Source organism: Rhinatrema bivittatum, chromosome 1 (genome assembly GCF_901001135.1).
Source record: "Rhinatrema bivittatum chromosome 1, aRhiBiv1.1, whole genome shotgun sequence".
NCBI classification, from domain to species: domain Eukaryota; kingdom Metazoa; phylum Chordata; class Amphibia; order Gymnophiona; family Rhinatrematidae; genus Rhinatrema; species Rhinatrema bivittatum.
Genome location: NC_042615.1, coordinates 549,119,874 through 550,028,281, shown reverse-complemented (window position 1 = coordinate 550,028,281; position 908,408 = coordinate 549,119,874). Strand labels below are relative to the sequence as shown.

Sequence of the window (908,408 nt, the reverse complement as noted above, 5' to 3'; positions counted from 1 at the left end):
CATGGTGAGACCGCACCTTGAATACTGTGTACAATTCTGGTCGCCACATCTCAAAAAAGATATAATTGTGATGGAGAAGGTACAGAGATGGGTGAGCAAAATGATAAAGGGGATGGAACAGCTCCCCTATGAGGAAAGGCTGAAGAGGTTAGGGCTGTTCAGCTTGGAGAAGAGATGGCTGAGGGGGGATATGATAGAGGTGTTTAAAATCATGAGAGGTCTAGAACAGGTAAATGTGAATCGGTTATTTATTCTTTCAGATAATAGGACTAGGGGCACTCCATGAAGTTAGCAAGTAGCACATTTAAAACTAATCAAAGCAAGTTCTTTTTCACTCAATGCACAATTAAACTCTCAAATTTGTTGCCAGGGGATGTGCTTAGTGCAGTTAGTGTAGCTGGGTTTAAAAAAGGTTTGGATAACTTCTTGGAGGAGAAGTCCATTACCTGCTATTAAGTTCACTTAGAGAATAGCCACTGCCATTAGCAATGGTTACATGGAATAGACTTAGTTTTTGGGTACTTGCCAGGTTCTTATGGCCTGGATTGGCCACTGTTGGAAACATAGAAACATAGAAATGACGGCAGAAGAAGACCAAATGGCCCATCTAGTCTGCCCAGCAAGCTTCACACATATTTTCTCTCATACTTATCTGTTTCTCTTAGTTCTTGGTTCTATTTCCCTTCCACCCCCACCTTTAATGTGGAGAGCAGTGATGGAGCTGCATCCAAGTGAAATATCTAGCTTGATTCGTTAGGGGTAGTAGCCGCCGCAATAAGCAAGCTGCACCCATGCTTATTTGTTTTACCCAGACTATGTTATTAGCCCTTATTGGTTGTTTTTCTTCTCCCCTGCCGTTGAAGCAGGGAGCTTCAACAGGATTTGAAACAGGATGCTGGGCTTGATGGACCCTTGGGCGGAACCAGTATGGCATTTTCTTATGATGTCTCTGCTTGACATAGTCTCAGTCTGAAATACTGACCATGCCTTAATGATACCTAGACCTGAATAAAATGTGTCTTCTTGAGCCTCACTCTTTCTAGGTCATCAATCAAAAAATTAATGAGGTGAAATCAAAGGACGGGATGACAGAAAATCCATGATCAATGCCACCTTAATACACTTGGTGCACCATGCAGTCATAAAAAATTGTTTCCTTAAATATGATTAAAAACTTATCTGAGTATAGCCAAACTACTTATAAGCAACTACAGCATATAATATAATTCAAAATATATAAGTTCAAAACATTTGACATTTTTCTTTTTCATAGACATTCTATTACTATGCAATGGCTGGAAATAAATTTTTAAATTGAGCATAAAACAATGCAATAACTCCTACATGAAAAAATTTATAGGCAGGTGCCACTTGCACAAAAAAAAAAAAACCAAAAAAAAAACCCCATCAACAAAAACTTTATTGAGAATTCGATCAGACCCCAGTAGGCCACTACCAGACATATAGTGAATTCACTAATACATTTAAAGGAACTTAGACACATTCCTACTCCCATAGCAACCTAAAACTTAACTAGGAACTGATCAAAATTGAGATGAAGGCAGCAGTCCAGCAGCAAGAGGGGGGCTTCCCAGTCTTTTGCATCGAGTGTCACATGTATGATTTTTTACCCACCGGTGAGAAGTTGTACATGTGCATGCGATGGAAAGAGCTCCTGGCTCTCAGAGAACGAGTCCGATCTCTGGAGGCTAGAGTGGCAGACCTGGAGGAGCTGAGGGAGACAGAGAGGTATATAGATGAGACCTTCAGGGACATAGTAGTCCAGTCCCAACTTCAGACTGGCAGCCCTGGTGCTGCCTTGGAGGAAGAAGGTCTCATAATGGGAGAGCACCAACCAGATGTAGCAGGAAAGGATCCTGTAGCAAGGACCTGCTCTCTAGGTGATGCATTGTCCTTTCGCACTGAGGATATCTCCCCAAGGCCTACTGCCCAGGAGGGAAGGGTTAGGTCGGCCGTCATAGTTGGTGATTCGATTATTAGGAATGTAGATAGCTGGGTGGCGGGTGGGCGTGAGGATCGCCTGGTAACATGCCTACCTGGTGCGAAGGTGGCGGACCTCACGCGTCACCTAGATAGGATTTTAGACAGTGCTGGGGAGGAGCCGGCTGTCGTGGTACACGTGGGCACCAACGACATAGGAAAATGTGGGAGGGAGGTTCTGGAAGCCAAATTTAGGCTCTTAGGTAGAAAGATTAAATCCAGAACCTCCAGGGTAGCATTCTCTGAAATGCTCCCTGTTCCACGCGCAGGTCACCAGAGGCAGGCAGAGCTCCGGAGTCTCAATGCGTGGATGAGACGATGGTGCAAGGAAGAGGGATTCAGTTTTGTTAGGAACTGGGGAACCTTTTGGGGAAGGGGGAGTCTCTTCCGAAGGGATGGGCTCCACCTTAACCAGGCTGGAACCAGACTGCTGGCGCAAACCTTTAAAAAGGAGATAGAGCAGCTTTTAAACTAGAACAAAGGGGAAAGCCGACAGTCGCTCAGCAGCGCATGGTTCGGAGAGATGTATCTTTAAAGGATACTAATGATGCATTAGAATTAGGGCATCCCGACAGTGAGGTTCCAATAATTAGAAAAGTAGTCCAAGTGCCTGTAACTAAAAACTCACCTGAGCTAAAAAATTGTAACTTATCCCTATCAATTAAAAAGCAGAATAAAAATACAATCAAAAAACAAACTTTGAAATGTTTGTATGCTAATGCCAGAAGTCTAAGAAGTAAGATGGGAGAACTAGAATGTATAGCAGTAAATGATGACATAGACTTAATTGGCATCTCAGAGACATGGTGGAAAGAGGATAACCAATGGGACAGTGCTATACCGGGGTACAAATTATATCGCAATGACAGAGAGGAGCAGTCGGGAGGAGGTGTGGCGCTTTATGTCCGGGATGGCATAGAGTCCAACAGGATAAACATCCTGCATGAGACTAAATACAAAATTGAATCTTTATGGGTAGAAATCCCTTGTGTATCAGGGAAGACTACAGTGATAGGGGTATACTACCGTCCACCTGGTCAAGATGGTGAGATGGACAGTGAAATGCTAAGAGAAATTAGGGAAGCTAACCAAATTGGTAGTGCAGTAATAATGGGAGACTTCAATTACCCCAATATAGACTGGGTAAATGTATCATCGGGTCACGCTAGAGAGATAACGTTCCTGGATGGAATAAATGATAGCTTTATGGAGCAATTGGTTCAGGAACCGACGAGAGAGGGAGCAATTTTAGATCTAATTCTCAGTGGAGCACAGGACTTGGTGAGAGAGGTAACGGTGGTGGGGCCACTTGGCAATAGTGATCATAATATGATCAAATTTGATTTAATGACTGGAAAAGGAACAGTGTGCAAATCCAAGGCTCTCGTGCTAAACTTTCAAAAGGGAAACTTTGATAAAATGAGAAAAATTGTTAGAAAAAAACTGAAAGGAGCAGCTACAAAAGTAAAAAATGTCCAAGAGGCGTGGTCATTGTTAAAAAATACCATTCTAGAAGCACAGTCCAGATGTATTCCACACATTAAGAAAGGTGGAAAGAAGGCAAAACGATTACCGGCATGGTTAAAAGGGGAGGTGAAAGAAGCTATTTTAGCCAAAAGATCTTCATTCAAAAATTGGAAGAAGGATCCAACAGAAGAAAATAGGATAAAGCATAAACATTGGCAAGTTAAATGTAAGACATTGATAAGACAGGCTAAGAGAGAATTTGAAAAGAAGTTGGCTGTAGAGGCAAAAACTCACAGTAAAAACTTTTTTAAATATATCCGAAGCAGAAAGCCTGTGAGGGAGTCAGTTGGACCGTTAGATGATCAAGGGGTTAAAGGGGCACTTAGAGAAGATAAGGCCATCGCGGAAAGATTAAATGATTTCTTTGCTTCGGTGTTTACTGAAGAGGATGTTGGGGAGGTACCCGTAATGGAGAAGGTTTTCATGGGTAATGATTCAGATGGACTGAATCAAATCACGGTGAACCTAGAAGATGTGGTAGGCCTGATTGACAAACTGAAGAGTAGTAAATCACCTGGACCGGATGGTATACACCCCAGAGTTCTGAAGGAACTAAAAAATGAAATTTCAGACCTATTAGTAAAAATTTGTAACTTATCATTAAAATCATCCATTGTACCTGAAGACTGGAGGATAGCAAATGTAACCCCAATATTTAAAAAGGGCTCCAGGGGCGATCCGGGAAACTACAGACCGGTTAGCCTGACTTCAGTGCCAGGAAAAATAGTGGAAAGTGTTCTAAACATCAAAATCACAGAACATATAGAAAGACATGGTTTAATGGAACAAAGTCAGCATGGCTTTACCCAGGGCAAGTCTTGCCTCACAAATCTGCTTCACTTTTTTGAAGGAGTTAATAAACATGTGGATAAAGGTGAACCGGTAGATATAGTATACTTGGATTTTCAGAAGGCGTTTGACAAAGTTCCTCATGAGAGGCTTCTAGGAAAAGTAAAAAGTCATGGGATAGGTGGCGATGTCCTTTCGTGGATTGCAAACTGGCTAAAAGACAGGAAACAGAGAGTAGGATTAAATGGGCAATTTTCTCAGTGGAAGGGAGTGGACAGTGGAGTACCTCAGGGTTCTGTGTTGGGACCCTTACTGTTCAATATATTTATAAATGATCTGGAAAGAAATACGACGAGTGAGATAATCAAATTTGCAGATGACACAAAATTGTGCAGAGTAGTTAAATCACAAGCAGATTGTGATAAATTGCAGGAAGACCTTGTGAGACTGGAAAATTGGGCATCCAAATGGCAGATGAAATTTAATGTGGATAAGTGCAAGGTGATGCATATAGGGAAAAATAATCCATGCTATAATTACACGATGTTGGGTTCCATATTAGGTGCTACAACCCAAGAAAGAGATCTAGGTGTCATAGTGGATAACACATTGAAATCGTCGGTTCAGTGTGCTGCGGCAGTCAAAAAAGCAAACAGAATGTTGGGAATTATTAGAAAAGGAATGATGAATAAAACGGAAAATGTCATAATGCCTCTGTATCACTCCATGGTGAGACCGCACCTTGAATACTGTGTACAATTCTGGTCGCCGCATCTCAAAAAAGATATAATTGCGATGGAGAAGGTACAGAGAAGGGCTACCAAAATGATAAGGGGAATGGAACAACTCCCCTATGAGGAAAGACTAAAGAGGTTAGGACTTTTCAGCTTGGAGAAGAGACGACTGAGGGGGGATATGATAGAGGTGTTTAAAATCATGAGAGGTCTAGAACGGGTAGATGTGAATCGGTTATTTACTCTTTCGGATAGTAGAAGGACTAGGGGACACTCCATGAAGTTAGCATGGGGCACATTTAAAACTAATCGGAGAAAGTTCTTTTTTACTCAACGCACAATTAAACTCTGGAATTTGTTGCCAGAGAATGTGGTTCGTGCAGTTAGTATAGCTGTGTTTAAAAAGGACTGGATAAGTTCTTGGAGGAGAAGTCCATTACCTGCTATTAAGTTCACTTAGAGAATAGCCACTGCCATTAGCAATGGTTACATGGAATAGACTTAGTTTTTGGGTACTTGCCAGGTTCTTATGGCCTGGATTGGCCACTGTTGGAAACAGGATGCTGGGCTTGATGGACCCTTGGTCTGACCCAGTATGGCATTTTCTTATGTTCTTATGTTCTTATGCCCCATTACTTAATACTGTACAAATACCTTTAATCAGAAATCATTTCCCCCAACAAATTCTTAGCCTCTAAAAACTTTAAGTCAGAGGGTTCGAAATAAACATAACTTTCATTTTTTAATTTTAATATGCATTTACAGGGATAATGAACTGTCATTTGGGCCCCCACTTTATCTACTAATTGTCTTAAAGCTAAAAATTCCTTCCTTATCTGAAGGTGACAAAAGGGAAGAAGGAAAATTGCAGGGCTCTACAAGAGATGTATCCTTTCCTGGGAAGAAGAAATTCCCTTGCAAGCAGGACAGAAAGAGGTCTGTGAATCAATCCACAGAAAAGATGAGACTGAAGGGGCCCTGCTTTCCATATAGTGACATTGAGCAGGTTGCACATTCCCTGTGGCATATTCAAAGCTTCTAGAAGCTTTGAAATCAAAGTTCCGTGCTGATGATGTCACCCACCTGAGGACCACCATCTTGCTTTGTCTTTGGAGAAAACTTCCTTCCAAAACCAAACAAATACTCTAAAATCTCCAAAACTTCACAAAGCACATACAATCCTCATTCCATCCACTAGATATGAAATGGATGAACTAGGCTTCTCTTTTCCTAGCCTTTACCGAAGCAGGCTGTTTCCCTTCCTGTACAGGACAAGGGGAACAAGGACAAATCTCTGAATAAGGTCCAAAGATTTTTAAACAAATCCAAAATGGTGAGATTCGTTTACTAGGCATGATGTGGACCAACAAGATGCTATGTCACTTCCTGTTCTGTTTATTCTGGGGTGCAAGGCCCAGGCAACCCAGAACAGGGGATAACAAACTGATCTGCTGCACCCGCTCTTGAAGAGGCAGAAGCCCACTATTGCAGCAATTTCACTGGTGTTGCTGTAACCACTGTTACAGCAACACCAGTTGCTGTAACAGTGGTTTACTCTTCTCCTACTTTCCTATAGGTCCTGTATTAGGACCAAGTGGTTTACTCTTCTCCTACTTTCCTATAGGTCCTGTATTAGGACCAAAATTCTAATGGAGCTCTTAAGGGTTTTTTTTTTTTTTTTTTTACATAAGTCTATACAGCTATTTTTTGGCTGATAATCCTACTCTTGTTTAAATTTTATGGTTTTCAGATTTCCTCATCCTCAAGTGGTAGAATTTTATAAAGCCTTAACACTCCTTGCTGCCTTTGATTTGACCCCCAATGTTTTGTTTTATTCTGGAGAACATTTTTTGATCCTTATTGTTACTAAATATTACCACACCTCTTATTTATATAAGATCACAGAGCAGAACAGCTACCATGTCTGATGAGTTTATTATAAAACCAATTGCAGTGTATGTACCTTAGGCATGAGCACTTAAGATTAAAGCTCACACTTGTAAGCAAATTATACTAGCATAAGTTTTACTGCATAGACCCCAAAAGTGGTGTTGAAGAGTTTAAGAGGTAAGCATAATAACCCCAAGTTCACCTTTCTTAAATTAATATCTCTGCAAGACAATCATGCACTGGAAAAAAATAATAGATGGCCAAGGAAGGCTTTCAACAATGCAGCTGTTCACTGATGAGTAAGCATTATGTGCTTTGTACACAGTGCTATTAAAATATTATACAATACACAGAAGGCAATTTTCTTTTAAAAGGATAGCTACTATAGATTTCAGGAGTGTGGCACTGTAGTGGGTAGGCAAATTGGTGGTTATTTTGTCATAGAATACACAACACATTTATAAGTATAGAAATTTTTACTTCTAAGTGAGAATAAGCAATGAAAGCATACAAGGTTAGATTTTGCATTAAGAATATATACAAAGATACTTCCCCTCACAGTTTCCAGTGTGAGTTTTATGTATCTTGGAAAGACGGAAACAGTGCCGGGAAATCAGGAACAGTTCTTCAGTCACTTCATTTACCACTGTAATGTCGCACATGCTTTTCTTCTAATCTGTTCTCTCTCTGATTACAGTTTGTCCAAAGTTGATCTTTTTCTGTTGATTTTTCTGACCTTTTCTTCTCTGGGCTACTCCCATGTGTTCTTGTCATCTGCTGAGACCTCACTATCTGTGCTAACACATCAGCAGCAATTAGGTGTGGTTAAGTTACTGATGTTCTGTTGTTCCCTGATATCTGCACAGTTAGCCTCATGAGTAACTGCTTCTTAATATATCAAATCTCATGACTTGTTCCTTGTTACATGCAAGCTAAGAAAAATTGCGTATTTATTCTCATAACATATATATCAAGCAATTATACTAGCAATATTAGGGCCTCATTTTCTAAAGTATTGCAGGCCTGCGAAACTTTAGGGAATGAGGGGCGGGGGGCCGAAATGGGGGGTGGGCCTGCGCTAGCCAGCAGCAATCGCACCGTCGCGGTGTGATCACTGCCGGTTTCGCACCCAATAGCGCCACCATAGAAGGTGTAGCTATTGGGTGCGAACTCGGATACGAAAAGGGCCTTACCTTTTCATCGTCCGCGGCGTCCTAGCGGAGTTGGCCCCGGTGACGCCCCAACTCATCCTCTTCCGGGGCCGACTCTGCCCCCCCATTTTGGTATCGCATGCGATCCGGATGGAAAATGAGGCCCTTAGTGATTCTTTGTTTTATTACTTTCTATCACATTAGAAAGTTCTTCACAGTAAACTTAACTCTCTAAATAATTTTATACAGGCATTAACAGAATAGCATTAACAGCAAAGTACAAGACTAGTGGAGGAGTAGCTTAGTGGTTAGAGCAGTGGGTTGTTAAACCAGAGAAACCAAGCTCCTTGTGAACTTGGGCAAGACACTTAACACCTTCCATTGCCTCAGATACAAACTTATATTGTGAGCCAACTGGGGACAGGCTACCATAACAATGTAATCCACTTTGAAGTGCCTAAAAAGCCAAATATAAATAGTCAACTATTATTAAACACCCATGACCTTTAAAGAATAAAGACTCCAGGCTGTTAACTGCCTAATTCTAGCATAAAAATTAACACACTTGCCACTATTACAGAAAAATGTGAAGAGTTTTGTGTGCCTTTGACCTAATTGAAGCTCAGCATACATCATTCACACTCACATCTCATGACTGAGCTTTTTCAGATGCGGTGTTCCTCTACATGTGGTGATGAGAGGCAGGTGGACTTTGGGAACTTGAGGTTGTAAAATGTCAAAAGGGCATATTTCTGTACTGGATCTAGAAAGGCATGAAAACAAAAGTGGAGTAAAAGTTCACATTTTTGCTGAGATTGTCAAATTAGTTACCAAAAGGATAGTAGCTTTTAGTGATATGGATACCAAGTCACTAGAAACTGCACCAAATCCATAGATGAATTTGCATAAACCAATGAACAACCAACAGCAAGTACACTTTGACCTACATTATATATTCAGTCCTTCTAGCTTCAAGTCCCAGTATGGTTAACTTAACCTTTCATTGCTTTGAAAAGTATCCTGTATGAACTGGAAAAAATATTACACTCTTCCTTTAGTTCAGTCCTATTACTTTTGCAAGAAGTTTGCAACTCAAGTTTCATTTGCTTCTGTTCAGCTACAGCACAAATGATACATCAAATAATTCTTGAAGGAAAACACTGCCAACAGAAAACTTTAAAGACAACATGCTTTATTTTTGATCATTCCATCAGAAGCAGGATTAGAATTTTGCACTGTGAGATTACACAACATATTGCAAACCATTGATAAGCTTAAGCAGATTTACAAAGAAATATATTTTTATGACAAAAAAGAGCTTTAGGCTTATTTCACATGAAAACAGTGATTACTTATAAAAATAAAGAAATTGTTGTTGTAAGCATTTCTTTGTAAACTACAGTGAACTGGGAGGCAAAAAATCCAAGAGAACTTGACCCAGAGTCTTACAGTACCTGCCATTCTCATTAATAGGGAAGAAAGTTCCTGTGTGGCAGTAAAAGCTACATAATAATCCTATAAACACCAAAAGGTATTTTGTATGGAATGGTACAGAAAACATACTCCCTGATAATGAACCATATGAAGATGATCATAGAAAAAAATAAGTAACTCCCCTCCCCCACCTTCACACAAATCCCTTATTTTAAAAAAATTATTCTGGAATTAAGAAAGCAATTTTAATGTTTCTGGAAAAAATTTTCAATGATTATAAAATTTCACTTGTAACAGTGTTTATTAGATTTAAAATGTTTGCATAAGTATATGTCTTTAGAGGAACTAAGTATCCAGTCTCTTTATTTACCAATTAAAATGTTTCCATTTTAACATAACTGATCTGAATTCATATAATGTATGCTGAAATGCTTCCCTGAAGATGTGCTATGCAGGGTTATATGTTCTGAGATGTAAAATGCTATATATATATAAGATGTAAAATGCTGTATATAAGTTATTTTGCCTGTAATTATGACCTCACCTTCTGGTTCCTGTTTTCCTGGGTATTATCCATGCCCTGCTAGATCCTATCAGTGGATAGGTCCCAGAGCAGACAACATGATAAAGCCAGCATTGTAGTGAAAAAAGAACATAGATTTAACCTGTGTTACTATTGAAATTATAGAGAAACAACTTTCTAAAGGATGTGTATTTTAGTACATATACAATGTAACAACTCCAAAATAAAATGCAATAAAATGGTATAAAACAAATACAGCAATAAAGCAGAGTTGCTTACCTGTAATAGGTGTTCTCCCAGTACAGCAGGATGTTTGACCTCACATATGGGTGACATCATCAGATGGAGCTCTGTCACAAAATAGTTTTGTCAAAGTTTCTAGAACTTTGACTGGCACACTGAGCAGGCCCAGCATGCCACTAACCCTTCAGTCTCATTTGTAGCAAAAAGTACGAGTGAAAAATAAAATAAGAAAACGCTATCGAACCCAACTCTGTGGGGTGGCGGGTGGGTTTTGTGAGGACTAAAATCCTGTTGTCCTGGGAGAACACCTGTTACAGGTAAGCAACTCTGCTTTCATGGTAGTCCTCACATATTGGTGAATAGCAAGCTACAGGCTGACTCATAATAAAGCAGGCCAACCAGCACCGAACATGTGCAACAGGGCACAACAACTGGGGTGCTGTTGGCAATGATGAGGCAGTCTGAAATTCACAGCGGGTCGAGGTAGGACGAGTTGGGTTTCTACACTGGGAATAAATTCCTTAGGACAGACTGGCCAAAGACAGAGTCTGGTCATCCAGCCTTGTCTAGACAGTAGTGAGCTGCGAAGGTGTGGAGAGAGCTCCATGTTGCAGCACTGCAGATGTCTGCAATCGGTACTGAACGGTAGTGTGCTATTGATGTTGCCATGGCCCTGACTGAGTGCGCCTTCACTCGTCACTGAAGTGGAAGGCCTGCTTTTGGTAGCAGAATTCAGTGCAGTCTGCCAACCAGTTAGAGAGAGTTTGCTTGCCCACCACAACTCCAAGCTTGTTTTTGTGAAAAGAAACAAAGAGTTGGGTGGATCTTCTGTGGGCAGTAGTGCAGTCTAAATAAAATGCCAGTGCACGCTTACAGTCCAGAGTGTGTAGAGCTCGCTCACCTGGATGAGCATGAGGCCTTGGAAAGAAAGTGGGCAACACTGTAGACTGATTTAAGTGAAAATCTGTTACCACCTTAGGAAGGAATTTAGGGTTAGTTTGGAGAACTACTCGATCATGGAGGAACCCTTGGGTAAGGTGCGTAGGTCACAAGGGCCTGTAATCCACTTACCCTGTGAGCAGATGTGATTGCTACTAGGAAAATTACTTTCCATGCAGGAGTACAGTGGCTCAAAAGGAGAACGCATGAGCCGTGCAAGTACCACGTTGAGGTCCCATGCCACAACCGGTGGTCATAGAGGTGGCTTAAGCTGTATTAAGCCTCTCATAAATCGATTTACTAAGGGTTGAGCCGTTATCGGTGCATCTCCCACTCCTTGATGGTAAGCAGAGATGGCACTGAGGTGTACTCGTATGGAGGAAGTCTGTAGGCCAGATTCCGAAAGGTGCCAGAGATAATCCAAGAGTGCTGGTGTGAGGCAAGATAAGGGGTTAAGGTCCTTTTGTGTGCACCACCCTATAAACCTTTTCCATTTAGAGCGGTAAGACTTCCACGTGGAAGGCTTACGTGAAGCTACAAGGACTTGAGATTCGCTAGTAGAAAGTTGAGTGGTTGTTGTATCAACCTTTCAATATCCAGGCCACCAGAGACAGGGTCTGGAGGTTTAGGTGACGTAACTTGTCGTGATTCTGTGTTATGAGGTTGGGCGACATGCCCAGGCGAACGGGTTCCTGGACAGAGAGGTCGAGAAGTATGGGAAACCAAACTTGGTGTGGCCAATACGGGGCTATAAGTATCATTACGCCTCGGTCCTGTTTTAGCTTCATGAGAGTCTTGCTTATTAGCAGAATCGGAGGATACACATATAGCAGGCCTGTGTTCCAGGGACGGGTGAAGGCATCCATGACTGGTGCTTGTCGGTTCCACTTTGTGGTTCTGACTGGACGCAAATAGGTAGATGGTTGGCTGACCCTACCAGTGGAAGATTCTGTTCGTGACCGAGGGATCCAGAGACCACTCATGGGGCTGGAAACGTTGGCTGAGGTGGTCTGCCAGTGCATTCTGTGTGCCTGCTAGATAAGTGGCTCACAGTAGTATGGAATGCAACAAGGCCCAGGCCCAAATCTGCGCCGTCTCCTGACAGAGCAGGTAAGAGCCCGTGCCCCCGTTTGTTCGGGTACCACATTGCAACTTGGTTGTCTGTTTGAATCAAGTCAACTTTGTTGGAGAGGCAGTCCTGGAATGCATAAAGGGCGTACTGCATCACCTGAAGCTCCAGAAAGATGATTTGAGAGGGTGCTTTGGCTGCTGTCCAAGTCCTTTGAGTTTGAAAGCCTTGGACATGGGTTCCCCAACCCAGGTTGGAGGTGACCATGGTTAAGGTCACCTGAGGAGCCGGTTGCTGGAAAGGAAGACCCACTTGTAAGTTGGCTTTGTGTGTCCACCAGGCAAGCGACAGACGAAGCTGGCTGGTGATGTGTACCAGGGACGAAAGCGGTTGAGTAGCTTGTCGCCACTGAGATTTTAGAGTCCATTGTGTCACTCTCTTGGCGAGGCGTGCCATTGGGGTGACGTGGACTGTTGATGCCATATGGCCAAGCAACTTGAGTAGATGGCCAGACGAGGCTCTTTTTCAATGGTGGATAGAGCTGGCAAGGTTGGACAGCGTAATTGTGCGGTCGTTGGGTAAGAATGCCTTGGCTAATGTCATGTCCAGCTCTGCTCCTATAAAGGAGAGATGGTGAGACGGTGTTAAATGGGATTTCGAGTAGTTGATTAGAAATCCCAATGAGTTTAGAAGTCTTATGGTGAGACTGAGGGAGTCGAGGGCTCCTTGTTTGGACTGGCTTTTTATGAGCCAGTCGAAACGTATACGCCCCTGAGGCATAACTGTGCAGCCACAACTGCTAGGCACTTCGTGAACACTCGGGGCACAGAGGCCAGGCCGAATGGCAGTACCTTGTATTGATAGTGCCTGTGATCCACCATGAATCGTAGATACTTGCGATGAGGAGGGAAGATTGCAATATGGGTGTATGCGTCTTGAAGGTCCAGAGAGCAGAGCCAATCCCCTTGTTGTAGCAAAGGAAGCATGGTGCCGAGGGACACCATTCTGAACCATTCCTTGTGAAGAAATGTGTTTAAGGCATGGAGATCCTGAATAGGCCGGAGGCCGCCGATCTTTTTTGGGATTAGGAAATATCTGGAGTAGAACCCTTTCCCCTGCTGAGTCAGTGGAACAGGTTCTACGGGTCTGGCTGACAGAAGGGTCAAAAGCTCTGACTTGAGTAGACCTGTGTGATCGTCCCAGCTCCAGAATGGAATGGGTGGGGGTATTTTTGAAAAATTTAGACGGTAACCGTGGGTTATGATGGACAATACCCTCTGGTCCATGGTAGTTGGGTGCCAACTGGTTGCAAAGTGGCAAAGGTGGCCTCCCACTGGGGAACTGGGTTGTGGAATGAAGGGAGGGTGGCTGCTGCTCTCTGGAAAGGAGTCAAAATCCAGCTGCAGGACCAGCTTGTGGAGTTGGCTGTGGTCTAGGTGTCCTTGCTTGGCATGCATGTCCCCTCTGAGGAGCCCGAGCTGGTCGTGCCTGGGACAAAGGAGGGTATCTGCGTAGCCTGTAGAATTGTTTCCTGATGTCCCTTCATGTGCCCCTGTGGGCTATGGAGGGAACATCTGGGGAGACAGTCGACAACTGACGCAGGGTTTCATGATGGTCTTTTAACAGGGCCACTGCATCCTGGATCTTGTCCCCGAACAGGTTGTCTCCTGTACAGAATAGATCTGCAAGTTTGTTCTGCACTTCCGTGCATAGGTCTGAGGCCTTTAGCCAGGCCCAGTGCCTAGCACTGATGCCCACTGCTGAGATTCTGCATGCTGTTTCAAAAGAATCGTAGGCAGCTCTGACATCATGTTTGCCTGCTTCTACTTCTTTTTGTAGGATGGAGAACAAGGTCTCTTGTTATTGCTGTGGTAATGTCTCTGCAAATTCCTGGACTTGTTTCCAGAGATTTCTATTGTATTAGGTCATGTATAATTGATATGCTGCTATTCTCGCTATCAACATGGACCCTTGAAAAACTCTGCGTCCCAATGCACTTAATCTCTTCTGTTTCTTACCAGGAGGAGAAGGAGTGTGGACGCAATCATTTAGATTTTTTCTGTGCTGATTCCACCACTACTGAATGGTGGGACAGCTGACTTTTTTGAAAACCTGGGGCTTGTTGGACCAGGTATGTAGCATTTGTCTTTCTGTTGACTGGAGGTGCAGTACCTGGATGGTCCCACAGGCGGTGCAAGAGGTCAAGAAGAACTTCATACACTGGTATTGCCCTTATCTGTTTTGGAGCATCTACGAATTGTAAGACCTCCAACATCTTGTGGCGAGCGGCTTCCTCCGTAACCAGTGGAAATGGGATAGTCTCAGACATCTCCTTGATGAAACTGACAAAGGAGAGGTCTTCCGGAGGAGATAGTCGCCTTTCTTCTGGGGGTGAAGGCTCTGAGAGCAATTTCTCGGAAGCTAGTGAGGAATCATCTGAGGATGCATCTTTCCATGGATTATAGGGACTTTCCCTTTCTCCCGGTGGGCTTCTTGAGGGAGGAAGTATGTCAAAGCTGAGAGGGCGGGAAGGCATCGAAGGAATTGGTGCTGGCATTGAGGGCACCGGAGCAGATGAGGTGCACTTGGGTACAAGATAGCCCCGATGGACCCGGTATGGGTTCTGGCATCGGGGCTATTGGTGGGATCTGGTCGGGAATAGATTCCTCCTCCTTCAAGGAACCCAGTATTGGAATCAGGACCTGCAGAGCCTCAATGGACAACTCTGTGCCAGTGTGATCGATGGCACAGGTTGAGTCAGCAAGTCACCGATGAGCATGTGCAGGCGCTCGAGGAGCGGTGCGAACATCGAAGGAGCCGGTTCCGGTGCCAGCATGGGGGCTGGCGGCGATTTGAAGCCTCGTAGGGCATTCAGCACTGCCTCTTGGACCATGCGGTCCAATTCCTACCGAAAATCCAGCATGGATGGCAATGGCAGCTGGGGTAGGAGACAGGCTAGGCATCAATGGAGCTTCCACGGGGGCCCATGGAGGCTCAGTGCCCGGCACTGGTATCGATGGGGAATGCCTAGGGGTCCTAGGAGGATGGGGGCTCCTCTCCCCATGCCCTCTTCACAGGCAGCTCGGTGGAAGTCAATGCCACTGCGGTATCAGTGCTGGCACCGAGGACGATGATGCCAATGCCGTCAATGTTGTCAGTGACGAACGGTCACCCTCTCCATGATGTTCCTGGCGGGGCTTCTCAGAGGTCGATGGACCCTCTCTGGTCAGTGGCACTTGAACTGGCGTCAATGGAGCAGAACTTTTTGAAGCAAACAAATGCTCCATCTTGTCCAGACGAGCATGCTGGCCTTTGGGGGTCATTTGTGTACAACTAGGGCATTAACGGACATCATGCAAAGGACCTAAGCACGAAACACAAACATTGTGCAGGTCCGTGATGGACATGGTCCTCGGACAGTCAGGGCATTTTCTAAACCCGGTCGCCATTGAAAAAGAGGTGGGTGCGCAGTCGGTGACCGGGCACCGAGAGGTATGCCACCAGGAACCAACTGCAAATCACAGGAAAAAAACACTTACTGAGTGTCAGAGGGAATGGAGCGTGATGGGGGACCCCTGTAAGGGATTTTTTAAGAAGTAAACTTCAAATATTTCATGAGGAAAGTTGTGAGAAATTTCTCACAGAGCTCCTAAACTGCGAGGCAACTGCTGCGCAGAAAAAAAAGAGACAGAAGGGGGACCCCGTGTGGCCACAGGGTTAGTGGCATGCTGGTGATGCTCAGTGTGCCAGTCAAAGTTCTAGAAACTTTGACAAAAGTATTCCGTGACAGGGCTCCATCTGATGATGTCACCCATATGTGAGGACTATCATCCTGTTTGTCCTGGGAGAAATCCATATACCCACATTCAAAATTTTCATTAATAAACAGTATATTTCTTTCAAATTCTTTATATACCACTCTTTCAAAAACAAACATACAAAAATTACTTACAAAAATCAATACAACCAAATAAACTAAAAAAAAAAATACACAGAAAATACTTTTTTTTGTTGTAAATGAAACAGTCTATGTAAAAATCTTTGAACCTTAATTAGAAATAGTGTTAAAAACTTTTGCAGGGCTATATCAAGACAGATCTTTGGGAAGAGGCATAAATATATCAACACTGATGACACAAACCTCTTCCTAAAAGAAGCAATCCAGAAAGACCAGTCAATCTTAAAATCAATAATTTCATCCTTCAAAATGACTTGGAAAAAACTTTGTGATAATGGTGAATTCAAAATAGGGGTGAATCCCAACATGGATCATTCTTTTGTAAATTTAACTAGACATGAATGAATGGTGATTAAATCTCTAACTACTGATGCAACTATTATTAAACCTGCAGACTGGTGTGGTTGTATGGTGATTTTGGACTGTACTGCCTATGAGCATGAGGTATATAGACAATTATCAGATACATCATATTATCCAAGACTGTCATTCAATCCCACTTTTGAATATTCTGGATTGATCTCTAGTATTTAAGGGCAGAGCTCAACATTCTGTGACAGTGAGGCGCAAATTTTCGTTTCCTTGTATTCCAACATTCCATATTTTGTCAAAGATTCATAAATCTTTGACTGTATCTCCTGGATGACCAAATATGCCAGAGAGAGGTTTGATTTTAGAACCTTTATCAGTATTTTTTGATATGTTCCTTCAATTATTTGTGTTTCAAGCATGGTCGTAAGTTCATCGTTCCTCTCATTTTATAGTGTTGTAAAGTAACATTTTTCAGTTATTTGGAGAGATCTTCTTAGTAAGAATCTTGAATCCTGATACTCAAATATGGCTCAATCTTAAGCAATTCACATGATTAAAATCATTCTTGATAAAAAAAAATCAATGAGTCCATGGTATTAACTAGCTTTTTAGTGGATTTGGATTTTATACCTTATTTTATAATTAAAGATAAGATTTTCCAACAGATTAAAAATCATCCATTGTACCTGAAGACTGGAGGGTGGCCAGTGTAACCCCAATATTTAAAAAGGGCTCTAGGGGCGATCCAGGTAACTATAGCCCAGTGAGAGCCTGACTTCAGTGCCAGGAAAAATAGTGGAAACTATTCTAAAGATCAAAATTGTAGAGCATATAGAAAGACATGGTTTAATGGAACACAGTGAACATGGATTTATCCAAGGGAAGTCTTGCCTCACAAATCTGCTTCATTTTTTGAAGGGATTAATAAACATGTGGATAAAGGTGAACCGGTAGATGTAGTGTATTTGGATTTTTAGAAGGCATTCGACAAAGTCCCTCATGAGAGGCTTCTAAGAAAACTAAAAAGTTATGGGATAGGAAGCGATGTCCTTTCATGGATTACAAACTGCTTAAAAGACAGGAAACAGAGTAGGATTAAATGGTCAATTTTCTCAGTGGAAAAGGGTAAACAATGGAGTGCCTCAGGGATCTGTATTTGGATTGGTGCTTTTCAATATCTATCTATCTATCTATCTATATATCTAAATGATCTGGAAAGGAATACGACAAGTGAGGTTATCAAATTTGTGGATGATAAAAAATTATTTTGAGTAGTTAAATCACAAACGGATTGTGATACATTACAGGAGGACCTTGCAAGAATGGAAGATTGGGCATCCAAATGGCAGATGAAATTTAATGTGGACAAGGGCATATAGGGAAAAATAACCCTTGCTGTAGTTTCACGGTTATGTTCCATATTAGGAGCTATCACCCAGGAAAAAGATCTAGGCAACATAATGGATAATACTTTAAAATTGTCAGCTCAGTGTGCTGCAGCAGTCAAAAAAGCAAACAATGTTAGGAATTATTAGGAAGGGAATGGTTAATAGAACGGAAAATGTCATAATGCCTCTGTATTGCTGCATGATGAGACCCCACCTTGAATACTGTGTACAATTCTGGTCGCCGCATCTCAAAAAAGATATAGTTGTGATGGAGAAGGTACAGAGAAGGGCAACCAAAATGATAAATGGGTTGGAACAGATCCATGAGGAAAGGCTAATAAGGTTAGGGCTGTTCAGCTAGGAGAAGATACGGCTGAGGGGGGATATGATAGAGGTCTTTAAGATCATGAGAGGTCTTGAATGAGTAGATGTGAATCGGTTATTCACACTTTCGGATAATAGGAGGACTAGGGGGCATTCCTTGAAGTTAGCAAGTAGCACATTTAAGACTAATCGGAGAAAATTATTTTTCACTCATTGCACAATTAAGCTTTGGAATTTGTTACCAGACGATGTGGTTAGTGCAGTTAGTGTTGCTGGGTTAAAAAAAGGTTTGGATAAGTTCTTGGAGGAGAAGTCCATTAACTGCTATTAATCAAGTTTACTTAGGGAATAGCCACTGCTATTAATTGCATCAGTAGCATTTGATCTTCTTGGTGTTTGGATACTTGCCAGGTTCATGTGGCCTGGATTGGCCACTGCTGGAAACAGGATGCTGGGCTTGATGGATCCTTGGTCTGATCTAGTATGGCAATTTATGTTCTTATGTAATTGAATTGAAAAGGTCACTGGATAAACACAGAGGGTTCCTAGTGGCTAAAATGATGGAGATGAAAATAAAAGGGTAACCTGTATTGTCAGAGCAGACTGGATGGACCACTATGTTACTAGGTTAAACTCCTTTGACACAGCATTGAGTTAAGACACAATGTAAAGTTAAGTATTCATGTGTAGGGATCCTGTTAGTCCCCTACTAACACTGGATAAGATTGGTGGTTAGTTGGGTTTGCAGCTGCCCCATATGACAGTTAGCAATGGTAGTGTCCACAGTGTTTTCTAGAGAGATCACCATTATACCCTCATGAATGCATTTTGCTTTCAAGGAGGCAGAATGTCTTAAGCTTGCTCTCATTTTTTTTTTAAGTCTTAAGCTCCATGGAGACTTTTGTTTCTTTTTACTCTCTCTTGCCACCTTTAACTTATTTGAGTTTGGAGTGCCAAATCTCTTTCGAGTCAATTAACTGTTTTGAGTTTTCTTTTCTAACCAATGGAAGAGGTTTCATTCTTGTAAGAAGCTGAGATCACCATAATTCAAGAAAAGGATGACTTCCATTCCTCATGTGAGAGGAAGAAGGAGAAAGGGGAAAGAAAGAGAGGAGATGGATCACATCCATGGCCCAGGAATATCTACTGGAGATGGGGAGAAAGAGAAGAAAAAGGTATCCCCATTGATTTTGCAAGAGGAGGTAGGAGATTGACTTAACCCTGAAAAAGTACAATTTTGATACTTCATCTACATTGGGTGATAAGCATCCTAACTTGCCCTGTATTCCAATGCAAGGGAAGAAATTTCTTTGAACAGCTGACTGTACTTGAGTTTTTTGATGGTAGCCATGCTTCAGAGTCATGTATGTCAACTTGGTTGCTTCTTTTGGGAAGAAGTTTGTGACATCAGTGTTGATATATTTAAGTCTCTTCTCAAAGACTTGGACTTGTTTGTTAATACTGCCATAAAGAACATCATATAACTCTGCAAAACTTGCTTATACTTTTTCTGATTAATCAAAGAATGTTGCATAGACTGAACTACAACAAAAGAGTAGTTACCATATTTTCATTTTTAGATATTTTTGTTTTTTGTGTTGGTTTTATGTTTATTGTATTTTTTTGTAAGTACATTTTTACATTTATTTTCTTTAAATAGGCTTTATTATTAAATCTTTTGAATGTGGGTATATGGTTTATAGTTGTATATTTATGTTCTAAACCATCTTATTGTATTTTAGTTTACTATTTTGGTGGTATTTAAGTTTGTAGCCAATTTTTTTAATCACATAATAGTTCTACATTATTATTATTTATTAGATTTGATATAAAACAAATTAACCAAGTGGTTTACAATAAAAATACATAGAAGAGTCTGCAGAGAAAGCATGTCTTAACCAGTTTTCTTAGCCAAAAAATATTTATTAAATGCTGGACAGGCAGTCATATGCTCTAAAAAATACTTCACAGTTAATGTACTGATGCAACATTGGTCCCCCGACACGGGCCGTGTTTCGCAAAGGGATGCATTGAGAGGGACAGAATAGACTGCTTAAATCTTAAATAGTTGACAGAATTTGCAATAAATGGAAAAACATCAAGGCAGATCAAAGTTAAGGCAAACCTCAAAATGAACAGAATTGTCAAAAAATGAACATACCATACAAGAAGCAATAGGCAAATTTGTTTTCAGACTGCCAGTGAAAGAACGCCAGCAGAAGCTTTAAAAATAAAAAAAACCTGCCAAAAACAGGAATGGTGACGTAAGACCAGCAGCATAAAAAAAAAAAGTCACCATTCTTGCTTTGGCGCTTTTTTTTGGTTTTTAAAGCTTCTGCTGGCATTCTTTCACTGGCAGTCTGAAAACAAATTTGACTGTGGCTTCTTATAATGGTATGTTCATCTTTTTGACAATTCTGCTGATTTTGGGGTTTGCCTTAACTTTGATCTGCCTTGATGTTTTTCCATTTATTGCAGATTTTGTCAACTATTTAAGACTTAAGCAGACTATACTGTCCCTCCCGAAGCAGCCCTTTGTGAAACATGGCCCATGTCGGGGGACTGATGTTTCATCAATTCATTAAAGAGTAGATTTAAAAGAAGCGTGCGTATGTTCATGTGCACGCGGTTCCCGGTGAGTGCACATGGATGTGCCAATTTTACTAACCTGCATTTACTTACTGCTCCTCTGGAACAGAAGAAACTTCCATGTGCTGGCCTGCTACCGGCGCACGCTTCCCCAAACAGCGGCTAATGGCCGCTGTCCCAGCTGGCCTCTGTCCCGCCCTGCCCCTCCCCCCCTTTTTCAGGGCCTGGCAATTGTGAGCCTATTGGGACTTTTGCAAGTGGCTGGGCCCTTTGAAAATGCATGCGGCGTGCGCAGGGCCTGGCCACACACATAAGTCACAATTTTTATGCACGCGGCCCTTTAAAGATTCGCCCTTAACTGTGAAGCATTTAATGAATAAATATTGTGTTTGGCAAAGAAAACTGGTTAAGACATTCTTTGTCTGCAGATTGATAAATACTGATTCCAACACACCTCCCTCTTCTATGAATTTCATTTTGGTGTGTGATGTATTCCTTTCTCTAATTACTTGGTGTTTTTACAATAAAAATATACAATCATGATGACCCATTCAACCCAGCTGCCATGTGTCAGCTGTCTTAATACACTTAAATTTTTTATATGAATTAAACTGCAAAATTTAAGTTCTGTAATCCTTTTCTTTAAAACTGTTAGTGAACAGGGTCACCTGATGGCAAATATTTCCATACAGAAGACATGAGTTTGATTTCTGAGTTAGGACTCTACTCTTCAAAGCTAGCCGGGGATGTTGTAAAGGCAACATACACAGCCCTTGCGGAATGCATCTCCGCTATCTCTCAGTGGTAACACCTAGTGATCATGCTTGGGGTCCATGTTTGTTGCATTCCGGAGGTAGCCATGTCTATGGCCCTCGGTGGAGGACTGTTACTGCCACAGGAAGGGACATAAAAATAGGGGGCGCTCCTCCAGCCCTGGGTAGTTGGAAATGAAGATTCATGGCACCATCGCCTAAAAGAGGCTGGAAGCCCATAGGAACAGGAGAAAACTGCCGGATTACAAAAGTAAAAGTGAATTTCATTGCAAGTTCTTTTATTTCTATAAGATCATCAAATTTACAGACTGCATTATAATGAAACTCACTGGAGATAATAGTTTGAAGTTAAATCTGTTTTGCTGCCGTCTCTCTCAATCCACTCAGTTTATACAATAGCCAGGCCTACACTGCATGCTAATCAGTATGTCTAGCCTCTTACTTCCATGTAGAATCTATACTAGTAACTCATCAACTTCCTGCAAAAGGAATAAAAATGTCTATAAAGAGCCCTTCTAGCATTCAATGGAAACAAACTGAAGCCATGTACTTCCTTCCCTGAAGCTTTTGCTCCCCATATTATGCCTTGAATGAAAGCATTATTTATTTATTTAAACAGTTTATGAGGGGATTCATCATAGATTTTCTGATTCTTAAGGCTATGGTAAAAAAAACCCCATGATTTTAATTATGTGTAGATGCCTACACTATCTTGTGATTGCCTTTTATATGAAAGAATATAATAAATATGTTGAAATATATTAGCACCTGGAACAATACAGATCCCTTAATTTTCTAAAACAAAGGTAATCTGTATCGATTTCTAAGGTTGCATTCATTATTCAAAAGTTAGCCATTGTGAAGTTCAATGACACAAATTACCTCTTACAATTTGTTTTTTTTTAACTTTGCTTTGACTATAGCTATTTTCCATTGTGTAAGCATGATACAAAAACTTTACAGTAGAAGTCAAGCTAACTAGACAAAAAGTGTGCTTACATCTTGGAAAAGTACTATCAAAAAGAAAATATCCCTAAAAATATATATGTAAAGTGAAAGCCCATAATTTAATTGAAAGGCACCATAACTGCATAGCTGCTTATAAATATAAAACAATTTAGTTTTGGAAAATTAAATATTCTAATAGAAATAAATCACAATACAGAGATAGCAAATGTTGCTTACCTGTAACAGGCGTTCTCACAGGACAGCAGGATGTTAGTCCTCACATATGGGTGACATCACAGGATGGAGCCCAATCACGGAAAACTTCTGTCAAAGTTTCCAGAACTTTGACTGGACCCTACTGGGCATGCCCAGCATGGCACTAACCCTGCAGCCAGCAGGGTCCCCCCCTTCAGTCTTATTTAAAAGCTACAGGCAGTGCGGAAAAATAAAATAATAAAATGTTATGAAGCCTACACCGTGGGGTGGCGGGCGGGTTTCGTGAGGACTAACATCCTGCTGTCCTGTGAGAACACCTGTTACAGGTAAGCAACATTTGCTTTCTAACAGGACAAGCAGAATGGTAGTCCTCACATATGGGTGAGTACTGAGCTGAGGATGTCCGAACATGCACCAAATGTACCCAACGGCGTGCAACAGGCACATCAACTGGGGTGGAATTTGGTAGAGGGCTTTCTGAACCCCACCGGGCAAGCGGAAGGGTGTTGGTAGGTCACGTTGTAAATAGGTTACGAAGGACAGACTGACTGAAGATGGAATCTTATCTTCCGGCTTTGTCCAAGCAATAGTGGGCTGCAAAGGTGTGGAGAGAACTCCAAGAGGCAGCCCTGCAAATGTCAGGAAGCGGCAATGACCGTAGGTGTGCAACTGAAGTCCCATGGCCCTCACAGAGTGTGCTTTAACACAGTCGTGAAATGTAATGTCCACTTGCTGACAGCAAAAGGATATACAGTCCGCCAACCAGGAGGAGAGAGTCTGCTTACCCACAGGCTTCCCTAACTTGTTAGGGTGGAAAGAGACAAACAATTGAGTGCTTTCCCTGTGGGCAGCTGTATGGTCTAGGTAGAATGCTAGAGCCCATTTACAGTCAAGGGTATGCAGAGCCTGTTCTCCTGGATTGGCATGGGGTCTGGGAAAAAAGGTAGGTAGTATGATGGATTGATTGAGATGAAAATCCAAAACTACCTTAGGTAAGAATTTAGGGTCTTGCAGAAGTTTAGTGTAAGGCGGATAGGTAACTAGAGCCTGTAATTCACTAACTCTGCGAGCTGAAGTGATAGTCAAAAGAAAAATCACTTTCCATGTGAGAGAGCAAAGTTCACAAGAGTGAAGAGGCTCAAATGGTGGTTTCATGAGCTGACCCAAAACCAAATTAAGGTCCCAAGAGGGGGCCGGGGCACATAGTGGAGGTTTGATGTGGAGCAAGCCCTTCAAAAAACATGTTACAAGGGGTTGTACTGATATAGGGACATCCCCAACACCTTTATGGAAGACAGCTACCGCACTGACATGCATTCTGATGGAAGAAGTCTTAAGACCTGACTCTGATAGATGCCAGAGATAGTCCAGAAACTTCAGGATTGGACAGGAAAAGGGGTCAAGGGACTGAGAAGAGCACCATGATGTGAACCTTTTCCATTTGTAAGGGTAAGATTTTCTCGTGGAAGGCTTCCATGAAGCAATCAAGACACGGGAAACTGGTTCAGAAAGGTTAAGTGGCTGAAGGATTAACCTTTCAACATCCACGCTGTCAGGGACAAGGCATGAAGATTGGGATGGCGTAGGCACCCATCATTTTGAGTGATCAGAAGTGGATCCGTCCCTAAGGGAATGCGTCTGCGAATGGAGAGATCCTGAAGTATTGGACACCACACTTGGCGTGGCCAGTGAGGTGCTATCAGGATCATGGTTCCCTTGTCCTAACGGAACTTCACGAGAGTCTTCGAGAGAAGAAGAAGTGGAGGGAATGCATAGAGCAGACCAGTTGCCCTTGAGAATGCGTCTCATGGGCTGAGAGCGTTTGCTGCAAATGAGAGAGCAGTTCTCTACTTTGCGGTTTTGAAGAGACACAAAGAGGTCTATCCGAGGAGATCCCCATTGTTGGAAGATGGAGTTCGCTACTGAGGGCTTGAGAGACCACTCGTGCGGTTGAAAGACGAGACTCAGCTTGTCTGCCAACACATTGTCCACTCCCAGCAAGTAGGTGGCCCTGAGGTACATTGAGTGGGAGAGAGCTTCCGCCCAAATTTGTGCAGCTTCCTGACACAGAAGGAAGGAGACTGTGCCTCCCTGTTTGTTGATGTACCACATGGCCACCTGGTTGTCCGTCTGAATCAGGATGACTTGATTTAAGAGCCGATCCTGAAAAGCCCTGAGAGCATATCTGATTGCTCGAAGTCCCAGGAAATTTATTTGGTGTTTGGCATCCTCTGGAGACCAAGATCCTTGTGTTTGCAGATTGGTCACATGGGCTCCCCAGCCGAGGTTGGAAGCATCGATGGTGAGCATGACTTGAGGGCCTGGAGCCTGGAAGGGCAAACCCTGGAGGAGATTGATCTGATTTTTTCACCAGGGGAGAGACAGATGGAGTGAGTCGGTGATGTGGACAATGGTCAACAGGGGCTGAATGTTTTGAGTCCATGGAGACCTTAGAGTCCACTGCATGACTCTCATGGCCAAGCAGGCCATTGGTGTGACATGGACAGAGGACGCCATGTGTCCCAGAAGAATGAGAAATTGGCATGCATAGAGTGCTGAGACTGCAGCTGGTGAGCAAGAGACACAAGAGTTAGTGCTCACTGTCGAGGCAGGAAAGCCTTTGCCTGCAAGGTGCCCAAGTCTGCCCCAATGAATGACAAGGTTTGAGATGGGACTAAATAGGATTTGTCGTAGTTGACGAGAAATCCTATTGAAATTAAGGTGTAAGGTTAGATTGAAGGACGGCAGAGCAGCTTGCTGACTGGGAGCCCTGACTAACCAGTCGTCCAGATAGGGGTAGATGTGAACACCTTGAGTCCTGAGGAAGGCTGCAACGACTACGAGGCATTTTGTGAAGACTCGTGGCGCAGACGCTAGGCCAAATGGAAGCACTCGGTATTGATACTGCTTGGGGCCTACTAGGAACCTCAGGTATTTGCGATGAGATGGAGTTATCGCAATATGAGTGTATGCGTCCTGGAGGTCCAGAGAGCAGAGCCAGTCTCCTCTTTGTAGAAGAGGAAGAAGCGAGCCCAAAGTGACCATCTTGAACTTCTCTCACAGGAGGTACTTGCTGAGGGACCGTAGGTCCAGAATAGGACGAACGTCTCCTGATTTACTGGGGATTAGAAAGTACTGGGAATAGAACCCTAGGCCCTGCTGAGAGTATGGTATGGGTTCTATTGCGTTAGACTGGAGAAGGAGGGAGACCTCTTGATCCAGAAGAATGGAGTGATCAGATGTTCTCCACATCGGCAGAGGTGGGGAGTCCGGAGGCACGGAGAGAAAGTTCAGATGGTAACCCTGAGCAATTATTGCCAATACCCATTGGTCTGAGGTGATTGAGTGCCATATGTTGTGGAAGTGGCACAATCGACCTCCCACTGGTATGTGAGGCAGTGGAATCTGGCTGCTGCTCTCTAGATGGAAGTAAAAAACCTGAAGCAGGCCCTGGTTGAGGAGCTGCTTGTGGCTTTTGTTTATGTGTTTGACGAGACTGTACTTTTTGAAAAGCTCTCGTGGCACGGGATCTGGTTGGTGGCGGGTAAGGCTTCTTCGGGCGGAAGAAGGACTTTTTAGAGTCCTTCCTGAAGGGCTGTTTAGAAGAATAGTCGGACAGCATCAGAGAGAGCTGTCTTAGGGTCTCATGATGGCCCTTTAGTTCTGCCACCGTCCGTTGAATCTGTTCGCCAAACAGATTATCTCTGACTTCAGGGCGAAGGTCAGAAGACTTGAGCCAGGCCCACCCTCTCACCGAAATAGCAGCTGCAGATACTCTAGTAGAAGTATCAAAGATGTCATAAGATGTTCTGATCTCATGCTTGCCTGCCTCAAAACCCTTGCTTACTAGGGTTTGGAGCTGTTCTTGAAATTGCTGAGGCAGGGAGTCCGACAAGTCTTGTATCTGTTTGAAAATGACCCTATTATATTGGGTCATATAGAGCTGATAGGCGGCAATCCGGGAGATAAGCATTGACCATTGGAAGACTTGGCGAAGAGTGAGGCTTTGACCTCTTTGCTCTCTTCTGTGCATACTCCACCTTGACAGAGTGGTGATCCAATTGTTATTTCTGAAAACCCGGAGCTGACTGCACCAAATAGGTGGTGTCAGCTTTCCTGTGGACTGGAGGAATGGAGCCAGGATGTTCCCAGTTCTTCTTCAGGAGATCCAGAAGAACCTGGTGGATAGAAATAGAGGTTATTACCTTGGGAGCATCCAGGAATTGGAGCAACTCCATCATCTGGTGCCTATCATCCTGTTCAGTCTGCAATTGGAAGGGAACCAATTCAGACATTTCCTTCACAAAGTTTATAAAGGAGAGGCCTCTGGAGGAGCACGCTTCCTGCTTTCAGTGGGTGAAGGTGGTGAAGGTAAATCATCAGTGACTGGTGAGGAATCATCAGTCCAGGCATCATAAGGATCAGCACCTGTTCCTCTACGAACTAGAGGGGGACAGGGTGGTGGGATACCTGAAGGTCCCAGTCTAGGCTCCGAAGGATTCAGAGGAATTATTGGAGGCACCAATGAAGGCATCGAAGGCACCAGCGCAGGCATCGAGGGCATCGTTGGATGGCTCGGTGGCGCCGGACGTATCGGCACCGATGGTTGGATCGGTGGTGAGGGACGTATCGGCATCGATGGCTGAGGCAGAACTCCCGATGGAGGGATGCGGATCGGTGTTTCTCCTCCCGATGACAATGTAAGCGGGGAGAGCAACAGAGCCATCGGAAACCCGGGATCCATCGGTGGAAAAGTGGCAATGAGCGCTTCCATCCTGGAAAGCAGCGGGGCCAACGCTGCCGGAATCGGGTTGGTGATCTGTTCCACAATCGGTACCGGTGTTGGTGCCGGAGTAACCTGAAGTCGTTGCATCGCCTTGTCGATGGCCTCCTGAAGCATCCGGTCCAGTTCTTCTCAGAGACCTGGAGCAAGCAGCCCCGGCTCCGGAACAGAAGAAGGAGGCAGAGGCATAGCCGGAGGGACCACCATTAAAGGCGGAGTCGCGGCTCCCGATCCCCTGTTGGGTGAGGGTTGCCTTGGTGACCCGGTCACAGAAACGGTTGGTGCCTTTTCTGGACGGGGTTTCTTCGACAGCGGCTCAGACGATGGCGAGGTCGATGATTTCGCTCCCTCGATGGTGATGTTTGTCTCTACGATCCCCTCAGTCCTGAGGGGGAGTAGACGGTGACGAAGGCCGAGAAGTCGTCGATGCCGGGCGGTCACCGGCTGGTGGTCGATGCTGGCGCGAAGTTGACGGTGCCGGCACTGACGATGTCGATGCAATGGACGGAGTCAGGGTTTGAGCACAGAAGAGAAGCTCCATCTTCTCCATTCTGGCCTTGCAACCTTTTGGTGTCATTAGGGCACATTTGGTGCAGGTCAAGAATTCGTGCTCAAGTCCTAGACACATTACACAGACTTTGAGGGTCTGTGATAGACATGGTGCGAGTACAGTCCGGGCACTGACGGAACCCCGACGCCATGGCAAAAATCGAGCCGCGGTACAGTCGACGGTCAGTAGGCCGCGAGGGCCAAACTCGACGGTAATAGACGAAAAACGGGTAAAAACATACCAGAGTACCGCGTTCTGAAAAAAGTTAAAGGAGGGACCCCTGTAGGGCAAATTAACTTTAGTAATTCCGTGAGGAAAATTCTTGTCAGGAATCTGTGCAGAGTTCCTTTACCGCGAGGCTACTGCTGCACGGAAAAAAGACGACCGAAGGGGGACCCCTGCTGGCTGTAGGGTTAGTGCCATGCTGGGCATGCCCAGTAGGGGCCAGTCAAAGTTCTGGAAACTTTGACAGAAGTTTTCCGTGATTGGGCTCCATCCTGTGATGTCACCCATATGTGAGGACTACCATCCTGCTTGTCCTGTGAGAACAACAATATGCTCACCTAATTTGTCTTTTCAAATGTCATATGAATTATGCTTAATTTCTTTGATAGTGATCATTTTATTTGCTAATGAGAAAAATTTCAGCCATAAAGTTATTAAACTACAGAATTTTTTAAGTTTACTGCAAGCCAGTTGACTATAGATTAATGGCAATCATTTTTTTCTGTGGCTATTATCTAATCAGCAGTGGCTATGTTAAAAAATAATTATTTTCTCATTCATGGGAAACGTCGTCAATGCATGCAATCTGTATTTTATCCAGTGTGATTGTAAGAATAGAGGCTTCTCCTTATATTGGTAGACACTGGAACAGTCCCGTATGATTCAAATATTATAATAACTGGAGCAGACATTTCAGAATAGTTTGGACAAACAACACCGACCTCACTACTTCAAAGGCTAATGAAATTCAGATGTCAAAACATTGTATAATCAATTCTGTTTCTGATTCTCCTGGCTATTTGCTCAGAGCTGACTCATACTGTACAAAATATGGCAGATGTCAAACAAAATACATACATAGTAACATCAGAAGTCATGATTTTGAGATATTTGTGCAGCTGTGCATGCTTGAAGCAGAAATTAACAAAGCTTTTAGGACTCACTGGTTAGTTATTTAAATATCACTTGCAGAAAAGTTGGTAATTGTCCTGGTTTTACTTGAAACAGCTTGTGTGTTACATCATTCTATGCATATTACATATTTTCTAGGTTGCACAATGCCCTGCATTTGACTGGAGAAAAATATACATATTTGTTGTAGTAAAGAAAGAACTTGTAATCTTGTGTTTTATTCCATAGAGTAAGGAAGAATTCTTATGAAGAATTTTTACAAACATTACAGCATATTTTTCCACTCTGTTCAAAAACGTCACAATGTAGCTAGCAAAGTAAAGCAAAATCATGGGACTTCCATGCATTGCCTACAACCAGAGGCTCAGATAACCTTTAACTGCTGTATGTCAAATCAAATTTATAAATATTCTCATATTGCTTGAAATAAAAAAAATACTAAGGTCTCTATTTTTTTTTTTTTTTTACAGAAGACTTCAATTTCTGGAAGTCACTTATTCTATCCTCAAATGTGGAAATTTATGGAAACTTTCACTTTGAGATTAGCTATTACCCCTAAGATTTTTGATAAGTCTTTTGGCAGCAGCCACTAAATAAATTTCACATCTTATTTAATATGAATGGTATATGCTATAATGTATTTTTATATAACTTTTTAGCACTCCAAGCAGCCATGGTATCCACAGAGATGAGATTACACAAGATGACATATTACTTCAGTCTTATTTTCATTGATGTCATGCCAACACTGAGGTTATTTCTAGATGTATGTGACAAGTTTTTTTTGTTTTTAATCAGAGGCAAAATGTGGAAAAAGGCAGTAATGAAGTAATAAAGCCTGGCAAAGTGTGAAGTGTGGCTATATTCCCCACACTATCATCATGAATTCGTATTCCAAAATAAATGTAATTCAATAGTTTTTAGAATGTACTGGGGGGGGGGGGGATAACAGTCACTGCTTATTATGCAAACTATTTAAAATATGAGCAAAGTCAAGTCATCAATGAGACTAAAGTGTAATCCGAATATCATGTCTAATTTGAATTTTCTTCCTTTTAAATTCATTTGTCTATTTCTTTAAATCTGCAGTTCTGAACTGTGATCCATGATGGTTCCAAACAATTCTGGTTTCAGTGTAATCAAGCTATGCATAGGAGAAATTTAATCTTACCTGATAATTTCCTTTCCTTGAATCCAGTCAGACCAGTTGAGATGAATGGGTTATGCCCCCAACCCACAAATGGAGACAGAGATTAACAGGTTCACTGTCATTCCTTATATGTATTCATGCTGACTTCAGCCTGCCAGTATTAAGCTAAGCTGATTTAGAAAAACTTAAAACCCATACCAACCAGAGGGCTTCCAAGAATTTGATACTGTAGGAGATATCTGAAGTTTTTACCACTGTAAGCAACCAAATATGAATACTGATCCCACAAGAGGGACACTGACTTCATAAAATGGATGCTGACATGTATGTTTCAACAGAAAAACAAGATGCCCAGGTTATCCGATCTGACTCTTTAACTAAGGTCTATAGCTTCTTTCCACAAACATGAGCTAAGACTACCCAGGAAAGGGTCAGGTCACATAAGTGAAAACAACCCAAATCTGCCCAGAGACGAAAACAGCCTTTCCAAAGGGCAATTTATCAGACAGATCAGCTCACAGAAAAGCGCAGTCATTGCAAAACAGCTCGCGGGTCAGGAGGTTGCAGGACCAAGAACAGATTCTGGTTCAGTGTTACCACACAGAAGGAGCAGAGACCCCCCCCTCCAATAGTAAAGGGGGCCAGCAGTCTGAAATGGAGAAACGACCCTGTCCATCCTGCTGCTTCACTATGCATGAGCTTCTTACAGATTATGCTTTGCCTGTTAAAAGCAGCCAGGAAGAGAGCTCAGGAGGCTGGCGAAAGAACCACCATTAACATCTGAGGATAATGCCCACGCCATCACCCCCCGCCCCTCCCTGCAATGAAGCAGATGAGCTCCAGTATCTTGCACATATCTTTTTCTTCTCCAGGGGCTCAGACCATCAGGGCTCAGACAATCCTCATACCAGCAAGTGACTGGGCCAAGAATGCTTGCTCCCTTTGGCAGAGACTGCCTCCTCAGAGGCTGCTTTAGAGTGAAATGGAAGGTAATCTCAAAGTTATGGGGTTAGTTAGCTAGTTGCATTTATTAATATACCCTAAGCATGTCAAGGTCTCTGAAATGTTAAGTTTATTAACGATGCAGAGCTTTACTCAGTATAAACCTATGCTGAGCAGCAAGGACTGTAGAAACGTGTATTGTCTATTTTATTCTAACCGCTAAACCTGAAAAGTCTGACAAATAAGTCTGATTCTGTAGAAAACACCCTTATATTGCTTATATAATAGCAAGAACAATAGCTGACCTTCATGTGCCACATGCAAACCATTCTTCTTATCACCATAAAATAAAATCTACAGTATGTTTGGATGAAAAGTGGGTGACCTGGACTGGTCTAACTGAATTCATGGAAAGGAAATTATCAGTTAAGGTTAAATTTCTCCTCTCTCTTCATCTAGTCAGACCAATGCAGACAAATGGGATATATTCAAGATACTCCTGACAAGGGTGGACTCTGCCAAACCACTGCCCATCACTTCTAATATGAAGGAGCATCCCCTTTAGTGCCCATATCAAAACAATAATGTTTCAAAAATGAATGCAAGGAGGATTAAGTCACCGCTCTACAGATTTTTTGCAGACACATCAAACAAAGCTCCACTCAAGAAGCCACCTGAGTCCTAGTAGAATGTGTTCTGATTTGTTTGGGTAAAGGCTTACCTTTATCAACATATGCTGCTGAAATTACCTCCTTAATCCAACATGCAATCAAAGCCTTTATCACTGCCTCACCTTTCTTTGTTCCACTGAACAGAACAAACAAACAGATGATCCGATTTCTGAAAACTATTATTCATTTTCAAATATCACAAAAACACTTTCCTCACATCCAAGGAATGCAGAATGGCAAACAGACTACTTGATTTAAATGAAAGACTGACACCACTTTTTGAAGAAAATGTGGTACCATACAAATCTTGAAAATATTCATAATTACCAACAGAGGTTCTCTGCAAGACAGTGTCTGCAACACTGAAAATCTTCTGGCCGAATAAATTCCTACCAGAAACACTACCTTCAAGATAAGCAGCCTGAGTGAAATGACCTAACAGACTCAAAACAAGAACCTGCCAAAAAAGAAAATACCAAGTTCAGATCCCAAGAGGAATGGAGTCCCTCAGTGGAGATCTGATGTGCTTTACCCCTTTCAGAAAATGAGGAACATCTACTTGAGAAGACAAAGGCCCCCCTAACACGCGGCTCCTATAGCACGCAATAGCGGCAATCTGTATTTTCAAGGAATTAAAAGCTGATCCCTCTTCTAGGCCCTCCTGTAAGAATGCCAGGATACAAGACATTGAGCCACTCCTAGAAAAAATCTGTCTAAAGCAGTACTATTTCTCAAACAAATCTCCAAACCTTCATTTAGGCCTATGAGGTCATGAATTTCCTAGCTTTCAAAAGAGCATTCACCAATTCCAGAGAATACCCACACTTAATCAAACAAGTCCTCTTAAGGGCCAAGCTGTAAGACAAAAGCGAACCAGGTGCTTGTGAAAGAGAGGATCCTGTGTTAACAGATCTCTGCTCTAGGGAAACCGCAACAGATTCCCGTCCAATAACCAGATGAGATGTATATACCAAGGCTGCCTCAGCCAGTCTGGGGCCATAAGAATCACTAGACTTGGGTGTCTTGAAATCTACTGAACAATTCTCCTTATCAACAGCAATGGAGGGAACACATAGGTGACCACTTCTAGGGGCAAACGCTGGATCAAGTTGTCCAGACTTGATGATACCTTTTCTTTTCTTCAGCTGTAATACCTTTCCTCTTTTGCATTTGATTTGGTCACCATGAGATCCATTAGTGGCAGTCCCCATCTATCTATTATCTGATAGAATGATGCCTGAGAAAGTGACTACTCACTGGGATCGATCATATTGCAGCTGAGAAAATCTGCCTGAACATTCTCCATGCCTGCTCTGTGCAAGGCTGATAACATCCTCAGATTCTTTTCTCTGCAACTCAGAAGTAAGGCCATCTCTTCCGACATCTGAGAGCTCTTTGTGTCCCCTTGATTCAACAACTCCCTGTTTGGCTCCTGATAAGGGATGCAAAATTCAGGAGATCCAACCGAATCACTCTGGTTTCCAAATGACTGATGGACCAACTTGTTTCCTCTACTGACCACAGACTCTATGCAGCCTGACCTAGGCAATGAGCTCAACCCAAAAAGTTGGTGTCCACAGTAACAGTTACCTAGTGCAGAGATTCAAGTTCAGCCCCTCTATTCAAATTCTTAGAACTCATCCACAATTGCAGACTCTCCTTGATCTGATCCAGTAGTGGAAACCTCATGCAATAACCCTGAAACTGAGGATTGCACTTGGACAACAAAGCTCTCTGAAAAGGCCTCAAATGCACCCCTGCCCAGGTGCATTTGAGGTCTGGGCAAGGGTGTCTCAAATGCTCTGCTGCCATGGATCCCAGGAATTGTAGATAACTCCACACCGTGAGATTCTTGAATGACCTCATTGCCTGAACTTGCTGTTATAACTTCTGCACCTGTTGCTTTGTCAAACACACAAAGCTCAATTTTGTATTGAACAGAGCTCCCAAATAGTCCAGTGTTTGAGAAAGTAATAACTTGCTCTTGGAGAAATGTACCAATCAACTTAACTCCTGCAATAACTCCATCACCCTCCAGATGGTCAATACACTCTTGTATTCCAACTTCACTCAGATGAGCCAATTGTCCAGATTACACCAGGATTCCTTACTTTTATAGTGCCGCTGACACCACAACCATCATTTATAAAAAGGTTTGAGGGGCTGTAGCCAAATTGAGAAGTAAAGCTTGAAATTGAAAATGCTGTCCTAGCATCACAAAATAAAGAAAATTCCGATGATCCTTCCTGATGGAAATATGCAGATAAGCCTCCGTAAGATCCAAGGTGGTTAGAAATTCTTCCTGCCTCACTAACATTCTCAGGAATTTGACATGTTTCCAGTCCAGAATTGGCTGGAAGGAGCCCTTCTTTTTGGAAGCCACAAAATAAATTGAGTACCATCCCTGATCCCACTGTAACCTCGGAACTGGCACTACCACTTTTAAGTCTAGGTGTCACGGATTGGCTGGCTAGGTCCGAGGATTTCACCTGCAGGAGGAGCAGTACACAAAGCAGGGCAAGGTCTTCCGGCTGGCCAGCCACCTTCCCCTTGGGTTGAGCGAAAGGTTCTGGTGGCCGGCAGGACTTTCTTGACATGGTACATAGCAGGTAGGCTTGCAGCGGTTAGGCAAGGTCATATACTAAGCGCAGGTTAGGGTAGGCAGAGATCAGTAACATCAAGGCAGGAGATCAGTCTGGGTCAGCAGCAGGAGATTCGCACGAGGGAGCCTGACTGGGAGGTAAGGCAAGGTAGAGGTAAAGACAGGAATAGGGTAGAAAACCCATGCAGGAAAAGAGTAAAACCATATGAGTGGGAACAGGGTAAACCAGTGGTGAAGGGCACACAAGACAGCTAGGCCACTAGGAGCGCCACAGGAGACCTCATGGAATAGGACAGCTGCTGAGAGGGCCAGACAGGAAAGGGACACCAAAACAGAGCAAAGTGTACACAGGCACAGGCAAAGACTAAAGGCAAACAAGGCACATGTAAGTGAGGTGACATACAAGGGACCTAACCAGGCTGCAAGACAAGGCAGGGCAAGACTAGAAGGCCCAAAGGCCAAGAGACAAGGCAAGAAGGCTAGGCAAGGCAAGAAGGCCAAAAGGCAAGGCGGGTCAAAGAAAGGAGCTGAAGTGAAAAGGATGATGCACAGAGTTGTGGGAGAGGTAGGGTTAAATAGGGCTGGCATTGGTGCATCATGGAGCCATCAAGTAGGTGGTTAGAACAGGAGAGGGCAAGGCTCAGTGACGACCTCTCTCCTAGTGGGGGACCGCCTAGCAGCCAGAATCCTTACACTAAGACGATGGAGAGCTGTCCTTTCCGCCGCCTTTCTGGTGGAGTGATAAGGGGAAACCATAAAGGCATCTGAAAAAGGATGGCAAAACTCCAGGGCATAACCTTCTTGAAATATCTCCAAGACCCAATGATCTGACATAATTTGGATCCAATCATGATAAAACTATGGTAGGCGGCTGCCTATCTCCTGAATTGGAGATTGGGTCCCAAAAAAACTCATTGGGGATTTCAGGTGGAACCCCCTGATCCCAAAAATCCATCCTTTTTACCTCTCTTCTCTGAATGAAAGAACTGGAATCTGCCAAACAGCCAAGACCTTTCTATACTAGGAGGCTGCTCCTGTCAAATTCCTGGTGTTTCAAAAATGATTATGGGTTTGGGCCACCAACGCCTATCTTCCAAAAGCCTCAGAACCTTAAGTTCCCCAAAACTGTTTATGTTTTAATTTGATTATATCTATGCTTTGATAATGTATTTTATGTATTTGATGGAATGTATGTTTTATTGTATGTAATCTGCATTGGATATAATATAGTGGAATTCATTGACTAAAAGTATGTGAAATTAATAAAGGGAAGCCTTGCCAAATTGGTTTTAGAAATAGAATTGGCTGATCAGTTTTCAAAACCATAGTATTCTTTTAACCACTACAAAGTCAAATTCATTGCTGATGTATATACCAAATCAACTGGGGGATTCATTATTCTGCGATTACGGTGGAATGATGATTCATGAAAAAAAAAAGGGAGCGGGGGGGGGGGGGGGGGATAGTGTGCACCCGGCCGCATCACAGCAGTGCATTTTCTCCCACTGCAGTTGCAGCACAGCGCACATCACCCCCCATAGCGCCACAGTAAAAGGTGGCGTTATTTCCAGCACTGCTGCTGGTGATAATGTCTAAAAATTATTTTTCCCACTCAAACCCCACCCTAACTCTGCCCCTTTCCCTAATTCAAATCTTACTGCCGCGATGCGGTAGTTATTGGAAGAGATGGGGTGTTATCGCGTGCACTTCAAAATCACCATTCTGTTGCATCCCTTTCTCCTCCTGACAAATGTGGCATAGTTTCGTGGCTCTCCTGAAGTGCTGCCTTCGACTCCCACAGCTGCTGCAGAGGGGGGCCTTTGTCCTGCAGGGCAGCCATCAGCTCCTTATCTTCTCTGGCTTTCACTGCTGCAGATAAGACAGAACTCACTCACACTCCATTCGGTCCCTGCAGCCTGGCTGACTGCTCTGTTCTGTGTTCCTTGTGCCTTTCTTTTTCTTTTTTTTTAAACAAACTTTATGCACACTGGCCAAGCCAAAGAGGTCTCCAATTTTTTTTTTTTTTTTTAATGAGACCCAAAAGAGGGGAGAGGAGAGGAGAGGAGGGGTCAAGCTCCAAGATCAGTTTTAAGAAGAAAAGAAACAAAGCCCCTGGCTCAGGCCCTGCGTAACCGAAAGAGGGAGACCACGCTTTCACCTGAGGCACTGCTTATGAGAACAAAATCTTCCCAGGGTTATATTCAACCAAGGAAGGGAAGGATGGCTTTTTGCTGCAGGAGATGCCCTCAAAAAAAAAAAAATTCTCTCTTATCCAGTCTAATCAGGCCATAATCTACAGCATGGGATGATTGCCTACCATCTGTTGGAGTCAGGCAGGCTGAGGTCAGCATGGATGCATATAAGGGGTGACATTGGCGAACCTGTTAATCTCTGTCCCCATATGCCGGGCCGATGGCATAACCCATTCGTCTGGACTGGCCTGACTGGAAATCTGCCTTGTTTTTAAAATATATGTGTGCAAATACATCTGATGAGTTTTAATTGGGCTGGCTCTAATGACCAGACCTGTCTGCAGCTTTGAAAACACTGCTTTAAAAAAAAGTAACATTATCTTTAGCTAAAAGAATAAGAATCTTTTGACTCTCCTTACCTTATATACTTATTGAGATGCTATTCCTGTCTCCTCTGATCTTTTGGTTCCACCTTTTTTTGGTATCATACCACTCCCAATCTCATAGCTCATATGTGTCTCCCTTTTTCCTTGTTTAGACTGAAAAGTCTTTGAGGCAAGAAAATCCCTAATTTATTGTAACTGAATGAGCTGTACTAGCTATTCATTATTTTAACCTAGTTATGTTTACCTTTTATAGTGCTGTATACATAGTGCAACATAAAAAAATAAAAATCAACAATATGATAAATGAATAAACTCACATTAATACAAATATATTTACGGTATATACTGTATTTTGGACAGCCAAGTTACATGAAACAGTCAGGAAAATAACTCCAGATTAATTAGCAGCTGGAAGCATCGTGTTTTGATACATGTACCATTAAATGCCACTATAGAGTGTGAAAAAATAATCTCACATCCTACATTTTGGACTTGGTGTATGTGTGTTAAACTACTGGTGAATGTGTACGCATTACAGAAAGTGGGCTGACAGGGCTGAAATGGGGAAAAGACCAGAGGTAGCTTAAGGGTCTTGTGCTACTTAGGGAGTTCAGTAGAAAAATGATTAGTAGCAATAGCAGTAAAGAGAAGAATATTAGATATAATTTTATATCAAATGCATGTAACTGCAATGTTGTGTAGGTCCTGGATGACTATAGGAAGGTTATCATTGGTCAGTTGGCTGATGGTCAAATAGATTAAGATTTTTTTTTTCAGACCATACAAGTTTTCCTTCTTTATTACAATCTATAAAGGCATTGTTGGTTGAATCAATGAAGTAAATTTAAGCACATATCCTAAAAAATATCCAGATCTGAATGAAAATTCATTTTACATTTTAGATCAATACAAGCTACATTCTTGATAAGTTAGTAGATAGTTCATACTGAAATTTGTTTTATAAAACCTATAATTAGTTTGACTGAAATTTTAAATACATGTGCAATGCATTATGTGAAAATGGTTAAATAATATATATATTGTAGTAATAATGTTCAGTAATTACAAGCCACAAGGAAAGCTTTTTTTTTTAATGTTAACTGCTTATTTGAGGTCATACAGTAAGTAAAAAAAAAAAAAAAATCCTGCAATCCGGCTATTTCAAACCACTGCACTATTCTCAGATGGCACCGACTAATAGATCAATTAGGATTTATTAAAATCTACTGCTTATTTCCTAAGGATTCTTAAATATTGTTTCAGTAATTAAAACTTATTACAACACAGGCATCAAAGGCAACTCCCAAACTGTACATCCAGCATCTTCTCCATTCAGGAAACTGCCGCTGACAGCTACAACTTTGGCTGAATGTCTCTCACTTCATCTAGTTTGGAAAGCATCCACTGTGGGAGGAAAAGAAAAGGATTTTTCAAAGTTACTTATTTATTATTTATTTATTTAACAGTCTTTTATATACCGGGGCACGTTAAAAACATCACCCCGGTTCACAATGTAACGTAACGTAGCAATAGGCTTTACAATAATTTAGGATAGATAAACATATAACATTATTTAGCTTTACAATACATTAAAATATATAAACATTATGACAACTAACTCAACTTGAGACAGGTGGTTTATCAGGTGGTTACATGATAAACTCTTGAGGAGAGTAAAAGGGAATAGGTTCATTAACTATTCACAAGATAATAGGGTATGTGGGTGGTGATGGAGAGGTAGAAGGAATGGAGAGGTAGTAACAGGGTATATGGGCGGTAGTGGAAAGGTAGCAGGAAGATGGGGCTGGCGAGAGGGGAGGAGGATGAGGGGAGGGCGGAAGGAAGGGAACAGGGATGTAGGAGGGGCGGGGATGAGGGGGGGTCGTTAAGTTTGATAGAGGTGTGTCAGTCGGAAGGTGTAAGAGGGTTGGGTATGTATCTTTGGGCGTGGTTGGTTAGTCGGGGTATGCTAATTTGAAGAGCCAGGTTTTCAGATTCTGTTTGAATTTTTTTATGGCAAGGTTCCTGGCGTAGGTGGGGTGGCATTTTGTTCCAGTGGGAAGTGCCTGCTATGAGGAATGATCTTTCTCTGATCGTGGCATGTTTGATGAATTTAGGGGAGGGTGTCAGGAGTTTGGCTTGGTGCTGTTTTCTAGTTGGTCTGGTTGTGTTGTGGAGGTGGAGATATTCAGGGAACCAGTGCATGTTTTGGTTGTGAATGGCTTTGTGTTTCTGTCTCATCAAAAAGCATAATACTTCTTGCTATCAAACACAAATTAATATGTATCTGAGTACATTTAAGGATAATGCTGAGAAAAAGCAAAGTGATTCCAAGAGAACGATCATCTCTCTATTATGGACTTTAGAAAATGGGTTTCTCAGCAGTATCAATAATTACAATTTAACAGATACCATGGTTGGTATGGTATTAGGCTTGAAAGTGTATTACACATATGAATGCAAACGTTCCTCGAAAGAAACTATTTCTTCTTATTATTATAATACCACCTGTCTGAGGGATGGTATATAGCTGAAGGAGGAGCTGAAAAAGTAAAATATTTACCTTTGGTTATTTGCCTTTTGTGAAAGTTTTCAATATGGCTTTCTTATTATTGTTCTACTTTTCATGCTGAGATATGCAGAGCAATGGGAACCAGAAGACATTAAGAAATTTTCACATTTTTTCTATTTGTTCACTTCACAGCAGAGGTTCCCAAACCTATCCACCAGGTTTGCAAGAAAGTGCTAAGAGGAAACACTAGCAACATAGGGCAACTGCTGTGCAAGTAAAATTATGTTATTCATTTTAATGCTTTTAATAAAGCCTTTACAATAGAGAAAGATACAATAAAACATGATTAGTATGGAATAGGAGACAAGAAAAGAGAAAAAATACTTTGAAAATCATATAAAAGTAGCCTCAAGTCCATAAGAAATACAATTGGCTTAAACCTGTTTATATGAGCTCAAAATTGACTTTAAGAAGCAATACTACAAAATTATAACAATAAGAAATATTTGGAAATTATTTTGATCTATCATTTGGTTTGATAAAATTTATGGTGTCAGGTGATCTCTGTAGTCTGCCAGATTCAGGAGCAGTGTTCAATTCAGAGAATTTGTTATGGGGATGGGGGTAAACTGGAATAATGTATGGGGGCAGTCACCAAAAGACTTAATTATGAAATTGTCCATTTTTTTAGAATATTAAATATTGCATCATCTTTGGAAGAGGAGGCGGCAGTGCTCCCTCACTTCAACACTACTCAGGAGGGAATATAAAATATGCTTTAATGACTGCTTGACTCGATTTATCCCTTTATAAGTGCATTTTAAATGTTGAGTTTACACCGTTCTGTCTCTTTGCACTGATAAGAGGGGAGACGACCCGTGTTGATCTGCAGGAAAACGGTTAACACTATTCACATCATTTTGTTTGTTAGCTTTCTGCATTTCTACATTTCATCAGAAGTATTAGCATTGCCCCGTTTTGAAGTTTTTTCATTGTAAGTCATGCTGTGTCAGCTGCGTCTTTTTAATTCATATTTTCTCCGGCATTTTAGTTTAATGCAATCACAATACTTCACAGTCTGGAGGCTGTGTTCTTCATATCCTAGTTGGTTTATTTTTCTTATGAATTATTTCGTCTTTAGATTGCCTATCAGACATATGCACAACACTTCATTATAGCATTTATGTTATGCAGTACGGACGCTGTGTTCTTCAGTGGTTCCGTATTTAATTGTACTATGTTTTTTTCTCAGTTGCATTTAAATAGATTTTTATCACAACCAGTTACCGATGTAGGACATTTGTCCTTTATTAATCATGACCCATACTTGTAAAGCAGGGACTCAGACCTTCATTTTTGAGCAATTCGATTCAGTTCCATCAGAAGTAGTTTTAATTTGTTTGATGGCACACTGTGCTCCCGTTGTTAGCACACAATTCACTTTTTTCGTGTTTTCATTTTGGCAGATCGTTTTTTTTCACAGAACTTAGTGTCAGCAGTTGACATGCACACTTTTTTAAATATCCAGTTTTGACAATATATTCTTATAGTTAGTTCAATATTCGGTATAATCAATTATGTTAGAAACACATTATTATTTACTTTTTCTTGAATCCCTTTCAGTATGCGGCACCATTAGAGAATGGAACCGATAGATGCTTAAGCACAACTTACTTCATTTAAGGTGTGTCACATTCACATTTCAAGTTAGGTTTTTTCCCTTTTCAATACATTAAATTTAGTGTTATGATATGTCCATACTGCGGATGGCTTTTTGAATTCATTGCAATTTTCTCAGTGTGTTCAAATTTAAGGTATTAAATTTGTCTTATTGATAATATATATAGGTTTCATGAATATTTATGATCTTAGATTGATGTTGCTCACATGCTATTCATCCTTTCTACAGTATATGTGTTACGTTTTTTTATATATGTTTTATGAATGTTTTTTAAATTTGTTTTATTGGTATAATTTTATGTGAGGTTCTTAAGAACATAAGAAAATGCCATACTGGGTCAGACCAAGGGTCCATCAAGCCCAGCATCCTGTTTCCAACAGTGGCCAATCCAGGCCATAAGAACCTGGCAAGTACCCAAAAACTAAGTCTATTCCATGTAACCATTGCTAATGGCAGTGGCTATTCTCTAAGTGAACTTAATAGCAGGTAATGGACTTCTCCTCCAAGAACTTATCCAATCCTTTTTTAAACACAGCTATACTAACTGCACTAACCACATCCTCTGGCAACAAATTCCAGAGTTTAATTGTGCATTGAGTAAAAAAGAACTTTCTCCGATTAGTTTTAAATGTGCCCCATGCTAACTTCATGGAGTGCCCCCTAGTCTTTCTACTATCCGAAAGAGTAAATAACCGATTCACATCTACCCGTTCTAGACCTCTCATGATTTTAAACACCTCTATCATATCCCCCCTCAGTCGTCTCTTCTCCAAACTGAAAAGTCCTAACCTCTTTAGTCTTTCCTCATAGGGGAGTTGTTCCATTCCCCTTATCATTTTGGTAGCCCTTCTCTGTACCTTCTCCATCGCAATTATATCTTTTTTGAGATGCGGCGACCAGAATTGTACACAGTATTCAAGGTGCGGTCTCACCATGGAGCGATACAGAGGCATTATGACATTTTCCGTTTTATTCACCATTCCCTTTCTAATAATTCCCAACACTCTGTTTGCTTTTTTGACTGCCGCAGCACACTGTACCGACGATTTCAATGTGTTATCCACTATGACACCTAGATCTCTTTCTTGGGTTGTAGCACCTAATATGGAACCCAACATTGTGTAATTCTTAATGCTGTTTGTTTTTCATTTAATTTTATTTAAAGCAATTGGTCTGTTTTAATTATTTAATTATTCTAATTATTTAATGATTTTTTATGTATTTATGATTTATTGTATTTATATATATGTTTATTTGTAGCCCCTGAGGCAGCCACTGGAATGTGGCGAAACTCGGCCTGAGTCAGGCATTTTTAACTAGCATTATACGTCTCCACCTATTAAAGATTTGGCAAAGACTTATTTGGGCATCTACTTCTTTGTTGTTTCCTCACGGCTTTGTTAGATCGCCTGCCTTACTGTTTTTTTAAGTTGAAGGAGGAACACTAGAAATCTGCTCTCTGTAAAGGATAAACCTGTGAAAAATATTAGTAACCACTTGCATGTTGAAATCGCTCTATAACTGTTGCGACCGGTCTCAGATGGCTTCGACCTCTGTGCCTCACCTTTCTCCTCAAGCCTTGGGCTGCTGCCGCGTCTTCATGCCGCTCTTTCCAGTGTCCCCGGATCAGCAACGGTGTTCGCCATGATTTTCCTGAGGGCCTCCTAGGGTGCACGCGCGCACGCCACCCATGTCTACATCCACGTCATGGCAGAAACCTCGGGGGCGTCCCCTCCGAGTGACGTCATCACATCCTGGTATTTAGCCTGCCCTTTGTTTGCTAACAAATTGAGTTAGCAAGGATTGGATTACCTCCAGTCTAAGCTGCTCTGCTGCAGGAAGCTCTCTGCCCTTCGGGGTATTTCTTCACTAACCTGGGTACCCGCTCCTCGGGGGCCCTTCTGCTCTATTTCAGGTACCTATCTTGGGATACCGGGTACTCGCTCCTCGAGGGCCTGCTCTCCCTAATCTGGTGCCTGCCACTGAACAACGTCTGCCTGCCATGACCTTCAACTATACAGCTTCTGCTTCAGTGAGTACTAACTCTTTCAGTCTGTCTCACCTTCAGCGCTCTGGGTCTACATCCGGGACCTGTCCCTGCTATGCTTCGCTGCCTATCGCCTACTCGAGTGTGAGACTGGTTTCCTCTGCTGAGGACCCCTGGACTACTTCTGCTGGGTTACCTTCACTGCTGCCTGTTCCCCGGGCAGTACCATCGAGATGTACAATAAATACAACTTCTCTGCGTGTATAGAGTCTAGCCTAGTATTGCAGTTCCTCACGGGGCTCCTCCCCGTGGGAGTGGCCATCACCGCCATATCCAAGAATCCACTCCAACACCTCATAACCATAACAATAACTTGACTAAGGTGATCTACTAGAATATTCTCTAGCCTTATATCTCCATCACCATAACTTGTTTGTTGATCCTTAATTCTATATATCCAAGTGACTAACATAGCAACCACAATTCTGTCCCTGCCAAGTAATTATTAACCTTAGAGACATATCTATTAACTCATTGCTTCCTTTACAGAAGTTTGGACATAAGTCACTCCGTTACTGTATTCTATGTGAACAATGTTGACTGTCGTTAACTAAACCCATTTGGCAAAAAAACAAGCAAATTGCCCTGTACCCTAGCAAGCTGATCTGTAACTTTTTCTCTTGAAGGGACCAAAAACCACTAGTCTGCTTTCCACGAGAATGTGGTCTCCAAGAACAGGAAAATTTCTCATTACCATAATTTCATGGTACTATGGAGAGCAAAGTACTGCCTTGACTTTGCTTTTTCTTTTTTACAACTTCCATTGAGTAGCATTTTCTTTTTTACAACTTCCATTGAGTAACATTTCCCGGGCACAGGGTTGAGCATTTACACTGGGATACTGGTAAATTTACCTGTGGATGGGACAGTTTGGTTTAGTATTCCAAGCCCACTTTCTATTCTTGTGATTTATGGTGCCAAAGCTGGGATAGAATACTTAGAGAGTGTGTCACTATATTGTCACTGTCCCTCTTCCCTACCCACAGAACATCCTGTAGCACGAATCTGGTGGCGAGAGGGGTAGGGCTCCGAATACAGGCTGCTCACAAAAGGAAACAAAGCCAAAAGTTCAGATTGCTGCTCCCTTCTACACATTTTCTCTCCTGTACTGATCAGTCCTGCTGTTTCCTTTCCTGATACTGCTAAGGTGATGGGGAATACAGAGCTCCTGGTTCTCAATCAGCATCTTATACATACTGGGGGAAAGGAGGGGGAGAGCAGATGATGAGGGGTCAAGAGAGGGTGGGTGTACAGAAGGTTGGGAGATGGTGAAATCATGAGACAAGAGAGATGGGCTGGAAAGGGGCAAGAGCAGATTGGGAAGGGGCAAGAGATGGGGTGACAGAGTAGGCTGGGAGAAAGATAGGATGGAGGGACAGCAGACTAAGGCTGGGAGGGGGCAAGAGACGGGGGGATAAAGGACTGAAAAAAAGGGTAGAGAGAATGTGTTACCTGCATTGTAACATTTGCTACCATCTATCCTTCCCTACTCCCTGAAATGCAAACTTGGGCTGTCTGATAATGAAAGCCAGGAGTGGCCACAGAGGTTGGCAGGCGGGAAGCACAGAAAGTAAAAGATGGGAATGGAAATCCAGAGAAGCAAAGGCCCAAAGATTAAGCAACTTGGCAGCTGGAAGACTAGTCAGGGGGAGGATACATTTGGCAGACGAGAAGGGCAGCAGGATTAAATTTTCCCGGTTGATTTAAGGACATAATCCAACCCTGCTCAGGCAGCTCCAGAGACCAGCCTGATGTTAGAAGGGCACCTCCTCCAAGGCATACTCTCAGTATTGCTCATTCATGAACAGGCACTGTCACAGTAACAGCAACAGCAGCACCCTTCTCTCCCCACTGGGGCCTAAGCACACCACCTCCTTCACTGTGTCCAGGCCAGACTGGGCCCAAGAAATATGAATTTGGATGCCTTGTATCACAGAAGTAGTCTCTGTTAATTCCAGAAAAGCAGATACTTTTTAAGATACTTGAACAAGTTTGAAAATGTTGCCAGACTTGGGCTCTGAATGCTCTTGCTAAAGAGATCTCATTTTGAATGTCCAATAAAATTCCCAAGAAGAGATTGGGATAAATGTCCTTCAGCTGGGCATCTATCCCAAGCAGAACCAGAACTGATTAACCAACCCAATTATGTCTTGATGAAACATATTTCGAAATTTCCCTTATTAGGAGCTCTATCAACACCTGAAATCAAGGAGAGGAGATTTTATTGCCCCTAGGAACAGAAAATATCCACGTCTTGTACTAAATTCTCATGATAGGACTCTCGGAGGTTTGAAAATTAGTGAATTCAAGGGAATAGCTCATAACATATTCAACTCTGAATGATTTACATACTTTGTATTTAAGATAAAGGGACATATTTACTAAAACCTGTGCTAAAATGTTTTTTTTTATTTTATTTTATTTTTATTGCATTTTAATTTATTACACAAATAAACTATTGTGATTGGCAAAAAAAGATGGTTTACATTGTTATATACAACACGAGGAAGTAAAAGATTCAAAAGGAAAAAGTTATAATCACTAAACCAATCTGTTATTTTAAGCAATACATGAAGGGTGGATTGGAACTCTAAGGAGCGAATAACTTCAAAGTCAAACATGAAAAAAGAAAATTTAAGGCTGCCGATTTACTAAGCCTAATAAATGCCCTCTATACTGTCTAAGTCGCAATTACTTGGTGTGAGTCTATAAAGAAACAAAGTTGTGATGGTTCGAAGAAGACATATACAGAATCTAAATACTTAACTACACATTTGCATGGGTAGCGAAGGGTAAACTTAGAACAGTCATCGCTTCAGTTCTCATTTGTATAAATTTCTTCCTTCTTTCCTGCGTTAAGCTTGTGATGTCAGGAAAAAGCCATACCTTTTGGCCATAATATTCTCCAGATCTGTTGCAAAAAAATAATCTTAGGACTTTTTTTCTGTTAAGAAAGCAAATGTCACAAATAGTACACCCCTCATTGAGACAGTGTCCTCATGCGACAATTCCAATAATTCTGAAGCATTTAATTGGACTTGTGATTCCTAATTTTCATGTTCTTCTCTTTTCTTCTGTGGTAAATAATATGCCTTGGTGATTAAAGGGAGCGCCTCCGGTGGAATTTTCAATATTACGCTTAGGTACTTTTTAAACAATTCTACCAGTGGGAGTTGAGTAATAACTGGGAAATTAAGGACTCTTATATTCGTACTTCTAAGCGTGTTTTCAATATTTTCTATCTTTTTATTTGTCACTGTCTCATATTGTATTGTATGTTGATGATAACCTTCCATCGTTTTAACTTTTACCTCCATCTCATGCATTTTCTTTTCCTGTACTTCAATACTTTTCTCGTTTTCATTGCTACATTTGTTCGAATCCAAACAAGTTTTAGATAAGTTGATAACTGCAACTTCAATAGCAGCCAAAGCTTCCCATATTGCATCCATAGTTATGACCGCAGGTTTAACAAGAAAGGAGGTTAAATGACCAGACTCACCACCTCTTGCGGCTTCAGTAATAGTGTCCCGTTGAATTTCCAATGACGGGGTAGGCAAATATGTTCCTATCTGGAAAGTCCCTCCTGGATCATCCTCCCTCCGGGTGCTAGGCCTTTCGAGGTTTTCCAGGGAGCTTATTGGCACCAATCTCATGGTTCTCTTCCTTTTGCTGAGGTGGGGACGGAGTCTTGGGCGCGCCGGGACTCAACTAGATGATCTCTGCTAAGGGCCGAAACGCACGCTCAGCGTCTCTGTCTTTCGTGGCACTCGCTCCCAGTTCTCTCGGCGTAGGTGTCGAGGCAAAGAAGGTAGGAATAATTGATTGACTTGCATCCAAATTTCCAGGAGTTAGCTGGCTCTCGGAGCTGAGCCTTGCTTTTCGTATGCAGCATTTAGTTTCTCAAATTTTGCAAGTAAATGGTTTTATTTAGGAAATATTCACGGAGCAACCTTCTCCCACCTCTCAATCGGCGGCCATCTTAACTCCCCCCCCCCCCAGATGCCCTATCACCTGTGCTAAAATGTTTTAATGTGTACATCAGTAAAACATCACCTAATGGGTGATGTACCAAATTTTAGTATGTACTTGCAAAAAATAGCCTCCATAGCACATGAACACTATTAGCATTCTTGGTAACCCATAATATTGGCGTGTCAATATGCTAACAACATCTATGTGCTAAATAGCAAGTACAAGTTAAACCGGGCACAGTCCTCTTCCTCATGGCTCTGCCTTCTTGCATAAAATCTGTATAAAAATAAGTCCGGCACACGGTACAGCTGGTCAATGCTGAGGAAAGAAGTGGAAGAGTATCTGGATCCCAAGGAGGGGAAGTGAAAAAAGAGAAGACTTCCAGAATAGGAAAAACCAGACCAAAAGCATGTGCCTCAAAGGTCTGCCAAGGAGGAGAATGCTTTGGCCAACCCCAGCACATCCATCCCATTAATGCAAAGGAGGGAAATTTTCCAAACCTTTGTCAGGAGGACACTAGCATTCAGCAATGTGCCCTCTATGAACACCCTGTAGTGTTAAGGCAGGAATGACCAGCTGATGCCTCAGAATGCCTGCAGTTGTTTTTGGACAGACTAAGCACAGCAACAATTGCCATTGCCTTACACCAGGAAATTAGTTCAGATAACTGACACCACCAATGTGTGCCCTCATGCTCCGAAGCTACTTTTTCTCTATTTCTGTGGCATCCACTTCATCCATGCCTCATGAGCAGCTGTTTCAGAAAGCTATGGACCAGCAGAAGGCTGGAGAGGGACATTCAACTTTGGGTGCCTTCTGTGAGGTACTAACAGCTCAACTGCTGTGGCCTTGTTTGTAATACAACACCTCTCTTGCAGACTATTCATACCATATGAGACCATACAGGGCAAAGAACGCATGCAGTGCAATATTTCAGAACAGTCATAGCATTCTACTAGAACTTGTGGGATGGCACTTTATTTGCAATGGTTAAAACAGTGTATAGCAACGTTGAAAAACAGTTGTCATCTATACACCTTTGGTTTGAAAATACAATTTCTCTAAATAAATGTGGCATTTTTTTTAAGCGCGTCTTGGTGCCTCTCTTCCCTTTTTCTCCTCCATCTCTCCCCGTCGCTGCACTACACTTCCCGCATCCTCCTCAAATAACCCCATTAATAACCTCCCAAAGCATCCTCTTACTGAGCTTTGACTAGCGGTCACATTAAAAAGTTAACAGCTGGCTTGAGGCAGATGTGAATGTTTAGACCTTAGCGAATGTGTGCTATATAGCACATGGAAGAGAGCATGCACCTGTCAAAGCATCATTTGCACTGATTTTCCTTCATTTCCGTGCAGGTACATGCTAAATCTTTCCAGAATGGCTTAGCAAGCACACTTAGGAATTCATGCATTGCACACTAAGCTTTAGTGAAAGCTCAATAGTTAGGAAATGCAAATACTGTGATGAACCTGAGTGATGAGCTTTTTGATTTTGTTATTCCTGGGCTTCAAAAGAAAGATTTGAGAGAGATTTTTGTTTATTCCTGGCAACAGCACGCCTTCAATTTAAAACTTCTGCATTAGAAAAATGGGGGCCAACCTGTGGCTCAGGTGGAAGTGCTGTGCACTGCCACATGGAAGGTCTCCGGTTTAATCACTGGGTTGAATCTTTTAATTCTTGGATTAGCTGGGGCTGGGGAAGAAGTCAGTCATTGCTTAAGGGTTACAATCAGTGATCTGATTCAGGGTCCATGGTTTTCAGGGTTCTGGAAGGAGCCCTGGTGCATGACTGCAATAATGGGACTAAACTTAAGTTGAGAGGGGGGATATAATAGGAGGGATAAATCCCCGGGTGAATGAAGGCTCAGGGTACCAAAGCCCATCTCTGCTTCCAACTGAGCTGAAAGCATAAAGAGGAAGAAACTGCCTGGTCAAAACAAAAAGAAAAATACAATGTTGCCGTTGATGTCCATGAAAAAAAAAAACATGGAACACTGTGAAAAATAGAAGACAGGGACAGAAAAGGAAGTGCTTTAAGAGAAGATAAATAATTACATCTCAAATATGAGCAGGACATTGACATTTTAAGCTCTGCTAAAAAGCGCTGTGCAAATTGAAATCAAACCATAACTAAACAGCTGATGCTAAGGCATGGACTCTGCCGGTGTTTTTTTCTTGGTGCACACATGGTGCATGTGCAGTACACCCACACAGATATTCTGCAGAAAAAAAAAATCAGTTGAAGGAGAACATTTTTTCTCATGATGTAATAAGCTATGATTTATGCTTTTATTCCCCGTATCTAGTAAGTAGTAATTTCCTTCCTGCCAAGTTTATTTGGTTGAAAGGTTAGGACAATATGAAACAAAATTAATAAGAGAAAGATATATGGAAAATAATCAAACCTTGCTTCGTTCATACTAATGTGTAACTGGGTCATTTTAGCAAGAGGGACATATTATGCTATTAGCCAGTTTAAATATAATTACAGTACCTTAGCATCCTCTGGCGTTTTAAAGTTGATTATTTTTCCAAACTCTTTGGCATGGAACACAGACTTCACTCGTTCCTGAAGAACACGCAATTTTAAATATTAATGGAGAAACGTTCCTTGAAATGTGCATTTATTAGTTTGCTAGAGATTTGATCACACAAAAAATACAGGGTTTCTTGATTTAATCAACTAATTTTCACTAGCAATCATTGATTGTAATAGGCTATTCTAATTCATTGTGTACATCATTATATTTGGACATATCTGCTTCTATAGCATTATTCTCTTTTCACAATAATGATTCAAAAGACAAAAACTCGTATACACTAAACAATCCAACAAGATGAAAAAGTGAACTGGACCAGTTAGTTTAAGAAATAAATATAAATTGCATGAATACAGATGGATTAAATATTATATATGGCTACTATTACATTTTTTCTTGATAGAAAAATCTGTGATAACAAAATAATTTAAATGTCATTACTATCAGTTTTCACAGAAGTAATTTAGTGCACCAGAGATTATCACACTATATGAATCCTATCCTTCCTCTTCCCCCAGAAAGAACAATAGTATACAAACTGTAAAAAGTAGTCCTCTTCATCCCCCCCCAAAAAAAGGCCTACAGATTGGTAGCTAATCTTTTCAAAGTTCAGATATGGAATAAAGCAAATGTTGCTTACCTGTAACAGGTGTTCTCACAGGACAGCAGGATGTTAGTCCTCACATATGGGTGACATCACAGGATGGAGCCCAATCACGGAATACTTTTGTCAAAGTTTCTAGAACTTTGACCGGCCCCTACTGGGAATGCCCAGCATGGCACTAACCCTGCAGCCAGCAGGGGTCTTCAGTCTTATTTAAAAGCTACAGGTACTGCCGAAAAATAAAATAATAAAACGAACCCAACACCGCGGGGTGGCGGGCGGGTTTTGAGAGTACTAACATCCTGCTGTCCTGTGAGAACACCTGTTACAGGTAAGCAACATTTGCTTTCTCACAGGACAAGCAGGATGGTAGTCCTCACATATGGGTGAGTACCGAGCTGAGGATGTCCGAACATGCACCAAATGTAGCCAAAGGTGTGCAACAGGAACAACAACTGGGGCGGAATTTGGTAGAGGGCATCCTGAACCCCACCAGGCAGTCGGAAGGGTGTTGGTACGTCACGACGTAAATAGATTACGCAAGACAGACTGGCCGAAGATGAAATCTTGTCTTCCGGCTTAGTCTAAGCAATAGTGGGCTGTAAAAGTATGGCGAGAACTCCAAGTGGCAGCTCTGCAAATGTCAGGAAGCGGCACCGATCCTAGGTGTGCTACTGAAGTTGCCATGGCCCTCACAGAGTGTGCTTTAACACGGTCTTGGAGCGGAATGCCCGCTTGCTGATAGCAAAAGGATATGCAGTCCGCTAGCCAGAAGGAGAGAGTCTGCTTACCCACAGGCTGCCCCAATTTGTTAGGATGGAAAGACACAAATAATTGCGTGCTCTTCCTGTGGGCAGCTGTATGGTCTAGGTAGAACGCTAGAGCCCGTTTGCAATCAAGGGTATGCAGAGCCTGTTCTCCTGGATTGGAATGGGGCCTGGGAAAGAAGGTAGGTAGTATAATGGATTGATTGTGATGAAATTCTGAGACTACCTTATGTAAGAATTTAGGGTGAGTGCGAAGTACCGCCCGGTCTTGCAGACGTTTAGTGTAAGGCGGATAGGTAACCAGGGCCTGTAACTCACTAACTCTGCGAGCCGAAGTGATTGCAAAATGGAAAATCACTTTCTATGTGAGAAAGCGAAGTTCACAGGATTGGAGAGGCTCAAATGGTGGTTTCATAAGCCAACACAAAACCAGGTTAAGGTCCCAAGAAGGGGCCGGAGGACGCAGTGGAGGCTTGAGGTGAAGCAAGCCCTTCAAAAAGTGTGTTACAAGGGGTTGTACTGAGATAGGGACACCCCCGATACCTTTATGGAAGGCGGCTACCGCACTGACATGCATTCTAATGGAGGAAGTTTTAAGACCTGACTCTGACAAGTGCCAGAGGTAGTCTAGAAACTTCGGGATTGGACAGGTAAAGGGATCAAGGGCCTGAGAAGAGCACCATGACATGAACCTGATCCATTTGTAGGAATATGATTTTCTCGTGGAAGGCTTCCGTGTCTGGAGATCGGCCACATGGGCTCCCCACCCGAAGTTGGAAGCATCGGTGGTGAGAAATATTTGAGGATTTGGCGCCTGAAAGGGAAAGCCCTGTAGAAGATTGATGTGATTCATCCACCAGGCGAGAGACAGACGGAGTGAGTCTGTGACGCAGACAATGGTTGACAGGGGCTGAAGGGACTGTGTCCATTGTGACCTTAGAGTCCACTGCATGATTCTCATGGCCAGGTGGGCCATCGATGTCACCTGAACTGAGGACGCCATGTGTCCTAGAAGGATGAGAAAACGATGAGCATTCGTCGAGCATTGAAACTGCAGCTGATGCGCCAGAGACACGAGAGTGAGGGCTCGTTGTTGAGGCAGGAAAGCCTTTGCCTGTAAGGTGTCCAAGTCTGCCCCAATGAACGATAAGGTTTGAGATGGGACTAAGGAGGATTTGTCGTAGTTGAGAAATCCTAGTGAAAGTAGAGTGTTTAAGGAGAGATGTAGGGATGAAAGAGCGTATTGCTGAGTCGGAGTCCTGATTAACCAGTCGTCCAGATAGGGGTAGACGTGAACACCTTGAGTCCTGAGGAAGGCGGCAACCATGACAAGGCATTTTGTAAAGACTCGTGATGCAGATGCTAGGCCGAATGGAAGCACTCTGTATTGATAGTGCTTGGGGCCTACGAGAAACCTCAGGAATTTGCGGTGAGATGGAGTTATCGCAATATGAGTGTATGCGTCCTGGAGGTCGAGAGAGCAGAGCCAGTCTCCTCTTTGAAGAAGAGGAAGCAGGGAGCCTAAGGTTACCATCTTGAACTTTTCTCTTTGAAGGTACTTGTTGAGGGCTCGTAGGTCCAAAATTGGACGGACGCCTCCCGATCTTTTGGGGATTAGAAAGTATCAGGAATAGAACCCGAGGCCTTGCTGAGGCAATGGTACTGGTTCTATTGCTCTGGACTGGAGTAGGAGGGAGGCCTCCTGCTCCAGGAGCAATGAGTGGTCGGATGTTTTCCACGTCATTAGAGGTGGGGAATCCGGAGGAATGGAGAGAAAATTGAAATGATAGCCTTGAGCAATTATTGCTAGGACCCAGTGGTCCGAGGTGATTGATTGCCATATGTTGTTGAAATGGCACAAGCGGCCTCCCACTGAGACATTTGGTAATGGAATCTGGCTGATGCTCTCTATGTGAGAGTTAAAAACCAGAAGCAGGGCCCAGTTGGGGAACTGTCTGTGGCTTTTGCTTTCGGGTTTGACGAGACTGTGATCTGAGGAATGGTCTCACAGACCGGCATCTGGCTGCTGGCGGGTAGGACTTCTTTGGTCTATAAAAAGACTTTTTAGAGTCCTTCCGGAAAGGCTGTTTAGAAGGATAATCCGAAGGAATCAGGGAGAGCTGTCAGAGTCTCATGATAGTCCTTCAGTTCAGCCACTGTTTTGTGAATCTGCTATTCAAAGAGATTGTCTCCTATGTAGGGGAGGTCGGATAAACGTTCTTGCACTTCCGGACGAAGGTCTGAAGACTTGAGCCAAGCCCATCGTCTTGCTGAAATAGCGGCTGCAGACACTCTGGTTGCAGTATCAAAGATATCGTAACATGATTTGATCTCATGTTTGCCTGCCTCCAAACCCTTATTAAGAAGGGTGTGGAAGTTTTCTGAAAGTGACTGAGGCATGGAGGTTGTCAAGTCTTGTAATTGCTTAAAAATGACCCTATTATATTGGGTCATATATAGTTGACGGAACAGCAATTCGGAGTATCAGCATTGACCCTTGAAATTCTCGGCAACCAATGTTATCCAAAAACTTCTGTTCCTTGCCAGGAGGAAAGGAGATATGAGTTTTTGACCTTTTGCTTTCTTTTGCGCAGATTCAACCACCACAGACTGGTGATCTAACTGAGGCTTTTGAAAGCCTGGAACTGACTGTACCAAATAGGTAGAGTCCATTTTCCTGTGGACATGTGCAATGGAGCCAGGATGTTCCCAGTTCTTTTTGAGAAGATCAAGAAGAACTTGATGGATGGGGATGGAGGTAATTTTCTTGGGCGCGTCCAGGAATTGATGTAACTCCATCATTTGATGTCTGTCATCCTGTTCCGTCAGTAACTGGAAAGGAACCAATTCAGACATGTCCTTCACAAAATTTATGAAAGAAAGGTCCTCTGGAGGAGAACGCTTTCTACTTTCAGTGGGTGAAGGTGGTGAAGGCAAATCATCTGTGTCTGGTGAAGAATCATCAGTCCAGGTATCATAAGGATCAGCACCTGTAACTATAGGAACTGTAGAAGGATGGGGTAGTTGGATACCTGAAGGTCCCGGTTTAGGCTCCGAAGGCATCGAAGGAATAACCGGAGGCACCGATGAAAGTAATGAAGGCCCTGGCGCAGGCATCGATGGCGCCGATGGAGGTATCAGTATCAATGTCGATGACTGAGGCAGAACTCCCGAAGGAGGGATGCGGAACTGTGTTTCTCCTCCCGATGATAAAGTCAGTGGGGAGGGCACCGGAGCCATCAGTGACCCGGGGTCCACCGGTGGAAAAGCGGCAATAAGTGCTTCCATCCTCGATAGCAGCGGTGCCAATGCATGCTGGAATTGGGTCGGTGCTCGGTTCCACTCTCGGTACCGATGTCGGTGCCGGGGGAACCTGGAGTCGATGGCCTCCTGAACCATCCGGTCCAATTCTTCTCAGAGACCTGGAGCAAGCAACCCCGGCTCCGGAACAGAAGGAGGCAGAGGCATAGCCGGAAGGACCACCGTTAAAGGCAGAGTCGTGGCTCCCGACGCCCTGTCAGGTGAGGATTGTCTCGGTGACCCGGTCGCCGAAAAGGTCGGTGCCTTTTCTGGACAGGGTTTCTTCGGCGGTGGCTCGGACGATGGAGAGGTCGATGGTTTCGATGCCTCGATGGTCCGAGACTTTCGTGCCGATGGCGATGTTTCTCCTTACGATCCCCTTGGTCCTGAGGGGGAGAAGAGGGTGTCGAAGGTCGTGAAGTGATCGACGCCGGGCGCTCACCGGTCAGTGATCGATGCTGACGCAACGTTGACGGTGCCGGTTCAGATGACGGTCGATGCAATGGACGGAGTCGGGGTTTGAGCACGGAAGAGAAGTCCCATCTTCTCCATTCTGGCCTTGCAACCTGTTGGTGTCATTAAGGCACATTTGGTGCAGGTCAAGATATCGTGCTCTTGTCCAAGACACATTACACAGACTTTATGCGGGTCTGTAATGGACATGGTACGAGTACAGTCCAGACACCGACGGAACCCCGACGCCATGGCCAAAGAAAAATCGAGCCGCGGTACGGTCGACGGCCAGTAGGCCGCGAGGGCCAAACTCGACGGAAAACGGGTAAAAACTTACCGGAGTACCGCAGACTGAAAAAAGTTAATGGATGGACCCCTGTGGGGTAATTTAACTTTTAATAATTCCGTGAGGAAAATTCCTGTCAGGAATTCTTGCAGAGCTCCTTAACCGCGTGGCAACTGCTGCGCGGAAAAAAGACTGAAGAGGGACCCCTGCTGGCTGCAGGGTTAGTGCCATGCTGGGCATGCCCAGTAGGGGCCAGTCAAAGTTCTAGAAACTTTGACAAAAGTGTTCCGTGATTGGGCTCCATCCTGATGATACACCCATATGTGAGGACTACCATCCTGCTTGTCCTGTGAGAAACATGTATACTGAGATGGTAAAGAAGTAAGTTTTAAAAATCTGAACAGTGAGGTTATCTAGCTAGCATCTTTCATAAAAATGACAGCAGCTTACCATACATGCTTCAACTGGTAAAATCTTTACTGTGAACAATGCAAAATATTATCTAAATATTTCAAACTTTTGGAAAAACATCTCTTTAAAAATAAAACGGAGCACAGAATGTTGTGGAAGCCAACTGCAATCTGCCACTGAATATTAAGTTTGTATTCCTTTGCACAGCGGTGATTCTGTGCCAGGTTACCAACTTGGAACCTTTCTGGCTCAGCACCATCTATATTGGGATTTCCCAAACCTGTCCTGGGGACCTCACAGCCAGTAAGGTTTTCAGGATATCCACAATGAATAAATAAGATACATTTGCATACAGTGAGCCTGCATGATATGCAAATTTATTTCATGCATATTCATTGTGGAAATCCTGAAAACCCAACTGGCTGTGAGGTTCCCAGGTCAGGTTTGGGAAGCCCTGCTCTATGTCTATGCAGCAGTGCACATAGTGGCAAGTCACTGAGGAGAAGAAAAAGTGCAGATAGCAGGCTATTGCACTGCTACATCCTGGAAGGAAAAGCCGGCAGATCCAGGCCCTGGGACTCAAAGCTGGAGAAAAGGAAAGGGGGGGGCGGGGGGGGGAGTGGATCTTGGCAGCCTCTTCTCCCAAGACTGTAGGACCCTGTGAGATGTGTAGCTGGAGTAAGAGGAAACCAATGCAGACCTATTGTGACAGACAATTTTCCTTGCACCACCACTGGCTGCAACCTAAGAACTCAGCAGGGAAAAGAAGGGCCAATCACAACTTGGCAGATGTGCCCCCCCCCCCCCCAATGGCCTGCCCCGTGATCTAATGGCTTCCCCTCCTCCATGTAGCCTGCACTGCTGTTGAAAGAGGTGAGGAACAATGAGAGCTATGGGATTGATCTCAGGCTGTCCCCTAGGATTGGGAACCTCCACCACCTGCCTAGAGGAAGATGAGAGAAGAGCTGTGGAGGGGGCAGCAGCACCCAGCAAAAAGTAACCCCCCCCCCCCCCAAAAAAAAAAAAACCCCACAAACTGGTGAAGGGACTGGGGGGGGGGAGCGGGGTGGGGATGGACTGGGAGAGAGAAAAAGAAAGACTAACTAGTGGGGATGGGCTGGATGTTCCAAAAAAAAAAAAAAAAAAGGACAAATTTCTCACTATTTAATCGTCCATCTTTCAAAAAATGAGGTACATTGTCCCTCCAACACTGCTACCACAATAACTATACTCTTATATCAAACCGCAATCACCGTCTGACGTCTGTCCTCTTCACTTCATGCGGACACCTGAAGCCAAACCGAAGTGCCTACTCACCATGGCTATCATAAAGAAAATGTTTTTGTTAGGTAGGAAGGAATAAGCTGGGAAGGGAGAGAATGATGGGCTGAGGGGAGAGTGGTGGAAAAGATAATGGAGGATGAGCTGTGAGGATAGATTGGTGGGGAGAGAGAGAGACAGTGGGGATAAGCTGGGAAGCAGAGTGGTGGGGACTAGTGTGGAAGCAGTAGTGGCATAAGACTTTGGAGAGAGGTGGGAGACTCTGGGATTGGGCTGGGGGAAGAGGAATGAGAGACAATGGTTGGGGCAAAAAAATGATTAGGATGAACTGGGGAGAGAGTGGATGGAAGAGAAAGACTAATGGGAAAGCGTTGGGGTGAAACTGGTGGTAGTGGACTGGGGGAGAGAGTGGTGGAATAGAGACTGGTGGAAGAGTTTTGTTAAAGACAATGGCGAGGATGGACTGGCAGGAGGAGAATAGCAGGTGAGAGAGAGACTGGTGGGAGTGACAGACTAGTGGGGATAGGTTGGAGAGAGAGAGAGACAGGGGGATGGGCCGGGAAGTGTTTGGTGGGGGAGACAGAATGATGGGGATTAACTGAGGGAAAGAATGTTGGAGATGGACTCGGTGAGACTGGTGGGAAGAGAAATAAGAGGGGAAAAGGAGAGAAAGATTTGGGGGATGGGTAGGGGGGTATGAGGCAGGCCTGCACCAGTGAAAGGAAAGGGTAGAGAGAAAATCATCCCCATTTTTGCAGCAGCACTTTGCACTGGTATGGCCCTGTGATTATTTATGAAAAGCAAAAGGATAGAAAAGCTCGGAAGAGATAACCAGTACCTAACAAAAACATTTTCTTTATGATAGCCATGGTGAGTAGGCACTTCGGTTTGGCTTCAGGAGTCCGCATGAAGTGAAGAGGACAGACGTCAGACGGTGATTGCGGTTTGATATAAGAGTATAGTTATTGTGGTAGCAGTGTTGGAGGGACAATGTACCTCATTTTTTGAAAGATGGACCATTAAATAGTGAGAAATTTGTCCTTTTTTTTTTTTTGGAACATTTTCCCTAGTCATTAGGTACAGAAGTCAGGTGTGATCAACTGATCAGCAGGACACCTACTTTGCTAGTTTTAAATATTAAGTACAATCTGGTTTTGAAAATTGTGTATTTATTTGTGTGTCATATTTGATTGCCTGCTTTATATCATAGAATACAAAGTGGGTTACAATAAAACCATTAAACTATATTATAAGCAACATAAAACCTATAAAGCCCCCAACTTCCCCTCAGAAGCATCCAACAACAAATCCAAAGTTTTTGTGCCAGTTCAAGTATGTTTGGGTGAGCTACTATTGTTCTCATGATAGGGGAGGAAGTATGGTTTCTTCCATAATCTGGTAAACTAAGGTTTGGTAACATGTCCCAAGAGAAACAGATGTAAGAAAATATTAGCATCCTTGTTTCCTTTTTTAAAAATATATTTGAAACGGCTCAAATTTAATATCAGTTTTACCTTGGCTTCAATGCGCAGTCGTCTTCCACTAACAATGAATGGCTCTTTGGTAAATTCATCAAATGTATACTGCCATTCACAAGTGAGCTGTCCAAATGTTCCTTTTGTCACAAACAAAATATCACTAGAAGAAAAAAACCCTATAATTATAAATTTTATACACACACACATACACCTAGGTACAATATATTAACAGTGGTAATTTAACAGGGAACAAAAACAGATTTTTTTCTGGGACTATAATCAATAAGCAATCTTAAATATATACCTGATAAAGGTAATTTTCAAAGAGAAAAGTCTGAGGATACTTTTTACTTGCAGACTTTACACACATTTATAGGGGTTTTCAAAGCAAAAGTATACGCACAAACTCTCCTACACAAAGTTATACCTACTACTGGTAGGGCATAATTTGAATGTGTGGATTCATGTTCATATTTTTTTTTAATGGAAAGTATGCATGCAAATCTAAATTTCACCACGACTATGTCCCATTCTGCCTTTTTTGTGTGTTCAGAAAAGCATGCATATACTTTCTGCAGGCAAAGAACAGACATTTTTTTTAAACATAAATATACAAGTATTATAGACAAATTCCCAAAATTATCTGAGCCCAATTATATTCTTTTTTTTTTGCAGACAGAATTTTGACTAATTTACAAACTAAACTGCAATTTAGTTTTAATACTGTCATTAACATTCTTCCTATGAAAAGAGCCAAGGCAGCAGACAAGGCTCTATCATATTACAGCACCCTCAACCCTGTGTGCCAGAATACCATGCTGATGCATTAGTTCAAAGATAAGTGTGCCCCAGTTATGCATCCAATGTATCCTATAGATCTCCCATCTAAGAACAGTCAGGGTCTATTCAAACCAACCTATTTGCATTTTTTTCAAATATCTCTGGGTGTCAGTTTTGAAAACAAAATGAGTTGTTGGTTAGTCTGTGAAGTGTAAATGTTCAACTACTATATTTTCTGATGTTATATTTCAAACACAATAGGGACACATTCTGAACATGGGTAGTGTTCAAATAATTTGGGAAAAAAATTTATGCTAAATCATCCTCCAGTAAGGTAAGATCAAAATAAAATAATTGAGAAACCCATTCAGTATGAAAATATATATTGCATGAATATCAAACAGTACCTTTTGGTTATCATCACCAAGTCTGTATTATTAATCATAGCATGTGCAAAGTATCTTAATTTTGAAAATCTTCCATTTTCAATTTTCTAGAAGGAAAAAAAATAGAATATTTTTATACATTCTGTGATGTCTTCATTTATGCTCTCCCTGTCACTGGATAAAATATGCTCATTATAAACTAACAGAAAAATACCTCTCTCACACTGAAGGACAATTACATATAAACAACTAGATTCAGGGACACTTTCATTGACGTTAAAGACAGAATCTAGAATTCATTCACATATCAATTGCTGAGAACTCTCATTAGTTATACTAATTATACTTTAGATTGGGGTAGGCAACTCTAGTCCTTTAGGGTCCCTAACTAGTCTGGTTTTCAGAATAATCCTTCTGAATATGCAAGATATAGTTTTGCATATAACTGAAGCAGTATGCATGCAAATCTATAGCATACATATTCATTAGGGATATCTTGAAAACTCAACTGGTTATCAGCCCTCAAGGACTGGAATTGTTCACCTCTGCTTCAAGTTCCATAATGACAGAATGCTACTATAATTAGAAAGAAGACAGTAGTCACTAGAAAGTTGAAACAAGTCATGTGTCCATACTCCTCGATTTACTTTTTTTCAAAGGTTGATTTTTATGATGTACCTTTTACTGAAATTTCAAGGAAATCTAATAGTATCCTAATCAGAATGTGGTATACTGGTAGACCTACAATCCTGGAAAAAACTGGAATCCTTGGAAATTATGAGAACTTTGAGGCCTCTTTGTCAGATGACGGGACCAAGTAGCCTCCAAGACTCATGTGCTACAGCATCTTTTCTGCTGGTTTGGTAAAAACCAAAAACCTACAGTGTTTCATCAGAGTCAAACTTCACTAATACTTTATTCTCTGCTTCAATGGCAGGGGGGAGAGAGGAAAAGAGGATTTATATTCAGGCAACAACCAACAAGGACTGAATTACATAACCTGGGTAAACAAATAATTATGGGTGTAGCTTGCTTGTTACGGCGGTTACTACCCCGAATCAATTAAGCCTGATACTTCACTTGGAATACATATCCAGCGCAACTCACTGCTTCAACAGCAGGGGGGAAAAAAGAAAAGAGGAATTATATTCGGACAACAACCAACAAGGACTGAATGACACAGGCTGGGTAAACAAATAAGCATGGGAGTAGCTTGCTTATTACAGCAGTTACTACCCCTAACCAATTAAGCTAGATACTTCACTTAGATGCAGCTCAAGCACTGTCTCTATATCAATGGTGGGGATGGAAGGTAACTAAAACCAAAAAGTTACTAATAAGGGCCAAGTGTAACAGATAAGTATGAAAAAAAAAGTGTGAAAGCTTGCTGGGCAGACTGGATGGGCCGTTTGGTCTTCTTCTGTCATCATTTCTATGTTTCAAATTATTTGGGATTAATTCAGAGATGGTACATACTTTAGGCTTTGACATACAGTTCAACCATGAGAACTGTTGAGTTAGAACAGTCACTGCCTCTAGTTTTATTTAAGCAGTAGTACATGACAGGTTATATACAGCAGGATAATTAGACACATTTATACATGCGTGGAATATGGTAGTCTGTGCACATTCTCTTGAAGGAGTGACAAGATTAACAAGAGTTTTAGCTGTGAAATGGACAGAGAGAAAATATAAACAACTGGCCTAGCTTCTGAGTTGCCCACCCTCCAGTCACTGTGATATATCTATGAATGATGGAAGGCTTCTTAGTTTCCTACAGTCTCTAGTCATGCCCTTTGTACTAAATAAATGAATTAGTGATGTCTAGAGGCAAATAGAAAGTGAAAATGCAAACATACTGGGTGTTGAATAACCTTTGCTTCCCCCCCCAGTGACCCGCTGGATTATCCTAATTTATTTGACCATTTTGTAGGCCATTCAATTTGGAATTTAACAGTACCTTACACATTACTTACATTTATTATTTATGCTTGGAACAAATGACAGAGAAAAACAGAGTCATGTTTACCGTATTAAGTGTATTTCCTTTCATGAGGCACATGATGCTGGAACAACCTTTATTATGAAAAAGTGGATTGCTGAAAAATTAGATCAAAGTGAAAGCTGATTCAGAGGACATGGGGCAAGACTGCAGACAAGTACGGAATTTGGTGACGGTCGATGCTAAAACTGTCTCAAGAAAGCCAAAAAATTATTGAAAATTCCAGTAACAAGCAGAAAAAAAAAGCTGCTGCCAGGTGGCATGGAAGATTTTGCATGAAAGGAGGAAAAATGTTGATAGAGGAACAGTTTATAATTATTGAGTCAAGACTGGTAGCCAGGCATTTCATGTTATTTCGAAACCTTGAAAACTGAAACTCATATCCAAGACAGACTCTGGCTGGCTAACTGGTTAAAAAATTGGGAAGAAGAGATTTTCTTTCATTTAGTGCCTTCCGGCAAATTTTTCATTTGGTCAAATTGAAAACCAAATTTCCAAAATGATCGAGTTTGGTCAAAACTTTGAATGAAATTAGCGATGAGGAAAATGATCACCAAATTGTCAGAATCCTTCCTTGCACTGGTCTTTTTGCCATGTTCATAGCGAAGAAAATGTTGTGGGCAATCGAAGAACATGGGGAATCTTGGGATGGGACCTATTTTTGGAATACAATTTTAACTGAAAATGTTATCTCATTTTTGAATGGTCTGGAAAATATTTGGGTAGTAAGCAAAACTACTTTTATCCATGATAAAATGCCATGCATGTGAGCCAATGCTATGCAACAGCTACTTAAAAAATAAATGGCATTGATTTTTGGGCTAATGACATTTAGCCAGGGAATGTTCCAGACTTGAATGCTGCCAAAAACACAGGTGCTATTATGAAGGCTGAGGTGGAGAGTTTAATGTTAAAGAAAAGTGGCCAGAGACATTATTCCACCACAACTTTGTGTCAAAATTTGGAAGTGATCTTATTAAATTTGAAATTTTATTCCAATTTATTTCAAAATTTATGTTCATACCTGATCATTTTAAAGCTGTTTTGCAAGCTAATGGTGGGCACACTATTAATTACATATTGTTTAATTCCATTTTGAATGCTGATTAAAATGGTATATTGCATGTTCATAGCAGATCTCTGGTTGGTGCCACAATGGGGGAGGCAAAGGTTATGCAACTCCTGGTGTATAGAAAATAACTATTACTCAACTGGTTCAAGCAGATGTATTTCTAACACACACTTGTTAAAGTACACTAAGACCATTAGTCTCCTGTCATGGACTGCACTCTTTTTTGTGTCATTTCTCACTTATGGCATACAGATATAATCATCTGGTCTTGTTGGAGTCCAACTCAGTTTTTGTTTTTTTTTAAGAAGTTTCTCAAGCTTGGTACTCAGGGTACCATCAAGCTAGAGTGAGATAACATAGTACAAAATTTCATCTTTTTGTGGCTTTCCTCCCTTCAAATGATGTCAAATCTTCATCAAAGTGTACTGTGCTATTTGTACGTCTCACTCTACATGTGAAACTGGCGCCTAAACCAGCACCAGCACTTCACCTCGATCTATTAGATGGCTCTCCTATAGAGATATAAATACTTCACTATGAGGGTCTTGTAGATAAAGTCTCTTTCTCTCCCCCTTCTTCCTTAGCACAAGATGTGAAAAATAGGGATTATCGCAGGGTACACTAAATTTACCGCACCACACGATACTACACGAAGCAATAAGTTACCGCATGGGGCGGTAATTCTAAAATTTCCCTACACACACCCCTTTTTCTTAACGCAGGCATTATCAATGTGTTAACACACTTTGAAAAATCTAGGGGTTAAAGAAAAGCTTCCTTCAACAGATGAATATGTAATATTTTATCTATCATCATTCATCCTCCATATTTCTAAAAGTAGATAAAATCTTAACTACCTACGTCCTTGAATGTTTAAAATGCATTAGACCAATAGTTTCATTGAACGGGACAGTGTTGGAACCACCATGGATTTTTGTGGATCAGTTTTTGCAGTCAGCGGTAGTTCAAACAGATGCATATATAGAGGACATGGTGTGTTTCTTAAGACGTTTACAATTGGAACTGCGTTCTCAGCCAGTGTTGCTCGTGAAGATGGATATTCAAGCATCATAAACAAATATCCCTCAAGCAGCAGCGCTTGACGTGGCGAGGACAGTATTTGCTCAGAGAGTGGCTCCTCAATGGATTCCTTCCAAATTTATTGTTAACAGCCATTATAGTGCTTTTTAATAACAATTTTTTATTCAGAACCAGCTATTATCATCAGGTACATGGGATCCCCCTGGGGGTTGTATATGGCCTTCGTCGGTGGCAAATCTGTATGTCTCATTGTTTGAGCAGCACAATATATACACCTCAAGATGGTAGCAACACATGGTTAAATGGACCAATATACAGACGATATTTTCAAAATTTGGTCAGCATCAGAGGAAGATCTGCATAGTTTTCTACATTGGATCAATACACTTGATGAAAATCTTCAATTCACAGCAGAATGGAATGTGTCAGCAATTGTGTATGTGTTGATATAGCTACACCAGGGACAAATTAAGACTACGGTATACTGGAGGCCCACAGATAAGAATAACTTGTTGAGATTTCATAGCCATCATGCTAAATCTTTTAAGTGGGACTGCCTACTAGCCAGTTCTTCGGTACACAATGACTCTATTCGGATATGACAGTCTGAACAGCAGGCAGAGATAATTAGCAGGTACATAAATGTGTCAGGTTTTCAGACTGGTAAGGCTTGCTGCAGTATAACTCACAGATAGTCACCTCGCGACCAGTATGTGTTGAAGCAGACCACCACAGCAGCAGCGATAGTGTCATCAATAAGAAAATACTGGCATGTGTTGAACCCTGCATGAAATTGTTAAAAAGCAGCCATTAATAGCTATTTCCCAGGGGCCTAATACTCGGGATCTAATAATTCTCATTTCACAGCACCTCAGCATGTGCAAAATGAAGTGGGACATGATATTTGTAAGCAATGTGAATTTTGTAATTATGCTGTAGTGGGTACCAATTGGGTAGACCCTGTTTCTGGTTACTTGGTAAAGAGAAAAACTTTATTGAATCATATATCAGATCATGCAGTGTATGTACTGATTAGTTCATGTCCAAAGCAATACAGATAGGACTACAAGATCAGGCAAAGTGAGACTAATAGAAAATCGTTCCCGATTGAATATAGTTAACATGAGTGCTCCTATTGTACAGCATTGTACCAAGTGTCATCACACATTTGAACAGTTAAATTGGACTGTATTGGAAGAAGTTCAAGAGTCACCTAGAGGAGGGGATAGGTTGGCACAGCTACATTTTCAGAAACAGAATTTGATCTAGGCTTTGAACACCTGTACGCCTTTTGGCATGAATGACGAGTTGGATTGGACATTTTACTTTGATAGCATGTATGTAGGGTATGCCTCTCCTCCAGTTTGTCATTGGATTATTGGCTATTGTTCCCAGTGTATTGTGATTGGAAGGTTCCCTCTTACGCAAGTTCTTTTATAAAGCAGAGATTGCACTTTTTAGCGTGACGCCACGTATCATAAAATCTTATCCGCCAGAGAGCAATTTAATAAATATAATCCCTGAAGAAGATAATTTTTCGAAACGGGGAGCCATTGGGATAATTGCATGGGTATGGCTTGCTGCAGTATAACTCACAGATAGTCACCTCGTGACCAGTATGTGTTGAAGCAGACCACCACAGCAGCAGCGATAGTGTCATCAATAAGAAAATACTGGCATGTGTTGAACCCTGCATGAAATTGGACATTACAGTCATTTTTCTAAAAGCTAAGCATATTTTATAAGGACTATTCTGTAGTTGCTGCTTTGAATGACAGACATTTCAAGCTAAGTATTTTCACTATGTGCCTAAGTGTTCCACGGATAATTGACTGATATGTTTTCATATGCAATTTACAAAATACTTGGATAAAATTTATTTTTTCATTATTTCCAACTTGAACTTTAATGGGTGGGTAGGTGATGCTGATTAAAATTGTGGCATGCACACATGGAATGGCTGTGAGCTGGTAACACATGAAATTACCACCTTCCTCCCTAAGAACATTTTTTTTCAAGTTGGGTTAAAAGACTTTTGGAGCAGGTATAAAATACTTTGGGGAATGTTTTGAATTTGTTGTAAAATACTGTGGAAACTGTGCTGTTTTATCTATGGATCAATAATACTGTGTGCTACCTTCCAACAGTTTTCTCAAAAGCATCTATACACTTTTTAGCTAATTAAGATGCCGAGAAAATAATGTAGTTAATACTATCAGTTGACTAATCATGGGCAATGATAAAGTATGATACCAACAGTTTCATACTAGCAGTAGTCCAGACTTACATTACTGTTTAAATTGAAAAATAAGCCATGACAGAAAATCACGATGAGAGTCCAAACCACACTTAAATGAGAGTAAAATCAGCTACATAGGTTTGTATACTGAATCCAAAGGATGAAACATCTCAATAGTCTAGAAAGACCTCGCACTACCCAGCCTCTATGTTATAATCACTGTTTAAATGACAGCTGGGAAGTTAAGCCAGAAACATGTCTGATCATGAAGAAATATGTTTATTAAAATTATTCATTAAATGGATCAAACAGTGTCCTTCCATCAAAAAACAATGGCACATATTACAAACACCTCAGGTATTTCAGTCACCTCTCAAATTCTCATATCAGAGAGGACCCAACAACAGAGATGGTGCAGTAGCAGCCACAGCTCCTCATATACAGAAGAGGATTTCCATTGATTCTGTAGGCCATTTCACAAGTGGATGATGTGACCTCTGTGCACAAGGTATAACAGGAACCTACTGGAGCCATCCTAACACTGGCTAGCATATTAAATTTAGAGAACATACAGATTGCATCGCTATGATGGTAATTTGTCCCATACAATGTCCATGCCCTTTAGTATACATTGGTCACACATGATGTGCTGTACGCCCAAGATTAATTGAACACTGCAGTTATCACACTACATAGAAATTTCAAGCCCCTATGGTGCAACACAGTTTGGAACAAGGACATCATTTTTTTCAATTTCTTTGAAAAAAGTTGGAACACATCCTGCACCATTACAAGGAGGATATTTATATTGCAATAAAGTAACACTGCATGGCTTAAACGTTCATACTGAATGGCATACAAGTTGAAATATAAAATTACCATCGGTTCTTACATTTCTACTTGTCAAATACAGTTTCCATATCTCAAGCGGTTCAAACCGGTCGCTGAGCGACAGCTCTGGTTCTCACCGCTTTTCATTTAAAAATGGTGCCGTTTTGCTCAGCTTTTGCTAGCAAAAGATGCTGGCACCTGAACACTTTCTCTGCGAGTCTGAAAAGCTGCCACAAAAAACAGTAATGACAGCATACAGGTTGGGAAAATGGTGCTATTGTCTAATTTGTCTTTACTAGCAGAATTGATGAGTGTTTTCAGTTATTTAAAGTGGTGCACATGTTTAATGTTTGAATTTCTGTCATAAGTATTATCCATGAATGGGTCACTGCTTGACAGCTCCATTTTCAGCTTTTGCTTAGCTTTTAAAAGGAAAGTGTATGATTATGTCCCTCTACTGCTGGCAGAAAACTCAAGCCAGCATATTCATGTATTATTTTACAACATTTAATGAATAGCTTTAATAAACATGTTTCTTCATGATCCAACGTTTTTCTGGCTTAACTTCCCAGCTGTCATTTAAACAGTGATTTTAACACACAGGCTGGGTAGCACAAGGTCTTTTCTAAACTATTGAGCTATTGTAGAGATTCAGCACACAAACCTATGTAGCTGATTTTGCTCTCATTTAAGCGAGTAAAGTATCTACATAAGACTTCTTAAAAATGTGGTTTGGACTCTCATTGTGATTTTCTGTTATGGCGTATTTTTCAATTTAAAAAATAATGTAAGTTTAGACTACAATTAGTATAAGACTGTTGCTATCATATTTTATCATTACCTATGATCAAGTCAGCTGTTAACTACATTCTTTTTCTCAGCATCTTAATCAGCCAAAAGTGTATAGATGCTTTTGAGAAAACTGTTGAAAGGTAGCACACAATATTATTGATCCACAGATAAAAATAGCAGTGTTTCCACAGTATTTTAAACATTCAAGCAAATAGTTAAATAGACTTTTTCTATTTTTAGAAATAGAGAGGATGAATCATGGTAAATAAAATAGGAGATATTCATCTGTTGAAGGAAACATTTCTCTAAATGAAGACTTAGATTTTGTTACAAAGTGTGAATGATGAAACTTGGACACTTGAAACCATTCATACCTCTGATGTAGAAATGTAAAATTTTAAAACGCCGCCCCAGTGTCAGGGATTCTTCATACAAATTTTCACCTATTGTCATTATATTGAGGACAAGCGCCACTCTCCATCAGATAAGTTTTTCCTATCATATCATTTAGCTTTACGCAGTCAAAGAACAAGACACAATCCTAAATATATATAAAAAAAAACATTTGCATACTTGAGCAAATTCTTAAAAAAATAACTGAGTTGGGCTCCAAGACCAGATGATTACATCTGTATACTATAAGTGAGACATAAGACACTAAAAAAATGAGTGCAGTCCATGGCAGGAACCTGATGGTCTTAGTTTAATGTAATATGTGTGGGTCAGAAATATATCTGCTTGAACCAGTTGAGTGATCTCTTTTCTATTGTACTAATAAGCCAATTATCTATGAATAATGTATTTGAGATACCTGTGGTTAGTTCTTTTTTAAGTAAGAATTTATGCTCAAAGGCAGACCTTATGAAACTGGGAAAAAATGTAAAAATAAAAAATAAATGTTAAAAATTGTTTCAGGAGTTTCATTCATGGCATTTCTGCATTAAAAGTGAAAGAGAGGCATGGAGCTGAATTAATTTGTTTGCACCAACACTTGGTGCAAACAAAAGTAGGACAAATAAATAGCTACTGTAACCAGTTCGTAAAACATTCTCTCATCGTCTACTATGTTATGGTGACTGTGGAAGTAGGTATTAAAGCTGAGTGAAGGTTAAAAAATAGAACATATAACCACAGAGGAAGTCATTTTGTTGGTAAAACGATGCAACACATATATAAGAAAGGCCAATTTTATAACATAGCGCTTTGTACATCCGCATGTACAAAGTCCAAATGGACTGAAACCATAATTTTCAAAGAACTCAGCTTTCAAAATGATCAGGTACTTATGAACCCTTGCGCGGCATACACTTTCACAGGTGCACACCTGCGAAGGAATTGGGTGCACTTGCATGCTCCTATGCATACCTGCACAGGAGTAGAGGAAAATGTTCATATGTACGTTTACATGCATGGTTTCCACACCTTAACTCCATTCCCAGTATGTGTAAAATTGATTCAGCAGGTACAGCTCCTGGGGGTAATTTATAAAAAAAGGTCTTTTTACGTGCATATATGTAGCACCCTCCAACTTGCCACCAAGGGAAGGGGGACTGCACCAGAAGAATGAACCCCACCTGCATCCATGAGTAAAAGCAGAAAAGAGTGGGGGTTATGGGGTTTGCTAGCGCTTCTGGGGGAGATGGGCCACGTGCCTGCTTGCTCCACTTTTCCCTATTTCCCTTTACCAGGACCTCTCTTCCCTATGCCAATCCTAAGGATGTGGTACAGCAAGACAAACACCACAAATTGAAAGCTTACTGGTTTTACAGAGGTCATATAACAACATTCAGAACTAAAAGGGACAAGGGAAAAGGATTATAGCAAAAATCAGCAGGTATAAACATTATAAATCACAATGAAGCAAAGTGTCTTTGTTCTGATTGCATATGACAGCATGCATACACAAAAAGGAAAAGGGGGAAGGATTATTTTATTTACAAATTCTTATTAATTAAATCCCCAATGCGATTTACTGTATCAACATGCATAACAAAATCACAACAATTAAAATTCACAATATATCAATTCAAACAATAATAAAACTGCATTGTTCTTCCCACCCACATATAACCATTAAGCCCAAACACTCACTGCCCACATTACACCATTTCCCATCAACATAGTTTTCTTCAGACTCTAGTAAATAAGCAAGCTTAACTTTCTTACAAAAGGTTATAGAAGTTAACATTAAGATCTTAAACTCAATTTGTGCCTAACCAGTATAATTTCTGAAGCACTGGTGAAAGAGAGTCTCTCTCCTCAAGCATACAGACACCACCCTCACTGCCATATCCTGGACCACCTGAAATCTATACCTATGCCTCTCAGAAAGTCCCACACAGAGACTGTTACAATACTCCAAATAAGAGATAACCATAGTATGAATAAATATCTTAAAATCTTGATTATTCAAATATGGATGCAATCTCTTCACCAACTTCAATTTCCAAAATGCCATTTGAGCTACATGGGAAACACGAAGGTCCAATATAAATCTAGCATCTAATACTCCTTGATCTCTCACACATTCCACCACCTTTACTACCTCAGAACCCACACTGACAAGTACCGGTAACATCAAACAGTAGTCCACCCACCCTTTATAACTATTTTTAGAGTTCAATACTGACACTTTTCCTTCACGAAAAGACATTAATAAAGATGAGCCGGTATAAACAGTATGAATCACTATGACATAAAAACCACAATTGTATCAATGAGCAATACTGCAGGCAAGCTCTATTTAAAGTTAGAAAAAAAGAGAAAAAATAAATATTCCATACCACTACTGAACTAAAGCCAAATTAGGTTTAACCTTTAGCAAAACAGTCTTAGGGCTTGTGCACAAAACTAAAAAAAAAAAAAAAGTCAAACAAAAATGGTGGAACCCAAGTTGTATTTAATATATGAAGAGGGCAAATGCCAACAACTGGCAGTCTTTATCCCAACTCTTCAGTGAATACTGAACAAAATAACTGCATCATTCATCAAAATGCATTATGGCGTTAATGACATAATGCATGCGAAAACTATGGTAACGCATGGCGTGAATACAAATTTTTGGGTGGGCAGGATCGGGGAGGAGTTTTGGGCAGGAATTAGTTAAATTAGGGGCAATATCACACAGTTTTAACGCTGGAAATAACTACACCTTTTTTCCTGGCGTTAGGCTGTGCGATGTGCCTGAAATGGCCATAATGCAATTCACGATAAAGTTTTGGAATTGCATTTTGGCCATTTCTGGGCTTGGGGGGGGAGAGAGAGAGAGAGAGAGAACCTCTGGGAAGGGCCTCACTGTGTGCACCTATTTATATTTCTATAGGATTGCCACCTAATAGGTTGAGGTGAGGTGTTGGTTTAGGGGCCAGTTTCGCATGTAGAGTGAGACGTGTATTATTCTTATTCACATAATTCACACACACACCCCTTCTACCTTATCCTTCTCACTCCCCTTTGCCCCCTTTTCAATCACTCCCTCCCCTTCCCCTCACTCTCATCTCCCTCTCAGTCACTCACCCCCTCTTTATCACTCAACATCCTCTCGCCTCTCTCAGTCACTCACCATGCTCGCCCCATCCCTTACTCTCATCCCCTTTCCTCTTCCCTCTCAATCATAACCCACCATATGGCTCACCCCCTGCCCCCATCTTCTTCTTCCTCATTGGCCAGGTGTGGGAAGCCCACTGGCAGGCCCTCATTTGGCCCGCCACTATGCATCTAGTGCCTAGCTCTCTCTCACACACGCAAACTCCCTCTTGCTCATACATACACTCACACTCCCTTTTATCTGCTCAAGCCTCTCCCTCTCATGAATTCTAAGGGGGAAGGGGGGATCCTGCAACCTCGATGGACCGTTCCTTCTTTGCAGCCCAATAGCCGCAGGAGGCTAAAGCTGTTGCTGCTCCACCTTCTTCCTTCCAGATGGGGCCCAGGTGAGCTTTGTTTCTAGCTATGTATTGAATTAAAAAAACAGAACAAAAAAAAGGCCTCCTCAGTAACCACTGATTAATTTACCTTGTATGGTATTGTTTGTTCGGTGAACCAGCAGCAAGATTCTTCATTCCACCTACTTTGCTCATGGCCAATAGAGGGGAGAGAGTTGCAACAACCAGGGCCGGCAGAAGGTCCAAGTTCCAACTTAACCCATGGAGTGGGGGGGGGGGGGGGGGGGGGCAAGGGCAGGAGCTAATTCTTGCGGCAGCATCGAGGGAGAGACTGAGAGAGGTGTCAGTTGGTGTATGCTGCTGCATGCTTAGGCTTCCTGTTCTCTTCTCCGCAGTGCAGAGCCACCCGCTCACTCCCGACTGTGGTGACGGTGGTGAGGCGCAACCACGACGTTTCCAGGGCAGGCTCTCAGCAGCAGGCGGCTGCAGGAGTCTGACAGCGAAAAAGACATGGACTCACTGCTCCTCGATTGGGGGTAAGGCTGGGAGGACTTACTGCAGTGTGAAAAATGCTGAATACGAGCACAGCCCCAGAGCACTAACTGAAGGAAGGCACATATGCTGTTAGGCTGGCTTGCATGTGCAGCATGCACAGTGCTACAGCCAACCTATCAACACTTGGCACATAGGTGCTGTAGTGGCAACAATTTATTGGAGAAAGTGCACGCTGCAGTCTGCAGGCAGAGAGGGACTTGGAGGATAACCCTGGGGGGAAGGGAGAGCCAGAGAAGAGACTGCGTCAAGGTTGGTGGTGCCCGTGCACCACTGTGCACTATAGATATTACGCCCCTGATCCAGACAGAGAAAGACATAGACCAGACTACACCATATACACAGGTCACACCACATTAGACAGACACTGAGATAGACTTACATACCACACTAGAAAATCATAAGAAAGACATGCCATACCAAGACAGACACTGACTCAGAGAGACGCATACCAAATGACAGACACTTTGCACACAAACTACATCATGGATGATGTCATTTCAGTTGACTGGGCTAGGTATTGGCTCACTCTTGCTCTCTTTCTCTATACAAGTTAACTGAGCTTGCCTTGTTGGGCTTGCTTTAACTCTTTCTTCAACTGGGCTGGCTGAACTTGCCAAGTTCAACTAGCTGTCCTGGATGGGTTTTTCTCTCTACTCATTTCTCCCTATTCAACCTCACCAGTCTCTCTCTCTCTCTCTCTCCCTCCCCTTGCCCCCAACTAGTCTCTCTCTTTCCACCCACCCCACCATTAAGTATAATTTGCCATACTGGGTAAGACTGAAGGTCCATCAAGCTTGGTATCCTGTTTCCAACAGTAATCAATCCAGGTTTCAAATACCTGGTAGGATCTCAACGGGTAGATAAGAGTCCATGTTGCTCATCCCAGGGATAAGCAATGGATTTCTGCAACTGCAACTTAATGTTTTATGGACTTTCTCCAGAAACTTGTCCAAACCTTTTTTAAACGCAGCTAATCTAACAGCTTTCATCACATCATCTGGCAAAAAATTCCAGAGCTTAATTATGCATTGAATAAGAACAATTTTCTCTTATTAGTTTTAAATATACAACTTAGTAACTTCATTGTGTCCCCCCTGGTCTTTGTACTTTTCGAAACAGTTAACAAATATCTCCCCTCAGCAGTCTCTTCTCCAAGCTGAATATTCCTAACCTCCTTAGTCTTTCCTCATAGGGAAACCATTCCATTGCTTTTAACATTTTGGTTGCCCTTCTTTCTCCCCCTTTCTCATCACCTTACTGCTGCATGTTTCTCTCCATCTATTGTTCTGGATAACTCACCACTTCTCTTCAGGCCTGCACAACTATGTGCAGTATGCTGTCAAATATATGAGCCGCCTTACTTGAATTTATGGATCATTTTACATTTCTTATTTTTCACTATTGATCAAGTCTAACAGTGATTGGTTAAAAAGTAAGTTTACTTAACATAAATGGTGTTTTCCTTAAGTAGCAGTATGAAGTAGTCATTACATGCAGATGACATCATCCGGTGGCACAAAAAGACTCGTCTCTCCATACTAATAGAGATTTGAGCTCTACTGAACATGTGTGGGTGTTCCCACATGGGTGTTGCCTCATGAGCCTCCTCAGTCTGTTGCAGAGCTAAACTAGCTATGTAGTTGACACTCTAGGGAGGAGAGCGGGTATTCCATGGCTAATTCATCCTGTCACTTTGCAGATATCTTTCAGGGGAACCTCTTGCAAGTGGGCTATGTAGGCAGCCATAGCTCTCACTTGATTAACTTTGACTGGATTGGTAAGATCAAGTCCAGCTGAAGTAAAACAATGCTGAATGCTCTATCCAATTGAAAAAAGTACATTTGGAGATTGCTGTCATACGAGACAGAATTGAGAGGCATGTCGAAGAGGCCGAGATCTTTCTTATAAAAGGTCAGAGCTCTTTTACAGTCCAAGGTGTGAAGATGCTTATCACCATCATGAGCATGTGGTCACGGAAAGAAGGTGGGAAATACAATGGTCTGGTTCATGTGGAAGACCGAGACCACCTTCGGGAGGAACTTCAGGTGAGTACAAAGAACTACTCTGTCGTGAAAGAACTGCATCATGGCAGGTACTGTACCGGAGCTTGAAACTTGCTTTCTCACCAAGATTACTGCAACCAGGAAGACCACTTTCCAATTTAGGTACTTCAGGGACACAGATTCCAATGGCTCCAAGGGCGGTTTCATCAAATATCCAAGGACTGTGTTTAAATCGCATAGCACTGGGGGTTTCCATCCTGGAGATTTCAAGTGCCACAAACCTTTCATAAACTTTGTTATAAGATGATGTGTTGAGATAGGCTTATCTATGGAGACATGATATACCACTTTTGAACTAAGGTGTACTCTTACCGAAGACACAGCTAGTCCTGAGTCTGACAGAAGGAATAAAAATGACAATAGGTGCTTTGGGTCTAAGCCGTGTTGGTTGCACCATTTTGAATATCTATTTAATGTAATGGAATAATTACATCTAATTGAAATTTTTTGGGCTGAAAGTATATATTTTCAATTGACTTGTGCAATGATAGATTCGCAATTACTGAGCGCTCAACATCCAAGCTGTGAGATTGAGGAATGGCAGGTTCAGATGAAACAAGCTTCCTTCTTCCTGAGTTAGCAGGAAAGGGTCTGATCCAAGATGGACTGGAGGATGTGCTGAAATTGTACAAGATATACATACCATACTTGTCTGGGCCATGCTGGAGCTATGAGAATCATGTGGGCCTGGTCCTGAAGAAGTTTCTGCACCGTCCTCACAATCAAAGGAATTAGTGGAAAAAGCATACATGAGATCTGTTCCCTAATCTAGTAGGAAAGTGCCCTAAGCAAGTCAGATCTCTAGAAAGAATGGAGCAAAATTGGTTGAGTTTCTGGTTTCATTCCATCATGAACAGGTTGATCAATGGGTTACCTCATGAGCTACCTGTGGACTGTCTCAGACTATTTGTGAGGACAAAATACTCTGCTGAATTGATAAGCCAATCTTTGGATATCCCAGATAGGTAAGTGGATTGTAGCACTGTTTGATGTTTGATTGTCCACTGCTATATTTTCAATTCTTCCTAACAGAGAGCCCAGTACCCCGTGAGACCTTGTTTGTTTAGGTAGAACATGGAGACTTGGTTGTTGGTTTGAAACAAGATGCTCTTCTCTTGTAGATGTGTGAACTTAATAAGCACATTTTAATTGCTTGTAGCTTGAGGCTGGATCTGAAGATGACATTCCTCGGGAGACTAAATGCCCAGTGTCCAGCAGAATAGGGTATGTGTGCCTCAGCCCTTGGTGGTGGCAACGGCCACTAACATGACTTGATAAGGGAGAGGTTGAAGGGGAGCCCCATCCCAAAACACGTGAGGCTGCAGCCACTATAGCAGAGTTCCTGTTTCGTTTCATGAGAGATGAGGATCATTTATTCTAATGATTGGGTTACCTAGTTCTATTGAATGCGTAGACCCCACTGCAGCTAGTGGGATGTCGTGTATCACTGTGCCATATGACTTAGGACATCCACGATCTGTCTGGCTGTGAATTGGCAAAAGTTTATGAGCCAGAGAATGTAGAGTATGTGCTTGATCAGAATGCAGGAATGCCCTCTGTCACAAGGAATCTTGTCAATGCTCTGATGAATTGACTCCATTATGTAGGAACTACATTGGACTTTCCAAAGTTTATTAGAAACCTAATCATTTTGCACAGGGCCTGCAACACACTCTCGTGAGAGGATGCCGTGATTAACCAGTCATCCGGTTATGGGAACTTGAATTCCCTGATGATGGAGGTGGGCTGCCACCACTGTAAGGTACTTGTAAAAACCCTTGGAGCAGCCAACAGGCCAAATGGAAGTACCTTGTACTGGTAATGCATAGAATCCTCTCTGATGTGAAGGCAGCGCTAGCTTGAAGGGTGGATAGGGATGTGTGTGGATGCATTTTTGAGATCCAGTGAGCATATCTACTCCCCTGGCTGAATAAAGGGTAAAATAGTGCTGAAGGAATTCATTTTCAATTTCTCCTGATGTAGATATCTGTTCTAGAGTCTCAAGTCCACAATAGGCCTCAATCTGCCTGAATTTTTGGCAAAAAGGAAGCAATGAGAGTAGAAGCCCTGTTCCAGCTAAGAGGTAGGCATCGGCTCTATTGTACGTTGTGGGAGAGGGATCCATACCTCTGTTTGAAGCTGTGTTAGTTGAGACGGATCTGAAAGGTGAGCCAAGAGGTGCGAGGTTGTGGGGGGGGGGGGCAGTTGGGAGAAATGCACTTTGTACCCAAATCACACAATCTTGAGACCCATTTGTCCTTCGTGATTTGGTGTCGTGATTCCAGGAAGAATTGGATTCTACCACCTACTAGGTAGGGGTCTTTTCGCTGTAGCCGAGATCAAAAACTGAGCCCACACTTCAGCTGAGGCTATTTAGAGGTCTTTGGCTGGCAGCATTCCCTCTGACAAGATCTGGCTGGAAGTTGCTACTGTTGTTGTCTCTGAGCCGGAAGGGGTAGAAGGCAGTAATGTTGGAAGGAATGGTATGGACACCCTGGCTTCTTGTAAGAAAAAAGGACTGTTTTGACATGACCAGTGGGTCTAGCATGGTCAATAAATACTGGACTACCATGTTTTGTTTCTTAATTTAGGAGATAGTTTCCTAAACTTCTTCCTGAAAAGGTCATCACCTAAACAAGGGAGGTCTGCAAGCCTCTCATTAATATCCTCCTTGATATTGCTAGCCCAAAGCCACGGCATTCTTCTTGCCACATAGAGACCACAGAGTTTCATGCAATGGAACCAATTGATTCATAAACTGATCGTAGTAGGTGTCCGATAGCTTCCTCCACATCTAGCAACAACTGCAGAGAGAATAGTTCACCTATTCATTTATTATTTTATCATCACATCTTTTATTCTGCAAAATCCATTTTGTTCAGTGCGGATTACAAAGCATACATAAAACCATTAAAACAATACTAAGACTAAAAACAATTTAAAACATTTAAAAAACGTATTTCTTAAACTTTTCTGCACTTTAAATCAGCGCTCCCTCCTCTTCCCCACTGTATGCCTTTTTAAACAATTCTGCTTTTTACAATTTTCTAAAGCGTAAATAATCTTCTTCTTGATGCAGCCAAAGTGGCCTACCCAGCTGTACACAGCATGTCCCCAGCCTGTGATGTCCCCTGCTTCTTCCAATGAAGGGCTCTCCCCATTTCATAGATGTTAGTGCAAAGCCTGTGTTTGGAAACCCCGGATTCAGTCTGTTCTCTAATCCCACTCTCCTCTAATAGATCTCCCGTTGTGGAACAGAAGTCCATTCCATTTAACTGAGGATATAATTGAGTAGACTCTTGATCTCAGTCTGGCTAGCCAAAAATCCTGAATGAAAGGTATCCTTAACAATTCCACAGAGCATATGGACAGTTTTAGTTTCTGTATGCAGTCAAGAATAAATTGGACTACGTAAAACTAATGAGTATTGTGGGCAGTTAACATGGAGCCCTGAAATACTTTTTTTTCCCTGAAGCTGTTGAGCAGTGGATGATCCTTTCCTGGAGGTGAGCTGGAATGCAATCTCATCTTCACCTTTTTAAGAACTGACTCCACTACTATCCAATGGGTGCAGCAGTTGAACTGTTTCATAACAAGGAGACTTCTGCATTTTATATTTGAGGTCCAGTCTCTTGGCTACTGTTATGCCAGAAATGGAAGTTTCCCATATTTTCATTTGCAGAGTGTCCAGAAGGGCACACGCCAGAAGAGCTACTGGATCTGATGGTATGTCCAATATTTTATGGAGACCCATGATTTCAGAGGTAGGATCTTTGTTCTTATGTACATTGAGCACTCTGCCCAGTTTTTCAGAAGAGTAAGAAAGGTCTTCCAGAAGCAAAATATGATCCAAGAGTTCTGGAAGCAGATCAGAGGGAATTCCTGTCAATCAGTCTTCTGAAGCCAGTGATTAGGTTATGGTAAGCCAAGATCGTAAATATGTTTCCGATGATTCAGAAAGCTCTTCCATAGTCTTGGAAGAGAAAAAGCTTAATCAGTTATTTCCAAATGAGACGACCCCGCTGCAACAATGAGGAAGAACCGCGAATTGTGGGGGTCCAATAATCTATTATGTGGTACTGGAGATTTTGAAACTGCCATCTGGGACATTGCTGTAGCAAAAGTGGAAAGCAATGCTTGAAAAGCTCCCCTTGGATCACTTAATAATGAGGCAAAGAAACTCTTTACCATACTCATCACTCGGTCAATCACTCGGTCACTGTTCAGAAATCTGCACAGCAGTGGGACATCTTCCTTGGACACCAGAATAGACTTGTGTTCCACAACGGGAGATCTATTAGAGGAGAGTGGGATTAGAGAACAGACTGAATCCGGGGTTTCCAAACGCAGGCTTTGCACTAACATCTATGAAATGGGGAGAGCCCTTCATTGGAAGAAGCAGGGGACATCACAGGCTGGGGACATGCTGTGTACAGCTGGGTAGGCAAGGCCTCCTGCAGGATCTGAGATTTCTGAGTGTTTAGAAGCTGTAGAAGACTTCCTGTGGGATTGCTTGGATAGGTCACTTGAAGGATGCACCAGTAAAATGGGAGCAGAAGTGGGCAAGGGATACACAGAGAAGGAGGGCTACCAGGAGGCTGGGACAGGACAGGAACAAAGCATGGTACAAGCTAGGCCACTGGGAGACCAAGTCAGGAGACTGGAGGGTCACTGGGAGGACTACAGGAAATCAGACAACAAACAGACAAGGCCCTCCAGTCAGGAGACTGGAGGGTCACTGGGAGGACTACAGGAAATCAGACAGCAAACAGACAAGGAACACAGGAACAAACAGAACAAGACAAGAAGGCCTAAAGAGGTCACACTGGGAATACGAAAAAGGCAAGGCAAGAAGGCCTCTCGTAGGCCACAAAGGAACAAGGCAAGGCAAGGCGGCCTTTACTAGGCCACACAGGAAACAAAACTAAGCACAAGGTTGGCCAAAGCAAGGAGCCAAGGTAACTTGAAGATGAGGCCCTGAGCAAATTGTGAGGGAGGGCTTTATAGGGCTGACCTTGCTGTATCATGTGGCCTTCAAGGAGGAGACCAGAGCAGGATTGAGTGTGGTCCACTGAGGGTCTCTGCTGGCAGGGGGGCCTCCTAGCAGCCAGTTTTGTGACGGTACTCCCCTTCCAGTGATCCCTCTCCTGGGTCCCAAGTGGTTGAAGGACTTTGGGCATCAGGAATGTAGCAAAGCAGGAAGTAAGTGTCTGAATCAAATCAGAATCTGAGATGGGATGTGAAGATCAGAGTCAGGATCCAACAGAACCGGTATCTTGTAGACTGCAAATACACTCTGGGAGAAGGAGTTGAACACTGTGTGTGCAGTCAAAACAAAAGCTGGAAAGCTGTGTATGCAGCCAGAATCAGTGTATAGTCCAGAATAGGGGGTTTAGAGTTCATCAAGGCAATGGCAGAGACTTGAGCAGTAGTAGCAGCAGGCACGCCTATGTCAGGACAGCCATAATTTGTGGCTTGGAGGCTGCGGGTTTCACCAGAAATGGTCTTGAGTGCTGTGGGAGCAGCCAGACCAGGAGTCACTGGATTGGGGTTCCCACTGAGTGATATAGCTGAAGCAGAGTCTATCTGGGGTGGAGTAGCCGGTTTAGCCTGGAACAGAGTTATGGCAGGGATCGACTCAGGTCACTGTGGAAATATAGCAGGAAGTGGCTCATTTGGCTGTGGAATACATGGCAGGACAAGCTGGCTCAGCCTGGTACATAGTCATAGCAGGAACCAGTTCAGCTTGCTGCAGAGGTATAGCAGGAATTGGCCTATCTAGCTGTAGAGACATGGCAGGAAAAGCTGGAGTCATACACTGTGGGTTTCTCTGGAGACTCGACAGAAGCAGCTGGATTCACTGTGAATAGAGCTTTGAATCAGTGGGCATCACAAGGCCTCTAGTGCTGCTGCAAAGGAAGCAGCCTGGAACAAGGTCTTTGGGGCTAGGACAGGCAGTCTGGAATGGAGATTGAGATGCTGTGGACACAGCCAGTGTCTTTGGAAGTGCTATGGAAGCTGCCTGGGTTGGAGTCTCAGGAGGAGATGCTGGCACAACTGGGACTGGAGTCTTTAGACATACTGTAGGAGCAGTTTGGACTGGATTCTTGAAATAGACTGCCAGCACAGTCTGGATCACAGTCTCCAGATGAGTGGTGATAACATCCTGGACCAGATTTTCTGGAACTGCTGCTGAAACAGTCTTGACCAGAGTCTTTAGATGTGCCGAGGAAGCAGCCTGGACTGTGTTCTTAGAATGGACAACTGGAGCAGCCTGGAACAGAGTCTCTAGATGTGCTGTGGTAGCATATTGGACTGGATTCTCTGGAACAGGATCAGCATTAGACATATGGCCTGAAGCACAGTTAAACATCTGTTCAAAGAGGCAGATGCAGATCATGGGATTTGGATACTCGAGTCTCCACAGGAGCAGATTCCTCTGTAAGAGAGTGTGACATAGAACCTGGTCTGGAATCTGGCTCTTGATTCTGTTTAGCGGGTACAATGGTAGGGTCTGTCTTGATATTAGCCTCAGGTCTAGTAACCACTTTTGCTGGCTGGGATAAAGGCTTGGAGTCTGGACTGGACCCAGCTGGCTGGAAGGCACCTACAGAAGCAGGACTAGAACTGGCTTCTGAAACTGAGGCTGTCTTAGGAGTGACCGAGACAGAGAAAGATTTAGCCAAGGCAGAATTAGACAAAAAAGCACAAGCTACCTTTCCTGATGTTAGAGCAGGTTTCACCAAGGCCAAATTAGAAACAACTGGCTGGGCAGGAATCTGGGCTTGCATACAAGGGTTAGATAACTTGAGCAGAAATCACTGAGACTGAACTGAGACAGGTAGATTTCCCAGGCATTGAGTTGGAAACAGCCAACTGACTGGAGGCTCCCAAAACTGGACTGGGATCTGCAAACTGAGACACAGGAGAAACAGCAGAACTAGATTCTGGAGCAGGCGTCAAATGTGCAGGTACAAGACGGGGGGCTTTCCAGTCTTTTGCTTCGAGTGTCACATGTATGATTTTTTACCCGCTGGTGAGAGGTTGTATGTGTGCACCCCGTGCAAAGAGCTCCTGGCTTTCAGAGAACAAGTCCGATCTCTGGAGGCTAGAGTGGCAGACCGAGAGGTACATTGATGAGACCTTCACAGACATATTAGCTAAGTCCCAAATCCAGTCTGGCAGCTTCAGTGCTGCCTTGGATCAGAAAGGTCTCCCGGTTGGAGAGCATGACCCTGGTGTAGTAGAAAGTGATCCTGTAGCAAGGACCTGCTCTCCAGGTAATACATTGTTCTCTCACACCAAGGACGAGTTTCCCAGTGCTACTGCCCAGGAGGGAAGGGTTAGGTCAGCCGTCATAGTTGGTGATTCAATTATTAGAAAAGTAGATAGTTGGGTAGCTGGAGGACATTAGGACTGCTTGGTAACTTGCCTGCCTGATGCGAAGGTGGCGGATCTCACGCGTTACCTAGATAGAATTTTAAACAGTGTTGAGGAGAAACCGGCTGTCGTGGTACATGTGGACACCAATGGCATAGGAAAATGTGGGAGGGAGGTTCTGGAAGCCAAATTTAGGATTTTAGTTAGAAAGCGGAAATCCAGAACCTCCAGGGTGGCATTCTCTGATATGCTCCCTGTTCCACGTGCAGGTCCCAAGGCAGGCAGAGCTCCGGAGTCTCAATGCGTGGATGAGACAATGGTGCAGGAAAGAGGGATTCAGTTTTGAAAGAACTGAGACAACTTTTGGGGAAGGGGGAGACTTTTCTGAAAGGATGGGCTCGACCTTAACCAGAGTGAAACCTATCTGCTGGTGCTAACTTTTAAAAAGGAGATAGAAACTTTGAAACTAGAACAAGGTGGAAAGCATACAGTCACTCAGGAGTGTATGGTTCGGAAGAATGTATCTTCAAAGGATAGTAATGAAACAGGAGTTAGAGCATCCCAATAGAGAGGTTCCAATAAAAGCAAATGTAAAGAATCACTTGAGCTAAAGGATTCCAAATTATCCCTATCAACTGAAAAGCAGGTTAATACCAACAAACAAAAAAAACCCACTTTGAAGTATCCATATGCCAGAATTCTAAGAAGTAAAATGGGAGAGAGTGTATAGCAATCAGTGGTGAAATAGACATAATTGGCATCTCAGAGACCTGGATAATCAATGGGACAGTGCTATATCAGAGTACAAATTATATCACAATGAGAGAGAGGATCAACTTGGTAGACTGCTTTATGTCTGGGAGGGTATAGAGTCCAACAGGATAAAGATCATACAAGAGACTAAATGCACAGTAGAATCTATATGGATAGAAATCTTATGCTTGTTGGGTAAGAGTATAGTGATAGGCGTATAGTGACGTCCAACTGGCCAAAATGATCAGACAGATAACGAAATGCTAAGAGAAATCAGGGAAGCTAACCAATTTAGCAGTTCAGTAATAATGGGAGATTTCAATTACCCCAATATTGTCTGGGTAAATGTAACTTCAGGACATGCTAGAGACGTAAAGTTCCTGGATGAAACAAACGACTGCTTCATGGAGCAATTGGTTCAGGAACCGATGAGAGAGGGAGCTATTTTAGATCTAATTCTTAGTGGAATGCAGAATTTGGTGAGAGAAGTAGCAGTAGTGGGGCCACTTGGCAATAGTGATCAATGATCAAATTTGAACTAAATACTGGAAGGGGACAATATGTAAATCTATGGCTCTAACACTAAATTTACAAAAGGGAAACTGATAAAGTGAGGAAAATAGTTGGAAAAAAAACAAAGGTGCAGCTGCAAAGGTTAAAAGTGTACAACAGGTAAGGACATTGTTTAAAAATACCATCTTAGAAGAGCAGTCCAGATGTAGTCCACGCATTAAGGAAAGGTGGAAGGCAGGCAAAACGACTGCCGGTATAGTTAGTAGGTGAGGTGAGAGAGAATATTTTAGCCAGAAGAACATTCATCAAAAATTGGCAGAAGGATCCATCTGAAGAAAATAGGAAAAAGCATAAGCATTGTCAATTAAGTGTAAAACATTAATAAGACAGGTTAAGCGAGAATTTGACATTAAATTGGCTGTAGAGGCAAAAACTCATAATAAAAACTTTAAAAAATACATCCGAAGCAGGAAAACTGCGAGGGAGTCGGTTAGACTGTTAGATGACCAAGGGTTAAAGGGGTTCTTAGCAAATATAAGCGTACTGAAGAAAGACTAAATTAATTCTTTGCTTCCGTGTTTAGTAATGAGGATGTTGGGGAGATACCGGTTCCGGAGATGGCTTTCAGGGGTGATGAGTCAGACGAACCGAACCAAATCACTGTGAACCTGGAAGATGTAGTAGGCCAGATTGACAAACTAAAGAGTAGCAAATCACCTGGACCAGATGGTATGTACCCCAGGGTTCTGAAAGAACTCAAAAATGAAATTTCATATCTATTATTTAAAATGTGTAACCTATCATTAAAATCATCCATTGTACCTGAAGACTGGCCAATGTAACCCTAAAATTTAAAAAGGGATCCAGAGGTGATCCTGGAAACTATAGACCTGTGAGCCTGACTTCAGTGCTGGGAAAAATAGCAGAAACTATTCTAAAGAACAAAATCATAGAGCATATATAAAGACATAATTTAATGGAACACAGTCAGCATGGATTTACCCAAGGGAAATCTTGCCTCACAAATCTGCTTCTTTTTTTAAAGAATGGGGTTAATAAACATGTGGATAAAGGTGAACTGGCAGACGTAATATATTTCGATTTTCAGAAGGCGTTTGACGAAGACCCTCATGAGAGGCTTCTAAGAAAACTAAATGTCATGGGATATGAGATGATGTCCTTTCGTGGATTACAAACTGGTTAAAAGACAGGAAGCAGGGAAAAGGAATAAATGGCCAATTTTCACAGTGGAAAAACGTAAACAGTGGAGTGCCTCAGGGACCTATACTTGGACCAGTGCTTTTCAATATATTTATAAATAATCTGGAAAGGAATACAACGAGTGAGGTAATCAAATTTGCAGATGATACAAAATTATTTATAGTAGTTAGAGTAGCTAAATCACAGGCGGATTGTGATAAATTGCAGGAGGACCTTGCGAGACTGGAAGATTGGGTATCCAAATGGCAGATGAAATTTAATGTGGACAAGTGCATGGTGTTGCATATAGGGAAAAATAATCCATGCTGTAGTTACCCGATATTAGGTTCCATATTTGGAGCTACCACCCAGGAAAAAGATCTAGGCATCATAGTGGATAATACATTGAAATTGTTGGCTCAGTGTGCTGCAGCAGTCAAAAAAGCAAATAGAATGTTAGGAATTAAGAAGGGACCAGTGAATAAAATGGAAAAGTTCATAATGCCTCTGTATCACTCCATGGTGAGACCGCACATTGAATACTGTTTACAATTCTGGTTGCCGCATCTCAAAAAAGATATAATTGCACTGGAGAAGGTACAGAGAAGGGCAACCAAAATGATAAAGGGGATGGAACAGCTCCCCTATGAGGAAAGGTTAAAGAGGTTAGGGCTGTTCAACTTGGAGAAGAGACGGCTGAGGGGGGATATCATAGAGGTCTATAAAATCATGAGAGATCTAGAACGGAAAATGTGAATCGGTTATTTGCTCTTTTTGATAATAGAAGGACTGGAGGCACTCCATGAAGTTAGCAAGTAGCACATTTTAAAAAAATCGGAGAAAATTATTTTTCACTCAATGCACAACTCTGGAATTTGTTGCCAGAGGATGTGGTTAGGGCAATTGGTGTAGCTGGGTTTAAAAAAGGTTTGGATACTTTCTTGGAGAGGTCCATTAACTACTATTAATCAAGTTGACTTAGGGAATAGCCACTGCTATTACTAGCAATAGTAGCATGGATTTACTTATTGTTTTGGGTTCTTGCCAGATACTTGTAACCTGGATTGGCCACTGTTGGAAACAGGATGCTGGGCTTGATGGATCCTTGGTCTGACCCAGTATGGCAACCTCTTATGTTCTTATGATTTTTTAAATGTTTGATTAGATTTGACCAGGCTGGAATAACCGTTGGTTTAGCAGAAGCTATATCTGGCAAGGCTTTTAATTTAGTTATAATGGGAACAGAGATACATGGCTTTTTTTTAAATCACAGACTATACCTTCAACTGTAGTTTGCAGGTCTCTATCATTCTGGGTTCTGCTGTGCTGGAATAGCCTCTGAATGGGCTAGAGACTTCTGTAAAGCAGGTATCAGGCTGTTTGTAGCTCAGGAACCAGTTTAGGTAAAAAACAAATGAGACAGATTACTTCAGATAGGTTAGTCACAAACTGACACTTCTTACACATCCACAGGGCAGGGTTCGAGGAACCACAGAAGAGTTCTTGGAGGAGAAGTTCATTACCTGCTTTTAATCAAGTTGACTTAGAAAATAGCATCAGTAGCGAGGTATATACTTAGTTCCTGGGTACTTGCCAGGTACTTATAAGCCTGGTTTGGCCACTGTTGGCATCAGGATGCTGGGCTTGATGGACTTTGGTCTGACCCAGTATGGCAATTTCTTATGTTCTTACTAGTTCCAATGGTGGTTTTGTACTTTGATAGCTGTTCATTTCCAGTAGAAAATACTGGTAGTAAGCATTTCAGGGGCTGGAGCTGATGAAGAGACCACACAGAATAGGTAGAAATTTTTTTCCCTGACTCACTAGGCTTGTGGGGAGTCCTGAAAACATGCCTGTGGGGTAGTCTGGCCTCATCATACTATCACGCCTGAGCAGGGCGGTGCAAGATATTCCTCAGCAGGATCAGTATAAGGCTCTGCAGCATAACAGGGCATGTTCTTCTGCCTGGTCAGCCACCTCCCCCTTGGGTTGAGCCTGCAGATTCTGGTGGCTGGTAGGATTTCTCTGGTGGGATGCATGGAGCAAGAATTCAGTCAGGAACAAGGCAGGACCAGACAAGGCTGGGAACATACTGACAGAAAGGAGGTAAAACAGTAAACTGGGACAGAGGTGCAAGGCAGGGTACAGACAGGCTAGATAGGCCACTAGGAGGCCTGGACAAGATAATGGCAAGACAGGACAAGAACAAAGCACCAAGAGACGTAGACAGGACAAGGGCAAGAGATACACAGACAAGGAGGGCTAATGAAAGGCACAAACAGGACAGGAATAAGGCACAGTACAATCTAGGCCACTAGGAGATATAGAAAGGAGGGCCATTTGGAGACCCACAGAAACAGGAGGGCTATTGGGAGGACCACAGGGAATCAGAGACAGACAGGCAAGGAAGACAGGTACAAACAGAGCAAGACAAGCAGGCCTAAACAGACCACTCTGGGAACATGAACAAGGCAAAGTCAGGAAGTTTCTGGTAGGCCACACAGGAACAAGGCAAAACCAGAAGGCCTCTACTAGGCCACACAGGAAACAAGGCTATGCATAAGGTTGGCCAAAGCAAGAAGCAGAGGAGACTCAATGAGGCGGCCCCCAGCAAAATGTGAGGGAGGGTTTTATAGGGCTGGATTTGCTATGTCATGAAGCCTTCAAGGCGGAGGCTAGAGCAGGATTGAGTGCGGCCCACTGAGGGACTCTTCGGGCAGCCTAGCAGCCAGTATCATGTCAGGCATATCTTGCATCAAATGCATCAGTGGAATTTGCTGATGCTTCGGTATGCTGTGTCTCATTTGCACTGCGGGCCTGATTTTAAAAACCATTTACATGCTTAAGATTGAGTTTTATATGTGTAAATGCACTTTACCCGTGCAAATGGGCTTTTGAAAATTGCTACAATGTATGCCATTGAATTGTCCATAGGATATTCACGTGTAAGTGCACTTTACATACATAAATGGCTTTTTAAAATTGTTATAACACTATGTTACATTTACATGTGTAACTCCCTTTTAAAATTATCTCCTGTGCATTGAGCCCCATTTCTTTTGTGCTGATGCATCTTGCCTCAAGCTTTTTCGATGCATGTGTTAGTTCCGCTGAGTGGCGCCGCTTAGACTTTGATGCATGACAGCCATTTTCACTCAATTCCTTGACATTGGCCTGTGCCAAAGGAGGAGTCTTGTAGGAGCTATGGCTCAGTTTCCTACACAAAGTAACGGAAGTAGTTGCGCTCCGAGACAAGTATTTGCTTTGGCTTTATACTGACTGATGTAGTTCCTCTATTTTAGCGGCTCTCGATCATTGAAACCTGAGAGACATGCTACCACAAGCCTGTTAATTGGCCTGGTCCTAGTTGGGCCCCAAGCATCGATAGAGTTCATGTCTGTTGGCCAGATACATAATCTTACTGCACATGCAGTTTTAGAATCCACTAACTGTTGCTCTTTTCATTCCCGACAAGACCAAGAAGACAGGAAGCAGGGAAATTCTTCCAGAATTTACTTTCCCCCTCTTCTTCATTCCTTTGTTTTGTTTTCTAATTTTGATAGCACTATAAAATGCTGTTGGGGTTGCTACTGAGGCAGTGAGGCAATGAAAAACGAAATAAAAAACTAACAAAGTGATTTATGAAGAAAAAGAGAGGACAGACTGAGTACATGTCTGTGCTGTGCTCGGACAAATGACGACTGGGTAGGCTTAATTAGGCCTTTGAAAATTCCCCCACTTATGCAGTAGAAGTGGCATTTGCTCGCATAGGCAGGCATCCACTTAAAATTGCACGCACATTATGTGTGGTCAGGCTATTTTATAACATGCACACATATACTTGTGTATGTTATAAAATTGCTGCATTCCTGGGTGCGGGCCAATGAAGGCGTGCATATGTGCACCCATGCACTAGTTTAGAAATTATCGTCATAGACTGTAAACTCTAAGGATAGAGAAATACCTGAATGTAATCTGCTATGAAGTGCCGAAAAGCAGAATATAAAATGAAATAAAATAAATAAATAAAATACTAGTTTGGAGAGAAGTCCGTTCATTGTCACTGGATGACGTCTCTCACATGTAATGGTTAATTCAGCCTGCTTATTGATGGAAAACTATGTTTGAATTCAAACATGGCAAATTACTTTTGTGACATTTTGTTCTCTAATAGGTCTTCTTTTTACATCACTCTCCCAGGTCTGTTCTTTATTTAAAATGCCAAGAGTTAACATGATGTAAAAAACAACAGCCTGGACAAGCAGTGATGAGATGCGAGCCTCCTGATGCGGAGGAGAGTTCTTGAAACATGGCACCATGTCAGGTGATATTTCTAATATAAGGAAGGGAAGTCATTTCATTGTGATTATCATTTCATCACTTTTATATGCAATTTAAAAACAGATAAAATGAGCAAAATACATGGGCTGACGATTAAAACTGTACGATACAGGGTATTTAATACTGAGGCAATTTATGAATGCCCTGGTGCTCACTGCAGGAGTCCTCTCAGCTTCGCTCTTCCATGAACTCCCACATGCTTCATGCAGAAGCACTATATAGATATATTATATGCCACTTCACCCCATCCCTTCATGGAGAGGTGGGGGGGGGGGGGGGGGGAAATCGCCTCCCTCCAAAGCAGTAATGGATGCAACACCTCGTCCCTTCCATGAATTTCCTCTACAAAGAAAATAGCCTAATGTGTGGCAAAGCTCCTTTAGGGACCCTAGAAAAGTTACATATATATTTAGGCAACAATCTGTAGTTCATTCTGTACTGACTTGATGAAGAAACCACATTTCTTGAAAGCTAGTTACAAATGCATTAAGTTAGTCCAATATAAAGATATTACGTACAACTTGTTTGCCGACCTTTATTTCTTGTTATAGAATAAAGCTTATTCTAATGAACTATTTGTTCCACATTAGGACATTTTTTAAACATGTCTTTGGCAAAATATTTAGCTTTCAAGAATCAGTTTATTTAAAGGAAACATAGATACAGGACATTTTATTATATACTCTTAACAATATGCTTTCACTATTTGAAAGCATATTTGCACCATTATTCTGGTGTAAAAGGAAAATTGGTTCTTACCTGGTAATTTTCATTCCTGTAATACCACAGATCAGTCCAGACAAGTGGGTGTTGCATCCCTTCCAGCAGATGGAGGAAGAATGAAAACTTTTCAGGCACTGCTTTGCTACCTGCAGTACCTCAGTATTGACCTGTACCCAAGCCAAACCAGAATGCAAACACAAACTTACCCTATCCAAGGCGAACAGAGAAACCAGGGCTGGAGCATCCCTAACTGCAGCTCCCCCCCCCCCCCCCCTCCAAGCAACAAAGGTACCAAAAACCTTGTAACCCTACCAGTTCTGAATATATATATACGCACATTCATTTTCAGCCGAATCCACAACGGTCTTTCGAAAACATTTGTGGTCTTACAGGAATGAAAATTAGCAGGTAAGAACCAATTTTCTTTTCCTGCTCACACCAAGATCAATCCAGACAAGTGGGATGTCCCAAGCTCCCCTACACTGGGCGGGCACCCAAAAGACCTGCTCCCAACACACTCCCTCTAAACATAGCCTCGCCCAGCACCCAAACATCCAGCTGGTAATGCCGGGTGAAAGCATGAAGTGAAGATCACGTTGCCGCTCTACAGATCTCCTTAGGCGACACCAACTGACACTCCACCCAGAGAATAAAACTGTTAGTGACCTTCAAATAGCGCAAAAGAATCCATTGCACATCCAATAAGTGAAGCTCCCTAGACAGTGCTGTACTCAATGATAGCCCATCCTCCATAATCCTCAGGAAGAGCTCCCAACAGGATAATGCCTGCAACTCCGAAATCCACCTGGCCGAACAAATTGCCACCAGAAACAGTCTTCAAGGTAAGATCCTTCAGGGTTGCTCTCCGCATCGTCTCAAAAGGAGCTTAACAGAGCACTCGCAACCCAAAATTCAAGCTCCACGCCGGAAACATCCTGCTCACTGGAGGTCACAAATGTTTGACCCCCTTCAAAAAATGCACCATGTCCTGATGAGACGCCAAGGGTCTCTCTTATAGCTTACCTTTGAGACAACCATAGGCCATTACTTGAACATGAAGTGACTTGTAGGCCAACCCTTTTGTCAAGCCCTGCTGTAAAAAGGCCAAGATGTGGGGGAATATCCACTCACAAAGAATCCAGTACTTCTTCCACACACCAGGACTCTAACACTCTCCACACCCTGACATAAGTCATAGACGTGGACGGTCTTCTGGCCTGAAGCAAAGTGGTAATACCTGACAGATTATCCCTTTAATCATAAACGTTGCCTCTCAAAAGCCAAGCCATGAGATAAAAGTGATCCGCCTGATAAGAGAAGATAGGCTATTGCCACAGCAAATCTGGCAGATGAGCCAATCTGACGGGACATCTTCTGTGAGTTGAATCAGATCCACGAACCATGGGTGATGCGGCCACTCCAGTGCTACTAGCACTACCCTTTCTGGATGTCTCTCTATGCACCACAACATGCGGCCTACCAGGGACCATTCAGGAAACACCTACAGCAGATTCCCCGTTGGCCAGGGAAGAACCAGAGCATCTATTCCCTTGGCTCAGACATCTCTCCAGCGACTGAAGAACTGAACCACCTTGGCATTGTTCTGTGACACCATCAGGTCCAACTGTGGGTTGCCCCACCTGGCCCAAATAAGGTCAAAAGCCACTACTGATAACTCCTATTCCCCTGGGTTCAACTGTTGTCCGCTGAGATATTCCACTTCTACATTGTCCACTTCGGCTAAAAGCAAAGCTGCTATCTCCTCCAGATACCGCTCCGTCCAGCCAAAGAGTTCCTGGGCCTCGAAATCCACCCCGTGGGTCTTCGTCCTTCCCTGACGATTCATATAGGCTACAGTTGTATTGTCTGAAAACACACCACTCGCCCCCGGATCTGCACGAGAAAACACAGTAACGCCCTACGAACCACTCTGGTTTCCAGATGGTTGATAGACCATCTGGACAGTGCTTTGGACAGTGACCACAGACCTTGGGCAGTCCACCCCTGGCAGACCATCCCCAACCATTGAGGCTGGCATCCGTGGTCACCACCTCCCAAGTCTGGAGTCTCCAGATCCACCCCTTTCTCCAAACTGCAGCCAGATAGCCACTATGACAGACTGCACTTGAAGTCCCTATGAAGTAGTAAAGGCAGCTGAAACTCCTCTAACAACAGATCCTAACGGGACAGCAATGCTCTCTGGAGAGGAAGAATGTGGGCAAAAGCCCATGGCACCAAATCTAGAATGGAAACCATAGAACTCAGAATTTGTAATTAATCCCAGGCCCTGAGCACCAGAATTCTCAACAAATTAATTATCTGTGCCTGCAACTTTGACACTCTCCCTGGGGTCAGAAACACCTTGCTAACCCGAGTATTGAACAGAGTTGTCAGATACTCTAGCGACTGGGTCGGTACTAGATGACTCTGAAAAATGTATTACCCAGCCGAGTGAGTGCAATATTATCTCGAACTATGCTCGGATGAGCCAGTCATCCAGATAAGGGTGAACCAGAATCCCCTCCCTTCCCAAGGCTGCCGCCACCACTACAGTTACCTTCATGAATGTCTGTGGTGCTGTCACTAACCCAAAAGAGCCTGAAACTGGAAGTGCCTCCCAAATACCATAAATCGAAGGAACTTCTGGTGCTCTGACCTTATGGGGATATGCAGATATGCCTCTGTCAGATTCAAGGATCCCAGAAACTCCTCTTTCCGCACCACTGCTATTACCGTCTGCAGCATTTCCATCCAGAACCATGGTACGCGCGCCGTGTTGACCTTCTGGAGATCCCAAATGGGTCTAAATGTGCCCTCTTTCTTGGGCACCACAAAATAGGTGGAGCTCCTTTTTCCCGTTTCCAATGGTGGCACCGGCACAATCGCCTCCAGCTCTCGCAGGTGGCACAATATCTCCTGGGCTGCCTCCCGCTTGCTTCAGGATATGTAATGGGACACTATGAAAACCTCTCTCAACGCAAGAGAAAATTCTAAAGTATAACCTTCTCATATCACCTCTAGAGCCCACTGGTCCAATGTGATCTTGATCCACTCCCTGTACAAATGGATTAATCTCCCCCAACTGCTCCCATGGGAGAGTGGACCAACCAGACTTCATTGTGAGGCCTTTCTGGTTCCGGTCCCCTGACCGGAACTCTCTCCTAGAAGTCCTGCAGGACCCCCAAAAGGACTGCTGCCATCTAGAGGTCTGCTTCTGCCCTGAGGCTGAAGCCCCCTTCCTAGAATGAAATTGCCTCATATCTGGAAACTGAGAACACTGTGGAAAAGTCTTCCTGACGATCTTCTTGTCCTCTAGCAACTTATTCACCTTTGACTCCCCCTAAATGCTTCAACTGTTCCAAGTCCTTTCCAAACAGCAGCTTTCCCTTAAAGGGAAGATTATACAGTTGCGACTTGTACCACACATCTTCAACCAATTGCGCAACCACAGAAGTCTAACAGCTGCCACTGCAGAGACCATGTTCCTGGCCAACGTGTGCACTAAATCATAAACAGCATTTGCCACATACGCCACCCCAGGCCTCCAAATGGGCTGCCTGCCTGGAATTGTCCGTTGCGGCCTGCTCCTTCTCCTGAGTCTTCTGCACCCAGCACAAACAAGTTTGTTGCATCAGGCTACCACAAACTGCTGCCTGGAGACTCAAAGCCAAAACCTCAAACATCCTTTTTAACTAGATTTCTAGCTTTAGGTCTTGAACATCCTTCAGCACAGCTGATCCCGCTACCAGGATGGTTGTCTTTTTAGTGAATGCCGAGACCAACGCATCTACCTTGGGTAATCTCAACAATTCCAAGGTTTCCTCTGTCAGTGGATACAATTTTGCCATTGCCCTGCTCACCTTCAAGCCAGCCTCTGGAGTATCTCACTCCCAGTTCACTGACTTCTTTATCTTTTTGGGTACATAAAAGTCTTTGGTGGACCTCTTAGCCCATCCAGGACTGGATCTACTCCCTCACTGTACAATTCCTCCCAGGCAAACTTAATCCCCAGCTCTTCCAGGACCTGAGGCATGAGGGGTCTCAACTCTTCCATCTGGAACAACCGGATAACCCTCATGTCATCCCCCTCAGAAATTGGAACCTCATCTGGGTCAGTCGTGCCCTTGCCAGTCCCAGGGTCTACATACAGATTAACATCCGCAAGATCGTCCCTGGGGTTATCTGCGGGATCACTTCCCACATCTAGCGGGTCATCCGAGTCCTCCCAATCTCTGAGACTGCTTGCCTCTTCTCCTGAGGCACGTCCCAGTCAATGAAGGAGACTCCCTGACCCTTTGGATGGAGCCATCCTAGGTCTTTTAGAAGGACACTATGGCTTCCAGCCAGGGGCCACTTCCTCCTGCCCCCTTTTGGCCAAATAGGCCTTATGAAGGAGCAGCATGAAATCCGCAGAAAATTCTTCTGTATCTGCAGCCTCCTTGCATGGCACGTCCCCCTCGGGCTCCCCTCCACAACAAAAGTCCTCTGAAGAACTCAGGACCATAGGAGAAAGCGGAGGAGAGGAATCCCTGGGTTTCACAGAAGCTGCTTGCCTTCTGTCATGTGCTTAATCAAAAACCGTGGTGTCTGCAGCAACCCCCCCCCCCCCCCCCAGCAAGAGCTTCTGACACTAGCCCTGCCAAGTGAGTGACTTTCCTCAAGCCTCCTGCCACACCGGAGGATCATTCACCTCCCGGTACACAGCCTGTGTACAGCACTGCAGCGCAGAGCTGACCCAGAGACTAACTGCAGGCCCTTCAGGCTCTTCCGCACAGCGATGTTGGCGCCATTAGCATTGACCACATGTGTGAATGCTTTCCTGTCACGCTGCTCCATGAGCAAAAAAACCAGCCAGAGTGAGTGCTCTGAAAGCCCCGGACTCCTGACACTGTCAGGCACTCAGCGATCCTTCTCCCTCCTGTGCAAGCTGTGATCCGCCAGCACACACACCACATGATTAGCCTCTGCACCTCTATTAATTTTTTTCTTAAAGGAGCAGTGTCGTCAAAACATGCTCTTAAGAAAAAGAAAGGGCATTCTTCCCTGCTCTGGCTGACGAAGAAGGAGAGAAGGCCTCAAAGGGAGCCAGGTCCACTAGCTTTCGGTCCCTCTGAATGTTGCGGGCTGAGCCAGGTCATGGATCACCAACCCCCCCACTCACCTGGCTCCATCTGAGGGATGGCCCACAAAGATGCCTAACATCTCAGGAAGTACCTCAATTTCTTCTAGTCTCTTCTAAAACTAATTCTGTCTAAATTTCCTCTACTTTTTTTTAAATCTTTTTCAGACTGCAGGTTTGCACCTCTACCATCTACTGGAGACAAAGAAATACTGAGGGACTGCAGGTGGCATCTCAGTTATGTAGCAGTGCCTGAAAAGGTTTTATTCTCTGCCCCCATCTTCTGGTAGGGATGCAAAATCCACTTGTCTGGACTGATCTGGGTATGAACAGGAATGAGAATATCAGCACACAATAAAAGATGCACATGTTTATGCAAAGTCATAAGAACTATCTAAAGAAACTAAATACAAGATGAAAGAAAGATCTAACTAATATTCAAATATTCCAGATAATGTATAAATCAAAGTATATATAAAAACTATTTAAAGATAACAAAGAATGGAAAAACAATGTGATAAGACAACTGGAAAATGAATTGAATCTTAAACAGTAAAATAATCTTTCTAGGAAAAGGTATTTTTATGTAATTCAGTTCCAGGAATTATGCGGAACAGTGTACAAAGACAAAAGATAATTCAAATTTGTATGCGTTTGTCATGTTTATTATTTATTTTACAAATTCAAACAATATACTTTTAAAATGAAGTATAACTCAAAATAACTTTTTGTTACATTAATAGAACATCAAACCACAGCCTAGAAAGGCTACATTGAAGACCATGTTGTACAACAAAGGCATTTCGCTAACAAATATATGGCTTCAAATAAAAGGATGCTTTAAAAGCCAAAATTATGAATATGGAAAAAAGAATGATATATCAACATAATTTAAAACAAAATATATGATAGCAAAAGACAACTTAATAGACACTACACACTGTACTTTGTTACAATAATTTAAAAAAATGCAATTTTTTCCATCATGATTCGTATAATCAACTTCTTTTACATAGTGTTTCTGTAAAATACTGTGAAATTGTCATCTCTTTTAGGTCAAGGGCTGCAAAACATTAACATCCCTGATTTTTCTGAGGTAGCAAAAGCAGGGACAATCACAGAGACTAAGATATACAATGTAAAAATTGCAGAACATGCATACATGTATCAATGACACCCAGGATGATTATCATCCTAACAATTATCATCATCACTATCATCATTTCTAGTCCATTCACTGTAGGCTTGTCTTTTCTGCAAGCAGGATAGTGGGAGGAAAAAGAAGTACAAATGTTAGTTTAAGCTGGCAGAATTTTAAGGCAGAATTAAATGAAGAAAATACAGAGAGAAACAACACTGAAAGCATCTTGTATCTCCTTATCCTACTCTCTATATCTAAAAATTAAATTCATACTTCTACCTGAACACACTAATGTATTAAAAGTTTCAGTTAGACTAAATTCAGACAACAGACTGTGTTTGTTATGGGGCAAATTGTTTTGTTTTTTTTTGGGCCTGCAAATATTGGTACATTTCAACCCCTTCCCCCCCCCACAGGCAAAATATAGCAAAAACAAAGTATAGCTATGTTGTAATAAAAATATTTTTGAAATATATATATATATTTATATATTTAAAAATTGTTAAAATTAAAGACTCAAAAAAAGCACATACTACTCCCTGATTTCAAAATAACAAAAAAAAAAAAAAAAAAAAAGTTTTGACCAAGCATTTATACACCACCATTTTGGCCATTCAAATTAATGTCCCAAAACTTAATGGCAAGAGATGGTAAGGTCCTGTCTCATTTATATATAATATTGAGAATACTTCTTTCCTAACTGATGTGGATGGTCTCTAGCCCTCCATTTCCCTCCCCGCCAATGCAGAGAGAAAAAGGAGGAAAAATAGAGAGCAGCGAAAAGATAGATGGACTTTATATCAAAGCTTCTGAAAAATACACTACTCTAACATTAATGGCTTTTCATGCATGACAGGTTAAATATGCTGCCATACAGGGTGAAGGTTGGTAAAATGGGAATGATGTGAAAATTGAAAGAGGATGGATCCAGCCTGACAGTAAACAGACTGCAGACACTGTACTGTAACGCATCATGCTCCAATTCGTTCATATTTATGTCAGAAATAATATCCTCTCTACTAACCAAAAAACAGCAAACAGCTAAAAAAAAAAAAAATGCAAATCCTCTCTTCTATTTATATTAACCCTTAAATTATCGCCTTGGTGAGAACCTTTTTCAACTTGTCACTAATCACATTCCTTCTCCAGATGTTTCTGTATTTTCTTAAAGTACTATATGCCTGTGGGGTTAGCACATGTTCTATGTCATGTTATATGTCAATGCTAATCACTGAAAATGGAAAGTGCCCAATTCCTTTACAAAAGGAATTCACTTGCACGTTTCTTATATTTTGTAAAAGATGTGTGTAAAATGCCTGCCACCAATCAGCAAAGTCTTATGCTGTCCAATCATAAATGTTCAATACTTGTGCTAAACCACATATAGAAACCTGTCCCTTCAGAAGCCAATGATAAGCTGGAAAATGACAGTAGGAAAACAATCTCTGGCTGATTACCATGCCCAAAGCCTTAATTTTTCAACATTGGACATGTTTAAACATTATTTCCAGCAAGTTTTACATCTCTTTGAATAGGTAATGCCACCTTTAGATAAAACCTAGTTCCTAAGCATTTTCGCAGAAGTCAACGTAGAGGAAGGTGTTGGGCAGGACAGTTTTCATTTGATAGCTTGGACTTAAAATAGTAATGAAGGCAGATAAACAGCAAATGGTCCATTCAGTCTGCCCAGCAAGCTCCTTATGGTTATAACCGCCACTCCGTGCAGGTTACCCCTCCAAGCCTTCTATTAGGGGTGGTAAACCTCATGTCTTCTGTTAAGGGTAGTAACTGCCACTCCATGAAAGGTTACCCCCTATGCACCCTTTTCTTCAGTTCCAACTTTAGCCACTAGAGATTGCAGTTTATTCCATGTCCATTTGAATTCATTTACTGTTTTCGTCCTCACCATATCTTCTGGGAAGGCATTCCAGGCATCCATCACCCTCTCCATAAAGATATATTTCCTGATGTTGGTTTTGAGTAGTCTCCCCTGTAGTTTTTTTTTAGTGACCCCCTAGTTCTACAGTTTCCTTTCCAATGAAAAATGTTAGAAGTTCATGCGTCATTAAAACCTTTCAGGTATTTGAAGGTCTGTAACATATCTCCCCTGCATCTCATCTCTTGCAGGGTATACATATTTTGATCTAGTCAGCCTTTCTTCATAAATCTTCTGATACAGACCACCACATTATTATGGCCACCATTCTCTGGACTGCTTCCATCCTGTCTCTTATATTTTCTGAGATATAGTCTCTACAAGTGAACAAAGTACTCCAGGTGAGGCCTCACCAAGGAATTGTACAAGGACATTACCACCTCCTTTTTCCTACTGGTTATTCCTCTCGCTATGCAGCTCAGCATCCTTCTGGCTTTAGCTGTCACTTTGTCACATTACTTTGCTGCCTTCAGATTGCCAGATACTATTACCCCAAGGTCCATCTCCTGGTCCATGCACATTAGTCCTTTACCCCCTTCCCATTGCATACAGCTCTTTTGGATTACAGCACCCCAGATGCATGATGCTACACTTCTTGGCATTGAATCCCAGTTGTCAAATCCTTGACCACTCTTCCAGCTTTCTTAAATCACTTTTCATTCTCTCTACTCCTTCAGGCTTGACTACTCTTTTGCAAATCTTAAAATCTGCAAATAGACAAATTTTACCTTCTATCTCTTCCTCAATGTCACTCATGAAAATATTTAACAGAACTGATCCCAAAACTGATCCTTGTGGCAGTCCACTTAACACTGTTATCTCTTCAGAGTAAATTCCATTTACCATCAAATACTGTCTCCCGTAAGTGAACCAGTTTGTAATCCACCCCGCCACATCTATGCCCACTCGAAAACTTCTCATTTTATTCATGAGACTCCTATGCAGGACCATATCCAAGTAAATTGTTCTGAGTTCGAAGCTTTGTCAGGTAGCGCTAAGTGAGAAAATCTTTAATAAGGAGTTCCCTTATAGGTCACTCTCTCTCATTAACACACCTTGCTATACGAGTTTAACACATCTTTGCTCCTAAGAAATGTGTCAGTGAGAACAATAAATATTTAAAAGGACAGGACAACTCAGTAGAATCAGATAAAATAATCAGTAAAAAAGCAAATGTGCTTACCTGTAACAGATGTTCTCACAGGACAGCAGGATGTTAGTCCTCACATATGGGTGACATCACAGGATGCAGCCCAATCACGGAAAACTTCTGTCAACGTTTCCAGAACTTTGATTGCCCCCCCTGGGCAGGCCCAGCATGGCACTAACCCTGCAGCCAGTCTTAATTAAAAGCTACAGGCAGTGCCGAAAAATAAAATAATAAAACGTTACGAACCCAACACCGCGGGGCGGCGGGCGGGTTTCATGAGGACTAACATCCTGGTGTCCTGTGAGAACACCTGTTAGAGGTAAGCAACATTTGCTTTCTCACAGGACAAGCAGGATGGTAATCCTCACATATGGGTCAGTACCGAGCTGAGGATGTCCGGATATTTATTTATTTATTTATTTATTTAACAACTTTTAATATACCGACGTTCGTGAGGCACATCACGCCGGTTTACAAGTAACTCAGTTAAAGGAGGAAATTACAATGAACAGGGGGCCGGGGGATGGGAGCAGGCCAGAAAGGGGGTAAGGGAGACAGGAAGAAGAGAAGAAGGAAGGGTAAGGGAGACAGGAAGAAGAGAGGGAAAGATAGGTAGCATGAGTGAGAGTATAAAAAACAACCGTTAACATAAGAAATAAAAGGAACTTATTTACAGAAAAAGGAATATTTACATTAGTGACAATTAGCATAGGATTGATTATATCGGACTAAATTGAACAATTTTGTAAAATTGTAGGAAGATAAAAGGGGAAGGGTGGGCAAGGAGAGGCGAGAGGGAAAGCCTTGGGAGGGGGGGGAAAGGCCTAAGGAGGGGGGAAAAAAGGCCTAAGGAGGGGGAAAAAAGGGAAAGCCTTAGGAGGGGGGGGGGAAAAGGGCGGGTGGGGTGGGGGGGATTATGTGGGAATGTATAGGTTTGGTTGGTTTCGGGGTAGATTATGTGGAAATGTTTAGGTTTGGTTGGTTTCCGGGTAGGCCTTTCTGAAAAGCCACGTTTTTATGCCTTTTTTGAAGGTGGCCAGGCAGGGTTCAAGGCGGAGAAAGGTAGGGAGAGTATTCCAGATGTACCCAAAGGCGTGCAACAGGCACAACAACTGGGTTGGAATTTGGTAGAGGGCATCCTGAACTGCACCGGGCAGGCGGAAGGGTGTTGGTATGTCATGTTGTGAAGAGGTTCCGGCTTTGTCCAAGCAATAGTGGGCTGCAAAGGTGTGGAGAGAACTCCAGGTGGCAGCCTTGCAAATGTCAGGAAGCAGCACCGATCGCAGGTGAGCTACCGAAGTCGCCATGGCCCTCACAGAGCGTGCTTTAACACGGTCGTGAAATGGAATGCCCGCTTGCTGATAGCAAAAGGATATGCAGTCCGCCAACCAGGAGGAGAGAGTCTGCTTACCCACAGGCTTCCCTAACTTGTTAGGGTGGAAAGAGACAAACAATTGAGTGCTTTCCCTCTACGGTCTAGGTAGAATGCTAGAGTCCGTTTACAATCAAGGGTATGCAGAGCCTGTTCTCCTGGATTGGCATGGGGCCTGGGAAAAAAGGTAGGTAGTATGATGGATTGATTGAGATGAAAATCCGAAACTACCTTAGGTAAGAATTTTGGGTGACTGCGGAGTACCGCTCGGTCCTGCAGAAGTTTAGTGTAAGGCGGATAGGTAACTAGGGCCTGTAATTCACTAACTCTGCGAGCTTAAGTGATAGCCAAAAGGAAAATCACTTTCCATGTGAGATATCGAAGTTTACAAGAGTGAAGAGGCTCAAATGGTGGTTTCATGAGCCGACCCAAAACCAGATTAAGGTCCCAAGAAGGGGCCGAAGGACGTAGTGGAGGCTTGATGTAGAGCAAGCCCTTCAGAAAACATGTTACCAGGGGTTGTACTGATATAGGGACATCACCGACACCTTTATGGAAGGCGGCTACCGCACTGACATGCATTCTGATGGAAGAAGTCTTAAGATCTGACTCTGATAGATGCCAGAGATAGTCCAGAAACTTCGGAATTGGACAGGAAAAGGGGTCAAGGGACTGAGAAGAGCACCATGACGTGAACCTTTTCCATTTGTAAGAGTAAGATTTTCTCGTGGAAGGCTTCAGTGAAGCAAGACACGGGAAACTGGTTTAGAAAGGTTAAGTGGCTGAAGGATTAACCTTTCAATATCCATGCCATCAGGGACAAGGCATGAAGATTGGGATGGCGTGGGCATCCGTCGTTTTGAGTGATCAGAAGCGGGTCCGTCTCTAAGGGAATGCGCCTGCGAATGGAGAGATCCTGCAGTATTGGAAACCACACTTGGCGTGGCCAGTAAGGAGCTATCAGGATCATGGTTCCCTTGTCCTGACGTAACTTCATGAGAGTCTTCGAGAGAAGAGGAAGTGGGGGGAATGCATAGAGCAGACCGGTTGCCCATGAGAGGGAGAATGCGTCTCTGGCTGAGAGCATTTGCTGCAAATGAGAGAGCAATAGTTCTCTACTTTGCAGTTTTGAGGAGATGCAAAGAGGTCCATCTGAGGATATCCCCAGTGTTGGAAGATGGAGTTTGCTACCGAGAGGTTGAGAGACCACTCATGCGGTTGAAAGACATAACTCAGCTTGTCTGCCAACACATTATCCACTCCCGGAAAGTAGGTGGCCCTGAGGTACATCAAATGGGAGAGAGCTTCCGCCCATATCTGTGCAGCTTCTTGACACAGAAGGAAGGAGCCCATGCCTCCCTGTTCTTGATGTACCACATGGCCACCTGGTTGTCCGTCTGAATCAGGATGACTTGATTTGAGAGGCGATCCTGAAAAGCCCTGAGTGCTCGAAGCTCCAGGAAATTTATTTGGTGTTTGGCTTCCTCTGGAGACCAAGATCCTTGTGTTTGCAGATTGGCCACATGGGCTCCCCAGCCGAGGTTGGAAGCATCGGTGGTGAGCGTGATTTGAGGGCCTGGAGTCTGAAAGGGCAAGCCTTGGAGGAGATTGATCTGATTTTTCCACCAGGTGAGAGACAGACGGAGTGAGTCGGTGACGTGGACAATGGTTGACAGGGGCTGAATGGATTGAGTCCATTGTGATCTTAGATTCCACTGCATGAGTTTCATGGCAAGCGGGCCATTGATGTGACCTGGACTGAGGATGCCATGTGTCCCAGGAGGATGAGAAATTGGCGTGCAGTCGCAGAGTGCTGAGACTGCAGCTGGTGAGCAAGAGACATGAGAGTTAGTGCTCACTATCGAGGCAGGAAAGCCTTTGCCTGCAAGATGTCTAAGTCTGCCCCAATGAACGATGGGACTAAATAGGATTTGTCGTAGTTGACGAGAAATCCTAATGAAATTAAGGTGTGCAAGGTTAGATTGAGGGACGACAGAGCAGCTTGATGAGCAGGAGCCCTGACTAACCAGTCGTCTAGGTAGGGGTAGATGTGAACACCTTGGGTTCTGAGAAAGGCTGCGATGACTATGAGGCATTTTGTGAAGACTTGTGGCGCAGACGCTAGGCCAAATGGAAGCACTCGGTATTGGTAGTGCTTGGGGCCTACTAGAAACCTCAGGTATTTACGATGAGATGGAGTTATCGCAATATGAGTGTATGCGTCCTGGAGGTCTAGAGAGCAGAGCCAGTCTCCTCTTTGTAGAAGAGGGAGAAGAGAGCCAAGGTTACAATATTGAACTTCTCTCGCTATAGGTACTTGTTGAGGGCCCATAGGTCCAGAATAGGACGAACGCCTCCCAATTTTTGGGGGATTAGAAAGTATCGGGAATAGAAACCTAGGCTGTGCTGAGAGTATGGTACGGGTTCTTTTGCTTTGGACTGGAGAAGGAGGGAGACCTCTTGATCCAGAAGAATGGAGTGATCGGATATTCTCCACCTCGGTAGAGGTGGGGAGTCCGGACGCACGGAAAGAAAGTTCAGATGGTAACCCTGAGCAATTATTGCCAGTACCCACCCATTGGTCTGAGGTGATTGAGTGCCATATGTTGTGGAAGTGGCACAATCGACCTCCCACTGGTATGTGAGGCAGTGGAATCTGGCTGCTGCTCTCTAGGTGGAAGTCAAAAACCTGAAGCAGGCCCTGGTTGAGGAGCTGCTTGTGGCTTTTGTTTACGTGTTTGATGAGACTGTGCATTTTGAAAAGGTCACGTGGCACAGGATCTGGCTGGTGGCGGATAGGACTTTTTCGGGTGGAAGAATTAATTTTTAGAGTCCTTCCTGAAGGGCTGCTTAGAAGAATAGTCGGAAGGCATCAGAGAGAGCTGTCTGAGGGTCTCATGATGGTCCTTAAGTTCCGCCACCGTCCGTTCAATCTGTTTGCCAAACAGATTATGTCTGACACAAGGCAGGTCGGATAACCTGTCTTGTACTTCAGGCCGAAGGTCAGAAGACTTGAGCCAGGCCCACCTTCTAGCCGAAATAGCAGCTGCAGATACTCTAGTAGAAGTATCAAAGATGTCATAAGATTTTGTAATCTCATGCTTGCCTGCCTCAAAACCCTTGTTTACTAGGGTTTGTAGCTGTTCTTGAAATTGCTGAGGCAGGGAGTCCGACAAATCTTGTATCTGCTTAAAAATGACTCTGTTATATTGGGTCATATAGAGCTGCTATGTGGCAATCCGGGAGATGAGCATTGACCCTTGGAAGACTTGGCGACCTATGGCATCTAGGAACTTCTGTTCCTTGCCAGGGGGAACAGAATAGTGAGGCTTTGACCTCTTTGCTCTCTTCTGTGCAGACTCCACCACTACAGAGTGGTGATCCAATTGTGATTTTTGAAAGTTTGGAGCTGATTGCACCAAATAGATAGTGAAGCTTTCCTATGGACTGGAGGAATGGAGCCAGGGTGTTCCCAGTTCTTCTTCAGGAGATCCAGAAGAACCTGGTGGATAGGAATGGAGGTTATTACCTTAGAGGCATCCAGGAATTGGAGCAACTCCATCATCTGGTGCCTATCATCCTGTTCGGTCTGCAATTGGAAGGGGACCAATTCAGACATTTCCTTCACAAAATTTATAAAGGAGAGGTCCTCTGGAAGAGAACGCTTCCTACTTTCAGTGGGTGAAGGTGGTGAAGGTAAATCATCGGTGTCTGGAGAAGAATCATCGGTCCAGGTGTCGTAGGGATCAGCACCTGTCCCTCTAGGAACTAGAGGGGGACAGGGTGGTGGAATACCTGAAGGTCCTGGTCTAGGCTCCGAAGGAATCGGAGGAATTATCGGAGGCACTGATGAAGGCATCTAAGGCACTGGCATCGAGGGCATCGATGTATGGGCTCGGTGGCGCCGGACATATCGGTATCAATGGCTGAGGCAGAACTCCCAATGGAGGGATGCGGAACGGTGTTTCTCCTCCCGATGACAATGTAAGTGGGGAGGGCACCGGCGCCATCTGAGACCCGGGATCCATCGGTGGAAGCATGGCAATGAGCGCTTCCATCCTGGAGAGCAGCGGTGTTAACGCTGCCGGAATCGGGTCGGTGATCGGTTCCGCAATCGGTACCGGTGCTGGAGGAACCTGGAGTCGTTGCATCGCCTTGTCAATGGTCTCCTGAACAAACCGGTCCAGTTCTTCTCGGAGACCGGCTCCGGAACAGAAGAAGGAGGCAGAGGCATAGCTGGAGGGACCACCATTAAAGGCGGAATCGCGGCTCCCGATCCCCTGTCGGGTGAGGGTTGCCTCGGTGACCGGTCGCAGAAATGGTTGGTGCCTTTTCTGGACGGGGTTTCTTCGACAGTGGCTTGGACGATGGAGAGGTCAATGATTTCGCTCCCTCGATGGTCCGAGACTTACGGTGTCGATGGCGATGTTTGTCTCTACGATCCCCTCAGTCCTGAGGGGGAGTAGAGGGTGAAGGCCGAGAAATCGTCGATGCCGGGCGGTCACTGGCTGGTGGTCGATGCTGGCGCGAAGTTGACTGTGCCGGCTCTGACTACGTCGATGCAATGGAAGGAGTCGGGGTTTGAGCACAGAAGAGAAGTTCCATCTTCTCCATTCTGGCCTTGCAACCTTTTGGTGTCATTAGGGCACATTTGGTGCAGGTCAAGACATCGTGCTCACATCCTAGACACATTACACAGACTTTATGAGGGTCTGTGATAGACATGGTGCGAGCACAGTCTGGGCACCGACTGAACCCAGACGCCATGGCAAAAAAATCGAGCCGCAGTACGGTCAATGGCCAATCTAGATGGTAATCGACGGAAAACGGGTAAAACTTACCGGAGTACCACAGTCTGAAAAAAGTTAAAGGAGGGACCCCTGTGGGGCAAATTAATTTTTAGTAATTCCGTGAGGAAAATTCCTGTCAGGGATCTCTACAGACCTCCTTTACTGCGAGGCTACTGCTGCGCGGAAAAAAGAAGACTGAAGGGGGACCCCTGCTGGCTGCTGGGGTTAGTGCCATGCTGTGATGTCCATCCTGTGATATCCATCCTGTGATGTCACCCATATGTGAGGACTACCATCCTGCTTGTCCTGTGAGAATATATGCTTTTTTATTTTAAATGAGTTAATTGATCAGGCCTTTAAAAAGATAGATACAAAAATTTAAAAAGAAGACTGTTATGCTCACCAATGGGTTTAAGTCTGTAGCCTCAGGCTGCACCCTGCTCATGCAGTTTCGATGTGCAGCCCTGAGCTTAGCAATCATAGCATTTTTATACATTTCATTTGTTGACATAAGACACCTTATAACAACACTATAATATTTACATAGACACCTTATAATAATAATCTTACAAGTATTTAATAAACTTACACTAAAAAGGTTATATTGTCCGAGAATCTAAAAACAAAGCCATATGACTTTTTGTCTATAGTTTATGTATTTGATGCCTCATAGTGTCTGAGTACCTACATAATTATATCACTAATAGGGAGCTTAATTTGAACTGAGGATTTTGACTTGAACTATAATCTCACTATAAGAAATTATTGTTTACTTCTAGAAGGAACACAACATTCCTGATTAGCGATAAACATATAATTTAGTACTCCCCATCCTGGGCCCATTAGCGAAGTCTGGGAGAGGTCCAAGTCCTTTAGAGATAAAAGTATTAGGGATGAAGACTTGTTCCTTTAGGAAGCTTATCTGCAAGGAATTCCATTATCTGCTTATGACTCATTTTTATGTTTCTAGGTGGAAATGCAGAGCTAACTGAATGCCTCATTATTGACATTAGGCTGTGCTGGAAATGATTCAGGGCCAAAATATGTTCTCTTTCTGACAACTAATGATTTCAGATGTGGAGGCCCCTGGGGTATGGACTGCGGTGCCTGTGACAAAATCACATCAAGCACTCCCTTCCTTGAACCAGTTTCTCTAGTCAATCAATCAAAAAAAGTGATCAGATTTGTCTGACAGGACCTTCCCCTGGTGAATCCATGCTACTTTGGGTCCAGCAGCCTACCAAATTGTAGATATTTCATTATCCTTTCCTTCAGCAGAGTTGCCAATAATTTTACCACTACCTAGGTGAGGCTAATCAGCCTGTAGTTTCCAGCCTCCTCTGTGCTACCACTTTTGTGAAGTGGGACCACAACCGCTCTTCTCCATTCTTGCAGCTCCACTCCCTTTTTCCAGTGATCTACCGAACCACCCGCCACCACATCTCTGAGCTTCCTTAGTATCCTGGGATGTACCTCACTCAGCCCCGTGGCCTTGTCCAGTTTCAGTTTCCCCAGCTCTTTCCATACATTGTCTTCTGTAAATGGGGGTGTCTACCCCACTCCCATCCATGGTTTTGTCAACCAGCAATGGTCTTTCTCCATGTCTTCTTTAATTAATAGTTCTGCTATTTCTTCGGGCTTTCTGCACACATTGCCCCTAGTCAATTTTACTATACCACCACAGGCATTCCTATTTTTTCTGATATATCTGAAAACATTTTTTCCCCTTGTTTTACCCTCTTTGGCAATCCTTTCTTCTACTTGAGCTTTTGCTTTTCTGGTTTCTTTCTTTGTCTCCCTCTGTTTCATCAGGTATTCTTCCCTGTGTTCCTTTGCTTGGGATCCTTTATACTTCTTAAACGTTGTTCTTTTTTCCAATATTTTTTCAGCCACCTCTTTTGAGAACCAGATTGGTTTCTTTTTCCTCTTACTTTTGTTTCTTTTTCTAACATATAGATTTGTTGCCTTTATAACAGCTCCTTTTAATTTGGTCCACTGTTGTTCTACCTGACCCATTTTCTCCCGGTCTTCTAGTTCTTCTTCCACATATGCCCCATTTTGATAAAGTCCATACTTTTGAAGTTTAAAACTTGGATCTTCGTGTGATTTCACTCTGTCCTGGCTGCGATATCAAACAAAACTATCAGATGATCACCAGTGCCCAGGTGAGCATCTACCTGAACATTAGAGACATTATCCCCATTTGTGAGCACTCATTTGAGTGTCACTCTCTCACTCGAGCATTCCAATACCATTGGTTTGAGCAGACCCCCCTTAAAGGGGTCTGCTCAAATCTCTAATTTTTGTAGATTCTGCAAAAGGGACACTCCAAACTACATCAGCAGATTAAAATCTCCAACAAGCATCACTTCTCCTTTCCCACCTTTTGGATGTTCAGGTCTTCTGTTTGAGTTGGTGAACTGTAGAACACACCAGTGTAAATAGAAGCACCATCTTCTTTTTTATTTTTATTTTTTTAAAGGCAGTCCACAATGCTTCTTCTCTATCCCATGACCCTTGCATTTCAATTGCTTGGATATTGTTTTTGATAGAGAGCTACTCCCCCTTTTCTTTTATAACTGCATTGTCTATCTGATTTGCACTTTTGCTAGCTCAGGATCCTAGAAGGCATTCAACTATCATGTCCTCATCACAATGAGTTGCCAAATTGATTCCTCTAATGACAGAGTCTCCTAGCAGTAGAAGCTTTCTTGTATGATATTTGATAATGTTAATGGGTTTTTGGGTGACTTCATCATTTCAGACATCACTATTTTCTATTGCTGAAGCTTCTTCATTTTCCAAAGCAGAAATGGTGCTATATAATTGTAACAGCAGGGAAAGTGGATGTTTCTTCGTCACAGGCCCTATTCTGCTGGAGCCCACCACAATCTATTTATTCCTGGATTTCTGAATCCTGGATGTCTGACTTCTCTATGAGAGTGGGGGTGGATATCCAGGATGCTATATAGTTGGGAAAATTGGGTGTCTCAGAGTTACAGATGTCAAAGTTGTCTTTGCTGTGGCAGAGAGTGGGTCTAAAGTATGGCACCATGGTCTGTTATGAGATCCACTGTTTCCTTGACCTTATTTCTTGCATATCTTCACAAAAGCCCAAGGCTCACAGTAATAAGGATCTGTAAGCATCAATGGCCATAGTAAAGGCCATTTAAAAAACATCATACGTTGTCTGCACCAGATGTTTATCACATTCCTTGCCTCTCTCCACAAGAGCTTGAATATTGTTTTGTTTCTCTTGATGGAGAAAATCTGAAAATTGTGTAACATCTTTCAATATGATATGCCAATATTCAATAATATAGATTTGGTAAGAAGCTATGCAGGATTAAAACATATCATTTTGGAACTTTTGCTTCCCAATAAAATCCAAAGTCACTAAGAATAGCAAGGCATGGGTCTCAACACTACTGAAGGCTGATTCAACAATCATACTGTAGTGGCGCAGCTAGGGTCTATTGAATCTCTGAACTGTCTGGACATGTACAGTGCATGCTCAGTAAAGACCTGAAGCCTTCTCTAGAGAACTCTAAAAACAGGGGTGGCAAACTCTGGTCCACAAGGAGTCACAAGGAGGTCTGAATTTCAAGATATCCACAATGAATATGTATGAGATAGCGGTACATGCACTGCCTCCATTGTAGGCAAATACATCTCATACAAATTCATTACAGATATTCTGAAAGCCAGGCCTGTTTATAGCTCTTGAAGACAACAGTTGGCCATCCCTGCTCTAGAATGTGTTCTGATCTGCACCATGCACAGCCATGTGACACAGTTGTGTAATATATAAACTGCTTTTCTTCTGAGAATAATTACTTTTTACTCTAAACCAAGTTAAGTACTTCAAAGTGGTGATGCTAATAATGTTAGTAGTAGTAGCAGCAGCAGCAACAGCAGCAGTAGTAATAGTAGCAGCAGCAGTAGTAGTTTCAAGAAAATTAGTAGCTCCCTATACACGGTAAGCAACTATTATTGTTTATGTAAAAAGCTTCTTTCCCACATCTTCAGTTGCCTCAGCTGTGTACCTTCAAACTACCCAAATCCTTAATAGTCATCTAGCTGGTGCATGCTACATACAATTTAATGGCACATATTTCCCAAGCCTGCATATCCCACCCATATTAACAAGAGACTGTCAAACAACCCATACCCCATCATGACAGGCAAAAATCAGGAAATAATATACAAAGCTTCATCTTATATGTGGCATGAACATTTGAATTTATATACTCTCTACTACATGTTCCTAATATCTACTCAGGTTTACTGCTATGACATAACTTCCACTATTTCCTGACATTTGAAACTGTTTCTGTTTGCTCCATAATTTAAATAATGTATTGCCTGAATTTATTTTCAAATACTGATAATTCAGTTCCATTCACTTTGACAGACTCATGATTTATCTCATGTTCGGAATATAAAATTTTTATATAAAAATGTTGGCACTAAAAGTGAATATATATTTTTCACTATGTAGAAAGATTACAAAGTTCTATAACTTTATGTTCTTTATGGCACCAGAGGAGCAGCCAGCAATCTGAAATGTTGTAAGGGCCAGTGTGGAGATTCTAGCTTACAGAGAACTGTTTAGGATTCATGTAGAATTTCCAATTGGAAAAAATAAAACACTCCAACAATCAGTTGTGCAATCATATAAAACACATAGGGCCAGATTTTATAACATGCACGCGCATGTTATAAAAATCCAGGGTCGGCGCGTGCAGGGGGTGCACAATTTTGCAACCTGCGAGCGCCGAGCAGCCTGCCTCCGTTCCCCTCCAAGGCTGCACCTTCCCCTCCCTTCCCCTATCTAACCCGCCCCCCAGCCCTAACTAAAACTCCTGCTGGCTCTCCATCCCCCGGCCCGGTGGCTGTTCCGGAGGCCTCGGACCTGCCCCTGGAATGCCCCCGGGCCAGTGCCCCGCCCACGGCCCCTGGAACGCCCATTTTTTCAAGCCCCAGGACTTATGCGCGACCCAGGGCTTGCGCGTGCCACCGAGCCTATGCAAGAAAGGCTCAACGCGCGCGTATCTTACGCGAGCAACCCTTTGAAAATCTACCCCATAATGTCTACAGAAGTATGAATGTTATATTTCTGATAAGTTTGTTTTTTGTTTTTTTTAAACTCTCTGGTGCTCACTGCCATCAACAAAGAAAAGTACGCTGAAATGTTTCTCCTGACCCTGAAGACTCAAAGTTTTCTCTATGTGCTCAAAAATATTGAGGATAGCAAACTCCTCTAGCACAATTTGGACTAGTTACAAATGTTCTCATACACAGTACAATCATGGCAGAATCTACTTCCACAGGAGTATATAGTGATATTAAGAAGTTCTTGAAGTGGAATGTTTCTAATAAGAGTTCGTTAGTAGAATTCACTATATGATCATATTTACTGGATTAAAAAAAACCCCAATAATCTTATACTAATTTATATAAAATTATAAATTTAAATTTAAGTGTAAAAATATGTTACTTTAAAAATTCTACACGGATAGTTAAATATATTTTTGATTATAATTTCATTAAGTGTGAGCTCATTATGAGCAGATTATTATTTTGATTATTTGACTTTAGGAAGTTTAGATTAATCTGAAAAGGCAACTAAACAGTTCATTAACTAAAGGACTCATCATAAGAAAAAGAGCAAGTTTCCTTTTTGTCATAATAAAATTTATACAAACTTATAATTCTGTTTTTTTCACCTGTAACATCTGACTTCCAGCACCCTCCCTCATCCTGTAAGGTCTTATAACTCCATCTTCATGAAAGAATCGCGGAGGGCGTAGATTATGCACTTCAGCAGAAGATTCTGTAGCACTACAAAATAGCAAACACAAATGGAATGTACAAATTGACAAAAAATTTGAAGTCGGTGATTAACTGTACATTTTTGCTACATGTTTTGATAAATAACTGTATAGAGCACGACAATTTATTTCCAAGTTCTGGACACATTTTTATTATAATACAGCACAAGTCAAAAGTGGAAAAACATTTTCCATTTTCAAAATCACATTTTGACAGAATGGATTAGCCACAAGCAGACGAGATCCATGGTTCCCTGTACTGAAAGCATCCACAAGTAGATTTAGCTGATTAACATTCGTAGCCGGGATGTCCCCCACCCCCCACCCACTAGTCCTCCCCCTGACCTTAAAACAGTAACAACTCAAGTAATGACATCCACGATTAATTATGGGTGTAAAAAGGCTGAAGCTTTATTGAACCAACATAAAACACTACCTGTTGTACCCGAGCTGTTGAGTTCATGTGCAGTATTCACTGCATTGCACCCAACCGCCGTCCGCCATACATAAGCAAGACAGCAACAATGGATTCAGCCCCTGCTACATTCAAGTAAGGGTCCTAACTTCCGGGCTCTGCTGCTTCTAATGGCAACCTCGCAACCGTCCTCAATAGGACATAGTCCAGTGCTAGCCTCTGGTGAAAAATTCAATATCTCATTCCCCCACCGCCCCCCGCCTCGAGTAACCCCAGCAACAACACTGCATACAAACCAATACATGACATACTAGTACAGTCTCAGTCTAACCACTGTCTATGATATTAGACCATACCAAGCAATTGGGTTTAAAATAGATGTCTGCAAAGTCCTCCCTTATAATTTGCAGGACAGACTTCCTAAATCATTCCCACCCATGTAAATAATAGCAGCCTCTGAGTGGGCATGCACTGCTGCGTGGTGCTGCAACAGGGGTAACAAGTGCTCCCACAGCATACAACAGTGACCAATCCATTCAATGTAGACCCCACGTGGTGCCAATCCCAAATGTGCTCTGTAAAGTTGCTCGAAGAAGTGAACGAAGAAGTGTCCCATAATCCAGACTGTCCTTCGCCCATTGGGGTAGATTTTATAAATTTACGCGCGCGCGAACAAAAGTACGCTGGATTTTATAAGATACGCGCGTAGCCGCGCGTATCTTATAAAATCCGGGGTTGGCGCGCGCAAGGGGGTGCACATTTGTGCAACCTGCGCGTGCCGAGCCTGGTGCGTGCTGCCTGTTCCCTCCTAGGCCACTCCAAAATTGGAGCGGCCTAGGAGGGAACTTTCCTTCCACCTCCCCTCAACTTCCCCTCCCTTCCCCTACCTAACCGACCCCCCCGGTCCTTTCTAAACCCCCCCCCCCTACTTTGTTGGCAGATTTACGCCTGCCGAAAGCAGGCGTAAATCTGCACGCGCCAGTGGGCTGCTGGCGCGCCATCACGCAACCCGGGGGCTGGTCCGGAGGCCTCAGCCATGCCCCCGGGGTGGCGCCACGCCCCGGACCCGCCCCTCCCGCCCCTGACCCCGGATACGCCCCCTCCCGCCCCTTTTACGAAGCCCCGGGACTTGCGCGCGCCGGCGGCCTATGCAAAATTGGCGCACGTAAATCCTGCTGGATTTACGCGCGCAGGGCTTTTAAAATCCGGCCCATAGTGCACACCTGTAAGACAAATTTATTGGCATTGCTAGTTGCTGCCTGGGCCAGGTCTAACGTAAAGGTTAACCACAGGCAACTTCAATCTACCTATTCTCTGTATGACTTCCATGTTCAAACCCACCTTCATAGGACTGGTTGCTGTGCCAATTCTGAACGAGTGAGTTCCAAACTCTTCCAGGTTCCGGCTACAGTAAACTAACAATCCCTTAAGAACTGCTTTAAACTGGTACTTAGTGAGTGGGACCCTATCAGCATGCACTACCAGGTGAGGTCCCCCGGTAGGTCTGCTCGCTAAATATAAATCCAGATTCCTCAACGGGCAACTGACTTGAGATGCTACCTGCCTCAAGCATAGTGGGGCACCCTCCCCTCTTAGTCAGTTTTTGAACTGTGGATTAAGATAAACACCACCCCACTTTTGATGTGAATATTCCGCATAAGCATGCCATTGTGACTGGCATCAGTTTTTGTATCCAGCCACCAACTCGCTCACCCTTATTGCCCTGAAAAAGGCCAAGGAGAAGGCTGTGTCTTCCCCAGGCAGATAAGTAGTTCATGCGTGATGGGCTTTCTTAACTCCTTCCTTGGCCCAACTTTCCGTCATTACCCTACTAGCATCTTTATTATCATGAAGGCCCTGGTTGGGTCCCTCCACCCTTGCGCCTTCATGAAAAAGGCAACTCCTGCGAGACGATTCATTACCGCTCCCCATGGACAACCCTCCCCATCCTTCGCCCTTGCAACATATTGAATAAGGTTAGCTGGTACAGGGCCCTTCACCCATCCCAATCCACCCAAGAATGCATGCACGCGATCGTTATCTCTGATAAGCTGCCCACATTGTAGGGGCTAGTGCTCCATGTTACAGGTCCCAGGTGGTCACATCCCAATTCTCCATAGGCACTCCGGGACCACTGTAGCCTCTGTGTCCGCATCTGGTATCTGTATGCAAAATGAATGCCATTTAGCACGCGAGAGTGCATCTGCCACACCATTACTTACGCTGGGCACGTGCCGCACCCCGATAGTCATTTTAAAGTGCAAACACTGCAGAACTCTCTCTCTACACAAACCCACCACTTTTGGGCATTTTGCAGAGTGCCTACTGATGATTTTGACTAGCGCCCGATTGTCACACCAGAAGATTATTCTCTTATTGGAGAGCCTTACACCCCACACCATCAGTGCAACCAATATGGGAAATAATTTGAGGATATTATGTTCTTTGTCAGCCCCCCCCCCCCCCTCCATGCTGAGGGCCATGGTTCAGCGCACCATAAGCCTTGGCAATATACCCCAAATCCCCAACTGCCTGATACATCAGAATACATATCCAAGTCGCGGTTGGAGATTGGAGGTTCCTGCCACAGATACACTGTTAAATTCGCTGAGGAAATTGACCCATATGCGAAATTCTTCTTCATTGCCACAGATACCTGGCTAAAATGATGTGGTTGACTGATGCCTGCTGAAGCCTGGGTCAACCTCCCAAGGCAGTGATGGCTAACCTGTGACACGCGTGTCAGAGGTGACACGCCGAGACGTTTTTGCTGACACGTGCAGCATTTCATGGACTATCGTGAAATTTTTTTTTTTCTTATCGGCTGCGCTGAGCCTTTTTTTTTTCGGCTGCGCTGACCCTTTAAAATTTGTTTTTTTAGTATACCCCCACCCTCCGGACCCCTCCACCCCCCCCCCCCCATGCCCCGGGTGCAGGGAGGCTCATGCGGCGCAATGATAGGCAGATAGGCAGGGCCGTGGTGAGGCTCACGTCACCACGGCCCGAAGAAAAAGATCGCATTTAAACGCGCTGATGCTCCTCCTCCTTCATGCCTGTGTGGCCCCGGAAGTAAATGTTGCCGGAGCCGCGAGGGCAGGATGGAGGAGAAGCATCGGCGCGTGCAGAAGAGAAGCAGCACTTGTGCTTACGGGCCGCCGTGAATTCCAAGTCGCAGCGGCCTGAGAAGAGGAAGAGGCCCGGGAGCAGGGCCGCCGCGGCCCGAGAAGATTAGGGCCGCTGCAGAGCCCATCCTGCGGTGACCCGCGAAGAGGAGGCCCAGAGGTGAGAGAGAGGCTGAGGGTCTGTAGAGGGTGTGTGTGTGTGTGTGTATGCGTGTATGAGATGAGTTGAGAGATTATGTTTGAGAGTAGGACCTGAATGTTTGCAGAGACAGCATGTGCTTGAGCAAGACAGCATGTGGGCGTGAGAGAGCGCCTGTGTGTGTGAGAGTCAGACAGCATGTGCCAGTGAGAGCCTGTGTGTATGAATGATTGTATGAGAGAGGGCATGAGACAGTGAGAGCCTGTGTGTGTGTGAGAGACATGCATGTGAGAATGAGAACCTGACTGTGTGTTTGAGGGAAGAAGATGGAGAGAAAAGAAACAGAAAAAAAGACAATATAAAAGGAATTGGCAAAAAAAATAAGAAAGGGAAGGTGGAAAAAAAAAGCCTGTGACCAACCAATTAGAAAACTAAGATCAGACAGCAAAGGCAAAAAAAAAAAAAAATTACTTTTTAGTGATTGGCACACGTAATCACTTTCTCTACGGATCTCACAATGTACGAGATCAGCATGGAGAAAGTGGAAGCCCACAGGGCCTGCACAGAGGAGGCAGCAGAATGGGCTTCAGTGTCAGTAGGAGCAATCGGCACCTCCCCAATAGCCATGTGGCAGCAGTGACAGTGGCAGCAGAGGAATGAGAGAGGTTCCGAGGTTGCTGGCAAAAGAGAGGGGGGTCTGCCTTTAGTGTGTGCATGTGTGTGAATGGGACTCTGCCTGGGGGTGTATGTGTGTGAATGCATGGGTGCCTGCCTGGGGGGGGGGGCTGTGTGTGTGAGAATGAATGTGTGCATGCCTGGGGGATGGGGAGGGAGTGGTGTGAAAATGAATGGGAGCCAATAAAAGAATCCGACTGACAGATGAAGTTTGTAACGCTTGCTTGGGCTTGAAGTGTACGAAATACCAACCTTCAATTGAAGATTTAGCCAATGAAATTCAGCAACAAAAAAGTCACTAAGCAGGTAAGGTAAATAATTATTTGTTTTTGCTTTATTAATAAATACAGTACATATATTAAAATTATAACTTTTTGTTATTAGAGCTACAAATATCACAAAATTATGGATTTTTCTAGAAGTGACACACCACCCGAGTTATGCTCATTTTTTTTTAAATTAATTTTGACACACTGAGCTCAAAAGGTTGGCCATCACTGTCCTAAGGAATACCCTCCCCATCAGGATGACCCAACACTCAAAGTTCAGGCTACCCACAAGGGACCGAATGCTGGCAATGTCAGCTTCCTCGCTACCAACATATGCTGGAGCATTTCGCGTAATCTGCGCAGCTTGTCGATAGGTAGCCTAGATACCATCTCCTTTGAACTGAGTTCAAGGAGGACACGATCTTGGACAGACCCTCAGTTTTCTCCCCCAATGGCACATGAAACTCAGAAGCAATGCCTTGGAATTCTGATAACAGTCTGTTTTTGGATCTTCAGAAGGTGTTCAACAAAGTCCTACATGAGAGGTTTCTAAGAAAACTAAAAAAGTCATGGAATAGGAGGTGATGTCCTTTTGTGGATTGCAAGTTGGTTAAAAGACAGGGAACAGAGAATAGGATTAAATGGTCAGATGAGTGCAGAAAAGGGCAACCAAAATAATAAGGGGCATGGAGTGGCAGCCCTATGAGGAAAGGCAAAAAAGTTAGGGCTGTTCAGTTTGGAGAAGACGACTGACGGGGGTATGATAGAAGTCTACAAAATCATGAAAGGACTTGAACAAGTTAATGTAAATCGGTTATTTACTCTCTAGATATTAGAAGGACCAGTGGGCACTCCATGATTGTTAGCAAGTAGCTCATTTAAAACAAATCAAAGAAAATTATTTTTCACTCAGCGCATAGTTAAGCTCTGGAATTCATTGCTTGAGAATGTGGTTATAGCAGTTAGTGTAATTGGGTTTAAAAAAGGTTTGGATATGTTCCTAGAGAATACATCCATAAACTGCTATTACAGTAATTAATAAGCAATAGTAGCTTGTGATCTGTCTAATGTTTGGGTACTTGCCAGGTACTTGTGACTTGGATTGGCCACTGTTGGAAACAGGATACTGGGCTTGATGGACCCTTGGTCTGACCCACTATGGCATTTATGTTCTTATGGTGCAAGTGTCAAACCCACTGGGTCCCATAAAGAGAAATCATCAAGGTTATGTATGACATTCCCAATGCCCACTCGCTGCCCAACCACCAAGTGGAGGAAAGAACTGAACAGCTCAAAGCAAGCACAAGAAACAGCACAGCCCATCAGCATACATTTGTCAAAATACTACTGTCCCCTAAAATGGAAGCCCAATAGAGGAAAGCTATGGGGATGGACGGGGAGCAATCTAAAAGTCGATTCAATGTCGATCTTCGAGATCAAGGCACCCTTTCCGCAGATCCTCAGCAATGCAACGGCACTGTCAAAGGAGGCGTGTTGCAGAGCATTCATCCCGTGGCAAATGATCATTCACTGACCTTCCGAGAGGATGAGACAAGTTTTGAATGAGCCTAAATTTTCTAGGTTTCTTTTTTGGTACGACTGCCAAAGGTGAAAATATCATCTCTGCAAACGGTGGATCAGTGAAGGGACTGCCATTCTACCCAGGGCTAACAGCGTCAATCTTCTGCTGCACTATATCAGTGTGGCACACTGCTAAACCCATGTTGCAATCCGAGCTCATGGAGATTTCATCCTGAAAAGGAATCATAAACCTTATCCAGAATCCTTTTATTATTTTGGAAGCAGAGCTGTGCTTGGGCTAATGGTTAAGCCATCATTCTGTCCCGTTTGGTCAGAGTTGGAGCTCTTGAATATATGTTGCACATTTTGCTTTTGCAGAACTCCCCATATTAAGCCTCTTACTACACCTAACAGTGAGATGGGACCTAAAACATATGGAACAATCATGATTAAACATGCAGACTTGTTAAAGTGCCAACATACTTTACTATTCGCAGGTGCAGGCAAATGGCCTGCCGAGTTGTTATGCTTTTGCGCTGCCTGCTCCATGTTCGCCATCTGCCTGAGCTACAGCCCCATGTTCTGAGTACCTCATGACATGAACTGATTTTCTTCCATTTTATCTTGGAAGTGTTCATTGTAGTTCAGGCATGCCCACTCTTCGTACTCTTTATACGCCTCATGGATTGTGTCAGCGTAGCTCAATATAGGCCCATATTGTGCAGGATCATTCTGCTCTACAATGCTAATCATTTTGAGCAAGCCCTAGTCCAGTTGACTATGTTCCTTGGCACCTTTATATCTGGGCCATTGGCTTCCCCTCTACCCTTGTTCTTTTTCCTATCGCTTTTCTTTCTCCTCCCTTCCATTATACTAAAAGTATCAATATAAATGCACTTGCTGATCTTCTTGTGCAAAGCCCTGGGGACACTCTCCCACAATTGTGACAGCATGGTTAACACAGGTGGCCCTCTGCCTGCCTCAACTGAATGAGCCGGAGGCCTGGGAGTGCTCTCATCACTGAATCCGATGAGTCAGATGAACTGCTGGAGCTGGAGCCCGAACTTGCAGCCCGTGTCCTCTTATGCTTCTTTTTGCCACTCTGAGCTAAGGCCACAACATTATATGTACAATTCTGACCCCTGATAACAGTGCTATTCTGATCCCCATTTAACTTGTCATTGCCTGCTCCTTGGGTGCAGGCTCCCACAACAGTTGACAATGTACATGGCACAACCTCAACCGAGCTTCAGCACCGCCAACGATGGAGGTATCCAATGGCCCCAGCCGCTCAGACCCAACCACAGCCTGCGCCACCAAGCCCACAGACAGACTAGGCCCAGACAATGCTGCTGTGGAATCGTCATGTTGCTGTGCTCCTGACAGTGCAACGCTGATGTCAATTGGAGATCTGTCAATCAAATCCCTAGTCTCCGTGCTGGCTGTTCTTGAAGCTGCTGTCTGCCCGCCGCTTCTGATCACAGGCACAGGGGGAAGACACAGGGTCCAAAATGGCAGGATGCATACATAAGCCCCTGGATAATTCAGGTATCTGGAGCCCTATTGTGCAGCCATGGCACTGATAACAGGAATGTTGCACTGTGGGCCAGCCCCAGGTACCCAAACATGAATGTGCTGCGGACTCAGCCATGTCATGCCCGCTATTCCTCCAAATCCTGCATTGAATGTAGTAGGAGGTAGCCCATCTGGGAACTGGCCTGCCATAGCACACCCACTTGGGTTTAGCTATGAGGCCCTGAACTACCCAAGTGCCTGCCTGCAGCTTGCACTGCAAAGGTGTAGCGCCTCTGTGCTTCTTTGGGCTCGTGCCTCTTCCATTGTTGCCGACGGAACTGGCAGTGCATGGGACTGCTGAATTCCAGCCCCCTGATTTTCAAGTCTGGGCTACTGCAGCTTTGTCAATGCCTATTGCCGCTCTGAGTGGGCCTTCGCCACCCCACCATTGTGGCTCCCACCATTGCACTGGCTTCGCGAAGCTGATCCATCTCTGGTTAACTCCAATCTCATGGCACCACGACTTCCCGCTCCGTTTGCATCCACCTAATTGGCCCTCTGCACTGTACTGGAGCGCAAGGTACGCCATTGCTTGCCTCCCTCCTTGGTATCGACCGCGACCCTCGGGCACCAACCCAGGTTGTCCTTTGGTGCTCTTTCCTGCGAGGTGCAGACCATTTCACGTCGCAATCACTTCCGTCATTCCAATTTTGCTGTAGCAATGTACGCCGCTAAGAAAGGAATGACCAGCGCAGTTTCGCTGACTGTTGAGAGGTTTGATGTTCGCCAAGATCTTTGAGCAATGCTGCCGCCGCTGCAAATATTGCACCCCAGATCAGAGATACTGGGCTTTACATTGTTTCTTTGCCCTCGTCATTGTTTTGCACCTGCCCCAGGTTCTCCCCTACGTCTGGCACAAAGCTTGCAGGCCCGGAGCATGCACAGTTTTAACACCGTCCAACCCATAGCCAGAGGAGAATGGGGGAGCAGATACTAAGGAACCAACTCCCCGGGCCCCTAGCCACCCAAATTGTCACCAGGAAGCAAACCCCCGACATGGGGGGAGGATAGTGAGGAAGACAGGAGGTCCCACTGGCACAAAGTTATTTGGCGCACCAAATTGCCAATTTCTGCACAGAAAATAGCAGAGGAAATCCCGGCATGCTGCGCACGGAGCGTGTCCCACGGAACACGCTCCATTCGGGGCGAAGATGAAGGCCCTTGTGTGCCGTGAACGGAGCGTGCTCCGCTTGTGGCGAAGACGGAAGGCCTCCGTGTGCCGCAAACGGAGTGTGCTCCGCTCGTGGCGAAGACGGAAGGCCCCGGTGAGAGGGAATATGTGTGTGTGTGAGAGAGGAGAGGGGGAGGGGAGGGTGAGAGAGAGCATGGGAGGTAAGAGAGCCGGGAGATGCTTGAGTGTGGGTTTCAGAGAGAGGAAGCTTATATGAGGAGATTGTGAAGGAATGTGTGTGTGTGTGTGTGAGAGAGATTGGGAGCTCTTGTGTATGAAAAAGGGACCATGTGTATTGTGAGGGTGCTAGCCTGTTTGAAGGGATTGTGTATGTGAGAGACAGAGCCTGTGTGAACGGGTGCTTGAGAGAGAGAGAGAGAGAGAGAGAGAGAGAGAGAGAGACATAGGTAGCCTGTGTGAGGATGTATGTGTGAGAGAGAAAGGGAGCTTGTGTGGGTGTGTATGCAAGAGAGAGGGTCCTGTATGAGGGGATGTGTGTGTGTATGAGAGAGTGAGGGAGCCTGCATGAGGGTGTGTGCATGTGTATTAGAGAGAGGGAGCATGTGTGTGAGTGAGAGAGGACAGAGGGAGCCTGTGTGAGGGGCAGTACTGAGAATGGAGTCAAACTCTGGGACTGGCAATAGAGTGGAAGGGGTTGAGCCTAGAGGTGGAGGGGAGAGATACTGGCAGGTGGAGGAGTTGAGGTCTGAGAGGGCAAAGTGGCCAGGGAGGTAGGGAGAGCGAGTGGAAGGGACACACTTACAGTGAATTTCTAGGGAAATTCTGCTCAAAATATTTAAAATTCTGCATCTTTAAGTAATAACTTTTTTCTGTATTATTTAAAATGTAATTACTTAAAGACTGTCATGTAAATTGTGTTATTTTGACCAATATAAAGTTTGCAGAATTTTGCAGAGTTAAGTTTTTGTGCACAGAATTTTAAATTTATTTGCGCAGAATTCCCCCAGGAGTAGATGCCTTTGTCACAGCATCTAAAATCAGTTTTGATGACTCTGGCCACTTGTTTCAGTCTCTACTTCCATTCTCTGTATGAAGCAAGGGACCCGTATGGTGGGGCAGTATGCTGTATAATTCCATACGGTTGTGGCAGAAATGGGCTGGAATAATGAGGCCCTTGTTGAGCCTTCATTGCCTTCAGAGTTGGATGTCTTGATCTCTGTGAGCCTACGTGTGGATGCCTGTATTTGTGAATGACAATCAGAGTGCCAGTATTCCACCATGAGTCCTACGCTCCATGCAGCTCTGTGAGCTAATCCTGTTTTACTGTCTGAGGAACCTATGGAACTGGGCTGTACTGGCACTCACCTTTCCCAAACAGGGAAAGATTGAAGGGAGTGGCTAGAAGTTTGTCGCTGTTCTGCTGACCCCAGACTCAGTCAGAAATTGCCCACATAAACCCAGGTTTGGTCCTCGTTTATCACTAGTCTCACAGAAGTAGATTCCCTTGGTTCTTGCTGAGATGTCCCTCAATCATGTGGCACAGCATCACACAGTCTCAGTATCCTTGCATTAGCCTTCAGGATTAGCAGAGACCCATGCTTTTATCAATTTTGGGGCAGGAGGAAATTTCATTAGCCTGGATTTTGTCCGCCATCACAAAATTCCTATCCAGCCCCATCCTGCACCACTCTTAGTTGTTGCCATTGATGGACAACTCCTGAATCAAGGAAATGCTCAATGGGTCACAGTGAATCTGAATCTTCTACTGTAGTGGTTCCCAAACCTGTCCTGGAGGACCCCCAACCAGTCGGGCTTTTCAAGATATCCACAATGAATATGAATGAGATAAAATGTGCATGCTATAGTAGTGCACATTCTAGTGGGTATGTGGAACTCTGAAACCATTTTCTTTTGGGTTCTGGAATCTCCTTCATGAATGGTGCTTCTGGAATTACTGTGGGTTCAGTTACATAAACCCCTCATTGACTAGTGTTCAAGACAAATTGTCTCTTGGTCTTCTTGCTTCTCTTCTTGTGCTATGGACCAGAGGTCTATACCTTCCATTCTTGTGGCCTCGGTAGTGATAATCACTCCTATGCACTACCATACGTTTGCAGAAGTCTTCAGTAAGAAGTGGAGATGCTCCCTAGCCCTCGGGAATACAATTTCACCATTGAACTGCTTCCTGGAACTATGCTCCCATGTGGCCAAACATGAGGTCCAGAAACTAAGGCTGTTTCAGAATATATTCAAGAAAGGCTTTGTAGTATTTGGCTGGCCATGAGACAACCCTGCAACCGGCCGCACTTACCAAACAGGCCACCAAACAAGTGCTGCGGTTCGAATGCCACCATTCCTCGCTCCCACTGGCCTGGCCCCTAGGTACACACTGTGCACATCATGAAGGCCCTGCGGTGGGAAATCTCTTCTCAGATGTCAGCTGATGACATCATACAGCAGGGTATTTAAACCCCTACCATGCTCCTCTCCATCTGAGCAACAGGTCCCCTTGCCTAGTTTCAGTGCATGTTGTTCTTAGTATATCCTTGCTGCCTTTATTTGTGCCTTGTCCTGCGTTGTCCTTGCCTTTGCCTTCTTCATGCCTTGCCTAATCTGTGTCCTAGTCCTTGTTTTATCAATGCTCTTACCTTGTTTGTGCATTACTAGCTTCCTGTCTTGTGTGATCCGCCCTGTCCAGTCCCAGTTCCCTGGTGTCCCATTTGTCCTGACCTGCTTCTCTGGTACTGACCTCTGCTACAGTCCAAGACCATACTTCTCTTGCTTGCAACCTGGTACTGACCTCTACTACGGACTTTGACAACTCTCCTCTTGCATTCTGCTCTGACCCTCAGCCTGGACCTGGTTACTGTCTATTTGCTCCTAGCCCTGACCTCAGCACATTTTTGGACTCTCTATATCCCGACTGCTCTTTAAAGGGACACTCACTAAGTCCTGCTGGTCCCTGGAACCCAAATGTTCACCTACTAGGCTGCGTCAACCATGCCACAACCCAAGGGCTCACTACCCATAACAGGCTTCAATCAACCGTCAAAGTCCTGACACAGGATTCTTCTTTATACAAAAGGAGGATGAATCCCTTAGACCCTGTATCGATTACCGGGAACTCAAAGTCACAGCTAAGGATTGTTAACCCCCTATTGCTAATCTCTGAACTCTTTGATAGACTCCAGGGTACTCACATTTTTACCAAGATGGACTTGCAGGGGCCTATAACCTTAAATTGGATCAGACAGAATGAGGAGTAGAAAACTACCTTCAATACCAGATATAAGACCTACAAAGTAATCAGTCATGCAGTCATGATTTTGGGTCAATGGACCCTTGGGGACGCTACTGGATTGATGCAGCCTAACCAGCATGCAACATTGCTTAGGCTCCAATAAGCAGCAGCAGCTGACTGGAGGGAAGGGGCTGGTCCAGAATTGTCAGCAGGCAGGAATGGGTAAGGGTCAGCAAAAGCACTATTCTGGTCTGCGGCAAGGCTGGAACACTACTGAAGAACAGAACCAGGAACCACAGTGGTAAAGGACCAAGGACCAGGACCTATTGCTCAGGCATTCACTAAGGGAACTGAGCCTCCTTTTATTTCAGAGTAGCAGTGATGTCATTAGTCTGTGCCACAGGAAGTCCTGGGGCTCTGCCGATAAAACCATGCCCTTAACCTAGGCCACAGGATTTAGCCCTAAAGCAGGATGCCAAGACCCATGCAGGGAGATTGCCGCAGAGGTCGTGACACCACCAGGCCCAGGACCATAAAGCGCATGATGACAAGGGTGTAGGAGTCCAGTGTCAGTGACATGTTACACATACCCTTTGGACTTTGTAATGCTCTTGCTGTATTCCAAGCTTTTGTCAATGATTTGTTTTGAGACTCTCTTTCTCTCTCAATATGAAGTGGTCTTCCTTGATATCTTGATTGTTTCCCCAGATAAGACACATGTAATTGAGGTTCACTCTCATCTTTGCCAGCACCAGATTTATGCTAAGATTGAGAAATGTGTGTTTGAACAGAAGCAAGTCCACTTTTGGGGGTATGTAATCTTGGCTCAAGTGTTTATTATGGACCTGGATAAGATAACCATAGTACATAAGATTTGCTATACTGGTTCAAACCAAAAATCCATCAAGCCCAGTATCCTGTTTCCAACAGTGGTCAATCCAGGTCACAAGTACCTGGCAGGATCCCAAGGGGTAGATAGATTCCATGCTGCTTTTTCCAGGAAGAAGTAGATTTCTGCAGCTTCACCTTAATAATGGTTTATGAACTTTTCCAATCACAACACAGAAGCCAACCTCCTCTCACTAATCAATCAATACATAATCACTAATTCTTTTTGATTTTTCTGATAATAGTGAATGTACATAAGAACATAAGAACATAAGAAAATGCCATACTGGGTCAGACCAAGGGTCCATCAAGCCCAGCATCCTGTTTCCAACAGTGGCCAATCCAGGCCATAAGAACCTGGCAAGTACCCAAAAACTAAGTCTATTCCATGTAACCATTGCTAATGGCAGTGGCTATTCTCTAAGTGAACTTAATAGCAGGTAATGGACTTCTCCTCCAAGAACTTATCCAATCCTTTTTTAAACACAGCTATACTAACTGCACGAACCACATTCTCTGGCAACAAATTCCAGAGTCTAATTGTGCGTTGAGTAAAAAAGAACTTTCTCCGATTAGTTTTAAATGTGCCCCATGCTAACTTCATGGAGTGTCCCCTAGTCCTTCTACTATCCGAAAGAGTAAATAACCGATTCACATCTACCCGTTCTAGACCTCTCATGATTTTAAACACCTCTATCATATCCCCCCTCAGTCGTCTCTTCTCCAAGCTGAAAAGTCCTAACCTCTTTAGTCTTTCCTCATAGGGGAGTTGTTCCATTCCCCTTATCATTTTGGTAGCCCTTCTCTGTACCTTCTCCATCGCAATTATATCTTTTTTGAGATGCGGCGACCAGAATTGTACACAGTATTCAAGGTGTGGTCTCACCATGGAGCGATACAGAGGCATTATGACATTTTCCGTTTTATTCATCATTCCTTTTCTAATAATTCCCAACATTCTGTTTGCTTTTTTGACTGCCGCAGCACACTGAACCGACGATTTCAATGTGTTATCCACTATGACACCTAGATCTCTTTCTTGGGTTGTAGCACCTAATATGGAACCCAACATCGTGTAATTATAGCATGGGTTATTTTTCCCTATATGCATCACCTTGCACTTATCCACATTAAATTTCATCTGCCATTTGGATGCCCAATTTTCCAGTCTCACAAGGTCTTCCTGCAATTTATCACAATCTGCTTGTGATTTAACTACTCTGCACAATTTTGTGTCATCTGCAAATTTGATTATCTCACTCGTCGTATTTCTTTCCAGATCATTTATAAATATATTTAACAGTAAGGGTCTCCTTTTTATGTATTGATTTATGAACTTTTCCTCCAGGAACCTGTCCAAACCTTTTTTAAATGCAGCTATACTAATAGCTTTTACCACATTCTCTGGCAACGAATTCCAGAACTTAAGTATTTATTGAGTAAAAAAAATATTTTCTCTTAGTTTTAAATATATCACCTAGTAACTTCACTGTGTCTCCCCTAGTCTTTGTATTCTTTGAAAGAGTAAACAACTGATTAATGTTTACTTGTTCCACTCCACTCATTTTATAAACTTCTATCATATCTCCCCTCAGCTATCTCTTCTCCAGGCTGACTAGAATTAACCTCTTTAGCCTTTCCTCATGGGAGAATTGTTCCATCCCCTTTACCATTTTTGACGCTCTTCTCTGTACCTTTTCTAATTCTACTTATCTTTTTTGAGATGTGGTGACCAAAACTGCTCACAATACTCAAGATGAAGTTGCACAATGGAGCGATACAAAGTCATTATATTCTATGTTTATTCTCCATTCCTTTCCCAATAATTCCTAGCATTCTATTTTCTTTCTTGGCCGCAGCTGCACACTAAGCAGAAGATTTCAATGTGCCTAGATACTTAATTGACCGGAATCTTTGGCCTCAAGGTATTCCAATATTTTCTGGGCTTTGCTAACTATTATCAGCACTTCATTCAAAGCTTCTCCAAGGTTGTGGCTCCAATTACTTTCCTTACATGCAAGGCTATGTCAAAGAATTCTTAGAATTCCTAAGCTCAGCAGGCCTTTGAAGAACTGAACCAACTCTTTGCATCTGCTCCAAACCTGGATCATTGTGATCCAGACAAGCCTTTTGTTTTAGAAGTAGAAGCCTCAGATTGATGCAGGTGCAAACTTCTTGCAAAGATCCAAATCAGATTGTCAGCTCTATGTGGTTATTTTTCATGGGAGTTCTCTTCTATGGAACATAACTATGATGTGGGAAACTGAGAACAGTTTGCTATTAAGTAGACCTTGGAAAAGTAGAGACACCTATTGGAAGGATCCACCTTGCTGATTACAATATTTACAGATCACAAAACTTTACTTTATACTGAAGCTGTGAAACGTTTGAACCCCTGGCAAGCCTAGTGGATAATGTTCTTTGCTCATTTTCAGGTCATAGACCCACAGAAACATGACAGCAGAAAAAGAATGTATGGCCCGTCCAGTCTGCCCATCCGCCCAATTATTTTAGCATTTTAATTCTCATCGCTCCCTTAGAGATCCCCTGTATTTATCCCATGCTTTCTTGAAATCAGATACTGTTTTTGTTTCCATCACTTCCACTGGGATGCTGATCTACACATCCACCACCCTCTCTGTAAAGAAATATTTCTGAAGATTACTTGAGTCTCTCCCCTTTCAACCTCATCTTATGACCCCTTGTTCTAGAGCCTCTTTTTCATTGAAAAAGGCTCACCTCCTGTGCATGGAAAGCTTTGAGATATTTGAAAGTCTGTCAATTCTCCCCTATCTTGCCTATCCTCTATGGCAGCGCTTCTCAACTAGTGTGTCGCCAAACACCGCCAGGTGTGTCGCGTCTCCCGGTGTCCCACTACCCCGTTCTACTTTTCTTTTGCCTTTTTCCAGCTCACGCGGGCCAATTGGAAGCCTCCTTTCTTCCTACCCCCATTACACAATGGGAAGCCTCCTTCATTCTGCCTGCCCCCACGCAGGCCAATAGGAAGCCTCCTCCCTACCAGTGGGAGTAGGAAGAAGGGAGGAAGCCTTTGATTGGCCGGTGAGGCAGGCATCAGAATTCCCGGGGGTGGGGTGGGAGGAATAGAAGTTTTTGAACTCCGACGAAGCAAGATCGCGCAGTGAAGAGGAAACCCGACCCCCGACGAAGCAAAGCCGCCATGGGAGCCCATTCCCATGGCGGCGAAGAGGAGACCTGACCCCGACAAAGCAAGGCCGCCACAGCCTGTGGCGGCGAAGAGGAAACCCGACCGAGGCCACCATGGGAGCCCATTCCCGCGGTGGCGAAAAAAGAAGGCCCGCCGGAGTAAAGCCGCGGCGGAACTGGAGCCCATCCCTGCAGCGAAGGAAGAAGATTTTGGTGAGAGCTGGTGCGTCTGTGTGTGAATGAGTGCCTGGCTGAGAGCTGGTGCGTCTGTGGGTGTGGATGAGTGCCTGGGTGAGAGCCGGTGCATCTGTGTGTGTGAATGAGTGCCTGGGTGAGAGCCGGTGCGTCTGTGTGTGTGTGAATGAGTGCCTGGGTGAGAGCCGGTGCGTCTGTGTGTGTGAATGAGTGCCTGGCTGAAAGCTGGTGTGAATGGGTGCTTGGGTGAGAGCTGGTGTGTGTGGGTGTGAATGGGTGCTTGGGTGAGAGCTTGTGCATTTGGGTGTGAATGGATGCCTGGGTAAGAGCTTGTGCATTTGGGTGTGAATGGATGTATGGGTGAGAGTTTGTGTGGGTGGGTGGGTGTGAATGGATGTATGGGTGAGAGTTTGTGTGGGTGGGTGGGTGTGAATGGATGCCTGGGTGAGAGCTTGTGTGGGTGGGTGGGTGTGAATGGATGCCTGGGTGAGAGCTTGTGTGGGTGGGTGGGTGTGAATGGGTGCCTGGGTGCGAGCTTGTATGTGTGGGTGTGAATGGGTGCGAGCTTGTATGTGTGGGTGTGAATGGGTGCTTGGGTGAGAGCTTGTGTGTGTGGGTATGAATGGGTGTTTGGGTGAGAGCTTGTGTGTGTGGGTATGAATGGGTGCTTGGGTGAGAGCTTGTGTGTGTGGGTATGAATGGGTGCTTGGGTGAGAGCTGGTGTGTCTGTGTGTGAATGGGTGCCTGGTTGAGAACTGATGTCTGTGTGTGAATGGGTGCCTGGTTGAGAACTGATGTCTGTGTGTGAATGGGTGCCTGGGTGAGAGCTGGTGTGTCTGTGTTTGAATGAGTGCCTGGTTGAGAGCTGGTGTGAATGGAAGCCTGGTTGAGAGCTGGTGTGAATGGAAGCCTGGGTGAGAGCTGGTGTGTCTGTGTGTGAATGAGTGCCTGGGTGAGAGCTGGTGTGTCTGTGTGTGAATGAGTGCCTGGGTGAGAGCTGGGGTGTCTGTGTGTGAATGGGTGCCTGGTTGAGAACTGATGTCTGTGTGTGAATGGGTGCCTGGGTGATTGCTGGTGTGTCTATGTTTGAATGAGTGCCTGGTTGAGAGCTGGTGTGAATGGAAGCCTGGTTGAGAGCTGGTGTGAATGGAAGCCTGGGTGAGAACTGGTGTGAATGAGTGCCTGGGTGAGAGCTGGGGTGTCTGTGTGTGAATGAGAGCCTGGGTGAGAGCTGGTGTGTGTGGGTGTGAATGGAAGCCTGGGTGAGAGCTGGTGTGTGTGGGTGTGAATGGGTGCCTGGGTGAGAGCTGGTGTGTGTGGGTGTGAATGGAAGCCTGGGTGAGAGCTTGTGTGTGTGGGTATGAATGGGTGCTTGGGTGAGAGCTTGTGTGTGTGGGTATGAATGGGTGCTTGGGTGAGAGCTGGTGTGTCTGTGTGTGAATGAGTGCCTGGGTGAGAGCTGGTGTGTCTGTGTGTGAATGGGTGCCTGGTTGAGAACTGATGTCTGTGTTTGAATGAGTGCCTGGTTGAGAGCTGGTGTGAATGGAAGCCTGGTTGAGAGCTGGTGTGAATGGAAGCCTGGGTGAGAACTGGTGTGAATGGAAGCCTGGGTGAGAACTGGTGTGAATGAGTGCCTGGGTGAGAGCTGGGGTGTCTGTGTGTGAATGAGAGCCTGGGTGAGAGCTGGGGTGTCTGTGTGTGAATGAGAGCCTGGGTGAGAGCTGGTGTGTGTAGGTGTGAATGGAAGCCTGGGTGAGATGTGGTGTGTGTGGGTGTGAATGTGTGCTTGGGTGAGAGCTGGTGTGTGTGGGTGTGAATGGAAGCCTGGGTGAGAGCTGGTGTGTGTGGGTGTGAATGGGTGCCTGGGTGAGAGCTGGTGTGTGTGGGTGTGAATGGAAGCCTGGGTGAGAGCTTGTGTGTGTGGGTATGAATGGGTGCTTGGGTGAGAGCTTGTGTGTGTGGGTATGAATGGGTGCTTGGGTGAGAGCTGGTGTGTCTGTGTGTGAATGAGTGCCTGGGTGAGAGCTGGTGTGTCTGTGTGTGAATGGGTGCCTGGTTGAGAACTGATGTCTGTGTTTGAATGAGTGCCTGGTTGAGAGCTGGTGTGAATGGAAGCCTGGTTGAGAGCTGGTGTGAATGGAAGCCTGGGTGAGAACTGGTGTGAATGGAAGCCTGGGTGAGAACTGGTGTGAATGAGTGCCTGGGTGAGAGCTGGGGTGTCTGTGTGTGAATGAGAGCCTGGGTGAGAGCTGGGGTGTCTGTGTGTGAATGAGAGCCTGGGTGAGAGCTGGTGTGTGTAGGTGTGAATGGAAGCCTGGGTGAGATGTGGTGTGTGTGGGTGTGAATGTGTGCTTGGGTGAGAGCTGGTGTGTGTGGGTGTGAATGGAAGCCTGGGTGAGAGCTGGTGTGGGTGCGAGAGCATTTGTGTGTGATTGAGAGCTTGTATATAAGAGACCATGAGTTTGATTGAGAGAGAGACTGGTCAGGGAGGTGAGAGAGACCGAGACTGTTCGTGGGGTCTAATTGGAGGTATGTGTGTGAGTGACTGGTTGTGGGCGCTAAGGAAGAGGACAGTGAGGACAGAGCTTCAGCAGCCCTTGCTGCTTCCTGTGAGTGCTATTGGCCTGGAAGGGAAAGGAGTAGGAGAGTTGCTGGAGAGGATAAGAAAAGGTGGCTTTTTAAATTTATTTTTCTTGATTGCCATTTTAATTATTGGGTATTATGCGATGTCTGCTGTTTTGAAATATTTTATTGATATTTGGACATGTTTTAATAATTTTTATGAGTTTTTAATTGTTGGATATTATTCTGTTCAGCAGCTGTTTTGTAACATTTTTAGTAAAGCTTTACAATTATTTCTGTGTGGGGCGCTATAGCAGCTTGGCTTATTCTGTTTTCCCAATAGGAAATGTATTAGTGTTTAGGGCCTGGTTTAATAATTTTATTTCTTAGATAGGATTGTTACTATTGAGTGTGTTCCATAATACAGGTGTATCTTTGTGCGGGTTAGTTTGTGTGCATTATTGCAAATCCTGAGAGTCTGTTAGGTGCTATATTTCTCTTTCCACTTCTCCAGGTTCGCACTGCATGCAGAGTGGCTTTTTTGGTTTTCCATTCCAGTTTCTGTCTCCATAGTTATAATTTGTGGTTTTTCTGTACTTGGTGAAGGTCAGTTCTGAGTGTGTGACTGATGTGAGGTATTTAACTAGCATGTAGGCATTTGTATCAATCTTATTTGTTGTGTTTTCTCAATAGGATATGCATTAGTGGTAAATTACTGTCTTTTCATAAGGAAGGCTATTTTACCTGGTAGTAAAAGGAGTTTGTTTTGCTTTTACTGGGATGTCATCAGAACCAGAATATCTTTTTTGTATGGCGAGTTGTACAGGGTAATGCTCTAGATCTGCTCTGCACTCATTGCTGGGGGTTGAGGGGATTCCTGTGGATACAGAGTGCATGTTTACATTTAGCCCCGTGACGGTCACATGCTCAGTGTGTCACGTATGTGAGAACCATCTGTCAGGTGTGTCCCGGCCAAAAAAAGGTTGAGAACCACTGCTCTATGGTATACATGTTTAGATCTTTAAGTCTATCCCCATATGCTTTAGAATAATGACCACTGACCATTTTAGCAGCCACCTTCTTGACTGTCTCCATCCTGTTTATAGCCTTTTGAAGGTGCAGTCTCTAAAATTGTACACATTTTCCAAGCGAGGTCTCACCAGGGACCTATACAGGGGCAATATCAGCTCCCATTTTCTTCTGACCATTCCTCTCCCTATGCAGCCAAGCAACTTTCTGGCTTTTACTGTTGCTTTATCCATCTGTTTATCCACCTTAAGATTATCAGATAAAATTACTCCCAGATCCTGCTCTTGCTTTATACTTAGAGTATTTCACCTTCAATACTGTGCCTTTCCCCTTGTGTTTTTGCATCCTAAATGCATTACTCTGCATTTTTTTTTGCATTAAATCTTAGCTGCCAGATCTTAGACCATTCTTTGAGCTTTGCCAAATCCCTCATGTTTTCCACTCCTTCCTAGATTGTCCACCCTGTTACAGATTTTGGTATCATCGATAAAAAGACATTGTTCTGAAAATCGAATGAGGTTTACCTCACTTCCAATCTTATTTGTGTTTGGTTTTATGTGGTCCTGCTCCAGGCCCTTTAGTGAACATCAAAGAGAATTATTTATTAAGCAATTTTTCATTATCTCTTAAACCCCCAGCTCAAAGAATGTTAAGGCCGATGCATTGTCATGACAGTTTTCCTCTGAGGGAGCTCCAGAACCTTAGGATAAAGACCCCATTATACCAACCTCCAGGATTGTCACAAACACCGCAAAAGTGATTTAATGGAGAAAATTACCCTGGAATCTTCAGTCCAGGAACCTCCTATAGGGATTCTATTGGGCATATGTTTGTTCCAGAGACTTGCCGCTCAGAGTTTTTAAATGGGGGCATGATTCCAAACTTTCTGGACATCCATGAATTAAGAAAACCTTTCAATTGATTTCCAGATTTTTAGGTGGACTTCCCTGAGCAAGGATTGTAAAACTTATATCTTGGCCTCTCCAATATGTACTAGAACAAAGGTTCCTTGTGCTAAACCTGTGAGTGAATTGCACCCGCTCCCAATTCCTTCTGTACCGTGGACTCATCTCTTCTACAGATTTCATCACGGACCTCCCGATTTCTACTAACTGTACTACCACCTTGATGGTAGTGGACCATTTTTCCCAAATGGTGTACTTCATCCCCATCAAGCTGCCTTCAGCCTCTCAACTAGCTATTATCTTTATTAGAAAGGTGATCAATTTAGATGCAATCCCAACTGCTACTATATCGAACAGAAGTCCCCATTTCATTGCCAAATTCTGGAGGGCCTTTTGTAAAGATATGGGTATCAATATGCAATTTTTGTAAGGATACCATCCTGAGACAAATGGCCTTACGGAGAGGACCAACCAAGACCTTGAGCAGATCCTTACTCTGATTATTAAAATGATTGAGCCAAATTGCTCCCTTGTGCTAAACTCGGCTCTATGTACATAGGGCCATATGCTGTTATTGAGAAAATTAATCCAGTAACCATGCACCTTCAGCTTCAACACTCTTAAGATACCATTCTCATTTCACAGCTCCTTATTAAAGACAGCCATGCCAGATTCTTTCAACAGACAAGATTTGCCTCTGGATCTGGTTCTGTTGATGGCTGACCTGAATTCAAGTTGAGGAGATTCTGGAGTCTAGATTATCCTGTAGCAAAGTACAGTACTTGGTCCATTGGTAGGGATATGGCCCCAAAGAAAGATCTTGGGTTGATGCATCAGACCTGCATATACTTCACCTTTTGAATACACTTCTTGCTAAGCATTGCAAGTGGCTGTCCGGAGACCATCCCTGAAAGGGGACGAGGCGTTTACTGTAAGGATCTGTTGCCGAGTGCTCCTCCAGCCTGCAGATTATGCTGTGAACCACATGAATTGTCTTTTTACTTCTCCCAGCTTTGTGCTCCTCACTTCCCTCCTGTGGCCATTTTGTTTCTTGTATAGGCTTGTATTTATACTGAGGTCTCAGGATTCAAATGCCAGAGCTTGGTCTTACCTTCTGGTCCTGTTCCTGTATCCAGAAGACTGCATTATCCCCAGCTTCTACCTCAGTACTCCTATTTGTTCTCCTACTTGGGTTCCTGGATTTCTGGTTCATTCTTGGTCTTTACTCTGTTCTAGACCTCTCTTTCCCTGTTTGTACTGGGATCTACTCCTGCATTTTATGTCCTGCTGGCCACCAGCACCGGAGGGGCTCAACCTAAAGGGAAGGTGGCTGGCCTAGGTAAAGTCTCTTTATCAATGGTGGACTGGATTTATCTCCCCTGGCACTTGGCTGCTTGTTCCTGGGGAAACCCACAGACGACAAGCATCACAGTAACACTATACAAGTATCCCAGCATGTAAAGCTATGCTTAGGAAGTTCTTCTCCTGTAGATATGTTACCAGCAATAGTCAGTGGAACTCAAGAAATAAATTTGAGAGGTCTAGAACGGGTAGATGTGAATCAGTTATTTACTCTTTCGGATAATAGAAAGACCAGGGGGCACTCCATGATGTTAGCATGGGGCATATTTAAAACTAATCGGAGAAAGTTCTTTTTTACTCAACGCACAATTAAACTCTGGAATTTGTTGCCAGAGGATGTGGTTAGTGCAGTTAGTATAGCTGTGTTTAAAAAAGGATTGGATAACTTCTTGGAGGAGAAGTCCATTACCTGCTATTAAGTTCATTTAGAGAATAGCCACTGCCATTAGCAATGGTAACATGGAATAGACTTAGTTTTTGGGTACTTGCCAGGTTCTTATGGCCTGGATTGGCCACTGTTGGAAACAGGATGCTGGGCTTGATGGACCCTTAGTCTGACCCAGTATGGCATTTTCTTATGTTCTTATAGGGCCTTGTCGTGCATGGTGCCTGTTCAGAGTCTTGGGCAAGATCAGCATTGATATAGCAGCACCAGGGTCACTGGATCTCACTGTGTGATCAATTAGTCAAGAATTAGACTTTGGTGGCATCAGACCTTGGCATTATTGACACAAAGGGCAACAGAGAGCCATCAGCAAAAGGAAACAATCAGATCCATCCTCTTTAAATCATTTCAGAGAAAAAGAGTCTGACTATGAGAAAGGGACTACATCTAATTTCCCTTTGGGGCATGACAGTAAAAACAGTCAATGGAGAAGTAAATTCTCTATTAAAAAGGAAAGTGCCCATCCCTCTGCCAGGGAAACTCTATTCAAGTGAACAGATTCCCTTTAAGGCAATCAAGTAAAACAGTTTGCAAATCATGAAAAAAATCAACATCTTCCACAGAACAATGCAAACCATGGTACAGTGAAAGGGTATCAGTTTAAATGGCATTGGACTCAACAAGGAACAGAATCATTGTGGAAATAGAAGAAAATGAATTAAAAGAAAAAGTTAAGCATTTATAAAAAGTTCAGAAAAGTGTGAACTGGAGAAAGTTTGCCACAGAGCTGCAAAAGACAAAGACATGACTGCTGTAGCAAGTAGTTGGCAGTCCATTCTGTAGCAAGTAGTTGGCAGTCCAGTATCTGGAAGAGTTCTAAAATATAGAACTCTAGACTTTGTGACTCTCCTGTGGTTGCATAACAGATCACATGACCCATCAAGGGAAAGGATATGAAAGGATATTGAAAAAGAACTCTAAATTAAAAAGTCCCTAAAATTTTGTAAAAATACCACTAAACAATACTAAATAAAATAACTTTATTAATTGCAATTCAACTACTGAACCAGAAGGTCCAGATAAGTGGGTTATGCACACCAACCAGCAGATGGGAGAACGGTGAGCCTGTTTTTCGTCACTACTTATGTACCTCTGTGCTGATACCAGTCTGCCAGTATTCCTCAAAAAGTCAACTGAGGATAATGTTAATAGAACCATAATAGCAGTTATTATAATTATATTTATCATTATGATCATTATCTTTAAATTAGGGCACTTTCAGAAAAAACGATGAAAATTATCCAATAGGAGCATAAGAAACCACTGATCTGCGGTGAAGCAACCCTGCTTATTTACCTGTGAAAAATATTTTCTGCAAGGCATAGCATGAACAAAGACAATGAAGATAATGGCAGCATAGGGAGGATCCTGGTCTGACTGTAATCAAGGAAAATAATTTATGAGGTAAGTAGTAATTTCATCTTACTCTTCATCCAGTCACACCAGTCTGGACAAGTGGGATATACCCAAGCTACTCCCTAACAGGATGGGATGCCGCCCAAGACCACCACAAAACTGCTGAAGCGACACATGCTACCTCTGCAATCCTGACAGCCAGAATGCAACATCTAGAAAGGGATGCAATATAGATCTAGCTGCTGCTCTACAGATCTCCAAGGAGAGACCAATTACAATTCCGCCTGCAAAGAAACCTGAGCTACAATGGCCTGAGAAAAGCCATTCCTCACAAAATGTGCCCTTTAAGGGGCCAAACTGTAAGACAAATCAATTAGGATACTAGCAAAACATCGGACCCTGGCATAGAACATCTTGTGAGGCAGAAGCCCAGAAGACTGCCACACAGATCCCTGGAAAACTAGTGTGAGAGAAGATAAAGGTTTTTTTGGAAAGAAAATGACAATCCGTCCCAAACCCTGCAACCAATGGACCACTCATTGAGAAGAAGAACGCTATCCTGAAAGGATTTTCCTCTAATCAGTCAATTGTCTAAAAACTTCTTTGTGTATTATTGCAGCTAATACTACCATCACCTTGGAGAAGGCTCTTGGTTCTGTTGCTAGCCCAAAGTCGCGCCTGAAACTGAAAATGGCGACCTAACATCGCAAATCTGAGAACCCCGGTGGTCCTTCCAGACTGGAAAATTAATTTTCTCAGTGGAAGGGAGTGGGCAGTGGAGTGCCTCACGGATCTGTATTGGGATCCAAACTTTTCAATATATTTATAAATGATCTGGAAAGAAATACGACGAGTGAGGTAATCAAATTTGCAGGCGATACAAAATTATTCAGAGTAGTTAAATCACAAGCAGATTGTGATTAACTGCAGGAAGACCTTGTGAGACTGGAAAATTGGGCATCCAAATGGCAGATGAAATTTAATGTGGATAAGTGCAAGGTGATGCATATAGGGAAAAATAACCCATGCTATAATTACACAATGCTAGGTTCCATATTAGGAGCTACCACCCAAGAAAGAGATCTAGGCGTCATAGTGGATAACACATTGAAATTGTCGGTTCAGTGTGCTGCGGCAGTCAAAAAAGCAAACAGAATGTTGGGAATTATTAGAAAGGGAATGGTGAATAAAACGGAAAATGTCATAATGCCTCTGTATCGCTCCATGGTGAGACCGCACCTTGAATACTGTGTACAATTCTGGTCACCGCATCTCAAAAAAGATATAGTTGCGATGGAGAAGGTACAGAGAAGGGCGACCAAAATGATAAAAGGGATGGAACAGGAACACCTCCCCTATGAGGAAAGACTCAAGAGGTTAGGACTTTTCAGCTTGGAGAAGAGACAGCTGAGGAGGGGATATGATAGAGGTGTTTAAAATCATGAGAGGTCTAGAACGGGTAAATGTGAATCTGTTATTTACTCTATTGGATAATAAAAGGACTAGGGGGCACTCCATGAAGTTAACATGTGGAACATTTAAAACTAATCAGAGAAAGTTCTTTTTCACTCAACACACAATTAAACTCTGGAATTTGTTGCCAGGGGATGTGGTTAGTGCAGTTAGTGTAGCTGGGCTTAAAAAAGGATTGGATAAGATCTTGGAGGAGAAGTCCATTACCTGCCATTAATTAAGTTGATTTAGAAAATAGCCACTGCTATTACTAACAATAACACAGGATAGACTTAGTTTTTGGGTACTTGCCAGGTTCTTATGGCCTGGATTGGCCACTGTTGGAAACAGGATGCTGGGCTTGATGGACCCTTGGTCTGACCCAGTATGGCATGTTCTTAAATTCTTAAAGCCGCAAATATGATCAGCCCATCTCTCCCTATCATTTCTGAGTCTTATCTTTTCATGAGATTTTCTTGGCCTTGTAGTCCTACAGAGCACAAAATTTCCTATGGATTTCCGTTTACAAGAGACAAGTAAAATGTGTAACAAACAGTTCTGAGATATTGTAGCTTGAAAACAGCTTAGCATCTTATGAAAGCACTTCAAAACTAAGTTTAAATTAGAAGGATCCAGAAGCTTCCAACTATCCCTTATATTAATCAAAACAAAGTTAGCAAAAGTGTACATCTTAAAAAGGATTTACTTCTATTTTCTTCTCGGACAGCTGACTTTCCAAGTATGCTGCTGAAAGTTCTATAGTGAAACTTTGCTGTTTCAGTTTGTGCCAGCTGCTTTTATCAATATATTTTATCACTCTTAGCTGTACAGATATGATAAAGGGACAAAACTAGATCTCACCTGCATGGCCAAAACTAGGTCTCACCTGCATGGCCATAAATATTAAATATGCATAACCAGAAAGTTCTTTCTTTCAATTAGAAAGTTTCTTGTGACTTACCTTTTGATGCCCTGGAAAGTGCTACCAGCCATATCTATGATCCCACCAGTTGGTCTAGCCACTGCACCAACCAATCCTTTGCCAACACCTTTAAAAAAGCCAGCTGCTCCTTCTTTCTGAGCTCCTGCATATAAAAGTATTGGCTGATTAATGCTAAATAACTATATAATGTCCATCTAAGAAGGATTAATAAAATAACAACCATCCTTACCTTTTATTGGTTTTGTCACAATTCCAGTGATACCACTGACAAAACCCTAAAGGAAAAATAGAACACAATTATTTATTTGGATAAAAAATGAGGTGTCAAGAATACTGTAATTTAAAGTCTCATGCCCAGATCTTGCTAGCCTCAGTGGACAGGGAGGTGAACGTGATATTGCACTGACCCTAGTCATGTCACTGAAGAACCAACCCCAGATGCAGGGATAGACAACTCCAGTCCTGAATTGCCACAAGCAGGTATGGTTTTCAGGACATCCACAATGAATATGAATGATATGTATTGGCATACAATGGAAACATTTTGCATGAACTCTCTCATACCTACTCGTTATGGATATTCTGAAAAGCAGATCTGTTTGTGAAATACCAGGCCTGGAGTTGTCTACCCCTGCCCTGGTGGATTCAACAGGCGTACCAACTGATTCAGTCTTGGAGACGTCTTTCTATACTGTTTTAATTAGAAAGGGGGTTTTATTATAATAATGGGAAAGGGAAGATATATATTAGGTAAATGGCAGAGGGGAACCCCCCCCCCCCCAAACAGTACTTATCTTGCACATTAATAAATCTCATTGCCTCTTTAGCAATGATATCTGCTGGGAAGCTTATTTTTATGGGATACACCAAGTAGAACTTTAGAGGCACATATTCAAAAGATCTAGTTTCCTAATTTAAGATGGGGGAAATACGTTAAGCACCTAGCACTGATTTTCAGCATTAGCACCTAACTTAGGTCCCTAAATGTAGGTGAAAAGACAGCAGACATAAAGTTGGGGGAATTTTCAGCTGAAAGTGTAGGAACATAAGTTCAGATGAAAAGTCTTAAAATCAGGTGCCCAGCCTTCTTTGAACATCAGTCCCTTAGTGAACAGGAAATGGCAAGTACTGAGTAATTATTACTATTCTAAACTTTAAATCTCTCTTGGGAGGTTGAATGCGTTTCACCCCTTCAGGAAATGCAAGACATGAGGATGTACCACCAGCGGCAAAACCTTGAAAACTGTTCCTGTAGTGAGTAATAGTTAAAACCTGGACCTTGAAAGAATTAAGTACCAAACCCTTTTTTCAAGGATCTCCTGCAAGAAGGGCAAGACCTAGATACCAAAATCTTCAAAGGAGAAATCACCCTGACTGCACACGAAGCCCTAAAAACACTCCACACCTTCACATAAGCTAGGAAAGTGGATCTCTTGTGGGTCATCAGAGCAGAATGTTCCTTGTTTTCACTGGAAGCAGAAGCCTCATAGAATACTTGAAACTGAGGCAACCATCAAGACAGAAGACATTTTTGCAAAGGCTGCATATGTGCACCCTTGCCCAAGTCACCAAAACCAGTGTTGCTGCCACCAAATCCAAGACTTGTAGACAAGACCAAACCCTGGGCTCTAGTCTGACATAAGATGGTGCCCTAAACCCTGAATTTTGAGAATTCTTTTCATTATCATGTCCACTCAACCACTGTTCTTGACAGAGTGGGCACCCAGAAAACCAAATTGCCTTCAGCTTGGTCTTTGCAAAATTCACCATCCAGCCCAACTCCTGCAAGAATGGTGTCATTCTGGTGGTGGAAGAATAACTCTCCGCCCATATATTGACCCGGATCATCCAATCAACCATGTAAGGATGCAAAAAAATGCCATCCTGGCACAAGGCTGTCATTACTGCTCCCACGATAGTCTTATCTTCCTTAAGTGCCCCTTTAACCCCTCTTATCATCTAACAGTTCCCACAGCTGGGAAGTCTAACAGGAGCAACAGTCTAAAGTGGAGCCCACTAATAAGAATAACAAAAAAAGAAAAATTTTAAACATCAAAAAACCAGAGTAGATAACTAGCAGAGTCATGAAAAAAAAGTCTTCTGAGGCACAGAGAGCTGAAGAAACAGCTAAAAAGGTTAAAGAAAAGCAGAGATACAGCTATTTAATATCTGCTCAGCTTAGTGAAAAAAAAAAAAAAGAAGCACTTGACAAAGATAGGGAAATAAACATGCCCAGAAGTGTTTTTTTTTTTTTAGGAAAGCTCTAAAAAACGTCCAATCAGTACCATGTGGCAACAATTATCACCCATGAGTGTGACAGGCGATTCCTCTTGTCTTCTGAGGACATAGAAACCAGGTTCCAGTGCTGCAAATGTTTTGTATTACATTCATTGATTGTAGGATAACATTTTGGTTATAAGGTGCTATTGCTTACCGATACTAAGCCTTTTCCTCCACGTGTAATTCCCTCTCTGAAACCACTGGGTTGTTTATTCATGGCTTCCCGTCTTTTCTGCTGGTACTCTTCATCCATGGTCATTGCTGCTACCCCCTTAGCCATGGCACTAGTGATCCTGGATGCAGCACCAGCTAGTCCACCTATGGGACATTAAACAAGGTTTCTAAGTAAGAAATAAGATGTTCAATATACAGACAAATCAACAAAAGCAACCAGGGCATTAAGTTTGTTTTCCTTTTTTTTTTTTTTAAATATAAGATGTTCGTCTTAACAGTTTTATATATTATTCTCTCTCAATATTCCCCATCTCAGTTAAATACAATTACTTTATTCTCACATTGTATTTATCTTCTTTGCAGGAGAACTGAAAAATATGATTTAAGCTTTATGGTTATCATGGCTGTTACAAGAACAGCACTAAATAATGAGGAGCACCATAACTTGTTTCAATGCTTTAAAAGCTCCAAGCAGGTCAAAAATTGAAATTTGCTTGTCTAAAAAAAAAAGAAAAAAAGATGGTATTCTTATTTTCCATCAATAAGCAGGCTGCATTAGCCATGCTTCCTTCGGTAATGTCATCTGATGGCGCACAGTCCGAAATCTTCTCAAAGTTGCAGAGCTGTGATGCTCTGCTCGTGCGCAGCAGTTCCAAGCCAAGGACGCTCAACGGACTTTAGCAATTTTGCTATGTTAATGAGATAAGTACAACCATTTAAATTGAAAAATATCGATATAATTGGAGATGTTTGAGAAAAAACGTTCCAAAAAAAAAAAAAAATATATATATATTTGTGTGAAACCTTTTGCAAGTTCTGCTTTAAACAAACAGCAGCACATAAGCGGCAGTGTTAACCACGGTTCATAAATAGGTTACCCTGTGAATTACGAACAGGCAGCCAGAGATTTCTAGGCATAATAGTTGTAAACGCTAAATCAGCGGAAGTGAACATTAGCCCATCTATGAGGTTAAACCTATGAACTGTGTGATACATGGGGAGGTACCATCCAAGCAGGACAAGGAGTAAATCAACTCAGCAATTGATGTGTATTGGACTGTGATAGTTTTCCTCTGAAGTTTTTCCAGAATTCTGGGAGCAGGATCCTGCAGTGAGGAACTGCTGGACAAATCAAAAGCTGTGTTCTGAGAAAAATATCCTCCACATTAAGCAATTCAACTTTTTCCTCATCAATATCTACATATTCCACACCCCTTTTACCTTTGAATTTTACAATCCTACTTTTGCACTTACTCCTATTAGTAATATATCTAAAAATAAAAAGTCTTGTCCCCACCCTTTCTTTTTTTTTAAACAGTATTAGTGCAATCTAACTACTTTCCCAGCTTCTCTTAACTTTTCCAGATACTATTGTTTGTCTTCCTCTTTCTACAATCTTTTGCAGTTTATGAACACTAACCTTTTTTCTCTTATCTTTTCAGATACTTCTTTAGAACACAGATCTTTTTTTTCTCTTTTACCTTATTTACTTTCCTAAAGAAAATGTTTATTCCCTAACAAAATCTTTTAGTTTTGTCCATTGCTTTTCTCCTTCCCGTAGCTTATTCCACTAGTTAATGACTCCTTGAAGTACTACCCCCATCTTAATAAGATTAGCTTTCCGAAGTCCAGGACTTTTGCTGTTCAATGAATCATCACTAAGATGAGTTCTAATACTGAACAATAACATCTGATGATCACTGGATCTCAGGTGAGCCTCCCCATTTATAAGCACAGGTCCAGTATCGTCCTCTCATGTTGGTTCTGTTACTAGTTGCCAGAACAGTTTATCTTGCAGACAATCCAGGATCTCTCTGCTTCTAAATGACACTGCAGCTGGAACATCCTAATCAAGATCCAGCAGACTGAAATCACCTAGCAATATCACTTCCCCATTCATAGCAATTTTGGGAATATCTTCAATTAAATTTCTATCAACTTCTACTTGCAAAAGAGGTCTGTTTAATCACATCAATATAAATGGATTTTCCATTCCCTCTTTCTAGATTAACCCACAGTGCTTCCTTCTTACCTTGCAAGTCCTGCTTTAATATATATATGCTTTAATATATATGTATATATATTTTTTTTTTCTATATATAGCATCTCTTCCCTTTCTTCCTAAATAGATTATAGTCTGGTATGACTATAACCCAGTCATGACTTCTCTGTGTACCAATATCTCTGTGACTGCCTCTATACCCGAATTAGCCTCTTCTATGATTTTGCAAAAATAAGCCACCTGAAAACTGCCTTCCTTTAATGCGGCTAAAAGTATATGTGTTGTTTCACAGAGGTTTAGCTACATTAAGAGGAGAGATGTAATTGGTCAGGGGACAAAAACATGCATAAATCTCATTTCCAAGTCTACGCATGTTATTTTTCATGAAAAAATACCCGCAGAAAAAGCAGATGCAAGTGTGCATGAGTATTTTCAACCCACAGCAACTTTCAAAGCAAAAGTCCATAAGATTTGCCATACTAGGTCAGACCAAAGGCCCATCAAGTCCAGTATCCTGTTTCCAACAGTGGCCAATCCAAGTTATAAGTACTTGACAGGATCCAAAAGGTCGATAGATTCCATGCTTATCTCAAGGGCAAGCAGTAGATTTCCTTAAGTCCACCTTAATAGTGGTTTATGGACTTTTCCTACAAGAACTTGACCAAACCTTCTTTAAACCCAGCTACACTAACAACTTTTATTGCATCCTCCCGTAACAAATTCCAGAGCTTAACATAGAAACATAGAAATGATGACAGAAAAGGACCAAGTGGTTCATGCAGTCTGCCCAACAAGCTTTTGGTAGCACCAGCCACACCATACAGGTCTCCCCATAAAGGTATCATCAGGGGGTGGCAACTGCTGTGCTGTACAAGTTATCCCCATACTTAGTTACCCAAACCGTTAAAGTCAGGACCTTTGTTGGTTGCTGTCTGAGTCCAACTCCCTGTTATCTCTTGCCATTGAAACAGAGAGCAATGTTGGAGTTTTATCACAAGTATCAGGCTTATTAGTTAAGGGTAGTAACAGCCATATCAGCATATTTCCCAGATCGTAAAATGTATGTCCTTGTTGGTTGCTGTCCGAAACTATAGTTATAGTTTATTTAGGTTTTTTATACCGTCACATCAGTCTGAAAGACCATCACAACGGTGTACAATTATTTATTAAATGCAATAAATACAATAAAACAGTAATACACTCAATACCAAACTAAATACTATTTCTAAAAATACTAAAACTGTTAAAATATACTTAAAATAAAGAGTAAAATCAAAGTAACTAGACAGAAAAAGTACATTAAGCTTGCTGGTATATTATTTTGCCTCTGTGTATGCGCGTGTAAAATTTCCCTTTTCCTCCTGCCATTAAAGCAGAGAGCAATAATGAGTTGCATCAACAGTATGAAGGCTAGTTGGTTAAGGGTAGTAACTGCCACACCAGCAAGTTACCCCCATATGCTCTTTTCCATCCTCTAGCCTTTAGGGATCCAGTGTTTATTCCATGCCCCTTTGAAATCTTTCACCGTTTAATTATGCATTGAGTAAAAAAATATTTTCTATTTTCTTAAATGTATTACCTAGTAACTTCATTGTGTCCTCCCTAGTCCTTGCAATTTTTGAAAGAGTGAACAACCGATCCACACCTACCCATTCCACTCCATTCATTATTTTACAGACCTCTATCATATCTCCCCTCAGCCATCTCTTTTCTAAGCTGAAAAGCACTAACATCTTTAGCCTATTCTCATAAGAGAATAGTTCCATTCCCTTTATCATTTTGGTTGCCCTTCTCTGTACCATTTCTAATTCTCCTATATTTTTTTTTTTTTTTTTTTTTTTTAGATACAGTGACCAGAATTGCAGTAAGGTCACATCATCAAGCGAGACAGAAGTATTATGATATTCTCTTTTTTTTTTTTTTTTGATCTTTTATTTAAATGTATTAATCGCCTTAAAAAAGCCTAAATGGGTGGGACCGGCGATTGTGTGGGGAGAGAGACGCTGCCGCCACCCTGCCTGGCTCAACGGAGCTGAACTAATCACTATCCAGCTCAGCTGTGGCTCTCCTCCGCTGACGTCATCTGCCAGAGACCGCGAGGGTAAAAGCCCGCGGTTGCCGAGGTGAGAGTGGGACCGGCGATTGTGTGGGGAGAGAGACGCTGCCGCCACCCTGCCTGGCTCAACGGAGCTGAACTAATCACTATCCAGCTCAGCTGTGGCTCTCCTCCGCTGACGTCATCTGCCAGAGACCGCGAGGGTAAAAACCCGCGGATAGCGGCGCACCATCGACGCCGGCGCCCGCCGAAGCCGCGCACGCCAAAGGGGCGTGCGCGGCTTAGATCGGCTTCGATCGCCTGCAGATTGACTGCAGATCGCCCTAATTGGTCTTTGGATTAATGGGGCGAAAAAGAAAAGCCAAGTTGGTGACATCATCTCCGGCCCCGCGAATAACTGGTCCCATGGATGCTCACTTGAGTAGAGGGAATTTGCCACGGAAGGACAGTGAAAGGGACTCATTGGAAGCCTCCTTAAGTCCTGGCATAAGACCTACACCTCTGCAGCCCCCAGGAGGAACATCAGGATGTGATAACCCCAACGGAGAAGCTGCAAATGTAAGTGGCTTTGAATTACCTTCGAGGTCGCTGGATTTTGTAACACCTCCCTGCTTAAAGCTGATACAGCAGGAAGCAGGGGTAGGAACTCTGTCGGTGCAATTAGATAGTCCTCGGCTTGCTACCATGGACGAATCTAAAATCACACTGGGTGATCTGTGGAGGATGCTGGTAAAGCTGGATTCAAATATGACACAAATGAACTCCTCCTTTACTACAATAGTAAATGGAAATAGATCTCTTATACAAGAACAAGGGACAAAATTAAAAGATGTTGAGGTTGTAATTAATAATTTAACAACAGAATTGCAAAATGTGAAAATGTTAGAAAATTATCATACTGCTGACAATATGGTATTGCACTCTAATTTGGAAAATATTGAAAATTTCATTAGAGTGAAAAATTTACGTTTTGTAAATTTTCCCTATACAAGATTAATATCACCTTCTGAAATGTTTGCCAAATATGTTAGGGAAAATTTAGTTTGTGAGGAGATACCCTTAATATCTAAAATATATTATTTTCCATTTCAAAATAGTAATATTCCTGGGGTATTAGACGATAGTACACCAGGAATATCTACATTTCTGGAAGATTCTCTAGATTTGATTAACAAGAGGGCCACATTATTTGTCTCTTTTGTTTTAGAAAAGGATAAAGAGCTCATTCTTAGTAAGTTCTTCAAAAATAAGGATATAACATTCTGCGGGCAGAAGGTATATGTGTTTCCTGATGTATCCAAGCCTACCCAGGCAAGGAGAAAGACATTTTTAGCCTTGAAAACAAAAATAATAGAAATAGGAGCCTCATTCTATTTGAAATATCCAAGTAAATGTTTTATTAATTTTCAAGGAAAAAAATATGTGTTTATGGACCCTTCACACCTTGAGGTATTTTTGAAGGATAAAAGTGAAGAAAATTTGAATTTGAATGTAATTTTACCTGCAGGAGAATAGGTCAACAAGTATATAAATTGGCAGCAATCTCTCTGATTTAGTATTATTATAATTTGTTTAAATAAGCAGGTCCCCACCATTATTTGTTTTAGTGAGATGGATAAGTTTAAAGTTTGGAATGGAGTACTATTCTTTATTTGTGATGTTAAACTGTCCACTAAATTTTCCTTGATTATGCACAGAAATGTGAAAATTGTAAACTTACATTTGAAAATGCTCAATAAAGAAAAAATTATAAAAAAAAAAAAAGCCTAAATGATGTATAGCATAAAACATACATAAAATAAAAATATACATGTTTTATTCTCCATTCCTTTCTTAATTCCTAGCATTCCATTTGCTTTTTTGGCACCTGCTACACACCAAAAAGAAGATTTCAACATATTATCCACAATGACACCTAGATCCTTTTCTAGGGTGGTGACTCCCAAGTTGGAATCTTATATTGTGTAGCTATAATTTGGGTTGCTATTCCCTATGTGCATCACTTTGCCCTTGCCCACATTAAATGTCATCTGCCATTTTGATGCCCAGTCTCTAAGTCTCTTATGGTCCTTCCTGCAATTTCTCTCAAACCTCTTGTGCTTTAACTGAATAATTTTGAACTATCAGAAAATATGATCATCTTGTTTGTTGTTACCATCTCTAGGTCATTTATAAATATGATACAAAGCAGAGATCCCTGGGGCACGCCACTATTTACCTTTCTCCAACGAGAAAATTGACCATTTAGCCATACTCGCTATTTTCTCTCTTTTAACCACTTCTCAGTCCATAATATAACACTGCCACCTATCCCGAGACTTTTTAATTTCTTCAAGAGTCTCTCATGGGGTACTTTGTCAAAAGTTTGCTGAAAATCCAGATACACTAAATCAGCTGTTTCATGTTTATTCATGCTTTAAAACAAATGTAAGATTGGTGAGGCAAGACTTCCCCTGAATAAATCCATGTTGCCTCTGTCTCAAACTATGACTGAATATCAATACATTCATTAATTTGGTTCTTAACCCAGGTAGCCGTGACAATATCATCGCAAGAGGGGGGAGGCACGTCAATACTATGCTTCCCAGACCAAAAGCAAAGACAACTCGTATATACAATTATACAATAAAGATCTAAGTACCAAAGTCATAACAAATAGTCCATTATGAGACTCTTTGGCAGGCAGTGCATCACTTCAGGACCTGGGACCTGTTACAGCCAAACAAAGCCTGACCTTCCATGAGGGGTCCTCAGTGGGCATTTCTGGTCACTTGCCATGCCCAAGCAAGGTGACTGCCCAGCTGATCCTGGTGGCAGACAGCCCCCCCCCCAGTGGATAGCAAAATGGCAAAACTGCATCTGATGCACTGCCTCCAATCAAACCCCCCCCCCAGCTCAGGTACCCCTGCCATAGCAACTGGGTAGCCCTAAGGCTTGCCCGGGGCCCTCTCCCCAAACACCACTGCAGCCCAAATAATCAACTTCTTGAAACACCCTGTGGACGGCTCAACACCAAGCATTCAGGAAAAGGTCTTGAGCCATATCCGAAAGGTGAACATCTCTCCTGAACAGTTACTCACATTCAATACAAAACCAATCATGCTTGATGTGCAGACCTCCATGACACTCAGTAAAGTTCCCAATTAAATTATTGGGCTTCGACATCCACTGTCCCACAGCTGTGAATCTCGAAACCAGCGATGTGAGATGATCTCGGTCCACACAACCCTTGAGCAAGGCATTAAGGGCAAGATGCGTGCAATGACATTCCTCAAGTGTCAAGGAGCAAACGGCTGGGAATAACCCCCAGATCACTGCTTCCCAAGTGGATGATGAGCACCTCGGGAGGAGCCAATCTGGACAACTCTCGCTGCAGAAGGGGGATGAGCTGGATCCAACAAATTCTTCTTCTGCCCAACCAACACAAACACATCATGAACAGCGCAACCAAGGTATATGCCAGTTGCACTTTTGTTTGCCTGCTGATCAGCCCAATAAACGAACGAGTGTCCCATGAACCATATCATCTGCCATCGCCGAAGAAAACCTAGAATGATACAAACATTAATACAGCTCAATAGCATAGCACCACTCCTTAAACACCTTTCCCATCCCAGTATCTGTGCCTCAAAAGGCTACAGAATGGCCCGGAGAGCCATTAGCCTGCCTGATATAAGACAGGTAAGCTGGCAAGTGCCACCTGCCAACGAGCTGTATGGCAGCGCCTACGAACCCAGATGGGGCAGCACTGGAGACAGTTCCATTCTGGAAGGAGTGCATTCCGAACTGATCTGCCTGCATACCTGCCGCACACAAAGGGTGCTTCAGGGTGGCTTCAAATTGATATCTACTTAACAGGAGTGAATCAGCATGTACCAGAAATTGTAGTGCTCTCACTGGTCTAAGGGAAATATAGTGAAAGGCATTTGCAACAAGATACATGGGCAATCCCGGAAAAGCCATCAGCACAACTGATGAGCCCCGCCCCATTTGGTCCATTTTGAAGCACCTTATCCACAATGACAGCTTAGCCTACCCTCCCCAATTGAAACATCACTGGCGCGGAGACCTGAGCAATCATGTTTATGACTCACTGCTGCAACCAGCTGGCTCACTCTAAGGGCAGCGAAGAATGCAATGGAGAACACTGCACGGAACAATGCTAGTTCAAACTGATCGACCACCTCAGCAGGGAGAATCCAGCACAATGCCAGAAGGTGCCCATATAAGATTGGCCTGCGTCCATCAGGGACACTGGGCTTCGACTTGGCCCTACCAAACAGGACTCACCTCACTGCAAAGTCCCTAACCAGGTTAGGCCAACCCTGCACTTTTGCAAAAAATTCATAACCTGCCAAGCTGGCCTGCACTATGCCCCAGGACATGTGCTGCTGCTGAGCTTGCATTATTTCTCTGTGCTGAAAAGCAGGATCCTGTAGCTGGTCCATGGTGTCCAGAAAGCCTTTGACATCTCTGAAGCCCATCAAGTATGCCTGCCTTGTGAATGGTGCGACCAACTGGCATAGCAGGTTGAATGCATTCTCACTTCAATGGTCCAGAAGTGCACCAGTACAAGAAACCCTGACTTCTCAGCATCCGGTGCCAGTCTCAGAAAGTCTTCCCACTTGCAATGAGAAAGACAGGTTTCTCATTGTGCAGTCCAGAGATATGGCTCGCCCATGCCAACACATTTAATTGCAAGCACCACAAAATCATCATCCTCATTAACTGAGAAATGGGGACACATTTTGAGGACTGCCGATTAATAATCTGCACCATGGCCAGGTTATCACACCAAAATACTACCTTCCAGTTGGCCAAATGCTCGCCCCAAATGTGCAGCGACACTACCACCGGAAACAGTTCTAAGAAGGTAATATTTGATGTGATGCCTGATGACACCCAGCTCTCTGGCCATTTCTTGGTGCACCAGGACCTCTGACAGTACAGACTGAAACCTATGTCTCCTGAAGCATCAGAAAAGAGCTCCAAATTGGAACTAGACACCGAGGGGCTGCCACACTACTGTGCTGTTGAACTCTGAAAGAAATCTCTCCCACACCTCCAGATCCTCCCGCATTATGTGTGTAACTCTCAAATGATGGTTCTTCTTGGGTACTGTGAGGGAGGCTAGGATCAGCCTGAGCAGAAATGCCCTTAATATAGGGATCACTCTGCAGGCAAATGTCAGGCACCCAGTGAGGGACTATGCAAATGCCAGGGCCACCTTGTGGGACTGGCGATTACTGCGAATGAGCCCCGACAGCTTCCAAATCTTATCGGCGGGTAGCCTGGACCCTATAAGTGTGGAGTCCAGTTCGATGTCGAGGAATGTGAACATCCAGGTTGACGGTTCCAATTTGTCTACAGTTGAAAGGACTCTAGAATTGTGAGACATTTTCTGAAAGTGTCAAAAAAAATTCAAGCACATGCCAGAGCGCAAGTTCCCATGAACAATAGGTCATTTAGGTAATGTCACTATGTTCTTTAAACCTGTGCAATGTGATAGCTTTCAATTCAGGAAAGTGATAAATTCCTTGAAGTAGAAGCATGCAATGGAGCAGCACATCAGTTGCATTTGTCAAAGTAATAATCACCTTCAAAGTAAAATCCCAGCAAAGGGAAGCCGTCTAGGTGCACCAGCAAGAGGCAGATTCAATATCAGCCTTCGCCATGACGACCTCCTCACCGCAGCCCTGTAACATGTCCAGTGCAAAGTTGAAAGAAGCGTATTTCCTGTGCACACCTCCAATGGGATAGTCATCAACTGCCCTCCCAGCCGGGTAAGAAAGATTGTGAATCAACCTGATTTACCCGGTTCTCTTTTAGGCATGACCGCCAGAGGTGATAAAACAATTCTGGCAAAAGGGGCCCGGCAAACCTACCCAGGCTGATTTCGGTGGCCAACTTAGACCTCACTACTTGGGCAAGCTCAGATGCAGAGCTAAATAAGGGATCCTGAAACCACATCTGAAATCTTCCTGCACGTGGTGGCAGACTGCGGATCTGGATAGAGTAGCAAGCTCGACTCCAGCCGCATCCACTGCACTAGGGTTGATGCTCTCCCAAGATCATTATTTATCCCTCCCTGCCGGTGGTTTCTTGGGGCATTTGGTGATGGGATGCCCTCTGGAGCAGGTGATGCAAATATATTTATATTTGCAGTCCTGAGTGGAACATCCACATTTGTGAAAGCGCCAACAGGCTTTCTCAATGGCTTGTGCTGTATGCCCCGTACCCTGCGAACTGCCTTGGGCTCAAAAGGAGTGGTTGCCTGGCGGTGTATTCGAGCTCCTGGCCTTTATGTAGGTAAGCCACAGTTCTATATCTGGGCTGCACCAGGACATACTTGAGGGGTGTCAGCCATCCTTTCCTTGAACCTTCTCTTCATAGTTCAGCCAGGCAAACCGCTCATACGTACTATGTGCACTATTAATGGTGTCCAAATAGGACCACATAGCCAAATGCTGAGAGGGATCTGCCCGATCCACTAAGGACTCCAGATGAGCAAAGGATCACACTCAATTTATGTTCCGTGGTACACATCTATTGCCTGAAGGGTGGGCTCATGCCATCTGTGATTCGTGCGTGTCCTCCCCATTTCTGCGTTCTTCTAACAAACTTAATACATCCTCGTACTGCTGGCGACGGATATGGCACCAGGAGCACAGAATAGCTTGTCACAGCTGCTTAGTGGTGTTAGTGCCAGTAATTCGGTGGCAGCCACAAAGCACCCTTCAAAGTCCTCCGCTACCGAAAAACTCCTTGAACCCGAACACTCAGAGGAGGCATTTTGACTGACAAGTCGGAATGGTGAGATTGCCTCCTGCTCCCCAGTTCATCATTAGTGGGAGTAATATTACCTGACCCCATCTCAACAACTGCTTGTTCTACAGATCCTGTCGTAAATTCACACAAATCTTAGAGAGCCAATGTATATATGTAATTCATACAAAATTTATTGAAAATACCACACATGTATACCTACATAGACAATTAAAACTAAGCTAGCACACTCACACATTCATACCAACAAGTTAAAAATATGTTTCTTTGAGATATAATTTTCAGAAATTAACATATGCTCCTATCACAAATCTATTTCACAAATGCTTGTAAATTATATCAATTAATGGTCGCATATATCACATATCTCCACGATCACTTAGTCAGGATCATCTGCTCGAGGCAACAGAGGCACACGGGGGTCCAGATTCTAGAAAAACAGACCCTACAGCTCCAATTACAATCTACGCCGATAGGTGATAGCAGAGGTGATATTCGTGACGTCAGTATTTAATTTGTCTGATAAAGTTTTGACCCAACCTATGTTAGAAATGCTTAACAAAGGTTTTTCCTTTATTCCTGCCTGCAGATAGGATTCGTTCCTTACTCGTACTGAATTGCAAAAGTTTTTAGACGTCTCCATATCAAAGAATTTTTTATGGATGACGTTAGACCTCGTGACAGGGATGGTCTTTATAAACCTTCTAAATGGAGTCCGCCCTCTGCTCCCAGTCATTTGCTCCAAACTTTTCAAAGCTTGGTGCTTCGAGACCTTGACCAAATGGAGACCGAGAGGGATTTTATTCGATATAATCTCTCTAGGGAACAGTGGCAAGCTATGATTGATCTACGAGATGATACCTCTATACGAATTATGGCTGCAGATAAGGGGGGTGCTATCGTAGTCATGAATCAGAGGGATTAAGATAGAGAAGTCTACCGACAACTATCTGATCAACAAGCTTACAAAAAATTAGATCAAAATCCTACTCCTAGGTTGCATCAAGATGTCATTGAAATTTTGGAATTAGCAAGTAAGGATAAAGTTATCACTAACAAAGAATATCAGTTTTTACAGGTTGCTTTTCCTACCACAGCTCATCTTTACATCTTACCAAAAATCCATAAAACGTTGGTAAACCCGCCCGGGCGACCAATTGTTGCAGGTATAGGGACAGTTCTGGAACCCCTTGCCCAAATGACTGACTATTATTTACAACCTCAGGTTCGTAGGGTACCTTCATATGTTAAGGATTCCACCGATTTTATAAACCAGTTATCAGCATTACCAGATATACAGTCTAACTGGGTATTACTCACAGCAGATATAACTTCGTTATACACCAGTATTCCCCAGAGAGAAGCTTTACAAATTATTAAAATGGAATTAGCTAAACTTGACATTTCAAATAGGAGATTAAATTTTCTAAGCACTATTGCAGAAATTGCTTTAACTCAAAATATTTTCAGTTTTCAATCGGATTATTTTTTGCAAACCCAAGGCATTCCGATGGGGTCACCGATGGCTCCTAGTGTAGCTGGACTGTATATGTCTCTGTTTTTGAAAATAAATGGGTTTATCAATCCACATTGTATCAACATGTGATATGCTGGAAACGTTACATCGATTTGTTTTTCATTTGGAGTGGTAATGAGACAGAGTTAGATTCATTTTTGAATTTATTAAACTCTTGGGATCAACATCTAAAATTCACCTTTACCAAACATGATCAATCTGTGGTGTTCCTGGATATGAAGGTGCATGTTCATGAAAGAAGACTTATTACTACTGTGTATAGGAAAAGCACAGACAGGAATACATTACTGCACTACCAAAGCTTTCATCCTAAACAACTCAAGGATAATATACCAATAGGCCAATTTTTGCGATATCGTCGATTATGTACCTCCACTACAGAATTTAAAATCCAGGCGTCCCAATTACAGGAAAGATTCATTGCTCGAGGGTACACCAAATCTGTTATTAAGAAAGCATACAAACGCGCGTTATATTCCAATAGGGATAACTTGTTGATTCATAATTCTAGAGAGACACCTAATCGTATGATCTGCACAATTCCATTTTCTTCAAAAAGCACACAAATTAAAGATGTGATTCGTAACCACTGGCACGTGTTATCTTCTATACCGTGCTTCACAGAGAACCCGATATTTGTGATCAAAAAGCGTCAATCGCTATATGACAAGCTTAAGGGTTGTCCGGGGTCTGGGGATTTAAATCTTCCCCATGGACAAGTACCTTGCGGTTCTTGTTCTGTATGCTCTCTCACACTTCAGTGTCAATTTTTTCACCATCCCCATTTAAGATACCCTTACCGGATTCCCAAGATATTCGATTGCAACACTAGTGGCGATGTGTACGCCATTATTTGTCCTTGCAATTTAATTTATGTGGGGCAAACAGCGCATCCTATTCGCTGTCGCATTGTTGAGCATCGGAGCCGTATTAAAGCATTACGTGAACACGCCCCGTTGGTAAATCATTGGGTTGAAAAAGATCACACTGTGGATGATATCCGGTTTTTTGTGATTAAAAAAGTCATTCTTAAACATGGAGGAGACTTGTTTTTGATGTTAAGAAGGATTGAACAGCGATTCATCTTTAGTTGGCGTACAATTGCCCCGGCGGGATTAAATGGGCCGATAGAGTGGAGTGCATTTTATTAATATATAACGTAATTGAGAATTGCTATCGGTAACAGTTTGGTGAGTTGACTGTGGTCATTAGGAGATAATTGTGTTGATTGTTGAAATGGTTATTGTTTCCTCTACATAAAGTTTTTTGGGTATTCTCGTATTTCACATTTCAGCGGGTGATGACGTGTTACGTCACTTCCGACCAGACGTGAGTATTGAAAACTTTTGGTGCGCTGTGATGTAGGGAATGCTGTGGTCAAAGGTTGGTGCGATCTTTATCTTTAATGATAATTTTTTCATTTATATTGTTGCAGAATATGTTTGCTTGAGACCGTAGGTCGGCGGTTCCATGAAAGATGTGTAGACACGTGAAGGTTTAAATGTATTACAATTGTTAAAGGGAACGCCGTACAACACAGATGTTTGGAATACGGGTTCAGTAAAAAGAAGGGAATGCTGTCCAGGACGAACTTTGAAGGACGCTTTTAATAAACAATAATAAGTTTATTGATTTTCGGGTAGGTACGGCCTCTTAATAAATCAGATCCTAGGAGTTACCTAGGTATTCAGTGTAGGTTCAGAAGGAAAATCGGGTTTTATAATTAAAACAGAGTCATTAGACTTTATGGTTAAAAGGGTGAGTGAAAATAAGGTATTGATATTAACAAGGTACTGTGTACTTGGGTTTAATTTAATTAATATTTCCATATCTTTAAGTTGTTTAAGAGAGTATGGTTAAATATCTATCTTATGGTAATAATAACTTCATTGTTTCAATTCAGTGTGATTTACTGATAGCTGTTTACACGTTCTTTTTAGTGTATCAGCATAATTTAAAATACTTGAAAAACATCAGTCCCTGAGGAAGCCCCCAATGACAGGGGTGAAACGAAGAGATCTTGTATCATCTTTTGTCGGACATAATGAGCAGATGATCCTGACTAAGTGATCGTGGAGATATGTGATATATGCGACCATTAATTGATATAATTTACAAGCATTTGTGAAATAGATTTGTGATAGGAGCATATGTTAATTTCTGAAAATTATATCTCAAAGAAACATTTTTTAACTTGTTGGTATGAATGTGTGCGTGTGCTAGCTTAGTTTTAATTGTCTATGTAGGTATACATGTGTATTTTCAATAAATTTTGTATGAATTACATATATACATTGGCTCTCTAAGATTTGTGTGAATTTACGACAGAACTATAGAGAGTTGTATTTGATTACCCTTTGTGTAAATATACCGTGTTCTACAGATCCAGCAGCCACAATCAAGTCAGTAAATGACTCACCTTCAGGCACCTGTACCACTGTCGATGGGTCAGTGGGCTGAATAGGTATCACCTCCATGGCTAGGGGAGCCTCTGGGTCTGTGGCTGCTATTGAGACTGCCACTCATACTGGGTCAGAGTGGCCATTATTTCTAAGTGCAAGGATGCTGGAGACATGGGAGGGGGGGGGGGGGCGGGCTACATTGGGGGTAATACAGAGGACAAGCTGCCTTGTGCAGTGTGTGCTGTGATGCCCCAAGAGATTGCAGGGGAAAGGTTAATGGGCCCCCCCGAATCCATAGCACCGCTGTATTGATGTTGCAGCCATGGGGTCTGTGTAGCTGGCCAAGAAACAAGAGCAGCACCACAATGCCACTTCTGCACCTGTGAATTTGGATAATATAAAATACGTCCCAGCACAAGTACAAGTCCTGACTCCACCAGCTTCCAAGGATAAGCGGGGGCTGGGCAGCTAATTGGCTGGGCTCCCCAAGCTGGGTACTACCTGCTCCCTGATGGAGTGTAATTGCTGTGGTGGGATAAGTCGTGGTCCCCTGCTGGTGGCAGCCACATGTCTGGATGAGAGGCTGATCTCCCTGCTGCGCCCACTCTTGGCAGGGCAAGATCCACTCCTGGCTGGTTCCGCCGGAATGTTCACTGGTTTAGTTACACCTTTCCTTCTGCAACCCCTGCGCTCATCCCTGCTTGAGGGGGGTACCGTGGGCTGTGCACCTCCTCTCCAATTCCTCGAGAGGTGGTACAGTGGCATGCAGGATGCAGAGGGGACCAGATTAAGGCAGGATCAACCAGGTAAAGGGGCAGGCCAAGGAGAGAGAGGCAGGGCAAAATGAGCTGGGGCAGCTGATTCCAGAAGTTCGATTGGACTCTAGCCTTCTTGACACCAGGCATGTTAGTTGCTAGAGGAAGCGTGGACAGACTGCAGGTCAGAGCCTGCGAACCACGAACAGGGTCCCAGGAAATTTGTCAATTGGAATTTTCTTTTTTATGATTTTTAAAAAAAATAAATTAGTGCAGGCAACTACTATATATATATATTTTATATGTTTCCATCTGGGAGAAAATTAAAAGTACTCACCGCAACATGAGGAGCTATAAGGAGCTGGCAGCAGCGAGAGGAGCAGAAGCAGAAAAGGACAGTAGATGGGCCGGTTGTAGCCTATGCTCCCCACATGGCCAGTTCCACCCCAGGACCTTCCCTCTGGTTCAAACAGCCCAATCGGACTTCTGGAATCAGCTACCCCAGCTCATTTTGCCCTGTCTCTCTCTCCTTGCCTGCCCCTTTACCTGGTTGATCCTGCCTTAATTTGGTCCCCTCTGCACCCTGCGAGCCACCTTGCATGCCTCTGTGCATGCCTCCGCTGGTGGTGCCATCACCACAGCAGAACCAACATTGCACCGAAGATGGGCACTGTCAACAGCCACGGGGATGTTGCCATGCTTGGGGCACGCGGAAGGGTAAGTCTACTCGACTGCCCCCTCTTCACGCTCTGAATGTGGCACTGTGTTATCGGCAGCATCCGTGCACTGGCCTGATGCCACATCTTTCTAACAGTTCCAGCCATTTTTCCAGGCACCGACATCAGACTCACTGAACTCTATTTTTGCTTTGCAAACTGGGACAAACTTTGTCCCAAAATCCATAGTTTGAAAATTTCCCCCAATATTATCATAAGTGAATATAAGATGTATTTTCAGCGAGAGAATATATGATCTTAATACATACCAGTAGGTTGACTAGAAGACATATTGAAAGCATTTCTTATAATTAGATGTTCAAACGTGTCATAAAAATGAGCATTTAGAAACATAGAAATGACGGCAGAAGAAGACCAAACGGCCCATCCAGTCTGCCCAGCAAGCTTCACACATTTTTTCTCATACTTATCTGTTTTTCTTAGCTCTTTGGTTCTATTTCCCTTCCACCCCCACCATTAATGTAGATAGCAGTGATGGAGCTGCATCCAAGTGAAATATCAAGCTTGATTAGTTAGGGGTAGTAGGGGAAGTAACCGCCGCAATAAGCAAGCTACACCCATGCTTATTTGTTTTACCCAGACTATGTTATTCAGCCCTTATTGGTTGTTTTTCTTCTCCCCTGCCGTTGAAGCAGGGAGCTATGCTGGATATGCGTGTAGTATCAGTTTTTCTTTTCCCCTGCCGTTAAAGCAGAGAGCTATGCTGGAAATACATTGAAAGTGAAGTATCAGGCTTATTTGGTTTGGAGTAGTAACTGCCGTAACAAGCCAGCTACTCCCCGCTTTGTGAGTGCGAATTTAGACAACAAAAGTATATTGGTGTATATCCAATAATTCAGATATGATATCCAAAGTATCTAGGTACAATATCTGTCCATGTTTGTGAATGTAGGAAAAAAAACATTAATGAAATGTTATCCAGTAAGTTTATTAGTTTACATGTATAAAAAATCCAACCATGATCATTTTAAATAGACCACGGTTCTGGAGCTATATAATGTACAGAGAGCAAAAAAATCTCATGTTCTATATTTCACAGTTGGTGAGCTCACTGCTTCAACGGCTGGGGGAATGAAGAAAAGAGGATTTGTATTAAAACAATCAACAAGGACTGAGTTGCGCAGGCTGGGTAAACAAGCGTGGGAGTAGCTTGCTTATTACGGCGGTTTCTACCCCAAACCAATTAGCTAGATACTTCACTTAGATGCAGCTCCAGCACTGCTATCTACGATGGCGAGGGTGGAAGGGAAATAGAACCAAAAAAGTTATTTAAAGGGACAAGAGTAACAGAAAAGTATGAAAAAAAAAAGTGTGAAAGCTTGCTGGGCAGACTGGATGGACTGTTTGGTGTTCTTCTGCCGTCATTTCTATGTTTCTATATATGTTTCTATGTGATAGAAAATCACCTGTACACAGTATGGAAAGCTGCCAAGTTTGATTGCTGGGGTGAAATTCATGACTACAATGCTCATCTCTATATTATTTAAAGGCTTTTTAAAAACTTGGCTCTTTAAACAGGCTTTTCAGAGTGAGTTTGAGAAGTAAAGAAAGGCTGTGTGTATGACAGGAAGACTATTTGACTATTTGATGTGATTTAGCACCTTGAAGAAATCTGTATTACATAATATGATAGCTGTTTTATACATTTTATATATTTTATCTTATTTTACATAGCCATCTTAAAACAGTTTGAATTTTTAAATGCAGTATAAAGTAGGAAATGGATTCAGTTTTAGCTGTTTTACATACATTTAAATATTGATATTTGAGACTATTTTTGTACCCGATTTTTAATTGACTGGCACTTAATGTTTTAGTATTTTTAGATATTTAATATTATTCTTGTGTGCCTTATTTGTAAACTGTCGTGATGGTTTTTAACTTAACAATGGTATATAAAATTATTAAATAAAAATTATTATTAAATAAATTTACATTTTTTTTTAACTTAAAGTATTATCTGCCTATTCACACAAGCATTCTAAGTGGTGTGCACAATCTATTAAAAAAAAAAAAAAAAAGAAGAAAAAACCATGCTTACACAAGGGGTCCCTAAACTCTGTCCTTGAGGCCTGCAATCCAGTTGGGTTTTCTGGATTGCCACAATGAATAGGCATGAGATCTATTTACAGGTACTGCCTACATTGTATGCAAATAGATTTCATGCCTATTCCTTGTGGCAATCCAGAAAATCCATGTGTTTGTGGCCCTTGAGGACCAATTTTTAGACTATTGCTTTAGGCAACCATGAGCAGTTTACGGACATATTACAAACACTCACATAATTATTTATTTATTTATTTATTTAACTTCTTTTACTATACCGACACTCAAGACCAGGTCTTATCGTACCGGTTTACATTAGAACAAGGGGAAAAATCAATTAACGTATAAGTGGAAAAGAGAAGTTACATTAAAACAGGGAGAGTAAAAACATGGATGTCGGAAGATAGGACAGAATTAAGTAATTGAACAATAAGTTAACAAAATTACAAACTATAAATTAATTACATCATATATACTACAAACACAACAGTCTAATCATAAAATACGATATGATCATGATATTACTCTATTTGTGTTTGTATGATTATATGCACAAAAACACAAAATGTTTCTTAATACTCAAGAAAAATCAAGACTGCAAGATGGCAGTTTCCATGAGTATTTGTGTTTAAAACAACAAAAGGATTTCTAGTCCTCATTGGATTTACCTCCTGATAAAGAGAGATATTTTGTTCTTGAAATGCAGTGCAGTGTTGGATGTGTGATTTTGTGGTGACATTTATATCTATCCCGTTGTTTGAAGTTCAATTGCTACTTTTAAGTCCGAGTATGTTTAAACTCCAGCAATGTGATTTGAATGTCTATGACGATTGTGTTTGAAAACCGAAAAATGTGACATCTTGGAGACTTGCCTTGAATGATTTTAGCAATAGTGATTCACCATAATAAAATGTTTTAGGCGCCATATTTGAATGCTGTGAAAGATTGAGCGAGACGGTGTTGCTGAATAGTATTGAGCAGTAAGCCCCTGAAGCAGGTGCACTTGTTGCACCGAAACATTGTCAATGTCGGGTAGGCGGGAAGACAGCAAACAGCTGACAGCAAGCGCAACGTACTGGTTTAATTAGTAATGAGAACACAAACAAAGAGATAAGTAATTCTAAAATATAAATTCACTTAAGGGCAGGGTGTTATTTTTAAGAAACAATTTTATTGGGTGTTATAATTCATAAATTAAATGGGATAAAGTAAACAGAAAAAAAGTTAAACGCTCCCGTGGTAAATGGTAGATGACGTGATTCAGCAGTGCCAATATATGAGAAGGGTTGTAGCCCTGTATAGGGCAAGAGCCTGTGAGACTGTGAGCACTTTTTTCTGATACCATACCCGGAGAGTTTGTTTGAAAAAATATAAAGTCATAGCTATTGCTTTTTAGCAATTATCCTCAAAGGTATTACAAAAAACTTCTTTAGTTTGTTAAATTTATTTATTACATTTTATTCCGCACTAACAGCAAGCTGACCAAGGTGGTTTACAACAATAACATAATAAGAAATACAATACGATTACAACAAAATTACCTTAATTAAAATATTGGAACAGCCACGATTTCACCTTTTTTCTAAAAATAGTTGGCCTCCAGTCCAGCATTCAGGCCCCACTACTGAGAACATCATCTTTCTGGACTTTTCTTTTTTTTTCCTGCTTGATCCCTGAAACTATAAAAAGCGGCTCTCCTGAGGAATGCAACATCTGCCTGGGAAAATATCTCTATACCCTACTCACCAAATAACTGGCTCCTTTACCATGATGACCTTATACATTAGGATTACAGTCTTAAAAACAATTCTCTCCCTCACTGGTAGCCAGTGTAAAACACTCAACAGCAGCCTAACACTAATACCACTAGGGCAGGCAAAAATCAATCTGCCTAGCATCATCTGATTTCGTTGCAAGTTCTTCCCTCTAACTCCCATTAATACTCCATTGCAGTAATTAAAAAGTGGCATAACTAGTGCCTGTACTATATTCTGAATCACCCCCTCATTCACTTTATTCCTTATTTTTCACAACTGCTGCAGCTTTAAAAATATCCTCCTCACCAGAGAAACATGTGGTACAATGGTCCATTTATCATTATAAATCACCTCCAGGTTCCGAATTTCATGAATATTATCACGTATTTTCTATCCCTCCCTTAACTAAAACTACACTCAGGTGCCCCATACGAGAAAACCATTCACTCTGTTTTCTTCTCATTCAATATCAACTTATTCCTTCACAGCCAACTCCCTAAATGCTGCAGACCTTTCTGAACCCTACCCAAGTTCATTACATGGTCCTTTCCTAGAGGGCAAACAATCTGGACATCGTCCGCATAAATATATCTCTGAAATCCCATGCTACGAATCAACACCCCTAGTGGCTGCAAAAAGATGGTAAAAAGTAAAGGGATAAAAGGAATCTTGAGGTACTCCACAATTTTAAATATAAACCTCCGCCCTCTCGTCCCTTAAATGCACTTCCAACAAACTCTCCCTCAAAAAAGGAGCGCGCCAATCTAGGACCCTATCTGAAAAACCTAGATCCTTACAACGAGCAATCAATATCTGGTGATCTACCAGGTCAAAGGCACTGCAAAGGTCAAGTAAAACTAAACCCACCATCTCTCCTCTATCTAAATTCTCCCCAATTGTGATATTCAACACTACCAGCACAGTTTCTGTACCGTAACAAGGGCGAAATCCTGATTGACATTCATCCAGCACACACTGTTCCTTCAGATGTCTAGTCAACTGAACTGCTACCACCTTTTCTAAAGCTTTCACAAAAAAAGGGCCATTTGCTACCGGATGGTAATTACCCATCACCTCTTTATTAGCCCCTATCTTTTTCAGAAGGGGACAAATTATAATCTCTCTCAACAGCTCTGCTTAAATATCCCTAATTCAGGGATTCATTTACAATTAAAACCAGTCTAGCTAATAACTCAACTGGTATACTCCAAACCAAAAAAGAAGAACAAGAGTCCATAGAAAATTGAAAATTCAAAACAGTTAAAATAGTGGATTGAACAGGGAGGGCAGCCATGGGGGAGAGAGAGGGAGGGATTTACTGGCAGCCGACTGCTCGGGAGTGGGGCCCCCGCTGGACCACCACAGACTATCGGTGAGTTTCCGGGGGGGGGGGGGGGGGGGCTATCTGTAATACGCATGTGTAAATATCCTTTGTAATATCATCCTTTGGCTCAATCAAGCCCCAACTGTTTAATGTTATTTAATTTTATTCAAAGTTTTTTCGGTGTTTCATGTTCTATGTAACACTCTCATGCGAGATTATTGTTTCACTGTAAACCGGTTTGATTTGTATCCCATGCAAGAAGATCGGTATATAAAAGTTAAAAATAAATAAATAAATAAGCAAATAAATAAATAGAGCCAGCTTTTTTTTGTGCATTTTTCTGGCATAAATTTCTTGACTTATACACGAGTATCTACGGCAAGTGCATTAAGGTCCACTTTAATAATTGATGGTTTACAGCCTTTTTCTCGATTATTTATTAAGAAACATTTTATGGGTGTCTCCTCGCTTTACACATTGTGTGTGTTATCCCTTGAATAGACTTCATTTGTTGGTGATTTTTGCACAAAAACATACATTTTATTATTTGAATATATATATATATATATATATATATATATATATATATATATATATATATATATATATATATATATATATATATAAAATCACACAGAAAATACACACAGATATCCACAAAGTATTCTTAACAAATATGAAAACTTCTACAGACCTATTCACACTAAAAATATGCATATGTCATATCTGTGGGATGGGAACCAGGAAAGCAAAGTTTCAAATCCTGCTGCCTCTCTTTGTGACCTTGGGCAAAACACTTTACCTTTCATTGCCTCAGGTACAAATTAAATTGTAAGCCCTCTGGGGATAGGAAAATACCAACAGTACCTGAATGTAATCTGATCTGAAGTGCCTGAAAAGCCGAAGGCAAATCAAATAAATATCAGTTATACAGAGAATGTTTTCAACTTACCGACAGCTCCTCCCACCAATGCTTTAACACCAAGCGCCATTCCTTCAACAAACTCTTCGGGACCTTGAATAGCTCCCTAAAAATGAACAATAAAGAACACACAGAATACTGACCAACTTTTACAGTTCAGTAGTGGGATTGCTGCGTTAGTTATTTGACTTGATGAAGGAGTATAACTGTTAAAAGTTAAATCACAAATATATCAAATTGATTCAATAAAAAGATACAACATATCTATAGTGTGTGGAATTCATTTTAATATAATAAAACAATTTAAATCCACTGTGGCCTCTGAAAGGTGTAAAAGATAACATACATGGTAATTGATTTGTGGCAGTTATGAACATTCATATGTATAATATTCACACACAAAATCAATGATGTTTGTTGTTTATGAACAAGCCCAGGTAAACCATGTTTGTTTCCGCTTGGCTCTACATGTTGCTGAAGACAAGACAGCTATAATTCTTTAATCATTTAAAATTATACCAAGCACTTTGTTGCACAGATTCTTTCCTAAAATCCAAATGCTGTTGGACAAAAATGGCATGTACATATATTTTTGGGCTGCCAATTTTTAACTCTCACTCTGTAGTATTAAAGAACTCCAAAGGGTTCTACAAAGTCCCCCATGAGGGATTCCTCAGGAAATTACAAAGACATGGGATATGAGGCAGTGTTCTATTGTGGATTAGTAACTGGTTAAAAGGCCAGAAACTGAGGGTAGGACAAAATAGTTTTCCAAATGGAGAAAAATCATTAATGGAGTACCATAGGGACCTGAGCTGGTTTACATATTCATAAAGATCTGGAAAGGGGAATGATGAGTGAAGTGATAGAATTTACAGATGATACAAATTTGTTAAAATGGCAGCAGATTTCAAGGAACTGCAAAAGGACCTTGTGAGACCAGGAGACTGGACAACTGAATGGCAGAAGAAATTTAATACAGAAAAGTGCAAAGTGAAGAACATAGGGAAAAACAATCCCAGCTACAGGTAGATGAAGCTGGGTTCTTTATTAGGAGTGATCCAAAGAGGAATGGAGAATACAACAGAAAATATATTGCTTCTGTATTGAGCCATGGTGTGACTGCACCTTGAGTATTATGTCACTCCATATCAAAAACATAATGGAACTAGTAAAGGTACAGAAGAGGGCAACAAAAATGATGAAGGGGATGGAATATCTCTTCCATGATGAGAGGATACGCAGGCTAAAGCTCTTCAGCTTGGAAAAGAGATGGCTGAGAAGGGGCATGAAAAAAGTTTAGAAAATCATGAGTGGTGTGGAACAGGTAAATAAAGGATGGTTACTTATCCTTTCAAATACCAAAACAAGTGTTTCCCCATAAACTAACCACCACAGGATTCAAAACAAGTCATAGAAATAACTTTTTCACTCAGTGCACCATCAAGCTGTGAAATCTGTTGCCAGAGGACATGATCAAGGACAGCAAGGTTTAAACGAGTTCCTGGAGGAAAAGTCCATAACATTATAGCCAGGTAGACTAAAGAAAGCTATTGCTATCCCTAGGAGTAAGCATCAGGAATCTGTGGGATCTCCCAGGTACTTGCAATCTGATTTGGTCACTGCTGGAGACAAGATGCTAGGCTCAATGAACCTTGGTTTGACCCAACAAGGCAATTATGCTCTTATGCTCTCAACTACTCACTTAACCGTGAAATGGCGAGTGTAACAATCGGAAGAATATATATTACAATACGTGCCCTAGATTTCCACATTATAAAATGGATATGGAGAATTGAAAATATTTTCTCATATTTTCTGTCTTAGGATGTCTATGGGAAAACGATGTTCCATGGCAGAAATAAATTGCCATGAAAGATAAAGGAAAATTAGTTCTTACCTGTTAATTTTCATCCCTGTAGTACCAAGGATCAGCCCAGACTGCTGGGCTATGCCTCCCTTCCAGCAGATGGAGTCAGAGAAAAGCTGAAAAGCACCCCCCATATAACCTGGTGTGCCACCTGTGATCCCTCAGTATAATCAATATCAAAGCAGAATGAATGGCTGTTATTATTTATTTTATTTTTTTTTTACCAACCAATGACTAGATTAAGTCAAACATTAACCTCTTGAAAAACTAGAACTTGCATTAACCTCTTAAAAAACTATAACTTGTGACAAAAGGAACTATGTCGCGGAGATGGGTAGTCTTCGAAAAATCTGCCAAGAGAAATACAAGTAGCTGAGCGGACTCTCCTGTCTATGGGCGGGCGTCTGGACTGATCCTTGGTACTACAGGAATGAAAATTAACAGGTAAGAACTAATTTTCCTTTCCCTGTACGTACCAGGATCAGTCCAGACTGCTGGGATGTACCCAAGCTGCCCTAAAAGGGGTGGGACCTGGAAAGTCCCGCGCGAAGCACACTGCTGCCAAAAGAATCCACCTTTGGATCCCGCACATCCAATCGGTAATGTTTAGCAAACGTGCGCAAAGATTTCCAAGTGGCCGCCCGACAAATCTCTTGGGGCGAGACACATTGACTTTCTGCCCAGGACGCTGCTTGTGACCTAAGAGAATGCGCCTTAAGACCATCCGGTACTGGGCGCCCATGACATATGTAAGCTGAAGCAATAGCGTCTTTCAACCAGCGGGCAATAGTAGCTTTAGAAGCCTTAGTCCCTTTCTTAGGACCACTCCACAAAACAAAAAGGCGATCAGACAATTGAAACGGATTAGTTACCTCCAAGTACCGCAAGAGGACTCTACGGACATCTAACCTCCTCAGATCCTTATACTCATCAGAGAATGCTGGCAACTCGACTGAATGGTTGACATGAAATGCCGAGACTACCTTTGGAAGGAATGAGGGCACTGTCCGAAGAGAAATCCCAGAATCAGAGATAGCAGAAAAGGCTCTCGACATGACAAGGCTTGGAGCTCCGAAACCAGTCTAGCCGAACAGATAGCCGCGAGAAACACTGTTTTAAGCGTTAAATCCTTCAACGTAGCCCGCTTCAAAGGTTCAAAGGGGGACCCGCAAAGGCTAAGGAGAACCAAATTTAAACTCCAGGACGGACAGATCGCACGCACTGGCGGCTTCAAGTGCTTGGCACCCTTTAAGAATCGTGCCACATCCGGGTGAGCAGCAATGGAAGCACCATCAACCTTACCTCGAAAGCAGCCCAAGGCCGCTACCTGCACCCAGAGTGAACTGTACACCAAACCCTTCCGTAAGCCGTCCTGCAAGAAGGCAAGAATGTGAATAGTGGCCTGCCGCGGGGACAAACTCAACCCACGGCACCAAGAATCAAACACCTTCCATACCCGAACGTAGGTGATAGATGTAGACGTTTTTTTGAGCACGGAGAAGAGTGGTAATAACCGCCTCAGAGTAACCCTTCTTTCTTAATTGCCTCCTCTCATAAGCCAAGCCGCTAGACAGAAGCGGTCAGCCTGATCGAAAAATACTGGACCCTGCTGGAGGAGGTTCTGCAGATGACCGAGGCACAAGGGACCGTCCACCGCTAGGTTGATCAGATCGGTGAACCACGGTCTTCGTGGCCACTCCGGGGCCACCAGAATTACCTGCCCCTGATGAGATTCTATTCGTCGCAAAACCTTTCCCACCAACGGCCAAGGAGGAAACACATAAAGGAGAATGTGTGGAGGCCATGGAAGAACCAGGGCATCCACCCCTTCCGATCTGTGATCCCTTCTGCAACTGAAGAAACAAGATGCTTTCGCGTTCAGACGAGTCGCCATTAAGTCTAGGTGAGGGGTCCCCCACCGGCTCAATAGCAGCCGCATCGCCTCGCCGGACAGCTCCCATTCTCCAGGATCTAGCCGCCGGCGGCTGAGGAAGTCTGCCTGAACGTTGTCAACCCCGGCTATGTGAGATGCAGCTATGCGGGTCAGATTGCGTTCTGCCCAGGTCATTAACATGTCCGCTTCGGCGGCCATGGGGCGACTTCTTGACGGTTTATGTAAGCCATGGTGGTCGCATTGTCGGAGAGAATCCATACCGCCTGGTGGCAGCCAAGGGGAAGAAATTGGTGCAGTGCTAGACAAACCGCCCTGGTCTCTAAGCGATTGACGGACCACTTGGTTTGCAACGGTGTCCAAAGGCCCTGCGCTGACCTTGATTGACAGACCGCCCCCCAACCGGTCAGGCTGGCATCCGTCATCACAATTATCCATTGAGGAGTCTCCAGGTCCACCCCTTGAAGTAAGTGATCCGGGGTCAGCCACCAATCCAGACTGGATCTGGCCGGTTCTAGCAGTGGTAATGGCAGGTGGAACTCTTCCGACTTGGGATCCCAACAAGAAAGCAGCGCCCTCTGCAAAGGTCTCATATGCGCAAAAGCCCAAGGAACCAATTCCAGGGTAGATGCCATAAAACCAAGAACCTGCAAATAGTCCCAACACCATGGGTGAGGGAAGAGTCAACAGGCGCCATACCTGAGACATTAACTGCTCCATCCTTACCAGAGGCTGTGAAACCTTGCCCACGGCAGTGTCGAATCGGGCTCCTAGAAATTCCAACACCTGGGATGGAACCAGCTGGCTCTTTGCATGATTGACGACCCATCCTAGGGAATGTAGGCGACGCAAAACCAAGTGAACCACTTCTGCACAAAGGTCCTCCGACTTTGCTCTTGTGAGCCAGTCGTCCAGGTAGGAATGTACCAAGATCCCTTCCCGCCGAAGGCTCGCTGCCATTCCACCATCACCTTGGTGAAAACGCGGGGAGCCGTTGCCAGCCCGACGGGTATGGTGCGAAACTGGTAATGCTGTCCCCATGATCATGAACTGCAGGAACCTCTGATGGTGTTTTTGGATCCCTATGTGGAGGTAAGCTTCCGTCAGATCCAAAGAAGCTAAAAATTCACCTTTGTGGACTGCCGCAATGACCGACCTCAACATCTCTATGTGAAACAGAGGAACACGCAACACCCTGTTGACCTGTTTGAGGTCCAAAATCGGCTGGAAAGAGCCCTCCTTCTTGGGAACCACGAAATAAATGGAGTAGCGACTGGTCTGACATTCGGCCATGGGAACCGAAACAATGGCTCCTAGGGCCTTCAACCGGGACAACGTTTGAAGAACCACTTGTTGCTTCAGTGGAGGCCCGCAGGGAGATTCTAGGAAGATATCGCGAAGGGGGTTGAGCAAAATCCAAAGCGTAACCGTGACTTATAATATCTAGAACCCACTGGTCTGAGGTAATCTTGACCCATTCCTCGCGAAACCGGGAGAGTCGGCCCCCGATCTTTGGGACTGAGGAATTGGCCGGCACCCCTTTTTTGGGGAGCTTTGTTGGGGGTGAAGGCATGAGAGGCTCCAGCATGCTGAGGCTGCCTGCCACGAAAGGAATGCGCCCATGATTGCGCCCTTGTAGACGATTGCCTAGGGGCATAAGAAGAACAACCCCTACTAGAACGGAAACGGCGTTGTCCTCGAAAACGGCCCCTAAAGGCGCCAGGCGAGCAGGCCGATCTGGGTTTGTCTTCTGGGAGCTTGTAAACCTTGTTGTCCCCCAAGGCTTTTATGAGCTGCTTGAGCTCGTCCCCAAATAAAAGTTTGCCCCGAAAAGGAAAGGAACCCAGCTGAGACTTAGAAGAGGCATCTGCCGACCAGTTACGGAGACATAGCAGTCGCCTTGCAGAAAGTGCCAAAGACATAGTGTGGGCAGAAGTACGAAGGAGATCATACAAAGCATCTGCAGTGTAGGCTACCGCTGATTCCATGTGGTTTGCCTGCTCGGCCTCTCCCAGGGGAAGGTCCTGGGTCATGAGCATTTGTTGAACCCAACGGAGAGTAGCCCTCTGCATGAGGCTGCTACATAAGGTGGACACTTCAAAAATCCGCTTAAACAAAACTTCCAGCTTCCTATCCTGGAGGTCCTTGAGCGCTATGCCTCCCGTCACAGGGATAGTTGTATGCTTGGCTATGGCCGTGACCGCCGAGTCTACCTTAGGAATCTTAAGAAGGTCGAGAGATTCATTAGGGAGCGGATAAAGTTTTTCCATAGCCCTGCTAACCCGCAAGGAGGCCTCAGGTGTATCCCATTCTCGGGCCACAAGCTGGAAAAGCTTTGGATGAAAAGGAAAAGTTTGAGGTGGGGCTCAAAGCCCTGACAAAACTGAATCTCCTGGAGAAGAATCGGCACAGCTTGCAGGTCTGGAATCTCCAGTTCCTGAAGCACATGGGAAATCAAGGGATCCAGTTCCTCCCTGCAGAACAAACAGAGCACCTGCGGATCATTCCACTCCACCGGAGCGGCACTGTCTACCTCATCACTCACATCCTGGGTGGAGGGGTCCTGAGGCACCGGATCCGCAGGTGGAAGAAGGCTAGGTAGTCCATCCCCCGGGGCAGAGCGGGAAGTCCGAGGTTCAGACCTCCCCATGTCTGCAGAAGCCCTAAAAAGTTTAGCCTGGATAGGAGACTGGGATTCCCAGTCAGCTTCTGCTTCTACATAAGCTTTATGCAAAAGTAACACAAATTGGGAGGAAAACGGGTGTTGCCTCTTTAAGGTCCCCCTCCCCTCCCCCCCCGGGGGTAAGGTTGGAGGAGGAGCCGAGTCCGAAGGTAATTCGCGCGGTCGTTGTGGGCTTAAAGCCAGCGAGGAGAGAGGAGGGAGATCCTCTCCCTCAGCCAAATCAGCATCGCCGTCCGATGGAGGCAAGATGGCCGCCGCTCCCGCACCGATTGGGAGCGGGCCAGGCCTCTGCTTCCCAGCTGACTGTTCGCCACGCAATCCACGCGGACGCTGCAAGGCTGCCCCCCACGGGTTGAAATCGATCGCCGCGAAGGCCCCTCACCCCCGGGAATACAGGCCTTCGCGGGAGAGCCGGGTTCCCGGCTCCCCACAAGCTCCACACACTGACCCATGCGGCATAGGCAAAATGCGCAAAGCAGCTGGGTGAACACTCCACCCCCTCCGGAGGCCCGGGAGAACGTGGCAGGCTAGGGCTGAGAAAAGAAACAGGCGCGTTTAAAATAAACTCCTTTGTTTTTTGTTTTTTCTTTTACTCAGCCCACAAATTCCAGGAACAATCCTCTCTGAGTAGCCAAGCTAAAGAATCAGAGGAATTTCGTGTCTCTGAGTTGTCAAAGGAGGGGGAGAGTGACCGGTCTACCAGTAAGTTTTCCCCCTCAGCTCACCAGTGGGCCGATACAGTAAGGAGCGGTAGGAAGAGCTGAGTTAGTGCCGGGTGCACCCATGCTTGCCGCACGCACAGTCCTGCTCACCTACCGCTCGATACTGTATTTAAATAGCTTGCAAATGCAAGCCGCGTCCAAGAAGCGTCCGTGAAGACAGGCACCAGGAAGTGGATCCCAACTTTAACCCAAGAAAACCTAAAATCCCCTCCTCCCGAAGCGACTCGACATGTACCAACTTACTTTTTGTTGCTTTTTTCAGCCTTCTCTGCCATCCTCCGGAGGGGGCAGCCGGCAGTGAAAGTGGCTTCCAGCGGTCCCTGCGCAGGTCCCGGTTCTCCTGGCTCAGCCGCTCCAGCTGCACCTCCAGCTCCTCGATGCACCGCCGCTAAGTCTCCAATAACTTCTGCTGGCTCTCGATGATGTTGTTCAGCTCCAGCAGGTACTCCACTGTGCGGTTCGGGCTCTTGGCTCCGAAGCGCATGACGTCACGGCGCGAGCGAAGCTAAGCATACTTTCATTGGCTTGAGCACCCAAATTGACGGGCGCTCAAGCCAATGAAAGCACATGAACGCGCGGGTGTGACGTCACGGCACGCCCGTCCATGTGCTTTCATTGGCTTGAGCACCCGTCAATTTATGCGCTCAAGCCAATGAAAGTATGCTTAGCTTCGCTCGCGCCGTGATGTCATGCGCTTCGCTGGCTCTAGCCATTGGAGCCGAGAGCCCGAACCGTGCCGCGGAGTACCTGCTGGAGCTGAACAACATCATTGAGAGCCAGCAGAAGTTATTGGAGATGCAGCGGTGGCGCATCGAGGAGCTGGAGGTGCAGCTGGAGCGGCTGAGCCAGGAGAACCGGGACCTGCGCAGGGACCGCTGGAAGCCGCTTTCGCCGCCCCCTCCGGAGGACGGCAAAGAAGGCTGAAAGGGCTGAAAAAGCAACAAAAAGTAAGTTGGTAACATGTAGAGTCGCTTCGGGAGGAGGGGATTTTAGGTTTTTAGGTTTCCTTTTGGGGAAAAGTTTGCAGTGTACCCTTACCCCTGCCTCTAATGCAGGGGGTAGGGGTAGGTAGTAAATTAGCAGGTTAAACGCGCGGCTAAACTGCAGGTTAAAAAGGCAATAGTTGGGGCGCGCGTTACTGAATGGGGGGGGAATAGCTAATCCGATCATTTACATCTCATATACATGCCGCAGGCGGAAGGGGTTACTCGTTGATTTAAAGAGGCGGTAAGAATGGGTTAAAGGGGATAGTGAATCGCGGGTTGGGCTAACGCGGCCAAATTGTGAGTAGAAGGCGGGTTAGAAACAGGGTAACCACGGCCGCACATTACTGTATTGACCTGCAGGTTAGTGTTCAACTCTCCGGGTAAACGGCTGTAGGGTAATGCCCTGCCTCGCCTGCCTGCAGCTAGCTGCTTCTCTCACACGCTCAAAAGATTTGCAGAGATCAAAAATCAAAACAACAATTCAGTATGCACTATTTTTTTTTTTTTTATAAAGTTGATCTAGTCAAAGGCTTTCCTCAGAAATCAAATCTGTCGGACGAAAAATCCCAGGAAATTTAGATATAGTCAGGACCGCAGGTTATGCTCTCTCAATCTGCTGGAGTCAGAGAAATACTGAGGGATCGCAGGTGGCACACCAGGTTATATGGGGGGGTGCTTTTCAGCTTTTCTCTGACTCCAACTTCTGGAAGGGAGGCATAACCCAGTAGTCTGGACTAATCCTGGTACGTACAGGGAAATTCTTTTCAATACCCTCCTATTACTCTGAACCACATGTTCTAGTTTTGTTTTCACACTCTTTATTGCTCATATTTTCTAGATCCTGTGTGAAATGCATTATAAAATGTTTATAGAATCATAGCTGAAATTGCAGTGATACAATTACAATATGTCACATACATAGCTGCCAATCATATCACTCAATTCTATTGTTTTATTTTATAATATGTATTTTTTTTTAAAGATGTTCCTAAGGGATTTTAGATTTGCATTTATTGAAGCTAATGAGGCTATATTTATTTATTGCTACTTTGATTTCTGTGTTTAATTGTGATGTTTCATTTATTAATTGTGTTGCATATGGTATTTATATATATGATGTACATTATTTTGTGCATGACATGGAGAAGCAATTTATAAGTTTAATAAATCCTGTGCAGGATGATATTAAAATGATACCAAATTCTGCAAGTGTCATGTTTAGACAGAAAAACATGTAATAGTTATGTACACCCACTGGGTCTACATATATGAGGGAGTGAAGTTAATTTATCCAGTAATTGTGCATTGCACACATTCAGCTTTTGCTCCAGATACTATGGCCTAATTCATTTTCGTCTACAGAAACAGTGTAATATGGTATGTTAAATTTGTGTAGCACATGCTAGGGCTGGTAAGGTCTCAATCCCAAAGAAAGGAAATCTGTGCACCAAATGTTTTAGTCCATCACATTCAAATAAGCAACCTCCCCAACTTTTGCATTCCAGTTTTCAGGGCAATCTGATCATTGGTTTATCTGTTGAAACAAGGCTAGATGGCCATGCACTCCTGATAAGTTTAAAAATAAAAGAGACCATCTAAACACTTAAAAAATGAGAAACTTACCTGGTAGGGTTCATAGAAAAATGCTTCTACTCCTTCAGTCAAGTCTCTAAAAAATCCAAATGGATTGCCCAAAACATCCAATCCAAGAATAAGAACATACATTTGTTTAATAGCCTAAAGAGAAAATTAACAGAAAAATATAAAAATCTTTTAGCTAAAACCACATAACATTGAATGCAATCCTATTAATTCTGACTGGATAAAAAAAACAGATGCTCACACACACAAACATACAGGCTAAAAAAATAATCAGTTATGGATTTTGATCACAAACCCTTTCCACAATACTAGCAGTTCCCAGGCATAGGAAATTTGCAACTGAAATTCAGAACTAAAGAGAAAAAATATTCAGGCAAATACAGCTGCAATGGTATTAAGGATTTACTTTCAATTTCCCAGGATTTTTTTAATTCTACAATTGATATATAATTAATGGTTTTTCATTTTAGCCACGGTAGTACTATTTTAAAGTATTATTAAAAAAAATAAATGCATTATATAGATATTATTGTGCATATGAGCTTACATATTTTGTGTGTACACACACAAGCTTTCCAGGCCTCACAGCCATCTTCTTCAGATCTGAGGTCTCCAAAGCTCATGTACAATGGCAATTCTTGGTTTGCTCTTTAAAACAATATAAACCACACTCCACATACTTTAGTAGCCATATTGGCTCTGGAATAAACTCAAGGCAGGTTCGGGGTATACATACACAAGTATAATTATTACAGGTTAATAATTACCCTCTGTATGTGTATGCACACACAGCAATTATTTATCTGTAAACAGCATTCTAACAATGTACAGTTGATGGGCCATGTGACCAGTCATGTGTTTGATGAAAAAGAGTTTCTCCTAAGGTCTAGATTAGAACTTTATCAATGTCCATACACCGCTGGATGGTGTTAAAACCAGCAAGTTGTGGAAATCACAACAGGAAAAAGGACAAGTCCTAAACTTGCTCCACAGATAATCATATCTACTGGAAATATAGTTATAGAACTGGTTAGCAAAGGATTGTCCAATATAACAAGCACAAAAACCTGCAAGAAATAAAATCAAGATAAAAACTTTTGCTTGCATGTTCTATATTTTTTTTAATTAAAAAAAAATAGATACAGACCACCTTGGCTTTAAACCAATGAAAATGGCCCCTAGAGGGATGGGACTTTGGCATCATCATTTAAATCTAGAATGCCGATGAGAGGCATTAATCCAGACAATAGTTTGGAGAACATATGGACTGAATTCAACTATCCAACCTTGCAAATCTCATCTATAGAGGTCAATTTGGGATAACACGCCTTAAAGCAAAAGCTTTGATGTATTCCCCAGGGTTCAAGCATGCCAGAGCATAACAATGAAAGTTGCAATCTGCTAGACAATCAGAAATTGTTTACAGACAGGAAGGCAGAGTTTGTTGGGGTAAAAATCAAAGCAAAAGGGGGATGGACTTTGTAAGGCAGTGTTTACCAACGAATGTAAAGGAAAATCAATTCTTACCTGCTAATTTTCGTTCCTAAAGTACCGCAGATCAGTCCAGACAAGTGAGTTTTGCTTCCCTACCAGCAGATAGAGGTGAAGAACAAAGCTTTGAGGCACTGCTTCATATACGAGCATGCCACCTGCAGTCCCTCAGTACCGACTTGTAACCAAGCCTACTATAGTGAAAAACTCAAAAAACCATGGTCTTCCCAGGGCAAACATCAAATATTAAGTTGGAGCCCCACATCAACCCCCAAGGAAACCAACCAAACCTGGTCATCCTATAGGCTCTGAATATATACATAATGAAAATTGATCTGATTATCTTGACAAAATCAGAACGGTCTTTCGCAGATAAGGGGACAGGTCTCTGAACTGATCTGGGGTACTTCAGGAATGAAAATTAGCAGGTAAGAACTAATTTTCCTTTCCTGTTCATATCCCAAATCAGTCCAGACAAGTGGGATGTACCAAAGTTCCCCTTCACTGGGCAGCATCTGAAAGACCCACTCTCAACACAATCACCAAACCTCGGCTCCCCAGGCACTCAAACATCCAGCCTGTCATGATTGCAGTGAAGGCCACATTGTCACTCTAAAGATCTCCTGTGTTGACATCAACTGACACTCAGCTAGGAGGCTGCCTGCGCTCTAGTAGAAAGCACTCCCAATCCCTCAGGAACTTTTTGACCTTTATAAATGTAGGCTGAAAAGATAGCTTCCTTCAACCACCGAGCATTCATGCCCTTAGAAGCTTTATTTCCCTTCTTAATGCCTCCAAACAATACAAATAGATGATCTAATCGGTGAAAACTGCTGGTGACCTTCAGATATCATAAGCACTCGAATGTCCAACAAATGAAGCTCCCTTTCCTTTGGGGTGTCAGACGGCGAATTCTGAAATGTGGGAAGTTCCACTATTTGGTTAAGGTGAAACAAAGAAATTACCTTAGGAAGAAATGGGGGCACCGTACGTATCAATATCCAATCATCCATAACCCTCGGAAATGGCTCTCTAGGATACAAAGCCTGCAGCTCTGAAATTTGCCTGGCTGAACAAATTGCCACCAGAAAAACCACCTTCAAAGTGAGGTACTTTAGCAATGCCCTCCGCAATGGTTCACATGGAAGACCGCTGTGCAACAGCGGCTGCAATGCTTAGCTCCCTTCAAAAACCGTACTACATCCGGATGCAACTCCAAAGACCTTCCTTATAGCTTACCTCTGAGACACCCCAAAGTCTCCACTTGCACTCAAAGGGAATTATACACTAGACCCTCATACAGACCCTGCTGTAAAAAGGCCAAAATATGAGGAATATTCATCCTTAACAGCTCCAGGCCTTCCCCTATAAACGAGGCCTCAAAAACTCTCCACACATGACATAAATCATAGACATGGATGGTCTCCCAGCCTGAAACAACGTGGTAATCACCAGCTCCGAGTAACCTTTCAACCTTAAATGACTCCTCTCAAAAGCCAAGCCACGAGACAAAAGCGATCCGCCCAATCTGAGAAGATAGGTCCTTGCTTTAACAGATTTTGAAGATGAGCCAATTTGAGGGGCCTGTCCATTGCAAGATGAATCAGATCTGCGAACCACGGATGAAGCAGCCATTCCAGCGCCATGAGAATCACCCAGCCCAGATGCCTTTTGAAGCACTGTAACACACAGTCTATTAAAGGCCATGGAGGAAAAATGTACAGCAGACTCCCTGTTGGCCATGGAACAACTAGAGAATCTATGCCTTCGGCTCTGACCTGTCGTCTGCGAGTGAACCACTACGCCGCTTTGGCATTGCTTTGTGATGCCATCAGATCCTGCTGGGGAGTGTCCTGTTGGTCCCGAATAAGGTCAAAGGCCTTCATTGACAACTCCCATTTCTCCTGGATTCAACTTCTGTCTGCTGAGATAATCTGCCTGAACATTATCCACACCAGTCATGTGAGAAGCTGCTATCCGCTCCAGGTGACACTCCACCCAAACAAAATGCGCCTGAGCATTCAAAGCCACAGACTGCCTGTTTGTTCCGCCTATTGATATATGCCACTGTTGTTGCATTGCCCAAGAATATTCGCAACACACGTTCCCGGACCTGTGGGAGGAAAAATATCAGTGTCCAGAGAACCGCTCTCATTTCCAAACAATTGATAGATCAGGTTGCTTTCGTAGGTGACTACCAACATTGCACTGTCTGTCCTAAACAGACCGCCACTCAACCACCGAGGGTGGCATCTGTGTTCACCCCCACATTGTTTGGGGTTTCCAGATCCACTCTCTGCTCCAAGTTTTGGAGAAATAGCCACCACGAGAGAGTGGATCTGGATTCCCCCTTTAACATTAAAGACCTCTGATACTCCTCTGACAACAGACTCCAATGGGACAGCAGCACACACTGAAGAGACTGTAGGTGGGCAAACGCCCATGGCACCAAATCTAGCATAGACACCATAGAGCCCAGCACCTGTAAATAATCCCAGGCCTTGGGAACTGCAGCCTCAAGAAAAGCACTAATCTGAGCCTGAAACGTTGTCACCCTATCTGGGGTGAGAAAGACCCTGTCAGTCTGGGTATTGAACCATGCACCCAAGTAGTCCAATGACTGGGTCAGCACAAAATTACTCTTGGCCAAGTTTATCACCCAACTGAGTTACTGCAACATCTCCATCACCCGGCGCAATGACTGACAACATTCTCTTTCGGATTTTACTCGAAATAGCCAATCATCCAGATAAGTGTGGACATGAATCCCCTCCCTTCTCAGAGCCACTGCTGCCATCACCCTCATCTTCGTGAACATATGTGGGGCCATTGTCAACCCAAAGGGGTTGACAATGGCCCCACTTATGAAACTGGAAATGCTGCCCCAGCACCATGAACCGCAAAAACCTCTGGTGCTCCAGTTGAATGGGAATATGTAAACAGGCTTCGGTCAGGTCCAAAGTCACCAGAAACACTCCTTTCCAGACTGCCACGATTATCATCCACATCTCCATTCGAAACCGTGGCACTTGCAGGCCCTGTTGACTTTCTGGAGATCCAGAATGGGCTAGAACTTACTCTCTTTCTTGGGACCCATGAAATAAATAAGACTACCTTCCTAGCCCCCTTTCCCATGTAGGAACTGGCACATGGCGTCTAGGCTTAAGTAAGCAGTGCAGTGTATCCTGTATTGTCTCTTGCTTGGTTTGAGATACACAATGGGATACCATGAAAGGTTCCCTGATAGGACGAGAAAATGTGAATATGTAACTGTTTCTTAACACCTCCAGGACCCACTGGTCAGACACAATCTTGGCCCACTCTTTGTAGAATAGAGGAAACCTCCCTTCTATAGTATCCACCTGCCTGACTTCATTGCAAAGCCTTTCCTTCACCGGTCTCCTGGCCAGAACCATCCCTGAAGTCCTATGGGAACACCGAAAGGACTGCTGTCGACTTGAGGCCTGCCTTTGCCCCAAATCCGAGGCACTCTTGCCAGCCCAAAATGCCTGAAATCCCGAAAACAGGAGTGTGGCAGGAAGGTCTTCTTGACAGCTTTCTTGTTCTCCAGCAACTTATTCCCCTTGGATTCTCCCAGTTGTCTCATCAACTGCTCCGGGTCTTCTCCAGACAGCAGCTTTCCCTTGAAAGGAAGATTACAGAGTTGCAACTTAGACCATATATCCACCGACAAATTATATAACCACAGCAATCTCCTAGCTGCTACTTCAGAGACCATATTCCTGGCCGATGTCCAGCCTGAGTCATATAGTACATCCATCACATAGGCCACCCCAGCCTCCAACCAGGCCGCCTGCTTGAGATCCACTGCCATTGACTCCTTCTCCTGTGCCTTCCGCACCCATTGCAAATAATCCCTCTGCATCAAACTACCACAAATCTCTACCTGGAAACTCAAGGCTGAAACCTCAAACATCCTCCTCAACTCAATTTCCAGTTTGCGGTCCTGCACATCCTTCAGCGCAGCTGCCCCCGTCACTGGGATAGTGGTCTTCTTTGTGACTGGTGAGACCACCTCATCTATCTTAGGCAGCCTCGGCAGTTCTAAGGTCTCCTCCTTCAGCGAATACAACTTTGCCATCCCCCTAGTGACCTTCAAACCAGCTTCTGGAGTATCCCGCTCCCATTTTACCAGCTTTTTCATCTCCTTGGGCAATAGAAAAGATTTTGTGGTCCCTGCAGGCCATCCGGCACCAGATCCACACCTTCATTATCTGAATCCTCCTGGGTGGCTGATTCCCTGCTCTTCCGGGTCATGGGGAATGAAAGGTCTTAATTCCTCCTTACAGAACCATCGGATAACCTTTGGATCATCTCCCTTGGTCGCCAGCAACTTGTCTGGGTCAGCCACATCCTTACCTGCTGCTGGGTTAACGACTGGATCACCTGCTGCCAGGTCGCCCCCCTGGGTCGTCCCTCGGATCTCCACCCGCTACAAATGGCTCGCCCGGATCCTCGGCATCCTCAAGGTTTACTCCCTCTGAGGACCAGGCAAGACCCAGGTGAAATAAGCAAGGACCCCCCCCTCCTGAGACCAACCAGGACCGCTTTGTTAGGCACTGCAGCTTCCTCCCAGAGGACACTTCTCCACCGCTCCCAGCCTGGCCAAACAGGCTTGTGGCACAGCAACTCAAAATCCGGAGAGAACTCCTCCCCCTCCATGGGAACATCCTCATCTGGATCCCCCCACCCTCAAAATACTCTCCTGATGACTAATCCATCGGGGAAGAGGAGTCCCTAGGGTCTGCGGGAGTGGAAGATTTCTGCTGCCTGTCTGTCACTGCATCGTTAGGGCCCCCGAGGGCCTCAGCCACCAGCACCACCGAGCATATGACCCTCTGGCCACCTGCAGACTTTGCAGAGGTTCCTTCACCCCGAGGCACAGTCCGTGCAAAATGCGCTTGCATCCAAATGTATCTGGTGCGAGCTGTAGGCCCGACAAATTTGATGTGCTGCGATGCCAGCGCCATCAGGCCTACCAAGTGGGAGATCCGTTGTAGCCACGTAGAAGAAAGCACGGCTACTGGCTCCAGAATGCTCCTCCAATCTGCACCGGATCCCCTGGTATCAATGGGCACAGCAAACAACTCCTGACAACAATCGCTGCTCTGTAGCTCTCAGGCCTCCGCGTGATCACAGCTGCTGCTCTCAGTGAAAAACGTATTCTCTTCGCAGTCTGCTAGCCAGTTAGAGTCTGTCTGCCCATCGCAACCCCCAGCCTGTTATCAAAAGAAATAGAGTTGATAGGATTGCCTATAACATGCTGTGCGTTCCAAAGCCCTCTTGCAATTCAGTGTATGAAGAGCCCATTCCCCTGAATGAGGGAATGAGGCCTCAGAAAGAAGGTGAAAATCAGTCACCACCTTAGGCAGGAACTTGGTGTGTGTATGGAGGACCACACGATCATGGAAGAACTTTGTGTATGGTGGATACATAACTAAGGTCTGAAGCTCACTAACTCTATGAGGCAAAGTAATCATCACTAGGAATATGACCTTCCACGCGAACAGGGAGCAAAAATTGCTCACCTTGCAGTTGTCTGGGGTTCCCCACATGGAAAATCTGGCTGCCACCTTCGGATCCAGGGGCCACTCGTGTGGTTGAAAAGAATAGCCTAGGCAGTCCGCCAGCACTTTCAGAGTCCCAGGTAGATATGTCGCATGCAGAGACATCCCCTGCGACAGGGCCCAGGACCAGATCTGTACTGCCTCCTGACAGAGGAGGCATGACCTGCTTGTTGATATACCACATCGCCACTTGATAGTCCCGCTTCGGATGGATAATCTTGTTGGACAACCGGTCCCAGAATGCCCAGAGAGCGTAACAAACATCTTAGAGCTTCAGGTGATTCATCTGGCAGAGAGCTTCTTGAGCAGTCCAGTGACCTTGCGTGTGGATGCTGTCCACATAGGCTCCCCAGCCTGAGGAGAGGCATCGGTGGTAAGCACTACCTGAGGCAGAGTAGCCTGGAAGGGAATCCCTTGCTTTAAATTGGAGAGATCCTCCCACCAGGACAGAGATCTTCTCAGAGGTTGTATGATGGAGACTTGCGACTCGAGGAACTGGGACGCCTGCTGCCATTGCGACTGCAATGTCCATTGTGCACAGCGCATGTAAAGACGGGCTATTGGAATAACATGGACCGAGGTCGCCATGAAGCCCAGCAAGTGAAGCAGAAGGTGTGCACTCACATTCCAACTGCTGCGAATGAAGGATGCCAATGAAAGCTTTTGCCTGAATGTGTCCAGCCAGGGAGCCGGGCAGAGGTGAGATTTTGGGCAGTTGATGACAAAACCCAAAGATTGTAGCACCAGCATCGTCAGGACCAAAGCGTCCAGCACCCCTGCATGGGAGTTGCTTTTCACCAGCTAGTTGTCCTTGTAGAGGAAGACATGCACAGCACGACGCCTGAGGTGCACTGCCACAACTGCTAGGCATGTGGTGAAGATGTGAGGGGCTGAGGCCAAACCAAAAGGCAGCACCCTGTACTGGTAGTGAGCTTTCCCCACCACAAAGCGAAGATACTTCCTATGTCTGGGGAAGATGGTAATGTGGGCGTATGCGTTCTTGAGATCGAGGGAGCAGAGCCAGTCTCCTCTTTTGAGGAAGGAAATCGGAGTACACAGAGAACTATTTTGAACTTTTCTCTTGCAAGAAATTTGTTCATCACCCTGAGATCAAGAATGGGGCACAAGCCCCTAGTCCTCTTTAGTATGCGGAAATACCTTGAATAGAACCCTCAGCCCTGCTGAGGATGAGGAATGGACTCTACCACTCCTGTCGCGAGAAGAGCAGATAGCTCTGTCCGAAGTATGACCTGCTGGGTGGACAAACCCCATGATGGACATGGGGAGAATTCTCTGGGATCCTTCTGAAATTGACACGATACCCCTGGTGAACTATGGTAAGAACCCAGTAGTCCGAAGTGATGGCCACCCAGTGGTGGGTGAAGTACAGAATTCTGCCTCCCACTGGGGGATCTAGCATCAGGGGTATGGTTTTGCTGACCCGTGCTCCCTCGCCTCCAGTCAAAAACCAGTGGCCGGGGCCTGTTGGGGGGCTGGCTGGGGCCGAGGCACTCGCTGTTGACAGGAATGGCCCCTGGAGCTAGCACTGGGTGTGCGAGACTGAGTGGCAGGGGGTTAATATTTCCGCTGCCGGTGAAAGAATTTCCTGGAGCTTGGCCTAGAAGATTTCCTGACAGAGGATGGAGGGTCTGAAGCACTAGTGGAGAGTTGTTGAAGGGTAGTTTCATGGTGATCCTTCAACTGAGCTACCGCATTTCTGACCTTATCCCCAAAAAGGTTTTCGCCCGTGCATGGGAGGTCAGCTAATTTCTCCCACACCTCTGGTCTAAGGTCGGAAGCACGGAGCCAGTCCATCCTACGGGCACCAATGCCCACAGTGGCCACCCAGACTACTATCTCAGAAACATTATAGGTGGATCTCACCTCGTGTTTTCCAGCTTCCAGACCCTGCTATACAACAGCAGAGATCGACTCCTGTTGCTGCTGTGGCAGGCATTCTGCGAGTTCCTGGAACTGCTTCCACAAGTATCGGTTGTACTGGGTCGTGTACAACTGGTATGAAGCAATACGGGCGATAAGCATAGAGCCCTGAAAAACCTTCCTACCCAAAGCATTCATTTTCCTATGTTCCCGCCCCGGAGAAGCAGAGGCATGGGTATGGGAGCGCTTGGCCTTTTTGAGAGCGGACTCAATCACTATAGACTGATGGGGGAAATGACACCTCTCAAAATCTACTGTACTAGTTAAATGGCATCCGCCTTCCTATTCACTAGAAAGATTTATCGGGTGTTCCCACATCGAAGGAGAAGATTCTTGAAGATGTCATGGATGGGAACAGCCACTATTTCCTTAGGAGTGTCGACAAATGGGGGACCTCCAACATTTTTTTTTTTTTAAATTTATCTATCATCTTTTCAACAATATACAAATGAAATTAGTGGAAATTCTAACCCTTTATAACCCACAAAATCCTTATAATCATTTCAAAAATTCTCTTATTACATAGGAAATCTGGAGAGAAAAGAAACATTAAGAGGAGTATATTTAGTAGAAACCTTTACATGTAATATTGCCCTTAATCACACCCTTAATTATTATCAACCCCTTGATTATCATCAGGTAGTCTCCTGCCAGTCAAGAAAACCCTTAACTGATCTGGCCAGTTTGATAATATGTTTACGGGGTAATGTAATTTAAAGCTACCCCCTAATGTTAGCGACTCAGATCTCATCTGTAGAAATTCTTTTCTATGCTGCTGCATAGACTTTGCTAGGTCTGGGTATACTCGGACAAGACCTCCACAGTATAACTCATTTATATTTTTAAAATAATTCTTCATAATCATAGAGACAGCTGATTCATCAAAAAAAGAAACAAAAAGCACAGCATGATCTATAATTTCTACATTAGAGTTTAAGTAATCGGTCAGATTTTGAAAATCTGACCTCCAACATTTTATGTCGCGCATCCTCCTCCATGAGAAGCTGGAAGGGAATACCTTTGGCTATGGCCCTGACAAAACCCACAAAGGAGAGGTCCTTCGGAGGGGGCTGACACCTTTCCTCCAGTGGGGAAGGCTGACAGGGGGGCGTCAGAGATCTCAGAAAAGGATTCTGAAGCATCGTCCCCCCCGGGCAAAGGCTCAGGGACTGAGGCACCAGATGCGTCTTCCTCCTCGGAGGACCCAGTGATGGTAATTGCTCCCGAGGGGGGCATCGGTGGCTACTGGGGAACCTAAGATCCCTCGGGCACCGGCTGCGTCGGGAGGGCACTCAGAAGGACATCCAGATGCTCGAGCAGGGGCACCAGGATAGACCGCAAAGCCTCCGGCACTGATATGGGGGCGGCTCGATGCTCTGAAGAGCTTGGTGCACCGCACTCTGCACCCTGTGATCCAACTCCTCCTGAAAGTCTGGTAAGAACAGGACTGAGCGAGGAGGACGAGGTATCACCGGTGCCTCCTCAGGTCTTCAAGGGGGCATGGTGCTCGGCATCAATATCGGTGGGGAACACCTGGGACTCCCAGATTTATCGGAGAATGGGACCTCCATACCACAGGGTCGCTTCGGTGGCAGTACGGCAGCCGCCGACACCGCACCAGAACTGGAGTTGTGCGCTGATGGCAACTGGTGTCGATGCTTGTGGGATCTCCTACGGTGCCCAGCCTGGTCTTTCCCCAGTGCCGAGGAGGCAGAGGACCCTGATGTCCTGGAGATCGGTGAGACCATAGGGGACCAGTCACCGGCCTCTTGGTCTTTAGACAACGTCGTCGGGAGTGTGGAGAGGAGAATCGTATTGAGCGGTTCCACCTATCTCCCGGGTGTCGATGACTCCGACATGAGTGTGGATGGAGCAAATTCTTTAGAACCATTTTGTCGAGACGAGCACGACGGCCCTTGTGGGTCATCTGATCGCACAGTTGACACCCTCGGATGTCGTGTGATGCCCCCAGGCAGAAGATACAGACCTCATGTGGATCCATGATGGAAATGGTCCGCGGGCACAGACGGAAGCCGGATGATACCATGAAAAATAGCCAGCACACGGTTGATGACCGGGGGCCACTGGGAGTTGGGACACCGGGAATTGACCGCAAAGAAGGGAGGAACATTTTTACCTACTGCACCCGGGATGATAAGCTGACTAAAGGGAGATCCAGTGAAGGAACGGGAAAAATTGCTAATTCATAGCCAAAAAAGATAGATGAAGCAGAGCTCCAAAAGCCCGTGAGGCAACTGCACCACAGAAAGAGACTGAAGGGGGGGCCTCATGTGGACGCGCGGATAGTGGTATACTCATTTTGCTAGTCAAAGCTTCTAGAAACTTTTACAAAGGTTTTCCATGCCAGGCTCCATCTGATGATGTCACCCATCTGCGAGGACTACCATCCTGCTTGTTCTAGGAGAATTAATGTGCAGCATGCAGGGCATGGATGCCTATATTCAGCTTTGTGCTGCACACAGCACCACTTTCTCTGAGTCCTTCCAGCATGTCCTATCCTCAAGCTGAGAGAGATGAGGAAAGCATGCCCTGGATACTAAATATGATTTACTCTACTGGTACCAGAATTAGATTAAGAGCACTGGCAGAAACATGTGGTAGTCAAGGTGAGCCAGCTTCTTGCATCACACCGATTTCTCCCTTTTCCTCCATTTATGTGGCTCTGCTCCCTCTTTCCTTTTGTTTTAAAATTTAGAAAAGAGACTGATCTGGCTTTTCAATGCTTTCCTAGCTCTTCTTTTGGCCATATTTATTCTCTCTGTGCCCACACTGCCTGCTCCATAAAGGCTGATGTGCCACACAGGGTTTCTGTAAAAGTAGGTGTGACTTAAGTTTGAAAAGTTTGAGAAACACTGCTCTAAGGTACTTAGACTGCTCCAAACAAAAGTGAGAACTTTTTTTGCAGTGTAATTTATAAAGGTCATCTTCTCTCTTCTAGGCATAAAGTTATAAGAAATATTTTGGAAGGATGACTGTGAAAGGTAGAATTAGGCACTACCTTAGGTAGGAAATGGGATGAGTGCAAAACACCATTCTGCATATGGCATTTGGTCTGAAGATCTCAGACCCTATATGTGGCAATTTGAGGTAAAGTCACACATTTAATGCAATTTCTCCTGCTCCAGTAACTTCAATGGGGAAAATCTGTGGGATGCCACAGACTGAAAGAAGATTAAAGCGACTGATGCTATATCTACACAGTATGGGCACAATAGCTAAACTGCCCGCATTAGTGTGGAGTTTATCAGTAACTGAAACAAATATTACATGCATAGTTATGTTTTGGTTATTGCCATGGGAAAAAGTACAAGTAGAGATTTGTGTCTGCTTTTTGCAGACCAAAAAAGCACACAATTTTGAAAATCCATAACTATGGGCATCGTTGCCTGATCTACATAACTCTGTCCTCAGGAATGTCTCCCCAGTATGTAGGTAAAAGTACAAATGTTATCCAGGGTGAGTATTTTCTTAAAGCTCATCCACAGAAAAGGCTTTGGATATTGCACAAAGAAATAAACCGGAAACCGATCCAATATTGCAGGTAGCGACCAAACGAAGAAGATTGGTAAACACCAAGGAATTTATTGATATAATCCGTAATAAAAAGCCCGACTCAGGCTGAGTTTTGCTCTATCGAGCTGCTTCAGGGGCTACATAGACACAAATGAAACAAATATGCAAACATATAAACACATATAAAACCATGCTTAACATAATAAATAATTTAAAAAAATCAAAACGTATACAAACAGTACTGGATAAGACTAAACAATAAAGGAAAACACATAAATGTTACCCATCAAATTAATAGTTATGGTCAGATGAAAGGTACAGAATTGATTCAACTTTGCCTATGATTAAAAGACAAAGTAAACTAGTGGTCATATATTATAAAAGAACAATTGTGTAACAAAACAGGGGCTGCTAAGAGAAGTGGTATAGAATCGATTGATAATCATTTAATTTGCTGTGTATCATTGAGCTATTAAAGCATAAAGGGTAATTTTCTTAAAGCTCATCCACAGAAAAGGCTTTGGATATTGCACTCCTCATAAATAAGAAAAATGGAAGATAAATTAGTATACTTGTTGCACACATGATCATAGTGTTATCAGGGGAATAAAACCAGTAAATGTATGTGATTACATACTATTCATAAAAATATCTATCTAAACAAGCACAAATATATCTATATATACACAGTATATATACACCCACACACAATTTATACATATACACACATCTGCACACATGAACAGCTTTATTTCTTTTATACTATCAAATGAAGAACACTTCCATACTAACCTGTTTAGAGTAATGCCTAATCACCTCCCACTGCAGTTGTTTTGTGGTATAGAATTGATTTTCAAGCTCAAAATAAGCCAGCCTACAAATGATAAACAGATATCATATACACTACTGCAGTATAAAGCAAAATACATACATGCTATTTATAAATAGTAGCAATGCTGATACTATTTCTACCACATGAATGAAACATTTCAACATACTTAAAGACAACATCTTGAACATCTGTAAGGGTAGCACCAATACTTTTCAGGAGGAGGTTTACAGACTGCACAGGAATCAGTTCTGTTTGTCTCTCTTGTTTGTTGCTATCTTCTCCACCAGAGCTGAGTGAAAAACTTAAATGCAGCTGTAGGATAAAGGATTTGAAAACTACAATTAAAACATGATTTAAAAATAAAAGGGGAGGTTATGGCAGACACTCAAATACCTCACAGGTATAAATAGTGCACAAAAAACAAGCATTTTTCAACAGATAGGAAAATCCAGAAGAAGAGGCTCACTCAAGATCAAAATAAGAAAATATTAATTCCTATAATTGGGTGGTGGATGCATTGAATAACTTCCCAGTGGAAAAAAAACCAGAACAAAATTTAAGAGAGCACAGAATAAGCAGAATGGATTCTTAAAAGGACAATTCTCAAAAAATACTTACTCAGGTACATGGGCTTTTGAGAAAAAGTATGTGTGTAGTTCCACAATGTGCCCACTTTTACCTGCATTGTAGTAGTGGCATTCCCAGGGCAGGGGTAAATTTGGGGAGAAAGCTATATGCATAGTTTTGGATTTTCAAAACCCTATCCATATTGTTTTGCTTGGAAAATCTATCTGCACATAAAGCAGTTGCAAATCTCTGCCTGTTTCTTCTTGGTTCATTTTCAAAGAGAAAGCGTGCACACACTTTCTCTTTAAAAACTGGTGGTATATTTGCAGGTAAAAGTATCCACAAACTATTCATCTGCTCACACAGTTTTGAAAATTGCCTTCCTTTCCTCTCAGTTAGGTGGCAAAGTCTGAATCATGTAACCTTAGTGGTGTTGCAATTGGAAAGAATAAAGGGTAGATTAGATGCACCTGGTGATCTTTACTTGCTGCCACATTCTGTGTTTCTGTTTCCATATAGAGCTCTATAATTTGCACTTTAATGCTTTGCCTAAATATTTTAATTTTAACTGAAGGGTACATTTATTTACATATCTATAGAGAAGCTTAGAAAGTATGATATTCTAAAAATGAAAAACTACTTTTAACTTTGATAGTATAACATAATACCTCTAAGCAAAACATGCTTCACCTGAAAGGTACATCACGCTGTTATGAGTTCCTTTATGTCAATAGAGACATGGTTTTTGTAATGTGAGCAACTTGTATGGCATCACAGAAAAATAAATGTACTTACTGTGCCAGCCTACAGAATGTGATCAATTGGCAGCAGTGCTGGAATAATAGTGAGCTGATATAGCAACTTGCTGGGCAATATAATTAAGGAATGCCATATAGGGAGGAGGAATAGCCTAGTGCTTAGAGCAGTGGGCTACAAACCAGGAGACCAGGGTTAGAGTCCTGCTGTCGCTCCTTGTGACCTTGTGCAAGTCACTTTACCCTCCATTGCCTCAGGTACAAAACTTAGATTGTAAGCCCTCTGGGGATAGAGAAATACCTACAGTACCTGAATGTAAACCGATGTGATATCTCAGATCGAATGTCGGTATATAAAAATAAAAATAAATAAAAATATTTCCAGCACTAGAGATGCCAGAGAGATTTTTCTGCAAAGATCTGAGTGTTGTATAGTTTTGCAAATGAAAGGTGCAACACAATGATATTGAGGTCTTCTTTATAGCAGAGCAAGAAGAAACCACTGCTTTGGGGGCAATTTTCAAACTGCCCACATTAATACTGCACATATATTTTACCCATGCTATTTGCAGCAATTTTGAAAAGAGTCTGCATATACTTTGACACGTGCCATGAGTACAATGTATGTACACTTGTATCTGCTTTTTTGTGTAGGTAGAATTTTGCTGGAAAGGTACATGCAAGGATTTGAAAATGCAATTTATGCAAACAATTTTCCTTCCCTGACAAATAAAACCTCAGGAATACCTTCTTTTAATACAGCCAATGGGATGAATGTTGTGGAACAATGCGCAAGCTTTTAGTGGCACTGAGTGTGGGTAATTTTCAGTCTATTTCCAAGAGTAAAATGCTTTCTACCAGTGTAAATCATTTAAAAAATTGCCCTCTTTATCTAAATCAATGATGCAGAAATGTGCATAACAAAGATTATTTTAGCAGTACTTCTCATTGATAATCAATGTCAGATTGATCCAGTCCTGGTTTTGAACAGTTGCAGCTGTGAACCTGTAATCTGTAACATGTCTGTTCTCAGACAAATGCTAACTATAAGTTTCTATATGCAATGAGGCAAAAGCAGATCTGGCCTCGCTCTATCCCCTATGACCTTCAACCAACTGGGGACGTTTCCTTGCAAGCTGTATACATGCAAGTTGTAAAATAAGCACACGCAGGAAAAATAGCATACACAAGAAAAGGAAAATGGAAAGGGGTAATATTGGATTAGGTAGAAAGCTGAAATCCAGAACCTCCAGGGTGGCATTCTCTGAAAGGCTTCCTGTTCCACGCGCAGGTCCCCAGAGGCAGGCAGAGCTCCGGGTCTCAATGCATGGATGAGACGATGGTGCAAGGAAGAAGGATTCAGTTTTTTAAGGAACTGGGGAACCTTTTGGGGAAGAGGGAGTATTTTCCAAAGGGATGGACTCTTCCTGGACCCAGGTAGAACCAGGCTGCTAGCGCTAACCTTTAAAAAGGAGACAGAGCAGCTTTTAAACTAAATCAAAGGGGAAAGCTGACAGTCACTCAGCAGCGCATGGCTCGGAGGGAGGTATCTTTGAAGGATACTACTGAAGCATTAGAGTTAGGGCATCCCAACAGAGAGGTTCCAATAAAAAGAAAAGTAGTCCAAGTGCCTATATTTAAAAACTGAGCTAAAAGATTCCAATTTATCCCTGTCAACTGAAAAGCAGAATGTTAATAAAAACAAAAAAACACACTTTGAAATGTTTGTATGCTAATGCCAGAAGTCAAAGTAGTAAGATGGGAGAATTAGAGTGTATAGCAGTGAATGATGACAGACTTAATTAGCATCTCAGAGACATGGTGGAAAGAGGATAACCAATGGGTTAGTGCTATACCAGGGTACAAATTATATTGCAATGACAGAGAGGAGCATCTTGGTGGTGGGGTGACGCTTTATGTCCGGGATGGCAAAGAGTCCAACAGGATAAAGATCCTGCATGAGACTAAATGCACAATCAAATCTTTATGGGTAGAAATCCCTTATGTATTGGGAAGAGTATAGTGATAGTATACTACCATACACCTGGCCAAAATGATGAGACGGACAGTGAAATGTTAAGAGAAATTAGGGAAGCTAACCAAATTGGCAGTGCAGTAATAATGGGAGATTTCAATTACCCCAATATTGACTGGGTAAGTTAAACATCAGGATGTTAGAGACAAAGTTCATGGATGGAATAAATGACAGTTTTATGGAGCAATTGGTTTAGGAACCAAACCGATTGGAGCAATTTTAGATCTAATTCTCAGTGAAGTGCAGGATTTGGTGAGAGAAGTAACGGTGGTGGGGCCGCTTGGCAATAGTGATCACATTTGGATGAATGACTGCTCCCAGGGCCAAGATGGCGGCGTGAGCGGTCGTGCAAGAGGACGTTCCAAGAAAATTTGTTAAACCTTTTGTTTAATGCCTTCAAAAAGAAAACGCAAGATGAGGGCCTACCCCCCAGAACCCCCCTTACCTGTGGGACAGCAACGGATAACTTCTTTCACCTCCATTTCTGTGGAAATGGGAGGAACTAACCCTGCTTTAGCATCTGGAGAGGGAGCTCCGACGCTATGGGCCGGATTTTAAAAGGGTTATGTGGGGGTAGGAATAATGGAGCTAATCAAATAAATTCCTTAGAAAATTTGACACAATTTTTGGAGAATTCGGAAATAGAGATATTGCATTATGGTGTATTGTTAGTGTCATTCGTGTCTGAGAAAGACATGAATGACATAATGAAAAGGTATTTTCAAAATTTTCCTACTGTGTTTCTCGGACAAACAATTAAAATATTTCCTGATTTTGCAAGAACTACTCAATTAAAGAGGAGGGAGTTTTTGAAATTAAGAATGCAAGTAACTAGTTTAGGTTTTGTATTTATTTTGAAATACCCATGTAGATGTTTGGTGAGGGAATGATGAGAGTTTCATATTTAATGCTCCAGAACATATAAAATCCTTTTTGAATGCTAGGGGAATTTGCATCATCCCTAGAGAACAGGTTTCATGATAGTCATTAAAAGGTACACCGAATGTCATTAAGCCAGTTTTTCTTTAATAGTAATTATCTGTATATTTCCCTTATAGGGCCCCAGGTTTATCCTTTATTTTACCTCACTGAAAAGGATGTATTTGAATGTTTTCATAACTGTTATTTTGTACATCAATGAAAATTGTATTTTCGATGTTACCTACCCTTTCTTTTCTAAAGTAAGATGTATTGATTACGTTAATGAAAATTTAATAAAGTGTGAATTAAAAAAAATTTGGATTAATGACAGGAAGGTGTCAGTAAGTAAAAATCCATGGCACTAGCATTAACTTTCAAAGGGGAAACTTTGATAAAATGAGAAAAATAGTTTAAAAAAACTGAAAAGGTGCAGCTACAAAGGTAAAAAGTATGCAACAGACTAGGGCATTGTAAAAAAAAAAAAATAAAAAAATACTATCCTAGAAGCACAGTCCAGATGTATTCCATGCATTAAGAAAGGTAGAAGGAAGGTCAAATAATTGCCAGTATAGCTAAAAAGTGAGGCGAAAGAGGCTATTTTAGCCAAAAGATCTTCATTCAAAAATTGGAAGAAGGATCCATCAGAAGAAAATAGGATCAAGCATAAGCATTGGCAAGTTAAATGTAAGACATTGATAAGACAAGCTAAAAAAGAATTTGAAAAGAAGTTAGCTGTAGAGGCAAAAATTCATAATAAAGCCTTTTTAAAATATATCCTAAGCAGAAAGACTGTGAGAGAACTGGTTGGATTGTTAGATGATTGAGGAGTTAAAGGGGCAATTAGGGAAGATAAGGCCAATGCGGAAAGATTAAATGATTTCTTAGATTTGGTGTTTACTGAAGAGGATGTTGGGAAGATACCAGTTATGGAGGCAGTTTCAAGGGTAATGCTTCCGATGAACTGAACCAAATCATGGTGAACCTGGAAGATGTGGTAGGCCTGACTGACAAACTGAAGAGTAGTAAATTACCTGGGCCGGATGGTTTACACCCCAGGGTTCTGAAAGAACTAAAAAATTAAATTTCAGACCTATTTCAATTAATTTGTAACCTATCATTAAAATCATCCAATGTACCTGAAGATTGGAAGATGGCCAATATAACCCCGATATTTAAAAAGGGCTCCAGTGGTGATCTGGGAAACTATAGACCGGTGGGCGTGACTTCAGTGCCGGTAAAAATCGTGGAAACTGCTATAAAGAATAAAATGTTGTAACACAAACTAATAGTCCAAAAACCTAATAAATTGAGTTAAAAAGAAGGACCATCATAATAAGCACTACCGGTCTACCGACCTTCATTGCTTTTTAAACAATTATTGGTCCAGAACTGGAAGAATTTTTGGGTGACTTCAGCATTAATTATAAAGAATAAAATGACAAAACATTTAGATAGACATGATTTAATGGGACACCGCCAGAATGGATTTATCCAAAGGAAGTCTTGCCTCAAATCTCTTACATTTTTTTTTGAAGAGGTCAATAAACGTGGACAAAGGTGAACTGGTAGATGTGGTATTTGGATTTTCAGAAGGTGTTCGACAAAGTCCCACATGATAGGTGTCAAAGAAAACTAAAAAGTCATGGGATAGGAGGTTATGTCCTTTTGTGGATTGCAAGCTAGTTAAGACAGGAAACAAAGTAGGATTAAATGGTCAGTTTTCACAGTGAAAAAGGGTAAACAGTGGAGTGCGTCAGGGATCTGTACTGGGACCGGTGCTTTTTAATATATTTATAAATGATCTGTAAAAGGGTACAACGAGTGAGGTGATCAGATCTGCAGATGACAAAATTATGCAGAGTAGTTAAATCTCAATCAGATTGTGATAAATTACAGGAGGACCCTTGCGAGACTGGAAGATTGGGCTTCCAAATGGAAGATGAATTTTAACGTGGACAAGTGCAAAGTGATGCATATAGGGAAAAATAACCCTTGCTGTAGTTACACAATGTTAGGTGCTATCTTAGGAGTTACCACCCAGGAAAGAGATCTAGACATCATAGTGGATAATACATTGAAATCATCGGCTCAATGTGCTGTGGCGATCAAAAAAACAAACAATGTTAGGAATTATTAGGAATGGGGTGGCAAATAAAATGCTGAATGTCATAATACCTCTGTATCGCTCCATGGTGAGACCACATCTTGAATACTGTGTGCAATTTTGGTTGCAGCATCTAAAAAACGATATAGCTGCACTGGAGAAAGTGCAGAGGAGGGCAACCAAAATAAGGGACATGGAATGGCTACCCTATGAGGAAAGGCTAAAGAAGTTAGGGCTATTCAGTTTGGAGAAGAGACAACTGAGGGGAGATATGACAGAGATCTACAAAATCATGAAAGGACTTGAACAAGTTAATGTAAATCGGTTATTTATTCTTCTAGATAATAAGAGGATAAGTTAGCAAGTAGCTCATTAAAAACAAATCGAAGAAAATTCTTTTTCACTATGGGGTAGATTTACAAAAAATGCGCGTTCGCGTACTTTTGTTGGCGCACCAGTCGCAAACAAAAGTACACTGGATCGGCGCGCGCAAGGCTGCCGATTTTGTGCAGACGGCGCCCGCCGAGCCGCGCAGCCTGCCTCCGTTCCCTCCAAGGCCGCTCCGAAATCGGAGCGGCCTCGGAGGGAACTCGCTTTCGCCCTCCCCTCACCTTCCCCTCCCTTCCTCTATCTAACTCACCCCCCGGCCCTATCTAAACCCCCCCCCTAGCTTTGTCTGGGGATTTATGCCTCCCGGAGGGAGAAGTAAATCCCCGCGCACCAGCGGGCCGCTAGCGTGCCGAGATGCGACCCGGGGGCGGTTCCGGAGGGTGCGGCCACGCCCCCGGACCGCCCCGGGCCAAAACCACGCCCCCCGGGCCCGCCCCCAAAACGCCGCATCCCGCCCCGATCGGCCCCGCCCCCGACACGCCCCCGACAAAAAACCCCGAGACTTACGCGAGTCCCGGGGCTCTCCGCGCGCCGGCAGGCCTATGGAAAATAGGCGCGCAAGGCCCTGCTCGCGTAAATCCGCCCGGATTTACGCGAGCAGGGCTTTTAAAATCCGCCCCTCAATGCATAGTTAGCTCTGGAATTCATTGTAGAGGATGTGGTTACAGCAGTTAGTATAACTGGGTTTCAAAAAGGTTTGAATAAGTTCCTAGAGGAAAAATCCATAAACTGCTACTAATTAATAAGCAACAGTAGCTTGAGATTTATTTAATGTTTGGGTACTTGCAGGTACTTGTAACTTTGATTGGCCACTTATGGAAACAGGATACTGGGCTTGATGGACCCTTGGTGTGACCCAGTATGGTATATCTTATGTTCTTATGGATTCTTTAAAATATCAATTTGCCAGTTTCTTGATGCTATTACTTCCTCTTTTGATCTCATCCATATAACTCTCTTCCTTCTTGTTCTAATGTATTTTATATTTATACTTTTTTTTTTATCATGGCCATCCCCTCTACAAAATCTCTTTTCCAGAGTTTTCACTTCAGTTATTTTTGACTATATTCATGCTATTGTGATGTCTATTTGGGATTCTGATGAAGGTGAGCACAATAGCACTCAAATTTATTTTCATAAAGAAGACAAGCTGCCTTTAATATGGTGACGCCACAACACTCTCGGGGGCCGATGCAATATCGTGCGCTCAGCCGAGCGCACTGTATAGCCCGTAGACGGACGTGGGATAAATAGGCGCTAATCCACCCCCTAATGCAATAGGGGGATTAGCGCCTATTTAACGCGTGCCCGACGCGGAGTAAATAAGATAGCGCTCATCACATGCAAATGCATGTGAATGAGCCTATTACTGCCTATTACTCATTCACTCTGAATGCAAAAAGAGAAATGTGCATCTCAGATGCACATCTCTCAGATATTAACGCATACCCGGAGCAGGCGTTAATAGCTGAGCGCATTGAAAAGAAGTACAGAAAAGCAGAAAAAACTGCTTTTCTGTACTTAAAAAAAAACAAACAAAAAACTCAGCAGACCGCCAAGTTTTGAAGACCGACGCCGGTAAACTCGGCGGCCGTTTTCATTACTGGCAGACTGGGGAACTAGAGCAGGGCCAGGACTGTTTCAAGCCTCTAAGAAACACTGGGCAAACCTCCCCTCTCTGTACCATAAAATATTTTTGTGCAATTTACTAACCATGGACTCGGCTGATCCTTGTTAAGACCTAAAGAAGATAATATGGCATGTTAGTTGGCTATCTTTTTTAGCTTCTCTTCTTTTTTTTTTTTTTTTTCCTACCATTTTATTCTCTTTAATTTTTTTTTTTTTTTGGGATCAAGCTGGGTCTCTCTAAGGCTTCAAAGCCCTGGGCAAGTGTCCAATTTGTCCTATAGATAAAATGGCCCTGAGCAGGGCACAGGAAAGCGGGGAGGGTTAGGCAACATGGACCAATGTGGGGAGGTTGGGGGCAGGACTGAGCAGCAACCATTTAGCCAGAGCTGGACCTGCACGGTTTTCCCGCCCACTCTACCCAGTTGGAGGAGCTAGAGCATTTTGGGTTGGGTGTGGTGGATGAGAATGCAGAGCATATTCGCAGCGAGTGCCATGCCTGAGACACACAAGTGAGTCTGTAGAGTTCCAGTGGCAGGAACATGCAAGAAAAGAAAATTGGTTCTTACCCGATAATTTTCGTTCCTGTAGTACCACGGATCAGTCCAGACTCCTGGGTTTTGCCTCCCCACCAGCAGATGGAGACAGAGAACGTTGTGACAGGCTCTGCCATATATACCCGGGTGCCACCCACAGTCTACCAGTATTACTCAGTATCAAAGCAGTATGACTCAACAAACTAACTATATACAGGAACCATAAACAGAACCAGATCACTAACCCCAAGCCCGAACTCCCTAAATTGGGAGAACCAAGAACAATCTGCAGACCAGCATAAATCAACAATAACGCGCGGACTCTCCATTATGTCCATGCATTAACTGTCGCAGTTTCCCCGAGGGCGGGATTCTTGGCTGATCCGTGGTACTACAGGAACGAAAATTATCAGGTAAGAACCAATTTTCTTTTCCCTGTATGTACCCGGATCAGTCCAGACTCCTGGGATGTACCAGAGCTTACTTACCGGGGATAGGATCCGAAGAGGCCCACACGCAGCACGCCTGCACCGAAACCGTCCACATCCGGCGCCTGCATGTCTAGACGATAATGTTTTGCAAAAGTATGCAATGTCGTCCACGTGGCCGCTCGGCAAATTTTCTGTGGAGAAATCTGTTGGCATTCCGCCCAGGAAGCTGCCTGCGCTCGTCAAATGTGCCCAAATCCCTACAGACAAGGGCTTACCCATGTAGCAAATACGCGGAGTGTATCGCCTCCTTGAGCCACCGGGCAATCGTGGTCTTGGATGCCATGTTACCTCTCTTCGGACCACTCCACAGAACAAAGAGGTGGTCAGAAACCCGAAAGCTATTTGTTACTTCAAGGTAACAACAACGCCCAGGGATTTACATCCAACTTCCGTAAATCCCTGGAAAACGGATCAGACCTATCCAGGGGGAAAAAAAGACGGAAGCTCCACAAACTGATTGAAATGAAAAGCGGAAACTACTTTCAGTAGAAAGGAAGGAACCATTCGCAAGGACACCCCAGAGTCTGAAATCCGCAAGAACGGCTCCCTGCACAATAGGGCTTGCAGCTCAGACACCCTCCGAGTGGAGGAAATCGCCACCAAAAACACCACTTTCAATGTGAGGTCTTTTAACATAGCTCTCCTCAAGGGCTCAAAGGGAGCAGACCACAAAGACCTAAGGACCAAATTAAGATTCCAGGAAGGACATGGTGAACTCACCGGCGGCTGCAAATGCTTCACGCCCCGTAATAAATGAGACATCAGGATGCGCCACTAGGGCTGTCCCTTGAATGGGACCACGCAGAGATCCCAGAGCTGCTACCTGAACCTTTAAGGAACTACAGGACAGACCTTTAGCTAAACCTGCTTGTAGGAAAGCCAAGATGTCAGGAATGGAATCCCGCGTGGGTACTGTCCCCTGGTCTACACACCAGGACTCAAATATCTTCCACAGCCGCACATAGGAGAGAGAAACTGAAGTCTTCCGCGAACGTATCAAAGTGGTTACCACTGCGTCCGAATAACCTTTGTCTTTCAGACACCGCCTCTCAAAAGCCAAGCCGCTAGACAGAAGCGATCGACCTGGTCGAAACAGACGGGTCCCTGATGAAGGAGGTTCGGAAGAGACGGCAACCTCTGAGGTCCTTCCACCACCAGGCTGACTAGATCCGCAAACCACGGCCGACGCAGCCACTCAGGAGCCACTAAAATCATGGCACTCGGGTGATCCTCTATCCTTCTGAGCACCCTGCCTATTAGAGGCCAAGGGGGAAACACATACAGTAGGACAGTGGTCGGCCAAGGCAGAACCAGAGCATCCACACCCTCTGCTCCTGTTTCTCTGCGACAGGCAAAGAAACGTGGAGCCTTGGCATTCTTGAACGTGGCCATTAAATCCAGGCACGGTGTGCCCCATCTGTCGCAGATTATCTGAAAGGCCTTTTCTGCCAATTCCCATTCCCCGGGATCGAGACTATGCAGACTTAGAAAATCCACGTGAACGTTGTCGACTCCGGCAATGTGGGTGCTGCTATGCTGAGAAGATTCCGTTCCGCCCACTTGATTAACCATCGAGCTTTCAGCACTACTGGTTGACTCCTCGTACTTCCTTGCCGATTGATGTATGCGACCGTGGTCGCATTGTCTGTCAGCACTCTGCTTTCCCCCTGACAAGTGGGGAGAATGCCAACAATGCCAGTCGAACCGCTCTGGTTTCCAGACAATTGATGGACCACCGAAATTCTGCCGGGGACCAGCAGCCCTGCACCGATTGTCGGAGACAAACCGCTCCCCAGCCGGACAGACTGGCATCCGTAGTTACCACCATCCAATCCGGTAACACCAAGGGAACTCCCCGGCTCAAATTGTCTGACAGAAGCCACCAATCCAGATTGGAGCGAGCGGCCTCCGTCAGAGGCAATTGTAGGTGGAACTGTTCGGAAACCGGATTCCAGTGGGAAAGTAAGGCTGATTGCAATGGGCGCATGTGAGTGAAGGCCCATGGGACCAATTCTAGAGAAGAAGTCATGGATCCCAGAACTTGAAAGAGTCCCAGACTATCGGAGAACGCTTGTACAGTAACCTTCGTACCTGACCCTGCAACTTGGTAATGCAGTCAGGCGTTAAGAAAACTCCCCTGACGGGTGTCGAACGCACCCAAAAATTCCAACGACTGGGAAGGTATTAGATGACTCTTGGAGAAGTTGACCACCCATCATAGATTCTTCAGTACTTGCAGCACTCGCTGAACAGTGGTCTGACAGAGCAGCCCTGACTTTGCCAGAATCAACCAATCGTCCAGGTATGGGTGAACCAACCACCCCTCTCTGCGCAACTGGGCCGCTACCATCACCATGATTTTGGTGAACGTCCCGGGTGCCGTAGCAAGACCAAAAGGTAAGGCCTGAAACTGGTATGGCGACCCAGAATGGAAAATCTCAGGAACTGCTGATGATCCAACCTGATCCCGATGTGTAGATATGCCTCCGTCAGATCCAGAGACGCTAGAAATTCTCCCGGCCTCACTGAAGCCAGAACTGACCGTAACGTCTCCATTCGGAAGCGTGGTATCCGCAGGCACCTGTTGACGCACTAAGTCGAGTATGGGCCTGAAGGACCCTTCTTTCTTTGGCACGACGAAGTAAATGGAGTAACGCCCTTTTCGTTGATCCGCCGGAGGGACTGGGACTACCGCTCCGAGGTCGACCAGGCGCTGCAAAGTCTGTTTTACTGCTCGACGCTTTGTGGCGTACCCGCATGGAGAGGTCAGAAACTGAGGGCGAGGCTGGCGGACAAAATCTAAAGCGTAACTGTGTCTTATCACAGAGAGTACCCACTGATCTGTTGTGATTTTAGCCCATTCCTCGTAAAACAGGGACAATCTGCCTCCTACCCTCGGCACAGAGGACTGGGCCAGCTGCCCATCATTGAAGGGACTTACCGACTGACGTGGCCTGAGCGGGACTTGGCCTGCCAAAACGTCTGCCACGAAAGGACTGAGGCCCGAGAATGTCGACCTCCCCGAACCGGGCACAGGAGGAAAAAGTCCCCCTTGACCGTGGCCTGTCCTCCGGCAAACGATAAGACTTATTCTCTCCCAAAAACTGTATCATATACTCAAGCTCTTTTCCAAATAACAGGTTGCCCTTAAACGGTAAAGAGCCCAGACGAGACTTCGAGGAAGCATCCGCCGACCAGTTTCGCAACCATAATAGTCTACGAGCCGAAAGCGTGGACACCATAGTCCTGGCCGACGTGCGCAGCAGATCATGTATAGCGTCATTACTATAAGCCACCACTGACTCCAGGCGGCCCGCCTGCTGAGCTTCCTCCTCCGAGAGATTTTCATTCACAAGTAGTTGTTGCACCCAGCGAAGACCAGCTCTCAACCCAAAGTTGCTACACATGGCGGCTCGGACACCAAGTGCAGAGACCTAAAAAATCTTCTTAAGTAGTAATTCCAACTTTTGATCCTGGAGATCCTTCAAGGCCGTCGCCCCTGTGACCGGGATCGTGGTTCTCTTCGTCACCGCCAAAACTGCAGCGTCCACCTTAGGAACCCGAAGCATCTCCAATGCCTCCTCAGGTAGCGGATAAAGTTTGTCCATCGCCTTAGTGACCTTCAACCCCAAATCTGGAGTGTCCCATTCGCGAAACAGGAGATCCGTGACAGAAAAATGAAATGGAAAAGAAATAGCCGTACCCCTCAGGCCCAATAACACCAGATCCATGGATCCCAGGCGCGCCTCTTCCTGAGGAGCATCTATTCCCAATTCTTTCAAAATGGGAGGAATGAGAGGAAGTAACTCTTCCTTTCTGAACAGACGAACAACCTTCGGATCATCACCTTTGACGCTTTGAGAACCACGTGCAACACTCTGCTGCTGGTCCCCGTCCCCCTCAACCCCCTTCGGGGGATGGGGCGGAAAATCTTGCTCATCTGGATCTGCAGTGTCTGAAGAAGTGTCTATATCCACTTGCGGCATCCTGGCTCACAAGGGACGCTTCCCCTTAGGGGCCTCCGTGGGCCCCTGCGCCGGGACCGCAGGAGGAGGAGGAAGAGGAGACTCCAGCGGCTCCAAAACCGGACTGGCGCATTTCTTGCTGGCTTTCCAGGCTTTAAAAGCCTTATGCATGACCAGCCAAACTCGGAAGAAAAAGAACAATCAGAATCAACTGAATCGGTATCAGGGGCATCTCCCTGCCCCATGGGCTCTGTTGGCATGCTAGATCGTGGCCTCTGATCCGGCTGCTGTGGAGAAAGCCATGGTGGGAGATTCCCCTCCCCCTCCGCCACCTGAGTCGCGGCCGCAAAGGCTCTCAAAATGGCGCCGTTTCCTGCGCTCGGCGGGAGAGAACAGGGAGGAGGAATTGGGAGCTCCCCTACTGCCAGCGCTACCGACCAACTGCGAACCATGACCCCCCCGGCCTCCGCTGAGGGTCCCTCACCGCTGGGGAGGCAGGCGGAACAGAGTCCTCGAGACAGGCGCGTCCGACCGGAGCCGCTCCACGCGGCATCAAGACATCAAAGGGAAAGCCCCGACGTAAAGTAAAAAAAAAAAAAAAATAGAGACTAAACGCAGTGCCCCCACAGCCGCAGCAAAGACAGAAAGGAGAGGAAATTAAGTAAAACTTTTTTTTTTTTTTTTTAAACTTGCCGGTCTGACGAGTTGATCCTTGGCTGGTGGTGCTGGGGTGAGTGATCCGGGCTCCCCTGTATCACCCCAGTGTCTGCTGCACTAGGCAAAGGAAGGCTCTCAGCCCCTGCCGCAGCCACCTCACACCAGGGGGGATATTCCCTCAGGACTTGCCGACCCCCTGGGAGGCTGAATCTCTCACACAGGTGACCCTCTGAATTACAAGAAAATCCTGACTAACCTGTCAACACTACTACTTTTTTTTTTTTTAAATTAAAAGCTTTATAACTTTTAAACAACCAAAAACAGGAAAAAACCTATCTACTAAGTAAACTATTCAGACTGTGAGTTTGGCCACCCTACCATCTGCTGGAGACAGAGTAATACTTGCAGACTGTGGGTGGCACCCGGGTATATATGGCAGAGCCTGTCACAACTTTCCCTGTCTCCATCTGCTGGTGGGGAGGCAAAACCCAGGAGTCTGGACTGATCTGGGTACGTACAGGGAAGAAGATTTTCCTGCAGTCTTTTGGTGCACTGTGTATTAGTAAATTGTTGAGGATGATGTGGCCCTTGTAAGGGTTTCTATGGACAGAACAGGACCATGTATGCCCAACAGAAGGAAGATGACTTCATGAGCCCCAGCTCTTGTATGGACTCAGAGCCAACATGTTAAGTGAGCATGCACTGTAATCCAGCTCCAATTGCTGGCCAGTCTTAAAGGCCAAGCTTTGACGGCTTGATCCTTTACTATGAAGTGTTGAATCTGGCAAGACAAGGACGCTTCATGGCCAACCCCAAGAGTAATCAAGTTAATTGCAAAAGTTAGTAAGATGGATGAAAACTTTGGTTTAATTGTGTCCAGGCAAGGGAGAGGTCACCCCTAGGTTACAATGGTTACCCTAGTACATAGTACAGGTTCAGTGGTTTTGCTTAGAGGTTTTAATGTTAGAGGTTGATTAATGTTGAGAACAATGATACAATGGATATTTAAATATGATGTATCTCTTTGCTGCAGCCATGTATATCCATGTAAAATCAATAAATATCTCTAACTTGAACTGATGAAGTCCAGTGTTATATTGTGATACTGGGTAAGGTGCAGCTGTTGTAAGCAGGGGAAGGAGTTGGGTGAGTGGAGGGGGGGGGGGGGGGGGGGAACCATGGTGCATATCTGAGTTTTGTGGTGAGGATGCTTTCTAGCACTTTAACCATTAGTATCTCACCAGGAAAAAATGTCAAAGTAGAATATCTTCATTTTAATTCCATATCTGCCAAACTGATTGACAATGTTTGCTAGCAGTATTTCCTCAAATCACACATTCTTTTACCTGATTGGCTCATGTAGTGTGTATGATATAACTTCCGACAATTGGATCCAGCATTAGAGGCAATTTGTGGCATCATTTTCACACCACTGCATTTCTTGTACAAAGATTACTAACTACTAGACAAATTCCTGGACACGTCACCAGATGACATAATGCCATTAAGAACTGAGCTTACAGCAACATGAATTCTGGATAAAACATTTTATCTGCAGTTTGCTTCCAGTAGAAAATAAACCCCAGAGAAAGTGCATGTGTCTCAGATCTGTCCACTACTTGCAAAATTAAAGCATGTTTCCCAAAACATAATATGGAAAAATCACAATTCTACATTTTCAAAGGGTGATGATGTTTACCCTACTAATTGTTAGTGGCATGTGTGTGTTAATTCAGTTATTATTGCCAAAAAATCTAAAAGGAAAAAGTATGGAGTCACAAAAAAAAAAAAAAAAAAGAGTGATACATCCAAAATTTGTCTCCTGTAATCAAGGGTCTGCTCATGTCGCCTTTCTTCTTTTTAAACATCGACATTTGAAACACTGGCTGGATTATGAATCAGAACCACTATTCAGTATTTTTCTATATAGAATTCCCTATGAGTTTTCTCCAAGATTCCTCAAAGCAGTACCCTGGAGATTGACCCTTAGGTTCCTGGAGAGTCTAGGACAATCCTAGATGGATGGCATCTGTAGGGCTGCAGTTTAAGGAACTGGAAAAGTAATGACTTAGAAAGGTACATTTTAAAGTGATACAGTATTCCTAAATGCATTTACTTCAATTGCAATAAACCAAAAAAGTTTTTAAAGTAAATAGTATGTACAGTTTCCTTTTCCCTTTGCTCACCTTAATTGGAGAGATATGAAAGTATTCATACAGGCTGATTTGTGATGTATCTGTTGATGATACTGTGCTCAGTTCCACCTGGAGAGATTCTATATCCTTTTTGAAAAGTTCAACCTATGACAGTATACTGAACAATTAATAGGTTTAAAAATCAAATTACAGTTAAACTATAGTGTGTGACAAGTATATTAAAACCAAAAACACAAAAACTTTAACAAATGTAGCACACTATATTTGTTGGGGTATGGGAGTACACACGATGATGAGATTCCAATGAATGTATCTTATACTTGCTTGCCACAGATTAAAATGACTATTAACCATACATCAACTATTTTGTGTGCTGCTTCCTTAAATATCTGAGCTTTATAATATGAATTTATGCAATACAGCTAAAGAGGTATATTTACAACTGAAAACCTGCTTGCTGCCACTTAATGATATATCCATATTTAAACTACTACAGATTAGAAACTCTTCTTACATAGTTTTGTTGAAATAATGTGTCAAAAATATTAAACTAGAACAGCAACAAAACATTTAAATGATTACAAGAGCATCATGTAATCACAGGGATAAAAGGCACTAGACAAAAGCTCCAATGAATGCATAATTGCCTGACAGTAATCAAATGCTCATTACAATTACAGTTTATCAATTTAACACTTGACAGTAAAGCAAATACACTTTTGACTTCTTCATTTAACAACTGAATTTCTCTCCTCTGCATGATTTTCTTGCCTATTGAGGCTTACCTCCTGATCTTTGGAAACATCACCAGATTGTGTGAAAAGTTCAGCAAGTGCATAGAGAAATCCAAGATCTAACCTGAGATCCATTTCTTGAATCAAAACCTTGAAGTATCTGTTTAAAACAAATGACATAAGCCACTTTTCACTAAACAATTTATAAAAAACTGCAAATGAAGCATTGTGCCCACATGACTATCATGAAGACAGGTAAAACATCCTGGCTATGTCATTTAATTATCTACCTCTGTAACCAATTCTACATGTATCACAGTCTGAGCCTACAAGACTGAAAGAGGGCAAACTAAGCAATTTACCATCAATGGTATCAGAAATTAAAACAATTATTTACTCAATTTAGTGGAAAATACCATCTCAATTAAAAAGTAAAGTACATCAACCTATTTGGAAAGTGACTGCCACTACTAATTTAAACAAGCAACATTTTTCAACATGTAAAAATTGAACATAAAGTCATACTGATGGGTACAGAGTCAAAGACATTTTCCCTCCCCTGTTTAGTCTGAGGGAGGGACTGAAAGAAGCCAAGGAGGAGGAACAATGAGAGAAAAGCTCTTATGGTACACTGCACTTACTTAATTCGTGATATTTCAGAATGCCCTGCAGATCTCATAACAATACTGACATCAGTAAATGGTTTTGGTGCTGTAAAGATATAAAGAATATAAAAACATTAAAACTAGATCCCAGGTATTTTTCTCTAGTAAGAGATTGCAAATGTGCTTGCATTAGTACTGTAGTTACTGATCTAATCATAACCTTAGAGTCTGACAAGGATGCCATTCAACCTCATTTAAATTTCTTTTTATTAAGTTATTATTCATGTCAAAGCACACATATCATCACTGAAAAATAGAGGGGGCAAGAGGGGGCAATTTTTAAATTACTTGCAGGTCTGTCAGAACATATTCTTGGGCAAACTTGCTAGGGGTTTCCCTTATGAAAATCTGGCAGGCGGTAAGACGGCAGGTACCTGCCTACATGTATGTCCATCTGCTTTCAAGCAGATGCATATGTAGCTCCAAAAAGTGCATGCAGGGTTTTTAAAATGAAAGCTTCACTCTGACTTTCCTTCTCCCAACTCTGTCCCTTTTCAGATCTGGCAAATTATATATTTACATTCTAGCCATTATGGAGCAGATCACCAAACATAAAAAAATAAAAATCTGTAAAATAATTATGATTTGTATTTTTATTGGTTGTGACATGTTCCAAAACCATTGTGGTGGAGGTGTCTGGTGGATTCTTTCCTAGAAATAAGCCCTGAAACACCTCATTGAAAAATCCAAGAGATACTATTTTGCATTCAATATCCAAGCTGGGATGAAGCAGCTTCCCCGGTTTCTGCATGATCAGAGTCAGGAAATTCCCCAACTGGATTGATCTAGTTGATAACTCTAGAAGGAGTAGCAACAACATCCATCTCAAATCATAATTCCTTGGTACCTTTTGAATTGTAAGGTCTTATCCACCAGAGGTACTGGAGGACATGTATATAGGAGGTCTATCCCCAAATGAAGAAAGAAGGCATTTCATGCTAGTCTATCTTCTGATCTTCTCCTGAAACAGAAGCTGTGGACCTTCCTGTTTAGAGGGTGTGCAAACGAAGCTAAATCAGGTGTTCCCCACTCAAGACAAATTCTGTTTGCCACCTTCTAGTCTAAGGATAATTTGTGGAAGTCTAAGATCCAACTTAGCCAGATGTTGTCTTACCTCGCCAGATATATGGTCATTAGGGTCATCCCATGAGAGATTGTCCTGCTCCACATTTTGAAAGTTTCCTAACACAGGCGTGAACCTCTTCCTCCCTGCTTGTTCATATAATATACCATTACTTGAGTGTCTGTTTGGATCAGAACAATTATGCCAAACACACAATCTGTGAAAGCCTTTAGAGTGATATGTACTCTGAAGTTCTAGAAGTTAAATGATGAACCCCATTTATGTAACAACCAGTTACTGAAAATATACTGCCCAGTAAGAACTTTAAAATCTGAAGGTCAATGCCTACTTGAAATTCCCAGTTATAAAGTTATATATCTTGTAATTTCAAGAGAGTGACTTAAGTAGGAGGAGATATTCTTTGGAACAAACTGCCAATTGACCTAAACAGATGGGCCTGTAAAAAAAACATTTAAGAAACAATTAAAGACTCACCTTTTCAAACAGATCATAAGAACATGCCATACTGGGTCAGACCAAGGGTCCATCAAGCCCAGCATCCTGTTTTCAACAGTGGCCAATCCAGGCCATAAGAACCTGGCAAGTACCCAAAAACTAAGTCTATTTCATGTTACCATTGCTAGCAATAGCAGTGCCTATTTTCTAAGTCAACTTAATTAATAACAGGTAATGGACTTCTCCTCCAAGAACTTATCCAATCCTTTTTTAAACACAGCTATACTAACTGAACTAACCATGTCCTCTGGCAACAAATTCCAGAGTTTAATTGTGCGTTGAGTGAAGAAGAATTTTCTCAGATTAGTTTTAAATGTGCCATATGCTAACTTCATGGAGTGCCCCCTAGTCTTTCTATTATCTGAAAGACTAAATAACCAATTCACATCTACCCGTTCTAGACCTCTCATGATTTTAAACACCTCTATCATATCCCCCCCTCAGCCGTCTCTTCTCCAAGCTGAACAGTCCTAACCTCTTTAGTCTTTCCTCATAGGGGAGCTGTTCCATTCCCCTTATTTTGGTCGCCCTTCTCTGTACCTTCATCGCAATTATATCTTTTTTGAGATGCGGCGACCAGAATTGTACACAGTATTCAAGGTGGGATCTCACAATGGAGCGATATAGAGGCATTATGACATTTTCTGTTTTAGTCACCATTCCCTTCCTAATAATTCCCAACATTGTTTGCTTTTTTGACTGCCGCAGCACACTGAACAGACGATTTCAATGTGTTATCTGCTATGACGCCTAGATCTCTTTTTCTTGGGTGGTAGCTCCTAATATGGAACCTAACATTGTGTAACTGTAGCATGGGTTATTTTTCCCTATATGCATCACCTTGCACTTATCCACATTAAATTTCATCTACCATTTCGATGCCCAACTTTCCAGTCTCACAAGGTCTTCCTTCAATTTATCACAATCTGCTTGTGATTTAACTACTCTGAACAATTTTGTATCATCTGCAAATTTGATTACCTCACTTGTCGTATTTCTTTCCAGATCATTTATAAATATATTGAAAAGTAAGGGTCCCAATACAGATCCCTGAGGCACTCTACTGTCCACTCCCTTCCACTGAGAAAATCCATGAAAGGACATTGCCACCTATACCATGACTATACCTAGAAGTCTCTCATGAGGAACTTTGTCAAATGCCTTCTGAAAATCCAAGTACACTACATCTACTGGTTCACCTTCATCCACGTGTTTATTAACCCCTTCAAAAAAGTGAAGCAGATTTGTGAGGCAAGACTTGCCTTGGGTAAAGCCATGCTGACTTTGTTCCATTAAACCATGTCTTTCTATATGTTCTGAGATTTTGATGCTTAGAACACTTTCCACTATTTTTCCTGGCACTGAAGTCAGGCTAACCAGTCTGTAGTTTCCCGGATCGCCCCTGGAACCCTTTTTAAATATTGGGGTCCCATTTCACAAGAGTGGGAAAATTAATGGAGATTCTGCTGAAAAGAAAGGATAGTGAACTATCTAAAATCTGGTGAGTTGTTGGACCAGAGGCAGCATGGATTCACCAGGAGAAGGTCCTGTCAGACAAATTGTTTTTTTTTGATTGGGTGACTAGAGAACTGGATCGAGGAAGAATGCTTGATGCGAACTACTTGGATATCAGCAAAGCTTTTGATACAGTCCCACATAGGAGACTTATGAATAAAATGAAAAGCTTGGGAGTGAGTGCCAAGTTGGTGGCATGGATTACAAACTGTTTGATTGATAGGAGACAGAGTGTAATGGAAATTGAACCTACTCTGAAGAAAAAACCTTAAGTGAAGTGCCACAGGTTTCAGACAGGCTCTGTTCAATATCAGAAGGGATAGAATATAAAATTTGTCTATTTGCGGATGATATTAAAATCTGCAATAGAGTGGACACACCTGAAGAAGTAGAGAGAATGAAAAGGGATTTAAGAAAGCTCCAAGAGTGGTTGAAGATTTGCAGCTGGGATTCAATGCCAAGAAGTGCATAGTCATGCATCTGGGATGTGGCAATCCAAAAGCGTTGTATGTGATGGGGGGTGAAAAATTGATGTGCATGGACTAAGAAAGGGATCTTGGGGTAATAATGTCTGGAAATCTGAAGATGGCGAAGTAATGTGACAAGGCAATAGCTAAAACCAGAAGAATGCTGGGCTGCATTGAGAGAGGAAAAAAAACAGTAAGAAAAAGGTGATAATGCCCTTGTACAGGTTCTTGGTGAGGCCTCACTTAGAGTACTGTGTTCAACTCTGGAGTCCATATCTCAAAAGAGTCAAAGTCAGGATGGAGATGGTCTAGAGAAGAGCAACCAAAATAGTGTACTGTCTCTATGAGAGGCTGAAGTGTCTGAATATGTATACCCTGGAAGAGAGAAGTTGGGACAGAGATATGATAAGACCTTCAGATACCTGAAAAGTTTTAATGATGCACATTCAACAAACCTTTTTACATTAGAAAGAAATCAGTAGAACTAGGGTCAATGAAATGAAGCTCTAGGGGGGATGACTCAGAACCAACATCAGGAAATATTTCTTTATGGAGAGGGTGGTGGATGCCTGGAATGCCCTTCTGGAGGAGGTGTGAAGATGAAAACAGTGAAAGAATTCAAAGGGGCATGGGATAAATGCTCTGGATCCCTAAAGGCTAGAGGATGGAAATGAAGAAAAGAGTGCATGGCAGTATCTTGCTGGTGTGGCAGTTACTATACTTAACCAATAAGCTTTCATACTCTTGATGCAATTCTATCATGACTCTCTGCTTCAATGGCAGGGAGAAAAGGGGAATTGGATTTGAACAGCAACCAATGAAGGCCCTGACCTTTATGGTGTGGGAAACTGATAAGCATGGACGTAACGGGGAATTGAATTCAAACAGCAACCAACGAGAGCCCTGACATTTATGGTCTGGGAAACTGATAAGTATGGAGGTAACCTACACAGAGCAGCAGAAACTAACATAAGCTTGCTGGGCAGACTGAATGGACCATTTAGACCTTTTCTGCCATCCATTCTATGTGTCTATGTTTATTTAGCTGAAGGTGCATTCCTCAAACAGCATATTCTTTTATTTTACTTGTCATTCCTTGTCAAAATGGCCTTGAATGAGACAAATGAGAGTATATGTCCACAAGTTGGGACGCATAACACTAATCTCTTATGCACTGCCATTTTGTCAAGGCATGGCAAGTAAATTCAAAGCATAAGCTCTCTGGGGTGGATACCTTCAGCTGAAGAGTATGCACCATAGTGGCATCCTGAGTCAGCTTTATGTGCCAACCCAGAGAGTTTATGCTTCGTTAGGCTATCTGTAGATGCCCACTACCAGAGAGCTTATACTTTGATTTTACTTGCCATTATCTGCCAAAAGGGCCTTGAATGCAAGAATTTGCTCTTTGGAGCAGGCACTTATAGCTAACTAAACAAAGTATAAGCTTCCTGGAGTGGACATCTACAGTTAAACACTATGCCAAACTTGATGCACCAGAAACTAAATTCCTGGGTCCGAGGCAGAATAAATTCACATTTCTGTCAGCCAAAGCTATTCTATTTTTCAGCCCAGTATGGCAGAAGCAGCTAGACACTACCACAACTGGGCATAGCAATAGTATAATATGGCAACCAGAAATGTGAGTTAAATTTTACTCCTGCTCTGTCCCAGGAGTTAAATTTCCAGCATTCAGAAAATGTGATTTAAGCTGTCAGCCCTTTAATGCACCTCTCTGCATTGTTGAGGAATAGCTAATGCCTATTTTTACATGGGATTTGAATGTATCCGCACTAATCTTAGTGCTGGTTTTTACTTCTGTTTTAGCATGTTTTGTAGGAGTTTAAACCCCTGTTACATACCAGAGTTAACTTAGGCCAGAAAAATGCACGCTAAAACAGAAGTAAAAACCTGTGCTAACATTAGTGCCCCTTACTACCTTAGCCTCAGTTTTAATAAATAGCTTCCTATTTACTAGCAATGCATAACTATGTTCATTTTCATAAACAGGCCCCTTAGTCAGTTAAAGTTGATTGGTCAGAGGCCAATTTTTAATCACCCAAGGTTCAACTGGCTAACTCAAAATCAGCCAGTTAAACCTTTTGAAAATCCACCACAAATTGTCTAGACAGGCAGGGTTCTATAAAACATGCTGCACATAGGTTAATTTTATGCCTACAAAGAGGACATTAACTTTGAATGTATGATAACTTAGTACTGTGTCACAGCTTAATGCTTACTTTCCATTGCAGAATTTAAGTGGTGATATTCACAAGATCTAGGTGCCCATTTTAAGGAGTTAGGTGCCTAGACATGCCTAAATAAATATTTTCCCTGTTGAGCACCTATATTTAGGTGCACAAAAAATTGGTACACACTAGGAATGGGGTTAGGTCAGGGGAATTAAGTGAGGTGCCTAGCACTGATTTTCAGTATTGGGCACCTAAATGTAGGAAAATAAATAGCAAGCCATAATTAAGAAGTATCTGTTTCAGGAACCTAAAGTTAGGAAAAGTTTGACCAAAAACTTGGGCCCCTTAAGTTCAGCTGAAAATTCTCAAGTTCAGGTGCATAAAATTTAGACATCTAGCTCAAACACTTAGCTTTCTTTTAAAATTGAGTCAATTGTTTTCTAGCTATAATGGTAGACAGCCATGAGAGTGCTGTTATTTTTATTTAGATCTTTAAAGGTCTTTCCCTGTAACATCAAGGTGGGGTACAATTAAAATTTATATTTTACAAATTCCTGAAAGTAAGGTGTTCTGAATATATAATAATAATGAAGCACATGAAACTTAAATCAACAAACCTGAATCCATGGCGATGGACTTAGGAGGTTTAATAGGATAAAACACAAAAGGAAAGATGGCTCCAGCAATCTGGTTTTGTATCTAAGACAAGGATAAAATTAAGACAAGATGGTGAGCATTAACTGTTTTCAGTATTGCATGGTTGTGTGTAGTCAGATAACCAAATATCTATCTTTATCTATATAAATGTAGATACCATAAGGTTGGGGATGAGTAATCTGTTTCAAGTAGCTGCAGTCTCGGTGTGAAAGGAGGAACCTCAATAAGGTTCATATATAATGTACTGATATAAAAACAAGTTGTATAAGCTTAATAAGAACTTAAGTGCCATGCTGGGTTAGACCAAGGTCCATCAAGCCCAGCATCCTGTCTCGGACTGTGGCCAGTCTGGGTCACAAGTATTCACCAGATCCCAAATAGTTAATCTATTTCATGCCCAGAGCTGAGCGATGGTTTCTCAAGTTTACCTGGCTAAAAACAGCTTATGGACTTTTCCAACCACTTTTCACCCCACTATGTTAGCTGCCTTGACCATGTCCTCTGGCAACAGATTCCATAGTTTGATTGTATGCTGAGTGAAAAAATGCTTCCTACAGATTTATTTTATATATTTAATAGCCTCCATCTAAGATAATTGCTCAACTCTGGTAGATGTTATTGCCTTTAATTTGGCAATTAGAATCTCTTGAAAGTTACATACCTAATTGTTACTCTCCTAAGCTATTTTTTTTTTGTTCATCTTGATGAGTCTCATAACCTGCTAAATGTTGCCCCAAGGACCCTACCTTGCTGAAGTTTAGAACTTTTCTAACAATTCCTAACATTTGCTCCAAATTAACAAGTTCCATTATGGTCTAAAGCAAGGGAACCTCTATGGACAATTGAGTGTACAACTGAGGTGAGTGGGTTGTATATGAAAATACTACTGAAAAATGAAATCATAAAATTTCCTATTTTCCACAAGGTTAAATTTTGTCTTACCTAATTTTCTTTTCTCGAGTCCTGTCAGATCATATTCTACTACCAGCAGATTGAGGCAGAGAACAACTGGTTTGCTGATGTCACACTATATAGGACCCCGTGCTTACCTAAGCCTCCTAGTATTTCTGTAACAAGCTTTTAATGGAGAAATTACTTACCAGATAATTTCATTTTCCTTAGTGTAGACAGATGGACTCAGGACCAATGGGTATAGTGTTCTCCTGATAGCAGTTGGAGACGGATCAGATTTCAATTTGACGTCAGCCCTAGTACATATACCCCTGCAGGAAGTGCAGCTCTTCAGTATTCTCCTCAAAAAGCAATTGTGGATATATGTATGACTGATTAATTTGAATAACTTGATTAACTTTATAACTTGGATAACTTGATTAACTTTATAACTTGGTTAACTTAATTAATTTGAACTGTTTGAATTGGTTATAGCTGGAGACCGCCAGTGCCCTCAACCGAGAAGCATCGACACCCGGTAGGATGGGTGTTCTAGTTGGAGAAAGGCATGGCTGACCCGTGAATCATTCACTGTCTGTGATGTCACTCAAGGATTCCATGAATAACGGCAGCCGTGGGTGGGATGCTGAGTCCATCTATCTACACTAAGGAAAACGAAATTATTAGGTAAGTAATTTCTCCATTTCCTAGCGTGTAGCAGATGGACTCAGGACCAATGGGATGTAAAAAAAGCTACTCCCGAGCCGGGTGGGAGGCTGCCCGTGACCCACTTAGTACTGCCCTTGCAAATGCTGTGTCCTCTCGAGCCTGAACATCCAGGCGGTAAAACCTGGAGAAGGTTGGATGGGGGACTATGTCGTTGCCCAACAGATCTCGGCGGGTGACAGTATCTCGGTTTCCACCAGGACAATGCCTGGGCTCTAGTGGAATGGGCCTTGACTTGTAAAGGCGGTGGCTTGCCTGCTTCTACGTAGGCTGCCTTGATGACTTCTTTGATCCAGCGGGCTATGGTTGCTCGCGAGGCCGCTTCCCCTTGCTTCTTCCTGCTGTGAAGGACGAATAGATGGTCCGTCTTTCGTACTGATTCCAACCTTTCCAGGTACTGAACTAGGAGTCTGCAGACGTTGAGATGGCATAGACTGCGAGCCTCTTCTGAATTCTTATGCTCATCTGGCGATGGTACGAGATGGTTTGGTTGAGATGGAAGTGAGACACCACTTTGGGGAGGAACGACGGAACTGTGCATAACTGGATGGTTCCCAGGGTGAGTCTGAGGAACGGCTCCTGCAGGACAGTGCTTGTAGCTCGGATATACGACGGGCCGAACAGACTGCCAGCAGAAAAGCTGACTTTAATGTTAATAGTCTGAGAGACAGGCCGCGGAGAGGTCTGAAGGAGGTTCCTGCTAAGAAATCTAGGACCAAGTTGAGATTCCAAAGAGGCACCGGCCTGCTTGACTCCTTTCAGAAAGCGGGAGATATCCAGGTGAGAGGCTATGCTGCCGCTCTCGCTCTTGGTTCCGTAGCATGACAATGCGGCCACCTGTACCTTGATGGAGTTGAGTGACAATCCCGTCTGTAGTCAGTTTTACAGGAATTCCAAAATCGCAGGAATTTTGACTGAGCGTGGTATGATGTCGCGGTCCTCGCACCAGGCTTCAAATACTCTCCAAATCCTTATGTATGTTAGGGGTGTGGAGAACTTGCGTGCTCGGAGTAGGGTGTCAATTACTGCCCCCGATTATCCACTCTTTCTCAGGTGAGTCCTCTCAATGGCCAGACCGTAAGAGAGAATCTAGCTGGATTCTCATGGAGGATCAGTCCCTGTTGGAGCAGGTCTCTGTGTGGAGGTAGCGGGAGGGAACTCCCTGTCAGCAGTCTTCGCATGTCTGCGTACCACGGTCTTCTTGGCCAGTCCGGGGCCACTAGAAGTACTGGTCCCCTGTGGTGTTCTATCTTGTGGATGATTGCACCCAAAAGGGGCCACGGCAGGAAGGCGTATAACAGTCTCCTGTGGCCAGGTCTCTACCAAGGTATCGATTCCCTGAGACTGGGGTTCCCGCCTGCGGCTGAAGAAACTGGGCATTTGGGCGTTGGACCGGTTTGCCAGGAGGTCCATGGTTGGTGTTCCCCAACGGCTTACTATCAATTGGAATGCTGTGGTCGACAGCCTCCATTCTCCTGGGTCTAGACTTTCTCTGCTGAGGTAATCCGCAGTGACATTGTCTTTCCTGGCGATGTGGATGGCCGAGATCTCTTGAAGATTAGCTTCTGCCCATGACATTAGGGGGTCTATTTCCAGAGACACCTGTTGGCTTCTGGTTCCTCCCTGACTGTTTATGTAGAACACTGTTGTGGAATTGTCCGACATTACTCTGACCGCTTTGTCTCTGAGTCTGTGACCGATCTGTAGGCAGGCTAGTCTGACTGTCCAGGCTTCCAGGCAATTGGTATTCCATCCCGACTCTTCTTTGTTCCATTGCCCTTGGCGGTTAGCTCCTGGCAGTGTGCTCCCCATCCTCATAGGCTGGCATCCGTGGTGAGCAGGATCCAGGTTGGTGAGGATAGTCTCACTCCCTGGCTCAGATGGCCTTCTTGTAGCCACCATTGTAGTTGGGTCCGAACTCTGTCCAGGAGCTGAAGACGTAAAGTGTAGTTCTGGAACAGTGGATTCCATCGTGATAGTAGTGAGCGTTGTAGGGGTCTCATGTGAGCTCTTGCCCATGGCACTACTTCCAGTGTGGATGCCATGAGGCCAAAGACTTGTAGGTAGTCCCATGTTGTGGGGCGAAGTTCGCTCAACAGGGTTCGTAACTGGGTCATCAGTTTTGATCTCCTTGTCGGTGTCTTGTTTGGTGTTGAATCGGACTCCCAAGTATTCTAGAGATTGGGAGGGCTGCAGACAGCTGTTTGTGTTGACCACCCACCCGAGGCTCTCCAGTAGAGTTTTGATTCTGTTGGTTGCCTGGTGGCTTTCCTCTGGGGATTTCGCCCTGATCAGCCAATCATCTAGATAAGGGTGTATGCGGATTCCTTCCTTCCTCAGTGTTGCTGCCACCATCACTATGATCTTGGTGAACGTCCGGGGTGCAGTGGCTAACCTGAATGGTAGTGCCCGGAACTGGTAGTGACGGTCCAGGATCGAGAAGCGTAGAAAACGCTGATGCTCTTGATGGATCGGAATGTGTAGGTAGGCTTCAGACACATCCAGGGATGTAAGGAACTCTCTCGGTTGTATCACCCTTATTACCGAGCGTAGGGTTTCCATGCGGAAGCGAGAGGAATCTTCAGGTGACGGTTGACCGCCTTGAAGTCCAGGATAGGCCTGAACGTTCCTTCTTTCTTGGGGGACGATAAAATAGATGGAATAAATGTCCAGTATTTATTTGTTGTGGAGGCACCGGTGTTATAGCCTTTAAGGCTAGCAATCTGGTCAGTGAGGCTTCCACTGCCATCCTCTTGGAAGGGTTGTGGTAGGGGGATTCCAGAAACTTGTCCGGAGGGAGGTGGTGGAAATCCAGGTAATATCCCTCTCGAATGATGGATAGGACCCATTTGTCCGAAGTTATCTCGACCCATCTTTGGTAGAATAGGGCAAGTCTGCCCCCTATGGCTTCTTCCTTTGGATGGGTTCGCTGATTTTCATTGTGGGGTGTGGCTGGGGCCTGGGCCCGAGCTGGCTCCCCTTTTGTTGTGCTTGTTCTGAAAGGACTGGCTTCAGCCTGCAGGGCAGTCCGCTTGATATGTGCTTCTATATGGGTTGAAGCACTGTGATCCTCTGCCCCTGGAAGTTCGGGGGGAAGGATCGCTGGTTTCTCTTATTCCTGTCCTCCGGTAGTCGCAGCAGTGGGGACTCGCCCCATTTGTTGGCTAGTTTCTCTAGTTCGCTTCCGAACAGGAGGGTTCCCTTGAAGGGGCATCCTTGTGAGTCTCATTTTGGAGGATACGTCGGCCGACCAGTTTCAAAGCCAGAATTGTCTTCTGGCTGCCACGGCGGATGAGACTCCCCTAGCTGCTGTGCGTACCAGATCTGAAGCGGCATCCGCGAGGAATGAAACTGCTGGTTCCAGGGCCTCCCCAGGAGTGTTGTTCCTGGTCTGTGATAAGCAGGCGCTTGTCACCACGGCACAGCAGGCCGCGATCTGTAAAGACAGCAGAGACGTCAAAGGACTGTTTGAGGATAGATTCCAGGCGTCTGTCTTGAGAATCCTTGAGTGCTGCTCCTCCCTCCACCGGGATAGTAGTGCGCTTCGAGACCGCGCAGACCATGGCATCCACTTTCGGACATGCCAGGAGATCTTTGGCAGCTGGGTCCAGAGGGTACATGGCTGCCAGTGCACGCCCCCCTTTGAACGTAGTTTCCGGGGCATCCCATTCCAGGTCAATTAGTTGCTGGATGGCTTGTAATAGTGGGAAATGATGGGAGGTTTGACGGAGTCCCTCTAGTAGGGGGTTCATCTTAGGTTCCACTAAGGCACTTGTGCCTGGGATAGCAAGCTCTTTTAAGCTATGTGTGACAAGGTCTGGAAGCTCGTCCTTGGTGAAGAAGCGTTTCATGGTTCGGTGGGGCTCTGTCCCCGGGAGTTCCCCTTCCTCCAGGGGTTCTAAATCCCCATTCGAGTTGTCCGTGTCCCCGAAGGTGGGGCTTCTGGATGGTGGGATCACTTCCCTGCGCATAGAGGGTCCCGGGACATTGAGGTCCTCTGGTGGAGCTTGTGGCCATATTATAGGGGGCCCCGGTTGCATGTGGGTGAAGGTATGCAGACCTTTGAAGAATTCCACCCAGGAGATAGATGCTGGGTCTAAACTAAGGGGCACCGTGTCCCTGGGGAACCCCATTTGAGGGGGGGTCCCGCTGTGCAATGCTAGGTCCGGTGTACTGTTCGAGAGGCTAGAACCCCATACCGTCTGGGAAGGGCCATGAGATGGATCCCCTAGGGCCTTTTTGCACTGTATACACAGGGCCGTGGCCTCCTCATGCTGTGCAGCTCTAATGTGGCATGCTGGGCAAAGGCCCTGAGCTTCTTTTCCGGTGATGCCATGGCTTGTATGCGTAAAATACAGTTGTGCACTCCGGTGTGTCGGAGTTGTGTGCGTAGGTTTGTTGTGCGCTCAGGGAGATGTGCGCCCGGCACAGTAAGCGTGAAGCTATGCGCGTCGTCTGTGCGCACGGTACTTGTGCGCGTGAAGTTGTGTCACAAGGTGTTTGTGCACACGGCTCGCCTCTGTGCACATGGATCGGGGCAGTGAACAGATCAAAATGGTGACGGTGACCACGCGGACAATATGGCGACCACCTCGGAGGGTCTCCACATGGAAGGACCCTCTGATCTAACCGGGGTCTAGCCCTGCTCGGATAGATCAACCCGGTGGCACTGGTCCTGGCTGGTGACCTGTGCGATTCCTCGAGCTTCAGAAACCAGAGACTTTTAATTAGATTTCTACCTTACCTTGTCTCGGCGCTTCCCGATCTCGATCCGGGCGGTCTCCGGCTGCGGGGGAAGAGGGAAAATACCTTCACCGCTGCACTCGAGGTTGCACCCGCTGCCTCTCAGCCTCGCCCGATGTTGGGGGCTAAGTCCATGCCGAGGGTCGGCCGCCGGACAGAGGCTTACCTCCGAGGGATTGCGGAAATCACCTCGGGAATTCTCAACTGGGGGAGGGACCCATTGGGTGTCACCGCAGGAGAGCAGGGCTCGTCTGTAGAAGTAAGATTTCTTCTTATTATTTTGGTTTTCTTTGGTGAAATTACTCTAATGCTGTGCGAGCGTGCATAAAGTCCCTAACTGCTATGGAGACGGAAAATACTGAAGAGCTGCACTTCCTGCAGGGGTATATGTACTAGGGCTGACATCAGATTGAAATCTGATCTGTCTCCAACTGCTATCAGGAGTACACTATACCATTGGTCCTGAGTCCACCTGCTACACGCTAGGAAATTACAATTTTCCCTAACAACCCCTTAATCAGGTGCTTCACAGTGACAGAGAAAGCAGTAATCCTTTAAACTTCAAGAGACCAACAAACAAAAAATCTCAAAAGAAATGAAATTGCAAGGTATAAAATTACATACTGAAATCTCTTCAGTAAGTATAGGGTAAGCCCCACTGATAGAAAAAAAACAAAGAAAGATGAGAGCAGCTGGCAAAATCAGTCTGGCAGAGTCCTAGACTGGTCTGACATGACTCAAGGAAAGGACATTAACAGGTAAGACTAAATTTCACTTTGTTTCGTCCCGCCAGACCAATCTAGGCAAGTGAGATGTAGCAAAGTCATTCCTCTGACTGGATGAGATACTATAAGGCTTGCCCTAGCCAAAGACAGCACCCTCTGAAGCTTGGACATCCAGATAATGCTTCATGAATGAATGCAAGGTATATAGCTGCCCTGCAAATCTCCAAAGGAGAAATTAGGCACAATTCTGCCTGCGAAGAGGCATGGACCCCGGTTGAATGGGCCCTCAATCCTCTGGGAGGAGGTAAACCTCTAGAAATGTAAGAAAAACCGATGGCAATAGATGCTTTAGAAGCAGCCTTTTCTTTTTGTCCACTAAACAGATCAAATGAAGGATGCAACTTCCTGAAGGAATTGGATACTTTCAAGTAACAGAGGTACCCTGCACACATCCAACCGGTGAAGGTCCTCACTACCCTTCACTGAAGAATCCTTCCTGAAAGAAAGGAGAAATACCACTTGATTAAGGTGGAACTGTGATACCACGTTAGGAAGAAAGGAAAGCACTGTGTGGATGGAGACTGTCTCTTTATTTATTGATTGATTGATTGATTGAATCTTAGAAAAGGCTCCCTACAATAGAGCATGAAACTCAGAAATCCACCTAGTGGAATATATTTGCTACCAAAAACAAAACAAAAAACAAACAGTCTTTAAAGTAAAATCATTCAATGTTGCTGTTTAGGCTTTTAGAACTAAATTCAGGTTCCATGAGGGAATCAACTCCCTCCCTCCTGGGGGTTGGGGGTAGGGCAAATGTATTACACCCCCTTTAAGAAACACAAAATGTTTGGGTGCACTGCCAGTGATGACCCCTGCAAGTTACCCCATAACAAATAGCTGCCTCTTGTTCCTTAAGGGAACTGACTGCTAGCACTTTTTCTAAAATTTCCTACAAGGTTAAAACTGTAGCCATTAATGTGATTCATGGTAATGCAGCCCTTTTTGTATAGCAAGACTCAAGAATTCTCTACATTTTCATATAAGCTAGTGAGGTAGATCAGTTGCAGGTCTGGAAAATCAAGGAAACCACTCTGTTGGGGTAACCTTTCCTTGCTAGACGTTTTCATTCAATGGCCAGGCTGTAAGAGAAAACAGAGCTGGATTTCTGCATATGATTTGATCATGAACCAGTAAGCCCTTGCTCTGTGGCAATCTGAAAGGCTCTCCCTTTTTGAGTCTCAGACAGCATGCCCAAACCAACGGCATCTGGGCCAATCCGGTATCACCGTAATTACTTGATTTTTAATATCTTCTATCTTTTGCAGAACTAGATCTACAAGAGGCCAGGGAGGGAAGACATATATGAGCCCGCAGGGAGGTCATGGCTGTGTCAATGTTTCTAGACCCCCGGAACATTCCTTTCTCCTGTGGCTGAAGAGTTAGGCTTCCTTTATATTCCTAGTTTTTACGCTTTGAGCCATAATGAGCTTTCCATACCTGGCCACAATAAGGGAGAAACTTTCTTCAGTAGCTCCCACTCTCCTGGATCCAGAATGTGCCAACTCAGAAAATCTACTTGAACATTTTCCACTCCTGCTGTGTGTGCCACTGATAGCATCCGCATAGGTTGTTCCGCCCAAGATGTGAGAAGACTCACTTCTTCAGCCATCTGAGATGACTTGTTTTACTTGGTGATTCACATCCAAATGACTGATGGACTAACCAACCTCCAGAGGACTCCATATTCCCTATACACCTGTCTTTGACAGTAGACACTCCAGCTGAACAGTCTGTCATAAGTCATGAATGTAACCCAAGTTTGAGTCTCCTGATCCACTCTGGCTTCCAGATTCTCCACACTGAACCACCAGAGCAGACAGCCATTGTGTGCATTGACAGTTGAAGTCTCGAGGAGTAAGCCTGGGACTGAGTTGACTATTAAGATAGGAGAGATTTTTGTAGGGGGTCATATGTGTAGCCTTGCTCAGGCCACCAAATCCAGCACAGTCACCACTGAGCCTAGAATTTGCAGGTAATTCCACCACCTAGGACTCCAATCTGACATACAGCTGCACACTTGATCTTGAATCTTTAGAATTCTTTCCTTTGTTATATATACTCAAAGTGAGCCCTTCCACCAATAGCCCTTTCTTTTCTGCTTCTCTGTTATCCCATTCAATAGAATTGAATCATATGAAAATGTTGGCTTTGCAGATACACAGAAGTCCTACTGGGTCTGTATCCCTTTCACTCTCTAAAGCAAGAACTAATTGAACAACAAGAAAATTAACTCTTAGCCTTACCCTCCAGAAGTCTGGGTGATTGGGACTTCAAGTCTTTCGCAAAAAGGAGCTTGTTCTTAAAAGTAAGTTTGGTGAGTCATGCTGCATGGGTTCCTTAGCCATAGTAGCTGGCGAGCAGTCACAAGTGAGACCATGTTATTTACCAATGGCTTCTGATTGTAGATAGTTCACTATCCTTTCCTTCAGCAGAGTCTCCATTACTTTTCCCACCACTGAGGTGAGACTAACCGGCTTCTAGCTTCCTCTCTGCTACCACTCTTGTGGAGCGGGTCCACCACCACACTTCTCCAATCAGTTGGCGGATCCGCCAGCACATCTCTGAGCTCCCTCAGTATCCTGGGATGAACATCTGGCCCCATGGCCTTGGTCCACTTTCAGTTTTCCTAGCTCTTCCCATACATTCCTTTCTGTAAATGGAGTTTCATCTACCCCATCTCCAAGACTGTAGATGGGAAGAGCTAGGAAAACTGAAAGCTGACTTTCAACATCCACCCAGTCAGAGATAAAGACTGAAGATTGAGATTATAGAAGATTCCTATTGCATTTTGTGATGAGGGATGGGAGTGTTCATGATCTTATTGGTTGTTGAAAAGCTAGGCATTGAAGCCACAGAAACCAAATGGGGGCTTTTCAAAATCATTTGTCTCCCCTCTCTCCTTTATCCTTTGAATTGGTTTTGGATATAAGAGGAATTGGTGGGACTTGTGTAAAGCAGCCCTCAAATTTCATGGAATTGAGAAAGCATCTGCAGCCACTCTATTCATTGCAGGTCTTCTGAAGAAGAATGCACGAAGCTTGTTATTCAGGAATGTTGCAAAACCGTCTATTTGCAGTGTGCTCTTGCACTATCTGATCATGTAGTGACCATTTGTGTTTGTAGTTGTTGATTTAAGCTGTTTGCTGTCTAATTCTGGTTTCCCAGTAAATAAACAGCTAGAAGAAAAATCCTCTGGGAAATCAGCCGTTTCCAAATCCTGGATGCCTCTAGAAAAAGATTATAAGTCTGTTCCTCTTTTGTTTTTGGGTTTTTTATATATAGAACATTGCTACCTGGTTGTCTGTCTGCATCACTATCAACTTGCTCTTAAACCATGTATTGAACACCTTGACAGCAGTAAAGATCACTCTTAGTTCTAATTGGTTTATATAAAGCAAATTATTTCATGATCATGTTCCTTGAGCACAGATTTCTGATATTAATTCCCCAACCTAGACCATAAGCATGTGTCAAGAGTTTCTTGAAACTGGAATTAGTGAAAAAAAACTAACATCTTAAAAAATGTAAAATTATCCAACCACCCTAGCAGAGATTCATTGAGAGTATTGGACATATTCACTGTGCTGACCATGGATGAAGATGCTACAGCTGGACTTGAACTGCAGTTTGTTCAGTTCAGGGCTAATGTGCTGTGTGTAGAGTCAAAGAATGGCTCTGAGGAATCTAGTCCAATACTACCAATAGCTTCATATATGGTTCTGTCCCTGAGGATCCAGACTGATCCTCAGGGAATTCAAAAGGCATGCTGGGATACCAGGAAGTCATTCCCAGCATTCAGAAGGCTCAGCGGCCAAGTGAAAAAGTGAGATCCTGGTGGAAGATCTGTAAGCTCTTAATAATGTGTATACTGAAGTTAAGTCATGTGAAATTACTGAAGCTCTGTGTTAACTCTGTAAGTAGAAGTTGTGTAAAGTATTTCACTGTGTCTGTCCATTGAAAGAATTGGCTCCTATAGGGTTGATGTTGACCTCTTCTGGAAGTAAAGGGTGATTCATTCATAGCTGCTGAGATTAAAAAGGGTAGCACAGTAATCTTTAATAACATCTACTGTCTCTTTTACTTTCTCTCCAAAGAAAGTATCACTTGTACATGAAGCATCTGCAAGCTTCTCATGTACATCTTCAAAGTCCTGAAGCATGCAATCAAGTCAGCCTTCAGGCCCCAACAGCCAGAAGGCTAATATTACAGGTGTTATATGCAGATCTGATTACCATATATACAAGTGTAAAAGTCGAGAAATGTATGTCAGAAAATAAGCCCAAAAAAGCTGGGTTTTCCTATCATTTTTTTTTGCTTACCAAAATGCAACGAAATAGGAAATATCGTCCTTATTTCCTATTTCGTTGCAAACAACTGCACATCGTTAATGCATACCATCAATTTTACCGCATACGTCAACCGCCTAAACAGAATGGAGTTAGCCGCATAAGTTAAGTGGCTAACGCTGATATTAGCAGTTACCCACTTAATGTATGCAGCTAACTCTGGTCATGCTGCTTTGTCCCTAAAGTTAGTGCACCACGTGACTTTTTTTTGTTTGTTTGTTTGTTTTTTGTTTTTTTTAATACGGACATGGCTATTTTTTTAATTCTTATCTTCCTAATAGTTCACTCATTTTAAACTTCAACTTATGCATGGGCCAATGGATTTCAATGGATTTTGGTCTTAAAATCGCCCATCAACTTATACATGAGATTAACTTATACACGAGTATATACAGTATATGCTTGACACATTCTTCAGCTTCTTGAATTACTGGAATGAAGTGGTCTATTTTATCTACTGGAATATTTGTTATATTTTGCAGTTTTGCAGGCAAGAATGCATATATTGAACCATATGCGACTGATAAGCTGCTTTTCTGGCATTGACTATGGCTGATTAGAAGACCTTCTTTGTTATATTATCCAGCATACTGGCATCTTTACTAGGAGGGGTAAAGGAATGTGTCAATGTTTTACTTTTTTTCAAAGCCCACTCTACTACTACTGACTGATACAAGAGCTGGACCATGTGAGGTCCCAGAGATGGTTGAACCATGTATTTGAGATCTAACTTTCTTGCTAGAGGCAGGGAAGACAAAGGTGTTTGCTAAATTCTTGCTTGAAGCTCCTGAAGCAGCCTGTGTACTAAAACTAAACCAAAGATCTTCTCTAGCTTCTTCTTATTCTTGTAAATTGAATGGAATTTTTTTGGCCATTTCTTGCAAAAAGGCAGATATATGATGTCCTCAGGAGATGTACTCCTAGGCTGCAGAAGGAGAAATCCAACAGAAGACCTGTGGGTTCCCCTTCAACTCAATCTAATGACAGAAACACATAAGATGACTCTGAACCTTCCTGTGAATCAGACACTAGGAGGGTCTTCTAGAGTTGTTCTATCTCTGGAAGACGAGTCATGAAATTGGGATGGATCAAAGTATGGCTCATTTCATCTCTACATTAATAAGGCAGATTAGTAGATTTACTGTCCAACTTGGAGATCACAATATTCAGAACTGGAGACATTTCATCCAATGGAAGAGCCAGTGGTAAGTCTAGCATATTAGTAAAGTACTTTTTGCAAATAAATAAATATAAAAAAATTCTACTCATTTTTTCACAAAGGGGTGTTGGCTCTCCTTTTGTTGGAGGAGTTGCTGGGAAAGAACCATCATTCTGGGATCAAAACTGGCACACCTAATGGATTTGCTTTGCAGGTGAAGCTTCTGACATTTTCCTGTTTTGTCTATTCTGTGCCAAAGATATCTCTTGGCACAAAGATTTTGGTAAAAGCTAATGAGGAGTGGAGATGAGCGGTATATAGTAATAGATACAGACCACAGTAGTAGGTAGTATAGCGCTGGTTACGTTCATGGAATCTTGTCTTAAAGAGCTCAATCGAAGAAACAAAGAATTAATTTTAACATATTCATTGTTTATTCACAGATGCTTGAAGAGAACAGATTTTTGGTCCCTTGACACGGACCGTGTTTCACCACATGGGCTGCATCGGGAGGGACAGGAGCCCAAAGAATGAGCGGTAAGGCCTATGTAGGAGTGATGAATATGTAAAGGAGCCCTGCTGAGGAATCAGATGAGCTTATAACATTTAATAATGAGTGCAGCAGCGTCTCCTGAAGATAATTGTTTTCCAGATTAAATGCAAAGTACTGGGGACGCTAACGAGTGGTTCCAAACAAAGGCAAATTCATGACGGCTCTGCAGAGCTCCAAAAACTCTGGGGCCAACAAGTCTCTGGTGCTTTTACTAGTGGATTATGCTGGTAGAATACCTGGGCCAAAAAGATTCGGGTGACAGTGTTGATCAATGCATGAATATCTTATCATGCATCACAGGATGACTTCTTGCCCTTTTCTGCCCCAACGATTCTCTGGTAGCAGGGTGCCAGTATCCCTTGGCGCCAAACAGCATAATTTATCTCTCTCTTTATTGGAGAGGGAATGGCGTCTGTCGAGACTGCACTGAATCATGTAATCAAGTATGAGAAGACTGCCTTTTTAAAAATTTTGGTAAAGGTCCTTCAGTTGATGGTTTCCTCTTCTTCCCTGTGGTAGAGGCCAAAGGTGTCACAAAGTCTTGAAATGTATGGTTTCTTGACCTTCTGGCCCTGGGGATATGTGAGGACAGGCAGTGTAATTAGGTATATCATGAGAAGGGCCAGACATGACACACCTGGAATAAAAATGATTGAGGAGACTTTCATGGCAGACAAGTCCACACATACTCAGGAAAAAAATTTTTTTCTCTCTCAGTGCCATCAAATGACATTACCTACTTGTGTGGCTAACTTCATCCTGCTTGCTCATGGAGAAAAATAGGTGCAAATCTCATCAATGTTCTGAGAGAAAGTACATCTTTCACTATGAAAACTGGTGCAAAGACCAGGAGTAAAAAGTATCTGCTGACTTAGCAGCTGTGCAGATAGCATGAAAATTGCCCCTCAAGGTGCTAAAACACTCTTAAGACACAAATGCACAGAGGCACTGCTGAATCGCTGGAGCATATCTGATGTACCAAAGCAGCCTTGAGAGTTATCTTACACTGGGATTAATTCAAGGCAAATAAATACTTACCAGATGTCAAGCATGTTACAGGAACAAATCCATTCTTGAGGAGCTAATATACAAAGGTATTTTCAATGCATCTGAGTAAATCAGATGTACCAAGCAGTCTTGAGATACTGAAACCTGACTACTGAGTGGAAGCTATTTTGAAGCACCAAAGTGATTAAAGGATACCAGAGAATTCAAAAGGTTTTGAAACACAAACAATAATGCCCAATGCACACTTGAATCTATAAGCTGCTTTGAGTCATTGGGTATCTGTGCCAAGGTTAATTCAAAGCATCAATGTACTGGTTAGATTTCAAAGCACTCAAAGTGTTGATGTGCAGAAATACCCTTCAGCAACCAGAGTACTCCTCAAGTATCAAGAAGCTTCAAGGTAGTGAAAAGTCACCCAAATGCCCTTGAATCAAGACCATTTTAGGGAATAAAACAATAATAAGTTACAGTAGTCAAACAAAGGTGATGTATATTGAAGTCAGTCCAGTAACAGAAAGGCTTACTTCACTAATTTCTGGAATCCATCTCTAGGCACAAAGATACCCCCCCCCCCCCCCCCCCCCCCCCACCAAAGGCATCAAAGCATTATGGAAGCATTGCTGTGTTAAGGTTATCTAATAGCAATGAAGTACTAAAAAGAAACCAAAGCATTCTCAAAAACTCCAAATAGAGAGATGTTATATCTTGAGTTAAATTAGAAGGCACAGCATGTCAGTGGTTCATGTAATGCATGTCTTTTAATCCAAAGCCAATAGGAACATTTTCATGATGAATTCTCTACATCATAAGAGAAAGAAGATAAAAATTCTTAAAGGAAGAATAAGAGTTGTGTGAAATGTGTAGTCAAATTACAATTCAGACAGAACTGATACTATGGTGGAATTTGTACATAGCAACTCCTTCAAATCTTACGCAAATGTTCAGGCTGCAAACAAATGTATTTAGACTGGAGATCCTGAAGATATCATTGATGGACCAAAACAGAAAAAAGAGGGAAAGAAAAGAAGGAAGAGGAAACTAAAAATACAGCACATGCGAGAAGCCCTTCAATCAGCTGAGAAAGAAAAGAAACAGACAGTTGGCAAGAAAAGTCATCAACTGACTGCTAAGCAGAATTTAAAACATTAGAAATCTTAAAATTGAAAATCTCTCTACATGGCAAGTCACATGACCCATCTATGTGAATCCATGGAAAATGCTGATCTTTAGAGTAATTCCAAAAATCTGAATCAAAATTAATGATTAAAATACATACAAAAAACACTGCTTTAACAAAATAATGGGTTATCATATACCATTAGCTTACCACTCCAGTAAGTGTAACCCTTTCCATTTAAATAAAAAAAACTCCTCAAAGTAAAAAATTTTGAAAAAAGAAAAGCAATGTTTTAACAATAAATGTTGTGTTTAATATTACATGGGCATACCTGGATCGTTTAAACAAATATTGTACAGCTTGTTTTGCTGCAGAATGGTCTCTCTACATTTTCTGGCTTTTTTCGTAAAACATCGTTATTCTTGCTTCTCTGTTAGAACATACCTGTATTCTGTAGATTTGTACTCTTATGGCTTTTTGGTGGGCAGAAGCGCTGTACTCCAAATTCAGAGCTGGCAAGAAGTTTCTTCTTATGGGGGCTTCATGTGGCTGTATGATTTTCATGTTGGTTCCATTTGGAGTTAAACAAACCTATTGAATAAAACAATTTTCAGATTTCTGCTATTCAAAAAGTAGCAGCCGATATGAACAATCTAAATTATACAAATTTGATTCTGAGTAGTATGAATGTAATACCAAATCTTTACAAATACCTGGTTTCACAAACATTCTATTTAACTTATAACCAAGTGATAAAAGCGCAATTTGGCAGCAGGATTATCATAATTATCCATTTGGAAATTCAGATATTGTTGGATGAAAGGGAAAGCATTTAACATCTAGACCAGGGCAATTGTCCAGCAGAAATATCTTCTGACAAAGGTAAGAATTACCATTAGAAAATTAAATTTAAAATATTTTAAAAATCTTTACCATTGTTTTGTGATCCAAGAAGCATGAAAGAATCTGAGCTTTTATGGATTCAATATGCCTTTCGGATTGCCATTTCAGATTTTTTTTTTTTTTTTAAATCAGAAAAACAATTTAAAATGCTTCCCAGTTCCCTAATTATAATAAGAGTCTGAAGGAGATTTTTAAATTGACTTGAGCATAAAAAGAGAGAATTGCGATCCAAAAGGCAGAATGCATAAAAAAAAATACCAGGATCATACCTCATCCCTCTGGACTATACTCCTTCTGATCCAAAAATCAATTTATTTTGTAGCTGGCATTACCCAATCCTTAGACTTTTTTTTAGCCATTGTGTCACATGGATTCCAGTAAAACTAAATAAGGTAGGCCTGAATACCTCCAAACTGTTGTCATTGTTCAACTTCTGATGGCACCCTTGAACATATCCTTTTCTCATGCAGCTAAATTTGCCCTTTTTGGTCCCCGGTATGGGACTATATTAGCAAAATCTTATATATATATATATATCTGAGGAAGTTTCTTTCCTTAATATTGTTTTATCCAACATTTCACTGGATCCCTCCCTCCAGCAGTATTCTAGTAAATTTCTTGATATCTTTATTGCACTGGTGCTGCAGGCAGTTTTGACCATTGGAAAGAACACTATTTTCTAAATGTATATTTCTGGTGGTTATGATTTAATATGATTTATGGATATGAAATGGTTGCATTGAGCAAAACCCATAGTAAAGTTAAATTCCATGCAATTTGAAAACCTGTATCTGAATTCTTAGCTATGTAATTGCTGTGTATAAAGGGCTATATTCCTTTGGTTTTTCATTTAGCTATTGTTTTCCTCCTATATCACTATTTTTTATTTTTATTTTTTGTTCTTTATACTAATAAAAACTTTGAACACAAAAAACAACTTATTTCTATAGTATACTGGGAGTATCCAGCTAAATTCTGGAGGTACCAAATCTGCTAAAAAAAACAAACAAACAAACAAACAAAAAAACCCAACTAAAATGCCTCTACAAAACCTAAAGAAAAGGTGGAAAAATGAAGAGTTATTTTTCTAGTAAGCTACTAGATTTCTAAAATGGCTACTAAAAGTTCTGTTATGGGACTGTGGTCATTTTGGATATGTCCTGCTTGGACCAAGGAGATGCATGGAAAAAATACTGTAGTTTATTTTAAACATTATATTCCGCTCTACAGTTGCCACATTAATCCACTTGAATACAAAGAAAGGTTAACAAGTTATAGGCAAGACCTTTATAGGTCCTCTTTATATTGAAGGATGGTAGAAATGCCTTATATGCCTGACAATGGTGTCCACCTGTATCCTTTTTCATATATGCATGTGTGGATAGTTCATACATGTAAAATTCCACAGCCAGGAATTTTATGATGGAAAACACCACACGTAGAAAATTTACACATATTTCCTGCAGCTAAGAATTTTACATGCATAAACTGTCTGTACATGTGCACTTGAAAAAATACCAGAAAGAACAAGAGACGTACACATTCACAGCCATATCTTTCAATGACAAATAGAGCACACACCCCCCCCCCCCCATCCCCTGCCCAACACACATACACATTCCCTCACTGGTAGCTGGAGCTCAAACTCAGCCTTCCTCACACATACTCATGGGTCATGGTCGCACACCTGCAACACATCCATGGACATCATGCAATGCCCCGAGGCTCAGGATACATCTACCATAGGGATCCATGATAAACATAGCCCTGCCACATCGGGGGTATCACTGGAACCTGCTAGGCATGTTCAACTGAAAAAGAACTGAAGCAAAATCAAACTTGATGTCGGTGGTGGAACCGATAGTGCACCGCTGTGAAACTGAGTCGAGAACAAAAAAAACCTACCTAGGGAACTACTGGGTAGACTACCACAGGATCCCATGTGATCCCACTATTGGAAGCTTCCTCTTGCACAATTATGGAAAGGCCTAGTAAGCCTTACACTTACTTAGGACCAGATATACTAAATTTTTCTCATTTTGTATCTATGGGAAACATACTTTGTACATCTGACGTTCAATCACACTCGAGGGAGGATTTAATAATAGGCAGAGTAGACAGATGTCTGTAGACAAGGCAAACGGTAGGGGTGGGCCATGGTGCACACTTGCTTTGTGTTGTCATATCACAGCAACTAAGATTTTATCACTAATTGCAAATATGCAGTTTGCTAATATGCAAACTCAGTTTATATTTCCTTGCCTGCTCAACAAAAAAGTCACCATAGATCATCAACTCTCCCAGCTTGAAATATTATAGAATATTAAATGCCTGCCCTGCAGTGTATTAGACTACAGCATTCTGACCAATAGCAATGTATTATGAGTTCTATGCCATATTTCTGCTCAATTAGAATAGGTTAAAACATATAATTATATTAAATAGACTGTTTGCTCTGGTATTAGAGTATAACAGTTTTAAGGAATTATATGAACATCTAAAGTGTTTTTGAAATGCATCATAAAGTCAACAAATAAACTGATACAAACAGAAAACAATCTCAAATAGTACCTGAAAATTTGATTCCAGTTCAACAATTTTATTTTCTAAAGGAGAGGACTCTTTGTACTCCTTCAATGCTGCTTCTAACTTTTCAGTTTGCTTAATGCTCATCGGTTTCCATCTTCCTTTGTTCTTGGGTTTCATCTCCCAAACTAAATCCGAACTTGTTTAAAGAAAACAAAACAAAACCAATGTAAGTCTAAAAATGTTTTTTTTTTTTCACATTTAGCCTTTGGTTTTACCCAGAAAGTACACAACTGTCAAAAAAATCTAAATTCATATTTGCACATTAATATAAAAGAATCTCTTTCATGATACAGCTAGTAACATGAGCTGATAATTGTAAAGTATTCTGCAGGAATGGTACAAAATTCACCAATCAAAACAAAAATTAAAAATATTGTAAATGTAACTGGTGTCACAGGACAATACAGTCAACAATATGTGATGTTACACTATCACACAAAAATATAAGTTTGTTCAGATTTCATATAAACAGGTTTGTAGCAATACTAGATCTGTGGATGTTCAAAATTCTATCATTTGGGTCTAACTTAAAAAAAGTGGGCAACAGAGAAAATATATCAACTAAAGAATAATAATTTTACTTGTCCTTGTCAACAAAGGATGCTTTTGATTTGTAACAATTTTTCTAAGATGGCAAACACAAGAACATGACAAATTTGTTTTCTTATTAGATTTTTTTTGTTGATTTTTCAAACCCACTATGAGTTGAAGTACAATGAGCAGTTGGTACCAGAAAGAGGAAAAATAAAGGGGGACGACGACACAAAAGCTTGTAAGGGCCAACTACCTTGCACGAATTGCTTTACTGCTAGAAAGATTATCAAGTGATGGGACTGTAAATTATAAAGAGAGAATAGCAAGAAGAATCCCTCTGACATGTTATCCTTTTGAATATCAACCAAATATATAAATCTTTAAACAAATAATACTTAAAGCAACATTTCAAAACATTTTAGAACTGCGACCAGATACTCCAGGTGTTCATACATTTAATAGAGTAGCTACATGTCTTGCTTTGCTGAAGACACTCATTTTTCACACTGTCTCACAAAGCTTCAAAGGAACTTATGCCATATTTTATTAGAACTTTATACTTTACATGCATTACATATAAGGTATATAGTTCATGAAATGGTTTTTTTCTGTTCAGTAATATAAATGTTTTGTTATGAAATGCATACTTAATATTTTCAAGAAAAAAAACAAACTGTGCTCGAAATAATAACTATCTTCTAAACCCACTCTATTAATTATTCATAACAAAAGACATCATCATAGCAGTAATCATAATCATGATATAAAACATAAAAGACAACCAACCACCCCCAATAAAAAAGAAAAAAAAAAAGAGTAACATTAAAAAGTTAAAAAAATCCCAATACCTAAAAAATGGGTCCAACAATGTCCAGAAAGAAGGGAAGAAAAATTATCTCCAAAAAAATTCACACACTTAGTTTAGCTTGACTTGATGTAATTCTCAAGAACCATTGCAAAGTTCCAAATGCTAAACAGAATAAAAAGCTATAAAGTAAGCATCATCCTCCTAACAGGATCCCATTCATTATCATGACAATGGAGGCGTATCTTAGTCAAGATTACACATAATAAAAATCATGCTTCTTTATAGGTGGTGATAAACTTTCAAGGTAATCGGACATATTTCATCTACCAGCTTCTTCAGGGTGAATGCTAGTACACTGTCAAAGCATGCATCAGTATGTTATAAATGTACCCAATAGCATAGTCTCTATATTAAAAAAACCAAACACCTCCCCACACACACACAGAAACCACAGAAAAACAACTCCCCCCCCCCCCCCAGATCGAAGTTGTTAGAATCTTATCTTCAAAGTAACATAAAACGTTCAGAGATCAACCCTGCTGCCATTTTGAAAGCAGCTATACCACCCCATAGCAACATATTCATACACAGACCATACAATCATATGACCACTTACAATTTAAAGGGACAGAATCACAGAAACACTCCCCCAAATTTGATCTTATTGTTTAATCCTGCAGGAATTAAAAAGTCAAAGTCATAAATCCAATTTTGTTTTTCATGAAGCAATGAGGTTAATATCTACCACCTTTGTTATTTTACACTTGTTCTAACACACAAAACCTTAAGTCCTCTATAACCATACCTGGGAACTTTTGACTTCCAGTCATCCTGAGATTACCATGGATTGGGGGGTGGGGGGAGGCAACTGCACAGTGGGACTGGATGTTCACAAATTTGCTCATAAACTCTTACACGTTCACACTTAATTTCACCCCTCATTCTCTCATGTCTACACCTTTACTTCTGCCATTCTCCCACCAACACACACACTCACCTCTCCCTCTTCCATACACACATGCCCACTCACTTTCACACCCATGCTCACTTGCACTCAGCTCTCTCCTACATACACTCTCGGCTCTCTTCTTCCTACACAAATACACACTCATTCACTCTCACAGACATGCTCATTCATTCTCTTTCCCCCCCTTTCAAAACACATTAGCAACAGCAGACTCTAACTTGGGCTCCCGAAGCAGCAGCAGCCTCTTCCTTCTCCTCCTGTGCTGCAGAAGTGGGCGCTGCCTGTTTCTTACTCTTTGTTTGATGCACTGGCAGGAAATCGCAATGTTGATTGGCCAAGACAAACAGGATGGGGCAGGCAAGTGGCTGGAAACAGAAAACAGGCTGTGCAGGAGCAGGTGGTGTCACGAGGAAGCAAAGTTAAAAGTTAAAAAGGTCTGGAGATGGGAGAAATCACTGTCAAGTTCCTCATTTTTCAGCCGCACAAGACCAATGACGTTCCTTTCTTCTTTCCGGGTCCAAGCAGATTGGTTTTGCTGCAGCACCCGGAGATTTCTGGTATTGGCCCATAGACCCGGTAATTCTCTTAGAATTCCGGAGTCTCCGGGCCAAATCCAGAGAGTTCCCAGGTATGTCTATAATGTTTCCTTGTTCCATTCAATGCTCCATCAAAGGAGCTTCTAAAACTGTGGTCTGGATATAAGTATTGCTTAAGTACTCCATGACACGAATCTTAATAACTTTCATAGTTTTTCTAATATATAGCAGGATACATGTACATGAGATAAACCACTTGATGAGAGTTACAATTAGTACAGAAACAAAGTTTTGCCCATCTGTGGATAAGCAAAAAATTGTATAGATAAAGAAATATTGCAAATCTTACAATGACCACAACACTGATGGGGACAGCAGGATTTAAACTTGCAGCAACACAGATCCCCAGGTACATATCAAATCAAGAAATGTTAAAAAGGTCTGACTCTGAAGGCCTCTTATTAGACCAGCATTAGGTGTGGTCCCCAACAGACAACAGTACATAAAGAAGTCAGCTGGCAACACCTTTGCTGGTTCAACAGTTCAATGGCAGAGTTCACTTCATACTGTTGCCTGGACTCTTTCCTGTATTCCTGCATTTTGTGATCCTGATTCCTGGTTCTGGTTCCCTGCTTCAGTTTCTGGCTCCTGATCTGGTCCTGCCCTAGTCTTCTGCTCTCTTGCTCTGGTCCTTCCCTGGTTCCCTGTTGCTCTCTGGACCTCTGGCCTGCCAAGTGCCTGAAAAGACCTGGTGGCCGCCTAAACCCAAGGGCTCAACCCATGGGGAATGACAGCTGCTTCAGATGAAGACTCCTGCTCCAGAACACCCGCCCTGTCCCAAGGTAAATCCATTCGCTATTATACCCACATTTTTGACCCGTAGTTGATTGAGCTATGACGCACTGGTGACCAGGGCTACTGACAGAAACCAAAGAACCTTACCAGAAAGAGGCCAACCAGGCTGCACCACTACTGAAGAATTTAAACACAATGCAGTTTTCTTACGAGAATGGTTTCTACAATGTGTACATCCTTTACATACAGTACAACGTGCCTATATATGTGCACATGTAAATTGTGATTTACTGTTTAAACAATGTTCACTTCAGTCCATCTATCATATGATATGGTCTGTCTACTTCCCTATACTACATATACATTTTAGGTAGTTAGGATCATAAACTAACACTAGCAATTACTGCAGGTTCATGTGCTGCTTTTACAACATCTGCTTTTTGTGTATAAAAGGACATGTAAAATCCAGCTACACTAACTGCCCTAACCACATCCACTGGCAATGAATTCCAGAGCTTAATTGTGCATTGTGTGAAAAGAATTTTCTCAGATTTGTTTTAAATGTGCTACGTGCTAACTTCATGTAGTGCCTCCTAGTTCTTCTATTATCTGAAAGAGTAAATAATAGAGTCACATTTACCTGTTCTAGTCCTCCATGATTTTATAGACCAGTGTTTCTGAACCTTTTCAAGCCCAAGGCACACCTAGACTAACAAAAATGTTGTGTGGCACACCTGCTTCCTCAGAGCAAGAGATGAAGGACTCAAAGCCAAACGAAGAGCTAGAGAAGGACTGAAGAACCCCCAGTTTCTCTTCCAAATTTTAAAACAAAGGGAGAGAGGGGATGGAGCAACACACTGATAATAAGACTAGCTAAGATGTTTATAGTTTGTGTAGCCTTCTAGGCAGAATGTTTAACAGGCAATAATGGAAAATGTTTTAATGTTTAATGCTTTTTTTAAATATGCTTTTAATGTAATTGTATATATGCTATAACCTGCTTAGCTTGGCAGGTTCATTATAGGTAGGCTATAAAACTTTTGAAATAAATAAATACCTGTTATGATGGACCAGGGAGAAGTCGGTGTGATGCAGCCAGCTGGCTCAGTTAGTTACCTTGACTGCCATATGTGGCTGTAAGATCTCCTGCATTTTACTGTTCTCAATACTCAGAGTGAGTCATATCCAGTGCTCAGTACATGCCTTCCCTGTCTCACTCTGCCTGGGACAAGACAAAGACTGAAAGGACTCTAAGGAGGATACTCAGAAAGTAGAAAACGAGGTGTTGTGAGCAGGGTATATGCTGCATAAAGCAGGACCCAGCTATTCATGCTTTCTTTGCTGCCCATTAATTACCACACTCAGGAGCTCATGCTGAGTAAGAAGAGGCATATATGATTATACAAGTTCTTAGAAAGGAGCTTCTACACATTTAAGGTCACTGCTGGCGTCTCTTGATGCTGCAAGTCACTGAGAATAGTGCCCAGGTGCTGGTCTAGGAATCAGACAGTGGTGACTTTTCGATGGCACACCTGATCAGGTCTGAAGAGACACCATTATTATGGCACACTGGCTAGGAAACACTGTTATAGACCTCTATCATATCCCCCTCAGTAACCTTGGCCAATAGTGTTCTGGTCATTGTAAGGTTTGCAAGTTCTCTTTATCTTTACAGTTTGTTATTGATCCATGAATGGGCAAAACTTATAGATTTTACATTTCAGTACTAACTGTGAATCTCAACAAGTGGTATATCTCAAATGTCCTTGCAATCTGACATATATTAGAAAAATTATAAGAGCTATTAAGATATGTTAATGGAGAACTGTAGTACTATTCATCTGCAGCGTTTAACAGCTCCTTTGATGGAGAATTGGTTGGAACAAGAACATGTTATAGGGGACATAAGGTTTTGTGTATTAGAAAATTGCAGAATAACAAACGAGGGAATATTAACTGCAAGTTACTTCAGAAAGAACAAAAGTGGATTTACGACTTTAGCTTTTTAATTCCTGTGGGGTTAAAAATAAGACTGAATGAAGGGAGGGGGGTTTTGTGTATGATTCTATTCCTTTAAATTGTATGGGTCACCTGATTGGATGGCATGTATATGAATATATGTGGATATAGGTTGCTACAGTTGCTTTCCAAATGGCGGCAGGGTTTGATCTCTGAGCATTTTATAGCATTCTTTATAGTTAAAATTGTAACAACTTTGTTTGGGGGGGGTTGTTTTTCTTTATTTTTACATGTTTTGGTGGTGTTTATTTTATTTATTTATTTTAGAGACTATGAAGGTGGGGAACATTAACAACATACTGATGCATGTTTTGACAATGTACTAGCATTACTCCTGAAGAAGCCGGTGCGGCTTAACTTGAAGCTTTAAAGCAGCATGGTTTTTATTATGCGTAATTTTCACTAAGATAAACCACCATTTTCTTAGAAATGAATGGGATCCAATTGGGAGGATAATGATTAATCTATGGCTTTGTATTATCCTATTTATCATGTGGAGTTTGCAACAGTTCTTGAGAGTTATATCGAGTCAAGTTAAAATAAGTGTGAACATTTTTTTGGAGATATTTTTCTTCCTTCTTTTCTGGTCATTGTTGGACATTTTTTAGGTACTGGGATTTTTTAAAATATTTTTTTGTACTTTATTTTATTTTCTATTTTTCTGGGGTGGTAGTTGTTTGTCTGTGTTATGTTTGTCGTCTGTGGTTTGTCTACATGATTTTAATAGGTTTTTGGGCCCTTACAAGCTGTATTGAATTTTGGTTTAATTTGTTTAGCATACCTGTTAGTTTGCAATTATTTTTTTTTTAATTTAATGTGATTGTGGCTTATATTTGTATTTATAGTTATGCTTAAGATTACTGTATTGATGATGTATTTATGTTGCAAATGATTAATAAAGAATGTTTTAAGATAGTTATTTCTTTATGATTTGGGGTATAGCGTTTTTTTCTTAGCATATACTTACTAGTAGCTGCAATCAAACCAATTTCTGCATACTTAATATTTCCAGACAAGGAAGTTTTGTCTTCATTATTAAACATAAAGAGGTGAATATTCAAAAGCCTTTTAGATTGATAACTGTAAAGTTATCTGTCAAACAGGGTCATTTATCAAATTGCGTTAGGGCATTATAGTTGAGTGTTAGGGCCCTAACACCTGCAATAATGCCCTAATGCATCGCGAGGTGTATGCAAATTTAAAAAATTTAGTAAAGTGGGAGGAGTTTATGAAAATGAAGGGTGCTTAACATTGTATGCGATAAGGTATTGCACGCTATCGCAGGATTTAACACGGAAATAACTACACCTTTTTTACTGGCATTATGTCTGTGACAGCTGTGCATTTCAGGCAGGGAAAGGAGAGATAGCTAGAGTGCCTCTGGGGAAGCACACATATTAGGCAACATTTTATAGAACTGTAAGAGGGGCAATTCTGAACTCGGGGTGAGGTTCTGGTGGTGACCGAGATTCTGGGGGCAGTTTTACATGCACAGTCACAGGTACGAACAGTATAGTAGATATCAGTGAAGATTTTGTGTGATTTGGAGTGAGGAAAGCTACTCAAAGATGAAATTTGTACAATGCACTCTCAACCTAGACTGATAGCAGCTAGGAAGAGTGCATCAAGCTAGACAGAGTGCAAAGTTACTAGTTGCCCCTCTTACAGTGGTATAAATAGTTTACTTATATGAGAGCTTTATAAAGAGTCTGTCTGTCTGTCTCTCTCTCTCGCTAGGCAGCAGATAAAAGCCTGTCTGGGCATTTCTCAGCTTGCAATGTAAATCGTGCACATTGTGGTATCTGGAAAGTTACCCTAACCATGCCTCCCTTTTTTTTTTTTTTATTATCCTGAGCGCTATTCTCACAAAATTTATAGCAAAATGATACATCTAGGTCTAAATGGCAAAACTGTGATATTCATCACTATATGCGGCGACATTCTAGCCATATAATGAGCTATGCGGCTAGAATGCAGCCACATAAATTGGGGGCGGGCCAGAAGAACGCAGCAGAGGAGGGCGTGTTTAAAGAGAATTGTCAAACTAGGGATTATAACAGAGTAGCGAGACACCAGTGAATGGACGTGCTGATGAATGAGAGTGACATGTTGGATACGTCAGTACACGTGATTGGTTCTTTAAATTTTAAAGCCCCTGGATTGGTAAATTCAATAAACAGAAGTTACGCATATTGTAAAAAAGAGCAAAAAAAAATTTTTAATTCACATAAGGAGGAGCCTTCGAGAGAAGTGGAAGTGGAGGGAATGCATATAGGAGACCGGTTGCCCATGAGATGGAGAATGCATCTCTTGGCTCTGAGTGTTGGCTGCGAGTGAGAGAACAATAGTTCTCTACTTTGCGGTTTTGAAGTGGTGCAAAGAGGTCTATGTGAGGGTAGCCCCAACGGTAGAATATCGAGTCCACTACTGCGAGGTTGAGAGACCACTCGTTGAAAGGTGCGACTCAGCTTGTCTGCCAACACATTGTCCACTCCCGGCGAGTAGCTGGCCCTGAGGTACATCACTCGATGTGGGAGAGGGCCTCCGCCCATATCTGTGCAGCTTCCTGACACAGGAGGTGGGAGCCCGTTCTTGTTTGTTGATATACCACATGGCCACCTGGTTGTCCGTTTGAATCAGGATGACCTGGTTGGAGAGGCGATCCTGAAATACTCTGAAAGCATATCTGATTGCTCGTAGCTCCAGGAAATTGATCTGATGTTTGGCTTCCTCTGGAGACCAGGATCCTTGAGTTTGTAAGTTGACAAAGTGTGTTCCCCAGCTGATGTTGGAGGCATCTTTTGTAAGGGTTATTTGAGGATCTGGAGCTTGAAAAGGAAGGCCTTGAAGGAGATTGGCCTGATTCTTCCACCAAGCTAGAGATAGACGAAGTGGGTTGATTTTTGGTTGAGATGATTGAATCCATTGTGACCTTAGAGCCCACTGTAGGATCCTCATGGCAAAACGAGCCATGGGAGTCACGTGTACTGAGGATGCCATGTGACCTAGCAGGACTAGAAAGTGACATGCAGTGGAGCGTTGTCGAGACTGCAGCTGATGGGCGAGAGAGGAGATGATGAGAGCTCGTTCTCGAGGAAGAAATGCCTTCGCTTTGAAGGTGTCCAAGTCTGCTCCTATGAATGACAGGGTTTGCGATGGGACTAAGCTGGACTTTGGATAATTGATGAGAAACCCCAGAGAGATCAGGGTGTGCAAGGTGAGACATAGGGACGTCAGAACAGCTTGCTGTGTAGGAGCCCTGATCACTTAGAGAATAGCCACTGCCATTAGCAATGGTTACATGAAATAGACTTAGTTTTTGGGTACTTGCCAGGTTCTTATGGCCTGGATTGGCCACTGTTGGAAACAGGATGCTGGGCTTGATGGACCCTTGGTCTGACCCAGTATGGCATTTTCTTATGTTCTTATGATTATAAATGCATTTCAGGTGCAGGGACGCCTACACGAGTATATGAAACTTTCAACCTACTACAAAAAAATGTTTTCTTTGTGAATTAAACTTTTTTACAAAGAATATTTTGTTCCACCATCAAACATGAGAAAAAGTTCCTTACATACCACAGTCGTGTAGGCCTTAAAAAATTCAATTTTTAACATATAAAAAAAAATATTATAATTACAAGCAAAAATTGATGAGTTGAAACAAAAGCATAATTATCGCAGAGTGATTGAACAAGGTTGTTCCACGACTTGATTAATATATAAAACTTTTAAGACAGCCAGGCATATTCAGCTATGCTGCTGAATATCCAGATTAAGTTAGCTGGATAGGTGTATCCGGCTAACGTAACTAGCCACTGAATATTGGCCTGAATATACATACATAAAAAATAAAAAGAAGGGTATGGCTTTCTATATATTACACATTCATATTAAGGAAAATTGTGTGTTTTTTTCTAAATATATGGGTAAGAAAAGTAAGGCAACAGAATGAAGGAAAGCCCCTGATCAAGGACTCTTGCTACAATGGCTAGGTTACCTCCATCCCTTCTCTATATCAATAGCAAGTATGATGGAATTCTCCCAAGTGGTTTGGTTGCTACCATCTCTGATGGTAAGTTATTCCCAAATATAGTTTCCTCACAATAATTAAATATTTCTTCATATTTCCTTTGAGTTTCATTCCTTAGACTTAAAAAGAATACATTTTTTCTGTTTTAACAAGGAAGAATTTAGAGGGCAATTTTCAAGTCATTTACCTGTGCAAATGGCTATTTATCCTATTAAAAGGGCTTTGCAGGTAAAAGTATGTGCATTGGGCCACAATGTTTACTTTTTGCTGCGTTTTCATGAAGGTCTACATGCACTTTTTTTTTTTAAACCTGGTGCAAAACCAGTGGGTAGAAGTACTGGTGGACTTTTCAGTTGCCCACGATTTTAAAAATTGCCCTCTTAAAAGATTAGATAAATCAAAAGCTTTCCGGTAGTGGAGAACTCAAATCATGTCTTGAAAGAGACTGGTGCACTAATCCAGTGACAAATTGCTTAGCCATTCAACCCAGTGCTAAATTACCTGGCGATGCCTAGTATCTCTAGTCAGATTTAGACTGCTAGTTCTAAGCGGGCAAGATTTAGTTTAAACAACCATTTCACAACCATTTTCTTCATATTATTATACCTTGTAATACCAATATAAGATACTTCTTGTTTCATATGGTTATTGACTAATGAAATTCCAACATCTTGTAATGATATTGTGACTTCTTGTTCTGCCAGCTCTGCTTTTTCACTTTCACATGTTGCTTCAAATACATTATGATCTTCAGTAAAGAGTACAATCCGTTGCAAGCCTTCAAAAAATGAGACTAAATACACTGTAATGTCTTCTAGGTACATAATTTGCACCTTGTCCTGGAAAAGAACAAAAATATTTGATTCATATATATATTTTTTCATATATTTATAAAATTCACAAACACAAGCAAAGACTGCTTATACAGAAACAAAGGAGTACACCAAGAAATAAACAATCTAAGGCTACACAGTGTATCTGTTTTTCCCTACTTAGATAACTGGCACTTCCCTGTACGTATCCAGGGCCAGTGTTATGGAAAACCTTGCCTCTTGAATTAAGAGGAGATATTGACATTAAGAGACAGAAAACATAAAGGGTCAATTGTTCTCCCAGGCACGCATAGATGATTAGCTGTAGAAAAGCAAGCTGAAGAAGTCTAGAGTACTGAGATAACCTAGGTTTAAGTTTGGGATTCAAGCTAAATATAGCTGAGTAAATTATTAATCTAATGAGTGTTGTTATGGTGATGAGATTTTTTTTTTTTTTGTAATGTCAGGTATATTTTCTATATCCCCAAACTCATTAGAGATTTTCTTGGTTCAGAGATCTCTTGGAGATTCCCCTAACTTTGATAGAATTGTTAATGAACAGGCTATATGATCAAGTGCTTGTTTCTTTTATTTTAATTTTAATATCTTTTGATCTCCCACTTTCTTCTCCCAAATATATTTTAGATGGATATTCCCTATTATATTAATGAATTTATGGATTTTTCCCTATTTATTTATTTAAAAAATTCTAGCCTATATATCTACCTTCATATGCAGATTGCAATAAAAGCTCAAAAAATCCACCATAAGACATATTTTAAAACACTATCGGGCGGATTTTAAAAGCCTTGCGCGCCGGCGCGCACAGAACCCCGGGATGCGCGTAGGTCCCGGGGTTTTTGGAAGGGGGCGTGCCGGGGGCGGGGCCGAACGACGTGGCGTTTTGGGGGCGGGCCCGGGGGCGTGGTTTCGGGCCGGGACGTTCCGGGGGCGTGGCCGCACCCTCCGGAACCACCCCCGGGTCAGGTCTCGGCGCGCCAGCAGCCCGCTGGTGCACGTGGATTAACGTCTCCCTCTGGGAGGCGTAAATCCATGGATAAAGGTAGGGGGGGGTTAGATAGGGCCGGGGGGGGTGGGTAAGGGAGGGGAAGGTGAGGGGAGGGCGAAAGAGAGTTCCCTCCGAGGCCGCTCCGATTTCGGAGTGGCCTCGGAGGGAACGGAGGCAGGCTGTGCGGCTCGGCGCGCGCCGGCTGCCCAAAATCGGCAGCCTTGCGCGCGCCGATCCAGGATTTTAGAGGCTACGCGCGTATCTTATAAAATCCAGCGTACTTTTCTTTGCGCCTGCTGCGCAAACAAAAGTACGCAATCGCGCAGTTTTTAAAAATCTACCCCTATATTGGTATAACAAAATATAGCAGACAAATCAAGTAACTGGTGTTAAAAACATAAAAAATAGAGAAAAACATATCCAACACAGATGATCCTTACATAAATTCTTCATATACCTGTTTAAAGAAATAAGATTTTAACATTTTTCAAAATCTTCAAATATCTGATTTAGACTTTAAAATATTAGGTAAAGTATTCCACATGGAAGGACCTGCTCCACAGAATAACCTCTCTTGTGACTGCTAAATGAATTTCTTATAAATGGGATTTCCAGTAGATGAGAGTGGTGGAGTAGCCTAGTGGTTAAAGCAGCTGACTTTGAACTGTGGAGACCAGGGTTTAAATCCCACTGCTGATCCTTGTGGCTTTGGGCAAGTCACTTTACCCTTTATTGCCTCAGGTACAAGCTTACAGGATCATTAGTCAAAATGCATTATGGTGTTAACGCATGCGATAACACTAGTGCATGGCACAAATGCAAATTTTGTGAAAGGGAAGGAGTTAGGGAGGAGTTGGGTGGAATTTATGGAAATGAGGGGCAATATTGCACAGGGCGATAGCATAACGCCGGAAATAAATACACCTTTTTTTCCTAGCATTAAGCTGTGTGATATGACCAAAATGGCTGTAACGCAATTTGCGATACATTTTTCAAATTGTATTTCGGCCATTTCTGGGCTTAGGGGGAGAGAGAGCGAGTGAGCCTATCTGTAAGGCCCTCATAGTAGTCAAGTATTTATATCTGTATAGGCGGCCAGCTAATAGTTCAAGGTGAAGTTTTAGTGGTGGTTTAGGGGCCAGTTTTACATGCAGAGTGAGATGTCCAAACAGCACAGTACACCTCGGTGAAGATTTGACATCATTTGGAGTGAGGAAAGTCTCACAAAGATGACATTTCTATTATCTTCTCTCGCCCTAGATTGATGGACTATATAACAGGGGAACCATCAAGCTAGGGCAAGATAACATAGTACAAAATTTCATCTTCGTGAGACTTTCTTCACTCCAAATGACGTCAAATCTTCACTGAGGTGAACTGTGCTGTTCGTACATCTCACGCTGCATGTAAAACTGGCCCCTAAACCACCACCTCGAGCTATTAGCTGCCCCTCCTATAGAGATAAATACTTGACTACTATGAGGGCCTTATAGAGAGCTTGTCTCTCTTTCTCTCTCGCTTTCCCTCGCTCTTGCGTTCTCTATCTCTCTCTCAGGAATTATCGTGGGGTGCAAAAGGTTTACCAGACCATGCGATACTACCGATTCGAAGCGCTATGTTATCACATGATGTGGTAATTCTAAAATTTTTTCTTAGTGCAGGCATTATCCATGTGTTATTAGCGTATTTTGAAGAATCTAGGGGTTAGATTGTGAGCCTTCTGGGGACAGAGAAATAACTACAGTACCTGAATGTAATCCGCTTTGAAGCGCTGAAAAGCGGAATATAAAAATCTGGTAGATGGTGGGATTCCGATCTTGGAGCCTGAAACCCACTGGTAAACTTTTAGGATTGGATTAAAAGGAGCTGACACCAAATCATGCACTGCTTTAGACATCAACATAATATCTTAAATCTTATTCTCCACAGAATAGGAAGCCAATGTAGCTTAAATAAGCTTGGAGAAATATGTTCTTTCAGATGTTATACCACAGATAACATGGACAGCAGAATTCTGTAAAATTTGTAAGGCCCATAAAGTAGAGTAAGGTAAACCTACAAAACAGAGCATTGCAATAAGCCAGCTTTGGCATCACAAGTGCATGCATCAATATTTTCACATGGTCTTCAGACAGAATAGGCCTCAGGTGTCAGAGCATGCATATTTTATAAAAAGCAAATTTTACCAATTCCTTTACCTATGGTTGAAATGACAATGTAATATCTAAAATGACTTGATTCAAAATTGGTATTGATGTACCCTGAAACAAGTAGATATATCAGGATAGGGAAATATGGCTAAATACAAAAGCTGAGTCTTATTAACATTCAAAACTAAATGATTTTCCAACAACCAGCCACTAACCACTTGAAGGCAAATCATAACCTTCATAAAAGCATTGGGAAAAGCAGTGTCTACTGCAAGCATTTCGTGAATACTTAAACCTGAAGGGATCCTGAAAGAATCCTTGATATTGATAATGATTGATCTGCATAATATAACAAGAAATTTCCTGTAATTTATGGAATGTGTGTATGCCTCCTTGAGGTCTAGGATAGATAGTCATTGATCTCCAAGTGCTGAAAAGCAGAATATAAATCAAATATATAAATATATTGAGAGAGAACGATGCTTAAAGAGTTCAACTCAAACTTTCCCTTTTTTAGATACTTGAGCTTCCTGAGGTCCAGGATAGGAAAATGTCCTCTCTTTTTTGGAATAGAAACCAATGTTCCTTTACTGTACTAAAACATGTTCTATTGCTCTGGCTGAGAGACTGGTTGATAATTCTTGTTGCCAAAGTTTGATTTATTCTTCCACTAGAGTTCACCTCCTTGGATGACTATCTGTGAAGAGGGATCTGAAACTTAAAACAATATCCTTGCTGAAAGATCTTTAATACCCAGTGATCTGTTATCAAAGACTATGCAGGAATGGAGTACTGAAGTCTTATCTCAACTGGAAGACTGTTTTAAGGCCAACTGGGAAGTCATTTGATATTGCAGTTAAAATTTCTGGTTTGATCTGGCTTGAGAGAGCTGCAAAGATTTAGTTTGCACGTTCTCTCTGAGACATTATCTGGGTTGCTTTTGCTGATGACACAGTTATTAAGGATAAGACTAACTTCTTTTTGAATAGAAGTGCTGTTTTGTATTATTGAAGTTGAGCCTTTTTAGATGTAGAAGGCTGTTCCATCCTTGCTGGTGATGTCAGGAGAGGGGCACAATGATTCTTAAAATGTATTGTATCTTTCACTTTTTCACCAAAAAGATCTTATGTACATGGAAGATCAGCAAATTTTTCATATACTATATATCTTTACAGAGCCCTGAAATGTGTAATCAAGTTTTCTGGCTCCGGTGGCTATTGCTAATATTCTGGAAGAAGCATCATAAGCCTCAGTTTGATCTGATGAGGTGCTCACTACATAATTCAGCTGCGAGGACAGCAGATTTGAAATGTTGCTTGAAATCTGCTGAAAGTTCTCGAATCATATCCTGTAGTTTTCGGAAGGAAGAATACAAATACTATACCATGTATAAATTGATGTACAACATAGCTAAATGGAAAACCCTTTTTGCTGTGTTAATCAATACAGCAGGATCTTTCCCAGGAGTTTTAGACTTTTTTTTTTTTTTAAACAAATTGAATTTGCATCTTCCAAAACATGGAATTTTGTTCAGTTGAAGGAAGAATGGAAGGATGGATTCAGGAACCAAAATCTGGATTGGAAAGCTTTGGTCTCGTTTTGATTTTCTGTGCTAAAAACTGATTTTCCACGAAGGTCTCTGTATAGAAGATAGATTTGATAAGTTTACAGCACTGAGAAGAGATTGTACTGAAGGGAATCATTTCTGTGCTAATGAAGAGACTGCTGGTGCAGCACATATGCACTTCGGTGCTAAACTTTATATGAATGCCTTCTCCATGTCTAGACTTTTCAGAATCGAGCCACATATTATGAGAGGACTGAGCCTTTCGTCTTCTGCGCTGAAGAATGCTAGTAGAAGAAAATAGACTAAGGAGATTCGCAAGCAGCTGTGTGGGAATATCCATGCATGCTCAGAAAGACCTTTGCGATATTTCAGACTCTGAGTGAGCTATCCATTGATCTCAGTGTCAGATGACATTGCTCACTTGCGTGGCTGATATTTATCCTGTTTGTCCATGGAGAAACTTATGCACAAGTTAGCCAGGCAATTTTGCAAAATGCTATTTTATGCGCATAAAACAGTTTTATCCACAGAAGACCCTTTGTAAATTATCTACACTGTAATGATATATTATGTCTGTATTTTGTTCTAAGGTTACATTGTTATGGTTTTACTTTTATTTTATTCTCTGTACATTGTTTTGTTTTTATTGTTTTATTGTATCGCCCACCTGAGTTCTTTGTAAACCGGCATGATGTGCTGCACGAATGTCGGTAAATAAAAGTTAATAAAATAAATAAAATAAATAAATATTGAATCTGAACAGGGTCTATTAACCAAAAGAATGCTATAGCTCAAAGCTAATAAGAGAATGGTTATATTAAGTCAACATTATGTTAATTAAGTATACAAAAGTCTGGATGCATCTGAAAGGATTCATGAAAATACAATACATACTTGAACATGAGTTAGTTCTCCAGCTGCATGCCCACATTTCCAGTTCAGATTTCTGGAGCCTGTTGCGTCAGCCCAGGTATACATCACTGCTTTTCCTGGAGGAAGATTTTCTTTTACTGTGGCAGAACTGCAATCCAGAGCGACAAAGAAAATGTTATTTGGTAACAGCAAATTACCACAAAACAGAAAAACAGTGAATTAAAGGAACTTTTGCGAAATAAAATATAAAAAGACAGATGGCAAATATAGACTTCCAGGCCTTGAACAGATATCACATAGGTATGTCATATGTTCAAAACCCAGATATCTTATGGAATTTAAAATGGTTATCTTCTAATTACACATCAGGCACCACTTGAAGCTGCTGGCTTTCCTCTGCCACTGTGAGGAAAAACAGCTGGTGTGAGCTCAAAAGACAAAACTGCACTGAAAATAAAGAGAGCTGGCTGGAGTTGAACAGCTCTCACCAGGAGAAAATACAGAAGAGTCCTGGGGTTTAGCACTTGCCATCGACAAAATAAAACCTAATAAATGCTGAAAAACTTGTTCCAAAGCAATAAGAGGAAAAGTAGAAGGCTGACTGAAGAGGCCAAAATCACGGCAAGATTACTCCGAAGAGAGAGAACTGAAACATGACCGGATCCGCCTTCAAAAAAATGACTGAGGGCACCCTATGCGGCCGCAGAAAGGCAGGAACTCCGATATATGTAAAGCAGTGTTGCTTACCTATAACAGGTGTTCTCACAGGACAGCAGGATGTTAGTCCTCACATATGGGTGACATCATCAGGATGGAGCCCAATCACGGAACACATTTGTCAAAGTTTCTAGAACTTTGACTGGCATCCAGCAGGGGTCCCCCCTTCAGTCTCATAATATAGCAAAAGTACGTGCGAAAAAATAAAACAAAACATCAACGAATCCAACTCCGCGGGGTGGCGGGCGGGTTTCGTGAGGACTAACATCCTGCTGTCCTGTGAGAACGCCTGTTACAGGTGAGCAACTCTGCTTTCTCATAGGACAAGCAAGATGGTAGTCCTCACATATGGGTGAGTACCGAGCTGAGGATGTCCGAGCGAAGCACCAAATGCACCTAAAAAGACGTGCAACAGGCACAACAAGAGGGGTGGAATTTGGTTAGGAGGGCATCCTGAACCCTAACGGGTCTGTTGCATAGAACAGACTGGCTGAAGATGGAATCTTGTCTGCCAGCCTTATCTAAGCAATAATGGGCTGCGAATGTATGGAGAGAACTCCAGGTAGCAGCCTCACATATGTCAGAAAGCGGCACCGAAGGGAGGTGCGCTACTGATGTCGCCATGGCCCTGATAGTGTGCGCCTTCACATGGTCTTGAAGTGGAATACCTGCTTGCTGGTAGCAAAAAGAGATACAGTCCGCCAACCAGGAAGAGAGGGTCTGCTTTCCCACAGGATTTCCAAGTTTGATGGCATCGAAGGAGACAAACAATTGAGTGGATTTCCTGTGGGCTGACGTGCGTTCTAGATAGAAGGCTAGAGCACCCTTGCAGTCATAAGAACATGCCATACTGGGTCAGACCAAGGGTCCATCAAGCCCAGCATCCTGTTTCCAACAGTGGCCAATCCAAGCCATAAGAACCTGGCAAGTACCCAAAAACTAAGTCTATTCCACGTTACCGTTGCTAGAATAGCAGTGGCTATTTTCTAAGTCAACTTAATTAATAGCAGGTAATGGACTTCTCCAAGAACTTATCCAATCCTTTTTTAAACACAGCTATACTAACTGCACTAACCACATCCTCTGGCAACAAATTCCAGAGTTTAATTGTGCGTTGAGTAAAAAAGAACTTTCTCCGATTAGTTTTAAATGTGCCACATGCTAATTTCATGGAGTGACCCCTAGTCTTTCTATTATCCGAAAGAGTAAATAACCGATTCACATCTACCCGTTCTAGACCTCTCATGATTTTAAACACCTCTATCATATCCCCCCCTCAGCCGTCTCTTCTCCAAGCTGAAAAAGTCCTAACCTCTTTAGTCTTTCCTCATAGGGGAGCTGTTCCATTCCCCTTATTTTGTAGCCCTTCTCTGTACCTTCTCCATTGCAATTATATCTTTTTTAAGATGCGGCGACCAGAATTGTACACAGAATTCAAGGTGCGGTCTCACCATGGAGCGATACAGAGGCATTGTGACATTTTCTGTTTTATTCACCATTCCCTTTCTAATAATTCCCAACATTCTGTTTGCTTTTTTGACTGCTGCAGCACACTGAACCGACGATTTCAATGTGTTATCCACTATGACGCCTAGATATGTTTCTTGGGTTGTAGCACCTAATATGGAACCTAACATTGTGTAACTATAGCATGGGTTATTTTTCCCTAAATGCATCACATTGCACTTATCCACATTAAATTTCATCTGCCATTTTGATGCCCAATTTTCCAGTCTCACAGTCTAAGGAATGCAGAGCCTGTTCTCCTGGATTGGAATGGGGCCTGGGAAAAAAGGTAGGTAGGATAATGGATTGATTAATGTGAAATTCCGATACTACTTTGGGTAAAAATTTAGGGTGAGTGTGGAGCACTACCCTGTCATGCTGAATTTTAGTGTAAGGCGGGTAGGTAACTAATGCCTGTAATTCACTAACTCTGAGAGTGGATGTGATTGCAAGAAAAAAAAAAATCTACCTTCCAGGTGAGATAGCGGAGAGGCTCAAACGGAGGTTTCATAAGCCGTTCCAACACTACGTTAAAGTACCAAGCAGGGGCCAGAGGGCGCAGTAGAGGTTTTAAATGGAGTAAGCTTCTCATGAAGCGTGATACTAAGGGGTGTGTTGAAATGGAGACATTTACTATACCCTTATGGTACGCAGACACTGCACTGAGATGCACCCTGATAGTGGACGTTTTCAGTCCCAACTCTGACAGGTGCCAGAGATAGTCCAGGAACCTTGCAGTGGAACAAATGAAGGGGTCTATGGACATGGAAGTGCACCAGACCCTAAACATCTTCCATTTAGAGCGATAAGAGCTTTTCGTTGAAGGCTTTCGTGAAGCCACCAGGACTCGGGATACCAACTCTGAAAGGTTAAGAGGTTGGAGTATTACCTTTCAACATCCAGGCCATCAGAGACAGAGCATGGGGTGGCACAGGTACCCGTCGTTCTGAAGGGGATCCTTCCCCAGGGGAATGTACCGGCATATTGATAGGTCCTGGAGGATTGGAAACCACACCTGGCATGGCCAGTGGGGAGCTATCAGAATCATTAAGCTCTTGTCCTTCCGTAGCTTCATGAGAGTCTTTGAAATGAGAGGAAGTGGAGGGTACGCATAAAGGAGACCGCTGGCCCAGGAGAGGGCAAAGGCATCTCTTGGTTGCGAGTGGTGACTACGAAAGAGAGAATAGAAGTTGTCTAGTTTGTGGACCAACGCAAAGAGGTCTATGCGAGGGTAACCCCAACGTTGGAATATCGAGTCCGCTACTGTGGGGTTGAAAGACCACTCGTGCGGATGGAAAGTGCAACTCAGCTTGCCTGCCAAGAGATTGTCCACTTCCGGCAAGTAGATTGCTTTGAGACACATCGAGCGGGAAAGGGCCCATGCCCACATCTGTGCAGCTTCCTGACACAGTAGGTAGGAGCCCGTTCCCCCTTGTTTGTTGATGTACCACATCGCAACCTGATTGTCGGTTTGAATCAGGATGGCTTTGTTTTATAGGCAATCCTGAAAGACCTTGAGGGCATATCTGATCGCCCCTAGCTCCAGGAAATTTATCTGGTGTCTGGCTTCCTCTGAAGACCAGTTTCCCTGAGTCTGCAGGTCGCCTACATGTGCACCCCACCCTAGGTTGGATGCGTCTGTTAAGACAATTTGAGGTTCTGGAGCCTGAAATGGAAGGCCTTGAATGAGACTGGAATGGTGCATCCACCAAGCTAGAGACAGACGGAGCTGTTTGGTAACCTAGACAATGCTGGACTGCATGACCCTCATGGCAAGGCGAGCCATTGGAGTGACATGCACCGAGGCGCCATGTGACCCAGCAGTATGAGGAAATGACGCAGTTGAAGATGCTCGAGCTTGCATGTGATTCACCAGAGAGGTTATGGTGAAAGCGCGATCCTGGAGGAGGAAGGCTTTTGCCTGTAGTGTGTTTAGGTCGGCCCCTATAAAGGAAAGGGTTTGGGATGGAACTATCTTGGACTTGGTATAGTTGATTAGAAACCCTAAGGAGATCAGGGTATGGATAGTGAGACGCAGGGAGGCTAATGCATCCTGCTGAATCGAAGCCCTTATCAACCAATCGTCAAGATAAAGGTAGACATGCACTCCCTGATTCCTGAGAAAGGCTGCGACCACAACCAAGCACTTGGTGAATACTCATGGAGTGGACGCTAGGCCGAATGGTAGTACACGGTACTGGAAGTGACAAGGGCCGACCAGGAATTGCAGGAACTTGCGATGAGGAGTTATGGAGATGTGTGTGTAAGCATCTTGGAGATCTAGAGAGCATAGCCAATCTCCTCTTTGTAGAAGAGGAAGTAGAGAGCCCAAGGTTCCCAATTAAAATTTTTCTTTCTGCAAAAATGTGTTTAGGGCGCAAAGGTTCAGTATCGGACGTACGCTTGTTGGGAGAGGGGCACTGGTTCTATTGCTCAGATGTTGTGGAGGATTGAGACCTCCTGTTTGAGCAAGAGAGAGTGGTCAGATGTTCCCCACATCAGCCGAGGTGGGGAGTCTAGTGGAATAGTCAGGAAATTTAGGTGGTAACCGTGAGTGACTACCACAAGCACCCACTGGTCTGTGGTGACTGTATGCCAAATGTTGTTGAAGTGGCAGAGCCGACTGCCGACCGGTATGGATGGAAGAGGAATTTGGCTTACACTCTCTAGGAAGGAGTCAAAACCCTGATGCTGGCCCAGGCTGAGACGCTGGCTGAGACTTTTGAGGACGAGACTGACTGGGCTGTACCTTTTGGTAAGGTCTGGAAGGACACCCTCTAGAAGCCGGAGGATAAAATTTCTTTGGCTTGTAGGCCAGCCGCTTAGAGTCACGCCTGAAAGTTCTCTTTGGGGCGGATGGAAACTCAGATGGCACAGAGGAAAGCTGGCGTCATGTTTCATGATGTTCCTTCATCTGCGCCACAGTCTCTCGGATCTTTTCACCAAAGAGATTATCGCCTACACAGGGTAGATCAGCTAACCTGTCTTGCACTTCTGGTCTTAAGTCTGAGGATTTGAGCCAGGCCCATCTCCTTGCACTAATACCCGCTGCAGACACTCTAGAGGCAGTGTCAAAAATATCATATGCACCGTGTACCTCGTGTTTTCCAGCATCCAGATCTTTTTGAGCTAGAGTATAAAGTTGATTCTGGAGTTGTTCTGGTAAAGAATCAGAAAAATCCTGGATCCTCTTAAAAAGGTCTCTGTTATACTGTGTCATGTATAACTGGTAAGAGGCAATGTGAGATATGAGCATTGAGCCATGGAAGACCCGTCTTCCAAAAGCATCCAGGGATTTTTGTTCTTTCCATGGAGGTATGGAGGAATGAGGTTTTGAATGCCGTGCCTTTTTCTGGGCTGATTCAACAACCACAGAGTGATGATCCAGCTGTGACTGTATGAGGTAAGTTGCATCTGTCTTACAGTTGACAGGTGGAACTGAACCTGGGTGTTCCCAGTTTCTCTTTAGGAGGTCAATCAGGATTTCATGAATAGCTATAGACATTATCTCCTTAGGAGCATCAAGAAACTGGAGTACTTCCAGCATCTTGTGCCTAGAGTCCTCTTCTATCTGAAGTTGAAATGGAATGGTTTCAGACATTTCCTTGATGAAATTAATAAAAGACAGGTCGTCTGGTGGAGAACGTCGTCTTTCATCTGGAGGAGAGGGCTGTGAAGGCAGATCATCGGTATCCTGGGACATATCATCAGTCCAAGGATCATAAGGCTAGTCACCAGTTCCCATAGGATCTCCAGAAGGGAGGAATGGTGTTAATCCGAAGGACCAGGCGCCTAGGCATCAATGGCATCGGAAGTGGAACCGACGGCATCGATAGGGACATCGACAGAGGCACCGGTGACATCAATGGACGAGTTGGTGGTAAGATCCCAGATGGTGGAATGGGTATCTGTTTCCTCTTCATTCGATGATAATGGAATCGGATTAGAAGGTACTGGATCCACCGGTGCTCTCGGTTCCAGCGGTGGAAGGGCACCGATCAATGCATCCAGTTTACCCAGTAGCGGTGCAAGCACTATGGGAATCGGATCGTGACCGGCTCAGGAACAGACGTCGATGGAGGTTGGAAGCCCTGAAGTGCTTTTCCGATGGCCTCTTGGATCATCCAATCCAATTCCTCTCGGAGACCTGGGGCGAGTAACCCCGGCTCCGGAGTAGAAGGCAGCACTGGCGTAGCTGGAGGGTCCACCGGTGAAGGTGGAATCGCGGATCCCTGCACCACTGAAGGTGGGGGAACGCCTCGGTGACCTGGTCACAGAAGAGGATGGGGCTTCTTTGTCAGTGGCTCTGTCAACGTCGATGAAGAGGGCTTGCCTGCATCGGCAGACTGAGCCTTACGATAACGGTGTCAACGTTTTTCACGATGATCTCCTCGGTCTTTTTCTTGAGGAGACAAGGAGGAGAGTGACACCCTTGGAATCGTCGACGCCGGTGTCCCGGTGCTGACGAGAGGTCGATGGAACCGGCTCAGACGAGGTCGAAGCTATCGATGGAGCCGGGGTTTTTGACTGAAAGAGAAACTCCATTTTCTCTAAATGAGCCTTGCAACCCTTCGGTGTCACTTGGGCACATTTGGTGCAAGTTTGGACATCATGGTTGGACCCCAAACACAAAACACAGACCCTATGCGGGTCAGTGAGGGACATTGTCCGAGGTACAGTCCGGGCACCGATGAAAACCCGACGCCATGACTTCGATAAAAATGTAGCCACGGTGTGGTCGATGGCCGGTAGGCCCCGAAGGAATAACTCGACAGGAATCAACTGCAACTAGGGTAAAGCCTTACCTTTCAACCGCGGAGTATAGATGTCGATAGGGGGACCCCAATGGGGTAAAAATTTTTTAAAATTTTGAGAGAAGTTCCATGAGGAAAATTCCTGTCAGGAATCTGAAGAGAGCCCCTTAAGCAGCGTGGCTACTGCTGCGCAGAATAAAGAAGACTGAAGGAGGACCCCTGCTGGATGCAGGATTGGTGCTATGCTAGGCATGCCCAGTAGGTGCCAGTCAAAGTTCTAGAAACTTTGACAAAAGTGTTCCATGATTGGGCTCCATCCTGATGTCGTCACCCATATGTGAGGACTACCATTCTGCTTGTCCTGTGAGAAACTAATTTTCTAAGCTTTTCTATAGCTTTCTAAAAAATGTTTTGCATCAGAATCATCAGTGTCATCACTCATTTGTATAGTCTACTTGTCTACGAAGTAAATAATAGTATTGCTCTTGAATATGAAAGACATTGGAAATAAACCCAAAGGCATATAAGATTTATGTATTTTCTCAGAAAAGGGATGCTCATTATAATAAAATGGCTGTATGGAATTCATTCACTCATATTAACTCATAAGAACTTATGAAGTGCAATGCTGGATTAAATCAAGAGTCCATTAAGACTACATCTATTTCTTCTTGTTCACAATCAGGGTAAGTGGTAGCTTTCCCCAAGTCTACCCGGCTAACAACTGTTTATGGACTTTTCTTTCCGTAACTACTCCAGACACCTTGTAAATTCAACTATGCAATTTGCCTTGACTACACCCTCTGGTGACAAATGTCACAGCTTAATTGTGTGCTGAGTGAAAAAATACCGACTCCAATTTTGTTGAATCTGTTACTTGTTTGTTTCATGGAATGTTCCTTAGACTTTGAACTATCTGAAAGACTAAATAACCATTCCCTATTTACCTGTTTCACCAAATTCATGGATTATATAAATCTCTCTCATATACCCCTCTCAGCTGTCCGGGAAAAATACTGAGGCTTAGTGAATGAGCCCCGTGGTTTGCAAACCACCTTTAAAAAGGGTAACGAATGGAAAGAATCAATTAATTTACTAGAGATGTGTATAGGGATCTAAACGTTATGGCTTCAGCTATCTGAACAAATCAGGTACCAGTATACCCTTAAGAATTCAGATTTGATGCCAAACTAATCATTTTGCACATGGGCAGGGCAATTTTCAAACAGTTTGCTTGTGAAAATTTGTAGATTGTCCTAGTATGCGCACACACATACATGCTAAAAGTTACACTAATTCTGTAGGCATTACTTTGTGTACACATTTATGCGCATTCTTTTGAAAATATGTGCATAAATGCTTTCCCTGCCCTAGCTCCATCCCCTGGAAAGCCTACCATGAGTGCAGAGAAAAGTATGCATGTAACTGGTTACACATGCACACCAAGGTAATATTCAAAAGCTGATTTATATGCATAAATCCTTTTGAAAATTATCCCTATACATAGTAATATATTATCTTACTTTCTCTACTAATTAAGGTTAAGGTTTATATATGATATGTTTTACTAAAAGTATATAAATCTTACCTCTGATGAAATTCGATAGTCTGTGTCTTTGTATGGTTAATCAACAAGAATGGTGCTGCACCGTCATGGTAGTCTGAGAATGTGATCACTGTGGAATGCTCAGCTAGGTTCACATCCACTAAAATGCCTCCCAGCTACAGCATGAAATGAGAAAATTATTTTTTTTTAATATTTACTTTATTTGAACACAGATACATGCTTTATATATTTTGTGCTCATAAGAATGAGTAACCAAAAACTACCATGGCCATAACTTTAGAACTACGGAACTATAACAAAAGAATTGCCATTCTGGACCAGAACGAGGATCTATGAAGCCCAGTATTCTGTTTCCAACAGTAGCCAGTTTAGATCACAAGTATCTGGCAGGATCCCAAAAAATAAATAGATCCCATGCTGCTATTGGGTAGTGAAAAGTAGAGGATATTCCCTAACGGGCTAATTTTAAAATGCTGGCGCACGTAAAAACCAAGAGATACCCTAAGTAGCTGGGCCATGTGCGCGCCACAGGGATTTTTAAAGACCCTCGGCCATGTGCATATTTCCCGGTACGTAACGAAGAAGTGTTTAAACAAAAAGGGGTGGGGAAAGGGCGGGCCGAAACAGCGCCTAATGGCATTGTCCTTCTGAAACACACACCAGGATTGGACCAGCACACGCAACCTGCTGCTCCACGACAGAGTGGATAAGTTGAAACAAACAAACAAAAAAAAAAGGTTAGTTAAAGGGGTTTTAGGGGTTGGGGAGGATGGAGAAAAGGGAAGCAAGTTAGCTAGGGGGTTTAGGAAGTTCCCTCCCAGTCCGCTCCAATAAAGGAGTGGACTGGGAGGGAACTGGGGAAAGGCCCAGTCCATTGCCATGCAAATCTTGCAAAATCCCCTCCCACCTTATGCGTGTGCGTTGACACTCGCGCACAGATATAAAATCATGCGCACGGGGGTAGTGAATTTTATAACATGCACGCGTCAACGCGCGCATGTTATAAAAATTGGCATGTCCATGTGTGCGCACAGGGAATCGCACGCACATGGCGTTCACAAGTGGATTTAAAAATACCTTTAAGTCTACTTGGTTACTAAGTTTATGGACAAAAACCTATCCAAACCTTTTTTACACCCAGCTACGTTAACTTCCTTAACCACATTCTCTGGCAATGAATTACTGAGCTTAATTATGCATTGAGTGAAAAGAATTTTCTCTGGTTTGTTTTGAATTTGTTACTAACTCATGCAATGTCCCCTAGTCTTTGTATTTTTTTTTTTTAAAGAGTAAATAACCAGTTTACATTTACCTGTTCTATTCCCCCTTATGATTTTACAGACCTATCATATCTATCTCCAATTATGAGATTGACTCCTTAACTCCTTTTTTTTTTGATTGTATGTATGATCTATTCATATATAAAACATACTACATAAAATAAAAAAGGAAGTTAAGACCTCTCTAATTACAAAGCAAAATTACTTACCTTATTATCTAACTGTAGCAAAATGCTATTTTCTTGCTTATTAAAATAAATCTTCTTGGGAGCCATTTGACAGTTCTCGACTTGAATAAGCAAAGTATTGATATTTTTTTCAGGCCAAAAAGGAATACACTAAAACATAGATAAAAATATTTAAGGTTAATTAAAAAAAACAAACAAAAAAAAAACATGTTTTATAAGCTACTAGTACTGAAATAAGAATATGAAAATGCATACTTCAGTTATTGCTTCAGTTTCACTACAGAATAATATTCAACAGAATGTTGACAGCAATAAAGGTTCAGCAGCTAATGTCAACAAGATTATTCTTAAAGTTAAATTTTCAATTCCTTTAACAAAAAAAAAAAAGCATTAGCAGCTTAATTTGGTTAGTAGTTTTTAAATCTTTGCATGACTTGGCTCCCAGTCCATCTTGCTGCTCTTTTAAAACCAAAGAGGTAGTTTTTAAAAGTGTTGCTTGTGCAAAGATTTCCACATGTGCGTGTATGTGGACTGCGTGCGAGCAACATGGATCTTAAAACGTCACAAACTATGCATGTATACACCTACAAGCATGTCAAAAATAAGGCGGCAGGCATGGGCAGGGCCAACAGTTACACATATAACTCGCATTATTAAAACTAGAGACTGTGGCAAGCATTGCCTTGTTATCCGCATAGCTTTACTGCTGCTCCAAATGAGGAGCAAGTTTGTAAATCTTGAGTTTTAGGACTTACAGGACAGGGTGAGGGGTCTGGGTCAACTGGGGGGTATGCAAGATGAAGAACCAAAGGGGTGTGGAAGACCTCTATTAACTAGGCAAACTTGTAGAAAAATTGGATAAACTGTGTTGTTCCTCACATGAGCATGTTTTAAAATCCGCCTACATATGCACATAGAAGCTGGTAAAACCCTAGGAAAGATACACTAAGTACATGTTCTCGAGCAATCTCTTAAGATTAGGTGCATACTTACACACAAAAGGTGTATTTTAAAACATACAAGTGCAAGTGCATGCACGATTTACAATTGCAGCGTATCTACGATCATGCACGAATATATGTGTATATGGGCGCACGCACACTCATTTCAAAATTATCCTTTAACTGTCCAGAAAGCCTCTAGTTTACTTGGGACCTTTTACAAAAGTTTAATGGCAGAACATAAGACAGATACATTTTTCCAATTATTAGAGGTCTCAAATAAACTAAAGTTAAAGGATACATTAAAAAACGCTCTTTTCCTGTGGTCCTATTAAGTGGAACTCCCTACCTTTGAGCCTTAGTGAGCTACATTTAGTTATACAGTTTAGGAAATTATGTAAATTTTTACTCTGTGCTCAACCTTTTGCCTGATTCAGTCTATCAGGTTGGTGGATATATGACTGTTTCTTTTAGAAGTTAAGCTTTTTAAAACATGAATCTAAAAAATATCAAATGCATTATTACATTGTTTAATTTTATGTTTTTTCATATTTGTTATATTTTACTTTGTAAACATTTTTAGTTATTTTATTTTATTGTTGTGTGCTTTACAAATATGTGCATCACCTTGAGTCTTCACAGTGGGGCAACTTGATAAGTGCAATAAACAAACAAAACACCTAATTTTCATATACATTTTCAGCTGACAAAACAGAAAAGCTATTAATGGGTCATAACATTTGTCAGGTGCCAATCTGATAAAATATTTCCTATGTTCTCAAACATTCTCAAAGTTCAAGTGTTGATGTGCTGTGTGTTTTAATGTTAATGTGCTGTATACCGGTATGTGTTTTTGGGGAAGGAGGGACAGGTGTTACTAAAACCAAATACTTCAGCTCCTTTTTGACAGTGACAACAAGAAGGGAGTATGAACTTCTCCTAAAAAGGGAGATCAACAAACTGTGCAACTATTGGGGTCTCAACTTCAAAGAATAAAAGATAAATAAGAAGAATCTTTTATCTGTTTTCTTGAGTCCTGATACACCAGTCCCATGAGTCCATACATGTGGGTTCTACCACCCTACCAGCAGATGGAGGCACAGCACAGAGTTTTCCTCTGCGACATCACTGTCACTAGATTATATATAGAGGTGGTGCTGCACTGAGAGAAACCAGTACTCCTTTGACAAACATGGGGTAACCTGCACGGTGCAGCAGATGCTACCACAAGAAGCTTGCTGGGCAGACTGGATGAACCATTTTGGTCCTTTTCTGCCATCATTTCTATGTTACTATGTCCACTGCCTCAGGTCAAACTTAGGGCTGGATGAATCCAGCAAAAAAGGGGGCGGGGTAAAGGAAGGGGGCGGGCCTACAAAAGGCCACAGCCATTCGTACCACGGTGGTGCGATTTTGCCTGCTGCGGTGCGGCCAGCTGCAGCCTTTCATGCAAATAGTGCCACCGTGAAAGGTGGTGCTATTTGCTGCGCTACTGCCAGCGATAATGTTCCTCACATTATCGCTGGCAGCGGTGCTGCAGCCGACTCCTCCTCCTCCCCACCCCAACTCCTCCCCTCCCCTTAATTTGCATTATATTGCATGCGATAAAGCTTTAGTAAATAACCCCCTTAGATTGTAAACCCTCTGGGGATAGGGAAATACCTATGGTACCTGAATGTAATCCGCTTTGAAGGGCTGAAAAAAGTGCGAAAAATGGAATATAAATCTAAATAAATAAAAATAAAATACAAAGCACTGAAACAATCATAGACAGATCCCACAAAAACAAACATTTGGAAAGAAAATCCTCAAACTTGGAACAATCTGCCCCCAATAAAAGGATAAAAACAGCCATAGACTAACAAAACTCTCCTTCTTGCATCATATGTAGATATGCAAGACAGAAATCTGCATGAGAGGCCCAACTTCCTGGTACAGTCCTGGACTGATGTAGCAGGACTCATGGAAAGAAAATTAACATGTAAAAATTTCTCCTTCCACTTTGTTCTGCTATACCAGGCCAGTGAGTCCACACAGGTGTAAAGGTACCAAAGCTCCACTCAGAGAACCTCAGTCCCATATGTGGAGTCCTCTTTAGCAAGCACATCCAATCTATATCATCTTAGGAATGAATGCAAGCATAACCAAGAGCTACTCAACAAATATCCATCAGTGCAACAGCATTTCTTCTCCCCAAGAAGGCAACCAAGCTCTCATAAAATGTGCGTGAATATCATCAGGAGCTCACAAGCCCTTGAGCAAGTAAGCTAAAGAACTTGTGTCCCTTAATCATTTGCTAGATAGCTTTAGAAACCTCCCCACATTTACAAGGCCCACCAAAATAGCACACACAGGCAACTCCTCCTCATAAAAAGAATTTGTGACCTCCAGATTCTGGAAGAGTACCTGACTAACATCCAGGAATCCCAAAGATCTGTTATTGCACTGGCACACCACCTTAAAAAATGCTGGCAGAGAAAAAGACTGATTAAAAAGAAACACTGACAGCACCTTCAGCGAAAAAGGAGGCACAGGCTGAAAGGACACAGAGTCAAGTGCTAAAAATCAGAAAAAGCATTCCTGCAAGACAAGGCCTGTATTTCCAAAATATGGCGAGCTGAACAGATTGCTACTAGAACAAAGTTTTCAAGGCAAGGTCCAGATTCGAAACCTGTTCGAAAGACTCAGAGGGAAGTGAAACCAACACCTTAGGAAGTAGATTGAGGCCTCACCGAGGAACCAAAGATCAAAATGTTGGGGGATAAGTTCTTCACTTCTCAATGGAAGAGAGACATCTGAATGAGCCACAACCAAAAGCTCCAAATCTGGCTACCTGTAACAAGAAAATGAGCGCAACCTCCATCCTCAGGGAATCTAAGGCCTCTCTGGAGAAAGGCTAACATACAAGGGATATGAAAACACCAGGGCAGACCAGGTGATCCTTTCAGAATATTTCAAAGATATGCCAAACTGGAATATAAGCCAAAGAAGTGGAGATCTTTTGGGCCTCTAAAAATGTTGAAATTACCAAGCAAGAGTAACCTCACTTCCACAAGTGCAACCACTCAAAAGCCAAGATGTAAGATAAAATGGAGATGGGTCATCCATGAAAATCAGGACCTGCATTAGAAGACCTCATGCATGTGAGAGATGCATAGCAAGGTTGATCTGAAGCCTCATAAGAACCACAAACCAAAGTCACCAAGACCAATTGGGCACTATCAGAACTACTTGATTGCTTTCCATCACTATCCTGCAAAGGAGCTGCTCGAACAGCAGCCATGCAGGGAGAACATAAAGAAGCTCTCTCTTTACCAAGGCTTGCACTAGCACATCTATGCCTGCTGAGCTTTGGCATTTCTGCGAGCCACTATCAGATCCATGTAGGGCAAACTCCATCTGCAGATTATCTGTTGAAAACTTCTTGACAGTTCCCAAACACTGTCCTGACCTAAAATGTGAACTGACAACAAACTGAAGATTTGTTTCCATCCAAGGAACAAGCAGATTTTGTCTCTTCCAGTACTCTCATTACTATGCCCTGGAATAGCGGAAGAAAATAAAACAGAGCCAGATAGATAGCCCTGGTCTCCAGTCAGTTAACAGATCACACCATTTCATTCGGAGACCATGGACTCTGGATCACCGCATCTAGATAATATGCTCCCTACCAGAAAGAATTGCATACATTGCAATGAGACTCCAGGAAGGTTTTGCTAAACTGAACCCCCCCCCCCAGGTTCTAAGGGATCTTTCACTGCTGAAGATAGTACTCTCAGAGCTTCGAGAAGAGGAAGACCGTACTCAGAGTTTCGGGAAGAGGAAGACAGTACTCAGAGTTTCGGGAAGAGGAAGATAGAATCTGTAGTCTTGAGACATAGAAGATCAACAAAATGAGAGGGAGATCTGAAGAGGTCTCAAATGGACCCTGCCTATGGGACTAAATCTAGAGCAGCCGCCATGAACACCAGAAGCTGCAGACAATCCCAGACTCTTGGAGTTGTCAGAACAAAGGACTGCACCTTCCTGATCGACCTGCCCTTAGTGAGGTGCACCTGACATACTTTCTATCAACATGCATACCCAGTTAGTTCAATGACTAAGCTGGGACAAAACTGCTCTCTGCAAAATTGCCCACCCAGCCCAGACTACTCTGTTAGCTGCCCGAATGCTTTCTTAATATGACTTGGCTCTAATCAACCAATCATTCAAATAAGGCTGAACCAGGATACGTCTTGTCTCAAGAACGCTGCCACCAATACCATGACTTTGGTGAAAGTTTATGATGCCGGTGCCAAATCAAAGGAAGCACCCTGAACTTAAAATTGCTCATGAAGCATGCAAAAATAGAGATACTTGTGATATTCCTGTCTGACGGGAATATGAAAATAAGCCTCCAACAGAACCATAAAAGACAGGATTTCGCCCTGCTGAGCCACCATTAGCACCAAGAGAAGAGTCACCCAATCTGAAATGAGACAAGGAAATAGCTGTTCACTCCCTTCAAATTGAGAATAGGTCGTAAAGTTCCAACTTTTTAGGAACTATAAAATAAATGGAATATCTCTGAAGTATAGGGAGACACCATATGAGTTGGAAAAGGAGTGGCCAGCTGTAAAGCGCAACCAAGGTGGATTACCTCTAAAACCAACTGATCCAAGATCATGTGGGTCCAGTCCTGGTAAAAAGATTGCAAGTGACCACCTTCCAGAAACACTAGCAAGTGAACCAGTCATATTCCATTAAGAAGTCTGAATGTTTCCTGGGGAGTAAAAGGAGTCAGGCCTAGGATTTCAGAAGCTGCAAAAGGACTTGCCTACATCCCTGAGACCCTGGTGAGCCCCCAAAAGTGTAAGAAAAATGGTTTACCAAATTTATAACATCTGGCTTCTCAAAATTGACTATGACCTCTACCAGAGGTCTTATCCTCAGGGAGCCTGAGCGGCTTCAGTTTTGCAAGATTCATGACTAGCTGCTCCAGATTCTCTCTGAATAGGAGGTTCCCTTTGAATGGAAGTGTCCTTAAATGAGACTTAGCCAAGAGGTTGTCACTAGTTGCTGAGCCAGAGGAGTTTCCTGGCCTCCACAGCTGAAGCTACCGAGAGAGAAGAACTCGAAGCAAATCATAAAGAGCATCGGTCAAAAAGATTGCTGCCGATTCCATCCTGGCTGCTTCCTCCTCTTCTAGGAGTTGTGGAATCCAGCGCAAGAGTGCCCATGTCACGAAGCTACTACAGAGATAAATGCCACAAGATCCAAAAAAAGTAAATAAATGCTTCAAGAGTTCATTTTTTTTGTTCTGAGGCTCCTTAATAAAAGTACTACCCTCAACCTAATAACTGCAATAACCAGAGCATCCACTGGAGGAATCTGAAATAAATGTTGTACCAAGTCAGGTGAAAGAGGATACACTTATTAAAGTTTCTCACATCCCTGAGGCCATTCTCAGGGAACGTCCACTCTACTAGGATCAACTTTTCCACCTCAGAATGAAAAAGGGAAGACATTAATGATCTGCAGATCCCTTCGAAGACAGGATCCCAAACCGGAACTTATGCAGCTTCAGAATCTGTGATCCTAAGGCAGGAAACCATGTGAGCAATTAACCAGGAAACCATGTGAGCAATTAATGCCAGAACCTCAACCCAAGAAAAAGCCAGATAAGAGTCATCCTTCTTGTCCAAAGGAACCTCGGCTTCCTCCAGAGAGGCACAGCTGACAGAATCCAAAAAATCCTCAGGCTCTTTCTGAATTTCCTCTAAGTTGGGGGGTGGGGTCAAAATGACTCTGCAGGCCCCTGGAAGCGCTTTCTGGACACTGAATCCTCCAAAAGAGCCTACTGAACACAGAAGTCAAAATATGTTCCCACCACCCCCAGGCTGCTGCAAAGCAGAAAAGACTCTGCAGAAAACAGAAAAACTCAGGAGACAAGTCCCCAAACCCCTGAGACTGACTGAAAAACTCCTGATTTTGGGGATCAGCAATTTAAACCAACATTGAGGGAGCAATAATTAAAGCTGACAAATGCCGAAATCTGAAGAAAGCCTAAAGCCCCTATGGGAGAAAGACTAAAATGGCAAAAACTCCCACCAAACTGCAGTATCTGAGGTCTCCCTTGGAGCATGCTTCACCATAAGAGATCTTCCCCATAGCTCTCAGAGCAGGGATCATGCTATTGGAGAATTTAGAAGACTCCCTCGGTACTTCACTTGTGCACCCACACACCTTACAAAGAGGCCCTGGAATGGAAGGTTTTCCTGGAGCCGTATCCACTACACCTGCGGCGTGTTCCCACCTAATCATTACCGAGAAAAAAAAACCCCAACCAGGAAAACTCACAATCCAATATCATCTATTCCTCTCTCTCTCCTCCCCCTAGGCATTTACTTAGAAAGGAGCCTGAAAAAGGAAATAGCCACTCTGTCCATATACACCTTAGTCTGGAAAGAAGGCCTCCTTGCAGCTGAGTTTTTTGTTTTTTTTTAAACTCTGTAAGCTGCTGGGTCAGAGCGGGGTTGGGGGTAGGGTTTGGTAAGAGGCTTGTCTCTATAAAGAAAACAGCCTAGAATTCCAAGATTCCTCAAATGATATCTTTTTTTATTCATCTATATAGAGAATCCCCCCCCCCCCCCCCAAATACACCACACACACCCATGGCTCAACCAAGTCCCCTTTGGGACTGGGAATCAAGTGGGTTTACTTGCCTGGGAATACCAAGGAAGGGCCTAGCTGCACTAGTTTTTCACAATATAAAATCCTGCTGTACCACCAGGGAGTACCATCTGCTGAAGACAGAGAATACTGGTTTCTCTCAGTGCTGCACCACCTCTGAATAGTGGCAATGGGCAATGATGTCATAGAGGAAAACTATGTGCTCTGCCTCCATCTTCTGCTAGGGAGACAGAACCCACTTGCATGGACTCATTGGATTGGTGTAGCAGGATGAAATGGAATTACCCTTTCTTCAAAGATATGCAACACTAATAGAAGCATACTGAAGGGAATAAAGATATGGCTTTGGCAGACCCAAATACACAAAAAAGTGTTGAATTAAGAAAAATAAATGACCAAAATTGTTCTCCATCCCTAAACTTGGAACTGCATTCCAATAAAATGAGTGACATGATACCAGCATATGTGAGAAAAGAGGTGGCTATTTGCAAAGTAAGAAAAAAATCTCTTTAAAGAAATAGAAAAACATTTGGTTAAATAAAGCACAAATATATCTAGAAATACAGAGTTATTTCAACAACAAGTGGATCAAAACCTGACAAGAATGGTTAAAAAGAAGTGAAATTAAAGATGAGAATGGTAACTGCAGTGTAGGACAGATGACAGATGGTTCATAGCCTGCCCCTTCCCCCCCCCCCTCCCAAAAAAGAAAAAGCTGGTAAATTCAGAAGTACAGAACTGGAAACAGTTACACATCTCATCGCTAAGTGCAACATGCTCACATCAGCATGGTCTATATACAGAAAGAAACAATAAGATAGCATAGCTCATCCACTGGAAACTGTGTAAACACCTTAACATTGTTGTGCCAGAAAAACACTGGAATCATGCCCTCTGAGGAATAGCCTAGTGCAGTGGGTCTCAACAGGTATGTCGGGGCACACTAGTGTGTCACGAGGTCCCGGGAGGTGTGTCGCAGAGCCAGCAGAAGGCTGCTCTTTCCTCACCAGTCTGGGCAGGAGTTGGCTGACTTCTCCTTTTGGGTATGACAGGAAGCTGCTCTTGCTTCATTCTCTTCCTGGCCCAGTGGGAGGTTGTTCCCTCTTTCACCCAGATCAGAGCGAGTTATCACCAACTCCTGTTCATATGGCCCAGCAGGACATCAACTTTATCTTCCTCTGTCTGGCCTGGCAGTGAGACTGCTGTTGCTCTCTTTACCCCATGGGACCTGGATATGAAAGCAGGAGCAGGAGGGAGAGAGGTGTATGCTCTATACATCCAAGTTGACTTCTGCTGCCTCAATCTTCTTCCTCTCCTCAATGCTTCTTGCCCTCTTCTGCTGCTGGTAAAGAGGGAGGGAGACTTTATTGGAATGAATGCTTCTGCTGGCTGGAATCCAGGAGGGGGAAATGTGCTGTGCAGGAAGCCCTTGGGAGATAGGGAGGAAGGAATGAGAGAAAGCAGTTTGGGGTTCCTGAGTAGGGAGAGGTGGAGGCAGGAGGAGATGGGGGCTGGTGGGCAGGGAGGTGAAATGGAAGTGGAGGTAGAGATGGCGGTATGGGGGCTGCTAGGTTGGAGGAGAGGGGAGGTCGGGGGATACTGAGCAGAAAGGGGTGTTATGCTTGCCGGCTGCAGCAATGCGTGGCCGGCTTCCCTTACTCGCCGGGGCCCTGGAGCCGAGCCACCCTCTCTCACAGCAGCAGGAAGACACCAACGTGATTCCTGAGGGGCGACCTGTAGTAGGTGTTCTCACAGGACAGCAGGATGTTAGTCCTCACATATGGGTGACATCACAGGATGGAGCCCAATCACGGAACACTTTTGTCAAAGTTTCTAGAACTTTGACTGGCACCTACTGGGCATGCCTAGGATGGCACTAACCCTGCAACCAGCAGGGGTCCCCTTCAGTCTTGTTTAAAAGCTATAGTAAGTGCCAAAAAATAAAATAAGAAAACATAACAAACCCAACACCGCAGGGTGGCGGGCGGGTTTCGTGAGGACTAACATTCTGCTGTCCTGTGAGAACACCTGTTACAGGTAAGCAACATTTGCTTTCTCACAGGACAAGCAGGATGGTAGCCCACACATATGGGTGAGTACTGAGCTGAGGATGTCCGAGATATGCACCAAATGTACCCAAGACGCGCAACCGGCACAACAACTGGGGTGGAATTTGGTAGAGGGCATCCTGAACCCTAACGGGCAGGCAGAAGGGTGTTGGTACATCAAGCTGCAAAAAGGTTGCTCAAGACAGACTGGCTGAAGATGGAATCTTGTCTTCCAGCCTTGTCCAAAAAATAATGGGCTGTAAAGGTATGGAGAGAACACCAGGTAGCAGCCCTACAAATATCAGGAAACGGCACCAACCGTAGGTGCGCTACTGAAGTTGCCATGGCCCTGATAGTGTGCTTTAACACGGTCTTGAAGTGGAATGCCTGCTTGCTGATAGCAAAAGGATATGCAGTCCGCTAACCAGGAGGAGAGAGTCTGCTTACCCACAGGTTGCCTCAATCTGGTGGAATGGAAAGAAACAAACAGTTGAGTGCTTTTCCTGTGGGCAGTTGTACGGTCTAGATAGAATGCTAGAGCCCGTTTACAGTCAAGGGTATGTAGAGCCTGTTCTCCTGGATTAGAATAGGGCCTGGGAAAGAAGGTAGGTAGTATGATTGATTGATTAATGTGAAACTCCGATACTACCTTAGGCAAAAACGTAGGGTGAGTGCGGAGTACTACTCGGTCGTGCAGAAGTTTAGTGTAAGGCGGGTAGGTAACTAAAGCCTGTAACTTACTAACTCTGCGAGCAGATGTGATTGCCAGAAGAAAAATCACTTTCCATGTGAGATAGCGAAGATCACAGGATTGGAGAGGCTCGAATGGTGGTTTCATGAGCCGACCCAAAACTAGGTTAAGGTCCCAAGAAGGGGCCGGAGGGCGCAGTGGAGGTTTGAGGTGGTGCAAGCCCTTCAAAAATCGTGTTACAAGGGGTTGTACTGAAATGGGAACATCCCCAACATCTTTAGGGAAGGCGGCTACCGCACTGACATGCATCCTGATGGAAAACGTTTTTAGACCTGACTGATAAGTGCCAGAGGTAGTTCAGAAACTTCGTGGTGGAACAAGTGAAATGATCAAGGGACAGTGAGAAACACCATGACTTAAACCTGTTCCATTTGTAAAAATAAGATTTTCTCGTGGAAGGCTTCCATGAAGCAATCAGGACACAGGAAACTGGCTCCGAAAGGTTGAACGGCTGAAGAATTAACCTTTCAACATCCAGGCAGTCAGGGACAAGGCCTGAAGATTGGGATGGCGTAAGCACCCGTCGTTCTGAATGATCCGAAGTGGGTCCTTCCCCAGGGGAATGTGCCTGCAAATGGAGAGGTCCTGAAGAATCGGAAACCACACTTGGCGTGGCCAGTGAAGGGCTGTCAGGATCATGGCTCCCTTGTCCTTACGTAGCTTCACGAGTGTCTTTGAGAGAAGTGGAAGTGGAGGGAATGCATAGGGGAGACCAGTGGCCCATGAGAGGGAGAACGCGTCTCTTGGTAGTGAATGTTGGCTGCGAGTGAGCGAGCAAATGTTCTCTACTTTGCGGTTTTGAGGTGACGCAAAGAGGTCTATGTAAGGGTAACCCCAACGTTGGAATATCGAGTTCACTACTGTGGGGTTGGGAGACCACTCGTGCAGCTGAAACGTGCGACTCAGCCTGTCTGCCAACACATTGTCCACTCCCGGCAAGTAGGTGGCCCTGAGGTACATCGAGTGGGAAAGGGCCTCCACCCATATCTGTGCAGCTTCTTCACACAGGAGGTAGGAGCCCGACCCTCCCTGCTTGTTGATGTACCACATGGCCACCTGGTTGTCTGTCTGAATCAGGATGACCTGGTGGGAGAGGCGATCCTGAAACACTCAGAGCATATCTGATTGCTCATAGCTCCAGGAAATTGATTTGGTGTTTGGCTTCCTCTGGAGACCAAGACCCTTGAGTTTATAAATTGGCAACATGTGCTCCCCAGCCGAGGTTGGAAGCATTGGTGGTAAGGGTTACTTGAGGATCTGGAGTCTGGAAAGGTAGGCCTTGGAGGAGATTGGTCTGATTTTTCCACCAAGCTAGAGTGGGTTGGTGATATGGACAATGGTTGATAGTGGTTGAATGGATTGAGTCCATTGTGACTGTAGAGTCCACTGCATGACTCTCATGGCCAAGTGGGCCATCGGGGTAACATGCACTGAGGACGCCATGTGTCCCAGTAAAATGAGGAAATGGCGTGCAGTTGAGTGTTGTCGAGATTGTAGCTGGTGTGTGAGAGAAGTGAGAGTGAAAGCTCGTTCTCGAGGCAGAAATGCCTTTGCTTTGAAGGTGTCCAAGTCTGCCCCTATGAATGACAAAGTTTGAGATGGGACTAAGCAGGATTTTTTGTAATTGATGAGAAATCCTAGAGAGATCAGAGTGTGTAAGGTAAAACGTAGGGACGTCAGAGCAGCTTGCTGAGTGGGAGCCCTGATCAATCAATCGTCGAGATAGGGGTAGACGTGAACACCTTGGGTCCTGAGGAAGGCTGCTACAACTACGAGACACTTGGTGAAAACTTGTGGTGCAGATGCTAGGCTGAATGGGAACACTCGGTATTGATAGTGCTTTGGGCCTACCAGGAATCTGAGGAATCTGCGATGAGACGGAGTTATCGCAATATGTGAGTAAGCGTCCTGGAGGTCTAGAGAGCAGAGCCAGTCTTCCCTTTGCAGAAGAGGAAGGAGGGAACCCAAGGTTACCATCTTGAACTTTTCTGGTTGGAGGTACTTGTTGAGGGCACGCAGGCCCAGAATTGGACAAACGCCACCTGACCATTTGGGGGATTAGAAAGTACCGGGAATAGAATCCGAGGCCCTGTTGGGAAGTAGGGCACTGGTTCGATTGCTCTGGACTGAAGGAGGAGGGAGACCTCCTGATCCAGGAGTAGCGAGTGGTCTGATGTTCCCCACGTCGGCCGAGGTGGGGAATCTGGTGGGATGGAAAGTTCAGGTGATAACCTTGAGAGATTATAGCAAGAAACCACTGATCCGACATGATTGGGCGCCATATGTTGTCAAAATGGCACAATCGACCTCCTACTGGTACATGCGGCAGTGGAAGCTGGCTGTTGTTCTCTATGAAAGAGTCAAAAACCAGCAGCAGGGCCTGGTTTAGGAGCTGCCTGTGGTTTTGGCTTACGAGGTTGTCGGGACTGGGCCTTCTGGAAAGGTTTAGTGGAGCGACCTCTAGATGGTGGTGGATAGGACTTCCTTTGACGGTTGAAGGACTTTTTGGAGTCCTTCCTGAATTCTTGCTTGGCCGGATATTCAGAAGGCATCAGAGAGAGTTGGCGAAGAGTCTCATGATGATCCCTGAGCTGCGCCACTGTTTGCTGGATCTGTTCACCAAACAGATTGTCCCCATTGCAAGGCAGATCGGACAATCTGTCCTGGATTTTAGGACGTAGGTCCGAAGATTTAAGCCAGGCCCATCTTCTTGCAGAAATAGCAGCTGCAGATACCCTGGAAGCGGTGTCAAAAATGTCATAAGATGATCTTATTTTATGTTTTCCCTCTTCAAATCCTTTGTGAACCAGGGTTTGTAGCTGTTCCTGGAATTGCTGAGGCAGTTACTCTGCAAAGTCCTGTATTTGTTTGAATAGGACCCTGTTGTACTGGGTCATATAAAGCTGGTAAGAGGCGATCCGAGAGATAAGCATTGAACCCTGGAAGACACGCCGACCAATGGCATCCAGGAATTTCTGCCCTTTGCCTGGAGGGAAGGAAGAATGAGGCTTTGAGCGCCGGGCCTTCTTTTGGGCAGACTCAACAACCACGGACTGGTGATCCAATTGGGGGTTTTTGGAACCCTGGAGCTGAGTGGACCAAATATGTGGTATCTGCTTTTCGGTTGAATGGTGCCACCGAGCCAGGGTGTTCCCAATTCTTCTTCAGAAGATCCAGAAGAACTTGATGGATAGGGATAGAGGTGATTTCTTTAGGAGCGTCCAGAAATTGTAGAAGCACCATCATCTGGTGTCTATCATCCTGTTCAGTCTGCAGTTGGAAGGGAACTAACTCAGACATTTCCTTCACAAAATTAATGAAGGACAAGTCCTCTGGAGGAGAACATTTCCTGCTTTCGGTAGCAAAGGGTGGTGATGGTAAATCATTGGTGTCCTGGGACGAGTCATCGGTCTGTGTATCATAGGATTTATCACCGTGCTCTCCAGGAACCTTAGAGGGACAGGACGAAGGTATTCCCGAAGGTTCCGGTCTAGACTCCGAAGGCATCGAGGTAATTACCGGAGGCATCGATGAAGGTACCGAGGGCATCGATGGATGGATCGGCGGCACCGATGGCAGTAACGGTATCGGTGACATCAATGGTTGAGGCATCGACAGGACTCCCAATGGGAGGAAAACTGAACGGTGTTTCTCCTCCCGATGACAGAGGAAGTGGAGAGGGCACCGGAACCAGTGTCCCCGGATCCATCGAAGGCAAAGCGGCTAGTAGTGCTTCCATCCTCGAGAGCAGCGGTGCCAGCACTACCGGAATGGGATCGATGGTCGGCTTCGGCTTCGGTGTCGGAGGAATCTGGAATTTTTGCATCGCCTTGCCGATGGCCTCCTGAACCTTCCGGTCCAGCTCTTCACGGTGTCCTGGAGCCATCAGCCCCGGTTCTGGAAGGAGAGAAGGAGGCGGAGGCGTAGCGGGAGGGACCACAGTTAAAGGCAGAGTTGCGGCTCCCATTACCCATCCGGGTGAGGGTTGCCTCGGTGACCGGACTCAGAAAGGGTCAATGCCTTTTCTTGATGGGGTTTCTTCAGCAGTGGCTCAGACGATGGCGAGGTCGATGATTAGCCTTTGTCGATGGTCCAAGGCTTACGGTATCAAAGCCGATGTTTCTCTCGACGATCTCCTCGGTCCTGAGGGGAGAACAGAGGTAGTCGATAGCCGGGAAGTCACTGATGCTGGAGGGACACCGGCCGGTGCCCAATACTGGCATGACGTAGATGGCGCCGGTTTGGATGACATCAATGCTATGGACAGAGTCGGAGTTTGAGACCGAAAGAGAAGTTCCATCTTCTCCATTCTGGCTTTGCGACCTTTTGGTGTCATTAAGGCACATTTGGTGCAAGTCAGGACCTCATGTTCACACCCAAGGCACATTACACAGACTTTATGTGGGTCTGTGATGGACATTGTGCGAGTGCAGTCAGGGCACCGACAGAACCCAGACGCCATGGCCTTTGAAAAAAATTTAGCCACGGTATGGTCGACGGCCAGTAGGCCGCGAGGGCCAAACTCGAAGGGAATCGACCGGAAACGGGTAAAAAACTTACCGGACCACTGCAGAAGTAAAAAATTGAATAGGTGATAAGGTTATTGAGATGAGATCTGAATCGGAATATCTTTTTTTGTGTGGTGAGGTGTACAGGGACATATTTTAGTTCTGCTCTGCACCCATGGTTAGGAAGCGGAGAATTCCTGTGGATGCAGAACATATGCTTATATTTACTCCTATGATTTCAAAGCGGTGTGGGATAAACACTGTGGATCCATAAAGGCTAGAGGATGGGAATGAAAAGTAGAGCCAAGGGGGTGGCTTGCTGAAATGTTAACTACTACCTTACTCAAAAAAAATCCCTTGCACGGTTAATGCAACCCCAACATTGCTCTTCTTCAACAGCAAAGGGAAATGTGGAAAAGAGGATTTGCATTCAGATAACAACCAAAAAGGACTGAACTTCATAATCTGGGTAAACAATCGTGGGGGTAGCTGCTTATTACGATGGTTAATACCCTAAACCTACCACCCACACCAGGAACCTCGGAGTTATCATCAATAAAGAACTTTCTTTCAAGAACCACATAGCAAATAAAACTAAAGAAGGATACCACAGACTCCTAACCCTAAGACACCTGAAACCATTTCTCAACCCTTACGATTTCAGAACTGTACTACAACTTATCTTCTCCACCTTAGACTATTGCAACTCCTTACTAATTGGAATACCTTTTTCATCCCTCAAACCACTCCAAATACTGCAGAACTCAGCTGCCAGAGTGCTAACTGGAACAAAAAGAAGTGAACACATAACACCCATATTGACCTCACTTCACTGGCTCCCTATTACTGCACATACTGCTTACAAACCAATGACCATCATCCACAAAATTCTAAACAATGATCATCAAGGTCTTAACACCCTAAACATAATCCCTCAAAATCCTCCAAGAAACCTATGCTCTAATAACTCAGGTTACCTAAACATTCCCCCTATCAAGGATGCGCATCTGGCAACCACAAGAGAAAGAGACTTTTTAATTGCCTCTCCTAAACTTTGGAACACACTACCTAAAGTCCTGAGAACCCAGCACGACCTAAAAACATTCAAAAAAGACCTAAAAACACTAATGTTCCGCAAATTCTACAATGACCTTCAGACGTCTGATCATCCCAACTCTCAACTGAACTCTCAGTTATAAACCTCTTAATACATTCTCTACACCCTGAACCTGAATACCCTCCTCATCCAACCTAATAATGCTCTCTGGACTTGATATGTTTATTTCTGATATTGTTCAAATTGTTTTACTGTTGCACAGCTGCTAAGAAAATGTATAACGTTAACATTGTTTTTCTGTTACACAACTGCTAAGAAAAATGCATACTTTGTAAACCGTTATGATGGCTCTACCGAATGACAGTATATAAAACTCAACAAATAAATAAATAAACCAATTAAACCTGATACATCACTTTGAAAGCATATACAGCGTTGCTATCTGCTTCAACGGAAGGGGAAGCGAGGAAAACTGGATTTACATTCAGACGTCATCCAACAAGGCATCGATCTGTGCAATCTGGGTAAATAAGCATCGGGGTAACTTGCTTGATGCGGCGGTTACAACACTTAACCATAAGCCTTATGCTCACCTTTGATGCAAGTCCAACATTACTCTCTGCATCAATGACAGGGGCTGGCAGGAAATTTGAATCAAACAGTTACCAACAAGAGCCCTGAAGTTGGTGGTTGGTAAAACAGATAAGTATGGGAAAATAAGAGTGGAAGCTTGCTGGGCAGACTAGATGGGCCGATTGGTCCTTTTCTGCCATCATTTCTATGTTTCTATGTGTTCAATGTATCACGCATGTAAGCAACATCTCTCAGGTGTGTCCTGATGGAAATAAGGTTGAGAACCACTGGCCTAGTGGTTAGAGCAGCAGGCTATGAACCAGGGAAACCAAGGTTCAAACCCACTGCTGCTCCTTGTTTCCTTGGGCAAGTCACTGTGCCCTCTGTTGCTTCAGGTACAAACTAACCCTTAGATTCATGAAAATGGTATAACACATGGATAATGCCCGTGGTAAGAAAAAAGGGCATGTTCATGGGAGAGAGACTATTTATAAGGCCTTCATAGTAGTCAACTATTTATATTTCTATAGGAGTGCCAGCTAATAGCTCGAGATAAGGTGTTGGAGGTGGTTTATTTTATTTATTTATACAGTTTTTCTATACCCTATACAGAAACAAGTTTCTATCACTACGTTGTACATTTCAATTAAAAAAGGGGCCAGTGTTACAATGATAATACCCTGTCAAGCTAGGGCGAGAGAACATTGTAGAAATATCATCTTTTTGAGACTTTTCTCATTCCAAATGACGTCAAATCTTCAACCAAGGTGTACTATGCTGTTCATACGTCTTACTCTGCATGTAACACTGGCCTCTAAACCCTAAACCACCTACACCTCACCTCAGGCTATTAGCTGGCCCTCCTTATAGTGATATAAATAATTGAATACTGTAAAGCCTGCCCAGAGGCGCTCTCTCTACTCCCTAGCCCAGAAATGACCGAAATTCAATTTGCAATCTTTATTGCAAATTGCATTACGACCGTTTGCGGCATATAGCACAGCTTAACGCCAGGAAAAAAGGTGTAGTTATTTCCAGCTTTAAAAAATGCGCAATAGCATGCGTTTTGCTATTGCCCCTTATTTTAATTATTCCCACCCAAACCTCTCCCCAATCCAGCCTCTTCAAAAAAATTGCATTCGCACAGTGCAGTAACATGATTACTGCATGTGTTGTGGCATTAATGCATGCATTAATGGGTTATCGTGTGCGTAAACGCCATAACGCATTTTGATGAATGACCCTATTACGGGTCGATACAGTAAAGTCCGCGGGAAAGCGGGCGAACAGGCCACTCTCCTGTGCCCGCGATTCTCTATTCAAATGAGGCTCGGAGGTAAAAACAGGCGCCGCTCCTTTTGGACCGGAGCGGCGGCTGTCAGCGGGTTTGACAGCCGATACTCAATTTTGCTGGCGTCTGTTCTCGAGCCCCTGACAGCTACGAGCTCGGAAACCGGACGCCGGCAAAATTGAGCGTCCGGTTTTCGACCTGACAACCGCGGGCCGACTTCACATTTTATTTATTTATTTATTTTTTTAAACTTTTGGAAACTTTCGGGACCTCCGACTCAATATCGCCATGATATTAAGTCGGAGGGTGCACAGAAAAGCAGTTTTTACTGCTTTTCTGTGTCCTTTCCCGGTGCCCGAAGAAATTAGCGCCTACCTTTGGGTAGGCGCTAATTTCTGAAAGCAAAATGTGGCTGCACATATTGTTTTCTGAATCACGCGGGAATACCTAATAGGGCCATCAACATGCATTTGCATGTTGCGGGCGCTATTAGGTTTGGGGGGGTTGGACGCGCGTTTTCGGCCCCTTACTGAATAAGGGGTACGCTAGCGTGTCGAAAACGCGCGTCCAATGGCGGATTAACAGTGTGCTCCGTCGGACCGCACTGTACTGTATCGGCCTGGATTGTAAACCCTCTGGGGATAGGGAAATACCTATGGTACCTGAAGATAATCTGCTTTGAAGTTTTGAAAAGTGGAATATAAATTAAAGAAATAAAATTTTAAAAAATGAATGAAGAAGTTGTGATCTCCTGGAGATTCCTATTCCAACTAACAAAGCTCAATGCAGGAAATTTGGACATTGTGTTAAAGGAGAAACATGTAAGAAGTACTGCTAATCTAATTGTCAGTACCACATGACTGTTTTGGATGGAGAAAGCAGAGTTCTTTACCTTTAACAGATGTTCTCAAAGGACATCACTGAGCTGTTTTACAAGCTCTTCAAAGCTCTCTGAACATGCTCTACTGAGCATGTGTGGGAGTTCCCCTGCTGCAGTATGCTTGTGGTGACTCTGCTTAGTTTGGTATTTAGCTAAAAATTGGGGGAGTTAACACCAAAGGGAGGTGGATGGGCACAGTGAGGATTACATATCCTGCTGTCTTCGGAGAACACTTAAGAACATAAGAACTGTTATACTAGGCAACTTGGAAATACAAAGCTTGACATACGACAGTAGAAATATATTTGCATTATATGTAAGATGAACTTCGGGTAAGAACCCTAACTCAGTAGATTCTTTTTAAGCTAGGCTTCATCTCATTGGATATTAAGGTAGTTCTCCTATATTGCTTTCTAGAAACTTCCTGAGTTCTGTACATAAATTATATGCTAACCATTGAGAAAAAATACTAGAGTATACAAGTGTGCAACTTAAAATGACTAACAAATGCAATTCTTACCTGATCCATATCAACACGAAGCCATTTCTCTTTGTCTTCTTCTGCCACCTCCAATCTGTATCTGCTTTTGTTTGTTATCATAAAAACAGGTGTAAAAGTAACAATTCTTGTAAGATTAAAGCTGCTGGCATTTATAGTGACTCCAACCTATGAATAAAAGATGTTATACCAGATAAAATTGATAATGTATTAAAAAATTAAACTATTACATTTTCTTAATATAAAGAAGGATACTGAGCATACAAATATAATCAACTCACTTGGTAGTCCAATTTTTGGCCTTTACACTTCACAGCACCATGAGTGCCAACAGTGTCAAGAGAAAAATTATCTGATAATTCACTGTCCGTTATCCTGAGTTGCACCTGCAAAATAAAATTATTTTTGAAACTCATAGTAACATGACAACAAATAAAGAACAATTAGCCCAGTCTTCTCTATCTTCTTCCCCTTTGGTTTTGTATCACATTGAGTACATGAGCATACAAATTACCAGACACAAACAAACTTCAGTCCCTCAAACATGTTTCTCCCATTGCCCTCTATACCTGTCCCAAGCATGTTTACATTCTATTATAGTGCTGGCCTTCATCAACTCCACTGACCTTTTCTTCTGTATTTTTACAAAACCATACTTAACCCAACAACCAGAGCTCCCTCTGCAATAATCTGAATCACCACCAAAACCAGTAAGGCTGCTGTTCAAAATATCTGGCCACCTCATGCTCGCCGATATTACACCATGGCTGTTTCAATCAGATTACTCCCTCTTTCTTGGAAACTTCATAAAACTATGCCACCATGTTTTGCTTAATAGTTTGATTTGCCTCTTTTTGGCCCTCTAAAGTTTATCAGTGAGCTAGCACTCAAGTTCTTTTCCTCATTTCTTCTATATGATATACACAGTTGTGCTCATAAGTGTACATATCCTTGGAAGAATTTGTAAGATGTGTAGCATTTTAGGAAAACATAAGGGATCAGGCAAAACATGTTTGTTATTTTTAATGTGCTTCAAATTAAACTATTATGTATCACAGAATAGCACAATCATTAAACAAACCATAGCAATAAAGGAAATAATAAAATGGTCCTGTTCAAAAGTTTGCATACCCTTGAATGTTTGAGCTGATAATATACACTCAAGTTGATACACAGGTTGAGATGGCAATGAAGGGTAGGTATCCACACTTGTGCCTTGTTTGATTATAATTAGTGCCTGTGTATAAACAGTCAATGAGTTTCTTAGCTCTTGTGAAAACTTTGTGCATTTCATCCAGGGCTGCACTGACTTTGGTGATTAGTGAAGCATGGGGAAAGCAAAAGAAATGAAAGTATCTGTAAGCAAAAGTAGTTCAACTTTATAAATCAGGGAAAGGATATAAAAAGATATTTAAAAAATTTGAAAATGTCAATCAGTACTGTTCGAAGTCTGATCAAGAAATAGAAAATTATGGGTTCTGTTAATACCAAGGTAGAACAAGAAAGATTTCAGACACAACTGCCAGGAAAATTTTTCAGGATGCAAATAAAAACCCACAAGCAACTTCTCCTGAAATACAGGCTTCTCTGAAACAAAGTGGTGTGGGTGTTTCAATATGCACAATGGAGAAATTGCTTACCTGAATTTTGTTTTCCTTAGTGTAGACAAATGGACTGAGGACCAGTGTATTATGGTCCCCTGCCAGATGGAGACGGAACAAAATGTCACAGTATATATACTCCTGCAGTGACCCTAGCCTGCCAGTATTCTCTTCAAAAGCAACTGTGGATAGACTAGCAAAATACAATTAAAAACAGGCAACCATAACTGTACGCAACCAACAAGGAACACTGAAGAAAGAACATAGGTACCCCAATCTAGGGACTGGATGAACACTTACCAGTAATCCCTTGGGACCTGTAGCCCCACAGGAGGACTACTGACACAATCATTCGGTAGCTGAGTCCATCTGTCTACACTAAGGAAAACAAAATTATCAGATAAGTAATTTCTCCATTTCCTAGTGTGTAGACAGATGGACTCAGGACCAATGGAATATAACAAAGCTATTCCCGAACAGCGTGGGAGGCTGCCCGCGGTCCAGTCAACACCGCATGGTGCAAAGGCTGCATCCTCCTGGGCCTGCACATCCAGACGATAAAACCTGGAAAAAGTACGTAAGGAGGCCCACGTTACAGCTTGGCTGATATCAACGGGAGACAACAATTTAACCTCCGCCCATGTCACTGCCTGAGCCCTACTGGAATGAGCCCTAAACTGAGTAGGCAACAGCTTTTCAGCAGCCACATACGTGGCCATGACCACTTCTTTAATCCAGCGAGTTATTGTAGCCCACAAAGCTGTTTCGTCCTGCTTCCTTCCACTGTGAAAGACAAACACAGTGATCCGTCTTTCTGAAAGTTCAAAAACCTCCAGATACTGCACAAGTCTCATGATATCCAAGGAATACAGGAGGTGATACTCTTCCATCCCCCTGATCTTATGCTGGGACGGCAAGGAAACGGACAGATTTAAATGAAACTCTTAGACCACCTTAGGCAAGAAGGACGGAACAGTAAGCAATTGTAACACCCCTGGAGTCACCGGAAGGAACGGCTTCCAGCAAGACAAGGCCTGCAACTCGGAAATTCTACGCACAGAACATATAGCCACCAGGAACAATCTCTTCAAAGTCAATAAGTGCAAGGAAAAGCTATGCAGTGGTTGGAACGTAGGGTCTGCCAAAAATCCAGCAGCAAATTAAGATTCCACAAGGGAACCAGTAACCTCATAGGAGGCTGAAGATGCTTCACACCCTTCAAAAAATGGGGCACGTCAAGATGAGATGGTAAGGAAACATCATTCACCGGGCCTCTGAAACAGGTAAGAGCCACAACCTGTACCTTCAGGGTATTAAGGGCCAATCCTTTATTCAACCCATCCTGCAAAAAGTCCAGAATGAGCAGGACCTTAACTGAACGAGAAAGAATACTGGGCTTTACCACCTTACTCCGCGCTCGAAAGTTCTCCACTTCCTTAGCCTATGTGCAGGTTTGGAGAGTGAGGCCATGAGAGGCCAAGATCATCTGTAGATGTCCTTCCACCCATTCCATAAGTTGGTCTATTTCCTGCGACACTTGCTGGCTCTTGGTTCCTCCCTGGTGATCGATGTAGGCCACCGATGTCACGTTGTCTGACATCAATCGGGCCGCTTCACCTTGCAGCCTGTGGCTGAACTGCAAGCACACCAACCAGACTGCCCGGGCTTCCAGGCAATTGATATTCCAGAGAGACTTTTCAGCTTTCCAACAACCTTGGGCCGTCAGCTCATGACAGTGAGCTCCCCAACCCTGGCGAGTCGAATCTGTGGTGAGTACCAACCAGTTCAAGAAGGACAAGGAAAGTCCCTTTTCTCAGATGAGACTCCTGCAACCAACACTAGAGCCGAGAGCAGATTTCAATCGGCAAGTGGAGCCAAACTGAATAGTCCTGAGACTGCAGGTTCCATCAAGACAACAATGAGCACGGAAGAGGATGCATATGTGCCCTGGCCCACAGCACCACTTCTAGGGTTGCTATCAAACTGAGCACCTGTAGATAGCACCACACTGTTGGGCGTATAGTGTCCACCAAATGATGCATCTGTGTCATTAATTTCTGGCAGGAAAACTTTGTCCTGCCTCGTTCAAACCAAACACTCAGATACTCTAATGACTATGATGGCTGAAGACTGCTCTTGGCCAGGTTCACCACCCAACTGAGCTCTTGCAACAAGGAGATCACCTTAATGATCACCAGGTAGCTCTCTTCCCGAGACATGGCTCAAATCAGCCAGTCGTCCAAGTATGGGTGCATCAGGATCCCATCTCTTCTCAATACCGCTGCTACAACCTACATAACCTTGGAGAATGTCCGGGGGGGGGGGGGGGGGGGGGGGATGGCTAGACCAAAAGACAATGCCAGAAACTGATAATGGCGCCCCATCACTGCAAAATGCAGAACAAGTTGGTGTTCCAAATGGATGGGAATATGAAGATAGGCTTCGGACAGATCCAGGGAGGTCAAATTCCGCTGACTGCACGGACATTATCACAGAGCCTAAGGTTTCCATGCAAAAATGAGTCACCCTCAATGGCGGTGGACACTTGAGAAGAAAAGAAACCCTCCTTCTTGGGCACAACAAAATATTTCTTGAAACGTAGGCACAGAAACCACAGCCCTCAGACTGAGGAACCTTAGAAGTGTAGACTCCACTGCCTGCTTCTTCTGTGGGGAGTGACAAGGAGACACCATGAACATGTCCCAAGGAATACTACGAATTCCAGCACATATCCCTCTCGTATCTCCTCCAGGACCACTGATCTGAGATGATCTCGATCTGCATCTGATAAGAGAGAGAGGCATCACCCTATCCCTTGTTCCCGAAGGTGGGTCAGCAAGCCTTCATTGAGAGCTTGGGAAGATCCGCCATCCGAGCCTGCTCCTCTCTTGGGCTGTCTGGGACGAAAGGACAGAGACTTACTGAAAGGCAGAATCATCGAAAAGGTAGACCCTCTGTAGGGACGAAATTGCTTGGAACCCTGGAGATGACGCCTGATAGAAATGGGGAGCTACAATTGCTTCTTATCCTCCTCCAGTTCCACGGTTGCCGATTCGCCCCACTAACTGGCCAACTTCTCCAACTCGTTCCCAAAACAAGAACGAGCCTTTAAAAAGCATTTTCATAAGATTAGCTTTGAAGGCTGCATCAGCTGACCAATTTTGCAACCATAGTTGACGTCTAGCCCCTACCACTTAAGCCATTCCTCTGGCTGAGGCACAGACCAAATCGCAGCTCACATCTGCTAAAAAGGCAACAGAGAGTTCCATAATTGCTCTGGAATTCACCCTAGAATCATCAGTTTCCTGAGAGGAAGCAGACAAGAATGTGCCATAAGAGTGCAACAGGAAGCTATCTGTAAAGTCATTGCCACCGCTTCAGAATTGCTTAAGGATACACTCAATCTATCATGTACATCCTTCAGGACACTCCTCCTTCCTTGGGGACAGTTATCTGCTTAGAGACAGCACAGACCAGCACATTCACTATGGGAAGACCAAATGCTCTCTCACAGCTGGATCCTGGGAGTACAGGCCTTCCAATGTCCGATCCCCTTTGGAAATTGCCTCCAGGGCATCCCATTCAAGATCAATCAACTCCTGAATGGTGTCCATAACAGGGAAAAAACAAGACGTTTTACACAAGGAAACCAAAATGAGATTCTTCTTTGGTTCAGACATGGAATCTCCCCAGTTACTCCCAGCATCTTCAAGGTCTGGGAAATCAGGGCTGGCTGTCCCAGAAGAATTTCCCCATCTTCCAGGGAATCAGGATCTGCCTCATCATCAGTGCCATCTGCGTCTGAAGAAAGGCTTGTAAACCCTGAAAAAACACCACCCAAGAAAAAAGCAGCTGGATCCAGGCCAAACCCAGAAGGAACTGGAGCAATACCCACTGACCTGCCATAGCCTGCAGAGGAGCCAGTAAAAGGAGTACCAAGGTCTGGCGTACCTCACGACAAAGCCGCAGCCTAGCCATCATCAGGATGAGAGGATCCAGGCTTAGTGAATTCAGAGGAAGACAACTCTCTCTGAGCGTCCAAACAGTGCTGACACATTTAGAGGACAGGTTAGGCTGAGAAGGTTTCTTGTTCACCGGAACCATCAGCAGCAGTGAATGTGCGTTCAAACAGCTCGTGCTCAAACATTCATGTGCAGAAAAATTAGGCACCTCAAAAATAAGCACCACAAAAACACATGCACAACCTATGTGCCAAGGCTTGAGGATATCACCATGCTGAAAACTTGTGCACGCAAAAGGTGCACCCAAAACTAAGTGCAGGATGTGTGAGCAGAGCCGATGCACAGCGCACACCATCCTGTAGAGGGTAGAAAAGTACACACAGCAGCACGCGAACACACCGCCGCGGCCTACCATATGGCACGCAGGCAAAAAGCCTAACTGCAGGACCCAGCCCACCTGGGCCACTCAACCTGCCAGGCTCCCAGTTCCCCCAACTCCAAAGGGAGCAGGAACAAATGTTGGAATGAGCGCCAAGCATGGAAATTGGAGGAAGTCCTAAAAACCCCTCCATCTCTAATTGGAAGGTAAAACTTCTTCCTTTTTTTTTTTTTAAACTTACCTGAGCTCAGCTCTTACCGGCTGAGTACAGAGATTGTCTCCGGCTACAGGGGGAGAGAGCATGTGCCGTCACCGCCACACTCAGCCTCCTGTACCCGCTGCCTTTAAGCTGTACAATCAGCTAAGTCCACGCTGGGAAACCCGGCTACCGGACCCAGGCACAATCTGAGGGACCATGGAAATCACCTCAGAAATTCTCAACTGCGAGCGGGACCACTTGGTATCACCGCAGGAGAGCGGGAATATTCTTTATTTAATTTAAAATTCTCCTTCCAAAATCTGAAGCAATCCCCATAGGGAGATGCACATCCACCATCTTCTGGAGATAGAGAATACTGGTAGGCTGGGGTCACTGCAGGAGTATATATACTGTGACGTCAGCTTGCTCTGTTCTCCATCAGCTGGCAGGGAAACATAACCCACTGCTCCTGAGTCCATTTGTCTACAAGCTAGGAAACAAGGAGATACTTGAACCAAAATGGGCTGTATCGTAAAGTTGCCAGAAAAAAGCCATTGCTGCACCAACAACACAAAACAGCCCACTTACAATATTGCCAAACAGCAACTAGAGAAGCCTCTAAACTTCTGGAACAAATTAATTTGGAGAGATGAGACCAACAGTGAACTTTATTATCACAATCATAGACTCATACCATCCCTACCATGAAACTTGGAGGTAGATCTCTGCTGGTTTTTTTTTTGGTTTGGTTTTTTTTTTTGGGGGGGGGGGGGGGAGAGTGTGAGCTGGAGCAGCACAGGGAATTTATTTAAAATTGAGGGCAGGATGAATGCAGCACCTTAGAAAATATTGGAGAATTTGGATTCATCAGCTAGGAAGCTGCAGATGGGGCACACTTGGACTTTCCGACATGACAATGATCGGAAACTTAAGGTCAAGTCAACCCTTCAGTGGCTGCAGCAGAAGAAAGTGAAGGTTCTAGAGTGTCCATCAAAGTCAACTGACCTCAATATCATTGATCCACTCTGTGGAAAACAAACATAGTTCAACCAAAGAATCTACAGGTTCTGGAGGCTCTTTGCCAAGAGAAATGGGCAGCTTTACCATATGAGAAAAGAAAGGGTCTCATTCACAACTATCACAAAAGACTGTGAGACATCATTGATGCAAAAGAGAGCAATACACGATATTAAAAACTAAGCGTATGTACACTTTTGAACAGCATCATTTTATTATTTCCCTTATTGCTATGGGTTGTTTAGTGATTGTGCTATTCTGTGATGCATAATAGTTTTAATTTGAAGCAAATTAAAAACAGATGTATTTTGTCTGATCACTCATGTTTTCTTAAAATGGTACACATCTTACAAATTCTGCTAGGAGAATGTAAGCTTATGAGTATAATTATACCTCACCTGCTTTTAATGTTGTACTCTGATCCAAGCAAGTTTAAATTCTGGCATGATTTTGGTTGCCACTACCTCTGAAGTAGGCTATTCCAGATATTTTCCACCCTCTTACTAAATTATTTTCTCATGTTTCCTCAATCTTCCTCCCTGCAATTTCAGATCATGATTACTTGTTCTTGAATTTCCTTTTCTATGGAAAATGTCACCTTCCCATACTTTACTGAACCATGTCAAACATTTGAATGTCTCTATCATATTGTCTCTATCACTTCTTTCCTACAGCGAGTATATTTTAATTATCATAAGCCTCTCTTTGCAAGGTTTGAGGTGCAGGTTTTGTAACATTTTTTAATAGCTCTTTTCTGAACTGCTAATATCTCTATGTCTTTAAGAAGGCACAGGCTCCAAAATGGAACACAATATGCAAGTTGTGGTCTTACTAGTGACTTATACAAGGGCAATATCACCTTTTCCTGCTAATACCTCTGCTTATGTAACTAAATATGATGTTAAAGCAATGGGAAAATGTATCCGATTGCAGGCTAACTTGAGGTAATTTAAAATGATTATTCCTAGATCTCTTTTTTTGTTTGACACTTTCCTATTCTTTTAATTTATGAGATTAATAAATATGTATAATCACAAATGCATGAGTTTACACTATCTAGTATTGAAGCTCATTTTACAAATCCTTAACTATTATTCAAGTCCCATTTCATTTTTTCACACCCCTTTTGGTGTGTCTATTCTAATATATTTCTGTATCATAAGAAACAAGCATAATGTTTCTCAAGTTCTTCAGCAATTTTGCTAATAAAGATATAGAAGAGAACCAATCCCAGTACCATGTCCTGGAGTATCCCAATGATACCTTTGCCTTTACCAGAGGGCACTCCACTCTGCTTCCTGCAGCTCATAGTCCTGGGGGAATTATCCGCTACTGTGGAGTGCAGAATTTGAGCAGAATTCCCCCTCTGCACAGAAATTCCAGTTTCTGCAAAGAATTTGGAGCAGACCCCCCCTGTGCCACAAGCGGACCCCATCCTGCTTGCGGCGAAGAGCAAGGAGGGCCCAGCGTGCCACATGGCAGCGAAGAGGAAGGAGTCCCGGCGTGCCATGTGGCGGCTAAAAGGAAGTAGGCCCTGGTGTGCGGCGTCACAGAGACGAGGAAGGAGGCCCCAGAGTGCCGCGTCATGGCGAAGAGAAAGGAGGCCCCCAGTGTGCTGCAGCACGGTGAAGGAGGCCCCGACGTGCCACGTCACGGTAAAGATGGAGGTGCAAGTCCAGCATGCCACGAGCAAAGCAGGTCCCGATGAGTCTGTGTGTAGTGGTTGTGTGAGAGACTGAGAGGCTGTGTGTAGAGGTATGTGTTTAAGACTGCAAGCTGGTGTGTGTATGGGGGAGCATGAATAAGGGTGTGTGTGTGTCTCAGAGAGAGGGAGTCTTTGTGAGGAGATTGTGAAAGAATGTGTATGTGTGTGAAAGACTGGGAGCTGGTGTGCATGAAAAAGGGTGTGTGTGTTATGTGAGGGAGTAAGGGTGCTTGTTTGTGAAAGAAGGAGCCTATGTGAAGGGATATTTGTGTGTGTGTGTATGTGTGTGTGTGTGTGTGTGTGAGACAGAGAAAGCCAATGTGCAGGGAGAGAAAAAGATAGGTAGCCTGTGTGAGGGTGTATGCATGAGAGAGAAAGGGAGCTGGGTGAGGGTGTGAATGTGAGAGCGAGAGAGAGGGAGCCTGTGTGTGAGAGAAAGAAAGGGAACCAATGTGCAGGGGTGTGTGTGTGAGAGAGAGAGAGAGAGAGAGAGAGAGAGAGAGAGAGAGAGAGAGAGACAGGTAGCCTGTGTAAGGGTATGTGTATGAGAGAAAGGGAGCCTGTGTGTGTGCGTGAGAGAGAGAGAGGAAGCTTGTATGAGGGGGTGTGTATATGCACAAGAGAGGGAACCTGTGAGTGTGAGAGAGAGAGAACCTGAGAGTGTGAGAGAGAGGGATAGAGGGAGCATGTGTGAGAGGCAGTACTGAGAGAGTGGTCAAACTCTAGGAGTGGATATAGAGTGGAAGGAGTTGAGCCTAGCGGGGAAGGGGAGAGAGAGTGGAGGGTGAAGGAGTTTGGGGGTCTGAGAAGACAAAGTGAAAGGAGACTGGCCAGGGGAGCAGGCAGAGAGGAAGGAAGGGAGGGAGGAAGGGACATTCTTACAATGTACTTCTAGGGAAATTCTGCTCAAAATATTTAAAACTCTACATCTTTAAGTAAAAAATGTTTTTGGTATATTTTAAATGAATTACTTAAAGACTGTCATGTATGTTGTGCTATTTTAACCAATATAAAGTATGCAGAATTTTGCAGAATTTTCAATTTTTGTGCGCACAATTCCCCCAGGAATAAGCTCAACCAATTCTTCATCTAGCTTACAACTTTCTGGCATACTCGCTTAGGGCCTGATTTTAAAAAGCATTTACATGGTTAAAATTGGGTTTTACATGTGTAAATGCACTTTACCTATGTAAGCGGACTTTTGAAAATTGCTACAATAAATGCCATTGAATTGTCCATAAGATATGCATGAGTAAGTGCACTTTATGCAGGTAAATGTCGTTTCAAAATTGCTATGATAGTATGCTCCATTTACATGTGTAACTTCTTCATTATCCAGCTAGCTTACCAATCTTCCACATGGCAATATGTGAAACGTTTTACTGAATTCCAGATATTGCATCTCCCTGATCCACCACTTCTTTCACCTCAATAAAGAACTCAAGCAAGTTTGTCTCATAGGATCTTTCATTTGCAATGCCATGCTATCTGATATCCTGTAATCTGCTTGTTGATGGTGCTGCACTATTTTAAGAATTGTTTCCATTGCTTTGCCTACTACTGAAGTTAGGTTTACAGTTTGATTTATATAGGTTTTATATTCTGCTGTATCCAAACACAATATGGATCACAAAAATAACCTTCCCTGTCCCTATTTTTAAATAGCGGGACTATATCCATCTTCAGCCAGTCCATCAGAACCTCCCCCATGCTCAAGGACAACTTGAGCAAGAGTTGCGAAGAGCACGATCAGCACATTCTTGAGCTCTCTGAGTGTTCTGGGATGTACACCATTGGGTCCCATGTTTAATCCACTCATTTGAGTAACTTTTAAGTATCTCCGTCTCTGCAATTTGGTTTGTAATCAAATTATTTGTAAATAGCATTTTTTTTTTACCATAGCTCCATTGCTTTCCCCTTCTCTAAATACTGAGCAAAAAACTTATTTAAGATTTCTGCTTTTCTTGAGTCTCTCTTTGCAAATCCCACTTTCTCCTGTTCTTTAACTAATCTCCATCGTTTGGCTTCTCTGGTCTATATCTATATTCTAGCTCAAGCCCTCTCTCTTCCAGTTAAGTCAGGACCAGTGCTGGGATTCTGGCACCACGAGCCTTCATTCGCATTTACCCTGACATTGCAATAGGCAGGTTACAGTCCACATCCAGCACATCGAACTCATCCACAGACCAACCATCCCCTTTGTATGCCAACCTGGAGATACCTTTTATGTTTGAATCCAACTTCTTTCCCTGTGCTGGATATCTGTATAATATTCTCACATACAAAATAACATATAAATAGCAACACACTAGATGACAGCAGAAAAAGGACCAATCTCCCAGTTATTCCTGTCCATTGAAACATATTCTAGCTGCAAGCAACAGAAGCTTGGTCACTTGTAGGAAATCATGACTTATGCAAGTCAGTTTTTGTCTTCTTCATTCACAATAGATGAACGTAAGCCCCATAATTAGATCCTTGAGTGCTCTCAGTGTCTTTCCCCTTCCTGCCCCCATCCAACATCCCATGGCAGGGGAGAGGAGCAGTCTTCCACAGTGCCCCAAAGCATCAGTACCCTGTACAGCTGCAAGATCATACACCACTGAAGCTGGCCCTACTCACACTTAACCCAATACCCATATCTCCCTCCAAAATTTTACACCCATCTCTCTCGCTAAAGTTTTGCAATAATTAACACAGCCATGAAAACTAGTGAGGCTGTTGCTGTAATTATCCCACGTCCCTGTGGCTTTGCTATGTACCTAGATTTGCAGTACCTGGCCACTTCCAATCTGCCATCACCAACTCAGCTGATTTCTGAAGAGCTGTAGATTGCTGTCTGTCTATCTGATAGCTTGCAAAATTACTAGGTTGTACTTCCTTTATCCACCCTTTGTTTTATCATCACTCTCCCCTTTCCTCTTTTCTTGAGGGAATGAAGGATAGGCTGTTTGCAACATTACAACTTCCCAACCCTGCTCCTACCACTATCATAGAATATGACCTCTATATATATATATATATGTTTGGGAAAGAATCAGTGTGCGTACTGCAAAAATGAAGGCCATTGGAAGAGAGACTGTGAAGAATGGACCATTAGTCCCATCAACTGCCAATTTAATTCCTGGTACAATCCTTATACACCCCAGTTGATCCCAGGTATTCCCATCACTTTGCACTATTAAGGTTCTTGTGAACTTCTTAGGGACAACCAATAGTAATTCAGCTTTTCCTTGCTCTCTATTTCAGTTGCTACTGATATGAAAGGCCACGCCTTCCTCCCTTTTCTCTACTCTTTTTTAAACAAATGTGGAGAAGAATCCTAGTGGTTAGAGCAGCGGACTGCAAACCAGGAAAGTCAGGGTTCAAATCTCACTGCCACTCCTTGTGACCTTGGGCAAGTCATTTCATCCTCCATTACCTGAAATTTAAACAGATGGTGAGCCCTCTGGGGACAGGGAAATACATACAATACCTGAATGTAATAAACTTTGAAGTTTGAAATCAACTAAATAAGATTATAACCCGGGATGGTCACATCCTAATCCAGTCTTCCATTACAACAAGGCAATGAGATTGTGACTAGATCCAAAACTGTTTCTACCATGATGGCCTCCAGGTCGATGATTTTGTTAACAAGACCTGGACAATTTCCACACATGGCTTTCCAAGATTCATTTAATGTATTCATTTGATTTATATTCCAATTTTCAGGCACTTCAAAGCAGATAACATTCAGGTTATTTACTTGTCCTCAGAGGGTGCACAATGTAAGTTTAAGCCAGAGGCAATGGACGGTGAAGTGACTTGCCCAAGCACAGGCAATGGAATTTGAACCCTGGCTGCCCAGGTTCATTGCCCACTGCTTTAATCACTAGGCTACCTCTCCACTAGTGCTCTGCCTCCCTATTCCTTTTGTTCTCTTACTTTTCTAACTACTTTGACATTTCTGTCTACTCTTCCCCATTAGCTCCTTGTATTGCTCTCTAATTTATTTGGGGCTTTTATCCTTTCAAAGCTTATCTTGTTTACCTCTTCTGCATTTACTTGTAAGAGAGAGCAGCGTGGTCCTCTCCTCTTGCTTTATTTAAATGTTAGTCTAACTAGGATTTGAAACCATGACTAAAAACCATAGTAGCCCCCTCTTGGGTGAATGTCAGTTATCCCATTGTAAAGATCCTTATTCTCTTGGGTACATCCTCAATTACCAATGTACCCAAAACCTTTTTTCCTGTACCAGTCTTAAAACCATGAAGTCAATTCCTTTTATTCACCCTGTTGTAAACAAGCAGCACTTCTGAGAAGATATGGCTACTGGTGCAACTTTCATAGCCATTTATGCACATAAAACACAGATTTATAAGTGCAAATGGCTTGTTATAAAATTGTGCAGGGGTTGTATGCATGAAAGCATGTGTGTAACCTGATTTCCCACATACTTTTAAGCGCACAAAGGATAGATGTTCCAGGAGGCAGGGTTGGAATTGCACATGCATTTTTAAAAGTATACATGTAAATTAACATGCACAAGTTATTCCCTGCAAAGAGCAGGCATAACTTTGTTCAGGGTATATAATCAGAAGGGAACTTATGCACACATGTTCACTTTGAAAATTGGCATGAATTATTTTTGAAATGCACATGTTAAGCTGGTTGTTATAAAATTACCTTTCCTGTGTCCAACCACCCTCTTCAACTCCTGAACAGTCTTTGATACTTTACTAGCTCATAATCTGCCAAGTCATTTGTGCCTAAGGGCAAATGATACACAGTTCATCTCCATTCTGTATTTCTCTATTAAACCTCTGGACTTTCTACCCATCCCTGCAAGCTGAAGCACCTGGAAGGCAAATGCTTTCCCTAAGGTTTTTACCAAATTTTATACCCTCACTATGGAATCTCCTATTAGAATTTGTTTTTCTCTTTGGCAACTCTTTCTTTTGTAAGATGGAATCTTCTATTAGAATTTGTTTTTCTACTGGGCAACTCTGCTTTCTTTTGTAAGATCCTTAATAGAACCAGCTACCTCAGTAACTTTAATCATTGTCCTGGATGCCCCCATGGTTGCTTCTCTTCCACAAGAGAATGTAGGACACAGCAGGCATCTGCTGTACACTGTGCAAGTTCTGTCTAAGCCTTTTTTTAAAGCTTCTGTACAGGAAGTTCTGGATAGAACACTCCCTAAGATTCTTTTAACAAACTACAGTTCAGCCATAAGACTGGTCATTTCCTTCTTAAAGTCAGACTGCTGAGCAAAAGATGAGACAATCTTCCACATGATTTGTCTGAAGACTACAGACCTACAGATATTGTTCTATATTATTCCTTTCATCTTTTGCTTATTTTTAAATTAATTATACAAAAAAGTATTATTTTTCCTAAATGGACATATCAAATTCATACCCTCAATCAGAAATCAGTCACTATAAAAGCAGCAGCAGGATGAGTGGATAGTTGGGGTTGCACTTAGGGACTATATACTTAAAGGCTACAGCTACAGGGGCACCTACAAAGCTAGGAAAAATAATTAATCTACTCAGAAATAAGATGGAACTTACAAAGCAAGCAATCTGCGATAATTCTATGTGATTTCTCTTCAAACTTCAACAGAAATAAGAGAAATAAGCAAAAATATCACTATGTGGAAATATTGCAGAAAAGGAAAGCATTCATCTATCCTCAATTATGGCTAATTTTTAAATCCCCTGCACAAGGGGAAAATGGGAGTTACGCGCATGGCTGGGCCTTGCACGCACTGTGTGCATTTTTCAAAGGGGCCAGGCCACGTTACGCGCAGAAGTTCCAGGCCCAAGAAAAGGGGCAGAGTGGGGGGGGAGGGGCAGAGCTCGAGGTGGCCGGTACAGCTGGGGATCGCGTGTTGGCAACATGCTGACCTAAGTTCTGAAATAAATAAAATAAAAAAAGGTAGGCCCTGAAAAGGGGTTGGGGAAGAGAGAGGTAGGATAGGTAGTGGGGTAGGAAAGTTCCCTCCCAGTCCGCTCCTTAATTGGAGCAGACTGGGAGGAACCGGAGGAGACCTGATCTCGTCGCCGTGCATAAACTGGCCAAATCTAACGCCCCTGCGCGCGCTGGCCCGGATTTTATAACATGCGCACACATTATAAAATTGTGCGTCCATGTGCGCACGCTAGGTAGCACGCACATGTATGTTTTTAAAATCTACCCTCTAGTGCATAATTCTATGGTTTGCAATTTCTGTTGCATCATTTGAAATTTATATGCAATGTTAACCATTGTTTAATATGTACTGTATTATTTTAACACCTTGAGGTTTTCCCATGACTATGACAATTTATGGTTCCATTCCTGAAAGATTTTTCATTAAACAAAAAATGCAAGAAAACGTTTGATGATTTAAGTCTTTTGTGAATATCAATACAAAACCAGTTAACGGAAGAACAGGGGACCTTATTTTCAGTTTTAGAATGAGTAAACAATTGAAGAAGAAGATTTTTAACTTTACAACATATTCTAAACTTATAGGGAGTTGACTTTAAAATACCTTGTTGTTCTGGAAAAAGTTTTTTGGTTTGAATGAAAAAAGCAGTGGCTTTTTGCTATCAGGAGGATGTTTGCGGTGAATATCATCTGCTTTGTATTGCAGCATTCGACCAGTTTTATTCACCATCCAATATGGACTATGAATGGCAATGATTGCCTGTCCAGTGGTATAGGTCATATGAACAGCAATGTCCAGTTCTGTCGTTTCTCTTTCCATGACACAAGTAAAGGTGATGAAGTCAATATCTTGCTGGTTGCTCTTTATGTTGTATTTGCCTTTCCAATCCTGATCAAGATAGTTCTGCAATCGAAACTCTAATTTGGTTTGATCCAGTGATGCATTATGAAGTTGGGCTGAATATCCATCTTCTAGAATGATAAAATTATTGCCTTTTCCCTAAAAATAGAAAAAAACAGCTCAGAATGCTAAATTGAGACTTCATTATAAAATAAAATTGCTTAGTCTAAAGAAGTCAAGTCCTAAAAAGCAAGTTAACCTGTGCAGATGTTCTCTGAGGGTAGCAGGATATAAGTTCTCACAGGTGGGTGACATTATCTAATGAAGCTAGTTTGGTGAAATTTATTTCAGAGCTTCTTGAAGCTTTTGTCATTCTACTGAACACGTCTGTGCCATCCAGCACCACAGATATCATGCAGGACCCCTTTCAGTTGCTAGTATGGTTAAAAACATGTAGGAACCAACTGCAAGGGGAGGCGAATAGGTCCTTTGAAGACTTGTATCCTGCTGTTCTTTTGCTTTGCTCTCTCTGAACACAAGTAGGATGTTGAATCTTCACAGGTAGGGGGGGGGGGGGGGGGGGAATCCCTAGCTACAGGTTAGGCTGCCTCCGAAAAAAGGGAAAAAACAGAAAAATTGTGCCAATGGGCAAAATTATTTTTTGTAGCAACAAGCAATTTTTTTCCAGGACAATCTGAAAATATTACCGATGGGCCTTAGTAAGGATGGAGTTGGATTTTAGAACTCAAATAGACACCATAGGACAGATTGACTAAATCTACAGTTGTGTCTGGATTTTTTATTTAAACAATAAGATGTGAATATATGAACCGAATTCCATATCACAGCTTTGCAAATCTTTTACATGAGGCTTATCACAGATGAGCCACCAATGCCATCATGGCTTTCACATGGGTAGACGTCTGGTCCTGGAGTGCCACAAACATGTCTTGTTTTCAGGTTATGCACAATGAATATGTATGAGGTACATTTGTATGCACTACCTCCATCTCATGCAAATATATCTCATGAATATTCATTGTAGATATCCTGAAAACCAGATCTGTTTGTGGCCCTCAAGGACAGGCACTATCTAATCCTGCTCTAATATTATAAGCCTTGATATGCCCATCCAGATTCAAGGCGGCTTGGGCATAACAGAAAGACGCAATCTGCTATCCAGTTAGAAAGGATACATTTGGCACTGGGAGTTCCAGGTTTCTTGGGATCAAAAGAAAAAAAGAGCTGAGTGACTTAAGGGCTTCAGTCTAATCAGATAGAAGTTTAAAGCTCTTCTTCAATCCAAACTATGCAAGGTTTGTTCACCTTTGTTGACATGTGGCTCAAAGTAAAATGTTGGCAAGATGACTGACTAGTTAAGATGGAAGTCCAAACTGAACTTAGGCAGAATGCATGAACAGAGCTACCCAATTATTTAAAACCTTAGTATAAGGCATATAAGTCACTAGAGTCTGGCACTCAAATGTCACCAAAATTAGGACATTCTAGGGGGTCGATGCTATAATAAAACGCGGAAAGCGGGCGATGAGGTTTTTTTTTTTGTTTGTTTTTTTTAACTCTTCAAGTACAGAAAAGCAGTTTTTTCTGCTTTACTGTACTTCTTTCAATGCGCTCAGCTGAGGCGCACATTTACTTTTTTGCATTGGAGTGAATGAGTAATAGCTTCATTCACATGCATTTGCATGTGATAAGCGCTCTCTCATTCACTCCACCTCGGATGCTCGTTAAATAGGCGCTAATCCCTCTATTGCATTATGGGGTGGATTAGCGCCTATTTATCCCACAACTATTACCCATTGCTAATACAATTTGCTGCAGATACTACTGCTTTGACTGTCATACAGTTATGTAAATATAATATGTAATATAGTTGCTCTTTCTATAAAGTTGTTTAAGTTTGCTGTATCCTCCTGCGATTACACTCACTTGGTCCCTTAGACCGTTCCTCATTCTCTCCCCGTTCCTTACGAATCCCTGTTAAATGTAACTTTATCCTTCCTTTCTCCCAACTAGTTTTTTGGCTCCCCAGTTATATGTGAACCGATGTGATATTCATTTGAATTTCGGTATATAAAAGTTATAAATAAATAAAAATAAATAAATATTAATAATCGCCTAGGATAAATCTGTTTATTTCTCGCTACTATATTGTTTTCGTTAATTTTATCACTCTCCAGTTGTTTTCGTTTAAAATCTTTCCTGTCTTCCATCTCCCATGTTTTCGCTCCCTGTTTAATGTAACTTTACCTTTCTACTTAGTTGTTAAATTGGTTTCCCCCTGTTCTATTGTAAACCGGTACGATAAGACCTCGTCTTGAGTATCGGTATAGTAAAAGAAGTTAAATAAATAAATAAAATAAATGTCTGACTGCGTGTTATACAGTGCGCTCAGCTGAACGCACTGTATTGCATTGCCCCTAGGTCAAGTATTTCAGCTCACGGGAGTCTAGTGGCTCAAATGGAGCTTTTCTTAACGGGTGAGTATCACATTGAGATCCCAAGACGCAGCACAAGGTTTCAACTGAAGAAAGCCCCGCATGAATCTGGCAACTAAAGGCTATACTTCTACATGGTGGTGATAAGCACCAACTACACTGATAAACCTTAACAGAGTTAATCTTCAGATCAGACTCTAAAAAATACAGACTGTATTTAAGGAGATTTTGTGTGAACAGGAGAAATTATCTAGGGGCATTTCTTCATACCAGAAGGCATACCTCCTTTATTTAAAGTCATAAGATTTCCTCATAGAATCTTTCCTTGAAATCAGAAGCACATCTTCAGATAGGTTAAGGGAATTTAGTGCTATCCTTTTAATACTCATGTCTTGACAATTAGAGACCAGAAGCAAAACTATTTGGCTATATTTTTGGTCACCAGATTACTGAATATTGATCTCTTAATTTTTAATCATAATCCTAAAGCAGCCTGCTTTAATAAATATTGTTCATCAATGCAAACGGTGTATATACTGTAGGTTTTCTACAGTTGCTTAGCAGATGAAGGCTTACAAATGTCTGTTTCAAATAACTATCTAAGGGGGTCGATTCATCCTTGGTGGTTTTGGCTTCCAGGATGAAAATATCAAGTTTTCATGATTATCTATTGTAAAATGGGATGTTTGATTCGTATCCTGTATGTTTTGAAAAACTCCAAAAGTTATTTACAAGGGCCTGAATACATATAATCTGAGCAAGCAAAAGGAGGTACCTCTTGTTTAACCTATACCTTATGGATAAATATGGGTTAAAATATTTTTGCTATGCAGATGACATTCAATGAATTAAGAACACATAGATAAGACTAATTTTATCAATCAAGCCCCAGAAGTATTCGATCTTTGATGTCAGTGAATAAGCTATCTTTGAACTCAAAAGATACCAAGTGTTCTTGGGCAGGAAAGCCTCCTGATGAAGATTTGAAATCATCACTTATATTGGATAATACTAATCTATCATCTAAGTGGTGTGTATGGAGTCTGGGAGTTCTGCTTGAAGGCCATACTTACTTCTATATAAAACATATCAGATATTTTCAAGGAACACATTTTCTTCTATGGGCCAGACAGATCTGGCCATTACTATTCCCAACCAGATCTATGTCAATAGTCCCAGATAACATTCTAATCTCAACTGGACTATTTAATAGCCTTCTAGCAGGTGTCCCAGAAAAATCAATTTGGAAGATTCAGCTTATATAGAAGAGTTTCTTTTGGGAGTAATCACAGAGATCAAAATAACCTTGTACTGTTTAACTTCCACTGGTTACCATTCTGTGGAGAATCCAGTATAAAATATATTTTGCTTGCCTTTAAGATTTTATACAAGGATGTCTCATTTATTTGGTCCCTCCTTTTGCATTATTTTCCTGTTAGACATGTGCAGTCCCCCCGGGCCTCTTTTTGTGGCCGTCTTATGAGAACTGCAAGATTGGCATGCACTAGACAAATTACTTTTTCTTACCATCTACTATTACTGAGAAACAGTCTTCTAGATAAGATTAGTATAACTAAGGATATTGGCCAGTTCGAAAAAGTCATAAAGTCCTTGCTTTTTAGACAGGCCTTTCTCATTTAGCCAAGACAATTTGCCTTTACGGAAAGGATCTCTCATGATGATTTATTAATTTTAATTATAGATAACATTATTAGTTATGGGTTTAAACTGTTATACAATAGATAGAATTATTTTTAAATTGTATTGTATATGATGTAAACATTTTTAATTAAATTGTTTGCTATTGATGATCACTTATTTTGATTTAGAACTATGCTTGGAGATGCATTTTTTAAGCATGTAATAAACAAACTGTCAAACTAGTTTTCACCATCTCTACTCCTACTCACAGAAAGTTATTTACCCACCTAGATATGCAGCTTTTATTCACCTCCATTGGTCTCCTACCATGAATACATTTACTCCTACTCAGAGCAAGAGTAAATCTCATTGGCCTATTTAAACACAGTAATTGCACTTTTTCTTCACTGACCTGATGAAGGGGGGATATATCTCAAAAGCTAGGCACCTACAACTTGTTTGATGACTCATTTCTACATATTCAAGTGGACTATACAGCAACCACAATATATTTGTTCTGGAAAGAACATGTATTTTTAAATTTCTTTTTCTCCCAGAAAATTATGGAAGCCAGTCTGTGCCATACTATTTTTTCTTACTCTAATTTCACTCCTGTCTTTCAGTCATGCAATGAGTAAGAGTTGATTGCATATTTATACATTTTTTGTGCCACCACAAGGGGAGGGCACTATACCAGCAATTAAAGCAAGGATCCCCAAACTTAGTCTTCGAGGGTTGCAAACCAGTCAGATTTTCAGGATTTCCACAATTAATCTGCATGAGATTATTTACATATAATTAAGTCAGTGCATGCAGATAGATCTTATGCATATTCATTGTGGCAATCCTGAAAACTTGACTAGGTTAAGGCCCTTGAGGACTGAATTTAAAGGGATCCCATTTGTCATGCTGTTTAGCAGGTATCCTGTGCCCTTGCTGAATCTAGACTTTGAAGAAAGGACAAAAAGATTAGCAAGTCACTCTTTGATCTCTAGGTGTGTCCATTTGTATTTGGCATGTTTATATCAGTGCGTACTGACATACATCCCTGTTTAAAGCATGAACGGCAAATGGCGTTCCTGGTATCCCACCCTAGAAGGCATTATGCCAACCAATAAGTATGATGGCTATGATATAGGTGGCAGTAGAGTGCTTACAGGAAAAGGATATAAGAACACACAATCATCTATTATGGCATGACTACTGGCTATGCAGAAAAGGCAGTACAGTGATGGAGAATCCTGTGTGTGTCAGATTATACTCCAGGGCTGTATGCCCTGGCCTGTGTGGAACAGGGTTGTGAGACTGTGAGGCCAAACTGCAATGTAGGAGTTGAGGATTGCATGGTGTGTGCCTAGTGCAGGGATGACAAACTGCAGTCTTCAAGTGCCACAAACAGGCCATGTTTTTGGGATTTCCACAATGAATATAAATGAGATAGCTTTACATACAATGGAGGCAGTAGATGCAAATCTCTCTCATGCATATTTATTGTCGATATCCTGAAAACCTGGCCTGTTTGTGGCACTCGAGGACTGGAGTTTGCCATCCCTGGCCTAGTGTCTTGTTAATGTTCTCTCTTCATGGAAAGCTGTGAACGAAGGATACAAAACAAGTGGGTTTTTGTTTTCTTATTTGGACACATGCTGGCCTTCAGTGCCTATTTGCTAAACTATTGATGATTTGCTTTCTGAATACAATAAGCATTTTTTTTTTATGTGAGTGTGCTGGAGTTTCTCCAACAATTCTATAGAGCTGGGGCAAATTGTTTCAAAGTATATAAATAAGGTAGCGGAGAGACTGGCATTTGGGCAGACAATTTTGGCATTCTGCCCATAGATCATGCTGACATCAAGACCCAAGCATGTGCTGTGTAGTTTCCCTGCCTTCTTCTATAAGTGACTGTCACCAGAGCTATTTTGCATATCTGAAAAGGGATCATCAGACCCACGCATAGGGAAATAAGGCAGCTAATGCATTCTATGGCTAGAAGCAGGTCAGGTCTGAAATGTTTCTTAAGCTTAGAGTTTGGGCATTTGTTATAAAAAGCTAGGCATAAGGTAGGAAGAAGCTTAGAGTGCCTGTATTTGTCTTTCCCTCCCACCCAGCATTAACACATCCTTTGATTTATGAGCAGGAGATCCTTTCATATTGCCTTAAGGTTTTTTGTTCACCGTTATGATGTAATTTTGAATGAAGGTATATAAAATCTTTTAAATAAATAAATAAATATATAAAAATCAATCAGCCTTTCATCTAAAATACAGGATTTCCCCTGGCCTTATCAAGAGTTTAAATTCTCTCATTGCAGGTCACTACCAGATAAATAGTGTATTCCAATAAATTTAAAGTACTCTAATTATATAATTTTACTTCCTTAGCAATTTAAACTTAGCTAAGAACTTAACAAAATTAAGATGAAGGTGGCAATCCAGCAGCAAGAGGCAGTCTTCTGCATCGAATGTCACATGTATGATTTTTTTTTACCTGGTAGTGAAAGGTTGTACCTGGTGCAAAGAGCTCCTGGCTCTCAGAGAACGAGTCTGATCTCTGGAGGCTACAGTGGCAGACCTGGAGGAGCTGAGACAGAGAGGTTTATAGATTATGAGACCTTCATAATCTTCAGGGCCACAATAGCCCTGGTGCTGCCTTGGAGGAGAAAGGTCTCCTAATCGGAAAGCATCAACCTGGTGCAGTAGGAAATGATCCTATAACAAGGGCTTGCTTTCCAGGTGATGCACTGTCCTCTTGCACTGAGGATGTGTCTCTCAGGGCTACTGCCCAGGAGGGAAGGGGACAGATTAACTGTCATAGTTGGTGATTTGATTATTAGGAATGTAAATAGACGGGTGACTGGTGGGTGCAAGGATCACCTGGTTACATGTCTGCCTCATGCGAAGTTTGCAGATCTCAAGTGTCAATTAGGTGAGATTTTAGACAGTGTGGGCACCAATGACAAAGGAAAATGTGGAAGGGAGGTTCTGAAGGCCAAATTTAGGCTCTTAGGTAGAAAGCTGAAATCCAGAACCTCCAGCATAGCAGTCTCTGAAATGCTCCCTGTTCCACGCGCAAGTCCCCAGAGGCAGGCAGAGCTCCGCTGTCTCAATGCATGGATGAGATGATGGTGCAAGGAAGGATTCAGTTTTACAAGGAACTATGGAACCTTTTGGGAAAGGGGAGCCTTTTCTGAAGGAACGGACTCCACCTTAACCAGAATGGAATCAGGCTGCAGGCACTAACCTTTAAAAAGGAAATAGAGCAGCTTTTAAACTAGAACAAAGGGGAAAGTCAATAGTTGCTCAGCAGTGTATGGTTAGGAGGGAGGTATCTTTGAAGTATACTAATAAAAGCAAGAGAGTAAGAGCATCCCAACAGAGAGGTTCTAATAAAAGCAAAAGTAGTCCACGTGCCTATAAGTAATCACCTGAGCTAAAAGATTCCAAATTATCCCTGTCAACTGAAAAGGAGATTGTTAATACAAACAAAAAACACACTTTTAAACATCTATAAGACAAATGCCAGAAGTCTAAGAAGTAAGATGGGAGAGTTAGAGTGTAAGGCAGTGAATAATGAGACAGACTTCATTGGCATCTCAGAGACATGGTGGAAGGAGGATAACCAATGGGCTAGTTCCATACCAGGGTACAAATTATCATCGCAATGATAGGGAGAAGCAACTTGGTGGGGGGAAGCATGTCTGGGATGGCATAGAGTCCAACAGGAAAAGGATGCTGCAAGAGTAATGGCCTGATGTTAAAAGACTGGTGTGCACAAAAACCAGGAGATACGCACATGCCCTGATGTAACTATTTCCCAGTCAGATTTGGGGTGATGCACGCATGTAATAAAACTGGCATATTCATGTGTGTGCACGGACCTTTGAAAATTTACATTTAAATGAACAATAGATTCTTTATGGGTAGAAATCCCATGTGTATTAGGGAAGAGTATAGCGATAGGAGTTTCCTGCCATCTACTTGGCCAAAATGATGAGATAGATTATGAAATGCTAAGAGAAATTATGGAAGCTAACCAAATTGGTAATGCAGTAATAATGGGAGACTTCAATTACCCCAATACTGACTGGGTAAATGTAACATCAGGACATGCTATAGAGATTGTTCCTGGATGGAATAAATGACAGCTTTATGGGTCAACTGGTTCAGGAACAGAAGAGAGAGGGAGCTATTTTAGATCTAATTCTTAGTGGAGTGCAGGATTTGGTGAGAGAGGTAACTGTGGTGGGGCTGTTTGGCAACAGTGATCATAACGTGATCACATTTGAATTAATGACTGGAAGGGGGACTATAAGTAAATCCAAGGCTCTAGCACTAAACTTTCAAAAGAGAAACTTTGATACAATAAGAAAAATAGTTAGAAAAAAAACCTGAAATGTGCAGCTATAAGGGTTAACTGTGTACAATAGGTGTGGACATTGTTAAAAAATACCATCTTAGAAGCACAGTCCAGATGTACTCCATGCTTTAAGAAAGGTGGAAGGAAGGCCAAACGATTGCCGGTATGGTTAAAGGTGAGGTGAAAGAAGCTATTTTAGCCAAAAGATCTTCCTTCAAAAATTGGAAGAATCCATTCGAAGAAAATAGGAAAAAGCATAAGCACTCGCAAGTTCAATATAAAACATTAATAAGAAGGCTAAAAGAGAATTTGAAAAGAAGTTGGCCATAGTGGCAAAAACTCACAAAATTTTTTAAAAATATATCCAAAGCAGGAAACCTGTGAAGGAATTAGGTGGTCCTTTAGATGATAGAGGGGTTAAAGGGGCACTTAGAGAAGACAAGGCCATTGTGGAAAGACTAAATGAATTCTTTACTTTGGTGTTTACTGAGAAGGATGTTGGAGAGATATCCATTTGGAAGACAGATGTCAAGGATGACTATTCAGATGTACTAAACCAAATCACAGTGAAACTGGTAGATGTAATAGGCCAGATTGACAAACTGAAGAGTAGCAAATTACCTGGACCGGATAGTATACATTCCAGAGTTCTGAAAAAAACTCAAAAATGAAATTTCAGACATATTACAATTAATTTGTAACCTATTAATAAAATCATCCGTTGTACCTGAAGACTGCAAGGTTGCCAATGTAACTCAGATATATAAAAAGGCTCCAGAGGTGATCTAGGAAACTACAGACCGATGAGTCTGACTTCAGTGCTGGGAAAAATCATGGAAACTATTATAAAAAATAAAATCACAAACATATACATGACATGATTTAATGGGACAGAGCCAGAATGGATTTACCCAAGGGAAGTCTTGTCTCACAAACCTGCTACATTTTTTGAAGGGGTGAATAAGCATGTGGATAAAGGTGAACCGGTAGATGTGGTATATTTGGATTTTCAGAAAGCGTTTAAAGTCCCTGAGAAGCATCTAAGAAAACTAAAAAGTCATGGGATAGGAGGCGATGTCCTTTTGTGGTTTGCAAACTGGTTAAAAGACAGGAAACAGAGAGTAGGATTAAGAGGTCTATTTTCACAGTGGAAAAAGGTAAGTAGTAGAGTGCCTTAGGGATCTGTACTTGGATCGGTGCTTTTTAATATATTTATAAATTATTAAAGTTGCAGACACAAAATTATTCAGAGCAGTTAAATCAAAAGTGGACTCTGATAAATTGCAGGAGGACCCTGTGAGACTGGAAGATTGGGCATCCTTATGGCAGATGAAATATAATGTGGACAAGTGCAGGGTGATGCACATAGGGAAAAATAACCCATGCTGTAGCTACACCATGTTAGATTCTATTTTAGGAGTTACCACCCAGGAAAAAGATCGGGAGTCATAGTTGATATTACATTGAAATTGCCAGCTCAGTGTGCTGTGGCAGTCAAAAAAGCAAACAGAATGTTAAGAATTATTAGGAAGGGAATGACAACTAAAACGGAGGATGTCATAATGCCTCTGTATCGCTCAATGGTTAAACCACACCTTGAATACTGGGTGCAATTCTGGTCGCTACATCTAAAAAAAGATATAATTGCACTGAAAAAAGTACAGAGAAAGGCAACCAAAATGATAAAGGGCATGGAACCTCTCTTCTATGAGGAAAGGCTAAAGAGGTTAAGAGCTGTTCAACTTGGAGAAAAGACGGCTGAGGTGGGATGTGTTAGAGGTCTACAAAATCATGAAAGGACTTGAACGGGTAAATGTGAATCAGTTATTTACTCTTTTGGATAATACAAGGACCAGGGGGAACTCCATGAAGTTTGCAAGTAGCATATTTAAAACAAAATCGGAGAAAATTCTTCTTCACTCAATGCATAATTAAGCTCTGGAATTCATTTCCAGAGGATGTAGTTAAGGCAGGTAGTGTAGCTGGGTTTAAAAAAAAGGTTTAGATAAGTTCCTGGAGGAGAAGTCCATAAACTGCGATTAATCAATAGGGAATAGCCTCTGCTTGTTGCAGAAATTAGTAGCACGGGATCTGTTAATGTTTGGTTACTTGCCACATAATTGTGACTTGGATTGGCCATTGTTAGAGACAGATACTGGGCTTGATGGACCCTTAGTCTGATCCAGTATGGCATAACTTATGTTCTTACCTTCTTATAATCATTTTTGCTCTATTTGGCTTCCCGTACATCTTCTGCTTTAGCTGTGACTAGCAAACTTTTGAATTTGCTGGCATGGCCAAAATCACTGTTTGACTAAGCCTCCTTACCCTACTCAAATTAGATGAATCAGCGCAGGGTTACAAAAATACTAAAAGCAAAAGGAAAGGCAAGAGAGAGGTTGAAGTATAACATGAAAAATTCACTCCTTTACTATAAAACCCCTCTATAGACTAATAATTGGGTTACTACCATTTTCAGACAAATTTACTAACATACCGACAGGTTAGTCTCAATTTTTCAAAACATACTACAGTTGTGAATTAATGGCTACATTGTTGCTAAATGTCAGTAAAATAAAGCCAATTACCTCAACTGCATAAGAAATCTGATAAGGAAGTAGATTCCGTAAAAGTACTGCAGGCCACAAATGAATTACATATGGTAAATCCCATCGATCATCTGCACATGCTCCTGATATCAAAACATCCTTTATAGGTACAATATTCAAAACAAGTGAATTATTAGTTGACTGTGAATGCTGACATTTCTTCTGCAATAATATGCCATCATTCTGCATGATGTTTTCAAAACTAAATCCTTCACACATTTCATATTCTTCATTTGCAGGTCTCAAATAAAGTACAGATCTGCAAATTAAAAAACACAAAAATATGTCAAAATACTTTTCACAACTATATATTTTTCTAACAAATATTTGGTAAAAACATTTTACCCTTAGTGGAAAAAATTGCCATATTTTTCCCCCACAGTAAAAAAAAAAAAAAAAAAAAAAAGTTGCCAAGTGACCTATTTTCTGGAGAGAGGCATTAGGTCAGTCCTAGCTCTTTGATATCTCTTTAGACATTTTGATATCTATAGTGGTGATTTTAAATAGAAAAGGCAGGATAAGAAACACCATATTGCATAGAAACAAACTACCGCAAAACAAGGACAGGTGCCACACAATCTAAATTTAACATTCTTGCCCAATGAATTTTTTTTTTTTAATAGGCTTTTACTGAAGAATAAAAGTGTGTTACAAGAATTTTCAGACATTTGAATTTTTGAACAGATTCACAAATATACAAGCTTAGTAATGCTAATAATACTCATAGACAAAATGTTGTATCGGTTGCAATTATGTCTTCTCAGTCAAGTTCCAGGTAGAGGTCTTATTCCCCTTTTATCTCCCTCTCACCCATCCCACCTCTCATGCACCATTACTACATACTGCAATATCATTCTGTAAAAGGGAATATGAGTCGCTAGTTGTATAAACATCCATGTAGTTACAGAATACAGCCTCAAATACCAAAATGATGCACTAGTACAAGTATAAGCCAGGTATATGCTAACAGAATGCACCCACACCTACTCCAACCTTACACTCTGTTATGTCCTTGGGTGTACCTACACCCTCGGGGAGAAGAGAGGAAGGAAGAAGAGGAAAGGATGGTTGCTCAAAAAAACCTATCATGTCTATTTACCCATGGGTGCGTGATTAGTACAAATCAGTTGGAGAAGACCCTGCTGAAAAGCTGCAGATTGAGCTTCAACATAAGGAGCCCAGATTTGTACGATTTCTCCACTCCTCTTTGCGGAGGCCAGCCTTGCTGCATTATACTCCTTTATCAGCAAATTTAACACCCTAGCTTGCCAGGACTCAAAAGATGGAGCGTCAGGGTAACTGCCAGATAGTTAATATAGTTTGTTTGGCAAGTACACTAGCCCTGGATACTAGTGCCAATTGTAAATTTTGTATAGATTCCTGGTCCGGTGTAGACACTCCGAAAAGCCATAGTTTGGGATCCGACATTGTTGTTCTCTGAAGGATAGCGGATTTTCTCCCAAAATAAAGTAATGGTAGGGCATAACCAAAATCAATGTAGGAAATCTCCCCATTCAGAACTGCATTTAAGACATTTTGGGGAGGAACTGATCTTAGCTTGGAAAACCTTGGCTGGGGAGAAATATAGTTGCCACATAACTTTATATTGCACTTCACGCAATAAAATGTTTTCAGTAAATGAGTGTAAACGTTCAAAATACAATCATACCTCTTCCAACGGTAACAGCAATTCTGGGTATTTTGCCCATCTTTTCTCCCATTCCTGAATACACATGTCTGAGATATAAAGTTAAAAGTTTGGTAAACTTTCTACAAGCATATTTTTCAGTTACTTTTCGCATAAAGAGTTCCTCCAGCTGGCTTATCCCCTTTGGAAAAAACCTAGTGAATTTCTTGGTTTGAATGTAATGTCTTAGTTGCAAGTATGCATAGAAATGCCTATGAGGTAAATAAAAAATGGTCTGTAGATTCTGAAAGGTATGTATTACCCCGATCGCTGGCAATAATAGATTACTAATATGAGTTAGACCTTTTTGCTCCCACAGCTTAAAAATCTGATTTTCCCTCCCTGGGGTAAACTCAGGGTTACCACAAATAGTTAGAAATGGCGATTGGAGAGTGGATAACTGAAGCAGTTTGCAAAGGCACCTCCATGCCTGCCTGCACGGTGTCAGTATTAAGCACTGTAAAAAGGGTGAGGGTACATATCTCGCCTCTACTTGTAAGAGTGGATAATGAGTAACCACCAAACCATTGTTCCAAATGTTGGGTGGGTGAAAAGAAAGAGCTCCCCGACAACCAATGCCTGATATGTCTCATCATGCATATTAGGTTATACTGTTGCATGTCCGGGCATTTCAAACCCCCCTCCTTCTAGTGTTTTACAGAGAATTTTCAAAGTGAGTCTAGATTTCTTTCCCCTCCAAAGAAAAATTCTAATCATTCTATGTAATTTTGCCAAATCCGCTTTTTCTAACTGTATGGGAACAATTTGCAGCAAATAAAGCTATTGCAGAAGTTCCAGCATTTTGACCAAGTTAATTCTACCCACCAGTGAAAGTGGCAGGTGGTTCCATTGCGTTAAATGGACATGTGTTTTTTGTTTTTTTTTTAAATAAAAGGAGGAATGTTGAGGTGGTAAAGGTCATTTACATTACTTGGAATATGTACTCCCAAATACTTAATAGATCCAGTAGCCCATTTAAGTGGGAATTCAGTTCCCCAAGAAGCTTGAAGATTGTCCATACAGCTCCAGAGCCTCGGACTTGTCTCTGTTAATTTTCAATCCCGAAAAAGCTCCAAATATCTACTTGATGGGTTAAAACCTTTGGTAATGAGATTGTGAGATTCGTCAAGAATATGAGGACATCTTCCACAAAAGCAGCAATCCAAAAGGAAGTATGTCCCACTTCTAGACCCAAGATGCCCTTATCTGATATTATTTTTCGAAGAAGAGGGTCAATTATTAATATGTATAACAAAGGTGAAAGGGGGCAACCTTTTCGCACCCCTCCCTCAGTGTAAAGGCCTCAGATTTTGCACCAATCGCTAAAATGTGAGGTGGGATTGATAAAGAAGGGATATATAAGAGACAATGTTCCCCTCTATACTATAGCGGTGCAACACCGAAAAAAGGTATGGCCAGGACACCCTGTCAAAAGCTTTTTCAGAATCAAAGCTTACCGCCATGGAGGGGAGGGACTTCAATGTACAATGAAAAATCGCAGTAAGTAGTTTGACGAGGTGCGTACTGGCCGAACACCCCTTAACAAAATCAACTTGTTCCTCCGTTATTATATGAGGAAAGACCACACAATCTATTTGCAAGAACAGTGGCTAGGAGCTTAAGATTGCAATTCAGTAAGGATATGGGCCCTATATGATGCAAGGTGAATTGGGTCTTAGCCTGGCTTAGCCAAAACTGTGATATAAGCTTTATTGACATCTCGGGGAAAGTTACCCAATTCCAGAACATCCCTATAGAAAGAGCCCAAAGGAGTGATTAAGTGATCTTTAAGAATTTTAAAATAATCATAGGAAAAACCGTTAGGTCCCAGCGTTTTCCCTGTTTTGCTAGATTTTATGGCCTGAAGTACCTCAAATGTGGAGATGGGTATATTCAAGGAGTCCACTTGAGAGGGGGTGAGCTTTGGAATTTTTAGACCGTTAAAAAAACCATCTTCCTCGCATTGTCCCACATGCCTGTCATCAGAGTATAGTTTTTCATAAAATAATCGGAACTCCTCACAAATATCTTTATGCCGCTCCGCCCAGGAACCATTCACAGTCTGCAATTTATTAATATAGGTTTTCCCCCGGCAGATCCTAACAGCATTAGCCATAAGTTTGCCCGCTTTGTTACCAATACTTGAAAAAGGAGTGCCTGCATATTGTAAAGATTTTAATGCGCGTTGGTGTAAATACCCATGTAAGGAACTAAGAATTTCCCTATAGCGGATGGTTCCCCCTGGAGTGGGTTAAGCAATTAAAACGGACTTAGCAACTTTCAACTGGGCCTCCAACTCTAAGATTTTTCTGTTTAGCCTTTTGTTTCTACTACGTAGATATGAAATTATTTCTCCTCTAAGCACAACCTTACTGGTTTCCCAAAAGAGACTGGGGGTATCGGTGTGCTGAGAATTGGTTTCATAGAAATGAGACCATTTTGTTTCCAAAAATTTTTTAAATTCCATATCGTCCTTTAGAAAGGAAGGAAACTTCCACCAGTTGTTGTTTAGATTTTGTTCATGGAGATTAAGGTTAACCCATATTAAGTCATGGTCCGAGACTCCAGTACTTCCTACTGTCGCTGAGATCACATGTGGAAAAAGATTGTGAGCCCAAAATGTAATTGATACGTGAAAAGGAGTTATGTACCTTAGAATAATAGGTGTAATCTCTCTCATCTGGGTGAAGGGTTCTCCAGTAGTCTAATAGCAACATCTTACAGAGGCTAGGAATGCCCCATTTTTGAGGGAAGTTATTAAGTATACGAGTAGGTTGCGAGCGATCCAGCGTGGGATCAGCAACACAATTTAGATCTCCGGCAAGGATGAGCCAACCTCTACAATGAATGGTAAGGAGTGTGGAGATTTGCTTGAAGAAATCAGGATTGAACACATTTGGACCATATACAGTGCAAAGGGTAATTTCTTTGCCGTACAGTTCCCCAATTAATATGAGATAAATGCCATTTGGATCTGATATTTCCTTGGTAATTTGAAAAGATATAGATTTATGAATTAATATAGCCACTCCTGCTTTTTTTTCCCTAATGCTTGTGCATTGTGCCTACCCAGTCCCTTCTCAACTTTTTACTCTCCGTCCCGTTTAAATGGGTTTCTTGTATACAGGCTTTATCTGCCTTGGCCCTCTTTAGGGCTTGTAATACTTTAGTACATTTTACTGGGCTTCCCAGTCCATTTACATTTAGACTAACTATACACAGATTATGAGCACACTAATGAATAATGAAATATCATATTAAAAAAACTGCTAGTGTGATACTCATGGACCTCCCAGCCTAAGTCCACAAGTCTGATAACCCCATCAATAAGTATGCAAAGTTTACAAGCTAGCGATCTAGATATGGGTGTTTGGCTCCACCAGTGAGCCCTACATTGTGTTAGTAATACCCATGACAGTGTATGAACCCTAACACCCTGTCTCCCCTTCCCCCTCCCTTTCCTCCCATCCCTTTCCCTAAATGAATCGTACCCCACAAAGTGTGGTTTCAGTACTAGGGTCTGAGGTAAAGTACCTAGGACCACTGGGGGTTCGGTTACGATGTGGGTCAGCCCCATCCTCTCATTTCTTACCTTTTCGTTCAGCCCATATACACAAAGGAAGGGAAAAATTACCATTGCTACAGAACCATGGCAGAATTTTACTAGATATTGCAACATAACATCACATAATAACTAGATTGAATTTGAAATTAACAAAGATGAACAATGCCAATTTTGGCAAATCTATTAAGTGCGTATAGAAAAAAAAGAGAGGTAATACATTTTTCCTTTTTTTTGTTTTTTCCTCTCTCATAAATTATTAAAGGATAAAACCCTCCTATGAACAATGTGGCAGCTATTCCCCTATATGCTAAAAGTGCCCAGACACTGTTCGGTAGAAGAAATGCTGCAGGGATCTCATAAATAGTCGGCTCCCTCTTCGATACAGATGATCTGGTTCCAAAACTACTACTGAGCAGAAATTGTATATCATATCATCGATAGATATAAAAAGAATAGGAGTTTCTGATGACGGTGAGGGGGCCCATCCGGAGAGGAACGTATGAAGATGTAAACATGACATTTTAGTGATCGCAGCAGACACAGGGCTAAACTTACGAATGGAGTGCAGGTGATGAAAAATCAAAAGGAACTGAGTGCTCCTCTTTGTTCATATTTCAGCCCATAGCTTCTCGCCCATCTGGGTTTTATATGCTTTGCACGGTGCCTGGGCTGTCCGGAGTTCTTAAATGCCAGCACAATGATTTAAATGCAACTGCTAATTACAAAGATGAATGGGTGGATACATTTATTTCCTCAATGCTGGGTGGATACATTTATTTCCTCAATGCTGTCACGTACAACCAATGCTGTCACGTACGACCAGAACGATGCGTACATGACAAAAAAAACAAACAGGCACGCACATGTCAAGAGCAGCGGCGGCAAGCTGTAAAATGGCGCTTAGCTCACCTCATTTCACTCCGGTCAAGTAAGTCTGAGCAGCTTCCATGTCGGTAAATTCTAATGCTTTTTCACCGTTCCAAATACAAAGTTTTGCCGGGTACTGAAATTGAAATCTGACTTCCCTTTTATGTAATTCGGTGCAGACCGCACTGAATAACTTTCGCCAATGCACCAGACTCGCCGAAAAATCTTGAAAAAGTCAGACCGCTGCATTCTGATATTCTAGCTTTGGGGAAGCTCGATAAGCCTGCATCACCCTTTGCTTATGTGCCCAATTAAGGATTCTTGCTACAATGATTTGTGGGTGAGTGTCTACAGCTTGTTTCTTCCCCTCCTGTGCGCTCTTTCAACGCAGAAAAAGTGTTTCAACTCAGATAAATTTAGAGCCTCCAGTAGCCACTGTTGTAAGAAAGATTCCAAATTTTTACCTCCAATGGATTCCGGAATACCCACAATTCTAATGTTGCTGTGGCGCGACCTATTTTCTAGGTCATCTAACTTGTCTTCTTGGGTGGCCAATAATTTTTCAAGTGCCAAGACCTTCCTGGTAAGTGCAGCATTCTCATCTTCTAATGTAGATATGCGGCCTTCTGCCACCTCCATTCTCGGACTTAATTCTCCGATTGTGTGAGTTAATTCCTGCAATTTCGAAGTTATTTCAGTGAAGCGGCTATCTATTGCTCTGACAACCACATTAGTTACTTTTTCAGTCAGGTCACCAGTGGGATCAGATCGTGGTGGAAGCGGGGAGGTTTGTGTCTGACCGGCAGCCATCTTTTCTGCGGTGTCTTTGCTCTTATCTTTCTCTCTCCTGCCCACTTTCAAGGGCATAATAGTAGTCTATTTCTGCATAAATTTGTTGATTGACATATGGTGTCTCCAGAAGTGAAGAACAAATTAAAGAAATCTGTGTGCAATACCTAAGATTCCTGTAGATGAGAGAGGATGGGCTGGGAGCCAGAGAAAAACACATATTCTCTGCTTCAACACATCACATGACACCCTGAAATTTTAAAATGGTCTTTAAAACTCTTCAGAGCTGCACAGTGATTATTTTAAATGCCTTGGAGATAAAGCTAAATGTAAATTATACTTAACTACAACAAAGATAACTATTCAAAGGAATCTATCCAGTTCAGTAAGGGACTTAGCTGTTTGGATCAATGCTCACCTGCTGAGCGGTTAAAGTTAGCTACTCAAGTTTGACTAGACAGCTAACCTTGGCCTCTGACATCTGTAGCGAGCAGATGGGTGGGGGGCAATAAGGCAGATAGCATTGATATTCAGTACCAGGCACCTAACTTCACTGGCCAAATCTAGATGCTGCAGTAACAGGCCTAAATTTGGCCAGCCAACTGTTCCTAAGCCCCTAAAAAAGGATAACGCTTGAATCGCCAATGTCATGGATGCTCAAACATCCCTCTCTCCCACTCCCCATTCAAACCGAGAAGCAGCCTCCTCTGCTACTTCTCAGTTTGGATAGGGCACGGGAAGGGTTAAGGGAGGAAGAGATCACCCATTGTAAAGACAGTACTTAGCCTGTTAGTGCTTGTTTTCAGCACTGACCAGCTACACTATATTTAGCAGGTCAAATTTTAACTGGTTAGATTTAGGGAAATTATCAGCTGAAAGCCTAGCTGGTTAGGTTCGGCTGAAAATCTTCCTAAAGATAATCAGTATAAAAAAATTAGCCGGCTAAGGCCTGGATTTATCAAAATGCACTAAATATCGCATGCGATAGAAAAAGGGGTGTGTTTTATGGTAATAGGCAGTTTATCACTATTTGTGCTAATGTACTATCTTAGCACAAATTGCAATAACTTTTCCAGCCTAGCTATCAGGGCCCTCCTACAACGAGGGAGAGAGAGAGAGGGAGAGAGAGAGAGAGAAACTAGCCATAATGCCCTCACACTAGATAGGTATTTATATCTCTATGGGAGGCCCACCTAGTAACTCGAGGTGAGGTTTAGGTATTACTGTAGGGGTTAGGGGCCACTTTGACATTCAAAGTGAGACGTACGAACAGAACAGTGCTCTCTTGTGAAGATTTGATGACCTTCGGAGTGAGGAAACTTTTTTTCCTGCATCTCCTGTTTTAATGTAAATCGGTATGATTTGTATATTATACAAGAATGTCGGTATATAAAAATTAAAAATAAATAAATATAAATAAATGTGTATAATGTTCTCTCAACCTAATATGTAAACCTCACCATGAGTTACTAGATGGACTTCCCATAGAGATAAAAATACCTATCTAGTGTGAGGGCATTATGGCTAGGTGCTCTCTCTCTCTTCACCCCCCCCCCCCCCCTCCAGTGGTTGTAGGAGGGCCCCGATAGCTAGGCTGGCTCTCCAGGAGCTTAAAACCACTAAAAACGGCATTTGCGAAAACATCACACCGCACGGCTTTACACAAATGAAAAAAGGTGTAGTTAAAATTCACGTTAAAGCCATGCGATACGGCTTCGCAAAACTGTGAGCCCAGCCCAATTGGCTAAAATTCCTGCTCCAATATCCTCCCCTTTTTCTCATTTGCATCGCATCAAATGTTATGGTGCGGTCGCATGCGAAAACACCATATAGCACTTTGATAAATGACCCCCTAAGTTAGTCACTCAGCAGCTGTTTGAAAGTTACCCCTGAAGTGTCCTTTCTTCAGATTTTACAGAAAAAATAGAATTTAACAGCTTTAACAAAGCTACTTTATAAAACTAAAGAGTAACTCAAGGCCAGATACTAATACCGCTAAAGGTTAAAGACTTGACTGGAAGGTCTCAACTCAAATGGTAATTTATTTTTTTTTAAAGAGGTGTGCAGTTGATAATAGTTTTTATTACATGGCATATTTTATAACTATAAGTAAAAAAATACAAACTTTAGATCTGAAAAATGTCTACCCAGAATAAAAGTCAGTTTTGTCTCTTTTTTGTCTGTAGTGCTCAAAGGTATCACAACTATCATTTGGAAAGGGGTACAGTAATATATTTCACCACCAGAGGCCATTCAAATCAGCAACAATGGAACAATGAAGCAGTGCAGGCTCCCACAAACTCCCTATGATGGCCCCTAACTGACCCATTACCATTGGGGAAAAATACTCTGCACAAGCTCCATCCTTGATTAAAGGCCCCTCACCTGCAGAGCTGGAGAAGAACAGATGAAGGCAGGCAGACAACAATGGTGAGAAAAACCTGGCCCCTGCTCCAGCCTGCCCCAATAGTTGGCTGTAGTGGAAAAAGAGAGAGGCAGACCAGACAACACAGAGCACCGCCCTGGCTCAGCTTAGTTCTGCCATGAGAAGTAGAGGAAATATCCTGTTGCTTGTCAGCTACCCAATAATTAAAGCAGACTGTAAATATCCTGTTGCTTGTCAGCTACCCAATATTTTCTGAATATTTTGTAAATATCCTTCTTGCCTACCCAGCTCTCTATTCAGCATACCATCTGTATGTTCTCTGATCCTTGTAAATAATTACTCAGTTGTCATGTTAGTTTTTTGCGGTTCCTTCTTCACAGTTAACGTTCTATGTAAAGGCAATGCCTAAAAGTTGTTAAGTTATTTGTGAACCGATGCGATGTGCAAACGGCTGTCGGTATATAAAAATTTTTAAATAAATAAATAACGTATTTGTTTCTGAGGATAATACTCAAATCTCTGGTAACAGGTCTTCAGATTTTATAATTCTAACTCAGCCAGGGCTTCCTAAACCTGTGCTGGAGACCCCACAGCCAACACAGGTTTTTCAAGATAGCCACAATGAATATGCACGAGATAACATGCATTCACTGAAGACTGCACATGCAAATTTATCTCATTTATATTCACTGAGGATATCCTGAAAACCCCAACTGGCTGTAGTTCCCCAGGACAGGCTTGGGAAGCCCTGCATTAGGCTATACTGCAAATCCAAACACCTATTAGCCACTTTTCCTGGCCTATTTGGTGTTCCCTGTACGTACCCAGATCAGTCCAGACACCTGGGTTGTGACTCCGCACCAGCAGATGGAGACAGAGCAAGACCTGTCGGGCTCCCTACATATAATAAGGTGCCACCCACAGCCCCTCAGTCTTACTCTGTCTCCAGCAGATGGGGCAGGTTCACCCACAGCCTCTGGGATCCCTGGGTAGTCTTGTTAGTTAGTCAGGGATATAGGTTTAAAAAAAAAAAAAAGGAGTCTCCCTCGTGCTGGAAGCCTCCCAGGGGGGTTGGAAGGTTCTGAGGGGACCATCCCCCTCTGGTTGAGGCCGCTGCTAAGGGTCGAGGACCCGGCCCTATTCTGGTAGCAGCATCGGGGGTGACACCGGGAAGCCCGGTTCACTCACCCCCGCTGGAGCAGGAGAATCAGGACCCGGGACAGCGGCGGCAAGTAGCAGAAACCCCCCCCCCCCCCCCCGAAGTTTTGTGTTTATTTTTTAGCCGCGCCGACTCTCCCTACTTCGTCCTTCGCTATCGGGGTTTTTTTTGCAGTTTAATTAATTTAAATTCTTCTGTTTTGTTCGCGGCGGGGAGGCGGCGGATGCGGAGAGGAGCTTCTTGCCGCGCATGTGGCTCTGCGCACGTGCGGGTGTCGCACGATGGGATTTGCTCTAATTGTGTGTCGGGCGGCGAGGGGCCGTCCGAGGTCTGTCGGGGGGGCCAATCTCGGCCGGTGCGTTCGCCGCCACATGCCGGGCAAATTGAGGGCAGCAGTGCTGAGCCGTTCCCGTTCAGCGCGGGAACGGCGGCCATTTTAGATGCTGTTCGGGAGGCCACGCGGAAGGCTGCTAGTAATGGCGGCATGCCTCCCGCGCTTTCTCCACAGCAGCGGCGCCCCGGGGGGGGGCTGCATCGCCGGTGGAGCAGAGTCTGGAGTAGGCATCATCAGGTTCAGGGGCCTCTTTCTCATCGGACTTCGCTCTGCTTCTCCGTAAAGTGTTGAAATACAAAAGATCCAGGAGGAAGGTGGGAAGGGCATAGTCTGTGGGGGGCTCGGACGGTCGGTCGGAGCCCCGGAAGAGGACAGCTAGGGATAGGTCCCGGAAGGACCCACCTAGGGAGAAGCGGCCTCTGCGGGGTGTCCTGCAGGACACTGACACAGATTCTACATCCTCAGATGAGGCGGATCCGGCCACAGGGGGCCCTGGGGGGGGCCGGCGGGCCGGAAGAAGAGGAGCCAGTCCAACCGAGTACTGGCAAGGGAATGCAGGCGGTGGATGGCGATGACCCGAAAGTGATACGCTTGTTCTGGAAAGATGAACTTGCACCACTTATTCCGGCCATTCTCCGGAGCTTGGTGTGGATGCTCCACCGTTGGAGTCCCGGCTGGGGGCCAAAATGGACCCGGTATTGTTGGGACTTACGGGCCCGGCAGTGGCTTTCCCGTTCCACTTTTCGGCGTCGGACATTCTATTCCGGGAATGGGATACCCCGGAGTTGGGCCTGAAAGTGAGTAAGGCGATGGATAAGCTGAACCCACTGCCAGAGGACGCGCTGGAAGTCCTTCGCCTCCCCAGAGTGGACGCAGCAGTGTCGGCGGTAACAAAGAGGTCCACGATCCCGGTCACAGGTGCTACGGCACTCAAGGACATTCAGGATAGGAAGCTGGAGCTACAACTTAAAAAGGTTTTTGAGGTCTCGGCTCTAGGGGTCCGTGCGGCTATTTGTAGTAACTTTGCCCTGCGGGCAGGGCTGCGCTGGGCTCAGGTGCTCCAGGCAAATGCAGGTCTCTCGGAGGAGGAATCCGCGCAGGCAGATCACCTGGAAGCGGTGATCGCTTACAGCGCAGATACTTTGTAGGACTTGCTGCGGACGTTGGCCAGGGCCATGGTTTCAGCGGTTTCCGTGCGCCGTCTCCTCTGGCTTCGAAATTGGGCGGCGGATGGGTCGTCCAAGGCTCACCTTGGCTCTCTACTGTTTAAAGGAAAGTTGTTGTTTGGAAAACAGCTGGATGACTTGATGCAGTCGCTCGGGGAAAACAAGGCTTTCAAGTTGCCTGAGGACAGGCCCAGAGCTCGGACTTCCTTCACCAATAGGGCCCGTTTTCGGGGGAGTAGAAGATCGCGTCCGCAGAGATCGTCCGGGTCCTCTTACCGGTTCGGGTCCTCCAGGTCGTCCTCATGGTCTCAGTCCTTTTGGGGGAAAAAGTTCAGGAGACAAGGTGGACCCTCGTCGGGAGCAGGGCCTAAGACTTCCCAATGAAACGCGGAGGGTCCATTCCTCGCGGCAGGCTCCATCGGTCATCCCAAACGTAGGAGCCAGGTTGGCATTTTTTTTCCGAGGAATGGACCAAAATAACATCGGACCAGTGGGTCCTCAGCGTGATAAGTCAAGGTTACGCTTTAGATTTTGCACGGACTCCAGCAGACAAGTTTCTCGTGTCGCCTTGCAAGGGTCAAGGCAAGCATGTAGCAGTGAGGGACACTCTTCGACGGTTGGAAAACCCGTGCGCGATAACGCCCGTGCCACCGAAGCAACAACGAAAGGGCCGGTACTCCATTTACTTCATAGTACCGAAGGAGGGCACGTTCAGACCAATCTTAGACTTGAAAGGGGTCAACAGGTGTCTTCGCATTCCACCCTTCAAAATGGAGACGATTCGGTCGGTGGTAGCCTCGGTTCGGCCGGGCGAATTCCTGGCTTTGTTGGATCTCACGGAAGCATACCTTCACATCGGCATTCAGCCGTTCTATCAGAGGTTCCTCAGGTTCTGTATCCTGGGCAGACACTAACATTTCAGAGCTCTTCCTTTCGGTCTCGCCACCACTCCGCGCACATTTACCAAGGTAATGGTAGTGGTGGCAGCCCAGCTCCGGAGGGAAGGATTTCTGGCGCACCCATACTTGGACGATTGGCTCATCCGGGCCAAGTCCGAAATATTGTGTCATCAGGCTGTCTCCAGAGTCCTACAGCTCTTGCGCTCCCTCGGATGGGTGGTCAATCTCACCAAGAGTCGTTTGGACCCCACCCAGTGCTTGGAGTATTTGGGAGCGCTGTTCGACACAAAGCAGGGCAAGGTCTCTCTTTCCAAGGAGCGGGTGTGCAAGCTTCAGAGTCAAGTGAGGCGGTTGTTGTCCCTGCGGAGTCCTCAGGTGTGCAATTATCTGATGGTTTTAGGCTCTATGGCATCAACGCTAGCTTTGGTTCCCTGGGCCTTCGCTCATCTACGTCAGTTGCAATCAGCATTGCTCTCCCGATGGAAGCTGGGGTCGGAAGAATTTCACCTCCCGCTTCCACTCACAGACCAGGTGAGGTCCAGTCTTCAGTGGTGGCTCAATTCTGACCATCTGACATGCGGAGTGTATCCCTGCTCATGCCCAATTGGACAGTAGTCACGACAGATGCCAGTCTCTCTGGCTGGGGAGCGGTCTGTCTGGGACGCTCGGTACAGGGACAGTGGTCCAGGGATCAGTCACTGTGGTCCATCAATCGCTTGGAGACCAGGGCAGTGACGCTGGCACTGCAAGCCTTCCTACCGTTGATTCGGGGGAAGGCAGTCCGAGTGTTGTTGGACAATGCAACCACGATGGCCTACATCAATCGCCAAGGCGGGACGAGGAGCCAGCTAGTGACGGAGGCGGCATACCGATTGATGCGCTTGGCGGAGCGGAATCTCAGCAACATTGCGGCGTCTCACATCGCCGGAGTCGACAATGTCCAAGCGGACTTTCTCAGCCGCCATTGGCTGGATCCAGGAGAATGGGAGCTGGCGGAGGTCGCTTATCACCTCATCTGCGAAAGGTGGGGACCACCACACATGGATCTGATGGCCACTGCTCAGAACACAAAGGCCCCACGGTTTTACAGCTGACGGAGAGAGCGAGGGGCCGAAGGCGTTGATGCGCTGGTACTTCCCTGGCCCACGGACGTGTTGCTGTATGTGTTCCCTCCTTGGCCCCTGATAGGCAAGGTACTTCGGCGAATAGAGATGCATTCGTCGGATGTGATTCTGGTAGCGCCAGAGTGGTCACGGCGGCCTTCGTTCGCGGATCTACTCCACTTAGCGGTGGAATCTCCACTTCGTTTTCACGGGTCCGCGGCTCTCCTCCATCAAGGACCCGTCTGTTTGGAGGACGCGGATCACTTCTGTCTCGCGGCATGGCTTTTGAGAGGAAACGTCTGAAGGACAAGGGATATTCGGATGCGGTGGTAGCCACTTTGTTGAGAGCTAGGAAACAGTCTACGTCCTTAGCCTACGTTTGGGTTTGGACGGTGTTTGATGACTGGTGTAGGCCTCGCAGGGTGAATCCCATATTAGCGTCCGTATCAGATATACTCGCTTTTCTTCAGGAGGGTCTTTCAAAAGGGCTGTCTTGTAGTACCCTTAGAGTCCAGGTAGCGGCACTCTGTTGCCTCAGGGGAAAGGTGCAGGGGGTAATCTCTGGCACTCCACCCGGATGTAGCGCGTTTTCTTCGAGGGGCTAAACATTTGCGCCCTCCGTTGCGTCATCCTTGTCCGTCCTGGAACCTAAATTGGGTTCTTTCTGCCTTGTGCGCGTCGCCGTTTGAACCGATAAAGCGGGCGACGCTAAAAGATCTTACTCTAAAGACGTTTTTTCTCGTCGCGATCGCGTCGGCAAGACGAGTCTCGGAGTTGCAGGCTCTGTCTTGTAGGGAACCGTTCTTACGGAGGATTCAGGGGTTTCCTTAAGGACGGTTCCTTCCTTTCTACCGAAGGTGGTGTCGGCGTTTCATTTGAACCAGTCGATTGAGCTTCCCGCTTTTCCGGTAGGGGAGCGTCCGGAGACTGGGGCAAATGAGTTACGAAAACTCGATGTCCGCAGGGTTCTCCTCCGTTACCTGGAGGTAACGAACCCCTTCCCGGTCTCAGCCCACCTTTTTGTTTTGTGTTCCGGTCCTAAGAGGGGTGCTGCAGCTTCTCATACCACGATTGCACGTTGGCTCAAGGAGGCCATTGGCTCGGCGTATATTCTGCAGGGCAAGCCGGTTCCTGGGGGCCTCCGGGCTCACTTGACACGGTCACACACCACTTCGTGGGCGGAATCCTCTCAGGTGTCCCCTCAGGAAATTTGCAGGGCGGCGACTTGGAAGTCATTGCACACTTTTACTAGACATTATCGGCTGGATGTTCAGGCCTTGGAATCGGGGGGGTTTCGGAGAGAGAGAGTACTCCGAGCGGGACTCTCTGGCTCCCACCCTCGGTAATTGGCTCTGGTACATCCCAGGTGTCTGGACTGATCCAGGTACGTACAGGGAAAGGAAAATTAGTTTCTTACCTGATAATTTTCGTTCCTGTAGTACCTCGGATCAGTCCAGGAGCCCGCCCGTGTAGTCTTGGTGGTCTATGCTGTTTTATTCTGAAGTAACGGAGAGTCCGCTCGGTTGGATTCAATTGTACACTGTTGAAGTTGATTGTAATTGCGTTTGCCTCTGGTTCTGGGAGTTCTGTTCCAGCTGGGGGTGGTTTGAATCGGCCCTGGTTTGGGCATCTAGTTAGATAGTCTGGTTGTTCAATTCTGCTTTGACATTACGTAAGACTGAGGGGCTGTGGGTGGCGCCTTACTATATGTAGGGAGCCCGACAGGTCTTGCTCTGTCTCCATCTGCTGGTGCGGAGTCACAACCCAGGTGTCTGGACTGATCCGTGGTACTACAGGAACGAAAATTATCAGGTAAGAAACTAATTTTCCTATTTGCTACCATTTATAGTAATGATCCATATTTTGTCCTGTTTAAATGATTTCCCTAAGAAAAAAGGGACTACAAGTACATGCATACAGCATGCATATAAGTAGGCTAAAATCAGGCTGACCTGAAATCTTCTCTACATTTTGCTGGCCTCTACTGATCCCTTCTTAAGATATGCTTGCTAAAGAGCTGTAGTGGACTTAAGACCCTGTCAATCACTGTTTATTCACTTATTTAAAACTCTTTTACTCTGCCTCAATCCAATACTGTTGTTCTGGGAGGATAACAATCACATTCAGAATAAATAACATTACCAGACAGAGTACATATATAAAAAAAAACAAATAAAAATCAACATTTTCAGCAATATGCCTCTGTAAAATAAACAGCTTTTAGTTTTTTTCCTGAAACCCTGCATCCTGCTCGTCCCTTAATTCAGCAGGCAAGAAATTCTATCATTCGGGACCAATAAAAGAAAAAGTACTAGATTGCGTACGTTGCAGCTTATATAAGCAAGCATATGGGATTTCCAGTAACCTGGCTTCAGCAGACCTCATCCTAGGAGACAGAACACTCATTCACCACATATAACAATTCTTCCTGCTGATTCTGAAAAAGCAGAGGATTAACCTTGTAACAGATGTGCTAATCCTCAGTTTGTGCCTCAAGAAGAGTCTCCACTGATCAGCTGCAGTTTTAAACATAAAACATTTCCCCAGAAAACTGTTATGGCTACTATAGTTTCCCCAATTGCATATTCTACAGACCAAACTTTACCAATTTAAATTAACTGATGTTTGTCAGAAAGGTAAACTGCAAAAAGGAAAGTGTTTCTTCATAAACCGTTCTGAAAACAGATTAGATAGCAGCATTGTCACTGTACGACATAGTTGCTTTTTTTGATCCTCATCTCTGGTTTGGTCTGAGTGCAGGAAAACATATGCCAACATCAATTGGATCTAAGAGGGTTTTTTATCACTTAAATAATCCTTAACCATGGTCATCTGAAAGCACTTTTTCTTCTGTGAGCGCCCTCGGCTCCTTTGCATGACAGTACGCAACCATGGACAATAAATTATTATGTCATGATAAATTCAAATTTTGACCAAGTTCCTACTTCTATTTATTTATTTAGCATTTGTATTAGGCATAACTTTAAAGCTTGGTTCCTCTATTGCCAAATTTCAATGATATGCTGATCATATCACTGCAAGTTTTAAAAAAAATTGCAATTCAGCAGAAAAATGTAAGCAATTACCTGTAAGAGGTCAAAGGAATGTTAAAATCATCTTCTGGTGAAACTGTTCCCAGTAGTGTTCCTTCTTCATAAATATTAAATGCAACTGAAAAATGATTCCTAACCTACATTAAAGACACATTAGAAATTAAGACTTTATACAGATTTCAATAGATACAATATTTCTTAGGACAGATCACTCATCATAAATTAAGGAACGTTTCTAAATCTGAAATACATACTGAACACCACACATTTTAATAATGTGTATGGATAATGCCAATTTCAATTAGCATAAGTGTTAATCTGCGATAGATTTTTTTCTGACTATATCCTAATGCCCAGTAGCATCATGAAACCTTGCACTAAAATGCTTCCATGCATAAGTTTGAGCATACTGCATTGCAAACAATTATTTATAACCTAAGCCTACCATCTCTATTTCTCTCTCATCTTCAGCTTTGGATTCTCAGCAGACTTACACCAGAGTTAGATAACTTAGGAATATTAATGTTGCAGGATCTTTTATTTAGCTATAACAGACAATATAAATATTTTACCAATTCTGAAAATATCACCACGCTGTCCCTTCCTGGCAATCTATTACCAAATAACTTGACTGCTGCTATTTTTGGGCTACAATTTTGCAATGGGAGGGGAGACGTAATTTTCAGAGGCATTTTTTTTTTTTTTAACAGGTAAAACACTCCTTTACCTGTGGAAATGGCTCATTATAAAAACTGCCCACTTGATATGCAATCAACGTACATATGTCCTGCATACGCATAAATCAACCTGGATTGAGCAGACAGGCTCCAGAGTCGGGAAGTGGTATGGATTTACACACATACTCTGATTTTCAAAAGAGTACAAGTACATTTTCCCGAAAGCATTCTGTACACAAATTTGAAGTTGAAATTGTGCATGGATAGTTCTGGTGGGGTAATTTTCAAAGTATATATATATATATATATGCATAAGTTCGCTTTGAAAACTGGTGCAAATTTCTGTGGGTTGCTACAAAATTAACCCCATACTGTATTAGAATGAAATGACAAATTCTGATATTTATATATAGGCAGACTTCAGAGCCTTTCATTGTACTCTAATACAATTTTCTATATTTTCAGATGGGATCACTTCCCTAGTGACTACTTTTTCTGTTTGCAGAATACCGGTATATTCTTTAAATTTACTGTATTTCAAAATCTAATCTGCTTTACAACCAGTTCGCAAGTTATCGTACATGCTAGGGGTGTGCATAGAAAGTTTAACACACTTCCCAGGTGCCAAAAACAGCTTTGTGCCTTAGAACAGGTTCAGAATTTGCACTGCAATTTCTTTAACCTACACTGTTTTGGCTCATCCTTCAGTTCCCTGAAGACAGTTAGACATACTGTAGTGCTGATAGCCTCATCTGAAAAAAATATTTGGCTTGGAAAACAGGAAGCTCTTAGAAAGGAATGAATTCCACCCAACTCATAGGGAGGGTAATTTTCAAAGCCATTTTCACATGTAAAACAGTGCTTTACCCACAGAAATAGGCTTTTAGAAATTTGCCTGCCCTATATACAGGTAGAAGTATGCGCATAGGGCCTGTATGCACAAACTTATATCCACCATAGGGGGAGATATTCCATAGGGCAACATTGGGGAGAAATTAGCAATTACATGCATACTTTTGAATATACAAAACATGTAACTTTCCTCAGAAACACTACCTAACTTATGTGTAAATGTGTGTGAGTATCTTTGCTGGAATAATTTTTAAAAAGTATACACATACTTTCACTTTGAACATTAGTATAATCAGAGTAAAAGTGGCCACAGATTTTGCACTAGTGCAGGCAAAAATGTGCAAAATCTTTGTTGCCTGGACACCTCCTCCAGCATCTTGGTTTATGTTGGAAGGCAGGCATGATTCCTCAAGACCCCAGGAATGCCAACATCATTACCCTGCATAAGAACAAGGGTGACAAGAGCAACAGCGAACATGGTAGCTCACTCCTGAGCAAGATTGGCAAACTTCACACGTTGACCTAAATGGACTTCAAATCCTTGCTGGTAGTATTATCCTGAAAGTGAATTTTTTATCTGAAATAAATATTCAAATAAACCAAATACGGTAAATATTACAGTGCCTTGCAAAAGTCTTAACCCTGTCTAAAAAATACCAATCAAAATGAATAAAAGTAGGAATTTGATCTGATTTACACTACATACTCTACACCTTTATAATGAAAAACAATTATAGAAATATTCCAATAGTAATTAAGAATAAAAAAAAGTGTTGAATGCATAAGTCTTCACACCCATTGACTCAATACTTGGTAGAAATCTCTTTTGCAGCACTAACAAACATGAATCATTTAGGATAAGTGTCTTCCAACTTTGCACAGCAGGATGGTACAGCTTTTACCCATTCTTCTTGACAGAAATGCTCAAGCTCCTTCAAGTTGGCTGGGGGATCATTTGTGGATTGCAGTCTTCAAGTCTTACCATAGATTTTCTATTGGATTCAAGTCTGGTTTGATTGGGCCACTCAGGGACATCACTTTCTTCTTGCTGATCCACTTCATTTTTGGATTTACTTTGCATTTAGATTCATTGTCCTGCTAAAATGTGAATCTTCTTCCTAGTCCTGTGTCCATGGCAGTCTGGAACAGTATTTCCTATAGGATCTGCCTGTATTTTGCACTATTCACCTTTCCATCCATTTTCATAAGCCTCCTTGTCCTTGCTACTGTAAAACATCCCAACATAATGTTCACTCTACCATGTTTTATTGTAGGGATGGTGTTAGCAGGTTGATATGCTGTGTTTATTTTATGCCACATATATTGCTTTGTATTGAGACTGAAGTTCTCAAAACCACAAAATATTCTCCCATACATATGTAGTATTCCATAAGTGTGTGTTCATAAAGGCTATGTGGGTCGTCTCATGTTTTTTCTGCAGCAGTGGCTTCCTTCTTGCCACCCTATCATACAGGCCAATTTTGTGGAGGAATTTTGAAACTGATGAGCACTCAACAATTTCCCTAGTCCCCGCTGACTCCACCATTGTTCTTTTAACAATATTAGATCTCACAGTGACCTTCTGCAGCAGTTTCCTTAACCTACAGCTACTGACTTTGGAGAGATGGCCTGATCGCGGCAGTATCTTGCTTGTGCCAAACCCTTTCCCCGGCAGTCAGCTACTTATACATGCCGATGGTAGCCCGCTTACCCAATACCAATTTAGGAATTTAGGAAGGTATTCCGTTTAGCCCTGCGGGCTAGTGGCGTGTCAGTGGAAGGTTATGGTACTCATTCCTTTCGTATAGGGGCGACTAACATGGTGGCCGAGCTGGGTTTGCATCCGAACGAGATAATGTCCATTGGTAGATGGCGTTGAAGGAGGTTCAGTTTATACGTTAGGCTGGAAGAATATTTTTTGTGGTAGTCATGTAACCTATGTTATTTGTTCTAGGTGTGATGTCATGAATATGTTTTGTCTGGATTATAGGGCACTCTTATGTGCAATGGGCACATAAGAGAGCCATTGATTACATTTAGGTGAGCACCTAGGCATGTGGAAAGGGATACCAGGGATGAGGTGGAACCAGCTGATGCCAACAATTCTGCACATGGTACGAACTGGCTGTCTGCCGAGGAAGCTGCTTGTGACCGGAGTAAATGCGTTGAGCCCTTCCGGAACCGTCCACCCGTGGCAAATATAAGCGGAAGTGATCACCTCTTCCAACCACCAGGCAATTGTAGCCTTGGATGCCTTATGACCTTTGTTGGGGCCACTCCACAACACAAAAAGATGATCCAAAACATGAAAATCATTAGTGACCTCAAGGTACCGCAAGAGAACACGCTTGACATCAAGACATCTCAATTCTCTAGAGTGAGGAGCCTCCCGATCTAAAACTGGAAGTTCCACAGACTGGTTTAAGTAGAAGGCAGAGATGACCTTCGGAAGAAAGGAAGGAATTGTTCTGAGCGATACCCCAGAAATCATAAAAACGCAGGAAAGGCTCCTGACAGGACAAAGCTTGAATCTCCAAGGCCCTTCTGGCAGAGCAGATAGCCACCAAAAACACCGCCTTCAGGGTTAAATCCTTTAAGGTACCCTGCTTAAGGGGTTCAAAAGGAGGCTCACACAATACCTGGAGCACCAAATTGAGACTCCAAGAAGGATAAATGGAACAGAACGGGGGATTCAAGTGTTTTGCTCCCTTCAAAAACCGAACCACATCGGGATGAGCTACCAGAGGTACCCCTTCAATGTTCCCTCTCAGGCAGCCCAGGGCTGCCACCTGAACCTGTAGGGAACTGAAGGATAACTCCTTGCTTAACCCTTTCTGTAGAAAAGCAAGGATCTTAGCTACCGAAGCACAACGCAGTGGGATCCCTAGGTTGCAACACCAGGAATCAAAAACTTTCCACACCCGGACGTAGATAAGAAAGGGAGAGTTCTTTTGTGCCCGCAAGAGAGTGGAGATGACGTCCTCATGATATCCTTTCTTTCTCAATCTCCTCCTCTCAAAAGCCAGGTTACTAGACAAAAAGCGATTCGCTTGGTCTAAAAATACCAGACCTTGACGCAGCAGGTTTGGAAGATGACAGAGGCGAAGAGTCCACCGCGAGGTTGACTAGATCCGCAAACCATAGTCTTCAGGGCCACACTGGAGTGTCTAGGATAACCATCCCTGGGTGAACTTCTATTCTTCTGAGAACCTTGCCTTGAGAGGCCATGGAGGAAACACTTGGGCAGTACGTCGCGGGGCCAAGGGAGGATTGGGCATCTACTCCTCCCACCCCATGTTCCCTTCTGTGACTGAAGAAGCGTGGGGCCTTTGCATTTTTCTGAGTCGCCATCAAGTCCACGTGGGGAGCGCCCCAGCGGCATGAGAAGAGTGTCATTGCCTCCTCGGACAACTCCCACTCTCGGGGTCTAGATGCTGACAACTTAGGGAATCCGCTTGTATGTTGTCGACTCCGGCTATGTGGAGGCCGCCCCCCAATGTAGGCTGGATCTGGCAGACTCTGGGAGTGGCAAAGGAACATGGAACTCCTCCAATATCTGTTCCCAGTGGGAAAGCAAAGCTCTGTGTAAAGGCCGCAGATGAGCAAAAGCCCAGGGTACTAATTCCAGAGTTGACGCCATAGAACCAAGAACCTGCAAGTAATCCCAGACCCTTTGCGGACCGCCAGCCTGCAGAGGTTCTCTGACTTCACCCAAATGAGCCAGTCATCCAGATATGGCTGAACCAGAATTTCCTCCCATCGGAAGGCAGCCGCCACCACCACCATCACCTTGGTGAAGGTACAGGGAGCTGTCGCCAAACCGAATGGGAGGGCTTGGAACTGGTAATGGTTCCCAAGGACCATGAACTGCAGAAACCTTGCAAATACGAATATGAAGATATGCCTCCATTAAATCCAGGGAAGCCAAGAACTCTCCGCTGCGCAACGCCGTGATGATGGAGCACAGATTTTCCATATGAAAATGTGGTACCTTGAGGGCCTTGTTGACTTTCTTCAGGTCGAGAATTGGATGGAACGACCCTTCCTTTTTGGGGACCACAAAATACATGGAATATTGGCCTGTCCCGTATTCCTCTGGGGGCACAGGAAGAATGGTCCCAAGATCTCCCAGCCTGCTGAGGGTCTGACGTTCCACTTGCTTCTTTTCTAGGGAACCGCAGAGAGAAACTAGAAACTGGTCTCGCAGAGGTCGAGCAAACTCTAAATGGTAAACATGTTCTATGATGTTTAGAACCCACTTATCCGACGTGATCTTGACCCATTCCTTGTAAAACAGGTAGAGCCGACCCCCTATAATGGGAACCGAGGAGTGGGTCAGCGCTATCTCATTGGGAGGACTTGGGACCCGAAGATCCCTGAGTGACCCCATCGCGGGTGTATCTGTGTCCGCAAAAGGAGTGAGCCCAAGCCTGAGATCTCACCAAAGGGTGTCTCTGATCAATGGTAGATGGCGTATTCTGGCGAAAACTGCGCTGACCCTCAGGGAGCTTATGCAGCTTATTTTCCCCTAAGGACTTGATCAGTTGTTCCAGATCTTCTCCGAATAAGAACTTAACCTTAAAGGGGAGTGTCTCCAACTGGGACTTTGAAGAGGAGTCGGCTGACCAGTGGCGGAGCCAGAGAAACCTTCTGGTTGAGACCGCTGACACCATAGTCTGAGAGGAGACCCGGAGAAGATCATATAAGGCATCAGCGCCATACGCCACTGCAGCCTCCAATCGCTCCACCTGCTCTGCTTCAGGAGAAAGGTCCCTAGCACTGAGGAGTTGTTGAACCCACCTCAGGCTCGCTCATTGCATGAGACTGCTACAAACAGCAGCTCTGACATCAAGCGCTGACACCTCAAAAATCCTCTTGAGATGGACCTCGACCTTCCGGTCCTGCAGATCTTTAAGAGCTGCTGCTCCTGCAACTAGGATAGTCATCCACTTGGTGACTGCTGACAGCAAAGCATCCACCTTTGGAACTTTTAGAAGTTCCAGGGAATCTTCTGGCAATGGGTAGAGCTTGTCCATTGCCCGTCCCACTCGCATGCCCGCCTCTGGAGTATCCCACTCTCGTAACATCAACTGCAGAAGCATGGGATGAAAAGGAAATGTCCGAGCCGGATCACGCAAGCTTGCCAGGACAGGGTCCACTGTGATATCACTCGGGACCTCCTGAGGGGGGGCTAGGACATGCAGAATCAGCAGATCTAGCTCAACTCTCTGGAACAGGCAAAGCACCCGCGGATCATCTTCTTCAACCAGAATGTATGTGTGAGGACTCTCGTCCTGGTCTGGGATCTCCAACAGCTCCGAGATGATGAGCTCCCACAGGTCAGGGGCTCCCTGATCTCGAAGCGTGCAAATTCTAGTAACCCCCTGCAACTCCGACAATCTGGGAACCTTTGGAGGAGGAGGTTCTGCACCCTGAACACATGCCCTTGGGATAGCTGGACAGTCTTGCTGAGAGAGGCTGGCCAAATAGGCTTTGTGCATTAAAAGCACAAAGTCAGTCAAAAAAGGGGGTTGAGCTTTCATAGCCCCCCCCCCCACAGAGAGGGTCAGCAAATCCTCCTTTGGGTCCTGCAGGACTGAGATTGGGAGGAGAAAGCGGAGAGGGAAAGTCCGTCCCCCGCTGCCTGCATTGCCACGGAGGACACAGTCTCCAAGATGGCCACCGTTCCTGCACTCAGCAGGAACGGGGCCGATCAACTAACCCGAGCACCCGACTGAAGGCCTGCAGCACAGGATCTAGCCCCTGTCCTCCCTGCTGCCGATGTATCCTCCCCCGCTGGGGAGGCACCTCGAACAGATGTTATCGTGGGAGAGCCGCTTTGCCGGCTCCCTGCAGGCAGCACATTTTGTCGGACTCAGTATGGTCGGCGGGAGCGCAAAGCCTTAGAGCACTGCCTCAGACGCCCAGGAGACAGAGCAGGAATGAAAGCAAAGGGCCGTGATGAAAAGGGCAGCAATAAAAGCCGCTGCGAGTCGTCCGCTCTTTATTTATTTTTTTGGAAAGTGCCTCGCCAGAGGAATTCAACCTTTCTGGGAATAGAGAACAGGGGGAGGGACTGGACCACCGTACTCACCCCAGCCAGGCAGCGTGTCACAGGATCCATGAGCTACTGGCCGAGACTGTAACCACTAGCCGAGACCGCAACCACTAGCTCATCCTACAACCAGGGAGGATGGTCCTCTAGGACCTATCTACCCCTTGGGAGGAACGGCACTGCAAACTCCTTACTTTTCTCTTTTTTTTTTTTTTTTTAAATCTTGCTTGATTAACCAATTGGTAAGTATGGAATTTCCTGCTCTAAGAGTCCCTTTTTTTTTTTTTTTAAAGTTATAAGAGGACCGCAGGTTCTGCAACCTTCATCTGCTGGAGACAGAGAAATACTGAAAGAATGCAGGTGGCACATCGTGTTAAGAGGGGGGTGCCCTTCAAGTTTTTCTCTGTCTCCATCTGCTGGAAGGGAGGCATAACCCAGCAGTCTGGACTGATCTGGGTATGTACAAGGAACTGTAATTTTTATACACAGAATGTTTAAAATGTATAAAGGTGTGAAGACTTTTGCAAGGCACTGTATGTATACATCAGACAAATATCTGGAGATATTAGTTAAAAATTTTAAAAATGTAATTGCTTATAGGGACAGTAACAAACAGGTTTGTGGGTGCACAGGTGCACATGGTCGTCAGCCTGTGCCCAGGGAAGCAGCCATTTTCTAACATCCGTGCACGTTATAAAATGAACTGACCACACACACCTGTGAATAATTTTAAGCGGTTGCACGCTTATACAAGCAAATGCCACTTCTACTGCGTAAATGGGGAGATTTTAGTAGACACGCATGCTGATGCCATTTCCAGCTTTCCCAGGACACCCAGGCAAGGGACAGGGCTTCCAAACTCCCTAGTTTAATAGCCTCTCTTTTCCCCTGTTAGGTCCTACCATTAAACCCCACTGATCTGCCTACACCTTTTTGTTTTACTACTTAACATGCCATCCATAGCAGAAGTAACATTATGTGGTAGGGTACCCCAGTGCTTGCCTATGCGCATATTTAAGTGCAAATTTCAAGTTGAAAACCCAGGAATGTCCATGCTCCACCATTTTCAGAACTTTTAATTTGCGTGCGTAGCAGCACGTACTTGGGTGCCTTTTAAAATCTGCTCGGCATGCACTGGCCTGACATTCGCATATCTCCCAGTTTTGGCACACGCCAGGCTTTTAAAATTCTCCTTACACTGTTTAAAGACCATCTGAATTTGAGGTGTAAAAGTAGCATGAGTTGAACATAGCCAAAAATTAAACTCCATATCTTGAAAGCAAGTGGCATAGTTCTTTCTACATATGATTTCACAAAAATTGGACTATGGTATCACTAGGACATAGTTATACCTATGCAATCAATTACCTCTCAAACATGGGGCTACATGAATTTCTTAACCGTGTTTTGGAGTCTTGGAAGATAAGGCTCATATAAACAGGAGAAAAAATTAGTAATAGAATCCTAAGGGGCAGATTTTAAAACCTGCGCATGGGCGCAGATTTGTTGGTGCAACCCAGCGCGAACAAATCTATGCCGATTTTATAACCTGCGCGTGCAGCTACGCGCAGGTTATAAAATCCAGGGTCGGCGCGCGCAAGGGGATGCAGAATTGTGCAACTTGCGTGCGCCGAGCCTCGCAGCCTGCCTCCATTCCCTCCGAGGCCGCTCCGAAATCAGAGCGGCCTCGGAGGGAACTTTCCTTCTGCCCCCCCCCCCCTTCCCCTCCCTAACCCGCCCCCCAGCCCTACCTAGAACCCCCCTTTACCTTTGTTGAAGAAGTTACGTGCGCCGGCCAATGGCCAGCCCACGATCCCGGGCACAGGGGCAAATGGCCGCTGTGCCTGGAGGCTCAGGCCACGCCCCGCCCCACGGATCGCCCCCGTCCCTTTTTGCAAGCCCCGGGACATACGCGTGCCGCTGAGCCTATGCAAGATAGGCTCGGCGCGCGCAGGGGGAGATTTTCGGGGGTTGCGCGCATATGTTATGCGCGCAACCCTTTGAAATTTTACCCCTAAATATTGGAACTTTAAATGAACTCAGAGTATTGTAGAGAGACAAATCCACTCCAATAACTTTTAAACATAATTCAGTAAGAGTCTTCAAAACAAATTTGTTTACCACCTACACTATTTCAGTTCAGCAATAACCCTGATAATGGCCCATGTGTATCAGAAATCCATTAATGCATGCTGAAGTCATATAGAGTTAATGGCACAGCACAAACCCATGGATATGAAATTAATATAATACATACTTGTAAAGGGGAGCGAATAGTTATCATCTTGCTCCCTTCCACAGTATCAATTTGACAAATTATAGATCTATCAACTCCAGATTCATTGTGCCTGACACGGTAGAGACATCTCCCCACTTTTGTTAATGGAATTTTGTCAGCAGTTGAATGGTTGAATGGTGCTAAAAGATAAGCAAAATACAGATTATAAGTACTATCAACCTACTCAACTTTGTTACAAGTCAGTAGAAAATTGTTAGTCAATCAAATTAGTCTATGTCTTAACTTTACAACTTTTTTTTTCTTGGAGAACAGGTGGCTCAAAGAACTCTGTGTTATGATTTAATCTTAATGAAGTTACAATATTCCAATCAAGGAAACCCCTATATTGGTTCTGAATAAACTATTTAAAAAAAAAACAAACAAAAAACCATATTATTGTCTTGGTTCAACAAAACATTGCCTTGGTTTTATTTTGTGCTTTTAAAGAATGAAGATTTTTGGATTATTTATTAATTCACAATATTTGAAAAGGACAATTTTCATACTGCCCACATAGCTGCAAAATCTGCAGGTACTTTATATCACAGACTTTTGCTTAAGGATGAAGTACCCACAAACACTTGCACTTTTTTTCTGTGGGTACTTATTCTAACTAACACAATGCATGAACTTTTGAAAATACAAAAGGGCACCCTAACCCTGACCTTGGAAATGCTACCTCTACATGCAGTGTACTGTCAACATCAAATATACCCACCTCAACCAATACTAAACAAAGTGGATATAAACTGCTAAAAATCTAAAACATATGTAAAATGAAAGCGATGGTAGTTTCATATAATCACTATTATCGGTACCATCCAGGTTACCAAGTGGTGTTCAACTTATAATCATTAACTACCTACCAACCCTCCTTGAGTTCTTAAATTGCAGTTCCACAAAAACATTTTTTTTTAAATTTTAAAAATTGTTATGCATTTAAAATTAATTTATCAAATCATTTAGAATACATTTTATAATGACTTACTCAATGCAATAACAAACGTTTCTCAAACTCTTACAATAAATAACTCCTCTTCTGTCGCATTACTTAGCTTGTTATGGTTGCCGTATCTTAAAAAAGATATAGTTGCGATGGAGAAGGTACAGAGAAGGGCAACCAAAATGATAAAAGGGTTGGAACATGTCACCTATGAGGAAAGGCTGAAGAGGTTCAACTTGGAGAAGAGATGGCTGAGGGGGGATATGATGGAGGTCTTTAAAATAATGAGAGGTCTTGAACGAGTAGATGTGAATCAGTTATTTACACTTTCGGGGTAATAGAAGGGCTAGGGGGCACTCCATGAAGTTAGCAAATAGCACATTTAAGAGTAATCAGAGAAAATTCTTTTTCACTCAACGCACAATTAAGCTCTGGAATTTGTTGCCAGAGGATGTGGTTAGTACAGTTAGTGTAGCTGGGTTTAAAAAAGGTTTGGATAAGTTCTTGGAGAAGTCCATTAACTGCTATTAATCAAGTTGATTTCGGGAATGGCCTCTGCTATTACGGGCATCAGTAGCATGGGATCTTCTTAGTGTTTGGGTACTTGCCAGGTTCTTGTGGCCTGGTTTGGCCTCTGTTGGAAATAGGATGCTGGGCTTGATGGACCCTTGGTCTGACCCAGCAGGGCAATTCCTTATGTTCTTATGTCTCAACTTCACCAGGTTTCAGAGTTAATTCTTCATCAGGGGAACAAGCATAATACTTAGTTCTTGTAGCTGATGTCCCGATCCTCCTCGTCCCGCACTATTTCAAAATGGTGATGTGATTTAGTTAAGTAACCTGCCAAGTGGAGACTTTTTCTAAATGCGCATCTAATTGCAGTATGAGCATACTTTGGGGGTCTCTGCACGTCATATTTGAAAGCTCCAAATATATTTCTGGAGACCAGCATGATAGTGTCTACTTAGGAGGCAGAGCACATCTCCACAATCAACTGCTTTGAACAGCTGGAAACCTCCTATATCACCTGGCCCTTGGAGCCATGCAAAAAGATACAATGATGCTTTGTGGCCTCCACTTGACTCCCACTGGTTCCTTACTTGAGTGCTTAGAGCTCTGGTGTTGGTTCTAGAAGATAAGAGAGATTTCTCTCAAATTATGGGTTTAGCTTCTGACCAAACACAAGAGACTGAGGATATCTTTGGCACAGTCTGGCCATTAGCAGTTGGTGCAGCTTCATGGTCCTTGGGTCAAGGCTTCAAAGAGCTGAACTTTAGCATCATAAAAGGCTTGGAGAGACATCTTTGCATGGATGGCAAAGCTGTAGTCCTCACAGCCTTGTCCCAAACACTTATGGTAAACTTTGTGATGATCTTATGGACATATTCTGTTTGCAAATGAGATAGAACTTGAAGCAGCTGGCCTATTTTATTTTGGACATCTTTAGTAAAAATTGATGAGGCAAAAAACAAATGAAAACATGTTAATCTCAGACTTTCATGGCTTTTACAGGTCCTCATGTGAATACCCACAATTCCAAAATTAAGCATTAACTGGAAACACCACAGCTCATTGATATATCATTGATGGGCTTTAGAAGCAGAATTTTCTCTTAGCAGGCAGGTTCACATGACAGTGGGAATGCTAGCAGCTTGTTGATCAGAATGTGCTGCTTAGAGGGATACAATATCAGCTTCAAAAAGTTTGTGTCTTAGCTATGACAGCTAGTTTCAGACAACGTCCTGATTACTGAATAGCAGTTTGTCTCTGTAAATTTATGTAGGGTCTATCTCAGTGGTCCCCAACCCTGTCCTGGGGGCCCACCAGCCAGTCGGGTTTTCAAGATATCCACAATGAATATGCATGAGAGAAAATCTGCATGTTATGGAGATTAACAGATTTTTAGCTACACTATCAGTTTGAATTGATCAGATAACTGTATCAGTGAATGAAACTGGCATTGCCATTGGCTGACGTGAAATTTAGGATGATAGAGAAGCATTCCTAATTTGACAAAACACAATGAAATGTTCACTGTCCACTTGTGTATACTGTATAATGGCTATCATGAGAATGTGAAAACTTGAGGCAACAAAAGATGGCAGTTGTATCTCTTTTCCTACCTACTGGCTTGCCCAGACTTTATAGATCAGTGGAGGTGTGAGAGACTTTATACAATATTCATCCTTTGAATATGCATAACTTGAAAACAAGGGGGCCGATGCAATATTTGTGTGCAGAAAATGGGCACTCAGAGTTGAGCGACTGTTTTTATAACATGCGCCCAGCCACCTCTTTTGGGCATGCAATCCAATGTTTAAATTAGGGATTGTGCAGAAAAGGAGGTGCTAAGGAAAATTTGGGCATCCATAGAGCCTTCTCAGCATCGGGCGCACAGGAGAGGTGACTGACAAGCGAGTTGGGAAAACAGACGCTCGATCTATGAACGTCCTTTTTCTCCTGCTATCGGCATAGACACGCACAAGATGCACGGCCTGGACCATGTATCATGTGTGTCTATTGAGCTTCCAGAATTTTTCTTTCAAAAACTTTTTTTTTAATACTAAATCTGCTTTATTTGATTCCTCCTACTTAGTCTTGCTATGATACTATTAGGAGGAATCAAAGAAAGCAGGATTTTCTTTTTTTCCCAATGCGCCTTTGAGTGTGGTATACCTTTACGCCAGTCCAAGGCTGTCGTAAAATTTGCCACATTGCAATGGGTGCATTGGTCACATGGGAAATTTTTTGGATTGCGGGGATTAGCTAATAGCCTCATCTACATGGAATTTACATGTGATGAGTGCTATTAGTGATTTGAACACGCTAATCTCCACATTGGATTGGGTTATGGACATGCATCCAAAACGCGCATCCAATCACGGGTTAAACCGTGCACTAGCCGCTGCGCATGGTATTGCATCGGCCCCAAAGTATTTGCCATTTATAATCATTTTAAGGAGATCTTCGGTTTATCTGATAGCTCATTTTATGCTAACTCCATTTGAATTCTTATTTCTATCAAATCAACAAAACACAGCAGTCTTTATATGAATAGTTTTAGAACCCAGTTACAATTATGTTCCTTTTATTATATTGCTCAATTTTATTGTTCCTCTCTCTCCTTCTGCCCTATCCTTTCTTGCTGCTCTTCCCCTGCCCCCCTCTCACCCTTTTCTTGCCTGCTTCCCCTCTCCCCCACCCCTGTTCATTGTATTTTCCACCTGCTTCAGTTTTTTGTAAACCGGCATGATATGCCCTATGAATGTCGGTATATTAAAAGTTTCATAAATAAATAAATAAATAAATAAATAAATAAATCTCACTGAAGAAATTATACCCATGAAGCTAAGTTTAAAAATATTAAACTTAGTATTGAAGATTTATGCAAAGTACTTCTTGCTAACAAAGTGGTTACTTCTCTCTCATATAAAAGAGGGATAAAGTAACTTGTCCGCCTTTATTCAAGGAGACTGGTGCACTATTTTGGAGAAGGCATACACTGAACTTATGATCCTACAAAGGATTTTTAGTATAAAATATTAATGCAACTATACTATATACAAGAAAAATGTTCTCATACTGGTAAAAGTAATAAAGAGAGATGTTGGCAGAATTGAAGAAAGGGCACTCTTCTACATATTCTCCATAACTGTGTCGTGACAGAGCTTTCCAAACTAAAGATGAGAAACTCTAAAACCCATTAATGATAAAAGAATTATCTTCTTTGGCAGAACTCTGAATTAAGTACCTGGAAAAGCCCAAAACTGTAAACCATCTTCTTGTGAGCAGAAAAATTAAGAAATAGAATATCTGCATGCTTTTCCTTTTCCTGTGACTGGACTCAGATATGCTGGCAAGTTATGGAGAAACTCATAGCTCTCATTAAGCCATTTCTTTATGGCAGTGCTTCTCAACCTAGTCCTCAGAACACAGTCAGGTTTTCAGGATATCTACAATGAATATGCATGAGACAGATTTGCATACAATGGAAGCAGTGCATGCAAATCTATCTCATGCATATTCACTGTAGAAACCCTGAAAACCTGACTGGTTAGGTGTGTCCTGAGACCTGGGTAAGCAGTACTGCTCTAGGGTATAGAACTCTGCACTACACTGTACCAGAGTAAAATATTACTTAATACTGAAGCATATAAAAAATATTGAATTACATCATCTGCTTATTTACTTAATTTAACTAAGCTTAAATCACACAGTTGGCTCTGTCCTTGTGATTTATGATCTGAAGGGCTGTCTAGAAGGGAAGTCAGAAGGTATCGATGAGAGCTGTTTGAGGGTCTCATGATGGTCCTTTAATTCAGCCACTATTTGCTGAATCTGTTCACCGAACAGATTATCTCCTATACAGGGCAGGTCAGAGAGCCTGTCTTGTACTTCTGGGCGAAGGTCAGAAGACTTGAGCCAGGCCCAGCATCTTGCCGAAATGGCAGTTGCAGACACTCTAGTGGAGGTGTCGAAGATATCGTAAGCTGTTCTTATCTCATGCTTTCCTGCCTCAAACCCCTTGTTGACAAGGGTTTGAAGATGTTCTTGAAATTGGTCAGGCAAGGTTTCAGAGAAGTCCTGTATATGCTTGAAAATGACCCTGTTGTATTGGGTCATATACAGCTGGTAAGAAGCAATCCCGGAGATAAGCATGGCCCCTTGGAACACTCTATGACCAATATTGTCGAGGAACTTGTGTTCCTTGACAGGAGGGGTAGAGGAGTGTGGTTTCGTCCTTTTTGCTTTCTTTTGAGCCGATTCCACCACAACTGAGTGGTGGTCGAGCTGAGATTTTTGAAAGCCAGTAGTGTCAGCCTTTCTGAGTACTGGGGCAACGGATCCAGGGTTTTCCCAGTTCTTTTTGAGGAGGTCAAGAAGAACTTGATGAATGGGAATAGAAGTGATCACTTAGGGGCATCCAGGAATTGGAGAAGCTCCATCATCTGGTGCCTATTATCTTCTCTTCCGTCTGAAGCTGGAAAGGGACCAATTCTGACATTTCCTTCACAAAATTAATGAAAGAGAGGTCCTCTGGAGGAGAACGCTATTCTACTTTCAGTAGGAGAGGGAGGTGAAGGTAAGTCATTATCGGTTGTCTGTGGAAGTATCATCACCCCAGGTGTCATAAGGAATCAATAGGCTGACCTGTAGGACGAGAAGGGGGTTGGATACCTGAAGGGCCCGGCTGAGGCTCCGAGAAAATCGAAGGATCACCGGGGCACCGTGGATGCCCTGGGGCATCTGTGCTGGCATCGAAGCATCTATGGCGCCGATGAATTAATCGGTGGAGAGGACGACATGGCATCGATGGCCTGAGGCAATACCCCCGAAGGAGGAATGCGAAACGGTGTTTTCTCCTCCCGATGAAGCTGTCATCGGGGCCATCGGTGACCCGGGAATTACCGGTGGAAGGGCAGTCATGAGCGCCTCCATCCGGGATAGCAGCGGTGCCAGCGCTGCTGAAATCGGGTCGGTGACCGGTTCCACTCTCTGTGCTGGTGTCGGTGCCAGAGGGACCGGGAGTCGCTGCATCGCCTTGTCGATGGCCTCCTGGACCAGCCGGTCCAGTTCTTCCCGGAGACCTGGGGCAATCAGCTCCTGCTCCATGACAGAAGAGGGAGGCTGAGGCACAGTCGGAGGGACCACCTTTACAGGTGGAATCGTGACTTCCAAACCCCGATCGGGTGAGGGTGGCCTCGATGTCCCGGTCGCAGGAGTGATCGGTGCTGTTCCTGGATGGGGCTTCTTCGATGGTGGCTCAGATGGTGGCGAGGTCGATGATTTCGCTCCCTCAACAGTCCGAGACTTATGATGCCGATGGCGATGTTTCTCCCTTCGATCCCCTCGATCTTGGGGGGGAGAAACGGGAGTCGATGGCCGTGAAGATGTCGATGGCGGGCGGTCACTGGACAGTTGTCGATGGTGGTGCGACTTCGACGGTGCCGGTTCCGATGACGTCGATGCGATGGACAGGGTCGGGGTGTGAGCACGAAAAAGGAGTCCCATCTTCTCCATTCTGGCTTTGCGACCTTTTGGTGTCATGAGGGCACATTTGGTGCAAGTCAGGACATCATGCTCACAGCCTAAACACATTACACACACATGTCTATCACAGACTCTATGAGGGTCTGTGATAGACATGGTGCGAGTACAGTCCGGGCACCGACGAAAACCCGACGCCATGGCCATAGAAAAAAATCGAGCCACGGTACAGTCGACGGCCAGTAGGCCGCGAGGGCCAAACTCGACAGTAATAGACGAAAAATGGTGAAAAACTTACCGGAGTACCGCGGCCTGAGAAAGTTAGAGGAGGGACCCCTGTGGGGCAAAATAATTTTAAATAAGTCCGTGAGGAAAATTCCTGTCAGGAATGTGTTCAGAGCTCCTAAACCGCGAGGCTACTGCTGCGCGGAAAAAAAAGAAGACTGAAGGGGGGCCCCTGCTGGCTGCAGGGTTAGTGCCATGCTGGGCATGCCCAGTAGGGGCCAGTCAAAGTTCTGGAAACTTTGACAGAAGTTTTCCGTGATTGGGCTCCATCCTGATGATGTCACCCATATGTGAGGACTACCATCCTGCTTGTCCTATGAGAACTATTATTACTTAGAAAGTAAATAAATGTTTCCTATTAACTTGCTCCAGACCACTCATGATTTTATAATCCTATATCATAAACCCACCAATTTGAAATACCTGTTCTCAGTGAATTATAACAGAAACTGGTAAAGCAGTAACAAACTGAAAAACAAGTATTAAATAATTCAATAAATCAAACAAAAACATTTATATCAATAAATAAACTACAAGGACAAAATTAAATTAAATAAATTGGCAAATGACTGAAAGAGGCAGGGCAAAAGGGAAAAAACTGAGCCGCTTCTTAAAGGGGTCCATCTGATAAAGAATTATACTGTACTGGAAAGAAAAGCCAGTTTAAAGAAAAAGGCTTTCACTTTTTTAAAAAATTTAATATAAAATAATGTTTGCAAGGGAGAGAATTCCAGATTATGGGAGCAACAACAAAAGTTCTAGATCAGTTTTTTAAGTCTAAGTTCTGAACAAAGACACCAAGAGAATACATTTTCCCTGCAAGCTTGAGCAACAACCTAGAGTATACACATAGGGGCAGATTTTAGAAAAGTACACGCGCGCGTACTTTTGTTCGCGTGCCCGGCGCAAACAAGGGTATGCCGGATTTTAATAGATACGCGTGTAGCTGTGCGTATCTTTTAAAATCCGGGGTCGGCGTGCGCAAGCTGCGCAAAAATCGGCAGCCTGCGCGCACCGAGCCACGCAACCTGCCTCTGTTCCCTCCGAGGCCACTCCGAAATTGGAGCGGCCTCGGAGGGAACTTTCCTTCCGCCTCCCGCCACCTTCCCCTCCCTAACCTTCCCACCGGCCCTAACTAATTCCCGAGGCAGGCGTAACTTGCGCGCGCCGGGCCGGCTGCTGGTGCGTCATGTTCCGGTCCGGGGGCTGGTCCAGAGGCCGCGGCCATGCCCACTGGCTGGAACCACGCCCGTGGCCCTGCCCCCGGTGATGCACCGGCCGCAACACGCCTCAGACACGCCCCCCAGGAAAGCCACGGGACTTGCGCACGTCGGCAGCCTATGCAACAGGGGGAGCACACACGTATCTTACGCGCGTACCCCTTTGAAAATCTGCCCCATAGTGCACTAATAAATATCGGGCATTACTGTGTAAAGCCTTTAGAATCAAGATGGCATTCTTAAAATACATTTGCTACATAACAGGCAGTCAGTGTAGTGCACATAATTTTGGGGAAATGTATCCCTCCTCTCAGGTGTCTTTTCTCCAGGCTGAAGAGATCTAACCTGTTAAGCCTTTCTTTATAAGGGAATAATTTCATACATTATTTTATTGCCTCACTCTATACCTTTTCCAGTTCTGCTATATCTTTACTGAGACATGATTAGAATTGCATGCAGTACTTAAGCTATTACACCATGGATTTATATAGAGGCATTATTATCTATTCATTTTCAAATAATTCCTGACATTTTATTTGCTTGTTACAATGAATTTCAACGCATTGTTCACAGTGACTCCAAAATCCTTTTCCCAAGAGGTAATTCCAATGTGGAACCTAACATAGGGCACAACAGGTCCTAATTTACTAAGGCTTTTTCCCCATTCTGTTGTTTATGGGAGGAAAGCTTACTCTATCAGGCCCATAGTTAGTATTATCTTTCCCTATGTGAATCGCCTTCCCCATTTAATTCTGTGATCCTACTGAAAGTTTATCTGGACCTTGTGATCAATGATTTCATTAAAACTACTTAATATAATTTTGTGTTTCATGGTAGTCAATGCTTCAAAAGACATAATTGACCAACTACATGGCACCGATATGTAACTTTATTCTTTAACTTACTGAGTTGAATGTAAAATTGTTTGCTACTAAGGCTGGTCATTGCTGAGAACTGGTCACTTTCACTTTTAGCTCTGATATAATCCATATTGAGACACTCCCCATCATTCAGTTCAAATCTTTTTGCTCCAGAATCAACATGAATGGGACTAAAGGAATCACTTGGCATGACAGAAATGTTAAGTCCCAAGGAGTTCTTGATTACAAATGGTGCTTGATCTTTTTTAATGTCGTCAGAGGTTTTGGTAGTTGCTTCTACAAATGCCTATAGGAAAAATATAATTGCTGGTTAAAAGCATTGATATGGTATCACAAAACAATCAAAAGAAACTCATAAAAATAACTGCATCATAAAACTCCAGATCATAATTTTACTAGATATTGTAAAACGTCTAAGGCACTCTTGTCACAAATGGAAACTCATATATATCAGGATGTGTTGTAATAGCCAGTGCAAGCATTCCCTTTTGTTATCACCACACTGACCATTAAATTATATTAAATGATCATGCAAATGCTATAATGCCTAATGTAAGCACTATAAGGATTTTATAAAGCATTTATGTTAGATCAAATCAATAAATGTAATTCAAATGATCACAATTACAGCAGAAATGAAAACGTGTCAATATTTTGGTGACAGGATTCACTCAGCCTTTAACATATTTTAAAAATATAACACACCTGAAGTAGAGCACACTCATATCCTAATTACTTGACCAAAATAAAAGACATGATGATTAACTTGTCATTTAAATCACATTCCTTACCTTTCCTAAATTATTAAGCATCTGCAGTCCACAATTAGATAGTGTAATATTCAACTGCTCCTTAGCAAAAATGTTGATTACTGTTTTATACTCTGGTATTTTGTAGTTTTCCACATCAGCATCCACCTCACTTTGTTTTCTAGATTTCTTTTTCATCTAAAACAATCACAAAGAAAATGGGCTTGTGTCATATAATACATTTTTCCCAATAAAGAAAAAAACTCAAATCAGCATATTATAGTTAAAAGGGAAATAAATTACACACTATACATGTTCTAGGAAATACTGCCATGTCACTAAGATGTACTAAAGTGTGATAAAAGTGTTTTCCACTCAGTAAACATCATCCTATCTACTAACCCAGGGTGGCCAACTTCAGTTCACAAGAGATACAGGTCTAGTTTTCAGGATATCCACAATAAGTATGGACAAGATATATTTGTATGCACTGCCGCCAGAGTATGCAAATCTATCTCATGCATATTCATTGTGGATATCCTGAAACCCAGGCCTGTTTGTGGCTCTTGAGGACCAGAGTTGGCCACCCCATACTTAACAATTCACAGTACTTGTTAAGACTTGTTAAGTATTATTACAAGTGTGTATGTTAATGGACATGCTATTGAAAGTATTCTGAGCTGTGCAGACATTCACACCCTATGTAGTAAAATGTGAAATGTACTATTTAATGTGGATTTTAGTTAGAAGAAAACTTCACCCTCTGAGCTGCGAGTTAGGTGCTGACTGCAGACAGTATGAAAGACCATACCAGACAAGAAAACTTGTCAAACTTACAGCCCATGACTGTGTACTGGCTGCAGCACAGCAAACAGATAAGCTGAGAAAGCCAACAAAGAAAAGTGATAAGAGAAAGCAGGAGAGTAAAGTCTGAGAGAAGGGAAGAAAAAAAAAAGGATAGAAAAGAGGGCAAGGAGGGCCAGAAAAAGAAGTAAAAATAAACAGCCAGCTCAGATATTGCTAAAGCACCTCCCCTAATCTCTTCTATAACACCAAACTATCTCCATGTCTGAATTTAAATGCTCCCCTTTCTTCTCCCTCCATGCCACACTGACAACAAGAGGCTGTACAGGCCAGTATTTTATACTTTCAGGTGGGGCAGAGTTTCTTGCGATAGTTTGCTGTTTTTGTAAAGTCAAAGCACCTTTTGGTATTTTAGTAAAATTACTACTCAGTATTTCTGCATCTTGGTTTAGTGCACGGGGTGATATCAGTCAATTGTTGGCATGGGGTACTTTGTAACTGGCCAAATTACGGTAATCACACAGGTTCATAATAGTACTACTACTTTCTATGGTGCTGCAAGATGTACACAGTGCTGCACAGATACATATAAGACATCACCCTTGCTCCAAGACAAATATGAGGCTTCAAGAGCTTGGTTTTATAGAAAAAAAATAGTTAAAATTAGCAGGGCCTTGACTAAGTAGAACCAGGGTTTAAGACTAAAAGCAGCCTCAAAAAAGTGGGTTTTTAGGCGAGAGGGCATGATATGAAGATGGCTATTCCAGGTATGCAACAGAAAATGAGTAAAGCCACAAAATGAAACCTCTTCTTTTCAAAGATATTATATAAGAAAATCTGGAAATGAGGAGGCAAGAAGTGTGTTACGGACACTTATGACAAACTTGTTCTTCTAAAGACAGCTTATATAAAATTCAAATTAGCTACACACTGACTACCTTCTGACAAAGCAATGCTTACCCAGCATTAAAAGACCAGTAAATGGAGTCTGTTTCTTGGTTTTTTACCTGAAGTTTGCTTCAATGCCATCTGAACGGAAGGATTGAGTTTGGGTCTTCCCTCCAGACCCTAGTATCCCCTTGAGGCAGTTAATTACGGAATGTGTTCCTCCCAGCCCTGATGATGTGCGGGCACTTACTCCCATAGGTGAGGCAGGGGCAGGAGATCCTTCCTCAGTCAGGGAGGAGGTATCGCTGAGCCCGCTGGACTGTTTTCTCCCTGGACAGCATGTTTGTGGCAGTACTGATGTCTCTGAGGCACTGGATGACCTCCATATCGGAAGCGACTCAGTGGAGGGAGCTATTGGTGCTCAAAATTTTGCCGCGACCAGAGAGAGTTCTGAATGGAAAGCCCAGGCTTCGAGTTAATTGGAGCAAGCAGTCTCACGTTTTAAGCTTCCAGGGGTGAATCGCCTTGACAGAGACTGTAGTTGGAGTTCCTGCGGTTGTTGGTGAGTCAGCTCGGGGCAAGAGGTTTTCCCTATCCCCTAAGCCAGTCATCGTGACTCTGGAAGCATTGTGGGATTTAACTGCCACTCTCTACCTGGGTAACTGGGTGGACTCTCTACCTGGGTAACATCAAGCTAGGTGGAGAGAACATTGCACAAATCTCATCTCTGGGTGAGTTTCCTCACTCCGAGGGTCATCAAATCTTCACAAGAGAGCACTGTTCTGTTTGTACGACTCACTTTGAATGTCAAAGTGGCCCCTAACCCCCTACACTAATACCTAAATCTCACCTCGAGTTACTAGGTGAGATTTAGGGTCTCCCATAGGGATATAAATACCTATCTAGGGAAAGGGCATTACGGCTAGTCTCCCTCTCTCTCTCTCTCTCATATGGCTAGGCTGGTGCTCCGAAAGCTTCAAACCTACTAAAACAGGCCTTTGAGGGGGGACATCGTGAAATGTGCTAACACCTTACCGCCCTGTAACACAAGCTATCACACGGCTTAACGCTACTGAAAACAGCGAATCAGACAGACAGAGACCACATCACATACACACACACACAGACAACTGAACATCAGACAAACATACGCCAGACCCAAAAGACGCACCACAACTAGACACATAGGTAGCACATCACATTGGTAAGGACTGGAAAATTTTGAAAAAAAAAACTTAGGTGCCAGCCAACAATTTTTATTTTATTTTTTTACTTTTTCACTGTTTTCACAAATTTTTTCATTTTTTTTTTGTATTATTTCTAGTTTGCTCATCTTTTTTTTTTTTTTTATTTACTTAAGGTTTTTTGGGGGTTTTTTGTTTTACCACATTTTCTTCTGCCTTTCATTCTCCTTTCCTACCTCCTCATTCTCTCTGGCCTACAAAGAAAAAGTGTGTTATTACTGCTGTGCTACAGGAACCTGTCCTTTTCAAGATTTTCATGATATTGTGGAAGGGCTATCAGGAAAGTTTCATCTTTCTGCGGATGATACCAAAATCTGCAACAAGCTAGACACACAGGGAAATCTGGAAAGGATGAGGGGGGGGGGGGGGGGTCTAGCGCAGCTTGAGGAATAGTCTAGTGTTTGGCAGCTAAGATTTCATGCTAAAAATGCAGAGTCATGCATTTGCGCTACCAAAACCCTAGGAGGTGAAATTCTACTATGCACGAAACAAGAGTGGGATCTGGGGCTGATTGGTCACCTTGTGATCAGCAGTTACAAACAGGTGGATAAGGCAATGGGAAAAGTAAAAAAAAAAAAAAATACTTGGGTGCATAGAAAGAGGAATGGTCAGCAGAAAAATAAAGTCCCTGATGAAATCTCATTTGGAATACTATGTACATTTCTGGAGATTGCACATTCAAAAGCATATAAACAGGATGCAGGCAGGCCATAGGATGGCTACTAAAATGGTCAGTGATTTTCACTCTAAAGCATATAGGGATAGACAAAGATCTAACAATGTATATGCTAGAGGAAAGGTAAGATAGGGAAGATATGATAGACATTTAAATACCTCAGAGGTATCAGTGCACAGGAGTTGGGCCCCTTTCAATGGAAAGGAGACTCTGGAACGAGGAGTCATGGGATGAGGATAAAAGGGTGTAGACTGAGGAGTAATCTAAGGAACTATTTCTTTACAGAAAATGTGGTAGATGCATGGAACAACCTCCCAGTGGAGGAGACAAGGATAGTATCTGAATTCAAGAAAACATGGGATTCTCTGAGGAAGTGGTAGGGGTTATTGGGATGATCATTTGTGTGGATGCGATGATGGCAGAAAAAGACCATACAGCCTATGTTTCTATATAGACAGGTGGTAAACAATTGTTACTAGTTATCAGGTAGGTGAGGGAAGAAAAAAAGAATTACCACGGGAGATGGTGTCATTGTAAGATGGGGAAAGGGTGATGGGGGAGACAATATAGAGGAGTCATTTTGTGGAAAGGAAGAATATATGTAGAAGTACTGATGCATATGTCTAGTGCATTACAGAAATGGCAAATAGTAGAAGAAGTAACATGAGTTGGGGGTGGAAGAAGAGCATCACTGGATGAAGGGAGTGAGGAGCTGTAGAGATCATGGTGGAAGCATCACTAGGGGAAGACATCAGGGTGAGGAGGTGGAGTCACCATGGGCAGAGAGGAGGACAGCAGGAGGTGGAAGTATCCTGGTAGAAAGATCACAGAGGGAAGAAAGGTCATGTGGCATCATGGAGTTGGAGGAAAGAATAGAATGGGGAACAATGATATTCTGGGGAGAGGATGGGATGGTTTGCACTGGTACAAACGGGAGGAAAGAAGATAGGGTAGGGCTTAACAGCTTCATAAATGAGAGGGTGGGAAACAAAAGGTAGAACAGATGGGGCTCTTACTATTACAAGGGGTGGAAGGGAAGCAGGCAGGGCTTTTGCCAGCAGCAATGGGAGGAAGGTGAGACAGGCACATCAGAGAAGAGCACAAATTGCCTATGTTTGTCTGCCTTCAACTCAGCCATGCTGAAGATATTTAGTGTTCTAATGATGAAATTTATGGAAACAAGTGACTTGTTACAAGGGCTCAAACTGTGTCATTAGAACCCTAAAAATGGATTCAAATTCAAAGTCTTCCTGGTTCCATATGCAATGTAATCCATTCAAATCAAATGTGTCACTGGAGGGCTTTTACTGCAGTCAAGGTAGTGTGGATACATTTATTTAATTTATTTATTTATGAACTTTTAATATACCGACATTCGTAGAACACATCACGCCGGTTTACAATTAACTCAAAAAAAGGAAAATTACATTTAACGAGGGGTGGGGCGAGGGGAGCAGGCAAGAAAAGGGGAGAAAAGAAGGGCTGGGAACGAGAGGGACTAAGAGTAGAATACTGAAACGAAGTAAAGAGGAGAAAGTGGAGAGGAACCAAAATAGCTATAGAAACTTACTATATTTACATCATTGGGCGAGTACATAAAGTAACTGGGAGAGTTACTGGGAGAGTACATAAAGTAACTGGGAGAGTTACATAAAGTTATGAGAGCGTACATAAAGTAACATTGGGAAAGTACATAAAGTAACCATTTAATCTACAAAAGTCATAATAGAGAGAAAGAAAATGATAAGAGCATTAATAGCTCTAAAATATAGCAATTGAAAACATCTTGTTTATGCCAAATCATGAAACATACAACCCTATTACCGTGTATCAAAAGTAAAGCTGGCATTAAAAAAAAAATCAAAGCATGATTCTAAATTATCCTTTAACACCAAAGACCAGTCTAAAAAGAAAGCAAATATGACACAAAAGTAATGTGTTATAAACTTATCACTTCACTATCAGCTATAATACCACTATAATAATCAGAAAACCCACAATTTTGCACTGATGAGGATAAAGTCCAATGGGAAATGAGATTGGCATCTAGTATGATACTTTTTTTTGTAGTGCAACAGTAATTTACATAGAATTGACTGCTATTGTGTAGTAGGCACTATATTTGCCTTCCTATCTAGAGGTACTATAGAGCAAATTTTATATGAAAAACAGGAATGTCATCTTTTATGAGATTCTCTATCTCAAATCCCGGGGTGATATAATCCTCCTTAAAACAGTGTGAATTCAATGCTCATATCCTGTTCAGTTAAAATTCTTCAATTGCTCCCCTTCCATGTTCATACATTTAAACAGATTCAGTACTTTCTAGTAATTATACCATACCTTGACTTCAAGGCTCCAAGGCTTGAATTCATCACTCTTTTCTATTTCTAATGGTTCAAGTAAAGGTTCCCATACACCTAACATCTCATTGTAGTAATGAACCTAAATGCATATGTAAAACATATTAAAAATAAATAAAGAGTATGAGACACATTGCTGATATGCATAGTCTTAAAGTGAAAAATAGAGCTTCATGAAAAAAACAAACAAACCTGATACCTTAGTATAACTCTATATAAAATGAACAAGCTTTTAAATCTTGCCAAGTGCTGATGAAAATAAAAGTATAGGGATGATATTTCTGAAGCCTAAGATTTGATATTTTGATTTTATATTGTATTTGCAAACAAATGTAAAAATTATTTGACATTGAAACAAAGAAAAAATTTGAAAAAAGGTAAAGAAACAGTACTTGTCATGTGTCACAGAGTAGGGAATCAGCTGGATGAGAAGATTTCCCCAGCAGCAGCAGGGCCACACTCTAAGGTGAAGCTAGACTGGGTCATCCTCCTGACCAGCCACCCCCCCCCCCCCCCCCATATTGGGTTAAGCCCACAGGTTCTGGTGGCCTTCAGGACTTTGGCTGGAACTGGAAACAAGCTGGGTCTAGAGGCAGGGTAGGCGCTGGAGACAAGGCAGGCACAAGCGATGAGACAGGAGACAAAGCTGGCACTGGAGGAAGAGGCTGCAACTGGAAGCACAGGCAGGTACGAGCTGGAGACAGGACAGGAACAGAAGGCAAGGCCTGGGATTAGAGACAGGGACCGGGACTGGAGGCCCACAAGGAATGAGTACCACAGGGAAGACTAGGCAGGACAAGACAAGGACTGAACAAGACAAAGACTGGACAGGACACAAGACAAGAACTGGAAAGAACCAAGAGAACAGGGCAAAAAAATACAAACACAGACTAACAGGAAACTAATGCAAAGCAAGGTTCACAGAAGACCAGACAAGGGGAAAAAAAAAACAGACAAGGCCTTAGCAGGCCACATAGCAAGGCAGAAAGCCATAAGGGGTCACAGGACAAAACAGAAGGCCAAGGAGGCCACAGTGCAAGGCAGAAGGCCATGGGGCCCACACAGATGGAAAGCAAGGTAAGATGGAAAGAGCCAAAGTGACTCGAAGAGGCAGCGGGTTCTGGGAGAGGCAGGTCTAAAAAGGGCTGCCTTGCTGAGTCATGAAACCACTAAGGGAGTGGGGCTAGCACAGGAGAGAGCGTGACTCTGTGAGGACCTTTGCTGGCGTGGGAGACTGGATCGTGACAATATTCTAGCAGCAAGAGTGTTCATCGGAAACATTCAGTTTTACTACTGCAGCTCAAGCCTGAGGTCACTGTAAATTTTACGACGACACTGAACAGTAATCACTTGAATGACAACTAATCAGATTACTCTAATTTATTAATGACAAGTTCACAGATTATCCATAGGGTGAGAGAAATCAAAGAGAAACTTAAGAAAAAGGTGGTTGTGGGGAAAAAGGGAAGCTTGTAGGGAAGAGAATAAAGATATTTTCCCTTTTTAATTATACAAATACTTACTTCTAACTCAAGTTGAGAATAAAGGTTAATTAAGGTACTCCAGTTTTTTACATCACCAAAAAACGAGGATTTAGCCAAAAGCATAGGCACTGTCCTGTGCCCAACACCAGCTTCTAGAGTCACAATAATTGAGTCAATAGACATTTTCATTGTTTCTCCTGTAGGAACCAACTTCACTACTGTGTCACTATTACTTTCACTTTTGTCCGACTCTTCAAGGAACCACATTTTTAAATCCTTTATTTCTTTGTTGTCCCACAAATCAAGCGGAACTGGACTACTTGCTTCCTCTGTAGTTTCCGGAGCTGGAGAAAGGGCTGAAGTGATAGTAATCACGGTATTTATGATAAATGGAGAAACCTAAAGAAAGAATAAAAATGTTTAAATATATTGAATAAAGGTGCAGATTAAGAAACACAAACAAGAAATGTACAGATTAAGAAAAAGGCATGAGGGGCCATTCCCATTTGGAAGACCCAGGGTTTCATTTCCGGGCTAGAACTATGCTCCCCAGAACAGTCAGAATTCGGGGTGTTATGGCAGCAGCATTCACAGACCTGGGAATACTGCTGGGGAGAGTCCCAGCCATTGTTCATCTGCAACACTTAGCAACTAAACTTGGGGTTCATGTTGCTGCATTCTAAAGGGAGTTGTGGTTTGAGGCCCCTGGCTTACAACTGTTCTTGTGATGGCTGAGCTGTATTGGGAGGAGAGATAAAATGGGGGCGGGGAGGGGACTCCCCACAGATAGTTTGGAATGAAGACTCATGGCACTATACTCCAAATAAGGCCAGTTTCAATTGAACTGGAAATCCAAAAGAACAGGAGGAAACTGCTGGGAGAAAACCAAAAAAGAATAAGACATGAAATTGTGACTTTACTCGATCTACAAATCCTAGGTATGTCAAAGATCTACATGATAAATTTAACACCATTGTAAATGTCATTATATTATTCCATTAACCCTACAGCATACTTTGTTATTAAAAAAATATTTCGAAATCACATACTTGGTATACAAGAGACATGATTTCTACAATCTTATCTTTTAGGATATGTTCAACTATTTCAACATCTTTTAGGATATGTTCAACTATTTCAACATATTAACAGTATGATGTAATCAATCATTGTAAAATATGCAGTTTAGTTTACAATTTGTTTTATATAGTATCTACTAAGGGTAGTCCACAAATTCATTTTAGAATTTATTTTTAATCATGCAATTATTTAAGATAATTAACAGCTGAAAGCAAGACATGTACAAAATCATCCATACCAACAAGAGAAAACACATTTTCAAATAAAGAGGCCAATGTAATAAAACTCATGCAAAAACTGGAGCAAACTTTAGCGCCGATTTTACTTACCATGCATTAAAATCACACAGCCCTGCTCAAGGCAGTAAATAAATGGTATGCAAATCAAACTGGCACTAAAAATCTGTAGTAAGTCCAAAAAGCATGCCAAAACTGAAGTTAAAATCAAAATACAGATAACTGCAGTAAAATAAGGCACTAGTTTGAAAATCCTGCAGTTTTACCTATTGGTTGATCGAAGAGACCTAGGTAGACCAGTGTTGTGACTGGTGGTGCAAAGATGTCCATCAGTATTCTTATATGGTACCATACCACGAGAGATTTACTAGATCCCCCAATCAATTTGAATAATACATCAATAATGGGAATCACATCTGCTGGAACATACAACCCTGTACCAATTAGTGAATCAATCAATGTACAAAACGTGTTTCAATTCTTAAACACAATACAAATATTTCACAAAATATCATTATTTATTTATTCATTGCATTTCATCCCTTTGTAAACAAGAAAATTTTTACAAAAACATATTCAAGAGTATACAACACATGCCACTTTCAAATATCAATGAATGAAGAAGAGGTGTGAACGATATCCAATGAAGAAGTGGGGAATAATTTAGTGAGAAGAGAGGGGTTTACAACACCAAAGGTTTAGTAGATAGTGCGAACACTGATATGCATATGTAGATTTTAGGGGGGAAAAATTTGTGTGGAATGAAAGAGGTATGGTTGTTGGATGGGGGTGATGGGGTTATTATGGGGGTGTTATTATGGGGGTGATGGGTTTGACATGTCCATGTTTTCATGTTTATGATATGTGCAATAGTTTTAGTATATTGATGTGTCCACTCGTTTTGAAAGTGGCATGTGTTGTATACTCTTGAATATGTTTTTGTAAAACTTTTCTTGTTTACAAAGGGATGAAATGCAATGAATAAATAAATAATTATATTTTGTGAAATATTTATATTGTGTAAGAATTGAAACACGTTTTGTACATTGATTGATTCACTAATTGATACAGGGTTGTATGTTCCAGCAGATGTGATTCACATCAGTATTCTTAGACACTTCTTTCTAGGAAATAAATGGCAGCTTCTCACATTTTCACAGGGCCATTCTGTTAGTGATGGGAGGTGGTTAGGCAAGCTCTGGACCAACTTTTTTGCTGCTTATTTTTGCCTGTTTCCTATCCTTTTGTTTTTTGTTTTGGTTTTTTTTTTGTGTGTTCTTGAGTGAATCTTTAGAGTGACTACTGGTCTGTGATTGTCTGACTTTGCCCACTTTTGTATTTAGGTTCCTGAAAGAGTGGAGTTGGTGTTTGACTGTGGAGGGAATGAAGCTTGTCAGAGGGGACGAAGATGAGCATGCCAGGTGGGTGAGTGGTGAGAGAGAATAGGAGTATGATATGTGGATCTGTGGAGTGTAGCCATAGAGGGGAATTGGTGTGAGAGAAGATGGTGGGCAGACAGGGAACAAAGAAAGAGAAATAAGCCAAGGGTTCAGTTAGAGGGGGAAGAAAGGAAAGTGGGTGGAGAATCCAGAGCAGGAGAAGGGGGGAGGAGTAGTGCTGAGGGGGTTAGGGACCCACATCAATCATTCGGTAGTGATGATCACGAAAAAACCATCTGTCAACAGCTGAAAAACAGCATCAATGTGATGTGCATTTCACTGAGGAAGAGAAGGACCGTCTCATGCAGAGGTTTGCAAGAAGCACTGTGTGCTGTTCGGTCAGAAGATATCATTGAAGAACAAGAGGAAACTCTGGGAAGGCATTGCCAAGGATGTCAACAGTTTGTCAGTGATGACCAGAACCACAGATCATTCTAAGCATTGCTGGCAGGACACTAGGACAGCTGTCAAGACCAAGCTGGCACTTATCGAGAGGTCCTAGTGCCGGTCTGGAGGAGGCCCACCATGCAATATTCAGCTGACACTGGTGGAGAAGCTGGTCCTGGGGACTCTGGATTCCATTCTTGATGTCCATACTAGAGTAGATACAGATGCACCCGCTGTGGCAGGAGCTACTGGGTATGGTGGGGAACGTATCTCTGTTGGGAAGAGGGCTGAGGGGGCCAGTAGTGTGTTAAAAATGATCAATAATTCTCATTGATATGGTTTTTGTCTTTTTTTTCCCCTCACACATGCTCACCAGCCAGAGATGGCAGAGGAGGATCAGCCAGCATCTCAGGGGGACACTGCTGCAGGAGACACCTCTCATGGGAACAGCAACACAACCCTACTGACAGTCAGCAACTGGGTTCATGTTCCCCCAGGAAGCAAGCTCATTTTCAAATTCAAAAACTACAGAATGCAGCAGCTCTTCAAGTCCTAAATGGAGGGACACAGGCAGAGGCAGGAGCCATGGGTGGAAGTAATAGCCATCAGGAAAGTACCCACCACTCTAAACCATCAATGATTCTCCTGTTCCTGGCTCTCTCTGGACCAATTATGCTCTTTGGATACAATCTGACCAGACCCCATGCTGGACCACTGATGACTCTCTCAGTTCACAAGTGGCTGAGAAATGAGACCTCTTCTGCTGGCATATAGCTGTCCAGCTGGTATCCTAGAACTCTCACCACTTTGATGACAGCTGATGCCAGTGTCGGAGCTGGACCCCAGCCAATTTGAAGGTCCACTTATTTTTGTTTGGAACCATGCTGTACCTTCAGTGACAGTCTCTGAACCCTACCCGGCTCATGCTGGACCACCAATAGGTATCAACAGGCCAGAAGAAGACACTTCCTCAGGAACCATCTCCCATGGGAACAGCAAGGCAACTATCATGCATACCTGACACCAGTGTCAGAGTTAGACCCCCACCTTTTTAGTATTGTCCACTTTTGTGTTATTGCCCATGCCAGACTACCAATGACTATCATGAACCAGCAGGGGGACACTGGTTCAGGAAACACTTCTCTTGAAAAAGAAACACAACAACTTGTGGATCTTAACTACAACTGCAACACAGGACCATCAATGTGCAACCACTTAAACCACCAAGATCTTCTGCCAATGGCAAACTGGAATGGCGGTACTAGTGTCCTTGGTGTCTGGTTACAACTGGATGTCAACCATTATGTGGTATGAACAGTTGCCATGAAGGGCTTCCCCATGGCACTGTCTTCATAGGTGGAAGAGGCTCTATTTTCCAAATTGTGTGGTTCCAATTAAGCTCCTTGGTTACTTGGTGGGAATCTACATTCCTAGGCTGTGATTGAGTACTTGGTAAGTATCGATAAGATTTTTCTCTCTGTATACATGTGTAATCTCTTATAGGTCACCATGATGCTGCTGGTAATTGTTGCTAGCTCTAAATTTTTTCCCTACCTTTCTCTGTTTTTCTTCAGGCTGCCATGAATGGTGCTTCTGTTTTTGTCCTTACTGAAGCTAAGCTCGGTAAGTAGTGCTTGCCTATGTTTTGCTGGCCCATCTTGGCTCAACAGGGTCATGCCGCTCATGCTGTCAACTCCATTTTTTATTGCAGGTTCCTGGTTTGCTGTTGCTACTGACTCAGTTGGTGATTCTGCTTCTGCTTTTTCTTCTGACATAGATGTTTCTTTCACGTGAACACCTCTCTTCGGCACACATGCTTTTCCCACTCAGATACCTCGTTTAAACCATCACTTGCACTGTCATTGATGCTGGTCTTCAACATTTTTGTGTACTATTGGGCGCCGAGTGGTCAATCTCATGTCCCCAAGTTGCAATTCTCACTTTTGATTTTCTTTCTTTACTTTTATTTGCAACTGGGTGCACCATTGGTTCTCATCACTGAAGTTAGCAGAAATGGTGGCTCCACTTCTGCTCTTCTTCTGATGTAGATGCTTCGCCCACTTGGATGTCTTGTTTCAGCGCAGATGCTTCTCCAATTCAGATCCTACGTTTCTGCTATCACTCGCCCTGCCACCAATGCTAGTCTCCTCTCCTCCCGCATTTATGCACCAATATTCCTGTGCCCTTATTCTTGCTGGTTCCACAGTGAGTGCTGGACTGGTCAATCTCTAAGCTTCTGATCTGCATATCTCACTTTTGTTTTTTATTGCAGGTAGGTGAATCATCGCTCATCACTTCCTGCTCTTCCTTTCGGCCCAGATGCTTTTCCCATCAGTTGTCCTGCAGACGAGGACACTTTGTTCGTTTTGCCAGGCTGTCAGCACAAGTCTTCAAGTTTCTCCAGTTTATGGACCTGTTGATTGAATTTATGGACTTTTAATAGCAAACAGCATATGCAATCTTGCATTTTATGCAATTTCTTCATCCGCTTTGTCAGGCTGCCAGCTTGTTGACCATATATGCAAGAGAATTGCTACTTTATTGTGAACCGCTTTGAGTTTCTTTGTAGGGAGCAATATATGAGTTTTAAACTAAATAAATAAATTACTACAGCTGCTGCAAATCTTAGACAATTAACTCAGACCTCTGGATGCCTGGCAAAGTGGATGAAGTACTTGCATAAAATGTGGGATTTGCGCTTCCATGAGGCAGGACATATTTTAGATCTCCTATTTTGTCATGAAGATCAGGTAAGAGAAGTTCATCAGCTTCATGACCTGAAGCTTCCTTGGACTGACTGGTCATTAATTCTCTTCGATATGTCTTGTTTGTTTTACAGAAAGACTAATCATGGACTTCAAAAACAATTAGACAAATTTGGATGAATTTAGTGAACATTAGGATCTGGGAACTGATTTCCTAGAACACACAAATGCTAAAGAAATGGTCAATAGATGGTACTCTTTTTACCTAGACTTAAAATAAAATCAATCCATCGAAAGTTATACAGTCCAGATGTTATTGTAAATTGGCACCATGGTTCACCCAGGATTTCATAAAACAAAAACAATTGCTTAGGAATTTAGAAAGGAGCTGATGTAAGAATCATGAAGAGAAAAAGTTATATCTAGAGTTTTGAAAGCCTATATAGTTGTCAGAGAGCACAGTGTTGTTACATAGAGACCAAGTTTGAGAAATCTATGAATCACCCACGTGAATTATTTTATATAGTAAAAAAGCTTCTGTCCAAATCTAAGGTTCACAATCAACTTCCTATGGACTGTGATACTATTGCTATTTTGAGGATAAGTTTTGTAAGATCTTATCTTAGTTTCCCATAGAGATTTGTACTTTTGATGATGTGCTTGTTCAAATTAACTCAGCTGCTTGTTGGACTGAATTCAGATCAGTGACGCAGAGGGAAGTACACTCAGTAATTCCTAAAATCAAATCGAAATACTCACAGCTAGATCCATCCCTATCCTACCTGTATCAAGAAAGAACCTAATTATCAATGGTCCGAATTTATCCCGATTTCTGACAGTTCAATTCAAACTATAATCAGCAAACAAAAACCCTCAAATTCACCTTACAATCCTTGTTCAGGAGTCTTCTTCAAAGCTATTGGTCATCATGCATACTCTTTTCTTAGTAGTCTAGTTAACCAATCATTAGAAACAGGACAATTTCCATCTAATCTGAAAAAAACATCCATTTTACCTATTCTAAAATCAAAAACAAAAGGTACAGCCGATCTCAATAACTACAGACCTATTGCCTCTCTCACATCATTAGTTAAACTAATAGAATCTGCAGTTCTACGTCAACTTTCCGACTTTCTATCCGAAAATAACATTCTCCACATTAATCAGCACGGCTTCAGAAAGGGACACTCTACAGAAACACTTCTTCTATCTACCTTTGACACATTATTTCGGGCATTTGATTCATACACAGATTATATTATAGTATTTTTAGATATTTCAGCAGCATTTGATACGGTCGATCACCAAATTCTCATTTCAGGGCTACAAGCAATAGGCATCACTGGAACAGTATTAAGTTGGTTTTCATCTTTTCTTACAGATCGCCCTCAACAAGTTAATATCAACCATCAATCCTCCATTCCCTACACAATTCCATCCGGCGTTCCCCAAGGATCATCATTATCTCCCATACTATTCAATATATATCTTCTTCCACTTTGTCATATCTTATCTTCACTCAACCTACAATTCAAAATTTATGCAGACGACATTCAATTTCTGGTCCCCTATAAAACTTCCTGGTCCGATACTCTATCATTAGTCTCACTTTACCTATCCACCATTAACTCTTGGCTATCTCATAATCGCTTAAAATTAAATCCATCAAAAACCGAACTAGTTCACTTAACATCCATTACAGACTCCTCTATAGGTCCACCATCTCATTTTACTTTCAATGGTTCAACCATCCCAATTAATTTGGGATGGTTGAACCATTGGGATGCCATAAATCTAGGTGTAACTATAAATACAGACTTATCCTTGAAACAACAAATTTCCTCTCTAACAAAGAAATCATTCTATAAATTACAGCTTCTGAAGCGTCTTCGTCCTCTTCTCTTCTATCGTGATTTCAGGACTGTTCTTCAATCTCTTATTTTCTCTGGTTTAGACTACTGTAATGCACTCTATCTAGGTCTACCTGATTCATCAATTCACCCACTACAATTAGTTCAAAATAGTGCAGCTCGCTTATTATCCGGTACCTCCACTCGCAATCACATTACACCTATTTTACATTCTCTTCACTGGTTACCCATAAAATACAGGATAAAATACAAAGTACTCTCAATTATTCACAGCTTAATTTATAACTCTTCCTCCACCTGGCTTTGCACCTTACTCCGCATTTACAAACCCACCCGACACTTAAGATCACTTACTCAAAATCTCTTAGACATTCCATCACCACGACAGGCTAGATTAGACATTACCAGGAAAAGAGCTTTTTCAGTAGCAGGACCATCCCTCTGGAACTCTTTACCCAACCCTCTCCGCTTAATATCAAACCCTCATCATTTCAAAAAAGCTTTAAAAACATTCTTTTTTCAACAAGCATTTAATACTCCTACTAAGCATTTCACCGATCAAAGATGAAGCTCTCATCTCCTCAAAACTCTCTCATCACACACATATCACCTCAACTTCTCCTCTATCATTCCAACTGCTTTCTTCCTAGGATATTTTAATCCAATAAGTTGCCACCCCCCCCCCCCCCCTTCATCCCTTTTACCTTCCCTATTCTGTTTACCCATGGCATGTTACCATTATTATTATTTTTTAATTAATAATTTTTTTTAGCTAGCAATTATCTAGCTACTTAGCTAAATTTATGTATTTTATGTTTATTTTAGTTATATTTTATTTTTACTTTACTTTAACCTGTTGTAAACCGTTTTGATAAAATTTTATTTTAAAAAGCGGTATATAAATACTTTTAAATAAATAAATAAATGCCCATTTGATATAATTCAATGTTTAAAAAATAATACTTATAAGTGGATAACAAAAATTAAAAATCAGTCTACAAAGGAGGGACATGTCCCTTCACTATTAAAAATGGTTACGGTTAGGCCAGTGCGGAAGAATCTAGCATTTCCAAAGGACTTGATGTCTAATTATCATCCAATGTCTAACTTTCCTTCTTTGGGGAAGATACTTGAAAAGTGTATACTTATATAGGTTGAGGAGTATTTGGGTAATTGTTTGATCAGCGGTACAGCTTTAGAAAGGCACATGGCACAAACTCTAGTGCACTAATACAGAGGGTATAAATTTACAGTGTTCTCTACACTCTATTAATGACTACACTTCTAGAGAACTATACACATCACGATATAATATTCAATTTACAAAAATTGAATATTATATCGTGATGTGTACAAACTCTAGTGCAGTCATTACTGGATAAATTATATCAGATTCTTGACTGTGTGGGAGCTGGTGTCTTAGTACAACCAGATATCTCTGTGGCCTTCGATATGGACAGCCATGATACACTGATTAAGCATCTCAGCCATCTTGAGTAAAAGGGACATATTCTTTCATGGTTTGAACCATTTAACAAGATAGGAGGCAGAGAATCCATTGGGATGATAGTTATTTAGAACAGCAGTTCTCAACTGGTGTGTTGCGACAGTGTGTCGCTAAGAACACGCAGGTGTGTTGCCACACTTCCCAGTTCCCTGCTGACCCAGCTGCCCCCCTACCCAAGCGAAATAGGTCCGCCTGGGCTTGAAATGCTGATAGCCCGGGCAGAACGCGGCAGGACAGCTGGAGTCAGCGGCACCGGCATGCTCTCTTCTTCCCGCACCCCCACGGCCCGGAAGAGGAAGTGATGAGCAGGGGGTGCATGCGCGGGAAGAAGAGAGCATGCTAGTGTGGGCAGCATCAGCCCGAAGAAAAGAAGAGAGGCGTGGCCTGAAGGATGAGCAGTGCAGCTCAGAGTAAAATGAGGAACAACGTTAACCCTCGCGGCTGATGGGACTCCTTTCTCCGTGAAGGCTGAAAATGAAGAAGATTGCTACTGCCTTTAGGGTTGGGAGGAGGCTGCTGCTCCTGCTAGTTCGGGGGAGGGGGGAGAGTGAGTGAATGAGCAAGCATGTGTGTGTGTGTGTTGTGTGAGTGAGATAGCATGTATGTGAATGATTGAGAGCCTGTATATGTGAAAGCGAGTATGTGTGTGGTTGAGAGCTGGTTTAGGTGAGACAGCATGTGAGTATGTGATGGAGAGCCTGTGTGTAAATGAGAGAGAGAGAGCATGTGTGTCTGTGTGTGACAGAGCTGGTTTAGGTGAGAGAGAGAGCATGTGAGTATGTGATTGAGAGCATGTGTGAAAGTGAGAGAAAGAGAGAGCATGTGTGTCTGTGTGATTGAGAGCTGGTTTAGGTGAGACAGAGAGCATGTGAGTATGTAATTGACAGCCTGTGTGTAAATGAGAGAAGAGAGAGTACATGTTTGTAAGCATGTGAATGAGAGTGTGTGTGAGAGAAAAAAAAAGACAGCATATATGTGTGATTGAAAGCCTGTGTGTGTAAGCGTGAAAAGATGGACAGCATGTGTGTAAATGTGTAATTAAGAGCCTATATAAGTGAAAGAGAAAAAGCATGTGTATATGTGTGCGATTCAGAGCCAGTGTGTGAGTGAGAGAGAGAGAGAGAGAAGTTGCAAGCAAACCATCCCTCCTCCTGCTAATTCAAAACAATCTCAGGGTACCTGGATATCAAAAGTTCCCAGGTATGCAAAGCAAAACATTTTTTGTATCATTATTTTTCATTACTGGGTCTTTATGACTATTTGGAAATATTTTATTGGTATCTAGAAATGTTTTATATGAGTTTTTAATTATTGGATATTCCATTCATCCGCTGTTTTGAAATAATCTGTTCTTTTTGTTAGTATGGTTTTACTGCTACTGATTTTATATTTCTTGATTTGTTTTATAAGGATGGGTGATGTTTCTTTTTTTCCTTTGTTGCACTGCATACAGAGACTCTGGCTTGTTGAGGATTCCAATTCAGTTTTTATCTGCATGCTTCTAGTTATGCGGTTTGGTCTCTTTATTCTTTGTTAGGTGAGGGTCAGCACATGTGATTCAGGTGAGGTTTTCTGCTGGCGTGTAGTTTCTGTGTAGGGCTCTACAGCAGCCTGACTTGGTCCGTTTTCGTAATAGGAGATGTATTGGTGTCTTAAGGCCTGGTGTAATATTTTCAGAGTTGCCTTTTCTTATGGAAGGTGGTTACTTTTTAAGTGCTGGAAATTGGTGCTGTTTTGGTGTGGAATGTTTACTATTTATGCAATTTCTGTTCAGACAGAATATGTATCTTTTCCTTGTGTCATTCTTAATAAAAATACTGGACCTTTATTTTTATTTCTAAACCAGCTCTCAATCACACACATACTCGCTTTCACATATACAGGCTCTCAATCATTCACATACATGCTATCTCACTCCTATCTTGTTAAATGGTTCAAACCATGAAAGAACATGTCCCATGAATTGTAATGAGAGTGTATCACACATGTGAGCGTGGTCTGTCAGGTGTGTCACGATGGGAAAAAGGTTGAGAACCACTGATTTAGAATATCAGGGACTGGCTCCAGGAGTTCTGCAGGGTTCGGCACTGTCCTCTGTCTTGTTTAATATCTATCTTCAGCTGCTTGGGCATCTACTGGCATCGTTAGAGGTGACTTTTTAATATGCTGATATTCAGATTTTTATTTCCTGCAGTCCTGATGGCACTTTTCCAGTGTCCCTATTGAAAAATTGTCTTCAAGCAACTAACAGTTGGTTGAATAAAAGGATGGTGCTAAATTTACAAAAAACTGTACTTTTGTGGATTGGAAGAAAGGCACTGAACAATGACGTGGTTAACCTGATTTATGAAGGTGTTACTATGACCCTCCTTTGAGGCTAGGAATAGCAGAGTTGCTTACCTGTAACAGGTGTTCTCACAGGACAGCAGGATGTTAGTCCTCACATATGGGTGACATCATCAGGATGGAGCCCAATCACGGAACACTTTTGTCAAAGTTTCTAGAACTTTGACTGGCTTCTCATTTTATTCACCAGTCTCCTGTGCGGGACATGGCCCTAAGACTATCCCTTGAGATATCAACCAGTCCCACAAGTGGACAATCCCCTGACACAGGAGGTCCATGCCTGAGCTTACCTGCTTGTTGATGTAGTACATCGCAACTTTGTTGTCTGATGTATTTCTGATCTCTGAAAACCTTTAGAGCATATTGATCCCCTAGCTCCAGAGAATTTTTCTGATGAAACTTTTCTTGACTAAACAACCACCATGGGTGCAGAGCCTTTCTATATGAACTCTCCAGCCCAGGCTGGACACATCCATGATAAAGCCAATTTGGATCAAAGGAATATGGAAGGGAATGCTTCAGTCACTAGTCCCGGATCATCTGAGTAACATGGATACTGTCTGGCAAATCCCAGATGGGCTGTAGCTCTCCTCATGTAGAGACATGCCAAGGGAATGATATGTACGGTTGATTCCATAAGGTCCAACATCTTCAACATGTCCCATGCTGATGTCTGCTGACTCTTCTAAATATTTTCGACAGCGGACATCAAGGTAATAGCCCTCTGCTGAGGAAAGAAGGCTTTTACCAGAGTCGTGTCTAGCACAACTCAGATAAACTCCAATTGAAATGACTGGCCCAAGTGAGACAGGGTACTTAACACACCCTAGCAACTCCAACACTCAGATTGATTCTATGGCAACCCCCCCTTCCTTGCATGCTCTCTTGACCTGTCAATCCTCTTGATAGGGACTTACATGCACTCCCATCTTCAGCAGGTGAGTCACCAACACAGCAAGACATTTGGTGAAAACATGTGGGGCTGATGCTAGACCAAAAGGCAGCATGTGATACTGGAGATGACAGTCTTTGCCAATGAATTAGGCATTTCCTGTGACAAGGAAATCTCTCTATGTGGGTGAAAGCATCCTCAATATCAAGTCAGCATAGCCAGTCCCTTTTTGAAGAAAAGATCAGGGTACCCAGGGAAACCATCTCGAACATTTCTCTTTTCAGAAACTTATTCAAGGCCCTTAGGTCTAGGATGGGATGGTGTCATTCTGCTTTATTTCGAATCAGGAAATGCATGAAGTAGAATCCCCATCCTCTTTCCTCTAATGGAACAGGTTTGACAACATTGGTATCCAAGAGGGAGAAGAGCTCCTTTTACAGTAGTTTGTGATACGCAGAGTGACAACCAACTGGGGCCTGGGTTGGGGGGGGGGGGCAGATTTTGCGGAAGACCCAATAGATTTAATTTGTTCCCTTTTCTTATGATTCCGAGAACTCACAGTCTGCAGTTACACTCGTCCAACTGTATATGTAAAAACTCAGCTTGCCTCTGACTGGAAGGTCCTCCAACATGGGCACAGGAGTACAGGCTATGTTCTCCACTATACAGTCAAATCCCCATACCAGGTGTTGGCTGGCTTGCTGTCTGTGGCTTAGAGATCAGCTATTGTCATGGATGGGCATGCGGGACCTGTGGAGCATGAGACTGGGGAAGCAGTGGATAGCAACTCAGTTGGAAAAGTGCCTCCTCTGCCCCATCCTCAGGTAACTCCTAGAAGAGGGAGGGAGGGTCTGGAGTGCAGAGGAGTTGCTAAAGTATTGCAGAGTGCTCACAAATCTGTGGTACTCCTTCACTTTATTTCCAAAGAGATTCTCTTCAGTAAATGGCGTGCCTGCAAGTCTTTCCTGGACCTAAGAGGCCCACAGCCAGTAAAGTTTGTGGGCACCAGTAAATATGTAAATGTTACCTCTCGAGTTATTATTGCTTCTCTAGTTCAATTTTCAGGCTCCCCTTAGAGCCTCCTGCCCTCGAGTTTCTACTGTTGTCCCTCTCCCACCCCTGTTCATTCTATTTTCCACCTACTGTTGAGATGTAAACCGATATGATGTGCATTCTAATGTCGGTATAGAAAAGCTGTTAAATAAATAAATAAATGCTCAGGCAGTAACCTTCAATGCTCTCTCAAAAAACATCTAAGGTTAAGTAGACCATGTTTTTTCACACTCCATTACCTTGTCAACCAGTGACTGAAGGCCATCTTGCTGCTTTTGAGGAAGGTGCTTGGCCACCCTCTGCATCTGCTTCAGCAAGTCCTGCATGTAGCGGCCCATGAAGAGCTAGTAAGAGGCTATGAGGGCATTTAGTATAGCTTCCTAAAACACTTTCCTTCCAAGATTGTCCAGAATCCTAGACTCCTTCCCAGGCGCACCAAGGAATACACCCTAGTATATATATATTTGACCACCACAAATTGGTGTGGTAATCATCTTTTCCCAAATCTAGAAGCCTTCTGAGATAGATTGCATCTGCCTTCTTTACAGGAGCTACAGAGAGGTTTTCAGACATCCTCATTTGTGCTTCCTGAAGGATTTCATGAACTGGACTACCTTAAGAGGCTCCATGAACTGGAGGATGTGCAGTATCTTGCTCCTGGTCTCATCCTCTGTCAAATTAAATGGAATGGCCTCCACAATTCTAACAAAACCGGTGAATAAGAGGTCCTCAGGAGGGGAGGAGAAGGGTTAGACAGGAGATTCATCGATCCCTTCTCTTTAGAAATGAAATTGAATCTAGAGCTATCCCCCCACCCCCGCCTCCCGTGAGTGTTAGACTCTGACCGGTAGGCTGGTGGAGAGGATGCAGACAGTAGCCATTTCCCAGACAAAGCTTCAGAAAGGGTATACTTGTTTATTTGGGCCTAGAAATCAAGAAACTCAAGCATCTTGGGGACATTTCCTTACTCAATGGGCTGGAGATCACCATTGTTGCAGAAGACATCAATTCCAATTCTTCTTTGAGTACCAGTATCAGCACAGACACCAGATCTGGTGCAAGGCTGCTGAGTAGCTGGAGAGATTCAAGCAGCTGCTCTACCTCGGCCTGTGCTGGCCCCGATGCCCTTGATGCTGGAGCACTAAGGCCTCACAATGATTTCTCCAAGTCCTGTTAGATCTTTTTGTCCAACTCCTTCTCAGAGATAACCAATGCCAACACCAATTGGGAGATAGGAGAGGTGGCTGTGTCATCATGGGAACCGGGTGGTGTAGCGGTGGTGGACAACTGGACCCCTGAAAACTGAGGTGGTTCCTGGGCCATCAGCAAGGATGAGCCCTCCTCTCCACAGGACCACTTAAGGAGGTTCTTGGTAGCTGTCGGACTGTCCCCAGCCTTGGCATCGCACACGATAAACATTGTGCTTCTTAGTCTTCACTCAATGCCTGGCATCAGAATTCCTAAATGTCTGTATCGAAGAGGCACAACCCTTTGTCTTCTTCAGACAGAACTGCTAGGTAAAGGGCTGTTTCTTGGGGCCCTACTGATGATAGATATGAAGGGAACTGATTGCTTCTGCAATGCTGATGCATTGTTCTGAACTTGTACAGTTTCATCATCCTTCAGTGTCAATGCCCCCAATGCCAATAGCTCAGACTACCAGTATCTGATGTGCTTCTCCATCAGTTCCAGTTAAAACAGTCATCCCGTCGAGGTCACAGTCGACACCTCTAGACATCATGTGATGCCCCTAGACATAGGATACATTTATCATAAGATCAGTGACAGAAATATTCCTAGTCCACCGAGGGCACCACTGAAACCTGCTAGATATGGCTGACCAGAAAACAAGGGAGGCAAAATTGAACTCGATAATGGCAACAATCGATGCCATCAGACACAGACAGTATCCTGACCTGAACACTAAGACAGAACAAAGAAAATGGCCAAAAAGCTATCCAAAAACTACCGGGAGAGATGGCAGAACAGGACTGCCGTGCCTCACAATGAAAGACCCTGCAATAAAAAACAAATAAGGCCTAGAAGCAGGAAAAGCACAGCTGGAAGCTCTGCAAAAAAGAAGAATGAAGGGGCCCCGTGTGGACACATGATATGTTGGCATACTAGTCAGTGACGCACAGTCAGAGTTCAAGAAACTGATTAAAACTTCCAGGCCAGGCTCCATCAAATGTAGTCACCCACGCTTGAGGACTGCCATCCTGCTTGCTCTCTGAGAAATCAAGAATGTGATCTAGTAAACAAGGGCAGTATAGAGAACATAGAGGTGGTTTTAGGTAGCAGAAAGTGGGAACATCCAACTACATAAGAAAAAGCCTCTTTCCTAATTAGTTAAAAGGCCTGGCAGGATCTTAACAGTTCTGAAAATCTGTATTTTAAAATATGGCTTGGGAAAAATGTTGTTAGAATGATTAGACTTCCACCTTAACCAGTCAATTTTACCTGAGGCAGGAACTTAGGATGCACGTGAAAACCATCTTATTGTGAAAAAACTTAGTCACTAGGGCCTAGTACTCACTAAGGGGCCAATGCAATAAGACGTGCGTTAAAACGGGTGCTGGTATTGAGCACTTGTTTTCCTAACGCATGCACAGCCACCTCTCTGGACACCCAATGCAATATTTAAATGAGCCGATGTGTTAAAAGGGATACACTAGGGAAGAATTGTGCATCCTTAGAGCTCAAATTCATTGAGCGCCCACAATTGCAAGAGGCGTTTAATACCATCGTCCATTTCATCCTGCTTCAGGTTGATTTTGCACAATATACATGAAAACAATAGCAAGGGGTGAAACTGGCCTGGAGCGTGTATATTGTGTGTCCAGAATTTTATTTTAATTTTTTTTTTTTTACATCAAGCCATGCCTTTATTCTTAAACACTGCAATCAGTAGATTTAAGTATTACAATGATACTAAGTAGGAAGAACCACAGAGAACAGTATTTTTAAAAATATCTACTGAACCCTTGACTCACGGATTGAAATAACTCCACCTCTGGGGCTGGAGTTAAATTTGTCACATTAAAAAGTGTGCATTGGGCACCCAGAGATTTTCTGCATGGGGGGTAATACTTAATAGCTTCATCTACATGGAATTTACATGTGATGAGCGCTATCGACTACACGTGTTTTGAATGCTCTAATCTCCTTATTGCATCAGGTGCTAGTCAGTGCGTTTGTAAACCTGTGAGCTAGGCTGGGCACACTTTAATGTATCAGCCCCCGGCTGTGAGCCAAAGTGACTACAACCAAAAGTATAATCCTCCAGGTCAGGTACTTCGGCTTACAAGAGCCCAAAAAGTCTCTCTCCTCCCCTTCTCTGAATTGGCTTCATCAAATTATAACAAAGGGCCACTGCAGAAGCTCTCCCTCCCACCATCGCAATCCAACTCCTCCTGCCCTACCCAGAAACCCCCAAAACCCTTACTGTGGCCGGCACTTCAGAATCATCATCCAGCTCCTGGTGCATCCAACGTTACCTTCAAAGCAACTCTTGACAAGCTGGAGGATTGTTCCAAGATCTTGGCCGCAGTAAGGGGTTTTGGGGTGTTCCAAGTAGGCTTCTGCAGGAGAGTCTTGGTTATAAAGTATATGTGGTCAGTATGAGGGAGGGAGGAGTTTGGCCTCAGGTCCGCACCATGTTATAACTATTTGGGCGAGGGGACACGGGGGTCAGCCACAAATGGTAGACATTTAATTCTCTGAGATTGAGCTGGCAGGCCTGCTTTTTTTTTTTTTTTGTTATTGCTGTTAGAATTGTTATTTAAACAGCTATATTCATTGAATATAATCAGTTAAGGTTAACGTTATCTTGAAACTATGCTTCCAGTTAACTAACTCTGCTGCTGGTAGCATATTGAGTTAGCCAATAACTCAAGACATGGCGAACTCCGCCCTGGAACGCTCTCAAAACATCTCTTGCTGATCTGAATAACAACATTTGGATAAAATTTAGCCAGATAGGTGTCGATATTGCTGAAACCTCAGTATTTTTGTGGATAACTCAAAAGTTATCCACATAAATACCTTTGAATGTCGACCTCATTAACTGCTATTAATAAAGTTTACTTAGGGAATAGCCACTGCTATTAATTGCATCGGATCTTCTGGTGTTTGGGTAATTACCAGGTTCTTGTGGCCTGGTTTGGCCTCTGTTAGAAACAGGATGCTGGACTTGATGGACCCTTGGACTGACCCAGCATGGCATGTTCTTATGTTCTTATATTTACTCCCAAGATAGTTTATAAGTACACTAGCACACACACAGCATTCAATACAAATCTTTGCAAAGCATCTATGACATACATTGATATTATAAGAAACTTTTTATACAGAAGAGAAGCTATGTCAGTGTCTGTAAAACAAAAAATAATTCACCTACTTTTAGTGTTAGAGATTTTATTGATAGCTCTATCATTTGTGGACCAACACCCATCTTTATGCTTTGGAAAAACAAGTCACACGGTTGCAGAACCTGAATAAGAAATACAAGTAAATTTACATTTTCTGACTTTGTAAAGGAGAATTGTGTAGTTCATTCAAAAATCTGTTTCTACCACTAGATAACTACAAAATTAAAATACAAACAAATCTGAAAAAAATTACATACCATATCAAGAACACAAATGCCCCACTATCTGATGAAAGGCACTGTATAACTAAATAACTTTTTTTTTTTAATCAGTAGTGCAAAGAACATTTCCCTTTTGAAAATATTTCAATTTGTTAAAAATATGACATTGTAAAAAAGGCATCAGGTAGCCAGATGCTTCCATCCATTTCAGATTATCTTATATCGGAGTCTCATGTGCAAATGTGAATCACAAAGGGCAAATGGCCATTACTTTGGCATTTCAATAAGCTTTTGCTTTATTATAAGTAAGAATATGCACATACAAATTGCATTCAAAGATTTGCATGTCTGCTGCACTAAAATCAATGAGTTGCAGTAAATCTCCATAGTTTAAGTTGTTGATACTGTGAATTTATTTATTTTTTATAAACTGAATAGAAAGCTGGAAAAATGTAGTGTCACTGGGCAATGAAAAGAAACCAGTTTTTATGACCAGAAAATAAAAATGTGTCTGTAACCATTTGCTATAACAATATGGAAGCTATATATCCTGCAAAGCAGTGCATAAAAGTCATATAAAGAATAATAGGGCATAAAAGCAACTCTGCCCTTGGCATACAGTACTCATCATGACTAAAATTCAATAAGTGTGAGAGGATAGGATTCGGTTTTGTCCCAAAGACCAGAAGTAAGATTCATCCTTACTGCATAATTTCATTTTTGCCATCATCCTTCCCCACTTTGCTACTTTTAATATTATCAGTTTAATATTGAATCTTAATTTATAAGATACTTTGCACAATATGGGAAAAGCAAAGTCTTACAGCTATCTAGCCCAGTCCTCTTGCTGAAGTTGTATGAGATGACCATTTACTTCTGCTTAGATTTGTTTAGATGCATTTCTTGTAAAAACGTCACATATGAACATAACCTTAGAAGACTTAAAATGTGGATACACATTTTTCAATTAATTGAAGGTTTAGACTAGGGGTGGCCAATTCCTGTTCTCAAGAGCCATAAACGGGCCTGGTTTTCAAAATAGCCACAATGAATATGCAGGAGACAGATTTGCATACAATGAAGATAGTGCATGCAAATCTACCTCATGCATATTCATTGCAGATATCCTGAAAACCTGGCCTGTCTGTGGCTCTCGAGGACAACAGTTGGCCACCTCCAGCTTAGACAATATATACATTAGTTATTTAATTTGCAGATAAAAAATTGAAGTAAAAATTCCTATTGTTTAATACTATTATTTGAAAGTATATAGCAGACAGAATTAGGACTGATGAACTCACCGTGGTTATATTTCCTTTTCTTTTTTCTGGAAGAAAGGGGCATGCTTTCACATGTAGATTATTAACAGAAGCTGTCATCTTCTGTGCTTCAGGGCTGTTTTTAATGCAGACTTCACACTGTGTTGTAACAACTAGTGCTGGAGCATCACCTCTTGTTAAATCGGCCACAAACACAATCTCTGGGTTTTTAATCATAACATGCATTTCCATTTTAGAAACAGGAGGTGCAGCAGCTAAAAAATAAAATGTAATTTAAGTTTGCACAATACAATTAAATTATCCCATGACAGCCATCATTCACCCTTTTCCCCTTTCTATATGCTCAACTAATTCATGCTGAATTTATATTCTGCTTTACTGTTACATCTTTTTTCAGACTTCCCTAAATGCCACTTTCTCTAGTGGTAATATTCTCCTTCTCATGGTTTACATAAAAACATAAAAGCATAGAATATTAGGGATGTGCATTTGTGCGTCCATTCATTTCATTCATTTGGACGCATATCGTGTAGCTAATGAACGAACGAATGTACGCACAATGAATGGTGTACACCTAATAGGTGCACTTTAGATCAGTGGTTCTCAACCGGTGTGTCACCACACTTCCTGTTCCCCCGCTGACCCAGCTGCTCCCTCTCCCGAGCAAACTAGGTCCTCCGCCCGGGCTTAAAATGTTGATAGCCGGGCGGATCGCGGCAGGTCAGCTGGAGTCAGCAGCACCAGCATGTTCTCTTCTTCTTACCCCTACCCCCCCCCCCTCCGTGGCCCGGAATCAGAAGTGGTGAGCAGCGGGTGCATGCGCGGGAAGAAGAGACCATGCTAGTGCAGGCAGCATCGGCCCGAAGAAAAGAAGAAAGGTGCAGCCTGAGGAATAAGCTGTGCGGCTCGGAGAAAATCAAAGAATGTCGTCAACCCCTGTGGCTGATGGGACTCCTTTCTCCGCGAGGGCTGAAAATGAAGTAGGTTGCTGCTGCCTTTAGGATTAGAAGTGGAGGAGGTTGCTGCTGCCGCTAGTTCGGGGGAGGGGGGAGAGTGAGTGAATGAGCAAGCATGTGTGTTTGAGATTGCGTGTGTGTGTGTGTGTGTGTGAGAGAGAGCATGTATGTGAATGATTGAAAGCCTGTACATGTGAAAGAGAGTATGTGTGTGATTGAGAGCTGGTTTAGGTGAGGGAGCATGTGAGTATGTGATTGAGAGCCTGTGTGTAAATGAGAGAAAGAGAGAGCATGTTTGTAAGCATGTGAATGAGAGTCTGTGTGTGAGAGAAAAAGACAGCATATGTATGTGTGAATGAAAGCCTGTGTGTGTAAGCCTGAAAAGATAGACAGCATGTGTGTAAATGTGTAATTAAGAGCCTATATAAGTGAGAGAGAAAAAGTACGTGTATATGTGAGTGATTGAGAGCCAGTGTGAGAGAGAGAGGAGAAAGTTGCAAGCAAACCATCCCTCCTCCTACTAATTCAAAATAATCTCAGGGCACCTGGATATCAAATGTTCCCAGGTATGCAGAGCAAAAAATTGTTTGTATCCTTATTATTTTTCATTACTGGGTCTTTGTGTCTGCTATTTTGAAATATGTTATTGGTATCTAGAAATGTTTTATATGAGTTTTTAATTATTGGATATTCCATTCATCCGCTATTTTGAAATAATCTGTTCTTTTTTATTAGTATGGTTTTACTGCTACTGATTTTATATTTCTTGATTTGTTTTATAAGGATGCTAAAATTGAGCATTGAAAAATGTTTGTTGTGGATGGGTTGGGCAGATCTTCTATGCTTCTTATACTTCTAGAAATACAGAAGTTTGTATATTGATTAATAAATATCTTCCTTTAACTGTCAATAGGTCTTTGCTGACCCAGAAGGTAGATACATTTTTCTTGAATGTATTACACACTCAATTTCATCTATCTAGTTTGTGTCTATGGTCCCAATATAAATTAAGCAGAGTTCTACAAGACCCTCACTGATATAATCATTGGATTTAATATATCTAGGCTTTTCTTCGGTGGAGACTGAAATACATGTTTGAACTCCCTAGTTCATAAGTCCTATATTTACAAAGAAACTGAGGATTCTGCAATGAGTAATAAAGACTTGATCATCATGTTCAATCTGGCTGATACACTTTTTACTCTCCAAGACACAGAACTTACAGCAGAATTTATTTTCTAGGCTCTCCAAATTTGGTCTCATTGGTATGTAATACCAACATTTTACTGTAAAAAAATACTGCCTATAAACTAAAAGTTATGGTGCCAATAAATTTAATATCATAAGAGAACTCCTAATTGTGTGAGCACATTTGCGTTGCAGATTTCACACACTAGTTCAATCAAAAGTTCTTTTTGCATATAATTTTTTTTTTTAATGACTATCATAATGTCCTCAAAGACGCTCTAATCTATTCCAAAACATTTTTATTGCAAGTACAAAACCATTTGCTTACCTTATGAAGGCATTGTCAATATTTAATGCCAATATTCAACATCGTAGAACCCACCACAGACCAGTGTTTTGTTGTAAAAGACACATCTGCCTCAGGGCTATTTGTTACAATAGGATTTCACGACCAGAATGCTAATGCAGTTTTCATGATGATCTTCACTAATTGGCATTATATGTGTGTGTGTGTGGGTTTGTTGCTATCAGGATGCTAGGGGATCTTGCCTGTGGAGGGGGCTGGGGAGCAGGTGGGTCTTGTTGGGGGTCCAGGGGCACTATGCTATCAGGAGGGCTGGGGTGGGTGGGTCTTTTTGTCGGAAGGGATCAGGGTCAGGGGACCTTGCCTTTGTAGAGGCAAGGGGGGCGAAGGGAGGGGGGACTTTACTATCAAGGGGGGACCGGGTGGGTGGATCAGAGGTGGATGGGTATTGTTTGGGGGGGGGGGAGGCGCATTTTGCCTTCAGGGGGGCTGCCTTCATATGCATAATTTTAAAACATTTTTCTACTTTTAGGGAGTCTGCACTACCTTGACTGGCGGCCCCAGGTTGAAACAGGTGTCAGCACTAACCCCCACTCAACCTCCCCATTTGGCCACTTTTTTGGGGGGCTAGTGGCCTTTTAAGAAGATGGCGGTCCCGTGAGGTTGGGGCCACCATTGCATTCAAGGCCTACTTGCTAAGTTCTTTTGTATCACAGTGTTAGGCCACAACACAAAAGAAAGCGCCATAAAGCCACAATGCTTTTTCGAGGGAGGGACCCCACTATCACAGCGATATCACCCCTTGATAGTGGGATCCCCTCTTGTGAAAAACATAGCCGCTTGATGAATCTCAAAATCTTCTGAAGACGATTCTCAATACTGTATGCATCGCCAAAAGGATTAAGTTCAGTAGGTATTACCCCTAGCCAAGCTGAAAAGATTTTTCCTCTATTTCACTGCTTGAGATTCAAGCTGCAGTGAAAGCCCTTTCAAGTGGAAATGTCCTAGTGCAAATGGTTGTTATATTGATCTTCTAAAAAAAAAAAAAAAAATCTGGCACCTCCCTCCCCCTTTTTTTTTTTTTTCAAATAGACGTGTTCAATTCATTGAATAGCTCAGGGGCATCATCAGCGGTTTTAGTCAATGATTCAATATCTCTAATTTTTTTTTTTTAATAAAGGTTGGGGGCGGGATGTTCATGACTAAGTTCATATTGTCCAATTTAATTAATTTTGATATTAAGGTATTGGCCAAAGTCTTGCAATTAAGACTGGAGGAAGTTATGCTCTGCTTGATCCATCTGGATCAAACAAGTTTTATGAAAGGATGGGTTTCTATTAACAATACCAGAAGATTTTTTAATGTACTGTTACATATTATTGTAAACCACCTGGATTATCTTTTACAGGAGGTACATTAAATTAAAATAAATAAATACTGCTACATTCATCTTAAAAAAAAAAAAAAAAAAGTATTACAGGGTTAATAGCATTCTCAGATGTATGTAAAAGCTCTTGATAGCATATGCTGCACCTTCTTGTTTGAGGTATTAGCCAGGTTTGGCATAGCTACACAATTTATAATGTGGATCACAGATATGTATAAAATACCTAGGTTGGTTTCTCTTAAGATCTGGATCGATAATGATAAAGATTCCATCTGGTACCCCTTAGAAAACAGGCAGACAAGGTTGAGTTGATATTGTTCTTGCCTGCATTTTCCTGTTCATGCAGATTGGCATGCAGAAACAGCATCAAGCTAGCTCATACTCTTCAGATTTGGTATCAAGTGAGTTAATTCATGTGTTCTTCAGGGGAGCTGCTACATCTTTATCTGCAAAGACTCCTTGAATTTTGGGATGTACCTTTGTGCCAGAGATAAAAGGAATGATGGGCCAGAGATCTTATTTTTGCTTTCCAATTAAGGGGTGGGGGGGGGGGGAGGTGGTCTTAAATCATTCCAATCTCTCCGGCAGGAGTTTGACATCGACCTGAAGTCTTCCTGTATTTACTTTCAGCTGAGGCAGATTCTTTAGGCTGTAACAAATATCCATGGGCTACTATGAGAGTTGAATGGAATAGAGAACTATCTAAGTGATACAGATGCAGTAGCTTTTGAGTAACTGAGAAATAAGAGCCTCAAATACAGCAATATTGTATTTACTGTTTATCTTGGTACAGTTGTATGGTTTTTACTGTTTGTGTGTTTTAAGATTTTATGAATGTTTCTTGCGTTGCTTACTGCATTCTGTGTAAGCAATTAATACATTTTAATAAAAGAGAAAGCTGCAATGACAAGGGGCATGTTAGTAATGTATCAAGGTATTAAGTAGGATACATTTGGTATTGACATCCTAAAATAATTAATAGATAATTGGAACAATGATTTGAATACTTCCTTTACTGAAGTCAAATGGAAAGATAGATTTTTTAAAAAATAGGATACACCACTGGGAATATTTTAGAAAAATAATAGTATGTTTTGTGTATGTTCATCATTAGTTCAACTCTTTTAGCACAAACAGAAACTCGATCAATTGATCATCTAAGTTTTCCTTTTTTCTATATTTACGATGACCAATGTTAACCACTATGTTATCTAGATTAATGTATATAGACTATATTTACATGTTGAAAAGTTAAAATAAAGAGTCATAATAAATAGATGCAATCTGTAGCATATTTTTTAACTTGAAAGTTCCAAGTTGTCTGAAATTATAAGCCAACAGTTTGCTAAAAACATCTACTTCCCACTACAAGGAAGCTGCCTCCTCCCATGAATTAAATTTTCAGGAATTTCTCATGACGAACTGTATCAAATGCCTACTGAAAATGTACATACACTAGTCTGCGAAACAATGCGACAAGGCAATAGCAAAAGCCAGAAGAATGCTGGGATGCATAGAGAGAGGAATATCGAGTAAGAAAAGGGAAGTGATTATCCCCTTGTACAGATCCTTGGCGAGGCCACACCTGGAGTACTGTGTTCAGTTCTGGAGACCGTATCTACAAAGAGACAAGGACAAGATGGAAGCGGTACAGAGAAGGGCGACCAGGAAGGTGGAGGGTCTTCATAGGATGACATACGAGGAGAGATTGAAGAATCTAAATATGTACTCCCTGGAGGAAAGGAGGAGCAGGGGTGATATGATTCAGACTTTCAGATACTTGAAAAACTTTAATGATCCAAAGACAACGACAAACCTTTTCCGTCAGAAAAAAATCAGCAGAACCAGAGGTCACGAGCTGAGGCTCCAGGGAGGAAGACTAAGAACCAATGTCAGGAAGTATTTCTTCACGGAAAGGGTGGTGGATGCCTGGAATGCCCTTCCGGAGGAAGTGGTGAAGTCTAAAACTGTGAACGACTTCAAAGGGGCGTGGGATAAACACTGTGGATCCATCAAGTCTAGAGGGCGTGAATAAAGTGGAGGCATTCAAACACTGCACGGAGCGGCAGCCACAGCGGCATTCAAACACTGCACGGAGCGGCAGTAGCCACAGCGGCATTCAAACACTGCACAGAGCGGCAGTAGCCACAGAGGCATTCAAACACTGCATGGAGAGGCAGTAGCCACAGTGGCATTCACAGAGCGGGATGCCAGTGGCCAGTAGTTGGTGTTCCACCTTCACGGAGTGGAAGGATGGAGGGCTATTTCCCAAAAAAATAAATAAACAAAACAAAAAAATAAAAACAGGGGTGGGTAAGAGTATGGGGCAAGGGGGTGGCCTGCTTGTTACAGCGGTTGCTACCCCCAATTGAGCTGGATGTCACTTGGATGCAGATTCAGAGCTGCTCTCTAAATTGGGTGGAGGGGAATTAGGGCTGGAGGGTACTGGAAGCCAATAGTAACAGGTGGGAGAGAGAAAAAGGGAAAAAAAATGGATAAAGTGCGTAGCTTGCTGGGCAGACTTGATGGGCCGTTTGGTCTTCTTCTGCCGTCATTTCTATGTTTCTAGAGGCACAATATTTACATAGCCCAAGTAGTTTTATGAGGGCACTTTTCACACACATACTTTAGGAAGATTTTCAAAGGGAAATAACCCATGTTTCCTTTTGAAAATTATCAATCACAAAGTACACATGCTGAAAGATTCCATGCACTTTGCACTTGCAATTTGTGTATGTGGCTAAGTAGGGGCGAAATAGTGCACATACAGATGCAAATTACTATTGTTCTCCCTCCAACCTAATCATTCCCATAGGAACACCTCTTTAATACAGATAAAAGTGTGCATGTTATGGAAGCCATGCACACTTTTAGCTGAACTTGAGTGGCAATTTTCATTCAAGTCATTTAATCAGGATAAAATGCCTTTGAAAATTATCCTCTATACCAGCTGGCTCACCCTCATTCACATACTTATTTACAGCTTCAAAAAATTCTAATAGATTAATAAGGCATGACTTTCCTTTGCTAAATCCATAGAGGCTCTTCTCAATTCAGTCATGTTTGTCTATCACTCATTCACAATTTTGTCCAGCACAGACATCAGATTCACTGGTCTGTAGTTTCCTGGGTCACTCCTGGAGTTCTTTTTATAGATTGTCATTACATTGGCCACCCTCTAGTTCTCCAAAACAGCAGCAGATTTTAATATGTTACACATTACCAGCAGGAGGGTCTGCAATTTTTATTTGAGCTCCTTCTGAAATTCTGTCAATTTGTGTCAATTTCTGTCAATTTGTTCACAATGATTTGCCTCAGTTCCCCTGAATCAGTACCTATACAGAATGATTCCAGTGTGAGTATCTCCCCAACATCCTCTGACATGAACACTATAGCTAAACATTTATTTAGTTTTTCTACTATGGTCTTATCTTCCATGAAAGCCTCCTTTACCTATTGGTAATCTAATGGTTCAACTTTTGCTTTGGATGTCCTTAAAGTTTTTATTATTTGTGTTGTCTCTCTGGCAGGTTTCTCTTCAAATTCTTTTGGCCTATCTATTTAAAGTTTATTAATGCTAATACCCTTTCCTATTTTCCTCTTAGGAGTTGCTTTCCATTTTTTAAAGATGTTTTTTGGCTTTAACAGACTCTTTCACAGCACCATAAGGTCATATGCTGATTGGTCTTTTGACCTTTTTCAGACTGTGGAATACACTTTATCTGGACTTCCAAGATGGTATTTTTAAACAATTAATCCACAGAAGCTAAAGATCCTCACTCACGAATTTACTCAATACAAAAAAAGGAGGATATATAATGTTCTCTTTTATAATTATTAAGATAACAATTCAAAAGCCTTATCAACTATTTATATAGGAACAAATACCATCAGTAGTAGTGCAAATGGACTATAATCCATCGCCTCTCGCCACGCAATGGGCCCCAGGCGAATTCAGCGTTTATTCAAGCACTTAGTGTACAATCATTTGGTATTGTTCCTTTATTTATTCCACAACATTTAATATCTATCTACTAAAAATATTTTTTATTTTTTAGTATTCAAATTTTAATTTTATCCCAAAAACCCAAAAAAACTTATTTGTTTGTGTGTTTCTAAAATCTAGAATAATTATTTCTAAAATTATTTCTAAAATCTAGAATAATTATTCTAGATTTTAGAAACACACAAACAAATAAGTTTTTTTGGGTTTTTGGGATAAAATTAAAATTTGAATACTAAAAAATAAAAAATATTTTTAGTAGATAGATATTAAATGTTGTGGAATAAATAAAGGAACAATACCAAATGATTGTACACTAAGTGCTTGAATAAACCCTCCATTTTTAAACAATTCCCATGCAGACTTAACCTTACATTTGCTCCTTTTAGTTTCATTTTAATATCATCATTCATTTTCTACCCTGTGATTAAGTGAAACTTGATTGCATTATGATTACTATTGCCAAGGTGGCTTCAACACTAATAGCCCTAGTACTAGGGCTTAATGTTCCTTCTTCTCAATTAAAGGATCAGCTACTCCATATGAAGCAGTCATTTATGTCACTAGAGATGTTACCTCCCTAACATGTCTTGATAAGACATTCATCCAATCCATAGTGGGGTAATTGAGATCTTTGAATTTTGAGTTTCTAATTTTAGTAGCCTATCCAATCTCTGTTTGGATAATGAAGTCCGTTCTAAACCATCAAACTAAACCTGCTGCTTATTGAAATGCCCTGCTTCCCCTTCCATGGTGTTTACAAAGGTTTCAGAGACTCAGTAGACTGTTGTCTGGAATATGAGGGAACTCTGCTATTCCAGGGACTTATCACGACCTCCATGAGCAAGAGTTTGCACCTGTAAATGCATGTAATATCTTTAATATATTTCTCCCTCTCTAAACCTGTGTCCAAAAATATTAAATAATATATAATTTTAAATGTTTAGACAGCAGATCAAAATGGTGGAGTGGTTTGCATTTTACTGTTCAAGAGTGTCACCCTGAAAAAGCCTCTAATTTGCCAACTTAGTTCTAAGTTTTCCACCTCTTAGTGCAATACTTTTGATTAGACAAAAGAAATATTGCTATTGAGCATTTATATATACTATGAAAGCATTCATCTTAGACAAACTTGCAAGTAATTATTGCTGCCTAACAAACATCTGAAATATTAACTGACCTTGCTCCTTTGTGGTTGCTGCTGTTTGTCTGTTCCTTAGAGCAGCAGAGCTTTGCTGATTTGCTTTCAGAAATATATCTGCAACAGTAAGTAGAAATTCCATGCTGGCACACAGATAGATATCTTGAACAGTGGTATCAAGCACAGTGCCATCTCTTCCTTGCTTGTAGTTAACCACCACCATGAAATTTTTTTCAAATTCTTGTTTCATTTCCAACATTCTGCAGCAACAACAAAATTTCTATTAAAAAATGAAAATAAATGAATTCTGAACAAATTTCACAGGGAATGTTAAAATTCAATCATTCAAATGGCACATTTCCACCCCAACTACTCATACTTTATGTTGCACTATACTGTTCAATAATCTTTCTGCCCATGCAAAATCATTCAATTTCCTCTGAAAAAGTACAGTGGCTGTATATATTAAAAAAGGTGCTGTGATCCCAGTTGCTAGCACAGCTTACAGTAAAGCAAGGTGTCTCCTAACAAAATACTACCATACATCACACACTACGATCATTGCGCAACCTTGGACCCACGCCATAAAAATTTCAGGTTCCAATCAGTTGCATTAGATTTTTAGCTTTTTGTTATACACAAATATTTTGCTGCAGGCAGGTTTTTCTACAAGTGACATAAAACATTCAATGCAGTCTATGTTTAACAAGAAAGTGTTGCTAAGGAATGCCATAAATCAAAAACAGGAAAAAAAGGTAATTGAGGATAACTTACTTTACCTAAAGTTGAGAATTTACAAACACAGCAATGTTTTCTAATTTATCACCGAACTTCTCTTAAAATTAATTAATTAGTTAGTTAAGGCTAGAACTGTTGTTGAAGCAGCACTATCAGTCTCTGGAGGGATGGTGGAGTTAAATATGTTTTACAGCCTTTGCAGGGACAAAAAGCATCATTTGAAGTTGCTCTTTAAAGATCAGCATCACATTTTCTTGGGTACCATTTCATTTGATTCCAGTATCATAATACTATGTTCTCGTCTCCAAAGAATATTAGTACAAGAAATAATTAGAATAAAAGAAAACATATACAAGTTATATTTCATATCCAGCAGGTTAACAGTGGCCAGGAACTGCTCACAAGACCAAGGGGACCTAAGGCAGCTAGAGGTTTGGACAGTGGCCTCACTGGTTGTATTGACTGCATGGACTGCTGTACTGCTTGGAAGTGAGATGGAGGTAGCAGCTGATGAGTGTTGGATTAGATGTGGAAAACTGTATACTCAAATTGTTGAAATGGTGGAGATTCAAAATTAGAAGACAACAAAATGGAACTAGGATAAAGAGCAATACCCTATGGGCCGGATTTTCAAAAGGTTACGTGCGCTGGGCCTATTTTAAAAAGGCCCGATGACGCGCGTAAGTCCCGGGGCTTTACTAAAGGGGCGGGCCAGGGGCCTCCGACACAAAGGCCATTGCCGCTGTCGAAGGATTGCATGCTGGCAGGCGCAAAAGGTAAGAAAAAAATTTGGGGGGGGGGGGAGTTAGAGTAGGGCTGGGGGGAAAGGTTAGGGGAAGGGGTGGGAAGGTCAGGTTAGGGGGAAGGGAACGAGGGAAGGCAGCGCGGCTTGGCGCACGCAAGTTGCACAATTGTGCATCCCCTTGAGCGTGCCGACCCCTGATTTTATAACTTGCGCACGCAAGTTATAAAATCAGGCATACATGTGCGCGTGCTCCTTTTAAAATCTACCCCTATAAGTGTTCAAATTTCTTTGGTTGACAACTGTAATAGCTAGCAATGTAAAATAGAATAACTGGGAAGAGTGGCTGGGCCAGGTAGCCTTTTTCAGCCATCATTTACCATACTACAATATTAATAGAAATGGCAGGGAAATTATAATACTGAGCTTAAACATGAGATGGGAAGTGGAAGAAATGGAGAAATTACTTACCTGAGAATTTTGATTTCCATAGTGTAGACAGATGGACTCAGGACCAGTGGGTTTATGCTCGCTTGCCAGCAGATGGAAACGGAGCAAGCTGACATCACAGTATATATAACACTGCAGTGACCGCAGCCTGCCAGTGTTCTCTTCAAAAGCAAATGTGGACAGACTAGCAAAAAAGTTGACTAAAAACTTGATAAAAACATATCTAGAACTGTATTCAACCAACCATAAACAATGAACTCGCATAAGATTCTAGGTACCCCAAAGCTAGGGACTGGATGTACACTTACCAGTAATCCTTTGGGACCCAGAGTCCCACAGGAGGACTACTGACACACTCATGTGGCAGCCGAGAGCGGGGAAACTGAGTCTATCTGTCTACACTAAGGAGAACGAAATTTCTCCATTTACTAATGTGTACACAGATGGACTCAGGATCAGTGGGATGTACCAAAGCTACAAAGAGTGGGAGGCTGCCCATGGTCCAGTCAACATCTCACATGCAATGGCTGCTTCCTCCCGGGCATGCACATCCAGACGATAAAACCTGGAAAAAGTGTGTAAGGAGGACCACGTCGCATCTTGACAGATATCAACGGGAGACAACAGACTAACCTCCACCCATGACACTGCCTGAGTCCTAGTGGAATGAGCCCTAAACTGAGTAGACAATTGTTTTCCAGCATCAATATACGTGGCCGTGATCACTTCCTTAATCCAACGATCTATGGTAGCCTGTGAAGCCAGAGGGCCCTGCTTACTTCCACCATGGAGAACAGGCGATCAGTCTTTCGAAAAGACTCAGTGACCTCCAGCTATCGCACGACAAGATGCTCAACATCCAAGGAGCGCAAAAGGCGAAACTCCTCTGCATCCCTAAACTTATCCAGGGATGGCAAGGAGAAGGACTGATTCAAATGAAAGTGTGAGACTACCCTGGGCAAGAAGGATGGAACAGACCGCAGCTGTAATACCCCCGGAGTCACTCTCAGCAAGATAATGCCTGCAGCTCAGAAATCCGATACACAGAACATATAGCCACAAGGAATGCAGACTTCAAAGTCAACAGCCATAAGGAAAGTCTATGCAGTGGTTGGAATGTAGGGCCTGCCAAAATGTCCAGCACAAAATTAAGACTTCACAATGGAACCGGTAATCTCAAGGGAGGCCTAAAGTGCTTCACTCCCTTCAAAAAATGGGCCACATCAGGATGTGACAAAGAAAACACTGTTCACCAGGCTCTGAAACAGGCAAGAGCCACAACATGTACCTTCAAAGAATTAAGGGCCAAGCCTTTCTTCAATCCAGAATGAGAAGGATCTTAACTGAACGAGGAAGCACACCCCACTATTCACACCAAGCCTCAAAAACTCTCCAAACCTGCATATAAGCCAAGGAAGTGGAGAACTGGCAAGCTCGGAGTAAAGTGGCAATCTCCGCAGAGGAATAACCACACTTTAACAGGCAAGCCCTCTCAAGGACCAAACTGTAAGATAGAATTGAGTCGGATCCTCGTGAAGAACCGGTCCCTGCTGAAGCAGATCCATGTGCAGCGGAAGACAAAGGGGGGCCTCCTCCAGGAGTCATCGCAAATCCGCATACCACGGATGCCTGGGCCAGTCCAGCGCCACCAGGAGTACTAACCCCCTGTGGCCTTTGATCTTACGAATTATCCTGCCCAGCAAATACCACGGAGGAAAGGCATAAAGCAATCTGTCTTCCAACCAGACCTGTATGACAGCGTCTATTCCCAAGGACTATGGATCTCTCCTGCGACTATAGAAGCGAGGAAGCTTTGCATTTAGAGAAGTCACCAGCAAGTCTAGGGACAGGGCTAGGAACGGAAGGCCCCAGCGATCCACAATCAGCTGAAATGCCTCGGCTGACAACACCCACTTGCTTGGGTCCAGCCTCCCCTGCTGAGAAAGCCCGCTCTTATGTTGTCTTTTCCTGCAATGTGAGAGGCCGAGATCATCTGCAGATGACCTTCCACCCATTCCATCAACTGGTCTATTTCCTGTGACACTTGCTGGCTGTTGGTTCCTCCCTGGGATTGATATAGGCCACCGCTGTTGCATTGTCTTACATCATGAGAACTGCTTGATTCTTCAGCCTTTGTCTGAACTGCAAGGATGCCAGCCATACCGCCCAGGCCTCCAGGCAATTGATGTTCCAGCAGGTCTCTGGCATTCCAGGGCCCCCGGCCGTTAACTCCAGGCAGTGAGCCCCCCAACCATGGAGTCTCGCATCTGTCGTGAGTATTAACAAGGCTAAAGAGGACAGAGATGATCCTCCAGCAGCTACCACTGGAAGTAGAAGCAGATTTCCATCGGCAAGTGGAGCCGAATTGCATAATCCTGAGACTATGGATTCCAACGAGATAGAGTGCGCTGAAGAGGATGCATATGCGCCCTTGCCCATGGCACCACTTCCAGGGTAGCTGCCATCAAGCTGAGTACCTGTAGGTAGGACCACACCGTCAGGCATATGGTGTTCATCAACTGATGCACTTGAGACATCAATCTCTGGATCCGAACTTCCAGTAGTAAAACTCTTCCTGTCCATATCGAACAGATACTCAGACTGGGATGGTTGAAGATTGCTCTTGGTCAGGTTCACCACCCAACAGAGCTCCTGCAATAAGAAGATCATCTTGTGTGTCACAAAGCGGCTCTCTTCCTGAGACTTGGCTCAAATCAGCCAGTGGTCCAAATACAAGTGCACCAGGATTCCTTTTCGCAAGGCCGTCACTACCACCACCATAATCTTGGAAAATGTTCTGGGAGCAGTGGCTAGACCAAAAGGCAGTGCCCACAACTGATAATGGCGCCCCAACACCGCAAAGCGTAGAAAGCGTTGGTGTTCCAATCAGATGGGAATATGAAGGTAAGCCTCTGACAAATCCGAGGTCAGAAATTCCCCCGACTGCACCACCATTATTACAGAGTGTAATGTTTCCATTTGAAAATAGGTCACCTTCACATGATGATTGACCCTCTTGAAATCCAAGATGGGACGAAAGGAGCCTTCCCTTCTTGGGCAGAACAAAATAAACAGAATATCGCCCCATACTTTATTGAGACGGGAGCACTGGAACTACAGCCTTCAGTCTGAGGAGCCTCTGAAGCACGAACTCCACTGCCTGCTTCTTCTGCAGGGAGTGGCAAGGGGACATGAACACGTCCTGAGGAATACTGTGAAATCCCAGTGCATACCCTTCGTGTATTACCTCCAGGACCCACTGGTCCAATGTGATCTCAACACACCTCAAATAAAAGAGAGAGACACATCCCACTATTTCCTGTTACGGAAGGTGAGTTGGCAAAAATTCACTGGGAAGCTCGGGAAGGTCCACCACCCAAACCTGCTCCTCTCTTGGGACTGAGACCTACCGAAAGGCCGAGCCCACTGAAAGGTCGTCCCTCTAAGGATGAAAATGCATGCAACCCTGGAAATGACCCCTCAGACCAAAGGGGCACTGTAACTGTTTCTTATCCTCCGGCAATAGAGGCACCGGAGACTCGCCCCACTTACTGGCCAGTTTCTCCAACTCGCTCCCAAACAAGAGTGAGCCTTTAAAGGGCATCTTGGCAAGACTGGCTTTGGAAGCTATGTCAGCTGACCAAGTTCACAACCAGAGTTGATGCCTGGCCGCTATCACCAAAGCCACTCTTCTGGCTGAGATCCAGACCAAATCACAGTCTGAGTCTGCTAAAAAGATGGCAGCAGATTCCATAACCGCTCTAGAATTCCTTCCAGACTCAACTTCCTGATAGAGAAGCAGACAAGATCTCGCCACTTGGGCACAACAGAAGGTACTCTGAAAATTCATTGCCATTGCCTCATAGGCTTGCTTAAGAATAGCCTCAATCCTTCTACCATGTACATCCTTCAAGGCCGCTAATCCCTCTACAGGGATAGTCCGTTTACACATGGCATATACCACAGCATCCACTTTGGGAAAATGCAAAACACTCTCTCACGGCTGGACCCAGGTTGTACAGGTCTTCCAATGTCCGACCCCCTTTAAAATTTGCCTCTGGGGTGGGGGGGAAAGGAGGAGAACCAACTGCTAGCTGGGACCCTGAGACGAATGCTTTGTGCGGTGAGAGTGAGAAAAAGAACTTTTAACTCCTCGTCGAGGGAGAAGGGAGGTGCGGCCTGAGAGCACACCCCCTTGGTGATGTCATCTTCAGGAGCCCCGGGACACCATAAAAGAACGGGCCCTGCGGCGTGTTAGTCGGGGAAAGGAGGAGAACCGACTGTTAGCTGGGACCCCGAGACGAGTGCTTTGTGCGGTGAGAGTGAGAAAAAGAACTTTTAACTCCTCGTCAAGGGAGAAGGGAGGTGCGGCCTGAGAGCACGCCCCCTTGGTGATGTCATCTTCAGGAGCCCCGGGATAATTAGTGGATATTATGGGAAGAAAACGCAAATCAAAGACCTGGACCTCCTCTCCAACAACACCCAGGGTCAAAGAAAATCGGACCCATGGATGACCATATAATACATATGGGTGAGTCCATGGTTAGGGACGATATAGAAGGAAACTCCCAGTTAGGGGTTTCCCTAAGTCCCAGGTCCGTGCAACCTCCCTTACAGCCTTTAGGAGAAGGTATTGGTATGACAAATGATGTTGAAAATCCCCTAACAGTGACCCAAGATCTTTTAGGAACTAGGTGTACTGTAGAAGGGAATAGGTTGTTGGTAAATGAAATGGAAGAAATAAGAACAACTGTTAGTAATAATGTAGTTCCATGTCCAATGGTATTACCAGATATAACTGATGAGGGTGATGAATGTAATGTTGAACCAGAAAGTGTTACCCTCCTAGATGTATGGAGGTTATCTGCAAAAATTGATAAAAAATTATCTGTTTCACAAGTGCATGAATTCTCAAGTACGATCTAAATTTGAAGATTTAGAAAGCAGGGCTATTAAGGTAGAACAAGCGCTTGCAGTATTGAGTCCACAAGTAAATGTTATGTATAATACCAATACCACATTCATCAAAGATAATTTGATAATGCACAATCAAATAGAAATATTAGAGAACGAACTTAGGTCGTTCAATTTAAGGTTATTGAACTTTCCTAAAACTAGATTGTTATCAGCTATCAAATTATTTAATAAATATGTAGTGGAGATATTGTCCTTTGAGAGTGATAAAATTCCTGTGTTGTCAAGATTGTATTATTTACCTAATAAAAGAGTGCGCCAAGTTCAAGAGGGGGGTACGGATATATTGAATAGTCCTGGAGTCTCCACTTTCTTGGAGGATTCCATGGATAATATACATACTAGAGCCACTTTGTTGATTTCTTTTTCTTTAAGGAAAGATAAAGATTTATTCTTTTCAAAGTATTTTCAGGTTAAAGATTTCATATTTTGCGGGCAAAAAATTCAAATTTTTCCGGATGTTTCACGCGCTACGCAAGCGCGTAGAAAACAATTTCTAAATTTAAAAAAAACAGGCTCTCGATATGGGAGCTAGTTATTTCTTGAAATTTCCCTGCAAATGTTATATTACATATCAGAATAAGTAGTTTATTTTTACCGACCCCACTCACTTGGAACGCTTCTTAAAGGACAAGTCTCCAAAATGATGTTTATTGTATAAGGAGTTAGGGTTGCAAAAGATTAGTGACATGCAGCAGTTAGGATCTCCACCCATACCCCTAGATGTGGGCTAGGTAATAAATGTATTGTGTAAACTATAATTTGAATTGTCAAATGGTTAAAATGTTACTTGAATGCCTTGATTATTACATTTGTAAATAAATGTTATAATTAATAAAAATATAAATTACAAAAAAAATTTGCCTCTGGGGCATCCCATTCCAGATCAATCAATCCGGGGATGGCATTCACCGGGAAAAAAGAAGCAGCTTTAAGTAAGAAAACCAAAATTGGATTCTTCCTCGGCTCTGACATAGCATCCGAACCAGGAAAACCCAGCTGTTTCAAGGTCTAGGAAATCAAGGCTGGCAGTTCGTTCACATGAAAGAACTGCAACATGGTTTGATGCGGTTCTAGCCCTGGAGGAATTTCCCTATCTTACATGGAATCAGGATCAACCTCAGCATCAGTGCCATCCAGACTCCTGTCTGGTACACCCGCAGGGAGCTGAGGCGAGCCCAGGCGCTTAACCATAGGAATGGAAGAAGGAGGAGCCACCGGCTGAGGGTCCGACCAGACAGAAATGGGGGAAGCGGAAGACTGCACCTGAAGAAAGGCTTGTAAGCCTTGAAAAAATTACACCCAAGAAAAAGCAGCCAGGTCCAGACCAAGCCCAGAAGGAACTGGAGTTAGTCCCACAGAACTGCCCTTGCCAGCGGAGGAGCCAGTCAAGGGAGAACCAAGATCTGGTGTTCTCCCAGTAACAACGGTGACCAAACCAACATCAGATTGGGAAGAGCCAGGCTTAGCAAAATCCAAGGAAGACAACTCTCCCTGGGCGTCTGAGCAGCGCTGACACAGTTTAGAAGCCAGGTTAGGCTGAAAAGCCCTAATATGACAGGCAACACAATTAGGAAGATGCTTAGACTTCTTGCTTACCAGTACCATCGCTGCAGTAAACATGCATCGGAACGGCTCATGTGCAAAAATTAAATGTGCCCAAAAAATAAGCGCCTAGAAGAAAACGCAGCAGGGCGCATGTACAACTTGTGCGCCAAGTTAAGCGCGCAAAAATGTTTGTGCACGTAAAAAGCAAGCCCAAAAACAGAGCCCACAACGCGTGTGCAGAGCTGACACACTGCACATACCGATGGCCTACAGAGGACAGCAGAATACACACAAGAGCGTGCGAAAATGGCCGCCATGGCCTACCACGCGGCATGCAAGAAAAAATCCTAAGTCCGAGGCCTAGCCCACCTGGGGCTGCTCAACCCGCCAGGCTGCACAGTTCCTCAACCCCAATGGAAACAGGAACGAACGTTAGCACGGCATGCTGACAACAGAGACCGAGGAAGTCCTGAAACTCCTTTGTCTTTAATTCAGGTAAAATGGAGAAATTACTTACCTGATCATTTTGTTTTCCTTACTGTAGACAGATGGACTCAGGTCCAATGGGTATAGAGTACTCCTGCTAGCAGTTGGAGACGGATCAGATTTCAATCTGACATCAGCCCCTAGTACATATACCCCTGCAGGAAGTGCAGCTCTTCAGTATTCTCCTCGAAAAGCATTGTGGATATATGTGTGACTGACTGATTGATTAACTTAATAATTTGGTTAACTTTATTAACTTCATAATTTGGTTAAACGTTCAAAACTTGATGAACTTGGTTAATTTGAACTGGTTGATTGACTATAGCTGGAGACCGCCAGTGTACTCAACCGGAAAGCGTCGACACCCGGCAGGGTGGATGCCCTAGGTAAATGAAAACGTGGCTTACCCTTGAATCATTTGAAAGACCATGCGTAACGGCAGCCAAGGGTGTGATGCTGAGTCCATCTGTCTACACTAAGGAAAACTAAATTATCAGGTAAGTAATTTCTCCATTTCCTAGCGTGTAGCAGATGAACTCAGGACCAATGGGATGTATAAAAGCTACTCCCGAACCGGGTGGGAGGCTGCCCGTGGCCCACTTAGTATTGCCCTTGCAAATGCTGTGTCCTCGCGAGCCTGAACATCCAGACAATAGAATCTGAAGAAGATATGGATGGAGGACCATGTAGCTGCCCTGCAGATCTCGGCAGGGGACAGCATTCAAGTTTCTGCCCAGAATACTGCCTGGGCTCTGGTAGAATGGGTCTTGACCTGTAGAGGCGGTGGTTTGCCTGCTTCTACGTAGGCTGCCTTGATGACTTCCTTGATCCAGCGGGCGATGGTTGCCCCCAAGGCCGCTTCCCCTTGTCTCTTTCCGCTGTGAAGGATGAAAAGGTGGTCTGTTTTTTGTACGGGTTCAGACATTTCCAGGTATCTGGATAGGAGTCTGCCGATGTTGAGGTGGCGTAGACTACGGGCTTCTTCCGAATTCTTCAAGCCATCCATCGTTGGTAGCGAGATGGTCTGGTTAAGGTGGAAGTGTGAGACCACTTTGGGGAGGAAGGAGGGAACCGGGCGTAGTTGGATGGACCCCGGGGTGAGCTGGAGGAACGGCTCACGGCAGGACAGTGCTTGTAGTTCCGAGATGCGGCGGGCTGAACACACTGCCAGCAAGAACACAGTCTTTAAGGTTAACAGGCGGAGAGACAGGCCTCGGAGAGGTCTGAAGGCAGTTCCCGCTAGGAAATCCAAAACGAGATTGAGATTCCACAGAGGTACCGGCCACTTTAGTGGAGGGCGAATGTGTTTGACTCCTCTCTGGAAGAGTGACACATCCGGGTGAGAAGCTATGCTGTCGCCCTCGCACTTGGAGCCATAGCATGACAATGCAGCCACCTGTACCTTGATGGAGTTGAGGGACAGACCCTTCTGTAGTCCATTCTGTAAGAATTCCAGGATCACGGGAACTTTAAATGAGCGTGGCTTGATGTTGTGGTCTTCGCACCAGGCTTCAAATACTCTCCAGATCCTTATGTACGTTAACAATGTGGAGAACTTGCGTGCTAGGAGGAGAGTGTCAATTACCACCCCCGAGTATCCGCTCTTTCTCAGGCGGGCCCTCTCAATGGCCAGACCGTAAGATGGAATTGAGCTGGGTCCTCGTGGAGGATGGGACCTTGTTGTAGCAGGTCCCTGTATGGGGGCAGGGATAGGGGGTTCCCTGCCAGTCTTCTTATGTCTGCGTACCAGGGTCTTCTTGGCCAATCCGGAGCCACCAGAAGAACTAGCCCCCTGTGTAGTTGTATCTTGTGAATGATTGCGCCCAATAGGGGCCACAGCGGGAAGGCATATAGTAGTGTCCCCGGTGGCCAGGTCTGTACCAGGGCATCGATCCCTTGGGACTGTGGTTCCTGCCTGCGGCTGAAGTATCTGGATACTTGGGCATTGGATCTGTTTGCAGCCGGTTCCACAATTTTGATCTCCTTGTGGGGGTCAGGCTGACCTTGTCCTCTTTGGTGTCGAATCGGACTCCTAGGTATTCCAGCGACTGAGGGCTGTAGGGAACTTTTGTTTGTGTGGACTACCCATCCTAGGCTTTCCAGTAGAGATATGACTCTGCTGGTTGCTTGGCGGCTTTCCTCCAGTGACTTTGCTCTGATCAGCCAATCGTCCAGGTAAGGGTGAACGAGGATTCCTTCCTTCCTCAGTGTTGCCGCCACCACTACTATTAACTTGGTGAACATCCGGGGTGCCGTGGCTAACCCGAAGGGTAGTGCCCGGAACTGGTAGTGACGGTTCAGGACTTTGAAGCGTAGGTAGCGCTGATGTTCCTGATGAATTGGGATGTGTAGGTAGACCTCCGAAAGATCCAGGAATGTGAGAAACTCTCCCGGTTGTATTGCCCTTATGACGGATCGTAGAGTTTCCATGCAGAAGCGGGGAATCCTCAGGTGGCGGTTGACCGACTTGAGGTCCAGGATGGGCCTGAATGTTCCCTCTTTCTTGGGGATGATAAAATAAATGGAATAATGCCCAGTATTTATTTCTTGTGGAGGCACTGGGGTTATGGCCTCGAGGGCCAGTAGTCTGAACAGCGTAGCTTCCACTGCCACCCTCTTGGAGAGGTCGTGGCAGGGGGACTCCACAAACTTGTCCGGAGGGGTTTGTAGAAAATCCAGGTAGTACCCCTCCTGAATGATGGCTAGGACCCACTTGTCTGAAGTTATCTCGACCCATCTGCGGTAGAATAGGGATAGTCTGCCCCCTATGGCTTCTTCCCTCGGACGGGTCGGCTGAATCTCATTGTGGGGTGCGGCTGGGGCCCTTACCCGAGCTGGCTCCCCTCTTGTTGTGCTTGTTCCGAAAGGACTGGTTCCTGCCCATAGGGCGGGGCGCTTGATAGTTGCTCCTGTAAGGATTGAAGCGCTGTGAACTTCTGCCCCTGGAGGACCTGGGGAAGGGTCGCTGGTTTCTCTTAGTCTTATCCTCCGGCAGGCGCGGCAATGGGGACTCACCCCATTTGTCGGCCAGTTTCTCTAGCTCACTGCCAAACAGGAGGGATCCTTTGAAGGGCATCCTTGTGAGGCGCGTTTTGGAAGATGCGTTAGCCGACCAGCTTCGGAGCCAGAGTTGCCTCCTGGCTGCCACCGCAGATGACACTCCTCTGGCCGCTGTGCACACTAGGTCGGAGGCAGCGTCCGCGAGGAATGATACTGCTGGTTCCATGTCTTCTCCCGGAGTGTTGTTCCTGGTTTGTGATAAGCAGGCACGTGTCACCACGGTGCGCAGGCTGCAATTTGTAGAGACGTAGCGGCAACGTCAAATGACTGAGAATGGATTCCAGATGCCGGTCATCTGCATTCTTGAGCGCTGCTCCTCCCTCCACTGGGATGGTAGTGCGCTTAGAGACCACGCAGACCATGGCATCAACTCTTGGGCATGCAAGAAGATCTTTGGTTGTCGGCTCCAGTGGGTACAGGGCTGCCAAGGCTCATCCCTCTTTGAATGTGGACTCCGGAGTATTCCATTCCAGGTCAATCAGCTGTTGTGCTGCTTTTAACAGAGGGACGTGGTGAGAAGTCTGGCGAAGACCCTCCAGCAGGGGGTTCGATTTAGGTTCCCCCGAAGTACCTGGGCCCGGGATAGCGAGCTCTGTCAGACATTGGTTGACCAGGTCCGGGAGCTCGTCCTTTGTGAAGAAGCGTCTCATGGCTCGGTGAGGCTCTGTCCCCGGGGGGGGAGCTCCCCCTCTTCCAGGGTTTCGGCTTCCTCCTCAGAGATGTCCGTGTCCCCATAGGTGGGACTTCTGGGTAGCGGAAGCCTGTGCCTAGGTCTTGAAGGGCCTGGGGCATGAGGGTCCTCCAGTGGAGCATGTGGCTAGTCAGCCAGAGGTTCAGTTTGCATCTGAACAAAGGCGTGAATCCTCTTGAAGAACTCCACCCATGAGATCGATGCTGGGTCCAAGCTGAGGGGCGCTGGTTCCTTGGGGGTCCCCATCTGTGGGGAGGTCCCCCTGGGATCTGCTAGGTCCGGGGTACCCCCTGAGTAGCTATAACTCGGCCCTGGGTGGGACTGGCAGTGAACTGGATCTCCCGGGGCCTCCTCACACTGCATGCACAGGGCGTCTGCCTCCTCGCTTTGTGCGGCTCTGATGTGGCATGCTGAGCAGAGGCCTTGAGCCTTTATTCCTGTTTCTGGTGGTGCCATGGCTGTCGGTGCGTAAATTCTTATGCGCTCCGGTGCGCTTAAATTGATCGTGTAAGTTGTGCACGCAGCTGTGCGTCCAGCTGCAGATATGCGCCCGGCTCTGTGCGTGCAACTTATGCGCGCAAGGTTTTATGTGCACGCAAGTCTACGCACACAAGTGCTTTGTGCGGCTAACTCGGAATTGTGCGCTCGGGCCGAACGGCGAACGGTGCGGCGAGTAGGCCAAGATGGCGACGGCGAGCACGCGGGCAATATGGCGACCCCCTCGGAGAGTCTCCACGTGGGTAGACTCTTGGAAGAGCCTGGCCCTGCTAGGGCAAATCAACCCAGTGGCACTGGTCCTGGTCGGTGACTTGTGCTCCTCCTCGATCCTCTCAGACCGGATTCAAGCAGAAGATTTCTACCTTACCTTGTCTTCGGCGCTTCCCGGTTTCATCCCAGGCGGTCTCTGGCTGCGGGGTAGAGGGCAAATACCTTCACCGCTACACTCGAGGGTGCACCTGCTGCCTCTCAGCCGCGCCCGAAGATCCTTGCCGCGATTCGGCCGCCGGACCGAGGCTTACCTCCGAGGGACCACGTAAATCACTTCGGGAATCTCAACTGGGGAAGGGACCAGAGGGTATCACCGCAGGAGAGCGAGGCTCGTCTTCAGGTAGGTTTTCTTCTTTAAATTTTGGGTTTTCTTCTTTGAATTTGGTTCTAACGCTGTGAGAGCGTGCAGATAGTCCCTAACTGCTATGGAGATGGAAAATCCTGAAGAGCTGCACTTCCTGCAGGGGTATATGTACTAGGGGCTGACGTCAGATTGAAATCTGATCCGTCTCCAATTGCTAGCAGGAGTACACTATACCCATTGGTCCTGAGTCCATCTGCTACACGCTAGGAAATGCTTTTTTTTTTTTTTAAACCTTACCTGAGCTCAGCATTTACCGGCTGAATATAGAGACCGTCTCCATCTGCAGGGGGAGAGGGCAACTGCCGTCACCGCCGCGCTCGGTCTCCTGCACCCGCTGCCTTTCAGCTGAATTAGCAGCAAAGTTTATGCTGGGAAACCCAGCTACCAGAACAAGGCACACTTCTGCGGGACCATGGAAATTGCCTCAGGAATTCTCAACTGGGAATGGGACCTTAAGGTATTACCACAGGAGAGTGGGGCTCTTTTCCTGAATTTAGAATTTCAAATTTCTCCTTTTAAAAAGCTCAAAGCAATCCCCCATAGAGAGATGCACTTCCATCATCTGCTGGAGACAGAATACTGGCAGTCTGGGGTCACTGCAGGGTTATATATACAGTGACTTCAGCTTGTTCCGTCTTCATCTGCTGGCAGGGCAGCATAAACCCACTGGTCCTGAGTCAATCTGTTTACATGCTAGGAAATATGAAAAATTACTATCCATGCATGATGGTTCTCTAATCTAACTCAAATACACAATGTAAGGATACACTGTGCAGAGGGATACTAACAGTTCAAGGAAATGGCAGTTCATAATACATTTAGGCTGTGAATAAACCTAGCTGTCAAGTCTGTCTAACAGGCTACAAGTTCTGTAATAACTTGTAGTAGTTCTGTGAAAATGCAGGAGCTTAGAGCCAGGTGGGTCTGGCGGCTATGCAGGGCGCCAAAGTGGCCAGGCATCTGAGCAACAACCATACTAGTACTGTTGGCTATTTAGATTACTACAGACTTTAGGGGGTTAAGTATGGGAAAAGCAGGTTCTGGAAGGAACTAAGCAGCAATCTTGTATGTTTTTCTACCAAGATAGTGAAGTACAAAGGAAGATGACAAATAGACTGCTCTGAATGTGGAAAAGTTTTATAGGTGGACACACTTGGTGACTGACAGCAAAAATGTATCCTTAAGTGTAAACAAAATAACTGGGCAAACTGGATGGCCTGATGGTCTTTTTCTGTGGTCATCTAAGTTACTGCATTAAACAATATAGTCATGGAAGAAGTAGCCCATGAGATGGAATCACATTCTCTGGCTGAGAATTTCTATTTCATAGGGTATTAAGGTTGTTGTAAAAATAATTTTGTTGTTAAAAATATCTTTTTATAAAAACTAATTTCAGAATGCTGCCTTTTTAACCATTTACTACGCAATAGCCTATTACCACCTTCTTGGACTGAACACAGTACAGTCACTCAGACAGTGGTTGATGAATTAGAGTAAGGTGAATGAAGTCCTATTGTATTTGCTAACTCAATATTTGCCCCATCCAGTAGTCAATCCACTGATATTCTGAAACTAAGCAAGATTCATCCATTATGGTTTTGAGAAGGCAACATATTTAAAAATGTACAATGCATTCATCATTTATTCTAACATGAAAAATACCTTGGAGTAGCTTTCTGGATGGTCTGCCGTTTGTCATCCAATGTGCAGTTTGTCAGCTTGACTGAGGCATTCTGGGAACCATCAGATGATATTACCACAGCAGTTGAAATCAAGCCTAATTTAAATTCTGCAAGTCTCTGGAGAGATGATCTTTGATCAATTTTTTCATCTATTTTTTGCTCAGAAATCTGGGCCTGCTTAAAGAGAAGAAATATGTTTAAACAGGAGGAAACAAATTATTAAACAAAATGAAATTGTTAAACATGCTGATTTCATCACTGCTTTTAACCGATTATCATAATTGCATAAGTCATGTGACAAATAGGAAAGAAAACCGAATCAAATTAAACATTTTCATTAGTTACAACAGAAAAGAGCCCGAGAAACACCTTCTCTTTTAAACTGAGAAAGATGTGATTGCCAATACTATTACTAGGTAAAACAGGAAATGTTATTAAACTATACAAGTTCAAGACATACAGCAACAATGTATGGCTGAGGGCTTACTCCCAGAATTCCCAACTACTGCAGTCATTTGAATACAGGAGAATATAGAACTCGGCACATGAATAAAGCAAAGTTGCTTTACAGCAACAGGTATTTTCCATGGACAGCAGGACAAATCAGCCCATAAGTGGAGTGACAACATTCGACAATACCAAGACTGAAAAAGATCTCAGAGCTCAGAGAGACCTTAAGCTGCAGTTGCGCTGGTGATTGTAATGAGGACTGTTTTACTCATTCCCACCCTGCCAAATAAGCAATATTATTATTATTTATTATTTATTTCTTTTATATACCGACATTCAATCGAGATATCACATCGGTTTCCAGATAACCAAGAGAATAGGGCGTAGTCCGCCCTATTTTACATTATAACATGGTAACAAAAAAAAAAAAAAAATAACATATTATAACAGTGGTACATGGAACAAAAGGTTATAGGATATAACAAAAGGTTATAGAAAATAACATATGTACATGAATGTGTTGTTGATAAAATAAATTTAGGATTAGGGACTTGTTGGTTAGGTAATTTAGGAATAGAGGTGGGGGGGATGAGGGAAGGGAGGGGGGAAGGTGGGGTGGGAGGAAGTAGCGGAGTGAGGGATTCAGGGGGGTGAGAAGACTTGAGTATGGGATGAGGTGGGTTGCGTTCGCGCAGGTTAAGGGTCGGGTGGGAAGGCTTTTAAAAACAGCCATGTTTTTAGGTGTTTTTTGAAGGTTTGCAGTGATGGTTCATTTCTGAGACAGGTGGGGAGGGTGTTCCATAGGGTGGGTCCCGCTATTGTTATGGCTCGTTTGCGGGTTGCGTTGAGGTGTGCAGATTTGAGATTGGGGATGGCTAGGAGGCCAGTGTTGGTGGATCTGAGGGTTCTTTGTGTGGGGTGTGGATGTATTGCGTTGTTTAGCCAGTTCATTTTGTTGTTGTGTATTTTTTCATCTTGTTTTTTTTACATCTTGTAAAAAAAACATCTTGTATTTTTTACATCTTGTTTCCAATACTGACCATCCCGCTACAGCCTCTTAAAGTATCCTGCAAGTCACTGTTCTATATATCCAGACTCACATCAGACAAATGCACCTTATCTGAATGGAATAGGTAAGGGCAGTTCTACTTAACTGATTTGTGTTATACTAAGACCTGGTATGGAAGGCATGAAACCTATATATCCACCTATTTAGCTTTCACCTTTGTTTTTTGTTTTTTTTCAAAAGTTTGGAAAGGAGAGAGATCATACCAAACTTGCCTAGGGATATAATTCAGGAGCAGATGTATGCACCTGGGAACAATCCTGATTGCCTATGCAATCTTTATGCATTTTTTTTGTACATACTCCACGCTATGCACTCATGCAGTGTTCTTGCCTCCTAGATGGATTATCGCCCAAAGTGGAGCCTTAAATAGTGTTTGTGCAAAAAAAAAAAAAAAAAAAGGCAACTGGTCTCACCACTTCCCACATTGTACCATCCAAAATCAAAGAAATTCAATTGGAGGTCATGCCCAAATGCTCATTAGTGAGCCCAAAGGGCTGCCCACAGATCTAGACATGGGAAATTAGTCAATTTAACAAGGATAACATCTTAATTAAAATATTTTATCAGCAATATCAAACAGGTCTCCCATAAAGCTTTATCATCTTGAATACCATCTGCCCATAGACTTCACATTGCCTGGCAGGACTATTGCCGCTCCTGGGATTGCTGCTCCTATTTGGAATGATTGGATGGTAAAACCATTCCCATATGAATTCCAGATTCTATCTCCAAAATCCTGGCAGACATCATAAATTGCTCCATCACACAAGGATTCTACCCAGACAACCTCAAACTGGCATCACTCAAACCCCTCCTCAAAAAACCAAATCTCGACCCCAACAACTATCGACCGATCGCAAACCTCCCCTTCATAGCCAAGATTATGGAAAAATTGGTAAACTCACGACTCTCAAACTACATTGAAGACAACAACCTCCTATTCCCAACACAATACGAATTCCGCAAAACCTTAAGTACGGAAGCCCTCCTCATCTCCATGACAGACCACATCATCCTAGGCCTCGACAAAGGACAAGCCTTCCTTCTGATCCTACTGGACCTTTCGTCAGCATTTGACACAGTCAATCACTCCCTTCTCATCAACCAACTAATAGCCATAGGTATCTCAGGCACTGCCCTCTCGTGGTTCAGAACCTTCCTCAGCAATAGAGGATACAAGGTTAAGATTCATAACAAAGAATCCTCACTTTTCCCCGCGTCAGTAGGAGTCCCTCAGGGCTCATCCCTATCTCCTACCTTATTTAACATATACCTGTTACCCTTATGCCAACTTCTCACTGACCTCAATCTCAAATATTTCCTCTACGCTGATGATATCCAGGTCCTGATCCCCATCAAGGAGTCCCTCGCGAAAACACTGTCTCATTGGGAAACATGCCTCCAAAATATCAAACAGCTTCTCACAAGCCTCAACCTGGTTCTAAATTCATCCAAAACGGAACTACTACTCATCACACCAGAGAACAGCTCCTTCACCCCCACTCATCCAGCCATACCAAAAACTACACAAGTGAGAGACCTAGGAGTTCTAATCGACAATCACCTGAACCTGAAAGCTACCATCAACAAAACCACCAAAGACTGCTTTTATAAACTCCAAGTACTGAAAAGAATAAGACCCCTGTTCCACACTCATGACTTTAGAACGATTCTACAATCAATCATCTTTGCAAAGCTGGACTATTGTAACACCATCTTGCTTGGCCTCCCCTCATCACACACCAAACCTCTGCAAATGGTTCAAAATGCCTCTGCCCGTATACTCACTAACACCAGGATAACCCCTATCCTAATGGGCCTCCACTGGCTACCCATCCACTTCAGAATAATCTACAAGGTCATTCTCACCATATACAAAAACATCCATCAACTAGCCCCAATTGACCTTCATTTCCCCCTCCGATTACACACCTCAACAAGACCGACAAGAGATGCTTACAAAGGATCACTGCAAGTACCCCCAGCCAAAACTACCAGACACATTACGCTAAGAAATTGGGCCTTCTCCACAGCCGGTCCTACCTTACGGAACTCCATCCCCCCAGATCTTAGAATGGAACCCAGCCTCTCAACCTTCAAGAAAAGACTCAAGACCTGGCTGTTCATGCAGGCTTTTCCTAACTCCAATATTATTTAACTCCTAACAATCAATACACATCACCATCAATATCGCTATTAACTACCTCTTACAATATAATTATATGTAATCATCTGGTTTTTCCTTTTCCTTCTTACTCCAAGTTTAATTTTCCTTGTTACATGTAACTGCTTTTTCCGCACCATTGTTCATGTTTAAGTTTATTTTGCACTCCTTTTCCATGTGAACCAGCATGATGGGACTACTGTCTTGAATGTTGGTATATAAAAAAACTTAAATAAAATAAATAAATAAATATGTACAGATAGCTTTGACACTCCATTTCAATAAACATTCAAACTGGAAACAGGACAACTGAAGGCTGTTCTCATTCATTAGGACAGCCCCTGGGCCCACTGGTCTAAGGGCTAGGTAACTTCTTAAATTTATCAGAGGGCAAGTAATGTTGCCTTGCAGCCTATTCAAAACCAACCTGGTACTTTTTGTCTTCTAGTTCATTTTAGACTACAGATCAGGGTTTCTCTACAGTCTTCCATATGTATGTTGCCCCCCTGCAGGCCTGAAGCCTCAGGAGCCCAGCTGAAGGAGACACCGATTCATTAATATCAATATGCAAAAAAAGGGCCAATGAATGCACATCTGAACAACCTGACCTCAAAGGCATTGCAACAGAATATGTGCCTGAAGTACTAGCCATAAGTACTTGTACATTATTGGGCATCTCATATCCTGGCCCTTAGCTGTGGATCTTACCCAATCCTGCATCATTTTGTTTATGACAAAATTCAATGTGGGGTTCTCTTAGCCTAATGGTAAGACTACTCTCATAGTCTTCATGGATCTAGCAATGCCCTCGTTCGTACTTGAACTGCATCACTAACAAGACCCAATTGGTCCTTTTCCTTCTCGTTGAGTAAGACTAATAATCAGAAATGGCTTTTATATAATTATTAGATGCCAAACATCAGAGGGCCAAGATGCCAAACCTCTGGAGAAATCTGTTACCTATAGGTGTTCCCTCCAAAGCTAGGGACCTGAAGGATGACCACTCAAAATGAGAGAGTCAACTACGTTATTTTCTAATGATCTAACAGCAGTTAGGCACATGTCTATCCGAATATTGGTGTTTATTAAATCTTCCAGGGACATGGGTGATTTTATTCAAGTCATAAGAACATAAGAAATTGCCATGCTGGGTCAGACCAAGGGTCCATCAAGCCCAGCATCCTGTTACCAACAGAGGCCAAAACCAGGCCACAAGAACCTGGCAATTACCCAAACACTAAGAAGATCCCATGCTACTGATGCAATCAATAGCAGTGGCTATTCCCTAAGTAAAATTGATTAATAGCCATTAATGGACTTCTCCTCCAAGAACTTATCCAAACCTTTTTTGAACCCAGCTACACTAACTGCACTAATCACATCCTCTGGCAACAAATTCCAGAGCTTTATTGTGCGTTGAGTGAAAAAGAATTTTCTCTTATTAGTCTTAAATGTGCTACTTGCTAACTTCATGGAATGCCCCCTAGTACTTCTATTATTCGAAAGTGAAAATAACCGAGTCACATCTAGTCGTTCAAGACCTCTCATGATCTTAAAGACCTCTATCATATCCCCCCTCAGCCATCTCTTCTCTAAGCTGAACAGCCCTAACCTCTTCAGCCTTTCCTCATAGGGAAGCTGTTCCATCCCCTTTATCATTTTGGTTGCCCTTCTCTGTACCTTCTCCATCGCAACTATATCTTTTTTGAGCTGCGGCGACCAGAATTGTACACAGTATTCAAGGTGTGGTCTCACCATGGAGCGATATAGAGGCATTATGACATTTTCCGTTCTATTAACCATTCCCTTCCTAATAATTCCTAACATTCTATTTGCTTTTTTGACTGCTGCAGCACACTGAGCCGACGATTTTAAAGTATTATCCACTATGATGTCTAGATCTTTTTCCTGGGTGGTAGCTCCTAATATGGAACCCAACATCGTGTAACTACAGCAAGGGTTATTTTTCCCTATATGCAACACCTTGCACTTGTCCACATTAAATTTCATCTGCCATTTGGATGCTCAATCTTCAAGTCCTGCAAGGTCCTCCTGTAATGTATCACAGTCTGCTTGTGATTTAACTACTCTGAACAATTTTGTATCATCCGCAAATTTGATAACCTCACTCGTTGTATTCCTTTCCAGATCATTTATATATATATTGAAAAGCACTGGTCCAAGTACAGATCCCTGAGGCACTCCACTGTTTACCCTTTTCCACTGAGAAAATTGACCATTTAATTCTATTCTCTGTTTCCTGTCAGTTCATCTTTGATTTCCTCCCTTAATCCAAGGTGGGATTGATGCCACAAGGGTACCTTGCTTCATCCCACATCTGCTTGTACTTGGCAGAAGCGAACAACATAGGAGAGGACAGAACCTGCCCCTTGTCTAAGTCACATCAGGCCTCTTTCCACAGCGTGTTTTTGATGAGGGTTAAAGAATTTTTTTTATTTTTTTTTAAGTTTTTAGATGTGCCCAAGTTATATCCGGACCTCATTCCATCAAGGTAGTGGCCCATTTCAAGGCATCCCCTGTTTGCAAAGTTACTACCCAGTACAGATTCTTGAATTCTTCATTAAAGTATTCTGGATATAGTTTCAAGAATCTCTCACAATGATGTAAAAACAAAAAAAAAACCAAACACCTCAGAAGAGCCTCCTGCTTCCATCAAACCAAATGGTGGTGCTTGTCCACTGGCACAACTCCAAGGTTCCTTGATGTTCATGCTTCCAATGCATCAGACTTCCAGTGCCCCAAGTGCTTCTCCATCAATTCCATTTGGGACAGTCGTCCTTTTGGGGTCATGGTCGCACAATTATGACATCCTTGGACATCATGTGATGCACCCAGGCATAGGACACATCTATCATGTGGATCAGTGATAGACATGACCCTGGCGTACCAAGGACCCTGCTGGAAACTTCTAGATATGTTTGACTGAAAAATAAGGGAAGCAAAATCAAACTTGATGGCAGTGGTGAACAATGCCCATTCAGTACAGACAGCCTGCTGACCTGGTCTCGAAAACAAAAACTTAAAAATGCTCAAAAAGTTTGTCTAAGGAAAACTAATTATAAGAAAAGTATAATATCATGATACCCTGCAATGAATGATCCTGCTTCCAAAAACTGCAACAGAGGCTTGAGGCAGGAGAAGTGAGGCAAACTGTGACTGGAAGCTCTGCAGAAAAAAAAAAAAAGACTGACGGGGCCCCCACGTGGACATGTATGACATGTATGTATGTTGGCATACATGAGAATGCTCAGTAGGGCACAGTCAAAATTCTAAAAACTGACACACAGAAGTCCTGTTCCTGTTGCTGAGGGCCAATAAGGACAGATTTATTGTTCCAGGCTCCACTGGATGATATCACCTATGTGTGAGGACTGCTATCTTGCTTGTTATTGGAGCAACATCACTTTCACACATACATCTAATTGCAATGAAAAATTAACATTGGTTTATAGAATTGCTTCTTTTTGCCCAACACATGAGAATGTTAAGAGTATGTGCTGCTATGAAATCATCCTCTATACATACACGTGTCGATATATACATAGCCATGTATTCTCCCCATCATACTCAAGTCACACTTAAAAAGCCACCTTTCTCTAACAGTTTTAAACTTTCTGGCAGCTTCTCTCTCCACCACTACATACTATCCCAATAGTTATTTTAACCCAAAATTTTAAATGAAAGCAAAAAAAAAAACCTGTAAAGCATCATGGGCTCGCTTATGAGGAATCACACGTACCCATGCACATTTGCATCAACTAGAGACCAGATACAATGCCCCTATTTCCTCACCATGTTCCCAGGAGGTCCCTCCTATCCTTGTTCCTCTCCACAATGCTCCCATTTCCAACATCCTCACTGCTCTTTTACAGGCAATTAGAACATGCAGGCTGTTTGTGTGATTGCCCCCTCCAGCACAGACATACATGCTGAATAGCAAGAAAGCAACAATAAAGCACTAGCATACTCCACAAGCCAGCATGCACACAACCCTGCACTGCACACTTTGGAAAAGGCACAGATGGTGCTGGGTTCAGGCCAGAGAGGGGTAGAAAAGAATATTGGGGATGCCAATTTTACTCAATTTTCATGGCAAATTCCACTATTACTCATATATGACTCCAAATTCTCAGAATCATTTTATAACATTGCATTCAATATTAATTTAACTGCAGTGCTGGGAAGATTTGAGTCTAAATGATCCTTCTCTATAGCAACTGCTAACAGTGTGACACACAGAAGCTGTTAATATTGAAAATAAATATTGCACCAAAGTACAATTCATGTTTCATGTTAACTGATAATTTTGTATGCAGTTTCAAAGACAAGTATTTAAATTTTCAATTAACAAATTTTATAACTATATTATGAAACAATTTGTTATTCACTATACTCCTGTACTGAAGTTCAACAATTATAATAGCCTTTTATGATTATATAGCACCTTAGGCTTGGCCAAAAGGCCTTTACACAGGATGCAGCTGTTATCTACTACTATCAAGATGAATATCTGAGGCCATCATGCTAGCATTTGAGATAGGTGCCTACAACAGTAGTGTTGTTTCTCTGACCTTATCTACAAAGTCAGTAATATTTTATGGCAAATAATATTTGCTAACTTGAATTCCATTTAATAACTGAAAACATTCATGTATTTCATGCCTATACAATGAAAAAGAAAATTATTCCTTACCTGCTAATTTTCATTCCTGTAGTACCATGGATCAGTCCAGACAGTGGGTTATATCCCCCGACCAGCAGATGGAGTCAGAACAGAGTTTGAGAGCGTCAGCATATAGAGTAGTGCACCCTCTTCTGGAGCTCAGTATTACGCATAGCAAAGCCCAAAAGCAAAACACAACATTTTGGATCCAGATCCGTCCCCAAAAAGGAACAGAGAAAGATATAAGTAAACAAACGGTCAACGGGACCACCAACAGTCAACTTGTGAGGAGATGTGAACAGTAACAATAATCAGAGACAAACAGAATGAAAGTTACCTGGAAGAGTCCGAGCAGGACCTAATGAAACCCCTAGTGGCGGGCATCTGGACTGATCCATGGTACTACAGGAACGAAAATTAGCAGGTAAGGAATAATTTTCTTTTCCCTGTACGTACCTGGATCAGTCCAGACAGTGGGATTACCCAAGCTTCCCTAAACCGGGTGGGGTCCTGAGAGACCTGCTCGGAGAACTTGATCGCCAAAAGAACCCATGTACTGAGGCGCCAGGTGTAGTCTGTAATGTCTGGAAAAAGTGTGCAACGACTTCCACGTCGCCGCACGGCAGATTTCCTGGGAGGAAACGGAGCGAGATTCCGCCCAGGACACCGCTTGGGATCGCGTGGAGTGAGCCGACACGCTGCGAGGCGGCACCCGCCCCGCCGCAATGTAAGCCGATGAGATGGCGTCCTTTATCCAGCGCAATAGTCATCTTGGATGCCTGAGAACCTCTCCTCGGTCCTGACCAGAGGACAAACAAATGATCGGATACCCGGAAGTCATTGGTAACCTCCAGATAACGGAGCAGCACACGCTTGACGTCCAGGAGCCGGAGAGACCGGGGTTCCTCTGGAGCGAACGCTGGAAGCTCCACCGTTTGATTGACGTGGAAGGCCGAGACCACCTTTGGTAGGAAGGATGGCACCGTACGAAGGGAAACCCCGGAGTCGGAGAAACGCAGATAAGGGTCCCGGCAGGACAAGGCTTGGAGCTCTGAGATCCGGCGATCAGAAGAGATGGCTACCAGGAAAACCGTCTTGAGGGTCAGGTCCTCGAGGGAGGACCCCCTCAGGGGTTCAAAAGGAGGGCCCCCGACAGCGTTCGCAGCACCAAGTTGAGGCTCCAAGAAGGGAAAGGATCCCTGACCGGTGGCCGTAGGTGTTTGGCACCCTTCAGAAAACGTGCGATATCCGGCTGAAGGGGTAGAGAGCAGTCCTTCTGTACCAAGACATTCAAGGCCGCCACCTGAACCTGGAGCGAATTATAGGCGAGACCCTTATCCAGACCATCCTGTAGGAAATGAAGGATCAGCGGGACAGTCGCCTCCATGGTTTGGACCCCGCGGTCGGAGCACCAGGCTTCGAAGACCTTCCAAACTCGAACGTAAGCGACGGAGGTCGAAGGCTTGTGGGAACGAAGCATCGTTGAGATCACTGTCTCCGGGTAGCCTCTGTGGCGGAGACGGCGCCGTTCAAAAGCCAGGCCGCAAGACAGAAGAGTTCTGCCTGCTCGAAAAATACTGGCCCCTGACGCAGAAGATGAGGAAGATGGGACAGGCGAAGTGGGCCGTCCACCGTCATCTGAAGTAGATCTGCGAACCATGGCCAACGGGGCCATTCCGGGGCGACGAGAATTACAGTCCCTCGATGATGTTCCAACCTGCGGAGAACCTTGCCGACCAGAGGCCAAGGAGGAAACACATAGAGCAGTTGATCCGACGGCCACGGAAGGGCGAGGGCATCCACCCCCTCCGCGCCGCGCTCTGTTCTGCGGCTGAAGAAGCGTGGAGCCTTGGCGTTGAGAAAGGTTGCCATTAGATCGAGGCGTGGAGTCCCCCAACGACGGACAATGAGATGCACTGCCTCGTCGGAGAGAGCCCACTCGCCGGGGTCTAGCTGTTGACGACTCAGGAAGTCCGCCTGAACGTTGTCCACCCCGGCGATGTGAGAGGCCGCTATCCGGACGAGATTGCTCTCCGCCCACTCCATCAGGGGAGTTGACTCGAGGGAGACATGCTTGCTTCTTGTCCCCCCTTGACGATTGATGTAGGCCACGGTGGTGGCGTTGTCCGAGAGGATCCTCACCTCTCTGTGTCACACCAGGGGAAGAAAACGCTGGAGAGCGAAACGCACGGCTCTCGTTTCCAGGCGATTGATCGGCCACTTTGCCTCCTCTGGCGTCCAAGTCCCCTGCGTGGCGTTTCTTTCGCAGACAGCGCCCCATCCCGCGAGGCTGGCATCGGTGGTCACCACCACCCAATTGGGAACCTCGAGCGAGACTCCCCGAGCCAGATGCGAGGGGACAAGCCACCAATCCAGGCTTTTCCTGGCTAATGGTGGGAGCGGCAGGATCACCTGATACTCCTGGGAGACTGGTTTCCAATGGGATAGCAGGGACGCCTGCAGTGGACGCAGGTGTGCAAACACCCAGGGTACCATGTCGATGGTGGAGGCCATTACTCCCAGGAGTTGCAGATAATTCCAGGTGGTTGGTTCTTCCAAAGTCGAAAACCGAGACACGTGCTCCCTCAGGGCTTGCACCTTGTCCTGGTGCAGGAACACCATACCCCGCCGGGTATCGAAGCTCGCTCCTAAGAAATCCAGGTGTTGCGAGGGCACAAGGGAACTCTTTGGAAGGTTCACCACCCAGCCCAGAGAGCGTAGGAATTGTACTACTCTGGCCACTGAGGTCTGACCATGTGAGAAGGACTTCGCTCGAATCAGCCAGTCGTCTAGGTACGGATGTACTAGGATACCCTCCTTGCGGAGGGCCGCTGCCACCACTACCATGATCTTTGTGAAGGTCCGAGGTGCGGTCGCCAAACCAAAGGGAAGCGCCTTGAACTGAAAGTGTTGACCGAGAATCTTGAAGCGAAGATACCGCCGGTGAGCCGGCAGGATGGGAATGTGCAAGTATGCTTCCGAGAGATCCAGTGAAGCGAGGAATTCTCCCTTGTGCACTGCGACAATCACTGATTGAAGAGTCTCCATGCGGAACCGGCTGATCCTGAGGGCCTTGTTTACCTCCTTCAAGTCCAGGATGGGCCAAAAGGAACCGTCCTTTTTGGGAACGATGAAGTAAATGGAATAGTGGCCCAAGCCCACCTCGTAGAAGGGGACGGGAACGATGGCCCCTATGTCCTGCAGTCGGTCTAGTGTTTGCTGAACCGCTATCCTCTTGAGATCCGAACCGCAGGGGGAGAAGATGAACCGGTCCCTCGGGGGGTGGACAAACTCCAAGGCATAACCGTCTCTTATGGTGTCCAGCACCCACTGGTCCGTGGAGATAACTGCCCACTCCTCGTAGAAGTCCATGAGGCGGCCTCCGATCCGGGGAGGTGAGAAGTGGGCTCCCCTTTGGCATCATTGGGAGGACTTTGTGGGCGGATTTCCCTGCCCTGGACCCTCTCTCGCAGGCCTCCGCCCACGAAAGGAACGAGACCAAGGCTGGGATCTTGTCGGCTGTGTCCGGGAACCAGACTGCCGGTAAGACCTATAACGTCACTGTGCCCTGGCCCTGGTTCTACCGGAAGAAAATGACCTGAAGGAACACTGTCTATCCTCCGGCAGCCGATGCACCGAATTTTCCCCCAGTGACTTGATGATCTGATCCAGGTCCTCTCCAAATAAAAACTTCCCCCTAAAGGGGAGGGAGCCAAGGCTCGACTTGGAGGAAGCATCCGCCGCCCAGTTGCGAAGCCACAAGAGCCGTCGGGCTGCTACAACCGAAACCATGGACCGCGCTATTATGCGAAAGAGATCATACAAGGCGCCCGCCCCGTATGCTATGGCAGATTCCAGACGGTCCGCCTGGGCGGCCTCTTCGGGGGGCAACTCCTGAGAGGTGAGAAGCTGCTGTACCCAGAGTAAGCTGGCCCTTTGCGCGAGCGAACTGCACATCACGGCCCGCATACCTAGGGTGGAGACTTCGAAGACCCTCTTGAGGAAGGTTTCTAGTTTACGGTCCTGCGTATCCCGCAGGGCCGTTCCACCCGTGACCGGGATGGTCGTCCTCTTGGTCACTGCAGACACCGCTGAATCCACCTTGAGCACCTTGATAAGATCCAAAAAATCCTCAGGGAGCGGGTATAGCTTTTCCATGGCGCATGTGACCTTCAAGGACGCCTCGGGAGTGTCCCACTCCCTGGTGAGAAGCCGTAGGAAGGACTCATGGATAGGGAAAGCCCTTGCCCTAGGACGGAGGGCGGCAAATACTGGATCCCATTTGCGAGAAGAGGTGGCGCGGCAGGAGCCACAGGGATCGGCGGATCTGGAGGTGGGTCGAGGTCCAGCTCCTGAATAATATGGTGGATGAGTTCATCCAGCTCTTCTTTTTGAAAAATCCTTAGGGCTCGAGGGTCGTCCCCCTCCGTATGTCCATCCGGATGCGCCTCCGGGGGTTCCAGGGAGTCGTCTCTCACCGGCGAAGCCGCCCCCGTGGTACGCCGGGGTGGCACAGGAGAGAGACCCGGCAGGGATCCAGGCGTAAGGGGCGAGGCGGTGAAACCAACAGCAAGTTTAGGAACCTTGGGGGGAGGGGCCCCCAGGGGATTCGGCGTCTGCGCTCCCATACCCTGCAAATAAGCCATGTGCATTGCCAGAATAAAATCAGGTGAGAAAAACGGGGAGCTGATTGGAATCCCTGGGGGGGGGACCGTCCTGGGAGCCCCGGTCGGGCAAACCCCCCGCCGGGGGCAGAGCCTGTTGAAAGCCAGTGCAACCAATCCTGTCTGCATCTGGGAGCGAGTCTGTCTCACGCTGTCCCCCTAAAATGGCCGCCGTTCCCGCCAAAGGCGGCATCGTGGCCGGCCCGCGCCGCCCGGGCTGAGGAGGAGGCAGGTCCGAAATCGCACCGGAGGACTGCAGGGTGCCTTCCCTGTCGGGGAAGCACCACTCACAAAGCCCCTCCTTCAGAAATTGATTCCCCGGTTCGCCGCAGGCCTCACACCTAGAGGACCGCGGCATGTCAGCACCGGGAAAAAAGCCTCGGGGAGGGGGGGGGGCCAAAAACGAGCTAGTGCCGCGGGGGGGCCTGGAATGGCCCTAACAACCTGCCGAAGGGGTCCAGGAACTGCAGGGGAAAACCCCCGTTTCAGTTGAGCACACACCCGCGGGCGGAGCTTGCGAACCGCGGAACCCACAAACGACGCGTGGAGCGGCCGGAACCACCGGCATCCACGGGGCACCACCAAAAAGAAGCAAACCTGTGGAGAAAGAAACTCAAAAAACTTCCACTTACCCCAACGGAAGAGGAAAGGAGTACAGAATAGAGAAGGCAGAGCCACAGACACACGCCTCCTCAAAAATTGAAAAGTCTTTTTTTTTTTTTTTATTTTAAGGATCCAAAATGAAGAGAAACATAAGACAGGGAAATACTGTGGAGAAAAAGAAATAACCAAAAATGAAGAAACCCTGTCAATCTGGGGGAGCTAGTGGATCCCCCTGCTCACATCTGCTGGAGTCAGAAGAATACTGAACTCCAGCAGAGGGTGCACTACTCTATATGCTGACGCTCTCAAACTCTGTTCTGACTCCATCTGCTGGTTGGGGGATATAACCCACTGTCTGGACTGATCCAGGTACGTACAGGGAATAAGTATTATTTCAAGACAGAATATATCTGCATATTGATGACAAAAACTTGTAAAAGCCCACATGTAAAATTAACTCCTCAATTCTTGGCCTAGACAAACATTTGAGAATTATTTGTCAGGATGCAATACAATAGAACGTGAAATGTGTTCTTTCCAGATAAACTTATCCAGCTAACTTTGGAAGTATATTCAATAGTGCAGTCACACTATTGAATATAGATGGTTATCAAAGTTAACCAGATAACTTTATTTGGCCTTTGGCCCAATCAAACATAGCTGGCTAAGTTATCCGGTTAATTCTGAATATCCAAGTTAGCTGGATAATTATCCAGCTAACAACTCCTCCCAGTTATGCCACCCAGAACTCCCCTAATTTATCCGGCTAAATTCTAGCTGGATAAGTGCCCAAATCTTCATTTAGCTGGATAACTTCTGAGTTATCCAGCTAAATGCTTTTGAATATGGTCTTCATAGTGACAAAAGATGAGGCAAAGACAATAGTCTGGAAGAAAAAAAACCCACAGGTAAAGAGTATAATTCAGGGTCTCCAAAAGTCATCTTTTTTGCACATTGTTTAAAAGGTATTAGAAGCCACAAAGTTTCTGGTTTCTCTACTGGAACTCTATATTGCAATAATTTAACAAAGATTTTAGAGACCATTATCTATTTTAGAGACCAACATGAGGTAAAAAAAAACCAAAAACAAAAAAACATTACAGTGGGTCCACCAGAAGGGGAGCAACTAAAGTGCAACTGCTCAGAAATAGAGCAAGCTCTGTTCTAATACTCCTACTGTCTAATCCTGCTACCTGATTGCACAGCAAGGAGAGAAACATTACAATTTCAAGAAGTTCAAACTGGCATGGAGAGGAGGCAGGGAAGAGTGGGACTGATTGCTATCATAATGAGTCTGATGGTGCACCAAAAGGAGGAGGGAAAGCCTATTGCCACTAGCACCTTCAACAGCTGCTGTTCCACACATCAGAGGCAGCAGCAAGCAGGGTGATAACCCCGAATAACATTTCTGGCCACTTCTACATGTGCTCCAGCTGTCCAGTTGGCCTGACAGTGAGGAATAAACATTGCATTGAGGGAATAATATGGACATGGTGGGGGTTAGAGGGAAGATGCCACAGTTGGATCAGCACTCAGAATGATGCAGAGAAGGAGTCCTAAGAAGGAAAGGGCAAGAGAGAGAGAGAGAGAGAGCGAGCATAGGAGTGAAAGCAATTGCAAAGGGCCTTAAGAGGGAGGGCGGAATAATGTAAACTGCTATAAAGGTGCCTTAAATGTACTGCTGCAGCTTAATGTTTTACTGAGATTTTTGTATATATACGAGTGCCTTGTAAAATGCTGCTACAACCTATTGTACTGAGATGTTTGTATTATCTAATTAGTCCTGGGTTGATTTTACTGAAATGTGCTGCATTCTTAGTCCTTTTGTTGACTTATTTCAAGCTTAGTCCTGTTCTACAATTAACTAGTTTATGCCCATCACTGATGGATATCATTTACTGAAGTCTCCTACAGATTTGAATTGTTAAGTCTCCTTCAGACTCTATGTTACCTTTTGAATATTCACCTTGGGTGAATTTCTTAATCCAAATAAATAAAGCACTTAGGATTAGGCCCCTAGGGAGAGGGAGAGGACTAAGGAAGGAAGCGGCTACATGTAGAAGACAGAAGGCAAGGCAGGAAGAGGCTATGGTAGTGGAAAAGAGTGAAGGCACTTGGGAAGGGACCTTGGGGGGCACAACGCTCAGAAGGGGCCATGAAGGAAAGGAGGGAAAGCACACAGGAAGGGGTCCTGAGAGAGAGAATCAGGGAAGGGGACATAGGAGGGAGACAATAGTGTTATGCTCAGGCTGGTGGACCCTTGGGCCGACGAGGGGATGTTACACCTTGCGGAGGATCCATAGGTTCTCTCGTCGAGTGGCGAGGCAGGACAGAGGAGGAGAGCAGCTGACCCTTGGCACTGAAGACAGAAGCTACTGTGGAGACGGACAAAGAGATGAGCAGATGAGCGGTCTTCACCACTGGTGGTCAGCAGTCCCCCCGGGAGGAGCCCGTAGGGACCCAACCGCTGGGACTTAGGTGGACCTAGGGAGGTAACGGTATCGGTGCAAAGGCCAACTGGAGCTTCGCCCTGGAAGCTCGCGGTCCCCCCAGGAGGAGCCCGTAGGGACCCGGGCCGCTGGGACTTAGGTGGGCCCTTGGAGACGGTATTCCAGAAGAAGTCCGAAGCCGAATGCCAGAGGGTCGTCGCTTGCCAATCCGAAGTCAATACCAGGAATCACCGTCAGCCAATCCGAAGTCAGGAACCAGGAACACCAAGACGTAACAGGGAATCAAGACGCTGGAAGCAAGCAGACTCAAACAACACTCACAGGAGACGTTGCCAAGTCAAGGAATGAGCAGAGGAAGTCTCCTTAAATACTTCCTCTGCACTGGATCATTGGAAGCGGGTGAGCATCGTTAAAGGGATCAGGTCCCTTTAAATTCAGTGAGGGGGCGCGGCCTCGCGCCTAAGATGGCGGTGGCCATCTTGAATCCCATCCGCGGGGGAGAAGCTGTGGTTGCCGCACTGGGGAGGCTAGGACGGCTCTCCAGCGTGTGGGCACCCCGAGGGCCTGCGCCAACGTGCGGGAGTAGCGGCACCAGGTCAGAGCTCCTCTCTGGACGTTTGTTGCCGCTGCGGTCAGGTAGGGGAGGGTGCGCCCGCGGACAGCCACGGAACACAACAAATAGAAAGGAAGAGGCAAACAGGAGGGTGAGCACTCAGGAAGGGGTTCACAGGTGGAAAGCAGGAGGAACAGAAGGGGGAGGACTTAGGAAGGGTCCACAGGTGGAGGGAATGAGGACAGAAGGGAAGGCACAGTTTATACAAGGAAACCATTCCTTATGGAATATTACATTCTATGCATTCCCAATGATTCTGGAGTACATATTGTTATTAATCTGTTTTCCATATGGCATTTAACTGCATACAAATTAAAGAGGCACATGTGGACATTTGCAAACCTTTTGGAGGTTGAATAAGGGTCAGTGTTCCCTAAAAGGCTGAGAACCCCTGACTTAGAAAGCACACAAAGGCTGTCAGTTAGCCTGAAAATATGAATCTGTGCTTACCTGGCTTTTATATGGGCTATACAAATTCAAAGTGAGGGAATCAAATCGAAAGTCCAATTTTAGTGTTGTCTTAACTTTAACTGGTGCATAGGTTTCCACTACAGCTGCTGTCACCACAGTTGTTCCTTCAGATGAAATACGAAAGAAATACTTTCAATTTGAAACATCCAAGCAAATAGTAACTTCTAGAATTACTTACCCAAGTACTCAATCTGAAAATAGCAGTTGAATGTATATATATGAAAATGTTTTCAGTTAGTTTAAACATGGTCGCTTAAGTGCTTGTTCTACAGTACTACAAACTACTACTATACATCTTTTATGGTGAAAAGATTTAAAAAAAAAAATAAAAAATTCAGTACCAACAGAAGTTTTTTTCCTCCCAACTACTGCCTGATCCTTACAGGGCCAGTCAAATGGAGAATGCAGAGCAAATGATTCTGACTAGCTCTGAGAGGTGAAAGATTATATATCAACACAAGAAAAATTTAAAATAGTCCAGCCATCAATTCAATACCTAAAAATGTTTTCACACATTCCTTAAGTTTCATAACTCATGCCTGTCAGACTATGAAACAAGATACTGTATGTATGATTAGGTTCCTTGAGCAACATTTCTCAACTTTAGCACTGCACAGAAAATATTTCAAAGGGTGCAATCTTCTGCACTGCTGACTAAAGGAGGTCACTAACACCTGAGATATAGATGACCTGAAGACAGCCTGTCAAGTGTTATTTCTTGGCCAATTGTGCAAAAGAATAATACCTACAAAGGATAACTACTGAGAAGACTTTATGTGATAACATAAAATAAGCTAGGCCCTGATTAAGGCTGAAGAATAAGCAGAAAGGAATGTTAGAGAAAATAATGAAAGAAAAATAAAAATCCTGAGACTTTCTTCAATAAATGTTAACATTTGATAGACCATACAGTTTTCCAGTGAAATATGGGTTTTACAAAGTCATGATATAAATTTTTTGTGCCATTTCTGTGGGTTCTATCCCATTTTTGCAAAATTATTTAGCCAATTCAAGTTTCAACCACAGTTTAGTCAACTTTGCTCTATCTAGGTTGCTAACTATCTGGTTTTGGATAGGACAGCCCAGGTTTTATTTATTTATTTATTTATTTATTTATTTCGTGATTTTTTTTATATACCGCGGCACGTTAATAACATCACCTCGGTTTACAATAAACAAATCAGCAACAAGCTTTACAGTCAATAGGAATTCAGGTGTACATAAAAAATATCAATTAAGAATAAATTAAGAACCAATTAAGAACAATTAACAAATAAACTAATGATAAACATATTCCATAGTTAATGGAGAGTCTAATAACTGGGAGGAAAGAGCCCGATCAAGTAAAATTTAGCAGCGGGGAATAAATAAATTGGCGTGTGGCATTGCATCAGAGAAACATAAGCAATAACTGGCGTTTCAGGAAAAGAGATGGTCATTGAGTGTAAGCTTGTTCGAACAGCCAGGTTTGGAGGTTCTGCTTGAATTTCTTATGGCAGGGTTCTAGATGCAGGTCTGTGGGCATTTTGTTCCAGAGGTTTGTTCCCGCAATCGTGAAGGAGCGGTCTCTTGTAGTAATGTGTCTGATGTGTTTAAGGGAAGAAGAAACGAGTTTGGCTTGGTGCATTTTTCTTATTGGTCTCTTTGATGTGCGGAAGATAAAATGATGTCTAAACATACTGTGTTTAGACATCTGCACAGTATGTTTTTAGACATCTACACAGTATGTGTAGATGTCTAAAAACGATATACCTACCTCTGTACATATGTTCCTGATTTATGGTTCCTGATTTATGGTTCACAGTTACATTTAATTGAGTTTATGAAAGTTCTCTTTTAATAGTTTTCCTGTATACTTGTGTTAATGTATTCTGCCTTGAGGCGACTGTTTTAATGTATTTCCGCCCTGGAGGCGACTGTTCAGTTCCTTGTAAACCGGTGCGATATGTATTCTTTACAGGAACATCGGTATATAAAAATTAAAAATAAATAAATAAATATGTGTTTAGACACTGCACAGTATGTTTTAAACATACTGTGCAGTGTCAGAACAGAAGTACTGACCAGACACTGATAATCCAGTTTGTGCAAGCAGCTCCTCCTTTTCCCCACAGCGTGTCCTATTACAAGGAACGAGGCAGGGCTGCCACCTCGCAGCAGAGAGCTGTGTTGTGTCCATGCCCCCCACCCTCCTTTCCTGTGCTGTGACTAGATGGCATGGGGGAGAGAAGATGGGCACAGCACAGCCCTCAGCTTCCAGTGGCTCTGCAGATGTCCAGAAGAAACAGCCCTCCATGTGCACCACCTCCCTTCACAGTGTGCTGTGCGGAGATGCGAGAAAGCTGCTGAAGTGAGCTGGGGAGAGAGATGCAGACCCAAAGGAGGAAAGTGGGAGACGGAGAGGATACATAGTGAGGAGAGGAGAGAAACAGAAGGAACATAGACAAAAAGGGAAAGGGAGAAGAAAAGGAAGATACACAGAGGTGGCATGGCGGGAAAAGAAAATTATTCCTTACCTGCTAATTTTCATTCCTGTAATACCATGGATCATTCCAGACGGTGGGTTATGTTCCATGTCCAGCAGATGGAGTCAGAACACAAAATTCCCAGGGGAGGACCCAAATAACCACGCCACCCCTGTAACAGCTCACAGTAACTAGACTAAAAAGCCCAAAAGAGAGAGACTAAAAACAGAGGGATCAAGTAATCAAAGAAGGAATTGAAATAACCGCTGTCCAAATAAACAGCAACTAAATTCTGAACAGTGAACTTGCGAACAGCAGTGCGTGAACAAAAAAGACGCGCAGTATTCGAAATACAGAGTAAAAGATTGTTAAGACAGGTAGGCAGGGATGTCCCACAAGCAAACCCCCAAACCAAGGGAGGGTGTCTGGAATGATCCATGGTATTACAGGAACGAAAATTAGCAGGTAAGGAATAATTTTCTTTTCCCTGTACATACCAGGATCATTCCAGACGGTGGGATGTACCAAAGCTTTCCCATCACGGGTGGGCCGCAGACAGCCCTGCTCGTATTACCTTGTCTCCAAGCTGACCGCCCGACGGAGCACCGACATCCAGGCGATGTCTCGCAAAAGTATGGATAGACTTCCAGATGGCCGCCCAACAAATCTCCTGAGTGGAGACGGAGGAGCTCTCCGCCCAAGATGTTGCCTGGGCTCGAAGAGAATGAGCCTTGACAACCAGCGGAGGGGACTTACCTACGCCAAGGTACACCGCTATGATCGCTCCCTTCAACCACCGCGCTATAGATTGTTTGGAGGCCATGCAACCCTTCCGGGGTCCGGACCAGAGGATAAACAGATGATCGGAGAGCCGAAAATCATTAGTCACCTCCAGATAGCATATCAGAGACCGCCGTACATCCAATCTATGCAGGTCTCCAGACTCAGAAGAGGCAAAAGATGGTAATTCCACCGATTGGTTGAGGTGGAATGCCGAAACCACTTTAGGGAGAAAAGAAGGAACCGTCCTCAGCGAAACCCCTTCAGGCGTGAAACGAAGGTATGGTTCACGACAGGATAGGGCCTGCAGCTCGGAAATATGTCTTGCTGAACTGATTGACACGAGAAAAATGGTCTTGAGAGTGACGTCCTTGATGGTAGCCGAGCTTAGAGGTTCGAACGGCGAACCAGAGAGGACTCAGAGCACCAGATTCAGATTCCACGACGGACAAGGTGGGCGAATTGGAGGCTTCAAGTGTTTCACTCCTTTAAGGAAATGGGAGACGTCCGGATGCGAGGACAGAAACTCCTTATTTCCACTGCGAAGAAAAGCCCCCAAGGCCGCCACCTGAACCCGAAGAGAATTGTAAGCAAGACCCAAATCCAAACCTGCCTGCAAGCAGGAAAGGACTTGTGGCACTGAGGCCTGCATGGGAAGAATGTCATTCGCTCCACACCAATCCTCACAGACCTTCCAGACGCGAACATACGTAACAGAGGTGGACATCTTACATGCTTTCAGTAGCGTTGAAATAACCGGCTCCGGATAACCACGCCTCCTCAACTGACACCTCTCAAAAGCCAGGCCGCAAGACAGAAGCGATCTGCCTCCTTGAAAAATATTGGTCCCTGGCATAGAAGATGTGGCAGCTGACCAAGACGAAGGGGACCCTCCACCGTCAAATTGTGCAGATCCGCGAACCACGGTCGTCGGGGCCACTCTGGCGCCACAAGGATCACCGGCCTTTGGTGTGCCTCTATCCTGCAGATGACCTTGTCCACGAGGGGCCACGGTGGGAAAACATATAGGAGACAGTGGTGCGGCCAGGGCAGGACCAGCGCGTCCACGCCCTCGGCGCCGCGCTCCCGCCTGCGGCTGAAGAAGCGGGCGGCCTTTGCATTTCCGGCGGTTGCCATTAGGTCTACGTGCGGTGTCCCCCATTGCCGTACTATTATCCGCATCGCCTGCTGCGAGAGCTCCCACTCTCCGGGATCCAAGTTTTGTCGGCTGAGAAAGTCCGCCTGTACGTTGTCCGCTCCCGCTATATGCGAGGCCGCTAGTCGTTGGAGGTGAAGCTCTGCCCACTCCATCAATTTGTCGGTTTCCAGAGAGACCAACCGACTTCTCGTGCCTCCCTGGCGATTTATGTATGCCACTGTAGTCGCATTGTCCGATAGCACCCTGACTGCTTAATGGCATACTATGGGGAAGAAACCCTGTAACGCCAGACGGACCGCCCTGGTCTCCAAGCAGTTGATGGGCCACTTCGACTGTTCCTCCATCCATCGACCCTGGATTGAGCTATCCCGACAGACCGCTCCCCAGCCTGTGAGGCTGGCGTCCGTGGTGATAATCACCCAATCCGGGTCCTCCAGCGACACCCCCTGAGCTAGGTGCCGTGGTTCCAGCCACCAATGGAGACTGATGAAGGTTCCTCTCGGAATCGGAAGGATTGCCTGGAAATCTCTCGACACCGGCTGCCACCGGGAGAGTAGGGATCTCTGCAGAGGCCTCAGATGCGCGAATGCCCAAGGAACCAGATCGATGGTCGAGGCCATGGTCCCCAGTACCTGCAGGTAGTCCCAGGCAGTGGGCGTCTTGAGCGCCATAAATCCTTGAATCTGCTGACGCAGAGAATGAGCTCTGTCCGGATGCAGAAAAACCCTGGCATTCTTGGTGTCGAAGTGAGCTCCCAGAAAATCCAACGACTGGGACGGGACCAGGCTGCTCTTGGTGAAGTTGACAATCCATCCGAGAGATTGGAGAAGTTTGTACCACTCTGTCGACTGCAAGGATACACTGCGCTCGTGACTTTGCACGGATGAGCCAATCGTCTAGGTAAGGATGCACAAGGATGCCTTTCTTGCACAAGGTTGCCGCCACTACCACCATGATCTTCGTGAAAACCCGTGGAGCTGTGGCCAGGCCAAAGGGAAGAGCGCGAAATTGGAAGTGTTGACCCAAAATTTTGAAGCGTAGGTAACGCTGATGAGCTTGACTAATTTGTATGTGGAGATACGCCTCCGTGAGATCCAACGAAGCCAAGAATTCTCCCAGATGAACTGCCGCTAACACTGAACGGAGTGTCTCCATGCGGAAACGAGGGACTCTGAGGGACCGGTTGACGTGCTTGAGGTCCAGGATAGGACGAAAACTACCTTCCTTCTTGGGAACCACAAAGTAGATTGAATAATGCCCCCGGCCCAGTTCGGCGGCTGGCACCGGCACTATGGCCCCCAAATGAAGGAGACGATCGAGGGTCTGCCGCACAGCTCCCTGTTTGAATAAGGACCCGCAAGGGGAAAACAGGAACAGGTCCCGAGGAGCGCAAACAAAATCCAAAGCGTAACCGCATCTTAGAATATCCAGAACCCATTGATCCGACGTGATTTGGACCCACTCTTTGTAGAAGAGAGCAAGGCGACCCCCCCCCCCCCCCAGTCGAGGGACCACCTCGCGGGTCTGTCTGGCATCATTGGGTAGATTTAGCGTTTCCTTACCCTGGCGGCGCCCACGAAAGGGCCGGTTCCAGGAGTGCAAACGAGAAGAGGGAGCCCGAGGTGGCTGTTGCCTCTGAGGACGCGCTCTCCGCTGGTTACGATAACGGTTTCTGGAGTAATTATATGATCTTGACGAACGGGGTCGATCTTCGGGCAACTTGTGCACCGTGTTCTCATTAAGGGACTTGATGATCTGATCCAAGTCTTCACCAAAAAGATACCTACCCTTAAAAGGAAGGGACCCCAAACGTGTCTTGGAAGAGGCATCAGCCGACCAATTGCGAAGCCAAAGGAGCCGACGTGCTGAGACCGCCACCACCATGGTTCGGGCTAGGACCCTTAAAAGATCATATAAAGAATCCGCTCCATAGGCAACCACGGCTTCCAGTCTGTCCGCCTGGTGAGCCTCAGCGTCTGGTAAGGACTGGGCGGTGAGAAGCTGCTGCACCCACCGAAGACCCACTCGCTGTGCGAGGGAACTGCAGATAGCCGCCCACATCCCTAAGGCCGAGACCTCAAAGATACGCTTGAGGTAAACCTCCAGCTTCCGATCCTGCATATCCTTCAACGCCGTCCCTCCAGTGACAGGAATAGTGGTATGCTTTGTAACCGCTGATACCGCAGAATCTACGGCGGGAACTTTGAGAATTTCCAAAAAATCGGCCGGCAGAGAATACAATTTTTCCATGGCTCTACCGACCCTAAGGTTTGCCTCCGGGGAATCCCATTCCCGAGTGATCAACTGCAAGATCTTGTGATGAGTGGGTAAAGACTTGGCTAGAGGCCGCAGTCCTGCTAGGAGGGGGTCCCCCTTCTTGAGAGCCGGGTCAGGCCCCACCGGTTCCGGAGGGGGATCAATATCCATTTCCTGGAGGATCTAGGGAATGAGGTCATCTAACTCCGCCGCTTGGAAGATGCGGAGGACCCTAGGGTCGTCGCCCTCCACCTGGGCCGCCAAGGTGGGGTCGTCCATGTCAGGGTCCTGGGATTGTCCTTCCCCCGACGAAGGCTGTATTATCGATGGTGTCCCAGTAGGGCCACGAGATGTCCCCGCTCCCCCGCCTACTAAAGGGGGGCGAGCCTGAGGGAGGGTCCCACCCAGGAGGGGGGTAGGACATGGTATCTTGGGGGGGAGAGGGTCCCCAGGTCCCGAAGGTCGTGTCTCTGCTCTGAAGAAAAGCCCTGTGCATCAGGACTATGAATTCAGGGGAAAAGGCCTGGCATCCTGAGGGGTCACCCCCCGGGGGATCCCCCCTCTGCCTACCAGGATTAGACTCGGAGTAAGGGTCCAAAACGGGCCTAGAAGTGGGGAACGGATTATCCGTGTCCTCCTCAGAAAGCGCGGCATCAGAATCTTGCAACAAAATGGCCGCCGTTCCCGCGTTGAGAGGGAACGGGGCCTGGCACTTCCTTCCCATGCGGTCTGCAGCTCGAATGTCCTTGTTTGTAGCTGGCGCACATTCCCCCTCGGGGAAACAGCCTGAGCACAGACCCTCTTCAGAAAATAATCCGGCCCTGTCGGAGCCCTCACAAGGCGCCGTGGACTGCATCGCCGCAGAGAGAGAGAGGGGGGGAAGCTCTACAGGTGGCTCGCGCCTAAAATGAGCAACGACCCGGCATCGGACGCTTGCCGCGGTCCCCCACCGACCTGAAGAAGAACTGACGGGGAATTAACCTCCCGACAGCAGGCGGCCCCGGGGAATGGTGCTTCGCGGGGCCATAGGTCGGGACGTCGGTCGCTCCCCAAAAGGGAGGGGGGAAAACCTGGGTCAGGAGGGAGAGGCCGGCACTACCGACTTTCACCTCAGAGAGCCGAACGGAGTCCAAAAATTGTAGTCTTCTGCTGAAAAAGAAGATGAAACAAAAATACACTTACCCCAACTGAGCCCTCAGTGAGGAAAATGATAAAAGAAAGAAAGAAAACAGGCAACAGCCTGTCAGCAAGTCACCAGGCTAGAGAGCGATGAGCCAGCACCAGCGGAGAGCTCTCCCCCTGCTGTAAGAGGAGCCTTAGCAAAGTGACCTAAACTGTAAATTTAAAACTTCCTTTTTTTTTTTTTTTTTTAAACTTGATCCCCCTGAGAAGGTAGCCCTAAGCTAACAAGCTGGGGACCACAAGTCCCCTGCTCACATCTGCTGGAGTCAGAACGTTACTGAGAGCTGTTACAGGGGAGGCGTGGTTATATGGGTCCTCCCCTGGGAATTTTGTGTTCTGACTCCATCTGCTGGACATGGAACATAACCCACCGTCTGGAATGATCCTGGTATGTACAGGGAATGGGGTGATGGGAGCGGAGAGAGAGAAGCATGGAGGGAAGGGATAGATATTGATGGGGGCATGGAAATAAGGAGGGAGTGAGAGTGTGAACAAGGAAAGGAAGGTTAGAGATAGAAGAGGCACAAAGGAGCATAGAGAGAAAAGAAGTAAGGCACTGGGGAGGAAAGGGAAGAGATGGACACTAGGGCACAAGGAGGTAGGGAGCTAGAGACAGGAGAACAGTGCATAAGAGGGGGACACAGAAAAGGGAGCATACTGAGACAGATGGCACAAGGGAGACAATGATGAAAGACTGGGAAGGGTTAAAGGTAAGGGGGAGAAAGCCGAGGGGGAAGAGGGAAAAAAAGAAAAGATGGCTATCAGACAGATTGGAGCAAGAGGGCTGGGAAATGAGGTTATGGAAGAAAAAGGTAAGATATACAGGAGTGAAAGGTAAAAAAAATAGATGAGATAGAATAGAATGAGAGCTCGCGTAAGGTCACAGAAAGGAAAAGTAAAAAAAAAATAATGGAAAGAAAAGCAGGAATCAGAGTCAAGAAAATACTGAAGATGAGAAGAGAGTGAACAGTATGGGAAAATAAAGTTAATGCTAAGTGTCTTATTTTCAAATTAATTATCTGATTAAGTGACCGGAAAGTTTTTAATGATTTTAAATGACTTTGGCAGCATTCTACTCTTTTTAGCTTCATATTCTATTTGCACACACTAATTTTTGCTTCTCCCCCCATTACTCCAGACCTTGTCTCCCTGAAATCTATAATCTATCCTTAGGCTGTTTGTGGAGGAGAGATTTGAAAAGCAGAGGGAGAAAGAAACATGCTGGATGTACATGTGTGTATGAGAAGCTGTGTGTTTGAGAGCATGTATGGATCTTTCTGAGAAAGGAGGTTGGGTGATTGTGAATGTGTATGGGTATGTGAAAAGGAAGCTGTGTGTTGGTGGGTGTATATATGCATTAGAGAAGCTTTAACCATGACAAAAAGGAAAACCATGCGCATAAGAGGCAGTGGTTGATGGTTGAAATAACATTTTATTTCAAATCTAAGTGATGGAAGGATTGTGGATTGTCAATAGAGAGCAGCCTTCGCCTCCCTACCCCCGTTCTCAAGTTTGGTGGGGTGTCTAGTTATGATTCATGGACTTGTTGGTTGCCCTAGCTTTTTCAAATGTACAGCTCTGTTGGAAAATCAGTTGTGGGTGAATCATGAGTATTGTATGGAGAAATTAGTTCTTACTTGATAATTTCCTTTCCTTAGTCCAGCCAGACCAACCAGATGCATGGGTCATGTCTCCCAACCAGACAAAGATTAACAGGTGTTGTGACATTTCCGCTTTTAGGGTCCTATACTGACCTCAGCCTGCCAGTATTCTACAAAACAAGCTAAGAAAAACATTTTTTAATGCACTAATCTCGCTCTCATTCACCCAAGCAAAAAACAGAAGGCTTCCAAGGGAAAAAACAAACAAGAAATGTAATCGACATTATTGCATTCCTTAACATCCTGTGTGCCAACTAGAACATACAAGCAGTTATTTTGAAAATGAATCGGGAGAATACACTTGGCAGAACAGGGTGGGTCCTGGACTGGTTTGGCTGGTCTCAAAGAAAGGAACTTATCGGGTAAGAACTAATTTCTCCTTCTTCATCCAGTCAGACCATTCCAGACATATGGGATATATTTATTTATATGATTTATATTCCACCTTTCTGACACTTCAAAATGGAGTACATTCAGGTACTGTATGTATATGCACAGGCTGCTGCTCTGCAAATCTCCAATGGCAGAACAGGCAATGTTTGGCCCACGATATTGCCTGTGCCCTGGTAAAGTCTGCCCTCAATTCCTTGGAAAGTGACAAGCCCTCGGATATGTAAGCCTCCACTATCATTTCCTTATTCCAAAGAGCTATCAATGTCTTCAAAGCTGTTCTCTCTTCTAGAACCACTAAACCAAACAAATGCTACTCCAAGGTTATGAAACTACTAGTGACCTTTAATTACAGCAGAACTCTTCTAACATCTTAATGATAAAATTGAACATACTCATCTTCACCAGAGTCCTTTTGAAAGGAAGAGAAATAAATCTGATTAAAATGAAAATATGTGAAAACATCTTAGGAAAGAATAAAGGAACAGAGTATCTACACCACCTTGTCTGAAGAACCCAAAAAGGGATCTCTACCCAAAAGAACCTGCGGCTCCCAAATTCATTTGGTGGAAAAGATTGTTACCAGAAAACACTGCCTTAAGAGTAAGCAGCTTAAGCAATGCCTCTCTTAAGAGGCTCAAATGGATGCCCAAACAGGTTTGACAACACTAAATTCTGATTCCAGGGAGGTATGGATTTCTCTTACCAAAGATCAAATATGCTTCACTTCTTGAAGGGAAAAAAAAAAAAAAAAGACATTTGGATGAGACCATAAAGATCTGCCCATCAATAGACAATAGCCACTACATGTACCTTAGGGAGTTAAAGACCACCCTTATCCAATCCTCCCTGCAGGAATAATAAGATAACTGGCACTGAAGTTCCTCTAGCAGAGACATTCCTAATCAAGCAGCAATCCTCAGCTTCCAGACTTTCACATATGCTAAGGATGTGAAAACTTTCTTGGACTACAAAAGGGTATTTACAGCCTTCTGAGAATATCCCTTCTCTGATAATTAAGGCCTTTCAAGGGCTGAAAGACAAAATAGAGATGGATCCTCGTGAACCACTGCTTCCTGAACAGTAGAGCCCCTGCTCTGAGGAAACAGTGGATCCCTTGCAGCATCCTTACTAGATCCACATCCAAAGGATACCTTGGCCAATTGGGAGCTATCAATATCCTGGGACTGAGGAGACCACTTTAAAAGCAAGTCCCTCTGGCAAAGGTTTCATGTACACCCTTGCCCAAGGTACTGAATCCAAGGCAACCACCATGGAACCCAATACCTGAAGATAAATTCACATTGTCAACTGGACTCGGCCTTCCCTTCGGTCGAACTGAACTCCCAGGTACTACAGGGATCAAGAGGGAAGCAAGATGCTTTTGTTGAAACTGGAAACCCAGCCTAGATACTGCAATTTCTGCATCACTCTGGCCATTCCTAATTCACTTTCCTGGGCCACCTTTGGTCAAATTCATAAATTATCTAGACACTGATGCACTAAAATATCTTCCTTTGCACAGGGCCACCACGCAACCATAACCTAGGAAAAAAGATTTTGGAGCTGTGGTCAACCTTAAAGGGAAAGCCTTACACTGAGGACACCTCTTATCAATGCAAGGTGAAGATATTTCTAATGCCTTTCTTTGATCAGGATATGCAGATAGACCTCTGTTATATTTAACAACCTCCCTAACTTTGTATACTTGGAATCCCTAAAGCGGCTCCAAGCCAGAGCTGGTCACAAGGTCATCTTAGGCTTGTCTTCAGGCAATCTGGGGACTTTTGTTTCTCTCCATGCTTTCACCAGCTTTCCTAAATCTTCTCCAAAAAGGATTTCCCTAGAAGGAACATTTGGTCCAACTCATTTTGGAAATTGAAACTGCTGATCAGTTACATAGTCATAGAAAACGATGGGTAGCTACGATGGAAGCCATACTCCTAGCTGAAGCCCGGACTAATTCATATGAGGCATCCGCCAAAAAGGATGCCTAAGTGCCATCTGAGCTGCATCCTCCAGGATCATTCCCCCCCCCCCCCCCCCCATTCTAAGAAACTTTCCTGTATGCATTGAGACAAACACAATCTTGCCCTAGCAACAATACTGCTACTCATAGCAGCCTACAGCACCAAACCAGCAGCTTCAAAAGCCCACTAAAGCATAGTCTCTGACTTCCTATCCTGAGCATCCTTGAGGGAAAATCCCCCTTCTACAGGAATAGTGGTTCTCCTAGTGACAGCCCAAACAAGTGCATCCACATGAGGAAATTCCTGCTTTTCTCTTTCTTGAGCCAGGAGGGGATACAGCCTCACCATAGTCTTACTCTAACATTTAACTCTGAGGCACCCATTACACAAAGATCACACCCTTATCTATGCACCAGAAACACACTGAATGGTTTCATTAAATTCAACATTATAGGGTGATCTTCTGAGTTAACAGATTCTTATCCTCCCCCCCCCCCCCCCAATGACCAGCATTCTTAGGGACTGTGAAATGATGGGTACAACTAAACCATCCTTTTCCCTTGGCGAACATTCCTCTTCTTCTGACTCTCTCACTGCCACTTTCCCTTAAAACATGAAGGTTTACAAGTGAAAGATCCAAAAATGCAGGAATTTCACCCTCCCAGTCCTCCTCTACTCTTCTCATTCTTTTGCTCTGGATTCCCAGTAGTAGTTCCTGAGGAAGGGAGTTCCGCAGGAGAGAACTCGGAACCGCATTCTGCCCTACAGAAAAGGGCCTGATGCAAACACTTCACAGATTCCACGGGAATAAAGGCCCAGCAAGAGAAAGAAATCACATTCTCCACCTGAAGAAATGGAAGCGGATCTTCTTGGAACTCCACACAGAGGAGCCACAGACCAGACCACTGCAACATCGGAGACTGCTAGAACCAACATAGGAGGCCCCTGTTCTGAACTCTCTTCTCGTGATTTCAATATGGCTACTGTTCCTGCCGCAGCAGCAAGCATGCTGGCGGGAATAGCCAGACTATTCCATCAATGTGATCCTTCCAGTGCAGACTCCTCTGTGTGCTGTCCTCTCTCCCCCTCCTCCCCACAAGATTTAGAGAGGCTTCCCCCTCCCTGCAGATTATGGAGCGCTTCCTATGCTCCTAAAGAAATACCATTGCTTCCTTGCTTACCACAGTCTACAGTCCCTCAGAAGTCAAACCATTCTTTTGCCTTCTGATTTATTTATTTATTTTTTACATAGGAGCCAGGCACAGCCACAGAGCTCAGGAGAAAGGAGAAAAAATAGGGAGGGGAGTCTGGTTTAGCCTTTTTTTTTTTTTTTAAATGGGAGGGGAGACTGCAGAAAAGAAGAAAAAACGCATGGGGAGGGGAAGTGAGAAGAGGAGTAAAGCAAATGTTGCTTACCTGTAACAGGTGTTCTCACAGGACAGCAGGATGTTAGTCCTCACATATGGGTAACATCACAGGATGGAGCCCAAACACGGAACACTTTTGTCAAAGTTTCTAGAACTTTGACTGGTACCTATTGGGCATGCCCAGCATGGCACCAAACCTGCAGCCAGCAGGGGTCCCCCTTCAGTCTTGTTTAAAGCTACAGGAAGTGCCAAAAAATAAATTAAGAAAAACGTAACGAACCCAACACCGCGGGGTGGCGGGCGGGTTTCGTGAGGACTAGCATCCTGCTGTCCTGTGAGAACACCTGTTACAGGTAAGCAACATTTGCTTTCTCACAGGACAAGCAGGATGATAGTCCTCACATATGGGTGAGTACCGAGCTGAAGATGTTCGAGATATGCACCAAATGTACCCAAGACGTGCAACTGGCACAACTGGGGTGGAATTTGGTAGAGGGCATCCTGAACCCTAACAGGAAGGCGAAAGGGTGTTGGTACATCAAGTTGCAAAAAGGTTGCACAAGACAGACTGGCCGAAGATGGAATCTTGCCTTCCAGCCTTGTCTAAACAATAGTGGGCTGTAAAGGTATGGAGAGAATTCCAGGTAGCAGCCCTACAAATATCAGGGAGCGGCACCGAGCGTAGGTGCATAAGAACATAAGAAAATACCATACTGGGTCAAACCAAGGGTCCATCAAGCCCAGCATCCTGTTTCCAACAGTGGCCAATCCAGGCCATAAGAACCTGGCAAGTACCCAAAAACTAAGTCTATTCCATGTTACCATTGTTAATGGCAGTGGCTATTCTCTAAGTGAACTTAATAGCAGGTAATGGACTTCTCCTCCAAGGGCATCAATGGATCGGTGGAGCCGATGGCCGCATCGGCATCCATGGTTGAGGCATCGGCAGAACTCCCGATGGAGGAAAACGGAATGGTGTTTCTCCTCCCGATGACAGAGCACGTGGAGAAGGCACCGGAGCCATCGGTGATCCCGGATCCATCAGTGGAAAAGCGGCTAGAAGCGCTTCCATCTTCGAGAGCAGCGGTGCCAGAATAGGATCAGTGGTCGATTCCACAATCTGCACCGGTTTTGGCAGAGGAACCTGGAATCTGTGCATCACCTTAATCGATGGCCTCCTGAATCATCCGGTCCAGCTCTTCACGGAGACCTGGAGCAATCAGCTCCAGAAGGGAAGAAGGAAGCAGAGGCATAGCCGGAGGGACCACCGTTAAATGCAGAGTACCGGCTCCCAACACCTGTCCGGGTGAGGGTTGCCTCGGTGACCCGGTCTCAGAAAGGGTCGATGCCTTTTCTGGATGGAGTTTCTTCGATGGCTGCTCGGACGATGGCGAGGTCGATGACTTTCCTTCATCGATGGTCCGAGGCTTTCGGTGTCGATGCCGATGTTTCTCTCTACGATCCCCTCGGTCCTGAGGGGGAGTAGAGGTAATCAATGGCCGGGAGGGTTGTTGACGCCAGACGGTCACCGGTCGGTGCCCGATGCTGGCGCAAAGTGGACGGCGCCAGTTCGGATGACGTCGAAACAATAGACGGCGTCTGAGATTGAGAATGGAAGACAAGTCCATTTTCTCCATTCTGGCTTTGCGACCTTTTGGTGTCATTAAGGCACATTTGGTGCAAGTCAGGACATCATGCTCACGCCTGAGGCACATTACACAGACTTTATGGGGGTCTGTTATGGACATGGTGCGAGCGCAGTCAGGGCACCGACGGAACCCCGATGCCATGGCCTTTGAAAAATTGAGCAGTGGTGCAATCGACGGCCAGTAGGCCGCGAGGGCAAACTTGACGGGAGTCGACCAGAATCGGGTAACAAACTTACCGGAGTACCGCGGAAGTAAAAATTAACGAGAGAGACCCCTGTGGGGTATGAAAGTTTGAAGTAATTCCATGAGGAAAATTCCTGTCAGGAATAATCAAGAGGTCCTTAACCCGCATGGCTACTGCTACATGGAAAAAAGAAGACTGAAGGGGGACCCCTGCTGGCTGCAGATTTGGTGCCATGCTGGGCATGCCCAGTAGGTGCCAGTCAAAGTTCTAGAAACTTTGACAAAAGTGTTCCGTGATTGGGCTCCATCCTGTGATGTCACCCATATGTGAGGACTACCAACCTGCTTGTCCTGTGAGAATACCAGTGACTGCAGCCGAGAAAAACCCTATTCCAACAAGCTCCTGGTCCACTGGCTATGCTCAACTGAGGAAGTACAATAATTTCACTTCAGGAGCTGCCATCCAAATTTTTATCTTCTTCACCAGGCCTAAACCAATCCTCAGCTCACACCACAGGATGTTTGCCTGCCATCTGTTGGAGAGAGACAATTCTGAAAAGCTGAGGTCAGCACAGGAACCTACAAGGGATATCAGCAAACCTATTAGCCTCAGTTTCCATCTGCTGGTTAGGAGGCATAACTCAAGCGTCTGGTATGGTCTGGCTGGCTGAAGAGGAAGAAAGATTTGAGCTTTTATTTAAAAAAATAAAAGAATGGATATTCTTATGTTAAGGACTTTCCAAATATACTGTTACTTTCCAACAACTGGAATTTCCCAGTGATTTGAGCAGTCACCCTGATAAGCTAGAGACTTCTTCCAAAGAAAGCAATACTGAATGTACAGTGATACTGAGTTATTACATATGTGAGACTGAATAATATACCTCCAGAATAGGAAGTAGCATCATTGTTTGAACTGCTTGCATCATTTGGCTCAGGAGGAGGAGGAGGAGCAGAACTGTCCCCTATATTCTCATTCAGTGTCCTTAATATTGTAGTTAAGTCTTCTTGACCGAGAATAACCTTTGTTTAAAGAAAACAAAATAGAGAGGATATTAGACACAAAAAAATTGTTGTTGAAGACTATAGGCTCCTTCCCCCCCCGCCCCTCCCAACTACAATAATCTTCAAATCTAATATGAAGAATATTCTGGTGAATACTGCAGCAGCAGGATGAACTTACAGTGTTTCATTATTTAAGTAAGACTCATTAACAAAGAAGGAAACAGAAAATACAAAGTACTTACCATCATAGGTTTAAGTCGTCCAATTATTTTGATGTCAGGAACATCACTATACCAGGCAGCAGCCAAATTACGCTCAACAGTAACTTCCAGATTCAGAGGTTGCAGAAGCTGTATTTCTGTTTGTAATAAGCCTTTTTCAAAAGTGGTCCTGTGGTAGGAAACAGATCATTAGTACTAAGGATCAGTAATTGATAGTTCTTGGTGAATCACTATAATGAAGGATTTGAAGTTCTATATGCCCAGAAATATCAAGAGAACACAGAGGCTAGGATTATGACAGCTCAATGTAGTCATTGAAGAAATCTTCATAAAATTATAACCACTGGTAAAGCTTTTTTAAATAAATCCATTTCTGGGAATGATCTTGATTTTGTTTTAATGAATACATTTTTTATTCCACCAACAAACAGATTTAAGAGGCTGATGCAATAAAAATCATGCTGCAATGTTTTTAATGCAAGTTCACAAAAAAATTCAATGTGCGCCAAAAAATGCTATCTAAAATGCTATGCAAAGAATTTTTACATCGCTACACTGAATTTTGACTCCACTAGTGTCACCATGGTACTAGCATGCAAGGTAATGCCAAAAATATTACCCAGCAAGCTATTACAATGTGAAATCTTTCCATGTTAAGCAGCCCATAATGAACAGGCCAGTTAAGGGAGAGGGGATTTCCTCCCTCCCTCCCTTCAGCAGCAACATCCTGCCACCACTAGGTTATTCCTCTCCCTCCATCTGATAATAAGAGCTCCATGGCTCCAGCATTGTTCACAGTCCCCTTCTCATGCAACAGAGGTAACAGTCACTCCCGCCCAGTGGCGGGAGTGACTGTTACCTCTGTTGGAGTAGATGGATGTGGAAATGGAAATTTCCACATCCATCTACCTCTGATGGAGTAGATGGATGTGGAAATCCATCTACTCCATACTTTTATGCCCTACACCTCTCCATAAGGTGAACTCACTCACTCTTGCAGAGGATCCCAGGTTTTCAAGAGCAGGAGGAAAGGCAAAGCTCTCCTGCCCATTGCACTGCTCTATGTAGAATGGCGCCGGGTAGCTCTACAAAGATCAATGCTGCAGGGGCAGGAAGGCTTTGCCTTTCCTCCAGCGCCTGAAGACTTAGGACAACATGAAAGGGGAATGCCAAGGGGCTTGAGGAGATGAAAGGAATTTCATATCCACAGGCAGGGGCTATCGTTTCTCTTCCAGGGAATGGAAAGGACAGGGTGACTGATCAGCATTGGGTGGGAGTGGCAGTGCACAGTACCACCCACTAAGCTACTGGGATCAGCCCTGGATCAACAATTATTTTTTTAAACATGTACACAAACAGGGGCAATATTTTGTTACAGTCCAGATTGCAAAGTTAGTTGAATAAACTTATAGCTGAATAACTTTGGAGGGATATCCTGTGACATAGCCACACCATTTAATGTAGCCAGTTAGCTTGAAGATAGCTGGATAAGTTTAACTGGCTAACTTTAGGACTGCTCTCTGGCATGAATATCAGAGTTAGCTAGATAGCCTATCCGAATAACAAAATTCTGCCCAGAAACTCCCCTAGATCACTCCTAGGTTGCCCAGCTAAATTTCAGAATTTTAGTTGAAGAATGAAATAGATATTCAGCTAAACTTTAGCTAGATAAGTGCCCAAAACATTCAGAAGTCAGCATTTAGCTGGATAACTTAAAAATGATCTGGCTGAATGCCGCTGAATATGGATCAACCATATTTAGGATCTAATGCAGCTATATCCTATAAAAATGTTACCTGTAAAGCTTGAGTTCACTCAGGTTCACAGTCATAGAATCAATGACAGGAGGAAGGCTACAGCGTACTTTTGTTTCAATTATGAAGAACTGATTCTTTACAGTGATCAGACCAAAATCAGCAACTAAGACTTTGGATGACTTGGCTGACTGAGGCATTATAACGACAGGTGCTTTAACATTTATATCCAAGGCCATTCGGAAACTCCGTTGAGCTAATTCTATTACACCTGTAGCGGCTTTCTCTGCAGCAAGAACTGTTGCTTCAGTCAGTGCTTCCTTGGCTGCTTGAAAATTGTTTACAAAAGCCTGCAACAATTATGGAAAGAAACATTTTTGTTACTAAGAAAATCAGGTAGGAAAAAAAAAAAGATGTGGGAAGGAGGCCTGAGTTCTGCAGATTAAAGGAAGTCAACAGTGAGATGAAAGAAAGTAATACTAGGGAATATAAGACATAAGATTTGCCATACTGGGTCAAACCAAAGATCCATCAAAACCAGTATTCTGTTTCCAACAGTGGCCAACCCAAGTTACAAGTACCTGGCAGGATCCCCGAAGGTCAATAGATTCCATACTGCTTATCCCAGAGATAAGCAGTGGATTTCCCCAAGTCTACTGAATGGTTTATGGACTTTTCTTCCAAAAACTAGTCCAAACCTTTTTTAAACCCAACTAAACTAATAGCTTTTACCACATCCTCCAGCAATGAATTCCAGAGCTTAATTATGTGTCGAGTAAAAAAATATTTTCTCCTACTTGTCTTAAATGTATCACCTAGAAACTTCATTGCATGTCCCATAGTCTTTGTACTTTTTGAAAATGTAAAAAACCAGTTTGCATTTACTCGTTCCGCTCCACTTATTTTATAGATCCCTATCATATCTCCCCCTCAGCTGTATCTTCTCCAAGCTGAACAGCCCTAACATCTTTAGCCTTTCCTCATAGGGGAATCATTTCCTCACCTTTATCTGTAATCTTATCTAATTCCAATATATCAAAACAACCAAGAGGAGGAGGGAATATTAACTTACCGTATTTTTCGCTCCATAAGACACACTTTTTTCCCCCGAAAAGTGGGGGGAAAATGTCTGTCTTATGGAGCGAATATTAAAAACAAAAAAAAAACTAACAACCCCCCATCCTCCTGACCCCCCAAGACCTGCCAAATATCCCTGGTGGTCCAGCGGGGATCCGGAGCAATCTCCTGCACTTGGGCCATTGGCTGCCAGTAATCAAAATGGCGCCGACGGCTCTTTACTCTTAGTATGTCACAGGGGCAGACCAATGGTACCGGTAGCCCCGTGACATAGTAAGAGCAAAGGGCCGTCAGTGCCATTTTGATTACTGGCAGCCGACTGCCCACGTGCAGGAGATCGCTCTGGACCCCCGCTGGACCACCAGGGACTTTTGGCAGGTCTTGGAGTGGTCAGGAGGGTGGGGGGTTGTAGGTAATTACATTTAAAGGGTTGGGATGGTTTTTTGGGGGGTTTTTTCAGAAAGAGAACAATAAAAGTTTTCTGATCTGGGGAGTGGACCGAAATGGCCCTCCCCAGATCCAGAAACGAAATGGGGACAAAAAACAATGTTTATGCACTCCCCTAATTTGCTCCATAAGACGCACAGTCGCCCGGGAACAGGGACGGTTTAACACACCATTTAAAAATTTTTTTTTTTTAATTTCCCCCCTCTGAATCCTAGGTGCGTCTTATGGTCAGGTGCATCTTATGGAGCGAAAAATATGGTAAGTAAGGCCTGGCTTCCAGAGACAAAAAGCAAGATGATGCTGGATTCCTTGGCTATACATGGGTCTTCTACTAGTGTTGCTACCTCTTGATAAGGGGCAGAGAATGAGTGAGGAAAAAATAATAGAAAGTGGGTAAAGAGAAATATTGGAAAGAAAAACATGAAAGAACAAGGGAATGACCAGCTGTATATCTATGTACTAATACAATGTGGTGTGCATCTATGGAGCGTGCACTTTTCACATGTGATCTTTTATTCTGCTTTTTTGCATTTACAAATTGGCCATCTTGAGATCATAAATATGACCGTGTGCTTTACCTTACAAAGTAAGGGGGGGGGGGCGGGTTTGCAGAATTGATGGTGAATAAGCTGAAGCTAACATGTACCTAAGACAGTAAATAAGTGAGTTCAGGGCTAGAAAAATTCCAGGCACTAGGATATCTGTGTATCTAAATCTCAGAGCCTGCAGCTCAGCAGAAGAGTGATTAGAGGTTGGAGTCTAAGCAGCAAAAGGGAACTGCAGTGAAGGCTGCCACTGAGAAGGGCATGGTCTAGAAGATTTGCAGTGACTACTGCCAGCAGGAAAAAATGTGTGTGGAGGGAGGAGAAGCAGCAGGCAAATCAATCTGACAGTACTTCTTTCAACTGTTAAACTACTCCGGCTTTTCTCCTTCTTCCCCAGTTCCTGCTTCCCCTGTTTTATTGTAACTTGCTTGCTTCTCTCCACTTGTTAATTGTTCAAAGTTATCACTCCCCCTGTTACTTGTAAACCAGCATGATGTGATTGTATCATGAATGCCGGTATAAAAAAAGCTCTAAACAAACAAACAAATAAATAAATAAATAAATAGACAGACTAGGAGACTAACTCCCAACTTATGTGTTACACAATTTTGAAAACATGCAGGCAAGAATGACATCAGAACCAAATTACATTAATCTTTTAGATTCAAATACAATAATTTGAACAAACACAATGGATTGAAGACTCATTTTGGGTGCCTCTACCACGTCCTGCTCTCAGTCCTGATAATCTGTTACCAAAGCAGCATCTTGGCAACAATTTCTACAGTGATTAAGATCTGCAAATTGATGTGTGGAAAGGAATGAGGTCTTGCCCCCTCAGAGGTGCTTTATGCACGGTCACTGATGAAGAGGCTGCAAGGGTAGCCACTTATATTCATAGGGGGTCCATATTCAGCCACTGAGCGACTAAAGTTGGCAGGATACACCTATCCGGTTACTTAACTGGGATATTTAGCAGTGTGTGTATTTTTTTTAAATTTTATTTCTGTGTTTTTGATTGTGTTGTGCACCATTCCGGTCAGCTTGTTGCGTGCATGATATATAAAAGCTGGAAATAAATAAATAAAAATAAATATTTTAAAGATAGCTGGATAGGTGTATCCTAATCAGCTAACTCCGCTCCTCCCAGGAACGCCTATTGCCTGCTCCCGTAATGTCCCCCCAACTTAAGATAACTTATCCGGCTAGAATACAGCCAGTTAAGATTTTGAAAATAGCAGCTTTGTCATTTAGACAGATAACTCTTTAGTTATCCATCTAATTAGCTTTTGAATATCTACCCCATAGGTATTTAGGGCTTACTAGGCACATAAGACTTGAACCAAAGTCAGAACAAGCTTATGTTAGGCCATGCTAGTCCCTTGACATTTAAGCTACAGTTTTTAGCTGACATTTGTATTGTAGATAGTATTGAACAGAATCCAAGGTCAGCTGATCTTGGCCTAAGTTATACTTCTGCCTAGCAATACAATATTGTGCAATGAAAGCGTTAACATAGGATAGAAAATAGGTCATACAATATAGTAAATGCTCATGACAAACATTTGTGTCTCAGAAGGATACTGTTTCAGTCAAGTAGTAAGTGTATTGCAGTTAGCTACTGTGTCTAGATGTAGATGCAGCAGATAAGACCATTATTCTAGTGCCTCCTGGAAAATATCAGCTGTGGTTAACATGTAAGTAAGGCTCCTGCCATGCAAACAGGCTATTTTTGTAACATAGTTGCAACAGATGTCAAGGATGGAGAAAATATTCCCTCGCTCTAAGTCCCAGCATGGGTTTACATACGTAAAGGCTAACAGCTAGCCTGCGTTCAAATGACCATTTCCACATCCCCAACACTCGTCCTGATTACAGTCTAATAATCATCTACACCTGCAAGCTGGACTGGGCTGATATTTTCCTTTGGGTTAAGCAAGCAGTTCCCACTTCAGACCCTCACTTAACCTGCAGTTTTAGTACTCTTATTCACCTATGAGCTACATGATCTGTATGTTCATTAGGCCTTGCACTGTTCCACTATTGTTCTGAAGTTCTATATAAGGGACAGAACTTCGTACCAGCCTCAGATACTTTCAGCTATCTCCTTATACAGGTATTCTGCAGTAACAGCAATAAAGGCTCTATTACTACTGAGTGTGATTCTCATCTCACAACCAGGCAGGGGAAATGGCTCTCTGATGCCAGTCTCAATTGGGTCGGTCAACCACAACAATTGATACAAATACTAGCTGACTGGAAAATGTGGAAGTGAATAGAACAAATTATTGCTTCAACAAACTTATCAAGTACCAGAAATGTGAAAAGTACCTTTATGAAGAATCCTGTTTTCTCAGTAAATAGAACAGTCTAGTGGTTTGGCTAGCTTTTCATACTTCTAGCCCTCACTTAGCTTGTGGATTAAGTAATCCTTTGCCCCTGCAAGTTACGTGATGCCTGTGCTTGATGAAATGTCACTTTTGTTCTCAAACAGCATAAAGAATTCTGGGACCTGTTACTGGGCCAGACTGGCTTTCTGCTCATCTCCTTGTATGATACAAGAATTACTTATAAAGCAAAGTGACTGAGTGTGGTGTCTCTCCCCCACTTGGACAGGGGAACTGCCCAGGGACCAGAACATGCCTCATTGGTTAGATTCCACAATAGTAATCCAATTTCTGCTACATACCCTCCTGCTCTACCACTAGACAAAAGCTTCCTTTTTGAAGTAGTATAGTTACATCTGAAGAGAGGACTATATTGATCCAAAGCTCATGTTCTGCAGCCTAGAGAGTTTCCAGTGTTGATATTTAGACCAGTGTTCCATGGCACTGGTGTGCCTTCAGACCTGATTAGATGTGCCACAGAAAAATTGCCACTGCCTGATGAGGATATCCAGACCAGCAATTGTGCTCTGCTTTCAGCACCTTACAACAAGACCTCAGGGTGGTTTTAAACATGTAGGAACTCCTTTCTGAAACATGTATAATCATGCATGCCTGTTCTTCCTAGCTACAGCATGAGCTATGGAGTGTGGTAATTAATGGGCAACATGCAGAGCATGGATAGCTGGGACCTGATTTGTGCAAAACATTGCACAGAGCACCTCATCTTTTGAGTTCTTCTAGCTTCTGTCTTAACCCCAGAATGAGTAAGATGGGGAGTGTGTGCACTGAGCACTGAATGTGACTCACTTGAGTGTTGAAAGCAGCAGCACTGAAGGAGCTCAGGCAGCCACGTGCTGCAGCAAAGGTAACTAACTTAGCCAGTTCCCCATACCACCCTGACTTCCCCCTTCTCCTGCACTTATACACAGAGGGAGCTAATCTATCATGATGGGTTTATGTGTGTCTTCGCCCCCTCCCCCCCCTGTCTTTACTTCACAACTTGTAAGAGATTGGTGGGGCTTTCAGTGCTTTCCTAGCTCTTCTTTTGGTCATATGAGTCCCTTCCATGTCCACACTGCCTGCTCCATGAAAACTGGTATGCCATACATTTTTTTTATTAATGTAGGTGGCACCTTGGGTGTGAAAAGATTGGGAAACACTGCCGCAAGGGATGGAGTTGGGCTTCATCCATCAAAGAAAACGTGGAGAATGAACAACCCAATCCTAATATTTCCACCCAGGAGGCAATGTCTATACAGTAATACAATGTGAATACCTAGACAACTTCATATTCCAAATCTCCTCAATGAAGGTAAACCATAAATAGGTAACTAATATCACCATGGCCATAACAATGATGTGCCTTGACATGATCCTTGAAGATCAGCCCTACCAGGGTATAATAAATGATAGGACTATTGACTGGAAATCCAATACCATTTTAGTTAGGACTAAAATGTTTGCAAATTATCACCCTAGTATGAAGAAATTTGGTATAAAGTGGATCTATCACTAGATACTGAAACTCACTAAATCAATGGGCAGATACTTTATTTCACAAATCTAAAGGTATATGGTGCTTTCACCAGCTAGGAGAGAGCCAAGTCATCCCATGTGAACTGTGAACTTCTCAACTTCAGAAAATTAATTATACTTAGAATAAAAATATTTCTCTCTTTATGCTTTTTGTAGGATCCTCATATTCATCACCAATCATTTCACTAGTAAAAATAAGGGAATACTGTACAGTGCTTCCAGTTAATACCTTGCCATTCTGACTCCAGAAGCATCACTTATGGATTTTAACATTATTAAGGCAAAAGGTAACTTTTAAATTAGTATAACTTACCAAAATAGATGAAACAAACTTGTTGACAAAAATGACTTGAATGCAACCAACTGTTAAATTGATATGGCTGTCAACTACAGCCATGTCTGTGTAGGAAGCACCCTCTGTAGCATCCACATATGATATCAGTTTAAAACTGAAGACTTCTTTTCCAGTGATATATACAGCCTTAAAAAAAAAAAAAAATAAAAAAAAAAAAGGAAATTGAAATAAAGTTTCATTCCAAATTTAAGGGAAAGTGAACTCACAATCCCCTTTGAAAACTACAAAGTACCCACAGATTTTGCAGATGTGGGTGCAGGTAGATTTTCAATGAAAAATAACATGTAGATTAGCAAATATAATTTACGTGCTTACTTTCAACTCCCACCCAAAACACACCCCAATGAATGCCTCCCCTTAATGCAGTTAAAATAAATGCATTGTGAAACAGTACACATTTACTTCAGTCACTTTGGGGGGGGGGGGGGGCTAATTTTAGACAGCCAATTAACCTGGACAGTTTTGAAAATGGTCTATCTTGCTTCATGTACCAATTTGGATTGTAAGTAGGTACCATCTTTATGTAATAAAGAGTGTAATTCCCAAGGCCATTTTCCCATGTAAAACAGTGCTATACCAATGGAAATGGACTTTTACAAAACTGCAAACCCAATATGCATTTAAAACTAGGCACGTAAGGCCTATATGTGAATACTTCCACCTACAATGGGCAGAGGTACTTCCAGGGGCAAAGTTGGGGAGGGGTTTGCTTTTATGCATATATTTCTGTATTTTCATAAAGTTTGTATGTTCAGGTAGCTTTTGTGGAATAATTTTCAAACAAAAAATACACGTACATTCCCTTTGAAAATGTGTGTAACACACTCCACAAATAAGTCTGAACTGATTCAAAATTCAATCCCATATCACTCTGGACTAGCTATCTTCATCACCATTAGTATGTTTCCACCTTTAATGACAAGGGGCCATTGACACCTTATAGATTAACCAATTTATTGAGACATGAGCTTTCAAGGACAGTGTCCACTTCATCAGAAAGCTCATGCCTCAATAAATTGGTTAGTCTACAAGGTGCCACCTGCCTCTTGTCATTTTTCCTGCACCAGATAATCATGGCTCTTCCTATGACGATCTGATCCACCTTTCTGTTTTACAACTATTTTTTTCACTTTATCAAATATATATTAATACTGTAGAAAATGAGAGTTAGAAGAATCTCAGTCACATAAAATGTGGCACCTATGCTCAGGAAATGAGCTTCTGGTAGCAGCCATGCAGCAGGAAGCTGGGCACAGACAAAAGATCAGTTGCCATCACCAGCTGGGCTGGAAAGAAGCCAGTCCAGCTGAGGAAGTAGCTGCCATCAGTGGCTGGGCAAGAAAGGAGTTGGGCCCATATGGGAGGGGAGACCCGGACCCCCAAATTACCTTCTGTCATTAGCCACTGAAGAAGAGAGGCTGTAAGAAAAGGGTAGAAAGGCTGGGGGTGGGGGGCAAAAATTGTCAATGAAAAAGCAAAATAAGTAGAAAACAAAACAAAGGGAAAACCTTAAAAAAAAAAAAAAGAAAGAAAAAGCTATACACTTTTTTTCCCCTGGCTCTGAAAAATATGGGCTAGTTTCCATGTTTTCCAAAAATCTTTAGAACTCCTAGAGCTAGTGATTATAAAATGACACTGATCCCTGTGATTTATACATGTGAGCCTGACTTACTAAACATTTTTTTTTTTGGTAGATACAGAAAGCAGAGTTGCTTACTTGTAACACATAGATGACATCATCAGATGAAGCTCACCAATGAAGTCTGACTTGAGCATGCCCTATTGGGCATGTGAAGTATGTTATTCCTCCGTGCATCTATGTGGGGCTTCTTTAGTCTATAATTTAGCTCAGATTTGGAGAACTAAGGGCAGTTGGGGCATTGTTTGTGGGGGCTGCCATCCTGCTGTCCTTGGAGAAGTCTGCTTCTTCCGATGACAAGCAGACTGGCAGTCCTCACAGATAGAGAGTCCCTAGCAACAGACTACCCCAAATCAAAATGGGGAATCCAAAACAGTGCCAACGAACAGAAACTGATTTTAGTGTTAACCAACCAGATTTGTATTTTCTGAAGATTTTTTTTTAATTTGGTTTAAATAGGTATAGCCTGGAAGCAAAACAGGCCTGAGGGGCAGAGAGGGGGGTGGAGTTGAGTTCTACAACTCAAATAGACCCCCTCAGGAAAACTGGCCAAGCCTACTGTCGTAGCAGGAGTCCCTGTCCAAGCAATAGTGTCCAAGCAATAGTGTGATGTTAATGTGTAGAAGGAACTCCATGTCACGGTTCTGCAGATCTCCATGGAGGCTGATCTTGAGTCGGCTACTAATGCTGCCATGGTTCTGGCACTATGAGCCTTGACATGACCCAACAGATTTAGGCTTGTCTGGTAATAAAAGAACTTGATGCAATCTGCTACCCAATTCAAAAGGGCATGTTTAGCAAAGGCAATTGCAGGATTGCTGGAGTCAAAAAGAACTCCAAAAAGCTAGATGGACTTTCTAAGGACTTCAGTTTGCTCAAAATAGAAGGCCAAGGCTCTCTTGCAGTCTAAACTATGTAGCACATATTCACCTTTGTGGACATGAGACCCTTGAAATAACTGTTGGAAGTTGGTCGGTTAAGGTGGAAGTCAGACAGTACTTTAGACAGGAATTTAGGATGCATGCACAGAACCTTCCTACTAAGAAAAAATGTAGACTAAAGTGCCCAAGTCACCAGGGCCTGAAGCTCACTGACTTTGGGTGCCAAAGTGACCACCACAAAAATATAACCTTCCAAATCAGGTACTTTAGGTCATAGAAAAGCATGTCAGGTATCATAAATCCAGTCCATCCGTATCAGAAGTATTGACACCGAGGGATCTAGGAGCTGCACCAACCACTGGCAGTGCATTAATATCAAGAGGGTATCAATCCCACCTCAACAACTATCAGAGAAGACCAGGAAGACAGGCCAATGTCGGCTTCTCCACCTAAAATGAGCAAAGGGTTCTGCATCACAGAGCTCGACAACATGCATCAATCAAACGCCAAGAAGTATCAGCATCGGTCTCCAGAAGCAGGAACCTTCTGGTGACAGCTTCGAATCCCCCCTCCCAAGTATTCCCGTGGTGAGACCACCTCATTTTCCATGCTTTCCTGGGAATCACATCAGTATCTGAGGATCCAGATCTCATCCACCGATACCATCTTTGGTGTCCCAAGACATACCTCTCCTCCTGCCTTCCAGGTCATGTTGGCATCAACAATTTTTGAGGAGAAACTAAATAGAAAGATCCAGAAGACCCTGGGTCATAAGATGCAGAGTATCAGCGAATGGATAAGATGTTCCCACTTTGGTACATGCAGCTGTTATGTACCGCCTTTCCTTACATTTTGCTGCTTTCAATGTTGTATGTAAGTGCAGTTATATGATAGTACAGTGTGGGTATGTCAGAAAGCATACAGGCATCTATGGTTACTCCATGTATTGGCATATACAGTGGCTATAAAGCTTATACCCTTTTCCCTTATTTACTTTCCTCCTCCATATTGTTGATTGACCTGGTTCTGGAAGCAAATTTCTTGTAATTGTATATTTGCTTTTATTTTTCCTTATATGGTTTTCATGTTTCTGTACACAAAAAGTTTTGTATGCTTTCTATATTTTTTTTTAATTTAATAAAAATAAAGTTTAAAAAAAAATTTACACCTTTTCAAAAATGTTCTTTGTTGCTTTATAACCTGTAAGTAAAGCGCATTAAACCAGTTTTTGTTCCATGCATCCACATATCCTACCCCACAACTGCCAAGTGAAAAATATATTCCAGAATTCCTTAGAAAATACCTGAAATTAAGACATGAACTAGCTTGGTTGGATAAGTACCTACTTCCCTTGCACTTCTGTTGCAATCCTAAATAAAGCTCTGGTGTAACCAATCACCTTCATAAGCCCATACCAAAGTGAATCGGCCTCACTTGTGTTAATCTGTACTGATTCACATGCTGACAGGATACATTCATCAGTTACTTTTGGTTCTCTCTGCTGGTCCATTTCAAAGCAAAGACCCAAGCATCAGGCCAAGGAAATGTCAAAAGAACTCCAGGACAAAAATTGTGTAAAGTTACAGATCCAGGGATGGGTATAAAAGAATTGCAGTCTTGAATATCCCTTGGAGCAGTGGTTCTCAACCAGTGTGTTGCGGCTCCCGGTATTCCACTGCCCCGCTTGTGCTTCCCTTCTCCCCAGGGGTGGGGCTGAAGAATGGAGAGATGCTGTGCGCCACCACTGGAGGCCAGGCTGGCGGGGCCGAAGAATGAAGAGACGCTGTGTGCGCTGCCGGCGGCTGAAGAGCAGAGAGACCTGCGCGCTGACGCCAGCGGGGCCGAAGAATGAAGAGACGCTTTGTGCCGACGCCAGCCAAAGAATGAAGAGATGCTGCGCGCCACCAGCGGCGGCTGAAGAGTGGAAACACCTCCGCGCCGATGCCGGCGGGGCCGAAGGAGGAAGAGATGGTGTGCGGCGCCAGCGGCGGCTGGAGAGACCTGCGCGCCGATGCCGGCGGTGCTGAAGGAGGAAGAGACGCTGCGTGCCGCCGGCAGCGGCTGAAGAGTGAAGAGACCTGCTCGCCGACGCTGGCGGGGCCGAAGGAGGAAGAGACGCTGTGTGCCGCCGGCGGCAGCTGAAGAGTGGAAAGACCTGCGCGCCACCGCCGGCAGGGCCGAAGAACGAAGAGACGCTGTGCGCCGCTGGCGGCTGATGAGTGGAGAGACCCTGCGCACCGCGGGAGTCAGGCCAGAGGCGGCTGAGAAGTGGAGGCCAGGCTTATTGGGCCAAACAATGAGAAGAGGCTTCATGTGAGCTTGTGTGTGTGTGGTTGAATGGGTGCCTGGGTGCATGAGTGAGAACTTCTGTGCCTGTGGTAGAATGGGTGCCTGGGTGCATGAGTGAGAGCTTGTGTGTGTGTGTGTGTGTGTGTGTGTGTGTGTGGTAGAATGGGTGACTGGGTGCATGTGTGAGAGCTTGTGTGCCTGTGGTAGAATGGGTGCCTGAGTGGCAGCTGTGTGTGTGTGTGTTAGAATGGGTGCCTGAGTGCGTGAGTGGCAGCTTTGTGTGTGTATATGTGTGTGTGTGTTAGAATGGGTGCCTGGGTGCGTGAGTGGCAGCTTTGTGTGTGTGTGTGTGTGTGTGTGTGTGTGTTGGTGTTGGAATGCATGCTTGGGTGCATGAGTGAAAGCTTGTGTGCCTGTGGTAGAATGGGTGCCTGGGTGGTGAGTGGCAGCTTTGTGTGTGTGTGTGTGTGTGTGTGTGTGTGTGTGTGTGTGTGTGTGTGTTAGAATGGGTGTCTGGGTGCGTGAGTGGCAGCTTTGTGTGTGTGTGTGTGTTGGAATGCATGCTTGGGTGCATGAGTGAAAGCTTGTGTGCCTGTGGTAGAATGGGTGCCTGGGTGGTGAGTGGCAGCTTTGTGTGTGTGTGGTAGAATGGGTGCCTGAGTGAGAGCTTGTGTGTGTGTGGTACAATGGGTGCATGAGTGGCAGTGTTTGTGGTTGTAAGTGACAGAGTATGTGTGAGATTGCATGAAAGTGACAGAGCATGTGTGTGATTGAGAGAGTCTGGTCAGGGAGGTGACTGGTGTGTGTGTGTGTGTGTGTGTGTGTGTGTGTGTGTGTGTGTGTGTGAGGAAGAGATACTAGTTAGGGAAGTTACTAGTCTGTGTGAGACAGAGACTGGTTGTGACTGGTTGTGGGCCCTAAGGAAGAGGACTTAGTTTCAGCAGCCACTGCTGCTTCTGGTGAGTGCTATTGGTCTGCAAGGGAAAGGAGTAGGAGAGTTGATGGAGAGGGTAAGTAAAGGCAGCTTTTTAAGTTTATTTTTCTTGATTGACTGCCATTTTAATTATTGGGTATTATGTGATGTGTCTGCTGTTTTGAAATATTTTGATATTTAGACAATTTTTATTAATTTTTATGAGTTTGTAATTGTTGGATGTTATTCTGTTCATCAGCTGTTTTGTAACATTTATTAGTATAGTTTTACAATTATTTCTAAGTGGGTATCTATCTATAGCAGCTTGGCTTGCTCTGTTTTCCCAATAGGAGGTGTATTAGTGTTTAGGGCCTGGTTAAATATTTGTAGTGGTAAATTACTGTCTTTTCATAAGGAGGGGTATTGTGCTTGTCAGTAAAGAGAGTTTGTTTTGCTTTTACTGAGTTGTCATCAGATCCAGAATATCTTTTTTTGTATCGTGAGCTGTACGGGTAATGCCCTAGTTCTGCTCTGCACCCATTTTTGGGGGTCGATGTGGTTCCTGAGGATGCAGAATGTATATTTACATTTTGTCCCATGACGGTCACATGTTCAGTGTGTCACGCACTTGAGAACCATCTGTCAGGTGTGTCCCGGCCGAAAAAAGGTTGAGAACCAATGCCATGGAGCATGGTCAAGATGATTAAGATGATGAAACCATGACCCTGCCTCATTCAGGCTATCCCTCCAAACTGGATGACCAAAGAAAAAGTAGCCTGATCAGGGAGGCAACCAAGAAACCAGTGGAAACTATGAAAGAGCTACAAAAGATTGGTCAAAGTATGCATGTCACAACAATATTCCAAACATCACAAATCTGACCTAGATAGTAGTGTGGTTGGAAGAAAGCCATTACTCAAGAAATCCCACCTTGAATCTCATTTAAGTATGGAAAGAACACTCAGCAGATACCGTAGCTATGTAGCAAAAGGTTTTGTAGTCTGACAAAACTAAAATACAACTTTTTGGCCTGAATGCAAAGCATTGCCTTTGGTGCAAACTCAACACAGTACATCACATGGAGAACACCATCCCTACTGTGCTGCTGCATCATGTTATCGGGATGTTTCTCATCTGCAAGGACTGGGGCACTTATCAGAACAGAAGGGAAAGTGAATAAAGCACAAAAAACTCCTTGAGGAAAATCTGCAGCCTTCTGTAAGAAAGCTGAATTAAGATGGAAGTTCACCCTTCAAGCATGACAATCCCCCCTAAAACACACAGTTTGAATTATATTGGAGCTGCTAAGGAACGAAAAGTTAAATGTCCTGGAGTGGCCCAGTCAGAGTACAGACCTCAATCCAATCCAAAATCTATAGCATACCTTGAAGATTGTTGTCTAAATATTGACAAATCTAGGTATACAAAGTTGATGGAGAACGATTCCCAAAGATTCACAGCTGAAATTGCTACAAAAGGCGTTTCCACCAAGTACTGACTTGGGGAGGGGAGGGGAGGGGAGGGGGATTTATTCAACTGGATTTCAGTATTTTTGGATATATATATACTATGTCACTTAAAATATTTTTGACTCTGAAAGTTATGGAGTATGGTGTGCTCATAAATGGAAAAATATCCAAATTTAAATGCAAGCAAATCTGATGCACTGATATAAATAAAATGTGAGAAATATTCAAGGGGATGTAGACTTTCTATAGCACTGTAATTAGCAGGAAGATCAAGGCAAGCTACTTTTAAAAAAACAAGTGCGAAGATTTCTGGTGGAGACTGATGTTCTTTCTTTAAAATCTCATTCCTGCTACTAATTTGTATTTTATTCCAATGGAATGTGATAGACTAAAAAGAAAACAAGGAGGCACAAGCCAGCTTCCATTTTCTTCCTTGGGAGGAAAATACAGTTTGATGTTCACTCTATTCACAACATAATTCAATTTTTTTTTCTTTTTTCCATAACTTCACAGACAGCAATCCAATAAAAGGGAGAAATAACTCATATGTAGAAAACACTGAATGAGCTACATATCAAACAGCAGCTATCAGCTACAAACAAATATAATCACAATGGAGCTCCTTGCCAATAGATAAGCAAATTCTGAACAAAATCTTTAGAAAAATGACAAACTAAATATATAAACACACAAATATTCATCACTAAATACTGCATACTGAAAAAAATTCACAGACATAAACAGATTTTATTAATGAATAATATGAAGTTTTTCATCCCATAGAAAATAATGGGATCTATGCAGCAAAAAACAAAAGCTATAAAAGCTATTACCCACTCTAAGCAGAAATAGATTCAGGATTGAAAGGCATTTAAATGCCATGCAAGTGTATGGGTGATTAATTTTTGGTGGGCTAGGTTAGGGGCAGAAGGCAATAGTGCATAGTCTAAGGTGGCTGCACCTCCTGTGCAGTTCTAAAATGTGGGGTTTTGTTTTTTTTTGTTTTTTTACTAGCCATGCCAAATTATTTGCTAGCTCCAAACAGCTCATAATTTTTTCTTTCACACAGTAGTCATGCAAATCTAATGTTTGGCTACCGTTTGCCAAGTGGAAGCCCACGCAGACGGGGGTGAATTGAGTCCTGCAAATATAAAATGTGATCATTTAGGTTTGGAGGGACAGCAGAAAGGAAGCCAAAATGGAGGCAAATGGATAACAGTAACAAAGAGAAAATGTAGGAATAAATAAGTATTAGGATGCAGTTGACAGCAAGCGCAGGAAGTGACACATGAAGAGGATTTGATTTATTCTATTTAAGTTATTTATAGAAACAGCAAATGACACATGGGCTGAACATTTCTGAATTACAGAAAGAAGCTATAGTGGCCTCGGCTACCAAAAGCTACCGCCAGTGAGAAATCATGCTTTCCATCTATGGACATTAAAATCCCAATACACATCATTTTTCTAATCTATAGATCCAAGCAACAGCCATGGTGACTTCAGTGGCACACCTAAATGCCATCTCTACTAAGACATCTGCAAAGGTGCGACTTGATCATCTGTGTACACCTTCATATCCTATTACTGTCTGGAAAATGTGTTAAGAATTGATAGTTTTGGACAACCCAGTCCACTGGTGGGACTGGGTTGTTAAGCATCCCACTGTACAACCCCTCAAGCTTGGGACTCCCCATATCTCATGGCTAATTCAGCCCTGTTTGTATTGGGAAAAGTTTGCTTACCTGTAAACAGAATTCTCCATAGACAGCAAGATGAATTAGCCATGCTTATTTTCCATCCACCTTCCTGGAGAATCATCTACCTTGCTAAAGCTTGTTAAGCTCTGAAATTAACTAAGGGGCTCATGAGGCAGCATGCACATGGGAACCACCATGCATGCTCAGTAAAGTTTTTACTGAGCTTGGATAGATTTGGCACCATCGGATGAAGTCACCTCACGTTTTATGGCTAATTTACATTGCTGTTTACAGGTATGCAAACCTGCTATTTCATGGACCGCTCCCTATTCCAAGTGCTATCTGAAAGGGTAAAAAAACATTTCTATTTATGCCTTCCACCCCACTCATAACTTTATTAATCTTTATCGTAACTCCTTATAGTCATCTCTTCTCAAAGTTGAAAAGCCCTAACCTGTTTAGCATTTTTTCATAATGGAACTGCTCCATCCCCTCTCTCAATATTGTTGCCCTTCTCTGTACCTTTTCTACTTCTGCTATATCTTTGTTGAGATTGGGCAACCAGAACTGCACATAATACTCAAGATGAAGTCACATCGTAGATTTATACAGAGGCATTATGCTATTCACAGTTTTATTCTCCAATCCTTACCATATAATCTCTAACACTCTACTTGCTTTTTTGACTGTCATCGCAAACTGAGCTAAGGATTTCACCATATTGTCCACAATGACTCCAAGATCTTTCTTCTGGTGGTTATTCATAATGCAAAGTCCAACAGTGTGTGCCTATAGTTAAAAATCTTTTTTTCCTATGTGGATAATTTTGAACTTGGCCACATTAAATTCATCTGCCATTTAGATGCCAAGTTTCATAGTTTTACAAGGTTTTTCTGTAGTTAGAACATAAGAAGTTGCCATACTGGGTCAGACCGAGGATCCATCAAGCCCAGCATCCTGTTTCCAACAGTGGCCAATCCAGGAAAAAGTACCTGGCAAATCCCAAATAGTAAATAAACCCCATGCTACTAATGCCGGCAATAAGTAGTGGCTATTCCCTAAGTCAATTTGATTAATAGCATTTTATGGACGTCTCCAGGAACTTATCCAAGCATTTTTTAAACCCATCTATGCTAATTGCCTTAACCACATCCTCTGGCAATGAATTCCAGAGCTTAACTGTGCACTGAATGAAAAATAATTTTCTCCAATTTGTTTTAAATGTATTACTTGTTTACTGCATGCAGTACTCCCCTAGTCCTTGTATTACCTGAAAAAGTAAGTAACAGATTCACATTTACCAGTTTTATTCCTCTCATGAGTTTACAGACCTCTTTCATATCCCACCTCAAGTCTTTTCTCCAAGCTGAACAGCCCTAACTTCTTTAGCCTTTCCATCCCCGTTATCATTTTGGTCACCTCTCTCTGTACATTTTCCAGTGCAAATATATGTTTTTTGAGATACGGTGACTAGAATTGTACACAGTACAATCTCACCATGGAGCGATACAGAAGTATTATGAAATTCTCCATTTTATTCACCATTCCATTCCTTCCATTCTGTTTGCTGCAGCACACTGAGCTGCCTGTGTTAACTACTTTCAATATTTATATGTCATCTACAAATCTGACCACTTCACTCATTGCTCCCTTTTCCAGATCAATAATGATTAAGTTAAATGCTGGTCCCAGTACAGATTCCCTCACTCTCTAGCTGTAACGTAAAAGTCATGAGTAAAAATTGTGCTCTGAAGTTCAAACAATTTTGTAACCAAAAAAAAAAAAAAAAAGTAACATGCAAATGCATCATGAGTTTAACAAAGTGCAAAAACCAAAAAGTGTGTACAAAAAAATAAATAGTACATACAAATCATATTTAATGTGCACAAATCATAGTTTATATAAACGGTTTTGCAAGCATAAACCATAGTTTATACGCGCTATGTTCAGAAAACGATTTCTGTGCACAAAATATGATTTAGGAGCACAAGTTGTATTCCTAGAAGTCATGCACATATAATGAGTTAGAAGCAGAAGTTGGCACATAAAAGTTGTGCACACAAAACACACATTTATGGGACGATACAGTAAAAAATGCGGGAGAGCAGGCGCTCCGTGTTGAGCGCCCACTCCCCTGACGCGTGCCCAGGCACCTCTCCTGAGCGCACAATTCTGTATTTAAATGAGGTGGCGTGCTAATGAGGAGGTGTGTCCCTAGCACCTCTGTATTAGCAGTAGAAGTGGTTGTCAGCGGGTCAGACAACTGATGCTCTATTTTACTGGCATCGGTTCTCGAACCCGCTGACAGCCATGGGTTAGGAAAATGGATGCCGGTAAAATTGAGCGTCTGTTTTTCTAACCCGCTGACTGGCGGACAGATTTTTTTTTTCCTTTTTTTTTTTTTTTTTTTTAAGCTTTGGTTCCTCCGACTTAATATCGCTAGGATATTAAGTCTGAGGGTGTACAGAATTTTCTGCTTTTCTGTACACTTTACCAGGTTATTAATTTCTGAGAGTAAAATGTGCAGATTGGCCACACATTTTACTTTCAGTATCCCGGCGATTAACTAATATCCTCATCAACATGCATTTGCATGCGATGAGCGCTATTAGTTTTTGGGGGGTTTGACCGCACGTTTTTGATGTGCTAAACCCCTTACAGTATAAGGAGTAATAGACGCACGTCGAAAACATGCGGCCAATTGCAGGGTAAACGATGCGCTCAGTCGAACGCGCCTTACTGTATCAGCCTGTTAATGTATATAAATACTGAGTACAGGATCAGATACCACAAACTCAGTCACCAAAGACTCACTTTTCTCAGACTCCACTTTTGCCCAGGAGTTAAATTTCCTGCATTGTGAAAACACGAGTAAAGTTTATGCACCTCTGTATTACAGAGTAATAGCTAATGCCTCGATTAACACATAGTGCTGCTCTGTGTGCACATTTTTACTCACAGTTGTACGCATATTTTGTGTGCATAAAACTCCTTGCTACATCAGGAGTACAGTTCTACACACAAAAATGTGCACAGAACCATGCACCGACTTGCTCACATAGCTTAGCACACCTTATTACTTCAGAGCCTCTATTGGTAAAACTGATCATTTAGTTTTACTCTTGTTTTCTATCTTTTAACGGGTTACCAATATATGGTAAGATCACCCCCCCTAACCCATGACTTTTTTGTTTTCTGAGGAGTCTCTCATGAGGAACTTTATCAAATGCCTTGTGAAAATCCAAAAATAATATACCAACCAGCTCAAAGTTACATGCTTATTCACACCTTTAAAGAATTCTAATAGATTAGTAAGGCACAACCTCCCATTCTTAAATCCCGGCTTGCTTTTTCCCAGTAAGATGTTCTTAGCAATAGCTTATATTATTTTACCAAGCACCAATGTCAGACTTTCCAGTTACTAGGGTCACCTCTAGAGCCTTTTTGAAAACTGGTGTTATATTTGCTATCCTCCAGTCCTCAGGTAGAGGCAGATTTCAATGATAGATTACAAATTAGCCAGTGGTATCGCTGGCCATTGGGATGTGGCCATGGGAGTGAAGACAAAGATAATTAGTCAGACTGGATGGACCAATTATTCTTTTTCTGTTGTCATCTCCTATTAATTATCCATATCTTAAAATTATAAAGGAATAGCACACAAATACACACACATGCATATATACCTATTCAAACAAGTTCTTATTTGCTATATTTCATTAAAAAGACTCATTGCAGACTTTTTTTTTTTTTTTTTAAATGGAAGAAGATTTGGTGCAAATTCAAATTGGTCTACAAGCAACAGTTTCAGAAAAGGAACCCACCTCAGAAGAGAAGTGAATGCAAGAGGGGGCCCCCCCCAACCGGAACTGCAAGGGCTGCTTGGCAGAATTTGTGCCACTAGAAAACAGCAATAATTTACTACACAAAGAAACATACCTTCTTGTATAAAGCTGCTTCATCAGAATCCACCATAACAATATTCTTTAATTTTGCAAAAACTTCAGTTGCTCTTTTCCTCATGATCACTTGAGAATCAAGACCTTAAAAAAAAAAACCCAATGATGTCAGGGGATAATTGCCATACTTGATAGTCATTTTAAGTTTAAAATGCCTTTTCTCTTACCTTCAATGCTAATTTCTGAAATTCTGCGTTTCTGTTCCCGAATAAAAATGCGTAAACAGGACAAGTCTGCACACACGTGAAGGTTTATGATATCTTCAAACTTCGACTTTTTGGGTGCTGCAGGAAGTGTCAGAGCAAAGAAACATATGGTATGTCTAATGACTAAAACAACATAGTACCATCAACAATATACTATGGACCTGATTCACTAACGTCATTTTTAAAAGGAGCACGCGTGCGCCCATAAACACGCTTATTGGGCATGCAAGCAAAAATACGCTTAATTTTATACTGTGTGCAAGTACACAGTTATCATTTAAAATATCCCTACCAAGCATACGTATGGAGCCTTCTCATGCATGCTCACATGAGTAAGTGACAGCAAGCGAGAGCGCGAGACTCTGTTAGAGAAACTAGAGAAACAATCTGACACTCTATACAGCTCAGTAGGTTTGGGGGGGGGGGGGGGGGGGGGGAGAAGGCCAGAGTTACATTGGTCTGCCTAAGGCGGAAGAGTCTGTAAAAAAGCAAGCCTTCCCAGATTCCGTTTGAATAACAACTACATCCTCTAAGGGACTTCACAATATAATGTAAATATTTATTCCTTAACTGATCATTTTTCTTGCTCCAATTCTTTCCCACAGTTAGACTTTACCCTGTTCTAATGTAACTTTATGACCTTCGCACTTGTTAATGTTCTGTTATTTGACTCACTCCCCCTGTTATATGTAAACCAGCATGATGTGATTTTTAATCACGAATGCTGGTATAGAAAAACTTTAAATAAATAAATAAATAAATAAATAAATAAATAAATAAAACAAACTATGTACCACTACTACCCAAAACCCACCCTGAGTTGAAGTTGCCCCTCTTACAGTGGGAGATACAGAGCGCTTCAGACTGTCTCTCTAACAGAGGCCGGCTCTCTCTTTCTCCCTCCCTTCCTCCCCCCGGTGTTCAGGATCACTCTGGCCCAAAATCTCCAGACTTGCGCATCATCAGGACCAGTAATAAAGTTATGCAAGTTACACGGTACGCGTTGCCATGTTTAGTCTTGCAAAATTCAGGGGTTACGTGTGTAAGCCTTGACTCCATCCTGGAACGCCCATGCCTCACCCCCTTTTCTACAACTTTATTCTTGACACACATATATCCTGGCTTCTTAAAATTTGAGTTGCTCGCAGGTGGCCCACATATGCATGTAATGGGCCTTTTTTGCACAAGCAATGCTTTTAAAATCTACCTTTAAGCACTTTCTCAGACAAAAAATAAGAGAAAAGCCTTAATGAATCTGGCCCTATGTCTATTAATTTATTTATTTAGCTCCATTTTAGTACATTTCTACCAGCAGAGCCCAGAGCAGGTTATAAAACCTCATAACAAAATAAAAAAAATATACAAAAACCCTGAAGTGCCAAAAAAAATACCCAGGGGCACTCAGATCAGAGGCTCTAAAAGCTAAACTGGGGCAGCATACAATGAAAATAGCTGAAGAAAAGCATTTTGTGCTATTTTCAAGAAAAATGCATCTGTTTGGAATCAGACAGACAAAAACAGATCGAGGGAGGCCTCATCTAATAAGGACATGGGACGACGGACTGACCCTAGAGAGGTGCTCACCCCAAACCTACCACCAGAGGTTCAGAAGCAGGTGGAAGGGGATTGTCTGAATCCTCCTTCCCTGACCTTCCCACAAGGTTGAAGAGTAGGCCAGACTGTGGCTATAAAGAACTGCCCAACGGGAGGAGGGAGACAGAAGCACCAGCATCAGGCTGGCCAGCAAATCTGGAAGTAGCAGAAGAAGCATGGTACAGAACTCCTGCCACATCAGCACTGCTCCACCGGCTCTCTCGACTTCATGTTGGTATGGGACCCCCGCCCCCTCACCCACCCCCCCCAAGGATGGCCTTGGTTGGATGTTATGCACATTCTCAGTTTGAGCATTAAGAGACTGAGAAAGTGCTCAGTCCTCAGGCTGCATTCGATGCCACCCATACGTTAGGACTGTGACCCTTGATTGTCCTTGGAGAAACAGCTCAATAATAAAGTACTCCTCACTCAGTGAATACATATCCAAAATACTGCAGAAGTTTACATTTAGAACAGAAAATTGGTTCTTACTTGCTAATTTTCGTTCTGTAGTACCAGAGATCAGTCCAGACTCCTGGGTTTTGCCTCCCTGTCAGCAGACAGAATCAGAGAAAGTTCTACTGACACTGCTGCATAACCTAGTGTGCCTCATGCAGTCGCTCAGTATTGACCTGTACCCAAGCCAAGACGGTAACACTAAAAAACTAACAGCAAACTCACCCAACGAACAGGAAGATGGTGACTCTCAACCAATTGGAAACTCCATCCCAGAAAGCAAAAACAAACAAACAGAATGGAAAACCACTAAACTATATTACATACAAACCATCAGAACGAGCGGCCAACTCTCCCACCCTCATTGGGCGGGTCTTTGGATTGATCGGTGATACTAGGATGTACCTAAGCACCTCTAAACTGGCTGAGACCTGGAGAGTCCCACTTGCAGAATACTCTCACCAAAGACTATGGAGCCCCAATGTCCAAGCAATAGTACCTGGTGAAAGTGTGCAGTGACTCTCAAATAGCCACCCTGCAAATCTCCTGTTGCGATACCTGCTGAGCCTCGGCCCAAGAGGTCGCCTGAGAACATATCGAGTAAGCCCTCAAACTCTCAGGCATCAGACAGCCATTAGATACGTTGAACCAATCTCCTTAAGCAGACGCACAATGATAGCCTTAGCCGACGTGCCATGGTAAACTTAGAAGCTGACACCCCTACTTTGGACCATTCCACAGAACAAGAGATGATCTGATCTACAAAACTTATTAGCAATATTCAGATACCTCCCCATTGAGTGCCTCAAGTCCAAGAGCCTCAGTTCTCTTTTATGATGCATGAAGAATCCATATCTGGAAAGGCTGAACGTTCCACAATATGATTAAGATGGAACGCCAAAATTACCATAGGCAGAAAACAGGGTATAGTGTACAATGTCACCCCCAATTCTGAAATCTGCAGAAACACATCTCAACAATTATGCTAGGAGCTCCAAAATCCTCCGAGCCGAACAAATAGCCACCAGAAAAGACCACCGTAAGAGTTAAAGGTTGCCCTTTCTGAGTGGTTCAAATGGAGCCACACACACATTCCTCTAAGCATCAGATTAAAGTTCCAAGAGAGACAAATCTTTTGCACTGGAGGACACAAATTCTTTGCTTTCCGAAGAAAAACACAACACACCCAGATGTGCGGACAGATGATATCACCACACTGTACCCAGAAGACAGTCCAAGGCTGCTATTTGCACTCTCAGAGAGTTAAAGGCCAGATCCTTGACCAAACCCTCCTGCAGAAAAGTAAAAAAAATGCAAAACTGTAAACTGAATAGGCTGTATTCTGTGAATGGTGTAGCAAAAACCAAAGATCCTCCAATACCTCACATACACTAAGGGGTAGATTTTAAAATGTTACACGCACGCGTCCATGTGCACGCGCTACCCGGCACACACGTTCTAAAATGCCGGGTTGGCACGCACAAGGGGGAGGGTACAGATCTGCAATTACGTGCGGCGATGCATCGGGGCCGTCCCCAGTTCCCTCCCAGTTCACTCCAATTAAGGAGCGGACTGAGAGGGAACTTCCCAACCCACTAGTCTAACCTCCCTTCCCCTATCCTGCCCTCCCTCTATCCCTATCCTAAATACCCCCAATTTTATCTTACCATTTGCTCCTGCTTCTGAGCAGGAGCAAGTTGCGTGCACTAGCACCCTGCCAGCACGCGATTTCCTGGCACAACGGCAAATAGCCGCTGTGCCGGCCGCCTCTAGCCCTGCCCCACCACCCCACCCCCTAGCCCACCCCTTTGGTTAGCCCCGAGACTTACACACGTCCTGGAGGTTTACACGCGTGGCCGGGCCCTTTGGAAATTGGCCAGGTGCACGTAAGGCCCAGCCACGACCCCGGGTTTTACGCACTTAAGTTTTTAAAATCCGGCCATAAGAATACGGAGGGTCATTTGGCCTACAATAAGTTGGCAATAACTATCCCCCTGTCCCAGCCATCCCAATGCATGTAGCATGAGGCACATTTAAAACTAATTCAGAGAAAGTTATTTTTCACTCAACGCACAATTAAACTCTGGAATATATTGCAGTTAGTATAGTTGTGTTTAAAAAAGGATTGGATAAGTTCTTGGAGGAGAAGTCCATTACCTGCTATTAATTAAGTTGACTTATAAAATAGCCATTATTATTACTAGCAACAGAGGCATGGAATTGACTTAGTTTTCAGGTATTTACCAGGTTCTTATGGCCTGGATTGGCCACTATTAGAAACAGGATGCTGGGCTTGATGGACCCTTGGTCTGATCCAGTATGGCATGTTCTTATGTTCTTACCGGAGGACAAACCAAAAAGTAGAAGATATTTTCCCATGTGTGCTCGCTTTCAGGACAGTAAGAGATTTTGTCAGAATAAAGGTTCATCGGGATCTTAGAGGCAGGACTCAGTCAGAGCACCGCCCTGGGGACAGTCCCTCCGGGGTGAGCGCAAGTCATCCCAAACCAACTCTGGCCTGGAAACTGATGATACAAAGTCCTCACAAAGAGAAACACTCTGCCCTGCTCCAAATCTAAACTCACACCAAGATATGCTAGCGCCTGAGATAGGTATATGGTCTTGAAATCAAACAAACCCCTTAACGTAGTCTCCACTGTCACTTTCTTTTGGAGAGAGTAGTACAGAGAAACCATAAAAGCTCCAGAGAAATTTGGAAAAACTCCAGAGTCTGGCCATCTCTTACCACCTCCAGCACCTACTGGTCCATCGTAATCTGGGTCCATCTTGATAAAAGAGAGATAGACTTTCGTATATCTCCTGATCCAGTAGGTGAGCCTGTCCACCTTCATTGTGAAGAGATGTTCCAGTTCTGGAGCCCCCATCCTTACAAGGCTTCTTAGGCCAAAAGGTCTGAAATCTTCCAAAGGCACAAGATTTTGGGGTAGTTGCTCCTCTGAAAGGACAACATGGCTGGGAATCCTTGGAGTGGTCCTTCGCACCAAAAGGATGCAACACTGCCTTCCTGTTCTCCGGCAATTGAGGAACCTTTGATTTGGTCCAGGTATTCATCATCTTTTACAACTCTCTCCTGAATAAAAGAGAACCCTCTAAAGGGCAACCTTGGACTTGGAAACAGTGTCCGCTGACCGATTGCGTAGCCATAAACTATGCTTAGCTGCTAACATGGAAGCTACACCTCTGGCGGTGGTGGCCATTCGCATCAAGTCACAGACGGTTTGGCAGTTTATTTATTTAAAATATTTATAACCTGCCCTTCCATAGTTTAGGGCAGGGTACAATGAAAACACACACAAGTATGTCACAAACTTACATAATAATGCGGCTCCCAGTTACAACAGTGAACTGCCAACGGAACCCACTCCTTGTGTCTCCTGAGAGAGACGCAAACCAGCCAAGCCATCAGAAGGCAGCAAGAAGCAATTGCAAATTTATTGCCATGGCCTCTAAGGCCTGCTTTAAGGATAGTCTCAATCCTGATCTTTTTTTTTTTTTTTTTTAAGCTGTCCCTCCTTTCACTGGGATAATGGTTCCCTTTATTACAGCGCATTCCAAAGGATCTACCTTCAACTGCTCTCCTTGCCTTCGGGTCCAAGGGGCATCCACTCAAGTTCAACTGACTCTTGAATTGAGTACAGGAGGGGAAGAAACAGGATGCTTTACTTAAATTGGCCAATATGGGAATTTTTGATTGCAAGCTGTCGCTTCATCCCCAGCAGAGCGTCTGCAGAGTGAGCCAACAGACTCAGCAACTCATCTTTGTGAAGAAAAAAAAATCTGAGTAGCGTCTGATGTGGTTCCCAATCAAGTATAATTTTTCCAGAGATAAGAAAGCCAATTCCCCATCAGAATCCTCCAACATATCATGATCCACCACTAAATCCCTTGGGATTTTGGCCCAACGGGATGACAAATGGGAGGCCTGAGCACGTGACCCTACGGAGTAGATTGCTTCACCTTCACCAGGTGCCCCTGAAGAAAGGTCTGCAAGCCCTGGAAAAATTCCCCCAAGGAGGAGGAGGAGGATGGACTTATCCCAGAGGCCATAGTCCCAAGCCCATTGGTAGTCTCCGACCTTTCTCTATGGGTATGCCTCTGCCATCGGGAACAAGGAGAGAAGAGAACTAAGCATTGCCTCACCTCAAATTCTACTCCCCTCCAGAGACATCATAGGCCAAGAGATGTCCCAACATCAGCAAAATCTTTAGTAGCCAACTTGCCTTGAGCATCTTTACAGCACTTACACAGGTGTAGAGAGTGTGAAGGCTGGATTGCCCTCAGATGACAAGCCTCACAGATAGCAAGATGTTTGGACGTGTTCGTGCCTGGCACCTAGCTTTCCTTAACTTCAGCTACATCCTATGCACACACCAACGCCACCCAGGTATACGCTCGTAAATATGCGGTTGTAGCTGTATGTGCGTAAGATCCCACGCAAAACAACGCACTCAATTTAGGCCCCAGCAGTAGAAGTACAAGTATCCGCGGATGCACGTTCACAACAAGAAACCAAGCAGCAAATATGTGCACATGCCTATCTGCCGCAATGGCCTTCCATGCGGCTAGCCAAAGCCTGCTGCACGTTTAGAGTATTTAGGCCTGGATCTGCAACAACCAGCCCCAAAAATCACCAAAACTTGAACAGTTTTATTTTTTTTCTTTTATAGCTCAGGCCTCTTGATTGGCCAAGACCACTGGAAACTAGGGCTAAAAGGCAGCATATTCCCGTTACCTGTTCAGTTAAATAAGCTTTGAGCATAAGCAAAATGAAATCAGAAGAAAACTTCTGCAAATATCCTGAAACATGAACCAGAGATGATTCCTCAGTGTCAGAGCCTCTCTGAACCTCCATGGGACAGGGAACCGCTGATGACAATTGAGGGGATTCCCTTATCTCTCCCGCAGGCACTGCTGACACTTAAGAGAATTGAAAATTGTCACTGTTCCTGTGCTGACTAGGAACGCCTCAGTGCTAGACCGTCACATGCAAGGCTCATTTAGCCTCCGGTCTAGCGCTGGTCTCTCCCGAAGTGCCTTCCCCACCATAGATGCAAACCAAACACAAGCAGACTGTATTTAGTCATGACTGTTTCTGTACAAGAATTGCACTGACTGATACATGCCATTGCCAAGTGGCACGAGCAGTGTGCCATTAACGCCATCCCGATTATCTGAGATCAGGAAACCTCTGGGTGACCAGCTCTGTAGCAGTGATCAAGGTTTTGACTGACCAGCACAGCATTTCACCACAAGGAAATAATGTTATACTCCCAGTTCGCTTTTGCTTTTTTTTTTTTTTTAACTTTATTTTTCTTAAAGTTTAACATTATTTCAAACAAACATTTGAAAAGAAAAGCAGAGGATATGCTTGCTAACAGAGACATTCATTATCATAAAAAAGATGATAGACATCAGCAATATCTTCACAATAAAGCTAAATATAACAAGGAACAGAAAATGGTCTTAGGGCTTATCGACCATAAAATTCAAGAAATAAACCAAGTAAATAGCACCTTAATTAGGTTGAGAGTGTATATTGCGTCTAGCCTTGATAAAGTCTCTCAGATGAACAGGGTAAAAAAAAAAATCTCTTACTGAGTGGAGGAGTAGCTTAGTGGTTAGAACAGCGGGCTATGAACCAGGAGACTAGGGTTTAAGTCCCACTGTCGCTCCTTGTAACCTTGGGCAAGTCACTATACTCTCCATTGCCTCAGGTACAAACTTACAGGCCGGTGGAGCGCAGTGTTAACCGGCATTTGGACGCGCATTTTCGACGCGCTAGCTTTACCCCTTATTCAGTAAGGTAATAGCACGTCGAAAACGCGTGTCCAACCCCCCCCCCCCCCCCACCCGAGACTAATAGCGCCCGCAACATGCAAATGCATGTTGATGGCCCTATTAGTCATTCCCGCCAAGCCGCACATTTTACTTTAAGAAATTAGCGCCTACCCAAAGGTAGGCATTAATTTCTGCCGGCACCGGGGAAGTGCACAGAAAAGCAGTAAAAACTGCTTTTTTGTGCACCCTCAGACTTAATATCATGGCAATATTAAGTCGGAGGTCCAAAAAGTTAAAAAAAGTTAAAAATTAAAAAAAAATTTTTTTAAATGGGTCCACGGCTTGAAAATTGGATGCTCGATTTTGCCGGCGTCCGGTTTCCGAACCCGTGGCTGTCAGCGGGTTTGAGAACAGATGCCAGCAAAATTGAGCGTTGGCTGTCAAACTCACTGACAGCCGCCGCTGCTCCTGTCCAAAAAGAGGCGCTAGGGACTTATTAAATCATGGTCACCCGCTCTCCTGCGATTTTTACTGTATCGGCCCGTAGATTGTAAACCAGCTGGGGATATAGTACCTGAATGTAAGGATATTGCTTTAAAAAAGTGCAAAAAGTGGAATATAAAAAATCTAAATAAATAAGAAATAAATAATACAACTATACATTTACATGGATTTTTATTACAGGAAGCCCCCAAAGATAAAACCTCCTGGGTCGCCCTAGCTAGATTTGGATTTTTCCAGATTTTCTCCCCTTAAATAAAATTTCACAATTATGGAAGAACAGATGTAGATTATCATCTCTAGCTTGTAAAAACACAAAAGAAATTAGCAAGGTGGCTCTATTATAAGATTGTGAAGCAGATTCTCCAAAAACTCAAGTCAAATTCAAAGAAACCTCTTGCTGTTCTCTGTCCAAGTTCTTCTTCACTGATGCTAATTATAAAATATTTTTTGAATCGGGGAATAGGCAGGCTCCCATCTTAATGGTAGAAAGTAATGGTATTTGAGGAAAATTTAATATATGTAGATTCAAATTCTTTGAGGCGCTCTCCAAACTTTCAAGCCTCCATGAAACCAAGGTAAAATCCACTATTTTCTTAGCTTGACCTTTACCTTGGAGCTAGAGGTCTCCAGCTTAGAAATACTTGCTTCACGAGCTGACATCAGATGATCCTGATTCAAATATTTGGAATGAATATTCAATGTAACTGTGACCAAAGATGAAAATGACTTCTCAACAGAGGACATGTCTCACAAACCATCAAGAGTCATTGATTAGGTTTATTTAATGCAGGTCTAACCTGAAGAAAGTTAATATCTCGAATCTCCTGCAGGCCAACATCAGGAACCTTGTGCACTAAAGGGACCTCACCCGCTGCCAAGACGCTGGAAACCACTCCTTCAACCAAGCTTCCTGACTCCTAGAAAGGCTGATACTGCTCTGCCAATTCCCACTGCAATCCACCAGCAGCGGTAGGTAAGCAAACACCAGTTCATAACGTGGGTGCAACGCCAGAAGTCCAGTCCTGCTCCAGCAACTCAACTCCCGCATGAGTGGCAAATCCAGAACGACGCAGTGATGACCGATCAAACTGGGCTAAGTGAAACCTCAGCAATCGATAGGCCAGCAGCCACTCCGGCCAATTCAGTAATCAGGGTTGGCAACGGCAGTACTGGTGAATACTCTGGCATGGTGGTCTGCCGAGTCACTCCTGCAGAGGGGTAAGATCTAACAGTCCTTTTCCTCTTCCCCATAACTCCAGAAAATGAAGAAAAAAAAAAATACAGCAAGAAAAAATTCAAAGTAGGAAAGAGATCAGCAGCTCAAGTTGGACACATCTGCTCAGGGCACTTTTTTTTTTTTTTTTTTAAAGCAAGCTTTAATAGTATATTTATTGTTGTCACTAGCCCTGGTACATAGAACAGAAATTCAATGCTTCCCTGCACTGAGCTGCCAGCGAAATCAATGCTGCCTCATGGGAGATGAGGGATCTGGACCACCAGATATACTCCCCCCACAGAATCTCAGAGTGAGCTGCCATCAAGGGTCATCAACCCTTGCTCGTCTGCCTCAAACCAGGGGGAATGGCCCCACTAGGACCTAACAACCTCCTTGGAGAAACTGGAGCTCTTCTCTTTTTTTTTTTTTTTTTTATATATATACTACAGACTGCAGGTTTTACACCATCTGCCGAGGACAGAGAAATACTGAGCAACTGCAGAAGGAACACTAGGTTATGAAGAAGTGCCAGTAAAACTTTCTCCCTGCTGGCAGGGAGGCAAAACCCAGGCATCTGGACTGATCTGGGAACATACAGGAATTTCCTAGTGTGTAGCAGATGGACTCAGGACCAATGGGTATAGTGTACTCCTAATAGCAGTTGGGAGACGGAGTCAGATTTCAAGCTGATGTCAGCCTACGTATACCTGTGCAGGAAGCTTAGCTCTTCAGTATGTCTCCGTCTCCTAAGCAGCTAGGGACACTACACACACTTGCACAGTGTTAGAAAATCCAAACCAAAGAAGAAAGAAATCTTACTTCTACAAGACAAGCCCCGCTCTCCTGCAGTGATACCCAAGGGTCCCGCCCCCAGTCGAGAATTCCTGAGGTGATTTCCGAGATCCCTCAGAGGTAAGCCTCGGTCCGGTAGCTGGTTCCCGGCATGGACTTAGCCCCCAAAGTGGCTGAGAGGCAGTGGGTGCGATACCGAGCGCGGTGGTGAAGGTATTTTCCCTTTCCCACGCAGCCGGAGACCACCCCGCACGAGACCGGGAAGCGCCGAGACAAGGTCAGATAGCCGCACAGATCGTCTTTCCGGCGTCTGTTACATCGGGTTGAGCAGCCCCGTCCAGGCTAGATCCCGATCCGGTGCGAGGGGCCACACTCGTGGAGACCCTCCCGGGGGGGGGGGGGGGCGCCATCTTGCCTGCGTAGTCATCGGTGCCATTTCCCCCCCTTGATCGCTGTATTGTACGCATAACTGAGCCGTGCGCACAGTGGCGAGCAGGCGCACAAAGAACTTGTGCACACAGTGACGTGCGCATCTGTGCCGGGCGCACAGCGGAGTGCACAACGGTGCCAGGCGCCACGGTAGGCCTGTGCGCACAGTGGCGCACGCATCCCCACTAAACGCACAAATAGAGGCCTGCACGCACATCATCGGCGCACCCGGAGCGCACAACTAAGTCTCCCGGTGCGTGCACCTACGCGCACAGACGAGTTTTGAGCCACTCCACACGCACAAATCATGGCACCGCCGGCCAAGAAAGTCAAGGGACAAGCCCTCTGCCCAACCTGCCACCTGAGAGCTGCGCAACCCGAAGTGGCCTCTGCCCTATGCCTGCAGTGCGAAGAGAATCAAGGGGAACCGAAGCAAGGCCCCTTCCAGCCAGTAGAGGTATCCGGCTTCACCAACGATAGTAATTCGGACCTGTGTATCTCCGACCCAGCCCCTCCTCAGATGGGCTCCTCGGGGAACTCCACTGGATTCAATATAAACCCAGAGACCTTTTCCTGGGTGGAATTCTTCAAAGGCCTATAAACCTTTGTCCAGACACAATCGGTGCCGCCTGCAACACAGCCAGAGTCTCCACCAGAAGCGCAAGGCCTTCCAAGCCCCTCTCTGATCCTCCAAGACGTGCCCCAGCCGGGCAAAAGCCTCCCCCTAGTGAACTCAGACACCTCGGGGGAAGAGCCTGACTCCCTGGAGGAAGGGGAAATCCCTCCAGGGATGGAACCATACTGAACCATGATGCGGTTCTTCTCCAAAGACGAGCTGCCAGATCTCGTGTCTCTGAGCCTGAAGATGCTGGCCATTCCTGGCGCAAGTTCCACAGCGGAGCCAAAGACAAACCCAGTTCTGGTCCGTCTCAGTCAGGCCTCATGCTATTTTCCAGTGCTGCAGGCTGTACAACAACTGATTGACCTGGAATGGATGCTCCGGAGGCCAGCATCAAAGGAGGATGGGCCCTAGAAGCCCTATACCCCATGGAACCCATGGTCAAAGAACTCCTAGGGCTCCCAAAAGTGGACGCCATGGTCTGTACTATCTCAAAGCGCACTACCATCCCAGTCGAAGGAGGAGCTGCACTCAAGGATGCTCAGGACAGACTTGAGGAATCCATCTTTAAATAGTCATTTGATGTCGCAGCAATGATCCTGCAAATCGTCTCCTGCTGCGCCGTGGTGACACGTGCCTGCTTTCTCCTCTCCAGGGACGCAAGCACTTCCGCTAAAACACTAGAACTGGTGATATCTTTCCTCACGGATGTGACCTCAGACCTAGTGCGCACCTCTGCCAGGGGCGTCTCATCCATAGTGGCAGCCAGAAGGCAACTATGGCTCCGAAATAAGAACATAAGAAAATGCCATACTGGGTCAGACCAAGGGTCCATCAAGCCCAGCATCCTGTTTCCAACAGTGGCCAATCCAGGCCATAAGAACCTGGCAAGGTTCTTATGGCCGACGCGACCTCCAAGACAAAACTCACGAGAATGCCTTTTAAAGAATCCCTACTCTTCGTAAGCGAACTGGAAAAGTTAGCCAACAAATGGGGCGAATCCCCAGTACCTCTGTTACCGGAAGACAGGAACAAAAGAACCCAGCGCTCCTCTCCCCGAAGAAGCAAAGGCAGAGGAGCCCAGCATTTTAGACCGTATAAAAACACATACCAAGCACCTCGCCCCGCTGGCAGGGCCCAGTCCTTTCGGAACAGGCACAACAAGAGGGGAGCCGGCTCAGGTACAGGCTCCGGCTGCACCCCACAATGAGAATCAACAGACCCATCCACAAGAAGAAGCCATAGGGGGCAGACTTACCCTCTTCTACCAAAGATGGGTCGAGATAACGGACAAGTGGGTCCTAACCATCATTCAAGAGGGATACTATCTAGACTTCCACAAAATGCCTCCAGACAAATTTGTGAGATCACCGTGCCACTCCCTCTCCAAGAGGACGGCAGTGGAAACCACACTGACAAAACTACTCAGTCTACAGGCGATAACCTCTGGGCCCACGCACCAACAAAAACCTGGTCACTATTCCATCTATTTTATTGTCCCCAAGAGGGAGGGAAAGTTCCGGCCCATCCTGGACCTCAAGACCGTCAATCGCTACCTGAAGGTACCACACAACCGCATGGAAACCCTACGCTCAGTCATAAGGGCAGTACAACCGGGAGAATTCCTGACTTCACTGGATCTATCCGAAGCCTATCTCCACATCCCGGTCCACCACGACCAGCAACGCTTCCTACGCTTTGCGATACTGGACCATCATTACCAGTTCCGGGCACTACACTTCGGACTAGCTCCTCGGACATTCACCAAAATCATGGTGATCATGGCGGCAACAGAAAAGAAGGAATCCTCGTACATCCGTATCTGGACGTTTGGCTGATTAGGGCAAAATCTCCAGAGGATGACCAGAGTCAAGAATCTACTGCAGAATCTCGGGTGGGTCGTCAACACAGACAAAAGCTGCCTGCAGCCCTTCCAATTGCTAAAGTACTTGGGAGTCCGGTTCGACACCAAACAAGACAAGGTCGTTCTTCCTCCTACAAGGAGAAGGACACTGAAGGACCAGCTGCGAAAACTGTTGAACTATGCTCGCCCCAAGGTATGGGACTACCTCCAAGTCCTCGGTCTCATGACATCAACCCTAGAAGTTGTCCCATGGGCAAGGGCCCACATGCGCCCACTACAACATTCCCTACTGTCACAATGGAACCCGATGTCCCAGAACTACTCCATTCGTCTTCAGCTACTGGCAGAGGTTCGGACCCAGCTCCAATGGTGGCTACAGGAAGACCATCTGAGCAAGGGAGCAAGACTATCCCCACCAACCTGGATCTTGCTCACCACAGATACGAGCCTGCGAGGGTGAGGAGCCCACTGCCAGGAACTGACGGCCCAGGGACAATGGGACAAGGAAGAGTCAGGATGGAACATAAACTGACTGGAAGCCCGAGCAGTCAGACTAGCCTGCCTACAATTCAGTAACAGACTCCGGGGTGAAACTGTCAGAGTCATGTCGGACAACACCACAACAGTTGCCTACATCAACCGCCAGAGCCAGAAGCCAACAGGTGTCCCTGGAAATAGACCCCCTAATGGCGTGGGCGGAAGCAAACCTGCAAAGAATCCCAGCCGCCCCCATCGCGGGAAAAGACTACGTCACTGCGGACTACCTCAGCAGAGAGAGTCTAGACCCAGGGGAATGGACGCTGTTGACCAAGGCCTTCCAGTTGATAGTAAACCGCTAGGGAACCCCAGCCATGGATCTCCTGGCAATCTAGTCCAACGCCCAAGTTCCCAAGTTCTTCAGCCGCAGAAGAGAACCGCAATCCCGGGGAATCGATGCCCTTGTCCAGACCTGGCCACAGGAAGACTGCTGTATGCCTTTCCTCCATGGCCACTACTGGGCGAGATAGAACACCACAGGGGGCTAGTATTCTAGTGGCCCCAGACTGGCCAAGAATGCCATGGTAGGCAGACATGCAAAGACTTCTTGCAGGGAACCCTCTGTGCCTACCTCCACACAGGGACCTTTCTCCAGCAAGGACCAATCCTCCACGAAGACCCAACTCTATTCTCTCTTACGGTCTGGCCATTGAGAGGACTCGCTAAAGAAGAGCGGATACTCTAAGACAGTGATTGACACCTTGCTCCGAGCACGCAAGTTTTCCACATCTCTAGCTTACATACAAATATGGATACTATTCAAAGCCTGGTGTGAGGACCACGAGATCCTTCCACGGATGGTCAAAATCCCCATGATCTTGGAATTTCTGCAGGATTTATTTATTTATTTAAAAGTTTTTTATATACCGCACATGGGGTCACTTACGTGTCCGTCTAGGCGGTTTACAATTTACATACACAATAAAAACAATTTGAACATAAGATACAATAAAACAAAATAAATCTTTCTTTACAAGTATCAAGCAGATGTAGATAATTCAGAGTAAACATTTAAATGGTGGTACTGAGATTGTATGCTTCATTAAATAGAAAGGTTTTAACCATCTTTTTGAATTCATTTCGATTAGATGTCATTCGGATACTGTCTGGTATAGAGTTCCACAAGGAAGGACCAAAAACTGAGAAAGCTCTGTTTCTTGTTAGGGCTAAGCTAGTAGATCTGACTGACGGAATTTCCAGTAAACATTTGTCTGTGGAACGGAGTTGTCTTGTTGGTTTATATATGTGTAGCATAGAGCAGAGCCATATAGAATTAGGGTTATAAAGTAGGTTGTGGATAGTGGTTAAGATTTTGTATTTTATGCGGTGAGTAATGGGAAGCCAGTGTAAATGTTGGAGTACTGGGGAGATATGTTCTCTTTTAGGAAGGTTGAAAATCAGTCTAGCAGTAGCATTCTGAATGAGCTGAAGTGGGCGTAAAGATGATAGTGGGAGTCCATTGTATAGTGCATTACAATAATCCAGATTTGATAATATTAAAGCTTGTGTTACGGTTCGAAAGTCTGATGACAGCAGAAGTGGCTTTAGTTTTTTTAACATGTGTATCTTGAAAAATGATTTTTTTAACTGTTTCTGATATGTGTTTTGATAGAGATAACTTAGAATCTACTGTTATGCCAAGGTTTCTAGCATGGTTAGTTATAGATATAGATTGTCCATCAAAAGTGAATGTTTTTGGAGGACGTTGAGTGGAATCGGGAATAGTAGATAAGTAAATTAAGAACATAAGAACATAAGAAAATGCCATACTGGGTCAGACCAAGGGTCCATCAAGCCCAGCATCCTGTTTCCAACAGTGGCCAATCCAGGCCATAAGAACCTGGCAAGTACCCAAAAACTAAGTCTATTCCATGTAACCATTGCTAATGGCAGTGGCTATTCTCTAAGTGAACTTAGTAGCAGGTAATGGACTTCTCCTCCAAGAACTTATCCAATCCTTTTTTAAACACAGCTATACTAACTGCACGAACCACATTCTCTGGCAACAAATTCCAGAGTTTAATTGTGCGTTGAGTAAAAAAGAACTTTCTCCGATTAGTTTTAAATGTGCCCCATGCTAACTTCATGGAGTGTCCCCTAGTCCTTCTACTATCCGAAAGAGTAAATAACCGATTCACATCTACCCGTTCTAGACCTCTCATGATTTTAAACACCTCTATCATATCCCCCCTCAGTCGTCTCTTCTCCAAGCTGAAAAGTCCTAACCTCTTTAGTCTTTCCTCATAGGGGAGTTGTTCCATTCCCCTTATCATTTTGGTAGCCCTTCTCTGTACCTTCTCCATCGCAATTATATCTTTTTTGAGATGCAGCGACCAGAATTGTACACAGTATTCAAGGTGCGGTCTCACCATGGAGCGATACAGAGGCATTATGACATTTTCCGTTTTATTCATCATTCCTTTTCTAATAATTCCCAACATTCTGTTTGCTTTTTTGACTGCCGCAGCACACTGAACCGACGATTTCAATGTGTTATCCACTATTTATTTATTTATTTAAAGAATTTATATACCGGGGTTCCTGTATAGTATACATATCACCCCGGTTTACAAGGAACCAAAAACTATCGCTAAGGAACCGTAACTATCGCTTCATTTAGCGGTTTATGACACCTATGACACCTAGATCTCTTTCTTGGGTTGTAGCACCTAATATGGAACCCAACATCGTGTAATTATAGCATGGGTTATTTTTCCCTATATGCATCACCTTGCACTTATCCACATTAAATTTCATCTGCCATTTGGATGCCCAATTTTCCAGTCTCACAAGGTCTTCCTGCAATTTATCACAATCTGCTTGTGATTTAACTACTCTGCACAATTTTGTGTCATCTGCAAATTTGATTATCTCACTCGTCGTATTTCTTTCCAGATCATTTATAAATATATTGAACAGTAAGGGTCCCAATACAGATCCCTGAGGCACTCCACTGTCCACTCCCTTCCACTGAGAAAATTGCCCATTTAATCCTACTCTCTGTTTCCTGTCTTTTAGCCAGTTTGCAATCCACGAAAGAACATCGCCACCTATCCCATGACTTTTTACTTTTCCTAGAAGCCTCTCATGAGGAACTTTGTCAAACGCCTTCTGAAAATCCAAGTATACTATATCTACCGGTTCACCTTTATCCACATGTTATTAACTCCTTCAAAAAAGTGAAGCAGATTTGTGAGGCAAGACTTGCCCTGGGTAAAGCCATGCTGACTTTGTTCCATTAAACCATGTCTTTCTATATGTTCTGTGATTTTGATGTTTAGAACACTTTCCACTATTTTTTCCTGGCACTGAAGTCAGGCTAACCGGTCTGTAGTTTCCCGGATCGCCCCTGGAGCCCTTTTTTAAATATTGAGGTTACATTTGCTATCCTCCAGTCTTCAGGTACAATGGATGATTTTAATGATAAGTTACAAATTTTTACTAATAGGTCTGAAATTTCATTTTTTAGTTCCTTCAGAACTCTGGGGTGTATACCATCTGGTCCAGGTGATTTACTACTCTTCAGTTTGTCAATCAGGCCTACCACATCTTCTAGGTTCACCGTGATTTGATTCAGTCCATCTGAATCATTCCCCATGAAAACCTTCTCCATTTCGGGTACCTCCCCAACATCCTCTTCAGTAAACACCGAAGCAAAGAAATCATTTAATCTTTCCGCGATGGCCTTATCTTCTCTAAGTGCCCCTTTAACCCCTCGATCATCTAACGGTCCAACTGACTCCCTCACAGGCTTTCTGCTTCGGATATATTTAAAAAAGTTTTTACTGTGAGTTTTTGCCTCTACAGCCAACTTCTTTTCAAATTCTCTCTTAGCCTGTCTTATCAATGTCTTACATTTAACTTGCCAATGTTTATGCTTTATCCTATTTTCTTCTGTTGGATCCTTCTTCCAATTTTTGAATGAAGATCTTTTGGCTAAAATAGCTTCTTTCACCTCCCCTTTTAACCATGCCGGTAATCGTTTTGCCTTCTTTCCACCTTTCTTAATGTGTGGAATACATCTGGACTGTGCTTCTAGAATGGTATTTTTTAACAATGACTACGCCTCTTGGACATTTTTTACTTTTGTAGCTGCTCCTTTCAGTTTTTTTCTAACAATTTTTCTCATTTTATCAAAGTTTCCCTTTTGAAAGTTTAGCACGAGAGCCTTGGATTTGCACACTGTTCCTTTTCCAGTCATTAAATCAAATTTGATCATATTATGATCACTATTGCCAAGCGGCCCCACCACCGTTACCTCTCTCACCAAGTCCTGTGCTCCACTGAGAATTAGATCTAAAATTGCTCCCTCTCTCGTCGGTTCCTGAACCAATTGCTCCATAAAGCTATCATTTATTCCATCCAGGAACGTTATCTCTCTAGCGTGACCCGATGATACATTTACCCAGTCTATATTGGGGTAATTGAAGTCTCCCATTATTACTGCACTACCAATTTGGTTAGCTTCCCTAATTTCTCTTAGCATTTCACTGTCCATCTCACCATCTTGACCAGGTGGACGGTAGTATACCCCTATCACTGTAGTCTTCCCTGATACACAAGGGATTTCTACCCATAAAGATTCAATTTTGTATTTAGTCTCATGCAGGATGTTTATCCTGTTGGACTCTATGCCATCCCGGACATAAAGCGCCACACCTCCTCCCGACTGCTCCTCTCTGTCATTGCGATATAATTTGTACCCCGGTATAGCACTGTCCCATTGGTTATCCTCTTTCCACCATGTCTCTGAGATGCCAATTAAGTCTATGTCATCATTTACTGCTATACATTCTAATTCTCCCATCTTACTTCTTAGACTTCTGGCATTAGCATACAAACATTTCAAAGTTTGTTTTTTGATTGTATTTTTATTCTGCTTTTTAATTGATAGGGATAAGTTAGAATTTTTTAGCTCAGGTGAGTTTTTAGTTACAGGCACTTGGACTACTTTTCTAATTATTGGAACCTCACTGTCGGGATGCCCTAATTCTAATGCATCATTAGTATCCTTTAAAGATACATCTCTCCGAACCATGTGCTGCTGAGCGACTGTCGGCTTTCCCCTTTGTTCTAGTTTAAAAGCTGCTCTATCTCCTTTTTAAAGGTTAGCGCCAGCAGTCTAGTTCCACCCTGGTTAAGGTGGAGCCCATCCCTTCGGAAGAGACTCCCCCTTCCCCAAAAGGTTCCCCAGTTCCTAACAAAACTGAATCCCTCTTCCTTGCACCATCGTCTCATCCACGCATTGAGACTCCGGAGCTCTGCCTGCCTCTGGTGACCTGCGCGTGGAACAGGGAGCATTTCAGAGAATGCTACCCTGGAGGTTCTGGATTTAATCTTTCTACCTAAGAGCCTAAATTTGGCTTCCAGAACCTCCCTCCCACATTTTCCTATGTCGTTGGTGCCCACGTGTACCACGACAGCCGGCTCCTCCCTAGCACTGTCTAAAATCCTATCTAGGTGACGCGTGAGGTCCGCCACCTTCGCACCAGGTAGGCATGTTACCAGGCGATCCTCACGCCCACCCGCCACCCAGCTATCTACATTCCTAATAATCGAATCACCAACTATGACGGCCGACCTAACCCTTCCCTCCTGGGCAGTAGGCCTTGGGGAGATATCCTCAGTGCGAAAGGACAATGCATCACCTAGAGAGCAAGTCCTTGCTACAGGATCCTTTCCTGCTACATCTGGTTGGTGCTCTCCCATTATGAGACCTTCTTCCTCCAAGGCAGCACCACGGCTGCCAGTCTGAAGTTGGGACTGGACTACTATGTCCCTGAAGGTCTCATCTATATACCTCTCTGTCTCCCTCAGCTCCTCCAGGTCTGCCACTCTAGCCTCCAGAGATCGGACTCGTTCTCTGAGAGCCAGGAGCTCTTTGCATTGCATGCACATGTACAACTTCTCACCGGTGGGTAAAAAAATCATACATGTGACACTCGATGCAAAAGACTGGGAAGCCCCCCTCTTGCTGCTGGACTGCTGCCTTCATCTCAATTTTTATCAGTTCCTAGTTAAGTTTTAGGTTGCTATGGGAGTAGGAATGTGTCTAAGTTCCTTTAAATGTATTAGTGAATTCACTATATGTCTGGTAGTGGCCTACTGGGGTCTGATCGAATTCTCAATAAAGTTTTTGTTGATGGGGTTTTTTTTTGGGGGGTTTTTTTTGTGCAAGTGGCACCTGCCTATAAATTAAGGGATGAGCTTGGGGGGGGGGGGGGGGGGGGGGGGGGTGGGAGGGTTGGGAATTACAAACAGTCTAACTTTAGTTAGTCAGCCTGAGTGACTCACAGCTCCCTTGATTAACAAATGTTGTTCCCTATTCAAACCTAATCACACTACCTCAACACCTTTCCAAGGTGAGTAACTGAGCTGAACTATTCAACTTTTTTACTTTGGTATATACTGCTCCTAGCTTATTTCTAGCTTCTGGCTACTTTTTTGTGGGGGGTTTTTTTTTTGTGTGTTTTTTTTTTGTTTTCAATACAATGTACTCAGTTATTTATTAAATAAAACACTTAGCTCTTTAAAAGTCTGGAGGACACTTTAATAGTCAGGCAGACTTTTAAAAAATAAACACACTACCTACTGCTACCTTATTGACTGACTAAATACAAACAGTCTAACTTGTTTATTTATTCACTGCCAACCTACTGCTACCTTATTGACTGACTAAAAATACAAACAGTCTAACTTGTGTATTCACTGCCTACCTACTGCTACCTTATTGACTGACTAAAAATACAGTCTAACTTGTGTATTCACTGCCTACCTACTGCTACCTTATTGACTGACTATTTAAAAATGCAAACAGTCTAACTTGTTTTATTCACTGACTGACTATTAAAGGCACAAACACACAAACACACTAAATAATATTCCCAAATAGTTAACTTTGCCCCAATACTTTTAAAAAAGTCAATGTCAATGTCCCAAGCAAAAACTTACTGATTCCTTTCAGCCACCAGCAAGGTGATCCTCTCCTCTCAGTGTTTCCACTGGAATGTGGGTTACTGAGCTCTTTCCTTCTAATTTATAATGTGCTTCTAAAGTAAATTAGTGCAAAATAATCCCTTAGGAGATGTACACTTCAGTTAGATTTCCTGCGTGACCTTTCAGTTAGATTTCCTGAGTGACTCACTGCTGTGCTGATTAACAAAGAATAGCACCTATTCACAAATACACAATAGTACCTATTCACAAAACACACAATCTTCACACTTAGTTAGTCAGCCTGAGTGACTCACAATCGCTGCGTTCAGTTTGAGTCGATTGTGAGCTAACCAGGTTTTTATTGTTTCTAGATAGATTTGGAGTAGTGAAAGTGTTTTGGGCCATGTTTCAGTGAAAGATAAGATAAATTGGATATCGTCTGCGTAAAGTTTGAAATTTAAGTTTAAACCATCTAGAAGTCGACAAAGGGGTAAGAGATAGATATTAAAAAGTAATGCAGATAAGGATGAGCCTTGTGGGACACCCGTGTTAGTTGTGTACCAGTCAGATTTTGATTTTCCTAAGGATATTCTCTGTGGACGGTTTTGTAGAAATGATGTAAACCATTGTAAAGCTGTATTTGTGATCCCAATTTGCTGTAGGTTAGACAGGAGTATGGTATGATTTAAAGTATCTATCATTACCAGTATGTAGTTTACGTTTGCATCAAATCCTCTGATGATGGTGTCAAAAACAGATATGAGAAGGGATTCAGTGCTGTGTCCTTTCCTGAATCCGTGTTGGTTTTGATGAAGAATGTTATTTTCTTCAATGTACGATGAAATTTGATGAAGTACAACGGATTCAATTATTTTTGCGATGGATGTTAATGTGGCAATTGGATGGTAATTTGATAAGTTTAAAGGATCTTGATTTTTCTTTTTTGGTATAGGGGTAACTGATGTTTTTTTCAGGGAGTCGGGAAAGATTCCTTGGGATAAAGATGCATTTACTATTTGAGATATGAAAGGAGCAATGCGTTCTTTACTTGATTTGAGTATGGATCCTGAACACGGGTTAAAAGGGCTTTTTGATGGTTTAGATTTGGTAAGTATATTTATGATTGTTGCGTCATTTATGTTTGTGAATTCTGAGAAGTTACAGGCACAGATTGGGATGAGTGATTTTGGCAGTGGGAGGTGTTTAAATTCTGAAGAGATTGTCTCAATTTTCTTTGTGAAGAATTGTGCTATTTTATTACAGAGATCATTTGTTATCATAGCAGGTGGTTCTGATATAGTTGTTAATTCTCGTACTATGGTGAATAGAATTTTTGGGTTTCCGTATGCTTTTTTCAGTTGGGTCGCGTAATAGGATTTTTTGGTTTTTATTATTTCTTTTTTGTATTTTTGAAGCAATGTAAAATATTCTTGTTTTCTTTCCGGTCGAGGGTTCTTTCTCCATCTTCGTTCCAGGTTCTGTAACTTGCGTTTTATTGTTTTGAGGGATTCGGTATACCATGACGATGTTTTCTTGTTGGTGTTATTAACCATTTCTAGAGGAGCAATAATGTCCAGAGTTTCTGTTATGCAGTCATTCCAATAGTTTACCATGTTATTAATTTGTGTGTGAGGATTTTGATTGATTTTTGGAATCAATGTGTTTATGAAAGTTTCTGTATTTAGTTTCTTTCGTCGCAATTCTGAGTGGGTCTTTTGATCATTTATGTGTGTATTTAAAGGTTTTATTTTCCCTGTGACTTTTATTAAGTAGTGATATGACCATGGTATTGGGGTGATATCAAGTTTTGGATTAAGAAAAGAAGGATTAATGAAAACTTGATCTAAGGTATTGCCTTGTCTGTGTGTTGGAACGTCTATAAGAGGGGTGAAGTTTAAGCCTGACATAGCTTCTATAAGATTAGTAGTTGAAGATTGGTGTTGTTGATTGTTAAAATGCAAATTAAAGTCTCCTGCAATTACGGTCTGTTCTAAGTTGCAGGGTAGGGTAGTGATTATTTCAAGGAAATTGGAAAGGTTATTAGCAAGGTTCCCAGGAGGGCTGTATATTAAACAAAGGTTTATTATCTTTGTGCTGATCAATAGAGTTTCTATATTTGGATCGTTAAAAGTAAGAGTTTTCTTATGAGGGGAGAGAGAGGATTTTACTATTACTAGTAATCCACCTCCTCTTCTGTTGGCTTGAAGAAGGGGTTGTCTCTCAACTCCCTCAAGGTTCAGGTGGCCGCGCTGGACTGCTTTAGAGCCAAAGTGGATGGTATCACTTATCAACCCATCCAGATGTTTCCCGCTTCCTGAGAGGGGTCAAACAAATCCGACCACCCTTAAAGTGGCCGGTTTCCCTATGGAATCTCAATCTAGTACTAGACTTCCTAGTGGGAGCTTCCTTCAGACCTACTCGCGGTCTTGTCTCTACGGCTACTGACCTTGAAGACTGCATTCCTAGTGGCAATATGTTCAGCCCATCGCATCTCCGAGCTTCAAGCCCTATCCTGTCGAGAACAGTTCCTCAGGTTCACACCGGGATCCATACAACTACGCACCGTCCCCTCTTTTCTTCCGAAGGTGGTTTCTCAATTTCATCTAAACCAAACCATATCTCTACCATCTCCAGATGAACATAAGGGCTTGGAAAACTCATGGCGTCTTCGCCATCTAAACGTTGGCAGACTCCTAGTCCGATACTTGGAAAGATCGGAATCCGTACGAAAGACGGACCACCTATTCGTCTTTCACAGCGGGAAGAGACAAGGGGAAGCGACCTCGCGGGCAACCATAGCCCACTGGATTAAAGAAATAATCAAGACGGCCTACGTAGAGGCAGGGAAGCCTCCGTCTCTACAAGTCAAGGCATATTCTACAAGGGCCCAGGGCAGTGTCCTGGGCTGAAACCAAGATGCTGTCATCTGCTGAGATCTGTTGGGCGGCGACGTGGTCCTCCATACATACCTTCTTCTAGGTTCTACCGCCTGGATGTCTAGGCCCGGGAGGACACATCATTTGCAAGGGCAGTACTAAGTGGGAGTAGCTTTTGAACATCCCATTGGTCTTGAGTCCATCTGCTACACACTAGGAAATGGAGAAATTACTTACCTGATAATTTCGTTTTCCTTAGTGTAGACAGATGGACTCAGCATCCCGCCCACGGCTGCCGCAAAATCTGGAAACCTTGGGTGACAATCCCCGAGAGCAAGACAAGCACGGGTAAGCCAGGTATTACCCCTAGTTCAAGACACCCATAGTTGCCGGGTGTCAGTGTTTTTCAGTTGAGTGCACTGGCGGTCTCCAATTGGAAATCAGTTGAACCAGTCCTAGTTAATCAAGTTATTAGAGCACACATATATCCACCATTGCTTTTCGAGGAGAATACTGAATAGCTAAGCTTCCTGCATGGGTATGTGTAGGCTGACGAACGCTTGAAATCTGACTCCGTCTCCCAACTACTATCAGGAGTACACTATACCCATTGGTCCTGAGTCCATCTATCTACACTAAGGAAAATGAAATTATCAGGTAAGTAATTTCTCCAATCATGTTTATAGGAAAGCAACACTACAAATTCTTCTTGGTATTGAAAGAGAGTACATTATAAAAATATAAACTTAAGTTAGAGAAAGTCTTTAGTGCAAAGCTTACTTATTATTTTCTTGTATGCTTCTTCCTTTTTCTCCTCTTCAATTTCCTGTACCTGCTCTACAGTAGCTACTGTATTCTCTGATTTTGGAACAAGATTATTTAAGAAGTTCATGGCACTCAGCAATGCTTCCGTATGTAAATTGACATCTAGGGAAGAGAAGTTCACCTAAAGAAAGAATTTATATACCAAATAGGATCAATTTTCAAAAAATCGGAAAATATAGAATAGGTATGATAATTTGCAAAACAGGTTTTACTGACACCAACCTTTATCAGCTGTTCAACATTCTTATAAGTGGTTTTGAATTCTGGACCATTAACATTAGCCTGTGCGATATTTGTTAAAAAAAAAAAAAAAAAAAAAAGGGGGGAAAACAAAGTTACATTTGAGTAATTTCCACCATCTACAGGGAAACACATTAAGTATATGCAATTCATTTTGGGGCGAGGGGAATCGGCAATTTCCTCTGCTCCTTTTGGCTTCCAGTTCAATTGGAAAAAGGAAACAGATCAGGGATCCAGCACACTAAGCCTTCAGTCACAATTACCCAATGATTTTTTTCACCTATTTATATTCTCTCCCAACTGATCTAGAAACCATTAGAGTGAATAACAGTTCTTAGTTGGGTATCAAGCACCAGGGCTCCTTCCAGAACCCTGAAATCATGGCCACTGGGTGTGTCACTTCATGATCAATAGGACTCCACCTTACTGCCATCATGCAACCCGTGCATGAATTTCTATTATGGTATATCATGAGAATATTAAAAACATACAAAGGATAATTTTCAAAGCCATTTATGCAGGTAACCAGCAAAAATTGACTGCCCAAAAATTGCCTTCCAGGGAGATGTTTTGGGCAAGATCAGAAAATAACGTAGCTTGCATTTTCTAGTCTTTGCATTCTATTTTCAATAGAAAATCTTCCCATACAAAAAGCAGGTGTAAAGGTCTTCAGGTACTTTGTACCTATAGCAAGTTTCTAAGGGAACATATGTGCATATTTAACACATGTGAAATCTGGTGCAAAGTCCACCCATAGATTTTGTGCCAAACCAAATAATCTGAAAATTGCACCACAGCCCATGATATGAACACTTCAACTTCTTACTTGTAAAATATCTGAAGAGATTACATTTGGATTATAAGAACATATACTAATGAAATGCTTCATTGTATTTCTTCTAACCTTTGTGTAATCCAGCGTGAGAAGATCATCAGTAGAGTTATCCAGTGTTGTAACGATATAAACTGGTTTATTTTCATCATCTTAAAAAGAGAAAACAAGAAGAGAATAGCTTTTAAAATAGCAAGAAAAAGGAGTTTAATTTCAAACAAATTATGGATATCTGAATCATTGTTTCTGAATGTATCAAGCTTTCAGTGATGTGGCTGTACTTGGAGAGGAAGGGAACTGGGAAATAATCTAAAGATTGGGGAATACATTATATGAATCTTTTGCTGGTCATTTTAAAAGTTCTGTTCAATTTTCCACATTGCAGTATAAGAATATACTTGGTGTTCTCCAATAAAAACTGTTTGAAAAAAAAAAAAAAAAAGTACTACTGTTTGTTGAACAAGGGACTTTAGAGAGTAAGAGATCCCCACAAAAAGAACTTTCTAAATCTTTGGAAAAGAATCTCAAAATACAGGAGGGGTTAGTTTTATGCCAGACATCATAATCCTCTAGTAAACTGTAAAACAAATTTGTTGGTGGAATTGTAACAGCATACGGAGAGTTACTAAAAATAAAAAAATCAGTTAAACAGTGCCCATTGTAAAGCCATTCATGTTCCCTACTATTTTAGGTAGCAAACATTCTGTCCTTCGCACCACTGGATGTCGTTGTCCAGACATGTGGCTGATTTGTCCTGCTTATCCATGGAGAAGAAACTGAAGTCTGGTAGAAAGCAAATGTTGCTTACCTGTAACAGGTGTTCTCACAGGACAGCAGGATGTTAGTCCTCACATATGGGTGACATCACAGGATGGAGCCCAATCACAGAACACTTTTGTCAACGTTTCCAGAACTTTGACTGGCCCCTACTGGGCATGCCCAGCATGGCACTAACCCTGCAGCCAGCAGGGGTCCCCCTTCAGTCTTATTTAAAAGCTACAGGCAGTGCCGAAAAATAAAATAATAAAACGTTACGAACCCAACACCGCGGGTGGGTTTCGTGAGGACTAACATCCTGCTGTCCTATGAGAACACCTGTTATAGGTAAGCAACATTTGCTTTCTCACAGGACAAGCAGGATGGTAGTCCTCACATATGGGTGAGTACCGAGCTGAGGATGTCCGAACATGCACCAAATGTAGCCAAAGGCGTGCAACAGGAACAACAACTGGGGCGGAATTTGGTAGAGGGCATCCTGAACCCCACCAGGCAGGCGGAAGGGTGTTGGTACGTCATGTGGTAAATAGGTTATGAAGGACAGACTGGCCAAAGATGGAATCTTGTCTCCCGGCTTTGTCCAAGCAATAGTGGGCTGCAAAGGTGTGGAGAGAACTCCAAGTGGCAACCCTGCAAATGTCAGGAAGCAGCACTTATCTAGGTGTGCTACTGAAGTCGCCATGGCCCTCACAGAGTGTGCTTTAACATGGTCTTGAAATGGAATGCTCGCTTGCTGATAGCAAAAGGATATGCAGTCCGCCAACCAGAAGGAGAGAGTTTGCTTACCCACAGGCTGCCCTAATTTGTTAGGATGGAAAGAGACGAACAATTGAGTGCTTTTCCTGTGGGCAGCTGTACGGTCTAGGTAGAATGCTAGAGCCCGTTTATAGTCAAGGGTATGCAGAGCCTGCTCTCCTGGGTTGGAATGGGGCCTGGGAAAAAAGGTAGGTAGTATGATGGATTGATTTAAATGAAAATCTGAAACTACCTTAGGTAAAAATTTAGGGTGAGGGCGGAGTACTGCCCGGTCCTGCAGAAGTTTAGTGTAAGGCGGATAGGTAACTAGGGCCTGTAATTCACTAACTCTGTGAGCTGAAGTGATTGCCAAAAGGAAAATCACTTTCCATGTAAGATATCGAAGTTCATAAGAGTGAAGAGGCTCAAATGGTGGTTTCATGAGCCGACCCAAAACCAGGTTAAGGTCCCAAGAAGGGGCCGGAGGATGCAGTGGAGGATTGAGGTGGAGCAAGCCCTTCAGAAATCGTGTGACAAGGGGTTGTACTGATAAAGGCACATCCCCGACACCTTTATGGAAGGCGGCTACCGCACTGACGTGCATTCTGATGCAGGCAGTTTTTAGACCTGACTCTGACAAGTGCCAGAGGTAGTCCAGAAACTTCGGAATTGGACAGGTAAAAGGGTCAAGGGCCTGAGAAGAGCACAATGATGTCAATCTGTTCCATTTGTAAGAGTAAGACTTTCTCGTGGAAGGCTTCCGTGAAGCGATCAGGACACGGAAAACTGGGTCAGAAAGGTTAAGTGGTTGAAGGATTAACCTTTCAACATCCATGCCATCAGGGACAAGGCTTGAAGATTGGGGTGGTGAAGGCACTCGTTTTGAGTGATTAGGAGCGAGTCTGTTCCTAGGAATGTGCCTGCAAATTGAGAGATCCTAAATTATTGGAAACCACACTTGGCGCGGCCAGTGGGGTGCTATCAGGATCATGGTTTCCTTGTCCTGACGTAACTTCACAAGAGTCTTCGAGAGAAGTGGAAGTGGAGGGAAGGCGTATAGGAGACCGGTTGCCCATGAGAGGGAAAATGCGTCTCTTGGTGGATAATGTTGGCTGCGAGTGAGAGAGCAGAAATTGCCTACTTTGTGATTCTGGGGTGATGCAAAGAGGTCTATCTGAGGATATCCCCACTGCTGGAAGAAGGAGTTCGCTACTGAAGGGTTGAGAGACCATTCGTGTGGTTGAAAAGTGCGACTCAACTTGTCTGCCAACACATGTCCACTCCCGGCAACCAAATGGCTCTGAGGTACACCAAGTGGGAGAAGGCCTCCACCCATATCTGTGCAGCTTTCTGACACAGAAGGTAGGAGCCTGATGTACCACATGGCCACCTGGTTGTCCGTCTGGATCAGGATGACTTGATTGGAGAGGCAATCTTGAAATACCTGACAGCATATCTGATTGCTCGCAGCTCTAGGAAATTTATTTGGTGTTTGGCTTCCTCTGGAGACCAAGAACCTTGTGTCTGCAGATCAGCCATGTGGGCTTCCCATCCGAAGTTGGAAGCATCGGTGGTGAGAATTATTTGAGGGTCTGGCGCCTGAAAGGGCAAGCCCTGTAGAAGATTGGTCGACAGAGGCTGAATGGATTGAGCCACTGTGACCTTAGAGTCCACTGCATGACTCTCATGGCCAAATGGGCCATTGGTGTGACTTGAACTGAGATCGCCATGTGTCCCAGGAGGATGAGAAAGTGGCGTGCAGTCACGGAGTGCTGAGACTGCAGCTGGTGTGCAAGAGACACGAGAGTGAGAGCTCATTGTCGAGGCAGAAAAGCCTTTGTTTGCAAGGTGTCCAAGTCTGCTCCAATGAATGATAAGGTTTGAGATGGGACTAAGCAGGATTTGTCGTAATTGACGAGAAATCAGAGCGAAATGAGGGTGTGTAAGGTTAGATTGAGGGATGACAGAGCAGCTTGCTGAGTCGGAGCCTTGATTAACCAATCGTCTAGGTAGGGGTAGATGTGAACACCTTGAGTCCTGAGGAAAGCTACAACTACGACGAAGCATTTTGTGAAGACTCTTGGTACAGATGGAAGGCCGAATAGAAGCACTCGGTACTGATAGTGCTTTTGGCCTATTAGAAACCTCAGGTATTGGCGATGAGATGGAATAATTGCGATATGAGTGTATGTGTCCTGAAGGTCTAGAGAGCAGAGCCAGCCTCTTCTTTGTAGAAGAGGAAGAAGAGAGCCCAAGGTTACCATCTTGAACTTTTCTCTATGGAGGAACTTGTTTAGCGCTCGTAGATCCAGAATTGGACGAACGCCTCCCAATTTTTTGGGTATTAGAAAGTACCGGGAATAGAACCCTAGGCCTTGCTGAGGGAATGGCACTGGTTCTATTGCTGCGGACTGGAGTAGGCAGGAGACATCCTGCTCCAGGAGAGTGAATGGTCAGATGTTTTCCACATCATTAGAGGTGGGGAATCTGGCGGGATGGAGAGAAAATTGAGATGATATCCTTGAACTATAATCACTAGAATCCACTGGTCTGAGGTGATTGAGTGCCACCTGTTGTTGAAATGGCACAATCGACCTCCCACTGGTATGTGGGGTAACGGAAGCTGGCTGCTGCTCTCTATACGAGAGTCAAAAGCCAGAAGCAGGGCCCGGCTGGGGGGCTGTTTGTGGCTTTTGTTTCTGGGTCTGACGAGACTGTGCTTTGACAAATGGTCTCGTAGAACGGGATCTGGCTGGCGACGGGTAGGATTTCTTTGGTCTGAAGAATGGCTTCTTAGAGTCCTTCCGGAAAGGCTATTTGGTAGGATAGTCCGAAGGTATCAGAGAGAGCTGTCTTACAGTCTCATGATCATCCTTTAATTCAGCCACTGTCTTCTGAATCTGCTTGCCAAAGAGATTGTCCCCTACACAGAGGAGGTCGGACAATCTGTCCTGGACTTCAGTGCGAAGGTCTGAAGACTTGAGCCAAGCCCATCGTCTCGCTGAAATAGCAGCTGCAGATATTCTGGTTGCAGTGTCAAAGATGTCATAACATGATCTGATCTCATGTTTGCCTGCCTCAAAGCCTTTGTTAATTAGGGTTTGAAGTTATTCTAGAAGTGACTGAGGCACAGAGTCTGTCAAGTCTTGGATCTGCTTAAAAATGACCCTATTATATTGGGTCATATAAAGCTGATAAGCGGCAATTCGGGAGATCAGCATTGATCCTTGGAAGACTCAGTGACCGATGGCATCTAAAAACTTCTGTTCCTTTCCAGGGGGAAAGGAAGTGTGAGGTTTTGACCTTTTTGCTCTCTTTTGCGCAGATTCAATCACCACAGACTGGTGATCCAATTGAGGCTTCTGGAAGCCTGGAGCTGACTGCACCAAATAGGTAGTGTCAGCTTTTCTGTGGACTGGAGCAGTAGAGCCAGGATGTTCCCAGTTCTTCTTGAGGAGGTCCAGAAGAACTTAGTGGAAAGGGATGGAGGTTATTTCCTTGGGGGCATCCAGGAATTATAGTAACTCCATCATTTGATGTCGATCATCCTGTTCAGTCTGTAACTGGAAGGGAACCAATTCAGACATTTCCTTCACAAAATTTATGAAAGAGGTCCTCTGGAGGAGAACGCTTCCCTACTCTCAGTGGGTGAAGGTGGAGATGGTAAATCATCAGTGTCTGGTGAGGAGTCATCAGTCCAGGCATCATACGGATCAGCACCTGTCCCTCTAGGAACTAGAGGGGGACGGCGTGGTTGGATACCTGAAGGCCCCGGTCTAGGCTCCGAAGGCATCGAAGGAATAACCGGAGGCACTGATGAAGGCATCGAAGGCCCCAGCGCAGGCATCGAGGGCATCGATGGATGGCTCGATGGCGCTGATGGACGTATCGGCACCGATGGAATCGGTGGGGATGGCTGAATCGGTCTCAATGGCTGAGGCAGAACTCCCGATGGAGGGATGCGGAACGGTGTTCTTCCTCCCGATGACAGTGTAAAAGGGGAGGGCACCGGAGCCATCGGTGACCCGGGGTCCATCGGTGGAAAAGCAGCCATAAGCACTTCCATCCTGGACAGCAGCAGTGCCAATACTGCTGGAATCGGGTCGATGGTCGGTTCCGCAATCGGTACCGGAGGAACCTGAAGTCATTGCACTGCCTTGTCGATGGCCTCCTGAACCATCCGGTCCAGTTCTTCTCAGAGACCTGGAGCAAGCAGCCCCGGCTCCGGAACAGAAGAAGGTAGAGGCATAGCCGGAGGGACCACCGTTAAAAGCGGAGTCGCGGCTCCTGATGCCCTATCTGGCGAGGGTTGCCTCGGTGACCCGGTCACCGAAAAGGTCAGTGCCTTTTCTGGATGGGGTTTCTTCGACGGCGGCTTGGACGATGGCGAGGTTGATGGTTTCGCTCCCTCAATGGTCCGAGTCTTTCGGTGCCGATGGCAATGTTTCTCCCTACGATCCCCTCGGTCCTGAGGGGGAGTAGAGGGTGTCGAAGGCCAAGAAGTCGTTGATGCCAGACTGTCACCGGTTGGTGGTCGATGCTGGCGTGAAGTTGACGTGCCGGTTCAGACGACATCGATGCAATGGACTGAGTCGGGGTCTGAGCATGGAAGAGAAGTTCCATCTTCTCCATTCTGGCCTTGCAACCTTTAGGTGTCATTAGGGCACATTTGGTGCAGGTCAAGACATCGTGCTCTCGTCTGAGACACATTACACAAACTTTATGAGGGTCTGTAATAGACATGGTGCGAGTACAGTCCGGGCACCAACGGAACCCCGACGCCATGGCCATAGAAAAAATCGAGCTGCAATACGGTCGACGGCCAGTAGGCCGCGAGGGCCAAGCTTGACGGTAATCAACGGAAAACGGGTAAAAACTTACCGGAGGCCAGTCAAAGTCTGAAAAAAGTTAAAGGAGGGATCCCTGTGAGGCAAATTAATTTTAGCAATTCCATGAGGAAAATTCCTGTCAGGAATCTCTGCAGAGCTCCTTTACTGCGAGGCTACTGCTGCGCGGAAAAAAGAAGACTGAAGGGGGACCCCTGCTGGCTGCAGGGTTAGTACCATGCTGGGCATGCCCAGTAGGGGCCAGTCAAAGTTCTGGAAACTTTGACAAAAGTGTTCTGTGATTGGGCTCCATCCTGTGATGTCACCCATATGTGAGGACTACCATCCTGCTTGTCCTGGGAGAAAGTATGGTCACATGACCCACTTGTGCAACTCAGGTAAATTGCTCTTCTTCAGAGACTCCCATAAATTTCTGCAGCTTTCACCACAGCTTGAATTTTTAACTGTCCCAACTGAATGTATTTCAGTTTTTATATTTCTCCAATATTTTATTTCCTAGCTAAGTGAAAACAGCAGGGAAATGATTTCTAGGTCCACACAGGGGAATCTCATACTACCTTTTAAAGGATGGAGATATCATTCAACACAACTTACTAGTAGCTTCCTCAGCTAGCTAAAGCCAATGGCCAAAACAAAGGTTAGGGTGTACAGAATAGCATTCCTTGCATATGTTTTCTGAAAATATGTTTGAAGCTCAATATAATTATTCACATCTTTGCCTGGTGCTATATTTGTAATCAGTATCTGTACATGAACTGCACTGTGCTGTTCGGAGAGGTCACTCATCATGAGGTGACTTCTGGCCAGACTTTTTGGAACACCTGTTGACCTTTATCCAATATCACTGATAACTAACAGGTCAATATTCAAAACGTCTGTGAGCAGGAATAGTTAACCAGTTAAAAGTTTACAGTTAGTAACTGCCCAGTCCGAATATTCTTGTTAATCTTACCTCAGTAAAGTTATCTGGGTAACGCTGTTGCTCACTGGCTTACTGAATATTTGCAAAAATCCCCGAAACTAGCATCTGACCAGTTGCGGGGGGGGAGGGGGGGATGCTTGGCCACACATTTTTTTATTCATATTGGGGAGCAGGAGGGGCAGGATGACCCACTGCTCATTTTTGGAGGGTTTATCTGGCTCAGTTTAGGCCTGCAATTTTTCTGAGCAGAGTAAGCCAAATAAATTCCATGTTCCCAGAATTACCTCATGCCATCCTCTTATTTTCACTTGACTAAATTTTAACCACGGAATGACCTATCTGATTAAAATTTAACCACTTGCAGGACAGGATATTCAGACCTTGAAATTTGTTCATCTAACTTCAAAAGTTAAATGGACATTCCCTTTTTAATACTGACCTCTTAATTGAATAGTACATCACTATACAAACAGGCCGATACAGTAAGGTGCAGTAGAAAGAGGTGTGTTAGTGCCGGGCGCACCCGCGTTTGCCGCACGCACAGTCTGGATCACATACCGCTCGATACTGTATTTAAATGTCATGCAAATGCAAGCCGCATCCAGCGCGCGTCCAATGCGCAATCCATTTTACTGTATAGGCGCTATCCGTCCCGGGCTGCTGAAGCCGCTCTCGCCACCGTCTGTCCCCAGGAGGAGGGGAGAGAGGACTGGGGCTGCTCCGAAGCTGTCAGCGCGGGAGATCGGCACCCATGGACGCGGCCAGGGCAGGTGAGTGGGGGCTGGCGGAAAGTTTGCCCGATTCACTTCGGTCTTGTCCCGGGGAGTTAGGGGGTCAGGCAGTGAAGCGGGGCTTGCTGGGGCTGCTCCGTGGCCTGTGAAATTTCGTCTCGGCTTGCCTGACTCTCCACACTAACGCAGGGGTAGGGGTAGGCAGTAAATTAGCAGGTTAAACGCATGGCAAAACTGCAGGTTTAAAAAATGATAATCGGGGCGCGCGTTACTGTATGGGAGGGAATAGCTAATCCGATCGTTTACATCTCATATACATGCTGCGGGCGGAAAGGGTTACCCGTTGATTTAAAGAGGCAGTAAGGATGGGTTAAAAGGGATAGTGAATCGCAGGTTGGACTAACGCGGCCAAATTGTGAGTAGAAAGCGGGTTAGAAGCAGGGTAACCGCGGCCGCACTTTAATGTATTGGCCTGAATGTGAGGCATGTCAGGGGAAAAGGATCTACCCACCCCCACCAGATAATTGTATGTATAACCTTAATAAACTTACCCATATACTCTGGACATTTTAAACACATTTCTTTCAAGAAAGCATTTGCAGTCATATCAAATGTTCTTATGTTAAGCTCTGTGCCTAAACCCAGAACTTCTAGTTGTAGTACTGACTGTTCGGTATCAGCAGAAAGGTGACACAACTGAAGTAATACCTGGGAAAACAAAATGGTTCAGCAGCTTAATTTGAGTACAATTCAGAACAGATGTTTCCTACTGGCATATAGCAGGATAAAACCTCTGATAAATCAGAACATTTCTTGTGTCTGCTAGGGCCTCCTTCCTTTGGGATAGATATGATAAGCCTACAAAATATTCATCTTTTAAAATGTACTTTATCTGCCGTCTCCTCACTCAAACTGACTCCCAAGAGCAAGCTAGTTTATAATTTGCTGCTGGGAGTCTGAGATGTGGGGGTGAGTTTTTTTTGTTTTGTTGTTTTTTAATGGGCTTTTTGCAGATAATCTCACCATGATCTCATAGGGAAACTCTGTATTTATTTATTTTATTTATTTAACGCTTTTATATACCGACATTAGTGGGAAACATCATACCGGTTTACATCCGAACTAAAAGGTGGAAAGTACATAAAACAGGTGCTGGGGAGGGACAATGAACCGAGAGAGGCCGAGAAGTAGCCGGAGACAGAGCAAAGAGAAATATAATGCAAATAACAAGTAATGTACTGCAAGTAACATGAAGTAGTAACAAAAGCTATATAGAAAGGTCAGGTCAAAAGGAGGGTTAGCATAAGGATGAGGGAGGTAAGTGTCTAATCTGGGTAAGCCTGCTTAAAGATGTCTTTAATTTCTTTTTGAATTTGGTGGTACATGGCTCAAGTCGAAGAAAGGTGGGAAGTGAGTTCCATCGCATGGGACCAGCAATGGAGATGGCACGATCCTTTGTAGAGGAGAGATGTGCCTTTTTAAGAGAGGGTACCTGGAGGGTTCCTTTGTTGTTTGCTCTGGTGGGTCAGTTAGAGCGTGTGAGGCAGAAGGGTTTGTCAAGCCAGTTGGAGTTGTGACAATAGATGGATTTATGAATGATGGAGAGTGTTTTATAGAGGATACGTGAAGGGATGGGGAGCCAATGGAGGTCTTTAAGGATGGGAGTGATGTGGGCTGATTTCTGGGCATTTGTGATGACCCTCGCTACTGCGTTCTGGAGCATTTGAAGCGGTTTTAAGGTGGAGTAGGGAAGCCCTAGCACATTAAGGGGACAATTTTGTAACTGCCTGCATAGATTTAAAGACAACTACCCACACACTTTACACTAATGTTCAAAGGAAAGAGAAAGTACATATGTACTTCCTCTTTGAAAGTTAAACCAACCAAACTACCTGCATACCATTATACTTGCTGATGTGTGTACAATTCGTTTTTTCTTGGGGTGGGGGGGGGGGGGAGGGGGGAATGCATGCCCCCTTTAAAAAAAAAAGCAAAAGTATGCACATAAATACAAATCCCTCCCAAACCCTAAAGGTGGTAAAGGATGTGATTACTCCAACATTGACTAAGGGCCTCATTTTCCAAGCAGTTTACCGCGTGCGATAAATTCGCAAATCGCGCTAACAGCCGTTAACGCGATTTGCGAATGCAAATTAGTAATTTGGTGTTCAGGGGGCGGAGTTGGGGCGGAGCATATGTAAAGCAGGAACCAGTTTATCGTGTGCGGCGAAACAGCCGCAGTGTTAGCGCGGCTGCTATCGCGGCTAATAACTACAACCCTTTGATTTGACAAGTATTTGTATCCCTATGGGAGGGCCACCTAGTAACTCGAGGTGGGGATTAGGTATGAGCGTAGGAGGTTGGGGGCCACTTTCGCATTCCACATGAGACGTACGGAAAGAACAGTGGTCTCTTGTGAAGATTTGCTGGCCGCCGGAGTGAGGACACTCACTCCAAGAGGAGATTTGGGCAACGTTCTCTCCACCTAGCTTGATGGACACTCTACCTGGGCAACAACAAGCTAGGTGGAGAGAACGTTGCCCAAATCTCTTCTTGGAGTGAGTGTCCTCACTCCGACGGCCAGCAAATCTTCACTAGAGACCACTGTTCTTTCCGTACGTCTCATGTGGAATGTGAAAGTGGCCCCCAACCCCCTACGCTCATACCTAATCCCCACCTCGAGTTACTAGGTGGCCCTCCCATAGGGATACAAATACTTGTCTAGGGCATAGGCATTATAGGAAGAGTCTCTCTCTCTCTCTCTCTCTCTAAAAACGGGCTGCTGGGAATATTGTGGACTGGAATCATCGCATAGGACACGCCCCCTCATGCGTTACTGCTGCGATATTGGAAAATGAGGCCCTAAGATTGTTAACCTATCTTTATCAGAAGTAAAAATACCATCTTCTTTACAACATGCTGTGATTCGTCCATTAATAAAGAAAGCTGATTTGGATCCAAAGGAATTGAAGAATTATAGACCAATTTCATCTTTGTCCTTTATGTCCAAATTATTACATCAGATGTCTTGCATCAACTAGAAGACTTTCTTCAAGAAAATCAAATCTTCGAACAATTTCAATTTGGATTCAGAAAGTCTCTCAATACTGAAATCCAGCTGATTTCCTATGTCGATGTAATTAGACTTGGCTTTGAAAATGGTCTAGTTGTGTGTTGGTGTGCTTAGATGTTTCAGTGGCATTTGACAATATTAATCATGCCATCCTATTAGACTGGTTGACGGACTGTGGTATTTGATGGTTTGGTCCTTGACTGGTTCTTTTCTTATCTCTCAGAGGACATAGTTTATTTATCATCCAAACATTCCTCTTGGCAGGCATGCAAGACAGGTGTCTTGCAGGGCTCGGCACTGTCTGCCACATTCTTTAATATCTATATGGCTCTATTATGCAAACTCTGGCCAGACTATGTTCAGGGTACCATCTTTATAACGACATTAAGTTTTTCATCCCTGTGTCCGCAACCTGGTCTGATACATTGAAATTATTTCTATCTGCTTAACAGCCATGTGTCACTGGTTGACATGAAATGTTAGCACAGAATTTGAAAAACTGAGATTATGGTGTTGCAAAAGGGTGATAAGTTGACTGTGCCCCCTTCTTTTCTATTCCAAGACCAATACCCAATCGTGACCTATGTAAAGAACCTAGGTGTTACACTAAATTCAAATTTAAATATGCTTTCTCACTTAAAATTATTGTTAAGACAGGCTATTATAAACTACATCTGTTAAAGACACACTGCGTTCCATACTTGGAGCAAATGAGTTTTGATCTATAATACAAGTGATGCTGTTTCCAACTTTGCACTATTGTAATGCTTTGCACCTGGGTTTACCCAAGATTGCTTTATGAGCCCTCCAAGTACTACAGAACTCTGCTGCCAGACTTATTTTTGGTCTGTTCAAAAGGGCTCATTTCTCCTATTCTTTGTAAGCTTCATTACCTACCAGTAAATGAATGTATTCAATTTATATTGGCCTTGCTCATCCATAAAATACCAAAAAAATTACTCTCAACCCTAGATTAACCAGCAATGTATATTTATAACCAGACTCGGGCATGTCACTGAAAGGGGCTTGTTGGATATAACCTCAATTCGACAAGTGCGGCTTGTTGAATTGAGAGATTTTTTTGTAACCTGCTCCATACTGTGGAACTCTTTACCTCTGACTTTACAAGTGTTTTCAGACTTTTAAAATGATACTCATTTATTTCAATTGGCATTTGATGGATAGAGACAGTTTAATTTAATCTTCTTCAGAGTTATCTGATGTTCTAGAGATTACTTAACTGATTTGTACAGAACAATATGAAAATTACCCTCTAAAGTCCCAGTGGCAGACTGTAAAGAACTCTCGTAACAAGAGCCAATGCCCATTCTGAGATGGTACTTAAAATATAATAAACTTTGCTTTCCTTTACTTTGAATGTGTCTAGATTTATTAAATTTTTATTTGTATTTCTTGATTATAATTTGTTGGTTTCAAGATTCTTTTTTTCTCAAGGTTTCCTTGCAGTCTTTATTTAAAATTGCACAAATAAAAAGGTAAAAAATTAAATAAACTTTAAAAATTTACACAGGTGCCTCCCAGGATTACCTTTCCCTTAACATTTAAAGAGAAAAGGGGAAAATCAGGCAGGGGCAGAGGTGCTTCAAAGTAGAAGTGTTTCAAGTTGAACAAACAGCAGGTATCTAACAATTATAATACAGCATTAGACAAGGTTGCATATATCCTTTAACGCAACACTGTGAGTCAAATCAAATCAGATTATCTGGTGTAAGTGCTTCCTACATAAGAACATAAGAATTCCCTTACTTGGTTAGACTGAGGGTCCCATCAAGCCCAGTATTCTGTTTCCAACAGTAGCCAATCCAGGTCACAAATACCTGGCAAGATCCCATACAGTAGAGAGATTACATGCTGCTAAGTATATCTGGTTAACAACAGTTTATGGACTTCTCCAATAATTTATCCAAACCTTTTTTAAACTCTGCTAGACTAGCTGCCTTTACCATATCCTTGGTAATGAATTGCAGAGCTTAATCGTGCATTGAGTGAAAAAAGAATCTCTCTGATTTCTTTAAATGTGCTACTTATTAACTTCATGGAGTGTCCCCTAGTTTTTGTATTTTTTGAAAGAGTAAATAACAGATTCACATTTACCTGTTGTATTCCACTCATGATTTTATAGGCTTCTATCATATCCCCTCTCAGCCATCTGTTCTTCAAGCTGAACAGCCCTAACCTCTTTAGCCTTTCCTCAAAGAGCTATTCCATCCCTTTTATCCTTTTGGTCACTCTTCTCTGAACCTTTTCCAGTTCAGCAATATCTTTTTTGAGATATGGCGACCAGAATGGCATGCAGTCCTTTAAGTACGGTCTCACCATGGAGTGATACAGAGGTATTATGACATCCTCCATTTTTTTCTCCATTCCTTTCATAATAATTCCTAATACTCTGTGTGCTTTTTTGACACCTTCCCCCCCCCCCACCCGCACACTGAGCTGAGGATTTCAAGATTATTACCCACGATGATACCCAGATCATTTTCCTGGGATGTAAATCCTAATATGAAACCTAACATCATGTAACTAAAGTGTGGGTTACTTTCCCTATGTGCACTTTGCACATGTCCAAATAAATTTCATCTGCCATTTGAATACCCAATCTCTCAGTCTTGAAAGATCTTCCTGCAATTTATCAAAATCTGCTTGTGATGTCACTACTCTAAATAGATATAGGCATCATAGTGGACAATACATTGAAATCGTCAGCTCAGTGTGCTGCAGTGGTCAAAAAAGAATACAGAATGATAGGAATTATTAGAAATGGAATAAATAAAATGGAAAATATCATAATGCCTCTGTATCACTCCATAGTGACACCATACCTTGAGTATTGTGTGCAGTTCTGGTCACCACATCTTAAAAAACATTGTTCTACTAGAAAAGGTACAGAGAAGAGCAGCCAATGTGATGGATGAGGATGGAACAGCTCTCCTATGAGGAAAGGCTAAAGAGGTTAAGACTGTTCAGCTTGGAGGAGATGGCTGAGGGGGGATAGGATAGAGGGCTATAAAGTCATGAAAGGACTATAATGGGTACCGGTAAATATGAATCAGTTATTAACTCTTTCAGATAATACAAGAATTAGGGGGCACTCCATGAAGTTAGCAAGTAGCACATTTAAAAGAAATCATAGAATATTCTTTTTTATCCAATGCACAATTAAGTTCTAGAATTCACTGCCAGAGGATGTGGCTTAGCTGGGATAAAAAAAAAAAAAAAAAAAGATTTTGGATAAGTTCCTGCAGTTCCATTAACTATTAATCAAGTTAACATAGGGGCAAATTTTCAAAGGGATACGGCAGGTAATCTCCGAGAAGCTGCCTCAAGCTGCTCCTGCACGCACCGAGCCTATCTTGCATAGGCTCGGCGGCGTGCACAAGCCCCGGGACTTTTCAAAATGGGCGGTCCGGGGGCGTGACGGTGGTCCGGAGGTGGGTCCGGGGGTGTTCCTGAGTCCTCCGGCACAGCGGCCGTGCCAGAGGTTTGTATGCCGGCAGCCGGCCGGCAGGCATAACTCGCCGAAATAAAGTAGGAGGGGGATTTAGGTAGGGCTGGGGGGGGGGGGGGGGGGGGGAGGCAAAAAAAATTCCCTCCGAGGCCGCTCCGATTTCGGAGCGGCTTCAAAGGGAACAGGAAAAGCCATCGGGGCTCCCCTAGGGCTCGGCGCGCGCAAGGTGCACAAGTGTACACCCCTTTATGCGCGCCGACCCTGGATTTTATAACATGCGCGTGGCTGCACGCCCATGTTATAAAATCTGGCATAGATTTGTATGCGCTGGTTGCGCGCACAAATCTACGCCCGCGCATAAGTTTTAAAATCTGGCCCTTAGAGAATAGCCATCGCTTATTACTGGTATTTGTAGCATGGGATTTATTTAATGTTTGGGTTCTTGCCAGATACTTGTATCTTGGATTGGCCACTGTTGGAAACAGGAAGCTGGGTTTGATGGATCCTCGGTCTGACCCAGTATGGCAACTTATGTTTTTATGGGTTCCAAGATGGTATTTTTAAAAAATGTCCATATCTGATGTAAACATTACCTTTGTAACTGCACCTTTTAGCTTTTTCTATTTTCCTAATTTTATCAGTTTTTATTTTGCCTGGGAATTTCAATGTTTGAACAAAAAAAAAAATCTCCTGTTTTATATGAAAGTTATTTTTCTACTGACTTTTTTGTTGAAATTCCCAAGCAAAATAAAATCTGAAAATGAAGGTCTCTAGCTTTGAACTAGAACAGCAACTACTTTTTTGGGGGCTTTAATATCTTTTAGTATACCACATGTAGTGGCTCTTGATTCTGCCTCCTCCTATAAAGCAAAAAATAGGGGGGGGGGGGGGGGGTTGCTTTTTTTGGCCAAAAATGGGATATGACATCCCACATTGGAGATGTAATTCTATAAGACTGTGGAGAGGGATCTGATCAAAGTACATTAATCTCTTTAATGTCAGAATGGTATGACAGAAAACTGTAAGATGATTGCAATACTTCTTAAGTCAGACATGACTATAGGTGGTTCTTCTGATGTCCTTTCTTTGGTCGAAGCTGAACACTGAAACAATCTGCAACTCAATTTCTACGATTTATTGTGTGGCTTGATATAGTGGAATAGTTGATTAAGTTTCAGATTTTGGAACCATAGACTCCAAAATAGGAGACGTTTGTTTTAACTTGATGGAAGAGATGGAAAACCCGGTATATACTGGTAAAATAGTTTTTGACTAAATCAAGCCATTTTTTCCTGTTTGGAAGAAGGAATTCCAGTAGATGAACTACCTGGATCTAGGATTGCATGGATAGTTTTAGTAGAAGTGGATTAGGAATAAACTAACTTTTTTGGTCATTTGGTACAGATATTTTTGCACCACAGTATTTAGATGCTAATGATACTAATAAAAATATGGTACCTTTGCTTATTGTTGGAGACTCACAAAAGAAAACACAAATGACTATTTCGACAACAAAATAGAAAAGAAAGAAAAACAAGAGCATAACTTAGCAACTTAAGGAGTGTGTTCTTTTGCACAAGTGGGGGAAAAAAAAAAGACTGAGGAGAGTCTTGTGGTGACATAGGAACATCCATGCCATATTCAGACAATTTGTTTGGGTTTTCTGAGCTCGAAGAGATTTTTGGTCTCTGAGCTGTCAGATACCATCAACCACTTGTGTGGCTGATTACGGTCCTGTTTATCCAGAAAAAAAAAAAAATATCCAGGCAAGGTAAAATACAGTATATTTCTGCAGTAGCCAGTCACTGAAAGTGTGATCTCAAATGTCTGAGCATGCAACTAAAATTAGTTCATCAGTCTCAACCCAGTCAAAAATATATGTTTTTGCATATCATAAAAACCCCGGTACAAAATGGCACACTAGGCATTTTGTCAAGAAATGTAGAACTAAAACAGCAGATTAATATAGTTCAAGAACAAGAAAGTAACCATGCAAAGGTGTTTGGGAAAGATGGCCATTGTCAAGCTGGTCATTGTCAAGCTAACATTATTAGTCCTTCACATTCATAAGCATTGTGAGTCACATATTCTATTTCAAAAGACCAAAAAAAAACAAACAAACATCCAATGATTTGAATTGTGCTTACCTCAGGAATCTCAAATCTCATTTGAAATTCAGTCATATTCCTCAAAGACTCCTGCTTCTGTACCCTTTTCCTTCTGACACTGTTAGATCTGGTCAGAGAACCGCCAGATATCTCAAAGAATGGTTTATCCTCCACAGGACTGCTTGGAGCATCATAAAATTCTTCCTCTGATTCTAAATGTCAAACCATGACATTAGCAATCATACTGTGCATCAGTCAAACAGCTTAAAACAGTACAATTCAGGAGTCCTATGAACTGCATATGCCATTGAGGTGCACATTTGTCAGAATAATTACACTAAAAAAAAATCCATTCATAAAATTTTAGGTTTCAGTTTAATATTAGTAGTAATAATGATTAACAGTTCAAGTATAGTAGAATTTAATAGATTTTGGTTTTAAAACTGAAATTCATTTGTTCTTTCTGCAAGGGAATTTTCCAGGCCAGGCTGTACAGCTTGCTTCTCCAACTGTCAACCTATTTTATCAGGATTAACATTTGAAACGTTAGGATCTTCAGTGATCACAGATTAGTTTCCTCCTCTATCCCCCATCAAAGTTACTTCAAGCTTGAAATAGGAAATTTGAATGATATAGTGTATCTGGACAAAGTCTCTCAACTACTCTTCCCAATCTTTTGGATCAAAGGTCATGAGAAGCTTGATGGTGAAGCAGAGACCTCTTTAGGTAATATACCAGCCCTCTTACAGTCCAAAAAGTAAAGAGCCATTCTCCTCTGTGTACATGTGGTTTTGGAAGAAGGTAGCACAATAGCTCGAATAATGTGAAATACAGATACGATTTGCAGAAGGAACTTGGGGTGAGATCGTAGAACCACTCTATTATGAAAAACTGGTGTGATGGCTATGAAATCACAGCCTGCAGTTCATTCACTATTTGTGCCAAAGTAGCAGCAATGAGAAATTTCTCAAGTGAAAAATGTCAAGTCCGTTGACACGAGAGGTTTGAAGGTTGATTCATGAGCTGAGCTAGAACTGGAGGCATTGGTGGTTTGCAGACCGGAGGTTTGGAATGCCAAACTAGCCTGTAGTTTCCAGTCCCCTCTGTGTTACCGGTTTTATTAGGCGGGACCACAGCTGCCCTTCTCAAATTGTGCAGCACTACAACTATTTCAAAGATCTAGACCTGGCCGGAACCTCTCTGAGTTCCTTAAGTATCCTAGGATGTATCTCATCTGGTCCCATGGCTTGCTCTACTTTCAATTTTGTTAGATCTACACAAACACACTTCCAAAACTAACATGGTATCCAGCCCACTCTCATATGCACCCTTACCAACTACAGCACTCCTTCTCCAAACTGCTCTTCAGTCTTTGTTTAACATTTCTGCTTTTCCTCATCTCTCTCCACGCACTGCTCATCTACTTTCAATCTTACAATACCACCCTCTGGCCTTCCTTTCTCAGACATACCTGAAAATGTTCTCTCACATCACCTTTAACACTTTACTTTCAGTTGTGCTTCTACCATCCTGATTTCTTTCCTAGCTTCTTTCAGTGTATATGATATTCTTTCCTGTATTCCCCTTGATGAGATTCTTTTTGAACTCAGATTATTTTTTTCAGTCATTTGTTTGGAGAATCATATCAGTTTCCTTTTCTTCTTACAGAACAATTTTCTGCCATTACTATAGTTCCTTTTAGTTTACTCTGCTGTTCTTGAATTTCATACAACTCCCTAGCTTGTCAGCTCCTCCTTATGGTACATACCCATTTTAGCAGAGTTGGAGGCAGACCCCATTCCAGGTTAGGGGAAGAACAACAATGAATGTGCTCTGCCTCCAAAGAGGGGTACAGAGGCTGATGAGCTCAATTTAGCCAAGGAATAATCCCTCCCACCAGCTTCTTCTTTTGACTTTTTTCAGGTAATGACTTGCGGCCTTTGCTTTTACTAGCCCCTCCCTCCCCTTTTTGCAGCCTACCTACCACCTTACTTGATAGGCACTGCTTGGTACAGCAGCATCTGGCCAGATCAGAGACAGCTTCTTCCAGGCAGCGGCTAAGATATTGGAAGGTCCATTGCTCATCTGCTACATTTGAACGTTGGGAGGGTTTAGCATCATTGGTTCCCAGGGAGCATTTTTTCCCCTCAGTTCTCCCCTCCTCCTCCAGGGTAGCCTCAAGCACGAGAGCCGGAGGTCCTCTCTTCCCATCGGCATCCTCACAGCAGGGCCAGCGCCCCCTTCAAAGCAGGGCTACAGTGGGTCTGGGAAGGGCGAGCATGAGTCTGCCGCAGCCCACTCTCACCCATCGTGGAATGCAGCCGCTGGCAGGGAACAGGGCAGGTATGCCGCTGCTGTATCAGCTGTGGTGACTTCGTGGTAATGGGCTTCTGGTAGCTTGAGGCTCCAGAGGGTAAGATTTCAGCAGTAAAATTTAAAAAAATGTTCCCGCTGCGAGGAAGGCCGTGAGGTTTCCTCCCAGCCCATCACTGCAGCCTCAGGCTGAGCAAGGTGCTGGAAGCAGCAGCATTATTTATTTTAAAAAGAGGTGGGCCTTCTCAGCCACATGGGCACTATGAAGGGCTTGCTGCAGCAGGTTGCCAGGCCCAGTCTGCACTTCAAGCCCCCTGTGCTGCAGCCCTGCGGCCAGTGCTTCTTTTTGTCCCCTCTTTTTGCTGCAGCAGCCGGCGTCAGAAGCAAACACACACACACAAAAAATGGTTTGCTGCTCATGGTTTCTGCTGACATGGTGCATTTACGGGGAGTCCCCCCCCTAACCCGTGGAATCCAGCCGCTGGCGATTGTGCAGGGTCAGGTAGATCCCCAGCCGTGTTCCTATGCTGGAGGGGAGGGCTTGACCGGACCATGTGGGCTCCTTGCAAGCAGATTGGGAGGTTCTCTTTGCTGCTCCTGCTCCCCGAAGCATGTCTGTTTTTTCTGCTGGTGGCCTGGAAATTTGGGGGAACAGCATCGAGGTGGAGCAGCCCCCCATGGAGAGGGCACGACGGGGGAGAATTCTAGCAGCCTGGGATTTGTTTTTAGCGATCCATGCTGCTATTGTTCACTAGCTCAATGTTCCAGTTTGACATGCAGAATTTTCTTCTTAAATAACTTTCAATTTAAATCGATGCTCTTAAAGATTTTCAACAGTTCTTAGTGGTTGCTGCTTTGAGCCATGCAGAGCCCAGAAATCAGCAGCATTTGTGAAGGAACTAAAGGAGGTTAGGACTTTTTAGCTTGGGGACGAGACAGCTGAGAGGGGATATGATAGAGGTGTTTAAAATCATGAGAGGTCTAGAACAGATAGATGTCAATCAGTTATTTACTCTTTTAGATAATAGAAAGACTAGGGGGCACTCCATGAAGTTAGCATATGGCACATTTAAAATTAATCGGATACAGTTCTTATTCACTCAATGCACAATTAAGCTCTGTAATTTATTGCCAGGGGATGTGCTTAGTGCAGTTAGTGTAGCTGTGTTTAAAAAAGGATTGGATAAGTTCTTGGAGGAGAAGTCCATAACTGCTATTAAGTTGACTTAGAAAATAGCCACTGCTATTACAGCAACAGTAATATGGAATAGACTTAGTTTTTGGGTACTTGCCAGGTTCTTATGGCCTGGATTGGCCACTGTTGGAAACAGGATGCTGGGCTTGATGGACTCTTGGTCTGACCCAGTATGGCATGTTTTTATGTTCTTAACTTCCATTTCAGGCTGAGGGAACAGGGTGCACTCAGCAGTGCCATGAAGCGAGAGAGAGGTTTAGTTGCAAGTAAAAGGCCTTTAGCCTCACACAAGCTGCAACTCTAGTGCTATTATTTCTTGTGTGGTTCCCTTTTTTCCATTGCAACGTTCATCCATCCCTGGCATTCCAGGTGAGTCTGGGTACATGCAATGCAGTGCTAGATCCCCCTGATCCTGTTTTCCTGTGGGGTGCTCCTTAAGATAACAGGAGTTGAGACCCTTCCAAACCAGCATTGTGGCCGAGGCGGCCTGCCTTGATCTTAGCCTGTTAGAGGCTGCCTCCTACTGCAGTGGCCTGGCACTGAGGCACAGCAGGAGAAGTGCAGTAGGAATGGCGTTTTCCCCACTGCATGCAAATTTAAAAAAAAATGGAGGTGAAATTAGAAGAAATGTATGCTAGTAGCAGCCATTCCATGCAATGCTCTTGGGATAGTGGATATCTGGTGATGGGGTCAGGCTGGGCCCAGGCTTGGGGGGGGGGGGGGGGGGGGAGGAGAGATGGTGAGACCCTCAGCAGTGATATGGGAGGGGGAACTGACCCAACTCCAGGCATTTACAGCAGGAACAATTATATGCATCTGAGGTTATGTGTCAGGAGAAAAGATGGTCATTTTTTGGTTCCAAACCAGCAAGATCTCATATAGAGGACTGTGCCCAATTAGGGAGACCGCACCTTCAAAGTATATAAACTGGTTGCAGTCAGTCTTCATTCTAAAGCACAACAGACTAGCACAGACATATAGGGAAAAATAACCCATGCTATAATTACACGATGTTGGGTTCCATATTAGGTGCTACAACCCAAGAAAGAGATCTAGGTGTCATAGTGGATAACACATTGAAATCGTCGGTTCAGTGTGCTGCGGCAGTCAAAAAAGCAAACAGAATGTTGGGAATTATTAGAAAAGGAATGATGAATAAAACAGAAAATGTCATAATGCCTCTGTATCGCTCCATGGTGAGACCGCACCTTGAATACTGTGTACAATTCTGGTCGCCGCATCTCAAAAAAGATATAATTGCGATGGAGAAGGTACAGAGAAGGGCTACCAAAATGATAAGGGGAATGGAACAACTCCCCTATGAGGAAAGACTAAAGAGGTTAGGACTTTTCAGCTTGGAGAAGAGACGACTGAGGGGGGATATGATAGAGGTGTTTAAAATCATGAGAGGTCTAGAACGGGTAGATGTGAATCGGTTATTTACTCTTTCGGATAGTAGAAGGACTAGGGGACACTCCATGAAGTTAGCATGGGGCACATTTAAAACTAATCGGAGAAAGTTCTTTTTTACTCAACGCACAATTAAACTCTGGAATTTGTTGCCAGAGAATGTGGTTCGTGCAGTTAGTATAGCTGTGTTTAAAAAAGGATTGGATAAGTTCTTGGAGGAGAAGTCCATTACCTGCTATTAAGTTCACTTAGAGAATAGCCACTGCCATTAGCAATGGTTACATGGAATAGACTTAGTTTTTGGGTACTTGCCAGGTTCTTATGGCCTGGATTGGCCACTGTTGGAAACAGGATGCTGGGCTTGATGGACCCTTGGTCTGACCCAGTATGGCATTTTCTTATGTTCTTATGTTCTTAAGTAGTAATAACTGCTGCTGCTCCTCCACATATTACCCAGATTCCTTTGGTTAAAGGTTATCCTCATGCCTTCCGTTAGGGATCCCAAGATGGCACAGAGCTAAGAAGAGCTCTCCCATCGAGCTCCCCCCCCCCCCCCGAGCTTCTGCTGCAAGGCCCTGGACACCCCCTCAGCAGCTGTGTAGTGAACTGGGAGTTCTGGAGAGCCGCTGAGAATGCAAAACGCCAGAAGGGCGTGCAGGGAGGCTACAGAAGCAGCCGCAAGGGATCTGGGAACAGTGAGTGAGTGTTGCTCGGCACCTGTTCACCTCCCTCCAATCACAACTCCTTTCCCTCCAGCCTGAGACCCCCGGCCTGCCTCTCACAAGCCCGACCGACCACCTTACAGTTCTGCGCGGCACCCAACAGGGAGGATCCAGCCGGCGTTCATGACATGTGATCTCAGGTTGCAGCATATGTGCGGCTTCGGTCCCCCAGTGCAGCATGTGGCTTCAGATCCCTGGTGGCAGCCCTGAATTGGGCTCTGCGGAGGTGCACTGCCTCCGGCCATCGTATGAGGCATGTGGCCTCAGCCCCCCCTGCTGCCGGCCTCACATCAAAGCACTGAATCGAGGCTGCCCGAGTACCCGATTGGAGTGCAGTGATTCTGTGCCGGCGCCCTTGCCGGCTCCCGTGGTGACTCCTGCGCTGACTCCTGAGATGGGGCTTATATAATCAGGACCCTTGACCGCATAGGGCCCCTGAAAATAGGAAACCAAAGAATCCAGAAGACCCAGACGCCCACACAAGAATCAGGAATCCAGAAAATCCAGAGGACCCCAGCAGACCCCAGAGGATCCCCCATAGGACTCCAGCAGACCCAAAGAACACCTGAGGACCCCAGTGGAACCAAAATGGTCCCCAGCAGACCCTAAAGGACCTCAGAGGACCCCAAGAGATCCCAGTGGACCCAGAGGACTCCTGAGGATGAAAGACGCCACTACCTTATGCTACCACGTGAGATCTCCACCTCAATATCTCCTATGTCAAGTACCCATCTGACCTTGACCGCTCCGTATACCCTACACTGCCTATAGACCGAACTTCTACAATGGTTGACTATTCATTGACATAACCACCGAATCGACCTATCTACTTACTCCAAAAATCACAATCAGATACAGACCTAAAAAACCAGAATACAACCAATAACAGGACAGGGGAAAATCTATGACCTTATAAACAACAAAAACAAAATTCCAAACACGACCACAAAGACTCTACAACACACAATCCTAATAACCTAAACATCAAAACATGCCTACTGTTCACCTTATTTCTACTGAATGCATAATCAAGCTCAAGGAAAATCCCACTAATCAATGATTGTATCAATGACCAACATCCAACAATATTCTGCATAACTAAAACCTGGCTAAATGACAATGTACTAATAAACCAATTATTGCATCCAAATTACAATCTATTCCATATACCACGACAAAAAGAAAAGGAGGTGGCTTACTAATAATCTGCAGAAAGGAACTCAAATTAATGCTTAAGACAACTGAAATCTACCCTCCCTATGAAGTAGCCAATTTAAAATCTAAACAAATTAATATTGGATTGGTATACTGCCCTCCTGGGCTACTCCAAAAGGTCTGCTCACCGCTAATCGAACTGTTCATAAAAAAATTTCCTACACCAGACACAATACTAGGCTACTTTAATCTTCATTTAAATGATTCTCCAAGATCCATCTCTTGTGACATGTTCCTAGAAGCAATGGAAGACCTAAGATGGACTCAACACGTCTCTGAAGCCACCCCACAAAGCAGGCAATACTCTCGACCTCATATTCATAAATTCTAATAATTACAATATAAACACTAAGCACAAAATAATTCCCTGGTCTGACCACCATCTAATGAAAGCAGAGCTAATATACAAAAACATTCAGTAATCAGCCTTGAAATCAAAACCTCTCAAGCATACAAAAGGAAAATTAAAACTGAAACACTAACTAAAGGCATTGGAAAACAAAATCAACAACCTAAACCTTAACGGCTGTGATGAAGCATTTGATTCATGGGAAAAAATGATCAAGGAAATAGCAGACAAGTACAGCTCTATCCAAACCAAAACTTCTAACAAAAATTATGATAATCTAAAAAAAAAAAAAATGAACCCCCTGGTACAATGAAGAACTGAAACAAAATAACACCTCAGAAAACTTGAAAACTGGTAAAAAAAAACAAAACCTACAGACGAATCTCTAAGATACAAATCATACCTCTCACATTACAGAGCACTAATGAATAAATCCAAAAATGACTATTAAGCAAAACAATTACACAGAGTTATTTTCAACTCAAAACTTCTGTTCAGCAAATCACCTATACCTACCCTATTAACACTTCTGATGACCTTAATGCACATATTAATTGGTCATCATTTGACAGTCTTGAAGCTAGAGATAAGCAAAATCATAACTAAACTAAAACCAACTACTCATCCACTTGACCAGATACCTGCCTCTTCACTGAAACAAGTATACCAAATCACAACCCCTACAATCACAACAATAATCAACCTTGCAGGATGACATATGCCAAATGGCCTAAAACAGGCAGTTATAAAACCAATCTTAAAGAATAAAATAGGAAGATCAGATGACTGGGACAACTACTGACCAGTCTCCAACTTAACCTTCATCGCAAAAATTTTTGAAAAACCAGTGCTTACCCAATTAGAGTCTCATCTAGAAGACAATAAAACCTTGCAAACTAACCAATTTGGATTTCAGAAAAACCAATCAATGGAAACTCTCCTACAATCCCTAACTGACCCTATATTATGAGGCTTTTACCCTAATGAATCATACTGCCTAGTGCTGATTGATTTCACAGCAGCCTTTGATACTGTTGACCATAATCTACTTTGCCGACAGTTGAGAAACAAAGGGATTGAAGGAAATGTACTTAAATGATTCACCTCATTCTTCGCAAACAAATCCTTCCAAGTTGAGTTTAACAATCATTTATCAGACACATTCCAATGCCCAATAGACATTCCACAAGGATTCTGCAACTCGACTTAATATCTAAATGCTGCCCTTGAACAAATTACTAACTGATCTAGGAATAAAATTCTTTCTATATGCTGACGATCTGCAAGTGTATATCCCACTAACAAAATCAATTGATAAAACAGCATCACTTACCTCTGAATATATACACATTTTAAAAGAAAAACTTGCACAAATGAAACTATCGATGAACCCCAAAAAGTCAAATAATTTGGTTGAGCTGAAACCCACCAAAATCTATTCCACCAGGTATAGATCTCAGAAATTCCCAGTTAATCCCAGCAACTCAATTAAGAGATCTAGGAATTCAAATTGATGAAAACTTAATGAAAACTTACATTAGCAAACTGGTCAAATCTGGTTTCTACAAACTGCGAATCCTGAGCAGATTAAAACCTCTACTAAATTCCTACCTCTAATATTCTCAAACCAAGATTACTGTAATTCCCTACCTTCTGGGACTTCCAACCAGTCACCTAAAACCCCTGCAACTACTGCAAAATGCTGCAGCAAGACTTATATCTGGAACAAGGAAATATGATCACATCATCCCAATTCTGATCGCTCTGCACTAGCTCCCTGTTCAATCAAGAATAATCTATAAAGTACTTACAATTATATTCAATAACATCTATCCAAACAGCGATCTGATGGGAATAACATTTAAACCACATATTCCACCAGGAACACTTAGATCACAAAACAAAGGCCTCCTTGAAATCCTGATCATTAGAAACTGTCACATAACACAAACAAGAAAAAGAGCAATTTCAGTTGCTGGCCCAAAACTATAAAACTCATTGCCTGAGGACCTGCGAACAATAACAGACATTAAAAAATTTAAGAGCGAGTTAAAAACTTGGCTATTCACAAATACCTGTCTGACAGAAAACTCCAGTTCACGAGTCTGATAATCAGAATTGTCCTGACCAATTCCCCCTACTCTTGGCCCTTCTATTGCCCAGCTCTGTCTTTCCTTAAATGTATATGTCTGATATATACCCTCTGCCTCTAATTGTTTTCCTAGTTTACTACATGTATGTATGCCTACCTCAGTTTTCATTATTTATGAATGTCAAACCTGTACACCGTTATGAACTAGTGATTTTCACATGGAATGTCTATATATAAAACACACAAATAGTATCAAGGGCCCCACTGCAAGCACTTGCATAACAGTATTTTCTGTGTGTCATCCTTTTCTCTCGCTTCTCAAGCTTTTCTTTTGCCATGTGGATCATCATCACGTGTGGATAGCAATGTGCCACACAGTGTGCCTTGGACATGAGACGGTTGGGAGCCCCGGCTCCTTGGGGATCTTGTGGCTCCTCATCTCTTCAGTCTCTCATTTCCTGTGGGGAATGCAGGCATGGTATATCTGGGCGATGGCTCACATCCCCTTGGCATTGAGACCACTTAAGACCTGCGCCAACGATATTTCTCAGGCTAAAACGTCTCAGCTCCTTGAACAATTCTTTGCAAATTACCATGGTTGCTCAGCTAATGACCAATTGCTATCAGACTTTGGTTCTCATAGACCCAAGGGAACCACCTCCAGAACTTGCATGTCAGCATTTCTATGCATCATCTTTTTCTTTAGCAGGTCCTTTATGGCACTCAGGCATCATCGAGTCCTTTCAGCCGCTATCTGATATCCAGGGTGAGAGGGACAAGGACAATGTGAAGAGAGCCAAGCTGCAGCTCATACTGAATTGTGAGCTATGACAGTCATATGCAGCAGCCAAGTTAATTAACTGAACCAGCTGCCTGCACCACTAAGGCTTCCCACCTTCTCCTGTATTCGTAGGTAGTCATTTCATATACTGTATTTGCATATTCTGGCATTGGCGTACAGACATATTAAGTACATTATTAACGGTATTTTTTATTATATGCATCCTCTCCCTGCTTATCATCAGATGACAAGTAGTTTTGAATCATCCTACTTTCATGCCTGGTACTTAGGATATTTCAGTCAATTTTATTGGCAGGCTATTGTTGAATACATCTCTTTTACCTCCATAAAGGCTGCGCAACATGTACCCAGGCAGCAGACAACAGGGATCCCAATTTTCTTACTCTCACATGGTAGACAACAGTTATAAGACTTGTTGAAAGATTTACTGTGCCATTCAACTTCAGTACCAGGGACCCAGAGCATTCTTAGTATAGCAGGCAGTGTGTCAGTTTCATAATCAGAAGGTCCTAAGTCAATCTTCAGAAGGCAATGGTCAGTTTTCTAATCCTCAGCACCTGCATGGATTAGCATTTCCTGAGTATCAGCCTTTTCTCTGTAAGTTATTTATTGTATCTGGGGCATTGTTCCTTCAGGTGCCCATACGATTCTTGCTCACAGAGTGGATCGGCCACATTGCTCATCACATCTCCCAAGAAGATTGTTGCATCTTCTTGAGCCTCACTGTTGTCCAGGTATTCTTATGAATGAGGAGAATGAAATATGAACTTGTCAGGTGTGCCTGCTAATAGTATTATACCAGTTCAAGACTGTATATACCATATAATATACTTCTGTAGGGGTGTTCTATGATGGGCCCCAACTGCTTCCATGAGCCTTGACCTTAGCTAATGGTGATTAATATCAAGCCAGGACAGTTCTTTGAATGTTCAACAAGGTGATATCATAGCTTGTACAGCATGCTACCTTGTACAGAATGGTGCTACCTTGTGGTTATTTTTCCTTCAATCGCTTGAATTTAAGCAGGATTTGTCTAGTCTCTAGGGCAGGAACCTGCCCAGTAGTATTGTGAGCATGTCACCATCTCTCGATTTCCAGCATGCATTTCAATCTCCCTATGTTTGCCAATATGGCCATAAGTTCTTTGGAAGATCCTGTGGCTCTTGCAGCCTCCCACTAAGTAACAGCTATTGATTCTTACTACAAAGCTCCTGATCCAGAGCTACGTGACTTTAGCAGATTATTTGTATGCTTCACTTAATCTAGGCATATTATACTGCCTTACTCATTGGGTATTTGTTCCCAATTTGTGTGCCATAGGCTGAGATGGTAGAAAGTGTTACTAAAGGGGTTCTTATCTGATACCTGGCTTTCTGCCGCTGAGGGGGCAGAAGAGCTATTTCAGTGGTTACTGACACCCGGTGACCATGTCTCTATTATTGGCCCTGCTCGTATTGTTCATGCCTTGCTATGTCTAGGTATCTGTGGATGCCAGTCTCAAATATGATTCTCACCCATATTCAATCTTAGGTGTGACTGCTCATGGTATTGGGAGGAGGGGGGGACGGGACAATCTTTGGAAATCCTGGAGGAGCAATACAGGAACATGGCAGCCATGTCATCATACCTCTGGTCATGTCACTAGGCTCACATACCCTCTTGCTGGAGATATAAAGAGCTTGTCTCATGTGGCTTTTTCAACCTTGCATTCAAGAATGTAGTTGTGCGGGCTTCTGACATGTTTGGCTATATATGATATATTAACATTCCTGAATTTCATAGAAAGATGCCAACCTCAACATACTCCTTTGGCTTCATAGAGGCTGAACTATCTTGGCAGCAATATGCAGTATGTTTACAGCATTTCTAGTGGCTTACTAAGCTGAATGGATGCAGTCACATCTAGGAGTGCCATCCTGCTATTGTCCTCTTTGGGTTGCAGAATACCCGTGCTATCGGCAGAAATATGCAGTATCTTGCAGAATGATTATAGCATACCAAGTCATGAAAGGGAGTAGAGCTGGAATCATTTTCAGCAGTTTAGTGAGGATATACCATGTTGGGGCATTAGAGCTGGAAAGCCCTTATTGCATTGCAGGCAGCATTGACATTATTCAAATATGGTCACATCTAGGTTGGTGGGAAGCCCACAGCAAGCAAGGTGGGGCTTTAGCAGGGTTGACCATGTCCTAAGGCTACACGGTAAGTGTTATTTTAAAGTTGTTCAAAGAATACTAAGCAGGTATTCCTGCTGTTATGTTCCACACAACATGTGCAAACTCAAAGCTGGTCAGACAATGAATACCAAATGGGCATCTCTTGCCACTGTGCTGCATGGGTGGGTGACAGTGTAGACAAGTTGCCTGTCAAGTCTTCGGCTTAGATGGCCAGGATTGGCCCTACCCCCAAATACTCCTGCTGAATTCTGAACAAATGAGTCCTGCTTTTGCTACTGACCAGATCATCAGGATGGTGAGGCTTTGAAGGTCCTGCATCCCCAGCGCCAAAATATTTCAACAGCTTTAAATTCAGGCAACAGCGTAGTCACCCTATAAGGGACTGCATAATGGTCTAGGGAAGTAGTCCCCAATCCTGTCCTGGGGCCCATCAGCCAGTCGGGTTTTCAGGATATCCACAATGAATATGCATGAGAGAAAATTTGCATGCACTGTCTCCATAACATGCACATTTTCTCTCATGCATATTCATTGTGGATATCCTGAAAACCCAACTGGCCCGACTGGTTGGTGGGCCCCCAGGGCAGGGTTGGGGACTACTGGTCTAGGGCAGTGGGTACCAACCTGGGGTCTGCCAGACCCTAACAGAGGGTCTGCAGGAAGTGGACTAAGAGAAGAGAAAGCCTGGTATGTGCTGCAAGAGAGGTCTGACAAGCTGTCGCAGATCCCATTCCATGTTGGCTGTGATAGAAGAGGTCCAACAGGCTGCAGCACATCTCATCCGGCAGCAACTACAAAAGAGGCCTGACAGGCTGTCAGCACATCCCATCTCACCAGAAGCGGAGAAAGAAAAGACCCAACAGGCTGCAAGCACACCTCATCTTGGCAATCAACAAAAGAAAAGTTCTGAGAGCAGACCCCATCCCTTAGGTGACAAAGAAAAACATCCCAATAGGCTGCAGCACATCCTATCAGCCAGTAACCATGAAAAAAGATCCCAACAAGCCTCCAATGTATTCCGATCTTGTCGGCAACCAAGATAGAAAGACTAGACCTAACAGGCTGCAGCACATCCCCATCGTATGGCGACCACAAATAAAAAAAACCCCGACAGGGCACCAGTGCAAGCCATCCTGCCACCAGCCAAGAAATAAGAGGCCTGATGTGCCAACAGCCTAACCCATCCTAGCAGCCAAGAAAGAAAAGGCTTGATATGCTGCTGGTGCACTCCAACCTCACCAGTCTCTCTCTTTCTCTCCCCTTCTATTAGTCCACCCTGGTCAGTCTCTCCCTCCCCCCTCCAGTCCATTCTTGTCAGTCTGTCTCACCTTCTCACACTGCCAGTCTCTCTCGCACTCTCTTCCCCCCTTGCGCCTTCAGTCCATTTCTCCCAATTGATCCAGATCCAGCTGTGTGGCTGCCTAAAGTTGCACTATGTAAGTTAATGAATAAAAGTACATTCTTGCACCTTTACTTTTGTGCTTTGCAATTATATGTATTCAGTTTATATCAGTAAGCAGCATTACATAAGTTTTATTTATTATGAATGAGTCTGATGTGTAAATAGCTATTTATTACAGTAATAGCTTTTATATATATATAGCATATAAGTGCAGGTAAAAATTAAAGAGAAGCAAGTGGGGGTCTGCGAATGTTTCAGAGGTTGAAAAGGGGTCCACACACCCAAAAAGGGTGGAAACCCCTGGTCTAGGGTTTAATCAATGATTGAATTTAATAATGTATTTTGACCTATGCTGCGGCCATATTCATCCAATAAAGAGATCTTTTGTGAATAAGGTTGTGCCAGAGAGCTTCATTTATGGTGAAATTAATTGGAATTTGTGTGTGTGTGTGGGGGGGGGGGAGGGCGGGGGTTGGTGATATGGTATGGGATATACTTGCCTCCGAGGAGACGAGTATACACTTGACACGTTCAAGAGGCTGACCCCAACCCAGACTAGGGGGAGAGGCCACAACAGTGGAGGAGTTCCATTGCCGGGGAGGGGTAGAGAGGCTGGTGGGAGAGCTGGTGAGCTCAATTTAAGCCAGGAGCAATTCTCCCACCAGCCTCTTTTATCAATTTTCCCTCCCAGCCCATCCATCTCGGGACAGAATCTATGGTATTGATGCGACGTGATGGGGTGCCGAATAGTTGCAGCAGAGGAGCGGCGGGATTCACCACGGCATAAGGGTGCATGGCAAGTGCTATATTAAAGTTGTTCAGAAAATACCAAGCAGGTATTCCTGCTGTAACATTGCACATTAGAGATGTGAATCAGAACCGGAATCTGTTCTGATTCCGGTTCCGATTCACATCGTGGCTTTTTTTTTGTCCGGCCCGATCGGGTTTTTTGTTTAAATCGGCTGCGCCCGAGCCGATAAACAAAAAACCCACCCCGACCCTTTAAAACTAATCCCTTAGCTTCCCCCACCCTCCCGACCCCCCAAAAACGTTTTACAGGTACCTGGTGGTCCAGGGAGCGATCTCCCGCTCTCTGGCCGCCGGCTGCCACTAATGAAAATGGCGCCGATGGCCTTTGCCCTTACCATGTGACAGGGTAACCGTGCCATTGGCCGGCCCCTGTCACATGGAGGGAGCACTGGATGGCCGGCGCCATCTTTAAAAATGGTGCTGGCCATCCAGTGCTCCTACCATGTGACAGGGGCCGGCCAATGGCACGGATTTCTGACGATTTTGAAAATATCGTACAATATTTTCAATAGTCAGAAGCCAGATTCACATCCCTATTGCACATGACATGTGCAAGGTCAAAGCTGGTCAGGCAGTGAATACCAAGCGGATAACTCCTGCCACTGTGTTGCATGGGTGTGTGATAGTATAGACGAGTTGCCTGTCAAGTCTTCATCTTCGATGGCCGGGATTACCTGATCACCCCCAAATAGTCCAGCTGCAACTTGAAAAAATGAGTAGTCCTCTTGCTATGGATTAGGAGGGTCAAAGCTTCGATGGTCTTGCATCCCCAGTACCAGAATATTGCAATAGCATGATACATAATGAATATTTATGAAATGCAACTTAAGCGAGGGTGAAGTCACTCTATAGGGATTGCATAATGGTCTAGCATTTAATTAATGGTTAAATTTAAGTAATTTAATTTGACCTATGCTGTGGCCATATTCATCCAATAAAGAGATCTTTTGTGAATAATGCTGTGCTAGATAGCTTTATTTATGATGAGATTAATGTGAGTGTGTGTGTGTGTGTGTGTGTGAGAGAGAGTGAGAGAGAGATTAGAGATATCACTTGGGATTGAAAGGAGGCATTGTGATTATATGCGAGGAGTCTCGTACATACGATGGGATGGAAGGGACATTTGGCCTAAGGAAGAGGTCAATGAATTTAGAAAGGAGGTTCTAAAACGGAGCCATTTGCCGATATAATTGGTCTTCCAGGGGGATCAATTAAAGATTTGTGAACCTTAGGTAGGATATAGATTGAAGGCATCACTGAATGTTCTACTGTGAGAAAATTGATTTCTTTTCATGTGAGAAAACCAGAGGAGCTAGCTATTGAAAGGAGATTGTCAATATCTTTTTTAACATTAGCTGTCGGATTAGTAGTAGATTTGCTATAGAATTTGTTAGAGAGTTGACGCTCTATTTCTTGAATATATTTGTCTAAGACAACTACCGCCCTCCTTTATCTGCTGGCTTAATGATTATATCTTTGTCATTGCTTAAAATTCTTAATGGCCTGTTTCTCAGATTATAGTAAGATTGTAATTAAATCTGATTTTGTGCTCTTTCTTTTCTATATCCTTAAGTACCAGGGTTTCATATGTATGAAAATGGGATTAATTGGACTTGAGGGCACCCACTTACTACTAGGTTTTACAATCCTGAGTGTTTTGTTTTGTTTTTGAAAAAATATCTAATATTTTCAATTTCCTTGTAAATTTGAATAGATCAATTTGAGTCCTGAAGACATTGTATGCAGCGGTAGGAACAAATGACATCCCTTTATTCAGAACTGATAATTCCTCATTATTCAATAATCTATTAGAAATGTTGATGACTCTATTCCTGTTATGGTTGCTAGAATCTAATATGGGTGAAAGAATCCTCTGCCTCTCCCTCTCCCTTGACCTCTTCCTCTGCATTGCATGTCCCATTTTTTCTCGTGATTCTCCTTCATTGAAAAACCTGATCGTCCAGATTATGTGAACTTGATTGTTTTGGATTGGTTGTAAACAAGGGTGCGGAGGGATCTAAATGATAGCCATTTTCTTCAATATCACTATGTACTCTTTTTGCTCCACGGTCTCTTTGGACTATTGCATCGTTCATCTGTTCCAAACCTCTTGGTCTTCTTCAATCTGATTATTTCTTATGTTATTTTCCCCACATACATGTGCTTGCAGGGGTGACATTCCAATTCCATCAGCTTCTATCTGCCACTTCCATCTTCTAGTTTAAATGCCTATCAACATATGATTTCAATTTCTCACTTAGGATCCTTTTTCTTGCCACAGAAAGTTGTTGGCCATCTTTAGCATACAGACTGTTACTGTTTCATACATAACCCCAGACGCTTACACATCCAAAACCTTCTTTCTGAGCCATGTGTTGAAGTTCCAAACTCTATGAACAGCAATTTCTTAAGGAGATATGCAGGAGATCACGTGATGTGGTGAGCGGTGTCGGACGTGTCTGACTCTGCTCTGAGTGAAGTGACCCTCGTCCACCGCCTTCAGTGTGCTCAGCGGGAAAGAAAATATCGCAAAGTACAGAGAAGCCTTGCCTATGTCGATAACTTCCTTCATGAACAAATCTCCAGCAGTGATGCTGGCAAAAATAGCGAAGAGAGATGAGAAGCCCCGCGGTGGGGAAACCAAGATGGCGTCTGTGGCGGCCGAGGCCCCAACGGGAGACAGCTCACTCAAGAAGACCCGTTGCACCCCACAGCGGCTGAGATCAAGGATGCAGTTATCACGGCATTGGAAGGAAAGCTTTCTGGCATTTCTGAGCAGATCTCCTCTATTCAGACAGCCATCACCGATTATGCTCCCCGACTGGATCGGGTGGAGGAGAGAACGTCTGCTGTGGAGGACGACGTGGTGGCCCTAACGACTAAAGAGAGTGCAATGAAACAAACTTTGCTCCTTCAAACAGATAAATTAGAAGATTTAGATAATCTGGCATGGAAATCTAATCTCCGGTTTTTTGGAATACCTGAAACTGAGGAGGAATCATCACTGCAGAAAGAATTGATAAAATGGCTGCCAGAAGCATTAGGCCTACCAGACCTGACTGGCTTCCTAGAAATAGAGCAGGCACATCGATTGGGACAAAAACTGGCGGGGCAAAACAGACCGCGGATTGTCATAATTAAACTATTGAATTTTCACCACAAGAAAGTTATTCTACAGGCCGCACACAGACAGGCAAACCTTGAGTACCAGGGCTCCCCGGTCCACGTGGCACCAGAGTTCTTTGCGAGGGTCGCTGCCTTGCGCAGATCCTTTGCCCCTATATGCGGTCAGCTCATAGAGAAAAATATCCACTTCACTATGCAATCCTGCCATGCTTCGGGTTAACTACGGAGGCAAGTGGACCACTTGTGATTCGCTGGAAGCGGCTACTGCCTTCCTATCGGAGTTAAATAAGTGACTTTTACTATTACTCACTTAAGGCTTCCTTATAAATGTTAAATTACGGTGGATGGGGGTCATGTAACTCTAACACACGGAATGATCTCTGTATTAGGTTTATTAAGCCTAAAGGGGCTTATATGGGGATGGGAGAAGGGAAGGGATAGGGCAGAGGACTAAGGGTTTTGCCGTAACCAGGATTTAAGTATTTATGCACCCAGAGTTTTCTTATTTCTTATGGGATCCAGGGGTGACTTCTATAGTGCTAACGGCAAGGGATATCTCGCAGGGGGCGGGTTAGGCTGGGAACCCAACCCTTTTTTCAGTTCTTGCTGGTTTCAAGGATATCGTATTTCCCTTCATTCCAGCTATGGCGGGAAAATATAGAATTATATCTTGGAACACAGATGGCCTAGGATCGCCCATTAAACGTAAAAAAGTATTTCAACAGTTACGGAGATTGGAAGTCAATGTTGTGTGTGTTTTTGGTCGTGTCCCTTGCTGCAATGCTTCTGGAGTTATTTGCAGATGATGATCCAAACGTTATGGGGTAGACTTATTCCACTTAGCCCGGAGGTTTGGCTCTTTGGGCTGACCGAGGCCCTACTGACGGAGGTGACAGAGCCCCATATCCAATTGCTAAGGAAAATCTTGATTATTGCCAAGGCAGCGATATTAGCACAATGGACTCTGCCGAATCCAACTCTACCAGAAACATGGAAAGCAAAATTCCACCAGCTGTTACATATGGAATATCTCACAGCCCTACAGGGGTCTGACAAGCACCGCACAAAAATGTGTTCTATTTGGTATGCCTACATCAAAATAGCACCTAAGGAAGTACAGCGTCACTTCAAGGACCCGAACTTACAATTTACTTAATCTTCATAAAAGTAGTATACGGAGGCCGAGGTTAACCCTGGAGTATGGAAGAAGGTCATCTACGATTGATAGTATGGGCTCCTTGGCATTTCAAGGAGGGGCGGTACGCCACAAACTGTTATCTGGACTAAAATCGAGTGGTCCTTGCGCTCTCAAATTGTACCACAACACACACACAAAAAAAAAACATTATACATAGCAAATTTGTGATCCCCTAAGCTTGTAGGCTCTTTATGTAACAACCCCGGATGAATCCCATATTTCTTTCTTTCTTTATGTTGATAGTTATAACAAATAACTATGAGTGTTGCTCAGCTCCCCTGGTCCTGATGGGAGGTAGGAGGATACATTTTGAAGGGGGTGGGAGGTAGGGAGAAAAACTAAAAAATTTAACGGCAAATCAGGTGGATTTTGAATTGCCGGATGGATGTCTGATTTGTTACTGTCATGATGTCATGTTTGTAATGCTATGGCTGTGATTGACATTGGTCACTGTGTTAATGTATCAACAAGTTTCAATGATTGTACCATATTCTTACAAACTGTTATGTCATAATTGTGACTGTTCCTTAACGGTTGTATGACTGTTTTCGGATAAGTTTGCTGTTAATAAATATAATTACACAAAAAAAAAAAAGGAGATATGCAACCCACCACAACATACAAGAGCAATTTTGAAGGCTTCTTTGTTAAGAATATGTATGTTTTTTTAATCTTACCAGACTCCAAAAATGACTGAAGTTCCAAGAGGGGAATTCGTGCATGTGACATCTGAGGTGTGGCAAGAGGAGCAGATTTTGACATCTGAAACAAAACAGTAAAGATAGTTAAACTCATTAGAAATGTAACACTACAAGAATTGCCTCTTTACAAGTATACCAGGAAAATATGTTAGCTCCTGAGTATTCTTATAGCCCTAACTCTAGCCCCAGCTAAGAATCCAGAATACAGTCTAATAAGTTACAGTACTAACACAGATGATGGATAAGAATGTATATACATTTCATAAAAAGAGGTCACTATTTAAAGGGATCTAGCCAACTAGATCACAGTTTTTGAAAACTAACAGGGCTAACTGGAGTTATCTTTGTCAAAATCATTTGAGAAAGTAGTTGAGGACAATGGTATTGTTGCTTTTATTACTGTTTCATTAACAGAATTAAAATTCTCTCTGAATAAAATTAAGTTTTCCAATTGCTTATTTGAACCATGTTCCTCAAATTTTATTTTTTTTTCGGGGGTGGGGGGGGGGGGTGTTCAGACAAAGTGTTAGAGGGATTTTTGTCTGTCATTAATGCATCTGTAGAACTGAGTGACGTTCTTATTGTTTTGAAAAAAGCAGTGATTAAACCTCTTGAGGAAAGATAATTTGGATCCAAGGAGCTGCAAAAATTACAGACCAGTTTCCAGCTTACCATTTTTGGCAAAGATTTTAGAGAAATTAGTTTTTAGCCAAATGTCAGAATATGTGATGGAAAATAATGTTTTAGATGATTTTCAGGAAGGATTCAGACAATATTGTAGCACTGAGACTTTGATGATTTCTTTGAGAGAAAAACTTCTTACAGCTTTGGATAGAGGAGAAACATCCTTGTTAGTTTTAATAGATTTGTCCAGTGTGTTTGATTTGGTGGACCATTCTATTTTATTGAATCGTTGTAATCTTATGGGAATTAAAGGCCAGATATGGTTATCTAGTTTTCTAGATTCCAGAGAGAGTTATTTTTCAGGATAAAGTTCCTGTTTCATATAAAACATTTCTTGGGGTGCCTCAAGGTTCAACCCTCTCCCCTCTCCTTTTCAATCTGTTTTTAGTTCCGTTGGGAAATTTAATAAGATCATTTGGGTTTGTACCGCTTATTTATGCGGATGACATTCAAATCTTGGCCCATGCTGAAAATTTAACTTCAGATGGTATAGACAATTCAAATAATTGTCTTCAGACTATCTCTAAATGGTTTTTAGAGAATAAATTGGTCCTTAATTCAGATAAGATAGAATTATTGAAAATTGGAACAGGGGAGTTTTGTAAGGATCTTACTTTAAATGGAGCACAGTTAACACAAAAAGATCATGTTCAATCCCTAGGAGTGATTCTTGATGCAGATTTTTCTTTGGACAAACGTTGCTCATGTGGCACATAATGTTTATCCCCAATTGAAATTGCTGAGACAATTGAAAACATATTTGGGTTTTAAAGCACTTAAAGTGGTTGCTTATGCTTTAATCCTATCTTCATTAGATTATTGCAATGCAATTTTTATGGGCTTACCATGTAAGTCTATTTGTAAATTACAAGTGATTGAAAATGCCGCCACAAGAATCATCCTGGGGAAGTCTCGTAGGAGTGCTGCTGAACCATTATTGTATGAATTACATTGGTTACCTGTTATAGACAGACCTGTATTCAAGAACTTGGTTTTGGCATTTAAAGTTTTAAATGACATGGGCTCTCCTCCTTTAAAGGGAACTTTGGAGTGGAATTTCCCAAAGAGAACTTTACAATCAACAGGGGGACAATATTTACAACTTCCTCCGGTTAGAAATTTTAAGCATTTGCACTTGGGTCAAAGGTCATTTGTAAATGCCATTCCAAATATATGGAAAACTCTTCCTAAGGAGGTGAGGGAAGAAATCAATTTGCTAAAATTTAGAAAAAAAAAACAAACCTGGTCTATAAATTGTAAGATGTATTAGTCAATGAGGAGAGAAATGGCTCACCTAGTTTATTAGGAAATATTGTCTTGATCAGGAGAGAATCTTAACTTGCTGTATTTTATTTTATGTATGTTTGCCTGAATTGTGGTATTATATGTTATGATTATATCTGTTTATTTTGTACATCGCTTTGGGCGATAAAAAGTTTTTATCTGGAAAGCAATTAATAAACGTGGATAAATAAATAAATAAATAAAATTTAGTCCCTTAAGTTTCAGTAAGCTGATTAAATTCTGGGAAAGGAAGTTAGGTGGTTAGTGTCAATTTTCAGTACTAGCTGCCTAACTTACCCAGTCAAACCCAGGAACTGCAATAAAAGAAAATTGGTTCTTACCTGATAATTTTCGTTCCTGTGGTACCCCGGATCAGTCCAGACTCCTGGGTTATGTCCCCACACCAGCAGGTGGAGACAGAGAAAGATTGACAGCCTCTGCCCTATATATACCTAGGCGCTACTCACAGCCTGTCAGTATTACGTAATGTCAAAGCAGCAGAAAGCTAACTAAACTAACTATATACAAAAACCGTAAACGGAAAAAAAGGAGCATGGACCCCAACCGTAACTAGACCCCAAAACAGGGGAACAAGAATTGACATAACTTTACGAGATGTAAAGCAATGCTGATGAAGCGGACTCTCCATTACCTCCAAACAGAAAAAGACGGGAGGGACTCTGAACTGATCAGTGGTACTACAGGAACGAAAATTATCAGGTAAGAACCAATTTTCTTTTCCCTGTACGTACCCAGATTAGTCCAGACTCCTGGGATGTACCAGAGTGAACTCCTAATGGGGATGGGAACCGGAGAGGCCCGTGCGAAGCACACCTTCCCCAAAGCTAGCCACCCCCAGCGCCCGAACATCAAGCCTGTAATGCCTCGCAAAGATATGTCCATGTAGCCGCCTGGCAGATCTCTTGTGGTGAAATTTGCTGGAATTCCACCCAAGTGGCCTGAGAACAAGTCGAGTGAGCCCTAAGACCCTCAGGTAAAGGACAACCACGGAGTAAATAAGCCGAATTAATAGCTTCCTTCAACCATCGAGCTATGGAAGTCTTAGAGGCCATGTTTATTTATTTATTTTATTTAAAAGCTCTTCTATACCGTCGTTAAGTTAGATAACCGTCACAACGGTTTACAGCAAGGCACGATATTGAAAAACGTGAGTGTATAGATTACAATTAATCATGTGCCATCATAGTGCGGTGACAATTCATTTCAATAAACTATGTGTGTACATTAAGCTTGTCTGTTGGGAGCATATTAGGCGGATTGAATTTAACATTAATGTGCATTTGTAGGTTACAATTAACAATTTCTAGTTTGGTGCGTCCTAATCAATCAACTGCTTTTTTCCTTCTCTTTATCTTTATAAAAAGCTTGTTTAAATAGCCAGGTTTTCAGATTGGATTTGAATATTTTGAAGTTTCTCTGCAGCCTTATTTCGAGTGGCATGGTGTTCCATAGCACGGGGCCAGCCAGTGATAGTGATCTCTCCCTAACTTGCGTGAGGCGTGCTGTTTTGACAGAGGGGGGCAGTTAGTAGAGCCTTATTAGTAGATCTTAGGTTTCTTTGTGGGACATGTACGCGCAGAGCAGTGTTAAGCCAGTCAGCTTTTTCATCGTGGATTAGTTTATGTATTATGCATAAAGCCTTATATTGAATTCTTTGTTCAATTGGGAGCCAGTGTAAATCGGCGAGCATTCCTGTAATGTGATCATTCTTTTTTTTGCCAGTCAAAATTCTAGCAGTTGAATTCTGTAATATTTGTAGTGGCTGAATTGTAGATTATGGTAGTCCTAAAAGTAGGGAGTTGCAGTAGTCTGTACTTGCGAATATCATTGCCTGCAAAACTGTGCGGAAATTGTTTAGTGTTAGTAGAGGTTTTAGTCATCTCAGGATCATTAGTTTCGCATATCCGTCTTTTATTTTCAATGAGATGTGTTTCATGTTTAGCTCAGGGTCAATTATTACGCCTAGATTTTGTACTTTAGTTGCTAGCTCAACGGTTTGGTTATTTTTAATTGTGAGTGTTTGTTGAATGTGGTGTATGTTTTTACATTCAAGGTGTAAGAATTCCGTTTTGTTGATGTTTATTACCAGTTCCATCTGATTTAAGAGCTGTTTAATTATCTCAAGATACATATTGGCAAGTTTCATTGTTTCTTCAATGGTGTTTACAATTACCTTTCTTAGGGCCGCTCCAGAGCACAAAGAGGTGGTCCGAGACTCGAAACTCATTAGTAACCTCCATATAGCGCAGGAGAGCTCTGCGAACATCCAATTTGCACAGATCCCGCGAAAGAGGGTCCGACCTATCCAAATCGGAGAACGACGGAAGTTTCACAGATTGATTCAAATGGAAAGAAGAAACAACCTTAGATAGAAAAGAAGGGACCATGCGCAAGGAGACACCAGAATCGGAGATTCACAAGAATGGGTCCCTACAGGACAGCGCTTGAAGCTTGGAAACCCTTTGCGCCAAAGTGATTGCCACTAGAAAGACAATTTTCAACATTAAGTCCTTCAAAGTCGCGCTACGTAAGGGTTCAAAAGGCGGGCCACACAGAGCTTTGAGAACTAAATTCAGATTCCAAGATGGACAAGGAGAGCTTACCGGTGGACGCAAATGCCTTGCTCCCTTCAGGAAACGAGCAACATCTGGATGCATGGCCAATGGTACGCCCTGCACAGGCCCGCGTAAAGACCCAAGAGCTGCCACTTGGACCTGCAATGAACAACAAGACAGTCCCTTGGCTAAGCCCGCCTGAAGGAAACATAGAATATCTGACACAGCAGCACGAGTGGGAACAATTTCCCACGTCACGCACCAGGAGTTGAAAACCTTCCAGACATGAATGTAAGACAAAGAAGTAGAAGCCTTACGCGATTGCAATAGCGTAGTGACTAACGCCGCAGAATAGCCTTTGCCCCGCAGGCGCTGCCTCTCAAAAGCCAAGCCGCTAGACAGAAGCAATCGACCTGGTCGAAACAGACTGGACCCTGATGGAGAAGGTTTGGGATCGGATGGAAACGTAGAGGACCGTCCACTACCAAATGAAGTAAATCCGTGAACCATGGCCTGCGCAGCCACTCAGGAGCTACCAGGATCACATTTGCTGGGTGCCCTTCTATGTGTCCAAGCATCTTTCCTATAAGAGGCCACATATGGAACACATACAGGAGAACCGTCGTCGGCCAAGGAAGAACCAGAGCATCCACTCCTTCCGCTCCTGTTTCCCTGCGGCGAGCAAAGAATCACGGGGCCTTGGAATTCTTGTATGTCACCATTAGATCCATATGGGGGAACGCCCCACCTGTCGCAGAGAAGTTGAAAAGCTTTGTCCGCCAGCTCCCACTCGCCAGTAGATGGGAAATCGGCCTGTGCGCTGATCCGAGGGAGGAACTGGAACAATGGCTCCCAGGTCGAGAAGACGTTGCACAGTCAGCGTTATCGCCTGGCGTTTTGCGGCATAGCCGCAAGGAGAGACCAGAAATTGTTGGCGCAGTTGGCGTGCAAATTCTAAAGCGTAGCCGTCTCTTATCACAGAGAGGACCCACTGGTCCGACGTGATCTTGGCCCATTCCTCGTAAAACAGAGACAGTCTGCCCCCTTCCATTGGCACCGAGGAATGGACCAGCTGTCCATCACTGCAAAATTTTGATGCCTGGAGCAGACAGGGAGGTACCGGGTCTACCAAAACGGCGCCCTCGAAAGGACTGAGACCACGATTGTTGTTTGCCTGTAGACTGATGGAAAGATGAAGTGGGCGCTCAGGGCGTACGAGTCCTCAGACCACCCCGAAAACGAGATCTTGAGGAAAATGAAGACCTCTGCTTAGGCTTATCTTTGGGAAGGCAATGGACCTTATTGTCTCCCAAGGATTGAACCAAGTCTTTGAGCTCCTTGCCGAACAGCAACTTTCCCTTAAAAGGAAGTGAGCCCAACCTAGATTTGGACGATGCATCCGCTGCCCAGTGCCGTAGCCACAATAAATGTCTAGCCGAAACCACTGAGACCATGGACCGAGCAGACGTTCTCAGAAGATAATACAGCGCATCTGCGCTGTACGCTATCACCGCTTCCGGGTGCCCAGCTTGCCGAGCTTCCTCCTCTGAGAGAGACTCGTTGGCCAGAAGTTGCTGAACCCAGCATAGGCCCGCTCTCAAACCAAAATTACTACACATGGCCGCTCGGACCCCCAGTGCTGAGGCTTCAAAAATGTTCTTGAGCTGCAGCTCAAGTTTTCAGTCTTGCCAAACCTTGAGAGCTGTACCGCCTGTGACCGGAATAATAGTCTTCTTTGTAACCTCGACAGCGGCATTGATCTTCGGGACTCACAGAAGCTCTAGAGCCTCCTCAGGTAGAGGATAGAGCTTATCCATGGCCTTAGTAACTTTAAGGCCCATATCCGGTGTATCCCATTCCTGGTACAGCAAATCCGTTGCCGAAAAAAGGAAAGGTAGTAGATGGGCCCCTCAGACCCAATAAAACCGGATCCATGGACCCTAAGGCTGCTGGATCCTGTGTCGGCTCAATGCCTAACTCCTTCAAAATAGCTGGGATAAGGGGTAAGCTCATCCCTTCTGAATAACCGGACTACCTTATGGTCATTTCCTTCCATGCCATGTGTATCTTGTGCAGCACTCTGCTGCAGATCCCTCTCGGGGGAGGAGTGGCCAGGCCGTGATCCTCTGAATCCAAAGAAACATCAGAGAAGTAACTAGAATTGTCCTGTGGCGCCTGGGACCTTAAAGGGTGCTTATCCTTGGAGGCATCCTTCTCTGAGCGGCTCCGGGCCCACTTCCGGGATTTTGAGGGTAAGGGTGAGGGACTCCTGTCCCTGCCATGTCTCTTTGCGGCCTTCCTGGCTCGAAAGGCCTTGTGTAAGAAACGAATATAGTCCGAATTTGAGGAGGAAGAGGAATCCCAGCTATCTGCAGGGCCCTCCCCCCTCGCAGACCGCAGCGGTTTCACCACGCTAGACCCCCCCATGGGCAAACGCTGATGGGGTAAAACAATTAACACTCGACACGGCCGGCCCTACCGCACCAAAACCATCCAAAATGGTGCCCGTTCCCGCACTCAGCAGGAATAGAGCCGAGGGAAGGACCGTCATCTCCCGAACGCACAGGTAACTGAAGAGACGCGCAGCATGACCTCCCCCCCTGCATTCTGTGAGGTGCCCTCACCCCCCGGCATGCAAGGAGGACACAGATCCTCCCCCGATAAATGACCGCACGCCGAGCCACATGCCCTGCACGCCGCCCTCCGGGACATGTCGGGCCAAGACAAAAAGTAACTTTTTTTTTTTGGAAAAACGGCGATCAGTATCAGAAAACTGAAAGCACCGAAAGAAAAAAACCCATCGAGGGAAGGGAGAGTCGAAGGAAACAATTTTTTTTTTTTAAATTTAATTATGAGTACTTGCCCAGCACAGGAAGGGGTGAGTGAGCCAGGCTCCCCGGTATTAACCCCTCAGCTGCTGGAGAAAGGGCTATCGGGTCCTCGACCACAGCCACAGCTGCCTCTTAAACCAGGAGGGACTGCACTTCCCCTGGGAGGCCAAGGAGATCCTCGCTGCAGTCTCTCTTTTTTTTTTTTGCAAACGAGAACTACCAAAAAGAGAATATTAAATTTAAGATGGAACCTCTAACTGCCTCAGACTAATACAGACTGTGGGTAAGCAACCTAGCACCTGCTGGAGACAGAGTAATACTGACAGGCTGTGGGTAGCGCCTAGGTATATATAGGGCAGAGGCTGTCACAATCTTTCTCTGTCTCCACCTGCTGGTGCGGGGACAAAACCCAGGAGTCTGGACTGATCCAGGTACGTACAGGGAACCGGTCTAAATCTAGCTGGGGATCTCCCTCAATTTTCAATTTATATCCGAATACTAATCATAGTGAGATATAATAAAACAATTTACAATAAAACAATAAAAACCTAAAAAAGACCATAAAATAAACATAAAAATAAATTAAGATTAACAATTATATTACAGTAGAATCCTATTAATACTCTTCCTCTTCCCATTTTAACAACAATCTGGAATGTTTATCCTAAGGTCCAGTGCATAGTCATTTCTTGAGCTATCTGAGAAATTTTAAATAATTATGTTCCTCCTTGATCTCAATTGTCAATTTGTTCTATATAAATGGAACATAACAGCCAAGAGCTGCATTCCTAGTTGCTGTTAATTTGATGGATGAAGATGGAATATCCAAAAGATGTTCAGATGATCAGGATCGGAATGGAGTGTAATTTGAAATTAACTTAGCAAGGTAACCTGCAGAACCCCAGAGAATATATTTAAAAACCAATACCATAGTCTTAAATTAAATTCTACCTGCCAATGATAGTGCAATTCATGTAGAAATGGAGAGATGTGATCATACGTGCAAGACCCCACCACCATCCAAGAGGCCTTGTTCTGGAACAGCTGCAAACGCTTCTTGCTAACACCTGATAAACCTTTATACAGTGAATTGAAATAATCCAATCTACTCATAATACAGGCATGCATGATAGTTACTAGATCCTTTATAGAGAAAAAATTGGCAAAGCTGTCTATCAACTTAAGTCCACAGAAAGCAGCTGAGACAAGAGAAGAAATCTGAGGCTTTAAAGATAATTTATTTCTTTTTACCCCTGAATTCGTAACAATACTTTGGAGGTATCCTCTTCAGTCCATTAATTTCCAGTTCTCATAATAAAAGTCTATTTCTTCTACTTATCTAGAGGGCCTCAGTCTTGCCTAGATTCAACTTCAAGTGGCTTTGCTCTATCCATGCTGTTACCTCTTTCAAACAAATTTAATTTTTCCACTTCTACTATTTAATCAGTACCGAAACATGCCAAACTTTGCACATCAGCAAACAAGTGACATTATAAGCAACATTAGTTAATCACTTCACCAGCAGAAACTTTGACATAAGTTTTCCGTGCTGGGCTCCATCGGATGATGTCACCCATGTGTGAGGACTACCATCCTGCTTGCCTAGGAGAAAGTGGAAATCAATTGCTTTAGTAAACTGCATCACATATGTTTTTCAAAATCCCCCACAACACATAGTATGGAAGACTATTACAACAAAATAGAACCATGTGATAGAAATAAATAATATACCTGAACTTTTTGGGGTGAGGGAGAGGAAGCTGGAATACTTTGTGGTTTAGGAATGCTGTCAATCAGTTCCATGATACCTTTCAGCTTTTCATCTGAGATTATGATAGAAAGTCGAGGCAGCTCTCCAAAGATTTTAAATCTGTATCATCAAGAATTATTTTAACAATTCAGCATCAGTATTATTTAGTACTTTATTATGTATTTTGCATCCTCAAAAAACTTATAAATGAAAAAAAACAAAAAAGAGAAAGGGATTCCAAATTACATTCCATTTCTGAATTAATACCCAATTTTGTCCATCAATTGTTTGCTGATGCTGAATAGAAGCAGCATTACTTCCGGTGGGAGTTTAGTCTATGGAATCTTATAGTTCATTATTGTGGAAGTAGCATGTTTGTGTTTTGGTATGTAAAGGAGGCATGTAAGTGTGGGTATCAGAGAGGAGATTTTGTAAAGCAGAGTTGCTTACCTGTAACAGGTGTTCTCACAGGACAGCAGGATGTTAGTCCTCACATATGGGTGACATCATCAGGATGGAGCCCAATCACGGAACACTTTTGTCAAAGTTTCTAGAACTTTGACTGGCACCTACTGGGCCTGCCCAGCATAGCCCCAACCCTGCAGTTAGCAGGGGTCCCCCTTCAGTCTCGTCTTATAGTAAAAAGTACATGCGAAAAATAAAATAAGAAAACGTAAATGAACCCAACTTCGCGGAGTGGCGGGCGGGTTTCGTGAAGACTAACATCCTGCTGTCCTGTGAGAACACCTGTTACAGGTGAGCAACTCTGCTTTCTCACAGGACAAGCAGGATGGTAGTCCTCACATATGAGTGAGTACCGAGCTGAGGATGCCCGAGCAATGCACCAAATGTACCCAAAGATGTGCAACAGGCACAACAACTGGAGTGGAATTTGGTAGAGGGCATCCTGAACCCTAATGGGTTGGCGGAAGGATGTTGGTACCTTAGTTTGCATATAAGCTGCGTAGCACAGACTGGCCGAAGATAGAATCTTGTCTGCCAGCCTTGTCTAAACAATAATGGGCTGCGAAGGTGTGGAGAGAGCTTCAGGTAGCAGCCTTACAGATGTCAGCAAGCGTCACCGAGTGTAGGTGCACTACTGATGTTGCCATGGCCCTGACAGAGTGTGCTTTAGCATGGTCTTGAAGTGGAATGCCTGCCTGCTGGTAACAAAAGGAAATACAGTTCGCTAACCAGGAGGAGAGAGTCTGCTTACCCACAGGTTTGCCCAATTTGATGGGATCGAAGGAAACAAACAATTGAGTGCATTTCCTGTGGGCAGCCGTACGGTCTAGATAAAATGCTAGAGCACGTTTACAGTCAAGGGTATGCAGAGCCCATTCTCCTGGATTTGAATGGGGCCTGGGAAAGAAGGTGGGTAGTATAATGGATTGATTGATATGAAACTCCGATACTACCTTAGGCAAAAACATAGAGTGAGTGCGGAGAACTACCCTATCATGCAGAAGTTTAGTGTAAGGCGGGTAGGAGACTAAGGCCTGTAACTCACTAACTCTGCGAGCAGATGTGATCGCCAAAAGATCACCTTCCAGGTGAGATGGCGGAGATCACAGGATTGGAGAGTTTCAAACGGCGGTTTCATGAGCCGCCCCAAAACCAAGTTGAGGTCCCAGGAAGGGGCCGGAGGGTGCAGTGGAGGTTTAAGGTGGAGCAAGCCCTTCAAAAAAGTGTGTTACAAGGGGTTGTACTGAAATAGGTACATCCCCAACACCTTTATGAAAGACGGCTACCGCACTGACATGTACCCTTATAGAAGACGTTTGGAGACCTGACTGACAGGTGCCAGAGGTAGTCCAAAAACTTCGGTGTATAACAAGTGAAGGGATCAATGGACATGGAAGTACATCATACCGCAAACCTGTTCCATTTGTAACAATAAGACTGCCTTGTGGAAGGCTTTCGTGAAGCTATTAGGACACGGGAAACCGGCTCTGAAAGGTTAAGAGGTTGAAGTATTAACCTTTCAACATCCAGGCAGTCAGGAAGAGGGCCTGGAGGTTAGGGTGACAAAAGCAGCCGTTGTTCTGAGTGATCAGAAGTGGGTCCTTCCCCAGAGGAATGTGCCGGTGCACTGGTAGGTCGTGGAGAATTGGAAACCAGACCTGGCATGGCCAATAAGGGGCTATGAGAATCATTAGTCCCTTGTCCCTTCGCAACTTCACGAGAGTCTTCGAAATGAGTGGAAGTGGAGGGAACGCATAAAGGAGACCGCTGGCCCACGAGAGGGAGAAAGCATCTCTTGGCTGAAAGTGTTGGCTGCGAGTGAGAGAGCAGAAGTTCCCTACTTTGCGGTTGTGAATTGACGCAAAGAGGTCTATGTGAGGGTAACCCCAACGTTGGAATATTGAGTCCGCTACAGTGGGGTTGAGGGACCACTCGTGCGGTTGAAAAGTGCGACTCAGCTTGTCTGCCAACTCATTGTCCACTTCCGGCAAGTAGGTGGCCCTGAGATACATCGAGTGGGAAAGGGCTTCCGCCCATATCTGTGCAGCTTCCTGACACAGGAGGTAGGAGCCCGTTCCCCCTTGCCTGTTGATGTACCACATGGCCACCTGGTTGTCTGTTTGAATCAGATGACCTGGTTGGAAAGGTGATCCTGAAAAGCCCTGAGAGCATATCTGATTGCACGAAGCTCCAGGAAACGTATTTGGTGTTTGGCTTCCTCTGGAGACCAAATTCCCTGAGTTTGCAAGTTTGCAACATGTGCACCCCAGCCGAGGTTGGAGGCATCCATTGTCAAGATTATTTGAGGGTCTGGAACCTGAAATGGAAGTCCTTGAAGCAGACTGGATTGGTTTATCCACAAAACCAGCAATAAGTGGAGCTGGTTGGTGATGTGGACAATGATGGACATTGGCTGAGAAGACTGAATCCCTGCGATTTTAGAGTCCACTGCATTACTCTCATGGCCAGGCGGGCCATGGGAGTGACATGCACCGAGGAGGCCATATGACCCAGTAAGATCAGAAAGTGACGTGCAGTTGAGTGTCGTCGAGACTGCAGTCGATGGGCCATAGAAGCGAGAGTGAAAGCTCGATCCTGAGGTAGGAAGGCTTTCACCTTTAGATTGTCCAAATCGGCCTCTATGAATGATAGTGTTTGAGAGGGAGCTAGCGTGGATTTTGGATAGTTTATGAGAAACCCTAAGGAGATCAGGGTATGGCATGTGAGACGTAGAAACGTCAGTGCAGTTTGCTGAGTAGGAGCCCTGATCAACCAATCGTCAAGATAGGGGTAGACGTGACAGTGACTCCTGAGAAAGGCAGCTACCACTACAAGGCACTTGGTGAAGACTCGTGGGGCAGATGCTAGGCCAAATGGTAACAATCGATATTGGAAGTGTTTTGGGCCTACTAGGAACCGCAGGAATCTGCGATGGGACGGAGTAATTGAATGTGTGTGTAGGCGTCCTGGAGATCTAGAGAGCAGAGCCAGTCTTCCCTTTGGAGAAGGGGAAGAAGAGAACCCAAGGTCACCATCTTGAACTTTTCTCTTTGAAGGTATTTGTTTAAGGTGCGAAGGTCCAATATTGGGCGAACCCCACCTGACTTTTTTGGTATCAGGAAATACCGGGAATAGAGACCCTGCCCATGTTGGGAGAGGGGCACTGGTTTTATTGCTCAGGACTGGAGGAGGAGGGAGACCTCCTGCTCCAGGAGTGGTAATTGGTCAGAAGTTCCCACATCAGCCTAGGTTTGGAATCTGGTGGAACAGAGAGAAAGTTGAGGTGGTAACCTTGGGTTATTACAGCAAGTGCCCACTGATCTGTGGTGATTGTGTGCCATGGTTTGGAGAAATGGTACAACCGGCCTCCGACGGGAATAGTTGGAAGTGGAGGCTGGGTACTTGCTCTCTAGGAAGGAGTCAAAAGCCAGACGCTGGACCTGGCTGGGAGGCTGGCTGTGACTTCTGTACTCGAGGTTGCTTGAATTGGCCTTTTTGGTAAGGCTTAGAAGCTCAAGACCTGGACGCCTGGGGATAGAATCTCATTTGCCAGTAGAATTGTCTCTTGGAGTCTCTTCTAAAAGAACATTTGGAAGAGGAAGAGAGATCAGAAGGCAGTAAGGAAAGCTGGCGCAGTGTCTCTTGGTGGTCCTTGAGCTGCGCCAATGCTTCTTGAATCTTTTCTCCGAAAAGATTATTCCCAGCACAGGGCAAGTCAGCTAACCTGTCCTGTACTTCTGGTCTGAGGTCTGAAGAATTTAGCCAGGCCCATCTCCTCGCTTTAATTCCTACTGCCGAAACACTGGAGGTGGTGTCGAAGATATCATATGCCAAACTTACTTCATGTTTGGCAGCATCTAGACCCTTTTGTGCTAAGGCATGAAGTTGGTCCTGGAATTGCAGAGGTAAGGCTTCAGCAAATTCCTGAATCTTCTTAAACAGGGCCCTATTGTACTGGGTCATGTATAATTGATAGGAAGTAATGCGAGAGATGAGCATTGACCCATGAAATACTCATGTTCCAAATGCATCCAGAAATTTCTGTTCCTTTCCTGGGGGAATGGAAGAGTGGGGTTTGGAGAGTCGTGCCCTCTTCTGGGCTGACTCCACAACTACTGAATGATGATCTAGTTGAGCTCTCTGGAAACCAGGGGCTGGCTGAACTAGATGGGTGGCATCTGCCTTACGGTTAACAGGTGCCACAGAGCCAGGGTACTCCCAATTTCTCTTTACAAGGTCCAAAAGGATGTCATGAATAGGGATAGACATGATTTCCTTAGGAACATCGAGAAATTGGAGAAGTTGTAACATCTGATGGCTACAGTCCTCTTCAGTCTGAAGCTGGAATGGAACTGTTTCAGACATTTCTTTAACAAAGTTGATAAAGGACAAGTCCTCTGGAGGAGGACACTTCCTTTCATCAGGAGGAGAGGGCTGTGAAGGCAGATAGTCTGAATCCTGGGATGAATTATCAGTCCAGGGATTGTATGGCTCATCACCAGCTCCCATAAGTAATGGTGTTATTCTGGAAGGTCCTGGCCTAGGCATCAATGGCTTTCAAAGTGGAACCAAAGGCATCGATGGAGGCATCAATGGCATCGAAGAAGGCACCGATGGAATCTGTGACATCGATGGATGTGTCGGTGGTAGCACTCCGGAGGGTAGAATGGAGATTGGTGATTCTTCTTCTTCTTCCGATGACAAGGGTAATCCGGTGAGGAAGGAATCAGGGCCATCGGTTCTCTTGGATGCACCGGTGGAAGGGCACCGATTAACTTGTCCATTCTTACCAATAGCGGTGTAAGTGTCATGGGTATCGGATCGGTGGCTGGCTCTGGAACTGGCACCGGCATCAATGGAGGTTTGAACCCCTGGAGTGCTTTCCCGATAGCCTCTTGGATCATCTGATCCAATTACTCACGGAAACCTGGGGCATGGATACCTGGTTCCGGAGAAGGAGGCAGCACTGGCATAGCCGGAGGGTCCACTGGTGAAGGTGGAATCGTGGATCCCGGCACCTGTCCAGGTGGGGAACGCCTCAGTGACCTAGAGACAGAAGAGGATGGGGCCTTTTCTGTTCGGGACTTCTTTGTCAGTGGCTCAGATGATGTCTATGCCGAGGGCTTGCCTGTATCGGTGGCCTGAGCTTTACGGTGGCGGTGGCGATGTTTTTCTCGATGTTCCCCTCAGTCTTTCTCCTGAGGAGGAACAGAGGGGGTCGACACCCAAGGAGTCTTAGTCGGTCGGGCAACAACGTTTTCCCGGTGCTGGCGCGAAGTAGACGATACTGGTTCAGACGACGTCGAAGCTATCGATGGCGTCGGGGTTTTTGGCTGAAAGAGAAGTCCCATCTTCTCCAGCCTAACCTTGCGACCCTTTGGTGTCATTTGGTGCAAGTAAGGACATCATGGTCGGACCCCAAACACATCACACAGACCGTATGAGGGTCAGTGATGGACATCGTTCGAGTGCAGTCAGGGCACCGATGGAAACCCGACGGCATGGCATCGACAAAATTTAGCCACGGTGCAATCGATGATCGGTAGGCCGCGAGAGAAAAACTCGACAAGAATCTACCGCAAGCAGGTAAAAAACTTCCCGTTTGACCGTGGAGCAAAGATTATCGATAAGGGGACCCCTGTGGGGTAAACATTTTTTAAGAAGTTCCGTGAGGAAAAATTCCTGTCAGGAATCTCTGAAGAGCTCCTTAACCCGCGAGGCTACTGCTGCACGGAAAAAAGAAGACTGAAGGGGGAGCCCTGCTGGCTGCAGGGTTGGTGCTATGCTGGGCATGCCCAGTAGGTGCCAGTCAAAGTTCTAGAAACTTTGACAAAAGTGTTCCGTGATTGGGCTCCATCCTGATGATGTCACCCCATATGTGAGGACTACCATCCTGCTTGTCCTGTGAGAATTGGGTTACTGGGTAAGTTTAATTTTGCTTATAAATATTTTCTAATTGTGTTGTATTTTTATTATGCTATTTTAATATGTAGTAATTTGTCTGTTGAAAAACTTACTGCTTTAATTGAGCAGGAGAATTTAAGCTGTATAATACAGCCATCATATCCCTAGTGAGAGTAAAGACACGGTAGATCTGCATTAGGGACTTTTAGTGCTATTATTGTATTTATTCTATGTTGTACTGATGTGTGCTACTGCTGAGTTGTAAACTGTTTTGGGTTCCTGTTTGGGAAACAGAGCAGCATATAAGTAATAAAAGAAACAGATAAACAGAATTTAAATTGTAACAAACTTGAATTCACTTTCTGAATAAGGTGAAAACTTAAAAAAAAAAATTCATGAAAGTGCAAAGCTTGCCTACTGAAAGAATAATAGTGTAAACTTTTCTAATTATTAACCATTATCATTCCCATTCCCATAAAGTTACACTGGGGTAATTCAAATACAGCTTGCAAGCACCTAAAAGTATTTCATCATTTAAAGGTAAGTGAATCTATACTTAGCAATGGATTGTAACAACTAACTCTTTAATGTTTAAAAGCAGTAAGAAAACACAGGCCAAGTTTAAGCCAAGGGAAAGCACCTAATCTAGGAACTCAAATTCTGGCCCCCTAGATCTAGATCGCTCAGCCTTTGCTGAAAATGGGCACCTTGCTCCTGCTGAGCTGCTATGTCTTTCCTAAGTCCTGTTGCATTTCAAAGTTGCAAGAGTAACTGCAATCCTCAAGAGATCCCCTCTTCTCTGCTACCATGATGCAAAACTGAGGGGGGGGGGGGGAGGGACCCAGCCCCACCAACATCAGTCCAGTTTCTGGATTTCTTCAAGCTAAGTGGCCCCTATCAACCCCCCACCCCCCTACCCAAAAAGGTGTCCTCAAACTTGCTAATGCTGAGTTAGAAGATAAGAGGTTTTCCTCCTCCCCACTTTGCATGTGTTGATCTGGCAATGCTGCATGTAACTCGTGTGAGTTCTGGAAATGTTTGTAAATTTGTACCATAGAAATATATAAGTGATAAGCTCCCTGAACAAGACTGCTCTGCTCAAACTCATATGCAGTTAGGAGAGGGTAACAAAAAAAGACACAATACTAACTAAACTATAGCATGGTACCACGTTTGGGTTTTTTGGGGGTTGGGGAAGATTTATACTTTTGCTAAACTTTACACTGCATACCTGTATAAATGCTTTCTTTTTTAAAAGCTCTCCGATTTATAGTTTTACCTGTCTCACTTTGCACAATTAGGTTACTCAATCTGTGAAAAAACTCAGTTATTCCTGACGAGCTAAAATTCAAAGCACTATAAAGATTTTAGAGCGGAAAAGAAAGGATTAATGCAATAACACTGTTTAGTCACCTAAATTTCTACAGAACGTAAGACTTGCTATGCAATCATGCTATTTATTATTTTATTTAATTTTATCTTTAATTTTTAACTCTATTTATTTTATTTTTCATTTTACAATGTAAACCGTTTTGACAAAAAAACCTTGTTTTGAAAAACGGTATATAAATACTTTTAAATAAATAAATAAATAAATAAATTTAAAATACAAAAAAAAGATGCACTGCTAACAATGTAAATGAATTATCAAACTTATGCTTTAATGTTAAGTATAACTTGGATACTATATACAATATTCAGTATAACATTTTTCAAGAACTAGAAAGCTTAGATACTAGAATAAGGAACTGATTTTCAAAAGCATTTGCACACTTAAAACTGGTTTTACACATACAAATGCACTTTACACATGTAAGTGGGTGTTTGAAAATAGCTATAATATGCACTATTGAATTGATCAAAGGATTTACCTGCATTAAGCCCACTTATGCAGGTAAATAGCTTTTGAAAATTGCTATGATTATTATGTTATATTTACATGCGTAACTCCTTTGAAAATTCACCTGTAAGTATAACAGATGTAAAAATTTTAATGAAATATCAAAACATACTTGGGCATCCTTGCATCAGTGACAACCAGAGCCCTGCCAAAATCCACTTTCAAATCCATGGGCTCAAGAACATGCTGAGAAGAACGTTTTAGCTTACGAGCCTCCTTCCAATTTTCATCTTACAATAAAAAAAATATAAAGCAGTATTACTATTTATATTATAAAAGCTGCCAAACAATGAAAATTTATTTATTTATTTATTTAGGGTTTTTATATACAGACATTCTCGATATACATATCAAATCAAGTCGGTTTCCATATAACAAAACTGTCGCCGGTACGGCGTTACATTAAACAATAGACAAAGTATTGAACAGAGAAATGGCTGAAGCTACTGTCACAGGGGCCAATGCAATAAAGTCACGTAGAAAGCAGGCGCTGAACAGTCTGTTTTCCTTACCGGCAGATGGCAGTCACGAAAATTGACACCGGGTTTTAACAGCGTCTGTTTTTGTGATGGCTGTCCGCCGGTAGAAAACAGACGCCGATAAACTCGGCATCTGTTTTTGTGATGGGTCTGACTAAATTTTTATTTTTTTTACTTTTGTTTCTTTTATTTTTCATCCTACTTAATATCACAACGATATGCACTAATCCCCTTATTGCATTAGGGGATTGATTACTGCCTATTCTACCTGTGTCTGACTGCAGGTTAACAGTGCGCTTGGATGAGCGCACCCTATTGCATCGGCCCCACAGTCCGTTATTGCATTCTACACTTTTTCTGATATGCATCACCTAATAGATTTTGCTATTACAGGATTCCCTTCTGCTATGTGATGTCTTCAGTCAGACCAATAGAACGTTCGGGCACCTGGCACCAGAAGCGGACCCAGTCGGCTCTCCAGTTCCTGCAGAAGTCTGGCGTTTTGGCCTCCCGGCATTTGGCAATTTATAGTGAACTCGCTCGCAGACAGCTCAAGAAAGAACTGTGTCAGTACTGTCTGACTTCCAGGCATTCTTAGAAAGGGTTGGCAGGGAGTTGTTGTGGCCAGTCCCCACGGGATGGGCTCCACTCATGGCCAGCTATTTCAGGCCAGATCTTCGCCACAAGAAGATCCAACCAACTGAATTTATGAGTCTCATCTTCACCGCGAGTGGGATGGGCTCCATTAGTAGCCAGCTGATTTTACAGGCCTGGGCCTCTCTCTGAAATTCTGCACATAAAGTGTAAATTCTGCATGGGAGGGGAATTCTGCACAAATTCTTCACTCCACAGTAGCGCAGAATTCCGCCAAGAGTACTAATTATATCAAATCATGCACCAGTCCGCTGTTCCCTGGAGTCCAACTTTATAGAAGAAGGAAATAAGATTATGGTGAGTGCCTTTATGGTTGCATGAAGTTGTGGATATTCAGGGATTTTTTGCAGGAAAAATGGGAGCAATATGCTAGGCATAACATATAGCATTTAAATCAACCAACACTCTTCTGGGAAGCTGCTAAAGTACTCAGTGGAATATCATTAGCTATGTCGTGGGGAAAAAAAAAGTAGTGGGCAAAAGATATAATTACCAGAGAAGTTAAGTTAGCCTTCTTGAATAGTTTACCTTCTGTACATAAAGAGTTTTATCTTCACGCAGCATATGTTAAATGATCTCCTGATTGGAGGGCCCAGAGATCACTGGTCTCAAGGCATAAGTTTTATCTTTATGTGCTACATGCTGTTAAGGCTCAGTTGCCATATATTGTTGCTTCTTATTTTTAGTTATAGTTGCTAGAGCAGCTTACTGGGGTACTGATGAATGTCTCCTTTTCTGCCAATTTTTGGGAATTATTATTTTCCAGCAGTCTCATCTTCTCACTATAAAACATTAGCTCATAGAGGTATTCTGAAATTTGGTGACAATGCTCCTGAATTCTATTTTTGTGGACTCATCTGAGGCTTACATCAAGAGGAAGGAATTTGAGAAGGATTTATTTATATATTTGCAGTGCTTACTGTTCTGGAGCAGTTAAAGTTTGATGGTTGAGGAGGTGACCATGATTTATGTTTGTTACAAGCTGAACAATGCTGGATATTTTCTTTGCAGACAGTCCATCCCTCAGGGCTGAATAAAGAGATCGACTGGTCAGTTTTTATATGAGGCTTTTCTGATTGGTCAAAACTGAATGCTATGTGGTGGCTTAAAAGCTGGCGTGTTTGAGATGCTGGCAGACCATGTCTGTCATTTTTTCCAAGATGATATGTGAGCCGAGAGGGGCTAAGTAGAAGGGTAGGTTCCTGCTTGGTAGTTAGTTTTGTTTTTATCTTTATTTATTCTTTATATTTTGTGTTTATTTTGAATGTTGTTTATTGTTCTGTGTTCTTTTTTAGATCGTGATAGTCCCCCTGAAGGCAGCGCACTAATGCTTAAACATTGTCAAGTGTTGGGATGGTCATTGAGCACTTCAGTTACGTTGCCATGTTTGGAGGCTAAAATGATGTCTGATGATAAATACATTTTGTCTTACGAATAAAAGAAAAGTGAATTTTTGTAAACAATTTATAGTGGATAGAGTTTAGGTTTAGTTCAAAACAATGGGAAAAAGTATATGAGGTGAACTAGGTGCGCAACCATATGATACTGGTTGAAGCCCATTGCGAGCAATAGTCTATAGATTATATTTTGGCGAGCACATTTGAATCTGATACTAATTCCCAGAAGATTAGTTAATTTGGCCATTTTTTGTTTTTAATTGTGCAAGTATATTTGCAATTAAGACATTTTCTTACTTCTACCTTTGTGTCTTTTCATTTTATTATATATCCATTAAGTTTGATTCTTTTATACAATTACTGGTCCAAAAGAAAATAATCAGTTTCTTATTCAAATACATGGTTGAATTAGGTACACAGTACTTCTATGTTAGCTGTTTTAGCAGATGTGTGCAAATGGAATTGTGGTGTCCAGCTCACAGCAAAAGACATGACAGCTTCTATTTGTTTAACTAGTTACGGTCAATGTCAATCTTCGTGAGCTTCAATATTGAATCTTACATAGGCTCATTATTCTTCATACTAGAGCAAAGCAAATGAAGCTTTTTAAATCAGATAACTGCCTGACCTGTAAAGCCAAGGGTACTTTATTTCATGGTGTTTGGGACCATGAACATATTCAAATGTTCTGGAAAAGCACTGCAACAATTATGAAGAAATCTATGATCTTCACATCTGTATTCTGTGTACGGAATCATTTGGTTCCACATTTATTGGGAAATTCCACAAGTTGTTGCTAGCTAAAGCATATCTGCTGGCCAAGAAATGTATCCTGTTCATCTGGCTGAAAGAAACTTTTTTCTAAGTAAATGAACCACATGGTTTTCCATGGAGTCTCGTATCACCTCTATTAAAACCTCAAAGGTCTACGCAAATTTTAAACAAATTTAGACCCCCTTTCACAGTCATGCTACCAGTGGATCTCCAAGGCTTACTGGCAACTCCAAGAATTATTTTACAAAAGATGGGTTCAATGTGTTTCTGATTTGGATAAAGAGGAGTTGGATTCTGATTTTTATTAACGACTTGTTACACAAACTGTATGATTTGCATTTTGTGGACGCAGGATGAAAGAGTCGCATATGGTGTTAAAAAAATAAAATAATGGTAGTACTGACTTAATTGCATTGTTGTATCTGTCAAAGTTATATCAATAAAATTGTTTAACCATAAAAAAGATGGTATATTTTCCCACAGAAATAAGTCTATTGGCATCAAAAGAAAAAATTAGGTTGACCTTCCAAGGGTTTAGTTTGCTCCAAATACAAGGCCAGAGCTCTCTTGTAGTCCCAATGTATAAGGTGCAGATTCCAACTTATAAGCACATGAGCAAATAAAAAGCATGTCTGACCAATTAAGGTGGAAACCTGACATTATCTTACAGCAAATACAAAATATCATGCTGTTATGATGGAGCTCATTGATTCTGTGAGCTGAAGAGACTGCCATCCAAAATATGACCTTCCAAATTAGATACTTGAGCTCAAAAGGGGTTTTCATTAGTTGGGTTAAAACCATGCTGATGTCCCATGAGCCTTCAGGTTCCTTTATGGGTGCTTCATATGAAAGCAGCTCACAAGAACCTGACAACTAAAGCAAGGACAGAAATTGGGGTCCCTTCTATAAATTAATAAAAATGAACAACTGCAGTTAAATATAGCACAATACTGAAATTTTGGTACATTCTGAAGGATGTATAAAACAGTCAAGCAGTTTTTATGTGAGATAAACGATGGGATCTAGAGATTTACCTCACACCAGAAAGGCAAACTTTCTCCATTTAAAATCAAAAGCCTCACTGATCCACTCTTTTCTAGAAGCCAGAAGAAAATGCAACAACTCTGCTTATTTCAATTGCCTCTGCACCCGAAGCACAAGGGGCTAAGGATTTGATGATGGGAGATAAGTGTGCCTTTCTTCTGAGTGATTAGACTCAGATGATTCAAGCCTGATGGATTCTGAGATCGATATCCCCCATAGGAATAAGAACCACATCTCTTGATCAAAACACTGATAGAAGAGTCATAGCCTTTTATCTGTTTACGGTTATATCATGTTTAGGTTACTAGAATGCGAAGGATGCACCTATAGGAGACCTGATCTCCACATACTGTGGCACCTATTTACTAAGCTGTAATGGCACATTAAAGCTTGTTAAAATTCGAAATCTGTGCTTAACACATTACGACATTACGAATTACTGAAAAATAGGCACACTATCAAATCACTGTGCGCTATTTTCCATAAAAAAATAAACTCAGTCAACACAGAGCAATTTAAAAGCTGCATCAAATGCACGCAAGTAGCTCATTAGTATGCAAAAGGTTTACTACAATCCAGGGAGAGGGAACAGGAGGTGTAGTTAACCAGCTCCAAACAGCATTGGCAAGCTACCATACCTGCTGATGCACTTGGGGTCCTCCCAGTAAAGCCCTAAAGGGGCCTGAAGCCAAGATAGTCAATCCCTCCCAAAAAAAAAAAAACCCCACACACACACACAACTCCTTCTCTCCAAAGGCCCTTGACAGAAAATGGGAATGTGCAAGCTCTACCTCCCACTACCACCACCGCCACCGCCACCACTGAGGAGCCTTGGGCCAACCAGCATCATTTTGAAAAATGGCACCAGCAGGATAGGAGCAACTAGGAATTGGTTCCTGAACTGTTTATACCCTGGGAGCTCCACATGTAAGGGGAGATCTTGTATTGGCATGGAGACAGGGCAAGCTATCCAGGTTAAATGTTTCTGAAAATTGCCCTCCCCCATTCAAGGCATATTCTCACTTTGTGCCAAACTGATCAAAGTTGCTATTTTTCTTACAGGCTGATTCACTAAAATGAGCTACCACATTATCATGCATTATTACTGAATATGCCCCATTAGAAACAATGGGAGTGGCAATAAATAACTCACAGTAAAGCAATACCACACTTTAGTGAATCAGCCTATAAATTTGTAACTTTTCAGACAGCATATATTTGGTATAGTATATGTGCAAATACAGCAGAATTGTAACATAGTAGGTGACAGCCAATAAGGACCAATTGGCACACTCAACCAACCTACTCTAGGTAAGGATACATCCCAGCTACCAGTAAAATAAATCTGACCACCTGCAAGACATCGCTCCCTAACCAACGGGCCGATACAGTAAGGTGCGGTAGAAAGAGGTGCGTTAGGGCCGGGCACACCTGCGTTTGCCACACACACAGTTCGGATCACTTACTGCTCGATACTCTATTTAAATGGCATGCAAATGCAAGCCGTGTACAACGCGCGTCCATGAAGCGCAATCCATTTTACTGTATAGGCGCTATACAGCGCCTATACAGTATCCTGGGTGCGCTGGTACCTGTCATTTCAAATGTCATTTGAAATTACAGGTACCAGGAAGTGGATCCCAACTTTAACCAAAAGAAAACCTAAAACCTAAAATCCCCTCCTCCCGAAGCGACTCGACATGTAAAGTATTGTGAATAAGTGTAACCAAAGTTAACTTACTTTTTCTTTCTTTCAGCCCTCTCTGCCCTCCTCCGGAGGCGCGCACCGCGGCTCCCCTGCCTCCCGGGGGCAGCCGGTGGCGAAAGCGGCTTCCAGCGGCCCCCGCCGGCGAAGATGGATGAACGCACGCCCGTAGTGCACGGGCGCTCAAGTCAGCTAAAGCACATGAACGGGCGTGCGTGACGTCACAGCGTACGTTCATACGCTTCGCTGGCTTGAGCGCCCGTGCACCTACAGGCGTGCGTTCATCCATCTTCGCCGGCGGGGGCCGCTGGAAGCCGCTTTCGCCACCGGCTGCCCCCGGGAGGCAGGGGAGCCGCGGTGCGCGCCTCCGGAGGAGGGCAGAGAGGGCTGAAAGAAAGAAAAAGTAAGTTAACTTTGGTTACACTTATTCACAATACTTTACATGTCAAGTCGCTTTTCGCCCTGCGCCTTGCTTCGGGAGGTGGGGATTTTAGGTTTTTAGGTTTTCTTTTAGTTAAAGTTGCTTTGGGAGGAGGGGAGAGAGGACTGGGGCTGCCCCGGAGACCGGCACTCATGGACGCGGCCAGGGCAGGTGAGCGGGGGCTGGGGGAAGTTTGCCGCCTACCCTTACCCCTGCCTCTAACGCAGGGGTAAGGGTAGGCAGTAATTTAGCAGGTTAAAGACGCGGCTAAACTGCAGGTTAAAAAGGCGATAGTCAGGGCGCACGTTACTGTATGGGAGGGAATAGCTAATCCGATCGTTTACATCTCATATACATGCCGCGGGCGGAAAGGGTTACCCATTGATTTAAGGAAGCGGTAAGGATGGGTTAAAAGGGATAGTGAATTGCAGGTTGGACTAACGCGGCCAAATTGTGAGTAGAAAGCGGGTTAGAAGCAGGGTAACCGCGGCCGCACTTTACTGTATTGGCCTACAAGTTAGTTTTTTCATCTTCTATCTTTGATTCTTTAATAATTTATGAAGTAAAATCAAATCCTTTTTAGATTGCTTCCAATAAAAAAAACATTTATTTAATATAGTTTTGTTTCTATCTAAACTTAATTATTTTCTTGAACATTGTTTTGTTTAATGATTACTTACTTTGTCTGCTGTAAAGTAGCTGTATGCTGCTGAGCTGTACATCAAAACTGTCATATGCTCTTGACATAATTTCTTCAATACTGCTGTATCCTACTCTGAGCTGAGGCAGGTGTGAACGACTTTTGCTAATCATCTTTAGAGACAGTAAAAAGAAAAAAGTGTTTTATATAAAATTCTGAAAAAGTCAAAGTATTTGTTAGGAGCAAGTATTCAAACTTTGTTTCACAGTAATTCTCTGAAAAATACTACAACACAACTTATGTTCATCCAGTATTTTGTATGACAATTCAATTACGAGAACTGTATATATGGCATCCTTTATCAAAAAGGATAGGGACCTAATCTGGAAAATAGCATGACAAAAAAGAAAGGAAAAAACAAATTGAACTTCATCAAATATCCTGCTCATCCTAAACATTTTTTCCACAAAAATGAATCTATTAATATTGGGGACGATTTTCAAATCTGCCCACATAGATGCAAAATTTGTGGGTACTTTTAGCCACAAGATTTTCACCAACTGGAAAATGCCTCAGGGAAAAAAGTATGCACAGAGATTTGCACCTGCTTTTTCTATGGGTACTTTATCCATACAAAATAACATGCATGGTTTTTAAAACAATCTACATGCATTTTTTTTCTCTCACCTAACCTAAACTCACCCATAGGCCCACCTACATTTTACCTGGCTAAAAGTATGAGTACTGTCAAACTTTAAGGGCTGGACAATTTTCAGTCAGCCAATTCACCAAGGTAAAACAGTACTTACCTTGGGTAAATGGCTTCTGAATATTGCTCTCCCCATATTGCATTTGTGAATACTGAATGAATAGTTTACAATTATTGACATATATCATTGACAGTCTAAAAAGTCCGTGCTCCTTTATAAAGCCTTACCTTCAGGTTACCAAGATTCAGGATAAGTAGACTTGATGCAGAAACATAAAAACCAGTGTGTGGGACAATAATATATGAAGCCATCAGGTTAATTTTTAAATCAAGTTTCTTCTGTCTTTCTATAACATACAATAATCCTGAAAAAAAAATGAAAATAAAAAATGACTACTGTAAATAAAAATTGTAATTCACTGTATTCTAACAAATATTACAATATTACGTATACCAATTTGCTTTTAAGTAATATTGCAGGAGTAGCTTGGCAATAGTGATCATAAAGTAATCAAATCTGACAATTAACAATGAAAGAAAACATGTTAAAACTATGATGGTAGCATTTAACTTTATGAAAGGAGACTAAGATAAAATAGAGAAATTAGAAGGAACTAAGAAGGAGCATAAGAACTTGCCATGCTGGGTCAGACCAAGGGTCCATCAAGCCCAGCATCCTGTTTCCAACAGAGGCCAAAACCAGGTCACAAGAACCTGGCAATTACCCAAACACTAAGAAGATCCCATGCTACTGATGCAATTAATAGCAGCGGCTATTCCCTAAGTAAACTTGATTAATAGCCATTAATGGACTTCTCCTCCAAGAACTTATCCAAACCTTTTTCGAACCCAGCTACACTAACTGCACTAACCACATCCTCTGGCAACAAATTCCAGAGCTTTATTGTGCGTTGAGTGAAATTGCAAGGACTAAAAGTCTGCACAAGATGTGAAGAATAATTAAAAACAATCAGCCTAGAAACCCTGATAATATCCATTCCACAAGTTGTTTTTTTCTCTCTCATTAGGAGTTTCCACCTATGCTTTTAATATATTTGTTATGCAATGTCTCATTTTACAATTTTTAGTGCTATGTTTTTTCCAACTTGTATGTTCTTAATGTACAAGCCCTGAAGGGCAGGTAATACATGCTTTTTAAATAAATAAATAAATAAAGCAACTGCCAGCATGGCTAAATGGTATCATGCACCTAAAGAGTATTTTATAAAAAAAAAAAAAAAGGGAAATCAAATCCTAATAAGGAAAATAGAAAAAGAGCATAAGCATTGGCAAATTAGATGTAAAAATATTAACAAGGCAGACGATAAGAGTATTTGAGGATAGTCAAGAGGCAAAAACTAATAAAAATATTCTCAAGTACATCAAAAGCAGGAAGTCCGCGAGGGAGTCACATGGAGCATTAGACAGCCAAGAAGCGAAAAGAGGAGTTCATTGAGGACAAGGCCAGAAAAGAAAAAAAAATTCTTTGCTTCAGTCTTCACTGAATAGGATGTTGATGAGATATCCATGTTGGAGTCTTTTTTTTTTTTTTTTTTAGTGTAATAAGTTGGAGAAACTGAGGCAAGTCATTGTGAATCTGGAAAATTATACTAAAAAAAAATTGGCAAACTAAATAGGACCAGATGGTATTCACCCCAAGAGTTTTGAAATTTCAAACCTCCTAGAGGTAATTTGTAACCTGTCTTTAAAGTCTGCTACTAAATTTGTGGACTCAATGATAGCCAATGTAATGCCAGTTTTTTTTTGGTTTTTTTTTTTAAAAAGAGCTCCAGTGGTGAGCCAGGTAACTATAGACAAGTAAATGAGATTCATGCCAGGCAAAACAATGGAAACATTTCTTAAAACAGAATTGAGAATTATGATAAACATGGCTTAAAGGAGAAAAGCCAGCAAGGATTTAGCAAAGGGAAATTATATTTTACTAATCTGTTGTAATTCTTTGAAGGTGTAAATAAGCATGTGTTTAAGGGCATGCCACTCAACATAGTACATTTGGATTTATAGAAAGCATTAGATAAAATACCTCATAAGATTTATTTTGTTTCAATATGTTTATATATTTCTATAATAAAAACAGAACCATGCAACCAAAACCCATAAAAAACATTGAGCACCTAACATAGTAATCACCATAGTTAAGTATACAGGACCACCAAAAGAAGATATGCAGATAAATAAAGTAAGCTCAACATCGAAAAGGAAAGAACGAAGACCCACACTCTCTTCCGGACAGGGTCATGGCTATATTTCTCCTCTGCAGCGAGAATACAGGCACAAAATGTTCCATCACATATTCATGTCCAAAACCAAATTGTTTTTCCAATGATTTAAAATAAGTTGAATTGCCACCAAATGCATAAAGTCCAAAAGATGAAGATCATGTTGACGTAAAATGACAGTCCAACGCCAAAGATTTCCAAACAATTTAGAACAAAGATTCCTTAAAACGTAACAATTCACATATTCATTCCCATCTCTTTCTCTTATAGTCCGGTACATTAGCACAATAAAACAACAAATGTGACAAGGAGCCTATAGAGGTGTTGGAGGACCAACACAGCTTATCAATAGAATTAACAAGTTTAGCCAGCTTGACCGGTATCCTGTATGCTTCAAAAAATATGGACTGCATTAAAGAACAATTTATCTCAGAACCTGGACCAATAAACAGAGTGCAACGACTTACCTACCGGTATATCTATTTCTGAAATCTTTTCTGTCCCGAGGCATCTAAAACTGGGTTTAAGTTTCACATATTTATAAAAGTTTGAAGTTTTCTTAGCAGATGCAAACATATCACAACACACTTGTTGAAACGGAGGAGAAACAGGTAAATCCATCAAATGTATTCTACCAGTCATGATTCAATGTCAAAGTAGGAGCCAGGGCAAATACTGAGGAGCAGGCAGATCACACTCCTGCCTCAAATCTGAAAAAGTCTTAAAGTCATTTTTATGCAACAAATTACCTAAAGAGCAAATACCTCTCTTATACCGAAGAGTTCAAGAAATAAGTTGCTTATTAATTTGGAACTTAACATTGTACCACAGGTGAGTACTTCTAGAATAATGATATGATGGGGAAGGAGAAGAGGAGGGGAATAAGGTTCTGTGATCTGAGGGGGGGGGGGGGGGAGTTGGAGGGAAGGAAATGGTTCTGGGATCTTGAAGGGGGATAAAGAATAAGGAGAAGGAATTTCTGAGACCAAAGAGAGGTAGATACCCTCCCCTGGCTTTAGACCTGCTTTCCATTATATCCCTATCCTTCCTCTCTCCCTACCTCTGGCTTTACTCCCCCCTTCTGCCCTATTTCTCACCCTCCCTGTCCCTATCGCAAGTATGTGTGCACACACACATCCAACTGCTCTCAATCCAGCCCCTTCTGCACACAACCCCTCTCCCAGCCCCTCTATTCAAACCCCCTCAAGCCCTATATTCAAACTCTGCTCCCAAAGCCCCTATATTTATTCAAACGTTCCATCCCCACCCCCCGCCCCACAATTTTTCAGATCTGTCTCCCACCCCTACCCTCCCCCCATGCTGATCCAGACAAGAATATCCTGGCCATTATCTGTTGGTTTAAATGAGGGTATGCTGGTTTGATTTATTAAAGATCTGAATCAGTTTTGCTCCAATGCTTTTACCTCCTGAAAATAGCAGGACCATTTTGTTACTACATCTGTGACATTTTGCACCAGACCAAAACTGTAGCTAAGGAGAAATTACTACTTACCTGATTAATTTCCTTTTCTTTAATGGGCATAAGTGGATCCACCACGTGGCCTAGGTACCAATACCCAAAGCCATAATTATGTATACTTTCCAAGGAATCATATGGTCCAGTAAGTGTAACAATGGTTGCATGAACTAGGACCTCCCTGCCCACAGATAGGGTTATCCCTAAAAGGAGAAAATATAGATCGCAAGCCTCCATAACAGAAGTGTAGCACCCCTGTTGCAGGGTTCCCTTTCCCCTAACACACTCAACCATGGATATGGTAAGAAGTTGAAAGGCATATTTGCCAACTGAAATGCAAATGGATCAGAACCCTATTCACTGAAAAACGGTCCCACACGCGAAAATGACTGGCAAGAGCGGTCATCTGCAAAAAACAAAATGCACATTATGCTCAGCAGGTATCAAAAGGGTAACTCCCATGCAAAAGAAACCCCATTTCTTTGTCGGAGAGCTAACCAGAAATGGAGACCCCGGGTACGATGGGGAGACTGAATCTGTAATAATTTCCTAGCAAAATAGACCTGTTGTACTTTAGGATGACCTAGGAAATAGTGCTAATGCCCAATTTGCTCTTGGATCCTGCGGGGCATGGAGACCGACCACCAGTCAGAGGTAGTGAAATCCCTTTTCGGGAAATGGAGAATGAGGACCACCCCTTGTAGGGTTGACAACCTGGTGTCCAAGGAGAAGCCCATAAGGGTCACCTCTGGAAACTCAGTCATATCTCTCCTTTCAGAAAGGACAGAAAAGCAATGGGAATTGGGGCCTCCTGATCCCGAGTAACTTCCTACTCTCCTGGGAAGAATGGGTTACTGTCACTGATTGCTGAGGTTCATAAGCGACCAAATCGGCCACAGAATGCCACCCCGTCAAAAGGGGTAGGCCACCACAATTCACAAACCAGCAAGAATGGTCCAAAGACCACCGCTGCCATCCCCCCAGCACTCGCAGGTCCTGGCCTGTAAAGAGGTGCACTGATTCAAAAAGAATAGAGGCTCCAGATCAGCAACAGACCTGCAAAGGACTGAGCTCCAGAGGCTCTCCTCTAAGGGGATTCAACATAAGCTAACATGGGAGGGGTTGAAAAACATACCCCACTTCTGTAGGAGGAAAAGAATCCCAACTCTACCCTGCTGGTATCCTTGTTCCTAGTGGTTCAACCAAGAACACAGTCTTTCGTCAGTCTTGTGGCTGCAGTGCACAACCTGTTTTGCTCGCCACAAGGGAAACACACACACTCCTACACTAGAGAGCAGCTGAAAGAATAGTTCCCTCCACTTTTAAAAATGCAATGACCAGTACTCATGCAGCAGTACCCCATTCTGCAGACGGCAGTGCGCATATGCACCCCATCACCTTGCTTATAGGTAGAATCCCATGGCACAGCAGGGACCAAGCATCACCTGTTAGAGTTGGTGGCTGCGCACTGCCAAAAAGCAATCTAAGAGTGTGTGATGGCGCCCTCCTCACTAGTGTCCCAGTGCAAAGTAAGGTGTGAAACAGACAAGGAATCTGATAACTTGACGCTACTATGGCGGTCCCACTATCTCTGGCATGGCTGTGCCCAGCACTGACAGAATGCCACCTGCCAGCACCTGAAGCAATTAGGAGCAGACGACCCCCGCTGTACCTGACCATGCATGATGCACTCCATTGTCACATTAACTCCTAATGGAGTCAGTGCGACAACAGTGTTTCCAGTGCCACTGGGGTTCTAACTATGGTCATCCCTGGTGGTGGGCGGCATTGCCCCCATGGTAACCAAGGTACCTGACAATGCTCCCAGAGGCCGATTGCAGCTCTTAACATGCAGGTCGTGAAAGGCTCATCGCCCTTTCTGACGCATAACAGCAGAAGGGAAGGCCATGATAATCACCAGTGCCCATAGTACCCTGTGGTATGTGACCAAGTACACCGAAGCCCACAATGGTGGCAATGGTGCCCCCAGTGTCAATAGCACACTTGGCATTCACAAGAGATGGATTTCATCTATGGCACCGATTCCATGCCATGGACTCTAACAGCACTTGACCATGCCACAGTTGCCTGGCATGCTTGACAGCATGCAGTGCCATCGATAGCGCCCCAAGCGACTGCAGACATCAACAGCCGAGCAACATCCATGGTGCACACAGCACCCAAAAGGTGGAAATGACTTGTCAACCTTGCAGGCCAAAAATATCTGAGGGTTGCACAGATGATGCCAACATTGTCCAAAGGCAGAGGCCCTGCAGCACAGACGTGCCACTGGATACCCCATGGCACAGACACACTGCATCGGTGCCCAAAGGAACCAAAGTCGGCCAGCATCCTCAATGATTCCCCGCGGCTCAGGTATGTGTCTGAGGGTGTCGATGCTCCAGGCTGTACGGCATCCATGCCAGTGCCAATGGCTAAACGTTAGCTTGACAGGAACTCCGGCGTTTGGCAGTATCGATAGTGCTTGAATCCTCGCAGGATCCAGGATGCCCCATTATGCCATCGTCCTTGGCGCAGTATGGTGGCGCCAGGCACCTGACACTGTCAGTGTCCACAGCACCCGGCTATTACGCCATTGATGGCATACTTCAATACCCCTTGATATCTCTTCTGGACAATGCAAAGGGGCTAATCTGGACCCCCAATAGCCTTGAGGGCACTGGACCATGGTGCACCCTGGATGCCTCAGCACTCTAGCATGCCTTATTTTAATGGCAACCCCGCTGCTCGATAGTGCCGCAGTCGACCCAGACCCAAAGCCCCTATCAGACAAGGGCTTCCATGGCGCTCGAGGGCTCTCAAGAACCTTAGGCCCCAGCAGTTGACAACCTCAAGAGCAACCAGGCACTTGATGGCAGTCCTGGTACCCCTTGGCGGCAATGATGCTCAACATCGATGAGAGCAGCCATGAATGGCATCACTGGCAAACACACCCGATAGCTTCCATGGACCTTGATGGCCCAGAGGGCGGCCCAGAGGCCCTTCAGGTGTGGAGAGGCCCTAGAGGGCGGCCCCGCACTTCACTGGCCTCGAGAGCAGCTTTTATTGTGTCGAGGGTGACAATGGCACTCGATGGCAATTCTGGCCCCCGACGTGGTCCGGACCACGACGCTACTCCATTGTATCGGAAGCCCATGGTGCTCAATGACACCTACAGCACAGAAGGGGTCCCACCCCTAGCGAGTACCATCAACAGCATGCTCAGCACTCAATGACACCCACAGTTTATGATCCTTACGGCATCAAGGGCACACCAGCACCTCTAAGGCATCACACGTGTTAACATGGTGCTCAATAATAGTACTAGTCCCCAACACAGGACTAGAGCATTTTTGCATGCGTCTCTGACCTCACTAAAACTTCCACCAACCCCATGCCCGATGACGACACACAACAAAATGTGATGACCTCGCACACTTTTGACAACAAAATCTCTAATTTAATGCTACGCTTTCCTCCCACTACCCTGCCCACTAAACCCCTCCCAATTATCCCTCACGTCACCCTTAAAGGATTTGAGCCCACCTCATCCTCCAAGACAGAAGCTATACTTAAGAAAATGAAACCAGCACTGCACCCTTCCGACACCATCCCTACCAAATCCCTCTTGTCCATCCCTAGCATAATAGCACAACCCATTGCCGACATCATTAACTGCTCCCTCTCTTTTGGATATGTTCCTGCTCCCTTGAAACAAGCCTCAGTCAAACCCTTACTCAAAAAACCTAAACTTGACCCCACTGACCCGGCTAACATTCGGCCCATGTCAAACCTACCCTTCCTGGCAAAAGTACTTGAAAAAGTAGTTAACCTACAGCTTTCTGACCACCTTGAAAAACATAAGATTCTCTTCCCTTCCCAATTCGGCTTCAGCAAAGTTCTTCAGTACTGAGACCCTCTTAATTTCACTCACAGACTCCATACTGAAAGGCTTAGACAAAGGCCATTCATTCTTACTTGCTTTGCTAGACATATCCTCCACCTTTGATACAGTAAACCACAACATCCTATTAACCCATCTCACAGAAATTGGCATTTCTGGAACCCCCCCTCCTCTGGTTTGAATCGTATATACACAACAGACTCTACAAGGTCAGAATAGGCAAAAGTGAATCCAAACCTATCAATCGATCCACAGGTGTTCCTCAAGGCTCCTGTTTCCTCTACCCTCTTCAAAATCTACCTGCTACCCCTTTGCCAACTCCTCTCAGAACTGGGCCTCACTCACTATGTATATGCAGACAACGTCCAAATCTTTATCCCCATCACTGACTCCTTACACAATGCCGTCAAAACTTGGGAAAAGACTATCTTCAATCAACAGTCTCCTCACTAACTTTAACCTGGCACTTAACACCTCCAAAACTGAACTTATTATCATCTCATCCCCTTACAGCTCCATAAACCCCCAGCCCCACGCGATAACCCTCTCGCAGCATGTACGAGACCTAGGCATCATAATAATCAATCACCTAAACCTAAAAAAAATTCATTACCTTGACTATGAAAGAATGCTATTTCAAATTAAACACTCTGAAGAAACTAAGGCCACTTCTCCACCTCAATAACTTCCGCACGGTCCTCCAAGCCACAATATTCTCCAAAATAGACTACTGCAATTCCCTACTCCTAGGCCTCCCCAAAGCCGCTATCAAACCCCTCGAAATGCTACAAACCTCCGCTGCTAGAATCCTCACAAATACCTGCAAAACAGATCATATCACCCCCATTCTCAGAGATCTCCACTGGCTCCTTATATCCACCATATCATCTACAAGACGCTCTCTATCTTCCATAAAACCCTACATAAACAGAGCATGCTCTGGATAAATGACTCCATACAATTTCACACCAATAACAGACCAACCAGGTACTCCTACAAAGGTACCCTACGCACACCCTCCCCTAAGCTCATCCATCTTACTACCACGAAAGAACGTGCACTTTCTATTGCAGGCCCCCTCAATCTGGAACTCCATGCCTCCTGATCTGCGGCAAGAACAGTGCACCCAAAAATTAAAAAAAAAAAAAACACTAAAAACCTGTTGTGGCCCCGATCGCCTCCCTCGCGATCGGGTCTGTGCCCACTTACCCCCGCTCCAGTCCGCGGCCGAAATCGCCGCGCTTCAGGCCTACTAGGTCGCATGGCTGCGGCGTCTCCACGAGGGAGACACCGCCGAGGCCCGACACTGGCTCCGCCCCCACGCTGCTATGCACGCGCGAGGGCAGAGCATTTAAAGGTCTAGCACCCGGAAGTGCTGGACCGCTCCCTGAATGATGTCAGACTCCGGCACACTACTTAAGCCAGCGTCTGACTCCCAAATAACACCTTGCAACGAGGTTCCTCTTCGGAGTGTCTAGTTGCCTTCTGTTCCTGCTGACCTCGCTGTTCCTGCCTTGACCTCGGGTCCTCCCTGTGCTCCTGCCCCGGCTTCAGCTCCAGCTGTTCCTCGCTTCAGTGACTTCCTGGTTCTTGACTTCTGCTCGCTTCTGACCTGCCCTGCCTGCCTCGACCCTCTGACTTCCTTCTCGTCTCATCTCTCGCTGTCTCCTAAATTCCAGTGGTCCAGATCCCTACGGGCTCCTCCTGGGGGGATCCACGACTTCCAGGGTGAAACCTTCCCTGCTTCCCTTCATCTTCCGTGATCTCCTAAGTCCCAGCGGTCCAGATCCCTACGGGCTCCTCCTGGGGGGGATCTAGGACTTCCAGGGTGAAGTGGTCTTCAGTGCTTCAGCTTGGTTCCGCCTCCCGGCCTGTCCACGACGGAACCTCCAGTGTTCCATCAGGCCGGCCCAAGGGTCCACCTCAACTCACTACCGCAACAAAACTGGCTTTTCAAACAAGCATTTGCCTAATCCCACCTCTTTGCCGTTACCCCTCCCCCCCCCCCACTTCCTTTAACTACTAAGAATCTACTCCCCCCACCCGCAGCCCCTCCGCACATTTAGCTCTTTCCCTGCCCTCCTTTCTCCCTATGCATTCAACCCCCCCCCCAATCACATCCTTGGAACTGCCCATGCCGTTCTTGATGCTACCGTTGCTAACAACCTCCTAGTTGTGTTACTGTACATATCGTTAATATATTTTATTCCCTTTCTTTTGAATTGCTGTTAATCCTGTATTAGTTATTACTCCTTAGTTTCATGTACTCCTCCCCGCCTTGTTATTACAGTTCATGCATTTCTCTTTCCTTGTTATTACAGTTCCATGTAAACAGACATGATGTACATACAAATGCTGGTATATAAAAAATTTAAACAAATAAACACAGTCCTGACAATGCATCAGGCCATCGGTGTGCTGGCACGGGCATGCATGGGCAACCGTTATCAGACATGGTACCAAAGGTGCAGCAACAGCAGTGCTGCTTGCCCAGGCTCCTGCTCACCCTCTCTCCCAAGGAGACTGCATTGTCATCACTGGCAAACAGGAGGCGAGGCTACATCATCCAGGGTTACTAGCTCCTTAGAATGTGGCAACTAGCTCCTTAGAATGTGGCAACTAGCTCCTTAGAATGTGGCAACTAGCTCCTTAGAATGTGGCAACTAGCTCCTTAGAATGTGGTGAGGAATAGCTTTCCTCCCCCACAGGAATGGTGCAGTCTTCGACCTCTTCACTGTGCACGCCTCCATCGATATTGATCAATAGGTGAAACGACATGGAATTCTTGCTCGGGTAGAATTTAGGCGAGTCCCAGGCTCAACGGCCTACATGCATCGCACATAGACTGCATTCTGTCAGTCCTTGTCAGCACCAGACAAAGGCACAAAAACAGACAGAGCAAGGCAAGGACACAGAAACTAAACTGCAGATGCAGTATTTATTAAGGAATAGAATTAGACTCTGCCATGCTGCACAACGACTAAGACCTGCCATGCGGCTGGCAGAAAGCTGAAAAAAAAAAACACCATAAGAAAAAGAGAAACAGCTGCAGCTCCAAAAAAAAACAACAAAATTGATGAGGAGAGAGCAAAGCTGAATACTGATCACATGGCTCTCGCGACCACATGGCTTCGCGGGGGGGGGGGGGGAAAAAAAGGAGAGAGACTGAGGGACTCTGCCTAGGGGGCAGGGTGATAACTACAGCTGCACATGCTCAGTACTGCATGTTTGAAAGCTCTAGAATCTATAAGATTAAAGTTCTGGTCGGAGCTCCATATGATGTCACCCAAGTGTGAGGACTTCCATCCTGCTTATCCTCGGGGAAAGAATAAAATCACACAAAATGACCAAACAGTGCAAATTCTCTTCCCCTCCCCCAAAAACTCTGCTTTTCTTGCTACCACACAGAGTAGCCTTCTGTGTTTCCATGCTAACAGGACCTGTCCCCCCAATACTGTCAGCAACATTTAGATGCAAAAAGACTAATAGAGAGGACATCTCAAATCTGAAAAAAAAAAATCCAAACAGGAAATGTGATATATATTCAAGAAAAAGTAAAACTACAGTGGTAAAAGCAGAATCAAAATAAAAGTTGGACAAGAAGAAACTGATAGCCATGATCAATATCATGTGAATAATTAAGTATAAACATCAAGAGAGGTAGAATAATAAAAGACAGCAATATATGAGTAGGAAAAATACAAAAATTCCTTGGTCATTGGAATTACACTTTACCTGACCTATAATTGTCCTCAGACTAGTAAAACAAAGCGATAGGGGTACAACTTCCCTAAAAAGGTTAAAAAAATAATAGTTCAGAGAAAAAAAAACTTAGTAAAATACAGAATGTACATGCATAAAGCAATTGGATGCTACGGTTCCTGGAGAGAGGACTAAGGTAGGCAATCCAAAGAGGTTTTTTTCACCACTGAAAATAAAATAAGTCTATACCCATGCTCACCAAAGAAAAAGCTTCCATCTAAAAGGTGTAATACATCCAGCAAAATTGAAGTCAGTATACACAGAGTCAGAAAGATATTGTTTTGAAAAAGAAAAAGTGAAGCAACAAACAAGCAACAGCTTAGAAACTGACATTGGTAGTTCCATGAGTCTCAAGCTGAATTTTAAAATTGAAAAAACAGAGCAATGGAAAATGACTGGCAAAAACAAAATAAAGTAAAAAAGTTATGAAATTCAAATAAAGTCAATTGTATAACAAAGAAAACATCAAAAGCTCTAAAGATCACCTAACCACTTCTGTGATGTTCTAACACAATGCCATCACAAAAGAATTAAAAGAAACTGAGAATTTCCTGTAACAATGTTCAGACATCCAAAGACTGAAAAAAGGTCATGGCAGCATCTATGGGTCTCAAAGATAATAAGCCTTCCCGGATGTAAAGCTCAAAGATTTGCCGGGTACAGCAGGGTAAGAGGAATCTTTTTCTTAAATAGTTGAGTGCATAGCAGTACAAACACCTTACTTTTAACTAACACCTCTGCTGAGTATCTTGAAAAATGAGGATTTTATAGCCCTCATAACATAGGTCCGAAGATTTCTTGTATGTCTAAAGTATTTCTATCTTGTTAACAAAATTCAAGACCTTAGTGAACCCAACTCGAGGTTTAGAGGAATTCTCAGCCGATGCCCCAGCCTACGTGCCTTCTTGAGACATAGTGGCCCACATTGCTCAAAGATGTCAAGTACTGCTGACACCAACCACTTCTTCAGTACACTGCGAAGAGAGATCTCCAGCAAGTACTCAGGGAAGTCAATGAATCTCAAGTTTATGCAATGGGAGCGGTTCAATAAATCATCTATCTTTGCAACTTTTTTTTTTAATTTTTTATTTATTGCAATTTTTCAATAATTACAAAGCATATCCATCCATGTACAGAAAAGAAAAAGAAAACAACCATTTTTAATCCAATCAAAATAAAATTCAAAGAAAAAATACTTATTTCTGTAGTCCCCTATATAACTGGAGGGGTGGGTACTTGGAAACTAAGGAAGCTACGATTTCCCTTTATATTTTACAGGAATAGACATAAGAAAACCGCCCTTAACTTGCTACAAAACACCATTTTATTTTACCTAGGTTATTGGACCGTCAACAGGCGAAGATGTTACCATCGCCCTTTTATGGGAATTGAGCCACAATTTCAGTTGTTCAGGAGTCGTAAATACATATGTATTACTACCATATTTAATAATACATTTACATGGGTATCTAAGTTGGTATGTAGCCCCCATCTCTCTAGTCTCCTTTCGAAATGTCAGGAAACCCTTTCTCCTTTGTGTGCTTCTTGCCAGATCGGGAAAGATCTGAACAAATTGGCCCATAACTTTTTCCCCCATATTCTGGAAATAATTCTTCATTATCACACTCATATCTTGTTCATAGATAAAAGAAATCAATAAAGTAGCTCTCTCGATGATCTCTACTGCAGATGACTCTAAAAAGTCAGTTAGATTTTCCAGGTCCATTTGATTCTGTCTCATCCCTTCTCTCATCCGATTGAACGGCAAGAAATAGACCTTATTAAATGCTGGAATACTTTCAAAAGGAATCTTTAATATTTCATTCAGATATCTGCGCAGAGTTAGTCTTGGTTGCTCCCCCAATATTTTGGGGAAGTTTAACAGCCTTAAATTAAGCCTTCTAAGCCTGTTTTCCAGCAACTCTGTTTTTCTATTTAAAGCAATACAATCCTGTATTGTAACCGCTTGTACTCTCTCTGCATCTCTTTCATCTGAGTTTCAAATAATTGTTTTTTATCTGACTGCTCCTTGATTCTTTTATCATGATTCTGAGTCACCATTTCCAGTTTAGAAGAAATTTGAGAAATCTGATTCATACAGCCTTGGAGGGCTAAATTTTGCTGAGCCATCAATTCCCATAGGGAGTCCATTGTTACCACCGTGGGTTTACTTGGAGGGATTAGCTCACCATGTTGTTCCATAGTCGGCGTTAATAGCAAGGAAACATTTGAAGTGGGAATCAAAACAGCTTTACCATTGCTGGCTTCTTCAGGCTGCAAAATGTCCACCGACATTACAGCTGTCTCCCCTCCTTGTAAGTTGTATCTCTCTCCGTCCAAACCACCAGTTTCTGTGCCCTCCACGGGCTCTCCTGAGCAAGTTGCTCTGGATATCTCCATCACAGCTTTCACCAGCTGGCTGAACAGCGTCGCTTGTGGTATCCTAGGCATGGGGGGCCTCAAAGATAGTTCCCCAGACGAAGCGGCTGCTTCCTTGTCTGTTTCGTCAGCGGGGCACGGCCCCTCCCGCTTTTGATGGACGCGAGCGCACTCAATGGTTTTTTGTCCCGGGGGTACTGAGAAGCTGGAGGGGTAAGTCCTCAATTTCCCCTTTCTCTTTGGAGGCATATTTAATCTGGAAATCAGCGTTAGAAGAAATTATCTGGGGAGCTCTGAGTCAATGCTGCATGCAAGCGGCCATCTTGGCTCCACTGTCAATGCTTTGCAATTTTTGTTCCTCAGCGTGATCCACTTTCAGGCTAGAGACCTGATCTTCAACATTTGAAATCTCCCATCCATCTCTTGGAACTGTGTTTTAAAGTCACTGAATTGTGAAGTAAGTTGCTGTAATTTCTGAAAAATAGAATCCACCTTGCTCTCCAAGATCACCACTTCCATGACTGCGACATCAACTTGGGAGTCTAGTGCAGCAGGTGTTGGGGCCTTCCTCTGGTCTGGTGTCCATTTTACCTTCAGCCAGCTTGGGCTTGTCCTTTTGGGCACATTTAGTAGACATCATGCAAGTGAAGAGGGAAAAAAAAAACCCTGCAGAAAGTAGGACTAGCACCTCGGATTGGTCAAGAAATTAGATTAAGCTTGAAAATAGACCAATGTTAGATTAGGAAGGGAGAGACAAACTCATGTCTTATCTCTCACATAACTTCATGTAATCCCATGTAATTAATATATATATTATTATTATTTATTTTTTTTTGCATTTCTCTCATTACTTTTACCAAGCTTCCTAAAAACATATGTATTCTCCCAATCTAATCCTGCTGCTTATTAAAAAAATTACCCTCTATGATTTTACAATGATTCTTACAACAAATGTCACAAAAAACAATTCTGAACTAGGATAAACTGATTATAGAAAACCCTGTTTTCATGCAAAATAGTAAGAAAACATGTAAATAGATAAATGTTAGCTGAACTGTATACACACACAAGTCATGATGTTCAACATTTTATGTAAGTAATTTTTCACATTTCCCCCACAATCCTTTTTCTTCTTTTATGTAATTAATTTGTCATACCTTTTTTCATTCTCTGCAAATTGCTATTCTCTAGATAAGCAGTATCTATTGTGAACCTGCCCGAGGCAAGCGCGGGCAGGCCCCCTACCTGCCGCTGCCAGACGGGCTGCTGGCGCTGCTTCCTCCGCTGCAGTCATGCATTGTGTCCGGGCTCCTCCCCGGCTGCCTCCTGCCCTGCGCGGCAGGGCTGAACCGCCGGGACCCTTCCCACGCGGTCTGGACCACCGCTGCTGCTCCTGCTCTCCCCTATGCGCCTGGAGCAGTCCTTGCCGGTGCCTGCAGCCTGCCTTCCATCTTCGCGGCAGGGAGCTGCTCTTCCTGGTCCCTCTACATGGCAGGGATGCCACCATGTCTGCTCTCCTCCTGCCTTCTCCTAGGCGCAGGCACTCGCCTCTCCTTCATTTAAAAGGGCCAGCAGCGGGAAAAGGTCCCGTGGCCCTCTTCAGTGATGTCATCGCCTTGCCTTGCTTCAGCCCTATAAAAGGGACCCTGTGTCAGTCCAGCTTTACCTTTGCAAGGAGTTAGACACTCCTGGATGTTCCTGTCCTTCGCTCCAGGAGTCCTTGTTGTTCCATCGCTTCTTCAAGGTCCTGTGTTCTTCGTTGGAGCTCCTTGGCTTGTCCTGATGTCCGTGATCCAGTCCCTGTAGTCCGTGGTCCAGTCCAGATGTCTGCCTTCTGTTCCTGATGTCCATTATCCGTCCTGATGTCCTGAAACCCTGGTTCCTAGTTGCCACCTTTCCTGGCATGCCATGTCGTGGTCAGCAACCAGCCCCACAGGTGAGCTGAGTAGGGCGCCTCTTGGTACAATGCCTTCTTCACTTTCGCAGCACAAGCCTCTGGGAGACTTCCGCCTGAAGCCTTGTCCCTGGTCTACGTAGTTCCTTGCGCCTGCTCCGTCCATGCCAAAGACTCTGCCAGAACCTGTACCATCCAGCGTGGTCCGTGACCAGCCACTGGCAGCTGTGTAGGGTGCGTCCCGGTTCAGGCCTCTACGGTTTCTGGGACATGTTCCTTTCTTTTACTCCACGATCTCGTCTAGAATCTGCTTCGGTTCCAGCATGGTCCGCGAGAACCGCCCCGCGGGAGGGCTGTGTAGGGCGAGCTGCATCTCAGTCTCAACCTAGCTCTTGCTCCTGAATCTTCATCTTCGGCACCTCGCTCCTGAATCTTCGTCCAAGTGTCTTCGTCTGAGCCTTCCATGTTCCAAGGCCTTCGTTTGCCCCTGGCCTCCGTCCAGCCTGTGTAGGGTGCTGCGTTGCAGTCTCAACCCAGCTCTTGATCCTGAATCTTCGTCTTCAGCACCTCGCTGCTGAGTCTTCGTCTGAGCCTTCCATGTTCCAAGGCCTTCGTTTGCCCCTGGCCTCCGTCCAGCCTGTGTAGGGCGCTGCGTTGCAGTCTCAACCCAGCTCTTGATCCTGAATCTTCGTCTTCAGCACCTCGCTGCTGAGTCTTCGTCTGAGCCTTCCATGTTCCAAGGCCTTCGTTTGCCCCTGGCCTCCGTCCGGCCTGCCACTTCTTGCAGTTACCCAGCGGCAGGCCCGAAAGGGCTTGGAATGGTCGGAGGACTGTTCAAAGACCACCACTGCATTGTTGGTCTTCCCGGAGCGTGCAGGTCCAGTGGAGGGTCAGTGTCTTCAGTCATCCTTGTCTTCAGTCCAGCCTTGCTCCTGCTCTAGATGCCATTGTCTGTCTTCAGTCCAGCTTGCTCCTGTCCAGCCCATGCTCAGGCATGCATCGCCTGCCTTGGCACCTCTTTGGAGTTCCTCTGGGGTTGAGCCGTGGTCCAAGAACACACAATCCCCTGGAAAGTGGAACCGCTCTCCTAGCGCTTCCTAACAGTATCACCACTTCTTTCTCTGTATTCTTCCGTTATACATTTGAAAACAATTGCAAAGGGTCCAATCTGATGGCCCACTGATAGTGCTAAATGATATGTGGAGAACCCAAGTTCAATTCCCAGACCCTAGGCTCCTCTTCCTTGAACCAGAGATTCGAGACACTTCTGTAATGGTGTTCACAGCCCCAAGAGGGAGTCCAATAATCAAGAGTGACAACTCCTGACTGGCTCAAGAGCACACACATAACCATATTGTGGCGTGACTGTTCCCATAAAGGTTGGGATGATCAGAAGGGTGAATAAAACTGTGGGGGTAGGAGGATAAGCGGAACATGTAGCTGTGAATGAAGGCTTATGGTGCTGTGCCTTCAGATAGGGCAGGCTCCATATAACCTTGAAGCCCAAAAGAGCAGAAAAAAGCTGCAAAGCTTAAAAATATCTGCAGCTAAACACAATGCAAACTTGTCACTCTACAGCAACATAGATGGGAAGGAATTCAAAGGCAGAGAAGACTATATATAAATAAAAGAAGCAATAAACTAAGGTGAACAAAATTGAGCAACAAATGATCAAAACCATTTTATATCCTGACAACAGTCCTGTTTTGACCATCCAGAAATATGCTGATTAATGTGTCATCTGTATCTATGATTGAAAAAAGTTACAAATACATGCCATATTCTAAAAGAACAATGGTAAATTAAGTCAAATCTTTTTCTCAACTGTGTCATTTTTTCTATTTAACTCCCACAATTTCAGTTTGACATGGAAAAGAAGAAAGTATTATAATGCTATCACAGTAGTCTAGCACAACCTATAAACATAACTGAGAAAAACGGCCCATTGTAATTTTTTTTATATAACAAAACTTTGTTGTACACTGCTGTGAGAATCTGTTGGAGTAGCAGTCTATAAGTGCAATTTAATAAATAAATATAATAAGAACTAGAAGATCACATTGTGGGATTCAAATTATTTTATTCTAAATCCTTCAATTACAGTATGAAACTTTCCCTTCAATCTATAAAACTGCATGATAAAGTTCATGTAAAGGTTAGTCCCCATGGGTTGGTATTTAGACTTCAAAAATGCACATAACTCAGAGATAAAAAAAACAAGCAACAAAAGGCATATTTAACGCTATGATTAACACTAGATATTGGTTGCTTAGGAAAGCAATTTATAAAAGCTGAGTGAGGTACCTTTTAAAATCCCTGTTATTTTTCAGTTTATGCACATGTATTCTAAAGTTTATAAATGCTGCTTGAACAGATGAACTCCAAATGACTAATTAAATGACAATACCCAGAAAATGCATCTTGCTAGTTATTCTAGTTTTAGCACAGCTCATTTCCTTTTCCCTAGTCAACTGCCAAACATTTTCCATCAAATCTTATTTCATAACTTTCTTTCAGGCTTGATTTTCAAAACGACGTGCAACCCCCCCTAGTTGTATGCATTTAACTGGTGCTTCAGAGATCAGTTTTGAGATTGTGCATGTAAAAGTACGTGAAATCCATTTTATACATACTTTTTACTTGCACTAGCAGGGGGTGGGGAAGGCACCTAAGGCCACATTTTCGAAAGTATGCTCCAGAGCAGGTGTAACTTTCTGTCCATATGTTTACGTGCATATCAGGACAACCAGTACATTTTTAAAGTAGTCCACTTTGAAAATTTGGGCTAAGGATTTTAACCATATGCGGTCTGTAATAAAATGACTTTTTAATTAGTCATCAGTAATTTCACTACATTTCTTCAGTGGTGAAACACCTTGCTTTCTTTTTCAGAAAGCAATTACCATTTAAATGTTTACTATAAAATCTCTTTATTTTGTTCTCAACAATGTTTGCTTTAGTAGCTATGTTAATTTCACATGTAACAAAAGCACCTATTACTCCACCATAAGCAAACGTTCTGTTACATGTCTTTTAAAGCTCAGCACTAATCCTGACTAGACACTGCACATCACAGACTGCTTTTTAACTTTCACCTGTGGATGTCTTCTCACGGAATTCTTCAAGCTTCATCAAAGTGGCTGATGTCAACTGCTCCAGATGCACATCTTGAGGAGGACGGAAAAAATCCGCTAAACTATTAATGGTTTTCTGTTAACACAAAATTATAATGGACATGGGAATACATGAATATCTGGTCTGTATTAATCATGTGAAAATGATCATGAAAAAAAAATTAATAGTTGAAAGGTTTCCTACTTACAGCATCATAAATGATTTCCAAAGGCTGCGATTCTACTCTAAGCCTCTGGTCGGCACTCTCATCCAAGGGATTGGTCTCAAACATAATGCTCAAGAGTGATTCATTTTCTTCCAACATGACATTTCGAGATGATAAGAGACAGGGGACTGATTTTTCCTGCTGCATACCTTTTATCTCAAATGTGCTTATTTTCACTTCTAGTCTACAATAAAGAAATTAACATCCTGTTTAAAATATAAAACAAATCCAACAGAAGAAACTTTCAAGTCTTTTAACTTAGTGAAATTTACAGTTATGCTAATATAACTATGAATGCCAGATCTGTTCTTACCAAGCCATCACAATCTTTACCTGCATATACCTCCACTATTTTTATCATTAATATAAATTTTTCAACCAAAAGGGCAGAAAGTACAAACATGATTTGCCAAATGTTTATGAAAACTACTCCATGTAAAAGTCAGAGCACAAAAATAGTTTACTGGTATTTTTATAAAGTAAGCTCTTAACAAAAAAAAGAGGGATGGAATGAATACACAAATTCTCCTTAATCCATCTGAAAAAAAAAGTAGAATAAACTATTTCTAAAGTTAAGCCCTCTCCTGGACATCCTGCATTTACTCTTAAAGATCAATCTCATTCCTTACATGTTTATGGGCCCTGAACCTATTTCTATAAGCTGCCAGTATAAGGCATAATTTAAAATGGTATTGCTCTGTCATCTATCTGACCACTGGGGAGAAGCAGCATTCTAGTTTCGCAATATAATTTTCCTGTCATCAAACAGTAAATATGCAATATGATTTTTATTCTTATACATTTTATATCTTGTATCAAGTTTCCAAATATACACAGAAAGGATCCAGGGCAATTCAGATCTTTCACCTCCTCCATTTAAATTACTGATTCTTGCTTCAGTTTGGACAAACATCCACGAGAGCTAAGATTAGATTAGATTAGATTAAATAGACCATTCGGTCTATTTCATATACATCGGGGGGGGGGGGGTGTTCCCCCGCATCGTAGCCTCTCTTACACAGTCTGCTCTCTTCTCGTACCATATGCTTCGCACCTGCGCTTCCCTGAAATATAATTCCTACCTCCCCATCCATCCTCTCACCTTCTCCATAATACAATAACTCCTACTGAAAACGTATGCCCCAATGTAGAATAAAGTACCTTAAGCTTCACCTCTCCGCTTACAGTCTCCAAATCTGAATCCCTATTGTAAGTCATATGAGGCAAAACATGAAGAGTGAATAAATGTGTGAACTTTTATCATGCATGACTAAATGCATGAATATTATAAAAGATGAGTGTACAAACTGTATAACAGAGTTTGAAGCCTCAACAATTGGTGCTACTCCTCAAGTTTCAAGCTTGTTATAATTCAATTTTTCTGTCTCTTTCAAAATTGCTAACTAAAGCATGTTGCTTTGCAAAGTTGGCAGTTATACTCCCTACATGGTCATTATTTCTATTTAAAAAGAATATATGAAGGATATTATGACTTATAGATTAAAACTTACTTTATTGCTTGTGCTCCTGGTCGCTGTGTTAACATTGTGCTCAAATCGATTACTGCAAAGTTCATCAGCTCTGGTTTACTCTTGTCTTCTCTTAATGATATAGACATGCTTATAAGCTGTACAGAAAGTTTCATGGCTTCAAACTAAATAAACAAAATACAAACAAGAATCAGTTTTAATTTCCAAATAGATATTCTCCTCTACATTTTCTGACATTTAAATATAAAGAGTTTACAAAACCACTGAAGTTGAACATTTCAGGAATTTCATAAATCTTTAGCACATGTACCACAACAATCTAAGAATACCTGTGAAATTTTACTGCATAGGGAGGGGGCGGTAAGCTGGGTAAAAAAAAAATCACATAACAAATCACACTTTGCGAAGGTTTGGCAGTACAACTTTATTTGAGATCGCTATGTTCTCAGCTTGATATATGGTCACTTATTTTGTACTTGCTGACTATTCAATAGTTCTGTCTAATAAACATTTAATTATAAAAAAAATACATTTAAACAGTTCCTTAACTGTTTCAGTGAACATCTAGAAACAAAAAGGAATAGAAGATATCAAGTGAGCACGCAAATATACATGAAATAAAAAAACAAAGAGTTGCTTACTGTAACAGGTGTACTCTAAGGACAGCAGAATATGTCTCTTCATGATATCCAGTATAGCTTTTTCTCCGAGGTCAAGCAGGATGGCAGTCACACATGGGTGACATCATTTGATGGAGCCAGGCACGGAAATTTGACTTCCAAGTTTCTATAACTTTGACTGTACATGCTAAAATACCATGTAGCAACTTAAACTGAAGCCAACTCCAAGGGGAGGCAGGAGGTTTTTGCGAGGAGAACACACAGTTAAGTAACTCTGCTTTCTCTAAGGGACACAACAATATTTTTGTTGGCAACAAGCCTTTTTTTCCATTTTATACTTATCCTATGAGGGGCAGTCTGGAACAAAAAACAGGGTCTAAGAGGGACTAGACTTGGTTTCTACACCTCAAATTCCGCAGGGCAGACTAGGCAATATTATTGTCGCATCAGCCTTTTCTATCCAAACATTTGTGAGATGTGACTGTGTAGCCAGAATGCCACATTGTAGTCTTGGAGACTCCCTCCATAGGGGCTGATCGCAGGTGATAACACCGATGCTGCCATGGCCCACCAGATTTAGGTCCGCCTGGGTATAACAGGAGATACAATCTGCTAGCCAATGAGATACAGTCTGTTTGAATATGGCTATTCCCATTTTTTTTGGTATATAAAAAAAACCCACAAAAAGCTAGGTGGGCTTTCTAATGGGCTTCACTCTACTTAAAGTAGAAGATCGAGGCTAACAGTCCAAAATATGCAGTGCTTGTTCACCTTGGTGGACATGTGACCTGGGGAAAAAAGAAGACTGATTGGTTAAGATGGAATTCTGACACCACCTTATGCAGGAACTTAGGATGGGTGCATAGCATGAAGCCTGGTATAAGGTGGATAAGTTATTAGAGCCTGAAGCTCAATAACCATGCACGCTGAAGTGACTGCCACCAAAAATACAATCTTCCAGTTCAAGTTCTTTAGGTCACAGGAGTGCAAAGGCTCAAAGGGAACTTTCATCAGTTGGGTCAGCACAATTTGAGGCCTCAAGACAAAAAGTGGGAGGCCTGATGGGAAGCTTCAAATGAAGCAGACCCCACATGAATCAGACAACTAAAGGCTATACAGAGATAGGTTTTTTCTTCTATATGCTGGTGATAAGCACCAACTGCACAAAGGTGAACCCTTATTGTACTGGTTTTGGGACTAGACAGATATAAACATATTCAAGCAGTGTTTGTGTAGCGCAGGAGACAAGATCTAGGGCCTTCTGCTCACACCACAGGGCAAACTTCTTCCATTTAAACCCTAAGGATTTCCAAGTGGAATCCTTTCTTGAAGCTAACAGAACTCGAGACACATCAGATAGATCAAGGGTTGCAAGATCAACCCATCAACATCCAGACTATGAGAGCTAGGGACTTTATGTTGGGATGGTGCAACCGGCCTTGATCCTGAGTGATGAGATCTGGGAAAGTAACCAGCCTGATTGGTTCCCTGGTGGACATCTCCTTGAGGAGTGGGAATCAAATGTGTCTCAGCCAAAAGGGGGCTGTAAGGATCATAGTCCCCCAGTTTTCTTTCAGCTTTGACACTATTGATATCAGAGGCTAGAAGTACAGACGCCCTGTACCTCAATGAAAGACGAAGGCATCCGAGGCTAGTTTGCCCTATGCCCTTTTTATAGAACATAAGATTTGAGCCTGTTTAGTGGAGATGCAAACAGATTCACCAGTGGGGTCCCCCACAGGCAGAAATGTTTCTTGCTACTCCGTAGTCTAGTGACCCACTCATGTGGGTTCACAATTCAGTTCTCCACACCTATCAAGTACATGGATCTGAGAACCATCTCCTGAGAGATAGCCCAGCCCCACAGCTGGACAGTCTCCTGACACAGAAGGCACAATTCTGAGACTACCTGCTTGCTGATAAAATACATCACAATCTGAATGTCCATTTGATCTAGGACCACTTTATTGGCTCATCTTTGAAAGCCCTTACCTTAGCTCATATCAAATTGTCCTGCCTTCCAGGAAGTATACCTGATGATTTATTTCCTGAGCAGACCAAAGACTCTGGGTGCAGAGCCCCTCACATGAGCTACCCATTCCAGGCTGGATGCATCCATGGTAAAGGCAATTTGGAAAAGAAACATTTGAAAGGGAACATCCCTGGTCAGAATGGAATTGTCCTGCTATCAGGTCAGAGTCCCTGAGCAATGTATAATATGGATGCTGTCTTGTGGATCCTGTATAGCCCTAGCCACTGAAATCTAAGGTCTATTGGGCTCTCCTCATGTTGAGATGTGCCAAGGGAGTGATATGTATGGTGGACACCATAAGGCCCAACATCCTCAAAGTGTCTCATGCTATCTGCTGACTCATTTTAATTCTTTCAATTGCAGGTATCAAGTGATAGACAATAAACTCCACTTGAGGTGATAGACAAGTGAGATTTCGGTTAGTTGGGGAAAACCGTAGTTACACCAACACCCAGGTGATTTTGCACATCATTTCTGTGGCACCCTTCCAGGTACCAATACAACACCGACCTAGCATCAAAACAAAAATGGAAACTTTAAAAGCACTTCATGAAAATCCTAAGGAAATTACCAAGTTAGAAGAAAATACAATACCGCAGGGCCTGCAATGAATGATCCTGCTTCAAAACACTGCAGCATAAGCATAAAAAACAGGAGAATAAGGCAAAACCGCAACCAGAGGCTCCACAGAAAGAGAGAGACTGAAGAGACTCCCACATGGACACGTGGTATCTTAGCATGCATGGGCATATTCAGTGAGAAACAGTCACACTTCTGGAAACTTTGAAGTCTAATTTCTATGCCAGGTTCCATCAGATGTCACTGCCATTCTGCTTGACTTCTGAGAAAAAGCTTTACTGGATACCATGAAGAGACACATTTGACACAGGGACAAAGAAAATACAACTTTAACAATTGGAAAGCTAACTAGAAATTAGAAGAATAAAGAAAAAAGCACTAAGGAATGCAAAATAGACAAATCAAAAATAGGTGACTTTCTGAGCAGGGTGCGCCAAAATAAAAACTCATGTCTAAAAACAAAAAAAGAAGACGGAGGCACACTACGAGTGCATGACTGCAAGGGAACTGTATGCATGCCCATAGGGACTGAAGAATCTCTTGAAAAGTTCTAGAAGAGAATGGCCCAGCACTGTCTGGGTGACCTCACCCAACTGAGTGATGAATGAACTGATTGCCATCAGAGAAATGGAAAAGCTGAACTGGATCCCTGTGTGTCTGATGTAATTTATGACAACATTCAAAACAAAGGTTCAGAAGAATGAAAGACTATAAAATTGTATGTGGTGTGTCATAAGTAAATAGGCAACAGTTATGTACTCTTTCAAATAGTACTAGGACTAGGGGACACTCCATAAAACTACTACTACTAAGAGGTCAATATTGAAAGCCATTTAGATAAACACACACAAAACACCCACGTTATCTGATAAATTCCTTTTCATTAATGAGAACAGGTTAAGCCACACCAGTGGGTTATATGTATCTCTACCAGCAGATAGAGATGGAGTAAAGCTGATGTCATGGTACATATACTCCTGCACAGACATCAGCCCGCCAGTATTCTCTGCAAAAGCCAACTGGGGACAACTAAAGATTACATGATTATAACCATTAAGGCAACCATTCAAACAATCAGTTAACAGAAAAAACAGTGAGATCAGATATAATCTAGGGACTGGATCTGACACCAGAATTCCCCGAAAACGCAGCTCTCACGACAGCACCACCATCCGGCAGCCAAGAGCGGGAAAGTGGATTAATCTGTCCTCAATAAAGAAAAGGAAATTATCAGGTAAGTAGTAATTTCTCCTTTTTTAGCAATCAATCAGACAGGTTAATCCACACCAGTGGGATGTACCAAAGATACTCCCAAACAGGGCAGGAGGCTGCCCACAGTCTGATCAACACTGCATGCACAAAGGCTGCATCCTTCCAGGCTTGCACACACAGGCAATAATGCCTGGAAGTTGTGTAAATAAAACCACGTCACAGCTGATGGGAGACAACTATCCCGCCTATGACACTGCCTGAGCACTAGAGGAATGAGCGCTAACTTGACTAAGCAACAGCTGCTCAGCTTCCATACATGCGGCAGTGATAACCTTCTTAATCCAGCTTGCTATTATAGCCCCTGAAGCTGGCTCACCCTGTTTACTCCCACTGTGGGGTATAAACAGTCAGGCCATCTTCCTGAGAGGTTTAGAAACCTCCAATACCTAATGATATTCTGCTTGACGCCCAAGATTCGTAACAGATGATATTCATCCAAATCTCTCTCCCTATCCAGAGTTGACAGGGAATTGATTGATTCAAGTAAAAATCCGAGACAACCTTTGGTCAAAGGACGGAACAGTTCATATCTGGACCATTCCCAGAGTGACTTGCAGAGTAGATACCCAACAAGACAGAGCTCACAGTTTGGAAACTCTATGCATAGAACACTGTCCTCTAGTAAGTAACCTCAGGAAGAGGCTACACAATGGTCAAAAGGTAGGACTCGCCAGAAATGCAGATTAAGACTCCACAAAGGAACTGGTAACTATAAGGGAGGACAAAAATGATTCACCCCTTTCAAGAACCGGGCCATAATCGATGGGCTGACAAAGGTTCACCATTCACGTGACCTCAGAAAGAGGCAAGATCAACCACTTGTACCTTCAAGTCCTTAAACAATCCATCCTGCAAAAATCCAAACTAGCGGGATTTTAACCAAATGTGGATAAACCCCTCATTCCTCACACAAAGGCTCAAACCCTTGCTGAACGCAACCATAAGCTAAGGAAGTGAATAATTTTTGTGCCAGAAGCAAGGTGGAAATCACAGCAGTGGACTACCCATGCTTCAGCTACAGAGCCCTCTCAAGGACCACACCATAAAACAAAAATCAAGTCCAATCTTCAAGAAGAATGAGCCCCTGCCGTAGCAGATCCCTGTGGACTGGTAATCGGGGAGAAGAGTCCATAAGAATCCTCCACAGACCTGCAGAACACAGCCTCCTGGGTCAATGTAGCACCACTCAAAGTACCAACCCCAGTGTGTCTCAATCAGCTGAATCATTCTGCCCAACATGGGCCACGGGGAAAAAGCATATAGAAGCTTGCCTCCTGTCACTCCTGGACAAGGGTATCAATGCCTGAAAACTTCAGATCTCTCCTGTAACTGAAAAAGCGAGAAACCTTCGCATTGTATGATGATGTTGCCAGCAAGCCTAAGAATGGGAGGTCCCAGCAGCCTACCATGAGCAGGAATACTTCATTATACAATTCTCTTTCTCCTGAATCAAGACTCTGTCTACTCCTGCATTGTCTATTCCTGCAATGTGTGAGGCTGAGACTTCCTAAAAATGTACTTCCGCCCATTCCACGAGTTGAGTTATTTCCTGCAAAACTTTCTGGTTATTGTTCCTCCCCAGTAATTGATATAATCCACTGTCATCGCATTGTCCAACAACATTCAGACCCCTTGACCCTGCAAGCGGTCGATGAATTACAAGTATGCCAACCAAACGGCACGGGCTTCCAGCCGATTGATGCTCCAGAGGTACTCCTCTGTTCTTCAACACCCTTGCACTATCAACTCCTGATGGTGAGTCCCCCAACCCTGAAGACTCGCATCCATCATGCGTAGTAGCCAGTCTGGTGTTCATAGGGGAATGCGCTTCATTAGATGATCCACTTGCAACCACCACTGCAATTGGATGCTGATCTCCACCAGTAAATGAAGTCATATCAAGTAATCCCGAGACTGCAGATTCCAATGTGTAAGCAGTGTGCACTGAAGAGAACGCATATGCACCCTTGCCCACGGAACCACCTCTCACAGGTGGCTGCCATCAACCCATGCACCTGTAGATAAGACCACACCGCCGAGCATATTGTTTCTGTCAATAGTCACACCTGTGCCATCAGTTCTAAATGTGGACCCCCTACAGGGAGACCTGTCCTGCTGTGTGTCAAAAACTAACAGCTAGAAACTCCAGTGTCGGGGATGGCTGCAGATTGCTCTTGGCCAAGTTCACCATCCAACCTAGTTCCTGCAGCAAGGACATTACCTTGTGCGAGGCCTGAAAACTATCCTTCATGGCTCTTGGCCCAAATTAGCCAAGTGTCAAGTATGGTGGATCAGAATGCCAAGAAATGTCCGTTTAGAAACTTTATTATGGAGACTCGTTCATCCAATAGGAAGCCCGACTCAGGCAGAGTTTCACCCCCACAATGGGGCTGCCTCAGGGGCTGTGTAAAATGTCTCATATATTCTCAATTCCAACAAATTGATTCCAACAAATTGATTCTCAATTCCAACAAATCAGAGTTCCTGCTCATCACCCCAAATGGTAACTACTCCGCTCCCTACGCACACAACTTATCTCCTCCGGCCTTTTCCACTCAGGTCAGAAACCTTGGGGTCACCATGGATAATCTACTAAACTACAAAAGCTTCATTAACAATACCATAAAAGACTGCTTCTTTAAACTTCAAGTATTAAAGAGGCTAAGACCACTCTTATACTTCCAAGACTTCAGATATGTATTACAAGCAATCATTTTCTCGAAGATAGACTATTGTAATTCTTTGCTGCTTGGTTTACCCGCAAACACTCTGAAACCTCTGCAAATGTTACAAAATGCCACTGCGAGGATCCTAACCAAATCTAATAAAAGGGACCACATTACTCCCATTTTAAAGAACCTTCACTGACTCCCTATCAAACACAGAATCCTCTATAAATCCCTATCAATAATCCACAAAGCCATCTATAACTCCACTCCAATGGACCTCACCATCCCTTTACAGCTTCGCTCCACCTCTCGTCCGACTAGACAAGCTCAGAAAGGCACGCTAAGAGCCCATCCTCTCAAGACTTCACTTAGCAAAAGAGCTATTTCCACTGCTGGTCCTAATCTTTGGAACTCACTCCCACCAGACCTTAGAATTGAACAATCAACTCCCACCTTTAAAAAAAGACTAAAGACCTGGTTGTTCAACCAAGCATTCTCTTAAACTTAAACTCAATATCTAAGCTTTGATCTCCAGGACGGTCCACCACTTTGTATATAATTACTCTCCTTCCCCTTATTAAGTTATTATTATTTATTTTTTCCAAGTTCTATTTACCTTGTTCATTGTAAGACATTATTCTTTATACTGTCAATCTATTGTTGTAATGTAAACCGAAGTAATTAGTAACTTTGTTACCAGAACTTCGGTATATAAAACTGTTAAATAAATAAATAAATAAATAAATAAATATATGTATGAAATTTATCTCATAGCATCAAGATTATCAGAAAGTGTAGAGTTGAATTCAAGCAGCATAAGGGTCTCCTTCTAGAGGTGCATAACCTACTGGTGTAAATTATCCTGTCTGAATGCCAAGGAAAAAAAAAAAAAGGCTTTCCAGGGCGTGTTCCAGGACATGTCAAAGTTATCCAACTAGCTTAGCCAAGTTTCAAATGTAAACTGCTAAGTGCATGATTTACTAAGGATAATCTCCCACTGTGTGTCTATTGGAAAAATGCTTAGTAAATCAGCCAGAGCAGGTCTAAAGTTATCTGGCCTTGTGTGGCAGGATAACCTCCTACTGAACTGGATATTTTTGAAGATAGCCAGTTAAGTGGTAATCCTATTAAACAAAAAAAAGAAAACATGGGTCTCAAACCAGATTCGTTCCCCCACTACCATTATTAATCTGTGACCTTGCTATTGGCACAGTTCTCTCTAAACTCCGCCACCATATGAATAGTGTAAATGTTGCAGACCAGCTTCCCTCCCCCCCCCCATGCCCCTCTCTCCAAATATCCAGGTTCTGTGGGCCATTCACCCATGCTACTCACCCCCTCCCCTCCTGCAAGCCCTCTCAGTCCTGTCGTCCCCCCCAAATATCTTACTTGTGGGCCCTGTTACAAATGCAAGGCCTGGGATCGCTGAACAATGCAATCCCGGGCGTTCCTGCGCTAGTTTAGTATTAGCACTGAAAGTGTATGTTATCAGCATTAATATTCAATTCTAACAGCATGCACTGTCAGCACTAGTATGAAAAACCTAACTGGCTATGTTTGAATATGGGTTTTATTAGTTATCTGGCTATATTCAAACATACTCAGTTAGGATTTTTAGTTATTTGGCTACATGTAGCTGGATAACTTTAGGCAAATATATTCAGTGGGACGTTTATTCCGTTGAATACACAAGACAATTTGTCTGATTAACTTTAGCTGAATAACTTGTCCACTAAACAATTTACGGAATATGATCCCCCCCCTAACAGATCTTCAGTCAATATACAATTAAACTATGCAATTTCCTGCAGGAAAATGCTGTTAAGCCTAGTTGTATATCTGAGTTTAAAAAAAGATATGGACAGGTTGGCCCGTTGACTCAAGTGGCAAAGTGCTGTGCACTGTTATGCAGAAGGTTCCCCCAGTTCAATCCCCGAGTAGGGTCCACTGCCCCCAGGATCAGCCGTGGCAGCAGCAGTCACAGCACCCAGAGGGGAGGGAATCATGGTCCTTGTTTAAGGGTGAAACCTACTAGCCAAATTCAGGACTCATTTTTACAAGGTTTCAGAGGGAGTGCTAGGGCAAGACTCCTGGCCTATTACTGCACTGTGCAGACTAGGGGGCTGATGCAATACAGTGTGCTCAACAGAACGCACTGTTTAACCCGTGGTTGGACACAGATTTTTGGGGGTGTCCACAACCCCTTACTCTATAAGGGGATTAGCGCGTCCAACCCCCCCTCCGCAAAACTAACAGTGCTAATTACATGCAAATGCATGTTGATGAGGCTATTAGCTATTCTCCCCAGATAAAAAAAAAAAAGTGCTCCTGACCCGCACATTTTTATGCTCAGAAATTAACGCTTGCCCAGAGCAGGCGTTAATTTCTGAACAGCTCAAAAACATGTACAGAAAAGCAGCAAATACTGCTTTTCTGTACATCCCCCGACTTAATATCATGGTGATATTAAGTCGGGGGGGGGGGGGGGGGGACGACCAAAAGGTTAAATAAATAAATAAACAAACAAATAAATAAAATTATTAACGAGCGTCCATTTTCCTAACCCGTGGCTGTGCAGCCACATCTCCTGGGCACCCACTGCCAAGGAGGTGATAGAAGCACACATTTGTCCCTAGCACTTCCTCGGCAGCGTGACCCCTCATTTAAATGTTCGATCGCGTGCCCAGGCGAGGTGCTGGGCGTGCGTTAGGAAAGCGGGCACTCAACACTGAGCGCCCGTTTTCCACACTGATTTATTGCATCGGCCCCTAGGTAAGGGTGGGGGGGGGGGAGGACAAGGGCAGATATAAAACAGAAGAAAAATCCCCATGCAGTTGCAAATGAAGACTCTTGTTGCCAGATCCCAGCCCTGATTCTAACTGAGCTGAAAATACCAAGAAGTGGGAGGAAACTGCTGGGTCAAAAATTTAAAAGGTGTTCACAGACTTCTAGAGGACAGGATAAACTTGGGTGTCTCCATCTCTTACTGCTGGAAATAAGTAACATGTAATCTTTCCTTTCGGGATCTGCCAGGTACTTTCCAGTGGCCCAGACTGGTAACTGTCAGACAGGATATAGGCTTAATTGGTCTGACCTAGTATGGAACATCATATAGTATTGTTTCAGTTTTACTAACTTGGGGCCTCATGTATTAAAGCTTTCTCCCCATTCTATGTCTGTGGAAAAAAAAGCTTAGCAAATAAGGCCTTTAGGGGCCGGTGCAATAATTTTCACGGAAAGCGGGCGCTATGCGATAGGCAAATTAGGGGGTCGTGCTAGCAAGAAGGTACTCGAGTCGCTTGCACGACCTTAGCGCCTCCTTGCTAACGTGACTCTGCGGCGGCTGCCGGTAAACTCGGCGTCTGTTTTCATAACCGTCCGTCTGTCAATAATAAAAACGGACGCAGAGTTTATCGGCGGCCCTTTTCATTACTGGCAAATGGACGATTATGAAAACCTAAATAGGGTTAAATAGGCGCTAATCCCCCTATTGCATTAGGGGGTGGATTAGCGCCTAGTTAACCCGCATCCGACAGCGGGTTTGACAGTGCGCTCGTGTCAGCGCACTGCATTGCATCGGCCCCTTAGTTAGTTCACAAATCTCAGAGTGGTACATAAGGTCTCACCTTACCCAAAAAAAATTGCTGCCATTCTTGAAACAGGATAATAAGCTGCAGTGTTTTTCTCGCTTTTAGTTTCAATTGCTTTGCTCGATATTTTGAAAAAAGTGAATTTTTTTTTTACTTTGTCCAATATTATTGCAGTGCTAGCTTTGTTTTTAATTGCATTGCACAGCACAGAGTTTCTTTTATTTATTTTCTTTATAAAGCAGTTTGCCTGGCATGATTTTAGCTTTGGTAATACAATTAGATCACGATGCTCAACTTTCTCAGGATAACAGTGAGCCACATTCTGAATACTGTTTGCCATCGACCTAGTCCATTTCTGTATTCATTATATAGTCTTCCAACAGCAAACTACAGATCTCTCTAAAACCTTGTACAATTAAATTAAGGATAATTTAAGGGATTTTTGTGATTTCTTAGATTAATATTGGTATTTCACAGTGAAAAAAATCTCACATGATGGAATGTATTATTTGTAAATATCTGAGATGCAACACACAAATAAACTTATTTAACAGAAAGAGCATTACATCATTTTACCCCCAATACCAACTGTCCCAACTAAACCCTAACCTGCCCTCTAACCCTTACCCTACACTTCTGGAATCCATTGGCATATGTCAAGAAAATACCCACTGCTCAGTCCCTGCAGACTTCGAGTCTAATATATCAAATAGCAAGACAGGATCCTGCATTATTTCCTTAGTCTATTCGTATCTTCACTTTCATGATTTCAATCCATGAGTCCAAATCACACAGATTACTTTGGAAAAACAAGAAGAATTTGTTCCTCTGCAGGTAGTTTCCATATGTAAGAATTCCATACATCAAGAAAAGTTGACGTTTTTTCAGAGGACAAAAATACTAGTACGAAATTGCATCCGTAACATTTCATATTTTTAATATGCCAAAGCGACAAGTCTGGTAGTTTAACAATATAAAAAAATACACCATTTAGCTAAAAGCACAGCTTTTAACATAAAAAGTTTATGACCGTATTTAAAGAACACACATTTAAAATTGAGACCTAAAAGGGAAAAAAGAACTAACCGTAGGTACTGGTTATTTTGTCGGTCATTATTACCCCAATAACAGAATGCCAAAACAATGCAAGGTTGAGACATTCCCACAGAAAGTGAAAGAAGGTAACTTGGCCCTGAGAACATTTTTTACACTTTGCAGAATCAGTAAACCCTGCCTTACATGCCTATACTGGGGTTATAATTATTCTCTGAATGACACGAAGTTGTAATTCTCTAAGTATTACATTCTTGGAACATTTGGGGATCAATTTAAAACTTTCTCTGATATCTACCTTGTTTACATCACAGTGAAAATCATTTTTCCATTTCTCCGCCAACATTTCTAGTCTATATTTGGTTATAGCATGAAGATCTGTAAGGTAATGCATATAGGGAAAAATAACCCATGTTGTAGTTGCACGTTATTAGGTTCCATATTAGGAGTTACCACTGAAGAAAAAAAAATCTAGGCATCATAGTGGATTTCACAGTATGCTCAGAATAGCTGAGCACACTGTTTAACCAATGGTCGGACGCACGTCCACAGCCTCTTATGCTATAAGGAAATTAGCGCGTCCAACCCCCGGCAAAACTAACAGCGCTCATCACATGCAAATGCATGTTGATGAGGCTGTTATTCACCACAGATCTTAAAAAAAAAAAAACAAAAGGTGTGCCCAATCCGCACATTTTTACTCTCAGAAATTAACGCCTGCCCAAAGTAGGCTTTAATTTCTGAACAGCCCAAAAAGTTGTACAGAAAAGCAGAAAATAATGGTTTTCTGTACATCATCTGAGATGCTTGGGCGTGTGTTAGGAAAGCAGGCTCTCATTTATTGCATCGGCTCCTATGTCTGTACATAAGCTAGTATTTAAGAAGCCAATCCCCCCCATAGACCACATTAAACAAACACGTTGAAATACTTAAAATTAGGAAAGTTTAATCCTCCTTCCTCTTTTGGAAGCATCAACTTAGCCAAAGATAACCTAGGTCTTTTCCCCTCCCCAATAAAGCGGTAACAAAGCCTAATTAGAGTGTTAATATGCTAAGAGGTGAATACTACTAGTAGCATTTGCAGTATATTCAGAAGTTTACAAAGTAACACCATTTTTACCTACAATATGCACCCCTGCATTAAAAGTGGAAGATTTAGCCAACTATCTGTTTTAGTTTGAAAAATGTCTAAAATAAGCTTAATATTCTTTTGGTACAACTGAGAGGGACTGCCATGTATCTGAATAAACATATTTAAGAGACTGATTTTTCCACCTAAGGGGAAAATCAGACCAACAGGGTTCAAGGGATGCCCAATAAATCTAATGCCTCTGATTTATCCAGATTGAGCTTCAGACCAAGAAAGAACCAAATAGCTCAAACAATTTCAACACTACAGGCAGTGAAGGTTTGTGCATGGGAAAGTAATGTTCAGATTACTTACCTGGTAATCCTCTTTTCCTTAGTGTATGCAGATTGACTCAAAACAAGTGGGTATAGTGTGCTCGTGCTAGCAGTTGGAGACGGATCTGACGTCAGCACGGGTACATATACCCCCAAAGGAAGTGAAGCAACTCAGTAATCTTCCTTGCAAAGCTGTTATGGATATATGAGTACTGACCGATCGATTAATGAAACAGGATTACCCTGACCAATTGATAGAAGCTGGAGACCTCCAGGATTCTCAACCGGAAGGCGTCGACACCCGGCAGAGTGGATGCCATATCATAAGAAAACATGGCTTACCGGTAGTCGGTGACATCCCATGTATGTCGGCAGCCGGGCGGGATGCTGAGTCCATCTGCATACACTAAGGAAAAGAGGATTACCAGGTAAGTAATCTGAACATTTCCTAGCGTGTAGCAGATGGACTCAAAACAAGTGGGATGTACAAAAGCTACTCCCGGACTGGGCGGGAGGCTGCCCGAGGTCCGTTCAGGATTGCCCTCGCAAATGCGGTATCCTCCCTGGCCTGGACGTCCAGACGGTAGAATCTGGAGAAGTTATGGAGGGAGGACCACGTCGCCGCTTTACATATCTCTGCCGGCGACAGCATCCTAGATTCCGCCCAGGAAGCCGCGTGCGCTCTGGTAGAATGAGCCTTGACCTGTAGAGGTGGCGGTTTCCCCGCCTCTACACAGGCCGCCTTGATAACCTCTTTAATCCAGCAGGCGATGGTTGGCCGAGAGGCCGCTGCCCCTTGCTTCTTCCCGCTGTGAAGGACGAACAGATGGTCTGTCTGTTGTACTGCTTCTGACACTGCCAGGTATCTGGACAGTAACCTGCCGATGTCGAGATGTCGTAAAATTCGACCTTCTTCTGACTTCTTCAAACCTTCCGTGGTAGGCAAGGATTTGGTTTGGTTGAGGTGGAAGTGTGAGACCACTTTGGGTAAGAAGGAAGGAACTGTGCGAAGATGGATAGCTTCTGGAGTGATTCGGAGAAACGGATCACGGCAAGACAGTGCCTGTAGCTCTGAGATGCGGCATGCGGAGCAAACAGCCAGCAGGAACACCATCTTCAAAGTTAACTAACTGAGGGACAGGCCTTGAAGAGGACGGAAGGCGTGTCCCGCTAGATAGTCCAAAACCAGGTTGAGGTTCCACAGAGGTATGGGGGCCACTTCAGTGGCGGGCGAATGTGTTTGACGCCTGTCAGGAAATGCGACACGTCTGGGTCAACTGATAGTTTGCGGCATGTGGACTCTCTCGGGCGATTACCTTATTATATTGCTTCCAGCATTCTTTTTCCTTCTGAATGGGCAGAAAGAGGAAACAGAGGTCTGGGCCTTTCCCTGGGGCTCCTCAGTCGATCCCCTTGACGGGCCCGATGGATGCCAACGTCTTGCACAGCAGTCCATTGCCGGGGACTCAGCTGCTGGAGAGAATGGGAGGGGAATCTAAGCTCCCCTCTCTCCCTGGCTCTCTTTTACATCTAAGCCTGGCCAAGGGAACACCACCCAGTAATCCTGCAGCTGTGAGAGTTGCCCGAGTGTCGATGGACATGTTGACAGACCTGGATGTGGGTGTGCTGTATCCAATGAGGTGTGACGGGGCAATTGTGGCAGCTGCAAGTCCACTGCTCGAACTTGGACAGCTGGGTAAGGATACTTCGAGATGCTAGACCAGGAGGTATTGACAGTAACAGTGATGGTGCAGTAACTAAACCTTTATTACCTTCTATATCGCTACCTGCAGTCCAGAGACCTTCAGTTTTTTCCCTGAAGGCTATATGGGAAGCCATAGTGGAATTACTGAGTTCAATTTTTCAAAAGTTCTCTCCCTTGGTACAAAAATGTAATGATTTGGAACAAAGTTTCTGTTTGTCAACTACAATTTCTGATCTGGTTACAACAACTTTCTTCTATAAGAGTTCAGGTGAACTCTGTTCAACAGACCCAGCTTGCGTTGATTAAAGAAAATGCTAATACAGCTTTAAAAATGGAAAACCTTGAGAATATTGTGAGGAATAGAAATCTCGGATTCATTAACTTTCCAAAAATATCTTTAATTTCTCCGAGAGAGATGTTTAAGAGATAATTATTTGAAATTTTACAGGTTCCTGAAAATGCAATTCCTCCTGTTTCTAAAATATATTATCTACCACAATTTAAAAGGGCCATTGATGGCACACAGGGAGATGAAATGGTGTCCTTAGTTCCAGCTGAAGGACCTACTGTGGATGTTTCCACTATGTTTGAAACTTCAGATTCTGAGATGGCAGTCCTAGCAATGCTTATTGTGACGCTAGCTCTTGAGCCTGGTAAGGATTGGTTATTGAGACTTTTTTTTCCATCATAGATCAGAACAGTTTTTACAGCTTAAAATTAACGTTTTTCTGGATGTCTCAAGACAGAGAAAAAAAACAGAAACAATTTCTTTTGATGCGATCACAGGTTCAGCAAGTGGGGAGTATTTTTTTCCTTAAATTTCCATGCAAATGTATGGTTAAATATCAAAATAGTTCTTGTATTTTTTTATGATCCCTCTCAACTGACCCAATTTTTGGATGGCAAAACATTTTATAGTGTCCCTTCAGATAATCTTCAGTCATAACACACTCAATTAATGCTCCCCATTATTTGATTGGGTGCTGGTACTTGAGTATTGCCTTTTTTTTTTTTTTTTTTTTAAATTAAGCCTTGGGTTGTGGATTGGATCCCCTCACTATCAGGCCAATACAGAACGGTGTGCTCGGCCAAGCGCACAGTTAGCCCCCGTCTGGACATGCATTTTTGACACGCTATTATTACCCCTTATACAGTAAGGGGTAATAGCGCGAGGAAAACGCGTGTCCAACCCCCCAAAAACTAATAGCACCCGCAACATGCAAATGCATGTTGATGAGCCTATTAGTTATTCCCACGCCATACAGAAAGTAAAATGTGCAGCCAAGTCGCACATTTTACTCTCAGAAATTAATGCCTGCCCAAAGGCAGGCGTTAATTTCAGCCGGCACCGAGAAAGTGTACAGAAAAGCAGAAAAAACTGCTTTTCTGTACACACTCCGACTTAATATCATAGCGATATTAAATCGGAGGCCCCAAAAAAAAAAAAATCATAAAAAAAAAAAATCAGCCCGCAGTTCGTGGGTTGGAAGATGGACGCTCAATTTTGCCGGCGTCCTTTTCCGAACCAGTGGCTGTCAGCGGGTTTGACAACTGACACCGGTAAAATTAAGCACCTCCTTATTACTGCGGGCCCTCAACCTAGAGAATCGCGCGCCCAGGAGAGTAGCCTGGGCGTGCGTTGGGAGAGCGGGCGCTCACGCGCATTTTACTGTATCAGCCCGTATCTGAGGACTTGTATAAGGAATTGAGTGTGAAGATTTTGCTTATATAACGGTGTAACAATTTATTATTTTTATTTTCTTCTCTCAATTTCATATTTCTGTCAAGATTATATGTCTTGTATATTCTGAAACATAGAAACATAAGAATTGATGGCAGAAAAAGACCAACCGGCCCATCCAGTCTGCCCAGCAAGCTCCCACATTTATTTTCCCATACTTATCTGTTTCACCAACCAAGTTCAGGGCCCTTGTTGGTAACTGTTTGATTCAAATTTCCTGCCATCCCCTGCCATTGATGCAGAGAGCAATATTGGAGTTGCATCAAAGGTGAGCATAAGGCTTAATGGTTAAGGGTAGTAACTGCCACATCAAGCAAATTACCCTGATGTTTGTTTATCCAGACTGCACAGATCAATGCCTTGTTGGATGATGTCTGAATATAAATCCTCTTTTCCATATTTATCCCTGCCGTTTAAGCAGACAGCAATGCTATATATGAATTCAAAGTGATGTGTCAGGCTTAATTGGTTTAGGGTAGTACCCATGCTTATTTGTTTACCCAGATTGTGAAGTTCAGTCTTGTTGGTTGTTGTCCGAAAAATGCATAAATTTAAAAATTAAAAAACAAAAACAAAAAAACAACACCCAGTATCTGGCTAGCATTTCTTCTAAGAAAAAAAATACTTCATAGGCATACCACTACAGAATCACTGGACTATGAAGGATGGCTCAAAAGTGGTAGTGATTAAGAGATTGAAGAATGCTATGGTGGATCCTTCATAAAATTCACTGTTTCTTTGATCTTATTTCAGAAAAGATTACCCCAACTGCATGGCACATCAGCAAGCCTTATTTTTGTACATTTTCGCTTAAGCTTGCAACCATGTAAAAACATTCCAGTGTAAGGCCATAAGATTCTTCAAACTCTGATTCAGAAAGGATGTACTGAACAGAAGTCAGAAAGTTGTGACTCAGGAGACTAAGAACTATGAGGACTAAAAGTCATCTCCTTGAGCATTGGGGTCAGCTGGCATTTCACACTTCAAATGGTCTCAGCTTCAACACACTAACAATGGCATTAAAACTGCATTGGCACCAACATGCTTGGCACAGAGATTGAGGATCCAAAGAAAAGATCACCTAGAAGCATCAATGTCCAACACTTAAATTTGACCTGCTCAATGTGCCAAGTGCCACCTGCTCCTTGCTCAACTCTACTTCAAAGAATGCAGATGACAGTACTAGGATCAGCCTAGTAAGGGAACCAGACATTCTTCACGCCTCTTTGGATATTGGTGCCAAAGGCTCCTTGCCAAATCTTGGGAGGACGACAGTGTCAAAGGCCATGCAAGATCCCCCGCAACTCCATGTTCTGGGAGCAATGTGCAGAAGAGGCACACTGATGCTTCAGAACTTTCACTTAATCCTGGTGCTCTCAAGCTATATATTCAAATGTCTAGAGCCCTTGTCTCAACTTATTTATTTATTTAACACTTTTTATTTGTCTCAGCTCCTATGCCTGTCTTCCAGTCAAAGGCCCCTTTGGAATGGCCTTGGCACAAGCACTTAATAATGCTCCTTCATTCATGAATCGAGCCTTTGGTGCCTGCTACATAGAGCTAGACTTCCTTCTCGCTAAGGTAAGCATGTAGCCTGACCTCTCAGGCCAAACTGTTAGGGCATCATATGGGCATAGATCCTGCAGCCCAAGGCACCATGTTCTTGCCCCAAACTTTATAACGGTAATTGAGAAACATCTGTTTGCACTTGGAGAAGAGCTTGAAGCTGCTAGTTTGCTTCTCTGACTTTGTGATAAAAATCAAGCTAACAAATTCAAATAAAGAAGAAATCTTTTTTGAAGATATACAACCAAATAATTTGAAAAAATTATTGAAATAGATTGCTGTGTGGCCATGATGGGAAAAGAAAAAGATTGAGTGCGCCAACTAGCAACAAAAAAATTAAGAAAAGTAGTGCCAAAAAAACCTAAGAAAATTGGTTTGAGGGGGGTTTTTTTTTTTTTTTTTTTAAAGAGAAACTGAAAATTCGACAAACAGCAGGTCTGCTGAGAAGCAGACAACATCCATCAACTCCAGCAGTAGAAAGCAAACTAAGGGGTGCAGCACAGCAATAGCAGCATGGAAATTCCCACTCATGCATGGTAAAGCATTTAGAATTTTTCAGAAAGCTCAGGAACAAAATGTCCATTTGGTATTATGCACAATCACGTGATCACATTTCTTTATAGTCACTTGTGTGACTATAAAGAAAAGCACAGTTTGCAGGTGATCTCCTAGGACAGCAGGATGTTAGTCCTCACATGTGGGTGACATCATCCAATGGAGCCCGGCACGGAAAACATTTGTCAAAGTTTCTAGAAGCTTTGACCAGCACATTGAGCAAGCCCAGCATGCCACTATCTGCTTATCCACGTGAGGTCCCCCTTAAGTCTCATAACATAGAAAAATACGAGCAAAAAAAAATAAAACAAACCGGAAGGAGAACCCAACTCCACGGGGAGGCACGCAGGATTCCTGAGGACTAACATCCTGCTATCCTAGGAGAACACCTGTTACAGGAAAGCAACTGCTCTTTCTCCTAGGAAAAGCAGGATGGTAGTCCTCACATGTGGGTGAGTACTAAGCTTCAGGCCGTCCCCATTAGCAGGTGAGACCATCAGTTACTGAACAAAGTGCCAGTGGGCACAACTGTGGTACTGTTGGTTGGCAGGGGACTGTCTGGCTTCCACCAGGGGCAGAATGCAGGAAGAGTTTGGTTCAGGTCTGGAACAGACTGCACAGGACGGATTGACCAAAGGCACTGTCCTGACAGCCATCCTTGTCCAAGAAGTAGTGAGCCGCAAACTTGTGAAGAGAACTCCACAATGCGACCTGGCAAATTTCAACTACTGGGACTGCTTGGAGATGAGCCACCGACGTCACCACGGCCCGAAGAGCGAGCTTTAATTCTGCCGGCCAGCGGAAGGCCTGCTTGCGTATAGCAGAAGTCAATGCAATCCACCAGCCAATTGGATAAGGTTGTTTACCCACCACCATTCCCAGCCTGTTGGTATCAAAGGACACAAAGAGCTGAGTGGACTGCCTGTGACTGGCTGTGCAATCTAAATAGAAAGCTAAGGCCCTCTTGCAGTCCAAAATATGAAGAGCCTGCTCCCCTGGGTGGGAATGAGGCCTAGGAAAGAAGGTGGGTAAAATGATAGACTGATTAAGGTGGAAGTCAGTCACAACCTTAGGCAGGGGGTGGGTACATAAGACCACATGATCATGGAAGAACTTCGTATATGGCGGGTACGTAACCAGGGCTTGAGGCTCACTGTCTCTACGAGCCGAAGTAATCACCACCAGGAATATAACTTTCCAGGTGAGGGACTTTTTGTCGCAGGAACACAGCAGCTCAAAGGGAGGATGCATAAGCTGCAGAAATGGGCTTCAGCTGGAGCAGGCCCCTCATTAAGCGACCTACCAAAGGTTACACCGATATGGGTGTGCCAACGATACCTCGATGGTATGCATTTACAGTGCTAAGATGAACCCTGACTGAAATGGTTTGAAAAACAGACTCTGAAAGGTGCCACAAGTAATCCAACAGCTAGGGAAGGGGACATGTCCCAGGCAGATACGTCACATGCAACGATATTCCCTGCAACAGGGTGCAGGGTCCACATCTGCACCGCCTCGTGACAGAGGAGGAATGAGCCTGTGGGAATCACTCCTGATTAACCAGTCATCTAGGTACGGGAAAACATGCACCGCCCGACGCCTGAGCTACGCAGCCACCACTGCCAGGCATTTGGTGAAGACGCGAGAGGCTGAAGCCAACCCAAACGGCAGCAACTTTGTATTGACAAGTGAGCCCTCGACACAAAGCAGAGGTATTTTCTATGGCTGGGGAAAATGGCTATGTGAGCATAAGCTTCCTTGAGATCGAGGGAGCAGAGCCAGTCCCCTCTTTTGAGGAGGGGAATCAGCATACCCAGAGACCCCATCTTGAACTTTTCTCTTGAGAGAAACTTGTTCAACATCCTGAGGTCGAGGATGGGGCATAAGCTGCTGTTCCTTTTCGGAATTAGGAAATACCTCAAATGGAACCCTCGGCCCTGCTGGCGCTAGGGACCGACTATTGTGCCTGCTGAGAGAAGAATGGAGAGTTCTGTTTGAAGTATGACTTGCTGGGCACACAAACCCCACAAGGTCCCTGGGAGCTGTCGGAAGTTGAGGTACCCCTGAGGATTATGATAAGGACACATCGGTCCAAAGTGACATCCTTCCAGCAATGGGTGAAACCAACAAGCTTGCCTCTCACTGAGGGATCCAGAGTCAGAAGTGTGTTCAACTGACTTGTGCTCCCTTGCTGCCAGTCAAAAACCCCATAGCCAGGGCTTGCTGGGGCCTGGGAGCTTGATGCGAGGGGGTCGGCCCCTGGAGCTAGTGCGTGGCGTACGAGCTTGGGATGCCGGAGGATAATATTTCCTCTGCCTGTAGGACTTCCAGGATCCTTGCCTGGAAGACATCCTGGCCGAGTAAGGGGCGTCGGAAGAACTAGCGGAAAACTGTTGAAGGCTGTCAGTGGTCCTTTAATTGTGCTACCTCATCCCGGATCTTATCCTCAAAAAGGTTGTTTCCTGTGCAGGGGAGCTCAGCTAGTTTCTCCTGCACCTCTAAACAGAGATCAGAAGTCCTGAGTCAGGCCATCCTACGGGCCCAGATGCCCACAATGGCTACACGAGCTTCAGTTTCAAAGACATTGTAGGTGGATTGCACCTCATGCTTGCCAGCCTCAAAGCCCGGCAGGACAATAGCAGAGAGTGCCTCCTGCTGCTGCTGAGATAGGGTCTCCGTAAGATCCTGAATGCGCTTCCATAGATTCCGGTTGTACTGAGTCATGTACAACTGATAGGCAGCAATCCGGGCGATAAGCATGGCATTCTGGAAGACCTTACAGCTGAAGCCATCGAGCTCTCCATGTTCTCGCCCTAGAGGGGCAGAAACGTGAGGAAGCACCTGGCTTTCTTTAGGGTGGACTCCACAACACCGACTGGTGGGGGTGGTGCCGCTTCTCAAACCCCACAGCTTGCTACACCAAATAGGTGGTATCTACCTTCCTATTGGAAGGGGAGATAGAGACTGGGTGCTCCCACATCTGAAGGAGGGGGTCCTTGAAGATTGTTGAGATTACTTACCTGATAATCTCCTTTTCCTTAGTGTATATGCAGATGGACTCAAAACAAGTGGGTATAGTGTGCTCGTGCTAGCAGTTGGAGACGGATCTGACGTCAGCACGGGTACATATACCCCCACAGGAAGTGCAGCAATTCAGTAATCTTCCTTGCAAAGCTGTTATGGATATATGAGTACTGACCGATCAATTAATTAAACAGGATTACCCTGACAGATTGATAGTAGCTGGAGACCGCCAGGATTCTCAACCGGAAGGCGTCGACACCCGGCAGGGTGGATGCCCTATTATAAGAAAGACATGGCTTACCGTGAGTCGGTGAATCCCCATGTATGCCGGCAACCGGGCGGGATGCTGAGTCCATCTGCATACACTAAGGAAAAGGAGATTATCAGGTAAGTAATCTCAACATTTCCTAGCGTGTAGCAGATGGACTCAAAACAAGTGGGATGTACAAAAGCTACTCCCGGACTGGGCGGGAGGCTGCCCGGGGTCCGTTCAGGATTGCCCTCGCGAATGCAGTGTCCTCCCTGGCCTGGACATCCAGACGGTAGAATCTGGAGAAGGTATGGAGGGAGGACCACGTCGCCGCTTTACATATCTCTGCAGGCGACAGCATCCTAGTTTCTGCCCAAGAGGCCGCTTGCGCTCTGGTAGAGTGAGCCTTGATCCGTAGAGTTGGTGGTTTTCCCTCTTCTACGTAGGACGCCTTGATAACTTCTTTGATCCAGCGGGCGATGGTTGCCCATGAGGCCGCTTCCCCTTGCTTCTTCCCGCTGTGAAGGACGAACAGGTGGTCCGTCTTTCGTACTGCTTCTGACACTTCCAGTTATCTGGACAGTAGCCTGCCGATGTCGAGATGGCGTAGAATTCGACCTTCCTCTGACTTCTTCAAACCTTCTGTGGTAGGTAAAGATATGGTTTGGTTGAGGTGGAAGTGTGAGACTACTTTGGGTAAGAAGGAAGGAACCGTGCAAAGATGGATGGCTTCTGGAGTGATCCGGAGAAACGGATCACGGCAAGACAGTGCTTGTAGCTCTGAGATGCGGCGTGCTGAGCATACAGCCAGCAGGAACACCATCTTCAAGGTTAACAAACGGAGGGACAGGCCTCGAAGAGGACAGAAGGCGTGTCCCGCTAGAAAGTCCAAAACTAGGTTGAGGCTCCACAGAGGTATGGGCCATTTCAGTGGCAGACGAATGTGTTTGACTCCTTTCAGGAAACGTGAAACGTCTGGGTGTGTGGCGATGCTGTTGCCGTCACTCCGTGGACCGTAGCAGGAAAGCGCTGCCACTTGAACCTTGATGGAATTGAGAGACAGACCCTTCTGAAGTCCATCTTGCAGGAAATCCAAAATGATAGGAATCTTAGCGGCATGTGGATTGGTGCTGTGAGTTTCGCACCAAGCTTCAAAGACTCTCCAGATCCTTATATAAGTTAGCGATGTGGAGAACTTGCGTGCTCTGAGGAGTGTATCTATTACCGGCCCTGAGTATCCTCGTGTCTTCAGTCTAGCCCTCTCAATGGCCAGACCGTAAGAGAGAATTGAGCCGGATCCTCGTGGAGGATGGGACCTTGCCGCAGCAGGTCCCTGTGTGGAGGCAGGGGTAGTGGAGTCCCTGCCAGTAATCTTCTCATGTCTGCGTACCAGGGTCTTCTTGGCCAGTCCGGGGCCACTAGAAGAACGAGGCCTCTGTGCCGCTGAATCTTGTGTATAATGGCGCCCAGCAGGGGCCACGGAGAAAAAGCATATAGTAGGATCCCCTGGGGCCATGGCTGTACCAGGGCATCGATCCCCTGGGACAGAGGATCCCGCCTGCGGCTGAAATATCTGGGTACTTGAGCGTTGGACCTGTCCGCTAGTAGGTCCATGCCCGGGGTCCCCCACCCATTCACAATCATCTGGAACGCTGTGGGTGACAGCTGCCAGTCCCCTGGATTTAGGCTTTCTCTGCTGAGGAAGTCCGCCACGGTGTTGTCCTTCCCGGCGATGTGGACGGCGGAGATGTCCTGGAGATTTGCTTCTGCCCAAGTCATCAGGGGAGCTATTTCTAGGGATACCTGTTGACTTCTGGTTCCGCCCTGTCGGTTGATGTATGCCACCATGGTGGCGTTGTCTGACATCACTCTGACTGCTCTGTGTCGAAGTCTGTGGGCAAATCGCAGGCATGCTAGCATGACTGCCCGTGCCTCTAGTCGGTTGATGTTCCATCCCGACTCTTCTCTGTTCCACCGCCCTTGGGCGGTGAGTTCTTCGCAATGTGCTCCCCAGCCGCTCAGGCTGGCATCTGTTGTGAGCAGGGTCCAGGTTGGAGAGGACATTCTGGACCCCCGGCTCATGTGGCTTTGCTGCAGCCACCATCGTAGCTGATTCCGCACCCTGGCTTGTTGAGGTAGGTGCACGGTGTAAGTCTGTGATCGCGGGCTTCACCGAGATAGGAGGGCGCGTTGTAATGGTCCCATATGCGCCCGTGCCCATGGTATCACCTCCAGAGTGGATGCCATAAGGCCGAGGACTTGCAGGTAATCCCAAGCTGTGGGCCGGGTGGCGCGCAGCAGGGCCTGCAGACGATTCTGGAGCTTCGCTCTTCTCTTGGGGGTCAGGCTGACTGTCTGCCTGAGTGTCGAATAGGACTCCTAGGTATTCCCTCGACTGAGATGGCTGTAAGGAACTCTTGCTCAAGTTTACTACCCATCCTAGGCTCTCTAGAAGAGCAATAACTCGGCTGGTTACCCGGTGGCTCTCTTCCGGTGACTTTGCCCTGATCAGCCAATCGTCCAGGTAGGGATGGATGAGAATCCCCTCCTTCCTGAGGGCCGCCGCCACTACTACTATGACTTTGGTAAAGGTCCGTGGCGCTGTGGCTAACCCGAAGGGTAATGCCCGAAACTGGAAGTGTTGGTTCAGGACTTTGAAGCGTAAGTAGCGCTGGTGATCCCGATGGATTGGGATATGCAGGTAGGCTTCTGACAGATCTAGGGATGTGAGAAATTCCCCTGGCTGTACTGAATTTTTGACAGATCGCAGAGTTTCCCATGCGAAAGCTGGGCACCCGTAGGTGGCGGTTGACTGACTTGAGGTCCAGGACGGGCCGGAAAGTGCCCTCCTTCTTGGGCACTATGAAATAAATGGAATAATGCCCCGAATTCATCTCCCCCGCAGGCACTGGAATTATGGCTTTGAGGGAGAGAAGCCTCTGTAAGGTAACCTCTAGTGCCGCCCTCTTGAGGGGTGAACAGGGAGATTCTACAAACTTGTCCGGCGGGAGCCGCAGAAAGTCCAGGTAGTACCCTTCTCGGATGATGGCTAGGACCCATTGGTCCGAGGTAATCTCGACCCACCTGCGGTAGAAGAGGGTCAGCCTGCCCCCAATGGCTGCTACCCCTGGATGGGCCGGCTGATTGTCATTGTGGGGTACGACCGGGACCGGAACCCGAGCCGGTTCCCCTCTTATTGTGCTTAGTCCGAAAGGACTGGCTCCTGGCCTGCGACTGAGGTGCATGGTAGCGAGTCCCGTAAGGGTTGAAGCGCTGAGAGGTTCTACCGCTGGATGGTCTAGCAGACGGGCGCTGCCTCCTTCGTGGCCTGTCTTCTGGTAGACGAGGTAATGGAGAGGCACCCCATTTATTGGCCAGTTTCTCCAGGTCACTGCCGAACAGGAGAGATCCCTCGAAGGGCATTCTCGTGAGACGTGTCTTGGAAGAGGAGTCTGCCGACCAGTTACGTAGCCAGAGCTGCCTCCTGGCTGCCACTGAGGATGACACTCCCTTGGCTGCCTTACAGACGAGATCGGAGGCAGTGTCAGTGAGGAATGAAAGAGCTGATTCCATCTCTTCTCCCGGGGCGTTGTTCCGAGCCTGTGATAAACAGGAACACGTCACCACCGTGCAGCAGGTCGCAATTCGTAGGGACATGGCTGCCACCTCAAAGGCCTGCTTCAGGATGGCGTCCATACGCCGGTCATGTGTATCCTTGAGGGCTGTCCCCCCTTCTACCGGAATGGTGGTGCGCTTCACAATTGCGCTAACTATGGCGTCTACCTGAGGGCACGCCAACATGTCCTTAGTTGCCGGGGCTAAGGGGTACATGCCAGCCAAGGCCCGACCCCCTGAACGAAGCCTCCGGCGCAGCCCATTCCAGATCGATGAGCTGCTGTGCCACTTGTAGGAGGGGAAAGTGGTGAGAAGTTTGGCGTAGGCCCTCCAACAGGGGGTTCACTCTAGGTTCCTCTGGGGCGTCATGGCCTGGAAGAGCCAGTTCCGACAGGCATTGAGAGATCAGGCCTGGAAGATCCACTCTGGGAAAGAAGCGCCTCATAGTCCGATATGGTTCCATCCCCGAGGGAAGCTCTCCCTCCTCAGGGGGCTCATCTTCTTCCTCCGGGCAATCTGAATCCCCATAATTGGGGCTATCAGATGGCGAATGGCCGCGCCTAGGCCGCGAGGGTCCAGGAGCAGAGTCATCAGGAACGTACGGACCCGGTCGGGAAACCGATTGCATCGTGACAAAGGCATGAATCCCTTTGAATAATTCCACCCAGGAGATCGAAGCCAGATCTGGCCGCATGGGTACCAGGCCTCCCTGGTTCACTGGCTGCTCCCCGCTGCTTGCTGGCTCCGGAGTGTTCCCTGAGGAACCGGCAAGAACGCTGGGCTGTGACCGGCCCTGGCCCGGGACTCCCAGGGCCTCTTCACATTGGGCACATAAGGAGTCTGCATCCTCGTTCTGAGTGGCCCTGAGGTTGCATGCAGAGCAGAGACTTATGCCTGATTCTGGAGGTGCCGGTACTGCCGAAGCCTGGGCTCTCTTACGCTCCATCTCGCCGGTGAACTCAGTCAGAGTCTGTGCTGTGCGTGAAAGGCGGGCGCCTGCTAACCAGTGCTCAGCAACGTGCGCCTAGGAACGGGCGCCTAACAATATGCGCCTAGCAATGTGCGCCTATGAACGGGCGCCTAGCAATGTGCGCCTATGAACGGGCGCCTAGCAATGTGCGCCTATGGATGGGCGCCTAGCAATGGGCGCCTAGCAATGGGCGCCTAGGAACGGGCGCCTAGCAATGGGCGCCTAGGAACGGGCGCCTATCTCCATGGGCGTAGCAACGGGCGCCTATCGCCGTGCGCGTAGCAACGGGCGCCTATCGCCGTGCACGTAGCAATAGGTGGGGCGCTCCAGGTAGAAGGCGATGGCGAGCAGGCAGACAAAATGGCGACCCTCTTGACAGGCCGCCCCAGAGGCACACTCTGCTACTCCTCGGATCCTTCGGAGACCAACAAGTAAAGATATACGCCTTACCTTGTCTTCGGCGCTTCCCGGCTGCAACCCGGGCGGTCTCCGGCTGCAGGGGAGAGGGTGAGTACCTTCACTGCCGCGCTCGAGGAGGTGCACCCGCTGCCTCTAGGCCGCGCCCGAACTCGTCTCGCTCGGGGGCCAAGTCCACGCTGGGACCGAGGCTGCCTCTAGGCCACGCCCGAACTCATCTCGCTCGGGGGCCAAGCCACGCCCGAGCCCTTCTCACTCGGGGGCTGGGTCCCTGCCGCGAGTCGGCCACCGGACCGAGGCACTTACCTCTGAGGGACCACGGAAATCACCTCGGGAAACTCGACTGGGGGAGGGACCGACTGGTATCACCACAGGAGTGCGGGGCTTGTCGTTAGGAGATGTCGTCTATGAATTTAGTCATTAGAATTTGGAAGAACGCTCAGCGAGCGTGAGGTAGCTCCAAACTGCTTTGGAGACTGAAATTACTGAATTGCTGCACTTCCCGTGGGGGTATATGTACCCGTGCTGACGTCAGATCCGTCTCCAACTGCTAGCACGAGCACACTATACCCACTTGTTTTGAGTCCATCTGCTACACGCTAGGAAAGTTGTGGATAGGAACCGCCACGATCTCCTTAGGAGCGTCGACAAACTGGAGCACTTCCAGCAACTTGTGAAGTGCATCCTCCTCCATCAGCAGTTGGAAGGGGATAGCCATGGCCTTGGCCTTGGCCCTGACAAACCCCGCGAAGGACAGATCTTTGGAGGAGAAGACTCTGAGACGGAGTCATCCAATTAGTCTGGGGAAGACTCCATGGATCGCTCTGGTGGGGGGGGGGCATCGGTAGCCGTTGGGGGATCGAAGGCCCCTTGGGCACCGGTTGCATCAGCAGGGTGCCTAAAAGGACGTCCAGATGCTCAAGCAGGGGTACTACAATAGACTGCGGAGGCTCGGGCTCCAGTATGGGGGCCGGTGGCACGGGCGGCTCTTACACTCTGGAGAGCCGAGCACCACGGTCTGAACCCTGCAGTCCAGCTCCCTCCTGAAATTTCGGTGAGGCCATAACCAAAGGAGGGGGACGAGGCATCACCAGCTCTTCCCTCAGGTCTCCAAGGTGGCATGGTGCCCAACACAAATACCAGTGGGGAATGCCTGGGACTCCCAAGGACATTGGAGGATGGGGCGTTCGATGGCCGGGGTCACTTCGGTGGCGATATGGCCACCGCCAATACCGCACCAGAACCGGTGCCATGCGCTGATGGCGACTGTTGTCTGTGCATGAGGAATCTCCCACGGTGCTCGGCCCGATCTTTCCCTGGCACCAAGGCAGCAGAGGATCCTGATGTTTGGGACATCGGTGAGATCATGGAGGATCGGTCACCATCCCCACAATCCTTCGAAGAAGTGGAGAGAGGAGTAGTGAGAAGGAGCGTATGAAGTGGTTCTCCACGACCTCTCGGTGTCGATGGCTCCGACACAGGTCGGAAAGAGCAGACTTGGACAAAACGAAAAGTTTCTCCAACTTATCAAGGTGTGCACGACGGCCTTTTGGGGTCACCTCATCACACAGGCGACACCCCTGGATGTCATGCGAGGCCTCCAGGCAGAGGATACAAACCTCATGCGGATCCATAATGGACATGGTCTGTGGGCACTGGGGGGCACCAACGAAAACCGGACAACGCCATAAAACTTACCCGATGTGGTTGATGACCGGCAGTCACCGATAGGCGAGATGTTGGGAATTGACCACAAAGAAATGAAAAACGACAACTTTAACCTACTGAGGAGGCACCAGCCGCGAAGGGGGACCAGGTAATGGAAACGGGGAAAAATGACATTTTTCAAGAAAATGAACGAGAAAAGAGTGGAGTTCCACGAACTGCGAGGCAATTGCACCACGGAAAAGAAGAGACTGAAGAGAGACCTCGCGTGGATAGTGGCATACTGGGCATGCTCAGTGTAATGGTCAAGGCTTCTAGAAACTGACAAAAGTTTTCTGTGCTAGGCTCCATCAGATGTCACCCACATGTGAGGACTACCATTCTGCTTAAACTAGGAGAATGCTTGTTGTCAAAGAAATGACTTCCTATTTCATATGCAATATAATAAAGATCAGCAAACAGCCTGAAATTTAACACTCATGAAAATAGAAATATAAACTATGTATCAACGTAAGGAAATTGTAAGTCAATATCCTAGGAGACTGAAGAAGAAACACTTTATAAAACCAATAATAAACAAAACAGAAGGCCTAATGATTGTCTGCTCATGCCATGGATGGAGGGCATTTGTGAACCCAAAGAAAAAAATCTGTTCACTAAAACAAAACCTACAATTCTCCTAAGGAACCAAGTAAGGGACAAATTCAGATTTTCAAACATTTTATTCAAGAACCAGAAACTAGAGTTGCTAACTTGGTGTGGAACTGGTTAAGCAGCATAGCTCAGAGAATGGTGGTAAACGGAGTGTACTCAGATGAATGTAAACCAACCAGAAGGGTACACCCAAGGCTTGGTGTAGAATCTAATGCTAATAAAGATATTAAAATATTGCAAAAAATAACTTGGAGGAAATATATACCCACTTACAAATGAATCAAAAATATTTGCGATTTAAATGCTTATTCTTTAGTGAATAAAAGATAGCCAGATTTTACTTACTGATTTCGGCAAAGTTGGGTCAACAGTTGCTTCACTATATCCAATAGCTGCATAGAGTTTACGCTTTTCTTCAGGTGTCATCAAATCTTCAAAACCTATCACATTAACAACATTCACTAAATAACTGCTAAACATAAAAGTAAATTTGTAATAAAATATGTTCAGTCAAATGCAACATCGTAATTTTTGTATAGGAAACTAAATAAAGCATTGCAAAACGAATAAACCTGACTGCTTAACTATCCACACATAATACATGACAATACTACTAAATGTATAGTTTTATACTTGAAACAGTTTTATACTTTGAGACAGCATATATTTTTCCTGGTTTCAGTTACAATTGTGAGCAAAAATATTAGCACCCCTGACTTGACCTCTACAGGATACAAACTTAAACATGACATCATTCTTCAAATTTTAAGACATATAAACTAAAATGCATAATTACTATTTGCAGTTTTATTTTTACAGATTTAAAATACGCAGTGAATATGACATGTGCAAAGATTTGTGCACCCTTTCAGTCAGTACTTTGTAACACCTTTTAGGTCAAATACCAGCTTCCAAACATTTCCCATAGCCAGCTAAGAGTCTTTCCATTCTTGCTTCTGGAATTTTTTCCCACTTTTCCTTGCAGAACTTTTCTAGCTCAGAAATATTCTTAAGTCTCTTGCATGTTTGAAATCACCCCACAGATTTGCCATAATATTCAGGTCTAAGAACTGTAAAGTACATTCTAGAACTTTCATCTTTTTGTCCTGTAAGCATTTCATGGTTGATTTTGAAGTATGTTCAGATCATTGTCTTGCTGAAATATTTAACCTCTTTTCAGCTAAAATTTTTCACTGACTGTGAGACATTAGCTTCTAGGATAAGTTGATATTTAGTTATAAAATAAATAAATAGTTGAAGCCGTTCTTCCTTCCAGCTGCAAATATTTCCTGTGCCACTGGCTGTTGCATAAGCCCAAAGCATAATACATCCACCCATGCTCTTAAGCACTGGCAAGGTATTCTTTTCTTCAAATGCTTCACTCTTTTCTCCAAATGTTTGTATGGTTGAGACCAAACAGCTCAATTGTAATTTCATTAGTCCAAAGCACTGTTACAAAAAGATTCAGGCTTATCAAGGTTTGTTTTCCATATTTTAGATAATGACTTTTTTGATGAGGTCATGTACATTGGGCAAGTCACTTTACCCTCTATTACCTCAGGTACAAACTTAGGCCTAGATTGATCAAAATGCTAAATATTTCACATGAAATACACCTGTGAGCACGAAAATGGGCGTGGCTAGCATGTTAGAATTATCCCATTGTGTGCTATTTTAGCACTTCGCATAGGTAGTTTATCGCAACGTGCATTAAGTTTATCACACCCGCAATATTTTCACGCCGTAGCTTGCCCAGACAGGCATTTTCTGATTTTGGGAGAGAGAGAGAGCAAGAGAGAGCGCAAGAGAATTTTCTCTCAAGCATATTCATTGTGGAAATCCTGAAAACCCGACTGGCTGGAAGGTCCCCAGGAGAGGATTGGGAACCACTGAGTTAACCTTTTCAGCAGGACATTTGCGGTGATCTGTGGGTTCTGTTTGGCAGATCTGACCATTTTCAGGCAGTTCTATTGGAGATTTTCCTTGGTATTCCAGATCTTGCTCTGACCTATACAGTTCTATGTAAATTCCATTTTTTTAAACAATGTTTCTAATGGCTGAAATTGTTAGCCAGAAGCATTTCAAGAGATTTTATAGCCTTCCCCTATTTTGTTACAGTGAATTATCTTCATTTTTAACTGCTCAGATAGCTGCTTTGAGGAGTCCATTGTTGTGAAAGTAGACAGATCAGAGTAAGCAGAGTTGCTTACCTGTAACAGGTGTTCTCACAGGACAGTGGGTGTCATCAGGATGGAGCCCAAGCACAGAACACTTTTATCAAAGTTTCTAGAACTTTGACTGGCACTACTGAGCATGCCCAGCAGGCCACCAACCCTGCATCCAGCAGAGATCCCCCTTCAGTCTCATTTGTAGTAAAGTACAAGCGAAAAATAAAATAAGAAAATGTAAACGGACCCAACTCCGTGGGGTGGCGGGCAAGTTCTGTGAGGACTAACATCCTGCTGTCCTGTGAGAACACCTGTTACAGGTAAGCAACTCTGCTTTCTCACAGGAGAAGCAGGATGGTAGTCCTCACATGTGGATGATTAGCAAGCTACAGGATGACCAAATGTCATGTAGCCAAAACACCTGACAACGTGCAACAGGTACAACTGTGGTAGTTTTGGTTAGGCAGGCAGCCTGATCATCTCCCTGGGTCGTAGGAAGGGTTATTATATGGGAAACAGGTTACATAGGACCGACTGGCCGAAGATGGAATCCTGTCTACCAGCTTTGTCAAGACATAGAAACATATAGAAACATAGAAATGACAGCAGAAGACCAAACGGTCCATCCAGTCTTATGTTCTGTCCAGCAAGCTTTCACTTCCCCCCCACCCCATACTTATCTGTTACTCTTGTCCCTTGTAAGTGACTTTTTTTGTTCTATTTCCCTTCCCCCCGCCATCAATGTAGTTAGCAGCGCTAGAGCTGCATCTAATGGAGAGAGCTCCATATGGCAGCTCTACAGATGTCAGCAAGAGGTACGGAACGGAGGTGTGCCACTGACGTTGCCATAGCTCTTACGGAGTGTGCTTTAACACTTTCCTGCAGACGAAGTCCTGCTTGATGACAGCAAAAAGAAATGCAATCTGCCAGCCAGGTAGATATGGTCTGTTTGCCTTCTGGAGTTCCCAATTTGGTTTTATCGAAAGAGACAAATAGTTGGGTGGACTTCCTGTGGGCTGCAGTACAATCTAAATAAAAGGCAAGAGGACAGTTACAGTCCAAGGAGTGGAGAGCTCGCTCACCTGGTTGTGAGTGAAGTCTTGGAAAAAAGGTAGGAAGAGATTATAGATTGATTTAAATAAACTCAGAGACTACTTTTGGCAGGAATTTAGGGTGAGTACAGAATATGTCTCGGTCGTGAAGGAATCTAGTATAAGGTGAATATGTTACTAGTGCATGTAACTCTGACTCTCCGAGCGGATGTTATGGCTACTAAAAAGATCACCTTCCAAGTGTGATGGCAAAGCTCGCAGGAATGTAAGGGCTCAAAAGGAGGCTTCATAAGTCATGCTAGAACAACATTAAGGTAACGTGTAAGAATTGGAGGGCGTGGTGGAGGTTTAAGTTGTAGTAAACCTCTCATGAAGTGAACTACGAGTGGTTATGCTGATATCGTGGTATTTTTGATACCTTTGTGATAAGCAGCAATAGCGCTTATGTGTACTCAGATACAGGAAGTCTGTAACCCAGATTCCGAAAGATGCCAGAGGTAATCCAAGAATTTTGTTGTGGGACAGGAAAAAGGGTCTATGTCCTTTGATGTGCACCATGAGGAAAATCTTTTCCATTTTGCACGATAAGATCTTCTAGTAGAAGGCTTTCGTGAAACTACAAGGACTTGGGATACACTGTCAGAAAGGTTTAAAGACTGCAGAATTAGCCTTTCAACATCCAAGCTGTCAGAGATAACGAGTGGCGGTTGGGATGATTTAATAGACCGTTGTCTGCGTTATTAGCATTGGGTCTGAGCCCAGGTGAATAGGTTATTGGACTGAAAGGTCGCCGAGGATGGGGAATCACAACTGATGCAGCCAGCAAGGAGCTATGAGAGTCATTGTGCCCCTCTCCTGTCTAACTTCATGAGAGTCTTGCTGATGAGTGGAAATGGAGAGTAAGCATAGAGGAGACCCGTTGACCATGAGTGAGCAAAAGCATCTCATGGAGATGTCTTGTGACTGGGGTATAGACAGTAGAAATGGGGTCGTTTATGATTGTGTGGTGACGCAAAGAGGTCTATTTGCGGATGACCCCACAGGTGAAATATGCGGTGTTCTACAGCGGGATCTAGGAACCACTCGTGGGGATGAAAGGTCCAACTGAGGTTGTCCGCTAGTACATTGTCCATGCCCGCCAGGTAGGAGGCTCTCAGAAGCATAGAATGGGAGAGAGCCCAGGCCAAGATTTGTGCTGTCTCTTGGCATAGCAGATAGGAGCCTGTGCCCCCTTGCTTGTTCAGGTTCCACATTGCTACCCGATTGCCTCTCAAACAAAGTAATCCTGATCCAAACAGAATCTTGAAAGGCGAAGAGGGCATATCGAATTGCCCGGAGCTCCAGAACGTTTATCTGAAGCTTTGCTTCCGCCGTAGTCCAAATACCCTGGGTTTCAAGGTTGTTGACATGGGCTGCCCGCCCCTCCCCAACCCAGGGCGGATGCATCTGTCATTAATGTGATTTGAGACTGTGGGGTCTGAAAGGGTAGTCCGATCAGTAAATTGGACTCCAGTATCCACCAATTAAGGGAGAGACGAAGTTGGTTGGTGACGTGGACAATGTGAGACATCTTTTGACTTGACTGGGACCACTGGGATTTTAAAGTCCATTGTGTCATTCTCATGGCTAGACGAGCCATGGGAGTTACATGAACTGTGGATGCCATGTGACCCAGCAAGGTCAAGAGAGATGACGAGCCGTAGTGGTTCGGCGAGATTGTACCGATTTGGCTATGATTGTTGGTGAGCATGCCCTTTTTGGGAGAAATGCTTTTGCCTGGACGGTATCAAGATCTGCTCCTATTAATCATATTGTGTGAGATGGAGTCAGATTTGACTTGGGATAATTGATTAAAAACCCCAGTGATTGGAGCAGACATTGTATAGAGTGACTGAATTGCTCCCTTTTGAGTCTGAGCCCTGATAAGCCAATTGTCCAGATATGGATAGACATGGACATTATTTTTCTGTAAATGGGCTGCTACAACTGTCAGGCATTTTGTGAAAACTCGTGGGGCTGATGCGAGCCCGAATGGAAATGAAGTTTCCATTCGGGCTCGCATTAGGTCAACTTCATTTCGTATTGGAAATGAAGTTGACCTACTGTGAATCTGAGGTATTTGCAATGAAGAGGGTATATCACGATGTGCACGTAAGCCTCCTGCAGATCTAGAGAGCAGAGCCACTCTTTCCTGCTGAAGCAGTGGAAGCATGGTACCCAAGGTTACCATTCTGAACTTTTCTCTTTTGAGATATTTGTTTAGGGCACATAGGTCCAAAATTGGGACAAATGCCTCCTGATTTTTTTGGAATTAGAAAGTAACGAGAGTAGAACCCTTGGCCCCATTGCTGTCGAGGTACTGGTTCTACAGCATTTGATTGTAGAAGGGTCAAGAGCTCCACCTCGAGGAATGGGGAGTGACTGTTTAGAGTTATGACTGGATGGGGTAACTCATTTGGTGGTATAGTGAGAAAGTTTAGACAGTATCCTTGGTTGATCACATTTAGGACCCACTGATCTGTTGTGATAGTGTGCCATAGATTGGAAAAAAGGCACAAACGACCTCCCACTGGAGAGGCTAGACCTCTCTGTGGGGCTGGTTGGGTTTTAGGCGTTCTGACGACGAATCTGACCTCTTTGTGGAGGTTTAGACTGTCGAGGAAGAGCTTGAGGTGGATAATACCTTCTCGGTTTATAGGTAAACAGTCTAGGATCTCATCGAAAAGATCTTTTAGCAGTGGATAGATAATCCGTAGGAAGGGTAGACACCTGACGCAAGGTTTTGTGGTGGTCTTTTAATTGTGCAACTGTTTCTTGGATTTTAGTGCCAAATAAGTTGCCACCGGTACATGGAAGATCCGCTAATCGGTCTTGGACCTCTTGTCGTAAGTCAGAGAACTTGAGCCATGCCCAACGTCTGGCACTTATACCTGCTGCAGAAACCCTGGAGGCAGTATCAAGGATATCATACACCGCTCTTATCTCATGCTTGCCAGCATCTAGACCTTTTAGGAGGATGTTGTTAAGACCTTCCTGGTATTCGTCAGGTAGAGATTCAGAATACTCCTGTACCCTCTTCCAGAGGTTTCTGGAGTATTGAGTCATATAAAGTTGATTCGCTGCAATGCGTGCTATGAGCATTGATCCATGGAAGACTCTTCGGTCGAAGACCTCCAATGATTTCTGCTCTTTATTTATTTAAAAACTTTTCTATACAGTCGCAAAGTTATATACCATCGCAACGGTTTGCAAATAGGCACATAGACTAAGGTAAGTAAATGTAGGTTATCGTACATTCTAACAGGTGCCAATAAAGTTCAGTTACAATTTCATAAATAAAATCATTATTTGAGTATTGTTGGTCAAGTCCAGGTATGTTATTGAGTTACTATCTCTTTGAGATATTACTTCTTAAATGTAGGATTGAGTAAATTCATTCTCATCTGCATTACCCTGTACTTTCTTTCTCTACCCTCCAGACTCTTTAGTGAAGGCTTTTTTAAAGAGACATGTTTTAAAATTTTCCTTAAAAGTTTTGAGATTATTCTGTAATCTGAGTTCAGGGGGCATCTTGTTCCATAATATGGGCCCAGCCAATGATAAAGCCCTTTCTCTCACTTGGGTTAATTTTGCTGACTTTACTGAAGGGATTGTTAGTAGTGCTTTGTTTGCTGAGTGGAGGTTTCTTTGTGGAACGTGTACTCATAAGGCTGTGTTTAGCCAGTCTGCTTCTTTATCATATATTAGTTTGTGTATGGTACATAAAGGCCTTGTATTTTATCCTGTATTCGATGGGCAACCAATGTAAGTCTGCTAGAGTTTCAGTTATATGGGCCCCTCCTCTTTTTTCCCGTCAGTATTCTGGCTGCAGTATTTTGAAGTATCTGGAGTGGTCTTATCGATGTGCTTGGCAGTCCTAGTAAGAGTGCATTGCAGTAGTCAGTGCTGGAAAAGATAAGTGTTTGCAGTACTGTTCTGAAGTGGGCGGGTGTGAGTAATGGTTTCAATCTTCTGAGGACCATAAGTTTTGTGTAGCCTTCTCTTACTTTTATAGATGTGTGTTGCTTCAGGTTGATTTCTGGGTCCATTATTACTCCCAGATTCCTTACTTTTTCGGCTAGCTCAATTTTCTGGTTATTTCTTAGGGTTATCAGTGTTTGAATGATTTCAGTATATTTTTCTCTCAAGGTGAAGGAATTCAGTTTTGTCAATGTTGATAACCAGTTCCATTTGGTTTAGTAGTTGTTTAATTATGTCTAGGTACATGTTAGCTAGACTTAGGGGTAGATTTTATAATTTTGTGCGAGCGCGAACAAGAGTACGCTGGATTTCAATAGATACGCGCGTAGCTGCGCATATCCATTAAAATCCGGGATCGGCGCACGCAAGGCTGCCGATTTTGGGCAGCCTGCGTGCGCCGTGCCGCACAGCCTGCCTCCGTTCCCTCCCCCTGTCCCTTCCCCTACCTAACCCACCCCCCCCAGCCCTATCTAAACCCCCCCCACCTTTATTGCCGGATTTACGCCTGCTGGAGGCAGAAGTAAATCTGCGCGTGCCAGTGGGCTGCTGGAGCGCCATCACCTGACCCGGGGGCAGTTCCGGAGGGTGCGGCCACGCCCCGGAACGCCCCCGGGCCAAAACCACGCCCCCGAAACGCCGCGTCATGACCGCCACGCCCCCCCGGCACGCCTCTCCATGCAAGCCCCAGGACTCGGCGCGCGCAGGGGGGATTTGGGGTAGGTTTTCGGGGGGTATGCGCGTACCCCTTTGAAAATCTACCCCTTAATGTTTTTTCAATTGTGTCGTCTATTGGTAGAATTAATTGAATATCATCTGCGTAAATGTAATGTATTACCCCTAAACCTGCCAGCAGATGACATAAGGGTAGCATATATATGTTAAAGAGGGTAGCAGACAGTGCTGAACCCTGAGGTACTCCTGTTTCAAGTTTAAATTTTTCTGATAATGTGTTTTTTATCTGGACTTGAAAGAACCTATTGTTTAGGTAGGATCTGAACCAGTTTATTTTGTCACATAATCCAATTTCTTCAAGTCTTTTTAGTAGTATTTTGTGGTTTACTGTATCAAAGGCTGCAGATAAGTCGAGCATTATAAGGATGTAATGTTTACTGTTATCAAAACCTCTTAGTATGTTGTCTGTTAGTGAGAGAAGTAATGTCTCAGTGCTGTACCTGGAGGTGCTGAAGAATGAGGCCTGGATCTTTTAGATTTCTTTTGAGCAGACTCCACAACGACAGACTGGTGGGGCAGTCTGTCGTTGTGGAGGCCGTCAATAAAGAGTGGGCCGTCAATAAAGAAAGGCCGTCAAGAGAGGCCGTCAATAAAGAGTGGGTGGCTAGCCAGAATGACGGCTACTGCCTGGAGACAATACCCTTATTCAATAAACATACACATGGTTACTGTGACTCCAACATCGCTCTAAGCTACAACAGCAAGAGGAAATGTGGAAAAAGGATTTGCACTCACAAAGTGGGGAGTAGCTGGCTTGTTACGGCGGTTACTACCCCAAACCAAATAAGCCTGATACTTCACTTTCAATGCATATCCAGCATAGCTCTCTGCTTCAATGGCAGGGGAGAAGAAAAACTGATACTTCACTCATATCCAGCATAGCTCCCTGCTTCAACGGCAGGGGAGAAGAAAACCTGATACTTCACGCATATCCAGCATAGCTCTCTGCTTCAACGGCAGGGGAGAAGAAAAACTGATACTTCACGCATATCCAGCATAGCTCTCTGCTTCAACGGCAGGGGAGAAGAAAAACTGATACTTCACGCATATCCAGCATAGCTCTCTGCTTCAACGGCAGGGGAGAAGAAAAACTGATACTTCACGCATATCCAGCATAGCTCTCTGCTTCAACGGCAGGGGAGAAGAAAAAAGGATTCGCACTCACAAAGCGGGGAGTAGCTGGCTTCTTACGGCGGTTACTACCCCAAACCAAATAAGCCTGATACTTCACTTTCAATGCATATCCTGCTTCATCGGCAGGGGAGAAGAAAAACTGATACTTCACGCATATCCAGCATAGCTCTCTGCTTCAACGGCAGGGGAGAAGAAAAACTGATACTACAAGCATATCCAGCATAGCTCCCTGCTTCAACGGCAGGGGAGAAGAAAAACAACCAATAAGGGCTGAACAACACAGTCTGGGTAAAACAAATAAGCATGGGTGTAGCTTGCTTATTGCGGCAGTTACTTCCCCTACTACCCATAACTAATCAAGCTTGATATTTCACTTGGTTGCAGCTCCATCACTGCTCTCTACATTAATGGTGGGGGTGGAAGGGAAATAGAACCAAAGAGCTAAGAGAAACAGATAAGTATGAGAAAAAAATGTGAAGCTTGCTGGGCAGACTGGATGGGCCGTTTGGTCTTCTTCTGCCGTCATTTCTATGTTTCTATGTTTCTATGTTTCAGTTGTGTTTTTTGGAATCCGAGGACTGATTGTACTAGAAATGCTTTCCTGTTTACAGGAGGAACTGAGCCATGATGTTCCCAGTTACAGTGTAGCAGGTCCAGCAGTATTTCATGAACTGGGACTGCCATGATCTCCTTAGGTGCGTCTACAAATTGCAACACTTCAAGCATTTTGGGTCTGGCATGCTCTTCTGTTTGTAAATTAAAAGAAATGGTCTCAGACATTTCCTTTATGAAGTTTGCAAATGTCAAGTCCTTGGGTGAGGAGCAATGACGTTCCTCTGGGGGTGAAGGCTCAGAGAAGTTCTTCTGAATCAGAGTCTGTAAAATCATCTCCCCAGGGATTATAAGGTTGATCACCAGCACCTCTAAGACCTTCAGGTTCACGTATAGGTGCAAATCCAGCCGGATCTGGAGGTGGCACCGATGGAAATAGAGGTGGCATCGATGGGGGCACCAAGGATAGTGATGGCATCTGTGTTTTCGAAGAACAGTGAGTGGTAAGGAGCCCAATGGTCCTGGAACTGGCTCCGGCATCGGTATATTTGGTTCCTCATCCGAAGATAATGGAATCAGCATCAGAGTCTGTGGCATGGCTGGAAACTGTGTCGATGGCAGAGCACAGATTAATGAGTCCAGTCTATCCAGAAGTGGAGCCAGCATGGTAGGCATTGGATCGGACACCGGTATGGGAGTCGGTGGTGGTGGAGGCTGGAATCCTCAAAGCTTGGAGCACTACCTCTTCGACAATCCTCTCCAATTCCACCCGAGAAGCTGGCAGGGGAGGCACAGCAATCGGGGGTAGAGGCTCGGAGAGCATAGCCGGAGGTTCCACTTGTGGAAGTAGAGTTCCGGATCCCTGCACCAGTACTGGTGGAGAATGCATCGGTGTCCCGAGTCCAGACGGGGATGGGGCCTCGTCTCCTTGGGACTTTTTGGTCGGTGGCTCCATCGATGCCGATGGCCTTCCGGTTCAGACATCAGAAGAAGCACTTCAATGGCGATAGCGATCTGCTCTTTTTCTGGCATCGAGAAAGAAGATGTCGATGCCTTGGACCAGGACGAGGAAGGCGAAGTGATATCACTGGTAGGATTTTGTTGTTTAGGCTTCAGTGGTGATGGAGTCTTTGAAGACTGAGGTTTTTGACTCTAAGCCAGTTTAGCCGAAGTCGATGGAGATACTTTAAAAAGGAGTTCCACCTTCTCTACGCAGGCTCTGCGGCCTTTTGGAGTCATTTGCGAGTCCGTGATGGACATGGTTCTTGGGCACTCTGGGCACTTGCGGAACCCGGTAGCCATGATTTTCTAAAAAATAAATGGGCGCGCGGTCAGTGACAGTCGGGTGCCATTGAAAAAATCTCTGCCGGGAACTGACCGTAAAACAACGGGAAGAAACTTACCGGCATCTAAGGTCAGTGGTCGATGGAGGACCCCGGGATAGGGACAATTTTTTTAAATTTAAAGTTTGAATTCCGTGAAGAAAAATTTGTGAGGTAAACTCACAGAGCTCCAAAATCCACGAGGCTACTGCTGCATGGGAAAAAAAAAAGGAGACTGAAGGGGGACCCCTGCTGGATGCAAGGTTGGTGGCATACTGGGCATGCTCAAGTTTTCCGTGATTGGGCTCCATCCTGATGAAGTCACCCACATGTGAGAACTACCATCCTCCTTGTCCTGTGAGAATTTGTTAAACCATGAAATTCTCTTCACCTAACCAACTGAAGGTCTAACAAGTCAAAACATTTTGGGCCTTAACAACTTATAATAAAGTAGTAATAAATCACTTGAAAAGGTGTCCGAAATTTGTGCATGCCATATTCACTTTTAATCATTTCTAAACTGTTAAAATCAGCAAATAAATACTAATTCTGCATTAAACATTGCAGAAAGATGGTTGTCTTTAAATTTGTACCATGCAGAGGTTGTGTCCGCTTCTACTCATTTAGAGATTCATTGAAATATATAAATTGACCAGGAGTTCCTAAATGTTTGTATACAACTGTATGTGATGATGTAGAAGGAACTGTAGTAGTCCCTGCGCAAGACAAAAAGTATAGAAGTATGTGACAGCACGCTCAGAGGAAATCAGGACATATAAATGCTAAGATTTAACTGTAAGATCAGATCTTCTTCATTGGCAGTAATGTTCATAATGTATCAGTATGACTAAATATTTCATTATAGTACTGCATAATATTAGATATTAGGAAATTATCTATATGCAGTCTTTTACCATGGAGATTCATTTATTTAAACATGCATTCTCTCATATGATGCTGAATACATGCATGGAAGATCCATTCTTCGGCAAATCAGACTTACAGGATAAATTTATCCATATAGTGAATTTGTTGATATATTGTTATGGTCAGCAGAAAACAAGAGTGATAATTGCCCCTGTTCAAGTCCCTTATTTGGAGCTAATTTAGCATACTGTATAAAATTCTGGAGCCCGCACCTTCAAAAGAATATAAACCGGATGGAGTCTGTCCAGATTGTGGCTACTAAAATGGTCATTGTAAAGCATAAGGGGACAGATAAAGATATTAACATGTATACACTAGAGGAAAGATTGGATAGAAATGATATAATAGACACATTTCAATACCTCCAAGGTATCAATGCACAGGAAAGGGGCCTCTAATGAGCCTCCAGAAGAAAAGGTCATGGGATTGGGTCAAAGTGGGTAGACTAAGGAGTAATCTAAGTAATTTCTTGACATGGAGGGTGGTGGATGCATGGAACAGTCTTCCAGCAGAGATGGTACAGACTGAATTCAAGAAAGCATGTGATAAGCACAGGGGTTTCTGAGGGAGCGATAGGTATTGTAGAGCTAAGAAGTAGTTGTGGATGAGCAGACAAGATGGGCCACATGGTCTTTTCGGCCATCACTTTTCTCTGTTTCTATGCAATAGGTCAATGTTTGCCTTCAACTCTGATATCAAAGAGTTTACACTCCATTCCCTGAATACACACACTGTCACGGTTTCAAGAATAAGGCTGAGAATGTTTTTTGTAACAAGTTGTTTAAAAGTTTGCGCTACTTTTTCTTTCTTTTCACCATTCTTAGGCCATAGAAGTGCATTTACAATGTCTCTGGCTGATCTACAATGAATTGGTTGTGGACTTTTGTAGCAAGTCCTTCCATGCCTGCCTCTGACCAGCATGGCCACTTTCTCCTTGTTCGTAGCTCATTTCTTTTATCTAATACTAAATTCTCAAATTCCCTAGAGGGTTGGCTGAAAATAATAAACTGAAACTTTACTGACCTTCAAGTAAAAATAATCACATTCACCATAAAACTAAAGTACAATAAAACAGAATATAAAGCTTACTTGCAGATTTTGCTGCTTCTTTATTTTGATTTCTTTCTCCTGACCAACCCCACATCCAACCAAACCAACCCTTATTGCTCTCATCTTCATCTTTTACTCCTGGCCGGTAAATCTTTAATCCAGACTTGGTTGCCTAGGATATAAAATTGGATATTCTAATTTAATATTTCCTTTCATACTTTCTATGCTCTAATTGTCAAACTTAAAGAGACTAGTTCAAGAACTTAAAAGGGTCCTACATTAAAAAAAAAAAAAAGGCAGTGCTAACTTCCATGGAAAAAAAAAGTCTAACAAGCAAATATACAGACGAGAAAAAAACTGATACAATACAAAACAATCTTTCATTTTTGTCCATAAAAGAACAAAGGCAGCTTACATTGGCTAATTTGAAGAAGCAGAAGCTGATGTCCCTGTTTCATTCATGCATATTTTCTCAAGGGGTGAAACTTAAATCAATAAAAAAAAGTGTGCATGTGCAAGACACCTTGGCAGATCAGCATCTACTACTACAGTAAATGCTGGCTGACAGTAAAGTCTGTGCTACCCTGTTGGCAAGAAAAATGTTGCATTTCATTTTATCATTGTGACAATTTTTTTGAGTTAATAATTTTGATAGTGCTGGATATTCTCGGTCATTTTTATACATTCAATTATAAACATAGTATACCTCACTTACTAAAAATTAAAATAAAGTTTGCCTTGCTTCATTAAAACCTTGGAGTTTGCCAGGGCCTATGTTATGTGCTTTAGGTAGGTGGAAGGGCTGCAGAGCACTATTATACACTACTGCACAAAACAAAATGCAGGAGAACTTGGTGACTCTTGCCACCTCTTTCTGCATTTATGTTCCTAAAGAAATTATAAATTCTAACTAAAAAAGCTGATCCTTTCAATGAAAACCTGCAAATAAGATAGTGCATCGCACTTTATAACCACAAACATTGTGGTTTTAAGTTTAATACGTCTAAGCCATAATCTGCATAATCTTTCTATTTTGTTATGTTACACCTTTATACTGCCTTACAAGAACAAAAGTTCAACACAAAGTTGAACATAGTGTTATAATAGTGTTATACTGCTTTGCAAATAAAAGAAGCAATATACAATTGCAGTTAGCTTTCTTTGGTTTTATTTCAATTATAAAAAACTCTTTAGTCCAATATATATCAAAGCTAAAAATAAAAAATACAGAGATTATAAAGGAATCACAGGCCCTGAATTAGCCAACTCAGTTTATGTAAATAGACAGCATCCTATATAGCTAACAGTTCTATCTGGATCAGATTTTGAAGTGCTTATATGAATATTTACAAAGCAAGATTACTTCTATGGTAAAACTGCCTTGAAATTCAGCAAGGAGAAAGTGATACTGTAGGTTATATTCAGGGGATTTAAAAGATAACAGCAAAAAAACAAATTTTGATAGCTGCAAATAAAAGTAAAGCTTACTAATATGATTATTTACATTTTGTGCTATTGTATATCCAGTAACAAATAATTACTTATGTCTGTTAAAACTATTACAAGTTTGCACATTGTTTATTTTTGTTTCACACTGTACATGGTATTCTGTGGTGGTATGGTGCTCTGTTTTTGCTATATAGTTTCTGGATTTATTGTTATATGTAATCTTGCAGAACAAAAATTTTGAAAAATGTCTTACCTCAACCTCTGCCTGTTGTCTTGCTAAAGTGATATTAAACACATCCAATTGCTTTTCAAGTTCCTAGAAAGACAAAATAGGATTTATTGTTCATCCTGTTCATATACTACTTATACAGGCTGATGCAATACGGGCGCTGCGGCCAGCTCACGGCTCAACTCGCAATTGGATGCACATTTTGGACGCGCATCCATAACCCCCCGATGCAAAACGAGGATTGGTGCATCCAAATGCACGTCCAATCAAGCGTGAGGCTAATAGCGCTCATCACACATAAAATACATGCAGATGAGGCTATTAACTAATCCCCACGATGCAGAAAGTTTCCCGCATGGCCAATGTGCCCTTGCAATGCAGCAAATTTTACGCTAACCCGGGGCTAGCGTAAGGGTCTGCCTTACTCAAGGACTCAATGTAAAAACAAAAACATTCCTGCTTTCTGTGATCCCTCCTATTAGTATCTTTGTGATGCTAAGTAGGAGGGACCACAGAAAGTGGAATCATGTAAAAAAGATTGTCTAAAAAAAAAAAAAAAAAAAAAATGAATTTCTGGGTGCCTAATATACACCCACAATATACAAGGTCGTGTATATTGTGCCAGAAGCGGGAAAAAAACGGACATTCATATTGAGCGCATGTTTCCTAATTCATACTGACAGCTACCTTTCCTGGGTGCCCGATGCTAATGAGGCGATAGGGGACGCACAATTTCCCCTAGCACTTCCTTTTTATGGCAGCAGATAATTTTAATATTAAATTGTGTGCCTGGGAGAGGTGGATCAGCTCACGTTAGGAGAGCGCCAATATTGCATTGGCCTGATAATGAGGCTTAAGAACAGGAACTAGAACACTAGGATGAAAATGCTACCATTAGGATAATGGGTTACTACAAAAATCAGTCCATTTAAAGTATTTCCCTTTGGATTAGGCAAGAACTATGTATTTAAAATACACTGTTACAAAGCTATGAAGTGACATTGTATCCTATCTTATATTATCACAATTTAGGAAAAGTATTCTGGTTGATCTTTATATCCCTAGATTACCTGACTGACAATAAAAAGAAATTTTTTAAAAAGTGCTCACACCTCTTGTGATTTTACAACATCCTCAGCTGGTTTTTTTATTGTTATTTTCATTTTATAGATCTCTTTGTATTTTTTCACTTGTTGTTTATGTTTTCGAATGTGTTTCCAAGACCACATGTGAAGGCTGGGTTTCACATTTACTTCAAGAATGCTAGTTATAGCATATTTCCACCTAGGACAAAAGCAGATATTAGGGCATTTTAAAAATGTTTGGAACATTTCAACAATAATAAAAACGTGGACATCTCTTGTATGCAAGATTTGTACTAGAGGAAATTTCAAATCCTTAGGTGGACGCCACCATTAAACTTGTCAATATACAGATTACTAACTGGTTCCAGTGGAAATACAATCACATCCCAATGCATATTCTACACAATCTATTTTTCCCTTCCTCACACTTCTAGATGAGCAATGAGTATTTCCAATTTCATCTAACTATACTTCCTAATCCCTTCTCATCTTTGCTGGACATTTGTCCACTTATCTGGCATAGTTTCCCTGCCATTCCATGCTAATCCACAATTGTGATTTTTTTACCTATTCTGCTCTTTAAACAGGAACCTCTGGTGTCCAGTCATACAAGATGAATTTATTTATTTATTTATTTATTTTAACTAGAAACAAGAAATAAAGCTACCTACAAGAAAGCAGGTATGAAAATATGGCCCATAATCCGAGCACAACCCTTACCAGCACCAGTCACTTGAGAAAATAGTTATATGCACCAGAATTCTCGGCACCAATGGAGATGGATAGCTGGTGGGCTGCTCAGCATTGTGCATATATCAGCAAAATTCTCCTTTCCAACCACACGTCAAACAATGTGTACATGACAACAGGCCTAAGCCTCAGAGGAGGCTCCATATGCCAGACAATCCTATCAGGGGAAAACTCAAAGACATCAGGATGTCTCTGGGGAGACAGAGGTAAAGCAGTCTCAGTTTGAGAGATCAAGTGAATCTCCAGCCATGCACATTTTGAATCATGTGGAATCTCCAACATATCTAGACTCTCAGCGCAGCAAGGAACCATGCCAACGTGTCTGAGCCTGTCGTTGAGACTCACGTTTGTTGCCTTTGATATTCACTGCACATCTTTGGAGCACATGCTCAAACTTGGACAGGGAGATCAAGATTTAGCTCAACACTCAGGCTTATCCCTGGAGCAAGGTACCAAAGAGGCTAAAGATCTCTTGGCAAGACCTAGCCACCTGTGGTCAGCTTCCCAGAACTTGTGTTGAACCTTTGAGTTGGCTTCTTAGAGCATGCCTTAAGTTTAGGCACACAGCCTATCCTTCCGGGACCGATACACTCTGGGTGACATCTTGGAGGAACTTTCACAACCAACAGCATCATGATCCTTCCAACAAATGCAGCATGCCTTCTGGTGATCAATAATGGAGATCTTATGTGTACACTTGGCCTGTTCCTCTGGTGAGGAAAAAACAGATGACTTGAAAATGTTAAGAGTCAAAACTCTGACTAGGTAATTAAGAGGATAAAATTTCTGGCCAAGGACAGTAAGAAAAACTCCAAAGCTCAAGAGAAAACTGTGAAGCCACTTGGAATATAGCTAACCAGACCAGCAGAAAAAAGGAAATGAAGCAGCTGCAGAGTCACAAATGTAGGAAGTTCTACACATGTATAGAAAAGATTTAGTCTTCCAGAAACCTCTGAATTTCATTCTACTTGGCACTGCACATGGCTGCATGAATCAGCTGTGTGAAGCCATTTATCTTCTGAAACATGGCAAGAAAACAAAACTACAGCTTAGCAATGCACAATTTCTGCCAAACTCTGCAGTTCTGTATAACAAATAGTGACAATTTTTTACAATTCTCAGGGAAATTATCTACAAATTCACAATGACCATGTTTATTATACTACCCCATAATTTATGGTAACTAAAAATTTCAATAGTCTATGATTTTATTTAAATAATTTGCTCATTGCATTTTAGCAGATCAGCTAATAAATACAATAATTTACTGAATGCCAATTTACATTTCATTATGGTCTATAGTAAAGAACACCACCAAATGCAAAGAAAGACTGCCATTCTCCAATGACAAGTTGCTATATTGAGTCACATTACTGAGTCACAACTGTCTCTTCTTTTTAAATTTTCTCTGTCAACTACACAAAGCTGCAGGGGAGGGGAAAAGATTTAGTTTCTACTATTTTCTTTTACATATGCATCTAGTTATAAATACTTTCACAAAACCATAGAGACTTTAAAATGTTTTAGAGAATAAATTACCGTCCATATAAACATAAAGAAAGTTGAAATGCTAGGAAATTTATCTTTGTCTTGTAAGTCCTGGCTTAGAGAACATTGTTGTTGTCAAGACTTTAATACAAGAACAAAAACTTTTAAAAAGGTACTTCCTGCCAATAGCCTTATAAGCACTATTTGTATAAGAATGTTTCCCAGTTCAGCACAGCAAGGAAGTAGTTCTTTAAAATTTGTATGTATATTTATATCACTTTACAAGCAAAGCTTTTTCCCCTCTGACGAGATGCCTGATCAGCGATAGCAATGTCAGTCCTCAAGTACTGAAAAAACAGGGGTGGTTTTTAGGATACCTAACAAAGGAGTATGCATGAGATATACTTGCATACAATAGAGGCAGTGCATGCAAATATATGCCATGCATATTCATTGTAGATAATCCCAAAAACCAGGAAAAATAACCCTTGCTGTAGTTACACAATGTTAGGTTCCATATTAGGAGCTACTTCCCAGGAAAAAGATCTAAGCGTCATAGTGGATAATACTTTGAAATTGTCGGCTCAGTGTGCTACAGCAGTCAAAAAAGCAAACAGAATGTTAGGAATTAAGAAGGGAATGGTTAATAAAACGGAAAATGTCATAATGCCTCTGTATCGCTTCATGGTGAAACCGCACCTTGAATACTGAGTGCAGTTCTGGTCACCACATCTCCAAAAAAGATATAGTTGCGATAGAGAAGGTACAGAGAAGGATGATCAAAATGATAAAGGGGATGGATCAGCTTCCCTATGAGGAAAGGCTAAAGAGGTTAGGGCTGTTCAGCTTGGAGAACAGAAGGATGAGGGGGTATATGATAGAGATCTTTAAAATCACAAGAGGTCTAGAACGGGTAAATGTGAATCTGTTATTTACTCTTTCAGAAAGTAGGACTAGGAGGCACTACATGAAGTTACCAAGTAGTACATTTAAAATTAATCGGAGAAAATTCTCTCTCACTCAACGCACAATTAAGCTCTGGAATTTGTTGCCAGAGGATGTGGTTAGTGCAGTCAGTGTAGCTGGGTTTAAAAAAAAGTTTGGAGAACTTTTTGGAGAAGTCCATTAACTGCTATTAATCAAGTTGTTTTAGAGCAGAGCCACTATTTCTGGCATCAGTAGCATGGGATCTACTTAGTGTTTTGGTACTTGCCAGATACTTGTAGACTGAATTGGCCACTGTTGGAAACAGGATGCTGGGCTTGATGGACCCTTGGTCTGACCCAGTATGGCAATTTCTTATGTTTGCGGCACTCTGGGATTAGAATTGCCTACCTCTGCACTAATTCTATTCACCTGTGGATACCTCTGGATATTACACACACTTTAACCAGTTAAGTACATTTCATTAGTACGAAAATTTAAATAAAAAATTAAGCACAAACAAAAAATGCTTTCCCCAGAGACTATTACAGGTAAGCAGATAGGACCCAATTTGCGTATCCAGTCTTCTCAGTTTTTTTCCAGTCTACATTTGTCAAGCAGACAAAGTTTGACTGCCTGGAGATATAGCTCCTCAACCAACTCTCTTGGGTCCTCTGCTCTTCTGGGTAGATGGGCATAGAAAGGTAGATTTTAAAAGGTGCACGCAGTTTCCAGCACCCACGTTATAAAACTTACGGGCAGCACGCAACGGGGGGGATTTTAGTAAATTACGCATGGCGACAAAATCATGCGTTCCCCCGTTCCCTCCCAGTCTGCTCCAATTAACGAGCGGACTGGGTGGGAACTTCCCTACCCCAACTCCCTCCCCTCTTCCCCTCTGTTCGCCACCCCCTAGACTCTTCCTATCTATCCTTTTTTATTGTTTTTGAACTTATTTCAGGGCTGGAGCTGGAGCCAGCGTGCAAGTCATCGAGAAAGCGTACAATGGCACTATCCTGGCCCACCCCCTGCCCAGACCACACCCCCGGCCTGCCCCTTTTTAAGGGCCCGGCCCTTGTGCGTATATCAGCAGTTTTGAGCTTGGCAGGGCCCTTTTGAAAATGCGCACAGCGCTTGCAGGGCCCAGCTACGCATGGAACTGCCGGAATTTGCGCATGAGGCAGATTTATAATTCGGCCGAGAGGTTTCCATACCTAAACCTATACTCAGGCTCTCCATTCCTTTTACCCAACCGCTCAACCCTATTCTTACCACTGTCTTCTGTATCTGTCCCAAACATGCTTAAATTCTGTCACAATTTGTTTCTAACACCTTTGCTGATAGATTAATCCAGTTAAACGGAAAAAAACCACACTATGGAAACTTCATAAACTCATATAATGAAAAGTGAAAAACCCTCATATATATATAGGTGCTGTTTTTATGCCGTTTGATCAAACAAACCGCATTCCCTTATTTAAGGTGACATCAGCTGTGATTCACCAAAGAGACTTTTGCAACCTTTAAGTACAATCATTGGGTTTCACTTTTTCAATGACATTACTATTTGACATATCACAATGCCACCATATAATACGCTCTATAGAAAAAGCAAAAATAACACTTATCTTAAAAAAAATGCAGTGCTTTCATGGACACACGTTTGGCTGGTTTCATGGCACACGGCCTGACACAGCTCATGTTTCGCAATCTTCCTCAGGGGCCTCAAACATACATTGATCAACCAGTGTCTTAACACCAACTATTTCACCTGCACTCTGAATGTGGCATTAAGACACTGGTTGGTCAATATATGTTTGAGGCCCCTGAGGAAGATTGCGAAACATGAGCCGTGTCGGGCAGTGTGCCATGAAACCAGCCAAACGTGTGTCCGTGGAAGCACTGCATTCTTTTTTAGATAAATGTTATTTTTGCTTTTTCTATAGAGCGTATTATATGGTGGCATTGTGATATGTCAAATAGTAATGTCATTGAAAAAGTGAAACCCAATGATTGTACTTAAAGGTTGCAAAAGTCTCTTTGGTGAATCACAGCTGATGTCACCTTAAATAAGGGAATGCGGTTTGTTTGATCAAACGGCATAAAAACAGCACCTATATGAGGTGTTTTCATTTTTCATATGAGTTTATGAAGTTTCCATAGTGTGTGGTTTTTTTCATTTAACTAAATTTGATTTACCATACAATATTTCAGTTTTTGGATTTTGATAGATTAATCCAAGCATCTACCACCCTCTCAGTAAATAAGTATTTCAAGAACAAAAGCAATGTATTAAGGGATATAATAAATACCATTTCCCAGCATGGTCATGCACAGGAACTGTTGGTCTATATTTCCTGTAGGGTAAGTTTCGTGTCATCATATCAATGGACTCAAGGAGTTCCATAACACTGAGGTACTGAAAAACATTAAATTGGCAAATTCTTACTAAAGTTCAGTAAATTAACTAGTTAACCACATTTTAAAAAAATTAACATATAGTAAAATCAGTCAGCAAAATTTTCCGCATCATTCATCAAAATCTGTTATGGCGTTAATGTTAACACTATAACGCATGCGAAAAACACTATAGAGCACGGTGCGAATGCAAATTCTTTTGGGGGGGGGGGCAGGACAGGGGAGGAGTTTTGGGAAGGAATCAGTTAAATTAGATATAAATACTTAACTACTATGAGAGCCTTGCAGCTAGATGCTCTCTCTCCCCTTCCTCAGTGCAGGATGTGAAAAATAGGGATTATCGCACAGTGTGGTAAACTTACTGCGCCGTGCAATTCTACTGATGCGAAGCGGTAAGTTACTACACCACACAGTAACTCAAAAATTTCCATAAACGCCCCTTGTCCTTAGCACGGGCATTATCAATGCATTACTAACACTTTTTGATGAATAATGGGGTTTATTAGTAATCATAAATAAATTAATACACTGTACTTCTGAATTCACACTTCATAAATTCAGTCACTATGGTCATCTTGAAAAGATTTTTTGGCTAGCGTTAGGATGTTAACTATGGTTTAACTCCACAGGCCCAGTCACTATGCTCCAGATTTTTTTTTTTTTTTTTTTAAAGACAGTGAAGTAAATAAGAACTAAGTGCATGGGAAGCAGATGGCAGGAGAGATAGTATACAAATCTGAATCTCTACTGATATTAAACTGTTTGGTACATATCTACCATAGCATACATGTTCTTCATTGATTAGTGAACTCTGATCTATCAAATGATAAAGATGTTACTGTAAGATTTACAAATTTTGGTGGAGAGAAGGCTGTAGGCAGTATAAAGGAAAATCTCAATGAAGGTGCAAAGGAGAGCAGAGTACTGCACATGTTGAGTTGAGTCAGAGTGCAAAACGTTCTAAGCTAAGACATTCAGATTAGTATGACTGGCCTACAAGAGTTACAACTGCAAATGAAAATCACATTACGATTAAGTGTATAAACATATACAGTATACAGATAGATATACACACACATATATATACACAATATGGTAAAAAACAAACAGAACAAAAAAAACTGAAGCCACTCCATAAAGATCATGAAACTTCACAAAGATCATGGCAACATATGTATTTGGATTGATGGGGGGAGAAGAGTGGGGGGTCCATTTATAAAATGGATTCCACACATCCTCATTTACCCTACAATCAACCTAGATCAAATTTTTTTTTGAAGATGATCCATCTAAATTTGAAAGCTTAGTCTCCCCAAAATATATGGTCAATGAGTCAATATTATATAATTTTTTCCTTCCAAAATCTGAAAGTTTGGTCTATCCACCTAAAACCATGTGCATGAATCCATAAGATGTTAATTTTAACCATGTTAGGAGGAGACATTCCCAGGGCCATGTTTAGGTCAGAGAAGAAAAATAATGTGGGTAGATTATATGTTGAAACCTATGCAGTGAATTTTCAAAAGGAGTTACGTGCATAAGTAGCTTGTACTCACATACACGCTATTTTATGAACATCAAAAGCACACATTTTCAGTTTGGTACGCACATTTACCTGCATAAAAAAGGGGTGGAGTTTAGTCACCCCGACCCAGAATGCGCAAATCTGACCTCTTATTATTTCTGATCATGCTCCTGTGTGGGTCGACTTGTTGGGCTTTCAACCTATAGAAGGGGATCGGCTCTGGCAATTTCCCAAACATTTATATTGTGATCTGGGCTTCCAAGATTATCTCCAAAACCGATGGGAGTTATTTTTAGACTCCAATGCGCTACATCAAGATTCTCCCATTTTGTTCTGGGAGACTGCCAAAGTCGTACTACAAGGTGATATCTCATATGTTGCTGCTTGTAAGAGGGCTCTAACTATGTCGATAATTGCACTTGAGAAACAACTCTCCATTATCAAACACAAAAGAGAAGCGGATCCTACCCTAGAACACACAGCTGCCTTCCTATCAGTATGGGACTCGCTTAACACACTCTTACACCAGAGGGCAAAAGAGGGGACTATGTATTACAAATTTAAATTATATCAATTTAGGGGGGAGACCAAGATGGCCGCCGCATAAAACGGTAGTGAAGTCTGTCTCTCCTCGCATTCTTGAAAAAAATTTTCTTTTACCATACCACACTCTAAAAGAAAGGCCAAACTCAAAGAATTAACTGCCACATTATCACCAGTGGACACTATAGTCTACAGCAGTGGTTCTCAACCAGTGTGTCGTGACACACCAGTGTGTCGCCAAGAACACGCAGGGGTGTCGCCACACTTCCCGGTCCCCCACTAACCCAGCTGCTCCCCGGTCCTCCTCCGCTCGGGCTTAAAATGTTGTCAGCCCGGGCAGAACAGCTGGAGTCAGCGGCACCGGCATGGTCTCTTCTTCCCACCCCACCCCCCCGCGGCCCGGAAGAGAAAATGGTGAGCAGCGGGTGCGTGCGCGGGAAGAAGAGACCATGAGTTTGGTCAGCATCGGCCCGAAGAAGAGAAGAGAGGCGCGGCCGGAGGAATGAGCAGCGCGGCTCTGAGAAAAAGGAAGAAGAGCGTCAACCCCCGCGGCCGATGGGACTCCTCCTCCACAAGGGCTGAAAATGAAGGTTAGGGTTGGGAGGAGGCTGCTGCTGCTGCTAGTTCCGGGAGGAGGGAGAGAGAGTGAATGAGCAAGCAAGAATGTGTGTATGGTGTGAGTGAGATAGCATGTATGTGTGTGATTGAGAGCCTGTATATGTGAAAGAGTATGTCTGTGATTGAGAGCCTGCCTGTGAGAGAGAGCATGAATGTAAGTTTACAATTGGGAACCTGTATGTGTAAGTTTGTGATTGAAAACTTGTTTGTGTGGAAGAGTATGTTTGTATGATTGAGATCCTTTGTGTGTGAGAGAGATCATGTGTATGTATGATTAAGAGCCTATGTGTATAAGTAAGGAAGAGAGCATATGTGTCTGTGTGTGATTGAGAGCTGGTTTGGGTGAGCGAACATGTGAGTATGTGATTGAGAGCCTGTGTATAAATGAGAGAGAGAGCATGTTTGTAAGCATGTGAATGAGAGTCTGTGTGTGAGAGAAAAAGACAGCATGTATGTGTGTGATTGAAAGCCTGTGTGTGTAAGTTTGAGATTGCAAACCTGTTTGGGTGAAAGAGTATGTGTGTATGATTGAGATCCTTTGTGTGTGTGAGAGATAAGAACATAAGAAACATAAGAAAATGCCATACTGGGTCAGACCAAGTGTCCATCAAGCCCAGCATCCTGTTTCCAACAGTGGCCAATCCAGGCCATAAGAACCTGGCAAGTACCCAAAAACTAAGTCTATTCCATGTTACCATTGCTAATGGCAGTGGCTATTCTCTAAGTCAGGGGTCGGGAACCTTTTTGGCTGAGAGAGCCATGAACGTCACATATTTTAAAATGTAATTCCATGAGAGCCATACAAGACCCTACCAAATTAATTACCCCCACCCTCCTGACCCCCCCCAAGACCTGCCAAAAGTCCCTGGTGGTCCAGCGGGGGTCCAGGGCTCGCAGACAAATCTTTAATAAAAAAAAGTAAAAATCTAACAAACCCCCCCACCCTCCTGATGCCCCCAATACCTCCAAAATTAATTTACTACAATCCCCCACCCTCCTGCCCCCCCTCCCCAAGACCTGCCAAAAGTCCCTGGTGGTCCAGCGGGGGTCCAGGAGGGGTCCAGGAGCGATCTCCTGGACTTGGGCTGTCGGCTGTCAAAATGGCGCCGACGGCCCTTTGCCCTCGACGCCATTTTGATTACTGGCAGCCGACAGCCCTTTGCCCTTACAATGTCACAGGGGCTACCGCCGCCATTGGTCGACCCCAGTGACATAGTAAGGGCAAAGGGCCATCGGCGCCATTTTGACTACTGGCAGCCGACAGCCCAAGTCCAGGAGATCGCTCCCGGACTGCTCCTGGACCCCCGCTGGACCACCAGGGACTTTTGGCAGGTCTTGGGGGGGGGGGGGGGATCAGGAGGGTGGGGGTTGTAGTAAATTAATTTTGAAGGTCTTGGGGGGCGTCAGGAGGGTGGGGGGTTTTATTAGATTTTTACTTTTTTATTAAAGATTTGTCTGCGAGCCAGATGCAGCCATCAAAAGAGCCACATGTGGCTCGCAAGCCATTGGTTCCCGACCCCTGCTCTAAGTGAACTTAATAGCAGGTAATGGACTTCTCCTCCAAGAACTTATCCAATCCTTTTTTAAACACAGCTATACTAACTGCACTAACCACATCCTCTGGCAACAAATTCCAGAGTTTAATTGTGCGTTGAGTAAAAAAAAACTTTCTCCGATTAGTTTTAAATGTGCCCCATGCTAACTTCATGGAGTGCCCCCTAGTCTTTCTACTATCCGAAAGAGTAAATAACAGATTCACATCTACCCGTTCTAGACCTCTCATGATTTTAAACACCTCTATCATATCCCCCCTCAGTCGTCTCTTCTCCAAGCTGAAAAGTCCTAACCTCTTTAGTCTTTCCTCATAGTGGAGTTGTTCCATTCCCCTTAACATTTTGGTAGCCCTTCTCTGTACCTTCTCCATCACAATTATATCTTTTTTGAGATGCTGCGACCAGAATTGTACACAGTATTCAAGGTGCAGTCTCACCATGGAGCGATACAGAGGCATTATGACATTTTCCGTTGTATTCACCATTCCTTTCTAATAATTCCCAACATTCTGTTTGCTTTTTTGACTGCCGCAGCACACTGTACCGACGATTTCAATGTGTTATCCACTATGACACCTAGATCTCTTTCTTGGGTTGTAGCACCTAATATGGAACCCAACATTGTGTAATTATAACATGGGTTATTTTTCCCTATATGCATCACCTTGCACTTACTCACATTAAATTTCATCTGCCATTTGAATGCCCAATTTTCCAGTTTCACAAGGTCTTCCTGCAATTTATCACAATCTGCTTGTGATTTAACTACTCTGAACAATTTTGTGTCATCTGCAAATTTGATTACCTCACTCGTCGTATTTCTTTCCAGATCATTTATAAATATATTGAAAAGTAAGGGTCCCAATACAGATCCCTGAGGCACTCCACTGTCCACTCCCTTCCACTGAGAAAATTGCCCATTTAATCCTACTCTCTGTTTCCTGTCTTTTAGCCAGTTTGCAATCCACAAAAGGACATCGCCACCCATCCCATGATTTTTTACTTTTCCTAGAAACCTCTCATGAGGAACTTTGTCAAACGCCTTCTGAAAATCCAAGTATACTATATCTACCGGTTCACCTTTATCCACAAGTTTATTAACTCCTTCAAAAAAGTGAAGCAGATTTGTGAGGCAAGACTTGCCCTGGGTAAAGCCATGCTGACTTTGTTCCATTAAAACATGTCTTTCTATATGTTCTGTGATTTTGATGTTTAGAACACTTTCCACTATTTTTCCTGGCACTGAAGTCAGGCTAACCGGTCTGTAGTTTCCCGGATTGCCCCTGGAGCCCTTTTTAAATATTGGGGTTACATTTGCTATCCTCCAGGTACAATGGATGATTTTAATGATAAGTTACAAATTTTTACTAATAGGTCTGAAATTTCATTTTTTAGTTCCTTCAGAACTCTGGGGTGTATACCATCTGGTCCAGGTGATTTACTACTCTTCAGTTTGTCAATCAGGTCTACCACATCTTCTAAGTTCACCGTGATTTGATTCAGTCCATCTGAATCATTGCCCATGAAAACCTTCTCCATTACGGGTACCTCCCCAATATCCTCTTCAGTAAACACCGATGCAAAGAAATCATTTAGTCTTTCCACGATGGCCTTATCTTCTCTAAGTGCCCCTTTAACCCCTCGATCATCTAACGGTCCAACTGACTCCCTCACAGGCTTTCTGCTTCGGATATATTTAAAAAAGTTTTTACTGTGAGTTTTTGCCTCTACAGCCAACTTCTTTTCAAATTCTCTCTTAGCCTGTCTTATCAATGTCTTACATTTAACTTGCCAATGTTTATGCTTTATCCTATTTTCTTCTGTTGGATCCTTCTTCCAATTTTTGAATGAAGATCTTTTGGCTAAAGTAGCTTCTTTCACCTCCCCTTTTAACCATGCCGGTAATCGTTTTGCCTTCTTTCCACCTTTCTTAATGTGTGGAATACATCTGGACTGTGCTTCTAGAATGGTATTTTTTTTTAACAATGACCACGCCTCTTGGACATTTTTTTTTTTTACTTTTGTAGCTGCTCCTTTCAGTTTTTTTCTAACAATTTTTCTCATTTTATCAAAGTTTCCCTTTTGAAAGTTTAGCACGAGAGCCTTGGATTTGCACACTGTTCCTTTTCCAGTCATTAAATCAAATTTGATCATATTATGATCACTATTGCCAAGCGGCCCCACCACCATTACCTCTCTCACCAAGTCCTATGCTCCACTGAGAATTAGATCTAAAAATGCTCCCTCTCTCGTTGGTTCCTGAACCAATTGCTCCATAAAGCTATCATTTATTCCATCCAGGAACTTTATCTCTCTAGCGTGACCCGATGATACATTTACCCAGTCTATATTGGGGTAATTGAAGTCTCCCATTATTACTGCACTACCAATTTGGTTAGCTTCCCTAATTTCTCTTAGCATTTCACTGTCCGTCTCAGCATCTTGACCAGGTGGACGGTAGTATACCCCTTATCACTATAGTCTTCCCCTACACACAAGGGATTTCTACCCATAAAGATTCAATTTTGTATTTAGTCTCATGCAGGATGTTTATCCTGTTGGACTCTATGCCATCCCGGACATAAAGTGCCACACCTCCTCCCGAGTGCTCCTCTCTGTCATTGTGATATAATTTGTACCCCGGTATAGCACTGTCCCATTGGTTATCCTCTTTCCACCATGTCTCTGAGATGCCAATTAAGTCTAGGTCATCATTTACTGCTATACATTCTAATTCTCCCATCTTACTTCTTAGACTTCTGGCATTAGCATACAAACATTTCAAAGTTTGTTTTTTGTTTGTATTTTCATTCTGCTTTTTAATTGATAGGGATAAGTTAGAATTTTTTAGCTCAGGTGAGTTTTTAGTTACAGGCACTTGGACTACTTTTCTAATTATTGGAACCTCACTGTCGGGATGTACTAATTCTAATGCATCATTAATATCCTTTAAAGATACCTCTCTCCGAACCATGCGCTGCTGAGCGACTGTCGTGTGTATGTATGATTAAGAGCCTGTGTGTATAAGTAAGAGAGAGAGCATGTTTGTAAGCATGTGAATGAGATTCTGTGTGTGAGAGAAAAAGACAGCATATATGTGTGTGATTGAAAGCCTGTGTGTAAGCGTGAAAAGATAGACAGCATGTGTGTAAGTGTGTAATTAAGAGCCTATATAAGTGATAGAAAAACATGTATATATGTGAGTGACTGAGAGCATGTGTATAGGTGTGTAATTGAGAGCCAGTGTGAGAGAGAGCACTGGTATGTAACAGAGAGAGGAGAAAGTTCCAAGCAAACCACCCCTCCTCCTGCTAATTCAAAACAATCTCAGGACACCTGGATATCAAACATTTCCAGTATGCAGAGCAAAAACATTTTTGTATCCTTATTTTTCATTACTGGGTCTTTGTGTCTGCTATTTTGAAATATTTTATTGGTATTTAGAAATTTTTTATATGAGTTTTTAATTATTGGATATTCCACTCATCAGCTGTTTCGAAATAATCTGTTCTTTTTGTTAGTATGGTTTTACTGCTACTGATTTTATATTTCTTGATTTGTTTTATAAGGATGGGTGATGTTTCTTTTTTCCTTTATTACACTGCATACAGAGACTCTGGCTTGTTGCAGTTTCCAATTCAGTTTTTTCTGCATGCTTCTAGTTATGCGTTTTGGTCTCTTTATTCTTTGTTAGGTGAGGGTCAGTACATGTGACTCAGGTGAGGTTTTCTGCTGGTGTGTAGTTTCTGTGTAGGGCTCTATAGCAGCCTGACTTGGTCCGTTTTCCTAATAGGAGATGTATTGGTGTCTTAAGGCCTGGTGTAATATTTCAGTGTTGCCTTTTCTTAGGTAAGGTGGTTACTGTTTAAGTGCTGGAAATTGGTGCTGTTTTGGTGTGGGATGTTTACTATTTATGCAATTTCTGTTCAGACAGAATATGTATCTTTTCCTTGTGTCATTTTAAACAATAAAAATAATTACCGGACCTTTACTTTTTATTTTCGCCGTGAATTGTAATGAGCAGTGTGTCACACATGTGAGCGTGGCCTGTCCGGTGTGTCACGATGGGAAAAAGGTTGAGAACCACTGGTCTACAGATATTGTTATAGAATAACCAATATCTGTAGATTATTGGCATCTATGGAATGGAGCCGACAACATCAAGTGCAGTCTCTTATAGAGTCTGGATGCAGAAAAGGCCTTTGATAGACTGGAATGGCCCGGTTTCAAACTTTACAGGCTTATAGCATCGAAGGTTTTTTTGCCAGTGCAAAATACAGCCTTTATAAAAATCCCACAGCTGTTCTCTACGTGAATGGTCACCTCTCTGATGATATTCTTTTGGCACGGGGTACACGACAGGGCTGTCCCTTGTTCCCTTTACTTTTTATAATGGTCTTAGAGCCATTGTTATGCCAAATACGGTGTAACAAGGCTATATGGGGAATTAAAGTGGGAACGAGAGAGGGACCTACTCCAGAATTCAAACTCGCAGTCTTTGCAGATGATATCCTTGCACATTTAGCTAGCCCTGTATGTTCGCTAATGGAGTTACTTAAATCTCCAGCTTTGGCTCTTTAGCTGGGCTAAAATTAAATCTAGACAAATCTGAAGCCCCGCTTTCCCAGGCTACATAACATCTCTGGGGTCAGATTTCCCTATGTACTGGGTCACTGGACCCTTGAAATATCTGGGGGTTCTCTTACATGCTGACCCAAGTCGAAAATATCAGATTAATATTAAAAAGCTACTACATACTATGAGCTCCCTTCTGCGCAATTGGCAAGATTTCCCGCTATCACTTACAGGTAGAGTAGCCCTTTTTTAAATGTTCATCTTAACTAAATGGCTTTATTTTTTTTCTAACCTTTCCTTGTTCGTTAACGCCTCGAGACACTTGGGGGCATGCCTCTGCCTGTGTATGTGTCTGCCTGCGCAAGTCTTGTGTGCTTCTACACAACTGTGCGGGCTTACATGTGCACTTCCATGACCTTTGCACACCTCTGTGCATTTGTGTGAGACTTTGCCCACTTCTGTGCACATGCGTCACTTTGTGTGCGCTTCTGTGCAAACTACTGAGAATTTCAATTCAATCCAAATGTATCTGCATGCTAGTGCACATGTGTGTGTGTGTGTGCATGCGAGAGAGAGAGAGAGAGGGCTCCGCAGACAGAGCATATAAGCAAACATTACCCACATTGGTCAAGTTGTCTGATCAATAACAGCCTTATGTATGTGCATTTGTGTGCACACCTGTGTGATTGTGTGTATTTGCAACAGTGATTTGCAGACAAGAGAATATCGTTTTTGCACACTGCACCTTTCACTGTTCCAGGCACCACCTGGTGGCCACAGACAGATATGACAGTGTGACCCACCGAAACAAGCTATATATATATTGATAGACAAGCCATTAAGCCCGTTAAAACGGGAGAGATGTTTGTTCCAAATGCCAACTAAGCATTGTGTGTGGAGGTGTCGGGGTGTGTACTCTTCCCCCTCCACTCCCCTTGCACCCGATGCTCCCTCCTCCAGCTCCCCTCTCTTCTTACTCTTCTGCTGCCCCATCTCCCCCAACCCCCTCCCACGTTCCCACTGCTCCTCATCTCTCATTCTACCAGTGTTTCTCCTTTCTTCCACAGGTCCTCTCCTGCAGCCCCTTCCCATTTTATCACCCGCTGGTCTGCCCCTGCAGCCCCCCTCTCCCCTCATTCCTCCATTACACTCCCCTTTCCCTCACTGCTCTTCACCTGTCTCGTCCTTATTCTCCCACTCCTCCTCCTTCACCTTCTCTGGCCCTCCCCTTTCCTCTTACTATCTTCCTTCTTCTAGTCCCTTCCTGCCTTGGTCTCTGACATCATCTTTGTGCAGCTGGTAGGGCCTGGGATACAGCCCTTCTGCTGCTGGTGAGTCCATGTTTGTGTTTGTTTCCGTTTACTGTGAGGCCGACGTGCTCTCTCGCCCATGCATGCGCGGTACTTCGGGCAGAGCCGCGCTCTACTGCGCATTTGCGGGTACAGAGCCCTGACCGACGTGCTCTGCGGGTCTCTCTCTCTCTCATGCGCCTCACTGCAGCCCTCACACATTTCCTTCCGGCGCCACTCCACTCTGACCGACGTGCTCTCTTGCCCACGCATGAGCGGCACGTCGGGCAGAGCCGCACTCTACTGCGCATTTGTGGGACATCCGTCAGAGCCGCTCTGTACTGCACACTGAGCTCTGACCGACGTGCTCTGCGGGTCTCTCTCTCTCATGCGCCTCACCGCAGCACTCACACAGCTCCATTTCCTCCCGGCGCCGCTCCACTCTGACCGACGTGCTCTTTTGCCCACGCATGCGCGGTACGTCGGGCAGAGCCGCGCTCTACTGAGCATTTGCGGGCCGTCGGTCAGAGCCCATTTATATTGTAGATTAGTTGACTCTCAATATTCAAGAAGTCAGAGCTAAAGATTTAAATCGGGAAACAAGAACTGCTGTTACACTGTGTGATGACGGTTGGGAATATCCTCAACCTTATTGGTTACGAACAACTAAGCAGTGAAGCCATGAAAAATAAGTTGATGACATAAAAAAGGGATTAACAAAATTATTTGTCAGCCCTTGTTGAGTTTTTTGATTGTTCTGATAATTAGTGAATTGGGGACAACACGCAAATGAGTCCTAAATTCCATGGAACTATCAAATTATCCATAGCTAGTCAGTCATTCACTCATCTAATATTTTTTTGTTCAGGGATGTTGCAAATTGTGGCACTCTGCAAACAGACCCAAGGCTTGTTACACCGGCACCCCTATATGCCCTATTTGGCTACCAGACTCATTTACAAATAAGGTTTTGTAGCAACACAGCACCCAAAATTCTAGAATGGGCCCAGGAACTGTGTGGAGAACCACTGTTGAATATACTTAACCAACCACAAAGAATATTCAACTCCATAATAGTACATTGTTGAACAGTAACATTTACCTGTGGTTTATTAAATTCAATGGCTATGTCCTGTAGATTTACATCCAAATCCATTTTTGGTGAAGAAAAGTCAAATTCAGCACGAGGATTCATACGGAGTTTGGCTTTGGCTGAAATGGGACGGAATACTACAAAACAATATTTTTAAAAAGGTAATGAAAAATAAAGAAAAAGTCAAGAAATTAAAATTTTATACTGATAAAGGTACTCAAATATGCAAACATTTCATTCATAAGGGCATAATTGTAAATAATATATAAACACTTAGAGAGAAGACAGGGCAATGTGGTACATATTCTGGTTAACTGTTCTTCCACCTGGTGCTGGATGCCTTCCAGCAAGCTTACTGGTTCTCTGTGGAGTTTGCATCATATATATTTGCTGCCAGCTAGGTGAATTAGAAATAGCCAGCCAGGATGGCCTGGGCTACAGTATAAAACATCCTGTTCGACCTTGCTTCCTGTTGGAACAATATTTCTGTTTGAACCTGTTCCCGAGTTCCTGTCTCCATCCCAATCCAGTCTTTATTCCTATTTGCTTACACCCTGACTTGTTCCTGTTTTCTTACCTGCTTCTTTATGCTATCAATACTTTCTTATGCCTTACCAGTTAGACTCCCCAGATCTGACTTCAGTCTAGCCTTGACCCTGAACTTATCTGCTGTGTTGCTCAAAGTATTTGCCTCAAATTGTCTGCTCTGTACTCACTTCAGTACCCTGTGCCTCTGTCATGACCCAAGAGTCCATTGTCTCTCTCCAACTAGATGTTAACTGCTCCAATTAAATGTTAAAGAGTTTGTTTCTATTTATTTTTGTACAACGAGGTCAACAAACTAAATACATTTCTTGAATAGCTTTTGGGAGCTATTCTCCATCAGTTCAAAACAGAATGAGCAGATAAAGGATGATGTTGCCTAAACAAATGCTTCATACAAAGGGCAATTTTCGCATTGCAAAAAGGTCTGCTGTTCTTTTAACCCACAAACTATGCACCAGATCTCTAAGTGAAAGGTCACCTATACTTTTGCTTTGAAACTTGCCATGGGTACAAAGTACCCACTGACATTTGCACCTGCTTTTTCTGCAGGTACATTTTTCATAGAGAACAGCATGCCCAGATTTGAAAATGCAATCTAGATACGTTATTCTGCCCCCCCCCCCCCCCCAACCTAAACATGCCCCTGGAAATACCACCTTCAACTGTGGCTAGCAGCATGCACATTGTGGAAAATGTGTATTTTGCACTGCATAGCGGAAGGGCAGCTTTCAGACAGCCAATTAAACACACATAAATCACTGTTTACTCATGCAAACAGCTTTGAAAACGGTCCTCAAAGAAGGACTTATTCAAAGTTTCATACCCAGGTGTCTCTGTATCTATTTTAGATGTAATTATAAATGCATGAATAATACTTTTGTAATGTTGGGGTCAATTTTAATTTATTTATTTATTTATTTGTTTGCTTTTATATACCGACATTCGTTGGGGTACATCACATCGGTTCACATTATAACAGGATAATAGCATGACGGGAGTCGTACCATTTTTACATTGTAACATTAAAACAAGCGTAGGAACAGTATAACAGTGGAACACAGGTTAACAATTTAACAGTAAAACATAGTGGAGCGCAAGGACAGTATTTGGACATAGTAACAATTGGGGAGAACTTTATACAGGTGGTTTTTTTTTTTAATGTCTTATTTATTATTACAGTGAGGCTTTCTTGAGGGTAAGGGAGGACAGAGGAGGGGGAGGGAGAGGAGGAGGGGTTAGGTCGCTAGTTGGTAGGCTTTCTGGAACAGCCATGTTTTAAGATGTTTTTTGAATGTTTGGAGAGAGGGTTCCAGTCTGAGGTGGGAGGGTAACTGGTTCCAAAGGGTAGGACTGGCTACTGAGAAGAAGCGCTGTCTAGTGGAGGACAAGTGTCTAGCGTTGTCTAGTGGAGGACAATTCACTCCCACCAGACTTCAGACTCGAACAATCGACACCAACCTTCAAAAAAAGACTCAAAACTTGGCTGTTCAACCAAGCATTCTCTTAACCCACTCATGTATATACAAGACATATGTATATAAATTTACTCTCCTTGTTCATTATTAGTTTTTATCCAAGTTAAATCACCCTGTTCTATGTAAGACATTATAAACTAGTCTTTATATTGTCATTGTATTTGTTGAAATGTGAACCGAAGTGATTAGTAACTTTGTTACCTGAACTGCGGTATATAAAAAACTGTCAAATAAATAAATAAACTAAATAAATAAATAAATAAATAAATAAGTGGGCAAGTTTTGTGTGTGGAATGACCAGGAGACCTGTGTTTTGGGAGCGTAGGCATTTCTGGCTTTGATGAAGTTGGGGAGGGTTTTTTGACCATTTGGTTTTATGGTTAATGATGGGATGGGGAAGATTCAAAAGGGAACATAAGGAAAATAATAATGGCATCATGGGGATAATTTACAAACAAAAGTATCCACTGAATATTTGAGGTATTGAAGAGAAAGAAAAGTCATCTGTCATTAAAGACCCAGGAAATCAAGGCCCACGAAAATGTGTCCCTTCTGATAACGTAAGACATACATCATGCATCTGAATCTAAATGTGTTGTATTGCACCCTGGTTTATAGCAATAAGTGCTAAAATAAGTAAAAAATGTGTCAAGTTCCAGCATTCACAGCTGAGAAATAGATTAATAGTAATTGACATGAGCTGCTATTGTGGTATATTCATTTCTCTGCCGTTTGTATAAGTTTAGTTGAGAAGGAACCAAGGGAGGGTCTATGAGGGGAAATTTATTATCGTCATCTCTATACATTGCTGGAGTTAATGTTTAGTATTGTATAAAATGTACATTTTAAAAAAATAAAATAAATATTGCTCCATTTCTCTGAAATTCCAAATAGTATAGCCATTAACTATGCTCCGCCTAGATCTTGCCTCATAGCATATAAAATTAAGTGATAAATTATCTTTCTAGAATTATCGCTCTATTATCTATTTATAATTTACTACATTTGTGTGCTGGTCATTCTGCATACCATGCTTCTAAACCATATTTGTGCTACCTTTTTGGAGATTTAATGATGGAATTTGTTTCCTTAGGGCATACTCAGCATCCCATTAAAAACCTTCATTAAGATATGATTTATTACTCACCAAAATCATAATCTTCTGGAATCATGTTATTGGCTGCAACACCATACTTGAGGATGCTCTATAATAAATATTTATATTGCACAAATTTCATCCAGTATCATATATATTTTTTTATAAAAAATATAGTAACATAGTAAACAGCAGCAGAAAGACATCCAGTTTGCTTACTTATTCCTATCTACAGTGTTAAGAATATATCTCAACCAGCCATAAGCCTGACACGCTCTAAGCAGAACTGCTTACCTCTTAATAAATGTTCTCATGGGACAGCAGGATACTACGCCTCATACATGATGTGACAGCTTATAGAGCCTTTGTCGGAGCTTTTACTCAAACTAAAGCTTTTTAGAATTCTCTTCCAAAGCATACGCAGCACTTTCCATAGCAGTGGTGAGCACGCAGGGCCCCTCTCACAGTTCTGTTTTTTTTTCTGCAGAGCCAACAGTGGAGTTTGTCAGCTCCACAGTAGAAAACAGTTTAATCCAATTTGACATTCTCTGGGAATCATTTTTCAGCAAAAGCTACAACCATAAGAAAAAGCTCATTGTGCTAAGTGACTCAGTCATCAGAGGCACTAATTTGGGAAATCTTTTCGAGGGAAACACTACAGTTAAAAGCCTTCCAGGATAATTGGCTGGTAGAATGCTATTCAAATAATCAAAGCAATCAAAGAAGAAAGCAAAGACTCTAAAGTTGATAATATAATCCATCTGGGAACCAATGACCTTGCTAGAAACAGCATCCAAGAGGTAGAGAGAGATTTCCAATCTCTAGTGAAGCAGATTAGTCATATGGCAAAGACTATTGCCTTTTCAGAAGTGTTACCTGTTCATGGAAAGGGAAAAGAGGCTAAGCCATATAGATAACTTCAATGCATGGCTCAAAACTTAATGTAAAGAACAAAGTTTTGGATATATTGGAGGCTGGGGCCATGTATGGAACAGTAAAAGGCTCTGTGTCAAAAATGGCTTACATCTGTCTGAGGCAGGAAAAAGGATCCTAAGAAAAATTCAGATCCTATGCCACAAGGCATTTAAACTAGAAGATGGAGGTGGCAGAAGGAAATTAGAACATCACCCCCCCCCCCCCCAAAAAAAAAATACAAATAAAAAGGAAATGGGTGAAGTGGATAACAAAAGCCAGCTGAATAAGGCACAAAAGTAGTCCAAGAAAAGCAGTAACCTGAAAAAGAAAAGCTGGAAAGCTATAGGCACAAATGCTTGTAGTCTGGGCAATAAAATCCCAGACCTGCAATGGTGGAGGCAGACTTGGACTTTGTTGCTGTCATGGAGACATGGTTCACAGAATCTCATGATTGAGATACAGCCATACTGGGCTATTACTTAAGGAAGGGCAGAGAGAACATAAAAGTGGGAGGAATAGCTATTTATGTCAAAAACATCCAAGCAACTGAGCTGCAAGGAAGATGATGTAAAGAAGCAGCATTATGGGCCGTCCTAAAAAAAAAATAAAAAAAAAAAATGATGATGATACATCCATTTTTACTGGAGTGGTTTACAGGCCTCCAAATCAAACAGAAGAACTAGAAGAGATCTGGTTGAAGACATCGAAAAGGTGGGAAAGAAGTGGTGATTGTTGGAGACTTTAATCTGCCTGTCATAGCCTGGAGAATCCCTTCTGCAGAATCTAACAGAAGTAGAGAGATAGTGAATGCCCTGCAAGGGACTCTGTTCAAACAAATGATAATGGAACCCAAGCAGGAGTGAGCTATACTCAATTTAGTGCTCACTAACAGGGATAATGTCTCGAATGTCTAGGTGGGTGCCCACCTCAGCACCAGTGATCATCAAATGGTATGGTTTGATATCACAAATAGGATAAGGAGAAGTCACATGAAGACCTGAGTTTGCATTTCAAAAATAAGGACTTTGCTGAAATGGGAAGTACCTAGAGCAGGGCTTCCCAAACCTGTCCTGGGGAACCCACAGCCAGGCAGGTTTTTCAGGATATCCACACGGGTATTTAGCCATTGGATAAATTCTTCAAAAACACTTTCATCCCCTTGCTAAACAATCAAGACATCATCAATAAAACGCTTCCATGATTTTACATGAAATTTAAACGGATACTCTGGCAACCAAATCGTCTCAAAATTCGCCATGTACAGGTTGGCCCCAATCGCTATTCCTTTATTTATTTATTTATTTATTTTTAGATTTTTATATACCGGTGTTCCTGTATTAAAATACAGATCACATCGGTTTACATTGAAACATAAAAATTACGCCAAGAGGCGGTACATATAACAAGGTTATAGAACTTGGAAAACATGGAAAACAGGTTCGAAAAATAACATTGAGAAAATTGTATAGTCTCTTTGAGAAACCAAATCATAAAATAAGGCGTAATTGTCTAAGATAAATGTGATCTGCAGAAGGGATTGCGATGGTGAGAAAATCTTGATAGCTGGAGGTAAAAAATAATCAAAGTTCTGGAAAAGCTTGGCTAAAGAGCCAGGTTTTAATTTTCTTTTTGAAGGAAGCGAAGCAGATCTCAAGGCGGATGTCTGGCGGGAGCATGTTCCATTGGACGGGTCCTGCTAAAGAGATGGTACGTTTCTGATGTAAGGATATTGTTGAAGGAACATAGAGTGTGCCTTTATAAGCTCCTCTGATAGGTCTAGATGAAGAGTGAAAACGAAGTTGGGTACTTAAGTGGAGTGGGGATATGTTGTAAATAGATTTATGAATTGCTGTGTATACTTTATAGAGAATCCTTTGCTTAATAGGCAGCCAGTGGAGGAGTTTTAGTATGGGGGTTATATGGTCTCTTTTATTTGTATTGGTAAGGATTCTAGCTGCAGAGTTTTGAATCATCTGGAGGGGTTTGATGGATGAGGTAGGGAGACCAAAAAGGAGCGAGTTGCAATAATCGATTTTTGTTAGAATAATGGCTTGTAGAACCATCCGAAAATCATTGAAGTGGAGAAGTGGTTTCAATTTTCTCAGGACAAGAAGTTTATAGAAGCAGTCTTTAGTGGTGGTGCTTATAAATTTTTTGAAGTTAAGCTGATTATCTATCATGACGCCTAGATCACGTACATATGGTGAGTGATTAATTATAGGAGTGGTAGAAATGAGTGGGACAGCTGGGTATATTAGATTGTTATTAACGTCATGATTGATAATTAAGATCTCGGTTTTGTTGTTGTTGAGAATAAGGCTGAGACTGGATAGAAGATGATTGATTAGTTGCAAGCAATTATTCCAGTGAATCAAGGTTTTGTGTAGGGATTCTGAGATTGGGATGAGTATTTGGATGTCATCCGCGTAAATGTAGTGTGTTAGGTTTAGATTATTAAGACGACGACAGAGAGGGAGAAGGTAAATGTTGAAAAGGGTTGGAGAGAGGGAGGAACCTTGAGGGACTCCTTGATTTGCTGGGACCGGGTGTGATTCTTTGTTGTTTATCTTTACCTTGAATTGTCTATTAACCAGGAAGGACTTGAACCAGCTGAGTACTGTTCCCTTAATGCCTATGTCTATCAGACCTTGTAATAAAGATGAATGGTTGACAGTGTCAAAAGCCGCAGAGAGATCTAAAAGAATAAGGAGGTGAGGTTGTTTTTTATCCATATTAGTTAGAATATTGTCGGTGAGAGAGATAAGTAGGGATTCAGTGCTTAACGATTTACGAAAACCGTACTGGGAAGGTGCAAGAATGTAGTTTTCTTCCAGGTACTCTGATAGTTGTCTATTGACTATCTTTTCCATAATTTTGGCGATCATTGGCAAATTGGCTATTGGGCGGAAGTTAGCTGGATCTGTGGCCGGAAGATTTGGTTTTTTAAGAAGAGGTTTAAGAATTGCTAGTTTAAGTTGGTCAGGAACTAGACCTTGGGAAAGAGAGCAATTAATGATATCGGCAATTGGCTTTGAAATGGTATTCCTTATAGCAATGAGGAGGTTGTTTGGAATTGTGTCTAAGGGATGAGAGGATGGTTTCATTTTCTTGAGAATATTTTCGATCTCAAGAGCTGATGTGGTTTCAAAAGTTTCTAGAGTCGTATTTAGTTTTGGTGGAGTATTAGGTGGAGATGGAGAAGAACTAGATGAAGAGAAAGAAACAGTCAATTTATCAATTTTTTCCTTGAAGTATTCAGCTAGTTCGGAAGCTTTGTTGAGAGCTTGATCATCTGGGATGGTAGGAGGGGTTGGTTTAGTGAGGGCAGAAACGTAGGAGAAGAGTGCTTTCGAATCAAAGATGAAATGATGTATTTTTTTAGAGAAAAAGTCTCTCTTAGTTTTAAGAATGTTGATCCTGTAGGCATTGAGAGTGGTTTTGTATACAGCTAATGTTGTGGGGGATGGGTTTTTTCTCCATGTGTGTTCTTTATTTCTTAGTTTTTGTTTAAGCAGCTTCAATTCAGTGGTGAACCAGGGTTTTCTGTTGTCAGGCGAAGGTTGTACTACTTTGGTGATTGAAGGACAGGTTAGATCTGCAATTTTATTGGTGATGTTGCACCATGAAGATATGGCTGTAGAAGCGTTGGAGAGATCAAGTTGAGATAATTCATTAGAGAGATGGTTGCTAAGAAGGTCTGTGGAACAGGGTTTCCTAAATTGGATAGTGGTTTTTGGGAATGAAGTGGGAAGATGTCCTGAGAGCTTGAGTGTCGTGTTGATAATTTGATGGTCCGTCCAAGGGACAGGAGAACAAGAGGGTGAATCAGGGGGCAAGATACACTGATTAATGAATATAAGGTCCAACGTGTGGCCTGCTTTATGGGTTGGGCTTTTTATTATTTGTGTGAAACCCATATAGCTGAGTGATGAAAGTAGGGTAACACAGTTTGCTGTTTGTGGTGAAGCATCGACATGTATGTTGAAATCTCCCAATAAAATGGCAGGTTTATCTGGGTTGAAATATTTGGCGGTAAGTTCAATGACCGGAGAGGGGTCAGAGTCTATAGTTCCAGGAGGAGCGTAGATTAGGCCAATTTGTAGATGCTCGGATTTAAAAACTGCAAACTCTATGTTCGATGTGATGTTTGAATATTGTAAAGTGAAACCTAGCTCTTTCTTGGATGCTAGGAACAGACCTCCTCCCTTTCTTTTGAGTCTAGGGATGGAGAAAAAATTGTAAAGTTGAGTAGGTAGTTGGTTTAAAAGAGCTATATCTGTGGGTTTAAGCCATGTTTCTGTGATTGCACAGATATCTGGGTTTACTTCTGTAAGGTAATCATTTAAGATGTGAGTTTTTTTCGAAAGCGATTGTGCGTTGAAAAGTGTTAGGGATAGAAGAGAAAGGCCCAGGAATTGAGTGATAGGTGAAATCATAATTGGAATTAGCCTTTGTTGACGGTTGTAATGTTGTGGTAGAGGTTTAGTTTGATGATTGCGTTGTTTCCTGATGATAGGAATGGAGTATGAACCATGGCAAAAATGGTGATGTAAGGGGATTGGGAAACCAGTTAGCATGTTGGTTGTTGATGTTGACTCAGCTGTCTTGACTCTTGTTACCTATGTAAACCTAAAGTTTTGAGGGTGAAACGCTGAGATCTTTACAAGATATGAAAGGAGAATGACGTGGCCAATGAAGCAGGTTCTGTTCTCAGGGGCTGCACAAAGGGTGGTCCGAGTGATGGATGCTGGAGGTTGAGGTTGAGAGAGGACCGAGTGAAGTAAGCTGGAGTTTGAGTGTAGTCCGAATGATGGATGGTAGAGATTGAGTGCGGTTCGAGTGAAGGAAGCTGGAGGTTGAGTGTAGTCCGAGTGATGGATGATAGAGATAGAGTGTAGTCCGAGTGAAGAAGCTGGAGGTTGAGTGCGGTCCGAGTGATGGATGATAGAGATTGAGTGCGGTTCGAGTGAAGGAAGCTGGAGGTTGAGTGTAGTCCGAGTGATGGATGATAGAGATAGAGTGTAGTCCGAGTGAAGAAGCTGGAGGTTGAGTGTAGTCCTATTGATGGATGCTGGAGGTTTGTTTGTTTATGGGTATCTGAAAGAGGAATGTGACGCAGAGAGGGTCCCTGGTCAAAAGGAGGGCGGGTGTAAACAAAATGAAATCATAATTGGAATTAGCCTTTGTTGACGGTTGTAATGTTGTGGTAGAGGTTTAGTTTGATGATTGCGTTGTTTCCTGATGATAGGAATGGAGTATGAACCATGGCAAAAATGGTGATGTAAGGGGATTGGGAAACCAGTTAGCATGTTGGTTGTTGATGTTGATGTTGACCCTGGTCAAAAGGAGGGCGGGTGTAAACAATATTTCCCATCAAAGAGAAAATGATTATTGTATAATACCATATTAGCTAGAGACATAATGAATTCCACTGGCGTACGATTAGCCACCATCTCCTCTGATTACAGTGAAGTGCTGGACAAACAGCTGATACTGTTTGTGGCCCATTGCGTGGTGAGAGACAGTGGATTTAAAAAGATTTGCACTAAGTTCTGATGACATTGCTCTCTTGGTTTAAATATTAGCAAAATGATGGTTTGACAAAAAGTTATTTCCTCTCTATGACTGGTTATTGATAATTTTGAGGGGATAGAGGCTTCTGTGTGGTGACTGCATATCGGGTTTTTGGAAGCGGGTCAATAAAATGGCCAACGATTGGCAAGAGATTTTTAGTTTTACACACTCTCATCTACAAGACATATTACAAACACCATCCTTTTTTTCAAATTTGGCCGGTGGATTGGGTGTTACTGATGTTTGGTTACAGCTCACACAGCTTCGGAAACGACTGGTCAGGACCGAAATGCATGGGAGTGCATTAATTGAATATTGTAGATCTCAACGCATACCTCGAGGGTTACGAATTAATAAAGAACCATTGTTGTAGGTTGAAGATAAGGAGTTTCTCCAAAAATGGAACTGCATCTTAAATAAATGCTCTCTAGATCTAATGTTGTTGATAATAGAACAAACACAAAGATCTAGCATCTCTATTAGATCAGAGATTGAGCAATTGACAGAAACAGCTAAGGCAGAAATGCAGACACTGGAGTTTGAACAAAAGAATTTGGAACTGGACAACATTATTAGATCTTTTGCGGTTCAGGTCAAACAAATGAAGTATGACAAATTTATAAGGGATGAGAAAGATTATTCCCGTGGTGCGGTGTATTTTTGGATGAACGCTAATTACACAAGAAATAAAAATAAAAAGATGCGGTCCTTCGATGGGTCTAGTTCTTCATCGGGAGATGATAATGACACTGAGTGAGCGCCAAAAAAACTCTTTTCCTCCAAAATGAAACAAACAAGTGAGATTTTTAGAAAAGAAAAATGTGGGAGAAATATCTATGTCCAACACAGCCCAACGGATAAGACCGGTAACACGGTCCCAACAAGACAATCTTCAACAGTGATTAATTTGTCCACCATAGAATTGACATCTTCTCAGGTTAGTGTCCTTGAGAAAGGTCTTTCATTTGTGCCAATTTCAATAGATTTGAGATTGAGAAGCATAGAGCTTCTAATGCCCGGCTCCATTTAAAACGTACTTCTGGGGCATTCCATTCCAGGTCAATCAACTCCTAGATGGCTTCCAGTACTCGGAAGTATCAAGAAGCTTTGTGTAAGGAAATCAGAATGGTATTCTTTTTTGGTTCCATCATAGATTCCGCTTCAGGAACGCCCAGCGTCTGGGAAACCAAGGCCAGGAATTCATCTCTATGAAAGAACCGTAACATGGCTCGATACGGTTCTAATCCGGGGGAATTTCCCCTTCTTCCAAGGGATCTTGCTCTTAGTCTGTGCCATCAGGATTCCCACTAGGGATACCATTTGTCAGGCAGTGTATGCCTTGAGGCATGCCAACAGGAATGGGAGAAGGAGATGTGGCTGGCTGGGGTTCCATCTGGAAAGTGGCAAGCGAGGAAGTAGACTGTGCCTGTAGTACCTGGAAAAATTCCACCCAAGAAAAGGCTGCCTGGTCCATGTCTAACCCATGGTGAACTGGGGTAGGCCCAACTGAGTTTCCCTCTTCCATGGAAGACCCAGCCAAAGGGTTACTCAGATCCAGAGTACTTCCATTTAAAGCTGCCAATCCTTCATCTGAACGGGAGCCGCCAGGCTCAGCAAAATCCAGGGAGGCCAAATCCCATTGGGCTTCCATACAGTGCTGACACAAGTTGGAATCCAGATCAGGCTGGGAAGCCCTAAAATGACAAGCAGTGCAGAGAGAAAGGTGCTTACGTTTCTTGGTTGCCAGCACCATTGACGGCGGTAACTGTGCATTCGATCAGCTCAAGCTTAAAAATTTATGCACACAAATTTTGAGTGCCTAGGCGGGGCGCGGCGAGGCGCATGCACAGCCCGTACACCTGGCTTTTCCCTGTGTCCTGCGCTTACTTTATTGTGCGGGTAAGTTATGCATGCAGCGCGTGCGCATAGCCAACACACTGCGCATACAGACATCCTATGGCGGGCAAAATGAGATGCATAAAAACACACAAGATGGCGCCACCGCGGCCTACCATGCGGTGTGCTGACCAAATTTAAAGTGGGACCTAGCCCACCGGGGGGGGGGGGGGTCGCTCAACCCGCTCGTAAGCCCACTTCCCTATGCCCCAATGGGATAGGGAACGTCATTGGTACAACACGCCAAGCAAGGAGACTGGAGAAAGTCTTACCGAAACCCCTCTTCTCTGAAGGTAAGTCAGCTTCCTCTTTTTTTTATTTATTTATTTTTTTAAACTTATCTGGGCTCAGCGCTTACTGGTTGAGTACAGAGACGGTCTCCGGTTGCAGGGGAGAGAGGGTTTTGGTCATCACCGACGTGCTCTGCTTCCTGCACCTGCTGCCTTTCAGCTGCTTGAGCAGCAAAATCCACACCGGGAACCAGCTACAGGACCAAGGCACACCTCTGAGGGATCTCAGAAATCACCTCCGGAATTCTCAACTGGGGAAGGGACCTTTAGGTATCACTGCAGGAGAGCGGGGCTCAATCTTTTCTCCAATTTAAAGTAGAAGTTCTTCTTCCAAAAGGTACAGCAATCCCCAGAGGGAAAGTATGTCTACATCTGCTGGAGACGGAGAAATACTGAAGGGCCGAGGTCACTGCAGGAGTGTATCTAGGGTGACTTCAGCTTTGAAACCTGACTCAGTCTCCATCTGCTGGCAGGGGAGCACTCCCCATTGGTCCTGAGTCCATCTGGCTACATGCTAGGAAATTACACAGATCAATGTTAAAAGCCCAGGACCTCTACAAGCATGGGAACATCCATCTGCAGGCTTATCAGTTCTTCTGGCCACAAACCAACCCAAGGTAACGATAGAACAATTCATGACAGTCAGTGAGAGACAACCACTCACCGCAGTTGATTTGGTAGACGAGAAGGTCGCACTTCATTGTTAAGAAGATTTTTTTTTTTTTGTTGCACTGCAAAGGCAGCAAAACAACTTTTGAAGAAGAAACTAAACTAAAAATATAGCAAATAAAGGATTTATTTTTAGGACTTTTGATGAAAAAAGTAGGAAAGACAGGTCACATCCATGCTTTGCTCAGACAAAAAAAAACCAAAAAAAACTGAGGAGGCTTACGAAGTAACATATCCATGCTCAGTAATGTTATTTGACAAATTTTTACTGTCTATTTTATATATCTTTCACATTTATTTTAATATTTATTGATTTATATATTTAATATTTATTGATTTACGTTCTTTTGTTCAATATGTTGATTGTTTAATGTAACACCGCACGTTATCTGTTTAATACTCTGTCTATTGTTTAATGTAACGTCTTACAGGCGACAGTTTTGTTCTATGGAAACAGACTTGATTTGATATGTATATCGAGAATGTCGGTATATAAAAACTCTAAATAAATAAATAAATAAATAAATAATGTTCAAAGCTCCATACTAAGCTTGGAGATACAAATTTGTTTGGTGCTGCCAGATGCTGTCACCCATATGTAATGGCTAATTCAACCTCCTTATTGACGGAAAAAACACATTTTCCACCAAGGAGCTGACAACCACTGGCTCAGCAGAAAACATGGAACTGATAGGAGCCCTGTATGCACACCACTGACAAGAGAAGTCCTGCAGATGCTCAGAAGAGCATTTTAAACATTTTGAGCTTGAGTAAATCTCTGAACTGGGCTGTTTCAGCTCACATCACCCAATGTGTAATATAAGAATACTCCTTATCCAAGACAGTATTTGTCAACTTCTTCATTATACTATACCCTCCTGGGTCACTAAGCATGCAAAATCCACTTCAATCTGACAGCCAGCCAAACTTGGCTACATAAGCACCTGCATTTCTTCTAGGACTTCTAGTTATTACTGTACAGGCAGCCTGCCAGATAAACCCAGCTGTTAACTGATTCTTACTCTCTCTACTTTCTTGCAAATAAGGATTTTCTATACTTATCTCATGCCGTCTTTGAGTTGGTTACTATTTTAGCCTCTATCATCCACTCAGAGGATAATTAAGGTTTGCAACATAGTTCCCTCCAAACTGAGTATGTGAGCAATTACTCATACATTTCGGAGCATCGCTCACAGGTTTTACATGGTCACACACAAATTTTTCTTTGTACTACATACAGAAATGCAATGCTAATACAGGCACTCAAAAATTGTTAAAAAAAAAACAAAAAAAAAAAAAACTGTTGCTCACACGAAAAAAAATTGTCCACATACCTAGTCACTCCTTGGAGGGAGTATTTACTCCTTCCATGAAAAAGTATTTCCTGATATTGCTTCAGAGTCTACCCCCTTAGAGCTTTATACCATGCACCCTTGTTCCAGAACTTCTTTTTCATTAAAAAGGTTTACTTCTTCCACACTAACACTTTTCAGGTATTTGAATGGCTTTATCATGTCTCCCTCGTCTGGCAAAAAATTTGTGGCAAACAGGAGACAAGATAAGAGGAGGTCACAGCAACAACTGCCAGGTCAGTTTCAATGCTACACCTCTCTTCCTCCTACAACGCCTAGTACTTCCAGCTTTGCTACAGGTCTTCTCCTCCCTCTACCTCCCTGACTTCACAGCAGAAATGGGAGCTGGCCTAAATGTTCCCCAATGTTTTTCATTGTCTCTTTCCTTTCCAGCCTCCTCATGATGGTGCCTTTCATCAGTGCTGCAATCCGGCTTTCCTTCCATGTTTATGGATGAGCCCCTGTAGTTGCCATTGTCTCATTCTCTGGCCTCCCTGTCAGACAGCAAAGGAGAGTTGAATTAAATTGCTCCTGTTGCTGGTTTTTGCTCTTCCTCCTCCTTCAAATTGCTGCAAACAGCAGCCCCGCTGACTCCTGCTACTTTTACCTATTTCCATGTGGCTGGAGAAAAGGAGAAGAGAATTGTGTGCATCAACAATGTGAACCCAGTGCCAGGTGTGCCACTGCAAAAATGTTGGAAACAACTGCTCTAGGATATACATATTTGGATCCCTAAGCCTCAGTTCACACCATTCTGGTAACCCTTTTCTGGAATGCCCAAATTCTATCTACATCATTTCAGAGGCATGGTCTTCAGAACTGAAAATACACCAGGTGAGGCTTCACTAGGTTAGGTGTACAATAGCATAATCACTTCCTTTTTTCTACTTGTTATGTTACCGTTGCCTTGCTATACCACTTTGCTACCTTTAAATCATAGAATCTAAATCACTCAAGATCTTTTTCCAGCTGTATGGAGATCAGCAACTCCTCTCCCCCCCCCCCCATCTACTGCATTTTTAAAAAGCATAACTTAGCTTTTTTTTTTTTTAGTATTGAAACATAGCTGCCAAGTTGCTGACCACTTCTCAAGCTTTCTTGTATCACTTATGTCATCCACTCCCTTTTAACATCATCCAGAAAAAGAAAAAAAAATACTTCTCCCTAATCCCTCCATAATATTGCTTACTAAGGGGCCAATGTAATAAGCTGCGGTAAACCTACTGCGGGTTTGTGAGTGTGGCATTACACACTTTTTCCGCGCTAATCCTACGTGTGTATACAATAACACAGTTAACGTGGAAAAACGCGTGCACAAACCCACTCAAAAAGCCTCAGCTGGTTTAGCATGAGTCCATGCTAATACCATGCAAAGGAGGTAACTACCTGTTCATGAGCAATGCACAGAGCTGTGCAGGCTTTTTAACAGGTTTTTTAGTGCCTGGGTCAGAGCAGGAGTTAAGTGTAAGTGCCTGTCTGGAGGTTGAAAAATCAAGCAGCAAAAGCCAGAAGAGATCTGAGAGGGAACAAACATGTCAGAAAAGCCTAATGCTTTTGTAGCCCCTTCCAAATCTCTACTGCATTTCTCCTGGTCACCAGCATCTGCCATTACAGCTCCCACGCGGTCAGTGGCGGATCATGAAGGGGTTAGACATTGCTCTACCCATTTTCAGTCCCACTCCTGGACCACTAACTTACTACAGTCAACCAAGAATCAATCATGGGTCACCACATTAGTGCAGGTTTGTAAGCAGTTTATTACATAAGGTCTTCAGTGCACATTTTAGCACGCACATCAGTTTTGTGTGGATTTTCTGCATGAAAGGAAAATTGGTACTTACATGCTAATTTTTGTTCATGTAGTACCACAGATCAGTCCAGACTCCTGGGTTTTGCATCCCTGCCATTAGATGGAGACAGAGAAAGTTTTACTGACACTGCTATACAAAATCCTGAGTGTTACCCACAATTCCTCAGTATTGACCTGTACCCAAGCAAAAACTATTTCTAAATAATACTTAATTGTCAATTCTTAACTTCCTCCAAGAACCGGAGAATGGTGACCTCTTTAGAAGTCTAATGTAAAACCAATAGCTTGAACACAACTAACAACTCTGCATTACAGGCCAAGAACAGAACAAGCGGATGACTCCTCCACAGATTGGGCAGGTTCTGGACTGATCTGTGGTACTACAGGAACAAATATTAGCAGGTAAGAACCAATTTTCTTTTCCCTGTATGTACCCAGATCAGTCCAGACTCCTGGGATGTACTAAGCTCCCTAACCAGGGTGAGACCTGGAGAGTCCCACTCATAGAACACTCTCACCAAAGGTCTTGGAAGCCAGATCCACAACACCCAAATGATATGCCTGGTGAGAGTGTGCAGCGACTTCCAAGTTGCTGCCCAGCAAATGTCCTGCGGAGAAACCTGCTGAGTCTTGGCCCTCAAGGTTGCCTAAGATCGCATCGAATGGGCTCTCACACCTTCAGGAACCGGTCGACCCTTAGCTATATAAATCAAATCAATTGCCTCCTTAAGTCAACATGCGATACTGACCTTAGAGGCTTAACAACCTCTCTTTGTTCCACTCCACAAAACAGGTGATCTAACCTTCTGAAGTCATTAGTCACCTTCAGATACCTCAACAAGGCTCACCACACATCCAAAATCCTAAGCTCCTTTACATGAGGTACAGAGGAGTCCAACTCAGAAAAAGCTGGAAGCTCCACGGTTTGATTCATATGAAACAGAGGCCACCTTAGGCAAAAAAGAAGGTACCGGACGCAACAAAACCCCCGAGTCCGAGATCTGAAGGAAAGGATCCCGACAAGACAAAGCCTGTAGCTCTGATATTCTTCTAGCTGAACATATAGCCACCAGAAAAACTACCTTAAGGGTCAAGTCTTTAAGAGTTACTCTCCTTAGTGGCTCAAAGGAGGCCTCACACAAACCTCCGAGCATGAGAATGAGGTTCCAGGACAGGCAAACTCTCCTTATCAGCACACGCAAATTCTTTGCCCCCCCCCTACCCCCCCTCAGAGAAAAAACGTATGACATCTGGCTGTGTGGATACAGGAAACCTTTCTACCTAACTCTGAGACAACAAAGAGCCGCCACCTGGACCCTAAGAGAGTTAAAAACCAGACCCTTTGACTAAACCCTCCTGAAGAGAAGACAAAATATGAGACATTGTAGCATTGAGAGCTTGTACCCCATTAGCAATTCACCAGGTCTCGAAAACCTTCCAGACTTGCACATATCATGGACCTTCACCTAGCCTGTAACAGAGTGGCAATTACCACTTTGGGATTCCCCCCTACGTCTCAAACGTTGCCTCTCAAAAGCCAGGCTGCTAGTCAAAAGGTGCCACCTGATCCGAAAATATTGGGTACTGACTAAGAAGATCCCGCTAGATGGCCAAAGCACAGCAGTCCATTCACAGCCATGTTGACGAGATCTACGAATCAAGGTTGACGTGGCCACTCCAGCATCACCAGAATTACATTGCCTGGATGTTTCTCTATCCATCGCAACACCTTACCTATTAGGGGCCATGGAGGAAAGATGTAAAGTAGAACATTCCAAGGCCAAGGCACAACCAGAGCATCTATGCCTTCCACTCAGTGCTCTCTTCGATGATTGAAAAACCAAAGCACCTTGGCATTCTGACAAGTTGCCATTAGATCCACAAGGACAACCCCATTTCTTGCAGATGAGCTACATTGTCATCGCCGACAGCTCCCACACTCCAGGGTTTAATACCTGCGACTCAGAAAATCCACTTGCATGTTAAACACCTGTGATGTGTGACGGCACTATCCTAAGTGCTGCTCCACTCAGAAAATAAACTCCTGAGCCTCCTGCCTGACTCTTGGTTCCTCCCTGCCTGTTGATATAGGCCACCTTCGTCGCATTGTCAGACAGGACTCTCACAGACTGACCTCTCAATAACTGCAGAAAGGCAAGTAAAGCGAAAGCACCACTCTAGTCTCTTACTGATTGATAGACCAAGAAGGCTCCTCCCTTGGACCACCAGCCCTACATAGATTACTGCTGACACACTGCCCCCCAACCGGACAGGCTGGCATTGGTGGTAAGAATCACCCGATCTAGAACTTCCAGTTCCACACCACGTTCTAGATTGGACTGAAGGAACCACCAAGATAGACTGTCCCTGCTGACTGGCTCAAGCGAAAGGGGAAGATGAAACTCCTCCAAAAGCAGATTCCACCAGGAGAGAAGAGGCCACATATGTGCAAACGCCCAAGGCACCAACTCCAAGACTGAAGCCATAGACCCCAGGATCTGCAAATAGTCCCAGACCCTGGGCACCACCAGTCCCAACAAATCTGCCCCTGCAGCTTCCACACTCTCTCCTCCATGAGAAAAACTCTGCCATGTAGAGTATCAAAGCAAGCCCCCAGATACTCCAGGGACTGTGAGGGAACAAGGTGGCTCTCTACCAGGTTCACCACCCAGCCGAGAAACTATAGGCACAATAGCAATTTCTGCACTGATTGATGACAGAGGTCCTCCAACTTCGCCCATATAAGCCAGACGTCCAGATAGGGGTGTACCAGAACTCCTTCCAACATAAGTCTGCCGCCACCACCACCACAATCTTGATGAAAGTACGTGGCACTGTCGTCAGCCCGAATGGGAGAGCTTGAAATTTAAAATGCTGACCCAGAACTATAAACTGCAGATACCACTGATGCTCCAGTCAGATGGCTATGTGTACATATGCCTCCATCAAATCTAGAGAAGCCAGGAACTTGTCTTTGTGCACTGCCACAAAGACCAACGCGTAACTTTCAGAGCTGCATTCATCCTTTTTAGATCAAATATTGGCACGATGAAATAAATGGAATACCTTCCTATGCCTCGTTCTTCATGGGGAACTGGAACTACAGCATCTAGCCTCTTCAACCGGTCTAGCATTTCCCAAAATGCCAGCTGCTTGTCGAGGGGGCCACAGGGAATAAATCTCGAACGGGATGAGCAAATTCTAAAGCATAGCCATCTCTTACTACACTGAGAACCCACTGATCCATGGTAATTTTAGTCCACTCTCCATAAAACAGTGCCAGGCACCCACCTACGACTGGAATTAGGAATGGACCAACCTTGCCTCATTGCGTAGATTTAGCCCCAGCAGTGTTTTCCCCTTGGTGTCCCAGAAGGGTCTCTGGCCTCCTCGAAAGGGAACAGATTGCTTCTGAGGCCCTGAAGACCCCCTTGCCAGGTGAAACCTTCTATTATCTTGAATACGGGACCAAGTCTGAAAGAATTTTACACCCTTAGGCTTAACCATTTTGCACCTTGGTCTCCCCCAGTTCCTTCATTATCTGTTCTAGGTCCTCACCGAACAAGAGCTTTCCTTTAAAAGGAAGAGACCCAAATAGACTTTGACCACAAATCTGCCGAGCAGTTGCGCAAACAATCTCCTGGCTAATACCGCAGACATTATGACCCTAGAAGACATTTTGACCCGGTCATACAGAGCATCTGCTCCATTTGCCTCCACAGCCTTCTGAGCCTCTTTGCCTGAATGCGGCTAAGCTTCCTATAACTGCTGGACCCAACACAGACAAGCCCACTGCATGAAACTAGTACAAATGTCCACTCATAAGCTCAGGGCCGAAACCTCAAAAGTCCTTTTAAGGTGAACCTCCAATTTCCGATTTTGGATGCCCCTCAAAGCAGCAGACCCCACAACTGGAATAATCATCTTCTTAATGACTGCAGACACTGAAGCATCAACTTTAGGAAGCTCCAACATCTCCTCAGGCAAAGGATAAAGTTTTGCCATAGCCATCCCAACTCTCAAGCCGGCCTCAGGAGTATCCCACTCTTGATCCACCAACTTTTTTTTTTTTTTTTTTTTTTTATCAACTTGTGGTAGAGGAAGGCTTATGCTGTGCCCCTCAAACCATCCAGGACAGGATCTGCTCCCTCCAAATCACAGTCCTCCTGAGAGACCTTGAGTCAGAGCTCCTGCAGGACCTGAAGAATCAAGGGCCAAAGTTCCTCTTTACGAAAAAAAATGGACACCTCTGGGGTATCTCCTTCGGCAACAGGAATCTCCTCTGGCTCCCCTACCTGATCTGTGCCATCCAGATCAACCCCTTGTAGCATCCCCGGCGCTTCCGTAGCAACATCTGAATCCTCAGACTCATCTATTGAATCTCCTGACGCTGAGGCAAGATTCAATGCACGCTGGATGGGCGAAGGTCTCTTCCTTTTTGCCTGCCCAGGCTTGTGACCCAGAATCAGATTATCTGAAGGTTGGGCCCAGGTCCCAGAACACACCTCTACAGAGAGCTGTTTAACTAAATAGGCCTCATGCACCATCAGAACAAAGTCTTTGGAAAAAGGCCTTGAGGACCCAGGAATGGGCTAAGATGACTCGGAATAGGGAGACCAGGAAAATCCTCCCCTTCAGAGCCCCCCCCCCCCCCCCATGCTCCTTACCAGAACCCAAAAATGATGGATATAGCCTCTGAGGAGAATTCCCCTCCCTCCCCCAGCTAGCACTGCAAAATCCATCCGAAACTGCAAAATGGCCGCCGTTCCCATACCGACGGGAAGATAAGCCCCGGCCTGATGTGAACCCCGATGTGACTGAGGAGCAGGAGAGAGAGCCCATTTTTCTTTTGCCACAGTGGCAGTTCCCTGCAAAGACCTCTCACAGCCTAACACACAACCAGTGTACAACCCGGTCCAGTTGAGTCATACCGAGCTGACTTGCAAGCGCAGCAGACCGAGCCACACGCCATGGTACACGTGGCCACAACCACAGGGATCCCTTCAGCAATAGCCACCCACTGTGCATGCTCTGCCACCGAGAAGAAGTGGTCTAAAAATACACCAGCCGCCCAAGACAGGAAAACAGAAACCTCCTCCTGTATTTTTCTATTCCCCCCCCCACCCCCAACCCCCACCCCAACAACTTAACCACCAAAAACAAAAGTAAGGATACTTCCCTGGGTTAGGCTGGAACATTGAGCTCCCAAGGCAGCTTCACAGTGCCTCAAGCTGGACCACCAGATTTATACCCCAGGGAACTAAGGACCAAGTGTACTAAAGGGTCACCAATCCCCAGCTCATCCATCTCTGACCAAGGAGGATTGTCCACCAGGACCTAGCAACCCACTGGGAGGAAGGCTCTCTTCTCCTACCTTTTCTTTTATATTTTTCTGCAACTACAGGTTAGAGACAGAGAAATACTAAGGGACTGCAGGTGGCACTCAGGATTACGTAGCAGTGTCAGTAAAAACTCTCTCTGTGTCCATCTGCTTGCAGGGGTGCAAAACCCAGGAGTCTGGATTGATCAGGGTATGTACAGGGAATCTCATTTACATGATGTCCCTTTATTACATCCCAGGGAGGCATCTCCTTTTGCCGCGCGCACTAAAAAAAATAAATAAATGCGCAGACAACTAGCATCAATTTCACCACGGGTCTTATTACATTGGCCCCTAAGATATTGAACAGGACTGGCTCCTAGACTGATCTTCAAGGTACTCCACTCATGATCTTTCTTCAGAGAAAATTCCATTTATCACCATGCTTTGCCATCTATCCCACAACCATTTCTAATTCAATCTACCATCTTAAATCCTACATCTGTATCACAGATGCAGATCAGTATCAAAACTTTTTGTTGAAATTCAAGTATCCAAAGCAAGCACTATTCCTAATCTGATTCTCTGGTCAGCGAATCAAAGAAATCAGATTCACCCCACTAGTAAAAATATGATATTAAATAAAACTTCTGTATTTTGAAGTAGTATGTAAAAGTCAACTTACCAAAGCTTCATCATAACTTCTATGATAAAATATGTCAGATTTCACATTCCAGTAGGCAAAAAGGTTATCTAGTCGAACTAACTGAAATCAGAACAAAACATCTGCTCATTAGAGAATTACTAATCAGTTTAAATTATCCAGATGCTAGCAAATAGTATAAGCTATAAAACAGCAGGCGTGTTATAGGTACAGGTAAGCAGTCTGAGCAATTTGCTAATTGTATCATACATAATGCTAGCAATTCTAATTATGGATTCCAAAAATCATATAGTTTAATCTAGTCTTTTTTTTTAATTTATATTTTATTGAAGTTTTAAACAAATTTACATTTGCAAAAAAAAATGGGAAAATAGTTTTGTTACAAAAAAGAAGAATGACAAACATTCATAACACCATTTATATGAATTACTAACAAAAAACCATTAGTCCACATTATGGGAGGATATTACAAAGCAATAAATCAAGTAATCTGTAATTTACCTCAACCTTGCTCTTTATCCACTAGGAAGGATTCTAGGTGAGAGGGTTCTTGAAATATAAATTTATTCTTTTGAAAAACAATAGAATATTTACAGGGGAACTTTAAAAAGAATGTTGCCCCAAGAGACAACACTCTTGGCTTCATAGCCAAAAATTGTCTCCTCCTTAACTGTGTTACCAGAGAGACATCAGGGAATATTTTGTTCCTTTGACCGCAAAACATATAATCTTTATTTAGGAAATACTTTTGTAGGATCCGATTTTTGTCCCTCTATCTACAAAATGTAACTATAAGAGTTACCCTCTGTGGAATATCATCCAAAGATGATTCCAAGAATGAAGTCAGATTTGGAGACTGTTGAACAAGGTCCATACCCTCCTCACCTTCTTGAATCCTTAACCTAGTTCTTGGATATAATAAATCTTAAGAGATACTAGTCTCATCAATTGTTGTAATAGCCAAAATCTCTACTAAGTATTTTTTTAGTGGTTCAATAGATGATAGCAATCTGGTTTCAGGAAAATTAAAAAAATCTCAAGTTTCTATTACTATTAAAATTTTCCAGATTCTCTATCGGCCTATGAATCACTAATCCATCTTTTATGAAGGAATTATTTAATTTATTTAAATTTTTTTATACCGAAGTTCATGGCACAAGTCATATCGCATCGGTTTACATAGAACGAAAGGTTTACATCGAACGAGATTTAGATTGGTTCAATGTAATCTAAGATTAATCAGGTAAAGGGGGGGAACAGAACAAACGAGGAATGGAGGAGATTATAACTAGGAATTAGTAGGGCAGAAATTGGAAACATCAACAATATACATTATAGTGTCTGCCGAGTAACATAACATAGCATGGTAGGGTAACCATAGACCTTTCTGGGGAATCGAATTGGCTATGAAGAGATTGGCTCTCTACAGCTGTTTGTGGTGTTAGGGGAAGGCTCAGGTGAACAGCCAGGTCTTAAGTTGTTTTTTTTTTAAGGTTAGTGGGCAGCTTTCCTGGTGGAGGTCGAGGGGGGGGGGGGGAGAGAAGCATGTCATTCCAGTGGGATGGTCCCGCTAAGGAGGAGGCCCGTTTGTTGGTGAGGAAGTGCATGGTGGATTTGATGGGGGGGGGGGGGGTGGAGGGTTTGTTTATAGGCCTCTCTAATCAGTGTATTTGAAGTATGGAATTGTAGCGGGATTTTTAGTGTGAGTGGGTGTTGATTGTGGATAGTTTTGTGTATGATAGTAAGGGACTTATAGATGATTCTGAAGCTTATGGGGAGCCAATGTAAGTTCTTAAGTACGGGTGTGATGTGGTCACCTCTTTTGGAGTTTGTTAAGATTCTAGCGGCTGCGTTCTGGACTATCTGTAAGGGTTTAGTGGTGCTTGCACGGAGGCCCAGGAGGAGGGAGTTGCAATAGTCAATTTTTTGAGAACACGGTTGCTTGGAGGACCGTCCAGACGTCCCAGAAGTGTAGGAGAGGTCTGAGCTTTTTTAGTATTTGAAGTTTATTGAAGCATTCTTTGGTCATGTTTTTGACAAATTTCTTTAGGTTTAAGTGGTTATCCAGAGTGACGCCTAGGTCTCTCACGTGGTCAACTGTCGCCTTAACAGGGCTGGTGGGGGGAGGAGTATTGGGGTTGGGGGAGATGAAAAGGAGTTCTGTCTTGGACGTGTTGAGGACTAGGTTGAGACTAGTAAGTAGGAGGTTGATGGAGTGTAGGCAGCTGTCCCAGAACTTGAGCGTTTTTGAAATGGATTCAGTTATGGGTATGAGTATCTGCACATCATCCGCGTAGATAAAGTGGGATAGTTTGAGGTTTGATAGTAGCTGGCAGAGGGGTAGAAGATATATATTGAAGAGGGTAGGAGAGAGGGATGAGCCTTGGGGTACTCCCAGGGTAGAGCTGATGGGGGGGGATTCTTTGTTATTTATTCGGACCTGGTAGTGTCGGTTCGCGTCCTTCCTTAGTAACAATCTGTGGACTGTACCCGTGATACCTATGTCTGCAAGGCGGTTGAGGAGGATGGCGTGGTTTACAGTGTCTAATGCCAAGGAGATATCGAGTAGCGCCAGTAGGTAAGGTTGTCCCTTATCTATTTCTATGAGAAGGTTAAGTGATTTGCGGAATCCGAATTGGGAGGGAAAGAGTATCTTGTGGTTTTCTAGAAATTCGGAGAGTTGTGTGTTGACTATTCTCTCCATGAGTTTGGAGATGAATGGCAGATTGGAGATGGGGCGGAAGTTCGACAGGTCTTCTGGGTCGAGGTTGGGTTTCTTCAAAAGAGGTTTAAGTGAGGCTAGTTTTAACGTGTCTGGTACAATTCCTTGGGATAAGGAGCAGTTGATAATTTCTGCCAGGGCTTTGGAGATGGAGGTAGGGATGATGAGTAGCAGTTTTGAGGGGATGGGATTGGAGGGGTGGGATGAGGGTTTCATTTTTTTGAGGATGGATTCAATTTCGAGTGAAGAGGTAAGAGGATGTAACCTCCTGTAGTACATTTAATTTCGCTACCACTATTTTTCCTTGCTCTTCTAATTGATTCATTAGAGTATTGTGTACTTCAATCACATTTTTTTTTATCTCAACAGTTATATTATTTTGAACTAGAAAGTCTTCTGTAACCAACCAAAACTCTCCAAACATCTCCCAGCGTTATATTTTGGGTGTCAATAGGCTCTGTGACCAACTCTTGAGGTCCAGAGCTTTCATGAACCCTACCACCCTCTATATTTTCCCTCACTACAGGTTGTACAACTTCAGAATTAACTAATTCCCTTAATCCCATTGATGAAATCTGGGCTATGGGGTATGGGTCTTCCATCAAGGTTAAGAGTTGCTGCTGTGGCCCTGGACTGTCTGTGGATCCAAATGAAAAAGATATTTCAGGGATAGGCCTAATCTAGTCTATGTTGTGACAATTCTCTTGGAGAGAGATTATATAGAAATTAGAACATCCTTTCGTGTCCACTCCAGGAATTCCAGTTCACAATTGCTCTATTAACCATTTTACAAGCAAACCTAGATCACATTACAATTTTTCAACTGCCACTATTTAAATTGGTTCAAAGAAAGTCTAAACCTGTTTTTCTCAAGGACATTAAAAATCATTTACAAAAACCATTTTAGAAATTTTTCATAGGTATCTTTAAAAAAAAAAAAAAAAAAAAAAAAAAAAAAGAGTTGGCCAAAAACTTTCAGCTCAATAGCTAAAAATATATGTTCACAGGATTCCAATATGCTAAGGCAGGAGTTCGTATAACAAATTGGTGGCTTCAGAGCGCAGTCACAAATTCTTGCTGGTGGACACAGGGATAACTTTACCTAAAATGCTCATTTACTTTTAGCCAACTCCTCTATCTGTGGTGGTGGCCACAAAAAACCCATTACCAGCCGCATTTGAGAAACACTATGCTAAGGAGTTCCTTCCATTGTCTTTCACTCTCTCTCTGAAGGATATGCTTTTTAGAGGTATACTTAAATTTGCACTCTGAAAAGAACATCCTCTCTCACATACGGGCCGATACAGTAAAAGTCACGGGAGAGCGGGCAAACGCCCGCTCTCCCAGTGCGCACACAGGCCAGTGTCCTGTGCGTGCGATACAGTAAATAAAAATATTTAAATTAGGGCCCGCGGTAAAAAGAGGCGCTAGGGACACTAGTGCGTCCCTAGCGCCTCTTTTTGGACAGGAGCGGCGGCTGTCAGCGGGTTTGACAGCCGACGCTCAATTTTGCCGGCGTCTGTTCTCAAACCCGCTGTCGCCGGCAAAATTGAGCGTCCGGTTTTCAACCCGCGAGCCGCGGGCCGATTTCAAAATTTTTTTTTTTAAACTTTCAGGACCTCCGACTTAATATCGCTTTGATATTAAGTCAGAGGGTGCACAGAAAAGCAGTTTTTACTGCTTTTCTGTGCACTTTCCCGGTGCCCGGAGAAATTAACACCTACCTTTGGGTAGGCGCTAATTTCTGAAAGTAAAATGTGCGGCTTGGCAGCACATTTTGCTTTCTGAATCATGCGGGAATACCTAATAGGGCCATCAACATGCATTTGCATGTTGCGGGCGCTATTAGGTTCGGGGGGGGGGGGGGTTGGACGCGCGTTTTCGACACGCTATTACCCCTTACTAAATAAGAGGTAAATCTAGCACGTCGAAAACGCGTGTCCAATCGCCGGAGCGCACTGTACTGTATCGGCCTGATAGTAATTAGCTAAACAAGTTTAGGTGTTAAGTGAATAAAATGAGATTCACGGTTTAATACAAATGACTAAATTTGAACATTACTGTACATTATAAAAACCTGTTTATATATCATATATGTTAGCTCAATAGCCAAAGCACGAAAACCTTTATTTCACCAATCACTAATGGCCCAATTTTAAATGGCCCATGCACGTAAAAAAACAGGGTTTACGAGCGCGGCCGGGCCTTGTGCGCCACCCACATTTTAAAAGGGGCAGGCTGCGCGCATAACCCCTGTTACGCACACAAGAGCCGGGCCTCGGCAAAGGGGCAGTCCGGGAGGGGTGGTCAGTACAGCGGCCGTTTGCCGGAGCGCGCAACTTGCTACTGCTCCTTTGGAGGAGTAAAAGGTTAATTTTAAAAAGTAGGGGTAGCTAGGATAAGGATAGGGGCGGGTAGGAGGTAGGGAAGTTCCTTCCCAGTCCGCTCCTTAATTGTTATAAAATCGCGCAGCCATTTTTTAAAAATTTTTTTTTTTAAATCTACCCCTAAGTGCACAAGTCACTGAGTGATGGTATCAGTTCGAGAAGAGTATATTCAAAGTTTAGTAAGATATGCAACTACTGTATTGTAAACCTATTAGTTTGAAAACTGTATTGCAACGTCAAAATGTCTTTTCTTCCACCTGACCCACAAGATAAAAGCTAGTAATAATTCAAGCGATAGCTGTAGCATATCACAGCTAAAATTTCAAGTAGAACAATATGGACTTATTGAAATAATATGAAGGATAAAAATAGGATTATTGAGTTTTAAATGAAAAGTGTACCCTGTATGTACTGCAGAATTTTTCAGAAGTAAACACAGCAAGAAACAACAATCACCCCGTTTTAATAACTATTTGTATTTCTTTAAGCTTCTCAGCCACATTTCTTATGAATGCCAGGGAGCAGCCATGTTAGGAAAATCTGACATTACATCACACACTGAAACACATCAGATATTAGCTATAAAGCATCACCAATTCATGATCCACTATAAGGTGTGTGTACGTGTGTGCGCGCGTATGCCATTGGTGTGTGCAATATGATATAGCATTTGTAATACTTTCTTCAAAGTATAGCTACTTCCAGGGATAAGGGGAATTACATTTAAAGAAGGTAAAAAGGACTTACAATAATATGCTTCATTGGTATAGAGCAGAGCTTTCCAAAGTGTGTGTCGCGACACTTTAGTGTGTCGCCTGAGGTGTGCCGGTGTGTCGCGCAAGCCCGGTGCACGTGACACACTGGCAAGTGGGAGCCAACGCAGCCGCCGGTGGAGCTCATCCCACTGGCGGCTGAGCAGTGAAATATCGCTGTGGACACAGCAGGAAAGATCGGCATGGCCGTGGTGGAGCTCACCTCACCACGGCCCGAAGAAGAAAAAGGTCACGTCGAAACGTGCAGGTGCTCCTCCTCCTTCCTGCCCATGCGGCCCCAGAAGAAAAATGTTGCCGGAGCCACACGGGCAGAAAGGGGGAGGAGAGTCAGCCGCGTGCAGAAGAGGAGCAGCAGCGTTGTTGCAGCAGGGAGAGAAGAGGAGGAGGCCCGGTAGCAGGGTCCCCACCGCGGATCGGCCCAAGAAGATCAGGGCCGCTGCAGAGCCCATCCTGCAGCAACCCGTGAAGAGGAGGCCCAGAGGTAAGAGAGAGGCTGAGGGCCCGTAGAGTGCGTCTGTGAGCTGAGTTGAGCGATTGTGTGCGTCTGTGAGCTGAGTTGAGCGATTGTGTGCGTGAATGAGGTGAGTTGAGCGATTGTGTGCGTGAATGAGGTGAGTTGAGCGATTGTGTGCGTCTGTGAGCTGAGTTGAGCGATTGTGTGCGTGAATGAGGTGAGTTGAGCGATATTGTGTGTGTATGAGGTGAGTTGAGAGATTGTGTGTGGGAGTGAGGACCTGAATGTTTGCAGAGACAGCATGTGAGAGAGCCTGTGTGTGTGTGTGTGAGAGAGACAGCATGTGACAGTGAGAGCCTGTGTGTATGAATGATTGTATGAGAGAGAGCATGTGACAGTGAGAGTCTGTGCTTGAGCAAGACAACATGTGGGTGTGAGAGAGAGCCTGGGTGTGTGAGAGTCAGACAGCATGTGCAAGAGAGAGACTGTGTATGAATGATTGTATGAGAGAGAGCATGTGACAGTGAGAGCCTGTGCTTGAGCAAGACAACATGTGGGTGTGAGAGAGAGCCTGGGGTGTGTGAGAGTCAGACAGCATGTGCAAGAGAGAGACTGTATGAATGATTGTATGAGAGAGAGCCTGTGAGTGTGTGTGAGAGAGAGAAAGCATGTGAGAATGAGAACCTGACTGAATGTTTGAGGGAAGAAGATAGATGGAGAGAAAAGAAATAGAAAAAAAGACAATATGAAAGGAATTGGCAAAAAAATAAGAAAGGGAGGTGGAACAAAAAGCCTGTGACCAACCGATTAGAAAACTAAGATCAGACAGCAAAGGTAAAAAAAAAAGAAATAAATTACTTTTTACTGATTGGCACATGTAATCTTTGGTAATGTGCAAGAGTAGCACTTTCTCTATGCTGATTTCACAATGTACGAGATCAACATGGAGGAAGTGGAAACCCACGGGGCCTGCACAGAGGAGGCAGCAGAATGGGCTTCAGTGCCAATAGCAGCAATCAGCGCCTCCCCCAATAGCCATGCGACAGCAGTGACAGTGGCAGCAGAGGAATGAGAGAGGCTCCGAGGTTGCTGGCAAAAGACAGAGAGGGGGTTTGCCTTTAGTGTGTGGCCTGCCTGGAGGGTGTGTCTGTGTATGAGAATGTATGGGTGTCTTCCTGGGGTTTGTATGTTGGGAATAGGTGCCGGCCTGTGTGTGGTGTATGTGTGTGTGAGAATGAATTGGTGCCTGCCTGGGGGTCTGTGTGTGTGAGAATGAATGTGTGCATGCCTGAGGGAGTGGTGTGAATTGAATGGAAGCCTGCCTGGGGGTCAGTTCAGTGTGTGAGAATGACTGGGAGCTTGCCTGGGTGTGTGTGTTTGTGTGTATGTGAGGGAGCCAGACAGAGTATGTATGAAGAAAATCCAGGGGAGTAAGAGTTTGTGTGGGGGTGTGTGTGCGGAGGGGGAGAGGAGAGGTGTCTTAGAGCTTAAGAGTGTGTCAGTGTCTTTGAGAGCGAGAGGTTATGGTGGGTATAAGAGCCGACTGTGTATGTATGTGACAGTATATGTGTGAGAGAGAATGGAAATGTGAGTATGTGTGAGAGAGAGGATAACCTCCTAATCCTTGACAATATCAGGGTGACTGGAAATCAAGAGCTCCCACGTATGGACAGCAGGGGCTTTTTAAAATCCTTATTAGTTTTTAATTATTGGGTGTTATTTGTATATATGTGCTGTTTTGAAATATTTTATTGGTGTTTAGGAAATTGTAAAAAATGTATATGATTTTAATGAATAGAAATTCTATTTATCAGTAGTTTTAAAATATTCTTTTATTAGTATGGTTTACTATTATAACTGATGCTTTATGTTTCTTGATTTTATTTATTTTATGAGGAATGGTGGTTCTGTTTTTCCATTATTAATACACAGAATCTGGCTTCTTGGGGTTTCCATTTCAGTTTTGTCTAATTTGTGCTCCTTTATTTTGTATTCTGTATTTGGTGAGGGTCTGTCTCTGCTCTGTGTGTGTGACCATGATGAGAAATTCGCTAGCATAGGGATCTATAGCAATCGGGTTTGTTTTGTTTCCTCAGTAGGTGGTGTATTGGTATTCTAGGACCCAGTATAATATTTACCCTTGCTTTTTCACAGGTAGGGTTATTGTTGTTTGAGTCCTTGGTGTTATTACTGTTATGTTATGATGGGATTGCAGTATAGATTTTGAGTGTCTTTTTTTTTTTGCGAGGTTTTATTTTCGTTCACAATGTGCCTGGCAGTGGAAGGTGTTTGTGCTGCTGTTACTGTGAGGTGACACCAGAATTTGAAAACATCTTTAGTATGATGAGCTGTAAGGGAAACATTCAAGCTCCCTTGTTCGGGGGAATTTCAGTGGATGCACAGAGTTACAGAACTGGAGGTGCAGGATTTATATTGACATTCTGTCCCTTCCTATAAATTCCAGTCTTCACTCTCATAGCCATATAGAATTAGTTGAATGAGGCTATCAAATAATTTTATAGTGTGAAACTGGCCAGCTTTTTAAAATTACGCAGAAGACCCTTTGGACTTTCTTATTAACACCAAATATTCAAATCTGTGTCATCCCATCAAGCTCATATATCTCATTAAAGAGGTAAATTGAATAACACAATAACTTTGTTTTATTATTGTTACTCATAAATTATAACAATAACATTAATCTTGGAATATTATATATTTTTAATATAAATGAAAGATTTTCACAAGATAGGTTGTGTCGTGAAACATTTTATTATGTATATATTTAAGGAAACATACATAAATTGTCGAAATACATTTTGTTCGTTTAACCTTTAACCTCTGGTTTGCTAGTAGACTGAATTACTGTGTCCCGAAATTATGTTTGTCTAAAAAGTGTGTCACCAACATGAAAAGTTTGGAAAGCTCTGGTATATAGAGTATTACAAGGTATTACTTTTTGCCATATAAATTTCTGGAATATTCTACAATATCCGCAAGTACTGTGCAATTCATGCCAGTCTTATTTAGATTGTTTAATTAATATACACGTAGTAATTCTGCTAAATGGAACAACTTCATAATTCATTTGACTAGTTAATCAGGCAGAAATGACTAAGAAGTTCTAAAGCAGGCATCCTCAATGCAAATTCAATCTCACTTTTACCGCAGCTAGCTGGAATGCCACTTTTAACCCAGTCACAAAACTAGTCATTTCTATCACAAAAGGGCAGCGAAATTGCTGTCTTTCAAGCACTTCCCAAACCCTATCACTACCAACCTGTAGGAACAGTGACATGCAATGAAACTATTTTCTTTATTAATAGAACTTATTGATTGTAAGTACCTTGTAGAATAACTTGGCAGTTTCATCATGTAAACATGGATTCCAATTCTGATCTGATGTCTGAAAAAAAGATGAAATTGTAAGCTACAGGTTTAAGCAGTTTCCTATGTCATCTATCTTCACATACAGGTAAATATAAACTAAAGAATGGAAGTGCAAAAAAAAAAAAGGAACTAACAAAGGCTATAGCAAAATCTACACCAAAAATATTCCACTTCCATCCTATGTTTCCCACCCATTTTAGTTCAGATTCAGAAAAATTTGATATAACAATTTGTACATATGTTGCAAAGTAATACATGATGTAATAAAAAAAAAAAGTTACCAGAAAACAGACAAAAGTAATACAATACTAATAATTTGGTACTGATGAATGGAGAGTTCTAGCAGTCATATTTGTCCTGGAGAAACTGAGTAATTTGTAGTTTGTGATACTTTTTCATTGAGCACTATAAAAATTACCCAAAACATACATGAGCTTTCAAGGTCATATAGATACCTTCTTCAGATGTCATCTACCATCTGCTGTCTCATCCAAAAGTAGTCCCAGTACTTTTTTTCTAACTGGAGCTTCCTTCATGTATATGATTTATTGTCCTGATTAGCTGAGATGACCACGAAGAGATGGATCGGAAAAAAGGGACTTTATTGAATCCTTTTTCCGATCCATCTCTTCGTGTTCATTGCTACTAGCCATCTTGGGTTGGCTTCCACTTTATTTCTTGGGACCATCCCTGATTAGTTGAGAGAAACATTTAACTAGCACTAGTTATAGGGCCCACTGCAAGACCAGAAAAAAGGAACCTTCCACCGAATGTATTTATTATAAGCACTATGAAAGCTCCTTTTAGAAAATCAGTCGGACTCTTCTCCATAATAAACCAAGTTTCCTTTCTCCTTCCTTCCACTTTTTCAGTACAAATTATAGATGGACATACTATCATGCTTCCACAGAAAAACAAAGCAAATGAAACAATGAGAAGACAAAGAAAGAGGTCAAAGGCTAATCACAGATGTATAGCAAGTTTGCCTGTGAACACAGTTCTCAGTAGACAGCAGGTGAAACCAGTCATAACTCATGAGTGGTATCATCCAACAGCACCAAATGGATCCATTTCTCATAGCTCAGTAAAGCTTTAATGAGCAAGCACAGGAGTTTGTGTGCTGCCTCATGAGTTCCTCAATCTTTTGCAGACCTTAAGCTTTAGCAAGGTAGTCGACACTCCAGGGAGGCTGGAGGGTAATAAGCATAGTTAATTCATCCTGCTGTTCTCAGAGAACCCAGTTTATAGATAAGAAAACTTGCTTTATCCATCGACAATAAGAGCCGAATTAGCCATTGTTTTAGGTAGCGCATGTTCTTTTGGCCTGGAATGGTTGAAAAAATTAGGCCAAACCATTTAAATTTTACAGCTTGAAAGTTATGAATATCCTGACCTTCAATGAACATGGTACTGCTATAATCACTGATAAACATACTAATTTTGACCCATGTAGATAATCAAAGAAATACAGTTTATCATTATAGAGGAAGACTATTTTAGTGTTCATAGTGCTATAGTTCACTATGAAAACTACCACCATCTTCAAAAGACAACTTATGGAGGAAAAGCCCTGAAAATTATATTAAAGTTTTTAAAAGCCAAAAAAAGTGTGAATATTCTAGTCAAAAATATTGGTTAGCAGAAGTGGAAAATTCCAGAAGCCAAGTAGCCGCAGTGCCTAAAAGCTCCTGGTGCCTGCTGCTGGGCTGGGCTCAGAAGAAACTTCCTCTGCTACTGTCAGACAGAAGAGTTATTTCCACTGTGACAGGCACAGGAAAGGAGATGCCATTGCTGTGGTCAGGTCCTGACCCAAGAAGAGCCATCACCGCTTTCAAAATCAAAGAGGATAGAAGGGAGAAAAAAAAAATAAAAACAAAATAAAAAAAGCATAAATATACAAATAGAAAAAAATTTTTAAAACCCAAACCTAGAAAGAAAAAAAAAAAGAGCAAAAAATCCAAACATAAAATATTAAAGCATAAGCAAAAAAACAGGTTAGAAGAAAATATAATATTTGCTCTGATTCCTATAAACTGTAGCAGATGATTATGTTTAAAAAAAATTCTATTCCAGATTATAAGAAATTCACAAAATGAAGATTTATAGTATATATCACTATATGTCTTCATTTTGTGAATTTCTTATAATCTGGAATATATATATATATATATATATATATATATATATATATACGTATATATATATAAACCATTTAGAATTAAAGCAGGACACTGGTGCGTCAGCTTGTAAAAATGAGACCTTGACATTTTACAGAAGACTACGCTACATAATTATAAAGATCATTTACTCTGCTTGCTAGTTAAAATATTTTGTTTACAGATTCTGTTACTGAGTAATAAAAAGGTATTACAGTTTAGGATAATCTTTTTGGAAACCAGCATTATTGGACAATGCTCAGCCAAGTGCAAGATATCAGCTCTTGAAAGAAACATGTCGAGTTCTAATTCTTAGGGCACCTTAAAGGAATAATTATGGCAAAAACACCGAAGTAGAAATTAATAGATTCTAGAGAACCTCAGTTCTATGTTGCTCTATAGCTTCCTAGTTACTGAATTCCTACGCACACATTTCTTTGCCACACCATCCTCAGTAATTATGTCCTGTCTAAACTATAAAGGTCACATTCCTGAGTCCCTATGTGCCCTCAAAGTAGAAGACACCTAGCGAAAGCCATTTCTGAGTTATAAGGGGGGGGGGGGAAGATACACACAGCCATGCACACTGCAACACAAAAATATAATAAATAAATCATTCATGTTACACTACCTAAAGGTGAATTTTAAATGCCCTACACACGGCAAAGCCAGGAGATACACGAGTATCTCAAGTTGGTGCCTGCTGCGCAGATTTTAAGAAGCATCCAAGCACGTGCGCATCTTCCAGTATGCGCACAAATGGGAAATGCAAACAAAAGAAAAAAATGGGCAGGGCATGGACAGAGTCTGGGCAGGGCAAGGGGTCCAGGAATGTAACATGAAATGCATGCATAAGAATTTACACGCACAAGCATACACCGGGGTACCCTACCGCATGATTTTCTTCTGCTACGAATGGCATGTAAATAACAAAACAAAAACAAAAAACAAGGCTAGTTAGTGGGGATAAAGGTTGGGGCTAAAGGAAGGCATATTAACTGGGGGGGGGGGGGGGGTTAGGAAGTCCTGTCCATTAGCTCAGCAAACAGGGAATGGCCTGGGGAAACTGGTAATTACATTTGTGCTTGTATCTAAGAAAATCTCCCTCCCCCCTTACACAGTAGAGCCGACATCTGCGTGCACCCATCTAAATTGCGCACACATGTACAGCCAATTTTATATCGTCCTCACACATACGTGCATGTGTTATAAAATGGCCATGCCTCTAGGCGCGAACCGGCATATGAGCGTACGTGTATGCCTGAGCAGCTGTTTGAAAGTTATAACAATTATATACCATATAACTATTCTTATAACAAACTAGTTAACATATAAAAACAAGCAAACACAAGACATTTACAGTGTTCCTTGTCAAATTTTATGGCAAAGTATTTCTCAATCAAAACTTAGATATACTGGAAACAGAGGAAAATGCTTCATTATTCAAGAACAGCCTGTCTGAGCAATAAGTTTAAGATCAAAGATTCATTTTTAACTTTCATTTTGGAAGTGGAACAATGAGGCAGTACTTGGGCTTCTCTAATAATTACAGGGATTTAAAAGGGAATGTTTATAGAAGAATATTTTAAAGTACATTTAAATATATACTTGCCATATGATTTTAAACCTGTATTTTCAACTTTTACTAATTATTGTAGACAAACATATTTCACAGTTAATCTTCTCCTCTTACACAAAACTGCAGTGAAGTCCCACTGTGTGTTTGTTAAACCATTTACATGGTAAAGAGTATAATTTCCCAAACAAAAGGTTATGACTTTCACTACAGGATCAAAGAGAAAAAAAAAGCTGAGTGAGAAAGCTGGAATTTCAACATAAATACCTCAAATAATTAGCACTTACAGTAAGAAAGCTATGGAAAATGGCAAAAAGATAGACAACCTTTCAATATTCTATTTATTTTTTCAGATTTACGCAGTTAAAGGTAACTTTTTTTTTTTTCTTTTTCAATTTACTTGAATTTAACAAAGAATAAACTTTGTATGAAATACATTCCATGAGATATTAGAAAGAAAAAGAATTCTCAGGCAACAACAAAAATTATTACATATTTCCAGAGTACACTTAACATCTTGCTGCTCTGTCGGGAGTCCCGACCCCCACGGGGGGAGAAGTGGTTGGAGGAGTGGCTGTCTCCAAGGGAGAGAGGAGAGGCCCGACAAGAGAAAGCGATTCAAACATCCTGGAAACAGAGGATTTTAATAAACCTGCAGTTGTCTCGATGGATTCCCTATGGGGAATGATGGCAGGTATGTCCAAGCTAATTAAGGAGCAAACACTTCAAATAGTGGAATTGGGGAAGAAATAGACTCTGTCTAAGGATAATCTCCTTGCACAGCAAGAACAGGTGCAGGTCACAGAGTCTTTAAAATGCGATGTGAGAAAATTACAAGATACTTCAGCAGGCCTGGTCCGGGATACTCAAATTACTTCCAGAAGGCTTGAAGCGGTCGAAAATTATCTTAGACATTTGAACATCAGACTCTTAAATTTCCCAAGGATTATGGGTGAAATACCTATTATAACTTTTAAAAGATACCTTCAAGAGGTCTTGAAGCTCCCAGCAGATGAAATACCTGCGGTGAAAAAAATCAGTTTTTTGGTGCAAAGAACTGGAAATATACCTGCAGCTGAAGGGAACAGGCCTGATTTCCTGAACTTAACCCAATACCTTGAAAATTCAGAGTTAGAAGTAATCGAGAGAGCGGTGTTATTTGTAACTTTATATTCGGAACAAGACTTTAGTTTAATTATGAAAGCGTACTTTAAAAATATTAATGTGTTATATCAAGGTCAAAGTGTTCGAATGTACCCTGACTTATCCAGACCGACTCAACAACGTCGTAAAATGTTTCTTTCTATGAGACCTGAGGCACAGGCTTTGGGAGCAAATTTCCAACTCCGCTACCCATGCAGATGTGTGTTGAAATTTTCAAATAACCTACATATTTTCAACCCTGAGCATTTGAGGGAGTTCCTACTTAGTAAAAGACAACCTCCCACAAATGAAGGTCTATTGTAATATGCAGTGCAGTGTATCGTCAAGTTACGTACTTTTTAGTTGACTTAAGTATTCTTCTCAGTGTATAAGTAAATACGCCCCCCCATATATTTCCGTTGTAAATTTCTGAGATATGATATGGATCTAAAGGTAACTCTTAATTTTCAACAATGTTTTCTATTATTCTTTATTTTCTGTTCCACTTGAAGCAGAGCTTTTTGACAAGTGCTAAAACGTTTTCACAGCAATGCAGGGGCATTTTTTCAGAGCACAGAAGATTCCTCCTCTAAGTGCGCACCTGAGATCACGACAGTCCCCCACATGTTCTTGTATTACTTTTCAACTTACTGAACACTATCCATCCAAGTATGCTACCAGAAAATCATTACCATGGAAACTTTAGATGTGCCATGCACTAAAGATCTTCACAAGTTCTTATGTCTAAATTGCACTCCCAAACAAAAGCCAACAAACCACTTAAATAGCATCATACTCCTTTTTAAGAGCGCTATATAACATTAAACATATGCAAATTTAGACAAGATTATGGGGGGGGGGGCCTATGCAATACAGCAATTTAATTATACTGGTAGATAAATTTTGGTACATAAAGTTTTAGAAGTTGTCTGCTTCAGCAATAGAATGTCCATTTATTATTGCTGGTGATGTACTGAATTCAAATACGACAAACCAGCTGACAAGCTGTTTCAATGATTACGTTTTTACATTTTACATTTATCTAGTGCATTGATAGTGCATAGATAGCATTTTAATCAAATTGTAAACTTAGATCTTTTCATGTATTTATGGTTGCATATTATTATTAAGGGGTCGATTTTAAAAGGAGCACGCGGGTGCGTATGTGCATGCGGTTCCTGGCGCGCGCACATGGACGTGCTGATTTTAGAACGCGTGCACTGGCGCGCATTCATGTTCTAAAATCTGATGGCTACGTGTGCATATGCAGGTGGCGCACACAGGGGGACGCCCAATTTTCGTTAAATACATGTGGTGACGCAATCAGGCCTTCCCCAGTTCTCTCCCAGTCCGCTCCACTTAAGAAGCAGACTGTGAGGGAGCTTCCCTACCCCCCCCCCTACCTAAACCTCCTCCTTCCCCTCTCCTCCCCACCCCCTAAACCTAACCTACCTTTCTCAAAATTATTTTATTACTTACTGCTCCTCTGGAGCAGCAGTAAACTCCATGCACTGGCCAGCTGCAGACGTGCGTTTCCCCATAACAGCAGCTAATGGCCACTGACCCAGCTGGCCTCTGTCCCACCCATACCACGCTCGGCACTTGTGCGCGTATCGGTGGTTACTTGCGCGCACCGCATGCATTTTCTAAAGGGCCCGGCCATGCACGTAACTGCTGGTATTTGCACATGTAGCCCTTTTGAAAACTAGAGCTTAAATTAACAAAAGGATTATAGAAATAAAATTTACTAAAAAGCAAAAGGTCAAAAATTATGCATATATACAGTATGTATATAGTTACTCCTTATTCAGTGGCTACTCTGCTCTTTTTTTGCTTGTTTCTTGTATTCATTAAATGGAACATGTCTTGTCACTGTCCAACAATAGTCTATAAGCATTGATGGGCTCATTTGCCCAGATACCGTTTTTCCATTTCTGCAATGTCCCAGCGAAATCGCCCACCATGCTCATCATTCACTGCTCCACCATGGAGGAAAAAAATCTAGATGAGTGTGCAAAAAATACATCTTCAGCGACATGTTGCAGCCAAGACTTTTGCATGCCTTGAGGAGTTTATCCACCAACTTCTGTAGTTGTCTGCCTTGTTGTGCTGAGAAAATTTGTTACCATTAACGGGAAGGTTTTTCCACGCCATCTATTCCTTGCCACGCAATGCTCGGTTAAATGCATCATCTCAAAGTAGTTCACAAATCTGAGGACCTTGATCTTAGCTTCATTCAGCCTTGGGAATTTACCATCAAGATACTTGAAGGCTGCTTTAGTTTTGTCCATAGCCTTATGCTTAAAAGCAAGTACTAGCCAAATCCAGTCAAATTTATTCATAGACTCAGTCAGATGTATATTAGTCAATTTTGGTTTAATTTGAGATCCTCTACAATTCCCAAAATCAAAGGTCGAATATATTGATCCAGTAGCTTTTCTTGAAAACTAAAGCCTATCAGCAATTTAATGCACCATTTTAGTTCTCAGTGACCCAGATTTAGTAAAGTTTTGACTACATTCATTTCTGAAGCATTTTGGCTGTAGACAGTGTTATATAATAGGTCTTCCCAGTTTGCACTAGTTTAAGGTGGATGTCAGAGTGCCAGAATCACATTTTGTTGTTTAAAGACAATAAAACAATCAAAGAAAATAGTCTCACTGAGAGAGTGTTTTAAATCAACATCTATATGGTAAGGATGTGGCCAGTTTTTTGGAGCACTGAAGGTTACTCCCGAAGTTCACTGTGGTCGTTAACCATGGGACAGTGTTTCAAGCTGCTGCTTTGCGAGAATGCCATCGCTTACAAGCCTCACTTGTCTTGATTCATGCTTTTTCATTGAGCCCCTTGATGAAGAGTTCCAACAGCTTGAAACATGGTCCCATGTTGGGTTAATGACCACAGTGAACTTTGGGCACAAGATGTTTTGAGAACATACTGGATTCTATCGAGCATAAGACTTAAGAGGAAATGTTCCGTTGAGATAAGTATCTTCAAGGATTTGTAGAGAACTATTGATGCAAGTTGCACTGATAATTTACACTGTAAATTTACTGATAAAAATTCTAAAAAAATATCACTCACATTGTTGCACAAATAGACTCTTATATTGACTGATGATAATATATAAGGCAGAGCCATAAGTGTTTTTCCACAGGACGATGATGCCTAGTTTGATGGTTATTTAATTTATGCATCTGCTTTCATCATAGCGTTTTCCTAGAGAAGAAGCGATTTTCTTGAGATGTTCTATATTTTTATGTAAGCCATTCTAACTCTTAGATAAGGTGCATATACGTTTTTTAAATTAAATCTTTTCAGGTCTAGAGTGATTAGCCAGTTGTTGATCTCAATTGAAGGAAGAGACTGTTCCTAAAGAGTTCATCCTGAACTTTACTTTCTTTAGGTATTGATTGAGATCTCTGAGGTTTAAGATGGGACAGAGACCACCTTTTTTCTTTAAGATATTTCCTTATCTGGAGTAGAATCCATTGTTCCTTTGTATTATTAGGTCTTTTCACCGCATTTGCGAGGACAGTCAACATCTCTTATTAGAGGAGTTGGAGATGGAGCTGTTGTGTATTTATGGAATGATTCTTTACTGAACTGTTTTAGGGAAAGGACATGAAATTCAAATGGTATCCCTGTTGTACAGCCTTTAATACTTAACTGTGCTGAACTTTTGAAGCCTTCTCCCCAACGGAAGGGTGTTTGATATACCGATTATATTTAATCAGAAGCCATGGTAAGATTTTGGTTATGTTTTTTGGAGAAGTATGGGCAGTGCTCTTTTCCTAACACATGGCCTACTCTGCTGTTGCAGGCAAAAATTATTGAAAAAGTAGGGATGGTATCTTAGTCAATGTTGAGGCTGACCTTTCCTGCTTTTAAATGGCTGGTCAACTTTAGCTGCTGACAAGGTAACGAGAATGAAACAGTGATCTTTTATAAGATCCACTGTTTCTTTAAAACTGTGTCTCCAAACAGATTATCCCTTGTGAATGGAACATCAGTAAAATTCACATGAACATCTTCATGAAAACTCAAAGCACGTAGCCATGTTAGCCTTCTGGCAATGGCAGATGTTCTGGAGGAAGTATAGTATGCAATATAAGTTGTCCGAATTAGGTGTTCTCCACATTCTTCAGCTTCCTGCAATACAGGAGCAAACCAATCCATGGCATCTAAAGGAATCTCAGTATTTATTTTATCTTTGTTGTTTTCATAGGCTCTTAGAAGTTGTGGTCCCCCTGACGCAGCCCCTGATGCGAAACATGGCTGTGTTGGAGTCCTTGTGTGTACCATTGTTTTATAAATGCATATCCAATACAAAAATGTGTGAACTATCTGTGACTGTATGCACTTACTAAAAAGTTCACTGTAAATGATATTGACCAGTAAATAGTTTGCCACACATTATTTCTTCGTTGTATCTAAAGGAATCTGCCAGGTCATGTCTTGCAACTTTTGCAAGGCATTCTATAATTATTGTTCCATATATAATTTATATACAGCTATTCTAATGACAAAATGACTAGAAAATCTTCTGGAAATGGATTGGAAATTCTAGGTGTGCTAAAATGCATTTTTGATTGCTTTGCATTTTTCCATGCTGATTCCACTACTACAGATACAGGAGGAACTGTATCTTTTGATGACTAGGACAAGGCTGTATTTGAGAACTAAGGGGTCAATTTTAAAACCCGCATGGACATGGACACGATTTGATAACACATGCCTTCAGCACGCACGTTATAAAATACGATTCCCACGCATATATACACACACTGGATTTTAATATCCGTGCTCGCATGTATGGGCAGGTGTTGTCTAACACACGCGGGGGGGGGGGGGGGGTGGGATTTTTTAAAAATACGCATGGCAACACAAATAGGTCTTTCCCAGTTCCCTCCCAAACTGCTCCGATTAAGGACAGGACTGGGAGAGAACTTCCCTATCCCCTTAACTATCCTTCCTACCTTTTCCCCTCTCCTCCCCGACCCCTAACCCCTAGCTCTCTATCCCAATTTTTTTTATTTATATATATATATATATATATATATATATATATATATATTTATATATATATATATATATATATATATATATATATTATTATATTATTATATTATATATATCTTTATTGTTTTTTATATACCGATCTTCTTACATTATATGTAAATCAAATCAGTTTACAGAGAACAGTTGAATAAGCTTGCTTGTGGGCAATTAAGAACTTTTTTGAGTAACATATTGTATAACTTTTTGAATAACATTTAAACATAAGAGCAAAATATACATGGCTAAAAACATAAACATAAGAGCAAAATATACTATACATGGCACAACAGGTCTTATATGTCTAAATCTTAATGTTTTAGATTGAGCTTTTCTAAATAGCATTTAAAGAAGAAATAAATAGCCAAAAAAGACAATGTCTAAAATATGGTATTATGGAATATTCCTAGTTCCTAATTGTACAGATGTCTTACAGGAATTTGTTAACAGTAGTCTAAGATAATTTACTTCTGCATTGGTAATTCGAAGCGATCAGGGAGGACTGGGAATGGGTAGACTATGGGTGAGGGGGTCGGGATGGGTGGGCGAAACTCAGAATCCAAGGGGGGAGAGAAGAATAAAGGGAGGGGGGATGGAGGGGTTATATAATTAGAGCGGAGAGGATGTAAAAAAAAAAAAATATATATATATATATATATATCTTACTACTCTACTCCTCTCGGAGCAAAAGTAACTTCCGTGCGAAGGCCAGCTTGCAACGCGTGCTTCCCCGGGACAGCATCTAATGGCGCTGTCCCAGTCAGTCCCCCACTCCATTGACAAGGACATCTATCACATTCTGGTTTGGAGTTCCTAAAGTTCTTGAACTGGAACAGCTAATAGTTTTTAGGCTTGAATACATTTTAGAATACCAAATATATCCTTGTCTTGGTTGTGTCTCCTTCTGTAAAATAAAATAAATTATTTTTGCCATTTTTGGACAAATGCAGAATATTACGTATCTCCAGTGGAGTTATACTTCTGGAAGGCTGTGAAGAGAGGACCAATGAAAGGCCAGTGGACTCATCAGAATGATAATTGTGATACTTCTTGAGAGTTAGATACTATTGATGTTTCTTCGGAGCTTGTCCTATCCATGAAGGAAGGGGAACCTTGAGATAACCTATGATTAAGCCTATGATTAAGTTTGTTTAATTTCTCATCTAGCTTGAAATGGAAGAATGTAGATTAAATTTCAGATTTTGGGGCCATGGACTCCAAAATGGGAGTCATTAGTTCTAATTGAATGGAAGAGGTAGAGAATCTGGTAAATTAGTAAAATAGTTTTTCCAGATGATATTCCAGTTTAGAAAGGAGAATCCTAGTAGATAATCAGATTCTAGAACTAGACTATGGGTGCAGATTTTATATATCAACACCAAGAAATTGATGACAAGATAGTACCCTTTATTTGTGATGGTGCTTGGCTAAGATTCTGCACCAAAGAGTGATGGCATTGAAGGCCCTTTTTAAGAAGTAATGTGTTGCGAGTGCCCACAAGACCTATTTTGGCTTCTGTGTGCTTCAGCACCACAGAGCACATTTTCTCCCCCACATTTAAAAGAGGGGGAGATGACACTTAGGCTGAGATTTCTCCAAATCATAATGTTTAGCATGAGGGACACCATTTTTGATTTAAGTAATGGTTTCCTCCTTTGCTGATCCAGAGGCTTGAGTAGTTAAAATTATTTTAGAGTGTACAGTTTCTGAATCTTCTGGCCCTTAGTGACATTTGAGCACAAATAGTACAGTTAGCATCATCATGTAACAGGTCTAAGCACTGAACACAGCGGTTTATGCTGGTCCAATAAGGACATCGTGTAGGAATAGCGGGGATTTCCTGAAGCCTAATTTGTCTGCCATGGAGAAGACAGCTTTATTTTAGAAATTTGAAGTTACAAATTTATTTATATTTATTTATTTTGAGGAGATACTCATGACCAGAAAAAAAAAAAAAAAGCTTCAAGAAAGTAAAATAAAATTGAAAAAAGAATGCCAGGAAAAATATTTAGCAAGCAGCTGAAGGTCAAAGCCAAAAAGCATGTCCTTTCGCAGGAGTGGAAGAAAAAAAAAAACTAGCGATTTGTACGGTTTTGCAAAACCACCTGTGCATCTTCTTGGGTTTTCTAAGCTCCAAGAGAACTTTTCCCATCTTGGAGCCATCTAAAATCACCCATTTTTGTAGCTGATTACTGTCCTGCTTGCCCACCAAGAAAAGTTAAGCCTGTTAAAAATTAAAGATAAAAATGTTTTAAATTTTGAAGAGAGCTCAGACTTTTTAAACCATAAGATTGAGGTAGCTAAAAAATAAAGGAAATAAGGCAGAGAAGGATGAGGGCACCTGAAGACCAAAGTGAGGAGAATTTTATCTCTCTGAAAAACACACCAGTCTAATTCCACAGAAAAAGACAGAGGGGCCTTGCAATGCATAGTTGTGTGATGCTGCTGTGAATGAGCAGAAAGAACTTCTGTTTCTTTATAGTTCTAGCTAGCAAATTTTCTGTCCTCAGCACCATTAGATGACATCACCCAGACATGTGACTGATTTCATCCTGTCTCTCAAATACTTCTTGAAGAATGACATCCCCATGATTATAGATTGGTATAATTAATCCTCCTGAACAGGTCTAAGAGAAATGACCAGAAAGCAGAATCGGTTAAATAGTTTTACTAGTGTTTCCAGATATTGTACATTGCTGTATATGAGCATTTTGTTTAGCATCCTGTCAGGTTTACCTGAGTTTCTGGGTTTAAAGTGTCTGGAGGCAATACTTGACATCTTGTATTATATCAGTGATGTCTATTAAACCCCATTTTAATCTTGAATTACACTTTCTAACAGGTTTATTTTTGCTTGGTTGAAATTTTGATCTTGTGCGTCAATTTCAGGTTTACATAAGAACATAAGATATGCCATACTGGGTCAGACCAAGCATCCATCAAGCCCAATATCCCATTTCCAACAGTGGCCAATTCAAATCACAAGTACCCTGGCAAGTACCTAAACATTAGATAAATCACAAGCTATACTATTGCTTATTAATTACCATTACAGCTTTTTGAGATGCGGTGAACTAGAACTGAACACAGTATTCAAGATGCGGTCTCACCATGGAGCGAATCAGAGGCATTATGAACATCCTCAGTTTTTATTTGCCATTCCCTTCCTAATAATTCCAAACATTCTGTTTGCTTTTTGATTGCCACATCACACTGAGCTGACAATTTCAATGTATTATCCACTTTGACTTCCCAGATCTCTTTCCTGGATGGTAACTCCTAAGATAGAACCTAACATTGTGTAACTACAGCAAGGGTTACTTTCCCTTTATGCATCACTTTGGCACTTGTCCATGTTAGATTTCACCTGCCATTTGGAAGACTAATCTTCCAGTCTTGCAAAGTCCTCCTGCAAATTCATCACAAACCTCTTGAGATTAAATTATGCAGCATAGTTAAGTGTCCAGATACTACCATTCTGGATTGCTAAATCAGGTTTAATTTTTGGTTTAAGTCCCTTCCACATATCCCAGAAGTAATTATCTATGGCTTCCTAAATTTCATATAGCTATTTAAAACAAAAAAAGGGAAAATAAACAGTCACTGGGAGGAAAATATTTGTTAAAAAAAAAATTAACTTTCCATTTGTTACTTTTTTTTTTTTTTTTAAACAAGGAAGGCAATCCAAATTTATAAAAATGGGGCCCCAGAAGGATAGAGTCAAAATTACAAGGGATTGTAGTGACAGTAATAGGATGCAAATGTGTGGACTAAAGTTTCATGTTGCGGCCTTGAGGTGCGACCGATGCCATAATGGCCCTTTAACCTTCTGTCCACTCCAGATAGAAGGCTAAGGCTCTTTTTGCAGTCCAAATTGTGCATGCTTGTACACCTTGGTGCGAATGAGGCCTGGGAAAGAATGTTGGCAGGACATAGACTGGTTAAGATGAAGTCTGACACCACCTTAAACAGGAAAACTCGGGTGCTTACGAAAGACCACCCTGAATCATGAAAAAAAACTTAGTATAAAGTGGATAAAGACACTAAGGGGCGGGATTTTCAGAGCCCTGCTCGCGTAAATCCGCCCAAAACCGGGGCGGATTTACGCAGAGCAGGGCCCTGCGCTCCGGGAAGCCTATTTTACATAGGCCTACCGGCGCGCGCAGAGCCCGGGACTCGCGTAAGTCCCGGGGGTTTTCGGAGGGGGCGTGTCGGGGGGCATGTCGGGGCGGGCCCGAACCACGCGGCGTTTTCGGGGCGTGTCGGGAGCGTTCCGGGGGCGTGGCTACGGGCCGGGGCGGCCCGGGGGCGTGGCCGCACCCTCCGGACCCGCCCCCAGGTCGCGTCCCGGCGCGCAGGAGGCCCGCTGACGTGCGGGGATTTACGCCTCCCTCCGGGAGGCGTAAATCCCCCGACAAAGGTAAGGGGGGGGTTTAGACAGGGCCGGGCGGGTGGGTTAGGTAGGGGAAGGGAGGGGAAGGTGAGGGGAGGGCAAAGGAAAGTTTGCTCCGATTTCGGAGCGGCCTTGGAGGGAACGGGGGTAGGCTGCGCGGCTCGGCGCGCGCCGGCTATACGAAATCGATAGCCTTGCGCGCGCCGATCCAGGATTTTAGCGGATACGCGCGGCTCCGCGCGTATCTACTAAATCCAGCGTACTTTTGTTTGCGCCTGGAGCGCAAACAAAAGTAGGCTATTCGCGCTCGTTTAAAATCCGCCCCTAAGGCCTGAAGCTCGCCAACCCTGCATGCTGAAATGACCACCACCAAAAATGACCTTCCAGATCAGATACTTCAGGTCACAGGAACACAGCGGCTCAAAAGGAGCTTTCATCAGCTGGACCCACACCATACTGAGGTCCTCGGACACAACAGGCTGCCTCAGGGGAAGCTTCAGCTGAAGCAGATCTTTCATAAACCATATAGAAATGGCTATATAGAGATGGGCTTACCAGCTACACAGTGATATGTGTCAATCGCACTCAGGTGAACCCTCACGGAGTTGATTTTAAGACCAGCTTCTGAAAGGTGTAGAAAGTAGTCAAGCAGTTTGTATGTTAGGCAGGAGAAAGGATCTAAGACCCTTTGCTCACACCACATAGAGAACCTCCTCCACATCAGTCCATACAGATTTCTGGTGGAAGGCTTTCTGGAAGCCACCAGAACACAAGACACATACTCTAAAAGTTCGAGAGGTTGCAGCGTCATCTTCTCAACATCCAAGCTGTGAGCAATAGGGCCTGAAGGTTGGAATCACGCAATCTGCCCTGATCCCTTGTGATGAGATCTGGGTAAATCCCCAGTCTGATTGGTTTCTCGATGGACATCTCCCAAAGGAGTGGACATCAGACCTGTCTCGACCAATAGGGGCTATGAGAATCAAAGTCTCCCCGTCCTCAAAAGACTTCCCTACCAATGAGCTGGAGGATGCGCGAACAGAAGACTCTTGCCCCAATGCAGGGGAGCAGAACTGAGCAGCCTTCCTGTTCCAAGGCACGGAAATTAGATCCGTCTGGGCTCCCCCAGAAGTTGAAGATTTAATTTGCCAGACCCTGATCCAGAGACCACTTATGGGGCCTGAAGGTTCAACTCAGTCTGTCCGTTAAAATATTCTCCAAGCTAGCCAGATACATGGCCCTGAGCACCATCCTGTGGGAATGAGCCCATGACCAGACCTGAACCACTTCCTGGCACAGGCAGTACAAGCCCATGCTTCCCTGCTTGTTGACATATCACATTGCAACTTGGTTGTCAATCTGTATCAAGGAAATTTTGTTGGATAGTCTACCTCTGAAAGTCCACAGAACATACCTGATCACCCGAAGCTCCAGGAAATTGATCTGACACTGCTGCTCTGGGGCAGACCACAAACCCTACATGAGCTCCCCAGCTCAGGGTGAACACATCTGTTGTCAACATAATTTGAACCTGGGGACTTAGGAAGGTAACGCCCCATTCCAGATTGGAAATGTCCTGCCACCAAAACAAAGAGTTCTGGAGGGCCAGAGAAATTCTGATGCAGTCTCAGACGTCCTGTGTGGGCTGAAGCCACTGGGACCTTAGGGTCCATTAAGCGCTCCTCATGTGCAAACGTGCCAGGGGAGTGATATGAAATGTAGCAGCTATATGGCCCAGCAACCTCAACATGTCCCAGGCTGATACCTGTGACTCATTGAATCCCCACTGTGATGGTCATCAGGATGATGGCCCTTTGTCGCAGCAGGTAGGTCTTAACATGAGCCGTGTCTAGCAGAGCTCCAATAAAAGTCTAATTGAGGTGACCGACGGATGAGACCTGGGGTAGTTAATGACGATCTCTGGTGACTCCTGCACCCAGATGGGTGAGCGCATGGATGCCTTGGCTCCTGCCTAAGAGGTGCTCTTGACCAGCCAATCATCCAGATAGGGGAAAAATGGACTTCCAGCATGCCTAAGTGCACCACCACCACAGCGAGACATTTTGAGAAAACACATGGGGCACACATTAGCCCAAATGGCTGTATGTGGTACTGAAAGTGCTGAGTTCCCACCACAAATTGGATGATACTTCCAATGACTGGGAAAGATCTTGATATGGATGTGCACATCCTTCAGATCAAGAGAACATAGCTAGTCCCCTTTTTGCAAGAAAGGGATTATGGTGCTCAGGGAAATCTTGAACTTTTCCTTTTTCAGAAATGTTTTCAAGGCCCTTAGGTCTAGGATTGGATAGAGTCCCCCTGTTTTCTTTGGTATTAGGAAATACCAGGAGTAAAATCTCCACCCTCTTTCCCCAGTGGGACAAGTTAGACTACTTTAGTTGTTATGAGGAAGGAAAGCTCCTCTAAAATTACCTCCTGATTAGCTACTGTTCCCCAGAAAGGACTCTGGGTAATTTGGCGGGGCACTTAATGCATTTAATTTGTACCCATTCTGCACGATGGCAAGGACCCACTGGTCCAAGCTTATACTGGGCCACAGGTTTGCGGAGAACCGTAGCCTGCCCCCAACCAGAAGATTCTACTGAAGAGACTTGATGCCATTTTGAAAGCATCATAGGTCAACCAAACCCCATGTTTACCACGCTCCAAGTCCTTGAGCACCAATAACTATAGCGTATCTTGCTGCTATTCAGGCATCTGCTCAACTACCTCCTGCACCTACTTCAGAATGTCCTGCATATGCTGGCCCATATACAGCTGGTAGCCACTATGTGGGCAATAAGCATGGCTCCTTGAAAGTCCTTTCTCCCAAGAGCATCTATGGCCATCTGATCTTTCCTCGGGGACCCTGAGGAATGGGTCCAAAGCCTTCTTGAGAGCAGATTCGACAATCGCAGATTGGTGTGGTAGCTGACACTTGTCAAATCCAAGAGCCTTTTGGACAAGATAAACATAGTCTACCTTTCTGTTTATGGGAGGCACTGAGAGGAGCTGTACCCACATCTTCATCAGCAGCCTCACGAGGATCGAGTAGTGGGACTGACACGATTTCTTTGGAAGGCTCCACCTACTGGAGGATATCAGCATCTTGTGCCAGGTATCCTCCTCTGCGCAAACTGAAAGCAATGGCTGTTGCCATCAACTTAAACTCAGCAAAGGGGAGGTCCTCCAGTGGAGATTTCCTTTGAACAGCTGGAGGAGTCGGGTCCGAGAGGAGACATCTGATGCATCTGTGTCAGATGTATCTGAGTCGTCATCTCCCCAGGGGTCATAAGGGACATCGTCATCACTGTCATCGACAGGCAATGGGCCTGTGGCGCTCGGCCACTGACCGTCAGTATAGGAACAGATGGAATGGATCGCATTGGCCCAGCCCTCAAGGCAGCTCCTGTCTCCGAGGGAGCTTCCACCTCCGGGGAATCTAAAATGACCACCAGATTGGCCAGTGGTTCCTTCAAAGTCCCACGGGGCATCTGCTGTGTTGGTAGCATGCTAATGAGCGCATGTACAGATTCATGCAGGGGTTCGATGTAGGTCGGTGCTGGCCCTGGTGCCATCAGTGCCCCAATGTAGACATTCTGCACCACCCACTCCACAGCCACCTGCACACACTTTTCAAACTCCTCTTCAAACAAACATCGCTGATGTCAAGACTAACTGGTAGCCAGGAATAGTCACATCCTCTTAGACCCAAGAGGAGGATCGATGGACATCCTGCCAATAAAAAAAACTGTGGTGAACCCCCTGGGCATCATGGAGGATTGGCTGTCCTCCCCACAGAGTCACTTCGGGGGCATCACAGCATCTGCTGGTGTATCCCCCTGCCCAGCACCAAGCATAGACTAGGACCTATGCCAATGCTTCAACTTCCCTCGATGCTCAGATCGGTCTCTCCCTGGTGCCAATGACTATGAACCCAAAGTCTTCAACCTGGAGGAGCTAGGCAAGTACCTATCTCTGGTGCCCCTTCAGCTTTCAATGTCGACAGAACTGATGGCTCCGCCAATGTTGAGGGCTTGATGGCCATTGCTGCAGTTCCAAGGTCCTTCAGTATTGATGCCCTTAATGCCAATGTCGATGGCTCAGTCTTGCCTGATCCAAAAAGTTGCTCCATCTTCCTGAATCAGGCCAATCTTCCTTTTGGGGTTATCTGGGCGCATTTTCTGCAACCCCGGAAGTCATGCGATGCCCCTAGGCAGAGGACACATCTATCATGTGGATCAATGATAGACATGGTCCTCAAACTCTTGGGACATTGCTTAAATCCCATAGAGTACATGGCGTCACAAAATAAAAGGAAGCTAAATCGAAATCAATGGTGGCAACTGTCGATAGCCTGCAAGCACCAACTGAACCACTGCCCTGGGAGAACAACAAATGAAAAGAAATTAACCCAAAACATCAAAACCCTATCTAAGATAAGGGGAAGACACCAAAAGGACCCTCAAAAAACTTGACAGAAAACATGAAAAATCACAAATCTTGAGAAAAAGAAGAGGAGGCTACTTTAACCTCAAAACTGAAGCAAGACACAAGGCTCTGCGGAAAAGACGAGACTAAAAGGACCGCCACGTGGATGCTTAGAGAAACTCAAAGTTCTAGAAACTTTGACAAGTTTTCTGAGCCAGGCTCTATCAGATGTCACCCTTGTGCGAAGACTGCCATCCTGCTTGTCCTTAGAGAAAAACCCAATAGTCTTCACTAGCCTACAGACCGATACAGTACAGTGCACTCCGACGGAGCGCACTGTTAGCTGGCATTTGGACACGCGTTTGACGCGCTAGCTTTACCCCTTATTCAGTAAGGGGTAATAGCGCGTCCAAAACACGCGTCCAACCCCCCCGAACCTAACAGCGCCCGCAACATGCAAATGTATGTTGATGGCCCTATTAGTCATTCCCGCGCGATACAGTAAGTAAAATGTGCAGCCAACCCGCACATTTTACTTTAAGAAATTAGCGCCTACCCAAAAGGTAGGCGTTAATTTCTGCTGGCGCTGGAGAAGTGCACAGAAAAGCAGTAAAAACTGCTTTTCTGTGCACCCTCCAACTTAATATCCTGGTGACATTAAGTCAGAGGTCCCAAAAGTTAAAAATAAAAAAAAAAGTAAAATCAGCCCGCAACTCAGGGGTTGAAAACCGGACGCTCAATTTTGCCGGCGTCCGGTTTCTGAACCGTGGCTGTCAGCGGGCTCGAGAACAGACGTCAGCAAAATTGAGTGTCGGCTGTCAAACCCGCTGATAGCCGCCACTCCTGTCCAAAAAGAGGCGCTAGGGATGTGCTAGTGTCCCTAGCGCCTCTTTTTACCGCGAGCCATAATTTAAATATTTTGTTTTACTGTATCGCGCGCACAGAACACTGGCCTGTGTTCTGTGCGCGCAGTTGTCTCCAAATATCAACGATTAAATCAAAGACCATTATGTCCTAAAATTCAGAGGAGAGAAGAGGGGGGGAAAAGCAGCACACAGGGACAGGATTGAAACTTAGCAGCACTGCCAGGAGGAGTGAAGGCTCAGCAACTTTGCAGGAGTTGCCAGCAGGAAAAGAAGAGCAGCAAGACTTCAAGTTGTACTACTGGAAGCAAGGAGACCCAGTAGAGCCATTGGAATTGTGCTGTGAAGCCAGCCACAGCAGGAAGAAGAGGAGCTGCTTTTGGAATGGAGACAGTCTCTGTATCAGCTGTTGGATGGGCTGAAGGACAGGGAGAAAATGGATTGGAGAGAGGTAAAGAAAAACAAAGGATCCGAAAAGGGGTGAGTAGAAGGGTGAAGTGATGATCTGGAGGATGGATGGGTGGGAAAGAGGGGTTATGGACAGAAGCACAGTTGTGAAGGTATGGGGAATGATAGAAAAGGGAGTGGGATAAGGCAGCAATGGATTAGTCCTCCACTGTTATGTCATCTTTTGAAAGCTGCCCACAGTGGAAAAATATTTGGAGACAACTGCTCTACAGGCTTTGGGTTTCACTGTATATAAAAGAGTAAGAGCAACAGCAAAATCTTGAGCAGAGTGAAGCAGCAAAATGAAAGGACTGGTACAGTGGCCACAGTTCACCCCGATCCCAAAAGCATTCTCCTGTTGGTGCTACAGTTCCAAGCTGCCTTGCTTTGGAGATAATGCTTTAAAAGTGGAGAAGACAGACTCTGAAGGTCTCATTCTCTCCTTTCTTATCACAATCTGACAAGGTGTACACAACAGTGGCTGCAATGTGTACACAAGGTGTACACAACAGTGGCTGCAATGTCATGATTTCACAGGTGGCCAGTATACAATATTTGTATTTAAAAAAAATCTATATTGGCTATTTTAATAAAATGCCAACTCAAAATATACTTTATTTAGATTTTTATATTCCACTTTTCAGCACTTCAAAGTATACATCAAAGCGGATTATGTTCAGGTATTTCCCCATCCACACAGGGCTTATAATCTAAATTTTGTACCTGAGGCAATGGAGGGTAAAGCAGAGTTGCTTACCTGTAACAGGTGTTATCCCAGGACAGCAGGATGTAGTCCTCACACATGGGTAACATCATCGATGGAGCCCTATCACGGAAAACTTCTGTCAAAGTTTCTAGAAACTTTTGACTGGCACACTGAGCCCACTGAGCATGCCCAGCATGCCATGATCCCTGCAGCCACAGGGGTCTCCTTCAGTCTCATTTGTAGCAATAAGTGCGAGCGAAAAAATAAAATAATAAAACGTCAACGGACCCAACTCCGTGGGGTGGCGGGTGGGTTTCGTGAGGACTACATCCTGCTGTCCTGGGATAACACCTGTTACAGGTAAACAACTCTGCTTTATCCCAGGACAAGCAGGATGGTAGTCCTCACATATGGGTGATTAGCAAGCTACAAGGTGACTCATCCTTTAACAGGTCAATGGCACGTAACTCGGGCAACAGGCACAACAACTGAGGTGCCATTGACTAAGATGAGGCAGCCTGAATCTCAGCAGGCAGTTGTGGAAGGAGTTTTGTATTATATTGCAAATAGGTTTTTCAAGACAGATTTTCCAAAGGCAGAGTCTTGTCTTCCTTCCTTATCCAAGCAGTAATGAGCTGCAAATGTATGCAGAGAACTCCAAGTCGCAGCTTTGCAGATGTTAGCAATAGGTACGGAACGATAATGTGCTATGGATGTTGACATAGCCCTTACTGAGTGCGCTTTTACTCGCCCCTGGAGAGGATGGCTTGCTTTCTCATAGCAAATTTCGATACAATCTGCTAGCCAGTTGGATAAAGTTTGTTTGCCCACTGGAACTCCTGGTTTGTTTTTGTCAAAAGAAATGAAGAGTTGGGTGGACTTCCTATGGACTGGAGTGCGTTCTAGATAAAATGCAAGTGCACGTTTACAGTCCAAGGTATGCAAAATCCTCTCGCCCTGGTGAGAATGGGGCCTTGGGAAGAAAGTGGGCAAGACTATGGATTTGTTAAGGTGAAAATCCGTTACCACCTTAGGCAGAAATTTGGGGTGAGTGCGGAGTACCACTCTGTCATGCAGGAACCTTGTATAGGGCGAGTATGTGAGAAGAGCTTGTAACTCACTGACCCTTCTAGCAGATGTAATGGCTACTAGGAATAGTATCTTCCAGGTAAGAAATTTTACATCACAGGAATGCAAAGGCTCAAACGGGGGCCGCATGAGCCTTGCAAGCACTACATTCAGGTCCCATTCTGTAACTGGTGGTCGAATGGGAGGCTTAAGTTGAAGTAAACCCCTCAAACCGCCTCACTAGGGGTTGCACAGTTATTGGGGTATCCCCTATTCTCTTGTGGTATGCTGCAATGGCATTCAGGTGTACACACACAGAAGAAGACTGGAGACCAGAATCTGAGAGGTGGCACAGATAGTCTAATAGAGAAGGAGTGGGGCAGAAGAAAGGGTTATTTATTTATTTATTTAATTAATTTTATATACCGACAGCCGTTTGCACATCGTGCCGGTTTACAAGTAACTTACAACCATAAGATATATAGGCAGAAGCCTTTACAAATAACAGTATGTAACATAAATGCAGTAACAGAGCAAGAAACTAATGCAGTAACAGAGCAAGAAACGAAATAACTTAGGGAGGGAGGGGTAGGGGCAGTCATGACAAAGGGGGGGGGGAATACCTTTTTGTGTGCACCACTCTGTAAATCTAGTCCACTTGGAGCGGTAAGATTTGTGTGTGGAAGGCTTTTATTTATTTATTTATTTATTATTTTTATTATACCGAGTTTCATGATCGGAATCACATCAACCCGGTTTACAATTAACAATGTGAGTAAAGACAGAGAGTAACAAAGTAAAGAACATTTCCCAATACAACAACAAATATAGTATGAAACTTAACAAATATTATAACAATATTTTGGATGTGAGAAAGTTACAAAAAACATGGAAAAATAACTTGGATATGAAAGGGAAGGAATTGTAGAACGACTATTAGCATTTTAACTTTTAACTATTTTTAACTATTAGCATTTTTAACTATTAGCATTTTAACTATTAGCATTTTAACTATTAGCATTTTTAACTATTAGCATTTAGCATTTTAATTGTAGAACGACTATTAGCATTTTAACTTTTGTGAAGCTACGAGAACCTGAGAGACTTGAGTTGAAAGATTGAGTGGTTGCAGGATCAAGCTTTCAACATCCAAGCTGTTAGGGCAAGGGTTGGTAGGTTGGGATGGCATAACTTGCCCTGGTTCTGAGTTATGAGAGTGGGTGCTGTGCCCAGGCGAATTGGTTCTCTGATCGAGAGGTCGAGGAGTATGGGAAACCATACTTGTCGAGGCCAGTACAGGGCTATGAGTATCATTGACCCTCTGTCCTGCTGTAGCTTCACGAGAGTTTTGGCTATGAGCAGAATTGGAGGATACGCATATAGAAGTCCTATGTTCCAGGGCGAGCAAAGGTGTCCCTGGGGAACATCTGGTGACGGCTGTGCAGGGAGCAGAACGTTTCCACTTTGTGGTTCAGATTGGACGCAAAGAGGTCGATGGTTGGGAGACCCCAGCATTGAAAGATTTTGCTCGTTACGCAGGGATCCAGAAACCATTCATGGGGATAGAAACGTCGACAGAGACAGTCCGCTAGGACATTTTGTATGCCTACCAGATAAGTGGCCCTGAGATGTATAGAGTGTACCAGGGCCCAGGCCCAAATCTGCACTGCTTCTTGACATAGCAGATAGGAACCTGTGCCTCCCTGTTTATGTACCACATTGCTACTGTTTTGTCCGTTTGTATCAGCACAGTGTTGTGTGAGAGGCAGTCTTTGAAAGCATAAAGGGCATATCTTATCGCTCGAAGTTCCAAAAAGTTGATTTGACACTTTTTTTTCAAGCAGAGTCCACGTACCTTGTGTCTGAAGGTTGTTGACATGAGCTCCCCATCCCAAGTTGGATGCATCAGTGGTCAATGTGACTTGAGGAGTCAGTTGCTGGAACAGGAGACCAATCCGTAAGGCTGATTTGTCCACCAGCGGAGCGAGAGACATAACTGGTGGATGACCCGTATTAGGGACGACAGTGGCTGAACAGCTTGGATCCACTGAGATTTCAAAGTCCATTGAGTCCTTCTCATGGCTAACTTCGCCATAGGGATCACGTGTAGACGCCATGTGGCCCAGCAGAGTAAGAAATTGATGGGCAGAGGCAAATTTGCAACTGGTCACAGAGTATGCCAGATTTGCTAGATTGTTCGCACGGTTGCTTGGAAGAAAAGCTTTTGAGACTGTGGTGTCGAGGCCTTCTCCTATGAAAGTGAGGTGCTGAGACGGGTTCATATGTGATTTCTGATAGTTGATCAGGAACCCCAGGGAATGCATCAGTCTTATGGTGCTTTCCAAGGCAGCAAGAGTTTCCTGTCTGGATGGACTCCTGATTAGCCAATCGTCTAGGTAGGGAAAAACATGAATGCTATTTTTTCTTAGATGTGCAGCAGCTACTGCTAGACATTTTGTGAATACCCAAGGTGCTGAGGCTAGTCCGAATGGTAGGACTCTGTATTGGAAATGTTTTGGACCCACTACGAATCTTAGATATTTGCGATATTGTGGGAAAATGGGTATGTGAGCGTAGGAGTCTTGAAGATCCAGAGAACAGAGCCAAATCGCCTCGGTGTAGAAAGGGAAGGATGGTCCCAAGGAGATCATCTGGAATTTTTCTTTTTGCTGAAATTGCAGAGGTCTAGTATGGGGCGGAGACCTCCTGTTTTCTTTGGAATTAGGAAATAGCGGGAGTAGAACAATCTGCCTTGTTGAGACCAGGGAACGTGTTCGACAGCCCTGGTAATCAGCAGGGAGGAGAGTTCTAGCCAAAGCTGAGATGTTACGACGTTGGCTGCCCACAGTGGAATGGGTGGGGAATTTGAGGCGGTATCTCCGGTTCAGGATGACTAACACCCATTGATCTGTGGTAATGAGGCTCCAGTGGTGTATGAAGTAATGGAGCCGACCTCCCACCAGCAGGTCGGGTCTGGGATTGATGGAAAAGCTTCTGCTCTCTGGAAATGTTTTCAGAAACCGGATGCTGGTCCTGTTTGTGGGGGTGGCTGAGTTTTTGTCTGCTTTGGCTGACATGAACGTCCCATTTGAGGTGGTCAGAAAGGATGTGTACTGGATGCAGGTGGATAGTACCTATGAGGCCAATAGAAGGGTCTTCTGGTGTTCCTTCTTGTGGGCTTTTGCGCAGAGGATGGCTGGTCAGATGGCAACTTGGAAAGCTGGCAAAGTGTCTCATGGTGTTCTTTCAATTGGGAGACAGTGTCTTGAATCTTTTCTCCAAAGAGATTGTCTCCGGTGCATGGGAGATCTGCTAGTCTTTCCTGTACTTCTAACCTTAAACCCGAAGCATTTAGCCAAGCCCATCTTCATGCACTGATCCCAGCAGCTGACATAGGGAAGATGTTTCAAAAGAGTCATACACTGCTCGTACTTCGTGCTTGCCTGACTCCAGACCTTTTTGAATAAGGGTGTTGAGTGTTACTTGCTGCTGCTGAGGAAGATTATCAGCTATGTCCTGTACTTGCTTCCATAAATTTCTTTGATATTGCGTCATATATAATTGATATGCCGCAATACGGGACACGGGCATGGACCCTTGGAAGACCTTTCTTCCTAACTCATCCAGAAATTTTTGCTCTTTTCCTGGAGGGGCAGATGAGTGAGGATTTTGCTTCCTTGCCTTTTTCTGCGCTGATTCCACCACAACTGACTGGTGGGACAGTTGTGGTTTCTGAAACCCTGGTGTATGTTGGACCAGGTACATTGCGTCCATCCTTCTATTAACAGGTGGTACAGAATAGGGATGCTCCCATAGGCGGTGCTGGTGATCTAGGAGCACTTCATGGATTGGGATAGCCATGACTTCCTTGGATGCATCTACAAACTGGAGGACCTCCAGTGTTTTATGTCTAGTGTCTTCTTCTGTCACCAGCTCAAAAAGAATGGTATCCATCATCTCCTTCATGAAATTTGCAAAAGAAAGGTCCTCTGGTGGGGACTTCCTTCTTTCTTCTGGTGGAGAAGGTTCAAATACAAGGTCTTCTGTATCAGTATCTGTCTCAATGTCCTCCCAAGGACTGTAGTGGGGTTGGAAATGTGACCCTGGTGGATACAGAGTGTCCTGTGGAAGAGGACACTTTGGCATCAATGCAGATCTCTATGGTTTCCCTGGAATATGCTTTGGCATCGATGGAGGTAAAAAAGGCATCAATGGTGAATCGAATGGCATCAACGGCACCGATGGGAAATCGATGGTCTGCATCACCTGATGGACCAGGCTGAGAGGGTATCAACGGACCAGGAAGCGGTATCTAAGGCATCGATGGCCTGTGGGGTTTTTGTAAACCCGATGGACCTAGTAAGGGATCGGAGTCCCCTTCATCTTCTTCCAATGAACCTGGAATGGGTATAGCTGGAGTCATCGGAGGATACTTTGGTATCGATGGTATGGATGGAATCAGAGGATCTATCCACGATGGCGGTGCAGGCTGTGGGAAGGCACAGATTAAAGCATCGAGTCTGCTGAGCAGAGGTGCCAATACTAACGGCTCCAGTGTCGGTGCCGATGTCTGTATTGGCGTTGGTGGAGGCTGCAATTTTTGAAATAACTCTATGACAGCCTGTTGAATCATGGAAGTTACTTCTTCCCTGGAGACTGGGACTGGGTCCACTGTCATAGGAGAAGGCAAGACTGGCGCTAGTGGCTCTTCCACATTTGAATGTGGTGGCACAGACTAACATCGATCCCGGTGGAGAGTGCCTTGGTGTCTCAGGTGCAGAGGGGCATAACAGCTCTTGTACCCGGATCCACTTCACCATCGGCTCGATGGCCATCGATGCCGATGCGGTAACCGATTCTCCTGATGGACGATGACAATGGTGTCGCTTCTCCCGATGCTCCTTGGTAGATAGAGGACAATGCGATTGAAGATCCCGATGGGGACGGAGACGGACGGTCACCAGACATTTTCTTTCCTCGATGTTTTTCAGTGGAGGAAGAAATTTTCTTCGGTGATGACCGTGAAGACATCGATGGAGTAGTTCTTTTTTTTAAAAAGTTCCTCCATTTTGTCCAGCCGGGCATGCCTGCCCTTCAGAGTCATCTGAGCACAGGCGGAACATGCGCGGACATCATGGCCTGATCCCAGGCAAAGTACACAGATGTCGTGCGGGTCTGTTATTGACATCGTTTGGGGGCAACTTGGACATTTTTTAAAACCCGTGGTCATGGTAAAAAAATAAGGCTGGGTAACGGTCAGTGGCTTGCGGATACCGAAGTGTTGTAACAGGAACCAACAAAAAATGACCAAAAAAAATCCAGAACTCACCGAACGGGATGTCAAAGGGAGACCCGTGTAGGGTATTTTGACAGAAATATTAATTTTTTCCATGAGGAAAATTTGAGAAAACTCACAGAGCTCCTGAAATGCGAGGCTAACAGCAACACGGAAAAAAAGAGACTGAAGGGAGACCCCTGTGGCTGCAGTGATCATGGCATGCTGGGCATGCTCAGTGTGCCAATCAAAAGTTTCTAGAAACTTTGACAGACGTTTTCCGTGATAGGGCTTCATCGATGATGTCACCCATATGTGAGGACTACCATCCTGCTTGCCTGGGATAAAGTGACTTGTCCAAGGTCACAAGCAGTGTCAGTAGGATTTGAACCCTAGTTTCCCCTGGGTCACAGCCTGCTCCTCCACTCACATATATATAAAATCTCTTGATTGCCTCTTGATTTTTCAGATGGTGGGGTTGGCTATACTGCTGTTCTGTCTTTCCTACATTAAATACTGATCCAATAAATATCACAATCTCAAAAGTACCCAAAACCTCATTATAAATAACCAAAATACCTGGAGACTGAGATTCTGAAGGGAGACGCCAAATGACAGCGGACAATCAGGATTTGTGATCTAAAGAAACAAAATATTTAATTTCGATTTTTGCCAGCAACATTAAAATTGAAGAAAAAAATATACTAGTGAACATATATTTTAGCATGTGCATAACAGGAAACATCAGGTAGTCAGTAAACTATGAATAACATGCTGTCTCCAAAATCAAAGTCTGAGTATTTTGTAAATCTTTTTAAAACTGAAAGCACCTTAATGTATTCTCTACTGAGATTAGCCCCTCCAAATATATCAAAATAGTTTAAAAGTATACCTCTATAAAAATTAGATCCTTTGGTCTCATGTGGCTTCTAGCTCACATCTACTCAGGTTACTTTTTAAAAGCATTTATTAAAAACTAAGCAACTGCACAAGGAATATAAAATTACAAAAGCTCTAGATGTGTTCTTAAAGTAGAAGTCATCTGATAATCAGAAGGCAATTATCTTGTGACATCAGCTACAGAAAAACATCCTGTGTTTCATATTCTGTTTCCTATTCTTTTTTCCACAGTAGAGTAACAGTAGATAAACATTATTTTGCCCAGCAAGTCAAGATAAGAGAATAAAACTGTAAAGAAGGAACATGCAGACAACAATGGAAACATGAGCTGACAATGCAGCATAGCAATCAGATAATAGAACTTTGGACCTAGAATCCTTAGTCCAATAAGACATATGTACCACTGGCAAATACCAGACTGTCATTTGCTTTATAAGACTAAGAAAAGAAAGTATACTTACATCATCTTCATATCTAACATGGATGCTGGAAATTTTCACCTGAAGATTCTTTATCACCTGAGTGACTAATTTTTCTACAAAAGTGTCTTGTTTTTCTTCTTTTTGCTTTTCTAAAATTAAAATAAAATTGTTTAGAATTAAACTTTTTTCACTAAAACAAAAGTACACAAAAATGTAATTTACATTTAGGTTCTTATTTATATCCCGCCTGATATGACAGGAACAAATAGCAACTCATGATATGCAAATTAGAAGAATAGATCATCCCAAAGTGAACAAGAGGAGGAAGGAAACAACGGAGCATAGAGGATAATTTTCAAGTAATTTTACCACAGTAGTTAAGAAGTTACCCAGGAAAAATCAATGGCTGAAAATTGTGAAACTTTTAATTGCAGAGGGAGAGTGCAAAGTGGGTACTTTTAACCATGCCACAAACGGGTACAACCGGCAGGGAAGGGGTGGGGGGAGGCACTACTGGAAAGCAATACATGGGGGATTTCATTTTGAAAACTGCATGCATTCTTTACAGTATGGGTGGCCAACTTCAGTCCCTGAGAGCCACAAACAGGTTTTCAGGATATCCACAATGAACATGCAAGGAGATAAAAACTGCATACAATGGAGGAAGTGCATGCAAATCTATCTCATGCATATTCACTGTGGATATCTTGAAAGCCTGGCCTATTTGTAGCTCTTGAGGACTAGAGTTGGCCACCCTTGCTTTACAGCATCAACTTTCCACTTGCTATAAAGCAATTGCAAAGTCCATGGGTACAGAAGTACCCATGGCGCAGACCAGTCCATGAATTTTTGGTAAGAATCTCTGCAGGGATTTTGAATCACCTGCAATATGTCCAAAATGTGCTACAATCACACTCATACTTGAAAAGATAATAGATTACCTGGAGCAAATATATAAATAATGTGAGTGTATGAAAAAAATTCATGGAGAAGAGAATAAGAATTTCACAGTGGACAAAACTCTGGGTAGTGAACACAATATTGCACTTTAGGAAAGTTTCACAGCATGATATATACAGTAGACAGGACATTTAATCTGATATGCCTCTGGGAATGCTGAAATGGTATCCTTAGCAACAGTACTAGTCAAGCATATTTCTAATAAAAACAATGGCTTGTTATCCAAGGCTGCCAAATATGGCAAGGAAACTTACATAATAAATCTAAATACGTTAGGTTATGAAATTTTTTCCATTATATGTGAATGTACCGATTCTGAAATATATTCATAGGCATGTGACTCTCATACCATCCCGCAAGCTCATTGGCATATCTGCTCTCAAGCCGCATCAGGGATCATCTTTAATCACTGGTCAAGATTTTGCCCATGTGTTTATATTGCTAATTTTTTACTTTTTGTTCTTTTTTTCTTTTTTAAATAAAAATTGTACTTCCCTTGTGAAGCTCAATGTCCGCGGAGGGTAATACCCTTCCAATTACTTTTAAATGCAGTCCAGAGTTCAGTTCTGAACTCTGAACTGAACTGAACTCTGGACTGCATTTAAAAGTAATTGGAAGGGTATTACCCTCCGCGGACATTGAGCTTCACAAGGGAAGTAAAATTTTTATTTAAAAAAGAAAAAAAGAACAAAAAGTAAAAAATTAGCAATATAAACACATGGGCAAAATCGTGACCAGTGATTAAAGATGATCCCTGATGCGGCTTGAGAGCAGATATGCCAATGAGCTTGCGGGATGGTATGAGAGTCACATGCCTATGAATATATTTCAGAATCGGTACATTCACATATAATGGAAAAAATTTCATAACCTAACGTATTTAGATTTATTTCATATTGGACTCGTTGGTTAATCGATTGAGTTAATTGATATAAGGAAACTTACATGCCATATAGTTTCAGCTAAAACAACAATCCTGGTTACACCAGATTAGACCAAAATTATTACAGGTTCCCTAAATAAATATGAAAGACCTAGAATAAAGAACTGCTAAATTACAGACTTCTGTTTTCTAGTACCCATGCAGCAAGAGATACGGGTTTGTTACCAAAAAATTGGCAAATGGTAAAGTAGTATATGTAAATCCTCTGGAAGAGAAAGAAGAAACAAAGTAGTATGGATTTCATGTTGCCATGGTCTAAATACAATCTTATCGTCCCAAAATTACAGTCTAAAGGAGATAAAATAGAGTTTGCTTACATGTAACAGGTGTTCTCCAAGGACAGTAGGATGTTCCCTGTACGTACCAGGATCAGTCCAGACACCTGGGTTGTGACTCCGCACCAGCAGATGGAGACAGAGCAAAACTTGTCGGGCACCCCTACATATAGTAAGGCGCCACCCACAGCTCGTCAGTCTTACTCTGTCTCCAGCAGATGGGGCAGGTCCACCCACAGTCTCTGGTGATCCTGGTTAGTGGTTAGCTAGTCAGGGGAGTTTAAAAAAAAAAAAATAAATAAAAATAAAAATCACTCCTTTAGGAGAGAGGTGTTTATTTTAGGTGAGAGTGGTTTATTTTTATTTTTTTTTGAGCCCATCAAGCGTTCGACGCTAAAGGATCTCACTTTTAAGGCGGTATTTCTCGTGGCTATTGCATCGGCGAGACGAGTTTCAGCATTGCAGGCGTTATCCTGTCGGGAGCCATTCCTCCGCTTTTCTGATTCGGGGGGGTCTCCTTAAGGACGGTTCCCTCCTTCCTCCCAAAGGTGGTGTCAGCTTTCTTTTGAACCAGTCGGTTGAGCTGCCCGCTTTTCCGGAGGGGGAGCGTTCTGATCCTAACGCCAAATGGTTGAAGAAGCTAGATGTTCGCAGACTTCTGTTCCGTTATCTGGAAGTGACGAATCCTTTTCGAGTTTCGGACCATCTTTTGTTCTATGGTCAGGTCCACAGCGCGGAGGGGCAGCTTCGCGGGCCACGATTGTTCATTGGCTGAAGGAAGCCATCGCTTCAGTGTACATACTGAAAGGGAAGGCTGTTCCGGTGGGTCTTCGGGCTCATTCCATACGCGCTCAGGCCGCTTCCGGGGCGGAATCTTCACATGTGTCGCTGCAAGAATTTTGCAGAGCGGCGACCTGGAGGTCTTGGCATACTTTTGCTAGACACTACCGGTTGGATGTCCGGGGCATGGATTCTGGGGGTTTCGGAGAGAGAGAGTGCTGCGAGCGGGACTCTCTGGTTCCCACCCTCAGTAAACGTCAGCTCTGGTACATCCCAGGTGTCTGGACTGATCCTGGTACGTACAGGGAAAGGAAAATTAGTTTCTTACCTGATAATTTTCGTTCCTGTAGTACCAAGGATCAGTCCAGGCTCCCGCCCTCGTAATCTGTAAGTGTATTGTTTGTTGCCGAGAGTCCGCTCGGTTGGGCTGGTTTTTGTTATTATCTGTTGGTTGGACCTCTGGTTTGGGGAGTTCTGATCCAGCTGGGGGTTCTTTGAGTCGGCCCGGGAGTTTTTGGGCGGTATAGTTAGTTAGTGGAGTTTTTCCATTTTTGCTTTGACATTACGTAAGACTGACGAGCTGTGGGTGGCGCCTTACTATATGTAGGGGTGCCCGACAAGTTTTGCTCTGTCTCCATCTGCTGGTGCGGAGTCACAACCCAGGTGTCTGGACTGATCCTTGGTACTACAGGAACGAAAATTATCAGGTAAGAAACTAATTTTCCTTTAGTCCTCACACGTGGGTGACATCAGATGGAGTCTGGCATGTAACTGACGTTAAGTTTGAACATGCATAATTGGGCATGCGCATCCCTGACCACTCCTCCCGCACGCCATGCGGGGCAAAAAAGCTAAAAAGACAAGGAGAACCAACCCCAAGGGGGAGGCCATAGTTGTTTTGAGAAATCACATCCTGCTGCCTTCAGAACACCTGTTACAAGTAAGCAATTCTATTTTCTCAGAGGACAAGCATAATGGCAGTCCTCAGGCCTGGGGAGTCCCTAGCTACAAACTGTGCCAAACTAAAAGCAGGGGAAAACACAAAATTCAAAAGGTATAAATGGGCAAGCTCATTTTGTTGGCAACAGGCACATTTTAGTGGTGTGTGTGTGTGTAGGAGACAGACATCCACAGCCTGGAGCCAAAATAACTGGCCCTAGGAAGGATGGGGATGGGTTCTACACCTCAAAAAGACTGTATAAGACAGACTGACCAAACCTATTGTCACGTCAGGAGTTCCTGTCCAAGCAATAGTGGGATGCTAATGTCTGAAGAGAATGCCAAGTCACAGCCTTGTAGATCTCCTCAGAGGATGATATTAGGTGGACTGCTAAAGTTGCCATGCCCCATCAGATTCAGGCCTGCCTGGGCATAACAAAAGATGATGCAGCCAATTAGAGGTTTGCTTGGCAAAAGCAATTCCAGGTTTGATGGACTCAAAGGAAACAAACAGGGTGGGCTTTGTAAAGGCTTCAGTCCATTCCAAGTAGAAACTGCAGCTCTTTTGCAGTCCAAACCATGTAGCACCTGTTCACCCTTGTGGATATGTGGCCTGGGAAAAAATGCTGGAAAGACGATTGACTGGTTAAAGTGGAAGACCAACAGTTCTTTAGGCAGAATATGTATGCCGAACCACCCTATTGTGGAAAATAAAACTTAATATAAGGTGGATATATTACTAAGACATAGAGCTCACTAACCTGGATGCCGAAGTGACCGCTACCAAAAATATGATTTTCCAGGTGAGGTACTTCACAAATTGAGCTTTTATTGAACTGGGCGAGTACCAGGTTGAGGTCCCATGTCACAGTGGAAGCTTCAACTGAAGCAACTCCCACTTGTAACAGGCAACTAAAGGCTGTACAGAATAGGGTTTACCTTCTACATGGCGATGATCAATCCAATTGTACTGAGATGAACCCTAACTGACAGGTCTATCCAGTAAAGTGCGGACGCGTTTACCCCACTCCTAACTCGCGTTCTACTCACTTCCCAGCCGCGTTAGCCCTTCCTGCGATCCACAACCCCCTTTAACCTACTCCTACCGCGTCCTAAAATTCCCGGGCAACCCGTTCCGCACGCGGCATGTATCTTGCATGCAAACGAGCGAATAGCAAATGTTGCTTACCTGATGTAACAGGTGTTCTCACAGGACAGCAGGATGGTAGTCCTCACAAATGGGTGACATCGAGGATGGAGCCCTGTACGGAAAACTTTTCTGTCAAAGTTTCAACAAGCTTTGACTGACACTGGCACACTGGGTGCACTGAGCATGCCCAGCCTGCAATTATCCCTGTGAGCCACAGGTGTCTCCCTCAGTCTCGTCTTATAGCTAAAAAGCGCAAGCGAAACTAAAATAAAAGTATACAGACCCAACTCCGTGGGGGTGGCGGGCGGGGTTTCGTGAGGACTAACATCCTGCTGTCCTGTGAGAACACCTGTTACATCAGGTAAGCAACATTTGCTTTCTCACAGGACAAGCAGGATGGTAGTCCTCACAAATGGGTGAGTACCGAGCTGAGGATGCCCGGGAATGCACCAGATACACCGCAGATGCGCAAAGGCGTAACGACTGAGGTGGAAATGGGAACGGAGGGCATCCGCAACACCATAATGGGTTCGTGGAAGGATGTTGGGTAGTGAATTGAAAAAAGTAAGAGTAGGCGGACTGGCCAAACATGGAGCATGCCGGCTAGTCAAATGTAAGCAATAATAGGCTGCGAAGGTATGGAGAGGACTCCAGGCTGCAACCTGATAAAAAAGTACAAGCAGCAGTAACCAAAGGGAAGCTGTTAAGGCTAAGACGGACACAACAGTATGTGGATACCCACAGTGTTGTAGTGAAATGTCTGCTTGTTGGTAGGAAAGGAAATATAGACCACTTAATCAGAAGGATTAGGTCTGTGTGGCCACTGGAAGTAGCAGCTTGACCCTTGCATGAAGGAAAGAGTCAAGTGGAATTCACATGGAATGCAGTGCAATGTAGATAGAATGTAAGCGCAGCATTACTGTCCAGGAATGTGGAAAACCCAGTCTCTCCCTAGGGCGAGAGAGAGAGGTTAGGAAAAATTAATAGAGTATTTCCTGAGGAAAGGAGATACAACATCTACCTGAAAAGGATAGAAAGTTGAATGCGTAGAACTACTCAGTGGCAGAGGAACGGAGTCAGGTGAGTATGGAAAGAGTGCATAACTCACGGACCCTGCTGGCAGGAATGACATTAAGAGGGAAAGAAGTTCCCTTGCCAAACTGTGGAAGAGAGGAATGGAAAGGCTCAAACGTAGAATGTATGAGACTTATAAGGAGAATATATATGTTCATTCCGTGATTAGAGAAATAGAGGCGGCTTGATCAGTGGATAATCCATGGTAAGCCGACTCAGAGAGGATTACCGAAAACGGGAACCCAACTCCCAAAACGATACACCTCCTAAGAGAAAGGTGTATCTATGTGGAGGATGTCTGGAGAACAGAATCCGAGGGAGTAAGAAAAAATGGTGGAAAAGTAAAAGGGGTAATACCTCTTTTTTTTTTTTTTTTTTTTTTTTAGCGTCAGGAGGTAAAGCCTGCCATATTAAACGGCAAGATTTATGTTTAGAAGGTTTTGTGACACTACCAGAACCTAAGAACATCAGTAAGTCTATGATTTAGGACTGACTGGTGAGGGAATAAAAGGTTACTGATATGATGGATTGAGAAGTATGGGAAGCATACTGATCTCAGTCAGGGAGTGGGGAAAAGAATACTGAACCCCATCCCAGTTCAACATTAGAAGAATGCTGGCTACGAGAGGGCAGCAGAAGAGATATATTGAAGAGGCCTTTGATGGAAGAAAAGGCATCTAAGGGAACGCATAGGAAACATGTGCAGGGAGCAGAACCTGTGCATCGTATGGAATGATGCAGACGCCGAGGAAAGTTTAGTTAAACTCAGCGTTAAAAGATTTGCCCTGTACACATGTAATTGAGACCATTCGAGAGGCTAGAACCTACGTGGAGAAGGTCAGATAGAGCGTTCATTAAATCTCTTAGATATGTGGCCCAAGGATGCATGAAGTGAACAAGGGCCAAGGGTAGAGCTGCGCAGCTGTCTAGCAGAGCAGCTAAGAGGTTGTGCGTGCTTATGAGTTGGAAAGCACATTGTCCCTATGCTGTCTGTCTGTATGCACAAAGAATTGTTGCAAAAGCAGTATTGGAAGGCATAAGGGCATAACTCATGGGTGCAACGTCCAGGACGTTTATGAGAAACTATGCTGGAGTGCAATAGATGCATAATGGGTTGACAGCTTTCAGGAGAAACTTTATAACCCTAAGGAATTGCGAGCATGAGTCGAAGGAGACTAGGTCCTAGTTCGAACTGGGATAAGAATCAGGGACGAAAGCAATGAAACCACTTAGGTCCATTGAGTATAGAATGTCACTGAATATAACCCATAGCAGTTTTGAATTATGAGAAAAATGCATAGTGGGAAGAAACCCCATAGCCCAACCATGAAAAGTTGAAAGGCTGAGGTTATGGAAAATATGCGCAGGGACATATAACAATGTATCAGAATGTCTGTGCGCATGCTGGACAAGAGGGTCTTAAGACTGTGGTGTCCAGAAGTGTTACAGAAGGGATTTATGGCAGTGACAGTAATCCCAGTTAGTAAATGTATAGTGAGTCCTGAAAAAAGTGAGAGCTCCTTGCATGTACTGAAAGTGGTTAGCAGTAGTCTATGCAAGGAAAGTGAATGATGTTACACTCCGCAGAGAAAACAGCATTCACCAACAGTGATGCAAGAGACAGTTCACTTACCGAAGCTGGTGCCAGCGGCAGAGCTTGGGGTTGTAATGTTGACTCACCATAAAGCACATAGAAACATTAAAATAATGTACTTACTGCAGTATGGAGTGATGGTAACCAAAGATACCATTGTACCTGTGACGTCTAAAGAAAGTTGGATTTTCTTAGGTCCAGGATGTGCGGAGAGTAACTATTTTCTGTTAAAAGAAAGAATAGTGCAATTAAAACTCCCCAACCCCCCTCCCTTCTCCCCTCTGCACTTCGTAGCGCCTGGGGGAGTGTACCGGGACTTTGGTACAAGGTGGGGTGGCCGCTCTGATATCTGACCAGATGGGAGACCAGGAGGTGTCCCAATGGAGGATATCATGTAGGCTCCTGCAGGTGTGTGAGCGGTAAGTGGTACCCACATTTCTGTATGCTGTACAAGGAGACACTGAGACCTGTGGCCAGGCCTCAAGGTGGACTTGTACATGGGGCAATGGTTGCTGAATCTCATGTTTAGCAGATCAGCCAATGCAGCTGGACCTTGGTTGGGAGGGAACCAAGAGTCAGAGCATTGGTCGGCACAGGGACTTGTTACTGACAAGAGAAGAAGCCCTGCTGCAATCCCAAGAAGATAGAGGGGTTCTCCTGATATTGTGGCTAACATAGCTAACATAGCGATATGTGACACTAATACAGTTCTAAAAGGCACATGACCCAGAACTTTTCGAACCACGGTCCGAATGGGAGAACACAACTCTATGGGAATGCCGCCGAAGCGGGGTACTTACCATCCGACGTGGATCGCCGCAAGACGAGCCGGTGAAGATTGTTGACCCCGACGGTCTCCGGAGTCCTCGAGGGTAAGGCCGGGGACGTAAACGTCCATCTCGCTCTGAAACCCGGTATGGTGGCACAGGTACAGAGGAGACAGGCCAGGCGTGAGTGGCGTTTAGACTGCTAAGTGTAACAGATGGCCATAGTCCCACACCACTTGACGGTGGGGCACGCCAGGAACAGAGGAGCCCTAACGGAACTCATGTTCCCTTCCCTCGTCACAGCGGCTCGATGTGTCGTGACGCCAATGCAGAAGCTGTCGGACCTGGATCCGGAAGTTCTGGATCACCAAGGACTGCCAAAACTGTAGGAACAGTGCTGATGGCAGTGGTGATGTCGCTCTGCCCGAGCGTTGTCCAGCCTGGAGAAGGATGGCACCGATGTGCTGGATGGCGTCAGCGGCGGACGATCACGATGTCGGCGATGATGGGTGCCACGGTGCTCGGCCCGGTCTTTCCCCAGCGCCGAGATGGAAGCCCTCGTCGTCCTGGAAGGCGATCGATGACGAACTGTCAGCACGCCTGCTCTGCTCCTGACACAATGGAGTGTCTTAAGCTAATACGGGGCTTAAAAAGAACCCAAAGCGTGGAGCAATGTGAGGAGGCGAGGGTATTATGTGGCGGTGCTATGTCGGTATTGACGATATTGAAGGCAACCTATGGGGCTTCGAGGATATCATCAAAATGGGTATGAAAAATCGTCGATGACTGGCCAGGAGAATGATGACAGTGACGGGCACCGACAGCAGTGGCATAGGTATCTTTGAAACGATGTGGAATCGAATAATCGAAAAACATTGCCGTTATTGAAAAAGATACCGGCATCGACTGAGTCGAAGTCGAATCAATAGGGCGTCAAGGACACCGAAGGAAAACGGAGGGGTCGAGGGCATCGATGCATGGAGGCGGGCATTTATGCCGTTTGTGGCATGGCCACGGGCATCAACTATAGGGCCACAGACGTTGACGGTATCGATTTGGACAGACTCAGATTTCCAAGTGTACATGGCATCGGTGCCCCAGACACGTGTGTCGGTGGCATCGATATGGACACGTATGGAATCGATGGCATGGATCTCCCAGTCGATGAATTTCATCCCGGCATCAACGCCAGTCCTGGAATCGGCATGGGCATCGATGCCAGCCATAAGGCTGGCATTGGCATCAACGCCCATCCACGGAATCGAGCCGGCATGGATACCCACCGATGGGACCCACCTGGGCATCGAATTTCACCGATGGGAGCAGCCTGGCATCGACTGCCCTCGATGGATGCATTCTAACATAGATGCCCATGGATGAAACACCTGGGCATCGGTGTCCATCGATGCAAAAGGACCCGGCACCGATGCCATCGACGGACGGCCATCCGGCACCAATGCCATCGACGGACAAGCCATCCGGCACCGATGTCCATCGATGGGGACCATCCGGCACCGATGTCCACCGATGGGGACCATCCGGCATCGATGCCCACCGACGAATCGATGTGGCACCGATGCCCACCGATGGAAAAGGGCTGGACATCGGTGGGGAGGATGGGGCATCGATGGCATCCCCAAAAGGGGGGGTGGCATCGATGAAGTGACCCTGGGATCGTTAAAAAGTGTCTCGGGCAGCGGTGGCGGCGACCCCGAGTATGCATGGCAGTGACTAACAGCGTGTGCGTCAATGGCATGCATCCGGGTAGGGACGGCACCGAGGAAGCCCAAGGAAAAAAAACAGTGCGTAGGAGGAAAAAAGCCTGGTAGCACTGAAAAAGCAAAAAACATGGATAAAGGCATCAGGGCAACCGTGGGGGGAGGGGCGCTGATGACATATAAAAGCCCAGGGCGGTTTAGGAGGGTCCCGGTGTAGCGATAGGGTATCGACTGCGTGAGGGTACCAGGGAACGAAGGACTTGAAGCTACAGAGGTCCTAAAGTTAAGGAAAAAATCCCTACCCCACTAGCATAAGCAAGCAGAGTGTCACAGAGATACTCGCAAGCTGTTTAAAGCTAACTGAAAAATGGGGGAAGGGAAGGCTTCAGTCAGTTAACAGCCTTAAGATAGTGACAGGAACCGACCGAACAAATAAGAATTAGTACTCACCGAGCGTCGTTAAAAAACGTACGCGGAGGGAGACCCTGTGCAGGGAAAAAGTGTTTTTTGAAGTGAAAAGTTAAGTGTTTCCATGAGGTAATTAGTTAAAAAATCCTCACAGAGCTCCAACCGCTATGCTGACTGCAGAGCGGAAAAAAGAAGACTGAGGGAGACACCTGTGGCTCACAGGGATAATTGCAGGCTGGGCATGCTCAGTGCACCCAGTGTGCCAGTGTCAGTCAAAGCTTGTTGAAACTTTGACAGAAAAGTTTTCCGTACAGGGCTCCATCCTCGATGTCACCCATTTGTGAGGACTACCATCCTGCTTGTCCTGTGAGAATAGCTATTCCCTACCATCCAGTAACGCGTGCCCCGACTATCGCTATTGTACCCTGCCGTTTTGCCCCGCGTTTAACCTGCTAACTTACCGCCTACCCCTGCATTAGAGGCAAGGGTAAGGGTGACTGACACTGGCACACTGGGTGCACTGAGCATGCCCAGCCTGCAATTATCCCTGTGAGCCACAGGTGTCTCCCTCAGTCTCGTCTTATAGCTAAAAAGCGCAAGCGAAACTAAAATAAAAGTATACAGACCCAACTCCGTGGGGTGGCGGGCGGGTTTCGTGAGGACTAACATCCTGCTGTCCTGTGAGAACACCTGTTACATCAGGTAAGCAACATTTGCTTTCTCACAGGACAAGCAGGATGGTAGTCCTCACAAATGGGTGAGTACCGAGCTGAGGATGCCCGGGAATGCACCAGATACACCGCAGATGCGCAAAGGCGTAACGACTGAGGTGGAAATGGGAACGGAGGGCATCCGCAACACCATAATGGGTTCGTGGAAGGATGTTGGGTAGTGAATTGAAAAAAGTAAGAGTAGGCGGACTGGCCCAAACATGGAGCATGCCGGCTAGTCAAATGTAAGCAATAATAGGCTGCGAAGGTATGGAGAGGACTCCAGGCTGCAACCTGATAAAAAAGTACAAGCAGCAGTAACCAAAGGGAAGCTGTTAGGCTAAGACGGACACAACAGTATGTGGATACCCACAGTGTTGTAGTGAAATGTCTGCTTGTTGGTAGGAAAGGAAATATAGACCACTTAATCAGAAGGATTAGGTCTGTGTGGCCACTGGAAGTAGCAGCTTGACCCTTGCATGAAGGAAAGAGTCAAGTGGAATTCACATGGAATGCAGTGCAATGTAGATAGAATGTAAGCGCAGCATTACTGTCCAGGAATGTGGAAAACCCAGTCTCTCCCTAGGGCGAGAGAGAGAGGTTAGGAAAAATTAATAGAGTATTTCCTGAGGAAAGGAGATACAACATCTACCTGAAAAGGATAGAAAGTTGAATGCGTAGAACTACTCAGTGGCAGAGGAACGGAGTCAGGTGAGTATGGAAAGAGTGCATAACTCACGTCCCTGCTGGCAGGAATGACATTAAGAGGGAAAGAAGTTCCCTTGCCAAACTGTGGAAGAGAGGAATGGAAAGGCTCAAACGTAGAATGTATGAGACTTATAAGGAGAATATATATGTTCATTCCGTGATTAGAGAAATAGAGGCGGCTTGATCAGTGGATAATCCATGGTAAGCCGACTCAGAGAGGATTACCGAAAACGGGAACCAACTCCCAAAACGATACACCTCCTAAGAGAAAGGTGTATCTATGTGGAGGATGTCTGGAGAACAGAATCCGAGGGAGTAAGAAAAAATGGTGGAAAAGTAAAAGGGGTAATACCTCTTTTTTTTTTTTTTTTTTTTTTTTAGCGTCAGGAGGTAAAGCCTGCCATATTAAACGGCAAGATTTATGTTTAGAAGGTTTTGTGACACTACCAGAACCTAAGAACATCAGTAAGTCTATGATTTAGGACTGACTGGTGAGGGAATAAAAGGTTACTGATATGATGGATTGAGAAGTATGGGAAGCATACTGATCTCAGTCAGGGAGTGGGGAAAAGAATACTGAACCCCATCCCAGTTCAACATTAGAAGAATGCTGGCTACGAGAGGCAGCAGAAGAGATATATTGAAGAGGCCTTTGATGGAAGAAAAGGCATCTAAGGGAACGCATAGGAAACATGTGCAGGGAGCAGAACCTGTGCATCGTATGGAATGATGCAGACGCCGAGGAAAGTTTAGTTAAACTCAGCGTTAAAAGATTTGCCCTGTACACATGTAATTGAGACCATTCGAGAGGCTAGAAACCTACGTGGAGAAGGTCAGATAGAGCGTTCATTAAATCTCTTAGATATGTGGCCCAAGGATGCATGAAGTGAACAAGGGCCAAGGGTAGAGCTGCGCAGCTGTCTAGCAGAGCAGCTAAGAGGTTGTGCGTGCTTATGAGTTGGAAAGCACATTGTCCCTATGCTGTCTGTCTGTATGCACAAAGAATTGTTGCAAAAGCAGTATTGGAAGGCATAAGGGCATAACTCATGGGTGCAACGTCCAGGACGTTATGAGAAACTATGCTGGAGTGCAATAGATGCATAATGGGTTGACAGCTTTCAGGAGAAACTTTATAACCCTAAGGAATTGCGAGCATGAGTCGAAGGAGACTAGGTCCTAGTTCGAACTGGGATAAGAATCAGGGACGAAAGCAATGAAACCACTTAGGTCCATTGAGTATAGAATGTCACTGAATATAACCCATAGCAGTTTTGAATTATGAGAAAAATGCATAGTGGGAAGAAACCCCATAGCCCAACCATGAAAAGTTGAAAGGCTGAGGTTATGGAAAATATGCGCAGGGACATATAACAATGTATCAGAATGTCTGTGCGCATGCTGGACAAGAGGGTCTTAAGACTGTGGTGTCCAGAAGTGTTACAGAAGGGATTTATGGCAGTGACAGTAATCCCAGTTAGTAAATGTATAGTGAGTCCTGAAAAAAGTGAGAGCTCCTTGCATGTACTGAAAGTGGTTAGCAGTAGTCTATGCAAGGAAAGTGAATGATGTTACACTCCGCAGAGAAACAGCATTCACCAACAGTGATGCAAGAGACAGTTCACTTACCGAAGCTGGTGCCAGCGGCAGAGCTTGGGGTTGTAATGTTGACTCACCATAAAGCACATAGAAACATTAAAATAATGTACTTACTGCAGTATGGAGTGATGGTAACCAAAGATACCATTGTACCTGTGACGTCTAAAGAAAGTTGGATTTTCTTAGGTCCAGGATGTGCGGAGAGTAACTATTTTCTGTTAAAAGAAAGAATAGTGCAATTAAAACTCCCCAACCCCCCTCCCTTCTCCCCTCTGCACTTCGTAGCGCCTGGGGGAGTGTACCGGGACTTTGGTACAAGGTGGGGTGGCCGCTCTGATATCTGACCAGATGGGAGACCAGGAGGTGTCCCAATGGAGGATATCATGTAGGCTCCTGCAGGTGTGTGAGCGGTAAGTGGTACCCCACATTTCTGTATGCTGTACAAGGAGACACTGAGACCTGTGGCCAGGCCTCAAGGTGGACTTGTACATGGGGCAATGGTTGCTGAATCTCATGTTTAGCAGATCAGCCAATGCAGCTGGACCTTGGTTGGGAGGGAACCAAGAGTCAGAGCATTGGTCGGCACAGGGACTTGTTACTGACAAGAGAAGAAGCCCTGCTGCAATCCCAAGAAGATAGAGGGGTTCTCCTGATATTGTGGCTAACATAGCTAACATAGCGATATGTGACACTAATACAGTTCTAAAAGGCACATGACCCAGAACTTTTCGAACCACGGTCCGAATGGGAGAACACAACTCTATGGGAATGCCGCCGAAGCGGGTACTTACCATCCGACGTGGATCGCCGCAAGACGAGCCGGTGAAGATTGTTGACCCCGACGGTCTCCGGAGTCCTCGAGGGTAAGGCCGGGGACGTAAACGTCCATCTCGCTCTGAAACCCGGTATGGTGGCACAGGTACAGAGGAGACAGGCCAGGCGTGAGTGGCGTTTAGACTGCTAAGTGTAACAGATGGCCATAGTCCCACACCACTTGACGGTGGGGCACGCCAGGAACAGAGGAGCCCTAACGGAACTCATGTTCCCTTCCCTCGTCACAGCGGCTCGATGTGTCGTGACGCCAATGCAGAAGCTGTCGGACCTGGATCCGGAAGTTCTGGATCACCAAGGACTGCCAAAACTGTAGGAACAGTGCTGATGGCAGTGGTGATGTCGCTCTGCCCGAGCGTTGTCCAGCCTGGAGAAGGATGGCACCGATGTGCTGGATGGCGTCAGCGGCGGACGATCACGATGTCGGCGATGATGGGTGCCACGGTGCTCGGCCCGGTCTTTCCCCAGCGCCGAGATGGAAGCCCTCGTCGTCCTGGAAGGCGATCGATGACGAACTGTCAGCACGCCTGCTCTGCTCCTGACACAATGGAGTGTCTTAAGCTAATACGGGGCTTAAAAAAGAACCCAAAGCGTGGAGCAATGTGAGGAGGCGAGGGTATTATGTGGCGGTGCTATGTCGGTATTGACGATATTGAAGGCAACCTATGGGGCTTCGAGGATATCATCAAAATGGGTATGAAAAATCGTCGATGACTGGCCAGGAGAATGATGACAGTGACGGGCACCGACAGCAGTGGCATAGGTATCTTTGAAACGATGTGGAATCGAATAATCGAAAAACATTGCCGTTATTGAAAAAGATACCGGCATCGACTGAGTCGAAGTCGAATCAATAGGGCGTCAAGGACACCGAAGGAAAACGGAGGTGTCGAGGGCATCGATGCATGGAGGCGGGCATTTATGCCGTTTGTGGCATGGCCACGGGCATCAACTATAGGGCCACAGACGTTGACGGTATCGATTTGGACAGACTCAGATTTCCAAGTGTACATGGCATCGGTGCCCCAGACACGTGTGTCGGTGGCATCGATATGGACACGTATGGAATCGATGGCATGGATCTCCCAGTCGATGAATTTCATCCCGGCATCAACGCCAGTCCTGGAATCGGCATGGGCATCGATGCCAGCCATAAGGCTGGCATTGGCATCAACGCCCATCCACGGAATCGAGCCGGCATGGATACCCACCGATGGGACCCACCTGGGCATCGAATTTCACCGATGGGAGCAGCCTGGCATCGACTGCCCTCGATGGATGCATTCTAACATAGATGCCCATGGATGAAACACCTGGGCATCGGTGTCCATCGATGCAAAAGGACCCGGCACCGATGCCATCGACGGACGGCCATCCGGCACCAATGCCATCGACGGACAAGCCATCCGGCACCGATGTCCATCGATGGGGACCATCCGGCACCGATGTCCACCGATGGGGACCATCCGGCATCGATGCCCACCGACGAATCGATGTGGCACCGATGCCCACCGATGGAAAAGGGCTGGACATCGGTGGGGAGGATGGGGCATCGATGGCATCCCCAAAAGGGGGGGTGGCATCGATGAAGTGACCCTGGGATCGTTAAAAGTGTCTCGGGCAGCGGTGGCGGCGACCCGAGTATGCATGGCAGTGACTAACAGCGTGTGCGTCAATGGCATGCATCCGGGTAGGGACGGCACCGAGGAAGCCCAAGGAAAAAAACAGTGCGTAGGAGGAAAAAGCCTGGTAGCACTGAAAAGCAAAAAACATGGATAAAGGCATCAGGGCACCGTGGGGGGAGGGGCGCTGATGACATATAAAAGCCCAGGGCGGTTTAGGAGGGTCCCGGTGTAGCGATAGGGTATCGACTGCGTGAGGGTACCAGGGAACGAAGGACTTGAAGCTACAGAGGTCCTAAAGTTAAGGAAAAAATCCCTACCCCACTAGCATAAGCAAGCAGAGTGTCACAGAGATACTCGCAAGCTGTTTAAAGCTAACTGAAAAATGGGGGAAGGGAAGGCTTCAGTCAGTTAACAGCCTTAAGATAGTGACAGGAACCGACCGAAAAATAAGAATTAGTACTCACCGAGCGTCGTAAAAACGTACGCGGAGGGAGACCTGTGCAGGGAAAAGTGTTTTTTGAAGTGAAAAGTTAAGTGTTTCCATGAGGTAATTAGTTAAAAAATCCTCACAGAGCTCCAACCGCTATGCTGACTGCAGAGCGGAAAAAAGAAGACTGAGGGAGACACCTGTGGCTCACAGGGATAATTGCAGGCTGGGCATGCTCAGTGCACCCAGTGTGCCAGTGTCAGTCAAAGCTTGTTGAAACTTTGACAGAAAAGTTTTCCGTACAGGGCTCCATCCTCGATGTCACCCATTTGTGAGGACTACCATCCTGCTTGTCCTGTGAGAATAGCTATTCCCTACCATCCAGTAACGCGTGCCCCGACTATCGCTATTGTACCCTGACGTTTTGCCCCGCGTTTAACCTGCTAACTTACCGCCTACCCCTGCATTAGAGGCAAGGGTAAGGGTAGGCGGCAAACTTTCCCCCAGCCCCCGCTCTCCTGCCCTGGCCGCGTCCATGGGTGCCGGTCCCTGGGGCAGCCCCAGTCCTCTCCCCTCATCCCGAAGCCAAAAAAAAAACGAAAAAAAAAGTTGCAAGAGAGAGAGGGGAGAGGACGGGCAACCCTACCTTCGGAATTGCCAGTCCTCCCTCCCCTTCTCCCGAAGCAGGGCGCGAAAAGCAGCCTTGCTCCGGGAGGAGGGGGGAGGGGACTGGCAGTATAAAGTGACTTACTTTTGCAGCCCCCCATCCGGACATCAGCGAACACGACCGCGGCTCCCCTCTCCTGCCTCCAGCTGCTCAGGAAGATGGATGTCACGTCTTAAGCGGCCATCAGCAGAAATGGATCGCGGCTCCCCTCCCCTGCCTCCCAGCAAAGATGGATGCCTGCACGGGGGAAAGCGGCCCCTGTGTGTGCAATTGGCCGCTCAAGACGTGACGTCACATGCCGTGACGCCAAACGTCGTGACGTCACGTCTTGAGCGGCCAATTGCACACACAGGGGCCGCTTTCCCCCGTGCAGGCGTCCATCTTCGCCGGGAGGCAGGGGAGCCGCGATCCGTTTCTGCTGATGGCCGTCTCCTCCAGAGGGCTGCAAAAAAAAGTAAGTAGCTTGGTCGCTTCACACTGCCAATCCTCTCTCCCCTCCTCCCGGAGCAAGGCTGCTTTTCGCGCCTTGCCTCGGGAGGAGGGGAGAGGGACTGGCCATCCCGAGCTTAGGATTGCCCGTCCTCTCTCCCCTCTCTCTCTTGCAACTTTTTTTTTTTTTTTTCGATTTTTTCGCTTTTGTTGCTTCGGGAGGAGGGGAGAGAGGGCTGACAATCCTGAGCGTCGGAGAACTGTCCACTTCCTGGTACCTGTCATTTCAAATGTCACTTGAAATGACATTTGAAATGACAGATACCAGCGCGTCCGTGAAGCGTTAGGCCCGCGCAACCCGTTTTACTGTATAGAACGCTATAGCGCTCTATACAGTAAAACGGGTTGCGCGGGCCTAACGCTTCACGGATGCTTCTAAGACGCAGCTTGCATTAGCAAGCTATTTACATACAGGATCAAGCGGTAGGTGAGCTGCACTGTGCATGCGGCAACCGTGGGTGCGCCGGGCACTAACGCAGCTCTTCCTACCGCTCGGTACTGGATTGACCTGTGAGTTAGTCTTCAGACAGACTCAGATGTAGAAGATGCTCAAGCAGTTTTTTGTGGAATAGAAGAATGGATCTAAGATCTTTCCCTCACACCAGAATGTAAACTTCCTCCACTTCACATCACAGGGTTTTCTGATTTCCAAGAAGGATTCCATGAGGAAGACAGATGTAGGGAGATAGAGTGCTGATCATTCAGGCTGTGGGACAGTGCAACAGTTTTGATCTTGAGTGATGAGAGTTGGGAGAATTCCCTAACCTGCCGGGACCCCTGACTGACATCTCCTATAAGAGCAGAAACGAAATCTCTCTCAGCCAAAAGGAAGCCATGCAGATCACAGTTCCCCAATCCCTTCCGAGTTTCAGTAAGGTATTTGTGACCAGAAGAACTGGAGGACACATGTACCCAAGACCCTGTCCCTTCATTTGCAGTGAAGGCATCTATGGCCAATTTGCCTTGAATCCCCCTTGTGGAGCAGAAATTCAGGACCTTTCTGTTCAGAGGAGGTGCAAATATATCATGGGTGTGTCCCACTTGTGAAATATCCAGTTGCTACCTCCCTGTCTAGGAAGTACTCATGGGAGTTCAGGAGCTGACTCAGTCTGTCTGCCAAGACATTCTCCTCTCCTTCCAGACAAGTGGTCCTGAGGACCATTCCCTGAGAAATGGCCCAGTTCCAGATCTGGGATAGTTTCCTGACATAGGAGGTATGACCCTTATCACATTACTTACCTTGCTTGTTTAAAATCATTACTTTGCATGTTACTACACAGGAGAAATACACCAAGACTTGTGGAATCAACCATCCTTGACATAACCTGTATTGATGTTATCAGCTCCTGAAAATTATTTGGAGCTTTGAATTCTGCTGAGTTACAAATTCCCCAGTGAGTCACTTTAACCTTATCACAGGTACAAGAAGGCTTTGTTCATTTTGTTACAAAATTTAAAATTTGCCTGCAACCAAATCAATTACCTTGATCAGCTACCTTCTTTTTTGCATCTTCTATTCTTTGTAGTTCTCGTTGTTTTACTTCAAGGAGCTGTTTATCTTCCTTTTCCGCATCATATTTTATGCCTACACAGATAATACAAAAAAATAAATAAATAAATAAAAAGCCTGAAACCTGAACACTCATTACAAAGATTAAGTTAATTTAACACAATGTGGGAATAATTTAAATTTTCATGCAACATTCTCTTATAAATACTTAGGAACTGATTTATCAAAAAGGTTTTCTCCCATTTGTGCTCTTCACAGATCAAACCTGTGGTATGTTATACCAACAGGCTTGTATTTAAAATTATCTAAGTCTAATGGGAAGAAAAAAAAAATGTAAGTTTCACATCAAACCTTAAACACAAATTTAAAAAAAAAAAAAAAAAAAAAAGAGTGTTCCTTCAACATGAACTTACTGGCTGTAGGCACTATAAGCAAATACACTCCATCCAAAACAGCTTCAACAGGTTGCGTGTATAGGTTTTTCCATGGGATTTTCAGATCAAGTTTACCTTTATAAAACAAAAATTAAGAATAAAGCCATCAAATACTTTAGAGTCTAAGATTGCCTATATGTCCTGAAATGTAAATCACACAACAAGATGAGTTCTTTGGGAAATAATAATTCCATGCTTGTCCGGTAACAAAATACCTATGATGGATATTTATAAAAACATAAGATTTGCCATACTGGGCAGACCAAATGTCCACCAAGCTCAGTATCCTGTTTCCAACAGTGGCCAATCCAGGTGACAAGTATCTGGTAGGATCCCAAGGTGTAATTAGATTCCAAGCTGCTTCTCCCAAGAATAATGAGTGGATTTCTGCAACTCTTCTTTAATAATAGTTAATGGACTTTTCCTCCAGGAATTTGTCCAAACTTTTTTTTTTTTTTTTTTTTTTTTTTAACACAGCTACACTAATAGCTTTCATCATGTACTGTGGCAACAAATTCCAGAACTTAATTATACATTGAGTAAAAAAATATTCTCTTAGTTTTGAATGTATTACCCTAGTAGCTTCAATGTTTGTCCCTTGGTCTTTGTACTTTTCAAAAAATTAAACTGCTTAACGTTTACTCATTCCATTCTACTTGTTATTTTATAAATCTCTATCATACCTCCCCTCAGCTGTTTTCTCCAAGCTGAAGAGTCCTAGCTTCTTTAGCCTTTCGTCATTGGGAAATTGTTCATCCCCTTTATCATTTTGGTCACCCTCTCTGTACTTTTCTAATTCTGCTATATCTCTTTTGAGATGTGGTGACCAGAACTGCATACCTAGTGGTTTCTCCATTGCAACTATATCTTTTTTGAGATGCAGCAATCAACATTGTACACAGTATTCAAGGTGTGGTCTCACCATGGAGTGATACAGAGGCATTATGACATTTTCCGTTTTATTCACCATTCCCTTCCTAATAGTTCCCAACATTGTTTGCTTTTTTGACTGCCGCAGCACACTGAACTGATGATTTCAATGTGTTATCCACTGTAACGCCTAGATCTCTTTCTTGGGTGGTAGCTCCTAATATAGAACCTAACATTGTGTAACTATAGCAAGGGTTATTTTTCCCTATAATGCAACACCTTGCACTTGTCCACATTAAATTTCATCTGCCATTTGGATGCCTGGATTGGCCTCTGTTGGAAACAGGATGCTGGGCTTGATAGACCTTGGTCTGACTGAGTATGGCATGTTCTTATGAGGGTGTAAATAAACATGTAGATAAAAGTGAGCCTGTTGATATAGTGTATCTGGATTTCCAAAAAGCATCTGACAAAGTCCCTCACGAGAGACTTATTAGGAAATTTAAAAAAAATCATGGAATAGGGGGCAATTGTGGATTGCCAACTGGTTAAAAGATAGAAAACAGAGTAAGGTTATTTGGTAAATTTTCCCAATGGAGAAAGGTGAATAGTGGAGTTCCCCAGGGATCTGTTCTGGGACAACTGCTTTTTAATATATTCAGTAAGCTGGCAAGCAGAGAAGTTACCAGGATAAAATTACCCAGATATTCAGCGGCACTTCAGGAGTTAGCCGGAGAAACCCTTTTGAACATTGTCCTCTCTGTAATTGTGCTTCAAAGCAGATTTGTTTTTTTATTTATTTTTTCACACAGGAAGCTATTGTCAATTAACATCTCTGATTTTGAGAGCGTCCTGCGTAGCCGGCTGTCCATATCTTTTTTGTTTCTCCCATAGAGTTGAATTAATCAGGTAGAGCAGAAATGAACTCGCAATACAGAAAGCCGAGAAGACTATAGCAGTGGAATAATATGATCGCCCGTGTCTTGCATTATTGGTGTACTTAATACTGTCCTCCTTTGACCCAGCAATTTCTTCCTGCTTCTTTGCACTACCAGCTCTATCAGAAGTGGGACTGAGATCTGGTACCTTGACCCTTCATGCCCCCTACTCTACATCCACACTGTTCTGAGCGTGCATACATTACCCAGCAGCTCAGGAGAAGCAGCTTCAGAAGTTTCAAACTGAACATTCTAAAGAAATTCTGAATAGTGCGTAATAATGATTGCTGCAAGTACTTTTCAAATATTACAGTGTGGAGAAAGCATGAAGCTTTAAGTATTGCTCTTATTGGGGATTTTAAAACAGAAGTACCTTAGAAAGACATCCAAAAACCACTGCTAAAACATTCTTTACTTCCAAACTTTTTCTGCATTTCATTTTTAAATTTTAGAGCATTTTTCCTTTTCTATTCAGTCCTGCATCAGGCAGGTGCTATGCTTCTGTTTCTGCCCAGTATCTATGTAATCTCCCTAGAACCTCTCTTACTATTAAGTCAATAAGACAGTTTATAGTACCAGAAGTAACAAATTTTAAATCAGAGACATTCATAGACTATTAACTGGTTGCTACATTTGCAAGAAAACTATGTAGTGAGGGACATGCTTTTCTCATACTCCAACTTGCACATCTGAAACTCTTGAATCTGGTTCCAAACTTCTGACCACCTTGAAGAGATAACTCAACAATAGTTCAACAGTAAAATACGTACCCACGGAGAGCATATATTAAGAATACAAGAGTGATGGGTATCACAAAATGAGGACTAACACCTACTCTGTTTCCTTCATGTAAATGATAGAGAGAGAGAGAGAGAGCACGAGAGAGACCTAAGGAAGAGGACCACAACCAGCTACTGCTGCGGGCTACAAGGGAAAGGAGTAGGAAAACTGCTGGAGAGGGTAAGTAAAGGTGGCTTTCATTCCAGTTTGTCTCCATATTTGTAATTTGTGGTCTTTCTGTTCTTGGTAATGTTCAATCTTGTGTGTATGACTGAGGTGAGATATTTAACTAGAATATAGGCATATAAAATACCTCATTTTATTTGTTGTGTTTTCTCAATTGGACATGCATTAGTGGTGAACTGCTGCCTTTTTATAAGTAGGGCTATTGCACCTGGTAGTAGAGGGAGTTTGAGTTGCTGTTATTGAGATAACTCCAGAATATTTTTTTTGTATGGTGAGTCGAACGGGGAATGTTCTAGTTCTGCTTTATACCCATTACTGAGTATCGGGTGAGGGGGTGGGGTTAGCCCTGTGACTCTCATGTGTTCAGTGTGTCTCGCATGTGAGGACCATCTATCAGGTGTGTCCCGACAGAAAAAAGGTTGAGAACCACTGATGTAAAGAATAGCTGCAAGGTTGAATGAGATATGCACCAACAAATGTTTGTGTATCTGAAAGTAAAATATAATATTAATAATGCTACTAAATCTAGATAACCAATCATTCACTGCAATGCTCAGGTTTTAACAGAACTAGCCGTTCCAAAATAATCTGAGAGGATCTGCTTCAGATTGGCTACCTGTGTATCTCATTTGTACTCTGAAAGGTATGTTTTCATTAATGAAAATAAACAGCGAGGGGCACAAGAATGTTGTGTAAGTCACACATACAAATTAAAAAAAAAAGAAAAAAAAAATTCTACAGAGGATCTGTAGTGGCTTTGGTAGTGCTATCCTGGAGATGTGTTGGATTCCCAAAGCCAGGATTCTGCTTCCTGAGCCAGCCAGAGCTGGGAATGCTGCATAGTCATCTTTCAGAGCCCTGGGTGAAATGAGGAAAGTCTCAGTCATGACTTTAAGAGGCCAGGCGTGGGGTCTATGTTAGCTGAGTTCTGGATGGAGCAGCAGTTTGAGGCCTCTGGCTGTGGACTGTCGCTACAATGGAGGAGCCGCGTTGATAGGAAGGGTATAAAACTCATATTGCTGCGAATGAAGGTTCATAGCGCTATAATCAACAAAAGGAAGATTCAGACAGAGATGGAAGCCCAAAGGAACAGGAAGAAACTATCAAGTCATAAAAAATAATTTTATGAATGGATGAAGATAAAAAGGTTTACTTGGATACATGCTATTTTACCATTTTTTTTAATGAACTGGTTAGTTTCAGGTCTTTCACATTAGATTTTATTTGGTAACCTAGCATTCTATTATTCCTGGACATACAACCCTGTGAAGCAATGACTTTAACCTCATTGTTTGCTAGGCTGATGAGAGAAAGAGCATCATTGGCCTCAATGTGTGTCAGCCTTGAACAGAGCTCATTGCCTTAAGCAGGCACAAAGGAGCCACTTCACTTATTAGCCACCTAGTACAAGCTGCAGAGAAGTGTATCCAGCAGCCTTATCTGAAGGCCGCTCACAAGATCACTGTAGCAGACCTAATACAAAACAAATACATAAATCAAAAGCATTATCATCCCAGCACAGCTACCATTTACATTTCAAGTTGCACAGGAATTTTCCTCCAGGATTTCATACATCAACTATGTTGGGGTTATAATATAGTACAGACAAAACACACCAAGGTGTTCTCCCTAAAAATGTTTTTAAATCTAAGGGAGAACACCTTGGTGTTTTGTCTGTACTGTTTGATTACTCCTTTTTGCTGCTACCTCTTTTTATGGGGATACAATACATACTGGCCAATTTTTCATACACCAGAAATGGCTTGATTTTTGCATTTATAATCAATATTCAACATGCAGGAGCTTACAAGCCTTCAAGGGCAATTCTGAAGAGTCACAACCCAGTCAAGTATTCAGGATATCCTGAATGAATATTCATAAGATGTATTTGCATACACTGCCTCTGTTATATGCAAATTTCTCATGTATATTCATGAGGGATATTCTGAAAACTCGAGGTTTGTGGCTCTCCAGGATTGCAGTTTGACATTGCTGCCCCAGGACCTAATGTTGCCAGTAACATCTAACATAACATGCAGTTTAGGGTCAGTGTGTGGTATCTGTGTATTTCAGCTGGACTGATGTGCAACACACACACAGTGGTCATTGATATCAAAGATAACGCCGCTCCCTTGCATATCACTGCTGGCAGAACAAAAGTACTCCTTCCCCGAGTACTGCTCGCTCAGAGGTAAAGGGAAGTTATGGGTCAGCTGGGGGAAGCAGACTAAAATAGTGTTGCCATTTAAGGAGCGGGCAGGGGCAAAGGGGTCATGGGAAGATTGCTCCAGGTAGAGATCAAGAGAACAAGGTCTTCTCTCCCTTCATTTTTAATGTGTTTGTTTACTAGTACAAAGAGAAGGAACAAGGAACACCAGCAGTGGACTTAACAGAATGTCTGCGTATTGGAACCCTTTACCAAGTCACTACAGCTTGACAAAAAACTTCAGAATTACAACTCACCTATATGACCTGCTTTAACTTTAAATGGCACATCCAGCTGACTCTGCAAAGAAAGCATTTGAACCTATTTTAGTCACCACTCCATATTTTTATGTAAAGCTTTTGGAAAAGATGACAAGGTAAAGGGTGAATGGATTAACTTGCATCTTTATACATTCATTTTCTATAACATTTATTTCATTACATTACAAACCAAAACAAATTAAACTTTAAAAATTATTAAGTGAAACATTTTTAATTTTGATCTTTTGTTGGATAGGGGTGGGGGGGGGGGGGAGATGAGAATGTTCTTTGAAATGCAGAGCAACAAACAGATGTTGGAGAAGCAAAGAAAGCAATATGTTCCACTTTTTACTACTACTGCATTCCAAAGGGAATTAAAATCAAAATTTACCACCCTACTATAGTATTAAAATATTTTTTTAACTTACATTTACCATGAATACAATCTATAAGTTTCCATCATAAAAATACAATATTAAAGCATGCTTCAGTGTTATCTGCTATATCCAGGAAAGCAAAGTTGCAAACTTCTTTAATAAGTGTTCTTCAAAGACAGCAGAATAAATCAGCCACACACATGGGCGAGGTTATTCAACGACACCAATAAGATGGTCTATCAGAGAATTCTGAAAAAGCCTTCCCAGATTTGCTTAGGCATGTGTACGATTTCCCACCTCGCCCGACCTCCCTCAGACCTATAAACATAGCCAATTCCATAAGGGGCTTGTGTGGCTGATTAACCTGCTGTCCTCAAAAAAACATCAACAAACTGGATGTATTATCCTTACAAGTGGGAATCTCTAGCTAAGGACCGTATTCATCAAACAACAAGAACAAAAAAGAAAATAAAAGTAACAATATGATGGCTAAACCGAATGACAGTATACAAAACACAACAAATAAATAAATAAAATATTGACACTAAAAGTATATAATTTTATTTGGAGAAATCCAATTTAGGTGCCTTATTTTTCAAGGCAGACATCACAAAATAAAGATAATGAAAAATGACCACAATTGCTATTGAGTAGGGAGTCTGTATCTATGTTGAATGTTTTTACTGATTTGGCAATAAACACATGAAGCGGAACCACATGTGAGGACATCACAAAATCTGGTGCCCAAATGCCAATAAACTGAACAGAAAAGAATACTGCACAATATTCCATGCGTGGTTGCACACAATTAAAAAAAAAAATCAAAAAGAATAGACCTTCCAGCCTGACAATTCTGTCCTCCCCGGATTATTCTTTTTGTATAACCAGTTCAGCATATTCAAATTAGTTCTCTGGGTAAATGTATCCTTAACTTTCTTTGGAAAAGAGAATAAGAGCTTACAATCTAACCTCCTTTGTAGGATTCTTCATTTTGGCAGATAAACATTTCTCTGTAAACATTCAATGCATATGAATCCTCCATAAAGTTCTATCTAGCAAGATGCATCAATCTAGGGTTCGAGTCCCGCTGTCGTTCCTTGTGACCTTGGGCAAGTCACTTTACCCTCCATTGCCTCAGGTACAAACTTAGGGCCTTATTTACCAAGGCTATCGCAGGCTTACGCTGTAATACTTTAGAAAAGGAGGCCCTTAGATTGTAAGCCCTCTGGGGACAGGGAAAATACAGATGTGATGTGTCAGATCGAATGTCCGTACATAAAAATAAATAAATACAGTATACTGAGGAATAATAAGCTGCGTATTGTTTCTCTGTTCCTAATGCTGACGGGTTGGGTATTGAACCTCAGACTCTGAACAATCAGGAGACTTCCTTTGTTAAGATATGCATATGCCAAGTAACACATAGATATCAAGCACTGTGATGGACACAGGAAAGACAGAGGAAATACCATATATGGTCAAAGAGGAAATGCTGGTGTGTTCAAGATAGGAAAAGGTATAAAGGTGTGACTAAAGCAGATGATCAGTGGCTGGTATCTTTTGTTTGCTACTTTGCAGGCAGCTAGCAGAGATCTGATCCCAGTCCCTTCAGAATCTTGTATGTATGTTTAGTAAGATTCTGTAGTTGTTCCTTTACTCCTCTTGCTAATAAAAACTTTTTGTTTAATTAAAAAAAAAAGACTGCCTAGAATGCTTATTTAAGAAACCAGATTAACAATACACATCTTTCCACTGGAACAATATAATATTTCCATCTATAGTACCTATAGACAAACTGATCAAAAAATACCACTTGAAAGGCTTTCTGGCTAAACTATTGATATCCTGTATAACCCAAAAATCAGCTATTATTTCACATGACTACAAATCATGTATAACAGACCCCTACTTATTTGATTTGAAAGTCCTAACTGCATGCATATACTCTTGTGAAATATTTGGTCTTGCATCTCCCTTAGCAAGACATTCTCCCTTAGTATGAATTTCTTTAGTAACATCGGTCACTCCCTCAGCCTGACATGTTAACATGGGATTCAAATACCCAGATTGCATGCTGTTCAAAAAGCATACGAGTTTGAAACTGACAGCCCTCCTCTCAGAACCGCTAACAAGAATCTGTCAAAATGTGATGCAATAAAATAGATTAATTTACAGACAGTAACTTGTCTACAAAGGTGATGATATTCCATGGCCAGTGAGCAGAAATGTCACCTAGGTATCTTTACCCAGATATCCATCAACACTTAGTTGGACAAGTCTGCCACTGAATATATCCAGGTAACTTTAGGATAATTTTTCTGACCAGACTTATCAGCTAAGTTTATCTGGGTAGTGCTGAACACTGATATTAACCAGATAAATTTTAGTCATATCTCCAGAATAGCCATCCCCACCCAGCTCATGGAAACTCAGCCTCCTTAAGACCCGTATACAGAAAAGGGAAATTGGAACTTCTCTTGTCCAAGATGGAGGAGATACAAGGCTGGTGCAAGGGTATTAGGCATCCTAGGTGAATCTTACAGCCTGGCACCCCCCCCCCCCCACCTCCTTACACAGACAGTTTAAAATTGTTTGTGGAATAGATTTTTTTTTCATGAAAAAGGACACACCTTATTATATAAGGACCTCAGTTTGCAATTACGTGAATTATTTAAAATATTTCTGTTTTCACTAAAAAGCTAATTTAACCCTGACTTCTTGACTTTAATATTCGTTAACCATTAATTTAGGCACCAGGCAGTTTACTGAGAGGGAAAAGGGACCTGCAAGATTATATACTTGTCTTATTTGCCTGTTCATAACTTACCAATGCATTTTCTTTAATTTCAAGCTTCTTCAATGCTACAGCTCCTGAAAGAAAGATTGTAAAGATATTTTAAAATTGGCTCCTGAAATTCCTAAGCAACCAACTTATAGCCAGCCCTCAATAATTACAAGAAAACTTGTCACACCCCCTGAACTTCCACTCTTGCCTCCTTCCACCCAAGCTGATCGGCACCTTGGCAGAGGTGTGCAGAAACTACTGTCCAAAATAGGAGCTGCAGCAGGACTGAGTGCAAAAGGAAGGGACAGGGCTGCGATGGGGCCCGAGCATCTACTGTCTCAGTATCCGGCTGGTTCTATCCCAGAGAGCAGGATCTTGCACACTTCTGCTATGGCACTGCCCAGACAAAGTGTAAATTTATTTTCGATTTAGCTCACAGATTTTTCATTGGTAGCATAAAGTGAATTACATTCAGCTACAGTAGGTATTTCCTTACCAAGAGGGCTTACAGTTTAAGGGGCCTATTTACTAAATGTTTTCTCCCATTTTGCATTGACAGGACAATGAAGGATGAAACAATATGCCCAAGGTCACAAGGATCAGCAGCAGAATTTGAACCCTGGTTCTCACTCAGCTGCTCTAACCACTACTCCATGGCAAGAACCATAGCAAGGCAACCACCGTCACGTCCAACCGCAGTCATGATTATAATTCAAGAATATCATTCTCTGTTTACAGGGTTGTTCACAACTAAACGAAGTCAAGTTGGCGAATAACTGGCCAAATATTTTCCTACTAAGATTATAACACACTTACACTTGCACCTGCACCAGTCATAAGAACAAAGCTTATAGAAAGAAAATGAAGCATTAATCTTATAAGAACATTTTAAACAAGTTCCTTCCTTCTTTCCAGGCCTCTCCTGAGCCTCTCTCGATCATCTTACAGCTCCCCAACAGAAGTAGAGGCTAGCAATGTACAGACATCATTCACAAGAAAACTCCCTCATTACAGAAAAACACTATTGAAAAGAGGTCTTTTTTAAAATATCTATATGCACTGTATATTAGTATTTTGTATTATAGATCAATAGGAATCATTTCAACCCAGCTGACATACGAGCTTGCTATGTTGAACTAGAAAGGGTACCAGTTAGGACTGGATCTTAAATAACTACAAAAAGCAGTGTTACATTGCTCCCGCAAGCACTAATAGTTGTAAAAGGAGCATCAATGTTTTCAAACACACAACACCCCAGTGAAAACAATCTCAATGGACTGAAAAAGCAAATGAAAGAAACAGATAATTACCGTAATTTTCGCTCCATAAAATGCACTTCCCCCCCCCCCCCCCCCCCGATGTCTGTGCATCTTATGGAGTGATTTAAAAAAAAAAAAAAAAAACCTACAGCCCCCCACCCTCCTGACCCCCACAAGACCTGCCAAAAGTCCCTGGTGGTCCAGCGGGGATCCGGGAGCGATCTCCTGCACTTGGGCCGTCGGCTGCCAGTAATCAAAATGGCGCCGACGGCTCTTTGCCCTTACTATGTCACAGGGGCTACCCCCTGTGACATAGTAAGGGCAAAGAGCCGACGGCCCAAGTGCAGGAGATCGCTCCCGGATCCCCGCTGGACCACCAGGGACTTTTGGCAAGTCTTGGGAGGGGGGGGTGTTTGGGGGGTTTTCCCCCTCACAGAAAGAGAATGATAAAAGTTTTATGATCAGGGGAGTGGACCGAAATGGCCCTCCCCAGACCCGAAAACGAAATGGAGACAAAAAAAAATTTTATGCACTCCCCTAATTTGCTCCATAAGACGCACAGACGCCCGGGAACAGAGCCGGTTTAGCAAACCATTTTTTTTTTTTTTTTTTTAATTTTCCCTCTCTGAATCCTAGGTGCTTCTTATGGAGCGAAAAATATGGTAATACTTTATTCAAGGATAATTCTAATGGAATGTCAGGCGAGTGCATATTTGACCATAAATGGGTGCATTATTATAGAATGGATAAGAAATTAGACTGGCAACAAGCAGGCTGGGTCAGCAATTTTGAGCACATGTTCTGAGAACATTTGGTTTGGCAAGTCAAATTTGGGGTATCACAGATTACAATTAATTTGTGTTGAAACAAATTTATAAATTAGGGTATTTTGATTCAAAATCTGAAAACAACAGCTAAAGCAACATCCACCCAAGTGGAGTAATGCTCCAGCAATTGTTCTATAAGCATTATAGCTGCACTGACGTATTCAGCAAGCTAATGTTGCTAAAATGTGATCTTAAAGGCCCAGTAAGAGTCCGATTCACTAAGGTTTTTCTCCCTCAGAATGGGGGGGAGGGGGGGGGGGAGAGAAAAATGCCAAAACATGGACCCAAAAACCCAAAGCAATCAAAGCTAACTCTCTAAAGCTAAATTAATCACAGTGAAAAGAGCTACAGTTTAAGGAAAAGCATGTCATGCTCACCACGAAAACTGAAGCATCTTATGTACATGCTAGAGTACGAGAACTACTGCACATGACCAGAAAAATCTCTAAGAACTTCCTGGAAAGGTGTGTTAGCATGAACAGGATAACATCACATACATACATGTATACACACACACACACACACACACACACACACACAGACAGCAGTTATACACAGTGGGCCAGATTTTAGTATCTACGCCAGATTTTATAACATGCGTGCGCCGAGCCCTAGGGGAGCCCTGATGGCTTTCCCTGTTCTCTGAGGGAACTTTCCTTCCACCCCCCCCCCCCCCCCCACCTTCCCCTATCTAACCCGCCCCCCAGCCCTACCTAAATCCCCCCCCCCTACCTTTGTTCTCTTCTTTACGCCTGCCGGCTGCCAGCGTGCAATCCCCCGGCATGGCTGCCGTGCCCGAGGCCTCGGTCCCGCCCCTGGACCGGCGCCCCACCCCCTTTTCGAAGCCCCAGGACATAGGCTCAGCGCGCGTAATCCCCCTGCGCGCGTAAATCCAGCCGGATTTACGCGCGCAGGCCTTTAAAAATCTGCCCCAGTGTTCCTAATTGATGAGCAATATACGAAACAGGAACACTGTACAAATTCACAGAAAAATTAAGATAACTTTATCTTACTACAACATAGGTAACCCTTCTCTCTATATCTAGATATCTAATACACACATACATATATACACACACTGCTTGCCTTCAAAGAAAAGTATGAAATCCATCAAAACAAAAATCATCCCAAAAGATGCTTTCATTTATTGTACCACCACACCTGACTTAAAATCGAGGAATGTCATTTATCAGACTGCAAAAATTCATTCTTTTAAAACTGGAATAAAAACTGCAAAACCTAAACTGTAAATCTTGGAAAGCTACTATTCGTTCTATAACAATAGAATTCACAATTCATGCTTTAAAAAAAAAAACTCTATGCTTTTCCAATTGAGTTTTCTATATTTCCTCTCTTTTTTTTTGTTAATATTCTGTTTGAGAATCAAACCAATAAAATAAAAGGATAAATCTGCAAGCACAAAATTCACTTTTCACAAATAAGAGGCCTATACAATAAAGTTTAACATGCAAGATGAGATTTGGGCATGCTAAAAATAGTATGCTAAGGAGTAAGGCCTTAACATGCACATTAGGTCCCCCATCATTAACATATAAGTGCTAAAATAAGCGCTTAGCCTATATGTTAATGAGGGACCACCACATGTAAATGAAGCTTTATTGGGCCTGTGGGAAACATGTGCACTCCACACCTATTTTCTGAGTTTAGTCAAGTCTAAAAATTAAAACACCAGCTTAGGACTAGGTGGGTTGTTCTTTTTTGTTTGTTTTTTTACTACGCTCAGAAGTCTTAAACACCCCCCCCCCCCCCAGTCCAAAGTAAATGGGCCATTAGCAGGGTGGGATTATTGCATCTCCCCCATCCCACCCTAGAGTAAAGCTGAAGAGGCCAAGGTAAACCAATGGACCCCCACCTCTTTTCCCCCAGACCAATGCGCCAATACCTTCTCCTACCCTCCCAACACAAAGTCAAAGGGGGCCACATGCCCCGACTGCTACCCCTCCCCCTCCCCACCAGTTCCCTTCCATCCCCTAGCAAATCTTATCCCTGCCTATTTTTTCAAAAGAAGTCCAGAAGACAGCACCACTCCTTCCTGACCCGCTTCTGCCTAATTTCAAAATGGCACAGCCTGACCTTCTGCACTACTTAGCCATGCCCAGTGAGGGGCAAAAGTAGTACAGGAGGTCAACTAGCATCATTTTGAAGTTCAGCAGCAGTGGGTTTAAAAGGTAGATTTGCTCTCTCCTGCCCTAACCTTCTGGATCTGTTTGGAAGGGGCAGGCATAGGTGGGACCTGACAAGGGAAGGAAAAGGAGCTCGAGTTGGGGAAGGGTGCAAGGCAGGGAGAATCAGAGTATTCAGCCCCCTTATGCCAGGGTCACCGAGTAGGGGAGGAAGGATCCGAGCATGAGGTCCCATTGACACCGCCAGAAAAGTGGGAGGTAAAGGCTCAAAGAATTCAGATGCTTAATCTTTTGTCCAGGAGGCAGCAGTGGGAAGGAGGGGATAAGCATGTTTGCTTACTGTAAATGGCAGGATCAATTAGTCCTGACACATGAATAATATCCAACAGCACAGAAAGGACCTCTCTCTCTAGCTCTATAGAGGTTTTACCCTACTGAGCACACATGAGAGTTCCTTCTCTTATTCTGCTTCATGAACCCCCAGTCCATTTGTAGACAGACAGGTATTAAGCATGGCTAATTCATCTTGCTGTCTATTTATTTATTATTTATTTAAATTCTTTTAATATACCGATGCTCAAGACCAGGTCTTATCGGACCGGTTTACAGTAAACTAGGGGTAACCAGTTAACAGAGCAAACAACAACAAGAAGAACAAAAAGTTACATTATAACAGGGAATGTAGAACTAGGATGTTAGAGAAAAAATAAGTTAAACAAATTCTAACAAATTTTAAAAGTTAAGTTAAACAAATTCTAACTGGAGAGAAGGGCAAAGGAGGAGAGGGTGCTTACAGGATAAGAATTATGTACAGATTTACCTAGTATATATGAAATTAAGCAAATTTACAAATTTACATAGAGTATATGAAATTAAGCAAGTTATAAGATTAGTCGGGCAACAGTTCCTTTGAGTTGCGGAAATGGACGCATCCGTGAGGTAAGAGACTGTGTGGGTGACCCTGAGGCTTTTTTAGGGGTAAGCTTGGGCGAATAGCCAAGTTTTTAATTTTTTTCTGAATGTGATATGGCAATGTTCCTGGCGGAGATCTGGTGGGAGGGAGTTCCAGTGAAGCGGTCCAGCAGTTGATAGTGCCCGTTTTTCAATAGAGTTGTGAAAAATGGATTTTTTTGGGGGGAACTTGGAGGGAATCTCTATATGCAGATCTGGTGGGTCTTGCAGAGGAGTGTGGTTTGAGTTTACTGTAAGAATACTTTTATTTATTTAATAATTTTTATATACGATTTTCATGCGAGCATATCAAATCTGCTTTTCTTCATCAACAAGCAGGGCTGAATTAGTCATGAGAGATTGGGGGGGGGGGGGGAGAGGGGGAGTCCCAAGCTGAGGGTTGCGTGGCAGAGCACTTGGGGTAGATTTTAAAAGGTGCACGCGCAAATGGCTGTGCAGATTTTATAACAAGCGTGCAAATGTTATAAAATCCGTGGGCCGGGCACGCAGGGGTCTGAATTTTGCAAGCGTACGGTGACGCAATCTGGCCTCCCCAAGTTCCCTACCCCCTACCTAACCTTTCTTCCTATTCTCCTCCACCCTGACCCCTAATGCCTATCTAGCTACCCTGATTTTTTTTTTTTTTTACTTACTGCTCCTTGGGAGCAGAAGCAACTTACGCACGCCGTCTGGCTGCAAGCTGTCCCAGCCCGCTCTGCCCCTTTGAAGAGGCCCGGCACTTGTGTGTACTGGGGTTTACATGCGTAGCCGGGCCAGTTTGAAAATGCACGTGGTGCACACAAGGCTCGGCCATGCACGTAAACCCCGGGTTTTTTGCATGCAGGCCTTTTAAAATTTGGACATTACTGAACAAGCAACCTGTCTCCTCCATGCAGAGTGGTCTATTAGGTGAACAGGGTGTGCAAAATTGCTTATCCAAAGTTGCTGTCATTTCTTGACAGATTGCCCAGACAGCAGTAGGACAAAGGTGTGCACAGATGACTACGTTCCAGCTTTACAGATGTCTTTGAGAAATAGCTCTCAGATGAGTTAGTGAAGTAGCCATGCCTCTGACATCAGGCCCTTTGATAGTGTCTCATCTGTGGGCCAATCAGCATACATGGCAGTGCACAATTCAGTCCATAGCCAGTCAGAAATGGTATATTTAACAAATGCTATCCCCCAATCTGTTGGGATCATAAAGATAGACCAGGTTTCTCAGTGGTTGTAAGTGCTTGTGTTTTCTTTAAGTAATAAGCCAAGACCTTTTTGCAGTCCACTGTGTGAAGGGCCTTTTCTCCTTTATATGCATGAGATTTTGGCAAACAAAATGTGGGCAAAATGTTTGCTTGAGATGAAAAATGGAAATTATTTTAGGAAGGAATTTCAGATGGCTGCTGAGTACCACTCTGTCATGGAAGAATTGAAGGTAAAGTAGGACAAAAGCTGAGCTTGAGAGAAAGGTCCGTTCAGCATTATCGGTCATGGCTAATTCAACCCTGTTTGCTGCTGAGAACAGTCATTGCGCCGTGGCCCCTTCAGTTTTGCTCTGGGGTTGGGGTTATGAAATGGCCCCTGCTAACCATCTCTTTCATTTTGGCCCATAGGGATTTAGAGCCATAGATAATGTGGATGTTACTGTTTTCTCTTGACATTCACACTAGTCCCTTAGCCATGGTAAAATCTTTTGCATAGCATGTTCTAAATATTTTTGTGAATTGAATGGTAAAAAATTAAGGCACAAACATTTTTTCACATATGCAGACCTTTTGTGCCTTAATGTAAATTTCAAATGTATTTACATCTGTATATATTCAAAAGGACTTCCGTGGATAAAAAGTTTAACCAGCATAAAAAGCAAGTTTGCTTACCGTAAACTGTGTTTCCGTAGATAGCAGGATGAATTAGCCATGCTGTCATGGGATCTGTCAATCAGGTCCGGGAGGCGGAGCTTTACCAAGCAGAGATTAGATTTTAGCTCTCTGCGGCTGCGCATGTGTTCCCGCGCAGGAAAGTAACAGATTCTCCTCAGTCTGTGATTAAGCTGTATTGTAGTTGGAAGACTGACTGCCAGGGAGGAGAGTGGGTCAGCATGGCTAATTCATCCTGCTATCTATGGAAAAACCGTTTACGGTAAGCAAACTTGCTTTTTCCCGTTGATAGCAGGGCTGAATTAGCCATGCTGTCATGGGAGTCCCAAGCTCTCGATCACGTTGGTTATGCTATGTATGTTTGTACGTGATCATGAACAGTGTGGCAGTCACTGTGTACCAAAGGATAGAGATTGGAAGATTGCATGCCCTATCTTCACGTCAGCGGCTGCTTGTTGATCAAGGCAGTAGTGCGATGTGAAGGTATGGAGCAAAGACCATGTAGCTGCCTTACAAATGTCTATGGGTTGTATATGTTTAAGGTGTGCCAAGGAGGCCACCACTGCTCTTAACTTGATGAGCTTTGGGAACAGAATGCATCTGTAGCTTCTGTTTGTCGTAACAAAATTTGATGCACTGTGCTATCCAGCTGGAGGTAGTGCGTTTAGCCACCGGTAGTCCAGGTGCCTTCGGGTCAAAAGAGACAAAGAGTTGAGAAACTCGGGAGTCCGAGTTTGTTCTTTCTTTGTAGTATGCTAAAGCTCTTTTGCAATCTAGTGTATGCAGTAATTTTTCCCTGTCATTTGCATGCGGTTTAGGGAAAAAGATGGGTAATTCTATGGTCTGATTGAGATGGAATTGAGAAACCACTTTTGGTAAGAAGGACGGGTGAGTTCGGAGAACCACCTTTTGATGATGAAACTGTAAATATGGAGAATAATGGACCAAGGCCTGTAATTCACTGACTCATCGTGCTGATGTTACTGCAACCAGTAACACCACCTTCCATGTGAGGTATTTAATATGTGCTGAGTCCATGGGCTCAAACGGGGGAAGCATAAGCTGTTCAAGAACTATGTTGAGGTTCCATGGAACTGGAGGTTTGGAGATCGGAGGACGAAGGTGAGTTAACCACGTGATAAAATGAGATAGTAAGGGGTGATTGGAAATAGGAATATTGTTAAGTGGTCTGTGATATGCCGCTATGGCACTGAGATGAACTCTAATGGATGATGTTGCAAGACCAGCTGCGTACAATGTATGTAGATAATCCATGAGTAGCTCAGGTGAACAGTCTAATGGTGGTACACCATTAGACGTGCACCAGGTCGAGTATCGTTTCCATTTATAGCTATAGTTTTTCCTTGTTGAGAGTTTCCTGGATTCTAACAAAATGGATTGTGCCGAAGTGGAAACTCCCTGTTCTGTTAAAAGGAGCCTCTCAATCTCCATGCTGTCAAATGGAGAGATGAGTGTAGCGAGTGTAGAAGCATTCCTTGATCTTGGAAGAGAAGATCTGGATGACTTGGTAACCGAATGGGGTCCGTGATGGACAGTCGGAGAAGGAAACTGTACCACGGTTGCCTTGGCCAGGGGCTGGAGCTATGAATATCAGTTGAGCTTTGTCTGCTATGCACTTCTGAAATGTTCTTGTTATGAGTGGTATGGGGGGAAAGGCATACAGGAGGCCTGTCGGCCACGGAATGAGGAAGGCATCCTGGGTGATCCTGAACTGACTTGGTCTTATCGAGCAGAATTTGGGAACCTGAGTGTTGATCTCTGTTGCAAAGAGATCTATCGCAGGTGTCCCCCATTGCTTGAAAATGTCTTAGGCTACCTCCGAATTGAGTGTCCATTCGTGAGGAAGAAAGATGCGACTTAGACTGTCCGCTCTTGTATTTGCTACTCCTGGTAGGTAAGTTGCTTGCAGATGTATGCAATGTTGGTGAGCATGTTTGAAGATTGTCAGGGTCTCCTTGCAAAGGGACCATGAACCGGACTCTCCTTGCTTGTTGATATAAAACATTGCCACTTGATTGTCTGTATAGATCATGACCCTGCGGCCCTTTAAGTGATCTTGAAACACTTGTAACGCATTTCGAATTGCTCTGAGCTCCAATAAGTTTATCTGTAGGGTCTTCTCGGAGATGGTCCATAACCCTTGGGTTTCGTAAATCTCGAGATGCGTCTCACAAGGGATGGGGAGCACATCTGTAGTTAAAACTGCATTGTGAGGAGGACTGAATAATGCTCCTTTGGACAGGGTGGAGTCTAGGAGCCACCATGTTATGTCCTGTTTCATCTCGGAGGTCAACGATAACTTCTGTGTCAATGGTTTGAGTGTTGTTTCCATTGACATTTTAGTCCCCATTGCAAGCGTCTCATGTGTAGCCTGGTGTTGGGCACCGTGAAAATGGCCGCCGCCATGTGGCCGAGGACTACTAAAATTTGTCTGGCTGATGGCATTTGAGTGTTGTTCAACGAGTAGAGAAGTTGACATATTTGTGTTATTCTTTCTGTTGGGAGATATGCCCAGTTGCGAATAGTGTCCAGGCTTGCTCCTATAAACTGTAGTCGTTGTGTTAGTTGGAGATGTGATTTCTGAAAATTGATCACTAGCCCTAATTCCTATAAGCACTGTATCACCCGTCTGAGGTGATCCTGTAAGATGTCTGGGGTTGAGGCTATTATTAGCCAATCATCCAGATATGGAAAGATGGTCATACCCTGTTATCTGAGATGAGCCACCACCACAACCATGCATTTGGTGAAAGTCCTGGGTACAGCCGATAGTCCAAAGGGGAGAACTTTGTATTGGTAGTGTTGATGACCGTAGCGAAAGCATAGGTAACGCCAAGAGGATGGATGGATTGGAATATATGTGTAAGCATCCTTCAGATCGATGGAACACATCCAGTCGTTGGGTTGAATGAAAGGTAGGATCGATTTCAACTATACCATCTTGAATTTCTTTTTGGTCAGAAATTTGTTCAATTCCCGTAGATCTAATAAGGGGCGAAGGACACCCAACTTCTTGGGGATGAGGAAGTATGGGGAATAAAACCCTGTTTGTCGGGCTTTTGGGAAAATCCGTCGAATGGCCTGCTGTTTGCAAAGCAAAGCAATTTCCTCCCCCAGTTGTGGTTGGAAGCTTTAACTCTTTAGAGTGGAAAGGTGAGGTTTTGTGGTAAATTGGAGTTGGTAGCCATGCCGTACTGCCTCTAAAACCCATTGATCGGTTGTTATTCTCTCTCAGGCTGCCAGGCAAGAATGAATTCTGCCAGGTGGTGCTTGATGTAGTGGTGGTGGCTGAGTTATTAAAAAGATGGCATTGCTTTTACTGCAGTAGCCGGCTGTTGTGTCTGCTGTCTTTGGTTACGTGGCTTACCCCTACGTTGAGTCGGGTTGTTTTGTTGCGGCGGAGGATGCTGGTAAGATGGATACGTCTGTGTATGAAAGGATTGATAAGACCTGTAAGGCCTACGGGCATAGGAATGTCTATGAGTAGATCCCACACAACGCGTGGTCGAGTAGTGAGGTTGTGATGTTAAGGATTGAACTGCTAGAGCCTCCTCTTTTAATTTGCTGACTGTGTCTTGAAACCGTTCTCCGAACAGGTTGTCTCCTGTACACGGGAGGTTCGTTAGTTTCTCATGTAAATCTTCTCGTATCGTACTAGAATGTAACCATGCTATCCTATGTGCTGCGATAGCTGTTGCAGACGCCCTAGAAGATGTTTCAAATCCCTCATATATAGACCGCAGAAGGTGTCGAGAACACTCCATGTCATGAAGAGGCAGTGGTACCTAATCAGCCGTCGAGGAAAGCATACATTTTGTGGCTTGTATGCACTCATATAGGTATTGTACCATATAGAATTGATGGTGCATAATGCGGGCATTCAACATTGAGTTTTGGTACATCTTCCTGCCAAACTCATCTAAATATCGGTTGTCTTTGCCCGGAGGATATGAGGTATGTGACTTTGCTTTTTTGAATCTTTGCATTGCAGACTCTACCACAATTGAAGCATGTGGTAGTTGTGGCATAGAGTAAGGCGATGTTTTTCGCATACGAAACTTTATATCCATTTTCTTTGAAACCGCTGATAGAAAGTAGGTGTTTCCCAAGATTTCTGTAAGACGATATACAATAGTTTATGTGGTGAAAGAGATGTTGACTCTCCCGGAGCATCAAATATCTTTAGGAGACCAAAAGTTTCTGATCTAGGGTCTGTCTCCTTTTGGACCTTGAGATGCAATATCGTGCCCAATTTTTCTAAACATTTTGGGTATGTCAGGTCCTCAGGAGGGGATTACGGTTCGTGCGGTTGTTCCTGTGGATCTGATGGAAATCCGGTAGATGGGGATGTTTGCGGAGACAGAGAATTGATAGGTGTATTTTGCTGTTGAATTGGTTAACTTGGTCGTTTTGCTATTGGGGATGCTGAAGGCTCCACTGACTGTTCTCTAGAGGTGTGCCTGCTGTGTTCTGGGGAACTCCCCAGCAGTTCGTTAGACATCTTAAAGGATGATTGAAGGGTTTCTTAAAACCCTGCCAGCGATTGGGATAATTGAAAAAAATGCCTCTTTTGTTCGAGGAGGCATTGTTGAACGACCAGACTGTTTCGGTAACTCACATACCTTAGGTTGTACTGGAGGAATGTGAGGGGAAGCATTTGGCACATCACTCTTCTTCCTCACCTTATGCTTTGCGATCCTAACAGAATTATCTGAGGATGTAGATGCAGCAGAGGAAGTGATTTGTATGATGTCTCTACGAGATAAGTTGTCTACACTTCGTGGGTGAGATGACCTAGAAGTAGAAGGGCTCACTTCCCATGTGTCTCTCATCTTCACCGCCTTTTGATGTAAAGTGATTGCCTATGGTGATGGCGTGACGATGATCTCGTGTGGATTCCACGTGCCGACAGTGATAGACGTGTACGTTTTGATTTCACCTCTATAGAATTGGAATCTGAAGAGGTGGAATTAGGTACATCTGGAGACTGATGTACCCATGTGGTTTTGACTGATATGAGTAAGTGGACTGTTGTAGTCCAGTATGCGTCGATTCCTTCATTGCTGTGTGCGCCAATGTCTTCAGCGCCCTGTGCACAGACGTTTTCTGTAAGTTGTGCGCATATGGCGACTTGGGCGTATAAGTCCTCGGCGCTGTTGTTTCCAGCGCCATGCGCGTGGATGTGTTCGGCACTGTGTGCGCCGATGTCGATTTGGGTGCAGAACTTTTATGCACAGACGGTGATTTGGGAGCAGAAGGTACTTTGGGCTTATAAGTCATAGGCGCCGAAGTTTCAGGCGCCGTTGTTTCCTGCGCCGATCTCTGAGGCTCTGTCGCTCCTATCGGATCTGATGGCCTATGTCGGCTCGGCAAGTCCTTACCTCCAAGCCTGGAGGGTTGAGGATCCCATGACGACGCTCGTTTTTGAGATGGAGCCGTGGTTGTCGAGGGGCCAGGCGAAGAATGAGCCTGAGATGGCTCCGAAAAACTGAACAGTTCCAATGTCCTATACACCCGTTGTTTTGGGGCTCTTGAGGACATTCGGGCACAAAATTCACAATTTTTTAAATTGTGCTCTGGCCCCAGGCATCGGTAACATCGGCCATGTCCATCCGTGACAGACATTACCTTACCACAAAGTAAAGGGTTTAAACCCCGACTTTTTCGACATTTTAAGAAAATAAAACGTTGAGGAGAAATCAGCCCCGCGAGCGATCCCGCTCAAGGAAAAAAAACAGACAGGAGAATCTGTTACTTTCCTGCGCGGGAACACACGCGCAGCCGCAGAGAGCTAAAATCTAATCTCTGCTTGGTAAAGCTCCGCCTCCTGGACCTGATTGACAGATCCCATGACAGCATGGCTAATTCAGCCCTGCTATCGACAGGAAATCACCTGTCTGAAAATTTCCCACCCTTTACATAATGCACATACTTTTAACCACATTGTAATGGAGGCATTCCCGGGTGGGGGAAAAAATTGCAGTTTTGCTCAGAAAAGAATTTGCAGAAAAAGCAGATGCAAAATCTCTGCATGTACTTGTTCCTTAGACAATTTTCAGTGTAAAAATGTGTGTACTTTTCCTTTGAAAATTAGTGCAGACTGTAGGTAAAAAGTACGTGCGGGGTTTCAAAACTGCACCCAATATATGCTTGAGATGGTGTCTATATGGCAGGGACCCCAACTGTGCTGTTGCAACTCTGGGCACAAGGGACACTTTGTGGCACATAGAGGGCTCTGGAAACGACAGCCACAGAACTGGAAGGAGGCAGCCAGACCAACAGGTCGTGAGATTGAGGGCATCCACAGATTGCCAACTGATAAAAGGAGAAAGGGGGATGTGTTGGGGGACAGGCTCTGCTTTCAAGTGCACCTACATTGCAAAGATCCAAACAGCTGTAGAGAGGCAGTGGAACAGACGAGCATGCTGGAAGACACAGGATGCCTGGAGTCTGACAGCAGGAGTGGGGAGGGAGAAGGATATCCTCTGGCTAGTAGGATTATAGGGTGGGAGAGCGATGAAAGTAGTGGATAGTGGTGGTGGAGGATGACAGCTGAAGTATTCAAATTAATGGACTTAATGGACCCTTGGTCTGACCCAGCATGGCAATTTCTTATGTTCTTAAGATTGTTCTCATGCTGCGCTATTCCTTAGCATGATAATAAGCTTCTTTGCATGCAACACAGCTCATTAGATTACACATATTGTGCCTTATTTAGGAGCCAAGAAACACCATGTAGTTTGTTTCACAAATTCTGTGCATTGTTTCCGTTTTGCCTGTAATAATGCTGTTTACCATATATAAATGCATAATCACTGCTTAGTAAATAGGGGCCACAATTAGACGTGCAAACCAAAGTTGTTCACTCAGATAAAATCTATCCATATAGTTATATTTTCTTCATTTTTATACTTATATCCAATAAAACAAAAAGCCCACAGGTAAGCAGGAGACAAAGTAACCACACTGAAGTCATGGAGAGGGAAGTGTACAGAGAGAGTTCTCTTTTACCAGGTATATACACTGAAACAGTGGTGAATAGGTAGTCATTCCAAAATAATAGATGGAAATTGGAAGACTTTGAATTAGTGAGAGTAAAAAGGCTGGTCAAGAAGTGAGGGGAGCTGGAGCTCATAAAAAACAAAATTTGCTTACCTGTAAACAAGGCTCTCTATACACAGCAGGATGGATTAGCCATAACGCGTGGGTGACATCATCCAATGGTACAGACATGGACCCAACTTCCAAAGCTCAGTAAAACACTCTTCCACAACTTAAGCTTTAGCAAAATAGTTGACTCTCCAGGTAGGCAGGCAGGGATTAAGTATCCTGCTGTCTACAAAGAACCCTGTTTACAGGTGAGCAAACTTGCTTTCTCCATCAACAAGCAGAAATGAATAAGCATTAACACACAGGGAGTGCCAAAATAAGGATTGCACAGTGGAAGCACTTAAAGACCTCCTGACCCTATCAATTGGAGAACAGACTATGCAGAACTGCTTACCAAAGTTACTGTGATTTCAAAAAATGCTGTCCAAAGATTAGTAGATATAGAGGTGTGACTTTATGACCAAGTAGGTTTTCTGCATGTTTCTTTAATGGAAGTAGCTCAGAGATGAGCCAGTAAAGTCACTTGATGAGCCTTGTTAGAAACTGTAACCAGTAAGCCAGCCAACGAGTAACAGTCTGCTAGCCAATTAGATATACCGTATTTTTCGGACTATAAGGCGCACCGGATTATAAGGCACATTATCAATGAGCGCCTGCTAAGGCGTCCAGGTTCATATATAAGGCGCACCGGATTATAAGGCGCGGCTCAGAGCCTTTTTTTTTTTTTTTTTAAATCGGTTGCGCCGACCCTTGAAAACTACGGTACTTTTTATTATCCCCCCAATGCCCCCGGGCGCAGCGACAGGCAGATCGGCAAGGCCAAGAAAAAGATCGCGTTTAAACGCGCTGATGCTGCTCCTTCCTGCCTGTGCGTCCCCGGAAGTAAACGTTGCCGGAGCCGCGTGGGCAGGAAGGAGGGAAAGCATCAGCGCGTGCAGAAGTGGAGCAGCACTTGCGTTTACGGACTGCCGCGAATCTCAAGTCGCAGCGGCCCGAGAAGAAGAGGCCCGGTAGCAGGGCCACTGCAGAGCCCATCCTGCGGCGACCCGCAAAGAGGCGGCCTAGAGGTGAGAGAGAGGCTCTGTGTGTGTGAGAGAGACAGCATGTGACAGTGAGAGCCTGTGTGTGTATGAGAGAGAGAGAAATGCATGTGAGAATGAGAACCTGTGTGTTTGAGGGAAGAAGATGGAGAGAAATTCATATATAAGGCGCACCGGATTATAAGGTGCACTTTCGATTTCTGAGAAAATCATAGGATTTTATGTGCGCCTTATAGTCCGAAAAATACGGTAGTTTGTTTGGCAACTGCCCTTCCCATTCTATTAGGATCAAAAAGGACACAAATATTTGGAAAGCTGTATGGTGAGGTTGAGTCCTCCTTAGGTAATATGCCAAGGCTCTCTTACAGATCAAGAGTGAAGAGCCCATTGTGCTCTTGATCTTGAAAAGAATGTAAGTAGCATAATGACTTCATCAATGTAAAATGCAGATACCATGTTCAGAAGGAACTTGGGTTGAATTCTTAGAACTACCTGTGGTGATGCACCAGTTTGTGTCTTAGTCCCTGCACAGGAATTAACATTTTAAACCAAAAGATCAGAACAGGATTGCTTAAAAGCAAGGGAAAGTTAAAGTAGTTGCACAGGGAACCTCATTTCCCAGATACTCTTGCCTACTTTTGGCAGGCAGCCAGTGGGCATGACTCAGGCCTGGGTGGAGTTATTAACACCTCAGAGGCTTGTTTGAGGTGTATAAGAAGTTCTAGAGTAGTAAAGAAGGAAGTCACTGCTGGGAGACACAGCCAGGTGAATCAGCTGGGTAGACAGCCATGGAGGCAGATGGTGAAGATGAACCTGACGCAGCTTTTTCTGGGCTCACTAAGATAAGTGAATTTTTCCAGGCTTGCTCTAGCAAAGGAAATTCTGAACTGCTGATTTTGAGAAACAGGAAAGGAAAAGTTTTCCAGAAGTGTTTAAGAAACACTCACAGGAGAGAGATGGAAAGGAAATTAGTAGGGCTATACCGTGTGTTGGATTTTAGGGAGTTCTGTACTGCTAAGAACTACAGAGTTAGTACTGTAACACATATAGACAGACATATTAACCAGGAAGAAACAGGAGAAAAACGTTTGCCGCAGTTGTGTGAATGTGCTTATGGTTAGCCAGCTACATCTCTGAACTGCACAGAAAGAACTGTTAACTGTGCTGCTGTTCATCTGGAACTTGAGATGTTGGTCTCATTTAATCAGTCTAAAAATGTCCTTAAGAGTTATGTCATCTCCTATACATAATAAAAGATCATGTATATACCATTTTGAAAAGGAAAATATACCTTGAAAATTTTTCTTCAAATTCTGCCACAAATAAGTTTATGATGTCTGCGGCCATTGTGGCTCCCATTGCTGGGCGGCAATCAAAAGATTAAGAGAGAGGAGGGATCTACTAGATAAATGAAGCTTGACCGACGTGCCGCAAATGCGCAGTAGAGAGCAACTCTACCACGCATGCGCGGGCAGCACGTCGGTCAGAGCTTGCCTGTAACAAAAATGGTGTAGCGAGGAGCAGTAGCGGCAGCGAGCAGTAGTGGCGGCACATGCGAGGGAGGGAGGGACCTCCCCCAGAGATCTTCCGTCTGCGCCATCTGAAGGGGTTGTGAATGAGCTGAGAGGGGAGGGGGGAGGATAGAGTGAGGGGAGAGGGGAGGAGGGAGGGAGACTAGATGGTGAGAATGAGGGGGAGGGGGAGAATGAGGGGTAAGGAAATGGCCCAAAAAAAAAATGTTAATGTAGCCCATTGTTACGGGCTTAACGGCTAGTATAGTCATAAAACCAATAGTTATCTTGCCGCCCGCTTAAACGGGGTTCTCCCTCTCTTGGTTCACTCTGACCAAGTGGGGTTTGTACCAGGAAGAATGGCGGCTGATAACGTTCGCCGTATCATTGACATCGTAGACTTTGTCCATCATACCGGCGCCCCAGCGGTTTTGTTATCTCTCGACGCTGAAAAAGCGTTTGATTTAGTTCACTGGCCCTTTTTATTTAAGGTTTTAAAGCATATGTCCTTTGGTCCCCAATTTGTTTCTTGGATTACTAAATTATACCATCATCCGCAAGCGCGAGTTAAAACTAATGGTAGTTATGGGTTACCTTTTTCCATTGAACGTGGCACCAGGCAGGGGTGCCCGCTGTCACCACTGCTCTTTGCTTTATTCTTGGAGCCCTTTGCCACTCGTGTACGGGGGGCGGCTAATGTCGTCGGCATCCGGAAGGGTGAGCATCATTTTAAAATTTCTCTGTTTGCCGACGACATCATGCTTACGCTATCGGAACCCTCTACTTCTCTGCCTGGGGTCCTCCACGAGCTTAAGTGCTTTACTGTTGTGTCTGGGTTGAAAGTAAACTACGATAAATCTGAGATTCTAAACCTCACACTCCCTCCTGATGCCGTTCAATCCTTCAAAAGCATGCTTCCTTTCAAATGGGCGTCCGTGGCGCTGAAATATTTAGGGGTCCGCATAGGGGCTCACTCACATCAATTATTTCAGCTCAATTATGTCCCCCTTATCAAAGCCATTCGGAACAATTTGGATACCTGGTCCCGTAATACACATTCCTGGCTGGGTCGTATAGCTATAGTGAAAATGAATATTCTGCCACGCTTGCTATATTTTTTCACCACGATCCCCATCTATGTATCTTCCTGTCTTTTAAAACAATGGCAACAGATGATATTTGGGTTCATATGGCGTAAACGCCTGCCCAGGGTGGCTCGGTCTACTTTGTATTTACCAAAAATTAGAGGGGGACTCAGCGTTCCTAATTTAAGCTGGTATTACTGTGCGGGGCAACTTCGCGCTCTAGTTGTGCTGCACCAGACCCGGGCCGCTCCGCAATGGGTGTTCCTGGAGCAAGCTTTGCTTGGCGAGATGCCCATCTCAGCACTCCCTTGGCAACCTCGCTCCACTTGGGGGTTGTTCCCCTACTTTCCACAGGCGTTGCAGGTTACACTGAAGGTCTGGCTGAACTGGAAATCTTGTTTGGTCGGGGCTGGCACTCACACTTTATTGACTCACCTTTTCACTAACTCTATATTACCATTTGCTTTGGCGAATAAGGCGTCACAGATGTGGTATAATGCTGGTATTCGCCGGTTGGAACATGTCCAAGCTCAGGGGGTGGTGTTATCTAAGGCTGATCTCCAATCTCACTACCATTTGGAATCGGTGGACTTCCTTCTCTACGCAAAAATTTATCACTTTTTGAAAAAGGCGATTAGAACTGGTACTGTTCGCCTTACGGGCTCTCTTTTCGAGAATTACTGTATCCACGCCCACTCCCTGAAAGGGGTCATTTCTAAGATTTACGCTCTTGTGGCTGGCGCTATCCCACACCCCTTTCGCCAACAACTAGCATGGGCAGCGGATTTTATACGCCCTATAGAGGACACGGAATGGGATGTTGCTTTCATGAATGCTTATAAGTGTTCTATTTCCGCAGGTTTACAGGAAAACTGTTATAAAATGCTGTATAGATGGCACTACCCACCTGTGCGACTGCATAGCTTTGCCTCTTCTATCTCTGACCGCTGCTGGAGGGGGTGTGGACAGAGGGGCACCTATTATCATGTATGGTGGCAGTGTCCTCATTTAACTTACTATTGGCCTGTTACTTCCTGGGCCTCTGCTATCCTCCAAGTCACGTTTGACGTGCAGCCATGGCATGTTTTATTGAACTTTCCTGTACTGGAACTGACCAAGGAGCAACAACGGCTTGTACAACAGATCTTTATAGCTGCTCGTTCAGAGCTGGCTAGGTTCTGGAATAGAAGTTACCTCCCTAGCTTAGCCCATGTACAATCCCGGCTTCATACCTATTATCAGTTGGGCAGGCTCACCGCGGTACATCAAAATCGCTTGGGTGTGTTCCATAAGACTTGGGGTTCTTATGGCCGGTGGCTTGAGACCGCCCAAAAATGTTAAGTTTGGCAGTGTGCTGGGATGCACATATTGAGTTTGGTTGCAACTGTAATGGAACACATATCAGAAATGGCCTTGTGTGAATTACTTTATCTGCTTAGCCTACCTGTGAGATAGATTTCTCCCTATATTGCCATGTTGTAAAGAATCCACCTGCTTATTTAGTTTTTCTTTGCATTGGATTTTTTTATTCATTATGCTGCCTCGTTGTCGGGAGGGGGGAGGGGGGGAGGGTTTGGGAATTAAATCTCAAAAGTTTGGCCAGTGGGTTCTTCTCTTATGGTTTATTCTTACGGCAGTATGTATGCCATTCACGTTTTGTTTCTATTGTGCTACTGTTGTGTTGTACTTTACTACTGAGTCAATAAAAATCTTTAAACACAAAAAAAAACAAAAAACCAATAGTTAAAAGAAGAGCAATTATGATTTTATATGACTGATTTATGACTTATATGACTGATTATTACGAATTCTTAGTTAAGATAATGTTGTATTGACTGTATATAGTTCTTTCCCCCCCTCCCCCCGACATCTCTGCCCCTTTTGCTCACCTAGCCCTCAAATATCTGTTTTATAATGCCTCCTTTTTTTGTTTTACCTCTTTGTTTTGACTACGATTTGGTTTTTTGTATTTCCTCTTATCAGTTCAATGTAAGCCGGCATGATGTGCCTTACGAATGTCGGCAAAGAAAAGCCAATAAATAAATAAATAAATAAATAAATAAATGAGGTCCAGCGCCAACTCAATGATACCTCTTTGCTACCTTACCTTGAAAGGCAATCCCACTCCCATCTATTCGGAAAAAAATAGAGGAAGTTCTCAGATTAGGGGAGATGAGTAGCTTTTTTCACAAAAAAAGAGAGATTTTCTCAAGGATAGGCACCCCATCATTACAACTATTTATGTACAACCCAAGATTCATAAATCACTCGTTAATCCCCCTAGTCGCAAGGTGGTTTCAACGTCTGGATCCATTTTGGAACCTTTCTGTTTTTAGGGATGTTTTAAGACCTTTCATGGAGAAAATTCTTTCCTATGTGCCTGACTCCTCACACATTAACATTTTGAAGGATATTAAATGCAAATTTTCCAAATTTGATTTTAGTTACCTTGGATATAGTCACTATACACCAACATGCTGTAGGAAGCAGCAGTGCATGTTAAGAAAATGCTGAATAAAAAGACAAAGATAACTTAAGGGTACCTAGTGAATTCATTAGTTTTTTAGTTTTGGGTTTTTTTTATTCCAATGTATTTTTTTTTTTTTATCAACAAATCAAATGCACAGTAATGAGAGCCACAATGGTCCAAGACATCGCAAACATATATGGCAGCATTTGAAGAAAAGCTTTGGAAGGTATACTCTTTCCAAAAGTATATTTCCCTTTGGAAATGACAAGAGATGACAAATCTAAGGGCATTTTTAGACTGATTAATGAAGAGATCAACATCTCAAGGTCCTGATAAACAGCCGCATAGTTGAAGTTCCACTAAGAAAGAAAAAGGGGTTTTTGTTTTGTTTTTTTTGGTTTTCTTAATATTATATAGGAAGCCCACTAGTAGCAAATTACTGCACTTCCAAAGTCAACATAACAGAAGTCTGAAATAATTCACTAATCAATCAGTCAGTTTCATAAGATTAAGGACCCTATGCACTACTAAAGAGGAATATTTATTATAGAAAGAGAATGAGAGGTAGGTTTATAGGCAGAGGATACCCAAGGAAGTATATTACACAAGGTATAAGTCAGCTCTGCTTTTGAATAGAGAAACGTTGCTTAAGGGAACAAGCAGGGAAGAGAACAATAAGTCTGTCCTTTACAGTTTTTGCATTTTGCAATCAATATTAAGAAAATCATTAAAAAAAAAGGGGTTAAGTCCTTTGAAAAAAAATGGACTTCTTGATTTCATTCAAGAAAGGATGTAATCTAAGGGAAAGATTTGTATCCTCCATTTTAGAACCAGGAAAGAAAATACAGATCAACAAACCAAAAGACCATTTCAAATGTGGCAGATGTTCCCTGTATCCTCAGATAAGTTAGCTTTTCCAACCATCCAGTCACTGTCAAATATTTTCTGAATCATTTTACTAACTGTAAGTCAATTAATATCATATTGTTCGGTATCCATGTAACCTCCTATGTTGGGAAGATAGAGAGAAAATTAAGGACTCCGCTTCTGGAACATAAGAGCTGTATCAAGGGATTTAGACTATTTTTGTTATTTATAATCTGTATTATATTACACTAGCCGTTAAGCCCATAACAACGGGCTACATTAACTTTTTTTTTCGGTCCATTTCCTTACCCATCATTCTCCCTCCCCTCTCCCCTCACTCTCCTCCCTCCTCCCCCCCTCTCAGCTCATTCACAACCCCTTCGGATGGTGCAGATGGAAGATCTCTGGGGAAGGTCCCTCCCTCCCTCGCACGGCCGCCGCTACTGCTCCTCGCCACGCCATTTTTGTTACAGGCAAGCTCTGACAGACGTGCTGCCCGCGCATGCGCGGTAGAGTTTCTCTCTACTGCGCATTTGTGGCACGTCGGTCAAGCTTCATTTATCTAGTAGATTTTTGCTGATACTTTATAAAATTGGTATTTTGAATGGAAAGAGTTTCTGATTTTATTGCTTTTTATAGTGTGTAATGTGATTTTGTTTGTGATGTTTTGGCTATCATCTATTGTTTATAGTTAGTATATTTTTTAGATTTATTTTTCTTTTATATTGTTTGTATTTTTTCTACCTGTGCCTTGATTGCTTTTACCATTGCGAGTGCACCACTCTTATCGTCTTGATACTTTACTTGTGTCACTGGCCTCTGTTTTCTTTGGCTTGTATATGCTGGCCCATAACGAGCTGATAAGAAGCTATGTGAGCATTGAGCATAGCTCCCTGAAACACCTTTCTTCCAAGAGTATCCCAAATTCTGGAAACATTCCCATAGGGAGCTGAGGAATGGGTTGTAGGCCTCTTGGCTCTCGAGAGTGGATTCAGCCACCAAAAGGGGCAGATGCAATATAGTATATTCAGCAGAGGATAGTTTTACCCTTACTTATACTCACATTCAGGCCTATCCATCAGGTCCAGAGGACGCATATAAAGAGCAGGTAGTAAAATACTGCACGGAGCGGCAGTAGCCACAGAGGCATTCACGGAGCGGGATGCCAGTGGCCAGTGGTAGGTGTCCACCTTCATGGAGCGGAAGGATGTAGGGCTGTCATCTCCCAATTAAATAAAAAACAAAAACAAAAAACAAAACAGGGATGGGATCCATCAGGTCTAGAGGACACATATAAAGAGCAGGTAGTAAAATACTGCACGGAGCGGCAGTAGCCACAGAGGCATTCACGGAGCGGGATGCCAGTGGCCAGTGGTAGGTGTCCACCTTCACGGAGCGGAAGGATGGAGGGCTGTCATCTCCCAATTAAATAAATAATAAAAAAACCCAGGGATGGGATCCATCAGTTCTAGAGGACGCATATAAAGAGCAGGTAGTAAAACACTGCATGGAGCGGCAGTAGCCACAGAGGCATTAACGGAGCGGGATGCCAGTGGCCGGTGGTAGGTGTCCACCTTCACAGAGTAGAAGGATGAAGGGCATCCATCTCCCAATTAAAAAAAGAAAAGAAAAAAAAACAGGGATGGGTTCATGGGCTTATAGGTATTACCAATTATTAGGCTTTTCAATATTTGATGATAGTTAATGTGACTTTCAAGGCATTCTTCACTTTCGGTGCATGTCCGGCATGACTCCTTGCTTCAATGACAGGGGAAAAGAAAAACTGATACTTCACACATTTCCAGCATTGCCCTCTGCTTCATGGCAGAGAGCTATGCTGCCGCTTACCCAACTAATCAAACTTAATATTTCACTTGGAAGCAGCTCCAGCACTGCTCTCTACATTAATGGTGGGGGTGCATGGAGCGGCAGTAGCCACAGAGGCATTAACGGAGCGGGATGCCAGTGGCCGGTGGTAGGTGTCCACCTTCACAGAGTAGAAGGATGAAGGGCATCCATCTCCCAATTAAAAAAAGAAAAGAAAAAAAGAAAAAAAAACAGGGATGGGTTCATGGGCTTATAGGTATTACCAATTATTAGGCTTTTCAATATTTGATGATAGTTAATGTGACTTTCAAGGCATTCTTCACTTTCGGTGCATGTCCGGCATGACTCCTTGCTTCAATGACAGGGGAAAAGAAAAACTGATACTTCACACATTTCCAGCATTGCCCTCTGCTTCATGGCAGAGAGCTATGCTGCCGCTTACCCAACTAATCAAACTTAATATTTCACTTGGAAGCAGCTCCAGCACTGCTCTCTACATTAATGGTGGGGGTGAAAAGGGAATTAGAACATAAGGTTACTAAGAGCCAAGAGAAACAGTTAAGTATGAGAACAAATGTGTGAAGCTTGCTGGGCAGACTGGATGGACCGGTTGGTCTTCTTCTGCCGTCATTTCTATGTTTCTATGTTTCTATATCCAGTACCGAGCGGTAGGAAGAGCTGCGTTAGTGCCTACGGCACCCGCGGTTACCGCCCGCACAGTGCAGCTCACCTACCGCTCGATCCTGAAGCCTAATTATATGTAAATGTAAGCCGCGTCCGAAAAGCCTTAGGCCCGCGCAACCCAGGATACTGGATAGAGCGCCTATACAGGATCCTGGGTGCGCGGGCCTAAGGCTTCACGCCACGCTGGTATCTGTCATTTCAAATGTCATTTGAAATGACAGATAACAGGAAGCAACGGCGGCGACAGCGCAGAAACAACAGCGAAACGACTTGTCAGTGTCCCCCCTCCTCTCAGAGCAGGGCGCGAAAAGCCGCCTTGCTCCGGGAGGAAGAGGGACACTGACAGCGGCGAAGCAACGGCGAAGACAGCGGCGAAACGACTTTTCAGTGTCCCCCCTCCTCTCGGAGCAGGGCGGAAAAGCCGCCTTGCTCCGGGAGGAGGGGGGACACTAGCAACGGTGAAGCTTTCCCCCAGCCCGGACGCCGGCAAAAAACTTACTTTTTTGCAGCCAGCCATGAGCAGGAACACGATCTGGCCTGCCTTAGCTCCTCCCGACAAGATGGCCGCCTGCACGGGGAAAGCGTGCAATTGGCCGCTGAAGACGTGACGTCACGACATCACATCTTGAGCGGCCAATTGCACGCTTTCCCCGTGCAGGCGGCCATCTTGTCGGGAGGAGCTAAGGCAGGCCAGATCGTGTTCCTGCTCATGGCTGGCTGCAAAAAAGTAAGTTTTTTGCCGGCGTCCGGGCTGGGGGAAAGCTTCGCCGCTGTCATCTCTCTCCCCCCCTCCCGGAGCAAGGCTGCTTTTCGCGCCCTGCTCCGGGAGGGAGGGAGAAGAGATGACAGTGGCGAAGCAACTTACTTTTAGCTTTTAAGTTTTTTTCGCTTATTTTTTGGATTCGCCGCTGTCATCTCTCCCCCCCCCCTCCCGGAGCAAGGCAGCTTTTCGCGCCCTGCTCCGGGAGGGGGGAGAAGAGAGAAGCGGCGAAACAACTTACTTGCACGGGGGAAAGCGGTCTCCGTGGCAGCCCCAGTCCTCTCCCCTCCTCCCGAAGCCAAAAAAAAAAAAAAAAGCTTTTTTTTTTTGGCTTCGGGAGGAGGGGAGAGGACTGGGGCTGCCACGGAGACCGGCACCCATGATCGCGGCCGGGGCAGGTGAGCGGGGGCTGGGGGAAAGCTTGCCACCTACCCTTACCCATGCCTCTACCGCCTGGGTCAGGGTAGGCGGTAAGTTTGCAGGTTAAACGCGCGACAAAACGGCAGGGAAAGGTAGCGTTAGTCGGGGCGCGGGTTACGGGATGCTAGGGGAATAGCTAATTGGCTCGTTTGCATGCAATATCGAGCTAATTCGCTCGTTTGCATGCAATATCGAGCTAATTCGCTCGTTTGCATGCAATATACATGCCGCGGGCGGAAGGGGTTACCCGGGGAATTTAGGACGCGGTAGGAGTAGGTTAAAGGGGATTCGGGATCGCAGGAAGGGCTAACACGGCCGGAACGTGAGTTAAAAGCGGCTTAGGAGCAGGGTAAACGCGGCCGCACTTTACAGGATAGGCCTGATTATTTTGTATACAAATGTTACTCTCAATCAAGCAAGGAGTTTTGTGCTCAAAAAATGTGCATTTAGAACTGGGTTTCCTGCTTAGCGCCCTCACAAGGAGATCCCATGCAAATAGAAGCATTAATTAATATTCCACAATGCAGAGAAGTCCTCTGGCTTAACCTGGGTTTCTTAGTGCTGGAAATTTTACTCCTGGGCAGAAATGGAGTAAAGTTTCCAGTGCGTGCGTCAGTCTATGGGCAGACACTGAAATCTGCAATCTGAATTTATGCACAGAAAAACAATCTTTGCACACACAAATCATGCTTTATGAGCACAAAATGCTTTCCACACTCTTTGCACCTAAATATGTGCAGATCACATTTTTTGTACATATAAATCATACACTATGCACAGAAAACATGATTTGCGCACATAATCCATGTTTTCTGTGCATAAAATATGCTCTAGCATATAAACTTGTTCTCTTCTACACTAAGCCTTTTCTGTGTGCACATTTTCTGGTTTGTGTACATTTTTAACTCTCACTGCATTAGCATACTATTAGCTTAATGCATCAAGCGTTTTAAAAAAACAAATTTGTTTTGTGTTAGGAACTGCAATGAATTTCAGCACACGGTTTTAACACTCAGCTTTTTGTATCAGCCCCACAGACTGGTGAGACTGCTGTCTTTTCGAAATCGGATGTCTTTTGGACAAGATAAATATCTGCCTTATTACTGATGGGAGCTATGATGGGAGGGGGCCCACTCCCACATCATCTACACCTGCTGAAGAATCTTGTGCGCCGGGTCTGCTGCAATCTGCTCAGGAGCAAACTGGAGGATGTCCAGAGTTTTGTTTCTGGTCTCATTCTCCTTCACCAAAACGAACTGGAATGACTTCAGTCATTCTGTGCACAAATCCAACAAAGGACAGGTCCTTCAGTGTAGAGTTCCTTCTTTCAGATGGAAAAGAGGAATTGTTTGAAGCCCCTGATCTGTTTATCCATGGCCAGATGAAAATCAAAGAAGCAAAAATCAAAACACTTGATGACCATGATCGGTTGATGCCCCTCGGTGCTTCAGAACCGGTGCACCAACTGGATGCGACAAAGGAAACCTAAAGACAATAAAAAGGGAAGGGAAAGAACAGGGTTCCATAAACAATTCCTGATGGTTCTGGACTCAAAAAACTCAACTAAAGCAAGAGCATGAAGATCTGCAATCATTGGGCTCCACAGAAGAGAAGAGACTGAAAGAGCCCCTATGTGGATGCATGATATCATGCTATATTCCACACATGAGCAACAGAGCACTTTAACATAAAAGTTCCGGGCCAAGCTCCATTGGATGTCACCCACTTGTGATGACTGCAATCCTGCTTGTCCTCGGAGGAAAACAAAAATCACCAACTTTTACATCCAAAGGAGATTCTCATATTACTCAACATCTATGGAATTCCTATTCAAATTATTTTGTAAAATTGGAATTCCTGTATATTGAGTCCAAGAACATCTTATTGGCAAAAGCTCTTACTTAATCTATATCATGCCAATTCCAGACCAGGACAGTGTCTCATGCTAGTGGAGTAGAAGCCCCAACGGGCAATTCGTCCCCAGTCAGCTCCAACCCCCAAGATGTGTGTGTGTGAGAAGAACCCCCCCACACACACACACACACCCCCTAAATAATATAGAGCAGGGTGTGGGAAGGAGTACTATACCTGGTCCAGTGCAGTCATCTCCCACATATGGGCCACTACAGTTCCTGCCCCACTGGTGCTCCCAGATATGGGAAGGAGGTGGAGAGGAGGCAGAGCTATTTTAGCAGCACAGAATCCCTCAAAATCTCTCCCCTTCAGGACAGCCTTGCCCAATTGTGGTGGTGAGATCAAACTAAAATCAATGTATAACATACTTTACCATCAAAAAATAAGGGGGGATTGGGAGGGGAAAGCATTTAAGCAAACTGATCTGCATGTTTCTATTTTCACCTGGAAATGGATGGGACAGCACAAAGGTACCTTTTGTTGTTATTCTAAACATTTGTGAGTGTGAAATTTGCAGAGAAAGAATTTTCTGTGATCAGTTTTGCAGTGCATTTTATATAAATCTTTTAAAATTCCTAAACCACAACATTCTGAAAGAAAAAGTTGATTAGCACAAATGCACACCAGAGCTCTAAACTATTTGAATAGTTAAGAGTGGGTGTCATAGTGTGGTATTGAATAAGGCTCTTTCATGCATGACTTATGGTGCTACCAAGCTACAGGGATTTGAGACACAGTTCTGAAATCATAATGAAAATAACTAAAATGGACATTCAGCTTACAAAAATACCAATTATTGGTTGAGGTCTCACCTACTGGCATTAACATCAAAAGATTTACAAAAATGTGTCTCATTAGCATTTCTGACAGCAAAGAAATATATTAAATAGAAACAGCAGAAAGCAAAGCTGCATACCTGTAATACATTCTCCAAGGACTACGCAATATTAGCCCACACAAATGAGCGATGTGACTGATGGAACTCTTCTTTAGAAACTTCCCAAGCTTCTATTCTTTTGCTGATCATTTGCAAAACTCACATCATCAAAGCCACATAGCTCCCTCCTCCCCCTCCAGTCCTATATAAAAAAAGCTATTTAGAAGATACCAACTCCCAGAGGGTAACCATCTATCCTCCGAGAACAACTGTTACAGAGAAGCAACTTTGTTTTCTCCAAGAACAAGCTGGATAGTCGTCCCGGTAAGTGGGCATTCCTAGCTAAGGGCTGCCACCAAACAAAAAAGGGAAAAACAGAACATGCCAACAGCACATTTGTTGTTTGGAGCATCCAAATTTGTATTTTACAATTCTTACTTTTTTTTTTTGGGGGGGGGGGGGGGGGGGGAGGGAATCCAAAACTAATAAAAATGGGCCCTAGGGAAGATGACATTGGGTTCTACTCCTCCAGAGATTCTGCAGGACAGATTGACCAAAAATACTCTCACATAAGGAGACAGCATCCAAACAAATGTTATTTAAATGGAGGCCGAAATCAACTGGACTAACACTGCCATGGCTCAAACTCTATGAGCCTTGACATGCCTTTCCAGAAACAGGCTCTTGGGCATAAAGAGATACAATCTGTTATCCAACCGGCTATGGCAATCCCATATTGTTTAGGTCAAATGAAGCAAAACGCTGGATGGAATTTCTTTGGGCTTTAGCCTGCACCAGACAGAAGGCTAAGAGGTAACTTTCAAACTGGTGCACGAGCACACTTTGGCACATCTATCTTAGCCCGCACCCAGAGACGCAGCCATTTTATAACATGTGCATATGCGCACGTTATAAAAGCTTAGCCGCGCGCACACGTGCACCAAATTTTAAGTGGGTACACTTCTGTGTGTACAAATCCTGCTTATACTGCATAAATCGGGGGACTTTAAAAGGGAGGCATGCAGACACCATTGGCAGTTTTACCAGTTCATCCCCAGTTTATCCAGTTAAGAGATAGGTCCTCCAAACATAAGAAATTGCCATACTGGGTCAGACCAAGGGTCCATCAAGCCCAACATCCTGTTTCCAACAGTGGCCAATCCAGGCCATAAGAACCTGGCAAGTACCCAAAAACTAAGTCTATTCCATGTTACCGTTGCTAGTAATAGCAGTGGCTATTTTCTAAGTCAACTTGATTAATAGCTGGAAATGGATTTCTCCTCCAAGAATGTATCCACACCTTTTTTAAACCCAGCTACACTAACTGCACTAACCACATCCTCTGGCAACAAATTCCAGAGTTTAATTGTGCATTGAGTGAAAACTAATCAGAGAAAATTCGTTATAAATGTGCCTCATGCTAACTTCATGGAATGCCCCCTAGCCCTATTATCCGAAAGAGTAAATAACAGATTCACATTTACTCGTTCAAGACCTCTCATGATTTTAAAGGCCTCTATCTTATCCCCCCTCAGCCGTCTCTTCTCCAAGCTGAACAGCCCTAACCTCTTCAGCCTTTCCTCATAAGGGATTGCAAGAGAGCCTTAGCCTTCTATCTGGAGCAGGCAGAAGCCCAGAGACAGTCCATCCAACTTTTTTTTTTTTTTTAATTTATAAAATTTTATTGACCATAAACATAACATGACTTTTGGAAACATATAGTACATTATGTACAGTATTGGTCAAACATTTTGTATATGATATATTCAACTTACTCCGTAAATTCCTACCCCCCCCCCCTCCCCGACTCTCCATTTGTTACCAGTGTACCCATTAAAATAAAATACAATAGCATATAACAGAGCTATAATTAGCGATACCACATTCTAGATGCTGCAGTCCTGTGAAAATAATATAAGATAGATGGTATAACTGAGAACAATATAAAACTCTGTTCATCCTATTGAGCTTTGGCATTTTAGCCACTCCCCTATTGGGTCCCATATTGCATGGAAAGCTGCAACCCTGGCATGTTTCATATGCCATTCAATATACTGCGTATGAAACCTATGTGTCACAGCCGATAGCGACAGAGGTTCAAGCTGCTTCCATGCCTTCGCCAATTCACAACGGGCAGAAATAGATACCTGTAAACTAAATGTTTGTTGGGCTTTAGTAAGCCCCTCTACAAGAACATTTAACAATACATGTTTAAATGCTAAGGGTTCGCCTCCTACCCCTAGGCCGGCAAGCCAGCCTCTGATCTTCTCCCAGAAGAGTACCACCTTGGGACAGGTCCACCAAATATGTATGTACGTGCACGTCTGCCCACAATGCCTCCAGCATTTATCAGTTACGTTAGAAAACATGGCATGAAGTCTAGCCAGGGTTAAATGCCATCTATATAAAATTTTATAACAATGCTCCTGTATACCCGCCAAGATAGAGCATTTTGCTGTCTTATAAAACACTATATCCCAGCCCTCTTCACTTAATGCCTCCCCTAAATCTTTAGTCCACGGTGTGATATGTGAAAAAATGTATGGCGAATGTACATTGAATAAAGAATAAATTTTGGATTTTATTCCTCTCATTTTTTCACAATAAATTTTCAAATAAAGATTTGGTTACACAAAGCATTTTGGTGTCCAGTAGTGTTTTTAAGAAGTGCCGTACTTGCGCATAACCTAAGAAATTCGTTGCACATTGTTGGTGTTTACCCTTGAAATCAGCATAAGACATCACAACGCCGTCTTTAAAAAGCTGACCAGCACACACAATGTCATGGGCAACCCACATTGAGAAGGTTTGAGATTCATAACACCACTTTTTCCAGTGGAAATGGAAACAAGTAAGTAAGATGGAAATATTTAAAAGGGCCCACCAGTTTAGCCTTCCATTGGGTCCATACCTTAAGAGTATTCACAAATGCAAGTGGCATAAACCTTATTGACCTCCAGGTCTGCCTGGGTTGTCATGGAAGTGCCTGTAGCGGCATGTCCCCCACCAGTACTTGTTCTAATCATACCCGTTGTTTAATTGCGACCTTATTATAAATGGCTTTCAAGGCCCGGAGTTGCACAGCCCCAAAATACCATAACAAGTTAGGGGCACCCATAATCCCATTCTTTTTAGGCAGAAAAAGAACAGCTCTAGCTATTCGTGGTGGTCTCTTGCTCCAAATGCAGCCAAAGATCCTTTTCTGCCACAACTTTAATATGGTTGCAGAGATATGTATGGGAATAGTGGAAAGAAAATATAGAAAACGGGGTAATATGTTCATTTTTTACAACCGCTATTCGACCCACCCAAGAAAAGTGTTCCCTGCTCCAATTGCTGACGTCTTTCTCAAACTTTTTCCAGAGAGGTGTGTAATTGAGCTCAAAGAGATCAGCCAAGTCGGAACCTATTTGTTCCCCCAGATACTTAATTGATTTTTTGGCCCAGCGGAATGGGAATTCTCTCTTTATGAGAACTACCTCGGCCGGAGGGAGGTTTATATTCAAAAGCTCTGATTTGTCAATTCACCTTGAAACCCACCACCCTATGAAAACTATCTAGCTCCCCCACTATCACTTATTGCAGCTCCTGGTTCTGTGAGTGTAAATATCATCTGTAAAAAGATATTTTAAAATGCATATCCTGTAATATTACACCATAGATGCTCTCGGAGTTGCAGACCCTGGTAGCAAAGGGCTCCAAAAAAGAACAAACAGCATAGGAGACAGTGGGCGTGGGCAGTCTTGTCTTGTGCCACGCTATATATCAAAACTAGGTCCATAACCCCCATTTAACTTCACCCTGGCTTTGGGAGCGTCGTATAACTTTGCTATCCATTGTTGAAAAAACTTCCCAAAGTGCATTTTCTGCAGTACTTTAAATAAAAAAGGCCAGTGAACCAAATCAAAAGCCTTTTCGGCATCTATAGATAATAAGACAGAAGGAATATTACTACCTTTAACCCAAGCCACTAGATCAACCACTTTATGGATATTATCGCTTGCCATTCGAACAGATATGAAACCTGCTTGATCACTATGAACCAGGGTAGGTGAGACAACCTTCAGACGCTCCACTAGTATCCTTGCCAGAATCTTAAGGTCCAGGTTTATCAGGGATATAGGTCTATATGAGCCGCAGAGGGTGACGTACCTCCCTGGTTTTGCTAAAATCGTTATTCCTGCTACATTGGCATGGTGCGCTAAAACACTGGTTACCCGTAAGGAGTTAAACATTTCTGTCAGTGGTGCAGACACTATATGAATTAATTTCTTATAATAAGCCCCAGACAGACCATCTAGACCAGGTGCCTTGCTCGGTTTTAATAGCTTAATGGTGTAAATTACTTCTGACTCCCAAATAGGGCTGTCTAAGAGGTTTTGCTGCTCAAGTGTAAGCGATGTTAAAGATACTGATTCCAAGTATGAGTCAATGTTCGACTCACAAATGTTATCCTCAGCCTTATATAAAGTAGCGTAAAAGTCCATAAATCAGTCCCTAATATCATTGGAAGAGGTGAGGACGGAACCGCTTCCATTGTTAATTTTGGCAATGTTGTTCTGGGCCAGCACTACCCTTAATCTCCAAGCTAGGAGGCACCCTGCTTTATTTCCCTCTTCATAAAAATAGTTTGGTTACCTCTAGTGCAAACGCAATGGCCTCAGAGTCTAATGTTTGAAGTTCTGCTCTAGCAGCGGTTAATCTTCTAAAAGTTTTTTGGCCTTGAAAAGATTGGTGTTGGTGTGATAGCTGATCTATTTCACTAATTAAATGGGCCCGTTTTTTCTCCTTCTGGGTTTTTTTTTGTTTTGTTTTGGTTTGTTTTTTTTACAGTGGGTAGCTTGGGATATGAGTAGACTTCTAACCACAGTTTTAGAGCATTCCCAAACTATTGCGGGGAGTATGATTTGCTGTAGTATTAATTTTGAAGTAATCCTGAAGCCTCTCACCTAAACGGGTCAGGAAAAAAGTGTCATTCAGTAAAGTCTGGGCAACACTACTGGCGGTTAAATGAGAGTATGGTAACAAACTGCACCGCGATCCATACTGGCACATGGTCCGTCCATATAATAGGTTCTATACCCATCGTGACCACCCTATTTTGCAATTGAGTATCCACCAAAAAAAAATCTATCCTAGAATAAGATTGATGTGCGTGTGAATAATAGGAGTATGTATGAGTGGTTGGATGTCTTTGCCTCCATATATCTTGCAGTCCCCAGCGCTTCATCAATGAAACAAGTGATTGTCGGGCCAAGTTAGGCATAGTGGAGACCTTTGTGGAATTATCAAGTAGGGGATTACAGGTCACATTAAAATCTCCCCCCAATATTAAAAGCCCCTCGGCATGCTGCACTAACAGAGCATCCATCTCACGAAAGAAGGATCCCTGTCCAGAGTTTGAGCATTTAGGGAAACTAATGTAATCACTTCCCTAGCCAGGCGTAATTTTAAAATGACATAGCGCCCATGAGGGTCAATGGTTAAGGCCAATACTTCATGAATTAAATCTTTTGCTACTAAAATGCCTACCCCCACATATTTGGCCCCTTTAGTGCTTGCTGCTAGATATTTGTGTGGGTATTGTCTATATGATAGTAAATATTCATACCTTTTATGTAAATGGATTTCCTGTAGCAGTGTAATGGACGGTCTATTAGCCAACAGCTCTCATTCTAATAAATGGCGTTTATAATAATGGCAATGATACTTTCTATCTGCGCCATCATACACAAGTCAAAATAACGGCTTTAACGCCGAGGTGTGTGCTCTGCAGCCTAAGAGCAGAAATCCCCTGGTACAATCATTATGAATTATTCGAATTGGAGAGCCTTCCCCTTCCCACACCCACCTCCCCCCCGCAAGTCGCCCAACCTCCAGTGTCATCCACTCCTCACCTGGGAGGGCCCCCAGCGCAGTCGGGAAAGGCCACAACCATACCCCCCACCCCTCTCGGAACACTCAGTTTTGGCCTTAAAAAAAAAAACAAAAGAAAACAGCCTTCAATAATATTGAACAAAAGTCAAACTGCCAAACAAAGTCCTGTGAGTCGGAGCTCCATATAAAAGGGTGAGAGCCACCCACAACAATGTGTGTCAGCACTAAGATGAGAGTGGGCTAATGGCTACCCCTCCAAGTCATCCTGAAAAAGTCAACAATGACTCGACAAAATTACTTCCATAGGAACTTCAGAGAAAATCCTCAGTCATTCACCCTTGATCCGAGAGAGCTGTTCTGGAGTCCTCTGAATGCCTCCGCAAGCGCTTCCCTCCTTTGCCAACTCTATGCCATCGTGGATGATCATCCATTCTCTGTGGCTTAGGCATCTTCTTTGCATTGGTGATGTTAGGTTGAAATCCAGCTTTTTCCAGTGCTTCCACCACCTCAGCGGTCGTTTTTACTCTATGAGTTATTCCTTTTACTGTCAATTGAAGCCCAAAGGGAAAGGTCCATCTATAGCAGATGTTCTCGGCCCTCAAAAAGGAAGTCTCCTCTCGCAGTTCGTATCGCTGTAGCATGGAAGGCGCCAAGTCCTGGTAGATGCTTAGAGAATGGCCCTCCCAGGACCAATTATTTTGTTTTTTTAGCAGCACCAAGGATTCGCGATTTTTGCAGGTACTGTAAACCGTTCTGATGGCGAAACAGAATGACTGTATACAAAACACGTTAAATAAATAAATAAATGTTAATATCGAGCAGTCGAGCATCTGACCATGGTCCCAACGCTCTGTGCGCTCTCTCTATCTTAATATCCCTTGGTGCTGCTTCCAAAGTAGCTGGCTATGGATGTCCCTCTTGTAGCAAAAGTCTGCACACCTTTTCAGCCACCTCTTGTGCGTTGCCATACTCGGTCAAGTCAGGGACCCCCCTTATGCGAATATTACACCTGCGGGTCCTATTCTCCAGGTCTTCAACTTTATCCTGGAGGGAAGTCAGTTCAGTTTCTAGCAAACTGTGTTGCTTATCCAATTTATTTAGTGCTGCAGCATGATTGTCCGTTCCTGCATCTCTCTCATCAACACAATGACCCAAGTTATTAAAATCTTCTCTCAGATTATTTATGGAGGCCAGAAGTTCTTGTTTGTGTGTTAAGATCTGACCTGAACTCCAGGAACCACCCCCAAATCTAGTCTCGTAGCTGCGGGGAAACCAGCGATGTTTCAGTCCCTGCCGGCTTGCTGTCGCTGGCGCCATCTTGGGGAAGTATGAAAAATAGAAGTACAGAATAAACTTTTTGGTCTTATTTACATATAGTCTTTATTTTCAAACAATGGCTGCTCCTTTTATAGCATAAAACTTTCACAGCGAATCCCCCAACACGGAAAGTGTTGGGCCAGTCCGGCTGCCTCGGGGGGTACTTTTAACAAACAAGCATCTACATTGCAAAAACAAATACAAATAGACCAAAGTTACAAAATGGGTCCGTAAGCAAAGACAGTATGATACAAAACTTTCCACCACATCCCCCATTAACAAATAGTATATAAATAGAAAGCATACCTGTTGTCATCATAGATCTTACACGTATTGAGGAGCGCATCAGAGCTACGTCAAGGCTGACATTTAAAGACTATTGTTTTGGCGCGAACACCCGTCCAGGTGGCCGCCGGGTACAAGCTTAGCCAATCACACTGCAACAAATGATACTAACGTCAGTCCTATTAGATAAAATAACTCCATTCCAATTCTCTCGACCACCCTGTTTAGACGAGAACAGAAATGGATTTATACCCTTAACACCATCTCTCCATATGGTTTAAATGCAGAATTGGAATGGAGTTATTTTATCTAATAGGACTGACATCAGTATCGTTTGCTGCAGTGTGATTAGCTAAGCTTGTACCCGGCGGCCACCTGGACGGGTGTTCGCGCCAAAACAATAGTCTTTAAATGTCAGCCTTGACGTAGCTCTGATGCGCTCCTTAATACGTGTAAGATCTATGATGACAGCAGGTATGCTTTCTATTTATATACTATTTGTTAATGGGGGAAGTGGTGGAAAGTTTTGTATCATACTGTCTTTGCTTACGGACCCATTTTGTTACTTTGGTCTATTTGTATTTGTTTTTGCATTGTAGATGCTTGTTTGTTAAAAGTACCCCCAGAGGCAGCCGGACTGGCCAAACACTTTCCGTGTTGGGGGATTCGCTGTGAAAGTTTTGTTGCTATAAAAGGAGCAGCCATTGTTTGAAAATAAAGACTATATGTAAATAAGACCAAAAAGTTTATTCTGCACTTCTATTTTTCACACTACGACTGTTGAGTGCAATTCTGCTCCAGTATTTGTGTGGCCATCTTGGGGAAGTGCCACAAGGCTGCTCGGGCCCGTCCATACTGCCATCTGCAATTTCCGGTGGCAGTTTACTAAACGAGAACTGCTTGATGTCTGCCATTTTGCGCTTTGCCGCCATCAGCAATGTATCTGCAGTGCTTGGGGAGGCTAGAGGCTTAATTTGAGCACCCTAGGCAATATTTGTAGTCAGTTTTGTGTTCAGAGGGAGAGAGCCCTTTATCTATGCGACCATTCCTGGCTCTGGCCCATCCAACTTTTTATTTGTTTTAACAGGAATAGGTTGGGAATTGCCATTGCTTTAACATATACTATCCAGTTGGCTGGTAGATTGCATCCCTGTCCCAGGATTTGGCTGGGGCTCTAGCAGCTCACCCTCTGTGAACTGGAGTGAGAGACTGGAGGATAGTACTTCCTCTGGCGGTAGAAAGACTTCCTCTGACCCAGCCTCGCAGACCTCCTGGCTGAGGAGGGCAGGTCCGAAGTGTTGACAGAGTTGCTGGAGGATCTCAATGTGATCCCGCAACTGGGCCACCACATCCCTCACCTTATCTCCAAAGAGATTCTCTCCTGTACACAGCAAATCAGAGAGTCTTCCTGTGCCTCCGGTCAGAGATCTGAGGCCCGTAGCCATACAATTCTGTGGGCGCTGATTCCCGCTGCAAAGACTCTTGATGCCATCTTGAAAATGTCGTAGGCTGAATAAACCTTGTGTTTTCCACACTCCAGGACCTGATGCACCAGCGATAAGGACTCTTGCTGTTGCTGAGGCAGCCACTTGGCTGCCTCCTACACTTGCTTCCGGAGTTTGCGCAAGTATTAACTCATGTAGAGCTGGTATGAGGCGATGCGGGCAATGAACATGGTCCTCTTGAATACTTTCCTCCCATGAGCATCCATTGCTCTGCGATCTTTCTCCCCTGGGGTGCAGAGGCATGGGTCCGAAAGTGCCTGGCCCTCTTGAGAGTAGATTCGACCACCAATTGGTGTGACAGCTAATGCTTCTTGAATCCAGTAGCCTGCTGGACGAGGTAAACCCCATCCGCCTGTTTATGGGAGGTACCGTGAGGTGGTGTTCTCAGATCCTAAGCAGCAACTCCTTAAAGATCTCTTGCATCGGGACTGTCATGATCTCCTTAGGAGAATTTCCAGCTTCATGTGCCTGGCATCCTCCTCAGTCATCAACTGAAAAGAGATGGCTTTGGTCATCGCCCACACAAAACCTGCAAAGGTGAAGTCCTCTGGAGGAAACAGCTCTAAAGGGAGACCCTCCAAGTCCTCAGAGGACGATTCTGCAGTGTCATTCTCCCAGGGGTCATATAGCGCATCATCCTCACTATAATCTACAGGGAATGGGGCCCAAGGTGCTTGGCCTTCGTCCAGAGGCATGGGCACCGGTGGCACCAGCGCTGGCAAACCTGGATGGGGAGCTGCAGACTTTGGTATCCCTGCCGGCCTCGATGAAGCTTCCTCCTCAGAGGAAAAAGGTAATGAGCACTGTATCTGTCAGGGGAAGCATTGGTGCCCCACCAGGCATCAGTGACCTCCTGGGAACCAATGCCATCTGGGTCGGTAACACACCAATGAGCACACAGCCATTCCAGCAGCATGTCCAGCAGGGAAAGCGCAGACATTGGCACCATCGGTGCTACTGGCTCGATGCCCTGCAACACCCAATCTACCGCCAGCTGGACTCTGTACTCCAAATCCTCCACAAAGGTTGCTGATGCCAACACCCATTGGGAGGTAGGAAGGGTGTCCAGATCTTCCTCTGATCCCCCAAGGTGGATCAGCGACTGGCACCAGGACTAGTGGAGACTGTCACAGACCCCCAGCATCGATGGAGGATGGGAACGCCTCGCTGCGGGATCATCACTTCATGAGCCGACGCCTTCCCAAGCCCGTCACTGTGCATCAAAGGTGATCAGTGCCAATCCTTCCTCGGCTTCCCTCAGTGCTCAGCCCGGTCTTTTCCCAGTGCCAAGGTAGATGACGATGAACCCGAAGTTCTCGACCTGGAAGAGACTGATAGGGGTGCCAGGGATTGGCCCCTATTTGCCGGTAGCATCAACGGAGCCAATAGCCCTACCAATGTCGATGACTCGATGTCCATAGGTGCGGCTCCAAGGCCAATCAGTGCAAGTGCTGCCGATGGCTCAGGACTTCCTCGACCCAAAGAGTTTCTCCATCTTATCAAGTCAAACACAATGTTCCTTAGGGGTAATCTGGGCACATGCAGCAACCCCGGATGTCTTGCGATGCCTCCAGGCAGAGGACACACTCCTCATGGGGATCCATGATGGACATGGTCCTCGGACACTGGGGACATCGATGGAAACCAGATAAGGCCATGACGAATGAAAAGAAGGTAAAAATAAAGAGAACGGGGATGGCGGGCAGTTGAAGCCGGCGGGCACCAGGGCACCACCGCCATGGGGGGGGGGGGGGGGGGGGGGAATGGAAGCGAAAATAAACTTACCAAACTGCTGAAAAACCTGACTGAGGAGACTAAGGAAGGAAACTGGGTCACCCGGTATCGATGAAACGCACACAAATCAGAAAAATTAAAAAAAAAATAAAAATCTGTTAAAGTTTTCCAAGGCAATTTTCTGAAGAAAAGCCAAGAGCTTACTTAAGTAAGCTTAAGAAAGCTCCACAGGAAAAAAAAAAAAAAAAAAAGGAGAGACTGAAGAGGGACCCCGAGTGGACACATGGTATAATAGGGCATGCTGGGCATGCTCAGTGTGCATAGTCAAAGTTCTAAAAACTTTGACATACGTTTTCCGTGCCAGGCTCCATCCAATGATGTCACTCGTGTGAGGACAAGTATCCTGCTTGTCCTAGGAGGAAGACTCTTGTCTGAGTCATATCTAGCAGAGATCCTATAAATTCCAAATCAAGGTGTCAGGCTCACATATAGATTTTGGGTAATTCATAACAAACCCCAGCAACTCCAGTGCCTGGACAGTTTTGCATATGGATTGATCTGAACCTTCCTAAGATGTGCTGCTGACCAGCCAATTGACCAAATGTACAGGGTCATTCATCAAAATGCGTTATGGCGTTAACACATGCAATAATGCTTTAATGCACACATTAACACCATAACGCATGCGATAATAGCAGTAGCGCATAGCGCAAATGCAAATTTTGGGAAGGGGCAGAATTAGGGAGGAGTTTGGGCGGGAGTTATGAAAACGAGGGGCAATATCGCACCGTGCGATAGCATAATGCATGCTATCGCACCGTGCGATAGCATAATGCATGCTATCGCACAGTTTTAATGCCAGAAATAACTACACCTTTTTTCCCGGCGTTAAGCTGTGTGATATGACCGAAATGGCTGTAACGCAATTCACAATAAAATTTTCGAATTGCATTTCGGCCATTTCTGGACTTGGAGAGGGGAGAGAGCACACAAGAGAGACACTGGTGAGGTCTTCAGACTATGCACCTATTTATATGCCTATAGGAGGGGCAATTAACAGCTCGAGGTGAGGTGTTGATGGTGGTTTAGGGGCCAGGTTTTCATGCATAATGAGATGTACGAACAGCACAGTACACCTCGGTGACGATTTGACATCATTTGGAGTGAGAAAATTATCACAAAGATGATATTTTGTACAATATTCTGTCGCCCTTGCTTAATGAGATTTTTCTCACTCCAAATGACTACAAATCTTCACCGAGGTGTACTGTGCATGAAAACTTGGCCCCTAAACCACCAACTCCTCACCTCAAACTATTAGCTGCCCCTCCTACAGAGATATAAATACTTGACTACTATGAAGGCCTTATAAATACTCAAGTCTCTGTCTCTCTCTGCATGAGATGCAAAATAGGAAGTATCCCGGCACGAGAAAGGTTTACCGCACTATGCGAAGCGGTAACTTTAAAATTACTCTAAACATGCCCCTTCTCCTTATCGCGGATGTTAGGCCTGCAATATTACAGCATTTTGATGAATCTAGGGGATAGAAACACATGCACTCCCAAGGTTGTGAAGATGTGCAGAAAACATACTTTCTTCTGATGTTAGGCCAAATGGCAGTACATAATGGAGTTCGTATTTCCCTAAAATAAATCAGATACACTCACGTACAGATAACATCTCAGTCACAGAAGGGTATATGCTTCCTTGAGATCCAGAGAGCACAGCCAAATCCCTTTTGAAAGAAATGGGATCAAGGTACCTAGGGAACAAAGTTTTCTTTCAAAAGAAATTTGTCAAGACCTTTAGATCTATGATTGGACATGTCAAACTGTCTTTTTAGAAATCCAGAAATATTTGGTGTATAATCCCTGCCCTCTCTCCTGCAGTGGTTTGAATTCTTTGGTCTACAAGGGAGAGGAGATCTTCATGTGTAGCATATGTGCTAGCAACAAGCATGTCTTGATGCACCCCCAAGCCTCTTGATGGGCAATTTGGAAGGATGCCCAATAAATGTAGCTTGTAACCATTCTGAACAATTTGAAGGACGCAGCTGTCCAAAGTGATGCTAGGTCAATAGTTTCTGAAAAACTTTAGTCTTCCCTTGATAAGGAGACAGGAGACTGAAATAAGGATACTAGCTGTGCATTCTGAATTTGCTTCTTAAAATTTGATATTCCGCCTTCCATCAAAAACAATACTACAATCCTAAATCAATCAAAATAAAAAAAAAAAATATGAATACAACAATAAAATTCTCATGTAAAAAGTTCCTCAACATCTCTATATCCTCCTCTTACATGTTCTGACGCCCCTAATTTTAATCAATTGCATTCAACTCAGAAACCATTCAAAAAGCCATGCTTTGGCATGATTCTTGAACCTCAGACATTCAACCTCATTTCTCAACTCCAAGGGAATGGAGTTACAGCGAACTGGCCAAAACAGCTAAAGGTTATGTGCAGAAGGTATGTTGCAGGTGGTTATGCATTCGCCAAAGGAGGGAGTTGATAAGAGACCGTTGTGAAAAAAATACATGGAACAAGTTCATATTTAGTCAGCAAATTTGTCAAATACATAGGGTAACTCCAATGTAAACAGTTAAAACTCTATTCTGGTATCTACTGGGAGCGAATGTAAATCACACATGGAGAGTGCATTTTAGACTGGTAACCATTGTTTTTAGGCTATTGCATAATTAGGGACTATATTGACGTATATACCCCTGCGAGAGCTCTAAGGTCAGAGAGTACTAATTTGCTGGCCATTCCCCCAGTTAAAAAATGTAGTGGGGCCCAAATGAGGGCAATATGATTTTCCTTAACAGCAGTTGCCAAATGGAGCATGTTGCCAGTTGTGCTTTGGCAGAAACAGGATTTAAGGGTATTCAGAAAGGCTTTGAAGACATTGTTGCTGAGGTATTTGGTGAGGCAGCTTGACAAATTTTATGATTTTGCACATGTATATTTCATGTTTAAAAAATGTTTGTTTTATCTATTTTATGCTATGTTTTTATTGTATTTCATTGTGGATGTTCAATTGGAATCTGCGCTGAATGTATTCCTTGAAAGTAGTGGAATATAAGTATTTTTAAATAAATAAAACCCCAACCCTGGTTTGCTGGGAGGCTGCCAGAGGATTTGGGGCCCTGCACTCTCTTGGATGAGGGCAAGGACTCTGCTAATGTCAGGAACAAGAAGGCAGAGGAAAATGCTGCTTCACAGACTAGAGCTGTCTCCTTGGTGAACCACTCTGAAATCTCCATGTTGAAGAGAAGGGTGGACAGAAGTGGCTCCAGAAAGATCTGAAGCATTGAGCAGTGTTCTTTAATCTGAGCCATCATTTCTTTGACCTTATCTCCAAAAAGATTCTCTCCACTTCAGGGCATACCTGTGAGCCTGTTCTGCATGTCTACTCTAAGGTCTGATACTTGTAGCACCAAGGGCCAAGGCAGAGTCTCTTGATACTATATCAGAGCATCATAGATTGACCTGATTAGATGCTATTCACACCCCTTTCCCATGTTCATAAATTACTATCAAGTTGACTTAGGGAAGCGCTACTGCTTATTATCGAGTTTAGTAGCATTGGATCTATTTAATTTTGCGTACTTGACAGGTACTCGTAACCTGGATTGGCCATGGTTGAAAACAGGATGCTGGGCTTGAGTATCGCAACCTATGTTCTTCCCCCTTCCAGTAACAAATGCATATAATGGCTCATAAATTCTGCTAAGCAGCTATGCAGGTACTAAGCAAAGGATTCTGACAGAATTGCTTCCCAAAAAGACCAGGAATCTGAGAACACTTCCCTGGGAGCATCAAGGAACGAACTGCTTAGCATTTTTGAGAGGGGAACTTAAGGCTTTTCAAAGTCGGGAGCCTTCAGGACACAGATTTTAGCTCAGTGTCATTATCCTCTTTTGGGGGATTCCTATCCTGTTTGTTCTCAGAGAATGTATATTCTAGTTATCACACGAACAATTTTATGCAAATGATTAACTTTCTGTCCAGTTAGGAGAGTTAATGACACAGAGATTATTATGAAGCATGTGCGATATATGTTGCAGCCTGCTACCTGTCAGCACACAAAATTCTTCAATTTCTCAAATTAGTGCATGCACTGATAGCAATATACAAGTGTGTTTAATTTCACTCTTGAGAAGGACTGATGCATTTCAGAGTGTTTGCATTTCTGAGTGTTTGTGAATTTAGGGACGATAGTTGGGTGTAAAATAATGTTTAGCATGAATACTGTATCCAGATATGGGAAATTGTTGTATAAGTCAAATGTACACTATTTGCAAAAGATGCAATATTCTTTTCCTGCTGTGTGTTGATTGCGCCAGTAACAAATCTAAAAAAGAAAAGTGTGGGTGTCATGTTTTTACATGACATACATCACACTGAAAGGACAAAAAGTTAAATTATAGGTTTAAAATGTCTTTCTATACAGCTTTTGTACTTTACCTCTAGAGTATCGCATTAATAAATGTATACTACATACTTTTTAGAAAATTATTATAAGGAATAAAAAGGCAAATTTCAAGGAGAAAGAAAGCTAATACAAATATGCTAAATGAAGTGAACAAAAATAGCAGATCTCTGAATTCAGATAATGCACTTTTGTCCAAAAGTTCTGAACTGTTCTCAACAAGGGGTACATATATCAAGAAAAAGGAAATAAATGTTAATTGGGCTCAGATTTTGATATGTCATATTCAACAACCTGTGTTGGAGTTTATCCATAACACTGGGATTAGCATCACTACTCCTGCAAAACCATCATGGGATTTTTAACATTAAAAAAATGTAACAGAACCCCAAAATAATCCCTCAAGAGTAGAGGGCCCCTCCTTGTCCTTCTCCCATGTTGGGGAATTGGGGCTAAATTGGCTCAACAGGAGGAGTTTTCCTACTGCACCACTACCTGCAGGACCCTTAGTTTCCTGGCGGGTTCTCATTCAAGTACTGACTAAACACCCATCATATCCAGCTTTGGAGATTTTTGGAGTCACAGCTCAAGGTGGTATATATCTGTGGTCATCTAGCATTTTTTTTTTTTTTTTTTAAACAAGCCTTACTGTGAGAAACCTCAGAAGTGGAGAGCCCCACATGTGTCATTAACTCTCCTAACTGGCCAGCTTCATTTAAAAAGTAAATAATTAAAAGATAAGCATAAACCTTTAAATGTTTGAAACTGCTCCAATATGTTCACATTGGGCAGTATGAAAAGCAAGCAAGCAAGCATATATTTGAAACCACAAATAAAAATATTTGGTTTTGAAAAGCTAATTTACTATAAGTGTTTAGAGCAGAGCTTTCCAAACTGTGTGTCGCCTGCAGTGTGCAGGTATGTCACGCAAGCCCAGTCAACTCCGATGCGACTTTGGGCTTCTATTTTCCTAGCGATTCACCTTTTTTTTTTTTTTTTCGGTTTGTGGGTTGCTTATTATTGGGCGATTTTTGCTGTCAATCACAGGTCTTTCTGGGCTTGGTGGGTGGGTGGGACTTGAGTCCAGCTGTCCCTGTCATTGGCTGCTGCTGCCAATGAGGCCTGGCCACGAGGAGTACTGACTGCAAGCAAGTGTCTTGTGATCATGGAAGGTGTTATGCACTATGGCAGGCTTGAACCCTGAAGATAGTGAATCACTTAACTGGCAACAATCAAAAAGAAGAGGTACATGAGTGTGGGGGCCAGACAATTTGTTTTATTATTGTTACTCAAATTTACTCCAGGGGAATTCTGTGCAAAAATATTTAAAATTCTGCGCACAAAAACTGAAAATTCTACAAAATTCTGCAAACTTTATATTGGTCAAAATAACACAATTTACATGACAATCTTTAAAGTAATTACATTTTAAAATATTACAGAAAAAAGTTATTAAAGTTGCAGAATTTTAAATATTTTGAGCAGAATTTCCCTAGAAATTCACTGTGTCCTTTCCACATACACCCTCATACGCGCTCCCTCACTCTCTCGCACACACACATCCCCACATACAGGGCCCTCTCTTGTATACACACCCACACAAGCTCCCTTTCTCTCTATCACACATACATCCTCATACAGGCTACCTATGTCTCTCTCTCATGCAGCCCTTCACACAGGCTCTGGCTCACACAATCCCTTCATACAGGCTAGCCCCCTCACATACACACGACCCCTTTTCATACACATGACCGCCCAATCTCTCACACACATACACACTCCTTCACAATCTCCTCATATCTCTCTCTGAAACCCACACTCCAACATCCCCCCACTCCCCCTCTTACCAACCAAGCTGTCTCACCCTCCCCCACACCCTCTCTCCTCTCTCACACAACATTCTCTTTCGATGGTATCCCCCTCCCCTCATATAGGCTCCCTCTCTCTGAAACCCATACTCAAGCATCCCCCTACCTACCCTCTCTTACCTCATGCTCTCTCACGCCCTCCCCACCCCCCCTCTTACCAACCATGCTCTGTCACCCTCCCCTCTCTCTCACACACACACTCTCTCTCACCGGCATCCCCCCCCCATGCTCTCTCTCACACCCTCCTGCTCTCTCTCACCCTCTCCTCCCCGACATACATTCTCTGTCACTGGCATGCCACAGGACGCACTCCGTTCGCGGCGAAGACGAAGGCCCAGCGAGCCATTCGCGGCGAAAAGGGAAGGCCCTGTGTGCCACGAACGGCGCGCCAGGCCTTCATCTTCGCTACGAGCGGAGTGAGTCCCCCGGCACACGGGGGCCTTCCCTTTTCGCCGCGAACAGCGCGCCAGGACACGCTCCATTCACGGCATGCCGGGGTCTCTGCTGCTATTTTCTGCGCAGAATTCCCCCAGGAGTATAAATTATAACATTAATCTCGGAATATTATATATTTTTAATATAATATAAATGAAAGGTTGTGTCGTGAAACATTTTATTTATGTATATATTTAAGGAAACATACATAAATTGTCGAAATACGTTTCGTTCGTTTAACCTTTAACCTCTGGTTTGCTAGTAGACTAAATTAGTGTGTTGTAAAATTATGTTTGTCTAAAACGTGTGTCACCAACATGAAAAGTTTGGAAAGCTCTGGTTTAGAGAATAGAAACCTCTGACAAGACTGAATATAATAGCAATGCACATTTTTCAGAGAATTAGTATGTTTCATGAATTTAGAATGTATTTATACTGTAGTTATACTGTGTTAGGATGCCAGATAAGCAGGTAGCTCAACTTGATGAGCATAAGCCTTTGTATAGTCTGCAACCTACCAGTCCAAACTATTTATATGGCTGCATACTTAGACTTTCAACAAATAAGGGTTCTACAACGAAGCTGTAAATAGCACAATGCAGTTTCATACTATTTGTGCAGTTGTATATAAATTATACATCCTAGTGACATTTACACAAAAAAAAAAATGGATGGCGTGATCAAATTGATTAACTGATGTCAGAAATGACAATTACCAAGATGTGCCACTATCTAAGCTACTTTGATAATGTATTCCTTTTTTCTAAACATGTGAGTTTAATTTACTTATTCATTTTATTGATATTCTGCCTTTCAGCACTTCAAAGCGGATTTCACTCAAGTACTGTAGATATTTCCCTAACCCCAGAGCACTTACAATCTAAGGCATCATTTAATAAGTATTTTCCCCCATAGACACAGAATAGGAGAAAAGCCTTAATAAATCAGGCCCCAAGTTTCTACCTGAGGCAATGGAGAGTAAAGTGACTTGCCCAATGTCAAAAAGAGCAGCAGTAGGATTTGAAACTTGGCTTCCCTGGCTCTGACCATTTGGATACTCCTCAACTCCAATAATGCTGGTATTTTCAGTTTTAAAATATTTTATAAGCATACAGGAGTAAATACAGAGAAAAGCAAGTTTGCTTATCATATACGGTGTTTTCCGTAGATAGCAGATGAATTAGCCATGCTATCTGGGTACGTCTTCCGTGCCACTAGGTGGCGGAGCTTGAGATAGCTGTACCAGGGTTGTCTTGGCCAAACTGGTGCTATGAGAATCAAATCCACTTGGTCCTCAATGCATCTTTGGACTGTGCGAGAGATGAATGGTATCGGAGGAAATGCATATAGTAGACCCAGAGACCAGTTTATGAGGAAAGCGTCCTGAGCTAGCTGGTGCTGGCTTGGGTACACTGAGCAAAAAGCATCGACTTTCCTGTTGCGTTCTGTCGCGAACAGATCGATGCAGGGAAGACCCCAAGTTGAGAATATGCGATGTGCTGTCTCATGATGTAGTTCCCATTCGTGGGGGTGAAATATTCTGCTCAACTTGTCTGCTCTGGAATTGTTGACTCCGGGTAAGTTGCATGTAGCCAGATGGACCTGCTGTGAGCCCATTCCAGAATCTGGATTGTTTCCCTGAAGAGGTTCCAAGAACCTGACCCTCTCCTCCTTTGTTTATGTAAAACATTGTGACCTGGTTGAGTGAGAATCATTACTGCTCGCCCTTGCAAGGATTGTTCGAAGGCTCGAAGGGAGTTTCGTACCGCTCATAGTTCTAGCAGGTTTATGTGTTTCTTGCGCTCTGTCGAGGACCATAATCCTTGAGTCTGAAGATGGTGTAGATGAGCTCCCCATCCTGTGGGAGAGGCATCTGTGGAGAGTATTACCTGATGTCAGGGAGGTCGCAGAGGTGATCCCGTCGTTAGTGTAGATGGAAGTAGCCACTATTGTAGGTCTTTCTTCATGCTGAACGTTATGTGGATAGGGGGCGATAGTGGATGTAGGAACCAAGTCCACTGATGTTTTAGGTCCCATTGGAGGAGACGCATGTGTAAATGTGTGTGTGGGATCACAGATAGATGCTGCCATGTGTCCTAGGATGGTCATGATTTGGCAGGCTGGGACAGTCATGGTGTGTAGAAGGGTTGAAGACAGCCTGCGAATAGCAAGTACTTGCGGGTGCAGTAGGAATGTCTTGTCTTGAATGTTATCTATACAGGCCCCGATGAACTGCAAGGTTTGTGTTGGCTGAAGGTTTGATTTCTCGTAGTTGATCAGAAGACCCAGATATTCAAGGCAAGAAATGGTGTGAAGTAGATTCTTTGGCAGGAGAGACTGGTTGGGTGCTACTAGAAGCCAGTCGTCCAGGTAAGGAAATATTCGCACACCCTGATGACGGAGGTGTACCACCGCTACTGCTAGACATTTGGTGAAAACTCTGGGGGCAGAGGAGAGGCCAAATGGTAGTACTTTGTATTGAAAAATGTCTAACACCAGGAATTGGAATGCATTGGTATGTGGGCATATGCACCCTTCAAAGTCCAGTGAACACATCCAATCATTGGGATGAAGGAAGGGAAGGCTGGACTTATTTATTGATTTAGAATTTTTATATACAGACATTCGATACACATATCAAATCAGGTCGGTTACCATTGAACAAAACAGTCGCGGTTAAGGCGTTACATTAAACAGAGTTTCTGAACATAAGAACGTAAATATTAAACAGTTTCTGAACAAATGAACGTAAATATTAGACAGACATCAATAACACGTCAAACAGCGTTCAAAAGACGTAAAAAACAAAGATATCTACAATAAATAGTAAAATGAATTGAGTGTAGCAGGTAACAGTGTACAATGTTGAAGGGTATGAGGTATGGACTTGAGAGAAGTCATCTTTAATTTCTCCTTGTGGATGTATTTGTTGAGCGCACATAGATCCAGGATTGGACGTAGGCCTCCATATTTCTTGGGAATGAGGAAGTATTGTGAATAAAAACCGAGATGAGATGTCTGAGAAGGTAGTTCCCGAATGCAATTTTGCTGAAGAAGGGTTTTGATTTCCCGAAGGAGAGGGTCTTTGTGTGCTGCTCGATGTTTCAGGGGAACTAAGTGTGGTATGATTGAGATGGACGTAAAGTGGAGGAAATAACCTTCTTTTATTATTGTGAGGACCCATTGATCGGATGTGATATTGGACCATGCTGGGAGGAATTTGGATGATCTTCCTCTTACTGCCAATGTCTGAGCCGGTGGCGGAATTATCTTCAAAAACCTTGTTGTGTTTTTGTTGGTTGGGATTCCGCTGGTGGACGTGCCTGTTGAGGGGCTCTTGTCCTAGGATGCGAACCCTATGGTTGGTAAGGTTGTTGTCGAATCGGCTGGTAAGGTTGAGGCCTATAATAAGAGTATGGCCTGTATGTCCTTTGGTAAGTGGACTTCTTATAGGATGGGTATTGTCGTCTGAAAGATACAGGCTGATGTGGGGACGTCGGGGACAATACAGCTGTTTTCTGTTCCTTTAGTTTTGTGACTGTATCAGTGAATTGGTCACCAAATAGATTATCCGGTCGGCATGAAAGGTTAGCCAGCTTATCATGGAAGTCGTCCCTGATGGCGCTTGACCGGAGCCATGCCAATCGTCTTGTGGCTATAGAATTTGCTGAAGTTTTGGAGGAAACCTCGAAACCTTCATATATAGAACATAGAAGATATCATAAACCTTCTTCCATGTTGTGGAAATCCACAGGCAGTGTAGAGTCTGAGGATCCCTGCATGAGATACGGTTTCAGAGTCTGCAAGTTCTTGAACAGGTACTGGGTGATAAACTGATGGTTTTGGATTTTTGAGTTAAGCATGCTCGAGTGATAAGAGTGCTTCGCAAAATCGTCCTGTAATTTTGCGTCTATAGATGGTGGTGTATCTGAATGCAACCTAGACTTTTTTACATTTTGCATTGCAGATTCTACGACAACCGATTGATGGGGTAGCTGCACCATAGAATAAAAGGGGGGAGTCCCTCATACAATATTTGATATCAGTTTTACATGAAGTCGATGAAGTAGTAAGAGGGGTGTCCCAAGCCTTCTTCATGAGGGCATTTAGCACTTGGTGTTGAGGCAGTGTTACTGGTTCGCTGGGAGTGTCAAATATTTTTAAGATGCCCATCACGGGGATCTTGAAGTTTTCTGGTCTCTACATTTAGGAGCAGACCTACTTTTTCTAGAAACTGTGAATACATTAAAGTCTTCAGGCGGGGATGCCGGTTCAGGCGGGACCTCAGCTGGGTCTGAAGGGTATCTTGTTGATGAATCAGAGGAAGATGTAAGTATAAACTCTTCCAAGGGTGTTGATGGTCTGTGGCTGAACCTTTGATGATGGTCCTGGAAAAGAGGGATCTTCTGGCATAGGTGGAGCCTCCACTGGAGTAAGCAGTGGGGGCGGGTTCTGCTGTTCTATCAACTTCAAAAATTGTGATAGGATGTTTATCATCTGGGTCATAGCTTGCAAAGCTAGCCCAGAGATTGAGGGTATGGAAGGCGGGGTCTCTACCGGTGATGGAGCAGTAGGAGCTGCCGTGGTCAATGGGCTTTTTGGTTGTACCGGGATTGGTGGAGGTGGCACAATCCTATGATGCTATTCGCCCGGCAATGGATCCGATCTCTGTCTGGGAGAGGATGATTGGCTGTCTGAGAGACGTGGTGGAGATATGTCTTGGTCAGAGTCTACCACAAGAAGTGGAGAAGGCTCCCTAGGTTTTTTTACGGTCAGATGTATGTTTCTTTGGCCCCGGCTGCTTCGGTTGTTTTGTCTCTGAGATCCTGCGTCGACGTGGATGGTCTTGAGGCACGTCAGAGTGTCGGTGCTTTGGGGAGCCAGCAGCGTCGATAGGGTGTGCGGTCGCGACGCCATCAGCGCATCCCCCATGCCGTGCACCGGTTCTTGAAGGGGCATCAGCTGTGGGTATTTTACCCTGGGGGGGGGGGGGTCCACAGAGGCAGCCCTTCTGTGAGATGTCTTCTTTTTACATTCTGGGCCTGTAGATGATCTGGTAGAGGCCTCTAAAGGGGCATAAGAGCCTGATAGTGCTGCCTTATATTGCTGGATTCGAGCTGTTTGCTGGCGCTGCGCTCTTGGGGACATACAGCCGCAGTCCCAGCAATTTGCCTGATCATTGTCAGGTACCAGGCATAGATAGCATGACCGATGGCCATCAGTCACTGACATTTTGCCACAGGCGCAGAATATAAATCCTGGGTGAGGCATGATAGAAAAAATAAGCCTTTCCTGTGGTGAAAAAGTTCTTTTTTACCTCACAAACTCAAAAAGGTCTGGAGAGACAGAGCTCCGCGTGCGATCAGTCACGCGGAAAAAAACTATGGAGCACCTAGCTGAAAGACTTTAGAGACTTAGAGAGCTCTGCCACCTAGTGGCACAGAAGATGTACCCAGACAGCTGCTTATCTATGTGAAAAATACATTTACAGAAGAAAAAGTAGAATAGCTTTCTTTTCAGGGCTAGAAGTCAGGTGACTGAGAAAGACAGTAGGAATAAGAAGTAAATAAAAATGTCTATCTTATAAGCAAAAATTAGCAAATAGGTGTTTTGGCAATGCCAATTAATTGTACACAGTAATTCAATAAAAACGTTTGATTGTACTAAGTCTTTCCAATCATTTTCTGCATAGGAAACTGACTGGTAGAAATCCATGCCACTTACCCTCAAATCAGCAGGCTAACGAGGAATCTAACTCATTTACCACAGTCAACTGCACTGGGCAAAAATTCAGAGGTTTCATACAAACCAAGAAGATTAACAGGTTTCCATTATATGTACTATTTAAATGTTAAAATAAGAGGCAATATCTATAATCTCTATTTACTGAATGCAATAAAGTCTGAAGTGCGAATATTCAGCTAGTTATAGGGGTATCATTGCCAACAGCCATGTCTCCCCTTCATTCAGACTCTATTAACATTTCATGATATACTGAACTTATTCCCCTATAACAGAAGAATCTGGAAGATAGAAGGGGCAAGTCCAGACCTAGAGGAGTATTCTTCTTCTGTTCAGCAGGCACAGTAGTGGAAGCAGGTGACTGACAGGCTGGCTTTTAAAAAGCTTGTACACAATACAATATATTCAAGTAACTAATGTACATTTACTGGTGACATTCAATTACCTTTAATCAGGGACCAGATTTTGAGATTTTCCTGCTTTATTTTGTGGGGTGAGGTGCGCATTTCTCACATTTTTTCATTTGTTGTGGATTCCTGATTGAACTCACCAGCAGAACAACATGTGCCAGATTTCCTTCCAGCATTTCCTTGGCCCCCACCCTCCATTTTAGGGCATCAGCACCTCCCCCTTGATTTCCCTCTCTCTCCTTTGATACCCAATCCCCATCCACCCTCCCCCAATTTCTAGAAGGAGAAGAGCAGGGCTTATTTGCATTTTGCCTACTCTGGTAGCCAGCTTCAATCTCATGGTTTGGACAGCGATCCCAATTGGTACCACAAGACTACAAGATACCATGCAATTCAAACCATGAATCTGAAGCCAGACAGAGAAGGCAGATGCAGGTAAGCAGTCTATTCCTGCCAGCTAACAGGGCAATGAAGGGAAAGGAGTCCTGGGATTGGGGGAGAGTGGCTTCATACTCAACCTCCTTATAGTTTGGGGGGGGGGGGGAGGAGATGGGGAGGAGGGGCAGGTTCAGGACTGATAAAAATCAGGTGGTACTTCCAACAAATGCCACAATCTGTCACTCACTAGCAATGTCTATTTTTGGGAGAGGCACAATATGAATTAAAATATATTAGGCACCTCATAGGCTGGCTGCTTTGGAGAGGTATTTTAGTAGGTTAGAATTTTCAAGATGGTCAACTGGCTTGCGTTAAAAAGAACAGCTCTGTAGTTCGGCAACAGTGCTGCACACAGCCAGGTCAGGAATTCTACTCCCTGGGACTAGCCAAAACCAGGGATTCTGTGGAAGGAGGGAGACAATCATTGTACAATGGCAAAATCTGTATGTCATATTTGGGGTTCATGACTGCAGGCAGACAAAGTCTTAGTGGACAGCCCTTGAGTGAGGATTGTCACTGCAATGAGTTGACTAAGTAGGGGGAGGAGTTTGTGCTGGTTCACAGAAACCATGATGATTGCCATTGGCAGCTGCAGATCAAAGCACAGGTCTAGAGGAAGGAGTCACAGATCTCCATGCAAGAGCGACATCCTATTTCTTGTGGTCCTATAGACCAGGGCTGAGCCAACATTTTTAGCTGCAGCCCCCCTACCATTCATGGAATTGGTTAGGTCCCCCGAAGATGGGTTAATATATATGTAGCCACACTGCTATCAAGTGGCTCAAAACCCCCATTTTGCTTTTACCCCAGTATAGGTCCCTGTTGAAACCTCATCTGGAATACTGTGTACAATTCTGGAAACTGCACCTTCAAAATGATATAAACATGATGAGGTCAGTCCAGATAGTGGCTACTAAAATGGTGGTCTCAGAGTATGAACATAATTGGTGACGCTGACGTGATAGATAATGTGATTGCTTAACGTGATTGATTATTAGAAGCTTGACGGCCGCAAGCAACACCGGGATGAGGTAAGCAAAACATAGTAAAATAGCGCTCAGGATCCTTGGGTGTGTGTCAATTTTGTTTTATTAAATTTTTGTTGTTGTAATACATTTGTGCATACTTTTTCCTTGTTCTGTTTTGCTTCTTTCTCCTGCAAATTCTATATCTTTGTTTTAGGTTATTGTAAGATGCGTCAGTCTTGTAAAAAGTCAGTTTCAGTTTCGGCTGAGAGTCAAATGCTTACACCACTAGAGCAAGTTATTTCTTATCGTCCTAATGAAAAGCAAATTTTAAAATGTCATTTTAAGTGGATTAATTGGTTTGTTCAAGACATTTCTCTAGCATGGCCATCTGTGGGTTCGTTTGTTAATGGACACCTTTCCCAGATCTTGACTTTCATTATCAGAATATTTAAGCTGAATGTAAGTAAATTAAAATTTCAGTTCTAAAGCATAATGTGATAGACTTAAAGATGTACACCCTAGAGAAAGGGGAGATATGAAACTTCAAATATCTTAAAGGTTTCCATACACAGGAGGTAAGCCTCTTTCAACAGAAAGTAGAACATTGATGGTGAACTTCAGTCCCCGAGTGCCACAAACAGACCAGGTTTTCAGGATATCCACAATGAATATGCATGAGATAGATCTGCATACAACGAAGGCAGTGCATGCAAATCTTTTGCATGCACATTCACTGTAGATATCCTGAAAACCTGGCCTGTTTGTGGCACTCGAGGACTGAAGTTTGCCATCCCTGCTCTATAATGAGGGGTAGACTTAGGAGTAATTTTTATTTTATATTTTATTTATACAAATCTTAATGCATATACTATCAAATAGACTATCAAGTACTATAGACATCACAACACACATTTTTGAACATCAGCATAATAGAATATAACATAATAGTACAGGTAGGAAACCCATTATGTATCTGCCAAGACAACTCATTCACTCACCATTCAAACTCATCCACTAACATTCACCCTAACAGAAATTCCCACAATCATTCCAACTAACCATCCCTCAAGAATGTAGTCAGCACCATCTTAATGAAGCCACATGGTCGTATAGACTAATAAGGCCAAATTGTCCTGTTGGTTTTTAGGTAATTGAGAGTGGAATGTCCCCCATGCAGCCATATAATTTTGGTTAGCAATTTCATATAAATATTTGGCATCCAATTTTTCAAGTTTCATCCATAACATTTTTTTAATCCAAAGTAAAATAGAATGTGGGTAGACTGCATTCAATGATGTAAAATACACCACTTGACTGTCAATAGAGCTATGCAGTCAAATTTTGTAAGCCCATTATATAGAGCCCAGAAGTAAAACTGCTCCAAAGGGTGGCTTTTTATGAATTACTTTTTCAATAAAAAGAAACACCAACTCCCAAAAGGGAAATAGCTTGTGGCATAATAAAGAATGTAAGAAGGTGCTCCTTTCTTTATGACATTTGATACAATCTTCTGTATCAATTTAGTCAATACGACAGGCCCGGACCACTTCAATGTATCAGTCATGAATTTTAAATTGAACCTCTTGAAATTTTGTGTCTATAGCTTGGTGAAAGGCTACACCAAAACAGGATGTCATTATCTGAAGTGATCCACAAACACAATAGAGGAGCAAGGAAACATACTCCAGATATTCAATCCAATCAATCGAGGGAATGCAGAAAAATTGACTCAGTCCCACAATTCAAATTCCATAAAGTCAAATCTTTATTATATTATGGCGGCATTCTCCATTGCTTAAAGCACCACAGGTTTCAACAAGAGGGGTCCCTCGATGATTGGATTAACTGAAGTGAAACATCTCCCTGTATTTACAGACCAGAATTTTACCATCAAAAAATAAATATCTACAGTTTATTTGAAAATGCGCAATTTGTACCAATAAGACATGTTACACTGACATTTCAACAGAAACACTGAGAATGAATGATTCTACATTAAAAAAAAAAAAAGCAAAGAACTATGTTCTAACAATTTAACATGTCTAGATTGTAGATATGCATAAAAATGTTTGTGGAATTTGAAACTGCATCTATAATTGTTCAAAAGAAAACAAAAATTGTGGAACATCCTTTACAATAAAACAGTGAAACATCCTGTAGTCCTGTTTGTTTCTATACCGTGTAGAAGTCACTGGAGGTATGCAATCCTGGTTCAAACTCCAGGTTTCCAAGAAAAAGTAACAACTCTGTAGCAGAGGACACCATGCCAGTAAAAATAACTTGATCAAGATGTGAGTCCTTATGTCTACTGGAAATTAGGAGTATCTGACATGCATAATACTCATAGGGCAATAAGGAGAAATCAAATCTAAACTAAGCCTGGAAGGTCCCAATCAGATCTCATCCGACATACCATGTTATAAAGACAAAATAGTCAGGTAAGCTGAAACCCCCATATTAATGTAGCATAACATTTTAGCAATTTTACCACTCCAAATAAAGTTAATAACCATGGAACATAAGAGAGTTTAACATCCTTTGCTAAAAGCCAGCAGGGAAGCATTTGCAATTTACAGAATACAACAGTTTGGGCAGTAAAGTCATTTTAAAAAGAGCACATTTTTTAAATGAGGAAAGGAGCAAATCCTGCCAGACTTGTAATTTCTCTTGGATTTCCATAATTGTTACATAAACTGAATATTTGTAAAACTAAGATAAGCCTGTGGAATATAAACCCCCAAATACTTAATATGAAAAGAAGCCCTATTGGAACAAAAGGTTTACAGCCCAATACTGGTATTGCCTCAGATTTAGAGAGATTCATTTTTAACCCTGCAAATTTCCCAAAAGTTTCAATCAATCCCCAAGTATACAGAAAGTGAGTCTGTGGGATTACTTAAAGAGACCAACATGTCGTCTACAAATAAATCTTGGTTTCTGTTTTCCCCAGCATAAAGTATTTTATACCAGGTTCTGCTTTTAAATTTTGAAGACCAGCAGCTCAATTGCCAAAAATACAAAAGTGGCAAACAGGGGGGCATCCTTGACGAGTACCACCATGTAAGTCAAAAGGTTCCAATACCAAACGATTAACTATAAGCCAAGCCTGAGGTTTACAATGTAATAGATACACCATTCAGGAGTAATCTTATTTATTCACAATTGGTTTTATACTGCCAATATGAGTAGACATTCTAGGCGGTGTACAATAAACATGCACATAATATTAAAAACACAATCTTAGGAAATATTTCTTTACAGAGAGGGTGGTGGATGCATGGAACAGCCTCCCAGTGCAGGTGGGGGAGACAAAAATAGTATCTGAATTCAAGAAAGCATGACACGAATACAGGGGATCTCTAAGGAAGTGATGGAAATTATAAAACTAAATTAACTGGCGGATGGGCCATACAATCTTTTTCTGCAGTCATGTTTCTATGTTTTCAAGATGCTGAAAGGAAAGGAGCAAGCTCACACACACATGGGCTCATAGAGGCAGAAATTCTGTACACCCAGTCACAGTGAGAGAAACATATACCTCATACACTGGATACCCAGGCCAACAAAAATCAAAACAGAGACCCAGGCAAACAGATGTAGTTACCCCACACCCAGACAGAAACGGAGACACAAAGATACCCCAAACCTAGACACAGACACCCACAACAAGACACAAACCAAACACCCAGACAGGCACAGAGAGACATACCACACCTAGACAGAAAAACACAGACACATACACACATACACCATTGACAGAGACATGCATAGAAAGAGCATATCCTGCCAGGCAAATACATTCAGAGACACCACAACATTCACAAAGACCAAAGCCCACCAGACAAACAGAAAGACACATGCTCCACACTATACCCAGACACTTAGGCCAAGTATCACAATGGTACGTGCTGGAAATTTTTCAAAAAAATAAAAATAAAAGCCAAAATTATTTAAGAGCTGAGAAAAACTTCATCCTACCCTACCAAACTTTTATTTTTTCTTTTTTATTAACTTTTTACCTAATCTCCCTTTCCCACCTCCTTCCTCACGCCCCTCCACCTTTTCATTCTCCCTGGCCTCTTTGCCCATTCCCCTACCCTACACCTCACCACTTTCTCAGAGGGCAACAGCTGTGATCTCTCTCCCTAGTTAGAGAACCAGCAGCAGCAGGACCTCCTCCCAGGTTGAGATCTGAGAGTGGCAGCTCTTCCTGGGTTGTGGACACTGAAATGACAAAATAAGCAACTCCCCATCTGAGCCTGCGACAGCAAAGCAGCTTCTCTCCCTGGCCCACTGAAAGAGATGCATGGCTAAGCTATGGTTTACTTACAGTGATATTACAACATTCTGGCAGCTCCTTCCCTCCTATGCTTGCAGTGCCTCCACATCACCAAGACTCAACTGCATAGCCATTTTTTTCTTCATTGATTGGGCAGGCAGGCAGTGGGAGACACCCCCCACACACACACCTTCAGGATTTTCAGCCCTCCCCCTGCCATACACTAGATTTTGCAATCACCACACACAGTTTGGGAACCACAAATCTATAGCTTGATTAATATGAAAAGCAGAGTTACTTTTAAAAAATAAACAGAAAAATGTGTTCCCCTACAAGCCTTGTATCATGAAGCTCTTCAAACAGGGAAATTTTCAAAAGATTTTAATGATGCCCATATTACAGTTTTGCCAAAACCCGGAAAAGACCCAACTCTCCCAGCATCATATAAACCAATATCTCTACTCAATTGTGATCTTAAAATATCCGCTAAGGTAATAGCAAATAGGCTGAACCTTATTCTCCCATCCATCATTTCTCCCCAAGTAGGATTCCTCAAGGGTAGATCAGCTGGCTCCCACATTATCAAACTTATTACAGTCATGCAATATTGTGTAAAAACAGGGCTCCCGGCAATGCTGAGAGTTTTGATTCAGAAAAGCATTTGACAGTTTCCTGGCGTTATTTATTCTCAGTCCTTGGTCGATTTTCTAAATAATGTAGCCCTACTTTACAACAGCCCAACCTCTTACATTTTAGCCAATGGTGGCAAATCTGATCCCTTCCCCATAGGCCTCGGGGTGCGACAGGGCTGCCCCTCTCCTTTACTATATCTTCTCTCAATCGACCCACTTCTTCGGAAAATCGTGGCGGGTACTTCTATTACAGGGCTCGAACTAGGTAGCACCTCCTTTAAGGTGGCCACCTTTGCGGATGATGTGCTCATTTTCTTAACATCCCCACCCCTTTCCCTTCCTAAACTCCTCGCACTCCAAAGCTAATTTGGCAGGTTCACTGGTTTAAAAATAAACCAGGACAAATCAGAAGCTCAACATCACAGGCCAGCTCAAACAGTCCTGGCCAGGCTCTTTTCCATTGAGATGGGTAGTTTCAGACATGAAATACCTTTGAATTCATATCCCGACACATTTATCTCAAATTCTACAAGGTTAATTTCCACCCACTTTTAAGATCCCTTCAAAAGAATATTCAAAAATAGATAAACCTCCTGCTATCTCTATTCAGCAGAATTCATCTTCTAATAATAATTGAACTCCCTAAGTGGCTCTACCTGTTACAAATGGCTCCCATATAGCTCTTGAAGACATTCGAGAAGTCAAAAAAGAATTCTCCCACTTCCTGTGGCAAGGGAAAAAAGCAAGACTTCCTTTAACCATTCTTCAATCCCCGGGGGCCAATGGGGGACTTAAATGTCCAGACCTTTGTCATTACAATATGGCTTGCATGCTCCGTATTATCAGTGATTGGCTACATGCCTCCTCTTTATTCCCTCCCCCCCCCCCCCCCCCCCCATTTACTAAGAACTTGGCTAGGTGGGTTTGCTCTCTCCGCCTTACTCCAATGCCCAGCAAAAACTGTACCTCCTTTTTTCGATGTCGTTCTTAAGACTTTTTGCCTGTCGCAAGGCATAGTCAGTCTTTTGTACGAAAATGAAACTCAAAAGGTATCACTACAGCCCTCACAGAAATTAGCGCAAACCCTGATTTTCACCCTGGTACTGCACTAGGAGTCTTCCAGCACTGGCACAGGCAAGGTCTTCAGTATATCTATCAATTGTTTTCGCCCTCTTCAAATACTCTAGTTTTCTGGATCTACAAAAGTCATTCCACCTCCCCCGTACTGATTTTTTTTGCATATTTACAAATTTGCCATTATATCAATTCTCTAACGGAGAACCCCAACCTAGGCTATTATGATGAATTAGTAACATTCTTTTATTTCATTAAAATCAAAAACCCTCTTGTGCCTCCTTTGCTAAGTGCTTGTTGGATGTACCCTCCCCCTCACTTTTTATGACAGTGATTACTCGCTGGTCTAAGTGACCCGAAATATCTCTTACATTGCCTGACCTACACACATATTTCTTCCAAATCCTGAAAACGCAGTATTATGTGAAATGCATAAGAACATAAGAACATGCCATACTGGGTCAGACCAAGGGTCCATCAAGCCCAGTATCCTGTTTCCAACAGTGGCCAATCCAGGCCATAAGAATCTGGCAAGTACCCAAAAACTAAGTCTATTCCATGCTACTGTTGCTAGTAATAGCAGTGGCTATTTTCTAAGTCAACTTAATTAATAGCAGGTAATGGACTTCTCCTCCAAGAACTTATCCAATCCTTTTTTAAACACAGCTATACTAACCATGTCCTCTGGCAACAAATTCCAGAGTTTAATTGTGCGTTGAGTGAAAAAGAACTTTCTCCTATTAGTTTTAAATGTGCCACTTGCTAACTTCATGGAGTGCCCCCTAGTCTATTATATAAAAGACTAAATAACCGATTCACATCTACCCGTTCTAGACCTCTCATGATTTTATACACCTCTATCAAATCCTCCCTCAGCCGTCTCTTCTCCAAGCTGAAAGTCCTAACCTCTTTAGTCTTTCCTGCAATACAGATTTATTTGGCAATTACACATTTCACAAGCGTCGGCCTTTAAGTTTAAATGTTGCCCTTCTCCCATTTGTGAAAAATGTAAAGAGACTACAAATGATTATTTCCAGTTTTTGGGCTTGCTCAAAGGTCCAGTGTTTTTGGGACTCCATCTACCAGAAATCCTCCAATATAGCTCAGGTTTCTCTTCCATTGCATTTACATTTCTGGTTATTTGGGCGAACCACATCTCTTCCCCAACCCTTTTCAATAGCCAGCCTTGCTGCGAAACAAACTATCTTAACCCCCCTTCTCACTCAATATGGGAAAGGAAAATGGTCAAACTGTATATCATGGAAGCCATCTCAGCATCATTGTATTCTGCTAAGAAGAGGGAGTTGACCCGCTCTCTCTGGCTGCCCTTTCTCCTTAGCCTTCTTACTGGAGATCACATCAAGCCTTCCCCAGGTCTAACTGCCCCAATCTTTCCTCTCCTTCTCATTAGTGATGGGAGTTTTTGACAGGGATATCCAGCCTGGCGATACATCAAGCTTTAGGCCACACTCATTGTCCCCTGTACGAATCTTAAGTGTCTTTTTCACTCAATGCACAATTAATCTCTGGAATTTGTTGTGGATGTGGTTAGTGCAGTTAGTGTAGCTGGGTTCAAAAAAGGTTTGGATAAGTTCTTGGAGAAGTCCATTAACTGCTATTAATCAAGTTTACTTAGGGAATAGCCACTGCTATTAATTGCATCAGTAGCATGGGATCTTCTTGGTGTTTGGGTAATTGCCAGGTTCTTGTGGCCTGGTTTGGCCTCTGTTGGAAACAGGATGCTGGGCTTGATGGACCCTTGGTCTGACCCAGCATGGCAATTTATGTCCTTATTCTTTCCCCCCTCCCAATCCCCCCTTATTTTTTTTGATGGTAAAGTATGTTATAAATTGATTTTAGTTTGATCTCACCCCCACAACTGGTGCGACTCAAAAACTGAACTCCCTTTGTTGTCAGTAAACTTCTGTTTACCCCCTTGCTTTGGACAACAACAAAAAGATGCTTTAAACATGTTTTAACTCGAGTTTATACAGAGTAACATAAGGGGCTGGGAGCTTGCCTACGTAATGAGCCATGGATGCTGCGAAGCTCCGATTTCTGTGTTGTAATATGTAGGGTTTGTTTAAACACTACACTGTTATATGTTTTGTTATATTCTTCAGCTGATGTATGTGTAAAAATCTTAATAAAAATGATATAAAAAACCTACAAAAATGTGAATAAAGCCTCAATTTGTTCACTTATTTAGGTAAATGAAATGTCACTAAAAAGAACATAAGAAATTGCCATGCTGGGACAGACCAAGGGTCCATCAAGCCCAGCATCCTGTTTCCAACAGAGGCCAAAAACCAGACCACAAGAACCTGGCAATTACCCAAACACTAAGAAGAACCCATGCTACTGATGCAATTAATAGCAGTGGCTATTCCCTAAGTATAATTGATTAATAGCCATTAATGGACTTCTCCTCCAAGAACTTATCCAAACCTTTTTTGAACCCAGCTACACTAACTGCACTAACCACCTCCTCTGGCAACAAATTCCAGAGCTTTATTGTGCGTTGCGTGAAAAAGAATTTTCTCCGATTAGTCTTAAATGTGTTACTTGCTAACTTCATGGAATGCCCCCTAGTCCTGCTATTATTCGAAAGTGTAAATAACCGAGTCACATCTACTCGTTCAAGACCTCTCATGATCTTAAAGACCTCTATCATATCCCCCCTCAGCCGTCTCTTCTCCAAGCTGAACAGCCCTAACCTCTTCAGCCTTTCCTCATAGTGGAGCTGTTCCATCCCCTTTATCATTTTGGTTGCCCTTCTCTGTACCTTCTCCATCGCAACTATATCTTTTTTGAGATGCGGCGACCAGAATTGTACACAGTATTCAAGGTGCGGTCTCACCATGGAGCGATACAGAGGCATTATGACATTTTCCGTTCTATTAACCATTCCCTTTCTAATAATTCCTAACATTCTATTTGCTTTTTAGACTGCTGCAGCACACTGAGCCGACGATTTTAAAGTATTATCCACTATGATGCCTAGATCTTTTTCCTGGGTGGTAGCTCCTAACATGGAACCTAACATCGTGTAACTACAGCAAGGGTTATTTTTCCCTATGTGCATCACCTTGCACTTGTCCACATTAAATTTCATCTGCCATTTGGATGCCGAATCTTCCAGTCTTGCAAGGTCCTCCTGTAATGTATCACAGTTTGCCTGTGATTGAACTACTCTGAATAATTTTGTATCATCCGCAAATTTGATAACCTCACTCGTCGAATTCCTTTCCAGATCATTTATATATATATTGAAAAGCACCGGTCCCAATACAGATCCCTGAGGTACTCCACTGTTTACCCTTTTCCACTGAGAATATTGACCATTTAATCCTACTCTCTGTTTCCTGTCTTTTAACCAGTTTGTAATCCACGAAAGGACATCGCCTCCTATCCCATGACTTTTTAGTTTTCGTAGAAGCCTCTCATGACGGACTTTGTCAAACGCCTTCTGAAAATCCAAATACACTACATCTACCGGTTCACCTTTATCCACATGTTTATTAACCCCTTCAAAAAAATGAAGCAGATTTGTTAGGCAAGACTTCCCTTGGGTAAATCCATGTTGACTGTGTCCCATTAAATCATGTCTTTCTATATGCTCTACAACTTTGATCTTGAGAATAGTTTCCACTATTTTTCCCGGCACTGAAGTCAGGCTCACTGGTCTATAATTACCCGGATCGCCCCTGGAGCCTTTTTTAAATATTGGGGTTACATTGGCCACCCTCCAGTCTTCAGGTACAATGGATGATTTTAATGATAGGTTACAAATTTTAACTAATAGATCAGAAATTTCATTTTTGAGTTCCTTCAGAACCCTAGGATGCATACCATCCGGTCCAGGTGATTTGCTACTCTTTAGTTTGTCAATCTTGCCTACTACATCTTCCAGGTTCATAGTGATTTCGTTCAGTTCGTCTGAGTCATTACCCCTGAAAACCATCTCTGGAACTGGTATCTCCCCAACATCCTCATTAGTAAACACGGAGGCAAAGAATTCATTTAGTCTTTCTGCAATGGCCTTATCTTCCCTAAGAGCCCCTTTAACCCCTCTGTCATCTAATGGTCCAACCGACTCCCTCACAGGTTTCTTGCTTTGGATATATTTTAAAAAGTTTTTATTATGAGTTTTTGCCTCTATGGCCAACTTCATTTCAAATACTCTCTTCGCCTGTCTTATCAATGTTTTACACTTACCTTGACAATGCTTATGTTTTATCCTATTTTCTTCAGATGGATCCTTCTTCCAATTTTTGAAGGATGTGTTTTTGGCTAAAATAGCCTCTTTCACCTCACCTTTTAACCATGACGGTAATCGTTTTGCCTTCCTTCCACCTTTCTTAATGCGCGGAATACATATGGACTGCGCCTCTAGGATTGTATTTTTAAACAATGTCCAAGCCTGTTGAACACTTTTAACCTTTGCAGCTGCACCTTTCAGTTTTTTTCTAACTATTTTCCTCATTTTATCAAAGTTTCCCTTTTTAAAATTTAGTGTTAGAGCTGCAGATTTACTTATTGTCCCCCTTCCAGTTATTAGTTTAAATTTGATCATGTTATGATCACTGTTGCCAAGTGGCCCCACCACCGTTACTTCTTTCACCAAATCTTGCGTTCCACTAAGAATTAAATCTAAAATAGCTCCCTCTCTTGTAGGTTCCTGAACCAATTGCTCCATGAAGCAGTCATTTATTACATCCAGGAACTTTATGTCTCTAGCAAGTCCTGATGTTACATTTACCCAGTCAATATTGGGGTAATTGAAATCTCCCATTATTATTGCACTGCCAAATTGGTTTGCTTCCCTGATTTCTCTTAGCATTTCATCATCTGTCTGACCATTTTGTCCAGGTGGACGGTAGTATACTCCTATCACTATACTCTTACCCAACACACATGGGATTTCTACCCATATAGATTCTACTGAGCATTTACTCTCTTGTATGATCTTTATCCTGTTGGACTCTATACCCTCCCGGACATAAAGTGCCACACCCCCACCAAGTTGATCCTCCCTATCATTGCGATATAATTTGTACCCTGATATAGCACTGTCCCATTGGTTATCCTCCTTCCACCAAGTCTCTGTGATGCCAATTATGTCAATCTCATCATTTGCTGCTAAACACTCTAACTCTCCCATCTTACTTCTTAGACTTCTGGCATTGGCATACAGACATTTCAAAGTGTGGTTTTTACTTGTTTTAACAACCTGCTTTTCAGTTGTTTGGGATAATTCGGTAATCATTAGCTTTGGTGATTTTTTACATATAGGCATATGAACTATGTTTGCTTTTGATGGAACCTCTCTGTTGGGATGCCCTAACTCTCCTGTTTCATTAGTATCCTTCAAGGATACATTTCTCCGAACCATGCACTGCTGAGTGACTGTCGGCTTTCCCCCTTGTTCTAGTTTAAAAGCTGCTCTATCTCCTTTTTGAAAGTTAGTGCCAGCAGCTTGGTTCCACTCTGGTTAAGGTGGAGCCCGTCCTTTCGGAAAAGTCACCCCTTTCCCCAAAAGTTTCCCCAGTTCCTTACAAAGCTGAATCCCTCTTCCCTGCACCATCGTCTCATCCACGCATTGAAACTCTGGAGCTCTGCCTGCCTTTGGGGACCTGCACGTGGAACAGGAAGCATTTCAGAGAATGCCACCCTGGAGGTTCTGGATTTCAGCTTCCTACCTAAAATCCTAAATTTGGCTTCCAGAACCTCTCTCCCACATTTTCCTATGTTGTTGGTGCCCACATGTACCATGACAGCCGGCTCCTCCCCAGCACTGTCTATAATCCTATCTAGGTGACGCGTGAGGTCTGCCACCTTCGCACCAGGCAGGCAAGTTACCAGGCGGTCCTCACGTCCACCAGCCACCCTGCTATCTACATTTCTAATAATTGAATCACCAACTATGATGGCCGGCCTAACCCTTCCCTCCTGGGCAGTAGCCCTGGGAGATTTGTCCTCAGTGCGAGAGGACAATACATCACCTGGAGAGCAGGTCCTTGCTACAGGATCACTTCCTGCTACACCAGGGTGATGTTCTCCTACTGGGAGACCTTTCTGATCCAAGGCAGCACTGGGGATACCTCAATGATAAAAAAATATATATATAGTAAAGCTGAGGTCCCATCGGTTCATTTTACATAAGAGATCTTAAGACGATAGAGGACCATTTTAGGATATAATAATTCTGTGTTAAAGTATAATTCTATTTAGATGAGATTAAATAGACTAACCATGCCTCTTATATTACAGATAGAGCTGCAAAGGTCCGAGAAAAAACAAAAGTTTTTCTTCTGGTTGTTTTAATCCAAGAACAGAAGTGGAAACATCTAAAAAGATTCTTATGAAATATTTTATGTCAGTGATACATGAAATGCTTTTACAATATTTTTACTTACCTATTCCTCTTAAAATGCTAATAACTATACAATATGAATATGTAAGACAATGAAAGATATTAGATAATTACAGTTCCAATCCTGTATTCTAAATAGTGTTTTATAATACATCTCAATCCCCAGATGCATTTCTAACTTTGCCTCTCAGACATCAGAGTGTCATCTTTATTAAACAGGACGACACAGGTCTTCGCAGCTTAGTTCAAATGGTACACTCATCGACCAGGATTGCTGGAACATGAACTGCTTCCTGAGACTTGTATATTCCTACAATAACTGGTCAGGGCAGATATAGGGTCATTGGTCAACAGCAAAATCGCCTCCCACATGCGACTTGCTTGAAGAAAGCTGCCATTGCTGACTATTCCTTTTTGGTAACTATTTATCGGATAGATGTATAATCAATCCACAAAAAAGTTAAGGTGGTGGTTGATTTGTTAATCAATGAAAACCCGATACCTTCCGTGCAAATGAAACGTGGTTATCAGATTCAGATATAGCATTGCTGAATCAGCTATAGCCCATTTTGTATGTTTTATATTCTAAGCACGGATGTGGCCTTTTGGTTGTTCTAAAGAAATTTTATGCCTCATTCTCCTCTCTAGCTGAGTTGCAATAAGACCTTAGATAAAGATGTAAGTGGTCATAACATCTGGGTTAGAGATGTTTAGGTTACTTTCCTTCCTCTTTTATGAAATGCAGTTACTCTCCTATTATTGAAGCTTTAGGAACATCAAATGTTAATTTAATCAGAACTATTGTTTGGAAGATTTCAACTTCTGGGTGGATGAATTACGTGTTTCAAATACTTGCAACAATATTTTGGCTTCTATGATTGCCTTAGGGTGGAGTTTCAGAATATTGGCCAAGCTACACATTATTATGGTCATACATTAGACTGTTTTTATTTACAATCAGTTAATTTTTGATGACTCATTGAGCTGTGATATTTCTCAAATTCCTTGGTCAGACCATTATTTGTCATTCAAAATATACATATACAGGAATCCAGCAACCATCACAGCCACATGGCAGAAAAGCCCTTATTTTGAAATTGAACAATTTCACGAGACCTGGCTTAAATACATCAATAGCTAATGTAATTAGTACTGATGATGCTTTCAAGTATGGTCAAGCTCATTACTCCACATCCTTGATTTTCTTGCGCCTGAGGACAACACTGTCTCTGCAGTGCCTGTTCCCTTCCCCTTACAGCACTCCCGCAGTTATTCACTACCACCAGGACTAAATGCAGTGACAGATTTAGGATTCTGATACCCCTAGACACCGTTGGTGCTGTTGTTCCCGTCAGCCCTTCCCCCAGGTTGGACAACAGTGAGCAGAAGATCTAAGAATTAGTCCCCCCTAATTTCCTGTGGCAGCTCAGGGGTAGATCCTATGGCAAAAATTTTAAAATTCTGAAGCAAACTGGCAAATATTTCCATCTTTTATAAGTAGTTTTATACTGTATGTGTTAGTACAATTTATATTATTTTTATTGGAAGGCAGCAAATCTTCTGCTAGCCTGATGCCCACCCCAGGATTTCTGCTGCCCTAAGCACAGGCCTAGTGACAAATCCAGGCCTGGCCAAATGGGAGCCTGCTGTGTTCTGGTGCGGCCCTTTTGTCTTGCTCTCTTTTATAGTGCTTACGCTGGGTTCCTCACCCCCATTTTTTTTTTTACACCAACTTTAAACCAGGGAAGAGGGGAAAGGAGAACAGGAAAAAGAAAGAGCAGAGGACAGGGAAGGAATATCGAGCATCCCCTGGCCCAGGAATACCTGAAAGGTTCCCTAAGTGCAAACATCTAGGACCCCCCCCCACCCTCCCCTCCTAGGGTGATCAACCAAGCCTCTAGGGGGCATTGCGATCAACTCCGAAGGACTATCTACCAGGAATCCTCCTGGGAGCCGAGTTCCACTAGAAAAAGCAGCCTCTCAGGACTGCTGTCCCAAGAGTACAGGTTGCTTGACCAGGTAGTAAGAACCCTACAACTGCTGAAGACAAGCTACTGGCAACTGCCAAAGACCACTCGTCCCTTATAGCCAATAACGATGTCAGAGGGGAAAAGCTATCTCCTCTATCTCTGCCAGCTGTGGACCAATAGCTCCCACTAATTCAGAGTGCTCTAGCGCAGTGCTTCTCAACAGGTGTGTCAGGACACACTAGTGTGTCGCAGAGCCAGCAGAAGACTGATCTTTCCTCATCAACCTGGACAGGAGTTGTCTGACCGTTTTTATTGGGTATGACAGGAAGCTGCTCTTACTTTTTCTGGCCAGTGGGAAGTTGTTCCTTCCTCCTTCACCCATATCAGAGCACAATATCACCAACTCCTATTCATTTGGGCCCAGTAGGACACCAACTTTATCTTTCTCTGCATGGCAGCAAGGCACCTGATGCTCTCTTCACCCCATGAAGCCTGGATGTGAAAGCAGAAGCATAAGGGAGAAAGTTGCGTGCTCAATAGATCCTGCTGCTGCGGCATCCCTCATCTACTGCTGATAAAGAGGGAGGAAGACTATGGATTGGACTGAAGTCTTTTCTGCTGGCTGTAGCCAGAAGGGGGAAATGTACAGGGCAAGAAGGTTGGGTTTGCTGGATGCTGAGCAGGAAGGGTAGGAAAGAGGTGGTCAGAGGTATTCTGGGTAGGGAAGGGGAGAAAGAAGTGCAGAAAGTTGAACAGGGGAGAGAGGGAGCACGGGGAAGAGGATGTGGGGTGGGGGTGTCAAATGTTGGACATTGATATGAGGATGTGAACAGACAATTGAGTAGTTGGGAGAAGTGAGGGAAGTGACTGGGTACAAGGGCCATATTATGTCAGTTTTGAGGATATGCATTTTTTCTCTGAACTTTGCTTAGTGTAGGAGGAAATATTTGTTTCTAGTCTCCAGCTTTGCACTGCATGCAGGTGGTCTTGAAGTTTCCATTCCAGGTTTTGTTTCCACATTTGTAATTTGTAATCTTTTATTCTATATTTGCTCAACGTAGGTCTGTGTTCTATGTGTATGTGACTGAAATGAGGTACTTTACTAGAGGTTTCTATCAGCCTTAGTTGTTGTACTTTCTCAATATTATATTGCACTAGTGGTGAACTGCTGCCTTTCCATGGGTAGGGCTATTGCTGCTTCATTTCTTGGAGTTAGTGCTGCTGAGGTAAGGCAGGTTTGATAGACAGGTACAGAGTAGGGTTTGTTTGTATTATTTTACAATGCAACTGGTAGTAGAGGGAGTTTGTGATGCTGTTAAGATGACACCAGAATCAGAATATCTTTTTTGTATGTTAGTTGTACAGGGAAATGTCTTAGTTCTGCTCTTCACCCATTGTTAGGAAGTGGGGGACTCCTGTGGATGCAGAGCATATGCTTATATCTAGTCCCATGATGGTCACGTGTTCAGTGTGTCACGTGTGTGAGCATCATCTCTCAGATGTATCCTGATAGAAAAGAGGTTGAGAACCACTGCTCTAGTGGGAAGAAAAGGAATAAATGATTCCTGGCACAGGCATTAATATCACTATATTTAGGAAGCAGGTTAAACAAGAGCTAGAAAAATCCTGGGCACCAATCAACAAGAGCCATGTGTTGCAACAGGAGCTGCCACTGGAACCATGGAGGGGGTCGCCACTGATGCAGGGCCACATTAGAAGAGAGGTTGGAGGTTGAGCACACTGGAGAGAGCCAGAGCAAAAAAAAAAAAAAAAAGTTTCACACAAAAAACATGCAAGAAAAGAAAAAAACAGAAGTTGCTTTCTCTGGCTCCTAAAAATTATGGCTGACACCTAGGTTTTAAACATATTTCCATTCCTGTTAGAACTGTCACTTTTGCATCACAAGAAGTGTCCGCAGGGTATATCCAAAAGCTTGTTTTTCCTCCAAGTACAAATATGCTGGTCTTTTTAATGCTTCAAATGTACAGTTACATTCTGAGAATGCATATCATGTGAAAGCATACGACTAACTTATGCTATGTAAGTTTTATGTACATTGATACAAAACTCATACAGAATAAGAATTAAAGCAGCTTTACTAGTAAAAACAAAAAATGTCTGAAAATTCCATTGGCAAAAAGACAGACAAAAAAAGACATTTAAATCCCCGTTCAATTTAATTCCTGAGGAAGTATTTGTATTTAACAATCTGGAAAGCTTCTACCGTATCACTTGACTATTCCCATCATAGCAAATGTAAAAAAGAATTAAAAAAAAAAAAAAAAAGTGGGGCATTGTTGTGCTGATCTTCAGACACATGGGATAGAGGTAAACCCCAAGTAATGCATAAACAGCTGCAGAGTGGCCTGAAGGGTGAAGTGGGAATCAAAAGGGCACTAGAAGTCTCTTTCCCATCTCCACTCATTGCCCTCCCCCTGTCTTCAGACAAGCAACTCTTCTTTCCCTTCACATGGCTCACCCTTGCCATAGTCAGTCGTTTTGGCAAATGGCTTTAAGCAAGGCTCAAAAGCACATCACATACACATTTTCTTGGAAAAAATTTTAGGCAACCAAGAATTTTCCATATATATACACACACATATCGTGACCCCTAGTTTTACATCTTCCTTTCCACCAGAAAGGATTTGATTAATGTGCATCATTAATTCCTTTCAAGTATTTGAAAGTCTGTATCATATCTCCCTTTTCTTTCCTCTCTTGCAGGGTATACATATTTAGGTTCTCAACTCATATGGCTTTTGATACCAATCTCACACCATTTTGGTTGCCTCTCTGAACCACTTTGATTCTGTCCTTATCCTTTTGAGACGTGGACTCCAGAACTGAATACAGTACTCCAAGTAAGGTCTCACCAAGGACATTTTCTCCTTTTTCCTGCTGATAATGCTTCGCTCTATGCAGTCCAACATCCCTCTGGCCAGAGCCACTGCCTTGTAACATTACTTCACTACCTTCAGATCATCAGACACTATCATACAAGGTTCTTTTGGATTACTTTACTCCAAATACATGGCTCTACACTTCTTGGCATTGAATCCCAGCTGCCAAACTTTTGACCACTACTCAAGCTTTCCCTAGGTTACTTCACATTCTGTCTACTCCTTCAGGCATGATCACTCTTGCAGATTTTAGTGTCATCCACAAGGTCACGGCGTGCGTTCATGCACCTTCGCCGGCGGGGGCTGCTGGAAGCCACCTCGCATGGGGAGCGCCCGATCCGCCCCAGGCTGCTGAAGCCGCTCTCGCCACCAGCTGCCCCCGGGAGGAGGGGAGAGAGGACTGGGGCTGCTCCGGAGCTGTCAGCGCGCCCGCACGGGAGAGCAGCACCCATGGACGCGGCCAGGGCAGGTGAGCAGGGGCTGGGGGAAAGTTTGCCCGATCCTGGCTCTCTAAAGGTCTTGTCCCCAGGGGGGTGAGGGGGTCAGGCAGTGAAAATCATTTGCACAGGACAAAAAAAAACAAACTGCACCAGCCCTTCTCCTGTATCCACTTCCTGGTACCTGTCATTTCAAATGTCATTTGAAAATGACATTTGAAATGACAGGTACCAGTGCACCCAGGATACTGTATAGGCTCTGTATAGCGCTCTATACAGTAAAATGGATTGCGCTTCATGGACGCACTTTGCATTTGCGTGCCATTTAAATACTGTATCGAGCGGTATGTGATCCGGACTGTGCGTGCGCCCGGCACTACCGCACTCCTTCTTCTGCATCCTTACTGTATCGACCTGTTAAAGTGATAATCTAAGGGATTTTAAGGATTCATTACAAAAATGCAGTCCTACACAGAAATTAATAGTCTGTGCACATAAAAGACTTGTGTGCACAAACCATGTGATCTGTGCTTGCGTGTGTGCAAATATCCTACCCCCTTCCTCCCTACAGAATTACGATGTGCACTCTACCTATGTAAAAGGCAAAGTGAACATTTTAGCTCCCAATGCATTAACATACCATTTGCTTACTGCATTGTGAGTTCAATTTGTTTTATCGTATAGGTTAAAAAGACTGTGCACTGAAGTTCTATGCTTTATAATTGAGAATAGGTTTGAAAGAACCAACAAGGAAGATGACAATACCTGGAATGGCCTGTCTTAATATCATGACGATATTAAGTCAGAGGTCCCGAAGAGTAAAACAAGTTAAAAAAAAAAAAATTTGAATTCGGCCTGCGGCTGTCGGGCCGAAAACCAGACACTCAATTTTGCCGGCGTCCGGTTTCCGAGCCCGTGGCTGTCAGCGGGCACGAGAACCAACGCCGGCAAAATTGAGCGTCAGCTGTCAAACCTGCTGACAGCCGCCGCTCCTGTCAAAAAGGAGGCGCTAGTGTCCCTAGCGCCTCCTTTTGCCTGTTTTTGCCGCTGGGCCTAATTTAAATACTGAATTGCATGCACCGGCCAGTGGCCGGTGCGCGCACCGGGAGAGCGGGTGTTCGCCCGCTCTCCCGCGGACTTTACTGTATCGGCCTGTATATAACTACCCCATACTTAAAACTATCTACCCAAAGAGGTAGAGAACCAAAGAGGAAAACTGTGCAGACAAGGCGGGTCACTTGGTGCTTGTCTGACTTCATCTACTATGTTATGTTTTCAGCATACTGTATTACTTATAATTGATTTGTTTTCCACACATAACCAGACTGAATTAGCCATGCTGTCTGGGAGTGCCCCCTGGCGGCCCGACGTGGGAATTTCTCTCAAAACGTTGAAAAGACATGCTCCTGCACGCTTGCACAATATCTTCCCGTGTGACTGCCTGCCTTGCCTCAGTTTTTTTGCTTTCCCCCCACAGCGAACAGTCTCGGGTTCTTCTCTCTCACCTCTCTTCAGTTTCTCCTTTTTTCTCGTCTCTCCCTTCTCCTACATGAACCCACTTTTCAGTGCTGCCATGGCCCCTAAAGCCCCGGGGTTTAAGTTTTGCCAGTCTATTACTGATTGACATAAGGGCTGCAGTCCGGACAGGATGCCTGATCATGGTCAGGCCCGAGGCAGATGTAGCAAACCTTATGTCAATCAGTAATAGACTGATTGACATGATGGGCCTCAAGGAGGCCAGATGGGCAAAAAAGAGCGTCCTCTTTGCAGCCCTCAACCAGTATGTCACACAGGGCCAAATTCCCAAAAGACTGGACCAGGGAAGAGGACCAAGCCGCACCGAAGCGGCCTTGGAAGCTGATCCACAAGTCACCCCCACCTGCGTCGCCCGCAGCTCCCCTGTCCAAAGAAAGTCACAGAGTCAAAACGCTGAAACAAACAGTGCAGTGCAAACCCAAAGCAGAGCATCAGCCAGAGAACAAGGTCATTGCATCGGACCCTGAGGCCCTAATCGACGCAGACTGTGCCAAAGCACCCAATGACGCATATGGCGCAAGCAGGGCCAAAGCAGTCAACTCATCCACTGCAGCCCCGACTCCAACGCAGGGTAAAGTCAGGTCAAACTCTCACCATTCCTCTTTGACGCACCAGATTCATCAGCACCATGTGTCGCACAGCATAAAGAGGAAAACCGTGCACCGCCCTCAGGCTTCACCAGCACTCTTCACCCTTTCCGATATAAAAGTTTCAGGGGCTTCAGATGTGGATGCTCCACGCACTTCGGGTCGCTCTTATTCTTCAGCTTTGGATAAGTGTGCGGCTGCCCGGAACTGGAAAAGACTTTGGGACCCAGCACCCCCAGATAATAAAACCTGTGACGAGTCACTTTTATAGACCAGGTCCGAATACCTAATTTAACTACAGATGACAGCAAGTAACTTCCTCTGGCTAAGAGGAAGAAAAAGAACTAATCTAGGACTCCATTGCTTCATACTGCGGCTACACAATCAATCAATGTCCCAGATCACTGGAATTCTCCAAGCTTTAAGCTTTTATCGACACTGTGGTGTCCTCCCAGTTTCCGCAGCCCCCATCCAGTCCATCTGCTGCGAGCTCAGAATACTCTCCTACTTCTTCCCAGCGCGGGGAAGCCAAGCATCTGATACAACTGGAGTAGGAGGTCAACCCATCAACCGCCCAGTCGACGGAGGAGACTGTATATTCCTCCCCACCCTCTCCTGGACCTTCGATGGGTATACCCTTGGATCCCCCAGAAGACTCTCCGGAGCCTACGTCACCACCGAAGATCTCTCCTACTCCACGTTTATAGAGGTGGATACCCTTCTCAACCTGGAAACCAAGAAGCTACCAGACCCTAGGGCTGAGGTCCATGGCTTGCTCAAGATTTTTGACATTCCATCGGAACCCACAGCCCTACCTTCACATTCAGTCCTGGATACACAGTTATGGACAGGGCATGAGAGTCTCCGTTCTCGGCGCCTGCCACCTCTAGGTAAAAAGATCTCAAGTTTCGAATGTGGAAGTCGACCCACTACAGCCCAGTCCAGTTACCACACGGGTCAGTATTGGTGGAATCTGCCATGAAATGGGCTAGAAAAACCAGGCTGTACTCTAAACACCCCTCCAGGCAAAGCCAGCCGTTATCTAGATGACTTTGTTAAAATGTGTTCCAGGGATCAATGGTAAGTGCAAAAATACAGCAACACCAATTCTACATTACCCATTATCTCTACGAATGCTTTCAGACCCTAAAGTCAGAGGAAGACCAGGGCGCAGGTGATAGACCCCAGAGACTGGACATCACTTACATGGAAGAAGGGCTCCATCATCTGCATTACACAGTTTATGAGTGGTTCGACATGTCAGCTAGAACATCTGCAACAGCCATTACAGCCAAGAGGCTAGCCTGGCTGAGAGCGAGTGCCATCCCTGAGGACATTCATGAAAAGCTTGTGAACCTACCCTGCAAGGGGGACTACTTGTTTGGGGACTAGCTCAGGGAAACAGTGTCCCAACTCAAGGAGCAGAGTGTAGTGGTGTCCTCTCTCACATCCCGGCTGAGCAGACACAACCAAAATGATACTACTTCGCCTACTGGAAGCCATACAGGCCATTTTCATCACATATGCCTCCACCGTACCAGCCAATAAGGTCGCAACAACAACCTGAACAAAGGAGCCATGGCCGCATCCAGCGCCAGAAGAAGTCGGCACAAAGTGCGGGCCAGAAACCTAAGCAATCTTTTTGAAAATCGGCCACGCCATAGCTACAGGGAATGGTGGGTGACCGGCTATCTTCCTATGCCCGGGCATGGACTCAAATCACAGACTGTTGGGTCCTGATCATCATCCAGCAACATTACCACCTGAACTTCGAGTCCAAGCCCACATTGCCATAACTAGCCCCACCCTCCAAAGGCATGGGGTGGTGCCTCCACATCGGCAGCTCCAGGGATTCTACTCCCAATACTTCCTTATCCCCAAGAAAAGTGGGGGACTGCACCCAATTATGGACTTGCGAGCCTTCAAATCGCTTTGTTCAGCAGGAGAAGTTCAAGATGACTTTCCTGAAAACCATTCTATCCTTTCTACTACCCAACAACTGGATATGTTCACTGGACTTCAAGATGCTTATGTCCACATACCAATACACCCCTCTTCCTGCCGCTACCTTTGTTTCCAAGTCAACAACGAACATCAATACAAGGTCCTGCCGTTCGGCCTCTCCTCAGTGCCCAGGGTGTTCACAAAATGTTTAGCAGTAGCTGTGGCCCACCTTCAAAAACAAGAAATAAAGCTCTTCCCCTATCTGGATGACTGGCAGCTCGTCACCCCAAGCCTGGAATGGCTGCACACCCACCAACTCCAGACTATAACTTGCTTAGAGCAGCTGGGATTCATCATAAATTACGAGAACTCTCATCTGGACCCATCTCAAGCTCTATAGTTTATAGGCGCCATCATCAGCTCGTACCTGTGCAAGGCCTTCCTTCCAGAGAACAGGATTTTCACCTTCAGGACCTTTGCTTTGGCTTTGAAGAGTCTTACCTACCCCATGACGCATCAAGTTCTCACCTTGCTAGGTTATATGGCAGCAGCGATGCATGTGATCCTGTGTACACGTCTTCACATGCGACACCTTCAATGGGGTTTGAAGTCCCAGTGGTCCCAATAATTCCATCCTATGCATTCAGACAACAACCAACTAGGACTGAACTGCACAATCTGGGTAAACAAATAAGCGTGAGGGTAGCTTCATTATTACGGAGGTTACTACCATAAACCAATTAAGCCTGATACATCACTTTGAATGCATATACAGCGTTGCTCTCTGCTTTAACAGCAGGGGGAAATTTGGAAACCAGGATTTACATTCAGACAACATCAAACAAGGCATTGATCTGTGCAGTCTGGGTAAACAAGCATCGGGGTAACTTGCTTGATGCGACAGTTACTACCCTTAACCATTAAGCCTTAAAGCTCACCTTTGATGCAACTCCAACGGCAGGAAATTTGAATCAAAACAGTTACCAACAAGGGCCCTGAACTTGGTGGTTGGTGAAACAGATAAGTATGGGAAAATAAGTGTGGGAGCTTGCTGGGCAGACTGGATGGGCCGATTGGTCTTTTTCTGCCGTCATTTCTATGTTTCCATATGTTTCTATGAGGGCAGTAAATCTGGCTCACCCGATGTTGTCGGATGTGGACTGGTGGCTTCAACCCAGAATTCTCCAATCAGGTGCACCTTTCCAGTCTCCATCCCACCAAATCATCCTAACTATGGATGCCTCCACCAAGGGCTGGGGGGGGGGGGGGGGGGGGCTTTGGTCCACCACAGTAAAACAATTTCAGATCAATCTGCTGGAACTCCAAGCTATTCGATACGCAATCCATGCCTTCGTTTGGCTTCTCCAGCACAAAACAGTCATGGTTTACACAGACAATCAGGTAGCCATGTTCTACATCAACAAGGTGAGTGGGTCCAGTTCCAAACCCCTTTGCTGGGAGTCAGTACTAATGCTGGAGTGGGCTCTAGCTCACTCCATACAGCTGCAAGCCACCTACCTGCATAAGGAACACAGACGCCGACTGGCTCAGCAGGATCTTTCATCCCCACGAATGGGAACTGCATCCGGAGGCAGTGTCCTCCCCTCTTCCACAGTTAGGGAACATAAGAATATAAGAAATTGCCATGCTGGGTCAGACCAAGGGTCCATCAAGCCCAGCATCCTGTTTCCAACAGAGGCCAAACCAGGCCACAAGAACCTGGCAATTATCCAAACACCAAGAAGATCCCATGCTACTGATGCAATTAATAGCAGTGGCTATTCCCTAAGACAACTTGATTAACAGCAGTTAATGGACTTCTCCTACAAGAACTTATCCAAACCTTTTTTAAACCCAGCTACACTAACTGCACTAACCACATCCTCTGCAACAAATTCCAGAGCTTAATTGTGTTGAGTGAAAAAGAATTTTCTCTAATTAGTCTTAAATGTGCTATTTGCTAACTTCATGGAGTGCCCCCTAGTCCTATTATCCGAAAGTGTAAATAACTGATTCACATCTACTCATTCAAGATCTCTCATTATTTTAAAGACCTCTATCATACCCCCCACCCCCCCCCCCCGCCGTCTTCTCCAAGCTGACTTCTGACCATAGATTTCTTCGCCACTGAACGCAACCCAAAGCTGCTGACGTTCTGTTCCCTGTACCCCAGCCCCCAGCGAGTGGCTCAGGACACATTTCTGATTCGCCAGGTGGGTCATTGATGTATGCATTCACCCGATCCAGCTTATCACCCACATATTAAAGAAGTGCATTGCGAAAGAATCTAATCTCATCCTCATAGCACTGGCGTGGCCCCAACAACCATGGTAAGCCTACCTCATGCACCTTTCCCTGCAACCACTGGTTCATCTCCCTTGCAGACCGATCTCTTCACACAGGAGGAAGGGGAGCTTCTTCATCCCATGCAAAAAACTCCCTTCATTTGATGGCATGGAGACTGAAAGGGTGATACTAGGCCATCTGCCTTTTTCACTGGAGGTATAGGATATTGTTTCCTTATGCAGACCATCCATGAGAAGAAATTATACAGCCAAGTGGTTTCAATTCCACCGTTCATGTATTTCGACGTCTCTGGACCCCTTTCACTCCTCTCCAGAACACTTGCTTTTCAGTACCTACACTTGCTGTATGTGTCCAGACTAGCAATTTCGTCCAGAGTACATCTCAGTGGCATTGTGGCGAATCACCCTCCATTTCCAGGCACCCTCTCATGAAAGGGGCTTTGAGACTACGTCCTCCAGTTTCACAGTCAGCAGTTCCATGGGACTTCAATGTGGTCCTGAAGACATTGATGCACCCTCCATTTGAGTCGATGCAATCATCCTCACTGAAGTTCCTCATGTAGAAAGTACTCTTTTTAGTAGCAATAACATCAGCACGGAGGGTGAGTGAGCTTCAAGCACTGGTGCACTATGAGCCCTATCTTCAATTCTAACATGACAAAGTTACTCTTTGGACACACCCGTCCTTCCTCTCAAAAGTGGTTTCAGCCTTCCATCTAATCAGACTATAACGTTACTGACCTTCTTTCCATGGCTGCATGCTTCGGACTAATACTCCCAACAGGCACTCTCAATTCTATCTTTCCTTCAACCCAAATGCTCCAGGATTTCCAGTAACCAAATGCACGCTAGCAAGTTGGTTAACCCAATTCATCCATTTCTGTTATTCCACAAATCGAGACATTACCTTCGAGAGTAAAGGCACATCAACTGCACGCTGTAGCTACTTCAGTCGCACATTTACAGCAAGTACCAATTCAAGACATTTGCAAGGCAGATACATGGTCTTCCTTGCATACCTTCATGTCTCTGTACTGCCTCCATCAACACGCCACTGCATCCATGGGGCAGAAAATACTGCGTTAGGCTACCAACTCCTAAGACTGTCCGCCGATCAACGCGGTACGCTGCACAGGTGATTCGGCAAAAGATAAAAAAGCAAGAGTAGCCATATGGTTCACAAGGATGCCAACCTCCAGGTCTTAGATACAATACACGATGACAAAGGCAGATTTGTGATGGTAATGTGTCATCTGAATGGATGGGAAACCACTATCTGTAGTCTCTATGCGCCTAACAACTATTCCCACAGCTTCTTTACTTATACCCTCAATCAATTGATGTTGCATGCTCAGGGCTTTTTAGTATTAGAGGGTGACTTTAATAATACTCATGATCCCAAAATAGACAAATGCCCCCCCAGGACCTCCCCCTAAACTTGAGTTTGGGGGGGGGGGTGGCCTTTCTCTGTGCAGAATTTGACCTAGTAGATTCATGGTGCACTCTCCTCCTAGAAGAGAGGGATTACACTCACATTTCCCGAGCTCATGCTTGTCACGGATCGACTATATTTTGATACCCCGAACAGGTTTTCTTTTCTCTTGAATGCAATTATTGGCTCACAAATTCTCAGATCATGCGATAAGATGGATTGACCTGCAGTTCTCGGTACATGTACCTGAAGAACGATTTTGGAAGTTCCAAGGTTTCTTGAGTAAAGATCGCAACTTTCAGGAATTTAAAAAAAAATAAATGGGAAGACTTTCTCAGCCACAATGATCAACACCTAGTAACCCCTCAATTGTTCTGGGAAACAGAAAAGCGGTGATCAGGGGTGAAATTATTTCTTATGTTGCCTCACGGAGGCGCAGGACCAACAAGGCTATTTTACAATTGGAACTGCAGCGCCAAACGGCGAAACAAAAATTGATTGACCTCCCATCGCCCAAACATAATCTTGCCTATTTGGCGATCATGTGAGATTTTAACTTTTTATTACACAGAGGGCACAGAAAAAAACACTTCTATTACACGCATGAAAAATACCTAGGGAGGGATAGTTACCAGGCAGGCGGACATCTGTGAGGTGTTTTGAGTGTTTTATGAAGCCTTATATACAGATGATTCCCTGGAGAGGGGTTCTCAGTTGAGGAAAATTTTTTCAAACATCTTACCCTACCAAAGGTAACAGAAGCTCAACTCCAATTTCTTAACAGACCAGTCCAACAGATAGAAGTTTTAAATGTGATAGCCAGGAGCAAACCAGGGAAAGCCCCGGGCCCTGATGGGTTCTCATAAGATTTCTATAAACTTCTAAGGACACAGGTACTACACCCATTAACTTCTTTCTATACAGACTCATTATAGCACAATACAGTCCCCTCTCAGTTCAACACAGCACATATTACAGTGTTAACCAAGCCTGGTAAAGACCCATTGTCACCTGCATCATACAGGCCTATTACTTTGTTGAACTGTGATCTAAAAATAAATTGCCAAGTTACTAGCTGAGTGCGTAGGCGTCATTCTTCCACACTTAATTTAAGAACACCAAGTAGGTTAGTAAAAGGAAGGGCGGCCTGCTCTCATATTATCAAGCTCCTCACTGCAATCTCTACCTATCTGTCTCAACAAATACCTGCTCTGGCGGTCAGATTCGACTCAGAGAAAGCTTTTAATAGATTATTGTGGCAATACTTTTTTTCAGTTCTAAGAGATTTGGGTTTCAAGGCAACGTTTTATCATACATAATGCTTCTTTATTCTAGCCCAATTTCACACATTACAGTGAATGGCCGCAGGTGTAAACATCCGTAGGAGAGTCCGGCAGGGATGCCCGCTCTCTCCACTGCTTTATATATTAGCTATCAACCCCCTAGCGCATACCGAACACTACTAAGGAAAATCGATTCTGATAATGCTAATTGGGGCTTTCAAAGGAATCACCGCTCGTTCAAAGTGGCCGCCTTTGCGGATGACATTTTAATCTTTTTAATAGACCCCGAAAAGTCCCTAGGTCCCCTTCTCCAGATACAGCGAGAATACAGCAGTTTTGCAGGGTTCCAGATAAATCTGAAGCCTTAGACATTGGGGGACGGACGAAAACCGTATGGTCAGGGACATTCCCACTAAAATGGATTAAGAATGAAATGAAATATCTAGGGATCAGGATCCCAATTAGCCTCCCAGATCTCTATGAGACCAACGTGCGCCCTTTATTACAGTCTACTTCTCAGTTACTCAAAAAATGGCAGGGTTTACCCCTATCACTTCTGGGTAAAGTCCAACTTTTTAAAATGATAATTCTCCCTAGGTGGCCATACTTACTGCAGATGGTACCACTCTGGATCACGAGAAGAGACTGTAGCAAAGTGGGGAAAATGCTTCAACAATTTTTCTGGAGTGGAAAGAAGGCAAGATTTCCCTGAAAACACTAATGAAGCCACTTAATCAAGGGGGGGGGGGGGGGGAGGGGCAGGTTGTCCTAGTTAACGACAATATAATCTAGCCTGTATGTTGAGGTTTCTAAATGACTGGTTATGTGGTACTTGCTATTTCACCCCGTCTCAGCAAATAACCGCCTGACTGGAAGTCCCCTCACTTAACTTTCTACTGCATGCGGCCCATGCTACGCTCCCTCCCAATCACAGCTCCCAAATACTGGTTTCTTCAGGAAGGAAAACATTATATCAAGTTTAAGAAGTTTCACAGCATTATCAAAAGATATTGATTTAGTAATTTTTTTTGTATTTAGAGGCCCTAAGCTATAGCTTAGGTAGCTTGTGTCTAAATACAAGACAGTATCTATGAAAGACTCCTCTCATGTGCACGTGATTCAGTATGCTAATTAGGCCTGACAGTAAAACCAGGTAAAAGAAGGCGCTAGGACACTAGCGCGTCCCTAGCGCCTCCCAGCAGGTTTGACAGCCGACACTCAAGTTTGCCGGTGTCGGTTCTCGAGCTCGCTGACAGCCACAGGCTCGGAAACCGGATGCCGGCAAAATTGAGCGTCCAGTTTTCCACCCAACAGCTGCGGGCCGACTTCAAATTTATTTTTTTTTTACTTTTGGAAAGTTTCGGGACCGCCGACTTAATATCGCCATGATATTAAGTCAGAGGGTGCACAGGAAAGCAGTTTTTACTGCTTTTCTGTGCACTTTCCCGGTGCCCGAAAAAATCAGCGCCTACCTTTGGGGGATTGGACGCGCATTTTTCGGCCCCTTACTGAATAAGGGGTAAGGGAAAACGCACGTCCAATGGTGGGTTAACAGTGCGCTCCATCGGAGCGCACTGTTAACCCACCATCGGAGCGCACTGTACTGTATTGGCCCGATTGTTTGTTTTTTGACCACCACAGCACACTGAGCTGTAAAATCCACTATGATGCCTAGTTCTCTTTCCTGTGGTGCCACAGAGGAACTCTGCCTATGCCCAAAGTCTTAAAAACACCCCAGTTTTAATTTTATGTATAAGCAATATACGTTCGTCTGATACAGAATAGGCCCAGAGACTGACACCATAGTCAAGTCAAAATGGTACAGTCTCAGGGCCAGCCAGCACCATTTGTAAGGAATGTCAGAGGGCAAGAGGTGAATAGGCATCTCTCCTGTCCCTTTTACTGACTTCAAAAAAGCATTAAAAACGTACTTATTTGCTTGTGCTTACAATATATCTGAATGAACATCTCACTTCTGCTTCTTACAATGCTTGAGAATACTGATAACCAGTTGTAAAGTAACTGTAATGTATTGCATTGTTATTGTATGTCTTTTGATATTATGAATGTTTTAATATGTAAACCGCTAAGATGGATAGACCACTACCCCTAGTGCAGTATATAAAAACTTTTAAATAAATAAATAGTAACCCCATCAAAGGGGTAAATGGGGCCTGGGGTGTTTCATAGCCACTTACACAGCCATTTTACACACACTTTTTTTTGACAGGCACAAGGGGGAGCTATCAGGAGGGCCTGTTTCATTATTTTTGGGGGGGGATTTGTTTTAAATGTTTATTCTGGTTCAGCAAAGAACTGAATCAATCAAAATACATATTAAATGAAACTCAGAACAAAAAAAAACCAACTGAAAACTAAATTTAGGGGGCTGCACATCCCTAACATAGATATAAATAGATACACACACATACATACATATTAATATTATGGGCTTGGATCTTGGCAAGTGATGTCTGTCAGGACCTGTGGTTTGCACCTGCAAGGTTCCAGTGGCCAAGCAGGAAGGAGGCCTGGCATGATTAGAAAGTGAATGGCAGGACAGCATCTCCAGTGGCCATACATATGGGAGGAGGCTCGTACATTGGCTTACCACCCATGCAGCACAACCTTGCTGACAGGAAATTTAGGGCCAACTCTCACTGGGGGACAACTAGAGCTTGACAGATGACCAGCAACAGACTGGACTGCATTTGCAAAGGGCAGAAGAACCAAATTAACACCGATCACACTCTAGACAATGGGATTTTAGAAAGTCATCATGTCCATGTGGTTCATAAGCATAACACATAAAAAGCAAGTCTTACAACAAAGCTTTACATATTGTAATGTTTTAAGTTTCCATACTACAGTGTTTATGAATTCACTCTAACTTAATAAATTCCATGAGTTCTCTCTCATCTATTCAAATAATATGAATATTACATAAATGGCACATGAATGGCAAATGTGACACATAGGATATGTACATTTTATCTCACTCCTGAAAAGCAGCACAAGTCCACCATAACTTGCAGCTCAACCACTCATGACAGACAGAATGGCCCCATATACTGACTTGTGATGCAAATCTATATATGATGTGCATGTGTGTGTACATACAATCCATAAACACACACAAACCTGTTTATATACATTATTTGTCACTCCCAGAATGCACAGAGCTGAGTACCTGCTCCTCCCAAGAGCAGGGCAGCTCAGCATATCTTCAGCTGGCAGGGGGAACCAGCCGTGACAGGATTCCCTAGACATCCACTTTCCTAAAGCTTTGCCTTACAAACCAAACCAAACTCCTCACAGTTTCTTCTCCACTGCTGCTCAGGAATGATTTCAAATGTGCCAGTGCAAAAAAAACTGGAGGGATAAAGAATAAACAACTGTACCCGTCAACACATGGGACCCCGAAAAGGGTGCAAGCACGAGTACAGCAAATCAGCTGATGCGAGTAAGCGCATGGATACTGGATCCCAGTAGTATCTGGGAGCATTTTCACAAGGCGTTTCCAAGCAGAAGTGACAGAGGAGAAGCACAAAATGCTGCGTGTCCTAGGGCTCTGACAGGCGCGACCAAAACTTATTGAGCTGAGTCAGAGATCACCTCCTGGTCACACAAACCAGGCACCCAGAAGGAGCCTGCTACCGGAAGGAAGGGGGTGGGGGCGGAGGGTCTCAAGACCACGACGGGGCGAGCGAGGAGAACCGTGGCCGACGGCGGCACCCACCACCCGGGGTGCTGCCAGCCAGGCACGGGGAGGGTGGGGGTTCTCTCATTACCTCCCCAGATGCCGAGCTTCAGCTGCGAGCAGTCCAGGTTCACCACGTAGTCCCCCAGGAACCTGTTCAACACGTCCACGACCAGCGACTCGAAAACCATCTTGACCCGCGGCTCTGTCACCCGGGGCGCTCCAGACTGCGGCTCGTGGCCTCGGGGAGGAGGGAGTGGCTGTGGGTGTTCGCGTACGTGTGGTGTGTGTGTGTGTGTGTCCCGAAAATGAGAGACCGCCCCCCTGGCCCCTCCCCGCCCCCTTCTCCTCCCCGCAGCCGCGGCCCTGCGCCGGCCAACGAGCGCGCGCCGAACTCCGCTAACCGCCGTGCGAACCAATCCCAGGCCGCCGTAGCCTCCCCGCTTCAGCCTGCTGATTCCGGAGTTCTTTCCCTCTACTTGCTTCGCGGGCCAGGAAAAGCTACCACGTGAGATGGGGGGGGGGCGTGGCATCAGGGCCGGCTCGGCCGATGAGTGCGTGCGCAGTGCAGGCCGCCGCCGCCCTTGCTGCACACGGGCTGGGATTCTTTCGTTTTTCGTGCAGCGCTGCTACCAGCCTGCCATCATCCTTCCCCTGTTCGGGGGTGGGATTCGGATTGACCTTTCTGTATTCCGACATGTTCAGTTGAAAAGAGAAAACCAGGAATGGTAACTGGAAAATTTATGGCCACATGTATTTAAGGACTATTCTCTATGTTGTGCTTGGATGAAAAAATAAAATAAAAAGACAGCACTTGGTACATCTAAGAACATGCCATGCTGGGTCAGACCAAGGGTCCATCAAGCCCAGCATCCTGTTTCCAACAGTGGCCAATCCAGGCCATAAGAACCTGGCAAGTACCCAAAAACTGTCTATTCCATGTTACCGTTGCTAGTAATAGCGGTGGCTATTTTCTAAGTCAACTCAGTTAATAGCAGGTAATGGATTTCTCCTCCAAGAACTTATCCAATCCTTTTTTAAACACAGTTATACTAACTGCACTAACCACATCCTCTGGCAACAAATTCCAGAGTTTAATTGTGCGTTGAGTGAAAAAGAACTTTCTCCGATTAGTTTTAAATGTGCCACATGCTAACTTCATGGAGTGTCCCCTAGTCTTTCTATTATCCTAAAGAGTAAATAACTGATTCACATCTACTGTTCTAGACCTCTCATGATTTTAAACACCTCTATCTGGTTAGAATGAGCATCCCATCGCTCATCTCCGTGTATTATAAAGCCAGCCTTCTGTCATAGATGTTCAGAGGTCATTAATACTCCGTTGATTAATAGACAAAATAGTGGACAGGTTTTTGCCTCTATTGGTGCCATTGGGAAGTTGTTCCATGCAGCCATCACCCTTTCTGTGAAGAAATATTTTCTGATGTTACTTCTGAGCTTATCCCTTTGGAGCCTAATATTTTGACCACTAGTTCTTAACTCTGAAAAAAGGTTTGCTTTTATCTGCCCAGGAGCCAAACTACAGTTCTGAAAATCTTTTAGGCCTATGATTAAATCGGAGACTGAAGTCTAATCAAGTGACACAAAAAAACGTATCCAACGCATATTGAATATAGCGTAGCTATCAAAGTACACACTATATCACAGGGAAAACTTGGGTGCTAACGTACAGCTGGAGGACTAAAATCAGGAAATTTCTGAATATTTTAGCCCTCCCTTTTTTTTTCAATACAGTCCAGAAAAAGCAGGGCAGTTGGCAGCCCTATTTATATACCATCTTTCCATGTCAGACCAAAACGGTTTATAATTAAAACATACATAATATAAAACAACATTGCAAATAATAAAAACATAACCTATTAACATTCCATACTACTGCTCTGGACATCTTTAAGAAGGAAAATGTTTTTAACTCTTTTTTTAAAGATTTTAAAATCTGTTCATATTCTCAAGCTCTCAGGCATTGTGATCCTGAGTTTAGGACCAGCTATGGAGATTGCTCTCTCGTTGACTTCTGTTAAATGTATGCTGTGTACCGATGGTACCTCTACTAGCCTTTTGTTTGAGGGATGTTAGTTCACTTGAATGCACAGAAATAAAAGTTAGCAAATAGAAACAAACTAATAAAGAGATACCATCTTAATGGACTAGCACAGTGTTTCCCAACCAGCGTGCCTTAAGACCTGATAAGGTGTGCCCCAGAAAAGTCACCACTGCCTGATGCTCAGATCCAGATCAGCACCTGCTCTCAGCACATCTCAGCAAGAAGAGATGCCAGCAGTGGCTCTGGCTTTTAAATATGAAGGAGCTTCTTTCTGAGAACATGTGTAATCATGCAGGCCTCTTCTTCCTAGTTACAGCATAAGCGCCGGAGTGTAGCAATTAATGGACAGCATGCATGGCATGAATAGATTGGACATGCTTTGTAGAGCACATACATTGCACAAAGCATGTCCTCATCTTCCCCTTCCTGAGTCTCCTCCTTTGAGACTTTCCAGCCTCTGCTTTTTTCCCAGGCTGAGTGGTATGGAGATAGTGTGCACTAAGCACTGGATATGATTCACCGAATCTTGGAAGCCACACAGAAGAGGTAAACCGGTAAGTCACATGTGGCAGTCAAAGTAACTTAACTTGCCAGCTGCCAACACCATACAAACTTCTTCCTTCTCGTACGCTTGTATATAGAGGAGATGGACCATCATAAAGGACTCATCGCTCACCCTTTGTTTTGAAATTTGGAAGAGGGGCTGATGGGGCTTTCAGTCCTACCCTAGCTTCATGGAGGCTGATGTGTCACACAGTATTTTGGTTACTGCACATGTGCCTTGGGTTTGAAAAGATTGGGAAACACGGGACTAGCAATACACTTTTGACTAGCTTTCTCAGGTCAGAATAGAATGTATTCTGACTTGAGTATTACGTCCCAAACGCTAGTCAAGAAATCTATTAAGTTAATCTAATAAAAAGTATCACATTATTTCTTTTTATTTGTTAACCTTTATTTTGATAAAATAAATATTGTCTATGTTATGCAGTTATTTATTAGAGACCATTCGGGGTGGACTACGTCTAGCATATGGGGCATGATGAGTTGTGTTGCACTTTCCATAGAAATGCTTCTGGGAATTTGTGAGATACTAAGGAAATTCTGGGATAATGAGAGAAACACATGACTGAGATAGCCCAAAGAAATTGTAAGGTAGCAAAGGTTTGATTATTGACCCCAGAAGACAGCTGGTAGCTACAGTATTTCTGTCAGTAGAGGCCAATTTTAACTTTCATTCAGACCTAAGGTGGGGAGTGGTACCAGAGAGAAAAATCTCCCTTTGCCTCCTGCATCCATGCAAGTCATGTGCAGGCTGAAAAGGGAATGGACCCTGATACAAGTTAAACAGCCCTCCACATACAGTATGAACAGATGAGACAGTTCACCTCAATATTTCATACCATTCTTAAGAAAAATCAATATTTTTTATTTGATGTAGTCATAACATGAATAATGTTAGGTTGGAAAGTCTGAAACTGAACTCTTGAAAAATCAAATAATCATTTTTTAATCTTATTGTTATAACCACTAAAAAGTCATGGGATAGGAGGCGGTGTCCTTTTGTGGATTACGAACTGGTTAAAAGACAGGAAACCGAGAGTAGGATTATGGTCAATTTTCTCAGTGGAAAAGGGTAAACAGTGGAGTGCCTCAGGGATCTGTATTTGGGCAGGTGCTTTTCAATCAACCTAATAAACGAAGGTTGACCGACGTGCCGCAAATGTGCAGTAGAGAGCAGCTCTACCGCGCATGCGAACACGTCGGTCACAGTGTGCCTCTTAAAAATAAAAATGGCGATGTAGGAGCGGCGGCAGCGGCGGCCCTCTGACCCGGAGCGGCGGCCCGAAGACCCGGAGCGGCGGCGGCGGCACCGGCCCGAAGACCCAGAACGGCGGCCCGAAGACCCGGAGCGGCGGCGGCACCGGCCCGAAGACCCGGAGCGGCAGGAGCGGCGGCCCGAAGACCCGGAGCGGCGGCGGCGGCATGCGCGCAAGGAAGGGACAGACATCGTCAGTCTGTCCCTTCCTCGCGCGCATGCCGCCGCCGCCGCTCCGGGTCTTCGGGCCGCCGCTCCTGCCGCTCTGGGTCTTCGGGCCGGTGCCGCCGCTCCCGCCGCTCCGGGTCTTCGGGCCGCCGCCGCCGCTCCCGCCGCTCCGGGTCTTCGGGCCGCTCCGGGTCTTCGGGGGAGATCGACTGAGGGGAGGAGGGAGGGGGGAGAGAGGAGTGACTGATGGGAGGGAGGAGTGACTCAGGGGGGGAGAGAGGAGTGACTGAGGGGAGGAGGGAGGAGTGACTCAGGGGAGGGGGGGAGAGAGGAGTGACTGACTGAGGGGAGGGGGGAGGGAGGAGTGACTGGGGGGAGGGGGAGAGAGGAATGGGAGGAGGGAGGAGTGACTCAGGGGAGGGGGGAGAGAGGAGTGACTGACTGAGGGGGGGGGAGAGAGGAGTGACTGAGAGGGGGGGAGGGAGGAGTGACTGGGGGGAGGGAGGAGTGACTGAGGGGAGTGACTGGGGGAGGGGGAGATAGGAGTGACTGAGGGAGGGAGGAGGGGGGGAGTGACTGAGGGGAGGAGGGAGGGGGGGAGAGAGAGGAGTGACTGAGGGGAGAGGGGAGAGAGTGGGGGAGGTGGGAGGGAGAATGAGGGGGAAGGAAATGATCCAAAAAAAATGTTAATGTAGCCCGTTTTAACGGGCTTAACGGCTTGTATATATATAAATGATCTGGAAAGGAATACAGTGAGTGAGGTTATCAAATGTACGGATGATACAAAATTATTCAGAGTAGTTAAACCACAAGTGGATTGTAATACATTACATGAGGACCTTGTAAGACTGGAAGATTGGGCATCCAAATGGCAGATGAAATTTAATGTGGATAAGTGCAAGGTGATGTATATAGGGAAAAATAACCCTTGCTGTAGTTACACGATGTTAGGTTCCATATTAGGAGCTACCACCCAGGAAAAAGATCTAGGCATCATAGTGGATAATACTTTGAAATCGTTGGCTCGGTGTACTGCAGCAGTCAAAAAAGCAAACAGAATGTTAGGAATTATTAGGAAGGGAATGGTTAATAAAATGGAAAATGTCATAATGCCTCTGTATCGCTCAATGGAGAGACCACACCTTGTATACTGTGTACAATTCTGGTCGCCACATCTCAAAAAAAGATATAGTTGTAATGGAGAAGGTACAGAGAAGGGCAACCAAAATGATAAAGGAGATGGAACAACTCCCCTATGAGGAAAGGCTGAAGAGGTTAGGGCTGTTCAGCTTGGAGAAGAGACGGCTGAGGGGGGATAGAGGTCTAAAATCATGAGTGGTCTTGAACGAGTAGATGTGATAATAAAAGGACTAGGGGGCACTCCATGAAGTTAGCAAGTAGCACATTTAAGACTAATCAAAGAAAATTCTTTTTCACTCAGTTCACAATTAAACTCTGGAATTTGTTGCCAGAGAATGCAGTTAGTGTAGCTGGGTTCAAAAAAGGTTTGGATAAGTTCTTAGAGGAGAAGTCCATTAACTGCTATTAATCAAATTGACTTAGGGAATGGCCTCTGCTATTACTGGCAACAGTAGCATGGGATCTTCTTGGTGTTTGGTTACTTGCCAGGTACTTGTGGCCTGGTTTGGCCTCTGGTAGAAACAGGATGCTGGGCTTGATGAACCCTTTGTCTGACCCAGCATGGCAATTTCTTATGTTCTTATGTTGTTTACAGAGAATGACTGTGAGAATCAGATAATTAAAGCAAATACAGTAAAAGGAAAGAACATTATCTGGAAAGCATTTTGGGCCCTATATACAAAATATTTTTCCCATTGGCACTCAATGGAAAAAAAGCTTTAGTAAATCAAGACCAAAATTGGAGAAAACCTTTACTGCATAGACCCCTTTGTTGAAAATAATATACCGGTAGGCATGAGTGCAAATTAATATGTTTTTAATGTTATTGTTGGGGATGAGCCGAGGGTCTGAAACATTATATTGTCAGCATTGTGGATCTGCTGCTATGTTAGCTTGCTCTGTGCTGTGATACTGCATGATTCCTGGCACAGTCTCCATCCAACATCAGCTCAAGGGCAGATTCTGTGGCAAAAGTTTTTAAAAAAATCTGCAGCAAAGCAAATCTGCAGTAGTTTCTGAAATTCTATGGCATATTTACATAATTTTGCATAAGGTGAGAGAGCCATACATGAGGGAGGAAAAGAAAGGAGGACCAGCGATGGAGAGTTCAAAAGGGAGGACTGGAGATGGGGAGAGGAGATTTCAGTTTGAAGGGAGAGAGATGTACCTACCCCAACTGCAGTCCTGTTCTTCACATTGCCAATCCTCTTTCCCTTCATTCCTGACCCTCAACCCTTATCCTTAGTGCCCTCGCTCACACTCTCAGATTCCCGCACCCTTGGCACCAAACCCCTCACCCAACACTTAGCTAATTCGCTCTCTCACTCCCCCAACCACAGCCATTCTCTCACTGCACTCCCACCTCCTTTCCTTCTCCCTCCTCCTCCCCTGCTATGTTCAATCTGGCTTACAGGAACAGGAGGACAGTGACAGCACCTCAGGATGCATCCTCCATGTCTGCCGGCAGAATCTAGAATTGTTCTTTGAACTGTGCAATATTATGGCAAAGTGCAAAAAAGGTTTGGATACGTTCTTGGAGGAGAAGTCCATTAACTGCTATTAATCAAGTTTACTTAGGGAATAGCCACTGCTATTAATTGCATCAGTAGCATGGGATCTTAGTGTTTGGGTAATTGCCAGGTTCTTGTGGCCTGGTTTGGTCTCTGTTGGAAACAGGATGCTGGGCTTGATGGACCCTTGGTCTGACTCAGCATGGCAATTTCTTATGTTCTTAAATGATTCTTCCTTTCATTTAACTGAAGGAATGGATGTGCACTCTAGATCTGAAGGATGCTTATGTACTCATCCCCATTTATGTCACCTACCGGAAGTTCCTCAAGCTTGTGGTGAAAGACATGCAGTACCAATACAAGGTGCTTCCCTTTGGCCTATCTGCTATCTCGAAGGTATTCACAAAATGCCTGGAGGTGGTGGCGGCATAGCTTTGTTGGCAGGCTGCACATTCCCATACCTGGAGAATTGGCTGGTGACAGACTCATCCCTATCAGGAGGTCTGGAGTCCCTCGAGAACACCATTCAGCTCCTTCAGACTCAGGTTCTTAGTTAACTTTGCCAAGTCAAGGCATGAATAAATTCTCTTTAGGTGAAAGTGTTTCTCCCGACTAAAAGAGCTGCAGTACTGAGGAGTTTCATAAGGTTTCTCCTTCAGCAGGGCCGAATGTCAGCAAGGTCGATCTTGGTCTGTGGCAAGAAGAGTTCTGCTACATGCATCTGAGCAAGTACAGATCCACTACCAATTCTCTTCTGCTAAACTGGAATGACGGTCTACATTATGCAAACTCTTCAATTCCTCTGATCGCCAGGACTGTCCAGAGGATGATTTTAGGCAGCTTAGCGAGATCCCCGGAAGACTTAGAGCTATGGATCAGAACAGGCTCTGATGAATGATGAGTGTGGATCAATATATTGCATATAATTTAAGTACAAAGATTGTATAAAGGCATGACACTATCACCATTTGTTCCCTTCATTCCTGAGACATTCTGGCAACAATGAGCTGATAAAGAGCTGGGAAGGCCTCAAGGAACATCTGGTGTCTCTGGGGAGATCAAAGACTAAGACATTTGGTATTTCTTATCACCTGGGAAGATCAAATGCTGAAGACTAGTACCCATACCAATGAGCTGATAACGAGTTAAAATATTTGGGAGATCAAAAGACTAGTACTGAAATGCCTTCCTGGGTAAAGTGCAAATTAAAACACCTAACTTTCAGAGGGATATATAAGGCATTGCATTTGCTTATTTTAGTTGGTTGAGCTGAAAGGAACAGAGAGCAAGTTGTTATTTTTCAGAGTGCCCGGGCCCACGTCTTCCAGGTTTCTATGAACACTAGTTTACATACAAGGAGGACATAAAAGGGAGATGTTCTTTTGTGTTCTTTGTTGTCTTTTGATTAATGTTCTATCTTTATTTCTGTCTGTCTCCTTTTTACCTGTATTGATTTATGTACAGCTTACTGTGATACTATATTCAATGTTGATATTACTTTACTGATTTATTATCCATATATTACAACATTTAGTAAACTAAGCTTTGCTTTACCAGATTGTGTGTAGAGTGTTCTATGACATAATATAAAATATACTCTCATTCGGCGACCACGCATATCCAGCCATACAAGTCCGGATAACTTTAGATATGTTCTTGTTACACCCATCGGTCGTAGACAGCTGCAACTGCTCTTGCTCACCTCTTTCTTCACAGCATCGACTCCGTTGGGAAGACTTGCGGCCTCTGCCAGCTATCGCCGGCCTGCCTACCACTCCCAGGCCTCCATGGACGGCACAGATGCTGACGACCGCCATCTTGCCCTCGGAATCCCTTAGGCGCGCAAAAGCCAGTCTTAAGCACGTCATGGCAGGAACCTCGGGGGCATCCCCTCCAGATGACGTCATTCCTCCAGGACACTTAAGCCGGCTGGCCCTGCCTACTGACGACTTGGCAACGAGTTCCCTCATTGCTGAATCTGCTTCGCTCACTACGGACTTCCCGTTCCACTTGCTGCCTCTCCGGCATGAGACGCTCTGGGTACCCGTTCCTCAGGGGCCCTTTTCTCGTCTCTGGCTATCCGTTCCTCAGAGGGCCTAACGCCTTGGACTGCTACCTACCCCATTCCCCAGGGTTTCTCTTGGAACCTTCGCTACTGTGAGTACCTCCGCTGTATGGACCACTACCATACCATCTCTAGTGAGGAACCCTCATCGGTGTACCCCGCACTGCGGATCACTACTGTACCATCTCTAGTGAGGAACCCTCATCGGTGTACCCCGCACTGCGGATCACTACTGTACCATCTCTAGTGAGGAACCCTCATCGGTGTACCCCATGCTGTGGACCACTATCGTGTCATCACCAAGTGAGGCAGCGCGTGCTGGGCTCGGCGCACGCAGGTTGCACAAATGTGCACCCCCTTGTGCGCGCCGACCCCAGATTTTGTAAGATACGCGCGGCTACTCGCGTATCTTATAAAATCCAGCGTACTTTTGTTCGCGCCTGGTGCACGAACAAAAGTTCGCCCATGCGTACATTTATAAAATCTACCCCAGCATTTTTACTCGTAGTGCATACAAAAACATCCCAGGAGGGGTTTTCTGTGTCAGTATAGTAAGAAAGGTGTGACAGTAAATTATCTATAGCTTGCATGTGATTTCTAATACTACCATCATTATTAATATAGGAAAAACAAGAATAATTTAATAAATTGACAAACCCCTCCTTTGTCAGCAAGCAACAAGTCTAGCGCAATACGATTATCTAAAACTACTTCCTTAAGAGACTTGATCTCTAATTGTTGATCTTTGTTGTCTTGTTCAATGTGACTTTCACAGTGGCAGAAAGATTTTTTAAAGCACTTTCAAGTTCAAAAAGTCTTAAACCAGGAAAAACAGTCCTCAAAATACGATGAAAGAATCACAGTCCATCTGGAAATCGAATAGTGATCTGCGCCTCCTCTTAGGGGCAAATCAGTTCTGACGATGTTTGTTGAAAGAAAACAATGGTACAATGTATCCAAAGGAAAACTGAGCAGTAGTTTGAAGGAAATAGTCTTTACTGCTCCCCACGGTGCAAAGAACCACATTCCTGAGGTACTATAAACTGATAGTCTTTTGTCATTCACTTTTACCTCAGAGGTGGTGAAAGTAGATTTTTGATATGTTCCTTCTGGTTACAACAGGAAGGCCCAGCACAGAGCAGCCTTGTGCTTTGATATAAGCCTTGGCAAGCAGAAACATGGGCGAAGGGGTGTACTCATCATGAGTATAGTTCCCAGTACACCTGAGGTTGCGTCCATAACCAGTAGGGCAGGTTCCCTGAATCCTTTTCTCAGCTTCCATAGGGCATGGCTGGTGAATCGCATAGACTGACTGGCTGCTCTTGCTGAGGTCACAACGAGGTAGAGTCCTGTTAAAGCATGGAGGATACCTGGGGCATTTATGCTTATATTCCCCGCAGTATGAAGAATGTGCCCCGGAGAGAGCCACCACCTTGTTGTAGACCTTATACAGGTGAACAGTTGTGTTTAGTTCATGGTCAAAACATTCATGCACAAAGTTCCATTGTGCAGACAGACAGACAATATTTCACCACACAATAGTAACCCTTCTTGTAGGTGATAGTCATTGTATCCGTGCAGTTTGCCCAGAGAAGCAAAAGCAGGGTCATGTCCATTCCAATAGCCTCGTGAGAGAGTTCTATGTCCCGGAGCTTCCTGCTGTTGTAGTACTGTAAGCCTCTTTTTACAGTGAGAAAGGTGTATCTGCGTAGGGGGTCCTTCTAAGTTTACTGCAGAATGTGAGGTTAAAAAGTACCTGATAGGGTCCCTTCCACCTGGGGGCCAAGTAGTTCTTCTGTTGGAAAATCTTTAGAAAAACAAAATCACCTGGTTTCATACTCTCAGTGGATGCAGGGTACACTGGAGGAAAAGATTCTTGTACTTTCTGCCAGTGTGAAGTCAAAACTTTCTGCAACATAAACAAATAATGGTTAAGATATACCTCTTGTGAAAATATGAGAGCAGTGGAGGGTTTTGGCATTAGACCAATAGCCATTGGTCGTCCAGTGACTATCTCAAATGGGGTAAGCCCTGTCTTGGAATGGGGTGATGCCCGCAAAACCATTAGAGCTAAAGGGAGAGCTTGTAGCCAGGTTAAGTGTGCTGCAGCCATGATAATGCCCAGCTTAGTTTTTAGCCTGCCTTTGAAGTTTTCTATAAGGGCAGAGGCTTGAGGTCTCTAAGGGGTGTGAAACCTTAGAGAGATTCCTAATGCATTACTTAATGACACAACTATGTCATTCACAAAGTGTGTCCCCTGATTATTATCAATTGATTCTGGGATTCCATATCTTGGAATAAATTCTTTCAGTAAAATCTTAGCTACAGAGATTGCGTCTGCCTTTATTACTGGAAAAGTTTCTCATCCTGAGAAGCTGCAAATCATTGTTAGTACATACTTTTAAGGCAATTCAATAAAATCAACCGGGATTTGCAAGAAAGGGCCCAGGGGGCATTTTAGATGAGCAGGACTGATGATCATGCCCTTGGAGGCCTTGTACAAATTACATTGCATACACTGAGAACATATGGTAGTAGCCAGAGCTATAACTGCTAGAACAAGCCCCCATCAGTGGTGAAAGAACATAATCACTAATGCTGTAGGAGCTGCATGAGATGCCTGATGAAGAGAAAGTAAAATATGGGGAAGTATATGGCGGGTGCCACTTCTTCATTATTTGGGCCGAATCATATTTGATCTTGTTCCTGATATTGGATAGTGGCCCCTCCTTTTGCCCACAACTTCCAATAATCCTTATCTTGCGCCTGCCACTGAATCAAAGTTTTAATATTAAAGTCTTTGTTTTTTCTATGTGTTTTAGCAAAGGGCATCCTGCAATTCCCACAGTATTGTTAGTCAGAGCTGCATGCTTGACTGTCTATCTTCCAAGTTATTCTCTTTGGATACAGTTGAATCTTCCTTGCTATAGCCTGCACATTTTACTACTGCCAGCACAAGAGGCAACAAGATAGCTTCTAGCAAAACTTTAACAAAGGACCATTCTTAATCATTTCTCCATTTGCTGTTAAAAATCCTCTCATTGTCCATAATGCCCCATAAGTGAGACATAATCCCTTTCCTGGTGAGAGGTCCAACTTCCAGTTCTTTTCACTGGATACATACAGCATATCCAATCTGCAGCGAGCCTGTATCATCATCGAGAGCAAAACCATCTACAAAATAAACTGTGTCAGCATTAGAAAGTAGGGATGTGAATCGTGTCCTCGATCGTCTTAACGATCGATTTCGGCTGGGAGGGGGAGGGAATCGTATTGTTGCCGTTTGGGGGGGTAAAATATCGTGAAAAATCGTGAAAAATCGTGAAAAATCTAAAAATCGAAAAATCGCAAAACCGGCACATTAAAACCCCCTAAAACCCACCCCCGACCCTTTAAATTAAATCCCCCACCCTCCCGAACCCCCCCCAAATGACTTAAATAACCTGCGGGTCCAGCGGCGGTCCGGAACGGCAGCGGTCCGGAACGGGCTCCTGCTCCTCAATCTTGTTGTCTTCAGCCGGCGCCATTTTCCAAAATGGCGGCGAAAAATGGTGGCGGCCATAGACGAACACGATTGGACGGCAGGAGGTCCTTCCGGACCCCCGCTGGACTTTTGGCAAGTCTCGTGGGGGTCAGGAGGCCCCCCACAAGCTGGCCAAAAGTTCCTGGAGGTCCAGCGGGGGTCAGGGAGCGATTTCCCGCCGCGAATCGTTTTCGTACGGAAAATGGCGCCGGCAGGAGATCGACTGCAGGAGGTCGTTCAGCGAGGCGCCGGAACCCTCGCTGAACGACCTCCTGCAGTCGATCTCCTGCCGGCGCCATTTTCCGTACGAAAACGATTCGCGGCGGGAAATCGCTCCCTGACCCCCGCTGGACCTCCAGGAACTTTTGGCCAGCTTGTGGGGGGCCTCCTGACCCCCACGAGACTTGCCAAAAGTCCAGCGGGGGTCCGGAAGGACCTCCTGCCGTCCAATCGTGTTTGTCTATGGCCGCCGCCATTTTTCGCCGCCATTTTGGAAAATGGCACCGGCTGAAGACAACAAGATTGAGGAGCAGGAGCCCGTTCCGGACCGCTGCCGTTCCGGACCGCCGCTGGACCCGCAGGTTATTTAACTCATTTGGGGGGGGTTCGGGAGGGTGGGGGATTTAATTTAAAGGGTCGGGGGTGGGTTTTAGGGGGTTTTAGTGTGCCGGCTCACGATTCTAACGATTTATAACGATAAATCGTTAGAATCTCTATTGTATTGTGTTCCATAACGGTTTAAGACGATATTAAAATTATCGGACGATAATTTTAATCGTCCTAAAACGATTCACATCCCTATTAGAAAGAGGGATTTTTTTTTAAGCCTTCCTGGGGCTGCAATTCATACTCCATTAGTACTTCACAATCATGGTTCACAAACAAGGTAGCAGGGGTGAGAGCAGAACAGTGATGAAAGATAATATTCCTTGATTGTAAAAGGAGTTCATACTTTGTCATGCGTTCCAATGTGATTACCTGAGTCTTTGCATTATGTAAAACTGAGAACAAAGCGTAATCTTTTATCTATAATTGACACATTTGAAGTTTACCTTTTAATACTTTAAGACATAATGAATGCAGGAAACACATCTCTACTTCAATATTGCCTAGGCAAAATTGAGTGAGACAATACAAAAATAACATTAACAAACTAAAGTATCTTAACTTTCTGTGATAACTGTCAGGTGAGGTAGAATGTTGTAAGTTATAGTTAATTCTGAATCATTTTTGTGTGATTAACTCTAATTACAGTCACTACATTACCACGCCATAGTTTATTCTTCTAATGCTAACTTAGTTGGGAGTTTATTAAATCTTCAGCTCCTTTACTCTTTTCTTTCGTATACAAATCACTATAATGACAAATGTTAAGAAACATTTCTAACCTGGTCACAAAGAAAAAGGTGTCTGTAAGTTTGGAACCCACATGCTGGCACCACTCATATAATATCAAATATCAAATCTCAACCTTTAAAGCATAACAGTGAGTACCAATTGGGTTTACCCAGCCTGCCTTCTTGCTAAAGGTACAGCCTGCAGCTTTCCTAGTTCTCTATAAATCCATGCAGCTGCTGCACTGTTTGTAATCCTGCTTTCCTTTGTTGCTAATTGGCAAGCTTGTTTAGTAATCTCTTCTGCTGCAAAGCCTGCAAATGTAAAAGAGGTTCTCCAGTTGCTGAAACAAAGCCTTTACTATTCCATTGTCTTAAGTGTTTATTAATAGATGAAAATATATGTATATATATAATGTGAAGCAGTGAAAACTGTCAGGGGAACTAGAGCACCATTCATGAATTCTGCTCCCTGTGCAGACATTTGTGATGGTAGTGAGAACTGTTTACATCTAAGCAGCAGCAGATCCTGGGTTTGATTTTGTACAGGACTCATCTGTAAAAAAAAAATCTCTGTCTATTAGGGTTAAAACAATTAAAATCCTTGGTACATGTGCTTGCAATTTACAGATAGTTGCTGCATATATCACAATCCTTAATTCATAATTTGAAAACCCAAACATACCAGAGAAATAAGTTATGGGGGTTAAATTGTCATGCTGAGAAGCAGCCACTGCCCACACGTCAGACTCATAGGTCAATCTTATAATTTAAATCAACAAGAACCAAACTAGGTGCTTTCAATACAAAATGCAATATATTTCCTATGCCTGCTCTAAAGTCTTTTAAGTTTATTGTTTACAAACACAATAGCTTATTAACTTCTAACCAAATTCAATGTTAGCCTGCTAGAGAAAGCTGACGAAACCAAACTTTCTGAAAGAATCTACTAAATTAAATCACTTACTGTAACCTTTCCCCACAACTTTAATTCCTCAGCAGTTTGCTTATCTCTTTCAAAAGTAAAGTAAACCAGTTCTTCCCCACCGTCCTACTGTGCATATGAATTGCCTGGAGCTTTACCTGCCAACCCAGTTAACTCTCGAGCTCCCAGTGCTCTTTTAAGGGCTGAAATTGCCATGACAATTGTAATGCATTACAGCAGAAATCAGACATAAATAAAAAAACTAGATTGCAAACTACATTTTCCCTTTTTTATGTTCCTCTAATAATCCCTCAGCCTCGCAAGCAGGGCAAGGGCTTTAAACCATAGGCTAACTGACATTGTTGTTAAATTTCCTTGTACAGTTTTTTCCAGTACACATTTATTAACAAATATACAGATAAATAATTCACAATCACTTTTAATAAGTTCTCCTTAAGTAAAAATAGTCTACAATGGGCATCTCCAAAGTAGATCAAAAGAAATAGTGCATTTGGTCAAAAAGAAGTCTTTCAAATCAATCTACCATAGCAGAGATTTGAAGTTTGGTTAATAGGTAGCAACACTTGTATAACACTTTTCCTTACGGATATATAAGCAATTCTCAAAAATACCCTGCATCATAATAGACACCATTTCCCTGTATGCAGGAGTTGTAGCTAATGCAGAGATTAAACAAACCATCTAATAAAAAAAAAACCTCTTGATTGTTACAGTTCTCGGTGAAAGTGAATTGTAAGGGACCCTTGGTTCTGATATTTCTTTGCTGGGTAAATCTCCCATTTTTTCCTTCAAGCAGCGATTCTTTGTCTGATTATAGACACTCTTCTTTTGTGTCAAATACTCCTTATATTCAAGATTTCCAAAGAAATCTGGTATCCTCTTGTCTACTCTAGCATTTACTTTTTATTTTGTACTTTTATTGTCTTTTTTACCCCTTTTTCTCTCTCTTTTTTTTTATACCATAAGCAGGGGTGCACTTCCCACTTTTCCTAGGCTATATTCCCAGGGAATTCGTCTCCCTGTATCCCAGTCCTAGACTTTCCCAGAGAATTCGTCTCCCTGATTTTGGTCTGCCTAGACTGTCCCAGCCTATTTACCTTAGGCTGTATATCCAGGGATTACACCTCCCTGTATTTCACTGGGCCTGGTATTTTTATTCAGAAGCCTAACGCCCTGTTTGTTAGCTGCTGGCTTTACTGCCCTGTGCCCTGTCATGTAAGCAGCAGGTTTTTCTTTTTTTTTTCTTATGTTGCCGGCGGTACTGGAGGCTTGCGCCCTGTCTGTTAAGCTGCAAGCTATTTCTAAAGCCAAGTGCCCTTAAGCTAACGGCTGTGACAGGTACCTTTATAATGCTGAACGCTTTGATATTCATAGGAATACACAAGTCTCTTAATAACAGTGCAAAAAAAATTGAGTAAGCATATGTCCCTTAAAGGTCTCCATGTGAGTGCAATACAAATGGGACCGCACAAAAACAAAGAGAGAAAAAAAATTAGAAATACCTTCAGGAATCCTGTGTCCTGTATTCTGTTTGAATCAAGAGAGGGACGGGTGCATGTCCTGGCCCAGGTCCTCAGGCGTCCTCTCCCCGGCTGTCCTGCGTCAGGCCAGGTCAGCATTCTCTTCTTTGATTCCCAGCCAATGCACCATCTGCAATGAAAAATGTTTAGCAAAGGACAACAGGAAAATAGAGACAGTGTATTTCTCATGAACAAAAGCCTTTATTAGTTATGCGCATAAGGAAGTCAGCTCATAAGCCTAAGAGACTGACTTAATTTGTGATTGAATTGGCCATTCTTAAATACAGTTTTGCCTAGTAATTAAAACAACACTCCTTTGATTTAAGGTCACAAGGTGAAAGGAAACATTTGCTTACTTATGACATTCCAAAGAGCCCTGGGAAACTAACTAACCTTGATTTTATAACTCTTCATTGTGTTGCCTAAAACTACAAAGTGATACATATGTTTTTCTGTTATCTAAGTGTGAGACAGCTTCAGAGACAGTTTTAAGACCGAGCAGTGCCCCCTGGAGCCCTTTTGGTAAATTTCCACTAAACAGATGGCCCTAATAAATTTTATTATCACACCATCCCCCTTCTCCAGACCCAGCTCCTGGTTTCATATGATTCAGGAGAGTCTGGGCAATTTCACCGCAAGGGTCAGATATAGCAATCCTTGCTACAGGTGGAGATTAGTAGGAAATCGTGGACCTGTTATTGGTGTAGAACTGTTTGCTTATTTATATTTTGAGATAGGCAGCTCTAGTTTTTGACAGCCTCAAACAGATCTTTTTTTTTTAATAGTGGCACTGAATATTCATCAGATGTATTTGCATATAGTAGATCAAAGAGCAAAGCTAATTTGCATAACAGACTGAAAACTCCACCTGTTTGTGGCTGTCAAGGACCAGAGTTTCCTATTCCTGCTGTATGTTGTATGTTAAAACACAAGTATTTATTAAACACGTGGCTTAACTCTGAGTCAGATACTCAAAACCTAGGGAAATATCTTCTTCAAGCACCAGATATCCAACATATTCATGACTGGCTAGAAAAGCATGTTTTTCAAGTATAATTTAGCATTTTTTAAGGTTCCTTGCTAGTACCAGTCTTACTGGTTATGGAAGGGAAGACATAGCCACATCCTGTTTAGATGAAAAAGTTGTCCTAATTTTCAAGCCTATTGGCCCCAGTGTTTTTAATTATATCTCCTAAATCAAGTTACTTGTACATTCTTTTACATCATTCAAATTGATGTTTTTGATCTTATCCATACAGGCATGCTCTGGTGCACTAGCAGCTGGCTACCTGAAAATTAGCAATTACCATTAATGGTAATTGCCATTAATGGTCATCAGGTGCCAAGTGGTTCGAAGTGAACCCCAGGGTTTCCATATTAATGTTATAATTATTCAACACCGATATACAATAAGGACATGATTTTAAAAAGCATTTTTCCGCTTAAAAATGGGTTTTTACACATGTAAATGTACTTTACCCATGTAAGTGGGCTTTTGAAAATTGCTACAGTATATGCCATTGAATTGTCCATAGGATTTATTTGCATAAGGGCATCTTACTCATTTATGTCAATGGCTTTTGAAAATTGCTATGATAGTTACATTTACGCGAATAACTCCTTTGAAAATTCACCTGTAAGTGATGACTCAGGCATTTAATTTTGTAGATGACGCCACAGTAGTGCAATGCAGTACCATGGAGGAGTACACTACAGCTAAAATAAAGATGAATTGTGGAAGGTAAAATATAGAGTATTTCAAACTTTAAATAAAATAATAAAAAGAGAAGCAAAAATGAAACATAGAAACATGACAGCAGAAAAAGACCACATGGCCCATCTAGTCTGCCCATCCGTCCAATTTATCTAGCCCTTACAATCCATTCAATAAATCTCTTCTGAAAGACGTGGGAACAAAAAGAACTAGGGTTGTGCAGCCAAAAATTTCCATTTGTTTCATTATGAAAGATGGAATATAAATAAAACATTAAATAAAATTAAATTTTGATTTGGGAGTTATATTTCTTTTCTTTTGTTGTTGTTTCATTTTATATCATTTTGTTTAGTGCACATTGATTTTATTTAGTGCGCTTAAAATAACATTCAGTGCAATTTGCAACTGCGCAGTGTCTTCTCAGTCCGGGACCTTGACTGGAGGGCTCCATCGGTCCCTATTTTTCTGCTTTGGTCTTCCTGTCAGCAGCTTCTTCTCCTAGGCTGGGTGACTGCTGACCCTACCTCTTGCTGACATTATCTACTGGGTGAGAGGGTCAAGAGGACCAGGAGGACACCAGAGGCGTGGCACGTCGAAGTGAGCATACTACTTTATCATGCATACAATGGAGCATGACAAAGGAGCTTGCCCCTTTGTTTAACCCTTCTTGCATGCTATGTGCACCCTTTCTTGCATTGGAGGTACTAATCCTTTGGAAGCACTGACATCCTGCAAGAGGATCCAAGATATTAGAAGCAAGACACTTTTGTGAGTGGTTTCAGTTTGCAGGTGGCTTTTTGAAGTTTCTCCCCCTATGATTAAGAAGCAGAAGGGTCACCTGTGAAGGGCACCTGCTGTTCCAGCACATATTGTTTCTGGTCTGATTGATTCCTTTATTTTTTGGCCTGATTCTATGGCATCAACTCCTGTGTGATGCTTGGCACCACTGGTAGTGGAAGGAGACTCCCTGATGACACCAGACTCTGCAACCAACTTGAGCCCATGTCATGGTTTGGAAGTGAGGACCATGGGACCTCTGACTGACAGGGCCAAGGCACAGTACAGAATTGTGGGGCAGAGATGTGGTCAGGCAGGCAAGGTCGAGGCAGGCAGAGTCTGTTCAGAAGCAGGAGCCAAGCAAGGTTCAGGGCAGGCAGCAGATGGAAGCAAGGTCAGGAACCAGGCCAAGTATCAATCAGGAACAGCCAGACGCAGAGGAACGAAGAATCAGACCTTGTTACTCAGGCACCTTCTCAGAGGAGTGAGCTTCCTTTTATGTTAGAGCAGTGCTGATGTCATCAGTCCATGCAACAGGAAATCCCGGGCGCTGGTCCAATAAAACTGGTGAGTAGCTACGGGCCCTTATTCGGAGTTGCAGGATACAGCAGAGGAGCAGGACACTGGGAGCCAGCAGGTCACAGGACACAGTGCTGGGCCCAGGACCGTGAGGTAGGGGATGCTGACTGTAGTGCAGCACCTCATAGTTGGCAACTTGTTATAGCCCAGAGTTTTGAAAACTACCATCCACATATACCCACACACAGACAGCTCTGCTGCCTTACGGTGATAGCAATTACTCATTGGCAGTATTCTTGTCCGATGCAGGGAAAAATCTGCAGAGGTAGGCACCTATAGTAGAAAAGGTCTGGCAGCAGAGCGACAGCAATTGGGAGTGAATAAAGTGCTCTGGCTGGGGCAGTTATTGAGACTTTGAGTAGGAATGTCAGAGACTCTGAGGAGCCAATTTTGAATCACAAGGCTCACAAAGAGATACTATCTTCTGGGGGGAAAGGGAGTGTTTTGGATGAGCAAAGTTCTTCTCATTTACTTGCAGCTTCATCTTTGGTGATACCTAAGCACTTTAATTTTGAAATATTGTAGGAAGGTATTTCAGATATGGAATGGTCCCTTTCAAGCCAAATTCATGCTTTTTCTATTAATTTGGATGAAATTTTGCAAAGGGTAGATGACCAACTTTTGGAAAATTAAAATATAAAACTAGTATCAGTACTTGAGGATAAAGTCAAGTAATTTCAGGATAAAGAACTATTTGATGGGGATTTTTCAGTTGTTCATACTAGATTGGAAAATATGAAAAATGTGATGAGAAGATGCAATCTGCGCCTTTGAATTTTCCTAGGGTGTACTCAATATCCACAGTTGAGATGTTTAAAAAATATGTTGTTGCTATGTTGAAAATACCTCCTGAGTCAGTGCCGCCCCTCTCTAGGGCATTTTATCTACCACCATTTTTAAAAAAAAGGAGTGTTAAGGGACAAGAGCTATCTCTTCAACCATCCTTTGATACATTGGACTTAACAGTCTCACGAGAGGGACCAAGCACTGGCAGTTTTGCCTACACCAATAATTGCATGTGCTTTAGAACCCAATAGGAAAAGATTCATTGTTTTTGAATCATCAAATAAGAATGTTTACTGATGTTTAAAGAAAGGGAACAGTTCTGTCTTATAAAGCCAAGAGTGTTACTGTTGGGGAGGTCTCTTTTTCTTGCATTTTACTCGTTAATGCCTGGTCAAGTACCAAGCTATTAGATATATTTTTTCTGAGCTCTCCCTACTTCTGGCATTTCTTGGTAATAAGTTATCTGATATACCGCCTATAACAATTTGACCAGTTAGAGCAGGGGTGGGCAAGTCCAGTCCTCGAGGGTTGCAAACCAGTCGGGTTTTCAGGATACCCCTAATGAATATGCATGAAATAGATTTGCATACAACTGAGGCAGTGTGTATGCAGGTCTCTCTTATGCATATTCATTAAGGATATCCTGAAAACCCGACTGGTTTGCAGCCCTCGAGGACCAGAATTGCCCACCCCTGAGTTAGAGGATTTCCTAGTTAATTGTCAGCTTTAGGATTTTGGAAGGGTGAAAATTACCATGCAATCTTTGCTTCAATATTTCTTCTGTATATTTCTGATAAATTATTTATTTATTTATTTATTTTAAAGCTTTTATATACCGAAGATCATGTACAAGTACATATCGCTTCGGTTTACAGATAACCAGAATTAGAAATACCATGGGCATGGTGTACATGGAACAATTAACATTAAACAAATAATACAATTATAAATTATATAATAATAGTAATAATAATGATAATAATAATATTAATAATAATAAAATAATACTCAATAAACTGTGAGCAAGCAACAAACGGTATACATTGAGTATGTGGTACATTGAAGTATTATGCATGGAGAACAATAAATAAGTATGGTACAATTAAGGTAGCATAGGACTTTATTTTAGCATGGGAACTTTAGTTGAAGGCCTCTGTGAATAGCCAGGTCTTCAGCTTTTTCTTGAAAGTCCGTAAGCATGGTTCTAGACGAAGGTCCGATGGTAGATTATTCCAGTGAGTAGGACCAGCTATTGAGAAAGCGCGTTTCTTCATTGAAGCCTTGGTTGGGGGTACATAAAGGGTACCTTGGTACGTTGTTCTAATTGGTCTGGATGCTGAGTGAAATCGGAGAGGGCAATTTAATTCGAGTGTGGTTTGTGAGTGGATGGTTTTATGTATTATGGTTAACACTTTGTATAGAATTCTAGACTTAATGGGGAGCCAGTGATGTGTTCTCCTCTACCGGTCTTGGTTAGGATCCTGGCTGCTGAGTTCTGTAGCATTTGTAGTGGCTTTGTGGTGACAGATGGAAGACCGATTAGCATGGAATTGCAGTAATCAATTTTGGAAAATAGGATAGCTTGGAGCACTGTGCGGAAGTCATGGAGATGGAGAAGAGGTTTCAAGTTTTTTAATATATGTAGTTTGTGAAAACATTCTTTTGTTGTGTTATTGACGAATTTTTTTAAGTTCAGCCGGTTGTCTATGGTTACTCCAAGATCTCTTACATGTGTGGTTAAGGTCATTTGAGTTGAAGGGGAGTTTTCATCCTGAGTGATGAGCAAAAGTTCAGTTTTTGAAATGTTGAGAACTAGATTAAGACTGGTGAGAAGTGTGTTTATAGATTGTAGGTAGTTGTTACAAAAATTCAATGTTTTTGTTATTGATTCTGAGACTGGTAGCAGAATCTGGACGTCATCGGCGTAAATAAAATGCGTAACCTTTAGGTTAGTGAGAAGTTGACAGAGGGGTAGAAGATAGATGTTAAATAGAGTAGGGGATAAAGAGGAACCTTGAGGGACTCCAAGAGTGGCTTTGACTGGGTGCGAATCTTTGTTATTTATTCTAACCTTGAATATTCTATTGTTGAGGAATGACTTGAACCAGTCCAGAGCCGTTCCTAATATACCGATATCTGATAGACGGTTGATCAGTATGGAGTGCTTCACCGTGTCAAAGGCCGCTGATATGTCAAGTAGTGCCAACAAGTAGGGGATCTTTTTATCAAGGCCTGTGTAGATTCTGTCTGTCAATGATATCAGAAGGGATTCCGTGTTGAGGGATTTACGGAAGCCAAATTGTACTGGGGCTAGAATCTTATTTTCTTCTAGGTATTCTGAAAGTTGTTTGTTCACTACTTTCTCCATGATTTTGGCCACAAATGGTAAGTTAGCAATGGGGCGAAAATTTGCTGGGTCTGTTGGGTTAAGGTTGGGTTTCTTGAGAAGAGGTTTGAGGGTGGAAAGTTTCAGTGAGTCCGGTACCGATCCTTGATTTAGCGAACAGTTGATAATCTTCGCTAGAGGTTTGGAGATAATTTTGGGAATGGTGAGCAGTAGTTTGGCAGGTAGAGAGTCAGTGGGATGAGTGGAAGGTTTCATCTTTTTGAGCATGGCTTCAATTTCAAGGGAAGTAGTGGGTTCGAAAGAGTTTAGTTGTGCTTTCCGGTCTGAGCTGGTGGAGAGGTCAGAAGGGGTTCCTGTATTCGAGGATGCCAATGGGGCTATTAGTTTATGGATTTTATTTTCAAAGAATAGAGCAAGTTCTGTGCACCTAGAGAGGGCTTGATTGTCTGGGATGACTGGAGAGTTGAGTTTTGTGAGCTCTGTGACGTAGGAGAACAGTGTTTTGGCGTCAAATAGGAAATTGTGAATTTTGCTGGCATAATAGGCTCTTTTAGTATGGAGGATGTTATTTCTGTATATGTGCATGAGGGTTTTATACTCAGTTAGTTTGTCAGTGGTAGGTCTCTTTCGCCATGAGTGTTCTTTACGTCTTAGTTCTAGTTTGGTTTTTTTCAATTCTTGTGTGAACATCCAATCTACAAGCATCCAATCTAATGATTGGATGCTTGTAGACTTGTAGATAGTTTTCTTCTTTTTTTGTATTTTACCTTTTTCTTCATCTTGTATTGCCGTTTCATTTTTCTTACACAAGTGAATGGTTGTCAATCATTATAAATGTATTAATAAAAAAACATTTAGTGCACGCTGAATCAATTTGTATCCATACATTCATTTAGTACACACATTTTCAGACATGTACATACATATTTGATTTAGTGTACACTAAAAAAGTGCGCACTAAAAAATTAAAATTAAACAAACAACACATCCCATCAAATAATTCAAAAGTACAAGGTGCCATGAATGAAGATTATCTACTGTATAATAAGGTATCAGAACTTTAGCATAAAGTTTAATACATCTGCTGACCCGATCTGATTAAGCATTTAAAAACATATAAATTAATTAATAGTGTGAACTGTTTCTTTTCAGTAAGAAAGTATCCTGGTTTTAAGGATCCCAAAATGAACACACTGACGTGATGTACCATACATTTCAAGAAACACAGCATATAATCCAAGGACGGATGCACAATTGCATTTATAAATCCACCATTGCTCCAGTCTCAATAATTAAGGTTTAAGGTTTATTTGTACTTATATACCGTTGTCTCGGCATGGCCTTCACAGCGGTTAACATAGCAATAAAATACAATAAAAGAAAATTACAGACAATAATAATAATAAGAGATACAATTTAACAAGTAAGAATAAAAGATATCCTAATAAAATAATGTCAGAAGCCATAAATATTAAACCAATAAATACTAAAAAACATAAAACATGCTTTAAGTATTGAGGTTAATAAAAGTCAGAGCCACCTGTGATTGTACAGTTACATTGATGCCTATTTCTTATCTTCATTATATGCCGCATAGAATAGCCAAGTTTTAAGTTCTGCTTTAAACTTATTTTTTTCTTGCTGCATTCTTAGTTGTATTGGTAATGAGTTCCATAGCTTTGATCCCGCGATAGATAGTGCCCTTTCTCGAATCTGGCTAAGGTGTGCTGTTTTAATGGAAGGAATAGACAATAGACCTTTGTTAGCGGATCTGAGGTCTCTCTGTGGTACATGCAGTCGTAAAGCGGCATTAAGCCATTCTGTTCTATCTCCATAAATAATGGTATGTATTATACATGCCGCCTTATATTGTATTCTGAAGTGCACAGGTACCCAATGTAAAGTCATCAAAGTTGGAATAATGTGCTCAAACTTCCTTTTTCCTGTTAGGATCTGAGCTGCGGCATTCTGAAAAACCTGTAATGGCCTAATCGTAGACTGAGGCAAACCAAGCATTAATGCATTACAGTAATCAAGATTAGCAAACAGCAAGGCTTGAAGTACTGATCTAAAATCAGAGAATTCCAACAGTGGTTTCAATCTTCTCAACGTTAATAGTTTAAAATAACCGTCTCTTAATTTTATCGCAATATGTTTTCTCATATTTAACTCAGTGTCAATTATCACACCGAGATCTCTTGCAAAGGATGCCGGAATCAATTTGGTGTTCTCGAATTGAAATGGTGGAATAACAGCTTGGGAATGTTTTCTTTCTAGCAATATATTTTCTGTTTTATCTGTATTGAGGATTAATTTCATTTGTGATAATAATTTTTTTATGTTTGTTCATATTTTCCCCTCCAATCTTTCAGTCTTGTCTATAGCACAAAAGTTTGGATCTTCAAAGAAGGCCCAAAATCTATACAATGACATACTAAGAACCTGGTTTACTAAGCCTTTTTTCCTATACACACAAAATGGAAGAAAAGCCAAAATAAATAAGGCCCTAGGTGGACTCAGTCCCTGTTGTATCCTTTCAAAAAGGACATTAATAAAAAGAGAAGAAAAAGTGACAAACAAAAATAAACTTCTTTTCCTTCTAAAACTAAAATAAAAATCAACACTCTCTCTAGATCCTTCCCTCTGTTATAGGAACAGGAAGCACCCAACAAAACAACTCAGCAAGGGGAGCTGGAAACCACTTAGGATGCTTTCCCTCTACCTAAACTGATGATACATTTTTTGTAGAAGAGACCCAGTGAGGCTCTGCATACCATCTGCAGAGACAGACTTTCTGGCAAATTTGGAGCAGGAATGTCAGTGATGATAAGACTGTCTTTTTTTCAGTGTTCCTGTTTTTGTGGTGTTTGCTTTAACAATTCACGCTTAGCTTCATTTAAATTTGTCTGGTATAAAGCGAAATGAAGACAGTAACCAGTTGGTCCAGGACACAGGATTTCATGACATCTGTTCACAGTGGTTTTGGGTTGTTTTTATTCTCTCCTTTCTGCAGGCACGACGATATGGTCAATTTTCAGGCATAGTTGAGGCGCCTGATGCATTATTGGGAGTTTGCAGATTTTTTTTGCTGAGGACTTAACTTGCCTGGAGTTTAATTCTTCCATGAAAGAATTCTTTTTCAAGATGCGAGATCTGGTTCACTTTCATGTGCTCAGGACATTCCTGATATGTATTTCATATTAAAATCACAAGTTGTATGATGTGAAGTGATGGTTCCATTTGGCAACCAAAAATACTTGGTATATAAACAGGACATCAAAGAAAACCAAAAGGAGACCTAGAGGATTAGCTTTTGACTGATTGTTAATGTCTTTTACAGTTCTGACTGGAGTTCATTTTCTTGCTTTCCATAAGATGTAAGATTGTTGTTAAAGATCAAGATGGCAGGTATTTGATAATAGAAGGTAACTTGGGTAGGGAATCAATTATAATTTGTAATCTGTATGCACCCAACACCTTTGATGATAATTTTTTTGCCTCATTGATAGCTAAACTGGAGGGATATTTAGGTTCTATGATTGTGGTAAGTGGAGACTTCAATTGTTTGATTGATCCTATATTAGATCAATTAAAAAATACAATTCTTCTGATAAGGCTAAGATAATTGCACATTGTGGCAGCCCTTTGGGATCTCCCCTAAATGGGGTAAATAGCTAGGAGTTAATAACAGCACTCCCAGGGAGGCTACTGGAATGGCGAGTTCCCATCTACTCAAAGGCAGGCAGGCAGTGTAGCATTTTCAGTTTGAGTTCTAGTACAGTGTTTCCCTACCTTTTCAAGCCCAAGGCACACTTTCATTAGCAAAACTGTTGGGTGGCGCACCAACCTCCACAGCGCAGATAGTTGTGGACATAGACTCATATAGTCAAAAGATGAGCTATGGAAGCACTGGAAGACCCATTAATTCCGTTTCCAATTTTTATAACAAAGGGGCAGAGAGGATGAAGACAAACATTAACCCATCACAATGGACAAGTTCCCTTTATATACAAGTGCAGGAGAAGGGAGAAGTTGGTGTGATATGGGCAGCTAGCCCAGTTAGCTACCTCGGCTGAGGCATATGGCTGCCAGAGATCCTCTACTGTTGCTGCTGCAAACAACCAGTGTTCAGAGCACACTTTCCCTGTTTCACTCAGCCGGGGGACAAAAAAAGGTGAGAAGACTCAAAGGAGGAAGCTGAGGTGGAGATGAGGAGGAGATGTACCTGGCTATCCATGTCCTGCATGCCACCCATTAATTATCACACTCCAGGATTTATGCTATAGCTAGGAAAAAGAGGGGCGCATGATTAGACATGTTCTCAGAAAGAAGTTCCTAGATGTTTAAGAGTTGCTGCTGGTGCCTCTTGTTGCTATGAAGTGCTGAGAGCAGAATGCAGCTACTGTTCTGCATCTGAATACTAGATGGTTATTTTGGAACTTTGTTAGCCTTGAATTCCTTGATGATAAGAACATAAGAAGTGCCTTGCTGGGTCAGACAAAGGTCCACCAAGTCCAGGATTCTGTCTCCGACAGTGGCCAGTGTGCTTCACAAGTACCTATCAGATCTCTAATTTTTTATCTGTTTCATGTATCACACATGCAGGGATAAGCGCTGGCTTTCCCAAGGCTATCTGGTAATAACTGTTTATGGTCTTTTTCTTCAGGAACTTGTCCAATCCTCTTTTGAACCCACCTATGTTATTTACTTTGACCATGTCCTCTGGCAACAGATTCCATAGATTGTGCAATGAGAAAAAAAAATGCTTCCTATGATTTGTTTTAAATCTGCCAGTTGCTAGTTCATGGCATATCCCCTAGTCCTAGTCTCATTTCAAAGGGTGAATAACTGTTTCCTATCTATCCATTCCACTTCACTCATTAGTTTATAAATCTCAATCATATCTCCTCTCAGTTGTCTTTTTTTCAGGCTAAAGAGCCCTAATCTATTTAGCCTATCTCTATGGAGCTTTTCCATCCTCTTTATCATTTTTGTTGTCATTTTCTGTACCTTTTCTAGGTCTTTTTTGAAATGGGTTGACCAGAACTGCACACAATACTCGAGAAGTGGTTGCACTATGGATCCGTACAAAGGCATTATGATATTCTCAGTTTTGTTCTCTATTCCTTTCCAAATAATTCCTAATATTCTATTTGCTTTTTTGATTGCTGCCATACCCTGAGCTGAAGATTTCAAGATATTATCAACAAGAACTTTGAGGAAGGGGGACAATAAGTAAATCTACAGCTCTAACACTACATTTTCAAAAGGGAAATTTGATAAAATGAGGAAAATAGTTTGAAAAAAACTGAAAGGTGCAGTTGCAAAGGTTAAAAGTGTTCAACAGGCATGGCCATTGTTTAAAAATACAATCCTAGATGCGCAGTCCAGATGTATTCTACGCATTAACAAAGGTGGAAGGAAGGCAAAACGATTACCGGCATGGTTAAAAGGTGAGGTGAAAGAGGCTATTTTAGCCAAAAAACATCCTTCAAAAATTGGAAGAAGGATCCATCTGAAGAAAATAGGAAAAAGCATAAGCATTGTCAAGTTAAGTGTAAAACATTGAAAAGACAGGCGAAGAGAGAATTTGAAATGAAGTTGGCCGTAAAGGCAAAAACTCATAATAAAATTTTTTTTTAATATATCCAAAGCAAGAAACCTGTGAGGGAGTCGGTTGGACCATTAGATGACCGAGGGGTTAAAGGGGCTCTTAGGGAAGATAAGGTCATTGCAGAAAAAATAAATGAATTCTTTGCTTCTGTGTTTACTAATGAGGATATTGGGGAGATACCAGTTCCAGAGATGGTTTTCAAGGGTGATGAGTCAGATGAACTGAACCAAATCACTGTGAACCTGGAAGATGTAGTAGGCTAGATTGACAAACTAAAGAGTAGCAAATCACCTGGACCGGATGGTATGCATCCTAGGGCTCTGAAGGAATTGAAAAATGAAATTTTAGATCTATTAGTTATAATTTGCAATCTATCATTAAAATAATCCATTGTACCTGAAGACTGGAGGGTGGCCAATGTAATACCAATATTTAAAAAGGGCTCCAGGGGCGATCCAGGAAACTATAGACCAGTGAGCCTGACTTCAGTGCTGGGAAAAATAGTGGAAACTATATAAAGATCAAAATCACAGAGCATATAGAAAGGCATGGTTTAATGGAACACAGTCAACATGGATTTACCCAAGGGAAATCTTGCCTAACAAATCTGCTTCATTTTTTTTGAAGGGGTTAATAAACGTGGATAAAGGTGAACCAGTGGATGTAGTATATTTGGATTTTCAGAAGGCATTTGACAAAATCCCTCATGAGAGGCTTCTAAGAAAACTAAAAAGTCATGGGATAGGAGGTGATGTCCTTTCATGGATTACAAACTGGTTAAAAGACAGGAAACAGAGAGTAGGATTAAATGGTCAATTTTCTCAGTGGAAAAGGGTAAACAGTGGAGTGCCTCAGGGATCTCTACTTGGACCAGTGCTTTTCAATATATTTATAAATGATCTGGAAAGGAATATGACGAGTGAGGTTATCAAATTTGCAGATGATACAAAATTATTCAGTGTAGTTAAATCACAAGCGGATTGAAATATATTACAGGAGGACCTTGCGAGACTGGAAGATTGAGCATCCAAATGGCAGATGAGATTTAATGTGGACAATTTCAAGGTGTTGCATATAGGGAAAAATAACCCTTGCTGCAGTAACACGATATTAGGTTCCATATTAGGAGCTACCACCCAGGAAAAAGATCTAGGAATCATAGTGGATAATACTTTGAAATCATCAGCTCAGTGTGCTGCAGCAGTCAAAAAAGCAAACAGAATGTTAGGAATTATTAGGAAGGGAATGGTTAATAAAACAGAAAATGTCATAATGCTTCTGTATCGCTCCATGGTGAGAAAGCACCTTGAATACTGTGTACAATTCTGGTTGCCGCATCTCAAAAAAGATATAGTTGCGATGGAGAAGGTGCAGAGAAGAGCCACCAAAATGATAAAAGGGATGGAACAGCTCCCCAATGAGGAAAGGCTGAAGAGGTTAGGGCTGTTCAGCTTGGAGAAGAGACGGCTGAGGGGGGATATGATAGAGGTCTTTAAAATAATGAGAGGACTGGAATGAGTAGATGTGAATCAGTTATTTATACTTTCGGATAATAGAAGGACTAGGGGGCACTCCATGAAGTTAGCAATTAGCACATTTAAGACTAATTGGAGAAAATTCTTTTTCACTCAATGCACAATTTAGCTCTGGAATTTGTTGCCAGAAGATGTGGTTAGTGCAGTTAGTGTAGCTGGGTTTAAAAAAGGTTTGGATAAGTTCTTGAAGGAAAAGTCCATTAACCGCTATTAATCAAGTTGACTTAGGGAATGGCCTCTGCTATTCCTGGCATCAGTAGCATGGGATCTTCTTAGTGTTTGGTACTTGCCAGGTTCTTGTAGCCTTGTTTTGGCCTCTGTTGAAACAGGATACTGGGCTTGATGGACCCTTGTTCTGACCCAGCATGGCAATTTCTTATGTTATGTCTTTTTCCTGGGTGGTGACTCTTAATATAGAACCCAGTATCTTGTACCTATAGTTGGGATTATTTTTCCATAAGTGCATTACGTTGCACATGTCCACATTAAATTGCATCTGCTATTTAGAAGCCCAATCTCTTAGTCTCACAAGGTCCTTCTGCAGTTCTTCACAATTTGTTGCTGTTTTAATGATTCAAAACAATTTGAGTGGTCACCTCACTCGTCGTTCCTTTCTCCAGATCACTTATAAATATGTTAAATAGCACAGGTCCCAACACGGACCCATGGAGCACTCAACTAATAACCTTTATTCATTTGGAAAACTAACCATTTAGACCTACCCTGTTTCCTGTCTTTTATCCAGTTACCAGTCCACAATAGGATACTGCTTCTGATTCCATGGCCTTCCAATTTCCTGTGGAGTCTTATTTATAGTATCAAAAAAATCTAGTTAATTAGTAAGTCAAGATTTCTCTTTTGTAAAAACCATGTTATCTCTCCGCCATTAAACCTTGTCTGTTTATTTAGTCAATACTTTCCTTTTATAAGACCAGCTTTGACTATTTTGCCTGGTACATATGTCAGGCTCATCAGTCTATAGTTTGTCAGATAACTCCTGGAGCCCTTTTTTAAAAATTGGCATCACATTAGCCATCCTTCTTTCTTCTGGTACCATTGCATTTTAAATGATAGGTTGCAAATCACCAGAAACAGGTCTGTAATTTCATTTTTTAGTTCCTTCAGAACTCTGGGGTTAATACCATCAGGTCCCAATGATTTATTATTTTATAGTCTGTTAATCTGAGATATGTCCTCCAATTTCACAGCGTAGTGGGTGGAAGGATGGAGGTTTTTGCCTTATAGTCTGGGTCACACAAATATACTAAGAAAATAATGACAACTGACTGTAGCTTATGTGAAAATATGAGAAGCTATTTTTCTGTTATGATTCCTCCTGTAGCTGTCCTACAGGAGGCATCTCACCTTTATCTGGAGGCCGCTCCAAAGCCAGGGCCTTGCCTGAGCAATTGTCCGGATCCTGCTCCACGGCCTGGGAGACCTTTAATGTTGTTCAGGGCCTATTCGAGGCCTGCTCCACTGCAGCCTGGATGCTCTGGTGTGGGCCACGCCTTTCTCCTAAGGGGGCGAGCCCGCAGCTCCTCTCCACTCTTATAGAGCCAGCAAGGGACGGCCCATCTGGACTCCTCCCAGGGAGTTGCCTGCTCCTGGGGTGTAAAAGCTCTTCTCCAACACTCATGCTTTGCCTTGCATTGGAGCTACATGTCTCTGGATGTCTCTTCTTCCAGCACTCCGTCAGGCCTTCGTTGTTTGTTTCAGCTTGGTGTCCGGTGTCTTGCACGTCCTGATGTTTCCTGATGTTCCTTGATGTTTGTTCCTAATCCTGATGTTCCAACCCTGCTTCAGACTGCCGGTGTGCAGCATCCTGCTTCAGACTGCCGGTGTGCAGTATCCTGCTTCAGACTGCCGGTGTGCAGTACCTTGCTCTGGACTGCTTTGTGCAGCACTTTTCCTTTCCTGCACTGGTCCCGCTCCTGCGGGTGTAGGACAGGGTGGCCCGTGACCAGACCAGTGATACTGGCTGTGTAGGGCGCCCTGAGGGACCGTGCTAATGTCTGAACCTTCTATGTTCCAGGGTCTACGTCTACAGTCTATGGTTCCTGAGTCTTCGTCTTCTGTTTCTGAACCTTCGTCTGCTCACGCCATGAGTCCGGCTTGCTGCCTTTTGCCATCCCAGCGATAGGTCCGAAAGGTCCGGGAACGGTCGGAGGGCTGTTTGTCACCAACACTCCACAGTTGGTTCCAGAGGCATGCAGGTCCGGCTGGGGGTCGGGCTGTCTCTCGCCACCCATGCTACACCTACCCTTGGCGCGGGATCGTGCCAGGGGCCCAAGGGCACACTTCCTCTAAGGGGGACCGCTCTCCCAGCGCTCCCTGTAACATTTTCTGTTTAGTATATGCACAAAACAGACATTTATAAGAATGTCTGGGTCACAGAACAGGCTATATATCAACATAATAAGCAAGGATAAATAATCTTTCCCCAACTAATAGGGATTATTATATACAAAGGTCTATAGAAAGCTGCTCTTTCCTAAAAGAGCGTCTTCTAAACTCCTCTGTTAATGTCAGCAAAGCAGGTTCTCGTTGGGAAGGCTGAACACTACTGGAGATTCTTTTGGCTTTGCCAAGATGGGTCTTGCTGAAGAAATCTGATGAGAGAATCTGATTGCCCCCCCCCCCTCCCCCATGTGCTAGGGATTATATGTCTTTTGGATGGAATATGCGCTGTGGGGATTTTATTTGTGTCCCTGCTCTCCTGAAATATTGCAAGTTTGTTTGTTAGTTAAGTGGTTAACATTGCCCATTTCTTTGTTGGGCAAATTTTTTTTATATAAAATGTCTTACCAAAATAGTTTGTGTGTATTACAATGTTTACCTCTAATAATAAGAGAGAAAGATTTCAAATTTTTTAATAAGAATTTTAAAAGATTCTTATGGAAGGGGAAAACCCCTCAATTGACAATAGAATCTCATCTGCAGAGTTGGTCTCAAGGTGGTATGGCCTTACCAAATCTAAAAATTTATAATATGGCTTGTGCTTATAGGCATTTAGCAGATTGACCATATAACACTAGCCATGTTACGTCAATTGAGGAAAAGAGACAATTGTTCTATCCTTTTCATATTATAGTCTATACCAATCAGTCTAAACTTTCCTCTAAAATCAAAATTTGTCTGCTGGCCCTTAAGAAAGATTCAGTGCTTTTTATAAGAAAGATTTAATTTCAGTTGCAAGGTGTCATTATTGCTAACCAATTAGAGGGAACAGGGATTTCACTCCAGCTATGAAATCTATAATTTTTAAATGATGGGCAGATTTGGGAATACAATTTACTTGTTCTTTTGTTGCAGGGAGTGGGGAGCCTGAAAACGTTTCAAGAAATGCAAGCCCAGTCTTCCAATCAAATTTTATTTAATAACATTGGATATAGATAACCTAAATAATTCTAAAATGTAGATTATTGACAATTTATTGGCACCAGATGTCCATGGTAAACAATCAATTTTCAAGATATAGAAAGTCACTGGAACAAAATGATACTCCAGAACCTATAGACTCAGTTAATGGAAATATGATTTTTCATTGTAATTTCATACAATTTTATTAGCAATTATAAAATAATTCATAAGATTATAGAAAATATTTTACTAAGGGAAACATGGGTATGGTACTACAGCCTGTGCAATGCCATAGAACCAGGCCTCTTGAAGGTTTACCTCAGTGGTTCATGTGCTGAAACCCCATTGAATTAGATGCCCCATGCACATTAATGCTTTTCTGTTTGCAAATGTACAACAGCAAACACCAGGTGAACCTCCACAGACTGAGATATTTAGGATAAATCTTGTATTATTCTTGTGTCTATCCAGGAATAGCAAGAAGCTGCAGTACCAGCAGTGGCCACAATTGTCAGCATTGTCTATTAAAACAATAAGATACTGCCACCTTGTGGCCAGTGCTGGCATGGACCTCCACAGATAGACAACACGAGTCCACAAAATATTAGTATATTTGATATATTAGCTAAAAGGGCCAGTCATAAATGACAGGCTCAAAAAGCAGTTTTGGCCAGGCATAAAGACAGTAACTTTCAAAGTGGTCTGCAGGTGCACATATGCGTGCCTGTTATAAAATAGCCTGGACGCACGTACATGTGCACTGAATTGTAAATGGATGTGCGAATATACCTGCAAATCCCGTATCTATCATGCAAGTGGGGAAATTTTACAAAAGACGCACACCAATGCCATTGCTGCTTTTCCCAGTTCGTTCCCAGTTTGTTCATTTAAGGGATAAGATTTCCAAAATCCCTAGTTTAGTAGCCTCTCTTCCCTCTTGTTAGCCCTGAGCCTTAAAACCCTGCTGACTTGCTTAGATTTTTTTGTTTCATGACTTACACGTCATCCATAGCAGAAGTAAATTTATGTGGCAGGAGACCCCGGTGCGTGCCAGTGCGCATAAGCTCTTACATGCTCATCTCTTGGCCGGGTCCCGACACGCTCATGCCCCCACCCCTTTCTCTTCACTTTTTATTTGTGCACGCAAACACAGGCGGATTATAAAATCTCCCAGTTTTGGCACAGACCAGGTTTTTAAAATTCACTTATTACTGTCCCAGCAGCCTCTTTACAGGCTGTATGCCAGACACTCACCTTCTCACACTCTCTTACTGCATCACTTTCTCTGATAGACTCATTTTCTAACATGTTTTCTGTCCTACACAATCGCAGTGACACAGGAACTCCTTTCTCACAAAAAGACCCAGTTTCTGTCACCCCAAGTCTCTGAGATACCCCTCAGTCTGTGTAACACTGTCAAACCAAATGTGTACCTGTGGCTCACTGACAGAGGTCCTGCATGGCTTTATTGTGCTCCAGGGTACAGGGTACACTGCTTTCCCTTTGCATGCTGTACTGTGGTGGCCCTCAGAGCACAGGAATGCTGAGCCCCTACTTTGAATGTGGTGCACACTGTTGGCAGACACAAGGTACTATGTTCTGTTACTGCATGCTTTGCGGCATTATTGCATGCTGCCAGCATGTACAGCAGGTTCCTGCCTGTTAATGCATGCTCCTTGCAGTTATGGCACAGTATTGGAGGTTAGAGTCTACTTGGCATTCATAGTGTGCACCAGAATATATGCTGAAGACATTGCTGTTTTTTGGAGAAGTTAAACCAGGATTGGTCTGGAAAATAAAACCTGCTATTTCAAAGCCTCTAACTGTAGTTGTGAGTGTTTGGACAGTTGGGCAGCAGTCCTGAGCAGGGTACTGCAAAGCACTTGTCACAATAAAGATTCACTTCTCTCACTATGCAAGAAAAGTTCATTTTTTTAAAATTGAAAACCTTTCACATTGTTTGTTTTAAAGATGTTTAAACTATATATAAATACAAAATTTACCAAGTACAAAAACTATCAAGTAAAGACGTTAAGTTGCAAACCTTTAACTGTGAAATGTCACTGTTGTTTTGAAGTGAAATACAGTGCAAACATCCTTTTTATATTTTCTTGAGATTGTCCTTGCCCTTCTGAGTGTATAAGCTTATGTGTCTTGAAAATGCCCTTAGTGTCAGCAGTCTACCATGCTGTTAATTACACAGAAAAATACGTACACATATGTTGGACACATGGAAACAGTAAAAAAAAAGAGTTGAAGTAGCACAAATTTGAAACTTGTCAGCAGTAGTACCAGTCATTAAGGCTTCTATAATTGAATTTAATGCTCTTCTTTGCCAGCTGTGGGACACCAGTGGGTGCAGACTTCCAAAACACGTCTAGGTCTTTGTAGCTGGTGTATGATTGGCCACATATGCAGGTGAAAGAACCTTTGTATAAAGATGAAATTCTTCTAAAGGGGGCATCACTTTTCCAGGAATTATATCAAAATCATCTTTGGTTTGATTTAAAAGATCTTTAAAGGATCAAACATTCTGACTGCTTTCTCTATCCACTCCAATTTCAGCCCTCCCTTTCTGCGCCCTTTAGGATGGGGCAGGGTGGAGGGGGAAATGAAACAACAGAAGGGAGAGTCTGGGTTAGGGAACAGTGTGCCTCTCCTCCTCTTTGCTGCATCCTCAGTCTCACTCTCTTCCTTTCCTGTTCCTTGCAGTCTGCTTGCTAGGGGACAGCTTGTAGCAAGAAGCAGAGAGAGAGAGAGAGAGAGAGCTGAGACTGAAAGCAGGCACTCTGTTGTAGCTTTCTTCATATGATTGAATTAGGAGGTGGGGGAGCTTCAAGTTTGTTGATTGTGAAGCAAAGTTATAAGTTATGAGGGAACAGGCTAATTATGTGTTTTTCCCCTCTGCTACAGAATCACAGAATCCATCTCTTACGGGAAGGATTCAGTGTCTGGAGTGAGGCTCTAAATTCTTGAAAGAGGAACTGATGGGGCCAATTGTGGCAAATATTCTAGAAACAATCTACCATTTTCACTAAAGTCCAAAATGTAAGCTTTTTCAATAGAAAAAGAAGCTGAAGAAGAAGCAGTCATGATATGAAGTTGGAACTCAGAGGACAAATGAGGAAATAATTTACTGAGAGAGTGGTGATACCTGGGATATCTACAGTACCAGTAGCGATGGAAACAACCACAACAGTGATAGAATTCAATGACGTTTGGGAAAGAAACAGAGGAAAGCAGTAGGGGAAGCTAACAAGAGGTAGACTAGGGTCTACAATGACACAATAGGAAGGTGCAACTGGGCAGACTGAGTGGGCCAAGATGTCTTTATCTTCTGACTAGTAGTGTGTTACCACGTTACAAATGAAAATGTTTGAAAATGGCATGACATGTTAAATATTAAAAAGTCTGACAAAGATCAAATAAAATGTCAAAATCAACACTAAACATTTAATGATACCAAGATTTTTATGACAAGTGTAGTATGCATACAGCCCTAATAATATATGTGTGTATGCTGTGGAAGCTGCCCCCTTTTTGCATTAAACATTGTATATGTGCCATTTAGCACCCAAGATATCAGCCTTACTTCAAAGTCCTCATGTTTAAATTGCATGGAATGATTTTTCTTGTATGACAGATATTTTCCATTGCACACATGAGTTGACGGAATGAATCTTTACTATCTGCATCACGGAGCACTTTAAACTTCCAAATATGTTACATAAAGCAACCGCAACATCAATATATATATATGAAGAAGATAAGGTTCCTAAGCAATATGCAATTATAGATTAGTGCTATAATTTTAATTTCATTTATTATTATGCATAAATATACAAATCCTTTTACCTTTTTAAAATCCTTTGTGAGTTCTTAGCTACAATATCAGACAAATACTGCCATTCTGATTACCACCACATCTTTCAATGTGGCTTGCTCCTAAAAATCAATATGGCATTTAATGGGTTGCTGCACAGACCATAGGGTAGCATTAATCAGCAGGCTCAGATTTTGGACTTGGATATTATAATGTATGAATAGCTCTAACCTGCTGCTCAAATCACAATATGCAGAAACTGTACATAAGAAAATTCAAAATAGGTGTAACAGCTCAGAGCAGTGTTACCACCAAATTCTAGTTATTTATTAATTTTATCCTGGCAGTTTCCTCTTGTTCTTTTGTACTTCCAGCTCATTTGGAACCAAGGTCAGAATCTGGCATCATGAACCTTCATTAGAAACCACCTGGGGATTTTTTTCACCCCTATTTTATATGTGACTGCCCCCCAACAAGCCTAGTTTGGTCATTCCAGTGACAGTCCTGGGCTGAGAGTCATGCACTAAGACTCCTTCGAGAACCTTGAATCCAACCACTAAGTGTTATCTTTAAAGATTAACCACGACTCCCTCCACTGGGAGCTGTGAACGCTATCTCTGCAGCATTCCCAGCTCCAGCTGCCCTGCGAAGCAGAAGGACTCGACTTGGAGATTAAACCAGGGACCTTCTGCCTTGCAGTGCGCAGCACTTTCCACTTGGGCCAGCAGGCTGGCCTGCTAATTTTATTTTTAAGTATTTGACAGAATGAATAAAACATACTGCTTCATGGAGCAGCTGGTACAAGAACAGACAAGGGGGGAGCTATTTTTAGACCTAATCCTTAGTGGAACACATGATTTGGTGTGAGAGGTATTGGGGCCACTTGGCAATAGTAATCACAACATGATCAAATTTGACTTGATAACTGGAGGGAGGACGCTATAGAAAGCTACTGTGATAGCATTTAACTTTCAAAAGTTAGACTATGATAAAATGAGGAAAATGGTTAGCAAAAAAAATAAATAAATAAAAGGAGCAACTGCAAAAATTAAGAGTTTACATCAGATATGGATATTGTTTAAAAATACCATCTTGGAAGCCCAGACCAAATGTATTCCAAGCATTAAAAAGGTGGAACGAAGGCTAAACGACTGCCAGCATAGTTAAAAGGTGAGACTATTCTAGCCAAAAGAACATCTTTCAAAAATATGAAAAAGGGATCTGCATGAAGAAAACAGGAAATGGCATAAGCACTGGCAAGTTAGATGCAAAGCACTAATGAAGGCAAAGACAGAATTTGAAAAGCTTGTTGTGGAAGCAAAAACTCCTAATAAAACTGTTTTCATGTACATTCCAAGCAAAAAGCCTGCAAGGGAGTCAGTTGCACCAAGGGGGTTAAAGGGGAACTCAGGGAGGACAAGGCCTTAGCAGAGAGATTAAATTAATTCTTTGCTTCGGTCTTTACTGAGGAAGATATAAGGGAGATACTCATTCCAGTAATGATATTTAAAGCTGATGATTCAAAGGAACTGAAAGAAATCTCAGTGTATCTGGAAGATATAATAGGGCAGATTAACAAACTAAAGAGTAGGAAATCTTCTGGTCAAGATGATATACATCCCAAAGTGCTGAAAGAAGTGAAACATGAAATTGTAGATCTACTATTAGTAATCTTTTAAGTATTATTATTATTAAAATCAGCTACAGTACTTGAAGATTGGAGGGTGGCCAATGTAACATCAGTTTTTAAAAAAGGTTTTGGGGTGATCCAGGAAACTACAGATGGTGAGCCTTGTTGCGGCCTCTACCGCTTCCCCTCTATCTGCTGTGCTCAGGGCTCACCTCCGTTGGGGGGAAACGCCGCTCCCGCGGCTCCGCTGGGCCTTTGGGGTGCCCGCCATTGCTGGGTCGTCCCGCTACTGCCACGCGCGCCCGTGAGGACGCGCATTATGGACGCACGGTCGCCGGAAGTCTGGCCCCGCCCGGGCTAACTACGCCACGCCCCAAGCCTGATTTAACCGGCGTTCGTCTGCCTTCTCATTGCCTTGCAATGAGGGTCGCTACTGCTAGTAGTTCTTAGTTGTGCTTCTGCTGTTCTGCTTTCCGGTTGACCTCAGCTTGTTCCTGACTCCGCTTCTGCCTGCCGCCTGCCATTGACCTCAGCTTGTTCCTGACTCCGCTTCTGCCTGCCGCCTGCCATTGACCTCAGCTTGTTCCTGACTCCGCTTCTGCCTGCCGCCTGCCATTGACCTCAGCTTGTTCCTGACTCCGCTTCTGCCTGCCGCCTGCCATTGACCTCAGCTTGTTCCTGACTCTGCTTCTGCCTGCAGCCTGCCATTGACCTCAGCTTGTTCCTGACTCTGCTTCTGCCTGCCGCCTGCCATTGACCTCAGCTTGTTCCTGACTCCGCTTCTGCCTGCAGCCTGCCATTGACTTCAGCTTGTGCCCGACTCCGCTTCTGCCTGCAGCCTGCCATTGACTTCAGCTTGTGCCCGACTCCGCTCCTGCTTGCCGCCAGCCTCCGACCTTTGCCTGCACCTGAGACTGCTTCTACTGGCTGCCAGCCTGACTTGGGTTCGTCTCCATTCCACTCACTGCCCGGTCCGGCTCTATTGCACGCTACTGACTCCAGTCCTGCCTTCAGCTGGTCACAGTCTACGATACGCTACAGACTCTGTTCCTGTTACCTGTCTGCTCCGCTTCGCGGCTTACTACAGACCCCGGGCCTGTTCTCTACTGCTTTGTTCAGCAGGCTACAGACTCTATCTGACTGCCCCGCTCTCACCGGGCCTTCCTGCTCACTGCTGCTGGACTCTGTGTTACTCTTGCCCAGGCCTTTTCTTAGAGACTGTTACTGTGCTCCTAAGTCCCAAGGTTCTAGGACCCTACGGGCTCCTCCTGGGGGGTTCCTGGTTCCCGGGTGAAGACCTGTGCCTGTGGCTCCGCCTCCTGACCTACTCTACCCAGGGTAGTTCGGCTCAAGGGTTCACACCTGGACTGCAGCTTCCCAGACTGCAACAAGCCTGACATTAGTGCTGGAAAAAATAGTTGAAACTATTATAAAGAATAAAATTACTGAACATAGATAGTCATAGTTTAATGGCACAAAGCCATCATAGCTTATCTGGATTTTCAGAAAGTATTTGACAAAGTCCCTCATAAGGAAATTACAAGGGATAGGAGGCAATGTTCTATTGTGGATTTAGAACTGGTTACAAGATAGAAAACAGAGATTAGGGCTGAATGGTCAATTTTCTCAGTGGAAAAAGTTGAAAAGTGGAGTGTCCCAGGGATCTGTACTGGGACCACTGGTTTTTAAAATATTTACAAATGATCTGGAGATAGGAAAAACAAGTGACAAGATCAAATTTGTTGATGGTACACAATTATTTATAATTAGTAAATACAAGAGGATTGTAAGAAATTGCAACAGGACCTTCCAGAAGTGACATCAAATAACAAGTCTCAACATTTGACAGTGAGATATTGTGGATGTAGACATGAGGAGGAGATTTGAGCTATAGTGCAAAAGAGCAACATACTCCTGATAAAGACATGTTCTCAAAATATGGCCTAAGTGTTGGATTTAAGTAGACTGGTTTTGTTTGATTTGTTGCTTATCACACTGTTTGCACTTTAAAGTGTTAAGATGTCACAGACGATGGAAATATGTTGAGCACTCATAAAAATAGAAACATTGGAAAATATTTAAAGGAAACACAGAGACATAGATGTATTTTTAATTGCAAGAACTTTTAAAAATACAGAGGGCAGAGGAGAAGGGATATGATGATGAGATTGAATGGTGGTGTCTGTTTTTCAGATGGTCACCATTTATGAGTAATTCCCCTTTTCTCTCATAATATTTTCTACAATTGGGAATGTTTTTATTATTACAAATTGTACATTTAAGGGTAGATTTTAAAAAGGCACACATGTAAAATCCGGCCTTTTAGGCGCGTGGCTGGGCCTCGCACGCGTTGAGTCTATTTTCGAAAAGGCCCGGCCACGCATGAAAAGGCAGGTACACGCATAAGTGCGGGCCTTCCTGAAAGGGGCAGGCCGGGGCGTGTCCTGGGTGGGGAGGGGGGGGCCGGGACAGCGCCATTGTTCACTGTCCTGAAGACCCAGCTCCCGGCATGCGCAACTAACTTCAGCTCGGGAGATGAAGTAAGTTGCTGAAACAAGGTAAAAATACCAAACAAACTAATATTTAGGGAGTGGGGAGAAGAGGGGAAGGGTAGGGAAGGTGAAGTAGGGGGTAGGGAAGTTCCCTCCCAGTCTGCTCCTTAATTGGAATGGACTGGGACAGAACTGGGGAAGGTTGCGATGCGTCGCCGTGTGAATTTTTCTAAACGGTGCCCCCTCTTGTGCATGCATGTGTGCGTGGCCTGCCGATTTTATAACATGCACACGCTGGTGCGTGCATGTTACAAAATTGGCGCATCCATGTGTGTACACCGGGTAGCGCGCGCACATGGATGCACACGCGCAACTATTAAAATCTACATCTTATTTATTTACAGGTTTTTTTTCTATCACCTATAGCAGAGAAACTGTGCTAAGTGGTGAGCAAATTGGCTTATGTTTTTCCTTTTGGCCACTGTTGGAAACAGAATACTGATTTTGATGGACCTTTGGTCTGATCCAATATGGCAGATCTTATGTCTTTTATCCATTTCCTTTTGGTTTGTATTCCATTCCAAAGGTAAAAAAAAAAAAGATTTAAAATTTTTAAATAAACCTCTGAATTAGTCTCATTGACTATTAGAGATCATCAGTGATCTAATCTGATTCTTCCCTGATCCATCTAAAGTATGATGACACCATTAAAAATCGATTAGAAATTTTGGGGTTAGTTTGTTTTTAAAGTGCAATACAAGGCCATAATAAAAACGGCAAAGCTTTCATTGAAAGAAATGTAAAGTAATTTTTAAAAGCAAACCAGGAATAATAAAAAGAAACTGAACTGGGCAATAAGCAAGTTGATATATAAGAAAATATTACATTTCAATCTTTCATGGGTAGTTACCTTCTAGAAATCCTTCTAACCATGACACTTTTATTGATATCTTTCAGTGAACTCAGAAAGGCATTAACTCTGACAAAGGTATTATTTTTTCTCCCAGAACAGTATTCACTTTAATGCTAATGCACTTATTTATAACTTTTATTTTAAGTGACATGGATTTTAGGTCATCTTTGATCACAGCATCAAAAAAGAAGTCTTCATTGAATATTGGGTTTTTGCTGTTTTTGATAATAGTGCTTTGTTGTCTTTGGACTTTCCCAGGAATCAGATACATAATCACAAGGCAGCTAACATTTTTTGCCTTGAAGGACTTCTCATAAAGGTCCTCGGCTGCAATCACACGGACCCTAAGTGTCACACTGCAGGAATTGTACTCTGCAGAGAGCCTTACTATGCCTCTCCTATCAAGACTGACTGTATGCTCCTTTTGCAGTCTTTCCTTGCACTGAAGAAAATCAAAGGAAAATACAGCAGGGGGTAGGAAATTGGTCTTTATTGAAGAGCTTGGACTGTTGTCTGTAGAATCCCATTCATCTGTAGGAGAACTTTTTCTTTCCAAGAACTGCTTAGAAATGGATATGGACTCTTCATCAGAAGCATTACAATGTGTGAACAGTTTGAATAGTGAAGATCTGGAAAGAGACTTTGGCAATAGTGGAGAGCTGAATGGAGAAGAATCTGAAGAAGGCGGTGAGCCACAATCAGCAATGCCTTCGTTTGAGGATGTTTTATAGATATTAGGCAATTCAGGAGGACTTAAGAGACAAGGCTGCAAAGATACAGAATTTATACATTTTTTATTTAAGGTGACTTGTCTTTGTTGTAAACCATTTATAACATCCACATGGAACAAAGATTCCTTTCTTCTTGTGTGTGGGCTTCCCCGCAATGATAAAATACCATAATAAGCTGGACCTTGATGCACTGATAAACTTGGCAAAGCAGAAAGAAATTCTTTTTCTTTCTGATATTCATTTATTGTCTTTTCTTCTGTATTATCAGTTTGAATAACACGGCAGCTTGATAACCTTACTGCCCCCTCATTACTATTCATTTTGTACATGCACTCAAAGTTTGCAAGAGGGAACTTTGGAAAAGATTCACCATCACTATCCAGAACAGATGACTTTTGTGCAAGAGTCAGTTTCTTTTGCCAACTCACAGAGTTTGAGGAAAATGTTGGAGGGATGAAGAAATCAGGAATCATTTCTGGTGTCAAGACATTGTTTGGCAATCGAGTGATTTTCTCTTTTGTATTACCATTATTGTCTTTATCTGGGGATCTTTGATCTTCACAAGAGAAGCTTGACTCAACTGTTTCACGAATTTTTTCAATCAACCACATGTCTTTAAAAGCTCTAAAAGAAATAGAAAAATGAGTAACATTCCCTGCATATTTGTAAAACTCAGAAAAATATTTGCCCGAATTGTATTATGAAGAGTGTGAATAATAAGTGTTAATAAATTCAAATTCCAACACTTAACATCCTAGTTATCTGTTCATAATAGACAACAGACAATAGAAATTAACAATACACAAGAAGAGTCAATACAAAATATTAATCAAATCTCTGTGCATTTCAAACTCATGGCTTGTAGTATTAGATACATGGTGTATACATACTAAGAAGTGTTTTGTTAGGCCCTCAAATGGGATATTTGTGACTTTAAAGTATTTTACAAGTTGGGGCACTAAGGGGGTCATTTTCTATCGGTATTGCATGCGAATAGGGACTTTTTTCGTGCAATAGCTTGATAGGGGCAGAGTCGGGGTGGAGTCAGGACTGGAAGAGGAGGAGTCAGGGCGGACGCGGTGGAAACTTCACTGGCGGCGATAAGGTAAGACCTGTTATCGCTGCCAGTAGCGTGCCCAATAGCACCACCTTTCACAGTGGCACTATTGGGTGCGAAAGCCGGCAGCGATAAAACCGCAGTGGTGCGATCGCTGCTGGCTTTCGCAGGCCCGCCCCCCCACCCCCCGTTACCACGGGATTCAATAATCTTTGTGATGATAGAAAATACAGGCCTAAGTGATAACTATACTAAAATGCAATAATTTTGTTGCGATCTTTTTGGCAAGGCATTCAAAGTAGACTGGAAAGGTCTATGAAGAAACCTGTGCAGTTAACAACAGCGGTTATTCTTTTAGGTTTAGATATAGAAGATGATGCTTACAATGCTGAAGAAAGGTGTTTCTTATACTTGGCAGCTTTATTAGGTAAGAAAGCTGTATTGACACATTGGGTGAGTGATTCTCTCCCTAGTGTTTCCTATTGGGTACAGCTAATGGTAAACTATTTTTACAATGATTTTTTACATCTGAGGTGAGGAAAATCTGCAAAAGCAAAATGATCTCTTTACTTATGGAATAAGTTTTTCACTTTATTATCAGTAGAAATTCAGTCTTCTATTGCATCATTTCAGTCATTGTACAATTAACTCATAGAGGGGACACTGTAAGGGTGTGAATATTGGCTTGAATGGGCACTTATCAATGTATGAGTGAGTGTGTTAGTGTGTGAAGTAATTGGTAGGGGATTATTTGTTGTAAGAGTATTAAGGGTATTAATGTACAAAAGACAAGAGATGTATTTAACTTGCACAACTTGTATTGTCTAACTCCTGTAATGTTGTCATTTTGACTCTTATAGTGGTTCTTTCTGTATATAAGGAGGTAGCGTGGTAATACAGGATCATGATCAGTATGTCCAATTTTTAACTGACCAGGTGTCAGATACAAAGCACTATCAACGATTAGAATATGATCATACAGTAGAACTACAGAATACAATAAAAAACCTATTAGCTGAAAAAACCACTTCATTCCTCACAAGGAAAGAACAAGTGTATTTAATGGTGGAACACCCCCGGCTTCCAGTTTTGTATGGGGTCCCAAAGATTCATAAAGCTCTGTCTAATCCATCATTGCATCCAATAGTCTCGAGTAATGGTTCATTACTGTAGCCACTGGCTATATTCCTAGATAAGTTTCTACAATCTCAAGTAAAAAAGATACAGTCTTCTGTACAAGATACTACTCAAGTACTCAAAAAATTAGCAAATGAGGAACTTCCAGTACAATCTGCTTTCATGGTATCCATGGATATGGTATCGTAATATACCAACATAGCCCAAGAAGTAGCACTGGATATCATAGCCGAAACTTTAACAAATCAGTCAGGAAAAAGAACACCAGTTTCGTTTATGCTCCATATTGCTGAATTAGTGTTGAAACATAATTATTTCAAATTTGACGGTATTTTTTTTACTTGCAAATACATGGGATCGCAATGGCGTCACCACAGCTCCATCCATAGCGAATTTAGTTATGGATCACTTAGAACACCAACACATTTACACTTCACCGTGGTTTAAACAGATTGTTTTCTGGATTAGGAATATAGACTTGCTGTTTTTTTGGGTATCAGACCAACAAACATTGAAGAATTTTTTGGAATGGGTCAATACCATTCATCCCTATTTGAAATTCACTTTTCAATATATTTTGCAACAAAGTCTTTTTGGACATTTTAATCAGTAAGCAGGACAATATTCTGAACATGACTGTACATCAGAAATTGATTGAGCGTAATAACCTTTGAGGTATCATAGCTTCCACCCCAAAGCCTTTAAAAACTGCTTACCAGTTAGCCAATTTTTCAGAATATGGAGATTATGTTCCACTAACGATGAATTTAAATCTCAAGCACACGAGATGGCAAAAAATCTTTTGACGAGGATATACATATGCAGTGTTATGCAAAGCATACAAATGCGCCTTGCACTCACCCCATCAGCTTTATTGGAATACCAGTCGAGACAAAGTGTAGCTACGGATGTCTGTGTTTTACAACACATAGATAAATCATATCTCATAGCTCAAAGTATTAAATGTCACTGGCATATCCTGCAATTACATACGGGCATTTTTTCTGATTTACCTCTTTTTTCTTACCAACGAAGCAGAAACATCAAAGATCAGGTAGTACATGCCACATTACAGACAGCAAATGCAGAGTTTATAATAGATAATCATGAAAAATGTGGCAAGTGCAATATGTGTGCTTATGCCATTACAGGAAAGGTCTGGCAACATCCAAAAATGGGGGAAATCATTTAAAAAGAAAAGGACTATGAATTGTGAATATACTAACGTCATTTATCTAATACAATGTCCATGCCCTTCTATTTATGTAGGGTGTACTAGCAGACAAATCAAAGTACGTTTGAGGGAACATAGAAGCCGGATACATACTGGGAATGTTGAGGCCCCCATGGTTAGACACTGCATTCAAAATCAGCACATGGTCAATCATTAAAATGGACCATCTTGGATCAATTACAATGCTCGGAATGGGGAGGTAATCTTCAAAATCAACTAAATTATTGAGAGCAGAAGTGGATTTTTAAACTGTCCTCACAGGAACCGACTGGTATGAATGATTCCATAGACTGGATGACATTAATTTGAATTGACCCTTCTTGGTCTGTTATTTGTTGAAGGAATGGCCTTTTGAGGCTTGGGATTGGCTGTAGCTGTATCCTTAAGCAAGTTTAAAAACCCAATAAAACAAAAATGGAGGATCTTAGTTGGAAATGCTGATGTATGATTGAGAATGGTGACAAGAACAATTGGAGCATATGTAAGAGTTTGTTATAAATATTGTAGAATGAAATACACTTTCTTTTGTAAGCAAGAATTGTTTTTTTATTACAGATAATTCACAAAACGTAGTTGATGCCCCTGATAAAGCAACAAAACACGAGTCGTGTCGGGTGGGACATTCAGGCAGCTCCTTGAGCATTTCTTTCGCTTTGAAAAGACTGTAAAGAAAGGATAAGTATCTTCTCATTTTTTGTCAATGATGAACTTTAATTAATGATCAAAAAAATTCAAAAAAAATTTCAAAGATCAAAACAATTTTCAGAAAATTAGGTGCATGGAGACCAATGATTATACAAAGTAACAGAGTCATGAAACATTGATTTGTCTGTTGTGGTGATCACAAAGTATCCACACAGTTAACAATCGAGTGTTATAACAAAGTAACTCTTGGTATTTTATATGAGGTCTCCATTCACAACAAGAAAAATAGATGTTTCCTTTAAATGTGATGTTTTCCTTTTACTACCCCAACTTTCTCTTTCAGATAGTAGAAAGACTAGGGGGCACTCCATGAAGTTAGCATGGGGCACATTTAAAACTAATCGGAGAAAGTTCTTTTTTACTCAACGCACAATTAAACTCTGGAATTTGTTGCCAGAGAATGTGGTTAGTGCAGTTGGTGTGGCTGTGTTTAAAAAAGGATTGGATGGGTTCTTGGAGGAGAAGTCCATTACCTGCTATTAAGTTCACTTAGAGAATAGCCACTGCCATTAGTAATGGTTACATGGAATAGACTTAGTTTTTGGGTACTTGCCAGGTTCTTATGGCCTGGATTGGCCACTGTTGGAAACAGGATGCTGGGCTTGATGGACCCTTGGTCTGACCCAGTATGGCATTTTCTTATGTTCTTATAGCTCTCATGCAACACCCTACCCTAGCGCTCTCTCCCTCCCTCTGTTTCCCCCACCCAAGCCTGGATCCCCTCACACCTGTTGCAGAAATAGGTTGCAGCATGGACCCTGGGGAAAAATAAGGTGCCAGACAGTCCAATTTGCATGGCTGACTTCAGAGAGATGAGGAGGGAAACAATATTAGTTCCTCCCACTGCATAATTAAAAATCACATTGTTGATCTAAATGCATATTATTAAGTTACAAACCTATTTCACCACTACCTTAACTGGTCAAAGTAATGGAAAATGTGGTTCTTAACCAATGAATGGAATATTTCAAGGATAATAATCTTCTGAATCCCAATCAATTTGGATTTAGAAAGAACCAAAGTACAGAAACTCTATTGTTGTCAGCTACAGACATCATGTGGTGGATTTTGACAGTAATAACTATGCCAGAGGTAAGTAGGCAAAAATCCGAAGCCCAATAATTAAATACATTTATTATGTATATTAACTTTGTATAACATGCTGGCTTATGTGAAACATATGTGCATCCTAAAATCTAATATCTTAACATAAATATTATCTCATTCATACTGCATACATCCATTCAATAAAATTACAAAACATATACATTGTAAACACCATGACATTAATTAACACATGTCCAAAAATACCCCTGTTAACATCAATCTACCCGCTCCATATACATTTAACATATACTTAAATCCTAAACTCCATGTCCAAAAATACCCCTGTTAACATCAGTCTACCCGCTCCATATACATTTAACATCTGTTTAAATCCTCTGCTCCGACGAGTTTACTCGTTTCGCCTGTGAATACAGGCTTCCTCAGGGAACCTTTATATTTTGTGAATCAGGGTCACTTTCTTTATGAATCTTCTGCTTTTAATATGTCCTGATCTCTCAGTTCTTCTCCCAATCATGTGTTTAACACAATGATTTGTAAATCTCCTTCCATGTATATGTTTCTCATTCAGCCATGCTGTAATATATCAAATTAAAATAACACACCCATAAATATGAATTAATTATCATCACGATGAGTTTTGCATCTCACCAAACAACCAAATATCATATAGTACCCAGGTTTACTCTTACCACTATTATGTACTGATTTTTCCCATGAGTATTCCTTATGTGGACCACCGATAACCACTTGGCCGTATTCAAACGAATCTTCACAATGAAGAACAAACCTTCATACTAACGCTCGTATAAGCTTTTATTTGACAAGCTTTTCACTCGACTACAATAGGGATCACGAAAACCTAAGGCATATTCAAACAAGTTAATAATATAAACCCATATCACCAAACACTATTGTTTAAATCATGTAACAAATTTATACGGCTCATTTACCAATATACTTCTTGTATCTCATGTAAAAACATCCCCTTATTATATACCCGATTCTCTCATTCCAAATGTTACCGTGATGCGGTCCACTACTCTCCTGTTAACATTCTTTCGAAACGCCACCATCGAACTGAAACATTAGCCGGTGTTTAAATCTCCCACTTCCTGTGACGTGACGTTCAACGGCGTCACGTATTGACGTATTAAACGTAACCATTATACGGTTGATGTAATAGATCATAGCCAAACAGGTAATCTGATGTTCCTTGTCAAATCTATTATATGAAGAAATTGTCATCACAGCACAATTTTAAGAACCATAAAACGCCTCCCATTCAATCATCTCATTGAGACCATTAGGGTAAACAGTATCCCATTGATATATGAATTTTTGCTCGATTTTCCTTAAGATATTTGAGACGTCTCCTTGCTGTCGTACACAGCATTGCTGAATGACAAAGAATCGTAATTGGTCAACATCATGGTCCTTCTCCTCCCAATGTGATACTAAAGGGGCCCCCGTTTTTTTAGTTCTTAATCTACTTTTGTGCTCTATTATACGCTGTCTTATGGATCTTGTAGTAAAGCCTATATAAATCAACTCGCAGGGACACATGATAGCGTAAATCACCATTTTAGAATCGCAAGTAAAATGGCCCTTAATGACAAAATTGTTCCTCCAATGGGAAATTTTTAATGTTTTAATTTCCATCACATTACAGCATGTTGAACATTTGCCGCACTTTGACAGTAGTCAGAATTACTTTCTGGTACTGTTAAGACATATCAGCAGCATTTGACACAACAGATCATTGTATATTAGCAAAACAATTGGAAGAACCAGGGGTGTGGAGCAATTCATTAGATGGATAAAATAATGTCTATCTGCTAGATCACAACAAGTAAGAATAGGGACTAGTACCTTGACCTGGAGATCTATAAAAATCAGGGTGAACCATGGGTCTATACTTTCTGATACTCTTTTTAATATATACTGTATATATCTGGCTCCATTGTGCAAGCTCTTAGTTTCTTTGGACTTAACTTCCATTATATGTGGATGATATCCAGTTCTTCATTCCTTTAGATAACTTAAAGAAATAAGATATTGAGCTATTAGAAATCTCCTTATCCGCAGTACAGAGATGGCTCTTTCATAACAGGCTATCATTAAAACATGATAAAACTGAGATAATCGTTTTCACTAGGAAAACGTATTGCAAAGATTTCCCCTCTTTTGAATTTGGCACCCATAAAATCCCTGTGTCCAAATATGCCTGTAACTTTGGAGTTCTGCTGATAATAGGCTCACAATGAAGACCCTTATCCACTCTCTGATTAATTCTGGACACTACAAGTTAAGAATTTTAAGACAGTTAAAACCTCTTTTGGATGCAGAAGAGTTTTGTACAGTTCTGCAAACACTAATATTCTCAAGTATCAATTATTGTAACTCTGTTTCTGGGCCTATCAAGTGGTAGTCTGAAATTACTGCATCTTTTACAGAATTCTGCAGCATGGGTTTTAACCAATCACAAGAAATATGATCATATTTCTCCAATTCTTTCAGGATTACATTGGCTTCCAGTAGAATTCCAGATTCAATAGAAAGTTTTACTATTAATCCATACAATTCTAACTAATTTGGACACTGTAGGCTTGGAGCAACTTTATATATGTATGCTCCATAAGGATTACTTAAATCAAATAAAGGCTTTTTGGAGGTCCCCTCTCTCTATCATACCCACCTCGGCAAGGTAAGAGACTGTGTTATATCTATTTTGTTAGGACAGTAAATAAAGGGAAGAGTTAAAAGAGGCCATTATGGTTTTCTAAAGAAGTAGCAAAAAAGGTAAGGGAGAAAAGGTTAGCGCTCATAAACTACAAGAGATTTCAGAAAGAGGAAGATGGACGACAGAATCTGGAAAAATAAAAAGAAGCTGGGAAAGCAGTCAGGAATGCAAAAATTCAAATAGAAGAAAAATGGCAAATATGGTAAAATGGGGGGGGGGGGCAATCAAGACATTTTTTAGATATGTTAGTGATAGAAGGAAGTGCACACATGAGATTGTGAGACTCAGAGGTGAAGGGGAGGAATATGTAGAGGCTGATGAGGAAAAAGCAAAATTGCTTAACAAATACTATTTTTCTGTTTGGTATTTACTGTGGAAGGGCCTGGAGCAGGACCACAAATATCATTGGAAGTGAGGTAAACCTCAATTGATTTTCAGAACAGTGTGTTTGTGAGGAGCTAACTAAACGTAAAGTAGATAAGGTGATGGGGCTGGATGGAATACATTAGAGCAGTGGTTCTCAGCCTTTTTTCGGCCGGGACACACCTGACAGATGGTTCTCAAGTGCGTGACACACTGAACATGTGACCGTCACGGGACAAAATGTAAATATACATTCTGCATCCTCAGGAACCACATCGACCCCCAAAAATGGGTGCAGAGCAGAACTAGGGCATTACCCGTACAGCTCACCATACAAAAAAAGATATTCTGGATCTGATGACATCTCAGTAAAAGCAAAACAAACTCTCTTTACTGACAGGCGCAATACCCCTCCTTATGAAAAGACAGTAATTTACCACTACAAATATTTAACCAGGCCCTAAACACTAATACACCTCCTATTGGGAAAACAGAGCAAGCCAAGCTGCTATAGATACCCACTTAGAAATAATTGTAAAACTATACTAATAAATGTTACAAAACAGCTGATGAACAGAATAACATCCAACAACTAAAAACTCATAAAAATTAATAAAAATTGTCTAAATATCAAAATATTTCAAAACAGCAGACATCACATAATACCCAATAATTAAAATGGCAGTCAATCAAGAAAAATAAACTTAAAAAGCTGCCTTTACTTACCCTCTCCAGCAACTCTCCTATTCCTTTCTCTTGCAGACCAATAGCACTCACCAGAAGCAGCAGTGGCTGCTGAAGCTATGTCCTCACAGTCCTCTTCCTTAAGGCCCACAACCAGTCATAACTAGTCTCTGTCTCACACCGACTAGTAACTTCCCTAACTAGTATCTCTTCCTCACACACACACACCGGTCACCTCCCTGACCAGGCTCTGTCTCTCACACACACACCAGTCACCTCCCTGATCAGTCTTTGTCTCACACACACACACACACCAGTCACCTCCCTGACCAGTCTCAATCACACACATGCTCTATCACTTATATACAATCTCACACATACTCTGTCACTTACAATCACACACAATGCCACTCATGCACCATTGTACCACACACACACAAGCTCTCACTCATGCACCCAGGCACCAATTCTACCACACACTGCCACTCACCACCCAGGCACCCATTCTACCACAGGCACACAAGCTCTCACTCATGCAACCAGGCATGCATTCCAACACACACACACACACACACAAAGCTGCCACTCACGCACCCAAGCACTCATTCTAACACACACACACACACACACGCAAAGCTGCCACTCACACACCCAGGCACCCATTCTAACATACACACACAAGCTCTCACTCACGCACCCAGGCACCCATTCTACCACAGGCACACAAGCTGTCACTCACGCACCCAGGCACCCATTCTACCACAGGCACACAAGCTCTCACTCATGCACCCAGGCACCCATTCTACCACACTCCCACACAAGCTCTCACTCATGCACCCATTCTACCACAGGCACACAAGCTCACATGGAGCCTCTTCTCATTATTTGGCCCAATAAGCCTGGCCTCCACTTCTCAGCCACCTCTGGCCTGACCTCCCGCAGTGCACAACGTCTCTCCAGCCGCCTCCTGCGGTGCGCAGGGTCTCTCTGCTCTTCAGCCGCCAGCGGCACGCAAGTCTCTTCATTCTTCGGCCCCGTTGGCGTCGGCGCGCAGCATCTCTTCGTTCTTCGGCCCCGCTGGCGTCAGCGCGCAGGTCTCTCCTCTCTTCATTCTTCAGCCCCGCTGGCGTCAGCGCAGAGGTCTCTCCTCTCTTCATTCTTCAGCCCTGCCGCCGGCGCACACAGGTCTCTTCATTTTTCAGCCTCGCTGGCGTCGGGGCGCAGGTCTCTCCGCTCTTCAGCCACCGGCAGCGGCACGCAGTGTCTCTTCTTTCTTCAGCCCCGCTGGCCTGGCCTCCAGTGGTGGTGCGCAGTGTCTCTCCATTCTTCAGCCCCGCCCCTGGGGAGAAGGGAAGCAGAAGCGGGGCAGTGGAACACCGGGAGCCGCGACACACCTGCCGGTGCTTGGCGACACACTAATGTGTCGCGACACACCGGTTGAGAACCACTGCATTAGAGGGTACTAAGGGAACGTAGAGATGTCCTGGCAGCTCCGCTGGCTGAGATTTTCAATGCTTCTTTAGACTCTGGAGTAGTTCTGGAAGACTGGAAATGGGTGGATGCGGTTCCAGATCATAAAAGTGGAAGTAAGGAGGAGGATGGGAACTACAGGCCAGTTAGTCTGACCTCTGTGGTCAGCAAACTAATGGAATTGCTGCTAAAACAGAGAATAGTGCAATTTTTGGAATCCAATGGATTGCAAGATCTGAGGCAGCATGGTTTTACCAGAGGTAAACCTCGTTAGTCAATTCTTATCAGCTTCTTTGATTGGGGAACCAGAGAGTTGGATCAAGGGAGAGTGCTAGACGTAGAGTACTTGGATTCCAGCAAAGCCTTTGACACGGTTCCACACAGAAGACTTATAAATAAATTGTGTGCCTTTTATATGAATCCTAGAGTGACTGATTGGGTTAGAAACTGGCTGAATGGGAGGTGACAAAGAGTAGAAAATGGAGTTTTCTCTGAGGAGGGGTTTTTTTACTAGAGATGTGTCTCAGGGATCTATCCTTGGACTGGTTCTTTTCAACATTTTTGTGAGCGACATAACACAAGGATTGTCAGGAAAGGTTTGTCTTTTTGCCAATGATTTCAAAATCTGTAACAAGGTGAACAGCCAGGAAGGTATGGAAAACATGAGAAGGGATCTAGCGAAGCTCGAGGAACGGTCTGAGTTCTGGCAGCTAAGATTTAATGCTAAAAATGCAGAGTAATGCATTTAGGATGCAAACACCCAAGGGAAAGATTCAGTATTGGAGGTAAAATTCTTCTAAGCACAAAGGAAGAATGGGATCTAGAGGTAATTGTATCTGATGAAGTTAAGGTGGCCAAACAGAATGATAAAGTGATGGTAAAAGCCAGAAAGATGCTTGGCTGCAATGGGAGAGGAATGGTCAGCAGAAAAAGTGAGGTGATATTGCCACTGTATAGATCCCCAGTGAGACCTCATTTGGAATACTGTGTACAATTCTGGAGACCGCACCTTCAAACGGATATTTATTTTATTTATTTATTTATTTATTTATTGTTTTTGTTATACCGAGTTTCATGACTGGCATCACATCAACCCGGTTAACAATTAACAATGTGTGAAAAGCATAAGGTAACGTGATAACAATATTCCCAATAGAACTGTGAACTTTAAATACAGAGAATCAATTGAAGGGTGAGAAAGTTACAATAAAACAATAAAACAGGGAAAATTAACTTGGAGCTGGAAGAGGGGAGAGATTGAACAATGCAATATTTACATTTCAGCCAATTAGTGTAGTAGTATAGCGGAGTGAATAAATAAGCCTATGTGAATAAATGGGACAGTACATAAATATGAAACGGTAAAATAAGTAACCAAGAGAATAAATATGACACAGTAGTGAATGATAATAATATGATAAAACTCCGCAGGTAATGATGTGCGTAAGTTTATGGTAGTTGGATTCTTATTTAGATCCAGTTATTGCATGCGAGTTTGTGTTGAAGAGTGGAGGATATAAACCAGGTGGCACCGGTCCAGAGGGTGGCTACTAAAATGGTCAGTGGTCTTCATTCTAAAGCATATGGAGATAGACTAAGATCTAAACATGTATAGTCTAGAGAAAAGGAGAGAGAGAGGAGGTATGATAGAGACATTTAAATATCTCAAAGGTTTCCATACATAGGAGGTGATCCTTTTTCAATGGAAAGGAAACTCTAGAATGAGGAGGTCAGAAGATGGGGGTTGAAGAGATATACTCAGGAGTAATCTTAGGAAATATTTAATTATAGAGAGGGTGGTGGATGTGTGGAACAGCCTCCCAGTGGAAGTGGTGGAGACAAAAACAGTTTCTGAATTCCAGAAATCATGGGATAAATAGAGAGGATTTCTAGAGAATTATAATGCTAAATGAATGGGACAGATGAACAAACTGGATGGCCATGTGGTCTTTTTCTGCCAATTTGTTTCTGTATACAGTATGTTCATATGCTGCAGGACCGAGATTATGGAACTCAATGCCAGAGAAGCTGAGAGTAATACCCGAAATCAAAGCTTTTAAAAAAGCCTTAAAGGCCTGGTGATTTAAGACAGCATTTGAAGCAGGGTACTAATAGACGGATAGGGGATAGTATCATCTGCATCATTATCCTCTAGAAGAGGACATCAAATGAAAATAATTGAGAAATTTCCTTTATGTAAAGGAACCTGTATTGTGTAAACATTGCAATGATAAATTATGTTCGTTTGTGAACTTTGGAAACTGCTACAATCAATGCAGAAGCAGTATATAAATAGTTTTAAATAAATAAATCTTCCCCACAGCATAAGCTCTTTCTTGTGCTGTCCCCCGTCCCCCCCCAAATCTTACAACATTCACCCTTTTTCATGTCATTGCCCTCAGAAGCATTTACGTCTTCTTGGATCGCTTCTCCTTCAAGCATTCACACCCCTCATCTCCTCCAACAATTCATGCACTCTTCCCTACCGTGTATTCAACAAAAATTAAGTTAACTATATTCATCCTCTTATCAGCATTCACCCCCTTTCTCTTGCCGCAAATTATTCTGGCCTGACTGGAGCTCTGGTTGACTCCCTCTTCCCCTCTGCTCTCAACTGAATCCCAAGTTGGAAGCACGTTTTGGACGCGTGTCCACAGCTGCCCCTTATGTTATAAGGCAGTGGTTCCCAAGTCCTGCCAGCCCCGTGTGAAGGGTGTGTTATTTCATTTGGTAAGAACGAAAGCATGAACCGGCACCCAAAGACTCAACCCGTGGGGAACGAGGGCTGGTATAGGTGAAGCTCCAGCAGCCTTTATCAGCCCACTCCGCCTGCCGACGGTGGGGTCCTTACCTATGGGTTGCGTCAACCCCACCTCGGCCCAAGGTTCCACCTCCGACGCAACATTTTGACAATGTGTTGTGTGTTCTTTTGCATTTTTTTATGCCTGATCACTGTAATAGAAAACTATTCTCCGTGTATTATATGCTCTCTCAACTGTGCCTGTAAAAAGTAATAATCACTCTGTATTGTTTGCAGGGATCACTTTTACGATTTTACTTTTACAGTTTCTTTAGGCTGTTCCACTGCAGTTATCCTGTATCCCCGGGAGCAGTGATATTTGAGAAAGTGTCATGTATTACAATTCACAATAGTATCTGATTAATTTGTGTACTCTGTGACAATTGTATTTCATCTTTGTCACCATGGACCAAGAGAATCCTGGCTGTTGTGTAACTTGTAATGTAGCTGATCTCAGATGAACAAAGAATTGAAAAAGAGCTGCAAAAAAGATGCGCAATAGTGATCTCATACAGTAAAAATGACATTTTTAAGGGATGCTGGGGTTTTACTACTGCGTGCACACCTGAAATATTGAATCATATAGAAAAGATACTTTTCAGCCTGAATGCCTTTTCAGCTGAGAGCGTTTCTCCCTTCTATTTGCCGTCATTCTCTCTTCCCCAGAATGTTTGTCCCTAATTTAACCTCTTTCTCTCCCTTGCAGATAGTTTCTTCCCTAGCTTCTCTCTCCATCTCAGCTTGGCAAGCCTTCCACCCTGTCTGTCTTTCTCCATCCTCGCCCTACCTTCTCCCTCTCATAGACAGGCTCTGTATTTCATTCGAGTCTCGCTGTTTCTTCCTACAGAGTGAGCCCCTTTTCTTCCTCACCAGCCTTAAATTTGAATGACCCTCCCTAAGCAATTATTTTCATTTTCAGGGCCCCCTGCTGTTGTGAGTACTTTGGCCATGTGAAAACAAGTACCCTGGTGAGTGAATACTGGGGGTACTATAGACGAGCAGGGCAGGCAGCACAGCGGTAATTCTTCATTCCACTAGTGCTGTCTGCTCAGCTCTGAATACTACAAACCAACCATGAATTTTAACTTAGAGGTTTATTAAGTAGATTGCACAAAGTGAGGATCTTCTTATTTTCAAGACAACTGTACAGTTAAATTAGTCAATAGATTATTATAGTGTATCAATATAACCTAAACAAACTGTAATGGTCTGTAAGGCACGGAATATAAAAGACTAACTCAAATTAAATAGACAGTTTTACATTTTAAGGACATAAGTGCTCTTTTTTCTATACAAAATGTTTTTTTTTTTTAAGATAACCATGGCACTAATATTCCTACACAAGACTCTTTTCTGAAGTGTTTCTGTCCAGAGACCCAGCGCTATAATTTGCAGCACAAAATAAAAAAAAGTGACATGGAAGATATATTATAATGCTAAATTGTATACTTGCACAAAATAACTAATTTAAAATACATTAATTAAAAGAAATGTAGCTCCTCATTCTGTCCACAGAAGAGCACCCCATGTTTTCAATGAGCAAAATAACTATTTAAAAGCAGCAGGTGGTGTAAAAACGATCACTTAACGTCGTGCATGGTCTGAGAATTGTTAAATAGGACATGCATTACTGCATTCTGAAAGGATTATGAATCGTTTTCCAGGCTGAAAATTATTCTGACACATCAGAACACTTTAAGGGTAAGGAAGACTGGAAAGGAGGCATGGGTAAGGGAAAAAAAAATACTTACATTGTTCAAGCAGGTACCTGTCAACTTCTGAGCCGCTGCGAAATGAGTCAGTGCTGTCTGAAAGGATGCAGTGCTGTCACTTAGAGCTGAACACGGTGAGCTGTTAAATAAACCTCCAGGGAGCCCTGCGTCACTTATATTGATAGCACTTTTCAACCAACCAGATGGGCTTGAGTAAAACCACAGAGCTCAGATTTTAATGAAGTACAACATAATGCACTTTTCCCAGGAAATGCTATTGATATGGAACTGTTTTAATCAAGGGACACTCTCCCTACTTTAGTTTGAATTAATTTTCTGCATCATCTGACACAGGAAACCATTTACTTATTCCCTGAACATGCTTTATTTTAATGTAGCCGGAGGCAAGTATGATGCTTACTGCATATGCAATAATTTTTTGAATATACCTCCAGACCAGTGTTCATGGTATGGCAGTATATATATATACTTCGTATTGACTCTTCAGTTTCAAAATTAAGACAGACAGCATATACCCAAATGTTTTGCTGTGGTCAGCACTCTGAATGGGTTCTAGAATGACGCTACATAGTTTTGTTTGAGGGAGGTGGGGGACTATCGATCCTCTGTTATTTTTCTGTATAAATGTTCAGTCTTTCTGGCAAAAAGTCTGGAGTGTGATTAAAATTTTGAGTATTGAATTTAACCTGCCATACCAACTTGTATTTGGAAATCTGTCTCTCTTCCAGATGGTTTGGCTGCATCTTGCAAAATGTGGTTTTGATGTCTAGCATAATGCTTGTTATCTCAAATGCAAACCTCCACATTCTGTAATATGCTTTGAACTCCTTCTGCTGGAAGAACATGTAATAAATACAGGACGATGATGTTAGTGGGGGTGTTCGATATTATGCAATCTATAAGTTCTCAAAATATTCAGAATTGCTGAAGAGTTGTTCTTTGTTTGATGACTTTCAGATGTAACCCCTGAGTGATATACAAGTATGAAGCGACTGCAGCGGAGAAGCCTAATCATGTTCCTGAGATTCATATTATCTGGAGTCCTGTGGTACTGATGAATACGTAACCTTTTTTTCCTTACCTTTTCAGCTACTTTTGTAGAACGCCATAGCAGCCTTTTTACCTTCTTACTTTTATTTACCGTCCTAACAAAAAGGTTAGAACAGCCCTTACAATATCTTTAGTTTTGTCCATTAGTTATACTTCCCCTAGATTTTCCCCAGCTAGCTAATGATTCCTTGAGGTACTCCCCCATTTTAACAAAATGTGTTTCCCCTGAAGCCTAGGACCCTCGCTTTTGAATAAACCATCATCACCTGTGCTCTAATACAGAGCCGCGCCATCGGGTCATCACTGGATCTCAGATAATGATTCGGGGGGGGGGGGGGGGGGGTCTGCACGTGTTGCCAGTTCCATCAGAGGAGTGCTGGACAGGGCTGCGGAGGAGGTTTCCCTAAAGCTCCCTCGACTATTATCTACCTCCAGCTGTGCGCAGCTCAACTCCTGGAGCACCAGCGTCTCAGACGAATGATGCCATGTTAGACAACAGCAGTAGGGGAGCACTGAGCGAGAGAGGATGTTTCATGCTGAAAACTTTCAATCATTTTCGGAGCCCACTGGGACTGAAGTTGTCAACACTGTACCATCTTCCCTGAGGGTTGGAGGTCTCTTGCCACCTATGGGACCTACCGTGGTGGACTCTAGCTTGGTTCCGTTTAAGCCTCAAACAGCAAACAACAGGGACTCTGACTGACGGTCTGGGAAACTGATAAGTATGGGGGTGACCTGTATGGCATGGCAGCTGCTACCATAAGTTTGCACACAATCATCTGGCATCATCATATTCCTTTACTTCCCCCACCCCCCAGCAACTTGGCTGGGTCAAGTCTGGGGAGAACCACTGACACAAAGCAGTACAGCTCCATATGGATCTTGCTTTTCCATGTACAACCAATATAGCCAGAGCTGGTGCCCTAACAAAACTTATAGCCTTGCACCCTCCCCTTCCCCCACTCCCCACACAAAATAAATGTTATGCACTTAGAATAACAGATTTTACATGTAAAAGGACATTTTTCTCAGGCAAAAAATATTACTTACAGGATGTATATTGTTTTATATGCATTGCTATGGTGCCAACCAAAAACCTTGCAAAAAAAAAAAAGCACTTAGAACCCGTATGGCATTAGGCCTATTATAATGTACACTGGGTGTGAGCTTAGTCCTCAAACCATGAGTAAACCGAATTACTTTCATACCAAAACAGCATTATCTGCCAGCACTCAAAAAGTTACAATTCTACCTATGAAAATGCAACACCACAAATATTACACCAGGTCCTAAAATACCAATAGACCTCCTATTAGGAAAACAGAAAACGTCAGGCTGCTATTGATCCCTACACAGAAACTATGTGCTACAGAATATCTCATCTCGGTCACATGCAGAACACAGACACCCTCACCAAATACAGAATAATGAGACCATAAAGTATAGATAGAAACAGGAAGAGAAAAACTGTACTGGAAACTTCAACAAGCCAGACTCTTTATCAAGAAATCCTGAAATATAAAGCATTAATCATAATAGTAAATGTATGCTAACAAAAAGAATAAATATTTCAAAACTGATGAACAGAACATCCAATAATTAAAAGCATCAATAACATTTTTTGAAACAGCAAATTCCTCAAACACCACCCAATAATTAAATTAAGGATAAAAAATCCCCCACTATTCATACCTGAAAACTTTTCATTTCAATCACCTTTAGATTGTTGTAGATTACTCAGAGGTGGAGGTGCACACAAACTTTCTCTTCTCTCTGTTGTGGTTAAGTGTGTTTTGGTGGATCCTTGGGTGCTGTGGGAGATGACCACGCCCACAGGGAGGAGCCCTGTGAGGAGCCACAGCACTGGGCTAGACTCCTAATGCACAAAACAGTTAGTTCTTTATTAAACAACTTGAAGAGAGCCACCAGAGGTGGCAGTAGTGAGGCAGTCTGGTAGTTGCAGTCTCAGGGACCTCAGCAGAGGGAGCCCTTCTCTCCTTGATAATGAAAAGGGGTTCCGGAGCAGGTCTCCCAGCAAGGAGATACTGTGGATGAGATAGACTGAGAGTTAGAGAACTCACTAGGTGTTAGCTGTTGGTATGCGATTCCACCAGGTATGTTGAAGAAGGTACAGGCACCGAGGGTACACTGTTCCCTGTAAGGCACCTGAAATAAAGCAGAGGGCCCCCGAGGAGCGGGTACCCAGGTTAGCAGTTACCCCTAAGGGCAGAGAGAGAGCTTCCAGCGGCGGCACGGAAGCGGCAGAGTAGCGTAGACAAGAACGAATTTGAGTCCTTGCTAACTCAATGAGCTAGCAAACTAGTGAAGGTAATATAGCCAGATGGCATGAAGTCAGCATGAGGGAACGCCCTCGAGGTTTGCGCCAAGGGTGGAAGAAAGACATGGGTTGCGCGCCCGCACCCTAGTAGGTATCTTGGAGGAGCAATGGTGGGAGGCTGCACCATAGCCGTTCCAGGGATGCCGGAGAGGTCGGTTTGTAGTCGCTGCAGTAGCCATCTTTCCTAGATAAGTGGGAGGAGCCGTGAATAAGGTGAGGCAAATGGGGCGAAGCCGTCTAGCACCGACGGATGCAACACTCTCTCTTATATGCACACACTAACATACATATTCATTCTCACACACACACTCATATATGCTCACTCACAAGCATCCACTCTCTTGCTCACACACATGCTCCCTTACATGGGCTCACTGACTCACACATAGGCTTCTCACACCCATGCTCACTGACTCTCATACAGGCTGTCTCTCACATTCACACATATGCTCCCCGACTCTCACTCTGACACATGCTCCTTTACAAGTTCACTCACATATTCTCTTCTCACACACATGCTCCCTTACAGGCTCACTGACTCACATATTCTCTCTTGTTCACACACATGCTCCCTTACAGGTTTAGGGGTTATACATTCTCTTTCTTGTTCACACACTAACGGGTAGATTTTATAAATTTACGCGAGCGCGTACTTTTGTTTGCGCACCAGGCGTGAACAAAAGTACGCTGGATTTTATAAGATACGCTCGTAGCCGCGCGTATCTTATAAAATCCGGGGTCGGCACGCACAAGGGGATGCACATTTGTGCAACTTGCACGTGCCAAGCCCGGCGCTCGCTGCCTGTTCCCTTGGAGGGAACTTTCTTTCCACCCCCCACCCCCGCACCTTCCCCTCCCTTCCCCTACCTAACCCACCCCCCCGGCCCTATCTAAACCCCCCCTACCTTTGTTGGCAGATTTATGCCTGCCGAAAGCAGGCGTAAATCTGCGTGCGCCAGCAGGCTGCTGGCGCGCCATCACCCGACTCGACCACGCCCCCGGTCCCACCCAAAACTGCCCCATGACCCCCGGACGCCCCCAGACATGCCCCCTCCCCGCCCCTTTTACGAAGCCCCGGGACTTACGAGCCATTCCATCCCCTTTATCATTTTGTTCGCCCTTCTATGTACTTTTTCCAATGCAACTATATCTTTTTCGAGATGCAGCAACCAGAACTTCACACAATACTCTAAGTGCAGCCTCACCATGGAGTGATACAGGGGCATTATGACATTCACAGTTTTATTCTCCAGTCCTTTCCTAATAATTTCTAATATTCTGTTGCTTTTTTGACTGCTGCCACACATTGTACTGATGATTCAAAGTAATGTCCACTATGATGCCCAAATCCTTTTCCTGGGTGGTAACTCCTAATATGGAACCTAACATTGGTTGCTTTTCTCCATGTGTTTCACTTTGCATTTGTCCATATCCTCTGCCAGTTAAATGCCTAGTCTTCCAGTCTTGAACGATTCTTCTGCAATTTTTCACAATCCACTTGTGATTTAAGTACAATAGAATCATTTTGTATTGTCTGCAAATTTGACCACTTCACTCATTGGTCCTTTTACCAGATGATTTATAAATATATTAAAAAGCACCGGTCTCAATACAGATTCCTGAGACGCTCCATTGTTTACTCTTCTCCGCTGAGAAAACTGACCATTTAGTCCTGCTATCTGCTTCCTATCTTTTAACCAGTTTGTGATCCACACGTAGGACTTTGCCTCCAATTCTGTGACTTTTTAATTTCCTCAGGAGTCTGTCATGGCGAACTATGAAACACCTTCTGCAAATCAAAATACACTGCATCCACCAGCTCAGCATTATTCACGTGTTTATTAACTCTTCAAAAACTTTTTAACAGAATGGTGAAATAAGATTTCCCCTGTGTAAATCCATTTTGGCTGTGTCATACTGAACCATGCCTTTCTATATGTTCTGTGATTTAGTTTCCAGGATACGTATTGGGAGGAGAAGGAGAAGGAATGCCACTGAGAGATCAGAGTGCGAAGCAGTGACGCTGCAGCCACTTACCCTTCCTCATCCCTCTATGAAAGTCTCTCTGATATCACTCAACGCACAATTAAACTCTGGAATTTGTTGCCAGAGGATGTGTTTAGTGCAGTTAGTATAGCTGTGTTTAAAAAAGGATTGGATAAGTTCTTGGAGGAGAAGTCCATTACCTGCTATTAATTAAGTTGACTTAGAAAATAGCCACTGCTATTACTGGCAGCAGTAACATGGAATAGACTTAGTTTTTGGGTACTTGCCATGTTCTTATGGCCTGGATTGGCCACTGTTGGAGACAGGATGCTGGGCTTGATGGACCCTTGGTCTGACCCAGTATGAAATGTTCTTATGTTCTTATCCCTGGGAGATGACTGGGGCCTTCAAAAACAGCGTGCCTGCGGAGGAGAGGCCGCATTTCAGGAAGAGAGGAGGAATGCCACTGAGAGATCTGTGTGCGAGTCAGTGAAGCTGAAGCTGCTTGCCCTTCACTCTTCCTCTTTAGAGTCTTTCTGACGCCATCCCTGGGAGATGACTGGGGCCTTCAAAAACAGTGCGCTGAAGCTGCATGCCAAAGGGGTGCACCCTGGGAAGAATTTTTAGAGAACATCAGCGTCTGGCCACTTCACGGAGAATAAAAAGAAGGGTAAGACCCAGATTTCCTCCTCTTTAATATCTCGAGGCCCTGTGGACTCCCACATGTTGCAGCCCTTACAGTTTACTGCTAGAAGTGAGAGAGGAGGCTTCTTTTTGCTCTGGAACCTCTTTAAACCTGGGCTCTAGTTTACCAGCCTTGCAGTCTATGTTGGTTGCATCTGATGGAGTGTTCTGGCCCCCAAAGTTGGGAGTGGTACTGGCGATACTCCGTTGATGCCTAGGGAAGTTTCTGAAGGGAATCAAGTATGGAATTTGGAGGGAATACAGTCCAAGGCCTTTGATGGAAGATGCAATCACAATGAGGTCAACAGGGTGAGTGAGACTATAATTCTCCTTTAAGTGGGCAGGATATCACTAGACAGTGCTTGGATAGTGGTTCTTCTAGTGGGGGAACTGATAAAGTTGTAACTGAAGCACTAGTTCCTACATGGATCCCTCCTATACCCCTTATCTTAACCTTCTGAAGAAATTATGGAGCCCAGGAATATAATCTTTAGTGGACAAATGGTTGGTGGTTTCTAAAAAGGAGAGGACGGTGCTCAGTCTACTATACAACTGAATAAGTTTACTGAGGATACCAAGATGAAATTTTAAAATCATGAATCTCATTTGAGTGCGGTTGAAAATGTAGCATCTGTATTGAAATCTCAGGTTGCAATGGAGCAAGAATTGCTCACATTAAAGATAGTCTAATTATTCACAACCAGTTAGAGGATATTGAAGATTTTCAGCGAGGGAAGAACTTACACTTTTTAAATTTTCCAGTGTCTAGATTATTATCAGTAAATGAGATGTTTAAGAAGTATTTGTGAGAAATCTTGGGTTTCTCAGAGAGAGGCTGCCACCGTTATCTAAGATTTATTATATTCCTAAGAATAAGGGAAACATCAGTGCTGAAGAAGGTAGGCTGGATCATTTGTCTCCTAATATTACTGATTTGTCTGTCTTTTTAGAATCTTCCTTAGATGATATTTCTCTTAGAGCTACTCTTCTGGTATCCTTTTTTGCAGAGTATGATAAGGAGGTAGTATTTCAGAAGTATTTTCTTAATAAAGAGTTTTTGTTCTGTGGTAAGAAAATGCAGGTGTTTTCAGATGTTCCTTATGTAACTCAGTGTTGATGTAAGCTATTTCTTTTGTTGAGACAGAAAGTGCTGTTCCTTGGGGCAACTTTCTTTCTCAAATTTCTGTGTAAATGCTTAGTTTCTTACCAAAATAATAGAATTGCATTTACTGATCCTGTATATCTTGAAACATTCTTAAGAGATAAAACAGGAGAATCATTTTATTTATATGTGACCACCATGAAAAGAGTTGTATTTGGGTAGATATATATACTAATGTTGTTCTTCTATCGCCTTCTCTTTTAATTTTCATTATTGATTCTTAATTTTATTTTCCTTATGAGATTGACCCTCTTCAATGAGAACTAGATTATGAATATGCTGCCAGGTTATTTCTTCTTTTGAGATTTCTTTATTAGAGTTATAGGACATTTTTATGATTTTCTTTATGTTATTTGATGTAAATGATTTAAATTTAATAAAGATTTAATTAGAATAGTTTCCACAATTTTTCCAGGTAATGACATCAGACTCACCAATATGTAGTTTCCTGGATCACCCCTCGATCCCTTTTTAAAGATTAGGATTATATTTGCCACCCTCCAGTTATCAGGTAGAATAGACAATTTTAAAGATAGGTTACAAATTACTAGCAATAGATCTGTAATTTCATTGGTTTAGTTCTTTCAGAACTTTGGGATGTATACCATCTGGTCTGGATGATTTGCTACTCTTTAGTTTGTTAATCTGTTCCATTATTTTATCCAACTTCATGGTGATTTGTTTTAGTTCTTCCGAATCATCGCCACTGAATACAATTTCTGGTATGGGTATCTCCCCAAAATCCTCTTCAGTAAACACAAAAGCAAAAAATGTATTTAGTGTTTCAGCCATGCCTTTAATCCCTCAATCATCTAATGGTCCAATCGACTCTCTCAAAGGCTTCCTGCTTCAGATATATATATGAAAACATTTTTATTATCAGTTTTAGCCTGTGTGGTCAACTTCTTTTCTCTTTTAGCCCACCTTATCAATGTTTTACATCTAACTTGCCAATGCTTATACTTTTTCCTATTTTCTTCAGTTGTATCCTTTTTTTAGTTGTTGAACGAAGTTATTTTGGATAAAATAACCTCTTTCACCTCAACTTTTAACCTTGCCAATACTTGGTAGCCTTCCTTCTACCTTTTTTATTATGTGGAATTCATATGTGAAATGGGCTTCCAAGATGGCATTTTTAACTAGTGATCATGCCTGATGTAATCTTTTAACTTTGTAGCAGCACCTTTCTGTTTTTTTTTCCATTTTCCTCATTGTATCAAAGTCTGCCATTTGAAAATTTAAAACTAGAGCTATACTGCAGATTTACTTATGGTCTCCCTTCAGTCATTAAGCCAGATTTGATTATAGTATGATCACTGCTGCTTAGCTGTGCTTACCTCTCCCATAAAATCTTATGATCCACTAAAATGGCCCTCCCTCTCATCATTCCCGGACCAGCTTCTCCATGAAGCAGTCATTTTTTTCATCTAGAAGCTTTACTTCCCTAGCATGTCCTGATGTGACATTTACCAGGTCAATATTGGGGTAATTGAAACCTATTAATTACTGTGTTGCCAAATTTGTTATTATCCCAATTTCTTTTAGCATTTCATCATCCGTCTGCTTATTTTGGCCAGGGGGATTATAGAATACACACACAGCTATATTTTCCCTATCACACATGGAATTTTCACCCATAAGGATTCTTCTGTGCAATTAGTCTCCTACAGGATCTTTATCCTGTTGGACTCTATGCCATCCCAGACATAAAATATAACCCGCCCCCAAGTTTATCTACCTTATCATTGTGGTATAATTTGTACGTTTGTATAGCACAGTCCCATTTGTTATTCTCCTTCCACCTGATCTCTGAGATGCTAAGTATATATTTTTCTTCATTTAGTGTTATACATTCTAATGCTCCATCTTACTTTTTAGACTTCTGGCATTCACATACAGACATTTCAAAGTATATTTTCTGTTTGTATTAACAACCTGCTTATCAGTTGACAGGACTAATTTGTAATTCAAATTCAGTTTCTTCTTTACTTATAGGCACATGGGCTACTATTGCTTTTATTTATTTATTATTTAAAATTGTTTGCATACTGCATCCTCCATAGATTGTAGCAATTTACACTAATAACATAATGGGGCGGATTTTCAGACTCCGCGAATAGGCCTACTTTTGTTTGCGCTCCAGGCGCAAACAAAAGTACGCTGGATTTTAGTAGATACGCGCGGAGCCGCGCGTATCTGCTAAAAACCTGGATCGGCGCGCGCAAGGCTATCGATTTTGTATAGCCGGCGCGCGCCGAGCCGCGCAGCCTACCCCCGTTCCCTCCAAGGCCGCTCCGAAATCGGAGCGGCCTTGGAGGGAATCCTCTAACGCCCTCCCCTCACCTTCCCCTCCCTTCCTCTACCTAACCCACCCGCCCGGCCCTGTCTACACCCCCCCCTTACCTTTCTCCGGGGATTTACGCCTCCCGGAGGGAGAAGTAAATCCCCGCGCGCGAGCGGGCCTCCTGCGCGCCGGGCCGCGACCTGGGGGCGGGTACGGAGGGCGTGGCCACGCCCCCGGACCGCAGCCACGCCCCCGTAGCCACGCCCCCCGTACCCGCCCCCAAACGCTGCCGGCACGCCCCCGAAACGCTGCGACGACCGGGCCTGCCCCCGACACGCCCCCGACACGCCCCCCTCGGAGAACCCCGGGACTTACGCGAGTCCCGGGGCTCTGCGCGCACCGGTAGGCCTATGTAAAATAGGCTCACCGGCGCGCAGGGCCCTGCTTGCCTAAATCCGCCCGGTTTTGGGCGGATTTAGGCGAGCAGGGCTCTGAAAATCCGCCCCAATATGATTATACTTTTTGAATACTATGTTTTTATTACCCATAACGGATAAAATAAACAAGGTCTTAAAACTGAGGTAATTTTGCTTCACCATCAATATTAACATCCTGCAATTAATTCTTTAAACACCTGTCTAAATAACCATATTTTTAATTCTTTTATTGGAACCTCTCTATTGGGATGTTCTAGTATCCTTTGAAGATACCACCCTCTGAACCATGGGCTGTTGAGCAACTGTTGTCTTTCCCCCATGTTCTAGTTTAAAAGTTGCTCTATCTCCTTTTTAAAGGTTAGCGATTTCATCCTGGTTAACATGAAGCCCATCCCTTCGGAAAACACTCTCTCTTCCCCAAATGTTTCCCCAGTTCCTTTCAAAACTGAATCCCTCTTCCTCGCACCATCATCTCATCTACGCCTTGATACTCTGGAGCTCTGCCTGCCTCTGGCGACCTGCACATGAAACAGGGAGTATTTCAGAGAATGCTACCCTGGAGGCTCTGGATTTCAACTTTTTACTTAAGACCCTAAATTTGGCTTCCAGAAACTCCCTCCCACACCTTCATATCCTCCCCATCTAAAATCCTATCTCGGTGTTGCATGAAGTCTGCCACCTTCAGACTAGGCAGGGAAGTTAGCAAGCAATCCTCATGTCCGCCAGTCACCCAACTATCTACATGCCTAATGATTAACCCACCAACTATAATGGCCAACCTAACCCTTCCCTCCTGGGCACTAGCCCTTGGAAACTCATCCTCGGTGTGGGAGGATAATGTATTACTTGGAGGCCAGGTCTTTGCTACAAGATCATTTCCTGCTACACCAAGGTGGTGCTGTCTTATCATGTGACCTTGCTGCTTCAAAGCAGGGCAGGGTCCGTCAGACTGGAATTGGGACTTGGCCATGCTGTCCCTGAAGGTCTCCTCTATTATACCTCGCTGTATGCCTCAGCTCCTCCAGGTCAGCCACTCTAGCCTCCAGAGATTGGACTCATTCTCTAAGAGCCAGGAGCTCTTTGTGTTGTGTCTGTCGGTGCCCGACGCCCTCTCTCTGCCCTCCTTACTTCTCTGTCCGTGGGAAGACTGGCTGCCGCGGCATTCTCCTTCCCGGACCGGCTCGACGCTGCAACCGCCATGTTTCCTGGAGGCCTAGGGGTGTGGCCCGATTGAAGTACCGACATTGGCGCGAACCTCAGGGGCGTCCCCCAAAGATGACGTCATCCACGACGGATATTTAAGGTCTTGGAATTTGTTAACACATCGAGTTAGCAAGGATTGACAACAGACTTGCTTTGTCTGTCTAAGCTACTCTGCCTCCTCAGACTTACCAGAGGTACCTGCTCCTTGGGGGCCTTGCTTGCTCCTTGTTTTTTCAGGTGACAGTCTAGAACCAGTACTCGCTCCTTGAGGGCCCTGATCTCAGACTTGCTTCGTATACTCCTCTGCCTGGAAGTCTTCACTACCAACTATATCAGCTACATCAGTGAGTTACCATCATTCTCTCTGAGCTGTCCCTGGAACCAGGTACTCGCTCCTCGAGGGCCTATACTTCCTGCTCCTGGGCTTCATTGGGACAATGTGTGAATGTTACCATCTGCATACCCTGCCTACTCACTATATCTCAGTCTCTCTTCAGCTCAGCCTCCAGGGATCGCTGTTCCAGTATCTGAGGGACTACAGCCCTGTTGGGCTTACCAGCTCACTACTGCCATCTCTGGTGGTTCAGTATACTGTCTAATAAAAGAACTAGTGTGTGTTTGTTTCCTAACTCTGAGCCTGACTGGTGGTCCCTCTCGGGATCATCCGCTGGGGGCGTGGTCATTGCCACTGGTCCAAGGATCCACCCTCAACTCTCATATATAATTACAGATCCCGAACAGATTGCTAACTACTATCTGATTGCTCCTCCCATCAGGCATCAGATCAATAACAGAATAACAGATTGCTAACTCCTAGCATCAGATCCTGAACAGAGCATCAGATCCTGAACACTTTGCACCGGGTGCACACATATAACTTCTCATCAACTGGTACATAATCATACATGTGACACTCAGTGCAAAAGACTGGAAAGCCCCCTTCTCGTTGCTGGACATTTGTCTTCATCTTAATGTTATTAAGTTTTTAGCTAATTGATGTTGCTACGGGAGTAGGGATGAGTAAATCAAGTCCGATAATGTTATGTAGTGTATTTTAATGTTAATTTGGCAATGACCTGCAAGGGGACAATTAATCAATTGATAAGGGCTGGGTCACTCATTTGTTTTTAGATAAATCCCTGATTGATTTTGATGTGAAATTGTCTCCTATCCTCTTATAAGGTATAAGAGCCTAGAAATTGAAAAATGAGCCTAGGGGTGGGTTGGAGAGAAAGAAAGACACTAAAGATTTTTATTTACCTTGTTCTTGCTGCTGCTGCTTTATTTTCTTTTTCAAAGTACACACACTAAAGATAAATTCATCCCACAGGTTCACCTCTCTGCCAAACTTTTTTTTTTTTTTTTATATTTTATTAAACTTTTCAGATTACAATAACAAATATATTCTTTGCCATCTTGAAGTGCTATTACAATTTGGAAACATCTCAATATACATACATTGAAATTAACATTCTCTATACAGAGACCTTTTATCTTTTAGCACTAACACATTATAGAGGAAATAGTTGAGGGGGTGGGGGGGCGTAACAGAAATCACAGAGGAGTAAATATAAGAAATAAAACAAATAATTATCAATCGAGTGGCTACTTCTTAAATATTAATCCATCATGATGTTTCAACTGTTACTGGATTTCTAGCACTTAAGAAGTCTCTAAGTTGAGGTATATCAAAGAAAATATATGTAGAACCATGCCAGCCAACAACACATTTACAGGGATATTTCACAATGAAACTTGCGCCCAGAGCTAGAACCTCGGGCTTCATCTGAAGAAATGCCTTTCGGCGCAATTGGGTGGCTTTGGCAAGGTCTGGAAATATCCTTACCAGGCCACCACAAAAAGAAAGTCTCAAATTCTTGTAATAGGTGCGCATAATCAAATTTACCTCTCTGCCAAACTTTTAAGTTCCAAAATTTCCCTGTAAGCAATACTAAATGATTCTCTTCAGCCACCAGCAAAACAACTCTCAATACTCCCTCAAGATTGAGGGTTACTGAGCTTTTCCTCTGCAATATATCTTGAACTTCAAAGTCAAAATAGTAGTAGCACACCCTTTTTGATGATAGATATATATATATCATCAGAAAGGGGGTGTGTGTGTGTGTATATATATATATACATACATATATATATATATATATATATATACACACACACACACACACACACACACACTTCAACTGCTAAAATTATCCCTAGGTATATGTGCATAGAAGAGCACAAATGCTCTCAAAACATCAGTCTTGCATTGATATATACTTCAATACATTTGCCAGCATGACCTTTTACTATACTTCTTGTTTAACAATGACACCTATTTAAATCAATTATCGGTCTCTATCACTTTTTCAAAGCAAGTTACCTACTTTGTCCTAGATACTAGGGATGTGCAGAGCAAAAGTTTAAGTTCATATGTCCATAAGTCGAAAGGGGGTCCCATTTGCAGTCAATATGGACATATGGAGAATTCCATGTTGAGTCTATGTCCATATGTGCAAATAAAAATTTAAACCCCTCACCCTCCTTAATCCCCCCCCCCCAAGACTTACCAAAACTCCCTGGTGGTCCAGCGGGGTCAGGACGCCCCCCGGAGTGATCGCGCAGAAAATGTCAAGTTTGGTCATATGATCAGCACTCCAAACATTGCATCATTTCCACATTTTGTCTTTGGCAATTTTTTTTATAAAGGTTTTTGTGCCTCGCTTTTTCTTTTCCTTCAGTATATCTAAAGGCTACAGGTAGTTTTGTTGATGGTTTGATTCACTTTCCCACTTGCAGCAATTTAAATAGTATTGTGTTCCATATTCAGCCTAGAGAAAAGAATCATGTGACGCCGCGTCGGAGTGACGCGGCGTCACGTGATTCCCCGCGCGATCGCTCCGGGACCCTCCGTTCGACCCAAAAGGAACTTTTGGCTAGCTTGGGGGTGTCAGGAGGCCCCCCCAAGCTGGCCAAAAGTTCCTTTTGGGTCGAACGAGGGTCCCCCGGAGCGATCGCGCGGGGAATCACGTGACGTCGGCGCCATGTCGGAGTGACGCGGCGTCACGTGATTCCCCGCGGGACCCTCCGTTCGACCCATAAGGAACTTTTGGCCAGCTTGGGGGGGGCCTCCTGACACCCCCAAGCTGGCCAAAAGTTCCTTTTGGGTCAAACGGAGGGTCCCGGAGCGATCGCGCGGGGAATCACGTGACGCCGCGTCACTCCGACGTGGCGCCGACGTCACGTGATTCCCCGCGCGATCGCTCCGGGGGACCCTCGTTCGACCCAAAAGGAACTTTTGGCCAGCTTGGGGGGGCCTCCTGACACCCCCAAGCTGGCCAAAAGTTCCTTTTGGGTCGAACAGAGGGTCCCGGAGCGATCGCTCGGGGAATCACGTGACGCCGTGTCACTCCGACGTGGCGCTGACGTCACGTGCTCCTCGCAAAGGAGTTCAGAAATGGCAGAAATGGCGTCCTGACTCCTCGCTGGACCACCAGGGAGTTGTGGTAAGTCTTTGGGGGGGGATTAAGGAAGGTGAGGGGTTTAAATTTTTATTTTGGATCAACAATCGCGATTTCCAACGTATTCAACATAGCTATGTTGAATAAGTTGGAAATCCGATCGTTTACGTCTTATCACTTTTTTAAGTTAAAAAAAAAAAAAGTAGCGTTTTACATTTAAGTTCAAAACGAATGCACACCCCTACTAGATACTTCTCTTTTTTTTAATTACACACACACACTACAAGATTTTACCTATCTTGCCTAGCTGCTGCTTCTTTTTAATTAAGGTATATACACACACACACTAAAAAATTTTTCCTACCTTGCCCTATCTGATGCTTCTTTTTAATAAAGTACACACACACACTTCTCCACAACATTCTCTGGAATGTAGTGCCCTTACATAATCTCAATAAAATTTAGCTGCTTAATGGGTTAACCTACCGAACTTTAGCTGGAAAAGTTGGGGAAATATTGAAAAGTCAGCATTTAGCTTTATCTAGATAACTTATGAGTTATCCGGCTAAATGCCACTGAATATTGACCCCCTTAGGGCCCGATATTCAAAGTGCGTTCAGCCCTATTTAGCTGGATAAGCGGGACTTATGAGGTTTGTAGAGTATGGAGGCAAAGAAGACACTTGAGGCAGCTTTCATCGCAGGCAGCAAAAGGGCTGGAGCATGCTTTGGCGCTCTCCTTTATTGTACATTCATACAAAGGCAGATGATGTGTCATTACATGATTGGCTACTTTCCCCATAGCAACATTGGCTTTGGCTCAGGGGGTGTGCACGGATCATTTCATTGGCTGCTGAAATCTATACCTCCTGACTTTGTCCTGCCTCTGACTAGGGAACACCCAGCCCCTCCCCCAGGAATTCAGGGCTAAGCACAAGCCAGAGAAATACATGATAGTCAGGTATCCTTTCCCAGGCAGAGAGTTAAGCACAAGTGATGCTTTTATTCAGGCAAAGGTCAGGGAGAAGGGAAGATAGTGTTTAAACCCTGATGAAATGGCTTGCTGGCAAGCGCATATTTCCCACAAGGTTAAGTATCAGTTGCTGAATATGCGCCCACATTTAGCGGCCACTGCTTAGCTGTATAAGTACCTTATATGGCTAAAATGTTAGCTGCATAAGAAGTGGGCATAAAGTGAGTGGAATGAGGCAGAGCGAACTAGCCGTACAACTTATGCAGCTAACTGCTGATATTCGGACTTAGCTGCATAAGTTGTAAGGCTAAGCTAGATGTGCCATAGAGCAAGTCTAAACTTAGCTAGTTAGACTTATATTGCTGAGCGCTCAGTTATATGCATATATTCAGCAGCTAGCTGAATATACATCGTAACTTAGACGAATAAGTTCTAACAGCTAAGTTACGTAACCGGCCAGTTTTGAATAATGACCCCTTAGATTTCTAATATACCTTAACTTTAGAGGGGAACCATCAGGTGAAGATAAACTCATGTTCTGGGTTCCTATGGTCCATGAGGTGGATGATGGCAATATTCATTGGTCCTGTTTTATAACTAAATCCCCTTATAATCAGTGTTGACTATAACAAACTGAAGTCTTGTCTCTCAAAACATTTGTGCTGTATTTATTAGAGCAATCAAATTCTGCTATCACACACCATCTTTATGCTAAACGTGTTAAAAGGAAGACCTCTGTATGTGATTAACAAAGCATGAAGAGAAATTGTATGCCTTTTCTTCATCTATATCATACCAAGCTACATTTGATTCTGAGGTTAATTTAGGGTTAAACAAATAAAAAATAGGTGTCAAAAAACTCATCATTTTATTAAAGTGCAATCAAGTAGCTCTAACATACAATTAAAATGAACATATCTAACTTTGGGGCTGATGCAATATAGTGCGCTCTGCCAAGTGCACTGTATAACCCGCAGTCGGACGCGGGTTAAATCGGCACTAATCCACCCCCTAATGCAATAGGGGGATTAGTGCCTATTTAATGCATGTCCGACGTAGAGTGAATGGGATAGCGCTCATCACATGCAAATGCATGTGAATGAGGCTATTACTTATTCACTCCAATGCAAAAATATAAATGTGCATCTCAGACGCACATTTATCGCTCAGCTATTAATACCTGCCTGGAGCAGGCGTTAATAGCTGAGCACATTGAAAAGAAGTACAGAAAAGCAGAAAAAAAAACTGCTTTTCTGTACTTCTTTTAAAAGTTTAAAAAAAAAAAACCTCAGCTGGCCGCACTGAAGACTGATGCTGGCATTCGTAACCGCGGGGTTGCATTAGCAAGGAGGCGCTAAGGTCGCGCAAGCGACCCTAGTGCCTCCTTGCTAATGCAACCCCCTAATTACAACATAGCATGGCGCTCCACTTGTGGGTGCCATGCGCACGTTGAGAAAATGGGCGCTGACTTTTCAGTGCCCGCTTTTTTTTGCATTGGTCCCTTTGTGCAGTAACTTACTGTTGGATTCATGGACCCTTGAGCCGGCTAGATAGATGATGATGCACTGTGGGATGGCCCCAGTGGAGATCGAAGCCAGGAGGTGGCACAGGCAGGAGACCAGGAGGATCTTCACCACTGGAGATCCGAGGTCCTCCCAGGAGGAGCCTGTGAGGACCCGGGCCGCTTGAACTTATGAGTGGTCTCCTGTGGGCAGATGTCGGAGGAGGGGAGGATAGCTGGAGCCAGGAGGCCAATCGGATCTTCACAACTGGAAGCCTGCGGTCCCCCCGAGAGGAACTTGTGAGGACCCGAGCTGCTTGGACTTAGGCGAGACCTCCTGGACGAAAGCTGAAGCCAGGAACCAGAGGACAAAAGCTGAAGTCAGATGCCAGTGGACGAAAGCCGAAGTCAGGAACAACAACTATCAGCTCTGGAAGAGTGAACCTCGTTGCAAGGTAAGGAGAGGCTTGTCGAGCTAGTTTAATTACTGGCAGCGTCTGACGTCACCTCCAGAGGCTGAGCAAGGCTTTCCCACGCTGGTCCCTTTAAATGGCAGAGCGCCTGTGCGCGCACGCGCGCATGCGCCTAGGGGGCGGAGCCAGCCCAGATGTCGGCGGCGTCTCCCTCATCGAGGCAACACCACGAAGAAGCTTGCTGGCCTGACCAGGCCTCAGGGATGCCGCTGCTGCTACTAGACGTCCCGGGGTAGGTGGGGGGCCGGCCCGCAGACCTCCGCGGGTCGGGTACATAACAGTACCCCCTTCTACGCCCCCTTCCTGGGGGCTTTGGCTTAGCAGGGTGGCGTAGATGAAACTGTTGAAGAAGAGTTTTATCCAAAATGTTGGAGGCAGGCTCCCAAGAATTCTCCTCAGGGCCATAGCACATCTAATATCTCTTTTACTTGGTAGACAGTGTCCTCCTGAGCCGCGGGAGTGGCAGGTTCAGGGATCTTGTTGTGGAAGGCGGACAAGACCAACAGCTTGAGCAACGAGACATGGAACACGTTATGAACCCTGAGCGTAGATGGAAGGCGGAGTCGGTAAGAGACAGCACCCACTCATTTCGTGACTGGGAACAGACCAATGTACCTCGGAGCCAAGCGCATAGAAGGAACCCGCAGGCAAAGGTGTTTGGTACTTAGCCATACCTTGTCCCCAGGAAGGAATGTTGGGGCTGGACGTTGTAGACGATCCGTATACCTCTTCGCCATGACTGCTGTGCATTGAAGTTTCTCCTGAGTATAGCCCCAGAGATTGTGTAACTGTTGGGCTGTGATTTGTACGGCTGGTGATGGGCCCGCCAAATGCAAAGGCAAAGGAGGTAGGAGACGTCTCCCATAGACTATCTGGAAGGGAGACCTGCCGGTGGCCGAATGCCTGTGGTGGTTGTAAGAGAATTCTGCCCAAGGGAGTAAAGCCATCCAATCGTTTTGTAGGTCTCCCACGAAGGTCCTGAGGAAGGTTTTCAAAGTCTGGTTTGTGCACTCCGCTTGGCCATTGCCTTGGGGGTGAAAGGCGTTTGTGAAGTCCAATTGGACCCCAAATTTCTTGCAGAGTGCTTTCCAATATTTAGCCGTGAACTGCGAGCCCTGGTTGGAAGCAATATGGAGAGGAAGTCCATGTAGGTGAAAGATGTGCTGAGTGAAGAGGCTAGCGAGCTCGGGTGCCATTGGTAATTTAGAGAGGGGGACAAAGTGAGCCATCTTCGAAAATCTGTCGACCGTGACCCATATTACTGTTTTCTCTTCCGAGGGTGGTAAGTCCACAATGAAGTCGGTAGACAAATGGGTCCATGGTTCAGTGGGAATAGGTAATGGTTGAAGAAGTCCCCAAAGGCAACCAGTCAGAATCTTTTGTCGAGCACAGGTTGGGCAGGAACTGAGGTAGAGAAGAACATCTCTCCTGGCCTGAGGCCAACAGTACTATTCGGTCAGCACATCCAGGGTCCGAGTGACCCCCGAATGACCTGCGGTCAATGAGTCGTGAGCCCATGATAACACCTTCTTGCGTAGGCAAGCCGACACAACCGTCTTACCCATAGGAACCACCTCGGATGCTGCAAGAAGGACCTTGGCTGGATCGAGGATATTTTGAGGCAGATTAGGGTTATCCTCCATCTCTGTCATGCGAGAGATGGTGTCCGCTCTAATATTCTTGGAGGAAATTAAACTGGCTAAAGAAAAATGACCACCGAGCTTGTCGAGAATTGAGGCATTGGGCTCGGCACAAGAATTCCAGGTTCTTGTGATCTGTATAGATGATCACGGGGTGCTGGGCCCCCTCCAACCATTGGCGCCACTCCTCCAGCATGAGCTTGATGGCCAGGAGCTCCTTATCACCAATACTGTAATTTATCTCCGCCAGAGAGAATTTTCTAGAGAAATAGGAACATGGTAGGGGTTGCCCTTCGTGGATAACTGGCTCAGGACAGTCCCTACCGCAAGATCAGATGTGACTACCTCTACGATAAACTGGTGCTGCAGATCTGGATGGTGGAGACAGACATCGAGTAGAAAGGCTTCCTTTAACCTCTGGAAGGCACTTGTTGCAGTTGGGGACCAGTTCTTCGCATCGGCACCCTTTCTGGTAAGAGCCATAAGAGGTGCCACCATCCGGGAGTAGTGAGGTATGAACTGGCGATAAAAATTAGCGAAGCCAAGGAAATGTTGATGTGTCTTAACCCCTACTGGCTGTGGCCAATCCCGAATGGCCGCCACTGGCCATTCGGGATTGGCCACAGCCGGTAGGGGTTAAGCCGGGATTGGCCCGAATTGGCCCCTACCGGCTGTGGCCAATCCCGAATGGCCACCACAGGCTTCCACAACGTCCATGTGGAAGCCTGTGGAGGAAACTATGTATCCGAGGAAGAGCAAGGACTCCTGCTCGAACTGGCACTTCTCTAACTTGGCAAAGAGATGATTGTTCCGAAGTTTCTGCAGCACTTGCCGCACTTGTACGCGGTGAATGGACAAATCTTTAGAGTAAACCAATACATTGTCGAGGTATACTATGATAGAGGTATGCAACATATCCCTCAAGACCTTACTCATAAGGTTTTGGAAGACCGCAGGGGCGTTGCATAAGCCACAGGGCATAACCAAATATTTATAGTGCCCGTCTCTAGTATTGAACGCGGTCTTCCATTTGTCGCCGGGTCGTATCCGTACCAAATTATACGCACCTCAGAGGTCCAGCTTGGTAAAGACCTTAGCTCCTTGGAGCTGGTCTAGTAGCTCAGTAATCAAAGGCAAAGGGTACCTGTCCTGCCGCATAATAGCGTTGAGGCCATGGTAGTTGATGCAGGGTCAGAGTGACCTGTCCTTCTTGGCAACAAAGAAGAACCCGGCCCCGGCAGGGGAATTAGAGGGCTGAATAAAGCCTCTCTCCAAATTCTCCTGGATATATGATGGCATGGCTCAGGTCTCCGGGAGCGATAAGGGGTAAACCCGTCCCCTGGGAGGCATAGTTCCAGGGACAAGGTTTATGGCACAGTCAAAGGGCTGATGTTCTGGGAGGAGTTCCGCTTTCTCCTTAGAGAAGACATCTTCATACTCTTGATACTGTGACGGGAGTGTCATGGACGTGGTCAGAAGAGGCACACTGGGACTAGGAATAGTTGCCAGGCAGGAGTCAAAACAAGATGGGCCCCAGGAGGCGATCTGAAGAGTATCCCAGTGGATAACTGGAGAATGTTTCTGCATCCAGGGCAGGCCCAAGATGATTGGGTGAATGGAACTCTCCAGTATGAGGAGAGAGATTTCCTCCACATGTAGGAGGCCAGTGCGTAGAATCAAGGGCTTGGTGCAGGTAGAAATACTCCCCGAGAGGAGAGTACCATGAATAGAAGATACCTGGATGGAAGAAATTCGGGGTTGGACCTCAATCTGCAACTGCCAGATGAGGTCTGCGAGGATGAAATTCCCTCCTGCTCCAGAGTCGACCAAAGCCAGCGTATCAAAAGTATCCCCGGGGTAGACGAGGGTAACCGGTACAGTGCATGAGGAGGCAGAGCTTGTATTACCTAGGGTCAGCTCCACAATGATCCCTAGGTTCTGGCGTTTCCCGACCACTCACCACATTGAGCTAGGAAGTGCCCCTTGCCACCACAATATAGGCACGGTCCTTGAGTGTGGCGACGTCTTCTCTCCTTCTGCGAGATCGGGCCTCGTCCCAATTGCATAGGCTCAACCCCTTGGTCTCCAGGAGAGGCAGAGGAGGAGGGTACTGGTCGGGGAAATCTAGACCTCAAGTTACTGGGTCTATGACCGGACTTCCCTTCACGAAAGCGGCATTGGATTCGGCGGTCAACCCGCCCAGCCAGATCAAATCAGGCTATTCAGGTCATCCAGAAGGTCCCTCGCAACTAGCTCATCTTGGAGACGTGAAGACATGCCTTCCAAGAATATGCCGTGAAGGCTGTCATCCCTCCAGTCTAGCTCGGCGGCCAAGGTACGGAATTCCACTGCATACTCGGCAAGGGACCGAGTACCTTGGCATAGTTGGAGTAACTCGGCGGCGGCAGTGGGTCTGCAAGAAGGCTCGTCAAAGACGTGTTGGAAGGCTGAGACAAACCGGTCCCAATTCCCAAGAATGGGGTCTTTACGCTCCCATAGCGGAGAGGCCCAGGCCAGGGGCTTCCCGTCTACCAAAAAGATAATATAACTGGTCTTTATCAGATCCATAGAAAACTGGGACGGCAGCAGAGTGAAATGGATGTAGCACTAGTTGAGGAATCCGCGGCACTGCTTTGCTTCCCCTGAGTACCGTGAAGGTGCCGGCATTTGTGTGGTCGTTGCGCTCCGGAATCGGCCGTGGCAACTAGCACAGGAGGTACGAGTGCAGGTGCTCCATCGATACGATTGGCCAGTCTCTCTACTGTCGCCTAAGGGCATCAAGGCAGATTTGCTGTTGCTGTAGATGCTGGGCAATTCCAGGGATGGCCTTTAAGCCCGCCATGTCTGCCGAGTCCATGGCCTTGCAAACTGTTGGATTCGTGGACTCTTGAGCCAGCTAGACAGATGACGATGCACTGTGATCGACCCCAGTGGAGGTCGAAACTGGGAGGTGACACAGGCAGGAGACCAGGAGGATCTTCACCACTGGAGACCCGAGGTCCTCCCAGGAGGAGCCTGTAAGGACCCGGGCCACTTGGACTTATGAGTGGTCTCCTGTGGGCAGGTGTCGGAGGAGGGGAGGATAGCTGGAGCCAGGAGGCCAATCGGATCTTCACCACTGTTAGCCCACTGTCCCCCCGAGAGGAGCTCGTGAGGACCCGAGCAGCTTGGACTTAGGCGAGATCTCCTGGATGAAAGCTGAAGCCAGGAACCAATGGATGAAAGCTGAAGTTAGAAGCCAGTGGATGAAAGTCGAAGTCAGGAACAGCAACTATCAACTCTGGAAGAGTGAACCTCGTTGCAAGGCAAGGAGAGGCTTGTCAAGCCAGTTTAAGTACTGGCAGCGTCTGACGTCACCTCCAGAGGCGGAGCAAGGCTTTCCCGCGCTGGTCCCTTTAAATGGCAGAGCCCCTGCACAGGCGCGTGCCAGCCCAGAAGTCAGCGGCGTATCCTTCGTCGAGGGAACGCCGCGAAGAAGCTTGCCAGCCTGACCAGGCCTCAGGGATGCTGCTGCTGCTACTAGACGTCCCGGGATAGGTGGGGGGCCGGCCCACGAACCTCCGTGGGTCAGGCACATAACACTTACACCTAAACATGCTATAGTAACTTAGTAAATGATGTCAGCTAAAGACCAAAATGATCCATTCAATCTGCCCATCAAGAGGTTCAGGGTTGTAACTGTCACTCCTTGCAACTTCCCACTCTTCTTCTTGTTCAGAGTTGTAACTGCTGCTTCATGAAGGTTAGCTACCTACAGAAAAGTTACCACAGGTTACCCCAGGGCTTCATTTTGATTCTCTTGTCACTAGGGATGCTCTGTGTTTATCACATGTTATAGGGGTAGTTGGCACCATTTTGGAAAATGGCGGCTGCCGATTCCATAACCTAGGAAGTGCTCCGGGCCCCCACTAGACCATCAGAATAGATTTTTGGTAAGTCCGGGGTGGGGGTTGGGCTAAAGAAGGCTAAGGTGGGGATGAAGGGTTGGCCTCCAAGCATGGGGGACAATTTTGTGACAAAGGTGAGGAGTTGGGGAAGGGGCAGGGCAGGTGCTTGGAGGATCTAAAGTTTAAAACATTTTTTGGGAACTTCGGTCACTTCTAGGGGCACTAGGGGTGGGTATTGAACTCTAGAGAGCCCCTTGAGTCTTTGCCACTCTTAGAGAGGTGTTAACTGAGGCCAATCAGCCCCTTTATGACATGGCAGCCTCACAGGGGCAACTTTATCAATCGCACTATGGAGCACACTGTTTTGTCCATTAACCTGATCATCTGGCGAAACACTAACAAAATTCTCAGGAAATTGACATAGCTCTGCAGATAATACATCAAATTTAATGTGGTTTTAGACTCTAAAAGTGGTAATAGATTTGGGGACAGTATGAAGTGGCACAGTAAAACTCAATATAAAATAAACGAGAAATTGATCAAATCCAAGACGAGAAAAAGAATGAGTACTGAATCTCCAATAGTTAGGTCATTGCTAGAAGACACAATGAGATCAAGCCTGAGCCTCGCCTTGTGAGTAGGACCAGACACACATTGTGAAAGGCCAAGATTAGACATAGATGTGAGAAAGCTAAAATCAGCTGGTCTCATAGGATGATCTGCATGTACATTGAAATCACCTAGTAAAAGAAGAATGTCCTGTGTGATAGAGATAGCAGCAATCAGTTCAATTCTCTCAGAATAATAAAATATGAGTTTAACACCTGAGTCAATCTGAAATAGTAAGGCATCAACTCCAGGAAAGGTTCTAATTAGCAACTCTTTCAGTTTGATGGTCTAGAAAATTCATAGCTGTTCCTCCACCGTGGACCGGAAAATTCATAGCTATTCCTGTCCACTGTGGACAGGAAAAAAATTGGGCAGAGTAGATGGGTTAGTTGGTCTTTATCTCCTATCATCTTCCATGTTACTATATTTCCTGAATGATTGTCCAGTTTCACGCTTTTGATAGCAGTATATATGTGAGCGTTACATTGGCATATTAGTCAATGCAAGATTCATGAAACTTACCTGGTACTGATGAAGTAGAATGTCTTTTTTTTCTCACTTGTCAACAGTGGTGCAAAGTAATTAGCATGTTTACTGTATATGGTATATTATTACTGTATGTGGTACATTAATTCTTTTGGTTTTTCAGTATGCAGAGTAATTCAACTTCAGTTTACTTTTCAAGGAATTCTCTTATTGAAATTTCATTGTAGCCTGTGAGTATGTAGCACCATCTACTGGAAACATTTTATAGATGTTTCTGTATTCTTTTTATAAGTTGACCAGTACAAGAAGTAGTCATGCTGCATATTCTTTAACAAATAAGCAAACTGCGGTTGTAATAAACACTTCTTCAGTTTTTAATTAATTTAATAAATGTATAGGGTAGAATAAATATATAGGATAGATTTGCTCACAGTGGCCAAATAACAGGTTTTCCTGAATATCCACCATCACAAAAGGGGATCTTTACAACAACCCATGGATTTTTCTCCTATTTTGGTTCTCCTCCTGGCTCACCTAGCCCAGCCATTGCAGCAACAGCCCTTGGTCGGGGACAATGCACCAGAGCTCCTTCTGGCCTTGACCGGGATCCACCAATTAGAAAAATAAAATGATCAGACAACAAAAAAGTTTGAGTTTTTAGCAATTGGAATATGTCATCTTTGGGAATGTGCATTTCTTATATTTTTGTATTTTACTCTTTCTTCAGAATTCCACTGTTCAAAGTCTGGTTTCTTGGGGTTTCCACTTCAGTTTTGCCTGTATGTTTCTGTTTCTAATTTGCAGTCCCTTAATTCTGTATTTTGGTAAGGGTCAGTCTGTGTTCTGCATGTGTGACTGAGGTGAAGCATTTCTGCTAATACGTAGTTTCTCTGCGGGATTTGTAGCAGTCTGGCTGGTTCTCTTTGCCGAGTAGTGTTGCGTAGGAGGTGGATCCTTGGGCTGAGGTGGGGTTGACGCAACCTGTAGCGAGGGCCTATGGGTCCCCACCGTCAGCAGGCGGAGTGGGCTGAAGCTGGAGGCCACTGGAGCTTCACCTATACCAGCCCACATTCCCCTCGGGTTGAGCCTTCGGGTGCCAGGGCCGGCAGGACTTAGGCAGACCTCAAGGTTGAGTACGGATAGGAGATGCTTCAGCCCAGAGACAGCAGCCAGCAGGTGGAGTGGTCCTATCCTGGACAGGATGTGGAACAAGAACTCAAGCACCAAGGGACAAGAAGGAACTGAAGGTGCCTTAATAGTCCATGTCCAGAGGACGGGGACAGAGGCATCACTGCCTTAATAGTCCGTGTCCAGAGGACGAGGCATCACTGTCAAGCTTCAATGGAAGCTGGATGCACTTGGAAGGTGTAGCAAGCAACGTGGAACTCTGAACTCAAGAATGTCTGAGGTGAAGTTGTACGTAGCAATGGTCAAGGCACGGAGAAAGCAGGCGTGGTCTGATGTGGCAACGTCAAGGCACGGAGAAGGCAGTTGTGGTCAGATGTAGCAATGATCAAGGCATAGAAAAGGCAGGCGAGGTCAGGCGTAGCAGGGGCCAGGCTTGGAGAAGGCAGGTGAAGTCAGGCGTAGCAGAGGTCAGGCTTGGAGAAGGCAGGCGAGGTCAGGCGTAGCAGAAGTCAGGCTTGGAGAAAGCAGGCGAGGTCAGGTGTAGCAGAGGTCAGAACTAGGTAGTCGATCCAGTAGACAGACAAGACGAACACAAGGAATAGGAACCAGGAATCACAGGAACAAGACAAGCGCAAGGCAACTAGAACACGGAAACCGGAACAGGAGACAAAGGCGACCTGTTGCAAAGGCAACGCTGAGGAGAAAATGTGGAAAAGAAGATTTGCATTCAGACAACAACCAACAAGGACTGAACTTCACAATCTGGATAAACAAATAAGCATGGGGGTAGCTTGCTTATTTTGGCGGTTACTATTCTAAACCAATTAAGCCTGATACATCACTGAATGCATACATAGCGTTGCTCTCTGCTTCTACAGCAGGGGGAAATGTGGAAAAGAGGATTTACATTCAGACAACAACCAACAAGGACTGAACTTCACTATCTGGGTAAACAAATAAACGTGGGGGTAGCTTGCTTAATACGGCGGATACTACCCTAAACCAATTAAGCCTGATATATCACTTTGAATGCATATACAGCGTTGCTCTCTACTTCAACGGCAGGGGGAAAAGTGGAAAACAGGATTTACATTTAGACAACATCCAACAAGGCATTGATCTGTGCAGTCTGGGTAAGCAAGCATCGGGGTAAATTGCTTGAAGCGGCGGTTACTACCCTTAACCATTAAGCCTTATGCTCACCTTTGATGCAACTCTCTGCATCAATGACAGGAGATGGCAGGAAATTTGAATCAAACAATTACCAACAAGGGCCCTGAACTTGATGGTTGATGAAACAGATAAGTATGGGAAAATAAGTGTGGAAGCTTGCTGGGCAGACTAGATGGGCCGATTGGTCTTTTTCTGCCATAATTTCCATGTTTTTATACATATATATATGTTGAGGGAACTGACGTCAACATCCGGGTCCGCGGCCAGGTTCCCGCCACGAGCCCTTCAAAGGTTTCACTGGTGCGCACGCGTGCGCCTAGGGAGGGGGGTGGCGCTGCCAGCGGCGGCTCTCCACGAACCCCATGGCGAGGCCCCACAGATGGAGGCATCCTGGCTGGAGGTCCCGGGAAGTGGAGCAGGGCCGAAGTTGCTGGTGGACGTCTGAGGTCTGGCGGCCCACCGCCACCAGCAATGAGGAGCTGGAGCCTGAAGCTTGTGTCGAGAGGTGAGAGGGCTGCACCACGGGGCTGCTGCGGGCGGCAAGCGTTACAGTACCCCCCCCCCTTTACGCCCCCTCCTGGAGGTTAGGGTTTGCCCGGATGGGCACGATAAAAACTCGAGAGGAGGGTCTTGTCCAAGATGTTGCGAGCAGGCTCCCACAAATTTTCCTCGGGTCCATAACCCTCCCAAGAAAGGAGGTACTCCCATTGGCGGCCTCTACGGCAGATGTCCAGTACTTTATGGACCTTATACGTGGTATCAGTCTCTGCCACCAATGCAGGTGGCTCAGGGACCTTCAGGGTAAGCCAGGACAACACTACCTGCTTAAGCAATGAAACGTGAAAGGTATTATGTATACCCAAGGAAGGAGGCAACTGGAGCTGGTAAGTCACAGATCTGATGCTTCGAGTAATCGGGAACAGTCCAATGAATCTTGGAGCAAATCTCTGTGAAGTAATTCGGAGTCTAATATACTTGGTAATCAATCAGACTTATGGCCAGGAAGGAATTCAGGAGCTGTGCGGTGATGACTGTCAGCAGTTTTCTTGGCCCAGGAAGCGGTCTGGCACAGGCGAAGATTTGTCTGTTCCCACAATGTCTTAAGGGTATCTGCAGCAGCCTGTGCCACAGGAGACGGCATGGAGAGAGGTATGGGTAATGGTGGTCGAGGTTGTTTCCCATAGACTATAGAGAATGGTGATGTTCCAGTAGCTGTGGCGATGTGAGAGTAGTGGGAAAACTCTGCCCAGGTTACGAGGTCCGACCAGTTGTTTTGTTGGTCATTGATATAGGCCTGCAGGAACGCCTTTAGGGAGTGGTTCATCCATTCAGCTTGCCCGTTGGCTTGGGTGTTATAGGCGGTTGTGAGGCTGATGTTAATACCGAACTTTTGGCAAAGGAAGCACCAATATCTGGCGACGAACTGAGAACCTCGATCGGAAACAATATCCACTGGTAGGCCATGCAGTCTGAAAATATGACGAAAAAAGAGACGTGCTAGCTCTGGTGCAGATGGTAGGCCCGGAAGAGGTACAAAAATGGGCCATTTTTGAAAAATGATTTATGGTGACCTATATCACGGTATTACCCTTAGAAGAGGGCAAATCCACGATGAAATCCTTAGATAAGTGAGTCCACGGAAGTCCCCAAGATCGCCCGACTGGGAGTTTTTGTTGTGCACACACATTACAGGATTCGACGTATGCCTTAACGTCGGAGACCAAAGTAGGCCACCAGAAAAATCTCTGGAGCAGTGCCACGGTTCACGCACGTCCTGGGTGGCCGGCAAATTTGAAATCGTGTGCCCAGCGAAGAACTCTTTCCCAGAGTCGTCAGGGCACCACAGTTTTCCCGGTAGGAACTGGATGGGTAGCAGACAAGGAAATACAAGCTGGGTCGATGATGTGAGTTGGATCTTCGGGGATGTCTTCAGGTTCAAAAGACTGGGTTAAGGCGTCTGCCCGGAGATTCTTATCTGCAGGGTGGTAGTGGAACTCGAAATTGAACCTTGAGAAAAATAAGGCCCATCGAGCTTGACAGGCATTGAGGAGCTGAGCATGACTTAAAATGTTCTAAGTTTTTGTGGTCAGTGAACACCGTGAATTTATGTTGTGCGCCCTCGAGCCACGGGCACCACTCTTCAAGAGCCAATTTAATGACAAGCAGTTCGCGGTCCCCAATATTGTAGTTATGCACTGCTAATGAAAATTTTCAAGAAAAGAATGAGCATGGAGCTGTGGTACCAGAAGCAGTGTGCTTACTTAGAACCGCTCTGGCCCCAATAGCGGAAGCGTCCACCTCGACTAAAAATGGACGAGTCGGGTCAGGGTGACGTAAGCAGGATCCCTTTTATTTATTTATTTATTTATTTTAAATCTTTTCTATACCATCGTTTGGAGGTGACCTTCACAACGTTTTACATCGAGGCACATAAAAGTAATGATTTATTTATTTATTTATTTTATTTCAAATTTTTATATACCGGCTTTCGAGACAGCAGTCACATCATGCTGGTTCACATAAAACAGGGGTGCATAGTAAACATAACTATAACAAAGGTGCTGAAAAGGCAGTTACATATAACAGGGTGATAAGAACTTGGGTGAGAAGGAAGAGAAAGGATAGGTTATTAATTTAAATATGTAAAACAATAGAATGGATAACCAAGGTGTAGTTGGAGATTAGTTGACTATGTTGGCGTCCGGGAAGGCTTGTAAGAATGTCCAGGTCTTTAGTCTTTTTTTGAAGGTTGAGATGCAAGGTTCTGTTCTGAGATTTGAGGGGATGGAGTTCCATAACGGTGGGATGGCTGTAGAGAAAGCCCGGTCTCTTAGTGTGCAGTGTCTGGTAGATTTGGACGGTGGTACCTGTAGCGATCCCTTGTATGCATCTCTAGTCGGTCTTGATGAATTGTGTAGTCGGAGGGGGATCTGTAGGTCGATGGGAGCCAGTTGGTGGGTGATTTTGTATGTGGTGAGAATGGCCTTGTATATTATTCTAAAGTGTATGGGTAGCCAATGGAGGCTCTTTAGTATGGGGGTTATGTGGTGATACTGTAATTTGTCCGTTTACAAAAGTGTCATAAGGTTCGGTAACATAGTTAGTGATCAACAATGTTAAATGTAATTAATCATGTCCATGTCTCTATCTCGGTTTTGATTACAGAATTAACTTTAAAATTGTGACTTGTCCTTTAAAAACTACACACTTAGTGAATACATCAGTGTGTGTGGGTGTTATATTGCTCGTGCTTTGCCTGTCCCTGGTTTCTATTCTCCCATCTCTTTCTGAAAAGCTTGTTTAAAGAGCCAGGTTTTTAAACTTTTTCTGAAGGTTTTGCTGTCTCTTTGTAATCTTAAATCTAGGGGCATGGAGTTCCATAGTATGGGTCCTACCAGTGTTAATGCTCTCTCTCGTACCTGTGTTAGTCTTGCAATTTTGACTGATGGAATAGTTAGGAGTGCTTTGTTTGCTGACCTTAGGTTTCTGTTAGGGATGTGTACACGGAGGGCTGTATTTAACCAAGTCTGCATGTTCTTTATGTATTAACTTATGTATGGTGCACAGTGTTTTTTGTATTGTATTATTTGTTCAATGGGAAGCCAGTGTAGTTCAGCCAGTGTTTCAGTGATGTGATCTCTTTTACTTTTGCAAGTTAAAACTCTTGCGGCTGAGTTTTGCAGAACCTGCAACGGTCTTAGTGAGGTGTGTGGAAGACCTAGTAGAAGTGCATTACAATAATCAGTGCTTGCAAATATTAATGCTTGTAGTACCGAACGAAAGTTAGCTGTTGACAGAAGTGGTTTAAGTCTCCTGAGGACCATGAGTTTAGCGTATCCTTCTCTTACTTTTAGAGATATGTGTTGTTTTAAGCTTAGTTCGGAGTCAATTATTACTCCAAGCTTCCGTACTTTCTCTGCAAGTATTATTTGTTGATTGTTTTTTAGTGTGATTGGACTTTGTTTGATTTCCATATTTTTTCTCTCTAAATGTAAGAATTCTGTCTTCTGGAAGGCTTTTGGAAGGCTTCTTTCAAACGATGAAAAGCAGTAACGGTCTCGGGTGGCCAATTCCATGTATTTTGGCCTTTCAAGGTCAGGGCCGTCAGAGGAGTAGCCAGTGTGGAGTAGTGCGGGATGTAGTGGCGATAATAATTAAGGAATCCCAAGAAGCGCTTTAAGTTCCACTGGTTGTGGCCAATCCCAGATTGCCCTCAATTTATCTGGGTCCATGGAAAAACCTTGAGGAGAGATTATGTAGCCAAGGAAGGAATGGTAAACTGGACCTCTCGAACAAACACTTGTCCAGTTTTGCAAACAAGTGATTTTCTCATAGGCGTTGCAGTACCATTCGTACATCGGCCTGGTGGGTGTCAAGGTCCTTCGAGAATATGAGGATATTGTCCAGATAGATCACGACCTTGATATATAGCAGATCCCTGAAACGTTCATTCATCATCCGCTGGAATACAGCTGGTGCATTGGAAAGGCCAAAAGGCATCACCAAGTATTCATAGTGGCTGTCTCTTGCATTAAAGGCAGTTTTCCAGATGTCATCAGGGTGGATGCTCACCAAGTTATTCACCCCATGTAAATCCAGATTCATGAAGATGGTAGCAACTTGGAGATGATCAAATACTTCAGAAATCAATGACAAGGGATATTTGTCCTTATGGGTGATAGCATTTAGACTGCGGTAATCGATGCATGGTCTGAGTGATCTGCCTTTCTTGGTCACAAAAAGGAATCCTGCTCCGGCGGATGACGTGGATAGATGGATAAACCCTTTTGCCAGATTATCCCGAATATATTTGGTCATGGCCTTTGTCTCAGGTAACGACAGAGGACAGGTGCATCCGCGAGGAGGCATGGTTCCAGGAAGAAGGTAGATTGGTCAATCGAACTGATGAAGAGGTGGGAGGAAATCAGCTTTTTGTTTAGAAAATACATCTTCATAGGCTGTATGGAGGAGGTATGCCAGAAGAGGTGGTTACCAGAGGAATCGTCAAAGATGGAGTCACTTTCTGAAGACAGGATTGGTGACAGGCTGGACCCCACTCTACCAGCTGTAGTGAAGGCCAATTAAATTGGGGGGAATGTTTCTGTAACCAAGGAAGACCAAGCACAATGGGATGGATTGTCTTATCCAACACCAGTAACTTGAGTTTCTCAAAGTTTAAGGCCCCCGTACATAACTGGAGAGGTTCAGTGGTCAAAGGAAGTGGCTCTCTGTAGATGGAGGCGATACACAAGGAAAGGTTAAGTGAACGGGTTTTAATACCCAGGAGTTGCACCAGATCTTTGAGGCTAAAATTAACTCCTGCTCCGGAGTCTACCAGAGCAAGAACCGGAAAGGACCGGGAGTCCCAAATTAGTGTGACTGGAACTGAGAGTTGGGGGGGCCGGAGAAGTTGCACTCAAGTTCAGGGCCCCTACTGAACTTGGGCCCTGGAGTTTTCCCGGACAGATGGGACAATTTTATAGATGGTGGCCTGGGGCTCCACAATACAGACACAAGCCGGTCTGTCTTCACCGGAGGCGCTCTTCCGGTGTCAGTTCCCTCGACCCAATTGCATGTGTTCTTCCACCTTGACCATTTTACTGTCACTAGATGCTGAGTTAGTAATGGGTGGTGAGCGGGAGCGAACCTGCATGGGCCTCTTGGGCATCTGACTCTCCCGGTAATGCTCTTGAAGATGGTAGTCAATTCGGTCTATCAAATCTATAAGATCTTCCAAGGAAGGAGAGAGCTCCCGAGCAGCCAGCTCATCTTTTAGCTGCAAGGAGAGACCATCCAAGTAAATATCTTGAAGGCAGTCCTCCTGCCAAGCGAGCTCAGTAGCCAAAGTCTGAAACTCTATTGTATAATCAAAAAGACTTTGTTGTCCTTGACGAAGATGTAGTAGACTGGTGCTTGCTACAGCATGCTGCCCTGGATCATCAAAGGTCCATTTGAATACAGCCATAAATTGAACCAGTTCTCTTAGCAAGGAGTCCGAGCATTCCCACAGGGGGGAAGCCCAGGCCAAGGCCTTCCCTTCGAGGCGAGACAGGATAAACGTGACCTTGGTCAAGTCAACCTGGAAGACAGAGTCAACCTCTGCAGAGCTTGGAGTCGCCGTTGAAAAGTGGAGGCACTGGAAGTGCCAATAATGCATGTGGTAAGGACGGAGGTGGATGAGACGGAGAAGCCAAGGTAGAAGCTGAATCATAAGAACATAAGAAATTGCCATGCTGGGTCAGACCAAGGGTCCATCAAGCCCAGCATCCTGTTTCCAACAGAGGCCAAAACCAGGCCACAAGAACCTGGCAATTACCCAAACACTAAGAAGATCCCATGCTACTGATGCAATTAATAGCAGTGGCTATTCCCTAAGGGGTAGATTTTCAGACCGCGCGAATAGGCGTACTTTTGCTGGCGCATCAGGCGCCAGCAAAAGTACGCGGGATTTTAATAGATACGCGCGGAGCCGCGCGTATCCGCTAAAATCCGGGATCGGCGCGCGCAAGGCTATGGATTCTGTATAGCCGGCGCGCGCCGTGCAGCCTACCTCCATTCCCTCCGAGGCCGCTCCGAAATCGGAGCGGCCTCGGAGGGAACTTTCTTTTGCCCTCCCCTCACCTTCCCCTCCCTTCCCCTACCTAACCCACCCGCCCGGCCCTGTCTAAACCCCATCCTTACCTTTGTCGGGGGATTTACGCCTCCCTCTGGGAGGCGTAAATCCCCGCGCGCCAGCAGGCCGCTAGCGCGCCGGGATGCAACCTGGGGGTGGGTCTGGAGGGCGCGGTCACGCCCCCGGACTGCCCCGGGCCGTAACCACGCCCCCGGACCCGCCCCCGAAACGATCCCGACACGCCCCCGAAACGGCGCTGCGCTAGGTCCCGCCCCATACACGCCCCCGACACGCCCCCCTCTGACAACCCCGGGACTTACGCGAGTCCCGGGGCTCTGCGCGCGCCGGTAGGCCTATGTAAAATAGGCTCACCGGCGCGCAGGGCCCTGCTCGCCTAAATCCGCCCGGATTTGGGCGGATTTAGGTGAGCAGGGCTCTTAAAATCCGCCCCTAAGTAAACTTGATTAATAGCCGTTAATGGACTTCTCCTCCAAGAACTTATCCAAACCTTTTTTGAACCCAGCTACACTAACTGCACTAACCACATCCTCTGGCAACAAATTCCAGAGCTTTATTGTGCATTGAGTGAAAAAGAATTTTCTCAGATTAGTCTTAAATGTGCTACTTGCTAACTTCATGGAATGCCCCCTAGTGCTTCTATTATTCGAAAGTGAAAATAACCGAGTCACATCTACTCATTCAAGACCTCTCATGATCTTAAAGACCTCTATCATATCCCCCCTCAGCCGTCTCTTCTCCAAGCTGAACAGCCCTAACCTCTTCAGCCTTTCCTCAAAGGGGAGCTGTTCCATCCCCTTTATCATTTTGGTTGCCCTTCTCTGTACCTTCTCCATCGCAACTATATCTTTTTTGAAATGCGGCGACCAGAATTGTACATAGTATTCAAGGTGTGGTCTCACCATGGAGTGATACAGAGGCATTATGATGTCTCCATACCCATGTTCAGGACGTTGAACCGGGTATGGAGACGTCCAATAGAGACAGCCAATGCCTCCAGGAACTTCTGCTGTTCTTGTACCTTGGAAGCCAGGTCAGTGATGACCTGGGAGGCATAAGGCTCCACCGAATCCATGACCTTTGCAACCTGTTGCATAGGAGGTGGATCCTTGGGCTGAGGTGGGGTTGACGTAACCCGTAGGCATGGCCTCCAGCTTCAGCCCATTCCAAGGTGGAGTGGGCTGAAGCTGGAGGCCACTGGAGCTTCACCTATACCAGCCCACGTTCCCCTCGGGTTGAGCCTTCGGGTGCCGGGGCCAGCAGGACTTAGGCGGGCCTCAAGGTTGAATACGGGTAGGAGATGCTTCAGCCCAGAGACAGCAGCCAGCAAGTGGTGTGGTCCTATCCTGTACGGGATGTGGAACAGGAATTCAAGCACCAAGGGACAAGAAGGAACTGAAGGTGCCTGAGCAAAGGAAGGTCGAAGCCTTAATAGTCCGTGCCCAGAGGATAGGGACAGAGGTGTCACTGTCAAGCTTGAATGGAAGCTGGTGGCACTTGGAAGGTGTAGCAAGCAACATGGAACTCTGGACTCAAGAATGTCTGAGGCGAAGTTGTACGTAGCAATGATCAAGGCACGGAGAAGGCAGGCATGGTCAGACGTAGCAATGGTCAAGGTCCGGAGAAGGCAGGCGTGGTCAGACAAAGCAATGGTCAAGGCACGGAGAAGGCAGGTGTGGTCTGACATAGCAATGGTCAAGGCAGGCGTGGTCAGACGTAGCAATGGTCAAGGCACGGAGAAGGCAGGTGTGGTCTGACGTAGCAGAAGTCAGGCTTAGAGAAGGCAGGCGAAGTCAGGTGTAGCAGAGGTCAAGCTTGGAGAAGACAGGCAAGGTCAGGCGTAGCAGAGGTCAGGCTTGGAGAAGGCTGGCGAAGTCAGGTGTAGCAGAGGTCAGGCTTGGAGAAGGCTGGCGAAGTCAGGCGTAGCAGAGGTCAGGCTTGGAGAAAGCAGGCGTCAGGTGTAGCAGAGATCAGAACCAGGTAGTCAATCCAGTAGACAGATGAGACGAACACAGGAAACAGGAACCAGGAATCACAGGAACAAGACAAACGCAAGGCAACTAGAACTTGGAAACCGGAACAGGAGACCAAGGCGACCTGTTGCAAAGGCAACGCTGAGGAGCACTGCCTCAGCTTTTATATGTTGATGGAACAGACGTCAACATCCGGGTCCGCGGCCAGGTTCCCGCCACGGGCCCTTTAAAAGGTTTCACTAGTGCACGCTCGCGCACCTAAGGATGGGTGAGGCGCCACTGGCGTCGTCTCTCTGCGAACCCTGCGGAGAGGCCCGACAGATGGAGGCATCCTGGCTGGAGGTCCCAGGAAGTGGAGCAGGGTCGGAGGTGCTGGTGGAAGTCCAAGGTAGGGACAGGCAGCCCACCGCTGCCAGCAACGAGGTGCTGGAGCCTGAAGCTTGTGTAGAGAAGTGAGAGAGGGCCGCACCACGGGGCTGCTGCGGGCGGCGAGCGTAACACCCTTCAAGGGGCTCTTCTCAAATAAATGGTAATGAAACCCACGAGAGAGGGTGTAATACACGATCTGGTGCTCATTGATGGTGACAATATCTCTAATATTCAGTTAGGGGCTCACCTGAGCACCAGTGATTATGAGACTGTGAGGTTCGATTTTGTAAATTGGACACAAAGAAGTCACATGAAGACCTGAATTTGGAATTTAAAAAATATAGACTTTGTCAAAATGGGGACATATATGAAGGAAGAACTGGAAGACTGGGAGAAGATGGGTGAGATGGAACAACAGTGTGCCAAGTTAAAAGGAGCTATTGCAAAGGCAACAAATCTATATGTTAGAAAATTAAACAAGAGTAAGAGGAAAAAGAAACCAATCTGGTTCTCTAAAGATGTGACTGAAAAATAAAGGCAAAAAGAATAGTGGTCAAGAAGTATAAAGAATTCCAAGAAAAAAGAACACAGGGAAGAATATCTATCAAAACTAAGAGAGACGAAGAAAGAAATAAGGAAAGCAAAAGATCAAGCAGAAGAAAGGATGGCCAAAGAAGTAAAGTGAGGAGACAAAATATTTTTCATATCTATATATATATCTATATATCTATATTTATTTATTTATTTATTTTTCAATATATATATATATATATATATAAATGATCTGGAAAGGAATACGACGAGTGAGGTTATCAAATTTGCGGATGATACAAAATTATTCAGAGTAGTTAAATCACAAGCAGACTGTGATACATTACAGGAGGACCTTGCAAGACTGGAAGATTGGGCATCCAAATGGCAGATGAAATTTAATGTGGACAAGTGCAAAGTGTTGCATATAGGGAAAAATAACCCTTGCTGTAGTTACACGATGTTAGGTTCCATATTAGGAGCTACCACCCAAGAAAAAGATCTAGACATCATAGTGGATAATACTTTAAAATCGTTGGCTCAGTGTACTGCAGCAGTCAAAAAAGCAAATAGAATGTTAAGAATTATTAGGAAGGGAATGGTTAATAGAACAGAAAAATGTCATAATGCCTCTGTATTGCTCCATGGTGAGACCGCACCTTGAATACTATGTCACAGGTACCAACGGTCGGCCCCTGTGACATAGTGAGGGCAAAGGCGATCGGCGCCATTTTGAGTCCTGGCATCAGACGGTCGGCATGCAGGAGGTCGCTCCCGGACCCCCGCTGGACTTTTGGCAAGTCTTGTGGGGGTCAGGAGGCCTTCCCAAGCTGGCCAAAAGTCCCTGTGGGTCCAACGGGGTCCCGGAGCGACCTCCTGCACTCCGGCCGTCCGATGCCAGGACTCAAAATGGTGCCGATAGCCTTTGCCCTCACTATGTCACAGGGGCTACCGGTGCCATTGGTCAGCCCCTGTCACATGGTAGGAGCACAAGATGGCGCCGGTGACCATGTGACAGGGGCTGACCAATGGCACCGGTAGCCCCTGTGACACAGGCTATCGGCGCCATGATGAAACCAGCACCGAGGGTGTGAAAGTGCAGGGGATGGCTTCTGGACTCCCCGCTGGACCACCAGGGAGTTTTGGTAAGTCTTGGGGGGGTCAGGAGGGTGGGGGGTTGTAGTTAATTTTAATTTTAGCTGGGACACGAATATAAATCGCCGTATTAACGCATCGGGGCGCCATACGGCCGAATGCAACGCATTTGCTCCCCGACGAATCCGAATCACGAATGCAACGAATGGCGTCCCTCTGCACATCCCTACTGGATGGAACATTTTGGTACTTTTCAACCATCATTTCTATTTCTTGTCTATGACTTTATAATCCAGGTGGAACTGTAGGGAGTCTCTGTCCAGGCCTAGGTAGATTCCAGTTGTAGCAAAATGCTCATTCACCACACTTACTATTTCAAGGAAATATTAACAATAAGAAAATAGAGACAGTAACTTGTATATATGAGGCTGAAAAGAAGTGTTCAATTTCTTACATCCTCTTGATGACTACCTCAGGACAGGCCATATTATAAGAGGCTGTCCTCTCTGAGCTTTCATACCCAGTAGTCCTGGGTCGAGATTATTCTCATGTTGCAATCTTATGGAGTCAACTCATAGGTGTTGGGAATAAAACAGCTAGAGGAGGGAGGCATTGCAGATAGAGCTTGGGTGTGACCTGGACACGTCTGGAAGCTCAACTGGACATGGCCAAGCTGAGGGAGAGGGTATGTGATGGAGTTTATTGATAACTCCCTCTTTTTACCTTAAGGAGCTCGGTTCATGGTTTTAACCCAGTCCTCTTTAAGTCAGAACGGCACAAGGGATTCTGGGTGAAAGGAGGTTCCTGTCACCTTACCACATGAACCCAGGCCTAGAAAGACTTGGGGAGGCCCAGGGAGCTGGAAGGACCTCACTATTTAATCAGATGGTGGACGTTTATTTGTTAGTTGTGCCTGACACAAGGTGAGCCACTATCTTGATTCTTGTATCTTTGAAGCACTGTAAATAAATACCTGCACCATAACTATGTTGGTCCAGTCTTATTGTATTCCTGAACCATTCCCGCGGCCACAGAAGGCCCGAATATACTACACCCCACCCTCTAACTGCCCTTTCTAGCTCATGCATGCCAATCTCCTCCTGCCCCATCTCTTCTCCCTGGCTACATTCCTCTGACTCATGTACCACACTCCTCCTATCCTCTCTGTCACCATTCGCCCACCTGTCATGCTCATCCAGCACCCCACAAGCACCCCCTTGGTCACTCTTCATTCTCTCCATAGCCATGAACACCCAGTTCAATCTTTCAGGAACCTAATACCAAAGTGGACTAAAAGATCTAAAGAACACAAAGAAAAAAGATGGGAAACAGCAAATGAAAACAAGCAGCACAAAGACACCACTCAGCAAACACAAAGCTCCAGGGACTATTGCCACTCCTATACCAAGAAAACCTCTAGTGCCTAGTCCACAGCTCGCCCAACACCACTCAACACTGACAAATAGGCACTGGGAGAGGCTACCCTTTAATTCCATGCAAGGAGGATTGTCCAAGAAAACAGATGGACATCTGTGCACTACCAATCACACCGCAGGTCAGCCTAGGTCACTTTTATCAACCAATAGGGAATACTGAAGCATTTCTCCAACTAGAGCTAATTTTTACTGCCATTTTTACTGTGGATTTCTGCATGTGGTTTTAACACCAGTTTTGGAGTGCTTTATGGGCTTACTATGGATTTTTAACATTGGTTTGATTTGCATACCATTCATTTATAGCATTGCGCAGGGCTGCAAACATTTAGCACACATGCTATTAAAAATTGGTTGCTAAAATTTGGTGCCATTTTTGGCGCAGGTTTTATTACATCAGCCTCTGTATGCAGTGTAACAGTAGAAAAACAGAATCACCACCATTCCTCATAAAACATTAAACTATAAAATCAAGAAATATAAAACATCAATCACAATAGTAAAACCATACTAATGAAACATAGTTCAAAACAGTTGATGGATAGAATATCCAATAATTAAAAACTGAAATATTTTTAAAAATTTCACAAACCCCAATAAAATATTTCAAAATAGCAGGCACATGAAACACCCAATAATTAAAGCCAATGAGAAAAATCCCCTGCTCTCCATACATGGGAACTTTTGATTCCAAACATCTTGAGATTGGCAGGGGTGGGGTGTGTGCCCCCTTGCCTCATGTCCCTTCTGCTGGCTGAATGTTCTACCATTTCTCTTTTTTGCTCTCATATACACACATTCTCTAACACACATATACACTCTCACTATCACATACTCACTGATTCACATACAAACACTCAGTCACACACACTCACATGCTCATTTACTTTTTCTCACATGCGCACTAACACACAAGGGCAAACGTTCAATCATAAACACAGGCTCACTGACACACACAAAAATAATCAGTCACACATGCACTCTCACACGCTCACTGACTCAGTCGCATACACACAAATGATCAAGCACCCAAACATTCTAACACACTCACTGGCAGACACACATACATTCTCACATATCAACTGACATACACAGAGACTCTCACATGTTCACTCACACACAAATGCACAGACTATGACAGCTCACACACATGCCCACTCACTCACATACTTTCTTTACTCCCTACTCTAGGATAAAGAAGCTGCAGCAGCTCCTGTGATTAATCAAAAAGGTCCTAGATAGCAAGATCTTGGTGGGCTGCCTGTTGCTGTGGATGATATGTCTCTTGCCATGGAAAGGGTGGGCCGCAAGGCCCTAATACTCTTTATTTAGATTTTTTGTTTTTTTCTTTTACTATGGCCTGAGGCAAGGAGGCCCATGGTAGAGCACTGAACCTGCATGGAGCTGACGGTGAAGCAGCCTCAGGATGTCTCCTGGCTGCCTCCCATCTGAAGAGTCAGAGCTGGAGAGGGGAGGTGACTGGATTGTTTCCTGCCTCTTCGGCTGAAGGTGAGGGAGGGGGTCCAAGAGAGCCCAGAGAGGTAGAGAGCTGCTGCTACCACTGTGGGAAAAGTCAGTGAGTGGGAGGCAATTAGGAAAAAGGTTCCTGTCCTAAAAGATCGATTGTGTAGTGAAGCACCAGAGTTTTGATGCATCACTGAAACCTGGCTGTTGGACTCAGATGTTGCTATACTGAATCGTTCATTCCTGCCTGGTTATTTTGTCAAGTCTCAGCTGCAGGAGAAAGAGAATGGTGAAGGGCTATTGATAGTGATGAAAGATGCCTGGAATTTTTCACAGGAAAATTTAGGGGAAGGGTCAACACATGAAATGTTGACTCTCTGGACAGATTAAACCAGACAAATGCTGAAGTTCTTTCCCCCTAGCATCTTGAATGCTAATTGTTCACCAATTTTTGAACAGCTGTTCAGATCTAAAGCAAATCTGAATAACATGGCAGTTGTAGGGGTTTTTAATTTACATGTTGACCTGTCATCATTCTCCTCTAATTGTGAATATTTTTAGAAGGGATGGAGTCCCTGGGATGAAAGTAAATTGTGCATGCTCCCACACAAATTTGGCCATACCCTTGACTTAATTTTTGTGAACTTTGCTCTGGTTGGCTATTTTTCAAATCTCTGTTGAACCAATTCCATGGTCAGATCACGTTCTTTAATCTGTGAACAAGTTAAAATTAATTAAATAAAAGTTACTTGGGCTGCTGCAGGAGCAGGGTTAGGCAGACACTGCATGCTGTTCTTTTGTTTGGTGCTGTCACTTCCCCAGTACATCAGCTGTTTGAGGCAGGAGAGAAGGGCTGCTGCTACCCCTAATCACAGAAGATCAAAAGGAGCTGCTGGTTTAGTTTCACTTTAGCAGCCCAGCAACATTGATATGATAGCCTGGCCACTTAAAGGGGCCAGGTTATATCAACATCACAGAGGCAGGCACAAAAGTAAAATCAAAGAAATCAAAGTAAAACAAAACTAAGACATTAAATAAAGGCAAGGGGGAAGAACACAAGCAACAGAGGGTACTTACCAAGCTCTGCAGCAGTGACAAGCTCCCATAGCCCCTCAGTAACAGGATGTACAACCCCATCCCTGGGAGTGATAGAGGCACATCAGAGCACAGAGCACAGCAGGAACAGCAGCAAGGAATTCTGGGATAGCCTCCTGCTGCTTGGCTGTATGAGAGAGGATTCTGGAGAGAAAAATGAATCCTGGTAAGCAAGTTCCTGTAGCCCTGGGAAAAATAGTTAAAAAAACAAGTGTTTAGACCAGATTGAATGTTGGGGTAGTGATGCTAGCCCCCATCACTTGTGCAAGGGAGGTTTGGTATGTTTATGTAGCCAGGGAAAGCCCCTGTGCTGGGATGCATTGAAGCAGGAATCTAGCCCAGGTTTACCTTCAGGAACTCTGGTATATCCACTGTACAACCCAGAAACAATGGGGCTAGCCTCATGGCTTTTGTCAGTAATGTGCATAGTGTAGGAGCACTAAAAAATAAGGTGACTAGCCCCTGCAACCTTGTTTTATATAGAGACTCCTTGGGGTCTCCACTAGATGTCCCTAGTCCCAGCCCGTGCGTAGTCAGCTGCAGAGGGACAAACCATTCATTACAGCATTTCCCCCAGAATTTGTGTGGAAATGGACATCTCTTAGGCACGGGGGGCGGTAGCTTAGGAGACAGTAGGGCAGATATAATTTGCTTTCAGATGGGAAGGTTGTGTTTCATATGTGCTCTCTGAGTTAGGTCTCCAGTCGGACATAGGAGCAGAGAAGCACATGCCTTGCCAGTTCCTGAAATAGGGCTGGAAGGAAGAGGGATATTTAAGAAGCTTTTTACAGTTTTTTGTGGTTTTCTACATTTTTGAATCCCCTGCTCAGGGTGGTAAGGAGAGATTGTACAGCTATTCGACCTGCATAAGAGGAGGCTGCAGCACCCAGCATGAGAAGAGATCCTGTTGTAAGTTATTTTGAGTCGTATTTTTCCACTTTTTGGGGCAAAGGAGATTTTCTTCTGCCTCTTTCTTTTCCCCTGAGCTAGAGACTTTTGGTAACTGTTTCCAGCATAGACATTTCCTCCTGGGAGGGCAGCTTTGGTCTTTTGAAGAGGATTTATCAAAGGAGAAACATCAGAAGACTTCCAACCAGAGTTTCCACCCCGGGACACAGGACACTGCCAGGTGAAGTTTAAGATTCAATGTGGACCTCAGGTAATGTGGGAAGGGATCCAGTCACTGTTAGGATTCCCCAACCACCTTGGGATAATCATATTTCCTTACCATGGAGGATACCCATATTCCAAGCCCCTGCCTGGAGGAACATTTCCACAGAATTAGAGAGCATTCAAATCCTGTCTTATGTAAATCTGGGTATACTGGAAGTAATTGGACACTTTATGTTTCACATCTATTGATTCTTTTACAAGGAATTACTATAAACTTTAATTAACCAGGCAGGACCAGTGAGTCCTGCCTGGTTTGTAAGTGTCCTTTCCCTAAAAGAGCTATGGTAATACACACACACACACACACACACATAAATAAATAAATGGGAGAATACTAATGCATGGGTCAAGTAGGTTAGCCTTCACCCCCATAGAAGTGACCCACTACATGGGGACTCAGCAGACAAACAGAATGGTCAGGCAGGCAGTGGTCAGTTCCAGGCAGCAGACAAGAGAATGGTCAGGCAGGCAGAGGTCAGTACCAGAGATCAGTCCAAGGAGGTACTACCTGAGTAAGGATACAGGAAAACACGGAGACTCAGGAACAAGGAGACACTGGAACAGGATTAGGCAAGCTTACTACACCACGGTGTCGACCCGATTGCCAAGGCAAGGTCCTGGGGACAGGGCCCCACTATATATAGGGCTTTTAAGTGGTCATCAATCTGCGCCCCCATCGGTGTTCCCGCGCTTGGCCCTTTAAATCGAAGCCTGTTGGCCGCGAGCACATCTAGGGGCAGGGCCGATGCGGCCGAAGATGCGGAGCCCCGACGGGAGCTCCACTGCGAGGCGTGTGGCATGGCAGAAACCGGAGAGGGCCGTGGTGAGTGATGGGGACGGCAGGAGCTGGCAGCAGCGGTGAGACCGGAGCTAGTTGAGGGCAGCGCGAAGTGAGCAGGCCCGGTCACGGCACCCACGTGGCCGAGACACACAACAGTGGACACCGACGGAGGAAGATCAGATGCCAGTGACCTCAGGACCCATCGCCTGGAGGAGATGGTTGCTGTGCCAGAGACCATTGCATTAGAGATTGATGACAGACTGAATTTGAATCCCAGATAAGGGTGTGCATATACTAAAAAAAAAAAATCACACCTTAGGTTTAGCCTAACAGACTAAATGAGCTCAATAGGAAAGTAACACAAAAGGACAGACAACACTGAAAGTGAACAGCAAACACAAAAGACAGAAAGAAAAAAAAAAGAAGATACTTACCATAAGACGGTCTCTTGGTTTTTAGAAGAGCCTGAAAAAGAGAAAAAGTACCCACAAAGACTTAATTTTATATGATACAGATCTGAAGTTTAAACACAGGATAAGGTGAAGACCAACACACAAAAGAATAAAAATAATACTTATCTGACTTGGAGCTGAATCCAGCAGAAGGTTCCTGGAGAAAAAAATTGTTAATATTGTTTTTGCACTGCTACCATAAAATGAAAATTTGGAAAGTATTTACATTTCTAATTGTTGTCTAATTGTCTATGATTAACAAAAGTTTTTTGAAGTATTATTCCAAAGGTATATGCTAAAGAACTTGCATATTTGTATTGTTTACTACAAGGTTACTTCAATTCTTTTCTTTTTTGTAAAAATAAACTTGTTAAAATTGTTCATCAGGAATTATTTCCAAGGTACTCCAGGTAACATCTTCCCTCAGGATGGTTATACTAAATTTCTCCCTCTGTCCCCTCCCTCTCCCTGGGAGATTTTGCTGGGTGGGTTCTGGACCTTATTCCTGTGTAAGAGACCCAGAAGGGAAGAGAAATATAGAAACATAGAATTGATGGTAGAAAAAGACCAAATGATCCATCGAGTCTGCCCAGTAAGCTTGTGGTAGTATCTGCTGTGCTGTGTAGGCTACTCCATGCTTATCAGTTTCCCACACTAGCCTTCATTGATTGCTGTTGAATCCAATTCCCTGTTATGCCTTGCTGTTGAAGCAGAGAGCAATGTTAGAGTTGCAACAAAGTATCAGTCTTACTGGTTAAGGGTAGTAACCACCGCATCATCAAGTTACGCCCATTCTTATTTCCCCAGACCGTAAAAGTCAGGGCCCTTGGTTGCTGAACGAATCCAATTCCCCTTTTCCCCCTGCCACTGAATCAGAGAGCAATGATTGAGTTGCATTAACAATATTAAGGCTTATTGATTAAGGGTAATAACCGCTGCACCATCAAGTTACTCCATCCAGTCTTTTCATTATTTCCATCCTTTACCCTTTAGGGATCCACAGTATTTATCCCATGCCCTTTTGAATTCTTTCACTGTTTTGGTTTTCACCACCTCTTCCTGAAGGGCATTCCAGGCATCCACCACCCTCTCCATGAAGAAATATTTTCTGATGTTGGTTCTGAGGCATCCTCCTTGGAGTTTCATTTTGTGACCCTTAGTTCTACTGATTTCTTTCCAATGGCAAAGTTTGACATTTGCACATCATTAAAACCTTTTAGATATCTGAAGGTCTGTAGCATATCACCCCAGCGCATCCTCTCTTCCAGGTTATACATATTCATATCCTTCAGTCTCTCCTCATAGGTTTTCCAATACTGACCCTGCATCATTTTGGTAGCCCTTCTCTGGATCGCCTTCATTCAGTCTCTATCCCTTTTGAGATTAGGGCTCCTGAACCGAACACAGTACTCCAGGTGAAGCCTCACCAAGGACCTGTATAAGGCATCACTATCTCCATTTTCTTACTGGTTATTTCTTTCTCTATGCAGCCCAGCAATCTTCTGGCTTTAGCAATCACCTTGTCATATTATATAGCCATCTTAAGATCATCAGAAACTATCAACCCAAGATCCCGCTTTTGGTCCGTGCACATCAGCCTTCTCACCCCCATCTCATACCACTCTTTTGGATTACTGCATCCCAGATGCATTACTCTGCATTTCTTGGCACTGAATCTCAGCTGCCAAATTTTTGACCACTCTTCAAGCCTTCGAAAATCACTTTTCATTCTCTCTACTCCTTCAGGCGTGTCCACTCTGTTGCAGATCTTGGTATCATTCACAAATAGACAAACTTTACCTTCTATCCCTTCCGCAATGTCACTCACAAGATATTGAACAGAGCCGGTCCCAACACCGATCCCTGTGGGACTTCACCTATCATGACTCTCTCTTCAGAGTAGGATCTGTTGCGGTCCCGGGCCGTGCCCCGGTCCCTCCACCTACCTTGGGGGCGGCCCGGGCCGTTTCAGAGCTTCCCCGGGCCTGCAGGCCCCTCAGCACGTCTCTCCCTCCTCGGGAGAGACGTCGACTACTCAGCACGGCTGGCCCCACCCCCTGACACACGCGCGCGCGGGGAGGAGCCTTTCTTAAAGGGGCCAGCGCCAGAAAATCAGCTGCACAGCTGAGGATGATGTCAGACACCTTCAGCCATAAATATCTTGCTTCTAGGATCCCCCAGTGCCTTGCAACAAGGTTCCTGGACTTGTCCAGTGTTTGCTGTGTTCCTGGTTGTCTTCGTCCCGCTTCTGCCTGCTTCCCTTGCTGTGGATTCTTCTGGACTTGACCCCTGGACTGGCTTTGGATCGCTCTCTGGCTCTGACCCCTGGACTGGCTTTGGATCGCTCTCTGGCTCTGACCCCTGGACTGGCTTTGGATCGCTCTCTGGCTCTGACCCCTGGACTGGCTTTGGATCGCTCTCTGGCTCTGACCCCTGGACTGGCTTTGGATCGCTCTCTGGCTCCGACCCTGGACTGGCTGCGTACCGCTCTCTGGATATCGACCCCTGGACTGGCTGCGGACCGCTCTCTGGATATCAACCTCTGGACTAGCTGCGGACCATCCTTGGGCTCCGACTCCTGGACTGACTTCTGGATTTCCTACGACCTGCTGGAGGCGCCAGTTGAGGCGCCTGCATCCGGAACATCCGCATCATCAGGAAGTCGCCTAAGTCCCAGCGGCCGTGTCCCTACGGGCTCTTCCTGGGGGGACTTCGGCTTCCAGGGTGAATCTCCTAAAGTCCCAGCGGCTGGACTCCTAAGGGCTCCTCCCGGGGAAGTGCCGGTCTCCAGGGCGAAGAGTCTTCTTCCTCTACAGTCCAACACCGTCCATTCGTCCAGTGAGGGTCTAGTCCTTGGTCGCAAAGGACTTCACCATAGACCAGAGCGTCAGCCAGCATCGAGCTTCCGAACCGCCTCCTGGTTGGGACATCCGCTGTGGACTACTGATGAAATTTGACAATGTGGCCAGAAACGTCCAGCAGTTTTTGTTCCTAAGTTGTGTTTATTATTTTTAAATTATATATGTATCTTATTGTTCAACACCTAGGGCCTTGGAAAGGGCAGTTTATAAATACAAATAAATACAAATATAAATACTACTGGGGACCTGGGTTTGGTCGTAGGGACCCTGTAGATGTTACGTGCCCCGTCTGCGCATGGCCCACACACAGGCCTGCTCACCTCATTGGCTCCTCTGCAGGACACGGGCTGGCCTCCCCAGCGGCAGCCGTGAGCTCCTCCAGGTCTTGGCGTCCCGCGGTGGCGGTCGCCGGGCCTTCCACCACGCACCAGGCCTCACGCCGGAGTTCGGCGTCTCCAGTGGCATTGGCCATGCCCCTACGCGTGCGCACGCGCTCCACCCAGTCTCTTGTAGGGCCAGGGGCGGGTCCTAGCTCTGCGGCGTGTCTGATTAATTGCCCAATATAAGGAAGTTCCTGCCTGCACTTCCTTGCCTTGGCAATCAGGTCGACATTGTATGTGTGCTAGTTTGCCTCCGCGCTCACAGTCTTGTTCCAGCCTTGTTCCTGTCTCGTTCCAGTGTCCTACTGTTCCAGCTTCCTTCTGTTCCAGTGTCTGTCTGTCTCATGTCCCCAGGTAGTACCCTCGGACTGTCTCTCGGGTACTGACCTCATCCTGTTCCTTGACCATTCTTTCTGCTGCCTGGATCCTGATTTCTGCCTGTCTTGTGACCTCGTCTGACCTCCGGAACCTAACCTCTGCCTCGTTGACTACTCCTTGGACTGATCCTCGGATTCTGACCTCGGCTGCCATTGACCACGTCTCTGATTCTGGCTCTGTCCCTTGCCTTGTCATCGCCTATACTGTTCTGGTCTTCCTTGCTCCATCAGACCTACAGCTTCGAGTCCGACCGCGCTCCTCTGATGTCCGTGGGCACGCCTGTCTACTACTTCTTCAGGAGAACCTGCGAGGCCCACCTAAGTCCAAGTGGCATGGGTCCCTACCGGCTCCACCCGGGGGGACTGCGGGCTTCCAGTGGTGAAGCTCATCCTAGCCTTTGTCTCCTCCAGTGCACTGCTCCCTGGGGGCAGGTGCTTCCTGGTCCCTACCAGGGAGCTGTTCTCCACTGCTCCAGGACAAGGGTACACCCCCGAGTGCAACAGGTTGCCACTGCCAAGGACTCGGCGGAGTCTCCCGCCTCCAGGGCACTACCGGATTTGGCCGCCACAGTCCAAGAACATTGCAGAGTTTTGGAATCGCTAGCCTCTTCAGTGGAAGAGCTTTGTTCACAGCTGTGAGATACAGCTCTGGCCAATCCCATGAGCCTATCGGCCTCTATGCTACCCAAAGCATCGTTGGCACTCCCTGCACCTCCTCGATACAATGGGGATCCATGCTCCTGTCGTGGCTTCCTCAATCAGTGCTTCATGCAATTTGCACTGCAACCCTCCTTGTTCCTGAAGGAAACCACTAAAGCAGCGGTTCTCAACCTGTGGGTTGCGACCCCGGCGGGGGTCGAACAACCAAAACGCAGGGGTCGCCTAAACAGGGCCGGCGGAAGCACTAGGCGAACTAGGCGGTCGCCTAGGGCGCCAGCTTCCCGGGGGCGGCACTGCCCCGGTAAAATTAAGAGAGCCGCGCTTTCAAGCATGTGAGTCCTTTGCTGTCAGCCCGGGCGGAACGCGGCAGGACAGCTGGAGTCAGCGGCACCGGGCGTGCTCTCTTCTCCCCCCCCCCCCCCCCCCGCGGTCCGGAAGAGGAAGTGGAGAGCATCGGGTGCCTGCGCGGGAAGAAGAGACCATGCTAGTGTGGTCTCTTCTTCCGCGCAGGCACCCGATGCTCTCCACTTCCTCTTCCGGGCCGGGGGGGGGGGGGGGGAGGAGAAGAGAGCACGCCGGGCAAGACTTGAGTCAGCCGGGTGCCAGCGCTGGAGTCATTGGGTGCCTGCGCGGGAAGAAGAGGCCACGCTAGTGTCCGACGGGAAGAAGACTGCAGCGCGGCTCGGAGGAAAATGGAGTTTCAACCGCGGCCGATGGGACTCCGCCTCCGCGAGGGCTGAAAATGAAGAGGTTAGCGTTGGGAGGAGGCTGCTGCTGCTGCTGCTAGTTCCCGGGGTGGGGGAGAGAGATAGTGAATGAACGAGCAAGCATGTGTGTTTGAGATCCTGTGTGTGTGAGTGAGAGATTGCATGTATGTGAATGATTGAGAGCCTGTGTATGTGAAAGAGAGTATGTCTGTGATTGAGAGCCTGCCTGTGAGAGAGAGAGCATGAATGTAAGTTTACCATTGGGAACCTGTATGTGAAAGTTTGTGTGAAAGAGTATGTGTGTATGATTGAGATCCTTTGTGTGTGAGAGAAATCATGTGTATGTATGATTAAGAGCCTGTGTGTATAAGTAAGAGAGATATCATGTGTGTCTGTGTCTGATTGACAGCTGGTTTAGGTGATGGAGCATGTGAGTATGTGATTGAGAGCATGTGTTTAAATGAGAGAGAGAGATCATGTGTGTCTGTGTGTGATTGAGAGCTGATTTAGGTGACGGAGCATGTGAGTATGTGATTGAGAGCCTGTGTGTAAATGAGAGAAAGAGAGGACATGTTTGTAAGCATGTGAATGAGAGTCTGTGTGTGAGAGAAAAAGACAGCATGTATTTATGTGATTGAAAGCCTGTGTGTGTGTGTAAGCGTGAAAAGATAGACAGCATGTGTGTAAATGTGTAATTAAGAGCCTATATGAGAGAGAAAAAACATGTGTATATGTGAGTACTGAGAGCATGTGTGTATAGGTGTGTCATTGAGAGCCAGTGTGAGAGAGAGTGCTGGTATGTGACTGAGAGAGGAGAAAGTTCCAAGCAAACCACCCCACCTCCTGCTAATTCAGAACAATCTCAGGACACCTGGATATCAAATGTTCCCAGGTATGCAGAGCAAAAAAATGTTTGTATCCTTATTATTTTTCATTACTGGGTCTTTGTGTCTGCTATTTTTAAATATTTTGTTGGTATCTGGAAATGTTTTATATGAGTTTTTAATTATTGGATATTCCACTCATCAGCTGTTTCGAAATATGTTCTTTTTGTTAGTACAGTTTTACTGCTGATGATTTTATATTTCTTGATTTGTTTTATAAGGATGGGTGATGTTTCTTTTTTCCTTTGTTACACTGCATACAGAGACTCTGGCTTGTTGCAGTTTCCAATTCAGTTTTTTCTGCATGCTTCTTGTTATGCATTTTGGTCTCTTTATTCTATGTTAGGTGAGGGACAGCACGTGATTCAGGTGAGGTTTGCTGGCGTGTTGTTTCTGTGTAGGACTCTATAGCAGCCTGACTTGGTCCGTTTTCCTAATAGGAGATGTATTGGTGTCTTAAGGCCTGGTGTAATATTTTCAGAGACTTATTGTACTTTAAAAGTGTGATCTTACATAAAATGCACACATTTACTTGTATTTAGTTTTAAACATATTGTATGGCTCTCATGGAATTACATTTTAAAATATGTGGCGTTTATGGCTCTCTCAGCCAAAAAGGTTCCTGACCCCTGGTATAGAGCTTAGCCACTACTGCTGCTTCTGGTGTGTACTACAGCCTGCATGGAAGAAGAGTAAGAGAGCTGCTGGAGGGGGTAAGTAAAGATGGCTTTTTAAGTTCATTTTTCTTGATTGACTGCCATTTTAATTATTTAATATTATGTGATGTGTCTGCTTTTTTTGTTTGAGCAACAAGTATAGCTTTGGTTTATGTTTATTTTATATATTTTTATTTATTTATTTATAAAAGAGTTTCTATACCGTCGATAAGACAAATCATCTCAATGGTTTACATGGCATAAAAATGTCAAATAAGTGTTCTGTTATAAATACAGACTTCGTTATTTTCATTAATGCACAATGTAAGTTAATTGTGTGTGGAGGCGGGGGGGGGGGGGGGGGGCGGCATAGCTGACGTTTCGCCTAGGGCGCCTAATACCCTTGCACTGGCCCTGCGCCTAAAGCAGGTCCCCAACCACCGGTCCGCGGACCAGTACCGGGCCGTTGGGGTTTTTTGCCGGTCCGTGGCGCCACGGCTGCTGCGGGGAGGCGGGGCGAAGCTGGCAACCTGCCTCCTCCAACCCCAAAAGAGAAGAGACATGGCCCAAAAAGGTAGCGCGTCGCAGTGACGTATGTTGCTGGAGCCGCGCAGGCAGGAAGGAGGTGTATCAGCCACTGCAGGTGCTCCTCCTACTGCCTTCCTGCCTGCCCTGCCCCGGAAGACAAATGTTGCCGGAGCCGCATGGGGAGGAAGGAGGAGGCGCTTCAGCCGCGTGCAGAAGAGGAGCAGCGGGGCCGGGAAGACTAGGGCCACTGCAGAGCCCATCCTGTGGCAACCCGTAAAGAAGAGGCCCAGAGGTGAGAGAGAGGTGTGTGCGAGTATGAGATGAGTTGAGAGACTGTGTGTGTTTGCAGAGACAGCATGTGAGAGCCTCTGTGTGTGTGAAAGAGACAGCATGTAAGAGTGAGAGCCTGTGCTTGAGCAAGGCAGCATGTGGGGGTGTGAGAGAGCCTCTGTGTGAGACTCAGATAGCCTGTGCCAGTGAGAGCCTGTGTATGTGTGTGTGAGAGAGAAATGCATGTGAGAATGAGAACCTGACTGTGTGTTTGAGGGAAGAAGACAGGTGGAGAGAAAAGAAATAGAAAAAAAGGCAATATAAAAGGAAATGGCAAAAAATTAGAAAGGGAAGCAGATGTAAAAAAAAATACTTTTTACTGATTGGCACATGTAATCTTTGGGAATGTGCAAGAGTAGCACTTTCTCTATGGCGGATCTCACAATGTACGAGATCAACATGGAGGAAGTGGAAACCCACGGGGCCTGCACAGAGGAGGCAGCAGAATGGGCTTCAGTGCCAATAGCAGCAATCAGCGCCTCCCCAATAGCCACGTGGCAGCAGTGGCAGTAATTAGATTAATTGTTTGACTCAGCTGAAGGTGACAAAGTATGAAGTGGGATGTGAAATCAGCTTGATCTGGTGGAGAATTAGGATTGCTGTTACACATGAACTGTATTTGGCAAACATAAAGGAAGCCAGGATAATCAATTGATGCCTGCAGCTGAGGACTGATTCATTATGACTCATGTAGAAATTAGTGCATTTTCCAGATTAGTCTGCATAACACAATTCTCAACATTCAGCATTATTTCTGCTGCATAGAGTTTTATCTGAGAGGCTCTGAGGTTGTGAGGGAGCCAGTAAGAGTGAGAGCATGAGTGTGTATGAGAAAATCCAGGGGAGTAAGAGTGTGTGTGTGTGAGTGGGGGGGGGGGGGGGGGGGGGGGGGGGGGGGAAGAGAGTGTCTTACACCCTGAGAGTGTATCAGTGTCTGTGAGAGTGAGAGGTTATGGTGGGTATAAGAGCATGAATGTGTAAGTATGTGACAGTGTATGTGTGAGAGAGAATGGACATGTGAGTGTATGTGTGAGAGAGAGAGGATAACCTCCTAATCCTCGACAATATCAGGGTGACTGGAAATCAAGAGCTCCCATGTATGGACAGCAGGGGCTTTTTAAAATCCTTATTAGTTTTAATTATTGTGTGTTATTTGATATATGTGCTGTTTTGAAATATTATTGGTGTGTGGGAAATTATAAAAATGTATATGATTTTAATTAATAGAAATTCTATTTATCAGTAATTTTAAAATATTCTTTTATTAGTATGGTTTTACTATTATAACTGATGCTTTATGTTTCTTAATTTTATTGTTTTATGAGGAATGGTGGTTCTGTTTATAAATGTCATAATAAATAAGTATGCACTAAAATCCAACCCCATCCATAACCCCGCCCCCATATGACCAAAGCCCCACCCTCACCCTGCCCTTGCCCTGCGAGGGCGGGGCAAGGGCGGGGCAAGGGGTCACCGCAACATGAGGAACTGTATTTCGGGGTCACGGCATTAGAAAGGTTGAGAACCACTGCACTAAAGTGACCTTCTTCCTTTCCCGCCTGGAAGGGAAGGCTCTTGCATAGGCCTCTCCCTTATGGGAACGCTCTGATCCTGTACTTTCCAAGTTATCTGAGTTTATTGCTCTCTTCAAGCAGACCTTCGGAGACCCAGGGCGCCAAGCTGTAGCCAGCCATAATCTACTCCACCTCCGTCAAGGGTCATGGACCCTCCCTGAGTATACGGTGGAGTTCAGAACCCTGGCTACTGAGCTCGGGTGGCAAGAAGATTGTCTGCAAAACATCTTCCTAGATGAACTATCCTGCGCTCTCAAAGATGAACTCTCCATCCGTGAGACTCCCAAGTCTCTAGAGGACCTGATTTCCCTCACCAGGAAGATCGATCATTGTCTCCGGCAAAGGCGCCTAGAAGTAAAGGCTCCCCACTCTCCTACACCATTTCCCATGTGTGTCCAGAGTCCTCCAGTCAAGACTCCAGCACCACCGCCCTCTTCCGTGGTGGAACTCCTGGAGGTGAAACATGGGCGACTGTCTCTGACCGAACATCTCCGTCGGAGGAAGGAGGGTCTTTGCCTTTACTGTTGCACTTCCAGACATCTTCGGCAGTCTTGTCCGGCCCGTCCAGAAAACTGCAACACCTGAGCCTGGCTTAGGTAGAGCTTAGGCACTACTGTCACCGGCCCCCAACTCCTTCTTCCCATCTCTCTGGGCATCGAGGACCTCTCCTTCACCACCACTGCTCTTGTCAATACAGGAGCAAGTGGCAGCTTCATCATGGATGACATTGTCAAGCTTCTGAACATTCCTTTTCAGCCATTAGATAGGAGTCTCCGCATCACCTCTATTCAAGGAGAACATCTTCCAGGACTCATCACCCGTTGAACAGTGGCTGACCGTCTTACCGTGGGCCCTCTCCACGAGGAGGAGATGTCCTTCTATGTGTTAAAACGTTCTACACATCCAGTTATCCTGGGGCTGCCCTGGTTCCAGGTGCACAAACCCCAGTTCGATTGGCATTCCCTGTAGTTGGTGCAGTGGGGCTCCAAATGCCAGAATACTTGTCTAAGTCAAGTATCTCCAGTAGTCTCTGTTCTGAAGTCTACCACTCTATCTGGTTTGCCTACTCAGTATGTTGACTTCGAAGATGTCTTCTCGAAGCAGAAGGCGGATACCTTGCCTCCGTTATGAAAGTTCAATTGTCCCATAGACCCTCTGCCAGGCACTACACCTCCCAAAGGCAGAACTTATCCATTGTCTCGCCCAGAGACCCTAGACATGTCTGAGTATATGAAAGAGAACCTAGAAAAGGGGTTCATTCGTCCATCTGATTCTTCTGCTGGAGTGGGCTTTTTCTTCGTCAAGAAAAAGGATGCCAGTTTATGCCCTTGTATTGACTACAGAGGGCTCAATGCCATAACCCGCAAAGACCAATACCCCCTGCCCCTTATCAGGGAGCTGTTCAACCACCTTCAAGGGACACAGATCTTCACCAAGTTGGATCTGAGGGGTGCGTACAATCTGGTATGCATCCGACCTGAAGATATCTGGAAAACCACATTCAACACAAGGGATGGTCACTATGAATACGCAGTGATGCCCTTTGGGCTATGCAATGCCCCAGCGGTCTTTCAACGCCTTATGAATGAAATACTCCGAGACCTCTTATACTCATTCGTAGTCATGTATCTTGATGACATCCTGATCTTTTCCAAGGACCTTGAATCCCATTGAGATCATGTTCAGATTGTCCTCCAATGTCTAAGAGAAAACCATCTTTATGCCAAGTTAGAAAAGTGCCTCTTCGAACGAAATCGCTTACCCTTCTTAGGGTATATCATATCCGATCAAGGTTTTTCCATGGATCCAGATAAAGTCCAAGGGATCCGAGAATGGCTAAAGCCAGTAGGCCTATGGGCTATGGGCCTATGGGCTTTACTAATTATTACCGGAGATTCATTGCCAATTATTCTACCCTAGCTGCTCCGCTCACCGCCATGACCAAGAAAGGGGCTAACACTCGTGTGTGGACTCCCAAAGCACAAGCCACCTTTCAGATGCTCAAAGAGGCTTTCTGTTCCGGTCCTTGTCTTCAGCATCCAGACCCAAGATGTCCATTCGTCTTCGAAGTCGATGCCTCTGCAATTGGAGCAGGAGCCGTCTTAAGCCAGTATTCTCCCAAGGGTAAATTGATAACTTGTTCTTTCTACTCACACAAGTTCTCTCCTACAGAGCAGCGCTACACCGTTGACAACCGAGAACTTCTTGCCAGCAAGTTGGCACTCCAAGAGTGGCGCCCCTAGTTAGAAGGGGCGCAACACAAAATTTACCATTTTCGCCAACCATAGGAATCTTGAGCACCTTAAAGAAGCTCAACTCCTGAATCCTCGACAAGCCCGATGGGTGCTCTTCTTTGAATGGTTCAACTTCATTTTATGTTATCGCCCAGCTTCCAAGAACCTCTGTGCTGATGTACTATCAAGATTCTTTGAACCTGAGGATGTTCCTGACATCCCCAGTTACATTATAGATCCTGCCTGCATATCCCTTGCCATGACCACTACAGTCTCAGCTGGGAAAACAGTCTTTCCACATAGATTATGAGAGAGAGTCCTGAAATTGGCCCATGATTCGAAGTTGGCAGGACACCCGGGTCGTGCCAGGACCCTAGAGATGTTGTGAAGATACTACTGGTGGCCTAACATGGTGCAAGACTCTCATAACTATGTAGATTCATGTCCAGTCTGCGTCCAACAGAAGCTGCCTACCAGACGGCCATGGGGCCTACTCCAACCACTTCCAGCACCTATCGAGCCATGGTCCAGCATCTCAATGGACTTTATTATAGACCTGCCTCCATCTCAAAACAATACCGTAATCTGGGTCATCATTGACCATTTTTCGAAAATGGGTCACTTCATTCCCTTGCCGGGCCTCCCATTGGCCCAGAATTAGCCAAGTTGTTCCTGAAACACATTTTCCATCTCCATGGACTCACAAAGGAGATTATATCCGACCGAGAACCACAGTTTGCCACCAGGTACTGGCGCTCCCTATGTAAGAAGTTTAACATTGCCTTGAGTTTCACGTCGGCCTATCACCCACAGGCCAATGGTCAAGCTGAAAGGACCAATTGAACCTTAAAAACATGCCTCCGTTCCTATGTGAATGATCAGCAGGACAACTGGTCTGATCTACTGCCCTGGGCTGAGCTGTCGCACAATACCCACGTCGCTGCTGCCACCGATGTATCTCCGTTCTCCGTGGTATTCAGACGACAACCTCAACTGTCACTTCCAGTTCCACTGACTGTTCCTTCTCCAGCTGCACAATCCATGGCCCATACCATTTGTCAGGTGTGGAATCAAGTCAAAGAGCGCCTTACCCAGGCCATTGAATGTTCCAAGTGTACCTCTGATGCCCATAGATGTCCCGCTCCACTCTTCCACCCTGGTCAGTAGGTGTGGTTAAGCACCTGCCACATAAGGTTGAGACTTCCTTCTCATCGCCTGGCTCCCAAGTACATCGGTCCGTTTCCAGTGCTTCGAAGAGTGGGAGCAGTGTCTTATCAGCTCCAGCTACCCCGTGGGTATCCACAACACATTCCATGTCTCACTGTTGAAGCCTCTGGTCCTCTCCTGGCCCTCTCGTAGAGATCCTTCACCTCTGTGGATGTCTACCAAACCAGACTCATCTCTCCAGGTAAGAGAGGTCCTCAACGTCCATCGGTATCGAGGTAGATGGGAATGCCTCTTAGCCTGAGAGGGTTATGGGGCCGAGGAGGACTCATGGGAACCCTCCCACAACATTCTTGATAAAGAGCTCCTCAGAACCTTCCATAGAACTTATCCTGATAAGCCAAGACCGCGTAGAGGGAGGCCTAGAAGGGGGGGAGGTACTATTACACGCCCCGTCCCCGCCTGGCCTGCGCACGGACTTGCTCACCTCATTGGCTCCTCTGCAGGTCACAGGCTGGCCTCCCCAGCGGCAGCCGTGAGCTCCTCCAGGCCTCAGCATCCTGCGGCGGCGGTCGCCGGGCCTTCCACCACGCACCAGGCCTCACGCCGGAGTTCGGCGTCTCCAGTGGCGTTGGCCACACCCCTACATGCACACTCCACCCAGTCTCTTGTAGGGCCAGGGGTGGGTCCTAGCTCAGTGGGGGGTCCTGGAGCGATCTCCTGCACTCGGGCTGTCGGCTACCGGTATTCAAAATGGCGCCGAAAGCCTTTGCCCTTACTATGTCACAGGGGCTACCGGTGCAATTGGTCGGTCCCTGTCACATGGTTGGAACACAAGATGGCACCGACCATCCATTGCTCCTACCATGTGACAGGGGCCAACCAATGGCACCGGTAGTCCCTGTGACATAGTGAGGGCAAAGGCTATCGGCGCCATTTTGAATACCGGCAGCCGACAGCCCGAGTGCAGGAGATCGTGCCAGGATGCCCGCTGGACCACCAGGGACTTTTGGTAAGTCTTGGGGGGGGGGGGGGTCAGGAGGGTGGGGGATTGTAGTTACTTAAATTTAAAGGGTTGGGATGGGGTTTTTTTTGGGAAACGAATACATACGTAACTAATGAATGGATCGGGATCCCCCGAGAACGGATGCAACGGATTTGGCTCCCCACGAATACCGAATGGGATGAATCCGTCCCTGCTGCACATCCCTAACAAACACAAATTTGTAAAAGCAAATACTTGGTTTCCTAAATATTGTAAAAATCAGCAAAGGCAAACAATATTGCAGTAACGAAGCTATGCATAAAGATTTGTCAATGTATCTGGGAAGATCTGGAGACCACAGGCCTGGAGATCACTACAAAATGGCTGAGGCACTCTCTCACTGATGATCTGCCTGAGACTGTTACTTGCCTTTCCGTTATACCACAATTTCTGGCTCTAGTCCAGTTTAGGCAGTTGCAGTTATTTATCTAGGATTCCAGGTTTTTAGCAAGTTTACTCCCTGAGCTGTGGTTCCTGTTGTAGGTCTCCCAGACAGTTAGGCATTGAGCTTATCAGATTGCCTACAGAAGCTTTTCCTGTCTCTGTTTTTAATTGTTACTAGGCAGACTAAAAAACAGCATGTGAAAATACTATGTTTAAATTTCTTATGCTAAGCTTTATACAATTCATATTGCTCCACATTTATTGGCGATTACCTTTGTTCCACTATTCCCACCTGTCACAAGACAAAGTTCTTCACATTTACCAATTGCCTACTGCTCTCCACATTGACTTAGGAGGGGTGAGTATGAACCTGCTGGACAGTGGAGAAAGAACTGGGAGGGGAACGCAGAAGGGCCGTTCAGTGGGAAATGGGGAGCAGAGCAGGCTAAGGGGATGTAGGGAATGGAGATGGAAAAGGGATATTAAATTTCCTCTCTTCATATATAAAATTTAAAGTATGTTTATGTAGGATCAGGAGACTTAAGAGAAAAAGTGGGGAGAGAAGATTAGGAGAATGAGATGAAAGGGGTGTAAGATACAGTGGTGGTAACAGGTTAGGCTGGGGAAAGAGACTGTGGTGTAGATGGGCTAGGAGGAGGGAATGGAGCAGGAGGGGGAGACTGGTGGGGATGAGTTGGGGTTAGGGAGAAAAATGACTAGTGGGACATTCAGTCTCCTCTAGCTTTTGTTTTGATCATATGAGTCTTCCCTATGTCCATATTACCTGCTTCTCTCTTGATTGATACAGGCTGGTCAGTCACACTATGTTCTATCTTCAGTTTTTTTTTTTGTTTTTTTTTGCTGAGGGTGCTGTAATTTGTGTTGAGTTCAGTACACTCAATCTTTTTTCAAAAGTTGGCTTCTATGTTTGCACTTATATTTTAAACCACACTGCTGATTACTGGATCTCAGGTAACCACCTACTGTGATACTAGAAAGCCTTTTCTCATTTGTAAGTACCAGAGCCAGTATTGCCAATCCCTCATGGGTTCTATTATCATTTGCTTAAGAGGCATTCCTTGAAGGAAATCCAAGATCTGTTTCTGCAGATAGGATGTTCCAATAAACATCCAGCAGATTGACATCTCTCGCCAGCCACATTTGTCCTTTCATTGCAATCTTATGGATGTCTTTCATTAAAATTGCACAAAACACACCTTACTAGCAAATTGTACTGTGAATATTTTCTCTCATTTCACTTGGAAGGAAAAGTTCTTTGCAAAACATTTCCTAAAGAGAAAACAGTAACATTTCAGAGCTTTCTCTGTGGCGATTGAAGAGTAGTGTTTCTATCTGCATGTGCTTTTTCTTATTTCCTGCAGATGGCAGCATGCACCGACAAGAATATTGCATTGCTGAGATAGTTTATACTTTCGGGACAAATTAATGTCCTTTGTAATACATGCATTTGCTTTGAATATTGTGCGTAACAAAAAGAACTCATTTGCATTTGCATCACTCTAATTATTTCTTGTATGGAGGTCCGAGTAGGCTAATCCATTTTAAACAGATTTATCCATTTGAAAAGACTGATATATTATGAGATGTTGTCAAAGTGCATAGACCAAATAAACAATGTGATGAGCTGGCTACCATATTCTTTGATAACATAAGCCCACACACATTGTCAATTTGTTGTTTTAACTTATCTCAGCTATGATGTCCTCTGAAATCTTCTTCCAAATTTCTTTTTATGTTTCTAATTTTAGACACAGACATTTACAAACATGAAAGAGAACATGACAAAGTTGCTGTGTCAATTGGATGAGAGCATATGCACTTGTCTAATGTCTGCCTGTGTGTCATTATACCACATCAGAAACAATGTTTCAAAATGATTGAGGATGCTAAATGCAATACAAATTACCCCTCCTTGGACATAATAAAGGAGTTTGCTCATGTACACACTGCTCCCACAGAGCTGGCACCTGTGATTACATGTAAGAATGGGCAAGCCAGACAGGGCTTGAAGCTTGCTTTCTATTCAGTAATGGACCCATCCAAGTAAGAGTTCACCATTCAGTCCAGCTTTTCCATAGTAAGTTTTTATTGGGTAGACATATAATAGCTTCCTTTAAATCAGAAGATAAGAGTGGGACATTTTGTCAGAATTAATCCTATGTGCAAAGTCTGGGGAGATTGATTTCTATCAGAAAGCCTGCTTATTTTTGTATCTGATGAAGGAAGTATAAATTCCAAAAACTAGTCAAGAAATGTATTTTTGTGCAATAAAAAGTATCACCTTAATTTTTGTAGTATATTGATTCTTTTTTTCATGTAAGCCAGAGCCAAAAATTGCAATTAGAATTTTGGATTGTAAGAGAGGGTAGATGTGTTCATTCACTTTGCAGGTGTCACATGACCCCCCCCTCCCTCGTCCTGGTTTCCCACCAGCACAGGGAACTATTATAAAGCAGGAAAAGTAGGATCATTATGCTTTCAGGTAGTTGTTACCTTGATGTTATAGAGAACATTAATGTTGAAATCCAAACAATAATTTACTTGCATGTTGGAACATTTGTGGATCCCTACCACTACCATGACGTCTCCATTACTACTGTCCTCTATTCTTGGAGAGCCCTTACCGGGTGAATTAACCCTGCTTACTGAGCCAGTGAGCTTATGTACTAGTGCTCTTCATACAGAGACTATTTCTTTCTTTGTGTTAGAGAAGGCCATGCATCCTGTGGTACTTGGGTTACCATGGCTACAGATATACATGCCACAATTCAATTGGACCACCTTGGAACTTTCATGTTGGGCTCCAGACTGTCATGGCAAATGCTTAATGGAAGTCTCTCCAATACTAGGCAAGCCAACTACCCCATTGTTGCCTGGGTTGCCGCCTCAATATGCATCTTATCAAGATGTATTCTCAAAAGAAGCCACTGATGTGTTACCACCACACAGATCCTACGACTGTACAATTAACTTGAAGCCCAATACTGAGCCACCCAAAGGAAGGGTCTACCCCCTTTCTGTGGTGGAGAGTACAGCGATGTCGGATTTCATCCAGGAGAATCTCCAGAAAGGCTTCATAAGACCCTCTAAGTCTCCTGCTGGAGCAGGATTCTTCTTCGTAGGAAAAAAGGACAGAATGTTATGTCCGTGCATTGACTACAGAGGTCTGAATGAGATCACTATAAAGGACCGCTATCCTTTACCATTTATCTCAGAGCTATTTGATAGGTTACGGGAGCCAAGATATTCTCCAAGCTTGATCTCAAAGGAGCATATAATTTATTTCGCATTCGCTCTGGCGATGAATGGAAGACTGCGTTTAATACCCGGGGTGGACACTTTGAATACCTGGTGATGCCCTTCGGCTTGTGCAATGCCTCGGCTGTCTTCCAGAACTTGATGAATGATATTTTGCGTGACTTACTCTACCAATGTGTCGTTGTCTACTTAGATAACATCCTGATATTTTCTCAGGACCTGCAATCCCACCAAGAAGATGTCAAAAGAGTTCTGCAGAGACTTCGCGAGAACCATCTGTATGCCAAATTGGCCAAATGTGAATTTCATAAAGAATCTGTGCCTTTCTTGGGTTACATTGTCTCAAACAAGGGATTCCAAATGGTCCCTCAGAAGCTTGAGAGTATTCAAAAATGGTCACAACCCACTGGTCTGAAAGCTCTAAGACGATTTTCGGGATTTGCCAACTACTACTGGACCTTTATTAAAAATTACTCTTCACTGACTGTTCCATTAACAGCAACGACTAAGAAGGGAGCCAACACCGCTAATTGGTCTACAAAAGCTGTGACCGCATTCCAGAAGTTAAAAGATGCCTTTCAAAGCAAACCATGTCTTCGCCATCCTGACCCTAGGTGACCTTTCATTGTGGAAGTCTATGCCTCTGATGTAGGTGCTGGGGCCATGTTAAGCCAGACTGGTGAATCAAAGATCTTGCACTCCTGTTCATTCTTTTCCCGACCTTCTCGCCAGCAGAGAAGAACTACGGCATTGGAACTGCAAGGGGAGGAGAAGGCCAGAGGCCTGCGGTGGAAGTGACTCCCCGCCATAGCGCAGCTGCTGATGCCTGGGCTGGAAGTAGGAAGGTCTTTCTCTTTCTTTTACCTTACAGGATATCGAACTTAGGCCCTCGTGGAGCGAGTACCTATCTCACACTATCCTGCACCGCGGACCATTGGTCCCTTCATTCCACCACCAGGGAGTCACCTATTTCCTGTACCTCTACGACCCGGTGCTCCTATAACACCCACCAGCTACAGCATTGCCGGACTGTGGGCTATTACCTATGATATCATCTGAGTGAGAATCTACATCCTGGGCTCGTTGAACGTATTGGCACTTCGCAGACCTCAGTGCCTACCTGCCTTCTTCATCTATCCAGCACTACAATAAAGCCTCCATCCATTCTGTGTCTGTTCAGTCTCTCAGCCTATCACTACAGTTCCCCACGAGGCTCCTCCCCGTGGGCGGAGTCATCACTGTAGTGACCAAAAGTCCACAATGCCTCAAACACAACTTTGCCTTTGGACGGGGGTAAATCAATAATGAAGGGAACTGGCAGGGGTTGGAGCAGCCCCCGAGGTGCCCCTGGGGCGTTCTTGTGGCGGGCACACGAGTGGCAGGATTCTACGTAGGATCGAACATCTTTAGGCATCCCAGGCCACCAGAAATATCGATGGAGTGTGATGAGAGTCCGGTGTTGTCCCGGGTGTCCCGAGCTGTGGGAGTCATGGGCCCAAGCCAAAACCTGATTTTGTAGGCTTAGGGGTACGAACGTTTTCCCGGGTGGAATGGGCGAAGTAGCTGCCAGGAGTACCCGGGAAGGGTCGATGATGAAGCTTGGAGGCTCGGACACATCTGTGATGTCAAAGGCTCGAGAGAGCACATCGGCTTTCAAATTCTTGGTAGCAGGGCGATATCAAAGCGGGAAGTTGAATCTGGCAAAGAATAGAGCCCAACGGGCTTGCCGGGGTTGAGTCGTTGCGCCCGATGCAGATATTGTAAATTCTTATGATCGGTGTAGACCGTAATCTGGTGTTGTGCACTCTCTAACCAAGGACGCCATTCCTCGAAGGCAATTTTGATGGCGAGGTGCTCTTTATCGCCAATGGCATAGTTACACTCTGCTGGAGAGAAATGACGGGAGAGGAAGGAGCAGAGATGAAATGTCTGATTTCAGAGTGCTGGCTAAGAATGGCTCCAACCCCTTCAGCTGAGGCGTCCACCTCAATGATAAACGGTCGTCATGGGTCAGGGTGACGAAGGCAAAGCTTCAGGAGAAATGCTTACTTGAGGCGATGGAAGGTGGTTATAGCCTCAGGCGGCCAGTGCTTGGGGTCAATGCCTTTATGGGTAAGAGCAGTCAGCGGTGCCACGATGGAGGCATAGTTGGAAATAAAGAAGAGGTAGTAATTAGAGAAACCTTGAACTCGCTGTAGGGATTTCAGTCCGGACGGTTGGGGCCAATCTTGAATGGCCTTGAGTTTCTGTGGATCCATGCGAAATCCTTAATCAGAAACAATGTAGCCCAGAAAGGGAAGGGCTTCTTTTTCAAAGAGGCATTTTTCGAGTTTCGCGTAGAGTTGATTTTCTCTGAGGCACTGTAATACCTGGGAGACATGTTGGTGGTAAGCAGTGAGAGACTTGGAGAAGACTAAGATATTGTCGAGGTAGATGACTACGCACTGATATAATAAGTCCTGGAAAATTTCATTCATTAAGTTTTGAAATATAGCTGGTGCATTACAAAGACCAAAAGGCATAATTAGGTATTCATAGTGCCTGTCTCTGGTGTTAAATGCCATCTTCCACTCGTCACCCTGCACTTGAAGCCAGAGGAGTCCCAGCATGATGGGCTGTATAGGTCTTTCAAGGACATGGAAGGAGAGCTGTTCTACATGAAGCAATCCGGTGTGGACTTGGATGGGAGCGGTGATGTGGGTAACCCGACCTGGGAGGGGTTCGCCCTGAATGGACAAGAGGACCAATGGAACCTGGGTGCGGACGAGTGGAATCCTGAGGTGTTCCACCAAACACTTCATGATGAAGTTACCCCCGGCTCCCGAGTCCACCAGGGCAAGAGTGTGGAATTCATGGTCTCCTGTAGTCAGCTTGACCGGCAGAGTCAGTCGAGGTACGGGTGATGCCAGGCACAGGAAGAGTCCTCCTTCAGATCCTAGGATCTGAAGGAGGATCCTAGGATCTGAAGGAGGATCCTAGGAGTTTCCCGGACACACCGGGCAAGATGCCAGGAGGTGCCAGCAGCACCACAGTAAAGACAAAGTCCACCTTGCATACATCTACGGCGTTCCTGAGAGGAGAGTTTACCTCGGCCCAATTGCATGGGCTCCTCAGCTGGCGCCCCTGAGGGACCTGGTTTGACCTTTGGAGATGGTGAACTTCGAGGGCATCTGAAGGTACTGGATGTTTTCTTGGAGAGCTGAACTTCTTGGGAGTGTTCTTGAAGGCATCTGTCTATACGTCCGGTCAAGTCAATGAGGGAGTTCAAGGACCTTGGTAATTCGCGAGCTGCGAGTTCATCCTTAATTCTTGAGTTGAGCCCCTCAAGTAAGATGGTCCTCAAGCAGTCGTACTCCCTTCCAAGTTCCGAGGATAGTGTTTGGAACTCGATTACGTATTCGGCGAGAGTCAGGGAGCCCTGGTGCAAATGGAGGAGAGTCGTTCCGGAGGTCGCCTGGTGAGTGGGGTCGTCAAAGACGATGCGGAAGAGATCCCAAAATTCTCTCAAGTCACGTAACACAGGGTCATCACGCTCCCACAAGGGAGATGCCCAGGCTAGTGCCTTCCCTTCGAGAAGAGACAAGATGTACGTTGTTTTAGTAACATCATCAGGAAAGAGGGTAGGCTGTAAGCGGGAGTGCATGTTGCACTGGTTGATGAAGCCCCTACAGGAGCGGGATGCGCCTGAGGAGCAAGGAAGAACAGGTAGAGGAATCTCCGGACAGACACCAGAGGTCGCTGATACAGCCACTGGTACTGACGGCAAGGCAGGATCCATGGGGCCGATGGCATCAAACCGGCGGTTCAAGCTTTCAACTGCAGAGACGAGAGAATCCAGAGTCTTCTGTTGATCCAAGATATCCATTGGGCCATACCTGAAATGGCCTGATGAGCCGAGGCCTCTGCTGGGTCCATGGACTTGGCAAGCTGTAGTGAGGGCCGAGGAGATGTGGACCCTTTGCCCGAGGGGGAGTTGGCACTACCTGAGGAAGTGAACTCGCACAGGTTCTCCTGTCAGGAGGCGAGGCTGAACGAAGGCAAGGGCCAACTGGATCTTCACCAATACCAGCCCTGTTCCCCCCAGGTTGAGCCCTTGGGTGCGTGGGGCCGGCTGGACTTAGGTGGGCCCTTGAGAAGATGGAAGGTTCGTTGAAGTTCGGTCCAGGATCAGAAGCCAGAGAATCGCCAACCGCCAGTCCGAGGTCAGAAGCCAGAGAGTCACCAATCGCCAGTCCGAGATCAGAAGCCAGAGAGTCGTCAATCGCTGGTCCGATGTCAGCAGCCAGAGGATCAGTCCAGGAGCTGCAGAGGGGATGACAGGAACAGGACACGGAAGGAAGGGAACAGGACTCAGAGGGCAGGATTCGGAAAGGCAGGAACAGGACTCAAGAAGCAGGAACAAGACCACCAGAGGCACAGGCAGGCTTACCAAAGCAAGCAGACTCGTTGCCAAGTCGAGGAACAGGAAGAGGAGGGTTCCTTAAGTAGTACCTCGATCCTGACGTCATCTGAGAGGCTGGGCTGAGTAAAAGTGGCCTGCCCCTTTAAGAATGGCTCTGGGGGCATGTCCAGGCATCTAGGGAGTGTCCTGCCTGATGTGGGCTGTGGCAGCGGAGGTCTGCAGCCCGATGCCACGAAGAAGAGGACCGGGAAGCCTCCCATCCATCGAGGAGGGCTGCGCTGAGCCCTCGGTAGGAATTGCAAGGGAGGAGAAGGCCAGAGGCCTGCAGCGGGAATGACTCCCTGCTGCAGCTCGGCTGCCGACGCCCAGGCGGAGGTAGGAGGGGCCAACCACAGCCACCCGTGGCACCTAACACTCACAAGTGTCTCATGAGGTACTTTGTCAAATGCTTTCTGAAAATATCAGCTGGCTCACTTTTATCCACATGTTTATTCACATCTTCAAAAAAAATGTAGCAAATTGGTGTGGCAAAACTCCTCTTGGATAAATCCATGTTGACTTTGTCCATTAAACTATGTCTATATGTTCAGTAATTTTATTCTTTAGAATGGTTTCAACCATTTTTCCCAGCACTGATATCAGGCTTACCAGTTTGTAATTTCCTTGATTATCCCTGGATCCCTTTTTAAAAACCGGGATTATACTGTCCATTCTCCAGTCTTCAGGTACTGTGGCTGATTTTAATGATAGTTTACAGATTATTAACAGGAGGTCTGTGAGTTCATTTTTCAGTTTTTTCAGCACTATGGGTTGTATACCATCTGGACCAGGTGATTTGCTACTCTTTGGTTTGTCAATTTACCCTGGTCTATCTGTTGCGTTCGTGCCTATTTTCGCCCTCACTCCACCCTCTACCTTTGTGGCGACTCTCTTCGGCTCTGATGGACAGATGCTGCCGCAGCTTCTCTCTGCCCCTGTGTCCCGGAATCCCTGGGCTGGCTTGACGCTATGGATCCACCATGTTCCTGATGATGTAAGGGTGCACGCGTGCGCGTGCTCCAGACTTGTACCGGCAAGGGCGCGAACCTCGGGGGCGTCCCCCCATAGTGATGTAATCTGCTTCCAACATAAAAGGTCTTTGCTTGCAACTACGAATCGAGTTAGCAAGTAAGGGTCCCAATACAGATCCCTGAGGCGCTCCACTGTCCACTCCCTTCCATTGAGAAAATTGTCCAATTAACCCTACTTTCTGTTTCCTGTCTTTTAGCCAGTTTGCAATCCACAAAAGGACATCACCACCTATCCCATGACTTTTTACTTTTCCTAGAAGCCTCTCATGAGGAACCTTGTCAAAAGCCTTCTGAAAATCCAAGTATACTACATCTACAGGTTCACCTTTATCCACATGTTTATTAACTCCTTCAAAAAAGTGAAGCAGATTTGTGAGGCAAGACTTGCCTTGGGTAAAGCCATGCTGACTTTGTTCCATTAAACCATGTCTTTCTATATGTGCTGTGATTTTGATGTTTAGAACACTTTCCACTATTTTTCCTGGCACTGAAGTCAGGCTAACCGGTCTGTAGTTTCCCGGATCGCCCCTGGAGCCCTTTTTAAATATTGGGGTTACATTTGCTATCCTCCAGTCTTCAGGTACAATGGATGATTTTAATGATAGGTTACAAATTTTTACTAATAGGTCTGAAATTTCATTTTTTAGTTCCTTCAGAACTCTGGGGTGTATACCATCTGGTCCAGGTGATTTACTACTCTTCAGTTTGTCAATGAGGCCTACCACATCTTCTAGGTTCACCGTGATTTGATTTAGTCCATCTGAATCATTACCCATGAAAACTTTCTCCATTACGGGTACCTCCCCAACATCCTCTTCAGTAAACACCGAAGCAAAGAAATCATTTAATCTTTCCTCGATGGCCTTATCATCTCTAAGTGCCCCTTTAACCCCCTCGATCATCTAACGGTCCAACTGACTCCCTCACAGGCTTTCTGCTTCGGATATATTTAAAAAAGATTTTACTGTGAGTTTTTGCCTCCTCTGCCAACTTCTTTTCAAATTCTCTCTTAGCCTGTCTTATCAATGTCTTACATTTAACGTGCCAACGTTTATGCTTTATCCTATTTTCTTCTGTTGGTTCCTTCTTCCAATTTTTTAAGATCTTTTGGATAAAATAGCTTCTTTCACTTCTCCTTTTAACCATGCTGGTAATCGTTTTGCCTTCTTTCCACCTTTCTTAATGTGTAGAATACATCTAGACTGTGCTTCTAGAATGGTATTTTTTAACAATGACCACGTCTCTTGGACATTTTTTACTTTTGTAGCTGCTCCTTTCAGTTTTTTTCTAACAATTTTTCTCATTTTATCAAAGTTTCCCTTTTGAAAGTTTAGCACGAGAGCCTTGGATTTGCACACTGTTCCTCTTCCAGTCATTAAATCAAATTTGATCATATTATGATCACTATTGCCAAGCGGCCCCACCACCGTTACCTCTCTCACCAAGTCCTGTGCTCCACTGAGAATTAGATCTAAAATTGCTCCCTCTCTCGTTGGTTCCTGAACCAATTGCTCCATAAAGCTATCATTTATTCCATCCAGGAACGTTATCTCTCTAGCATGTCCCGATGATACATTTACCCAGTCAATATTGGGGTAATTGAAGTCTACAAAGTCACAAGTGCAAGTAAAGACATCAAGTCCCATTCACGTAAAGTAATAATTTATTAACCACGAATAGAATTTATATCATAATTTAAATCGGCAACTCCATATCAGTAGTAACAAGCATGTAGTTTTCTATGTCCCCCGACACGGTCCCGTGTTTCGCGGAGGCTGCATCGGGAGGGACCCAAGGAAATCATTCATATCTAGAAAGTGATATAATATAGTATAAGAAACGGAACAAATACTGCCAAACAGGTAATATCTTTAAAGTACACGTACCCATTCCATTCTTCTCAGGAACGCGCTCACCCTGTAGTCTGACAGCCATTTAAAAGGGCAGAAAAGGCGCGGAAAACAAACTCTCGCGAGATATAACAATCAGCAGGCACCTGTCAATAGAGACTACCAGGGTGTTTAATAGAAAAGGTGCCATTCAATATCTTTATTGAGGCCAGAAGGGGCTACTGTGTTTAGGGTATGGATCCCTAAACACAGTGCTGTATGCACTAAACGGTATGGACCGTTTAGTGCATACAGCATCAGGGACACAATTTTTGGATAAAACAAACGGACAACATTCCCCGTGCGGTCACTGCACTATGTGCAGGCATACACAACGGGCTAGCTCTTTTATACACCCGGTGACAGGACGTGTGTTCAAATTATATTCTCAATCCAATTGCTGCACAAAAGGAGTGATCTATGTGATAAGTTGCCCCTGTTCATTGCTATACGTGGGGAAAACATCC

At 43.5% G+C, this 908,408-nt stretch overlaps 2 protein-coding genes across 4 annotated transcripts; both read right to left on the bottom strand.

Annotated features, from left to right (window-relative positions):
• Positions 1-37,549: 37,549 nt before the first annotated feature.
• VPS13A (vacuolar protein sorting 13 homolog A) lies at positions 37,550-782,975 on the bottom strand. Of its 3 annotated transcripts, none has more exons than XM_029616432.1 (72): positions 782,752-782,975; positions 699,593-699,636; positions 696,386-696,428; positions 691,128-691,223; positions 690,688-690,789; positions 671,583-671,692; positions 670,801-670,860; positions 643,059-643,118; positions 633,398-633,478; positions 614,938-614,995; positions 611,779-611,906; positions 600,468-600,574; positions 595,021-595,192; positions 593,933-593,995; positions 592,270-592,402; positions 579,619-579,713; positions 549,914-550,056; positions 548,385-548,586; positions 548,158-548,272; positions 529,635-529,771; positions 528,738-528,870; positions 521,693-521,810; positions 513,293-513,431; positions 504,163-504,247; positions 484,714-484,886; positions 476,576-476,732; positions 468,085-468,164; positions 467,163-467,222; positions 466,896-467,061; positions 442,456-442,572; positions 442,269-442,372; positions 429,397-429,564; positions 423,134-423,441; positions 421,359-421,506; positions 420,996-421,134; positions 405,029-405,153; positions 387,862-388,058; positions 372,418-372,638; positions 363,421-363,653; positions 361,928-362,020; positions 344,052-344,411; positions 342,509-342,610; positions 336,596-336,751; positions 335,829-336,090; positions 326,467-326,627; positions 316,659-316,762; positions 299,597-299,876; positions 288,319-288,714; positions 273,214-273,318; positions 272,954-273,100; positions 253,734-253,862; positions 252,266-252,399; positions 243,722-243,848; positions 237,896-238,128; positions 227,580-227,733; positions 224,550-224,696; positions 208,735-208,816; positions 202,344-202,413; positions 201,754-201,862; positions 200,999-201,112; positions 184,932-185,077; positions 184,726-184,807; positions 171,401-171,514; positions 161,656-161,731; positions 139,282-139,445; positions 137,077-137,122; positions 136,866-136,989; positions 110,352-110,466; positions 59,747-59,832; positions 58,596-58,719; positions 49,934-50,008; positions 37,550-38,625 (listed from the first exon to the last, which is right to left on the bottom strand). In XM_029616432.1, exons 1-72 carry the CDS (start codon positions 782,849-782,851, stop codon positions 38,575-38,577), a joined length of 9,588 nt encoding a protein of 3,195 aa, XP_029472292.1. In that variant the 5' UTR covers positions 782,852-782,975; the 3' UTR covers positions 37,550-38,574. The 3 variants fall into 3 exon arrangements, with proteins under 3 accessions (XP_029472292.1, XP_029472303.1, XP_029472312.1); XM_029616443.1 differs by having other exon boundaries at positions 387,862-388,055; positions 782,752-782,851; XM_029616452.1 differs by lacking the exons at positions 37,550-38,625; positions 49,934-50,008; positions 58,596-58,719; positions 59,747-59,832 and adding an exon at positions 94,883-95,487 and having other exon boundaries at positions 782,752-782,851.
• A 41,398-nt stretch (positions 782,976-824,373) lies between these two features.
• Positions 824,374-825,666, bottom strand: LOC115099167 (C2 calcium-dependent domain-containing protein 4C-like). The gene has a single exon (XM_029616569.1). The coding sequence runs from the start codon at positions 825,664-825,666 to the stop codon at positions 824,374-824,376; it is 1,293 nt and encodes a 430-aa protein (XP_029472429.1).
• Between the last annotated feature and the right edge of the window lie 82,742 nt (positions 825,667-908,408).

Bases quoted from the DNA above. Each gene is read 5' to 3' on its own strand.
- VPS13A (XM_029616432.1), bottom strand. From the start codon at position 782,851: ATGGTTTTCGAGTCGCTGGTCGTGGACGTGTTGAACAGGTTCCTGGGG. The intron at 336,752-342,508 runs GTATGGTATAAT...TGATTGTTTTAG, and splicing joins CTTGGAGCCTTGAAGTCAAG to ATGAAAAAGAAATCTAGAAA. The intron at 227,734-237,895 runs GTATAATAATAT...TCTTTAAACAAG, and splicing joins TCTTATATTGGTATTACAAG to TTCGGATTTAGTTTGGGAGA.
- LOC115099167 (XM_029616569.1), bottom strand. From the start codon at position 825,666: ATGTGGTTGATTGAAAAAATTCGTGAAACAGTTGAGTCAAGCTTCTCT.